This window comes from Elephas maximus, chromosome X (assembly GCF_024166365.1).
Source record: "Elephas maximus indicus isolate mEleMax1 chromosome X, mEleMax1 primary haplotype, whole genome shotgun sequence".
Lineage (NCBI taxonomy): Eukaryota > Metazoa > Chordata > Mammalia > Proboscidea > Elephantidae > Elephas > Elephas maximus.
Genome location: NC_064846.1, coordinates 77,993,092 through 78,957,825, shown reverse-complemented (window position 1 = coordinate 78,957,825; position 964,734 = coordinate 77,993,092). Strand labels below are relative to the sequence as shown.

The following is a 964,734-nucleotide window of genomic DNA, read 5'->3' as shown; positions in this document are numbered from 1 at the left end:
AAAGAACAAATCTGTGTTGGAAGAAGTACAGCCAGAATGTTCCTTAGAAGTGAGGATGGGAAGAATGCATCTCATGTATTTTGCACGTGTTATCAGTGGGATCTGGGGTATCGGGGGGACCAGTACCTGTAGATGGACATCATGCTTGGTAAAGTAGAGGGTCAGCAACAAAGAGGAAGACCCTCAACAAGATGGATTGACAGAGTGGCTGCAACAATGTGCTCAAACCCAGCAAAGATTGTGAGGATGGTGCAGGACCAGGCAATATTTCATTCTGTTGTGCATTGGGTCACTATGAGTCGAAATAGACTCTATAGCCTCTAACAACAACAACAACACTAGGAAAGGGAGTTCATGAGCAAAGACATTTAGGGAGCAATTAGTTAAAGTAATATGTTTTAGTTACTGGAGGACCCCTCAAATCTTTAATAATAAACGTTCATGTGGGCTATGAGGGTTTCATAATAAATTCTAAATCACAGAACATACTTAAGAAATGGTAGTGGCTGAATTATTGACTCAGAATGATATTTCTCATGTTTTCACAGATGATGTTATTGCTCTTTTGTCAGTAGTACACATACAGAAAAATTTTCCAGAAGTGGTAATGAGCCAGATGGATCTGGATTACATCTTCCTCAAGGATATCGATGTTAATAGTACAGTTTATGACCTAGCAGCAACCTCATAATTAATCATATATGTGTAAGTTTATATGTATTTATGTATACATATGGAGTCCCTAGGTGGTGCAACAGTTAACATACTCAGCTGCTAATTGAAAAGTTAGAGGGTCAAGTCCATCCAGAGGTACCAAGCAATCTACTTCCAAGAAATCAGCTTTGAAAACCCCATGGAGCACAATTCTACCCTAATACACATAGGGTCACCATAAGTCAGAATCAACTCTATGGCAACTGGGTTTTATATGTATATATATACACACACACACAAATTGAATCCACTACCATGGAATCTCATTTTCACCATGTTCTAAACAACCAAACTAACCAGACACTGATGTTCTAACATAAACTAAAGTGAGTGTCAGATAAACTATAGACACTCTGAGTTCTTCACATTTCAGAGAGCATCTTAGAAAATAGTTATGTCTGTATGAATGTACATCTCTTAACACCATGAAAAATAAGCAATAAGAATTCAGGAAGTAGATTATTAATACCTTACTGTAAGTTTCAAAATTATAAATAAAACTTTTTTTAATGCAGACCTGGTGTTAGTGCTTGCTTTGAATTAAAAAATCTTCTGTTTCTAACCTTGTGGTAAAAATTCATGAGCATAAGTACTTTAAATAATAAAACCTAGCAAAAATGGAGAAAGTCCAGTCTACTAGAGAATAACATCAAAGTACAAGAAATAGTACTTTTGAGAAAATACATACCCCTTGAAGATTCTTATACACTTCCCAGGTGAAGTCAGCTTAGACTTTTCCTTTACAAATGTGTACAGTATTATTCTATCATACCATCTTCTGTTGTATAAAATTCAGGTTCTTTTAGTTCATTTTTGTTTCTCTTAAAAAGACAATCAGTGTCATAATAGCAATCATTTCCGATGTGTAAGAAGTATGTGCTAAGTGTTGGTTTTAGTAACAAAATGATCATTCGTACTAACTACTGTATTTGTCATCTTCTTATATTCAGAACACATTCGTATTTTTCATCATCCTTGCAAAACAAAACAAAACAAAGAAAACCTGTGAATAATTTTGTGGGAATTTCATGAACCTTTTTTTTTTTTTTTACAGAAAGTCGTGCTGTTCTTCTTTTAGCTGTTTAATTGCAATGTCATAGTAACAGAAAGCAGCATACCCAGTTCTACATGGATGAATAAGCACATTCAATAAGGAAGATTTAACAGAGTAAATCAAACGCTGGATTAAACATTTTCTGCATAACAGACCACAAAATGGGCATTCATTTTACCAATAGACCCTTAGCATTAGAAGCAGACAGAAGTGCATACCAGCATAATTAAACTGTGTATCCAGTGGCCTGATTGCAAAGTTTCCCCATATTTTATTGAACTAACATCCAGTTAATTAGAATTACCTAAACAAATTCAAGCATAAACATTGAAAAGATTAAGTATAAACAATATTCATTTGCATTTCATCATTCAATAAATTGTTTTCTTCTGTTTTTTTTTTTTCCTAAGTTTCAACATTCTAAATTTTCTGTGCGGTTGTACAAAATAAAAATGTTGCAACACATGGAATTCTGCAATATAGGGTGGTTTCACATTTCATTGCATTTGATTATTCATTTTTGATAAAATTAAATTCTTGTTTAAAGAGATACTTTAATCTTAAAGGGTGAACTATTCCTCCCAAATTTGCTGAACAAATTTCACATCAGAATTTATAACATGGCTATTCATAGTAAAATTTTAAAATAGTCTGCTAGTTTTGTACAAATTGTACAAACACTAAATTTGTGTTTAGTTTGTTTTTACTCTAATACATTCATATTTTATTTCAATACAATAGCAGTTTTTAAAATTAGCCTCTACCAGGAAATGATTGATTAACCTAAGATTCAGAGCTTTTTATTTTTTCTAATTCTCAGTGATAATGTTTTACTAAATCTATGTGTGTGTGACTCAAACCATTAAAAATAGAATCACTTCACATTTGGACTAATTTTGTGATAAATTTGAATATAATGAGATCAATTAAATCATATTTTATATTCAAGATAGGTACAGAATAGGAGTTTAGATAGAAATATATGAAATGCCTACTAAAAAGCAAGAAGTATCTCTGTACTTGTGTGGTACCACAGCCTACCATTGGCAGCCTTGACCACAGAACTTTTTCATGGAAGCTACCCCTCCCACAGACTTGTAGAAGGTCAGCAGCCATGTTTTCAATATCACACGACTTCGAGCCTCTAACTACAGCTGATTGGAGGGCAAAGAGAGAAGCTGACCCAAGAGAATCCACAGGCTTGCAAAGATTTATGCCTTGATTTGTGGTCTGATTTATTTTATTAATAATATTTTATTGTGTTTTAGGCGAAAGTTTATGTCTTAGTCGCCCAGTGCTGCCATAACAGAACTACTACAAGTTGATGGCTTTAACAAAGAGAAATTTATTTCCTCACAGTAAAGTATGCTAAAAGCCCAAATTTAAGAAGTCAGCCCCAGGGGAAGGCTTTCTTTCTCTGTCAGCTCTGGAGGAAGGTCCTTGTCCTCAATCTTTCCATGGTCGAGGAGCTTCCAATGTGCAGGGACCCCAGTCCCAAAGGATGCTCTCTGCTCCCGGTGCTCCTTTCTTGGTGGTATGAGGTCCCCAACTCTCTGCTTGTTTCCCTTTCCTTTTATCTCTTGAGAGATAAAAGGTGGTGCAGGCCACACCCCAGGGAAACTCCCTCTACCTTGGATCAGGGAGGTGACCTCAGTAAGGGTGGTATTACAATCCCGCCCTCATCCCTTCCAGGTAAAATTACAATCACAAAATGGAGGACAACCACACAATACTGGAAATCATGGCCTAACCAAGTCGATACACATATTTTGGGGGGATGTAATTTAACCCATGGCAGTTTACATAGCAAATTAGGTTCCCATTTAACAATTTTTGTATAAGTTGTTCAGTGCCATTCCTTACAGTTTTCACAATGTATCAGCATTCTCAATATTTCCATTCAGTTTGTTCTGTTTCTATTGATCTAGTTTTCCTTCCCCTCCTTGTCTTCTCGTCTTTACTTTTAGGTAAATGTTAACCATTTAGTGTCATATAGTTGATTGTTTAAGGGAGTACATTACTCACAGGTGATGTTGTTTATTTTATAAGCCAATCTATTATTTGGCTGAAAGGTGACCTCCAGAAATAGCTTCAGTTCCAAGTTCAAAGGGTATCCTGGGGCAATTGTCTAGGGAGCTCCTCTGGTGTTGATTGGTCCAGTAGGTCTGGCCTTTTTTAGGAATTTGAATTTTGTTCTACATTTTTCTCTGTTCTATTCAAGACTTTCTATCATGTCCCTGGTCAGAATGGTCAGTAGTGGTAGCTGAGCACCATCTAGTTCTTCTGGTCTCAGGTTAGAAGAGGCTGTGGTTCTTGTGGGTTATTTAGTCCTGTGGACTAGCTTCTTCTTTGAGACTTTGATTTCCTTCATTCTCTCTTGCTCCATGTGAGTAGAGACCAATAATTATATCTTGGATGGCTGCTTGCAAGCTTTTAAGACCCCAGACGCCACTCACCAAAACTAGAATGTAGAACATTATGTTTAGGAACTATGTTATGCCAGTTGACTAAATTGTCCCCTGAGACTATGGTCCTAAACCTTTCAACACAGTAAGCCAATCCCGTGAGTTGTTAGAATATGTCTAGGAAGCCTCCATAACTGTGCCCCCATGTGCTTTGTTATGTATACAACCATATATGAAGCACACACAAACATGTATACATATGCCTACAGATACACCTATACACGCACACGGGTTTACTCACATATGCCTTCCTATACACATGTATGCCTACATATCTTCCTGTGTAAACACACACATATATTTTGGTTGTTGTTACTGTTGTTGCAAAATAATATATGTTATAGCATTTACCGAAATTGTCCCTTTTCTTGTGTACATCTTAGTGTCTTCATTTACCTGGCTCAAGTTGTGCTGATTTCACCCATATTTTGGTATTACCTTTCCCATCACCAAAAATAACAAGTGTCTACTATCTAGAAACAAATTCTCACAACTGGGCCAATAAGCAATATCACGATAAACAGAAAATATCGAAGTTGTCAAGGATTTCATTCTACTTGGATCCACAATCAACATTCATCAAAGACATATTGCATTGGTCAAATCTACTGCAAGAGACCTCTTTAAAGTGTTAAAAAGCAAAGACATCACCTTGAGGACTAAGGTGCACCTAACTCAAGCCATGGTATTATCAATCACCTCATATGCATGCAAAAGCTGGACAATAACTAAGGAAGACCAAAGAAGAATTGATGCCTTTGAATTACGGTGTTGGCAAAGAATATTGACTATACCACGGACTGCCAGAAAAATGAACAATCTGTCTTAGAAGAAGTACAGCCAGAATGCTCCTTAAAAGTGAGGATGACGAGGCTTCGTCTCACGTACTTTGGACGTGTTATCGCTGGGGAAAAGAACCTGGAGAAGGACATACAGTCAGTAAAGTAGAGGGTCAGGAAAAGAGAGGAAGACCCTCAACAAGATGGACTGACACATTGGTTGCAACGATGGGCTCGAGCATAGCAATAATCACGAGGATGGCGCAGTACCAAGCAGTGTTTCTTTCTGTTGTTCATAGGGTCGCTATGAGTCAGAAACGACTGGACAGCTCCTAACAACAACAACATTATCTAGAAATTGATTTGCCCTCCCTCCCCTTCCACCCCTGGTAACCATCAAAGAACATTACTTTCTGTGTGTATGCTGACTTTGTATAATAGTGGAACCATACAATATTTGTCCTTTGTGATTGGCTTATTTCACTCTGTGCAATGTTCTCCAGATCCATCCATGTTATAAGATGTTTCTCGGACTCATTATTCTTTATAGTTGCATAGTAGTTCCATTGTATGTATGTACCACGATTTGTTTATCCACTCATCCATTGACGGCCACTTAGGTTGTTTCCATCTTTTTGCTATTGTGAATAATGCTGCAATGAATGTCGTAGGTGTGCGTACGTCTATTCATGTCACTGCTCTTAGTAGCTCTTGAATATACACATAAGAGTGGGATTGCTGGATGATAAGGTATTTCTATCTTTTTGAGGAAAAGCCATACTGTTTTCCATAGTGTTTGTGCCATTCTACAATCCCACTAGCAATGTGTAAGAGTTCTGATCTTCCCACAGCCTTGCCAGTATTTATTTTCTGTTGTTTTGATCAGTGCCATTTTTGGAATCAACACAATGGCAGTAGGTTAGGTTTTGGTTTTAATGGCTAACGATCATGAGCATCTTTTCATGTATTTGTTGGCTGCCTGAATGTCCTCTTTGGTATAGTGTCATTTCATGTCCTTTGCCTATTTTTTTTATTGGATTGTCTTTTTGTTATTGAGTTGTTGGAGCTTTCTATATATTTTAGAGATTAGACCCTTATCAGATATGTCATTGCCAAAGATTTTTTTTTCCCAGACTTTAGGTTCTCTTTTTACAATCTTGCTAAAGTCTTTTGATGAGCATAAGTATTAATTTTTAGGAGATCCCATTTATCTAATTTATCTTCTGTCATTTATGCATTTTTAGTTGTGTTTGATAGGCTATTTATACCAAAAATTAGGTCCCCTAGTTTTGTTATAGTTTTAGCTTTAACGTTTAGGTCTTTGATCCATTTTGAGTTAGTTTTTGTACATGACATGAAGTACAGGTCCTGTTTCATTTTTCTGCAAATGGATATCCAACTTTGCCAGCACCATTTGTTAAAGAGACTGTTTCTTCCCCATTGAATGGACTTGGGCCCTTTGTCGAAGATCAGCTGCCCATAAATGGATGGATTTACTTCTGGGTTCTCAATTCTATTCCATTGGTCTATGTGTCTGTCATTGAACCAGTACCAGGCTGTTTTGGTTACCGTGGCTATATAGTAAGCTTTGAGATACTTTGCTCTTCTTTAATATTGCTTTAGCCATTTGGGGCCTGTTATTAGGAGCTGGGCTGTTAACCAAAAGGTCAGCAGTTCAAATCCACCAGTCATTCCTTGTAAACCTTATGGGGCAGTTTTACACTGCCCTATATGGTCTCTATGAGTTGGAATCGACTCGACAGCAACAGGTTTGGTTGTTTTGTTTTGTTTTCCTTTCCATGTAAATTTGGAGATTAGTTTCCATTTCATTACAGAATGTTGCTGGGATTTGGATCTTGATTGGATTATATCTATAGATCACTTTTGGCAGTCTTGACATTCTCACAATGTTAAGTCTTCCAATCCATGAGCATGGAATGTTTTCCGATTTATGTAGACCTCTTTTAGTTTCTTGCAGTGGTGTTTTATAGTTTTCTTTGTGTAAGTCTTTTACGTCCCTGATGAGGATAAATCCTAGGTATTTTATCCTTTGAAAGGCTACTGTAAATTGTGTTGTTTTCTTGATTTCCTTTTTGTAGTCCTCATTGTTAGAGTAGAGGAACCCAAATGACTTTTGTGTGTTGATCTTGTACCCTGCCACTTTGCTGAATCCTTCAATTAGTTACAGTAACTTTCTCGTGGAGTCCCTGGAATTTTTTATGTATAGGATAGTGTCATTTGTGAATAAAGATAATTTTACTTCTCCCTTTCCAATCTGGATACCGTTTACTTCCCTTTTTTCCTTATTGTTCTGGCTAGGTCTTCCAGTACAATATTGAGTAAGAGTGGTGATGATAAAGGACATCTTGTCCCATTCCCATTCTCAAGGGGAATGCTCTCAATCTTTCTCCACTGAGAGTTATGTCAACTGTTGGTTCTGCATAAATGCCCTTGATTATGTTGAGGAATCTTCCTTCTGTTCCTATTTTGCTGAGAGTTTTTATCAAGAAAGTGTGTTGAATTTTATCAAATGCCTTTTCTGCATAGACTGAGATGATCTTGTGATTCTTTTCCTTTATTTACGTGGTGAATTATGTTCATAGATTTTCTAAGGTTGAATCGTCCTTGCATACCTGGTATGAATCCCATTTAATCATGATGTACTATTTTTTTGATATGCTGTTAAATTCTGTTGGTTAAAATTTTGTTGAGAATTTTTGGGTCTATATTCATGAGGGCTATTTGTCTGTAATTTTCTTTTGTAGTGATGTCTTTGCCTGGCTTTGGTATCAGAGTTATGCTGGCTGTATACAATGAATTACGGAGTTGGAATACAATTTTTCATAATATTCTGTTATGATCCTTTTTATCTCAGTTGGTTCTATAGTAATTCACCCATTTCATATCTTATTTTGGTTATTTGCATCTTCTTTTTCTTTTCTTTGTCAATTTGGCCAGTGGTTTGTCAATTTTGTTGATCCTGTCAGAGAAACAACTTCTAGTCTTGTGGATTCTTTCTATTGTTTTTATGTTTTCTATGTCATTTATTTCTGCTCTGATCTTTATTACGTGGACTACCTTTGCTTCTGCTTTTCTATTTGTTCGAGTTGTAGAGTTAAGCTGTTGATTTTGGGTCTTCTTTTTTGATGTGTGCATTTATTGCTATAAATTCTCCGCCGAGCACTGCTTTTGCTGTATCCCAAAGCTTTTGGTATGTTGTGTTTTCATTCTTATTTGATTCTAAGTATTTTTTAATTCAATTTTTAATTTTTTCTATTAGCCAATGATATTTAAGTAAAGTGTTATTCAGTTTCCATGTATTTAATTTTTTCCTTGTTGTTTCTGTTATTGATTTCTAGTTTTATAGTATTATCATGATCAGAGAAGATGCTTTGCATTATTTTGATGATTTTGAATTGATTGAAGCTTGCTTTGTGGCCTAAAATATGGTCTACTCTGGAGAATGATCCATGTGCCCTGGAGAAGAATGTGTACTGTGCTGCTGTTGGGTGGTGTATTCTGTATATGTTTATGAGGTAGAGTTGGTTGATTGTGTTATTTAGATCTTCTATATCTTTGTTGAGTTTCTTTCTAGTTGTTCTGTCTATCATTGAAAGTGGTGTGTTAAAGTCTCCTACTCTTATTGTAGAGCTATTTCTCTTTCCAATTCAGTTAAACTTTGTTTTATATATTTTGGAGCTGTGTCATTGGATGTGTAAATATTTATTATCATTATGCCCTCTTGGCGAATTGACCCTTTAATCATTTTATATATATATACATATATATATACACATATATATGTATATATATAGAGAGAGATTTATATCAAGGAAATGGCCTATGAGGCTGTAGAGGCTGGAAAGCTCCAAGTTTGTGGGTCAGTCTGGAGGCTGCTCCTGCCTTACATAGCTGCAGGGGCTGGCAAACCCAAGATCAGCAGGTCAGACTGCAGGCCCCTGGCTCACGGGGTGCATGAGGCTGACAAATCCCCAAATCAATGGTAAGATGGTAGCTCAAGTCCCAAGAACTGGAGGTCAGATAAGGATCTAGAGCAGGCAAAAGCCAACAGACTTTGCCAGAAAGTCCACCTATATCGAATGCAGGCCATACCCCCAGGAAACTTCCTTTCAACTGATTGGCTGCTCATAGCAGATCCCATCAGAGAGGTATTCACATTCTTACGTAACTACCAAGCTACATCATAACTGCGAAACCACTGAGACTCATGCTCCAGCCAAATTGACACACAACCTTAAACATCACAGTATACCCCTTGTCAACTTGGCACGTGTACACACCTCCTTAAACCACACATAATCTCTAAATGGAGACGAATATGAAGTCTACTTGCACCTAACATGATACAACTAACATGAGTACAACCAAAAATACACTGGCCCTGTTTACATCTTATAAGTAAATAAAGCAAAAATATTTGAGGCACACATACAGGGAAGAAATGCTCATAGCAATAGTGGTCCTCTTTTCTGCAACTGGTCACGTGGTGATAGCTGGTACTTGACTGCTCGTAACAGATCTCATCATGGGGCGATTACGTTATACCAGATCTCATTATGGAGGTGATTAAAGCATTACACAGCTGCCAAACTACACAATAACTGCCAAAACACTGAGAACCATGGCCCAGCCCAGTTGACACACAACCTTAACCATCACAGTGGTATTAACAGTTTCTTTATTCCTCTGAATTTTCTGTGCTGAGTTCTTTTTGTTTATGGATTTTCTTTCTGTATCCTTCATTGTTGTTGATTTTATGTTTCCTGAGTCTTTTTGATTTTCTTCTTCTTTATTTTGGTGAGTAAAGTTGCTAACTTTTATTGTGGTTACTCTGAAACTTACCTTTATCTTCCTAGGTTTAAAATAGTCTGGTATATCATGGTATTGCCTTAACTTCCTCTCTATATGGAAGCCCTGTAACTACACCACATATTCCCACTTTTTGTTTTGAAGTTGTTTACAGATGGACATCTCCCGTTCCCCATTTTCAGTTTTGCAGCTTTATTTTACTTTTTAGAATTCTTTATCTGGGTTGGTGTCTGGATGATCCTGTCATGTGCTTCATCTCCGGTTGTTTTCTGATGTCTTTGGTTCTCTATTCGAAGGACTCCCTTTAATAGTTCTTGTAAGGTTGTTCTGGTTTTTACAAATTCCCTTAATTTCTGCTTATCTTGGAATGTTCTCCACTGTATTTGAAAGACATTTTTGCTGGATATATATTTCTTGTTTGGCAATTCTTTTCTTTCATGGTTTTACATCTGTCATCCCACTGCCTTCTTTCCTGCATGGTTTCTGCTGAGAAATTGGCACTTAGTGCCTTTGTAGGTGATATTTTGTTTTTCATGAGGTGCTCTCAAAATTTTTTATTTGTCTTTGGTTTTGGAAAGTTCAATTATGATATGTCTTGGTGATTTTCTTTTGGGGCCTATCCAGTATGGGGTTCCTTGAGTTCTTGGATGGAAACTTTCTCAACTTTCATAATATTAGGGAAGCTTTCTGCCAATAAATCTTCAAAAATTCTCTCTGTATTTTTTTGACTCCTCGTCTTCTGGAATTCCCATTATGAAATAAATTATTCCTCTTGGTAGTGTGCCACATAATTCTTAGGCTTTCTTCAGTTTTTTTATTGTTCCTCAAACAAATTAGTATCAGGGGATTTGTCCTCTATCTCTCTGGTCCTTTCCTCCATTGATTCAATTCTACTTCTATGTCCTTCCACTGAGTTATCTATTAATGATATTTGTTAATTTTCTGAATTTCTAGTTGTTTTTGTACGGTTTCTAATTGTCTATTTTGTCATTTTTGTTTTTGTATTTTTTTCCTGAATTCTCCTGGGTTTTGTATGTATTTTCCTTGATCTCTTTGAGGATCTTATATATATAAATCTTTTGAACTCCTTATCAGGTTGTTCTACTACCATTTCTTCCTCAGGAATGTTTTCTACCTCTTATTTTGCTCACTTGTTTGAGTCATCTTATCCTGTTACTTAAGATTTGTTATTGTCTGCTGTCTCCAAGGTATTAAGGTGTTAATTTACTTGTTTATATATCTTTTTATTGATTTTGTATTTATTTGCCTTTTTTGAATTGTTTTGCTTTTGTTTTGATGTATCTGGAGCTTCGCTTCTTCTCTTTTTTATAATGTTCACCTTTCTTTGTATTGTTTTAATTGATGCTGTTTTGTAGTATTGCTCTGTGTATGATTATGTACCTGCTGGTTATCTGGTGCCTGTATGGGTTTGAGGCTGTCAGTCAGCTAGGTGTGCTTTCTTCTCACTGATGGGTATGGTGGGTCACACACACTCTGTGCTCCTATGTCATTAGGCACAAATGATTTCTCTTAGAGGATTGCTCTTTAGAGTATGAACAAGTCTTTTACCCGATGTGAGGTATACCAGGTGTTGGGTGGTCAAGGACCTTTCATAGCTCTTGAAGAATAATGCATTCCCTCTGTGTTGCCAGGAGCAGTTGGTGCTACCGCTGAAGTGCAGGATGGGGCACGGGGGGGGCAGGCAGGATAGGGTTCCAAGGCTTACACAGCCAGGAAGGGGTTAGCAGGGAAGCACATGGAGTCCCACTCAGCCTGGGGGTTCAGCTTGAAAGGTATGGAATCTCACTCAGCCAAGGGGTGGGAGTGGATCGGCACAGCAGGGATGGAGTTCTGCTTAGCCCAGGGGGGACTGGCAGGATAGCGCAGAGAGACTTACTTAGTGGGGGGTGCTGGTTAGCAGGATGTGGAGTCCTGCTCAGCTGGGAGGGATCTGTGTACAGAAGTGGTAATGGGTAGAGGCCTGCACTTCAGGGATAGGGTGATAGGCAAAGCAGCACCTGCTCTGGTTTGCACAGATGGTCTGCTCATCACGGAGGGGTAATGAGCTTGGTCAGGGTTGCACCTGTCTGTGCGGGGCTCCCGCACCTCAGGGAAGGGTGGTGGGCATGGCCAGGCTTGTGTACAGAAGTATAAGACACCTGCACCTCAGGCAGGGGGTGGTGGGCATGGCCAAGCTCACGTGCATCCACCCGAGACTCCTGCGCCCCAAGAACAGGCTGGTGGGCATGACTGGGCTTGCACACCTTGGCTCCATCTGTCCGTACCTCAGGGCACATGCTATTGTAGATGGTAGACATGGGACTACTTGCACTGAGCTGGTTCTGGGGGTGGGGCTCTGGCTATTTTTCTGTGGGTTGACTTTTCACTGGGTGGCTCCCATATAAATGGCTGAGTGTCCCCACTGGCAAGTAGTCCCTGCACTAATTCCTAACTCCGTGGAGCTCTCACTCACCCCTCTGTTCCTCCCTTTTACTTCCCCACAAATGTGCAGTCCCTGCCTACACTTTCTCCTTCTTTAAGGCTCCAATGACTTAGTCTCTCTTGCTCTAGAGGCACTTCCCTGTCGTTCCCTGGTTTCAAAGCTATACCACTCCCATGATTCCCTTCCTCAGGAATGCCCTGTCCCTGGCCACATCCTTCTGATCTTGTCCTTCCTTTCAAGGGTTGTTTGCCTAGAATGTCTGCCACCAACTGTGCTGTCTTTGTGGCTGCTTTCCTGGGTTCCTCACTCCAGGTTGTCATTCGATGCCATCTTAAAATGGCCATGTTGCTCTGTGCCAGCAGGCAGGGCACAATTGATTGATCTGTAAATCTCCGTTTTTCTACTGGCCTCATTCTGCCTCACCTTTCAATCAGTGCTCAGTCTGTTTCTTGACCTTTTCGTTTGATGTTCTGTGATGCAAGGTCATTTGTTCTGTCTGTTTTCTACACTTTCTTGAGTCTTTGCTGTCAGGAGCTTGTTATGGTGTGTGTATCTAAGGTACCATATTGGCCAGAACTCCTTGTAGCCTGTTTTAAAAAGATAAGCTGGCCCAATGTGATTCCCTTTCTAGGAAATTCTAAATAAATGGCATAGATAGAAGGTGCAGTACAACAGAAGCTGAAAGAAAGTATTGAGATTTGTCTTGATGTAAAGTGTGCTGGAGCAGCCATTATATGGGACATCCATCTTGTATACGGGCCATAGTCAAGATGAGTATCAGAGAAAGTCATCTGATAGAGAGAAAGGAGAGTAGAATTGACCTACAAAGAGAAATAAAGTCATGATGAGAGCAAGAGCAAGTTACTGCTCAGTAAGAGAATACTGTTGTCTCTGTCCCATGAAGACTGGCTATGTTTTGTTTTTCTGTTCTTCAATCCCTTCAAACTCAAGTATAGCCTTACAATAACACTCCCTTTACTTTAGCTAGCTTGGGTAAGTATTGCAACCAAAAAAGTCTCGATTAAAATATCTTAAACCATCGAAGAGCTTCTACAAAAAGACATCTTTTAAAATGTGGACGATCAATCATCGATCATATATTTCCTATAATAAAAACTCACAGCTTTTCTGAGTTTTTGTTTAATGAGTCCATCCTTTAATAGGCCTCCAGTTTCTTCAATAACTTTTTATTTTATGTTTTTATAAAGGTATTTCTTTTCATCTGCCTCTCATTTTGTCTTTCCAAAATCCCATATGCCACATTTCTTTTTTCTCCCATTCACTGAACATTTCTTGAGAATGCATTATATAAAAAGATAAATAAGAGAGAGGAGCTGTGATGATGAAAAGGATGGACATGTACATAGATATTTTATAATACCAGCCATAAGATAAATATGATAAGAAAACTATAACCAAAATATTATGGACCTGCAGAACAAATATCTATTCATTCTGCCAAGAATAGTAGAGAAGGCACCCAGGAGATGGTGCCATTTAGGCTAGGCCCTAAGGAGAAAGTGTTATCTAAGCAATTGTAAATGAATAGAAAAGGCATTACAAACAACAGAGGCAACGTGATCCAAGGTGTGGAGGCATTAAACTGCACGATGGGTTTGAGGAAGAGAAAATTGACCTGTGTGGCTATACTATGGAGCATGAGGAAAAATTGGTTGAAGATTATTTGCAGGGCAGATTGCATCAAGATTATGAGAGACCTTGAACTGCAGACTAAGAATTTTAGAATTTACAGTAATTGAAAGCATTGAGAGCTTTTTGTGTAGGGAAAAACGTAACTATATCTTTAGAAGAAAATTAGGCTGGCAGTATGAAGAATATAGTAGAAAGGAAACGAAAGGCAGGAGGATTAGTTAGAAGGCTATTGAAAAAACTTAGGAAAGGAAAATGAGTGATGAAACCAGGACAGTGGCAGCAAGAATGGAATGAGGATGGGAGACTCATCAGGAGAAGTGGAAGGCCAGTCAATATATTGGGGAGTGTATGTGATGCTATGAGTCGGAACCAACTCGATAGCAAAGGGTTTTTTTTTTGTTTGTGTGTGATGATAAGAAGTCAAACTTTACCTTAGATAACTAAAGAATGGCCAGGACACCAAAGATTTGATCAGAGGAGTCCTTGGGTGATACAAATGGTTAAGCACTTGAGGACTAATCAAAAGGCTGTGGGCTCAAGCCCACCCAGAGGCACCTCAGAAGAAAGGCCTAGTGACCTGCTCCTGAAAGATCACAGCGTTAGAAACTCTATGGAGTGCACTTCTATTCTGCAACACATGGGGTTGCCATGAGTGGGAATTGGCTCAATGACTAGTGGTGCAGGTACCACATTGCCCAACTTTAAGAGGCACCATTCACATTGTAGTTTATGTAAATGACACCCTCTAAGATTGTACTTTTTTAAGATTGTACAGCACACAGCCTACATAGTCTGCACAGCCATAAGCAGTGGTCCTGGCCTCTCTTTCCTACTCGTATTAAGAAGGTGTCACTCACTGTTATTGACCAAAAGAAATTTTAATGGCATTGGTTTCTGAGATAAGTAAAGAAAAAAAAAAAGAGAGAGAGAGAGACTAAAAAGTAGGGAACAGCAAATAAAAAAGTAAAATTGAATAATGAATCTAGTGTAGTGACCAGAGCTGTGTGTTTAAATGTTACTTAAGTACTAGTTACTGCACTGTTTTATTTGCATTATTTCAAGAAGCAGTTTGGGGCTAATAGTAGGCTTTCAAACTAATGTCCTCAGGGTTTAGGATAAAGTAGAGGTTTTTTAAAAAAATCTTGAGATTAGTTTAGTTAAAAGTTAAATGTTTACCCTCTGAGTATGTAAATGAGAAAGGAATGGAAAATTGTTAAATGGAAAACATGCATTGCTTAGACCTACTATGTACATGAGTTGGCATTGACTCGGCAACTGGTTTTTGGTTTTACTATGCATAAGACACTAGCAAAGTGTATAAAGATGAATAAGAAGTAGATATATTCTTCTTTGAGAGAACAGAAATACAAGTGACCTATAATACCAGTCGTTAGACGACAAATCTCTTTTCGAAGGAATCAACAAAGTGACATGAACATGCAAAGGAAGGAGCTCTTCCTTCTACCCAGAGGGCTGGGAAAAGTCTTTAAGAAAATTAAAGCATGAAAGTCAAGATATGTTTGAAGAACAGGGGAGAAGTCTGTGTGGCTATAATGAAATAAACCAAATTATAAGCTTACTTATTATTTTTTTAAACTTAATTGTGGTTTAGGCAAACATTTACAGCTTGAGTTAATTTCTCATTCAAAAATTTATACACATATTGTTTTGTGACACTGGTTGCAATCCCCACAATGTGACAGTACACTCCCCCTTTCCACTCCAGTTTCCCCGTGTCCATTCATCCAGTTCCTGCCTTCTCATCTTGCTTTTGGGCAAGTGTTGCCTATTTGGTCTCATATATTTGATTGAACTAAGAAGCGCTTTCCTCACGTGTGTTATTGTTTGTTTAATCAGCCTCTAATCTTTGTCTGAAAAGTAGGCTTCAGGAGTGGTTTCAGTTCTGAGTTAGCAGAGTGTCTGTGGGCCATAGTCTCAGGGGTCCTCCAGTCTCTGTCAGACCAGTAAGTCTGTTTTTTTCATGAATTTGAATTCTGGCCTACATCTTTTCTCCCATTCTGTCTGGGACTCTCTGTTTTGATTCCTGTTAGGGTGGTCGGTGGTGGTAGCCGGGCACCATTTAGTTCTTCTGGGCTCAGGCTGGCGGAGTCTCTGGTTCATGTGGTTCTTCGGGGTAATATTTTCCTGGTGTCTTTGGGTTTCTTCATTCTCCTTTGCTCTGGATGGGATGGAACCAATAGATGTATTTTAGACGGCTGCTTGCAAGCTTTTAAGACCCCAGGTACCACTCATCAAAAGTGGGATGTAGATCATTTTCTTTAAGAACTGTGTTATGCAATTGACCTAGATGCCCCCAAGACTATGGTCCCCAGCCCCCAGCCCCAGCAACTTGGTCCCTCAAAGTGTTTGGATATGTCTAGGAAACTTCTATGCTTTTGCTTTGGTCCAGTTGTGCTGAATTTCCCTATTTTGTGTGTTGTCTTTCCCTTCACCCAAGTTGACACTTGTCTACTATCTAGTTAGTGATTTCTCCTCTCCCTCCCTCCCCACCCCCATAACCATCAAAAAATGTTTTTTTTTCTGTGTGTAAACTTTTCTAAACTTATTTTTAAATAATAAAATATGTATTCTGGATATCTTTGTAATTGTTAGACAATAAAGCTATTTTTCCTTGATCTAATTGTCAATGAGTAAGAAAATGTACTCTGTTAAAAATAAAAGCAATGAAATTTGTTGAAGGCTTAAGACAGGTCCACCTGGGGACACGTCTGATTTCACAAAGTGAAATCAAATGCTCCAAAACGGTGGCATCACAGAGGCCTTTTATGGGGTAAAATATGACATTCTGATTGGAAAGGGCATGATTAGGTAAGCAGGAGGTGGGACAACCCAAAGGGCCGGCTTTACAATGATTGGTTGGAAACACAAGTGTGGGTTATTTGGATTGGTTAGTTTAAACACTTGACTAAGTGGGGGTTTAGAGAGTCGCCACAGGTAATTAAGACATTTCCTGAGGGCTGCTGAGGCAATTCCTGATAAGGATTTTGTGGCAAGGTTCTCCTTTAGAAACATTCTTTCCGTATGTTTAGTTTAACCACAGGGAAAAATATTTCCTTTATTATGCACTTATGTCAGTCTAAGGGTTTGACTATTGTGGGGGAAGTTCTTTATTATGTACTTAAGTCTAACTAGGAAACCCTGGTGGCATAGTGTTTAAGAGCTACAGCTGCTAACCAAAAGGTCAGCAGTTCGAATCCACCAGGCGCTCCTTGGAAACTCTACGAGGCAGTTCTACTGTCTTATAGGGTCGCTATGAGTCGGAATCAACTTGATGGCAGTGGGTTTTTGGTTTTTTGGAAGTCTGACTAAGGGTTTGAGGGTTGCAGGAGAAATAAGCAAAAGCTAAGGTAGGGGCCTTGGTGGCACGGTGGTTAAGATTTCAGCTGCTAACCAAAAGGTCAGCAGTTTGAATCCACCAGCTACTCCTCAGAAACCCTATGGGGCAGTTCTATTCTGTCCTATAGGGTTGCCATGAGTCAGAATCCACTTGACAGCAATGAGTTTTTCAATGGGTTTCAGATGGAATCGGTGCTTAGACCTGGGTGGATCATTCTGATATGAGTTAAACCCTGCAAAAATACCACTGCCGTGGAGTCAAATCCGACTCATAGAGACCCTATAGGACAGAGTAGAACTGCCCAATCTTTATGAAAGGAGACAGCCATGTCTTTTTTCCTGGGCAGCAGCTGGTAGGTTTAATCCACCAACCTTTTGGTTAGCAGATGAGTACTTTAACCACTGCATCACCAGGGCTCCTCTTCATACTAGTGGGGCATCTCAATTTTGGAATACTCACACATAATCAGTATGCAAATTCTTACATGGATCATTAAAAATTTACACACAGAATGCTGATTAAGACATTGACAAAGGTATATTTAAATGAGCTCCTTTATAACACCAGTTGGAACAGGCTTGACCGCAAGTTTTTTGTTTTTAATTACAAATGGGCTAAAAGTAGAGTTTTAAAATGGTGGAATAACATATAATTTGGAAACCCTGGTGGCATAAGTGGTTAGGTGTTATGGCAGCTAACCAAAGGTCTGCAGTTCGAATATACCAGGTGCTTTTTGGAAGCTCTACGGGGCAGTTCTACTCTGTCCTATAGGGTCGCTATGAGTCAGGATGGACTCCACGGTAACGGGTTAGTTAGTAGTTAGTTTTGAACAATTAGTGGTTTGAAATACTGCATGCAATGTGCATATTAATGATAACAATATTATAATTGGTACCATTTATTAAGGAGTTATTGTACCAGGCATTATGTTAAATATTTTAAACACTGTTATGGATTAAAATGTATCCCACAAAAAGATAAGTTGAAGTCTTAAACTTTGGACCTATGAATGTGACTCTGTTTGAGGAAATTGGATCTTTTTTTGAAAACATTATCAGTTAAGTCATACCAGAGTAGGGTGGGTCCTAGTGTGAATCCCTTCTGAGTGGTGTCTTATAAAAGGGGAAAACAGGCATGGAGAGAGAGCTACACATAAGGGAAAGGCACCATGTGAAGATACATCCATGAGCAGCAAAGGAGTACCAAGGCTTGCCGGCAGCCAATAGAAGTTAGGAGAGAAGCATGGAAACCCTCAGAAGGAATATACAAGGCCAACACCCTTATTTGTACTTCTAGCCTCCAGAACCAGGAGACAATAAATTTCTGTTCTCTAAAGCCACCCACTTTGTGGGATTTTGTTGTTATGATAGCCCTAGGAAATTAAGACTAATTAATTATCTCTAATCCTTTTTTTTTTTTTTAATCCTTAGAGCAACTTTACACGGTAGAGATTGTCTTCCTCATTTTTACAGATTAAATAGCTGAGGTTCGGGGACATTTTAGAGAAAGAGAGGTACAAAAACATTTTAGACATAATGTCTATATTGAACTCCCTCAGACATAACTAATTTTTTATAAATGCTTATTGGCTACACATCCCGTTTATACCAACTGACTGCATTTTGGCCTCCCACGAAACTTGACACAAAACTCACCTTCTTCACTAGCTTTCACAAGAACTCTACCCATCCCTAATATATCATTGTTTTTGTTTATTTTGAGATTTACCAAGCATTTGTGGGAACATAAGAAGAATTACATTGCATAGTACATAGTATTTAAAAACAAGAATCCCCAGTAGACATAGCCTCCTCTTACATTTCCCTGGTTACACCATCAATGTGTGCATGTGTGTGTGTGCGTGTGTGTGTGTGTGGTTCCTTCCATCCTCTCCTTCCTTCTCACCTTCTCTGTTTAATGCCCAGACTTACTGAATTGGAACTCCTTTGATCCAAGCTCTTTCTCTCTCAACCTTTAAATCTCGTTCCTTTCTTAAGCAGCAGTGTTGAAATCTGTCTCAGCTCTTTCAAACTTGTGCAGCAGATATAAATTGCACTGTTCCAAATAGTCAGATATGCAACTTCAGAACTTTTTTTTTTTACTGTAACTCAAGTTAGCTCAAGAATCTTTTTCATGCCTGGCAGAAAACTTAAGCCTGCTAATTCAGTGTAACTCATTTACATCTAGTTCTAAAAGTGGTCAATTCAAGATTTAAATTTAACTCTTTCCCTCTTTTATCTCTGAAGATGGTCTTGTCAGCATATTCTTGCCCCTTCTTGGGGGCTCTGAAGCACTTAGCCTTTTCCATGAACCGTCGAGGTATGTATGATTTATGCAGGCTATGCTCAGATCTATCTTCCTGTGCAACTCCCACTGCCATCATTAATCTATTGCTAAGGTACATCCACATTAGATTTTTCATTTTCAGGACACTATACCAATAGTCTCCTGTACCCTTGGTCCCACCCCCCCCCCAAAAAAAAACTTCCAAAAAAAAAACCCAGTTGTCCTTGAGTTAATTCTGACTCATAGCAACCCCATGTGTTGGAGAATAGAGCTGTGTTCCGTAGGGTTTTCAGTGGGTGATTTTTCAGATATAGATTGCCAGTCTTTTCTTCTGGGGTGCCTCTGAGTGGATTCGAACCTCCACCCTTTTGTTTAGCAGCGAAGAACATTAACCATTTGCACAATTCAGGGACTCAAAAAACAAAACAAAAGCAACAACAAAACAAACAAAAACAAGGGTGTCTTTTCTACCACTACCTTAGGAACATAAAGGATGTGGGAACCCTTTCCTCAGGCATGGCCCACTGCTGTCAAGTCGATGCCACCCTCACTACCATCTAAACTTCTAACGATCCTCTCTTTCCTGCCTGCTGGGCAAACTCTTATTTTCCTTGTCAGAAAAAATAACTATCATGTCATCACTTATTCTTCCCAACTTAATGGCTTATGTTACAAACTATACTCTTAGATTTGGCTCAATACTTAAATTTTAAAATTCCAAGAACATTTTTCTTTATTAATCCTACCTGGCTCCTATAAATCAAAATGCTTTGGCCTTTAGATTTTTGTTTCTGCTCTAGTTTCAAAATCCAATTACCAATCAGTTGACTTCTTTCTTCTTGGACAAGTCCATCCTGCAAGCGAGGGCAAGGCATTCAGAAGGCTATATCTGTGGCATGATTAGTGGAAAAGGTAATGGGTACAAGTAAAAGGGGCAGTGGAAATGAAATTTCTTAATGGCTCTAAATATTAGCTCACAATGTTTTACATACACACACTCAGGAGCTCAACAAATGAACATTCCTAATTTTACCAGTATCCCCCCTCCCTAGATCAGTGAAAAATTAAAAAAAAAAATTGTTCCTGTTATACAATAATATAACAAAAATATTGAGACATAACTTAAATCTGTATTCATTTACTGGAGAAGAGGAAGACAAAATTACATGTGTGGAAACCCACATACGTCCATATGCACTCCATTGAAACATTCTGTATTTGCTAATTTTTATGAACAAGGGCATGAAAAGTGTTATTATAAATTATGTTGCTACTCGGTGCTTCTAGCATGTAAGTTTCATGAGGGAAGCTATTTTATCTGTTTTGTTCATTTTTTTTATCCTCAGTGATTAGAATAGGGTCCGGAACATAGTAGAAGCTTAATAAATATTTGTTGCATGAATGAATGCTGGATATAAATTGATGGATTTTATTTTGCTTAACCCACACAGTGTTAAGAACAATAACAACAAAAACAGTAGTTGCTAATATTTAAAAATCAGAAGATCTCAGGTAAAAATAGAGATTTTGAGTATTTCTTGGAGACTCAATGGATATGTCAACACTGGATCTATACTCCCACGTGGCAACCAAATTGAGGAGCATAATTGCTTCCCAGTTTATCATAGTCCCCACTGATTCTTTGTTTCAAAGGTCCCACTTCCTTCATCTACATTACCTGACTAACCTAACTTTTTTTGAGTTTAAGATCCCTTCCTAAGGTCATGAATTCGTTTCACACACACACAGACACAATTTTGAAGAGATAGTCTATTTTTTGGTCAGAATGAAGAAAAAATCTCATCAGGAAACGTACATTTTATATATTTTCTGATTCATTATTTTTGAAAATTCAAAGTATAAGACTTGTTTTCAAAAAGTAATAATAAACTCCCTCATAAGATTTTTTAAAGTCACAAAAATTTCTTAGTTACTAATCCAGTCCAGTTACCATGGAGTCAATACTGATTCTTGGTGACCCCATATGTTGCAGAGTAGAACTGCACTCCAAAGGGTTTTTAAATCCCTGGGCAGCACAAATTGTTAAGTGATCAAATACTAACCAAAAGATTGGCAATTAGAACTCACCCCAAGGTGCCTCAGAAGAAAGGTCTGGCAATCTATTTCTCAAATGTCATAGCCTTAGAAATCCTATGGGGTACAGTTCTGCTCTGACACACACAGAGAAGCCATGAGCTGGAATCTACTCTGTGGAAACTGGTTTGGTTTTCTGTTTTTAACCTTTCTGAATCAAATCACCAGACCTTTCTTCTGAGACACGTCTGGGTAGGTTCAAACCACCTACCTTTTGGTTATTAGTTTAGTTATTAGTTGAGTGCTAACCATTTGTGGCTTGTATCTTCCTTATCTCTGCTTTTTGCTGCTTGATTAATCTGCTTTTTTTATATCTCAAAAGAGATTGACTCAAGACACATCCTACACTAATACTGCCTCATTAACATAATAAAGAAAACCCATTCCCAAGTGGGACTATAACCACAGGTATAGAAGTTAGGATTTACAACACATATTTTTGGAGGACACATTTCCATCCATAACAACCACCCAGAGACTCCTATTTACCAATACCAAAAAAATATTAGTTCACAACTCCTCACATACTTTCATGATATTGTTGAATTTTACCTGAAAAAAATTTGGTATTGGTAAATAGGAGTCTCTGGGTAGGGTTTCTTGTTTCAATTCTTTCCAAATGGCTTAGCTTAGCTTTCTGAAGTCTTCAAGAAAGAGAACAGGATGCCTGCTCACTCCCCACGATTTTCCTCTTAAGGGTGGCTTTTTGCCCGCTTCCAGTTTTTTTCAGCTTATATCTTTCAGCCCATTTATTCAGCTTTTGTGTGAGGTGTCTTGCTTCGTTCTACATTCATAATTTAGTACGCTTGATGTTTCCTGGGACCCTTCCTTCAGAACATTATGGTGAGTTGAGTAAGATATTAGTTCACAACTCCTCACATACTTTCATGGTATTAATGTTGAATTTTACCTGAACCCTGCGATGGTTAAAGAAATCCCCCCATCCTTTGTGTTCAGGAAAATGGCTTACTGCAAATAACCACCCTTCCCATATGACTTACATAAAACTCATGGGTGTCCCCTTGTTTACCTATGACAAGGCTAGACACAGACCCAAATTCCCATTCCATCCCTTGTAAATGAGTAACTGAATTGCTAACCCCCACCGACCAATTAGAAACAAGGTGCCTGTTAAACTTTGGTTAAGCTTCTCTTTTTCCCCCAGGTCACTGAATTTTGGTCCACCCACAGTCTGAGCCAAAATGTTACTGTTCTTAGGTGCTGTCAAGTTGGTTCTAACTCATAGAGACCCTGTAAACAAAACACTGCCCAGTCCTGCACCACCCTCACAATCCTTATGCCTGAGCCCATTGTTGTAGCCACTGTGTCAATTCATCTCACTGAGGGTCTTCATCTTTTTTGCTGACCCTCTACATTACCAAGTGTGATGTCCTTCTCCAAGGACTGATCCTTCCTGACAACATATCCAAACTATGTGAGAGGAAGTCTTACCATCCTCGCTTTAAGAAGCATTCTGGCTGTACTTCTTCCAAGACTGATATATTCATTCTTTTGGTGGTCCATGGTATATTGAATATTCTTTGCCAACACAAATATTGAATATACCATGGACTGCCCCAAGAATGAACAAGTCTGTCTTGGAAGAAATACTGCCAGAATGCCCCTTAGAAGCAAGGATGGTGAAACTTCATCTCATATACTTTGGACATGTTTTCAGGAGGTATCAGTCCCTGGAAAGGACATCATGCTCGCTAAAGTAGAGGGTCACTGAAAAAGAGGAAGACCTCAATGAGATGGATTGAAACTGGCTGCAACAATGGGCTTAAGCATAACAATGACCTTGAGGATGGTGCAGAACTAGTCAGTGTTTCGTTCTGTTGTACATAGGGTTGCTATGAGTGAGAACCAACTCGACAGTACCTAACAACAACAAAAGTAGTCATGTCTATTGACATTTACTATATAAGTAATGCGTTTACTGCTAGAATTTTTGTGTAGATATAATTACTGTCTATTTGGCTCTCTCCAATATCATATGGGTGCAAATTTAGAAACAGTGTGGGTGCTTATTGCTTGTTAGGTAAATGCTCCCTTATTTCTAGACTCAGAATTCATTGGCTTTCCTCTTTGTGCATCTTTTTTTTCACACGTTTACGGTGTTTTTTTTTTAAACTTTTTTTGTGCTTTAAGTAAAAGTTTACAATTCAAGTCAGTTTCTCATACAAAAACTTATACACACATTCTTATATGACCCTAGTTGCTCTCCCTATAATGCGACAGCATACTCCTCCTCTCCAGCCTGTATTTCCCGCGTCCATTCTACCAGCTTCTGTTCCCCTTTGCCTTTTCATCTCCTCTCCGGACAGGAGCTGCCCACTTAGTCTCATGTGTCTACTTGAGCTAAGAAGCTCACTCCTTACCAGTACAGTTTTATGTCTTATAATTCAGTCTAATCTTTGTATGAAGAGATGGCTTCCAGAATGGTTTTAGTTTTGGGCTAACAGAGAGTCCGGGGACCATGACCTCTGGGGTCCCTCCAGTCTCAGTCAGACCATTAAATCTGGTCTTTTTACTAGAATTTGAATTCTGCCCCCCTCCCCCCCATTTTTCTCCTGCTCCATCAGGGACTCTCTGCTGTTCCCTGTCAGGGCAGTCATTGGTGGTAGCTGGGCACCATCTAGTTCTTCTGGTCTCAGGCTGATGGAGTCTCTGGATTATGTGGCCCTTTTTGTCTCTTGGGCTCATATTTTCCTTCTGTCTTTCTTTTCTTCATTCTCCTTTGCTCCAGGTGGGTTGAGACCAATTGATGCATCTTAGATGGCTGCCTGCTAGCATTTAAGACCCCAAATGCCACTCACCAAAACGGGATGCAGAACATTTTCTTAATAAACTTTGTTATGCCAGTTGATCTAGATGCTCCCTGAAACCATGGTCCCCAGATCCCCGCCCTTGCTACTCTGTCCCTCGAGGTGTTTGGTTGTATCCAGGAAACTTCTTAGCTTTTGGTTTAGTCCAGTTGTGCTGACTTCCCCTGTATTGTGCATTGTCCTTCCCTTCACCTAAGATAATTCTTGTCTACTATCTGGATAGCGAATACCCCTCTGCCTCCCTCCCCATCTCGTAACCATCGAAGAATGTTTTCTTCTGTGCTTAAACCTTTTCTTGAGTCCTTATAATAGTGGTCTCATACAGTATTTGTCCTTTTGTGACTGAGTAATTTCACTCAACATAGTGCCTTCCAGATTCATCCACGTTATGAGATATTTCACGGATTCATCATTGTTCTTTATCATTGTGTGGTATTCCACTGTGTCAATATAGCATCGTTTGTTTATCTATTCATCCGTTAATGGGCACCTTGGTTTTTCCATCTTTTTGCTAATGTGAACAGTGCTGCAATGAATATGGATATGCATTTATCTATTTTTGTGATGGCTCTTATTTCTCTAGGATATATTCCAAGGAGTGGAATTGCTGAATTGTATGGTAGTTCTATTTCTAGCTTTTAAAGGAAGTGCCAAATCAATTTCCAAATGGTTGTAACATTTTACATCCCACCAGCAGTGTATAAATGTTCCAGTGTCTCCACCACCTGTCCAACATTTATTACTTTGTGTTTTTTGGGTTAATGCTAGCCTTGTTGGTGTGAGATGGTATCTCATTATAATTTTGATTTGTATTTCTCTAATGGCTAATGATGGTGAGCATTTCCTCACATATCTTTTAGCTGCCTGAAGGTCTTCTTTGGTGAAGTGCCTGTTCATATCCTTTGCCCATTTTAATTGGATTATTTGTCTCTTTGTTTTTGAGGTTTTGCAGTATCTTGTAAATTTTAGAGATAAGATGCTGATAGGATTTGTGTAGCCAAATTTTTTTTCCCGGTCTGTAGGTTGTCTTTTTACCCTGTTTCATTTTTAGGACCTCCCAGTTTTTTTTTGGGTTCAGTTGATCTAGTTTCTTTTCTGGTGTTTGTACATTGTTAGTAATGTTTTGCACACTGTTTATGCCGTGTATTAAGGCTTCTAGCATTGTCCTTATTTTTTCTTCCATGATCTTTATCATTTTAGATTTTATATTTAGGTCTTTGATCCAATTTGAGTTAGTTTTTGTGAGGTATGGGTCTTGTTTCATTTTTTGGCAGATGGATATTCAGCTATGCTAGCACCATTTGTTAAAGAGACTGCCTTTTCCCCAATTAAAGGACTTTGGGCCTTTGTCAAATATCAGCTTCTTATATGTGGATGAATATATGTCTGGATTCTCATTTCTGTTCCATTGGTCTATGAATCTGTTGTTGTACCAGTACCAGGCTGTTTTGACTACCGTGGCAGTATAATAGGTTCTAAAATCAGGTAATGTGAGGCTTCCCATTTTGTTCTTTTTTGGTAATGTTTTACTTATCCAAGGCCTCTTCCCTTTCCATATGAAGTTGGTGATTTTTTTCTCCATCTCACTAAAAAATGCCATTGGAATCTGGATCGGGATTGCATTGTATCTATAGATGGCTTTGGGTAGAATAGACATTTTCACAATTTGATTTTTCTGTGCATCTTTGTAAAGATGAAAAACTTGTGCCACCTGGAGAAAACAGAGTTGAGGGAGAGAGGCTTAAAGGTGCTTAAAATATTTCTATTTTCACAAAAAGAGTAAATATATGTTAATTTCAAGAAGAAAGCAATTTAACATGGAATAGTTTAGGAAGTTCTCCTGGATTCTTTTATACAGAGTGAAATTCTTAAAGAAGTGACTATTCAATCCATGTTAGAAGTAGTAGGACAATTTCTGAAGTGGGTAATGAAAATGAGAATAGGAGTGACATTTTAAGGAAGCCCTGATTTGAATATTAATGTTGCCTCTGGGCTATGTCCAAAAAAAAAAAATGTCCAAGACACCTCTTTATCTCCATTCCCTTGCCCTCCAGGAGTTATGAGTTTCCAAAAGGGGTTTGGGGATGGGCAAAAGCCTAGGCTTTTGGTTTGTGGGTGAGTGAGGACATAAGAAAATTAATATCCTTTTACCCCCTTCTCGAAGGAGCCCTGGTGGTGCAGCAGTTAAAATGATCAGCTGCTAACTGAAAGGCTGGTTCGAACTTACCGGGCACTTCCGGGAAGAAAGACGTGGCAGTCTGCTTCCATAAATATTAACCAAAAAAACCAAACCCAGTGCCGTCGAGTGAATTCCGACTCATAGGGACCCTATGGGACAGAGCAGAACTGCCCCATAGAGTTTCCAAGGAGCGCCTGGCAGAGTTGAACTGCTGGCCCTTTGGTTAGCAGCTGTAGCACTTAACCACTATGCCACCAGGTTTTCCCCGTAAATATTACAGCCTTGGAAACCTTATAGGGTAGTTCTACTCAGTCCTATTGGATTGGGATTGCATTGTATCTATAGATGGCTATGGGTAGTGCTGCTATGAGTCGGAATCCACTTGACAGCAATGGGTTCGTTTGGTTTCGTTTCGTTTCTCAGGGTCTTACTACTTAATATTTGACCACATAATTCACATTACTTCCTCTTAGGTCTTGTCATTACAGTGTAAGACTACTCATAGTGAAGTCCTTTGACCAGTACAAGTCCCGAAACTGTTACTGGTCTAGGATGAGATAAGCACAGAAATTGAGAGTAAGCATTTAGAAATGTTTTAGCAATTTAACAGTTTTAAGTATATTGAATATAATAATAATAAAATTCTGGCTTTTATTTTGTGTATTTTTTCATTTCACTTTTTAAGTGATCGTTCTTATTGCATTTTACAAAGTATTGGTGTACAACTGTCTGAAAATAAATTTAAGAAAAAAGATACCACAGATATTTTAAGAAGCACCTTTAAAAGTGTTAATAAACTGTGGCGTCTGGGGTCTTAAATGCTAACAAGCAGCCATCTAAGATGCATCAATTGGTCTCAACCCACTTGGATCAAAGAAGAATGAAGAACACCAAGGTCACACGATAACTATGAGCCCCAGAGACAGAAAGGGCCACAGGAACCAGAGACTTACATCATCCTGAGACCAGAAGAACTAGATGGTGCCCAGCCACAACCGATGACTGCCCTGACAGGGAGCACAACAGAGAACCCCTGAGGGAGCAGGAGAACAGTGGGATGCAGACCCCAAACTCCCATAAAAAGACCAGGCTTAATGGTCTGACTGAGACTAGAAGAATCCCAGCGGTCATGGTCCCCAAACCTTCTGTTGGTCCAGGACAGGAACCATTCCCGAAGACTACTCACCAGACATGGAAGGGACTGGACAATGGGTTGGAGAGAGATGCTGATGAAGAGTGAGCTACTTGTATCAGGTGGACACTTGAGACTGTATTGGCATCTCCTGTCTGGAGGGGAGATGGGAGGGTAGAGAGGGTTAGAAACTGGCAAAACAGTCATGAAAGGAGAGACTGGAAGGAGGGAGAGGGCTGACTCATTAGGGGGAGAGTAAATGGAAGTATGTAGTAAGGTGTATATAAGCTTATATGTGACAGACTGACTTGATTTGTAAACTTTCACTTAAAGCACAATAAAAATTATTTTAAAAAGCTGGAAATAGAACTACCGTATGACCCAGCAATCTCACTACTCGGAATATATCCTAGAGAAATAAGAGTCTTTACACAAACAGATATATGCACACCCATGTTTATTGCAGCACTGTTTACAATGGCAAAAAGATGGAAGCAACCAAGGTACCCATCAACGGATGAATGGGTAAATAAATTATGGTATATTCACACAATGGAATACAACACGTTGATAAAGAACAGTGAGGAATCTGTGAAACATTTCATAACATGGACGAACCTGGAAGGCATTATGCAGAGTGAAATTAGTCAGTTGCAAAAGGACAAATACTGTATAAGACCATGAGAAATAGTTTAAACTGAGAAGAAAACACTCTTTTGTGATTACGAGAGCGGGGAGGGAGGGAGGGAGGGTGGGAGAGGGGTATCCACTAATTAGATAGTAGATAAGAACTACTTTAGATGAAGGGAAAGACAACACACAATACAGGAGAGGTCAGCACAACGGGACTAAACCAAAAGGAGTTTCCTGAATAAACTGAATGCTTCGAAGGCCAGAGTAGCAGGGGCAGGGGTCTGGGGACCATGGTTTCAGGGGACATCTAAGTCAATTGGCATAATAAAATCTATTTAAGAAAACATTCTGCATCCCACTTTGAAGAGTGGTGTCTGGGGTCTTAAGCGCTAGCAATCGGCCATCTAAGATGCTTCGATGAATCTCAACCCACCTGGATCAAAGGAGAATGAAGAACACCAAGGACACAAGGTAATTATGAGCCCAAGAGACAGAAAAGGCCATGTGAACCAGAGACTACATCATCCTGAGACCAGAAGGATTAGATGGTGCCCAGCTACAATCGATGACTGCCCTGACAGGAAACACAACAGAGAACCCCTGAGGGAGCAGGAAAGTGGTGGGATATAGACCCCAAATTCTCATAAGACCAGGTTTAATGATCTGACTGAGACTGGAAGGACCCCAGTGGTCATGGCCCCCAGACCTTCTGTTGGCCCAGGACAGGAACCATTTCCGAAGCCAACTCTTCAGACATGGATTGGACTGGACAATGGGTTGGAGAGGGATGCTGGTGAGGAGTAAGCTTCTTGGATCAGGTGGACACTTGAGACTATGTTGGTATCTCCCGTCTGGAGGGGAGATGAGAGCGTAGAGGGGATTAGAAGCTGGCGAAATGGATACGAAAAGAGAGAGTGGAGGGAGGGAGCGGGCAGTATCATTAGGGGGAGAGTAAATGGGAGTAGGTAGCAAGGTGTATATAAGTTTTTGAGTGAGAGACTGACTTAATTGGTAAACTTTCACTTAAAGCACAATAAAAATTATTTTACAAAAAGTGTTAATAACTTGTTATGGAAAACAGTTTGTTGGTTCCTCAAAAAGTTAAACATAGAATTACCATATCAAAACCATTTGCCATTGAGTGATTCCAACTCATAGCGACCATATGATCCAGTAATTCCACTCCTAGGTATATACCCCAAATCACTGAAAGCAGTAACACAAACAGATACATGTACACCAGGGTTCATTGCAGCATTGTTCAAAATAACCAAAAGGTGGAAACAAATGCCCATCAACAGAGGATTGGATAAACAAAATGTGATATATACATACAATGGAATATTATTCAACCCCCAAAAGAATGGCGTTCTCATGTGTGCTACAATATGGACAAACCTTGAAAACATTATGCTGGCTGAAATAGGTCAGTCACAAAAGGACAAATATTGCATGATCCCATTAATATGAATATCTAGAATAGGCAAATGCATAGAGACAAAAGTTAGTTAGTGGTTAACGGGTTATTAGAGGGAGGCGGGGGGGCACTCATTGTCTAGGAATCATTAGATTCCTGTTTATGGTGACAGAAAATTTGGCAAAAGATATTGGAGACGGTTGCACAACAAGATTAATGTAATTTGTGTCACTAAATGTACACGTCAAAAACATTGTATTGGCAAAGGTTGTGTTATATGCATCTTTGCCAAAATAGACACATATATTTAAGTGTTGATAATATGCTATTTGGGGGGACAGATCTCAAGCGTGTGCAACCATTTATCTTGTTCCCTCTCTAGCCATGCTTCTGCTTTGGGGCAACAGTGGGATGGTAAGAGGAAAGGAAAAATGAAGATAGTGATTACTACAATTTCTTGTCCTTCTAATGCCATTCATACTCCCCACATACTGATTGATGCCTGTGGCACACTGAATACTCATAGCTAGAATACTGTGGGACACGGGTACACCTCTGCTCCACTGGTTGAGTTGTATGCTTATCAAGAGCCAATTGTGTTCTCAGTTGTTGTTTCTATTTTTTTTTTTTACTTTAAATATTATATATACTGGTGGAATATGGGTGTGAAAAGAGTTTTTTCTATGGAAATTAAGTTGAATACTTTGAAGGACTGAATCAAGTTGAGTTACTTTTAAAAACTGCTATTGAATTGAGTGGGAAAAATAATAATTTTGAAAAATTCCGCACTTAGACTTATTACAAAGATCTTTAAGTTTTCTTTGTATTTTAAAGAAACAAATTGAAATAGTAACTGACTATACAGAACTTCAGTGACAAACATGTTCTCAAACAAAAGGCCTTGGCCCCTACATAAAAAATTGGCAAATTAATATACATTATTTATGTTTCAACAAAATGTTTAAGATATGTAACCTCTTTTATTAATTTTTTAGAAGTAACCTTCCAAATATGGTTCCCAATCACATAATTTAAGAAGACTTCTACTGTATAATAAAAAGTAGAAAAGGTGTTCAGAGAAGGAAGGGGTTATTTTGTACAGAGCATCAAGGATTACATCATAAAGAATTTAGGGAGACCTTGAAAGATGGGTAGTATTAGTAAGCATGTGAGTACAGGAAGAACTGTAGGAGAAAAGGCATAAAAACAGGAGGTGTGAGCATATCTGTGGAGAGAACAGTGGGACCTGGTCCAGCTAGAAAGAAAATTCAGATTAGTAATCACAGAATGTTAGATTAGTGAGGATAAAGTTTATGACTTACCTGTAGCCATTCTGATTGATTGAATGTTCGCAGTTGTGATCTAGGCATAGTTGATTTCAAACTTTTTTTAGGTTAACAACCCACAGTAAGAAATAGATTTTACATGACAGCAGAGTACACACAATACAATATGTGAACATTTAATGAAACATGCTTACTTGTACTACAGTCTAAGTGCTCTGATATTTTCAATTCAATTTTATTTCATATTTAAAAATGCTTGTTGGAACCCACTAAATTGACTTCATACCCAGTAATGAGTGTGCCCCTCAGTTTGAAAACCACTATCTAGGTCCAAAAACCAAATCTGACGCCGTTGAGTCAGTTCTGACACATAGCAACCCTATAGGACAGAGCGGAACTGCCCCATAGGTTTCCAAGGCTGTAATCTTTACAGAAGCAGACGGTCACATCTTTCTCCTTCAAAGCGGCTGGTGGGTTCAAACTGCTGACCTTTCGGTTAGCAGTCGAGCACTTAACCAGGGCTCCCTATCTAGGTCAGTAGTCCTTAAAGAGAGGTGATTTTGCCTCCCTTTGTTCCCCCATCCCACACGGGAACATTTTGCAATGTCTGGAAACATTCTTGTTCTCCCAGTTGGGGAGACTGCTACTGACATCTAGTGAGTAGAAGCCAGGGATGCTGCTACCTCCTAAAATGCGCACGACACCTTGCCCCTGCACAAACAATTATTCAGCCTCAAATGTCAATAGTCCCAGGTTGAGAAAACCTGCTAGAAAGAACCCACTACTTAATGAAATGAGAGAGTTTGTTCCCGATATTGTACTTCCATGTTCCTGGAGCAACTGGGACCCAGGTAGTTCTTGCCTTACCATTCTGCAACTCAAAAGAGTAAAACTGGTTGAGAATTCACTGTCCCTTTTCCTATTGCTGAGTGCTCTTAGTTCCATTCCATAAGACAAATATACAGAGACAAGAGGTCCTAGAGCTGTTAATCCAAGTGCCATTTCCTTTATTACTCTTCAAAATATATCCTGAAACAATTAGGTTGTCACTATCCAAATTCTAAACATCATGAGTCAACTACAGAGTGGTTATCTAGGTGCAGTTTACAGTCTTTTTGTCGAGTCAAAGGCCAACATCCTCACAAGAAACAACTTATACACAGGCACTGATTGGATCAACACTTTACTCACATAGAGAAGAGACAGCTAGGTTAGCTTCAATAGTGGGCAGTGGTTCCCCATGGTCAGCCGGTCCCTCTCCACAGCTGAGGCAGGGCTGGTATATGTTGCAGTTAAGAGATCCTGTTCCCTCCCCTCTGGGTACAGATATACAAATGGGGCTGGCCAGGTGCCATATGATATGTACACATCAGTACAACAACAAGGTATTCTTTAGGCCCTTAACTGGGCCGGAGTTTCCCTGATAAGAAGAAACTGGGACGGAGTTTCCCTGATAAGAAGAAACTGGGACAGAGGGAGGCTTAGTTCCTAGTCTCCATTATCAGAGAATGTTCTGGACCCAAAGCTTTTGATTATGTGAGAGTGGCAAGGCTGTAAAAGACAGTTTCCCAACACTTTTATTTTACATTGATGTTCTATTTAAATGATTGTGCACATGCCAGCGTGTCTCTTCTGAAGCCATGAGTAACATTGAATATGCTAACCCTGCTATAAATTTTGTGACAATATAGAACTATGGCGTTAACACTGGAGGTTAGTATAAGGGAAGGATGTAATAAAAAAAAGCGGGGGAGGGGGTATGGTTTCTTCTACCAAAGAATTTGCAATATGGAAAGACAGAAATTTGGACATCAAAAACACATGAAAAATGTGTATACAGAGCAGCCTATCAAAAAGTGCTCATTGAATGCCTCAGGGTTAAGAGGGTGAGGAGTATTGATGAGTTCCATCATGAAAAGCTACCTCAGCCTAGCATTTTTATATTTCACTTAAAAAACTAAATATATTATTTCAATACCATAAAATTCAACCATTGTAAGAGTGTACAATGCAATGACTTTGGGTAATTATGTAATCATGTAACCACCATCACAATCAAGGTATAGAACAGTCACCTCCTCCTAAAATGTTTCTTGTTGCCTAATTGCAGCTGATTCCCTAAAAAAAAAAAAAAAAAAGTTCTTTTTTACCCTAAAATCCAGGCAGCTATTGATCTTTCTGTCACTATGTTGTTGTTGTTGTTAGGTGCCTTTGAGTCAGTTCTGACTCACAGCAACCCTATGTACAACAGAAGGAAACACTGCCCAGTCCTGTGCTATCCTCACAATGGTTGTTATGCTTGAGTCCATTGCTAGAACCACTGTGTCAATCTATCTCATTCAGGATCTTCTTCTTTTTCACTGACCCTCTACTTTACCAACCAGGATGTTCTTCTCCAGGGACTGATCCCTCCCGATAACATGTCCAAAGTATGTGAAACATAGTCTTGCCATCCTTGCTACTAAGGAGCATTCTGGTTGTACTTCAACCAGGACAGATTTATTTGTTCTTTGGGAAGTCCATGGTATATTCAATATTCTTCACCAACACCATAATTCAAAGGTGTCAATTCTTCTTTGGTCTTCCTTATTCATCATCCAGCTTTCGCATGCATATGAGGCGACTGAAAACACCATGGCTTGGGTCAGGTGCACCTTAGTCTTCAAGGTGACATATTTGCTTTTCAACAGGTTAAAGAGGTCTTTTGCAGCAGATTTGCCCAAAGCAATGCATCTTTTGATTTTTTTTTTTTAATTTTTATTGTGCTTTACGTGAAGGTTTACAAATCAAGTCAGTCTCTCATACAAAAATTAATACACATCTTGATGTTGTTGTTGTTGCTGTTAGGTGCCGTCGAGTTGGTTCCGACACATAGTGACCCTATGCACAACAGAACGAAACACTGCCCGGTCCTGCACCATCCTTACAATCGTTGTTATGCTTGAGCTCATTGTTGCAGCCATTGTGGCAATCCACTTCTCTGAGGGTCTTCCTCTTTTCTGCTGACCCTGTACTCTGCCAAGCATGATGTCCTTCTCCAGGGACTCATCCTCCTGACAACATGTCCAAAGTATGTAACACGCGGTCTCACCATCCTCCCCTCTAAGGAGCATTCTGGCCACACTTCTTCCAAGACAGGTTTGTTCATTCTTTTGGCAGTCCATGGTATATTCAATATTCTTCGCCAACACCACAATTCAAAGGCATCAACTCTTCTTCGGTCTTCCTTATTCATTGTCCAGCTTTCACATGCATATGATGTGATTGAAAAATACCATGGATTGGGTCAGTCACACCTTGGTCTTCAGGGTGACATCTTTGCTCTTCAACACTTTGAAGAGGTCCCTTGCAGCAGATTTGCCTAATGCAATGCGTCTTTTCATTTCTTGACTGCTGCTTCCATGGCTGTTGATTGTGGATCCGTGTAAAATGAAATCCTTGACAACTTCAATCTTTTCTCCATTTATCATGATGTTGTTCCTCGGTCCAGTTGTGAGGATTTTTTTTTTCTTTATGTTGAGGTGTAACCCATACTGAAGGCTGTGGTCTTTGATCTTCATTAGTGAGTGCTTCAGGTCCTCTGCACTTTCAGCAAGCAAGGTTGTGTCGTCTGCATAACACAGGTTGTTAATGAGTCTTCCTCCAATCCTGATGCCCCATTCTTCTGCATATAGTCCAGCTTCTCGTATTATTTGTTCAGCATACAGATTAAATAAAAAAAAAAATAGGTACGGTGAAAGAATACAACCCTGACACACACCTTTCTTGACTTTAAACCAATCAGTATCCCCTTGTTCTGTCTGAACAACTGCCTCTTGATCTATGTAAAGGCTCCTCCTCAGCACAATTGAGTGTTCTGGAATTCCCATTCTTCACAGTGTTATCCATAATTTGTTATGATCCACACAGTCGAATGCCTTTGCATAGTCAATAAAACACAGGCAAACATCCTTCTGGAATTCTCTGCTTTCAGCCAGGATCCATCTGAACCTCAGCAATGATATCCATGGTTCCACATCCTCTTTTGAAACCGGCCCGAGTTTCCGGCAGTTCCCTGTCGATATACTGCTGCAGCCATTTTTGAATGATCTTCAGCCAAATTTTTCGTGTGTGTGATATTAATGATATTCTTCTGTAATTTCCACATTCGGTTGGATCACCTTTCTTGGGAATAGGCATAAATATGGATCTCTTCTAGTCAGTTGGCCAGGAAGCTGTCTTCCATATTTCTTGGCATAGATGAGTGATCACCTCCAGTGCTGCATCTGTTTGATGAAACATCTCAATTCATATTCCATCAATTCCTGGAGCCTTGTTTTTTGCCAACGCCTTCAGAGCAGCTTGGACTTCTTCCTTCAGTACCATCGGTTCCTGATCATATGCCACCTCTCAAAATGGTTGAATATAGAGTAATTCTTTTTGATATAATGACTCTGTATTCCTTCCATCTTCTTTTGATGCTTCCTACATTGTTTGATATTTTCCCCATGGAATCCTTCACTGTTGCAACTTGAGGCTTGAAATTTTTCTTCAGTTCTTTCAGCTCGAGAAACGCCAAGCATGTTCTTCCCTTTTGGTTTTCCATCTCCAGCTCTTTGCATATGTCATTATAATACTTTACTTTGTCTTCTCGAGAGGCCCTTTGAAATCTTCTATTCAGTTCTTCTACTTCATCAATTTTTTCTTTTGCTTTAGCTGCTCGACGCTCAAGGGCAAGTTTCAGAGTCTCCTCTGACATCCATCTTTGTCTTCTCTTTCTGTCCTGTCTTTTCAGTTGCCTCTTGCTTTCTTCATGGATAATGTCCTAGATGTCATTCCACAACTTGTCTGGTCTTTGGTCACTAGTGTTCAATGAGTCAAATCTATTCTTGAGATGGCCTCTAAATTCAGGTGGGATATACTCAAGGTCATATTTTTGCTCTCATGGACTTGCTCTGATTTTCTTCAGTTTCAGCTTGAGCTTGCATGTGAGCAATTGATGGTCTGTTCCACAGTGGGCCCCTGGCCTTGTTCTGACTGATGATATTGAGCTTCTCCATCTTCTCTTTCCACAGATGTAGTCAATTTGATTTATGTGTGTTCCATTTGGTGAGGTCCGTGTGTATTGTAGCTGTTTATGTTGGTGAAAGAAGGCATTTGCAATGAAGAAGTCGTTGGTCTCGCAAAATTCTATCATTCGATCTCTGGCATTGTTTCCGTCACCAAGGCCATATTTTCCAACTACTGATCCTGCTTCTTTGTTTCCAACTTTCGCATTCCAATTGCCAGTAATTATCAATGCATCTTGCTTGCATGTTTGATCAATTTCAGACTGCGGAAGCTGATAAAAATCTTCTATTTCTTCATCTTTGGCCCTAGTGGTTGGTGTGTAAATTTGAATAATAGTCGTATTAACTGGTCTTCCTTGTAGGCGTATGGATATTACCCTATCACTGACAGCGTTGCACTTTGGGATAGATCTTGAAACGTTCTTTTTGACAATGAATGCAACACCATTCCTCTTTGAGTTGTCATTCCCAGCATAGTAGACTGTGTGATTGTCCGATTCAGAATGGCCAATACCAGTGCATTTCAGCTCACTAATGCCTAGGATATCAATGTTTATACGTTCCATTTCATTTCTGACGAGTTCCAATTTTCCTAGATTCATACTTCATACATCCCAGGTTCCGATTATTAATGGATGTTTGCAGCTGTTCCTTCTCATTTTGAGTCATGCCACATCAACAAATGAAGGTCCCGAATGCTTTACTCCATCCACAGCATTAAGGTCAACTCTACTTTGAGGAGGCAGCTCTTCCCCAGTCATCTTTTGAGTGCCTTCCGACCTGGGGGGCTCATATTCCAGCACTATTTCAGGCAATGTTGTGCTGCTATTCATAAGGTTTTCACTGGTTAATGCTTTTCAGAAGTAGACTGCCGGGTCCTTCTTCCTAGTCTGTCTTAGTCTGGAAGCTCAGCTGAAACCTGTCCTCCATGGGTGACCCTGCTGGTATCTGAATACTGGTGGCATAGCTTCCACCATCACAGCAACACACAAGCCCCCACAGTACCTCAAACTGACAAACACGTGGGGGTACACCTTGCTATATACTCCTAATTGCTCTCATCCTAATGAGACAGCCCGCTCCTTCCCTCTACTCTCTCTTTTCGTGTCCATTCCACCAGCTTCTGCCCTCTCATCTCTCCTCCAGGCAGGAGATGCCAACATAGTCTCAAGTGTCTACTTGAACCCAGAAGCTCCTTCTTCACCAGCATCTTTTTCTATCCCATTGTCCAGTCCAATCCCTGTCTGAAGAATTGGCTTTGGGAATGGTTCCTGTCTTGGGCTAACAGAAGGTCTGGGGGCCATGACCACCGGGGTCCTTCTAGTCTCAGTCAGACCACTAAGTTTGGTCTTTTTACGAGAACTTGGGGTGTGTATCCCACTGCTCTCCTGCTCCCTCAGGAGTTCTCTTTTGTGTTCCCTGTCAGGGCAGTCATTGGTTGTAGCCAGGCACCATCTAGTTCTTCTGGTCTCAGGCTGATGTAGTCTCTGGTTTATGTGGCCCTTTCTGTCTCTTGGGCTCATAATTACCTTGTGTCCTTGGTGTACTTATTTCTTTACTCCAGGTGGGTTGAGACCAATTGATGCATCTTAGATGGCTGCTTGCTAGCGTTTAAGACCCCAGATGCCACTCTCCAAAGTGGGATGCGGAATGTTTTCTTAATAGCTTTTGTTGTGCCAATAGACTTAGTTGTCCCCTGAAACCATGGTCCCCGACCCCCCGCCCCTGCTACTCTGGCCTTCAAAGCTTTCAGTTTTTTCAGGAAACTTCTTTGCTTTTGGTATAGTCTAGTCGTGCTGACCTCTCCTGTATTGTGTGTTGTCTTTCCCGTCACCTAAAGTAGTTCCTGTCTATTATCTAATTAGTGAATACCGGTCTCCTTCCCTCCCTCCCTTCCTCCCCCTTCTCGTAACCATCAAAGAATATTTTCTTCTCTGTTTAAACTATTTCTCAAGTTCTTATAATAGTGGTCTTATACAATAGTTGTCGTTTTGCAACTGGCTAATTTCAGTCGGCATAATGCCTTCCAGATTCCTCCATGTTATGAAATGTTTCATGGATTCATTATTGCTCTTCATTGATAAGAAGTATTCCATTGGGTGAATATACCATAATTTATTTATTCATTGATCCGTTGCTGGACACCTTGGTTGCTTCCATCTTTTTGCTATTGTAAACAGTGCTGCAATAAACATGGGTGTGCATATATCTGTTCGTGTAAAGGCTCTTATTTCTCTAGGATATATCCCGAGGACTGGGATTGCTGGATCATATGGTAGTTTTATTTCTAGCTTTTTAAGAAAGGGCCAAATTGATTTCCAGAGCGGTTGTACAATTTTACATTCCCACCAGCAGTGTGTAAGTGTTCCAGTCTCTCCGCATGTCCAACATTTATTATTTTGTGTTTTTTGGATTAATGCCAGCCTTGTTGGAGTGAGATGGAATCTCATTGTAGTTTTGATTTGCATTTCTTTAATGGCTAATGATCGTGAACATTTCCTCATGTATCTGTTAGCTACCTGAATGTCTTCTTTAGTGAAGGCTCTGTTCATATCTTTTGCCCATTGTTTAATTGGGTTATTTGTCTTTTTGTAGTTGAGTTTTTGCAGTACCACGTAGATGTTAGAGATCAGGTGCTGAATGGAAAAATCGTAGCTAAAAACTTTTTCCCAGTCGGTAGGTAATTTTATTACTCTTTTGACGAAGTCTTTGGATGAGCATAGGTTTTTGATTTTTAGGAGCTCCCAGTTATCTAGTTTTTCTTCTGCATTTTTAGTAATGTTTTGCATACTGTTTATGCCATGTATTAGGGCTTCTATATCCCTGTTTTTTCTCCCATGGTCTTTATCATTTTAGATTTTATATTCAGGTCTTTGATCCATTTTGAGTTCGTTTTTGTGCATGGTGTGAGGTATGGGTATGCTTCATTTTTTTGCAGATAGATATCCAGTTATGCCAGCACCATTTGCTAAAGAGGCTGTCTTTTCCCCATTTAACTGCTTTGGGGCCTTCGTCAAATATCAACTGCTCATACGTGGATGGATTTATGTTTGGATTCTCAATTCTGTTCCATTGGTTTATGTATCTGTTCTTGTACCGATACCAGGCTGTTTTGACTACTGTGGTGGTATAATAGGTTCTAAAATCAGGTAGAGTAAGGCCTCCCACTTTGGTCTTCTTTTTCAGTAATGCTTTACTTATCCGGGGCCTCTTTCCCTTCCGTATGAAGTTGGTGATTTTTTTCTCCATTTCATTAAAGAACGTTGTTGGATTTTGGATCAGAGTTGCATTAAATGTATAGATCAATTTTGGTAGAATAGACGTTTTTACAATGTTAAATCTTCCTACCCATGAGCAAGGTATGTTTTTCCACTTATGTAGGCGTCTTTTGGTTCCTTGCAGAAGTGTTCTGTAGTTTTCTTCGTATAAGTCTTTTGCATCACTGGTAAGATTCTTTTGATTTCTTGACTGCTGCTTCTATGGGTGTTGATTGTGGATCCAAGTAAAATGAAATTCTTGACAAGTTCAACCTTTTCTCCATTTATCATGATATTGCTTATTGGTCCAGTTGTGAGGATTTTTGTTTTATGTTGAGGTATAATCCATACTGAAGGCTGTGGTCTTTGATCTCCATCAATGAGTGCTTCAAGTCCTCTTCACTTTCAATAAGCAAGGTTGTGTCCTCTGCATAACACAGGTTGTTAATGAGTCTTCCTTCAGTCTTGATCCCCCGTTCCTCTTCATTTAGTCTAGCTTCTCAGATTATTTGCTCAGCATACAGATTGAATAAGTATAGTGGAAGGATACAACCTTGATGCACACCTTTCCTGACTTTAAATCATGCAGTATCCCCTTGTTTTGTTCGGACGACTACCTCTTGGTCTATCTATGTAAAGGTTCCTCATGAGCACAAGTAAGTGTTCTGTATTTCCCATTTTTCGCAATGTTGTGTATAATTTATTATCATCCACATAGTTGAATGCCTTTGCATAGGCATTAAAACATAAAATAATATAAATAGGTAAACATATTTCTGGTATTCTCTGCTTTCAGCCAGGATCCATCTGACATCAGCAGTGATATCCCTCGTTTCATGTCCTCTTCTGAAACTGGCTTGAATTTCTGCCAGTTCCCTGTTGATTCACTGCCTGTTGAATACGATTTGCTTATATTTTGTTAAGGGTTTCTGCATTTGTGTTTATGCACCATATTGGTCTATCTTTCTATTTTCTTGTGATTTATTTGCCTCATTTCAATATCAGCATAGCCTCATAAAATGAGCTGGGAAGTGTTCCTCCTAGTCTATTTTCTGAAAGAATTTGTGTAGGATTGGTTAATTTTTTTCCTTAAATATTTGGTAGAATTCACTAGTGAAACCATCTGGCCTAGAATTTTCTTTGTGGAAAGGTTTTTAATTAAGAATGTGATTTCTTTCATTGATATGGTGCTGTTCAGGTTTTCTATTTCTCCTTTTGTCTGTTTGGTAATTTGTGACACTTCATTTACATTTTCAAATTTAGTAACATAAAGTTGTTCATAGTATTCTCTTATTATTTTTCTAATATCTGTAGGGCCTGTGGAAACCCTGGTGGCTTAGTGGTTAGGTGCTACAGCTGCTAACCAAAAGGTCTGCAGTTCAAATCCACCAGTTGCTCCTTGGAAACTCTATGGGGACTTTCTACCCTGTCCTATAGCGTCACTGTGAGTCGGAATCTACTTGATGGCAAGGGGTTTGGTTTTTTTTTTTTTTTTGGTAGGACCTGTGGTGATATCCCCTCTTTATTTTCTGATATTGGTCTTTTGTTTCTTCTCTTTTTTTCCTTGGTCAGTCTAGTTAGATACTTACCAATTTTATTAATCTTTTCAAAGAAACTTTATTGTTTCTCTGTTCCATTGATTTCTGCTCTAAATTTTATTATTTCCTTCCTTATGCTTGTTTTGTGCTTTAATTAGTTCTTTCCATAGTTTTTTAAGGAAGAATCATAGACCATTGATTTGAATTTTTTTTTCCGTTTTTATGCTTTTGTAATATAGGTTTTTATAGCTATAAATTTTCCTTTAAGCGTTCTTTTGGCTACATGTCACAATTTGGATAGGCTGTATTTTAATTATCAGTCAGTTAAAAATATTTTCAAATTTTTCTTGTGATTTCTTCATTAACCTATTGATTGTTTACAAATATGCTGCTTAATCTTCAAATGTTTGATCTTTTTCTGATTGTTTTGTTATTGACTTCTGTATTGAATTTCTGTCAGAGAACATAATCAGTAGGTTTTCAATCTTTTAATATTTATCGAAGCTTTTTTTATGGCCCAGCATATAGTCCCTCCAGGTAAATAAATCATGTGCACTTGAAAAGAATATGTATTCTGACATTTTTGGGGGGAATATCCTATAAATATCAACTAGTTCAATGCTATTGATAGTGTTTTTCAGATCATCTAGAAATTTGCTGCCTTTTTGCTGATTTTCCTATCATTTTCTGAGACAGCATATGTGTTAGGCAATCCCCAAAATGATTCTCAGTGATCATCACCTCTGGTATTCATGCCGTTGTGTAATTCCCTTTCCTTGATAATGGACTTGATCTAGTGACTCACTTCTAACAAATAGAATCCCACAAAAGTGAGCGGATATCCCTTCCAAGATTAGGTTACAAAAAGACCATGACTTCCACCTTGCTTTCTGTCTCTTGCTCTCACTGTGTTGCAACTCTTGCTCTTGAGGATCCAAGCTGATATGTTGTGCATACCCTGTACAGAGGCTCATGTGGCAAGGAACTAAAGTCTCTGGACAACAGCCAGCGAGGATCTGAGTTATGCCAGTGACCATGTCAGTAAACTTCGAAGTGGATATTCTGAGGGCTATCAATGGCCACATGAATGAATTTGGAAGTGGATTCTTTCCCAGTCAAGCACTGAGATGACTACGTATGTTGACTTCAGCTTTGTGAGATACCCAGAGCCAGAGGACACAGCTAAGCTGTGTTCAGATTCTTTACTCTCAGAAACTGTGAAATAAATGTTTATTATTTTGAGCCAATAAGTTTTGAAGTAATTTTATGTAGCATGAGATTACTAATTCTGTTGTTGTATTGTTGTTAGGTGCCATTGAGTCAGTTCTGACTCACAGCAACACCACGTACAACAGAATGAAACGCTGCTCACTCCTGCATCATCCTCACAGTTGTTGATCTGTTTAAGCCCACGTTGCAGCCACTGTGTCAATCTACCTCTTCAAGGGTCTTCTTCTTTTTCACTGACCCTCTACCTTACCAAGCATGATGTCCTTCTCCAGGGAAGCTGATCCCTCCTGATAACATGTCCAAAGTATGTGAGACAAAATCTCACTACCCTTACTTCCAAGGAGCACTCTGGCTGTACATCTCCTAAGACAGACTTGTTTGTTCTTCTGGCAGTTCATGGTATATTCAGTAATCTTCACCAACACCATAATTCAAAGGCATCAGTTCTTTTTCGGTCTTCCTTATTCATTGTCCAGCTTTCGGATGCATATGAGGCAGCTGAAAATATGGCTTGGGTTGGGGCACCTTAGTCCTCAAAGCGACACCTTTGCTTTTCAAAACTTTAAAGAGGTCTTTTGCAGCAGATTTGCCCAACGCACTGTGTCATCTTATTTCTTGAAGCTGCTTCTGTGGGTGTTGATTGTAGATCCAAGTAAAATGAAATCTTTGACAAATTCAATATTTTCTCCATTTATATATATTTTTTTCTTTCATGATGTTGCTTATGGTCCAGTTGTGAGGATTTTTGTTTTCTTTATGTTGAGGTGTAATTCATACTGAAGGCTGTAGTCTTTGATGTTCATCAGTAAGTGCTTCAAGTTCTCTTAACTTTCAGCAAGCAAGGTTGTGTCATCTACATATTGCAGGTTGTTATTGAGTCTTTCACCAATCCTTATGCTGTGTTCTTCTTCATATAGTCCAGATTCTTGGATTATTTCCTCAGCATACATATTGAATGGGTATGGTAAAACGATACAACCCTGACGCACCTCTTTCCTGATTTTAAACTACACAGTATCGTCTTGTTCTGTTTGAATGACCACCTCTTGGTCTATATACAGGTTCCTCATGAGCACATTAAGTGTTCTGGAATTCTCGTTTTTCACAATGCTATACTTAATTTATTGTGATCCACACAGTTGAATGCCTTTGCATAGTCAATAAAACACAGGTAAACATCTTTCTGATTTTCTTTGCATTCAGCCAAGATCCATCTGACATCAGCAATGATATCCCTCATTCCACACTCTCTTCTGAATCTGGCTTGAATTTCTGGCGGTTCCCTGTCAATGTACTGCTGTAACAATTTTTGAATCATTTTCAGCAGAATTTTACTTGCATGTGATATTAATGATATTGTTTGATAATTTCCACATTCTGTTGGATCACCTTTCTTTGGAATGAGTACAAATATGGACCTCTTCCAGTCGGTTGGCCAGGTAGCTCTCTTCCAAATTTCTTGGCATGGGCAAGTGAGTACTTCCAGTGCTGCATCTATTTGTTGAAACATCCCAGTTGGTACTCTGTCAGTTTCTGGAGCCTTGTTTTTTTGCTGATACCTTCATTTCAGCTTGGGCTTCTTCCTTCAGTACCACTGGTTCTTGTTAATATGCTACCTTCTAAAATGGTTGAACATACTGAAGGCTGTGGTCTTTGATCTTCTTTAGTAAGTGCTTCAAGTCCTCTTTACTTTCAGTGAGCAAAGTTGTGTCATCTGCATAACGCAGTTTGTTAATGAGTCTTCCTCCAATCCTGATGCCCTGTTCTTCTTCATATAGTCCAGCTTCTCGTATTATTTACTCAGCACACAGATTGAATAGGTATGGTGAAAGAATACAACTGTGATGTACACCTTTCCTGACTTTAAACCAAGCAGTACCCCTTTGTTCTGTTCAAACAACTGCCTTTTGATCTATGTACAGGTTCCACATGAGCACAATTAAATGTTCTGGAATTCCCATTCTTTGAAATGTTTTCCAAAATTTGTTATGATCCACACAGTTGAATGCCTTTGCATAGTCAATAAAACACCGGTAAACATCTTTCTGCTATTCTCTGCTTTCAGCCAGGATTCCTCTGACATCAGCAGTGATATCCCCGTTCCATGTCCTCTTCTGAATTCAGCTTGAATATCTGGCAGTTCCCTGTTGATGTACTGTTGCAGCCATTTCTGAATGATCTTCAGCAAAATTTTACTTGTGTGTGATATTAATGATATTGTTTGATAATTTCCAATTTCTGTCAGATTACCTGTCTTTGGAATGGGCGCAAATCTGTTGCCCAGGTACGTGTTTTCCAAATTTCTTGACATAGAAGAGAAAGCACTTCCAGCATTGCATCTGTTGAAACATGTCAATCTATATTCTGTCAATTCCTGGAGGTTGTTCTTCACCAATGCCTTAGGTCAGCTTGGACTTCTTCTTTCAATACTATCCGTTATTGACCATATGCTACCTCCTAAAATGGTTGAACATAGACCAATTCTTTTTGGTACAGTGACTGTGTGTATCCCTTCCATCTTCTTTTGATGCTTCCTGCATTGTTTAATATTTTCCCATAGAATCCTTCAATATTGCAACTCAAGGCTTGAATTTTTTCTTCAGTTCTTTCAACTTGAGAAATGCTGAATGTATTCTTCCCTTTTGGTTTCCTAACTCCAGTTCTTTGCACATTTCATTATAATACCTTACTTTGTCTTCTCAAACCACCCTTTGAAATCTTCTGTTCAGCTCTTTTACTTCCTCATTTCTTCCATTCATTTTAGCTACTCTATATTCAAGAGCAAGTTTCAGAGTCTCTTCTGACATCCATTTTGGTCTTTTCTTCCTTTCCTGTCTATTTAATGACCTTTTGCTTTTTTCATGTATGACCTCCTTGATGTCATCCCACAATAACTCTGGTCTTCGGTAATTAGTGTTGAACAAGTCAAATCTATTCTTGATATGGTCTCTAAATTCAGGTGGGATATACTCAAGATTGTATTTTGGTTCTTGTGGACTTCTTTTAATTTTCTTCAGTTTCAGCTTGAACTTGTGTGTGAGCAATTCATGGTCTGTTCCACAGTCAGCCCCTGGTCTTGTTCTGACTAATGATATTGAGCTTTTCCATTGTCTCTTTCCACAAATGCAGTCAATTTGGTTCCTGTGTTTTCCATCTAGTAAGGTTCACGTGTATAGCCACCTTTTATGTTCTTGAAAAAAGGTATTTGCAATGAAGAAGTCATTGGTCTTGCAAAATTTCTATCATGTGATCATCAGCTTCTAATGACTAATACAGACTATTAAATTTTCCAGCTACGATTGTGAAATTTTCTATTTTGACCCTTAATTTTGTCAATTACTGCTTCATGTATTTTGAAGGTCTGTCATGGGAAACATACACATTTACAGTTGTTAAATCTTCCTGATAGGTTGACTTTTTTATCACTGTGAAATGTCCGTCTTCATCTCTGGCAACATATTTCATCTCGAAATCTATTTTATCTGATTAATATAGTCATTCTGGTCCTTTATGGTTATTGTTCATAAAGTACCGTATTTTCACACAAATAAAACACACGTTCTGCATTTGTCTGCCTGCTGTGCCTCCCCCTCCCCCCCGCCCCAGTATTTTCACAGGAGGCTTTTCTAAGTTTTTTTTTTTTTTACAGCAACATGTGGAAGAGAATTGGCATGGTGCCACTTGTGAGGATGCCTCAAATGTGGGGGGGGGGTCACAGCTGGCAAGCAAATGCAGAAGGCATGTGTTATTTGCCTAAAATATGGCATCTCTTTTTCCATCCATTTATTTTCAACCTATCTAGCCTTTTTATTTAAACTGCATGTTTTGTAGACAGCCTACAGTTGGGTCTTATTTTTTACTCCATTTTGACAATTTTTACATTCTATTGGGTTCTTTAGCCCAGTATTTTGAATATAATTATTGGCATGGTTGGCTTTGAGCCTATCAATTTTTTTTCAACTTGTGTCCTCTGTTTTTTGTTCTTGTGTTCCCTCTTTCCTATCTTTTATTGAATTGTTTATTTTTTTCAGAATTGCATTATTGTTTCCTGTTAAATATTTAGGGTTCTTTGCATTTTATTTCTTAATAATTTTCCTAGAGTTTACATTGTTCACCCTTAAATTCTACAGTCTATTTATAGTTAATGATGTCCATTATGATATAGTTGTTATATGTATTACAAATGTATACATTATAAGTCCCATAAAACAATGTTATAATTTTTGCATTAAACAGTCATATTGTTTATAAAACTATTAAAAAGAAAAAGACAAAAAAATGATCCTTGCATTTATTTAGATATTTACTGTTTACTGTTTCTGATACCGTTTATTCTTTTCTAATGATCTGAGTTTCCATCTGTGTCTTACTTTGTGTTCTCTAGGGGAGTAAAACCAGTGACATGCATATATATATATATATATATATATATATAGTGAGGGAGAGAAGAGAGAGAGAGATTTACTTCAAGGAAATGGCTCAAGCAATATGAGGGGCTGGCAAGTTCAAAATCTGCAGGTAAGGTGACAGGCTGGAGACTTCTGCAGGCTTATATCCAAAGATCTACAGATCAGGTGATGAGAAGAGTGCAAGGTCAAGAGAGAGAGCTCTGGCAGAATATCCATGTATATTCTGGAGGGAAACCACATCCCCAAGGAAATTCTCTATTCAACAGATTAATTAATAACATCAGATCACATCATGGAAGGTAATTACATTACATTGCATTGTGTTGTGTTGCGTTTTGGAACAGCAACCGGTCCAGTGTCTGGCCAGACAACTGGAATCACAGCTTAGTCAAGTTGACACAAAAAATTAACCATAACAATCTGGTTACCTGAAGAACTACCTTTAACTTTTCTTGTAATGCAGATCTGCCAGTGAAAAATTATCTTAGTTTTCTTTTATTTGAAAACTGTCTCTATTTCCCCTTCATTTTTGAAGAATGTTTTTGTTGAGTATAAAATTAAGGGTTGACAATTGTCTTATTTCAACACTTTAAAAATTTTGTTCCATTTTTTTCTGGTCTCCATGGTTTGTGATGAAGCCAGGAATTAATTGGATCATTGTTTCCCCTTATGTCATTTTGCTCTTGATACTTTCAAGATTTGCTTTTTATCTTTGGCTTTAAATGGATTGACTATGATGTTCCTTGGCAAGGCTTCTTTTTGTTTATTCTGCTTGGTGTTCATTGAGCATCTTAAATCTGCAAATTTATGTCTTTCATCAAACTTGGGGAATTTTGAGCCATTATTTCTTTGAATACTTTTTCTGCCACATTCTCTTTCTCCTTTCCTTCTGATATTCCATTTATATATATGTTGAATCATTTGATACCATCTTACACGTCTCTGAGTCTGGATTCATTATTATTTTATCTTCTCTTTACATTAGATAATTTCAATTGATTTATCTTGAAGTTTACTTACTCATTCCTCAGTCATTTCTATTTAGCTGTTAAGTCTATTCTCAAATCTTAATTTAAGAAAGTGTAGTTTTTATTCTAGAATTTCCATATAACTATGTTTTATTGTTTCTCTTTCTCTGCTGAGATTTCCTATTTCTCTGCTGATATTTTTATTTCTTAAAACCATATTTTGTTTATTCCATTGAGGATAGTTGTTATAGCCACTTTAAAATACTTGTTTGTTAATTCCAATATCTTATTAATTTTGGGGTTGAATTTAATTGAGCTTTTATTTTCTTTAGAATGTGTTCCATTTTCTTAGTTCTTGTTACTCCTGGTTATTATTTTTTTTTTTTTGTATTCTAGATATTTTAAATGTTAAATTGTGAAGACTATGGATTCTGCTGTTTTTCTCTGATGAGTGTTTTCTTTTTTGCAGGCCATATTTTTTTTTTGTCTGGGATTGAACTGCAAACTCAGTTTACTGAGCAGCAGCTTCGGTCTAAGGTCAGATTATATTATAATGTATCTATGTGCAGGATTTGCTCATGAGTTCCCAGTTTGCAACTTACATAAACAGTCTAAAGTGAGATGATCTTGAGTTGAGGTGCTCTGCATCTGTTCCACACATGTCTGATTCAGGGGTCAGTTAGAAATATGGGTAGACAAAGTTTGGGGATCTGCTCTCTGGTTCTTTCCCTTGAAAGATTCTCTTCAGCATTCACTATTTTCTGGGTTCCATTTTCTGGTTTCCCAGACCAGAAGACAGTTTTTTTTTTTCTATTGAAATCTCAGCAAAGTGTAGATGATATTTTGCTCCAGGCTAAAAACCACAGAGATAGGAAGTTACTTGTCTCTCCTCTTGCAAGGAAATGTACACTGCCCACCAGAGTTTCTGCTTCTATTCACTTGCTACTATTTTCAGGTATAGCTTTATGTTTTATGTCCAGGTTCTATAGTTATTTTCTGCATCAGAGTGGAGGTGGAGAGTTCTCAGGTAGGGTCTTAATCTACCATATCAGGAAGTGGAATGTTCTGTAGTTTTAATTTTTTCAATGACAATTTTTGGACAAAAGTAAGATGTAGTATAACTGTCCCCCGTATATCCATTACAAGATTTAATCATTATTAAAATTTGCCTCATTTGCTTCATCTGTCTCTTTTTGTTTTTTCTCATTTTTTCTTTGCTTAAATATTTAAAGTAAATCCCAGACGCCCCATTATTTCACGTCTACATATTTCTGTATGCATCTCTAAAAAGTATGGACACATCATTACATAACTGCAATGCCATTATCATACCTAACAAAATTAACAATAATTTTTGACGTCTAATACAGAGTTCACAAACAAATATTTCTGATTGTTTAAAAAATGTCTTTTTACAGTTGGTGTCTTTGAATCTGTATCTAAACAATATCCACGAGTTGCATTTCATTGATATACCTCTTTGATCTCTAAGTCTAGAGGAATTCCCCACTCTACCTTTATTTTTCCTGTCATTGACTTATTGGAGAAATCATGTCAGTTGTTACTATAGAATATCCCACGTTCTATATTTATCTGTTTCTTTGCTTGAGGTGTCACTTTACTTGTTCCTCTATCCTCCATATTTTTGTAAATGGAAGTTAACTCTAGAGGCTTAATTATATTTCAGGTTCAACTCTGTGGCCAGAATATTTCACAGAAGGTGCTGTGTGCTTTATATTACACCGTCTTCATACCCTAGCAATTTTTATGTTTCAATCTAGACTAGTAGTCACAAACTTTCATGACCAAATCCTGTACATAGGCACCATTGACTTTAAGTGTCAGTTGCTATTTGTTGTTTTGTTTGCAATGTTGTTTTTCCTATAGTAATTAAAAACTCGTTGCTGTAGAGTTGAAGCTGACTCATAGCGACCCTATAAGGCAGAGTAGAACTGCCCATAGGGTTTCCAAGGAGCGCCTGGTGGATTCTAACTGTCGGCCTTTTGGTTAGCAGCCCAGTGCTTAACCACTATACCACCAGGAAAACAAAAAGTAAATTATACTGTATCTCAATCAAAATCGGGGAAGTGGAAGACCACAACTGCTTCATGTTTCAAGATATTTATTCTTATATGAGCCAACTTCACTCATTTATACTACCAGCCAGGCTCCTGTAAACATATAAGTTTGTGATTCATGCTATATATATATTCCCTAATCCAACATAGGAGCCCTGGTGGTGCAGTCATTAAACCATTCATCTGTGCTAACCAAAAGGGTCTGGAGTTCAAACTCACCAGCCTCTCTGAGGGAGAAAGATGTGGCAATCTGCTTCTGGAAAGATTTACAACATTAGCAACCCTATGAGACAGTTCTACTCTATCCTATAGGGTTGCTATGAGTTAGAATCGACTCAACGACAGTAGATTTAGTTTTTGGATTAACCCAACATAGCAGATACACCAAACTCTGGTCATTAATGTTGAACCCACCCTCAGTAGTCAGCTCATATTGACCCAAACTGCTGTGTCGCAGTGCATAGCTGAGCTTTAATTTGAAACTTACATTGCTATTTGAAGAAGTGAACAAAATCAGGGAGAAAAAATTGTTTTGTTTACATATAACCCTCTGTAGTGGATTAAATTTTGTCCCTCCAAAAAATATGTCAATTTAGCTGGGCCATGAGTCCCAGTATTGTGTGATTGTCCACCATTTTATCATCTGATGTGATTTTCCTATGTGTTGTATATTCTGTCTCTATGACGTTGATGAGATGGTTTAGCGGCAGTTATGTTGATGAGATCTACATGATTAGATATTGTCTTAAGTCAATCTCTTTTGAGATATAAAAGAGAGAATGAGCAGAGAGACATGGAGACCTCATACCACCAAGAAATCAGGGTCCTTTAGGTTCCTGCATGGAGAAGTGTCTAGATCAAGGGAAGATTGATGACAAGGACCTTCTTCCAGAGCCAACAGAGAAAGAGAAAGCCTTCCCCTGGTGCTGGCACCCTGAATTTGGACTTCTAGCCTACTAGGCTGTGAGAGAAAAAAAAATTTCTCTTTGCTAAAGCCATCCATTTGTGATATTTCTGTTATAGCAGCACTAGACGAATAAGACACCCTCCTACAACCCTAAGAAATAAAATGCATGACCAAAAAAGGCCTTGGTAATTCTCAAAATTCTGAAACTGATAAAAGCCCTTTAGGAATTTAACCATAAACTTCATCACAAAATTAAAAGAGTTTAAGGTGGTTGATAAAGCCGATTCACTCATGTCTCCCGTATACAATATTTTAACATGGACTTTTAAAGAGGAACCATAAACAAACGGCCAGAAAAGCAATATATGAAATGAGTTCTTGCAAACCCAGCTTTGTTGAAGAAGACACTTATTTTAAGTTCACAAGAGATATAAACAAACATAAAACTTTAGTATGCAAGACACGCAAACTGGAATAATGAGAAACTTAAGCTGCAGGTTACTTCCAATTGTTTCAGGACCAGCATATTTATCTAGTGTCTAAATTGAGACAAAGGAAGTCAGAAAGAGAGGAATTACCAAAAGAGCATGTTTTAAGTGTACTTCTTGAGATTGTTTTCGAAAACTTAAAAAAAAAAAACAAAAACTGGGTGTGTAAGTTAAAGCTGCTTTTAGCACTTCCGCTACAGATCACCTTAATTTTGCTAAACTTGGCAGCGTTATAGAGGTCATATTTTCACGTGGATTCACTCTTCCTGGACAGAATGTATTTGAAAGAAATGAGTTTTTCTTTTATGGCAGGCATTTATGTGTCTGCTTTCTTTAACAAACAGCAAGATAAAGGTCACCATTCTGGACTCTGTCCCGACATTTTCAATTTAACTATGAAAACAATATTTTTATTTCATGGTTTGTATGAGTGCCCTTTAAAAGTTAACTCTTTAAGATAACTGTGCTCTATTATCAAGATTCATCTAGATTCCTGAGGGATAAGAATCAGGATCAACACAAAGCTTATTCCTATGAGGTGAAGATCAGACATATATTCACTCTACAACTGTAACGTATTTCTGACACCAGCCGTTCCCTGCACGGCACTCTTTACTTCTCTGCTGGGTTCAATAAGTCATTACAATAGCCAAATAGAACTTGCTGACCATAAGTACAGTTATGTGGCTTATCAGGGACATAACAGTCTACAACTTGGGATCAGGATTAGCTTGGAAGTAACAGGAACAACTAGGGATCAGGATCGAGAAGTACACAGGTGAAGTTTAGAAGGCTCCACTGAGGTGGAGAGCACATCCCTTCCTTCAGTGCAGGACAGCTGCCCACAAGCACAGCCATCTTAGCTGCTCTCTGTTGCTAGCAGGTCCTTCTCAGCCATTCAAGCAGACCCTTCACAGCCAGGCTAGCAGAACCTTCTTGGCTCTGCTAGCAGCCCTGTCTCAGCCATGCATTCACCCTCTCAACTGTGCAAGCCTCCTCTCAACTATGTATGCCCCCCTCGGGCATTGCGGCTCTGCCTTTGAACTCCCCATGTTTGGCCTCTCCACTGCTAATGGGCTCAGCTCATAGCCTATGTAGCAGCTTGCTCAGCTGCTGCTTTCCTAGCAGCATCTTTCTGCCTTCACTGCTGGTTCTGCTGCCAGGCCTCCTCCGGGCCTCTCACCACTGGCTTGCTGCTGCCGGGCCCCTTCCTGGCTCCTCACTGTCTTCAGTGTTACAGCCCTTAACCCATATTACACCTTTTTTAAAGACGTTCCCCCCTCCTTTCCCTCTCTCTCTTTAGAAAAATCTCTGTAGGGTCGGCTGCTTATATAAGCAAACTTCTTGCACAGTTACAGTGGTTAGGGCTTCAGCATGTGTTTTTGAGGGACACGATTTAATCTGTAACACTAGGCTGTATCTAAAATATATATTCAAATGCACTGTAAGACTATCTCCAGCAGTTCCAATGACAGAATGCTAGGCTGCCAGTGTTTCTAATCTGCCATAGACATCAAAATATCAAGCAAAAACTTTAACACTGAAAGAAAGATTGTTCAGTTCTTCATTCTGAAGCAGGTTATTAGAGGAAGACTGACAAGAAAGTCTGCTTTTAAATGGTCACATTCCTATTAGGAAGAGAAAGAAATGTGATTTTTTTTTATTTGTAAAAGAAAATGAATGAATTAAAATTGATATTTTAGGTAAATATAATTATTGTCATCATAATCATTATCTTTGTGAGTCTAAATGACTGATTTGGAATAGAATGTTAGTAGAGTTCACATGTCACCTTAATTCTTTACTTTCATGCTTTTTCTTTTAAAAATTTGCTTTCTTTAGCTTTTGAGCTATTCAGAGATGCTGTTATCATCCTTTTCAGTTCACAGGCCTACATTATTCACTGTTCAAATATAATATAAAAACCCTAGAGCAGCTACTTTATGCTGAAATGTTTTTAGGTTTTTTTTTCGGGAGAAAAAAAATCGACCTTCTTATATACAGGAAACTGATATACAGAGATATTAGTTGATTCCATAGCACATAGGAATGCTGCGTGTACAGGAAACGTTAAAAAATGTTAATGCATGTATTACCTGGATCCACAATCACCGCCTATGGAAACAGCAGTCAAGAAATCAAATGATGCATTGTGCTGGACAAATCTGTTGCAAAAGACCTCTTTAAGGTGTTAAAAAGCAAAGAGTGACATCTTGAAGACTAAGGGGCACCTGATCCAAGCCATGGTATTTTTAATCATTTCATATGTATGGGAAAGCTGGACAACGAATAAGGAACAACAAAGAACAATTGATGCATTTGAGTTATGGTATTGGTGAAGAATACTAAGTATACCATGGACTGCCAGAAGAACAAATCTGTCTTAGAAGAAGTACAGCCAGAGTCCTCATTAGAAGTGTGGATGGCGAGATGTTGTCTCATATACTTTGGACATGTTGTCAGGAGTGATCAGTCCCTGGAGAAGGACTTCATACTTGGTAGAGGGTCAGCGAAAAAGAAGAAGACCCTCAGCCAGATGGAATGACACAGTGGCTCCAACAATGGGCTCAAACATAGCAACGATTGTGAGGATGGTGCAGGACAGGGTGGTGTTTCGTTCTGTTGTACATGCGGTTGCTATGAGTCAGAACCAACTCAATGACACCTAACAACAACAACAACATCTTGTGTGACTTCAGATATCGTCACTAAACTTATGAAAGACTATTTTGAATAGTAGCTCAAGCTAGATAGAAATTAGATGCTAAAATCAAGAAAAGGGTAAATGAGTGCTTATGTAGCTGTTAGAAAGACTATAAAAAATAAATTCATATCATTGAGATATGAGTTGAGATTTATTTCTATTCTCTTTTTCTGAAGTTTAAACATATTTTTGTTAGGTTAAATATAACAAAATATAGTAATTATAAATCAAGGATAACACTTCATGACCTGGGGCTTCTTAGGTTCACAAATGTGTGTGTGTATAGCTTTCAATTTTTGGCATGAATACAAAACTAAACTTTGATTCAAATGTATGAAAACCCTGGATTTTCTAGGCCACTCCAGCCTAATGATAAAAATCACATCAAAAGAGCAACAAAACTTAATTTTTCTGATACCCTATTACTATGCAGGAATTTCCCATTTAGTTCAATGAGTTTAAGAAGAAGGGGAAGAGGCAATAGATCTTTTTTTAAAAAAAAAATTTTTAAATGTGGGAAAATATATACACAACATAAAATTTGCCATTTTAACCATTTTCAAGTGTACAATCCAGTGGCATTAATCACTCTCACAATGCTGTGCAAACATCACTATTTGTTGGAGTTATGTATCTTAAATAGAAATATCCTTCTATCTTTTTTTTTTTTTTTGTCTAGCTAACTCCTAGTCACACATCAATGCCTAGAGATACCTAGGCAATAGATACCTCCTTTGGTAAGCCTTTCCTGACCCCGCCCCCCATTATTTAGATAGCCCACCTCTATACATCCATAAAACCCTATGCCTATGTCCTAATTTTCACAGTGCTGATTATAGAATTGCAATAACTGATTTACTTATCTGCTGCTCTCCACTCCTTCTTCATCATCTCCTCCTGCTTTCCCACTCCCAAATGACCATACACTCACTCACGACTATGAGATCTTCAAGTGCAAGGAATACGTTTTCATGACCTTTGAATTTCTCACACTTAGTATAATGTCTGGCATATAGTGGTGACCTACCAATATTTATTGAATGCTTAGGAAATGGTCATATCAGCTATCACCATTTTGTTATTTTCCTCCAGCTTGCTATTTGATGTCTCCTGTTGCTGCTAATACCCATCAGGAGTGCTGCTGCTAATAATAACCTTGTTATTAAGCAACCATTTTCTAAGCACATAGTTTTACTTGCACATCTATGACACATGTGGTTGTCCCAGTGACTGTCACAGGCATCCATACTCATTGAAGCACACCAAAAGCATCAATATTTTGTCCATCCTGTGTTTCAGTAGTTAACTCTAGCAGAGAAAGTACTCTTTAACTTCCACTGGTGTGATATCCTACTAAGTAGGGTATAGAGTACTGCTGCTCAGCACACTGAAGGATGTACAGATACTTTATTGAAGTAACTGTTTTCTCTTTTTGCTCTTGTATTACAGTCTCCTTATATGGAACCTCAGCCATGTGCGGGGGCAGAGCTACAGAAAATAGCACCTATGGCAAGCACTGAAATCATGCCCCTGCAGACGTATAGCAGGGCAACAAGTGCCCAGGGGCAATCTCTAAGTTGCCTGCCATTCCATTTCAAGATGAATAGTCGTTGATAGCAGCAACGTGTCAGCAGAATCGCCTTCCCCTTCTTGTCCAGCTGCCTCAGTCAGGCACTTTTCATATTTATGGCAGCTCAGAAATGTCATTCCATGCCTCAACTGGTGCCCCCCTGGACTTGCGCCCAGGGACAAGTGCCTCACTCTGCCCCCGTCGCTATGCCTCTGCGCCCCTGTCCAAACACCTGACACTCATCTTTTAGATAACTTTACCATAATACCAGCTCAAAAATACAATCCAAACTCATTAATCTTTTACTTAACCTGTTATGGCACTATAGGAAAATTCTACTGCAGCTTCCTTGCTTTCACTGATGAAAATTGGTGATATGCTCAAAGTCATTTTTTCCAGTTTCTTCTCTTTCTACACTCAGCAGAGCAAGATGACACATTCTACCTTGACCCATAAGGAGACTCTTATATATGAAAGCATTAGTTTTAACTTGCTGAATGATCTCTCACAGCTGTCGATGAAAACTGGGATGGTTAATAGAAACTGCTCAGTGGAGTCCTCTCTTCAAGTGGAACCCAGAACACATACCATACCTACCATACATGAGGTAGCCTCTGGCCATGTGTCCACAAGAGTTGAGCCAGGGAACCATGCTGAATAACAACCTATTGGTCATACTCAGTATCATACCTCCCCATCCATGCTCTTGTGTGCCTCGACTCCCTCTTCTTTTGGTTTGAATTTTACCACAGGACTTTCATGTAATAGATCCAGGCCAACTCACTCCCATAATACCTCCAGACATGATTGATTTCTAGAACAACCATAGCATAAGTTCTTAAGAGCCCAGCGAAATCTAACTGCAAACTAAGTCTTTACTATCATTTTCTAGAATATTTATTTATGCCATTGTTTGTTCATTTCAAATATATTTTTAAAGGTGGTAAAGGGGTAAATTTCTTAATCTGTAAGGATTACTTTTTTTACTAAATAGACTGAAGAAGTTTTGGACAAAGCTGGGAATTGGGGAAATGGGGTGTTTTGGAGAAAAGAGACTAGTGAAAAGAGCAAGAACCTCAAGAGTTCGTGTAGTCTATCTTCTTTTTTAGGCTACATTACACAAGAGAATACATTATAGGTGTTAAAGAGCCTATTTTTCTTCTTGGTGGGAAAAAAGGAGTTAGTATGGTAATAGCGGGAAAAAAGGAACCAGTGTATGGGTGAAAAAATTCACTCCCTTCCCTCTTTTAGAGGTGTTGGTAATAGCTACAGATGTGGCTGCTTCAAGACTAAGTAAGCCCTGGTAGGTGAATGTGTTCTACTTCAGCATCTCCATGGACTGATGACAGCATCTTGCCATCGGGGCCTTGGAAAGTTTGATTTACTCAATCCCTCACCATTAAGTGGAACCATAATTGCCAAGACATTTTAATCCATCTAGCTAAATCCTTCCTTGTAAATACTATTTTGGAACTCCAACTACTCTAGAGTTAAAAAAAAAAAATGAATCCCAAATATTCCCTGCAGGCTTTTTTTATTTTAGAAACTTAAAATCAGTAAGGGAAAAAAAGGTTCAAAAATTTTTTTTCATTCCATAAATGCTCCTCCACATGATTCAATTAGGACCAGCACCTGTGTATTTATCATAATTTTAAATTTAACTGGCAACATGTTTCATTGCCCTGAAGTATTGTGATTAAGTTGAGGTACATTAATAACAGCAAAACTTTTCAAGCTGGATTACCAAAATCTTAATGACTTTTATTGCCAAGATTTGACAAAGAGATTGTTTTTTCCAGTCTTCAATCCTTTCACCCTCTATTTAGTTTACCAAACACTGTAATTGCTGTTCTTGCACTGTCAGGAAGAATTTCATATCTCTTTGCAGAATTAAACTCATTGAGTTGGTATTTCACATGCCAGATCTGTAATTTTTTCTTATCCTTATCCTTCTTGCCTATTCACATTAGTGGAAACTGAGTAAAAGTATCAAGAGAACAAGAGCCCTCCCTTTGCTTGAGAACCAGGTAACAAGGGTACAGTTATCAGTGCTGGTAATATTACATCTCCAGGAGAATTTAAAGGATCACTTTTAATTATGGGTAGAGAAATAAACTTGGTGGGGCTATTACAGAGCTGAATTATTTGTAAAATTACAAGTCCCTTTGCAAACATTTTGGAAAATTGACCTTTACATGTTAGCATTATCATAAATATGTATTTTTAAAACGTACGCAATTAAAATATTGCCAACAATGTTAAAAACCTGAAATTACTGTGGATTGCAAAAAATTCTTTAGTATATATTCCTAGGACAAGGCAACAGCACTTTTTCACTTGGAATTTTAATTTGCAGATACAATATCTGTCTCCAAACAAATGTAATATAGCCTAACTTGCATCAGCATGTAACGTGCCAGCTAGGTGCTCCAGATAAGGTCCAAGATCCATTTCAGTGATGCATAAACAGTACTTGCAGAATGACAGCATTTCTTGGAGGTTTTAGGCTGGACATTGTCGATGCTTCTCATAGATTAAAAATTCTTCATTAAATCTTCCTAATAATATTACATGATATCTGTAAGTAAATCTTCATGTTTCCCAAGAGACAAACAAAAAAGAAATGGAGTATTATTAAAGAGATAGCATTACTAATTTTTCTATTTTTGATTGACTCCTTTTTTTGTATAGTATTTACTTCACAGCCTTTAATTTTTTTTTTCTGAACAATAAGCCAAACCAAATATATGGCAAGTACACAGTGTGATTTAGACTTTCTACTGGTCAGTGCTTTTTCACACTGTTATTGGGAACATCATGGTATTGGCTCTAAAACAAATAACTAAAATTCAAGAAGGGTTGCATCATGAGCGTATAGTCAAAGTATCTTAACCCATACCCCAACCCAGTGCCGTCGAGTCAAAAGTATCTTATGGGGGAAAAAAGACTTGTAAAACCCCATGTAAATAAAATAAACCCAAAACCCCTGTAATATTCTATTTAGATACTCCTTTGAGACAAGTAACTTACATTTAAAAGCTTTGTACAGGGATCTATTTTTCGAATTGTTGTCTGCTTGAATGGCTTTCTGTGCTCTCACAAGGGAACAATAGAATGGCCCTTTCTTGTAAGAGCTATTGCTTCTGCTGTATTGAGAGCCTGCATTGATGGATCGTTATTGCCGATCATAGTTAAATCTGAAAGATGCTGCTATTTAGTGAGATCCCAAATTTGAAAATGTGATGAGCACATATGAAGCTATTCAAAGAATCATTGGTCCTGAAATAAGGACACTGTGTTGGCTTCCCTTCTCACCAATCTGATTTCTTAGAAGACTATTTTTTAGAGCTTTAGATTTACAGAAAAACTGCACAGAAAATACAGCAAATCCCCATATGCCCCTACACCATTTCTCTTATTATTAACATCTTGCATTATTGTGGTACATTTGTTACAATTGATAAACCAATAGTGATGAATTACTATTAACTGAAGTCCATAGTTTACATTAGAATTTACTCTTTGTGTTGTACAGTTCTATGGGTTTTGACAAATACATGATGTCACGGGTCCATCATTACAGTATATCATACAGAATAGTTTCATTGTCATGAAAATGTCCTGTGCTTCAGCTCTTTATACCTTCTCCCCTTTACCTGAACCCTGGCAAATATGAATCTCGTCACTGTCTTTATAGTTTTACCTTTTCCAGAAAAATGTTAGATAGTTGGAATCATAGAGTATGCAGCCATTTCAGACTGGTTTCTTTCACTGAGCATAATGCATTGAAGGTTTCTCCACATCTTTTCATGACTTGATAGCTCATTTCTTTTTATCACTGAATAATACTCCATTGTATGGATGTATTCCAGTTTGTTTACCCATTTACCTATTGAAGGACAACTTGGTTGCTTCCAATTTTTAGCAATTACGCAAAGAAAAGCTGTAAATATTTATGTGCAGGTTTTTGCATGGACATGTTTTCAACTCCTTTAAATATCTAGGAGCACAATTGCTCAATGTTATGGTAAGACTGTATTTAGCTTTGTGACAAACTGTCAAGCCATCTTCCAAGGTGGATGTTCCATTTTTCATTCTCACCAGCTATGAATGGGAGTCCCTATTGCTCCACATCTTCACAGCATTTGCTGTTAGTATTTTGGATGTTGGCTATTCTGTGTGTAGTGGTATTTCATTGATGTTTTACTTTTCAATTTCCTAATGGCATATAAGCATTATTTCATATGCTTATATGCCATTTGCATATCTTCTTTGGTCAGGTGCCTATTCAGACCTTCTCCCCATTTTTTAATTGAGTTGTTGTTTTCTTATTGTTGAGTTTTAGGAGTTCCTTGTATACAAGTCGTCTGTCAGGTCTATGTTTTGCAAATATTTTCTTTCAGTCTGTGGCTTGTCTTTTTATTCTCTTAACACTATCTTCCAGAGAGGTTACCTTTTTAATATTAGGAAATTACAACTTATCAGTTTTTTCTTTCATGGATTGTGATTTTAGTGTTGTGTCTAAAAGGTCATTGCCAGACTTGCTGGAAGATGACAGCCTGAGCAGGTGCATGCTCTCATCTTCCCCTCATGATCAGCAAGGAAAACAACTAGAAATCTGTAAGCTCAACTCTGTAAGAAATACGAAAAGCAAGCAGAGGGTAGCAGCAATTAAGGAAATACTGAATCAGAGGTGGGGCCAAGACGGCTAACTAGTCAGAAGCTTCCGCTGAACCCTCTTGCAACAAAGACCCAAAAAAAAACAAGTGAATTGATTACATATATAATAATCTACGAACCCTGAGCATCAAACACAGAACTAAGGAATTGACCTGAGTGACAGAGGAGCAAGAGACTGTACAGAAGCAGCCATGAGTTGCCGAACCCATGCAGCACCTCAACTATGATTCCTTGGTGCTGTTCTTTGGTGCGAATGCAGCGAGGCTGATGGCAGCTTCCTGAGACACGGTAAGCATGGGACACAGCCCTAACCCCCTGGGGCAATCTCGGCGGGGACCCAGCCAGCACACACAGGCTACATGGGCCTCTGGAATCTGAGATAAAATAGTGCATTTGACACAAGATAAGTGATTTTGTCTAATTAACAGCACGGATCTAATAACTCCTTCTGAAAGTACTCTCTCCTGCCTATCTGGTCCCTCCCCTCCCTGCCTCAGCCAACTTCATTAACATTTGAATTCCCTGGGCCTGAGATAGAAGGAGCTGTGCTTTTTCTGACATTTTCTCCTGGCCTGGGAGAAGGAGCAAATATAACAAACAGGAAAAATACTTTCCTGACTACCTTAAACTGGGAGCTCAGAGCAGAAGCGGCTCCAGTCCAGGCATGAGCGATCCACAGACTTTGGCTTTTACCCCTACATGGAACCAGGTGGCTATTATAAAGCAAAAGCAAATCTGTTAGAGGTCTGACTGTAATTGTTCCAGCTGTGTGGTGGACACCCAGGTTTTGGAGGTCTGACACTGCTCTACCTATTAAACAGAGCCCTCACTGACCCACAGCAGGGACCTGAGGGCTGAGGCTCCATCCACACCACCTAGCCACCCGTGAAAGAGGTCTGAGGATAGTGGTACCTACCAGTCTTTACAGGTATAAGCATTGGGTGCCTAAAGTACAGCTGCAGAGCCCACCCACCAGAGTGCTCTAGAGAAGAGAGATGCTCCTTCCTCACTGACACTTGGGGGAAGGCTGTCAGCACACTGCCCTCATCAGAGTGTGACCTCCTGCCACTACCAGAAACCAGTGCATACACCCATCACCATTACTCCTCAAAGATAGTAGGTGAGAGCCTACACCACACACTAGGTGACCAACTATCAGGACACCTGAGCTGAATCTATTCAAGAATAGTGAATGGACTCATACGCTTATATACCTGGTAACAGCTCTAACGACCTGGTAACAGGACATTAGTGCTTCAAAGGTGCCAATAACCAAGTTAGCTCACTCTAGTAGCCTATCTGGGTATATTGAAACAAAATAAAGCAAGAAGATAGGACACAGTGAGCAAGAATAAAATAAATTATTACAATAACTTATAGATGGCTCAGAGACAGTAGTCAATATCAAATCACATAAAAGAGCAGACCATGATTGCTTCTACAAACTCCCAAAACAGAGAATCAAGATCTCTCCCTGATGAAGATGTATTCCTAGAATTGCCATATGTAGAATACAAAAGATTAATACACAGGATGCTTCAAAACATCAGGAAAAAATCAGGCAATATACAGAAAAAGCCAAGGAACACACAGATAAAACAGTTGAAGAAATCAAAAAGATTATTCAAGAACATAATGAAAAATTTAATAAGCTACAAAAATCAATAGAGAGGCGGCATTCAGAAATTCAAATGATTAACAATAAAATTACAGAATTAGACAACTCAATAGGAAGTCATAGGAGCAGAATTGACGAAGTGGAATGCAGAATAAGGGAGATGAAGGATAAGGCTCTTGCAACCAATATATTTGAAGAAACATCAGATAAAAGAATTTAAAAATGAATAAACTTTAAGGATCATGTGGGTCTCTATCAGGAAGAGTAACTTGTGAGTGATTGGAATTCCAGAACAGGAAGGGATAACAGAAAATACAGAGAGAATTGTCGAAGATTTGTTAGCAGAAAATTTCCCTGACATTGTGAAAGATGAAAGGATATCTATCCAAGATGCTTGTTGAATCCCATACAAGGTAGATCCCGAAAGAAAGTCACCAAGACATATTATAATCAAACTTGCCAAAACCAAAGATAAAATTTTAAAAGCAGCCAGAGATAAGCAAAAAGTCACCTACAAAGGAGAATCAATAAGAATAAGGTCGGACTAATCCACAGAAACCATGCAGACAAGAAGGCAATGGGATGACATATATAGAGTACTGAAGGAGAAAAATTGCCAGCCAAGAATGATATATCCAGCAAAACTGTCTCTCAAATATGAAGGTGAAATTAAGTCATTTATAGATAAACATAAGCTTGGAGAATTTGCAAAAACAAAGCCAAAACTGCAAGAAATACTAAAGGGAATTCTCTGGTTAGAAAATCAATAATATCAGATACCAACACAACACTAGGACACAGAACACAGCATCCTGATATCCACTCAGATGAGGAAATCACAAAAATAAAATAAGGTAAAAAAAAAAAAACCCTCAAACCAGGGAATCACTGATGTCATTATGTAAAAGCTGACAATAATCAATAAAGAGGTACCAAATACAGTAGGCATAGATGTTCCATATGGAGAGGAAATCACGGTGATATAGGGAGATACAAGTTAGGTCTATACCTAGAAAAATAGGGGTAAATATTAAGGTAACCACAAAGAAGACTAACAATCCCATATTTCAAAATAAAAACCAAGATAAACATAAAGACTCAGCAAAAACCAATTCAACCATGATGAAAAAAAGAACACAAAATTTACAAAGAAAAACTTCTCAGCACAAAAAAGTAAGTGGAAAAATGAAACTGTCAACAACACACACAAAAAGACAACAAAATGATAGAACTAAACTCTTACCTATCTATAATTACACTGAGTGTAAATGGACTAAACACGTGAATAAAGAGACACAGAGTTGCAGACTGAATAAAAAAACATAATCCAGCTATACGCTGCCTAGAAGGGACTCATCTTAGAATTAGAGACACAAACAAGATAAAACTCAAAGGATGGAAAAAATATACCAAGGAAACAACAATCAAAAAAGAGCAGGAGTTGCAATATTAATTTCTGAAAAAATAGACTTCAAAGTTGAATCCACCACAAAGGATAAGGAAGGACACTATACAATGATTAAAGGGACAATTTACCAGAAAGATATAACCATATTAAATATTTATGCACCCAATGACAGGGCTGCAAGATACATAAAACAAAGTCTAACCGCATTGAAAAGTGAGATAGACAGCTCCACAATTATAGTAGGAGACTTCAACACACCACTTTTGGTGAAGGACAGGACATCCAGTAAGAAGCTCAATAAAGACACGGAAGATCTAAATGCCACAATCAACCAACTAGACCTCATAGACATATACAGAACATTCCACCCAACAGCTGCAAAGAATACATTCTTTTCTAGTGCACATGGAACATTCTTTAGAATAGACCACATATTAGGACATAAAGCAAGCTTTTGCATAATCCAAAATATAAAAATATTGCAGAGCATCTTCTCAGGCCATAAGGCCATAAGTAGAAATCAATAACAGAAAAACCAGGGAAAAGAAATCAAACACTTGGAAACTGAACAATACCCTGCTCAGAAAAGACTGGGTTATAGGAGACATTAAGGATGGAATAAAGAAATTCATAGAATCCAACGAGAATGAAAACACTTCCTATCAGAACCTTTGGGACACAGTGAAAGCAGTGCTCAGAGGTTAATTTATAACAATAAATGCACACATACAAAAAGAAGGGCCAAAATCAAAGAACTGTCCCTACAACGTGAACAAATAAAAAGAAAACAACAAAAGAAACACTCAGGCACCAGAAGAAAGCAAATAATAAAAATTAGAGCAGAATTAAATGAATTAGAGAACAGAAAAGAAATTGAAAGAGTTAACAGACCAAAACTCATTCTTTGAAAAAATTATCAAAATTCATAAACCATTGGCCAGACTCACAAAAGAAAAACAGGAAACAAATAACCCGAATAATAAATGAGATGGGTGATATCACAACAGACCCAACTGCAATTAAAAGAATCGTATCAGATTATTGCCAAAAATTGTACTCGAACAAATTTGAAAACCTAAAAGAAATGGATGAATTCCTAGGAATACACTACCTATCTAAACTAACACAAACTCAGGTAGAACAACTAAGAAACCCGTAACAAAAGAAGAGATTAAAAAGGTAATCAAAAAACTCTCAACAACAACAAAAACATGCCCTGGCCCAGACACCTTCACTGCAGAGTTCTACCAAACTTTCAGAGAAGAATTAACACCACCACTATTAAAGGTATTTCCAAGCATAGAAAAGGATGGAATACTCCCAAACTCATTCTATAAAGCCAGCATATCCCTGATACCAAAACCAGATAAAGACACCACAAAAAAAGAAAATTACATACCTATATCCATCATGAACTTAGATGCAAAAATCCTCAATAAAATTATAGCCAATAGTATTCAAAAACATAACAACAAAAAAAATTCACCATGACCAAGTGGGATTCATACCAGGTATGCAGGGATAGTTTGACATTAGAAAAACGATTAATGTAATCCACCATATAAATAAAACAAAAGACAAGAACCACATTATTTTATCAATTGATATGGAAAGGCATTTGACAAAGTCCAACACCCATTCATAATAAAACCTCTCAGCAAAACAAGAATAGAAGGAAAATTCCTCAACATAATAAAGGGCATTTATACAAAGCCAACCACCAACATCATCCTAAATGGAGAGATTCTGAAAGCACTCCCCTTGAGAATGGGAACCAGACAAGGAAGCCCCTTATCACCACTCTTATTCAACATTGTGCTGGAGGTCCTAGCCAGAGCAGTTAGGCTAAATAAAGAAATAAAGGGCATCCGGATTGGCAAGGAAGAAGTAAAAGTATCTCTATTTGCAGATGACATGATCTTATACACAGAAAACCATAAAGAATCCTCAAGAAAACTACTGAAACTAATAGAAGAGTTCAGTAGAGTATCAGGATACAAGATAAACATACAAAAATCAGTTGGATTCCTCTACACCAACAAAATGAACATTGAAGAGGAAATCACGAAATCAATACCCTTTACAGTAGCCCCCAAGAAGATAAAATACTCAGGAGTAAACCTTACCAGAGATGTAAAAGACCTTTACAAAGAAAACTACAGGACACTACTGCAAGAAACAAAAAGTGGAAAAACATACCTTGCACATGGATAGGAAGGCTTAACATTGTAAAGATGTCTATTCTACCTAAAGCCATCTGTAGATTTAATGCAATTCTGATCCAAATTCCTATGACACTTTTCAATGGGATGGAGAAACAAATCACCAACTTCACATGAAAGGGAAAGAGGCCCCAGATAAGTAAAGCTTTACTGCAAAAGAAGAACAAAGTGGGAGGCCTCAATCTACCTGGTTTTAGAACCTATTATACCCTCACAGTAGTCAAAACAGCGTGGTACTGGTACAACAACAGATACATAGACCAATGGAACAGAATTGAAAATCCAGACTTAAATCCACCCACATATGAGCAGTTGATAGTCGACAAGGGCCCCAAAACAGTTAAATGAGGAAAAGACAGTCTTTTTAACAAATGGTGCTGGCATAGCTGGATATCCATCTGCAAAAAAATGAAACATACCCATACCTCACACCATGCACAAAAACGAACGCAAAATGGATCAAAGACCTAAACATAAAATCTAAAACGATAAAGATCATGAAAGAAAAAATAGGGACAAAGGTAGGAGCCCTAATACATGGCATAAACAGTATATAAAACATTACTAAAAATGCAGAAGAGAAACCAGATAACTGGGAGCTCCTAAAAATAGAACATCTGTGCTCATCCAAAGACTTCACCAAAAGCATAAAAAGACTACCTACAGACTGGGAAGAAGTTTTTAGCTATGACATTTCTGGTCAGCGCCTGATCTCTGATATCTACATGATACTGCAAAAACTCAACTACAAAAAGACAAATAACCCAATTAAAAAATGGGCAAAGGACGTGAACAGGCACTTCATTAAAGAAGACATTCAGGCTGCTGACAGATACATGAGGAAATGCTCACGATCACTAGCCATTAGAAAAATGCAAATCAAAACTACAATGAGATTCTCATTCCAACAAGGCTGGCATTAATCCAAAGAACACAAAATAATAAATGTTGGACAGGCTGTCGAGAGATTGGAACACTTCTACACTGCTGGTGGGAATGTAAAATGGTACAACCACTTTGGAAATCGATTTGGCACTTCCTTAAACTAGAAATAGAACTACCATACGATTCAGCAATCCCAGTGCTTGGACTATATCCTAGAGAAATAAGAGCCTTTACACGAACAGATATATGCACACCCATGTTTATTGCAGCACTGTTTACAATAGCAAAAAGATGGAAGCAACCAAGGTGCCCATCAATGGATGAATGGATAAATAAATTTATAGTATATTCACTCAATGGAATATTATGCATCGATAAAGAACAATGATGAATCCATGAAACATTTCATAACATGGAGGAATCTGGAAGGCATTATGCTGAGTGAAATTAGTCAGAGGCAAAAGGATAAATATTGTATAAGACCACTATTATAAGAATTGGAGAAATAGTTTAAACAGAGAAGAAAATATTCTTTGATGGTTATAAGAGGGGGAGAAAGGGAGAGGGGTTTTCACTAATTAGATAGTAGATAAGTTTTATTTTAGGTGAAGGGAAAGACAACACACGGTACAGGAGAGGTCAACACAACTGGCCTACACCAAAAGTAAAGAAGTTTCCTGAAGAAACTGAACACTTCGAAGGCCAGCGTAGCAGGAGCAGGGGTTTGGGGACCATGGTTTCGGGGGACATCTAAGTCAATTGACATAATAAAGCCTATCATGAAAACATTCTGCATCCCACTTTGGATAGTGGCTTCTGGGGTCTTAAACACTCGCAAGCGGCCATTTAAGATGCATCAATTAGTCTCAACCCACCAGAAGCAAGGAATAATGAAGAACACCAAGGAAACAAGGTAAATATGAGCTCAAGAGACAGAAAGTACCACATAAACCAGAGACTACATCGGTCTGAGACTGGAAGAACTAGATGGTGCCTGGCCACAACCGATGACTGCCCTGACAGGAACACAACAGAGAACCCCTGAGGGAGCAGAAGAGCAGTGGAATGCAGACCCCAAACTCTCATAAAAAGACTCGACATAATGGTCGGACTGGGACTAGAAGGACCCTGGAGGCCATGGTCCCCAGGCTTTTTGTTAGCTCAAGACAGGAACCATTCCCAAAACCAACTCTTCAGACAGGGATTGGACTGGAATATGGGATGGAAAATGATACTGCTGAAGAACGAGATTCTTGGACCAAGTAGACACATGAGACTATTTTGGCATCTCCTGTGTGGAGGGGAGATAAGACGTCAGAGAGGGCCAGAAGCTGCCCGAATGGACACGAGGAGGAGAGAGAGTGGAGGGAAGGACTGTCCTGTCTCATTAGGGGGAGAGCAAGTAGGAGTGTACAGCAAGGTGTATGTAAATTTTTGTATGAGCGACTGACCTGATTTGTAAACTTTCATTTAAAGCACAATAAAAATTAATTTAAAAAGAAAATACTGAATCAAGAAAAAGGCTACTTTTAAACAGTGAAAAAAAAAAAGAAACTTTTTTTCACCTACTGTCTCTGTCGCTATCCCTCTGGGCACAGTGGTAGCAGTAGTCTGCATTTTCAGAGAGGACACCTGATCTCTGGCCTTGGAATGAAAAGTGCAGACTTTGTTGGTGACAATTGTGTGTGTGTGTGTGTGTATGTTCTTACCTGTTTGGAGGCTGCATGAAAAACTGAAGCAGGGTGCTCTCTTTGGTTTGGTTTGGTTTGCCTGGGAGATACCATGGGACAGTGGAGGGAGTGGCAAGCGAAATCTGAAGTATGTAACCTCCCTTAATCGCCTGGGACTAAAAAGTGTGATTGGAGCATACAATAAACTCATAAGATCTGAAGAACTTTCTTACAAAAAGTTGTGCTTTCAAAAGCCCTGGGTATACAGGGGTTTTAAGAAATCCACACACATTTTCAGGGAAAAATATTTATGCAACAAATACCTAAGAATGTTCTATGCTTTCACCTAGGGTGGATCCTTAAGCATACTTCAGCAAGCCTAAGGGTTGAAAGAGGGGCCTGACACCTTGATGCAGAGCCAGACTGCAAAGATTGAGACAGGTGTCTTTTTTCTTCCTTCCTTTCTTTCTTTTTTCTCTTCTCTACAGTACGAGAAAATTTCCTTCAAAGTGCTAGTTGGGCACAGGCAGAGGAACAAAGTTCTTGGTGTTTACACACATTCAGGAAGGCAGAGATTGTAAAAATAGTTAGGTGAGGTTGCTGTCCATATGGACTAAAATAACCCTCACCAATAATAATAAAAAAAACCCCAAAACTTAGGGAAAGGAAAAAATCTGAGTCTCAAAGTTAATAAACTAATATTCAAAAGTCCAAGTTTCAACAAAAATAAGGAGGCAGGATAGTCCATTCGCAAGAAGAATGGATTCATAAGATGAAAATGAAGTGATAGAAACTGTCCCTATGGAAGTCCAGACCAGGAGACCTTTTTTTTCTTTTTTTTTATTGTGCTTTTAGTGAAAGTTTACAAATCAAATCAGTCTCTCGTAAAAAAAATTTATATACACCTTACTATATACTCCTAGTTGCTCTCCCCCTAATGAGACAGCACACTCCTTCTCTCTACCCTGTATTCCCATGTCCATTCAGCCAACTTCTGTCCCCCTCTGCCCTCCCATCTTGCCTCCACACAGGAGCTGCCCACATAGTCTCATGTGTCTACTTGAGCTAAGAAGCACATTCCTCACCAGTATCATGTCTTATAGCCCAGTCTAAGCTTTGTCTGAAGAGTTGGCTTCTGGAATGGTTTTAGTTTTGGGCTAACAGAGAGTCCAGGGGCCATGTCTTCAAGGGTTCCTCCAGTCTCAGTCAGACCATTAAGTCTGGTCTTTTTACTAGAATTTGAAGTCTGCGCCCCACTTTTCTTTTGCTCCATCAGGGACTTTCTGTTTGTTCCCGGTCAGGGCAGTCATTGGTGGCAGCTGAGCACCATCTAGTTCTTCTGGTCTCAGGCTGATGTAGTCTCTGATTTATGTGGCCCTTTCTGTCTCTTTGTTTTTTTTTTCTGTCTCTTGGACTCATATTTCCCTTGAGTCTTTTGTGTTCTTCATTCTCCTTTGCCCCAGGTGGGTTGAGACCAACTGGTGCATCTTAGATGGCCTCTTGCTAGCTTTTAAGACCCTAGATGCCAATCACCAAACTGGGATGCAGAACAATTTCTTAATAAACTTTTTATGCCAGTTGAATTAGATGTCCCCTGAAACCGTGGTCCCCAGACCCTGCCCCTGTTACTCTGTTCCTGTAAGTGATTGGTTGTATTTGGGAAACTTCTCAACTTTGACCAGAAGACTTTAAAACAACATCATTAAATATGCTCAAAGAACTAAAGGAAAACCTGGGCAAAGAGCTAAAAGAACTCAGGAAAAATGATATAAGAATGTCGACAAAGATATAGACAGTATAAAAGAAACCAAACAGAAGTACTGGAGCTGAACATTACAATAAATGAAATAAAAAATTTACTCTAGGGGATCAACAGCAGATTTGAGCAGGCAGAAGAAAGAAAGAATCAGTGAACTAGAAGATAAGACCATTGAAATTGAGTCTGAGGAGCAAAAGAAAAAAGAAAGAACAAGAGAGAAAAAAATGAACAGATTCTAAGGTAATTGTGGGACACCATTGAGCAAATAAGCATATGCATCACGGGAATCCCAGAAAGAGAAGGGACAGAAAAATTATTTGAAGAAATAATGCCTGATAACTTTCCAAATTTGATGAAAAATATGAAGCCACAAATCCAAGAGGCTCAACAAACACTTAGGAAGGTTAAACCAAAAAAGAGTTACACCGAGACAATTATAATCAACTTCTTGAAAACTAAAGATAAAAGAATTCTGTCAGCAATAAGAGAGAAGCAAATCATCACATGGAAGTGGTCCTCAATAAGATTAAGTGCCAATTTCTCTTCAGAAACCTTGGAAACCAGAATCCAGTGGGATAAGATATTTAAAGTGCTGGTAGAAAAGAACTGTCAACCGAGGACTCTATATCTGCCAACACTGTCTTTCAAAAATGAGGGCAAAATTAAAACATTCACACATAAACAAAAGCCAAGGGTGTTCATTACAACTGGATCTACTCTACAAAAAATGGTAAAGGGAGTGTTTCAGATTGAAATAAAAGGACACTAAACAGTAACTCAAAGAGGTACATAAAAAAAAAGATGCCCAATAGAGCTAATTTTATGGGAAATATAAGGGCTACTTTTATGATATTTTTGGTTTGTAACTATAGCAGATATGTCCTACATGATTTTAGAAACTCATAAAAATAACTATAAATCTTTTTTATTGGATATGTAATGCATAAAGATGTAATTTGTGATCACAACCTTATAAAAGGGGGAGGAACTATATAGGAATACACTTTTCATATGTTATTGAAGTTAGTATCAATTTAACTAGGTTGTTATAATATTAGGAAGTTAAATGTTATCCTCAACAAAGAGAATATCTAAGTAGACACAAATGAAAAGGGGAAGGGAATCATGATACTTACTACAAAAAATCAACTAAACACACATGATGGCAGTATTTGGAGGAAATGAGGGATAAAAAATATAGCAAAGGGGCAGAAGTAAGTCCTTCCTTATCAGTAATTACCTTAAATATAATGCATTTAACTCTCCAATCAAAAGGCAATGAATGGGAAAACGAATTTTAAAAAAGGATCCATCTGTATGCTGTCTACAAGGAATACATCCTAGACCCAAAGACACAAATATGTTGAAAATGAAAATATGTAAAAAATGCTATATGTAGATACCAGGAATAGAGAGCTGGGGTGGCTATATTATTACAAGAAAAGGAACTTTAGTCAAATCTGTTATCAGAGACAAAGAAAAACATTGTACAATGATAAAAGGATCAATTTATCAAAAAGACTTAACAATTGAAAATACATATGCACTTAACAGCAGTGCCCCCAAATATATGAAAGAAATACTGACAGATTTGAAAGGAGAAATAGATAGTTCTACAATAATAGTTGGAGGCTTCAATACACCACTTTCAGTAACTGATAGAACATCTAAAAAGGTGATAAATAAGGAAATAGAGGATTTTTTTTTTATAAACCAACTAGACGTAAAAACATGCATAGAACACTCCACCCAACAACAAGATACACATTATTCCTCAGTGCGCATAGATCATTCTCCAGGGTAGACCATGTGCTAGGTTACAAAAGAAGTCTCAATAAAATTTAAAAATATTGAAATCTTGCAGAGTATCTTCTCTGACCACATGGAATGAAACTAGAAATTAGTAACAAAGAAAAGTATGTGAAAATTAAACAACACAATTCAACAACTAATGGGAGAAAGAAGAAATCACAAGGGATATCAGAAAATGCCTAGAGAAAAATGAAAATGAAAGCACGACATACCAAAATTTGTGGGATACAGTGAAGGCAGTGTTCAGAGCGAAATTTATGCGAGTACATTCCCACATTAAAAAAGAATAAAGATCTCAAATAAAACAAAAAACCTAACTTTACAACTTTAGGAAGTAGAAAAAGAAGAGCAAATTAACCTAAAGCTATGAGAAGCGAGGAAATAACAAAGATCAGAGCAAAGATAAATGAGATAGAGAACAGAAAAACAACAAAGTGAATCAACAAAACTAGAAGTTCTTTGAAAAAATTGATACATATTTAGCTAGAATGATAAAGAAAAAAAGAAGATGCGAATAACCAAAAAATGTATATTACTACCGACCCTACAGATGTAAAAGAGGATAAGAAGAAAATATTATGAACAATGTACATTAAAAATTAGATTACATAGATGAACTGGAAAAATTCCTAGAAACGCAAACTACTTAAATTGACTCAAAAATAAATAGAAAATTTCAACAGATGCATAACAAGAAAAAAGATTAAATAAGCAAGCAAAAACTGTCCAAAAAAGTGAAGTCTTGAACAAGAAGTCTTCACTGTGAAGTTACCAAACATTTAAAGAAGAATTGACACCAATTCTTCTTAAACTCTACCAAAAGATAAAAGAGGGGGAACACTTCCTAATTCATTCTATGAGGCCAGCATTACCCTAATACCAAAACCAAACAAATACACCACAACAAAATAAAACTATAGGCCAATATCCCTTATGAATATAGATGCAAAAATCCTCAACGAAATACTAGCAAACGAAATCCAACAACATATTTAAAGGATTATACACAATGACCAAGTGGGATAGATCCCAAGAATACAAGAGTGGTTCAACAGCAGAAAATCAATCAATATAATGTACTACATTAATGGAACAAAGGAAAAGAACCGCTTGCTCATCTCAGTTGATGTAGAAAAGGCATTTAATAAAAAAAAATACACCTTTTAATGATTAAAACATTCAACAAGCTAGGAATAGAAGGGAAATTCCTCAATCGGATAAAGGGCATTTATGAAATACCACTGCTGATCAACTCAACAGCAATGGATTAATAATATCGTACTCAATGGAGAAAGAAAACTTTCCACTTAAGATCAGCAACAAGACAAGGATGCTCACTGTCACCATTATTATTCAATACTGTGTTCGAAGTTCTAACCAGAGCAATTAGGCAAGAAAAAGAAATAAAAGGAATCTAAATTGGAAAGGAAGAACTAAAACTATCCCTTTTTGCACATGACATGATCCTATGTATAGAAAACCCAAAAGAATCCACAACAAAGGTAGTAGAGTTAATAAATGTATTCAGCAAAGTTGCAGAGTACATTATCAACACACAAAAATCAGTTATGTTCCCATACAACAGCAACAAACAGTCTAAAATAGAAATTTAAAAAAGAATTCCATTTCCAACACTGTCTAAAAGAGTAAAACACCCAGGAATAAATTTAACCAGATAGGTAAGTTTTGTACACTGAAAGCTATAAAACATTGCTGAAAGAAATTAAAGAAGACCTAAATGAATGAAAAGCCGTGCTGTGCTCTTAGAGTGGAAGACTTAACGTTGTTAAAATGTCAATACCACCCAAAGAAATCTACTTATCCTACACGATCTCCATAAAAATTCTGAGTTTTTTTGCAGAAATGGAAAAGCCTATCCTTAAGTTCCTATGGAATGGTAAGGGGTCCAAAAGAATCTTGAAAAAGAAGTATCTTGAAATAGAAGAATCTTGAAAAAGAAGAATAAAGGAATCACACTTTCCAAATTCAAAGCATGCAATAAAGCCATAGTTTTTAATCTGGTACTGGTATAAGGATAGACAATTGAGGGACCAGAAAGAAACCCTATACCTCTACACTCAAATGATTTTCAACCAAAGTGCCAACTCCTTTCAACGAGGAAAAAATAGACTCTTCAATCAATTGTGCAGGGACAACTAGGTAGACATATGCAATAGAATAAAGTTGGACCAATACTTCACACCTTATATGGAAATTAACTGAAAATGGATCAGTGATCTAAATATAAGAATGAAACCCATAAAACACTTAGAAGAAAACGTGAATAATGCTTCAGGACCTGGTTTTTGATAATGGATTCTTAGATATGACACCAGAAGCAAGAGCAACAAAAGATAAAATAGATAAATTGCATTTCATCGAAATTAAAAACTTTTGTGCATTAAAGGACTTCACTAGCAAAGTGAAGGAGCAACATATTTAGTAACTAAATATATGATAAATGCTTAATATACAGAATATGTAAAGAACTACAAGAGCAAAACAATGCAATTTAAAAAATGGACAAAGAACTTAAATAGACACTTCTCCAAAGAAGATATACAGATGGCCAATAAGAACTTGAAAAGATGGTCAATATTGTTAGTCATTGTTGTTGCTGTTAGGTGCCGTCCAGTCGATTCCGACTCATAGAGACCCTACATACAACAGGACTATGTACAACACTGTCCAGCCTGATTCCATCCTCACACCTTTACTGTGTTTGAGCCCATTGTTGCAGCCACTAGGTCAAGCCACCACGTTGAGGGTCTTCCTCTTTTTGGCTAACCCTGTACTTTACCAAGCATGCAGTGCTTCTCCAGGGATTTGTCCCATAACATGTCGAAAGAATGTGAGATGAAGCCTTGTCATCCTTGCTTCTAAGGAGCATTCTGGGAAAATTTCTTCCAAGACAGATTTGTTCATTTTTCTGGCAGTCCATTGTATTTCAATATTCTTCACCAACACCATAATTCAAAGGCATCAATTCTTCTTCAGTCTTCCTTATTCATTGTCTAGCTTTCACATGCATACGAGGCAATTAAAAATACCATGGCTTGAGTCAGGTGCACCTTAGTCCTCAAAGTGATATCTTTGCTTCTTAACACTTTAAAGAGGTCTTTTGCAGCATATTTGCCCAATGCAATATGTTCTTTGATTTCCTGACTGCTGTTTCCATGGGCATTGATTGTGGATCCAAGTAAAATGAAATCTTTTTTTTTTATGCTTTAGGTGAAAGTTTACAGCTCAAGTTAGTTTCTCATACAAAAATTTATACACACATTTTTATGTGACCCTAGTTGCTATCCCTATAATGTGACAGCACTCTCCTCCTTTCCACACCAGATTTCCCATGTCCATTCAACCAGCTCCTATTCCTTTCTGCCTTCTCATCTTGACTCCAGACAGGAGCTGCCCATTTAGTCCCCTGTATCTACTGGAACTAAGAAGCACACTCTTCACAAGTATCATTTTATGTCTTATAGTCCAGCCTAATCTTTGTCTGAAAACTTGGCTTTGGGAATGGTTTTAGTTCTGGATTATCAGAGAGTCTGGGGGCCATGTCTTCAGGGGTCCCTCCAGTCTCAGTCAAACCGTTAAGTCTGGTCTTTTTACTAGAAATTGACCTCTCCACCTCATTTTTCTCCTTTGTCAGGGACTCTCTGTTGCGTTCCCTGTCAGGGCAATTATTGGTGGTATCCCTGCACCATCTGGCTCTTCTGGTATCAGGCTGATAGAGTCTCTGGTTTATGCGGCCCTTTTTATCTCTTGGGCAAATAGTGTCTTTGGTGTTCCTCATTCTTTGCTCCAGGTGGGTTGGGACCAATTGATGCATCTTACATGGCCACCCGCTAGCTTTTAAGACCCTAGATGCCACTCACCAAAGTGGGATGCAGAACATTTTCTTAATAAACTTTGTTATGCCAATTGACATAGATGTCCCCTGAAACCGTGGTCCCCATGCTACTCTGTTCCTTGAAGTGTTTGGTTGTGTTCAGGAAACTTCTTAGCTTTTGGTTTAGCACAGTTGTGCTGACTTCCTCTGTATTGTGTGTTGTCCTTCCCTTCACCTAAGATAATTCTTGTCTACTATTTACTTTTTTTTTAATTTACTTAGTAAATTCCTCTCTACCTCCCTCTCCACCCTCATAGCCATCAAAGAATGTTTTCTTCTCTGTTTGAACCCTTTCTTGAGTTCTTATAATAGTGGCCTCAGACAGTATTTGTCTTTTTGTGACTAATTTTACTCAGCATAATGCATTCCAGATTCATCCATGTTATGAGATGTTTCATGGATTCATCGTTGTTCTTTATAGTTGTGTAGTATTCTGTTGTGTGAATATACCATAATTTGTTTATCCGTCCGTCCATTGATGGATACCTAGGTTGTTTCCATCTTTTTGCTATTGTGAACAATGCTGCAATGAACATGGGTGTGCATATATCCATTCGTGTGAGGGCTCTTATTTCTCTAGGGTATATTCCAAGGACTGGGATTGCTGGATAGTATGGTAGTTCTATTTCTAGCTTTTTAGGTAAGCGCCAAATCAATTTCCAAAGTGGTTGTACCATTTTAGGTTCCCACCAGCAGTGCATAAGTGTTCCAGTCTCTCCACAGCCTCTCCAACATTTATTATGTTGTGTTTTTTGGATTAATGCTAGCCTTGTTGGGGTGAGATGGAATCTCATTGTAGTTTTGATTTGAATTTCCCTAATGGCTGATCAGTCCCTGGAGGACATCATGCTTGGCAGAGTACAGGGTCAGTGGAAAAGAGGAAGACTCTCAATGAGGTGGATTGACACAGTGGCTGTAACAATGAGCTCAAGCATAACAACAACTGTAAGGATGGCTCAGGACCGGGCAGTGTTTCATTCTGTTGTGCATAGGGTCGCTACGAGTTGGAACTGAATTGACGGCACCTATTTAACAACAGCAGCAACAACAATGGCTGATGAAGGAAACCCTGGTGGCATAGCAGTTAAGAGTTTAGCTGCTAACCAGAAGGTCGGCAGTTCAAATTCACCAGGCATTCCTTGGAAACCCTAAACCCTATGGGGCAGTTCTACTCTGTCCTATAGGGTCGCTATGAGTCGAAATTGACTGGATGGCAAAGGGTTTGGTTTTTTTTTTTTTTAATGCCTAATGATCATGATCATTTCCTCATATATCTGTTGCCGCCTGAATGTCTTCTTTGGTAAAGTGCCTGTTCATATCCTTTGCCCATTTTTTAATTGGGTTATTTGTCCTTTTGCTGTTGAAATTTTGCAGCATTTTGTAGATTTTAGAAATTAGACCCGGATTGGATATGTCAAGGCCAAAAATTTTTTCCGTCTGTAGGTTGTCTTTTTATTATTTTGGTGAAATCTTTTGATGAGCATAAGTATTTGATTTTTAGGAGCTCTCAGTAATCTAGTTTCTCTTCTGGTGTTTGTGCATTGTTAGCTGTGTTTCATATTCTTTTTATGCCATGAACTAGGGCTCCTAGAGTTGTCCCTACTTTTCTTCCATAATCTTTATCATTTTAGATTTTATATTTAGGCCTTTGACCCATTTTGAGTTAGTTTTTGTGCATGGTGTGAAGGAAGTGTGGGTCTTGTTTCATTTTTTTTGCATATGGATATCCAGTTATGCCAGCACCATGTGTTAAAGGGACTGTCTTTTCCCCATTTAACAGACTTTGGGTCTTTGTCAAATATCAGCTGCTTGTAGGCAGATGAATTTACATCTTGATTCTCAATTCTGTTCTATTGGTCTATGTATCTGTTGTTGTATCAGTACCAGGCTGTTTTGACTACCGTGGCGGTATAATAAGTTCTAAAATCAGGTTGTGTGAGGCCTCCCACTTTGTTCTTCTTCTTCACTGATGCTTTACTTATCCTTGGCCTCTTCCCTTTCCATATGAACTTGGCGATTTGTTTCTCCATCTTGTTAAAAAATGTTGTTGGAATTTGGATCGGGATTTCGTTGAAATTGTAGATTTCTTGGGTGGAATTGACATTTTCACAATGTTGAGTCTTCCTATCAATGAACAAGGAATGTTTTGTCACTTATGTAGGTCTCTTTTACTTTCTTGCGGTAGTGTCTTATAGTTTTCTTTGTATAGGCCTTTTACATCTCTGGTTAGATTTGTTTCTAAGTATTTTATGTTCTTGGGGCTATTGTAAAAGGTATTGATTTGGTGCTTTCCTCTTCAAAGTTCTCATTGTTGGTGTAGAGGAATCCAACTGATTTTTGTATGTTTAGCTTGCATCCTGATACTCTGCTGAACTCTTCCATTAATTTCAGTAGTTTTATTGATGATTCTTTGGGGTTTTCTGTGTATAAGATCATATCATCTGCAAATAGAGATATTTTTACTTCTTCCTTACCAATTTGGTTGCCTTTTAATTCTTTTTCTAGCCTAATTGCTCTGGCTAGGACCTCTATCACAATGTTGAATAAGAGTGGTGATAAAGGGAATCCTTGTCTGGTTCTCATTCTCAAGGGAAATGTTTTCAGACTCTCTTCATTTACAATGATGTTGGTGGTTGGCTTTGTATAAATGCCCTTAATTATGAGGAATTTTCCTTCTATTCCTATTTTGCTGAGAGTTTTTACCATGAATCAGTGTTGAAGTTTGTCAAATGCTTTTTCTGCATCAATTGATAAGATCATGTGGTTCTTGTCTTTGGTTTTATTTATATGATGGATTATATAAATTGTTTTTCTAGTGCTGAACCATCCCTGCATACCTGGTATGAACCCCGCTTGGCTATGGTGAATTATTTTTTCAATATGTTGTTGAATTCTATTGCCATGAATTTTGATGATTTTTGCATCTATGTTCATGAGGGATACTGGTCTGTAGTTTTCTTTTTTTCTGGTGTTTTTACCTGGTTTTGGTTTCAGGGTTATGCTGGCTTCATAGAATGAGTTTGGGAGTATTCCATCCTTTTCTACGCTCTGAAATACCTTTAGTAGTAGTGACGTTAACTCTTCTCTGAAAGTTTGATATAGTTCCCCAGTGAAGATGTCCAAGTCAGGGCTTTTGTTTGTTGGGAGTTTTTTAATTACCTTTTCAATTTCTTCTTTTGTTATGGGTTTATTTAGTTGTTCTACCTCTGTTTGTGTTAGTTTAGGTAGGTCGTGTGTTTCTAGAAATTTATCCATTTCCTCTAGGTTTTCAAATTTGTTGGAGTACAATTTTTTCTCAGTATTCTGCTATGATTCTTTTAATTTCAATTGGGTCTGTTGTGATATCCCCCATCACATTTCTTATTAAGGTTATTTGCTTCCTCTCCTGTTTTTCTTTTGTCAATTTGGTCAATGGTTTATTGATTCTGTTTTTCTATTCTCTTTCGTTTAATTTGGCTCTAATTTTTATTATTTGCTTTCTTCTGGTGCCCAAAGTCTTTTTTTTTTTGCTGCTCTCTTTGTATTTGTTCAAGTTGTAGGGTTAATATTTTGATTTTGGCCCTTTCTTCTTTTTGGATGTGTGCATTTATTGCTATACATTAACCTCTGAGTCCTGCTTTTGCTGTCCCAAAGGTTCTGGTAGGATGTGTTTTCATGCTCATTTGCTTCTGTGAACTTTTTTGTTCCATCCTTAATTTCTTCTATAACCCAGCTGTTTTTGAGCAAAGAGTTGTTTAGTTTCCATGTATTTGATTTTTTTCCTTTTTGAGTTATTGATTTCTACCTTTATGGCTTTATGGTCAGAGAACATGCTTTGTAATATTTTGATGTTTTGGCTTCTGTTAAAGCTTGCTTTATGGCTTAATATGTGGTCTATTCTGAAGAATGTTCCGTGTGCGTCGGAAATGAAAGTATACTTGGCTGCTGTTGGGTGGAGTGTTCTGTGTATATCTATGAGATCAAGTTGGTTGATTGTGGCATTTATATCTTCCGTTTCTTTACTGAGCTTCTTTCTGAATGTTCTGTCCTTCCCTGAAAGTGGTGTATTGAAGCCTCCTACTATTATTGTAGAGCTATTTCTCTTTTCAATGCTGTTAGAGTTTGTTTCATGCATTTTGGAACCCTGTCATTGAGTGCATAAATATTTATTACTGTTATGTCCCCCTGATGTATTGATACTTTAATCATTAGATAGTGTCCTTCCTTATTCTTTTTGGTGGATTTTGTTTTAAAGTCTATTTTGTCAGAGATTAATATTTTCACTCCTGCTCTTTTTTGATTGTTGTTTGCTTGATATATATATATTTTCATCCTTTGAGTTTTAGTTTGTGTCTTTAATTCTAAAGTTTGCCTATTGTATGCAGCATATAGGTGGATTGTGTTTTTTTTTTTTTTTTACCCATTCTGCCACTCTGTCTTTTTTGTTGGTGCATTTTGTCCATTTACATTCAGTGTAATTATTGATAGGTATGGGTTTTTTTTTATGGGTTTAGTTCTGTCATTTTGGTGGGTTTTTTTTTATGTGTGTATTGTTCACAGTTCCTTTGTTCCACTTAATTTTCTGTGCTGAGTCATTTTTCTTTATGTGTTTTCTTTTCATCTTTTTCATTGTTGTTGATTTTGTATTTGCTGAGTCTTTATGTTTTTCTTGTTTTTTATTTTGATGTGTAGGATTTTTAGTTTCCTTTTTTTTTCGTGGTTAACTTAATATATACCTCTATTTGTTAAATTTAAACCAAATCTTTTATTTCTTTATATCACCTTGACTTCCTCTCCATATGAAAGACCTATGACTACATTATTTAGTCCCTCTTTTTTGTTTTAACTTTGTCAGCATTTACATATTGACATCTCTGTTTCTTTATTTTTGGTGTTTTAGCTTTGAATTATTTTCACGACTTCCCTATCTGGGTTGATATCTGGTTGCTCTGTCCTGTGTTCTAGTCTTGGGTTGTTATCTGATCCTATTGATTTTCTAACTGGAGAACTCCCTTTAGTGTTTCTTGTAGTTTTTATTTGGTTTTCACAAATTTGCTAAACTTCTGTTTTTCTGGAAATGCCCTAATTTCACCATCATATTTGAGAGACAGCTTTGCTGGATACATAATTCTTGGATGGCAATTTTTTTTCCCTCAAGACTTTATATATGTCATCCCACTGCCTTCTTGCCTGCATGGTTTCTGCTGAGTTAGTCAGAACTTAGTCTTATTAACTCTCTCTTGTAGATGACTTTTTGTTTATTCCTAGCTTCTCTTAAAATCCTCTCTTTATCTTTGGTTTTGGCATGTTGATTATAATATGTCTCAGTGGTTTCTTTTGGAATCTACATTATGTGGTGTTCGATGAACTTCTTGGATAGATATTGCCTCATTTTTCACCACATCAGGGAAGTCTTCTGCCAACAAATCTTCAAAAATTCTCTGTATTTTATGTTACACCCCCCCGCCTGTTCTGGTACTCGAATCACTAGTATGTTATTCCTCTTGATAGAGTCCCACATAATTCTTAGGGTATATTCATTTTTTACATTTCTTTTTCTGATTTTTCCTAAAATAAATTAGCGTCAAGTGCTTTGTCTTCAATTCCACTAATTCTGACTTTCATTGTCTCATGTCTGCTCCTATGACTTTCTTTTGAGTTGTCTAATTCTGAAATTTTATTGTTAATCTTCTGGATTTCTGTTTGCTGTCTCTCTATGAATTCTTCCAGCCTCTTAAATTTGTCATTATGCTCTTATATAACCTTTTTTAGTTCCTCTATTGCTTTGTCTGTGTTTTCCTTTGGTTGTTCTGCATTTTCCCTGATCTCTTGAAGAGCTCTGTATATTAATCTTTTGAATTCTACCTTTGGTAATTCCAAGAAGTTATTTTCCTCTGGAAGGGTTCTTGGTTCTTTGTTTTGTTGGCTTGCTGAAGTCATCATGGTCTGCCTCTTTATTTGATTCGATATTGACTGCTGTCTCCAAGCCATCAATAAGTTATTATATTTATTTATGTTATGTTTGCTGACTATATCCTAGTTTCTTGTTTTGTTTTGATATGCCCAAATAGGCTGGCCATGAGAACTAGTTTGATCATTAGCATCTTTGAAGCTCTAACATCCTATCAACAGGTGGTTAGATTTTTTATTTTCTTTGTGAGCCCAGGAGTGTACTTTGCCAAGCTTGATGTCCTTCACCAGGGACTAATTCCTCCTGACAACATGTCCAAAGTATGTAAGACACGGTTTTGCAGTCCTTGCTTCTAAGGAGCATTTTGGTTGTAGTTCTTCCAAGACAGATTTGTTCCTTCTTTTGGCAGTCCATGGTATATTCAATATTCTTAGCCAACACCACACTTCAAAGGCATCAATTTTTCTTCAGTCTTCCTTATTCATTGTCCAGGTTTCATATGCATATGATGTGATTGAAAATACCATGGCTTGTGTCAGGTGCACCTTAGTCTTCAAGGTGACATCTTTGCTTTTCAATGCTTTAAAGAGGTCCTTTGCAGCAGATTTGCCCAATGCAATTTGTCTTTTGATTTCTTGACTGCTGCTTCCATGGCTGTTGATTGTGGATCCAAGTAAAATGAAATCCTTGACAACTTCAATCTTTTCTCCGTTTGTCATGATGTTGCTTATTGGTCCAGTTGTGAGGATTTTTGTTGTCTTTATGTTGTTGTATAGTTCATACTGAATGCTGTGGTCTTTGATCTTCATTAGTAAGTGTTTCAAATCCTCTTCACTTTCAGCAAGCAAGGCTGTGTCATCTGCATGATGCAGGTTGTTAATGAGTCTTCCTCCAATCCTGATGCCCCGTTCTTCTTCATATAGTCCAGCTTCTCGGATTATTTGCTCAGTATACAGATTGAATAGGTATGGTGAATGTATACAACCCTGACACACACCTTTCCTGACTTTAAACCACTCATTATCCCCTTGTTCTGTCCTAAGGATTGCCTCTTGATCTATGTACAGGTTCCTCATGAGCACAATTAAATGTTCTGGAATTCCCATTCTTCACAATGTTATACAAAATTTGTTATGATCCACACAGTCAAATGCCTTGCACAGTCAGTAAAACACAGGTATACATCCTTCTGGTATTCTCTGCTTTCAGCCAGGATCCATCTGACACCAGCAACGATATCCCTGGTTCCACATCCTCTTCTGAATCTGACCTGAATTTCTGGCTGTTCCCTGTTAATACACTGTCACAGCTGCTTTTGGATGATCTTCAGGAAAATTTTGCTTGCGTGTGGTATTAATGGTATCGTTTGATAATTTTCACATTCAGTTGGAACACCTTTCTTGGGAATAGGCATAAATATGGATCTCCTCCAGTCAGTTGGTGAGGCAGCTGTCTTCCGTATTTCTTGGCATAGCTGAATGAGCACTTCCAGGACTGGATCCATTTGTTGAAAAATCTCAGTTGATATTCCATCAATTCCTGGAGCCATGTTTTTTTGCCATTCCCTTCAGTGCAACTTGGACTTCTTCCTTCAGTACCATCAGCTGAACGTCGACTAATTATTTTCGGTATAATGACTATTGTGTATTCCTTCCATCTACTTTTGATACTTCCTGTGTTGTTTAATGTTTTCCACATAGAATCCTCCACTATTGCAACTCGAGGCTTGAATTTTTTCTTCAGTTCTTTTAGCTTGAGAAACACCAGGCTTGTTCTTCCCTTTTGGTTTTCTATCTCCAGCTGTTTGCACATATCATAATACTTTATCTTCTCGAGCTGCCCTTTGAAATCTTCTGTTCAGTTCTTTTACTTCATCATTTCTTCCTTTTGCTTTAGCTGCTTAATGTTCGAGAGCAAGTTTCAGAGTCTCCTCTGACAGCATCTTGGTCTTTTCTTTCTTTCCTGTCTTTTCAATGACCTCTTGCTTTCTTCAAGGATGATGTCCTTGATGTCATTCTACAACTCATCTGGTCTTCGGTCATTAGCGTTCAATGCATCAAATTTATTGTTGAGATGGTCTCTAAATTCAGGTCGGATATACTCCAGGTACTATTTTTCCTCTCATGGACTTGCTCTGATTTTCTTCAGTTTCAACTTGAGCTTGCATATGAGCAATTGATGATCTGTTCCATAGTTGGTCCCTGGCCTTGTTCTGATTGATGATATTGAGCTTTTCCATTGTCTCTTTCCACAGATGTAGTAGATTTGATTCCTTTGTGTTTCTTCTGGTAAGGTCCATGTGTATAAAAAAAAAAACACCATTATTGTTGGTGAAAAAAGGTATTTGCAATGAAGAAGTAAGAAGTTGTTGGTCTTGCAAAATTCTATCATTCAATCTCTGGCATTGTTTCTATCACCAAGGCCATATTTTCCAACTAACCATCCTTCTTCTTTGTTTCCAACTTTTGCATTCCAATCACCAGTAATTATGAATGCATCCTCATTGCATATTCAATCAATTTCGGACTGCAGAAGCTGATAAAAATCTTCAGTTTCTTCATCTTTGGCCTTGGTGGTTGGTGTGTAAATTAGAATAACAGTCACATTAACTGGTCTTCCTTGTAAGTGTGTGGATATTATCCTCTCACTGACAGCGTTGTACTTCAGTATAGATCTTGAAATGTTCTTTTTGACGATGAATGCAACACCATTCCTCTTCAAGTTGTCATTCCCAGCATAGTAGACTACATGATATTCCAATTCAAAATGGCCAATACCAGTCCATTTCAGCTCACTAATGCCTAGGATGTAGATGTTTATGCATTCCATTTCTTTTTTGATGATTTCCAATTTTCCTATATTTATACTTCTTATGTTCCAAGTTCCGATTATTAATGGATGTTTGCAGCTGTTTCTTCTCATTTTGAATTGTGCCACATCAGTAAATAAAGGCCTCCAAAGCTTTACACCATCCACGTGATTAAGGTTGACTCTACTTTAAGGAGGCAGCTCTTCTCAAGTCATCTTTTGAGTGCCTTCCAACCTGAGGGGCTCAACTTCCAGCACTATATCAGACAATGTTCAGCTGCTATTCATAAGGTTTCCACTGGCTAATTCTTTTGAGAAGTAGACTGCCGGGTCATTCTTCCTAGTCTGTGTTAGTTTGGAAGCTCAGCTGAAACCTGTCCGCCATGGGCGAACTTGCTTGTATCTGAATACTGGTGGCATAGCTTCCAGCAACACAACAATACGCAAACCCCACAGTATGACAAACTGACAGCACATTTTATATAATTATTTCATATAATTAGGATCATACAGTATTTGTTCTTCTGTGTCTGGCTTATTTCACTGAGTATAATATTTTCAAGGTTTACGCATGTGGCAGCATGTACCAGAACGTCATTTCTTTTTATTGCCGAATAATGTTCTATTGTATGTATATACCACATTTTGTTTATCCATCATCATCTCTTGATGGACACTTATGTTGTTTCCACCTTTCAGCTATTTTCGTGGGCACATATTTGTCTAAGTCCTTGCTAAAAAATCTCTTGGGTATATACCTAGGAGTGAAATTGTTGGGTCATATGGTAATTCCAAGTATAAATTTCTGAGCAACCACCAAGCTGTGTTTCATAGTGGCTACACTATTTTACATTTCCACCAGCAATGCATGAGGTTTCCAATGTCTCCACATCCTCACTAATACTCGTTAGTTTCTGTTTTTTCTGATAACATCCTAGTGGTATCTCATTGCAGTTTTGTATTTGTATTTCCCTAATAACTAATGACGTTGAGCATCTTTTCATATACTTATTGCACATTTTATATCTTCTTTGGAAAAGTGTCTAGGTAAGCCTTTTGCCCTTTGTGAATTGAGTTGCTTCTCTTTTTGTTGTTGCATTGTAAAATTTCTTTTTTTTTATATTAAACTTTTATCAGATATATGGTTCCCAAATAGTTTCTCCCATTCTGTTGGTTGTCTCTTCACTTTGTTGATAAAGTCCTTTGATTCACAAAATTTTACCATTTTGATGAAGTCCAGTTTATCTCTTTTAACTTTTATTGCTTGTGCTTTTGGTGTCATATCTCAGAACCCATTGTTTAAAACTGGATCTTGAAGCATTATCCTATGTTTTCTTCTAAGAGCTTTATGGTTTTAGTTCTTATACTTAGGTCATTGACTCATTTTGCATTTGTTTTCACATCTGGTGTGAGATATTGGTCCATTTTCATTTTTTGGAGATCCAGTTGTGTCAGCACCATTTGTTGAAGAGACTATTCTTTCCCCATTGAACGGATTTTGACCTTTCGTAAAAAATCTGTTGACCATAGATGGATGGTTGTATTTCTGAACTCTCAATTCCATCACATTGGTCAAAATATCTGTCCTTCTACCAGTACAACACAGTTTTTATTACTCTAGCTCTATAGTATATTTTAAATTTGGAGAGTGTGGGTCCCTCTACTTTGGTTATTCATGGCCACTTATCATTCCATATAAATTTAAGGATTGACTTTTCCAATTCAGGAAAAAAGACTGTTTGAATTTTGGTAGGGATTGCATTGAATCTGTAAATTGCTATGGGAGGTATTGATATTTTAACAACATTATATGTTCCACTTCTTGAACATAGAAGATCTTTCCGTTTATTTAAATCTTCTTTAATTTCTCTCATCAATGTTTCTTAATTTTAACTATACAAGTCTTTCACTTGTCTAGTTAAATTTATTTCTAGTTTTTTTGTTTATTTCCTTTTCTTATTGTTCATTGCTGATTTACAGAAACACAATTGGTTTTTGTGTGTTGATCTTGTACCTTGCCACTGTGCTGAATTCATTTATTAGATCTAGTAACTTTGCTTGTGAATTCTTTGGGATTTTCTATACATAGGATATTGTCATCTGAAAATAGAGATGATTTTAATTCTTTTTAAAATTTTATTGTGGTGAACCATTCCAGCGGTAAGGACAAGAAGGCAGGAGGTGACAGGAAAACTGGTAATAGGAACCCAAGGTTGAGAAGAAGAGAGTGTTGACATGTTGTGAGGTGGGCAACCAATGTCACAAAACAATATTTGTACTAATTGTTTAATTAGAAGCTAGTTTGCTCTGTAAACTTTCATCAAAGTACAATAAAAAAGGATTAAATGAAAAAAAAGTTTCACTTTCAGTGAGCAAACTGCTTCACTGACATAATAGTCAGAGGTAACTATTCTATCCCTTTAGAGCATGTGTGATTACTTTATATATATATATATTTAATGTATTTATATATATTTATATTCCTTGATTCAATAAATAAAAAAGATCTTAGTGTAAAAAAATATTGTATACATATATATAGTGTAAATATATATCAAAACATTTACCATTTCAACCATTTGTATGTGTACAATTCAGTGGAGAGTTTTACTTCTTTCTGATTTGGATGCCTTTTGTTTATTTATATTTTCTTGACTGATTTTTCTGGTTGGAGTCCCTGGTTGCTGCAAACGGTTAATGTGCTTGGCTGCTAACCAGAAGCTTGGAGGTTCCAGTCCACCCAGAGGTGCCTTGGAAGCAAGGTCTGGTGATCTACTTCTGAAAAACCAGCCATTGAAAACCCTATGGGGCACAGTTCTACTCTGAAACACATAGGGTTGCAATAAATTGGAGTTGACTCAATGGCAACTGGCCATTGTTTTTGTTCTCGTTGGAGCTTTCAGTATGATATTGAATGTTGTTGTTGTTAGGAGCCATCAAGTTGGTTCTGACTCATAACAACCCCACGTACAACAGAACTGAACACTGCCCAGTCCTGTGTCATTCTCACAATCATTGTTATGTTAGGGCCCATTGTTGCAGCCATTGTGCCAATCCATCTCATTGAAAGTCTTCTTTTTCTCTGACCCTCTACTTTACCAAGCGTGATGTCCTTCCCCAGGTACTGGTCCCTCCTGATAACATGTCCAAAGTACGTGAGATGAAATCTCACCATCCTCACTTCTAAGAAGCATTCTGGCTGTACTTCTTGCAAGGCAGATTTGTTCTTTTTTCTGGCATTCATGGTATAGTCAATATTCTTTACCAGCACCATAATTCAAATGTGTCAACTCCTCTTCACTATTCCTTATTCATTGTCCATCTTTTGCATGCATATGAAACATGTTTTCATTTACTGAGTCTTTATAAAGCATAGAATTAAATTCCAACAAAACAAAAACAACAAAACCTGTCAAATACATACATGCTGATATGAAAGGTAAATATTTAGAAAGCTTTGTTATTAATGTTTAAAGGAAATTAACAATCCGTATTTGACTTGGAATTCACACAATTCATTCTTCTTAACAAGTATACAGAAAATAGTAATTGTCAAATTTCTATTTTGATATATGAAATTATGACAATGATATGAATTCCTCTTATCTTCTATTTCTATCCGAATGCTATTTTAAGGAATGTAGTTAATTTGGTTGATAAGAACACTGAAAACTAGCCAATAATTCAATGTTTTTGCTATCTTTCTGAGTTTTATGACATAGTGGAATTTGCGGAGTTGGTTATCTATGTTCACATCTAAGTCATTCCTACCATGCTGAGCAGAATGGAGGATATGACTCCCTGGCACAATACTAGCAACTTTACTTTTGGTTAGTATTGATCCGTTAATCAGCATTCACCTAATTAACAGATTAACATTTCTTAATTTTATCTATAAAAATATAATTAGAAATATGGATGTTTTCTAACTTATTTTGTGTATGAAAATTCAGATAATCTATGCCTTCAGAATTCTTATTACTTCACTGGGCAATTTCCTGTATGTCTTTCTAGAGCTTTTCTCTTCATATAAATGTATATATATCTGTATTTTTTTACACAAATAATAGCATATTCTAAAACTTCTTTACATGTTACTTTTTTAAAATACTTTTTATTGTGCTCTAAGTGAAAGTTTACAAATCAAGTCAGTCTGTCACATATAAGCTTATATACACCTTACTCCATACTCCCACTTACTCTTCCCCTAATGAGTCAGCCCGCTCCCTCCTTTCAGTCTCTCCTTTCGTGACAATTTTGCCAGTTTCTAACCCTCTCAACCCTCCTATCTCCCCTCCAGACAGGAGATGCCAACACAGTCTCAAGTGTCCACCTGATACAAGTAGCTCACTCTTTGTCAGCATCTCCCTCCAACCCATTGTCCACTCCCTTCCATGTCTGATGAGTTGTCATCGGGAATGGTTCCTGTCCTGGACCAACAGAAGGTTTGGGGACCATGACCGCCGGGATTCTTCTAGTCTCAGTCAGACCATTAAGCCTGGTCTTTTTGTGAGAATTTGGGGTCTGCATCCCACTGATCTCCTGCTCCCTCAGGGGTTCTCTATTGTGCTCCCTGTCAGGGCAGTCATCGGTTGTGGCCAGGCACCATCTAGTTCTTCTGGTCTCAGGATGATGTAAGTCTCTGGTTCCTGTGGCCCTTTTTGCCTCTTGGGCTCATAGTTATTGTGTGACCTTGGTGTTCTTCATTCTCCTTTGATCCAGGTGGGTTGAGACCAATTGTGCATGTTACTTTTTTACATAAACTATCTTAGACGTTATTCCAGTAATTATGGGTCTGCCTCATTTTTTAAAAAGTATAATTCTTAGTCTCTTTTTTTTTTGCAGTATTGTGGTCATGCATATAACAAAAGGCATTTACCATTGTAGCCATTTTTAAGTGTAAAATTCAATGACATTAACTACATTTACCATGTTGTGCATCCATCACCACTATCAATTTTCGAATGTTTTTCATCCACACAAATAGAAACTCAATACTCCTTAAGTTATAACTCCCCATCTTCCCTTCCCTCCAGCCCCTGGTAACCACTAATAAAATTTTGTTCCTATGCATTTTCTTATTCTAAGTGTTTCATACAGTATTTGTCCTTTTTTGTGTGACTTATTTCACACAACATAATGTTTTCCAGATTATTACAAAGGGTTAAAGTATTGAATAGAGTTGAAAAGGGTTGAAATATTGAATAGGGTTAAAAACAAACATCCTTGCCTTGTTCCTGATCGTAGATGGAAAGCTTTCAGTCCTTCACCATTGAGTATAATGCTCGCCATGGATTTTTCATAATTGCCCCATGTCATAACATGTATCAGAAATTCATTTTTATGGCTGAATAATATTTCATTGCATTTATATAACATGTTTTGTTTATTCATTCATCTGTTGATATACACTTGGTTCGTTTCCACCTTTTGGCATTTGTAAATAATGCTGCAGCGAATATTGTGGTACAAGTATCAGTTTGAGTTGCTGTTTTCAAGTTTTGGATTACACACTTGGGAATGGAATTCCTGGTTCATATGGTAATTGTACATTTAACTTTCTGAGGAGTCGCCAAATTGTTTTACACAGTGGCTGCATCATATTATATTTTCAGCAGCAATACACATCCTCTCTAAAACTTGTTATTTTCCACTTTTCTGGTATTAGCCATCCTAGTGGGTGTGAAGTGTTTGTAGTTTTGATTTGCATTTGCCTAGTGATTAATGATGTTTGAGTATCTTCTCATGTGATTATTGGTCATTTGTATATGTTCTTTGGAGAAGTGTCTATTCAAGCACTTTGCCTTTTTTATTGCAGTAAATATATAAGTAACAAAATATTTTTTCAACATTCTTCACATAGATTCAATGCAATCTATGTTTTCAGCAACATTGTGTTCATCATGTTGTGCAACCCTCACAACTATCTGTTTCAAAAAAATTTTCCATTATGCTTAACAGAAGCTCAGTGTCCTCTAAGCCATGAGTCCTCTTTCCTCCACCCTCCCATCAACTTTAGGTAATTACTAATACACTTAGAACTCTGTATGCATTTGCACACTTCAGATATTTCGTATAAGTGAAATAATACAATTTTTTATCTTTTTGTGACTGACTAATTTCACTCAGCATGATGTTTTTAAGGTTCATCAGTGTAGCATGTATCAGGGCTTCATTTTTCTTTATGGCTAAGTGATATTCCATTGGGTGTTTGTGCAACATTTTGTTTATCTATTCATCTGATAATAGATATTTAGGTTGCTTCCATCTTTTGGTAATTGTGAATAATGCCACAGTGAACATTGGTGTACATGTATCTGTTTGTATTCCTTTTTTAAATTATTTTGGGTATTACACAGTAGTGGATTTGCTGAATCATATGGTAATTCTATGTTTAACTTTTTGAGGAACCACAGGACCGTTTCCACAGCAGCCGTACCATTTTACAATCCCACTAGCAATGAATAAGTGTTCCTATTTCTCCAAATCATCGCCAACACCTGTTATTTTCCATTTTTCTAATCATCTTTTTAGCTGTTGGGAAGTGTTATCTCACTGTGGATTTCATTTGCATTTCCCTAACGAGTAAAGATCTTGAACATTTTTTTCATGTGCTTATTGGCCATTTGTATTTCTTCTTTGGTGAAATGTCTGTTCAAGTCCTTTGCCCATTTTTTTATTGGGTAACTTTGTTAAGTTGTAGGAGTTCTTTATGTATCATAGATATTAAGCCCTTATCAAATACATGGATCTCAAATATTTTCTCCCAGTCTCTAAGTTATCTTGGCACTCTGTTGGTAAACTTGTTTGATGAACAAACATTTTTAATTTTGATGAGGTCACATTTATATGTTTTCTCTTTTGTTGCTCATGCTTTCACTGTCATATGTAAGAATCCATTGTTGAAAACTAGACTCTGAAGCATTACTCCTATGTTTTCTTCTAAGAGTTTTATGGTTTTAGAACTTAGATTTAGGTCTCTGATCCACTTTTAGTTAGTGTTCATATATGATGTGAGGTATAGGTCTAACTTCATTTTTTGCATGTGGTATTTTGGTTGGAAATTCTCATTCTCATGTCCGACATGCTTTAAAAATAACAAATACAGGGAGGCAGAGCCAATATGGCAGTATAGACAGAAGCACCACGCCACCCCTCCATGGCAAAGATCCAAAAAACTAAGTAAAACAGAGACAAATGACAATCCTAGAACCCTAAACAGCAAATGAAGACATAAAGAACTCAACCAAGCACCGAATGGAATAGGAAACTGACAGAGAGCAGAGAGTGAGGAGAGATACAGAGTGAAGGTCCCATATCAGCTAATGTGACATGGATTCACTATCTTGGACTATTCAGCCACCCAGATCAGTGGACAGGGAGTACAGGAAGTCAGCTTCACGGAGCTCCCAGCAGGAGACAGCGCCCGGTGACCAGTGATACACACTTCCCACCCCCAATCCTTCCCCCTGCTCTGCCCCACTGCTTCCTGCAGGGCCACTGTGGCTTGGGCGGGAGGTGCTGGCTCTGTGCCACTCGGATTCACCCTGCCCACACCAGCTGGCTCTGTTAGTGCCATTTTCTTGTCACTATTGTTGCTTTTTTTGGCTTCCTTTTGTTTCTTCTCTCTCACCTCCATCATTTCCTTTCTCTTGAACACCTGGCTCCATGTGCCATCTTCACTTCTTGACAGGCTGTGAAGTCTTTTGATGAGCATAAATGTTTAATTTTTAAGAAGATCCCAGTTATCTAGCTTATCTTCTGGAGTTTGTGTGTTGTTGGTTGTGGTTTGTATCCTATTAATGCAGTGTATTTAGGGCCCCTAGCATTGATCCTATTTTTTTCTTCTATGATCTTTATGGTTTTTGTTTTTATATTTAGGTCTTTTGTCCCTTTCAAATTAGCTTTTGTTTATTGTGTGAGGTATGGGTCTTCTTACATTTTTTTTTTTTACAGATAGGCATCCAGTTTTGCCAGCATCATTTGTTTAAAAAAGACTGTTTTTTTCCCATTTAATGGACCTTGGGTCTTTGTCAAAGGTCAGCTGGCTGTAGGTAGATAGATTTACACCTGGGTTCTCGATTCTCTTCCATTGGTCAATGTGTCTGTCATTGTACCAGTATCAGGCTGTTTTGACTACCAATAGCTGAAATAGTGGGTTCTGAGGCGAAGGTAATGAGAGGCCTCCTACTTTGTTCTTCTTCAATAGTGCTTTATTTATCCTGGGGCTCTTTCCTCTCCATATAAAGTTAATCATTTGTTTTTCCATCTACTTAAAGAATGCTCTTGGTATTTGGATTGGGATTGCATCGTATTTATAGATTGCTTTGGGTAGAATTGATATTTTCACAATGTTTAGCCTACTTACCCATGAGCATATTAAGTTTTTCAATTTATGTAGGTCTTTTTTGGTTTCTTGCAGCAGTGTTTTGTAGTTTTCTTTGTATACTTCTTTTAGGTCCCTGGTTAGATTTATTCCTAAGTATTTTTTTTTTTTTTAGGGGCTATTATAAATGATATTGTTTTCCTGATTTCCTTGTCGTGGTTCTCTTTATTGGTGTTCAGGAATTCAACTGATTTTTGTATGCTTGTCTTGAATCTTGCTATTCTGCTGAATCTTTCTATTAGTTCCGGTAGTTTTCTTGTGGAGTCTTTAGGGTTCTCTATGTATAGTATCATATCATCCTTGAATAGGTATAGTTTTACTTGTTCCTTTCCAATTTGGATGCCCTTTGTTTCTTTTTCTTGCTTTATTGCTCTAGCTAGGACTTTGAGCACAATGTTAAATAGGAGTGGTGATAAAGGGCATCCTTGTTTTGGTTCTCAGGGAGCATGTTGTCATCTTTTCTCCCTTGAGAATGATGTTTTCTATTGATTTTATATAAAAAAAAAACCCAGTGCCGATTTTATATACCCCCCCCACCAGTGCTGTCGAGTCGATTCTGACTCATAGGGTGCCCTTTATTATGTTGAGGAATTTTCCTTCTGTTCTTATTTTGCTGAGAGTTTTTATCAGGAATGGGTATTGGACTTTGTAAAATGTATTTTCTGTGACAACTGAGATGATCATATAAGTCTTTTATTTTGTTTTATTTATGTGGCGGGTCACATTAATTAGTTTTGTAATGTTGAACCTATTTCATACCTGGTATGAGCCTCACTTGTCCATGGTATATTTTTTTTATATGATGCTGAATTCTATTAGCTAGAATTTTGTTGAGAAGTTTTGCATCTATATTTATGAGAGATATTGGCCTGTAATTTTCCTTTTTTGTGGTTTCTTTGCCTGATTTTGGTATCAGGGTTACGATGGCTTCATAGATGAATTTGGAAGCATTCCTAATTTGAGTCATTCTGTTGTGAGCTCTTGTCTGAACGTTTGGTAGAATTCTCCAGTGAAGCCATGTGGGCCAGGGCTTTTTTTTTTTTTTAATTGTTGTTGGGAGTTTTTTCTTTTCTTTTTTATAATTTTTATTATGCTTTAAGTGAAAGTTTACAAATCAAGTCAGTCTCTCACACAAAAACACCTTGCTACACACTCCCAATTACACTCCCCCTGAGACAGCCCACTCTCTCCTTCCACTCTCTCTATTCGTGTCCATTTCACCAGCTTCTAACCCCCTCCACCCTCTCATCTCCCCTCCAGGCAGGAGATGCCAACATAGTCTCAAGTGTCCACTCGATCCAAGAAGCTCACTTCTCACCAGCATCTCTTTCCAACCCATTCTCCAGTCCAATCCATGTCTGAAGAGTTGGCTTCGGGAATGGTTCCTGTCCTGGGAAAACAGAAGGTCTGGGGGCCATGACCACCGGGGTCCTTCTAGTCTCAGTCAGATCATTAAGTCTGGTCTTATGAGAATTTGGGGTCTGCATCCCACTATTCTCCTGCTCCCTTAGGGGTTCTCTGCTGTGTTCTCTGTGAGGGCAGTCATCCGTTGTAGCCAGGCACCATCTAGTTCTTCTGGTCTCAGGATGATGTAGTCTCTGGTTTATGTAGCACTTTCTGTCTCCTGGGCTCATAATTACCTTGTGTCCTTGGTGTTCTTCATTCTCCTTTGATCCAGGTGGGCTGAGACTCATTGATGCATCTTAGATGGCCACTTGCTAGCATTTAAGACCCCAGACACCACTCTCCAAAGTGGGATGCAGAATGTTTTCTTAATAGATTTTATTATGCCAATTGACTTAGATGTCCCCTGAAACCATGGTCCCCAGACCCCTGCCCCTGCTACTCTGGCCTTCGAAGCATTCAGTTTATTCAGGGAACTTCTTTGCTTTTGGTTTAGCCCAGTCGTGCTGACCTTGCCTGTATTGTGTGTTGTCTTTCCCTTCACCTAAAGTAGTTCTTATCTACTACCTAATTAGTGAATGCCCCCTCCCACCCTCCCTCCCTCCCCGCCTCGTAACCACGAAAGAATGTTTTATTCTCAGTTTAGACTATTTTTCAAGTTCTTATAATAGTGGTCTTATACCATATTTGTCCATTTGTCCTTTTGCAACTGACTGATTTCACTCAGCATAATGCCTTCCAGGTCCCTCCATGTTATGAAATGTTTCAGAGATTCCTCACTGTTCTTTATCGATACGTATTATTCCATTGTGTGAATATACCATAATTTGTCTATCCATTCATCCATTGATGGGCACCTTGGTTGCTTCCAGCTTTTTGCTATTGTAAACAGTGCTGCAATAAACATGGGTGTGCATATATCTGTTCATGTAAAGGCTCTTATTTCTCTAGGATATAGTCCGAGGAGTGGGATTGCTGGATCGTATGATAGTTCTATTTCTAGCTTTTTTTATTAACTTTTATTGAGCTTCAAGTGAACGTTTACAAATCAAGTCAGACTGTCACATATAAGTTTATATACATCTTACTCCTTACTCCCACTTGCTCTCCCCCTAATGAGTCAGCCCTTCCAGTCTCTCCTTTCGTGACAATTTTGCCAGCTTCCAACTCTCTCTATCCTCCCATCCCCCCTCCAGACAGGAGATGCCAACACAGTCTCAAGTGTCCGCCTGATATAATTAGCTCACTCTTCATCAGCATCTCTCTCCTACCCACTGTCCAGTCCCTTTCATGTCTGATGAGTTGTCTTCGGGGATGGTTCCTGTCCTGGGCCAACAGAAGGTTTGGGGACCATGACCGCTGGGATTCCTCTAGTCACAGTCACACCATTAAGTATGGTCGTTTTGTAAGAATTTGGGGTCTGCATCCCACTGATCTCCTGTTCCCTCAGGGGTTCTCTATTGTGCTCCCTGTCAGGGCAGTCATCGATTGTGGCCGGGCACCAACTAGTTCTTCTGGTCTCAGGATGATGTAGGCTTCTGGTTCATGTGGCCCTTTCTGTCTCTTGGGCTCTTAGTTGTCGTGTGACCTTGGTGTTCTTCATTCTCCTTTGCTCCAGGTGGGTTGAGACCAATTGATGCATCTTAGGTGGCCGCTTTTTAGCATTTAAGACCCCAGATGCCACATTTCAAAGTGGGATACAGAATGTTTTCATAATAGAATTATTCTGCCAGTTGACTTAGAAGTCCCCTTAAACCATGGTTCCCAAACCCCCGCCCTTGCTCCACTGACCTTTGAAGCATTCATTTTATCCCGGAAACTTCTTTGCTTTTGGTCCAGTCCAATTGAGCTGACCTTCTATGTATTGAGTGTTGTCCTTCCCTTCACCTAAAGCAGCTCTTATCTACTAATTAATCAGTAAAAAACCCTCTCTCTCCCTCCCTCCCTCCCCCCCTCATAACCACAAAAGTATGTGTTCTTCTCAGTTTATACTATTTCTCAAGATCTTATAATAGTGGTCTTATATTTGTCCTTTTGCCTCTGACTCATTTCGCTCAGCATAATGCCTTCCAGGTTATGAAAATGTTTCACAGATTCGTCACTGTTCTTTATCGATGCGTAGTATTCCATTGTGTGAATATACCACAATTTATTTACCCATTCATCCATTGATGGACACCTTGGTTGCTTCCAGCTTTTTGCTATTGTAAACAGAGCTGCAATAAACATGGGTGTGCATATATCTGTTTGTGTGAAGGCTCTTGTATCTCTAGGGTATATTCCTAGGAGTGGGATTTCTGGGTTGTATGGTAGTTCTATTTCTAACTGTTTAAGAAAGCGCCAGATAGATTTCCAAAGTGGTTTTACCATTTTACATTCCCACCAGCAGTGTATAACAGTTCCAATCTCTTCGCAGCCTCTCCAACATTTATTATTTTGTGTTTTTTGGATGAATGCCAGACTCGTTGGAGTGAGATGGAATCTCATCATAGTTTTAATTTGCATTTCTCTAATGGCTAATGATCGAGAGCATTTTCTCATGTATCTGTTAGCTGCCTGAATATCTTCTTTAGTGAAGGGTGTGTTCATATCCTTTGCCCACTTCTTGATTGGGTTGTTTGTCTTTTTGTGGTTGAGTGTTGACAGAATCATGTAGATTTTAGAGATCAGGCGCTGGTCAGAGATGTCATAGCTGAAAATTCTTTCCCAGTCTGTAGGTGGTCTTTTTACTCTTTTGGTGAAGTCTTTAGATGAGCATAGGTGTTTGATTTTTAGGAGCTCCCAGTTATCTGGTTTCTCTTCGTCATTTTTGGTAATGTTTTGTATTCTGTTTATGCCTTGTATTAGGGCTCCTAAGGTTGTCCCTATTTTTTCTTCCATGATCTTTATCGTTTTAGTCTTTATGTTTAGGTCTTTGATCCACTTGGAGTTAGTTTTTGTGCTTGGTGTGAGGTATGGGTCCTGTTTCATTTTTTTGCAAATGGATATCCAATTATGCCAGCACCATTTGTTAAAAAGCCTATATTTTCCCCAATTCACTGACACTGGGCCTTTGTCAAATATCAGCTGCTCATATGTGGATGGATTTATATCTGGGTTCTCAATTCTGTTCCACTCGTCTACGTGCCTGTTGTTGTACCAATACCAGGCTGTTTTGACTACTGTGGCTGTATAATACTTCTGAAATCAGGTAGAGTGAGGCCTCCCACTTTCTTCTTCTTTTTCAGTAATGCTTTGCTTATCCGAGGCTTCTTTCCCTTCCATATGAAGTTGGTGATTTGTTTCTCTATCACCTTAAAAAATGACATTGGAATTTGGATCGGAAGTGCATTGTTTGTATAGATGGCTTTTGGTAGAATAGATATTTTTACTATGTTAAGTCTTCCTATCCATGAGCAAGGTATGTTTTTCCACTTAAGTATGTCCTTTTGAATTTCTTGTAGTAGAGATTTGTAGATTTCTTTGTATAGGTCTTTTACATCCTTGGTAAGATTTATTCCTAAGTATTTTATCTTCTTGGGGGCTACTGTGAATTGTATTGATTTGGTTATTTCCTCTTCGATGTTCTTTTTGTTGATGTAGAGGAATCCAAGTGATTTTTGTATGTTTATCTTATAACCTGAGACTGCCAAACTCTTCTATTAGTTTCAGTAGTTTTCTGGAGGATTCCTTAGGGTTTTCTGTGTATAAGATCATGTCACCTGCAAATAGAGATAATTTTGCTTCCTCCTTGCCAATCTGGATGCCCTTTATTTCTTTGTCTAACCTAATTGCCCTGGCTAGGACTTCTAGCACAATGTTGAATAAGAGCGGTGATAAAGGGCATCCTTGTCTGGTTCCCGTTCTCAAGGGAAATGCTTTCAGGTTCTCTCCATTTAGAGTGATGTTGGCTGTTGGCTTTGCATAGATGCCCTTTATTATGTTGAGGAATTTTCCTTCAATTCCTATTTTGCTGAGAGTTTTTATCATAAATGTGTGTTGGACTTTGTCAAATGCCTTTTCTGCATCAGTTGATAAGATCATGTGGTTTTTGTCTTTTGTTTTATTTATGTGGTGGATTACATTAATGGTTTTTCTGATGTTAAACCAGCCTTGCATACCTGGTATAAATCCCACTTGATCATGGTGAATTATTTTTTTGATATGTTGTTGAATTCTATTGGCTAGAATTTTGTTGAGGATTTTTGCATCTATGTTCATGAGGGATATAGGTCTATAATTTTCTTTTTTTGTGATGTCTTTACCTGGTTTTGGTATCAGGGAGATGGTGGCTTCATAGAATGAGTTGGGTAGTATTCTGTCATTTTCTATGCTTTGAAATACCTTTAGTAGAAGTGGTGTTAACTCTTCTCTGAAGGTTTGGTAGAACTCTGCAGTGAAGCCATCTGGGCCAGGGCTTTTTTTTGTTGGGAGTTTTTTGATTACCGTTTCAATCTCTTTTTTTGTTATGGGTGTATTTAGTTGTTCTACTTCTGAACGTGTTAGTTTAAGTAGGTAGTGTTTTTCCAGGAATTCATCCATTTCTTCCAGGTTTGCAAATTTGTTAGAGTACAATTTTTCAAAATAATCTGATATGATTCTTTTAATTTCAGTTGGGTCTGTTGTGATGTGGCCCTTCACGTTTCTTATTTGGGTTATTTGTTTCCTTTCCTGTATTTCTTTAGTCAGTCTAGCCAATGGTTTATCAATTTTGTTAATTTTTTCAAAGAACCAGCTTTTGGCTTTGTTAATTCTTTCAATTGTTTTTCTGTTCTCTAATTCATTTAGTTCAGCTCTAATTTTTATTATTTGTTTTCTTCTGGTGCCTGATGGATTCTTTTGTTGCTCACTTTCTATTTGTTGAAGTTGTAGGGACAGTTCTCTGATTTTGGCTCTTTCCTCTTTTTTGTATGTGTGCATTTATCGATATAAATTGGCCTCTGACCACTGCTTTTGCTGTGTCCCAGAGGTTTTGATAGGAAGTATTTTCATTCTCGTTGCATTCTATGAATTTCCTTATTCCCTCCTTGATGTCTTCTAAAACCCAGTCTTTTTTCAGCAGGGTATTGTTCAGTTTCCAAGTATTTGATTTCTTTTCCCTAGTTTTTCTGTTAGTGATTTCTAGTTTTATTGCCTTACGGTCTGAGAAGATGCTTTGTAATATTTCGATGTTTTGGATTCTGCAAAGGTTTGTTTTATTACCTAATATGTGGTCTATTCTAGAGAATGTTCCATGTGCACTAGAAAAAAAAGTATATTTTGCAGCAGTTGGGTGGAGAGTTCTGTATAAGTCAATGAGGTCAAGTTGGTTAATTGTTGTAATTAGGTCTTCCGTGTCTCTATTGAGCTTCTCACTGGATGTCCTGTCCTTCTCCGAAAGTGGTGTGTTGAAGTCTCCTACTATAATTGTGGAGGTGTCTATCTCACTTTTCAGTTCTGTTAAAATTTGATTTATGTATCTTGCAGCCCTGTCATTGGGTACATAAATATTTAATATGGTTATATCTTCCTGATCAATTGTCCCTTTTATCACTATGTAGTGTCCTTCTTTATCCTTTGTGGTGGATTTAAGTCTAAAGTCTATTTTGGCAGAAATTAATATTGCTACTCCTCTTCTTTTTTGCTTATTGTTTGCTTGATATATTTTTTTCCATCCTTTGAGTTTTAGTTTGTTTGTGTCTCTAAGTCTAAGGTGTGTCTCTTGTAGGCAGCATATAGACGGATCATGTTCCTTTATCCAGTCCGAGACTCTCTGTCTCTTTATTGGTGTGTTTAGTCCATTTACATTCAGCATAATTATAGATAAATAAGTGTTTAGTGTTGTCATTTTGATGCCTTTTTATGTGTGTTGTTGACAATTTCATTTTTCCACATACTTTTTTGTGCTGAGACATTTTTCTTAGTAAATTGTGAGATCCTCATTTTCGTAGTGTTTGACTTTATGTTTGTTGAGTCATTACGTTTTTCTTGGCTTTTATCTTGAGTTATGGAGTTGTTATACCTCTTTGTGGTTACCTTAATATTTACCCCTATTTTTCTAAGTAAAAACCTAACTTGTATCGTTCTATATCGCCTTGTATCACTCTCCATATGGCAGTTCTATGCCTCCTGTATTTAGTCCCTCTTTTTGCTTATTGTGATCTTTTACATATTGACTTCAGTGATTCCCTGTTATGAGCATTTTTTTTTAATTAATCTTAATTTGTTTTTGTGATTTCCCTATTTGAGTTGATACCAGGATGTTGTGTTTTGTGACCTTGTGTTGTGCTGGTATCTGATATTATTTGTTTTCTGACCAGACAATATCCTTAAGTATTTCTTGTAGCTTTGGTTTGGTTTTTGCAAATTCTCTGAACTTGTGTTTATCTGTAAATATCTTAATTTCGCCTTCATATTTCAGAGAGAGTTTTACTGGATATATGATCCTTGGCTGGCAGTTTTTCTCCTTCAGTGCTCTCTATATGTCATCCCATTGCCTTCTTGCCTGCATGGTTTCTACTGAGTCGTCTGAACTTATTGATTCTCCCTTGAAGGAGACCTTTCTTTTCTCCCTGGCTGCTTTTAAAATTTTCTCTTTATCTTTGGTTTTGGCAAGTTTGTTGACAATATGTCTTGGTGTTTTTCTTTTTGGATCAATCTTAAATGGGGTTCGATGAGCATGTTGGATAGATATCCTTTCGTCTTTCATGATGTCAGGGAAGTTTTGTGTCAGGAGTTCTTCAACTATTTTCTCTGTGTTTTCTGTCCCCCCTCCCTGTTCTGGGACTCCAATCACATGCAAGTTGTCCTTCTTGATAGAGTCCCACATGATTCTTAGGGTTTCTTCATTTTTTTAAATTCTTTTATCTGAATTTTTTCCAGCTATGTTGGTGTTAATTCCCTGGTCCTCCAGATTTCCCAGTCTGCATTCTAATTGCTCGAGTCTGTTCCTCTGACTTCCTATTGCGTTGTTTAATTCTGTAATTTTATTGTTAATCTTTGGATTTCTACATGCTGTCTCTCTATGGATTCTTGCAACTATTAATTTTTCCACTATGTTCTTGAATAATATTTTTGAGTTCTTCAACAGTTTTATCAGTGTGTTCCTTGGCTTTTTCTGCAGTTTGCCTTATTTCGTTTGTGATGTCTTAAAGCATTCTGTAAATTAGTTTTTTATATTCTGTATCTGATAATTCCAGCATTGTATCTTCATTTGGGAAAGATTTTGATTCTTTTGTTTGGGGGGTTGGAGAAGCTGTCATGGTCTGCTTCTTTATGTGGTTTGATATGGACTGCTGTCTCTGAGCCATCACTGGGAAACTTGTTTTTCCAGAAAATCTGACTGGGACGCTGGCTCCAGGCTCCAAAAACAGTCGCTGCTTCCCCGTATGTGTTCGTTTTCCGTCTCTAAATCTGTGTTTGTTGTTCAGGATTCATAGATTGTTTTTTATGTGATCGATTCACTTGTTTTTCCGAGTCTTTTTTGCAAGAGGGATCCGAGGTAGCGTCTACCTAGTCCACCATCTTGGCCCCACCCCCTATTTCTAGCTTTTTAAGGAAGCGCCAAAACGATTTCCAAAGTGGTTGTACCATTTTACATTCCCACCAGCAGTGTAGAAGTGTTCCAATCTCTCCACAGCCTCTCCAACATTTATTATTTTGTGTTTTTTGGATTAATGCCAGCCTTGTTGAAGTGAGATGGAATCTCGTTGTAGTTTTGATTTGCGTTTCTCTAATGGCTAATGATCATGAACATTTCCTCATGTATCTGTTAGCTACCTGAAAGTCTTCTCTAGTGAAGTGTCTTTTCATATCCTTTGCCCATTTTTTAATAGGGTTATTTGTCTTTTTGTATTGAGTTTTTGCAGCATTATGTAGATTTTAGAGATCAGGCACTGATCAGAAATGTCAAAGCAAAAAACTTTTTCTCGGTCTGTAGGTAGTCTTTTTACTCTTTTGGTGAAGTCTTTGGATGAGCAGAGGTGTTTGATTTTTAGGACCTCACAGTTGCCTAGTTTTTCTTCTGCATTCTTAATAATGTTTTGTATACCGTTTATGCCATGTATTAGGGCTCCTAACGTTGTCCCTATTTTTTCTTCCATGATCTTTATCGTTTTAGATTTTATATTTAGGTTTTTGATCCATTTTGAGTTAGTTTTTGTGCATGGAGTGAGGTATGGGTCTTTTTTCATTTTTTTGCAGATGGATATCCAGTTATGCCAGCACCATTTGTTAAAAAGACTGTCTTTTTCCATTTAACTGTTTTGAGGTCTTTGTCAAATATTAAATGCTCATACGTGGATGGATTTATGTCTAGATTCTCAATTCTGTTCCACTGGTCTATGTACCTGTTTTTGTACCAGTAACAGGCTGTTTTGACTACTGTGGTGGTATAATAGGTTCTAAAATCAGGTAAAGTAAGGCCTCGCACTGTGGTCTTCTTTTTCAGTAATGCCTTGTTTACCCGGGTCCTCTTTCCCTTCCATATGAAGTTGGTGATTTGTTTCTCCATCTCATTAAAGAATGTTGTTGGGATTTGGATCGGAATTGCATTACGTGTATAGATGGCTTTTGGTAGAACAGACATTTTTATAATGTTAAGTCTTCCTATCCACAAGCAAGGTATGTTTTTCCAGTTATGTAAGTCTCTTTTGGTTTCTTGCAGAAGTATACTGTACTTTTCTTTGTATAAGTGTTTTACATCTCTGGTGAGATTTATTCCTAAGTATTTTATCTTCTTTGGAGCTACTGTAAATGGCATTGATTTGGTTATTTCCTCTTCGATGTTCTTTTTGTTGGTGTAGAGGAATCCAAGTGATTTTTGTATGTTTACCTTGTATCCCGATACTCTGCTGAACTCTTCTATTAGTTTCAGTAGTTTTCTGGAGGATTCCTTAGGGTTTTCTGTGTATAAGATCATGTCATCTGCAAATAGAGATACTTTCACTTCTTCCTTGCCAATCTGGATGCCATTTATTTCTTTATGTAGCCTAATTGCCCTGGCTAGGACTTCTAGCACAATGTTGAATAAGAGCGGTGATAAAGGGCATCCTTGTCTGGTTCCCGATCTCAGTGGGAATACTTTCAGGCTCTCTCCATTTAGGGTGATGTTGGCTGTTGGCTTTGTATACATGCCCTTTATTATGTTGAGAAATTTTCCTTCTATTCCTATTTTGCTGAGAGTTTTTATCATGAATGAGTGTTGAACTTTGTCAAATGCCTTTTCTGCATCAATTGATAAAATCATGTGATTCTTGTCTTTTGTTTTATTTATGTGGTGGATTACATTGATTGTTTCTCTAATGTTGTACCATCCCTGCATACCTGGTATGAATCCCACTTGGTCATGGTGAATTATTTTTTTGATATGTTGTTCAATTTTCTTGTCTAGAATTTTGTTGAGGATGTTTGCATCTACGTTCATGAGGGATATAGGTCTACTATTTTCTTGAGGTGTTTTTACTTGGTTTTGGTATCAGGGATATGGTGGCTTCATAGCATGAGTTTGGTAGTATTCCATCATTTTCTATGCTCTGAAATACCTTTAGTAGTGGTGGTGTTAACTCTTCTCTGAATGTTTGGTAGAACTCTGCAGTGAAGCCCTGTGGGCCAGGGCTTTTTTTTGTTGGGAGTTTTTTGATTACCTTTTCAATCTATTTGTTTCTTATGGGTCTATTTATTTGTCCTACCTCTGTTTGTGTTAATTTAGGTAGGTAGTGTGTTTCTAGGAATTCATCCATTTCTTCTAGGTTTTCAAATTTGTTTGAGTATAGTTTTTCATAGTAATCTGATATGATTCTTTTAATTTCAGTTGGGTCTGTTGTAATATCGCCCCTCTCATTTCTTATTTGGGTTATTTGCTTCCTCTCTTGTTTTTCATTTGTCATTTTGGTCAGTGGTTTATCAGTTTTGTTGATTTTTTCAAAGAACCAGCTTTTGGTCTTGTTAATTCTTTCAACTGTTTTTCTGTTTTCTATTTCATTTAGTTCAGCTCTAATTTTTATTATTTGTTTTCTTCTGGTGCCTGTGGGTTTCTTTTGTTGCTCTCTTTCTATTTGTTCAAGTTGTAGGGATAATTCTTTGTTTTTTGCCCTTTCTTTTTGTGTGTGTGCATTTATTGATTTAAATTGGCCTCTGAGCACTGTTTTTGCTGTGTCCCAAAGGTTCTGATAGGAAGTGTTTTCTTTCGCATTGGATTCTCCGAATTTCTTTATTCCATCCTTAATGTCTTCTATAATCCAGTCTTTTTTGAGCAGGGTATTGTTCAGTTTCCAATGTTTGATTTATTTTCCCTGTTTTTCCTGTTATTGATGTCCACTTTTATGGCCTTATGCTCAGAGCTGATGCTTTGTAATATTTCAATGTTCTGGATTCTGCTAAGGCTTGCTTTATGACCTAATATGTGGTCTAGTCTAGAGAATGTTTCATGTGCACTAGAAAAGAAAGTATACTCGGTTGCTGTTGGTTGGAGTGTTCTGTATATGTCTTCGAGGTCAAGTTCTTTGATTTTTGAATTTAGATCTTCCGTGTCTTTATTGAGCTTCTTTCTGGATGTCCTGTCCTTCACCGGGTTGGTGAAGTCTTCTACTATTATTGTGGAGCTGTCTATCTTGCTTTTCAATGCTGATAGAGTTTGTTTTATGTATCTTGCAGCCCTGTCATTGGGTGCATAAATATTTAATATGGTTATATCTTCTTGGTGTATTTTCCCTTTAATCATTAAATAGTGTCCTTCCTTATCCTTTCTGATGGATTTTACTTTAAAGTCTACTTTGTCAGAAATTAATGTTGCCATTCCTTCTATTTTTTGATTGTTGTTTGCTTGATATATTTTTTTTCCATCCTTTGAGTTTTAGTTTGTTTGTGTCTCTAAGTCTAAGGTGTGTCTCTTGTAGGCAGAGTATAGGCAGATCTTGTTTTTTAATCCATTCTGCCACTCTCTGTCTCTTTCTTGGTGCGTTTAGTCCATTTACATTCAGGGTAATTATGGATAGGGATGAATTGACCGCTATCATTTTGATATCTTTTTTTGTGTGTTGTTGACAGTTTCTTTTTCCCAGTTAATTTTATGTGCTGAGTAGATTTTCTTTATATTTTGTCCGTTCCTCATATTTGTTGTTGTTGATTTTGTTTCTGCTGAGTCTTTATTTTTTTCTTGTATTTTATTTTGATGAGTAGGATAGTTTGTCTCTGTGGTTACCTTATTATTTACCCCTATTTTTCTAAATTTAGAACTAACTTTTACTTTTTTGTACCGCCGTACCTTCCTCTCCATATGGAAGGTGTAGGAATGCATTTGTTAGTCCATCTTTATTATTTTAATGTTACCTTCTTTTATGTAATAACTTCGTTGTTACCCTGTTTTGAGCTTTTTTTTTTTTTTTTTTACAATCTTGCTTTTTTTTTTTTGGATTTCCCTTTCTCGGTTGACTTCTGGTTGCTCTGCCCAGTGTTCTAGTCTTGGGTTGATACCTGATATTATTGATTTTCTAACCAAGGAACTCCTTTATTTTTTCTTTTAGTTTTGGTTTGTTTTTACGAATTCCCTAAACTTGTGTTTATCTGGGAATGTCTTGATTTCACATTCATATTTAAGAGACAGTATTGCTGGATATATGATTCTTGGCAGGCAATTTTTTTTCTTCAATTTTTTAAATATGTCATCCCATTGCCTTCTTGCCTGCATGGTTTCTACCGAGAAGTCCGAGCTTATTCTTATTGGCTCTCCTTTGTAGGTGACTTTTCGTTCATCCCTCACTGATCTTATAATTCTCTCCTTATCTTTGGTTTTGGCAAGTTTGATTATAATATGCCTTGGTGGCTTTCTTTTAACATAAACCTTATGTGGAGTTCAATGAGCATCTTGGATAGATATCTTCTCATCTTTCATGTTATTAGGGAAGTTTTCTGCCAACCAATCTTCAACAATTCTCTCTGTATTTTCTGTTATCACTCCCTGTTCTGGTACTTCAATCACTCGTAGGTTATTTCTCTTGAAAAAGTCCCAGATGATTTTTAAGTTTTCTTCATTTTTTTAAATTGTTTGATTTTTCTTCAAATATATTAGTGCCAAGTGATTTATCTTCGAGTTCAGAAATTCTAGCTTCTACTTTCCCAATTCTGCTCCTCTGACTTTCTATCGAGTTGTCTAATTCTGTAATTTTATTGTTAATCTTCTGAATTTCTGATTGCTCTCTGTCTATGCATTTTTCCAGCTTATTAAACTTCTCATTATGTTCCTTAATAATCTTTCTAATTTCTTCAGTTGCTTTATCTGTGTGTTCTTTGGCTCGTTCTGCGTATTGCCTCATTTCCTTCCTGATGTCTTGAAGGGTTCTGTATATTAAACTTTTGTATTCTGCATCTGGTAATTCCAGGAATGCACTTTCATCTAGAAGATCCCTGGATTCTTTGTTTTGAGAGCCTGTCGAGGTGATCATGGCCTGTTTTTTTTATGTGACTTGATATTGACTATTGTCTCTGAGCCATCTATAAGTTATTGTATTAGTTTATGCTTGCTTACTGTGCCGTAGCTTCTTGTTTTGTTTTGGTATACCCCTATGGGTTGCTTGAGTGAACTAGCTTGATTATTTTTGCCTTTGGAGCACTGATGTCCTGTCCCCAGCTGGCTAGAGCTGTTATCGGGTATATCAGTCTAGGAGTCCATTCAGTTTTCTTGTATGAATTCAGCTCAGGTTTCCAGGTAGCCGATATCAAGTGTGTGGTACAGGCTCTGTTCTACAGTCTTAGAGGGGCAGGGGTGATTGGCGTATATACCAGTATCTGATTGCAGCAAGGGGTCACGCTCTGAACAAGTCAGGGGCCTGAGAATCAACCCCCGAGTATCTCAAAGGAGAATACATCCCTGTTCCCTACAGCGTGCAGGTGGGTGGGTTCTGCAGACGGACCATGGGCACCCAAAGTTTTTGGTTATAAGGACTGGGAGGTACAGTTATCTTTGGACCCCTGTCGTGGGTGGCTGGGTGACCTGAGTGGAGTTACCAGTCCTTAGGTCCCTGATATGGGTAGGTGAGGACCTTGTTTAATAGGCAAAGCAATGTCAAATGTCAAACACCCACCTCTCCACCGCACAGCTGAAATGGTTGGAGTCTGCCAACAAGGGTTTATTCTCTTGAAATAGGCCCACACAGGTCCATGCAGAAGGGAAAGGTGCTCAAGGTCCACGGATGGTTTATGCCTAGACAGGAGCCACTTCTGTCCTGAACTCCCCCAGTTAATGGAGCTAGCAATTTATCTTTTCCCCCAATTGCAAATTTTTCCTTCCCCTAGGCCGGGAGGATGGTTCCAGATGCTCACCAGGGTCTCTCTCAGGCCCAGGGATTCAGCCACTGAAGCCAGCTTGGGGGTGGGCGGGGCGTGGTAAAATATACACAAGTACTTAGCTTTTGCCAAGAGCACCATTCTCCTCAGGTTCTGGAGGTGTGAGTAGGCTCTGTGGCTGGCTGCTTCTGCCTAAGGAAACTGTGGCTGAAGCTAGTACCAGCCCGGCTGCCGCTCTGGGAATGGTGCCTGAGGGCTCCTCACGATTCAGCTCCGGTAACTCCTCTCCACTTCTGAACGATCTCTTCCTCCCCTTGCCCTCAGTTCATTTTCTAAGCTTGCCTTTGATGCTCAGGGCTCCCAGCTTGTCACAAATATACTCGTTTCACTTGTGTTTTTGGGTCTTTGTTGTAAAGAGGGCTTGCCGAAGCGTCTGTCTATTGCACCATCTTGCTTCTGCCTCTTTTTTTTTTTACAACCTTTTCAATCTCTTCTTTTGTTATGGATCTGTTTAAATTTTGTTTTAACCTCTGTTTGTGTTAGTTTATTTAGGTACTGTGTTTCTAGGAATTGGTCCATTTCCTCTAAGTTTTCAAATCCATTGGAGTACAGTTTTTCATAGTACTCTGTTACATTTTTATTTCAGTTTGGTCTGTTGTAATGTCCCCTATTTCCTTGCTTATTTGGTATATTTGCTTCGTCTCTGTTTGCCTTTTTATCAATTTGGGTAATGGTTTGTCAATTTTGTTGATTCTTTCAAAGAACCAATTTTTGGTTTTGTTGGTTCTTTTTATCGTTTTTTAATTCTCTATGTCATTCATTTCTGCTCTGGTCTTTATTATTTCCTTTCTCCTGGTGGCTGTGTGCTTCTTTTGTTGTTCTCTTTCTATTTGTTCAAATTATAGGGCTAATGTTTTTATTTTGTCCCTTTCTTATTGTTTGATGTGTGCATCTATTCCTAGAAATTGACCTTTGAGCATTGCCTTTGCTGTGTTCCAAAAGTTTTGGTGTGATATGTTTTCATTCTCATTTGAGTCTAGATTTTTTTTTTTTATTCCATCTTTGATTTCTTCTATTACTGAGTGGTTTTTAAGCAAGGTGTTGTTCAGTTCTCATGTTTTTTATTTTTTTCTTGATTTTCATGTTATTAATTCCTTCTTTTATGGCATTGTGATTAGTGAAGAAGTTTTGTATTATCTCAATGTTTTTTATTTTGCTTAGGGTTGTTTTGTGGCCTAAGATGTGGCTTATTCTGGTGAATGTTCTGTGTGTGTAGGAAAAGTGTGTGTACTTTCCTGCTGTTAGGTGGAGTGTTCTGTATATTTCTGAGGTCAAGCTGATTGATTGTGGCCTTTAGATCTTCTGTATCTTGCCGAGTTTCTTTCTAGATGTTTTGTCCTTTACTGAGAGTGGTGCCTTGGATTCTGCTGTTATTATTGTGGAACTGTCAATTTCTCTTTTCAGCGCTGTTAGAGTTTGTTTTATGTATTTTGGAGCCCTGTAGTTGGGTGCATAGATATTTATTATGGTTATGTCATTATGGTGGACTGTCCCTTAAGTCATTACATAATGTTCTTCCTTGTCTTTTATGGTGGATTTTACTTTAAACTCTATTTTATCTGAGATTAGTATTGCCACTTCTGGTCTTTTATGGCTGCTCTTTGATATACTTTTTCTGTCATTTGATTTTTAATATATTTATGGTTTTGTGTCAAAGGTGTGTCTCTTGCAAACAGCATATTGATGCATCATTTTTTTAAAATCCATTCTGTCACTGTCTCTGTAAACATTCATTTAAGCCATTTATATTTAGTGTGATTATTGATAAAAAAATTGTGATTATTGATAGGTATGAGTTTATTGTTGTCATTTCATAGTGCTTTTGTGTGTGTGTGTGTGTGTGTGTGATGCTGACGTTTCCTTTTTTCCTTTTAGTCTCCTGTTTTCAGTTCCTTTTGTGGAATTTCTTTTCATTTCTTTATCGTAGATTTTGTGTTTACTGAGACTTTATGTTTTTCTTCTTTATTTTGATGAATAGGTTTGTTAACTTTGTGGTTGCCTTGAAATTTTTCCTTATTTTCTAAGATTGGAGCAGTCTTTTATTACTTGATATCACCTTGAATTCCACCCCTTTTCAAAGTTATAAACCTATTCCATGTTTTGTCTCTTTTATTGCTCTGATGTTGTTGTCATTTACTGACTGACACCTCTAGTTCCTGTTTTTTTTTTTTTTTTGTTTTATCCTTGAAAGTTCATTACTTAGGTCAATATCTGTCTGATACTGGCCTGTGTCCTAGATTCAGGTTGTTGGTTCTCTAGCCAAAGGGCTTCCTTCAATAATTCTTCTAAGTTTTCTGTGGTTTTTACAAATTCCCTTAATTTCTGTTTATCTGGAAATGTTCTAATTTTGCCATTGCATTTGAGACAGAGAGTTTTGCAGGATATATTATTCCTGGTTTTCTGTTTTTCTTTCTTTCTGGGTTTTATATATGTCATCCCATTGCCTTCTGGCCTGAATGGCTTCTGCCACATAATCAGAGCTTAGTCTTAGTCCCCTTAGTATATGACTTTTCGTTTTTCTCAAGCTGCTCTCAGGATTCTTTCTTTGTCTTCGGTTTTCATGAGTGTGATTATGATATGTCTTGCTGACTTTCTTATCGGGCCTATCCTATATGGGGTTTGTTGAGCTTCTTGGGTGATCAGCTTTTCATCTTTCATGATATTAGGGAAGTTTTTTGTCAGCAAATCAATGATCCTCTCTGTGTTTTCTATTTTCTCCCCTTTTCTAGAACTCTGACCATGCACAAATTTTTGCTCTGGATTGTATCCCATATTGTTCTTAAGTTTTATTTATTTTTCTTCATTTTCTTCTCTGATTTTACCTCAAACAAGGTGGCATCCATAAGTTTGTCTTCAGTTTTTCTTATTCTGTCTTCCACTGTTTATATATTAAACTTTTGAAGGCTGTGTCAGTTTGTTTGCTCAATGACCTCCTCTAACTATTTTTGCAATGTCTCTCTTCCTGAATATGTATGGGCACCAAGAACTCTGTTCCATCATCCACGCCCAGCTATTGTTTCAAAAAGATTTTCCTGTACTCTAGTAAAAAACAGAAAAGCAAAATGAAGGAAAATGGAGAAAAAGACAAGAAGGAAAACAAAAATGTATAAAAACCAAAACAACAAAAAACACCCTTCCAGTCTTTTCCTAGTTGGTCTATGCATACGATTCTACCCAAGAGGAAAGTGTAGGAAGTTCCTAGGTATTTGGTGTGCATACATTTTATCCTGCACATACACATGTCTTTCTTGTTTTTGTTGCTGTTAGGTGCCGTCGAGTTGGTTCCGACTCATAGCAACCCTCTGCACAACAGAACGAAATACTGCCCGGTCCTGCACCATCCTTACAATCGTTGTTATGCTTGAGCTCATTGTTGCAGCCACTGTGTCAATCCACCTCATTGAGGGTCTTCCTCCTTTCTGCTGACCCCATACTCTGCCAAGCATGATGTCCTTCTCCAGGGACTGGTCTCTCCTAACAACATGTCCAAAGTATGTGAGACATAGTCTCTCCATTCTTCCTTCTAAGGAGCATTCTCGTTGAACTTCTTCCAAGACAGATTTGTTTGTTCTTTTGGCAGTCTATGGTATATTCAATATTCTTCGCCAACACCACAATTCAAAGGTGTCAACTCTTCCTTATTCACTGTCCAGCTTTCACATGCATATGATGTGATTGAAAATACCATGGCTTGGGTCAGGCACACCTTGGTCTTCAGGGTGAAATCTTTGCTCTTCACCACTTTGAAGAGGTCCTTTTTTTTTGCAGCAGATTTGCCCAATGCAATGCATCTTTTGATTTCTCGACTGTTGCTTCCATAGCTGTTGATTGTGGATCCAAGTAAAATGAAATCCTTGACAACTTCAATGTTTTCTCCATTTATCATGATGTTGCTCATTGCTCCAGTTGTCAGGATTTTGTTTTCTTTATGTTGAGGTGTAACCCATACTGAAGGCTGTGGTCTTTGATCTTCATCAGTAAGTGCTTCAAGTCTTCTTCACTTTCAGCAAGCAGGGTTGTGTCATCTGCGTAACGCAGGTTGTTAATGAGTGCTCCCCAATCTTGATGCCCCGTTCTTCTTCATGTATTCCAGCTTCTTGTATTATTTGTTCAGCACACAGATTAAATATGTATGGTGAAAGAATACAACCCTGATGCACACCTTTCCTGACTTTAAACCAATCAGTATCCCCTTGTTCTGTCCAAGAAACTGCCTCGTGATCTATGTAAAGGTTCCTCATGAGCACAATTAAGTGTTCTGGAATTCCCATTCTTCGCAGTGTTATCCATAGTTTGTTGTGATCCACACAGTCAAATGCCTTTGCATAGTCAATAAAACACAGGTAAACATACTTCAAAAAAAAATTTTTTTTTTAAACATACTTCTGGTATTCTTTGCTTTCAGCCAGGATCCATCTGACATCAGCAATGATATCCCTGGTTCCACATCCTCTTTTGAAACCGGCCCGAATTTCTGGCAGTTCTCTGTCGATATACTGCTACAGCCGTTTTTGAATGATCTTCAGCAGAATTTTGCTTGGGTGTGATATTAATGATATTGTTCTATAATTTCCACATTTGATTGGATCACCTTTCTTGGGGACAGGCATAAATATGGATCTCTTCTAGTCAGTTGGCCAGGAAGCTGTCTTCCATATTTCTTGGCATAGACGAGTGATCACCTCCAGCGCTGCATCTGTTTGTTGAAACATCTCAATTGATATTCCATCAATTCCCGGAGCCTTGTTTTTCGCCAATGCCTTCAGAGCAGCTTGGTATTTTTCCTTCAGTACCATCGGTTCCTGATCATATGCCACCTCTCGAAATGGTTGAATATCGACTAATTCTTTTCGGTATAATGACTCTGTATTCCTTCCATCTTCTTTTGATGCTTCTTGCGTCGTTTAACATTTTCCCCATGGAATCCTTTACTATTGCAGCTCAAGCCTTGAATTTTTAATTCAGTTCTTTCAGCTTGAGAAATGCCGAGCGTGTTCTTCCCTTTTGGTTTTCCATCTCTAGCTCTTTGCACATGTCATTATAATGCTTTATTTTGTCTTTTGAGAGGCCGTTTGAAATCTTCAGTTCTTTTAATTCATGAATTTTTGCTTTAGCTGCTCCATGCTCAAGATCACATTTCAGAGTCTCCTCTGACATCCATCTTGGTCTTTTCTTTCTTTCCTGTCTTTTAAGTGACCTCTTGCTTTCTTCATGGATGATGTCCTTGATTTCATTCCACAACTCGTCTGGTTTTCGGTCACTAGTGTTCAATGCATCAACTGCATCAACTTTATTCTTGAGATGGTCTCTAAATTCAGGTGGGATATACTCAAGGTCATATTTTGGCTCTCGTGGACTTGCTCTGATTTTCTTCAGTTTCAGCTTGAACTTGCATATGAGCAATTGATGGTCTGTTCCACAGTTGGCCCCAGCCTTGTTCTGACTGATGATATTGAGCTTTTCCATCGTCTCTTTCCACAGATATAGTCAATTTGATTTCTGTGTGCTCCATATGGTGAGGTCCATGTGTATAGTCGCTGTTTATTTTGGTGAAAGAAGGTATTTGCAATGTACTTCAGGATAGGTCTTGAAACGTTCTTTTTGATGATGAATGCAACACCATTCCTCTTTGAGTTGTCATTCTTAGCATAGTAGACTATATGATTGTCCAATTCAAAATGGCCAATACCAGTCCATTTCAGCTCACTAATGCCTAGGATATCGATGCTTATGCATTCCATTTCATTTTTGATGATTTCCAATTTTCCAAGATTCATACTTTGTACATTCGAGGTTCCACTTATTAATGGATGTTTGCAGCTGTTTCTTCTCATTTTGAGTTGCGCCACATCAACAGATGAAGGTCCTGAAAGCTTTATTCCGTCCATGTCATTAAGGTTGATTCTACTTTAGGAGGCAGCTCTTCCCCAGTCATCTTTTGAGTTCCTTCCAACCTGGGGGGCTCACCTTCCAGCACTATATCAGACAATGTTCTGGTGCTATTCATAAGGTTTTCACTGGCTAATGCTGTTCAGAAGTAGACTGCTGGGTCCTTCTTCCTAGTCTGTGTTAGTCTGGAAGCTCAGCTGAAACCTGTCCTCCATGGGTGACCCTGCTGGTATCTGAATACTGGTGGCATAGCTTCCAGCATCACAGCAACACACAAGCCCCCACAATACGGCAAAGTGACAGACACGTGGGGGATGTCTTTCTTAGCTGCCCATATATATGGTGCTTTTGAAAGGACTAAAGTCTTCGAGAAACTCTTATACCAGTGTCTCTGCTTTGATCCTTAGAAGCCTATTTTATGCTTCAATCATACAAAATAGTTTCAGGTAATTAAGGGCTGCCACAGTCCTCAGGTGTTGCCTTCTGCTCCCCCTTCCTATTCTGCATGCTTGGAGGATGGCTAAACTGGCAGGATCACCCCTGTTCCATCCTTCAGGCATTTTGTAGGCAGATCAGAACAGACACACGCAACTGTTTGCCTGCAAAATGAAAGTCTGCTCTGTATACTTCAGAGACAGAGAACGACCCATTCTCTGACAACATCGTTCACATTTCACCTGTTCAGCAGGTGCCACTGACACAACCACAACTGCTTTGAAGTCAAGAGGGGGGAGAATGCTGACAGTACAAGGAAAAGTGTTGCTACCATTTGAAAGTTAACTTTTTCTTAGTTTAGTGTTCATCTAGTTGCTACAACTCTTCAATTACTTTTTAGAGGTCTTACAAAGCAGTTTGTGCTGATTTTAGTTGTTTTTCTTGCTGACATACGGGGGGAAGAAAATGTAGAACTGTTCATGTTACCATCTTCCAACATTTCCCTGATCTTCCTCATTTTTCAATGGTTACAATTTATTGCGATTATATGGATGTACCATAATTTATTTATCCAGTTTCCTACTGATAGATATTTAGGTTGTTTCTAAACTTTTGTCATTGAAAACAACATTCAGTAACTATTTTACATATTTTTGGTCCATATTTATAATAACTTAGAGAAAAAAAATCCTAAAAGTAGAATTGTTGAGTCAAGAGTATTTTAAATTCTAATAGTTTTTTTTTTTCAAAATACTTTCCAACCAAAAATTTGTGAGAATGTCTGATTACTACACTTCAGCTATTGTGTTTTTGTGTGGCTATAATTGTTGAAATTTTTTTTCTTATATTCAGCTGCAATCTATGGTTGTATAATTTCTGTCATTAATTCTAGTGCTGACTGACCTGTGGATCCATACATTATGTATTTAATTTTTCTCCCATATATGTATTGTTTAAGAAGCTAAAGAGTGTTATTATGTCTTGCCCACATGCCTTTTTCTGAGATTTCACACTCTGTATTTAAGAGCTCTCCTGCTATCTCAAAGGTCAGTGGTTTGAACCCACCAACTGCTCCATGGGAGAAAAGACCTGGCAATTTTGTCCCATAAAGATCACAGCCTAGGAAACCTTATAGGGCAATTCTAATTGTTGTATAGGGTCACCATGAGTTGAAATCAACTTGCTGGCACACAACAACCATTGGGCATTTACCTCTGCTCTCATATTCATTTCTTGACCTTCTGTTTGTTCTTCTCTTATCTACAAGGGGGCTAACCCATGTAGGCTGTGTTTCCAGGCTCATTGGTTGGCTGACTTCTGACTGTGTTTCTCAATGTGAGACACTAGCAGGAGATTGGAGGGAAGAAGGATCTAATGATCTAAGTATTTATATCAAGGTTTTAGGAGAAAATCCAGCATATTAAACCCAATGAAAGTAGGTGGAAAAATAGTAAAGATGGGGGAGAAATTAAGCAATAAAAAGTAAACATACAATACAGGAAATCCAAACTAAATATTAGTTCTTTGCAAAAACTAATAAAATCAGTAAACTCCTTTCAGAAAAGAAAAGGCACAAATCACCTATATCAGGGCTGAAAAGAGGGACACCACTAAAGAATCCACAAATATTAAAAAGATAAGAGGATATTTTAACTTTATGACAATAAATTGAAAATACTGACAAAATAGAAAGACTCCTCAAAAAATACAACCTACCAAAACTCACACAAGATATAGCTAATCTGAATAATTCTATATCTATTAAAGACATTGAATTTCTAATTAAAATCTTTTCCATACTATAATATAGCTCACAAAGTTATATTCTACATCCTAGCTTGGTGAGTAGTGTCTGGGATCTTAAAAGCTTACAGGCAGTCATGTAAGATACAACTATTGGTCTCTATTCATCCAGAACAAAAGAGAAAGAAGGAAACCAAAGGCTCAAAGAAGAAACTAGTCTATAGGAGAATAGCCTACATGAACCATGGCCTCGTCTACTCTGAGACCAGAAAAACTAGATAGTTTCTGGCTGCTACCGTTGACCATTCTAATCAGGACCACAATAGATGGACCCTGATAGAGTGGGAGAAAATGTCAAACAACCTCAAATTCCTAAAAAAAAAAAAAAAAAATTGACCTACTGAACTTGTTGAGACTGAAGAACTCCTGAGACTATTGCCCTAAGATACTCTTAAACCTTGAACTGAAAATAACCCCTGAGATCATCTTGTAGCTAAATAACAAACTGGCTTACAAAGTAATGAATATCACCAGTAAGTACCGTGCTCCTTTAAAAAAAAATCATCTGTATGAAACCAAATGGTCAACAATTACTTTAAAATAAAGATGAGAATGTAAGGGGACAGGGAAACTAGATTATTGGAAATAGAGATAATGAGAATGTTTGCACATTGTGAAGAATGTAACCAAAGTCATTGAAAAATTTTGTAGAAATAGTTGACACACACTCTTACAGAGAACAGGAAAATAGAGAATATTTTCCAACTCATTTCATGAGATGAGCATAACCCTTATAACAAAATCTGACTAGGACACTGAAAGAAAACTTCCTTATAATCAAGAAGGATAAAAAAATGCTTTTTAAATATTAGAAAATTGAACCCAGTGATATATAAAATGAATAATCATCATGACAAAGTTGGTTTTTCCCATTAATTCAAAGGTGATATATTTTTTAAAAATCATTCAATTAATATATCAAAATTTTGATAAGCTCTAATTTTTTTTTCTAGCTTTAAGAGTACTATCCTTTCCCAAGATACAATTAACATTTTTTTTGAAAATATCTTAATATGACTTTTATTGAATATTGGGTGCATAACAATAATAAAAATTAACACTTAAAGAAGGAAAAAAATCAATCAATTGAATCGATAAAAAATCAATTAATGGAAACCACAGTAGCACAGCCTCTTTAATAGGAAAATGATCAAAAGTGTATAATAATCTCAGTTTATGGGCTAGGGTTATGATTAGGGTTAAAATTCTACACGTATTTATGATTTAAAAAAAACCCTTGGGCAAACAAGGAATAAAAGGAAACTTCCTCAATCTGATAAATAAAAAAAATTTTTTTTTTCTTTTTTTTTTTCTACATAAAGATCTTACAGCAGGCATCATATTTAATGGTGAAAATTTTTTTATCGTACTTTAGATGAAGGTTTACAGAACATACAAGTTTCACATCAAGCAGTTAGTACACATATTGTTCTATGACATTGGTTAACAACCCCATGACATCTCAACACTCTCCCTTCTCAACACTGGGTTCCCTATTACCAGCTTTCCTGTCCCCTCCTACCTTCCAGTCCCTGCTCCAGGGCTGGTACGCCCCTTTAGTCTTGTTTGGTTCCATGAGCCTGTTCAGTCTTTGGCTGAAGGGTGAACTTCAGGAGTGGCCTCATTCCTGAGCTGAAAGGGTGTCTGGGGACCATACTCTCAGGGTTTCTCCAGTATCTGTCAGGCCAGCAACTCTGGTCTTTCTTTTTGAGTTAGAATTTTGTTCTACATTTTTCTTCATCTCTGTCCGGGACCGTCTATTGTGATCCCTGTCAGAGCAGTCAGTGGTGGTAGCCGGGCACCATCTAGTGTACTGGACTCAGTCTGGTGGAAGCCATGGTAGATGTGGTCCATTAGTCCTTTGGACTAATCTTTCCCTTATGTCTTTAGTTTTCTTCTTTGTACCTTGATCCCGAAGGTGTAAGACCAGTGGAGTATCCTAGATGGCCACTCACAGGCTTTCATGGCCCCAGACACTACTCACCAAAGTAGAATGTAGAAAATATTCTTTATAAGCTATGTTATGCCAGTTAAGCTAGATGTTCTCTGAGACCATGGTCCCCACAACCCTCAGCCCAGCAATTCAGCACCTCAGGGAGTTTGGATAACTGTATGGAGCTACCATGACCTTGCCTTGTACAGGCTGTGCTGATTTTCCAAGTATTGTCTACTGTCTTACCCTTTACAAAATTTCCACTTATCTATTGTCTATTAAGTGGTTTTCCATCCCCACCTCTCCCCTCCCTTGTAACCATTTGATTGTTTCTTTTTGTATGTAAACCTTTTCATGAGTTTTTACAGTAGTGGTCTCATACAATATTTGTCGTTTTGTGATTGACTTATTTCAGTCAGCATAATGCCCTCCAGATGCATCCACGTGATGAGATGCTTCACAGATTCGTTGTTGTTCTTTATCGTTCCATAATACTACATTGTGTGTATGTAACACAGTTTGTTTATCCATTTATCTGTTGATGGGCATCTAGGTTTTTTTTCCATCTTTTTGCTCTTGTGAACAATGCTGCAATGAATATGGGTGTGTATATGTCTATTGGCATGACAACCCTTATTTCTCTAGGATATATTCCAAAGAGCTGGATTGCTGGATGGATCATATGGCATTTATATTTCTAGCTTTCTAAGGAAGAGCCATATCATTCTCCTAAATGGTTGTAATTTTGCATTCCCACCAGCAGTCCATAAGAGTTCTGATCTCCCTGCAGCCTCTCCAACACTTGTTATTTTCTGTTTTGTAGATTTGTGCCAGTAATGCCGGGATGAGATGGTATCTCATTGTGACTTTGATTTGCATTTCCTCATGTGTCTGTTGGCTGCTTGAATTTCTTCTTTGGGGGCCTCTTTCCCTTGCATATGAAGATGGTGATTTCTTTCTCCATCTCATTAAAAAAAATGCCATTGGAATTTGGATCAAAATTTCATTGTATCTATAGATGGCTTTTGGTAGAATAGACATTTTTACAATGTTGAGTCTTCCTATCCATGAGCAAGGTATGTTTTTCCATTTCTGAAGGTCTCTTTTGGTTTCTTGCAGTAGTGTCCTTTAGCTTTCTCTGTACAGGTCGTTTACATCTCTGGTTAGATTTATTCCTAAATACTTTATTTCTTAGGTTTTTTATTATTTTTTTTTATTGTGAATGGTATTGATTTGGTGATTTCCTCTTCATTGCTCTCTTTGTTGATGTAGAGGAATCTAACTGATTTATGTATGTGTATCTCAAATCCTGAAACTCTGCTGAACTGTTCTATTAGTTTCAGTAGTTCTCTTAAGGATTCTTTAGGTTTTTCTTTGTATAAGATCATGTCATCTACAAACAGAGATAATTTTATTTCTTCTTTGCTGATTTGGTTGCCCTTTATTTCTTTGTTTTTTAAATCTTTATTGTGCTTTAAGTGGAAGTTTACAGAACAAGTCAGCTTTTCACACAAAAACTTATATACACCTTGCTATATACACCTAATTGCTCTCCCCCTAATGAGACAGCCAGTTTCCTCCCTCCACTCTCTCTTTTCGTGTCCATTTCGTCAGCTTCTAACCCACTCTACCCTCTCATCTCCCCTCCAGGCAGGAGATGCTAACAGTCTCAAGCGTCCACCTGATCCAAGAAGCTCACTCCTCACCAGCATCCCTCTCCATCCCATTGTCCAGTCCAATCCCTGTCTAAAGAGTTGGCTTTGGGAATGGTTTCTGTCCTGGGCCAACAGAAGGTCTGGGGGCCATTACCACTGGGGTCCTTCTAGTCTCAGTCAGACCATTAAGTCTGCTCTCTTTATGAGAATTTGGGGTCTGCATCCCACTGTTCTTCTGCTCCCTCAGGGGTTCTCTGTTGTGCTCCCTGTCAGGGCAGTCATCGGTTGTAGCTGGGCACCATCTAGTTCTTTTGGTCTCAGGCTGATGTAGCCTCTGGCTTATGTGGCCCTTTCTGTCTCTTGGGCTCCTAATTACCTTTTGTCCTTGGTGTTCTTCATTCTCCTTTGCTCCAGGCAGTTTGAGACTAATTGACTCACTTTAGATGGTCGCTTGCTAGCGTTTAAGACCCCAGACTCCACTCTCCAAAGTGGGATGCAGAATGTTTTCTTAATAGATTTTATTATGCCAAATGAATTAGATGTCCCCTGAAACCATGGTCCTCAATCCCCACCCCTGCTGCGCTGGCCTTCAAAGCATTCAGTTTACTCAGGAAACTTCTTTGCGTTTGGTTTAATCCAGTTGTGCTGACCTTGCCTGTATTGAGTGCTGTCTTTCCCTTCACCTAAAGTACATCTTATCTATTATCTAATTAGTGAATACTCCTCTCCCACCCTTCCTCCCTCCCCCCTCTTGTAACCATCAAAAAATATTTTCTTCTGTTTAAACTATTTCTCAAGTTCTTATAATAGTGAAGTTATACAATATATGTCCTTTTGAACTAATTGATTTCACTCAGCATAATCCCTTCTAGACTCCTCCATGTTGTGAAATGTTTCACAGATTCATCAGTTTTTTATTGATGTGTAGTATTTCATTGTGTGAATATACCATAATTTATTTATCCATTCGCCTGTTGATGGGCACCTTGGTTGCTTCCATCTTTTTGCTATTGTAAACAGTGCTGCATTGAACATGTGCATATATCTGCTCACGTAAAGTCTCTTATTTCTCTAGGATATATTCTAAAGTGTGAGATTGCTGGATCGTATGGTAGTTCTATTTCTAGCTTTTTAAGGAAGCACCAAATCAATTTCCAAAGTGGTTGTACCATTTTATATTCCCACCAGCAGAGTATAAGTATTCCAGTCTCTCCACAGCCTCTCCAACATTTATTATTCTATATTTTTTGGATTAATGCCAGCCTTGTTGCAATGAGATGGAGTCTCATTGTAGTTTTGATTTGCATTTCTCTAATGGCTAACGATCGTGAGCATTTCCTCATGTATCTGTTAACTACCTGAATGTCTTTAGTGAAATGGCTGTTCATATATTCTGCCCATTTTTTAATTGGGTTATTTGTATTTTTGTAACTAAGTTTTTGCAGTGTCATATAGATTTTAGAGATCAGGTGCTGATTAGAAATGTCATAGCTAAAAACTTTTTCCCAGTCTGTAGGCAATCATTTTACTCTTCTGTTGAAGTCTTTGGATGAGCATAGGTGTCTGATTTTTAGGAGCTCCCAGTTGTCTAGTTTCTCTTTTGCATTGTTGGTAATATTTTGCGTACAGTTTATGCCATGTGTTAGGGCTCCGAGCATTGTCCCTATTTTTTCTTCCATGATCTTTATTGTTTTAGATTTTGTATTCAGGTCTTTGACCCATTTTGAGTTAGTTTTTGTGCCTGGTGTGAGGTATGGGCCTGGTTTCATTTTTTTGCAGATGGATATCCAGTTATGCCAGCACCATTTGTTAAAAAGACTTTCTTTTCCCCATTTAACTTAAAAATTAGAACAGAACTAAATGAAATAGAAAACAGAAAAACAATTGAAAGAGTTAACAAGACCAAAAGCTGGTTCTTGGAAAAAAATCAACAAAATTGATAAACCACTGGCCAAATTGGCAAAAGAAAAACAGGAGAGGAAGCAAATAACCTGAATAAGAAATGAGAGGGGCGATATTACAACAAACCCAACTGAAATTAAAAGAATCATATCAGATTACTACAAAAAATTGTGTTCTAACAAATTTGAAAACCTAGAAGAAATGGATGAATTCCTAGAAACACACCACCTACCTAAACTAACACAAACAGAGGTAGAACAACTAAGTAGACCCATAACAAAAGAAGAGATTGGAAAGGTAATCAAAAAACTCCCAACAACAACAACAAAAAAACCCTGTCCTGGATGGCTTCACTGCAGAGTTCTACCAAATTTTCAGAGAAGAGTTAACACCACTACTACTAAAGGTGTTTAAGAGCATAGAAAAGGATGGAATATTCTCATACTCTTTCTATGAATCCAGCATATCCCCGATACCAAAACCAGGTAAAGACACCACAAAAAAAAGAAAATTACAGACCTATATCCCTCATGAACACAGATGCAAAAATCCTCATCAAAATTCTAGCCAGTAGAATTCAACAACGTATCAAAAAAATATGTCACCATGACTAAGTGGAATTCATATTAGCTATGCAGGGATGGTTCAACATTAGAAAAACAATTAATGGAATCCATCCTATTCCACATCCTATAAATAAAACAAAAGACAAGAACCACATGATCTTATCAACTGATGCAGAAAAGGCATTTGACAAAACTCAACACCTATTCATGATAAAAACTCTCAGCAAAATAGGAATAGAATGAAAATTCCTCAACATAATAAAGGGCATTTATAGGAAGCTAACAGCCAACATCATCCTAAATGGAGAGACCCTGAAAGCACTCCCCTTGAGATCGGGAACCAGACATGGATGCACTTTACCACCACTCTTATTCAACATTGTGCTGGAGGTCCTAGCCAGAGCAATTCGGCTAGATAAAGAAATAAAGGGCAGCCAGATTGGTAAGGAAGTAGTAAAAGTATCTCTATTTGCAGATGACATGATCTTATACACAGAAAACCCTAAGGAATCCTCAAGAAAACTACTGAAACTAATAGAAGAGTTCAGCAGAGTATCGGGATATGAGATAAACATACAAAAATCAGTTGGATTCCTCTACACCAACAAAAGAACATTGAAGAGAAAAATCACCAAATCAAAACCATTTACAGTAGCCCCCAAGAACATAAAATACTCAGGAATAAATCTTACCAGAGATGTAAAAGACTTATGCAAAGAAAACTACAAGACACTACTTCAAGAACAAAAGGAGACCTACATAAGTGGAAAAACATACCTTGCTCATGGATAGGAAGAATTAACATAGTAAAAATGTCTATTCTACCAAAAGCGATCTATAGGTACAATGCAATTCCCATCCAAATTCCAACGACATTTTGTAATGAGATGGAGAAACAAATCACCAACTTCATATGGAAGGGAAGAGGCCCTGGGAAAGTAAAGCATTACCAAAAAAGAAGAACAAAGTGGGAGGCCTCACTCTATCAGATTTTACCGCCACAGTAGTCAGAACAGACCAGTGGAACAGAATTGAGAATCCAGGCATAAATCCATCCACGTATGAGCAGCTGATATTTGATAAAGGCTCAAAGTAAGTTAAATGGGGAAAAGCCAGTCTTTTTAACAAATGGTGCTGGCATAACTGGATATCCATCTGCAAAAAAATGAAACCAGGCCCATACCTCACACCAGGCACAAAAACTAACTCAAAATGGGTCAAAGACCTGAATACAAAATCTAAAACAATAAAGATCATGGAAGAAAAAATAGGGACAATGCTCAGAGCCCTAACACATGGCATAAACCGTACAGAAAATATTACCAACAATGCAAAAGAGAAACTAGATAGCTGGGAGCTCCTAAAAATCATACACCTATGCTTATCCAAAGGCTTCAACAAAAGAGTAAAAAAGATTACCTTATAGACTGAGACAAAGTTTTTAGTTATGACATTTCAGATCAGCGTCTGATTTCTACAACCTACTTGATACTGCAAAAACTCAACTACAAAAAAGACAAATAACTCAGTTAAAAAAGGTGCAAAAGATATGAACAGACACTTCACTAAAGAGGGCATTCAGTTGGCTAATAGATAAATGAGGAAATGCTCATGATCATTAGTCATTAGAGAAATGCAAATCAAAACTACAATGAGATTTCATCTCACTGCAACAAGGCTGGCATTAATCCAAAAAATGCAAAATAATAAATGTTGGAGAGGTTGTGGAGAGACTGGAACACTTATACTCTGCTGGTGGGAATGTAAAATGGTACAACCACTTCGGAAATGAATTTGGTTTTTGCTTAAAAAGCTAGAAATAGAGCTACCGTAGGATCCAGCAATCCCACTACTTGGAATATATCCTAGAGAAGTAAGAGCCTTTACAAGAACAGATATATGCACACCCTTGTTCACTGCAGCACTGTTTACAATAGCAAAAATTTGGAAGCAACCAAAATGCCCATCAGCAGATGAACGGATAAATAAATTCACACAATGGAATATTACACATCGATAAAGAACAAGGATGAGTCTGTGAATCATTTCATAACATGGATGAATCTGGAAGGCATTATGCTGAGTGAAATTAGGCAGCTGCAAAAGGACATATATTGTGTAAGACCAGTAGTATAAGAACTTGAGAAATAGTTTAAACAGAGAAGAAAATATTCTTTGATGGTTAAGAGATGGGGGAGGAGGTAGGTCGGGAGGGGGTATTCACTAAATAGATAAAAAAAATTAGATAGTAGATAAAAACTACTTTAGGTGACGGGAAACACAACACAGAACACAGGAGATGTCAGCACAACTGGACTAAACCAAAAGCAATTTCCTGAATAAACAGAGCACTTTGAAGGTCAGCGTAGCAGGGGCAGGGGTTTGGCAACCATGGTTTCAAGGGACATCTAAATCAATTGGCATAATAAAATCTATTAAGAAAACATTCTGCATCCCACTTTGGAGAGTGGCATCTGGGTTCTTAAACTCTAGCAAACAGCCATCTATGTTGCATCAATTTGTCTCAACCCACCTGGATCAAAGGAGAATGAACACTAAAGAAACAGGGTAAGTATGAGCCCAAGAGACAGAAAGGGCCACATAAACCAGAGACTACCTTGGCCTGAGACCAGGAGAACTAGATGGTGCCCGGCTACAACCGATGACTGCCCTGACAGGGAAGACAAAAAAAGAACCCCTGAGGGAGCAGGAGGGCAGTGGAATGCAGACCCCAAATTCTCATAAGAAGACCAGACTTAATGGTCTGATGAGACTAGAATAACTCCAGAGGTCATGGTCCCCAGACCTTCTGTTAGCCCATGACAGGAACCATTCCTAAAGCTAACTCTTCAGATAAGGATTGGACTAGACTATGGGATAGACAATGATACTGGTGAAGAATGAGCTTTTTGGATCAAGTAGATACATGAGACTATGTTGGCATCTCCTGTCTGAAGGGGAGATGAGAGGGTAGGAGAGGGTTAGAAGCTTGCCGAAGGGACACGAAAAGAAATAGAGGAGGGAAGGAGTGTGCTGTCTCATTAGGGGGAGAGCAATTGGGAATATATAGCAAGGTGTTTATATTTTTTTGTGTGAGAGTCCAACTTAAAGCACAATAAAAATTTAAAAAAACAAACAAACCATACACTGTTGATAGAGTGTAAATTGGTACAACCACTTTGGAAAACAGTTTGTGTTTATATTTACCAAATTTAAAATAAGCATATTGTAGGATCCAGCTATTCCACACCTATGAATATACCCAACAGAAACCAGTGTATATATGCCTCAAAAAGCATGAGTAAAAATATTCATAACAGCATTATTTGTAGTGGTCCCGAACTGGAAAAACAAATGTTCACCGACATTACAATGGATAAATAATGTTTCATTTAAGTAGGAAAATATTCCATAACAGTCAAAACGAACTACTACTAAATATAACACAGATGAATCTTACAAAGATAATGTTGAACAAAAGAAGTCAGTACATACGGTATTATTTCATGTATACGAATTTTAAGAGGAGACTGACCTGATCTATGGTGATAGACATGAGAATAGTGATTACATTGTGTGTGTCTGTTGCGGGGGAAGGTCTGGGAATTAATGACTAGAGAGGGAAATAAGGAGAGTTTGTGGGGTGGGATGGTATTTTTAATTTGGGTAGTGATTACACTAGGATGTTAATTTTGTGATGATTTATTTGAGCTGTGCACTTTCCTCTATATATGTCACTAAAACCACTGAAGATATGATGTGAACTCAATTATGTAGCATATATATGTTCACATATCCATAAAAAATTGGAAGACTATGCATCAAAATATTAGCAGTGGTTATTTTTGGATTGTCACATTACTGATGCTTTTTAAGTGATCACAATTATTAAAAAAAATTGATGTTACTTATATAGAAATTCCTAGAATTGATGTCAACCTCACTAATCTATAGTGTGAGTCATAAACCCTCTCTACTTTTTAAAAATCAAGGTTGTTGTGTTAGATGCTGTTGAGTTAATTCTGACTCATAGTGATCCCATGTGACAGAGTACAACTTCCCCATAGGGTTTTCTAGGCTGCAGTGTTTACAGGAGCAGATCATCAGGTCTTTTTTCCTCCAGAGTGGCTGGGTGGGCTTGAACCACCAGCGTTTCAGTTAGCAACGAAGCTCATAACCATTGCTCTCCTTAAAAATCAAGGTACTGCCCATATATCTGTTTCTTTATGGCTCCTCGAAAAAAAAATAAATAACTGACTGTTTTCAGTAATCTCAGCAGCTGTATCTCTCAGGATTTGGGATATAATTACAGTAATCTATACCAGGAATGAGTTCATTTAGAGCAGTAAAGTGGTCTTATAATAGCCTTACTTCACTAAGGTTGCAATTCTCTCATAATAGCTTCCATCACTGAGTCCTATCAATTTGCCTGGTACTCTGCAAAGTGTTTTCTGTATTTTATCTTACTGTATCACGTATCTCTCACTATCTCAAACCAATGTTTGTTTCACCCTCCTTTGCTTGAAAATCATTATTCTTAATGTTGTAAAAAGACACCATCCAATTTTTTCTCTGTTGTTTGTAGATATCATGGACCTCACTCAGGGAGTCTGGGCCTGTGGATCTCAACATTTAGTGTGTGTAAAAATCACCTGGAGAAAATAGGCTCAGGTATCATTGGCACCTTCCTGTGTAATACCCTAAAAAGGGTCAAGACTTGGAGGAAATATTAACACAAAAGGCAGGCTGAAAATAGGGGAATTGAGTAGGCACCAAGCCAAGCTGAGACTAGAATTAAGTGTGGGACTGAAAATGGGGAAAGTTAGTGAAAGTTTACATTCTAAACGTTGCAATGCCCAGCCCTTTTGCCCACCCTAACTGCTCCCAAGATGCTGGTAAACAATTGTATATTCCCCCAGGTAAGAGATTGGAGTACTCTTCTCTCAGTAAATTGAGCAGCCCAACCCACCAAGAACTCTAAATACTGGGGATCTGCATGGCTCACTGCTCAATCAGCCTACACTGAAGCTTACAAGTCTATGAACTCTACTCATGGACACAAAGAATGGATGAGACATGGCAACCAGCTTTTGGAAGATTTAAAGTGGTGACAGTCAAATGCCATTGCATAGTCAATAACACGCAGGTAAACATCTTTCTAGTATTCTCTGCTTTCAGCCATGATCCATCTGTCATCAGCAATGATATCCCTCATTCTGTACCTAGCTTGAATTTCTGGCCATTCCTTGTCGAGGTGCTGCTGCAGCCACTTTTGAATGATCTTCAGCAAATTTTACTTGCATTAATAATAGAAATGTGTAATGTACGAAGTATGAATCTAGGAAAATTGGAAGTCGTCAAAGATGAAATTGAAAGCATAAACTTCAATATCTTAGGCATCAGTGAGCTGAAATGGACTGGTACTGACCGTTTTGAATCAGATAATCATGTGGCCTACAAGGCCAGGAATGACAACTTGAAGAGGAATGGGGTCATGTTCATCATCAAAAAGAACATTTCAAGATCGATCCTGAAGTACAACACTGTTAGTGATAGGAAAGTATCCATACTCCTACAAGGAAGACCAGTTAATATGACTATTATTCAAATTTATGTACCAACCACTAAGGCCAAAGATGAAGAAATTGAAGATTTTTACCAACTTCTGAAGTCTGAAATTGATGAAACATGCAATTCATATGCATTGGTAATTACTGGCAATTGGAATGCACAAGTTGGACATAAAGAAGAAGGATTAATAGTTGGAAAATATGGCCTTGGTGATAGAAACCATGCATGAGATCACATGATAGGCTTTTGCAAGACCAACGGCTTCTTCATTGCAAATGCCTTTATCAATAACATAAGCGGTGACTATGCATGTAGACCTCACCAGATGGAGGAATCAGATCAACTGCATCTGTGGAAAGAGATGACGGAAAAGCTCAATATCATCAGTCAGAACAACGCCAGAGGCCAGTTGCAGAACAGACCATCAATTGCTTGTTCAAGTTAAAGCTGAAGCTGAAGAAAATTAGAACAAGTCCATGAGGGCTGAAGTATGACCCTGAGTATATCCCACCTGAATTTAGAGACCATCTCAAGAATAGATTTGACACATTCAACATTAATGACCAAACTGCAGATGAATTGTGGAGTGACATCAAGGACATCATACATGAAAAAAGGAAGAGGTCATTAAAAAGACAAGAAAGAAAAGATCAAAATGGATGTCAGAAGAGACTCTGAAACTTTCTCTTGAAAGCAGAGTAGCTAAAGTGAAAGGAAAAAATGATGAAGTAAAAGAGCTAAAGAGAAGATTTCAAAGGGCGGCTCAAGAAGACAAAGTATTATAATGGCATGTGAAAAGACCTGGAGTTGGAAAACCAAAATGGAAAAACACACTTGGCATTTCTCAAGCCGAAAGAACCGACGAAAAAATTCAATCCCCGAGTTGCAATATTGAAGGATTCTAAAGGAAAAATACTGACCTACAAAGGAAGCATCAAAAAAAGATGGAAGGAATACACAGTCACTATACCAAAAAGAATTGGCTGACGTTCAAACATTTCAGGAGGTAGCATACGGTCAAGAATCGATGGTACTGAAGGAAGAGGTCCGAGCTGCACTGAAGGCACTGGCAAAAAACAAGCTCCAGCAGTTGAGATGTTTCAACAAATGAATGCAGCAGTCACCTGTCTATGCCAAGAAATTTGGAAGACAGCTACCTGGCCAACCGACTGGAAGAGATCCATATTTGTACCCATTCCAAAGAAAGGAGATCCAACAGAATGCGGAAATTGATTATCAAACAATGTCATTAATATCACGCCCAAGTAGAATTTCATTGAAAATCATTCCAAAGCAGTTACAACAGGTTACTGCCAGAAATTCAAGCTGTACTCAGAAGAGGACATGGAATGAGGGTTATCATTGCTGGTGTCAGATGGATTATGGCTGAAAGAAGAGAATATCAAAAAGATGTTTACCCGTATTTCACTGACTATGCAAAGGCATTTGACTGTGTGGATCAGAACAAATTATGGAAACACTGCAAAGAATGGGAGTTCTAGACACTGAATTGTACTCATGCAGAACGTGTACTTAGACCAAGAGGCAGTCATTCTAACAGAACAAGGGCATATACTGTGTGGCTTAAAGTGTGGAAAGGTGTGCCTCAGGGTTGTATCCTTTCGCCATACTTATTCAACCTGTATGCTGAGCAAATAATCCAAGAAGTTGGACTATAAGAAGAACAGGGCATCAGGATTGGAGGAAGACTCTTTAACAACCTACCTTATGCAGATGACACAAACTTGCTTGCTGAAAGCGAAGAGGACTTGAAGCACTTCTTGACGAAGATCAAAGACCACAGCCTTTAGTATGGATTACACCTCAACATAAAGAAAACAAAAATCCTTACAACTGGATCAATAGGCAACATCATGATAAATGAAGAAAAGATTGAAGTTGTCAAGGATTTCATTTTGCTTTGATCCACAATCAACGCCCATGGAAGCAGCAGTCAAGAAATCAAACGACATATTGTATTGGGCAAATCTGCTGCAAAAGATCTCTTTAGTGTTAAAAAACAAAGCTGTCACTTTAAGGTCTCAGGTGCGCCTGCCCCAAGCCATGATGTTTTCAATCATTTCATATGCATGTGAAAGCTGGATAATGAATAAGGAACTCTGTGGAAGAATTGATGCCTTCGAATTATGGTGTTGGTGAAGAATATTGACTATACCATGATGTGCTACAAGAATAAACAAATCTGTCTTGGAAGACATGCAGCCAGAATGTGCCTTAGAAGCAAGGATGACAAGACTTAGTCTCACATACTCTGGACGTGTTATCAGGAGGGACCAGTGCCTGGAGAAGGACATCACATAGAGGGGTCAGTGAAAAAGAGGAAGACCCTCAAGGAGGCAGATTGACACAGTGGCTGCAACAATGGGCTCAAACATAGCAACGATTTGAGGATCTAGCAGGACTGGGCAGTGTTCTCTTCTGCTGTATATAGGGTTACTATGAGTCAGAATTGACTCTATGGTACTTAACAACAACCAAGAACACACATATATATATATATATATATGTATATGTATATATATATATATATATATATATAAAATGTCTTTGTCTTAAATCTAACAATTACCTCTCAGTCTCACTCATACTTGCCTTATGATGCCACAAGATACAGAGTTTCTCAGTTATGGGTTTATGTAAATAATTTTTTTTATTTAAATAGGTGTGTATATATATCTCATTTAAAAATATTTATCCTTGAGTATGTTAATTTTTCCATCATTTGTATACCTCCTTTTAGAATCTAAGCTCATATGAGAATGCCCTCTAAGATCACATCATCTTTAGATTAATTTATTTTCTTTCTCTTGGAATTTATTTTTGGATGTATAATGAGAACTTGATTTTTGAGAGATTCCCATCCTGTCAATCCAGCTTCTTTATTAAGATCTCTGTCCATGGGTTCATAACAACATTTGCTTTGAAAGCAATTACCTCAGGTTACATAAATACGTAGACAATCATATTTGTCTGTGCTTTAGTTATCTAGTGATGCTATAACAGAAATACCACAAGTGGGTGGCTTTAACAAACAGAAATTTATTTTCTCAGTATAGGAGACTAGAAGTCAGAATTCAGGGCCCTGGCTCCAGGGTAAGCCTTTCTTTCTCTGTGGCCTGTGGGGAAATGTTCTTGTCTCTTCTCAGCTTCTGTTTCTGGGTTCCTGTGGTGTGGCATCTGTCTTTCCCCATCTCTTCTTGCATTTCGGTGCCTATCTCCTCATTTTGTATCTCAAAGGTGACTGGCATAAGACATGCCCTGTACTGATATGGTCACATTAACATAACAAAGAAAACCCATTCCCAAATGGTATTACAACCACAAGTACATATTTTGGGAGGACACAACTCAATCCATAACAGTCTGATTCTAAATTTGTTGTTTTTGTCTTAAATTTAAGAATTACTTCTCAGTCTAATTCTTGCCTTATGATGCCAGAAGATACAATGATATAAGGGCTTCCCCGCTTCTCTAGGACAATACAACAAAATCACCCTCTCCAGAGTTTACACTTGAGAGGTTTCCCTCTGATGGATTACTATAGCCTAACCCCTGACCCACAAGCTGATTTTAAAAAAGAAATGCTGAATGAATCCCGAACGTGTCTTTTAAAATGGAAGCAAAATATATACCTCAGATTTGAAGAAGCTAATCTGAACATGTGGAGAAGGAAATCTTGTATTCGATAAATATTCGTTAAATTTCTACCATAAAATTCTCCCTGATGATTCTGGAATACCCAAGAAGAAAAGTTTCCTGTCCATCTAACTAAAGCAAAATGTTACTTCTGATAATTCCTTTTGCCATATTAATATCTTGTTTGGTTAGTAAATTTTACTCTTCCTTTTATTTAGGAGTCCCCACCTAACAACAACAACGTAATACAGAATGATGTAATGGGCGCCCAAGAAATTGAGCTGAAAATGTGCACTTCTGGTGTTTGAAATATCTGTGCTTATTCAATGTAATCATTTTAATGTTCCATTTATTTTCCCATTAAGCATAAAAGATTTTAGATCTTTCTAATGTTGAAATAATTACATAATTTCTGTCACATTCTTTATTTGCATACATTAAAGCAGTATTATATTATATCCAGGGTACACCGGGGCACTCAATTATTTCTCAACTCAGATTCCACTTCTGGGGTAAAATCATGAATAAGAGGATAGAGAATGATGACCAGGAACAAAAACTATTTTATATTTCAGTATTTTAAATGTTGCACATAGATTACCTTTCAAAGAAAGAAAATAATTTTCTAATAAGAACATAATTGAATCATCATTATGTCGATTTAGACCAGGTATTCCCAAATATATTAGTAGACGCGGAATTCTAAGGCATCAGCCGCTTTTAATCCTTGCAGTCCTAATATTATCACACAGTAATTTCACTGTGATACATCTTGAATTCAATTTTGAAATTAAATTATGAAAGATCTGAGCCTCAGCAATCTACTGAGGTACTTTTGTTTTCCTTTTGAGTCCAGATGGAGAAACAGTTATATAATACACATTTGAATGTGGTCTCTATAACTTTTTAGAAGACATAGATTAATGAGAGTTGGTTCCAGTGACTCTGGGTAATGAAAAGTGGTTGCTAACCTAGAGGCCCAGAACCTAGCCATTCATATTTAAGGATTTCCTTTGCTGGTAGAGACAAAAGAACTGGCCTAAGTACCTAAGCAGTTCTTTAATGGGATGAAGTGATTAAACCGCCCATTAAGAATGTTCAACATTCATGATAGATATTTACATCCTACTTCTTTTTTTTTTAGGGAAAAGTGAACTAATTCAAAACATTCTATAGAATTCTTTGTCTCTTTAAAAATCAGGAAAATGATTTTTAAATAAGCACTATTTGATACAAAATATTAGTTCTTTATAAAGTTTGGACATTGTTTTAGTTACCTAGTGCTGCTATAACAGAAATACCACAAGTGGGTAGCTTTAACAAATACAAGTTTATTTTCTCACAGGATAGGAGGCTAGAAGTCTGAATTCAGGGTGCTGGCTCTAGGGAAAAGCTTTCTCTCAGTTGGTTCTGAGGAAAGGTCTTGTCTAATCTCTTTTGTATGTCAAAAGAGATTGATTTAAGACACACTCTATGCTAATCCTGTCTCAACAGAACAAAGACAACCCATTCCCAAATGGGATTGTAATCACAGGCATAAACCAAACCAACTCGAGCACATTGCCATCCAGTCGATTCCAACTCATACTGACCCTATAGGACAGAGTAGAACTGCCCCAATGGGTTTCCAAGGGGTGGCTGGTGGATTTGAGTTGCCAATCTTTTGGTTAGCAGCCTGAGCTCTTAACAACTGTGCCACCAGGGCTCCACCACATAGAGGTTAGGATTTACAACACATATTTTGGGGGGACATAATTCAACCCATAACAGACACTTACATGGAAGTTCCCATCTGTAGTCAAAAGGGCTGCATTTGATTCTTAAGAAGGCTCTGAACTGCAATTCCGATGTATCTCTGTGTTTTCTAATTTTAAACAGAAGGTCGCTTCCCAGATTGATGTTACTATGTGTGTAACCCTGAAAGATGATAGTAGGGCATTGTCTAAAAATTTTTAACTCCTACATGGCTAAATTTTACAGATATATTTAGCATAACTTATTTAATACCCTATTTCTAAAATAATTCTAAAATATTTTGACCAACCGTTAACACTTTTTCCTTGGACGCAATATTTATGTAACCATGAATGCAAGGAAACCAATTGTGACATCATCTCAGGAACCTGCACACAGAGAAACTTCTCAAGATAAGAGCTACAAATATAAGCACATTCTATAAAAATAGCAAATTATTATTATTGAAAACAATTGGTAAGTCAATAAAAATAAATACTATTTCAGCCTAGAATTTCAATAAGTTTAAGATGTAAAGGAATACATGACCAGTATACTATGCATTTTTCATCATAAACTAAATTCTGAAAAATTTTATTGTGGTAATATATATACCAAAACATTGCCATCTTAAACAAAGTAAATTTAATATGCTAAAATCCTGGAAGAAGTCCAGTGAGAGCATATTTGAAAGCATAAAAACAATTACCTTCTTTTATAGTCAGACAATAGTGTGTTAGATGCATTGTCGATTGAAGAGTTCTTTCAGAATAATTATATGTATTATCTTGTTTATTTTCCCTTTTATTTATTTTACCGTTTAAAAATTGTAGACAATTCATTTTGAAAAATAAAAGAATTAAATACCTTTATTTGTCACTAGATGGCAGTAACTCCAGAATAGGTCTCAAGCAGTAAAGTGGAAATTTTATTTGTTTGCCCCTAAAATAAAGATACATAGTAACCTGTGATTGAGGTTTTGGTGGTGACAGTAGAATGAGCAGGTGTTTGTAAGGGAAGGGGTGATGGAGGTGTATGCATGTAATAAGTGTGTGTATCTGAATTTTTTATTTATGTTGACGACACAGATCCTGGCTTATGAGAGAATTAAAACTCTGTTAGATCCCATATATATATAAAAAAAAAATTAAAATTAAAACTACATAAAGAATGAGAAGGTAAAAATTCCATATGGTGAAACACCGAACGTTTTAATTTTTACACATTGCCATAAAAACAGATGTTTAGTATTTGTATTTCAGACAGATTAATTTACCAGTCATCATTAGTGATGAGCATAGAATTTTTTGTTGATGCATTACCATGATATATAATTTAATATAGAATAAGTTATATCTTCCACTTGACGTTTTCTTTCTTTACAGACATTTTTGAACTCAAAATGCACCTGTTTGCCTGCATACTTTAAGTGGAGAAAAAACTAAAAGAGAGGTTGGATAATTTATTTGAAAATGTATGTCTTATTGAGTTTGAAATGAATTTTCAAAATTCCTAGTGATGATAAGTGATATTACTGGAAATAATACTTTGTATGAAAAGCCCTACCAAGACAATAGAGACAAATGTGATTTGTCGAAGTAAAGGCCTCATACGAAGAGATTTCAATGAGTAGCATGATGAGCCACAGTTCATGCTCAGAACAAAACTTTTCAGAAGTTAGTACCCAAACAGGATACAAACATCAGTTTACATTAAAGGGCATTTGGTTCTTTCATCAGCCATTGGTTATTGGTGAAAAACTTCCTGTTGGCCCACTCAAATTTCCCACTCCGACCATAAAATTACATTGAGACCTGACATCCTGACAGGTGGAAACAGTTGTGTAGAATGAGGAATGTGACATGTTCAAAGAAAAGAGAAGTGATCGAAATCCTTACTGAAGAAAATCAAAGGCTGATTAGATCTCACAGAGCAGGGTGAAACTTGTTGAAGCTTCTGAGAGCACAGAAAGAATTTGGGACAGAGCGGAGCTTTGCATCCTTTTAAGCAACTGTTTCTCCACCACTGCTGCTGTGTTTACACCTGTCAGATATTATCGCGAATTGGAGAAAAGATTTGAATAAAGTGTTATCTCTCACTTTCTTTTTTAAATTTTACTGTGGTAAAATACATATAACAAAAATTTGACATTTTAAATGTTTTAAGTGTACAATTCCTTGATATTCATTATATTCACCATTTTTTACAGCCACCATCACATCTATTTCCAAAATTTTTTCATCACCCCAGACAGAAACTTGGTGCTCCTTAAACATACCTCCCCATTAGCCTTTCCCACTCACCCCTGGGAACCACTAATAAACTTTGATCTCTATGCATTTGCCTATTCTAGATATTTCATAGAAGTGGGGTCATACAATATTTGTACTTTTTGTTTACTTATTTCACTCAGCATAATGTTTTCAAGGTTCATCCATGTTGTAGCATGTACCAGAATTTCATTTCTCTTTAATGGGTGAAAAATATTCTATTGTGTGTGGGGGAAAAAAAAAACACTACATTTTGTTTATCCATTCATCTGTTGTTGACATGTGAGTTGTTTCCACCTTTTGGCAACTGTGAATAATACTGCAACGAATGTTGGTATATAAGTATGTTTGAGTCTCTGCTTTCAAGTTTTCTGGTTGTGTACTTAGGAGTGAAATTGTTGGGTCATATGGTAATTTTTTATGGTAATTCTAAAGTAATCTCTCTAATTTTCTGTAATCATTGTGAAGTTAGAAGTTAATATTATAGATAAACTGAATGGCTCATGCCTTCTCCTTATCACTTTCTCACACTCTTATCCTTTAGCCATATTTAAAGCTACTTCCAATGTCTCTGTCTCAATCACCATCCTTGCCCCAAACCTGCACTCCCAACTTCAACTCACCCTCCATGATGGCTCAAGTATTATCTCTCCTGAGAAACTTTCCCTGATTCCCTCTACATCCGGGTTGCAAGATACAGGATGCCCAGTTCAACCTGAATTTAAGATAAGCAGTCAATCATTTTTTAATATAAATATGTTCCAAATATTGGAAATATTGCATTCTGTATTTTTTTTCGTTGCTAATTCTGGCAAACCTACCTTAGTTATGAGCTTTTTAGTCATTTCTAAAATGCAGTGCTTTCACTGACCATATCAAATAATTCCATATGAGAATTCCTTCACCTATTGTTTCCTTCACATACTTATAAAATAAATGAATATGGCTTTTGTGAAGTGACTGATTACAAGATGTAACTAGATTAATACAAACTGGCCTTCAAGGCAAAATTCTCCATTGTTCTTTTTTGGTCTGAATACATTGTTTATATTCTTACTCTCTGCAACTTCTAAATGTAGCACAGGAATAGCCTATCATTGCTAGTTAATAAGCATTCATTTTGATACAACAATGTAACAGAAGAGTTCCTCAATTTCTTTCCACAGGAAAAAAAGAGGTTTATGCCTAAGTATTGTTAGTCATACTTGACAGTGGGTTAAAATGTAGTTATTGTAAGAAGTATAAAAGCCTTTATTAGATCTCCTTGAAGACATCATCATAACTGCCAATCACTGAAAATATTTCTAATAGCTACTTCTTTTACTTAATAAGGGATACCCCATCTTTAAAACATTATAAACAGATTTCACTACATTATTTCACTGCTGATGTATTTTATAGAAATGACACACTAATTAATTTAATGCAGTATAAATGTACTGATTATTTATCATGGTGACAATAAAATTATGAAAACTTTCAATTACAACCAGTGGTAATTCATTATTTATTGATTTTGAATTATGTACACATTAATACAATACACTTAATTACAAAGAAGAGAGGATCTTTTTTTTTTTGCTGATATGTAGACATTTGAATTCATCAGTTTTGTTTAAAAACAACAACAAAAAAACAAATTTGAGTAATAAACGTTGAACTAAACTAAAGTAAGAAAGTTCTTGGGATATCAATATCAAACTGATTTTAAGCCTCCCTTAAAAGAATACCTAAAAATTCTGAACTTTTGAGTAAGATTTCATTTATTGAAATATGTTTCTCAATTATGTATCTCTGAGGTGGCCAGTGATTCCTCACTTTCTAGATCTTCACAGCTTTCAGCATTTAAACACACACCCTGAACAATGCCTAATACAGTGTCTTGTACATAGTAGGAATGCAATAACTATTTGCTGTCTAATTGTTGTTCCTGAAGAAAATACGACATTTTTATGATGAAAATATATTCCATAGATTTCTGAAGAAGATAGTAACACCTCTGTCTGTAGCCGTCAGGGAGGACTTTAAGACAGACAAAATATTTGGGAAGATAAATTTTCATAGGCTGAGAGAGAGAATTTTAGGCAGAGAGGATCCTAGGCAGAGGAAAGGCATACACAAAGGCTTGGAGGCATGGCAGTGAAATCCAGGGTTAGAGGATATTGACCATAACAACAGTTTGACAAGAGTAGAAGTGATTTGTAAGATAGTAGTGAGAATAAAATGCAATGATTCAATGGGGTCAGGCTGGGGAGAGCCTTGATGATCATATCTGGGTGAAGGATAGAATAAGTATCTGGAGGATGGGTGTTAACAGAGAAAACCAGTTCCATTACTTTGCATCATTACCCTAGAGAATCATTCTTCCTACCCTTTCATGGGTCCCAAGTAGTTCATTGGCTTGGGATTTGGCACAACTTAGTACTGTATACATAAATAGATTTTTAAAAGCAAATCAACCAGTATAGGTCATTGGAGGTGGCAGGGCAGTTATAAGACCCGATTTCTCTTACTTTTAAGGTTTCCATTAAATTGGGTTTGATTTCAATAGTATTAGTAAAGGTACAACTGCGTCCAATACCATTACCTGATTTCTACATCACAAGTCATAGTTTTAGCTCTGAAAGGAAATCCTTTCGTAATTACTTTTAGAGACAGAGAAGGGATAGCCTCTAAATGTAAGCAAAGAAGAAGTCAGCGTTCTATTTGGCAAAAAGGGAGGAGGGATTATACCCTCACTTTCCTATCTATTTCTCCACTTGTCCTTGGGGGTGTAACACTCACCTAACTGTAAAGACATAATCATCATATTTCCATTATTTAAACATTTTTTTTTCTGGAGTCCTATTTCCTATTTGTTTTTCCATGTGTCAGAATCTTTAATAAATTATCACCCAAAGAAATGTGGAATATGTATTTATAAAAAAAATTTAAGGAGGAATAGGTTTTTTTTAATGCTTTCTTGGGTTTTCCAGTTCACTGCCAATATAATCCAGTTCTACTTCAGGGCCTGGGCAAGTTAAGATATTAAACCATATTCCATGTGCTACATTTAACTTGGACATTAACTGAAAATTGAGTTCTTTTTTGGACCAGGTGCATGTGTCACTTGTGTGTTTCTACATATAGGTTTATATGCTTGGTAGAGACTATTGTAATATTGGAACTGGGTAGAGAAGAAGCAGGATCATAGGTTAAAGCTCTCTGACAAATGTGTCTCCTATCCCTTTGCCTGTATCTCTAAGAGTCATAAGGGGCTGATGGGCTAAGTATGTCTGTAAAAGGAAATGGTAGGTAGAGATTGGCAAAAACTAAAACATGGGTGGTGCTTCACAGGCAAAATTGGTCATTATGTTATGACCATGAGATCAGCAGAATTCTGAAATCCAGACAGCATGGAGGACTACAGCACCCGCTAAGGCTCCTTGTTTATTTTCATGTACAAACAAAACCAAAAACAAACCATTTGCTGTTGAGTCAATTCCAACTCATAGTGACCATATAAGGACAGAGTAGAACTGCCCCCTAGGGTTTCCAAGGAGCACCCGTGGATTTGAGCTGCAGACCTTTTGGTTAGCAGCCGTATCTCTGTACCACTACTCCACCAGGGTTTCCATTTTCATGTACAGGACCAATGAAAAGCGAGGACTTGAAGGATAGATGGACAAGAAGAGGCCCAGTCAGCAGCCAGGTGAAGGATATAGATAGGTCCCCCCTCCCTTTTAATATAATGTGTTTCTGGAGAATATATTCTTTAAATTCTTTACCTGAAGTAAAAATTCAGGCAACATGTGTACTCTATCCTGGATGCGTATGCAGTGCTGACATCAATGGAAAGCATTGATCCGCACATAAAGTGGACAAGAAGTGAAGCAGGTTCTTTCTTCTCCAACCAGGAGGGCAACGTTACTCAAAATATCTTTGATAGAAGTCATGTTTAAGAAATTTACAACTTAGGCAGCCAAGTTTAGAAGGATTGACCTGATGACTGTACCTACAAAGCCCTTATAAATAGATTTTAAATATCCTAAACTGAGACAATGACTTTGGCACATGAAATAGACAGACTTACAGTGGCTTTTTTTTCACATTGTTAAATTACCAGTACTGAGGATTATACAATCAGTGTTCACTTGTCACACTTTGCTTATAAGAAACTGTCCAGGATTTCCTTCTTTCTGCTTCCTCCCTTGCAGGTTTAAGGAGAAGATTATCACCTTTGTTTAGCTTTAGTACTGACCATTTGCACAATAGTAGGTGGTAACGGTGGTGCTCCTCTGTGTCTGATCCGCCATTCAAATGCTTAAGGCCTTAAAAAGTTTATGACTCAGAGTTGTTTTCTCAAGCCTTTTAGACCCCAGAGAAGCAGAGATCCCTGGAAGTTTAAAATAAAGAAATTTCTGCGGTAACCTTTCAAAAATGATCACATTTAGCTGGGTTAGTATGTTTCAGTTGTTATTTTCACTAAACATGCTGTCAGATCCTCTTGCCTGAACCTACGTTCTCTCTTTCCTCACAGATGCCTGAATACCAGGCTAAGGCCTGAGCTTCCACCTCTCCCAGCTTGCATTGCAGAAATACACACTTTGACTTTGCCTCCTACTCATTTCTCTTTTCGGAAACCCCGGTGGCGTAGTGGTTAAGTGCCATGGCTACTAACCAAAAGGTCGGCAGTTCAATCCCACCAGGCACTCCTTGGAAACTCTATGGGCCAGTTCTACTCTGTCCTCTAGGGTTGCTAGGAGTCAGAATCGACTTGACAGTAACGGGTTTTGGTTTTATTAGTAATTTTTAGCACTCCTCCTCCTCTGCCTTTTCTAATTATTCCCAATTTGGAGAGTCACAATTTGTACATACCGAAATTTTGAAAAAATATTTAAAGGCAAATAACAACAGCAGGAATAGCACTTACTTGGTGAGAGACCTAGCCTAGGCACTTTACATATGCTCTATACATTAACTCTTGTTATATTACAACAACTTTCTGATGTAGGCACTACTATCATTATCATCCTGATTTTACAGGTCAGGGAACTGGGGCACAGGAGAGGTAAGTACTTTGCCCAAGGTCATGCAACTATTAAACTGTGGAGCCAGAATTTGGACCCTGGCAGTCTGGCTACCATATTCTGCTCTTGTAACCACTCTGCTGGACTAAAATTCAGCCTGCAAGAATCTCTGGTTATAGAAAGATGACTGTACTGTATGAATCTGAAATAGGTAGCGATCAGTGAATGAAGCAGTGAACTGTAAAGTAACAAAAGTCTGAGTGTTGCTCCAACCGCAATAGGATGTCTTCAGTTTATGTTCATTTTCATAAATGACTCCTCTACATTGGTTGAATGTAAGGCAAGTTTTGAACATGTCAAATTTTTCTCAATATTTTAGAATGTGCTGATATATTTTTTTGTGCCATTTTCTCATCTCAGAATGTGAAGATTACACTTGTAAACCTTAAAATTTGTTTTATTATGGTTTCAAAAATGCTTAAACCTGCAATTTATGGTTTGTGCTACCATATTGAAAGCGACTAAACCGCATGGCTTAAATTCTAAGATTAAAGCTTTGTCTTAGATTCAGATGGGTTTTTTTTTTTTAATGCTACAACCTTTCCCCTATTCATTAAACACATTTTGCTATCTTATTTATTAAAGATACAATTTTATGTTTAAAACTTCTGACATTTTAAAAATAGTTTTAAACATAAAATTGTATAGTACAATATTTTTAAGAAATTAGTCTAAATACAGTGTAGTGCTTAAGAGTTGAGGTTCTAGAGTCAAATCTGGATTTTATTTCTGGCTCAGTTACTTAGTAACTGTGGGGCTTTGGACAAGTTAACCATTTTAAACCTCAATTTCTTCATCTGAGAAATGGGGATAGTAATAGAATTTCATAGAACTATCATGAAAATGAAATTAGATGGCGTATAGAATGTTTTAGCACAATGCCTACGCAAAGTAAGTATTCCATAAATGTTAGTTATATAAATAGTAATACAGTAACTTTATTATGAATGTTTTACATTTTTATGCAGCTCACCCAACACCCAGGTGGTATGTATATATTTTGCTGGGAGTTGATTGCCAATTTTTGTACTGGCTTGGTGACAAAATGCCTGAAGCTGTTATCTATATGAATTCAGCCAAAAGTGGTCCAGTCATTCTGTCTGGAGTGTTTCAGCAAAACTCAGAGAGGCCTTAGCTATGTTTTCAAAACACAACCCTTAGGGTTCCTCTTTCTTTGCACCTCTTTTGCAGAAGAAAAAATAAATAAATAAAACATAATAATTGCCTAGTGTTCTGATGCTGCTAGGAGTATAAACACGCTCATATTTATATTTTCCCACCTGGAGAGATATATCTATTTCTTTCCTGATCCTCTCTCTTTTTCTGCCTCCCTCCCTCCCTCTCTCAAGTAGAATTGGTTATTTTGCACACAACAGTAATTTTGCACATTAGCTCTGTGCAGTTTTAACATCTCCCAACAATGATTTGAAATAGTTATTTCAACAACATACTTCCTCAGTTCAGATACTGTGACCCTTGCATAAAAGACAACATGTAGAATAAAACATTTAATAAGGTTTCAAACAGAGATTTAATATTTCCTTGCAGATTTGTAATATATTCATTACAAATACATGACAAATCTCTTATGGTTCACAGGAGCAAACATAATACAATATAAATATATTCCACTTAAAATAAGCTTTTCTGAAGAAATTAATACTTAGATAAAAACTGAAGTAATTCTTAAGTAACCCGAGAACGCAGGCACCATTAAGAATATACAGAAACTACTAACTACTAATAAGCAAAAGCATCATTCTTGTAACAAAACACAAATCTTTAATGTACACCAACCTATTAGTCTCTGTTTCAAAATAGGTAATCATGAGCATCTATCTAGCTTTACATCTTATAGATCACTTTCACATATTCATTCATTTAATAAACATGTATGAGCACCATCTGTGAGCCATGCAAAGTGGCTGGCACTTGAAATATCATATTAAGATACACATAATCTCTAGCTTGACTGAACATTTTTCTAGGGAAGGCCATAAGAATGTAAGATACAAAAACCGTAATACAAGGCAAAATGTTAGTTATGGATTGAATTGTGTCCCCCCGAAATATGTGTTGTCAATCCTAACCCCTATACTTGTAGATGTAATCTCATTTGGTAACAGGATTTTGTTGTTGTTGTTGTTGTTCTGTTAATGAGGCCATACAGTTGTGGGGTGTATCTTAAGCCAATCACTTTTGAGATAGAAAAGCAGATTAGGCACAGAAGCAAGGAAGCACTAATGGACAAAGTTTGATGACATGTGGAGATCACTGAGGAACTAAGGAAGAGAAGCTGAAAGAGACAAAGCTTTTCCCCCAGAGTGGACTGAGAAAGCCTTCCCCTAGAGCTGCTGCCCTGAATTTGGACTTCTAACCTCTTAAGCTGTGAGAAAATAAATTTGCTTGTTGAATCCACCCACTTGTGGTATTTCTGTTATAGCAGCACTAAGATACTAAGACACTGTTTTAATTTCCTTCACAGAGTCACAACGTGCTATGAGAGTTCAGAAGAGGGAGGGTCCACTTCTGGCTGGGATAAAGGGAATAAGAGAGGTCGTCATGGAGGTGAACTGGAGTTTAGTCTTAAAAGATGGTCAGAATTTGGATAGGGAGCTGTGCAGCAACATATGCTAGTTGGAAAGAATGACATAAGCATTCACACCAGAGTAGGAAGGTAGGAGAGATTTGAGAGTACTGGAAAATAATATCCATTTGCTAGTGCACAGGGAATATGTCAGAGAGTGTTGGAAAAAAGGATAGAAAAGTCGATTGAGTCAGATCACAAAAAGGAATTAAGTATCACCCTAAGGAATTTGGAATTCACCTGGTAGCCAGAGGGGTAGCAATGAAGATTTCTAAATAGTACAGTGAAACTTTAGGGAAAAATTTACCTTGTTTACTATCTTGATTTGAGGAAGGATCTGAAAGTTGGGAGACTAAGAGGTAATTATTGTAATGATACAAACAACAGATAATGGATAGAACTAAGGTGGTAGTGCAGAAAATGGAAAGGAATGAAAGGGAATGATATTGCTAAGAGGGAACTGACAAAACTTCGTGAGTAATTGAATGAGAGAGAGTGTGATGGATAGAAATAAAAGGTGTCTCCCAAGTTTCAATTTCAGGTGACTGGCTGAATGGAGAAAATATTAATAAATTTCAGAAATGGAAAACAAAGAACAGATTTGAAGGGAATAAGAGAATTAACCCAGTTTTGGATTTGCTGAGTTTGAAGTAACCATGGAATATCCAAGTAGAGATGTCCAGCTCTACAGGAGAATTTTTAAAAAGCTAGAGATAAGATTCGGTGTAATGTGTAGAGTGGTGGTTATTGAAGCTGAAGAAAGTCGATGAAATTGCAAGTAAAAGTGCAGACATTAGGAATCTTAACACTTCAGGGTCAAAGCAAGGACATGAAAAGGGAAAGGAGCGAAGGAAAGAAGAGAAACATATTATGTAGAGTCATGAAAACCAAGAGATAAATCTTCAGGAAGGATGTCAACATTGTTAAAAAAAGCTGCAGAATATCAGAGGATGAGGATTTAGAAAAGGACTTTGGATTTGGCATTTAGGAAATAAATGAATGTCTTTCTTAGAGTAGTTTCAGTCAAGTGGTAAGGACGGAAATCAAATTGTAGGAGATTAAGGCACAAAAGGTTGGTAAGGAAGAAGATAAAGGAGTGTAGATTTTCAAAACATTTGTGAAAGGATGGTAACTCTGGGACAAGTGGATCTCAAACACTGTCTGCATTAGAACCACCTGGAGGGCTTGTTAAAATGCAGATTGCTGGGCCCCTCCTCAGAGTTTCCTACTCAGTAGGTCTTGGGTCCAAAAAACCCAGTGCCATCTAGTAGGTCTTGGGTAGAGCCAAACAATTTTTGTTTTTATCAAGTTCCCAGGCAATGCCGATGCTGGTGGTCCAGGGGCTGCACTCTGGGAACCACAGATTAAGGCTGAAGAAAGTTTTTATTTGTTTAAGATTGGTAGACTTGATCCATTCCTGTAAGAGGGGAAAGAGCAGGTCGAGAGGGAGAGATTCAAGGTACAAAAGAGAGCGATGGGAATAAAACAGATTAGGTACCTGGAGGAGATGAAATGGATCAAGAACATCAGTGAAGGGAATGGAGAGACTATTTTCTGAGGGGTGAGGGAAGTAGGAGAAGGCAGAATATGGGGAAAAAAGTTTTTAGGAGAGAAGGGAGGCTGGGGAAGCTCCTATTGAATAACACTATGGTACAATCAGAGAAATAAGCTGATGAGAATGAAGGGGAGGGTGACTTTGACAGTAGAAAAGGATTGGAGTAGCTGCTGCAGGGAATGAACAACCTGAATAAAAGGAGGAGTTCAGCTGAAATTAGAATGGCTTGAATTTGAATAGTTAAAAGCTTAAGATTTAAAATGGAACATTATACTGAGAGACAGAGATGGAATTTGAAGAGGACACATCTTCTCCCCTAGGATGGCGCAGTTTGGGGCACAATATGATAAATGTTGGTATAGTGCTTATACTTTATGGGGTACTTGGAACATTTATTTTTTTATGTTTCACTTAGAAAATCCTCCTCTTTCTTTTGAGCATCTGATTTTAACTGTTGCTCCTTGGGTTTTGGCCAATTCATCTCTCTTCCCAGTGGTCCCTCTTATCCACTTTTGCCTCCCTTGGAATTCATTTTCAATTTAGCATTGTAACTGGGTGAGAAAAAAATAATTTATGTTATGAAAGATCATTTTGAAGCCAGTTTCTTAGGAAAAAATATATTGTACTGAGTAGGATATACCAATAGTCTTTAGTCAGTTAAAATCTCAGTTATATGAATGCTTTAATTTCACATTTATTGCCTTACCCAATCAATTTTCTTTTATTATTTGCCTAAAATGAACATTAGAGGGCCCCTGAGAGGTTCTGATTAGAGGTCATATTAGAAGTTGAACCTCAGTTGGCTGAGGGTTTCAAATAATTCCATTTTTCCCCTTGGGATTTACTTGAATGCCTGATCTGAAAACCAGACCCTTCAAACAATTCTTGATATTTTACAGTTCTAAATATGATTGCCAATATTTTTAAAAATTAGATTGGTGCCTGTATATTCCACTAATTGTTAATTTCAAGCAAGGTAGAATATTTTGCATAAAGTTTGGAGCACCTTCCCCTCCAAACTGAGTAGCAGTTAGAAGAAAATGGTAAATTGCTAATTAAATCCAGAAGGTTTACAGAATTTCAGTGTATGAGAAGCTACGCTTAGGCCCCAAGTCATATCACTGGAATAGTAGCATCTGGGACTTTTTGTTCTGATGAGATATGGTATCTGCTTATACTAATTTTGTTCTTATTTGCCCGAGTAGTTGGCTCTTGTTTGGTATTAATTCGCAAACCTTGAGTATTTTCTTAGTTTTAGTTCAGTGCCTCTCTCCATAGAGAGTCATCTCCCACGGGTAGTGTGTTTCCTGCAGGCTTTATGATTTTATATCACTTCACGCAATTCCAACATACAGGGTGTTGATGCACAAGGCTTCCTCTGGCCTTGTAGAAATCCAGCCTTATTTAGAAATATGTTTGGCTTATGGATGACGTTAAAGTCAGAAGATGATAAGAACAAACTCTCCATGTAGAATTCGATTGTCTCATTAATCTCAAAGCATATAATAATAATAGTAGAAATAGCAGCAATAATAATAGAGTTATCAAGAAAATTCAAGGAGACAACACTTGGCTTCTTAGATCTAAATGACTAAATCCTTAAATCACAAGTATCACTTAAGAAAATTACCAAGTGTAGTTTCCAGAAGGCTGCAATGGGAAGGAATTCAAATAATGAAGCCTAGGGTCTTTTGTGTTTCCAAAGCTTCCAAAGGACTTTAACCCTTTAATGGCCAATGGCTAATTTTAATCTTAGCATTTCCAGTAGAATTTGAATCTTAATCTCCTGGAGTAATTAAAATATTACTATATATCTGCTAGATCACATTAAACATATAAGACATACCTAGTTCCTGTCTCTTCTAAAGCCATCAAAATACATTTGTTTTTCAAAATCGCAAATAATCATTTCAGTATTAATGTTCTGCCTTTCCTCTTTATATTCCAAAGTTTCTTAAATTTGATTTAAAATTTCTTAAATCAAAGCATCTGCATAATGTCCTATTGCTGAAAACTACGAATCACTCTGGAAATAAAAGGGCCTTGATAAGATGGGTGCAGCAACTTGGCCTTAGGATTATTAATGCAATTAGAGGCATTTCAAAATAAAATTTTTCTTTAAAGTCAAACTTATCCGCTTGGAATTTTCAATGACAATAAGTTATCAAAGACCAGTTATTTTATCACATTTCTGTCAAAACACCTGTTGAACACAACTTGGCATTTATCTTACAAGCTTTTGATAAATACAAATATGTCTGTCACTGCTGTGCTATTCTTTTTTGAAAACCTCTACTTTTTGTTGAAGCTTTTCCTTTCTCTGCCATCTCTTCTCAACTGTCCTTTTTTTTTGCTTCTTATTTTCTTCCCATAACACTACCAAAACTAGCAAAAACTATTTAAAATAGCTCTTTAAAATATTTTTTGACGGCATACATTCCAGTCTGTTATATTAGTCACTTATCACTATTCCCAAAGCAAGTATCTCCAGTACTTTTTAGCATTTTGACTTGATACAATTGAAACAGTATGAAGAGATTCAAAGGGTAGTTTTTAATACTTGTTTGATGAAATGACAAAAGGGAAAATATATTGTGGAGAGAGAAAAAAAAATCCAACTTAAAATATTTAAGCCTTATTATGGGGTGGGGGGAGAAAAGACAGAGATTGCCTGCTCCTCTTTGATACCACTTCCTAGGAGAAGGGCTGAGTAACAGTAGGTTTCTAAAAATTATTTATGATCTGGAAAAGTATTAGGTATGTCATTGGTAATATTTTGTAAAGAAATGAAGCCTGGATTTCACTTTTTGAATAACAGCCTCCAGAGGGGAAGAGCATAGGAAAGGAAATACCTTGTATTTCAGAAAATCAAAAGCTTGACAAGGATTAAAACAACTTTGCCACGGTGCTGTAACCACCATATGCTGTGTGGAGGAGACAGTGCCTCTTCCCTGGAATGTATCCTGCTCATACATTTTGCTCACAGTGAGCTCTTGTAGTGTGTTTAGGGGCGCTTGACAAGCCGAGCTGCAGTTTAGGATATGAAACTAATCACTGGGCCATGAAAGCTACCTTTTTGCCCAAAGGTGAGGGCAGAAGATACAACATTAAAGAGAGCAAACTCTTGTCCTTCCCTCATTTTGTGTAATGACCGTTTTAGTCATACAAAGGAACCTTTCCCATCAATTTTAGCGGGGGACGTGGCGGGGCTGTTCCAAGACTAAGGGATAGGGACACAGAATGCCCAGTCTGTTCCAGGCCAGTGGTGGAAGTGCAGTAAAATGAGGCGTCTGTCCACCACTGACAAACCACATCTCTCTGCCTTGTTCCAAAGTGTTCACAAAGGATCCCAAGCTCACGGCGTCTCTTAAGGTCAGTGCGTGGGAGAGAATTAGCAACCAGCAACTCGGATTTAAGCGTGAACTCTGGACGCTCGTTCCTCTGCGCTCGGGTGTAGGAGAACCTGCACCAAGCGCACTACACTAGGTGAGCTGGAGAAGAGCTGAGCTGCTTACTTCTGAACTCACTGGAATTTTTCTCATGGAAGCTGGACGAAGCCGCTTATTAGCCCCTGCAGAGTTTGAGAGCAATGTGCAAATGGAATTGGAGCTACCACCTTTCTTTCCTTGATTGAACCGTGGCGTGGGGAGCCAGGAGGCACGTTCAGGAGTTCCGCTTTGTGTTCCTACCCCTACACTCCGGCGGGGGGAGGGGCGCGGAGGGGACGGGTTCGTAGCCTCGGCCACTTTGACAGCTCTGCGTGATAACTGGACTTTCTCCCGTCAGAAGCTGAGCTAGAAGAGCAGAGGCACCACACCGCCCCCTTCTCAGGCTCCATCCCAATTCACCGGCTGGCCCTGGCCGGCCTCAGGTAATCGGAGGCCGGGGCAGCGAGTCTCCACCCCTTCGCCAGCGGCAGCCATTCGGCGCGCTCGGATGCCGAGGGGGTGGGGCCCATTGGCTGGGGGGCGCTGCCAGTCTCGGGAGGGGGTGTGGTGGGGGGTGGGGTCTGGGGCCGCCGCGGGTCCCGGCTGCTCACTGTTTGCTGGGTGGTGGGTGAACGCGAGCGTGAGTCCGGCGGCTGGAGTCTTGGGAACTGTTCGGAACCTGAAAGAGCGAGTCAGAGAGAGCGCGGGATAGTGAAGGAGTGAGTGCGGGGGGACCTAGAGGAGTGAGGGCGACAAAGCGAGGGCCCGAGGACATAAGATTGAGACTGAGTGACCATGGCCGTCTCAGCACCTCCGGTGATCTCTGCAACTTCCAGCGGCGCCGGCGTCCCGGGGGGCTTATTTCGGGCCGAACCCCTCTACTCGACTCCGGGAGAGCCCCCTCGTCTCACTCCCAGTATGATCAACAGTTTCATGGCCAATAACCACAGCAGCAGCGCCGGGAGTGGCGCAGTGGGTAGTGGTAGCAGCGTTAGCGGCAACACCAACACCAACGAATGCCGGATGGTCGACATGCACGGGGTGAAGGTGGCTTCGTTCCTGATGGATGGCCAGGAGCTGATCTGCCTGCCGCAAGTCTTTGATCTCTTCCTCAAACACCTGGTGGGAGGGTTACACACCGTATACACCAAGTTGAAGAGACTGGACATATCCCCCGTGGTGTGTACTGTCGAGCAGGTCCGGATCCTCCGCGGGCTGGGGGCCATCCAGCCCGGGGTGAACCGCTGCAAACTTATCACCAGGAAAGACTTCGAAACTTTGTTCACCGATTGCACCAATGCCAGGTGAGGCACTCTTTTCTTGGCTAGCTCGCTTCTATTCCTGTGCCCCTTTGCCATCTTTTGCATGTCTCATTCCCCCTCATTTAACTTTCTCCGTCTATAGAGGGTCTTAACTAGCTTGCCTGTACTCTTCCTGTTGTAATCCGTGGGGAAGAGGACCAGAAGGAGTCATTTGTTAACTGCACGCACGTCCCTTCTAGTTTGCGCTCAGTGGCAGGGGTCTAATAAAGTCCCGCACAAACTTCAGTTTGCATTTCTCTACTGAAACTTTCCAGCCCTTAGCTCATATCTTGCATGGCTTCTTGGCTGCTTGTGTTTTTTTTTTTTGTTAATTTCTCTCTTTGGTTTTCTTTCTTGCTCTTTTCTGGCCGTACGGGTCGGATAGGTTTTCTCCTGAACACGGACACCAAGGGCTTTCTTGGGGGGAGGGGTGGGGGCTGGCTGAGCTGTAAACTGGGCTTCTAAGCTGGCAACCGGGAACGCATTATTTGGGGAATGCAGGGGGTCTAAAGTCTAAAATCCATCCCAGAGGGTGATTCGATCCCCATCCTGTGTGTTTGTTTTGAGAGTGCGTGGTGTGTGTGATGGTGGTTGTGTGTGTGTTCGTAGGTGTGTGTGTGTGCGCGCGCACAAGTGCGTGTGCGGACATGCGCTCGTGCCTAATTCGAAAAGCTCCCCGGTACATAACACAGGAAAGTAGATGGATCCTATTTAAAAAGAACGATGACAGATGTCACTTTCCTGGGATCATCCTTTTTGGGTCATCTGCAGAGGGCAATGTAGGGCATGAAACGCTGGGGCTTGACTGGGCATTGGAGTAGAAGTTGAGTTGGTAGGTTTTCTATAGAGGATGTTCTCAGCTTCCCCCCTCCAGTTGGAGGGATCCCATTCCCCAAAGAGAGGGTTCCTTTAATGATGATGACCAGCCTCCCTGGCTGTAAGTGTACCTCCTTCGTATCACAGCTTAGAAGTATATTATAGAGCAAAAGTCTGTTTGCATATGAGAAGCAATTTGTGTTCAGTGTTTCTGAGTTAAAAAAAAGGTGAAATATATTCAATATTATATGACTTTTTAAACACCTGTGAATTAGTGTCCTTAGTGTTATTCCATCTCTAGTCTGGTAATATCTCAGCTAGGAAAGTAAAGATTTGACAGATGTGATTGGCATGCCAACCAAGAAATCACCATCACCGGGTTAAAGGAGCAATGGGATTTATTTTTCATTTTGCCAAAAACACTTTCCTCACAATGAAATTTTAAATCACAAGATCTCTGGGCCTATGAACTAAAACCTTAACCTAGTTGTCCCATCTGTTGTAAAATCCAAATTGTTATATGTTGTTGAAGTGTACTGACAACTTGTAGACAAACTGTTGCTTACCGATACCTCATCTTAATGAAGAACTTACAAGGAAACCGTTTGTTTTTCTTTTTTCCTTTGTTGTTCTGGGCTCAAGTAATTAAACAGAAACCTGTTCATATGAGAACTCTTGCCTGATTAATATCTACGGCTTATGAACCTGGTTTATTAGATCAGACTTTCTTAAGGAAGATAGATGGCTTTAAAACACAAAGGATAACTGCTCCCTCAATAAAATAAGCAATTATGGATTGTAAGAGTAGAAATGAAATTTTATTTTGACCACAAAGCACTTGGTTATTACATAAACTCATAGGGTTACAAGAGACGGGATGGAGATCATCTAGTTCATTTGTTGCCATTCAAAACGACTTTCATTTAAACAATTTCAGACATGAAAAGCTATCCTCTTATTAGCCATCTCTCCTCTCTCTCTCTGTCTCACATACACACAAATGCCCATTTTTAAAGTGGAACAATTCTTACCCTTAGGAAATTCTTTCTTAATAATAAATTTATACATTCTTATGCAAAATCAGACTTTCATTTTAAAAATAGATTCATATTTTAATGTGGTTTTAATGTTTTCCTCTATAAATAGAAACTTTCCTTTAATTATGGTTTGGAGCTACTTATTGAAGGGAAAATGAGAAATTATTCTGTATTCAGAGGCAGGTGGTCTTATACTATTTTTGGACCCTGTAAGATGATTTGTTTTTAGGATATTCTTTTAATGCAGTCAAGTTTTATTTATTACCACAGAATTTACAATACTAACTTTTTTTTTCTCTTGAATTGAATTACATTTGCTTATGTGTATGTGTGTTTATAAAGGTGATAGAGAAATGTTAAATAGGTAGGAAGAAACACCTTAGACACAAGTATGTGCCTCCTTTTGCATTTTCTTTTCTTTATGGGTATTTTATTTATTACATGCAATTGCTATAATTGTGTCACAAGTATTGTGATATTAATTATAAACATTTATAAATTACATTCTATGGATGCAATCTGTGAATGAAGATGAGGTAAAGTACTAGAAACACATCTATACTGCAATTTCCAGATAGGAAAAAAACACAATTTCTGGGAAAAAACTAATTAATTAGTGGTAAGCTAACATTACCAAATTTTACCAGTGCAAAATGGTCATCATAATCATGTTGTTGAAAATTACAAAATATGATAATTCTTATAATAGATACTCTCCGACTTTAGGTAATATTATTTACAGACATGCGTACCTTAAATCATTCCAAAGATCTGGGTGTTTCTATAAATTGTGAACTTACTGTTTAGATCAACATTATTTTTATGACTTTTCTATTCAGTGAAAAGAAAGGTGAGGGATGTAAATAGGAATGAGGCCCAAGAGAGACACAATAAGGTAGATGAGACACAAGACCAGGAGGAGAGAAAAGATACAGGCATAAAAGCAGAATGATGCCATGAGAGGAAATAAAAGATGGAGCAAAAGAACTTCGAGAGATGCCCAAAGAAGATGATCTATGTACCCATAGAGGCCTGACTAGAGAAAGTTGTCATTCAGGACCCATGACTTCTAGCTAAGTGAGAAAAGTGCAAGGAAAAGTACATATTCAGTGAATGGAAACCCTGACACACTATTCCGATTCGTAAGAAGAGATTCATCTTCATCTTTTGATGGATGAACTTTCATAATGTGTTTTTGAATGGAAGGCTTATTTGTAATGGTGCCATTGGCAATTTTTCTTTTCCTACATAATAAACACCCCCCCCGCCCCTTGCCAAACACCTGGGGAAGAGTATGCGAGTCCTGACTTGAAGTATTTTACTTTAGAATCCTCCCTACACTATCCCAGAACATAGAATATGAACCATCTTCAAATTGATCCCTTTCATGGACCTTACCATATTTCTATTAAGTGGCATTTTGATTCAATTCGCTGCTCAGTTTTATTAATGTTCACAGAAAAAAAATGAATAAGTGAAATAGACACATGATGGTTTCTTTGACAGTACTGAGAGTCACAACAAAAACCCTACTAATACCCCATCTCAGCTCTTTTGTTGTTAGCTACTTATCAAAATATACAAAGTTGTCATCCTGAAAAAGAAGTGGGTGAAGAACACCTACCTCAGCTACCACAAAACAGTTAGGACTAAAACTTTTGAACGTTCATTGTTCTGTTAAATAACCCAAGCTTTACCCCAGTGCCATTTCAAAGGTCTACACAGTATTTTTCCTTCATGCCCTTTAACTTTATTAATTGCAGGGAGATTATTTTAAAATGGTAATAAGAGGCCCACTCCAAAATTGGAAAAATTATTCTGTTTTAGATCTTTATTTTTGCAGATAAAGCACTGTGATTTTTTTTTTTCTTGTATAAGAGAATTTAGAGTTTTTAAGATGAGAGAAAGCAGGCAGATTCAGAAAGCAAATGTCTCACTCATATTCAGTAGATTTTCTCACTCTTATGCCATGGATTTTCCTTACTAAGTACTTCAAAGTTTAATGTAACAGTAAATTATTAAATTAAAACTGGTATTCACTAAATTTTGAAAACCAACACATTTTAGTGTTATCTCTTTTTATCTATCTATCTGTATAAAAGTCACATTGTTAGATTTCATGATTGATACTTAATTTTGTTTGAGGACTATGATTAAATGCTCTTCAGTCATTAAAATGCAGTTAAATGTATGCTTGAAGAAACAAGAATTTTATGATTAAGAAAACATTTTAATATATTTGGAGACATGATTCAACATATATTCAAATGAATAAAATTCAGTTTTTGAAATTACAAATCAAAATGGTCCAATCGTAGTTTATTGGTATTTTTTTGAGAACATAAGTATGCTTTGATGTTAGAATCACTTCATGTTAATTTTGACTTTTACAAAAATTTTAAACTGCTTTCAAATACTAGAAATATGATTGTAAGTACTCAATAAATTTGCCTTTATATTCAATTTGATTAATATTTTATATTTCATCATCCACACAGAGTAACATAATTTACTTTGAAAGTTGATGTTTTGCATCTCCAGTAAGTTAAGCAATACCATATTTTTGAAGGAGTTGCATCACTTTCCTGGGCTAATGTTTTGTGTGACTTATATTTTCAGAAATGACAAAAAGGTTTTAGAAATGAATCTGGTCAGTGAATGCAGGCATTTTATCTCATAGGATAATGAGGAAGATAGTCATATTGTCTGTTAAAACAGTTACATAGTCAACAGTGCTCTGTCTTTTATTAGAAACATGATGTCAAGATTATAATTAAAGCAATCCAGTCATGTGCGAGTGCACAGAATTTCCATGTTTACATTCATTTTAAATATGTATTTTTGCATAACCAGCATTTTTTCTATTTATCTAAACACTTTAGATGGTATCCATATTTGCCCCAAACATTCATTTATTCGGTATTAGATACTACATTAAAGAAATGATCCATAATATGGTGGAGTACATATTTGGATATTTATGTGTGATATTATCCTCCATGTATAGCACATAAATGCCAATAAATAATTAGGATGTGATGGTCTTCAGACGTTAATGTTTTATGTGGCTTTACAAGGGAAATCTCCAATATCTGTAGAAGATATGTAGTCTGAATTACTTCATGCTTTCTTAAGTAACCTTGTTTTGTCTTAATGAAATCTCTAGATGTTTTAAAAATGCTTCGAACAGGCAAATATAATTGTGAGAAACCTTAGTCACAATGTATTATATTTCAGTTAGCAATCTAGATCTCCACTAGCATTTCATTTTGTGCATTTAAAGATACAGATGATTTAGGTTTATACTTTCTGTAAATTTCAAATATGTATTAAACTGACCTAATTAATCCAAAACTGAAAATATTATGTTTTTAGAGAAAGAACATCAAACCTTTCCCCAAAAGCAAAACAATTAGGTATTAATGATATTCTTGTTGCATATTCAAAAGGTCTTTGGTAGCTTTTTTTTTTCTCCTTTTCTTCCCTTTCACCATCTCAACCTGCAAAACTCTTCACTGTCACTTCAGATCACACAATTCTAAAAAGATAATACAACATTTAAACACATTTGCTTTGGAAGGGAAATTGAGCATTTGCACCCAATAAGCCTGATTGTGGAACTGCATGCAAATTGTGTTTTGATTTATCTCTTTTACACTTTTTTCCATTTGAATTGATCTTGCATTAATTTCGCCAAGCAGCTCTGTGAGGCTGCAGATGTTGCCCTGTGTTTAATAAATCAATGAGACAGATCTGAATGAATCACTTCAGATGGATTCTCTGCTCGGTTTGATGTCTAGATGTTATTCTTAGCTTGTTATCATGACAGATGCATTAATGTTCCCATACACTGCCAGCAATGTCAAAGAGATTGAAGCTTTTAAAGTGGCGGCATCCCTTTTTCCACCTCCTGCTAGAACAACTAAATTTGTTTTATTTAGGAATCAGAACAAAAAAATCTAACCAATTGTAAAGCTCTCTGAGAAAGATTCTGAATTTTCATGCTATGTTTTTAATTATTCCAAAATGGTGGGAATCAATATATTAAAACCTAAATATAGTGGAGCTGCTTAATAGTGCCTCCACATTAATGTTTAATCATAGTAGGAAAAAATGAGAATAAGGAATATATGATTGGGGTACATCGAAAGTATCACTATAAATAGAATAATACTGTATCCAAATTGATTACAGAAGGGTGTTAGTTTTTTAATCCTTACTAATAAGCTTCTTGTTGACTTAATGCAGCAGGAATATAGTCTTACCAAGGGATTTAGAACTCCTTCAGGATTTAACATTTCTTTTTTAGTAGGGAGGGGGCAGCCTGTGCATTTTGTAGTCATCATTTCCTCATTTTGTAATGATGAAAATCTTAGAAAAGTTGATTCCATTTTACCATTAGAGTTATGTATAATCCAAATAGTCCTTTGTAAATCATAAATCATCCAGTCATGCTAAACACTACTTCTTTGGTCTGATCCTTAGACTATGGAATAGCATATGCACATCGAAAGGAACTTTGATATAACTCTGCTGAAATTTATTACCTACCTGCATTAAATATCGAAACTATCATATTTTATTTCATTTAGCCCATGACTTCAATGCCTTGGTTTTAGGAGCGAAACAATGCTATTAATTGTTGTGACATAGTTTGTATTTAGTGTTGTTGGTAATATAACTTTTCAGTTAAAGTCTGATATTTGAAAACACAGATTTTTAAAAGCAGATCCAGTTTTTCTCATGTTCGACTTTTAAGATACCTATATCTGTATATGTATAGATTGATATATATGTGTATATGTATGCATATATATACACACATACATATTTTTAATATATATACACACATATTAAAAATATATAGGTAGTTTCTCTTTGCAGGCTTTTGCCATATTCTTTAATATTTTATTCCTACCTATCTTTATTAAAATAGGAAAATGAGAAATACCCTTAACTGATACTAACTGTTGAGGTCTTAGATGCTTCAGGCAAAATCTTCTCTCTGTTGTTAGGCTAATCTTGGGATATATGCAGTGATCTACAATATATTTTAAAGGAAAGTTTATGATGAACTTCAGTAATGTTATGGACAGCTACATATTTTTAAAAAGTTTGCTTGAATTATGGGAATTTCTTCATGGTGAGATCTCACCACATCCTTCTTTAAAGCTAAATTTATATAATTGGTGAAATTGTTGCATTGAGACTGTGGATATAAGATGTAAGACAGTAGCTTTATGAGAAATGGAATATAATATAGCTTTATAGAACAAACTGATATCTTTTTTAGTACCTATCCTGATATCCTTAAAAGAGAACTGAGTTTGTTACATAAAACAAGCTCCTTGGATTTGTAATAATAATTTTCTGAGGAGTCCTTTTTAACTTCAGTGATACTTATTGTGCAATTTGCATTAAGCCTAATATTATGTAGATATTTGACTCCTAATTCACATTTGTTGAACGCTATATTTCTCTCATCAGAATTCTTTCCACTAATTGCTGTTCTTTAAAAATGCTAAGTAGAAATAGTTACATAAACTACACAGGTATTAAAAAGACACTAATTCTGAAATTTTAATTCCCTTATAAAACCATCTGTAATCATGACATAAACCTCCCACAAGTGTACGTAAAAACCCAGTATAAGGGTATAAAAATCTACTATTTGAAATTAGAATGTTTTCCTCTTAGTGAAAACCCAGAGAGGATGTTATAATATTATGAACAGCCAAGAATTAAAGAATAAAATAAACCTACTACCATAAAATGATTCCCTGATTTTGATCTATACTACTTGATATCAGCACTGACTCTTGTGGCAGTTGACTTCTGATTCATCTTCCGAACAGTATATGCATGCTTATCCAAAATTAGTTGGTAGGAAGGGGGTTTTCCTCCCTTCTTTCTAGGGCCTGTGAATAGAAACACAAATACTTATGATTTGTTTTTTTCCTGAATAATCTGAAGACCCAAATTCAACTGAAATTTAAATCAGCATGCAGTATACCCCCTCCCCCGCACCATTTAGAGGACTAATTCTTAGTTCTTTCAGGTGCAATTAGTTTTAAAGAGCAAAAAAAATCTCTTTCACCTAGGAACGCTGATGTTGAAGATAATGGTATCTATGTGTTATATGGTCACTGTGAGTTGGAATCGACTCGACGGCAACGGGTTTGGTTTGGTTTATGTACTATTTGGCCCGTTACAATTATATAATTTATTAGAGCAAATTGTGGTGAAAATTTTGTAATTACACTACTAGAAAAAAAATATAGTGCAGGCATCTTAAGAAAAATTAATGAGCCACAGTGTTTTTATTGCTATACAATATTTTTAAACAAGTTGACTGTTTAATAGTGTATAATGTAGTGTGTATGTTAAGGTATAAAACGTTCAATTGCAATTGTGTCCAATGATCTTATCAAGTTGCTTGCAACTGCTAGCTGCTAACAGCATTTAAGCTACGTTTAGTCTATCTGCTATTTATGTGATGGGTTAAAAAGAAAAAAAAAAATAATATTGATCTGCCTCCGGATTAAAGTTTGAAATGGGCAACAGCCTGAACACAAAAGGCCTTTTTTTTATGATTTCTCAGCTTGCCATTGATCTCCTAGTTTTATTGCATTCATTATTTATTAAAAGAATTTGCAAGCTAAACATAACGTTAAGCTAGTTTGCACACAGGGACCGCACTTAGGAAATTGAATGGAAATTGCATTAGAGATGAACATCTGTGCTATTTTTCCACTCATGTGTTTATGGGTTTGTATAAAAGGTGTATTGGATTAACAGTTATAACCATTATAGCTTACAGCAATGTGTTAGATTTTGAGCTTTTAGTTATTTTGGAAGAAGTCTCTCTCTCACTTGTATGTCTAAAAAGCATAGTAATACCATCACAAACAATATTTAGGTCAGTTTATTTTTATGATTACATTTGGTAAAGCATTATTTACATTTTGTATCAGACGAAGTAAACACATAAGAAAAATATATACTTTTATGTATCACATAAGACTATCCTGTCTCTTGATGGCTTTTGGTGGTAGGGTACATGGGTGCAATTTACACAGTACCTGTTTTCAGAACATCGAGCTTAAATGCCGTATTAAAAAAAAGACACACGAATTCACAGAAACTATATTAAAACTTTAATATGGCTATGTATGAAGTGTTATCATATATGTGTTTTAGTCCTTGATCCTTCTGAAAGGATAATAAACAGACTACTGAGGCCTTGTTTATATAACACTACCAAGGACAGAGTAGGATGCTTTATGATATGGCTCCCATCTTGAGCTCTGCCTAAGGACGTTTAACTACAAAAATCTCAAAAGGACTTAATCTGGAACAGTTCTCCCAAGGACACAAGTTACATCTCAGTGAGTATCTTTTTTGCAGTATTTTCTTTAATCTGTAGACATTTGGAAGACTCACTTCTATCTACTTAATTACTGGGATTTAAATTTGAAAACAAACAACTTTCCACAGGCTTTTTAATCTCATGATTAGATTTGTCATGATAGGATATATTTGTTTATTTTATTATGTATTCATTTAACCAGAACTTATTGAGGGCATACTGTTTGCCACACAATTTTCTGGCTGCTATGGACAGAGTAAACAAAATAGTCCCTTCTCTCATGGTGCTTACATTCTAGAATCATGCTGTTTTTAGCTTAGGATGTATAAACCATATATTTCCCTGTTATATTTATTAAATTATGAAATATTTTTGAAGTTATAAGGTTTTGCCTTGTTTATTGTTAATTAGCCTTTGAATTTCCTTATATCTGCCTCATGTGTTACATCAGTAAACACTGGCTTTTCCCCCCAGTATTTAGAATTATACCAGAAAGGTCTAACTACAAATAGAGTTATTAAGATATAAAACAAGATGTTTTAGTTTTACGAATGCAGAGAATGTACCCATGTGTTATAAATGAAATGCACAGCAAGAGGATATTGGAATAAAACAGGTATTTCCACTTAAGAATGACCATAGTTAAATGACCTTAGCTTTTCTTCTCTGATATATATTTGTTGCAAGGGATATGAGTCCTATAGCTTATGCATTTATCAAATTATACCTTCCATGAAACATGTTTTTGAAATAAAATGTGCCACCATAGATTAAAAAAAAAAAAACAGTTGTTTTCATGTTAAAAAGTTTGCTTTCGTTTGTGTTGGGATATTAAACTAGTCATGTCCTCAAGCTTAGAGTCTGATTTGCTTTGCGTGTGGTCCTATACAATATTATATGCCAAAAATAAAAACAAAGATGAGAAAGAGCCCTTGGTTTTCAGTTGTTTGGAATGCATTAACTCTTAAATATATTTAAACTTAAGTTACTTTGGAAAACAAGATTATTTGAAAACAGGTATAATTAAATGTTTAAGAAGACTATTTGGAAGTAATTATTTGAGTTTTGCTACATTTATTTGAAAATAGCCTGTGATCTGCTAAACTTCTAGATTCATTTTGTGAAAAATTTGTCGATACTCTCTAGGTTTTTATTTGAGGATGAAGAAAGGGAAGTTCATTCATAGAAAAAAATAATTACTGCATAGTAACAAACTTTTTTTTTTAACAAACTTTAGGTCTCACTTTATAAGCCATTTGGAGTATTCAGCTTGAACATGGAACATAGATAAAATATATTATACTTTCCAATTCAATTCATTTTTCACTTCATTTAAACAAATATTTAATAAACACTGTATGCAAGGCTGTTCGTTAATGTGACAGGAGTATTCCTAAAAACTCTCCAAATTCTTACTATCTCATCTCTAGGCTACCTCAGTAGAGTTTTACTGTTACATAGTTGACTCTCAGCTAACCTACATTAATGGATGGAACATTAAACAGTGTAGATAATCCAGAATTGTGGAAAATTAAGAAAACATTAATCAGGTTTGCAGTGCATTATAAAATAATTACAGCATATTTATCAGTCTAGTCATATTTTGCTTCTTCTAGTATTAATTTTTCTTTACATTTTATGAGCATACACTGTTGGCAAGAGGAGATAGCTTAGAAGCATGTTAAGGTTGAGTAAAGTCTGAAATTAAATGCTTTGTGTAGAAAATATCCAAAGTGAACAAAACACAAACAGACATACAACATATACATTATAGCTAAGAGCAGTATACTGGATCATGTTAGTTCGTGATTACTAAATTAATATTTTTGCCTTCTGTTATCTGTGGAAAGATTTATGTACTTAATGGATAGAGCACTCATTACAGGCTTTTAGCAGATCAAAACCTGCACACTGCATGAAGCCAGTTGTTGACTTTAACACACTTCCCTGTGCTTAAGGCCCCTAAATAATCATCTTCCAGAAGTTAAATAAACGTTTGTTGACACCAGACGAATCATAGCTTTTGGGTTAAAACACATTGATAAGTATAGGACTAAAGATTTCTGTGAAGTGTTTCTACTCTGTGATGGGAATAATTAATCATTTTTAAACTTGAAATAAAAAAAAAAGAACATCATGGTCTTGATGCCGATCATATCCTGCTAGAGCAGCCATTTTGATGATGGGCATATGTTGAACATTGTGACATCTGAAGACGGTAGTAACTGCTCCAGAGTTTAATTGGTACAAATGTTTTTGGTATAGCCGCTTTCTTACATTTGTCATTGTTTTGGCTAGGTCCTTGTCATCTTAGAGCACTGATGAGTATTTGTTATTTTAAGGGCATGTTCTTTTTTAGGAGCCCTGGTGCTGCAGTGGTCAAGTGCTGGCTGCTAAGGGAAAGGTTGGTAGTTGGAAGGTACCAGCACTCTGTGGGAGAAAGATGTGGCGGTTTGCTACCTTAAAGATTACAGCTTTGGAAACCCTGTGGGGCAGTTCTGCTCTGTCCTCTGGTGTCACTAGCTATGAGTTGACTACATGGCAGTGGGTTTGGTTTGGTGGGTGGGTTCTTTTTCATGAGGTTGTACGGTGTTTACATAATTGCCATTCTGCCAGAGTCTAAAGCTTTTACTATTGCTTGCAGTTTAGCCCCATTTAATTGAATGGATGCTGCCAGAGTCTAAGGCTTTTACTATTCCTTGCGGTTTAGCCCCGTTTAATTGAATGGCTGCTATGCTGGGTATTCAGTTTGGCATTTTTTGGTTTGTTTGTTTTTAAGAGGGCTTTCGTTTTTTACATGTAAATACAACCCAAGAAATTCCTTTTTTTGTACATTAGTGGGGAAAAATGTAAATGTGTTTGTCCCATATGGGTCCATGTTTCATTGAAGAAAGGACAAAGGAGCTCAATAATTTAAAGTTTTTGTCCAGTTAAGAAGGCTCTTGATTTTAAAAACAAGAGGACTATAATTTGGGTCATGTTAGCATGGGATTAATTATATTTAGTATAGAGAAAGGAATCAAGATAAATAAAGGTGGAGAAAACTTGATAAGAAAATACTTCTCATGGAAATAGAAAATGGACCAGGAACTAGCTGTTAGATGGGCAGTAGGCAGTGCAGAGAGGACTGATGAAGGCCTTTCCATAGAGTTGTTGAAGGAATTATCTCTTCTAACTGCGTTCATTTTATTTTGAAGGTTAGATTAAGCGAAGTCATGAACAGGAACAGAAGGCATAAGAAAGCCTTAGCTGTGAATAAAAATAAAAATACTAAAGGCAAAATGTGGGCATGTTATTTCATTTGAGGTGAACTGGTGACATTAGAAATCACAACAGAACATTTGAATACATGGTGTCACTAAAATATTCCTTTACTACACTGGTAAATGTTATTTTAGTAAAAAAAAAAATTTTTTTTTAGATGATCTCCACTTACGATTCTTTTTTGTTTCCTTCGCATTACTGGTCAGTCAGCTCGATGCTAGCTTGCCATAGCACATTTTTAAAACACATGTTGAGTATGAAATTTTAAAAAAGGGTTGAATTTTGCCTTTGTGTATGTGTGCAAAGTTTTCACTGTATTCAATAGTAGCTAAGTTTGCATTTTAGGGAGTAATATGAGCCACTACATTCAATAATATTTAACGAACATTAAAATTTGAATTAAAAAACAGAAAATGACATTTTTGTCATTTTTGTATTTAATAAGTTCAATAAAGTTTAAATATTTCCTACATGCCTTCTGTCTGAAAATGTATCTGAAAGTTTAAAGTTACTAGCAAGGCATAATAGTAAAAACTTCACATATATATACTGTTTTATAGTTTATATAGTGCTTTCACATACTTTAGCTCATTTAGTCTGATCCTTTTTAGAAGAGTCTGTTTTTATAACTTTGTTGTAAAATTTCTAAATTTTTATAAACAGATGGCTGGTCCCTTTACAACATGGTACTTCTGGGGATCGCTTAATCTCTGTTAGACTTCTTTTACTCAAAACTAAATCGGCATCATCCATAGTTACAATGAAGCCTCTAGGGAATAATAGTACCTTATGTGTGTCCAGAAATTCGCAGACTGAAATGATTGTTCACACACTGAGTTTTATCGTCACAGCAACTCAATGAGGCAGCCATCTGATCTTGAATTTAGGTTGAGAAAATGGAAATGTAGGCAGCTTAGTATAGGCAGAACCAGTTCTTGAATCTAAGCCTCTGTGGTACCTCTTCTGTACACTATGCTCTCTGTCCTGTCTCTGAAGTGGTAAGTCTTGAAAGAGTGACTTTAGCAAACAAGTTGGTTAGGTGGTGGATTGTTTTGGATAGAATTATGGAAAATCTAGTGGTGGGAAACAGAGATAAACAAACTAGAAGGACAGAGAAGCACCACACAGTGTCCACTCTGTAATAAATGTCTTCAGGGTACATGCCCTGACTGGAAATTTTGCCTTCTAATGATGATGTCTTCAGAAATATAGTAACTAAATTCTCTTCTTTGTGAACTTATTTCCTATGCAGGCACAGAAAGGTTTTGGAAACCAACAAAAACTTAACATTTTGAATGAAATAGTGAAAGAAATAGTAATTCAAGAAAATGTATAGAGATGGCAGCAGATCATAATATTGAAATATTTTATGAAACTGGGACCTTGTTACTAAAAAAATATGAATTGTCTCTTGTGTTGAAAATACTATGCTAGAATCTGTGGGTTCCTTCAGAGAGCTTTAAATGGTGTTGTAGAGATGAGACATATGCACATAAGAAGATTATCCTTTATTCATCCACTTATCAAATAGTTATTGGGTGTCTACTCTGTGTCAGGAACTCTTCTATCTGCTTGGCCTACCTCCATGGAAAAAAACAACAAACAAAGATCTCTACACTTGAAGAGGAGATCATAACTCTAGGGTAGGGTAGTGTGGAGGGGGTAAGATAATAAACAATGTGGATAATAATGAAATAAATTGTATTGCATCTTAGAAGGTAGTAAGTGCTATAGAAAAAACTAGAGTAAGTAAAACAAGGTAAAGATATACAGGGATTGGAGTTGGTTACAGTTTTAGTCATTGTAAGCCTCATTGAGAAAGTGAGCTTTGTTCACAGACTTCATAGGAGAGGAGAGTTAGCCAAGCAGAATCTGAGAAAGAGTATCTCTGGCAAAGGAAACAGCCTAAAAGGCCCTAAAGCAGGAACATGCCTGACATAGTTGAGAAACATTAAGGAGGTTAGTGTGGCTGAAGTGGAGTGAGGGCGGGGCAGGGGGGAGTAGTAGGAAGAAGTCATAATGACGATGGTGAGAGTCATGTGGGGCCTTGTAAGCCATTTTGAGGACATTGGCCTTTAACTGTGAATAAAATGGTAGAATAATTGCAGAGTTTTGAGCACTGGTATAACTACATCTGGCTTAGGTTTTAAAAGGATCACTCTGGCTGCTAGGTTGAGAATAGGCTTTAGTTAGGTAGGAGTAGAGGCAGTTAGGATGCTACTGCAGTATCTGGGAGAGAGGTAGTGGTGACTTAGACCATAGTGGTAGAGTAGCAGTGGTAATGATAGGTCAGATTTTGGATAGGTTATAAAGGTAGTGCCAACAGGACTTTCTGATGGGTTAGAAATTGAGTGTGAGAGAAATAAAGTCATGAGCAACTCCAAGATTTTGGCATGAGAAATTAGGAGGATGGAGTTTCCATGAATTGCGAAGGGGAAGGCTGTGGGTGGAGCAGGTTTTGGGTGAATGTCAGGAGTTCAATTTTGTATATGGTAGGTTTTAGATATCTTTTAGACTTGCAAGCAGAGGTGTAGAGTAGGCACTGGATATACAAGTCTGGTGTTTGGGAGAGAAGCCTGGGCAGAAGATGTACATTTAGGACAGGAATGACTAAGTATAAAAAAGGAGAGATTCAAGGACTGAGTCCTGAGTCACACCAACATAAAGAGGTCAGGGAGAAGAAATCACCAAGAAGCCTAAAAAGGAACATCCAGTGAGGGAGGAGGAAAACCAAGACAGTATGGTGTCCTGGAAGATTAAAAAAAAAAGTATCATAAAGGAAGAAGCAATCAAGTGTGTCAGATGCTATTAATAAGCCAAATAACATGAGGTCTGAGAATTGGCCATTGGATGTAGCAATGGAAGTCATTGGTGACCTTGAGGAGAACAGTTTTGGTGGAGGAGGGGGAATGAAAAGTTGGAGTGGCATGTGTTTAAGAGAGAATTGGAGGAAAGGAAGTGGAAGACAGGATAGATAACTCTTTCCAGGGATTTTCTGTAAAGGTAGCAAACAACTTGAGGTGGGAGGGAGTAGCTTGGGGAGACAGTGATTCAATAATTTATTTATTTATATTAAGATGGAAGAAATAACAGCATATGCTGTTGGGAATCGTCCAGTAAAAATAAAAAATAATGATAATGTAGGAAAGAGAGCAGAATATTGCTGAAATGATACTCTTGTGTAAGATAGAGTGGATGGAATCCACTGCACGAGAGGTATCAGCTTTAGATAGGAGCAAGGTTAGTATATCTATGTTAACAGGTGAGAAGGCTGAGCATGTGATTGGAGATTATGATTGATATGATAATGGGACCCCATGGAAGTCCTCTTGATTGTTTCAATTTTCTCAGTGAAGTGGGAGGCCAGGTTGGGAGTAAGGATGAGAAAAGAGATATTGGAGGTTTAAGGATAAAGAGAAAATGTGAAATAGCCATCTAGGTGAGTAGGAGAGTAATCTGTTTAAGGAAGTTTAGTATGGTGGTCAGGCAACATTAAAGGTCAATTGAGGTTTCTGGTCATAAATTCAAAATAGTCAGTGTGGTTGTATGTTTTAATCCCACCATGTAGAGTTGCATTGGTACTGGTGCAAAGTAGGCAGATAATTGGCTTAACTAGAATTATGGTTTCCCTAAGTGGTATGAGTATAAACAAAGCAAAAAGGGATGAGAGAGTTGAGGGTTTATGCAAAGAAACGATTATAATGATTGAAGTGCATTTTAAGCTGGTAAGGAGGGAGGAAAATATCAAGGAGGTGAGAAACAGTGAAAAGTTGATAGATCACTGAATTGGAGGTTCTAAGAAGGGGGTCAAAGGATTGTTGGAGTATTGGAAGGAGGGAACCAGAAAGAGAGGTAGTCACAAAGGATAAAGAAGGACACTACATAATGATTAAAGGGACAATTGATCAGGAAGACATAACCATATTAAATATTTGTGCACCCAATGACAGGGCTGCAAGATACATAAAACAAACTTTAACAGAACTGAAAAGTGAGATAGACACCTCCACAATTATAGTAGGAGACTTCAACACACCACTTTCGGAGAAGGACAGGACATCCAGTAAGAAGCTCAATAGAGACACGGAAGACCTAATTGCTACAATCAACCAACTTGACCTCATAGACCTATACGGAATACTCCACCCAACAGCTGCAAAGTATACTTTTTTTTCTAGTGCACATGGAACATTCTCTGGACTAGATCGCATATTAGGTCATAAAACAAACCTTTGTGGAATCCAAAACATCGAAATATTACAAAGCATCTTCTCAGACCACAAGGCCATAAAAGTGGAAATCAATAACAGAAAAAGCAGGGAAAAGAAATCAAATACTTGGAAACTGAACAATACCCTCCTGAAAAAAGACTGGGTTATAGAAGACATTAAGGAGGGAATAACGAAATTCATAGAACGCAATGAGGATGAAAGCACTTCCTATCAAAACCTCTGGGACACAGCAAAAGCAGTGCTCAGAGGTCAATTTATATCGATAAATGCACACATACAAAAAGAAGAAAGAGCCAAAATCAGAAAACTGTCCCTACAACGTGAACAAATAGAAAGCGAGCAACAAAAGAATCCATCAGGCACCAGAAGAAAACAAATAATAAAAATTAGAGCTGAACTAAATGAAATAGAGAACAGAAAAACAATTGAAAGAATTAACGAAGTCAAAAGCTGATTCTTTGAAAAAATTAACAAAATTGACAAACCATTGGCCAGACTGACTAAAGAAATACAGGAAAGGAAACAGAAAGAGAGGTAGTGGTGATCAGAGAGAGGGTGCACGAAATTAAGAATATGGGTATAAAAATTGTTAAATGGGACCTCAATTTGCTGTGTAAACTTCCACCCAAAACACAATGAAATATTTAAAAAGGAATATGGAGGAGCTGCAGTTCTTGGTAAATACAAGGTTTAGGGTATGATCCTCATCATGAGTTGCTGAAGTGGAGTAGGAGAGAAGATCGTTGGAGGAGGGGAGGCCAAGGAACTGAAAGGTCCCAGTGTTGGTAGGATCATCTACACGTATATTGTTTATTGAAATTGCTGAGGGTTAAGAGAAGTGTCTGAATGTAGCACCACTCAAATTTTGTTGTACATATAATAATGCTGTCAGAATTGACACTGTTCAAAGAAAACTTTTAACTTAATTTCTAAAAGTTTAAAAATTGTTGGAATGAAGAACTCTGGGAACTTTACTGAAGTTTTTGTTTAAAAAGTATTCTCCCTTTAAAAACTATTCTACTTTCACTCTACTATGAAGCTTTAAATATTTACACAACCACTTATTTGCCTTGGGCATCCTGTACTTCAATTAGCTCCCTTGAAGAATATGGTGAAAAATAACATTTTCTTAATAATTAAAAGAATTTTTAGTTTGTTTAATATATTATTAACATTATTTTACAATGGAAGATGTACTTCTTTTCATTTTGAACTGATTTTATAGTAGGAACATAAGCCGCCCCATGATGTGTGTTTGCTAATTTTATTTAAAAAAAAAAATTTTTTTTTTTTATATATTCATGAAGAGGAAATTAAGTTCCTACTTTCATTTCACAGTGGCCACAACAGTGGGCTCAAACATAGCAACAATTGTGAGGATGACGCAGGGCCAGGCAGTGTTTAGTTCCGTTGTACATAGGGTCACTAAGAGTCTGAACTGCCAGGAAAGCCCTAACAACAATTTTCATTTCAACACATTGGTATTTTTACCTGGTGCTACAAATCTGCTAGGCATAGTGTGGAACTAAGAAATAGTCATGGTTTCTTTACTTACACAAAACCCACTGCCTTCGAGTAGATTCTGACTCATAGTGACCCTATAGGACAGAGTAGGACTGCCCCCATAGGGTTTCCAAGGCTGTAAATCTTTAGGGAAGCAGACTACCACATCTTTTTCCCACAGAGCAGCTGGTGGGTTTGAACTGCAGACTTTTTGGTTGGCAGCCCAGCACTTTAACCATTGCGCCACCAGGGCGCCTTTCTTTACATGTAGATGGTTTATAATGCATACAGAGTGGCAGAAGCCAAATCAATATATATTTTCAACACCTGCTGTTCGCTGATTCATGCATTATTAACCTCACATGGAAGATACTTAAACAGCTCATTTTGTAGTCACTGCTTCGCCCAGCTACTTTCTGACTGTTCTCTGGATTTCTGTGACGGTGGAGGTTTGGCGATGAAGAAATAGCTAAGCTTTAAATCAGATTTTCACACGAAATCATTGCAGAACAGGTCTTCAAACCAGTTCATCCCGGTTCAAACCCCTGCTGAGGATTCGCGTTTCTAACAAGTTCCCGGATGATGCTGACGATGCTGGTTAGGAACCATTCTGAGAACATTAGTAGAACAGTGGGTCTCAAAATTTATTATACATAAGGATCACCTGGGGATCTTGTTAAACTGTAGATTCTGATTCAGTGTATCTGGGGTGGAAATGCAAATTCTCAGCAGGGGTTCTAACTGGACCGAAACAGTTCGAAGCCCTGTTTGCAGAGCAAAACTGAGAAGTTGGTGATCTCGATCGTAATTCCTTGCTAATTACCTAGGAAACGGATTTTCTTCCACAGGGTTTGCCCAGCCATTCACGTGGTATCTTAAAAGAGTAGTTGGGAATAAGGGCTTGGTCAGCATTTGCAAACTCCCATTAGATTCTGTCACTGATTCTGAGTTTTAATTTCTGCAGCTGGAGAGTAGTGAGGGAAGCCAGATGTAGTAACATCTGCTATTAAAACTCTTGTTTAGGAAAAAAAAGGGGGGGGGCAGTTCCATTGTTAAAATTTGTTTTTAGAGCTGTTGGAGTGATTAAAAAATTTTTTTTTCCCCTTCTTTATATATGGAAACCCTGGTGGCGTAGTGGTTAAATGCTACAGCTGCTAACCAAAAGGTCTGCAGTTCAAATCCACCAGGCACTCCTTGGAAACCCGATGGGGCAGTTCTACTCTGTCCTATAGGGTTGCTATGAGTCAGAATTGACTTGACGGCAATGGGTTATATATATATATATATATATATATATATACGCACACACACTAGACACTGGGTTAACTCAATCAGGATAGGCTGTCCAAAATGTTGTAAAAAGACTATTTTAGGCTCTATGGCCCTAATCTCTACTACACAAAAGCAAGTAAAGGAGCAAGTGATTACTCATCCTGCTTGATATTTCAAATCTGATGAGATTTAAAGTTCAAATGAATATTTTATTCAAGCATGAATCACTAGCAGGTTTGTTAAAACTGAACTGAGGAGCACTGATGTAAACTAAGGGAACTGATATCAGAAAATGTTATGGTTGAGATTACTTTCCAGAAAGAATTACCCTACTCAAGATCTGGTTGTGAACAACTGTCTTTAACGATCTGGTGAAGTTTTACCTCCTCTTTATATAGGTACTTTCCTTATCACCCACAATGATTTCTTCCTCCTCTGAAGTTTTATCTGGAGATAGCCTATCTTTCTTGGTACCAATTGTTAAGTTTTAAGGTGTTTTTGCTTTCTCTTTCCCAAACTAGCTTGTAAATTCCTGACATTCAAAAACAGTCTGATGTGTCATTTTTATCACTCACAATGCATAGTATAGCACATATACTCAAATGTTTTCAGTTTGTTGGTTTGACGGTGTTACTATGTTTTATTATAATTAAATGTATTTACTCTAGGAAATGTTCATATTTTAAGGAAATTTATTGCTGTGCCTTGTTAATTTCTGTCAAGTCGATTCTGACTTGGGGTATTTTATTCTGATTCTGATCGACAGCTCTCTTTGAACCACAGAAGGCTAGGAAATTACTGTTCTGTTTCAGATAAACACACTTTTTCTGATTCCAATGCTTTCTAGTTGTAAGGCCTAGGAGTAATTAATCCATGCAAGCCTCAGTTTTTTTCATCTAAAAATGGGGATAATATTAGCGCATAACTGAAAGGGTTGTTAAGAGGATTACTTGAGATTGTGCACATAAAGTATTTAGTACATAATAAGACCTCAGTAAATGTTAGCTTTTATCATTACTGAAAGTAGTGCTCACACCAATATGTGTGAGTATACACGCATACATACATTCAGAATACAAGAAAAAACGCAAATTTTGCAATAAAATGAACCCGTTTTCAGGAATTTTTGCAATCGATACTAAATTAACTGGGTGACTGCAAGCCACTGCATGCACTTGATTTTCTAGGAAATTCTTGTATGTTGACTTTCTAGGTTGATATGGCAGCTGGTAGGCCATTTATTACTAGTTCTATTTTGGTGGAGAATTCAGCCTTGTGTGTCATTTAGAGTTTGTGACACATGTACCCTCCCAGGGCTTAATGAGTTGTCTGCAGATGGGCTGTTATTTATTACAGTCATGTAGAATAAAATTGATTGTCTTCTAAAATTAATTTTTCATTTGCCTCCAGCCTTGCTTTAATAGAGGACACACAGTTTCTTGTTTGCAGAAATACTGTTTAATCACATTAATATCTCAGCCCCCAGGCTGAAGAAGGTAATCGTACAAACGAACAGCAGAATCTGTATCTTTAACTTCTTTTTATGATTCAATTATGCAAATAACTTATCTCCTGCCCTTCCAAGCACTAATCATCTAATTAGGAATGATGTGTTAAAGGGATGGTTTTGAATCAGGAGAGGGAGGAATGCGGGAAGCAGAAAATGGGAGCTGACAGTGAAACCACTGAAGGTACAGTAACATGTACTAGATGAATCTATGCATTTGGTACAAAAAGAGATGGGAAAGCTCATATACACTATCCATAGACCTGATAGGTGTCATCTTTTGGCAGGAAATACAATTCCTTATCTCCGATGACATGTTTTTCGACATTAACTTCAAATTCTTGGTAAAGCAAGTGTGAAATTTCCTGTTGTTTTTTCTCAACCACTCAAAGAAACTAGGGTTTTTATTATCTCACTCAGTGGAGCTTGCTTTTCTAATGGCTTGCCCTTTTAATCCATGCAGGATAATCAGTAGCAAAAGAAATGGGACTGCACCTTGATCATGAACATACGCTAGATTTTTTCAGACTACCCTTTAACAAAAGCAGTCCTTTATTTTCTGAAAAATTAAGCAAAGTCAGGACATGCAAACCCCCCCCTGCAGAATTCAGGTTTAAATTCCAAGGAGCATTCCAGATATGTATTTGCAAGATCTTACCTGGGTTTTGTGTTTCTGCCTGCAGACATTGATTTTGAAGAGTTTTAACACAATAGTTCTATTTAGTTGTGGACATAATTATTCTGTTTAGTATATTGTTTCTTTATCAATAATTACTAATTATATTAGTAATTAATAACCATAATAGTAAATGTTATTAATGCTCCTTAGCAATTGTGTCAAACTTTATACATTGATACAGTTCTAATAATAATACAAAACAAAACGTAATAAATCAGGTCACAGAAATAAAATAAGATTTCTGTAACTATTTTCGAGCCTCCTAAATTTCTTATGCATACAGTTGTGGGAATCAGAAATTGTAGTCTTTCTATTCTTTTGATATAGTCTTTTATTGATTCAAAGCCTGTGCTTTAGCGGGTTTTACAGGGAACTCCTGGGTATTTTCTTTATACGGTATAAGCCATTTACCAATGCATTTGAGAACAAAATTTCAAGACATGTATCCTAAAAAAAAAAGGGCATAAATAAAAAATTCTGGATTGGGCCAGATAAAAATACATTTCCTCAAGTTCTTAAGATGTGCACCGCCGTTATGTTTCTATTTCTAGTTTAGCTTATTCTCCTGCATGTGCTGGTTCAGTTGACCAAGAAGATCCACTGATCACTGCCAACTGCTATTCTCTATTAGAGTGTGCAGGTCTTTACTATATCGATGGCAGCTGGGTATAGGCATTTTTTTTAACATCTTTCCTTTTTAAAGGTGGACATCAAACCACAGTTTATCTGCTTTTACTGAAAAAAAAAAAAAGTTTAAACTATTTGTTTGGACAATTAAAGCCAATGCGTCTAATTTATTGTACTTTCCAAGGCTGACTTTTTTGAACTTTGTTCTGGAGATTGGGCACATGCATTCTAGTGGAGGACAGTCATTTTAGATTTCTACACTGCTTCTAGGATTGCACTAAATAGAGAAGGGCCATGTTAGCCTGTGAAAGTAAAGAGTGAGTCCTTTAGAACTTATTCCATTGCTGTCCTGTGAAACTTTTTCTCTTTTTCCTTTGGAAACTAACATGATCATTAAATTTTCCCAGATAAAAGTGGTGCATTACCATACCATGTGATTAAAAAAAAATCCAAAGTACTGAATATCCCTCTGTTAATGCACTCCTTTTCTTGATATCAAGTTAATCTAGTTGTGAAGGTTTTCCAATAAATCAAAGTGAGTTAAATGGGCATTCCTTTGGCTTTAAAGGAGCCAAAGAAGAATGGTTTGAAGATTTGGAAACGGTAGTAATCGATTTTAATAAGTTTTCTACAACATGTCATTTGCACATGGTGATTGAACAGTGATATTCAAACTTATTTTTATTATTTTATTGTAATAAAATATTAGTTTATTATTTACATAAAAGAAAATCTGTTTTAGATGATTGGGGTGTCCCCAGATCTGCCTCGACTCAGTTACTCCATCAAGTGTTCCCCATATCTGCTGGGCTCTTAAAGTACCTCTAAAGAACCCTAGGGATATGAGAAGCATATTTTAAAACACAGTAGGGAGCAATTAAATGCTTTATCAGTGTTATCAAGAAAGTGGGGGAAAAGTTGGATATAAAACTCCTGTATTTTTTTCTTTATTCAAGGGCTATAATAAGGGATGCATAAAACAAGCTGATTATTCACCAACTGGGGGATTAAGTACCCTCTATGCAGGAGGCTTATCTTCTTTGAGAATTGAAAAAAAATCAGTAAAGTTCATCATCTACTTTTGCATAGTAGCCAGAATTATGACATCACTTTCTTAAAATTCCGAACTACGCAGCTGGGCTTGTAATGCACCTCAGGAGGACTCAGAGGAATAGGAAGTATGGAAGATTAACCTGCTTCTCTTTGATTTCTCCTCCTCTTCAGTAATTGAGAATGGTGAGTGATCTTTTGAAGAACCTATGGTTTTTAAGCATATATAGCTACTTGGTATGTGTCAAACCTTAATAAATAAATGATCTAGTGTCAAAGAATATATGCCTCTGGTAAACCCTACCTGTAGAGAGAACCGCTCATCTTCCTAAGAGAATAGGGAACCAAAGTCAATAGCTTCTCTCAGTGCTCCTCTCATTCCTGTGACTTTTTCTTTTCTCCAATCCTGTATTCTGTGTAGTGGTAGGGAATCTTAATGAGATGGGACAGGGTCTAACCTCAGGCTGTGGTTTCTAGGTAATTAGTTCAAGAGGCTGAGGCAAGGGGAGAACATGCCTTTTAGTTTGCTGAAGGGCCTGATTCTTTACCTAGTACGTGCTTTACCTTCTGGCATGCTCAATTCTGTAGAATCTTGCCCTTAGTTGATACCGTTTTGCTGCTAGTGATTAATTTCTGTCTTTTTGTAGAGGCTTTTGAAATTCACTCACATTTGCAGTTCTAATAAACTGGCCAGACTGACATTTATTAAATTTAGGGCATTATATAGCCTTCTTTCATACATGCGGTGTGTATCACCCACCCACTGCCATTGAGTCGATTCCGACCCATAGCAACCCTATAGGACAGCATAGAACTGCCCCACAGAGTTTCCAAACAGTGCCTGGTGGATTCAAACTGCCGACCTTTTGGTTAGCAGCCATAGCACTTACCACTACACCACCAGGGTTTCTGCTGTGTGTATAAAAAACCCAAACCCAGTGCCATCAAGTCGATTCCGACTCATAGTGACCCTACAGGACAGAGTAGAACTGCCCCATGGAGTTTCCAAGGAGCGCCTGGTGGATTTGAACTGCCGACCCTTTGGTTAGCAGCTGTAGCACTTAACCACTACGCCACCAGGGTTTCCACTGTATGTATACTAGTTACTAAATAAATGTTGAATAACTTTATAACTGCTTAGAACATTATTTAAATTAAAACATGATTTATTTACCTGCATCCATCATTGTGTATCTATAACCAAAGTTAGACATGGCTGCTCCATTATGATAAATGAAAATCCATAGATTAAGGTTTGGATTCCCAATAATAGGAAGTCAGCCATCTTTTTATAGAGTTTGAAGTTATAATAATATTTCCCATTTATTGAGCATCATATATGAGCTAGACATTGTGCTTGGGACTTTACACATTTTACCCGATTTAATCCTCACAAACCCCTTATGCGTTAGCTATTGCTAATCTGTTTTTACATTTGAGAAAATCAAAGATTAGGGAAATTAGATAAATTACCCACAGTAATGTTAAGTCAATGCAGAGCCACGGATTCTCTAACTCCAAACCTATGCTCTTTCCACCATATAATCCTATACTATCAAAAATAATATACTAACTAAAAGTCTGTAAATTAAGGCACCATTCAATCAGGATTGAGGAAAGGATATTTGAGATAAGCACACAAAATTGAAATTATCTACTTTTGGTTGCTTAGAATATAGACTGCATCTAGGTCCTTGATGTATGTCTTAGTCATCTAGTGTTGCTATAACAGAAATACCACAAGTGGATGGCTTTAACAAAGAGGAATTTATTTTCTCTTTTTTTAGTACCCTTGAGGTCCAAATTCATGGTGTCAGGTCCAGGGGAAGGCTTTCTCTATTGGCCCTGGAGGAAGGTCCTTGTCATCAGTCTTCCTCTGGACTAGGAGCTTCTCCGTGCAGGAACCCCAGGTCCAAAAGACAGGCTCTGCTCCCAGCACTGCTTTCTTGGTGGTATGAGGTCCCCACTCTCTGCTTGCTTCCCTTTCCTTTTATCTCTTGTAAGATAAAAGGTGGTGCAGGCCACAGTCCAGGGAAACTCCCTTTACATTGGATCACGGATGTGACCTGAGTAAGGGTGGTGTTACAATCCCGCCCTAATCTTCTTTAACATAAAATTGCAATCACAAAATGGAGGACAGCCACACAATACTGGGAATCATGGCATAACCAAGTTGACACATATTTTTGGGGGACACAATTCAATCCATGACAGTGTATATTAGTGTATTTTAGAGAGGTGGTAGGATTGGCAAATGCAAGTTTTCTTCAAATATACTCCCATCAAGCTCTGATTCTACAATGGGATACAGATTGTCATTTGTATAACGAATATTTTTTTTTACAATTTTTATTGTGCTTTAAGTGAAAGTTTACAAATCAAGTCAGTCTCTCACACAAAAACCCATATATACCTTGCTACACACTCCCAATTACTCTTCTTCTAATGAGACTGCCTGCTCTCTCCCTCCACTCTCTCCTTTCATGTCCATTTTGCCAGCTTCTAACCCCCTCTACCCTCTCATCTCCCCTCCAGGAAGGAGATGCCAACATTATAATGAATATTTTCATTATTCATTGAATTTATCAATAATCATTTGAAATAATGAAGAATAGATTTCTGACAAAAATAGAATAAACATACCATTGTTCTGTTTCTCTTGTCTACTGTCTCTAAATGATAGTTTTGAACACAGGTAGTAACAATCCTCTAAGAAATAATCCAGGCTATTGAATGTTAACTGGGTTGTTTATAGGGAGCTATAAACTGGAAAAAGTTTTACATCTCTGTTGTACAGGATTTGATTATGTAATTTGCTATGACTTCAAGGAAAATAAGAGACTGAGTTTCACAATGTTATGCAATATTGCGAGCAAAGCATATTGGGGAAAGTTGTAATGGGATTCTATACAAATCGGGGTCCAGACCCCAGCAAAGGTAGATTATATATAAATCAATAATAATTTTCTTATTAATAGTAGGCCATATTTGGAATTTTCCATACGTATTTTCATAACACCTTTCTCAAGTTGTTAGGTACCGTCAAGTCGGTTCTGATTCATAGTGACCCTGTGTAGAGCAGAACAAAACACTGCCTGGTCCTGTGCCATCCTTACAATTTTTGCTGTGTTTGAGCCTGTTGTTGCAGCTACTGTGTCAATCCACCTTCTTGAAGGTCTTCCTCTTTTTCCGTGACCCTCTACTTTACCAATCATGGTGTCCTTCTCTAGGGACTGGTCCTACCTGATAACATGCCCGAGTACATAAGATGAAGTCTCGGCATCCTCACTTTTAATGAGCCTTCTGGCTCTACTTCTTCCAAGACAGATTTGTTTGTTCTTTTGGTGGTCCATGGTATATTAAATATACTTCACCAACACCACAATTTAAATGCGTCAATTCTTCTTTTGTCTTTCTTATTCATTGACCAGCTTTTGCATGTATATGAGGTGATTGAAAATACCATGGCTTGCATCAGGTGCACCTTAGTCCTCAAGTTAGTACTATCTTATTTTGCAGATGGAGAAAAAAAATTTCAGAAAGATTAGGTGTCTTATCAAAGCTGAACTGGGAGAAAAGAAATGAGAGTATGCTTACTTTGAGTCCTCTAGTCTCTGGACAATGTTTCCTATAATGCCATTTTCATTGCTGTTTACCCCAATTTAATTAGGAGTCTTGAAATAACTTATTAACAGTAGTTAATGAAGTATTACGGTTATATAGGATGGCAATAAAATTTAATGAGAGGTATTTCATGATCAAAGTGAAATGTTTAACTGGATATTGGGAAAACATGGTTAGAGGTGTCAGGTGCCTAGAGATTTGAATTGATGCCATCAGAGGAAAATATCTTCTAAATTTTTGGCATGGTACTAACCATTATAGGAGTACACAGAGTAAGGTTTAGATATAATCCCTATTTTCACACAAGGGAGAAACTTTAAGATATCTTAGTTGATATATAATTCCTATTCAATAATTGCTAATTAGGTGGCTTGATATTTGACTTAGATGGTTTTTTGGAAAACACTTTTACAAAATTTTTCTTAAGACTTAATTAAGCCTGAGATTTTACTGTGAGAAAGGATAAATGCTTTAGACACGGAATGTCAAAAGGTTAATGATAGGGTTAGAGGAAAGATAGACCAAGGAGATGGGATAAAGGATATTATAATGGGTTCCTAGGTTTGATTTAAAAAAAAAATAATATTTTATTGTGTTTTCAGTGAAGGTTTACAAAGCAGTTCATGTTCCCATTCAACAATTTCTACACAAATTGTTCAGTGACATTGGTTACATTCTTTATAATGCATGAACATTCTCATTATTTCTGTTATGGTTGTCCCTTTTCCATTAATCTTGTTTCTCTGCCCCCTTACATTCTCATCTTTGTTTAAAAGTCATTGTTGACCGTTTGGTCTCATATGGGTGATTTTTTTTTTTCAAAAACAGCACTGTATCTATGGGTGATAGTCATTATTTTGTGGACCAATCTGTTGCTTAGCTACAAGGTGACCTCAGGGGTTAGTTTCAGTTCAAGGTTTGAAGAGTATCTTAGAGCAGCAGTCTCAGAGAGTCCTCCAGCCTCAACCAGTCCAGTGAGTCTGTTTTCGTTTTAGGAATTTGAGATTTTATTTCACATTTTTTTCTTCCATTTTATCAGGGCTGATCTATTGTGGTCCTCATTAGAACAGTCAGTAGTAGTAGCCAGGCACCATCTAGTTCTTCTGGTCTAAGGGTAGATGAGGCCATGGTTCGTGTAGAGTGTCCTATAGTTTCTTCTTTGAGTCTTTGGCTTCCGTCTTTTTTTTTTTCCAGACGAGTAGAGACCAATAGTTGTATCTTAGATGGCCGCTTACAAGTTTTTAAGATCTCAGACACTACTCACCAAACTAGGATGTAGAACATAACTTTATGAACTATATTATGCCAGTTGACCAAGGTATCCCATGAGAGTATGGTCCTAGTCCTTCAAACCCAGGAAGCCAGTCCTGCGAGGTGTTTGGTTTTATCTGAGAAATACCCGTAACTATGCCCTCTATGTGCTTTATCATACATATGAATGGATAGCATTTATGGAAAACATTGAGAAGAATGGGAATTTCAGAACGCTTAATTGTGCTCATGTGGAACCTGTTTATAGACCAAGAGGCAGTCATTTGAAAAGAACAAGGGGATACTGCATGGTTTAAAATCAGTAGTGTGTCAGGGTTGTATCCTTTCACCGTACTTATTCAATCTGTATGCTGAGCAAATAATCCGAGAAGCTGGACTATATGAAGAAGAACGGGGCATCAGGATTGGAGGAAGACTCATTAACAACATGTGATATGCAGATGTTACAACCTCGCTTGCTGAAAGTGAAGAGGACTTGAAGCACTTACTGGTGAAGGTCAAAGCCTTCAGTATGGATTGCATCTCAACATGAAGAAAACAAAGATCCTCACAACAGGACCAATAAGCAATATCATGATAAACGGAGAAAAGACTGAAGTTGTCAAGGATTTCGTTTTACTTGGATCCACAATCAATGTCCATGGAAGCAGCAGTCAAGAAACCAAACGACGTATTACATTGGGCAAGTCTGCTGCAAAAGACTTCTTTAAAGTGTTCAAAAGGAAAGGTGTCGCTTTGAAGACTAAGGTGCGCCTGACCCAAGTCATGGTATTTTCAGTCCTCTCGTCTGCGTGCAAAAGCTGGACAATGAATAAGGAAGACCAAAGAAGAATTGATGCATTTAAATTGTGGTGTTGGCAAAGAATATTGAATATACCATGACCTGCCAGAAGAACGAACAAATCTGTCTTGGAGGAAGTACAGCCAGAATGCTCCCTAAAAGTGAGGAGGGCCAGACTTTGTCTTATGTACTTTGGACATGTTATTAAGGGACTAGTCACTGGAGAAGGACATCATGCTTGGTAAAGTGAAGGGTTAGTGAAAAAGAGAAAGACCCTCAAAGAGATGGGTTAACACAGTGGCTTCAACAATGGGCTCAAACACAGCAACAATTGTGAGGATGGCGCAGGACTGGGCAGTATTTTATTCTGTTGTACATAGGGTAGCTATGAGTTGGAACTGACTTAATGGCACCTAACAACGTGTGCACATAGTCACATAGATGCATATACATATATGCACACAAATATACATACCTATAGCCGTCGTGACTCAGTGGTTAAGAACTCAGGCTGGTAACAAAAAGGTTGGCTGTTCGAATTCACCAGCTGCTCCTTGGAAATCCTATGGGGCAGTTCTACTCTGTCCTATAGGGTCTCTATGAGTCGGAATCGACTCGACGGCCATGGACTTTTTCTTTTTTTAATTCACATATGTGCCTGCATACATACATATATACCTGCACATGTATTTTTAGTTGTTTTGCTGTTGTTTCAAAATTATATATGCCATAGCAGTTATGACCAAGTCTTTTTTCTTGTGTACATTTTCACGACATCATCTTTCATCAAGCTGTGTATACTTCATCCTCATTTGGTGTTACCTTTCCCATCACCAAAAATAACAAACATCTGCTATTTAGAGAGCGAATCCCCCTTCCGTTCCTCAACCCCTGGTTTCTAGGTGTAATTTATTGTCATGTACTTGTATCATGGTTTGCAGATAACTAGTAGACTATCTTCCAGGAACTATTAAAAAGGAAATGTGTCAGTAGCAGAGGGAGTTATTAGATGGCTTGTTTAACCACAGTGAAAGTGAAGTTATAAAATTTTATGTGGCCTGGTAAATTTTAGGTATTTTTAGCTGTGTAATTGATAAAATTAAGGAATCCTTGTGCGCAGTGGCTAAGAACTCAGCTGCTAAACAAAAAGTTGGCAGTTTGAATCCACCAGCTCTTCCTTGGAAACCCTGTGGGGCAGTTCTACCGTGTCCTGTAGGGTCACTATGAGTCAAAATTGACTCAACAGCAATGTTTTTTTTTTTTGGCAAAAACGGTTAAGCACTTGACCATTAGCTGAAAGGTTGGTGGTTCGAACCTACCCAGAGGCTCCTTGGGAGGCAGGCCTGGTGATCTGCGTCCGAAAGGTCACAGCCTTGAAAACCCTGTGGAGCATTCTACTCTGCACACATAGCATCACCATGAGCCAAAATCGACTCCATGGCAACTAACAACAAGAAAAATTGATAAAATGAAAGGAACTCTAAATAGCAATTCAAGACTAGCCAGCTTCTGCCATTGTGAGTGTAACTGATGTGAGTCCTTAAGTCCATTCTCTTTTCTCTGGTTCCCAGTATAATTGCTGTAAATCATGAACTAAGGGAAGATGGGGAAGATAGTGATTGAAATTCAGGGGCAATCAGTACTTGGGAAGAGTTGCGTTGCCCTCCACTCCCAACCTCCAGGACTAGTTACAGGTAAGGAGCTGATCTTTGATGGTACCAAAGATAAAGTATTTATCTGTGGTCATATGACTGATTTTAACAGATCGGGTATTTGACATCCATCTCTATCTTTTTAATATGATGTGCTTTGTGGTCCACTGAAGACTGCCTTACCCCTGAGAAAGATATGCTGGGAACCTGTGAATATGTTACCTTACATTGTTGCAAAGGGGATTTTGCAGATGCGATTAAGTTAAGGATGTTGACACGGGGAGATTACCTGGAATTATCCAAGTGGGATCTGTGTAATCACAGGGGTCCTTTTAAGAGGGTTGCATTAGGGTCAGAGTCAGATATGACAATAGAAGCACAAGGTTGGAGTGAAGCAAGAAGGGGGCCACAAGCCAAAGAATGTAGGTGGCCTCTAGAAGTTGCAAACAGCAAGGAAACACATTCTCCCTTTAAAAAAAAAAAAAAAAAAAAACCTTTGCCATGGAGTCCCTTAGAGCCTCCTAAAGAAACCAGCCTTGCTGACACCTTGATTGCAAACTTTTGACCTCCAGAAGTGTAAGAGAGTAAATCTGTGTTGTTTTAAGTCACTAAATTTGTGGTAATTTGTTGCAGTAGCAATTGGAAATTATACATGCCTTGAGCTCCTTTACCGCTCCCATAGCATCTAGCATGTGACTGAGAACATGGTATACATGAAATATTTGTTGGTTGACTATCTTTCCAGAGAGCTAGGAGAGGATTAACCAAAAGTGACTCTGAGAATCTTTAGATATGTAGTCAATGGGCACTTGTTGAAAAAGCTTTGAAAAATGTTTAACACTTCTGTAAAATACCTGAATTTGTATTGAGCAGATTAAGGATCAACTTAGCCAAATTCTATGCAAGGCGCAATAGGTCTCCATATTCAAATACAAATACGAAGAAAGTATAGGAAGTTTGTAGTCATTAGAAAATTTGACTTTATGTATTATAATTTAGCTTTAGCAGAAATGCCTGAGTGCAGTAGACCACCCACATTGCTATTTTTATCACTGGAATGAAAATCTAATTATAGTAAGTAAAAAGAAAGATAATTTGGGGCTGGGGGGGCTCTGATTGTATTCACCTTCACAAACCATGTCAGCAAAAAATGTAATTTACTTAATTTCTTATTAAGGCTCCATCAGGCTTATAGGTTCAAACAATGGACAAGAACACATTGCAGTTAGGCATATTTAAAATAGTGATAACCTATATGGCTCTATAATAGCCTCAGAATGAATTGTAAAAAGTCTTGTGTTCATTAGTTTAGCCTGAAGACCTTCAAGTAGTGTGCATTAGTTAATGAGTAACTAAGCCAAAACAATATAGATAAGACTTTTCTTAGGTTACGGTAACAAAATGCTCAGTAAAAAAAAAGATTTATACAGGTTATAGCTGGATTAAGAATAAACGAGATAAAAATAGAATATAGACATATTTTAATATTCTTCCAGCACTGAAATGTCTTAAAAAGGAAATCTATCATCTTCCAATTGCCAGATGGTCACTTTCCCATCTTAATAGTGTCACCTAAACCTCTAGCTTTCAATCTCATAATTTGAAAGAGCTTCACTTTCTTTATCTTTCATATCTGATCCGCCAAGTCCTGTTGATTCTTTCTCCTCAATGTCTCTTAGACCATCTCCTTTCTAGACTCTCACGCAGATCTATCATTTTGTTCTTTTCACAATACTATAAGCCGCATACTAACTCTTCCTTTCTTCACCCTCTGAATATTTGGCCAATTTTATTACTTATTAGTCTCCAACACAGACATTCTTCTGCAACATATTTTAATTTGCTTTGGTTTACCTGACTCAAAATGTGTGTTCATTTCTAGAAAGCCCTCCCCACTCCTTTTCACTAATACGTGTATCTTACCCTTTAAAAACTACTTCAGAACTTACTTTAAAAATCTCTCCTCATTTGTCTTATTCAACTTTGATTTCTCTTTGTTCTTACTGTAACCTAACTTAACCAGTTTCTGTCGAGTTGATTCTGATTCTTGGCGACCCATGTGTGTCAAAGTAGACTTGCATTCCATTGAGGTTTTAATGGCTACCATCTTTCAGAAGTAGATCACCAGGCCTTTCTCCTGAGGCATCTCTGGGTGGACTTGAACCTCCAACTTTTCAGTTAGCAGCCGAGAGTGTTAACCATTTGCACCACTCAGATATTCCATTTTTACTGTAGTTTCCAACAATTACTGACATCCTAGCTTGTGCTTCATAAGTGAGGCAACGTTGGCTCATATTTAATATGGTGCTCTTGTTACTAGATGTTGGCCTCATCATTTTCAGTATCCCAGATGTGTGTAGCATCTGTTCAGGGTCCCTCAATGCAGTTTCTGATTTACACACAGGCAAGTTTCACAGAATAAATGTCAAAAACCACAGCTAAAGAAAAGAGCACTTTGTGCATCTGATTTTTGCTTTCAAGGTCATTAACTCCTTGAAGATAGTAGCAAGCCCTGTGTCTTAAGTTCTGTAGAAGTTTAGAAAAGGAAGGGGTCTCAGTGTTTTCATTTTTTTTTTAAGTAGGTCATTTATTCTGAGATGATGTAGAAAATCACAGCCTGCATATCCTTACGCATTTGAGCTTGTGCACTGCTGCAAGAACGTTGCTTATATTTTTTGTGCAGTATAGTGCCCTCTGGTGAATGTTCATTCCAGCATAAAAATTCTATTTCAGTTTTTTTTTTTCTGTAAAATCAGTTACATTTTATGAAACATTACTGGAAAAAAATTCTATTTCCCATAGCTTTCAGAAAATAATATGTTGAATTAGAGAAAGATAATATACTGGTTCTTAATTAAAAATTTAAAATCATCGTAGCCCAAGCCCATGTAGATTTATTTTACTCACTACAACAACAAAAAAAACCTCATGCCTTCTTCCTTCAATTACCCTTCTACGTGAGAAGTAGATTAAACTTCAGTTGCTATTTTTGTATTTCTTAAAGATAAAGAAGTTGTGCTAATACCTGTGTGTCAATGAATTACAACAAAGTCAAGGACACTATTATTCACAGACTCAAATATTGAGGTCAAAACTGGGTTGCATTATTTTTTTCTTTATTTAAACCATTAATTGTCTTAACACTTTGTTTATAGCATGCTTACTTAATGAAGTGAAATCTTTTTTTTTTTTTTTTCCTGGATCTTAACAGGAAGCTATCCTGTATTAAGAAAAAAAAAATTTTTTAAACAGTATAGCAAGTCAGGGAGAATAGCTATTTTAGACAGATATATTTTAAGATTTTTGAATATTTATTTGAATAAACAGACTATTTATGACTTCGACCCAATTCTTAACATTTCTCAAGGATCAAACAGCACCTCAGCAAAACAATACAAAAAAGCCAATATTTTTAAATAACGGTACTTTTGGAAAGCAAAGTAGTTAATCATAGATTTTCAATATTCTAAGCCCCCTTTGGTCACTGGCCAGTGTTGGGGCCTTCTCTGATCTTTTGTGTGTCTCGTTTTTACTCAGCTGTATAAAATATCAAAATTTTCAGGCATTTTATATAAAATTATATAATTCACACTGGTTGTATTTATTTGCTATAACTAGGCCCAAAATATTTAGTAGAATTTACATGTTTTCCCAAGGCAACCCATGGCTCACATGTGCCCCAGAATGTTCCTCTGACATAATAAAAGTTTCCTAGCATGACAAAAAAAATAATAATAATGAATAAAATAACAGTAATTGTCCTTACCAAAGTTTTTATTTTAGGTATTTAGAACTCCTTAAGAACAAGCAGTTTATATACTAAGAGGTACGTGCAGTTAGTCACCAGAGAGCTAACTGCGGGTTCTATCTGCCATTTGTGAATGACTCCGTTGCTTTCTTCAGAGATCTTTGACAATAGTATTACAAACATATTAATATTTCTTTTTTTTAAGTAGACATAAGTCGAAGGGAATATATTGTGAATTCTGCTACTTATTCATAACCTTGGTGTTCACATCAGTGTGATCTTCTTGCCCCACTAGTAACCTCCATGTATATCACTGGAAACTCCCTTCTGAACTGACAGATTGATGGAATTGTTTAGAATTCTGTGTGACATAGAAAGAAACCAGGCTGCTACAATTCAGCTAATTTCACTGCAGGAGACTAATTAGCATTGAGTTTCTTTTTGAGAAGGATTAAAGCCAGGGAGAACTTGGTCAAAGGGAATACCCATCTTACATCGGGGAATTTAGTGCATCTTGGGAAGAACCCTGCATACTCTTCACGAATAAACTTACAAACTCACTAAAATGTGTTTTTCCTTTAAGATACAACTAAGTACAAAAACTCGAGAAATGACACTTTATCAGGGCTTTGAACTAGTTCGAACCAGTTCAGTCATGGCCAACGAAGTGAAACCGGAACAGACACAAATTTTTACAATTTGGGTGAACCGGCAAGATAACCAGAGTGGGAAAAATTACATGTTGAAGCCTTGGAAGAGGTGTAGTGAACCCTTTCAGCAACCTTATACGTGAGGTTGGGTTATTGGCAGGACTGTGGCGAGCACACATATTCAAAGTGATGTGGTCAGCCACGACCTTTGGGAGGTGTACCACTGTTTCTGACTCTGCTCAAAATCTGACAAGAGAGTTGGTCTCTATGCAACATGCATGCTGCCCTTGTTTTCTAAGTGGAAGATTAGGTATCTAGCATGGCTTCAACCTGTACTTTTTCCCACTCGAGTTATTGTTCCGGTTCACGCAAAGTTTAAAAAATTTGAGTCCGTTCTGATTTTGCTTCCTCTGCCAAGACTGAACTGGGAAGAACCACTTCGAAGCCTTGCATTTTATGCATTTCATTGCAATTACTTATTTCAGCTTATTGTTCATCCTAAAATACCTAGTCTGTTATTGTAATCTCAAACTACTTTTCAAGACAGCATCTATTAAATAGGTAACAGCCAAAATTTTATGGAAGGAAAATGAAAAATTATAGACTAATAAATAAGGTATATAACTTGTTTAGTAGTATTTACTTTTTCTAGATTCACATATATTTTCATTGGGGAGGTTGAGAGTGTAATCCACCATAATCTCTATTAAATTCTGTCTAAATTCATACAACTGGGGAAAATGCTTACTATGATTTTACTTTTTTCGGACTAGAAGTGCACTCTAAGAGTAAAATGACTAAGGTTCTAGTATGTCCCTTTACCTTTAACTTGCTGTGTGACCTAGGGCAAGCCACTTAACCTTCCTCAGCCATGGTTATCTATAAAACCAGTATTATAACCACCTTATTTAATCCTCCAAATAGTTGGAAAGGCTGAATTAAAAAATGTGAAAGTGTTTGCAAGGCATGAATACATATTTTTATATCTATTTATCTCACCCTTCACTAGATGATAAACTACTGGAGCGCAGAAATTACATCTTGTTGTCTTATTAAATCTCTCATTTTCTAAGTACCTACTGTATGCTACATTCTGGAACAGAATGGTTAATAAGACATAGTTCTTAGGCTGGAGGAGCATATACTTTATTTATGGTGGGGAGGAGGTAGTTAAGGAGGAACTGTGGGCAAGTATTTATTCAATTAGAATGTTATAGAGCTATGGAATAGAGGCATGTGCAACATAAAATATGTGCAAAAGTAAGTGCCTTGGGAATAGAGATGGGAAAGTTATTGACTTGAGAGCTCAGAGAACAGTGGGGATTGCTTTATAACTGGTTCCTGAAACATGGGTAGGAGTTTTTCAGGTAGAGTTGGAAAGGGAGGGCATTCTGAGCAGAAAGAAGAACCTGGAATAAATGAATGTGTGTGAAGGTGCTTTGTGTGTTCTGGGGAAAGTGACTCATTTGGTGTTAGTGATGTGTAGGATAGGTACATGGTGAACTGGCTAGAGAAGATCCTAAAAAAGTTGGGTAAGGTCAAGTTTTTAAAAGGTTGAAAAAATTATTCTAAGAAGAAAGATCGGAGGGGGAAAAAGGTGACCAGAGGCCAGGAAATTATCTAGGAGGCAGCTGTAGTACCGTTAAAAGTCACTGACAGAATTTGGTGACTGAATGAAAAACTTGAGAGGCAAAGAAAACGGGCATTTTTAGCTCTTGTGACTCAACCATGCTTAATGTCTTGTATATAGTAGGATGTCATTACATTGTTTTATAATTGGATTGATTAAAGCTCTTTACTAGTAGAAACTATTAATATTATTACCGTAAAGAAAAGGCTCTATTTTTTTGCTTCCAGAGCTACCATTCCAATAACTTCTAGGAGCATTAAATTCTCTATTAAATGATTATTTTAAGACTTTCAAAGACTAGAAATAATCCTGTTTTTCAAGTAGAAGTATAACTCATTTTTAGATTGGTTTCTTTGTTATTGAATACAAAGAAGAATAGACTGAGATATTTACAAATTTGATAGTTGCTATCACTTGACCAGAACTGGGCTGAAGTTTATCTTTTCAATATACCTGATACAGGCTTTGCTAGATAGATTTATAATATTCTTAATTAAAAGATTACATTTGCCATCTGTATTTTTAACAAGCTTCTCAGGTTATTCTTCAGTGGATAGTACTTGAAAAACTTTACATTTGTAAACAAGATTGTGAGTGGGAATAGGAATTATCTAAAAGAGAAATAGGGTTATAAGTGGGTATAGTAGGATTTTGGAGGAGAGTGGGATATGGTCCAGGAAATGCAGGGAGAGCCTTTGTTGAATCAACTGTCCTATGGAAAGACGAATTCTAAATTTAAACTTTTTTAGGGGATGCAGGTTAAGCAACGATACTCATTCTGTAATTGAAGTCTTATGAGGCGAAGATATGCAACATAAAAGTAATTGGTTCCATGGTAGTCTGTAGGACTTCCACAAGTACCCCAGGGAGCTGGGCTGAGTACTGTTTGGAAAGGACTGATCTCAGTGGTAGTTGGGTCTATTTGAAATAGTACTGTTACTTCAGGTTTGTTATATATTAAATGGGCCTTTATGGGTGGCCTAGGGACATTATGTTCAGAATCAATTATCCAGTTAATTTACAATTTAAGAAAGTGGTAAGTTGAAGTCCAGGGGATTGCTATGACATTATCTAAAAGATACTAGCACCTTGGCAATGTTTAATTTATATAAAATTTTAAAAAAGCAACAAAAATAAATTCACAAATACTTTTCAGATTAGAGTTAAAGCAATATATGGTGAGAAAAAAGTCAGAGGGAATAATTTGCTGTCTAGCACAAGCCTAACAATTTAATAAAAGAACAAGAATTAAAAATAACTACCTAAGGGAATACCATGAACAACGTATGCCAATAAATTAGATAACCTAGATGAAATGGACAAATTCCTAGAAACACAAAAATTACCTAAACTGAAAGAAATAGAAAATCTCAACACACCTATAACAAGTAAAGAAATTGCATCAATAATCAAACACTTCCGAACAAAGAAAAGTCCAGGACTAGATAGCTTCACTGCTGAATTCTACCAAACATTTAAAGAAAAATTAGCATCAATCCTTCTGAAACTCTTCCCCAAAATACCAAACCCAGAAAAGGACATCACAAGAAAAGACAAATATCCCTTATGAATATCTTGTTAGGTGCCGTTGAGTTGGTTCCGACTCATAGTGACCCTATGCACAACGGAACGAAACACTGCCCGGTCCTGAGCCATCCTCACAATCGTTGTTATGCTTCAGCTCATTGTTGTAGCCACTGTGTCAGTCCACCTCATTGAGGGTCTTCCTCTTTTCCGCTGACCCTGTACTCTGCCAAGCATGATGTCCTCCAGGGACTGATCCCCCCTGACAACATGTCCAAAATATGTAAGATGCAGTCTCACCATCCTTGCCTCTAAGGAGCATTCTGGCTGTACTTCTTCTAAGACAGATTTGTTCGTTCTTTTGGCAGTCCGTGGTATATTCAATATTCTTCGCCAACACCACAATTCAAAGGCGTCAACTCTTCTTCCGTCTTCCTTATTCATTGTCCATCTTTCACATGCATATGATGCGATTGAAAATACCATGGCTTGGGTCAGGCGCACCTTAGTCTTCAAGGTGACATCTTTGCTCTTCAACACTTTAAAGAGGTCCTTTGCGGCAGATTTACCCAATGCAATGTGTCTTTTGATTTCTTGATTGCTGCTTCCATGGCTGTTGATTGTGGATGCAAGTAAAATGAAATCTTTGACAACTTCAATCTTTTCTCCGTTTATCATGATGTTGCTCATTGGTCCAGTTGTGAGGATTTCTGTTTTCTTTATGTTGAGGTGTAATCCATACTGAGGGCTGTGGTCTATGATCTTCATTAGTAAGTGCTTCAAGTCCTCTTCACTTTCAGCAAGCAAGCTTGTGTCATCTGCATAATGCAGGTTGTTAATGAGTCTTCCTCCAATCCTGATGCCCTGTTCTTCTTCATGTAGTCCAGCTTCTCGGGTTATTTACTCAGCATACAGATTGAACAGGTATGATGAAAGAATACAACCCTGACGCACACCTTTCCTGACTTTAAACCAATCGGTATACCCTTGTCCTGTCTGAACAACTGCCTGTTGATCTATGTAAAGTTTCCTCATGAGCACAATTAAGTGTTCTGGAATTCCCATTCTTAGCAATGTTATCCATAATTTGTTATGATCCACACAGTCGAATGCCTTTGCATAGTCAATAAAACACAGGTAAACAGCCTTCTGTTATTCTCTCCTTTCAGCCAGGATCCATCTGACATCAGCAATGATACCCCTGGTTCCACATCCTCTTCTGAATCCAGCCTGAATTTCTGGCCATTCCCTGTTGATATACTGCTGCAGCCGTTTTTGAATGATCTTTAGCAAAATTTTGCTTGCATGTGATATTAATGATATTGTTCTATAATTTCCAAATTCAGTTGTATCACCTTTCTTGGGAATAGGCATAAATATGGATCTCTTCCAGTCAGTTGGTCAGGAAGCTGTCTTCCATATTTCTTGGCATAGACGAGTGAGCACCTCCAGCGCTGCATCTACTTGTTGAAACATCTCAATTGATATTCCATCAATTCCTGGAGCCTTGTTTTTCGCCACTGCCTTCAGAGCAGCTTGGACTTCTTCCTTCAATACCATCAGTTCCTGATCATATGCCACCTCTTGAAATGGTTGAAGATCGACTAATTCTTTTTGGTATAAAGACTCTGTGTATTCTTTCCATCTTCTTTTGATGCTTCCTGCGTCGTTTAATATTTTCCCCCATAGAATCCTTCACTATTGCAACTCGAGGCTTGAGAATTTTTTCTTCAGTTCTTTCAGCTTGAGAAACGCCAAGCGTGTTCTTCCCTTTTGGTTTTCCATCTTCAGCTCTTTGCACATGTCATTATAATAGTTTACTTTGTCTTCTTGAGATGCCCTTTGAAAAATCTTCCGTTCAGTTCTTTTACTTCATCAATTCTTCCTTTTGCTTTAGCTGCTCGACGTTCGAGAGCAAGTTTCAGAGTCTCCTCTGACACCCATCTTGGTCTTTTCTTTCCTGTCTTTTCAATGACCTCTTGCTTTCTTCATGGATGATGTCCTTGATGTCATTCCACAACTTGTCTGGTCTTCGGTCACTAGTGTTCAATGTGTCACATCTATTCTTGAGATGGTCTCTAAATTCAGGTGGGATATACTCAAGGTCATATTTTGGCTCTCGTGGACTTGCTCTGATTTTCTTCAGTTTCAGCTTGAACTTGCATATGAGCAATTGATGGTCTGTTCCACAGTTGGCCCCAGCCTTGTTCTGACTGATGATATTGAGCTTTTCCATCGTCTCTTTCCACAGATATAGTCAATTTGATTTCTGTGTGCTCCATATGGTGAGGTCCATGTGTATAGTCGCTGTTTATGTTGGTGAGAGAAGGTATTTGCAATGAAGAAATCGTTGGCCTTGCAAAATTCTATCATTCAATCTCTGGCATTGTTTCTGTCACCAAGGCCATATTTTCCAACTACTGATCCTTCTTCTTTGTTTCCAACTTTCACATTCCTATTGCCAGTAATTATTAATGCATCTTCATTCCATGTCCGATCAATTTCAGACTGCAGCAGCTGATAAAAATCTTCTGTTTCTTCATCTTTGGCCCTAAGGGTTGGTGCGTAAATTTGAATAATAGTTGTATTAACTGGTCTTCCTTGTAGGCGTATGGATATTATCCTGTCACTGACAGCGTTGTAATTCAGGATAGATCTTTAAATGCTCTTTTTGACGATGAATGCAACACCATTCCTCTTAAAGTTGTCATTCCCAGCAGAGTAGACTATGTGATTGTCTGATTCAAAATGGCCAATACCAGTCCATTTCAGCTCACTAATCCCTAGGATATCAATGTTTATGCATTCCATTTCATTTTTGAGGATTTCCAATTTTCCTAGATTCATACTTTGTACATTCCAGGTTCCAATTATTAATGGATGTTTGTAGCTGTTTCTTCTCATTTTGAGTTGTGCCAGATCAGCAAATGAAGGTCCCAAAAGCTTTACTCCATCCACGTCATTAAAGTCAACTCTACTTTGAGGAGGTAGCTCTTCCCCAGTCATCTTTTGAGTGCCTTCCAACCTGGGGGCTCATGTTCCAGCACATTATCAGACAGTGTTCCGCTGCTATTCATAAGGTTTTAACTGGCTTAAGCTAATAGGGTCCCTATGAGTCAGAATTGACTCAACGACACTGGGTTTGCTGGATTTTAAGCTTTTCAGAAGTAGACTGCCGGGTCCTTCTTCCTAGTCTGTCTTAGTCTGGAAGTTCAGCTGAATTCTGTCCTCCATGGGTGACCCTGCTGGTATCTGAATACTGGTGGCATAGCTTTCAGCATCACAGCAACACGCAAGCCCCCACAATATGACAAACTGACAGACACGCGGGGGCCTTATGAATATAGATACAAAAATTCTTGATAAAATACCGGCACACCAAATCCAACAGCATATCAAAAAGATTATATGCCAAGACCAAGTGGGATTTATCCCAGAAGTGCAAGAGTAGATCAACATAAGAAAATCAATGTAATACACTACATTAATAGAACAAAGGGATAAAAAATGGTCATCTCAGTTGACACAGAAAAGGCATTTGACACAATCCAACTGCCTTTCATGATAAACTTAGTGGGCTAACTAGGAATAGAAGGGGGATTCCTCAACAAAATAAAAGGCATTTATGAGAAACCCACAGCTAACATATGCAATGGTAAAAGACTGAAAGCTTTTCCTTAACCTTAGGAACATGACAATGATGCCTGCTTTCATCGCTGCTATTCAACATTGTGCTGGAAGCTCTAAGCAGAACAGTTATGCAAGAAAAAGAAAATAAAAGGCATCCAAATTGCAGATGACATTATCCTATATCTAGAAAATCTCAACGAATCCACAAGAAAGCTACTAGAGCTAATAAACTTGGCAAAGCAGCAGGGTGCAAGATCAACACACAAAAATCAGTTGTGTTCCTATACACTAGTAATGAACAATCCAACAAGACAATTAAGAAAAACAATCTCATTTACAATAGCATCTAAAAGAATAAAATACCAGGAATAAACTTACCAAGTAGGTAAATGCCTTTACTCTGAAAACTACAAAATATTACTGAAAGACATTACAGAAGATCTAAATAAATAGGTGCCCCTGGGTGGTGCAAACAGGTAAACTCTTGACTACTAGTTGAAGGGTTGTCAGTTTGGACCCCCCCTCCCAGAGGCATCTTGGAAGACAGGCCTAACGATCTGCTTGAAAAAGGTCACAGGCTTGAAAACCCTGTGGAGCGCAGTTCTACTCTGTACACATGGGGTTACATGAATTGGGATTGACTCAACAGCAACCAACAATAACAAATAGAAGGACATTCCATGTTCATGGATTGGAAGACAATACTGTTAAGATGTCAGTACTACCCAAAGCAATCTATAGATTCAATGCAATCTGTGTAAAAGTTCCAACAGCCTTCTTTGCAGAAATGGAAAAGCCAATCCTCAAATGTATATGGAATGACAAGCAGCCCCAAATAGTTAAAGCAGTCTTGAAAAAAGAATACAGTAAGACTCACACTTCCCTATTTCAAAAATTACTACAAAGCTACAGTAATAAGAACAGTGTGGTACCGGCATAAAGAAAAAAAAAACTTTTTTTTTTAAGGATAGACATATTAACCAATGGAATAGGAGTTCAAAAATAAACCCATACATCAACTGATTTTCAACAAGGGTGCCAAGACCATTTAATGGAAAAAGAATAGTCTCACCAACAAATGATACTGGGACAACTGAATAACATGCAAAAGAATGAAGTTGGACCCCCTACCTCTCACCACAAGTTGAGAAATTAACTCAAAGTGGATCAACAACCTACATATAAGAGCTATAGCCATAAAACTGCTAGAAGAAAGTATAGGTTTAAATCTTCAAGACCTTGTTTATGGCAATGGATTCTTAGATATCACATCAAAAGCACAAGCATTAAAATTAAAAATGGATAAATTACACTTTATTAAAGTTAAAAACCTTTGTCAACCAAAGGACATTATCAAGAAAGGGAAAAGACAATCTACAGAATGGGAGAAACTATTTGGAAAGCTTATATCCAATAAGGGTTTGATATTCAGAATAGATAAAGAACTTATACAATAACAAAAAGACAAACAACCATTGCTCCAGAGAAGACATGCAAATGGCCAATAAGTACATGAAAAGATGCTCAACATCATTAGTTATTATGGAAATGCAAATCAAAACCATGAGATACCACTTCTCATCCACTAGGATGGCTAGTATTAAAGAAAAAAAAATTGGAAAATAATAGTGTTAGTGAGGATGTGGAGAAATTGGAATCTTTGTGTACTGGTGAGAATGTAAAATGGTGCAGCAGCTGTGAAAATAGTTTGGTGGATTTAAAAAAAGTTAAACATATAACTATCATACCAAAACCAAACCCACTGCCATTGAGTCCATTCCAACTCACAGCAATCCTATAGGACGGAGTAGAACTGCTGCGTAGGGTTTCCAAGGCTGTCAATCTTTAGGGAAGCCAACTGCCACATATTTCTCCTGTGGAGTGCCTGGTGGGTTTGAACCACCCACCTTTTGGTTAGCCACCGAGCACTTTAACTACTGCACCACCACAACTCCTATAACTACCATAAAAGAAGCTCACTGCCGTCAGGTCATTTCCCTCATAGCAACCCTATAGGACAGAGTAGAACTGGCCCATAGAGTTTCCAAGGAGCGCCTAGCAGATTCACACTGCCGACCTCTCGGTCAGCAGCTGTAGCACTCAGTCGCTAAGTTACCAGGGTTTCCATAAGTACCATAAGACCCAGCAATTCTGCTTCTAGGTATATAACCCAAGGACTTGAAAGCAAGGATTCAAACAGATTCCTGTACACCAGTGTTTACTGCAGCACTATTCACAATAGCCAAAACGTGGAAACAACCCAAGTATCCATCAACAGATGAATGGATAAACAAAAAATGGTATATACATATAGTGAAATATTGTTCAACCATAAAAAAAGAATGAAATTCTTGTATATGCTACAACATGAATAAACCTTGAAAACATTAAACCCATTGCCATCCAGTCCATTCAGACTCATAACAACCCTACAGGACAGAGTAGAACTGCCCCATAGGGTTTCCAATGATGTAATCTTTACGGAAGCCGACTGCCACATTTTTCTCCTGTGGAGCAGCTGGTGTGTTCAAACCATCGACATTTTGGTTAGCAGCTGAGTGTTTAACCACCAGGACTCCTTTGAAAATGTTATGCTAAGTAAAATAAGCCAGACACAAAAGGACAAATATTGCATGATTCCACTTATATGGAATATCTAGAATAGGCAAATTCATATAGACAGAAAGTTGATTAGAGGCTACTAGGGCCTGGGGGCAAGGAGAACGAGGAGTTATTGCTTAGTAGGTACAGAGTTCCTGTTTGGGGTGATAAGAAAGTTTCTGAAATAGATGGTGGTGATTGTTGCACAATGTTGTGAATGTAATTAATTCCACTGAATTTACACTTAAGATAGTAAAAATGGCAAACTTTATGCTATATATATATTTTACCAAAATAAAATAAAAAATCTTAAAAATTAAATACAAATGAAAAAATACAGTTTCCAGAGCACTTAAACATTTTTATAATTTATTTGTTTTTGTTGAGAATATACAGAGAATATACACCAGTTCAACAATTTCTATGTGTACAATTCAGTGACATTGATTACACTCTTCAAGTTATGGAACCATTCTTATCCTTCTTTTCCGATTTGCTCCTCCCCTATTACCTATCTAATCTTTTGAGTTGCTGTTGTCAATTTGTTTCCATATACAGGTATGCGTCGCTTAACATCCACAATACATTCTGTGAAATAGGACATAATTGTGTGAACATATTGTATACAGGAGAGATGTGTACAGGACAGTCTCTGGGCAGGCCTTGGACTCTTGCCACCACCACTGTGCCTAGGGACTGCCCGAAAACTTTGGTTCTGCTGCCGCCAGTCCTGCTCAGAGCTGTGCCTGGCCCCCCGCCATAGTGCGCACTCACTGCCCAGCCAGCGGCCTCTAGGTGTACTGCAGGCTCCCTTCTCTTCCTTCCTCCCTGCCTGTCTTCCCTTCCCCTCCTAATGGGCTTTAAACTCTTCCAGCCTGCCCGCCCTTCCTCCACCCCCTCCCTGACCACCATTCCTGCTCCTCCTCCCACCACTGCCATAGCCCATACTGCTATGTAGCCATCACCATGGGAGAAGCTGCAATCTTGGGCCTGGGTGTGAAGAACAGGGCACCTTGGCTGAGTGGGGCAGCAGCCTTCAGGGGCATCACCCATAATGGCTCCAGTGGTGTCTGTGTGGTCCTGGCTTGAGGCAAGCACGGTGGGACAGACAGCTGCGGATGGGCACCAGGACCCCTCCCTCTGCTGCCCCAGGGCTGGGGCTGACATGGGACCCAGAGAGCTAGTGAGAGACAGATAGGATCTACAGTACTTAGCAAAGTATGTCCACTATGTCCCATTCTTCGATTGGGATTTCTGAACTCTGTTATAACCTTATGGAATCATGGATGTATATGCAGTTGGACATTGCCCGAATGGACATTATGTGGCCCATACCTGTAGATAGTTCTTAAAAGAGCACAGTGCTCAAGGCAGATATTCTTTACTAATTAAGATAAACTACTGTTTGGACTTAAGATGGCTTCAGGGGATATTTTTGGTTTAAGGTTTAAAGACTATCTCAGGGCACTAGTTTTGGGGGTTATTTCAGCCTCCATGGTTCCAGAAAATCCAAATTTCATGGGAATTTGAAATTCTCTTCTGCACTTTCTCCCTATTGATCAGGATTCTTCTATAGAATCTTTGATCAAAATGTTCAGTGATGGTAGCTGAGCACCATCCAGCTCTTCTGGGCTCATGGCCAAGGAGGCAGTCGTTCATGGAGTCAGTTAGCCACACATTTAGTTTCTTCTTCCTATTCCTGACTCTTCTTTTTCTGTTGCTCCAAGTGAATAGAGACCAATTGTTGTACTTTGGCTGGTCGCTTGTAAACTTTTAACACCCCAGGCACTACACAAGGAACTAGGAGATAGAACAGAAGCATTAAATACAATATTGGGCCAGTTAACTGGGATGTCCCATGAAACTATGACCCTAAACCTCCAAATGAAGAAACTAAAATGCCTGACATGTTTGGTTGTACATAAGTAGCCACAGCAGCTGCTTTTTTTTTGTAAATATATTTATCACACAACTTTTGCCAGTTCAACTTTTTACAAGTGTACTTACAACTTATTGCCAGCAATTACATTAATTGCTGTGCAACCCTACCCTTTATCAATGTAAATTTTACATTATAGTAAGCCAAAACTTATTTTTCCATAAGCAAGAACCCCCCTAACTCCCCTCCCAGCCCCTGGTAACCACTAATAAACTTTGGTCTCTATGTATTTGCCTACTCTTATCTTTTTATATAAGGGAGATCATACAGTATTTGCCAAAGCATTTTATATGCATCATTTCATTGGATTTTGGAAATAACCCCTACTTTATAGGTAAGGAAAGTGAGGCTCACAAAAAATGAGGGACTTATCCAGGCTACGAAACTGAAAAGCATTGTGTTCCACTTCTGTGAAATATATTTATTTAAATGTGTCCCACAGAAAGTGAGTTTTGAATGTGTTGAAAAATCTCCTTTTCTAAAAAGGAAGGGGCAGTTCCATTTTCAGATATGTCTAAGGAACACTGAGTTAAATAGGTTTCTTAACAGTAGTACTTTTTAGAGCCTGTAATATGCTAATGTGTATTGTGTTTTCACATACCTAAGTGGAAAATACAATAGGCAGAGTTTTTGAAACTTTTATTATTATAGAATACTTTACTTTTCACAGAGCCTTTCCTGGCATTGGTGTTTCTCAAAACTCAGTGGGGGAAATACTGTTTCCGGGCCTTGCTCTGAGAGAATGTCAAAGTCAGAAAGCATTTTCATGGTAATTCAAGATGTTATTTGGATTTTATTATATGATTCTTGAAGATTGACATTTTCAATGTCCAAAGGAAAAACTTTCTCAATGCAAGGATTTTTTAACATAAAGCCAAGAAGCTGGGGGTGATACCTGGGGGGTGAGGGATATCCTGTCAAATTGTTTTACATAGGTAATTGCCTATCCATCTTATTCTTGGAAGGAAGCCTTATGTAGCTGACCTTGATAAAGAAACAATTAAGGCTCCTGAATAGGGATAGACCATATTTTTACCCAGATAACATGCACCTTCTGTGTTTGCCAACTGTGTCCTCCCCCTGTGAAGTATTTTCATACATGGTGCTGTGCCAATTTTTTTTTATGTATTGCTGTAAAAAAAAAATTAGTATAGCACACTTATGACAATACCTCATAGGGGGAGGGCACAGTTGGCAAACAAACACAGAAGGTGAGCATTATTTCTGTAAAAATACAGTAATCACACAAAAGTCATTGGGTGGCACAAATGGTTGAATGTTTCGCAACTAACTGAAAGGTTGGAAGTTTCAGTCCGCCCAGAGGAACCTTGGAAGAAAGGCCTGGTGATTGACTTCTAAACATCAGTCAATAAAAATCCTATAGAGCACAGTTCTACTGTGAAACACATGGGGTCACCATGAGTTGGAATCCACGCTACAGCAACTTTTTTTATTACACATTATAGGGTAAATTTTCTTTTTCTCCTTACTTGTAAAGAAGGAGATCTGTAAATGATTTATGCTTTTACTTATCCAAACAGAACCTATATATTCTAGCCCTTGGACACTTAGAACAAAGAATTTGAAAATGGTTCGAAAAGCATTGGAATTATAGCACTGGGCAATAGAGAATAAGTTTCCTTTTGTAGAGTATTTTATTTCATTCAACAACTCAATTCAATAACTACGTTTGTTCTACAATGAGATACCATCTCACCCTGACAATACTGGCACTAATAGAAAAAAAAAACAGAAAATAACAAATGTTGGAGAGGTTATGGGGAGATTGAAACTCCTACACAGTGCTGGTGAGAATGTAAAATGGTATAACCACTGTGGAAAATAGTATGACACTTCCTTAAAGAACTAGAAACAGAAATACCATATGACCCAGCACTTCCACTCCTAGGTTCATACCCTAAAGAAATAAGAGCTGTGACGGGAATAGACATATATACACCCATGTTCATTGCAACATTATTCACAATATCAAAAAGATGGAAACCTAAATCCCTATCAACAGATGAATGGATTCAGAAACTGCGGTACATACACACAATGGAATACTACGCAATGATAAAGAATAATGATGAATCTGTGAAACATCTCACAACATGGATGAGCTTGAAGGACAGACATCATGCTGAGTGAAATAAGTCAATCACAAGAGGACAAATATTGGATGAGACCAGTAAAGAAACAAGGTTTGCACACAGGAAAAAAAATTATTTGATGGTTACAAAAAATGGGAGGGGGAATGGGGGAAATTGCTAAATAGATAGAAGACGTGTTAATACACTATATGGGGGAAGTCAGCAAAACAAAACAAGACTAAGGCATGGGAGAACACCAAAAGGAACACAAGAACAAAGGGCAACAATAGCAATTACTATAGCATAGACAACCCTGCAACAATAGTATTAACAAACACTAATTTATGAATGGATACATAGGCATATAGGCATACCAAGAGGTGTGGGAGGGGGGTCAGAGAACACACCCACCTTCAGATATAGGTTTACTGGTGGATATTTCTACATACATGACTGTAGGTGCTGCTTCTATGTTAATATAGACAACAGAGCACACAAGGGCCACAGTCAGAGCAACTTCTTAGATATAACCAAACACATTGTGGGATGAAGTTCCTAGGCTCTCAGGCAAGGGACCATAGATTTGGGGGTCATCTATGTCAATTGGTACAACATAACTCATAAAGATAATGTTCTGCATCTACTTTGGTGAGTAGCACCTGGGGTCTTAAAAGCTTGTGAGCTGCCACCTAAGATACATCTATTAGTCTCTTACCATCTGGAGCAAAGGAGAGTGAAGAAACCAAAGACTCGAGAGCAAATAGTCCAAAAGACTAATGGACCACATGAACAACAGCCTACACGACCCTGAGACCAGAAGAACTAGATGGTGCCCGGCTACCACTACCTACCACTCTGACTGGGATCAGGACAGAGGGTCCTGGACACGGCAGGAGAAAAATTGTAGAAAAAAAAAAAACAACAAATACACAAAAAAGACCAGCCTTACTAGTCTGAGAGAGACTGGAGGAACCCCCGAGACTATGGCCCTAAGATACCCTTCTGAACTGAAACTGAAGCCATTCCTGGAGACCACCTTTCAGCCAAATCATAGACAGGCCCATAAAATAAACAACACCTGAGAGGAATGTGCTTCTTCAAACAATCAATTATATGAGATCAAAAGGGTGACATTTGCCCAAAAGCAAAGATGAGAAGGCAGGAAGGCATAGAACATCAGGACGAAAGGAAACAGGGAACCTAGGACGGAAATGGAGAGAGTGCTGCCATATTGTGGGGAGTGAAACTGATGTTATGGAACACTTTATGTACAAACTATAAAATGGGAAACTAATTTTCTCTGTAAACTTTCACCTAAAGCACACTCACGCACACACACACAATACGTTTGTTGAGTGAATAAAAAAAACACGTGAATGAATAAATGCCTGCTATGTATAATGTTCTGCCTGAACAGGGCATTGTGGAAATATCAAAGATAGCTAAGGTATGGTTCTTTATTTTTTAAAGTTTATAATAGGCTTAAAAGCTCTGCCTACTGCCTACTCCAAGTAAATAGCTTTTATGCTTTACGAAGTGCTTTTACATCTGATCTCTCGCTGAGTCTTCATAAAACTCTGTAAGTTAAGTAGTGAAGACTTTATATCTTATTTTATAGGGTGGGAGAATAACTTGCCTGGAGTCCAGCTGCTAGTAAATGATAGAAGGATTAGTGTAATGTGTCCTATATATGGAGCCCTGGTGGCGCAGTAATTAAGAGCTATGGCTGCTAACCAAAATATCAGCAGTTTGAATCCACCAGCTGCTTCTTGGAAACCCTACGGGGCAGTTCTACTCTGTCCTATACAGTCGCTAGGAGTTGGAATTGACTCAGTGGCAGTGGGTTTGGTTTTGGTCCTATATATATGGGAAGTCTAACTCTGGATTAATCCCTTGCTAGGAAGTTGTTGCTGATGAACGCCACCCACATTATCATTCTGCTCTGTCAGCATTTACATACGACTTTGCACTGGTTGATGTATGCATTCAACTTATTCCTAAGTCATTTTCACTGGCCGTGCCCTAAAAGGAAGAAACTAGGCTTACCTGTTTTTTCAAACCCTCTCCTAGTTAGTGCTCTGTTGGTACATGCTAAAGAACTGCACTTGACTAAGAGTCTTTGGCACCATAGGAGGATTGTGTCTGTGTCTGTTTAGTACTTTGCCCCTTTGCATCGTCTGTCTAAATGAACATTGTTGGTAAAGTACATAGTGCATTTGTAAAGTTATTTGTATGCTTTTCTGCTGAAAGATTAAAAACAAAGATACTTATTTCACTTATCAGGAAGGCATTGTGATGTAGTAGATAGAACCCAGAAGCTAGACAACAGTTAGAGGACCTGAATTCATCATGGCTTCAGAACTTATAAACATGCAACCTTGGAAAAGTGACTTAGCTTTGCTAAATCTCTTTCCTCATCTGTGAAATTAGGATAATAATAGCTATCCCCTTTACCTCACTGGATGTAAACTGTCTTGTTTTCCTCAGTTTCACACTAGGGAAGTTGGTGCCATCCTTGGGCTTACCCTGACCACGGTTTTCTAACCAAGAGCACTGTCCACTCACTAAACGGACTTCAGTGCCTGAAAAGTTTAATGCACTTTCATAACACAGAACGTTTTTTCTTATATTTTTGGAAGAAGTAGGTGCAATATTGGGCAAGTCCCTTATAATTTTTATTATAATTCCTTTTTAAATCAATAATGTCACTAGGCAACATTATAAACTAGTGATTCTCAAACTTTGGAGAGCATCACAGCCTTCAAGGAAGCTTATTAAACATACACATTCTCAGTTCTCACCCAAAGATGCAGTGGTTTGAGGTGAGAGAAACACTGCTATAAACTGTTTTAATCGTGAAGAAACCAAGGCATAAGGAAGTAAAGTGAAATAGCTTAGACAGCAGGTTTTTCAGTCACAGATCCAAATTCTCAGTTCTGGGATCATTGTTTTACATTCCAGGTCACACTTTTGTCTCTTTTGCCAAGAAAGGGAGAAGTAGATTGGGTGGTATTCTCATGTGTACATTGTAATCTGTTTCCATCTCTACAATCCACTTGATCTTTTGGGTACGTCTATGTATCATCTTGCTTTGGCACTGGTGTCAGGAACGTTTTAATGGTTATAGCCAGTAAAGTTGCTCACAATTCATCAACTGGTATTAATAAATCCAGTGGGACTGCAGATTTGACTGGGTGTATACACTAAATGGTATCCCTAGATGTTGCAAACAGCTAAGCACTTGGCTGATAACCAAAAGGTTGGTGGTTCAAGTTTACCCAGAGACACCTTGGAAGAAAGGGCTGGCAATCTACTTCCAAAAAATCAGCCATTGAAAACCCTATGGAACATAGTTCTACTTTGACACCCCTGGAGTTGACATGAGTCAGAGTCGACTCTGTAACAGCTAAATATGTGAGCACTAAAAATACATATTTGGAATTTTGGCATCCATTATAATTCCGATATAAAACAGTAATAAATTTGGTAATTTTAGGTCAATAGTACACTTAGTTGTTTTCAAGAAAAACCGTTTTTGTGGATCTATGAAAATATTGAGAAATAATATGATTTGATTTTTGCTGATGTAAAAAGACAGGTAATAGGTATTGGGGCTGAAGCTTTGACTTAAAACTTTGTTAATTTTTTTGGACAGGCTTTGTTTATTTACATTATGAATGCTTATAGACCACATACTACGTTCTAAGCTCTTTAAAAACATTAACTCATTTAATTTTCCATGACAACTCTATAAAATAATATTACCATTTGATAGATGGGAATCTCAAAGCATGGTTAAGTAACTTACCCAAGGCCACACAACTAGTAAGTGGTTGAGCAGAGTTTTGATTCCAGAAAATCTGGCTCCACAGTCCATGTTTTACCCACTGCACTATGCAGTGACTGAATATGGGAATCAAATAAGTGGGAAAAACTCAAGGACAGATAGGCTCACTGATAAAAAATGGAGATGCTTGGAAGGAGATCCAGGTTGAGAAGAAGGTATGTTATATGTATATGTATGTATGTATATATATGCATGTATATGTATATGAAGTTTTCTTTCCTCTTGTCTTAGATCCTCTTCTACTCTATGCCAACTTCTTCCACTCTTATGCTTTTATCCAGCCTCCATGGCTCCAGAAAATCTGGATTTTACAGGAATTTGAAATTCTGTACTTTCTCCCTTTTGATCAGTATTCTTCTGTAGAACCTTCAATCAAAATATTCAGTAGTGGTAGCTGGGCACCATCCAGTTCTTCTAGTCTCATGGCCAAGGAGGCAGTTGTTCATGGTGGCAATTAGCCACACATTCCACATCCTCCTTCTATTCCTGACTCCCCTCCTTTCTCTGTTGCTCCAGGCAAATAGAGACCAATGATTGTACCTTGAATGGCTGCTTGCAAGCTTGTAAGACCCCAGGCACGGCACAGTGAACTAGAAGGTTGAACAGAAGCACTAAACATGTTATTAGGCTGATTAACTGGGATGTCTCATGAAACCATGACCCTAAACCTCCAAACCAAGAAATCAAATCCCATGAGGTTTTTTGTTGTACACGAGCAGCCTCAGCAGCTACTTTTTTTTTTTTTTTTGCCATTTTTGTAAATATATCTATCACACAGCTTTTGTCAGTTCAAGTTTTTACAGGCATACAACTTATTGACAGAAATGATAATAATCAGCTGTGCAACCCTACCCTTAATCAATGTAATTTTTCCATCACTGTTAACACCCCTTTTCCCCCTCGCTCTCACGCCTGGTAACCACTAATAAACTTTGGTCTCTCTGCATTTGCCTTTTCTTGTATTTTTATATAAGTGAGGTTATACGATATTTGTCCTTTTGCGATTGGCTTATTCTGCTCAGCATAATGTCTTCAAGCTCCATCCATACTATAGCATGTATCAAGCCTATTTCTCCTGCTCTCTGAGTATTATTCCATTTTATGTATGTACCACATTTTGTTTATCCATTCATCTGTTGATGGACATTTAGGTTGTTTCCACCTTTTGGCTATTTTGAATAGTGCTGCAATGAACATTGGCGTGCAAGTCTCTTTTTGAGTCTCTGCTTTCAAGTCTTTTGGGTATATATGTATGAGTGGAATGGCTGGGTCATATGGTAGTTCTATTTTTAGTTTTTTGAGGAACTGCCACACTGTTTTCCACAAGGGCTGTACCATTTTGCCTTCCCACCAGTAATGGGTAAGTGTTGCAGTTTTTCTGCATCCTGGCCAACATTTATTTTCTTTGTTGTTTTTTTTAAAAAAAATCCTAGCCACCCTAGTAGGAGTGAAATGCTCTTTCATTGTGGTTTTGATTTGCATCTCTCTGATGGCTAATGATGCTGAGCATTTTTTTTCCTATGGTTGGTGGCCGTTTGAATGTCCTCCTTGGTGAAATGTCTATTCAAGCCCTTTGCCCATTTTGTGATTTTTTTTGTCTTTTTGTTGTTAAGTTGTCAAAGTTATATATATATATTGATTATTAGATTCTTTTTTTCTTTTTAAGTGAAAGTTTACACATCAAGTCAGTCTCTCATATAAAACCTTATATACACCTTGCTATATACTCCTAGTTGCTTTCCCCCTAATGAGTCAGCACATTCCTTCCCTCTACCCTGTGTTTCTGTGTCCATTCAGCCAGGTTCTGTCCCCCTTGGCCTTCACATCTCCCCTCCAGACAGGAGCTGCCCACATAGTCTCATGTGTCTACTTGTGTTATTAGATTCTTGCCAGATATATGGTTTCCAAAGATATTCTCCTAGTCAATAACATGTCTTTTCACTTTTTTGGTAAAATCTTTTGATGAGCAAAAGCTTTTAACTTTTAAGAGGTTCCAATTACTTATTTTTTCTTTTGCTCTTTGTGCTTTTGTTATTGTATTAGATAATCCATCGTTGAGAGCAAGGCCTTAGAACATTGCCCCTGCTTATTCTTCCATGAGTTTTATGGTTTTAGTTTGCACATTTAGGTCCTTAATTCCTTTTAAATTTTTTTATTGTGCTTTAATTGAAAGTTTACAAATCAAGTCAGTCTCTCATACAAAAATTTATATACACCTTGCTATATACTCCTAATTGATCTCCCCCTAATGAGACAGCCCACTCCTTCCTTCCACTCTCTCTTTTCGTGTCTTCTGCCAGCTTCTGACCCCCTCTGCCCTCTCATCTCCCTTCCAGATACAAGATGCCAACATAGTCTCAAGTGTCTACTTGATTCAAGAAGCTCATTCTTGACCAACATCTTTTTCTGTCCCATTGTCCAGTCCAATCCCTGTCTGACGAGTTGGCTTTGGGAATGGTTCCTGTCTTGGGCTAACAGAAGGTCTGGGGGCCATGAGCACCTGGGTCCTTCTAGTCTCAGTCAGACCATTAAGTCTGGTCTTTTTTACGAGAATTTGGGGTCTGCATCCCACTGCTCTCCTGCTCCCTCAGGGGTTCTCTCTCGTGTTCCCTGTCAGGGCAGTCATCCGTTGTAGCGGGGCACCATCTAGTTCTTCTGGTCTCAGGCTGATGTAGTCTCTGGTTTATGTGGCCCTTTCTGTCTTTTGGGCCCTTAATTACCTGTGTCCTTGATGTTCTTCATTCTCCTTTGCTCCAGGTGGGTTGAGACTAATTGATGCATCTTAGATGGCCACGTGCTAGCATTTAACACCCCAGATGCCACTCTCCAAAGTGGGATGCATAATGTTTTCTTGAGAGATTTTATTATGCCAATTGACTTAGATGTCCCCTGAAACCATGGTCCCCAAGCCCCCGGCCCTGCTGCGCTGGTCTTCGAAGCATTCAGTTTATTCAGGAAACTTCTTTGCTTTTGGTTTAGTCCAGTTGAGCTGACCTCGCCTGTATTGTGTATTGTCTTTCACTTCACCTAAAGTAGTTCTTATCAACTATCTAATTAGCGAATATCCCTTTCTCTCCCTCCCTCCCCCCTCTTGTAACCTTCAAAGAATATTTTCTTCTCTGTTTAAACTATTTCTCCAGTTCTTATAATAGTGGTCTTATACAATATTTGTCCTTTTGCAACTGCCTAATTTCACTCACCATGATGCCTTCCAGATTCCTCCATGTTATGAAATGTTTCACAGATTCATGTCTGTTCTTTATTGATGCATAGTATTCCATTGTGTGAATATACAAAAATTTTTTTATCCATTCATCTGTTCATGGACACCTTGGTTATTTCCATCTTTTTGCTATTATAAACAGTGCTGCAATGAACACGGGTGTGCATATATCTGTTCATGTAAAGGCTCTTACTTCTCTAGGATATATTCCAAGGAGTGGGATTGCTGGATTGCATGGTAGTTCTATTTCTAGCATTTTAAGTAACCGCCAAATCAATTTCTAAAGTGGTTGTACCATTTTACATTCCCACCAGCAGTGTATAAGTGTTCCAGTCTATCTACAACCTCTCCAACATTTATTATTTTGTGCTTTTTTTGGATTAATCCTAGCCTTGTTGGAGTGAGATGGAATCTCATTGTAGCTTTGATTTGCATTTCCCTAATGGCTAATGATCGTGAGCATTTCCTCACGTATTCGTTAGCTACCTGAATGTCTTCTTTAATGAAGTGTCTGTTCATATCTTTTGCTCATTTTTTAATTGGATTATTTGTCTTTTTGTAGATGATTTTTTGCAGCATCATGTAGATTTTAGAGATCAGGCACTGACTGGAAATGTCATAGCTAAAAACTTTTTCCCAGTCTGTAGGTAATCTTTTTATTCTTTTGGTGAAGTCTTTGGATGAGCATAGGTGTTTGATTATTAGGAGCTCCTACTTATCTAGTTTCTCCTCTGCATTGTTAGTAATGTTTAGCATACTATTTAGTCCATGTATTAGGAGTCCTAACATTGTCTGCATTTTTTCTTCCATGATCTTTATTGTTTTAAAGATTTTATGTTAAAGTCTTTGATCCATTCTGAGTCCGTTTTTGTGCATGGTTTGAGCTTTGGGCCCTGTTTAATTTTTTTGCAGATGGATATCCAGTTATGCCAGCACCATTTGTTAAAAAGACTGTCTTTTGCTCGTTTAACTGATTTGGGGCCTTTGTCAAATATCAACTGCTCATATGGGGATGGTTTTATGTCAGGATTCTCAATTCTGTTCCATTGGTCTATGTGTCTGTTGTTGTACCAGTACCAGGCTGTTTTGACTACTGTGGCAGTATAATAGGTTCTAAAATCAAGTAGAGTGAGGCCTCCCACTTTGTTCTTTTTCAGGACACTTTACTTATCTGGGGCCTCTTTCCCTTCCAAATGAAGTTGGTGATTTGTTTCTCCATCTCATGAAAGAATGTGTCGTTGGAATTTGGATCGGAATTGCATTAAATCTATAGATCGCTTTTGGTGAATAGACATTTTTATAATGTTAAGCCTTGCTATCCATGAGCAAGGTATGTTTTTCCACTTATGTAGGTCTTTTTTGGTTTCTTACAGAAGTGTTTTGTAGTTTTCTCTGTATAAGTCTTTTATATCTCTAGTAATATTTATTCCTAAGTATTTTATATTTTGGGGAGCTACTGTAAATGGTATTGATTTGGTGATTTTATCTTCAATGTTCTTTTTGTTGTCGTAGAGGAATCCAACTGATTTTTGTATGTTTATCTTGTATCCCAATCCTCTGCTGAACTCTTCTATTAGTTTCAGTAGTTTTCTGGAGGATTCCTTAGGGTTTTGTGTGTATAAGATCATGTCATCTGCAAATAGAGATAATTTTACTTCTTCCTTGCCAATCTGGATGCCCTTCTTTGTCTAGCCTAATTGCTCTGGCTAGGACCTCCAGCACAATGTCGAGTAAGAGTGGTGATAAAGGGCATCCTTGTCTGGTTCCCGATCTCAAGGGGAATGCTTTCAGCTCTCTCCGTTTAGTATGATGTTGGCTGCTGGCTTCGTATAAATGCCCCGTATTATGTTGAGGAATTTTCCTTCTATTCCTATTTTGCTAAGTTTTTATCATGAATGAGTGTTGAACTTTGTCAAATGTCTTTTGCATCGATTGACAAAATCATATGGTTCTTGTCTTTTATTTATGTGGTGGATTTGGATTAATTATTTTTCTAATGTTGAACATTAATTATTTTTCTAATGTTGAACCATCCCTGCATACCTGGTATAAACCCCACTTGGTCAGGGTGAATTATTTTTTTGTTATGTTGTTGGATTCTACTGGCTCAAATTTTGTTGAGGAGTTTTGCATCTATGTTCATGAGGGATATAGGTCTGTAATTTTCTTTTTTTTGTGGTGTCTTTACCTGGTTCTGGTATCTGGGATATGCTGGCTTCATAGAATGAGTTTGGGAGTATTCCATCATTTTCTATACTCTGAAATACCTTTAATAGTAGTGGTGTTAACTTTTCTCTGAAAGTTTGGTGGAACTCTGCAGTGTAGCTGTGGGGAGTCAGGCCTTTTTTGTCGGGAGTTTTTTGATTACCTTTTCAATCTCTTCTTTTGTGATGAGTCTATTTAGTTGTTCTACCTCTGTTTGTGTTAGTTTAGGTAGGTAGTGTGTTTCTAGGAATTCATCCATTGCTTCTAGGTTTCAAGGTTTTTAGAGTACAATTTTTCATAGTAATCTGATATGGTTCTTTCAATTTCAGTTGGGTCTGTTGTAATATCGCCCCTCTCATTTCTTATTCGGATTATTTGCTTCCTTTCCTGTTTTTCTTTTGTCAGTTTGGCCAATGGTTCATCAATTCTGTTATTTTTTTCAGAGAACAACCTTTTGGTCTTGTTAATTCTTTCAATTGTTTTTCTGTTTTCTATTTCATTTATTTCTCCTCTAATATTTATTATTTGCTTTCTTCTTGTGCGTGAGGTTTTCTTTTGTTGCTCTCTTTCAATTTGTTCAAGTTGTAGGGATAATTCTTTGATTTTGGCCCTTTCTTCTTTTTGTGTGTGCATTTATTGATATAAATTGACCTGCGAGCACTGCTTTTGCTGACTCCAAAAGGTTCTGATAGGAAGTGTTTTCATTCGCATTGGGTTGTCTGAATTTCTTTATTCTATCCTTAATGTCTTCTATAATCCTGTCTTTTTTTTTGAGCAGGGTATTGTTCAGTTTCCAAGAGTTTGATTTCTTTTTCCTGCTTTTTCTGTTATTGATTTCTACTTTTATGGCCTTATGTTCAGAGAAGATGCTTTGTAATATTTCAAAGTTTTGGATTCTGCTAAGGCTTGCTTTATGACCTAATATGTGGTGTATTCTGGAGAATGTTCCATGTGCACTAGAAAAGAAAGGATACTTGGCTGCTGTTGGGAGGAGTGTTCTGTATATGTCTGTGAGGTGAATTTGGTTGACTATGGCATTTATATCTTCTGTGTCTTTATTAAAATTCTTTCTGGATGTCCTGTCCTTCACCGAAAGTGGTGTGTTGAAGTCTCCTACTGTTATTGTGGAGCTGTCTATCTCACATTTCAATGCTGATAGAGTTTGTTTTATGTATCTTCCAGCCCTGTCATTGGGTGCATTAATATTTAATATGGTTATATCCTCCTGGTATATTTTTCCTTTAATTATTATATACTGTCCTTCGTTATCCTTTATGATGGATTTAACTTTAATGTCTATTTTGTCAGAAATTAATATTGCCACTCCTGCTATTTTTTGATTGTTGTTTGCTTGATATATTTCTTTTTCCATCCTTTGAGTTTTAGTTTGTTTTTGTCTCTAAGTGTAAGGTGTGTCTCTTGTAGGCACCATACAGACAGATCATGTTTTTTAATCCAGTCTGCCACTCTCTGTCTCTTTATTGGTGAATTTAGTCCATTTACATTCAGCATAATTATGTATAGGTATGAATTTAGTGGTCTCATTTTGATTTTTTTTGTGTGCTGTTGAGAGTTTTTTTTCCCACTTAATTTTTTTGTGCTGAGTAGTTTATCTTTATGTATTGTCTTTTCCTCATATTCGTTTTTGATTTTGTTTCTGCTCAGTCTCTATTTTTTTCTCGTATTTTATTTTGACGTGTAGGATAGTTTTCTCCTTTGTGGTTACCTTAATATTTACCTTTATTTTTCTAAATTTAAACACAATTTTATTTCTTTGTATCATCTTGTCTTCCTCTCTATATGAAAGATCCAAGAGTACATTTCTTAGTCCCTCTTTATTGTTTTAATGTTGTCTTCTTTTACATAATAACATTGGTGTTTCCCTGTTCTGAGCTTTTTTTTTTTTTAATCTAGATTTATTTTTGTGACTTCCCTGTCTGGATTGACATCTGATTGCTCTCCCCGTGTTCCAGGCTTGGGTTGATACCTGATAGTATTGCTTATCTAACCGAAGAACTCCCTTTAGTATTTCTAGTAGTTTTGGTTTGGTTTTTATGAATTCCCTAAACTTCTGTTTATCTGGAAATGTCCTAATTTCACCTTCATATTTGAGAGGCAGTTTTGATGGATATATGATTCTTGGCAGGGAATTTTTTTCCTTCAATGCTTTATATAAGTCATCCCTTTGCCTTCTTGCCTGCGTGGTTTCTGCCGAGTAGTCCAAGCTTATTGACTCTCCTTTGTAGGTGAGTTTTCATTTATCCCTAGCTGCTCTTAAAATTCTCTGTTTATTTTTGGTTTTGGCAAGTTTGATTATAATACATCTTGGTGACTTTCTTTTAACATCTACCTTATGTGGAGTTCTATGTGCATCTTGGGTAGATATCTTCTCATCTTTCATGATATCAGGGAAGTTTTCAGCCAGCAAATCTTCAACAATTCTTTCCGTATATTCTGTTATCCCTCCCTCTTCTGGTACTCCAATCACCCGTGGGTTATTTCTCTTGATAGAGCCCCAGATGATTCTTAAGTTTTCTTTATTTTTTTAAATTCTTTTATCTGATTTTTTTCACATATATTGGTGCCATGTTCTTTCTTCAGGTTCACATATTCTGCCTTTCACTTGCTCAGTTCTGCTCCTCTGACTTTCTATTGAGTTGTCTACTTCTGTAATTTTATTGTTAATCTTCTGAATTTCTGATTGCTGTCTGTCTATGGATTTTTCCAGCTTATGAAATTTTTCATTATGTTCCTGAGTAACCTTTTTAATTTCTTCAGCTGTTTTATCTGTGTGTTCCTTGGCTTGTTCTGTGTATTGTCTGATTTCCTTCCTGATGTCTTGAAGTGTTCTGTGTATTAATCTTTTGTATTCGGCACCCAGTATTCCAGGAATGCGCTTTCATCTAGAGGATCCCTTGATTCTTTGTTTTGAGAGCTTGTTGTGGTGATCATGTTCTGTTTCTTTATGTGACTCGATATTGACTGTTGTCTCTGAGCCATCTATAAGTTATTATATTAGTGTGTTTTATGTTTGCTTACTATATCGTAGTTTCTTTCTTTGTTTTGTTTTGATATGCCCAAATGGGTTGCTTGAGTGAGCTAGCTTGATTATTTTCTCCTTTTGAGCTCTGACATCCTGTCCCCAGCTGGCTAGAGCTGTTATCAGGTATATGAGTCTAGGAGTCCATTTATTTTCTTGTGTGAATTCAGCTCAGGTGTCCAGGTAGCTTATCATCAAGTGTGTGGTACAGGTCCTGTCCTACAGTCTTAGAGCGTCAGGGTGACTGGTGTAGGTACCAGTATGTGGTGGCAGCAGAGGGTCATGCTGTGAACAAGGCAGAGGCCTGAGAATCATCGCCCAAGTGGCTGTGAGGTAAGCATGTCCCTCTACCCTATAGTGTGCAGATCGGTGGATTCTACAGACGTGCCATGAGCACCCAATGTTTTTGGTTTTAAAGACTGGGAGATAGCAGTTATCCTTGGATCCCTGCCGTCGGTGGCTAGGTGACCTGAGTGGAGCTACCAGTCCTCAGGCCCCTGATGTGGGTAGGTGAGGACCCTGTTTAACAGGCAAAGCGGTGTCAAACATCAAACATCTACCTATCCACCGCACAGCTGATATAGTTGTATTCTGCCAATAAGGGCCTATTCTCCTGAAATAGGCCCACACAGGTCCATGCAGAGGGGAAAGGTACTCAAAGTCCACAGACTGTTTATGCCTGGATAGGAGGCGCTTCTGTCCTTCTGTCCTGTGCTTCTCTGGTTAGTGGAGCTGGCAATTTATCTTTTCCCCGTATTGCAAATTTATTCCTTCTCCAAGGTTGGGAGGATGCCTGTAGTTGCTCATCAGGGCCTATCTCAGGCCCAGGAAAATCAACAGCTGCTGAAGCTGGTTTGGGGGAGGGGGGCACAGTAAAATATATGCAAGTACTTAGCTTTGCCAAGAGCGCTATTCTCTGGTTCCGGAGGTGTGAGTAGGCTGTGTGGCTGGCTGCTTTTCCCTGAGGAAACTGCAGCCAAATGCTAGTATTAGCCTGCTGTAGCGGCTTCTGGGAATGGTACCTGAGGGCTCCCGGTGATTGAGGTCCAGTAACTCCTCTGCTTCTGAACCACCTCTTCCTCCCATCTGCCTCTCAATTCGTTTTCTAACTTTACCTTTGATGTTCAGGGCTCCTAGCTTGTCATAAATATACTTGTTTCACTTTTTTGGGGGGGGGTCTGTTTTGTAAGAAGGCTTGCTGGAAGTGTCTATTTCACCATCTTGGCTCCGCCTCCTTGAATTTGTTTCTCATGTATGGTGTGAGGCATGGATCCTGTTTCATTTTTCTGTATGTGGAAATCCAATTTTCCCAGCACCATTTATTGAAGAGACTCTTCTTTCCCCACTGAATAAACTTAGCACCATTGTCAAAAATCAGCTGACCATAGATTTATGGATTTATTTCTAGATTCTCCATTCTATTCTATTGGTTCATGTGTCGTATTGTTTTACCGGTACGAGGCTGTTTTGATTACTGTAGCTGTGTAGTATGTTTTAAAATCAGGAAGTGTGAGTCCTCCCTTTGTTCTTCTTTTTAAAAATATTTTAGCTATTCTGGGCCTCAAGTCGTTCCATATAAAGTTGAGGATTAGTTTTTCTATTTCTGAAAAGAAGGCTGTTGGAAGTTTGATCAAGATTGCATTGAATATGTAGATCATTGTTGGTAGTACTGACATCTTAACAACATCAAGTTTCCAATCTATGGACCTGGAACATCTTTCCATTTATTTTAAGTCTTCTTTAATCACCTTCAGCAGTGTTTTATAGTTTTTACTGTATAAGTTCTTCACATCCCTGTTTAGATTTATTCCTAGGTGTTTTATTCTCTTAGATGTGATTGTAAATGGAGTGTTTCCCTAATTTCTCTTTCAGATTTCTCATTGTTAGTGTATAGAAACCCAACTGGTTTTTGTTTGCTGGCCTTGTACCCTACAACTTTGCTAAATGCCTCTATTAGCTCTAGCAGTTTTCTTGTGGACTCTGGGATTTTCAAGCATAGGATCATAAAGAAAAAAAACAGATAATTTTACTTCTTCTTTTTAAATTTGGATATTTTTTTCTTTTTCTTGTCTTATTGTTCTGTGCAAGACTTCTAATACAACATTGAATAGAAGTGGTGAGAGGGATCACCCTTCTCTTGTTACTGATTTCAAGAGGAAAGCTCTCGGTCTTTTTCCATTAAGTTTTTTTTTTTTTTTATATGGTAGCTCTTGGCTCTTCATGTATGTCCTGATTCGTATTGAGGAATTTTCCTTCTATTTCAGCCTTCTTTAGGGTTTTCATCAAGAAAGTGTGTTGGATTTTATCAAATGCTTTTTTTGTAGTCATAGAGATGATCATGTGGTTCTTTTCCTTTGTTTTATTGATGTGGTGTATTACATTGATTGATTTTCTAATGTTGAACCATGCCTGCATTCCTGGAACAAGTCTCACCATGTTATGGTGTATGACTCTTTTAATATTGCTGTTGAATTCTGTTCACTAGTATTTTATTTAAGATTTTTATATCTATATTCATAAGAGATATTGGCCTGTAGTTTTCTTATGGTGTCTTTTTCTGCTTTTGGTATCAGGGTTATGTTTGCTTCATAGAATGAATTAGGGAGTATTCCTTCCTTATCTATCTTTTGGAAGAGTTTAAACAGTTTTGGTGTGAATTTTTAAATGTTTAGTAGAAGTCCTCAGTGAAGCCATCTGGTCCAGTACTTTTTTTTTTTGTTGGGAGATTTTTGATCACTGATTTGATTTCATCACTTGGTATGGGTCTGTTGAGACCTTCTATTTCCTCTTGAATTAGTTTGGGTAGGTTGTGTAATTCTAGGAATTTGTCTATTTCATCTAGGTTATCAAGTTTGTTGCTTTACAGTTGTTCATAATATTCTGTCAGAATTCTCTTTTTCTATCAGGTCAATTGTAATGGCCCCTCTTTCATTTTTTTTTAATTTTGGTTATTTAAATCTTTTCTTTGTCAGTCTAGCTAAAAAAAAAATTGCTAAAGGCTTGTCAATTCTATTGATTTTTTGGAAGAACCAACTTCTGGGTTTAATTGATTTTCTCTATTTTTCTGTTTTTGATTGTATTTATTTCTGCTCTGATCTTTGTTATTTCCTTTCTTCTTGTAGGTTTAGCTTAGTTTGCTCTTTGTAGTTCTTGGAGTTGTTGAGTTAAGCTGTTAATTTGATATCTTCTTTTTTACGTAAGCATTTATTACTGTAAGGTTCCTCCTGAGTACTGCCTTTGCCACATCCCATACGTTTTGGTATGTTATGCTTTCATTTTCATTTGACTCTAAGAAATTTGTGATTTCTCTTTTGATCTCTTCCTTGACCCAATGATAGTTTAATAGTGTGTTGTTTAATTTCCATATGTTTGTGTATTTTCCAGGTTTTCTTCTGTTGTTGATTTCTAGCTTCACTCCATTGTGGTCAGAGAAAATACTTTGTATGATTTCAATCTTTTTAAATTTATCGAGACTTGCTTTGTAACCTAAAATCATCTATCCTGGAGAATGATCCATGTGCACTGGAGTAGAATGTATATTGTGCTGTTTTTAGGTGGAGTGTTCTATATATGTCTGTTAAGTGTTGTTGGTCTATAGCTTCATACAGGTTCTGTGTTTCTTTGTTGATTTTCTTTCTTTATGTTCTATCCAATATTGATAGTGGTGTTTTGAAGCCTCCAACTATTATTGGAGTACTATCTATTTCTTCCTTCGATTCTATCATTGCTTGTTTTATATATTTAGGTGACCCAATGTTAGGTGCATATATATTTATGATTGTTGAGTCTTCTTGATTAATTGACTCTTTTATCACTATATAATGTCCAGCTTTATCTCTTGTGGCAGATTACATCTTACAGTCTACGTTGTCTGCTATTAAGATTGCCCCCCAAAAGTCTTTTGGTTAGTATTTGCATGGAATATTTTTTCTGTCCTTTCACTTCCAACCTATTTGTGTCCTCGAGTTTAAACTGTGTCTCTTGTAAACAGCATATAGTTGGATCCTGCGTTTTTATCCATTCTGCTACTGTATGCTTTTTGATCAGAGCATTAGGTCCATTTGCATTCATTGTAATTACTGATAAGAAATGACTTACTTTTGACATTTTGTTATTTGTTCTTTGTGTGTCTTAAGCCTTCTTTGTCTTCATCTTTTAGTACTGCTTGCTTTTGTGTTTTGTTGGTTTATCGTAGTGAGCATTTTTAGTTCCCTTCTCCTTTCCTTTTGTGCATTTTTTAAAATATATTTTCTTAGTGTTTGCCACGAATATTACTTTAAGAGCTTATATTTACTACATTCTAGGGTAAGTTGGTACCAACTTAACTTCAGTAACATGCAAGAATTCTATATCTATCCATTCATCTCCCCCCTTTTGTTGTTATCACTAATTATGTCTTTATATCTCATGTGCCCTGTAACATAATTTTATCCTTGCCTTTTATATATTTGTTATTAAAAAACATGAAGGACAAAACATTTAGAATTATCAAGCATTAATACCTTATTACTAGCTCTTATACTTGTCCGTGCATTTCCCTTTATTAAGGATCTTTCTTTTTACATATAGCTTTGAATTACTTTCTGGTGTCTTTTCTTTTCCGTCTACAGAACTCCCATTATTATTTTTTGTAGGGCCGATGTGGTGTATGCGATCTCTCTCAGATTGTGTTTGCCTGGGAGTGTTTTAATTTCACCCTCATTCTTGAAGTATAGTTTTGCTGGGTATAGTATTCTTGGTTGACAGTTTTTTTTTTTTTTTTTTTTAGCACTTTATCATTCCATTGCCTTCTGGCCTCCATTGTTTCTGAGGAAAAATCTGCATTTAATCTTATTGGGGATCCTTTGTATGTGACTGTTTGCTTCTCTCTCACTGCTTTCAGGATTGTCTCTTTATCTTTAGTTTTTGAGAGCCTAATTATTATCTTGGTGTAGAGCTCCTTGGGTTTATCCTTCTTGGGGTTCTTTGACCTTTTTGGATTTTTGGATTCATGTCCTTTATTAGATTGGGGAAATTTTCTGACATTATTTCTTCAAATACTCATTCTGTCCCTTTCTCTCTCTCATCTCCTGGAATTCCCATGATGCATATATTAGGTCTCTTCTTGTTGTCCCATAATTCCATTAAACTGAGCCCAGCCTTCTTGAGCCTCTGTTTTTGTTGTTCTTCAGCATTTGTAATTTTAACTACCTCTAATTAGCTGATTCTTTCTTCTGCCTGATTAAATATGTTGGTAAGTCCTTCTATTGTGTTTCTCATTTCAGTTATTGTCCCTTTCATTCACAGTATCTCTTTTTTTAGATCCTCATTTTTTTCTGGCTTTGTTTTCCTTATTTCTTTTAAATCTTTGTCTATGTTTTCCTAAAAAAAAAAAAAACTAGTTTTTTTTTTTGTTTCCCTAGTTATGTTTAATGTTGTTGTATTATAGTCTTCCTTTTTTTTTCTTTATTTGGTGATCCCTAGAGGCGCATTCACTCTCTTTGGCATGTTCCTGTGGATGGCCTATTGTTTCTCTGTTCTTTGTGTGTCTTGTGATTTTTTTGTTGGGGCATTGGGATTTTTGAGGGTGTTAACTTTCTCAGTTTCCCCCAGTATTTGGTGATTTTTCCAGCACAACTTTCTACAAGAAACTCTTACGTGGGCAGAACCTTCAGCCTTTGCTTACTGTTTCCTCTCTCTCTCTGTGATAACTCCTTTTCCCTCACTGGTTTAATTGGGATTCAGAAGTGCCAGATCTCGTTTTTCAACTTTCAATCTCTCCCGAACACACAAGAGAGAAAAACTCTGTGCTCAGCCTGTCCACCAGTGGGCACCACCACTTAGGTGAGATATTGTGTACTAATCAATTTGCCCACTGGGGGGTGTAATCCAGTCTCTTGGTTTATTACTCCTTTCTTTCATCTGTTTCTGCAAACATGTTTTTATTCAGAAAAGCCACACTCAGAGAGGCCCCTTTGGGGCTGTGTGTTGCCCTCTGGTTTTGTCTGAGGCTTCCTTCCCTGCTCTGTGGGGGCTGCTTATATCTGAACTGGCATTCAGGGAGGGGAAGCACGGGCATATTTTCCTCTGTTTCAGGAGGAGGAGGGCTGGCACTCCCCAAAAGGACCTCCAAGAGATCTGTCTTATTGGTTTCAGAGCTCCAGTGATCCTGCAGTGGTTGGGGAAATAGCTTTCACTTAGGTGACCCACCTCCTGATTTCACTTTAGGGAACCTTCTGTAGGAGTTTGTATCAGTCCAGCAACCGACATTTACTGGTTGAGGGAGGGGTGGTCACACTCAGAATGGACCCCCAGGGAGGTCTGCCTTGCTACCTTGTTGCTGTGAGAGCCCCCCCATAGTATGTTGGCTGTGGGTATAGCCTCCACTAAAGATACCTACTTCCTAGCACACAGTGGTCACAGTCAACATCCCTCAGTGCTGACTGTAGGGGGGAGAAGACAGACCTGAACTAATTCCCAGGGTGGTCTGCCCTATTGTTTCCAGAGGCCTGAGCTATGGGGTGCACAAAGAGGCAAATTGAGTGCTGGCTATGGTAGCCAACTCCATTGTTGTCGCCTTCTATAGTAGTTTGCAATAGCCTGGCAACCAACAATTACCAGGGGGGAGGGGGTGTTATGCTCTGGTCAGATCCTCCTAGAGGTCTGCCTTGTTGCTATTGGAGTCACCCCAGTAGACTCTTGGCTGTGAGTGCAGCCTCCACTCAAGACTCCTGCTTCCTAACACACAGCAGCCTTAGTCAGTAGTCCTTAGCACCAACTGGAAATGGGGGCACACTAACCCTAATTGACCTCTAAGGAGGTTTGTCCTGCTGGTTTCAGAGGCCAGAGCTATGGGATGTGTAGAGTGGTAGGTAGAGGGTTGACTATGGCAGCTGACTCCACTGCCCTGCGTTTCTGTAGCAATTCACACTATGCTTTCAGATGGTAGTGCCTGGATGGAGGAGGGGCTGTCGCACTCCAAACAGACCTCTAGGGAGGTTTGCCTTGTTGCTATCAGAGCCCTCCCTGTAGTATGTTGGCTGTGGGCATAGCCTCCGCTAAAGATGCCAGCTTTGTAGCTCATAGCAGCTTCAGTCAGCAGTCCTCAGCATCAACTGCAAGGGGGAGAAGACAGACCTGAACTGACTCTCTGGGAGGTTTGCTGTGTTGGTTTCAGAGGCCTGAGCTATTGGATCCACAGGGAGGCCACTAGAGTGTTTACTATGGGAGCAGACTTCACTGCACAGGGCTTCTGTAGCAATTCACAGTAGGCTTGCAAGTGATAGTGTTTGGGTGGGGAAGGTTCTCGCACACTCCAAACAGACACCATGTGGAGGTCTGCCTTTGTTGATTTTAGGGCAGAACCTTAGGGTCCTGTCTCTTTATACTGGCAGGGGCTTTGGTGGTTAGGGAAGCAGGTTCCTTTTCAGGGGCAGCCTGCTTCCGTAAAGATTACAGCCTTGGAATCCATATGAGAGACAGTTTTACTCTGTCCTATAGGTTCACTATGAGTAGAAATTTGACTCAACCCTAATCAGTTTTGGTTGTTTTGTTATTTTATTTAATTTTAATGATTTTTGTTTTTATTACCTAATTGAGGCCTTATAACTTATATTTGCCTTGGGTTAAGGGAAAAACAAAACAAAACAAAACAAAAACATAACACATTCTAGCAGGGTAAGCATTTCAGCCTGCCCTCCACAATATTTTTCAAGTGTGGTAAAGATATTTTGTTACTCAAATTCGCAGAATTTAAAATGAAAAAGAATAGAGTTCCTAGTATATTAGATAACTATATATGTCCAAAGTTTCTTAATCATAAAGAATAGCTTTTTTGAAATTTAGAACACCTCTGTGGGGTTTTAGGTTTAGGGCTACTTTTCTTTGTCCATGGTATTCGTATCTACAAAACTATAGGGAAGACAGTGTGTGTGTAGAGAACTTTGAACGCCTATGAGGAAAGGCATTATAAAAATGCAGCTTTCATTATAATCACACAGCCATTATAACTGGTACAAGTGTTAAGAATTGAGGGTCAGAGTTCATGGATTACATTGTCGATTTTGCCATAAACTTCCTATTTGACCATGAACATCCAACTCACACCTTTTGTTCCTGAATTTACCTTCTGTAAAATGTGGATAATAATATTTAACTACATCATAGAGGATGTTATGAAGCTTAACTTTTCTTTTTCAAGATTTTCAAATATAATATAAAGGGCCATAATAATTATTAGCACATTATTCTGACTGGCATCTTTGTGACCAGTCTTAGTATGGCATGTATAAATAAATTAGAAGAGATAATATTCCTCTTCTCTCTAGTATGTAGCTAAAGAATTTTGCATGTATTTTTCCCCTATAGTGCCCTCTTTTCACTCATAGGCTTGAAAGTGGCATCTTGCATTCTCCTGTCTTAGCTTGAAGAATTATTCATTAAACAAATATTTGTCAAACACCCATTGTCTGCCAGGAATTGGATTTGGTGCTGGGGCAATGTCCCTGCTTTTAGAGGGCTTAGAAGCATAGATCACAGGTTTCTTCAGCTGAGTCCTTCTGTTGTTGCTTCAGGTATAGTGCAAGAAGCAGAATGCTGACAGGGCCCAACAAAGCATGTCATTGAGGCTATTAACGATCGTGGCTACTATTTCATAGGAGTGAAGCTGGAGGCACTCACTTTTAGTTTCTGTCATTCATCCATTATCTAGCTGTGTGGCTTTGGGCACATCAGCTCAACACCTTTTTGCATCTCAGTTTTCTCATCTCTAATCTCTAAAATCTTTTGGTTCTGAGTTTCTATGGTTTCTGTCTTCCAACTATATGTATGACAAGAGTTTGCAAGAGTGAAGCAGTTTATTTCTCTTGATTAGCCTCATTGACCAATTAACCAAAAATACTGGAAAAGAATTCGTGGGATGAAAGGCTCCCTATCAATCCTTGAATAAATAACATCTTTCATGGTGTGTGTAAAGGGAAATGAGGAACTTGGTGAGCCTATCTAGCCCACTATAAACTATAAACTCTTAAACTAAATTTGTTGTTTTCTTGGATTCCATTTCCATCACTTAGAAGGATGAACCAAACTGGGCTTTATTCCAAGGGTAATGCTATGTTCAGTGAAAGCAGCAGTGAGGCTTTATGTGATTTACTATCTCTATGCAGTCAGCAGATTTATCTTGCTCAGATTATCCTTATTGTTTGCACTCCTTGGATTCTTTGGAAGACTCGTACGTAATTTCCATTCCAGAGCAGATAACACAGGCTTCCTAAAAGTTTCAATTTTGAGCCTGTGTTTTTCTTTCCCTGCCCTGCACGTGGCGAGGGAGTAGGAGGCCTGGGGGGAGGGGCAGGCTTCCTACCACTTATGTATCATGGCCCAACAACTGGATGCTTTAGGCTGTTATTTCAAAGTGCAATATATTCAAATTTTGGCCTCTGAGAGCAATTGGATCAGTACAGATTTTTCATCAAGGAAAAGGCTATATCCTGTTATTTTTTAATCAATGTTCAGAAGATGATCTCAGCATTCACATCCTACTATGTGCTTTAGCTTTGTTCATGTGAATTAAAAAAGGAATAGAAAATAATTTGACAGTTTTCTTCTATATGTTATTGTGGCATAAAGAGATAAATTTAATATATGCCAAAGGTGAGCTGTACAAACACTTTGAATTAATTTAATGGAAGTCTTTTTGAGCCCTGCGTAATTGCTTCCATGATAGGTAGCTAAACCTAATGAAGAATGGCTTGTGCAGGCCAAAAAACCAAACCTATTGCTGTTGAGTCGATTCTGACTCATAGTGACCATATAGGACAGAGTAGAACTGCCCATAGGGTTTCTGAGGAGTGGCTGGTGGATTCAAACTGTTGACCTTTTTGTTAACAGCCATAGCGTTTAACCACTGTGCCACCAGGGCTCCAGATTGTGCAGAGCCACCCAGATTTTTGCTGACTAGAGTAAAGCAACTTTCACAAGTTCTATCTTTATTTTTCTTCACACTATATTTTTTTATATTTGTGAAGATTTAAAAAAAAGCTCTCTAAAAATATCCACTGTATTTAATGGTGCAATTAATATCTATATTTTTCTTGAATGGCTTATTAGATCATGACCTCAAAAGCTATTTTGTGTTAAAAGGTATGAACTTTTTTCATTAAGGATATGTGTAATTTTTCTGCATATGATTATATCTTTTTAAGGATAATAATTAAAAAATAACATTCTTTTAACCTTGTGATGGTTTAATTAAAAAAAAACTCAAAAAGCAAAAAAATAAATTAGTACTAGCTTTATTGTTGTCAGTCTATGGACTTTGTCTCTGTATACATCCTTTCAAGATTCCTTTGATAGAGAATTAAATTAAAAGAAAATAAAAGAAAAACAAGAAACACTGACACCAGATCAAAAGTTTTTTGCTGACTTTTACTTAACAAGGCTCTAAATGGCTACTGGTCTTCCACCTGCATCAAGTGTAATAAACCTTCACTGCAGAAGTCAAATTCTAGGGGAAAAAAGTTGGAAGCTCACACTTACACCATAAAACCTTGTTTATTGCAACCATCAGTCTTCCAAGATATGCCCCACAATGGGATTTGGTAAAGCCATTACAAGGTGCCGTATGAGTTCCATTTGCCTACAGTAAATAGAATGTCAGAAGTGTCAGGGGGAAATAAATATCGGGCTGGTTAAAAGGGAGCAGAGATTGCTCGGAGCATCATTGAGAGGACTGATTTATCTGGCGTGCCGTAATGACTGCAGATGTGGATCTGTTATTCTAGATGAGCAATGAATTTGATGAGCTGATAACACAGGGCCAGAGAGGCCTGGTTTTAATTACTGATGAGGAATTTATTTGTGAAGCACTGTGATTTACTGCGGGTTTGTTCTGTTATTGACAGGTGACCTTGGGGCTTTTTCTCTTCTGATGAATCCCAAAAAGGGAGCTTTTAAAATAAATAATCAAACAAAAAGTGGTTTATCTGTACTTAGAACACAATGAAGTCATTTGAGATACATTGTTGGGGTGGAAGCTACATTCTTGCTACACATACAAAGTTTGCTGCTCTGATATTTGCTGCTGATAAATTACTGCTGCTTTTTACTCTCAAATAAATATATATGGATTTCCTCTGAATTAAGCCTTAATTCTGTGATTCAGTGGTGGCATTTATTAATGTGCTTCTACATTTAGTATAAACTGTTGTGGCAGAATTGGATGGAACCCAGGAATGCTTAGCATAGCTGCTTCATTAAATAATAGCTAATTGGAAGCAATATGAACTGGGAGTCAGAGGGGAGTTTATGACTCTGATATAGCTCTGGTGAGGACCAGTAGTTTTTTTTTTTATGAATGACACAGAAAGTTTAAATTGAAGAAAAGAAGACCAAAAGAATGCTGATCATTCGTATTCATAATCTAAATGAAAAATTTTGGTTATTTGTAGTGCTATTTGTATACCTTTTATCTTTGCAGAGTGGGGTTGAATATGACAATTCTGTTTTTTTTTTTAGTTAAAATTGACACTTAAAAAATTTTCATTGGGAGTATAATTTCAAAAGTATGAGCTCCAAGGCATCACTTGCCTATTTGATTTTATTTTAATCAGCAATTTACAGAAGTGATTGAGACTTTTGTAGCAAACACAGTAATTTCTGTATGTACACCCTGTTAGAGTTTTTTGCAGAAAACATTGACCCTGTCCAGTTTATAGATAGTGTATTGTTTACAAGCTATTTAAAACGTCACTAAGGCAAGAAAGCACCTGGACCTGAAAAGTTCCTAGAAAAGACCTGAATTACATTCAATGGTATGTGTTTAAACCTGTTAGTAGTTTGTCTGGGGAAAGGCGAGGATCTAGTCAATTCTGTAGTGGTCAAATAATTTCCTCTTTTGCAGCCATCATAGCTTATTGCATTTATTTTTTATTTTGCTTTTATTTCTAAAGAGCTAATAGTGAGACTGCAATTATTTGTGTGATAATTGCAAAGTTTTCTATAAAATCATTTCATAATCCAGAATGCTGAAAATCCTTGCATATGTAAATAGGCAGGAGATCTGTAGTATACATTTGTATGCATGTGTAGATCAACAACTAATTAAACTATATTATTAATAGTGTATTTTATTAAATAATGTCCTGAATATTTTATACTGGAGAATTTTATGACAACAGACGAATGTAACTATTTTAGAATGATCGTATTACTTAAATAACACCTTTAATTATGTAATCATGATGTATACCTATAATGTATCTATGTGTTTGTGGAACTATGATTTTTTAATTTATCAATCAGGTTGATTTTAAAATTTTTAAGTTGAAATTTATTAGAGATCAACTAAAAATGAAATTAGGATTTACCTGCCTCTTTGCCCATTTTATGGTTTTACCTTTTTGGTGGGAAACGTTTTTCCTTCTTCTTTTTTTTTTTTTTTCTATTGTGGATTTACTACTATAAACTACATATAGATATGTAGATATGGATTTTATAGTGTTCTATTTTTTTTTATTGACTAGAAGAGTCACTTCTCATCTTATTACTTTTGGATAGGTTAAGTTCCACAAAACAAATGTCAACTGCGTGTTCTAAATGATAAATGCTCTCATGGTAATAAGATTTGTACTTTGGGAAACCCAAGCACATTAGTTAAAGGGCCAAATGGATAAAATTAAAATTTTCTTACCACAACTTTTACCCAGAAGGCACAATAATTAATACCTCCCTTAAAGTATGAAACTTATTCCCATAGAACAATTTTTATTTGTATGTATTTATACTCTTTAAACTCTTCCATGCAATCTCCTGATAGTATTCTATTAGTCTTCATCATGTGTCTCCAAATAAAATATAAATAAATGGCATAAATTCCATTTAATGTGGTGATATTGAGGAACCAAAATTAAATATTTTTAAAACTTGATCCAGTAAGCAAATAGGCATAATCAAGGGACCATTGCTAGACATAAAAGGAATAAAGGCAGAATATGCAGTCCTATGAATTGTGTCTACAATTTGGTATTTAATAAATATATCAGAATTTATTTATCCAAACACATGTTGTTCAGTTAATTATGTAGTAATAAACATTTCTTTAAAAATTTTAATTGTGGTAAAAATATACATAACAAAACACACACCAACTCAACATCTTCTACATGTACAACTCAGTGACACTGATCACATTCTTCAAGTTGTGCAACCATTCTTACTATACATATTCTTGTACATATTTAGTATTATTTCACCACCATTAACATAAACTTAATGCCTCCTAAGTAAAAACTCCCCCTTTTCTCCCCTTACCCCTGCTAATCACTAATAATCTTTTGTTTCTATATCTTTACTTGTTTAATATAAGAGAGACCATACAGTATTTGTCTTTTTGCACCTGACTGACTTCGTTTGTCATAATGCTTTCAAGGTTCATCCATGTTGTGGCATCACGCATCAGGACTTTATTTCTCTTTATGGCTGAGTAATATTTATTGTATGTATATGTCACATTTTGTTTACTTGTTTATCTGTTGATTGACATTTTGACTGTTTCCACATTTTGGCTATTGTGAAAAGTGCTACGGTGAACATTGGTGTACAGGGTTCTATTTGCGTTTCTGCTTTTACTTTTTCTGGGTATATACCTAGGACTTGGATTACTGAGTCATGTGGTAGTTCCTTGTTTGGCCTTTTGAGGAACCACCAAACTGTTTTCCACAGTGGCTATACCATTTTACATTCCCACCAGCAACTTATAGTGGTTCCAGTTTGTTCTCAACCTTGCCGACGCCTATTGTTTTACATTTTTTTTTTAAAATCATTGCCATTCTAATGAGGGTGAGGTGGTATCTCAGTGTCTTCTTTTTTTTATTTATTTTGTTGTGTTGTTCATAATATAAACAGAAAAACATACACCAATTCTACAGTTCCTACATGTACCATTTAGTGACATTGATTATATTCTTTGAATTGTGCAACCATTCTCACCCTCCTTTTCTGAGTTGTTCCTCCCCCATTAGCATAAATTCACTGCCCTCTAAGTTTTCCTAATCTTTCAAGTTGCTGTTGTCAATTTGATTCCTTATAGACAGATCTTAAAAGAATGTAATGCTCAAGGCAGACTTTTTTGTTACTGTTTGAAATTCTGTCCTACATATTCCCCCTGTTGAACAGGATTCTTCTATAGAATCTTTGATCAAAATGTTCACTAATTGTAGCTGGGCACCAACCAGTTCTTCTGGTCTCACAGCAAAGGACGTAATTGTTCATGGCAGCAATTAGCCACACATTCCACATCCTCCTCCTGTTCCTGACTCTCCTTTGTCCTCTTGTTCCAGGTGAATAGAGAACAATTGTTATACTTTGGATGACTGCTTGGAAGCTTTTTTTTTTTGAATAATTTTTATTGTGCTTTAAGTGAAAGTTTACAAATCAAGTCAGACTCTCACAAAAAAAAAAAAAAACCATGTACACCTTGCTACACACTCCCAATTACTCTCCCTCTGATGAGACAGCCCGCTCTCTCCCTCCACTCTCTATTTTCGTGTCCATTTTGTTAGCTTCTGACCCCCTCCACCCTCTCATCTCCCCTCCAGGCAGGAGATGCCAACATAGTCTCAAGTGTCCACTTGATCCAAGAAACTCACTCCTCACCAGCATCCCTCTCCAACCCACCGTCTAGTCCAATCCATGTCTGAAGAGTTGGCTTCGGGAATGGTTCCTGTCCTGGGCCAACAAAAGGTCTGGGGGCCGTGACCACCTGGGTCCTTCTAGTCTCAGTCAGACCATTAAGTCTGTACTTTTTATGGGAATTTGGGGTCTGCATTTTTTTTTTATCCTGCTGCCCTCCTGCTCCCTCAGGGGTTCTCTGTTGTGTTCTCTGTCAGGGCAGTCATTGCTTGTAGCCAGGCATCATCTAGTTCTTCTGGTCTCAGGATGATGTAGTCTCTGGTTTATGTGGCCCTTTCTGTCTCTTGGGCTTGTAATTGCCTTGTGTCCTTGGTGTTCTTCATTCTGCTTTGATCCAGGTGGGTTGAGACCAACTGATGCATCTTAGATGGCTGCTTGCTAGTGTTTAAGACCCCAGATGCCACTCTTCAAAGTGGGATGCAGAATGTTTTCTTAACAGATTTTATTATGCCAATTGATTTAGATGTCCCCTGAAACCATGGTCCCCAGACCCCTGCCCCTGCTACATTGGCCTGCGAAGCATTTAGTTTATTCAGGAAACTGCTTTGCTTTTGGTTTAGTCCAGTTGTGCTGACCTCCCCTGTATTGTGTGCTGTCTTTCCCTTCACCTAAAGTAGTTCCTATCTACTATCCAATTAGTGAATGCCCCTCCCACCCTTCCTCCCTCCCCCTTCTCCTAACCACAAAAGAATGTTTTCTTTTCAGTTCAAACTATTTCTCAAGTTCTTATAATAGTGGTCTTATACAATATTTGTCCTTTTGCAACTAATTTCACTCACCATAATGTCTTCCAGGTTCCTCCATGTTATGAAATGTTTCACATGATTCCTCACTGTTCTTTATCAATGCGTAGTACTCCATTGTGTGAATATACCATAATTTATCCATTCATCTGTTGATGGGCACCTTGGTTGCTTCCATCTTTTTGCTATTGTAAACAGTGCTGCAATAAACATGGCTGTGCACATATCTGTTCGTGTAAAGGATCTTATTTCTCTAGGATATTTTCTAAGGAGTGGGATTGCTGGATCCTATGGTAGCTCTATTTCTAACTTTTTAAGGAAGCGCCAAATCGATTTCCAAAGTGGTTTTACCATTTTACATTCCCACCAGCAGTGTATAAGTGTTCCAATCTCTCGACAGCCTGTCCAACATTTATTATTTTGTGTTTTTTGGATTAATGCCAGCCTTGTTGGAGTGAGATGAAATCTCATTGTAGTTTTGATCTGCATTTCTCTAATGGCTAATGATCGTGAACATTTCCTCATGTATCTGTTAGCTACCTGAATGTCTTCTTTAGTGAAGTATCTATTCATATCTTTTGTCCATTTTTTAATTGGGTTATTCATCTTTTTGCAGTTGAGTTTTTGCAGTATCATGTAGATTTTAGAGATCAGGCGCTGATCATAAATGTCATAGCTAAAAACTTTTTCCCAGTCTGTAGGTAGTCTTTTTACTCTTTCGGTGAAGTCTTTGGATGAGCATAGGTGTTTGATTTTTAGGAGCTCCCAGTTATCTGGTTTTTCTTCTGCATTCTTTATAATGTTTTGTATACTATTTATGCCATGTATTAGGGCTCCTAACGTTGTCCCTATTTTTTCTTCCATGATCTTTATCGTTTTAGATTTTATGTTTAGGTCTTTGATCCATTTTGAGTTAGTTTTTGTGCATGGAGCGAGGTATGGGTCTTTTTTTCATTTTTTGCAGATTGATATCCAGTTATGCCAGCACCATTTGTTAAAAAGACTCTCTTCCCCATTTAATTGTTTTGGGGCCTTTGTCAAATATCAGCTGCTCATGTGTGGATGGATTTATGTCTGGATTCTCAATTCTGTTCCATTGGTCCATGTATCTGTTGTTGTACCAGTGCCAGGCTGTTTTGACTACTGTGGCGGTATAATAGGTTCTGAAATCAGGTAAAGTAAGGCCTCCCACTTTGTTCTTCTTTTTCAGTAATGCCTTATTTATCTGGGGCCTCTTTCCCTTCCATGTGAAATTGGTGATTTGTTTCTCCATCTCATTAAAGAATATCATTGGGATTGGGATCGGAATTGCATTAAATGTATAGATCGCTTTTGGTAGAATAGACATTTTTATAATGTTAAGTCTTCCTATCCATGAGCATGGTGTGTTTTTCCACTTATGTAAACATGTCTCTTTTGGTTTCTTGCAGAAGTGTACTGTAGTTATCTTTGTATTCATCTTTTACATCTCTGGTAAGATTTATTCCTGAGTATTTTATCTTCTTGGGGGCTACTATAAATGGCATTGATTTGGTGATTTCCTCTTCCGTGTTCTTTTTGTTGGTGTAGAGGAATCCAACTGATTTTTGTATGTTTATCTCGTATCCCGGTACTCTGCTGAACTCTTCTATTAGTTTCAGTAGTTTTCTGGAGGATTCCTTAGGGTTTTCTGTGTATAAGATCATGTCATCTGCAAATAGAGATACTTTACTTCTTCCTTGCCAATCTGGATGCCCTTTATTTCTTAATCTAGCCTAATTGCTCTGGCTAGGACTTCCAGCACAATGTTGAATAAGAGTGGTGATAAAGGGCATCCTTGTGTGGTTCCTCATCTCAATGGGAATGTTTTCAGGCTTTCTCCATTTAGGGTGTTGTTCACTGTTGGCTTTGTATAAATGCCCTTTATTCTGTTGAGGAATTCTCCTTCTATTCCTATTTTGCTGAGAGTTTTTATCATGAATGAGTGTTGAACTTTGTCAAATGCCTTTTCTGCATCAATTGATAAAATCATGTGATTCTTGTCTTTTGTTTTATTTATGTGGTGGGTTACCTTAATTGTTTTTCTAATGTTGAACCATTCAACAACATATCAAAAAAGTAATTCACCACTTGGTCATGGTGAATTACTTTTTTGATATGTTGTTGAATTCTATTGGCTAGAATTTTGTTGAGGATTTTTGCATCTACATTCATGAAGTTGTATTGATCTGTAATTTTGTTTTCTTGTGTTGTCTTTACCTGGTTTTGGTATCAGGGATATGGTGGCGTTATAGAATGAGTTTGGTAGTATTCCATCCTTTTCTATGCTCTGAAATACCTTTAGTAATAGTGGTGTTAACTCTTCTCTGAAAGTTTGGTAGAACTCTGCAGTGAAGCTTCTGGGCCAGGGCTTTTTTTTGTTGGGAATTTTTTGATCACCTTTTCAATCTCTTCATTTGTTACGGGTCTATTTATTTTTTCTATCTCTGTTTGTGTTAGTTTAGGTAGGTAGTGTGTTTCTAGGAATTCATCCATTTCTTCTAGGTTTTCAAATTTGTTTGAATATAGTTTTTCATAGCAATCTGATATGGTTCTTTTAATTTCAGTTGGGTCTGTTGTAATATTGCCCCTCTCATTTCTTATTCGGGTTTTTTGCTTCCTCTCCTGTTTTTCTTCTGTCAGTTTGGCTAGTGGTTTATCAATTTTGTTGATTTTTTTCAAAAAAACCAGCTTTTGGTCTTGTTAATTCTTTGAATTGTTTTTCTGTTTTCTCTTTCATTTGGTTCAGCTCTAATTTTTATTATTTGTTTTCTTCTGGTGCCTGTGGGTTTCTTTTGTTGCTCTCTTTCTATTTGTTCAAGTTGTAGGGATAATTCTCTGATTTGGGCCCTTTCTTCTTTTGGGGTGTGTGCATTTATTGATATAAATTGGCCTCTGAGCACCACTTTTGCTGTGTCCCAAAGGTTCTTATAGGAAGTGTTTTCATTCTTATTGGATTCTCTGAATTTCTCTATTCCATCCTTAATGTCTTCTATAATCCACTCTTTTTGAGGAGGGTATTGTTCAGTTTCCAAGTGTTTGATTACTTATCCCTGCTTTTCCTGTTATTGATTTCCACTTTTATGGCCTTATGGTCAAAGAAGATGCTTTGTAATAGTTCAGTGTTTTGGATTCTGCTAAGGCTTGCTCTATGATGTAATATGTGGTCTATTCTAGAGAATGTTCCATGTGCACTAGAAAAGAAAGTATACTTGGTTGCTGTTATGTGGAGTGTTCTGTATATGTCTACGAGGTCAAGTTGGTTGACTGTGGCATTTAGATCTTCCACGCCTTTATTGAGCTTCTTTCTGGATGTCCTGTCCTTCACCGAAGGTGGTGTGTTGAAATCTCCTACTATTATTGTGGAGCTGTCTGGCTCACTTTTCAATGCTGAGTTTGTTTTATGTATCTTGCAACCCTCTCATTGGATGCATAATTATTTAATATGGTTATATCTTCTTGGTGTATTGTCCCTTTAATCATTATATAGTGTCCTGCCTTATCCTTTCTGATGGATTTAACTTTGAATTCTATTTTGTCAGAAATTAATGTTGCCACTCCTGCTTTTTTATTGTTGTTTGCTTGATATATTTCTTTTTCCATCCCTTTGAGTTTTTGTTTGTGTCTCTAAGGTGTGTCTCTTGTAGGCAGCATATAGAAGGATCTTGTGTTTTAATCCATTCTGCCACTCTCTGTCTCTTTATTGGTGCATTTAGTCCATTTACATTCAGGGTAATTATGGATAGGTATGAATTTAGGGCTATCATTTTGATGCCTTTTTTTGTGTTGAGAGTTTCTTTTTCCCACTTGATTTTATGTGCTGTGTAGATTTTCTTTATATATTTTCCTTTCCTCATATTTGTTTTTGTTGATTTTGTTTCTGCTGAGTCTGTATTTTTCCCTTGTATTTTATTTTGATGAGTAGGATAGTTTGTGTCCTTTGTGGTTACCTTATTATTTATCCCTATTTCTCTAAATTTAAAACTTTTATTTCTTTGTATCGCCGTATCTTCTTCTCCATATGGAAGGTGTATGATTACATTTCTTAGTGCCTCTTTATTATGTTAATGTCGTCTTCTGTTATATAATAACATCGCTGTTACCCTGTTTTGGGCTTTTTTTTTTATTTTTAGTAATCTTGCTTTGTTTTTTTGGATTTCCCTTTCTGGGTTGACTTCTGGTTGCTCTGCCCAGTGTTCTAGTCTTGGGCTTATATCTGATATTATTGATTTTCTAGCCAAAGAACTCTCTTTAGTATTTCTTGTAGTTTTGATTTGGTGTTTATGAATTCCCTAAAGTTGTGTTTATCGGGAAATGTCTTAATTTCACCTTCATATTTAAGGGACAGTTTTGCTGGATAGATGATTCTTGGCAGGGAAATTTTTTTCTTCAATTTTTTAAATATATCATCCAATTGCCTTCTTGCCTGCATGGTTTCTTCTGAGTAGTCCGAGCTTATTCTTATTGCCTCTCCTTTGTAGGTGACTTTTTGTTTCTCCCTCGTTGCTCTTGTAATTCTCTCTTTATCTTTGGTTTTGGCAAGTTTGATTATAATATGTCTTAGTGACTTTCTTTTAACATCTATCTTATATGGAGTTGGATGAGCATCTTGGATAGATATCTTCTCATCTTTCACAATATCAGGGAAGTTTTTTGCCAACAAATCTTCAATATTCTCTCTGTATTTTCTGTTATCACTCCCTGTTCTGGTACTCCAATCACTCAGAGGTTATTTCTCTTGATAGAGTCCCACATGATTCTTAAGGTTTCTTTATTTTTTTTAATTCTTTTATCTGATTTTTTTCACATATATTGGTGCCATGTTCTTTCTTCAGGTTCACATATTCTGCCTTTCACTTGCTCAGTTCTGCTCCTCTGACTTTCTATTGAGTTGTCTACTTCTGTAATTTTATTGTTAATCTTCTGAATTTCTGATTGCTGCCTGCCTATGGATTTTTCAAGCCTATTAAACTTTTCATTATGTTCCTGGATAATCTTTCTAGTTTTTTCAGTTGCTTTATCTGTGTGTTCCTTGGCTCATTCTGCGTGTTGCCTCATTTCCTTCCTGATGTCTTGAAGGGTTCTGTATATTAAACTTTTGTATTCTGCATCTGGTAATTCCAGGAATGCACTTTCGTCTAAAAGATCCCTGGATTCTTTGTTTTGAGAGCCTATTGAGGTGATCAGGCCTGTTTCTTTATGTGACTTGATATTGACTGTTGTCTCTGAGCCATTATAATTTATGGTATTAGTTTATGCTTGCTTACTGTGTTGTAGCTGCTTGCTTTGTTTTGTTTTGATATACCCCTATGGTTTTCTTGAGTGAGCTAGCTTGATTATTTTCGCCTTTGGCGCTCTGACGTCCTGTCCCCAGCTGGCTAGAGCTGTTATCAGGTATATCAGTCTAGGAGCCCACTCAGTTTTCTTGTATGAATTCAGCTCAGGTTTTCAGGTAGCTGATCATCAAGTGTGTGGTACAGGCTCTGTCCTACACTCTTAATGGGGCAGGGGTGATTGGCGTATATACCCGTATCTGATTGCAGCAGGGGTCATGCTCTGAACAAGGCAGGGGCTGACAACCGACCCCCAGGTGTCTCTGAGGAAAATGTATCTCTGTTCCCTAGTGCGTGCTGGTGGGTGGGTTCTGCAGAGGTACCATGGGCACCCAAGGTTTTTGGGTTGTAAGGACTGGGAGGTACCACTTATCTTTGGACTCCTGTCACAGGTGGCTGGGTGACCTGAGTGGAGCTACCAGTCCTTAGATACCTGATGTGGGTAGGTGAGGATCTTGTTTAATAGGGAAAGCAATGTCAAATGTCAAACACCTACCTCTCCACTGCACAGCTGAAATGGTTGGAGTTTGCCAATAAGGACCTGTTCTTCCGAAATAGGCCCACACAGGTCCATGCAGAAGGGAAAGGTTCTCAAGGTACATGGACGGTTTATGCCTGGAGTGGAGCCACTTCTGTCCTGAGCTCCCCCGGTTCATGGAGCTAGCAAATTATGTTTTCCCCCAATGCAAATTTTTTCCTTCCCCAAGGCCTGGAGGATGGCTCTGGGTGCTCACTTGGGTCTATCTCAGGCCCGGGGATTCAGCTGCTGAAGCCGGCTTGGGGGTCAGGGGGCATGGTAAAATATACTCAAGTATTTGCTTTTGTTGAGAGCGCCGTTCTCCTCAGGTTCCAGAGGTATGAGTAGTCTGTGTGGCTGGCTGCTTCTCCCTGAGAAAACTGCGGCCGAGCGCTAAGTCCAGGCTGCCTCTGCCGCCACCACTGCCACTCCAGGAATGGTCCCTGAGGGCTCCCTGCGATTCAGGTCCGGTAACTGCTCTCCACTTCTGAACAGTCTCTTCCTCCCCCTGATGCTCAGTTCTTTGTCTAAGCTTGCCTTTGATGCTCAGGGCTCCCAGCTTGTCACAAATATAGTCGTTTCACTTGTTTTTTCAGGTCTTTGTTGTAAAGAGAGCTCGCTGGAAGCATCTGTCTATTCCGCCATCTTGGCTTCACCTCCTTTATGCATTATTTTTAAGTGAGGAAAGTTCATAAGAAATAGATTCTCCTGGTAACAATTGCTAAGAAGAGGGTTTATGATCCCTAGAGAACTTTCCATAGAATCATTTTTTTTTCTTGTTATGTTGGGCAGTCCAAAAGGGCTCATGATCAATCTAGTTTTAAAGAAAGAAATATTTGGTAAGTTGAAATATGAGTAGTGCAAATGATCCATTTTAACACAACATTAAATTTTATGGATTGGGATCTGTGGGCCAAATTAAGACATAGAATGTCATTCCATTAAAATAAAAGTTAAGTGTGAATATAGAACCTTAGTGTGTTCTGGAAACCCTGGTTGCATAGTGGCTAAGAGCTATGGCTGCTAACCAAAAGGTCTGCATTTCAATCCACCAGCCACTCCTTAGAAACCATATGGGGCAGTTCTACTCTATCTTATAGGGTCACTATGAGTCGGAATCAACTCTACTAGGAAAAGGTCTTTTTTTCTTTTTTTTTTTGGAGTGATTTCTAGTGGCATTTGTATTTTTGTTTCTTGAGGGAAACTCAATTTATAATCCCTGCTGGGTCACGCAAACAGTTTTTGCATTCCACTACTTGCCTAAAGATTGATGGTTCAGACCTACCCAGCAGTGCCATGGAAGAAAGTCCTGCCGATATGGTTCCATAAAGATTACAGCCAAGAAAGCCTTATGGAGCAGAGTTCTATTCTGTAACACATGGGGTTGCCATGAGTTGGAACCAATTCAAGAGCAACAAGTTTGGTTTTGGCCTGCCACCTAACAGTTAAAAAAAATTATATTCATTTTTATTAGTTTAAATAGCAAATGGGTGTAATACTAGATCCATAAAGCCCAATAAACTCTCCTACATAAGATACAATCTACTGTACATGAAAATAATAGAAATACATTTCATTGGATTTAAAAATAAGAAGAGGAGTCTCTCAGAAATCTCAAATATTAGCGGGACAGGTTGTGGCTCTTAAAATTATTGCTTCAGATTGTGACAGACTAGAGTAATGAGTCAAATTCTACTAGAAGAAATATGATGCAGAAAAGTAGGGATCAGCCCATATGGTCAGAAAACCATTCTGGAAGTACAGGATGGGCAAGATTTAGCTTAAGAACCGCACATGAACAAATAGCTTAAGAGTCAACAGTGTAAGGCAATGTCACTTAGTAATGAGTAGGTTCCTTTGGGAATCAGGCGTAAGACAAACATCTTGGGACAACATGTTGAGTAGCTCTGGGGAATGGGATCAATTAATCTGTGTGAGGGCTTAGGCAGTCAGGGATGACAGAAAGACAGTGGAACTGGTACTGGGAATGGGGAGCAGGCAGTAAAATGATAGTTGAGAAGCCTCACAAGGCAAACTTAATTTCAGAATTTTACCCAAGAGTGCTAGAAAGAAGTCTAATAAAAAGAATGCAACACTAGGGAATTAGTCACAGAGTGGGCCACTTAACGAATATACATGAATCAAGGAAAATAGTCACCGACCGGGGCAGCACTGGAAAGGAAAGAAAAGTATGAGAATGTGGCATGAGAGGAAGAAGGAACATTGCATCTGTCCTCTGAAGAAGGGAGCACGATATATAAGGACCAAGGTTGGAAATGACAAAGAGCAGTAGAAAATGCTTCATAATGGACAAGGAAAAAGTGATACGTGTGGGAGCAGGGAGAAAAGTTTAATGTCCAGGAAAGAGGGTACTAGCATTGTGTTATGATGCAATATAAACTTGCCTCAAAAAACACAATACCAAGTATCTACGCCTCGTGCTTACAAAGTGGGAGATATTACAAAAGAAATCATGTTGTTAAATGGTTATAATGCAGTTCATGGATGAGTTAGCAATTCATTGCTTTGTAATTAATAAGAACTCAATAATACCTAACAGATATTCAATTACAGGCCTCTGCACTATAGCCATTTATCTCATCCATATTAAGTGATTGAAGTATAATCACTTTATATTTTTAAGTATAATATAAGGTCCTTACTAGAAAACATTAGTTCCTTTTACATCAAACCTCGCAGAAGTAAGTTTTCTTTTTTAACTCTAGATTTGGTTTAAATTTTAGCATGCTATCTTTTTTTGTTAAATCTCCTATATTAGCATCATGTTCTCCCAGTAAAGAATTTCACTCCTTGAGCTAAGGACACCTGAATTTTGATGATGTGATGAAAAAAATCAGCCACTGAAAACCGTATGGAGTATTGTTCTACTCTGATACCCTTGGGGTCGCCATGAGTCGAAATTGACTCTATAGTCACTGTTTTTTTTTAATGTTATAATTAACCTTACATAATTATTAGTTTCTAATATCTAGTAAAGAGCATCTTTTTTTTCTCTCTCTTTTATTTGGTGCTAGATCAAACCAAAACCTTTTTCTTATACCAGAAAATAGAATTGGGGGATGTCTTGATAATGACGAGCTTACTATCAGCTCATAGATCATCTTGACAACTTCTGTTTTCGAGGTAAGGTCCAAACAGAAAGGGACATCACAGTTTGTCTCCCTGCCAAAGGGAAAGATGGACTTGAGCTTTAAAGAGAAATAGCCCTTTGCCGTTCATTTGACTGTTGTGGTTGCAGTTATTTATCTTCCTTTGTGTACACATTCTAAAGCATTGAATGTTGGACTGATGTTCCCATTTCCAGGTGCTGACCATCTCTTGAGAAGTCAGGCCTTGGTGTATTGCTGTGTAGCTTGTATGTCTTAATGACGTGGAAAGGTGGTTTTTCATTTATCAAAGAGATTTCTCTTTGAAATTCTAGTTTCGTAGCTTTCTCCATCTGTCTGTTCTCCGTATTTGGAATGTCGTTTCTGTTTTGTCTTGGGACTATTGATCTGGTGCTTGCCCTTTCCTTTGGGAAGGAAAACTGTCATTCCGAAATTATGTGAATTTCTAAGTTTATTTATTGTGGGCTTTTTTTTTTTTTTAACTTGGAGACTGAAATTGGGCCGAGGCATGCACATTTATCTTGGAATAAGTGTAACTTTAAGAAGTTATTTAAGAACATGTGCATTTTTTGTGAAGTTTTGGTCATCTGTTTTTAAAAACCAAAAATCTTGAGAAGTATTCTGGGCATATATTTGATTCTCGTGCCTGAATTTGTTAAAAGTGAGAAACTGTCTGTGGGCTGAGAAGTATACTACACACCTATCTGACAGTTAGCACTAATGCATGTGTAATTTATTAATCACAAGCCAGCACCTTCTTCAGTGAATTGTAAAAACATCAGTAGATTACCAAGCTACCCTGAAGCTTCAAGATAAGGTTAATAATTGTCTTTATACTTATATTTGAAATAGATGTTAACTTAAAAAGTGAGGTGGCACATAGTAAGTTTGTTTTGTTTTTTGAAAATTAGGATTTTTATTCTTACTTTAATTATATTTGCACTTATAATGTGCAAATATAATTAATAAAATATAAGAGGGAAAGACTTTCTTAAATGCTTACCAGAACAACTGGGTTTTATGTTTTCAACTAGTTCAGCATTCTGTTTATCATATCCCTGAAAAGATGATTTAATATGGAACCATTTTATACAGTTTAAGAATATGAAAATGTGTGATCTTCAAGAACACCTGAAGAGTTCCCATTATTGGCATCACAAATTATGTGTTTTACTCATCAGAGCAGCTTTATTGTTTCTGATGCAATCCTCTGCTCTGTTTTTAATTTTTTTAATATTCATTAAGTCAGTTCCTGCATGTAGGCAAGGCTTTTAGTGAGGTTCTTAATGATTGGTTAGAGCTGGCAATGGTGACAGGGAATGGAAATGTTCTTTGCCGCCAAAGTCAGAGATAACTTGCTCTTCATTTTCTAGTGAGTCCGGGCCTTGACACTTTTGCTTTAAAATTATGAATTTTGGATGCACTTTCTTAAAAATCAATGAACACTCTAAAGTGAGGGCTAATTCATACTTCCAAATATGCCGACCACCTGCATCAAGAAGTTTAGTGAATTTAGATATATTATTCTGTATTGCAAGTTCCAATAAATAATTTGGTTGAAATTTTGTTTCAACTCAAATTCACAATTAAAAAAATCTTTTACCAGCTTTATTTGCTTACTTCAGTAATTAGAGGCTTGGGATATTTTTATTTCAGATTCAGCCTGGGACATACCTAGTTCAGAACTTACTATAGATTTTTTCCCCTGTTGCTTCTTTTTGCATAAAGAGGCCTCAATTTACAAAACGTGACCCACAGTTCTCAGTGGATATTATTTTAAAGTGGATTTGAAACCATTTAAGGTTTCTCCTTTATAAGCAAGTCTGGAGCTATAAAGTAGCCTATTTGTCCCGAAACTTATGAAAAGGAAGGGTGGGGGAGTGTTGGGACCCATCTTGATAACAACAATCAGCCTTTGTAAGGTTTCATTCCAGGCTAATGGCTGGTGAAATTGTTCTGGGTAGTTGAAATGAATTAAGGAACATGAAGGAGAGCAAGCAGAATGGTTTATTGCTTTTCTTTGAAGGCACAATAGCTATACTCTGTCTCTTTTTGTTACTCATATCTCTGTGGCGGATATTTAAAGCCAGGGTTTTGAATAGCATGATGGCTAAATGAGGGCTATAAATCCAGAGCTATGGTGCAAAATTCTATGACTAGCAGGTACTAAAGCAGGATGCCAAAGACTCCTGAGTCTCAAATTGTTTTAACGGATGAATATTCATAGTTTAAGAAAGGAGAAAGCATAATTCTCCCCCCTCTCTGAAAAATACCGTGCTAAAAGTGAAAGAAATAATGCCTGATTTTAAAAATACACATATTGAACATGGATGTAAGCCCAGCACTGTCAAAGTCAAAACTGGTGTTTCCTTCAGGACTGTTTAAGTTTTCCTGAGGACTCTGTAAAGATGAAGGCAGTCGTGAATCTATGAGACAGCCAAATGATAGGCTATTTATAATAAAATTAAGAAAATTTAATTAACTAGGTAACATGGATCTTTCAAGGAACAAAAATTGGACTTTTAAATGCCTGAAAGATTGCAACTATCAGTACAAAAGTTTCATGAATTGGTATAATGCAGCTCAAAAAGTACCTGGTTTATGGTGGTGTTACACAGCTGAAAAAATAAAGTGTCACATCAGGTTGGGGTCACATTTGTCTAAGAAAAACTAACAGGAGGATTTCTTTTGTCAACACAGGAGATGAGCTGTATGATAAGGGCAAATTATACTCTCTGATCTACCCTTCTCTCATGGAAGTGACTGGAGATTAAAGCCTCAGTCTGGAGTTTCATTACTTTTATACATTTTTCATGTAAGGCAATTTTGCAAGAGAAAATGCTGATAAAAAGAGGTCCAAATTTCTTTATAAAATCACAAGTCCATTTGGGATTCTACATTTTTTCTATCTCCTGGTGATCTAACAAATGGACTTAGAAAAAAAAAAAAAAGCTAAGTATTCCAAGTTAAAAAGCTGTGTATATATATATATATATATATATATATATATATATAATATGCTTCTAATATGCCTATATTTATCATATTTTATATGTGAAAAACAGTTAACTTATTTAATTACAAATAATAGAATATATGTTATAGTATTAATGTAATATGCTATTAGCAAATCACAGTGACTGTTCCTTAAAATGTACTTTTAACATCAAGTAGCTACAAATCCTGTTATGAAAACATATAAAGACCTCATATGTTTAGAATTTTTGTCCTTGTCTTTTGGTTATAGAGATAAATGTAGTGACTTAGTTTGGGAAAAAATATTCTCCCCACCCTTTTAAATGTGGGGATAAGGATTTTTTCAAATATGAAGTCAGTATTAAAATAATTTAATAGGTGATTATTTGACATCTTAAAATACTAGTGTGCATTATTTGCATTATTGAACATGTACTATGTGCCTAACAGCAATATTCACTTTAAATCCAAGCTCAGTCATATGAAATAGATTTTATGATGACTGATGTGGGATTATCTTCACTATTTTTTTCACATTATGATACCATGATACCAGTCTCTGCCTTTTATTTATTTATTTTTTAAAATGCCATAGACTGGTTAGGTACGTGAAAAGTACCACATTGGTTTTCAAGGTCTTATCATCCTATTTCTTTAAAGTGTTCCCGCCGCCCTGCCCCATATCCTATGCTGTGTTCACTCATCTTCTTTGCTTGCTTTTCTTTGTCTCACCTGTGATCATATACAATTACTTCATTTCATACCATCCCCATTTATATTCTTTCAGCCATACCTTCTATTGAAACTTCATCCACAAAATATTTCCTCACTTGAACTAGCATGGTTATTGAAATTCCTAGCATTATTTTTTCATCAGGATCTTGGTATTAATGCTTCTGTCAAAATGCTGATAGATACTTAACAATAGATGGGATGTCACAGCGCATAATCCTGGGCATGTTGGCCCTAGATAACCAGTAGAGGGCAGACCAATTAGGAAAAATCAAGTAACCAAACAAAGGATCTCAAAAGATGCTAAAGACAAACCTACTTCATTTTATTTACTTACTCATTACACCAGTCAGTTGGGGTGATAAGTTGGAATTTTGAACTCTTTTTGAAGTTACCAAGAATGCAATTCCTTTGGACCATCAAGTTAGACTAGTGTACAGGTTAGGACTTGAAAGCTCAGCTTTTGACAAGAATAAATTCCATTTGCACTAGGGTCGTGTAGATAGTAGGGAGGATTATTGTTGTTAGGTGCCGTCGAGTCGGTTCCAACTCATAGCAACCCTACGTACAACAGAACGAAACGCTGCCCGGTTCTGTGCCACCCTCACAACCCTTGCTATGTTTGAGCCTATTGTTGCAGCCACTGTGTCACCCCAGCTCGTTGAGGGTTTTCCTCTTTTTCACTGATCCTCTGCTTTACCAAGCATGATGCCCTTCTCCAAGTATGTGAGATGAAGTCTCACCATCCTTGCTTATAAGGAGCATTCTGGCTGTACTTATTCCAAGACAGATTTGTTTTTTCTTCTGCCAGTCCATGGTATATTCAATATTCTTTGCCAGCTGAGCCTAAGGAAATAAAGGAAAATTATGCTTCTGAGAGAATTTAAGGTAAGCTAGAGTGGGACTTTGTAGAGGAAATGCTTCATTGTGAAGAATAGTGAGCAGTTCTTCAGTGTAGCTGTTTGTGTTCCAGGGTAATAGATAAACACCCCTGCATTTCCACTTGTTGTTGTTGTTAGGTGCCACTGAGTCAGTTCTGACTCATACTGACCCTCTGCACAACAGAATGAAACACTGCCCGGTCCTGTGCCATCCTTAAAATTGTTACGCTTGAGCTCGTTGTTGTAGCCGCTGTGTTAACCAACCTCGTTGAGGGTCTTCCTCTTTTCTGCTGACCCTGTACTTTACCAGGCATGATATCCTTCTCCAGGGACTGATCCCTCCTGACAACATGCCCAAAGTATGTAAGATGCAGTCTTGCCATCCTTGCTTCCAAGGAGCATTCTGGTTATACTTCCTCCAAGACAGACTTGTTCATTCTTTTGGCAGTCCATTGTATATTTAATATTCTTCACCAATACCACAATTCAACAGTGTCAATTCTTCTTCAGTCTTCCTTATTCATTGTCCAGCTTTCACACGCATATGATGTGATTGAAAATATCTCGGCTTGTGTCAGGTGCACCTTAGTCTTCAAGTAACATCTTTGCTTTTCAACACTTTAAAGTGGTCCTTTAAGAAGAAAACGTAATTCTGGTGGACCTAACTGGACCAATAAGCAACACCATGATAAATGGAGAAAAGATTGAAGTTGTCAAGAATTTCATTTTACTTGAATCCACAATCAACACCCATGGAAGCAGCAGTCAAGAAATCAAACAACATATTGCATTGGGCAAATCTGCTACAAAAGACCTCTTTAAAGTGTTGAAAAGCAGACATGTCCTTGAGGACTAAGGTGTACCTGACCCAAGCCATGATATTTTCAATCACCTCATATACATGCAAAAGCTGGGCAATGAAAAACAAAGACTGAAGAAGAATTGATGCCTTTGAATTATGGTATTGGTAAAGAATATTAAATATAACACGGACTACCAGAAAAATGAACAAGTCTGTCTTGGAAGAAGTACAGCCAAAATGCTCCTTGGAAGCAAGGGTGGTAATACTTCGTCTTAGATGCTTTGGACATGGTATTAGGAGGGACTAGTCCCTGCAGAGGGACATCATGCTTGGTAAGGTAGAAGGTCAGTGAAAAAGAGGAAGACCCTCAACAAGATGGATTGACACAGTGGCTGTAGCAATGGGCTCAATCATAGGAACAATTGTGAGGATGGTGCAGGACTGGACAGTGTTCTGTTCTGTTGTACATAGTGTCACTGTGAGTCAAAACTGACTCTATGACACCTAACAACAACATTTTGAAGGATGCCCCATTATTGGTGTTCACCTAATGTTTTTCTCATGATAAGATTGGGGTTATGGGTTACTGGGAGGAAAAGCAGAGGTAAATTGCCATTTTCATTACATTGTATCAAACATATATTCTAACAACGTAATTTATGGCTATTAATGTTGACTTTGATCACCTGGCTGAGGTTGTGTTTTTCATGTTTATCCGCTATAAAGTCACTTTTTCCCTTTTCCATACTGTACTCTTTGAAATGAAGTGATTATGCACCTCCTACACTTGGGTGTTGGGAAATTATGCTTCACCTCCTTGAGGGTGGAGTGTCTACATAAATAATTCCGAATTCTGCATAGAAGAATTGTCTCTTATCTCCCATTTATTAATTTATTTACATTAGTATAGACTCATGGATATTTATTTCTTACTTTGGATTATAATCCAATTCTACTTTAATTATTTTGTTCAAATTGTTTCAACTTTGGCCATTGAGAGCTCTTTCAGTTGACTTTTGTATCCCATCATTGTGGAATGTCTTGTTTATTTATTTATTTGTTTTTTGTACTTCCTTACTTTATGCCACTGCAAGATGCTCCAGGCTTACCTTATATATTTCCTCCCTCATTTCTAGAATAAGCTGTTTTCCCAAGGATCCCTGGTTCTTTTTATTGGAGGATGATATTAGAATCTAAGGTCTGGGTGTTAGGTGTGCTCATTGCTGCTGGGGTGTTATTTCCTTTAGGCCCTCTCAGCTGACAAAGCAAAACATGTGTGTATACCAACCCATATGTTGTTGCTGTGTGCCGTTGAGTTAATTTTGACTCGTCATGACCCTATATGACAGAGTAGAACTGCCCCATGAGATTTCCTAGGCTGTAATCTTTATAGGAGAAGATTGCCAGGTCTTTTCGTCTGTGGAGCTGCTGGTGGTTTCAAACCACTTACCTTTCAGTTAGCAGCCAAGCTGCTTAACCCTTGTACCGCTACAAAAAAAAAAAAAAACAAAAAACAAAACTAAACCGATTGCCATCAAGTTGAATCTGACTCATAGTGACCCTATATAGGACAGAGTAGGACTGCCCCATAGGGTTTCCAAGGAGTGGCTGGTGGATTCGAACTGCCAACCTTTTGGTTAGCAGCCGATCTCTTAACCACTGCATCACCAGGGCTTCATTGTGCCACTAAAATACAAAACCCATTGCCTTCGTGTCAATTCCAACCCATAGTGACCCTAGAGGGCTCCCTAAATTACTGCTTAAATGTCTCTATTTGAGGAAGTGCCTTAAATTTTTGCTTAGCTTGTAAGAGTGGTACCGTGACATAATGAGTTCTTTGCTCAAAGAAGCTAAAAGTAAAGTTTAAGTTCTGAGGATGCTCACTTTTGGAGCTCTTCTCAGGGCCAAGAATCAGCATTGACAGGCAACCTTTAAAGGTCTTTTTTAAAAAATATAATAATTTTATTTATTTTGTTGTTGTTGAGAATATATACAGCAAACTTACACCAATTCAACAGTTTCTATATGTACCATTCATTGACATTGATTACATCCTTCGAGTTGTGTAGCCATTCTCACCCTCCTTTGGTCCTATGTTTCTATGACAGATAATTTGAGCCTTTAAATACAAATCAAGACCTACTGTGTGTGTATCATAAATATGACATTATAGAAAATTGCTTGAGTCCAGCTCTGGGTATAAAACAGAACATTCTTTCAACTGAACTTCTAAGGAGCCCTGGTGGTACAACGGTTAAGCACTCAGCTGCTAAACAAAATGTTGGTGGTTTGAACCCACCTGCCACTTCCCAGGAGAAAACACCTGGCAATCTGCTCCAATAAAGATTACAGCATAGGAAACCCTATGAAGCAGTTCCACTCTGTCGTATAGGGTCACTATGAGTTGGAATCAACTAGATCGCGTACAACAACAATAAGTATGTGAAATTGTATGATAAATGTATACCAGTTGCTGTCCAGTCTATTCCAAGTCATGGTGACCCCGTATGTGTCAGAGTAGAACTGCTCCATGGGGTTGCTTTTTTGGAAATAGGTTACTGGGCCTTTCTTCTGAGGTGCCTCTGGGTGGACTCACACCTCCAACTTTTCAGTTAGTAGCCAAATGTGTTAACTGTGTTGGACTACCTATGTTGTTGTTTGCTGTGGAGTCAGTTCCAACTCATAGTGACCCCATGTGACAGAGTAGAACTGCTCCATAGGGTTTCCTAGGCTGTAATCTTTCCTCAAGAAATCTTTTGGTTAGTAGTTGAGCACTTAACCATTTTCACCAAACGTATCACATCAAGATAATCTGTTTAAAGCAGATGATAAACAGTCACTCTTAAAGAGGTAATGATCAGAAAATGAAGATTGACAAAGTAACTGTCTCTTCACTATGCAATATTCATTGCCATCTAGTTCTAAAATCAATTTGGAAAGGATGAAGAACAAGAGATAAAATAATACCCTGATACAGTAGCCGTGGTGATGAATGTATTTTCTTGTTATACCTATAGCATAATACCTTTAGCCTAAGGAAATTAAGGTTGAGAAAACTTTTAAAATTCCGAGCCTACTTGTTGATCTTCAAGAAAACAACAAAACAGACTGGTGTGATGAGTGCATGTTTATAACTCTGAATTGGGTTTAATCAGGTTAATCATTTAAGACTATTAAAATTTTCAGTTCCCAGACTCATGTTAGCTTGCAGCACCAGTTCCAAGTGACATTTTAAATAGTTTTCAAAGTTGCTTACTTTTATCGTAATTGGTGAAATGAAAAGGTTAAGATGAGGTGAATGGCTGTTCCATGGAGAAATGATGACACTGAGCAGGACACTTGTTTTTTCTAGCCAGGAAACTCTTAAGTCAATAACAGGGTATCACAGATGTTCAGTGAATAGAATGTCCTGTATTTAAAAGCCCCTATGCAGACACATTTTTTTATTCTAATAATTTTAACAAACTTCATTATACACCCACAAGAATGGCTAAAATAAAAAAGACATAAAACTAAAATCCAAACCCATTGCTGTTGAGTAGATTCTGACTCATAGCAAACCCATAGGACAAAGTAGGACTGCTCCATAGGGTTTCCAAGGCGGTAAATCTTTAAGGAAGCAGACCGCCATATCTTTCTCCCACAGAGTAGCTGGCAGGTTTGGAGTGGCTGAAGGGTTCAAACCACCAACCTTTTGGTTAGCAGCCGAGTACTTTAATCATTGTGCATTCAGGCCTCCTCTAAAAAAGATATACCGTGTATTAATGATGGATATGCAGATAAACTGGAACTGTCATACTCTGCTAGTGGGAATATATGAGGTGCACAAAGCAATTTGGCCTTTGTTCTTGGTTCCTGGGAGCCAGACCATATCTGAGGCTAATGAGTGTGAGTTGATCAAACCAAGAGGGATCACTTGGGGCCCAATGCTGACTAGCCTAAAGAGGCCTGATATAACTTATCATGGTCACATGGGGAGGCTGATAAGGGCCTTGAGCCCTAAGGCTCAGAGGATATTCCTGATTGGTGAGAGCTTCCTGGTTGGCAAGAACATCTGCACTCAGGAGGGTCATGCATCACTTGGATATGGAGGCTCTGCTGTGGACCCCTCCCAGACCTTGCCCTATGCATCTCTTCATTTGTATCTTTTTTTGGTCGTAATAACTCTGTAGTCATGAGTATGGTATACTCTCCATGAGATTCTGAGAGTCATTCCAGTGAATTATAAAACACAAAGGGGCAGTAGGAGCCAGCATGTCAGGAAGTGAGGGTGTTGGGTGGACTCCCAAGCTCGAGGCTGGCATCCTGAAGGGGTAGTAGGAAACTACCCGTGAACCTGTGGCCAGCCGGGCAGGAAGTTGGGGTGTTATGTGGACTTCCCATGCTTGTGGCTAGTGTCTGCCTATTCGGCAATCTGAAGAACTGTGTGCTTTTAACTTGTAATTTCAGACCCAGCTCTGGGTGGTTAGGATCAGAGAAGTGCTGCATAGGCAGCTAGTCTGAAGGACAGTGTCTTTCTAACTTGTGAGCTCTGACCCTGCTCCAGGTGACAAGGGTCACAGAGAGAGTGTGTCTTGTGGGTGGCTGGTGATCAGGATAGAGAAGTGTGAAGGTGAGGATTGGATCAATCCCCACACTTTGGGGACTAGTTTCATGTTGATCCTTGCCACACAGTTGGCAACGAAGAAGGGATTTCTTCATTTTGCCCTCGCTTAGCGTAAAATATAAAGATGTTTAGCGGCACCTACAAAAGCTGAAAATAAGCCTATCCTATGATCCAGAAATTCTACGAATCTATATATATTCAACAGAAATGAGTGCATATGTCCACCAAAAGACATGAAGACATATTCATGAATGTTCATAGAGGAATTATTCATAACAGCCCCAAACTGGAAACAACCCAAAAGTCCATCAAGAGTAGAATGAATAAATAAATTGTAATGTATTCATACAATGGGGTGTTATACAGAAATTAAAAAGAGAATGAACTACTGCTACAGATAAAGACATTGATGAATCCCACAGATATGATGAATAAAAGAAGCCAGACACAAAAGACTACACACTTCATAGTTCTATTTAGATAAAGGTCAATAATAGGCAAGAAAATACATAATGATCAATGTTAGAATGCAGGTTGCCTGTGCAAAGGTTGTAGTATCTGGAATGGGGAAAAGGTGAGGACTTCTAGGATGCTAGTGATATTCTTTCTTGATCTGGGTACTGGCTACACAGACACAGGTGTGTCACCCTTGTGAAAATTAATCAAGTTGTATACTTATGACTTGTACACTTCTCAATACATATATTTCAATAAAAAGAAAGGTAACAATCTAAATTAGTTCTTTCGAAGCTCATACCAGAAACTATGACTGCTTTATCCCACCACCATTACCTACAAACAGGGGTGGCTTAGTAGTTAAGTGCTACAGCTGCTAACCAAAAGGAGGCAGTTTAAATCCACCATGGGCTCGTTGGAAACTCTATGGGGCAGTTCTACTCTGTCCTTGTTGGGTCGCTATGAGTCGGAATTGAGTCAACGGCAATGGTGTTTTTTGGTTTATTATCTACAATAATACTGCAACTATGATATAAACCTTGATGGGTAAGATTGGTATTGTGACCTTGTTGTTTTCTCTATTTAACAGAGAAATGGCTCACTGGCCAACAAAAAAGCAGACCTAAAGCTCCTTCTATGCTTTCTTTGATTTCTAGTCACCCTGTTAATCCTCATACATATATACACAACAAAGCTATCCTGTGGTAGCATGATTTATATTTGCTTGTTTTGCTTAAAGAAAAACATTAATTAAATATTTTTAAATGAAAAACTCTAATTTTAATTTAAAACTCACTTATCTCATCAGTCAACTGAACTCAAAAAGGAGAGCATGTACCCAATATTAGAAACCAAAAAACAACTTTATATTTTGATTAATTTCTGCTCTTGCATCATGTACTTGTAGGGACACTCATTCATTATGCCAAACAAACTATTATTATATCTGAATTGCTCTTTTATCCAAGTACAGATACAATCAGGGAGAAGCAGTGAGCAAATTTTATTACATACTCTCCAAATGTTGAGTTTTCATTATGTAAATACAGCTCTGTTGTAATAGTCTAATAAACGGACAATGACTTTTTAAAAAATAATTTTTATTGTGCATTAAGTGACGGTTTACAAATCAAGTCAGTCTGTCACATATAAGCCTATATACACCTTATTATATACTCCCATTTACTCTCCCCCTAATCAGTCCGCTCCCTCCCTCCAGTCTCTCCTTTTGTGACTGTTTTGCCAGTTTCTAACCCTCTCTACCCTCCCATCCCCCCTCCAGACAGGAGATGCCAATACAGTCTCAAGTGTCCACCTGATACAAGTAGCTCACTCTTCATCAGCATCTCTTTCCTACCCATTGTCCAGTACCTTCCATGTCTGATGAGTTGTCTTCGGGAATGGTTCTTGTCCTGGGCCAACAGAAGGTTTGGGGACCATGACCGCCAGGATTCTTCTAGTCTCAGTCAGACCATTAAGTCTGGTCTTTTTATGAGAATTTAGGGTCTGCATCCCACTGTTCTACTGCTCCCTCAGGGGTTCTTTGTTGTGCTCCCTGTCAGGGCAGTCATCAGTTGTGGCTGGGCACCATCTAGTTCTTCTGGTCTCAGGATGATGTAAGTCTCTAGTTCATGTGGCCCTTTCTGTCTCTTGGGGTCATAGTTATCGTGTGACCTTGGTGTTCTTCATTCTCCTTTGATCCAGGTGGGTTGAGACCAATTGATGCATCTTAGATGGCCGCTTGTTAGCATTTAAGACCCCAGACGCCACACTTCAAAGTAGGGTGCAGAATGTTTTCATAATAGAATTTATTTTGTCAATTGACTTAGAAGTCCCCTTAAGCCATAGTCCCCAAATCCCCGACCTTGCTCCGTGGACCTTCAAAGCATTCAGTTTATCCTGGAAACTTCTTTGCTTTTGGTCCAGTCCAGTTGAGCTGACCTTCCCTGTATTAAGTATTGTGCTTCGCTTCACCTAAAGTAGTTCTTATCTACTAACTAATCAGTAAATAACCCTCTCTCACCCTCCCTCCCTCCCCCCCTCGTAACCACAAAAGTATGTGTTCTTCTCAGTTTATACTATTTCTCAAGATCTTATAATAGTGGTCTTATACAATATTTGTCCTTTTGCATCTAATTTTGCTCAGCATAATGCCTTCCAGGTTCCTCCATGTTATGAAATGTTTCACAGATTCGTCACTGTTCTTTATCGATGTGTAGTATTCCATTGTGTGAATATACCGCAATTTATTTAACCATTCATCCGTTGATGGACACCTTGGTTGCTTCCAGCTTTTTGCTATTGTAAACAGAGCTGCAATAAACATGGGTGTGCTTATATCTGTTCGAGTAAAGGCTCCTATTTCTCTAGGGTATATTCCAAGGAGTGGGATTTCTGGGTTGTATGGTAGCTCTATTTCTAACTTTTTAAGAAAACACCAGATAGATTTCCAAAGTGGTTGTACCATTTGACATTCCCACCAGCAGTGTATAAGAGTTCCAATCTCTCCGCAGCCTCTCCAACATTTATTATTTTGTGTTTTTTGGATTAATGCCAGCGTTGTTGGAGTGAGATGGAATCTCATCGTAGTTTTAATTTGCATTTCTCTAATGGCTAATGATCGAGAGCATTTTCTCATGTATCTGTTAGCTGCCTGAATGTCTTCTTTAGTGAAGTGCGTGTTTGTATCCTTTGCCCACTTTTTGATTGGGTTGTTTGTCTTTTCGTGGTTGAGTTTTGACAGAGTCATATAGATTTTAGAGATCAGATTTTTCTGTCTGAAAAAACCAGATTGTTTTTCTACCCCACCGCCCTAACATTAGGAAATCGACAGTATTTTTGTATCATTATTTTAAATATTTTAACTTTTTTATTTATTTTTGTAGCTTAGAATAATTTTCATTTATTCCCCCATGTGTCAATATCTGACTATCTGGGAAATTCACTGAGTATTCTACATTCACAAAGCAGTATTTGTAGATCAGGCCTACATTGTAAAACATGTTAAGAATTGATTATCTTTCATTAACAGATTAGGGTTATTCCTAAAAATGTTTAATCTGGTATTATGTCTTAAGAGAGGCCACATTGAAAAGTTTTAGTGACATTAATCTGGGTTTATTGCGTGTCCACACTGAATTTTCACAGAGAATAGAAGCCTTTCTATTGTTTAATCAAACTCTGAGCTAATTGATTATCCTAATACTGCTAATGTTACTACTAATACTGAATAAATATCTTGGAATAATACCCAAAAAACCATTGCCATCAAGTCGATTCTGGCTCATATCAACCCTATAGTTATGGCTAATTTATAGCTGGAGCAAGGCAAGTTATTTGAGTAGATTGAGGTTGAGACTACAATGTACCAGAAGGAAGAATGGACTAGAAGGCAGAAAACTTCTAGTTCTGGGTTGGCTGGGCCAGTTGCTATCTGTGTGATCTTATCCAAATCACTTAACTTTTCTTGGTCTTAGCTTCCTCACTTGTGAAATAAGTATTCACTATTGCCGTCTTACATCAAAACAGTTTTACAAATTTAAAACATTGTTTAACTACACTAAAGTAAAACAAAACAAAGCCCAAAAACAAAACAAAACCCATTACCTTTGAGTCGTTTTTGTTAGGTGCCGTCGAGTTGGTTTCGACTCATAGCAGCCCTATGTACAACAGAATGAAACAATGCCTGGTCCTGCACCATCCTCACTACTGTTGCTATATTTGAGCCCATTGTTGCAGCCACTGTGTCAGTCCATCTTGTCGAGGATCTTCCTCTTTTTCACTGACCCTCTACCTTACCAGGCATGATGTCCTTCTCCATGGACTGTCCTTCCTGATAACATGTTCAAAGTACCTGAGACGAAGTCTCACCATCCTGGCTTCCAAGAAGCACTCTGGCTATACTTCTTCTGAGACAGACTTGTTCATTCTTCTGAGAGTCCATGGTAAATTCAATATTCTTCACCAGCACTGTAGCACACAATTATTAACCAAAAAGACCAAACCAGTTGCCACTGAGTCAGTCTGACTCATGGTGACTCCTTGTGTTTCAGGGTAGAACTGTTCTCCATAGAGTTTTAATGGCCATGACCTTTCAGAAGTAGATCACCAGGCCTTTCTTCTGCAGCACCTCTGGGCATTCAAACTGTCAACCTTTCAGTTAGTAGCTGAGCACTTAACTGTTTGCACCATCCAGGGACCCAACACTATTATTAAAAAAAAAAAAAAATTTTTTTTTATTGTTAGGACATTATAAATCTAGGATAAAGTGATTGCTACTAAAATTTTTTGTAGGAAGAGTAGAAAACTTGGTTCTTGGTGAGTACATATTATACATATAACTGGTCAAATAATTGAATTTATAGTAGAAAATATATTTATCACCTTGTACTATATATAGATTATACAACCGTAATAATTTCATAAGATTTTGCACTATCAGTTAAGATATAGTCTGATAAAGTATTTAAGATAGGACTAGAAGGACAAATTTAAATTTATTATTGAAAATAATATATGATAGAATGTCATAAATCCAATAAAGCAAAGATATTGATATAGCTGTCTCATTTGAGGAAACATTGCAAAACAAATGAGCAAACAAAAAACCTCCTTATGCATTCTCCTCCACCCATTCTTTCCATCCATGGAAAAGGAATTAAAGTAAATGTGAAAATTAAAAATTATCTAATTAAAGTGTAATCAGTGGGGTGATTTATATGCATTGGTTGAGTATATTTGAGAACTAAGAGTCTATTACTTCTGTACTAGTCCAGAAGGAATGTCAAATATTTACATACCACTTGAAGCTTTCAAGCTCAATCACAGTATTGCTACCTTCTTGGCTAGTAAGTCCATATTGTTATATGAAATGTATGTAAAATTAATTAGAGTTATAAAAACAATTATTAATGGTACTACATATTTTATGGCATTTTGTACTATTTCAAAGTGCTTTTTACATCTTTTCTCATTTCCTTCATTTGAAATCATTACTAATTCAGTAAACATTCTCTGAGTTCTATACACTCTTATTTTAAACTGCCTTTTTGGTAACCACAAGGTTCCCAGTGCTTAAAAGGCCATGAGCTTGGGAAACTAGGATATATCATTCCAAATAATAATTACTTGATTTTTAAGTCAATGTTACTGATAAAATTCTGCAGTATAATAAAACAATGAATCCACAGTAATTTAACACCAAATGAAGAGCTTATAATATTGATTTTTCTGGGTTATTACATCTGTTTTTAAAGGTAAACGAAGCTTTAACACCTGAGACTACAGCATTGATCATAACATTGTCATTGTAAAAGCCTTTGCTGTCAGTTTACTTCTAGATAAAATAAAGAGCAGCCTACCTTTAAATCAGGTAATTAATTTACTGGAGCTGCAATATGAGATTTCCAGTTAGTTTCAACAAATCACATTTCCCTGTAGGAGTTCTGACTCCTAACTTATATAGATGCTGCGGACACCAGATGCTTACTTGCATTGTCAAAATTTCCAGTAATACAATGTGTCCAAATCTACACTATTAAAAAAATATTAAAAGAATTTATTTAGAAAATACTTAGAGACAGACCCAACATGGCATCCTAGATAGACATATCATACCACCCCTCTGCAGCAAAGAACTGAAAAACTGAGTAAAATAGATACAAACATCAATCCAGGAACCTTAAGCATCAAATGAAGGGATAAAAAAATAGATCGAACACTGAATGAAAGAAGAAACTGAAGGAAAACAGAGAATGAGAGAAATATGGCATGGAGGTCCACTGCCAACTAACATGGCACAGTGTCATCATCTTGGAGTACAGCCACCAATGAACATGGACAGGGAGTACAGGAAGGCAACTTCACAGAGCTCCCAACAGGACACAGAGCACCTGCCCTGTACCCTTCCTCTACCCTTTCCTGTTGAGACTGGCCCACTGCCACCCTGGGTCCCCCAGCCCCCACCTACCATCTCCCACCATGCCACTCTCTTCCCCTTTCCTCCTTTTCGTTCTCTCCCACCTAGCCTCATATACCACCTCTACAACTTCCCACCAGGCCCCTTGTGGGTGGAGAGCTACCAGTCCACTGCCAACCCAGGTCTCCCCCACCCCCACCGGACAGCTCCTGACATGCCATTTTATTTTTATTTCATTTATTTCTCCCTCTTCTCCTTTTCTTTACACTCTCACCTAGCCCTGTACTCCAGCTCTACCTAGTCCCACCAGGCCACACTGTGCCACCTTGGCTAGAGAGGCACCAGCCCACCGCCATCCCAGGTCCACCCCATCCCCACCCGATGACTCCTGCTACACCATTTTTCTCTATTCTTTTTTCCCTTTCCTTTCTATCTCTTTTCTTTGTTCCCCCACCTAACCCTGTACCCCACACCTCCTAACCACCAGCCCATGCCATGCTGCCATGGCTAGAGCATCCCTAGCTGAGGCCTACTGCTACACCAGTCCTGCATTGCCCCTTCTCTCCCTCCACTCAACCAGCTGCTGAATGGAGGGAAGCAAGCCTGTACCACTCCTTATCCGACACCTCCACCTGTGTCATGAGGACCTATGAATGCTCCCACACTGCTGGACCAACATCAGGAGGCATAGAGCACCCATCCAGGCATCCCTCAGCCACCTCACCAAACCAGTGTACAGCAAAGCCTTCTGCTGCCCTGCTCACCTGGACAAGGTTGTAAGAGCTATTGTGCCCACAAACAAGCAAGTACAAAGCATGCCTGGCCTGCCTTCCCTGACATATCAGACAAAACACAGAAAAAGGAGAAAACAAATGAACATACAATCAATAAATAAAGAAAACAATATCTTAATAATACCTTAATGTCTCAAAGATAGCAGACAGCATCCAAACATAAAAAAGCCGGAAAAGATGACCCTAGCGAGTGACCAAAATAAAGAATCAGATGACCTTCCAGTAGAAGAAAAGGCAGTGGAACTACCTGATATGGAATTCAAAAGACTAATATTTAGGGTTCTCCAGGAGACTAGGAAAGAGATCAAGAAAAGCACAGGAAAAAAAAAAAAATAGGAAAAAATAGACAAAATCATGGAAAACACAGATAAAATCAACAAAAATATAGCCAAAATCAAGGAAACACAAAGAAAGCAATGGAAATTTTCAGGAAAATAATACAAGAACAAAATGTCAAGATAAATAATTAGAAATCACAAAAACAACAACTAGAAACCCAAAAGATAAACAACAAAACTTCGGAGATGGACAACTCAATAGAAGGTCTGAAGAACAAATTTGAAACAATGGAAGACAGAATCAGCAAGATTGAAGACAATTCCATAGACACCACTTGGTATGAGGAAAAATCAGAGAAAAGAATAAAGAAAAATGAAAAAAATCTAAGAGTGATGCGGGACACAATCAAGACCCAAAACTCACATGTAATCAGAATTCCAGAACAGAGTGCGAAAATGGAAAACACAGAGAAGATTGTGGAATATTTGCTGGCAGAAAATTTCCCAAATATAATGAAGGATGAAAAGCTGACCACCCAAGAAGCTAAATGAACCACATATAGGATCAACCCCTAAAGAAAGTAACCAAGAGATGTCATAATCACGAAACCAAAAGACAAAACCAAAGACAAAGCCAACACAAGAATAATATACCCCGCAAAACTCTATCTCAAATATGACAGTGAAATTAGGAGATTTACAGATAAACAGAAATTAAGAAAATTTGTAAAAACCAAGCATACAGGAAATATTAAAGGGAGTCCTTTGGTTATAGAACCAACAACATCAGACAAAACTAGAGTCTATGAACAAGACAGCATCAGCCAGATACCAACGTAGGTAAAGAACTCACACTAATAAAACAAAGCCAAAAGACTTAGAGCAGAGAAACAGAGATGTCAATCTGTAAATGACAACGTCAAAGCAATAAAAGGGAATAAATGGCATAGGTATAGAACTTTCAAATGAAGAGGAAGTTAAGATGATATCAAGTAATAAAAGACTGGTTCAAACTTAGGAAGATAAGGGTAAACTTCAAGATAATCACAAAGAAAGTTAACAAACCTACTCATCAGAATAATGAAGAAGAAAAATATAAAGTCTCAGTAAACACAAAATCTGTAATAATGAAAGAAAAGAAAATCCACAAACAAAAGGACTCAGCACAGGAAAGTAAGGAACAAAGAAAAAGTCAGCATCACAAAAAAAAAAAAGCACAATAATATGACAGCAATAAACTCATACCTACTGATAATCACACTGAATGTAAACAGCTTAAATGCACCTGTAAAGAGACGGAGAGTGGCAGAATGGATAAAAAAGCATGACCCATCAATATATTGTTTACAAGAGACACACCTTAGATACAAAGATATAAACCCACTGCCGTCAATTCCGACTCATAGCGACCCTATAGGACAGAGTAGAACTGCCCCATAGAGTTTCCAAGGAGTGCCTGGTGGGTTCGAACTGCTGACCTTTTGGTTAGCAGCTGTAGCTCTTACCCACTACAACACCAGGGTTTCTCACAAAGACATAAATATATTAAAAATTAAAGGATGGAAAATAATACATCAAGCAAACAGTAACCCAAGAAGGGCAGGAGTGGCAATACTAATCTCAAATAAAATAGACTTTAAGGCAAAATTAACCATAAAAGGAAAAGGAAGGGCATTATGTAATGATAAAGGGACAATCCACCAAGAAGACATAACCTTAATAAACATCTGAGCACCCAATGGCAGGACTCCAAAATACATAATGCAAACTCTAACAACATTGAATAGAGAAACTGACAGTTCCACAATAATAGTAGGAGACTTCAACACACCACTCCTGTAAAGGAAAGAACATCTAGAAAGAAACTTAGGAAAGATACAGAAGATCTAAAGGCCAAAACCAACCAACTTGACCTCATAGACATATACAGAACATTCCACCCAACAGCAGAAAAGTATACATTCTTTTCCAATGCACATGGGACATTCTCCAGAGTAGACTACATTTTAGGCCACAAAGAAAACCTTAATAAAACCCAAAACATCAGAATATTACAAAGCATTCTCTCTGAGCACAACACCATAAAATTAGAAACTATAACAGGAAGAGCAAGGATTAAAAAATAAAATACATAGAAACTAAATAACAACTTGCTTAAAAACAACTGGGTTATAGAAGAAATCAAAGAGGGAATAAAAAAAATCCTATAATTAAATGAGAATGGAAACACATCATACCAAAACCTTTCGGACACGGCAAAGGCATTGCTTTGAGGTCAACTTATAGCAATAAACAAACACATCAACAAAGAATGGGCCGAAAGCAAAATGTTAGCTGTACAACATGAACGCATAGAAAGAAAACAGCAAAAGAAGCCCACAGCTACCAGAAGAATGGAAATAATAAAGATCCAAGCAGAAATAAGTGAAGTGGAGAACAGAAAAACAATAGAAAGAATCAACAAAACCAAAAGTTGGTTCTTTGGAAAGATAAACAAAATTGAAAAACCACTGACCAAATTGTCAAAAGAAAAACAGGAGAGGAAGCAAATAACCCAAAAAGAAATGAAACGGGGGACATTACCACAGACCCAACTGAAATAAGAAGAATCGTAATAGAATACTATGAAAAATTGCACTCCAACAAATTTGAGAACCTGGAGGAGATGGACAAATCTCTAAAAACACACTATCTACCTAAACAAACACAAGCTGAGATGGAAAATCTGAACAGACCCATAACAAGAGAAGAGATTGAAGAGATAATTTAAAAACTCCCATTAAAAAAAGCCCTGGGCGGGATGGCTTCACTGGATAATTCTACCAAACATTCAGAGAAGAGCTCACACCAGTATTACTTAAACTATTTCAGAGCACAGAAAAGGAAGGAATACTCCTGACTTCATTCTAGGAAGACAGCATAACTCTGATACTAAAGCCAGGCAAAGACGCCACAAAAAAGAAAATTACAGACCACTATCACTCATGAATGTAGATGCAAAAATTCTCAGAAAAATTCTAGCTGATAGAGTTCACCATAATATATAAAAAAAAATGCCATCAGGTATGCAAAGATGGTTCAACATTAGAAAATCAATATAATTCACCACATAAATAGAACAAAAGAATCACATGATCACCTCAATTGATGCAGAAAAAGGCAACACCCTTTCCTTATAAAAACTCTCAATAAATAAGAATAGAAGGGAAATTCCTCAACATAATAAAGGGCATCTATAAAAACAACATCCAACATCATTCTCAACAGAGAGAGACTCAAAGAAATCCCCCTGAGAATGGGAACAAGGCAAGGATGCTCTTTATCACCACCCCTATTTAACATCGTGCTGAAAGTCCTAGCTAGACCAATAAGACAAGAAAAAGAAATAAACTTATCCAGATTGGAAAGGAAGAAGTAAAACTATCCCTATTTGCAGATGATATGATCCTATACATAGAGAACCCCAAAGATTCCACAAGAAAACTGCTGGAACTAATAGAAAGATACAACAGATTAGCAGGATACAAGATAAACATACAAAAACCAGTTGGATTCCTATATACCAACAAAGAAAACTCCCAAAAGGAAATCAGGAAAACAATACCATTCATAATAACCTCTAAAAAGATAAAATACTTAGGTATAAATTTAATCAGGGACAAAAACATCTATACAAAGAAAACTACAAAATGCTATTGCAAGAAACCAAGAGACCTACATAAATGGGAAAACATACCATGCTCATGGATAGGAAGACTAAACGTGAAAATTTCCATTCTACCTGAAGTAACCTACAGATATAATGCAATTTCCATCCAAATACCAACAGCATTCTTTTTTTTTTTTTAAATTGTATTCTAGATGAAGATTTACAGAGCAAATTAGTTTCTCATTAAGCAATACACATATTGTTTTGTGACATTGGTTGCCAAAGCATTATTTAAAGAGATGGCAAAACTAATTACCAACTTTATGGGCAAAGGAAAGAAGCCCTGGAGAAACAAAGCATTATTGAAGAATAAGAACAAAGTAGGAGGTCTCACACTACCTAATCTCAGAAAGTATTATTTTAACAAATGATGCTGGGAAAACTGGATGTCCGTCTGTAAAAAAATGAAATAGGACCTATACCTCACACCATACACAAAAACTAACTCAAAATGGATCAAAGACCTAGATATAAAACATAAAATGATAAAGATCATGGAAGAAAAAATAGGGACAACATTAGGGGCCCTAATACAAGGCAAAAATAGAATACAAACCATAACTAACAATGCAGAAACACCATAAGAGAAACTAGATAACTGGGAGCTCCTAAATTTAAACACTTACGCTTATCAAAAGACTTCACTAAAATAGTAAAAAGTACCTGAAGACAGGGAAAAAAAATTTGGCTAGGCCATATCTGACAAGGGTCTAATCTCTAAAATCTATAAAATACTCCAACACCTCAACAACAAAGAGACAAATAACCCAGTTAAAAAATGGGCAAAGGATATGAATAGACACTTCACCAAAGAAGGTATTCTGGCATCTAACAGACACATGAGGAAATGCTCAAGATCATTGGCCATTAGAGAAATGCAAATCAAAACTACAATGACATAGCATCTCATATAAACTTTACTTGTACTATCAAAAAACTGAAAAATAACAAACGTTGAAGAGGTTATGGGGGAGATTGGAACTCTTATGCACTGCTGGTGCGAATGTAAAATGTTACAACCAGTGTGGAAAACGATATGCTGCCTCCTTAAAAAGGTAGAAATAGCAATACCATATGATCCAGCAATTCCACTTCTAGGAATATATCTTAGAGAAATAAGAGTTGTCACATGAATCGACATTTGCACACCCATGTTCACTGTAGCATTATTCACAAGAGCAAAAAGATGAAAAGGACCTAAGTGCCCATTAACATATGAATGAATAAACCAATTATGCTACATACACACAATGCAATACTATGCAATTATAAATAACAATGATGAATCTTCAAAACATCCTATAACGTGGATAAATCTGGAGGGCATTATGTTGAGTGAAATAAGTCAATCACAAAAGGACAAATATTGTGTGAGACCACTATTATAAAAACCCAAGGAAATGTTTACACACAGAACAAAACAATCTTTGATGGTTATGAGGAAGGGGAGAGGTAGGGAGAGGAAATCATTAACTAGATAGTAGACAAGTGATAACGTTGGTCAAGGGGAAGACAACATACAATGTAGGGGAAGTCAGGACAATTTGAGCAAGGCAAAGCCATAGAAGCTTCTGGGGCTGAGGGCTGGGGACCATGGTCTGGGGGGACATCTAGGTCAATTGGCATAACATTGTTCATAACGAAAATGTTCTACATCCTACTTTGGTGAGTAGTGTCAGGGGTCCTAAAAGTTTGCAAGTAGCTATCTAAGATACATCTATCGGTCTCAGCACGTTTGGAATAAAGAAGAATGAAGAAAACCAAAGACACAAGGAAAATATTAGTCCAAAGGGCTAAAGGACCAAATGAACCATAGCCTCCAGCAGCCTGAGCACAGAAGAACTAGAAAGTGCCTAGCTACCACCACTGATGACTCTGACAGGGATCACAATAGAGGATCCCAGGCAGAGTGGGAGAAAAATGTAGACCAAAATTCAAATTCATAAAAAAAAGACCAGACTTACTGGTCTGACAGTGACTGGAGGAAACTCCAAGACTGTGGCCCCTGGACACCCTGCTAACTCAGAATTGAAGCCACTCCCAAAGTCCACCTTCCAGCCAAAGCTGAGACAGGCATATAAAACAAACAATAACACATGTGAGGAACGTGCTTTTTAGTTCAACCAAGAATAAGAGACAAAATGGGCAACCCCTGCCCAAAAGCAAAGACATGAAGGCAGGAAAGGACAGGAAAACTGGATGAATAGAGAAGCCAGGGTATAAAGGGAAAGGGTGAGAGTGCTGACACCTTGTGGGGGTTGCAACTAATGTTATGAAACAATTTGCATATAAAACTTTTGAATGAAAAACTAATTTGCACTGTAAACTTTCACCTAGGACACAGTAAAATTAAAAAATATACACATATGCATTAAGTGAGGCTTGGAGATGGTCTGTCTTCATGATCTTATGGAAATATCTGTAGCAGCAAAGTTCATCTAATAAGCTTTATTAAGGGGAGAAATACTTTAGCCTGTTTAGAATCTTCTGTAATTAATTAACAATCCTATCATCTCTTAAATTACTATTTCCTAAATTCCTTCTGGAGCCCTTTTGGCTCAGTGGCTAAGAGCTCAGCTGCTAACCAAAAGGTCGGGGTTTGGAATCCACCAGCCACTTCTTGGAAACCCTATGGGGCAGTTCTACTCTGTTCTATAGGGTCTACTGTGAGTCGAAATCGACTTGATGGCAACAGGAAAAATTCCTTCTATTATCTTGTTATTGCTTAAATAATCAATGAGTATGGTCTTTTTGTATGTTGATGTGCAAATCCTAGAATTTCTAAAAGACCTTCAACAAGACATTGTTACCATTGTTGTTAGGTACCATCTAATCCGTTTGACTCATAGTGACCCTGTGTACAACAGAGCGAAACACTGCCTGGTCCTGCACCACCCTCACAGTTGGTCCTATGTTTAAGCCCATCATTGCAGCCACTGTGTCAGTTCATCTTGTGGAGGATCTTCATCTTTTTTGCTGACCCTCCACCTTACCGAGCATAATGTCCTTCTCCAGGGACTGGTCCCTCCTGATAACATGCCCAAAGTACATGAGATGAAGTCTCGCCATCCTAGCTTCTAAGGAACTGTCTTAGTCATCTAGTTCTGCTATAACAGAAATACCACAAGTGGATGGCTTTAACAAAGAGAAGTTTATTCTGTCGCAGGCCAGTAGGCTAGAAATCCGAATTCAGGGTACTGGCTCCAGGGGAAGGCTCTCTCTGTTGTCTCTGCAGAAGGATCCTTGTCTTCAGTCTTCCCTTGGTCTGGGAGCATCTCGGCACAGGAACCTCAGGTCCAAAGGATGTGCTCCGCTCCTGGCACTGCTTTCTTGGTGGCATGAGGTTCCCACTCTCTCTGCTCGCTTCTCTCTTTTATATCTCAAAAGAGATTGGCTTAAGACACTACCTAATCTTGTAGGCCTCATCAGTGTAATTGCTGCTAATCCATTTTATTACATCATAGTGATAGGATTTACAATACACAGGAAAATCCCATCAGAAGATAAAATGGTAGACAATCAAACAATCATACAAGGGAATCATGACCTAGCCAAGTTGACAAATATTTTTGGGGGACACAATTCAATCCATGACAGGAACGTTCTGGCTGTACTTCTTTCAAGACATCAACAAGATGAGTCAGATTTAAATTTAAATAGCCCTGGAAAATAGAGTTTTGACAGAAGAAGTAAAAGATTTGTATGGCTTTAGTTCATGTGACTCCTAGAGGAATGTGCCTCTGTGTCTGCAAAAAAAAAAAAATTTTTTTTTTGGCCTTACCCTGTATTTGTATTTGGACTTGTCTTATTCTAAGAACCAGATGGGTTTTGAAAACCAGAAAGTTCTTGGATGGAGGAGAAAGAAGAAAGGCCGAAATCCATAGATGCCATACAAACCACTCAGTGATCTGCTTAGATTTGTCATGTTTTTTATATTAGGAGATAATAGCAGAAAGGAAATGGTACAGATATTTGCAGATTATTTTATCTGTGCTTTTGACACTCTGGTCAGTATACTTCCCATATTTAGGGAAAATCTATTAAATCCTCACAAATACTTTATAAGATTTATTAGGTTTTTAAATGATCTCTCTGAATATTATAAATCAGGGAATGGTAAGTTTAAAGAACCCAAGAACAACCCTTGGGGATAAAGGGACATCAAACCTCTTGTTTGGTGATAGGCTTTAATAAAACATATATTCCACCTTAAATATAGTATCTTCACTTCAGAATGTGGAGAGATTGGAGTTTCTGACAATTTGCTACCACATTTTAATATGTTTGAATGACTTTGAGTATATATTATAGATCACCATTCAAATGGACATATATAATTGAGTCACTTTAGTAATCTTCCATCTACTTCAGAGTAAGGCAAATAAAATCTTCAGAATTGTTGCTTCTGCTTCAACATGGGTTACTGTTTATCAGTCTTTTCTTTCCCTTATTCATTACCTTCCTAGAAAGGACATTTTCATATGATGCTCTCTCCCTCTCATTTATGTTTGCTCTTAAGTATTTTTTTGTAAATCAGTTAAAAGGTTAACTAACTTTGATCATGTACCAAATTAAAAAAGTGACAGCTAAGAATAAAATTAAGCTCTAGCAAGGAGGCTTTCAACAAAGGATCCTTGAATCCATTCTGGTGACTTCCCAAGAGTAATTAAATACACTATTTCTGCAGTATTCTGAAAATGAAGCTTTGTTCCTTACCTTTTGTTGTATTTCATAAGGACTAAAGAAGCAGTCATAAAAAAAAAAGGGAAGGAAAGGAAGCAAGTACAACTGAAGATATACTGCCAAATACATGGTGTGTCATTAAAATATATATATATATGTGAGGGAGGAGGTTTGTAAAACAAAAATCGTGGAAAGTGTATTTTCACAGTTTGTTTAAAGAAGAACCCACCAAAGAAGTTTTCTGAGATAAAGATGAAAAATGCACATAGGGGCAGGTGGTGCCATTAGCCATGCTGTTGGGGCTGACAGATCAGTACCGAAGTGGCATCAGGGCAGGGAAGCATCAGCTTCAGTAATGGAGAGATGTCTAGGGGAAAGATTGCTCTATCTCGGTGATGGGTTCCTAGCATGTTATAAATCGAAGATTGTTCTTTCCTGCCACTGAGATGAGCAGCTCTTTCTCCTTCCCAGAATGAAATGTCGGACAGAGACAGGGAACAGATGAAAACAAAAAAGTAGGATAAAATTTTATCTCTTTAACATAAATCTCCAGTGGGAACAGAAAGACAGTACAGTGCCAATCTCCAGCGTAAATATGAGGAGAAGAAAATGCTTCCTTTTTAATAATTCCTTCTCATTCTAGCATACAGGATAGATAGCTTGTGATAACAGTTCTCTACTTGGCTCGATATAACTTGGTTCTTAATTAAAAAAAAATTGGAAACAAGAAATTTTGAATGGATTCAGGCTTTAGGTTTGGCATGAAAGAAATGTTGAGCTGGAATGATATTCAGTTAGAAGGAGGCAGAATGTATAGTAAAACCTGTAGAGTCCAGGTTTTGATTTCTGGCCAAACAGCCCTTCCACATAAGTAGCCCTGTGATCTTAGATACTTACCCTTTTCGAGTGTAGGTCTCCTCAAGAGTAAACTGGGAATAATAATACCAATCTCAAAAGTTACTGGAAAAATAAATAAGATGATATGTAAAAAGAACCTAGCACAGTGCCTGATAAGTAATTAGTATTTTATAAAAGTCTCTTTCCTTTCCAACCAGTCTATATAAACTTATACAGTCAAGATTTACCTTTTCCCAGAAATGATTAAATGGAAATAAAAATAACTTTTTCCCTCACTATGTTAAAAAGTTAATTTTACTGTCATCAAGTTGATAATATTAGCAAGGTCCTATATATCACTAAGGTACCAACAGTGATTACTTTTTAATTAACAGCATTAAAATTTTACCATATTTACAAAAGGTAAATTTCCATAAAAAATATCTAGGTAAATATAATATGAAGAGGGTGACAACTTTCCCATCATCATTTTATAATGATAGCAATATATCCAGAGAGGTTAAGTGACCTGCCTAAAACCTCACAGAGGATGATTAGCAGCACTGGAAATGATCAGCAAGTCTTTCTTTCTGTCCAGCACTCTGGCTTTTCGTTCATGTAAATTGTCACTGGGCAAGCTAAATGCGCAGGGGATTGTCCTGGAGCAAACAGACAGACAAACAAAAAACACAAGAACGTAACAACAACAACAAAGAAACCTAGTAAAAAACAAAGTATATAATGAAAACTCAGGTACCACTTTCAGGGAAGTAAATAGAAAATTAGTGAGTGTACCAATCTATCTATGTACTAATTGACCTATATACATCATACTTCTCAAAAGCGAAATGGCAAATTATAACTCCTTGAAAAGCAGCATGTTGTTCCTTGGCATGCTTTATTTGACCAAAGATAACATAGTGTAACCTTCTCCAGAATAGGGAGATACTACTGATCTCCAAGAGGAGAATTATAGTAAAAGTTAAAAAAAAAAATTCTCACAAAATAAAGTGAGCAATTCATGCCCTAAGATACCCTGCGGGTCCGTAAGACACTTCCATGGGGTCCATGAAGTCCTCCCTTTTGTAACAGCAGATCTGTATGAGGCTGAGTTTTCTTCCTATACTTTACCAAAACGACGTGTTACAACAGATTGAATGCAGAAGGAGATAGGAAAGTCCAGCTGCCTTCTGGATTTGCAAAAAATGTAAAACAATGCCACTCTTTTCACTGAATTTTTTTAAAGCTATTTTTTATTGTGGTGAAAATATACATAGCAGAACATATGCTATCTTAACAATTTCTACATGTACAAATTCAGTGACACTGATTTGCATTCATTCTAGCCAGCCATTTCCGTATCACTCCACCACCATTAACAAAATCACTGCCCCCTAAGCAAAAACTCTCTCCCCCTACCTTCCTTACCTCTGGTAACCACTAATAACCTCTAGCTGTATACATTTGCTTATTTTCATATAAGTGAAATTGTAAGATACAAGAAAGAAAAGTCTAATTATTGCAATCTAATTCATTCTAATGAACAGAATATATCTATAAATATTGTGGCTATGCTTTTATTTTTCTGCCTCTGTTTCTCATGATTAACTAAGACCCTCTATTATTTTATTTTATTTTCCATTCAGAATTCCTGAAATGGGGGAATTTGCTTTAGTTAGTTTTGTTAGAAGTGCCACAGATATGGGTTCAGATCTGATAGGAGCCAGATAGCCTGAAATGCGGAGGAATTCTACCTCACCATCATGCAATGTACTACTAATTCCAGTCTGCGTCCTTAAAAATGCATGGCATTGGTTATGAGGACAACCAGGCAGGAGAATATGAATAGCCATCCCTAAGGAGGTAGAGTACTAATAAAATTTTTGCACGTTGAACAGAAGATATTTTCCAGGATAAGGTGCCAACATAGGAATTTTATTGTGAATATTGAGTGCCTCATTTTTGTTTACTTCTTTTTAAATTCTGTTGTCAGAAAGTTTTTCATATTTTTTAAGCTTGGCCTTGCAATACTTTTTGAAAGTATTCAAGCATATTGTGAAGGGCCCAGACTAAGGAAACTGTTGGGAAAGCACACAAAAGTTTATTGCAGTGTAAAACTCTGAGAAAAACTTTTCTTTAGCTTAATTTAAAATCTGCTTTATTTTCCCTTTGCAAAGGTGACCAAGGAGTCTGATTAAACTAGTTAAGTGTGTCAGAGGCTAAGGGCCAGATTTTGTCTCCGATCTGCCTGTGCAATACCAGTTGAGAAAACTGGTTATTTTCAATACAATCAAGATTATTTACTGTAAATATTTTTAATACCTAACTGATGTTTGTGTTTTAAAAGTAGCATTTCAAGAGCTCAGGTTAGAATTATAGCAGCTAGCCATGAGAATGTGTTCTTAAAATTAATTACCTAAATGCTTGAAGAAACAAAAATGCTTACTTAGTCTAACATGTACCCCCCCCACACAGATATGTACCATCTTTAACTTCAAAGTATATTTTTTGCATAACCTGTAGTTTATAGAAGAAAGTAATTTTTCAGAAGGTACCCCCATGTTGCTGACAAGACCCATTCAGTGTTCAAATTGTATTATTCAGTACATCGTTGAAATACATGTAGAAATCGTTTACTTTAGGTTGTTTATTCATGTATCAAATAAAACGTTATTAATTTGCTGAGTTGAGGAGACTTTGGCAAATGTTTGAATAGGTTTATTGTCATCTAATCTCTTGAGAGTCTTTCTTTTCTTTAAGGAAACAAATGAAAGGGAACTTTTATTTCTCTGGATGATCCTGACATGCAGATTTAAAAATGAAATGTTTAATGGAATCATGAATAAAAGGAAACAGATTTGTCTGTCAAAAAGTGAATAGCAGTATTCTTTGATTAATACCAAAATTGAATCTAAAATAGTTTTAGCCATTTCATGCAGGTGACATCTGTGCTTAAATATAATTTTCTCTCCTTGTTCTGGCATGACTGTTAATTACTTACTCAATGTGGTTCAACATTTAGTTAATAAATATGTCAAGCTTTTTACCATGGTGTTCTTTTTGCGGAGTTGTGAATTTGCAATTAGTTTTAGATTTACAACATGGTGACAGACAGTGCTGTATAAATAGAGGTTAAACACACAATTTACATATTAATTTCATGATTCATTTATTCAATGATTTATGTGGCTATAGATTGTATTTAATCCCCGTGCTGGAGTTGTTTCAGGCATGATAAACAGAATCACTATACTTGCAGAGAAGTAATGATGTCTGTATTGAACTACAGGAAGTTAAGGGGAAAATAAGAAAGGTTTGGAAACAGAGTGATTCATTATCTTTAATACTTTCTGATGGGCAAGTGAAAAGCAATAATGGATTTTTCAAAAGACCACATCTGATAATACTGAGGGTGGGGGAGGAAGAGGGTTACCCTGCTAGCATCATGTTTTGCAAATAGGAAGCACTAAAATATTTGTTACATTGAAATAACATGAAGTTAAGGGAAAGGGTAATATTATATTTTTAAGGCTGCACAAAACTTTAAGTTAAATTGTGAAAAGCAAATCCCTTTCAACTGACTTCTATTAATTGGCCTTTTTCCTCCTGAGAAGCACCGTCTCTGTATTTTAAATGCTGTTCTTATCCATTGGTGTAGTTTTATTTGATATTCCTAGTCATATTGATTTAATGTCAAATAGAGATTACAGTAAATAGAGATTTTCCTTCTGCTTTTTTTAAAATTTAAAACATTGATATATTTGAAGAATTGAAATGCATTATGTCAGGTAATTAAAAAAAAAACTCTCTAGTTTTTAGTGGACATAGTTCAGTTTTCAACTGATGTACTTAAAGTTTTCAGCATACTTCCAAAAAAGATCTAGTTAAGATAGGTAAACCGCCCACCTCTTGCATTATCAAAACTTAAAATTAAACAATTTAATCCAAGCAGAACTTATCAGTTACAGTGATATTCCTGGAACAACTCGTGATCCTCAAACTGACCTCATTTTGCCCCTTTTAAATGAGAATAACAGTTGTTGTGTGGAATCCTTAACTTAGTGCTGAGAGGTCGACCTACTTCTTTGTTCTTGAGGAAATCCTGCCCTAAAAGATGGTATTACCGAGAACTTTTCCCATGTAAAGGTACAGATATAAAACACATTAATCCTCAGCAAAGACTGTGGGATACTTTCACAGATTACTGAGCTAGGTTTTTGCAGTAGACAAAATCCTTTGGACACCTTTGCATTAAATTAAGTGTCTACTTTTTGCGACCAGTAAGATTAACATTTAGTCCCTGGGTAGTGCAAATGGTTAACATGCTTGGCTGCTAACTGAAAGCTTGGTGGTTCAAGTCCACCCAGAGGTGCCTCAGAAGAAAGGCCTGGAGACCTACTTCCAAAAAATCAGCCATTGAAAACCCTATGGAGCACAGTTGTACTCTGACACACATGTGGTCGCCATGAGTCAGAATTGACTCCATGGCAACTGGTGGTAGTGGTGAAGATTGACATTTAATACAAAAGAAAAAGAATTTTTGAAATGGAATTCTTGTAGCTTGAAATAATACCAAAAATAAATAAATAAATAAATAAAAAGAAAAAACCCAGGGAGGCGAAGCCAAGATGGCGGAATAGACAGACGCGTCCGGCGAGCCCTCTTTACAACAAAGACCAGAAAAAAGAAGTGAATCGAGTATATTTGTGACAAGCTGGGAGCCTGAGTATCAAAGGCAAGCTTAGACAATGAACTGAGGGCAGGGGGAGGAAGAGACCGTTAAGAAGCGGAGAGGAGTTACCGGACCTGAATCGCGGGGAGCCCTCAGGCACCTTTCCCGGAGCAGCAGTGGCGGCGGTGGTGGCGGTGGGCTGGTTCTAGCATTTGGCCGCAGTCTTCTCACGGAGAAGCAGCCAGCCACACAGCCCACTCACACCTCTGGAACCTGAGGAGAAGGGCGCTCTGGGCAGAAGCTAAGTGCTTCTGTATATTTTACCACACCCTCCCCACCCCCAAGCTGGCTTCAGCGGCTGAATCCCTGGGCTTAAGATAGACCCTGGTGAGCATCTGGAGCCATCCTCCCGGCCTTGGGGAAGGAAAAATTTGCAATTGGGGGAAAAGATAATTTGCTAGCTCCGTTAACTGGGGGAGCTCAGGACAGAAGTGGCTCCTGTCCAGGCATAAGCCATCTGTGGACCTTGAGCACCTTTCCCTTCTGTACGGACCTGTGTGGGCCTATTTCGGGAGAATAGGCCTTTGTTGGCAAACTCCAACCATTTCAGCTGTGCAGTGGAGAGGTAGGTGTTTGACATTTGACATTGCTTCACCTATTAAACAAGGTCCTTACCTATCCACATCAGGGACCTAAGGACTGGTAGCTCCACTCAGGTCACCCAGCCACCTGTGACAGGGGTCCAAAGATAAGTGGTACCTCCCAGTCCTTACAACCAAAAATGTTGGGTGCCCATGGTCCCTCTGCAGAACCCACCCACCAGCACGCTCTAGGGAACAGAGACAAGTTTTCCTCGGGGACACATGGGGGTCAGTTCTCAACCCCTGCCTTGTTCAGAGCATGACCCCTTGCTGCAAACAGATACTGGTATATACGCCAATCACCCCTGCCTCTCTAAGGCTGTAGGACAGAGCCTGTACCACACACTTGATGATCTTGAGCTGAATTCATACAAGAAAACTGAATGGACTCCTGGACTGATATACCTGATAACAGTGCTAGCTAGCTGAGGACAGGACACCAGAGCTCCAAAAGTGAAAATAATTAAGCTAGATCACTCAAGCAACCCATATGGGTATACCAAAACAAAACAAAGCAAGCAGCTACAACACAGTAAACAAGCATAAACAAATACAATAAGAAATGAGAGGGACCATATTACAATAGACCCAACTGGAATTAAAAGAATCATATCAGATTATTATGAAAAACTATACTCAAATTTGAAAACCTAGAAGAAATGGATGAATTCCTAGAAACACACTACCTACCTAAACTAACACAAACAGAGGTAGAACAACAAAATAGACCCATAACAAAAGAAGAGATTGAAAAGGTAATGAAAAAACTCCCAACAACAACAACAAAAAAAGCCCTGGTCCGGATGGCTTCACTGCAGAGTTCTACCAAACTTTCAGAGAAGAGTTAACACCACTACTACTAAAGGTAGTTCAGAGCATAGAAAAGGACGGAATAGTACCAAACTCATTCAGTGAAGCCACCATATCCCTGATACCCAAACCAGGTAAAGACATCATAAGAAAAGAAAATTATAGACATATATCCCTCATGAATGTAGATGCAAAAATCCTCAACAGAATTCTAGCCAATGGAATTCAACAACATATCAAAAAAATAATTCACCACGACCAAGTGGGGTTCATACCAGGTATGCAGGGATGGTTCAACATTAGAAAAACCATTAATGTAATCCACCACATAAATAAAACAAAAGGCAAGAATCACATGATCTTATCAATTGATGCAGAAAAGCCATTTGACAAAGTTCAACACTTATTCATGATAAAAACTCTCAGCAAAATAGGAATAGAAGGAAAATTTCTCAACATAATAAAGGGCATTTATACAAAACCAACAGCCAACATCACCCTAAATGGAGAGAGCCTGAAAGCACTCCCATTGAGATCGGGAGCCAGACAAGGATGCCCTTTATCACCACTCTTATTCAGCATTGTGATGGAAGTCCTAGCCAGAGCAATTAGGCTAGATAAAGAAATAAAGGTATCCAGATTGGCAAGGAAGAAGTAAAAGTATCTCTATTTGCAGATGACCTGAACTTATACACAGAAAACCCTAAGAAATCCTCCAGAAAACTACTGAAACTAATAGAAGAGTTCAGCAGGGTATCAGGATACAAGATAAACATACAAAAATCGGTTGGATTCCTCTACACCAACAAAAAGGACATCGAAGGGCAAACCACCAAATCAATGGCATTTACAGTAGCCCCCAAGAAGATAAAATACTTAGGAATAAATCTTACCAGAGATATAAAAGACATACAAAGAAAACTACAGTACACTTCTGCAAGAAACCAAAAGAGACTTACGTAAGTGGAAGAACATACCTTGTTCATGGATAGGAAAACTTAACATTATAAAAATGTCTATTCTGCCAAAAGCGATCTATACATTTAATGTAATTCCAATCCAAATCCCAACGACATTCTTTAATCAGACGGAGAAGCAAATCACCAACTTCATATGGAAGGGAAAGAGGCCCCGGATCAATAAGGCATTACTGAAAAAGAAGAACAAAGTGGGAGGCCTTACTTTACCTGATTTTAGAACCTATTATACTGCCACAGTAGTCAAAACAGCCTGGTACTGGTACAACAACAGATACATGGACCAATGGAACAGAATTGAGAATCCAGACATAAATCCATCCCCATATGAGCAGTTGATATTTGACAAAGGCCCCAAAAGAGTTAAATGGGGAAAAGACAGTCTTTTTAACAAATGGTGCTGGCATAACTGCATATCCATCTTCAAAAAAAATGAAACAAGACCCATACCTCACTCCATGGACAAAAGCTAACTCAAAATGGATCAAAGACCTAAACATAAAATCTAAAACAATAAAGATCATGGAAGAAAAAATAGGGACAACGTTAGGAGTCCTAATACATGGCATAAATGGTATACAAAAGATTATAAAAAATGTAGAAGAAAAAGTAGATAACTGGGAGCACCTCAAAATCAAACAGCCATGCTCATCCAAAAAAAAAAAAAATTTTTTTTTTCTCCAAAAGAGTAAAGCGATTATCTACAGACTGGGAAAAGTTTTTACCTATGACATTTCTGATCAGTGCCTGATCTCTAAAATCTACATGATACTGCAAAAAGACAAATAACCGAATTTAAAAATGGGCAAAAGATATGAATAGACACTTCACTGAAGAAGACATTCAGGTAGCTAACAGATACATGAGGAAATGTTCATGATCATTAGTATTAGAGAAATGCAGATCAAAACTACAATGAGATTTCATCTCACTCCAACAAGGCTGGCTTTAATCCAAAAAACACAAAATAATAAATGTTGGAGAGGCTGTGGAGAGATTGGAACAGTTATTCACTGCTGGTGGGAATGTCAAATGGTACAACCACTTTGGAAATCGATTTGGCACTTCCTTAAAAAGCTAGAAATAGAACTCCCATACGGTCCAGCAATCCCACTCCTTGGAATATATTCTAGAGAAATAAGAGCCTTTACACGAACAGATATAAGCACACCCATGTTTATTGCAGCAGTGTTTACAATAGCAAAAAAATGGAAGCAACCCAGGTGCCCATCAACAGATGAATGGCTAAATTATGGTATATTCACACAATGGAATACTACTCATTGATAAAGAACAGTGAGGAATCTGAAACATTTCATAACATGGAGGAACCTGGAATGCATTATGCTGAATGAAATTAGTCAGTTGCAAAAGGACAAATATTGTATATGACCACTATTACGAGAACTTGAGAAATAGTTTAAACTGAGAAGAAAACATTCCTTTGTGGTTATGAGAGGGGGGAGGGAGGAAGGGTGGGAGAGAGGTATTCACTAATTAGGTAGTAGATAAGAACTACTCTAGGTGAAGGGTAAGACAGCACACAATACAGGGGAGGTCAGCACAATTGGACTAAACCAAAAGCAAAGAAGTTTCCTGAATAAACTGAATGCTTCGAAGGCTATCGTATCAGCGGCAGGGATCTGAGGACCATGGTTTCAGGGGACATCTAAGTCAATTGGCCTAATAAAATCTATTAAGAAAACATTCTGCATCCCACTTTGAAGAGTGGCGTCTGGGGTCTTCAATGCTAGCAAGCAGCCATCTAAGATGCATCGATTTGTCTCAACCCACCTGGATCAAAGGAGAATGAAGAACACCAAGGACACAAGGCGAGTACGAGCCCAAGAGGCAGAAAGTTCCACATGAACCGGAGACTACATCATCCCGAGACCAGAAGAATGAGATGGTGCCTGGCTGCAACCGATGACTGCCCTGACAGGGAACACAACAGAGAACCCCTGAGGGAGCAGGAGAGCAGTGGGATGCAGACCCCAAATTCTCATAAGGCCAGACTTAATGGCCTGACTGACACTAGAAAGACCCCTGTGGTCATGGCCCCGAGACGTTTTGTTGGCCCAGGACAGGAACCATTCCGGAAACCAACTCTTCAGATATGGATTCGAGTGGACAATGGGTTGGAGAGGGATGCTGTTGAGGAGTGAGCTTCTTGGGTCAGGTGGACACTTGAGATTATGTTGGCATCTCCTGCCTGGAGGGGAGATGAGAGGGTGGAGGGGGTTAGAAGCTGGCGAAATGGACTCGAAAAAAGAGAGTGGAGGGAGAGAGCGGGCTGTCTCACTAGGGGGAGAGTAATTGGGAGTGTGTAGCAAGGTGTTTAGCAAGGTGTATATGGGTTTTTGTGTGAGAGGCTGACTTGATTTGTAAACTTTCACTTAAAGCACAATAAAAATTATATAAAAATAAAATAAAATACCAATGAAACAAAAATAGTGCTGTTTATTTAATTCCTACTTTATGTCAGATACTTTTATATAGTCAAAAGATCTCATGTAATTCTCATATCCGCCTAAATGAGATATTAGTAAATCTATTTTTCAGATGAAATACCTTTGCCTCTGAAAGGTTATGTGGCTTAACCAGGGCCAATTTATGAGGATTTGAACCCAAGTAGGTCTGGATCCAGACTTACTTTTTCTTGCACATAATGCTGTCTCCTTTTAGAGAAAGGAATTAATGTATTTGCAAAGGTACCTAAAGTATTTTAAGAAGTAAGAATGAAGGATCTAAGCCCAGCTGCTTAATCTTCACTCTTGGCAACATTGGTCCCACTCTTCCTCAATGTTGCTTAATCTAACAATGTCTGTGATGATTCCATAGTTTGAACTGCTTTACTTAGTAGACAGAGCTGATGACTTCTCTTGCCTGTGTTGCTCTTTGTCAGTGCTCAAATCCAACTATTTCTCAAATTCAGAGCTCCCATATACTTCAGAAAAGTTTTTTTTTAATTGTGCTTCAGATGAAGGTTTACAGAGCAAATTGGTTTCTCATCAAACAATTAATACACTTAAGGTTTTGTGACATTGGTTGGCAATCCCATGACATGTCAACATTCCTCCCCTTCTGTACTTTGGGTTCTCCGCTACCAGATTTCCTGTCCCCTCCTGCATTCTTGTCCTTGCCCCTGGGCTGCTGTGCCCATTTAGTTTCATTTTGTTTTATGGGCCTGTCAAATCTTTGGCTGAAAGGTAGACCTCAGGAGTGACTGCAGTACTGAGTTAAAAGGGCGTCTGGGGGCCATACTGTCAGGGTTTCTCCAGTCTTTGTCAGACCAGTAAGTCTGTTTTTTTTTTTTTTTAATTAGAATTTTGTTCTACATTTTTCTCCAGCTCTTTCTGGGACTGGGACCCTCTATTGTGATTCCTGTCAGAACAGTTGGTGGTGGTAGCCAGACACCACCTAGTTGTGCTGGACTCAGTCTGGTGGGGGCTGTGGTAGTTGTGGTCCATTAGTCCTTTGGACTAATCTTTCCCTTGTGTCTTTGGTTTTCTTCATTCTCCCTTGCTCCAGATGAGATGGAACCAGTGGAGTATCTTAGATGGCTGCTCACAAGCTTTTAAAACCCCAGACCCTACTCACCAAAGTAGGATACAGAATTTTTCTTATAAACTATGTTATGCAAATTGATCTTGATGTTCCCCCAAAACATAGTCCCCAGCCTTCAGTCCAGTAATTTGGTCCCTCAGGGAGTTTGGATGTGTCTACGGAGCTTCCATGACCTTGCCTTGGTCAAGTTGTGCTGGCTTCTGCAGTATTATGTGCTGTCTTACCTTTCACCAAAGTTACCACTTATCATTTGTCTATTTAGTGTTTTTCCCTCCCAATCTCTCCCCTCCATGGTAACCATCAAAGATTGTTTTCTTTTTTTGTGAAAAATTTTCATGAGTTTTTATAGTAGTGGTCTCATACAATATTTGTCCTTTCGTGATTGACTTATTTCATTCAGCATAATGCCCTCCAGATTCATCCATGTTGTGAGATGTTTTGAAGATTCATAATTGTTCTTTATCTCTGTGTAGTATTCCATTGTGTGTACGTACCATAGTTTGTTTATCCATTCATCTGTTGATGGGCACTTCAGTTGTTTCCGTTTTTTGCTATCGTGAATAATGCTGCAATGACCATGGGTGTGCATATGTCTATTCATGTGATGGCTCTTGTTTCTCTAGGATATATTCTTAGGGGTGGGATTGCTGGGTCACATAGTATTTCCATTGCTAGCTTTTTTTAGCTTTTTAAGGAAGCACCATATGTATAGTTTTTCAAAATGGTTGTACCATTTCACATTCCCGCCAGCAGTGAATAAGAGTTCCAATCTCCCCACAGCCTCTCCAGCATCTGTTATTTTCTGTTTTTTTGATTCGTGACAGTAATGTCGGGTTGAGATGGTATCTCGTCGTTTTGATTTGCGTATTTCTAATGGCTAGTCGCTATGAGTCGGAAATGACTTGATGGCAGTGGGTGTGGTGTGTGTGAGTGATCGTGAGCATTTCCTCATTTGTCTTTTAGCTGCCTGAATGTCTTCTTTGGTGAAGTGTCTCTTCATATCCTTTGCCCATTTTTTAATTGGATTATTTGTCTTTTTGTTATAGTGTTGAATTTTTATGTAGTTTTTAGAGATTAGGCCTTTGATGGATTTGTCATAGTCAAAAAATTTTTTTCCCAATCTGTACCTTCTCTTTTGACTCTTTTGATGAAGTCTTTTGATGAGCATAAGTGTTTAATTTTTAGAAGATCCCAGATATGTAGCTTATCTTCTGGTGTTTGTATATTGATAGTTATGGTTTCTATCCTGTTTATGTCGGATATTAGGGCCTCTGGCATTGACCTTGTTTTCTCTTCTGTGATCTTTGTAGTTTTTGGTTTTATATTTAGGTCTTTGATCCATTTTGAATTAGTTTTTGTGTATGGTGTGAGGCATGGGTCCTGTTTCATTTTTTGCAGATGGACATCCAGTTTTGCCAGCACCTTATTTTTTAAAAAGACTGTCTTTTCCCCATTTGATGGACTTTGGGCCTTTGTTGAAAATCAGGTGACCGGAGGTGGATAGATTTACATCTGGATTCTCAATTCTGTTCAGGGAAGTTTAAGAGCTAAAGCATTAAATGACTATTAAGTAAACGTTTACATTTTTTCACTGAAAGTGTCTCAAGGTTTTTTCTAATGCAGCAGTTTCTTGTGATTTCACTCAAAACAGAGAAAAACTTGTCCCCAGTGAAAATCATACACAAATATGTGACGTGCATTTGCTCTCTCAATACAGGGTGATTTAATGGAAAATAAAGCCATTGCATCAAAACAATTGGTGGTAAATCAAACAAAAAATTTCACAAGACCAGTTTTTGGTTTCTTTTTCCTAGACTCGTCTTAAACCCGTCCTTCTTTACTTTGTTTTCCACTGCCACACTTCTCTCCAAAGAGTGAGACAGGAATTAAGACTGGATTTCTTCTGAAGACATGTTCTGACTATTTAACATTCACAGCAAAAATGTTGGATTTAAAATGGTCAAAAATGATTTACTAGGGATGGAGGAGAGGAATTCCTGGGAGGAAAATGCTTATATTACATTTTGCGGCCCATACTAGAAATGATAATTATCCCTACTTGCTGAGCACTTACCAGGAAGTTTTCAAACTGAGCAAATGGAGGCAAATGAAATAAGCCCCTTTCTGTTAAGAAAAGTTAATTCATTATAACCTTTTGCACTCGGAGCTGTCTTCTCAGCCAGTGAAAAGTGCCGTCTAGAACAGGCATATGGAAGGAAAATTGAAGTAGGGTGAGTGAACTGATCATTGTCAACAGCAGCTCACCTAGTAAAAGGCAGTTTCATGATTTAATAGGCAGGTATCCTAGGCCAGATTTCAAATGTGTTCTCAAACAAACATTTCAAAGCTGAGAGTGGGAAACAGTGATCAGGCAGGCGTAAATATTCTTCTCCTATATAGGCCCACAAAACTGAATCAATCGTATTTTCATTTATTTAAATACTTTGTATAATATTAACAGTATATTCTCATTTTGGTTTATAAACGAGTTTCTTTTCTCTTACTAGCCATAAAGTTAAATCTCACTTTAAAATCCCTTGAAATTGTAATGCGATGGGTAGTTGATGATAGGGAGCAGGTGTCAAACGATATTTAAATGACATTCTCAACAAAACAAATATTGAACCACCCTGTCATTTTGGTGAGAGAGTAATCTGTTCAAAAAAATCCCATTCATTGTATACCTCCTCTGACATTTGTTCCTCAGGAATTATGTGCAGTTTATCCTCTGAGCTGGAGCCTTTTATCAGCACAGCAGTTGAACTACAATGCAAAAAAAAATGGTAATTGAGTATTTTATCAAATGCTTCTAACAAAACGGACTTTGCAAGTCGTAAATGAAGATTAAAACCATTGCTGGTAGGGACGAACAAATTGGAATGATTTATTATCTGAAACATCAATATGTCACTATTCCGAAATAAAATAGAAAGAAACAAACAGCCCCGTCTCCCCTCCAGATTGATAGCCCTCACCACACTCCCAGACATAGGCACCCAAAACACCCTAGTTGCAGCCAAAGCAGTGGAAGGTAAGTGCATTTTAATTATTTGTGCTAAGAAAAAGGAGAAAAAGAATCATAATAATAGGCCAGCTGCTGCGGGACATTATGTAAGGAAAAGAGACAGTAATAAAAGAACCCTGTCAAAGAAAGCAACTATGAATGTGTACTTCAGTGTTCCTGATTACAGGAAGATTAAATATAATAAATGGCAGAAATTAGAAAAGCGAATTTACCTCGTATGTTTAACACCTAAGTGGCCAGTACTTCTAAAATGTGCTTCATCTCGCTTACCCAAAATATTTTCAAATAATGATGTGAGAAGAATATGCATTGCAGAAGTAAGTTCTTAATTTTTTTAATTTTGGGGTAATTTGGATTAAGTACAATTTGTGTGTATGTTCAGATTACAGTCACCAAGTAGATTAACAACATGAAACTCATTTATAGGGACTTGCTATTTTTTTCTCTCGTTTTATTAAATTTGAATATTAAAGTTATTTTTTTAAAGAAAAAGCTCAGAAATAAGTTGAGTAAAAGAGAAATTCTCCCTTTTCTGGTGACAGTTTAAACTGCTAAAATGGTGCCTTACCTTTGGGGTGGTCGTTGAATAAGAACGTTTAGTTTGCTTCCAGGTTGCCAGCAGGATGCCGTTGTCTTTACCCTTCATTCTCTGTATGAATCTAAGACTTTACTACCCATGACTACTCACTAAGTACAAATCAAATGACCTTACATCAGGTAGAAACCCAGGCTGGGACCTTTTTTAAGGCATGTGAAAAACAATTAGGTACAGCTCTTTAGGTTTTTTTTTCTTTTTTTTTCTTTAGGTTTGCATAAAGGGAGCTTTATTTTCTTCCCTCATTGCCCCAAAGCTCCCATCTCTTTTAGATCTTTTGAATGTATAATTCAAGAAGGAATTGATTGTTACATGTCAAGCCTAGTATATGTATAATTTTATAAAGAAGTCATATAGGTTTAATAATATTTTAAAAATCTTATGAGTCTCCTCCATTGCTTTTCAGTCACAGGAAACCAAAACAATATTTTGAATATAATTTATAGATAATGCTTTACTTAAACTATTGCTCTGGTTTAGATGTCACAAACAACTTGAAAAACTATTCATCTGTGTAGGTGTACCTCGCTTTGAGAAAAGCTAACAAATTTGTAGAAAAACAAAAGGTGAAATCAGATGTACTAACTTGGACCCCGGAGAGGATGGTCTGAATTAATGAAATGTTTGAGTTACAAGACATTTCAAAAATTACAATTTTTCAAGTACATTCAGTAACCTGAATTGCTGTTTTCAGGCAGCTGTCCTAGACTATTCTACTGAATAGATATTTACATACATTTATTGTGGGAATGTCCTTAAGTCGTTTGTTCTCTCAGATGGGTTAAATCAGCTCACCTACGACTTTAATAAGTGTTGCAAACTCAGGTAGTACAGAGTTTTCAGCATTTTGTTTGTGAACTGCAATATGAAATCCTCTATAATAAAGGCTTAATATATCCACTAGTTCTGTCCAATCCAATCCTTAGGTAGCACAAATGATTAGTGCACTTGGCTGTTAACTGAAAGGTTGAAGGTTTGAGTTTTCCCAGAGGCACCTTGGAATAAAGGCCTGGCAATCTACTTCTGAAAAATCAGCCATTGAAAACTCTACAGAGCGCAGTTCTACTCTGACACACATGGAGTTGCCATAACTTCAGATCAGCTCAACAGTAACTCATGTCTGCCCAATCCAGGTTAAATGGGTAGTTCAAACTCATGAGCTTTAAAAAAAAATAATATTGTGTTTTTGGTGAAGGTTTACACAGCAGTTTAGGTTCCCATTCAATTATTTCTACAGAAGTTGTTCAGTGACATTGGTTATATCCTTCACAAAGTGTGAACATTCTCATTATTTCCGTTTTGGTTGTTCTGTTTCCATTAATCTAGTTTCCCTGCCCCCTTACATTCTCATCTTTGTTTTAAAGTAATGTTGACCATTTGGTCTCATATAGGTGGTTTTTAAAAGGAGCACAGTACACTGGAGCCCTGGTGGCATAGTGGTTAGGATCTCAGCTGCTAAACAAAAGGCCCGCAGTTCAAATCCACCAGCCACTCGCTCCTTGGAAGCCCTGTGGAGCAATTCTACTCTGTCCTATAGGGTCACTAGGATAGGGTCACTAGGAGTTGGAACCAACTTGACAGCACCTAACAATAACAACAACAACTTACAGGTGATATTCAATTTTTTGAGCCGGTTTGCTCTTTAGCTACAAGGTGAGCTTAGGGGTCTGTTTCAGTCAAGGTTTGAAGAGCATCTCACGGCAGTAGTCTCAGGGAATTCTCCAGTCTCAACCAGCCCAGTAGATTTTAAAGGAATTTTTGGTTCTGTTCCACATTTTTCTCTCATTTTATTAGGGTCCATCTATTGTGGCTTTGATTAGAATGGCTGGTAGTGGTAGCCAGACACAATCTAGTTTTCTGGTCTTAGGGTAGATGAGGCCATGGTTCGCGTAGACTATTTTTCCTACAGACTAGTTTCTTCTATAGTCTTTGGTTTCCTTCTTTCTCTTTTGCTCCAGATGCAAGCTCATGAGCTCTTAATAGCCCAAAGATGTTACAAAAGTGTTGTCTTATATTTGAACCAAAAGTGTGTTACTATTTCTGCCCATGTAACAACACAAGATTTTCCCAATGCAATTTCTCCCATTTTCCATTTTCCTATTGCATTCTTGCCTAAGATGTATATATATATTTAAGAACTGGGAATATAGTAAATCTTTTTTTTTGAAAGAGAAGCATTATGATGTTATTAAAAGACTAGTGGAATGGACATCAGGGGATGTGGGTTCTGCTGGACTAAGCTAATAACCTCTCCAGACCTCAGTTTTCCTATTTGCAATATGAGAGAGATTTGATAGATTATTCCCTTTAACTCGTAACAATCTGTTACTTGTCTGAAACTGGGACTAGAACCTTGTCCTCCTGTTATATGGCATTGTGCTATAGTATCCCTCACTACAAAGGCCCAATCACCTGGGTTTCTTTTGAACTGGAGAAAAAGAATTCCAAAATTCTCAAGTCTCTGTGGGAAATATCCTTTATCATGATATTTGCTGAAGTACAAACCTGAGGGTAGGATATCAAGAGGGCTATAACTGTCAACTCTATCATAATAGTTGGGAGGGGATGGGTAATCTCCATGGCCGTTTGGTTCAAAGCCATCTTAAAAGCTTTGATTTTAAAATGTACAGAAAATCAGTGTATATTATGGAGAGCGGGTACTTTCCATGTTTTGACAGAAGCAGTTTCTTTTATAAATGAACATACATGGGCAATCCTATTGTGGGATTGGTGAGAGTGGTAAAACAGATTCTTCCAGTCTTAGAGTATAGTGATCTCTTTCTCTAAGAGAACCACTATATTTACTTTAAATACTGCACATAATATTAACTATCTAGAAGACTAGTATCGCCTTTTGCGTTCTAAAATACTTGCTACCATTTTTTCCCTTTCAGTTGCTGACCTACATTCACAGAACAAAGATAAAGTGTCAGGATTTTCAAAAACAGAAAAAAAATTACCCTAATTTTTGTTTTTGGTAATTAGAGGTTGTTTTTTGTTGTTGTTTGTTTTGTTTTTAAATTTGCCCTTGAAACAGAATCCAAGCAAAGCTAATGGTTTAGCTTTTCAAGACATACTATTTGAAGAAAGGTAATCCTGTGGGCACACCCTATCTTTGAATGACTATTTTGAATGTTTTGCAGATACTGTAAAATCAGAGAATAAATAAAGCATTAACTGTGTGTCCCTATTTCTTTAGTCAGCACTTTTATTAAAGTCACTGGTGTTCCAATAACTTCATATCTTTCAAAAGAAGTAGTACCTGTTAAAGTGTAGTCCACAGATATTGACATCAGAAAGAATGAGGCATTTCAACTGCCTTAAAGAGGAATTTATGTGGAGGAGAGAGTTTACTTATAAGGAGAATTGAGGGTAGAATTTGGAATGGAAACATGTCTAAAGTATAGCAGAACTATCTACATAATATACATAAATAACATGATCATACCCAAATATATATTCATGTGCTTGGGAGTAGATGAAAGGAAATGCTTTCTCATTTTTTGTGTGTAAAACTAAAAGGATTTAAAGTAACAAAGTAAACATGTCCAAAGATATAACTTGAATTTGGAGAAAAAGCAGAATTTAGACAGTGGTTTTTAAACTTCAGCATCATAATCACCTGGAGGGCCTGGTAAAACAGGAAATGCATAGCTCTGCCTCTAGAATTTCTGAATGGTGGTAGGTGTGAGGTGGAACCCAAGGATCTGTGTTTATAGGAAGTTCTCAGGTAATGCTGATACTGCTGGTCCAGGGACCACACGAAGAGCCAGTGTCCTAGAATAAGTTTACTTGTTGTTGTTGTTCTTAGGTGCCATCGAGTAGGTTCCGACTCATAGCGACCCTATGCACAACAGAACGAAACACTGCCTGGTCCTACACCATGCTCACAATCATTGTTATGCTTGAGCTCATTGTTGCAGCCACTGTGTCAGTCCACCTCGTTGAGGGTCTTCCTCTTTTCCGCTGACCCTGTACTCTGCCAAGCATGATGTCCTTCTCCAGGGACTGATCCCTCCTAACAACATGTCCAAAGTATGTAAGACGCAGTCTCTCCATCCTTGCTTCTATGGAACACTCCGGTTGCACTTCTTCCAAGATAGGTTTGTTCGTTCTTTTGGCAGTCTATGGTATATTCAATATTCTTCGCCAACACCACAATTCAAAGGCGCCAATTCTTCTTTGGTCTTCCTTAATCATTGTCCATCTTTCACATGCATATGATGCAATTGAAAATACCATGGCTTGGGTCAGGTGCACCTTTGTCTTCAAGGTGACATCTTTGCTTTTCAGCACTTTAAAGAGGTCTTTTGCAGCAGACTTACCCAATGCAATGCATCATTTGATTTCTTGACTTCTGCTTCCATGGCTGTTGATCGTGGATCCAAGTAAAATGAAATCCTTGACAAATTCAATCTCTTGTCCGTTTATCGTGATGTTGCTTATTGGTCCATTTGTGAGGATTTTTTGTTTTCTTTATGTCAAGAAGTATGGAAGACAGCTTCCTGGCTAAATGACTGGAAGAGATCCATATTTATGCCTATTCCCAAGAAAGGTGATCCAACCGAATGCAGAAATTATAGAACAATATCGTTAACATCACACGCAACCAAATTTTGCTGAAGATCGTTCAAAATATGGCTGCCGCAGTATATCAACAGGGAACTGCCAGAAATTCAAGCTGGTTTCAGAAGAGGACGTGGAACCAGGGATATCATTGCTGAGGTCAGATGGATCCTGGTTGAAAGCAGAGAATACCAGAAGGTTTTGTTGTGTTTTATTGACTATGCAAAGGCATTCGACTGTGTGGATCATAACAAATTATGGATAACATTGGGAAGAATGGAAATTCCAGAACACTTAATTGTGCTCATGAGGAACCTTTACATAGATCAAGAGGCAGTTGTTCAGACAGAACAAGGGGATACTGATTGGTCTAAAGGTGTGCGTCAAGGTTGTATCCTTTCACCATACCTATTCAATAAGTATGCTGAACAAATAATCTGAGAAGCTGGACTATGTGAAGGACGAGGCATCAGAATTGGAGGAAGACTCATTAACAACCTGCATTATGCAGATGACACGACGAAGTTTACTAGATTTAACTTTTATATTCAGTCTATTTTAACTGTGTAGTAAATAATATAGGAGACTGTTTAGGAAATATTTTAAAAAACAGTTAAATTCCAGAATCTCCCTGAATCTTAGTTTCCTTATTGGCAGAACAAAGAGGTTAGAGTTAGATGATTTTGAAGGCCACTATAACCCTGAAATTCTATTAAAAAAAAAGATAATAGCAATTATAGCAATTGATGGTATTCACATATATACATTTACCTATTACATGGCTTCATGCCATGTTTCATGCAATATATTGCATGTAAATTTGTAGCATCATTTAGAGACCCATACATAGTTTGGTAGTTAATAGTGTACGTTCTGAATCTGACTTCCTGGGTTTGCATATTGGCTCCACCACTAACTAGGAGAGTGACCTTGGCCATGTTATTTAATTTTTCTCTGCCTCAGTTTTTCTGTTTTTTCAAATGTCATATGGTGCCTTTCTCATGCGGTTATGAAAAATAAATTATATTATCTATGTAAGAGTACTTAAAACATTTTCCTTACACATGATATGTACTGTATAACTATTAGTTACTATTATAATTTGCCAATTATATAAATTTAGCTCTATAAAACGTTTTGCAGAATATTGAATGAACCTGTTTTTGTCTTTAAGATTCTATCAAAATCATTTAAATAGTAGTCTGAAAGAATCATATTGATACTTTCTAAATAATATTTTTTAAATGTTTGAGTCTAGATTTACATAAATTGAGTTGTTTGATTATATTGATAAATGGTCATGAGTTTAAACCAGTGACTAGCCTCACAGTTGATTTGTAGTTGTTGAAAGGAATATATCGCTCAATACTGTGGTGAAGCCTTACGTATACATATGTACACATATTCTGAATACTAAGTATCTAAATGTTAGAAAATATTTCATTAAGTGCTAGAAAATAAATTGAGATTCAGTGAGCATACATTATTCACTAGAAGTTCCCATAATATTGAGAAATGTATCTGTATAAAGATCTGTAAACGTAACGATCTATTTATTTAAATGTAAATAGCATGCAAAGACTGTCTTGACTGTTTAAATATATATTTCATGTTTATAGAATTTTGTTTATGGAATTTCATAAATGGAATATAATCTGAAAATTTCAAAATCTATTGATTTGTTCTGAACTTTTAAATTTTTATTATGTTTAGTTTCTTGAAAATCAGTATCTGAAATAGAGACTTATGATTGAATATGCCTTCTCAAAGAGGAATTAAGATGTCTTTTCATATTTCAGATATCTGTGTGTCTTTGGACAAGTCATTTATTTCTCTAGGCCTCAGTTACCTCATTTGTATAATGATGTTGGGTTGAATTGTGTTCCTCAAGAAGACATATTGAAATTCTACCACCTGTCCTGTGAAAGGAAACCCTGGTGGTGTAGTGGTTGGTTAAGAGCTACAGTTGCTAATCAAAAGGTCATCAGTTCAAATCTACCAGGTGCTCCTTGGAAACTCTATGGGGCAGTTCTACTCTGTCCTATAGGGTTGCTATGAGCCGGAATCAACTCAACAGCAACGAGTTTGGTTTTTGGTACCTGTGAACATGACCCTGTTTGGGAATAGGGTTTTTCTTTTGTTATATTAATGAGGCTATACCAGAGGAGGGTGGATCTTAAACCTACTCTCTTCTGAGTGGACTCTTATAAAAACGGAAAACAAACATGGAGAGACACCCACAGGAGCAGACAGGTGCCATGTGACGATGTAGGCAGATGCATCTACAAGCCCAGGAACTGCAAGGATTGCCGGGAGCTACTAGAAGCTGAAAGAGACAAAAAAAGGACTTTCCACCAGAGCCAATGCCCTGAATTCAGACTTCTAGACTTCAGAACTACGAGGAGGGGTGGGGACCTCACCACCATCAAGAAGAAGAGCCAGGAGTAGAGTGTGTCCTTTGGACCCAGGGTCCCTGTACTGAGAACCTCCTAGCTCCAGGAGACAGAAAGAGCTATAACAATGGAAACAGCACATGATGGCAAGAAGGGACAGCAAGCACAGCAGAGTCGAGTGGTAGAGAACGGTGGCAGCAAAACCAGGAGACCAGCATGAGATGGCATGGTGGGCTTTCCAGCCCACGGAGCAAGATGGCTACAGTGGGTTTGCTGACCTACAGAGCAAGACAGCTGAGTGCCTTTGGTCAGGAGGCTTCCCGGTAGAGTGGGGTGCCTCTGGGTACTTATCGGTGGAGCTATAGAGTTTTGTAACACTTGCCCGAGCAGGGCAGAGTCCTGGACCAATGGTGGGTGGGGGCAGAAGCTGAGAGGGGTCGCAGAGCAGCAGCAGCTGAGAAGAAGCTGTCCTGATTGAAGAGCTGTGTCCTAAGTTGTTCCTGTTACTTCCAAGTTGTTCCTGATTCTGAACTGTAACATGGTACATCTCTAATAAGCCCCATGATCATGGGGAGAAAAAAAGAGCTGTGAGACAATAAATTTCTGTTCTTTAAAGCTACCCACTTGTGGCATTTTTGTTACGGCAGCACTAGGTGACTAAAACACATGGTTTTAAGTTCCTTTCTAGCCATAACATTCTATGATTCTTATATTATTAAGAAGTCATTCTAGAAGTATGCCAAATAGAGATTATTCATACTTCATTGTCTAAATGTTTTAAAACCGATCTTTGCTTAGTGTGTTAATCCACCCATTCTCTGGCACTAAATGTTATAGTTCAATTCAGTATAGACCTAAATATCACCATACACTGGCTGCATGGATGATATCGATAAAATAAATGATTATTACATAAATGGCACAGAAAGAAGTCTACCAAGTTCAATTTTGAAACAAAAAAAATTGAGATCAGTCACTATGTGCTAATTTTTCATATTTTTGTGTTTGTAGTTGGGGGAACAGTGGTGGATAAAAACGCTTGTTGGGGAAAACGAGATAAATAGAAAATATAAGGGAAATTTATATTTCAAGGAGATTAGCGATTTCAGTTCTGTAGATAAAAGTACTAAACCAAACCTGTTGTCATCTAGTCAATTTTGATTCATAGTGACCCTATTAGGACAGAGTAGAACTGCCCCATAGGGTTTCCAAGGAGCAGCTGGCGGATTTGAACTGCTGACCTTTTGGTTAGCATCCGAGCTCTTAACCACTGTGCCACCAGTTCTCCATGGATCAAAATAGCCAGATTAAATTCATTTTATCATGTGCTGAAGGGCCATAGTGTAATAGACTTCCTTCATTGCTTTATTCATGTAAGAGAAATACAATAATCTCAAAGTCCTTGAGTTCCTTGAAAAAAGCTAGTGTGAAAATTAGAAGTACTCATAGTAAATAATAGCTAGGGTATGTTGAATGCTTACTATACGCCAGAAACTCTTCTCAATGCTTTGCATGTATTAACTCATTTAATCTGCACAACAACCTATGAGCTGGGTACTATCATTATCTCCATTTTTCAGCAGAGGCACAGAGAGGCTAAGCAACTCAACCAATGTCACATGGCAAGTAATATTGAAGCTTAACTGAGAGCCTAGTATTCTACTAGTGGTAAGAAGTAGTGGCTGTTATCACTAGGTGTGCAGTTATTTTGTTGTTTAAAGTCACCTGAAACAAATATAAAGTAATATTTGAGATCATCTTTTTTATAACCTTACAAAACAAAACAAAAAACAATGATGATTCCTCAAAATCTATACCTAGGTCTCGTCTATAAGGGGAGATTAAGGGGGCATTAGACAGTCCCACAGACTTGTATTGCACACTGTATTGCTGCTGTCTTCAGAGAAGTAAAAGTGTTGGTGAAAGCCTATCACCATATTTGGTTTGAGTCTTTGGTAGCTGAATGTTGCATACCACGTCAAGGAGAATCCATAGTATCTGCGAATTTAAAAAGAAGTGTAATTTCTGATAATTCTAGTTGCCGTAGAGTCAATTTCGTCTCATGATGACCCCATGTGTGTCAGAGTAGAACTGTGCTCCCTAGAGTTTTCTTTTTTATTGTTGTGAAAATATAAGTAATGCATTTGCCAATTCAACATTGTTCATGTATACAATTCATTGACACCAATAACATCAATCATGTTTTGCGACCATCACCAATATCTTTTGCCAGATTTTCCATCGCTGTAAACAGAAATCAGTGCTTTCTAAACAATGATTCCCCCTTCCCCTTCACCCCGATAACCACTATTTAGTTCTAATCTCTATACATTTGTGTATTCTAGGTGTTTAATATTAGTGAGCTCATACAATACTTGTCATTTCGTAATTGACTTGCATCACTCAGTGTAACATTTTCAAGGTTCATCCATGTTGTAGCATGTATCAGGACTTCATTTCCCATTATGGCTGAGTAATATTCCGTTGTACGTATGTACCACATTTTGTTTATCTCTTCATCTGTCGATGGACATTTAGGTTGTTTTTACCTTTGGGCTATTCTGAATTGTGCTGCAGTGAACATTGGCGCATGCGTATCTGCATCAGTGCTTTCAAGTCTTTTGAGTATATACCTAAGAGCGGAATTGCTGGGTCATATGGTATCTATGGTAGCAACTGGAAACCCGGGTGGCGTAGTGGTTAAGTGCTATGGCTGCTAACCAAAGGGTCGGCAGTTCGAATCCACCAGGCACTCCTTGGAAACTCTATGGGGCAGTTCTACTCTGTCCTACAGGGTCACTATGAGTTGGAATCGAGTTGACAGCACTGGGTTTTTGGGTTATGGTAGCAATGTTTTTTTTTTTTTTTTTTTTAATGGTAGCTCTATATTAAAATTGTTGAGGAACCACCAAACTGTTTTCCCCAGTGGCTGCACTATTTGCATTCGCACCAGCAGTGGATGAGGGTTCCAGTTTCGCCACATCCATGCCAACATTTGTTGTTTTATCTTTTTTTTTTGATCATTGCCTTTCTAATGTGGGTAAGGTGGTATCTTATTGTGGTTGTGATTTGCATCTCCCTACTCAGCGGCAATGGGTTTGGTTTTTTTGGAATGGGTAATGACCTTGAGCATCCTTCATGTGCTTGTTGCCATTTATATATCCTCTTTGGGAAAATGTCTCTTCAGGTCCTTTACCCATTTTTCGATTGGGTTGTTTGTCTTTTTCTTGTTAAGTTGTAGGAGTTCTTTGTGTAAATTAGATATCAAACCCTTATCCTATACATGGTTCCCAAGATTTTTCTCTCAGTCTGTGAGTAGTCTCTTCACTTTGTTAGATACAGTCCTTTGATGAGAACTTAAATTTATCTGTTAATGAATATTTGGATTGTTTTTAATTTTGATGAGAGCTCATTTATCTGTTTTGTCTTTTGTTGCTTGTGCTTATGGTGTCATATCTAAGGATCAGGTGTTGAAGACTAGGTCATAATGTTTTCAATGGATGATTTTTTGGAAGTAGATTGCCAGGCCTTTCTTCCAAGCTGCCTCTGGGTGGACTCAAACTGCCAAACTTTCAGTTAGCAGCTGAGAGCATCCATCATTTGTACCACCCAGGGACTCTAAGCTCTGATGATACAGGTAATGAAATTTCACACTTCGGAGAATATATTGTTCTCTTGCAAGGGAAGGGAAAAAATGTTCTGCCTCATAAAAAGAACTGGAGAGTTGACTAGGTGCATGATTTTTCACCCCATCTCTAGGACTTAACATTCGCTTTTACCAAAGGTAGCACTACAATTTAGAAGGCTGTTACAAGGGGACAAATTTGCTGTAGAAATGACATATTAGAAGTTAAACCCCTTAACTGTAGTAAAACGGGATGTAACTGTAGAACTTACCTCTGCTCTCCAATGGGGTCCTTTGAAGTTTGTCATTTTGTGTTAAAAAGGAGTTTTTAGAGATTTGTCATTTTGTATTAAAAATTACTTTGAGATTTTTAGGGCTTTGCTCTCTCTTTTTCTGTCTCTCTGTATATAATGTGTGTGTGTTAGGTTTACATTTTTAAGCCAATGGAGTGATGACTGGTTCAAAATGTAAGGCTTTCGGCAAAGTGAATAGGAATCAATTTTCCACCAACTCCTAAAAGTAGGAAAAAATTAAGATAAAATTAATCTTTTAATTATGATATTTTTCTTCTAAAGGGTTAACCAACTTTCACATCTACTTTTATATTTGGAAGATCCTTCACCTAGGCCAGAGCTGGGTGAAGTAGGGATGCCTGGTGGCACAGTGGTTAAGTGCTAACGGCTGTTAACCAAAAGGTCAGCAGCTCGAATCCACCAGCTGCTCCTTGGAAACCCTACGGGGCAATTCATAGGGTTGCTATGAGTTGGAATCGACTCAACAGCAGTGGGGTTTTTTTTGTTTTAGGGGTGCATGAAGATTATAGAAATCCACTTTTCCAAATGGGTTTATTTTGATTAGAACGAAGTTTACTGACTTGCTGAGCTTTGAGGGCTGATATCGGAACCTAATGGTTTGATTCCTAATCTAATACTCTGTTCTTTAGACTTTGCTACAGAATATGGTATATTCACATAATAGAATACTACGCATCGATAAAGAACAGTGAGAAATCTGTGAAACATTTCATAACATGGAGGAACCTGGAAGGTATTATGCTGAGTGAAATTAGTCAGTTACAAAAGGACAAATATTGTATAAAACCACTACTCTAAGAACTTGAGAAATAGTTTAAACTGAGAAGAAAACATTCTTTTGTGGTTACAAGAGGGGGGAGGGAGGAAGGGTGGGAGAGAGGTATTCACTAATTAGATAGTAGATAAGAACTACTTTAGGTGAAGGGAAAGACAATGCACAATACAGGCAAGGTCAGCCTTTAAATCGTGGTGTTGGAGAAGAATATTGAACATACTATAGACTGCCAAAAGAACAAACAAATCTATCTTGGAAAAAGTACAGCCAGAATGCCCCTTGGAAGCAAGGATGGTGAGACTACGTATCACATACTTTCGACATGTTGTCAGGAGGGAGCAGTCCCTGGAATAGGACATCATGCACGGTAAAGTAGAGGGTCAGGGAAGGAGGAGAAGACCCTCAGTGAGATGCAATGACGCAGTGGCTGCAACGACGGGCTCAAGTATAGCAACAATTGTGAGGATGGCACAGGACCGGTCTGTTCATATCTTTTGCCTATTTTTTAATTGGGTTGTTTGTCTTTTTGTAGTAGAGCTTTTGTAGTATTCTGTAGACTTTAGAGATCAGGTGCTGACTGGAAATGTCATAGCTAAAAACTTCTTCCCAGTCTGTATGTAGTCTTTTTACTCTTTTGGTGAAGTCTTTGGATGAGCATAGGTGTTTGATTTTTAGGAGCTCCCAGTTATCTAGTTTTTCTTCTACATTCTTTATAATGTTTTGTATACTGTTTATGCAATGTATTAGGGTGCCTAACGTTGTCCCTGTTTTTTCTTCCATGATCTTTATCATTTTCGATTTTATATTTAGGTCTTTGACCCATTTTGAGTTCGTTTTTGTGCATGGTGTGAGGTATGGGTCTTGTTTCATTTTTTTGCAGATGGATATCCAGTTATGCCAGTACTGTTTGTTAAAAAGACTGTCTTTTCCCCATTTGTCAAATATCAACTGCTCATACGTGGATGGATTTATGTCTGGATTCTCAATTCTGTTCCACTGGTCTATGTATCTGTTGTTGTACCAGTACCAGGCTGTTTTGACTACTGTGGCGGTATAATAGGTTCTAAAATCAGGTAAAGTAAGGCTGCCCACGTTGTTCTTCATTTTCAGTAATGCCTCATTTATCCGGGGCCTCTTTCCCTTCCATATGAAATTGGTGATTTGTTTCTCCATCTCATTAAAGAATGTCTTTGGGATTTGGATCAGAATTGCATTAAATGTATAGATCGCATCTGGTAGAAGAGATATTTTTATAATGTTAAGTCTTCCTATCCATGAGCAAGGTGTGTTTTTCCACTTATATTAGTCTCTTGGTTTCTTGTAGAAGCGTACTGTAGTTTTCTTTGTATAAGTCTTCTACATCTCTGGTAAAATTTATTCCTAAGTATTTTATCTTCTTGGGGGCTACTGTAAATGGCATTGATTTGGTGATTTCCTCTTCCGTGTTCTTTTTGTTGGTGTGGAGGAATCCAACTGATTTTTGTATGTTTATCTTGTATCCCAATACTCTGCTGAACTCTTCTATTAGTTTCAGTAGTTTTCTGGAGGATTCCTTAGGGTTTTCTGAGTATAAGAACATGTCATCTGCAAATAGAGATACTTTTATCTCTTGCTTGCCAATCTGGATGCCCTTTATTTCTTAATCTAGCCTTATTGCTCTGGCTAGGACTTCCAGCACAATGTTGAATAAGAGCGGTGATAAAGGGCATCCATGTCTGGTTCCTGATCTCAGTGGGAATGTTTTCAGTCTCTCTGCATTTAGGGTGATGTTGGCTATTGGCTTTGTATAAATGCCCTTTATTATGTTGAGGAATTTTCTTCTATTCCTATTTTGCTGAGAGTTTTTATCATGAATGGGTGTTGAACTTTGTCAAGTGCCTTTTCTGCATCAGTTGATAAGATCATGTGATTCTTGTCTTTGGTTTCATTTATGCGGTGGATTACATTAATTGTTTTCTAATGTTGAACCATCCATGCATACCTGGTATGAGTCCCACTTGGTCATGGTGAATTATTTTTTTGATATGTTGTTGAATTCTATTGGCTATAATTTTGTTGAGGATTTTTGCATCTACATTCATGAGGGATATAGGTCTATAATTTTCTTTTTTTGTGGTTTCTTTACCTGGTTTTGGTATTAGGGATATGGTGGCCTCATAGCATGAGTCTGGTAGTATTCCATCCTTTTATATGCTCTGAAACACCTTTAGTAGTAGTGGTGTTAGCTCTTCTTTGAAAGTTTTGTAGAACTCTGCAGTGAAGCCGTTCCGACTAGGGCTTTTTTTTGTTGGGAGTTTTTTGATTACCTTTTTAATCTCTTCTTTTGTTATGGGTGTATTTAGTTGTTTTACCTCTGTGTTAGTTTAGGTAGGTAGGGTGTTTCTAGGAATTCACCCATTTCTTCTAGGTTTTCAAATTTGTTTGAGTACAGTTTTTCATAGTAATCTGATATGATTCTTCTAATTTCAGTTGGGTCTGTTATGATATCACGCGTCTCATATCTTATTAGGGTTATTTGCTTCCTCTCCTGTTTTTCTATTGTCAGTTTGGCCAGTGGTTTATCAATTTTGTTAATTTTTTCAGAAAAAAAACACAGCTTTTCTTCTTGTTAATTCTTTCAATTATTTTTCTGTTTTCTATTTCATTTAGTTCAGCTCTAATTTTTATTATTTGTTTTCTTCTGGTGCCTGTGGGTTTCTTTTGTTGCTCTCTTTCTATTTGTTCAAGTTGTAGGGATAATTCTCTGATTTTGGCCCTTTCTTCTTTTTGTTTGTGTGCATTTATTGATATAAAATGGCCTCTGAGCACCACTTTTGCTGTGTCCCAAAGGTTCTGATAGGAAGTGTTTTCATTCTCATTGGATTCTCTGAATTTCTTTTTTCCATCTCTAATGTCTTCTATAATCCAGTCTTTTTTGAGCAGGGTCTTGTTAAGTTCCAAGTGTTTGATTTCTTTTCCCTGCTTTTTCTGTTATTGATTTCCACTTTTGTGGCCTTATGGTCAGAGAAGATGCTTTGTAATATTTCAATGTTCTGGATTCTGCTAAGGCTTGCTTTATGACCTAATATGTGGTGTATTCTGGAGAATGTTCCATGTGCACTAGAAAAGAAAGTATTCTTTGCAGCTGTTGGGTGGAGTGTTCTGTATATGTCTATGAGGTCAAGTTGGTTGATTGTGGCATTTAGATCTTCTGTGTCTTTATTGAGCTCTTTCTGGATGTCCTGTCCTTCACTGAAAGTGGTGTGTTGAAGTCTCCTACTATTACTGTGGAGCTATCTCACTTTTCAATGTTGATGGGGTTTGTTTTATGTATCTTGCAGCCCTGTCATTGGGTGCTTAAATATTTAATATTGTTATATCTTCTTGGTGTATTGTTCCTTTAATCATTATATAGTGTCCTTCCTTATCCTTTCTGATGGATTTAACTTTGAAGTCTATTTTGTCAGAAATTAACATTACCACCTCTGCTCTTTTCTGATTGTTGTTTCGTTGATATATTTTTTTCCATCCTTTGTGTTTTAGTTTGTTTGTGTCCCTACGTCTAAGGTGTGTCTTTTGTAGGCAGCATATAGACAAATCTTGTTTTTTAATCCATTCTGCCACTCTCTGTCTCTTTATTGGTGCATTTATTCCATTTACATTCAGGGTAATTCTGGATAGGTATGAATTTAGTGCTATCATTTTGATGTCTTTTTTTGTGTATTGTTGACAGTTTCTTTTTCCCACTTGATTTTATGTGCTGAGTAGATTTTCTTTATATATTGTCCTTTCCTCATATTTGTTGTTGATTTTGTTTCTGCTGAGTCTGTATTTTTCCCTTGTATTTTACTTTGATGAATAGGATAGTTTTTCTCCTTTGTGGTTACCTTATTATTTACCCGTATTTTTCTAAATTTAAACCTAACTTTTATTTCTTTGTATCTCCGTATCTTCCTATCCATATGGAAGGTGTATGAGTACATTACTTAAAAAAAAAAACATTACTTAGTCCCTCTTTATTATTTTAATGTTTTCTTTTTTTTTATATAGTAACATCGCTGTTACCCTGTTTTGAGTTTTTTTTTTTTTTAATAATCTTGCTTTGTTTTTCGGATTTCCCTATCTGGGTTGACTTCTGGTTGCTCTGCTCAGTGTTCTGGTCTTGGGTTGATACCTGATATTATTAATTTTCTAACCAAAGGACTCCCTCTAGTATTTCTTGTAGCTTTGTTTTGCTTTTTACAAATTCCCTAGACTTGTGTTTATCTGGAAATGTCTTGATTTCACCTTCATACTTAAGACAAAGTTTTGCTGGATATATGATTCTTGGCAGGCAATTTTTTTCCTTCAGTTTTTAAAATATGTCATCGTATTGCCTTCCTGCCTGCGTGGTTTCTGCCGAGTAGTCCGAGCTTATTCTTATTGGCTCTCCTTTGTAGGTGACTTTTCGTTTATCCTGTGCTGCTCTTACAATTCTGTCTTTATCTTTGGTTTTGGCAATTTTGATTATAATATGTCTTGGTGACTTCCTTTTATGACCTACCTTATGTGGAGTTCGATGAGCATCTTGGATAGAAATCTTCTCATCTTTCACAATATCAGGGAAGTTTTCTGCCAACAAATCTTCAACAATTCTCTCTGTATTTTCTGTTATCCCTCCCTGTTCTGGTACTGCAATCACTCGTAGGTTATTTCTCTTGATAGGGACCTACATGATTCTTAAGGTTTCTTCATTTTTTTAAATTCTTTTAACTGATTTTTCTTCAAATATGTTAGTGCCAAGGGATATATCTGTGAATTCAGAAATTCTAGCTTCTACTTGCTCAGTTCTGCTCCTCTGACTTTCTATTGAGATGTCTACTTCTGTAATTTTATTGTTAATTTTCTGAATTTGTGATTGCTGTCTGTCATTGAATTTTTCCAGCTTATTAAAGTTTTCATTATGTCCCTGAATAATCTTTCTAATTTCTTCAGTTTCTTTATCTGTATGTTCCTTGGCTTGTTCTGCATATTGCCTCATTTCCTTCCCGATGTCTTGAAGGGTTTTGTATATTAAACTTTTGTATTCGTAGGGTATTCATTTTGTATTCATAGGGTCGCTATGAGTCGGAAGCGACTCAACGGCACTGGGTTTTTTTGCTTTTTCATTCTCACTCTGGTAATTCCAGGAATGCACTTTCATGTAGAAGATCTCTGGATTGTTTGTTTTGAGAGCCTGTTGAGGTGATTATGGTCTGTTTCTTTTTGTGACTTGATATTGACTGTTGTCTCTGAGTCATCTATAAGTTATTGTAGTAGTTTATGCATGCTTAGTGTGTTGTAGCTTCTTGCTTTGTTTTGTTTTGGTATACCCCTATGGGTTGCTTGAGTGAGCTAGCTTGATTATTTTTGCCTTTGGAGCTCTGACGTACTGTCCCCAGATGGCTAGAGCTGTTATCAGGTGTATCAGTCTAGGAGTCCATTCAGTTTTCTTGTATGAATTCAGCTCAGGTTTCCAGGTAGCTGATCATCAAGTGTGTGGTACAGGCTCTGTCCTACAGTCTTACAGGGGTGGGGTGATTGGGGTATATACCGGTATCTCGTTGCAGCAGGGGATCATGCTCTGAACAATATAGGGGGCTGAGAACCAGCCCCCAAGTGTCTCTGAGAAAAATGCATCCCTGTTTTCTAGAGCATGCTGGTAGATGGGTTCCACAGATGGGCCACGGGCACCCAATGTATTTGGTTGTAAGGACTAGGAGGTACCAGTTATCTTTGGACCCCTGTTGCAGGTGGCTGGGTGACCTGACTGGAGCTACCAGTCCTTTGTCCCTGATGTGGGTAGGTTAGGACCTTGTTTAATAGGCAAAGCAATGTTATACAATAAACACCCACCTCTCCACCGCACAGCTGAAATGGTTAGAGTTTGCCAACTAGGGCTTATTCTCCTGAAATAGGCCCACACAAGCCCATGCAGAATGGGAAGGTGCTGAAAGTCCATGGACGTTTTATGCTTGGATAGGAGCCGCTTCTGTCCTGAGCTCCCCCGGTTAGTGGAGCCAGCAAATTATCTTTTCCCCCAATTGGAATTTTTTTCCTTCCCCAAGGCCGGGAAGTTGGCTCTAGGTGGTCAAAAGGGCCTATCTGAAGCCCAGGGAATTCAGCCAGTGAAGCTGGCTTAGGGATGCGGGGCACGGTGAAACATACGCAAGTACTTAGCTTTTGCTGAACGCGCCATTCTTCTCAGGTTCCGGAGGTGTGAGTAGGCTGTTTGGCTGGCTGCTTCTCCCTGAGGAAACTGCAATGGAATGCTAGTCACAGCCCAACGCGGCTGCTCCGGGAATGGTGCCTGAGGGGTTCCCACGATTCAGGTCCAGTAACTCCTCTCTGCTTCTGAACGGTCTCCTCCTCCCCCTGCCCCTCAGTTAGTTTTCTAAGCTTGCCTTTGAAGCTGAGGGTTCCCAGCTTGTCACAAATATACTCGTTTCACTTGTTTTTTCGGGTCTTTGTTGTAAAGACGGCTCACCAGAAGCATCTGTCTATTCTGCCATCTTGGGTCCGCCTCCTGATTTTTGTTTTCTTTATGTTGAGGTGTAATCCATACTGAAGGCTGTAGTCCTTAATCTTCATCAGTAAGTGCTTCAAGTCCTCTTACTGTCAGCAGTCAAGGTTGTGTCATCTGCATAATGCAGGTTGTTAATGAGTTTTTCTCCAATCTTGATGCCCCGTTCTTCTTCATATAGTCCAACTTCTTGTATTATTTGCTCAGCATACAGATTGAATAGGTATGGTGAAAGGATACAACCCTGCTGCACACCTTTCCTAACTTTAAACCATGCAGTATCCACTTGTTCTGTTCATACTCAGTCCACGTACAGATTCCTCATGAGTATGATTAAGTGTTCCAAAATTTCCATCCTCTGCAATGTTATCAATAATTTGTTATGTTTCACACAGTCAAATACCTTTTCATAGTCAGTAAAACACAGGTAAACATCTTTTTGGTATTCTCTGCTTTCTGTCAGAATTCATCTGATATCTGCAATGATATCCTTGCTTCCATATCATCTTCTAAATCTGACTTGAATTTCTGGCAGTTCCCTGTCGATATAGTGCTGCAGCAGCTTTTGAATGATCTTCAGCAAAATTTTGCTTGCATGTGATATTAATGGTATTGTTTTATAATTTCTTCATTCTGTTGGATCACCTTTCATTGGAATAGGCATAAATATGAATCTCTTCCAGTAGTTCGTTGGCCAGGAGCTGTCTTCCTAATTTCTTGGCATAGATGAGTGAGCACTTCCAGTGCTGTATCCATTCATTGAAACATCTTAATTGTTATTCCGTCAATTCCTGGAGCCGTGTTTTCTGTCCATGCCTTCAGTGCAGCTTGGACTTCTTCCTTCAGTACCATCGATTCCTGATCATATGTTATTTCCTGAGATGGTTGAACGTTGACCTGTTCTCTTTGGTATAGTGACTCTGTGTATTCCTTCCATCTTCTTTTGATGCTTCCTGCATCATTTAGTATCTTCCCCATAGAATCTTTCAGCATTGGAACTCAAGGCTTGAATTTTTTCTTCAGTTCTTTCAGCTTAAGAAATGCTGAGCGTGTTTTTCCCTTTGAGTTTTCTATCTCCAGATCTTTGCACATTTCATCATAATACTTTGTCTTCTTGAGCTGCCCTTTGAAATCTTCTGTTCAGGTCTTTTACTTCATCATTTTTTCCTTTAGCTACTCGATGTTCAAAAGCAAGTTTCGGAGTTTCAAACATAGCAAGGATTATGAGGATGGCACAAGACCTTGCAAGGTTTGGTTCCGTGTACAAGCAGTCCCAGCGTTATGAATGAGATCCCTTCCTTTGTCTTTAAGTCGAATTTGTAGGTAAGTCAGAAAGGATGCGTATGGTTCTTATTTAGCCTTACTTTAGTGCATGAAAAGGTTCAAAACCTTTTCAAGGAAGTAAAAGCTATATGTGCAGCAAGTGAAGGTGATTATGATGAAGAATTTGTTGAGAATTGGGCTTGGTTCAGTTGTTTCAAAGTAAGGGCAAATTTACATAACATTAAGGGACAACTACGAGTTTTTCTGTAAGTCAGACATTCATAACCTGTGGACTTAATGTACGTAGGATTGTTATGAATTGGAACTGACTGGATGGCACCTAACAACAATTCAGTGGAATTAAAGATAGGAATTGTATAGTAGCTGATCAATGAAAGATAAGTAGGAATTGGTTGAGTGGGGAGAAGTAAGAGGGCAGCCAGGGGGCATGCAAAAGGAATTTGGTGAATGATAGAAGCAGGGAGAAAGCTGCATTCCAAAACATACATTTTGATTTCTGTATAATAGAGATGTTTTTAAACATTCCATTCTAGTCCCCAGAACCTATTGAAGTTAGAGTCATTCACCTTTCTCAGTAATGAATTTAAAAAAAAATTTTAATTTAATTGTATTTTATTATAAAAATTAACATACAGTAACTTGATTCTGTGTTTTAGTTCTATGGGTTTTTTAAATTTTTGTTGTGGTAGAATATATTTAATGAAACATTTCAACTATTTTATACTTATAAGTCAGTGCCATTAATTTTGTTTGCCATGTTGTACAATTACCACCATCTGTTTCTAAATTTTTTTTATCACTTTTAACAGAAATTCAGCACCCTTTAAGCAGTACCCCCTTTTTTCCTTTTTCCACCCGTTTTTGGTAACCTCTTTGATCTCTATGTATATGCCTATTCTAGATATTTCATATAAGTGAGATTATATGCTATTCGTCCTTTTGCGCCTGACTTATTTCACTCAGCATAATGTTTTCAAGGTTCATTCATGTTGTAGCATGTATCAGAATTTCATTTATCTTTATGGCTGAATAATGTTCCATTGTATGAATATACCATATTTTGTTTATCCATTTATCTGTTGATTGACACTTGGGTTGTTTCCACCTTTTGACAATTGGACTTCATCAAATTTAAAAATATTTGTGCATCAAATAACTCTATCAACGAAGTGAAGAGCCAACCTATAGAATGTGAGAAAATATTTGGGAACTATATAGCTGATAAGGGTTTAATATCTAGAAAACATAAAGAACTCCTACAACTCAACAACAAAAAGACAAACAATCCAATCAAAAAATGGGGAAAGGACTTGAATAGACATTTTACCAGAGAAGATATACAAATGACTAATAAGGATGGGAAAACACGCTCAATATCATTGATCGTTCAGGAAATGCAAATCAAAATCAAAATGAGATACCACTTCACTCCCACTATGATGGCTATTACCAGAAAAATGGAAAATAACGAGTGTCGGCAGGGGTGTGGAGAAATAGCAACTCTAATCCATTGCTCATGGGAATAAAAAAAGTTACAGCTGCTGTGGAAAACAGTTTGGTGGTTCCTCAAAAACTTAAACATAGAATGATCTTATGACCTAGCAGTTACACTCCTAGGTAATGAATTGTAATTCAAGAGCTCAATTATCCTACCTTAAATTTTACCATGCCCTTTAAAAAAATAGCTTCATGAGAAGGTTCAGTGTATTTTCAACTATTCTTCTTTAATATAATGCCTATTAAATGTAAATATATATTAAATATAATAAATATAATGCCTGTTAAATATATTGTTTTAATAGAAGAGAAAATTTTGAAGAAAATGAGAAAATAATACAGTATGACAAAACAATTTGGATTCAGACAGAATTAAAAAGTGAATGATAAGCAGGTCATGAAGTTATTGTAGAGTTGTCTTTCTGCAAATAAAGTGTTTAGCGATAAAACAAAAACAGCCACAACAACTACTGTTGTTAGGTGCCATGGAGTTGCTTCTGACTCATAGTAACCCTGTTTACTACAGAACAAAATACTGCCCCGTCCTGCACCATCCTCACAATTGTTGCTATGTCGGAGCCCATTGTTGCAGCCACTGTGTCAATCCACCTCTTTGAGGGTCTTCCCCTCTTTCCCTGACTCTCTACTTTATGAAGCATAATGTCCTTCTCCAGGGACTGGTCCCTTCTGATAACATGTCCAAAGTACATGAGATGAAGTCTCACTGTCCTTGCTTCTAAGGAATATTCTGGCCGCACTTCTCCCAAGACAGATTTGTTCGTTCTTCTGGCAGTCCATGGTATATTTAATATTCTTCACCAACACCATAATTCAAAGGCATCAATTCTTTGGCCTTCCTTATTCACTGTCCAGCTTTGGCATGCATATGAGGTGATTGTAAATATCATGGCTTGGATCAGGTGCACCTTAGTCCTCAGAGCAATATCTTTGCTTCTTTAATGCTTTAAAGAGGACTTTTGCAGCAGATTTGCACAACAACAACAACAATAATTATTGCCACCATAAAAATGAAGAAAAGACCTTTGTGTGAGAATTATTAAGATAATTTTGGATTGTGATAGATTGGGCACCTAATTAATGAAATGGAGAGACCTCTAGTTTTTTTCTGATGCAGATTGAAAATAGCATAAAGCAATAACATTGAAGAGCTAATAGGTTTAGATTGCAGTTTAGTTGAATTGTATAGATCAATTTAGAAGTCAACTCAAGTCAGGAGGTATACAGCAGAAAAACAAGCCCCTTTAAAGGTTTACTTGATGACTTCATATCAGATGATTAGTTGAAAATCTTTTCTGAATAAAGGAAATAGTTTCCTGACATTTTAAATACAACCAGATTTCTCAATGGGATAATGTGAGTTTTATCAATGTATAAACAAGTCTGTTTATAGGGTTTCCAAGGCTGTAGATCTTTACGGAAGCAGACTGCCACATTTTTCTCCCATGGAGCTTCTGGTGGTTTTGAACTGCTGACCTTTGGATTAGCAGTTGAATGCTTTTACCATTGTAGCAGCAGGGCTCATCGGCAGTGGGTTTTTTGGGTAGGTGGCTCTCTCGTTGTGGTGTCTCTGTTGGCTGTGTTGCAATCATTTTGAGGGGGAAAGAATTAAGGATTTTAAATTCTGACAGGCCCACAAAGGAGCTTTTTTTCTCCCCAAGTAGTTGTTTCCCTCTGTAACAGAGATGATGTCCAAACAGAGGACATGCAAATAACCGCATGCCATTCAACAGACACCAATTATTTGATAATTGATATTAGGTGTTGTTGGGTCAGTTTCAAACCACATGTGTTGGAGTAGAATTGCCTCTAAGATTTTCTTGGCTGTAATCTTAATGGAAGCAGATCGCCAGGCCTTTTCCCCTGGCTGGGTGGTTTCGAACTGCCAAACTTTTGGTTTGCAACTGAGGGCTTAACCATTGTACCACCATGGCTCCTTTGTTTGATAATACGTTGGTTTCAAAAAAGATATGCATTCATGTCTCTTACCATTCGTAGACCTTTTAGTAGTACCTCAAGTATCTATATGTGTATTTTAGGAAAAAAAATTGTAGAAATAGAAAGTTTAATATTTTTACCACTAATGTATAAATATGTCTGTCTTTTAGAAGATCTGCATTTTAGCTTTCAATTAGCCCTAGATGAATTTTATATTTGTTTATAAAAGAATGAACATTTTCTTTTTTTTTTTCCCCTGAAATCTCTTACTTTATTGGAATAGGATACCCAGCCAACTCTCCTAAGATTTCCATGACTTACTGGTTGTTAGTTGCATTTTAACTTACTCTTTCTGGCCTCTGAATACTATTTATTGCACTGAAATTCTTATATGTAAAGTGATGCCTTAATAAGTGTCCTAAGTGTACAAATATTCCCATTGTCCCTTAGAAGAATGCAGACAATGGCTAACAGGGAAATAAAAGTCTCCTTAGAAGCAAATACCCATCAGATAAAATTTAAAAAATTACTAAAATGAATTTCAGCATATGACCATTTAAATTTTCTCCAGATTAAAGCAAAAGGAAGTTTTTGATATAAATTTAGTCAATGAGGGATATGATGACTTTTGAGAGATTTATAGTATTATAGTACTGTGGGAAATAAAATGAGATTAGTTCACCTGAAAACAAGCTAGTATCCTGATATCGATAACCTTTGAGAAAATCAGAAATATTTAGTATTTACAATTTTTTTTATTCTGCTCTAATGGGATTACATCCAGGTTCATATTTAAGAGCAACCCAGTGGGTCATAGAAATAATATGCTTATTCCTTTCAGAATTGATTTTAATGTTGGGAATATTTTCTTTTGATCTTTACAGAATGTGCATTTTAGATCTAGGTATCCTATTTAGGTATTTTTATATTTTCCTTTAGGGAACATTGTTCATGTGCATCCTGTGCTAGAAGTTTCAAGGTCAGCATTACTTGCGCAGTTATAATAGTCCCAACAGAAAGATAAATATATATTGACTAAGGCTGGAGTTCCAGTTCTTTCAGTTGCTGAAGGTCAACAGCCCCTTAGAGGTACTCTCCAACCTTCAAATGTCTATAGGTTAAATTGCTGATGAATCACTGCACTTTTCTAAATGGAGGAAGCCTACATTATACTGGGAGGCAGTGCAATGTATTGTGTCTGTTGACTGATGTAATTTTAAGCAATAAGATGGGAAGCAATTTCAATCCAGGCCTACTTCCAAAACTTTATGGAAGTGGCTGTAAAACTGAACACTCAGGCTGAATGTACTGGCCAGCAAAGGAGACCTAGGGGCACCATTTCTTTTGTAAACCTGAGTTGTAACACTGTCTTAGGATTGATTGAGAATGAGCTGACACTTTAAATTCTAAATAGTGTTAACATTTTAAGCTATGTAAGTACTGAAGGCATATAATACTGATAATGTGAAAGATCTCAGAGAAGGAATTAATTTTTTTTTAAAAAGGCATCACAAAAGGAAAGAAATATAAAAATTATCTCCAATGAATAGAAAAGGATTTGAGGCTTGAGGTAATCATATGGTACAAGAGTATTGAAAGCAGCACAGCAGGGAGAGTAAAACTAAATAAGACACTTGACTTTGTTCATTTCTACTAGCACATTTTAGAGAATACGATTCCTACAGGTAAGGGCTGAGAACACTAAATAGGCAGAATAAAAAAGTATGAATTGCAGCTGCTTATTTTTTTTTTTCTCCTGGTTCATGTATAATGAAGCAATATGCCACAAGGGATTTATACCACAAACTTTATTGTGTAACTTAAAAATTCCTTGTATTTTGGTAAACTTTCTATTACAGAAAATTAATACTATAACTATTTCTGATATTCTCCTTCCAAAACTAGTTTAATGTTTAAGGACTAAATTTTTTAAATTTTTTATTGTGCTTTAACTGAAAGTTTACAAATCAAGTCAGTCTCTTGTACAAAAATTTATATACACCTTGCTATATACTCCTAGTTACTCTCCCCCAATGAGACAGCACGCTCCTTCTCTCCATCCTTTATTTTCGTGTCCATTCAGCCAGCTTCTGACCCCCTCTGCCTTCTTATCTCCCCTCCAGACAGGAGCTGCCCACATAGTCTCATGTATCTACTTGATCCAAGAAGCTCACTCCTCACTAGTATCATTTTCTATCCCATAGTCCAGTCAATGCCTGTCTGAAGAGTTGGCTTTGGGAATGGTTCTTGTCTTGGGTTAACGGAAGGTCTGGGGACCATGGTCTCTGGGGTCCTTCTAGTCTCAGTCAGACCATTAAGTCTGGTCTTTTTATGAGAATTTGGAGTCTGCGTCTCACTGCTCTCCTGCTCCCTCAGGGGTTCTCTGTTGTGTTCCCTGTTAGGGCAATCATCAGTTGTAGCTGGGCACCATCTAGATCTTCTGGTCTCAGGCTGATGTAGTCTCTGGTTTATGTGGTCCTTTCTGTCTCTTGGGCTCGCAATTGTGTCTTTGGTGTTCTTCATTCTTAAGGACTAAAATTTTAATAAGAGTTTGATACTAATTTAAAATCATTTAATTAAAATCTTGAATGGAGAAATAATTTAAAGAAAGTGTTTTTTGTACCAAAAGTTTTTTTGTGAAAGTTATATATGAAATATCTTGAATCCATACCTATTTGATATAATTTGTGACAAATATATCACCTCAACTATGTAAGTCATATTTAATTTTTTTTTATTGGTAGACCATATGTCCACATTCACCTAAAAACTATACGAATCAATGGCAGTGTCTTCCATAAATTTATATCAGAAGAATAATATCACATTTTTGTTATTAAATTCTCAGAAGATCCTCCATGTTACCGTGCTTTCTTTTGCCTTGTAGCTTATCTATAAGATGAATAGAAATGGACTCATTTGGAATACAAATGGATTTTAAAATTTATAAATACATATTGCTTTGATTAAAAATTGTTCTTAAGGGGATCAGGTGTAATTGATTATGTATATACTGGAGTTATTACAACATTTTACTAGATTTAGTTATTTCATTTAGGGTCTCTATGAGTCGGAATTGACTGGAAGGCAACAGGTAACAGGTAGTCATTTTATAATAGTATATCATTCTTGAGAATCCAGATTATGGGGAATTTGGACAGACTGCACACAGAAGATAACATACTAGATAGCAGTATGTTGTTGGAAGATAGAGAACCAGGAATGAGGATGTATCACATATGCATAGACACATTGCATATAACATGTCTGTCAGTTTGTCCTACTGTGGGGGTTTGCGTGTTGCTGTGATGCTGGAAGCTATGCCACCAGTATTTAAATACTAGCAGGGTCACCCATGGTGGACAGGCTTCAGCTGAGCTTCCAGATGAAGACAGACTAGGAAGAAGGACCTTGCATCTACTCCTGAAAAGACTTAGCAAGTGAAAACCTTTTGAATATCAGCAGAACATTGTTTGATATAGTGCTGAAAGATGAGCCCCTCAGGTTGGAAGGCACTCAAAAGACGACTGGAGAAGAGCTGCCTCCTCAAAGTACACTCAGACTTAATGACATGGATGCAGTCAAGCTTTTGGGACCTTCATTTGCTGATGTGACATGACTCAAAATGAGAAGAAACAGCTGCAAATATCCATTAATAGTCAGAACGTGGAATGTATGAAGTATAAATCTAGGAAAATTGGAAGTCGTCAAAAATGAAATGGAACACATAAACATTGGTATCCTAGGCATTAGTGAGCTGAAATGAACTGGTATTCACCATTTCGAATCAGACAATCATATGATCTACTATGCCAGGAACGACAACTTGAAGAGAAATGGCGTTGCATTCGTCGTCAAAAGAGCATTTCAAAATCTATCCTGAAGTACAATGCTGTCAGTGATAGGATACATCCATTTGCCTACAAGAAAGACCACTTGATACGACTATTATTCAAATTTACACACCAACCACTAAGGCCAAAGATGAAGAAAATGAAGATTTTTATCAGCTTCTGCAGTCTGAAATTCATCAAACATGCAATCAGGATGCATTGATAATTACTGTAGATTGGAATGCGAAAGTTGGAAGCAAGAAAGATCGGTAGTTGGAAAACATGGCCTTGGCAATAGAAACAATGCTGGAGATCATGCGATAGAATTTTGCAAGACTAATGACTTCTTCATTGTAAACACCTTTTTCACCAACATAAATGACAACTATACATGTGGACCTCAATCAAATTGACTGTATCTGTGGGAAGAGACAGTGGAAAAGCTCAGTATCATCAGTCAGAATAAGGGCAGGGGCCGAGTGTGGAACAGACCATCAGTTGATCATATGCAAGTTCAAGATGAAACTAAAGAAAATCAGAACAAGTCAATGAGAGCAAAAGTACGACCTTGAGTATATTCCCACCTGAATTTAGAGACCATCTGAAGAATAGATTTGATGCATTGAACCCTAATGACCAAAGACCAGACGAGTTGTGGAATGACATCATACATGAAGAAAGTTAGAGGTCGTTTAAAAGACAGGAAAGAAAGAAAAGACCAAAATGGATGTCAGAAGAGACTCTGAAACTTGATCTTGAATGTCTAGTAGCTAAAGAAAAACGATGAAGTAAAAGAGTTGAACAGAAGATTTTGAACGGTGGCTCCAGAAGACAAAGTAAAGTATTATAATGACACGTGCAAAGACCTGGAGATGGAAAACCAAAAGGGAAGAACATGCTTGGCACTTCTGAAGCTGAAAGAACTGAAGAAAAAATTCAAGCCTCAAACTGCAATAATGAAGGATTCTATGGGCAAAATATTAAATGATTCAGGAAGCATCAAAAGAAGATGAAAGGAATACACAGAGTCACTATACCAAAAATAAATGGTCAATGTTCAACCATTTCAGAAGGTGGCATATGATCAGGAACCAATGGTACCGAAGGAAGAGGTCCAAGCTGCGCTGAAGACACTGGCGAAAAACAAGGCTCCAGGAATTGACAGAATACCAATTGAGATGTTTCAACAAACAGATGTAGCACTGAAAGTACTCACTTGTCTATGGCAAGAAATTTGGAAGACAGCTACCTGGCCAACGGACTGGAAAATTTATGCCTGTTCCAAAGAAAGGTGATTCAACTGAATGTAGAAATTATCAAACAACCTCATTAATATCACACACAAGTAAAATTTTGCTGAAGATCATTCAAAAGCAGATGCAGCAGTATATCTACAGGGAACTTCCAGAAATTCAAGCTGGATTCAGAAGAGGATGCGGGACGAGGGATATCATTGCTGATGTCAGATCCTGGCTGAAAGCAGAGAATACCAGAAAGATATTTACCTGTGTTTTATTGACTATGCAATGGCATTTGACTGTGTGGATCATAACAAATTATGTATAACATTTCAAAAAATGGGAATTCCAGGACATTTAATTGTGCTCATGAGGAACCTGTGCATAGATCAAGAGACAGTCGTTCCAACAGAACCAAGGGATACCGTGTGGTTTAAAGTCAGGAAAGATGTTTGTCAGGCTTGTGTCCTTTTACCATACATATTCAATCTGTATGCTGAGCAAATAATCTGAGAAGCTGGACGATATGAAGAAGAACCAGACATCGGAATTGGAGGAAGACTCATTAACAACCTGCTTTATGCAGATGATACAACTTTGCTTGCTGAAAGTCAAGAGGACTTGAAGCACATACTGATGGAGATCGAAGACCACAGCCTTCAGTATGGATTACACCTCAACATAAAGAAGACAAAAAATACTCACAATTGGACCAATAAGCAACATTATGATAAAAGAGGAACACATTGAAGTTGTCAAGGGTTTCATTTTACTTGGATCCACAATCAATACCGATGGAAGCGGCAGTCAAGGAATCAAAAGATGCATTGCATTGGGCAAATCTGCTGCAGAAGAGCTCTTTAAGGGTCGAAAAGCAAAAATGTCACCTTCAAGACTAAGGTGTGCCTGACTCAAACCATGATTATTTTCAATCGCCTCCTATGCATGTGAAAGTTGGATGCTGAATAAAGAAGATTGAAGAAGAATTGACACCTTTGAATTGTGGTGTTGGAGAAGAATATTGAATATATCATGGATTGCCAAAAGAATGAACAAATCTGTCTTGGGAGAAGTACAACCAGGAGCAAGGATGGCAAGACTACATCTCACATACTTTGAACATGTTGTCAGGAGGGATCAGTCCCTGGAGAAGGACATCATGCTTGGTAAAGTAGAAGGTCAGTGAAAAGAGGAAGACCCTCAGTGAGATGGATTGACCCCATTGGCTGCAACAATGGGCTGAACATAACAAGGATTGTGAGAATGGCGCAGGACTGGGCAATGTTTTGTTCTGTTGTACATACTGGTCACTATGAGTCCGAACCAACTCGATGGCACCTAAAAACAACAACATATATATGTATATGTGTGTGTGTGTGTATATGTGTATAGTCCACTTGTCTGTCAGTTGTCATACTGTGATGGCTTTCCTGTTGATGTGATGCTGGAAGCTATGTCACCAGTATTTCAAATACCAGAAGGGTCACCCAGGGTGGGCAGGTTTCAGTGGAGCTTCTAGACTAGGACAGACTAGGAAGAAGGACCTGGCGGTCTACTGAAAAAAAATTGGTGACTGGGAAAGAGCTGCTTCCTCAAAGTAGAGATGGCCTTAGTGACGTGGATCGAGTCAAGCTTTTGGGACCTTCATTTGCTGATGTGACGTGAGTCAAAATGAGAAGAAACAGCTGCAAATGCCCATTAATAATTGGAACGTGGGATGTATGAAGTATGAATCTAGTAAAATTGGAAGTCATCAAAAATGAAATGGAACACATAAAGATCTATATCCTATGTATTTGTGAGCTGAAATGGACTGGTGTTGACCATTTTGAATCAGACAATCATATGGTATACTATATCGGAAATGACAAATTGAAGAGGAATGACATCACATTCATTGTCAAACAGAACTTTTCAAGATCTATCCTGAAGTACAACTCTGTTACTGATAGGATAATACCCATACTTCTACAAGGAAGACTAGTTAGTACGACTATTATTCAAATTTATGTACCAACCAAAAATGCCAAGAAGAATTGATGCCTTGGAATTATGGTGTTGGCGAAGAATATGGAATATTCCATGGCATGCCAGAAGAATAAGTCTGTTTCGGTAGAAGTACAGTCAGAGTGCTCCTTGGAATATGAGACTTCATCTCACAATCTTTGGACATGTTATCAAGAGGGAGTAGTCCCTGGAGAAGGACATCATGCTTGGTAAGGTGGAGGGTCATCGAAAAAGAAGACCCTCAACGAGATGGATTGACACAGTGACTGCAGTAATGGGCTCAAACATAGCAATGATTGTGAGGATGGTGCAGGGCCAGGCGGTGTTTTTCTCTGTTGTACATGTTGTTACTATGAGCTGGAAGCAACTGTACAGCACCTAACAACAACAACAGTATATAGTCCCTGGGTGGTACAAATGGTTAAGTGCTTCAGTATGAACCAAAAGGTTGATGGTTCGAACCTACCCAGAGGCACCTAGGAAGAAAGTCCTGCCCTGAATCAGAATTGACTTGATGGGAACTGCTTTGATTTATATATAAATGTGTGTGTGTATAAATAAATATATATATAATACATATGTGTATATACACACACATATATATACTTATAGTGATCTCATAGGGTTTCCAAGGCTGTATATATGGAGCCCTGTTGGCACAGTGGTTAAGAGCTTAGCTGCTAACGTAAAGGTCAGTGGTTCAAATCCACTAGCTGCTATTTGGAAACCTTATGGGGCAGTTTTACTGTGTCTTATAGGGTCACTATGAGTCAGAATCGACTTGACAGCAATGGGATATATATATACTTTTTTCTGGCTTCAGAGTCATACAGAAATATTATAATTTGAGAAGTTAAGGCAATGAAAAACGCTACAATTCTACACATATAAGTTGTCTTTCTGGTAACCCCAAAATAGGATAAGTGGCTCAATTTTCAGAACATTTCAGGGTGAAAGAAAAAAAAAGTACTTCAGATTCCCTAAGTACATTATTTCCAAAGACCAAGGGACAAACAAAGGCAGTTTGCACTCCGTAGGTCACATCTGGCTCCCACTATGATTTGAACAAATCCCCATCACTAACCAGTGGTAGCAAGTGCTTTTCTGCTTCCTAGTGTAAAAACAAAGAAAAGAAAAATTATCAGTTACATTTGTCTGTGAGCAACTAACTGCCTGAACACTAAAGCATATAGCAACCCCAACGAATGAGATTAGTTGTACTAGAAATAGATGGCCCTGTGATTATATGTTTTCTTTTTATGTAGAACATTTCAAAGTTGTGGTGAGGCTTCGTCTTACAAATTTTTTTTTTGGAACATTTTATTGTGCTTTAGGTGAAAGTTTACATAGCAAATTTGTTTTCCAATCAATTTTTACAAAAATTGTTCTGTGATGTTGGTTGCAATCCCTGCAGTGTGTCAGCACTCTCTCCATTTCCTCCCTGTGTTCCCCATTATCATTAGTCTGGTTTCCGTGTCTCTTCCTGCCTTCTCATCTTTGGTTTTGAGCAAATTTAGTCTCATAAACTTTGGTCTCATATAGTTGATTGTTCTAAGAAACACATTCTTCACAGGTGTGATTGTTTATTTTATAGCCCCGTCTATTATCTGGCTGAAAGGTGGCCTCTGAAAGTGTCTTCAGTTTCAAGTTAGAAGGTTTCATAGGGCAATAGTCTCGGAGGTCCCTCCAGTCTCTTTCAGACCAGTAAATTTGTTCTTTTTTTATTTTTTGGGTTTGGATTTTGCTCTGCCTTTTTTACCCATTTCAACTGAGACCTTCTGTTGTGATCCCAGTCAGAGTGGTCGGTAGTGGTAGTAGAACTCCATCTAGTTCTTCTGGCCTCAGACTAGAGGAGGCTGTGGTTCATGTGGGCCATTAGTCCTGTGGACTAACTGCTTCCTTGAGTCTTTGGTTTCCTTCACTATCCTTTGCTTCAGATGGGACGAGACCAATAGTTGTTGCTTAGATGGCTGCTCGCAAGCTTTTAAGACCCCAGACACTACTCACCAGGCTAGAATGTGGAACATTACTTTATGAACTGTGTTTTGCCAATTGACCTTGGTGTCTCCCGAGACTGTAATCCTTATTCTTCAAGTCTAGTAGTTCAGTCCTGATGTCTAAGTAGTTTCTATAACTGTGCCCCTGTGTGCTCTATTGTATATATGAATATACATTCAGCATCTGCAAATATGAAGGGACAAATATCCACAACCATATCCATGTATGTATGAGCGTGTACTCCCGTGTGACCTCCCTCAGCTATTTAGCCTATGTATCTACTTATAAATTATTGTTTGTTATTACTATTGTTGTAGGATTGTATATGTTGTAGCATTTACCGTAGTTCCCCTTTATTTTTGGGTACCTCTTAGTGTCTTCCTTTGTATCCAAATATTTTAGCAGTTTCAAGCTTTACTTTCTGTAAGTTGCACAACTCTTACTCATGAATATCTGGTATCTTTTTATTTTTACTGTTTTGGAGAAGAGTAGGTAATGTCATTTGCTTTTTATAATTAAATTACTCTGGATTAACCTTTCCATGATTAAAAAAAAAAAAAAGAGGAAGTTTTATGTTACATTCCATCAAAGTTCTCCCTCCTTCACCCCCCAGTATGGGGATTTTCATTCTACTCCTGCCTTCATAATATCCAGTGGCATGTGCGTATAATGATCATGTTCAGCTCTGCAGTGACTGTCAAAATGCTCAGGACAAAATAGATGCACAGTGCTTCTTTGCGGGATATAATTTGGCCATAAATTTATTCATATATCTCACAAAGATTTGTGTGCTGAGATATTACCTCAGGAATATTCAGGACATCTGAAAGTTGTGACATTTGCTTTAGGCTAGATTTTGTTTTACCCATAGTGTTTAAAAGGGTGACTAGCTCCCAAGAATTTGTTTTACATTCTGAGATGTCCAGTTATTTCATAACTTAAAAAAGATATTAATACTGTTTAAATGAAGAAGCAAATATTTCCAAATAGTGTGCATTTACATAGAACTCAGCTTAAAATCAGGGCCATTTGTAGCATTTCCTCCTTTGGCTTCCTTCATCTATCAGCTTTTTTAGAAGGGTGTATACATGTGTGCATGCCATTAGCCTTCTCGTGGAGCCCTGGGGTCGCAGTGGTTGAGAGCAATGGCTGCTAACCAAGAGGTCAGCGGTTGGAATCCACCATCTGCTCCTTGGAAGCCCTATGGGGCAGCTCTACTCTGTCCTAGAGGGTCACTGTGAGTCAGAATTGACTTGATTACAACAGGTTTGGTTTTGGTTTAGCCTTTTCATAAAAGTTTCAGTTTGCTAACAGTAACAATATTAACCTATAGAAATTCTCATTCTATACTTTGCCAATATAGTCACCCAGATAGTACACTTTACAAAGAACTTTGAAGGAATTAAAGTTTACTTTTTGTGCAAGAAAATTGCATTATGGTGGTTAATAGGTATCTCTAATTCTGTACTGATAATGTTAGTTTTTAATGGGATTTCTTTCTTTAATGGCAGAATTCTCCACTTTATGTTACTTTTTTTGTTTAGCCCTGAGAAGTCTTTATTTTTAAAAAGTTTCTTTTACCAGTATATCAGGCTTTTAATTTTTTTACTAGCACAATAAAAATAAACAAAATAAAATTCAGCTGATCCATTTTAATAACTTTTCAATGACTTTATACTTGAATATTTGACTATATAATTTATAATAATCTTAGGATATGGTACATAAAAATTCTATTTTGCTATCTTCTCTACACATCCACTTTCCTATGATTTAAAAGTTATTAAAATGGAACAAAAGTTTAGAGTCATCTAAGGAAAGTTTTCTTTCAAACTGAGACAAAGCAAATGTTAATGTCAATATTGTGAATAATGTATTATGAAATGAATTCCTTTAGAGGTCCATACATTGAAGAAGGTAATAGGAAAATGGAGACTGAATACAATATATGTGTTATATGTGATCTATCTTGCCCTTAGAATACTGAACTAACACATTGGATTAAAAAATAGCGAGAGGAATAATGATCATAAAGCATACATGAGCATCCATTATTTGTGGCTCTGCATTATTTCAGTCATGGAAGAACTGGACATGGAATGATTCTATGTGTTCTATAGTATTAACAAAGAACATCATACCAAAAAAACCAAACCCACTGCCGTCAAGTTGATTCTGACTCATAGCGGCCCTATAGTAAACCAAAAAAAAAAAGACCCTATAGTAGAAATGTCTTAATCAAAGTTGTTGCTGCAACACTATGGGTTGGGTGTTGGGTAATAGATAGAAAAGAACTTAGCAGAATTTTCTTTGTTTATACCAGTGCCAAATATAGATTAATAAATATATTTTGAAGGCATTTTAATTTTTAAACCTTTATCTTCCTGCTTCAGTGCTAAAAAATTATTCTTGAAACATAAAGAAACTGCCCTGTGGTCAATGATAGTCTTAACTACCTGTCAATCAAAAGCAGAAGTTTGTTGAGACATTTAATTACAAGATAATGTAGTCATCAAGATGTCGTTGTGGTAACTGACAGCTCATTTTGGACTGAAAGCGTGCAACTACCTCCCCTGAGGTCAGAGATGTTTGGAGGTTAACTTAGTAATGACAAGTCCTTTATTATCACATTATGACATTAAAAAAAATTGCAATTATAACTAATAAATTAATAACAGTAATAAAATGACAGTCATAATTGCATAATATACAAGTTGTCAACTGCATTTTTGTTACATGGTGCGAATTTTTATCTTACCAGTATATCTGCACTGTGTTAACTGTTCCCAATGTGGCATAGACACAGAAGTTCTGATATTTTTCAAAAGCCATGTGTATATTTGAGGAGACCAGTGTATCCATTTTAGTTGATTGCATTTACCTTCTTTCCTCCTTTTTCTCCTCTGCTGCTTTACAAAGTCTTAAATAAGAATTAGTAATTACCACCTGGCCCAGTGTTAATGTGTAGTTAATGTCCTTATTACTTCACAAAGCTTTGTCTTCTGTCTTGTTCAGAAGATTTTGACTTAAATAATACATGCAGAAAAATGGAGGGAAAGGAACCTGGTTTAGCATATATTTTCTTTCTTTCTGTAGCCCTTTTCACTCTGTGGGAGAACACATCGTATTAGGTCAAACGTTTTGCAAAATCTTTTAAAGAGTGGATCAACTTTTTATGTTAAAATAAATGACAATCTTCGTAATTACTTCTAAATAGCTGCAGATAACGATCTTTGTATTTAGGTTACAGCTATAGACACGATCTTAGATTTCCTAATTTTGCAAGAGTGTAGAAAACAGATCTCTTTAGTATCTAAGTTCTCTCTGCTCTGAAGTTTGCTAGTTAACCTAATTCCAGAAAGGACAGACTCCTCTAGGAGTAGATTAATAATGGATTCATGTGTGAAGTGATCTAGCCATGAGTTTGCACTTGATGATTGGTATTTATTGATGTAGAAAACTTGTGAAAAATGTTTCGATGGCTACTGTTCCCATTGACTTGAATTATGAAGAATTAATTGCTTTTGCAAACTTTCTCCTGGGATGAAAGAGGAACTTTTATAATGGTAATCTGCTTTCTTTTTATATTTGCGTGCAACTTTTTCTTTATATCTTCTGGGTGTACTTAAAAACTCTTGAGTATGCTGGGGAGAAAAGATTTGTTCCTTGGTACCCAATGTCAACGAGCCCCTTGGTGGCACAAATGGTGAAGCGCCAGACTACTAACTGAAAGGTTGGTGGTTCAAACCCACCCAGAGGCACCTATTAAGGCAGGGCTGGAGATCTGTTTCCCAAAGCCTTGAAAAAAACCTATGAAGCAGTTCTACTCTGCACACATGGGGTTACCATGAGTCAAAGTTGACCACAGCAACTTACAATGACAACAACCCAATGTCAGAAAGCCAAGGGGTTAATAATATGGGTAAAGATCTGATTTCTTTGAGGGAAGTTTGAAATTAGCACACAATAGTTTACAGATTATTCACTGCATATATAACACGCATACCCATTGGAGTCGAGTTGATTCCGACTCATAGCGACCCTATAGGACAGGGTAGAACTGCCTCATAGGATTTCCAAGGCTGTAAACTTTATGAAAGCAGACTGCCACATCTTTCTGTTCCGGAGCGGCAAGTGGGTTTAAACTGCTGACCTTTCGGTTAGCAACTCAGTATTTAACCACTGCACCACCAGGACTCTTTTATAGTATGTATGCATCTATCTATCCATCTAAAACCAGGAAGCATATCTTGTTTTTTAGCAGTGGAGTAAAGGAATGCTTCAGAGTCCAATATGTTTGAAGCGAGATTAAAGAGTTCTAGGAAATCATTGGTAATGTGATTGTATATTGGCAGTGTTTTGCCAAGTTTGAAAAAGATAATAATAATAGCCAGTATTTATTGAGCAGTGTTTATTATGTTCCAGGCACTGTTTTAAGACTAGCACATATACTAACGTATATAATCTTCCCAAAAATCACATGAAAGAGGTACTATTCTTACATCCATTCTATAGACGAAAAACTGAGCCACTGAGAGGGTAGATAGCTTGCCCTAGGTTACATAGCTAGTTTGTGGAAGAGGTGATTTTCAAACCCAGACAGTCTGGCTCAAGCCCATGATCTTAACCCACTAAAGTTACTGGAGGACAATATGTTGTAAAGAGCACTGGAGTGGGAGTCAGAAGACCTCAATTCTATCCTTGTTTTATTGCTACTAAACATTCCTATGATTTTGCACAAGTTACTTTCTGTTCCTGAGTTTCGTCATCTGCAAAATGGATAAATTCAGGGGTGTGTAATCTGGGGCTATGATAGCTTCAAATGTAGACAAGTTCTTTTTGCATCCACTCTTTCCTCACAGAGATTTCTGCTTAAATGTGTACCATTGCATTGGTTATGTTGGCTCTAAAGGGTAAAAAGAGATTTTGGTCCAAATTTCAAGGAGAGCTTATTACTTTGAGCTGTTCAAAGATGAAATAGGAAGATTTAAGCATATGGTGAATTTACCATCCATTTGAGGCACATTCAGATGACCTCTCAGTGAGATGTTTAACAGAGGCTCAAGTGTCAGTTGGGCAGTGTTGTAGACTAGGTGACTTTTAGTGTTCTTATTTACCCTGAGATTTTATGATTCTATAAATCCCATCAACATTTCATTCATTCATTTAACAAAAGCAACCTATCTATGACTATCTTTGCACATATACATGATTATGTGACTTTTTCTCTATCCAAGAACCTAATTTATAGAGCAAATTTTGCGTGGATTTCATCTATTAAAAAGCTCGTAGCTGTTCTAGTTTCAGATGAGCTAAAGTGGAAGAGATAATTTTGCTTATTTTAGAAAAGACATGGTTACAATATATCTGTTTAGGAAGAAAATTGATTTACAGCTTGATATGGCATTGCACATGCGGTTGCAGATACCTACCAGTTGCTGTCTAGTCAATTCTGACTCACAGAGAACCCATGCATATCAGAGTGACCTGTGCTCCATAGGGTTTCCAATGGATCATTTTTGGGAAGCAGATTGCCAGGCCTTTCTTACAAGGCACCTCTGGGCGGACTGGAACCTCCAAGCTTTTGGTTAGTTGCTGTTATGGATTGAAATGTGTCCCTCCAAAATATGCATTATAAATCCTAACCTCTATGCCTGTGGTTATAATCCCATTTAGAAATGGGTTGTCTTTATTACGTTAATAAGACAGGATTAGTACAGGGTGTGTTTTGAGGCGATCTCTTACAAAATATAAAAGGAGCAGATTAAACAAGCCAAGATGGGGGAAATTAGATGCCAAGCCACATGGAAATTTCCAAGGAATCAGGAAACAGAAGCTGAAGAGACAAGGACATTTTCCCAGAGCCCAGAGAGAGAGAAAGCCTTCCCCTAGAGCCTGTGTCCTGAATTCGAACTTCTAGCCTCCTAAACTGTGAGAAAATAAATTTCTGTTTGTTAAAGCCATCTACTTGTGATGTTTCTGTTGCGGCAGCCTTAGATAACTAAAACAGCGGCTAAGGATATTAACTGTATGTATTACCCAGAGACTCCTTCAGATACCTACTAAGCAAATATTTTTGGATGAAGTATGTTCTAAGCAGATAAAACTGCATAAGGAAGGGCACCAGAGGTAAAGTGTGCTCCCCCGACACTTCCTTCCTCAAGCCTGAATTACTAACAGCTCAGTGGCTGTAAGTGTGGGTTCTGGAGAAAACATTGTCTAGATTTGAATGTAGGCTCGCTCTATCATTAATTACTACTGAGAAACTTGGGAAGTAATTTAACCCTTCTAAATCTCAGTTTCCTCATTTGCAAATGGGGTAATGACAGACCTGGCTCCTAGGGCTATAATTGGAATTAAATGATTTAATACATGAGTCTTTTAGCTATCATTGTATGTCTACATTCTTTCAGTTTCATTTTATTTTTAATATGATTCGATGTTGATGCAAAAATTGTAGGAGAAGACCGATAGTATATTTAAGGGTCATATGATGTCAATATTGCTATGTGAATATTTGATATTAAAGCGTATGGATTTCATATAAATATACACTAGCTATTTGCGCTTCAGGCACTTGTGAGAGAGCTCATGCTTAATTGAGTACTCTGCAGATTTGACCAAAAGTTCAAGAGAAATGAGTGAGCAGAGAGGGAGAGAGAAGAATGTATTAACTAGATTCTTTCAAAACCGTTTTCATATCAAATTATCAAATTGGATGACTCAAGGCTTACCTGTAATGTGTTATCTGATTCCCCTTGGAAATGCTCTTGCTGAATTTTGATTTGCCCCAAGGGTGGGATAGGGGGCTCGGTTTTTACTGAAGATTATAAAAACACTTCAGTCACATAAACCCCAATTTTTTAAATCTATTTTTAATGAAATTGCCTTTTTATAATTGTCTCTTTTTTATTCTTTTACTTTTTGTTGCCACCATTTGATGTTATAAAGGATGCTCCACAACCAACTTGGTGCCATTTTAATGAGGTTAATTACTATTCATCAGTATTTTGTCATTTCCAACTAGGAACTGGAAATAGAAATTTTCACACATTTCCAATCTCAGAAGAAGTACCATTACTTTGTACTGATTGGGGAACTGTCTAGGTTTAAAGAAATAGAATGCTGTTGTGCTTAGGCAAATTCTATAATTATAAAAGGTGAACAATGTTTTTGCCCAATATATAGGCTTTTATAGTATACTGGAAAAAGTAAAAGCTTTGAAGTTGATAAACCTGGGTCTGAGCCTTATTCTGATACTCACTAGATTTTGGGTAAATTACTTTGTCTTTCTGAGCTTCAGCTTTTTTTTTTTCATTTTCAATGAACATCATTAATGAATGTATATCAAACATCTATCAAGTGTTTGTATATAAATAACTATTTCTTAAGAATTTGAATTCCCCCCCTTGTCAGGCTGCTGGTGAACTTCTCCTGGGGCCATCATTTACAGAGTACGATGTAAATGGCACTCCCTGGAGTTGTGCAATCTGTTACCTTTGTTTACATTTAAAAATTCTATTTCTTTGGGGACCTTTTCTTTCTGGCTAATTAAGAGGTAAATTTCAGTTTGGACTTGTTCAGAAGAATTCCAAATTTTTATCACTATCTTTTCTGAGTAAGGAAGAAGCCAAATGAAGGAAATAATCATCATTCTGCACATCAATCTATCTACCAATGCACACGTCCATTCATTCATTTAACAGGCATTTTCAAGGGCAGGCTTACGTGCCAGAGACCATGGTAGACACTCAGATCTGTGTAAGTGGATGAAAATGACCAATGAGTTTACACTTGAACAAGTAAGCCCCCTGAGGTATAAAATTACACAACTGCTTTTTAAAAAATAACCTTTTTTGAAAAAATAATATATTTTATTTTTTAGAGCAGTTTTAGGTTTACAGAAAAATTGAGCAGAAACTACAGAGAGCTCCCATATACCCCCACCACAGTTTCCCCTAAGATTACCATATTGTCTTCATGTGGCGCATTTGTTACAACTGATGAACCAGTATTAACCCATTATTATTAACTGAAGTCCATAGTTTATATTAGGGTTCACTCGTCATGTTCATATCATGTCTTCACCACTAAAAATTCTTCAGAACAGTTTCAGTGCCCTAAAAATCACTTGTATTTCACATATTTATTCCTTCTTCCCTTCCATACTGCCAACCCCCTGGCAACAACAGATCTTTTTACTCTATATTTGCTTTGTCCAGAATGTCTTATAGTTGGAATCATACAGTATGTAGCCTTTTCAGACTGGCTTCTTTCACTTAGCAATATGCTTTTAAGATTCCTCCATATCTTTTCCTAGATTGATAGCTCATTTATTTTTTATCTCTGAATAATATTCCTTTGTGGTTTGTTTATCCACTCACCTATTGAAGGGCATTTTGGTTGCTTCCAATTTTTGGCAGTATTGGCAATTATGAATAAAGCTGCTAAATATTCATGTGTAGGTTTTTTAGTGTACATAAGTTTTCAACTAATTTGGGTAAATACCTGGAAGTATAATTACTAGATCGTATGGTAAGACTGTGTTTACTTTGTAGAAACTGCCAAACTCTTCCACAGTGGATGTTCCATTTTGCATTCCCACCGGCAATGAATGAGAGTTCATGTTGTTCTATATCCTTACCAGCATTTGGTGTTGTCAGTGTTTTGGATTTTAGCTATTCTAATATATGTGTAGTCATGGCTTAGTCATCTAGTACTGCTGCAACAGAAATACAACAAGTAGATAACTTTAACAAAGAGAAATTTATTCTCTCACCATCCAGTAGGCTACAAGTCCAAATTCAGGGCGCCAGCTCCAGGGAAAGGCTTTCTCTCTCTCTCTCCCCGCTCTGGGGGAAGGTCCTTGTCACCAATCTTCCCCTGGTCAAGGAGCTTCTCAGTGCAAGGACCCCAGGTCCAAAGGACGGACTATGCTCTCAGTGCTTCTTTCTTGGTGGTATGAGGTCCCCTTTCTCTTTGCTTGCTTCTCTCTTTTATATTTCAAAAGAAATTGACTCAAGATACAACCTAATCTTATAGATTGAGTCCTGCCTTCTTAACATGATTGCCTCTAATCTTGCCTTATTAACATCATAGAGGTAGGATTTACAACACATAAGAAAATCACATCAGATGATAAAATGGTAAACAGTCACACAATACTGGGAATCATGGCATAGCCAAGTTGACACATGGTTTTGGGGGACACAATTCAATCCATAACAAGTGGTATCTCTGCTGTTTAATCTGCAATTCCCTAATGACATAATATGTTGAACATCTTTTTTATGCTTATGTGCTGTGTATCTTCTTTGGTGAGTTGTCTGTTCGCATATTTTGCCCATTTTTTACTTATGTTGTTTGTTTTCTTGTTGTTGAGTTTTAAGAGTTCTTTACATATCTTGGGTACAAGTACTTTATCCGATACGTGTTTTATAAATATTTTCTCCCAGTCTGTACCTTGCCTTTTCATTTTCTTAACAGTATCTTTCACAGAGAAAAAGTTTTTAATTTTAATGAAGTCCAACATACCATTTTTTTTCACAATTGCCTTTTTAAGGTAAGGACTCTCTGCTATTACACACAAGCTAGATAAAAGACCTAGAAATAATTCTTCATACTTCCTCTCCACTCAGGACATTTGCCCAATATTCCTTCAGTTGTCTCTATGAAATACTGGACGTTTTAAAAGCAGATGGTAAAACTTGAAAGGAAAGGAACTGTTAAATATAAATACCCTCTTTCTAATCACTTGCAGATTGTCATAATTTCCCCACCTCCGGTTTTCTTTTCACCAGGACACACATATCATTTTCAAACCACCCTTTCACCATAAGCATTAAAAATTTTGTGGAGAAAAAGAAATAAACCTACTCTTCACTTATCAACTATCTCTCTATCTGATATTTCACACTAGTAAAAAATCTACTATCTGGCTATTTTGTACATTAACAATGTACATCTGGCTGTAATAAATGCCAAGGTGTGAGGTGAGAGTAATGTTGGCTGTGATTGTTAAGGTTATGTGTCAGTTTGACTGGGCCATGATTCTCGGTGCTCTGGCAGCTATGTAATGATGTAATTTGGTAGTTATGCAATGATGTAAATTTGGCAGTTATATAATCATGCAATTTGGCAGTTATGCAATGATGTAGTCATCATCCAATCTGTGACCTGACGTGGTCATCCTCCGTTTTCACCCAATGTCAATTTTCACTCAATGGCCTGTTCTTTGGAACCTAACCATGCTGATAAGTGAGGAGTGGGTGTATTAGATTGAGATCCCTACTAATTTTCCACTGATTTGTAACTCCAGGTGACAATATCAATATCAAATATTAATAAAGTTGTCAAGGTGGATTAGGTATTTTCCCTCTGCCACTGTTACAGAATGAAGCTATCATGAATGTGAGGGGAAAAAAAGGTAGGAAAGAATTATTAATGCCAGTATTAAAGCTTCTCAGTACTTTTAGTTATCACAGAATTTTCACTATTTTTAAGAGATGGAAGAGATATTAAAGATTATTTAGATTGACCCCTAATTTTATAGATGAGGAAACAAGATTTTGAAAAATGAATTGACTTGCCTTTGGTAACAGATATTTAATAATAGCCACCAGGACCTAGTTTTTGGTACTTTAATTTCAGTGTTCTCTCTGGCACATTAAGCTTATTCTCCTCAGTTTTCCTTTGTTAATTATATCATTTATCTTCACAACTATATCTAGAACAAGTCTTTCTCTTCAAATCATGTTAAATGATTATTTCAGTACTTTTTACTTTTGCATTTGTATACTTCCCCATCTCCCTTCCAACTTACTGCCAATTCACATTTTTACAATACTTTTTTTCTTTCCTCCTTCCTGACTTCATTTCTTGTTTTCTTCCTTATTTTCCCTTCCTCGTTGAAAAAATTATTTTCTAAAAAAAAAAAAAAAATTTATATGAAAACACAAAAATGATTTAATTCACATCTAATCATGCTAGCTTTACAGTTTTTAATATGTATCTATGTATCAAGTAGGGTGCCCTTTTCCTTTTCATGATGGGTTTTGTGCAAGGACTCAAAGGGTGGAAACCCTGGTCCAATTGTATGCTGTGTATTAAAATTCTTGGAAGAGAAGTGTTTATTGTACCTATGAGCTTAACATTAATAAACTAATCTGGTATTAGGAGTACCTCATTCTCTTGAATATTTTGCTTTCAAAGATGACCATTAACCAAAAAAAACAAAAAACAAACTCATTGCCTTTGAGTCGATTCTGACTCATAGCAACCCTATTGGACAGAGTAGAACTGCCCCATAGTTTCCAAGGAGTGCCTGGTGGGTTCAAACTGCTGACCTTCTGGTTAGCAGCCATAGCACTTAACCACTATGCCACCAGGGTTTCTGACCATTAATTAGAATGAGAAAATTGGAGGTGAAATAAGGAAAAATGCTTACTTGAAAACCGAATTTTCAAGTAAGACTTCTAAGAAATCTATTCATTAGTTCCCTTGCAGTTGTATTTCTTAATTGGAAAAATCTTAGAACTTTTTTCTCTCTATTTCCCAAGATGAACAAAATGTCTGAATATATTTACTTAAGCAGAAGTTGGAAAACATAAAAAATAAATTCAGAAAGAAAAATGACCTTTGATTTTGAGACCTGAAACTTCTGCTTTTCAGCTTTCTTTTCAGTCTCTAGTTCTGTAGTCTGTTTCCATTAGGGTATGGGAGATGTTATGCGTTGAATATGTCTCCCCAAAATATGTGTTGTATGTCCTAACCTCTATGCCCGTGGTTATACACTCATGTGCCACATATCCATTTGGGCAAAGTCTGAGCACATGTATGATCATGGTCGCATAAGGGTTTTTTTTTTTTTAAGGGAAAGCAGCTCCCCTTTTGCTAATTATTTCCCCCCAATCGTTTTAAAGACCTCAAAACCCCAGCATGATCGAGCAGCAGGGCTCCAGGGAGCATCCCAATCCTGGCACCACCTCCTCCTCCTCCACTTCCTCCTTTTCCCTCCTCCTGGCTTCATTCACCCACCCACCAGTCCTGCAGCCTTTCACTCCCGGTGCAGAGCAGCACCTGCCATGGCTCCTCCACTCCTGCCAAGGTGCTGGTCGGAACACCAGACAGCTGGGGCACTCTCAGGCACCTATCTCCCAGCGGCTGCTGTACATGATCAAGAAGCGGCCACATCAACAAGGTGGTGGCAGCCAGAGCCCCCACTGCCTGCTGCGTTCCCAGCGCCCGCACACTCACTACCTGTGGCCACCTCTCTGGACTTGTGCAATGTCCTGATCTGGCTGCCAGCACAACCTCAGTGTTGCCCAGCTGCACACCTGGCAAGGCCGGCCTCCTGTATCCAGTGGATACAGGTCTTGGGCTTTGTCCAGTGCTCTCCCATAAGGTTTTAATATCATAGGTTACCAAAACCTAAACCTGTTGCCATCTAGTAGATTGCAACTCATAGTGACCCTATAGGACAGAGTAAAACTGCCCCATAGGGTTTCCAAGGAGCAGCTGATAGATTTGAACTGCTGACATTTGGGTCGGCAGCCAAGTTCTTAACCACTGCACCACCAGGGCTCTGTAATAGGCTTTACAGGGATTTAACTAACTACAGATTGTACAGGGACTGCCTGTATATAATAAGGTGATCTCACAATATCCCAATTGCATAATGCCATATTTCACAGAATTTATCCTGGATGTTGAGCAACACATACCTCTAATCCCACTCGGGAATGGGTTGTCTTTGTTATGTTAATGAGGAAGGATTAGTGTAGGGTATATCTTGAGTCAATCTCTTTCGAGATATAAAGGAGATTAAACAAGGAAGCAAGCAAAGACATGAGGAAAGAGAGATGCCAAACCACATGAAGATTGCTCAGGAGCAGAAACTCAGAAGAGACAAGGACCGTCCCCCAGTGGAAACAGAAAAAGAGTCTTTCCCCTGTAGGTGGTGCCCAGAATTCAAACTTCTAATCTCCTAAACTGTGAGGAAATAAATTTCTGTTTGTTAAAGCCACCCACTTGTGGTATTTCTGTTATAGCAGCACTAGATAACTAAGACAAGAGGATACGATTTATATAGCTTCCAAGTCATTCACCTTTAATTCATGAGCTGCAATTAGATATAAAATTTTTTTCCTTGCCCCCACTTCCCTTTTTGCTTTTTAGAACACCAATTAAGAAGGGTTGGGTGAATAGGTTACCATTTTATGCATCTTTATTACTCTGACTGATAGAGCTATTAAATAAAAGCAAACAGTTATTCTTTATTATCTGTCTGCCTCATTTCTGCTCTTTGCCCTGGAGAAGGCCTGAATTAAAGATCAAAGTGTTATTGAAAACTCCTGAAAAATAATATCTTGTTTGTCCATTTGAACAATGTCCAATTCCTTGGAAAAATAGGTTTTTCTGTGTATGTGTAGATGGGGAGGGATATTCATCTTGAAAATTGAAGTTGTGTGATGGGGCAGAGAAATTATACAGAAATTATTGCTCTAAAATAGTTGAGAACGAATGATATTCATAAAAAGAAGCTGAGAACATTTATGTGATAAACACACTTAAAATTAGCAAGATCATTGGCCTGGACAATATATACTTTAGTATCCACAAAGAAGTCTTTAAGCTAAGCAGCTAGCTTTCTGATGAAGGGGAAAAAAATTAGTTATATACAGCTGAACAGGCTTTTCACAGTCTCCAAGGAGGTGACTTGTCTGTTGATGGCCAGTGGGGGTGGAAGAGTAAAATAATTACCTAACAGCGTGTAAACAATGTGAAATGTGAAATACACTTCCCCCCCTTCCCCCTTTTTTTCATTGAGAGAGTTTCTTGTTGCGATAGCTCCACTGGGACAGGCAGCAGAGAAATTTGATTAAATGGATGCCTGGGGTCATGACCCTGTCTAAACATGGTACAGCTCTCAGCATTAATCAAAGAATTTTTTTTCTTACTTTATATATATATATATCTCCTGACCTTGCTGTATATGAGTATTGGTGAGCTTCGGATTTGGTTGTGGTTGAGTGGGGGTAAGGGGCATGCTGCCCAAGTCTGTATAAGCATTTTGTTTACAAAAAAATAACTGAAGAAGAAAAAAAAAAAGAAGAAGCAGTCGTCAAATACAATAGAAACCTGTAACATTATTTTAGATTGTGCTATGGGACTTTCATATCAACAGCCAGGAAGATTTGGAGCTCCATTAGAATTCACTAGAATTCATTTATTTACATAGAAGATATTTATAGTTTTGTATTTGGTGTGGGATTCCTGTATTCATTAATTCTCTTGGGATGGCTTTATTTTGGACTAATGTTTGAAAGCTTCTTGGTAGTGATTTTCTTGGAAACAGAGAAAACCAGGTGCTTGATGAGAGACCAACTAGAGTAATAGTAATAGTCATCAATGATTCAAACAAGAGCAAGAAAAAGAAACTTTGCTGAGCAGCAAACACATGCCATTAAATTAAGCAGAATATTTGCTTCTGGTGAGAGGTTCTTGTCAGTAAGCCTTGTTTTAAGAAAGAGGGTAAATTTGATACAATTAGATAGCCATTTCTCTAACAGGAATTAACTTAGAGTACACAACTGATTGTAGATCATCAAAATCTTATTTGTACAAATAAGGATGCTTTTGTTTAATGTAGACTGCTTACATCAACAATTGTGATTAACCAGAGTAATCAGGCAAAGAGTATCCAGCTAATTGAATTGTATCAGATGTTTGCAGTATTAATCCTTGTTGAAAAATTTTGAATACATAGTTGCCCATTTTATTTTCTGCCTATGCAGCATAGCAGAGAGAGGATTAATGTAACTTTATTTGGTGGCTGAATTCTTAGGGCCTCAGAATCCTCATTCTACTGAGTACTTTTGATTGTACAGCTATATGGTTAGAGCTATAAAAAAAGAAAAGAGCTATAGAAGGTGTTAAAAGCTTGGTCTTACTTTGTCCTGGAATAGGCTTAGAAGTTATTGAAGCTTTTCATAAGAATAATAACTTACAAACTAAACACCTCTTAGTAATTTTTAAATAATTTTTCTTCTAGTGGTAGTATGTAATCAAATAAATGGTGTTTGTTGACCGCAGTAGCTAACTGAATTCCAGGTAATTAAGGTACTTAACTTGGTTCTTCTTTGGATCGTAGTTGATGGAAGATATGTTTGCATGTTTTTGTCAAGTTACACTAATTTTAGACAATAAATGTAGAAGCTTAGGAAATACCCAAATGGAAGTCACCCCTCTCTTGCGGTGAAAGTGTTAATTTAGTGACTGGAACTGGATCATTTAGATTGCTTTGATCGTGACTATGTAGATTCAGTCCCTACTCCAGAATGTGATATCTAGAGAGAAGATGATTTCAATTGTACAGAGTTAATTTGAACTAACTATATTAAATATGGAAACCCTGTTGGCTTAGAGGTTAAGTGCTATGGCTGCTAACCAAAGGGTTGGCATTTTGAATCCGCATGAAACTCCTTGAAAACTCTATGGGGCGGTTCTACCCTGTCCTCTAGGGTTGCTATGAGTCGGAATCAACTTGACGGCAACGGTTTTGTTTGTTTATGTTACATACACGTGAATTTTGACTTACAAAGTGGCAATTGCACTGTTAATCTGAGAACTGGAAAAAAAAAGAGGGTATTTCCCTACAGGATTATGATTCAAACTGGTTAGATTCTAAAGAATAAAACGCCAGCCTTGAACTTAGAAGCTACTTTCGAAACCTACCCACTGACCGTGGAGTTTGCACATGTCAAAAATTTTTTTTTTTGCTGTCATGTATTCTCAGATGAAAGGCTTAGCAAGTTACTACTGTTGAGACACTTACACAGGCAAGGCTGTCGGTGTTGGTAAATGTACATTCCCATCAATAAAAACTAACCAAATGCAGTCAATTTTACTGCTTGATGACAACTTGGCTTTAAAATAATAGAAAGAACATTTATATAACATTCCAGACAAAGGCCTGTTTCTGAAACCTCGATATCATCTCTAGCTTTGAAATATTAAATACTCCAAATTTCAGTGTAAATCCCTGAAGAAGAAAAAAAGAAAAAAAAAAAAAAAAAAAAGCAAGTCTTATGCAGTCTCATTGTCACTGACTGGTGCCTGTCTTCCAGGCTGACATTGGTATCTTACAGGTGATTTTTATCTGCACTCCAGTTTTATATACAGGGTAAATGGCAAGAAAACATGCATATCAAGAAATTATTATGGAAACTATCAGTACTTATTGATTGAATGTGGGTTTTTTCTTTTTTACTGTCAAATGTTTACTTTCCCTCATAATTTAGAAAAACCATAGACTACTATTAAAAATATACTGTTACAGATGTCAACTCCTTCCACATGCAATTTGTGTGATAGGTGTGTTTGGGGGCAGAAGTAGAGACATGACAGAATTCCAGTATCTTCTCCTTGTGCAAACCACAGGTATTTATGTTAGTGATGATACATGTGCAGAATGAGCACCCTAAGGCCCTGGGAGGTCTTGAGCCATCAAGAAAGAAAAAGATTGAATTATATTACCTATCTTAGTTCATAAGGCTCAGTTTGAAAATATTTTCACCAACAGGAGAGTTTTCTGCTTAACGTTCAGCTACCCTGAGATTTAAGCTAAGCGAAAGCTCACATTTACCTGAACACTATGGTAACTAAGGATTCATTGTAAAATGTTGAAAAGTGTATTACATTAATGACTCTGCAGTAACTGAGTTTCATATCGAGAAAATACACAGATGGTGGTTGAAATTTTTATGGCATATTGCTATATGTGCTTTAGTGCTATGAACTATTTCTCAGTATTATTTTTGTAACAAATAAATTGCTTTAATTTTGACGATCCCTTGATTTTTCAATATCAGTAGTGTCCAGTTAATAAATGCTACTTTCCAGGATGCAATATTGTTTCTAAAATTATAATTGTTGGTATGGCCTCTATTTATGTATGATCACATGTAGTATGTAGCAGTAATTTCAGTAAGTACTTTAATCCCTGAAGAGTAAAATGAGATAGATTTTGATTGCAGTTCTTAACGAGAGTTTATTTGCAAAATAGTGATTATAGTGTCTGTATTTTTTTTATTCATGTACTATTTTTGTTTGTGTATATTAAGATAATCTGTTAAAATCATTTTGAGTTCTTTAAAGGAGTATTATCATATAGAGAGCACTAACATCTCCAACACACAGGGACCTAAAAAAAATGTTGCACTGTTATTAACAGAAAATTAGCTATGATAGCAACAATTATGCCGAACTGAACAATATTTAAAAAAAATAGATTTAAATTCTGAATATGTCCTTATTGTACCTTTTGTTTAGCAGCTGAACACTTAACCACTGTGCCACCAGGGTTCCTTGGATACGAGTAAACCCAAAAAACCTGTTGCCATCGAGTTGATTCTGATTCATAGCAACCCTATAGGATAGAGCAGAACTGCCCCATAGGGTTTCTAAGGAGTGGCTGGTGGATTCAAACTGCCGACTTTTTGGTTATCAGCCAAATGCTTAACCACTTAGCCACCAGGTGTGGTTAGGAGTCACAGGCTAAAATTCCAAAATGATGGGTTACAGAATTCCATCAATGTAACATACCATAACTTATTCCTTTCATCCTATCGAACTTATAAGGCCATGGTACAGGAAAAATATGTTGAAACGTGTGTGTTTGTGCATGTGTTATATTTTTCTGAATGCAACCCATTGCTGTCAAGTCAATTCCAGCTCATAGTGACCCTATAAGACAGTAGAACTGCTCCATAGGGTTTCCAAGGAGAGGCTGGTGGATTCGAACTGCTGACCTTTTGGTTAGCAGCCGAGCTCCTAGCCACTATGCCGCTAGGGCTCCAATGATACAAGTTGATAATATATTAACTCTTTTTTTTTTTTTGCAAAGAAAACATCATAGAGAAAGTACCTTGTGATTTAAATATTAAAAATCTAGTGATAAACCACTCTGTGATATAACAAAACCAAAATGGATGTCACAAGAGACTCTGAAACCCACTCTTAAACATAAAGTAGCTAGAATCAATGGAAGAAATGGTGAAGTAAAAGAGCTGAACATAAGAATTCAAAGGGCGGCTCAAGGAGAGAAAGTACAAAGTACAAAGACCTGGAGTTAGAAAACCAAAAGGTAAGAAAACTCTCAGCATTTCTCAAGGTGAAAGACTGAAGAAAAAATTCAAGCCTTGAGTTGCAATATTAGAGGATTCTATGGGCAAAAACTGGAGCCCTGGTGGTACAGTGATTAAGAGCTTGGCTGCTAAGCAAAAGGTCAGCAGTTCACATACAACATCCTCTCCTTGGAAACCATATGGGGCAGTTCTACTCTGTCCTACAGGATTGCTATGAGTCAGAAACAACTTGATTGCAACGGGTTTGGTTTTTGGTTTTGATGGGCAAAAAATTAAATGATGAAGGAAGAATGGAAAGAAGATGGAAGGAATACACAGTCATTATACCAAAAAGAAGGGCTGGTCAATGTTGAGCCTTTTCAGGAAGTAGCATATGATCAAGAATTGATGGTACTGAAGGAGGAAGTCCAAGCTGCACTGAAGCCATTGGTGAAAAACAAGGCTCTAGGAATTGACAGGATGCCAACTGAGATGCTTCAACAGACAGATGCAATGCTGGAAGTGCTTGCTCATCTATGCCAAAAAAATTTGGAAAACAGCCGCCTGGGCCAACCAAATGGAAGAGATCCATATTTGTGCCCATTCCAAAGAAAGGTGATCCAACAGGATGTGACATTATCTAATAATATCATTAATATCATATGTAAGCAAAATTTTGCTGGAGATAATTCAACAATGGCTGCAGGTGTAAATAGGCAGGCAACTGCCAGATATTCCAGCTGGATTCAGAAGAGGACGTGGAATGAGGGTTATCATTGTTGATGTCAGATGGATCTTGGCTGAAAGCAGATAGTAGCAGAAAGATGTTTACCTGTGTTGTATTGACTACGTGAAAGCATTCCACTGTGTGGATCATAACAAATTATGGATAACATTGCAAAGAATGGGAATTCCGGAACACTTAATTGTGCTCATGTGGAACCTGTACATAGACCAAGAGGCAGTCATTTGAACAGTACAAAGAGATACTGTATGGTTTAAAATTGGAAAAGGTGTACAACAGAGTTGTATCCTTTCACCATACTTATTCAATCTATATGTTGAGCGAACAATCCTAGATGCTAGACTATATGAAGAAGAACAGGGCATCAGGATTGGAGGAAGGCTGATTAACAACCTGCCATATGCAGATGACACAACCTTGCTTGCTGAAAGTGAAGAGGACTTGAAGCACTTCCTGATGAAGATCAAAGACCACAGCCTTCAGTATGGATTACACATCAACATAAAATAAAAATCCTCACAACTGGACCAATAAGCAACATCATGAAAAACAGAGATAATTTCAAATTTGTCAAGTATTTCATTTTACTTGGATCCACAATCAACACCCGTGAAATCAAATGACATATTGCATTGGGCCAATCTGCTGCAAAACACCTCTTTAAAGTGTTAATAAATAAAGATGTGATTTTGAGGACTAAGATGCGCCTGACCCAAGCCAATGGTGTTTTCACTTGCCTCATATGTGTAAGAAAGCAAGACCAAAGAATTGATGCATTTGGGTTATGGTGTTGGCGAAGAATATTGACTATACCATGGACTGCCAGAAGAATGAACAAATCTGTCTTGGAGGAAGTACGGCCAGAATGCTCTTTAGAAGTGAAAATGGCAAGACTTCCTCTTGCTTACTTTGGACATCAGGAGGGACAAATCCTTGGAGAAGGATATCATGCTTGGTAAAGTACAGGGTCAGCAGAAAAGAGGAGGAACCTCAATGAGATGGATTGACACAGTGGCTGTGACAATGGGCTCAAACATACCTGTTATTGTGGAGATGATGTATGACTAGGCAACATTTCATTCTGTTATACGTGGGATCTGTATGAGTCAGAATCATAGCACCTAACAGCGACAGCTATGATATAATGTCTATAAGTCTAGACATTTTATTTAAATTTTTTTAAAATTTTATTCTGTTGAATTCCAACTTTTGAAGCTTTTATGTTTAGAGATGAACATTTGATCCCTTTTCTTGAATCCTCTAATGAAATAAAACTTAAAAGTTGAAGTAATTACATATTTTTAAATTATCTACATTATAAAAAAGGTAGGCCTGTGGTTAATTTCAAAAAGTTGTGTCACCAAAGACTGCATTTTACTGAAGGAAATGCAATAGAGGCTTACTCCTCATCTTTGTGTGAATTCTCCAGCAAGTCTATGGGAAGGAATGACCTTTTTGACCTTCTCACACTCTTAAGAGCTGCAAGTGTGGTCATTTAGTCTTAACTGGAAGCAAGGGGTCACGAGGACAGCCCAAAGACTAGCAATGAGAATAGTAACTAGTGGACAAGTGCAAACATAGGCAAAAAAATACCCCTGGTAACTTAAATTAAAAGAGATTGACACTCTTTTCTCTATACTGATCAAAGAGCAGCATTTGGGCGAAAGTATTATGCTATGAGATTCTGTAAGCTTGATCTTAATTGAAATGCTACTTCTTTGATAGTCATTTTAAAATTTAATCAAGTTACTATAAATATGAAGTTCATTATCAGACATGATATAAATGGAATATCTTTAAATCTGGTACTGCCTCTCAAAGAGCCATTACAATACTTGGTGGAGCTAGAAATTATTCTTTATTATTATTTTTTCACAAGAAATCAGAGCAAAGGAACTTATCAGTCCAGATTTGTAAATTTTGAAGTGTCATTTAGTAAGCAAAGAAGATATGATAGACTTTCTATATCCATGTGGCGAATGAAAAAAATTCCTATCTTGCTACTAAATGTTAATCTTATTTTACAGATGAGAAAAGTGAGGCACATGAACGTTGAGTTACTTGCTCAAGGTTACACAGCTAATAAGCAGCGGAGCTCTGATTCTGAGTGAAGCTCCCAATTCTGGCTTCAACATCCATGTTTTTAATCCCTGTTCAATACTTCCTCATAGGTTTGGTTTATGCTTGCCAAAACCAAAACCAAACCCATTGCCATTGATTCGATTCTGACACATAGTGATCCTATAGCACAGAGTAGAACTAACTGCCCAATAGGGTTTCCAAGGAATGGCTGGTGGATTCAAACTGCTGACCTTTTGGTTAGCAGCCAAGCTCTTAACCATTGCACCACTAAGGCTCCTTATGTTTACCAGGAAACCAGAAAGAGGGAAGGAATGGGTCTAAAGATCTGCAGTAGTTTTTAAAGCTCCTTTCTGAAAGATTATTTAAAAAAATGCTAATATGATGCAGAGCCACTATAGGTACCTGCTTTTCATCCCTTCATGGGGCTAAGTGAAACTCTAGAAGATAGAAAATGAAATATCCCGATTACACACACACACACACACACACACACACACACACACAGGGTTTTCTTCGTATTATACCAAGAACTTTTTTACTACATAAAGCTCTGTGATAAACTTTGTTATTTGTCTTTAATTACAAACCCTCTTTTAAAAAAATTCTTTCACCATGTTAATAAAATAAAGAAAAATGCTATTTTTTACCCTTTACCCAGCAAGTGGTTTTTGGCCTGAGTGATTTTCCTAGGATGCCTTATACTCCTGTTAGATTCAGGTACTGGTTTATTCTTTATCTAAGAAGGTAAATATCAATCAAGTATTCATTATTGACTGGAAAGTGTGCCTCTGTTTGAGAGCTATTTAATTTATAAGTAACTGAAAGTGGTTGTGAAGGGAGCTATTTGATATACTTTCTTGTAGTTTAGATAGTATGAACCTAGGAAAATTGAAAGTTATCAAAAATGAAATGGAATGCTTGAAGATAGATATCCTAGGCATTAGTGAGCTGAAATGTTCTGGTATTGGCCATTTTGAATTGGACAATCATGTGGTCGACTATGCTGGGAATGACAAATTAAAGAGAAATGGCCTGTCAGAAAAATGAACAGATCTGTCCTGGAAGAAGTACAGCCAGAAAAGAAGATGGCGAGACTTCGTCTCCATCTCATGTACTTTGGACATGTTATCAGGGGAGACTAGTCCCTGGAGAGGGATGTCATGCTTGGTAAAGTAGAGGGTCAGCGAAAAAGTGGAAGCTCCTCGATGAAATGGATTGACACGGTGGCTGCAATGATGGGCTCAAGCATAGTAACGATTGTGAGGATGGTGCAAGGACCAGGCAGTGTTACATTCTGTTGTACACAGGGTAGCTGTGAGTCAGAACCAACTCAATAAAAAAAGCACCTAATAAAAACAGCAACCTAACAACAGCTCTCAACCAGGAAATTGGAGGCTTAGTTCTATCAGTTGCTGATCTGAATGTTTTTTATAGCATCAGTTCCATTTTGCATCACCTGTGCCCCCGAATTGAAGGATGACATAGAACCTAGTAAATTATATCTATACCCGTTTTCACCAAATCGATTCCAACTCATAGTGATCCTATAGGACAGAATAGAACTGCCCCACAGGGTTTCCAAGGAGTGGCTGGTGGATTCAAACTGCCAGCCTTTTAGTTAGCAGCCAAGCTCTTAACCACAGTGCCACCAGGGCTCCAAAGATTAACCTGTTGCCGCTGAGTTGATTCCGGCTCATAGTGACCGTATAGGACAGAGTAGACCTACCCCATAGGGTTTCCAAGGAGCAGCTGGTGGATTCGAACTGCCAGCCTTTTGGTTAGCAACCGTTAGCAGTCAAGCTCTTAACCACTGTGTCACCAGGGCTACTAAAGAGAGAGAAATTATAGAGGGTTCTAATAATTTCCAGTGAAGAAGTATCCCCCAACCATTTTTTAGAGGCAGCATTATGCTGCAGTGCCCTACTGTCTGGAGGAAAAGAGAGAATGTAGCCCAAGTAGTGAAGGTCAAGAAGAATAACTAAAGTGATAATAATACCCTTGGCATTTTAGGCATTAGTGTTTGGCTTAAAGATGTAAAGAATAAAGGTAAAATTTTTAATTAAGCATTTATCTGTAGATTGTTGGTGCATCACAAGGGTCAAGGAGTGAAAATTCTGGTGAAATTATTTGTGAACTAGCGTTCATTATTTTGATGTCCTTGGAAGATGAAATTTTAAAAATTCTACCATCAATTACGTAGAAGGCAGATAGGGTAGATTCAGATCATTGTTTTTTAAAGTTCTAGAATTGGAAGAACATTCCAGAAAAAAGCAACAAAAAGCAAGGTCTTGATGTAGACCCAATAAAAACGTGCATGGAAATGTGCATATGTGTGTATGTGTGTGTGCATGAATGCGTGTGTGATGTGATGTGAAGTCTGCATCATAATATGTCGAAAATTGAGATCCTCTTTGGCCCCTTTGCCCTTTTCCTCCAATAATTACATTATTAATTTCTAGTTGTCTAGGCTTGGAATCTTAGAGTTATCTTCATTTTTTCATCTTTGCTCCAAGCCAGTATATCAACAAGACTGACCAACTTTTTCTCTGCAATGTGCTTTTGAGAAATACTGTCTTTTAGCTTTATTTTCTTACTTTCCATCCTGACCTAGTATCTTTTAACTTCATATATGGAAGTTCTTCTACCAACTTCTAGTTTTACTTGCTTCTGTCCATAGTGACTTTTCCTTTCTAACCTCACTGAAAGATAGTTTTGCTTAAACAAACACCATTTTAATCGTACCATTTCTATGCTCAAGTACCTGTGGTGACAAATCCAAACATTCCTGCCTGACCTTCGTGGCTTTCTGATAGCCCCATTTTGTCTTGTCTCTTTGCCTCAAGGGAGTACGCATACATCTCAACCATTTCCTTTCTGGTTATTACCTTTCATAGACTTTCATTTCTAGGCCCATAAAGCCTAATTAAACCCAACACCTTCAATGTGTATTATATTGTAAATATTTCTGTTTTCTTGTGTTCTGGATTTCATACTACTCTTGATGTCTTTTGGAGGCTCTTGAGTAGTTATGGGTAGGAATTCCAGAGACATATGAGTGAGCAGTATGTCAATGATTCTACTTTTCCTTTCACCTTCAGTTAAGTCTTTTAAGCTATTTCCTATAAAATTTCTGTCCTTTTTCAGTGAAAAAGAGGTAACTCAGAAGCTAAATTAACTAAATGAGGGTGCTGGGATCAATGTTCATGCTTGGATGAAGGTGATGTGTCAGCTATGGTTGCGGTATCCTTATGGGCCCAAGAAATGGGAAATGTTGTGGTTGTGCCACACCTTCTTTTCCATAGCCAATAAACCACATTTTAATAGCCCTGTGAGTTTTATGTTTCACACATGAAATGATGAAAGGTACAAATACAATCCTTCATATATTGATAGAGTTCCTAACATGGATTAGATTGTGTTTTTAAAATCATTGCAGAAAAAAGGAGGAAAGAAAAGAAGAGGAAATTAAGGGAAGAATAGAAAGAAAAGATGGAGGGAGAGAGGGAGGGAGGAAAGAAGGAAAAAAGGAGGGAAAAGAAAGAAAAAAACAAATGAAGTACATAAGTACAGAGAGACAAAATGCAAAATAAGTATTTTGAATAGTTGTCACTTTCTAAAACTATAAACAATTATTAATTCTTCAGTAAATTTTAAAATAAAAGTTTCTTAGAAAACATAAGGCACCATGCAGCCTCAAGTCACACCAACAGCCTAAAAAAGGCAGGACTGGGCTTATGCGAGTCTGTTTGCCCAAGTATACAGAAATTTCCCTTATGAAATAAAATAGCCTTACCTTTATTATTCCAGTACATTTTGGTTTGCAGTCCTGCTGTAAGTGACATTTCAGAAACTTATTTCAAGGTTCCTAAGTAAATGAATAGGAAAAATTAATGTTCAGTGTTAACAATCTACATTTTTTTTTTACATATCACATGATTGAAAATAAGTATTGTTGAACAGCAGAAAAAAAATAAAATTTGGTTGTACTTTATTTACGAAGTATCCAGGTAAATAACAAAAAGTAAATTGGGATGCTGAAAGTAGACCTTGTTTAAATTTTTCAAAAATGTAAGCCAGACTTTGAAATTCAAGTACCAGTAACATCAAAGAAGACATTCCTCTTTCTTTTGATCTAATCTATGTCAAAAATTGCTGTGACGGTACATTATATTTACTTGAGCACTAGTACACAGTACACAATAATCTGCCCAAGCCCTAGTCAGGGAACAAATTCATCCTGTTCCCATTCCTCTCACTGTGCAGGCTAAAGGTCTGAATTTTATTTGCTATGGCAAACATTCGTTGGCATTAACCAAGTCATCTAATGTTAATTGTATTATCCTACTTTTGATACTCACAGGAAATGTCACTTTCATATCTCAGGACAAACTCAGAGCCCTTGTGCTCATAGAAAACTATCCATTCTGTGTCATCTAAACAGTTGGTGTAAGTTAGAGATGAGAGTATCATTGGCTTATGAAGATAAAATCCTAGAAAACAGTTTTCGTGGAACAGAACAGTAAGTGCCACTTTCTGTTAAGATAAAATAGAACAGCTGACTTGAACTGGAACAGGGTGTGCTATCTCTATACTACAAATCTGTTTCTGATTTCCTAGCTATCTGAATATCTATATATTCTATCTATACATCAGTTCATAAAGTTTTTAGCATTTTTCCCTTTGTTCAAATGACTTATTTTCTTGGTAAAGATGAATAAAAATTTAGATTCCCCCTTTGTGTGTGTGTGTGTGTTTGCCATGAGATGTTATGGGGGAAATCTGACCTTATACGATCACTGCGGACATCAACTATTTCATTTTAGAGTGGAGTATACTCTCTACGTCATTACAAATCATTATTACGGTAGTTTTTAAGTATAACACAGAGTTAGGAAACACTTATTTATGTTCTTTTCTTTTGTAATTTTATGTTCTTAAGGTTTAAAGCTCTCTAACATAAAGTTTTCAAGAATAACTTGTTTGTAATTTCTAACGTACTGCTGTATTTGCAGTTTTCCTTAAATGTTAAAGAATTATCAGTGTGAAGAGAATAATAGAAAAGTTTGGTTAGTGATTCTTCTGGTAGAAGTAGTTATTAGCCTCAGAAGGATTCTATAATGTTCAGTGGGAATTTTTCTATTTAAGAAATTTTAACTGTTGAAATTTCTTCAAAGACTACCAAGCAAGGGAAAACCATCAATAAGCAAATCATCAATATTCCATTGGTATTGCTTATTCTAATCTTTCAAAGTATTTTGCTCTGATTAAGTGCAATTTGGGTTTTCCCAGGCACTAAAATAAACTTTTTTAAAATAAACAGTGAGATCCACAGCAGAAAAGTTGAGGTAGTCAGGAGGGACAAGTTTCATCTTCATATTCCTCTCCACTCAGCACATGGGTGCACTTGTACACACAGACAAGCACGGACATACACACCATCTCTTTAGTCACAGGCTCACACACATAATCCATTCGGCCTGTTTGTGAAGTTCACAAGCTGATTCTCTCTCACTCTTTCTTGTCTTCACTGTCTCCAATCAGACAATGAAAACAAAGATACAGTAAAACTCATTTTCTCATTATTGATTTCATGCACCAGCTGCTGGCTGTTTTAGCTTATTCGTTTATATACCCCTCTGGGCAACTTTTTAAAAGTACTTTTCTTTGACCATCTGCTAAATATGATTGGTTTAATAATTAAAGACTCACTGTCCTCTTTCAAAGAAACATAAATGTTGCTATTGCAGCTGAGACATCAACCTTTTGAATTCAGATACGTGCATAGTTTTCGTTCCACGAATCAGAATTAAACACTTTGGGAGACTAATGTTGTTGAGTCGATTTTTGATTCACAGAGACCCCATGTGACAGAGTAGAACTGCCCCCTAAGGCTTTCTAGGCTGTAATCCTTATGGGGACAGAATTCCAGGTCATTCTTCTGTGGAGGTGCTTAGGTGGGTTTGAACCACCAACATTTTGGTTAGTAGCCAGGCCCTTAACCATTGCACCACCACTAATAATTCATGTCCTTTCCACCTCCCTGCCCCAAACCATTATGCTAGGGGGAAAATTAACATTTATAGCTTCAAGTTTCTGTTTAAGGTCATCTTGAAAATCAGCTGGTGAAAACCCTATATAGCACAGTTCTACTCTGACACACATGGGGTCATCATGAATCACAGTCAACTTGATAGCAACTGGTAAAAAAAATATTTCCCCCTTACCTTTTCCTTCCAGGTATTAAGGTTGTTACTTAAGCCCATTGAAAGCCTGTTTTTATAAACACTGAAATAGTTTTGAACATATATTCAGGAAGGCACTTTAGCTGAACGCACTCGTAAGACCACTCACTATAATTAATATAGATATATTTACAGAGACAATCAAGCCCGTGGCATCTACAGTGGCCACACTGATTATAAGTCAGCATCATGCCATCTGTATTTTTTTAGTCGAAGGCTGTCTCTTGTACAGACAGAATCAGAGCATAAATCTTCTGCTCAGGCCCTTATCATATTGGAATGTTGCTAAAATTGACATGCTTTACCATTAGTCTTGAGTGATGCTATTTCTTATTTTTCTTTACTTGGCACGATAGAACCACACTTTGTGGTATTGACTAGGATGTGTAGGTTTTTAACCTTGAATGTTAGATGTGCCTTTAATGGGTGATAAGCAAAGGACATTAAACCCTTATTGTGGATGACATCACTGGAGTTAATTCAGATCTGAGGTTGAATGCAAACTCAATTTGAGTTCTTGTTTAAGGCTCCGATTAGACCTAAACATTCCCATGATTTTTGTGTTGTATATAGTGTCCTTTGAACTCCTGTTTATAAACCAGTCTACCCTTTGTTTCCAGTATACTTTGGAGCTGACCTGTTGAAATTAGTCTTATAAGATAAAAAAGGGCATTTCATTTTTTATGCTACTTCTATGCTATTATCAATGGATTTTATTTTGTTGCAGAGTCATTTGTTCAGGCTTACTCTTTATTACTGCAAAATTCATGTTTGCTAAATTTGTTATGAGGGAAATTGTAGCATATTTTAGATTTTTGAGGTGGTGGTAATATTTTCTTTTTGTGAAATCTAGTAAAACAATTTTCTTTCAAAATGGAATAAAGGAAAAGCTTTCTTAATTAGGTGAACATAATGTGTTAATTTTTGTGAACCTGAGAATTTAGTGTTTGTTTAAAAACAGTATTCCCATCTTTTATATTTTTTGTCATTATAAATATAGTTGTAGTCTAGAAACCTCTGAGCTCTGGTCTCTGTTAATTCTTAAAGTCGACAAGAGCAAGTTGACTTTCCCAAGATATCTGGTTAAATACATTTACACATCAAATTGATCTCACTCAGCTTAAAGCATTTAATTTGAATGGGAAGGTACAGTTTTACATTAATTTTTGTTTTTCCATGCATCTTCTCATCATGGTTCTCATGCACTTAATGCCCTAAAATGTTTTTTAGAAGCATAACCAAGATCTAATGAGGTATGGAAGCTTAGCTGAATAGTTGTCCTCTGAGTAGATTTTCTCTGTGCCTTTTCTTAGTTATGTTAACTTCCTCTTTAGTATGCTTGATAAATAAATCTGTATTTATCAAGCCCCTGCTTTCCCTATTTTTCGTACGCAAAAAATACAAAATTATAAATCGTTTGAACACTTCGTTATGTGTTTTAGTTTTAGGGAATATCCAAAAAAAAAAAAAAAAAGGAAAAATGCTTCCTGCCTTTTAAAGTTTTAAACTGATTGGACACATAGTGTTTTACACATTTGAAGCAACCTGAGTTCTCTACAAGGAAGCATATAGGCAAGCGTACCCTTTAGAGAAGCCAGTATAACTCATGAGGTTAGGTCACAAAAGCAATATTCTTATCCTTTGCATGAAATTCTACTATGTGACATTCTTCATGTATTTTAATAAACTAATAACGTTTTTACTAAGCATTTTTCATGACTTTTCCAAACCCATTGCTTATACAAGGTAATGCTGTAGTATTTCATCCACACTTTTCAACTGATTCTTGCTCTCACCTGTAAACTCAAGGACGAATTCCAGTTACTACGCATATGTACGCTTGATTAAATGGAATGAACTAATTGAAGGATACCACTAGAGGTCATGTCTATGTGTTTTCCTGTTTTGTTTTACACATCCATTGGGTGAAATTATCAACAGCAATCTTCACCCCTTCAGTCCACGATAAAGGGCTTAGATCAGTCCTGTAGGGGCAGAGGAAGTGACGCTTGAGATTTTAAGGATGAGTAGAAGTTTACTGAGCAGATGAGGTATGTGTGTGTATGTGTGAGGGGAATTACAGGCGGTGAGGATACTAGATTTGTAGATTTCTCCCTTCCTCACATACCTTATTTTATCTTTCCTCATTCTCCCTATGCCCACCCCATCCCTCTTGTTTTCTGCCTGCAAGATTTGGTTACAAATTATAATTTGAGCAAACTCTAGCGTAGTTTTTATTATTCAATTATTATTTTAACTTACTGAATACTAATATTAAATATTACTATATATAAAATGTATTATTAGAAATAATTGTATCTTTCAGCCAAATTATAAGAGACAGAAAAATTTCAGATGAGAAGGTATGGATTACTAGCTACAGTACTCTGAATGTGTATTTCTTTGAATCATTTTCTCCACTGGTTAAAGGGGCTTGTTATTTAGTTTACATGTACTATTCGAAGTAGATTTAGTGGAAATAGAAATGTGCTTGCCAAATTATCCCCTCCCAACCGCACCAAGGGGCAGTGTGTGAGAACACACACACGTATATGCACATGCACACACTGCAGCAATTATGGAGTTGTGGCAAGGCCCCTCCTACCCTGCTGCTAACTGATAATCCTTTTCTTTTTACCCTCTTATCATTGGGCTACCTGCAAATGCTGCCAAACAGACTCATCAAGAGAATCTCGGCCAGAAGGAAAGCCCAGCAGCATGGTCGCAAGAACGGGTAGGGAAAAAGCCCCTCTCAGGAACTCTTTCTTCCTTCCAGCTTATCTTTAATTATTTCATGAGATCTGAATCCTGATTTGAAAAAATATATATATTTTTTATCTAGTTTCATTTTTGCAAATGACTGGTGGAAGGATGCTATGAACATGCTGTTTAAGACTAAGGTTTGATGCACTTTGTATAGAAGGCCGGTTTTCACTGGCCCAAATCTGACGTATGTTAGTAACACTTTGATTAATGGAAGTTGGAGGGAACCTTGAGCTCCTTGGGTAAGAAGCTAGACCTCCAGAATATCATTGAAGTTTTCATTTTTAAAAGTTTGAGTTCAGATTTGAAAATGATGAAATGGTGTCACAGAGCCCAGGTTGCATAGGCAGTGGGAAGTAAAAAACATTAATGGATGTTATATACTGGTCAAAAATGTGCTGTCAGAGAAAGGGAGAAATCGGACCATTATATTTTGTTGTCTGTATGTGTGAGTGAGTGTGTGTGTGTGTGGTGTTTTTAACTAAAAAGGGTACCTACATGTTGTTGCAGGTAGTTTTCTTTCAATTAAGATTAATTTATGTTGATTCTGTTGCTGAATATAAATGCTATTGTCTTTTTTTTTTAGTTTAAAGTGAAAGGCCAAATGAAAGGTTAAAACAAAAATATATTGCAATACCAGTTTCATTTGAAATGTCACCTATGAGCTGGGCTACCTTTCTTTACCATGAGAGAGAAGAGAGAGAGCCCTCTTTACCATACATAAAAAAAATCCACCCTTCATAATCTGTGATAATATTTTGTATTATCCTGGTTTACATGATTCTCTAATATCATTAGACTAGAGAAAGGAAGCATGAGCTTGTATGGTTGCATAGAAGATGAAGAGGAAGGTAAGAAAATGTTCAATTCAAGCAATCTTAGCTGACCAGAATGATTCCTTCTGCCTGCCTAGTGAGCACATTTGATTCATCCATTCGTTTTAGATGTGTGGTTTCTCTAATATTATTTTCCTCTAATTAAATATTCATTGTTTATACAGCATCCAGAACAATGTTCCTTTAGGCATTATAATCCTTTGTAGGACAATCATGTAGAATCATATGTTTCAATATCATTATCAATGTCATACTGCAGAATGATGGCTTTCCTTGATATTTTACCCCATGCTGCACGCTTCCATCCTGTTGTGCATCTTTCTATAAAACCCTGGGAGAGTGATATATGGACTGTAATAATGAAATATTATATGTACATATATATGTGTGTATATTTTTTTATATATATGTATTTATATATTTGTTTACATTCAAGCACAACTGGACATTTCTTATTAATACCCCTTTCTTCTACATTTTTCCTAAGAAAATTAAATCATTTAAGAATTTTTTCCAAGTTTGAAGAAAATATAAAGTCTTAAGGAAAAAGCACACCTTCACACTTTATCATATCAACAAAATATAGGGTCCAGTCACCCTATCATTAATAGTTCAGTAGTGTTATTTATGTGATCGTGGGCCATTCTGCCAAAAACCTGTACCTAACGCACATTCCTTTTTGATCCCAGTGCATATGACATACTTTCCTGAGGAGACATTGAATCTCTCTTTATCCGTTTGGTAACGTCAAATTTTCACAAGCCAAAGCCAAATGATTTTCCTAACTAAAAAAAAAAAATTGAGTTCAAATATATAACTGAAAATGACTGAGTCAAAAAACACTTTCCCCCAATGGCATTCAAAGAAATGAAGCTTACAAACGAACACAGTGTTAGTGTTACTTTAATATTAATCTTTGAGTGATAATTCAGAATCTGCATCTATCGTCACTGAAAATATTTTGAGTTATGATATACACTTTAACCATCATTAACACAAACATTATTGAGTCCAAACACATATAAAATCTGAAATCGTCTTTCAGAAATAAAAGAACAGTTGTCTTTATTTCTGTTTCATCTGGCAATCTGCTAAAATTTGAAAAACGTTTAAAATGTACCTGCTTTTTAAGTATTTGTTCAGGGACAATATATTACTTGTAAAATTTTACATAATTTTATGATCTTGTTTGTAGGCCTACTGCTTGTCTTTTTAATTTTAATTGGCATGTTTAAGGTTGCCAGAGGCAAATAGTGAATATTAATATCATAGGTTTTAAGATCTGATTGACATCTGAGGATGGTGGTTATTGGAGTAATGGTACATTTCTCATTTTTACATAAGATTTTTAATTGAATAATTTTTATTTCACTATTGATTCCAGTGTTTCGAAAAGGGAAATCCAAATAATTTTCTCGGTATTTTCTGACAGGACCAACCGTTCAAGAGATTTAATGGTGTATCAGTTTGTCTAATGATAGCAAGGTTATCATTCCTTCTATCAATACTTTCCCTCTTAGTAAAATAAAGGAGTTTCATAAGTAATTGTAGAGTTTAGGGGCTTTATTTGAAACGAATTTAATTGGTGCTACAGAAACTTTATAATTCTTATTCAATTGATATAAGCATATTTGCAATGTTACATAAAGATACAAACTTACTAAACTCCTTTTTGTAAAATAGTTTAAACATGGTACACTTCTTCATGTTCAAATTATTTCATTTGACAGGTGATGAATATATTGAAATAAAAATTCCATTTAACAGAAGGATACAGAATAAACTATACCATATATATATATACAGGCATACCTCAGAGATATTGCGGGTTCAGTTCCAGACCACTGAAATAAAGCAAATATCATAATAAAGGGAGTCACATGAATTTTTTGATTTCCCAGTGCATGTAAAAGTTATGTTTACACTATACTGTAGTCTATTAACTGTGCAATAGCATTATGTCTAACGAAAAATGTACATACCTAATTAAAAAGTTCTTTATTGGTAAAAAAATGCTAACCATCATCTGAACCTTCAGCAAGTCATAATCTTTTTGCTGGTGGAGGGTCTTGCCTTGATGTTGATGGCTGCCGACAGATTAGAGTGGTGGTTGTTGAAGATTGGGATGGTTGTGGCAATTTTTTTTAAATTGTACTTTAGGTGAAAGTTTACAGCTCAAGTTAGTTTCTCATACAAAAATTTAAACACACTTTATTATGTGACCCTAGTTGCTATCCCTATAATGTGACTGCACATTATTCCTTTCCACACTGGATCTCCCGTGTCCATTCAACTAGCTCCTATCGCTTTCAGCCTTCTCATCTCGCCCCCGGACAGGAGCTTCCCATTTAGTCTCCTGTATCTATTTGAACTAAGAAACACACTCTTCACAAGTATCATTTTATGCCTTATACTCCAGTCTATTTTTTGTCTAAAGAGTTGGCTTTGGGAATGGTTTTAGTTCTGGGTTAACAGAGCGTCCCGGGGCCATGTCTTCTGGGGTTCCTCCAGTCTCAGTCAGACCATTAAGTCTGGTCTTTTTACTAGAATTTGAGTCCTGCACCCCACTTTTATCCTGCTCCATCAGGGACTCTCTGCTGTGTTCTCTGTCAGGGCGGTCATTGGTAGTAGCCGTGCACCATCTAGTTCTTCTGGTCTCAGGCTAATGGAGTCTCTGGTTTATGTGTCCCCTTTTGTCTCGGGCTAATATTTCCCTTGTGTCTTTGGTGTTCTTCGTTCTCTTTTGCTCCAGGTGGGTTGAGACCCACTGATGCATCTTAGATGGCTTCTTGTTAGCTTTTAAGACCCCAGACACCACTCACCAAAGTGGAATGCAGAACGCTTTCTTAATAAACTTTATTATGCCAAATGACCTAGATGTTCCCTGAAACCTTGGCCCCCAGACCTCCGCCCCTGCTACACTGTCTGTTGAGGTGTTTGGTTGTGTTCAGAAAACTTCTTAGCTTTAGGTTTAGTACAGTGGTGCTGACTTTCCCTGTATCGTGTTATCCTCCCCTTCACCTAAGATAATTCTTCACTACTTTTATCTAGTTACTGAATTCCCCTCTTTGTCCCTCCCCACCCTTGTAACCATCAAAGAATGTTTTCTTCTGTGTTTAAACCTTTTCTTGAGTTCTTATGATAGTGGTCTCATACAATATTTGTCCATTTGCAACTGGCTAATTTCACTCAGCATAATGCCTTTCAGATTCATCCATGTTATGAGATGTTTCACGAATTCATCATTGTTCTTTATCATTGCATAGTATTCCATTGTGTATATATATACCATAATTTATTTCTTTGTCCGTTGATGGGCACCTAGGTTGTTTCCATCTTTTTGCTATCATGAACAGTGCTGCAACGAACATGTGCATATATCTATTTGTGTAATGGCTCTTATTTATCTAGGATATATTCCAAGGAATGGGATTGCTGGATCGTATAGTACTTCTATTTCTAGCTTTTTAAGGAAGTGCCAAATCGATTTCCAAAGTGGTTGTACCATTTTACATTCCCACCAGCCGAGTATAGGTGTTCCATTCTCTCCATAACTTCTCCAATATTTATTACTTTCTGTTTTTTGATTAATGCTAACCTTCTTGTGGTGAGATGGTATCTCATTGTAGTTTTGATTTGCATTTCTCTAATGGCTAATGATTGCGAGCATTTCCTCATGTATCTGTTAGCTACCTGAATGTCTTCTTTAGTGAAGTGTCTGTTCATATCTTTTGCCCATTTTTTAACTGGGTTATTTGTCTTTTTATAGTTGAGTTTTTGCAGTATCTTGTAGATTTTAGAGATCAGGCACTGTTTGGAAAGGTCATAGCTAAAAACTTTTTCCCAGTCTGTAGGTAACCTTTTTACTCTTTTGGTGAAGTCTTTGGATGAGCATAGGTGTTTGATTTTTAGGAGCTCCCAGTTACCTAGTTTCTCTTCTGGCATTTGTGCATTGTTAATTATGTTTTGTAATCTGTTTATGCATTAGGGCTCCTAGCGTTGTCCTTGTTTTTTTTCCTCCCATGATCTTTATTGTTTTAGATTTTATATTTAGGTCTTTGATCCATTTTGAGTTAGTTTTTGTGCACGGTGTAAAGGAAGTATGGGTCTTGTTTCATTGTTTTGCAGATGGATATCCAGTTATGCCAGAACCATTTGTTAAAAAGAGACTGTCTTTTCCTCATTTAACAGACTTTGGGCCTTTGTCAAATATGAGCTGCTCTTAGGTGGATGAATTTATGTCTGGATTCTCAATTCTGTTCCATTGGTCTATGCATCCGTTATTGTATCAGTACCAGGCTGTTTTGACTAAGATGGTGGTATAATAGATTCTAAAATCAGGTGGTATGAGGCCTCTCACTTTGTTGTTCTTCTTCAGTAATGCTTTACTTATCCGGGGCCTCTTCCCTTTCTGTATGAAGTTGATGATTTGTTTATCCACCTCATTAAAAAATAGCATTGAAATTTGGATATGGATTGCACTGTATCTATAGATTACTTTGGTAGAATAAACATTTTCACAATGTTGAGCCTTCCTATCCATGAGCAAGGTATGTTTTTCCACTTATATAGGCCTCTTTTGATTTCTTGCAGCAGTGTCTTGTAGTCTTCTTTGTATAGGTCTTTCACATCTCTGGTTGGATTCATTCCTAATTATTTTACCTTCTTGGGGGCTATTGTAAATGGTACTGATTTGGTGATTTCCTCTTCGACATTCTGTTTGTTGGCGTGGAGGTATCCAACTGACTTTTGTATGTTTATCTTATATCCTGATACTCTGATGAACTCTCCTAGTAGTTTTCTTGTGGATTCTTTGGGGTTTTCTGTGTATAAGGTCATATCATCTGCAAATAGGGATACTTTTGCTTCTTCCTTACCAACTGGGATACCCTTTATTTCTTTTTCTAGCCTAATTGCTCTGGCTAGGACCTCCGGCACAATGTTGAATAAGAGTGGTGATTAAGGGCATCCTTGTCTGGTTCTCATTCTCAAGGGGAGTGTTTTCAGACTCTCTCCATTTAGGATGATGTTGGCTGTTGGCTTTGAATAAATGCCCTTTATTGTGTTGAGGAATTTTCCTTCTATTCCTATTTTGCTGAGAGTTTTTATCATGAGTGGGTGTTGGACTTTTTCAAATGCCTTTTCTGCATCATTTGATAATATCATGTGGTTCTTGTCTTTTGTTTTATTTATGTAATGGATTACATTGATTGTTTTCCTAATGGTGAACCTTCTCTGCATACCTGGTATGATTCCCACTTGGTTATGGTGAATTTTCTTTCTTTCTTTCTTTTTTTTTGTGATATGCCGTTGAATTGTATTGGCTAGAATTTTGTTGAGGATTTTTGCATCTATGTTCACGAGGGATATAGGTCTGTAATTTTCTTTTCTTGTGGTGTTTTTACCCGGTTTTGGTATCAGGGTTATGCTGGCTTCATGGAATGAATTTGGGTGTATTCCATTCTTTTCTATGCTCTGAAATACCTTTAGTAGTAGTGGTGTTAACTCTTCTGTGTAAGTTTGGTAACATTCTCCAGTGAAGCTGTCCGGGTGGGTCAGGGCTTTTTTTTTTTGGATTTTTTAAATTACCTTTTCAATCTCTTCTTTTGTTACAGGTTTATTTAGTTTTTTGGTTTGTATTTTTTTTTTTTTTATTAGTTTAGGTAGGTAGTGTGTGCTAGAAATTTGTCCATTTCCTCTATGTTTTCAAGTTTGTTGGAGTACAGTTTTTCATAGTATTCTCTTATGATTCTTTTAAATTCAGTTGGGTCTGTTGTGATATAGTCCATCTCATATCTTAATCGGTTTTTTCCTTCATCTCGAGTTTTTCTCTTTTCAGTTTGGCCAATGGTTTATCAATTTTCTTGATCTGTTCAAAGGACCAACTTTTGGTCTTGTTTACTCTTTCAATTGTTTTTCTCTTTCCTATTTCACTTAATTCTGCTCTAATTTTTATTGTTTGCTTTCTTCTGGTGCCCAAGGGCTTCTTTTGCAGGTGCGTTTCTACTTGTTCAAGTTGTAGTGTTAATGTTTTGATTTTGGCCCTTTCTTCTTTTTCGATGTGTACATTTATTACTATAAATTGACTTCTGAGCACTACTTTTGCTGTGCCCCTAAGGTTGTGGTGGGGTGTGTTTTCATTCTCATTTGAGTCTATGAATTTCTTTATCCTGTCCTTAATTTTTTCTATAACCCAGTAGTTTTTGAGCAAGGCGTTGTTCAGTTTCCATGTGTTTGATTTTTTTCCTTGCTTTTTCTGCTATCGATTTCTACTTTTATGGCCTTATGGCCAGAAAAGATGCTTTGTAATATTTTGATGTTTTGGATTCTGTTAAGGCTTGCTTTTTGGTCTAATATGTGGCCTATTCTGGAGAATGTTCCATGTGCGTTGGAAAAGAAAGTGTACTTGGCTGCTGTTGGGTGGCGTATTCTGTATATGTCTATGAGGTCAAGTTGGTTGATTGTCACATTTAGATCTTCCGTGTCTTTATTGAGCTTGTTTCTGGGTGTTCTATCCTTCTGTAAATGTGGTGTGTTGAATCCTCCTAATAGTATTGTGAAACTGTCAAGTCAATTCCAACTGATAGCAACCCTAAAGTACAGAGTAGAAGTGCCCCATAGGGTTTCCAAGGAGCGCCTGGTGGATTTGAACTGCCAACCTTTTAGTTAGCAGCCATAGCTCTTAACCACTATGCTACCAGGGTTTCCATCCCTAGCAGCTCTTAAAATTCTCTCTTTATCTTTGGTTTTGGCAAGTTTGTTTATAATATGTTTTGGTGACTTTCTTTTGGGATCTACCTTGTGTGAGGTTCAATGAGCTTCTTGGATAGATATTCTCTCATCTTTAATGATATCAGGAAAGTTTTCTGCCAACAAATCCTCAATAGTTCTCTCTGTATTTTCTGTTAGCCTCCTCTGTTCTGGCACTCCAATCTCTTGTAGGTTATTCCTCTTGATTCCTCTCACATTATTCTTTGGGTTTCTTCTTTTTTTTACATCCTTTTATCTGACTTTTCCTTAAATAAGTTGGCGTCAAACACTTTATCTTCCGTCTCGATAATTTTGACTTCTGTTGCCTGAATTCTGCTCCTATGACTTTCTTCTGAGATGTCTAATTCTGAAATTTTATTGTTAATCTTTTGGATTTCTGTTTGCTGTCTCTATGGATTCTTGCAGCCTGTTAAATTTGTCATTATGCTCTTGTATAACCTTCTTATGTTCCTCTAATATTTTGTCTGTGTGTTTTCCTTGGCTTGTTCTGCATTTTGTCTTATCTTCTTCCTGATCTAAAAAAGAGTTCTGTATAGTAATCTTTTGAATTTTACTTCTGGTAATTCAAGAAATTCTCTTCCTCTGGAAGGTGTCTTGAGTCTTTGTTTTGGTGGCTTGCTGAAGCCATCATGGCCCACCTCTTTGTGTGATTTGATGTTAACTATTATCTCTGAGCCATCAGTAAGTTATTATATTTATTTTTTTTATGTTTGTCTATTGTGTTCTAGCTTTTTGTTTTGTTTTGATATGCCCAAATAGGCTGGTCATGTGAGCTGGTTTGATTATTGGTATATTTGATCCTCTCACATCCTGTCTTCAGGTGGGTAGAGCTATTACTAGGTATGTGAGCCCAGGAGTCCATTTAATTTCTTGTGTGGATTCTGCTGAGGTGTCCAGGTCATCAGTCACCAAGTATATGGTATAGGGGCTCACCTACAGTCCTATATGGGCAGGAGCGATTGGAGTAGGCACAGTTATCTGGCTGCAGTAGGGGGTCATGCACTGATTAAGATAGGGGGCTGACTGCTGCCCCTCAGTGTCTGGGTGGAGGGCATGTCCCTGTTCCCTAGAGCACATAGATAGGTGGGTTTTGCAGCCAGACTATGGGCACCCAGTGCTGTTGGCTGAAAGGACTGGGAGTCACCACTTACTCTTGGACCCCTGTCATGGCAGGTTTGGTGGAGTGGGTGGAGCCACCAGTCCTTAAGTTCGTGTTGTGGGTAGGTTAGGACCCTGCTTAATGGGCATGGCAGTGTTAAACATCACGAATCTGCCACTCCCCCTCATAGCAGATACAGATAAAAATACGCTTTAGGTATATACCCTGTTTTACTGTGCTAATGAGGGCCTATGCTGTTGAAATGGGCCCACACAAGTCTATGTAGGGGCGAAAGGCATTCAAAGTCCTTGGACCCCTTATGCCTTTGCCTGCGCAAAGGGGTTGTGCCTGCCCTGAGCTCCTGGCTTAGGAGAGCTGGCAGATTTTTTTTTCCTGTTTGTTAATTTGTTTTCACTCAAAGCTGGGAGAGTGGCTCAGAAAACACAATGGTTCCTACTTTCATCCCAGGGAGCACAGCAATCACTGAAGCCAGATGGGGACCTAGAGTAGAGCAGGCAGGGGGCAGGTGAATGTGACAGAAGTACTTCCCAAAAGGATTTTTTTTTTGATCCTCTTGGTAGGTTTTTTCAGGTCTTTGCTGTAAAAGTGACCACAGGAAGCATCTGACTATTCTGCCTTCTTGGCCTCACCTTGGCTGTGGCAATTTCTTAAAATAAGACTACAGTGAAGTTTGCTGCATTGATTGACTCTTCCATTCATGAAAAATTTCTCTGTAGCATGCAATTCTGTTTGATAGTATTTCACCCACAATAGAACTTCTTTCAAAATTGGACTTGATCCTCTCAAACCATTCTGCTGCTTTATCAACTACGTTTATGTAACATTCCAAATACTTTGTTGTCATTTCAAAATATTCACAGCATCTTTACCAGGAGTAGATTCCATTTCAAGTAACCACTTCCTTTGCTCATCTATAAGAAGCAACTCCTCATCCATTAAAGTTGTATCATGAGATTGCAACAATTCAGTCACATCTTCAGGCCCTACTTCTAATTCTTGGTCTCTTGCTATTTCCATCACATCTACAGTTACTTCCTCCACTGAAGTCTTGAACCCCTTAAAGTCACCCATGAGGGTTGGAATCAATCAAACTCTTGTTAATGTTGATATTTTGACCTTCTTCCATGAATCACAAATGTTCTTAATGGCATCTAGAATGGTGAATCCTTTCCATAAGATTTTCAATTTATATTACCCACATCCATCAGAGGAATCACTATCTATGGCAGCTATAGCCTTACAAAGTATATTTCTTAAATAATAAGACTTGGCAGTCAAAATTACTCTTTGACCTATGGGGTGTAGAATGGATGTTGTGTTAACAGGTATGAAAACAACATTAATTTCCTTATACATCTCTATCAGAGCTCTTGGATAACTAGGTACATTGTCAACGAGCAGTAGTATTTTAAAAGGAATCTTTTATTTTTTCCAAGCAGTAGGTCTCAACCCACTGCTGTTGAGTCCATTCCAGCTCATAGCGACCCTATGGGACAGAGTTGAACTACCCCCATAGGGTTTCCAAGGCTGTAAATCTTTACAGAAGCAGACTGCCACGTCTTTCTCACATAGAGTAGCTGGTGGGTTTGAACTGCCCACCTTTCGGTTAGCAGCCGAGTGCTTTGACCATTGAGCCAACAAGGCTCCTTGGTCTTAACAGTGAGTTTAAAATATTCAGTAAACCATGTTGTAAACAGATGTGCTGTCATCTAGGCTTTGTTGTTGCATTTATAGAGCACAGGCAGAGTAGATTTAGCATAATTCTTAAGGGCCCTAGTTTTAAATGAGCATTGGCTTCAACTTCAAGTCACCAGCTACATTAGCCCCTAACAAGAGTCAGCCTGTCCTCTGAAGCTTTGAAGCTGGACGTTGACTTCCCCTCTCTAGCTGTGAACGTCCTAGATATGAGGCTGTTCCACCTACCCTGAAAATCTGTAGTTTAGTGTGGCCCCTTCATCAATTCTCTTAGCTAGGTCTTCCGGATAACGTGCTGCAGCGCCTACGTCAGCACTTGCAACTTCACCTTGCACTTTAATGTTATGGAGACGGCTTCCCTCCTTAAACCTCATGATCCAAGCTCAGCTACCTTCAGACTTCTCTTTCGCAGCTTCCTCAGCTGTCTCAGCCTTCACAGAATTGAAGAGAGTTAGCACCTTCCTCTGGATTCGGCTTTGGCTTAAGGGAATGTTGTGGTTGGTTTGACCTTCTATCCCGAGCACTAAAACTTTTTCCACATCAGCAATAAGGCTGTTTTGCTTTCTTATTAACATGTGTTCACTGGAGTAGCACTTAATTTCCTTCAAGAACTTTTCCTTTGCATTCACAACCTGGCTGTTTGGCACAAGAGGCCTAGCTTTCAGCCTATCTTGGCTTCTGACATGCCTTTTTCACTAAGCTTAATCATTTCTAGCTTTTGATTTAAAATGAGAGACATGCTACTCTTCCTTTCACTTGAACATTTAGAGGTCATTGTAGGGTTAATAATTGGCCTAATTTCAATATTGTCGTGTCTCAGGGAATAGGGAGGCCCAAAGAGAGGGAGAGAGATGGGAATGGCCAATTGGTGGAGCAGTCAGAACACAGAATATTTATTGATCAAGTTCGTCGTCTTATGTGGGCATGGTTCGTGGCATCCCAAAACAATTACAGTAGTAACATCAAAGACCTCAGATTACCATAAGAAATATAAAAATAATGAAAAAGTTTGAAATGTTGAGAATTACTAAAACGTGGCACAAAGACACAAAATGAGCACTTGTTGGAAAAATGGCACTGATAGACTTGCTCTACAAAGGGTTGCCACAAACCTTCAATTTTTAAAAAAACACAAGATCTGCAAAGCACAATAAAATGAAGCAAAATAAAATGAGGCATGCCTGTATATAAATATATGTGTGTATATTTTTATATATATGTGTGTGTGTAGATATATATATGTATGTGCATGTGTGTGTGTGTATAACAGAGCTGACAGAAAATGCAGATATCAAAAAACAAACTTTTTTTAAAAAATTGGCTGAAGTATAAAGGTGATGAATTTTAACCAAAATCACTAAAAGAAATTTAAGTAAATTTAAGATGACATACTAAATAAAGTGGAGAAGTTAAAAAAAGGGAGTATAATTAAAAATATATATTCACAGGAGATGCATCATTAAAACATACGGATAACATGGGGGAATTGGTTAGGAAGGACAGAAAAATCCTAATTCCTTGACATTCCTCATTTCATTCTAATTGTTTTATGTGAGAGAAAAGCATACACTTGTATGTGTTCTTAAATAATCTCTGTCTTTTTATAGAACCAGTGCAAATAGATCTGCTTGTTACTCAGCAAGTCACCAAGTTATGAACTTTGAAAAGGCAGTGGCCTTACAATATTGTATACTTCCCAGTTGATAAATAGGTGATTTTTTAGTACGATATTCTACTTTTAACACCTGGGCTTACTTTTTTTTTTTTTAGAAACCATAATCATAGTTTACAGAGGAGGAGTTCATTAGCATTTAGTAGAAACCCTCTGGTACTCTGGTGAGGTGGCACGGCCTGAAACTTGGTGTTTCAATTCTTTGTTTCTGGCACTTCTGTTCACTTCAAATATAGGAAAATAAGGCTAGAATCTAGTTCGTTACACTGATCGATTTTCAAACAAAAGGAAAACTGACTTTAGAGAAGAATTGTTTGCCAAGAAATACAGATTGTTTAGAACTTGTTCCTATTTAGTAGCATAATAGAGGAGCACCCTGGTGGTGCAGTTGTCACAGTGCTCAGCGCTAACCAAAAGGTTGGTGGTTCAAACCCTCCACCACTCCATGGGAGAAAGATGTGACAGTCTGATTCTGTAAAGATTTACAGCCTTGGAAATCCTACCAGGCAGCTCTACTCTGTCCTGGAGGGTCGCTATGAGATGGAATTGACTTGAAGGCAGTGGGTCTAGTTTGGTTTGATTTAGTGGCAAATTATTTCATTAAAAAATTCCAAATCAGTCAAGGTTTTTTTTGTTTTTGATAATGCAATAATTTGAGAAGTAATCAACTTTATGCCTCATTACTTCTTTTTTTTTTTTAAGGTATTCCTGGGGCTTCATCTAAAAAAAAAAAAAAAAGACTCCAGGAAATTTTCTGTCTTGTGATCATCTTTTTTTTACAACTTTTAAAAGCTTTAGCTTTAAGTGTTTTTATTAAAATGTGATATTGTTAGTATTAAAATATTTTGCTCATGTAAACGATCCTTATGATACTTTCATATGATAAAGTGGTAAAGTAAATTTCATATGCTATGGCAATGTGGCTTGCCTAACCATAGTTTATTTCTAATATTTGAACAGTTGCCAAAAGTATAAGTGATTTTCAAAAGCTTTTCTATGCTTCTACTTAATTGTAAATATGCATGGATGCTTGTGATAGTGTTTTTTTTTTTCTTTTTAGCAAGAGACCAAATTTGAAAGTTTAATGATGGTGGTTAGTTATAAAATTATATTTTTCCTCTGAAACATGATTCAGAAAAATCATGGGGTCTTGTATTAAGAGTTTGTTTCTTTGGATGGAACTAATGTACATTTGTATGTAGGTTTGCATTCTATAAACATATCATGTTCAACAGCTGAAATGTTTCAACTACAGTAGTACTTGGAGGATATTAAAAAACACTATTTGATTAACAGGCTTTTGTAATTTGTGGCAAAATTTTGTTTCTTACAATAAAGAAACATTTATTCTTGCGCTGTAAACAAATTTTAATTTTTGGTTTTAGCACTCAAAGATTATTAAAATAAGATATGAGGGTTTTTTTTCCTGTTAAATACTCTTAATGAAAAGGATGCTTTCAAAATAAAATCAAAGCTTTGAATACCTTTGAGCTTTTTTTTTTCACCATACCCTAAATGCTCTATAATTTGTATGTGAAGAATTTAAGAACTCTCTGCGTATTTTCTGTGACATGGCTATTGATTTTTCCCCCATTTTTTGTTTGTTGCAGATTGTAATGGGTAAATGGTGAGTCTGTGGTAATAATGACATGCTATTTGTGAGCATGGCAAAAATGTATTGTTTCCTACTACAAATGCACCTTCAGAATAACTGGGTGGTCTTTCATCGCCACTTGATGTGATTTTTAGGGGGAGGGAGGCATTCACAGATACAAAGACGTTCTTAAAGACGTGATCACTTTAACACCAAGAACCTCAGAAGTAAGCAGAGTAAAAGACTAAGGATCTCATATAGTATTGCTACAATGGCTAGAAGGGGGAAAAAAAAGAAAGGCCTAGTTGCCCTGGAGAGATAAGGAAGCAGTCTGAAATCCCTTGATTTTCAGTGTGAAGACTGCTACACTTTATATAGTGTGGAAGAGAAAGAATGAAATACTAAGGAATCCTAAACAAGGGGTGACTATAGAGACAGTGGGAGAAGCATGATGTGATGGGTAGGAAGGGCCCACAATGTATGCTGGGGAGTATCAGATCATTTCTATTAACAGTGATTCATATTCATATAACAGTAAAGTGGAATTTTTTTTCTTTCTTCCTTTTGCTCTTTTATTTACTCTTTTAATCTTGTTTACATCAAAATACAAGGTGTTAGGAAGAGTTTTCCCGAAAACTCTGAGGCAGGACTGCTGATGAATCTTTAGGAAAAAAATGCGCATCTGATGAAATTTTAGATGTAAGGGGGCATATCTTGGAGAAGATGGAATATACACACAGCAAAAAAAAAAAAAAAAATTTTTTTTTTTTATGTTTGAAAAAAGAAAATACTTATGCATTATTTGAGAAGATAGCTATGGGAGTAACCTCCAGTAATTGATAAAATGAAAAGGGTAAATATAGAAAATGAATAATACAGACAGCTCTTGAAAATGGAAATCAGCCCACTAGTAACTTAACCAGAATAGTCCAAAGGGAACCTTAGGTAGTGAAATAGCTAACGGCTATAGGTACTTATTCAGGGCTAATCACAACTCTTGATGTAAACTTAGCCAAGAGATTTATATTTATATGTATTGGAAATTTTAACTGGAGACTTGTTGGTGGATCTGTTTGGCCTTGCTAAAACCTTAAGGTTGAAATCTAAAATAGACAACGTCATTATAGTGATTTTTACCAAGAAATAAGGGCAAAAACTTGCACGAACAAAACCCTGAATGAAATCATGTGCAGCACTTTTGAGGCAACAGAAAACTAACTACAGAGAGTGTGAAAGAAAACACTACAATAGCTCTTAGGGAAGGAGTTTTCAGCTTCAGGAAATTTTCTGTAATTCAAAATTTGTGGCACTGCAGCAAGATAAAAATATTAAAATCAAAGAATGTCAAAAATCAAACTACTCATAGAGATTTTAATACTAATCAATAAAATCTGGGGACTAATAAACATAATAAAGAAATAAAAATTAATTTTAAGCTTCCATTTAAAAGCAATATTTTATTCCATTGAAGTCTTACTATAGGACCTGGGGGGGGGAAGCTTTTATCTTGTCAGTTACATTTGAAATAAATATTATCATCACCAAATTCTTTTTTTATCAAACACCTGTCTTCTGAAGACTTTATTAATGTTTTAAAATGTTATGGCTGATCTTGTTATTCAGGGGGAGCATAGTAGTTAGGTTTTGTTCTCAAAGAATCAGAGCCTAGTGAGGAAGACAGACACGTGACAGAGTGCTATAACAAAGGCATGAACAAAGTGCTGTGGGAGCAGAAGAGGAAGGAAATTAGATTACATTTTTATAAAATTAAAATGGAAAAACAACCAGGGTTAACGTAAAGATTTTTATATTATTTGAAGTGATTTTACTATTAGAAAGGAATACGGTAACTTATTCACTGCTAAAGTAAGGGACAGAAAGTTTCCCAACTCTTTTAAATGTTCATTATAACAACTTTTTCACTATATTGTATTTAGGCGATTTGTGTACCTGGCTTTTTGCTAGGCACTACAAGGAGATATCCATTAGCCATGGACCTTACTTATAGTTGTTTTCATTTTAAATGATCAGAATTAAAAGATAGTCATTAAGTTAGTAAATGTTGATCATATCGATAAACAAATGAAGATGTACACATTGTTCTTTCGATTTTATCTGAGGAGGGTGAAGTGGGATGGTAGACAGCAACCAGTAGGAGAAGCATATTTTGCTTAATGTGGCTGTTAAACTCTCTAGTACATTCTATTTATAGGAATTTTCTAATCAGGAAGTCCAAGATAAAACTAACTGCCTGGAGGAGAAATAAAAATAACTGTGGCCTTTTTGATGAATGACAGCCTTATTTTTACCTTCTAAAAGAGCATGCATGGTTATAACAAAGACCAAAAAAACTACAGGATATATGATGAGATTATAACATTCCTGAAACTTCACTTATAATATTATGTTCAGTTCTGTTACTGTATTTTAAAAAGATATAGCATTTGAAAAGGGGAATTAGATTGACCTTAGGACTACAAGGTATGAGCTGTGAAGGCAGGCTAGAATTCTGAGTTTCTGTAACCTTTAAAGAGCAAAGGTTGAGGAAGATTTAATTGAAAATAATATAAACTCACTTCACTGTACGTATAGACAGATAATGTCAACTCTATTTTTATGATAATACAATTATAAAAAAAGATGTATAAATTTCAGTAGAGAAACTTGCTAGAACAAACATCTGAGTTTCTCAGCTTTTCAAATCCATCTTTCTGTAGCATGTGAACAAAATAATGTTCTACTGATTTCTTCTGTGAAGTAAAGTGTCTGAAAAAAAAACTCAGTGCTTTTCTGAAACACAGAAGGAGTATACCCCTTAGCTGAATAACAGTGACAGGCATTGCAATAACTATTAACGAATCAAAGGAAAAAGAGCGTGTCTCAGGAGTGGCAACTGAGCTGCAATAGCCACTGATTTCTCAGAGGAAATTTAACTTAATCTTCCTGTATTGTGGGCAGGTAGCCACGACTTTAAGAATCATAGAACCGTAGATTATTTGAGGTATGATGGGCCAGAGAGGTCAATTTATCTGACCCCAATTTTACAAATGAGAATATGGGGATATAGAGAGGGGAAGTGATTTACCAATGGTCACATACCTAGTTAGTTGCAGAGTTGCTAAATTATGCCTTGTTATGGGTTGAATTGTATCCCTCCAAAATATGTTGTAAACCCTAACCTTTATGCCTGTGGTTATATACCCATTTGGGATTAAGTTGTCTTTGTGCTGTCAATGAGACACTATTAGTGTGGGGTGTGTCTTGAGCCAATCTGTTTTGAGAAATAAAAGAGATTAAACAAGGAAGCAGAAATGGGGGAAGAGAGATGCCAAGCCACATGAAGATTGCCCGGGAGCAAAAGCTAAAAGAGACAAGGACCTTCTTCTAGAGCCCACAGACAGCGAAAGCCTTTCCCTAGAGCCAGCACCCTGAATTGGAACTTCTAGCCTCCTAAACTGTGAGAAAATAAATTTCTGTTAAAGCCATCCACTTGAAGTATTTCTAGCGCTTATTTATTATAGCAGCGCTAGATAACTAAAAAAATTGTTAAGTGTTCTTTCTGTTGACGCAGAATAGGTTGTTGTTCAAAAGTTCATTTATAACTTGGTTTCAAGGAAGTTGGAAGATAATTTTTCATGGAAACAATATCATAAGCTCAGACTTATCATTTGCTCCATTGTATATTTTGTTCCCATGTTAATCTAAGCTAATATAAGTTGTTGTTGTTAGGAGCTGTCAAGTTGGTTCTAATTTGTAGCAACTCCATGCACAACAGAATAAAACACTGCCCAGTCCTGAACCATCTTCACAACCATTGCTGTGTTTGAGCCCATTGTTGCAGCCCCGGTGTCAATCCATCTTGTTAAGGGTCTTCCTTTTTCTCACTGACCCTCTGCTTTACCAAGCAGGATGTACTTCTCCGGCGATTGGTCCCTCCTGATAACATGTCCAAAGTAGGTGAGACAAAGTTTTACTATCCTTGCTTCTACGGAGCATTCTGACTGTACTTCTTCCAAGACAGATTAAGCTTTACACCATATTATTGCTGATTTCGGAATTTCTGTTTCACATGTCTCTTCCTTTCAATTCTCACACCCAGCAATTTGATCATCTCATGCTGAGGACATTGGAGGTGGCTTCCCCACCTCTAGATTCTTTTATAACAATTCATTATGCACATCCTGTCAGTTAGAACTTCCTAAAGCATTGTTGTCCTCTTTCTATCTTTGCTCCTGAAAACATATCTATCCTTCGAGCTGCAATTAAATTTCACCTCCTCCATCATGACATCATTGACCACTCCAGGTAGAAGTGCTGTCTTCATCTTCTAAATTCATATGTCACTTAGTTTATACCACCCATGCCTTCAACAGTCATTCATCAGATATTTTTGAGAACCTACCATATGCCGAGAAATCATGTGGTACTTATCTCTTGCGTACTGTCAGTATAACAGCTTGTGATCATGACATCTTTTTTTTTTATATTGTAATATTCTTGATGTCAAGGTCCATGATCGTAGATATTTCTATTCTCCATAGCCCATAGCATTGAGCCTTTTGTACATTGTTGATTATGCATAAGTACCTGTAGAATAAATATTGAACTAAGCATTTGCTATGATAGGATGAGGAGATAAATGTGGTCTCTCTGGATCAGTACACAGATTCTTAGATAGTAATTTTAAGTAATTTTGAAGAGTTTCCTTCAACTATTATAGAAGTTGATTTCTTACACATCATGAAAATAACAAAGTTTATCAAGGAAAAAAGAGTATTTCAGTCCTATTCAGGTAGATAGATAACTATTGTCAACAACAAGTGAAAGAATACTGGATCAGATTTAAAAAATTGAGTCTCGGTTTGTATATATGTAAAAGTGGAACAATGATTCAAATCCACTTTTGCACACTGCTTTAGTTAATGAAGGGAAAATGCTGTTAATTGCAAAACAACAAAAAAAAATTTTTTGGTAAGGTATTATTATTTAAACATGATATTTTGAACATGTAAAGGAGCTATTTATCTAGTGTATCAAAAGGTAATCATTTGTCATATTAAGCATCTGCCTATGGTCTCTTAATTGGTAAGGAGCATGCTTTTTATTTTATTTTTAAATAGTAAAGTGGTCCTTGTCAGGGATTAAGTCAGGGAATGAAAATCAGGGATCTAACAGACTTTCAAATCAGTAATCCCCTTCATTCCCACTCCTACCTCCCAGTAATACATTGAGAGCATGTCCGGGTCAAGATTCCCTTTCTCTGACCTTCCTTGATTGTCTTCATCTGGAGCTAGGCTAAACCAGATAGGATTACCAGAATGATCAATTGGCAAATGAATTCATTTTCTTAGAAATAGCTTAGCTTAGTTCTGCTTACAGAATTGTCAGTGTTCATGTCTAATTTAAGCTTCATTAAACAAATAAGCCAAATGCTAGGAAAAGTTATGGTATAATTAAAAGAATTTTTACAAGATTCTTTCCACAAATGACTTTATAATGAATCTACCTTTTTTTTTAATCCATCAATAATTCAGTGTATTTGATACCATCAAATAAGGTTGGGCTCATCCTGTTTCTGATCAACTTTGGCTACTCCTAGAAAGTTTAATCAGATTCTAAAATAACAAGGTGGCTGTCCTTATACACATTATGTACCCCTGTCAGTGATGTCAATCAACCCAGTACAGTAGAAATAGATTCTTGAAATATGTGTCATGAAAATAAGCTTGAAGACTCTATAGGGAAGAATTTGAATAAGAGGAAAGCATTGAGTGCCTCCTATGTGCTAGCATGTGTGTTAGGCAATGGAGTGGAACAGCCAAGAACCATAGCCCATTCTTCCATGGAACTTGGATTTTAGTAGGGCAGATAGACCTAAACTAGGTTGTTGTTGTTGTTTGTTGTCAAATTGATTCCCACTCATAAGACCCTAAGAAGATAAAATAATTACACACTGTGATAAGTGCTATGAAGGAAATAACATTTTAATCAGCAATTCAGAGCTGTTTAGGAAGTAGGCTAACTCACTATCACCTCGGTGCCATATCAAAGCTAACTAAAAGCTGTTAGAGCAGAGGTTGCATCCAGTGTTTCAAGTACTGTAATGTGCATGCACCATAAAGATTTCATTTAGTGCTTCCTATGGGTGGGCGGCTACGGCTGCTAACCAAAGGGTCAGCAGTTCAAATCCGCCAGGCGCTCCTCGGAAACTCTATGGGGCAGTTCTACTCTGTCCTATAGGGTCGCTATGAGTCGGAATTGACTTGAAGGCAGTGGGTTTGGTTTGGTTTTTGGTTTTATGGGTGGGTGGTTCTGAGTTGGAGTTGACTCTATGGCAACGAGTTTGTTTGAGTTGTTCTGAATATATAATAGCAAGACATATTCATCACCTGGAAGACCTGAACTATAACTACTGTAACAGTACTGACAAAGTCCCTTACTCAGGAGGCTGGCTAGAACCCCCATACAGACCAAAGGATAAGATTCGAAGGAATTACCAGTGGTCACCCATGGTGTCATTAGCCAAACTTGTAAACATGGATAGCAAGACTGTAAGGAGAAAAATTTTCCAACAAAAACATGTGGACAAAAATGCCATAGCATTAACTGATCTAAAATTTATAAAGGTTTTGAGGATTTTTAATGTTTAAAGCTTCATAAAATATACATAATTTCACATAGGTTATCTAATAATCAAGCAATTATGTGGCTTATATTTACTGATATTATTTACTGCTGTTTACTGCAGAATATTATTGAAAACACTATTTGGAATTCACTGATAGTGTTGCTAGAGACGTTCAACTCACTTCATCCTTGATGGTACTTATAACCATATTGTTGTTGTCGTTAGTTGCCATGGAGTTGGCTCTGACTCATGGTGACCCCATGTACAACAGAGTGAAATGTTGCCTGGTCCCGTTCCATCTTCATGATCGTTGGTATATTTGAGTCCGTTGTTACAGCCACTGTGTATTTGAGTGCCTTCCAGCACTATATTGGACAATATTCTGTTATGATCTATAGGGTTTTCATTGGCTAATTTTAGGAATAGATTACCACGCCTTTCTCCCTAGTCTATCTTAGTCTGGAAGCTCCACTGAAACCTGTCCCCCACGGGTGACCCTGATGGTGTTTGAAGTACCAGTGGCTTAGCTTTCAGCAAATGTCAGCCACCATAGTACAAAAAACTGACAGGAGATGAAATACATACTGTAAAAAAAAAAAAAAATTTTTTTTGGTACACATACTAAAATAATTATTGTTATAGCATGAGAAGAACAAGTTATTCTTATCTTTTATAAACATTGTCTCAAAAAAGACTGTTGACACTATGAACCATAATCGTATCTCCGAGATTCCTTGTTATTATAGGATATATGAGAAAATCATTGAAACTGTTGAGGCTCCTCAGACTGTATGTACAAAATACTGCTTGTATAAAGGATCATCTGCCAGAGACAATTGGCATAGCGTCTTGCATTCTTTAAGTTATATTGGCTGTCTGTATTAATAGAGGAGTATTTTATAACCAGAAACCCCCTCTCCTACAAACAAATTAAAAAAACAAAAACAAAAAAATCCCAACCATATGCCATAAGCACATTTATCTTTACTATCATCTCATCTCACGTACAATTTTCTTTTTTCTTTAGACTCTGACTTTAAATCTCACTAACTTTTAAAAGAGTAAAGCTTATGCATGAAAATTTATCGGGAGAATCAGAGATTTAATATGACCAAAGTAGTTGTTATTCCCAAATAATTCTAGGAAAAATAAATTTCTGAAAGGAGGGAAATCTTCCATTTTAATTGTTTGGACCTTGAATCAGATGATTATGTTGTTGGAGACTTAAAGACCAAGAGTTTGTTTGAATACCTTCTAGTAATTTAAATAGGCCTGAAATATCCAGGACATTATTTTTATACTTTTAGAAGATATTTTCCGTTCCACTTTCTTCTATCATAGATGCTTGTCAAAGAGTTTTCAGGATTCCTAAGGAGATTAAATAGCTTTATAACAGCTGCTATGGAGCAAAAGCTGACATATAAAATGGATAAAGTTATCAATTAATACAGCAGAAAGCCTCCTAAAAGTTCCAACAGTAGAAATGCAACAGTTGACATGTTTCAATCATGTTGCCGGAGGATCTAAAGAAGTTTTTTCAACACATATTTACTGGTGATTTATCCCCTACAGTTGATGGAAGGGAAGACATCATTGCTGGACTTACGTCCTATTTATTTGTTTCCATATCAACATTTTGTTTTTTGCACTGAGACCAAATAAAAAAAAAATGACTAAAATAACTTGTTTGCACAAGGAACGGTAAAGGTTAATTCAGGAATCACAAAAATATGGCAGTAGATGCTAAGGTAACAGCTGATTCCCACTTGGAAGCATAGGAAATATTTTTATTGACCTTTTGGAATTTTAAATATGTGGTTACTACTCTGAATGATACTGTTACTGTGGGTATAATCAGAGCTTATTTCTTATTGAATCTATTTTCATTTAACACAATTTGCTCTGGGTGCCTTTCTATATATATAAGAAGGCAGTAAATTACTACCGGCTTTTTCAAGGAGCCTGGTGGCACAGTGGTTGAGAGGTATGGTGAGCTGTGGCTGCTACCCAAAAGGTCAGCAGTTTGAATCCACCAGGTGCTCCTTGGAAACCCTATGTGGCAGTTCTACTCTGTCCTATAGGGTCACTATGAGTTGGAATTGACTCGACAGCAACAGGTTTGGTTTTTCAAGGGTCAAAGGATTGTCTTTCATTAAGGAAAGTGAATATATATTTTTAGGTAGATAAGTGACCTAGCACTTTTAGTGCACCCTCAATAAATAATAGAGTACATACATATGAAAGTTTCTAGAAATTCCTCACTTTCTTTGGAAAAATTGACTAACGCTTAGCTAAATTATACCCACAAACTTTAAAATAATGGCGATAAAACTCAAATTTCTACTGGGGTCAGGCAGAGAACATAAATTCAATAAGGGGCCAGATATAAGATCATAGGAAGTTATGAGAATTACAGGGAACGGCAGAGCTCTGTCTGTCTATGGGTAGCAGGTACTTCTCAACTTTATCTAGTTGTTGCTAAGCCAGTAAGTATGGTGGGACCAGTATTACAAAATCTTCCAGTAAGTATGGTGGGACCAGTATTACAAAATCTTCCTGTTTGTTTGTTTTTTTCAGTTGAACACAGACATTTATATTCTTATGTAAAATTTCCAGATTTTAAAACTCTGGGCAGACCAAACAAAATATGTCTGGCAGGACTAGTTTGCTAGTTTGCAGCCTCTGGTTTAAGAGCAATGTTGTGCAGAATGAGTACTGACCTAGGGGTCAAGGGACTCAAGAATCTAGCCTTGTATCTTCTACTATCTAAATGTGCAGCATGCCTATCAATATTATTATGTCCCCATGACAATAAAACTGATATGACAGTCTTGGGGGAGAGTTAAAAAAGTGGTTCCCTAAACCCTGGTGGTGTAGTGGTTAAGAATTACAGCTGCTAACCAAAAGGTTGGCAGTTTGGCTCCACTAGGCACTCCTTGGAAACCCTGTGGAGCAGCTCTACTCTGTCCTACAGGGTTGCTATGAGTCAGAATGGACTCGACGGCAAAGGATTTTTTTTTAATACATAATAGGGGAAGCAAGGTGGCAAATTGAGGGGAAGTATCTGTGAACTAGGAGCCAGGAGACTGCTGTCACTTTTCCATGTGACCTAGGCCAAGTAATTTAACATCTCACAGGCTAGTTTCCTCATCTGTTAAAAGGTGCACGCTGAGGAGCCAACTAGAATAGTTCAGGCTCCCAATATATCACGTGGAAAAAAGAAGAGCTATACTCATTGAAGAGGAGAGGAATAGCTCCCCCTTGCCTTTCCTTCTACTACCCTGGATTTCACTGAGGTTCCTCAGAATCCAGTTTGAAATCCATTGGAGTAGACAATCTCAAAGATTCACTGTATCTTTAGAATGCTCTTTTTAGAGTACTTTCCCCTGTTTGAAGAATTAATGAAAGGAGCACTCTCGTTAGTTACCTTCACATTGATGGTAGGACTAATGATGTGATATTTGATAGTGAATTTTTAATTTATTCTCAAAAGGTCTAAAATATTTAAATTCAACAGGTCTGTGAATTCTTAATTGCCCTCTTCACTTTGTGGTATTTTATTGCCTCTTGAAATGTGTTTTGGTTGTATGTTGTTTCTCTACATTATTAAATTAGATTCTGTGATCTAGGTTTAGTTTTCTAGAGTGAGAGTTCCATATCTCTGATTCTTTTACTAAACTGGCTTTAATCAGAGAGGTGTGGTATTCTGGGTAGCAATCATTGCTGTTAACTTGGGTAAGACTTGAACTTACCTAATGAAAGTTGGAAGAATGAAAGTATGAAAATTTACTTATCTGTGATACTGGGTTAAAAAAATGATCTTCTTGACCAATACAAAATACAGGTTGTTCTCAATTATTCAGTTTTTGGGTCTCATCCAGAGTAGAATCACCTTCTAGTTATAACTTGTTTGTGTGTGGGTCTCTCTATAGCAAGGTTAATCAATATCCTAATGCAGTCTACCTGTAATGACGAATGGAGCTGGTGAGGTGTGTAGGGAATCCTTACTACTTGCCACCTTAATAGTGATATATTGAGCATAATATCTCAGCTAATATTCTCCACTATGTGTAATCCCTTTTGTCAGTGGAGTCATAAGAACGTGGTTATATGTCTATTTCTGCCACAAAGGTAAATTTTAGTGACTTTCAAGCCCTTTGTTCACGACTTTTATTTCATAGCCAGACTCAGAAGTGGGGAGAGCAGCAAAACGGAAACCTCAGGAGACAAAGAGGAATTATAGGGGATAGGAAACACTTTAGGCCAACTCCGAGAATCCCAGATGATTTCTTTTTTTTTTTCATATTGAGAGCTATTCTATACTGAGCTGATAACATTTGTAGCATCATCTAGTTGTTCAATAAAAGTTTTCAAAATATTGATTATTTGACAAGATATAAGAAAATCTAAATGAATTAGTTGACGTCACAAAAGGAACAAATTCGGAATTGTAGAAGTCACATTTTATTTAGAATGTTAGAAATGAAGTCCATGTATTTTACTTGTAGTCCCTAAAGTCCTAAAGATTTAGTCAGCGTCAGGCAGTATTGCAAAATGCATTCGTCACATTTGACAAGAGGAAATAACGTGCCAAATGAGAAATTTTCAAAATTCAAGGTAAACTCCTGATTTTCTAAGAAACTTTCAAATCCTTGATAAAATGACAAACTGTTAACTCATAGATATTAACATATTTATTGAATAATTCTAACAAGAATGGCTCAGTAATCAGTAATTTTTCAGTCTAAGCTTGAATAATCTATTAAACCTATTCCACAGAAGATTTAAATGATTTTTTGAACTTAGTATAATTGTGTAAATACAGTGATAACCAAAAGAGTTCTGTTGAATTTTAAAAAGTTTTATTTTTTAAAAAAAGGGGAAACATCAAATCCAGTGATATATAGACCACTGGATTAAGGAAGTATGCATTATCATTGACTTGGTAGGTGTGAATATATTCCACATTAAAATTAAAAAAAAAGTCACTCCAAGGCAGTTTGGGTGAGTGAACTGTAAGGCAAAATTTAATAGAGAGAACACAAGAGTAGGTGAGAAAAGGCCCGTCTTCACTCCCACCTCCCCTCCCCAGTAATCCCAGATATATGTTTGTATTTGTTATTTATTTAGACATCTTTCTACAGATCTTTAAGCAGGAAAGCAGTTGCCTCTCGAAAAATAAATAAAACAGAAAACAAAACAGCACTAACAAAAATAAATTTAAAAAACCTAGAAGGAGACTTTAACAAAAAACAATTAGAATAAGAGATTAGGAAGAAAAAAAAAAACTGGAAAAACAAAACAAAGCAAATAAACAGAAAACAGGTATATTTGCAGTGGGCATCACAAGGAAGTTCCTGTTGCTGTATTACTAAGAAGCGCATTAAAGCCCATAAGAGCCAGATTATAGTCCTTATATAGATGTATTTAGCATGTCATTTTAGATTTTGTTTTTCTTCAGTAAAGGGCTTGAGAATGCTGGGAAATAATATACTACTGGAAAGAATGGTCATTTTGTTACTTAAGTGAAGTGCGTGGGGTTTTATTGATCTCTTTTTTATTAGTTTAATTTCCTGTATGTGGAGATGTGTATGACTGTGCATGTGTGTATGTATGTGTGTCTGTGTATGCGTGTGTGTGCATGTGTAACCCTTGTGGGAAAGATGTAAGATAGCTCAGTTTTACTCCAGAAATAAGTATATTGTGAGCTACATGATTAATGGCTCCATGTTTAGGAAATTAAGGCACAACATTGATATTGGCTTACTTTCATCATCCTGTTGGCTAAATAAAAAATGAGAAAAAAAAAAGATTCAAAGGGAACGTTTTCCCAAAAAAAATATTGGAATACCCAATGGGATGGGAAGGAAGGCTCTTGAGAGAAAGGGAAAAGACATAATATTGCTGAATCTGTATTTGGAATTGTTACGACCCGAGGCCATTTTCTTCAACAGAAATCTATAACCTTATTTCCTTGACTTCATATATAGAAAAGCCCTAAACCACATGACATTTCACATTATTCTTTACTCAATGGGGACTAGACCAGAAATGTAATAACATTATCTATGTATTTAAAACACTAATAGCAATTCAGGCTTTCCTACCTTCTTTGTGCTCTTCCCTGCTGGTGTTTCATTGTGTGTAACCTATCTAAAATTTCTGCAGAATTTAAGAAGATTTTTTTTTGTGAAATATAATAAAGCCTTGATTAATTGGAAGCGAACTAATGAGAACTCTCAATTAACCAGTTTTATTTATTTATTTTTTGCTACACTCTCCTTTTAGAAGGAAGAGGCAAATGACAAGAAAACAAGCTGTTAACAGGTATTTATGTATTTATTTTTTAAAAATCAACTTCCTGGGAATGTCCTGGAGCCTGTACAGTTTCAGCCTGACTTCGATTATTTTGTTCCCTGTCCTATACTTACTAAGGTAGGGAAGTAGAACCATTTTAGATTTTCAGCAGCAAATGTTGAATCTTGCTTAATCTTTACTTAATAATAGTAACAATAATATCCAAACGGCTATTTAATTAGAACCTAGGCAGCTAAGTAGAACCTTCTGTCTGAAGGTTTGAGTTAAGTGGATTCTCATGGTTTCACTATAGCCAGTCAGCAATCATTTATATCAACTGGGAACAGATCCCAGGACCGTGAAGAGGGGAGGTGGCTTCCAGGTACAGGGAGTGACTCCCTCTATGGAAACTAAAACAAAAGTTAGAGTAAGGCTGCAAAGTTAATGGGGGTTGAGTGAGGGTCACTCACACAAAAACCATGACACCTATGTAAATTAATGGGAAAGTAATTCAGATGACCACCTACCTGCCACTTGGCTTTGAAATGCTTAGGAAGGTACATTCACTTTTGCAGGGCAGCACAGGTTATTAAGTGTGCTACAGCAATAATGGAAAAGAACCAGGCCTTCTAATCTGAAGCTGTTTTGAACACTAGGCACAGATATGTTTTCAAAGTATGCTAGTTGACATTTGACATTTCTTTTTATTCTAAAATTATATATTTATCTTATTTGGAAGTCTAAGTAGATCTATAATTGAAACCTCCTAAATATCAATGAAAATTTTAGTTAAATTGCACTCAAACCCAAAACCTGTTGTCGTGGATTAAATTCCAACTCATAGTGACCCTGTAGGGCAGAGTAGAACTGCCCCATAGGGTTGCCAAGGCTGTGATCTTTAGGGAAGCAGACTGCCACAGCTGCCCCCCGCCCCCCACCCCCCGCTGGTGGATTCAAACTGTTGACCTTTCAGTTAGCAGCCAAGCGCTTAACCACTTCACCACCAGAGCGGCTCAGATTGCACTCAGAGATGTCATATTGCTCCATCCAGCCTTCATACCTTTTAGGTTTTAATGGGGAAAATAATGGGTGTGACTCAGAGAGGCAGTGGAGAAGGAGGGCAACCCATGATACTAAAGTAAGTTTTGATATTACCTGGCAATAGTGCCCCTCTTCTCTTCCACTCACCCTCTGATGACTTTTTTCCTCTTTCTTCAGAGCTTCTCTTGATGCATGTTTTATCCCTAGTTTTCTACAAGAAAAATGTCATGGGGCTGTGGGGAGATGTGGGCCACATCATATAATTTATCCTGTGTTTTCAACATAAGAAAAAAAAATTTTTTTTCACATAGAAAATGAAAATCACTGTGGTGGTGTTCCAGTTATCTGAGATATTTTCTATATTAAAATAAGTCTTAAATATCATGCACACTAAATAATATCCAAGTGGCCTGAAGCAGTGGATGTGCCTCCTTAAGTGCCAAACATTCTATTAGATGGTGACATTAATGCTGGGGAAATTAAAATCACTAGATTTTATTAATGAATGAATTTAATTGGAAAACTTTGTGTTGAATTTGGAATCTAGGTTTGGGATATTGAAAGTGTTTCCGATTTTATATGAATGCAGTTGAATTCAGCCGTTGAAAGTAGCTTTATTTTTATTTTCCTGTAAAGTGACATGCAAATTAATGTCAATTTATTTCTTTTAACTAAACATAAGAGTAGTTTATAACTATACTTATTTATTTTGGATTATCAGAGCACTATGTTTGGTTTTATATATACATATATATATAGGTTTTTTATATATATGTATATATGTGTATATGTATATATAAAATGGGATTTTACATTTACTGCAATGTGAGAAAAAACATGAAATGTTACTGAAAATCTACGCACTGATTCACTCACATAAACTACAGAGAAACCAGAATAGTCACAAACTCTAATACCTGCTGAGGCAAGGCTGGTAAATGAGAGACCATAAGCAACAGAGAGTGGTGGGGACCATGGTAAGCTAGAGGATATATATTCTTTCCAAAGGTGGAGGCTATTACTCAGCTCACCTGAGTGTTACCCTGTGGGAATGCAGGCCCATTGTTGCTAAGATCGGACAGTTTAACAGAACCTGGGAATCCAGGTTTTTTGTATGAAGTTCCCCAAGTCCTAAATAACCCAGCGCTGTCGAGTCGATTCCTACTCATAGCGACCTTATAGGACAGAGTCCTAAATGCTGGTAACTACTAAAAACAACAAGGAAATAGCACTGTGCAGAAAAAACAAAACCCATCTGTGATCTGGATCTAGCCCACGGGCAGTCAGTTTTTGACCTCTGCTCTAAATTGTAAATCCTCAAGATACTGCAATTTAAGAAAAAAAAAATTACAGTTGGTCATAAATGTATCCGAAGCTCTTGATGATGGAAAACTCATGTAAACCAAATAAATAATAAACTGAGTGCTTGTAAATAACTCTCCAGCTACTCAAAAAGGTGGTTATGCCTGTTGTGCTTTTTTTTTCTCCATAGAAAGAGCCAAGATAGCTTTCCCTTTAAAGTTATTTGGAAGTAAAATAAAATTATGAATGATATGCTTTCATATTTACCAATGAAATGCAGTATGAAACAGGTTATTACTGCCATGTCCAATATATAATACTTAGCATAGGTTCTGTCACATAACATAATTAGGGCTTATATTTAAAACCCAATTTATAAGGCTTTAATAGAAAGAGAGCCATGTGTATAGCATGTGTTGTTTTATTTTACATTGGCTTGCCTTTAAACAAATCCCCAATTCTATCTAGCCAAGTTTCTTTATTTTTACAAATGGTTAAAATAAGAAATAAAAGAAATGTAAGTAGTTAACCCAACAAAACTTCATTTGAACTTTTGATAGGCATTGACAAAGGTAAAACAAAAGTTGGTCATCTGAGATTTTAGTAAAAAGTAACTCTTTGACTGAAGTGGGACTTTGCTTGTTTGTCTGTCCTGCCCTGGACTTTAGCACATAATCCCACTGTGCTACAATGCTTTTGACATCTGTATGCCCTTTTCATTACTGGCAATCCAAAAGCATATTTGTCTAAAAAGGAAACAATTAAATCCCAATCTCTCTAGGAAAAAAAAAAAAAGAGAGAGAGAGAGAAAGAAAGAAAAACACCATACTGCTAAACCGGCTTTAACAACCCCTATAATCTGGAGCATAAATCCTTAGTCCAGATGGTAAGTTAACACTGTCATTTCTAATTTTATTTTTAAACTCAAGAACTTAAAAAGAAAGAAAAAAATTCATAATTTCTAATCCTAATAGAACTAGAAAAAACTCATTTGTCAACCAATTATTCTAGTTACAGATTTAACACAGACACTTATGAAAGATAAGAAATTGTTGGACAACTGGTCAACACATATGACAATGTGCAAAACAGCTGATATTTACTTAAATTAAATGTGGGTACATAGTGCTGCCCTTTCCAGATCATCAAATGGTTTTGACCACAAGTAATCTGTTGCATGATGGAAAAAAAAAATGATAGGGATGAAATATCTTTACGTACTAATTTATTGAGCCTGTTCCCTAAAAGCCTTACCAACTGGAGATTCTTCGTTAATTGGTTAGTCTTCAAAGACAGGATTTATAAGATCAGTGATGGTTTGATGCATTTGACCAAGTGTATACATACAAATAAGGTAATTCGGGATAGAAGTTCAATGAACAACTAGTACTTTCTGTGCCAGAAAATAATATGTAACATTTATCAAACATGATATCCCAGGTGATTCCTCATGCATTAGTTCATTTAATCCTCATAACAACCTTACAAGGTAGGTGCTATTGTCATCCTTGTTTTACTGATGATGATACTGAGGCACAAAAAAGGGTTAAGTGACTTATCCAAATCCATATACTGAGGCACAAAACAGGGTTAAGTGACTTATCCAAATCCATACAACCTATTAATACCAGAGCCAGGATTTAAATCAAGGTAGTCAGATTTCAAATCTTGTGTGCCTTAGACCAAGGAGCCTTGGTGGTGCAACCATTAAGCACTGGTCTGCCAGCCAAAAGATTGGCATTTCAAACTCATTGAGCAGCTCTTCAGGAGAAAGTCCTGGCAGTCTGCTTCCGTAAAGATTATATGTGTATAAAAACCCAGTGCCATCGAGTCGATTCCGACTCATATATATATATATATATATATATATATGTATGTGTATATATATACCAAAAAAATATATGTGTATATATATACCAAAATATATATATACCAAAAAAAAAAACCTGCAAACTCATTGCTGTTGATTCTGACTCATAGTGACCATATATATATATCTGACAAAAAAATGGCACTTCTATTCTGAGGTAAATATTTAATCTTTAATAAATAATTTTGGTAGCATCATTTTGACAGTGTAGTAAATTATCAAGATTAATGGTGAAATAATTAAATAGAAAGAGCAGAAAATAATGAAATACCTGTGGACCAGTAACCAGATCTACATTTTGCTACCTTTGATTCAGAGCTCTGTAGAACATTAATGATATAGCTAACAATAACCTCCTTTCTACTCTACCCTTTTCCCGAGGTACCAATATCTTAAAAATGATGTTTATTATTCCTTATTTTTAATATTTTTAATGAAAAATATTTTGTGTGTTTTTAAAATGTACCTAAATGAGATGATACTGTGCTATCCTTTTGTTGTAGTCACTCAACATTATGTTTTTGAGATTTATCCATGTTGAAAAATGTAGTTAGAGTTCGTTTATTTTTAATTTACTATTATACCATCTCATTGTATGAGTATATCACGGATTGATTATTCTTTCTTATATCAATGGACATTTAGGTTGTTTCCAAATTTTTGTTATGGCAAACAGTGTTGTAGTGAGCATCGTTTTTTTTTTTGGGGGGCCCATGTGGGAGAATGATTCTAGAGTATAAATCTAGATGTGAAATTGCTGGGCTGTGGGCTATGCACATTTGCAACTTTAGTAGTTATTGCCAAATTGCTCTTCAAAGCTGTTCTGACTTGCATTCCCACCAGCTTTGTACATGAGGTTCCATTTTCCCACATTCTTACCAGTGTAGTAGATATTTTTAACAAACAGTTCCTTTGAAGAAAAAGTAGTTTCTTTTTCATAATTACACACACGATTACACAGGCGAAACATTGATTCTAATCAATTAGTGCACATATAATGTTTACTAGCACTGTTTCTATCATTCTTTCTTTTTAAACATATGTAATTCACATAAGCATAATATTATTTTAAATTTGTAAAGTATTTTACAGGTTACAAAGCTCTGTCCTGTGAATTTTCATTTGCTAAGGTAATGTAGTATAGCAGAAAGAGCTCTGGGAAAAAAAAAAAAAGACAAAAGTTCATGTACTTAAACCAACAGTGCAAATAACTCTGTGGCTTTGGATCTTATCTGCTGCTTCTGAAAAATTAGGGCATTGGACTAAAACATCTTTTAGAGACAAACAATAACTTTTGATTTATGAAATATATTTTGCCTTTTCCTTGAAGCTGTCATTTTCTTATTGTGCATAAAACATAAAGAAGAATTTGAATTTTATCATTTTGTGAAAACTGTTGTAATACCTCTGGCTTAGTTAAGATCATAAGTGTATCCTATTTATCTTTTTTTTTTTTCTCCTAATTGAAAGGCAATTGGGAGTAGTGGCGGGAAAGGAGATGGGAGCAGGGTCTCAGCATTATGACTAGATAGTGGTAACACACTGTCTTGAATTCACCTTTAGTTTTTTCCACTCTGAAGCATGACATTACAAATGCTGAAATACAATGAAAGTGCGAAACTATTTGTTATGATATTGTGTTTGCTTTCAAGCTAAGTTTGGCATGTTTCTGATTCAGAGAAGAGAATATTAAATATTTTCCACTCATTTAAGGTTTGATTCCAACAGTGTCTTAACGATGCTGCACATAACTACTTTAAAGGAGGAGAAGGACTGATGTTGGGTATTCTGTATATTATGTATTTCTTTTTGGTGAGGAGGTAAGTTACTGGAGTTTGTGTTTTGGAGAGACTTTAATCAGAATGATCTAGATCTTTATCCTGAGCTTTAAAATAGATTCCATGTGTATCGAAAAGGACATAGCTATTCATTTAGAAATCAGTGTAATATTTTAAGAGATTAAAGTAGAAAAGAGAATCAGATGAAACTGAATTTATTTAAACTCTCCAAATCGCAAATGCTCATACCACACAGACGCACATGCACACACACACTCATTTATACACAAAAACGTTCCCTATCTATAGCCCAGAATACCTATTATTTCCAATGTGTTTTTTTTTTAAATAAAACTTTATTTACCTATGATGACATTGAACATTGATTATTAGTGAACTTTCTATTCATGGAAGGTAGCAATTGTGCTAAACAAAATCTAAAGCAGTTAATCTCTTGTGATGAACACATTTCTAGAGGCCTCTCCTTTTCTAAGTAGGCCTGGGAAATTTTTTTTGACTGTGCAATTCATAGAAAGTGAATTGACTTCCCACAGAGTTTCAACATCAGATATTATAAGAAAATTTTTGTTCACACACTTTATTCAGATAATCTCCAGATTAATATAATTCACATGCGTACACCTCATTATTGTCCAAATGTGAAAATAAGCCTAGAGAATCCCACGTAAGTTGCTTGCTTTTGAGGGATTTTACTCATTTGGGCTATTGATGCATTTACTGTGGCCACCATATTTTAGAACTCCCATTGCTGTATTTGGAAACCCTGGTGGTGTAGTGGTTACGTGCTGCGGCTGCTAACCAAATGGTTGGTAGTTTGAATCCACCGGGTACTCCATGGAAACTCTATGGGCCAGCTGTACTCTGTCCTACAGGGTAACTATGAGTTGGAATCCACTCAAAACAAGCTATTCCAAAGATTTTAAGCTAGTTTCAAAGATGTAAAACCAAAAAAAACCAAACCCACTGCCATCGAGTCGATTCCAACTAGTAGTGACCCCATAGGGCAGAGTAGAACTGCCCCATAGAGTTTCCAAGGAGTGCCTGGAGGATTTGAACTGCCGACCTCTTAGTTAGCAGCTGTAGCATTTAACCACTACGCCACCAGGGTTTCATTTAAAGATGTAGGTCAGAGGATTTTTCAAGACAGTACTTCTTGGATAAAGTTCACAAAATGGCTGACTAGATTAGTCAGCACCCTGCTTTTTTAATATTATGGTTGTTGAGAGTTTATTTTTTAAAAAAGAGGACAGCAGTAAATACAAGCATTGTTGTGTTGTTTTTATCATCTACATTTCTAAAAAAAATTATATGTCTTTGGGACGTTAATTGGATCTTTATTTACAAAACCAATTGCAGTCATTCTATGTACTACTTCTTGCTGAGTACTGACATTATTGCTAGTCTCAACAAAGCCTTGGCAAACAACATTTGTTATCTTTTATCCACAAAACATCAAAATCATGGATACTTTTGTTTTTATCACTGAATCCAAGAATACCCATGTGCTAATTTTTTTTTTTTGCCATGGATGGCATCTAGATAATAATATTATATTATTAGTATAAAAAATTCTTTTGTACTACTTCCGAAAACCCAGTTTGAACCTTAAGCAAGTAATTTACATGATGTTTCCTTGGGATTACCTACATTCTTGTCCACTCTGACCTTGTAATTTTGCTCACAGTTGGAAATGTAATGCAGAGTGACTAAGATAATGTTGTTTACACAGACTTTAAGTGGAGTGACATTATAGTCAAGCAAGTGTCACATCACCCAAAGTGAAGGAAGACTTAATTACCATAATCCCGTGAATACTAAAATTTCTTAGCCATGTGTAGCATAATAATGTAATGTTCTGCATGTTGCATTTAATAATGTGAAGGTGCAATGCATTAGATCTCATGCTTGTGTGTTTCTTTAATTGTGAAAGTAAAGTGGAATTATAGAAGGAATATGGATTTTTGAAGTAGGATACTTGTCTAAATGTTCACATGAAGTCTGTCCTTTCTTTTAAACTTCTAAGAGTAGTTTAGTGTTGTGAAAATGAAGGGACTGCTAAAATATCCATGAATCTAGACACCAGTGAGTAGGGTGACAGGCTGTGAATTTCTTTGGAGGGTGCAGGGTAAATTTAACTAAATGACAGAGACAGGCTGAAGGGTAAAGGCTGATAAAAACCTATTATTGTGCAATGGGGAGCATATCACTAATTTACAAAGGCAGTGATGACATTTTCTGAAATTGTATAGCCCTATTCTTAAAAGTTTGTCAGTGTAACTAATTAGTTGCTAAAACGGAGTTGATTCTAAGACCCAGTATGAATGGTTTTGAAAAGGCAATGCATTATCTCTAAATTGGTAGGATTTGTAATACATCTTGATGAATGCTACAAAATAATGTTAAGAAATGGGACTATTATTCCAAAATGGCTGTTCTTTGGTTTGTAGTCCTTGAAGGAATTATGTTCCATGGCAACTTGCTCTAAAGTCCTGCAGATACATGTGAAGTGCCCTAAAGGCATGTCTTGCTTTCTGTTCTTGATAACACTGAGTTTTCAATATAAAGAATACAATGGTCAAAAAGTTCTCATCCTCTTAGCATATTAGGACTCCAAAGATCTGCTGTTACTTTAGATTGTCATTTGGAGTTTTTGTTTTCTAACTAACTTTATAAAATTAATTAGCAATAAAATGTGAAAAAAATGTGTTTTTAAATAAATCCATGAGCAAACTGAGTTGTAAAAAAGTGTAGTTCAATCAATAGAGTCATATAAGTGATGTATTATTCATAATTCAAGATACAAAGTAACTAGATCACCTGATGTATACAGTGTTACAAATTTTTTTTTATTATAAATCTACATGTAAAACCTATAAAATACTAAAACCTGTTAGAAACATGCTTTGATTTGTTGCATTTAGGACAGTTTTAAAACATTTCGAATTGATTTGTCATTACAGAATATTCTTCTTAGAGAGAATTTTTTTTTAATTTAAATGTGTAAACAAAATCATGGTTTGATGATAATTCAGAAGGCAGTACTCCTGGACGTTGTCATTTTAACTGGCTAGTTCTAGCCAAACAGTAGATTATTGTAATATAGTTGGTCAATAGATCTGTATTGTTATGCTATTTGAAAATGAAATTAGCTTAAATTATAAAAATGGTGATCTGATATTCTTTATGCTTTAAGAGTTTTACAAATGCCCATTAAATCACACATCGATGTTTCTAACATAGTAAATATAAAGAAGATAGTGACTTTTATTTTTTTATCATGATTTACAATTCGCAATAAAGCTCACACTGAATTTGGAAAATTATGGAAAAATATGGGAATCTGATTGAAGATAACCCAATCAAAATCATATCTACATATTCTACTTTTGAGTAGCATTAAAAAACAAATTGTGCCTTGCTTAATTCATGTTTGTTGAGCTCTTCCTCTGTACAAATCACTCACTTGTTAGAATTAAGTTATACTCCAGTTAACATAAGAATAAAGCACTTTTTAATGAAGTTGGGCTTGGCACAAAGGTGGTTAGGACAGATTTTTTTTTAATAAACTTTAAAAAAAATTTTAGAACGATTTTAGATTTCCAAAAAAAAGCAAAGATAGTACAGAGAGTTCCCATGTACCTTACACCCAGTTTCCCCTATTATTAACATTTTACAAATAATGGAACAACATTGATACATCATTAATGACAAAGTCTACATTTTATTTGCATTGGACAAATCTGCCACTAAAGACCTCTTTAAGGTATTAAAAAGCAAAGATGTGACTTTGAGGACTAAGGTGCTCCTGACCCAAGCCATAATATTTTCAGTCACCTCATATGTATGCAAAGTAAGGAAGAATGAAGAAGAATTGATGCCTTTGAATTATGGTGTTGGGAAATAATATTGAATGTACCATGGACTGCCAGAAAAATGAACAAATCTGTCTTGGATGAAGTACAGCTAGAATGTTCCTTGGTATCAAAGATGGTGAGACTGCATCTTACATTCTTTGGACATGTTGTCAGGAGGGACTAGTCTCTGGAGAAGGACATCATGCTTAGTAAAGTAGAGGGTCAGCGAATAAGAGGAAGACCCTCAACAAGCTGGATTGTCACAGTAGCTGCAATAATGGGCTCAAACATAGCAACAATCGGAAGGATGGTGCAGGACTGGGCAGTGTTTCATTCTGTTGTACATAGGGTTGCTATGAGTCAGAACTGACTTGAAGTCACCTAACAATAACATATTTTACTCAGATTTTCTCAGTTTTATTCCTAATATATTTTTTGTGTTCCAGGATCCCATCAGGGATACCCCATTGTATTTAGCTATTTTTATCTCCTTAGGCTCCTGTTGGCTGTGACAGTTTCTCAAATTTTGTTTTTAATGACATTGACAGTTTTGAGGATTACCTTTGTTGGAATATGTCTCATGTTTTCTTATGATTAGACTTGGATTACAGGTTTTGGGGAGGAAGAAAATAGAGGCAAAGCGCCATTTTCATTGTATTATATCAAGGATGCATACTATAAAACCATAAAACCAAACCCACTGCCCTTGAGTGGATTCTGACTCGTAGTGACCTACAGGACAGAGTAGAACTGCCCCAGAGGGTTTCCAAGGCTGTGAATCTTTACAGAAGCAGACTGCCACATCTTTTTCCCATGGAACAGCTGGAGGGTTTGAACCGCTGACCTCTCAGCAGCTGAGCGCTTTAGCCACTGTGCCACCAGGGCTCCTTATTTATACTATAACCAAAGAATCAAACCCACTACTGTCCAGTTGATTCCAACTCCTATTATAGACATGGCTTAGAACTGTTGATGCTAATCTTGGTCTCTTGGCTGAGATAGTGTTTGTGAGGTTTACCCACTGTAAAGTTACTCAATTTTTTTCTCCTGTTCCATAATGCACTCTTGGGAGGGAAGCCACTTTGTGCAGCCCACATTTAAGGGGTGAGGAGTTTTGCTCCACCTCTTAAAAGCAGAATATCTACCTAAATTACTTGGAATTCTTCTGTACAGATTTATGTATTCTCCTTTCTTTCTTTTTCTCTTTCTTTTTTCTATCATTTCTTTATATCAGTGTGGACTCATAGATATTCATTTTATGCTTTAGGTTATAATTCAGTATTACAATATTCACTTTATAGCTCAAATTTTTCCAGTTTTTGGCCATTTGGGAATTCTTTGAGTTGGCTGCTATGTACCTTTGACATGTCCCCATCACTGAGGATTTTTTTCTAGCACTCCTTACTTTCTGGCCCTACAAGATACTCCAGGCTCATCTTGAATATTTCCCACCCCTGTCCTAGAATCAGCCATTTTTTCAAATACTGGTTAAAGGTAGTTTTGATCTCAGTCATGAGCAACTGCTGGAGGTGGATAAGTAAGAGAATCGGGGGAACTATCTAAGGTCCATTTTCTTATCCGTACCCTAAATTTTGCATTATCCTGATAACGCACATAGGCTTCATCCTCACATCACACATATCTGCCCATTCCTCTCATAATACCCAGCAGAAGCACCATAAGCCTGATACAGTCTTCCATAATCATCCACGTTGGTAGCACTGCATAGATTTAGAAATGTACTGTGCAACTCTCCAATTTATGTCTTTCCTGCTACTTGCCCTTCCCCCTCAGAGAAGGTTCTGGGGTTGAGTAAGTTTTGGGAAACATGGGGTTAAACTAAAGATAAACAAGTTTGTTGACTGCATGTCTTCTCAAAGTTTTTAAGTTTTAATTTGTTCTGTGAATCTACAAGAGAAGATATAATATTCAAGGTTTCTTAGTCTTTTTTGATCATAGAGCCTTTTTGTTCAAGAAACTAGTATTCCATGAAACACACTTTTGGAAATGCTGCTATAGTGATGACAGCCCTAAATTTGTAGTCAGAAAGCTTGTGTTAAATCCTTCACTTTATCATCAACTAACTCTATGACCACAGGCAAATCACTTAACATCTACAAGTTTCTGATTTTTTTTTTTAATCCATAAAATGGACCTACACCTGTCCTCACAGAGTTATTGTTGAGAGCAAGTATGAGCAAAACTACATGAGTTCTTTGGAAATGCTAAAATACTGTGCAAATTTCATAAATACTGTGAAGGTGGGGACCATGCCTTTGTTTTGATAACCACTGTGTCTTCACTGCTGGAAACCCTGGTTGCATAGTGGTTAAGTGTTACAGCTGCTAACCAAAAGGTTGGCAGTTCAAATCCACCAGGTGCTCCTTGAACACTCTATGGGGCAGTTCTAGTCTGTCCTAAAGGGTTGCTATGAGTCAGAATCTACTCGATGGCAACAGGTTTGGTTTTTTGGTGTCTCCAGTATCCAGCATATTTCCCTGACATCTAGTCTTCAATATTCAATAAATATTTATTGAGCAAATGATGTATATTACTATTACTTACATTATTTTCTGTGTCTCTCCAAGGGCTGTATAGGAAGAACTTATGATATTTTATAAATTGTCACTTGCGATGAAGAGTCATGTAATAAGATTCAGACCTAAGCAAACAGTTGAATTGGCAATTGTCTTGGTTATCTAGTGCTGCTATAGCAGAAATACCACAGGTGGATGGCTTTAACAAAGAAATTTATTCTCTCACAGTCTAGGAGGCTACACATCCAAATTCAGGGTGTTAGCTCCAGGGGAAGGCTTTCTCTCTCTGTTGGCTCTGGAGAACGGTCCTTGTCATCGATCTTCCTCTGGACTAGGAGCTTCTCAGTGCAGGGACCCTGGATCCAAAGGACTCACTATTCTCCTGGCTCTTGTTTCTTGGTGGTATGAGATCCCCCTGTCTGTCTTCAGGCTTCTCTGTTTTATATCTCAAAAGAGATTGACTTAAAACACAACCTAATCTTGTTGATTGAGTCCTGCCTCATTAACATAAGTGCTGCTAATCCCATCTCATTAACATTATCCAAAAAAGGGATTTACAACACATAGGAAAATCACATCAAATGACAAAATGGTAAACAACCACACAATAGTGGGAATCATGGACTAGCCAAATTGACAAGATACTTTTGGGGGACAGAATTCAATCCGTAACAGCCATATATATGCAAAAAAAAAAAAAATCATTTCCTGTCTTTGTTTTGCTTAGCGTGTGCTCCCAGCCAATGACTGGCTGCTCTCAGATTAGTTTTCATTGCTTCAAGGGTACCAGATTTTCCTTTGAAATAAGAACACTGGAGCTTTCACCTCAACACCATGGTGATGTAAAATTCCTGCTGCAGAGTCACTGAGCTGGTGCTAGAAGAAGAAGAGCACCTGTGAGCACAGGCTGTCAGACAGCTCTCAGAGCCCTAGAGTGTTGAGGCAGCAGCTGTTGGGTTGAGAAGCAGTTGGAAGTGCTTTGTCACTCCTTTTTGTACAACCACAGGAGACCTACTAAAGGATTTTTACTCTTTTTGGATGTGTCATTTCTGTTGATTAACAACAGTTATGGGAAGAATCCCTTTTGTAGAACTGAAAAGAAGGTAGAGCTGGAGTGAGGGTGGCAGACAGGCACTGTTAAGTGATACTTTTTGGTGAGAATAGCAGCTGTGCACATAGTACCAGACACCTCACATCTTCCATTTTACTTAATTCCCTGGGTGTCAGGAGTCCCCACAAAACCATGTATTCTGTGGCTATTCCTTGAGGTAAATGTTTCAGGTTCCAGCTTCTCTTTTCAGAGAATCTACTGGAGCATGCTTATTATATTTGAATTGGAGAAATTGTCAGCCTTCCTAAAAATGCTAGGAGGATATCTGAAGTCTAAGAAGAACCCCTTCAGCTTTGAAAGTTATAAAAATATTTAGATTAATTTCTAGGCTTAAGGTTTAGTTGGTTAGACAGTGGACAAGGTCAGTTCAGGGGTCTTTTCTTTCTTAATACTTAAATCATAATGATACTAGCATAACCTTTTCCACTATGTAAAATATGAATGCTGGAAAACAAATGCTTTTGTTTAAAAAAAAAAGCAAAACAACAACTCTATATGGAATAAATGGTATCCTAACATTTCCATAGGGTGTGGGTCAGAGTTAGAAATTCCCTAAACATAGTTTAACAATTTTGTAGCATTGCTCTTATTTATACTCTGAGATAGCTAGAAATTTTCTCTTGCTCATCTCTTTCTCTCTCTTACTCTCCCTTCCTCTCTCTCTCAAAAAAAAAAAAAAAGAGGAAGTATAGACTTTAAGGTTTGTATAAAATGTGTGAGTCCAGAAAAGAGTCCAGAAGGGAGGGCTTAATATTAGATTATACAATATTATGACTATATTGCCTAATGGATTTATTATTCTTTTCTTCCCCTGAAACCACTGCTTTCTTTCAAAAGCTAGATTGCCCATTCAGCGTATCATCTGATACATTCACTAAATTATTCACTGCAGGTTTTAATTAAATATATTAGTTCTGTATATAATTGAAATGAATAGATGATTGGACAAAAAACTTTCATGTGGGCTCTTTAAACTGTTCCAGTGTTCCTAGGTAAAATACAACATCTGCTTTAAAATAACCAGTTACAGGAGCGTCTTTAAGGAAACATTTCAAATTGCTCTTAGGAATCTTTCCTTGCACTTTGCAAATCCATTGAATTTACTGAACTAGTAGCAGCACAACTAAAATTCCAGAAATTGAAAACATAATTAGCGAAATTAAGTTGAAAATGTCGTAAACAACTGAAGTTATTATTCATTCTGTACCATACTACAAATGTGGGAGGACATGTTAAATGATAAATTAGGCATGAACTGCTTTAATCTGTAAGCCGAACATGTGAGCAAACGGCTTGCGTTTGTAATTAGTATTTACGGCCACAGGAGAGTGCCTCTTTTAAAACAGTGACAGGAAATTGATCAGTTCAGGTTGTCATAGCAACCAAAAGACTTCCATTGCTTCTGCTGGGTCTAGCTTATTATGCTACATACCCATGTTTAGAAATACATTTATGAACTGTAAAGATAAACTACTCAATAATGCAAAAGAGGTCGGGATGCCTAAATGCCAAACTGACAATGTCCGAACGAATGCTTGAATACTTGATAACAAGCTTAAGTGTTCTACGGTTGTCATGACATTTCTTTTACAAAGCAAATTATGTCTAGAAAAAAATCTCAAAACTAGACAAAAATGCAAATCCCTTTATGACAGTATGTGGTTGTCACATTAATAATAACAGACAATAATTGATGATTTATGAGATGACACCATGGCAACAAAGTCTTTCATCATTGGCACCCCTTGGTTACTTTTATATCAGGGGCTTGTGGGTGCCTGTGAAAAGTCTCCAACATGACATATAAGAATGCCTACTTGTATTTTAATCCATTAGATCTCATTTAACGCAGGGTAGAACCGCTGTAGAGATTTTCAGAATCATCTGACATAGTGAAAACTGGCATGTCTTTGGTAAAAGTCTCTGTTAAACCAGCAAGCACGTTCAGTAGCTGAAAATGGACAGCTTTGTTTCTGTCATTAAACTTTCAAAAAAAAAGTCTGTCATGCCTCTCTTAAGTTCGAATGTTAGCTGTTAGGTGGTTTAAAGTTACGGTGGCTGATAATATCCTTATCTAGGGAGGGGGGAGAAGCGGAAAGAGTGCATTGCACCTTGATTTGCTTTGAACTCATAAGAAAAATAAATAATTTTTATTTGATTTTACTGTTGGGGTCTTTATAAAAGTGGAATAAATGTATACTTCGATATTCTAGAATGACATTAATGTGTTTGATAGTATGAAGAGTAACATGTTACCATTTCTTGGAAATGATCATCTATCAGTTTTTATATTGCAGATGATTTAAAATATTGGAGATATACTGAACCTCCAGCATTTATTTTATTGTCAATTTGTCAAAATGAAATTTTTTTTTTTTTTTTTTTTGCTATTTGTGCCTCTAGAAATGTTACTGGATTGCTCAGCCATCGATTTGATTAAAACAAAGAGCTAGACAACATGATCATTTTGAGGTCCTTTCCAGCGGAATTGGTCAATGATTTCTAAGGAGTTGCACAATCATCAACAATTGGAGATAGCAAATGTAAAATACTGAAACTACCAGACTTAAAAGCCATGACTGAAACATAAGCACATATATCAATGTTAAGGTAACTTATTATTTATGAAGTTTAATAAGATATGAATGTAGGGAATTTTCCAAACACTTATTTCTAATTTGAACTTTTATAAGGATAAAAACCGACAATACTCATTTACTTCAGAGGATTAGATAAGACGATTATATTTATTCATTACTATTTTATATTTATACATTTTCTACAAGGTGGTGGAAGGGATGTAATATCTCTAATTAAGGATCCCTGACTATAAAAAAAAAAGTTGATAATTTTGTTTGCAACTAATAGTTAAGAAAATGGAGTCTACCATCCAATGTAATAGTAATTTGCCTCAGCATAAGAAAATAAGTTAATTTTGATTCTGAATCTTGTTCTAGATGGTAGAGAAAGCTCACAAAAAAAATGATAATTTAATTAAAATGACACCTGCTGCCTGCCCAAGATTTTACTCAGTGCTCTGGAAAATATATAAGATACAGAACACACTGTTTCTGTTTATTAACCCATTGCCTTTGAGTCAATTCTGACTCATAGTGACCCTATGGGACAGGGTAGAGCTGCCTCATAGGGTTTCCAAGGAGCAGCTGGTGGATTCGAACTGCCCATCTTTTGGTTAGCAGATGAACTCATAACCACTGTGCCACCAGGGCTCCTTCTATTTATTGTTGTTGTTGTTGTTAGGTGCCATCAAGTCGGCTCTGACTCATAGCAACCCTATAGGACAGAGTAGAGCTGCCCCATAGAATTTGCAAGGAGTGGCTGGTGGATTTGTTTTCCCGACCTTTTGGTTAGCCGCCAAGCTCTTAACTACTACGCCACTAGGGCTCCTTCTGTTTATTACAATATCATTTAGTTGACAGAGATACTAACTATAAGCCATGAATCAATCAGAATATAAACCCCAAATAAACAATTGTCATTTTGTATTATATGTAGGTCACAGGCATAGCGTTAAAGCTGTTTATGGCAAAGGAAGAAGTTAGACTGGAATGCTTTCATAGAGAATAATAAGTCATGAGGTAAGAACATTCCAACCTAGACCTTAAAGGAATCTGGGAAATTTGAATTGTCAGAAAAATGTTATCCCAAATTTTGATATCCCATAGGAGCAAAGACACAGATGTATAAATTATTATGGCTTATAAACATTAAAGAAACTTTGTCTCAGTTACACTGAAGTGGTAGCACTGGGGAATAGTAAGAAAAACACTTAGGCGTTGAATAAACAGTTAACCAGTTGCCATTGAGTCATTCCCGACTCATGGCAACCCCATGTGTGTCAGAATAAAACTGCACCATAGGGTTTTCAATGGCTGATTTTTCAGAAGTACATCATCAGGCCTTTCTTCCGAGGTGCCTCTGGGTGGGCTCGAACCTCCAAACTTTAGGTTAGCAGCCGAGCGTGTTAGCCATTTGCGCTACCCAGGGATTCCGTTCTTGACTAATCTTGAGAATTAGTCTCTCCTCCACTCTACTCCACCACTTGGCTGTCTGTTTGTTGTACTGTGGGGGTTTGCATGTTGCTGTGATGCTGGAAGCTATGCCACAGGTATTTCAAATACCAGCGGGGTCGCCCCTGGTAGACGGGTTTCAGTGGAGCTTCCAGACTAAGTCAGACTAGGAAGAAGGGCCTGGTAGTCTTCTTCCAAAAAACTTTGGCCAGTGAAGATCTTATGGATAGCAGCAGAACATTGTTTGATATTAGTGCTGGAGGATGAGCCCCTCAGGATGGAAGGCACTCAAAATATGACTGGGAAAGAGCTGCCTCTTCAATGTAGAGTTGACCTTAATGACATGGATGGAGTAAAGCTTTTGGGACCTTGTTGATGTGGCATGACTCAAAATGTGAAGCAACGGCTGCAAACATCCATTAATAATCGGAATGTGGAAATGTACGAAGTGTGAATCAAGAAAAATTAGAAGTGGTCAAAAGTGAAATGAAATGCTTGAAGATCACTATCCTAGGCATTAGTGAGCTGAAATGGATTGGTATTGGCCATTGTGAATCAGACAATCATATGGTCTACTATGCTGAGGCTGACAAATTGAAGAGAAACATCGTCACATTCATCATCAAAAAGAACATTTCAAGATCTATCCTGAAGCACAGTGCTGTCAGTGATAGGATAATATCCATATGCCTACAAGGAAGACCAGTTAATATGGCTGTTATTCAAATTTATATACCAACCACTAATGCCAAAGATGAGGAATTTGAAGATTTTTATCAACTTCTGCAGCCTGAAATTGATCAAACATGCAGTCAGGATACATTGATAATTACTGGTGATTGGAATATGAAAGTTGGAAACAAAGAAGATGAATCAGTAGTTGGAAAATATGGCCTAGGTGACAGAAATAACACAGGAGACCTCATGATAGAATTCTGCAAGACTATCGACTTATTCATTGGAAATACCTTTTTTCAATAACATGAACTGTGACTCTACATGTGGAGCTTGCCAGATATAATACACAGGAATCAAATCAACTACATCTGTGGAAGGAGATAATGGAGAAGCTCAATATCATCAGTCAGAACAAGGCTGAGGGGCGACTGCAGAAAGGACCATCAATTGCTCATATGAAAGTTCAAATCTACCCTGAAGAAAATTAAAACAAGTCCATGAGAGTCAAAGTATGACCTTGAGTATATCCTACCTGAATTTAGAGATCATCTCAAGAATAGACTTGACACATTGAACACTAACGACCAAATACCAGGCGAGTGTTTCTTGGCACTGTTTAAAATCTTGGGCAGGGATCAGGTGTCATTTAATTAAATTATCATTTTTTTAAAAGATTTCATACATGAAGAAAGCAAAAGGTCATTAAAAAGGCAGAAGAGATCATAATGGGTGTCAGAAGAGACTCTGAAATTTGTTCTCGAATGTAGAGTAGCTAAAGCCAATGGAAGAAATGATGAAGGGTTGAACAGAAGATTTCAAAGGGTGGCTTGAGGAGAGAAAGTTGAGTATTATAATGAAATGTGCAAAGACTTGGAGATGGAAAACCAAAAGGGAAGAACACACTCAGCATTTCTCTAGCTGAAAGAACCAAAGATAAAATCTGAGACTTAAGTGGCAATATTGAAGGTTTCAGTGGCCAATATATTGAACAAGGCAGGAAGCATCAAAAAAGATGGAAGGAATACACACAATCACTGTACCGAAAAGAATTGATCAATGTCCAACCATTTCAGAGGTAGTATATGATAAAGAATGGATGGTAATGAAGGAGGAAGTCCAAGCTGCAGTGAAGGCATTGCTGAAAAACATGTCTCCAGGAATTGATGGAATACGAACTGAGATGTTTCAACAAATGGATGCAATGCTGGAAGTGATCACTCATCTATGCCAAGCAATTTGGAAGACAGCTGTCTGGCTAACTGACTGGAAAAGATCCATATTTGTGCCCATTCCAAAGAAAGGTGATCCAAGGGAATGCGGAGATTATCAAACAATATCATTAATATCACAAGTAAGTAAAATTTTGCTGAAGTTAATTAAAAAGTGGTTGCTGCAGTACATTGACAGGGAACTGTCAGAAATTCAAGTGGGATTCAGAAGAGGACTTCGAACGAGGGATATCATTGCTGATGTCAGATGGATCCTGGCTGAAAGTAGAGAATACCAGAAAGATGTTTACCTGTGTTTTATTGACTATGCAAAGGCAGTTGACTGTGTGGATCATAACAAATTATGGATAACATTGCGAAGAATGGTAATTCTAGTTAATTGTGCTCATGAGAAACCTGTACATAGACCAATAGGCAGTCGTTCGAACAGAACAAGGGGTTACTGCGTGGTTTACAGTCAGGAAAGGTGTGCATCAGGGTTGTATCCTTTCACCATACCTATTCAATCTGTATGCTGAGCAAATAATCTGAGAAGCTGGATTCTGTGAAGAAGAATGGGGCATCAGGATTGGAGGAAGACTCATTAACAACCTGCGATATGCAGGTAACACAACCTTGCTTGCTGAAAGTGAAAGGTCTCGATGTACTGATGAAGATGAAGATCAAAGACTACAGTCTCATTTTAAGTTGAATAAGTGCTAAGTAATTTAAAATGTATTTAATTGATGCTAGTCACATTTTGTTATTATAGGAAAGCAGTCCTGATTAAGGAGTATTTATTTTTAAAAATTCTATATTTTCAAGCTATTAAGTCATAATGACATATATTTTTTATAAGAAGAATGTTTTCGCTTTTAATGCCAACCTTTAAAGGCACAGATGTGTTAAAAGATTTCTTAAAAGATGATAGAAGCTTTTAAAAATAAAATAACCAACACTGATAAATTTTAGTGTATGGCAGGTATTACACAGGTATGGCGCCACTGAGAAGTTTCTATTAATTCGGTGTGGCCAGCAGCTTTTCTAGGGAAAATGGCACGTATGGCAAGCACTGAAATTGTGCACCTGTCCAGACATCTGACACCACTCTTTTAGATAATTTTACCATAATATCAGCTCAAAAATACACGTTAAAACTTAATCTTTTAATTAACACATTATTGTGCTTGACGAAGTATGTTGGGCCATACTAGTTTGATAGAAACTGCTCAGTGACGCCACATGCCCAGGGCCAGTGCAATACCCTAGATATGCCATTGCTTGAGATATAAGATACAAAACATCATGTAGATAGTTGTTCAGAAAATACAGCCCAGGGATATCTAGAGATTTTTAGTAACATTATGTAACTTGAGAACTTTAGTATGAGACATTATTTCTTGTCTTTTGCTCACAGTTTACTTTGATTCAGTGATTCAATAAACTAAGCTGTGCTTAGGGAAGTGTATTTATATTTGAAATTTATTTATTGTACGTGGACATGATCCCTAGTTGGGCCAACCTTTATTCGTTATTGATATGAATGCAATTGCCGTTGAACTCAATTGGGACTCTAAGTATATATTTTGCCTTTGGTTCACGTGTATAAGCAGAATAATACAATAAATGAATCTTAACTGTAAGGTTACAATAGCAGAATATCTCATTTACAATGAGGAGCTCTAACATATAGCATCAAAGGACTAGGTGAAGCCCCACTTAGAGAAAATAGTTTCTAATATAGTACAGTATATTTTTCTAAGCAATTTCACTCTCAATCTCATAAAAGCAGTCTTTCCAAGTGTTTCCTTAGTTAAGGCATATGTAATTAATGAAGTTATTTTTGACATTTGGGATAATTTCTTTGATACGGTTAGCTATTAGGCACATACACATTTTTCACATGAAGCTGACAGTTGCTTCCAAGAAGAGAAAAGGTGGAGTTACCTAGTTGTTGCATAAATAGGCAAATATAACATGAGAAAATGGTAATATTTATTGCACAATTCATGAACATGCTCCAACAAGCAGTGACATTTAGATGGCCAAAAGTTAATTGAAAGAGATTATTAAACTAGTGAGGCAGTATTATTCAATAAATATCTATCAATATTTGGTTGACTACTTCAGCATAGCTAAGTGGCAAGGGCTAAAAACAGATGTCATATTATAAACATCTAAAAATATTATAAACCAGAAAACATTCTAGTATTGAACCTTGAAGCAACTTGAGTAATATGTAAACATAGATAAGTTCAACTTCTTGGATTATAATGAGAAAAGTGCCATTTACTGTAATTACCTTTGATTTCTGCCTCCTCCCTACTTAAAAAAAAAAAGCCTAGCTTTAATACACTTCCTCCATGAACCCTTTCTTGAACATCCCACCAGAAAATTCTCTCCCTTCTCTGAACTATTCTACATTCTTTGTTGTGAATCATTCATATTCTCTCTATCTCTCTCTTTCTTTCTTCCTGTTTATTTTATATATATAAAACATGTATTATGTGTCAGGCACTGTTCTAGGTGCTTGAGATATAGTTATGAACAAGAGACAGAAAAGATATCCCTGCACTCAAAGGTCTTATATCCTAGTGGGTGGAAACAGACAACAGACAAGACAAACTAGTAAATATGTAGTATTAAGTGCTAAAGAGAAAAATAAAAGTGGAAAGACGAATTTCCCACTCACAAGCTTTTAAGACCCCAGACACTACTCACCAAAGCAGAATGTAGAATGTTTTCTTGATAAACTGTTATGCCAATTGAGCTGTATGTTCCCCGAAACCATGGTCCCGACAGCCCTCAGCCCAGTAATTCAGTCCCTCAGGGAATTTGGATGTGTCTGTGAAACTTCCGTGACCTTGCTTTGGTCAGGTTGTGCTGGCATCTGCAGTATTATGTACTGTCTTACCCTTCACCAAAGTTACCACTTATCTATTGTCTATTAAGTGTTTTTCCCTCCCCCTTCCTCCCTTCCCTCGTAACCATCAAAGATTATTTCTTTTTGTGTGTAAACCTTTTCATGAGTTTTTGTAATAGTGGTCTCATACAACATTTGTCCTTTTGGTGACTGACTTATTTCACTCAGCATAATGCCCTCCAGATTCATCCATGTCGTGAGACGCATCGCAGATTCATCATTGTTTTTTATCATTGCATAGTACTCCATTGTGTATATGTACTATAGTATAGTTTGTTTATCCATTCACCTGTTGATGGGCATCTAGGTTGTTTCCATCTTTTTGCTATTGTGAACAATGCAGCAGTGAACATAGGTGTGCCTATGCCTATTTGTGTGACGGCTCTTGTTTCTCTAGGATATATTCCTAGGAATGAGATTCTTGGATCATATGGTATTTCTATTTCTAGCTTTTTAAGGAAGCACCATATTTTTTTCCAAAATGGTTGTTCCAATCTCCCTGCAGCCTCTCCAACATTTGTTATTTTCTGTTTTTTTGATTCATGCCGGTATGTTTGGGTGAGTTGGTATCTCATTGTGGTTTTAATTTGCATTTCTCTAATGGCTAGTGATCATGAGCATTTCCTCATGTGCCCGTTAGCCGCTTGAATGTCTTCTTTGGCGAAGTGTCTGTTTATATTCTTTGCTCGTTTTTAGTTGGATTATTTGTCTTTTTATTCTAGAGGTGTTGGATTTTCCTATAGATTTTAGAGATTAGACCTTTGTTGAATTTGTCATAGCCAAAAATTTTTTCCCAGTCTGTTGGTTCTCTTTTTACTCTTTTGGTGAAGTCTTTTGATGAGCGTGTTTAATTTTTAGAAAATCCCAGTTATCTAGCTTATCTTCTGGAATTTGTGTGTTTTTAGGTATGGTTTGTATCCTGTTAATGGCATGTATTAGGGCCTCTAGTGTTTTTCCCTTCCAAGATCTTTGTAGTTTTGTGTTTAATATTTAGGTCTTTGATCCCTTTTGAATTAGTTTTTGTGTATGGTGTGAGGTATGGGTCCTATTTCATTTTTTCTGCAGATGGACATCCACTTTTGCCAGCACCATTTGTTAAAAAGACTGTCTTTTTCCCATTTGATGGACTTTGGGCCCTTGTCAAAGATCAGGTGGATGGATTTACATGTGGGTATTCAGTTCTGTTCTATTGGTCAATGTATCAGTCATTGTACCAGTACCAGGCTGTTTTGACTACCATAGCTGTATAATAGGTTCTGAGGTCAGGTAGTGCGAGTCTTCCTACTTTACTCTTCTCTTTCAATAGTGCTTTACTTATCTGGGGCCTCTTCCCTTTCCATATAAAGTTAATGATTAGTTTTCCCATCTCTTTAAAGAATGTTGTTGATATTTGTGTTGGGATTGCATTGTTGATCATGTGATTCTTTTATTTTATTTATGTGGTGGATTGCATTGTATTTGTAGATTGCTTTGGGTAGAATTGACATTTTCATAATGCTGAGTCTACCTATTCATGAGCGTGGTATGTTCTTTCAATTAACGTAGATCTCTTTTAGTTTCTTGCAGTAGTGCTTCGCAGGTTTCTTTGTATAGGTTTTTTACATCCCTAGTTAGATTTATTCCTAAATATTTTATTTTTTTAGGGGCCATTATAAATGGTATTGTTTTCTTGATTTCCCTTCCGTTGTTCTCTTCATTGGTGTGTGGGAATCCAACAGATTTTTGTATATTTATCTTGTATCCTGCTAATCTGCTGAATCTTTCAATTAGTTCCAGTAGTTTTCTCATGGAGTCTTTTCGGTTTCTATGTATAGTATCATCCAGACCCAAAGTATCATATCATCCACAAATAGGGACAGTTTTACTTCTTCCCTACCAATTTGAATGCCCTTTCTTTTTCTTGCCTTACTGCTCTAGCTAGAACTTCCAGCACAATGTTAAATAGGAGTGCTGATAAAGGGCCTTCTTGTCTTGTTCCTGTTCTCAAGGTGAATTTTTTCAGCTCCTCTTCATTAAGAATGATGTTGGCTGTTGGTTTTGTATAGATGCCCTTTATTATGTTGAGAAATACCTATGTTATTAAGAGTTTTTATTGAGAATGGGTGTTGGACTTTGTCAAATGCCTTTTTTGTGTCAATTAGGTTGCTCATGTGATTCTTTTATTTTATTTATGTGGTGGATTACATTGATTTTCTAGCGTTGAACTATCCTTGCATACCTGGTATGAATCCTACTTGGTAATGGCGTACTATTTTTTTGATATGATGCTGAATTCTATTGGGTATAATTTAGTTGAGAATTTTTGCATCTATATTCATGAGAGATATTGGACCATAGTTTTCTTTTTTTTTTTCGTTGTCTTTGCCTGATTTTGGCATCAGGGTTATGCTGGCTTCATAGAATGGATTCAGAAGTATCCCTTCTTTTTCTGTGTTCTGAAATAGTTTGAGTAGTGCTAGTGTAAGCTCTTGAGAAGGTGACTTTTGAGGAAAGACCTGAAGGAAGTCAGAAAAGTAACTATGTGGATATCTAGGTAAAGAACATTCCATGCGCAGGAAACAGTAAGCACAAAGGTTGTGAAGCAGGAGCCTTGACTGGCATGTTTAAAGAACAGCAATAAGGCCAGTATGACAGGAGCAGTGAACGAAGGGTCTAGTAGTAGCAGATGAGATGAAAAATGTGACACAGGACCAGAACATGTAGTGTCTTGTAGGTCATAGTAAGGACTTTGCTTTTACTTTTAAGGAAAGGAGAAGCCACTGGAGGGTTTTGAGTAGAGGAGTGATGAGATGTTCCTTAAGTTTTAACCAAATTCCTCTGTGGGAGAATCTCATCTACTAGCTTATTTGAACTAGGAATTATAACAGGAATAGTTGCAGAGGCAGACAGATCTGGGTAAAATCTTTAAGGAATGAGAAAGAGTGACATATAAATTAGCAGATGGCTCTAAAAATAAGGGGTAATGGGTGAGATAGTTTTATAATATGGGATTCAAACCTGAGTGTTTTATGAAGGAGAGAGTGAAAACGGTCTGAAAGCAAGGACAAGGAGCAAGAAAGACCCCTACCCAAACTCCAGCCCAGTAGTATGAAAAGTGTAGGAGAATAAAGAGCCAACACTTAAGTATGCTCATTTGATGTTAACCATGTAATATTGATTTTGACTGTGGTCTGTGCAGGTCTTATTCAATCAGCTAGAATGTAAAGTCCTATAAGTAGGATTGAATGAGAGTATGGAAAGGCACAGCTTTCCAGATTATGTATGTACTTGCCTTCCTGTATTAGTGAGCTCCTGGGATTTAAGGGCAGATTCAATGTACAGGAAGTTCTTTGTATAGGAAACAAAGCTTTGCAAATAGTCACTTTTTCAGGATGAGTCATAGCATCCCTGATTTATACTTAAGGGAAGTGAGATTGCTTAAGAAAAAAAAAAAAAAAAACAAGTAGTAGTAATATAGTTTGCAAAAATGATGAAATTCCATTATGACAGACTGAAGTCATATAAGCATATTGAGAACACAGAAAAATGCAGTTCTTTCATTAAATGCACTAAATGACAATGAAAATACTCATACCTAGTGTACTAAACACTAATTTAAAAACCTGTGAAGAAAGAACAAGTCATGGTTGTTAAAAAAAAAAAAAAAAAAAGAAGAGTAGTTTTGCCATGAGTTATTCTAGTAATTAAAAATAAATATATAGTTGGTTTCTGTTACAGAAGGCAATATGAGTCTGAAGCAAGTGTAAGCAATGAGACATTAGTTATATGTAAGGTTTATTATTTCTTCTTTAATAGGAAAATATTTTCTCTGAAGAACACATCTGAATTTTTATAGTTAGGGAAAGCAACAGAATTATAGGAACAAAAGATGATCGTTGAACTCTTATTGCTAAAAAAACACTAAAATATTATATTGACAGTATTGAAAATTTAATTAAAAATTCTGTTAGGGGTGTTGCTAATGAAGCTGGCATGACTTAGTCATAGGCAGAAATGATGTTAGTTCAGAAATGCTGAGATATGTCCAGAATATATGAGAGAATGACTAATCCAACATTAAGCTTTCAGTCAAGTTCTGGGAAAAATATGTTCCAGATTTTCACCCATGTTCTAACATCAGAAACAGATCTATATCCCTATTTTCAAAGTTTCTGCAGAGAATAGCATGTACATATGTCCATGGTCTAAAAAATAGTTTCAGTTGCAAATCCTCCCATCTCCCCAAAATATTTTATAACAAATTAATTACCCTAGTTGTTTTTAAGAAAAAAATTCTATCTGAAGAATTTTAAAGACCTAAAAGGAAAGTGGAGAGAGAAAAATGCATATGGATTAACTCTTGAAACACAAACTTTAGAATTAGTGTCAGACTGGATGAAAAAAATGTTTTTTTTTTTCACTCTTCTGATCAGAGAGTAAAACTGCTTAAATGTAGTAATTTGAACTAATATGATTTAGCCCGAAAGGTTTTAGTTAATATAATAATGTAATAATCAATCAAAAAAATTGGTGCATTCATTCATTTATCAAGCATATCAAGAACATTGAGAATCTATAATCCTGTGCAGGGAATAATGCCTAGAAGCTTGGAAATCTAGTTGGGAAACAAGATAGCAAAATTGAATGAACATTATAGACCTGGTCTTTCTTTTCTAGGTTTACCTCTTGCTGAACCCCATTTTTTTTTTCTGATTTAAAGGAAGGGATAATAATATTCCCTACATCGTTGCTTTGTTGCGAGAAAATGCAATGCAAGTGTAGTACCCATTCCTCCATACTAAGTCAGTAAACGGTGATTTATCACACAAAATCTTTAAATTTCAAGCCAATGGCTGTGATTACAAGCCAGACATGATGAGCACAGACAAATGTTCCAAGAGGGAAATATCACTGTGGTCTAGAATACTTTGTGACTCTGTTGAAAAAGGGAATGGCTTTGAGCTTATGTTGAAGGTTGAATTGTATTTAATTGTTAATGAAAGGGAAAGAATTTCTAAATGGGGGTACACCATAAATAATGTGCAGAGATAGGAAAAGAAACATGTTTTGAAAAGTGAGTTGAAACAATTTTGTCTAGGACCTTGAGGCCTGAAGGTTTAAGAACATGGGGGTTATATATAAAAGTGAGTGTTATTGTTAGATGCCGTTGAGTTGGCTCTGACTCTTGGTGACCCCATGTACAATGGAACAAAACATTGTCCTGTCCAGGTCCTACGGTATCTTTGTGATTGTTAGTATACTCGAGTCCATTGTTATGACCATTGGGAGCACCTTCCATACTAAGGGGCTCATCTTCCAGCACTATATTGGACAATATTCCATTGTGATCTGTAGGGTTTTCAGAAGTAGATCTCATGGCCTTTCTTCCTAGTCTGTCTTAGTCTGGAAGCCCCACTGAAACCTGTCCACAATGAGTCACTCTACTGGTGTTTGGACTACCAGTGGCATAGCTTCCAGCATCACAGCAATACACATGGGCCACTGTCTGTTGGTTTATTGTGCTATGGTGACTTGCATGTTACTGTGATGAAAATGACAGGCAGAGTATTTCTCAAGGATGGATGAAGATTTTGCAACAGATTTACACATTCCTTCAGAAGAATCTGGGATAATTTGTTGAGCAATTAAAAATGATGCTTCCTCATCGACTTGCATTTTCTATTCTCCAAAGCTTTCTGAGACTTCCAATGCGTTTTTTTCTTAAGTTATCCACATAAAGAGGGCAGGATGGATATTATTTTTCTCATTTTTTTTAAATGAGAAAACAGACACCATGGGCTCCGTAATTAGTAACTGGCAGAAATGAGATATAGACATATATCATTTGACTGAAAATACAGTACCACTTTCACTCTACTGCACAATGTCCCAGGTTCAAACAAAATGAGACTGTTGGGACTATATACTATTAAATAGTGATTTCTTCTGAATTGCATCCATTAAAAACTGTAAGGTCTTACCTTACACTATACCTAAATTTTTCGATCTGTGACAAGATATATTTAATAAGCACCTGCTATAAACAGGGATTGTGTTAGACATTAGGGATAAAAAGATGAATATGACCTGCTGTCTACTCTCAAGTAGCTCAACGTATTGTGAATGTTGGGATCAGGTAGCTGAAAGGGAGAGGGAAGTTGTGAGAGACAGTAAAAAAGTAAGTGTGATAAATCTTATTATGTTAGTGGTATGATTGGTAAAATTCAAGTGCTATGGGAACATGTGAAAAGATCCCCCCCACCCTTAAGGTTAGAAAAAGACTCAAGCATAGATTAAATAAATAAAATTGCTGATTTTCATGGAAATATTATTCTTACATAAATGATTTATTTTTTACCAAAATTAGCAATCTTAGATGATTTTACTAGAATTGGGATGTGTGCTTCAATAGGAAATTAACTATGCTAACTTCACCAAGTAAGCCAGCTGTATTTGTGTGAGAATCTTGGGACTTGAGAAGTAGGAGTTGAATTGAAGTAGACTAGAAAGAAAACATCAGGGAGGAGCTCTGTGGATCATAACTATAATTTCCACATTCTGAGCCCTGTGGATCATAGCAAATTCTGTTGGAATGACTACCTCTTGGTCTTTGTACAGGTTCTTCATGAGCGCGATGAAGTGTTCTAGAATTCCCATTCTTCACAATGCTATCCATAATTTGTTGTGATCCACACAGTCCACATAAAAGGATGTATATCTTTTAGCTATTCTTGTTAGGAGCTGGATACAAGGCAGCCCTTGAGCTACCATTAGCTGCAAGTTGTTGTTAGGTGCTGTGGAGTCACTTCTGACTCACAGTGACCCTGTGTACGACAGAACAAATTGCTGCCTTGTCCTGCATCATCCTTACGATCATTGCTAAGTTTGAGCCCATTGTTGCAGCCACTGTGTCAGTCCAAACTGTGGAGGGTATTCTTCTCTTTCACTGACCATCTACTTTACCAAGCATGATGTCCTTTTCTATGGACTGGTCTCTCCTGACAACATGTCCAAAATATGTAAGACACAGTCTCACCATCCTTGTTTCTAAGGAGCGTTCTGGCGGTACTTCTTTTAAGACAGACCTGTTGGTTCTTCTGGCAGTCCATAGTATATTCAATATTCTTTGTCAGCACCACAATTCAAAGGCATCAATTCTTCCTCAATCCTCCTTATTCCAGCTTCCGCATGCATATGAGGTGATTGAAAACACCGTGGCTTGGGTCGGGCACACCTTAGTCCTCAAAGTGACATCTTTGCTTTTTAACACTTTAAAGAGGTCTTTTGGAGCAGATTTGCCCAATGCAAATATGTTGTTTGATTTCTTGACTGCTCCTTCCATGGGTATTGATTATGGATCCAAGTAAAATGAAATCTTTGACAACTTTAATATTTTCTCCATTTTTCATGATGTTGCTTATTGGTCCAGTTGTAAGAATTTTTGTTTTCTTTTTGTTGAGGTGTAATCCATACTGAAGGCTGTGGTCTTTCATCTTCATCAGTAAGTGCTTCAAATTCTCTTCACTTTTGGCAAGCAAGGTTGTGTCATTTGCATATCGCAGGTTGTTAATAAGTCTTCTTCCAATCCTGGTGCTGAGTTCTTCATATAATCCAGCTTCTCAAATTATTCCCTCAGCGTACAGATTGAACAATTACAGTGAAAGGATACAACCGTGACGAACACTTTTCCTGACTTTAAACCATACAGTATCCCCTTGTTCTGTTGGAATGACTGCCTCTTCGTCTATGTACAGGTTCTTCAGGAGCACAATGAAGTGTTCTGGAATTCCCATTCTTCGCAATGTTATCCATAATTTGTTATGATCCACAGAGTCGAATGCCTTTGCATAGTCAATAAAACACAGGTAAACATCTTTCTGGTATTCTCTGCTTTTATCCAGTATCTATCTGACATCAGCAATGATATCCCTTGTTCCACGTCCTCTTCTGAATCTGGCTTGAATTTCTGGCAGTTCCCTGTCAATGTATTGCTGCAACTAGTTTTGAATGATCTTCAGCAAAATTTTGCTTGTGTGTGATATTAATGATACTGTTTGATAATTTCTGCATTCTGTTGGATTACCTTTCTTTGGAATGGGCACAAATATGGATCTCTTGCAGTCAGTTGGCCAGGTAACTGTCTTCCAAATTTCTTGGCATAGATGAGTGAGTGCTTCCAGCTCTGTATCTGTTTGTTGAAACACCTCAACTGGTATTCAGTCAATTCTTGGAGCCTTGTTCTTCTCTAATGCCTTCAGTGCAGCTAAGACTTCTTCCTTCAGTACCATTGGTTTTTGATCATATGCTACATCTTGAAATGGTTGAATGTCAACCAAACCTTTTTTGGTACAGTGACTCTGTGTATTCTTTTCATCTTCTTCGATGCTTCCTGCATCATTCAATATTTTTCCCATTAAAAAAAAAACCCAAACCCACTGTCATGGATTCCGACTCATATGAGTTGCTATGAGTGGATTTTGCCCATAGAATCCTTCAATATTGCAACTTGACGCTTGAAGTTTTTCTTCAGCTCTTTCAGCTTGAGAAATGCCAAGCCTGTTCTTCCCTTTTGGTTTTCTAACTCCACGTCTTTGCACATTTCATTGTACTTTGTCTTCTCGAGCTGTCCTTTGAAACCTTCCATTCAGCAGTTTTACTTCATCATTTCTTCCGTTCACTTTAGCTGCCCTATGTTCAAGAGCAACTTTCAAAGTCTCTTCTGACATCCATTTTGGTCTTTTCTTTCTTTCTTGCCTTTTTAATGACCTTTTCCTTTCTTCATGTGTGATGTCCTTGATGTCATTTTATAACTCATCTGGTCTTTCATCATTAAGGATTACTTGGATACATCATCTATATTTTGTTTCTCTAACTACATTATAAACTTTTAGAAGTCAGGAATCAGGAAACTTGGTTTGTTACTCTAGGTTTGATATTGTGCATGTTAGTGGATGCTGAATAAATAACTATAAAATAAATAAATTAATTAATAAATATGACTAGAGTAAAAGAAATGGTAGAACAAGGGCAGAACGCAATATTACATTAAGTGGAATTAGATTACATCTTTACCCCATGTTCCTCAAGAACCTATCTTCTTGTTTTCTTTCATGGTACTCCAGGGGCGTTGCTTAATTTTTGAGATTAGTAAATGTAGAGGAACATTTGAATAATTAATTTTTTGAGTAGAGGGCCTTAGTTAACCATCAGTCTTCCTTGCTAATGGTTTGTCAAGTTACTCATACAAGGCTAAATACTTTTTATGATATTTTTCCAGACCATTACACATCTCATCATCCTTTCCAGGATTCTACATATAATGTGTGAGGCAACTGTTTTAAACACTATTCTTAATATAAGTGGCCACTGATGACTGAAGCACTTCATATTGACATACGAAGGGTAATATAGCAAATGTAGGAATGGTAGCAAAACTGACATTTTTCATATTCTTGACCTGAAGCATGTTTCAAATTGATAATCTGTACAAAAATAAATAAATAAATAAAAGCAACAGAAAATTTGCTGTGAAGTAAACAGGTGAACAGTATATAAGACAAAGCAGTTCCCCAAAGGCATTCTTAGTGCATGGTCATTATTTAATCCCTGACTGAAAATAAACGATGCTGACAGAGAATGTGTTGGGGAGCTATGATATATGAACAGTGTCAATGCTGTAGGCTGATAACCTATAGCTTGACATCCTTATCTATAAACTTTGGTAGATATATCACTTTGTTATTGTCACTTTATTAACTTGCTTCTTTGATAAGAAAAGATAATCTTTCCACTGTGTAAAACAGCAATACTTTACTAAGTGAAATATTTGGGAAACTGTCAGCGAATTTCAATTTTTACCAAGGAACAATCCTTTATAGTTGGATTCATGTTACGTAGCAACTTCTCAATATGGAATGGAGTTGTTTGCATATCAACTGCAGACAATAAATTGTTTTGTCACATTAAATTATTTATGCCAAAGAATTCATGACAGCTTCCTTTTAAAAATAATGCTTTGCTAGAAAATGTAGCTATGATTGCCTAAATTAAACATTGTTGCCCAATAAATTAATATTTTGGTCTTGCAAATTTTAATTGGAAAATAACAGCTGCTCCTAGTTGGAACTGACTACTTGCTTTTCTAATGGTCTTCTACTTCATGGACACAGCACGGATTTCCCAAGCCACCACAGAAACATGGGAAAGTAAATCAGTTTCATCCTACCATGACTGGGAATTAGAAAAATTATATACTGGGGACACCTTTCCAGAGAGTTTGTTTTGTTTGCTTGATGGATTTCCAGCCATTACCCAGATATTAGTCACCTGATATTCGATTGATTTCTGCTGTCAATTTAAAATTTGTTGCCTCAAATCCCAAACCAAGTGCGTTTGAAGTTAGGACGTCGATCCTGATTGTGCTTATTCCTCTAACCTTTTCCTTTCCCGAGGGATATCCTAATAGACTCTCCCTGTAAAACATCTTCCCTCTCCTGACCTCAACTGTGTCCTTGTTGTGTCCTGTTTCTGACAATTTTTAATTAATGGTCGAGCCCATCTTTCTGCCACACTTGCTTGGTCTGTCCATTCATATTAATCATACAGTTTATTGTCAAAGGTATGCTTAGGACATGAGAATGGTTTCATGAGCTATATGGCTTGGCAAGTGTATCAAGTGTTAGTCTACAAGGAGATGGTGTTCTCTTTCTTGTTTAGATTTATTGCCAATATGTCCTGAGCACATGCATCTTATTAAATATACTAGCATTGATGGAAAAACTGGGACTTAAAGCAGATTGGATCTCTGAGATTCTCATAGCTGGGATCTTTCTTTCCTTCGTTTCCTTTTTTTTTCCCCCCCCTCCCTCCCTTCCTCCCTTCCTTCCTTCCTCCTTTCCTCCCTTCCTTCCTTCTGTTTCTCCCTCTTTTTTCCTTTCATTTTTTCCAACTCAAGGCCCAATTTTGGAAAATAAGATCAGAGAGTCTTAGGCAAGTTCATATAGTTTCCTCATTTTTCTCTGTGGTGTACATTGGTCCCTGGAAAACAAAATACTACTGAAAGAAAACCAGTCACATTTGTTTTCATTTTGGCTAATTCCAAATTATCTTTTTCCTCGATTTTTTTCATTTGATAGGAAAAGGGAAATTGTGATTTCCCTCTATATTTCTGTCCTATTTCTACAACATTTTGATTTTAGACAATGGGCCACCATGATGAATTCTTTATTTTAATTCAGGAGGTCATCTTGCTTTTCTGTTTGTCTTGGTTTACTTTTTTCTTGAAGTCCTTCCTCATTCACTGTCTCACCTCCTTTCCACTGTTGGTATTTGTAGTCCATTTTCTGCATCAGTTGGAAATACTTTTAAGAAGGATTTCCCAAAGTTTTTTTTTTTCAAATAAAATGTCATCAGAGTGGTTTGTACTGATTTCAAAACTTCATCTAGAGAGAATATGTGATTCCTGCTGTCTCTTGGCTCTAGTCCAGAATTTCTAGGCAAGCACTAAGAGGGAAATTACAATATTTTCTTTCACTAGAGTGAATTGTTACTCAGGGGATGTCTGGAGAGTTATCCACTTGATGGATTGAGAAACTCTACCAAATGTTGTGTATATATAAGAAAATGTTGTTGTTAGGTCCTATCGAGTCTGTTCTGACCTATAGTGACCCTGCGTACAACAGAATGAAACACTGTCTGGTCCTGCACCAACTTCAGAATTGTTGCGATGCTTGAGCCCATCTTTGCAGCCACTTTGTCAGTCTGTCTTGGTGAGGATCTTCCTCTCTTTTGCTGACCCTCTACTTTACCAAGCATGTTGCCCTTCTTCAGGGACTGATTCTTACTGATAACATGTCTGAAGTATGTGAGACGAAGTTTTGCCATCCTTGCTTCTAAGCAGCATTCTGGCTGTACTTCTTCCAAGACAGATATGTTCCTTTTTCTGAAAGTCTGCGGTATATTCACTATTCTTCACCAACACCATAATTCAAAAGCATCAATTCTTTTGCCTCTATAAACCATCAGGTTTCTGAGCAGAGGAAAGAAAATGAACCCATTAGTTATATGCCCCTTTTAGATTCTAGAATCTCAATTCCTTTCTGATTATATTCCTTTTTCACATTCAAAAAACAAATTGCTGGCCCTTATTGAGAATCAGGCGGGCTAAAATGATAGTCACACCTGGGGAATAGAGAAAAACCAAGCAAAATACAGGATATTGAAGGATAAAGGTTTAGGAATTTAACTATGTATATTATATGTAAAAACCAAAAAACCAAACCCAGTGCTGCTGAGTTGATTCCGACTCATAGCAACCCTATAGGACAGAGTAGAACTGCCCCATAGAGTTTCCAAGTTTCCACCTGGCAGATTCAAACCATCGACCCTTTGGTTAGCAGCCTTAGCACTTAACCACTACGCCACAGGGTTTCCCCACCAGACTGAGTGCAGTACAAATAGATGGTGCTTGGCTACCACCACTAACTGCTCTGACAGTGATCACAATAGAGGGTCTTGGACAGAGCTAGAGAAAAACGTAGAACAAAATTCTAACTCAAAAAGAAAGACCAGACTCGCTGCTCTAACAGAGACTGGAGAAACCCTGAGAGTATGGCCCCTAAACACCCTTACAGCACAGTAATGAGGCCACTCCTGAGGTTCACCCTTCAGCCAAAGATTGAACAGGCTCATTCAACAAAACAAGACTGAAGGGATGCACCAGCCCTGGGGTGGGGACTGGAAAGTAGGAGGGAACAGGAAAGTTGGTAATAGGGAACCCAGGGTTGAGAAGGGAGAGTGTTGACATGTCATGGGGTTGTTAACCAATGTCATACAACAATGTGTATACTGTTTGGTGAGAAACTGTTTTTTTCTGTAAACCTTCACCTAGAATTCAAAAAAAGAAAAAAAAAAGAATAGATTTGACACACTGAACACTAATGACCAAAAACCAGACGAGGTATGGGATGCCATCAGCATATCATACAGGAAGAAAGCAAAAGGTCATTAAAAATACAGAAAAGAGGAAAAGTTTATGTACCTCATTAAAAAGCAAAGATGTTACTTTCATGGAGCCCTGGTGGTGCAGTAGTTAACACCTTGGCTGCTCACCAAAAGGTTGGCAGTTTGAATCCACCAGGCGCTCTTGGTAACTCTATGGGGCAGTTCTACTCTGTCCTATAGGGTCTCTATGAGTCAGAATCGACTCGACGGCACTGGGTATATATATATATATATATCTTCTCTTTTTACCTGACTTGAAAGTCCACAGAGGGATGAAGTTAAATGTGACTTTGTATGTATTTGAAGAAATGAGTGGTCAGTTTAGATGCTGGAGAGACTTACTTGGTAGTGTGGGGAAGAGTACAGCTCAGACAATTTGCTAGTGAAGAGATTCAAGTGTCATTTTCTTTGGTTTTTGCATCTTCAATACCTTAAATAGGACTATTGCACAGATATAAATATTAGGTGTGTTTCTTGTTGCAGTTTATATGTGGTATTTAAAAAAATAAAAAAGAGTGCAGTGTGTATGCATGTGTGTGTGTGTGTGAATGAACTTTCTGTTACTTAACAGAGCTTTGCATTCCTTTAAATTACATTTATTATAATAGAAACAGAAAGATACAGAAGTGTCTGTTTATCAGCAAGGTGAGAATGAAGAGCTCTAGATTTACTGAATCGTTCTCTCATGGTTACTTTTTCACAGTCAGTTTTCTGAACAAGGAGTGAGAATTTCAATGGAAGAGTAACTGTTGGGGTTGGGGGGGTCTCAGAAAATTATGTGGAATGTTCCCATCACTCCGTTGTTGCTTTTGCAGGTGATTTCCTGATTTTTGGATTGAGGCAAGGCCGCCATCAGATTGTAGATGTGATGCCCAGCTTCAGGAGCTAGCATAGATTTTGGAAGTGGACAAATCTTGTTTCAAATTAATACAATATTTCTTCTAGCTATTGTGACCTGGGCCAAGTTTCTCAAACCTTTTGAGTTCACCTTCCTCAGCTGCAAAATGGGTCTTTGTGGAGATCGAGGCTTGGCAAATGGCAGTCTCATCTTCCATGAGCATCCCTAACCATGCAGTTTTCCTATTGGATTCGGTTCCTGATGGAGAACAAAATGGTTAAGGAATGAAGCAAAACAGCTAGTCAATCATATTTACCTCAGTGATAGGAAGACATGTCAGTGAAGGCACTGTGCCAGTGCCATATGCCAGTTAAATAAGCAACTGTACTTTCCATGTGGCTATATTTTATTATGCTTTAGGTCCCTGAAAAAGATATTTTTCTTTTGACCAGAAATAAACATCACTGATGACTTTATTGTCTTGTGATGCATAAATGAGGAGGCAGACTGTTAATAAATTTTTGTGACAGACGTAGACATGCACACTTTCTTTTCCTTACAGAATTATAAATTAGCATCTGTAGAGACGGCTTCCTTAAAATATTCCTTGGAGTTAATGCCTTGTCTATTAAAATCTCAAGTACTGCACATGTATTTGTGCAGAAGCATTTTTCTTTTTGTAATAGAACACATTTACATGAACAAAAAACAGAACCTGTCACATTTTTCCGGAAGCTTATTTTTGTGCTATAATTGCATTACAGAAAATTTACCCTCTGTCTAACCCTTAATCATATTCACATGTACCTAAAGTGTATTGGTTAATGTCATAAGTTAATAATAATATTCCTCATTTACATTTTTGTAAAATTGGAAGAACATAAAAAATTATAAATGTTTAAAGTTACTTATTTTAAGATATAAATTAATAAAGATTGTGAGCCTATGAATTCTGTTATATTTCTATAATTTTGCTTATATATATTTTTTAAGCCCTTATAACATTTGAAGGAGTGTTTAAAAAAGTTTAAAATGTTGTATGTTGTCCTTAAATGTTTTTAGATGATTTTTATATAGTGAATCAAATCCAAAGAAAAATATAATTATATACTCCGTAGGAGAGTTTTTAGGAACTGACAGTGAAAGCTACACAATATTTCATAATGCACACTTGTACCTAGATTTTAAGTAAAGGTAAATTGTAGATTTTAAAGGTAAGCTTTCTTGCACCATCTTATAGACCCTAATAATTAAGAAAGCATTTCTTGGTTATGAGCAGATACTTTAAATCATTTATTCAACAAGCATTTTACGGCAATAGTGCAATGGTACAGTGCTTCCTAATTTAGTAAGTGGTTTAACACATGTTATCTCACCAAATCTTTAAAGCAGTCCTAGGGAATTAAAAAAAAAAAAGAGTCCCTTAAGAGTGACACATCAAAGATGCCAGGATTATTAATGGCCAAGGGAAGATTTAAGATACAGTATTTGAATGGTGCCTTGAAGGGTGAATGATTTGAATAGCTGTAGATTGGGATTAAAGATATCCCAGGTGGAGGGAACTGCACAGACAAGAGTGAAGGGATGAGCAAGCATAAGGTGTGTCTGAGATAATGCTGTTTGGCTAGAAAGATAGTGTGGGGCTCTTTTATAGGAGATTTTAAATACCACATTAAATTTAAATTATATTACTCCTGTAACAGGAAAATATTAAAGATTTTTGAGTGAGGACCTTATGGAAGAATTTTCTTTGTCTTGCTAGTCTTTTTAAAGAAAAACCCAAATTCTCACACAGAACTTCATTATGAACTGAGGCTTAGCCTAGTGGAAACTTTTCCATAGACTATTGATTTATATGACTAATTTCTAAATTAATTTAAAATTTTTTGTAGTATTAATGTGTTGGCATCAACTTTCTTTGTCAAGTCCACTTCTGTTGTAAAAGTAATTATGTTTTTGGAAAGCTACTTGGCTTTTAGCTGGAAGGGGAAAATAGTTCGTAGACATATGGAAGAATTACTTATACCTTGTTTTTTCCAGCTGGTTGTACTGAAAACAAACCTGCGTAGTCATATAGGAGAACATTTATAATACTTAAAATTTTACCATTGGCATCACAGCTATGTAAATAGCTTCATAGTTTAATAGAAAACACAAAACAAGGGAAACTCCCTGGGAAAAGTTGAGGCAATGTGCCAGAATAAAGCTGAAAAATTTAAACTTAATGCTGTAATGTGCATGTAGGAACTACAATAAAAACTGGAGGAAAAAATCTCACTGTATAAATATAGTTCATTGTTTGCTGGTATTTAAGGATATGACATCCTTACAATTAAGAGACTTTTTCTTTAGTGTAGAACAGAAAGGAACTGACATATGTAGCATGCATGGTTAAATGAGTCAAGTAAATGTTCTTCAGGGAAAAATGTTGTTTGCAGATCAAAGTTGATATTTGATCTTTATTTTTCCTGAATTAACTGGTAGTCAGGATAGTTTTTTTTTTTTTTTTTTTTAAGACTATGTCATCCTTGGCTTTTTTTTTTTTAATTCTAATTCCATTATTTACCTTTTTTGGCTATAATTTTTCCTTCCTCTTCTAGAGGAAGATAATAGTTGATAATTATAGTGCTATGTTTGGAAACTGTGGGGTAAGTCTACTCTGTAATTGATTGTCCCTCATACATGAAAATCCCCCCTTTGAGTTGTGGTTTTGTTTTTTTTTTTTCTATTTATTTATTTATTAACTCAATCCACATTATTTCACTTAGGCCTCCTCCACCTGCAGAAAACTGACTAGTATTAGGAGACAGTCTATAATCATTAGCCCACGTAGCAATTAAACCTTTGCTTTGGCCTAGCCTAGTGTTCTGAACACCAGTATGTTTTCATAATGAGTCAAATGTTAAATTGCAAATATTCCAAATCAGCAGGCCACCATTATTACATCTGAGACGTTTCTTATTATATTGCCCTACTGACTTCAAAGAGTTCAGACAACCTTCAGAAATAACTTCATACTCTTGGGAATGGTGCATAATAGAAAAATCATCATCATCTTCATCATATCAAAAAGTATCTGTTAAACACGTATTTGCCTGTCATTCCATGCTGGGTGCAAGTTGTACAGATGATCTAAATATAGCATTGTCTTCCCGAAGGATTTTACCATTGAAAACAAGTCTGATGTACACCAATACCTAAAGCATATATGATAAAATAAAAACATTGAAGAAATATGCAAATAGGCAAAGCATTTATATGATGTACATTACATGGGAGGGCTCAATCTGTTTAGGTGTGAGGAGAGCAGGTGAATTGTTTCTGGGAGTAGACATTAATTTTGAGAATTCTATATGTTGATTGCATCTGAATATAGAAAATGATCTCTCCTTTTATCCTTTAGAAAGTTTAGAGAAGACAGAAGACATTTAGAAGCTATTTGTAGGAAAAGCGATGGAATGGTTTGGCAATCTGTGGAATTCCAGAAGGAACTTCTCTCCTGCGGTTTGAGTGAATGCCTTTGTCTTGGTTACCTAGTACTGCTGTAACAGAAATACCACAAATAGGTGGTTTTAAAGAACGTAAATTTATTTTCTTAGAGTTCTGGAGGCGAAAATCCAGATCAAGATCTCAGCCATGTTGATTCCTTTCTTTCCGTAACCCTAAGCATTCCTTCATTCCCTGGCTTGTAAAGGATCCTTATATAGCGTGTGTCTTCCCGTGTGTGTCTCTGAGTCTATTCTGGTCTTTTTATAGCTTAGAAGTGATTAGGTTTAGGATCTACCCTACAGTGGTATGACCTCATTTACATAACAAAAACCCTATTTTCCGAACAAGGTCACATCCACAGGTAAAAGGGCTAGGAATTCAATACATGACAATTTAATCTGTAGTAGCCTAGAAGTAGATAAAAAGAATTTGCTATACTTTTGACATAAATTATGTTTAGGGCTTCGGGGTTAAAGGATCAGTTTTACTTAGTCCGGTGCATTCTGGTGAAGAACTATGAAGTGCAAATTATTCAGTGAAGTGATGAGCTCGGCTTAGGTAAGGATTGAGGTGTGGTATACCCAATTAATAATCTGGGTTGACAGATTTGCTGACAGTAGCAAATAACTATGCTTAGGGTGGTCAAGGGTAGAAGAATAAGTTGGATATCATAAGGGTTGTGATGAGCAGGTGGTGGACTGGTTTAGGATCAAAGAAAAATTGGTGGAAAGGAATGATTACATTACTGAAATCACATGCTTAAGAGAAGAATATATTGGAGAAATTACGAAAAAAAGAGCTCTGACTTTAAAATGGCAAATATTTTACCCATGGAATTGATTGATGAGCATGGAGCTGTTTTTTTCTTTTTCTCGTATGGACTTTGTGTGTGCACCCCGTTAGCTGGGCAAAAGCATATTTATCGTGGTATCGAAGTTGATGGCACTTCTGCAATTGCCATCTCTTCATGTGGGTGCCATTACGTGTGTGTGTGCGCGCGCATGTGCATGTGTATTTAGCTGTTCTTTTCCCCACTCCATGTGTGCCCTCTCTCTCCTTTATGTGATGGCTATAGCTATTCCCTTCAACGAAGACTTTCTTTCTCTATGCAAGAACAAGTCACGCCAGTTCCGAGGGTTCTTTTGGCTATCTCATCTAGGGTGCTACTCTACAAAATTTATTTTTTAATCGTCAAAAAGGGCTTTTTTTGTAATCTATAATTACAAAAAAAAAAGCTTTTGCAAAAGATTAATTAGGTAATTGTTATATAATGTTTCCTAACCCTGAAAAATCTTGCTAAACTTATGAAGCAATACAATTTTTCAATTTCTACATGCTTGTGTGCAGAATAGAAATTGTAACTTTATTTCTCTGTCTGCCTCCAGCTTTCTCTTCCAAAACAGGGAGAGGATGATTTCTTGTCACCATAGTTAAAATATTTCAAGTCATAATCCTTACTGGAATGCTAGCTTGTAGAGTAAGACTTCTCAGTCTAACCCTCATTCCTCAGTCTAATCCCTAAGAGACAAGGCACAGGATCTCCCTGTTTCGAATATTTCCATTTGCCTTTGTTTACCAAACAAGATAAAAACAAATGAAAATTAAGCAGAAATATGCAAATAAGAAACTAGAAAAGCCTTTAATAAGAATAAATTAAATCTAATTTAAACCCTCTAGAAGGGCTGATGTATTTGCTTTTTTTGTAGATTTCATTTGGAGAGTGTCTATCAGCCAAAATGCAGAAGCGGCATTAAATTTTTAGAGTGCATCCCTTTTTGTCAGTTTTCTTTTGTTATTTCTTTTGCCTGATGACTCCACTTATATCATTCAAAAGAAGTCGATCCAGATGATAGGAGCTCTTTGTTATGTTTAATAACTTAGAAGAGCAATTTACTTTTACGTTAACGAGTCTGCCCTTTATCTTTCAAGACAGGCTGTGCTGTAGATTGAAGTCTAGGATTGGTTGTATATTGGACATAGATCATACCTCTTAATTGGTTCACAAAGTATTTATTGTCTTATGTTTGAAGGAGAGATATAGGTTTTAGGTATTTTTTTTAGAAATAAAACTGAAAGCTGGGCAAAATCTTTTATAATTCAGGATTTGAGGATCAGATCAATAGAATATTGTTGAGGATTTGTTCCCCCACTCTAGGGGAGGGTTTTTAGCTACCTTTTCTTATCAATGATTTATTTCGCTGAAATAAATTTGCTTTGAGAATGCGATGGATTTTCTGTGGAAAAAAGACATCCATTCTGGGTCTATAAATGTTAGGAATGGCAGAATTGTTCTGCAGTCTTTTGGAAGTGTTCCCAGAGGTTCAGAGGCTGTGGTCTAGATGTTATTACTTGGAAATTCTCTAAACTTTAGGTTTTCCCTGCTTAAAAAAAAAAATAGCATTCAGAAAAATTTGTTTATTAAAAAAATTGTTCTTTAACCATGGTTGTCATGAAATAATTAGTAAATCTTTCAAATACAAATGAAAAGTCTTAAATACATATTCTGTAAAAACTAAATACAACTAAGTATTTACTTGATTCAGAAAATAGAAATACAAACAATTAAGAGTAGAGATATCTGAATCAAATAACCTAGTTGACATTATGTGGGAAATTTTTATGTACATATTTGAACTTAAGTCTCCTTGCTGCACCCCTAAGAAGGATTATCGTTGGAGGATTATTTTAGAAAGCACAAGGCTGAGATACTATAGGTATTTCTTTAATTCCCAAAACTGACCTTGGAAGCTTTTTAGGTTGAGTGATGAAAAGAATAGGAAGGGTCTTCAAATCCCAATTCACCTAAACACAAGTTTGTACATCATTTAAAAATTAGAAGATTACTTGTTCTATTTCAGAATGGCAATGAAATTTATACTTACTGCAGTGAGATTATAGGATCGCCATGAGTCGGAATCGACTGGATGGCAACTAGAAAATTGGAACAGCGAGATTAAGTTTAGAAGATTCAAAAAGAAAAATATTAACAAAATAAATGAAATGGAATCATTAGGTCTCATACTATAGAATTTACAAATCAGTAAGACAGGAGCTTAAAAAAAGTATAGACATTTTGGGCTAAATCCCAAATAAATGTTGAAATTTTAAGGTTAAATGGTATCCTCTGAAGTTGATATGCATATTCACTTCAAAAAATGTCAGAAGAAAAATTCAAGTGAAACGGTGAACATAAATACAGGTTATTAAATTATTAAATTTATGATAATTTATATTATGTTTTTTATAATGTTACTGAATTTAAGTGTTTAAGTTCTGTTTTATTTTGTTTTTTATTTTTACAAAAGGCAGCACTGCTAATGCTTATTTGGATGTTGGCCTGTTTGAGACAGATAACTAATTATTACCGATGATGTTTTGGATTTATGAGCTGGTCTAATTCTGTAAATGCAATCCTGCAACCAACTGAAAATGTCTATTATTAGAGCTGGAACCTGTTCAGATGAGTGGTCTAAAGGTGAAAGGCTATGTTGACAATTCTCTTTTTAGTTTCTTTTTAACATCTAATTTGTTGCTACAGAATTTTCATACCAGAAAAGAATATACAATATATTCTTTTAGTTTCTATTCTTAATTTCCTAATTCACTGCTTTTGTGAAATGGCATCAAAATCTTTAATAACTTGGATTTGTGTAGAAATTTAAAGTAGCATTTTATTATGAGAGCTGGTCCCTAAACTTTTAATTTTTATAAATGCAATTTTAAAAATAATATTTTATTATGTTTTCAGTGAAGGTTTACGCAGCAGTTTAGGTTCCCATTTAATTATCTGCACACAGGCTGTTCAGGGATATTGGTTACATTCTTCACAATGTGTGAACATTCTCATTATTTCTGTTCTGGTTGTTCAGTTTCCGTTAATCTAGTTTCCCTGCCCTCTTACATTCCCATCTTTGTTTTAAAGTAATTGTTAACCATTTGATCTCATATAGGTGATTTTTTGAAGGAGAACAGTACTTTCTGAATGATACTCATTATTTTTTGAGCCAGTTTGTTATTTAGCTACAAGGTGACCTCAGGGTTTAGTTTCATTTCAAGGTCCGAAGAGTATCTCAGGGCAATAGTCTCAGAGAGACCTCCACAGAGGTATTTAAATTTTTATAAATTTATCAGCCTTGTCGTTTATTGTTTGTGACTTTGGTGTCATGCTACCAAGGCCTTCCCCGTCCTAATATTGCCTTTATATGCCCATAAAGGACAGTTGCCGTTGAGTCAATTCCACCTCGTGGCGACTCCACGTGTGTCACAGAAGAACCATGCTTCGTCAGGTTTTTAATGGCTGATTTTTCCAAAGTAGATCACCTGGACTTTCTTCTGAGGTGCCTGTGGGTAGACTTTAACCTCTAACCTTTTTTTTTTATTGTGCTTTAGGTGAAAGTTTACAGCTCAAGTTAATTTCTCATTCAAAAATTTATACGCATACTGTTTTGTGACATTGGTTGCAGTCCCCACGATGTGACAGCACGCTCCCCCTTTCCACTCCGGGTCCCCTGCGCCTATTCGTCTGAACCTCCAACCTTTTGGTTAGTGGCCTAGTGTGTTTTACAATTTGAAAATAATACTGACTTGTAAAGTTAAGGACCAAAGTGTTAACTGTAATAAAACTCTAAGCACACTCAATTAATGCTCTCCTTTTAGAGAAATGAAGAGTAGGTTGGGGACTTAAAAATCAAGTATGTAGCTATAGACTTCATGAATTCAGGACCAGATCTACCCTGATTTTCTTCGTACAGTTAGCACCTAGATGGTTCATGGCATATACAAGTTTTTGAATGTATGACTAAAGGCCAGCTCAGACCTCCTCTGGATTTGTCCTTTAAAAAGAATTCCAGATTCTGTGGACTTGGTAAAATGCAGAGGAGACATTTATACTCTTTTCTGCTGAGCACGAGTTGGATCTTAAAGAGTGACAAATTGCTATTTGTGAATTTACTTTCACTTGCTCTGTTATTTTTTCTCCTCCCTGCTGCATTTTTTCATAGTTTTTATAAATTGTCCTCACTAATATTCAAGTAAGCAAAATCTGATTTTGATTTGGGGAAAAGAAAGCACTCAGGGTATTGAAATAAACACTAATTTCAATTAAAGCCCACAGGTATCTTGGAGAATGAAGAAGCTCTAATCTTTCAAAGGAAAAAAGCAAGATAAGGCCCCTAAGGGTCTTCAGATTGTTGTTAATAAAATGACTGGAATCTCTAAGATTCCGAAGTAGGTTTCTAAATTAATGCCATTTCTTTGCTGAAATATAGAGCTTCTAGACTTGTTTTCCTGAACATTTTATTGTGTTTTAGGTGAAAGTTTACACAGCTTATTAGTTGCCCATTCAACAATTTATACGCAAATTGTTCCATGACATTGGTTTCTGTCCCCCGAATGTGTCAGCACTCTCCCCATTTCTACCTTGCCTTCCCAGTTTCCATCCCTCCAATTTCCTGCCCCTCCTTGCTTTCTCATCTTTGCTTTTGGGCAGATGTTGCCCATTTGGTCTCCTATAGTTGATTGTTCTAAGGAATATATTCCTCACAGGTGTTACTTTATAGGACATTCTATTATTTGGCTGAAAGGTGACCTCCAGCAGTAGATTGATTCAGTTCCAGGTTAAAAGGGTGTCTTAGGAGGACAGTTTGGGGAGTTCCTCCAGGTCCAGTAAGTCTGGTGTTTTTTATGAACTTGAGTTTTGTTCTCCATTTTTCTCCCATTCTAACTGGGACCTTCTATTGTGTCCCTGGTCAGAGCGGTCAGTAGTGGTAGCTTGGCTACATCTAGTTCTGGTCTCAGGCCAGAGGAGGCTGTGGGTCATGTGGGCCATTAGTACTGTGGACTAATTGCTTCCTTGAGTCTTTGGTTTCCTTCACTCACCTTTGATCCAGATGGGAAGAGACCAATAGTTGTATCTTAGATGGCTGCTCACAAGCTTTTAAGACCCCAGATGCTGATCCCCAAACTAGGATGTGGAAATTTATCTTTATGAACTATGTTATGCCAATTGACCTAGATGTCTGCTGAGATTATGGTCCTTAGCTTTCAAGTCCAGTAACTCAGTGCCAGAAGGTGTTTGGATACGTCTAAAGTTTCCATAACTGTGCCCCCATGTGCTCTATTACATATATGGATGTATATATATGAGTTGGAATCGACTCGACTGCACTGGGTTTTATGTAGCACATACAAGTGTGTATATACAAATGTCCACAACTATATATATGCCTGCACATGTACTCCCATACAGCTTCCCACAGCTGTATAGCATATGTATCTACCTATATAACCACTCACAAATTTTTCGTTGTTATTACTGTTGTTGCAGAATTATATATGTTATAGCATTTAACGTAGTTGTCCTTTATTCTTCTGTACCTCTCAGTGTCTTCATTTGCCTTGGTCACATTGTGCTGACTTCCCCCATATTGTGTATTGCTTTTCCTATCACCAGAATTAATACCTGCCTTTTTTTTTTTACTATCTAGTAAGTGATTCTCCGTCCTATCCCCTCCCATCAAAGAATGTTGTTTTCTGCGTGTTAAAAATTTTCTGATTTTTTATGAATGGTATAATACAATATTTGTACTTTTGTGGTTGGCTTATTTCACTCAGCATAATATCCTCCAGATACATCCATGTTTTAAGATGTTTCACAGACTCATTATTCTTTTTCACTGCATAGGATTCCATTGTAGGTATGTACTACATTGGTTGACCCATTCATCCATTGATGAACATTTGGGTTGTTTCCATCTTTTTGCTATTGTGAGTAATGCTGCAATGAACATGAGTATGCACATGTCTGTTTTTGTCACTTCTCTTGTTTCTCTAGGATATATACCTAGGAGTGGGATTACTGGATTATATGGTTTTTCTATTTCTATCTTTTTGAGGAAGTACCATAACATTTTCCATAATGCTTTGTACTGTTTTATAATCCCACCAGCAGTGTATAAGAGTTCCAGTCTCCCCACAATCTTGCCAGCATTTGTTTCCTTTTTTTTTTTAATCAGTGCCATTTTTGTAGGGTTGAGATGGTATCTCATTGTAGTTTTGATTTGCATCTCTCTCATGGCTAATGGAGGAAACCCTGGTAGTGTAGTGGTTAAGAGTTTAGCTGCTAATCAAGGTCAGCAGTTCAAATCTACCAGGCACTCCTCAGAAACCCTATGGGGCAGTTCTACTCTGTCCTATAGGGTCGCTATGAGTTGGAATCCACTCAATGGCAACGGATTTTTTTAATGGCTGATGTTGGAGCTCTGGTGGCACAGTGGTTAAGAGATTGACTGCTAACCAAAAGGCTGGCAGTTCAGACACACCAGCCACTCCTTGGAAGCCCTCTGGAGCAGTTCTACTCTGTCGTATAGGCTTGCTGTGAATCGGAATCAGCTCCACGGCAATGAGTTTAATGGCTAGTGATCACAAACATCTCTTCACGTTTGTTAGCTGCCTGATTGTCTTCTTTGGTAAAGTGTCTGTTCATGTCCTTTGCCCATTTTTTGATTGGATTGTTTGTCTTTTTGTTGTTGAGGTGTTAATTTTTTCTACATATTTTAGGAATGAGACTTTTGTCAGATATGTTGTTGCCAAAGTTTTTTTCCCTTTCTGTAGATTCTCTTTTTACGATCTTGGTAAAGTCTTTTGATGAGCATAAGTATTTAATTTTTAGGAGTTCCCAGTTATCTAGTTCATCTTCTGTTGTTTGTGCATTTTTAGTTATGTTTGATAGTGTATTTATGCCATAAATTAGGAACCCTAGCTTTGTCCCTATGTTATCTTCCAGGAACTTTATAGTTTTATGTTTAACATTTAGATCTTTTTTTTCCATTTGAGTTATTTTTTGTATATGGTGTGAGGTATGGACCCTGTTTCATTTTTCTGCAAGTGGATACCCTGTTTTGCCAGCACGATTTGTTAAAGAGAGTGTCTCTTCCCCATTGAATGGACTTCGATCCTTTGTCAAAGATCACCTGTCCATAGCTGGATGGATTTACTTCTGGGTTCTCAATTCTGTTCCATTGGCCTACGTGTCTGTTGTTGTACCAGTACCAGGCTCTTTTGACTACCGTGGCTATATAGCAAGTTGGTATCTGGAAGTGTGAGGCCTCCTCCCTAGTTCTTCAGTAATGATTAGCTATTCGAGGCCTCGTTTCTTTCCATATAAAGTTGGAGATTAGTTTTTCCATCTTGTTATAGAACATTGTTGGGATTTGGATAGGGACTGCATTATATCTATAGATAAATATGGCTGCTATTGACATTTTCACATTGTTAAGTCTTCCAATCCATTAGCATGTTTTTTTTTTTTTTTAATATAGGTCCCTTTTGGAGAACTTTTAGACTTTTTATAGAAGGAAATCTGTCAAAAAATAAATAAATAAAACAAATTTTGGAAATGAGCATGGGAATTTTCTTTGTATCATTATTGGAACAGAATGAAGAATATTTTGAAGCAGGCTTTTATGGAATCCTTCTGATTTCAATTAACTATAGTGACGTATTCCCTATAATTTATACAATATTGTGGCAAAATTTGACAAAGGTTTGCTGAATTTACCTGGTGTTCTTAAACTTATTTTTATAGTTTTTGTTATAATTTTGTATAATTTGTGATGTATTGTATAGTGTGTATTGCAGTCTTGTATTATAAGACTCTAAAAAAAAAACCCATTGCCGTTGAATGAATTCCAACTCAGTTAGCGACTCTATAGGACAGAGTAGAACATCTCCACTGGGTTTCCAAGCAGCTTCCGGTGGATTCAAACTGCCGACTTTTTGGTTAGCAGCAGTAGCTTTTAACCACTGTGCCACCAGGGCTCTAAACCTGCTCTATTTAATATGGTATCCACTAGCCGTATGTCACTATTTAGTACTTGGAATGTGGGTAGTCCAAATTGAAATGTGCTGAAGTATAGAATACACAATGGATTTCAAAGACTTAGTGTGAAAAAAGCATATAAATTATTATTTTTGTATCGATTACATGTTGGGATTATAATATTTTTGATATATTGAGTTAATTAAATATATTATTAAAATTAATGTTGCCAGTGTCTTTTTACTTTTTTTAAGTGTAGCTACTAGAAAATTTAAAATTAAATATGTTAATCACATTGTACTTTTTTCTAACTGACAGTGCTACTCTAAACTGTCCTAATTCTATTATGTCTAAACCTGGCAGTTCCCCTGTGGGTGGTACGTAAGGTTCTGCTTGAAGATCTACTCCCATAAATGCGTTTCCTAGAACCAATTAAAAATGTCTATTATTGTACTGACCATATTTAGTAGAGATTTTATCTTTTCTTGATTCACCTCTTATAATGACTCATGGAAGGCCAAGAGCCACAGAAAGCTTTCTTCTCTCCTGGTATTTCAGCCCCCTTCCTTCACAAAATATAAAAAATACTCATGTGACTCAAAGCAATCCCTCTGTTTTAACCAATAGTGATGAGAGGCATGCTAAAAGTCAATTTTTTTGCCATGCTAAAGTCTTATAAAATTGGTGAGAATATAATCCGCTCTTTGTTACCTAGAAGCCTTAGTTTGTGGTCCTATTCAAAGCTGCAGCCACTGTGAATGTCCCCTTCTGTGTAAGCATTAACTCTGGTGTTGTGAGTGACTAAGCCCTATTGTTTACTGACTTGAAGTTGTCTAAATTTTGTCTATTGACTTCATTGAGTAAATTTCCTCTGCTCTTTAGTCTTAAAAGTGAATAATCTAGGCATAGCAATCATGCATGGTGATTTTTTATGGGTTCATGGTTTCTCCAAGGAGAGGCCAGAAGCTGCAGAAAACAAAAATTTCATTCCTTTTATGATGGTTTTTATGAGTTAAAAATGTGTAGCCAGCCTTACATAAATGTTGTGTGCCTGGGAAAATTGGGCTCATTATTATTTTGCCAAATTGGTTTTATTGAATTATTTAGGGATGAAGTAATGTGTTACGTAATTCTCAGAATAAGTTTTTTAAAGCAAATTGAAGAAAAGAGGTGAAAAAGCAAAATGAAACAAATGGTGTCTCATTTAAAAAGTTGTGTTCAAATGGATTTAATTACCACAAAATTTGTCATAATGCATAGTCAGCAATTATAGGGAAGGATAATGTGAGCTTTTGAGGATTTGTATCCAACTGAGAACATGAAAGATTAGAGATAGAATGTGAATGTGATGATTGGCATAAGTAGTGCAGTAATAGAAATGACAGAATTATTTAAATGCATGAGTCAGAATGCCATACACAGAGTGACTCAGCTACTCCGTTACATCACCACAGCGCCATAACAATAATAATAAGAAAAATATAATAACAATGTAATGAGAATAATGCCAGTGGTCATTTGTACAGTTTCTTAAAATTTAAGATTCTGAATGATTAGGTCACTTGCTTGAGATTGGTTATCAAATTTGTACCACATGTAGGCAGTGACTGTTTTGAATTTTGCCCTAGTCATCCATTTGACTTCACATTCTTCTGTAAACACATCAGAAAGTTGAACTTGTACAGACAGCCTCAATTATCCTATTTGTGGTAAATCTTCTAGGATGATATAAGATAAGAGGGTTAGGATTAATCAAGGATTTTCCATATTTAGTTTGAGTATTTATGGTCACTGTGAAAAAATTCATTTGTTCTTTCTTGATTGTCAAGTTTGTAATAAAAATTAAAAATTTTAGTGTCCAGAGAAAATGCATTTGAACAAAAAAGGAAATCTATCTGCTAGTTTTATTTTGATTGACAAGCATACCCAAGATACATTGCTGGCTGCCACTGAAACATACCTCATCAGAGGAAGTCTGCGAAGTCCCCAAAGTCAGCTGAAATGTTAAATAACATAGAACATCAGAATCTTGGAACAGTTTGAATGACAGAAAACTAACTGGTTTTTTGTTTTCCATTTGGTTTGTCTGTAGGTACAAAAAAGAATCTAGTGAGTGTTTATATCTTCCCATGACATTTTGCACTGCTGCTGTTTCAAACAAATTACAGAGTAAAATATTAAACAAATACCACTAAAGGAGCTCAGGGTTCTCAGTTTCCCCTAGTATTGAGTGACAGTAATCCTCTCCCACAAAAGAGGGTTACTGCCATTAGTAAATCCTGTTATATAGTTCCCTCCATAGCCTGTAATGCACATTGATAGAGATAAGAAGGATCAGAAATGTCAGACTGTGCAGACTGTGCAGAAATGCCACTCATTTGAAGCTTGGAAGAACATTCAGGTGTTCCAAATGTCCAAAGCAAATCTCTTGATTAGTTGACATTTTAGTCGTGGCACCTAACTTACATCTAACACTATATGTAAGAGACTCAAAATAATGCATTTCATTTATAGAATGGAATTATTATAAGGCAGATCTATCTTGGCTCCTGTGGATAAAACCTGCTTGTGGATTTATTGCTGGAAATATCTAAGGAATCTAATCTATGAAATTCCCTCCATCTGGAGATTTACAAAATTTTAGATTTACAGATTTTTACACTTGCATGGCTAGATAAGAGTTACAGATGTGCTTATGAATTTTGAATTGTATTACAAAATTGAAAATATTAAGACAGCGGCCAAAATTCTGCCATTGGAGGGAATCAATAAAATCATACTTAAAAGAGGTATAGCATGGTGGTTGAACAAATAGATTCTGGATCCGGACTCATCTGGATTCATCACTTGGTAGCTATGGTTGATCTTGCACAGGTTATTTTAAACTTTCTGAGCTTTAGTTTCCTTGAATACAAAATGGGGATGATAATAACGAAAGTACCTATCTGTAGGGCTGTTTTAAGAATTAAATGAGTTATTATTTCTAAGGTCCTTAGAACAATGCCTGGTACATAGGAATGGCATATGAAAGTGCCTGTTAAAAAAATAAATAAGCAAGTTAAAAACAAATTCAGGGAAGAAGTAACTTTGGCCCACAGCCGTGAGATTATAGGGTACTGTTTCCTGAAGGTGTATCTAGAAAAACGTTGCTTGATTAGGTCCACATGGTTAGATGTATAAAGCTCACATATGGTTGTATAAAGCTTTTTGATAAATTTATTGGATGCTTCAGATTTATCCAAGTTAAGTAAGCAAGTAATATAATGTCCAGTTGCAAGAAAAAGAACGGATAATTATCAGTAATTTAGGGGCTATTTATAACATTCCTTTTCTTTTCTTCTTTTTTCATTCACATTCTGTATACCAGGCAATGTGCTAGACACTTAGAGCTTTCACTAGAAGATGGGTAGAGAAAATGAGATAAATACTTCACTCTTCAAGTTATTGGTAGCTTTGAGAGACGGTTTGATGGGAAGAACCATTCAAGCTGTGATTGTAATAATAAATACATAGATGAATTTCACTTTTTATGTCTTTTTTTGAATATTATATAGCTAGATATTTAAACTGTTATATAAAATTAGGCTAGGACGTTAGCCCTCCATTTAATTTTTTTAGATTATACTTTAGATGAAGGTTTACAGAACAAACTAGTTTTTCAATAAAAAATTAGTACACATATAGTTATATGATGTTGGTTAACAATCCCATGACATGTCAGCACTCTCTATTTTCAACCATGAGTTCCCTATTATCAGCTTTCCTGTCCTCTCCTGCCTTCTAGTACTTGCCCCTGGGCTGTTGTGCCCCTTTAGTCTCCTTTTGTTTTATGGGCCTGTCTAATCTTTGGCTGAAGGGTGAACCTCAGGAGTGACTTCATTACTGAGCTGAAAGGGTGTTGGGGGTGCCATACTTTCAGGGTTTCTCTGGTCTCTGTTGGGCCATTAAGTCTAGTCTTTTTTGTGAGTTAGAATTTTGTTCCACATTTCTCTCCAGCTCTGCCTGGGACCCACTATTGTGATCCCTGTCAGAGCAGTCAGTGGTGGTAGCTGGGCACCATCTTGTTGTACTGGACTCAGCCTGGTGGAGGCCTTGGTAGTTGTGGTCCATTAGTCTTTGTACTAATCTTTTCCTTGTATCTTTAGTTTTCTTCATTCCCCCTTGCTCCCAAAGGGGTGAGACCAGTGGAGTATACTAGATGGCCGCTCACAGCCTTTTAAGACCCCAGATGCTACTCACCAAAGTAGAATGTGGAACATTTTCTTTATAAACTATGTTATGCCAATTCAGCTAGATGTCCCCCAAGACCATGGTCCCCATGGCCCTCAGTCCAGCAATTTGGTCCCTCAGGAAGTTTGGATATATCTATGGAGCGTCAAGGACCTTGCCTTGTACAGGTTGTGCTGGCTCCTCCAGGATTTTGTACTGCCTTAACCTTCCCCAGAGTTACCACTTATCTATTGTCTGCTTAGTGTTTTTCCATCCACACCCCTCCCCTCCCTCATAACCGTCAAAGATTGTTTCTTTTTGTGTGTAAACCTTTTCATGAGTTTTTTACAGTAGTGGTTCTCATACAATATTTGTCCTTTTTTGTGACTGAATTATTTCACTCAGCATAATGTCCTCCAGATTCATCCATGTTATGAGATGCCTCACAGATTCATCATTGTTCTTTATTGTTGCATAGTACTCCATTGTGTGTATATACCATAGTTTGATTATCCATCCGCCTGTTGATGGGCATCTAGGTTGTTTCCATCTTTTTTGCTATTGTGAACAATGCTGCAGTGAACATGGGTGTGCATATGTGTATTCATATGACAACTCTTATTTCTCTAGGATATATTCCTAGGAGTGGGATTGCTGGATAATGTGGTATTTCTGTTTCTAGTTTTCTAAGGAAGCACCATATCATTTTCCAAAATGGTTGTATCATTTTACATTTCCATCAGCAGCTCATAAGGATCCTGATCTCCCCGCAGCCTCTCCAGCGTTTGTTATTTCCAGTTTTTCTTTTTTTTTATTTGTGCCAGTGATGCTGGGTGAGATGGTATCTCATTGTGGTTTTGATTTGCATTTCTGTAATGGTTAGTGATCGCGATCATTTCGTCATGTGTTTCTTGGCCGCATGTCTTCCTTGGTGAAGTGTCTGTTCATTTCCTTTGCCCATTTTTAATTGGATTATTTGTCTTTTTGTTGTAGAGGTGTTGGATTTTCCTGTTGATTTTCAAGATTAGACTTCTGTCTGATTTGTAGTAACCAAAAATTTTTTCCCAGTCTGTAGGTTCTCTTTTCACTCTTTTGGTGAAGTCTTTTGATTTGTGTTTAAGTGTTTAATTTTAAGAAGATCCCAGCTATCTAGCTTATCTCCTGGACTTTGTATGTTGTTGGATATGGTTTGTGTCCTGTTACAATCATGTATTAGGGCCTCTAGCTTTGATCTTTTTTTATTTTTTGATACATTACAAGATCTATCCTGAAGTACAATGCTGTCAGTGACAGGATTGTATCCATGTGCCTACAAGGAAGACCAGTTAATATGACTATTATTCAAATTTACGCACCAACCACTATGGCCAAAGGTGAAGAAGTTGAAGATTTTTACCAGCTTCTGGAGTCTCAAATTGATTGAACGTGCAGTCAGGATGCATTGATAACTACTGGTGATTGGAATGTGAAAGTTGGAAACAAAGAAAGATCCATAGTTGGAAAACGTGGCCTTGGTAAAAGAAAAAATTCCGGAGATTGCATGATAGAATTTTGCAAGACCAAAGACTTCTTCCAACAACATAAATGGTGACTATACACATGAACCTCACAGGAAGGAATACACAGGAATCAAATCGACTACATCTGTGGAAAGAGACAATGGAAAATCTCATCAGTCTGAACAAGTCCAGGGGCTGACTGCGGAACAGACCATCAATTGCTCATATGCTGGTTCAAGTGGAAACCGAAGAAAATTAGAACAAGTTCACAACAGCCAAAGTGCAACCTTGAGTATATCCCACCTGAATTTAGAAACCATCTCAGGAATAGATTTGATGTATTGAACACTAATGACTGAAGACCAGACGAGTTGTGGAATGACATCAAGTACATCATACATGAAGAAAGCAAGAGATCATTAGAAATATAGGAGAGAAGAGACTCTGAAACTTGCTCTTGAATGTCTAGCAGCTAAAGCAAAAGGAAGAAATGAGGAAGTAAAAGAATTGAATAGAAGATTTCAAAGGGCAGCTCAAGATGACAAAGTAAAGTATTATAATGACATGTGCAAAGACTTGGAGTTAGAAAACCAAAAGGGAAGAACATGCCTGGCATTTGTCAAGCTGAAAGAACTGAAGAGAAAAAAATCAAGCCTCAAGTTGCGGTAGTGAAGGATTCTGTGGGGAAAATATTAAATGACACAGGAAGCATCAAAGGAAGATGGAAAAATACACAGTCATTATACCAAAAAGAATTGGTTGACGTTCAACCATTTCAAGAGGTAGCATATGATCAGGAACAGATGCTACTGAAGGAAGAAGTCCAAGCTGCACTTAAGGCGTTGACAAAAAACAAGGCTCCAGGAATTTGATGGAATGTCAATTGAGATGTTTCAACAAATGAATGGAGTGCTGGACCTGCTCACTCGTCTATGCCAAGAAATGTAGAAGACGGCTACTTGGCCAACTGACTGGAAGAAATCCGGTATTTTGTTCCATGGTACATAGGTTTGCTATGAGTAGGAACCATTTCAATGGCACCTAACGACGACAACAAGCGTTGATTCTATTTTTTCTTCTATGAACTTTATACTTTTTGGTTTTATATTTAAGTCTTGGAAACACTGGTGGCGTAGTGGTTAAGTGCTACGGCTGCTAACCAAAGGGTCGTCAGTTTGAATCCGCTAGGTGCTCCTTGGAAACTCTATGGGGCAGTTCTGCCCTGTCCTCTAGGGTCGCTATGAGTCGGAATCGACTCGACAGCACTGGGTTTGATTTTGGCTTTTATTTAAGTCTTTGATCCATTTTGAATTAGTTTTTGTGTATGGTGTGAGGTATCAGTCCTGTTTCATTCTTTTTGCAGATGGGCATCTAGTTTTGCCAGCACCATTTGTTAAAAAGACTGTCTTTTCCCCAGTTGATAGACTTTGGGCCCTTGTTTAAAGACAGGTGACCGTAGGTGGATGGATTTACATCTGGGCTCTCAATTCTGTTCTTTTGTTCAACGTATCTGTCCTTTTTTTTTTTTTTTTTATCTGTCCTTTTACCAGTACCAAGTGGTTTTGCCTGCCGTAGCTGTATACTAGGTTCTGAGGTCGGGTAGTGAGAGTCCTCCTACTTTATTCTTCTTCTTCAATAGTGCTTTACTTATCCGGGGCTTCTTCCCTTTCCATATAAAGTTAATGATAATTTTGTCCATCTCTTTATAAAGAATGTTGTTGGTATTTGGATCGGGATTGCATTGTATTTGTAGATTGCTAGGGTCGAATTGTCATTTTCACAATGTTGAGTCTACCTATCCATGAGCATGGTATGTTTTTCCATTTATGTAGATTTCTTTTGGTTTCTTGCAGTAGTGTTGGGTAGTTTTCTTTGTGTAGGTCTTTTACATCCCTGGTTAGATTTATTCGTATATATATATTTTAGGGGCTGTTATAAATGGTAGTGTTTTCCTGATTTCCTTTTCATCATTCTCTTTATTGGTGTATATAAATCCAACTTATTTTTGTATGTTTATCTTGTATCATGCTAATCTGCTGAATCTTTCTACTAGTTCCAGTAGTTGTCTTGTGCAGTCTTTTGGGTTTTCTGTGTATAGTATCATATCATCTGCAAATAGGGACAGTTTAACTTCTTCCTCACCAGTTTGGGTGCCCTTTATTTCTTTTTCTTGCCTTATTGCTCTAGCTAGGACTTCCATCACAATATTAAATAGGAGTGGTGATAAAGGGCATCCTTTTCTTGTTCCTGTTCTCATGGAGAATGTTTTCAGCCTCTTTCCATTAAGAATGATGTTGGCTGTTGATTGTGCATAGATGCCTTTTATTATGTTGAGAAATTATCCTTCTATACATATTTTCTTGAGATTTTTTTAATCAGGAATGGGTATTGGACTTTGTTGAATGCCTTTTCTGCATCGATTGAGATGATCATGTGATTCTTGTCTTTGCTTTTATTTATGTGGTGGATTACGTTGATTGATTTTCTAATATTGAACCATCCTTATATACCTAGTAGGAATCCTACTTGGTTGTGGTGTATTTTTTTTTTGATATGATGCTGAATTCTGTTGGCTAGAATTTTGTTGAGAACGTTTGCATCTATATTCATGAGAGGTATTGGTCTGTAATTTTCTGTTTGTGGTGTTCTGTGCCTAGTTATTGTATCAGGGTTATGCTGGCTTCATAGAATGAATTCAGAAGTATTGCTTCTTTTTCTGTTTTTAAATAGTTTGAGTAGTACTAGTGTAAACTCTTCTCTGAATATTTGGTGGAATTCTCCAGTGAAGCCACCTGGGCCAGGGCTTTTGTTTTGTTGGGAGTTTTTTTGTTTGTTTGTTTTATTACCTTTGCAATCTCTTTTCTTGTTATGGGTCTATTCAGATTTTCAACATCATTTTGTGTTAGTTTTGGTAGGTAGTGTGTTTCTAGAAAGTTGTCCATTTACTCGAGGTTTTCAAATTTGTTGGAGTATAGTTTTTTATAATACTCTGTTATGATCCTTTTTATTTCAGTTGGGTCTGTTGTAATGTCCTTCATTTCATTTCTTATTTGGGTTATTTGCATCCTCTTGTGTTTTTGTTTTGTCACTTTGTCCAGTGGCTTGTTGATTTTGCTGATCCTTTCAAAGATCCAACTTTTGGTCTTGTTGATTGTTCCTATTGCTTTTCTATTCTCTATTTCATTTATTTTTTTCTATGATATTTATTATTTCCTTTCTTCTGGTGGCTGTGGGAATTTTTTGCTGTTCTTTTTCTATTTGTTCAAGTTGTATAGCTAATGTTTTTATTTTGTCCTTTTTTTCTTTTTTGATTTGTGCATCTATTGCTATAAATTGACCCATGAGTACTGCGTTTGCTGTGTCCCAAAGGTTTTGGTATGATGTATTTTCATTCTCATTTGATTCTAGGAATTATTTTGATTCCACCTCTGATTTTTTTTATTACCCAGTGGTTTTTAAGGAGGGTGTTAATCCGTCTCCATGTAATTGATTTTTTTTTCCTTGCTCTTCCTGTTGTTAATTTCCACTTTGATGGCCTGTGGTCAGAGAAGATAGTTTGTATTACCTCAATGTTTTGGATTTTGTCAAGGGTTGCTCTGTGGACTAAGATGTTGTGTATTCTGAAGAAAGAATAGTCTCTTTAAGAAATGGTGTTGGAATAGCTGTATTTTCACATGCAAATGATTGAAGTTGTGGCAATATCTCACACCATATATGAAAATTATCTCAAAAATGGATCAATAACCTAAATACCAATGCTACAACTCTAAGAAGAAAACATTGGAATAAAGCTTACTTTAGACAATGGATTTTCAGATATGACACCAAAAGCACAAGTATCAAAAGAAAAAGAAAATAGATAAAATGGACTTCACTGAAATTAAAAGCTTTTGTTCATCAAGGAACATTATCAAGAAAGTGAATGGGAGAAAATATTTGATAACTCTATATCAGATAAGGGTTTAATATCTAGAATAAAACTCAAAAAAAAAATTAACAACTAATTTAAAAAAATGGCCAAAGGATTTGAATAGACACTTCTCCAAAGAAGACAAACAAATGGCCAACAAGCACATGAAAAGATGCTCATCATCATTACTCATTAGGGAAATGCAAATCAAAACCACAATGAGATACTACTTTACCCTGCCAGGATGGATATTAAAAAAATAAATAAATAAGAAAATTAATTATTACAAAAATGCAAATCAAAACCACAATTAGATAAATCTTCTTGATCACTAGGATGACTATTATTAGAAAACCATAAAATAAGAAATGTTGGCTAGGATTTGGAAAAACTGGAACCCTCATTTATTATTGATGGGATTGTAAAATAGTGAAGCTGTTGTGAAAAACAGTGGTTCCTCAAAGTTAAACATAGAGTTATCATATGACCCAGGAATTCCTCTCCTAGCTATATAAACTCAAAATTCTTGAAAGTAGGTACTCAGATATTTGTATACCAATTTTCATTTCAGCATTATTCACAATAACCATAAAGGTGAAACCATTTATGTGTCCATCAATGGGTGAACATATAAGTACAATATGATATATACATACAGTGAAATACTATTCAGTCATAAAGATAAATGAAATTCTGATACATGCTATGGCATGTATGATCTTTGAAAACATTATGCTCAGTGGAATAAATTGGTCATAAAAGGACAAATATTGTATGATCTTATTTATCTGAAATACCTAGAAAAGGCAATGTATAGAGATCAAAATTTAATAGTGGTTACCAGGGGATGGATGGAGGGAGGATTGGGGAGTGTCTTACAGTTCTCTAGAGAAACTGAACCTGTGAGGCTCTTGCAGGCTGCATCACAAAATCTGTATTTCAGGCAAAGGGAAGAGTGAAGATAAAGTTCTGCCAAAATATATGTTCATAGTCTGGAGGAAGAACACACCCTTTTTATTTGTAAGGCCTTCAACAGAATGGATGAGGCCTACCCACATTAGGGAGGGTAACCTGCTGTACTTAAGGGGAACTGATTTAACCACATGTATTTACTCCAAAACAGTAACTAGACTAGTGATTGGGCAAACAATTGGACACCATAGTTTAGCCAAGTTAAACACTAACCGGTTGTATTGATTTGGCATGTCTTTAAATAGGGAATATTTTGGATATCTTTTAAAGGAAAAATACAGTCTCTGATTAACATAAAATAATGCAATGATTTGCATTATTTCTAAAGGCCCAAAACCCTGTGGTAGTGGACATAAATGAGCCTGTATTTAGAAGAATGTCAGTTTTTATACTGTATATACAGAGAACTAGCTAGAAATGAAAGGACAAGTTCATGCATTCGTTCTTAAAGCAATTCAGCTTTACAAATAGATGACACTGTATGTACTAAAATAGCATTAAGTGCGTTATGCCTGTGTTTTAACAAGGGATTAGTGATCCAAAGAAGTGAAATCTTGGTTTCTACTCAATTTGTGACATTTTGCATTTGGGAATTTCTTTATTCCATAATAACTTAAAAAAGAATTAACTGATTTTTAACAGAATTTGATATACTAGTAAATATATTCCAGAATATCTTAGTATGCATATTTCTCTAATTGCTCTAAGGGAGATCTATAGTTCATTCATCAATGCTTTATTAGTTTACAATGTAATATGAAATATGAGCCATACTTTGAATTATAGACCTCCCCCAAGACTATCCCATAATTCTGAAATCTCTATTGATGTACCATTAACAATTCAGAAATTATGCTCATGAGAAAATTTTTACTAACTGCCATTTCAATTCAAGGACGTAAACGGAACTCTTACGTAGTACTGTATATTTTGTCAAAATGAGTCAACTCTTTTGCTTCATCTTGTTCAAGACTAAATTCCTGGTGGCAAAAGTGGAACTGAGACCAGGTGCATTTTCCTATACTTGACTTTTTTTTTTTAATTAGAGAAAACAGTGGTATAAGTGGAGTAAATGTAGTTTTAATACCACTGTCTTCTGATTCCCCATACCTTTGGAGTTAGGAGTTGGGGGCTGGGGGTTTTCATATTAATTTACTCAGAATGTAGTCATAGGCTGATGACAAAAAGAGGAGGAAGTGGAGAAAATGACTCATCCTAGCAGCCTATAGGACTCCAAGGAATTCTGCATCAGGAAAGTGCATAGCAGTTCTGTGAGCAGCTGTTAACAGCAATGGTAGGGATCAGAGTACTACACTCCCTGTTATCTCAGCCAGTCCAGGAGAAAGTAACATGAGTCACAGTCTTTTATGGGACTAACTGTGTCTACTTATAACTAACTGAGAGTAGCTAGGCACCTTGGGGCAAGGTCACCCACACACAGGAATCTCACCAATTAATTTAAATTATACTGCTATGTAAATCTAAATGTAGTGTTGTTGTCGTCGTTGTTGTTAGGTGCCGTCGAGTCAATTCCGACTCATAGCGACCCTATGCACAAAAGAACGAAACACTGCCCAGTCCTGAGCCATCCTTACAATCGTTGTTATGCTTGAGCTCATTGTTGCAGCCACTGTGTCAATTTACCTTGTTGAGGGTCTTCATCTTTTCTGCTGACCCCATACTCTGACAAGCATGATATCCTTCTCCAGGGACTGATTCCTCCTGACAACATGTCCAAAGTATGTAAGATGCAATCTTGCCATCCTTGCTTCTAAGGAGCATTCTGGTTGTACTTCTTCCAAGACAGATTTGTTCGTTCTTTTGGCAGTCCATGGTATATTCAATATTCTTCGCCAACACCACAATTCAAAGGCATCAGTTCTTCTTCGGTCTTCCTTATTCATTGTCCAGCTTTCATATGCATATGATGCAATTGAAAATACTATGGCTTGGGTCAGGCGCACCTTAGTCTTCAAGGTAGTATGTGTGCCTAAATACAAACTATGAAATTCAGGTTAATTTGTTCATTAATTAAAAAAAAAAATTATTGAGCACTTACCATGCTAGGTTTTGTTCTGGGCCCACGAAATAGTAATGAACAAAACAAAATAATACATTATAGTTAGGGGAGATAAACAATAAACAAGTAAACAAATAAATTATAAGTCATATGAGATAGCGGCTATGAAGAAAAATACACCTGGTAAAACAAATGAGAATGGCTTTGGTTACTCTTTCACTTAGGATAGTCAGGGAAGATCTTTCTATAGAGGTGGCATTTGAGTCTGAATAAAATGAGTGGGCATGCAACCTACATACTGGGGGGAGAGTGTTTTAGGCAGAGAGAACAACAAATGCAAAGGTCGTGAAGCCCATATTTTAAGGGCTAATCTGTTGAGGGAAGGGTGAACATTTTGTACCCATTGATATTTGCTTGGGGGAATGGCAGATCCAATAAGGGAATTGTCCCTCGGGAAACCTACCAAGACACCTGTGAAATATGAAACAATACAGTAGGCATGTTGAAATCAAACACCACACTTCATTTAGTGACTATATTTTAGTCAGTTTTAGATCATTCTGGAAAATTTGATTAACAAATAACATGAAATACAAATTTTGCTTTTACACCCTCTTTCTTACCCATTGATTTTTTTTCTCTTTTTTTAAAATAAATTTTTATTGTGCTTTAAGTAAAAGTTTACAAATCAAGTCAGTCTCTCATGTAAAAACCCATATACACCTTGCTGCACACTCCCAATTACTCTCCCCCTAGTGAGACAGCCTACTCCCCATTGATGTTTTAACATTCTCAGAGTACAAACTTATAATTGAACCATTAAATCTGTATTTACTTCTAGGGAAATTTTATAGTTCATATTCTTTTTGCATCATGTTTTACATAATTAAGTTTTCATTAAAAAGCTAAATATTGGGAAAAGCTCCATGTCCAAAGTGATTCTTCAGTTTGACATCCATGATAGGAACTGTGAATCTTTAAATATGACCAGATTAAGACCCTGTTAGTAATGTGAGAGGGTAACACACAATCTGGAAATAAAGCTGCTCACCCAGTGTCGGGGCTGATAGAATGTGATTAATGAAGGAGATAATGGGCTAAAGAAATATAGCAACAGAGGACAGTTGTCTTGGCGGAGGCCTGCTTTTTGATGCAAGTCAAAGTGTACAGTTTTATACCTAAAGGGAATAAAAGTAGATCATTTTGGGACTTCTGACAGTGAAGATGTGGTCACGAAATAATATAACATTTTGGTTCTCAATACTCAGTTTGTGTAAAGTAGGACATAATCTCAGTGTTGTAGAAATTGATTTCATGTTCAAATCTGAACCAAAGAATTTGTAATGGAAAGAGCCAGATATAATTAGAAACTTTATAAAGATTACTTTGAAGATAAAAGTTTAAGGATGTGAGGCGAAACTTACCATATAGAGGCATTAATTGAAGCATAAAAGTTTAAACTGTTTTAAAATAAAACAAACAAGAGGGATGTTTTAAATAAATAATTGGTTTCAAATCATGTAAACATTCCAAAAATAAGCATTTTCTTTTCACCTCATGAAAATAACACGCTGTTTTGTTCTTCAGTTGTTTTATAACATGTATTTTACCCATGTAAAACTCGCTTCCATGTGCGAGCTTAAGTTGTAGATTAGAAGAGATACATAGAGAAGCTGCAGGAAATTTAAAGACCATTAGAAGGCTTCTGGATATTTTTTGAAAGCAATTTATAAAATGTTAATTATGCTTTTGCAAGAACTTTAAATGTTTCTGTAAAATGCTTTCTGAGAGAATCCTTTCAGTTATTTTAAAAAAGCCACCTTTGAACCAGGGATTTGAACCGGTTCTAAATGGTTCAGGCATGGCAAACGGAAACAAAGCAGGGTTTAGAATCAGTCCAAAGGGGTTCAGTCATAGTAGAGGGAAACAAGGGCGAGCAGCATACGTGTTGTGTAGCAACCAAATATCTTGCCCCTAGGTTTTTGACCTGAGTAGGCAACAGCCATACACCACTCAAAGATGGCCGCCGACCACACTGATTTGATTGTGTGTCACTCTCCACATTCCTGCCAATAATCTAATCTCCCACATTAGGCTCCTGAAAGTTTTCTGATGTGCGAGATTGGCCTATTGGCTCCTGAAAATTTTCTGATGCAGGAAATCAGATTATTGACAGGACTGTGGAGATCCACACACATTCAAAGCGGAGTGGTCGGCCGCCGTAATAGAGCAGGGCACTGCTCCCTGTTTCTTACTTGGGTTAAAAGCAGTCGCACAAGAGATTTGGTTGCTATGCAGCATGTACACTGCCCTTGTTTCTCTCTGTCATGACTGACCCTCTTGAATTGGTTGGAGTTGACCATGGAGTTGACCCTTGTTTCAGCTGACCATGACTGAACCCTTTAGAACTGGTTCAAAGCCTTGCTTTTAACACTACCTACTTTTTTTACCTGCCACCATGCTGTGCACTTTATCTGTTTGCTCTTTTGGATTCATTAGGATTCAAATGAATTTCACTAACCTCTAAATTTGTGTGACAAAATAATGAATGATGCAAATTTATTTTATTGACCCTTAAGTTAGTAAACTTACCTTGTAATATTAAAGTTCATTAAACCCCCCCTTTTTTATCTCGTATTTTTTTTTATCATCTCTGCTATCTTAATGTTCAGTTTTACTTAGGAAATGAGAAGCCCCTAACTTTTCAGCTTACAAAACCTAATGATTAGAATGGCAATAATTTTGTAATGGGAACAACTCTGACATGATGTTAGTGTGTGGACTTGTAGTTATTAAGTAGGGTGTTTAATGTTTGCATTCCCAAAATGAAGTTCCTTTACAAAAATTACATTTGATGAAATAAAAGTGACATTAATGGGATCTCGAATTTCTTTTCTTTCTTTCATTTTAGTAAGAAACTACCATGGTATTATAAATTATCAATTTTCTCATTCCTTACTGTTCAACTACTGTAACATTCTCCAGTGATTCTCAAAATGTGTTTCCACAACTGAATTTGCTAGTTCAGTCTTAATTTGAAAATAAAATTTGTTTCCCCTTCAATCTTAACAGCTCACATTTTTCCTCGGTTTTAAAATAAAAGAGTATCCAAAGCTGAAAACGTCAACATGTTATCACTTAAATAAAACATGATGGGGTCACCGTGGTTTCTTAGAGAAAGTAACTTAAGGAAAATATATTCTGATATTAGAAAGTATAACAATTTAGTAAATCTTTTCAAAGGAGAAATATGTTCTCTGAAATAGTAAAATATTTTTACATGCCATCTCTATATAAAGTACTAAATTTTCATCTCTATAAGAATACAAAATTTCAAAATGTTATGTGTAAATGAATTATGATTGTCATGTTTATAATGTAGGTCTTCTCTGTTCTTTTTCTCATAAAGATTGCTGCATGTACTCAAACCATTTGTAGTATTGAATTCTATTACAGGAGAGCACATTTTTCTACACATTTGATTATACTGCAGGTCATATCTCATCTTCAGAAATATACCCAATACATACTTTAAAATTGAATAAATTTTACAAACTTAACATATCCAAGATACAGTACTAAGCACTGTGTATTTTTCGGTTCTAGTATATATGACTTATATAGCTTGCTATTTTAGATATAAGGTTTAAAATATTTAGATTATACATTATTCATTACTGCAATGTATCCTTACTTTTTTTTTTATCCTTACTTTATGGGCAACACAACTCAGTGAACTAAAAAATTTAAAATTTTTTTCCTGAGAAGTGACTGCAAGGGAAATAGCCCAAATCTGTCAGCAAGTAGGGCATTAAGCAAGGAAACTTACAAGGGGGACCGTAGCACTGTCACAATTTGAAAATTATATTCTAAATTTGCACTTTTCAACAAATTCACTTGTAAAATAAAAAAAGGGATATACAGGAAATTAACAAAATCCTTATTGCCTTCCCCCATACCACAATGAGGTATTCAATTGCTAACGTAATAGTAACATGGCCTTGTTATTGCTTGCCTTGCACAAATTGATAGAGACTGAGTGACTCTTTAGAAGACTAGTTCAAGGTAAGACCCATTCTTAATTTCACGAAAAGCAAACAATAAACCTAGCCGGGTGCTTAAGGCAGCTATTAACTTAAAATTGAATTAGATGGTCTCACGCTGTAATTCTTCATGTTTTTTTTAAAATCCATGAATTGTATCTAGTCTTTTAGAAATCCTCCTTCACCTGAATGCTTCAATAGTGTGTTAGGAATAATTCCTGTCATCTTTGTCATCATACACCACCCAGTTCAGAATATAAGAATACAAGCATTGGTTTGCATGAATGGATTAACAAGTCATAATTATTTAATTATTCCTTAGTGAGTAAATCATGAATGCTGTTAACTTATGCCTAATGTTCATTAAAATGGGATCAATACACAACTATTAAATCCAAAGAATATTGAATTAGGGTGGAGAGGGGAGGAGAGTCTACTTCCCAATCTGCTCCCAGTGTTTGGAGGAAGAAGAATGCTATACAAATAAGAACATGGGAGAAAGGGATTTTTTTTTCTTTAGTTGTTGCCAGAAAAGCTTAATGATGTTTTAGAAGTGATATTACACCTCAGAAACGTGGTAATGCATCTTTAAAAGCTAAACTACGTCTTCTTTACTTTTATCAAATTCTCTATAAATCTTTCATGACAGTTTATTTAACAAAGTGTCATTGAAACTGTATAGATGATTGATGTGACCCATGTAAGATCAACATGAAATGTTTGTAAATGTCAGCAAAATGTGACCATCTAAAAGCATATAAAGATAGAGTTTCTGTGAAAGTGAAAAACAAACATAAAAATGTTTATCTTATTCTTTGCTTTCTGGGATGTAACTACAAATTCATAGAAGTATTATATTAGATTTTCCTTGGAGTTCATATCATCAAAGGTCTAATTTGCTTTTGACATTTACCCTTTTAAAGCTTTGGTCTTTTTCTCATTGGATAAGTTTTCCCTATCACCCATGGAAAAAATAACATAGACTCAGAATTTCTTAGAAAAAGATAATTATTTTGGAGAATATTAGCAGAACCGTCACTGAAAACCTGTTGTACAAATTATAGGAAGCTGTCAACATAGAAATATATCTAGAGTTCCTATGTACGCAAATAGACAAAAAGCATTGTTGATTTTCCATTTATTTGAAAACATTAGTGATATAAAAAAAAAGACTAATATGATAGAGAATAAAAGAGAAGGAAAACCACATTAAAATACAAATATTATATAAGAAGAGTACCTCATTGACTCACTCTGAACTGAATCATTTCTTTATATTTCTCTTCTATGTATTTTTGTATTAAACAGATATTGTCATTAGAATAGAGCACATTCCTTCCTCAGGAGTGATGTTTGGGTTGTTATATTTTTGTATTACATAGGCACTAAAGCAGGATGACTAGAGTGAAGTCAACGCAGATGCTGAATGGGAAATGAAAAATAGAGAATACAAAACTAAAATTTGAAAATCAGTAGGTATCAGTGAGATTTTCCCTTTAAATTAGAAAATTTGGGGGGGAAAGGTTTGGAGCTTGTGCATGTAGTGATCACTTAATAAATTCATTGCTTCTTTTTGCAAATAAATGCACAAGTCCACAAGTACAGGCTCTTTCCTGTTACGATTTGTCCTACTGTCGGGGCTTAAGTGTTGCTGTGATGCTGGAAGCTATGCCACCGGTATTCAAAAACCAGCAGGGTCACTCCTAGTGGACAGGTTTTAGCTGAGCTTTCAGACTACGACGGACTAGAAAGAAGGACCTGGCAGTCTACTTGTGAAAAAAATTAGCCAGTGAAAACCTTATGAATAGCAGCTGAACATTGTCTGATACAGTGCCGAAAGATGAGCCCCTCAGGTTGGAAGGCACTCAAAAGATGACTGGGAAAGAGTTGCCTCCTCAAAGCAGAGTCAAGCTTTTGGGACCTTCATTTGCTGATGTGGCATGACTTAAAATGAGAAACAGCTGCAAACATCCACTAATAATTGGAACATGGAATGTACGAAATATGAACGTAGGAAAATTGGAAATCATCAAAAATGAAACAGAACTCATAAACATCAATATCTTAGGCATTAGTGAGCAGAAATGGGCTCGTCCTAGCCACTTTGAATCAGACAATCATATGGCCTACTAAGGAACGGCATTGAACTCATCGTCAAAAAGAACATTTCAGGATCTATTTTTTTTTATCCTGAAGTACAACACTGTCAGTGATAGGATAATATCCATATGCCTACAAAGAAGACCAGTTAATACAACTATTATTCAAATTTACCCACCAACCACTAAGGCCAAAGGTGAAGAAATTGAGGAATTTAACCAACTTCTGCAGTCTGAAATTGATCGAGCATGCAATCAAGATGAATTGATAATTACTGGCGATTGGAATGCGAAAGTTGGAAATGAAGAAGGATCAGTAGTTGGAAAATATAGCCTTGGTTATAGAAATGATGCTGGAGATGGCATGATAGAATCTTGCAATATCAATGGCTTCTTCATTGTAAATACCTTTTTCCAACAACATAAATGATGACTATACACATGCACCTCACCAGACGGAATACACAGGAATCAAATCGACTGTATCCGTGGAAAGAGACCATGGAAAAGCTCAATATCATCAGTCAGAACAAGGCCAGGGGCTGACTGTGGAATAGACCATCAATTGCTCATAGCAAGTTCAAGCTGAAGCTGCAGAAAACTAGAACAGGTCCATGAGAGCCAAAGCACAACCTTGAGTATGTTGTTGTTAGGTGCCATTGAGTCGGTTCTGACTCATAGTGTCCCTGTGTATAACAGAATGAAACACTGCTCAGTCCTGTGCCATCCTCACAATTGTTGCTATGCTTGAGCCCATTGTTGCAGCCACTATGTTAATCCATCTCATTGCTGACCCTCTACCAAGCATGATGTCCTTCTCCAGCGACTGATCCCTCCTGATAAACATGTCCAAAGTATGTGAGATGTAGTCTCACCATCTTTGCTTCTAAAGAGAACTCTGGTTGCACTTCTAAGACAGATTTGTTTGTTCTTCTGGCAGTCCATGGTATATTCAATATTCTTCTCCAACACCACAACTCATAGGTGTCAATTCTTCGGTATTTCTTATTCATTGCCTAGCTTTTGCACACATATGAGGCAATTGCAAACACCATGGCTTGGGTCAGGCACACCTTAGTCTTCAAGGTGACGTCCTTGCTTTTTAACACTTTAAAGAGATATCTTGCAGCCAGTTTCCACAATGCAATACATCTTTTGATTTCTTGACTGCTGCTTCCATAGGTGTTGATTGTGGATCCAAGTAAAAAGAAATCCTTGACAACCTCAATCAAACCTTGAGTATATCCCACCTGAATTTAAAGACAATCTCAAGAATAGATTCGATGCATTGAACTCTAATGACCGAAGACCAGACTAGTTGTGGAATGACATCGAGGACATGAAGAAAGCAAGAGATCATTAAAAAAACAGGAAAGAAAGAAAAGACGAAAATGGGTGTTGGAAGAGACTCTGAAACTTGCCCTTGAATGTTGAGTAGCTAAAGTGAACGGAAGAAATGATTTTGTAAAAGAGCTGAATGGAAGAATTCAAAGTGTGGCTCAAGAAGACAAAGGAAAGTGTTACAATGATATGTGCAAAGACCTGGAGTTAGAAAACCAAAAGGGAAGAACACGCTCAGCATTTCTTACGCTGAAAGAACAGAAGAAAAAATTCAAGCCTCCAGTTGCAGTAGTATAGGATTCTATGGACAAAATATTGAATGATACAGGAAAAGCATCACAAGAAGATGGAGGGAATACACAGAGTCACTGTACCAAAAAGAATTTGTCGATGTTCAGTCATTTCAGGAGATAGCATGTGATCAAGAACCAATGATACTGAAGGAAGAAGTCCTAGCTGCACTGAAGACATTGGGGAAAAACAAGGCTCAAGGAATTGACGGAATACTAATTGAGATTTTTCAACAAACGGATGTCAAGAAATTTGGAAGACAGCTACCTGGCCAACTGACTGGAAGAGATCCATATTTATGCCTTTTCCAAAGAAAGGTGATCCAATTGGATGTGGAAATTATTGAACAATATCATTAATACCACATTCAAGTAAAATTTTGCTGAAGGCCATTCAAAAGTGGTTGCAATGGGATGAATGGACACAGGGAAACCACGTTGGAAAGGGGAAGTATGGTGTTACATTGTGGGGACTGCAACCAGTGTCACAAAACATGTGTATAAATTTTTGAATGAGAAATTAACTTGATCTGTAAACTTTCACCTGAATCACAATGAAAAGAAAAAAGCAAATGCAGCAGTACATTGACAGGAAACTGCCAAAAATTCATTCTGGATACAGAAGAGGACATGGAACAAGGGATATCATTGCTGATGTCAGATGGATCCTGGCTGAAAGCAGAGAATACCATGGCTTGGTTCAGGTGCACCTTAGTCCTTAGTGTTTACCTTAGAAAGATGTTTATCTGTGTTTTATTGACTATGCAAAGGCATTCCAGTGTGTTGGTCATAACAAATTATAGATAATATTGCAAAGAATGAAAATTCCAGAACACTTAATTGTGCTCATGAGGAACCTGTACATAGATCGAGAGGCAGTCGTCCAAATAGAACAAGGGAATACTGGGTGGTTTAAAATCAGGTAAGGTGTGCATCAGGGTTGTATCCTTTCACCATACTTAGTCAATCTGTATGCTGAGCAAATAATCCGAGAATCTGGACTATATGAAGAAAAATGTGGCATCAGGATTGGAGGAAGAATCATTAACAACCTGTGTTATGCAGATGACACAACCTTGCTTACTGAAATTAAAGAGGGTTTGAGGCACTTACTGATGAAGATCAAAGACCACAACCTTCAGTATGGATTACACCTCAACATAAAGAAAACAAAAATCCTCACAACTGGGCCAAAAAGCAACATCTGATAAATGGAGAAAAGATTGAAGTTGTCAAGGATTTCATTTTACTTGGATCCACAATCAACACGCATGGGAGCAGCCGTCAAGAAATCAAAAGGTGCATTGCGCTGGGCAAATTTGCTTGCAAAAGGCCTCTTTGGAGTGTTAAAAAGCAAAGATGTCACTTTAAGGACTAAGGTGCACCTGACCCAAGTCATGGTGTTTTCAATTGCTTCATATTCATGCAAAAGCTGGGCAATGAATGAGGAAGACCGAAGAAGAATTGACATCTTTGAATTGTGGTGTTGGCGAAGGATATGGAATATACCATGGACTGCCAAAAGAACGAACAAATCTGTCTTGGAAAAAGTACAACTAGAATGCTCCTTAGAAGCAAAGATGGCGAGACTGTGTCTTACATACTTTGGACATGTTATCAGGAGGGATGAGTCTTTGGAGAAGGACATCATACTTGGTAAAGGAAAGGGTCACCAAGAAAGAAGACCCTCAATGAGAAGGATTGAGGCAGTGGCTGTAACTATGGGCTCAGACATAACAATTGTGAGGATAGTGCAGGACTGGGCAGTATTTCATTCTATTGTACATAGGATCGCTATGAGTTGCGAGCGACTGGACGGCACCTAACAACGTGTGTGTGTGTATGCATAATGTATTTTTTATATGGCACTTGGGTGCCTTCCTCATTCTGTGGAGCTGGTAGAAAATCCCTAGTAAAGCACTCAAGACCATGATTACAACTACTTTAAATTCTCACTGAAACAAATTTATTGGGGAGCTATATAAAAATTTTTTTTTTTTTTTATAATTAACTTTGAGGAGAACAGGGCAAGGTAAGTTGTTCCAAGAGGTATTCTGGGATCTGTACACATTTCTTTTCAATTATATTCACTCTCTGTATCTCTAATCTGGCGCAATGGTTAGTTATGTTCAGGATGATGACACTAATTGATAGTATAATCTCCAGTCATCTGAGAACGATCCCATTTTTGTATAAAGTTGTATTTACTAAGGCTGGAAGTTGTTGTAGCATATTTTGGAACATTTTAAAACACAAGGGCTTTCATCATATTTTAAATTGTCATTTTTGAGCAGGTTCTGATGGCAAAGTTCTGTGATAGTAACTATAATATCTCATTTTCTGAACATTCCTGTTAATTATCGTACTTTGAGAAACATGTTAACTATCTTTCAGCCTATTATAAATGTATGATTGTATTTTCATATATAAGGTAATATTAAAAAAACTGTACTAGACATTGTGAGAGTGTACATAGGCGCAGATTTAGTTCCTGCCTGCCCTTGATGAATCTTTTAGGAGAGATAATTCATGTATTTATGTACGAAGTACTTAAATAAAAGGGAGCCCTTGTGGCACAATGGTTAAGTGGTTGGCTGCTAACTAGAAGGTCAGTGGTTCAGGTCCACCAGTGGCTCTGTTGACCATCTGTCCCTGTAAAGATTATAGCCTAGGGAACCCTCTGGGGCAGTTTTACTCCATTCTGTATAAGTTCACTATGATTTGGAATAGACTCCGTGGCACACAACAACAATGAAAACTTACATAAAAATTGTTATTTGCCATCGAGGTGACTCTGACTCATGGCAACCTCATGTACAACAGAACAAAACCTTGCTTGGTTCTGTATCATCCTCACAATTGCCATCGTGGCTATCGTCCAAATCCATCTCAGGGAAGATCTTCCATCCCTTCACTGGCCCACTTCTTCACCAAACATGATGTCCTCCTCTAGTGATTAGTCTCTCCTGATGATGTGTCCAAAGCAAGAGAGTCAGACAATGTTCTGTTGTGATTCATAAGGTTTTCATTGGCTTATTTTCCGAAGCAGATTACGTGCTCTTTCTTCCTATTCTGTCTGAGTCTAGAAGCTCCGCTGAAACCTGTTCGTCATGGGTGAACCTACTGGTATTTGAAATACCGGTGGCATAGCTTCCAGCATCACAGCAACATGCAAACCACCACAGTACAACAAATTGACGAATGGGTGGTGGAAACCAGTTGCCATCAAGTTGATCCTGACTCATGGAGATCCCACGTGTGTCAGAGTAGAACTGTGCTACATGGAGTTTTCAGTGACTGATTTTTCAGAAGCAGATCACCAGGCCTTTTTTTCTGAGGTGCCGCTGGGTGGACTCGAATCTCCATCCTTTGGGTTAGCAGCCGAGCACGTTAACTGTTTTCATCACTGAGGGACTCCCAAGTGTAAGTTAAAACAATTCTAATGCCTTAAAAGAGTTATAATAATGTCCTGGGGTAGCAGGTACAGAGGTCATCAAATGATGAATAACTTTTTACTGCCTAGACCAGGAAAGCTTATAAGGAAGAAAATGGCCAAAAGTCAGTTTCTTAATAAAAAAAAATACTATTGATCAAAGAAGAGTGTAACTCAGTATTAAACTTTTTCTTGCTTACCAAATTTCCACAAATCGTAATGAAAACTGAATTTTAAAAAATTAGTTTGTTGTTTTTCTATGTAAGAAAGAATATAGCTGGTTTTCTCAGGGGTATTCTATGACAACATTTGATTTTTTGCTGTACTTAAAATATAAACATTGAAGCAAAATTACAACTTTAAATTCAGAGAGAGATACAAATAGAAAAGTACTTGATAATGTCATAGAATTCCACTGAGTCAGAATCCACAAGTAGGAATTTTTGATATATTTGGAACCCTTCAATCCATTCAAGGAGTCCGGGGTGGTGCAGATGGCTGATGCTTTCAGCGGCTAACTGTAATCCTGGTGGTTTGAGTCCACCCAGAGGTGCCTCGGAGAAAGGCCTGTTAATCTACTACTGAAACATCAGCCATCGAAAACCCTGGGGAGCACAGTTCTACTCTGACATACATGGGGTCACCATGAATTGGAATCAATTCAATGGCTACATGCTGTCAGGAATACTTGCATGTTTTCAGCAGTTCATCTTTGAAAGGAGCCCGGGGTGTTCACCAGGTTGTGTTTAGATTCTTGGAGCAGCCAGCCCTATGGATTTGAACTTGTTACATTCCTAAGTAGTGGGATGCACATCCAGGTACCAAAGCTTATGACAGATGCCTATTAAGGCTCTTTCAAGTGAGGGCCACCACAACCAGTTCAACTGAACAGAATTTTGACAATCTGGAAGAGATGTGGGGGTGTTGTTTTGGGATATCGATTTGATGTCTGAAGCCTTCAGCCCCTGATTTGAGTCCTATTGGCTTTAAAAAGGTGGTTCAGAGTATTTATTACTTTATAATAAGTTCCTTCCTTTCAGTTTCAATAGGGGGTTTGCTTTAATGTATTATCTTTCTCATGCTTTTTCAGGATGGATGATCTGAGGTTGTAGTTGGGGATCTCTGTTTAGCGGAATCTGAATGTGGGATAATATTTTTGTTTTGCCTATGTGTTATTGATTTCCTATGCCATGACCCTTGACAATTCACTGCCTTTGAGTCAATGCCAAATCATAATGACTGTGTAGGACAGAGTAGAACTGCTCCATAGGGTTTCCAAGGCCACAAATCTTTACAGAAGCAGACTGCCATAGTTTGCTCCCATGGAGCATGACTGGTGGGTTCGAACTGCTGACCTTTCAGTTAGCAGCCAAGCATTTTAATCCCTGCACCACCGGGGCTCCTCATGACCCTTGAAGGTAACTACAAAGACCTTGAGAGACTCATTTCATTTTGGAAATTTGGGGCAAGAAGGTTGGAGGTGTTGCAAAGTGTTATGTGACTCCGCATAGCTCCACAATCTATATTTAAATATAACCTTGCAGGTGAGATGAGTAGTAGGCTACATGGATGAACTACTAGTGGGGTGAGTAACCCAGAACCCAGAACCCAGTGCCGTCGAGTCGATTCCGACTCATAGTGAACCTATAGGGGGTGAGTACTTTTACAATAATAGAAAATGGTTGGTGAGCTTTCTCTAATTTCATTTGGCTCTTGTCATGATACTCTTTGCATGTTGGGGAGACTGGCTGCAACTGCCTAATCACGTAATTTAGAAAGCCTTCTAATGGTAAAGTCATGTTGCAAGCAGAAATAATGCTGAACACTCTTTCCTTTTTTTCTTAAATATCCCGTTATTTCTTGTTATTAGTAGCCAGAAGTCATTAGAAAATTCCAACTCTGCTTAAGAACGAATGATGTGAAAGAATTACCACAGCAACCCTTGGTTACCGCGTTCTTATTTGGACACTGTCTTCAATCTGAAGCCCTGATGGCACGGCGCTTAACAGTATGGCTGCTAACCAAAAGATCTGCAGTTCAAATCCACCAGCTGCTCCTTGGAAACCCTATAGAGCAGTTCTACTCTGTCCTATAGGGTCTCTATGAGTCGTAATCATCTCGATGGCAAAGGGTTTAATGAGCTATTGTCAACCTAGAAATACATGCTATTGCTGTTAGGTGCTGTCGAGGCAGTTCCGACTCATAGCGACCCTATGTAAAACAGAACAAAATACTGCCTGGCCCTGAGCCATCCTCACAGTCGTTATGCTTGAGCCCATTGTTGTAGTCACTGTGTCAATCCATCTCTTTGAGGGTCTTCCTCATTTTCCCTGACCCTCTACTTTACCAAGCATGATGTCCTTCTCCAAGGACTCATCACTCCTGATAACATGTCCAAAGTATGTGAGATGTAGCCTCGCCATCCTTGCTTCTAAGGAGCATTCTGGCTGAACTTCTTCCAAGACAAATTTGTTCGTTCTTCTGGTAGTCTATGGTATATTTATTATTCTTCACCAACACCATTATTCAAAGGCATCAATTCTTCTTGGGTATTTCTTATTCATTGTCCAGCTTTCACACGTGTATGAGGCAATTGAAAACACCATGGCTTGGGTCAGGTGCACCTTACTCCTTAAAGTGACATCTTTGCTTTTTAACACTTTTAAGATCTTTTTCAGCAGATTAGCCCAATGCAATGAGTCCTTTGATTTCTTTTTTTTTAATTGTGATTTAAGTGAAAGTTTACAGTTCAAGTTAGTTTCTCATAGAAAAATTTATACACACAGTGTTATGTAGCCGTGGTTGCTCTCCCTATCATGTGACAGCACACTCCCCCTTTCCACCCCAGATTTCCTGTGTCAATTCAACCAGCTCCTGTTCCTTTTTGTCTTCTCATCTCGCCTCCAGACAGGAGCTGCCCATTTAGTCTCATGTATCTACTTGAGGTAAGAAGCACTCTCTTCAAGATTATCATTTTATGTCTTATATAAAAAAATAGTCCAGTCTAATCTTTGAAGAGTTAGCTTCGGGAATGGTTCCAGCTCTGGCCTAACAGAGAGTCTGGGGGCCATGTCATCTGGGTACCTCCCGTCTCAGTCAGGCCATTAAGTCTAGTCTTTTCACTAGAATTTGGGTTCTGCACCCCACTTTTTTCATGCTCAGTCAGGGACTCTCTGTTGTGTTCCCTGTCAGGGTGTACATTGGTGGCACCTGGGCGCCATCTAGTTCTTCTGGTCTCAGGCTGATGGAGTCTCCGATTTATGTGGCCCTTTCTGTCTCTGGGGCTAATATTTTCCTTGTGTCTTTGGTGTTCTTCATTCTCCTTTGCACTAGGTGGGTTGAGACCAATTGATGTATATTAGATGGCCGCTCACTAGTTTTTAAGACCCCAGACACCTCTCACCAAAATGGGAAGCAGAACATTTTCTTAATAAACTTTGTTATGCCAACTGACCAAGATGTCCCCTGAAACCATGGTCCCCAGACCCCCGCCCCGGCTACTCTGTCCCTCAAAGTGTTTGGTTGTATCAGGAAACTTCTTAGCTTTTGGTTTAGTCCAGTTGTGCTGACTTCCCCTGTATTGTGTGTTGTTTTTCTCTTCACCTAAGATAATTCTTGTCTACTATCCCCCCTTCCCTCCCTCCCTACCCTAGTAACCATCAAAAAATGTTTTCTTCTGTGTTTAAACCTTTTCTTGAGTTCCTATAATAGTGGTTTCATACAATATTTGTCTTTTTGGGACTGACTAATTTCACTGAGCATAATGCCTTCCAGGAAACCCTGGTGGCATAGTGGTTAAGTGCTACAGCTGCTAACCAAGAGGTCGGTAGTTTGAATCCGCCAGGCATTCCTTGGAAAATCTATCGGGCGGTTCTACTCTTTCCTATAGGGTCCCTATGAGTCGGAATCGACTCGACAGCAGTGGGTTTGAATGCCTTCCAGATTCATCCATGTTGTGAGATATTTCAAAGATTCATTGTTGTTCTTTATTCTTGCATAGTATTCCATTGTGTGAATATGCCATAATTTGTTTATCCATTTGTCCCTTCATAGGCACCGAAGTTATTTCCATATTTTTACTATTGTGAACAGTTCTGCAATGAACATGGGCATATCTATTCGTGTGAGAGCTCTTATTTCTCTAGGATATATTCTGAGGAGTGGGATTCCTGGATATTATGGTAATTCTATTTCTAGCTTTTTAAGGAAGCGCCAAACTGATTTCTAAAGTGGTTGTAACTTTTTACATTCCCGCCAGCAGTGTATAAGTGTTCTAGTCTCTCCACAACCTGACATTTATTATTTTGTTTTTTAATTTAATGTTAGCCTTGTTGGGGTGAGATGGTATCTCGTTATAGTTTTTTAAATTTTTATTTATTTATTTTATTGTACTTTAGGTGAAGGTATACAGAACAAAATAGTTTCTTATCAAACAGTTAGTACACACATTGTTCTATGACATTGGTTAACAACCCCATGACATGTCAATACTCTCCCTTTTACCAGCTTTTCTTTTCCCTCCTGCCTTCCAGTCCCTGCCCCAGAGCTGGTGCGCCCCTTTAGTCTTGTTTTGTTCCGTGGGCCTGTTCAATCTTTGGCTGAAGCGTGAACCTCAGCAATGACCTCATTACTGAGCTGAAAGGGTGTCCAGCGGCCATACTCTCAGGGTTTCTCTAGTCTCTGTCAAGCCAGCAACTCTGGTCTTTCTTTATGAGTTAGAATTTTGTTCTACATTTTTCTCCAACTTTGTCCAGGACCCTCTATTGTGATCCCTGTCAGAGCAGTCAGTGGAGGTAGCCAGGCACCATCTAGTTGTACTGGACTCAATCTTGTGGAGGCTGTGGTAGACGTGGTCCATTAGTCCTTGGACTAATCTTTCCCTTGTGTCTTCAGTTTTCTTCATTCTTCCTTGCTCCTGAAGGGGTGAAACCAGTGGAATATCCTAGATGGCCGCTCACAGGCTTTTAAGACCACAGATGCTACTCACCAAAGTAGAATGTGGAGCATTTTCTTTATAAATTATGTTATGCCAATTGAGCTAGATGTTCCATGAGACCACGGTCCCCACAGCCTTTAGCCCAGCAATTTGGACCCTCAGGGAGTTTGGATGTGTCTATGGAGCTGCCATGACTTTGCCCCATTTGATGAACTTTGGGCCCTTGTCAAAGATCAGGTGATAATAAGTCCGTTTTCAGTTCTGTTCCATTGGTCAATGCATCTGTCGTACCAGTACCAGGCTGTTTTGACTACTGTAGCTTATAATAGGCTCTGAGCTCAGGTAGTGTGAGTCCTCCTACTTTATTCTTCTTCTTCAATAGTGCTTTACTTAGCTGGGACTTCTTCCCTTTCCATATAAAGTTATTGATCATTTTGTCCATCTCTTTAAAGAATATTGTTGGTATTTGGATTGGGATTGCATTGTATTGGTAAATTGCTTTGGTTGGAATTGTCATTTTCACAATGTTGAGAGTTTTTATCATGAATGTGTGTTGGACTTTGTCAAATGCCCTTTTTCCATCAATTGGTAAGATCATGTGGTTCTTGTCTTCTGTTTTATGTATGTGATGTGTTACATTGTTTTTCTAATGTTGAACCATCCCTGCATACCTGGTATGAATCCGACTTGGTCATGGTGAATTATTTTTTGATATGTTGTTGAATTCTATTGGCTAGAATTTTGTTGAGGATTTTTGCGTCTTTATGAGAGACATAGGTCTGTAATTTTCTTTTTTTTTTTTTACCTGGTTTTGGTACCAGGGTTATGCTGGCTTTGTAGAATGAGTTTGGGAGTATTCCATCCTTTTCTATGTTCTGAAATACCTTTAGTAGTAGTGGTAACTCTTCTGTGAAAGTTTGGTAGAATTCTCCAGTGAAACTGTCAGGGTCAGGGTTTTTTTTTTTTTTTGGATGTTTTTAAATTACCTTTTCTATCTCTTCTTTTGTTATAGGTTTATTTAGTTCTTTGGTTTGTATTAGTTTAGGTAGGTAGTGTGTTCTAGAAATTTGTCCATTTCTTCTAGGTTTTCAAATCTGTTACAGTGCAATTTTTCATAGTATTCTGTTATGATTCTTTTAATTTCATTTGGGTTTGCTGTGATATTGCCCATATAATTTATTATTTGAATATTTGCTTCCTCACCTGCTTTTCTTTTGACATTTTGGCCTATGGTTTATCGATTTTGTTGATCTTTTCAAAGAACCAGCTTTTCGTTTCGTTAACACTTTCAAATGTTTTTCTACTTTCTGTTTTGTTTAATTCTGCTCAAATTTTTATTATTTGCTTTCTTCTGGTACCCGAGCACTTCTTTTGCTGCTTTCTAATATGTGGTCTATTCTGGAGAACGTTCCATGTGCATTGGAAAAGAAAGTATACTTGGCTATTGTTGGGTGGAGTGTTCTGTATATGTCTGTGAGTCATGTTGGTTGATTGTGCGGTTTAGATCTTCCATGTCTTTATTGAGCTTCTTTCTGGATGTTCTATTCTTCACTGAAAGTGGTGTGTTGAAGCCTCCTACTATTATTGTGAAGCTATCTCTTTTTTCAATGCTTTTAGAGTTTGTTTTATGTATTTTGGATCCCTGTCATTGGGTGCATAATTTTTTTTTAATGGTTATATCCTCCTGGTGTATTGACCCTTTAATAATTATATAGTGTCCTTCCTTATCCTTTGCGGTGAATTTTGCTTTAAACTGTATTCTGTCAGAAATTAATATAGCCACTCCTGCTTTTTTAATTTAGTTTTATTGTGGTTTAAGTGAAAGTTTACAAATCAAGTCAGTCTCTCATATGAAAATTTATATACACCTTGCTATATGCTACTAGTTGCTCTCCCTCTAATGAGACAGCATACTCCTTTCCTCTACTCTCTATTTTTGTGTCCATTCGGCCAGCATCTGATCCCCTCTGCCCTCTCATCTCACCTCCAGACAGGAACTGCCCACATAGTCTCATGTGTCTACTTGATCCGAGAAGCTTGCTCTACACCACTATCATTTTCTATCCTATAGTCCACACCAATCCCTGTCTGAAGAGTTGGCTTTGGGAATGGTTCCTGTCTTGGGCTAACAGAAGGTCTGGGGACCATGATCTCTGGGGTCCTTCTAGTCTCGTTCAGACCGTTAAGTCTGGTCTCTTTATGAGAAATTGGGGTCTGCATCCCACTGCTCTCCTGCTTCCTCAGGAGTTCTCTGTTGTGTTCCCTGTCAGGGCAGTCATTGCTTGTAGCCAGGCACCATCTAGTACTTTTGGTCTCAGGCTAATGTAGTCTCTGGTTTATGTGGCCCTGTCTGCCTCCTGAACTAATAATTACCTTGTGTCATTGGTGTTCTTCATTGTCCTTTGCTCCAAGTGGGTTGAGACCAATTGATGCATCTTAGATGGCCACTTGCTAGCATTTAATACCCCAGATGCCACTCTGCCATGTGGGATGCAGGATATTTTCTTAATAGATTTTATTATGCCAGTTGACTTAGATGTCACCTGAAACCCTGGTGCCGAAACCCCAGACCCTGCTATGCTGGCCTTTGAAGCATTCAGTTTATTCAGGAACCATCATTCTTTTAGTTTAGTCCAGTTGTGCTGACTTCACCTGTATTTTGTATTGTCTTTCCCTTCACTTAAAATAATTCTTATCTATTATCTAATTAGTGAAAACCCCTCTCCCTCCCTCCATTCCCACTCTTGTAATCATCAAAGAATATTTTCTTCTCTGTTTAAACTATTTTTCCTTTTGCAACTGACTAATTTTGCTCAGCATGATGCCTTCCAGATTCCTCCGTGTTATGAAAAGTTTCACGGATTCATCATTATTCTTTATCGATGTGTTGTATTCCATTATGTGAATATACCATAATTTATTTATCCGTTAATCCATTGATGGGCACCTTGGTTGCTTCCATCTTTTTGCTATTGTAAACAGCGCTGCAATGAACATGGGTGTGTATATATCTGCTCGTGGAAAGGCTCTTGTTTCTCTAGGATATATTCCAAGGAAGGGGATTGCTGGATCGTATGGTAGTTCCAGTTCTAATTTATTAAGGAAGTGCCAAATCTGTTTCCAAAGTGGTTGTACCATTTTACATTCCCGCCAGCAGTGTATAAGTGTTCCAGTCTCTCCATAACCCATCCAACATTTATTATATTGTGTTTTTTGGATTAATGCCAGCCTTGTTGGAGTGAGATGGAATCTTATTGTAGTTTTGATTTGCATTTCTCTAATGGCTAATGATGGTGAGCATTTCCTCATGTATCTGTTAGCTGCCTGAATGTCTTCTTTAGTGAAGTGCATGTTCATGTCCTTTGACCATTTTGTAATTTGGTTATTTGTCTTTTTGTAGTTGAATTTTTGCAGTACCATGTAGATTTTAGAGATCAGACGGTGATTGGAAATGTCATAGCTAAGAACTTTTTTCCAGTCTGTAGGTAACCTTTTTACTCTTTTGGTGAAGTCTTTGGATGAGCACAGGTGTTTGACTTTTAGGAGCTCCCAGTTATCTAATTTCTCTTCTGAATTGTTAGCAATGTTTTGTATAGTGTTTATGCCATGTATTAGGGCTCCTAGCATTGTCCCTATTTTTTCTTCCATGATCTTTATTGTTTTAGATTTTATATTGAGGTCTTCGATCCATTTTGAGTTATTTTAGTGTCATGGTGTGAGGTATGGGTCTTTTTTCATTTTTTAACAGACGGGTATGCAGTTATGCTACCAGTATTTGTTAAAAAGACTGTCTTTTCCCCATTTAACTTATTTTGGGCCTTTGTCAAATATCAGCAGCTCATAATTGGATGGATTTATGTGTGGATTCTCAATTATATTCCATTGGTCTATGTATCTGTTGTTGTACCAGTACCAGGCTGTTTTGACTACTGTGGCTGTATAATAGGTTCTAAATTCAGGTAGAGTGAGGCCTCCCACTTTGTTCTTCTTTTTCAGTAATGCTCTACTTATCCAGGGCCTCTTTCCCTTCCCTATGAAGTTCGTAATTTGTTTCTCCATCACATTAAAAATGTCTTTGGAATTTGGATAGGAATTACATTGTATCTATAGATGGCTTTTGGTAGAGTAGATATTTTTACAATGCTAAAGCTTCCTATCCATGAGCAAGGCATGTTTTTCACTTATGTAGGTCTTTTTTTTTTGGTTTCTTGCAGTAGTGTCTTGTAGTTTCCTTTGTATATGTCTTTTACGTCTCTGGTAAGATTTATTCCTAAGTGTTTGATCTTTTTGGAGGCTATTGTAAATGGTATTGATTTGGTGATTTCTTCTTCGATGTTCTTTTTGTTGGTGTAGAGGAATCCAACTGATTTTTGTGTGTTTATCTTGTATTCTGATACTCTGCTGAACTCTTCTATTAGTTTCAGTAGTTTTCTTGAGGATTCTTAAGGGTTTTCTGTGTATAAGATCATGTCATCTGCAAATGGAGATAATTTTACTTCCTCCTTGCCAATCCAGATGCCCTTTATTTCTTTGTCTAGCCTAATTGCTCTGGCTAGGACCTCTAGCACAATGTCAAATAAGAGCGGTGATAAAGGGTATCCTTGTTTGGTTCCCGTTCTCAAGGGAAGTGCTTTCAGACTCTCTCCATTTAGGATGATGTTGGCTATTGGCTTTGTATAAATGCCCTTTATTATGTTGAGGAATTTTCCTTCTATTCCTATTTTGTTGAGATTTTTTATCATGAATGGCTGTTGAACTTTGTCAAATGTCTTTTCTTCATCAATAGATAAGATCATGTGGTTCTTGTCTTTTGTTTTATTTATATCATGAATTCCCTCAATTGTTTTTCTAATGTTTAACCGTCCCTGCATACCTGGTATGAATTCCACTTGGTCATGGTGAATTATTATTTTTTTTGATATGTTGTTGAATTCTACTGGCTAGCATTTTGTTGAGGATTTTTACATCTATGTTCATGAGGGATACAGGTCTGTAATTTTCTTTTTTTGTGGTGTCTTTACCTGGTTTTGGTATCAGGGACATGCTGGCTTCATAGAAGGAATTTGGGAGTATTCCTTCCTTTTCTATGCTCTGAAATACCTTTAGTAGTAGTGGTGTTAACTCTTCTTTGAAAGTTTGGTAGAACTCTGCAGGGAAGCCATTTGGGCCAGGGCTTTTTATTTTTTTGGAGGGGGGAAGGGGACTTTTTTGATTACCTTTTCAATCTCTTCTTTTGTTACGAGTTTATTTAGTTGTTTTACCTCTGTTTGTGTTAGTTGATGTAGGTACTGTGCTTCTAGAAATTCATCCATTTCTTCTAGGTTTTCAAATTTGTTAGAGTACAGTTTTTCATAGTAATGTGATATGATTCTTTTAATTTCAGTTGGATCTGTAGTAATATCGCCCATCTCCTTTCTTATTTGGGTAATTTGCTTCATCTCCTGTTTTTCTTCAGTCATTTTGGCTAATGGTTTATCTTTTTCAAAGAACCAGCTTTTGGACTTGTTAACTCTTTGAATTGTTTTTCTGTTCTCTATTTCATTTAATTCTGCCCTAATTTTTATTATTTGCTTTTTTCTGGTGCCTTCGGGTTCCTTTTGTTGCTCTCTTTCTATTTGTTCAAGTTGTAGGGATAATTCTTTGATTTTGGCTCTTTCTTTTCATATGTGTGCATTTATCCATAGAAATTGAACTCTAAGCACTGCCTTTGCTGTGTCCCAAAGGTTTTGATAGGAAGTATTTTCATTCTCATTGGATTCTCTGAATTTCTTTATTCCGTCTTTAATGTCTTCTATAATCCAGTCCTTTTTGAGCAGGGTATTGTTCAGTTTCCAAGTGTTTGGTTTCTTTTCCCTGCTTTTTCTGTTATTGTTTTCTACTTTCATTGCCTTATGGTCAGAGAAGATGCTTTGTAGTATTTCAGTGTTTTGAATTCTGCCAAGGCTTGTTTTGTTACATAATATGTGGTCTATTAGAGAATGTTCCACTTGCACTAGAAAAAAAAAAGGTGTACTTGGCTGCTATTGAGTGGAGTGTTCTGTATATGTCTGTTAGGTGAAGTTGGTTGATTGTGGCATTTAGATCTCCCATGTCTTTATTGGACTTCTTTCTGGATGTTCTCTCCTTCACCGAAAGTGGTGTGTTCAATTCTCCTACTATAATTGTGACGCTGTCTATCTCACTTTTCAGTGCTGTTAGAGTTTGTTTTATGTATCTTGCAGCCCTGTCATTGGGTGCATAAATATTTAATATGTTTATGTCCTCCTGGTATATAGTGTATTGTCCCTTTAATCATTATATAGTGTCCTTCCTTATCCTCTGTCATGGATTTAACTTTAAAGTCTATTTTGTCAGAAATTAATATTGCCACTCCTGCTCTTTTTTATTACTGTTTGTTTGATTTTTTTTCCATCTTTGAGTTTCAGTTTGTTTGTGTCTCTTAATCTAAGGTGTGTCTCTTGTAGGCAGCATACAAAACATAACTTTTTTTTTTTTTAATCCATTCTGCCACTCTCTGTGTCTTCACTGGATGCATTTTGTCTATTTACATTCAGCGTCATTATGGATAGATATGAGTTTAGTGCTGGCATTTTGAGATCTTTTTTTGAGTGTTGTTGACAGTTTCTTTTTCCCACTTAAGTTTTTGTGGTGAGTAGTTTACATACTGTCTTTATCTCTTATTTGTTGTTGTTGATTTTGTTTCTTCTGAGTCTCTTTTTTTTTTTTTTTTGTACTTTATTTTGATGAGTAAGATTGTTATTCCCCTTTGTGGTTACCTTAATTTACCCCTATTTTTCTAAATTTAAACGTAAGTTTTACTTCTTTGTATCTCCTTGTCTTCCCCTCCGTATGAAAGATCTGACTACATTTCTTAATCCCTCTTTATTGTTTTAATGTTGTCTTCCTTTACATAATGACATTGCTGTTTCCCTGTTGTTAGCGTTTTTTTACCTTGATTTATTTTTGTGATTTCCCTATCTGGGTTGACATCTGAGTGTTCTGTCCAGTGTTCTAGTCTGGGTTGATATCTGATATTATTGATTTTCTATCCAGAGAACTCTCTTTAGTATTTCTTGTAGTTTTGGTTTGGTTTTTATGAATTCCCTAAACTTTGGTTTATCTGGAAATGTCCTAATTTTGCCTTGATATTTGAAAGACGGTTTTGCTAGATATATGATTCTTGGCTGGCATTTTTTTCTTCAGGGCTTTATATAAGCCATCCATTTGCCTTCTTGCCTGCATGGTTTCTGCTGAATAGTCCAAGCATTTTTTTTTTAATATAATTGTTATTGTGCTTTAAGTGAAAGTTTACAAATCAAGTCAGTCTCTCACACAAAAACTTATAAACACCTTGCTACACACTCCCAATTACTCTCCCCCTGATGAGACAGCCCACTCTCCCTCCACTCTCTCTTTTCATGTCCATTTCGGCAGCTTCTAACTCCCTCTACCCTCTCATCTCCCCTCCAAGCAGGAGATGCCGACATAGTCTCAAGTGTCCACCTGATCCAAGACGCTCGCTCCTCACCAGCATTTCTCTTTAACCCATTGTCCAGTCCAATCCATGTCTGAAGAGTTGGCTTCGGGAATGGTTCCTGTCCTGGGCCAACAGAAGGTCTGGGGGCCATGACCACCGGGGTCCTTCCAGTCTCAGTCAGATCATTAAGTCTGGTCTTACGAGAATTTGGGGTCTGCATATCCCACTGCTCTCCTGCTCCCTCGGGGGTTCTTTGTTGTGTTCCCTGACAGGGCAGTCATCCGTTGTAGCCGGGCACCATCTAGTTCTTCTGCTTTCAAGATGATGTAGTCTCTGGTTCATGTGGTCCTTTCTGTCTCTCAGGCTCGCAATCGCCTTGTGTCCTTGGTGTTCTTCATTCTCCTTTGATCCAGGTGGGTTGAGACATCTTAGATGATTGATACATCTTAGATGGCTGCTTGCTAGTGTTTAAGACCCCAGATGCCACTCTTCAAAGTGGGATGCAGAATGTTTTCTTAATAGATTTTATTATGCCAATTGACTTAGATGTCCCCTGAAACCATGGCCTCTGACCCCTGCCGCTGATACGATAGCCTTCGAAGCATTCAGTTTATTCAGGAAACTTCTTTGCTTTTGGTTTAGTCCAATTGTGCTGACCTCCCCTGTATTGTGTGCTGTCTTTCCCTTCACCTAAAGTAGTTCTTATCTACTATCTAGTTACTGAATGCCCCTCTCCCACCCTCCCTCCCTCCCCCCTCTCATAACCAGAAAAGAATGTTTTCTTCTCAGTTTAAACTATTTCTCAAGTTCTTATACGAGTGGTCTTATACAATATTTGTCCTTTTGCAACTGACTAATTTCACTTAGCATAATGCCTTCCAGGTTCCTCCATGTTATGAAATGTCTCACAGATTCCTCACTGTTTTCTATCAATGCATAGTATTCCATTGTGTGCATATACCATAATTTATTTATCCATTCATCCGTTGATGGGCACCTTGGTTGCTTCCATCTTTTTGCTGTTGTAAACAGTGGTGCAATAAACATGGGTGTGCATATATCTGTTCGTGTAAAGGATCTTATTTCTCTAGGATATATACCAAGTAGTGGGATTGCTGGATCATATGGCAGTTCTATTTATAGCTTTTTAAGGAAGTGCCAAATCTATTTCCAAATTGGTTGTACCGTTTGACTTTCCCACCAGCAGTGTAGAAGTGTTCCAATCTCTCCACAGCCTGTCCAACATTTATTATTTTGTGTTTTTTGGATTAATGCCAGCCTTGTTGGAGTGAGATGAAATCTCATTGTAGTTTTGATCTGCATTTCTCTAATGGCTAATGATCGTGAACATTTCCTCATGTATCAGTTAGCTACCTGAATGTCTGCTTTAGTGAAGTGTCTATTCATATCTTTTGTCCATTTTTTAATTGGGTTATTTGTCTTTTTGTAGTTGAGTTGTTTCAGTATCATGAAGATTTTAGAGATCAGGCGCTGATCAGAAATGTCATAGCCAAAAACTTTTTCCCAGTCTGTAGGTAGTCTTTTTACTGTTTTGGTGAAGTCTTTGGTTGAGCATAAGTGTTTGATTTTTAGGAGCTCCAATTTATCTAGTTTTTCTTCTACGTGCTTTATAACGTTTTCTATACTGTTTTTGCCATGTATTAGGGCTCCTAACGTTGTTCCTATTTTTTCTTCCATGATCTTTATTGTTTTAGATTTTATATTTAGGTCTTTGATCCATTTTGAGTTAGTTTTTGTGCATGGAGTGAGGTATGAGTCTTGTTTCATTTTTTTGCAGGTGGATATCCAGTTATGCCAGCACCATTTGTTACAAAGACTGTCTTTTCCCCATTTAACTCTTTTGGGGCCTTTGTCAAATATCAACTGCTCATATGTGGATGGATTTATGTCTGTATTCTCAATTCTGTTCCATTGGTCCATGTGTCTGTTGTTGTACCAGTACCAGGCTGTTTTGACTACTGTGGGGGTATAATAGGTTCTAAAATCAGGTAAAGTAAGGCCTCCCACTTTGTTCTTTTTCAGTAATGCCTTATTTTTCCGGGACCTCTTTCCCTTCCATATGAAATTGGTGATTTGTTTTTCCATCTTATTAAAGAATGTCCTTGGGATTTGGGCCGGAATTGCATTAAATGTATAGATCGCTTTTGGTAGAATAGACATTTTTATAATATTGAGTCTTCCTATCCACGAGCAATGTATATTCTTCCACTCATGTAAGTCTCTTTTGGTTTCCTGCAGAAGCGTACTGTAGTTTTCTTTGTATAAGTCTTCTACATCTCTGGTAAGATTTATTCCTAAGTATTTTATCTTCTTGGGGGCTACTGTAAATGGCATTGATTTGGTGATTTCCTCTTCGATGTTCTTTTTGTTGGTGTGGAGGAATCCAAATGATTTTTGTATGTTTATCTTGTATCCCAATACTCTGCTGAACTCTTCTATTAGTTTCAGTAGTTTTCTGGAGGATTCCTTACGGTTTTCTTTGTATAAGATCACGTCATCTGCAAATCGAGATACTTTTCCTTCTTCCTTGCCAATCTTGCTGCCCTTTATTTCTTTATCTAGCCTAATCGCTCTGGCTAGGACCTCCGCCACAATGTTGAATAAGAGTGGTGATAAAGGGCATCCTTGTCTGGTTCCTGATCTCAGTGGGAATGCTTTTAGGCTCTCTCCATTTAGGGTGATGTTGGCTGTTGGCTTTGTATAAATGCCCTTTATTATGTTGAGGAATTTTCCTTCTATTCCTATTTTGCTGAGAGTTTTTTTATCATGAATGAGTGCTGAACTTTGTCTAATGCCTTTTGTGCATCAGTTGATAAAATCATGTGATCCTTTTGTTTTATTTACGTGGAGGATTACATTAATCGTTTTTCTAGTATTGAAGCATCCCTGCATACCCACTTGGTCATGGTGAATTATTTTTTTGATATGTTGTTGAATTCTATTGGCTAGAATTTTGTTGAGGATTTTTGCATCTACATTCATGATGGATAACCAAATCCAGTGCCGTCAAGTCGGTTCCGACTCAAAGCGACCCTATAGGACAGAGTAGAACTGCCCCATAGAGTTTCCAAGGAGTACCTGGCGGATTTGAACTGCTGACCGTTTGGTTAGCAGCCATAGGACTTAACCACTATGCCACCAGGGTTTCCTTCATTGGGGATATTAGTCTGTAATTTTGTTTTCTTATGGTATGTTTACCTTTTTCTGGTATCAGGGATATGGTGGCTTTATAGAATGAGTTTTGTAGTATTCAGTGCTTTTCTATGCTCTGAAATACCTTTAAGTAGTAGTGGTGTTGACTCTTCTCTGAAAGTGTGGTAGAACTCTGCAGTGAAGCTGTCGGACCAGGACTTTATTTGTTGGGCATTTTTTTGATTACCTTTTCAATCTCTTCTTTTGTTATGGGTCTATTTAGTTCTTCTACCCCTGTTTGTGTTAGTTCAGGTAGATATTGTATTTCTAGGAATTCATCCATTTCTTCTAGGTTTTCAAATTTGTTTGAGTATAGTTTTTCATACTAATCTGATATGATTCTTTTAGTTTCAGTTGGGTGTGTTGTAATATCGCTCCTCTCATTTCTTATTCAGGTTATTTGCTTCGTCTCCTGTTTTTCTTTTGTCAGTTTGGCCAGTGGTTTATCAATTTTGTTGATTTTTTCAAAAAACCAGCTTTTGGTCTTGTTAATTCTTTTGATTGGTTTTCTGTTTTCTATTTTATTTCATTTAGTTCAGCTCTAATTTTTTAAATTTGTTTTCTTCTGGTGCCCGTGGGTTTCTTTTGTTGCTCTCTTTCTATTTGTTCAAGATGTAGGGATAATTCTTTGATTTTGGCCCTTTCTTCTTTTCGGATGTGTGCATTTATTGGTATAAATTGGCCTCTGAGCACCGCTTATGTTGTGTCCCAAAGGTTCCGATAGGAAGTGTTTTCATTCTCATTGGATTCTATGAATTTCTTTATTCCATCCTTAACGTCTTCTATAATCCAGTCTTTTTTGAGCAGGGTATTGTTCAGTTTCCAAGTGTTTGATTTCTTTTCCCTGCTTTTCCTGTTATTGATTTCCACTTTTATGGCCTTATGGTCAGAGAAGATGCTTTGTAATATTTCAATGTTTTGGATTCTGCTAAGGCTTGCTTTATGACCTAATATGTGGTCTAGTCTAGAGAATGTTCCGTGTGCACTAGAAAAAAAAGTATAGTTGGTTGCTGTTGGGTGGAGTGTTCTGTATATGTCTACGAGGTCAAGTTGGTTGATTGTGGCATTTAGATCTTCTGTGTCTTTATTGAGCTTCTTTCTGGGTATCCTGTCCTTCACCAAAAGTGGTGTGTTGAAGTCTCCTACTATTATTGTGGAGCCGTCTATCTCACTTTTCAATGTTGATAGAGTTTGTTTTATGTATCTTGCAGCCCTGTCATTGGGTGCTTAAATATTTAATATTCTTATATCTTCTTGGTGTATTGTTCCTTTAATCATTATATACTGTCCTTCCTTATTCTTTCTGATGGATTTAACTTTACAGTCTATTTTCTCAGAAATTATTATTGCCGCTCCTGCTCTTTTTTGATTGTTGTTTGCTTGATATATTTTTTCTATCCTTTGATCTTTAGTTTGTTTGTGTCTAAGGTGTGTCTCTTGTAGGCAGCATATAGACGGATCTTGTTTTTTAATCCATTCTGCCACTCTCTGTCTCTTTATTGGTGCATTTAGTCCTTTTACATTCAGGGTAGTTTCGGATAAGTATGAATTTAGTGCTAGCATTTTGATGTCTTTTTTTTGTGTGTTGACAGCTTTTTTTTTCCCACTTGATTTTATGTACTGAGTAGATTTTCTTTCAATATTGTCCTTTCCTCATATTTGTTGTTGTTGATTTTGTTTCTGCTGAGTCTCTATTTTTTTTCTTGTATCTTATTTTGATGAGTAGGATAGTTTGTCTCCTTTGTGGTTACCTTATTATTTACCCCTATTTTTCTAAATTGAAACCTAACTTTTATTTTTTTTTTGTATCTCCGCATCTTCCTCTCTATATAGAAGATATACCATTACATTTCTTAAAAAAAAAAAAAAAACATTTCTTAGTCCCTCTTTATTATTCTAATGTTGTCTTCTTTTGTATAATAACCTCACTGTTACCCTGTTTTGAGCTTTTTTTTTTTTTTAATATAATCTTGCTCTTTTTTTTGGATTTCCCTGTCTGGGTTGACTTCTGATTGCTCTGGCCACTGTTCTTGTCTTGGGTTGATACCTGATATTATTGATTTTCTGACCAAAGAAGTCCCTTTAGTATTTCTTGTGGTTTTGGTTTGGTTTTTACGAATTTCCTCAACTTGTGTTTATCTGGAAATGTCTTAATTTCACCTTCATATTTAAGAGACAGTTTTGCTGGATATATGATTCTTAGCAGGCAATTTTTTTCCTTCAATTTTTTAAATATGTCATCCCATTGCCTTCTTGCCTGCATGGATTTGGCCAAGTAGTCCAAGCTTATTCTTATTGGCTTTCTTTTGTAGGTAACTTTTCATTTATCCCTCGCTGCTCTTATAATTCTTTATCTTTGGTTTTGGCAAGTTTGATCATAATATGTCTTTGTGACTTTCTTTTAACATCTACCTTATGTGCAGTTTGGTGAGCATCTTGGATAGATATCTTCTCATCTTTCACAATATCAGGGAAGTTTTCTGCCAACAAATCTTCAAGAATTCTCCCTGTATTTTTTGTTATCCCTCCCTGTTCTGGTACTCCAATAACTCGTAGGTTATTTCTCTTGATAGAGTCCCACATGATTCTTAAGGTTTCTTCATTTTTTAAAATTCTTTTATCTGATTTTCCTTCAAATATGTTAGTGCCAAGTGATTTAGCTTTGAATTCAGAAATTCTAGCTTCTACTTGCTCAATTCTGCTCCTCTGACTTTCTGTTGCGTTATCTACGTCTGTAATTTTATTGTTAATCTTCTGAATTTGTGATTGCTGTCTATGGATTTTTCCAGCTCATCAAAGTTTTCATTATGTTCCTGAATAATTTTTCTAATTTCTTCAGTTGCTTTATCTGTATGTTCCTTGGCTTGTTCTGCATATTGCCTCATTTCCTTCCTGATGTCTTGAAGGGTTTTGTATATTAAACTTTTGTATTCTGCATCTGGTAATTCCAGGAATGCACTTTCATCTAGAAGATCCCTGGATTGTTTGTTTTGAGAGCCTGTTGAGGTGATTATGGTCTGTTTCTTTTTGTGACTTGATACTGACTGTTGTCTCCGAGCCATCTATAAGTTATTGTATTATTTTATGCATGCTTAGTGTGTCGTAGCTGCTTGCTTTGTTTTGTTTTGATATACCCCTATGGGTTGCTTGAGTGAGCTAGCTTGATTATTTTTGCCTTTGGAGCTCTGACGTCCTGTCCCCAAATGACTAGAGCTGTTATCAGGTATATCAGTCTAGGAGTCCATTCAGTTTTCTTGTATGAATTCAGCTCAGGTTTCCAGGTAGGTGATCATCAAGTGTGTGGTACAGGCTCTGTCCTACAGTCTTATAGGGGTGGAGTGGTTGGTGTATATACCGGTATCTGCAGCAGGGGATTATGCTCTGTACAATATAGGGGGCTGAGAACCAACCCCCAAGTGTCTCTGAGAAAAATGCATCCCTGTTCCCTAGAGTGTGCTGGTGGGTGGGTTCTGCAGACAGACCACCGGCACCCAAAGTTTTTGGTTGTAAGGACGGGGAGGTACCAGTTATCTTTGGACCCCTGTCGCTGGTGGCTGGGTGACCTGAGTGGAGCTACCAGTCCTTAGGTCCCTGATGTGGGTAGGTGAGGACCTTGTTTAATAGGCAAAGCAATGTCAAACATCAAACAACCACCTCTCTACCGCACAGCTGAAATGGTTGGAGTTTGCCAACAAGGGCCTATTCTCCCGAAATAGACCCACAGGTCCATGCAGAAGGGATAGGTGCTCAAGGTCCATGGACGGTTTATGCCTGGGCAAGAGCCACTTCTCTCCTGGGCTCCCCCAGTTAATGGAGCTAGCAAATTATCTTTTCCCCTCAATTGCAAATTTCTTCCTTCCCCAAGTCCGGGAGGATGGCTGTAGGTGCTCACCAGGGTCTCTCTCAAGCCTAGAGATTCAGCCCCTGAAGCCGGCTTGGGGGTGGGGTCATGGTAAAATATACGTAAGTACTTAGCTTTTACCTAGAGCACAGTTCTCCTCAGGTTCCAGAGCTGTGAATAGGCTGTGCGGCTGGCTGCTTCTCCCTAAGGAAACTGCACCCGAACGCTAGTACCAGCCCGCCGCCACTGTTCGGGGAATGGTGCCTGCGGGCTCCCCATGATTCAGGTCTGGTAACTCTTCTCCACTTCTGAATGGTCTCTTCCTCCCCCTGCCCCTCAGTTTGTTGTCTAATTTTCCTTTGATGCTCAGGGCTCCCAGCTTGTCGCAAATATACTCGTTTCGAGGAGGCGGGGCCAAGATGGCGGACTAGGTAGACGCTACCTTGGATCCCTCTTGCAACAAAGACCCGGAAAAACAAGTGAATCGATCAAGTACAGAACAATCTACGAACCCTGAAGAAGAAACACAGATTTAGAGACAGAAAACAAACAAATACGGGGAAGCAGCGATTGTTTTCGGAGCCTGGAGCCAGCGTCCCAGTCAGGTAACCTTTGGTGCCCGATTTAGGGCAGAGCCCAGGGGAGCTGACGGCACAAACAAGGGGCCCAGCCCTACCCCCCTGAACTCACCCCGGGAGGGGGCCCAGCCGGTTCGCGCGGGCGGCGTGGCGATGCAGCCATGCAGCCGGTGGGAGAAGTCCCCGGGAGGCAGTGACTGGTCTTGCAGCTTGGAGAGCAGCATCCTAGCCGGGGAATCCTGCCGCCGGGATTTTGACTGGGCGCTGGCACGGCACAAGAACGGAGAGCTGCTCCACTCCCCTGAACTAACCCCGGGAGGGGGCTCAGCTGCTCCGTGGAGGCGGCGCGGCGATGCGGCTGGCGGGACGAGAAGTCCCCGGGAGGCAGTGACTGACTTTGGAGCCGGGAGTAAAGGGTCCCAGCAGAGGAACCTTGACACTAGGATTTGGAATGGCAGCGGGTGGCTTCAGAGGGCCAGACCCCCGGGGGCAATCTCCACACAGCCAGCACACATAGGCGACACGCCTGGCGGGAATCTCAAATATAATAGTCATTCCAAGCAAGACAAGCAACTCTGGCTATATTCTGAGGTGCTACTTTCCTATCTCTCTGATCCCTCCCCCACCCTCCCCAGGCGGCTACATTAACATTGGAATTGCGTGAGGCAGAGGGAGAACAGCTCTGGCTCCGCAGCGGCTTTGCTTTTCCCCACTTTTTTTTTTCTTTTGGTCTTTTCCTAACCAACTATTTCGGCCTCAGAGAAGGAAAAAAAAAAAAAACAAGGGACCAAAAATCCACCCCTAATTGGACTAAAAACACAGAACCAGCTACAGCCAAGCATTTATGATCCAAATCTCAGACTTTCATCCTTACAGCGAACAAGGTGGCAGTTATAATCCAAAGGCAATTCTGATAGGAATCTGACTGCTTTTTTTTTTTAGCGGATTTTCTGGAAAAACTAGTTTCCCAGTGATGGCTCGGAGACAGCAGTCCATATCAAACCACATGACAGCTTCTACAACCCTGCAAACAACAGAATCAAAATCTTTCCCAAATGAAGATACAATCCTGGAATTATCAGATACAGAATATAAAAAACTAATTTACAGAATGCTTCAAGACATCAGAAACGAAATAAGGCAAACTGCAGAAAAAGCCAAGGAACACACTGATAAAACTGTTGAAGAACTCAAAAAGATTATTCAAGAACATACTGGAAAAATCAATAAGTTGCAAGAATCCATAGAGAGACAGCATGTAGAAATCCAAAAGATTAACAATAAAATTACAGAATTAGACAACGCAATAGGAAGTCAAAGGAGCAGACTCGAGCAATTAGAATGCAGACTGAGACATCTGGAGGACAGGGAATTAACACCAACATAGCTGAAAAAAATCAGATAAAAGAATTAAAAAAAATGAAGAAACCCTAAGAATCATGTGGCGCTCTATCAAGAAGGATAACTTACGTGTGATTGGAGTCCCAGAACAGGGAGGGAGGACAGAAAACACAGAGAAAATAGTTGAAGAACTCCTGACACAAAACTTCCCTGACATCATGAAAGATGAAAGGATATCTATCCAAGATGCTCATCGAACCCCATTTAAGATTGACCCAAAAAGAAAAACACCAAGACATATTATCATCAAACTCGCCAAAACCAAAGATAAACAGAAAATTTTAAAAGTAGCCAGGGAGAAAAGAAAGGTTTCCTTCAAGGGAGAATCAGTAAGAATAAGTTCAGACTACTCAGCAGAAACCATGCAGGCAAGAAGGGAATGGGACGACATATACAGAGCACTGAAGGAGAAAAACTGCCAGCCAAGGATCATATATCCAGCAAAACTCTCTCTGAAATATGAAGGCGAAATTAAGATATTTACAGATAAACACAAGTTTAGAGAATTTCCAAAAACCAAACCAAAGCTACAAGAAATACTAAAGGATATTGTTTGGTCAGAAAACCAATAATATCAGATACCAGCACAACACAAGGTCACAAAACAGAGCATCCTGATACCAACTCAAATAGGGAAATCACAAAAACAAATTAAGATTAATTAAAAAAAATACTCATAACAGGGAATCACAGAAGTCAATATGTAAAAGATCACAATAATCAAAAAGAGGGACTAAATACAGGAGGCATAGAACTGCCATATGGAGAGTGATACAAGGTGATATAGAACAATACAAGTTAGGTTTTTACTTAGAAAAATAGGGGTAAATACTAAGGTAACCACAAAGAGGTATAACAACTCCATAACTCAAGATAAAAGCCAAGAAAAACGTAACGACTCAACAAACATAGAGTCAAACACTACGAAAATGAGGAACACACAATTTACTAAGAAAAACGTCTCAGCACAAAAAAGTATGTGGAAAAATGAAATTGTCAACAACACACATAAAAAGGCGTCAAAATGACAACACTAAACACTTATTTATCTATAATTACGCTGAATGTAAATGGACTAAATGCACCAATAAAGAGACAGAGAGTCACGGACTGGATAAAGAAAAACGATCCGTCTATATGCTGCCTACAAGAGACACACCTTAGACTTAGAGACACAAACAAACAAAAACTCAAAGGATGGAAAAAAATATATCAAGCAAACAATAAGCAAAAAAGAAGAGGAGTAGCAATATTAATTTCTGACAAAATAGACTTTAGACTTAAATCCACCACAAAGGATAAAGAAGGACACTATATAATGATAAAAGGGACAATTGATCAGGAAGACATAACCATATTAAATATTTATGCACCCAATGACAGGGCTGCAAGATACATAAATCAAATTTTAACAGAACTGAAAGAGATATAGACACCTCCACAATTATAGTAGGAGACTTCAACACACCACTTTTGGAGAAGGACAGGACATCCAGTAAGAAGCTCAATAGAGACACGGAAGACCTACTTACAACAATCAACCAACTTGACCTAATTGACTTATACAGAACTCTCCACCCAAATGCTGCAAAGTATACTTTTTTTTCTAGTGCACATGGAACATTCTCTAGAATAGACCACATATTAGGTCATAAAACAAACCTTTGCAGAGTCCAAAACATCGAAATATTACAAAGCATCTTCTCAGACCACAAGGCAATAAAAGTAGAAATCAATAACAGAAAAACTAGGGAAAAGATATCAAATACTTGGAAAATGAACAATACCCTCCTGAAAAAAGACTGGGTTATAGAAGACATCAAGGAGGGAATAAGGAAATTCATAGAATGCAACGAGAATGAAAATACTTCCTATCAAAACCTCTGGGACACAGCAAAAGCAGTGCTCAGAGGCCAATTTATATCGATAAATGCACACATACAAAAAGAAGAAAGAGCCAAAATCAGAGAACTGTCCCGACAACTTGAACAAATAGAAAGTGAGCAACAAAATAATCCATCAGGCACCAGAAGAAAACAAATAATAAAAATTAGAGCTGAACTAAATGAATTAGAGAACAGAAAAACAATTGAAAGAATTAACAAAGCCAAAAGCTGGTTCTTTGAAAAAATTAACAAAATTGATAAACCATTGGCTAGACTGACTAAAGAAATACAGGAAAGGAAACAAATAACCCGAATAAGAAACGAGAAGGACCACATCACAACAGAACCAACTGAAATTAAAAGAATCATATCAGATTATTACGAAAAATTGTACTCTAACAAATTTGCAAACCTGGAAGAAATGGATGAATTCCTGGAAAAACACTACCTACCTAAACTAACACATTCAGAAGTAGAACAACTAAATAGACCCATAACAAAAAAAGAGATTGAAACGGTAATCAAAAAACTCCCAACAAAAAAAAGCCCTGGCCCGGACGGCTTCACTGCAGAGTTCTACCAAACTTTCAGAGAAGAGTTAACACCACTTCTACTAAAGGTATTTCAAAGCACAGAAAACGACGGAATACTACCCAACTCATTCTATGAAGCCACCATCTCCCTGATACCAAAACCAGGTAAAGACATTACAAAAAAAGAAAATTACAGACCTATATCCCTCATGAACGTAGATGCAAAAATCCTCAACAAAATTCTAGCCAATAGAATTCAACAACATATCAAAAAAAAAAATTCACCACGATCAAGTGGGATTTATACCAGGTATGCAAGGCTGGTTTAATATCAGAAAAACCATTAATGTAATCCATCACATAAATAAAACAAAAGACAAAAACCACATGATCTTATCAATTGATGCAGAAAAGGCATTTGACAAAGTCCAACACCCATTTATGATAAAAACTCTCACCAAAATAGGAATTGAAGGAAAATTCCTCAACATAATAAAGGGCATCTATGCAAAGCCAACAGCCAATATCACTCTAAATGGAGAGAACCTGAAAGCATTTCCCTTGAGAACGGGAACCAGACAAGGATGCCCTTTATCACCGCTCTTATTCAACATTGTGCTAGAGGTCCTAGCCAGAGCAATTAGGCTAGACAAAGAAATAAAGGGCATCCGGATTGGCAAGGAGGAAGTAAAATTATCTCTATTTGCAGATGACATGATCTTATACACAGAAAACCCTAAGGAATCCTGCAGAAAACTACTGAAACTAATAGAAGAGTTTGGCAGAGTCTCAGGTTATAAAATAAACATACAAAAATCACTTGGATTCCTCTACATCAACAAAAAGAACATCGAAGAGGAAATAACGAAATCAATACCATTCACAGTAGCCCCCAAGAAGATAAAATACTTAGGAATAAATCTCAACAAGGATGTAAAAGACCTATACAAAGAAAACTACAAAGCTCTACTACAAGAAATTAAAAAGGACATACTTAAGTGGAAAAACATACCTTGCTCATGGATAGGAAGACTTAACGTGTTAAAAATGTCTATTCTACCAAAAGCCATCTATACATATAACACACTTCCGATCCAAACTCCAATGTCATTGTTTAAGGTAATAGAGAAACAAATCACCAATTTCATATGGAAGGGAAAGAAGCCTTGGATAAGCAAAGCATTACTGAAAAAGAAGAAGAAAGTGGGAGGCCTCACTCTACCTGATTTCAGAAGTATTATACAGCCACAGTAGTCAAAACAGCCTGGTACTGGTACAACAACAGACACATAGACCAATGGAACAGAATTGAGAACCCAGATATAAATCCGTCCACGTATGAGCAGCTGATATTTGACAAAGGCCCAGTGTCGGTTAATTGGGGAAAAGATAGTCTTTTTAACAAATGGTGCTGGCATAACTGGATATCCATTTGCAAGAAAATGAAACAGGACCCATCCCTCACACCATGCACAAAAACTAATTCCAAGTGGATCAAAGACCTAAACATAAAGACTAAAACGATAAAGATCATGGAAGAAAAAATAGGGACAACGCTAGGAGCCCTAATACGAGGCATAAACAGAATACAAAACATTACCAAAAATGACGAAGAGAAACCCGATAACTGGGAGCTCCGAAAAATCAAACACCTATGCTCATCTAAAGACTTCACCAAAAGAGTAAAAAGACCACCTACAGACTGGGAAAGAATTTTTGGCTATGACATCTCTGACCAGCGCCTGATCTCTGAAATCTACATGATTCTGTCCAAACTCAACCACAAAAAGAGAAACAACCCAATCAAGAAGTGGGCAAAGGATATGAACACACACTTCACTAAAGAAGATATTCAGGCAGCTAACAGATACATGAGAAAATGCTCTTGATCATTAGCCATTAGAGAAATGCAAATTAAAACTACGATGAGATTCCATCTCACTCCAACGAGGCTGGCATTAATCCAAAAAACAGAAAATAATAAATGTTGGAGAGGCTGCGGAGAGATTGGAACTCTTATACACTGCTGGTGGGAATGTAAAATGGTAAAACCACTTTGGAAATCTATCTGGCCTTATTTTAAACAGTTAGAAATAGAACTACCATACAACCCAGAAATCCCACTCCTCGGAATATACCCTAGAGAAATAAGAGCCTTCACACAAACAGATATATGCACACCCATGTTTATTGCAGCTCTGTGTACAATAGCAAAAAGCTGGAAGCAACCAAGGTGTCCATCAACGGATGAATGGTTAAATAAATTGTGGTATATTCACACAATGGAATACTACGCATCGATAAAGAACAGTGATGAATCTGTGAAACATTTCATAACATGGAGGAACCTGGAAGGCATTATGCTGAGCGAAATTAGTCAGAGGCAAAAGGACAAATATTGTATAAGACCACTATTGTAAGATCTTGAGAAATAGTAAAAACTGAGAAGAACACATACTTTTGTGGTCACGAGGGGGGGAGGGAGGGAGAGGGTTTTTTATTGATTAATTAATAGATAAGAACTACTTTAGGTGAAGGGAAGGACAACACTCAATACATGGAAGGTCAGCTCAATTGGACTGGACCAAAAGCAAAGAAGTTTCCGGGATAAAATGAATGCTTCAAAGGTCAGCGGAGCAAGGGTGGGGGTTTGGGGACCATGGTTTAAGGGGACTTCTAAGTCAATTGGCAAAATAATTCTATTATGAAAACATTCTGCATCCCACTTTGACATGTGGCATCTGGGGTCTTAAATGCTAACAAGCGGCCATCTAAGATGCATCAATTGGTCTCAACCCACCTGGAGCAAAGGAAAATGAAGAACACCAAGGTCACATGACAACTAAGAGCCCAAGAGACAGAAAGGGCCACATGAACCAGAGACCTACATCATCCTGAGACCAGAAGAACTAGTTGGTGCCCGGCCACAATCGATGACTGCCCTGACAGGGAGCACAACAGAGAACCCCTGAGGGAGCAGGAGATCAGTGGTATGCAGACCCCAAATTCTCATAAAAAGACCGTACTTAGTGGTCTGACTGAGACTAGAGGAATCCCGGCGGCCATGGTCCCCAGACCTTCTGTTGGCACAGGACAGGAACCATCCCCGAAGACAACTCATCAGACAGGAAAGGGACTGGACAGTGGGTGGGAGAGAGATGCTGATGAAGAGTGGGCTAATTATATCAGGTGGACACTTGAGACTGTGTTGGCATCTCCTGTCTGGAGGGGGGATGGGAGGATAGAGAGAGTTGGAGGCTGGCAAAGTTTTCACAAAAGGAGAGACTGGAAGGGCTGACTCATTAGGGGGAGAGCAATTGGGAGTACGGAGTAAGATGTATGTAAACTTATATGTGACAGACTGACTTGATTTGTAAACGTTCACTTGAAGCTCAGTAAAAGTTAATAAAAATATATATATATATATACTCGTTTCACTTGTTTTTTCTGGTCTTTGTTGTAAAGAGGGCTTGCCGGAAGCGTCTGTCTATTCCGCCATCTTGGTTTTGCCTCCCCAAGCTTATTCTTACTGATTCTCTTTTGTAGGTGACTTTTCATTTATTCCTAGCTGCTGTTAAAATTCTCTTTTTATCTTTGGTTTTGGCAAGTTTGATTATAATATGTCTTGGTGATTTTCTATTAAGATATACCTTATGTGGAGTTCGATGAGCACCTTGGATAGATATCTTCTCATCTTGCACAATATCAGAGAATATTTCTGACAACAAATCGCCAACAGTTCTCTGTTTTTTCTGTTTTCCCTCCCAGTTCTTGTACTCCAATCACTGGTAGGTTATTTCTTTTGATAGAGTCGCAAATGATTCTTAGAGTGTCTTAATTTATTTTAAAATTCTTTTTTCTGATTTTTCCTCAAATATATTGATGCCAAGTGCTTTATCTTCAGTCTCACCAATTCTGCCTTCCACTTGCTCAATTTTGCTCTTCCTGACTTTCTACTGAGTTGTCTAATTCTGTAATTTTATTGTTAATCTTCTGAATTTCTGATTGCCCTCTTTCTATGAATTCTTCCAGCTTATTAAATTTTTCATTATGTTTTTTGAATAACCTTTTTAATTTCTGCAACTCCTTTATCTGTGTGTTCCTTGGCTTGTTGTGTGTATTGCCTGATCTCCTTACCGATCTTGTTCCTGATGTCTTGAAGAGTTCTGTATAGTAATCTTTTGTATTCTGCATCTGGTAATCCCAGGAAGGTACCTTCTTCCTGAAGACCTCTTGATTCTTTGTTTTGAGAGCTTGTTGAAGCGATCATGTTCTGCTTCTTTATGTGACTTGATATTGACTGTTTTCTCCAAGCCATCTACAGGTTATCGTATTTTTTTATTTTATGTTTGCTTACTGTATCCTAGCTTCTTGCTTTGTTTTGTTTTGATATGCCCAAATGGGTTGCCTCAGTGAGCTAGCCTGATTATTTTCCCCTTTGAAACTCTAATGTCCTGCCTCGAGGTGGCTAGAGCTGTTCTCAGTGATATCAGCCTAGATGTCCATTCACTTTTGTTGTGTGGATAAAGCTTAGTTGCCCAGGTTGTTGGCCATCAAGTGTGTGGTACAGGCTGTCTTACAGTCTTAGTGGGGTGGGGGTGATTGGTGTAGTTTCTAGTATGTGGTTGCAGCAGGGGGTCATGACCTGAACAAGGCAGAGGGCTGATAATCTTCCCCCCGGTGTCTGGGAGTAAAGCATGTCCGTGTTCCCTAGACTGGACAGGTGGGTCAGTTCTGCACACAGATTATGGGCATTCAATGCTTTTGGTTGTAAGGAGGCACCAGTTATCCTTGGACCCCTGTCACGGGTGGCTGGGTGACCTGAGTGGAGTCACCAATCCTTAGGCCCCTGTTGTGGGTAGGTGAGGACCCTGTTTAGTAGGAAAAGCAGTGTCAAACATCAAACACCCACCTCTACACCGCACAGTTGAAACAGTTGCAATCTGCCAACAAGGGCCCATTCTCCTCAAATAGGCCCACACAGGTCCATGTTGTGGGGAAAGTTATTCAGGGTCCATGGACCGTTTATGCCTGGATAGGAGCTGCTCCTGGCCTGAGCTCCCTAGGTTAGTGGAGCTGGCAGGTTATCTTTTCCCCTAATTGTGAATGTATTCCTTCTGCAAGGCCTGGAGAATGGCTCAGAGTGTGCAGCAGGCTCTATCTCAGGCCCAGGGAAATCTACAGCCAGTGAAGTTGGCTTGGCGGCTGCGGGGCACGGTAAAATATATGCAAGTACTTAGCTTTTGCCGAGAGCACTGTTCTTCTCTGGTTCCGGAGTTGTGAGTAGGCTGTGGAGCTGGCTGTTTTTCCCTTAGGAAACTGCAGCTGGAAGGCTCCCACCAGCCCACCACTGTGGTTCCCAGGAATGATGCCTGAGGGTTTCTGGTGATTCAGGTCCAGCAACTCCTCTCCGCTTCTGAACCATCTCTCCCTCACCCTGGTGGTCAGTCCATTTTCTAACTGCCTTTGATGTTCAGGGCTCCTAGTTTGTCGTAAATATAATCGTTTCACTTGTTTTTTCGGGCCTTATTGTAAGAAAAAAAAATTTTTTTTTTTTTTTTTTATTGTAACAGGAATCATCGGAAGCATATGACTACTCTGCCTTCTTGGTCCCACCTCACTCCTGCTCTTTTTCGATTGTTGTTTGCTCGATATATTTGTTTCTGTCATTTGAGTTTTAGTTTGTGTCTTTAAGTCTAAGGTGTGTCTCTTATAGGCAGCATATAGATGGATTGTGTATGTTTTTTTAAAATACATTCTGCCACACTCTGTCTCTTTATTGGTGCATGCAGTCCATTTCCCTTTTGGCGTGATTATGGATAGTTATGAGTTTAGTGGTGTCATTTTGATGTCTTTTTTTGTGTGTTGTTGATGGTTTCTTTTTTCCACAGTGTTTTGTGCTGAGTAGTTTTTCTGTATATATTTTCTTTTCCTCTTTTTCATTGTTGTTTCTTGGTTTTTTTATTTTGATATGTAGGATTGTTAGTTTCCTTTGTGTTTACCTTAATATTTACCCCTTTTATTCTAAGTTTAAACAAATCATTTATTTCCTGATATTGCCTTAACTTCCTCTCCATATGAAAGATCTATGAGTACATTTTTTAGTCCTTTTTTTTTTATTTTAATGTTATCTTTTAGATATTGATGTCTCCCTATTTTCAGTGTTTTGGCTTTGATTTATTTTTGTGACTCCCCTTTCTGGGTTGAAATGTGGTTGCTATGTCCTGTGTTCCAGTCTTGGGTTGTTTTCTGATTTTTTATTTTCTAACTCAAAAAAAAAAAAAAGGGCTCCCTTTATTATTTCTTGTAGTTTTGGTTTGATTTTTGCAAATTCCCTAAATTTTCTTTATCTGCAAATATCCTAATTCTGCCAACATATTTGAGAGACAGTTTTGCTGGATATATAATTCTTAGCTGGCATTTTTTTCCCTTCAAGTCTTTGTATGTGTCATCCCATTGCCTTCTTGCTTGCATGGCTTATGGTGAGTTCATAGCTTAGTGTTATTGACTCTCCTTTGTAGATGACTTTGGTTTATCTGTTGTCGCTCTTAAAATTCTCTCTTTATCTTTGGTTTTGGCACGTTTGATTATAATATGTCTTGTTGACTTTCTTTTGGGATCTATCTTGTGTGTGGTTCAATGAGCTTCTTTAATAGATATCTTCTCATCTTTCACGATATCAGGGAAGTTTTTTGCCAACAAATCATCAACAGTTCTCTCTGTATTTTCCATTCCTCCCCCCCCCCACCCTTGTTCTGGTACTCCAGTGACTCATGGGTTATTCCTCTTGATAGAGTCCCACATAATTGTTATGGTTTATTCATTTTTTTAAAATTCTGCTATCCAATTTTTTACTTGAATAAGTTGTTTTCAAGTCCTTTATCTTCAGTCTCACTAATTCTGACGTCCATTGCCTCAGTTCTCCTCCTATGACTTTCTACTGAGCTGTCTCATTCTAAAATTTTATTGTTAATCTTCTGGATTCCTTTTTGCTGTCTCCCTGTGGATTCTTTCTTGCAGCCTGTTAAATTTGTCATTGTGCTTCTCTGTTATCTTCTTAATTTTCTCTATTGCTTTGTTTTTGTGTTCCTTGGCTTGTTCTGCATTTTGCCTCATCTCCTTCCTGATCTCTTGAAGAGTTCTGTATCTTAATCTTTTGAATACTACCTCTGGTAATTTCAAGTAATTATCTTCCTCCGGAAGATTTCTTGGTTCTTTGTTTTGGGAGCTTTCTGAAGCCATTTTGGTTTGCCTCTTTATGTGATTTGATTTTTACTGTTGTCTCCAAGCCACCAATAAGTTATATTTATTTTATGTTTGCTTACTGTGTCCTAGTTTCTTGTTTTTTTTTTGTCTTTACATCCCCAAATAAGCTAGTTGTGTGAGCTAGTTTGATTATTCATGCCTTTGAAGCTCTAACATCTTGTCAGCAGGTGGTTAAATCTCTTACTAGGTATGTGATTCCAGGAATCCGTTTACATTTCTTGTATGGATTCAGCTTATGTGTCTCGTCAGTCACCAAGTGTGTGGTGTAGACTCTCCCCTACAGTCCTAGATGGGCAGGGGTTATTGGAGTAGGCAAAAGTATCTGGATGCAATAGGGGGTCACATGCTGAGCAAGGCAGAGGGATGACGGCTGCCCCTGAGTGTCTGGGAGCAAAGTGTGTCCCTGTTCCCTAGAGTGTGTAGCTGGGTGGGTTTTGCAGCTGGACTATGGGCACCCAATGCTGTTGGCACTAAGGACTGGGAGGCACCACTTATTCTTGGACTCCTGTTGCAGTTGCCTAGGTTGCATGGGTAGAGCCACCAGTCCTCAGGCCCCTGATGTGGTTAGGTGAGGACCCTGCTTAATGGGAAGAGAAGTGTCAAAGTCATGAACCTACCATTCCACCATATAGCTGATATAGTGAAGTTAGGCATCAGGTGTATACCCTAATGAGGGCCTACACTGTTGAAATGGGCCCACACAGAACTATGTAAAGGTGAAAGGAATTTAAGTTTGTGGATCCCTTATTCCTGTGCCTAGGCCAAGGAGCTGTGCCTGCCCTGGTATCCCAGCTTAGGTGAGATGGCAGTTTATTTTTTCCTGTTTGTTAATTTGTTCCCTCTCCAAGGTGGTAGAGTGGCTCAGGGTGTGTGACGGGTCCTACTTTCAGCCCAGGGGAAGTGGCAGTCGCTGAAGACAACTGCATGGGACCCAGTGCAGAGCGGGGAGGGAGCATATAAATGGGAGAGAGGTTCTTCCCAAAAGCGATGTTTTTTTTTTTTTTTTAATTCCACGCAGTAGGTTAGATGCAGGTATGTATCTTTTGCCACTTGAGAGCTGCCTTTTACTGGTTCTGGAGGTTTGAGTAGACTCTCTGTCACTCAGTCTCTCCTGATGCGGAAAACGAGTCCCGAATGCCACTGTTTGCCTCATGACGCATGCTGGCCGATCTGGCCTGCAGGGTGCCATTTCCAGCCGGGTAAGGTCTGGCAACTCTTTGCTGCTCTGAACCATCTCTCCCTCCCTCTGCCACTCAGTCCAATTCCTCAGCGTTGCCTTTGATGTTCAGGGCTCCTAGATTGTAATATATAATCGATTCACTTGTTTTTTCAGGTCTTCGTTGTAAAAGGGACCACTGGAAATGTCTGACTACTCCGCCATCTCGGCCCTGCCTCCTTCTTTGATTTCTTGACTGCTGTTGCCATGGGTGTTGATCGTGGATCCAAGTAGAATTAAATCCTTGACAACTTCAATATTTTGTCCATTTATCATGATGTTGCTTATTGGTCTGGTTGTGAGGTTTTTGTTTCCTTTATGTTTAGATGTAATCTGTACTGAAGGCTGTAGCCCTTGATCTTCATCAGTGGGTGCTTCAAGTCTTCTTCATTTTCAGCAAGCAAGGTTCCGTCATCTGCATATTGTGGGTTTTAATAAGTCTTCCTCCAATCCCGATGCCCTATTCTTCTTCATATAGTCCACCTTCTTGGATTATTTGCTCAGCATTCAGATTGAAAAAGTACAGTGAGAGGATACAACACTGACTCACACCTTTCCTGATTTTAAATCACCCAATATCCCCTTGCTCTGTTCAAACAACTGTCTCTTCATCTATGTACAGGTACCTCATGAGCACAATTAAGTGTTCTGGGATTCCCATTCTTCGCAATGTTATTCCTAATTTGTTATGACCTGCATAGTTGAGTACCTTTGCATAGTCAGTAAAACACAGGTAAACATCTTTCTGCTATTGTGTGCTTCCTGCCAAGATCTGTCAGACATCAGCAATGATTATCCCTCATTCCAAAAACAGGTGATCCAACAGAATGCAGAAATTATTGAACAATATCATTGTTATCACACACAAGTAAAATTTTGCTGAAGATCATTCAAAAGCAGTTGCAACAGTACATTGACAGGGAACTGCCGGAAATTCAAGCTAGATTCAGAAGAGGATGTGGAACAAGGAATATCAGAAATGTATAAAAAAAAATGTATAGTAACCATCAAATGATTTTGGGCCAGGTTCATCAGTGCTTGGACAATGAAACAGAATAAAGAGTATAAACAAAATATCAAGAAGTATATAAAGCCATTGAATTAAATTTCAGTGTTATAATATTGTTGGCTAGGTGATGTTCTAAATACTTGGACATCTGTTGAATGGCTCTTTTCTTTCTTTGGCTATGTTAGTGGTTTAATAAGCTAATCCCCATTTTATTAACCTAATTCTTGTTTTTATTTTTTTGTGTACCATCTAACATTTGTCCTTTTTCCATTTTTAACTGGCCAGGTCTCTGCTTAGTCATTTTATTTGAGCTCCTTACTGTAAGGTGTTAGTGACATCGTTAATTTTTATGTCAGCCGAAAGCATAGTGGACATACTCCTAGTTCCTTTTTGAGCCACTTGCTAAAGATATAAACTATTCTCACTTCCAGTGACAAAACCTGTGTGGTGCCTTTCTATATGCTGATTGCAAGCATGTTATTACCAGCAATTTATGCACCCACCAAACAGGGTTAGAGAGTATCTTCTCAGTACTTCTCTTTGTATTCAAAGCCCCATGAAATCTAAAAGACACTCATAATTTGATATTATCAAATATGTTGTGGCGCAGTAGTTAAGAGATAGCTGCTAACCCTAAAGATTAGCAGTTAAAGTCCACCAGCTGCTCCTTGGAAACCCTATGAGTCAGTTCTACTCTGTCCTGTAGAGTCGGAATGAGTCAGAATTGAATCAATGGCAATATTTTTTTTTTAATATGTTGTAAATTAAAGTCTTACTTCTTTATCTGGTCTACATGGTTTAGGAAGAGAAGATAGGTAGAAAGTGATAAAGACTAGTAGTTAGAAGAAGATGTATTTTAGTGTAGTCCATGCTAACCCCCATTCACCAATGAGCCTTACAAAGCTAACATTAAGGGTAGGAGAGATATGGCAATACATTTATAGGGAGCTGCCTGTGGAAAATTAAAGTGCATTAAGTCATTCAGTGGAGCCCTGGTGGCACAGTGGTTAAAGCATTTGACTGCTAACTGAAAGGTTGGCAGTTTGAATCTACCAGCCACTCCTGGGAAACCCTATAGGGCAGTTCTACTCTCTCCTATAGGGTCTCTATGAGTCAGAATTGACTCAACAGCAACAGGTTTCATTTGGTTTTTAAGTCATTCAATAAAAATTTATTAAGGGTTTACAATGTACCGGGCTCTTATTAGGTGATACTGATGTGGAAATGTGTGTACACCTATTGTGTGTGTGTGTGTGCATGTGTGTGTGAAGTTTCCAAATTCTACTAGATCTATAATGAGTTCTAATTAAGAGAAAATATTAATAATTCAATAAACAATTGTCTTATCAAATTCAACTGAGGTGGTTATTGACCTATCCCTTAACCTTGAGTGTGCGAACTTGAGCAATCTCTGCTTCCTACTTAAGCTCTTTCTCTTTCTATCCTGACAGATGCTCTAGATAATTTAGAGATTTCATTGATATTCTGTTGTGGCACTGTTAATCTTATTTTGATTGAAACAGGGTTCTGGACAGCAAAATTGATGGGTGCTTATTGTGAAAGTGTTGCAAAAAAAGTGGTAAAAAAATACTTCATATTTAAGTGTGGCTGGGGTAAGAATTATAATTTTCCTTAAGTTAAAATTTAGAAAGTACTCTACTTATTGTGCTTTTTTAAGCACTGTATGGATTATCAATCTATTTATTTAAGCGCATTTTAACATCTCTATTTTGATTTACAGTACTCTTGTCATTTTCAATGATTTTCTTGTCTAAAGAACATATAATAGAAGTTCACAATGGGCAGAACATTTATCTTTCTTGTTAGGCTATGCCTTTTCCAACACAGAAGTTGCATGGCCAGTCATATGTCATATAATAATGTCATCAGATTCTTAAAAAGAAATGTCACATAGTGTATTTATTGCATCAGTTAATCTCAGGGCAGTTTTGTTAGATATAATATAGAAAGAGGAAATGAATTGAAAATTAATATAATGTGGATGGATGTTGTACTTAACTTAAAATACACATTATTTGTCAAAATACAAGAGATTTTTGCAAAGTGCTATAATTTAGTCATTAGTCTAGTCCTTTGGTATTATCTAAAATAGGGATTTTAACTAAGCCAAATTGTCATCTAAAAACTCAGTAAATCTCACTAATTATCAGAACCCAGCACCCAAAATTACTATCATTATTATTTTTACTGAACCACAAGCTGGGCTAGAGATTTTTTTTTTTTTTAAATCCAGTAACGTGGTTAGAACTGGAATTGAACTTACACATATATTTCTTATAACTATTGAACTAGAAAAAAGACAGCATATTGAAATATTCTCTAAGCTGAGCAGGTATCTTCTTTTCAGTCCTATTCCTAGCATAAAATAATTTTAAACTCTCCTTAAAGTATGTTTTTAAAGCAAACTTAGAACACTAACAACATTATGAGTTTTACTGCCTTAATATTTTATTTATAGTCAATGCTTGAGAGATTTTTTTTTCTCTTCACTTCTGGCATACAATAGCTATTAAATCACTGGCTACATTTAATTAGTGTTTAGAATAGTGAATAACGTAGAATAAAAACGTAGAATAAAAAAAATAGATAGCCTTATATCTGGTAAAATGTCAGTTCTGATATTTGGATATCTAGCAGTTTTGTGTATTAACGGAACTTATATTCCCTTTGGTTTAAATTCTGCTATGCTTTTTCACTTAGGAAATATTTCTCTCCCTTTATGATATTAGGCTTTAGCACAGTAAGTATAGAGGATGAATAGCTGCTTTCTAATCACTTAATAAGACCTTAGTCAATATTTTTTTTTGGAGCTGTGTGCCTCTGAAAGATAACAACAACAAAAATAGTTACAGAGAGATACAGTGTTTAACATGTTTTCCTGAAAGAGAGAATAAATATGTCTTTCTTGAAGGACAGTTGGCAGGTATGATACATTATTTTTCATTGAGTGAGACATTTTGTAATCAAACAACCTTTAGTTCTAAATAGTAGTCATGATTTAAGCAAAGACCGCTGTCCTGTAAGGCAAAAACAGTATAGTAGTAAATGATAGCTAACTGCCCAGATATAGTAATCTTATGTTGTACATATCCCCGCTACACTGCATTATTTAAAATGAAATATTTGTCATTATTTGTTGTTGTTGTTAGGTGCCGTCAAGTCGGTTCTGACTCATAGCGACCCTATGCACAACAGAACGAAACACTGCCTGGTCCTGCACCATCCTTACAATTGTTGTTATGCTTGAGCTCATTGTTGCAGGCAATGTGTCAATCCACCTTCTTGAGGGTCTTCCTCTTTTCCGCTGACCCTGTACTCTGCCAAACATGATGTCCTTCTCCAGGGACTAATCCCTCCTGACAACATGTCCAAAGTATGTAAGACGCAGTCTTGCCAACCTTGCCTCTAAGGAGCATTCTGGCCGCACTTTTTCCAAGACAAATTTGTTCGTTCTTTTGGCAGTCCATGGTATATTCAATATTCTTCGCCAACACCACAATTCAAAGGCGTCAACTCTTCTTTGGTCTTCCTTATTCATTGTTCAGCTTTCACATGCCTATGATCTGATTGAAAACACCATGATTTGGGTCAGGCGCACCTTAGTCTTCAGGGTGACATCTTTGCTCTTCAACACGTTGAAGAGGTCCTTTGCAGCAGATTTGCCCAATGCAATGTGTCTTTTGATTCCTTGACTGCTGCTTCTATGGCTGTTGATTGTGGATCCAAGTAAAATGAAATCCTTGACAACTTCAATCTTTTCTCCGTTTATCATGATGTTACTCCTTGGTCCAGTTGTGAGGATTTTTGTTTTCTTTATGTTGAGGTGTAATCCATACTGAAGGCTGTGGTCTTTGATCTTCATTATAAGTGCTTCAAGTCCTCTTCATTTTCAGCAAGCAAGGTTGTGTCATCTGCATAATGCAGGTTGTTAATGAGTCTTCCTCCAATGCTGATGCCCCGTTCTTCTTCATATAGTCCAGTTTCTCGGATTAGTTGCTCAGCATACAGATTAAATAGGTATGGTGAAAGAATACAACCCTGACGCACACCTTTCCTGACTTTAAACCAATCAGCATCCCCTTGTTCTGTCCAAACAACTGCCTCTTGATCTATGTAAATGTTCCTCATGAGCACAATTAAGTGTTCTGGAATTCCCATTCTTCGCAGTGTTATCCATAGTTTGTTATGAACCACACAGTCGAATGCCTTTGCATAGTCAATAAAACACAGGTAAACATCCTTCTGGTATTCTCTGCTTTCAGCCAGGATCCATCTGACATCAGCAATGATACCCCTGGTTCCACATCCTCTTCTGAAACCAGCTTGAATTTCTGGCTGTTCCATGTCGATATACGGGTGTAGCCGTTTTTGAATGATCAGCAAAAATTTTGCTTGTGTGTGATATTAATGATATTGTTCTATAATTTCCCACCTTTCTTGAGAATAGGCATAAATATGGATATCTTCCAGTCAGTTGGCCAGGAAGCTGTCTTCCATATTTCTTGGCATAGATGATTGAGCACCTCCAGCGCTGCATCTGTTTGTTGAAACATCTCAATTGATATTCCACCAATTCCTGGAGCCTGTTTTTCACCAATGCCTCCAGAGCAGCTTGGACTTCTTCCTGCAGAACCATCGGTTCCTGATCATATGCCACCTCTTGAAATGGTTGAATATCGACTAATTCCTTTTGGTATAATGACTCTCTGTATTCCTTCCATCTTTTTGATGCTTCCTGGGTCGTTTAATATTTTTCCCATGGAATTCTTCACTATTGCAACTCGAGGCTTGAATTTTTCCTTCAGTTCTTTCAGCTTGAGAAATGCCAAACGTGTTCTTCCCTTTTGGTTTTCCATCTCCAGCTCTTTGCACATCTCATTATACTACTTTACTTTGTCTTCTCGAGCCACCCTTTGAAATCTTCTGTTCAGTTCTTTTACTTCATCAATTCTTCCTTTTGCTTTAGCTGCTCGATGCTCAAGAGCAAGTTTCAGAGTCTCCTCTGATATCCATCTTGGTCTTTTCTGTCTTTCCTGTCTTTTCAGTGACCTCTTGCTTTCTTCATGGATGATGTCCTTGATGTCATTCCACAACTCATCTGGTCTTCGGTCACTAGTGTTCAATGCATCAAATCTATTCTTGAGGTGGTCTCTAAATTCAGGTGGGATATACTCAAGGTCATATGTTGGCTCTCATGGACTTGTTCTGATTTTCTTCAGTTTCAGCTTGAACTTGCATATGAGCAATTGATGGTCTGTTCCACAGTTGGCCCCTGGCCTTGTTCTGACTGATGATACTGAGTTTTTCCATCGTCTTTTTCCACAGATGTAGTCAATTTGATTTCTGTGTGTTCCATCTGGCGAGGTCCATGTGTATAGTTGCCGTTTATGTTGGTGAAAGAAGGTATTTGCAATGAAGAAGTCGTTGGTCTTGCAAAATTCTATCATTCGATCTCTGGCATTGTTTCTATCACCAAGGCCATATTTTCCAACTACTGATCCTTCTTCTTTGTTTCCAACTTTTGCATTCCAATCACCAGTAATTATCAATGCATCTTGATTGCATGTTCGATCGATTTCAGACTGGAGCACCTGATAAAAATCTTCTATTTCTTCATCTTTGGCCCTAGTGGTTGGTGCATAAATTTAAATAATAGTCGTATTAACTGGTCTTCCTTGTAGGCGTATGGATATTATCCTATCACTGACAGCGTTGTACTTCAGGATAGCTCTTGAAACGTTCTTTTTGATGATGAATGGAACACCATTGCTCTTGGAGTTGTCATTCCTGGCATAGTAGACTATATGATTGTCCGATTCAAAATGGCCAGTACTAGTCCATTTCAGCTTACTAATTCCTAGGATATCGATGTTTATGTGTTCCATTTCATTTTTCATGATTTCCAATTTTCCTAAATTCATACTTCGTACATTCCAGGTTCTGATTATTAATGGATGTTTGCAGCTGTTTCTTCTCATTTTGAGTCGTGCCACATCAGCAAATGAAGCTCCCGAAAGCTTTACTCCATCCACGTCATTAAGGTCGACTCTACTTTGAGGAGGCAGCACTTCCCCAGTCGTCTTTTGAGTGCCTTCCAACCCGGGGGGGCTCATCTTCCAGCACTATATCAGACAATGTTCCGCTGTTATTCATAAGGTTTTCACTAGCTAATGCTTTTCAGAAGTAGACTGCTGGGTCCTTCTTCCTAGTCTGTCTTAGTCTGGAAGCTTAGCTGAAACCTGTCCTCCATGGTTGACCCTGCTTGTATCTGAATACTGGTGGCATAGCTGCCAGCAGCACAGCAACACACAAGCCCCCACAGTACAGCAAACTGACAGACACATGGGGGTTGTCATTATTAGTACCAATTACTACCAATAATTATTCTAAAATGTTTCTGTATGGATTTTTTTAGCACTTTAAAAAAATTTTATTTTGCCTTAAGTGGAAGTTTACAAATCATATCAGTCTCTCATACAAAAATTTATATACACCTTGCAACTCCTAGTTGCTCTCCCTCAATGACAGAGCACACTGCTTTTCTTCACCTTCTATATTTGTGTACATTCAGCCAGCTTCTGACCCCCTCTGCCTTCTCATCTCCCCTCTAGACAGGAGCTGCCCATGTAGTCTCATATGTCTATTTGATCCAAGAAGCCCACTCCTCACCAGTATCATTTTCTGTCTAATAGTCCAATTCAATCCCTGTCTGAAGAGTTGGCTTTGGGTATGGTTCCAGCCTTGGGCTAACAGAAGGTCTGGGGACAATGATCTCCAGGGTCCTTCTAGTCTCAGACCATTAAGTCTAGTCTTTTTAGGAGAATTTGAGGTCTGCATCCTCCTGCTTTCCTGCTCCTTCAGGAATTCTCTGTTGTGTTCCCTGTCAGGTCAGTCATCGGTTATAACTGGGCACCATCTAGTTCTACTGGTCTCAGGCTAATGTAGTCTCTGATTAGTGTGGTTCTTTCTGTCTCTTGGGCTCATATTTTCCTTGTGTCCTTGGTGTTCTTCATTTCCCTTTGCTCCATGTGAGTTGAGAACAATTGATGCATCTTAGATGGCCACTTGCTGGCGTTTAAGGTTCCAGATGCCACTCTCCAAAGTGGAATGCAGAATGTCTTCATAATAGATTTTATTATGCCAGCTTACCTAGAATGTCCCCTGAAACCATGGTCCCTAACCCCCACCCCACTACACTGGCCTTCGAAGCATTCAATTTTTTCGGGAAACTTCATTCTTCTGGTTTAGTCTAGTTGTGCTGACTTCTCTTGTATTGTGTTTTGTCTTTCCCTTCACCCTTTTCTACTATCTAATTAGTGAATACCACTATCCCTCCCTCCCCACCCTGTAACCATCAAAGAATGTTTTCTTCTGTGTTTAAACCTTTTCATGAGTACTTATAATAGTGGTCTTATACAATATTTGTCCTTTTGCAAGGGACTAATTTCACTCAGTGTAATACGTTCCAGAATTCTCCATGTTATGAGATATTTCATGGATTCATTGTTCTTAATTGTTGCAGAGTATTCCATTATGTGAATATAGTATTATTCATTTATCCATTCATCCGTGGATGGGCACCTTGGTTGCCTCCATCTTTTTGCTTTTGTAAATAGTGCTGCAGTAAACATGGGTGTGCATATATCTGTTTGTGTAAAGGCTATTATTTCTCTAGGATATATTCTAAGGAGTGGGATTGCTGGATCTTATGGTAGTTCTATATCTAGTTTTTTAAGGAAGTGCCAAATCAGTTTCCAATGTGGTTGTACCATTTTACATTTCCACCAGCAGTGTCTAAGTGTTCCAGTCTCTTCAACATTTATTATTTTGTGTATTTTGGATTAATGCCAGCTTTGTTGGGGTGAGGTGGAATCTCATTGTAGTTTTGAATTGCTTTCTCTAATGGCTTATAATCGTGAACATTATAGCTGCCTGAATGTCTTATTTAGTGATGTGTCTGTTCATAACCTTTGTCCATTTTTTAATTGGGTTTTTTTTTTTGGAGTTAAGTTTTTGCAGTATTATGTAGATTTTAGAGATTGGGCACTGATCAGACATGTCAGAGCTAAAAACTTTTTCCCAGTCTATAGGTAATCTTTTTACTCTTTTGGTGAAGTCTTTGAATGAGCATAGGTGTTTGATTTTTAGGAGCTCCCAATTATCTAGTTTCTCTTCTGGTGTTTGTGCATTGTTAGTAATGTTTTGTATACTATTCGTGCCACGTATTAGGGCTCCTAGTGTTGTCCCTATTCCTTCTTCCATAATCTTTATCATTTTAGATTTTATATTTAGGTCTTTGATCCATTTTGAGTTAGTTTTTGTGGATGGTGTGAGGTTTGGGTTTTGTTTCATTTTTTTTTTTGCAGATGGATATCCATTTATGCCAGCACCATTTGTTGATGAGAATGTCTTTTTCCCATTTAACTGATTTTGGGCCTTTGTCAAATATCAGCTGCTCATATGTGGATGGATTTATGTGTGGATTCTCAATTCTGTTCCATTGGTCTATGTATCGGTTGCTGTACCAGTAGCAGACTGTTTTGACTACTGTGGTGGTATAATAGGTTCTAAAATCAGGTAGAGTAAGGCCTCCCACTTTGTTCTTCTTTTTCAGTAACGCTTTACTTATCCGGGACCTCTTCCTTGTCTATGTGAATTTGGTGATTTGTTTCTCCATCTCATAAAAAAAAGGCCATTGGAAATTGGATCGGGATTGCATTTTATCTGTAGATCGCTTTGGGTAGCATAGACATTTTCACAATGTTGAGTCTTCCTATCTATGAGCATGGTATGTTTTTCCACTTATGAGATTCTCTTTTGGTTTTCTGCAGTAGTGTCTTTAGTCTTCTATGCAGAGGTCTTTTACATCTCTGGTTAGATTTATTCCTAAGTACTTTATCTTCTTGGGGGCTGTTGTAAATGATATTGATTTAGTGATTTCCTCTTCAATGTTCTCTTTGTTGGTGTAGAGGAATCCAACTGATTTTTGTATGTTTGCCTTATATCCTGATCCCATGCTGAAATCTTTTGTTAATTCCAGCATTCTTGTGGATTCTTTAGGGTTTTCTCTGCATAAGATCATATCATCTGCAAATAGAGATACTTTTACTTTTTTCTTACGAATTTGGATGCCCTTTATTTCTTTTTCTACCTAAATGCTCTGCCTAGGACCTCCAGCACAGTGTTGAATAAGAGTGGTGATAAAGGCCATCCTTTCTCACTCTACCTGATTTTAGAACATATTGTACAGCCACAGTAGTCAAAACAGCCTGGTATAGGTACAACAACAGGCACATAGACCAATGGAACAGAATTGAGAACCCAGACATAAATGTATCCACATATTAGCAGCTGATATTTGACAAAGGCTCAGCGTCAGTTAATTGGGGAAAAGATAGTCTTTTTAACAAATGGTGCTGGCATAACTGGATATCCATTTGCAAAAAAATGAAACAGGACCCATACCTCACACCATGCACAAAAACTAACTCCATGTGGATCAAAGACCTAAACATAAAGACTAAAACGATAAAGATCATGGAAGAAAAAATTGGGATAACATTAGGAGCCCTAATACAAGGCATAAACAGAATACAAAACATTACTAAAAATGACAAAGAGAAACCAGATAACTGGGAGCTCCTAAAAATCAAACACCTATGCTCATCTAAAGACTTCACCAAAAGACCACCTACAGACTGGGAAAGAATTTTCAGCTATGACATCTCTGACCAGTGCCTGATCTCTAAAATCTATATGAGTTTGTTAAAACTCGACCAGAAGAAGACAAACAACCCAATCAAAAAGTGGGCAAAGGATATGAACACGCACTTCACTAAAGATATTCAGGTGGCTAACAGACACGTGAGAAAATGCTCTCAATCATTAGCAATTAGAGAAATGCAAATTAAAACTACGATGAGATTCCATCTCACTCCAACAAGGCTGGCGTTAATCCAAAAAACACAAAATAATAAATGTTGGAGAGGCTGTGGAGAGATTGGAACTCTTATACACTGCTGGTGGGAATGTCAAATGGTACAACCACTTTGGAAATCTATCTGGCGTTTTCTTAAAAAGTTAGAAATAGAACTACCATACAACCCAGAAATCCCACTCCTCAGAACATGCCCTAGAGAAATAAGAGCCTTTACACGAACAGATATATGCACACCCATGTTTATTGCAGCTCTGTTTACAATAGCAAAAAGCTGGAAGCAACCAAGGTGTCCATCAATGGATGAATGGTTAAATAAATTGTGGTATATTCACACAATGTAATACTACGCATCGATAAAGAACAGTGAGGAATCTCTGAAACATTTCATAACATGGAGGATCCTGGAAGGCATTATGCTGAGCGAAATTAGTCAGAGGCAAAAGGACAAATATTTTATAAGACCACTATTATAAGATCTTGAGAAATAGTATAAACTGAGAAGAACACATACTTTTGTGGTTACGAGGTGGGGAGGGGGGAGAGGGTTATTTACTGATTAGTTAGTAGATAAGAACTACTTTAGGTGAAGGGAAGGACAATACTTAATACAGGGAAGGTCAGCTCAACTGGACTGGACCAAAAGCAAAGAAGTTTCCAGGATAAACTGAATGCTTCGAAGGTCCGCAGAGCAAGGGCTGGGGTTTGGGGACTATGGCTTAAGGGGACTTCTAAGTCAATTGGCATAATAAACTCTATTATGGAAACATTGTGCATCCCACTTTGGAGAGTGGCGTCTGGGTTCTTAAATGCTAACAAGCGGCCATCTAAGATGCATCAATTGGTCTCAACCTACTTGGATCAAAGGAGAATGAAGAACACCAAGGTCACATGATAACTATGAGCCCAAGACAGAAAGGGCCACATGAACCAGAGACTTATATCTTCCTGAGACCAGAAGAACTAGATGGTGCCCGGCCACAACCAATGACTGTCCTGACAGGGAACACAACAGAGAACTCCTGAGGGAGCAGAACAGTGGGATGCAGACCCCAAATTCTCATAAAAAGACCAGACTTAATGGTCTGACTGAGACTAGAAGAATCCCGGTGGTCATGATCCCCAAACCATCTGTTGGCCCAGGACAGGAACCGTTCCCAAAGACAACTCATCAGACATGGAAGGGACTGGACAATGGGCTGGAGAGAGATGCTGATGAAGAGTGAGCTACTTGTATCAGGTGGACACTTGAGACTGTATTGGCATCTCCTGTCTGGAGGGGAGATGGGAGGGTAGAGAGGGTTAAACTGGCAAAATGGTCATGAAAGGAGAGACTGGAAGAAGGGAGCAGGCTGAGTCATTAGGGGGAGAGTAAGTGGGAATATGTAGTAAGGTGTATATAAGCTTATATGTGACAGACTGACTTGTTTTATATACTTTCACTTAAAGCACAATAAAAATTATTAAAAAAAAAAAAAGGCCATCCTTGTATGGTTCCCGTTTTCAAGGGGAATGCTTTCAGACTCTCTCCATTTAGGATGATGTTGGCTATTGGCTTTGTATAAATGCCCTTTATTTCATTGAGAAATTTCCCTTCCATTCCTATTTTGCCTGTTCTTTTTGTTATGAATGGGTGTTGGGCTTTGTCAAATGCCTTTCCCACATCATTTGATGAGATCATGTGGTTGTTGTCTTTTGTTTTATTTATGTGGTGGATTACATTGACTGTTTTTCTAATGTTGAAACATCCCTGCATATCTTGTTTGAATCCCACTTGTTCATGGTGTACTTTTATAATTTTTTTATTGAGCTTTAGGTGAAGGTTTACGGAACAAACTGGTTTCTCATCAAACAGTTAGTATATACATTGTTGTATGACATTGGTTAATAACCCCATGTCATATCAACAGTCTGCCTTCTCAATTCTGGATTCCCTATTACCAGCTTTTCTGTTCCCTCCTGCCTTCCAGTCCCTGTGCCAGGTCTGGTGCTCCCCTTTAGTCTTGTTTTGTTCCATTGTTTTGTTCAGTCTTTGGCTGAAGGGTCGACCTCAGGGGTGACCTTATATACTGAGCTGAAAGGGCGTCCAGGGGCCATACTCTCAGGGTTTCTCCAGTCTATGTCAGGCCAGCAGGTCAGGTCTTTTTTTTTTTTTGAGTTAGAATTTTATACTACATTTTTCTTCATCTTGTCTGGGATCCCACCTATTGCGATCCATCTCAGAGCAGTGAGTGGTGGTAGCTGGGCATCATCTAGTTGTACTGGACTCAGTCTGGTGGAGGCCGTGGTAGACGTGGTCCATTAGTCCTCTGAAATAATCTTTCCTTTGTGTCTTTAGTTTTCCTCACTCTTCCTTGCTCCTGAAGGGGCGAGACCGGTGGAGTATCCTATATGGCTACTCACAGGCTTTTAAGAACCCAGACGCCACTCACCAAAGTAGAATGAACGTAGAACCATTTCTTCATAAACTATGTTATGCCATCTGAGCTAAATGTTCCCCAGTACCATGGTCCGCACAACCCTCGGGCCAGCAGTTGCGTCCCTCAGGGAGTTTGGATGTGTCTATGGAGCTACCATGACCTAGTCCTGTACAGTTTGTGCTCGCTTCCCCAGTACTGTGTACCCTCTTACCCTTCACCAAAGTTACAACTTATCTATTAAGTCTTTTTCCATCCCCACCTCTCCCCTCCTTCATAACCATCAAAGATTGTTTCTTTTTGAATGTAAGCCTTTTCATGAGTTTTTTCAGTAGTGGTCTCATACAATATTTGTCCTTTTGTGATTAACTTATTTCACTCAGCATAATGCCTTCCAGATTCATCCATGTTATGTGATGCTTCACAGATTCATCCTTGTTCTTTATCATTGTGTAATACTCCATTGTGTGCATGTACCACAGTTTGTTTATCTGTTCATCTGCTGATGGGCATCTAGGTTGTTTCCATCGTTTTGCTATTGTGAACAGTGCTGCAGTGAACATGGGTGTGCGTATGTCTATTTGTGTGACGACTCTTATTTCTCTTGGATATATTCCTAGGAGTTGGGTTGCTGGATCGTATGGTATTTCTATCTTTCTACGGAAACGCCGTATCGTTTCTGAAATGTTTGTATCATTTTGCAATACCACCAGCAGTGCATAAGAGTTCCGATCTCCCTGCAGTCTCTCCAACATTTGTTATTTTCTTTTTTATTGATTCGTGGCGGTAATGTTGGAGAGAGATGGTATCTCATTGTGGTTTTGATATGCATTCTTCTGATGGCTAGAGATTGTGAGCCTTTCCTCATGTGTTTGTTGGGTGCCTGAATGTCTTCTTTGGGGAAGTGCTTTTCATTTCCTTTGCCCATTTTTTAATTGGATTATTTGTCTTTTTGTTGTAGAAGTGTTGGATTTTTCTTGTAGATTTTAGAGATTAGACCTTTGTTTGCTTTGTAATTGCCCATTTTTTTTTCCAGTCTGTAGGTTTCTTTTTACTCTTTTGGTGAAGTCTTTTGATGAGCCTAAGTGTTTAATTTTTAGAAGATTCCAGTTATCTAGCTTATCCTCTGGAGTTTGTGTGTTGTGGCTGTGGTCTGTATCCTGTTAATGCCATGTATTAGGGCCTCTAGCATTGATCTCATTTTTTTTCTATGAATTTCATAGTTTTTGGCTTTATATTTAGGTCTTTGATCCATTTTGATTTAGTTTTTGTATATGGTGTGAGGTATGGGTTCTGTTTTACTTTTTTGCAGATGGATATCCAGTTTTACCAGCACCATTTGTTACAAAGATTGTCTTTTCCCCATTTGATGGACTTTGTGACCTTGTTGAAAATCAGGGGACCATAGGTGGATGGAATTACATCTCGGCTCTCAATTCTGTTCCATTGATCAATGTGTCTGTCGTTGTACCAGTACCAGGCTTTCTTGACTGCCATAGCTGTATAGTAGCTTCTGAGGTCAGGTAGTACGTGTCCACCTACTTTATTCTTCTCAAATAGTGCTTTACTTACCTGTAGCTTCTTCCCTTTCATATAAAGTTAATGATAATTTTTTCCATCTTTTTAAAGAACGTTGTTGGTATTTGGATTGGGATTGCATTATGTTTGTAGATCGTTTGGGGTTCAATTGTCATTTTCACAATGTTGAGTCTACCTATCCATGAGCACGGTATGTTTTTCCATTTATTTAGATCTCTTTTGGTTTCTTACAGTAGTGTTTTGTGGTTTTCTTTGTATAGGTCTTTTACATCCCTGCTTATATTTATTCCCAAGTATTTTATTTTTTTAGGGGCTGTTAAAAATTGTATTGTTTTCCTGGTTTCCTTTTCATGGTTCTCTTTATTGGTGTTTAGGAATCCAACTGATTTTTTCATGTTTATCTTGTATCCTGCTACTCTGCTGAATCTATTAGTTCCAGTAGTTTTCTCGTGAAGTCTTTTGCGTTTGTATGTATTGTACCATATCATCTGCAAATAGGGACAGTTAAACTTCTTCATTACCAATTTAGATGCCTTTTATACCTTTATTTCTGTTTCTTGCCTTATTGCTGTAGCTAGGCCTTCCAACATAATGTTAATAGAAGTGATAATAAAGGGTATCCTTGTGTTGTTCCTGTTCTCAAAGGGAGTGCTTTCAGCCTCTCTTCATTAAGAATGATGTTGGCCACTGGTTTTGCATAGATGCCCTTAATTATGTTGAGAGATTTCCCTTATATACCTATTTTATTGATAGTTTTTATCAGGGATGGGTGCTGGACTTTGTCGAAAACATTTTCTGAGTCGATTGAGAGGATCAAGTGATTCTTTCATTTTATTTATGTGGAGGCTTACATTGATTGATTTTGTAATGATGAACCATCCTTGTTGAAAACATTTTCTGAGTCGATTGAGAGGATCAAGTGATTCTTTCATTTTATTTATGTGGATGCTTACATTGATTGATTTTGTAATGATGAACCATCCTTGCATACCTGGTATGAATCTTACTTTTTCATGGCATATTATTTTTTTGACATGATTCTGAATTTTATTGGCTAGAATTTTGTTGAGAATTTTTGCATCTGTATTGATGATTGATATTGGTCTGTAATTTTCTTTTTTTTTGTGGTGTCTGCCTGGTTTTGGTTTCAGGGTTATCCTGGCTTCATAGAATGAATTCAGAAGTATTGCTTCATTTTCTATGTTATCAAATAATTTGAGTGGTGCTGGTGTAAGCTCTTCTCTGAATATTTGGTAGAATTCACCAGTGAAGCCATCTGGATCAGGGCTTTTTTTTTGTTGGAAGTTTTTTTTTTTTTAACCTTTTCAACCTCTTGTTATGCATCTGTTCAGATTTTCAGCCTCATTTTGTGTTACTTTGGGTAGGGAGTGTGTGTCTATAAACTTGTCCATTTCTTCTAGATTTTCAAATTTGAATATAGTTTTTTTTATAATACTTTGTTATGATCCTTTTTATCTCAGTTGGGTCTGTTGTTATGTCCCCCATTTCATTTCTTATTTGGGTCATTTGCATTCTCTCATGTTTTTGTTTTTTTCAGTTTGGCCAGTGGTTTGTCGATTTTGTTGATCCTTTCAACTTTTTGCTTCGTTGATTCTTTCTACAGTTTTTCTATTCTCTATTTCATTTATTTCTGCTCTGATCTTTATTATTTCCTTTCTTCTGGTGGCTGTGAGCTTCTTTTGCTGTTCTCTTTCTATTTGTTCAAGTTGTGTAGCTAATGTTTTCATTTTGTCTCTTCTTTTTTGACGTGTGTATCTATTGATATAAATTGACCACTGAGGACTGCCTTTGCTGTGTCACAAAGCTTTTGGTATGGCAGGTTTTCATTCTCATTTGATTCTAGGAATTTTTTTGTTCCATCTTTGATTTCTTCTTTTACCCGGCGGTTTTTAAGCAGGGTATTATTCAGTTTTCATGTAATTGATTTTTTTTCCTTACTCTTCCTGTTGTTAATTTCTGCTTTGATGGTATTGTGGTCAGAGAAGATACTTTGTATTATCTCAATGTTTTGGATTTTGTTAAGGGTTGCTCTGTGGCCTAAGATGTGATCTATTCTGGAGAATGTTCCATGTGCATTGCAAAAGAATGTGGACTTTGCAGCTATTGGGTGGAGTGTTCTATATATGCCTATGAGGTCAAGTTGGCTGATTGTGCTGTTTAGCTCTTCCGTATCTTTTTTGAGTTTCTTTCTAGATGTTTTGTCCTTTACCGAGAGAGATATGTTGAAGTCTCCTACTTTTATTATGGAGCTGTTAATTTCTCTTTTCAATGCTGTTAGAGTTTGTTTTATGTATTTTGGAGCCCTGTCATTGATTGTATAGATTTTTATTATAGTTAAGTCTTTATGATGGATCATCCCTTTAGTCATTATATAGTGCCCTTCTTTATCTTTTATTGTGGTTTTTGTTTTAAAGTCTATTTTATCTGAGATTCGTATTGCTACTCTTTCTCTTTTTTGGTAGTTATTTGCTTGATTTTTCTTTTCATTCTTTGATTTTTATTAAATTTACATCTTTGTTTCTAAGGTGTGTTTCTTGTAGACAGCATATTGATGGATTTTTTTTTAATCTATTCTGTCACTGTGTGTCTCTTTATGGGTCCATTTAGGTCATTTAAATTCAGTGTAATTATTGATAGTTGTGAGCTTATTGCTGTTATTTTGTAGTGTATGGTTGTAACTTTTTTTGTTCATCTTACTCTTCTGTGCTGAGTTCCTTTTGTTTGTGGATTTCTTTTTCATTTGTTTTGTTTTTGTAGATTTTGTTTTTATTGAGACTTTATGTTTTTCTTCTCTATTTCGATGAATAGGTTTGTTAACTTTCTTTGAGGTTACCTTGAAATTTACCTGTGTCTTCCTAGGTTTGAAAGTCTATTATTACTGGGTATCACCTTGCCTTCCTGTCCATTAGAAAGTTATATATCTGCACTGTTTATTCCTTCTTTTATTGTTCTCACGTTGTTGTCATGTACAGATTAGCCTCTCTGGTGTCCTGTTGCAATTCTTTTGGTTTTGGATAGTCCTTGAAAATTAATTTCCTAGGTTGATGTCTGGGTGGTACAATCTTTTGTCCTAGATTCACGCTGTGGTCAGATTTTTTTCTAGACTACAAAGGACTCCCTTTAATAATTCCCATACGTTTGGTTTGGTTTTTACTTATTCCCTTAATTTCTGTTTATCTGGAAATGTCCTAATTTTACCATCATATCAGATCGAAAGTTTTGCAGTATATTTTATTCTTTGTTGGATTTTTTTTTTTTTAATTTCAAGGTTTCGTATGTTATCCTATTGCCTTCTTGACTGCATGGTTTCTGCCGAGTAATTAGAGCTTAGTCTTATTGTTTCTTCTCTGCGTGTGACTTTTTGTTTTTCTCGAGATGCTTGCAGGATTTTTTTTTCTGTTACTTTGGTTTTATCAAGTGTGATTATGATAGGCCTTGGTGTTTTTCTTTTGGCGTCCATCCTGTATGGTGTTTGTCGAGCTTCTTGGATGGTCAGCTTTTCATCATTCATGATATTAGGGAAGTTTTCTGTCAGCAATTCTTCAATGATAATCTCTGTGTTTTCCGTTTTCTCTCCCCGTTCTGGAACTCTAAGCACTCGAAAATTTTTGCTTTTGATTGTATCCCACGTCATTCTTAAATTTTTTTGTTCTTTTTTCTGATTTTTCCTCAGGCAGAGTTGTAGCCAAGTATTTGTCTTCAATTTCACTGATCCTGTCTTCCAGCATTTCAAACCTTCTCAGGACTTCTATGACAGTGTCTATTTCTGATGGCTTTTTTTTATCTTTTGGATTTCTAATTGTCATTTTTGTATGATTTCTAGTTGTGAATTTATTTTGGCATTTTTTCCTGTATTATTTTCCTGAACTCTTCCACTTTTTTTCTGTATTTTCCTTGAATTTGCCTGCCTTTTCCATAAATTTGTCTATTTTTTCCTCACTTTTGTCTGCTTTTTGCTTCAACTCTTGGATTGCTCTGAATATTTAGAGATTTGAATTCCCTGTCAGGTAGTTCTAGTACATTTTCTTCTACTGGAAAGTTATCTGGTGTTTCATTTTGGACACTTACTGGAACCATCCTGTCCTGTTTCTTTAATATGTTTTGATATTGTCTGTTGTCTTTGGGACATTCAGGAATTATTTTCTTCATTTCTTGATTGTAGATTTGTTTGTTTCGTCCTGCTTTTTTTTTTTTTTATTTGGTTTTGTCTGTGCAGGTGTGCTGTGTGTTCTTTGTTGTTTTCTCATCTGTAGTCATGATATTTGTCACCTCCTTGTCCAATGGGCAGGGCCAGTCACTCAGCTATGGTGTAGCAGGGCAGGTCCGGCAGGTGCTATGTCTCCTGATGGGAATTTTGTGAAGCTGTTTCCCTGTACTCCCTGTCCACTAATCTCTGATATGGGTGGGATGAGTCTAAGTGGCATGGACACTGCACTTCCTGGCCAAACAAGCCACCACAGCCAGCCAGGAAGCTCGTAGGTAGAGTAGCGGGGAGAGGATGGGGGTGAGAAAGTGTGTATCTCTGGTTACCAGGTGCTCTGTCTTCTGCTGGGAGCTCTGTGTAGCTGCTTTCCCATGCTCCCTGTCTGCTGATCCCCAACAGGAGTCCAAGATGGTGTATCTGTGCTGCATTAGCTGATGGGGCCCTCCGTATGTATCTCTTCTTGCTCTCTGTCCTCTGTAAGTTTCTTATTCCATTTGGTGTTTGGCTTAGTTCTTTATCTCGTCATTTGTTACTTCTGGTTCAAGGAATTACATTTTTCTCTGTTTTACGTAGTTTTTTGGGTCTTTGCTGTGGAGGTACGGCATGGTGCTTCTGTCTCTGGCGCAATGTTGGCATGAAGTCCTGAATTATTATTTGGCTATGTTTTTGAATTCTGACTCGGTGTTTGTATGTATGTATGTGTGTGTGTGTGTGTATACACACAATTTTATTCTGTGATACTAAGAATATCCCCCATTCCAGACTATAAGAAACACTGCTGTTTATAAGAATGTTTTACATCAAATTTATACGAGAAAAGTAATAGAAGACTATTACCCCTTTGGGAGAAATCAGGATTTTAAACAATAAAGAGGATGACAGAAATAAAACAGATATTCTTCTTTTTCTGATAATTTCAATAATCTTTTTCAGATAGAATAAATTCAACAATATTGCTGTCTTTATACTCCAACTGGAAATGCTGGTGAAGTAGTGGTTAAGAGCTATGGCTGCTAACAAAAAAGTGACAGTTCAGATCCACCAGGTGCTCTTTGGAAACTCTATGGGGCAGTCCTACTCTGTCCTATAGGGTCGCTATGAGTTGGAATGGACTCAATGGCAGTTGGTTTGGTTTTGGTTTTTGGTATACTCAGCTGATGTTAGCAATAGGCTAATACCCAATGACCATAGGCTTTAAGATTGACTCATGGTCAATATTTCTTGTATGTAATAGCACAGTTTATACTAAATCAACTGAATTTACCATGGAATATAGTAGATAATTAGGAAATTGAATATTTATCCACATAAAAATAGGAGACATTTTTATTGGTCTTTTTTTTCTTTTTGAACATTAGCCAGATTCTCAAGCTAATTTCTCTTACATGCTCATTCAACAGAATGACATACAGAAAGATTAGATGACCCCTCTGTAAGGCATCTATGCTATGAAATAGTCTGTCCTAATCATGTTTAAAAACCAGATCAAATATCACCTCCTTTGCTCTCTCCTGATTGAATGTTTCTCTTTGTTTTTTGTGCTCCATAGTGCATTGCTTATGTCAGTACTATAGTCATTTGTGAACACGTATGTCTTTCTCATTAGACTGGGCTCAAATCATGTATTATTCACCTGTATTTTTACCCAGCATCTAACACAGTGCCTTGTACATAGTGGGCACTCAGAACATCTTTATAGAGTTGAATTTCTATGAGTTTTTGCTGAACTTTAGTTGCAGCATATATTCATACAAATACACAGGCTTATATGAATGACATTCTCTCCATATGTAAATGACTTATATATGATAAATTACTTAAATTAGAGAAGATGATGTAAATCCTCCCGTACCTGTAACTTAACTTTTTGTGGGTTGTCTGGCTGCTCAAATGATAAAGGAACTGTCGGCAATGTTTAGAAAGAGAGAAAAAGGCATTGTTTATGAAAGGAAAAATGTCCCTGGTCCAAGCAGCACCTTTTCCAGCCAGTGGCTGGTCTGAAAATCTAAAAAAAGTATATTGAATATTAGGATGAAACTCGTGCAAAATAATATGGCCGGTGTTGATCTGTGGTGGAAATAACCTATTATGTCATTTGTATTGCTTCTTTCTGTTTGTTATATGTGGTGCCTTGTTAAGCCAAAAAACAAACCAAACCTGTTGCCGTCGAGTCGACTCTGACTCATAGCAATCCTATAGGACAGAGTAGAACTGCCCCATAGAATTTCCAAGGAGTGGCTGGTGGATTCAAACTGCTGACCTTTTGGTGAGCAGCCATAGCTCTTAACCAATATACCATTCTCCCTTTGGAATAGATAGAATAACCTCCCTTCTCAGCATGCATACAAGGTTAAAGGTATCTGGTAACAGCTACTGGGGAAAATTTGTCTTTGCATTTGTTTGCTTATAAACATGGGGCTATTACTTAAAGACTTGCTTTTGTTTCCTCAAAAATAATACTTTGGCAGCGGTCGGCGGGGGGCGGGGGTGTAGAGATGCAGTCCAGAAAGGTTTGGGCATCTTATTGTTGCCACATCTAAAGCTTTCCTGGTGTTCTGAATGAGGTTTTTCACACTTTGATATTTCTCCTTCTCCCTCTCTCTCTATATTTAATTACCCAAATATGCCATACTAAACAAATGGTTGCCTTCTATCAGCTTGGAGAGAATATTTATAGTTTAAAAGCTTTGTCTGGCTCTGCTGAAGGTCAGCAATTTTTCAATATCTTTACTGTAATTTTAAACTTGCCTTAAGTGGGAGAAAGTGTCGTGAATTGCCACCACTACACAGTTGCCCTGAGTTTAAGGAAAATGCTCATTTCTGTCAAAGGAATTTAGCTGAATAGCATTTATCACAACATAGTCATATAAATGCAAGAGTGCTTGAAACTCTGTGGATGGGCAAAGGAAGGGCCATATGGAAGTGGCTTTCTCCAAGGTACCAGTGGGTTTGATTTCTTGTGTTGCAGCGTGCCTGTTGGCACTGTTGGCAGTTCAGGACTCTGGGAAAGGCATTGCTTTCAAACGTGAGTAATTGATGAATTCTATGTAATATGCAAATGAGAATGCATAAATCTCCGGAATGACAGCTTAATTTATGTGAGCTTTTAAGAATGTGGGATTAGATTTTAATTAAATATCTTCAAAGGCACCCTGACTTATTCAGTTTTTTGGCTGCTATCTTCAGAAAGATGTGGGGGAAGGTTTAAATCATAGTTTTACACACATTATTCACATTTTCTACCAAGTGGTCATTGTTTCATAGAAAACTCAAGGTATTTAAAGAAGAAAGGCATTTGTCTTTAATTATAAAAACACTGCCATTATATTACAGTGGTTGCAGTATGTCATATGATAGATACGTGAAAATATACATGGTTTGAAAATTGATGTCTTAAACTTCAAATGTAATTCTAAACATATTTCAAATACTACTATATATTTTAGTGTGCCAAATTAAATAATGGTAACTGTGGATAAAATTTCCTAGTGCAGATTGTTGGGATATTGATGCTGTATATGACTTTCAAAATGTTATTACCTTAAAAATAGCTAAAATAAAGAGTTGATGGAGATACAGCTACCCCCCTTTGCTCTAGATATGCAGTATATATAGATATATTTGTGCATGTGTATGTGCGTGTGTAGTTTTAACCTCTTTGATAATAGTGTTTTGAACCTATGTAATATGCAGATTAGGGTGAAAAGGGGCTAATTAAAAATCTTTGAAATTTACAAGCATTTTCTCTCAGTCTTTCTGTATGATCAGATAGTAAATTAAAAGGATATGAATTTAATAGATCCACTTAAAGTGTGCTGTAAGTGCTGTTAATTCTTTCTGAAACAGCTTTCAACCTATGTATACTGTATAGTAAATTACATTGCCCATTAATGATAAATATAAAGAAAATTTGACCAGTAATAAAAAAAAAATAGGCTATGCTTTTTATTTGCTTTTTCTTAACTTACATTCAAAAGCTTAATTTTTGGCTACGGCAAAATGGCTATTTACACTTCTCACTTAAATATGTTTCTTCTCTATGTATCACTGTAGTAGTTAATTGCAAAAATTCTGGAGTCATACTTTGTAGGTTCTAAATCCCAGCTCTGCCCCTACCTGCTGTGTGACCTGGGCAGATCATTTAACTGTGGCCTGTTTTCTCATCTCTAAAATAGAGATATCACTATAGGATTATGGGATTATTGTTAGAATTAAATGACAATACAAAACACCTAGAAGAGTGCCTGGTACATGGTAAGCCCTGTGAGATTTATCGTTATTAGTTATTCTGACTCTTATCATCATACCATCATTTTTATCTCACAGGCCTGTCTCTTCTCTGGTCCCAAGACAGCTTCATTCCCAACTCCATGATTTGGTCTGGAATGTGTCTCACTGTGCATCCTCTTCCTGTCCAGGTCCTAGTCAACCTTGAGACATGGCTAAGGGCTCCTTTCCTCTGTGGCATTGTCACTCTGAACCAGCTCCACTTTTTCTTGGGTTTCTTCTATGATAGGCTTTGTTGTTTAATCATTCCCTTATTTCTTTTGTTTGCACCAGGTTTATAGGTCTGGAACTTACTGTCCACTTACTTGGTTTCTATAATGTTTTTTGACTTAAAAATTACTCCTAGTATAATGTGTTCCAGTTTCCTTTCTCTGATTTGCCTTTATGCAGATTTGGTAAACCACAGAGATACAGGTGTTTCAAGCTGTGAGTGAGATAGCCATTCACATTCTTCCTTTTCAGACCCCTGCTTATTCTGCTTTTGTTATGGTCGAGTAGGCTTCTTCTACTCTGTGAAGGTACTGTTTTCTGCTTACGAGGAATTAAAAATCAAGGAAGGAAAACTTTTTTTTTTTTTTTTTACACTAGGTTGCTAAAAAATAAGTGCATAAGATATAGTTGATTTAGAGTCAGACAGATGAGTGCTATAAAGCTGGTTCTGCTGTCTGGCAAGTTAGCCTCTCTAAGGTTTAATTTCTCATCTTAAGATAGTGGTGCCAGGACCCATCTCATGGAACTGTTGCGATAATAAATGAAGTTGACGTGAGCATTAACAGAGTGCTTGACACACACCCAAACCCATTGCCGTCAAGTCGCTTACAACTCATAGTGACTCTATAGGGCAGAGTAGAACTGCCGCATAGGGTTTCCAAGGAGCGGCTGGTGGATTTGAGCTGCCGACCTTTTGGTTAGCAGAGGAGCTCTTAACCACTGCACCACCAGGGCTCCACTTGACACATAGTAGGTGTTAATTTACTAGTTCTTTTCCTTCTCTTTAATCATCTAACAACAGTAACAGAAGTCGTAATAACAGACTATTCAATGGAATCAAAGCCCTTCCAACGGACTATTCAATGGAATCAAAGCCCTTCCCTTAACTGACATTTGAAACGGAAGGAACAATGAAGACTTTGTCCAGAGCAGTGTGGAACTAAGTTTTCTAATTGCTTCTCTGCAGGTCCCAAACTGTATAGATACCTAATTTTAACACATGCTATTATTTCTTAAAGGAAATGAAAAGGACTTAGATCAGGATGCATCTGTTTGGGGCTTTTTGAATCAGACCATGGAAATTAGCTAAACACAAACACTTAGGTTGTCCCAGCTTTCCAGTAGAAGACAAACTCTTCTCAACTGTAGGCTCATTGGAATTATATTCACTTTAAATATACTCTCTGACTGTAGTCATTTCAACTCTGGCAAGAGTCTATTATATATTCTTTCCTATTTAATTTTGTGAAGCAGGTGTAACTTTTTCTATAATCGAACTCAACCTACACTTGCGTATAAGGTGCTATGCTAGGAGCAGTGATGGGCACAAAGGTGAAATCGATTAGCCCCACACAGAACTAGCAGCCTAAATGGCCACGTGGGCCTCAAGTGGTGGTGAGATTTGCAGAGCACTTTGCACCAGCGTGTTGCTCACTAAATATTTACTTAATTTGTTATTTCAATTCCTGGAGAATAGAGCTCTTTTGTAGAGCTGATTCTTTCATAAATGACAATCCTATATTGTAAAATACTTGGTGAGAATTTAGGCTTAACAACTTCTTTTCTTCATTGTTAGTATATGTCTTAGTGACAAATATTTCTTTAAAATAATACAATGTTCAATTATAAATTATAGCCATTCTTACCAACAGTATTTGGTCTTCGTTATAAAAGAAAAGCACAAAAAGCTTTTTCATGGAGTAAAAGTTGTAAAATATTTTCAAGTCATAACAGCTTCTTAGATAATACAAATAACACAGGAGTTTAGAGTCAATTAGAACCCTGTTACCAATTGTGGGACGTTTAGGCAAATTAATCTCTATGAGGCTCAATTTTCTAATCTGTAAATTGGTGATAATAATATCTACTTGCAGAGTTTTGGTAGATATTATATATATTATATCTACATTTATAGCTCTCTATCCATCAATTTAATCACACTTTATATCTCATTGTTTCCATTTACTTTTGCTCTTAAACTATCAAATTCAACTCAAGATAATTATAGGCATACATCATTTTCAGTAGTCCAAATTGGGAAAATGAAGCATGGAGATGTTTAAAAGATTATAGAGATTGTTATGGAAAGAATTATGGACTGAAAGTCAGTAAACATGGGTTTCAGTCATGGTTTTCCCCCAGCTAGCTGTGTGAGTAATCGTAGATAGGCAAGTCATTTCACCTCTTAGGGCTTTAGATTCCCTATCTATAATCTATACAAAGAACAATTTGCACTAAAGGTTCTCTAAGATTCCTTCCAGTTTTAACATTCCAAGATTCTTCAGATTCTTGGACTTTGGAGACAACATAGCATAGTGAGTCAGAATGCTGGGCTTGGATTCAGACTGCCTGGGCTCTAATCTCAGTTAATTAATATATTAACTGTAAGAACTGGGGAAATGATTTCTACCCCTGGACTGAGGTTTCCTTATCTTTAAAATGAACATAGTAGTAATAGTATATACTTCATAGTGTTGAGAGTATTAAATGAGTTAATCAGTATATGTAAAGAACATGAAACAATGCCTGTTATATAGTTATTATTAACCAAAGCTATAGAGGAGGAGTGACTTATGAAATATGCCCCTCTTATTTTACATCCTGACCATGGAAACACATATTCATAAGGAAGTCCGTAGCCAATAATCCAGCATTCTACCTCACCCATCCATTCCCATATTGAAATCTCCCTACTTTCAATCTGCACAGAACCATATGATCTGTATTTAAGACTAATTTTTATTTCAGGTGTTCTTATCTTAATTTCCAAACTCACCGAGGTCCAATTTTATGTCTTTTAGTTCCTATTGTCTTTGATTCAGATCTCCTAGCATTGGATCTTGTACTTACTAGAGGGTAATGGATAGTTGATTGATGATGCAGTTTTTAATTCTTCCCAAATAGAAGCATTTTTTTTCTTTAATCTCCAAAGTTTTTATTTTTAAGTTTAATAAGAGTGTAGATACACATTTATGGAAGAATGCAGCCTGAGTCACGATGAGCAAATAACATCAGACATTTCAAAATGATAAAGATTATAGATGATTTCACCTCGTAAATGAGGTTCTAGGCTAAACTGCTGTCACTGTCACTTTTATGACTGATTTTTTTCATATAATATATAATAAAGGTGGAAAATATTATTTTTTGTTGGTAGAAGAAGAAAATTCTGTTGGTGGAATTTAAAAGTCTCTCTGTATCTATTCTTTAAAATCATTTAGAATGTCTACTTAGCATGGTTTCCATGAGGTCTTAAAACAAGTAGACTAGAAAATTACTAGAAAATAACCTCTTTGGACAACAAGGACCTTTACTCTGCCATTAATGTTTACTTTAGAAAAAGCTGTGTAATCAAAGCCAGGAAGTCACAATATACTGTAGAAAGAATCTTAGATTCTTTTTGCCTGCCACCATTTGAACATAGTTGCAGAGTGCACACATGTGTTCTCTTATGCATTTTGCAATTTACATCCCAGCATATGTTTTAATTTCAGAACACCCACATTATGTATGTTGTAAAATGGAGACAAGTTGGTTTTTTATAGTTTTTTCCTAATTAGAAAAAAATACCAAGTACAGACATCTCCATTCTGCTGTCTTGGGTCAACATCTAATTCATTGTAAGCAAAATATTGCATGCCTTATTTTAAAACAAACCAACGACAGGCTAATTTTGTAGAATGTCATAAAAAAAGAAAGAAGGTAAACTTCCACTACTGATCCCATGCTGGGGCAGTTATGGATCTCTGACCTATGTGCCATCACTGGTCTCATAATCTGGAAGCAATACAGGTGATGGCTCTCAGAAATAGAACTGGACAGTCAGATAATTTGACAAGATGTGAATAATAATGCCAACAAGATATATTATGATGAAAATAGCAATTGACTTACATTGAGTTTGTTCAGTTCTAATAGAATCAGACTCAGGCCAGAAACTTCAGTCCTTTTGAGTTGTCTGGGTTTGAACAAGCTATATGCTGGTTAGATCCTATAATGATTCCTTGTGGCTTAAAACTTACCTTTTATTCACAAGGTCTGGAGTAAGGCCTAGGCAGCTGTAGTTTTAAAAAGCTCTGAAGGTGATCTGTAGCTAGGATTTAGAATCACCAGGTTACTCTTACCTATGATCAAAATTTTCTTCTTTTTACATTTTCTTCAAGATACACTGCTTTTCCAGTGAGGGGCTATAAATTTAGTGAGCAAGGGTATGCTGTAAAACTAAGAGTATTAACATTGGTGGACTTTCTAGTTAGAAGGTTGTAACCCATCTCTTTTACAAGTTGTCATGTCCTTTCAATCAATGCATGTGTAGATTCATGACTAGAATTATATGTGACTGGATTTGGAGGATTGGAGTTGAGGACTATTAGCCAAAATCAAATCATACATTAAAACTTGACTAGATTTCAGAAATAAACTCCAAGTAGGGGCAAATTGATTCTCTTAATATGTGTTATATACTCAGGAGGTAGAAATCCTTGGAATAATTCTACATGACAATAAAACTATAGCTTAACAATTCAGTCTATCTTCTTGCTGTTTGACATACACAATGCCTTTTACTCTAGATGTTTCAGTTGCATGGATATAGCCATTGTATAGGAACAACTTAACAGAATGGTTGAATTTCACATTAGTCACATAGGTATTTTGTTGTAATACAGTTGCCATCTTAGAATATTAAATTTGTGTAGGAAGGGGAGTTTTGAATACAAGGTTACCCATTTTCTTTTTTTATTTTTCCTACAAAACAACCCCTAAGCACAATGATGTCAATAAGAATGGCCATAATCAATATCCAAATAATAATCTATACAAGAATATAAAGCATTTTATTCAACAAAATGTTTGCTTCTATATGAAAAAAGAAACAAACCTTTATTTTGGCAGCAATCATTTCCAAGGGAAGCAAATGTTTTAGTCACTGTGGCCAAAATAAATGTTTTCTTTTAGGCTGTTAAAGCAACCCAATGTTTTCATAGCATTTTCAAAATATTTCCACCCTTTATTTTCACAGAGAGACTCTCTCTCCTTCCCACCCATCACCCTATGGAAATATTTTCAGAATGTATTTTGACCATGAAAACAGTGAAAATATTTCTGAAAATGTTGTCCTTGTAAGTGTTAAAAAGATGCTCTCAAAGCTTAAGAAAGGAGAAAACAAAATGCCAGTCAGTGTGGTGCAGTTGAAAAAACTGCAAGAAGAGCAGTTGCAAGAAGCAACAGAACTGGGTTCTACCTTTGGCTCTATGGGTTACTGCTGAGTGACCATTAACTGAACACTTTACCTCTGTGGGCTTTGAGTTTTTTAACGAACAAGATAAGGGAGTTGTACTAAACTCTAATCTACATTTTGCATTTCCTTTCAATAAAAATCGTACTCATCTAATAAACACGTGTATATTCAAACATCAGGGTATCCTCTATTTTCTTATCAAAAACTACCAGTATCATATTTTTAAATTTTTTCAATGGCAAATGTCTTTTACCCCTGCAAACACAGTATTCTGAAATTTGGATATTCTCACAAGCTATGTGTACTGTATCCCCTAGCAGCTATGGATTAATGTAAACGTTTCCCAGTACAACACAATTGCCTCTAAAGTCAATTTAAACTATTTCCCTCCATGCCTCAATTTCCCAGACTGGACAAGTTAAAATGCTTGCATCTATCTCGAGTTAAATTTGACAAAGTGAATATAAACACTACGTGAATCATAACCAAAAGCCAAACCCATTGCTGTCGAGTCGGTTCTGAAACATAGTGACCCTATAGGACAGAGTAGAAATACCCCATAGAGTTTCCAAGGAGCACCTGGTGGATATGAACTGCTCACCTTTTGGCTAGCAGCCATAGCTCTTAACCACTACCCTATCATTTGTGGTTTAAAACTATTAGATTGCTTATGCAGTTCTAAGGAGTTTTATTCAATCAGCACTGATAAGAAGTCAAAGAAAAGCAAAAGCCGGTACTCATTATGTACTATACTACAGTGAAAGCAAATTGTTATAATTGAATAAACTATATTCATTTAGAGGTTCTAAGATTCTTAATTAACTAACACACACACATGCATTAATAGCTGCCAAATTATTAAGCGCTATTGTTAAAGGCTGCGTACCAGGCACCACACTGCAACCACATTTTGTCTATTTCTCATTTGTATGCGTATATGTGTATATATAGCCTTACTACAACTCTGTGAAGTGGATGTTAATACTCCCAGTTTACAGATTAGGGATCTGAGATACATAGAAGTTAAATAACTTGCCTGGAGTCACACAGCTGGTACAGCTTCAAAACCTGCTCTGCCTGATATTAAGATAACTTAAAACTTCTGTTTCTTTGTTATACTGAACTGCAGCAAGTAACTGCCTTTATAATGGTAATGCAATAGACAGGTGAAGGGTATGCCCTGCACAGTTTCATCTGTTCCTAGATACCTTTTCACTTGTATTTTAGAATGGTATTAGGATAGAAACACTCTTAATTGCCCTGACAAATGTGCTGTCCAAAGCTAGGCTCCAAAGTCAAACTCTGGTCATAATTCTTGAGGTCTATTTGGTGCCTTTTGACTTAGAAGGCCACAAAGTGCTCTTAGTGTGGCCTAAATGGAGAGAATGCTGGCCCTGCTCTTGCCTGGCCATGGTTGTTGATCTCTGCTCAGTTCTGAATGGCAGTGAAACCCCTATGTCTTCAAGTGTTCAAATGATATAAGAAAGTAACAGAAAAAAGCAGCTATTGTATTCTACAGAAATAGAATAAGGCTTTAGCAAATGAAGGAAGGTATCAGGGACTGGAGCTTTTTATTTATGTATTTTAAGAGCTCTTCTTGATTTTGAATAGCTTTTAAATTAGAAGCCTTTCTTTCTGGGTTAACTTTTAAAACTCACTAATAGTTTTTTTTTTTTTTAATAGTTAATGAACACCTACTATAAGCCCAGCGCTCTTCTTAGCATCAACGATGGTTTTAAGTATAAAGATGCAGACATCCCCAAGGAACTTGAAATACAGTTAGGAAAAAAAAAAAAAAAACATAGACTAATGAGATCTGAAGTTGAGAAGTTACATGGAAATAGCAGACAAGGATATAAGAAATATATCTGCAGAATATATTTAATCTCATATCTTTTTGGGTGTAAACCACTATGCATATTTCTTTTCCACCTCTGAAGCACCAGGTGGTACCTTTGTCTCTCTTCATCTTCTCTTTTGTCAAATTCTTCTAGTGCTTTATGTCAATGACATGAGACTTAAAAACCAAGAACATCGATTTTAATGATGTACCACTATTTGCAGATATGAGTGTATGTATATTCTAGACAAGCACAATCTAATATTAATATAATGTGAGTCACAGATGTGGGCCCCACGTGTAATTTAAAAATTTTTAGTGGCCACTTTTAAAAAGTAAAAAGAAATAGATAAAATTAATTTAAAAACACGTACCCAAAATTGTGTTGTCACAGCATGTAATAATATAAACATATTAATGACATACTTTGCATTATTTTCTTGTACTAAGGCATCAAAAAAAATTTTTACTTACATGCCAGTGTTCATAACTGCATTATTCACAATAGCTCAAAGGTGGAAACAACCCAAGTGTCCATCACAGATGAATGGATAAACAAAATGTGGTCTGTACACACAATGGAATATTCTTCAGCCATAAGCAGAAATGAAGTTTTGATACATGCTGCAAAATGGATGAGCCTTGAAAACATTATGCTAAGTGATATAAATCAGACACAAGAACACATATTGCTTGATCTGACTTATATAAAATATCTAGAATAGACAAATGTATAGAAGCAAAAAGTTTATCAGTGGTTACCAGGGGGCGGAGGGAGGGGGAAATGGGGAGTTATTCCTTAAGGAGCGTTGAGCTTCTGTTTGGGGTGATAAAAAAAAAAAAAAAAAAACATTTGGAAATGGATAGTGGTGATGGTTGTGCAACAGTGAATGCAATGCCACTTAAAAAATGGTTAAAATGGCAAATATTTTGTTATATATATGTTACCACAATGAAATTAAGCACACACACACAACTTCCATTGTGTTTCCTTTATCTGGATCCATTTGCTTTGCTTCACAGAGGATTAATTTTTACATACAATTTAGTTTCCCAAGATTTTGGAATTTCCTCAGGATTTTGTTTTGGGTTTTTTGTGCTTTAGGTGAAGGTTTACAGAGCAAGTTAGTTTCCCATTCAATAGTTTATACACAAATTGTTCCATGACATAGGATGCATTCCCCGCAAAATGTCAGCACTCTCCCCGTTGCTACCCTGAATTTCCCATTTGCATACCTCTGGTTTTTCTGCCCCTTCCTGCCTTTTCATCTTTGTTTTTGGGCATATGTTGTCCTTTTTGTCTCATGTAGGTGATTGTTCTAAGGAGCACTTTCCTCATGTGTGTTATTGTTTATTTATAGGCCTGTCTATTGTTTGCCTGAAAGGTGAGCTCTGAGAATGACTATAGAAGGGTGTCTGCGGGCTATAGTCTCAGGGATTCCTCCAGTCTCTGTCCGACTGGTACATCTGGTCTTTTTTTTTATGAATTTGAATTTTGTTCTACATTTTTTTTTCTCCACTCTTCCTGAGCGCTCCTATGGTGATCCTGGTCAGAACAGTTGGTAGAGGTAGCTAGGCACCACCTAGTTCTTCTTGTCTCAGGCTGATGGAGGCTGTGGTTCCTGTGGTCCATTAGTCCTTTGGACTAATTGTTTCCTTGAGTCTTTGATTTTCCTCACTCTGCTTTGCTCTAGACTGAAAGAGACCAATAGTTGTATCTTAGATGGCTGTTAGCAGGCTTTTAAGACCCCAGATGCTACTCGCCAAAGTAGGATGTAGAACTAGGTTATGCCAATTGACCTAGATGTCCACCGGGACTATGGTCCTTAGCTTCAGTCCTAGTAACTCTGTCCCACAAGGTGTTTGGTTATGTCTAGGTTGTTTCCATGACCGTGCCCCCTGTGTGTCTATTATATATACAAATATATATGCTTCACTTATGAATATGTATACAGAAGTATCCACAGCCAAACCCATATATGCATGTGGGTGTACTCCCATACACTCTCCTATGCCTATTTGGCATACATATGTAACTATGTATCCATTCATAAATTATTGTTTGTTATTATTCTTGTGACAGGATTGTGTATGTTATTTACATATTTGTTGCCTTTTATTCTTGTGTACCACTCAGTGTAAGACGTAAAAAATTTGGTGTGTATTGTACAGCTACACAACATTTCAATTTGAACCCACCACATTTGAAATGCTTAACAACAATATGGGCCTGGTGGCAACCTTATTGGACAGCACAGCTCTAGATATGTGTAGGCAAATAATTCAAGCTGTGTAACCTTGGGCAAGTTACTTAATGCATCTTTGCTTCACTTTTCTCTTCTGGAAATGGTGTAATAATAGTACCAACTTCATAATATTGAGATTAAATAAGTTAATATGTGTAAAGATTCAGAATCGTGCTTGGCACATAAGTGTTCAGTGTTAGCAATCATTGTTATTATCATTACTTTATACTACTGTCTTGGTTATCTAGTGCTGCTGTAACAGAAATACCACAAATGGATAGCTTTAACAGCAAAAAAAATTATTTCCTCACAGTAAAGTAGGCTAAAAGTCCAAATTTAGGGCTTCAGCTCCAGGGGAAGGCTATCTCTCCCTGTCGGCTCTGGAGGAAGGTCCTTGTCCTCAATCTTTCCCTAAAAAAAATCTTTCCCTGCTCAAGGAAATTCTCAGGCACAGGGACTCCGTGTCCAAAGGACGCACTCTGCTCCTGGTGCTGTTTTCTTGGTGGTGTGAGGCCCCCCTTCTCTGCTTGCTTTTCTTTCCTTTTTATCTCTTGAGAGAGAAAAGGTGGTGCAGGCCACACCCCAGGGAAACTCCTTTACATTGGATCAGGGATGTGATCTGGTAAGGGTGTTACAATCCCACCCTAATCCTCTTTAACATAAAATTACAATCACAGAATGGAGGACAAAACCACATAATACTGGGAATCATGGCCTAACAAAGTTGACACATATTTTTAGGATACATAATTCAATCCATGATGACATATTTTGATGTATGATAAATTTTTATATTTCATATGTAACTTACTATAACAGAGCTTTAAAATGGAACAGTATCAGCTAAGCAAAACTATTGTTTGGTTTTAAGACTTCAGGGAATATTTTTGGTTAAAGGCTAAAAGATTATCTTAGGGTAGTAGTTTTGGGGGTTCCTGCAGCCTCCATGGATCCAGAAAGTCTGGATTCTATGGAAATTTGAAATTACATTCTGCATTTTCCCTCTTTTGATCAGGATTCTTCTATAGAATCTTTGATCGAAATGTTCAGTAATGGTAGCCAGGCACCATCCAGTTCTTCTGGTGTCATAGCAGAAATCAAACGATAGTTTAGCTTATCTAGTAAAAAATGTTTGCCTTGAGCATTATACTTTCTTAAGAACTACCTACATGGGATCGAATCGACAATAGCAACTTAGAAGGTTAGATAGGATCCTTAGGGGGCAGTGAGTGTATGTTAATGGGGGAGGAACAACTCAGAAAAAGTGGGTGAGAATGTTGCAAAACCATTCACTGAATTGTACATGCGAAACTGTTGAATTGGTGTATGTTTTGCTGTGTATATTCTCAATAACAAAATAAATAAAATTAAAAAAATAGAACAATACAGTTTAAGTGAAAAAATGGAACGCTTATCAAAATTAGAACTATAATAAACTCCTTTAATACATGCGTTCATCTGTACTAAACAGGTAAATAAAGATGGGTGATGATAGTTTTAGCATGTGGCTAAATAATGACACTGCAGGTATGTCCGCAATCACCAGTATGTGATTACAGGAACATTGATGGCTGTATTCCTGGCATCGACACAGTATCAGCATGTTCATATTTTAGAAATGCTTCCTACATCTGCACTTCCCATTATCTGTACTTTCCGGCCTGGGAACATAGATGCTGTCAATCATTTCTCAAAGTTGTGCCTGCTCAGGAAACAGGCAATTACTTAATAGCCATCTTTGGCTTTGTGTTTTCACTTTGATTTTATATATATATATATATATATTTAAGTAAATCTTTCGAAGTGTCCTGTTTTATAGTTAGGAATTGCCATATATTTGAATGAATTATAACAAATTATGGAGAGATGACCTAAGTCATTTTAGTCATTTGTCAATATTTTCTCTTTAGTATTTTAATGTTCAATTTGTGCCTGTCTGTTAAACAGCATTTCTCTCAAAAGTGTGTGATCTCAATTTCTGAAATATTTCAATCAATTAAGTCTTGTCATCATCAGTTTTGATTTATATATTACTTATAAATGCTTGTTTCTGGTGTATAGAGGCTGCTAGCGTAGTAGCTTTGTATTTCTTTGTCCATATCTACTTAAGAGACTTTTAGAAATGATAGCATTTTAAAATAGCATCTAAAAATCTTTTCAGTCAATATAGTGCATTAACTGTCAGTGTGTGCCTAGGCTGTTTGTTTCTTTTGAAATATCCTACTTAAAAAAAAAAAATCCTACTTAGGTTATACAAAACAACTTTGAATTTGACATAGCCACTCTTCACTGGAAGTAAGGAAAATTGTTGCTCAGACGCAACTGGTTTGTTACGCTATTCATTTACTTTTGTGGGTAGTTAATGTACAGAAAAGGAGAATTCTTCCTAACGAAGAAAGACCAAATCAAAAAAAACTGACACTCAGAAGGTGTGGAAGTTGCTATTGAAATCTCCATAAGCCATCCTGACGGCTATTTTTCCCCATAAAAAGACAGGAAAGATTAACAGCATAAGGAATAAAAGAGGTCCTTTAGGCTGGTACGTTCAGCTTACAAATAGAGAGGGATGAGGTCCAGAGAGGTTTGGTGATTTGCTGAAGATTATAGAGATAATAATGGCAGTTACAAATCTGTTGTAACACTCTCAGGTCTCTGAATATGCTTATTTTTACAACTACTGTGTTTAGGAAAACAGCAGTTTATGTGTATCGGTACATAGGTAGATATGGCATTTTTCATAGTTTTTCTTGCTAAAATAAGATACTTTATGATATCTTTCTTCATAATTTTACATTGAAGATTTAGTAGTTTTGCCTTCAATTATGTAAAAAATGAAAATGGCATGCTCAAATGAAGAATAATTTGATTAGAAAACATGACCACAACGTTTTCCTTTGAGGTAATTGTGTGCTGGTAAATGTTTAACCACTGACCCTGGGGTGGGGGATACACTGATTCGTAGCATTTTCTGATTTCTGTGGTTTAGGTAATCCTACCATGTCCGATTTCAAGCTATCAACAGAAGATCATTAATATAAAGATGGGAACTGATGCTCACAATTGGCTTTTGCAAGCTGGTACGAGCTCAAGCTGGTTCAAGTGCGTCACCACTTTCGGAGCACAAACTACCAACTGGCAATCCAATTAAGGGACTTTTCATGTCATTTCGGTCCTGACTTAGTTTATGTACATGCACGTACACTAATGCACATACGCATCTGACCCCTGAATTTCATGTCTCTGTCTGCATTCTCTTTAAGACCCAATAGCCATTGCTTTGATAAAAGCTTACTATTTACCCAAGTATTAAAAGTATTACTTTCAGTTATAGCAGTTCTTTTCATAGGAAGATGTAAATCTTAATATTAATCACTGCATTTTAGGAGAAAAAAAAACAAACAGAAGAAAAGAAGTATTTCCCAAGAACACAAGTAGTAATACTTCGACAAAATCCCCACACTTTTCACTTTGGCTTTAGGCCTTAAATAATCTGACATACTTCCTTTAACCATATTCCACACTCCTACTCACTCCTTCAAGGAATAAAATTGTAGAAAACAATGCTGTTTAAAGGAGAAAGCTTGAAAAATAAACTACGAACTTCCAGCGTAATGTTTCAGAGGACGGAAACATCTTGTATTCATTGCAATTTATCTGGAACACAATTTACTTAGACTATCTGTAGTCCTCTTAGTCAGAGGTGATTAACCACCGATTTTAGAGCATCAACAATTGCACAATGTTAATGTTTAATTAGCAAAAGGGAAGCACCTGTAGTGTGGAGGAAGAGACTCCAAGATTAGACTATATGCATTCAGTTTGTAACAAAAGACAAATAAATGAGCATACTATTTATCTTCAGGAAAAATATAGCTGCTAAGTTGTTAGATAGTCTCAACTCATGGGAAGTACAAGCAGTAAATAACCTTTCGCATGTGTATTTCATTGCTGGCTTTTTACCAATAAATACCAATGAGGAATGTTTGTGAGGTTTCCTGTCCTGCCAGCACAAAGGCAGGCTGGCTGTGCTGAGGAAGGTTAGACAGATCCATGACACCTTCAGTTCACTATGTCATGCTACGCACTTGACATGTCGCCTTTCACCAAAAAAAAAAAAATTATTTACCACCTCGCATTCACCTAATTCTCTTCTTCATCAGCGTTCATGTATTCAAATAGAGATTATTCGAAATGCTTCCATAACACCTTTCCTTTGCTGCCACTTTCCCATTTATAATTATCCTTTTAGGAAAGGATAAAAAGATTTAATATGATTATTCTTGGCAACAGGCCTAAGGTGAAACCCTGCTGTATTTAATGTGTAAATTATAATGTGTACAGTTGTGAAGTGGGGTTTTGTGAAATGCTCAGGTAACTGCAAGAATTGAAAGGAAGCTGTCAGAGAGTTTGCACTCGTTAGTGGCTGATATTCATCAAAAAGCATCTCATAATATGTTATATCTGAAGGGTAAATGAATAGTTTAAGTTAAACAAAACCACTAACTTTCTGGAAGACAGGAAGATAAAAGATACAATAGCCGCTCAGCAAGGGTTTAGGAAAAAGCAAAACCCCTTCCTTCCTCACAATTGCTTTGAAGCTTATTTGGAGTGATTAATTTTCCTGTGGCTTAATGTAAATTGAGAATTAAATAGAAACTGTGTTACCTTTCTGACCTTGCTGACCAACTGACCTTGCTTCCCCAGTTTTCAAGTTAAACTTGTGTGTGGCTTTCTAAGCAAATGTATTTGAAGCAGAATCAATCCTTTCATCTAAATAGGAAACTAGAGGAAAACATTTTCTGGTTTTTATATCCTGCCAATTTGCAGAAATGTTTCCCTGCTAAATTTGGATTGCAAAAATATTCAGTCTGCTTTTCTTCGATTGTGCTAATTGGTAACCCTGCCACCTGTTCATTCTGGTATTTTAAACCAGTTTGGGGCGAGTTCAGGAGAAAATCAATACATTTGGCTATTATTTCTCTCTCTAGGGTGTCAAAGGAAGCTTAGAAAAGCACTTACAATAGCAAAGTACAATGTATCCTGGCAAAATATTCTAAATAATTCTCTTACGCTTCCTTCCTTCTACCTTTTTTTCTCCCTCCCTTCCTTTCTCCCTTGCTTCTTATTTCACTGCTTCCTTCTTCCCTCTGCTCCTAAATAATTGTTGAAGTTTATTTGGTACCAAGACTATGTCAGGCACAGTGAAGCAATACCTATATAATAAGGTACATTCCCAAGAAACACAGTCTAGATAAGTAGCTATTTCCTATTTACATTTCAGTTTCCATAATAGGCAGAGTGGGACAAACTGCTCCTCTTACCAGGGTGCTGAGACAAACTTAATTTACACCCACAAAATGCCTAAACAGGATGAAAGTGCTAAACACATGCAGGAAATGCCTTGCTGTTTTGAAAATGGAAGGAGGGTTAGGGTGAAGGTTATCACAGCTCATCCATGTGCTGGATATTTTGTTGCTCAGTATATCCCATTGGTGGGGTTAAACTGCCAAGAGTGTTTAAGAACTTCAAATCTTCATTGGTTTTGACCTTGGGAAATATTATTTCTTCCCTAAAAGGAGAAACCATCAACAGGTTTTTACTACTAAGAGTAAGCTTTAAATTATATTTAATAATTTATTATGTAATTGAAGCAGGTTAGCTAAATTTGTCTTAGAAAAAGTTATCACGGATGAAGCACATTAAATTTTAGGGTAGAAAGGTATATTTCTATCTCCTCCCACCTTAAGGAGGTGTTATTTAACACCATATTTGTTATTGTCTAGCCTGCTGTGCCAGAAAATAGCATTCTCTGAAAGCAGAGAGTAAGTAACTCCCAGAAGGAGAAAGTCCAAAGATAATGAAAACATATTCTAAGAGAGTCTGCCACAGACATTTTTTTCAATAATAATAATAAAAGAACAATGGAGTAGATAAAAGCATGATAAAGAAAGCAAAAGCATACACAGAATAAAAACATACTCCCATTTTCATTTATAAATATTATTCCTTCATGCAAACTTTGAAGAGATTTTTCATACACCTTTTACTTCCTTCCCCTCACTATATTTAAGGATAAATTTGGTGCCTTCAGGTGTTAGACAGCGTACTGAAGAGTGTATATGTATGTACTAAATATATATACATATTGCACTTGCTCATGGTAAAACTGTAGTTTTATATTTTGAGCTGTATTAAGGCATTTTTCCAAGGTTGAAATGAACTATGTGTTTAGCTATCAAGAACATGCCCAGAACAGCATATCCTGCTCTTACAGGCCTGTGCAGGATTTGAATCTAAAGTTAACTCATGGATAAACTGGTGAAATTTGGTTTCAAGTTTATCTTGCTTCAGTTAGAAGTCGATTTGAATACTGGATCACATTGCTGATTTTGCAACATTGTCTTGCTGCTAACCAAAAACAAACAAAAAAAAACCCACTGCCATCAAGTCGATTCCGACTCATAGCGACCCTATAGGACAGAGTAGAACTGCCCTATAGCGTTTCCAAGGAGCTCCTGGTGGATTTGAACTGCTGACCTTTTGGTTAGCTGCCATAGCACATAACCACTTAAGCCACCAGGGTTTCCGTCTTGCTTCTAGGAGGAACTATATGATCAAATTGTCATCAGTCAACAGCAGTGTCAATGAGAATTTCACCCGGAAGGTAGACGCATATTAGCTGTGGCCTCTATTAATTTTCATTTAGTTTCAGAAAATGGCAAAACATTCTACTGTGAGTAGAGAGAACGTTAAAAAGCAGAATCTCAAATATGCAACTTACATGGCTTTTATTTTTTTGTTTTATGGCTAAAGAAAAGATGTGGGGATAGACTTGGGGCAAAAATACTATACTTTTAATGAGAAGGTTCTCTTTTATAGGAAGAGTCTGTCCTTATTGGGTAGGGAAAAGCTAGAGGGAAATAGAAAAGTAACCTTTGTTACTTGTTAGATTTGGTAGGTTGGTTTCCACTTCCTTCACTGTTTTCTAAGTATATTTGGCATACAGGCAGTCCCCGAGTTATGAACAAGACCCTTTACTGTGTCTTTCAGTCTTTATGTCAAATTCGTAGATAAGTTGGAATAGATGCATAGAGTTCTTGTTTAGCCTTACTTCAGTGCAGAAAAAGGCTCAAAGCCTTTTCAGTAATATAAAAGCGGCACATGCAGCAAGTAAGGGTGATTGTGATGACGAATTTGGTGCAAGTAGGGGTTGGTTCAATCATTTCATAGTGAGGGCAAATTTACATAACATTAAAGGGCAAGTATGAGTGGTCTATAAGTCAGATGTTCATAACCCGGGGACTGCCTGTAACTGAATAGACTAAATGTGATACTGTTTTTGATTTAGAAATTTTAAGAAAAGCAGCTTCAGGGACACCTCTATAAAAATATTATCAAAGCAATTGTATGACATAACATATTACTACTATGTAAAATGAGAATCTATTTAAAGTGGAAAATTTTGCTCAAAGATGCTTGCAGGGCAACAAGTTTCTCTTTATATGTGGCCTTTCTGGCCCTGGGCTTGTATTTCTATCAAGATAATTTACTAGACCACAATCTTGGAAAGGAATTGTACAGTTTACTATGCAAATGAGGTGTGTGAAACTCTTGTAGGGCCTGGTCAACTGCTGTGCAAACTAGGTGATTGTGACCTACTTAGGGGATTGATCGATTTTGCCATCCTGCTAGGCTTAAAAGGACCAACCCCAGAGAGGTCAGCAAGGACCTCACTACCATCGAGAAGGTGAGTCAGGAGCGGAGCGCATCCTTTGGACCAGGGGTCCCTGCACTGAGAACATCCTAGAAGCAGGAGACAGAGAGCTGTAACACGAAAGATGGCAAGAGATGGCAGAAGACAATATGAGCAGAGAGAATCAGAAGACTGGTCCAAGATGGCTGCATTGGGCTTCCTGGTCCATGGAGTGAGGCAACTGCAGTGGGTTTACTCACTCACCCATGGAGCAACAGATCTGAGTGCCTCCGGGCAGAAGGCTTGCTGGTGGAGTGGGGTGCCTACGTGCACTTGAAGGCACAGCCAAAAGAGTTGTAACGCTTGCCCAAGAGGGCCTGTCAGCAGAGGCCTAGCCTGAGTGGGGCCAGTGGCAGAGGCCCAAGAAGGAGCTAAGATCTGTCTTGACTGGATTCTGTCCTGACTGACAAACTGCATCCTGTCTCCTAAGTTGTTCCTGTTGATCTTGATCCTGAATTGTAACCTGTTACTTCTCTAATAAACCCCATAATTCTGAGTCGGGTCTGTGAGTTCTGTGTGGCCATCACAATGAATTATCGAACTCAGCAGATAAGTAGAGAGCGCCGTAGGAAGGACTGTTGGTGTCAGAACTGGTAAAAAGTTTGGAGGGTAGAGGTACGTCTGACCTCCATCTCCTAGAAGTTAGCTTTGTGCTGATTCTGATTCTCTCTTTTCCTCGTGAATGTAGACAGGCCTTGGTACTGCTAGTTTCTAATGCTTATTATTTTATTATGGAGGATTTTAGAGAGAGAAGTTGCCTATTCCTCATAATTCCTAGAATCAAGTCATTTTGGTACGCATTTATCAGATGATAAAACTGAAGCAGAGAGCTTAAGTGAGTGTCTCAGGATCACAAGCTGAATCAATGTCAAAGTAAATTCAAGCAGAGTTTCTGAGTTCACAGCCTGCTGCTGGTCTATTGAATTGTGCCTTTTCATGGAAACCATAATTTAAGAAGAAAAATGACTTAGATTTGTTAGTTTGTATCAAGTTATCTGGGCTGCATTATCTCCATATTTGCTTATGATATTTTAACCTACCCAAATTACCTGACTTCCAAATAAAAGTGAGGGAATGCAGGAAAAATTATGAGTGTATCCGGTTGCTTAAAGGCATTTCCACTGCCATGACAACCTTAAAGATCTTCATGCCCATTTACTAAAGTCCAGCACCTTAACTAACATTTGTTCCACAATCGATGACACAGAAAATTAGAATTTAGTTCTCTCTTTATTTCCCAGTCAACTGCTACTATCTATTCTGTCTTTAATGAAAATTGTATTTACTATTTCCATGCAGAAAAGAGGTATGGAGCAAAATGTTTTGGGCAGAAAGGACTTAAAAATATTTTTTCTGTCCAAGTGAGAAAAGGGGAAGGGAAAATAGTGAGAATGAAACCTGTGAGTAAACGCAAAAATGAATTGAAATTACGTTGAGAAAAATTAGAATCGTGAAATTGCAATGTAACCTTGAAACTCTTGACTTCTGCCTCAGATGTAAGAAGGTTTGGGGATGTAAATTAAGTAAATAATTAAGTACGTGGTGTAAATGTAGATGATTGGGAGAGTTGTTAATTTTTTTCGGTGAGAAAATTGTTTTCCAATATGTAAACTGTAGGATGTCTCTCTCTGACTAGAGTTTTTCTGACGTTCCAAAATGATTTCATTGTGAATTGCATTTTAACTCTGTAAATAACTGCTAGAATAGTAACAATACTTTATTACATTTGTAAGACACCTTTAACTTTTAGGAGCCCAGGTGGTGCAGTGGTTAAGAGCTCGGCTGCTAACCAAAAGGTTGGCAGTTCAAATCCACCAGCTGCTCCTTGGAAACCCTATGGGGCAGTTCTACTTTGTCCTGTAAGGTCGCTATGAGTCAGAATTGTCTCGGCAGCAAAGAGTTTAGCATTTTTTAACTTTTCAAAGGATTGTTGATATATATTGACGAATTATCTATACATCGCTATCTTGTTTTTTTTTTTTTTGTGAAGAGGATACCGTATGGTATTATGCACACATTTTACCTCTTTTTTGCAATTTTCCATAGAAACCATCCTGTAACTTCATATAACATAAAACATATATAAGCTAAAATAGATAGATGAGAAAGTAAAAAAATTATGTGTACTTTGGAGTTAATGAATTATTAGAAATTGAACAACTCAGATTGATAGAGAGATTATTTAGTTTTCATCCCCAATCTTAAAGTGAGTAAACATATCCAGAATAGTGATTGTCCTGAGGTCACACAGCTCAATAAATGGCAAAACTGGCATATTAGTTTTCTGTGGCTGCTTAAGCAATGACCACAAGCATAGTGACTTGAAACAATACCCATGTATTATCTCACAGTTCTGTAGGTCAGAAGTCTGGGCGGACATGACTGGGTTCTCTGCTTAGGACATCACGAGGTCAAAGTCAAGGTATTGGTCAGGCTAGGCTCTTATATGGAAGCTCTGGAAGAACCTGTTCACAAGCTCATTGAAGTTGTTGGCAGAATCGAGTTCATTGTGATTGTAGGAATTACGTCCCTGTTTCCTTGTTGGCTGTTAGTCTGGGGCTTCTAGAAGCCACCCACATTCCTTCACAGATGGCCTCCTCCATCTTCAAACCAGCAATGGTATGTTCTCTGACATCTTATCTGCTTTTGAAGGTTTCATATGATTAGATTGGGCCCACCTGGATAATCTCCCTTTTGATTAACTCCAAGTTATCTGATTAGTTACCTTAACCACTTCTGTGGATTCCGTTTTGCCATGGAATGTCACATGATATCACATCCTATTCACAGTTCTGGCAATTAGGGCTAAAAATATCGGAAGGGAGGAGGATTTTGGAATTCTGGCTACCACAACCGGCATCAGAATAAGGTATCAGAACTCAGGTCTAATTCCTGGTACTTTCGAATACACCACACTGAGTATCTAAGATTGCTTTAAAATAATTTTATGTTACTAAGAGTTGCCAGTTTTTCTCCATGTAGTGGAATTTTTTTTTTAAAGAATTTTAAATCAGCAAGAAAACTGGTTTCTGTATTTCTCAATTGCATGTGCACTTCAGGTGGTATCCTTATCCATAAAGACTAATGCAGTCAGGTTAATAGTGATCAGCTTCCTAGAGGACTTGCTAAGCTTCGTAAGGTGCCCTGAGTTGTGATATTAACACTATGCTCCTGCATTTTCTGATTGGCATTCAAACTTAAAATGTTAACTGTTGAGATCATCATGGGATTATACACAGACTGACAATTACCAGTGGGATCTTATTTGTCAGACATGGAAAACAATATTGTGGCTAATTGCAATTGCCGTTAAGTAAAGCCTGTGTTATAGTACAAAGTAAAAGGCAGCAGCCTTTCAGTAAACTAGCAACAGTTAAAGCAGATTATACTAAAACCTTTCCAAGGCAGTGGAGCTTAACAAACATGTTCCCGAAGACTCTAGTACCTTGTGATTTTCACAACGAAATAGTTCTAGGGGAAAATGCTATGCTTAGTAGATAGTGAATAGATTCATCCAGCTGGAGTGGAGGACTCATTTAAGAAGTAAGTGGAGAAAAAGAAGAAAGACATATTGGGGTAGGTTGACAGGAAATATTAAAGGTTCTAGAGGAAAATAGGAAAATAATGAAAGGATGCAAAATGATACAACCATTTTGAAAAATGACATCGCACTTCCGTAGAAGGCTAGAAATAGTATACAATGTGATCCAGCAATCCCACTCCTGGGAACATATCCTAGAGAAATAAGAGTCATCACACGAATACATATATGCACACCCATGTTCATTGCAGCATTGTTCACAATAGCAAAAAGATGAGAACAACCTGGATGTGCCCATCAACAGATGAATGGATAAACAAACTATGGTACATACACACAATGGAGTACTATGAAATGATAAAGAACAATGATGAATCTAGAAACATCTCACAACAGGATGAATCTGGAGCGCATTACACTCAGTGAAATAAGTCAGTCACAAAAGGACAAATATTGTATGAGACCACTACTGTACTGAAAAAGTTTATACACAAAAAGAAACAATCTTTGATGGTTCTGAGGGAGGGGAGGGGTGGAGATGGAAAAACACTAAATAGACAATAGATAAATGGAAACTTTTTTTATTGAACTTTAGATGAAGGTTTACAGAACAAACTAGTTTCTCATGAAACAGTACACACATTGTTGTATGACATTGGTTAACAACCTCACGACATGTCAACACTCTCCTTCTCAACCCTGGGTTCCCTATTACCAGCTTTCCTGTTCCCTCCTACCTTCCAGTCCCTGCCCCAGGGCTGGTGCACCCCTTTAGTCTTGTTTTGTTCCATGGGCCTGTTTATAAACTCTGTTATGCCAGTTGAGCTAGATATTCCCTGATACCATGGTCCCTACAGCCCTAATCCCAGCAATTCAGTCCCTCAGGGAGTTTGGATGTGTCTATGGAGCTCCCATGGCCCTGCCTTGTAGAGGTTGTGCTGGTTTCCCCAGTATTGTGTAAGGTCTTACCCTTCACCAAAGTTACCACTTATCTATTAAGTGTTTTTCCATCCCCACCCCTCTCCTCCTTTGTAACCATCAAAGATTGTTTCTTTTTGTATGTAAACCTTTTCATGAGTTTTTACAGTAGTGTTCTCATACAATATAAGTGGTAACTTTGGTGAAGGGTAAGGCAGTACACAATACTGGGGAAGCCAGCACAACTTGTACAAGGCAAGGTCATGGAAGCTCCATAGATACATACAAACTCTCTGAGGGACCGAATTGCTGGGCTAAGGGCTATGGGGACCATGGGCTTGGAGAATATCTAGCTCAACTGGCATAACATCATGTATAAAGAAAATGTTCTGCATTCTACTTTGGTGGGTAGCGTCTGGGGTCTTAAAAGCCTGTGAGTGGCCATCTAGGATACTCCATTGGTCTTAGCCCTTTAGGAGCAAGGAAGAATGAAGAAAACTAAAGATAGGAGGGAAAGATTAGCCCAAAGGACTAATGGACCATATCTACCACAACCTCCACCAGACTGAGTCCAGTACAACTAGATAGTGCCCGGCTACCACCACTGACTGCTTTGACAGGGATCACAATAGAGGGTCCCAGACAGAGCTGGAGAAAAATGTAGGACAAAATTCTAACTCAAAAAGAAAGACCAGACTTGTTGGCCTGGCATAGACTGGAGAAACCCTGAGAGTAAGGCCCCCAGATACCGTTTCAGCTCAGTAATGAAGTCACTCCTGATGTTCACCCTTCAGTCAAAGTTTGGACAGGCCCATAAAACAAAATGAGGCTAAAGGGGCACACCATCCCAGGGGCAAGGACTAGAAGGCAGGAGGGAACAGGAAACCTGGTCATAGGGAACCCTAGTTTGAGAAGGGAGAGTGTTGACATGTTGTGGGGTTGTTGACCAATGTCATAAAACAATATGTGTAGTAACTCTTTGATGAGAAACTAGTTTGTTCTGTAAACCTTCATCTAAAGTACAATAAAAAATAATAATGAAAGGAATGTTTCACAAAAATTCATAACATGATTTATGTAGAATGGATTGGAGTAATGAGACAACCTGTTACAAATGGCCTAAACACGAAGTGATGAAGGCCTGAATTAGGGTGTCAGAAATTGGAATGGAGACAGGTGAAAATTTGCAACACATATTACAAAGGAACAAAGGTATTGGAGACTGAGAATGACAGGAGAGGAGAAGAGGAGAATCAAAATGACCCTCAAATTTAGTTTCAGCAACCAAGAGCGTGCTTACATTGCTGATAGAACAAGAGAAGGGAGAAGTACAGAGTGGGATTTAGGGAGGCATATGACAGCCTCCAGTATGGATTGTACCTCAACCTAAAGAAAACAAAAATCCTCACAACTGGACCAATGAGCAAAAATTTGATAAACAGAGAAAAGATTGAAGTTGTCAAGGATTTCACTTTACTTGGATCCACAATCAACAGCCACGGAAGCAGCAGTCAAGAAATCAAAAGACGCATTGCATTGGGCAAATCTGCTGCAAAGGACCTCCTTAAAGTGTTGAAGAGCAAAGATGTCACCCTGAAGACTAAGGTGCGCCTGACCCAAGCCATGGTATTTTCGATAGCATCATATGCATGTGAAAGTTGGACAATGAATAAGGAAGACCGAAGAAGAATTGACACTTTTGAATTGTGGTGTTGGTGAAAAAGAATATTGAATATACCATGGACTGCCAAGAGAATGCACAAATCTGTCTTGGAGGAAGTACAACCAGAATGCTCCTCAGAAGCAAGGATGGCGAGACTGCGTCTTCCATACTTTGGACATGTTGTCAGGAAGGATCAGTCCCTGGAGAAGGACACTGTGCTTGGTAGAGTGTCAGTGAAAAAGAGGAAGACCCTCAACGAGGTGGATTGACACAGTGGCCGCAGCAATGAGCTCAAGCATAACAACGATTGTGAGGATGGCTCAGGACCGGGCAGTGTTTTGTTCTGTTGTGCATAGGGTCGCTATGAGTCGGAACTGACTCAACAGCACCTAACAACAACAACAACAACAACATGTCACGTTCAGTGTGAGATGCCAGTGAAGTGTATCCAAATGTGAGTGTTAACTCCTCGTCCATTCCCTTAATATCAGAAATTTTCCACAATGATATACTCTGTGGACTCAAGAATGTATTTATTTTAAAACATTGTTTCTGACAGCAATATTATACACATTAGGAAGAGAAAGGTTTATTTAATTTGATTTGCTCCAAGATTTACTAAGTGGCATTGATTCCACTGATGTTAAGAAGAATTATACGGAGAATGAGAGGAGGCTGCTGAAAATTCAAGTCATACAGTACCGGCATTTCTGTTATATAATCTTTGCTAATTACATAAGATCTTTATTAAAATTCACTTATTTTGTGACAAAAAGTAAATTTGTGTAAAGGTGCTAACACCAGGCCTACAGCATGTTTAATTTAAGTAGGCAACAGTGCCAGGTAAATGAAGTATAAAATAGCTTCACACTTACACTTTCTATCAAGTGAGTAGTCAACCTTTAAATTGTCTCTTCCACCAAATTTCTTTTTTTTTTTATTGAATGGAAAACAGAAATTCAGTGTTACCAAGGAAATGAAACATCACTATTTTAAAAAGTGTAAATAATTTATTACAATTATAAGACTAATGCATAGACATGAATTGTTCTAAATGAACCTCGATATCGTCGTGCTTGACCCATTGACAAGTGGAGGTTTTCTTTTATCCCCTTAACAGCCTTATGTTAAAGATCATCTCCTTAACTTCTTTAACTCTAGTGGAATGCTGGTTTTGATTCTTTTAATATATCCAAATTTGAGTTCTAGATATGCTTATAAGATCTGAGAAAGGGAGTAAATGGTAATGGAACTTAAATGATCTTGCCTCTGGTAGGTTTTTTGTTCCTTGTATTGATAGCTTCTAGAGACATGATGAGCCATACATTAAGTTCCCATGAACCAAGGACTGATTGATGCCCAGTTTAACATAAGCACCATTTTATGAGAGTTACCATAGTGACCAGCTTCAAGTCATCGGCTTAAACAATTTCATATATGATTAATGCTAATTGCCCATTTTGCATGGATGACTTTTTCCTGGTTGCTGAATTCATTGCTGCTGCCTTTGATCTGGTTGGGAATACAACCCAGTGCAATAGTTAGACAAGTGATCAGTTTGCCAACACTGAGAGAAGATGGATTCCGGTTGCTGTGAGGTCAGAGTTTGTTTCTTTTTATAAACATTGAAAGGTCAGGTAGAGTTTAACTACCACTGGCATCCTTGAAATGTTGTAATAAATTCCAGACCTAAGAGATTATTATTAATCCATGGTGCAATTAAAAGTCTTACTATTCTAAAAAAAAAAAAAAACAAGACAAAAAGATTTTATTTAATTTAATAAGCATGCCAGAAATCAGAGAGAGCAGTACTCTTACAGGCAGGTAAACAATACCTTCAAAGCTAATATCCCTTTTTTCTTTGCTTATAATGTAAGCAAAGAAAAAAAAAAAGATACATTCAGGGACTAGCTCAAGGGATTCTAAATATGAGTGATACCTCTGAAAAGTGAATCCTGGGTCACAGCTAACAGCTCCCACTTCAGGAATTCAATTGCAGTGGCCTTTTACCAGTTACTATTAATGCCACACTTAACTGCCCCTATATCCTCAGCCTGTCCCAGAGTATTGCAAGGATTTCTTGAAAATATAGTAAGACAAGCTTCCACTGAAGAGGATGACATGGCTTGTGATTTCTTACTAAATCAAGCATTGACCATATGTTTTATATAAAATTTCTTGAAGGTTTATGACATCAATAATTATTAACTGGATTTTTTTTCAACAATAAAATGACTCACCTTACATGCTCCTTGATTCATAAATGACTGATCACACAAACACACATACACACACACAAATCCAACAATGAAATTTTATAATCTTAATGAGCAGTGTATCAGCTACTTCATCTATTACAACTCTAAATAGATATAAAAAAAAATATAGCAAAGAATATTCCCATCTTGTTGACACCAGAAGACCTACTGAAATTCTCTGTTAGTTAGGGACTGGCCAACTCTACAAAGTTTCTAAGTTGTGAGGTAGTGCTCTCGTGGTGTCTTAGCCTTGGTTTTCTAGAGGATAAAAACCAGTCATATATAGAGAGAGAAAGAGAGAGAGAGAGAGACTTACTTCAAGAAAATGGCTCATGCAGTTGTGAGGAAATGGCTCACACAATTGCGGAGGTGACGAGTCCCAGATCCATGGGTCAGATGGCAAGCTGGATACCTCTGCTGGCTCACGGGGTTGCAGGGTCTAGTGAATCGTAACTCTGCAGGTCACGTGCCAGGCCGGAGACTTCTGCAGGCTTACATGCCAAAAACTGGAGGTCACGTGATGAGAAGAGTGTAGAGTTGAGAGAGTGAGCTCTGCCGGAATATACATTTATAGTCTGGATCCAGAAAACACCCCCAAGGAAACTCCCCTTTCACATCATGGAAAGTAATTACATTATATTACCTTGTGGAAGAACACCCAGTCCAGTGTCTGCCAGACCACTGAGAATCATATCCTAGCCAAATCGACATCACAGTCCACCTCTTGTCAACTTGGCACATATACCCAACCCCCCCCCCCAGTGCCGCTGAGTCGATTCCGACTCATAGCAACTTGGCACATATACAGTAAAGACAATTATGAAGTCATACAGGTACCTAACATGATATAAATAACATGCGTACAACCAAAAACGCGCTAGCCCCTTTTACATCTTATATTTTATAATAAGTAATGGGATAAGCGAGGGAAGAAAACAAAGATATTTGCGTATGCACACACACAAATAAAGAAAACAAAAGTATTTGATACACACGTACGAGACATAAATATTCATTCTAGGTACAGTCCTCGTTTCTGCAACTGTTCATGTGGTCAGAGCTGGTATTTAGAACTACTTTCTTCCACTGGAAACCCTGGTGGCGTAGTGGTTAAGTGCTACGGCTGCTAACCAAGAGGTCAGCAGTTCAGATCTGCCAGGCGCTCCTTGGAAACTCTATGGGGCGGTTCGACTCTGTCCTACAGGGTTGCTATGAGTCGGCATTGACTCGATGGCGGTGGTTTTTTTTGGTGTCTTCCACTACCCATTCCATATTCCCTTTGTCCTCAACAAGCACCTCAGCTGGTAATGGTTCTTTGCCTGGTGGGGTGACCTGAACTTTCATTCCTGGAAGGTCTGGTCCACTAGCAGTCATGTCGGAATTGGGTTGCTGTAGTTTTCCATTGACTTTAATCACAGAGCATGATAGTACTGAGAGACATCCTAAGGGATTGCCAGTATTCCAGACATCCTCTTCTTTACCTTTATCATGTAATAACAGTCTTATTTCTCCTTAGTAATCAGGATCAATCACACTAGCCAATATGGTCACTTCCTTCTTTCCCTGTTGATTCAAAGGCATGAGGAGTCCAAAGTGGCCAGGTGTCATTCTTAATTCCAGTTCAATGGAATCAGCATTGTGTCTCCTGGTGAGAGCATTCCTCTCTTTGGAACGAAGACATCTACAACAGCAGAATATAGGGTTCTAGAGACATGAAGCAAAAAATTTTCTGGTGGGTCACTAGGAGTAATAGTGTGTGGTGCCTCTCCCATTTTCACCCCTTGATTCATGGATCCATGAATCCTGGCTGTGTGAGAAACACCACCATATAGAAGATGCTGACTTAAAGCACATACGGCCTCCTGGAGAACATTGTCCCAGCTCTGCAAGATATTTCTCCCTAACTGGTACCGTAATTGAGTCTTTAAAAGGGCATTCCATTGTTCTATCAAGCCAGCTGCTTCAGAATGATGGGTAACATGGTAAGACCAGTGAATTCCATGAGCATGGGCCCATTGCCATACTTTGTTTGCTATGAAGTGAGTCCCTTGATCTGAGGCAATGCTGTGGGGGATGCCATGACAGTGGATAAGGCATTATATCATTCCACGGATGGTAGTTTTGGCAGAAGTATTGCGCAGGGAAGGCAAATCCATATCCAGTGTTTATCCCGTGAGAACAAAACGCTCCCCTTTCTATGATGGAAATGGTCTGGAAATAGAGTCATTAGTGCCTTTACGTCTAGCCAGACCTGAGAACCAATTTAGAAAACTCATCCTTAAGATTTTGTTTCTTTAGAACCACTCTCAATACCAAAATGTCTTAGTCTGGGTTCTCTAGAGGAGCAAAACCAGTGAAACGTATACACAAATACTTAGAGAGAGATTTACTTGAAGGAAATGGCTCATGCAGTTGTGGGGGCTGGCGTATCCCAAATCTGTTGGTCAGGCAGCCAGCTGGAGCCCTGTGCTGGCTCATTGGTTTGCAGGGACTGGTAAATCCAAAATCTGCAGGTCAGGCAGCAGGCTGGAGGCCTCTATAGGCTTATGTCCCAAGAACTGGAGGTCAGGCTACAATAAGAGTACAGGGTTGAAAGAGCTTTTTGCCAGCAATCCATTTATAGATTGGAGGCAGGCCACACCTCCAGTGAAACTCCTCTTTCAGCTTATTGGTGATCACATAATGGAAAGTGCTTATATTACATTATGAAGAGCAACCAGTCTAGTGTCTGCCCAACCACTGAGGATTGTATCCTAGCCAAGCTGACCCATGATATTAACCATCGCAGTTGGTAAGCCACTTCAATTGCAGAAATGTGAAGTACTTTTGAAATATATATAAAATTAGTTTATTCTTTAATATCAAGAAGCCAAGCTACTATGTCAGTTCTTTTATAAACAAGTTTACAGAATGAAGGGCGAAAACATATGATAAATTACGTTAAAGTATGGCCTGGACCCAGATAAAATTATAATTTATTGTACAGTTTCCCTACAAGTCTCCTATATGTGTTACACCTAATGCTAATTCTATACTGCTGAAGCTCTCAAAGCTTTTTCTACTTTATGGAGTTGTTTGCCTTGTATATAACTACTTTTGTTTGCAGCATTCACAGATGATACATTTAGAGAGCCATTTGGGTGGAAACTTTGAAAAAAGGCCCGTTTTATTTTACAGAGTACAAATAACCTTGTAATTAAACTGAAAACTTAGCAAATAATTGCCAACAAGCAATTATCATTCAATTAAAGAGTAATTACATGGTTATTTGTGCCCTGTAAAATAAAGCATTACTGAAATCAGTAACACAATCAATATTTTAGCAGAATCAGGATGCTGCAGTGATAGACCTTTCAACCTATGCTGATTAAATTGTCATCGAAATAAGTTTCCTACTTAATCACCACATTTATTTGTCTTGATTAATATGTAAATGTCCGATGCTAATAAAGCTCTTAAAGATAAGAAGTATGGCAGAATCATTTATCAAGAATGATCTTTCCCAACTTTCTAGCACCCTCCATAATCTCTCACCATGTCGTCAGGCTTGTGTTCTTTGAAGTGAATACAGGAACTTTAGTGGTAGGAATGCATTACTCCAGAGGACCGTTATGTCTAAAAGTAAGAATAAAGCTATCTTACCTTTGGATGGAGCTTTACTGATTATAAAGCACTTTCACAGATTTGATTCCAGTTAATTTACCCTAGGGGCTCAAATCTTCTTTCCAAGAGTAAGAAGTAAGTTATCTGACTTATTTTTGCTCGCTGATAAGTTTAAACAAATGTATCACATAATCATACTCATTAAGAAGTCTATAAGAGATTTTAAATAACAGGTCAAGCACACATTTCCATCACTAGGCCCCAAGCTCCTCAAAGGCAGCACCTGTTCTAGGTTCTTTACAGTACATCAAGGAACAAAAACCAAAAACCTGGGCCTTTTTTAGCTTACATTCTAGTCTCTGTGCCCCTGATACCTAGTACCATGCCGGACACACACCGGGTGGGTACCAGGTGTGTGTTTGTTTACTAGACAACTGAATAAATGATAGAGTCACTACATACATGTGGCTTCAGGGACCTTTAGTCCTCAAGGGGATCTTTAAGCTTAGAGAACCTCCAAGAGAGTAAGAGCGTGGAATCTACCCATAGCCTTCTTTACCTTCATCAATAGTCAGATTTGAGTGGATCATGTTTTTGAAGCTTGCTATGAGTTGGAGTCGACTCAACAGCAATGGTTTTTGTTTGTTTTTTTTTAATAATTATTTTGGAAGCATTGGTAGCTCAGTGGTAGAATTCTCGCCTTCCACGCAGGAGACTTGGGTTTGATTCCTGGCCCATGGACCCAATGTGCAGTTACCACCCATCTGTCAGTGAAGGCTTGCATGTTTCTATGAGGCTGAATAGGCTTTAGTGGAGCTTCCAGACTAAGACAGATTAGGAAGAACGGCCTGGAAATCTACTTATGAAAATCAGTCAGTGAAAACCCTATGGATCACTACTGACCGTTCTGATCAGGGCCACAATAGATGAATCCTGATAGAATGGAAGAAAAGTGTTGAACAGAACTCAAATTCTTAAAAAAATCCAGACTTACTGAAATGGTTGAAACTAGAGGATTCCCCAAGACTGTTGCCTGAGGTACTCTTTAAACCTTGAGTCAAAACTATCCCCTGAGGTCACCTTTTAGCTAAATAACAGATTGGCTCATAAAATAAAGAATATCACCCATGAGTTCTGCGCTTCTTTAAAAAAATCATCTATATGAGACCAAAAGATCAACAATTATTTTAAAGCAAAGATGAGGAGGTAAGGGGACAGAGAAACTAGATTACTGGAAAGGGAAACTAGAGCACTGGAAATGGAACAACCAGAACCCAATTAAAGAGAATGTTGACACATTGTGAAAAATGTAGCAAATGTCGCTGAACAATATGTGTAGAAATTGTTAAATGGGAACGTAATTTGCTGTATAAAGTTTCACTGAAAACACAATAAAATGTTATTAAATTAAACAAAACAAAACTTACGGATCCCAAAGGTCCGACCCTTACCTGATCATGGGGATGGCACAGGCAGCATTTTTTTCTGTTGTGCATGGGGTTGGTTGCCTTAAGTCGGGGGCCTACTCAATGGCAGCTAATAAAAACAGTTGTTGGGGAGTCCAAGACTTAAAAATGATTATCTGATAATTAACGATGCACCTGGCTCTGTGTTCATGTGGTCAAGAGAAAAGAGCAATCAAAGGAATATTTGCAAACTGTAGAAAACGTAAAATAACGTTTTCTGTCTATATTGACTATTGATTAATTGACTTAACCAACCATTTATTGACCCCTACTGTGTACTTTTTTTTTTACTGTGTACTTGGCACCATGGGATGTGCTGAGGATACAGTGACAAACAAAACCAGACATTTATTCTGCCCTCATGGAGCTTACATTTTAGTTGAAGAGATTGACATTAATCATTACTGAAAAAATAAAATAGTATACTGAGAAGAATGTTAGGATGGGGAATATGGTGCTCCTGGAGTTTAGAACATGTATAGTAGATACTACCGAGTTATATGTGACCTAAGCCATGAATTCATCAATATAAATCTGATAGTGGGAAATTAAATCAATTTTTCCAAATCTTAGAATTTAAGATAGAGCCACAAGACTAAGAGGCCTGTTATACCTCCCTAGCCCAGGTCAGATTATTAGAAAAGAGCTGCTTCAAATAGTGAAGATAGGCCCAGAAATTTGGAACAGAGCTAGTTCAACCTTAAAGCTTTCAAATTGTGCTGTCAACAGTTGGTAGTCATTTGACTCGTCATATGGAAATAGAGGGAGCGTCAGGCCGATTACTTCAGGAGGTGGCCTATCTGAAAATAATTGTGATCATGAAGGTAGCACTGAAGTGCTTACATCAGAAAAGCACAAAAGCAATCAGGTGGACTTGGATAAAGTTAGTAAGCCTGAGGTTTAACAAATGAAAGGACAAAGAAAAGCACTTAGAAAGTGTAGATTATTGTATTCTGCAAAATATATGGCCTTTTCTTCCTTCTTTTTTTTTTTTTAACGTGTTTTCAGTGAAAGTGTACAATGAAAATTAGGTTCCCATATGAACAAATTCTATACAGATTGTTCAGTGACATTAGTTACATTTTTTACAATATGTCAACATTCTCTTTAACTGTGTTCTGGTTGTTCCATTTCCACTGCTCTAGTTTCCCTGCTCCCCTTATCTTCTCATCTTTGCTTTAGAGTAATTGTTGACATTTTGGTTTCATATATATGGTTTTATAGTAGAGCACCATACCCAGGGGCAATACCCCTTATTTTGTGTGCCAATCGTTTGTTTCACTAAAAGGTGACTTCAGGGTATTGTTTCGGTTCCATGTTTAATGGGTATCTCAGGGCGATAGTCTCAGGGAGTTCTCTAATATTAACTGGTCCAGTAAGTCTGGACTTTTTAAGAATTTGTGTTCTGTTCAGCATTTTTCTCCTGTTCTACCAGGGTTGATCTATTGTAGCCCTAATCAGAATGGTCAGTAGTGGTAACCAGGCACCATCTAGTTCATCTGGTTCTCAGGTTAGATGAGGCTGTGGCTTATGTAGGCTATTAGGCCTGTAGACTCGTTTCTTCTCTGAAACTTTGGTTTCCTTCTTTCTCTTTTGCTCCTAACAAGTAGAGACTAATAGTTATATCTTAGATCGCTGCCCAAAAGCTATTTTTATTTAATCTTTATTGTATTTTAGGTGAAAGTTTACAGCACGAATTAAATTCTCATTCAAACACTTAAACACATTGTTTTGTGACATTGGTTGCAATCCCTGCAATGTGTCAGCACTCTCCGCCTTTCCCTTTACACCCCGAGTTCCCCATGTTCGTTTGTCCAGGTTTCCTGTCCCTTCTAAGCGTCTCATCTTTGCTTTTGGGCAGGTGTTGCCCGTTTGGTCTTGTATACTTGACTGAACTAAGAAGCACGTTCCTCGTGTGTGTTATCGTCTTATTTTATAGGCCTGCCTAACCTTTGGCTGAAAGGTGGACTTTGGGACTGGCTTCAGTTCTGAGTTAGCAGGGTATCCAGTAGCCATACTCTTGGGTTCCTCCAGTCTCTGTCAGATCAATAAATCTGGTCTTTTTCATGAATTTGAGTTTTGTTCTACATTTTTCTCCTGCTCTGTCCAGAACCTACTACTGTGACCCCTGTCAGAGCAGTCGGTGGTGGTAGTCAGGCATCATCTAGTTCTTCTGGGCTCAGGCTGCTGGAGCTGTGGTTCATGTGGTCCGTTAGCCTTTGAACTGATATTTTCCTTGTCTTTGATTTTCTTCATTCGCCTTTGCTCTGGGTGGGATAGAACCAATAGATGTATTTTAGATGGCCACTCACAAGCTTTTAAGATCCCAGATGCTACTCATCAAAGTAGGATGTAGAACATTTTCTTTATGAACTACGTTATGCCAATAGACCTAAATGTTTCCTGAGACCATGGTCACCAGCCCTCAGCTCTAGTAACTCTATCCCTCAAGGTGTTTGTGTGTGTCTAGGAAGCTTCTGTGGCTTTGCCTTGGTCAAGCTTTGCTGACTTCCCTTACATTGTGTGTTGCCTTTCCTTTACCAAAGTTACTGATTTTGCCACCTCACCCCTCCCTCCCTCATAACCATTAAAGGCTTTTTTTTTTCTGCGTGTACACCTTTTCTTGGATTTTTATAATAGTGATTCCACTTGTGATTGATTTATTTCACTCAGCATAATGTCCTCCATATTCATCCCTGTTGTGAGATGTTTTGCAGATTCAAAATTGTTCTTTATTGTTGCATAATATTCCATTGTGTGTATGTACCATAATTTGTTTATCCATTCATCTATTGATAGGCACTTAGGTTGTTCCCATCTTTTTGCTACCATGCGTAATGCTGCAATACACATGGGTGTGCATATGTCTATTCATGTGATGGCTCTTATTTCTCTAGGATATATTCTCAGGAGTGGAATTGCTGGAAAGTATGGAATTTCTATTTCTAGCTTTTTAGGAGGTGCCATATCATTTTCGATAGTGGTTGAACCATTTTACATTCCCACCAGCAGTGCATAAGAGTTCCATTCTCCTCACAGCCTCTCCAACATTTGTTATTTTCTGTTTTTTTAATTAGTGCCAGTAATGCTGGGGTGAGATGGTATCTCATTGTAGTTTCGATTTGCATTTCTCTAGTGACTAATGATCATGAGCATTTCCTCCAATGTCTGTTATCTGGCTGAATGTCTTCTTTGGTGAAATGTCTGTTCATATCCTTTGCCCAACTTTTAATTGGATTATTGTCTTTTTGTTGTTGTGATGTTGCAGTATTCTATATATTTTAGAGGTCAGACCATTGTTGGATATATTGTAGCCAAATATTTTTTCCTAGTCTGTAGGTTCTCTTTTTACTCTTTTTGTGAAATCTTTTGATGAGTGTAAGTATTTAATTTTTAGGAGCTCCCAGTTATCTAGTTTATCTTTGGGTGTTTGTGCATTGTTAGTTATGGTTCGTATTGAGTTTATGCAATGTATTAGGGCCCCTAGCATTGTCCTTATTTTTTCTTCCGTGATCTTTATCATTTTAGGTTTTATATTTAGGTCTTTGATCCATTTTGAGTTACTTTTGGTGTGAGGTACGGGTCCTGTTTCATTTTTTTACAGATGGACATCCAGTTTTGCCAGCACCATTTGTTAAAAAAACTGTCTTTTCCCCGTTTGGAGCCCTAGTGGTGTAATAGTTAAGAGCTCAGCTGCTAAACAAAAGGTCAGCAGTTTGACTCCACCAGCTATTCCTTGGAAACCCCATGGGGCAGTTCTACTCTGTCCTACAGGGTCACTGTGAGTTGGAATCAACTTGATGGCAACAGGTACCCGCCCCCCACTTAATGGACTTTTGTCCTTTGTCAAAGATCAGCTGACCATAGGCGGATGGATTTACGTCTGGGTTCTTGATTCTGTTCCATTGGTCTATGTGTCTGTTGTTGTACCAATACTAGGGTGTTTTGATTACTGTGACTGTATAGTAGGTTCTGAGATCAGGTAATGTGAGGCTTCCTACTTTGTTCTTTTTCTTCAATAATACTTTGCTTATCCGGGGCCTCTTTCCTTTCCATATAAATTTCGTGATTAGTTTTTCCATCTTGTTGAAGAGTGTTGTTGGTATTTGAATTGGGATTGCATAGTATCTGTAGATCGCTTTGGGTAGGATTGACATTTTCACAATATTGATTCTTCCTATCCATGACCACGGTATGTTTTTCAATTTATGTAGGTTTCTTTTGGTTTCTTGCAGTAGTGTTTTGTAATTTTCTTTTGTATAGATCTTTTACATCCCTCTTTAGATTTATTCCTAAGTATTTTATCTTTTTAGGAGTATTGTTTTTCTGATTTCTTTTTCGAAGTTCTCTTCGTTGGTGTATAGGAATCCAACTGATTTTTGTATGTTGATCTTGTATTCTGCTGCTCTGCCTAATCTTTCTATTCACTCCAGTAGTTTTCTTGTGGAATCTTTGGGGTTCTCTATGAACAGCATCTTATCATCTGCAAACAGGAATAGTTTTACTTCTTCCTTTCCAATTAAAAAACACCCTCTATTTCTTTTTCTTTCCTTATTGCTCTAGCTAGGCCACCCACTACAATGTTAAATGGGAATGGTGATAAATGTAATCCTTATCTTGTTTCTGTTCTCAGGGGGAATGCTTTCAGCCTCTCTCCATTGAGAATGATGTTGGGTGTTAGTTTTGTATAAAAAAAAAAAAAAGTTGCCGTCAAGTCGATTCTGACTCATAGCAACCCTATAGGACAGAGTAGAACTGCCCTATAGGGTTTCTAAGGAGCACCTGGTGGGTTCAAACTGCCGACCTTTTGGTTAGCAGCCATAGTTCTTAACCACTGCACCACCAGGGTTTCCAATAAAAAAGTTGGCTCTGGAGGAAGGTCCTTTTCATCAATCTTTCCCTGCACTGGGAGCTTCTCCATGCAGGAACCCTGGGTCCACAGGATGTGCTCTGCTCCCAGCACTGCTTTCTTGGCAATATGGGGCCTCCTACATTATGTTGAGGAATTTCCCTTCTGTTCCTATTTTTTTGAGAGTTTTTTTCAGGAATGGGTGTTGGACTTTATCAAATGCTTTTTCTGCATTGATTGAGATGTTCATGTGATTCTTTTCTTCTGTTCTATTTATGTGATGGATTATGTTGATTGATTTTCTAATGTTAAACCATCCTTGCATACCTGGTATGAATCCCACTTGTTCGTGGTGTATTATTATTTTTTTTGATATGATGCTGAATTCTATTGGCTGTCATCTTGTTGAGAATTTTTACATCTATATTCATGAGTGATATTGTTCTGTAATTTTCTTTTTATGTGGTGTCTTTGCCTCGCTTTGGTTATCAGGGTTTTGCTGGCTTCATGGAATGAATTTGGGAGTATTCCTTCCTTTTCTGTACTCTGAAATAGTTTGAGGAGTACTGGTGTGAGCTCTTCTCTGAATTTTTGGTGGGATTCACCAGTGAAGCCATTTGGGCCAGGGCTTTTTTTTTAGGAGTTTTTTTTTTTTTTTAATTACCTCCTCAATCTCTTCAATTATTATGGGTCTGTTCAGATGTTCTATCTAAGCTTATGGTAGTTTAGGTAGGCAGTATGTTTCTAGAAATTCATCCATTTCCTCTAGGTTTTCACCACATTTGTTGGAGTATAATTTTTTGTAGTATTCTGTTATGTTCCTTTTATTTCATTTGGGTCTGTTGTAATATCCCATCTTGTTTCTTACGTGGGTTATTTGCTTCCTCTCCTGTTTTTCTTTTGTCAATTTGGCCAGTAGTTTGTCAATTTTGTTGATCTTTTCAAAGAACCAACTCTTGGTCTTGTTGATTCTTTCTATTGTTTTTCTGTTTTCTATGTCATTTATTTCTGCCCTGATCTTTATCATTTCTTTTCTCCTTGTGCCTGGGGGCTTCTTTTGCTGTTCTCTTTCTGTTTGAGTTGTAGGGCTAATGTTTTGATTTTGGCCCATTTATCTGTTTGATGTGCGCATTTATGGCTATATATTGACCTCTGAGCACTGCTTTTGCTCATCACAAAGTTGCTTGCAATCTTTTAAGACCCCAGAGGCTACTTAGCTCACTAGGATGCAGAACATGAACTTTATGAACTATATTATGCCAATTGACTAAGTTGTCCCATGTGACTGAGGTCCTAAGCCTTCAAACCCAGTAAACCATTCTCGCAAGGTGTGTGGTTGTGTTTGAGACGTATCTGTAACTGTGTCCTGTGTGATTATCTATGCTTTCATATACATATCTGTACATACAGATACTTCTGTCTGTGCACACATATGTACTCACATGTACCTACCTGTACACATATACACCTACATACATACACTTATTTTTTGCTTAGTGTTGTTGTTGCCAACTTATATGTCATATTCTTTAACACAAACATTCTTTTCTCTTGTGTGCTTCTTAGTGGCATCATTTACTTTCATAATGTTGCGCTCATTGCACGCACGTTCTGTGCTAGTTTTTCCATGACCAAAAGTAGCAAGTTTTTCTCATCTAGAAAGTGATTCTACCTTTCCCCTCCACCCATCCCTGGTGTCCAGGTATGAACATTGGTCTCTATATACATATCTATTCTCGTCTTTTTATAAAAATCGAATCATACAATATTTGTGCTTACGTGATTGACTTATTTTCACTCAGCATTATGTCCTCCAATCTATCCATGTTATAATATGTTTGTAGACTCATCATTGTTCTTTATAGCTGCATAGTATTCCATTGTGTGTCTGTACCATATTTTATCCATTTATCCATTGAGGGACTCTTAGGCTGTTTCCATTTTTTTGCTATTGTGAATAATGCTGCAATGAACATAGGTGTGCATATGTCTGCCCATGTCTCTTTTATTAGATCTCTAGGGTATATACCTAGGAGCAGGACTGTTGGATCATAAGGTATTTCTATTTCTAGTTTTTTGAGGTATGGTCTTTTTTAATGACTGGATGTACCCTGATGAACATTCTTTAGTGATCCTGGGATCGTTTAGGAGATTTGAAATAAATAGCAGGTTTCTCCTATCTCCATTCTTTAAAAGAGTTAGGAAATGATAAACAGGGCAAGGGTAAGCAGGATAACAAAACTGAATTAAATAAGATAAATCATGGCTCAGAATCGAGTAGAAAATGGTAGCGAGGAGTCAGTTTATAAGGTTGAAATATTAAATGAGAAAAACAGAATCTTTTCTGCTAGGTTGATATAAAATATTGATGTACAGTGAAAGAAAATAACACACAGTGAATGAAAAATGAACTGGATAATGGTACTTCTTTGTAAGTTTGCTAGAAGTCTTCATTTAAAAGCAGAGTTTGTCTTACGTTGATGGAACACTTTGCTACTGCAAAGTTGATAGAGTGAGATTTAACTTAAATTTCCTTGTGAACCAAAAGTCATTTTTGGAAGTATTTTCTCTTTGAGCCTCATATGTTTTTGTGGCTTATTTAATACAGTGTCTTGCAATATTTTGCCAAAAATCCTATTTTTTAGCTTTGTAGAATATATTCCTACTAAAAAGCAACAGCAATATCTTTGGCAACATTAGAAAGTAATAGTTGAAGTATATTGGACGACATGAGAATGGCTTGATCCTAATGTTTTATGACTTATAAATCTCCTCATTGTGGTGACAGCTTCCAAATGATGTACCAAGTACACTAACTGTATTAGGGCACAAGAGGGAGGTAGCAGATACTGGCTTTTTATGTCATTATGTTATGGATTAACACTTGCAATTACAATTCCTGAACTGCTCAGACTAGGGTGAAGAATGTACAAATGGAATAGGTTAGGTTGCTATAAGTGTAACCTCAACTCATCAGTCATAAACAACAATTAATCTGTGAGAAAAGGCAACCTAGATTGCAAAGGCGACAGGTTGTTAGTACAGTTACTACAAGAGAGGGTGCTGCTTGTTATAAGGCCTGCTTAACTAATGGGTAGAAAAACTCCTACTGAGAGTAGGAGTTCTTTGTTCCTTGTGATCTTTCAGCAGCTGTGGAAATGCTAACAAATATCAGATTTTATTCTATACCTCTCAGCTCTTTACCCCTCACCTCTGGCATGCAGGCCAGAGAGTTAATCACTGCACATTCTATCCAATCTTTATTGTGTAAGTCACTATCTCGGATCTGAGTAGCATGTATTATTAATACTAGGAATCAAGTATAACTCTAAAAACACAAACAAACAAAAACAAACCTGTTGCCATCAAGTCGATTCCGACTCATAGTGACTCTATAGGACAGAGTAGAACCACCCCATTGAGTTTCAAAGGAGCAGCTGGTGAATTTAAACTGCTGACCTTTTGGATAGCAGCTGAGTTCTTAACCACTGGGCTACCAGGGCTCCATAACTCTAAGAGCAGGGAGTAATTTGGAATTTCCTCACAGCAAATGAGCTATATTGCTAAGTGCTGGCCTGTAAGTGGAATCAAAACTAGAAATCGATCTCTTATAAGTTTAATGCTTGCCATAACTATGTTAGGAAATTTAGTGGAAAGTAATCAGTCTTGGCACTTAAACAAGATTTAGAAGGGTAATGTAGCAAGTGATGGTATTTTCAAAAAGACGGTACATTTTTAACCTGATTTTTGTTTGTTTTTATGTTTGTCTCTTTTTTGACAATAGTTCAAGGCCTGGCAGGCCCCCTAAGCGCTCTTTGGGAGTGTTGCAGGACAACGCCCGCCTCCTGCCCCATGCAGTCCCAGGCCTCTTATCACCAGGACTTATCACTCCAACAGGTAATAAAATCTGTCTGATGATCAGCCTTGTCTGTTCATACTGCCCAGCATTTGGAATAAACTAATATTGATCTAACTGTCTTGTCCTTCAGAGCTTTTCAAGCTCTGCTAGAGGTTACATTATTGAATTTTTTGAGTATTCATGAAAACAGTTTGTTACTCCAGAAATTCATATCAAATGGATGTGATATTCTAAAATTAATTGTCATTTCTTTGCAGGGAATCCATTTAATGGCCTTATTTGTGTGTGTGTGTGTTGGGGGGTGTTTGGCACTGGCCAAATGAGCATTATCTCAAAGCCTTTTATAGGATGCAGCACACCTGCTAACTTATATGTCTCAGTAATATTCTTTCTGTTTTCCGGGGTTCTGGGCACCTGTGTATGTTTTCCAAGGTTATAAATGTAAAAGAAAACGAATGCCTGGTTGGTAGGCCTTATGACGAGAAAAAGAAAAACAAACGCAGGTGATCGTAGTCCTGAATGTTAATTCAGTGCTTTTTATTGACTAGTGTGATAGTGTTTCCTAAAATACCTTCTTCATAAATCACTGATCAACTTTCTTGAGTCTCTAAAAAAGTACCAAAAAGTATACAAAATCACTTGAAAAAGAAAAATAATATTTATCTAATTGAACTTTTAAATTATAATTAAAGCTACTGTATCATAAAAATGAGTTTAATGACAATGAGATCTTCACGTATACCTTCAGTGCTACAAAACCTTATTGAGTACCTACTGTGTGTTAGGAATGGGTTCCTAGGTAATACAAGAATATATGAGTAGTGGTCCTTGTCACAGAAGAATTAGGGATAAAGGCATGTAAGCTATTAATTGAAGTGCGATAGAGGGTATAAGAGAGGTACATACACAGTGCTGCAATATTATAGAGATGGGAACATTAAATCAATCTGGTAAGTTGGGTAATGGTCAGAGAGATAAGCAGTCAGAGAGGAGTATCGGCAGACATACACTGATGAGAAAGAACCCAGTGTGTTAGGGGGGATAGCAATGAAGTTAAAGAGAGTAGAACACGGATTTGAGGTAGGAGACTCATAGGAGATGTGGCTTGAATAGAAAGGGAGAGAAAAGCCAGCTTGTGAAAAGACTTCGTTTACCATGTTAAGCAGTTAGGTTTTCCTTGTACACCAGTGGTTTTTAAAGAGTCTTTCAAGGAGCTGTAGTGTCCAGCAGATGTTCCTTACTGACTGACATGGAATTGGCGATGAACTTCTGGGATCCCTGTTTCTGCTTCAGTCAGAATTTTTAATGTTTAAGTTTATGTAGAATTCTGTTAAAAACAGAACAAAACAAAACAACAAAAACAAAGACAACTGCTATAAGTAAAACAAAAAGAAACTCATTGCCATCGAATCTATTCTGACTCATAGCGACCCTCTTGGACAGAGTAGAACTGCTCCGTAAGGCTTCCAAGAAGCGTCTGGTTAGCAGCCAAACTGTTAACCACTGTGCCAACAGGGCTCCACAGGTAAAAGAAGCCACTGCTAAGTAACTCAGTAAATGTTTTAAAAATAGTCCCTGTGGAGGGTAGATAAGAATGGAAGGGGATGAAAGGAAGGAGGGTCAGTTCCTGCAGTTCAAGGGAGAAATGCTGAAGGCCTGATCTAAGGCAAGATCAATAGAGTGAAAAAGAGTGGTTTGGTAATTAGAATTAATCAAACTTGTTCATTGATTAAATGTAGAGGGTGAGAGGGTAGAGTCTAGGATGATTCTTGTCTATTTTGGGTGACATGCTGGATGATGATGTCATTAACACAGAGAGAATTTAGGAAAAGAATTAGGCTGAGGGGGTGATGATGGACTTGGTATCTTTAAGTATTTATAAGCAAATTCTGATATTGGAAGATAGTAGCCTGCGCATATAGGTGAATATAGGAGGGATAGCAGTAAATGGCACATGTCTTGGTGCTCAATAAATGGTAATTTGCTTCTTGATTTTTTAAAAGGCATTGCCAGAGCCTAGAAATGGCACCATTTAAACAATCAGATCTGGGTCCTGGTTTTGAGGGAATGTGTAGATGGAAGAAAAAAAAAAGATGATCTTAAAATTGCCTCGAAACTACTCCACTCTTGAATGAACATAAGTAGGTTATCTGAGGAAAAGCTCTAAAATATACTGAGTTACTATTATGTACCAAGCATGAATTCTGAATGTTTTATATATAATTAATTTAATCATCTTGACGCATTATGAATATTATCTTCATTTTTCAAATTAGCAATTTGTGGCTCTGTGAGATTAAATTAATTGCTTAAGGTCACAAAGCAAGTGAGTGGCAGAACTGAATTTCAAACCTAGATCTTTTTAACTCCACAGTCCATGCTCTTTTCTCATCATCATGTTGTCTATAAAAAAAAAAAAAAACAAAACTCAGTTGCCATGGAGTCGATTCCAACTCAGGATGACCCCATATGTGTCAGAGTAGAACTGTGCTTCACAGGGTTTTCAATCACTGATTTTTCAGAAATAGATTGCCAGGCCCTTCTTCCTAGGCACCTCTGGGTGGACTTGAACCTCCAACCTTTTGATTAGCAGCTGAGCACAGTAACAGTTTGCCTCTCCCAGGGACTCCATGATATCTGTAAAAACAAACAAACAAACAAAACAAACCTGTTGCCATCGAGTCGATTCCAACTCATAGTGACCACTGCCCCATAGAATTTCCAAGGAGCGCCTGGTGAATTTGAACTGCAGACGTTTTGGTTAGCAGCTATGGCACTTAACCACTAGGCAACTAGGGTTCCCTATAGCACAGTTGAAAAGCCAGTTCAACTCTTTCATTTCCTTAACTTACTTAACATATGTGTTTCAGCTCCTGCAAGATAATGGAGCCTCCTTCTTGGATTACAGCCACATAGCCTTCCCTCCTACAACTCTCATTCACTGCCATGAAAGCCAGTAAAACAAAAACAAGCAAAAAAAAAAAAAAAAAAACCCTCAATTTTTAACCCTTTGCTTGTGCCTAGAATGGGGTGATAGAGATAGGTAGGAAATTTGGCAGCGAAAGGCATGAGCACAGAGTTCTACAGTAATTCTTCTCCGTAGTTTACATGAATTTACTTTCAAAGTCCAAGAATATCTCATTCGCCTATAAAAAAAAAAATAGTCAAATGTAATGAGAAAAATGCGCTGTAAAGCCAGGTAGAAATGATTTTGAGAGCATCTATTATTTTGGATTGGCCTTAGCACTTCACTCCTCCATTGGCAAAGATAATTGAGATTGAATCAATTAATTTAGGTATCAGTGAGTTTCATATTTGACATTACATTTACCATACATTACAAACTTAAACTTTCCTCAACATCATTTAAAAATAATTCTGAAGAATTAAGTTGATATTTTTAATGTCTGTTAAGGCTCTAGAATTACCTTTGTTTCCAAATGATTAGTGACATGTTTTACATTTTCCTGTTTCCATTTTTTTATGTATCCAAATTATTTGTAAAGAAAGAGATAATTTTATACATCTGTGTATAATTCTGTATACAACTGAATAATTATTGTAAGAAGTCTGCTGTTACTACTATTCCAATGTCATATGTGTAGAGAAGCACCTTTGTACCCTGCTAGATTTGTTTAAGCTATGGAATTTGTTGTACATTTGTTTGTATTATTTCTTTCCATTTATCATTTGAAAATGGGGTTAAAAGGTAACAAAATAGTGTCTCTTTTAAGATATTTTGTTTTACATATATATACATGTATATATCTATATATATATAGCCTGTAGATTGTTGTTTTTCCCTTCGAGCAGTGACCAGAAAAAAAGGCCAGTGAAATGATTTAGAAATGGTAAAGACATCATTCTCAGATTTATTTAAGAATAGTCAATTTTTATAGCTTGCATATCAATCTTTGAAGATACAGATTAATATCAGATATACCATATTGTTTTATCTTCTTAGTATAAAGGTAAACTCTTAATTTTTATCAGATTTTATTTCCTTTTATGATTTGTATTTCCTTTTTCATTTCAATGATGATGTTTATTTTCTTCTTGGTTACTTTTTCCCTCTGTGATGGAATCTGATTCATTTAAACTTTTACTAATGCAGAGATTGTGATAATTCTCACAATGGTTATACTAAACTCTCTAGTGATAATAAAGATATCTTATTTAGCAAATTAAAAGTATAAACAAGAAATGCATATCCATGTATGTGAGTGTGTACATGGTGTAGTGTTATTAACCTACTTGGGAAGTTTAAATGTATTCATGTACTTAAACTCACTGTAACAGAATCTAGTTATACAAAAAAAAAAAAAAGAAAGGCGTGCTAATTCCTGATGATTTGTCTTTATTCACTAAGATAGATCCAATATGATCTATCCTTTTTCTTTAAGATTTTTTTTAATAATTTTTATTGAGCTTTAAGTGAACGTTTACAAATCAAGTCAGTCTGTCACATATAAACTTATATACACCTTACTCCATACTCCCACTTACTCTCCCCCTAATGAGTCAGCCCTTCCGGTCTCTCCTTTCGTGACAATTTTGCCAGTTTCTAAGCCTCTCTACCCTCCTATCTCCCTTCCAGACAGGAGATGCCAACACAGTCTCAAGTGTCCACCTGATACAAGTAGCTCACTCTTCATCAACATCTCTCTCCAACCCATTGTCCAGTCCCTTCCATGTCTGATGAGTTGTCTTCGGGAATGGTTCCTGTCCTGGGCCAACAGAAGGTTTGGGGACCATGACCGCCGGGATTCCTCTAGTCTCAGTCAGACCGTTAAGTCTGGTCTTTTTATGAGAATTTGGGGTCTGCATCCCACTGATCTCCTGCTCCCTCAGGAGTTCTCTGTTGTGCTCCCTGTCAGGGCAGTCATTGGTTGTGGCCGGGCACCATCTAGTTCTTCTGGTCTCAGGATGATGTAAGTCTCTGGTTCATGTGACCCTTTCTGTCTGTTGGGCTCATAGTTGTCATGTGACCTTGGTGTTCTTCATTCTCCTTTGCTCCAGGTGGGTTGAGACCAATTGATGCATCTTAGATGGCCACTTGTTAGCATTTAAGACCCCAGACGCCACATTTCAAAGTGGGTTACAGAATGTTTTCATAATAGTATTATTTTGCCAATTGACTTAGAAGTCCCCTTAAGCCATAGTCCCCAAACCCCAGCCCTTGCTCGGCTGACCTTTGAAGCATTCATTTTATCCCAGAAACTTCTTTGCTTTTGGTCCAGTCCATTTGAGCTGACCTTCTGTGTATTGAGTACTGTCCTTCCCTTCACCTAAAGTAGTTCTTAACTACTAACTAATCAGTAGATAACCGTCTCCCACCCTCCCTCCCTTCCCCCCTCATAACCACAAAAGTATGTGTTCTTCTCAGTTTATTCTATTTCTCAAGATCTTATAATAGTGGTCTTATACAATATTTGTCCTTTTACCTCTGACTAATTTCACTCAGCATAATGCCTTCCAGGTCCCTCCATGTTATGAAATGTTTCACAGATTCGTCACTGTTCTTTATCGATGCGTAGTATTCCATTGTGTGAATATACCACAATTTATTTAACCATTCATCCATTGATGGACACCTTGGTTGCTTCCAGCTTTTTGCTATTGTACACAGAGCTGCAATAAACATGGGTGTGCATATATCTGTTCGTGTAAAGGCTCTTATTTCTCTAGGGTATATTCCGAGGAGTGGGATTTCTGGGTTGTATGGTAGTTCTATTTCTAACTGTTTAAGAAAACACTAGATAGATTTCCAAAGTGGTTGTACCATTTGACATTCTATAAGAGTTCCAATCTCTCCGCAGCCTCTCCAACATTTATTATTTTGTGTTTTTTGGATTAATGCCAGCCTTGTTGGAGTGAGATGGAATCTCATCGTAGTTTTAATTTGCATTCCTCTAATGGCTAACGATCGAAAGAGCATTTTCTCATGTATCTGCTAGCTGCCTGAATATCTTCTTTAGTGAAGTGCGTGTTCATATCCTTTGCCCATTTTTTGATTGGGTTGTTTGTCTTTTTGTGGTTGAGTTTTAACAGAATCATATACATTTTAGAGATCAGGCGCTGGTCGGAGATGTCATAACTGAAAATTCTTTCCCCATCTGTAGGTGGTCTTTTTACTCTTTTGGTGAAGTCTTTAGATAAGCATAGGTGTTTGATTTTTAGGAGCTCCCAGTTATCTGGTTTCTCTTTGTCATTTTTAGTAGTGTTTTGAATTCTGTTTATGCCTTGTATTAGGGCTCCTAAGGTTGTCCCTATTTTTTCTTCCATAATTTTTATCGTTTTAGTCTTTATGTTTAGGTCTTTGATCCACTTGGAGTTAGTTTTTGTGCGTGGTGTGAGATAAGGGTCCTGTTTCATTTTCTTGCAAATGGATATCCAGTTATGCCAGCACCATTTGTTAAAAAGACTATCTTTTCCCCAATTAACTGACAGTGGGCCTTTGTCAAATATCAGCTGTTCATATGTGGATGGATTTCTATCTGGGTTCTCAATTCTGTTCCATTGGTCTATGTGCCTGTTTTTGTACCAGTACCAGGCTGTTTTGACTACTGTGGCTGTATAATAGGTTCTAAAATCAGGTAGAGTGAGGCCTCCCACTTTCTTCTTCTTTTTTTAGTAATGCTTTACTTATCCGAGGCTTCTTTCCCTTCCATATGAAGTTGGTGATTTGTTTCTCCATCACATTAAAAAATGTCATTGGAATTTGGATCAGAAGTGCATTGTATGTATAGACGGCTTTTGGTAGAATAGACATTTTTACTATGTTAAGTCTTCCTATCCATGAGCAAGATATGTTTTTCCACTTATGTAGGTCCTTTTTAGTTTCTTGCACTAGTACTTTGTAGTTTTCTTTGTATAGGTCTTTTACATCTTTGGTAAGATTTATTCCTAAGTATTTTATCTTCTTGAGGGCTACTGCGAATGGTATTGATTTGGTGATTTCCTCTTCGATGTTCTTTTTGTTGATGTAGAGGAATCCAAGTGATTTTTGTATGTTTATCTTATAACCTGAGACTCTGCCAAACTCTTCTATTAGTTTCAGTAGTTTTCTGGAGGATTCCTTAGGGTTTTCTGTGTATAAGATCATGTCATCTGCAAATAGAGATAATTTTACTTCCTCCTTGCCAATCCGGATGCCCTTTATTTCTTTGTCTAGCCTAATTGCTCTGGCTAGGACCTCTAGCACAATGTTGAATAAGAGCGGTGATAAAGGGCATCCTTCTCTGGTTCCCGTTCTCAAGGGAAATGCTTTCAGGCTCTCTCCATTTAGAGTGATGCTGGCTGTTGGCTTTGTAAAATGCCCTTTATTATGTTGCGGAATTTTCCTATGTTGATTTCTTTTCCCTAATTTTTCTGTTACTTATTTCCACTTTTATGGCTTTATAGTCTGAGAAGATGCTTTGTAATATTTCAATGTTTTGGATTCTGCAAAGGTTTGTTTTATGACCTAATATGTGGTCTATTCTGGAGAATGTTCCATGTGTGCTAGAAAAAAAAAGTATACTTTGCAGCAGTTGGGTGGAGTGTTCCGTATAAGTCAATGAGGTCAAGTTGGTTGATTGTAGCCATTAGGTCTTCGGCGTCCCTATTGAGCTTCTTACTGGATGTCCTGTCCTTCTCCGAAAGTGGTGTGTTGAAGTCTCCTACTATAATTGCAGAGGTGTCTATCTCACTTTTCAGTTCTGTTAAAGTTTGTTTTAAGTATCTTGCAGCCCTGTCATTGGGTGCATAAATATTTAATATGGTTATATCTTCCTGGTTAATTGTCCCTTTAATCATTATGTAGTGTCCTTCTTTATCCTTTGTGGTGGATTTAACTTTAAAGTCTATTTTGTCAGAAATTAATATTGCCACTCCTGCTCTTTTTTGCTTATTGTTTGCTTGATATTTTTTTTTCCATCCTTTGAGTTTTAGTTTGTTTGTGTCTCTAAGTCTAAGGTGTGTCTCTTGTAGGCAGCATATAGACGGATCGTGTTTCTTTATCCAGTCTGAGACTCTCTGTCTCTTTATTGGTGCATTTAGTCCATTTACATTCAGCGTAATTATAGATAAGTATGTGTTTAGTGCTGTCATTTTGATGCCTTTTTCTGTGTGTTGTTGACAATTTCATTTTTCCACTTACTTTTTTGTGCTGAGACGTTTTTCTTTGTAAATTGTGTGTTCCTCATTTTCATAGTATTTGACTTTATGTTTGCTGAGTCGTTATGTTTTTCTTGGTTTTTATTTTGAGTTATGGAGTTGTTATACCTCTTTGTGGTTACCTTAATATTCACCCCTATTTTTCTAAGTAAAAACCTAACTTGTATTGTCCTATATCGCCTTGTATCCCTCTCCATATGGCAGTTCTATGCCACCTGTATTTAGTCCCTCTTTTTGATTATTGTGATCTTTTACATATTGACTTCAATGGTCCCTGTTTTGAGTGTTTTTTTCTTTTTAAAATTAATCTTAATTTGTTTTTGTGATTTCCCTATTTGAGTTGGTATCAGAATGTTCTGTTCTGTGACCTTGTGTTGTGCTGGTATCTGATATTATTGATTTTCTGACCAATTTCCTTTAGTATTTCTTATAGCTTTGGTTTGGTTTTTGCAAATTCTCTAAGCTTGTGTTTATCTGTAAATGTTTTAATTTCCCCTTCGTATTTGAGAGAGAGTTTTGCTGGATATATGATCCTTGGCTGGCAGTTTTTCTCCTTCAGTGCTCTATATATGTCACCCTATTGCTTTCTTGACTGCGTGGTTTCTGCTGAATAGTCTGAATTTATTCTTATTGATTCTCCTTTGTAGGAGACCTTTCTTTTATCCCTGGCTGCTTTTAAAATTTTGTCTTTATCTTTGGTTTTGGCAAGTTTGATGATAATATGTCTTGGTGATTTTCTTTTTGGATCAATCTTAAATGGGGTTCGATGAGCATCTTGGATAGATATCCTTTCGTCTTTCATGATGTCAGGGAAGTTTTCTGCCAACAGATTTTCAACTATTCTGTCTGTGTTTTCCGTTATCCCTCCCTTTTCTGGGACTCCAATCACACACAAGTTAGTCTTCTTGATAGAGTCCCACATGATTCTCAGGTTTTCCTCATTTTTTAAAATTCTTTTATCTGATTTTTTTTTCAGCTATATTCCCTGGTCCTCCAGATTTCCCACTCTGCATTCCAATTGCTCGAGTCTGCTCCTCTGACTTCCTATTGCGTTGTGTAATTCTGTAATTTTATTGTTAAACTTTTGGATTCCTGAATGCTGTCTCTCTATGGATTCTTGCAACTTATTAATTTTTCCACTATGTTCTTGAATGATCTTTTTGAGTTCTTGAACTGCTTTATCAGTGTGTTCCTTGGCTTTTTCTGTAGATTGCCTTATTTCATTTCTGAGGTCATTCCTGATGTCTCGAAGCATTCTGTAAATTAGTTTTTTATATTCTGCATCCGGCAATTCCAGGATTGTATCTTCATTTCAGAAAGATTTTGATTCTTTAGTTTGGGGAATTGTAGAAGCAATCATAGTCTGCTTCTTTATGTGGTTTGATATCGACTGCTGTCTCCGAGCCATCACTAAGATATTATAATGATTTATTCTATAGTTGCTCACTGAGTCTTATCTTGTTTTGTTTTCTTTCAATATACGTAGATGGGCTACTAGATTGCGCCGTCTTCATTGTTGTAGCCCTTGACTCACTTATGTCCTATTACCAGCTGGTTTGGGCTGTTACCAGATATATAAGCCTGCGTCCATTCACTGTTCTTGAGTAGAATCTGATTTTGGGTCATCAAGTGTGTGGTGCAGACTCTCACCTATCCACCTAGAGAAGTAGTGGTGATAGTTTTGTGCAGCAGATTCTAGTAGCAGCAGGGGTTCGCACTCTAGGGGGGGAAGGATGCTGACAGGCTTCCCCCAGGTGCCAGTGAGGTAGGTGTTTCTCTATTCCTAAAGCACTTTGGTGGGTGGGCCCTGCAGCTGTACCTTAGGCCCCCAGTGCAAGTACCTCTACAGACTGGCAGGTGTCACCCCCCCCCCAGAACCCTAAGGCAGGAGGCTAGGTGGTCTAGGGGGAGCTTCAGCCCTCAGTTCCCTGTTGTGGGTCAGTGAGGGCTCTGTTGAATACGCAGAGATATCAGACCTGGGAAACTTGTCTTTCCAGTAATCGGCTAAAACAACTACAGTCAGAACACTATCAGAAATGCCTTTGCATTATAATAGCCACCTTGATCCCTGTAGGGATGAAAGCCCAAGTCTATGGGTCACATATGCTTGGCTGGAGCTGGTTCTGTGTTTTTAGTCCAATTAGGGAAGGATTTTTGGTCCCTGGGTTTTTTGTAGCTGCTTCTCTCAGGCCAGGAGAATGGGTTAGGAAAAGACCAAAAAAAAAAAAAGAAATGAAAAACCACAGAGCAGTTCACTCTCTAGCTCAGGAAATTCCAATGTTAATGAAGTCGCCTGGGAAGGGGAGGGGAGGGTTCAGATAAATAGGAGAGAGTAGCACCCCGGAATATAGACAAAGTTACTTATCTTGCTTGGGATGACTGTTTTATCTGAGATTCCCGAGGGGGGCGCATCGAGTGTGTGCGCTGGCTGGGTAGAGATTGCCCCGAGGGTCAGGCCTGCGTCCCGTGCTCACGCTGTCTCAGAAGCCGTGGTTAGTTCCTCCATTCCCAGTCCAAAGCCCAACGCCAAGGTTCCCTGGCTGGGTCGCCACATTCCCAGCTCCAAAACGGGTCACTGACTCCCGGTGACTTCTCCTCCTGTCAGCCACGTTGCTGCGCTGCCTGTGTGCAGTGGCTGGGCTTCCCCCAAGGTCAGTTCAGGGGGCTAGGGCTGCGCCCTCTCAGGATGCCATGCCCAGCTCCCCCGCCCCCAGTCCAAAGCCCGGCGCCAAGGTTTGCTGACTGGGACGCTGGCTCCAGGCTCCGAAAACAGTCGCTGCTTTCCTGTGCTTGTTCGTTCTCAGTCTCTGTCACTCAGGTCAAGTCTTTAGATCTGTGTTTGATGGTCAGGGTTCGTAGATTGTCATGTATGTGATCGATTCACTTGTTTTTCCAAGTCTAAATTTTCTTTTTTTTTTGTTGCAAGAGGGATCTGAGGTAGCTTCTACCTAGTCAGCCATCTTGGCCCCACCTCCAATATGATCTATTCTTGACAATATTGTTAGGAATTCATTTAGCTATTTTATCCTTTTATAGCCAGATCTATAGCCTATAGACAAATATGATGTATAAATGTAGCTAGATCTAGATAAATGCAGGCATTCATTCCTTTAACATATATTTATTGAACATCTAGTATACACCAAACAGTATAAGAAAATGTTACAACACATTAAACTAAAGTTCATTTTATGACTCAAAGTTTTCCCAAAGTCCATCCAGCCTTTCCCCTAGTTATCCCAAAATGATGAAATTTAACTGTATTTTGCCTTCATATATGTTTCTGACTGTTACTATTTTATAATCCCTACCTTCACATTCCCTGATAGCCCATTAACACATAAAGATCCTATTTTCTAGTATTTTCAGTAAAATCTTTTGGGCTGTAGGGGAGAAAAAGAAGAACTATTATTCTCATCTTTGTCTGCGACTCTGCAGAAATGCTAATATCTCTGGACCACACTGAAGGGATAACTTAGTCAGTCATGTGTGTCTTTGAATTTCCCAGAAGATGACTGCTTCCTTTTTCTCAGTTTATGAAGCATTTCAAATAGACAGATGTGGAATTTGGCCTGAGAGAGATTTAAACTGAAGGCTTACAAGGAAGTAATAAAGTGCTTCAGAATAAATTCCTATAGTATTCATTCCTTATAAGGTAGCGAATTCTTCAGCTGGTCTTCTAGCTCTATTTTGGCAAAATATTTTTAAGAATGTTAACTGCCATTCAAGTCCCCAAGTAACTGAGCCAATGAAGATCCAATCCAATAATTGTTGTGTTGTTAGGTGCTCTTGAGTCAGTTCAGACTCATAGCGATCCTATAGGACAGAGTAGAACTGCCCCATAGGGTTTTCAGGGAGCAGCTGGTGGATTTGAACTTCTGACCTTTTGGTTAACAGCAAAGCTCTTAACCACTACGCCACCAGGGCTCCATCCAGTGATAGTAGGCTACAATATTCAACTCAGAACTAGCAGAGCCAAAAGTAGAGTCATGCTAAGTCTTGGCTGTGTAGTGTCAACTTCATTATATGATATGATGCCAGTTACCCTGATGGCATCACTGGAACCACTGTCATTTTTTCCCCACTGCTTTGCACATTGTCACTCAGTTTGGCCAATAAGAAGTGGTCCTAAGGGGGGCAGAGAGGTCCTAGACCATTCTGTTCTACGTATAAAAAGACCAAGGCTTCATTGTAGAAAAAAGCAGCCAATCTTTGTGACAGTTGACTTACAACATTTATGTTTCTATGACTATCTTTGGATTTTTAAATGATCAATATTGTAAAGCATGATTCAGGTCGCACAAACGGTTAGTGCTGTCTTTTATGTTATTGCATTTTTTAAAGTTATTTCTGTGTGCTCAACAAGAACCATTGGCTTTATAGGAGCCAGAAGCTAAATTACTAATATTTTCTAACACAGAGGGGGATTTTGACTCCCATGTGTTTGCAATTTTCCTACTAAAGGAAAAGTTGAAATACATCATTTTAATAAGGAGAACCCCATTCATTATAATAATTGAATCTGGGTTTTCCAAACCATCATTTCTGTGTTAATCTCTGTCAGTGCTTTTTTCTACATGTATTATAATTATTTTAACCTAAAAATGTCTCCACTCAATTTCTTTAGACTTCTATCCATCCTTTCTGCCCTACATGGCTGGCCCATAGAGCAGAAGCCGTTGCTTTAATTCCAGTGAAGGTGGAGGGAGGAAATTTGGGATTTAAACAAACCTTACTGATGATGATGGTGATGATAACCCAGTGTAGCACTTTACAAAGCAGTCTCGCATCTTCGATGTGTGTACAGGTAGTCTCTGACTTAGGACGGGGTTCTCTTCTGATGACTGTGTTGTAAGTCAGTTCTGACATAGTTGAATACCTCATTTTTTCTTTTAGTTTTTTTATTATTGCCTTTTATTATCAGTGTCTTTAAAAATCTGATCTTTATTTGTCTTTGGGGTTGGAAACATTACATATAAACCGACAAATCTGATAACATCAGAAAATTATATGCTGCAATGTTGTATGTAATACATATTACTAATGGTAGGATGTACCAAAAAAAAACAAAAAACTTGCGGTCGAGAGCGTGGTTCGTAGTAACTTGAACAAGTCGTAAGTCGGGGACTACCTGTGTATGTGTATGCAAGTAGCTAAACCTTAAGTTTATAAAAAAAATTACATTTTTTTCTATTGATCTTATCCTATAAGCTCTGCTTTATTAGTATTTCTGATTAACAGTTGAAGAAAATGAGTTGTCAAGAAATTGAGTTGCCCCAAATCTTAGAGTCATTAAGGAATGGAGCCAGAATTTCAAAGCCCAGGCCTCTTGACCATAAAATAAATACCATGCTTTTCTAAATACAAGAAACTATCTCTTCCTCATGTAAAAACTGGGTATTGAAGATTTAGGCTATAAATATTCAGGGTCATATATGAACTGCTTAAGTTAAATACAAAAAAATCAGATGTTTGGTATTTTGGAAGTAGGAAATCCTTGGAATAATCCTTCTAATTAACTGTTGATGATCGGATAACTTCAATGAAATAAAACTTTGATTTTTTTTTTCTTTGAGCATTCTTGTAGTAGTGGTTTACAGAGTGGAGAAGCTAGGATAAAAGTAATTGATGGTCATAGGCATTATTAGGTATGGCTATAAATTTTCCTTCCAAGAAGTATAAAAATAATTTTTTTCAAATTAACTGCAGCCTACTTTTCCTGTACAGAAAAGTAACAGTTGTAAACTTTACTGTGACAATTTTTGAGCAAATTACTTTGATATATATGGCTAATGAATTAATATGATTAAGTTAATGAGAAACACAAGTGTTGCCAAACCCCACTAGTCCAACTGCAATGCTGCTTCACATTTGAAGTTCTTAGCTTCCTCCTGTGTTGAGAGGATTACCGATGCCTACATACTGTCATTGTGATAAATGATATATCCCACAGTGCCCTGCTTTCCATCTGGTTGGTCCCCAAACCATCCCCAAATGAGTGATCTCTTATACAAATCACATAGTCACAAGCCAAGTTTATTGAATTATAGAAAGACATGTTTTCCTCTCTAGGGCCCATCCCCCAACCCCTTTTCCCCCATCATACACGGCTTATTTGAAATTAAATGCACAATTCTTCAACTAGTACTTGTGTTACTCCTTCAATGTCTGCTCTTTATGCTGACTTGATTTTTTCCCAGGGGAGAAAGAGTATATTTAAATAGCACAATAAAATTTTGAATTGTACAATATGTCTGACAGATGATAAGCTGTCTTATCACTACTTTTTTTTATTTTGATGAAGTGGATGTCTGTTACTGAAATAATTTATTATACTAAAACATGTAATCAGGTTAATAAAAAAAATTCTATGTACTTATTAAACAAAATATACTAAGTATGAATTATCAAAGAACCCTACAGAGCAAAATGCATTTCCTATCATTTCCTGTTAAAGGAGTAAAGGATAACAAGGTTTAGTGTCTACAGGCATTGCCTGCATATTATGACTCAAAACAAGCAACAAAAATTGCCTTGATACCTAGTGTCTTAGTTATCTAGTGCTGCTATAACAGAAATACCACAAGTGGATGACTTTAACAAAGAGAAATTTATTCTCTCACAGTCTAGGTGGCTAGAAGTCGGAATATAGGGTACCAGCTCCAGGGGAAGGCTTTCTGTCTGTGTTGGCTCTGGGGGAAGGTCCTTGTCATCAATCTTCGCCTGGTCTATGAGCTTCTCAGTGCTGGGACCTTGGGTCCAAAAGATGTGCTGCTCCTGGCACTTCTTTCTTGGGGCTAATAAGGTCCCCCTGTCTCTCTGCTCACTTCTCTCTTTTATATATTAAAAGTGATTGATTTAAGACACAACCTAATCTTGTAGATTGAGTCCTGCTTCATTAACATAACTGTCACTAATCTTACCTACATCATAAACCCGCTGCCATTGAGTCGATATAGAGGTAGGATTTACAACACATAGGAAAATCACATCAAATGACAAAATGGTGGACAGTCACACAATACTGGGAATCATGGCCCAGCCAAGATGACACACATGTTTTTGGGGCACAATTCAATCCATGACACCTCGTTCCCACCTTTAAGGTATACTGCGCTTCTTTATTATAAACTAAAGGGTACCGAATAGAGATTAGTTACAGTGGTGCCGGTGAGAATGTAGTATCCGATTTCCTTGCTCCCCTTTTTGGAACTATAAACTCTGGATCATGTTTCAAATTCATTTTCAGGTTATTTTCAATGTAGTCAAAATCTCAAGAGTTCTGAAAGTGATATAATTTTTATTGCATATTTGTACACATGTCCGAGCTGATGTAGACAATGCCCAAACATAGAGTTTAAAACATGTCCCCCCCCGCCACCGCCCCAGAGTTCTCTCATTTAATCCTTTTAATGTACATTTGAATGTGCCAGGTGAGAATGTCTTTGTTTGTAACTTTGTCTATAAGATAAATTTGGGTTAGTAAATGAAATGGTATACTTACATGATCATTAGAAATAAAGATTAGAATTCACAGACCTCAAATATCAATACAGTAAGGGACAGTTAAACTCCAATTTAGTGTTCTCTTTCCTCTTAATCACCAACAATAATGATGTTTTCGTTTTCAGTAGTATTACTTGTATAACCCAAAGACCAATACAAAGGAACTATCTTTTTAATTATATTGAAGATCCTTTTCCCCTTTTCCTTTGCACCCTATGTGAAGGTACATGAAGTTAAACAACTTTAACCACCCAAAAAAAAACAAACAAACAAAACAAAAACCCAGTGCCCTCGAGTCGATTCCAACTCATAGCGACCCAATAGGATGGAGTATAACTGCCCCACACAGTTTCCAACTTTAATACAGAAAAAAAACTAAATGGGACAATCAGGATAGTAATGAAATCTAAGTCAGGTTAAGAAAGAAGGGGTGTTATCATAAAAAAATGACCGATATTTGTTGACAAAGTATAATTGGTAATAATCAATTAGTGGCTAGAGGGTCCTCATACACAGTAGTGTATGGCTGCCTATGTATCATTGGAGAAAGGCTGAGGAAGATCCTTACTGAAAATACATTCTTTTTAAAAGTTTCATTGATGTACAATTGGCATAAAATAAACTACGTATTTACAGTGTGTGATTTGATAAGTTTTTACATATGTGCGTACCTGTGAAACCCTCACCACTGTCAAGATAGTGAATGTATCCCCAAACTTTCCTAATTCCCCTTCCTTTGGTCCCTTTCCACTCCCAAGGCAACTATGATATGTTTTCTGTTACTATGGATTAGTTTGCATTTCCTGAAAATTTATGTAAAGGGAATAATAAGAGTATGCATTCTTTTTTGTCTGACTTCTTTCACTTATCATAATTATTTTGAGATTCATCAAAGTTGTTGTATTTACTAATAGTTCATTCTTTTTTTTTTTTTGCTGAGTAATATTCCATGTTATGGATATACCACAATTTGTTAATACATCTCCCTGATCTCCCTGTCGGTGGACATTTGAGTTGTTTCCAGCAGGGCTTCGAACTGGTTTTTTTCTGTTTGAAACTGTGCTGAGAGTTTACATTGCTAACAAGTTCCCAGGAAGATATGCACAAGAATCACCTGGGGATCCTGTTAAAGTATAGATTCTGACCACCCATGAGTAATCCTTTAATATCTTAGATTGTCCAAATTTATCTTGTTTAATTTAATGTTAGTTTTTTTTTTTAATTAGCAAGAAATATTAACTGAAATTTTCAGATAACTTCTCCTGATATATTGTGGCTTTCCAAAAATTAAACTAAAAAGTTAGCTGAAGATAAAAGACAAAACTTTCATAATATTTTCATTGTTCAAAATCCAAAATGGAAGCCTTTGCTTTAATAGTAGTCAAAAGGTTAGGCCTTCTCTAACACTATTCTGCCCCTCAAAATGATATTGTTGTTTGCTGTCAAGTTGATTCTGACTTATGGCGACTTCATGTGTGCAGAGTAAAACTGCTCCATAGGGTTTCCAAGGCTGTAACCTTTTGGAAGCAGATCGCCAGTCCTGTCTTCTGAGATACCTCTGGTGAATTCAAAAGGCTAATCTTTTGGCTAGTAGTTGAGCGCATAACTGTTTGGGCCATCCAGGGACTACCCTTCCAGAATACAGATCTCTTAATAAAATTCTCTTGCTTGAAACTCTTTAGTGACTTTTTAATGACAGCAAAATAAATTTCAAATTTCTTACCATAGGAAAAGTGACTTACTTTCTGATTCTGCCTCCTCCTAATTTTTTTAATTCTTTTTTTAAACGGTAAACATTTACATAACACAACATTTTCCAATTCAACGTTTTTCAGGTGCGCAATTCAGTGACACCAGTTACATCACTCAGGTTGTACAACCATCACCAATATCCATTGTGAAATTTCTCATCACCATAAACAGAAACCCAATGTTTTCTAAACAGTGCTTCACCCTTTTCCTTTTCCTCCCACCTCAGGTAACCACTATTAAGTTTTGATCTTTATACATTGCCTATTTTAGGTAGTTCATATAAGTGGGATCATACAATATTTGTCCTTTTATGACTGACTTATTTCACTACTTAGCATGATGCTTTCAAGATTCATCCATGTTGTGGCATACACCGGGACTTCATTTCTCTTCATGACTGAGTATAGTCCATTGTATGTATATCCAAAAAACCAAACCAAACCCATTGCCGTCGAGCTCATTCTGACTCATAGTGACCCTATAGGACAGAGTAGAACTGCTCCATACAGTTTCCAAGGAGCGCTTGGTGGATTTGAACTGCCGACCTTTTGGTTAGCAGCCGTAGCACTTAACCACCACGCCATCCATTTTGTTCAACCTGTTGATGAACACAGGTTCTGTCCAGCTTTTGGCTATTAGACTACTGCTGCAATGAATATTGGTGGACATATGCTGGTTTGCATTGCTGCTTTCAAGGCTTTTGTGTATATACCTAGGAGTACAATTACTGGGTCATATGGTAGCTCTATGTTTAACTTTTTGAGGAACTGGCAAACCATTTTCCATAACGGCTTTACCATTTTGCATTCCCACCAGCAATGGACAAGGGTCCCAATTTTTTCACATCCTTGCCAACATTTGTGGTTTTCTGTTTTTCAGTCTCAGCCATTGTTGTTGTTCGGTGCCATCGAGTCAGTTCCAACTGAGAACAACCCCATATGACAGAGTGTAACTGCCTCATGGGGTTCCCTAGGCTGTAATCTTTATGGGAGCAGATCGCCAGAACTTTCTCCCACAGAGCCGCTGGGTGCGTGGGGGTGAATTGGTATCTCACTGTGGTTTTGATTTGCATCTTCGTATGGCAACGGGTTTCATGGTTAATGGGATCCATGGTTAAGAGCTTGGCTGCTGACCAAAAGGTAAGCAGTTCAAATCGACTCAACAGCAACAGGTATTTCACCGAGGAGGATATAAAAATGGTCAACAAATACATGAAAAGATGCTAAACTTCATTAGCCATTGTTGTTGTTCTTAGGCGCTGTCGAGTTGGTTCTGACTCAAAGCGACCCTACAGGACAGAGTAAAACTGCCCCATATGATTTCCAAGGGGCAGCTGGTAGATTCAGACTGCTGACCTTTTGATTAGCAGCTGAGCTCTTAACCACTGGGCCATCAGGACAGTTCTACTCTGCCCTGTAGGGTTGCTAAGAGACAGAATTGACTCAACGGCAATGGGTTTGGTTTTTGGTTTTTTGCCTGGGTGAAATGTCTATTCACGTCCTTGCCCATTTTTCAATTGCGTTGTTTGTCTTTTTCTTAAGTTATAGGAGTTCTTTATATAGTCTGTATATTAAGCCCTTATCCAATATATATTTCCCAAAATTTTTCTCCCAGTGTGTAAGTTGTCTCTTCACTTTGTCAATAAAATTCTTTAATATACAATTTATCTATCTTTTCTTTTGTTGCTTGTGCTTTCAGTGTCATATCTGAGAATCTTTTGTTGAAGACTAGGTTCAGAATCATTTCCCCTACATTTTCTTTTAAGAGTTTTATGGTTTTAGGTCATACATTTACATCTTTGATCCATATTAGTTAGTTTTCCTCTGTGCTATGAGATATAGGTCTAACTTCATTCTTTTGCATGTAGAAATCCGGTTGTCCATGCACCATTTATTAAAGAGACTATTCTTTCCCCATTTGATGGATTTAGTATCTTTGTTGAATATTAATTGACCAGAGATGTGTGTGCTTATCTCTGGACTCTCAATTCTATGCTATTGGCCTATATGTCTATGTAAAAATGGTCTGGAGATGGCATCTGACCTCCTTAACATCAGAAGGAGGAAAGAGAATGGAGATCAACAGCCCAAAGCTGATTCCTATGAGGTGGAAGTCAAATATGCCTCCTCTCTCCACCATCTTTACCAATTCTGACACCAGCTGTCCATCCCATGGCACTCTACTTATCTGCTGGGTTTGATAATTCATTACAGTGGCCACACAGGACTCACAGACAATACTCACAATTATCGGGTTTATTAGGGAAGCAACAGGTTACAGTTCAGTTTGTCAGGACAGCCTCTTTTCAGCTGTGCTCACAGCCACACCTCTCTCTGGCCCTAGGCCTCTGCCCTGCTCAGGTGAGTGTTAACATAGCTCTTTTAGCCCCTGCCAATAAGTCCCCAGAGGTACCCCAGACACTCAGTTTTCTCACTTTGTGGGCTGGGAAGCCTGCATGGCCTCCTGCTGATCTCTCCTTCCAGTGGCCTCCTGCTGGTCTCTCCTTCTTCTGCCACAGCTTCTCGCTGTCTTCAGGGCTACAGTTCGCTCACTCTCTTAGTCTTCTGGTTCCAGGAGCTTCTCAGTACAGGGATCCCAGGTTCAAAGGAAGCAATGCCTACTCCTGGCTTGTTCTTCCTTGGTGGTAGTGGGATCATCCTCTTCCCGCCTCTGGGGTCACTCATTTCAAGCCCAGTGGGATGGCAAAACTGACCAGTCCCCTTGGTGGGCCACAATTAGCCTATTTGCACCCCCCCCCAAAAAAAACCTCAAAACATTGTCATCAAGTCAATTCCGACTCACAGCGACCCTGTAGGAAAGAGTAGAACTGCCCCATAAAGTTTCCAAGGAAAGGCTAGTGGATTCAAACTGTCGACGTTTTCGTTAGCAACCACAGTGTTAACCACTGCACCACCAGGGGTGTCTCATCCAATCACTTGGGTGGGAATTACAAGACCTTGGTGAGAAAGGCCACGCAAAAGCGATCTATAGCACTGCAAGCCACCCCCTGGCTTTTTTCTAGCCATGGTTCTTTCACACTTGGGGGATAACTTCCCCCTCCCAATCATTTTACCATTCGAAAACAATCATTAACAACTAATCCTTCAGTAGGGTAAGAGTCCTCAGGATGAGGTTACTCAGGTACCAACCATTCAGCCTGCTGCAGATGTCCATCCGATCTGGTCAGGTTCTCCAAAAGTCATCTCAGTTTACCCTTTCTGGTGTCTGATAATTTTTTTTAGTTGTGTTTTAAGTGAAAGTTTACAAATCAAGTCAATCTCTCATACAAAAACTTATATACACCTTGCTATGTACTCATAGTTGCTCTCGCCCTAATGAGACAGCATACGCCTCCTCTCCACCCTGCATTCCGCGTGTCCATTCAGCCAGCTTTGGTCCCCCTCTGCCTTTGCATCTTTCCTCGGGACAGGAGCTGCCCACATAGTCTCGTGTCTACTTGAGCCAAGAAACTCACTTCTCACCAGTATCTTTTTCTGTCTTATAGTCCAGTACAATCCCTGTCTGAAGAGTTGGCTTTGGGAATGGTTCCAGTCTTGGGCTAACAGAAAGTCTGGGGACCATGACCTCCAGGGTCCTTCTAGTCTCAGTCAGACCATAAATCTGGTCTTTTTATGAGAATTTGAGGTCTGCATCCCACTGCTCTCCTGCTCCGTCAGGGGTTCTCTGTTGTGTTCCCTGTCAGGGCAGTCATCGGTTGTAGCGAGGCACCATCTAGTTCTTCTGGTCTCAGGCTGATGTAGTCTCTGATTTATGTGGCCCTTTCTGTCTCTTGGGCTCATAATTACCTTGTGTAATTATGCATCTTAGATGGCCACTTGCTAGCGTTTGAGACCCCAGACGCCATTCACCAAAGTGGGATGCAGAATGTTTTCTTAATACATTTTGTTTTGCCAAATGACTTAGATGTCCCCTGAAACCATGGTCGCCAGACCCCCACCCCTGCTACTCTGGCCTTCGATGTGTCCGGTTGTATTCAGGAAACTTCTTTGCTTTTGGTTTAGTACAGTTGTGCTGACCTCTCCTGTATTGTGTGTTGTCTTTTCCTTCACCTAAAATAGTTCTTGTTTGAATACCCCTTTCCCTCCCTCCTCACCCTGTAACCATCAGAGAATACTTTCTTCTGTGTTTTAACTATTTTTTGAGTTCTTATAATAGTGGTCTCATACAATATTTGTCCTTTTGTGACTAATTTCACTCAGCATAATGCCTTCCAGATTCCTTCATGTTATGAGATGTTTCACAGATTCATCATTGTTCTTTATCATTGTGTAGTATTTCATTGTGTGAATATACCATAATTTATTTATCCATTCATCTGTTGATGGGCATCTTGGTTGCTTCCATCTTTTTGCTATTGTAAACAGTACTGCAACTAACATGGGTGTCAGGGATTGAGTTGTGCCCCCCCAAAAATATGTATCAACTTGGTTAGGCCATGATTCCCACTACTGTGCCGCTGTCCTCCATTTTGTGATTGTAATTTATGTTAAGAGGATTAGGGTGGGGTTGTAACACTACCCTTACTCAGGTGACCTCCCTGATCCAGTGTAAAGGGAGTTCCCCTGGGGTGCAGCCTGTAAGAAAGGGAACCAAGCAGAGAGTTGGGGACCTCATACCACCAAGAAAGCTGTGCATCCTTTGGACCCGGAGTTCCTGCACAAAGAAACTCCTAGTCTGGGGGAAGATTGATGAGAAGGCCAACAGAGAGAGAAAGCCTTCCCCTGGAGCTGACACCCTGAATTTAGACTTTTAGCTTACTTTACTGTGAAGAAATAAACTCTTTGTTAAAGCCATCCAATTGTGGTATTTCTGTTATAACAGCACTAGATGACTAACACAGTGGGTGCGCATATACCTGTTTATGTGAAGGCTGTTATTTCTCTAGGATATATTCCAAGGAGTGGGATTGCTGGATTGTACGGTAGTTCCATTTCTAGGTTTTAAAGGAAGTGCCAAATCAATTTCCAAAGTGGTTGTACGTTCTTCCCAGCAGTGTATAAGTGTTCCAGTCTCTCCGCAACCTCTCCAAAATTTATTATTTTGTTTTTTGAATTAATGCCAGCCTTGTTGGAGTGAGGTGGTATCTCGTTGTACTTTTAATTTGTACTTTCCTAATGGCTGATTGTGAGCATTTCCTCATGTATCTGTTAGCTGCCTGCATGTCTTCTTTGGTGAAGTGCCTGTTCATATCCTTTCCCCATTTTTAAAATGGGTTATTTGTCCTTTTGTTGTTGAGTTTTTGCAGTAACCCGTAGATTTTAGATATCAGACTCTGATCAGAATTGTCATAGCTAAAATTTTTTTTTCCCAGTCTGTAGGTAATCTTTTTACTCTTTTGATAAAGTCTGGATGAGCATTAAGTGTTTAATTTTTAGGAGTTCCCAATTATCTAGTTTCTCTTCTGATGTTTGTGCAATGTTAATGTTTTGTATACTGTTTATGCCATGTATTAGGGCTCCTAGTGTTGTACATATGTTTTCTTCTATGCTGTTTATCATTGTATATTTTATATTTAGGTCTTTGATCCATTTTGAGATAGTTCTTGTGCATGGTGTGAGGTATGAGTCTTGCTTCATTTTTTTGCAGATGGATATCCAGTTATGCCAGCACCATTTGTTAAAGAGTCTGTCACTTCCCCCATTTAACAGACTTTGGGCCTTTGTCAAATATCAGCTGCTCATTGGTGGATGGATTTATGTCTGGATTCTCAGTTCTATTCCATTGGTCTATGCATCTGTTGTCATACCAGTACCAGGCTGTTTTGACTACTGTGACGGTATAATATGTTCTAATATCAGGTAGTGTGAGGTCTCCCACTTTGTTCTTCTTTTTCACTAATGTTTTACTTATCCGGGGCCTCTCTCTCTTCCTTATGAAGTTAGTGATTTCTTTTTCCATCTCATTAAAAAATGTCATTGCAATTTGGATCGGAATTGCAATGAATCTATAGATCGCTTTTGGTAGAATAGACATTTTTACAATGTTAAGCCTTCCTATCCATGAGCAAGGTGTTTTTCCACTTATGTAGGTCTCTTTTGGTTTCTTGTAGTAGTGTCTTGTAGTTTTCTTTGTATACGTCTTTTACGTCTCTGGTTAGATTTATTCCCAAGTATTTTATCTTCTTGCAGGCTATTGTTAATGGAATTGATTTGGCAATTTCCTCTTTGATGTTCTCTTTGTTGGTGTAGAGGAATCCAACTGATTCTTGTATGTTTGCCTTGTATCCTGATATTCTGCAATTTTTAAATTGCCTGTGCCTATCAAATCAGTGTGGCACTTAAGTGCGCTCATGAGAAACCTTTACTTGGATCAACGGGCAGTAGTTCAGACAGAACGAGGGGATAATGATTGGTTTAAAATCAGGAAAGGTGTGCATCTGGGTTGTATCCTTTCACCATACCTTCTATTAGTTTCAGTAGTTTTCTTGAGGATTCTTTAGGGTTTTCTATGTATAAGATCATGTCATCTACAAATGACTTTACTTCTTCCTTACCAATTTGGTGCCCTTTATTTCTTTATCTAGCCTAATTGCTCTGGCTAGAACCTCCAGCACAATGTTGAATAAGAGTGGTGATAAAGGGCATCCTTGTCTGATTCCTGTTCTCGAAGGGAATGTTTTCAGACTCTCTCCATTTAGGATGATGTTGGCTGTTGACTTTTTATAAATGTCCTTTGTTATGTTGAGTAATTTCCCTTCTATTCCTGTTTTGCTGAGAGTTTTTATCATGAATGGTGTTGCACTTTGTCAAATGCTTTTTCTGTATCAATTGATAAGGTCATGTGGTTTTTCTCTTTTGTTTTATTTATGTGATGGATTACATTGTTATTGTAATGTTGAACCATACCTGCATACCTGGTAGGATTCCACTTGATCATGGTGAATTATTTTTTTTTGGTATGTTGTTGAATTCTATTGGCTAGAATTTTTTTGAGGATTTTTGCATCTAAGTTCATCACGGATATAGGCCTGTAATTTTTTTGCATGTGGTGTATTTACCTGGTTTTGGTATCAGGGATGTGCTGGCTTTGTTTGATAAAATTTAACTGAGGGAAGATTATTCCCTTACTCTGAGCCTCACTCAAGATATCAGCATAGCAAAACCATTGAGGGGCTTTAGGTTTGGCCACTGCACTTGAGTCCCGCTGTGCCTCCACCTTAGTCCACTCATTCTCAGTTACAGCCTCTACAACCACAGTTTTTAGAATCACAACTAACCCTGTTTTCTATAATCCTAACATCTTCCCCCATGCTTTCTTCCCCAGACCCATCAGGAAAAGAGGAATCCATTCAATGGGGATCTTCCCTTGTCCCACTCATTCTGAATATAAGCACACCCATGAAAGCATGTGAACTAGCCTCTTCATGCTTTAATCTGACCCCTGTTTTATATAACCAATTTTTAAATTGCCTGTGCCTATCAAATCAGTGTGACACTTAAATGTGTTCATGAGAAACCTTTACATAGAACAAGAGGCAGTAGTTCGGACAGAACAAGGGGATACTGATTGGTTTAAAGTCAGAAAAGGTGTGCGTCTGGGTTGTATCCTGTCACCATACCTATTCAATCTGTATGCTGAGCAAATAATCCAAGAAGCTGGACTACATGAAGAACGGGGCATCAGAATTGGAGGAAGATTCATTAACAACCTGAGTTATGCAGATGATAGAACCTTGCTTGCTGAAAGTGAAAAGGACTTGAAGCACTTACTAATGAAGATCAGAGACCACAGCCTTCAGTATGGCTTGCACTTCAACATAAAGAAAACACAAATCCTCACAACTGGACCAATAAGCAACATCATGATAAAAGGAGAAAAGATCGACGTTGTCAAGGATTTCATTTTACTTGGATCCATGATCAACAGCCACGGAAGCAGCAGTCAAGAAATCAAATGTCACATTGCATTGGGTAAATCTGCTGCAAAGGACCTCTTTAAAGTGTTGAAAAACAAAGATGTCACCTTGAAGACTAAGGTGCACCTGACCCAAGCCATGGTATTTTCAATTGCATCATATGCATGTGAAAGCTGGAGAATGAATAAGGAAGACCGAAGAAGAATTGACGCCTTTGAATTGTGGTGTTGGCAAAGAATATTGAACATACCATGGACTGCCAAAAGAACGAACAAATCTGTCTTGGAAGAAGTACAACCAGAATGCTCCTTAGAAGCAAGGGTGGGGAGAGTCCATCTTTCATACTTTGGACATATCGTCAGGAGGGATCATACCTGGAGAAGGACATCATGCTTGGCAGAGTACAGGGTCAGCGGAAAAGAGGAAGACCCTCAACGAGGTGGATTGACACAGTGGCTGTAACAATGAGCTCAAGCATAACAATGATTGTAAGGATGGCACAGGACTGGGCATCATTTAGTTCTGTTGTGCATGGGGTTGCCATGAGTCGGAACCGACTCAACGGCACCTAACAACAACAACATCAAATCAGTACTCTGAGGAGACAAGCTTTTCCCTTTATTTTGAAGAATCCTTTGTTTCACTTAGAACTTTGAGCATTTGCATCCATAAGCAAAGTTCAGTCCAGAACCAACCATTGAATGGAGCAATCTACATCTGGGTCATGGTGTCAAACATCTTTCTCTTCATTCAGTCAGGTTCTGGTAATCTCATCCCTGGCCATCTAAGCTAGGTCACAATGGGTTGTAGTCTTAGGCTTGAGAGTTCACACACAGCTTCTGGTACTTCAGATGGTCCCTTCACGCTTTCTCATCCCTAGCCCCCTTGGGCTAGGTCTATGGGTTCCACCTGTAAACTTCAGGAGTCCACACAACTCCTTTTACTTCTGACCAGCCAGCCCTTCCTCTTTCTCTCTCATCCCTAGGCCCCTGTGGGCTAGGTCCAAGGGTGACAATGGAGCACATCCAAACTCAGCCCATCTCTTCCTTGCTACACTTCCCCCACTTCCACTCATGAGTAGACCCAAATGGTTATCATAAGTGAGCAGACCAAGATGTCTACCCATTGGTTTCCTTTGACTTCCAGTCCTAGAAGGGGGTTCCTTCTGATTGGCACTGACTTTTCCTGGCTCAGTGCACCCAACAGTAAACCCCTTGCTTGAAATTCAAAAGGCCAGTCATTTTTTCTTTTCCTGTAGCTCCTTTCTTCAAATGCAAATCTTCTGTTCTCTCAGGAGTTCTAGGTGATTTTGCATGTCTTTTCAAATACAAAATTCCTGGGTGGGTTCAAGTTTTCAACCTAAGGCCCCCACTCTATACACAGGGCTACTGTATTCAAACTACCTGTGTTTCCCTTGTGCAAATCCTAGTTCCCCTTTTAGCAGATCCAATCAAGTATTGGCTGAAAGCTGAGTTATATGCTGTCTGTAATTTATAGTACCCAGTATTCATTTCTGCCATACATTTAAGTCTGCTTTAGAACACTAGGTAGCAGAAACATTCAATATCCATAGTACATTCAAATAAACACTTAAACCTTTTTAAAACATTTCAGTTGCATCTTCTCTTCTCCACCCCTTAACTATCTTCCCATTCATATGCATATGGCCTTGGGCCTCTGGCTGAGTGAAACTAGTGACCCTGGCCCCCTATCAATCATCTTCTTTAACCAGACTCTATTTTTGCTCCAGGCCACTCCAGATGCAGTTTTCTCCCCTCAACCACCAAAGTAACCATCTAAGAATCAAATATTTCACTTCCCAAGCCCCTTCCTTCTTTCTCTTACAAAGTTCCATGTGTCTATGAGTCTGGAGTCATTACAAAGGATCCCACTCTGATACCAACTGTGTAAATGGCATGGGGTAGCTAGCATCTGACCTCCTCTAGCTTCAGAAGTGGGAAGGAGAACCAAGGTCGACAGCCCAAGGCTGAGTCCTATGAGGAGGAGGTCAGACATGCTTCCTGTCTCTGCCATATTTATCGATTCTGATACCAACTGTCCCTCCCATGGCATTCGCTACTTCTCTATTGGATTCAATAATTCATTGCAATGGCCACACAGATCTCACAGACAGTATTCACAGTCTATTATTAGAACATTACCAGACTGTTTTGATTACTGTAGATTTATAATGTGTTTTGAGATCAGGAAGTGTGAGTCCTCCTACTCTGTTCTTTTTCAAGATTGCTTTGGCTATTTGGAGCCCTCTACAGTTCCATATAAGTTTAAGCATTGACTTTTCACAATTCTTTACTCAAATACTACATACAATATAGCCCTGTTAAACTTCTCTCTGTTCTCTGAATACCCCATGTTATTTCACACCTCCATAACTTTGTGCATGCTCTTTCTTTCCATTTGCTCTTTTGATGAAGGTGAGCAAAAACTTATTGTTGTTACAGAATCTCTTTCCACAGGAGAATTTATGAATGAACATAGCAGAGTGTTAATTATATACAATCACTTTCATGCTTTTTAAAATAAGAAGACTTGAATAGTGGGACTGTTTATGTCAATTTACTAGGAGTATCAAGTTGTTTCAACAAAATTGTTTAATGAATAATTATTGAGTACCCACTACATCTCTGACTCTTACAAGTCATTTGGTGTTATTAATTGAGTGTCATTTTAAGGGTTTGATTCTAGAATTGCAGGATCAAGGGGGGCAGATAAAGCATATGTGATCTGTGGCATGTCAAATATATGCAAAAATAAAGAACTTCTATAATGGCATCTCCATTAATTTGGTTACTTGAAAAAGGCACTGTCAAGACAACTTGAGACTGTTAAAAATGCCCTGGAACACTCTTTCATCTGCTAAAAAATTCCCTGCAACCTGATTACTTCCTATTTTTAATTTATTAATTTGAATCCTCAGTCACTTGTCTTTGCAGTATCTCATGATAGAGTTGGGGAGAGCAGCTGAGAGGCAAATAGAAACCAAAGATGATGGGAGGGACTGTGTTCCAAGTTGAAGCTTCACCGTAGTGTGGCCATAGTTGTCTGGGGTCACAGGGAGGGCAGACATTAATTGATCTTTTGTATTTGTTTATTTAGGTTTTATGAAATGGTTCTGTCCACAGGAAAGAAAGTTGAAAAATAATTTCTGAATTTTATTACTTGCATTTGGTGTAGTTAGATGATATACGAATAGACAAGGAATTGGCAAATTCTCTGCAAGAGACATCATTTCTCATTCATTAACATTCTTCTGTATCAATTAAACAAAAATAAAAGCTACTGTATTTTTACACAAATAATATGTGCTTTCAGTGTTTGTTTGCTAACTGTGCCCTCCCCCCAAGAAGTATTTTCCTAAGTGCCACTATGCCAATTTTTTTACATGTTGCTGTAAAAAATTAGCATAGAGCATTTACCAAAATACCTCACAAGAGGAGGGTGTAGTTGGTGCATTATTTATGTAAAAATACGGTATATGCATTGAAGCTTGTACTTCCCAACAGTTTGAGATCTAGCCCTACTCGTCTGAACATATTCAGCTTGAGCTAAATCATGCACTTCCAAAACCAAACCTGCTACCACTGAGTCAATTCAGACTCGTAGTGACCGTACAGGACAGAGTAGAACAGTGCTATAAGGTTTCCAAGGCTGTAATCTTTCTGGAAGCAGACTGCCACATCTTTCTCCCACAGAGTGGCTGGTGGGTTTGAATTGCTGTGCTGATCTTTTGGTTAGCAACCAAGCACTTAACCACTGTGTAACCAAGGCTTCAATCATGCACTAGACTATATTTATCCCTCTTTCTAGGCCCAGAAGTACTCATCCTTTTTTCTATGGCCGAACTTCCAAGAATGAGCTGACGCTCTATTTCATGTAGCCCCCAACTTTACTAAAAGGCTTTCTCTGTTTTTTAGTGTTTATTCTCCTTTATGCTTCTTCAGTATTTGTGCCTCTTTCTTCTTGAAAACCTTGTATGCTCTTTGTTTATGATTGTATGCTGTCCTAGTTTTTCTCTTAATCTGTCCCATTTGCTGTTTACTTCCTTCTTTTACCTTTTAAATGTCCTTCCAAGGAAGTTAATAATCACCATGTTAGTTTAAATTGATCTTTTTTTTAAATAATTAAGCTTAAATTTTCAGTTTGTCCTATCAAATTTTTATTGATCCTCACCTAAATGTAAAACTAAGCAATTCAGTTATCTGCTTACGTTGCACATGTTTATGATTTTCCCGTCACACAGAGATTTCTTCAGAAAAATCAAAGCAACAAGGACAGCAAATATATACATATTTTTCAGTTATTTGTGATAACCCAAACAATATGTAATTAAATGTTATTTGTATATCTATTTGGCAAGAATTGTTTTAATTTTATGTTTTTTGAGGAGATAAGGGTGGAAGTAGTAAATTCATCTTTGTAATGTCTCATTTATACAACCAATTCATGTAGCATTTAATCAGTGTCTGTTATGTGCCTAGAACTGAGGATTCAAAGTTAAGTATGTATGACATGGTCCCTGCATTCAAAGAACTCTTCTTCTGGATTGGGAGGATATCCTAATAAATAAACAATTTTGAAATAATTTTGTCTTTTTGCATATGAATGGTGAACCAAAAAAAACAAAAAAACCATTGCCATCGAGTTGATTCTGACTTGTAGCGACCCTATAGGACAGAATAGAACTGTCCCATACGGTTTCCAAGGATCGCCTGGTGGATTTGAACTGCCAACCTTTTGGTTAGCAGCTGTAGCACTTAACCACTATGCCACCAGGGCCCCATAAAGGACAGACTGAGAATGCTTCAGACCAAAGGAATAATCATGAGGTTGAAATCTTTGAAGGAGTAGAGAACCAAGGATTTTATTATAGGAGGAAGGCAGGGAACACTCTGAGTGTATAATTATTGTGCAGGCAAAATGGTGAGCTGCCTTCCAAAAGAAAGATATCGTCTTCATTGTAGGCCTGAGTCATATTGAGGGCAGCTCCAGAAAGAACATCTTGAAGGTATCACCTTGCCATTTTCATTCACTAATAAATTGAAACTATTTTGTTGTTGACGATGATGATTACTCTTTTAAGTATGCATATCACTTTAGAGATTTTAAAGAGCTTTGTTGAAGATTACTGCATTTAATCCTTCAAGGTAGACAAAGTGAGGTATTCACCTTAACATTTTTGCTGATGAAGAAAATGAGGACCAGAGCAGTTAAATGATTTGCTCAAAAACACACAGCTAAAAACCAGTAGAATCAAAATAGTAATGCAACTTTTTGACTCCATGTTTAGGACTTTTACAATGGCTGAAAGATGAAACACTGCTGTTTTGAGAATTGAGTGAATGCATTTAAATGTGAGGCACAAGAATATTATACAGCTAGCTATATGACTCTAAGAACATTACATTCTCCTTTTTATATCTGACTTTCTTCATCTGGAAAACCAGGATAATAATAACATTGACCTCATACATTTGTGGTAAGGTTGTAATGATATGCATGTAAATAACTTTGAATGATATCTGGCACATTATTATTATTATTCTTTGGGAAATCTGACTTAAAATAGTGTGGGCGTTACATAAAGATTGTATATTACAATGGACCCATGTGAAGGGAGTTTTTTTTTCCCATCTAAACCTGAATTTGGGTTTAAAAAAAAATGAAACTAGTTTATTTAAAAAGTTAATAATAGCAAAATTATGTTCATGAAGCAGTGTCATTTTTCTTAACTTAAAAATAGCCTCAAAAGATTTTTTAAAATTATGATAAAATAATAAAAAAAATCTATGTTCGAACGTAATATTATTTGATTTTTTCCTGGGAATTTTAGGGACTGCATTCAGTTCATCTTTCTTTTTTTTTCTGTTCTCGGGTAATTACTGCCTGGCAATTTGCAGATAGTCCTAAATACCTCACAGTTAACCTCTTTCTACATTTGAGGAAAATCAGGAGCTGTCAGTGCATGTAGATATTCAGCCGTCTACTCTGGACTCATCTGAAATACAACGCCAGGAAAACTGCAAAACTGACAAACAGGGTGTTAAATGTGAAGACCCTGCAGGAAGAGGCTACAACTATCATGCAAAGAAAATAGGTATCACATAGCCCCCGTGTGAGGCATTACCAGCTTCAGATGCATCTTTGCAACCCCATTTGTATGCATAAGAAGTAGTCCAATCAGCCGAGCCGTTGTCAAATATGAAGAACGACAATATTTGTCCTGATCTCTTCTGCTGGCACATTCAGTAGAGTCACATCTTCTGGTGAATATCCAAATTGTGGTTGCTGATCTGAAAATTAAATTGCCGGACTGATAGCTGTTCCTCAATTTGAACATGGCAAGAGTCATTTTCTTGTGGAGTTGAACTGATTCACTTAGTCTCAAAATTATAAACTCCAAATTAGGTAAATATTTGCTTTATGTTGTAATTTTTAGTGTTATTATCACTATAATTTGTTGCCACACTGACAGGCTGTGAAAAAGATGTGGGTCTTCACTACATAAAAATACAATAAATTAACAAAAGCTACAGTGCTAGAGAAGTAATAGTCCATATGTTTATGAATGTTGATGGGATGCCTGGTTGGCGTCCAGGAATGTTAGTACTAAACAAAGTTTCCATCCAATAATGAATATCATCTCTCACTTTTTGTCCTTATGAGCTGAGGGACTAAAATATTCATGACCAAATGCTTACCTGTGAAAAAGCCATGTGTTGCAAAAATGTGGGTGTTCATATAATGATTACAGTGTTTGGTTAAACCTATAAATCAGAAACACATTCGTGTGCAAAGTAGATTTCCTTTCTTGCTTTAAAATCAATGTTAGACTGAAGACAGATCAGGTTCTCATTCTTATTGTACTGAATTTTCAAAACACAGGAGGGTATGTAATTGTTACTTGATGGTTTTAGAATATGTGCTCCATAACACAGTGTCAGCCTCTGCCATAGTGCTTCTTTACTTCTATCCTTAATAATAGTTGTTTTTCTCCCACTCCAGCTTATAGGCTCATTGTGGTTCGAGTTTGTATTTTATTCCCTCCTACACCTCCTCCCCACAGCGTCTAGCTCAGTGTATTGCCTTTAATAGATGCTGAGTATGATCTCATTAAACTGAAATATAGATATAAATATATGTGATTAAAGAGGCCTGACACAAATAGGAGCTAAAACTTGGTCACCTATTGACTCTGATAGAAAGAGAACCTAGGCCTCCTTGGGATAACATTTGTACATTCTAGTTTGATAGTTGGAGGAAGGGAATGTCTCATTTTAGCCTAAGGATAATTATAAGTGGGGCAAATAGATCAATAATACTAAATTCATGTGAAATTATATTTGGAGCCCTAGTAGTGCAGTGGCTAAGAAATTATATTTAGGAAAAAAAAAAGACAGCATTTACTGAACACTCTGTATGCCAGATACTGTAGTAGGTATACATGATCTCATTTAATCTTCACAGCAGCCATATAACATAGGCACTTTATTATTCCCATTTTACAGATGAAAGCAATTGTGTCATGGGAGTGGGAGGGGGTGAAGTGACTTTTCCAAGAATCAATCCACCATTAAATCTTACGTCTAACACTTCAACCTAGGAGGCCTGACTCTAGAGCCTGTATTCTTAACCCTCATATGGTTTAAAAAAATAATTTTTTTGAGGGTTAGATAGATACCAGTTGCTGTTGAGTGAATTCTGACTCATGGCAACCCCATGTGTGTCAGAGTAGAGCTATGCTCCATAGAGTTTTCGATGGTGATTTTTTTGGAAGTAGGTCTCCAGACCTTTCTTCCAAGGTGACTCTGGGTGGACTGGAACCTCCAACCTTTTGGTTAGCAGCTGAGGGCATTAACTGTTTGCACTACCCAGGAACTTTTGAGGATTAAAACCAAAAACCAAACCCATTGCTGTTGAGTCGATTCTGACTCATAGTGACCCATAGGACAGACTAGAACTGCTCCATTGGGTTTCCAAGGCTGTAAATCTTTACAGAAGCAGATTGCCACATCTTTCTCCCCAAAGCAGTTGATGAATTCGAACCATCGACCTTTTGATTAGCAGCCGAGCACTTAACCACTGTGTCATTAGGGATAATTAATAAATATCTGAAGAATTTGGAAGTATTTACATTTTGGAATAAAATATTCATCTCCAGCCAATACTTGTCCATTTTTTTCACTTTAAATAATTTGTTCTTTGCAGAGACAGTGTTGTATAGATATACGATACTCTTTTTGTTTGCTTTTCTACCAGACAGGTAAGGATAGAAAAAGGAAATGAAGTTCCTTGGAGCAAGAATAAGTTTATCTTGGCATTTCAATCACCCTTCCACTTAATAAGATGGGTAATCTAGAATTTTAAATAATCCCTTCAGTCTTGAAAACACAACTAAGGGCAAAGATTCTAAAGTGATTTAAAGCCTATATTCTTTGTTTTTGTAATTTTTTGGCAGACATCAAAATTTTCTTCCAACTTTCAGTCTATTCTGGGAAGTTAGATACATAATACTACCACCATTTGCATTTCTAGACTTTAAATTAGGAAAAAGAAACTATTAAGAACAGATCGTACTACATAATATTTTATATAAAGCTGAGGAATACAAATATGAGCAGATTAAAAAGTGAACCCTAAAAGGAAAGAATAACTTCAAGAAATGAAAGATATGATAATATTTCTTAGATCTTAGCATGTTGAGTTTTTCTACACTGTCTTATTAATTTAGGCAAGATCACCTTTTTATCTCATTAATATTGATGGTTTGCAAGGTTGTGTACTTTAGATGGTTTGCAAGGTTGTATACTTTATTCCTAAGAGAGAAAAAATGGATGAATCATATCACAGAATATGAAATAAAACATAATCTGAATTAGTGGTAATTTAGATAGATTTCAATAGTATTTGTTATTTTTTAATTACTTTTACAGCAGGTTTTCTCTTAGAATGGCTCAATTAATGTGGAGAATTTTTTAATTCATGTGCAGATTGATTGGTTATGCCTTTCAAGTGAACTTTTTTCCAAATTCTACCAGCAGGTGGATTCAATTTAAGGCAGTCAGTGTCCAGTGTTTGGCTTGCTGAGCTTCTCTCCTTGCATCTGAGACCTCCCTAACACCTCTCTTTCAAATTGTAAATGATGGGACAGATGCCTCTTTGCTACTGTTTGCAAATATCTCCATTTTTTTCCACCTGTGGGTTATAAACCAATTGAACAGTGCCCAACTTTTACTTTTCTTAATATTTAGCATGGCAAGACTTGTTTGACTTTTCCCTCTCTTGTCCTGGTTGTATCATCTTAATGCTCTAATCTCCTCTACCTGGATCAGTTTAATCTCTAGAGTGTAGACAAATTTGGGCCATGTGACTGTGGATTAGATATACTTGCTTTCAGTGTAGGAGAAAAAGTAATGTAAAATTCTCCAGCGCCCCAATTAAATTGTTTTGCCTGCTGTCTCTACATCAGAGAGAATCCCCATTATGTAAAAGAAAGTAGTCATCTTGAAGCAAATGTATATGCATTTAATAAAACTTTATTGAATACCTACAATGTGCATGCAGTTAAGAAGACCATAAGAGCTTCCTTAAGGATGGAGTTTATCATTTCACCAATTAGTGAGAATGTCTGTTATATATTGGTAAGGGGCACCCAATGGAAATCAATTTTGCAAAGATGACCTTTTATGAGTCAAAGTTTAGGTTTATAAGTTGTTTTTCCTTGTTGAAGATCATTTCAAACTTGTCATTGATGTCTTCCTCTGTGGTGGGGTTGTGCCATTTCAGTCACCTTTTAGAAGAAATTACACACACACACAGACACACACACTCTCTCTCTACAGCCTCTTACAGTGGAAGACATTATTGAAATAATTCAATTTTGAGGGATACATGACATCACTTTTGCACTTATCTTGGACTGAGTTTAAATATATATTTTAAAATCTATTAGTAAAGGAAGAAAATATACCAGTAGTGCTGGTTGGAATGGGTAGTTAGTTACATGAGGAAGTAAGGCGGTTAACTCCTTTTCACATTACATATTACATGCAAAGGAAAGCACAATAATGCACTGGGGAGAGCTGATTCCCACTATTATTAATGCTCAGTAGTTCTGCACATATATGCAGAAAGCTGATCTCCTTGTTACTCCCTGCACACACTCAGTGCTCAGTGGAGTGCAATTGATTTGGCCCCAGAAATCGCTGAGCAGGTGACTTGATTACACTGAAATCAGGCAGAAAATGTCTTCTTCTGGCTACTCGAGTGAATCAGTCAAATTATTGAGTGGCAAAACTAATTCTATGCCTTGGGCCATCAAAGCTGCCACTTCCTATAAGTCAAGCCTTCACTTAGTGTGAAATTGTTTTTTAGTTTATTCTCTTTCATTTATTATGCTTATTTCCACTAATCCATTTAGTGAATGTGAATCAGCCAGTGTGCTTGGGCAGGTTTAGATATGCAACCTCCTGATCCAGTGGGGCTGAAATATCAGAGTTGCACTCCATTTAGGGAATTTTCAAAATTTATTTCGATATATATACACACACATATATATGTATATATATGTGTGTGTATATATATATCACAGATATAAAGCAATGCTTGTGATTTAAAAATGAAACACGATGAGTTTTAATGAAATTTTATTCCTACTAAATTTTTCTTAACAGAAGTGAAGATGTTCAAGCTTTTGAAAATGGGACATGCCTTTGGTAAAATACAGATTCTTAAGTGAGAGATAATTTGCTATTGGTTAATAAAGTCATTCCTCTTGTCCATCTCTGAAGCAAACCTCCATGCAACTCCTAACATACTTTTGAATTTCTGGATCAGATTTAATGCCTAATAAGAGAATGATCGTTATTGCTATTAACATTAGAAACCAGTTGGCAAGTCTTTTTTCATGAGTACTAATGACACATTGAACCCCTCATTCTCTAATTCAAAGACAACCAAGGCACAGTGTGTTGTGTGCATGTGTGTGGAAAATTAAGGTACACGTTGTTGTGTTGTTAGAACTCATCGAGTCAATTCCGACTCATACTGACCACGTAGGACAGAGTAGAACTGCCCCATAGAGTTTCCAAGGAGTGGCTGGTGGATTTGAACTGCCAACCTTGTGGTTAGCAGCCGAGCTCTTAACTACTACACCACCAGGGCTCCAGGTACACATTAGAATCTTTAAATCCACAGCAACTTATTTTAATTTGTCATTTGAATGGGACAAAGTGTTTCATACCAACAACCTTGAAATATTTAACATTGATTTTGTGCACCATGCAGATTTCAGCCCACTTCTGCATATTGATTATAATAGAAAAATATGCTAATTTTGTAGCAATCAAAAACCTGAACTTGAGACCAATGTTCTATAGAATAGCCAATATTTGCATATTTTTTGAGTGATTCTGAGCATCTTTTTAGTGACATGGTCAACTCTTTGAAGATCTGTTCTACTAGTACAGAATATCCCTTTAAAGTTTGTTGGGAAATGGCAGTTGAATTGTTGGAGATTTTCTGCTTACATATATTCATCTAAGGAAATTAGATCATACTTGCAGGAGTGGATGAACTATAGTGTAGAATGTTAGATGTCATGTGTCGGATGTCACATACATACATTTCTTTAAGTTGACGAATGGGAACCAAAATCCCATGTTCTACATATTTCACTTGACATCTCAAAAGGCATTTGTGTATTTTGAGATATACAGGTATGTGTCATTTTTCTAGAAGCCAAAACCAAAAAACCAAACCCGTTGCTGTCAAGTTGATTCTGACTCATAGCGACCCTATAGGACAGAGTAAAACTGCCCCATATGGTTTCCAAGGAGTGCCTAGTGGATTCGAACTGCTGACCTTTTGGTTAGCAGCTGTAGCTCTTAACCACTATACCACCAGGGTTTCCTTTCTAGGAACAGTGTATCCAAATTATGCATTTTTTTGGTAATAATAACAATGCTAATTTAATTTTTCTCTTGAGATAGCACAAATTACATCCATAATGTATACTTTCTTCCTGGTAGAAATGGTTTCAATTACTATAAGGCAGTTTCTGAGAAATAGTTTTTAGCATGTTTAACAAAATTTTCAACAATTTTGAAATATAGTTTTATAGAATTCTAGTAACACGTGAGAGTAATATTTGAAATCTTATTTAGAAGGTATGACTACTTCTTATATTAGACCCTGATTTAATAATTATTTAAAACTTTTATTCATTCTGTTAGGTATACAATGAATGAATCAAAAAAAAATTATTTGTAAAAAAAATCAGGGAAAAAAGCTTCTCCCCCCCCCCCCCCTTTTATATTCAGTTGTAAGTTAAGAACACTGTTTTTCTTCATAACCATTTTGGGGTTATAAAGACTTTTGTAACCTAGAAAATCACTAACAGTGTACTCAGAATTTCCAGTTATAACTTATTAAATCTACATTTGACATTACTAATATATTTTTAAGAAAAGTTAATTGTAGTAAATTTGCATATCAATATGTTAAATAAATTTAAATTTTCCCTTTTCAACTTAATTTCATTAAAAATTATTTGGTGTCAATGAATACATTAATTAAAAATAGTCATTAAACACTCAACACTTTTAATAAGTGACTAGATTTATATTGATATGTAAATAGCCCTCAATCATCGGTTTCTTTGAAAACTGTTATTTACCAACAAAAGATGAAATTTGTTTTCCTGGCTCATGAATGTGTGTATCTATAAAGATAAGTGCAGTAATCTTTGTATTGAAAACTAGAGCCTAGCAGTCTAATAGATATCATCTTAGCCATGCAAAATTTTATGTACTAGTGAAAGAGAATTTGAGTGTTGCAAATTCCCTATTGATACTGAGATAATCATACTGAAATATTTATTTGGGTTTTAAACTTAACTAAGAATTTTGAAGGTTACCAATAATAATTCAAGGCAATACCGAGAGGATAATTTTGAATGATTTTATTTTAAATTTTTGGAATTTTGTACCATTTTATAAAACAAAATTGAATTTAATCTATGGAAAAGTTTCATTTGAAATGAGTATAGTTGGTTTTTCTTCTCTATATCAAGGTGCTAAAAATATGTTTGTGTAACCAAAGTGTAGAAGAACAGCTTCTAGGCATAAACTGGAACTCTAGTCGTGCAATGGTTAAGAGTTTAGCTGTTAACCAAAAGGTCGGCAGTTTGAATCCATGAGCTGCTCCTTGGAAACCCAATGGGGCAGTTCTACTCTGTCCTGTAGGGTCACTATGAGTCAGAATTGACTGTACGGCAACGGGTTAGGCATAAACAACTAGATAAATGAAATGGAATATTTTTTTAGCATAATTGATATTTTTTCACAATTTGATTTAGCAATGAAAATCCCAATTGAATGAAAAGGCCAAAAATTTTAGTCCTTTATTTTTCTTCTTCAAACCAGGGCACTGTTGTAATGTCCCTGTGCTATTCACAGTTTGCAACAGTCTGATGCTATTGGCCTTCCTGAAAACTGCATTTCAAATCCTGTACCCAGAGATTTTTATGGGTAAGAGACAGGTTGTGGGTAATTGTAAGGTAGCGGTGTCAGAATCTGTCTCATTTCAGGGAGAGGAGAGAGAATTCAGGGGGAGGAGAGAGAATCACCGACATTAGCTCAAAGCTGATTCCTCTGAGGTAGAGGTCAGAAAGACCTCTACTACTCCAACCTTTTTACTGATTCTAACACCAGCTGTCCTCCCCATGACACTCTCTACTTCTTTGCTGGGTTCGATAATTCATTGCAATGCCACACAGAACTCATAGATCATACTCATGATTATGTGATTCATTAGGGAAGCAGCAGGCTACAACCCAGAATCAGGATCAACCTGGAAGTAACAGGAACAACTCAGGAGACAGGATACAGTTTGTCAATCAAGATGGCTGCCAACCAAGACAGCTCTCAGCTTCTTATTAGCTGTGCCCACAGGCAGGCCCTTTGCTGGGGCCTACTGCTGCTGGGCATCACTGGGCCTGGCCTCTGCTGTTTGGTCTGCTAGGGCAAGCACTGCAACTCTTTTGGCTCCCTATTAAGTGCCTGGAGGCACTGCATTCCACTAGCAATCCTCTTGCCCGAAGGCACTCAGCTTTCTCACTTTGTGGGCCAGGAAGCCCACTGCAGTCATCTTGCGCCAGTCTCCTGGTTCTCACCACTTGTGTTGTCTCATGCCATCTTGCAAGGTCTTGCACTGTCTTGTGTCCTCGTGCCCTCATGCCATCTTGTGCCATTTCCAGTGTTACAGCTCTCTTTTTCTTCTGGGTCTAGAAGGTTCTCAGCATAGGGACCCCAGGTCCAAAGGACATGCTCTGCTTGAGGTTCTTCTTCTTGACATTAGTGAGGTCCCCCTCAACCTCTGTGGAATTGGCTTCATTATAGACCTAAGCCTTCCACCAAGACCACAAACTGACCAATCTTCTCAGTAGGCCACATACACCTATTTGAGTAATAAACTGTCCAGTCCTTGCAAGGGTTTTACTTACCTTATTTGCATGGTAAACTGTCCATTCTCTTTGCAACATTGTGGCCTAGCAAATCATCTTGGCAGAACTACAAACCAGGGCCAGAAAGTTTATATATAATGAGAAATCTGTTACACTAAAGTTAATGCTGTCTGCTCTCACTTTGTCAGAGTTACAAGGAGAAGAAAATACCTCTGAGGAAGTCAGTCGTGAATACTGTCATCAAGTGTTTGAGTTCTGCAACTAAAATACTAAAACTCAGACAACTCTTGTGAAAACTGCTGAGTACAATGTGGAACAAAAGGTCTAGTTATTATATGTCTGCTAAAATTGATTCCTAGAGGATTGTTTAACATGGAAAATATGACTTTTGCAATAAGCTTTTAAAAAGTGGAGGGGTAATAGGGGAGAAGAATGATTTCAATATCCTCTCAGTGGAAAGAAATGAAAGATTTGTTCTTCATTAAACCATTTCTTGATGTTTCCCAATAGATTTTGAGTTAAACACTTGTTAATCCCAAATCTCTGACAAGCGATGCCTGAAGAATTAGGCCAACCACTGCTACAAATAGCTAGTGTACATGAAACGGTAATCATTGCTTTCCAGTCTATTATTAGATTAACTTCATAGGGATTGCTTTTTTCTCCTGTGAGTTGATGCATAAATGACATGCTTTACCCTCCAATAAATCTAACAGCAGAGTGGCTATGACATGATGTTCATAGTCCTTGGTCCCCCGACAGATTATTTTTGATTGCTGCAGGAGTTTGGAGCAGCTTGAAACCATTAGAATTTAAAGGCATCATTGAAATATTACAGCATACCTGACTCATGCAGAATATTGCAGATTCTGAGTTATGTTCACAGCTTTTGCCTCATTGTCTTAAGTATCACTCAGCCACCTCACTTAGCTTCTGAGTGTTATTCTACACTCAGCCTTAGGAAACTGATTATAAATAATCCAATTGATAAACAATTTTATAACAGGGCATAGGAGTAATGGCTCTGTCTCATGAGCATTTCTAGCACTGCTAAATGTCACCAGGGAAAATTTCTTGTCAGTCCTTTGGATCTAACTACATTAAAATTTCCTTTCCCTTTTAGGAGTTACATCAGAAAGACGCCAAGCCACTTAAACAGGCAAATCTTTTTGTATCAGAACTATTTTACTGTCTCAGTGAATCAGCAACCTGATTTGTGTTGCTATTTTCTCCCCACTTCAATATATGAACTTTTTTTTTCTGATGACTTAAATCCAAGCTATTGATTATTTCTCCAGTGAAAATGGCTTAGACAAGTCCTCACTAAAAATGTGATCTGAGTGTGCTTTCTCCAGGTTGCAGAACCTTGAAGCTTTCAACTCTTGTACGCTAGTTCCAAATGCTTCCTGATTCCCTGTCAATTTAATTTGAGGAGGATATCTTTGTGTTTTCTGTGTGTTATAACCAGAGTGACTCATTTTCCTGGAATATTTTTGTTTTATGTCTGTTGGTTTATGTCCTAATGACCTGCCTGGTTTAGGTTTTATCATTCTCAAAAGTGCCCTGATTTGGAAGAGAAGCTATACAGTTACCTTAGTGATTAAGCTAGCTAATCTTTATGTGAATACATTTATCTGGTATAATCTATAGGTGATATATGCATATTTAAGTAAATGAGTATCTTTTGGAGTTTGACATGTATATAAATGAATTCTAACATTGTTTATTGGGCATCTCCCTTCCATAGTCAATACCTCTCATTTCAACATTTTACTGACTTGAAGAAAATAAAGAGGCATATAAATGGGTAGCAGGCCACCTGCTTTTAGATACTCTTATATGGAGAAAGTTGTAATGCTAAATTGGGTCTAAAAAGTTTTAAGCATTGTTCTACCAACCACTGATCCTTGCCTTTCCATAGCTAAAATCGCTGTAAACTAGCACTTCATGTACCTCATTTTTTCTGTATATCATCACATGTGAAGAACTAAGACATATTTAATGATATGTTTTTATTCACTGTTTTAAGGCACTGGCATTTTTACAAAACACCACAGGTAGTAGAACTAATAAGGGAGCCAAGGATGGATCTGTTGCTTAGAAAAGACTAGAACACAAAGCAACTTTGACTTGCTTTAATCAGAAATTTTGAACATTAAAAAAAATTTGCAAGTAACAACACAATTCATGCTATGAAAATGCATGGTATGCTTCATATAGCTGTGTATGGAGTAAAATGCACTATAATTGGGTTGAAAAAATGCCTTCATTAAATTTATAAGCAAGATTTGTTACAGACAGAATCTAAAGCTAATGTGAATGTAATCTAATCGGAGGGTTGTTAATTCTTTTTTTTTTCCCCATAATAGACTTCCCAGGATTCTATATTCCGTATGTAGTAACAGCGTGACAGCATGGAAAGTCTCCTAGGAAAACAATGTTCCCAGCATAATGATGTTTATTGTTATTTATGTAGTACATTTTAATGCTTAAATATCCATCAGATGCTACACCGTATAGCACAATTGGGGATCAAGCAATAGGCACGTTAAAGGAAATAGAGTTTATGTCAAGGAGAGAAAAAATAAATATACCTAGCAGCGGCAGATAAGTAGGTGAGTTTAGATGTTTAGTAGATAGGTAGGCAAGTTTAGGAGGTACGTACGAAAGTTTAGAAATCACACAAATTGTATATGATTGATTTCACAAGTCAACTCTAAAGACCAAATGTGATGAACCACTGATTTCTATTTCCAGGTTGCTCAGATCTCTCTGGTAGCAAATAGCCTTTCTTGGCCATCAATTAAAAACAACAACAACAAAGAACACTCTTTATCCATATTTGCCAAGTACAAATGATCCATGGGTAGCTATATGTGAAAAACCAGCATGTATCTGAGTTCTGAGGTCAGAATACCTCATTTAGTGACTTCTCAGGACAAGGTTTTTTGTTTTGTTTTGTTTTTGCTTAATGGTATACTTTGAAACCAAACCAAGACTCATTGCCCTCAAGTCAATTTTGACTCGTAGTGACCCTATAGATATTTTGTGTGGTGTAATATAGCCTTTTGCTATTCTGATTTCTTAAATGCAGCAAATTTAAAACATTTGATGGTGGATATATTTTGTGTTATACAAAGATTTTGTAAACCTTAATGAACAGTAGTAGTACAATTGTTTTGATGCTTTAGTTGGGTTTGTACTGTTCTTATACGTATCAAGTGGAAAAGTATAATATTATCACCCAGAGACTATCTGTATGTATATAATAATATATTAATAATAATCGACAATGACAATAATAATACACTATACAAAGTATAGCCACCTTCTAATTGGAAATGTATTTATTCTTTGATGTCAGAGTTCTAAACGGGTAATTTTTAATTGTCAATTTTTAAAAATATAATTAAATTATTTGCCAACGTGTACTCAAGATGTAAATAATATATCACATGGAAAGCTCTAGTTTTCACCATATTTTTAAACAGGAACACTATTATCCTAGACTAATATGACTTTTATGAAAGAAATGATGAAATAGATGGGGATAAAGCTGGACAAGAGGAAGTAACTATGCTAGCTTCTCCTATATCTGTAATAGGAGCACCCGTGACATTTCCTTAGCTCTGACTTTGTTGTGGTAGCATGATGCTATAAATGAGACTGGATTGGGTCCTAGTTAACTACCAGCTAGGTATCATTTCTGGTAAGTCATTTATCTACTCCAAGTAATATTTTGCTCGTCAGTAAGATGTAGATAGTCATGCTTGCCATGTTTATTTCTTAGGTTGTTATGAAGTGCATATGAATGTATGAGTTGTATGTGAAACTGTTTTGAATGTTGAAGAATACTGTATTGTATTCAGCATTATTCTTATTGTACATTACTTTCCTTTGTTTTTATCAATTAATATTTTCATGTTAATATATGCTACATTTTGGAGTTAGAATAGAGATTTCCTTGGAAAAGGAAGGAAAATATTTTGACTTTGTGGGTATCATAGGGAATCCCTGGTGACATAGTGGTTAAGTGCTACGACTGCTAACTAAGAGGTCAGCAGTTCAAATCCACCAGGGGCTCCTTGGAAACTCTATGGGGCAGTTCTACTCTGTCCTATAGGGTCACTATGAGTCGGAATCGACTCGACGGCACTGGGTTTGGTTTTGGGTATCATAGACATAGAGTAACTCATGAGCTCAATAATTTTTTTTCCTGACCTGTGAAATATATTTTATTACCCCCATAAGGTAATATTCATTCACTGTTTATAACCCAGATTGCTAATGACATGTGGAATAAATCTTCTACACACCTGTAGCGTAACACGTTCCTCATGCTGGAGCATAGTGCCTTAAGTAATACCACAGCCTATTTGTAATGACTTCACAGCTATCCAACATCACATTCATGCTGAAAACATTTTATTATTTGTAATTCTTAGGTTTGTCTATATTAAATGTAAAAGTAATGAGTTTTGTAGAAAGATATGCCTTTCCATATGTGAAAAATATGGTTTGAAGCTCACACATGCTTGCAGAAGTTAATGTTTTCAGTATTTGTAGGAGCAAATCATTCTGGAGACCGTAAGTGCTGTGTATGCCATCAATTGGGCACTCAGCCACTATTTGGAAAAAGTCTTCTCCTTATTTTTATCATCCTATAATTGACTCCAACAACAACAACAACAACAAATGAAGCATAATTTAAATTTGAGAGGAAAAATGCTAATTGAAACCATGTAATAAAAGTGTAATTTAGCAGAAGTATGAGTTTTTACTATTTTAAGTCTATTATTTTCAAAATTACTGTAGTATTAAAAACGCTGTAAAATTGTGCTGGGTGTCAGCATATTGTATCTACAAACACATTTTAATTCTCATTTTCCTTTACTTAAATAGTAAAAACTTTATACATTAGAAGCTAAAATTAACTGAATGAACTCCAATGGAAAGGTTTTATGTTTTTGTATGCATTTTAAGAAGTGCGCTGTGAACTCTTTAGCGCTGGTGATGGTGGCTCACGTGTCCATCCCTCTCAGTGTTAATGCGGTGCAAGGGAAAACAATGCTGAGGTCTCGTGAGGTGCCATTTCTTTTCAGTTTTAAACCCAACGTGTTTACTAAGTTAATATACCCTTTAATGCCAGCATCTACAGTATCTAAATTAGATTTGACTAATGTAATTTTCCAACCAATCCAGAAACTACGATTTGTGCAGTAGCTATTTCATCCAACAGACTTCCAAAATCTCTTAAGTGATATTAAGTAAAAGTGAGGCATTTGCCAATTTATAAACATCTTTTCTATGTCATTAGAATGCCTTTATTTGTTTTAATAACGGGAGTCTTATAGAATCATAGAAATCAGAGGTTTGCATGCACTCGTGTGATTTCAGCACAATGCCAAGCTCCAGAAGTGGCGGATAGGGTGATGGGAGCCCAAAATAGAGGAAACTCTCCTGTTTTTCACACAAGGAAGCCACTCAATAGAAGGCGGCGGTGGGAGGCCAAGAAAGAAAACTGTTGCATGCTCAGGGATCAGAAGAAGCCATCCTTTTTAATTTTAAAAATGTATTAACGTAGTCAACTAGCAGTAATAGAAATGGGCTTCACAAGTGCTTACTGTATGCCAGGAACTGTGTTAGGTGCTTTATATCCATTATCTTATTTAACTCCTGTAAGAACATTATGAAGTTGGCGTTCGTTATCCTTGTTTTATAGATCAGGATGCAGATTCAGAGAAGTCACACTACTAATGAATCCAACCCGAGTCTATCTGCCTTTCCCAGGACCGTGCTCTCAACCACCGGACATCTCTTAGTCAGTGTGGGATACTGGAATAGCAGAAAGGGCATGGACCGTTTCTAGTCCCCGCTGGGCCTCTAGCTAGAATTTTGAACTTGAAGCCAATCACTTAACTTCGTTGTGCCTTACTTCCTCATCTATCAAATGGGGATGATAGTTTCTGCCAATAGGTCATTAAGAGAATAAAATTAGATGAGATATGTGAGTGGACTTGGAAAAAATGTTTTGAATCGGCTGTACAAATGGATTTATATTCAGAAGGTAAACGTTCTCACTAACCCATACTTTCCTTATTTTCCAATATTTGGGAATGAGGTAACATACATATTTATTTTTCTTTGCATAGGTGGAGCCAGGCAGTAGTAGTAGTAACTGTTGTATCGCTGCCTACCTAGAAGGTTCTTTTCAAGAAGAAGGTGTATTTCATTGCCTGTAAGATTTGTTTTGGTCTTTTTAAAAATTATTCTCAACTTATCTGTGACAATGAGATTGATTGTTTCAACGTGAAGAGACAGAGATATTGTGAAGAAATAAATCTCATTTTGAAACAATTTCAGGCATTTTCCTAGTAATGTGGTTCTCACGAATGGTGCATGGTTTTAAATGAAGTGTTAGAAAGGTTAGGAGCAGTGAAGAGCTCTCCCTTTTCTCATTGTAAACAGACAGTGTACCTAATCATATCAAGGTTTCTCACACATCTTAATGTAAATCGCCTACATTGCAGATTTGAGCTACTTATTGTTTAATGTTACTTAAAATGATTTGCACATATAATAAATATAACACACACACCGAATAAAACCAAACCCGTCGCCGCCGAGTCGATTCCGACTCATGGAGACCCTATAGGACAGAGTAGAACTGCCTCACCGGGTTTCCGAGGAGCGCCTGTTGGATTTGAACTGCCGACCTTTTGGTTAGCAGCCATAGCACTTAACCACTAGGCCACTAGGGTTTCCTATAATACACATAGAAAAAAAAAAAAACCCCAAATTAATCAAGGAAGTAAGTAGGTTTCTATGTGTCTATGTATGTATAAATATTTTATCTGTGTGTATGCGAGTGTATACGTGTATATGTAATACTTTGGTCATTTCATTTTTAAGACAAAATAGCTTAAATCTAAATTTGAGTGGTAACTTAGGAGATATTTATTTGAGAAAAGTTCATAATAAGCAGTTAAAAAAAAGAACATTGTCTTCCAGAGCTCTGCTTCTGCAAATTAGTATTCCTAATGACTAAAAGATTTGTTGGTGGTATCACAGCTGAAACTGGGCAGGGTTTTGTTCTGTTGTATGTAGGGTCACTGTGAGTCAGAACCAACTTGACAGCACCTAACAACAACAATCATAGCTATGCATGACATCATTAATGCATGTTTCTCATTTTGTATTTTCTTATTCAAAAGCCAAACTTTATATGAAAATGAATAGTTTGAAAGAAACCAGTAACAAAAAAATATGATCGTATACACATTTCTTTTGATATTATAATATAAAATCATAATGGTCTAGTGATAACATGAAGGAGATGCAGAGGATTCTGGCTTCATGACCATGTTTTGTTGCACCAGGGTTTGGACCGGTACTGGTTTCTCAAAGAAAGGAATTAAGAAACTCCAAGATTTGTTTTATGTTAGCCTTATGAAGGAGAATTTTTTTTTAAATAAACAGCATTTATAAAGTATGATATGGATAATCAGGAGAGATTGGCCATTAGATTTCTGGAAAATAGTTGGTGGTTTTAATGGATTCAAAGCCACAGATATAAACTTAAAGAAATTTTATTATTTCATGTGTGCTTTCTGCACCAATTTAAAAATGCCACAACTATTTTGGATTAAAAATAAATGTTAAAGAAATAATATTCTATTAATTTTGTAATCTTCCTTACTTCCCTGTTTCCATCTTGAATATTCCATTAATTATTATACAGACTTTTGCTACAAATTAACAGTTGTGTATGAATCATATAATTGTATCAATGAAAAGAAGTCTATTAATTTTGAAAGTATATTATTAAAAGGATCACAGGGAAAGATTTCAATCATTTTGGGATATAAATTTCTATAACAGCCCAGATATAATAAAATGTTTGTTATTTATAAAGGGAGCCAACATTATTTAATTTGGAAAAGCAATGAAACGTAAAATTTTGGACCAAGAGATTACATGCGGTCATGTAAAGATCCTCATGTTTTGTCTTAGTTCAGTCGCTTACTAGCTCTATGTCCTTGGGTAAGGATTTCATTCTCTACAGACTTCAGTTTTCAATATGTACTGCTATCTCCCAATCTCCCAAGTACCTCCTAAATTCAGTATTCACGAGTTCACCTCTGTAAAACACTAGGCAAACATAGTGCATGATTGTTGTTGCTGTTATAAGACAAATAGTAGTCCCAGAATTATAACTGATAACAAAGCACAATGATTGTATTGATCATCTGAATAAATTTTCTCATTTCCACAGTTTTGTTTTCCTTTAAAAGAATCTGTACCTCTTAATTTTTTAATAGTCTCAGTTAACCTTCATAGGTATTACATCTTATGTACCTGCCGCAGCAGGTAGTATTTGATATTCAAGAGCAACCGATATACCTTAAAATAATGGAAGGACGATCACTTACATAATTTCCCATTTCCTTCCTGAAGTATGGTACAAAATCCAAGTCAATGTCATATTGACATAGCTTTTCTATTTGCCTTCAGTTATAAATGCTGGGATTACCTGAGTGATTGTTTTCTCAGAAAGCCATAATGTAATCTCAAACCTAATACTCGAACAACCATGCACTAATTAAAACTGCAATTATATTTTTCCTCAAACAAAACGACTTAATAAACATTATCACAAACTGTTTACCCTTCCCAAAAACAATTTATGCTCACTAATACAATTTCCCATTAAAACTGCTGCCAGGTAAATTAAAAACTCTTGAAATAGTAAGTAAGTGGGAAATTAATTCAACAGTTTAATCTAGACCTAATAACAGTTGCAAGCTCAGAAAAAGATTGCTACAGCGGGGAGTTAATTAACAGCTTATTCCCCATTTGATAAAAGTAATCCACTCTAATTCCAGTGTAATTTACCTCAATGTAATATAAACCCCAAGCTGCTTCTGGTGCTGGTAATTATGAGCTTTGTCCTGTGGCCACATTGACAATAAAAGTCAGCAGTATCTTAATAATAAGAGGCCGTCTGCTAAATGCCCACAATTAAAGATGTAATATGAAATCTTCCAACAACAGCAGCCATGCATATTGCCATAAAAGCAGGGGTTGCAGTTTAAACTGCACTTAATTGGCCTACCTAGTTCTAGGAAACATGTGGGTCACGTGAAAAGTTAGTATTTCATTGGCTTCATATACAGCAGCATAGGAAAGATGGTGATGAATTCTTCCTGTTCTTTCTATCCTTACTGCCATTCTTATCTGCTTTTACTTGGACTATTACACAGACCTAAATAGTTTTTCTTCCCCCTTCCTCTCCAACCCATCCTTCTATACAGCCACCTACACAAATCTCATCATGCAACCTCCATGGATATAAACCTTCGCTTACTATTGCCCACATGATAAAGTCCAAATTTCCTAGCATGAAACAAAAATGCCAAAACCAAACTCACTGCCGTTGAGTCAATTCGTACTCACACCAGCCCTATAGGACAGAGTAGAACTGCTCCATAGAGTTTCCAAGGAGCACCTGGTGGATCCAAACTGCCGACCTTTTGGTTAGCAGCCATAGCTCTTAACCACTGTGCCACCAGGGTTTCCACAAAAGTCCTTCCTATTTTTGGCTGAAATCTACCTGTCAAGCCTTATGTAATATCAACTTGGAAGATGGGTTTTCTTCTGCCTGCAATATCCTTGCCAAATTTATCAGCCCTGTGAATGAAATTCCCTTTCCTTGCTTACCTCCTTCCTCATCTGTGAAATTTTCTTTGATACTTCCTATGAAAATTAGCCACTTCTTGTCCTGTTCTTTTATAACACTTTACATTCCTCTATCATCCCCCTTATTACATTGGCTTTTATTTCTGTTCATATGTCTGTCTCCACCTACTAGACCAGTGGTTCTCAAAGTGTGGTCATGAGATCAGCAGCATCAAAATTACCTAGAAACCTGTTAGAAAGGCACATTATCAGGCTTTATTTCCGACCTACTGAATCAGAAACTCCTGGAGTGAGGCCCAGAAATCTTTGTTTTAACAAGCCCTCCAAGTGATTCTGATGTACACTAAAGTTTGAGAACCATTTTAGATTGCGTCTACCCATTACCCACTGCTGTTGAGTTGACTCCGACTCATAACAACCCTGGAGGACAGAGTAGAACTGCCCCATAGGGTTTCCAAGGCTGTAAATCTTTTACGGAAGCAGACTGTCTCATCTTTCTTCCATGGAGAAGTTGGTGGGTTTGAACCTCTGACCTTTTGGTTAGCAACCAAGCACTTAACCACAGTGCCACCAGGACGCCTTCTTTGGGTCCTAGGTGACTCGATACCTTTTTTTTTTATCTTCACATGGTACGTAGTAGGTACCCAAAACTGTTTTTGAATGAATGAGTTATAGGAAGAAGGGATATACAGTATACAAAAAGGCAAATCTAGGAAGTTATGGAAATGCAAATAACTTCCAAGCTGCCTCTTTATTCCGAGTAAAATGCAAAATCTATATTGCTCTGAGTGAGTAGATTCTTTAGTCTTAAATAGTGAAATAGTCAAAGATCATAAATTTTCAATATGTCGACTTCTTCTGTAAAGCAAAAGATAAATCCCACGAAAGTATGTTTGTATGATTACTGACATTGTCAAAAGGTTCCTCTAGTTTCTTTTCTCTTTGGAGGTAATATTTTGGGTGAAAAAGTCTTTTAGACTTTCTAATTATGCAGTCAAGGTCCCTGGGTGGTGCAAACGGTTTGCACTCGAATACAAACGGTTTGAACCCACCCAGTGTTGCCACAAAATAAAGGCCTGGCAATCTGCTTCTGTAAAGATGACAACCAAGAAAACCCTATGGGGCAATTCTACTCTGTAATGCACGGGTCACCATGAGTCACAATTGACCCAATGGCAAAAGGTTTGGTTTGGTTAATTGGGCAGCCAAGATAATCTAGCTTTTTTTTAATGTTAAAATTAATGTTTCTTTTGGTTATACTCATAATTTTCAGCCAACACCTGAACATTTCATGCAATGATGTATGTTGTATTTTTTCTGGTTTGGGGGCTATAGGCACCAAACTTCTGTAAAATTGATGTTATTAACTGATTATATTAATATAAATAAGTAGTATTTAGATAAGTTGACCAGTAAAAATAATATTTATCACACTACAATGAAGTCATTTTAAAGTATATTTTTATCTCTTACAGTACATGAATTCTTAGCTACAAAAAGTAATATATATGTTATTACCCTACTATATTAGGTGTTAACAAAGGTTAAATGTTTTTTATTCTCCACTATTGCCTGTAACATTAGTTTATAATATGAATCTGCTTGAGCAGGAGTCTCCTGGACTTTTATTGGATTTCATAGAAATAAAATGTCTTTTGGGAGGAGCTCTGTCAGATTGAAAAGCCAAATAAACTCAAGTAATGTCATAATGAAATCTTTTTATTATTCCTTCTAGAGAATGTATGTGCTTTTCAGGGACAGAAAATATTCCTTAGTAGACTTACAAACACTAGCTGTTGTGTAAGAATATCATATATCATGCTGGTCATGTAGATGTATGTGAAAAAATATACTTGTGGGATATGAATTTATGTGTATGTCTATACCATGTGGTTTCATTTATTGTGGCTTTTGATGGAAGATGTTTTAAAAATAGACAACTCTATATATGTACATTATCATCATCATAATGTCATAATAAAACATGAATATATTTCAAAATAGTTTCACATTAAATTTCTTATTTCATCCTCACAAATATTCTGTTAGGTAGTCAAAACACATATTATCCTTATTTTACAGATGAAGAAATAAAACCCAGATAACTAAAGTTACTTCTCTTGAGTCATACTGATAGTGACAGAGTTAGAATTAGAACCCAGGTTGTCTAATTGCTAGTCAATTGCTCCTTCTATTTTATCACACTTCTCCCACACTTGTATGAATTCAATTCCATTCACCAAATGTGTATGGAGTCTACCATCTGCCAGGCATTATGTTTGGATATATTTGGGTGTGATGCGTTCCAATGTATTTGTCTTAAAGATGGGTAGTATTTGGATATGTAAATAAAAATCAAGTCTAGATCGGAGTGAAAACATAATTTAAAAAAGATGGTGGTTTAAGCCAAGGCATACTGAAGAACAGGTAATGAACGAAGAATTCACTTTGGAGAGGGTGGGACATGAGGTTCTAAAGATTGGTTGGGACTGCTTGTAATGAGCACCCTTTTCCAAATTGGGGTTTGAACTTTATTCTGTAGGCAATGAGGAGCCAATGAAGCCCTTTTGAAAAGAGGATGCTAGAATAGGAATTTTAAGCAGATTTACCTGGCAGCTGTAAGTGGTTATATTGAAGGAGAGGGTTAGGAGTGAGAAGTGTCTGGAGCTTGGGCTCTAACGAGAAGTTGTAATCATCCTAGTTTAGGAGGTAAAGCCTGAGCTAGAATATCAGCAGTGTGAATAGAAGAAAGAGATATGTGCATTCTTCACCTGTACATGTGCGGAGTGTGCTGACTCTTCCTCCTGTTGATAGGATCTTTTCAAGTTCCTATGTACATTTTAAAATTTATACATATCTCCCACAAAGCTCAGCAAATACAGGGCTTTACTTATTGTAGGTACCAGCTGCATTGAAGGTTCAGGTGTTTAAAGTAGATTAGGTTGTAATGACTTTTTTTTTTATGACTTCTGGGTTGGACTTTGTGGTTGAGTATTTTGAAAGTCCATTTGTTATTGAAACTTTCGTTGGTTGGTTTTAGTGAGCATATGAATCAAGGCACAGGAAGGTAAGAGTGGAAAGTTACAATGAATGTTTGATTTACTTGTTTTTAGAAAAGTAATCTCAAACCCTGCTAGCTTTTTCATAGTTTATATGGATGAAAATGTGATGTGTGCAATGTCAAATTTTGTATGGGGCTCATTTTTCGTGTATAGCTGGTACCATTGTGCAATATTCTCAAAGAATGAATGCTGTCGTGCATAGCAACACTCTAGGCACTATTTTTATTACTATTTAACAAATATGATTGCTCCCTGATGCATTTGTCATTAACAAAGGTTAATATGTGGGCAGGTGTGGTGCAATGGGTTTTCTTTTATAATGCCTTTCTGGCCTTGGGTTTGTAATTCTCCCAAAATGATTGGTCAAGCTGCAGTCTTGCAAGGGATTGGTCAGTTGAGATTTGCATAAGCAGCCTGAAGGGATTGGTCAGTTTACTATCTGCTTGAGGGGCTTGCAAATCAATCCAATGGAACTGGCCAGTTTACACTCTGCCTAAGGGTTATGAAAGTCCACGTCATGAAACTGACAAGTAGTTTTCCTATATAATTGGCCAATCTCACAGAGGATTTTGGGGCTTCCTGATCAATGGGAGCTCGGGCTCTAATGAGAAGTCGTAATAATCCTAGTTTAGGAGATAAAGCCTGAGCTAGAATATCAGCAGTGGGAATAGAAGAAAGAGATATGTGTGTTCTTCACCTGTACGTGTGTGGAGTGTACCAACTCTTCCCCCTGCTGATAGGATCTTTTCAAGTTCCTATGTACATTTTAAAATTTATACATATCTCCTTTGGTCAGAGGGCCCTGAACTGAGATCCTCCTAGAAGAGCTGTAATACAGGTCAAAGGCTGTAGCACTGAGCTGGTAACACTCACAGAGCTGATAACATTGAAGACTGAGGGAATCAGTGGCAAGCACAGCAGGGACCACAGAGATATGGTGGCAGCAGTGCGAGCAGTGAGAGCCACGAGACTAGCAGATGGGGTGGTGGGCAGAGTCGACCCACAGAGAAGATAGTAGTGGTGGGCAGCTTGGCCCATGGAGCAGAGCTAGACACCTCCAGGCAGGAGGTCACCAAGCAGAGCTGGGCACCTCTGGGCAGGAAGTTACCAACAGAGCAGAGGCTTGGGCATACACCATACAGGGGTTGCCTGTAAAAGTTTTGCCCTGAGATCTGTCGTAATGCAAGCCTAAGTCTGGCATTGGCCCAGCATTGTCCTGAAGCTGCTGTTTGAAAGCTGGATCAGCAAGTACAGGGGGGTAGACCCGGCCAAGAAAAACCATAGAGACAGACAGAAAGAGAGAGAAAGAACACAGCCATCCAGCACCCGACCTTACCTAACAGAAAACCTGCTGAGATAGAGAAACCTGCTGACACCTGATCCACAGTGTGCCTACCCAGTAACACAAAAACGGACAGCATTAATTGGGGAAGGGTGAGCGGGTCCCCTTTTAGACATAAGTGATATCTTCCCCTATGATGCTAAGTGGGGTTACTTATGGAGGTGGAGGGGACCCTTCACCTCGAATCTATTTTGTTGTTTACTGTTTAAGCAATAATAATGGCTTTCGATAGTCAACACTGTGCAAGTGTCTTGTGTGTATGACCTAATTGGTTATGATGGTACAGTCCTCAACCTAGAAGTCTCATGATTGCTTGGGATTTGGAGTACGGCCAGTGTGTACGCACCCGTATGTACATGTATAAATGGATTTGTACACAGAGTTCAGCAAGCAAATAAGTAAATAAAATATCACAAATCCAAAGTTAAGGAAACACCAATTTGGGAAGAAGTTAGTGAAGCCTGTCTTTATCACTCCTGATTTCATCCTTCTGGATATTTTCTCCTGATGTGGCACTACATTTCCCTTATGTTTACTACAGAATCTCCTCTACATCTGAACAGGTTAAAGCTCACAGGTTTTACGTAAATTCATTCCAGACAGAGAAGGCCTATCCGCCAGTGTTTGAATGCATTTCCACCGAATGGTAGTGTGCGTTGGTCTTTCAGAGCTTTGCTGTTTAATTTCATTCTTTTTGTTATTCACTCTACAAAGTATCTTTTTCCAAAATCAGTTAGTTTTTGTTTATGATGAAAATGGGCTAATTTAGGTAACTCTCTTACTTGATAAGATCCACCAGTGTCTTAGGGAACTCCTTAGCAGCTCACTTTCATGTTGTGCAGATCTGATAGGCTTTGAAATTAGGAAACCATCCATGGCTTGTGACAAAATTATAACCAGCAGCACTTTTACCATGCTTAACCTTTAACTTCTCAATCACCTGCACTACCAAATAGCAAAATAACAAAGTCACCAAACTGAAACAGAATGAAAGTTCACCATTTCTGAAAAAGGAGGACGAAGTGACCAAATACCAGCCTAAATCTTTCATCAAGTCCCAGACTACATTTTTACCCACCCGCAGCTATCTACATGTCCAAAATGCAAATTCAGCTCAACATGTAGAAATCCAAGGTCATCCTTTTCTTCCTCAATATTTTCTCCTCTTCCCTGTGTTCCCTGTCTCAGAGAAGGTGGTCCCAGCCTGTAAGTCACCCCTCAAATAAACAGTTAAAATATCCCGTAGACCTTATCTTTTAATCCTCTCGTATCTGTCTCCTCCCTTCTGTCCTCAGTGCTTATACTTTAGGGTATTAACCCTAAAAATGTCCTTCATTATTTCACAGGCAACAACTTAAGCCTTTTAATGGCTTTCAATAGTCCTACATATGACTCTCCCCCAGCTCCCCCACTGAGTTTTATTGGGGTATAATTTACAGACAATATATTTCACCAATTTTAAATGTACCATATGATGATTTTTGGCAACTGTATGCAACCCTGTAACCATTACTACAATCAAGATATAGAACATTTCCCTACCCACTTTGCAGTTAATTCTCTCTCCCATCGCAGCTCTAGTCAACCACTGATCTACTCTCTATACCTATAGTTCTACTTTTTCTGTAATTTCACATAAATGGAATCACACAATATGTAGTCTTTTCTGACTGGCTTCTTTCACTTAACATAGTCCTTTTGAGATGTACCGATGTCATGGCCTGTATCAGTGCTTAATTCCTTTTTATTGTATGAATATACCAAAATTTGTTTATTAATTCATTAGTTAACAATGATTGGTTTATTTCCATTTTTCACTATTATGAATAACGATGCTATGAGTCTATGATGCTAAGCCTACCAGTCCTTTGGACATATGTTTCCATTTACCTTGAGTAAAGAACTAGGAGTGGGATTGCTGGGTCATACGGTGAGCATGTATAAATTTAGAAGGAAACTGCCAAATTATTTGCTAAAATGGCTTTACTAATTTGGATCCTCACCAGAAGTATAGGAGAACTGTAGTTGCTCTACATCCTCACCACCATTTGGTTTGTCAGTCTTTCACTTTTAGCCATTCTAATGAGTGTGTAGAATCCTTAGTGTTGTCTACATTTAGGATCAGGTCATCGATGAATGAAGACAGTTTTATTTCTTCTAGTCAGGATTCCTTTTATTTCTCTTTCTTGCCGTATTGTACTGGCTAAGACCTCCAGTACAATGTTGAGTAGAAATTGAGAGAACAGACATCCTTGCACTGTTTCTGATCTCAGGCAGAAAGCATCCAATATTTCTCCATTGATTATGCTGTTAGCTGTAGGCTTTTGTAGATGACTTCTATCAAAAAAAAAATTTTTTTTTCTATCAGGTTGAATAAGTTCCCTTTTATTCTGAGTTTGTTGAGTGTTTCCTATCATGAAAGGGTGTTGGAATTTTTCAATTTTTTTCTGCATCTACTTAAATGATTATGTTTTTTTTTTTTCATTAATTCTATCATCATAGTCAATCACATTGATTCTTTTTTCAGATGTCAAACCAATCTTGTTGTGGGATAAAGCGACTTGGTCATAGTGAATTATCCTTTTTATATATTGCTGAATTTCCTTTCCAGTGTTTTAGTAAGGATATTTTGTGTCTAGGTCCATGACAATATTGGTATGTAATTTTCTCTTCCGTGATGTCTTTGTTTAGTTTTGTTATCAGTATAAGACTGGCCTAATGAAAGGAATTGGAAAGTGTTCCATTCTCCTCTATTTTATGAAATCATTTGGGTAGTATTGTTATTATTTCTTTTAAAAAATGTTTAATAAAATTAATCATTGAAGTTATTGAAGCCTGACATTTTGTTTTGGGAAAGTTTTTAATTCAGATTTAATTTACTTAGTTATTATATTTATTTTCATTTATACTTATCTTTTTTTTTCTCATTCTTCTTGGGTCAGCTTTGGTAATTGTAAGGCCCTTCTTGATCTGACTTCTGCAAAATTTCTCAGTCTCATTTTTCACACCATTCCCTCCTCACAACACTGTGCTTTAGCCATATATATATATAAATATATATGTATATATGTATATATATCAGGTTGTAAATCTCCTGGACATGCCATATTACTTCAAATCTTATTCTTTCTTTCTTTTTTTAACTTTACAGTAACTCACTGACTCATTTGTTTGGAATGTTAGAATGATTTTTCTTGAACTTTACCTGAACAATTCTAAATTCTTTAGTGCCCATAACAAGTAGTCCCCATTTTTTTCAGGAAAACCTTTAGTGATTTCACTGACGTTTTTTCTTCCCACTCACTTCTTCATGCTCCACTGCCAGCTGTATTTTGTTTTTCCTTTGTTTCCCTAGAATACTATGTGTATACTGTAAGTGTAGCCATTCTTATGTGAAGTAATTGTCTTTTTTTTATTTTACTTTATTAGACTTAGATTACTGAGGCCAGGGAACTTGAATTTAATCTCTGAATTCTCAATGCCAAGCATTTAGAAAATGCTCCACAATCAATGGAATGAAAGAAGAAAAGGAGGAAAGGAAGAAGGAAGGCAATAAAGAAGGGTGGAGAAAATGAGGGAAAGAAGAATAGAGGAACAGAGGGAAGACGGCAGTTTTAACTGAAAACAAGAGAACAGGAAAGTGTACATTCATAGAAGAGGCCTAGATATGACTCACTTCTGCCATAAGGGAAACTGGAAACCTCAGACTTTGAAAATATATGTAATCATCATCAATCTTCAAGGACCCTCACATGCATTAGAAAGACTTAAAAAGAATTAGTGTGAAAGAATTCAGGGAGTTACCTTGTTGGACAGGAGTGTTAAAATCCCTTAGACTCCACGGAGTTCGTTCCTTGGCCTAAACATGTGTTACTGACAGTCTAGGCTGATTTTACCACATCTCAAAATGGAACATTCTACAAAATGACCCTAGACTCCACCTGTGCAGTTATACTCAGAGCTCTGAAGGTCTTTTCCTCATGGTTACTATTGCGCTCGAGAATAACCATGCTGCCAGAGGAAAAATATAGGCATTATTTACAATGTAGAGCAAATGTTGCTGAAGATAATTGAAAAACAGTTGCAAAAGTACATGAACAGGGAACTGCCAGAAATTCAAGCCGGATTCAGAAGAACACATGGTACAAAGGCGATCATTGCTGATGTCGGATGGATCTTGGCTAAAAGCAGAGAATACCAGAAAGATGTTCACCTGTGTTTTATTGACTATGCAAAGTTATTTGACTGTGTGGATCATAACAAATTATGGATAACACTGCAAAGATTGGGAACTCCAGAACTCTTAATTGTGCTCATGAGGAACCTGTACATGGATTAAGAGGAAGTCATTCAAACAGAATGAGATGATAGAGTGTGGTTTAAAATCAGGAAAGGTGTGTGTCAGGGTTGTATCCTTTCACTATATTTATTCAGTCTGTATGCTGAGCAAATGATCCGAGAATCTGGACAATATAAAGAATAACGCAGCACAGGAACTGGAGGAAGATTCATTAACAACCTGTGATGTGCGGATGACACAACCTTGCTTGCTGAAAGTGAAGAGGACTTGAAGGACTTATTGACGAAGATCAAAGACAACAGCCTTCAGTATGGATTACACCTTAACATAAAGAAAACAAAAATCCTTGCAACTGGACCAATATGCAACATCATGATAAATGGAGAAAAGTTTGAAGCTGCCAAGGATTTCATTTTACTTGGATCCACAATCAATGCCCATGGAAGCAGCAGTCAAGAAATCAAACACCGTATTGTATCGGGCAAATCTGCTGCAAGAGATCTCTTTAAAGTGTTAAAAAAAAAATGAAAATATCACTTTGAGGACCAAGGTCCTCCTGATCTAAGCCATGGTATTTTTTATTGCCTCATATGTATGTGAAAGCTGGACAATGAATAAGGAAGACTGAAGAAGAATTGATGCCTTTGAATTATGGTGTTGGTGAAGAATATTAAATACACGTGGATTGCCAGAAGAACGAATCAGTCTATCTTGGAAGAAGTACAGCCAGTATTCTCATTAGAAATGAAGATCCTCCGAGACTTCGTCTCACATACTTTGGATATGTTACCAGGAGGGATCAGTCCCTGGAGAAGGACATCATGTTTGGTAAAGTAGAATGTCAGCAAAAAAGAGGAAGACCCTCAACGAGGTGGATTGACATAGTGGCTGCAACAATGGTCTCAAACATAGCAGTGATTGTGAAGATGGTGCAGGACTGGGCGGTATTTTGTTCTGTTGTACAGAGGTTTGCTATGAGTGGGAACCAACTCAACAGCACCTAACAACAACTGAGCAAATATCGACTATGTGCCTACCCTATGCCAAGCTTTGCATCACCATTCAAAGTGCTGTTGTCTGACATTACTTTATGCTGTCAGTCTACTCTTCTCTATACTGCCCATTGCTGTCAAGTTGATTCTGACTCATAGTGACCCTATGGGACAGAATAGAGCTGCCCCATATATTTTCCAAGGAGCAGCTGGTGGATTCGAACTGCTGACCTTTTGATTTGCAGTCATACCTCTTAGCCACTGTGCCACCAGAGCTCCTTCTCTATACTACATTACCCCATTCAGGTTGTGAATGATTTTATCTCTTCTCAATACAGTCATACAATAGAAACAATCTTTGAAAACAAAATTCTTCTTAAAGGAGCTTTCAAGAATACTTCTTCCTCTCTTTCTCATCCAAGAATGAAATTCAGCATATGCTAATCTAAGTATAAAGCAGAATATTCTTGAAAATTATTTTCTCTTATATGCTTGGATATGCCCACGTGACCCTATTCCAGTGTCACCTCTTCAGTTAGTGCATAATTTATATGCTCCCCTGATGAGATTGAGTTTATTCCAAAGAGTAGAGTACGATGACCCTTCAAATGGTTGGTTGTGTTCCCGTAACATACACAAAGTTTAGGTTACCCCTACAGGCCTCTGGTAATCTAAATTTCCAGGCATCTAGGTCTAAAACAGGTCTGCTTTAGTAGCAACACACAAAGAATCTCTCAGTCCCCCTAATTTTTACCAACCAATTTTAAAATATTCATCACTAATGCCTACTCTAATGACATTTAATCAGTGAGGACTGGGCCATTATCATTACTACCCTGATCTTTATAATTACAAGCCATATAATATAACTACAAATATCTCCTCAAATAAAAGTATATGGCTAAGCATCCAGATATACACCTTGTCATTCTTGAGACATTCAGTGTGTGCGTTCTTTCTTTTTTTTTGCATCTACAATGTTCAGCCATCTCTATATATGTATGGACAGACATTGAGAGGTATGCACATACGTACTGCACATTTTAAACTTGATGTGTATTTTAAATACTAAAATAAAGAATGTAGTGTTACATATGAAAGTTTTGCATTATTTATTAAAATATGTATTTCAAATCAGGTTGGAAAATCTATTTTAGTATACTTTTATACCACAGCATTGTTCCAGCACAAAAAAGACAGTCCCTCAAAACTAAATTTTTTTGTATCAGCAATATGCCAAATATGAATGAGCTGGGATGTCCACATTGAAGCCTCTTGGGACAGAGCACTCAATAAAGAACCCTTAGCAGCATGATCTAGTGAAAACTATTGTTTGTCTGCAAAATAGGGGGAATAATAACTTATTTCCCTATGTCAGAGTTACTTCCTGAAGGTAAATGATTTGTGGGATATATAGACAAGGAAAATATTATGTGAAATTTTAAAAAGTTTTACTAATTTTGTTATGGATGGCTTTCATAAGTATAAAAGTTTAAAGGGTACAGGTATGATGAGATATTCAAATACACTGCTTTTTTCCTGTCGTTTTACTTATATTCCCTCAGGCCCTGATAAATATTTCCTCCTTCCTAAATGAAAAAATGAAACATATATTTAGACCAGTTTTCATTTCAAGCTTCAGTGTCATAATTACCAAAGGATTTCTGTTCGTTGGAAACTCAAGGATTGTAAAGTAGTGATTAAGACAAATATGTAAGGAGGTAGGGGAGGGTGTCCTCAATGTAGAGTTGACCTTAATGATGTGGATGGAGTCAAGCATTCGGGACCTTAATTTGCTGATGTGGCATGACTCAAAATGTGAAGAAGCAGCTGCAAACATCCATTAATAATCAGAAGGTAGAATGTACAACGTATGAATCTAGGAAAATTGGAAGTCATCAAAAATGAAATGGAACCCATAAAAGATCAATATCCTAGGCATTGGTGAGCTGAAATGGACTGGTATTGGCCATTTTGAAGTAGACAATCATATGGTCTACTCTGCTGGGACTGACAAATTGAAGAGAAAGGGCATCAAGTTGATCATCAAAAAGAACATTTCAAGATCTATCCTGAAGTACAATGCTGCCAGTGATAGGATAATATCCATATGCCTACAAGGAAGACCAATTAATACGACTATTATTCAAATTTACCCACCAAGCACTAATGCCAAAGATGAGGAAATTGAAGATATTAACCAACTTTGGCAGTCTGAAATTGATCAAACATGCAATCAAGATGCATTGATAATTACTGGTGATTGGAATGCAAAAGTTGGAAAACAAAGAAGAAGGACTGACTGGTAGTTGGAAAATATTGCCTTGGTGAAAGAAATGAGGTAGAAAAACATATGATAGAATGTTGCAAGACAACTTATTCAGTGCAAATTTTCAACAACATAAATGGTGACTATACATGTGGACCTCACTGAATGGAATACACAGGGAATCAAATCGACTACATCTGTGGAAAGAGACATGGAAAAACTCAATGCCATCTGTCAGAACAAGGTCAGGGGCCGACTGAAAAATAGACCATCAATTGCTCATATGCAACTTCAAGTTGAAGCTGAAGAAATTTAAAACAAGTGCAGAAGAGCCAAAATATATAACCTTGAGTATATTCCACCTGAATTTGGAGACCATCTCAAAACAGATTTGACATATTATATGCTAATGACCAAAGACCAGGTGAGTTATGGGAAGACATCAAGAACATCATACATGCAGAAAGTAAAAGGTCATTAAAAAGACAGGAAAGAAGGAAAAGACCAAAAAGAATGTCAGAAGAGACTCTTAAACTTGCTCTTGAACATAGAGTAGCTGAAGTGAATGGAAGAAATGATGAAGTAAAAGAGCTGAACAGGTTTCAAAGGGCAGCTCGAGAAGACAAAGTAAAATATTATAACGAAATGTCCAAAGACCTGGAGTTAGAAAACCAGAAGGGAAGAACACACTCAGCATTTCTCAAGCTGAAAGAACTGAGAAAAAAAAAATTCAAGCCTTCAGTTGTAGTTCTGAAGGATGCTATGAATATTGAATGATGCTGGAAGCATCAAAAGAAGATGGAAAGAATACACAGAGTCACTCTACCACACAAAAAAAATTGGTCAACATTCAAACATTTCAGGAGGTAGCATATGATCAAGAACCCATGGTATTGAAGGAAGAAGTCCAAGCTGCACGGAAAGCATTGGTGAAAAATAAGGCTCCAGGAATTGACGGAATACCAGTTGAGATGTTTCAACAAAGGGATGCAGTGCTGGAGGTGCTCACTTGTCTATGCCAAGCAGTTTTGAAGACAGCTACCTGGCCCACAGACTGGAAGAGACTCATATTTGTGCCCATCCCAAAGATAGGTGATCCAACAGAATGCAGAAATTATCAAACAATATCATTAATATCACAAACAAGTAAAATTTTGCTGAAGATCACTCAATAGCTGTTGCAACGGTCATTAACAGGGAACTTCAAGCTGGATTCAGAAGAGGAGGTGGAATGAAGGATATCATTGCTGATATCATGTGGATCCTGGCTGAAACCAGAGAATACCAGAAAGATGTTCACCTGTGTTTTATTGGTTATGCAAAGGCATTTGACTGTGTGGATCATAACAAATTATAGATAACATTGCAAAGAATAGGAATTCCAGAACACTTAATTGTGCTCATGAGGAACCTGTAACATAGACCAAGAGGCAGTCATTTGAACACAGCAGGGGGATACTGCATGGTTTAAAACCAAGAAAGATGTGCATCAGGGTTTCATCCTTTCACTATACTTTTTCAATCTGTTTGCTAAAAAAATAATCCAAGAAGGTGGATTGAATGAAGAAGAATGTGGCATCAGGATTGGTGGAAGACTCATTAACAACTTGCGATATGCAGATGACACAACCTTGCTTGCTGGAAGTAAAGAGGAATTGAAGCACTTACTGATGTATGGAATACACCTCAGCATAAAGAAAACAAAAATCCTCACCACTGGGCCAATAAGCAACATCATGAGAAAAGGAGAAAAGATTGAAGTTGTCAAGGATTTCCTCTTACTTGGATCCAGAATGAATGCCCATGGAAATGGCAGTTAGGAAACCAAATAATGTATTGCATTGGGTGTATCTGCTGCAAAAGACCTCTTTCAAGTGTTAAAAAGCAAAGATGTTAACTTTACGGACTAAGGTGCACCTGACCCAAGCCATGATATTTCAATCTCCTTATATGCATGCGAAAGGTGGATAATGAATAAGGAAGACTGAAGAAGAATAGATGCCCTTGAATTTTGGTGCTGGTGAAGAATATTGACTATACCATGGACTACCAGAAGAATGAACAAATCTGTCTTGGAAGAAGTACAGCCACAGTGCTCCTTGGAAGTGAGGATAGTGAGACGCCATCTCACCTACTTTGGACATGTTATCAGGAGGAACCAGTCCCTAGAGAAGGACATCGTGCTTGATAAGTAGAGGCTCAGTGAAAAAGCTGGTCCTCGATGAGGCAGATAGACATAGTGGCTGTAACAACGGGCTCAAACATAACAACGATTGTGTGGATGGCACAGGACCCGGCAGTGTTTCATTCTGTTGTATATGGGGTCACTGTGAGTCGGAACCCACTCGGCTGCATCTAACAACTAACAAGGGGAGGCTGACCAGTAGTTGTCTGATAAACTCAGTTAATTATTCTTGTATTTAAAGTGCTGTAGACAGTGGCAGATGGAAGCATAGGAAGTTTAATGTTAAAAAAATTATGGGTAAACAAAACAAACAAAAAACACGTAAACATTTGTTAACTAATAATTACTTTGTTGTTAATGTTTTACAGTTATTTTTGTTTCAACATGAGAGATAGGTGAAAACTATTTTAATGGAAGGAAGGAATTTCTTTTTATCTCAAGGTGTGTCATCAGTTTGCTGATGTGCCATGAAGAACACTTGCTACTAAAGAACTGTGTTTCCATTATAAAGATCCTTTTAGCGAGTTAAAAAAAAAAATTGGCCAAGACTGATGCCAACTTTAAACTCTTCCTATAATAGATTTGGCACTTGAGAGTAATTTTTTCTTTATAAATTTTAATGACCAAAAAATTGATCTGGCTTGCTTTTGTGTTACAGCGAGTCAGAGCAAATTGTTAATTGTGTTCAGCTGCAGTGGGGTGGGGGTCTTAAAACCCCAAACAATGGCTATTATTCCCATAAAAGTTGGCGTGATTAGTCTAGCATTTGAGTTGAATTGTATGTGCCATTTACCAGAAGGGGCCTCAGAAGGGGATTTAACCTTGAGGGGTACTCTGCCTGATTTGCAAACGAATTGTATATGGTGCTCTTAGCTTCTTCTTAAATAACTTAGAATTCCACTATTACATAATTTTTTATTGGAACCAAATTCAGTAAAATCTGAATCTCTCTTATGCCTAGAAGGGGGAGGATAGTTATTGAAATAATAAAAGAAAAAAACATATTCGAGGAACACAAGCTGTTCATGTAAGCAAGTGTTCAGTAAGTTCTTGTTGGTGGAATTGCGATATTAAACTGAAGCTTCAGTGTACTTTGACATTAGTGTGCATATTAAATTGAGTACATTTAATGTGTATCTGGTCAGTTCAGCCTGGTTTCACAGCATACAAATGAGGTACAGATTATGAGACTCTGGGAATGGTTATTTCCATGATCATAAGTTTGTAGCCTCACCTCAACTAGCTATTTTCTGAGTACATGGCACTGGTCCCAGGGAATTATAGATGGAGCAATTAAAATCTCTCTCCTCTACTTGTGGAAACCATTTACTGGTTTCAAATATACATGTACACATGCACAATGAACCTGCAAGTCATTCCTTTTTGAAATCTAATTTTCAAAAGAAACACAATTCTATTAATTTTTAATTATTAATTTATTCATCCATTCATTGATTTATTCAACAAATATTTCATGCCTGTAACTGTACCAAATACTGCACTAAACACGGAGCATGAATAGATAAAGAAGATATCATTTACTCTCAAAGAGCTTGAAATTTTTAGAAGTCTAAGCTCATTCACAAATATTCAATATTGAATATTAATATTATAAAAGAAGCAAAGCAAAGAGTGATAGCACATTTGTGGAAGCTATAGATCAGAACATGCTTTATAAAGGAGATATGCTAATGCTAGATATAAGAAAATGGTATCTGATTTTGCCTAATATGCCTTATCATATTTTACTCTAACTTTTTTTTTTTTTTTTTTTACAAAGTGATCCTTTTTTTTAACATACTCTTTTAGGATCTCTATAAGTCAGAATCGACTTGACAGCAGCAGGTTCGTTTGTTTGTTTTAGCATTTGTTAAAATATTTGACCTTTTCCTGAATTCATGTATGTAAAATACAGCATAAATTTTGTAGAATGGTCTTGGGGTTGGAAACTATTACTGTAATTCATTATTTCTAATCAAGACATTCTGTTTCCTCCTCTGTATAATGAGTCTTATTATCTCAAAATAGAATTTTAAAATTTCTTTCTCAAAACTTTGAGACTCTTATACCAAATGCTAGACATATTACTTTTATCATTGTTATACTAGTCATATTAAACAAATATTCATTGTTTACTATATTCCAGCTACTGTAATGGGCACAGCATCTCATTATAAAATGAAATAATACACCAAACAAATGACAGTTGCTCGTATTTTTATATTCTATAGGTATATGAGATGTGCATGTCTTTCTTTGAAGTCCAGAGATAAGCACACAGATATATGATCAACTGATCTTTGACAAGTGTGCTAAATCCTTGCAATGGAGAAAAGTCTTTTCAAGAAATGGTACTGGGACAACTGGTTTTCCGCATGCAAAGGAATGAAGTTAGACCCATGCTTCATGCTGTAAACAAAAACTAACACAAAGTGTATCAAAGACCTAAATATTTCCAGGTTTTTGATGATTATGAATAAAGCTGCTGTAAATATTCATGTGCAGGGTTTTGTGTGGACATAAGTTTCCATTCACTTGGGTAAATAAATACCCGGGGGCGTGATCACTGAGTCGTATGGTAAGACCATATTTAGCTTTATAAGAAACTGCCATACCGTCTTTGAACATGGATATACCATTGTCAGTTCTCACTAGCAGTGGTAGAGTTCCACATACTCTTCATCCTCGTCAGCTCTTGGTATTGTCAGCATTTTTGTTTGTTTTAGTCATTCTAATAGGGTGTGTAGTGCTTTCTCATCATGGCTATAATTTCCATTTCCCTAAGTACTAATGATGCTGATTATCTTTTCATGTACTTATTTGCCATCTGTATATCTTCTTTAGTGCAGTGTCTATTTAAGAATGTTGCTCATTTTTTTAAATTATGTTGTTTGTTTTATTACACTTGAGCTTATATAAGTCTGGGTATAACACGTGTCCTTCAACAGGTGAATGAATAAACAAACTGTGATAGTCCATACGGTGGAATACTATTCAGAGACAAAAAGAAAAAAAAAAAAAAAGAATTCAATGAATGAATGGTATACCAAGCCGCAGAACAGCATGGATATATGATTTACCAATATTTTCTCGTAGTCTGCAGCTTATCATTTGATTATCTTCACAGTGTCTTTTACAGAGCAAAAGTTAATTTTGATGAAGTGCAATTTATTATTCTTTTCCTTTATGGACCATGGTTTTGATTTCATTTCTAAAAACTATTCACCTAACCTCTTGCCACAAAGATTTTTCTCCAATGATTTCTTCTAAAAGTTTTGTAGTTTTGTGTTTTATATTTAGATCAAAGGTCCATTTTTATTTATTTATTTTTTGGCATAAGGTTTACTGGTGTATCATTTTTTTATAGATTTGCAATTATTTAAACACCATTCATTGAAAAGGCTATCCTTTCTCCATTCAGCTGTTTTTGTAACTTTGTTAAAAATCAATTAGCCATAATAGTGTTGGTCTATTTATGAATTCTTTATTCTGTTCCATGTAGATCTATGTATCTATCCCTTAGCCAGTGTCACATTGCCATTATTTAACTTTATAATAAGTCCTACAATTGGTTTGTGTGATTCCCCCAATTTTATTCTTTTCATAATTGTTTTAGCTATAATAGTTTATTTACTTTTCTATATATATTTTAGAATATGCTTGTACATATACGAAAAAATTCTGCTGGGATTTTGATAGCAATTGCATTAAACTGAAAGATCATTTTGAGGAGAAATGACATTTTTATTCTGGTGGCTCTTCCAACACATAAACATGGTGTGTCACAATATTTATTTAGGTCCTCTTTTTGGAAACCCTTGTGGTGTCGTGGTTAAGAGCTATGGCTGCTAACCAAAAGGCTGGCAGTTTGAATCCACCAGATGCTCCTTGGAAACCCTATGGGGCAGTTATACTCTGTCCTATAGGGTCACTATGAGTCGGAATCAACTCAATGGCAATGGGTTTGGTTTGGGTTTTTTTTTTTTTATTTCTTTCATCATCATATTGTAGTTTTCAGGATACAGATTTTTTACGGGTTTGTTATTTTATATCTAAATATTTTGGTGGGAGTTACGGTAAATTATTTTTTTTTTTAGTTTTTATTTTTTGAAATTTTAGCTTCCAAATGTACATTGCTAGTATATAGTCATACAATTTATTTTTGTGTGTTGTTCTTATATCCAGTGACCTTGCTAAACTCACTTATTAGTTCTAGTAAGTTTTTGTAGTTTTGGGGGGGGGGTTTCTACATAGACAATTGTATTTTCTGTGAATAAGCACAATATTATATTTTCTGTTCCAGTGTATTTGACTTTTATTTCTTTTTCGTGCCTTATTGCGCTGGCTAAAACTTCCAGTACTATCTTGAATAGGAGTGTTGAGAGTGGGCATCTTTGCCTTTTTCTGATTTTAGGAAGAAATATCCATCATTTTGCTATGAAGTGTCATGTTAATTGTAGGGTTTTTGTAGGTGCCCCTTATATGGAAGAAGTTCTATTCCTATTTTGCTGAGAATTTTTACTATGAACGAATATTGAATTTTGTCAAATTTATTTTTTGGTGTCAATTGATATGATCATGTGGTTTTTCTTCTTTAGGCTCTTAGTACTGTGGATTATATTCATTGATTTTCAAATATTGAACCAGCCTTGTATCTCTGGAATAAACTGTACTTGATCATGGTATATAATTATTTTATATATTGCCTAATTCTATGTTGGCAAGGATTTTTGTGTCTATAGTTATGGGCTATTGGTCTGTAGTTTTCTCTCTCTCTTTTTTACTGTCTTTCTCTGATTTTGGTATCAGGGTAATGCTTGCTTTACGAAATGAACTGTTAAGTGTTCCATTATCTTCTATTTTCTGAAAGAGATCGTATAGAATTGGTGCTGTTTCTGCTTTAAATGATTAGTAGAATTCACCAATGAAATCATGTGGACCTGAACATTTCTTTTTTTGGAAGGTTTTCAACTACGAATTCAATTTATTTAAAATTTACAAGAAATGTTCCTGATACTATATGTATCAGTTTGGGTGAATCCTTTTGAAGGTTTTCAAGGAGTATAATAATATTCTGATGTTTGTGATTTGTGTCTTCTCTAATTTTTTTTCCTTTTTCATTATAAGATGTTTTTCAGTTTATTGGTCTTTAAAAAAAAAACCAGCTTTTTTTCTCATTGATTTTCTCTGTGTGTTCTATTTCTACTCTTCTCTTTATTTGATCCTCCCTTCTGCATTATTTGGATTAATTTTGCACTTCTTTTTCCAGATTCTTAAGGTGGAAGTGCATATTATTCTGATATAAGCATTTAGTGCAATAATTTTCTGCTAAGCACTGCTTTAGCCACATCCTGAAAATTTGATATTTTTTTTTATCCAGTTCAAAATATTTTCTAATTCCCTCAATATTTCCTCTTCTAACCATGGATTAATTAAAAACGTGTTATTTAATTTTTAAGTATTTGGAGATTTTCCTGTTATTTTTCTGGTTTTGATATCTAGCTTGATTCCATTATGATAAGATACTGTACTTGTATGATTTCAGTTTTTTTTAAGTTTGTTGATGTTTGTTTTATGACCCGAAATAACCTCTATCTTAATGACTGTTTCATGTGTACTTTAAAAGTAGTTTTTGGCTGTTATTATGCTCTATAAATGTGCATCAGATCCAGTAGGTTGATGATGTCCAAGGTTTCTATTTCCTTGCTACTTTCTTGTCTAAGTGTTCTATCAGTTACTGTGAGAAAATTTTTGGAGTCTCCAAGTATAGAAACTTTTCCACTACAGAGTTCCCTTATCTCCCCCGACCCTTTACATATTGCTGAATTGAGGGAGGGAGCAGTTTGTCACTCACATGATAAATCTCTTGCTATTTTTACTGAGATTTAGTAGATTATTTGATTATTTGTATAAATATTTGTTCATTTGTTGTATGCCTTTAGGAAAATTTCCAGAGATGGCAAATTGGTGTTTTTAATCACCAGTTACGGTTATTTTCCTAGGGGGCCTGTCCATGGAATACCTTACATCACCATTCTGGAAGTCATCTGTTGTTTTATTATTATTTGTTTTTAATGTAAATTCAGTCTTCCTGGTTCTTTTTGTGCCTAAAATTTTTGGATAGTATTCTGTACATTTTGAATATTATGTTTCTGAGACTCTAGGTCTTGTTGAAAGCCTATGATGAATATTGATATTTTTGTTTTAGCAAGTAATTGATCTGTTTAAGTTCAGGCCTCAAATTTTGAGGGACTTGTGTTTTCAATGTCATTTATGTTTTCACAGAGTCTGTACTGATTTTGAGATCTGTTCTCTATATGCATTGACTAGGTCATTCTGGTGCCTGGGCAGTGGCATATCTGTTAATTCTCAATCTCTTTGGTATTCAGGTTAGGATCAGATCTCCATACATGCACAGCTCAAGTTTGATGCCAGCAGCTTATAAAACAAATATATAGTCTCATTTTCATGAGTATCTCCCTCTTCCTGATCTCTTCTGTGTTTTCCAATTCTCTACGTCTCCTCTTTTTGGTCCTTCATCCAGATAATTGAGCCTTAGTTACATCACTATATTGTGTACTTCCACTCTATTGCCTTTGTTAAGGGTCAAGTGGTGGGACGTCAGAAGAAGAAAAAAATCAATGGAGTTGGCCCTACCTTCTCGATACCAGACCACCTCTCATGTGAGAGGAATTGTTCTCTTTCTGTGTTTCCACACTGTGGATTGCTTGGACATGACAGAATAGAGAAAGAAACAAAACAAAACTCTCCCCAGAAATTGGGATTTCCACACTCCCTCTGAACATTAAGAATTCCTTCCTTATTCTTGAGCCAGACCTAGAGGGCTTCTGAAGCTTTCGCTGTATGTACCCCAGTGCTAACTTAAACCCATTGCCGTTGTGTTTCATAAGTTCATAAGTTTTGGGCTAGGAGATACCGAGGAAAAACTATTCAAACTCACTTCCATTATGTGATACTTTGAATTCCATTATTCTTCCTAGATTCTTCTTAAGACATTTTCTTTTCAGAGTTTTCAAATAGGTGCATCATGCATCCTGCTCAGGTATCATTGCTTTGTATGGGTGAGAAATGGTGGCATAAGTTTGCCATCAATTTTGTTATAGCAAGTGCTTTGTCCCTTACCTGTATGCCGAAGTACTCCATTTCTATACTTATTACAGGTATATCATGCTATAGAATTGCAACAATCCCTGTTGTACTTGTAATAAAGGCCCTGAGTTTTTATTAACTTTAATTAGGTTTGCATATCAATGTACTGTTTTCCCCTTAGTGATCCTAATGGGGAAGGAAATAAATATACTATTGAGTACAGTTAAAACTCATAGCCTTGTGCTTTACAATTTAAACTCTCTTGGAAGTTTCCTTCACTGGTTTCTAATAGTGTTTCCAAACTTCTAAAAGTTTGTAGTGCAAATTTTTATTTTAAAGCATGTTTTTATTTAACTAGACACCATTATTACTACTACACATTAAAGAAATGTAATGTGACTTTACTATTGCTATTAGATTTTAATGTCTTACGATATTACTCTGAAGATGAAATAGTCCTTATTTACTTTTCACTCTAATGAATACTGATGTGTCAAGGGACAGCACAATCTTTGCCTTTTGTTCAGGATGGCCTAATAGAAAAGAGAAGTGGAAGACAACAATTGATGACCTGTGAGTGAATGCAATTGAAAGTTATGATTGAGACCAATAGAATCCTAGGCTTACAAATTCCCCTTCTAATTTTTTTTTAATCTTGGCCAAATAATGCAAGAGCAGACAGCAAATTGTCCAATTTCCAAGATTTTTGGTTGAAGTCCTTGATAATAAATTTACTTTTACTGTAGAATGCAATGACATATCCTTACATTATTGGGGATGTTAAGATCATCATATTCAATTCTTTCAAATGGGAAGAATATTTCGTATAGGACAGAGTACAATTGCCTCATAGAGTTTCCAAGGAGTGCCTGGTGGATTTGAACTGCTGACCTTTTGGTTAGCAGCTGTAACACTTAACCATTATGCCACCAGGGTTTCCAAAGATCAAAATGGACAAATAGAAAAGAGAAAAATAATAGAAAGAATCAACAAGACTAGAAGTTGGTTCTTTGAGAGAATCAATAAAATTGACAAACCACTGACCAAATTGACAAAGGAAAAAAATGAGAAGATGCAAATAACGAAAATAAGAAAGGAGATGAGTGACATTACAACAGAACCAACTGAGATAAAAGAATCATAACAATATTATGAAAAATTATACCCTGACAAATTTGAAAACCTAGAATAAGTGGACAAGTTTCTAGAAATACACTACTTACCTAAACTAACACAAATAGAGGTAGAAAATCTGAAGAGACTATAAGAAAAGAAGAAATTGAAGATGTCATTAAAAAAAAAAAAAAACTCTTGATAAAGAAAGCCGTTGCCCAGATGGCTTCACCGGAGAATTCTACCAAACAGTCAGATAAGAGTCGACATCAAGTCTATTCAAACTATTCCAGAACATAGAAAAGAAAGGAATATTCCCTAATTCATTCTATGAAGCCAATGTAACACTGATACCAAAGCCAGGCAAAGATGCCACAAAAAAGGAAATTATAGACTAATATCCCTCATGAATATGGTTGCAAAAATTCTCAACAAAATTCTAGCCAACAGAATTCAACAGCATATCAAAAAAATAATACATCATGATCAAGTGAGAGTCATACCAGGGTTGTAAAAATGGTTCAACATTAGAAAATCAATCAATGTAATTCACCACATAAAACAAAACAAAAAAGATCACATGATAATCTCAGTTGACCCAAGAAAGGCATTCGATAAAGTCCAACACTCTTTCCTGATGAAAATTCTCAGCAAAATAGGAAGAAAAGGGAAATTTCTTGACATAATTTAGGGAATATATATTAAACCAACAGCCAGCATTATTCTCAACAGAGAAAGATTGAGAGCATTCCCCTTGAAAACAGGAATGGGAGAAAGAAGCTCTTTATCATCACCACTCTTATTCAATATTGTACTGGAAGTCCTAGCCAGAACAATAAGGCAATAAAGGGGAATAAAAGGTATCCAAATTGAAAAGGAAGAAGTAAAACTGTCTTCATTCACAGATGACATGATCCTATACATAGACAATTCAGAGGGTCCACAAGAAAGTTACTAGATCTAATAGATTCAGCAAAGTGACAGGATATAAGAACAATCCAAAAAAATCAGTTGGGTTCCTCTACAATAACAAAGAGGACTATAAAAAGGAAATCAATAAAACAATACCATTTACAGTAGCCCTCAAAAGGATAAAATACCTATGAATAAACCTATCCAGGGACATAAAAGACTTTTACAAAGAAAAACTATAAAACACTACTGCAAGAAACTAAAAGAGATCTACATAACTGGAAAAACATTCCATGCTCATGGATTGGAAGACTTAACATTGTGAAAATGTCAAGACTGCCAAAAGTAATCTATAGTTATAATGTGATCTCTATCCAAATCCCAATAACTTTCTTTAATATAATGGAAAAATTAATATCTAAATTTATATGGAAAGGAAAGAGACCCCAAATGGCTAAAGCAATATTGATTAAGAACAAAGTAAGAGTCCTCAAACTTCCTGGTCTCAAAACTTACTTTAAAGCCATGGCAATCAAACACAGCCTGGTATTGGTTCAATGACAGACACACAGACCAATGGAATAGAATTGAGAATCCAGAAATAAATCCATCCACTTATGGGCAGCTGATCTTTGACAAAGTGGTGCTGGCAAAACTGGCTATCCATCCATTTGCAGAAAAATTAAACAGGATCCATACCTCACACCACACACAAAATCTAATTCAAAATGGATCAAAGGCCTAAATGGTAAGGTTAAAAATATAAATTTCTTAGAAGATAACTTAGGGACAAAACTGGGGAGCCCAATCTTCAGCATAAATAGCCTATCAAACACAGCTAAAAATGCACAAATGACAGAATATAAATTTTTTAGGTACCTCCTAAAAATTAAATACTTATGCTCATGAAGAGACTTCACCAAGATTGTAAAAAGAGAATTTACAGACTGGAAAAAAAAAAAAAAAAAACTTTGGTAATGACATATCCGACAAGGGTATAATCTCTAAAATATATAGAAAACTTCAACAACGCAACATCAAAAAGACAAACAATCTAATTAAAAAATGGGCAAAGGACTTGAACGGACACTTCATTAAAGAGGATATTCAGGCGGCCAACAAATGTATGAAAAGATGCTCGTGATCATTAGCCATTAAACACAAAATGAAACCCACTGCCATCGAGTTGATTCCCAAAATGGCAATAATCAAAAAACAGAAAACAACAAATGTTAGAGAGGCTGTGGGGAGATTGGAACTCTTATACACTTCTGGTGGGATTATAAAATGGTACAACCACTGTGGAAAATGGTATGGTGCTTTCTCAAAAAGCTAGAAATAGAAATACCTTATGATCCAGCAATCTTGCTTCTAGGTATATACCCAAGAACTATAAGAGCAGTGACATAGATACACATATGCATACCTATGTTCATTGCAGCATTATTCACAATAGCAGAAAGGTAGAAACAACCTAAGAGCCCATCAATGAATGAAGGAATACACAAATTGTGGTACATACATACAATGGAATATTATGAAACTATAAAGAATAATAATGAGTCTGAGAAACATCATATACCATGGATGAATCTGGAAGACATTATCTTGAGCAAGACAAGCCAATCACAAAAGGACAAATATTGTATGGTCCCACTACTATGAAAGTCAAGAATAGGTACACACACAGAAAGTGAAGTTCTTTGATGGTTACAGGGATGCAAGGGAGAGGAAAGGGGAATCACTTTCTAAATGGTAGACTTTTATTTTGGTGATAGGAATGGCAATACCAAATATGGGTGAAGTCAGCACAACTTGACCAAGGTAAGTAAAGACGCTAAGAAGTACACAAGAAAAAGTGACAATTTCAATAAATGCTACAACATATATAATTTTGAAACAACAGTAACGAAAACCAGAAAATATGTGTGGTTACACAGGTACATATGTATGCATCTATGTGTATGATAAGTCATATACGAGTAAAAGCACATGCATGTATAGGTGTGTCTGTGTTGTTAGGCGCCATCCAGACGGTTCTGACTCATAAAAACTCTATGTACAACAGAAGGAAATTTTCCCCGGTCCTGTGCCATCCTCAGATTTCTTATGTTTGAGCCCATTGTTGCAGCCGCTGTGTCAATCCATCTCGTTGAGGGTCTTCCTCTTTTTCTCTGACCCTCTACTTTACCAAGCATGATGTCCTTCTCCAGGGACCGGTCCCTCTTGATAACGTATCCAAAGTACGGGAGACAAAGATTCACTGTCCTTGCTTCTAAGGAACATTCTGGCTGTACTTCTTCCAAGACAGACTCATTTGTTCTTCTGGCAGTCCATAGTATATTCAATATTCTTAGCCAACACCATAATTCAAAGGTATCAATTCTTCTTTGGTCTTCCTTGCTCATTGTCCAGCTTTCACATACATATGAGGCGACTGAAAATATCGTGGCTTGTGTCAGGAGCAACATATTCCTTAGAGTGACATCTTCACTTTTCAACACTTTGAAGAGGTCTTTGCAGCGGATTTGTCCAATCAACACATCATTTGGTTTCCTGACTGCTGTTTCCATGGGTATTGATTGTGAATCCAAGTAAAATGAAATGCTTGATACCTTCAATCTTTTCTCTGTTTGTCCTGATGTTGCTTGTTTGTGCAGTTAAAAGGATTTTTGTTTTCTTTATGTTGAGGTGTAATCCATACTCAAGGCTGTAGTGTTTGATCTTCATCAGTAAGTGCTTCAAGTCCACTTCACATTCAGCAATCAAGGTTGATTCTGCATATGGCAAGTTGTTAATGAGTCTTCCTCCAATTCTGATGCTGCATTCTTCTTCATATAGTCTAGCTTCTCAGATCATTTGCTCAGCATACAGATTGAATAAGTATAGTGAAAGGATACTACCCTGACGAACACATTTCCTGACTTTAAACCACTCAGTATCCCCTTGTTCTGTTCGAACAACTGTACGGTTTCTTTATGAGCACAATTAAGTGTTCCGGAATTTCCATTCTCTGCAAAATTATCCATAATTTATCATGATCCACAAAATCAAATGCCTTTGCATAGTCATTAAAACACAGGTGTACATCTTTCTGGTATTCTCTGCTTTCAGCCAAGATCCATCTGACATCACCAATGATATCCCTAGTTCCATTTCCTCTTCTGAATCTGGCTTGAACCTCTGGCAGTTCTCTGTCGATGTACTGCTGCTGCTGCTTTTGAATGATCTTCAGCAAAATTTAACTTGTGTGTGATATTGATATTGTTTGATAATTTCTGTATTCTGTTGGATCACCTTTCTTTGGAATGGGCACAACTATGAACCTCTTTCAGTCAGTTGGCCAGGTAGCTGTCTTGCAATTTTCTTGACGCAGATGAGTGAGCAGCTCCAGTGCTGCATCCATTTGTTGAAACATTTCAATTGATATTCCATCCATTCCTGGAGACTTTTTTTTTTTTTTTTGCCATTCTCTTCAGTGCAGCTTGGACATCTTCCTTCAGTACCATAGGTTCTTGATCATATGCTACCTTCTGAAATGGTTGACCTTCGACCAATTATTTTCGGTGCAGTGACTGTGTATTCTTTCCATATTCCTTTGATGCTTCCTATGTCCTTCAATATTTCCCTGTGGAATCCTTCAATATTGCAAATCGAGTCTTAAATTTTTTCTTCAGTTCTTTCAGCTTGAGAAATACAGAGCATGTTCTTCCCTTTTGGTTTTCTAACTCCAGGTCTTTTCACATTTCATTGTAATATTTTACTTTGTCTTCTCAAGCTACCCTTTGAAATATCCTGTTCAGCTCTTTTGCTTCATGATTTCCTGTATTTGCTTTAGCTACTCAGTGTTCAAGAGCAAGTTTCAGAGTCTCTTCTGACATCCATTTTGGTCTTTTCTTTCTTTCTGTCTTTTTATTGACCTTTTGCTTGTTTCATGTATGATATCCTTGATGTCTTCCTACAACTCCTCTCATCTTCAGTCATTAGTGTTAAATGTGTCAAGTCTATTCTTGAGATGGTCTCCAAATTTAGGTGGGATATACTCGAGGTCGCATTTTGGCCTTCCTGGAATTGTTTTAATTTTCATCAACTTCAACTTGAACTTGCATATAAGCAATTGATAGTCTGCTCGGCAGTCGGCCGTTAGCCTTGTTCTCATTGATGATATTGGGCTTTTCCTTCCTCTGTTTCCACAGATGTAGTTGATTTAATTCCTGTGTTTTCCATCCTGTGAGGTCCAAGTGTATAGTCACCATATATGTTGTTGGAAAAAGATATTTGCAATGAAAGAAGTCGCTGGTCTTGCAAAATTCTGTCATGTGTTCTTCTGCCTCATTTCTATCACCAAGACTGTATTTTCCAACTGCCAATCCTTTTTTTCCCCCAACTTTCACATTCTAATCACCAGTATTTATCAATGTATCTTGATTGCATGTTTAGTCAATTTCAGACTGCAGAAGTTGGCAAAAAATCTTCAATTTCCTCATCTTTGGCATTAGTGTTTGGTTGTAAATTTGAATAATAGTTATATTAACTGGTCTTCCTTGTAAAAAAAAATTTTGGTCTTCCTTGTAGGCATATGGATATTATCCTATCACTGACAGCGTAGTGCTTCAGGATACACCTTTAAATGTTCTTTTTTTTTTTGGATGAAAGTGACACCATTCCTCTTCAATTTGTCATTCCTGGCATAGTAGGCCATATGATTGTCTACTTCAAAATGGCCAATACCAGTCCATTTCAGCTCACTAATGCCTAGGATATCGATCTTTTTATGGGTTCCATTTCATTTTTGATGTCTTTCAATTTTTCTAGATTCGTACTTCTTATATTTCATGTGCCATTATTAATGGCTGTTTCCAGCTGTTTCTTTTAATTTTGAGTCTTGCCACATCAGCAAATGAAGGTCCCAAAATCTTGACTCCATCCATGTCATTTAGGTTGACTCTACTTTGAGGAGGCATCTCCTCCCCAGTCATATTTTGAGGGCCTTCCAACCTGAGGGGCTCATTTTCCAGCACTCTATCAGACAGTGTTCTGCTGCTATTCACAAGGTTTGCACTGGCCAATTTTTTCTGAATTAGACTGCCAGGTCTTTCTGCCTAGTCTATCTTAGTCTGGGAGCTCCGCTGAAACTTGACCACTAAGGGTACCTGCTGGTTTTTAATACTGGTGGCAAAGATTCCAGTATCACAGCAACAGGCAAGTCAGCACAGTAAGACAAACTGACAGACACGTGGTGGACAATTTGTATAAAAGTTGTTAAATGGGTACTTAATGTGTAAATTTTTAACCTAAAACACAAGAAAATATTGTTTAAAAAAAAAGAGATCCTTGATGTGCAAAGTTAGGTTCTTGATTTGAGATCTTTCTTCTTTTAAAATATAAGCGTACATTTCTATAACTTTCCCTCTGAGTATTGTCTTTGCTGCATCTCATAGGTTTTGATATGCCGTGGTTTCATTTTCATTTGTCACTACATATTTTCTGTTTCCTTTTGATGTTTTCTTTCACCCACTGGTTGTTTAATAGTGTTTTTTTATTTCCACATCTTTGTGAAATTCACATTTTTTTCTCCTGTTATCATTCTAGCTTCATTCCATTGTGGCTAGAGAAGATACTTATATGATTTCAATTTTTAGAATTTACTAGGCTTGTTTTGTGAGCTAACATAGGGTCTATCCTGGAGAATTATCCATGTTCAATGAGAAGAATGTGTACAGTGCTCTTCTTTGGTGGAATGTTCTGTGTATGCCTATTAGCTCTAGATAGTGAATAGTGTTGTTCAAGTTCTCTATTTCCTTAATGATCTTTTAGATCTTCTATCTATTATTAAATTTTTTTTCTTGAGGTCTCCAACTATTATTGTAGAACTGGCTATTTCTCCCTTCAATTCTGTCAATGATTGCTTCATATATTTTGGGGCCTTGTTGTTAGTTGTTACATTAAATAATTGTTATATCTTCTTGGTGAATTAACTTATTATTATACAATTTCCTCTAGTAACAAATTTTGAATTAAAGTCTATTTTGTCTTATATTAATATAGCCACACTTGCTCTTTTTTTGATACTATTTCCATAGAATTTTTTTTTCCATCGTTTTACCTTCAACTTACCAATGTCTTTAGGTCTAAAATGGGTCTTTGTAGGCAGCATATAGCTGTATCATGTTTTCTTATCCATTCTGCCAATCTCTGCCTTTTGATTAGAGAGGTTAATCCATTCACATTTAAATAATTACGTATAAGAAGGACTTGCTTCTGCTTTTTTTTTTTTCTGTGTATCTTACACTTTTTTTCTGTGATTTACTCCAATATTGTCTAGTTTTGTCTTAGTTGATTTATTGTCATGAATCATTTTTATTCTCTTTGGTGTATATATTTTTTAGAATCTTTTTTTTATTACAATGGAGATTACATTTTACATCCCAAATTTGTAACAACCTGTTTTAAATTGATAAACAGCTTAACTTCAATATAAAACTCTGTTCTTATACCGCTTCTCTCCCCCCTTAAGTTTTTTTTTTAATTGTATGTTAGATGAAGGTTTACAGAACAAACTAGTTTCTCCTTATACGATTAGTACACTTACCATTTTGAAACATTGGTTGCCAAGCCCATGATACATCAACACTCTCCCCTTCTCAACCATGGGTTCCCTATTACCAGCTTTCCTGTTCTCTCCTGCCTTATTGTCCTTGCCCCTAGGCTAATGTGCCCATTTAGTCTCGTTTGGTCTTATGGGCCTGTTTAATCTTTGGCTGAAGGGTGAACCTCAGGAGTGATTTCATTACTGAGCTAAAATGGTGGCTAGGGGCAGTAGTCTCAGGGTTTCTCCAGTCTCTGTCAGACCAGAATTTTGTGAGTTAGAATTTTGTTTTACATTTTTCTCCAGCTCTCTCCAGGACCCTCTGTTGTGATCCCTGTCAGAGCAGTCAGTTGTGGTAGCCGGGCACCATCTAGTTGTGCTGGATTCCATCTGGTGGAGGCTGTAGTACTTGTGGTCCATTAGTCTTTTGGACTAATTTTTCCCTTGTATCTTTGGTTTTCTTCATTCTCCCTTGCTCCAGACGGGGTGAGACCAGTGGAGGGTCTTTGATGGCTGCTCACAAGCTTTTAAGACCCCAGACACTACTCACCAAAGTAGAATGTAGAACATTTTCTTTATAAACTATGTTATGCTAATTGAGCTAGATGTTCCCAGAAACCATGGTCCCCACAGCCCTCAGCCCGGTAATTTGGTCCCTCAGGGAGTTTGGATGTGTCTATGGAGCTTCCATGACCTTGCCTTGTACAGGTTGTGTTGGGTTCCCCAGTATTGTGTACTGTCTTACCCCTCACCAGTTTCCACTTATCTATTTTTTCCAGTCTGTAGGTTCTCTATTCACTCTTTTGATGAAGTCTTTTGATGAGCATAAATGTTTAATTTTTAGAAGATCCCAGTTATCTAGCTTATCATCTGGTGTTTGTGTATTGTTAGTTATGGTTTGTTTCCTGTTTATGACCTGTATTAGGGCCTCTAGCATTGACCCTATTCTTTCTTTTAGGATCTTTATTGTTTTTGATTTTATATTTAGGTCTTTGATACATTTTGAATTAGTTTTTGTGTCTGGTGTGAGGCATGGGTCCTGTTTCATAGTTTTACAGATGGACATCCAGTATTGCCAGTACCGTTTGTTAAAAAGACTGTCTTTTCCCACATTTGATGATCTTTGGGCCTTTGTCAAGGATCACATGACTGTTGGTGAATGGATTTACATCTGGGTCCTCAGTTCTTTTCCATTGGTCCATGTGTCTATCCTTGTACCAGTACCACACTGTTTTGACTAGTGTCGCTGTACAGTAGGTTCTAGGGTCAGTTAGTACGAGTCCCCCTACTTTATTTGTCTTCATTTTTTATTTGGGTTATTTGTCTTTTTGTTCAGTTTTTGCAGCATCATGTAGATTTTAGAGATGAGAAGCTGATCAGATTTGTCATAGCCAAAAACTTTGTCTCAGTCTGTAGGTAATCTTTTTAGTCTTTTGGTGAAGTCTTTGGATGAGCCTAAGTGTTAGATTTTTAGGAGCTCCCAGTTATCTAGTTTCTCTTCTGGTGTTTGTGCATTATTGTAATGTTTTGTATACTGTTTATGCCATGTATTAGGGCTCCTAGCATTGTCCCTTTTTTCTTCCTTGATCTTTATCGTTTTAGATTTTATATTTAGGTCTTTGATCCATTTTGAGTTGGTTTTTGTGCATGGTGTGAGTTATGGGTCTTGTTTCATTTTTTTTGCAAATGGATATCCAGTTATGCCACCACCATTTGTTGAAGAGACTATCTTTTCCCATTTAACAGACTTTGGGCCTTTGTCAAATATCAGATGCTCGTTTGTGGATGGATTTATGTCTGGGTCCTTGATTCTGTTCCATTGGACTATGTATCTGTTGTTGTACCAGTACCAGGTTGTTTTGACTACTGTAGCAGTATACTATGTTCTAAAACCAGGTAGTATGAGGCTTCCCACTTTGTTCTTCTGTTTCAGTAATGCTTTATTTATCCAGGGCCTCTTTCCCTTCCATATGAAGTTGGTGATTTGTTTCTCCATCTCATTAAAAAATGTCACTGGTATTTGGATCAGGATTGCACTGTATCTGTAGATCACTTTGGGTAGAATAGACATTTTTACAATGTTTAGTCTTCCTACCATGAGCCAGGTATGTTTTTCCACTTATATAGATCTCTTTTGGTTTCTTGCAGGAGTGTCTTGTAGTTTTCTTTATGTAGGTCTTTTACGTCTCTGATTAGATTTATTCCTAAATATTGTATCTTCTTAGGGGCTATTGTAAATGGTATTGATTTGGTGATTTTCTCTTTAACATTCTCTTTGTTGGTGTAGATGAATCCAACTGATTTAAGTATGTTTATCTTGTATCCTGATACTCTGCTAAAGTCTATTAGTTGTTCTCTTGAGGATTCTTTAGGTTTTTCTGTGTATAAGACATGTCATCTGCAATCAGAGATACATTTACTTCTTTGACAATCCATGCGCCCTTTATTTCATTATCTAGCCTAATAGCTCTGGCTAGGACCTCCAGCACAATGTTGAATAAGAGTGGTGATAAAGGGCATCCTTGTCTGGTTCCCGTGCTCAAGGGGAATGCTTTCAGTCTCTCTCTGTTTAGGATGACGATGGCTGTTTGCTTTGTATAAATGCCCTTTATAATGTTTAGGAATTTTCCCTCTATTCCTATTTTGCTGAGAATTTTTATCATGAATGGGTGTTGGACTTTGTCAAATGCCTTTTCCGCATCAATCGATAAGATCATGTGGTTCTTGTTTTATTTATGTGATGGATTACATTGATTGTTTTTCTAATGCTGAGCCATCCTTGCATACCTGGTATGAATCCCACTTGGTTGTGGTGAATTATTGTTATTTTTTTGACACAGTATTGAATTCTATTGGCTAGAATTTTGTTGATGATTTTTGCCTCTAAGTTCATGAGGGATATTGGTCTGTAATATTCTATTTTTGTGGAGTCTTTACCTGGTTTTGGTATCAGGGTTGTGCTGCATTCATAGAATGAGTTTGGGAGTATTCCATCCTTTTCAAAGCTCTGAAATAGCTTTAGCAGTAGTGGTGTTAACTCTTCTCTGAAAGTTTGGTAAAATTCTCCAGTGGAGCCATCAGGGCGGGGGCTTTTCTTTGTTGCGAGTTTTTAAGTTACTTTTTCGATCTCTTGTTTTGGGTTTTTGGGTTTATTTAGTTATTCTGTCTCTGTTTGTGTTAGTTTAGGTAGGTAATGTGTTTCTAGAAATTTGTCCATTTCCTCTAGGTTTTCAAATTTGTTAGAGTACAATTTCTCATAGTATTCTGTTATGATTCTTTTAATTTCAGTTGGGTCTGTTGTGGTACGGCCCATCTCATTTCTTATTTGGGTTATTTGCTCCGTCTCCTGTTTTTCTTTTGTCAGTCTGGCCAACAGTTTATTGATTTTATTAATCTTTTCAAAGAACCAGCTTTTGGTCTTGTTAACTCCTTCAATTGTTTTTCTGTTCTCCATTTAATTTAATTCTGCTCTAGTTTTTATTATTTACTTTCTTCTGGTGCCTGAGAGTTTCTTTTCTTGCTCTCTTTCTATTTGTTCAAGTTGTAGTGATAATTCTTGGATTTTGGTCCTTTCTTCTTTTTGTGTGTGTGCATTTTTTGGTATAAATTGACCTCTGAGCACTGCTTTCTCTGTGTCCCAAAGGTTCTCGTAGGAAGTGTTTTCATTCTCGTTGGATTCAATGAATTCCTTTATTCCATCCTTAATTTGTTCTATAATCCAATCATTTTTGAGTAAAGTGTTGTTCATTTTCCATGTGTTTAATTTCTTTTCCCTGATTTTTCTGTTATTAACTTCTACTTTTATGGTCAGAGAAGATGCTTTGTAATATTTCAATGTTCTGGATTCTGTTAAGGCTTGCTTTATGGCCTAATATGTGTTCTATTTCTAGAGAATGTTCTATGTCCATTGGAAAAGAAAATATACTTGGATGCTGTTGGGTGGAGTGTTCTGTATATGTCTATGAGATCGAGTTGATTGATTGTGGCATTTAGCTCTTCTGTGTCTTTACTCTGCTTCTTTCTGGATGTTCTGTCCTTCACCGAAAGTGGCATTTTGAAGTCTCTTGCTATTATTGCGGAGTTGCCTATGTTGCTTTTTAATGTTGTTAGAGTTTATGTATCTTGAAGCCCTGTCATTGGGTGCATAAATATTTAATATGGTAATATCCTCCTAGTATATTGTCCCTTTTATCGTTATATAGTGTCCTTCCTTATCCTTCATGGTATATTTAAGTTCAAAATCTGTTTTATCAGAAATTAGTATAGCCACTCCCGCTCTTTTTTGACTGTTGTATGCTTGATATATTTTTATCCATCCTTTGAGTTTTAGTTTGTGTCTTTAAGTCTAAGGTGTGTCCCTTGTATGCTGCATATAGATGGATCATGTTTTTTTTTAATCCAATCTGCCACTCTCTGTCTCTTTATTGGTGCATTTAGTACACTCAGTGTGAGTATACATAGGCATGAGTTTAGTGCTGTCATTTTGATGTCTTTTTTGTGTGTTGTTGACAGTTTCATTTTTGCACTTTTTTGTGCTGAGTAGTTTTTTTCTTTGTAAATTATATGTTCCTCTTTTTCATTGTTGTTGGTTTTGTTTTTGTTGAGTCTTTATGTTTTTCTTGTATTTTATTTTGATATGTAGGATTGTTAGTCTCCTTTGTGGTTATCTTAATATTTACCCCTATATTTCTAAGTTTAAACCTATCTTGTATCTCCCTATATTGCCTTGATTTCCTCTCCATATGGAAGATCTATGACTGCCTTATTTAGTCCCTCTTCATTGATTTAATGCCATATTTTACATAATGGCACTGCTGATTCCCAGTTTTGAGTGTTTTTTTCTATCTAGATATTTTTTTGTGATTTCCCTATCTGGGTTCATATCTGTTTTCTCTGTCCTGTGTTCTAGTGCTGAGTTGATATCTGATATTATTGATTTTCTAAGCAGTGTTCCCTTTAGTATTTTTTGTAGCTTTGGTTTGGTTTTTGCAAATTACCTAAGCTTCTTTTTATCTGGAAATGTCTTATTTCGCCTTCACATTAGAGAGACAGTTTTGCTGGATATATGATTCTTGGCTGGCAATTTTTCTCCTTCAGTGCTTTATATATGTCATCCCATTGCCTTCTTGCCTGCATGGTTTCTGCTGAGTAGTCCAAACTTATTGATTCTCCTTTGTAGGTAACTTTTCGCTTATCCCTGGCTGTTCTTCGAATTTTCTCTGTGTCTCTGGTTTTGGCAAGTTTGATTATAATATGTCATGGTGACTTTCTTTTGGTATCTACCTTGTATGGGGTTCGATGAGCATCTTGGATAAAACCAAAAAACCAAACCCAGTGCCGTCGAGTCGACTCTGACTCATAGCGAACCCATAGGACAGAGTAGAACTGCCCCCATAGAGTTTCCAAGGAGCGCCTGGCAGATTCGAACTGCTGAACCTTTGGTTAGCAGCTGTAGCACTTAACTGCTACACCACCAGAGTTTCCACATCTTGGATAGATATTCTTTAATCTTTCACAATGTCAGGGAAATTTTCTGCCAACAAATCTTCAACAATTCTCTCTGTATTTTCTGTTATTCCTCCCTGTTCTGGTACTCCAGTCACTCATAGGTTATTCTTCTTGATAGAGTCCCACAAGGGTCTTAGGGTTTCTTCATTTTTTTAAAAAATTCTTTTATCTGATTTTCTTCGTGTATATTGTTGCCAGGTTTTTTATCTTCTATCTCCCTAATTCTGACTTCTACCTCCTCAGTTTTGTTCCACTGGCTTTCTACTGAATTGTCTAATTCTGAAATTTTATTGTTAATCTTCTGAATTTCTGATTGCTGTTTCTCTATGGATTCTTGTGGCCTATTAAATTTTTCATTATGTTCTTGAATGGTCTTAATTTCCTCAACTGCTTTATCTGTGTGCTCTTTGGCTAGTTCTTCGTTTTGCCTGATCTCCTTCCTGATGTCTTTAAGAGTTCTGTATATTAATCTTTTGTTTTCTACATCTGGTAATTCTAGTAATACATCTTCATCCAGAAGAGTCCTTGATTGTTTGTTTTGGGACTATGTTGAAGCAATCATGGTCTGCTTCTTTATGTGATTTGATATTGACTGTTGTCTTTGAGCTATCTGTAAGTTATTGTTTTAATTTAGTTTATGTTTGCTCACTATGTCCTAGCTTTTTGCTTTGTTTTGTTTTGATATACCCAAATAGGCTACTAGAGTGAGCTAACTTGAATATTGGAGCTTTTGAAGCACTAATGTCCTGTTGCCAGATGGCTAAAGGTGTTTCCAGGTATATGAGTCTAGGAGTCCATTCACTATTCCTGTGTAGATTCAGCTCAGGTGTCCTGGTAGTTGGTCACCTAGTGTGTGGTGTAGGCTCTCCCCTGTGAGGCTAGGGGAGCAGTGGTGATAGGCGCAAGCAGAGGTTTCTGGTAGCAGAAGAGGTCACACTCTGAGGATGGCAGGGGCTGACAACCTTGCCCCGAATGTCTGTGAGTAAGGCACGTCCCTGTTCTCTAGAGCACTCTGTTGGGTGAGCTCTGCAGCCATACCACAGACATCCAATGATTTTAACTGTAAGGACTGATAGGCACACTTACCCTTGGAACCCTGTTGCAGGTGGCTAGGTGGTGTGGGTGGAGCCTCCAGTCCTCAGGCCCCTGCTGTGGGTAGGTGAGGGCCCTGTTTAATAGGCAAAGTGGTATCAAATGTCAAAAACCTGCCTCTCCAATGCACAGCTGAAACAGTTATAGTCAGACCTCAAACAGATCTGCCCTTGCAATATAATAGTGTGATCCTACCTGCTGTAACGGGCCACCTGGATCTATGCAGGGGTGAAGACAAGGTTTGTGGACTGCTTGTGCCTAGACTGGAGCTGCTTCTGCCCTGAGATTCCAGATTAGGAGAGTAAGCAGAGTATTTTTCCCCATTTATTAATTTGTTCCTTCTCCAAGGCCAGGGAAATGGCTAAGAGAGCACAGCAGGACCTATCTCAGGCCCAGAGAAATCAACTGTTAATGAAGCCAGCTAGGGCAGAGGGAGGAGGGATCAGATAGATAGGAGAGAGTTCTTTCAAAAGGAGGAGCTATTAGATCCTCACAGTAAGTGAGACAAAATCATTTATCTTGTGCCAAGCCAAAACCAAAAAACCAAACTCAGTGCTGTCGAGTTGATTCCGACTCATAGCAACCCTATAGGACAGAGTAAAACTGCCCCATAGAGTTTCCAAGGAATGCCTGGCAGATCTGAACTGCCAACCCTTTGGTTAGCAGCCGTAGCACTTAAACCACTACACCACCAGGGTTTCCCTTGTGCCAAGCGCACTGTTTTGTCTCAGATTCTGGAGGCTTGAATAGATTTTGTTTGCTGGCTCCATGGTTGTGCCAGGGGGTGGGGCTGTGGGACCTCGCTTGCCTTCTTTCGCTGAAGCAGCCACGTCCTAAAAGCCACCGCCAGCCCTATTGCAGTCACATCAGGGGGTCTGGGTACGCCACTTTGTTTGCCTTGTTTCACTGAGGCACGTTGGTTGATTGTGGCATTTATATCTTTTATATCATTTATATCTTCCGTGTCTTTATTGAGCTTCTTTCTGGGTGCCCTGTACTTCACTGAAAGTGGTATGTTGAAGTCTACTACTATAACTGTGGAGCTGTCTATCTCACTTTTCAATGCTGATGGAGTTTGTTTTATTTATTTTGCAGCCCTGTCATTGGGTGCATAAATATTTAATATGGTTATATCCTTTTGGTATATTATCCCTTTAATCATTACATAGTGTCCTTCATTGTCCTTTGTGGTGGATTTAACTTCAAAGTCTATTTTTTCCGGAAATTAATACTGCCACTCTTGTTCTTTTTTTTTTTTATATAGTTTTTTGCTTGATATATTTTTTTTCATCCTTTGAGTTTTAGTTCATTTGTGTCTGAGTCTAAGGTGTTTCTCTTGTAGGCAGCATATAGATGGATCATGTTTTCTTTATACATTCTGCCATTCTCTGTCTCTTTATTGGTGCATTTAGCCAATTTTTTTTTAGTCAATTTACATTCAGCATAATTATAGATAGGTATGAGTTTAGTGCTATCATGTTGATGCCTTTTTTTGTGTGTTTTTGACAGTTTCTTTTTCCCACTTAATTTTTTGTGCTGAGTATTTTGTGTTTATGTTTTGTCTTTTTCTCTTATTCGTCATTGTTGATTTTGTTTCTGCTGAGTCTCTTTTTTTTTTCTTGTATTTTATTTTGATGTGTAAGGTAATTAGCCTCCTTCATGGTTACCTTAATATTTACCCCTATTTCTCTAAGTTTAAGCCTAACTTTTATTTCTTCATATTGCCTTCCCTTCCTCTCCATATGAAAGATCTATGACTACATATCTCAGTCCCTCTTTATTGTTTTAATGTTGTTTTCTTTTCCATAATAACATCGCTGTTTCCCTGTTTTGAGCGTTTTTTTTATCTTGATTTATTTTTGTGATTTCCCTGTCTGGGTTGACCTCTGATTGCTATGTCCAATTTTATCTTCTTGGGTTGGTACCTGATATTATTGATTTTCTAACCAAAGAACTCCCTTTAGTGTTTCTTGTAGTTTCGGTTTGGTTTTTACGAATTCCCTCAACTTCTGTTTATCTGGAAATGTCCTAATTTCACCTTCATATTTGAGAGACATATAACCAGACAGTTTGCAGGTTATGTGATTCTTGACTGGCAATTATCTTCCTTCAATGCTTTATATAAGTCATCCCATTGCCTTCTTGCCTGCATGGTTTCTTCCGTGTAGTCCGAGCTTATTCTTATTGACTCTCCTTTGTAAGCAACTTTTCATTTATCCCTAGCTGCTCTTAAAATTCTCTCTTTATCTTTGGTTTTAGCAAATTTGATTATGTCTTGGTGATTTTCTTTCAAAATCTACCTTATGTGAAGTTTTATGAGCATCTTGGATGGATATCTTCTCATTTGTCTCAATATCAGGGAAGTTTCCTGCCAACAAATCTTCAACCTTCTCTCTATATTTCCTGTTATCCCTCCCTGTTCTGGTACTCCAATCACTCATAGGTTCTTTCTCTTGATAGAGTCCACATGATTCTTAAGCTTTCTTCATTTAAAAAAAAATTCTTTTATCTGATTTTTTCCCAATATATTGGTGCCATGTGCTTTGTCTTCAAGTTCACCAATTCTTCCTTCCACTTGCTCAGTTCTGCTCCTCTGACTTTCTATTGAATTATCTAATTCTGTAATTTTATTGTTAAAGTTCTAAATTTCTGATTGCTTTCTATGGATTCTTTCAATTTATTAAATTTTTGTTTATGTTCTTGAATAACCTTTTTAATTTCTCCAACTACTTTAACTATGTGTTCCTTGGCTTGTTCTGCATATTGCCTGATCTCTTTCCTAATTTTGTTCCTGATGTCTTGAAGAATTCTGTATATTAATCTTTTGAACTCTGCATCTGGTAATTCCAGAATGGCCCCTTCATTCAGAACATTCATTGATTCTTTGTTTTGAGAGCTTTTTGAGGTGATCGTGGTGTGTTCCTTTATGTGACTTGATTTTGACTGTTGTCTCTGAGCCATCTATAAGTTAATATATTAGTTTATTTTATGTTTGCTTACTGTATCCTAGTTTCTTGCTTTGTTTTGTTTTGATATGCCTAAATGGGTTGCTTGATTGAGCTAGCTTGAGTATTTTCACCTTTGAAGCTCTGACATTCTGTCACGAAATGGCTAGAGCTGTTATCAGGTACATCAGTCTAGTAGTCCACTCACTTTTCTTGTATGAATTCAGCTCAGGTGTCCAGGTAGCTGCTCATCAAGTGTGTGGTACAGGCTCTGTCCTACAGTCTTAGAGGGGCAGGGGTCATTGGTGTAGGTACTGGTATCTCGTTTCAGCACGGGATCATGCTTTGAACAAGGCAGGGGTGAGAACCATCCCTCAAGTATCTGTGAGGAAAATGTGCCTCTGTTCTCTAGAGCATACAGGTGGGTGGGTTCTGCAGACAGACCATGGGCACCCAATGCTTTTGGTTGTGAAGACTGGGATGTACTAGTTATTCTTCGACCTGTGTCACAGGTGGCTGGGTGACCTGAGTGGAGCCACCAGTCCTTCTGTTCATGATGTGGGTAGATGAGGACCCTGTTTAATACTCAGTTTCATATCAAACACTCACCTCTTCACTGCACAGCCGAAATGGTTGGAGTCTACCAACAAGGGCCTATTCTCCTGAAATAGGCCCACACAGGTCCATTCAAGGGGGAAAAGTACTCAAAGTCCATGGAACGTTTATGTCTAGACAGAAGCCGCTTCTGTCTTGGGCTCCTCTGGTTGGTGGAGCTTGCAAATTATCTTTTCCTCCAATTGTGCATTTATTGCCACTTCAAGGCTGGGAGGATGGCTCTGGGTGCTCAATAGGGCCTATCTCAGGCCAAGGGAAATCAACAGCCACTGAATTTGGCTTGGGGACTGGGGGCACGTTAAAATATACTCAACTAGTTAGCTTTTGCCGAAAGTGCCATTCTCCTCTGGGTCCGGAGGTGTGAGTAGGCTGTATGGCTGGCTGCTTCTCCCTGAGGAAACTGTGGCCAAATGCTACCACCTGCTCGCTGCAGCTTCTCCTCCCGGGAATGGTGCTTGAGGGATCTCGGCTATCCAGGTCTGGTAACTCTTCTCCATGTATGAACCGACTCTTCCTCTGCCTGCCGTTGAGTCCATTCTCTAACTTTGCCTTTGATGTTCACGGCTCCTAGGTTGTCATAAATATAATCATTTCACTTGTTTTCGGGTCTTTGTTTGTAAGAGGGATCACAGGAAGCATCTGACTATTCCGTCATCTTGGCTCCACCTCTCTAGTTTTGTTTTATCCTTGAGAGTTCATTACCTAGGTTGGTGTCTGGCTGTTGCAGTCTTGTGTACTAGATTCAGACTATTTTCCAATGTTATTGGTTCTCTCACCAAAGACTTCTTTTAATAATCCCTGTAAGTTTGGCTTATTATTTCATATTTCCTTAATTTCTGTTTATCTAGAAATGTCCTAATTTTGCCATCGTATTTGAACGAGAATTTTGTAAGTTATGTTATTCTTGTTTGGCTTTTTTTTTTTTTTCTTTCAAGGTTTTAGGTATATCATCCCTTGGCCTTCCTGCCTGCATGGTTTCTGCCAAATAATCAGAGCTTAGTCTTATTGTTTCCCTCTGTATGTAACTTTTTGTTTTTCTCGAGCTGCTCTCAGGATTCTTTGTCTTTGGTTTTAGAGAGTGTGACTATGATAAGTCTCAGTGATTTTCTTCTGGGGTCTATCCTATATGTGGTTCAATGAGCTTCTTGGATGGCTTTTCGTCTTTCATGGTATTAGGGATGTTTTCTGTCAGGAAATCTTCAGTGATCCTCTCTGTGTTTTCCATTTTCTCCCCCCGTTTTGGTACTCTAATCACATGCACATTTTTGTTTATGGTTGTATTCCACATTGTTCTCAAGATTTCTCAATTTTTCATTGTTTTATTCTCTGATTTTTCCTCAAAGTGGTATCAAAGGATAATGTCTTCATTTTTGCTCATCCTGTGTTCCAATGTTTCAAATTTGCTCCTAAAACCTTTTATGGCACTGTCCATTTCTTAATGTTGTTTATATTTTTATTTCTAATGGCTATTTTTGTATGATTTCTAGTTTTTTGTTTATTTTGACATTTTTTCCTACATTATTTTCTTGAATTCTTCCATTGTTTTGTCTGTCTTTTCCATGACTTTGAATTTTCCATAATTTTGTCTATTTTTTCTTTGTTTTTATCTGCGTTTTCATTCATCTCTTGAAGATCCCTGAATATTAGAGTTTTGAATTCCCTATCTGGTAGTTTGAGTACCTTTTTTTTCTACCAGAAGGCCATCCGTTCTTTTATTTTGGATGCTTTCTGGATCCTTCCTGTTTTTTTTTGTTTTGTTTTATATATATATATTTTCATATTGTCTGCTGTCTTTGGGACATTCAGGAATTATTCTCTTTGCTTATTGGTATTAGATTTGTTTTTTCATCCTTTTTTGTTTTATTTGGTTATGTCTGGGCAGGCAGGCTGGGTGTTCTTTGTTGTTAGCTCATCTGTGGGTACGACACTTCTCACCATGTTGTCCAGGCCGAAAGGGCCAGTTGCTCAGCTATGGTGCAGCAGGGTAGGCTCAGCACAGGGGGATGGGTGGGGATGGGTTGTTTGCTGCACATACTGGGGCCAACAGGGCAGGGCAGTGGGCAGTACAGTGTGGGGCCTTGTGGTCCATGCCTGTGCTACTCAGGGGTGCTCAGCATGTGGTGCAGTTAGGTAGGAGGTATGGTGTTGGATGTGATGCATGAAGTTAAGTGGGTGTGGGAAAGAAGACAGAAACAGAAGCCAAAAGCAAAAGAAAACAAAAAATCAAACAAAAAAAATGATGCCAAGGGGGCATGCTGGTTCAGTGGCATGGACTCATGGAAGATGTGCACCCACGACTTCCTAGCCAGGCAGGATGGCACAGCGCATCGAGAAGGGCCAAAGACAGCTTATGCAGCTAGGTGTGTGGGAGAAAGGAAAGGAAGGAAGAGAGAGCTAGGATATCAAAAGAAAAAGGAACATCTGGCCAGGTGGTTGGGAGAAAGGAAGGGAAGAATGGAGAGAGAGACAAGAAACCAAGAAGAGAAAAAAGAAAAGAAAAGAAAAATGCCGTGAGGGAGCCCACCAGTGTGGCCACAGAGACTGATGAAACAGCTCCCTGGCTGAGCGGTGGGGCACAGCCCATCAAAGAGTGGAGATGGCACACGGCATGAGCTAGGTGAGAGAAAGGAAAGGAAGGGGTGAGAGAAACAAAAAGGAGACAAACAGCAAAAAAAGAAAAAAAAAGCCACTGAAGGAAACAGCTGGTGGGAGCAGAGAATCCAAGCAGCAAGGAATGAGCAACTCTCTGGTGAGTGATCTCGATCTCTCGGAAAATGGCAGGGGCTGTGCAGAGGGAAGAATGGTTGAGCATGGAAAGCATGTATCCCAAGTTACCAGGTGCTCTATCTCCTGCTGGAGCTCTGTGAAGTTGCCTTCCCATACTCTCTATCCACTGTTCTTGGTGGCTTACGGATCCAAGATGGCATGTGTGTGCTGTGTTTGCTCATAGGGAACTCCACTCTGTAGATCTCCTTTTTCTCTCTTCTAAAAAAAAAAAAAAAAATTTTTTTTTTTTATGTCAGTTTCTTGTTCCATTTATGCTTGGTTGCATTTTTTATCCCTTCATTTGATGTTTAGAGTTCCAGATTTGATGATTGTATATGTTTTACTTAGTTTTTCAGGTTTTTGCTGTAGAGGGACGGCATGGTGCTTCTGTGTATAGTGCCATGTTGGCTCAATCTCCCAATTTTCCAGGTCCTTGCTGCAGAGGGATGGAATGATGCATCTGTCTAGGACGTCGTGTTAGTTCCACCTTGCTTCCTTTTTTTTTAAATAATAAAAGATACTTTCCATTTGCTAATGCTCTGGGAGTATCTTGTGTGTTCTGGCTCTGATTGGACAAATGTGATATTTATGGAGGTATCACTGTTAATGATTGGTATTCTTTTACTAATGGCCTTCTGGCCATTTAGGATCCTGGGACCACTGAAGAGAAAATTTCTGGGTGTACCACATCTACTTTTTGTCAAACTCAAGGTAAAATTCCTGAATTGAAACCTTTCTTCTTCTATTAGTATATACATTAATGTTATCAATTTTCCACTAATCACTGTTTTCCTGTGTTTAATTTTCATTTTGTTTAATATATTTTATAATTTTCCATTTGATTTCCTCTTCGATCCTTGGGTTCTTTAAAAGTGTGGTGTTTACTTTCCAAATATTTGGAATTTTTCAGATATCTTTTTAAATTCCAATTTAATTCTCTTATGATTAAAGACAATTCTACTTTAATTTCTTTTAAAATTTAGGTTTGTATTGGGGCTTAGAATACATATTCTATCTTGGAGAATGTCCATGAGTATTTTAAATGAAAGTGTATTCTTCTATTGGATGGAATTTTCTATTAATGAGAATTGGGCCATTTCATTCATAGTGTTTAGTTGTTCTATATCATTATTAATTTTCTGTTTATTTGTTCAATTGTTTACAAGTAAGGAGTGTTGAAATCTCCAACTATAATCATGAATTTGCCTATTTCACCTTTTAATTCTATCAGGTTTTGTTGCAAGTATTTTGAAGCCCTGTCTTTAGGTTAACACATATTAATATATTTTCTTGGTGCTTTGACCTTTTAATATTATGCAATATTTCCCTTTATTCCTGGTAATACTTATTGACCTGAAGCCTACTTTATCAGAAGTTAATATAGTAAGTCAAGCTTTCTTTTCATTACTCTATATGTTAAATCTTTTCCATTCTTTTACTTTTAAACTTTCTGTGTCTATATTTTTTTAGTGGGTTTCTTGTAAATAGCGTATAGTGGTTCTTACTTTTAAAAAATCTGATCTGTTAGTTTGTCCTCTAATTTTTTTAGACCATTTGCATTTAATGTAATTATTGATATGGATGAATTAAATCCAATACATTATGAGTCATTTTATATTTCATCTGTTTCTTGTTCCTTTATTATTTTTTATATCCATATTTGGATTATGTATTTTTGTCACTCTGTTTTATCTTCACCAGGGATAATTTTATACACTTATTTCCTAATCATTTAGTGGTTTTCCTAGGGCTTATATTCTGTATGTTAAGCTTAAAAACACAGTCTATCTTAAAATAATGATGTATCTTGCGTAGTGTAAGAATTTTACAGCAGTACCACTTCCAATTCCTCTCTTTGATATATTGCTGAATTTCTTTCCTGCATTATACTTGTAAATATGCTATAAATATACAAAACATTTTAAATATTTTTTGTTGTAGAGAATTATCTTTTAGATTGATTAAATATTTAAAAAATCTTTTATAATAACCTTCTATGTTAAGCAGAATTCTCATGCTCCCCTGCAAGATTCCTGTCTCCAGGCTTATTCAATCAAACCCTAACCTAGGTATTACTGTGAAGGGACTGCATAGATATAATTAAGGTTACTAATCAGCTGACCTTAAAACTAGGGAGACTATCCTGGATTATATAGCTGGACCCAAGGTAATCACATGAGTCCTTAAAAGCAGATGAGAAAGGCACAAGCGGCAGTCAGAGATGTAGTGGAAGAGGATGTCAGAAGAGATGACTGAGAAGGGAAAATCAAAGAGATTCCATGCCTGAAGATGATTTGATGTACTGTTGCTAGTTCTGAGATATAGAAGCCCATGTTTTGAGAAAGGCTTCCAGGGGTTAAGGGTAAATACCAGTTGATAGCCAGGAAAGGGAATGGGGACTTCTTAGTTATCTAGTGCCACTATATCAGAAATACCACAAGTGGATGGCTTTAGCAAAGAGAAATTTATTCTCTTACGGTCTAGGAGACTAGAAGTCTGAATCAGGGTGCCAGCTCCAGGAGAAGGCTTTATATCTCTGTTGGCTCTAGGGGAAGGTCCTTATCATCAATCTTCCCCAGTCAAGGAGCTTCTCAGCACAGGGACCCTGGGTCCAAAGTACATGCTATTCTCTTGACTCTTGTTTCTTGGTTGCATGAGATCCCCCTGTCTCTCTGCTTGCTTCTTTCTTTTATATCTTAAAAGAGACTGGCTTAAGACATAACCTAATATTGTAGATTGAGTCCTGCCTCATTAACATAACTGCTGCTAATCCCACGTCATTAACAACATAGAAAGAAGTAAGATTTACAACAAATAGGAAAATCACATCAAATGACAAAATGGTGGACAATCACACAATACTAGGAATCATGGCCTACCCAAATTGATGCACATTTTGGGGGGACACAATTCAATCCACAACAGGGACCTTAGTCCCATAGCTGCAAGGATCTTAGTTTAACCAGAATGAGTTGGAAGTGAATTCTTTCCGAAAGCCTTGCATAAGGAACACATCCCTTCTGACATCTGATTTTAACCCAGTGAGTACTGTGTCAAGACCTCTGACCTACAGAAGTTGTGACATAATAGATATGTGTTGTTTCAAGCTGCTAATTTGTGACAATATAAAGCTACTGCACTTTCATTTTAGTTTTCTGTGGTTCTTTTAATTTCTTTGTTTATTTTCAGATTTCTGTTTCATTTTATATTCCTTCTGTCTGAAAAACTTCCTGTGACATTTTTTGTAGTGCAGGCTGCCAGTTGGTAATTAATTCACTTAGCTTTTTTTTTTGTCTGAAAAAATATTTATTTTGCCTTCATTCTTGAAATATAGTTTTGCGTGTATGCAATTCTGGGTTGATGGTTTTTTTTTGTTTTTTTTTTCTTTCAGTTTTATAAAGATGTTACTCCCTTCTCTTCTTGCTTGTATAATTTCTTACAAGCAGCCTGCTGTTTTTCTTATCTTTGTTCCTTATGTCATGGGTGTTTATTCTTTATTTTTCTTCAAGATTTGCTCTGTATCTTTAGTTTTCGGCAGTTTAAAATGATGTGTCTAGAATTTTATTTTGTTTATACTGATTATGTTTCTCTCAGGTTCTTGGATCTGTGATTTGATGTCTCAATTTTTCACCTTTTCTATTACCTTTTAACATATGAATCATGGCTATTTTAAACTCTGTGTAATATCTTTAACTTCTGTTTTTGTCTTATTGTTTTCTTTCTTGACATTGGTTTGCTTTTTCTTGCTTTATTGTGTTTCGTTAAAAAAAAAGACTATATTTTAGAGTAGTTCTAAGTTTTTTTTTAAAAAAATTGAAGAAAGTGCAGGGTGACCATATATCTCCCCCCCCATTCACAGTTTCACCTATTATTCACATCTCCCTTTGGTGTGGTACATTGTTACATTTGATGAACCAGTATTGATGCATTATTATTAACTAAAGTCCATAGTTTACATGGAGCCCTGGTGACACAGTGGTTAAGAGCTCAGGCTGGTAACCAAAAGGTCAGTAGTTTGAATCCACCAGCCACTCCCTGGAAAATCTATAGGGAAGTTCTACTCTTCCCTATAGGGTCACTATGAGTCAGAATTGACTCATCAGCAATGAATTTGATTCACTTTTTATGCTGGACTTTTCTATGGGTTTTGACAAATTTGTAATGCCATGTATCTACCATTACAGTATCATACAGAATAACGTCACTGCCCTAAAAATGCCCTGCCCTGAGCTTCATTCCTCCTTCCCTTCCCCTGAATCACTGAGAACCACTGACTTTTTTTCGTGTCTGTATAGTTTCGCCCTTTCCAGTGTGTCATGTAGTTGGAATCATAAAGTATGTAGCTTTTTTAAACTGGCTTCTTTCACTTAGCAACAGGCATTTACGGTTTTTCTATGTCTTTTTATTTCTTTTTATAATTTTTTTAATTGAATGTCAGTTATATCTTGTAGAACACTAGAGAAAAAGGGGGATAGTATTTGTGTTTGAAAATGGGCGTGGTTTTTCTTTGCTAGGTGGTTAGTGTGAAGTCAGTTTATTCAGGTGTTGAACTAGGTTTCGTTTTGTTTCTGTTTTTACCTTCACTGTACCACTGGTTTCAATTCTTTTAGAGTTACCCTTCACATAGGGTAAGATCTGGGGTGACAGAAGTTTTTTCCTGCTCAATCCTCAGTTTTCAGATTTGTTGGTGTGACCGTGCCACAGGGGTAATTTCTTTTCATGCTTCTTCAACTTTGCCAAGGAGTAAACTGCTATTACTTGCTACTTTGTGCTTGCTAGGCTTGTACTGGGCACAAGGGGTTCTCTGCTGTCTTGTTAAGCCTCAGTCTTTGGAAAATTCTCTATGTCTGGGCTTCAGTGTTGGGGCTTTATCAGTGATATTTCCCCTCCTTCCCATTTTAGCTAAATTCTGCCTTATATTTTTGATAGGTCTTTTTGGGAGAGAACTTTCTGCCCTTCACTCACCACTGGTAGACTTGTAATGGTATTGGTATAAGGTTCTGCCCTAAGGATTCTTTCCCATATCACCACCAGGAGTGGAGGTGTTTTCTTTTACCTTTCAGGTAACTATCATGGGTATTCACCTTCCAGCTGAGAATAACAGGTTCCTACCCTTCCCACAGCAGTTAAAGGCTTTAGCTCCATAGGGGAAAAGGTCTAGTTGGGGTTTATGCCTTTCTTGAAGCAATGGCTGTTCCCCCTCCAGGGTTATACTACCAAGGAAGGGTCTCTATGGTCTTCTACCTTGTATCCAGACTTTTTTTGGAGTACCAAGTGATGGTCTTATGAGGGAAAGAGCCTACGAGTGGCTACAAACTCTCCTTATGTTTGTGGCTATCGGAGTTTCTATTTTGTCATACCAACCCATACTTGATCCTTAGCAATTTATTTTAAAAATTATCTGATTTCTTTTCATGTAATTAGAATAAAACTGAACCCCGCATCTCTTCTTCCACTGCTGCATAACTGATGAAAAGTGTGCTCATGTCCTAACTCCTTGGAAGAACCTATCTTTCCGGGGGTGTCAGGCTACTTTGTTGATCTGTGACCTTGGCTCTCTTATTCAAGAAAACTTCTAATTTTATGCTTTCTCTGGATTTTTTGTTGTTTTTAGGACGTGAGTGATGCTTCTTCCAGCTTTTAAACATTTTTTTAGGCAGAAGGGTAAAACCCTTAGATTATTTTGAGGCCAAATTTTTGTATTCTTTGAGTTTCTGAACAACAGTTGAAAGGTAAAGGTAGTGTACAGAAGTATATAAACAAGCGCCCAGAGTCTGCACTCTTAACTATTATTTAATACTTTCTAATATAAAGGCCCTTTTCTAAGCCCATAAATGAAATAGAGGTGTCAGATATCGAAATATCTCATTATTATATGAGTTTTTTTTTTCAGTAGTTATTGTGTATTTAGTGATATGCTGAAAAGTCACAAAGAATTAGAGGAATGATGCTATATATAGAGAGCATGATATATATGTATATTTATAAATTATGTCATCCATTCAATTCATTTTTCATTTATATATATATATATATCCTATAGGGTTGCTATGAGTCGGAATCTTCTCGACGGCACTGGGTTATATATATAAATAGAATGGATGGAATAATTTTTTAATATTGCAAAACCTGGAACCTGATCTAAACCCCTCTTCTTACTGATGATGTAACTGAAGCCTAAATATTTTCAGAGACTCAAAAACAAATAGCCAGATAGTGGAAGAGTGAAGTTTGCAATATAAGGAATTTCTCCCCGAACTTCAATTAAGGACAGGTATTCATAAAATGGAAACCCTGGTGGCATAGTGGTTAAGTGCTATGGCTGCTAACCAAAAGGTCAGCAGTTCAAGTCCACCAGGCGCTCCTTGGAAACTCTATGGGGCAGTTCTACTCTGTCCTATAGGGTCACTATGAGTCGGAATCGACTCGACAGCAGTGGGTTAATTCATAAAATAGTGTAAGATGAAGTTGTTGGCAGAAACTTCATAGATGGGACCTAAGAATTTCCTTGAATAATGAGCACAATTTACGTAGTTCAACAAAATAGATAAAAGTTTAGGTGTAGGAATGAGTCTGCTACATTACAGGAAGTATAAGAACTGAGCTTGAGCAATGGGTTAAAAATTGTAGAGTTAGATGGGAGAAGATGGTGAAGAGTATTGAAAGTCAGTTAGAGATGTCTGAACATTATATTGAAAGCTATAATTTACTTATATATTCATTTATTTATATGTTTCAGATAATAAATCAATTGGTTATAAGTATTTTATTGCTTTGACAATTAGGTAGTCATATGAGGAAAACATATTTTTGGGAATATCATTTTGTACAAGCTTACATTCAGAACTGGGTTAAGTATAAACTCTTTAAAGGGAGCCATTTTGAATTTCATGGAATTCTGAATTCTGATATATGCTACTATGCATGGTGTCAGTGGTTCTGTTGCCTTGGAGATGGTGACTAAGTCCTTTCCCTGCTTCTCAGTAAAGAGCTTAGAACCTTGAGAGAAACACTTTTCCTCAAGAGCTGGTGAAAAGGGCTTATAGTTCATTCCCTCAGACCACATCCATTTCTTCAAAGTTATTTTGGCTGTCTGTTGGGATTGATTGAATGTGAAAACCAAATTTTTCTTTCTTTTAAAACCACAAATTTCTATGAGGGAACTTGCTTTTGCTAGCTTTTTAAAAAATTATTTTTAATATACAGTCCTTCCTGAGAGATACCAGCTTGCGCCCTTGGGTCTATTAAAGAAGACAAAAGTAGGCCATCAAAAAATGGTAGGTAGATTTTGTGCTATTTTATTTTAAGATAACTGGATGATGTGTGTGCATGTATGTGTTTAATAAATTGGTGACAGTTATACTGTAAAATAGTATCTTTGCTTACTTACACTTTTACTGGCCTGAATAAGTAGTTGAGAAATTATTTTTCTTTCCAAACTTTGTGACTGAGACAAATAAGATCACACTGTGATCTTTTCTGTGGAGGTGAGGAAACTGAACTGACATAAAAACATGTACTATTTTTTGTTTGTGTTTAAAACAGAAAACCCTCCTGTTTCTCACAAGGGTAAATTTAAAGGCCTCAGCGACCAAGTCCATCTATACTCATAGCAACCCTATAGGACAGAGTAGAACTGCCCCATATAGTTTACGAGGAGCACCTGGAGGATTCAAACTGCCAAATTCTTGGTTAGCAGCTGTAGCACTTAACCACAATGCCACCAGCGTTTCCATATTAGCCCCAGAACTACAGAAATAACCCCTTTTGGTTCATTCTTTTCTCTGCTTCTTCCCTTCAAACTAGCATGCATCACAGAAGCATTTTCTTTTTGTGTGGGAAGATTAGAAGTTGATAATATCTGCTTGCTAGTGAATTTTGAAAATAGAGCTTGGTTTCTTTGCTAAAAATAAAATATTATTACCTGTAAGTATGGGAGCTAGAGATAAACCTAGAGCTCGTCTATTTCAAACTGCTCATATTTCAGATCAGGCCACCAAGTCCAATATGTGGAATTGTGACTTGCCCAACTTTACAGAGAGAATCAGTGGCAAAGCTGGGACTAGTATTCATGTGTTCTGACTCTGGCAAATGCACTTTCTTCTATAGCGTTCCATCTGTTATTGCTGGGAAAAAAATTACTGATTTACTTTGCAAAATCCAAATGCTTGCCCTAGTGATTGAATGACAGAATTCTTCCTCATAGGAAATGGCCAGTCAAGTTCTTCCAGTGCGTATTTTTGACTCTTTCTGGTCTTTGTGGAAATAATTTACTACTAAAAGATTCACATAGAAACACAGAAGATTTGACATACCTTTTAAATAGTCCAACTTACTCCTAAGAAATATCTTTTCCCTCTGAAAGAAGAATAGAAGGAAAGGAGTAACTACTGTATTTCAGACTCTGTACTAGCAGCATCAGACCTTATGTTACCTCAGTTAATTTTTAAAAGTAGGTCCATTTTTACCCATTGTCATAAGACTTGAACTGGTTTTTAAAAGTTCTACAACATTTGCCACAGAACATTCATCTTTCTTAATGGATCTAAATTTGTTTCCATTCTAATTTAGGTTTGTGTATTGTGAGAAGAAAGCATGTTAACATAATTAAGTAGTAGAATATATTTTGTTATATAAAATTCTTCTACTTTGCAAGCTATTTGATTTATAATACAAGCATTCTGTACTCATTTCTCACCTAAAATTATAAGCTTGGACCATTCAGCAGTTTCCTGTTTTAAATAACCTATGATTTATTTGTGGTAATAAAGAAAAAAGTCTGTGTGAGATGGAAGATCTTCAGGGTCTTTTTTATTTCTCATCTCTAACCTTTAGTGCTGGTTGTTCTTGTTCTCACCCTTTCTTTTTCCTCTTCATCTGTGTGTTCCTATCTCTGTTCTGTGCTGACTACTGCTTCTGCCACCTTTCCATTTCAGTGTTTATACTTTTTTTTTTTTTTTTACTGTCTGCATACTGCTCTTGTTTATATCACTGTCCTGTTACCTTTTGGTATAAAACCTATTATTATTCACCTAAGAATAAAATGATACTATTTTGTTGGTGTCATCCATGGGTTGTGACTCCCTGAATGAGTACACTATAAGCTGCTAAGTAGATAACTGCTTGGATTTGGGAAGATGAAACAACCTACGTCCAGTTTTTAGATTTGTCAGCCTTGACAAAAACAGAATCTCATAATTTAGAAAATGGACTTGACTATTGAGTTACCTGGATTCTTAAGTTACTGATAATACGGTACTATCACAATGCCTTCTTGCTAGAGGGTGTGATTCCCTGATACCTCTTATAAAATATAATATGTAGGCATATATATCAATAATTCAGTATCCATGGCATAAATCAGTTATATGGTCTCTTCTAGCAGAGAGGGCAGACCCTTCTATTTCAAACTTAAGACCTAATTCATAAAACATTATTCAGCCTATTTCTACATAATTATCATAAACCTCATAAAGGAATTGTACAGAATATACCTCTTGGTATAAATTAATGTTGAATCTGCTGACGAAATTATTATTGAAGTAATATTGAAGTCATCAGGGACAAGAGAGGGTATGGGAGAAATGGTTTTAACATAGTGTCCCAAGATTTTCTATGTATAAAGGAGAAAAAAATTGAAAATCACCCTATGTGCTCTGTGGTATTAACAATAAATTCTTGAGATTTCTTCAAACTATAGCTCCTGACTGACATTGCTATTAAATAAACCATGGTCCTTAGGATCTCAGACGCTGCATAATATCCACCTACCATCTTTTCCCCATGCAAATTGTGTAAGTGAATTGTTGAACAAACATGAAGATACAGTATCAGTTGTGCTTCACTGATAATACAATACTTTGCCTTAGTCACTGTACCATGAAATGTATTACAATCACTGCCATACTTTAATCACATTTTAAAATGAATACACATAGAGTTCTGCTAATCTAGACATACATTAAATGCTTGAAATACTAACTTACTATAAACAAAGGAATTACAAAGCACTTGGAAGGTAGATGTGAAGAGAAACAGTGTTCTATTTGTTAAGGCTCTAGCAGCTGAATATATAAACTATTCCAATTAAATGTCTACCAAAAAGATTTTTAAAAACATGCTTTAGAATAGTCACATTTTTTCACCACAATTTAAAAATCATATTAAATGAAAATAAACTTATTTCAGTCTTTGGTATATGCAGCTACTGAGTTTTTCTAAAGACTAGTTTTTAACTGAGGAACATTTTCAACAAACTTGAAATGTTTCCTTGTATTCACTGATTGCTCTACCTTGGTTACTAACATTAAATTAACTCTAATTGACACAGGAAACACAGCCATGATTGTTCGTAGGATGAATTTCCAAACATATTCTATTACAAATATCTATAGAATTAAAGTCGTTGAATTTTACTTTATTTAGGCCCTCAGTGACTGAGATGAAAGCATTCCTCTTCCCTCACCCTCCAACCTTTGTCAATAAAAGTAGGATGATTCCAGGCAACTGTTAACTAGTCCTTTATGGTCTCAACTTTTAAAATGGAAGAGGTGGTTACCTTAAAATTTATACATGGACAAAGGACATGAAATAGGATGGCATATTCTCTTTAATCAGGTAACTGCTGAGACTGTCAGTTGTGCTTGGTTCAGTGGCACTTTCAAGATTGGAGTTAGCTAATTGTTTTGAAACATGGGGAAGAATTATTCCTTCTCTATGAGCAACGTAAATAGGAGTCCATGATAAGCCTCCCTTAGCTGCCTTGCCCTCACAGTCATGAAAAAATATCAGAGAATATAACTGCTAAATTTTAAGGGTGTACTTTATGTGTGTTACTTGTGTCTCCTTACAGAACCTCTTACCTTGAAAGGTGGAAAAAAAATCACTCTATGTTCCCCTGACATATTGGTCTGTTTCCTTTTGAATAGGAATGCCAAACATATTGTAAATCCTCTGAGCCTCAAAAGTATTTTAATCTGAACCTTCTATCCTCATAACATTTAAATTTCGATTTGTTCCAGAGGGTAGTTACAAAGCTCTTTTACTATTTTCTCCATTGTGCCTTCTGTTTGTGATTCAGAGGGACTGTGAAAGGGCTAGGACTGGGAGTGAGGAGTGCGAGCAGTGCAGGAGGGGGAATAAAGAGCACTGAATAATCTTTTGACAAGTAAAGAAAACAAAAGAAAGGAGAAAAAGAGGATATCCTAATCTACCGCATGTTTTTCAAAGCCAAGTAGATTTGAGGGGATGTCCAATTCTGGGTAGCTGTCAGTTGTCAATACTGAGGGCCCTTAATCTTTTTGATTGGCATCCCCCCTTTTTAGAGACTAGTGTGACATAAGAACTATGGGTTTATCTTTTAATAAAGATGGAATGCTTAAGCTATGTTAAGAAAAGGCTATTATATATAATGTTCCTTTGGCCTGTTTTCTTTTAAAATCATTTGCTAAACCATTATATTGGAAACTCTATCATCTCATTAGAACCACTGAGCTTTGTGGTGATCATTTTGTTGAAAAAAATCCACTGGGTAAATGCTTTTGATAGAGGATGAGAAGCTGACAATTAGAAAGCTCTTGTTCTATTTTTTTTCCAAAGCTTTGCAAGATGTAGATACTTATAGACAGCTTGCACCTGCAAAGAGAAGTGGCACATTGAGACAATTATTAGGCTAATTCAAAAAATAAAACACAAAACCCTAAACTATCGCAGTAATGATCTATATACAGACAAAATTAATCTGGGGAGGAATGAACTATCTAGACAAGTACTTGATAAATTATGTGGTATAACTCCTCCCCCACACCTCAAATGATGCCCTATATTCTACATATAAGTCTACCTAAATTACTGCTATAATTTGAGAGTCACTTCAGTCATGGTATTAAACTTTTTTTTAAATATATTTATTGTGCTTAAAGTGAAAGTTTACAAATCAAGTTAGTCTCTCACACAAAAACCCACAGACACCTTGCTACACACTCCCAATTACTCTCTACCTCCACTTTCTCATTTTGTGTACATTTCGCCAGGTCTAACCCCCTCCACCCTCGCATCTCCCCTCCAGGCAGGAGATGCCAACATAGTCTCAAGTGTCCACCTGATACAAAAAGCTTGCTCCTCACCAGCATCTCTCTCCAACCCATTGACCAGTCCAATCCATGTCTGAAGAGTTGGCTTCGGGAATGGTTCCTGTCCTGGGCCAACAGAAGGTCTGGGGGCCATGACCACTGGGGTCCTTCTAGTCTCAGTCAGACCATTAAGTCTGGTCTTATGAGAATTTGGGGTCTGCAACCCACTGCTCTCCTGCTCCCTCAGGGGTTCTCTGTTGTATTTCCTGTCAGGGCAGTCATCGGTTGTAGCCAGGCACCATCTAGTTCTTCTGGTCTCAGGATGATGTAGTTTCTAGTTCATGTGGCCCTTTTTGTCTCTTGGGCTCATAATCGCCTTGTGTCCTTGGTGTTCATTCTCCTTTGATCCAGGTGGGTTGAGATCAATTGATGCAAAAAAAAAAAAAATTTTTTTTTTTTTTAGATGGCTGCTTGCTAGCGTTTAAGACCCCAGACGCCACTCTTCAAAGTGGGATGCAGAATGTTTTCTTAATAGATTTTCTTATGAGAATTGACTTAGATGTCCCCTGAAACCATGGTCCCCAGACCCCTGCCCCTGCTACGCTGGCCTTCAAAGCATTCAGTTTATTCAAGAAACTTCTTTGCTTTTGGTTTAGTCCAATTGTGCTGACCTCCCCTGTATTGTGTGCTGTCTTTCCCTTCACCTAAAGTAGTTCTTATCTACTATCTAATTAGTGAATGCCCCTCTCCCACCCTCCCTCCCTCTCCCTCTCCTAACCACAAAAGAAAGTTTTCTTCTCAGTTTAAACTATTTCTGAAGTTCTTATAATAGTGGTCTTATACAATATTTGTCCTTTTCCAACTGACTTTAATTTCACTCAGCATAATGCCTTCCAGATTCCTCCATATTATGAAATGTTTCACAGATCCCTCACTGTTCTTTATTGATGCGTAGAATTCCATTGTGTGAATATGCCATAATTTATTTATCCATTCATCTGTTGGTGGGCACCTTGGTTGCTTCCATCTTTTTGCTATTGTAAACAGTGGTGCAAAAAACATGGGTGTGCATATATCTGTTCGTGTAAAGGCTCTTATTTCTCTAGGATAGATCCCAAGGAGTAGGATTGCTGGATCGTATGGTAGTTCTATTTCTAGCTTTTTAAGGAAGCGCCAAATCTATTTCCTAAGTGGTTGTACCATTTGACTTTCCCACCAGCAGTGTATAAGTGTTCCAATCTCTCCACAGCCTCTCCAACATTTATTATTTTGTGTTTTTTGGATTAATGCCAGCCTTGTTGGAGTGATATGAAATCTCATTGTAGTTTTGATCTGCATTTCTCTAATGGCTAATGATCGTGAACATTTCCTCATGTATCTGTTAGCTACCTGAATGTCTTCTTTAGTGAAGTGTCTATTCACATCTTTTGCCCATTTTTTAATTGAGTTATTTGTCTTTTCGCAGTTGAGTTTTTGCAGTATCATGTAGATTTTAGAGATCAGGCGCTGATCAGAAATGTCATAGCTAAAAATTTTTTCCCAGTCTGTAGGCAGTCTTTTTACTCTTTTGGTGAAGTCTTTGGATGAGCATAGGTGTTTGATGTTTAGGAGCTCCCAGGTAACTAGTTTCTCTTCTACATTCTTTATAATGTTTTTTATACTGTTGATGCCATGTATTAGGGCTCCTAACGTTATCCCTAATTCTTTGTCCCTGATCTTTATCGTTTTAGATTTTATATTTAGGTCTTTGATCCATTTTGAGTTAGTTTTTGTGCATGGAGTGAGGTATGGATCTTTTTTCATTTTTTAGCAGATGGATATCCAGTTATGCCAGCACCATTTGTTAAAAACACTGTCTTTTCCCCATTTAACTGTTTTGGGGCCATTGTCAAATATCAACTGCTCATATTTGGTTGGATTTATGTCTGGATTCTCAGTTCTGTTCCATTGGACCATGTATCTGTTGTTGTACCGGTACCAGGCTGTTTTGACTACTGTGACGGTATAATAGGTTCTAAAATTAGGTAAAGTAAGGCCTCCCACTTTGTTCTTCTTTCTCAGTACCCATAACCCATTGCCATCAAGTCGATTCCAACTCATAATGCCTTATTTTTCTGGGTCCTCTTTCCCTTCCATATGAAGTTGGTGATTTGTTTCTCCATTTCATTAAGGAATGTCGTTGGGATTTGGATCAAAATTGCATTAAATGTATAGATTGTTTTTGGTAGAATAGACATTTTTATAATGTTAAGTTTTCTATCCACGAGCAAGGTATGTTCTTCCATTTACGTCTCTTTTGGTTTCTTGCAGAAGTGTACTGTAGTTTTCTTTGTATAAGTGTTTTACATCTCTGGTAAGATTTATTCCTATGTATTTTATCTTCTTGGGGGCTACTGTAAATGGCATTGATTTGGTGATTTCCTCTTCGATGTTCTTTTTGTTGGCGTAGAGGAATCCAACTGATTTTTGTATGTTTATCTCGTATCCCTATACTCTGCTGAACTCTTCTATCAGTTTCAGTAGTTTTCTTGAGGATTCCTTAGGGTTTTCTGTGTATAAGATCATGTCATCTGCAAATAGAGGTACTTTTACTTCTTCCTTGCCAATCTGGATGCCCTTTATTTCTTTATCTAGCCTAATTGCTCTGGCTAGGACTTCCAACACAATGTCGAATAAGAGTGGTGATAAAGGCATCCTTGTCTGGTTCCAGATCTCAATGGAAATGTTTTCAGGCTCTCTCCATTTAGGGTGATGTTGGCTGTTGGCTTGGTATAAATGCCCTTTATTATGTTGAGGAATTTTCCTTCTATTCCTATTTTGCTGAGAGTTTTTATCATGAATGAGTGTTGAACTTTGTCAAATGTCTTTTCTGCATCAATTGATAAAATCATGTGATTCTTGTCTTTTGTTTTATTTATGTGGTGGATTACATTAATTGTTTTTCTAATATTGAACCATCCCTGCATACTGGGTATGAATCCCACTTGGTCATGGTGAATTATTTTTTTGATATGTTGTTGAATTCTATTGGCTAGAATTTTGTTGAGGATCTTTGCATCTACATTCATGAGGGATATAGGTCTATAATTTTGTTTTCTTGTGTTGTCTTTACCAGGTTTTGGTATCAGGGATATGGTGGCTTAATAGAATGAGTTTGGGTGTATTCCGTCCTTTTCTATGCTCTGAAATACCTTTAGTAGTAGTGGTGTTAACTCTTCTCTGAAAGTTTAGTAGAACTCTGCAGTGAAGCCATCTGGGTCAGGCCTTGTTTTTGTTGGAAGTGTTTTGATTACCTTTTCAATCTCTTCTTTGGTTATGGGTCTATTTATTTGTTCTACCTCTGTTTGTGTTATTTTAGGTAGGTAGTGTGTTTCTAGGAATTCATCCATTTCTTCTAGGTTTTCAAATTTGTTTGAGTATAGTTTTTCATAGTAATCTGATATGATTCTTTTAATTTCAGTTGGGTCTGTTGTAATATTGCCCCTCTCATTTCTTATTAGGGTTATTTGCTTCCTCTCCTATTTTTCTTTTGTCAGTTTGGCCAGTGGTTTATCAATTTTGTTTATTTTTTCAAAAAACCAGCTTTTGGTCTTGTCAATTCTTTTGATTATTTTTCTGTTATCTATTTTTTTTTTTATTTCATGTAGTTCAGCTCTAATTTTTATTCTTTCTTTTCTTCTGGTGCCTATGTGTTTCTTTTGTTGCTCTCTTTCTATTTGTTCAAGTTGTAGAGATAATTCTTTAATTTTGGCCCTTTCTTCTTTTTGGATGTGCGCATTTATTCATATAAATTGGCCTCTGAGCACTGCTTTTGCTGTGTCCCAAAGGTTCTGATAGGAAGTGTTTTCATTCTCATTGGATTCTCTGAGTTTCTTTATTCCATCCTTAATATCTTCTATAATCCAGTCTTTTTTGAGCAGGGTATTGTTCAGTTTCCAAGTGTTTGATTTCTTTTCCCTACTTTTTCTGTTATTGATTTCCACTTTTATGGCCTTACGTTCAGAGAAGATGCTTTGTAATGTTTCAGTGTTTTGGATTCTGCTAAGGATTGGTTTATGACCTAATATGTGGTCTATTCTAGAGAATGTTCCACATGCACTAGAAAAGAAAGTATTCTTGGTTGCTGTTGGGTGGAGTGTTCTGTATATGTCTACGAGGTCAAGTTGGTTGACTGTAGCATTTAGATCTTCTTTGTCTTTATTGAGCTTCTTTCTGGATGTCCTGTCCTTCACTGAAAGTGGTGTGTTGAAGTCTCCTACTGTTATTGTGGAGCTGTCTTTCTCACTTTTCACTGCTGATAGTTTTTTTTTTATGTATCTTGCAGCACTGTCATTGGGTGCATAAATATTTAATATGGTTATATCTTCTCGGTGTATTGTTTCTTTATTCATTATATAGTGTCCTTCCTTATTCTTTCTGATGGATTTAACTTTACAGTCTATTTTGTCAGAAATTAATATTGCCACTGCTGCTCTATTTTGATTGTTGTTTGCTTGATATATTTTTTTCCATCCCTTGAATTTTAGTTTGTTTGTGTCTCTGAGTCTAAGGTGTGTCTCTCGTGAGCAGCATATAGACAGATCTTGGTTTTTAATCCATTCTGCCACTCTCTGTCTCTTTATTGGTGCATTTAGTCCATTTACATTCAGGGTAATTATGGATAAATATGAATTTAGTGCTATCATTTTGATGTCTTTTTTTGTGTGGTGACAGTTTCTTTTTCCCACTTGATTTTATGTGCTGAGTATATTTTCTTTATATATTGTCCTTTCCTCATATTTGTTGTTGTTGATTTTGTTTCTGGTGAGTCTGTATTTTTCCCTTGTATTTTATTTTGATGAGTAGGATAGTTTTTCTCCTTTGTGGTTACCTTATTCTTTACCCCTATTTTTCTAAAGTTATAACTATTTTTTATTTCTTTGTATTGCCGTATCTTCCTCTACATATAGAAGGTGTGTGATTACATTTCTTAGTCCCTCTTTATTATTTTAATGTTCTCTTCTTTTATAGAATAACATCGCTGTTACCCCGTTTTGGGCTTTTTTTTTTTTTTAATAATCTTGCTTTGTTTTTTTTGATTTCCCTGTCTGGGTTGACTCCTGGTTGCTCTGCCCAGTGTTCTAGTCTTGGGTCGATACCTGATATTATTAATTTTCTAACCAAAGAACTCCCTTTAGTATTTCTTGTAGTTTTGGTTTGGTTTTTACAAAATCCCTCAACTTTTGTTTATCTGGAAATGTCTTAATTTTACCTTCATATTTAAGAGACAGTTTTGATGGCTATATGATTCTTGGCAGACAATTTTTCCCTTCATTTATTTAAATATGTCATCCCATTGTCTTCTTGGTGCACGGTTTTTGCCGAGTAGTCTGAGCTTATTCTCATTGGCTCTCCTTTGTAGGTGACTTTTCGTTTATCCCTCGCCGCTCTTATACTTCTCTCTTTAGCTTTGGTTTTGAAAAGCTGGATTATGATATGTCTTGTTGACTTTCTTTTAAGATCTACCTTAAGTGGAGTTCGATGAGCATCTTGCATAGATATCTTCTCATCTTTCACAATATCAGGGAAGTTTTCTGCCAGTGAATCCTTAGCAATTTTCTCTGTATTTTCTGTTATCCCTCCCTGTTCTGGTGCTCCAATCACTTGTAGGTTATTTCTCTTGATAGAGTCTCACATGATTCTTAAGGTTTCTTCATTTTTTAAAATGCTTTTATCTGATTTTTCTTCAAATATATTAGTGCCAAGTGATTTATCTTCGCGATCAGAAATTCTAGCTTCTACTTGCTCAATTCTGCTCCTTTTTTTTTTCTTTCTACTGAGTTGCCTAATTCTGTAATTTTATTGTTAATCTTCTGAATTTCTGATTGCTGTCTGTCTTGGATTTTTCCAGCTTATTAAACTTTCCATTATGGTCCTGAATAATCTTTCTAGTTTTTCAGTTGCTTTATCTGTGTGTTCCTTGGCTTGTTCTGCGTATTGCCTCATTTCCTTCCTGATGTATTGAAGGGTTCTGTATATTAAACTTTTGTATTCTGCATCTGGTAATTCCAGGAATGCACTTTCATCTAAAAGATCCCTGGATCCTTTGTTTTGAGAGCCAGTTGAGGTGATCTTGGTCTGTTTCTTTATGTGCCTTGATATTGACTGTTGTCTCTGAGCCATCTATGTTATTGTATTAGTTTATGCTTGCTTGCTGTGTCGTAGCTGCTTGCTTTGTTTTGTTTTGGTATACCCCTATGGGTTGCTTGAGTGAGCTAGCTTGATTTTTTTCACCTTTGGAGCTCTGGTGTCCTTTCCCTAGCTGGCTAGAGCTGCTATCAGGTATATTGGTCTAGGAGTCCATTCAGTTTTCTTGTATGAATTCAGCTCGGGTTCCAGGTAGCTGATATCAAGTGTGTGGTACAGACTCTCTCTTACAGTCTTAGAGGGGCAGGGTGATTGGTGTATATTACCGGTATCTGATTGGAGCAGGGGGTCATGCTCTGAACAAGGCAGGGAGCTGAGAACCGACCCCCAGGTGTCTCTGAGGAAAACGCATCTCTGTTCTCTGGAGTGTGCTGGTGGGTGGGTTCTGCAGAGTGTCCATGGGCACCCAAAGTTTTTGGTTGTAAGGACTGGGAGGTACCAGTTTTCTTTGAACCCCTGTCGCGGGTGGCCGGGTGACCCGAGTAGAGCTACCAGTCCTTAGGTCCCTGATGTGGGTAGGTTAGGACCTTGTTTAATAGGCAATGCATGTCAAATGTCAAACACCCAACTCTCCATTACACAGCTGAAATGGTTGGAGTTTGCCAACAAGGGCCTATTCTCCCAAAATAGGCCCACACAGGTCCATGCAGAAGGGAAAGGTGCTCAAGGTCCATGGACGGTTCATGCCTGGACAGGAGCCGCTTCTGTCCTGAGCTCCCCCTGTTAATGGAGCTAGCAAATTATCTTTTCCCCCCAGTTGCAAATTTTTTCCTCCCCCAAGACCGGGAGGATGGCTCTAGGTGCTCACCAGGGTCTATCTCAGGACCAGGGATTCAACCGCTGAAACCAGCTTGGGGGTGGAGGGGGGGTGCAGTAAAATATATGCAAGTACTTAGCTTTTGTCGAGAGCGCCGTTCTCCTCAGGTTCAGGAGGTGTGAGTGGGCTGTGTGGCTGGCTGCTTTTCCCTGAGGAAACTGTGGCTGAACGCTAGTACCAGCCCCTGCTGCCACCGCTGCCGCTCCAGGAATGGTGCCTGAGGGCTCCACACAATTTAGGTCTGATAACTTCTCTCCACTTCTGAACGGTCTCTCCCTCCCCCTGCCCCTCAGTTCATTGTCTAAGCTTGCCTTTGATGCTCAGGGCTCCCAGCTTGTCACAAATGTACTCATTTCACTTGTTTTTTCAGGTCTTTGTTTTAAAGAGGACTCGCCAGAACCATCTGTCTATTCCGCCATCTTGGCTCCACCTCTGTCTTGCTTTTTAATAATTAAAAAGCAGCTTGGAAAGAAGAGAACCTTAAAGAATTAGATAAAGCTTGGTACAAATCTTTTTACTCATTAGCTATGTTATTATGCCCATGATAGTCAAGTTCTTCCACTCTCACTTTCCTCGTCTGTATAATAGCATGATAATTCTGGCATTTTCATAGGTTTTTTTTCTTTTTGAAGTTTACATGAGGTAATGTATTAACTAACTATGTAATTCAAAGTTCCTAAGGTGTTTGACATATACCAGTTGCCATTGGGAGTCCTGGTGGCACAGTGGTTGTGAGCTCAGCTTCTAACCAAAAATGTCGGCAGTTCAAATCCACCAGCTGCTTTTTTTGAAACATTATGGAACAGTTCTACTCTTCTCTGTAGGGTTGCTGTGAGTCAGAATTGACTCAACGGCAATGGGTTTCTTTGGGTTTTGTTGCCATAGAATAGATTCTGAGTCATGACATCCCCACTTTGTTAGAGTAGAACTGCACTCCATTGGATTTTCAATAGCTGATTTTTCAGGAGTTTCTCCGGGTGAACTCGAACCTCCAACCTTTCAGTTAGCCGTCAGGTGTGTTAAAACACCAAGAGAGACTCCATGCTTGAGATATAGTAGTGAGTATTCAATAACAAGGAGCCTTGGTGGTGCAGTGGTTAACCTCTCAGCTGTTAACTGAAAGCTTGGTAGTTCGAACCCACCAGTGGCTCCACAGAAGAAAAGGCCTGGCAATCTGCTCCTGTAAAGATTACAGCTGAGGAAACCCTATGGGGCATTCTACTTTGTCATATAGGGTCACTATGAGTTGGAATTGTCTCAATGGCACACAATAGCAACAACATAACATTCAGTAACAGTCAGTTTTCTTTTTTGTCTTAAGTTGGTTCTGTCCAGTGCTGAGCTAAAAAGTAGCAATCAAAGTGTACTGGCTAATGGAAAACCTACATTAAAAAAAATGTAGCTTAAAATTAAGAAAGGTCTTTGTTGTTCACAGATTGTAGTGATTTCAATAATGATTTTCTTTGAAGAACATTTCATAGGAAAATTTTAGTTTTGAGTCCCTTTTATATATATTTTGAAAATCTATCAGGGATATCACATGATAGTGGTACTTATAGATGGAGAAAACATGTACACAACTACTACCTCAGTACCTGTTAAGTAAAAAGTAGGAATCTGTTTCACTAAACTTTGCTAAATGCTGAAGTAATACCGAGCTATTAAAGCTTCAAGAAGAAAGCCAATTCATTTTAGTCATGATATCACCTAAAACTGAAGTATTATATAAAAGCTAAACAATGCCAAATGGATTTGGCTGAGATCAAAAGCCAAACCTATTTCTTTTCTTTTATCTTCAGTGTTCCATTTCCTAGGAGTATGACCTTAGTCAAACATCTATTAAAGTTAGCTTTTGATCTCAACCCCCTTTTGGGGTAAAAAAAAAAAAGTCAATCTTTAAATTTTTCTTCTAGAGACAATCACTCTATTGTGTTTTAATGTTCCAGTAGTGTGTGAGTAAATAGGATTCTCTGAAATATGTGATAGAAGACTGGTTAAATGGGACAATCATTTTTGTGTCCGAGACAAGAATCAAAAGGAAGCATTCTTCAGAGGCTATTAACTGGAAAAAAAATCCCCCCAGTTCAGTGGGAACATGTTAACTGGTCAGTCTGCTGCCTTTTTAGGTCCTTTGATGAAAATGCCTTGTAATTTGATAACAGGTAGCTGCTCATTTGTTATGTAATTTTCTCCTGACCAGTCATAACTACTCCACAATTAATCAGGGGGAAATGTTTCTTTACCCATACGTATATGCATAAAATATTTTAAAATATCCTAAAACCCCTAGGTAGGATTATGCGTTTTTCATTCTTCCTTTTATTTACTAGGTAAACTATAGGGAAATGTTCATGATATAAAGACACAAGAGACATGACAACACATGATGATCAGCTGAATTAAAATGAAAATCGAGTTTGAGATCAAAAACAGAAATAATTACCTTATAATTAAAAAAAGCTTTTTGGAGTTGAATGCATTTAAGTTTTGATTTAAAGGCTGATTAGGCTGCAAGTGGCAAGATGGGGATAAGAGCATTCCAGGCAAAGGAGACCAATCAGCAAAGGTGTGACGATGAGCATGTTTGGAGTTCATATGGGCAATAGAGATTGTTCAGTCTGGCTGTGGTAACAAGTATGTGATGGAAAAGAATAGAAGCTCTGCCTGTAAAGACGAGTGGAAGCAGATTGTGGGAGGTTGTAAATAACAGGTTCAGAGTTTTGAACTTTATTCTGCAGGCAGTAGTGAACCACTAACCATTTTTATGCAGGTGAGGAATGTGAGAAAACTGCTCTTTAGGAAAATCTTACCAATAAGAGAGTATAGGATAGACTGGAGAGAGAGTTAGAGGCAGGGAGATCACTTGGGAGGCTCTTCAAGGAATCTAGCTGAGAAGGATTGTAGAGCTATTAAAGGTGGTTGTGAAATAACTTAGTTCATTTTACAGAGTCAATATATCCCTTTTAGACTCATAACGTATGACTTTGGAATCACACCACTTAAACTCTGCTTTAGAAAACTAATGTGTTTGAAGTTACTGGTAGCAGGAATTCAAATTAAAAAGTAAAATGTATTTTATGTTTGCAGTTCAATTATTTTATGTGGAACTTCCTACAATTCCTGTGCTCCTACTGCAACTCACTAGAACGAACTGGCTTTTCAAAAATGTATTGATCTTCCCTGAAATACACAGAGATTGTTAGAAAAAATAACACATATAATAAATTAAGATCCAGTATTCCTTAAAAAAAAAAAAGTGCTAGAGAGAGTAATAACTGGTTAAGAGGAAGTGTAACTTGACAAAGAGTTGGAGGGGCTTCTTTACTAGGGTCACCAACAGGAGGATGTGGTATATATCACCCTGAAGTTATATCTTTCGCCCTGGAAAGGCTAGGATTTATGCCAACCCGTTTGTACATGTTATTACAGTCTTCACGGAAACACAGTTTTTCAGCAATATCAAAGACGTGGAAGGATAAAAAGAGAAAAGGAAAAAATAAATTGAAATGAAGGAAAATAAACGGAACATAGTTCGGTGAACTGGAATCTGGCAGACACTTCCTATTCTTGTTTTATTGGTTCTGGACATACTACCTTCTTAGTAGGAAAAATAGCCATGATAATTTACAAAGGCACAAAAGATAAAGAGCTCCTCGTGTCGTCATCAAGATGGTGTAGTGTTCCTAACACTGTACTGTGCCGTTCCATACTCATCTATCTTCCAGCTGTGTGTGTTTATCTCTATCTGTAGCAGTTTTGAGGTCAGACATATTATCACCAAAATGTTTGGAATTCTCACTGTAAAAGAGGTTAGGAAAGAGATAAATTTCTTTATGGCCTTGGCTTCATTTGATCCATATGAGTTAGTGTGTCCTTTTAGTACCTCAAGCTATTCATTGCAAGTAGAAAAAATGGTTTGTATCTCTTTCTGAAATTTATTGTTAATAGGACTGTGGCAGAATTCAGGAAGCCAGAAAAAAATGTGCTACCTTATAAATCAGCCAGCCAGCCACCAGTTTCCTACAGTATCGTTGTTATTGTGTCTGCATACATGCATGTGTGTATTTGTGTTGCCTCCAGTAATGATCTGGCTGAATTATTTAATCTATAACTATTTCTCTATTACTTAGCACTAACTCATATATATCAGATAATGACAATTTTGAGCATAATAGGTAGGAGTCAGAATCTTCCTTTGCACCTATCTTTTCTACTGAGCCATATAAAGTACTGGCTGCCTGTAGTTCAAACACATCATCTCAGTGTCTTAACAGAGATAATATTTTTCCATAGCAATTTAGGAGAAAATCATACTCATTAGATATTTTTAGTGTTGGATAGCAATAATTCCTGATGCTCTAACCCCATCCGACCCCCACCTTCCTGGGAATGATACTGCACTCAAAAGAGAAGCAGGTCTGTTTAAAGTAGCAGTCCATATGATGTAGAAGAATTCTTTTCCATGCCGCTATTACAGCCACGTTTTTCTGATCATAAGGCATTTAGAGGATGTAGTTGAAAAAAATTATTATGTTTGATAATAAAAATACAATAGGCTGGTGAGTTCCAAAAGTCTTGGGTTATCATACTACATTACATCACTCAAAGTAACATTTGTTGTTGTTAGGTGCTGTCAAGTCGGTTCCGACTTATAGCCACACTACAACAGATCTCATTATGTTGGTGATCACATTATATCAGATCTCATTAAGGAAGTGATTACATCATTAAAAAGCTGCCAAACTACATCATAACTGCCTAACCACTAAGGATCATGGCCCAGCCAACTTGACATACAACCGTAACCATCACAGTCCACCCCTTGTCAACTTGGCACCAGTACACATCTCTTTAAACTATACGTAATCTCTGAATGGAGACAATTATAAAGTCGTACTCGTGCCTAACATGATACGACTAACACAAGTACAACAAAAACACACTAGCTCTTTTTCCATATTGTATTTTATAAGTGAAGAAAAGAAAAATGATGCACACGTACAAGGAAGAAATACTCATAATAATTACAGTCCTCATTTCTGCAACTGGTCATGTGGCTGTACCTGGTATTTAGAACTACGTTCTTCCACCACCCATTCTGTATTCCCTTTGCTCACGGTAAGCACCGCAGCTGGTCGTGGTTCTTTGCCTGGGGGGGTGACCCAAATCTTCATTCCTGAAGGGTCTGGGCTGTTAGTAGTCATGCTGGAATTGGGTTGCTATAGTTTTCCATTGACTTTAATCACAGGGGGTTGTAGTACTAAGAGATGCCCTAAGGGATCTCCTGCATTCCAGACATACTCTTCTTTACCTTCATTATGTAATATCAATCCAATTTCTGATTGGTAATCAGGATCAATCACACCAGCTTCCTTATACTTCTCATTATGACCAAATTGTAGAAAGGTATTAAACATATGATCACCCAGAGCCTATCCTCTCACCAGTGTCTGATCTATTTATGGTGCTATTTTGTGTATTTCTTTTTTGTTTGTTTGTTTATTGCGCTTTAGGCAAAAGTTTACAGCTCAAGTTAATTTCTCATACAAAAATTTATACACATACTGTTATGTGACCCTAGTTGCCATCCCTATAATGTGACAGCTCATCCCCCTTTCCACCCTGGGTTTCCTGTGTCCATTGAACCAGCTCCTATCCCTTTCTGCCTTCTCATCCCGCCTCCAGACAGGAGCTGCCCATTTAGTCTTGTGTATCTACTTGAATTAAGAAGCATACTCTTCACAAGTATCATTTTATGTTTTATAGTCCAGTTTAATCTTTGTCTGAAGAGTTGGCATCAGGAATGGTTTTAGTTCTGGGTTAATGGAGAGTCAGGGGACCATGTCTTTGGGAGTTCCTCTAGTCTCAGTCAGACCACTAAGTCTGGACTTTTTACATGAACTTGAATACTGTTCCATACTTTTCTCTTGCTTCATCAGGGACTATCTGTTGTGTTCCCTGTCAGGGCGGTCATTGGTGGTAGCTGGGCACCATCTAGATTTTCTGATCTCAGGCTGATGGAGTATCTGGTTTATGTGGCCCCTTTGTCTCTTGGGCTAATATTTTCCTTGTGTCTTTGGTGTTCTTCATTCTCCTTTACTCCAGGTGGGTTTGGGCCAATTAATATATCTTAAATGGCTGCTTGCAAGCTTTTAAGACCCCAGATGCCACTCACCAAGGTGGGAAGCAAAATATTTTTATAATAAATTTTTTTATGCCAATTGACCTAGATGTCCCCTGAAACCATGGTCCCCAGACCCCTGCTCCTAGTACTCTGTCTCTCAAAGTGTTTGGTTGTATTCAGGAAACTTCTTGGCTTTTGGTTTAGTCCAGTTATGCTAACTGTCCCTGAATTGCATGTTGTCCTTCCCTTCAGCTAAGAAAATTCTTGTCTACTATCTAGTTAATGAATTCCCCTCTCCCTCCCTCCTATAATTGCAGTTTATGTTGTTGAAAAAAAAAAAAAAAGTATTTCTGATGAATAAGTCATTGGTCTTGCAAAATTCTATCATGGAATCTCTGGCATCATTTCTGTCACCAAGGCATTGAAACATCAGCTTTGAAAAATAATCTTGGCAGATACCTTGTGTCTCTAGGTGACCAAAACATAAGAGCCAGGTTCCCCTGATATCTATTTACTCTCCTTTTAAACTCATATGACAAATGTCCATCTTGTTGTTGGTTGTTTTTAGCAGATTCAAGTAATTATACCTTCTAATTCCTGATGGAAACCCTTGTGGCATAGTGGCTAAGTGCTACAGCTGCTAACCAAAAGGTCGGCAGTTCGAATCCGCCAGGCGCTCCTTGGAAACTCTATGGGGCAGTTCTACTCTGTCCTATAGGGTCGCTATGAGTCGGCATCGACTCAACGGCACTGGGTAATACCTGATAGAGTAACAATTATCGTTATTTATATCTCAAAGTATGTAGAATGTGTATTAAAAAAATAAAAAAGCATTGCTGTCAACTCAGTTCTGACTCATGGTGACCCCATGTGTTACAAGGTAGAGCTGCTCCCTACAGTTTTCTTGGCTGTAAACTTTTTGGAAGCAGATTGCCAAGACTTTCTCCTGTGTTGCTGCTGTGTGAGTTTGAACCATCAACCTTTAGGTTAGTATCCTATGCAAACCACTTTCACCACCCAAGGACCTCATAGAATGTATACATATAATTAAGATTATTATAGCAGATAAAATTTAGGCCTACTCCTTTATCTCTTGTTGTCTGGAAGTTGATAATTGGTCTTTTAAGTGTTTTAGATTTAAAAGAATTAGCAGTCATGTTTCCTTTAATATTGTACAAATGAAAGCTTTCTGAGATGGCCATAAGTCTCTGAATATATTTATATCAATACCTATAGTTAACTTCATATGCTCTTTAAATTGAGAATAAGACAAACTCTGTTATAAAATTTTCACAGTGTTCGATATAAAATATTGCTTTGTTTCCTAAAATATATGCTTGACATATACTAATTCAGTAAGCACAAGCTGATGATAAAGAATGGAACCACTACCACCAATGACTGCCTTGACAGGGACTACAACAGAGAATCCCTGATGGAGCAGGAGAACAGTGGGGTACAGACCTCAAATTCTCATAAAAAGACCAGACTTAATGGCATCCTGACTGAGACTGGAGGGACCCCAGAGATCATGGATGCTGAACCCGCTGTTAGCCCAAGAGCGGAACCATTCCCAAAGCCAGCTCTTCAGACAGGGATAAGACTGGACTATAACACAGAAAATGATACTGATGAGGAGTGAGTTTCTTAGCTCACTATATGGGCAGCTCCTGCCTGGAGGCGAGATGAAAAGGCAGAGGGGGTCAGAAGCTGGTTGAATGGACATGGGGAATACAGGGTGGCGAAGAGGAGTGAGTTGTCTCATTAGGCGGAGAGCAGCTAGAGTTACATAACAAGGTGTGTACAAGTTTTTGTGTGAGAGACTGACTTGAATTGTAAATTTTCACTTAAAACACACACACGCACACACACACAAAGAATGGAACCATCAGGCAGTCAAAGAGTAAAACAAAGGCATAGCTATTGGGACACTTTCAATGTTTGAATGAGCCATATTCTTCCTTGTTCACTTTTTCTGTATTTGTCTTTGCAGGAAATTTAGGCAGAGTATAATTGTGAAGAGAATACAAAAGAGACCTACTACTAAAAAATCATTTGTAAACTAGTGGTGAAGTATCCCTTTTTCTTCATATTGGTTGTATCCCTTCACAGTACACATTTGGTTATTCTGCAAGCATTTACTGGGTACCACCATGTACTCACTACTGTGTCAAGCACCAGAGAATACAAAAGTTAAGAATGATACATAGTTCCTGCCAGTAAGGACCTTGCAGCCTAGGTAAGGGAGACATGACTAACATATAAAATTAATAAATGACAAATCAATATATGGTTATTTGGAAGTAATCCATTCCACATAGACTCATTGAAGGTTACGAGTTGGATGGAATCTCATTTTAAAGATGAGAGAACTGTTTCTCAGTGAGGGTGAGGTGACTCAGACAGGTATATAGCTAGCTATAGATAAATCCATTTTTAATATCCAACCCCTCTGTTTCTCATCCAGGATTCTTTACATTATAATTAGGGCCAGATGAGCATTATTTTGCCATTTTCTCAGACTTTTTCTGATGTTATAAATTCTACTTTTGATTATCATAAGTATGATCTAGGCTACATTAAGAATATAGATTTTGAGACCAATGAATATTTCTAGATGTTTTGGCCTTCATTTCAGTAATATTTAAATATTTATAATTTAAAATGTTATAGTGTAGAAAAATAACAAAAGTAAGAGAATCACAGTAGTAGCTCTCTAAAGCAACAAAGCATGAAAGTGTTTTTTTTTTAATTTTTATTATGCTTTAAGTGAAAGTTTACAAATCAAGTCAGTCTCTCATACAAAAATTTATACACACCTTACTATATACTCCTAATTGCTCTCCCACTAATGAGACAGCACGCTCCTCCCCTCGACTCTCTATTTTCGTGTCCATTCGGCCAGCTTCTGACCCCCTCTGCCCTCTCATCTCCCCTCCAGACAGGAGATGCCAACATAGTCTAATGTGTCTACTTGATCCGAGAAGCTCATTCTTCACCAGTATCATTTTCTATCCCATAGTCCAGTCCAATCCCTGTCTGAAGAGTTGGCTTTAGGAATGGCTCCTGTCTTGGGCTAACAGAAGGTCTGGGGACCATAACCTCTGGGGTCCTTCTAGTCTCAGTTAGACCATTAAGTCTGGACTCAACGAGAATTTGGGGTCTGCATCCCGCTGCTCTCCTGCTCCCTCAGGGTCTCCCCATTGCACTCCCTGTCAGGGCAGTCATCAATTGTAGCCTGACACCACCTAGCTCTTCTGGTCTCAGGTCAATGCAGTCTCTGGTTTATGTGGTCCTTTCTGTCTCTTGGGCTCATAATTACCTGGTGTCTTTGGTGTTCTTCATTCTTCTTTGCTCCAGGTGGGTTGAGACCCACTGATGTATCTTAGATGGCTGCTTGCTAGTGTTTCAGACCCCAGAAGCCACTCTCCAAAGTGGCATACAGAATGCTTTCTTAATAGATTTTATTATGCCAGTTGACTTTGATGTCCCCTGAAACCATGATACCCAAACCCCTGCCCCTGCTACGCTGGCCTTCGAAGCATTCAGTTTGTGCAGGAAACTTCTTTGCTTTTAGTTTAGTCCGGTTGTGCTGACCTCGCCTGTACAGTGTGTTGTCCATCCCTTCAACCAAAATAATTCCTATCCACTATCGAAACGGTGAAAACCCCTCTCCTTCCCTCCCTTCCCCGTCTCATAACCATCAAAGAATATCTTCTTCTCTCTTTAACCTATTTCTCCAGTTATTATAATAGTGGTCTTATACAATATTTGTCCTTTTGCAACTGACTAATTTCAGTCAGCATAATGCCTTCCAGATTCCTCCATGTTATGAAATGTTTCATGGATTCATCATTGTTCTTGATCGATGCATAGTATTCCATTGTGTGAATATACCATAATTTATTTATGCATTCATCCTTTGATGGGCACCTTGGTTACTTCCATCTTTTTGCTATTGTAAACAGTGCTGCAATGAACATGGGTGTGCATATATCTGTTTGTGTAAAGGCTCTTAATTCTCTAGGATATATTCCAAGGAATGGGATTGAGGAATCGTTTGATAATTCTAAAGTTTTTTAAGGAAGTGCCAAATCGATTTCCAAAGTGATTGTACCATTTCATATTCCCACCCGCAGGGTATAAGTGTTCCAGTCTCTCCACAACCTCTCCAACATTTATTATTTTGTGTTTTTTGGATTAATGCCAGCCTTGTTGGAATGAGATGGAATCTCATTGTAGTTTTGATCTGCATTTCTCTAATGGCTAATGATCATGAGCATTTCCTCATGTATCTGTTAGCTACCTGAATGTCTTCTTTACTGAAGTGCCTGTTCATATCTTTTGCCCATTTTTTAATTGGGTTATTGGCCTTTTTATAGTTGAGTTTTTGCCATATCATGTAGATTTTGGAGATCATATGCTGATCGTAAATGTCATAGCTAAAAATGTTTTCCCAGCCTGTAGGTAATCTTTTTACTGTTTTGCTGAGGTCTTTGGATGAGCAAAAGTGTTTGATTTTTAGGAGCTCCCAGTTATCTAATTTCTCTTCTGCATTGTTAGAAATGTTTTGTACACTGTTTATGCCATGTATTAGGGCTCCTAGCATTGTCCCTATTTTTTCTTCCATGATCTTTATTGTTTTAGATTTTATATTTAGATCTTTGATCCATTTTGAGTTCGTTTTTATGCATGGTGGGAGGTATTGATCTTGTTTCATTTTTTTTTGCAGATAGATATCCAGTTATGCCATCACCATTTGTTAAACAGGCTATCTTTTCCCCATTTAACTGATTTTGGGCCTTTGTCAAGTATTAGCTGCTCATATGTGAATGGATTTATGTCTGGATTCTCAATTCTGTTCCATTGGTCTATATATCTGTTGTACCAGTACCAGGGTGTTTTGACTACTATGGCGGCGGTAAAATAGGTTCTAAAATCAGGTAGGGTGAGGCCTCCCACTTTGTTCTTTTTCAGTAATGCTTATCTGGGGCCTGGTTCCCTTCCATATGAAGTTGGTGATTTGATTCTCCATCTCATTAAAAACTGCCACTGGAATTTGAATCGGAATTGCTATCTAGATGACTTTTGGTAGAATAGAAATTTTTACAATGCTAAGCCTTCCTATCCATGAGCAAGGTATGTTTTTCCACTTATGTAGATCTCTTTTGGTTTCTTGCAGTAGTGTCTTGTAGTTTTCTTTGTATAGGTCTTTTACATATCTGGTAAGATTTATTCCTAAGTATTTTATCTTCTTGGGGCTACTATAAATGGTATTGATTTGGTGATTTCCTCTTTGATGTTCTTTTTGTTGGTGTAGAGGAATCCACCTGATTTTTGTGTGTTATCTTGTATCCTGATACTCTGCTGAACGTTTCTATTAGTTTCAGTAGTTTTCTGGAGGATTCTTTAGGGTATTCTGTGTATAAGATCATGTCGTCTGCAAATAGAGATACTTTTACTTCTTCCTTACCAATCTGTATGCCCTTTATTTCTTTATCTAGCCTAATTGCTCTGGCTAGGACCTCCAGCATAGTGTTGAATAAGAGTGGTGATAAAAGGCATCCATGTCTGGTTCTCGATCTCAAGGTATATCCTGACTTCATAGAATGAGTTTGGGAGTATTCCGTACTTTTCTATGCTCTGAAGTACCTTTAATAATAGTGGTGTAATCTCTCCTCTGCAAGTTTGGTAGAACTCTGCAGTGAAGCTGCAGGTTTTTTTGTTGTTGTTGTTGTTGGGAGTTTTTTGATTACCTTTTCAATCTCTTCTTTCGCTATGGGTTTATTTAGCTATTCCACCTCTATGTTAGGTCAGGTAGGTAGTGTGTTTCTAGGAATTCATCCATTTCTTCTAGGTTTTCAAATTTGTTAGAGTACTATTTTTTGTAGTCATCTGATATGATTCTTTTAATTTCAGTTGGGTCTATTGTAATATCGCCCATCTCATTTCTTATTCAGGTTATTTGCTTCCTCTCCTGTTTTTTCCTTTGTCAGTTTGGCCAATGGTATATCAATTTTGTTAATTTTTTTCAAAGAACCTACTTTCGATCTTGTTAACTCTTTCAATTGTCTTTCTGTTTTCTATTTCATTTAATTCTGCTCTAATTTTTATTATTTATTTTCTTCTGGTGCCTGATGGTTTCTTTTGTTGCCTGATGGTTTCTTTTGTTGCTCTCTTTATATTTGTTGAAGTTGTAGGGATAATTCTTTGATTTTGGCCCTTTTTTCATTTTGTGTGTGTGCATTTATTGATATAAATTGACCTCTGAGCCCTGCTTTTGCTGTGTTCCAAAGGTTCTGATAGGAAGTGTTTTCATTCTCACTGGATCCTATGAATTTCTTTATTCCACCCTTAATGTCTTCTATAACCCAGTCTTTTTTGAGCAGGGTATTGTTCAGTTTCCAAGTGTTTGATTTCTTTTCCCTGCTTTTTCCATTGTTGATTTCTATTTTTATGGCTTTATGGTCAGAGAAGATGATTTGTAATATTTTGATGTTTTCGATTCTGCTAAGACTTGCTTTATTACCTAATATATGGTCTACTCTAGGGAATGTTCCATGTGCACTAGATAAGAAAGTATACTTGGCTGCTTTTGGGTGGAGTGTTCTGTGTATATCTATGAGATCATGTTGGTTGATTGTGGCATTTAGATCTTCCAGTTTTTATTGAACTTCTTTCTGGATGTCCTGTCATTCACCATGAATGGTGTGTTGAAGTCTACTACCGTTACTGTGGAGCTATTTCACTTTTCAATGCTTTTTGAGTTTTTTTTTTTATGTATCTTGCAGTCCTGTTATTGGGTACATAAATATTAAATATGGTTATATCCTCCTGGTATATTGTTCCTTTAATCATTATATAGTGTTCCTCCTTGTCCTTTGTGGTGGATTTCACTTAAAAGTCTATTTTGTCAGAAATTAATACTGCCACTCCTGCTCTTTTTTGATAGTTGTTTTCATGCTATATTTTTTTCTATACTTTGAGTTTTAGTTTGTGTCTCTAAGTCTAGGGTGTTTCTCTTATAGGCAGTATATAGACAGATAGTGCTTTTTTTTTTTTATCTATTCTGCCACTCTGTGTCTTTACTAGTGCATTTTGTCCATTACAGTCCACGTAATTATAGATAGGTAGAAAAAAAAATTTTTTTTATGAGTTTAGTGCTGACATTTTGATGTCTGTTTTTGTGTGTTGTTGACAGTTTTTTTCCCTACTTAATTTTTTGTGTTGAGTAGTTTGTCTTTATATATTGTCTTCTCCTTTTATTCATTGTTTTTTTATTTTGTTTCTGCTGAGTCTGTATTTTTTTTCTTGTATTTTATTTTGATGAGTAGGATCGTTAGTCTCCTTTGTGGTAACCTTAATATTTACCCCCGTTTTTCTAAGTTTAAACCTAACTTTTATTTCTTTATATCAGCTTGTCTTCATCTCCATATGAAAGATCTATGACTACATTTCTTAGTCTTCCTCATTATTTTAATGTTGTCTTCTTTTACATAATGACTTCGCTGTTTTCCTGTTTGGAGCATTTTTTTCCCTCGATTTATTTTTTGTGATTTCCCTGTCTGGGTTGACATCTGATTGCTCTGTCCAGTGTTCTAGTCTTGGGTTAATACCTGATATTATTGATCTTCTAGCCAAAGAACTTCCTTTAGTATTTTTTGTAATTTGGGTTTGTTTTTTATGAATTCCCTAAACTTCTGTTTATTTTAAAATGTCCTAATTTCACCTTCATATTTGAGAGACAGTTTTGCTGGATATATGATTTTTGGCTGGCAATTGTTTTCCTTCAATGCTTTATATAAGTCATCCCATTGCCTTTTTCCCTGCACAGATTCTGCTGAGTAGTCCAAGCTTATTCTTTTTGACTCTCCTTTGTAGGTGGCTTTTTTTTTTTTTTTTTTTTTACCTCTAGCTGCTCTTAAAATTCTTTATCTTTGGTTTTGGCAAGTTTGATTATAATATGTCTTAGTGACTTTCTTTTAACATCTACCTCATGGGGAGTTTGATGAGCATCTTGGATAGATATCTTCTCATCTTTCACGATATCAGGGAAGTTTTCTGCTAACAAATCTTCAACAATTTTCCCTGTATTTTCTGTTGTCCCTCTCTGTTCTGGTTCTTCAGTCACTCATAGGTTATTTCTCTTGATAGAGTCCCACATGATTCTTAAGGTTTCTTCATTTTTTTTTTAATTCTTTCATCTGATTTTTCTTCAAATATACTACTGCCAAGTGCTTTGTCTTAAAGCTCACTAATTCTGCCTTCCACTTGCTCAGTTCTACTCCTCTGACTGTCTATTCAGTTGTCTAATTCTGTAATTTTATTGTTAATCTTCTTAATGGCACTGGGTTTTTTTTTGTTTGTTTCTGAATTTCTGATTGCTGTCTCTCTATGAGTTCTTGCAGCTTATTAAATTCAATATTATGTTCTTGAATAACCTTTTTAATTTCTTCAGCTGTTTTATCTGTGTGTTCTTAGTTTGTTCTGTGTATTGCATGATCTCCTCCCTAGTCACGTCCCCAATGTCTTGAAGAGTTCTGTATATTTATCTTTTGAATTCTGCATCCAGTAATTCCAGGAAGGCACCTTCATCCAGAAGATCCATTGATTCTTTGTCTTGAGAGCTTCTTGAGTCAATCATGGTCTGTTTCTTTATGTGATTTGATATTGACTGTTGTCTCGAGGCATCTATAAGTCATTATATTAGTTTATTTTATGTTTGCCTACTGTATCCTAACTTAAGGCTTTCTTTTGTTTTGATCTGGCCAAATGGGTTGCTTGACTGAGCTAGCTTGATTATTTTTACCTTTTAACCTCTGACATCCTGTCACCAGATGGCTAGAGCTGTTTTCATGTATATCACCCTAGGAATCCATTCACTTTTCTTGTATGAATTCAGCTCAGGTGTCCAGGTCGCTGATCATCAAGTGCGTGGTACAGGCTATGTCCTACAGTCTTAGAGGGGCAGGGGTGATTGGTGTAGGTACTGGTATCTGGTTGCAGCAGGGAGTCACGCTATGAACAAGGCAGGGTGCTGAGAACTGTCCCCCAAGTGTCTGTGAGGAAAGCATGTTCCTGTTCTCTAGAGTATACAGGTGGGTGGATTCTATAGGTGGACAACGGGAACCCAATGCTTTTGATTGTAAGGACTGGGAGGTACCAGTTATCATTAGACCCCTGTCACAGGTGGTTGGGTTATGTGAGTGGAGCCACCAGTCCTTAGGATCCTGATGTGGGTAGGTGAAGACCTTGTTTAATAGGCAAATCGGTGTCAAATATCAACTACCCACCTCTTCACCGCACAGCTGAAATGGTTGCAGTGTGCCAGCAAGAGCCTATTCTCCTGAAATATGCCCACATACGTCCATGCAGGAGGGAAAGATATTCAAAGGTCATGGACCATTTATGCCTGGACAGGAGCCGCTTCTGTCCTAAGTTCCCGTGGTTAGTGGAGCTGGCAAATTATCTTTTCCCCCAGTTGTGAATTATGCCTACTCCAAGGCCAGGAGAATGGCTCCAGACACTCAGCAAGACCTATCTCAGGACCAGGGAAATCAACAGCCCCTGAAGTCCCCTTGGGGCCAGGGGGGTGCAGTAAAATATACGCAAGTACTTAGCTTTTGCCGAGAGCGCCATTCTTCTCTGGTTCTGGGGTTGTGAGTAGGCTGTGTGTCTGGATGCTTCTCCCTGAGGAAACTGTGGGTGAATGCTATCACCAGCCCACCTCAGCCGCTCCTGGGAATGGTGACTGAAGGATCCCAGCTATTCAGGTCCAGCAAGTCTTCTCTGCTTCTGAACCGTATCTCCCTCTCATGCCGCTCAGTCCATTTTCTAACTTTGCCTTTGATGTTCAGGTCTCCTAGCTTGTCGTAAATATAATCATTTCACTTTTTTTTTTTTTTTTTGGTCTTTATTGTAAGAGGGATCACAGGAAGTGTCTGACTATTCTGCCATTTTGGTCCCGGATTTCAGCATGAAAGTGTTTGAGAACCACTACCCCGAAATTGTGAGAATTGATTGCACAGTTTATTCTCTGGCACTTATATGGCATATCCGAGGGAAGACAGGCTACTGAAAAGTCACGAGGGCAGTGATCCTCAGGAAACCAATTACCTTTATGGAAAGTGGTTCATTATATGTGTTTAATATTCTCCTAATGGCAGTTTAATACCTTTTAACATACACAGAAACAGATTTGAATTTTTATTAGGGTTTTATACAGAAGTTAGTACTATGGCTTAATTTTAGCCCAAAACATATGTATGTAAATTTAATGCTAATTTCTCTTTTATTCTATTTCCAGAGAAAAACAGATAGGTATTTTTTTCCCCCTGGATTTGCCTTCTAAACAAAATTTATTTTATTTTATTGTACTTTGAAAAGAATTGCTGGTTTTCCACACAGGCAGAACTTACTTCCCAAAAAGCAGCCAGAGAATGAGTCTTATAGCTGCGGTGAGTAGAGCAAAACCATGTGGAGACAATGAAGTTTAACAGAAATCACCCATCCCTTATTTATATTAATGTCCTCAGTGAGAAATCTTAGAGTGTATCTTCCCAAATATCTGATTTCCTGAAATGCATGTTTCAAAAATATCATTAAGGAATTGAATCTTCTTTCCTTTCTGGAAGTTAACTTAAGAGAAATTGGATTTTTTTTATATGTTTGAATTTGGCTCAATATTTCTCTTTCTCCATATTCTCCTGTTGCAGCTGTTAATGTTGATTTGTTCTCTCTTGTATTTCTATCTATTCGTGAGTTAGTGATACAGGCTACAGAGCAATACCAATCATCCAAATGTAAGCTTCACTTCAATTGATTACTGTTATTATTAATTTGCAAATCCAAAATGAACTAGTCAATGGGTCAGTTTTTTGTTTTATCTTTCTTCTAAGGACATGACTCTTTACTCTGGTATTATTGCTGTAGAAATTAAAGTATAATTCAGATGCTATCTGCTCTATTGTGTATAGTTATACTGGCATTATGGTTACAGTCTAACACGTTTCAAAATATAAATTAATTTTATGTGACATGTTTGAACCGGAGCTTAAATAACTTCTTTTAGCAATTATAGAAGAAAAATAGCCAAGAATTTGACAGTACACCCCAAAATAATAATCTTTTCCATGCTTTTTGTCAATTTCTTGATTATAGGTGATTACTGACTTGACCAAGTATGTTTTTTAACTTGTTCACAACCTTTATGAGAATAAGAATAGAAAAAGGCAAAATTAGTTTACTAGTCAAATACCATTCAAACTCATTTTGGTTATGTGAGCTGTTAACTTCTTATCTTTTCTCTAGCTTATTGAATTTAACAGATGCCTAAAAGGTCACATTTCATGCTAGACTAGCAGGTATTTATCTGGTGGTCTAGTTTATTTGAAGCAATCTGCACTTGAAGATGGGAAAGAGCTGTAGAAGGAGGTTGCTACTACTGTTCTTGTGTACTCAGCTTTTCAGGTAGTCTTCCTATATTCCTGGGCTAATTGAGCAAGGGCACAGCTACTCTAGTGGTAATTTCAGAAATGTGAGGTGCTTTGTCATCCTTAATCTATATCTGGAGCCCTGGTGGCACAGTTAAGAGATATGGCTAACTAACCAGAAGGTCAGCAGTTTGAATCCTCCAGCTGCTTCTTGGAAACCCTATGGGGCAGTTCTACTCTGTGCTATAGGGTCACTGTGAGTCGGAATTGACTCGACAGCAACGAATTTCCATTTTGGAATCTATATCTAATGCATATTCTGTGCTTGACTCACAGTGAGACTTACTGGGCATGCCATTGTTGGTTTGTGTTGTTGTCGTTAGGTTCTGTCAAGTCAGTTCTGACTCATAGCAACCCTATGCACAACAGAATGAAACACTGCCCAGTCCTGAGCCGTCCTTACAATCGTTGCTATGCTTGAGTTCATTGTTGCAGCCACTGTGTCAATCCACCTCACTGAGGGTCCTCCTCTTTTCCGCTGACCCTGTACTTTGCCAAGCATGGTGTCCTTTTCCAGGGACTGATCTGTCCTGAAAACATGTGCAAAGTATGTGAGACGCAGTCTCGCCATCCTTGCTTTTAAGGAGCATTCCTGTTGCACTTCCTCCAAGTCAGATTTGTTCCTTCTTTTGGCAGTTCGCAGTGTATTCGATATTCTTCACCAATGCCACAATTCAAAGACGTCAGTTCTTCTTTGGTCTCCCTTATTCATTGTCCAGCATTCACATGCATATTATGGAATAGAAAATACCATGGCTTGGGTCAGGTGCTCCTTAGTCTTCAAGGTGACATCTTTGCTTTGTAAGACTTTAAAGAGGTCCTTTGCAGCAGATTTACCCAATGCAACGTGTCGTTTGATTTATGACGGCTGCTTCCATGTCTGTTGATTGTGGATCCAAGTAAAATGAAATCCTTGACAACTTCAATCTTTTCTCTGTTTATCATGATGTTGCTCATTGGTCCAGTTGTGAGAATTTTTGTTTTCTTTATCTTGAGGTACAAGCCATACAGAGGCTGTGGTCTCTGATCTTCATTAGTAAGCGCTTTAAGTCCTCTTCACTTTCAGCAAGCAAGGTTGTGTCATGTGCATAACACAGGTTGTTAATTAGTCTTCCTCCAATCCTGATGCCCCGATCTTCTTCATATAGTCCAGCTTCTCAGATTATTTGCTCAGCATACAGATTGAATAGGTATGGTGAAAGAATACAACCCTGACACACACTTTTCCTGACTTTAGCCAATCAGTATCCCCTTGTTCCATCCGAACAACTGCCTCTTGATCTATGTAAAGGTTCCTCATGAGCACAATTAAGTGTTCTGGAATTCCCATTCTTCGCGATGTGATCCGTAATTTGTTATGATCTACACAGTCGAATGCCTTTGCATAGTCAGTGAAACACAAGTAAACATCCTTCTGGTATTCTGTGCTTTCAGCGAGGATCCATCTGACATCAGCAATGATATCCCTGGTTCCGTGTCCTCTTCTGAATTGGGCCTGAATTTCTGACTGTTCCCTGTCGATATACCGGTACAGCCGTTTTTGAATGATCTTCAGCATAATTTTGCTTGTGTGTGATATTAATGATATTGTTCTATAATATCCACATTCAGTTGGATCACCTTTCTTGGGAATAGGCATAAATATGGATCTCTTCCAGTCAGTTGGCCAGGAAGCTGTCTTCCATATTTCTTGGCATAGACAAGTGAGCACCTCCAGTGCTGCATCCATTTGTTGAAACATTTCAATGTATATCCCGTAAATTCCTGGAGCTTTGTTTTTTGCCAATGCCTTCAGAGCAGCTTGGACTTCTTCCTGTAGTATCATTGGTTCCTGATCATATGCTGCCTCTTGTAATGGTTGAACATCGACTAATTCTTTTTGGTATAATGACTCTGTGTATTCCCTTCCATCTTCTTTTGATGCTTCTTGCGTCGTTTAATATTTTCCCTTTGGAATCCTTCACTATTGCAACTCTAGGCTTGAATTTTTTCCTCAGTTCTTTCATCTTCAGAAATGCCGAGCATGTTCTTCCCTTTTGGTTTTCTATCTCCAGCTCTTTGCACATGTCATTATAGTACTTTACTTTGTCGTCTTGAGCCGCCCTTTATAATCTTGTGTTCAGTCTTTTACTTCATCAATTCTTCCTTTTGCTTTAGCTGCTCGATGTTCGTGACCAAGTTTCAGAGTCTCCTTTGACATCCAACTTGGTCTTTTCTTTCTTTCTTGTCTTTCCAGTGACCTCTTGCTTTATTCATGTGTGATGTTCTTGATGTCATTCCAAAACTCGTCTGGTCATTGGTCACTAGTATTCAATGCATCAAATCTATTCCTGAGATGGTCTCTAAATTCAGGTGGAATATACTCAAGGTCATATTTTGGCTCTCGTGGACTTGCTCTGATTTTCTTCAGTTTCAGCTTGAACTCAAATGTGAGAAATTAATGGTCTGTTCCACAGTCAGCCCCTGGCCTTGATGATATTGAACTTTCCCATTGTCTCTTTCCACAGATGTAGTCAATTTGATTCCTGTTTCTTCCATCTGGCGAGGTCCATGTGTTGGTGAAAGAAGGTATTTGCAATGAAGAAGTCGTTGGTCTTGCAAAATTCTGTCAGTCGATCTCCGGCATTGTTTCTATCACCAAGGCCATGTTCTCCAACTTCCGATCCTTCTTTGTTTCCAACTTTCGCATTCCAATCACTAGTAATTATCAATGCATGCTGATTGCAAGTTCCACCAATTTCAGATTGCAGCAGCTGATAAAAATCTTCTAATTCTTCATCTTTGGCCTTAGTGGTTAGTGTGTAAATTTGAATAATAGTTGTATTAACTGGTCTTCCTTGTAGGCGTATGGATGTTATCCTATCACTGACAGGGTTGTACTTCCGGATAGATCTTAAAATGTTCTTTTTGACAAGGAATGTAACACCATTCCTCTCTATGTTATCATTCCCAGCGTAGTAGACTATATGATTGTCTGATTCAAAATGTCCAGTACCAGTCCATTTCAGCTCACTAATGCCTAGAATATCGATGTTTATGCTTTCCATTTCTTTTTTGACAATTTCCATTTTTCCTAGAGTCATACTTCGTACATTCCAGGTTCCAATTATTAATGGATGTTTGCAGCTGTTTCCTCTCATTTTGAGTCGTGGCACAGGAGCAAATTGTTTAAAAATCATGTATTCATAGAAAGTCAAGGCTGGAAGGTGCTTGGAAATTATCTTGACCCTTAAGTAACACTATGAAAATGCTAAAATATGTCACCCAATAAGGTATATGCCTACTAGAAGGTGTACGTACTACTAGAAGATTTCATATGGATCAAACATTTTTTAAGAAAGAAAATGATCTATTGACAGTAACCGCAGTATAGGAATAATTCCCTCAGTGATTATGATAAGAAAGCTGGAACATTTGCAATTTGAAATAACATCACTAAAGGCAGAATAATGATTACTCAATGAGAGAGTAGATAAACTTTATATAAACTGTTAGAATTCCTGATAAATATAAAAATGAAACCCACTGCTGTTGAGTCGATTCTGACTCATAGTGACCCTACAGTACAGAGTAGAACTGCCCAATAGAGTTTCTAAGGAGCGCCTGGTGGATTTGAACTGCGTGCCTCTTGGTTAGCAGCCATAGTACTTAACCACTATGCCTCCAGGGTTTCCATACTATACAAAAAAAAAAAAAAACAAACCCAGTGCCGTCGAGTTGCTTCCGACTCATAGCGACCCCATAGGACAGAGTAGAACTGCCCCATAGAGTTTCCAAGGAGCACCTGGCAGATTTGAACTGCCGACCCTTTGGTTAGCAGCCATAACACTTAACCACTACGCCACCAAGGTTTCCTTCCAAATACTATAGACAGTTTAAATTCAAATATAGAAAAAAAAAGGTGTCCAAGCAGTTGAAGTTAAGCATGTATTCTAATTTAAAATAATAATAATAATTTAGTGCAACTTTCCCAAACTGTATGGCATGGAGCTTTAGTGTCTGTAGAACTATTAATAAATATTCCATGAAAAGGTATTCCATGATCCAATAAGTTTAGAAAATATAGAAAAGTTTAGAAAATGTGATCTATGACTTTTTTGGAAGTCTGTAATGAATATCAGTATATTAAAGTCTGAGAAAACCTTCAGTAAGAAATCTGGAGCCAGAATGCCTGAGTTTAAACTCCAACTTTAAGATTTATTAACATGCAATGTTAGACAAGTTATTCAGTTTCTGTGTCTTAGTTTCCTTATTTGAAAAATGTGGATATTATTGGTGCCCTTGTATAAGGTTGTTGAGAATATGAAAGGAGTTAATATATGTAAACCATTTACAAAAGTGCTATAAAAGATTTGTTGTTTTTAACCCAGGATACATTATTTCATCATGGATCTCCCTTACCTCTTTTTCCTTAGAAACAAAATAAAACAAACAAAAACTCTCTTGCTTTTAGTCTTTTGATAGTAGATGTACAAGGAATATTTGAAGAGATTATGAGAGCTCCAAATATTCAAATGGCTATTTTTCATTTTTAGAAATGTCTACTGGAAAATAAACAGTAACTTGGCAACCTGGAATTTTGTTAGGTGCTGTAGCAGACCACAGGCTACCGGGTCCATGGTTTGCTACAAAGCAGCACCCACCATTTCCTGGGCTCCTGGTTTGGTGCATTCTCTGCTATGCTATGCTGCTTCCTCTGCCAACTCTTCCTATTGTTTTCCTTACTTTGACTCCATTCTGAATGGCAAATTCACTGTCTCATTGTACATCCGCTAATGTGTTTTAAAAGTTGAACTTTAGCATATTTTGAGCATTTCCTCTTTTAATATTTATCTGTAATTCAACCAAGTTTGCAAAATAGGCATGCCTATAGAGTCATTTTCTAGTGCCCACATCATTTGATGACTTTGCTGATATTTGGCCAAATGCAGCTGCTTGTCTGGTATTTTGAGGACTTCCCATAATTGTTTTGTCAACCTTTCCTTCAAACCATAGAGCTGAGCTAAGTAATTTTTAATGTGGTGTCTATCCCTGAATAGTGACTCCTAAGAACCACTGTCTTATTTTTCATTTGGGTGGCCTGTAACTACTTACATGTGACATTTCTACTCTTTCGGTCTTTATTCTCATATCATTATGCCTTTTCCCTTAGTTGTATTCTGAATATTTTAAGATCCAAAAGTTTTTCTGAATAACAGTTCAAAGCATAGGCATCTCCTGAAAATGAACCCGAATACCTCGATTTGAAAAGATTTACATCTCCTCAATTGATTTATAGGGAATTTAAAAATTGTTTTTATTAGATTCGGTGTGGTATATCACATTATCATTTCATGCCACCAGATGCTTCATTATTCATGTTTTAGTACATCATACTTGACCCAGAGTAGCTTTGAATGCAAATAACAAACAAGCCAACACACATTACTTGACTGGTAGACTGAAATAATGTGGCAGATCTAAGCTGCTTTTCAATTTTGGGGGGAATATTATTAATTGTAACGCCTTGACTGTTAATTTAATTAAATTTTCTGTTTTAATATAAAACCATATGGCAGTGCATTGACTCATCATTTCATTTAATTAATTGTAAACCTCAAGATTTGATTAGCCATAGTCCTCCTTTAGTTAATTGTTCACAGTTTTGATAGAAAAGCTTTCAAACTAATTTGAAGGGATGGGCATAGTACAATCAATGAGAAAACTATAAAAGCACCTTACTTTTTGTTTAGATCACACTTGAGCAACCAGATTGACTATTTTCTGTTTTCGTGTTTTTTCCTCGTAAATTTTATTATAAGCCATGATTTTTTTTTTCACACTCCTAGTTTAAGGACGATCACCGTAAAGTTGTAAGCCTAATGTGTTTTTACTAGCGACAAAGTAGCTCAAGAAAAATTCTGGATAATACAATATCACAAGGGTTTTGGAAAACTGTATGATACAAAGTACAATCGGTCAGGAGCATTGCTTCATAGAAGGACTCTAAATATCACCTAGTCCATCCCCTTTGTTTGGCACATCATTAAACTGAAGCCCAGAGAAGTTATGTGAATCAGTTTCTCCCTTGCTCTGGTCGGTGTCCTGTGAGGCATTTCTGAAGAACCATTTTAGAGAGTTTTTTTTTTTTTAAATGAAATCAAGAGTAAGAATGTGGGAATTAGTAGACAAAGAACTCAGGGGTGGACAGGGAAAAAGAGTCAATAAACGTGAGTTCTCATCCTAGCCCTACCACTTATGGCTGTGTTATCTTAAGCCTCTTACTTTTCCTATTTGGGACTCAGTTTTTCATGTATAAAATGAGATGGTTGGTTTAGATATTTATTAAAATTCTTCTAACTCTTAACAAAGGAGTCCTGGAGGCACAGTAGTCAAGTACTTGACTGCTAGCCAAAAGGTCAATGGTTTAAACCCACCAGCTTTTCCATGGGAGAAAGATGTGGCAGTCACCTCCCATAAAGATCCAACCTTGGAAACCCTATGGGTCAGTTCCACTCTGTCCTGTAGGGTCACTATGAGTTGCAATCGACTTGACAGCATCAGGCTTTTAACTCTTAACAAGTTTTTAAGCCTTTAAGACTGAAGTTAGAGGTTGTATACGTAATAACAGTAATAATTATATATATATGTATATATATACACACACACACATAGTGTATTGGGCATTGTCATCTATTTTTAATTTATGAAGAGGCTGTAAAGTACTGCACGGAGTACATTATGACTTGGTCAATAAACAGTGACTAGACATTGAGTCAATAATGAAATTAAGTGAACAAGAGTGGAAGGCGATGAGATTACAGAATTAAATGTTCAAATATCAGCAAGTGCAAAAGATGAACATTTTCCCGGTAACACTGAATCTCTGCCTTTGCAAATCTTATTTCAATTAGTTAAATATATGACACTTGAACATAATATAAGAGTTATTATTTCCAAATTCAGTTCCTGCATAGGATACATCTTAGGTTTCTAGATGTATAGATAGATGTTTACCTATAGTTATAGCAGTTTCCCTTTTAAAAAGGATCTATTCGTGCTTATTACATTTAACATTTTCCAGTTGTCTGGTATGAGCCCAAATTCTGGCTCTCGAGTAAATTTTAACTCAGCACTCTCAAGTCAGATTTAGAATTGCCCTCCTTATATACTATTTCAGGGCTGCATTTTGGGAACTTGTGACAAAGTTCTGATTTGCTTTTTCAAACCCATCAGTGCTACACTAATCAGAATCCTGAGGACTAGAGTGTAAATGAAGAGCTGAATAAATGGGTTAACTTCTCTGAAAAGGTCAAATAAACCATACCATCTTTTTGATTTGCTTAATATTGTTCTTTTTTTTCCCTCTTAATTTAGTAATATTTTATTGTGTTGTTGGTGAAAGTTTATATTCCCATTCAACAATTTCTGCACAAGTTGTTAAGTGACATTGGTTATGTTCTTCACAATGCATGAACATTCTCATTATTTCCATTCTGGTTGTTCTGTTTCCATTAATCTCGTTCCCCTGCCCCCTTACATTCTCATCTTTGTTTTAAAGTAATTGTTGACCATTTGGTCTCATATAAGAATTTTTTAAAGGAGCACGATATTTACGGGTGGTATTATTTTTTGGGCCAATTTGTTATTCAGCTACAAGGTGACCTCAAGGGTTAGTTTTGTGTCAAGTTTCAAGGAATATCTCAGAGCACAGTCTTGGGGAGTCGTCTAGTCTCAACCAGCCCAGCCAGTCTGTTTTTTTGTTTGCTTATTTTATTTTTCAGAATTTGAGGTTCTAGTCCATATTTTTCTCCATTCTGTCAGGGTCCATCTATTGTGGCCCTGTTTAGAACAGTCAGCAGTGGTAGTGGGGCACCACTACTAGTTCTTCTGGTCTCAGGGTAGATGAGGCTATGGTTGCTTGACTGTGGCTTTATCTGAAGACATGGATATTCAGGTGCTATGCTGAGGACTGAACAAATAGGATTTAAGGGTTTATAATTTCAAAGGCATTGCAAGATAGAGACCATGAGTAGAGCCCAACTAAGGCATGTGAGAGCCCTAAACACTGATAGTCTGTGGTGCCCCCTTCTCTGCTTGCTCACACATTTGGACAGGATATATGAGTTATATATATAAACATATATATATATATATACCTATTGCCATTGTGTCAATTCCAACTCATAGCAACTCTATAGGTCAGAGTAGAACTGCTCCATAGGATTTCCAAGAAGGGACTGGTAGATTTGAACTGCCAACCTTTTGGTTAGCAGCTGAGTTATTAGCCTTTACACAACCAGGGCTCTATACATACATATACATACGTATATATACGTATATATGTGTGTGTGTGAGTGTTACTTAGCTATCCATGATGTAACTACTTTTTATTTTTTTTATTGTGGTTTATGTGAAAGTTTACAGCTCAAGTTAATTTTGCTTTCAAAAATTTATACACATATATTTTTGTGACATCGGTTGCAATCTCCACAACATGAGAACATGCTCCCCATTTCCACCCCAGGTGTTCCATGTGTCCATTCATCCCATTCCTGTCCCTTCCTGCCTCTTACCTGCTTTTGGATAGGAGCTGCACATTTGGGCTCGTATTTTTAATTGTACTAAGAAGCACGTTCCCCTCGTGTGTTATTTTTTTGTTTTATAGGCCTGTCTAATCCTTGAAAATTGGTTTTAGGGAATGGCTCCAGTTCTGGGTTAGCAGAGCGTCTGGGGGCCATAGTTTCGGGAGTTCCTCCAGTCTCTGACAGAGACTGATCTGATCTTTTTACATGAATTTGAATCCTGTTCTACATTTTTCTCCTGCTCCCTCTGGGACTCTCTGTTGTGATCCCTGTCAGGTGGTTGTTGGTGGTATGGTAGGCAAACACCATCTAGTTCTTCTGGTTTCAGGTCAGTGGAGACCCTGGTTCATGTAGTCCTTTAGTCCTTTGGGCTAGTATTTTCCTTGTGTCTTTGGCTTTCCTATTCTCCTTTTTCCGGGTGAGATGGGCCCAATAGATGTGTCTTAGATGGCCACTCACAGGCTTTGAAGACCCCAGAAGCTACTCACTGAAGTGGGATGTAAAACATTTTCTTTATAAACTATGTTATGCCAATTGACCAAAATGTCACCTGAGACTATGGTCCCAGACCCCAGCCCCAGCTTCTTGGTCCCTCAAAGGGTTTGTATGTATCTAGGAAACTTCTGTGCTTTTGCTTTGGTCAAGTTGTGCTGACTTCGCCTATATTGTGTGTTGTCCTTCCCTTTACCTAAGTTGACACTTGTCCACTATCTAGTTAGTGATTTCCCTTCCCCCCTCCCTCCCCACCATCGTAACCATCAAATAATGCTTTTTTCTGTGTGTAAACCTTTTCTTGAGTTCTTATAATAGTGGTCTCATACAATATTTGTATTTTTGACTGACTTATTTCACTTAGCATAATTCCCTCCAGAATCACCCATGCTGGGAGATGTTTTGTGGATTCATCATTTTTTTTTATCACTGCATAGTATTCCATTGCGTGTATGTACCATCATTTTTTATCCATTCATCTGTTGATGGGCACTTAGGTTGTTTCCATCTTCTTGTTATTGTTAATAGTGCTGCAATGAACTTAGGTGTGCGTATGTCCATTCATGTAATGGCTCTTATTTCTCTAGGGTATATTCATAAGGAGTGGTATTGCCGGATCTTTTGGTATTTCTATTTCTAGCTTTTTAAGGAAGCACCATATCATTTTTCAAAGTGGTTGTACCATTTTACATTCCCACCAGCAGTAGATAAGAATTCCAGTCTTCCCACAACTTCAACATTTGTTATTTTGTATTTTTTGGATTAGTGCCAGTATTGTCGGGGTAAAGTGGTATCTCAATGTAGTTTTGATTTGCATTTCTCCAATGGCTAGTGATGGCGGGCACTTCCTCACATGTCTGTTAGCCACCTGAATGTCTTCTTTGGTGAAGTGTCTATTCATATCCTTTGCTTATTTTTTGATTGGATTATTTGCATTTTTGTTGTTGAGTTGTTGAAGTATTCTGTAGATTTTAAAGATTAAACCCTTGTCTGACATATTGTAGCCAAAATTTTTTTCCCCAGTCTGTAGGTTTCCTTTTTACTCTTTTGGTGAAGCCTTTTAATGAGCACAAGTGTTTGATTTTTAGGAGCTCCCGGTTATTTATTTTCTCTTCTGGTGTTTGTGCATTGTTAGCTATGGTTTACACACTATTTATGCCAAGTATTAGGGCCTCTAGCATCCCTATTTTTTTCTCCTATGATCTTTATTGTTTTAGATTTTACATTTAGGTCTTTGATCCATTTTGAGTTAGCTTTTCTGTATGGTGTGGGGTATGGGTCCTGTTTCATTTTTTAACAGATGGCACCAGCACTGTTTGTTAAAGAGACTGCCTTTTCCCCATTTAATGGATTTTGGGCCTTTGTCAAATATCAGCTGCTCATGGATGGATGGATTTATGTCTGGGTTCTCAATTCTGTTCCATTGGTCTATGTGTCTGTTGTATCAGTACCAGGCTGTTTTGACTACCATGGCGGTATAATAGGTTCTAAAATCAGGTAGTGTGAAGCCTCCCACTTTGTTCTTCTTTTTCAGTAATGCTTTACTTGTCCCGGGCCTCTTCCCTTTCCATATGACATTGGTGATTTGTTTCTCCATCTCGTGAAAAAATGCTTTTGGAATTAGGTTATGCCCTGCTGTTTTATGGTAATGAGGGCATATGGTACTGAATGGACCCACAAGGGACTGGGTGGGGGTGAAGGGTGCTGCAAGTCCATGGACCCTGTATGCCACTGGCTGGGCAAAGGGACAGGGCCTCCTGACCAGCCCTGAGTTCCAGGCTTAGGGGGTGTGGTGTTTGTTAAAAGCTTTGGGACTGGTGTCAGAGCAGGGTGTGGTGTGGGGAAGGGGAAGGGAATGCTTCTCCACTGTGAAGCTCTGGGGTGGGGGGGTTATTTTCCCAGTGCATGCAGTAGGTTGGGATGTTATACTTAACTTTCACAGGCCTGGTGTCGCTCCTGCTTGATTCTGAAGGTGTGTGCAGATTCACGGCTGCTTGGCTGTACCAGATGTGGTTGGCCTCAGCTTGGGATGTTGCTGCTTGCCTCAGCTCATGTGCATCCTGTAGACTCAGCTAGCAGGGCACTGGTGATTCCACGATCTGTAGTTTTGGTTCCCACTGCTTTTGAATTGTTTCTCCTTCCACCTCTGCTTAGTTGGTTCTTCAGCTGTTTGATGATTAGGGTTCCTAGATTGTCATGTATATTTGATTCACCTGTTTTTTGGGTCTTTGTTGTAAGAGGGATGATAGGAAGCATCTGACTATTCTGCCTTCTTGGCCCTTCCTCTGTAACTTCTTTTTAAATGTGACTAATATTAGTGATTAAATGCAAAAGTGGCTTATGCCATTTTAGCAGAATGAGATGAACTGGACTATAAAATTTTTAGTGGATGCAGTGTACTAAGATTTTTACTATATACCACATTTTCTACAAAAAAAAATTCCATATATTCTACAACAAAGAAAATGAGCCAGTGAACATAGTTGTTTCAACAATCAATGTATAATTCTGTTGATCTCCCACAATGAAAAATTGACTTTCTTCAATTTTGCTTTAAATGGCTCATACTTCAATTTTGATGCTTGTTTCATAATAAATGCTGTAATTATAAAAGATACCATAAAAGAAAATTTAATGATCAGAAAATAAATATTACAACAAATTATTTTATTTTTAGATAGAATCTTTCATCTCTGACATGTTATAATTAAAACATTTCTTTCTATTCTTTGCTCTTGCAAATTCTTCAGTAATTTCGTCACAAGCTGCTAAATAATATCTATTTCCGTACATAGTAAGGATAATGAATCAAGTTTTTCTCGAGTCGTTGTACGCTGAGGGTTTTTGAGTCTCTTTAGGGAAGAAAATGAGCTTCTGTTGTGCAGTTTGTGATCACTAAAGTTAGGAATATGTATAAAGCAATTTCAACATTGGGAAGTAGGCATTGTAATTTATCTTGTATTATGGAATCATATATGCTTACATGAGTAAATTTTGTCTTTCCTGAATCTGTAAACTTAGTTCTCATGTAAGAATGAAATTGTTGCAATTTTCCATAAAGATTTATATTTAAGACGTCAGGACAAACTTGCACTAATTTCTCGTGTGCCTTCATGCATTCTTCATCAGGCTTATCTACATTGTTTAAGAAGGAAAATCTATTTGAAAGGACTACATACACTTTCGCTCTTCTTTTCATACACGATTCAATTGTGTCAATGATAGTGTAGGATGCAGTTAAGTAAAATTGATCTCTAGTATTCAATACTTCCAGATCATTTCCGTCATTTACTCATTTCTTTCTAATGCTTCTATGACAGTGAACTGCTTGATGATTAGAATTTTACAGTATTTGTTTTGTTGTGTTTTCAAAATCTTCTCTAAATTATGTAAACACCTGTTAATGACTAGTAGAGATCTGTGTATGTCTTTACATTTACTTTTGAATCGTGGAAAACTTGACTCATCTGATGAAAATGCTGCGATATATTATTCCACATAATTAACATAAATACATACTCTAGTGTTTGTATTTTGTTGGTGATGTTTTCAGCTTCTCTTCTGCTTTTTGTGTCTGGTCTTCAGCAATAGTTTCTAAGGCATCTAGAATCTGATTGTACGATTCCAGGATTGTACTCATTGCTACAGCGTACAATTCCCAATGTGTATTAGAAAGACACTTTAATACTCTACCATTGCCTAAATACGTTTGAAGAACTGCCTATCAGTGAGCAGAGGTGGCAAAAAATGTGTAGAGTAACTGAACGGTAGAAAAAAAATCAACCGTTTCCAGACAACAATCCATTGCACTACATCCTACAAGACTAAGTGAATGCACAGCACATGGTTTGAAAATGGGATAATCATTATATTCTAAAATTTTCTGTTGCCTGCCTTTATAACACCCTGAAATATTGGCAGCATTGTCATAGGACTGGCCTCTGCATTTAGAGAAATCAATTTTGCAAACTTTGTATAAATAGTGAAGTACAATTTCTTCACTAGTATGATTTTCTAAGCGAGTAAATGTGGTAAATTGCTCAACAAGTTTTCCATCTGTTGGAGATACAAAACCCATTGCTGTTTAGTAGAATCCGACTCATAGCGACCCTATAGGACAGAGTAGGACTGCCCCATATGGTTTCCAAGGAGCACCTGGTGGATTCGAACTGCCGGCCTTTTGGTTAGCAGCTGTAGCTCTTAACCACTATGCTACCAGGGTTTCCTGGTTTCCTATTGGAGATACGTATTTTAATTCAATAGTTAGCTGATCTATATAATAAAGATCAGGAGTGGACTCAACAAGCAATTGAGCTATACTTATTTCACTGAAAATAGTTGATTGACCTTTATCATTTTTTAAGTTTATTAATTATTCACACGTTGTTTTAGACGTATACCATGGGTTGCCCTTTCCTGTGTTACCATATTTTGAGATGTGACCTACTATAAATGGATCAAACTGGGCAACAAGTTCAAGTAAATGCCCCAAATTTCCATTTTCTGGGGAAACAAACACTTCATTTCTTCCTCAAAAAGACAGGCCATGTTCAGCGATTGTTATAATGACAGCAACAAGACGTTTCAAAACAGCTTTTTGATACTGATGTTCTTAATTAATTTGAGTTTCCAGTTCATGAGCTAAGTCAAAACCATGTCTTCAGTTTAAGTATGACAACACACAATCTCTGTGAATTGATCTGTTTTCATGTTTATCAATGATATTTGAGTTGTGACAATCGCAGAATCCATCCATAGCAAATAAAGAAATGATTTAGGGCTGAATAGTTTGCAAAAAAAAAAAAAATACACAGAGCTGACTGGTGATTAATACAGTAGCCACTCCTTATAATTTTCATCATTATCTTTGCACCCTAGAAACATATTCTGGCTACAGACCTTGTTTTTTTTATCATCCAGGAATTTTCAACAAGAATTTTCAAATGGTCCTCTGTGATGTTGACAATCAATTTGCCCTCTTTCAATCCAATAATTTACATCATTAGGAGAAAAAATTATTCTATAAAACAGAATCTGTATTTCTTTTATTTATGGGGTCTGCAGATGTGACAGTTTCAGATTCTACAATAATTTCACTTTCTATGCCATTATTATCGTTATTTACCACAGCAAGGAATAGATGCACCATTTGGAACAAATTCTGTTACAATTGTATTGCTAGTAGTAATTTCAGCACTAGTGGTACTAGTACAACAATTTCCACCCATTAAACATGAGTGTCTTGGTCATCTAGTGCTGCTGTAACAGAAATACCACAAGTGGATGGCTTTAATAAAGAGAAAGTCCAAATTAAGGGTGTCAGCTCCAGGGGAAGGCTTTCTCTGTCAGCTCTGGAGGAAGGACTGTATAATCAATTTTCCATTGGCCTAGGAGCTTCTCCGTGTAGGAACTTCAAGTCCAAAGGACACACTCTGCTCCTGACACTGCTTTCTTGGTAGTGTGAGGTCCCCATGTGTCTCTGCTCGCCTCTCTCTTTTATATCTCGAAAGAGATTGGCTTAAAACACTATCTAATCTTATAGATCTCGTCAATATAGCTGCCACCAATCCATCTCGTTATATCATAGTGATAGGATTTACAACACATAGAGAAATCACATCAGATGACAAAATGGTGGACAATCACACAATACTGAGAATCATGGCCTAACCAAGTTGACAGACAGTTTTGGGGGACACAATTCAATCCATGACATTCCACCCTTTGGCCCCCCAAAATTTATGTCCTTGCCACATGTAAAACACATTCACCCCATCATATCATAGCAAAAGTCCTAAATCAGCTCCAAGTTGAAATTCAAACATTCTTCCTCACCTGTGAATCTAGAATACAAGTTATCGGCTTCCAAAGTACTGTGGTAGAACAGGCACAAGCTAGATATTTCCATTACAAATAGGAGAAACTGGAGGAAAGGAAGCGATAACAGGCACCAAGCAAGTACATTACATTAGCCCTCAAGGCTTTGAAATTAATCCTCTGTTCTCTGAGAAAATTTACTCAATGGCCCAGCCATCCAGACTCTATGTATTATCCACACTTCTTGGATTCTAAGTGGAGGCCCCTTGGCCCTGGGCTTCAGCTCTGCCTTCCAGGCTCACTAGGATGGCAACTCTGCTCCCTCAGCTTTAGGCGCACCATTCTCCTATTCCATCTGAGTGGCAGCTCCACCCTTAGAAACCCCAGAGGTCATGACTCCACCCTTTGAAACACCAGAGGTAGAGGCCGTACCTATTGAGACTGAGGCAGCTCGGCTTGCCGTGTTCCTTGTCTCTTCATCTTATGCTTCCTGGTTCCTTGTCCTCTCAGTCCCACAGTCCTTATGCCCACATCTTCCAGCTGGGGAAAGTGTTCCAAAGCTCTGTAGCTCCACCAATAAGTGTCTGGAGGCACCCCACTCCGCCAGGAAGCCTCCTGCACCAAGGCACTCAGCTCTCTCGCTCCATGGGTTGGCTCCAGCACTGTCTGGCACTGGTCTCCTGGTTCTGCTGCTGCCAGTCCTCTGCTGCTTCCAGTCCCTGCTGCTGTTGGTTCCCTGCTGCCCTTTCTCACCATCTGCACCTTCTCCGGTATTAACAGTTCTTCTCACATCCTTCTGAGTCTTCTGTCCATTCACGGTTTCAAAACTGCTTCCACATTTTAGGTATCTGTTAGAGCAGTACCCCACACCAGGTAACAAATTCTGTCTTAGTTATGCAGTGCTGCCATAACAGAAATACCACAAGTGGATGGCTTTAACAAAGAGAAATTTATTCTCTCACAGTCTAGTAGGCTACAAGCCCAAATTCAGGGCATCAGCTCCAGGGGAAGGCTTTCTCTGTCACCTCTGGAGGAAGGTCCATGCAATCAATCTTCTTTTGGCCTAGTAGCTTCTCTGCACAGGAACCTCAGGTCCAAAGGACAAGCTCTGCTTCCGACACTGCTTTCTTGGTATGAGGTCCTCATAGCTCTCTGCTCACTCCTTTCTTTTATATTTCAAAAGAGATTGGTTAAGACACTATCTATTGTTATAGATCTCATCAAGATAACTGCCACTAATCTATCTCATTACATAATACTGACAGGATTTACAACACATACGGAAATCACATCAGATGACAAAATGGCAGATAATCACACAATACTGGGAATCATGGCCTAACCCAGTTGACAGACATTTTGGGAGGACACAATTCAATACATGGCAATGCGTGTTCAATGGAAGAAGTCTCTTCTGATTTGTTACATTTTAAAAAGGAAGTTAATTTTGGAATTGTCTTTAGGGATTTACAAATCCTTTTCTTTTGTATTCTGTGAGGATTCATTTTGGTGCTCCACTTAGTTGTTGCTGTTTCATTTTACCTGGAAATAAAATTATGTCACTTTTTAAATTTGGTTCTACCATTGCAAGTAAATTTGAATAATTGAAAATAAATAAAATTTATAGGAAAGTAAAATTGAAAGAGAAAAATTTACTTCTGAATTTGGTTGTTAGGAGAAAAATTAATACATGAAAATTCGTAAGTAAAAAAAGTTGATTTGGAACACGCAATTTTGTTCTTCGGGTCTGAGATAGTCAAATAAAATACTATTTACAAGGCAGTTGGAAATAATTTGTTTGTTGTACGATGATTGTTGGCTGGCCCTTCACAGATCTCAATGAGTGTTTTTCGTCTTGAAATAATACTTAAAAACTTGGTCACTCACTTTCTGTCCTTTAATGCTGCATCTTCACAGTTTGTCAGACTACTCCTGATACCTGATAGGGGCAATGGTGATCATGAAGAAAGTGAAACGAATACAAGGGTATGCTCAATCTGCCGATGTGTTTTGGTTTCCTTTGTGCAAGACGGAACCAGATCCATCACGAGTCATGTGACTATAATGCTGCTGGTGCATTCTTACGTGGTTGATGAGAGAGAACTGAACGTGAGGTTATATCTGATTGGACTGAAATGAAAAGGAGAATATAATTGTTATCATATACTAAATTTATAAAGTGTACATTTTATTTCTTTGTGGAATTGTTCAACTCCCATATTTGGAGATCTGTGCATAATTGATGCAACAATAACACAACTTTTCAATGAGCAAGTTTGTTTTGTGAGTCATAATATCCATTAAATTCTTTTTAATGTTTCACTAAAATCTTTTTTTATTGTGCTTTAGGTGAAAGTTTACAAATCAAGTCAGTTTCTCATGCAAAAATTTATGTACACCTTGCTATATAGTCCTAATTGCAATCCCCCTCTTAACACAGCACACTCCTTCCGTCCACTCTCTTTTTGTGTCCATTCATCCAGCTTCTGACCCCCTCTACCCTCTCACCTCCCCTCCACACAGGAGATGCCAACATAGTCTCACGTGTCTATTTGATCCAAGAAGCTCATTCTTCACCAATATCATTTTCTATCCCATTGTCCAAACCAATCCCTGTCTGAAGAGTTGGCTTTGGGAATGGTTCCTATCTTGGGCTAACAGAAGGTGTGGGGACCATGACCACTGGGGTACTTCTAGTCTCAGTCAGACCATTAAGTCTGGTCTCTTTACAAGAATTTGGGGTCTGCATCCCACTGCTCTCCTGCTCCCTTAGGGGTTCTCTGTTGTGTTCCCTGTCAGGGCAGTTATTGGTTGTAGCCAGGCACCATCTAGTTCTTCTGGCCTCAGGCTAATGTAGTCTCTGGTTTATGTGGCCCTTTCTGTCTCTTTAGCTCATAATTGCCTTGTGTCTTTGGTGTTTTTCATTCTCCTTTGCTCCAGGTGCGTTGAAAACAATTGAGATGCATCTCACATGGCCGCTTGCTAGTATTTAAGACCCCAGATGCCTCTCTTCAAAGTGGGATATAGAATTTTTTCTTAATAGATTTTATTATGCCAATTGACTTAGATGTCCCTGGAAACCATAGTCCCCAAAGCCCTGCCCCTGCTACGCTGGCCTTCGAAGCATTCAGTTTCTTCAGGAAACTTCTTTGCTTTTGGTTTAGTCGAGTTCTGCTGACCTCTCCTGTACTGTGTGCTGTCTTTCCCTTCACCTAAAATAGTTCTTATCTACTATATAATTAGAGAATACTCCTCCCCCCTCCCTCCCTCCCCCTTCTCGTAACCATCAAAGAATATTTTCTTCTCTAAATAAACTATTTCTTGAGTTCTTATAATAGTGGCCTTATATAATATGTGTTCTTTTGCAACTGTCTAATTTCATTCAACAAAATGCCTTCCAGATTCCTCCATGTTATGAAATGTCTCACAGATTCATCCTGTTCTTTATCGATGCATAGTATTCCATTGTGTGAATATACCATTCATCTGCTGATGGGCACTTTGGTTGCTTCCATCTTTTTGCTATTGTAAACAGTGCTGCAACGAACATGGGTGTGCATATATCTGTTCATGTAAAGGCTCTTATTTCTCTAGGATATATTCCAAGGAGTGGGATTGGTGGATGGCATGGTAGTTCTATTTCTAGCTTTTTAAGGAAGCACCAAATTGATTTCCAAAGTGGCTGTACCATTTTACATTCTCACCAGCACTGTATAAGTGTTCCAGTCTTTCCAACATTTATTATTTTGTGTTTTTTGGATTAATGCCTGCCTTGTTGGAGTGAGATGGAATCTCATTGTAGTTTTGATTTGCTTTTCTCTAAGGGCTAATGATCGTGAGCATTTCCTCATGTATCCTTTAGCTACCTGAATGTCTTCTTTGGTGAAGTGTCTGTTCATATATTTTGCCCATTTTTCATTTGGGTTATTTGTCTTTTTCTAGTTGAGCTTTTGCAGTAAGAGATCAGGTGCTGATCGGAAATGTCATAGCTAAAAACTTTTTCCCAGTGTATGTAATCTTTTTACTCTTTTGGTGAAGTCTTTGGATGAGCATAGGTGTTTGAATTTTGGGAGCTCCCAGTTATCTAGTTTTTCTTCTGCATTGTTAGTAATGTTTTGTATACAGTTTATGCCATGTATTAGGGCTCCTAACGTCCCTATTTTTTCTTGCATGACCTTTATTGTTTTAGATTTTATATTTAGGTCTTTGATCCATTTTGAGTTAGTTCTTGTGCATGATGTGAGGTATAGGTCTTGTTTCATTTTTTTGCAGATAGATATCCAGTTACGCCAGCACCATTTGTTAAAAAGACTGTCTTTTCCCCATTCGACGGACTTTGGGCCTTTATCAAATATCAACTGCTTATATGTGGATGGATTTCTATCTGGGTTCTCAATTCGGCTCCATTGGTCTATGTGCCTGTTGTTGTACCAGTACCAGGCTGTTTGGACTGCTGTGGCAGTATAATAGGTTCTCAAATCAGGTAGAGTGAGGCCTCCCACTTTGTTCTTCTTTTTCCATAATGCTTTGTTTATCTAGGGTCTCCTTGCCTTCCATATGAAGTTGGTGATTTGTTTTTTTTCTTATTAAAAAATGTCGTTGGAATGTTGATCGGAATTGCATTGTATCTATAGATGGCTTTTGGTGGAATAGACATTTTTACAATGTTAAGTCTTCCTATCCATGAATAAGGTATGTTTTTCCACTTATATAGGTCTCTTTTGTTTCTTGCATAAGTGTTTTGTACTTTTCTTTGTATAAGTCTTTTATAACTCTGGTAAGATTTATTCCTAACTATTTTATCTTCTTGGGAGCTACTGTAAATGGTATTGATTTGGTGATTTCGTCTTCGATGTTCTTTTTGTTGGTGTAGAGGAATCCAACTGATTTTTTTGTGTTTATCTTGTGTGCCGAAACTCTGCTGCACTCTTCTATTAGTTTCAGTAGTTTTCTTGAGGATTCTATAGGGTTTTCTGTGTATAAGATCATGCCATCTGCAAATAGAGACACTTTTACTTTATCCTTATCAATCTGGATGTCCTTTATTTCTTTGTCTAGCCTAATTGCTCTGGCTAGGACCTCCAGCCCAATGTTGAATAAGAGTGGTGATAAAGGGCATCCCTGTCTGGTTCCCAATCTCAGGGGAATGCTTTCAGAATCTCTCCATTTAGGATGATGTTGGCTATTGGCTTTGTATAAATTCCCTTTATTATGCTGAGGAATTTTCCTTCTATTCATATTCCATTGAGAGTTTTTTATCATGAATGGATGTTGAACTTTGTCAAATGCCTTTTCTGCATCAATTGATAAAATCATGTGATTCTTGTCTTTTTTATTTATATGATCACAGATGGATTACGTTAATTGTTTTTCTAATGTCAAACCATCCCTGCATACCTGGTATGAATTCCACTTGGTCATGGTGAATTATTTTTTTGATATGTTGTTGAATTGTATTTGCTACAATTTTGTTCACGATTTTTGCATCTAAGTTCATGAGGGATATAGGTCTATAATTTTGTTTTCTTGTGGTGTCTTTACCTGGTTTTGGTACCAGGGATATGGTGGCTTCACAGAATGAGTTTGGTAGTATTCCGTCCTTCTCTATGCTCTGAAATACCTTTAGTAGTAGTGTGGTTAATTCTTCTCTGAAAGTTTGGTAGAACTCTGCAGTGAAGCTGTCCAGGCCAGGGCTTTTTTTTTTCCTTTGGCGGTTTTTGATTACCTTTTCAATCTCTTCTTTTGTTATGGGTCTATTTAGTTGTTCTACCTCTGTGTTAGTTTAGATAGGTAGTGTATTTCTAGGAATTCATGCATTTCTTCTAGGTTTGCAAATTTTTTAGAATACAGTTTTCCATGGTAATCTGATATGATTCTTCTAATTTCAGTTGGGTCTGTTGTAATATCGCCCATCTCATTCCTTATTTGGGTTATTTCCTTCCTCTCCTGTTTTTCTTTTGTCAGTTTGGCCTATGGTGTTTCCATTTTGTTGATTTTTTCAAAGAGCTATCTTCTGTTCTTGTTAACTCTTTCAACTGTTCTTCTGTTTTCTATTTCATTTAATTCTGCTCTAATTTTTATATATATATTTTTTCTTCTGGTGCATGAGGGTGTCTTTTGTTGCTCTCTTTCTATTTGTTCAAGTTATAGGGATAATTCTGGGATTTTTGCCCTTTCTTCTTTTTGTATGTGTGCATTTATTGATATAAATTGACCTCTGAGCACTGACTTCCCTATGTCCCAAAGGTTCTGATAGGAAGTGTTTTCATTCTCAATGGATTCTATGAATTTCTTTATTCCATCCTTAATGTCTTCTATAAAACAAAGTCTTTTTCAGCAGGGCATGGTTTAATTTCCTAGTGTTTGATTTCTTTTCCCTGCTTTTTCTGTTATTGATTTCCACGTTTATGGGCTTATGGTCAGAGAAGATGCTTTGTAATATTTCAGTGTTTTGGATTCTGCAAAGGCTTGCTTTATGACCTAATATGTGGTCTATTCTAGAGAATGTTCCATGTGCACTAGAAAAGAAAGCATAGTTGGTTGCTGTTGGGTGGAGTGTTCTGTATATGTCTATGAGGTCAAGTTGATTGATTGTGGCATTTAGACCTTCTGTGTCTTTATTGAGCTTCTTTCTGGATATGCTGTCCTTCACCGAAAGTGGTGTGTTGAAGTTTCCTACTATTATTGTGGAGCTGTCTGTCTCACTTTTCAGTGCTGTTTGAGTTTGTTTTATATATCTTGTAGCCCTGTCATTGGGTGCATAAATATTTAGTATGGTTATATCTTCTTGACGTATTGTCTCTTTAATCATTATATAGTGTCCTTCCTTATCCTTTGTGGTGGGTTTAACTTTAATGTATATTTTGTCAGAAATTAGTATTGCCACTCCTGCTCTTTTTTGATCGTTGTTTGCTTGATATATTTTTTCCGTCCTTTGAGATTTAGTTTGTTTGTTTCTGTAAGTCTAAGGTGTGTCTCTTGTAGGCAGCATATAGACGGATCATGTTTTATAATCCATTCTGCCACTCTCTGTCTCTTTACTTGTGCATTTAATCCATTTACATTCAGAGTAATTATGGATAGGTATGAATTTAGTGCCGTCATTTTGATGTATTTTTTTGTATGTGTGTTGACAGTTTCTTTTTCCTTCTTAATTTTTTGTGCTGAGTTAATTATCTTTATATATTGTCTTTCCCTCATATTCATTGTTGTTGGTTTTGTTTCTGCTGAGTTTCTATTTTTCTTGTATTTTATTTTGATGTGTAGGATAGTTTTTGTGTTTTGTGGTTACCTTAAAATTTCCCCTATTTTTCTAAATTTTAACCTAACTTATTTCTTTACATCGCCTTGTCTTCGTCTCCATATGAAAGACCTATGACTACATTTCTAGTCCCTCTTTATTGTTTTAATGTTGCCTTCGTTTACATGATAACTTTGCTGTTTCCTTGTTTTGAGCATTTTTTTATCTTGATTTATTTTTGTGATTTCACTTTCTGAGTTGACATCTGATTGCTTTCTCCAGTGTTCTAGTCTTGGGTTTATACCTGATATTATTGATTTTCTAACCAAAGAAATCCGTTTAGTATTTCTTGTAGTTTTGGTTTGGTTTTTACGAATTACCTAAACTTCTGTTTATCTGGAAGTGTCCTAATTTCACCTTCTCATTTGAGAGACAGTTTTTCTGGATATTTGATTCTTGGCTGGGAATTTTTTTCCTTCAATGCTTTATATGTCATCCTGTTGCCTTCTTGCCTGCAAGGTTTCTGCTGAGTAGCCTAAGCTTATTCTTATTGACCCTCCTTTGTAGGTGACTTTTCGTTTATCCCTACCTGCTCTTAAAATCCTCTCTTTATCTTTGGTTTTGGCAAGTTTGATTATAATATGTCTTGATGACTTTGTTTTAAAATCTACCTCATGTGGATTTCGATCAGCATCTTGGATAGATATCTTCTCATCTTTCATGATATCAGGGACGTTTTCTTCCAACAAATCTTCAGCAATTCTCTCTGTATTTCCTGTTATCATTCCCTATTCTGGTACTCCAGTCACTCGTAGGTTATTTCTCTTGATAGAGTCCCACGTGATTCTTAAGGTTTCTTCATTTTTTTTATTCTTTTATCTGATTTTTCTTCAAATATATTGTTGCCAAGTGCTTTATCTGCAAGTTCAACATTTCTGCCTTCCACTTGGTCAGTTCTTCTCCTGTGACTTTCTATTTAGTTGTCCAATTCTGTAATTTTATTGTTAATCTCTGAATTTCTGATTGCTGTTTGTTTATGGATTCTTCCACCTTATTAAATTTTTCATTATATTCCTGAAGAACCTTTTTAATTTCTTCTGCTGCTTTATCTTTGTGTTCCTTGGCTTTTTCTGTGTATTGCCTCATTTCCTTCCTGAAGTCTTGAAGAGTTCTGTATGTTAATCTTTTGTGTCTGCCTCCAGTAATTCCAGGAAGGCACTTTCATGTAGAAGATCCCTTGTTTCTTTGTTTTGATTGATTGTTGAAGTGATCATGGTCTGTTTCTTTATGTGATTTGATATATTCAGTGTTGTCTCCGAGCTATCTATAAGTTATTGTATTAGTTTATGTTTGCTTACTGTATCCTAGCTTCTTGCTTTGTTTTGTTTTGATATGCCCAAAGGGGTTGGTTGAGTCAGCTAGCTTGATTATTTTCACCTTTGAAGCTCTGATGTCCTGTCCCCAGATGGCTAGAGCTGTTTTCAGGTATATCAGTCTAGGAGTCCATTCACTTTTCTTGTATGAATTCAGCTCAGGTGTCCAGGTAGCTGCTCATCAAGTATGTGGTACAGGCTCTGTCCTACGGTCTTAGAAGGGCAGTGGTGATTGGTGTAGGTACCGGTCTCTGGTTGTAGCAGGGGTCACACTGTGAACAAGGCAGGGGGCTGAGAATCATCCCTCTAGTGTCTGTGAAGAAAGTGGGTCCATGTTCCCTAGAGCATACAGGTGGGTGAGCTCTGCAGACGGATCATGGGCACACAAATTTTTGGTTGTAAGGACTGGGAGGTACCACTTAACCTTGTACCCTTGTCACGGGTGGCTGGGTGACCTGAGTGGAGCTACCAGTCATTAGGCCTCTGTTTTGGGCAGGTGTGGACCCTGTTTAATAGGTAAAGCAATGTCAAACACCAAACACCCACCTCTTTGCCATACAGCTGAAATGGTTGGAGTCTGCCAACAAGAGCCTATTCTCCTGAAATAGGCCCACACAGGTCCATGCAGAGGGGAAAGGTACTCAAAGTCCACGGACAGTTTATGCCTGGACAGGAGCTGCTTTTGTCCTGAGCTCTCCAGGTTAGTGGAGCTAGCAAATTATCTTTTTCCCCAGTTGTGAATTTATTCCTTCTCCAAGGCCCGGAGGATGGCTCTTGGTGCTCAACAAGGCTTATCTCGGGCCCAGGGATACCAACAGCCCCTGAAGGCAGCTTGGGGGTGGGGGGCCCCGTAAAATATATGCATGTACTTAGCTTTTGCTGTGAGCACGTTCTTCTCTGGTTCTGAATGTATGGGTAGGCTGTGTGGCTGGCTGCTTCTTCCTGAGGAAACTGCGGCCAAACACTAGTACCAGCCCGATGCAGCCACTCCTGGGAATGTTGTCTGAGGGCTCCCTGCAATTCAGGTTGGGTAACTCCTCTCTGCTTCTGAGCCATCTCTTTTTCCCCCTGTTGCTCAGTTTGCTTTCTCACTTTGACTTTGATGTCAGGGCTCCTAGCTTGTCAAAAATATACTCGTTTCACTTGTTTTTTTGGGTCTTTGTTATAAGAGGGCTCGCCAGAAGCGTCTGTCTATTCGACCATCTCGGCCCCGCCTCCTCCATCAATTTCTTAAAAGAAAGTCATTCTGAAGGGAAATGGAAAATAAAATACATTTATGTAATTTTTGTTATCTAAATTTTCACTTAATTTGTTTACTGGAGGAATTGTTTAGTTTCCCCAAACAGAATTACATAAATATTCTGATGAAATATAATGTTCTGATAAATGCAGTTTTTTGCTTTTTTGGAAGACCAACTTAAAAACACACTCATTACTGCAATACAGAAAAGTATTTTGCATGATGAATATTGAGTTTTGTGTGCTTTTAATGAGCCGAATACCTCATTTATTAACATGTATCGAGTAATATCAAGCACTGTGTCCTGTAAAACAGACAATAAAAATGAAACTCGCTTGATACATAAATTAAAAATTTTTGTGTTAGTTAAATATTAACATTTCCAGTATTTTTTGACATTTGCTATGTTAGTAGTATATTAAATTATTACTCATTAGTATTATACTTAATGTATGCTAGATTGCATCTGTGTGTATGCCAAACATATTTTAATGTTAAAATATAAATACTGTTGTTTACAAAACTTATCACATAATTCTGTGCAGCAGTGCTATGCAGTTAAAAAGTAACTTGATTGAATTAATTGCAATGGTTGACTTATTAGAGTTCCCTCATTTTTACGTGTCATTTGGGACGGGAGTTCCCGTTGGTTTTTTTATCAGGATGTGAACAAGAGCATACCCTTGTGTTTGTATCATGGCAAAGAGCGCTGCTGGGCCTCCTGGCTGAATTTGCTGGATCAGCAGATGTGGATGTATGAGACGGTTCTCTCAAAATGAATCAGAGACCTGTTATCAGTTAATGCAATCTGTCCTTGCCCAGTAACTGCTCATGTTGGATCCAGTTGCATATTGGGTGAATGTAGCAAGAGTTAGACTTGACAGGCCACGCCCCATCGCTTGTTTTTTAGAAAGGAATACTATATACCCAAGAGACTCGCTAAGATAAGGAGTTTCAGTTACATGGGAAGGGACTGTAGGAGAGAGATATAAACAAAGGTATTGAAGTGGTAGGGGCCTCATAGCTTAAACAATCTTAAGTGTGGGTGCCCTCATGACCCTGCGTGAACTTTATTTCCAGCCAGCACATTCTCACGCACTGGGGCTGTTATCAATTTCATTTAGTACCCCATCAGTTCCCTTCTTTGCAGTGCTTTTCCTTGTGTCCCATCTGCTTGGAACTATGGGTCTTTACTTTAGACAACTGGTGCCCCTATTTTGTTGATGCTCTAAGCACGTGCTTACCTTGCTTTTTGAGTAAACATCCTGAATCATGAATAATACACAAATATATGAGTTATGGGTTAGGGTTCCAAGGAGGTTTGAATCAAGTTTAAGGAAATATAGACAGACAAGTAACAACTTGAGACTCTATATGATAAGGGGATCATATCTCTTAAGAGGTTTCATTAGCCCAAACTTGAACTACTTTAGGACTTTAACAAATATGTATAGGTTCCATCAGGAAATTTGAGCTTATGTTTCCATGTCATTCTCTTAACAACTAACTTATGACATGTCACTCTGAGACTAGGTTGCCTCATCTGCAAAATGAAAGGACTGAACTAGATGACTCCAAAAATGCTTGCAGTGGCATTAAGCTGTGATTCTTTACTACCTTAGTATTATTTTCTGAATTTTCTCACCAACTTTTTCTTCAATGATATCGTACAATAGCATTTGCTTGGAAAAATACATAGATATTTGGAATTTACTATCTTTTCTAAAAATTCAAAATTTGTGGAAACTCTTGCTCATTAATTCCCTTAGTGTTACTGTATGAGACATATATTTTACCTCCAGTTTTCTTATCTATCAGATGGTTTACATATTTCGTCAATTTTTGTTTTTCTTAGAGCAAGCAGGCACATATATTAAAAAATTTCAACATTTACACCACCAAAAATGAAGTAACTAGTAATTCAATAACTTTTACAATCAGATCCCAATTAGGAATTGCTAGTCAGAGGATCCTATGTAAATTCTACCTACAATTTTCCTGATACATTGTTGATTATGAGGCACTCAGCTCCAGCTTTCCTAAGAAAGGTCCCTATGTTTAAATCATTGCCATCAAATTTGTCGTCCAAAGTTAACCTTGGGTGATGGACAGGTCATTTGGAGGATTGGAATTCAGTGAAACTAAATTAGACATGTCAAGAAAATCTCTGGGACCATCTAGAAAATATGCATAAGTACATCATTAGCTCAAAGACTAAAGCAATTTTCTTTCAGATTCTCTCTTTGCCATGATTCATAGACAAGCTACTGTGGTGAAAAGTCTGCTTCATAATGAGAATACAGAGTTGCAAAATAGAAGCTTACTGATTCTCATAAACACGAACAGTTAGATGTTGTAGGTTATATTTACACACTTGATAAGGATTGACCCTTCCCCTTAGAATCAGGATCTTCTGATAATGGCTGTTATATTTTCCTTTTTGGAAACAACCAATATCTATCTTGTTTTCCTTTAATCGTATTTGCATGGTAGAGTGGGTTTTACTGAATTTGGAAATACTCCAATGAAAAAGTTTTGAAACTAGAGAGAAGTGATGGCTGCACAACATTGTGAAGACACTAAATGCCACTGAATTGTATACATTAAAATGGTTAATCATATGTTATATGAATTTCACCTCAATTACAAATATGTATTTATTGAGTACTTAACTTGGGCTAGACAGGGCTCTGGGCTTTGGGCTATGGTGATATAATAGTGAAAACCCAGGAAAAGTCCCTGTCCTCACAGAGCTGCATTCTAGTGGGTGAGGAAGCAATTGTCCAGGAAGGTATTGCTGAGGAAGTAGGTGACATTTGAAGCGTGAGACCTCAATAATGAGAATGAACCAGTCCTGGGAAAAGGATGAGGGAGAAAGCAAATCTTCCAGAATTGTTTTTTTTTTTTTTGTTTTTGGTCCCAAGGCACCAGCAGATGATTAGGAATTTTGACACTATCTAAAAATAATTAAGTTGGAATCCACTAGACTTTCGAGTGCATTGTTGGAATATGGATTGTTCTGCTATTTTTAGTACTTGTTCTCTTAAGTATTTTCATGGTGCTACCTGATTTTTTTTTTTTTTACCTGATATAGGCTTCCTCGGGAAAAAGAATTTCAGGATAAGGTTTCTTATTTAATACTATTTAAAGCTTCTATTCACTCTATCAATTGGTGCAATAACTTAAGCATTCGATTTATGTCTATAGCCTTTTTTTCCTTACCTATTTATATCATTATGTAGAGAACTTTTTTTTTTTAATAATTGCCTTATATTGATTAAAAAAAAGAAAGTAATTATATTACAGTGGTTTGAAAATTTTCAGAGATTGCATGGCAACATTTTATTTATTCGGTCCCTTGGTGTATATGTATGAGGAGAAGAGGAGAAGGGTAAAAGGGTAGAATGACAGCCTGTAATTTTTTCCACCCCCTTCCCTTTCGCTCAAACCTGACACATGCAGGAAAGCCCATCCTTTGGCGTAAGTGCCAAAAAAGATATCCTGGATAAAATTCTCTCAGCCTCAGATCAATGACATGGATTAGCAGCAGCAAGGCATTACCTGCTCACACCTTGGTTGTCAGTGTTCAGTTTAACACATATTACTTGGAACCCAGCTAATATCAAGGACAGAAAAAGAATGTCACCAGGAGTTATTGATAGGGGTGGCATAAGGGCATCAAGGAAATTTTAGCTACTACATAATTTTTCCAAGGAAGAGAACTGGCAGTGATCTCACAAATTGCTTTCAGAGTATATAGTCTCTATCTAGGCTGCCTTATTCTCCACATCTCTAAAAAACCTTGCTCTTTTACATGTTTGGTCTTCTCTCTAATTCCACCCCTCCTCCAAAAAAATGAAAGAACAGGAAAGAAACAGATTTTGAGCAGATTATTGGCAGAATGAACTCAAAGTCTTTTAATTAATGTTTTAATAAAATATACATTTTGATGTGTAAACACAAATCCAGACAAGAAGACCTTGGCATTTGTCATTCCTTCAGAGAGTATACAATATATGGAAAATGGTATTTCATCAATAGCTCAAAATCTCTGTTTGAGACAGGTGGTATTTCTGAGCTTTTCACAAAAAAATTACACATTTTTTGTGTCTTTAAGGAATTAATAATCAAATAGGAGAAATAATATATGTACCTAAATAAATGTACTGAGGCTAGAACATGCTACGTGTCTTAAGAGGGGATGAAACAAGTGATTTGAGAGAGCACATCTCCTTGGGTTTACAAGGGAGAGTTCACAGAGTGTGACATTTGGTCTGGGTCTAGAGGATAGATAAGAATTCTATACTTGAATGTGAATAGAAGTAATTTTAAGACAGAACGAATTGGAAGAACAAGGATATGGTGGCAGGAAGACTCAGGACATGCTAATGACATGAGCTAGTAATTCAAACAGGGAAGAATGTAGGGAATACACAAGAGTATAAGGAGATAAGGCTAAAAATGTAGGTTGATGAGGCCTTGGCTTCTAGGCTTCAGGAGTTTGAACTGTATTCCACAGAAAGCATACAGTTTATGAACAGAAAGCCTCTTCTTGAGTTACCTAAAGCTCCCCAAGATGATTAGTCATGGAGAAGCCTAGTAGGTAATGAGGAAAAATAATAGGGGATGAATAAAGGTTTGGTTGATTGACTCATTTTTTTTTCCGCTTTCTCAACTTTGCTTTAACTAAGCTCGTTTTTAAGTATCAAAACCTAAAATCTGAACCTTGAATGTGATAAGGACCACGGTAGAAATTGTTTCCTTATAGCATTTCAGAGTGCTTCCTCTGACAGTGTTGTTTTAGGTAGAATTTAGTACATGATGATTTCTGTATAAAACAACGGTCCAGAGCTCATAGACGACATCAGGATACATCAGTAAGATCTTGGTATTTTTCAAACAATTTGCATTTTACTCTTGTTTCTTCTGTGTTTTGTATTGAAGATCAGACCCTTATTTGGTCCTTTTTTAGCTTTTTAAACTGCCCGTTGTAAGATAAAGGGATTACCAGAGTTGAAAATTACTTTGTTAGAGAAATTATTCATAAATTCAACTGTGATTCGCTTTTGGCTTGTGCCGTGCAGTATAGGCCTGTTAAGTAAATGTATTCAGCTTTTAATTACATTAAGAAATAGTCTCTATTTTAAAAAGAATGGTTCTGGTTTTAGGTATAACAGCTGCAGCAATGGCTGAGGCAATGAAGTTGCAGAAGATGAAACTCATGGCTATGAACACTCTTCAGGGAAATGGAAGCCAAAATGGGACAGAATCAGAACCTGATGATCTTAATTCTAACACAGGTGAGTGTCTTCAGAAATCCCAGGCAGCTGATTCTTACTGTTTTATTCTGGGGTGGGAGAGAGGGCAGTTTAGGGAGGAGGAGAGAATAATATACATACTTTCAATATAAACAGTTATAAGGAAGGGTGCTAAACCTACTGCTCTTGCACACTAAAGTTAGAAAACCATCACAGGTCAGAATCCCATTTCAGGAAAAATAAGTTACCTCCATTATTTTGTTGCTGTGAAATTAATTTTCAATTCTTATATGAGTCGGAATCTACTACATGGTACACACTTGGTGTGTGTTTTTTTTTTTTTTTTTTGGTTAGTTAGTCCTAGCCGTTGTGCTCTCTGCCTGTAAAGGTTGTCCCCATCCCAGCTTTCCTTGCCCTTCTTTTCTCAAGAATATACCTCTGAAAGACAGTGCTAAGAATCCAGGTTGATTGGGCTTCAGTCCCTTCAGCTGTTTAGTGAAGTGAAGGTGCTGGCTGATTCCAGGCGTTACCAGCACGGCTTAAAAAAGGGGGGCAGAATGGGGAGCAAGCAAAGGAAGATAGAAGAAATGGAGGGAAGGGAAAGATGCCTGTTGGAGTATAGTGTCCCCTTCCCTGTTAAAAAACTTGTTTTTTCTCTTTTACCCTGTGATAATTGTACCTTGGCCTTGATTATAAAGCTGCTAGATCTGTTTTGGAAGTATGTGGGCCTACTATATCTGCCAACATACATGAATGGATAAATACATACATATGTGCATGCATGCATAAGTAAATATATGTATAAATAAATAAATACGGTTTAATTTTAGTGGGGAGAGAGTAAGGGTCAACCAAAGATGGTCTTAGGAGCCACAGATTTTCAGTCTAACTCTGTAGTTAAATTCGACATGATGTGATAGGCAGATCAGTCGCACCTTACTTTCAGTCTTTTGGGCTCCGAGAAGTTCAAGCATGGCAAGGCCTTGTTTTGGAGGGATAGTGGAAGGGGAATTAAAGAGCAAAGTTATTGAATCAAATACGTATGAAAAGTTACTCTGACTTTAATATTGTGTAGATCTCGTCATCTAAAATTGTAATGTTCATGGTAAATTATAGAGTAAGAATTGCTCTTCAACCAGTGCTCACAGTGGTATTTTCTTTCTATTTAACACGGGTCCAATTTACTGGGGAATCAGTGGAAAATGCATGTTTTACTGGATTCATGGTAACTAAATAAACACTAAAAATAAGCATAATAACAATAGTAAGACCAGTTACCAGTTATTAAGTATTATTTCACATGTTATTTCATTAAATTCTTATCAAAAGTGTGGGAAAAAAAGACATTTCCCAAACTCCTATTTTACAGATGAGGAAAGACAGAAACGGAACAGCCCAGCTTTGTCCATAGTCAAAAAGCTAGTAAATGGCAGAGTTAAGTTTCAGTCTTACATCTAGTTAAGTCTAAAAAAAAAAAAAAATTTTTTTTTTGAGTCTAAAGTGCTTGCTTATTCAACATTTTGCCTCTTCTTCAATGCTGTTTTGTAATGCAAATTTGACTTTATCAAACCCCAGGAATAAAAGTTGTTTTTAAAATAAGGCCATGGAGAGAAAACTGATGGTCAGTTTCATAGTCCTAATGTCTTTTAACTCATACTAACTTGCAAATCTTAAAGTGTCTTAAAAGCGATGAGGGTGAGAATGGTCACAGAACTCAAACAATGTAATTGTCACTGAATTGTACATGTAGAAACTGTTGAATTGGTGTATGTTTTGCCGTGTATATTCTCAATGATAACAAAATAAATAAAATTTTGAAAAAGTGACCAACAGTTGATAGGAAACCTCTTGTAATGCAGTATTATTATAGAGGAATGTTTAGTAACAATAAAAAAAGTTAGTGCTATCTTCTCCAGTATATTCTGTCATGTTTACCTCAGATAAACCAGTTTCAGAAAAAGACTTTCTACAGAATTCCCATGCAGTTCCTTTATAACAAGACAGCATAAACACTTTGAAAGATACACTGGCGGTATAATTTCTAACTTACTAAATGATTAGTAATTTTCCTGGCTATATATAACACCAGGTATTCATCATTGTGATTATTAAAAAATTAGTATTAGGTTTCTATCTGTGTATGATCTGCTTGGTGCTATAGAAAATAGAATTACTGTAGTCACTATCCTTGACCATGTGGAGGTAGCGGTCTCCTTATCCTAATCTTGTTGTAATGAAGGGAAGCCTAGTTGAAATACTACTACTACTACTAATATGGATTTAAATGAAGAAGTCACTGAGATTTTTCAAGGTCTGCCAAATCTTTGCTCTACTGGAAAACAATATACTACAGTTTCCCAAGTGATCATTTATATATGGAAATTTATCTTGAGAATATTAGGTCTGAAATTTTTTGGTGGTCTGGGGGACTAGTAAATCTTTGATGCCTTTTTGGGTCTCCTATCGACGGCACTGGGTAATCTCAGGATTTACACTGGTTGCGGTATGCTGTTTGACTTGGTTGAGATCAAAGACTGGGCCTGATTTTTTTTTTCCAACTTCGATGGCTGTCACCTTTGATCTACTTCAGTGCCTTCCAAGAAAGGAAAGAAGCAGATCGATATTGACAAGGGAGAGTACAGTTAACAACGTTTAGGGTCTGATTACTGGTTAAGGGCATGATCTTCTTGAGTATTTGCAGTTCAAACAGAACTGGGAAATGAGACAATAAACTCAAAGGAATGCTAGGTCTTTGAGAATTATTAAGGTCCTATTTACAAAGTAGATACCAGATCCAGTCAGTCAAAAGAAAATCAGTCAATTCAGTAATAATGTTCAGTCAAGTTGTGAGGTATCATACTGAAGAAAACACATTGAGTGTTTCCCATCATTTGTGTGTATCCTAGAGGCTGAGCAGTAGATTATGATCTAATGCAGTTATTTTCAGCTTTGGTTACACAGAAGTCCAGTGGTATATTTGAAGAGATAAGCAAATAATAAACATTTCTTCAAGGTCCATTGTGTGAATTAAATAATTAACGTAGCAAGTGAACCATTTCTAAGCCACTCCAAGAGGGATTAAAATGATTCTTGAATAGGATTCTTAACAAAATTCGATTTTCATATTTATTGAGTGATCACAATGTGCAATATTCTAACAGTGAGAAAGTCAATGTGCTGGTGGTCTGCTTCTGTAAAGATTACAGTCTTGGAAACCACATGGGGCAGTTCTACTCTATCCTAAAGGGTCACTATGAATTGGAATTGACATGATGGCAATGGGTTTGGTTTATGGACAGAAAAGACAAAAATCTGGCTTTAAAATGCTTATTTTATACTATACTAGATGAGATAAAATAAAAAGGAAAAACTATGAATCAATATATAAATGACTACCCCTTAAGGTGGAATATGATAAATTCAACAAGATGAACAAAATACTGTAAGAATATGGAGAAAGAAGAATTTCTTCTGAGTTAGAATCAGGGAGGGACACAAGTGTGGAATGTGGCACTGGAACTTGTGTTTGAAGGATGTGAAAGTGAAAAACCAGAAGATGGAGGGCCTTGAATGTTGTGTTAAGGAGACTGCACTATTCCCAAGGGCAGTCATTTATAAATAGTTGTACTCAGAATCCTCAGGCTGTCTCTGTAAGTTGGTAAGAGTTGAGGGGATGGCTTGAGGACATTTCAGGACTGGAAGGTTTTGATTTATTACATTCAAAGGTTAACTATAAAACACCTGTTGTTTACATTTTTACTGATAAATATTTCTAAAATTAAATTGTAGAGCTCTAAGTAAGTTGAGGGACCCCAGGTGGCATAGTGGTTAAGAGCTTGGCTGTTAACCAAAATGTCGGTAGTTCAAATCTACCGGCCACTCATTGGAAACCCTATGGAGCAATTCTCCTCTGTTCTATAGGGTCATTATGAGTCCGAATTGACTAGACTGCAACAGGTTTGGTTTGGTTTTTGGAAGTAACTTGAGAGGAGCCCTGGTGGCACAGTGGTTAATCGCTCGACTGCTGACCAAAAAGTCAGCAGTTTGAAATCACCAGCTGCTCTGTGGGAGAAAGATGTGGCAGTCTACTTCAGTAAAGATATACAGCCTTGAGAGCCCTATGGGGCAGTTCCACTCTGTCCTCTAGGGTCTCTATGAGTTGAAATTGACTTGACAGCAATGGGTTTGGTTTAAGTAACTTGAGATAATTAAGTTCAACTCCCTCATTTTACAGATAGTGCTTAAATCATGAGAAGCTGGCTTCTTTGTGATCACATAGCTAGTTAACAAAAGAGCTGGCACTGATTCATAGTCCCTTGATCTTTCTGCTGTAATACATCTCCTATGTTTGGATTCATTTTCCAGTGTAGTCTAAGGTACAGAATTTCTTTCTTTGATATTGAGTCTCAATCAATAGATCTAGAGATGGAGATGTAGCAGATATAGCAGATTGTCCTTAATTTGGCTTGACCAAGGCTCGTAATTACAAGGTAGGTACCAAACTTCAGGTCAAAATTGACCTGACCTCAGGATTTCCTGTGGGTATTACTATTTGGATTACATCTCTGATATGCTTTGTTTCTTGTTATTCTCCTCTTTTTCCTAAATTAAGTGAGATGTAGAAAACAAATATTTCATTTTGAGTGCTGTAAATGAGCTTCCAATTAATTAAGCCTTAAAAATTATGCTAGACTCACAAATATTCCAAATGATTAAATATGATCTAGAACTTTCTACATTGTTTAAGTGTAATCCTTTGGTGACCCAATTATTTTCTCCTTCGAATTTTTTGTTGATGCCATGTGTTTTCACTAATGAAGGCATGCTGATTAAAAGACCAATTCAGAATTTTTGTTATGATTTATGGATTTTGATAACCATTATCTGAGATCACATATGTCCCAGTGGATACTGGATGTTGTAAATTCTACCAATATGAGTCAATGACACAACTGGTTTTTTTAAATTTTTTTAAATTTTATTTCTTGAAAATTTGCAAAATATGAGGTAAAACATGAAGGCACCTGGCAATGACTGCACATACATTTTATTCTAGTCTCCTTATTCTTAGCCTTTTTATTATTTTTCATGAAACTTTTCAAAATGTGGTACAGTGCATTCTTCCTTACTGCAAAAGCAGTACTTACAGCCTAAATAAATAAAGCCAAGGGATTTTTTATCTCAGGAAAATTACCACTAAAATGCATTCTTCATTACTGCAAAAGCAGTACTTACCGCTCAAATAAATAAAACTAAAGGAATTTGAATCTCACAAAAATTATCACTGCTGTGTACTCTTCATTATAACAAAAGTAGTACTAACAGCTAAGAAGCAGAAACAGCTGCCCTGGAATATTGCAGACCTGCTCACAGCAATGCATTCTACCTGCTACATGTGGAAGCAATGATTGGGCCCTAAGATTGAATGCAGGGTAAGAATGACTTATAGGAGTTGGAGCCTCTTGAAAAGTACCACTGCAATGCATTATTCCTTATTCCTCACTGAAAAGGCTTTGAGTCCTTTCTTACAGTAAAAAAAAAAAAAAAAAAAAAAAATGACACCCCTTGCCGTTGAGTCAGTTCCAACTCATAGCAACCCTATGGGACAGAGTAGAATTGCCCCATAGTGTTTCCAAGGAGCAGCTGGTGGACTTGAACTGCTGACCTTTTGGTTAGCAGCCAAGCTTTTAACCACTGCACCACCGGAGTTCCTTTGCACTGAAGAAAGGTTTAAGAATAACCATATGCACCTGTTACCGACTTACAACTCTGACTTTAAAGGCACGGTTAGGAACAGATCTCATTTGTAACCTGAGGACTGCCTGTACCTAAGGAGTGCAGTTGCTGGTTCAAAAGTAATTCTGTGTTTAACTTTTTGATGAATGACCATAATGTTTTCCATAGGGGCTGCACTATTTTACATTCCCAACAGCAATGGATGAGGGTCATAATTTCTCGATATCCCGCCAATTCTTATTTCATTTTTCTGATAATACGCATCCTAGTGGAGGTGAAGTGGTATCTCACTGTGCTTTTTATTTGCATTTCCCTAATGATTAATGACATTGAGCAACTTTTCATGTGCTCGTTGGCCACATGCCTATCGTCTTTGGAGAAATGTCTATTCAAGCCCTTTGACTATTTATTGATTAAGTTTGTCTTTTTGCTGTAGAGTTGTAAGAGTTCTGTATATATTCTGGCTATTAAATTATACCAACATGATTCCCAAATATTTTCTCCCATTTTGTAGGTTTTATGTTCATTTTTTGATACAGTCCTGTAATACGCAAAAAATTTAATTTTGATGAAGTCCAAATTGTCTATTGTGTCTTTTTTATTTCCAATCTAAGAATATATTAGGAAAAAGAAGGTCCAGAAGCTTTACCCTTATGTTTCCTTCTAATAGTTTTATGGTTTTAGTTCTTTTATTTAGGTCATTGATCTATTTTGAGTTAATTTTCATATATGGTGTGAGGTGTGGGTCCAATTTCATTTTTTTGCATGTGAAGATCTAGTTGTTCCAATGCCATTTATTGAAGAATTGATTCTTTCCTCATTGAATGGACTTGGCAACCTTGTTGCAAATCAATTGTTGATCAATAAAGTTATCTTTGGGCTCTCAATTCTTTTCTATTGGTCTATATGTCTATCCTTATACCCATACCACAGTTTTAATTACTGTAGCTTTTTATGTAGTATGTTTTGAAATCAGTAATTGTGAGTTCTTCCACTTCCTTCTTTTTTTTTTTTTTTCCAAGGTATCTTTAGCTAGTCAGGGCCCCTTGAAATTCCATATGAATTTGAGGATCTTTTTTTTTCCATTTCTGCAAAAAGGCTGTTGGAATTTTGAGATTGCATTGAATATATGCATCATTTTGGGAAGTATTGATATCTTAACAGTATTAAGTCTTCCAATCCATGAATACACGATGTCTTTCCATTTATTTAGGTCAACGTTAATTTCTTTCAACAATATTTATAGTTTTCAGTGTAAAGGGCTTTCACTCCCTGGTTAAATTTATTACTAGACATTTTATTCTTTTAGATACTATTGTAAATGGAATTGTTTTGTTGACTTTCTTTTTGGATCATTCATTGCTGGTGTATAGAAACACAACTGAATTTTGTGGGTTGATCTTCTACTCTGCCAATTTGCTGAATTCATTCATTGTGGATTATTCGCAATTTTCTACATATAGGATCATGTCATCTGTAAATAAAAATAGTTTTACTTCTTCCTCTCTGATTTGGATACCTTTTATTTATTTATTTCCCAGTTGCTCTGGCCAGAACTACAAGACAATGTTGAAGAGCAGTGGTGAAAGTGGGCATCTTGTTTTTGTTTTTAATCTTCGAGGGAAAGCGTTCAGTCTTTCTACATTGAGTATGATTTTAGCTGTGAGATTTTCATAAATGCCCTTTATCATGTTGAGGAATTTGCCTTTAATTCCTAGTTTGTTGAGTTTTTATCATGAAAGGGTGTTGAATTTCGTCAAATGCCTTCTCTGTTTCAATTGAGATGATAATTTGGTTCTTTTCCTTTGTTCTATTAATGTGTTATATTATATTGACTGAATTTCTTATGTTAAACCACCCTTTTCTTCCTTGAATAAATCTCACTTGATCATGATGTATAATCATTTTAATATGGTATTGCATTTGATATTCTAATATTTTTTGAGGACTTTTGCATCTATATTCATAAGGGATATTGGACTCTAGTTCCCTGTAATTGTGATGTCTTTGGTTTTGGTATCAGGGTAATGCTGGCATCACAGAATGCATTAGGAAGTGTTTCTTCCTCTTTCATGTTTTGGAAGAAATTGAGAAGGTTTGGTGTCAATTCTTCTTTAAATGTCTAATAGAATCTCAGTAAAATCATCTGATCTGGAACTTTTCTTTGTTGAGAGGCTTTTGTTGCTGATTCAGTCATTCCACTGAAGGTTTCTATTTCTTTTGGAGACAAGTAGTTTCTGTGTTTCTAGAAAAATTTTCTTTTCATCTAGGTTATCTAATTTGTTGATTATAATTGTTCACAGTATACTCATAATTTTATAATCCGTAGGGTCAGCAGTAATGTTCCCACTTTCCTTTGTGATTTTGGTCATTTTCATCTTCTCTCTTTTTTCTGTCAGTCTAACTAAGGGCTTGCCAATTTTATTGAAGTTTTCAAAGAACCAACTTCTGATTTTCTTGATTCTGTTGCTTTTCTAGTCTACATTTATCTCTGCTTTAATCTGCCCTTTGCCTCCTTCTGTAGCTTTGAGCTTAGTTTGATCTTTTTCTAATTCCTCAAGTAGTAAAGCTAGGTGAATCATTTGAGGTCTTTCTTCTTTAGTAATGTGGGCATTCCCAGCAGTAAGTCTCCCTCTGAGCACTGTTTTCACTGCACTCCCTAAGTTTTCATATATTGTACTTTCATTTTCATTCATCTCAATTTTATTATTTCCATTTTAATTTCATCATTGACCCTTTTTTTAAAAAAAATAGTGTGTAGTTTAATTTTCAGTTTTTCTTCTGTTATGGTTCCTAGTTTCATTTTATTGTGGTTGGAGAAGATACTTTGTATATTTTCAAACTTTTAAAACTTATTGAGACTTGTTTTGTGAGTTACCATATGGTCTACACTGGAGAGTAGTCCATGTGCACCGAAGAGAAATGTATATCGTGCTGCTATTTGGTGGTGTTGGTTTATAGTGTTGTTCAAACTAGGTGTTGTGTCCCTTATTAAATGTGGTATATTTAAGTTCCCATCTAATATTGTGGAGCTATTTCTCCCTTCAATTATGTCAATATTTCATGTTTTGGAGCTTTGATGTTAGGTGTGTGTATATTTATAATTGTTATATAGTCTTAAAGAATTGACCCTTTTGTCATTATATAATGTCCTTCTTTGTCTCTCTTAATGTCTATTTTGTCTGATATTAATATAGCCACCTCCACTTTCTTTTCCCAGGAACACTTTTTTTTTCACATTTTATATTTGCAACCTATTTGTGTCTTTGAGGCTAAAGTGTGTTTCTTGTAGCTAGCAGATAGATGGATCACGCTTTTAAAAAATCCATTCTACCAATCTCTATCTTTTTATTGGAGAGCTTAATTTATTTACATTCAAAGTAATTACCAGAGATGGCCCAAGATGATGGCTTAGTCAGACACACCATGCTGTCCATCTACAGCAAAGACCCGAGAAACCAAGTGAAACAGATACAGATGACAACCTTGGAACCCTAAGCATCATATAGAAGGATAAAGAATTAGATCCACACTGACTTGAAGAAGAAACTGAACAAAAACAATGAATGAGGAGAGATATGGAGTGTAGTTGCCCTTCTGGCCAGCCTGACACAGCATGGCCATCTTCAGACAAAGCCAGCAGTGATCCTGGATGAGGAATATAGGAAAGCAAATTCACAAAATTCCCAATAGGAAACAGAGAAGCTGTGTAGCAAGGTGAGCAGAACATAAACCAGATCTAGGGAGGGAAAGTCCAGGAAGGAGGGCAAGAGCTCCAGGCATACTGGCATCCACAGAGCAGGAAGGAGCCAGGATCCAGAGACAGGAGTATTCACCAGTGGCGGTCCCTGAGCATTAGGGTGAGTGGCTTACATGGAGTAATAGTTCTGTAGAGTGTCAGCAAGAGGTCCCCCATCTGAACAGACACTGAGAGGCCCCCCCCACATTCACTTGGTTGGGGCCAGGTCCCAATTTCTCACTGCAGCCAACAGGAAGCCTGGAGAAATACATGCCTGGTGACCAGAGGAACACACTCCCCGTCCCCTTGCCCTCCTGGTGATTAGTGGCATGAAGATCCCCACCCCTGCTGCCGTGCCTGCCGGGGAACCATGGCACAAGCCCCCCTCTTACCCTTCCAGCCCTGTGCACCATCCCCATCACTACTCTTCCCACCCCACAAGCAGCAGTAAGCACCCTACATACCACGTCACCCACTACATCCTCCCACCTGCTTCCCTGCCCACCCAGCAAGTGAGAGAGAGTGATCCTGCATTCCCAGTCACCTGCCACACACCTCCACCCACTGCCCTGCAAACTCTATGAGCAACAGTGAGTGCATTCATGCCACCTGTCACCCACCCCATCTGCTGCCACACACACCTGGAGAGCAGCAGAGAGCTTGGCGACACCAGTTGCCTGTCACAACTTACCCTGCCAACCTGACAAGTGGCACAGAGCACTCTCGTAGTCCGATTGCCTGCCACACCCCCGCCCATCACCCTACCTACCCAGTGAGCAGCAGAGAATACTCCTACACCCCAGGCCACCTGCCACAACCCCCTACAGCCCCACCCACCAGGTAAGCAGCAGTGAGCATGACTGTGCCATTGGTTACCCACCATATCCATCCCACTCACTACCCTGCCTACCTGGCAAGTGCCATTGTGTGCCCCTGCACCAATGGACTGATGAAAGGAGGTAGCCCATGCCTGCCCAGCCCACCCCCAGCCACCTTGCAGGCCCAGTGAACAGCAACACATGCTCACCCTGCCTGTTGCTGTCCTACCCACCTGGCAACAAGTGGTGAATGCTCCCATGCCATCAGATTGGTGACCCATGAACCATACCTGCCCCACCCATGCTGATGTTTCAAAACAAAACAAAACAAAAAATGAGGATAAAACAAACAAACATAAATCAATACATAAAGAAATAAGTAAGTAAATAAATAAATGAATAGATAAATAAATAAAATAACAATGCCCTGGAGACAGTCAACAATAACAAATCATATGAAAAAACAGGATAAGGTGGCTTAAGCAAGCGAGCAAAATAAAGGGAAAGAAATCCCTCCAGAGGAGGAAACAATAGTAGAACTACCTGAGAAGGAATTGAAAAGACTTGTATTTAGACTCCTCAAAGAGATCAAGGATAACACAGACAAAAAACCTAGAAGTATTCAGGAAAACAATACAAGAACAAAATGACAGACTCAGGAGACAATTAGAAATCATATAAAAACAACTAGAAATTCAGAAGTTCAACAATAAAATATCCGAAATAGATAACACAATGGAAGGACACAGAAGTAGAACTGGATCAATAGAAGAAAGAAGCAGCAAAATTGAGGACAAATCCCTTGATACTATTTTCAGGAACAACCAGAAAAAATAACGAAGAAATCCTAAGAGTTATGTAGGACAACATGAAGAGGAATAATTTACACATAATAGGAATTCCAGAAGAGGAGGAAAAATAAAGTACAGAGTAATTTTTGAAGATATACTGGCTGTAAACTTCCCAAATATGAAAGACAAGAAGAATACCATCTGGTAAGCCCAACAAACCCCGTAAAGGATAACCAAAAACCAAACCCAGTGCCATTAAGTCAATTCTGACTCAGAGCAACCCTACAGGATAAAAAAAAAAAAAAAAAAAAAACAAAACAGGATAGACACCCCCAAAAAATCACCAAGACATTTCATAACCAAACTTTCAAAAACTAAAGAAAACGAAAGAATTCTAAAAGCAGCTCATGAAAAAAAAAAAACTTTAGTTACAATGGGTCATTGATAAGACTAAGTGTTGATCTCTCATCAGAAGCCATACAGGCAAGAAGGCAATGAGATGACGTATATGAAATCTTGAAGGAAAAGAACTGGCAACCAAGAATTATATGTTGTTGTTGTTAAGTGCTGTTGAGTTGGCTCTGACTCATAGCGAACCTGTGCACAACAGAACAAAACGCTGCCCAGTCCTGAGCCATCCTTACAATCGCTGTTATGCTTGAGCTCATTGTTGCAGCCACTGTGTCAGTCCACCTCGTTGAGGGTCTTCCTCTTTTCCACTGACCCTGTACTCTGCCAAGCATGATGTCCTTCTCCAGAGACTGATCCCTCCTAACAACATGTCCAAAGTATGTAAGATGCAGTGTTGCCATCCTTGCCTCTAAGGAGCATTCTGGTTGTATTTCTTCTAAGACAGATTTATTTGTTCTTTTGGCAGTCCATGGTATATTCAATATTCTTCATCAACACCACAATTCAAAGGCGTCAATTCTTCTTCGGTCTTCCTTATTCATTGTCCAGCTTTCACATGCATATGATGCAATTGAAAATACCATGGCCTGGGTCAGGCGCACCTTAGTCTTCAAGGTGACCATGTCTTTGCTCTTCAACACTTTAAAGAAGTTCTTTGCAGCAGATTTACCCAATGCAATGCGTCTTTTGATTTCTTGACTGCTGCTTCCGTGGCTGTTGATTGTAGATCCAAGTAAAATGAAATCCTTGAAAATTTCAATCTTTTCTCCATTTATCATGATGTTGCTCAAGAATTATATATCCAGTAAAAATATCTTTCAAAAATGATGGTGAAACTAAGACATTCCCAGATAAGTAGAAACATAGAATTTGTAAAAACCAGACCAGTCTTACAAGAAATATTAATAGGAGCCATTTGGATAGAGAATCAAGACATCAGTTAACTACTGGAGGTAAAGACACATGACATAACCAAGATACCAACTCAGATAAAGACTTCACAAAAGCAAAATAAAGCCAAAGAACTGACTACAGGGAACCAGAGGAGTTAAGTGGTAAATGACAGTAAAGTTGGAGTAAAGAGGTAGTTATAGAACTTCCATATGGGAAGTAAATCAAGGTGATTTCAAGATATAACAGACTGTTTTACGTTTAAGAGGATTAAAGTGAAATTCAGGGTAACGACACAAAAAGTAGCAAGCCTACTCACCAAAATAACGAAGAAAACCAAAAAGACTCAGTAAGCACAAAAACAACAAAAACGATTGATAGGAAAAGAAAATCCATATACAAAAAGGACTCAGCACAGAATATTAAGAGAAACAAAGAAACCATTAATACCACAAAAAAAGTATAACAAAATGACAGAAACAAATTCATATCTATCATTAGTAACACAGAATGTAAATGGATTAAATGCACCAGCCAAGAGACAGGGAGTGGAAGAATGGATTAAAAAAAAAATGAACCATCGGTATGTTGCCTATAAGAGACACACCTTAGACACAGAGACATAAACAAGTTAAAAAGAATGGAAAAAAATATAGCAAGTAAACAGTATCCAAAAAAGAGCAGGAATAGCAATAATAATTTTGGACAAAATACACTTCAAGTCAAAGTCCATTATAAGAGACAAAGAAGGACATTATATAATGATTAAAGGGTCAATCCTCCAAGACATAACAATAATAAAAAAGCTCCAAAATACATAAAACGAACTCTAACAGAATTAAAAAGAGAAATAAATATTTCTACAACAATAGTAGGAGAATTTAACACACCACATTTAACAATGGATAGTACTAGAAAGAAACTCAGAAAAGATACAGAAGATCTAAAAGAACACAGTCAACCAACTTGACCTTATAGACATATATAGAACATACCACCCAACAGCAGCATAGTACACATCCTTCTCCAATGCACGTGGATCATCCTCCAGGGTAAACCATAGTCTAGGCCTCAAAGCAAGCCTCAATAAATTAAAAAATATCAACATAATGTGGAGCATTTTCTCTGACCATGACACTATAAAACTAGAAATCAATTTTTAAAAAAATAGCTATGAAAAAAATTAAATACATGGAAACTGAATAACACCTTACTTAAAAACTACTGTGTCATAGAAGATATTAAAATTAAAAAAAAATTAGAATCAAATGAGAATGAAGACACACCATATCAAAACATTGGGATACAGCAAAAGGAGTATTCAGAGGAAAATTTTAGCATTAAATGCACACATCAAAAAAAAAAAAAAAAATGCAGACTTAGGCCACAAAGCAACCATCAACAAAATCCAAAACACTGAGATAATACAAAGCATCTTCTCATATTACAAGGCTGTAAAAGTAGAAATTAATAACAGGAAGAGTAAGATAAAAAATATGGAAACTGAATAACTCCTTGCTTAAAAACCACTGAGTAATAGGAAAATCGAAGATGGAATAAAAAAATTTCTAGAAACAAATGAGAATGAAGACACATCATACCAAAACTTTTGGGACACAGCAAAGGCAGTGCTCAGAGGTCAGTTAATAACAATAAATGCACACATCAAAAAAGAATAAAGGGGCAAAACCAAAATGTTAGCCCTACAATTTGAACAAATAGAAAGAGAATAGTAACAAACCAATTTGTGTATTGTTTAATTAGAAACTAATTTGCTCTGTAAACTTTCACCTAAGGCACAATCAAAAAAAAAAAGATCCAAAATCAGTAATTTAACATGGCAACTAAACAAATATAAAAAAGACCAGCAAAAGAAGTCCACAGCCACCAAAAGAAAGGAAATAATAAAGATCAGAGAAGACATAAATGAACTAGAAAATCAAACAACAATAGAAAGAATAAACAAAACGAAAAGTTAGTGCTTTTGAAAGGCTCAACAAAATCAACAAACTATTGGCCAAATTCACAAAAGAAAAACAGAAAAGAAAGCAAATACCCCAAATAAGAAATGAAATGGAGGACATTACAATAGACCAACTGAAATAAATATGATCATAACAGAGTACTATGAAAAACTGTACTCCAACAACTTTGAAAACCTAGAGGCAAATTTCTAGAAACATGCCACCTACCTAAACTAACACAAACTGAGATAGAAAATCTGAAGAGACCAGTAACAAGAGATTGAAATGGTAAAAAAAAAAAAAAAAAAGTCCCAGCAAAAAAAGTCCTGGCCTAGATGGCTCCCCTGGAGAATTCTACGAAGCATTCAAAGAACTTGCACCAGAACTATTCAAAGTACTTCAGAACATAGAAGGGAAAGGGATACTTCTGAATTCATTCTATGAAGCCAGCTTAACCCTGATAACGAGGCAAAGAATGCAAAAAAAGAAAATTACAGAACAATATCTCTCATGAATATAGATACAAAACTTGTCAACAAAATTCTAGTCAGTAGAATTCTGCATCATACAAAAAAAACTACACCATGACCAAGTGAGATTCATACCAGGTATGCAAGGATAGTTCAACATTAGAAAGTCAATCAATGTAATCTACCACATAAATAAAACAAAAGAATCATGTGATCATAATCAACATAGAAAAGGCATTTGATAAAGTCCAACACCCATTCCTGATAAAAACTCTCAATAGAATAGGAATAGGAGGCAAATTCCTCAAAGTAATAAAGGACATGTTTACAAAGCCAACAGCCAACATCATTCTCAATGGAGAAAGGTTGAAAACATTCCACTTGAGAATGGGAACAAGACAACTATGCCCTTTATCACCACTCCTATTTAACATTGTGCCGGAGTCCTAGCTACAGCAGCAAGGCAAAGAAAGAAATAAAGGACATCCAAATTTGTAAGGAAGAAGTAAAACTTTCCCTAGTCTTGGATGACATGATACTATACATAGAGAACCCTAAAGACTCCACATGAAAAATACTGGAACTAATAGATTCAGCATGGTAGCAGCATACAAAAATCAGTTGGATTCTGATATGCCAATAAAGAAAACTACAAAGAGGAAATCAGGAAAGCAGTACCATTTATAATAACCCCTAAAAAAATAAAATAAGTAGGAGTAAATCTAACCAGGGACATAAAAGACCTATACAAAGAAAACTACAAAACAGAACTACAAGAAAGCAAAAGAGACCTACAAAAAAAAAAAAAAAAGAAAAAACATACCATGCTCATGAATAGGTAGACTCAACATTGTGAAAAAAGCAATCTACAAATACAATTCAATCCCAGTCCAAATACTTACAATATTCTTTAAAAAGATAGAAAAACTAATCATTAACTTTATATGGAAAGGCAAGAGGCCCCTGATTAAGTAAAGCATTATTGAAGAAGAAGAACAAAGTAGTAGGCCTCACCACTTCCTGATCTCAGAACTTATTATACAGCCACGGTAGTCAAAACAGCCTGGTACTGGTACAATGACAGACACGTAGACCAATGGAACAGAATTGAGAACTCCGAAGTACATCTGTCCAGCTGTGGACAGCTGATACTCAACAAAGGGTCAAAGTCCATTCAAAGGGAAAGAGATAGTCTCTATACAAACGGTGGTGCCCAAACTGGATATCCATTTGCAGAAAAATGAAGCAGAATGCATATCTCACAGCATACACAAAAAACTAACTCAAGATGGGTTAAAGACCTAAATGTTAAATCTAAAGCTATAAAGGTTTTGGAAGATAACATAGGGACAAAGCTAGGAGTCCTGATTTATGACATAAATACACTATCAAACGTAACTAAAAATACACAAACAACAGAAGATGAACTAAATAACTGGCATCTCCTAAAAATTAAACACTTATATTTGTCAACAGACTTTATAGAAAGGGTGAAAAAGGGGACCCACAGACTGGGAAAAAAATTTGGCAACGACATATCTGACAAGGTCTAATCTCTAACATATATAGAAATCTTCAACACCTGAGCAACAAAAAGATGCAAATCAAAACTACAGTGAGATACCATCTCACCCCTGTAAAAATGTTGTTAGGTGCCATCGAGTCGATTCCAACTCATAGCAACCTTGTGTACAACAGAAGGAAACGCTGCTCAGTTCTGCGCCATCCTCACAATCGTTATTATGCTTTAGACCATTGCTGCAGCCACTGCATCTGTCTATCTCGTTGAGGGTCTTCCTCTTTTTCACTGGCCCTCTATTTTACCAAGCATGATGTTCTTCTCTAGGGACTGATCCCCTCCTGATAACATGTCCAAAATATGTGAGATGAAGTCTCTTCATCCTTGCTTCTAAGGAGCATTCTGATTGTACTTCTTCCAAGACAGATTTGTTCATTCTTTTGGCAGTCCATGGTATGTTTGATAATCACAATTCAAAAGGTGTCAATTCTTCATTCTTCCTTATTCACTGTCTAGCTTTCACATGCATATGAGACAATTAAAAACACCATGGCTTGAGTCAGGCTCACCTTAGTCTTCAAGGTGATACCTTTGTTTTTCAACACTTTAAAGAAGTCTTTTGCAGCAGATCTGCCCAATGCAATGCGTCTTTTGATTTCTTGACCGATGCTTCCATGGCTGTTGATTGTGGAGCCAAGTAAAATGAAATCCTTGACAACGTCAATCTTTTCTCTGTTTATCATGATGTGGCTTATTGGTCCAGTTGTGATGATTTTTGTTTTCTTTACATTGAGGTGTAATTCATATTGAAGGCTGTGGTCTTCGATCTTCAACAGTAAGTACTTCAAGTCCTCTTCACTTTCAGCAAGCAAGGTTATGTCATCTGCATATTGCAGGTTGTTAATGAGTCTTCCTCCAATCCTGATGCCCCGTTCTTCTTCATATAGTCCAGCTTCTCAGATTATTTGTTCAGCATACTGATCGGATAAGTATGGTGAAAGGATACAACACTGACACACACCTTTACTGACTGTCAATCATGCAGTATCCCCTTGTTCTCTTCGAACGACTGCCTCTTGATCTATGTACAAGTTCTTCATGAGCACAATTAAGTGTTCTGGAATTCCCATTCTTCGCAATGTTATCCAGAATTTGTTACGACCCACACACTCAAATGCCTGTACATAGTCAATAAAAGACAGGAAACATCTTTCTGGTATTCTTTGCTTTCAGACAAGATCCATCTGACATCAGCAGTGATATCCCTGGTTCCACATCCTCTTCTGAATCTGGCTTGAATTTCTGGCAGTTCCCTGTCGATATACTGCTGCATCTGCTTTTGAACGAGCTTCAGTAAAATTTTACTTATGTGTAATATTCATGATGTTGTTTGATAATTTCCACATTCGGATGGATCACCTTTCTTGGGAATAGACATAAGTACAGATCTCTTCCAATTGGTTGGCCAGGTAGCTGTCTTCCAGACTTCTTGGTGTAGATGAATGAGCACTTCCAGTACTGCATCCATTTGTGGAAACATCTCAATTGGCATTCCATCATTTCCTGGAGCCTTGTTTTTCACCAATGCCTTCAGTGCATCTTGGACTTCTTCCTTCAGTACTATCTGTTCCTGATCACATGCTACCTCCTGAAATGGTTGAATGTGGACCAATTATTTTTGGTATAGTGACTCTGTGTATTCTTTCCATCTTCTTTTAATGCTTCCTGTGTAGTTTAATATTTTCTTCATAGAATCCTTCACTATTGCAACTCCAGGCTTGAGTTTTTTCTTCAGTTCTTTCTGCTTGAGAAATGCTGAGTGTGTTCTTCCAGTTTGGTTTTCTACCTCCAGGTCTTTGCATATGTCATTATAATACTCTTTTTTTTCTTCTGCAGAAGTGGCACTGATTAAAAAAATGGAAAACAACAAATGCTGATGAGTTTATGGGGAGATTAGGACTCTTATGCATGGCTGGTAGGATTGTAAGATGGTACAATACAACCACTATAGAAAATGGTATGGTGCTTCCTCAGAAGCTAGAAATAGAAATACCATATGATTTGGCAATCCCACTTGTAAGTATATATCCTAGAGAAATAAGAGCAGTGACATAAATAGGCATATGCTCACCACGTTCATTGCAGCATATTCACAATAGCAAAAAATGGAAACAACCTAAGTGTCCTTTAACGGATGAATGATAACCAAAATGTGGTACATTCATACATTTGAATATTATGCAATGCTAAAGAATAATGATGAGTCTGAATCATCATATGGATAAATCTGGAGGACATTATGCTGAGTGAAATAAATCAATCACAAAAGGACAAAAATTGTATGATACCACATTTATAAAATGTCAAGAATAGGTTTATACATAGAAAGTGGTGTTCTTTGATGGTCACCAGGGATAGAGGGGGAGGAATGGGGAATCACTTACTAGATAATAAAGACACGTGTTAATTCTAGTGAAGGGAAAGGCAATACACCATGTGAAGAAGTCAGCACAATGTGACCAAGGTAAATGAAGACACTAAGAGGTATGCATGAATGAAAGGACAACTATGGTAAATGCTATAAAATATCCAAATCTGCAACAACAGTAATAACCAAAACATTGTGAGTGGTTACATAGATATGTATGCTATGTAGGTGTGGGAGGATGTATGGGAGTGCGTGCACATACATATATAGGTATAGCTGTGGGCATTTGTATATATATATTTGTATGTGCTACATACATATTCATATATATAACAGGGAGTATAGTTATGGAAACTTCTTAGACATATCCAAAGACCTCATGGGACTGAGTTACTGGGCTTGAAGACTAAAGACCATAGTCTTGAGGGATATCTAGATCAATTGGCATAACAGTTCATAAAGATAATGTTCTACATCCTAGTTTGGTGAGTAGCATCTGGGGTCTCAAAAGCTTGTCAGTTGTGATCTAAGATACAGCTATTGGTCCCTTCCTATCTGGAGCAAAGGAAAGTGAAGGAAACCAAAGACTCAAGGAAGCAATTAGTCCACAGGACTAATGGCCCACATGAACTACAACCTCCTCTAGCTTGAGACCAGAAGAACTAGATGGTGCCTGGCTACCCACTACTGACCACTTTGACCAGGGACACAATAGAAGGTCCCTGTTAGACAGGAGAAAAATAGAGAACAAAACTCCAATTCATAAAAAAGACAAGACATCCTAGACAGATAGAGACTAGAAGAGACCCCAAGACAATTGCCCTATGACACACTTTAACCTGGAACTGAAGTCATTCCCAGAGTTCACTTTTCAGCCAAATAACAGATTCGTCCATAAAATAAATAGCAACACCCATGAGGAATGTGCTTCTTAGAACAATCAACTATAGGAGACCAACAGGCAACATTTGCCCAAAAGCAAAGATGAGAATTCAAAAAGGGGCAGGGAAAGTGGAGGAATGAAAATGGGAAAGGCAGAGTGGAAATGGGGAGAGTGGTGACTTGTTGCAGGGATAGCAACCAATGTGACGGAACAATTTGTTGATCGATTGTTGAACGGGAAACTAATTTGCTGTGTAAACTTTCACCTAAATCACAGTAAAATGTTTTTTAAAGAGTAATTACCAATAAGGAAGGACTTCCTTCTGCGCATTTGGTTTTCATTTTTTTTTTTTTTGCTTGTCTTATACAGTTTATCATTCATTTCCTCCAGTACTTCCTTCTTTTGTGTTTAGTTGATTTGTTGCAGTGTATCATTTTGGTTCCTAAACGAATAATTTCTTTTATAGGGATCAACACAAAGCTGGTTCCTATGAGACAGAGGTTAAAGATGTCCCAAATGTCTGACTTTATCAAGCTGCTGTACCACTCCATTATCTCTAACATCAACTAATCCCTCTCACCTCAGTACTCTCCCTCCTGCCTTTGGTTTCCCTAATTCGCTGCAATGTCTTACAGAAATCAAAAACCGTATATAAGAAATGGCTCACATGGTTGTGGATGCTGGCAAGTCCCAAATTCGTGGGTCAGGCATAGACTTCTCCCTGGCCCTCAGTCTCTGCCCAAAGACATTCAGCTTTCTCGCTCTGTGGGCAGGGAAGTGTACTGAGCCATTTCCCGTGGGTCTCTCCTTGTTTGGTGGTGGTTGGCTCTCCTCTCTGCTCTGGAATTGGCTGTTTTTTAAGGCAAAACTGACCAATCCCCTGGGTGGGCCACAATTACCTTATTTGCACTGCCCCACCCAATCACCTGAGTCAGAGTCACAAGACCATGGTTAGAAAGGCCACACACAAAAGTAACAGTTCCCTTCACCTTTTTTTTTTTTTTTGTGCTTTAAGTGAAGTTTACAAATCAAGTCAGTCTCTCATACAAAAACCTGTACAAACCTTGCTGTGTATTCCTAGCTATTCTCCCCCCAGTGGAAACCCTGGTGGTGTAGTGGTTAAGTACTATGGCTGCTAAACCAAAGGGTTGGCAAGTCAAATCCACCAGGCACTCCTTGAAAACTCTGTGGAGCAGCTCTACTCTGTCCTGTAGGGTCGCTATGAGTCGGAATCGACTCGACGGCACTGGGTTTGGTTTTTGTCCCTCTAATGAGACAGCACACTCCTCCTCTCCACCCAGTATTCCCTGTGTCCTTTCAACCAGCTCCTGTCCCACTCTGTCTTCTCATCTCACCTCTAGAAAGGAGCTGCCCACATAGTCTCATGTGTCTACTTGAGCCAAGAAGCTCCACTCCTTACAGTATCATTTTCTGTCTTATAGACCAGTCCAATCCCTGTCTGAAGAGTTGGCTTTGGGAATGGTTCCAGTCTTGGACTAACAGTGGGTCTGGGGACCATGACCTCAGAGGGCCCTCTAGTCTCAGTCAGACCATTAAGTCTGGTCTTCTTATGATAATTTGAAGTCTGCATCGCATTGTTCTCCTGCTGCCTCAGGGATTCCCTGTTGTTTTCCCTGTCAGGGCAGTCATCGGTAGTAGCCGGGCACCACCTAGCTCTTCCGGTCTCAGGCTGATGTAGTCTCTGGTTTATGTGGCCCTTTCTGTCTCTTGGGCTCATCTTTACCGTGTGTCTTTGGTATTCTTCATTCTCCTCTACTCTAGGTGGGTTGAGACCAGTAGATGCATCTTACATGGCCACTTGCTAGTGTTTAAGAACCCAGACGCCACTCACCAAAGTGAGATGCAGAATGTTTTCTTAATACACATTGTTAAGCCAATTGACGTAGATGTCCCCTGAAACCATGGTCCCCAGACCCCCATCCCTGCTACTCTGGCCTTCGAAGCATTCAGTTGTATTCAGGAAATGCCTTTGCCTTTGGTTTAGTCCAGTTGTGCTGATCTCTGCTGTATTGTGTGTTGTCTTTCCCTTCACCTAAAATAGTTCTTGTCTACTATCTAATTAGTAAATACCCCTCTCCCTCCCTCCCCATCCTCATAACCATCAAATAATGCTTTCTTCTGTGTTAAAACTTTTTCCTGAGTTCTTATAATAGTGGTCTTATACAATATTTGTCCTTTTACAACTGACTAATTTCACTCAGCATAATGCCTTCCAGGTTCCCCCATGTTAGATGTTTCACAGATTCATCACTGTTCTTTATCAGTGCGTAGTATTCCATTGTGTGAATATACCACAATTTATTTATCCATTCATCCATTGATGAGCACCTTGATTGCTTCCATCATTTTGCTAGTGTAAACAGAGTTGCAATGAACATGGGTGTGCATATATATGTTCATGTAAAGGCTCTTATTTCTCTAGGATATATTCCAAGGAGTGGGATTGCTGTACCATATGATAGTTCTATTTCTAGCTTTTTAAGGAAGTGCCAAATCGATTTCCAAAATGGTTGTACCATTTTACATTCCCACCAGCAGTGTATAAGTCATTCAGGCTTTCCACAACCTCTCCATCATGTATTATTTTGTGTTTTTTTGATTAATGTCAGCCTTGTTGGAGTGAGATGGACTTTCATTGTAGTTTTGATTTGCATTTCTCTAATGGCTAATGATCATGCACATTTCCTCATGTATCTGTTAGCTACCTGAATGTCTTCTTTAGTAAAGTGCCTGTTCATATCCTTTGCCCATTTTTTAATTGGGTTATTTGTCTTTTTGTAGTTGAGTTTTTGCAGTATCGTGTAGATTTTAAGAGATCAGATGCTGGTAAATGTCATAGCTAAGAACGTTTTCCCGGTCTGTAGGTAATCTTTTCACTGTTTTGATGAAGACTTCAGATGAGCCTAAGTATTTGATTTTTAGGAGTTCCCAGTTATCCAGTTTCTCTTCTGGTGTTTGTGGATTGTTAGTAATGTTTTTTATACTGTTTTTGCCATGTATTAGGTGTCCTAGCACTGTCCTTATTTTTTCCTTCCCTGATGTTTATCATTGTAGATTTTATATTTAGGTCTTTGATCCATTTTGAGTTTGTTTTTGTGCATGCTGTGAGGTATGGGTGTTGTTTCAATTTTTTGCAGATATATATCCAGTTATGCCAGCACCATTTGTTAAAGAGACTGTCTTTTCCCACTTAACAGACTTTGGGCCTTTGTCAAATATCAGCTGCTCATATGAAAAAAAAAAAAAATTGAAGATGGATTTATCTCTGGAATCTCAATTTTGTTCCATTGGTCTATGTATCTGTTGTTGTACCAGTCCCAGACTGTTTTGACTACTGTTGTTGTATAATATGTTCTAAAATCAGGTAGTATGAGGCCTCTCCCTTTGTTCTTCTTTTTCCGTAATGCTTTACTTATCCAGGGCCTATTTCCCTTCCGTATGAAGTTGGTGATTTGTTTCTCCATCTGATTAAAGAATGTCATTGAAATTTGGATCAGGATTGCATTGTATCTAGAGATTGATTTCAGTAGAATAGATATTTTTGTAATGTTGATTCTTGCTATGATCAAGGTATGTTTTTCCACTTATGTAGGTCACTTTTGGTTTCTTGCAGTAGTGTCTTGTAGTTTTCTTCATATAGATATTTTACGTCTCTGGTTAGATTTATTCCTAAGTATTTTATCTTCTTGGGGGCTATGGTAAATGGTATTGATTTGGTGATGTCCTCTTCGACATTCTCTTTTTTTGTGTAGTGGAATCCAACTGATTTTTGTATGTTTATCTTTTTCCCGATACTCTGCTGAACTCTTCTATAGTTTCAGTTGTTTTCTTGAGTATTTTTTAGGTTTTTCTGTGTATAAGATCATGTCATCTGCAAACAGAGATACTTTTGCTTCTTCCTTACAAATTAGGATGCCATTTATTTCTTTATCTAGCCTAATTCTCTGGCTAGGACTTCCAATACAATGTTGAATAGGAGTGGTGATAAATGGCATCCTTGTCTGGTTCCTGTTCTCAAGTGGAGTGCTTTCAGACTCTCTCCATTTAGGACGATGTTGGCTGTTGGCTTTGTATAAATGCACTTTATTATGTTGAGGAATTTTCCTTCTGTTCCTATATTGCTTAGAGCTTTTCTCTTGAATGGGTGTTGGACTTGGTCAAATGCCTTTTCTGCATCAATTGATAAGATCATGTGGTTCTTGCCTTTTGTTTTATTTATTTGATGGATTACACTGATTGTTTTTCTAATGTTGAACCATCCCTGCACACCTGGTATGAATTCCACTTGGTTATGGTGAATTACTTTTTTGATATGCTGTTGAATTCTATTGGCTCAAATTTTGTTAAGGTTTTTTGCATCTACGTTCGTGAGGGACACAGGTCTGTAATTTTCTTTTTTTGTGATGTCTTTACCTGGTTTTGGTGTCTGGGAAATGTTGGCTTCGTAGAATGAGTTTGGGAGTATTCTATCCTTTTCTATGCTCTGAAATACCTTTAGTAGTTGTGGTGTTAACTCTTCTCTGAGAAGTTTAGTAGAATTCTCCAGTGAAGCCATCAGGGCCAGGGCTTTTTGTTGTTGTTGGAAGTTTTTTTTTTTTTTTTTTTTTTTTTTTTTAGCTGTTCAATCTGCTCTGAGAGTGCAGTGTGTCTCTACTGCTACTTTAATATGATCAAGTCAGAGACAGAGGGGGAGAAGATGCGGTCAGTATTAAATTAAAGCTTTCCTTTTGTTAGAAAATGGCCCTTTTCTTGATTCAGTGTTTGCTTAATTGTTGCAAACCTTCAAACACCTTTCAGAGTTCTTACAAAGTTGAGTATACCAAATTCTGGTTATTTTCCTTGGTCATCATGAGGCCAGAAGAGAGTGTATAACTGCTCACACTGCCATCTTGTAAGAAATCTTCTCCTTATTACTTCTTATTCAAATCCCCCGTTTCCCAATTGACTCTTGCTGTTTAATTTTGGAAGTTCTGGCTTTTATTTGTTCATGATATGTTTTGTCAAAATATGGAGTGAAACATCATTTTCCTCACACCTGAATACAACAGAGAAATGTGAAGAAATGTGACATTTCCTAGAAAGCATTACATCAGCCATTGCACATTTTGGTCTTCAAAAAACCAGTCCGGGTATTCACAAAGCACATATTCCATGACCCAAGAAAATCTCCGAAGAGAAGCATGATGTGCAACTAGGAATATAGAAAGCCAGTGTTTAGTTGAGATTTTTGAATGTCAGTGAGTAGAAATTTCCCTTCTGTCATTTTTCATATCTCCTCCTGTTGTTTGATTTAAATTCATATATTTGGATGATTACATAAAATTGGAGGTAGGAAAGAATGGGAATAGAGTTGATAACAAGAGGCTGAAAAAGGAAAAGAAAACATTGTAGCTAGAAGATTATGTGGATCATAACAGTTTATGTATAACATTATAAAGAATTGGAATTCCGGAACACTGAATTGTGCTCATGAGGAACCTGTTCATAGACCAAGAGGCAATTGTACTAACAGAACAAGGAGACGCTATGTGGTTTAAAATCAGGAAAGGTGTGTGTCAGGGTGTGTCATTTCACCATACTTATTCAGTCTGTACGCTCAGCAAAGAATCTGAGAAGATCGACTATGTGAAGCAGAATGTGGCTGGAGGACTGGTGGAAGACTCATTGATGACCTGTGATATGCGGATGACACAGCCTTGCTTGTTGAAAGTGAAGAATACTTGAATTACATACTGATGAAGATCAAAGACTACAGCCTTCAGTATGGATTACAACTCAACATAAAGAAAACAAAATCCTCACAACTGGGCCAATAGGTAACATCATGATAAATTGAGAAAAAAAAATTGAAGTTGTCAAGAACTTCATTTTGCTCGGATCCACAGTTAACATCCATGGAAGCAGCATTCAGGAAACCAAACGACATGTCACTTGGGCAAATCTGCTGCAAGAGACCTCTTTAAAGTGTTAAAAAGCAAAAATGTCGCTTTAGGGACTAAGATTTGCCTGACTCAAGCCATGGTGTTTTCAATCGCCTCATATACACATGAAACCTGGACTACGAAAAAAGAAGAAGAATTGATGCTTTTGAATTACGGTGTTGGCGAAGAATATCGAATATACCATGGACTGCCAGAAGAAGGAACAAATATGCCTTGGAAGAAATACTCCCTAGAAGCAAGGATGGTGAGTCTTCATCTCCCATACTTTAGACATATTATCAGGAGAGACCACTTCCTGGAAAAGGACATCATGCTTGGTAGAGTGTCAGGGAAAGAGAGGAAGACCTTCAATGAGATGCATTGACACAGTGGCTGCAATGATGGGCTCAAACATAGCAAGATTGTGAGATAGAGCAAGACCGGTCAGTGTTTCATTCTGTTGTACATAGGGTTGCTATGAGTCCGAACTGACTTGACAGCACTTAACAGAAGGTTCTTAGGTGAAAACAGCTTTTTTTGAAGGTCTCTTTTGAAGATAGGCCAGTAGTTTCTTTGATATGAGGTTCTGTTTAATAATTTCTATAATGGCTGCACCATGACCCTGCATCAAGATTTCAGCATGAATAACAACCTGTTCCTGTTTCATTTAGCTTCAAATTCTGTCTTTTATTGTTTTAGGAAATTAGTCTGTGTACTATTGCTCCTGGAGCTTTATAATTAATCACTAAAGGTTATTGCTGTGGAAAGTTTGTGGGGAGTAGATGCCTGAACGATTATAATTGTAGCTGTCAAATCAGAAATACAGTTTTACAGCAGGTCTTTTTTTTTTTAACTGCAAAAAAGACTTTGAGGGTTGCCTGTTGTAAAAATAAATGGACTATTTTATAAAACTGCATTGCTTATTTCAAAAATAACTGTGCACAGTGAATTGGAGAATACAAATGATAACCACATAAATCTTTATCCTCTGGGTCCCTGCTTGTTCTGAATTTTGTGTTGGTTTGTTTTCTGTGGAGCAGGTGTTGGGAATTTTACATTTTAAAGAAAATATAATTTATAATGGCAAGAAGCAACACATATATGTGTGTGTGTATGTGTATATATATACATAGTTGATTAAATTGCAAAGTTGAATTACAAAATCCCAAGGTTACTTTCTTTCTTTATGTTATCCAAACACCTCATTATATATGGAGCAAAATGTTTCTAGAAAATAAAGTGAGGCATGCTTGTGTTTTTATTAGATTCTGATACCAAGAGCCATTTTAAGAAAATTTTTTTCTCGTAGAATTGTAAACTTTTTGTACTCAATCCAACTTTTTTTTCTTTGCCTATGGCCCCTTAAAAAGCCAGGAGAAACTAAAGACCCTTGTAAAAACTTATTCCAGGAGTAAGCAACTCTCACTACTGAGAGTTGTTATATTTACTCTTAATACCTCGGGTATTAGATCAAGGACTTCTCTTTTTTTTTTTTTTTGTGAGAACTATTGAGGTCAGTTGGTAGAAGAGCACCTCAGAGTTAAGCCTAACCTTCATCTTTTAACAATGAATAAAATTTCAAAGCATGTGATATTTCCTTATAAATCTTATTTGCCAAATTTTAATGGTTTCTGCACCTTCTTAATCCTCCACTTTCTTCCTTACCCACAACTAGGCTATCATTAGACCAAAGGGAAGAACTGCACTTTCGAGAACCAATCCAACTAGTGTTGAATCTATTGTCTTGGTTCCTGCATTTTCTAATCCTTGAGCATTTATACTATTTTGTACATTAATGCTGTTAATTAATGTTATTCCTTGCTCTGCTACAGTCTTGTTCTGAGATTTTGAACGAGCATCCTCCTCTCTCTGGGCCTTAGTTATCATGAAGGAGTTTGGGATAATCACTATTGCCTTTAAATTCTAATATCCAGTTAGTTCTTCAGTTTTTGAACATCATCAGTCCATTCCCATGTTCTTTTTCTATTGTTTTCATTTTAACAGGTACTCTCCTGAACCTGGTACTCTCATATTCCATACTATTTATTTCTTTTGGGGTCTTCCACTTAGTTACATTATTTTAGATTCTGAACCCATCTACAGAAGTCTTAAGTTGGTGTCAACTTATCAAAATGTACCTATGCCCATGTTCAGGTCACTGATACCAATGTTATGCCTGACCTTGGAATCTGGTCCAGGGAAATACTTTTTGTATGGTCCTCCCAAATTGACATTGATCCATGGGTGACTACTCTCTGAGTGCCCCTCTCCTGCCTCCTGGGAACACTCACTAGGTGTGTGACTTGTCTGGTTTTCACAGTTTATTGATGAGCCAATTGTTTAAACTGGTCTGAAAAACCTTGATAAAGTCAAAATAAATTACATCTATTGCTCCCCTCTATCTCTCAGGCTGTCATTCTGTCACAGAAGGAGATTAGATTCATCTGACAAGACTTGATCTTTAGAAAGCCATGCTGGGTGTTACTCAGTATACTGTTCTCTTCAAGGTATTTACAAATTGATTCGAAGTATCTTCCAGGACACTCGTATTATCCTTACAGATTACAAACAGATAGGGAAAAAAGGAAAAGGAAAAAATATGCAATAGTTTTTAAACTGGGCTAAGAAATGAACAATGTTAATTGATTTCTCTAAAACCTTTGAGGAAATTATTATAAATGAGTTGTCATATGTATGTTAGTTGGGAGATGGTGTTCATAAACAAATTTTATAATGGCTGAGTATTGGTATATTTTATCATTTAAAAAAAATGTTCACTTCATGAATTAGTTGGAACTTGACAAAAAAATCCAAAAGTAATTTGCTCATTGCAGTGCCATATTTCAAAAGCTGGTATGCAGCATGTATTTTGATTATCTACTATTACCTCTTAAGATTATGTGTATCTAAAAATTAAAATAATAGTAATTTTGCACTGTCAACATTTCTCGTATTTCCTTTATGAGAGGCAATTTAATAAATAAAATGAGGCACATTAAATATTTTCCACATTTAATGGATTCCACCTTTTAGTGAACATATTAGTGGCATAGAACTGCAAATACTCATTAATGTTTTCAAAGCTCCAGTTCTCTCCGATTCTATGGTACTTGAATGTCATTAATACTGCAGTCATGATATGGCTTGTGTACGTAATAAATCTAGACTGCATACTGAACCCAGGTTCAATAAAGACACAATAAATGCTGATGCCTTTTTTGGAAATTTTGAAAGTTCTGTAGCATCTAAAGTGAATTTTTATAACAACTTTATTGAGGTATCATTCACATGTCATAAAATTCACCCTTTTAAAGTACAAAATTCAGTGGTTTTTAGTATATTCACAGTATTATGCGACCATCACCATTGTCTAATTACAGAACATTTTCATCACCCCATTTCCTTCTCCACTTGATCCCTGACAACCACTAATACAGTTCTCTTTGGATTTGCCAATTGTGGATATTTTATATAAGTAGAATCATATATATGTGATCTGTGTGTCTGGCTTCTTTCCCTCAGCATAATGTTTACAAGGTTCATCCAAATTGTAGCATGCATCAGTACTCCATTCCTTTTTATTTTTATTTTTTAAATTGCACCTAAATGTTCATCAACAGATGAATGGATAAAGAAAATGGTACTTCCTTCCTTTTTATGGCTGAATAATGTTCCATTGTATGGGCATACCACATTTTCATTAGTTGTTTATCCATTGGTGGGCATTTGGATTGTTTCCACATTTTGGCTATTATAAATAATAGTGCTGTCATGTACAAGTATTTGTGTGGACAAATATTTTCATTTCTTTTGGGATTATACCAAGACGTGGAATTGCTGGGTCATATGTAAACTCTATGTTTAATATTTTGAGGAACTCTCAACCTGTTTTCCAAAGTTACTGTAACATTTTATCCCCAAAGTGAGTTTTGTTCATTATATATATTCACAGATTGATTTAAAAAATTAGATTTTAATGTGGATACGCTGCACTCTATGGTCTCTGTTGTGCCAGTGTCCTACCATTCCAACATTGCAAAGCAGCAGCGAGTCTTAGGAATGTAAAAAAAATAAAGGTTGTGACAAGAAAGAATTAATTAAGTGAAAGGCGATATTTTGCTTGATGTAGGGGGTTTGACATCTGACTTTTCTAAAGTTTATAGTATGTCAATATGTCAATATACAATAGCGTGCCAGTTTCCTAGGGCTGCTGCAACAAATTACCACAAACTGGGTGGCTTTAGGCAACAAAATGTACTCTCGCAGCTTAGGCAGCCAGAAGTCTGCAGTCAAGGTGTTGGCAGGATTGATTTCTCCTGGCTACTGGTGGTTTCCAGTAATTCTTGGTGTTCCTTGACTTGTAGCTACATCAACTCTACCTGTGTTTCCATTGTAACATGACCGTCTTCCCTGTGTATCTCTCTGTGTCTTCAAATAGCCTTCTTATAAGGATGGCAGTCATTGATTATAGGGCACACCGTAATCCAGTATGACCTCATCTTGACTTAACTAATTACATCTGCAAAGATTCTATTTCCAAATAAGGTCACATTTTGAGATTCCAGGTGACCATGAATTTTGAGGGGGCACTATTCAATCCACTATAAATAGGATCATTTTACCAGCATTGACATTAAAACCAATGCTTTCTTAGGTAGAATCCCCCTATAATTTGCCTGGCATTGTTACCCTTGGCAACTGATCACATACAGGAATAATATTTTCCAAAGGAAAAAAAATTAGGGAGAGAAGAGTGGGAAGGGTATTCCTAGCACAGATGAAGCATATTCATCTTGACTTCAGAAGATTTTGTGAAGATTTTCCAACTGTAATAGCATGACGAGGGGCACATGGAGAGAAGATAACAAATACCGGGGAGCCTGTCACTGACTTAACTGTCTTAGATACACTGCTCATGAGTTCAGGTGGAGTTATTATATCCTCTTTGGATTTTGCTTTTCTCTGCAGGACAGCTAGGCCTGAATCTCAAACCTTAAAATATTCTTATAGATAAAAGTACTTCCAAGGGAATTATCACACAAAAGTTAAACACACACATATTTATATTTATGTATTATACATTTGTATGTATATATTCTTTATCTGTATGTAATTATGTCATGTTAATGATAAAAGGATGATGATTACACATTAGATAAACAAATAATTATTTACGAAATATGCTCTCAATATATTTATGCTTAAATTTTCTTAATAATCAAGCAGTCAAAATTGAAGTTAAAGAAAAAAAGATAACCCCAATATGCACAATAAAAATCAGCAACTGGAGAATAAAAGAAGAATATAGTTGAAGAAACATTCTAGAAACTGCAGTTAGGGCCGTTCACTCTCAGGGTGGCAGCTCAATGTAGAAACTTAATGTGTGAGAATTTTGGTTTCTGACATACTGAGTGGGCAGTGCTTTTAAATGAGCATCTTTCCTTTAGCAGAATTAGGTACAATTAATCAAGAAATACAAAGCACTTTCTCCAGAGTTCGCCTTATCTATAAGTAAAATTATATGGACTCTGGGAAAGGCTGCAGTGTTATTGCCATTATCAACTCTCCTAGTACCTGACTAATGCAGAGTTTATTTCAAAGACCTCCCCCATGGTATTATCATTTTTGAACTTGTCAGTTCTTTATATCTTGATGTGATTGAAGGTTTTCATGTTGTTGCTGATGAGAGAAGGGAGTTCTCTGGGCAAAGCCTAAGAGATAGGGATTGTGTACAACTAGGAGAAAAGAAAACTTAAGGTTAGGGGACAAAAAACAAACTCTGTTTCAAATTTTACCTTGTTCTTTCCTGAACCCACAACATTTCTTAAGGAATGATGTTTCTAAATTTCAGTGAAGATACCTAACTTCTCTTTGTTGGCAAGTGGGAAGTAATTACTTCATAAAGATTATCCTCTGTGTGCAAATTGAGCCCATGTCTACTTTACCTAATGCATTCTCCTTTTCCTATATGATTCGAAGGGTGAAGCCTCTCTAGCTGGGTCATTAATGATGCTACTGTCTTAGGCTGGGTTCTCCGGAGAAGCAAAACTAGTAAAGTGTATAAATATATATAGAGAGAGATTTTTATCAAGGAAACAGCTTGCGTGATTGTAGAGGCTGGAATGTCCCAAGTCAGTGGTTAAGATTAGAGGCCTCTCCCAATTCACGCAGTTGCAGAAGCTGGCAAACCCGAAGTCGGCAGGTCAGAGATCAGGGCTCCCGCTCACAGGCTGTAAAGGTTGACGAATCCCAAGATTGGCAGGGAAGACTGCAAGGTTCCTCCTGATTCACATAGCTGCAGGGGCTGGCTAACCCAAGATTGGCAGGTCAGGGAGCAGGACTCTTGCTCACAGGCTGTGAAGATCTACGGATCCCAAGATCGGCAGGTAAGCTTCTAGCTGAAGTACCAAGAACTGGCGGTCAGATGATAAGAGGCAGCTGCTGGATCCAGAACAAGCCAAAAAATCTTGGCAAGGTGAGCAAGAAGGGAGTAGGTGGCAGAGGGCAGAGAGGTGAAGGCTGAGGGGGCAGTGAGCTGCCACAGGCCCTGTCCCTGCCAGTACCACTCAGCAGTTTCCATCATGGGGGTGGTCACATATCAAATTTCAACAGGGAAGTGATGACAACATTATACAACTGCCAAAACACTGAGAATCATGGCCCAGCCAAGTTGACACACAATCTTAACCATAATAGCTACTCTAGGTAATCATTATATGATCCTAATATTTATGTTAAATAACTTGTAGAAATTTGCAAAGAAACCTCAAAAACAAACAAGCACTGATTTATATCCAAAAGATTTTTAACCAGGAGGCAAACGTTCTTTTCTCCAGATGTTTAAGGCCTACATTTTATAGGGCAGCAGCTTCTATGAAAAATACATACTTCACTATAAAAATAGACAACAAATCCTGTTCCCTTCAAACTTCCTGGCTCTTAGACTGCTTTATCCTGCTGTGACATAATCAATGGAGCATCAGTGTATTATAATGGAGACAGTACCTGCTCCCATATAGGACTGAGCAAGGAACAAACCATTTGTTTTCTTTTCCTTGTGTAGGCTCTGCACTTAATGATTTAATAAATGTGCTTTTGCTTTCCCAAGAGTGATATCAAGCAGTGCTAAATATTTCAGTGGTATTTCCTTAGAAAGTCCAAATGTTATTTTGAGTGTAGACTTTTTTTTTTTCCGGGGCGTGGGGGGCATTTGAGGAAGAAAGGGAATGGAGAAAGTGTCCTGATGTAAAGTTTGATTGTTGTTGCGCCTTTTGTTCTGACTGTACCTGCTGTAGAGTTTGCTCATGAATGCAAACATCCTTCACAATTTGTTTAAAAAAGCACAAATGCATCACTCAGAGGAATATTTAAGGAACCATCAGGAGGGGGAAAATTCATTGGTTTAATGGAATGCTGTCGAGGCAAATCAGCATCATGAACGGCACTGGGGCAGAATTGATACTTTTGCACTGACATGTTAAAAGAAAAGCCCATACATTATTTAGAAAACCCAGAAATCTGTCAGCTGTATGATTGCCGAGTTAGCAGAAGCAGGAGGATGCTGCTCAAGTTGAAAAGAAATGTGTAGGCACAGATCCATATTGTAACCTTTCATGTTCTACACCCACCATGAATACTCAGCTATTATGCGGTCAGCATTTTTGCATTTTTCTCTTTTAAATTTTCAAGTGCTTCAAAAAGCAGAAGAGGTAGGTCTTTTATTCTAAAATAGCAAATTGCCTAGGCTGTTATTTTAGTGTTAGAGTAAAGATGACAAGACCAAAGAACAGACTGTTTTTCATCTTTGTGAGTGCTGTGCAGGTTTCACAGGAGTGTTTTGGGGTTGTTATTATTTTTACCCTCAAGTAGAGTCAGTGAAAAAGAGAAAGACCCTCGACAAGATGCATTGACACAGTGGCTGCGACAATGGACTAAAACATAGTGACAATTGTGAGGATGGCACAGGACCGGGCAGTGTTTCCTTCTGTTGTACACAGGATTGCCATGTGTTTAATCAACTCAATTTGTATTAACAACAACAGTTCTTTTTACACGTTTATCCCGTGAACAAACTATTTTCTTTACCATCTATTTCCCAAGAAACACAAGGAAACACGTCGTTTTACTACTTTAACCATGTTAGAATTCCATTTGTAAACATGGAAAATTTTATTCTCCACTAATATTAGAATGAGTGTGTAGAAATTATTCATATGAGCAGTTTTAATAATTCTGCAAAATACACAATGGTGGCGTCTTTCTAGTATCATAGTACCAAAATACAGTTTTTGACTTCCTTATGCCTTTGTAGTGAGCCCTGGTGGTGAAATGGTTAAAGCAATCGACTGCTAAAGAAAGGTTGGTGGTTCAAAACCACCAGTGACTCCCTGGGACAAAGATGTGGCAGTCTGCTTCCATAGAGATTTACAGCCTTGGCAACCCTATAGGGCAGTTCTGCTCTGTCCTATAGGGTCGCTATGAGTCAGAAGCCACTCAACGGTAGTGGGTGGGTGAGATGCCTTTGTATTATCCTTGTAAGGTGAATAAGAAGCCAATAGTACTCCTGTTATCCTAGAAGATAAAATTAAGGCACAAACAAATCCAATGCCTTCTTTAAGGTTCCATAGTTTAATAACAAGAGAAAATTAGCGTTAATACAACCAAGAACTCATGTTTTCAGTCAAGTGAGTTTAGTGTGCCTTCTATTTCATTGTTGAACCCTGATTTTTCTCCGTGAGTTGCTGAACATTTATTAACTCTTCAATTGTCTCAAAGTGAGAAAATATCTGGTGAAAGTCTTTTATTCTACATCATCTGCTAAATTACAGTCAAATGAAGAAAAAAAAAATTACATACCCAGCTGACCAAGAGTAATGACACAGAATTGAAAAATAAGATTTTTGATTTTGTCTGTATTATGGAAAAGTCTGTCCAGATAGGTTGCAAAGAGTGAATTGCTGATGAGGTGAGTCCCTGAAGATACGGCCAATTTAAAATTGCATCTAACTTTGTTAGAAAACTATAAACCTTCTAATATTTCCACAGCAAATAATGAATAGGAATATTTTACATGACACCACGCTATTCTCTGTTTTCTTGGTCCCATTAGCCAGCCTTTCTATGGCGGGAGATGCACTCACTATGGAATATAGATTGTTAAACTCTCTTTTCACAAGGTATTGTGAGTTGTGCATTTCATATAGGATTCCTTTGGGAAGAGCATCAACTTAGATTTTTTTGTTTTGTTTTCAGAAATCCTACCATGATCACCATTTTCTGCTATTTTTACTGACAAAGCAACAATAAGTTAAATACTCAGGAAGCTAAACAAACATTTTTAGGTCACCTGTGGAATAGCCTGAGGCCTAAATTACTATGTTGTCTAGCTCCTTTGCCTCTTGATAGTGTTTTCCAACTTTATCCTCTTGTTTTCTTCTTTACCTACCTCTTTTAAATTTTTTTTTAATTTCCCTTTTATTCCCCTTCTGGCTTGTGTCTACCTCTGGACTTACCAGCCCAGTTATATTAATGAATAATTAAAACCATTTCATACACTGCAGTAATAGTTTTGGAGGGGTGTGTGTGTGTGTGTGTTTAGGGGGGTGGAGAGAGAGAAAGATGGGAGAGAGAGAAATAGAGAATGAGAATGAGCACACTGGTGCTTGAGTGCTAATGCAGGCAGAAACCTGCATGAACATCTCCGCAATCCTGTTCCTGGAAAGATGTGTCTCCTAGGCAATGTCTTCCTGATCATGTCCCCCTTTAGTTGGTATCTATCTATTATAGCTAGTTACGAAAATGCATTTGGCACATGCTTTACCTTATAAAGAAGTGGGGTTAGTTGTTGATAACTGAATTATACTTGACCAGGTTAAAGCCCTGCCCTCAAGCAAGAACCAAGAATGGCCAGGGTGGTTTGTGAATGACTTATGAGGAAAAATAAGAGGGTACATTTGAGATTAAGTTGGAGAATGATTCGCCCCTTTGTTGCAGAGGGAGCAAGCTGATATTAGGTGTTACGAGATCAGAGTTCTAGAAAAATCTCTGCCAAAAAGTAGACTCTTCCTGTTCCTGAGCCTCAGTTTTTACAAGAGTAATTAGAATATATCGTCTTCATATTAGAAAATGCTGAATTGCTATGTAATGTGTCTCAAAAGTATATGGCAAATAAAGTAGACCTGGTTCTGATCATCTCCCTGCAGAGGGTAAAGGCATTGGACTTACCATTGTTCTTGAAAGAGTTAAAACCCAAATGAACAGGTTTCTCTCTCCTTTGCCTTTAGCGGCAGGCCAATTATGTTTATCTTCCTTTAGTTTAGAATAGCTCTGAACACCATTAACTGTAGGGCTTAAAGTGCTATAAACAGCAACACTTTAGAGCTCTGTTTGAACTACCTGAGACAAACTTTCCATAAGAAAAGTTGTAACTAAAGAGTGAGAGATTGTGTTCTTCAGTCAGGCAGCAGTGCTTCAGGGTATAGTCTTCCCTGGATGCATTAACATTAATGGGAACTGCATGCACTAATTGAGGGAAAATATACACCTCTTAGTTTGAATTTTGGCAATTTAGGCATATCGCGTGATCTACTTTACTTGATTTATCTAGTTTGTAACCTTCCTTGCATTCTAAGAACTAGTGCTCTGTTTTGATAGGTAGAAAAATAACTTTGTCTCATTGAATCAAAATTACCTACATGCAAGTAATCTATTTTCATATGTAAGCTTTGTTGTAGCGATTCAGTTTGAAGTATCTGGAACATGTCTTTATAGAGTACAAGGAAAATACCTCCAGGCACCTGCCAAGTAATAAGGAAGGAATTTTTAGTTTCTTGGTTTTTTTTTTTTCTGTTAGATTTACTGTAGAACTAAATGCAATGCAATGCAATGCAAAAAAAAAAAAAAAACTCAGTAAAAACAACAACAACTAATGACAAAATTCAAGTAGCAAAGCCTAAAATGTTTAGAATGAAACATTTTCACATGTCCGTTACCTTGCTTATCCTCTACAAATTTACAGTCTCTGAGTGCAGAGGTCTAAATCTTCAAAGCTTGAAAAACAGAGTTGCAGCATGAACTAATCTTCATTTTTCCCCTATCTTCTTACAGCAGCACTAATGGAAATGTATTTTGTTTAATGACTCTGAAATCCTGTTTGTAATTAGATGTGGGAATTGGTCTTACTTTGTAACAGATGATACTGGAATAATAATATGAGAGATGCTACACTGAGACCACTATCCTTCTAAGTCTATATCATTTTTCATTTTATTGACAGGAGCTGTGTGCATAGAACAAAGAAACTGATTTTAAAAAGGAGGAAAATAAGATCCAATAAAACTTCCAATCCAAATATTTTAGTGTTACTTTCAATATATTGCAGTGGGGAAAGGAAAGGGTATGCACCTTGTTTTTAATTTTAGCAAACAAGGGTTTTGGATTTGTTGCTTTGTTTCTGATAATGATCTTTCACTGTTATTGCAAAGACTAGGTAGTGAAGTTTAATTAAATAACAGAGATTATATCATTGAAACCTGTATTATACATTTGTATGATTATTAAAAATAATTAATATAATCTTTTAAAGAATTATTTTATATTCAAAAAAGACTTTAAAAGTGGATACACCGAATGCAACAGCTGTTCTGCATATCATGTTCTTCCCTGTCAGTAGATGCTACTGTCACAAATCATTCTTGTAATCAAAGATTTAGTAAGGTTTGCAGATCTTAGATTTTTCCCTCTATTTAATGGTAACAGGCTCCAGGAGACACACAAAGTGGACTACAAGGATATCTTATGCATTATGAATAGATTTCATCTTTCTTCAAAACACATGTTATTGCCATTAATGGTAGTAAGGATGCTTGGATGTATTGGCATTTTCTTGGTAGACGTTTTAATTAGTTATTACTTAAGAGTATATAGTGATTAAGTTAGGTGTTACTGGGTTACAGTGCTTTCCCATCTATGTATTGGACCCTCCTTAGTAGATCCAAGATGTGGCAAAAGAGAGAGAGAGAGGAAAAAAAAAAAACACACTGTGAGTCATTTCCTTGGATTTCCTTGGCAGCTAACATTTGGTTAACAGTTTAGTTTAGAAATCATTTTCACATATATTTTCTTTGATTATCACAAAAACTCTGTCAGATAAGTAGAGCAGGTATTATCATTACTTCTCTTTTGTAGTTGAAGAAACCAAGGTCCAAAGAGGTTCAGAGACTGGGTCAAGTTCAACCAGATAATGCATGGCCAAATACCTGACCTTTAACTCCAAAGCCTACATTCTTTTATAGAAAAATAACTCAATATGAATAAATTAAATTGAGAACACACATAGTTTCATCAATATACAGGTTAATAAAGAACATATTGTAATGTGACTAGAAATGTTCCCAAATCAAGGGTTCATGACCCTGCTCACATTGCAAAGCAACAGAGTAGATTTTAACTTGACATTAGTCAACAAAATCTTTTGTCTGCTATGATAACTAGCATTGCTCTTTTTAAGATAAAACATAGGGCAATCACTGGGTTCTCTACTTTTTTCCTTGCAAAGGAAATCAAAGGTCATATCAGAGACACAGCAACAATGGTAAAAGCCTTGTTTCTTAAAAGTAAAGACAAGGTATGTATACTTTACCTCCCATTATAGTATACTGAAAACAGCACCCATATATTTGTATTGGAGATTTTCATTAGATTTTCCTTTCCTGATTTTGAAAATCTCCGTGTTCTTTGTACACATAATCTGTTAGCTATGAGGACTAATAAAAAAGACCTGTTTGAGCTCAAAAGTACCAATCATCCGAAGGGATTCTAGCTGCATCATTATGAAATATTGGAAAGCTTCTTATACTTATGTAAAAGTATGGTGATTTCCTAGTTTTCCTGTTTATAATCATATATATATGATTCAGTTTGAAGTATCTGGAACATGTCTTTATAGAGTACATGGAAAATACCTCGAGGCACCGGCCAAGTAATAAGGAAGGAATTTTTAGTTTCTTATTATATTTGCTATAGAACTAAATGCAATGCAAAAAAGGAGACCCTCAGTAAAAACAATAACAACTAATGATAAAATTCAGGTAGCAAAGCCTAAAATGTTTAGAATGAAACATTTTCACATGTCTATCACCTTGCTTATATATATCATGGACATACTCTAATTATGGCTCTATCTTCAGTATTGACAAAAATTCTCCCACATAAATTACATCTTCCTGCAAAGTCCAAAACAAATAGATAAATAGAAGTATTATGACTAACATTGTTTTCTCTTCTAAATAACCTACAGGAAAATGTGCTTAGAGGTAAAGTAGTTATAATGGATAATTCTGTTGTTTAAGTTTCAACTTAGAAACTTTGCAAGAAAACATTAAATTTGATGTTAGTGATTTACTACTGTAAACAAAATAAGTCATAGCAGTACTTATCAATGAAATATTTTGGATCCCTTCCAGTTTGAAAGGCAAGATTTGCCTTAGTAAAGTGAGAATTAATATAGGTATTAGGTATGGCAGGAAACATAAAAGGTGATCATAGAAAATTGAGGTGATCATAGGGAATTTAAAGAAAATTCAAACAACTGAGAGCACTAGAGTGTAAAATGTCTTGACTTGTTGCAGATAGTTTTGATAGCACATGTCAGGACAGATGAAAGAGCGCAGTTATGGGTACTTGGTTAGTAGGCATAAAACTAGAACGGATTGAAACAGTATAATCTAAACCAATGCTGTTTAGACTTCCCAAAAGCAAAAGTCAGTAATGATTGAAACGGAATTGTTGGAAATCTGTGAAAAGTCTTGATATTGAATGTAAAAGAGGGTCAAATAAAATAAAAGCTAGGGGTGCTGGAAATAAAGTGGTCAATACAAAAGGCAAAAAAATGCACATACACAAGAACAAGTATAGGTGTATCTACCATTTCACACATTTGGGGAGGCAATCAGGGAATTTCGTTTTATTGAGTTGAATTCGGTTGTATAGATTATACTGAATCAGCATATTCCTAAAAATGGAAGTGCAATAAAAGCCAGAGAGAGAACAGCCTTAAAATAATAATACTAAGTAAGAATAAGCACAAGATTCTGCACTTAAGATTCCAAAACATCATTTAAGATACAGAACTGGAGAGAGAAATTATAGACATATTGCAAAAAGAAAATCCTAAAAATGAGAGACTACTTTAAAAAAAAATCATTTACACATCACCCATCTATCTATTCTCCCATCTTATAATTTATATATTTATTCAATAAACAGTTATTGAATGCCCACTTTGTGGGATTAAGAATAAGACATAGTCCTCTCCATGGAACTACTTATAGAGCAGTGATGAAGGTAAAATGAAATAATGGATTTGAAAATGTTTTCAATAGGTTAAAAAAAGTACTTTAGAAATGTGAAGTGTTTTGATTGCAAACTCCTAGCATGTGTCATGACAATTTCATGAAATTGAATAGTGCATATAGACAGTTCACTTGAATGAATTAGGCTTTGAGACCATCTTTTTTTCTTAATTTTCTAGGTAATTCTGGGGGATATGTGTGGGAGGGGATGTGGCTAGCAAGATTTTCAGTATAATTGCAATAATAATATATTACAGTATGTAGAACTCTTTTCATTTCACAGCAGTTTCATACCCACTATCTCATTACTTCCCATGTTGGGAAAATCAAGAGATAATGGATGTGAAAATACTCTGTAAATTCTTACTGCCAGACGTGTGTGAGGAGGTGATTATTTACGTATTTTAAAAATGGAGATTGTTTTTTCTCCTATTCCTAGCAGAGAGGTGCCTCCTTTATGCTTTCTGTGGAATCTACCCCAGTTCTAACCTAAGCTTGATCTCGATCTTGGTCTTGATACCATATCCAAGGTGAGACTTATGCCTCCCTACCTACCTTTTTGATTTATGACAGAAACAGGGTTTAGCAGTAAATTAATGATTCAGCCACTAACTAGCTGTGTGACCTTGACTTTGATCTGTGTGAATCTCAGTTTCCCCCATCTGTAAAATGAGATGATTAGACTATAACATTTTAAAAGTTCCTTAAACTGAAATATTCTCTGTTCCTATAAGTATAAATTAGACCTTGTTTCTCTACTCATCTATAACATTTTTTTCGCACATATGCTCAGAGGACATTGTTTATTGCTCTTGTCTAGAAGTCACCTTCACAGACTTTTAAAAGAGAAAGCATTGCCCTGACTTTATTGACAACGTTGAAAGTCACAATTCATTGGACTTTACTAGCCACTGGGCTCAAAACTATGGGTGATTGGAACGTGAAAAACTATAAACGTCCAAATGTTCTACTAGCAAAAACAGCTGTAAATGTACCACTGCTGAGCACGTTCTATCTTGAATTGTTTTTTATCGGTGTGTGTGTACAGTTGCTTTTGATCCTTTACAACTGAATGGTCAAAAAGCAGACTAGAATCGTGTTTGTTATAAATCGTGGTGCAGGATCCACTCATTAAGGTGTCGAACTTATTGATGTTAAGAAACATTATTGTGAATAGAAATCTTTTAGATATCCAGTGCTTATTTTCTCTCTTCTGGTTGAGGAATGGTTTATTGCACAACGTAGAAGTCATTGACCTTTCTGAATTTTTTGTTTATCATATCTGAAATTTGATGGAAATACAGTTTCTCTACTTCATAAGGAAATAACAAGTATTTCATGCTCGTTTTGTACATTTTGTACACTCTGGACACCTTGTCTACCCTGCTTCCATCAGTATTTCCTTAAAAGAAGCCTTTTCCTATGCCTCCATGTAGCATGTCCTAACATTAAATAATCTGATTCTTAGAATGACATGCAGTGATCAGAGAAGCATTGTGTGTATTTTGCCTTTATTTTAAAAGTATTCGAAATATAGAAAATAAACATATAACATATATTTAAAATATAAAATATGATAATACAATGTATATCAGTGAGCAACTAAAAACTAGAACATTATCAAAAACATGTATCTATCTATTAAACGACGCAGGAAGCATCAAAAGAAGATGGACGGAATACACAGAGTCATTATACCAAAAAGAATTAGTCGATGTTGACCCATTTCAAGAGGTGGCATATGATCAGGAACCGATGGTACTGAAGGAAGAAGTCCAAGCTGCTCTGAAGGCATTGGCGAAAAACAAGGCTCCAGGAATTGGTGGAATATCAATTGAGGTGTTTCAACAAACAGATGCAGCGCTGGAGGTGCTCACTCGTCTATGCCAAGAAATTTGGAAGACAGCTTCCTGGCCAACTGACTGGAAGATATCCATATTTATGCCTATTCTCAAGAAAGGTGGGAAATTATAGAACAATATCATTAATATCACATGCAAGCAAAATTTTGCTGAAGATCATTCAAAAACGGCTGCAGCAGTATAGCGACAGGGAACTGCCAGAAATTCAGGCTGATGTCAGATGGATCCTGGCTGAAAGCAGAGAATACCAGAAGGATGTTTACCTGTGTTTTATTGACTATGCAAAGGCATTCAACTGTGTGGATCATAACAAACTATGGGTAACACTGCGAAGAATGGGAATTCCAGAGCACTTAATTGTGCTCATAAGGAACCTTTACATAGATCAAGAGGCAGTTGTTCGGGCAGAACAAGGGGATACTGATTGGTTTAAAGTCAGGAAAGGTGAGCGTCAGGGTTGAATTCTTTCACCATACCTACTCAATCTGTATGCTGAGCAAATAATCTGAGAAGCTGGACTATATGAAGAAGAACGGGGCATCAGGATTGGAGGAAGACTCATTAACAACCTGTGTTATGCAGATGACACAACCTTGCTTGCTGAAAGTGAAAAGGACTTGAAGCACTTACTAATGAAGATCAAAGACCACATCCTTCAATATGGATTGCACTTCAACATACCGAAAACAAAAATCCTCACAACTGGAACAATGAGCAACATCATGATAAATGGAGAAAAGATTGAAGTTGTCAAGGATTTCATTTTACTTGGATCCACAGTGAACACCCATGGAAGCGGCAGTCAAGAAATCAAAAGACGCATTGCATTGGGTAAATCTGCTGCAAAGGACCTCTTTAAAGTGTTGAAGAGCAAAGATGTCACCCTGAAGACTAAGGTGCTCCTGACCCAGGCCATGGTATTTTCAATCGCATCATATGCATGTGAAAGCTGGACAATGAATAAGGAAGACCGAAGAAGAATTGACGCCTTTGAATTGTGGTGTTGGTGAGGAATATTGAATATACCATGGACTGCCAAAAGAACGAACAAATCTGTCTTAGAAGAAGTACAACCAGAATGCTCCTTAGAAGCAAGGATGGCGAGACTGCATCTTACATACTTTGGACATGTTGTCAAGAGGGATGAGTCCCTGGAGAAGGACATCATGCTTGGCAGAGTACAGGGTCAGCGGAAAAGAGTAAGACCCTCAGTGAAGTGGACTGACACAGTGGCTGCAACAATGAGCTCAAGCATAGCAACAATTGTAAGGATGGCGCAGGACAGGGCAGTGTTTCGTTCTGTTGTGCATAGGGTTGCTATGAGTCGGAACTGACTCTACGGCAGCTAACAACAACAACAGCATTTATGTGCTCATCAGCTATTCCACCCCCCTGTACCCCCATCACAGGTAAGCCCTCTCTAGAATTGTGTGTTTAATACCTTGTTCTTTTTTTACAGTATGTTCGCTTTTATGGGAACTTATAGAATCATACGATGTCACAGTTGGAAGGAAGCTTTGAGGCCAGCTAACTCAACCCCTCATTTTACATAAAGGGAAACTGAGATCCATAGGAGAGGGAATGATAATGTCTAGCTTTTTACTGGGAATTTAATCATCAGTTGGGACATTGGGAAAATACTAATTTTCTATGAGCCTATCACCCATTTGGCACCCTGGTGGTGCAGTGATTAAGAGCTCGGCTGCTAACCAAAAGGTCGGCAGTTCAAATTTACCAGCCGCTCCTTGGAAACCCTATGGGGCAGTTCTACTCTGTCCTGTAGGGTCGCTATCAGTTGGAATTGACTCAATGGCAATGGGCTTGATTTTTTGGTTTTATTATCCATTTAGTGATAATTGAAATCATAATAATTGATATTAAAATTATTAACAAAACTTTGTGCTGTAGTTCTCAAATAAATGGTCTTTGTAATTAAAAAAATATAAAAAATTGTGTAAGACCGTATTTATAGAAGAACTACTTATAAATTGAACTCGTGTGTATTGTATATTAGTGTCTGAATTGGATTATAAATCCAGAACCTTAGTTCCATTGAAAATCGTCAAACTTTAAAACATGCAGTAAAGCCTTTTAAAAGAAACGTCTCAAGGGAAAATAACTTCTGATGAAAATATTAGTCTGCTCTGATTTTCTTTAGGATTGCATGACTGCAAGCATTAAAATAGTATGGTGATATAGTTTCTTGATTTGGAGATTTAGGGTCATAGTTTCATGGGGCATCCCAGTTAATTGACCTAATATGTGTTTAGTGCTTCTGTGCTATCTCCTAGTTCATTGTGTAGTGTCTAGGGTCTTAAAAGCTTGCAGGTGGCCATTCAAAGTAAAACAATTTATCTCTATTTGCCTTAAGCAGCAGAGGAAGTAGGAGAATCAGGAATAGGAGGAGGAAATGTAATATGTGGCTAATTGCCTCCGTGAACAACTGCCTCCTTTGCCATGAGACCAGAAAAACTGGATGGTGCCCATCTACCAAAACTGAACATTCTGAACAAAGATTCTATAGAAGAATCCTGACTGAAAGAGGGTAAATGCAGAACAGAATTTCAAATCCCCCTGGAATCCAGACTTTCTGGAGCTACTGAGGCTGGATGAACCTCCAAAACAATTGCCCTAAAATAATCTTAGTCCCTGATCCCTAAAGAAGGACATCATGCTTGGTAAAGTAAAGGGTCATTGAAATAGAGGAAGATCGTCAATGAGATGATTGATACAGTGGCTGCAACAATGGGTTCAAGCATAACAATGATTGTGAGGATGGCGCAGGACCAAGTAGTGTTTCATTCTGTTGTGCATGGGGTCGCTATGAGTCGGAACCTACTCGATGGTGCCTAACAATGACAACAACAAGATGGCCTTTAAAGCTTAAACCAAAAATATCCCCTGAGACCTTCTTTAAACCAAGCAATAGTTTAGTTTAGTTAGTAAAGGAAGTCAACTTTGAACATTGTGCTCTTTTAAAGAACTGTACGGGATCAAATTGACAACAAACACTTGCAAAGGTAGATAGGAAGCTTAGGGGAAAATGAGTTCGTGTCAATGGGAGAGGAACAATTCAGAAAAGGATGGTGAGAATGGTTGTACAACTTGAGGAGTCTAATTAATGTCACTGAATTGTACATGTAGGAATTGAAGAATTGGTGTATGTCCTACTAATTATATTTTCAAAAAGATCAAAAAAATAAAATAAGTTATTAAAACATAATAGAAAAGTAAAAGAAAAAAGAGTATGGTGAACTGGTGAACTAACATGGTAAGTTCAAATATATATATATATATATATATATATATATATATATATATGAAATAATCAGACCAGCTAAATAGAGCATTACTTTCCAATACAGTCCCTAAAAATTGTAGCATATTTTTCCTTTGAATTCACAGTCATCTCTTTGTAGAAATAATAACATAAGACCCCTTTCTGATGCTTGCCATTATCTCACTCCATTAGTTGGCTACTGAGTGCATTTAAAGGGAATTGTCAGTAAAAAGGCACTCGTTTAACTGTAGAATAACCTTTGCTGAAGTTTTCTAAAGTCTGAAAAAAACATTGGTGCATTGTATACATACCTGTAATGTGTTTCTGGGTCCCTGGGTGGCAAAAATTGTTTGCGCTTGGCTGCTAACAGAAAGATTGGTGGCTCCAGCCCACCCAACAGTGCTGTGAAAGAAAGCCCTGACATTCTACATTTTGTAAATATCACAGCCAAGATAAACCTATGGAGCTCAGTTCTATCTTGTAGTGCATGGGGTCGCCATGAGTCAGAATCAACTTGGACACAACAGGCTGGTTGGTTGGTTTGTTTTTAATGCATTTATAATGATTTATCAACTAAGGCTATTTAAACTGATGATTCTTGACCTATTGAGGAAATGAAGGAATTCTGAATCCTTTTATAAATAGAATACTCAATCTTTGATTTAGCTGTTCTTATTTTATAGTTGTGTCCACAATTCAACCTTAATAATTTGTACCAATGGGGAGGTAGGCCCCATTAGATCAGAACTGACCAATAGAACTTTCTATGATGATGAAAATGTTCTTCCATGTTGTCCAATATGGTAGCCACTAGCTACATGAGCCAATCGAGCACTTAAAATGTGCAGAATGTGACTGAGGAACTGAATTTTTATTTTTATTTAGTTCATTTAAATTTAAGTAGTCACATATAGTAGGTTAGTAGCTACCATATTGACCAAGTCAGACAAAAACTATTAAAATGTTAATGTGATAATTTTCAAGAAATAAGGATATAACCATAAAGTAGTTTTAATGGGCACATATACCTGAGTTGATAATCATTTCCAATTAGCACTGTTTACTTTAAAATAAATAGTTTTAGGCTGCTTTTTTTTTTTTTTAATGTGAGTGACACAACTAAAGAAAGTGTAAAGTGTTTATCTTCTTGTCACACTCCTTTTTATAGAATGGGCAAAGACATCTATCAACCCACACTTTATTAGTTCAGTTATGTGTTCTAAATTTTTTAATGTAGATTTATTGTTTTCTTATGGGGGAACAACCGAAAGGCACACAATGATATACTTTTCATTAATCACAGGGGATAATAAACTAATTTTCACATGATGTAATAGAGGAAAATTTACCAGTGGAGGTACTGGATTTTGAAATATTTTGTTCCTATGATAGCATCCTTAACTAAATACACAGCATCACTATTTCTGTGGTTTAAAAAAAGGGGTCTTAGATTTAGGAAGTCACCGTCTAAGATGTTAGTGGTTAACTTTTTACTGAGCTGCCATTTTCATTTAGGAAGCATGTTAATAATGTTGATAAGAACCTTAATATGAATATGTAAATGTTCCCCTTAAACTTATTGGCTTTGTCAATCTCTAAAGCTGCCTTAAAGCTTGTTTGTAGAGCTGCCCCTACCTTTTCACTGCAAACTATCAAAAAGAATGCTGTTTGCAGACCATTTTCCAAAATTAACAGAGAAGCTTCTTTTCATTGACTGAAGAGTTATTATGGCTTCTAGTCATGTGAAAATGAAAGCATTGCCAAATCTGTCCTAAACATTGGACCACAATTAAGGTAAAATAGGCTTTGGATCCTCAGTGTCCTCAGGTTGTAAATAGCCACCTGACATCAACTGAAAGCAAGGGAATGGGGGTGGAGGGGAATTATTCCTGTGTATAGCAGGTGCAGTAGTCCTCTATGATAAGGACATTAGGAGACCACGTAGAAAACAACTTTACAAACAACTGAGTCAGTTATCAGAAGTGAAAAGTGAATTCTCAAGTTTTAAAAAATACAAGAGCTTTGGGAAGTGTGTATTTGTCATTATAGTTAATTTGCACATACCTCACTGAAGAAAGGCCAGGGGAGCTAGGCTGAGAACACAGCTGTACAGGCAGCTCAACTAATTGCCTCTCCATCCTCAACCTCATTTATCTTCATTTCTTCCCAATTATACCAAATTATCAATAGTCTGTGTTGCATCAGAGTCTTAATCCCCTTTATTCAGGCAGCATTAGATAGTGGCAGATGAATTCTTGGAGGGAGTCAGAGTAAACAGCCATGAAATGCCACCTCTGGCAGATGGCATTGCTCACAAGAAATGTGACAAAACATTTGGAATTTGTAACTCGGCATTGGTATAAGGATCCAAGCTGTTAATATTTTTCTAAAAGATAATCAAGGTAGTACATGGTAAAAATGTATCCCATATTTTAAAGAAAAAAAATACAAAGGTGCAGTTGTTCACATCAAATCAAATGATTAATACATTTTTAGATGGTGTATTCTCACTGAGCACTGTAGCCACGCAGTCCTTCCAGGTCATGATAATTTTAGGATAATAAGTTTATAATAATAAGGGTGTTATTTTCATTTGAAGCAAAGTACACATGTTCTGTATTCAAAGACAAAATATCATTTATTTTGCTTTCCAATAGAATGACAGTCTCTGTAATGTTTATTGTGTCCACTGCCAAATTGGAGATAGTGTTCAAAATTGAAAAAGCAAACTGAGCATCAAAAAGAAAACATATTAATGAGAAGACATTTAGAAACATTTATAAATATTAATTTTTTATAAGCAAATTCACTTTTCCTGTATCATTTATAAAAAACATAATTAACAGTAATTTAAATAATTTCTTTTCAATCAATCAGAAAACTTGTTGGTTTTGCAGAAATAATTGTATAATTTAGATATGTTTTTACTTTCAGGAGCGTATGATCTATAGACATCATATAGATGCAATGGGTAGAATAAATAAATAAATAAATAAGAGCAACCTTTAAAACGAAACATAAAAAATGATAAAATAGGCCATCTTAGTGCATCTTATTATCATGTCAAAGATATTTTCAAAAAAGCTAGTGAATTTATCTTTGACCTTTTGTGTAGTATAGAGAACCCTGATTAATAGTAGATGCTGAATTCAACTGAATGAAAGCAAGTTAGGCCCTTTGGTAAGTTGCAGAGAAGAGGAAAAGCAGGCATTGCTATGGATATCCCTATTCTCTTGGCATTCCAGGCTCCAGATCCCCTGTTCTTTTTTTCTCTCCCTCCCCAGGTTACAACTGCGCTACTGTATATTACATCATCCCCCCTTTCCTACACAAGTTACATCCCAGAAATGTTCTTTTCCATCTGTTTCTCAAATAATTTTAACTTTGTTGTTGTTAGGTGCCATCGAGTCGGTTCTGACTCACAGCAACCCTATGTACCACAGAATGAAACACTGCCTGGTGCTGCGCCATGCTCACAATCGTTGTTATGCTTGAGCCCAATGTTGCAGCCACTGTGTCAATCCATCTCGTTGAGGGTCTTCCTCTTTTCTGCTGACCCTGTACTTTACCAAGCGTGATGTCCTTCTCCAGGAACTGATCCCTCCTGACAACATGTCCAAAGTATGTAAGATACAGTCTCGCCATCCTTGCTTCTAAGGAGCATTCTGGTTGTACTTTTTCCAAGACAGATTTCTTCATACTTTTGGTGGTCCATGGTATATTCAATATTCTTCTCCAACACCACAGTTCAAAGGCGTCAATTCTTCTTTGGTCTTCCTCATTCACTGTTTAATTTCACATGCATATGATATGATTGAAAATACCATGGCTTGGGTCAGGCGCACTTTAGTCTTCAAGTTGACATCTTTGATTTCAACATTTTAACAATTCAACACTTTCAACACCTTTGCAGCAGATTTGCCCAATGCAATGTGTCTTTTGATTTCCTGACTGCTGCTTCCATGGCTGTTGATTGTGGATCGAAGTAAAATGAATCCTCTACAACTTCAATCTTTCCCCCGTTTATTATGATGTTGCTCATTGGTCCAGTTGTGAGGATTTTTGTTTTCTTTATGTTGAGGTGCAATCCATACTGAAGGCTGTGGTCTTTGATCTTCATCAGTAAGTGCTTCAAGTCCTCTTCAATTTCAGCAAGCAAGGTTGTGTCATCTGCATATTGCAGATTGTTGATGAGTTTCCCTTCAATCCTGATGCCCTGTTCTTCTTCACATAGTCCACCTTCTTGGATTATTGGCTCAGCATACAGATTGAATAGGTATGGTGAAAGGATACAACCCTGGTGCACACCTTTCCTGACTTTAAACCACTCAGTACCCCCTTGCTCTGTCTGAACAACTGCCTCTTGATCTATATACAGGCTCTTCATGTACACAACTAAGTGTTCTGTAATTCCCATTTTTCGCAGTGTTATCCGTAATTTGTTATGATCCACACAGTCAAATGAAGCCCTTTGCATAGTCAATAAAATACAGGTAAACTCTACGTAAGCATGTGAACTTTACATGCTTAAAATATAAAATGTGTCAGAACTATTGAGACTGCATGAAGTAAGCATGTATGAATTGAGTCTTTACTAGAATTTGGGAAAATAATAATTTCTAGCCTTTTTCCAAACTCATTTTTAGGGCTTCATATTTGAAATGCTTTTTCCTAGGGTACTATGTACTGTCAAGCATTAGATTGTCAGAGTTTAGGAAATTTGTGTGAATGCATAAATATAAATTGTCCCTGCACAGGTCTATCATATCCTCATCACAATTTTATTTAGAGCTTAGACCCGTGCTGTTATCTGTTCTACAATTTCTAAGAAACATATTTTCCTACTGTTGACAAGTCAATGCAAAAAAAAACAAAAAAACCTTAGGCAAATTTAAACTTCTAAGATGTATAAAGTTTTACAATGTCAATAACTTCAAAGCTACTATTATTTTATAAAACTCCAAAAGTTAACTTTAAAATTTTACATACAGACTTTGCTTCCAGTGCCAGGCATAGTGATGTATTGTTTTTTTCTAAATGCATTTATCATGCCAGATTGTCAGCCTTGAAAGCAAAACCCTGTGAATTGGCCAAAAGCCCCAGACATTCTTTGGCTGTAAGTCTCTGCTACCTTTGCTGCACTGCCAGCCCTAATAAGCTGGTCTTTTGTGGTGCGAGTGCCAGTGCACATTTAACCTTTCGCACGGCACTGGGTTCCTTACTGGAATGAGTTAGAGCTTAATGGTGGTTATGTGTTGGGATGTCCTGTGTATAGATAGGTTTGCAGTCATCCTTATTATTTGGATTTTGAGTAGCCTGTGGAAAATAAGCAGAGAATCAGATACTTAATTATATTATGCAACTGAATCTGGGCTTGTATGTGAAAGAATATATAAAGTATATTATTAATTCACAATATTAAAATAATACATGTTTAGGAAAAAAAGTTTCGTTTGTTTAAATTCTAGCCCCTCTCTTCTGAGCATACCATGTATACTGTGAAAAGATTAGTTCAAAGAATTTAACGATGGTAAAATGTTCAAGTTTTTAAATTAAAGAAATCCACACAAGAACAAGTGAATATACAGAAACTAATGGTCTTTAGTGGTTATCAGGGATAAGGGTAGGGAGTGGGATTTACTCTTTAGATAGTAGACACTTGTTATTTTTGGTGATGGGAAAGGTAACACTGAATTAAGGATGAAGTGTACACAGTTTGGTGAAGGTAAAAAATGTCAATGAAAAGTACACAAGAAAAAAGAACCTGTTGGTAATTGCTGTGACATATATAATTGTGAAACAACAGCAAAAAACAACCAAAAAATACATGTGCCGGTATATGTATGTATGTAGGCATATATGTGCATAGGTATGCATATTTTTGTGTATATATCAGCATACGCATATGTATATGCATCTATAAGATTATATGCACATAAAAAAAAACCCTTGCCGTCAAGTAGATTAGGACTGCCCCATAGGGTTTCCAGGGAGTACCTTGTGGATTAGAACTGCTGACCTTTTGGTTAGGAGCTATAGCTCTTAACCACTACACCACCACAGTTTCCATATGCACATAGATTCATATATATAACAAAGCAAATGGGGGCACAGTTACGTATACTTCTTAGACATAACCAAATACCTTATGGGATTGGATTTCTGGGTTTGAAGGATTAGGACCATAGTCTTGTGGACCATCTTAGTCAATTGGCATAATATAGTTCATAAAGTTATGTTCTACATCCTAGCTTGGTGAGTAGTGTCTGGGGTTTTAAAAGCTTTCTAGTGGCTATCTAAGATACAACTATTGGTCTCTACTCATCCAGAGAAAAAGAGAAAAAAGGAAACCAAAGACTCAAGAAACTGCAGGAGAAATAGTCTGCACGAACCATGGCCTCATCTACCCTGAGACCAGAAGAACTAGATGGTGCCTGTCTACCATTATCAACCATTCTGATCAGGGCCACAATAGATGGACTCTGATAGAGTGGGAGAAAAATGTGGAACAGAACCTCAAGTTTCTGAGAAAGTAAAACTTGTTAAAGATGGCTAAGGATCATCAAGATGGCTAAGGATCATCAAGCCATTACTACAGAATATATAATTATATTTTTGAAACATCTGACTGGTAACATATTTGTATCATAGTTTGGACATGTTATCAGGAGAGACCAGTCCTTGGAGAAAGACATTATGCTTGGTAAAATAGAGGGTCAGCGAAAAAGAGGAAGATCCTCAAGGAGATGGATTGACATAGTGGCTGCAACAATGGGCTCAAACATAGCAACAATAAACCAGGCAGTGTTTTGTTCTGTTGTACACAGGGTCGCTATCAGTTGGAACCAACTCAATGGCACATAGCAACAACAACATATGTATATATACACATACACACATTCTCACACATATATACATATAAACACTGCAGCTAAAAATATTAACGTATTAAGTACTTTTATGTAATGTCCGATTTTCATTTAAAACTGTATACAAAGCAACAATCTGGAGCCAGACCAAATTATCAGACACTTTTTTACCATCTTGCCTATGCTTTATTGAATGGCCACTAGGAGAGCAAATAGTAGTACTTCTCTTTGATCACTTGAAAATTTAATGCATATTTTAGCTACATTGACCAGTACTTTCTTTAAAATTGGTGACTTTTTCAACAGATAGTTTATTTTAATTATCCAATACATAATGACTCTATTTCTCTTGGTTTTAAAACAGGACATTTCATTTTCTATCATTGAGTGCACGGAGAGTGGAGACCACACCTTTCACGCTCATAAACCTACATGCATATCTATCTGACTGTATTCTGTCATGCTTGATATGATGTGCTTGAATTTGTTTCCTATTTTGTGATAAGCATATAATATCAAAAAAGGCAACTAATAAAAGGATGTGTTCCCTTCTTTTTGTCAGAAAAAGCAGATAATCCTATTCCTAATGTATGTCTAGTACACTTCTCGAAACATAATTCCAGCTGGTTAAATATAGGGTTGAGAATTGAGGTTCAAAAAAAAAAAACACTACATAAAAATGTTCTCTCTACTTATGGCATTTTTATTGTACTATGAATTATATATATTTTCATTATTTAAGCCCTTGGATTTTAGTACGTTTTTCTGATGATTAAACAAATGTTGACAATCATATTGTTTGCAATAATGCTGCCTTTTCTACTTAAATTACTCTTTTCAGTTGTGGCATTAGGCCTTGTATATTCTATCATCTTTTTAGTGATTGACTTCCAAGAAGTGCCATTATTTTTCCACTCCTTTTTCTTTTCAGACATCAACTTGACTTTTTTTTTCTTTCTGATGTTTTGCAGCCTCATCCTGGTTTTTAAAAGATAGAGAAAATTCTACCCAGATTTGACTCATATCATTTTTATTTTTAAAAACTTCTTTTTAAAAGGCAGACCTGAATAAGAAAGTGGCTTTCCTGCCTACTTGAAATTGAGGCTTTTTCTTTGAAGGCCTTCATACTTCATGACTCACAGGTCTGCCCACTACAGATTTAGGCCTAGGCTTGCAAGTCTGTCTTTGAAACTGCCACTTTCTCAATTCTCTTCATAGTGCCTCATTTTGTCCCTCAGATTCTAAGGCATGTACTCATTCACAATTGAAGCCTCAGTTAAAAGTATATTGGTATTCCTTACAGAGTGAAATCTGTGAGAGCCAGAATTCAATGGAACTGCCTCTTTCCTGGGTCTCACAAGTTTTCTACCTTTGACAGGGTGCAGTCTTACTTTTCTATTGCTTGTTTTAGTGGAAAATATTTGTGTTTTCCTCCTCTGACAGGTTTCCACCTTACACAGGTTCCAACTTACTGTGTAAGCAACAATTGAGGATAAGGGTTTAGTGTGTGTGTTCTGTAGCTTGTCACAGTTCAAATCTTCACTGACTGTGTTAGCTTGGGAAAATTACTTACAATCTTTCTGAGACTCAATTTTCTGTATAAAATGGGGCTAATTATATAGTACCTAACACATTTATTGTAAGGAGAAGAAGAGTAGTTCCTGGCACATTGTAAGTGCTCAGTGTGCTTTAAACATATTCTGGCACATAGTAAGTGCACAGTCAATGTAATTCCCACAGCATTAGACTTCTATTTTGTAATAGTTTTCTAAGTAGTGGCCCAAAACTGCTAGTTATAGTTTAATTACTCAGCATAGTGGTAAAGTGTATTTATGAATCTCATTGATACCATCAGCAGTAACTTATAAGTCCCTTTTTACTAGAAGTGAAAGATTTATTCAACATATTCTTAGGTATAAAGAACTCAGGCTTAGTTCATGTTTCTTGTCAAATCTATAATTGTTATATTTGTTTCTTTGATTCAATAATTGTTCATTTTCCTTCTTCTCCTTTCATTTTTTATTAATGTTTTCCCTAACGCCTCATTTTTCCATACAGAAGATCTTTTGATGTTTTCACTCTAATGTCTCAGCTTAACTGCAATTTATCATATTTTGACCAGTTTTATAGATTTCTGTGAATTTGGGTCTTTAGTTAATAGCCATAAAAGCATGTTCTTATTTCTCTAGTGTAAATTTCTCTTTATTTGGATAAAATTATGATTTTTTTGTACTAAAATTCTCTTTTCCTGTTTGTATCTTGCACTGTCCCATTGTCTGCTTGCCTCTTCTGTATTTTTTTATTTTACATTCATTTTAGAGTGACTTGGAAATATTTGAAAACAAGTTATTTTCCATTTTTTTCTACCAACATTCTTCTCATTTAAGTGCTTATTCCATATTATTAAATATGTTGCTCTTCCTATGCTTCTTTCAAGAAGTCCTATGATTAATACCCACTGTCTGCCAGCCAAACTATGTCTCCTCCATACAGAGAAGAAAAAAGAACCATCTGCCTCTGATTTCCCATGAAGAGACCAAGATATCTGCTTAAATATTTGTTTAAATATCACTCATTTTTCTTACTGTACCCAGTGGTTTTGTGAATGTGTCTGTGTGTGTATATATATATATATTCATACATAGACATATATGTGTACATATATACATTTATGTACATTATCATATGTACATATGATAATGATTTCATTTCTCCCGCACGTCTGTCAGTTTGTCGTACTGTGTGGGCTAGTGTGTTGCTGTGATGCTGCAAGCTATGCCACTGGTATTCAAATACCAGCAGGGTCACCCATGCCAAAGAGGTTTCAGCTGAGCTTCCACACTAAGACCGACTAGGAAGAAGGTCCTGGAGGTCTACTTCTGAAAACAATTAGCCACTGAAAACCTTACGAATAACACCTGAACATTATCTGTTATAGTGCTTGAAGATGAACCCTTCAGGTTGGAAGGCACTCAAAAGACAACTAGGTAAGAGATGCCTCCAGAAGGTAGAGTCAACCTTAATGACATGGATAGAGTCAAGTTTTTGAGACCTTCATTTGCTGAATGTGACATCACTCAAAATGAGAAGAAACAGCTGCAAAAATCCATTAATATTTAGAACATGGAATTTATGAAGTATGAATCTAGGAAAATTGGAAATAATCAAAAATGAAATGCATAAACATCGATATCCTAGGCATTAGTGAGCTGAAATGGAATGGTACTGTCTATTTTGAATCAGACAATCATAAAGTCTACTATGCCAGGAATGACAAATTGAAGAGGAATGGGGTCGTATTCATCATCAAAAAGAACATTTCAAGATGTGTCCTGAAGTACAATGCTGTCAGTGGTAGCATAATATCCATACACTTACAAGGAAGACCAATTAAATATGACTATTATTCAAATTTATGCACCAACCACTAGGGCCAAAGATGAAGACATTGAAGATTTTTACTAACTTCTGCAGTCTGAAATTGATCAAACATGCTGTCAGGATGCATTGATAACTACTGGAGATTGGAATACAAAAGTTGGAAACAAAGAAGGACTGGAAGTTGGAAAATATGGCCTTGGTGATAGAAGTGATATGACAGAATTTTGCAAGACCAGCTACTTCATTGCAAATACCTTTTTTCACCAACATAAACAGTAACTATACACGTGGACCTTGCTGGATGGCATACACAGGAATCAAATCGACTACATCCGTGGAAAGAGACAATGGAAAAGCTCAATATCATCAGTCAGAACAAGGCCAGGGGCCGACTGTGGAACTATCAATTGCTCATATGCAAGTTGAAGTTGAAGTTGAAGAAAATTAGAACAAGTTCATGAGAACCAAAGTATGACCTTGAGTATATCCCACCTGAATTTAGAGACCATGTCAAGAAAAGATTTGACGCATTGAACACTAATGACCGAAGACCAGACGAGTTGTAGAGTGACATCAAAGACATTATACGTGAAGAAAGCAAGAGGTCATTAAAAAAGCAGGAAAGAAAGAGAAGACCAAAATAGTTGTCAGAAGAGACTCTGAAACTTGCTTTTAATATAGAGTGGCTAAAGCAAAAGGAGGAAATTATGAAGTAAAAGAGCTGAATAATTTCAAAGGGTGGCTTAAGAAGACAAAGTATAGTGTTATAATGAAATGTACAAAGATCTGGAGATAACAAACCAAACAGGAAGAATAGGCTCGGCATTTCTCAAGCTGAAAGAACCGAATTAAAATCCAAGCCTCGAGTTGTAATATTGAAGGATTCGACGGGGGAAATACTAAACAACGCAGGAACCATCAAAAGAAGATGGAAGTAATACACAGAGTCACTGTACCAAAAAAATCAAAAGAAGATGGAAGTAATACACAGAGTCACTGTACCAAAAAAATTGGCCAACATTTTACCATTTCAGGAGGTAGCATATGATCAAGAACATTTGGTACTGAAGGAAGAGGTACAAACTGCACTGAAGGCATTGGTGGAAAACAAGGCTCCAGGAGTTGACAAAATACCAACTGAGATGTTTCAACAAACAGATGCAGCACTGGAAGTGCTCACTCATCTATGCCAAGAAATTTGGAAGACAGCTACCTGGCCAACTGACTGGAAGAGTTCCACATTTGTACCCATTCCAAAGAATGGTGATCTAACAGAATGCAGAAATTGTCGAACAATATCATCAATATCACACACAAATAAGATTTTGCTGAAGATCATTTAAAAGTGCCTGCAGCAGTACATCAACAGGGAACTGCCAGAAATTCAAGCCAGATCCAGAAGAGGATGTGGAACAAGAGATATCATTGCTGATGTCAGATGGAGAATACCAGAAAGGTTTTTACCTGTGTTTTATTGACTGTGTGGATCATAACAAATTATGGATAACATTGTGAAGAATGGGAATTCCAGAACACTTATTTGTGCTCTTGAAGAACCTGTACTTAGACCAAGAGGCAGTCCTCCAAACAGAACAAGGGGATACTGCATGGTTTAAAGTCAGGAAAGGCATGCATCAGGGTTGTATCCTTTCACCATACCGATTCAATGTGTATACTAAGCAAATAATCCAAGAAGTTGGACTATATGAAGAACAGGGCATCAAGATTAGAGGAAAACTCATTAACAACCTGCATTATGCAGATGACACAACCTTGCTTGCTGAAAGTGAAAAGGACTTGACACACTGATTGGTGAAGATCTAAGACTATAGCCTTCAGTATGGATTACACTTTAACATAAAGAAAACAAAAATCCTCACAACTGGGCCCATAAGCAACATCATGATAAACGGAGAAAAGATTGAAGTTGTAAAGGATTTCATTTTACTTTAATCCGCAATCAACACCCTCGGAAACAGTAGTCAAGAAATCAAAATACGCATTGCATTGGCAAATCTGATGTAAAAGATCTCTTTAAAGTGTTGAAAAGCACAGATACCACTTCAAGGACTAAGGTGCACCTGATCCAAGCCATGGTGTTTTCAATCACCTCGTGTGCATGTGACAGCTGGACAATCAATAAGGAAGACCAAAGGAGAATTGATGCCTTTGAATTATGGTGTTGGTAAAGAATATTGAATATAGCATGGACTGCCAGAAGAACAAACAAATCTGTTTTGGAAGAAGTGCAGCCAGAATGCTCATTAGAAGTGAGGAAGGCGAGACTTTGTTTCACATAACTTGGATGTATTATCAGGAGAAACCTGTCCCTGGAGAAGGACATCATGCTAAAAAAAAAAAAAAAAAAAAGAGTGGAGGCACAGTAAAAAAGGGGAAGCCCTTCAAGGAGATGAATTGAGACAGTCGCTGCAACAATGGGCTCAAGCATAACAAGGATTGTGGGGATGGCGCAGGACTGGGGATTGTTTTGTTCTGTTGTGCATAGGGCCACTACGAGTCAGAACTGACTCAATGGCACCTAACAACAACAACAACATTATCGTGTATATTTGTGTGTGTGTGTGTGCATATATACGTATATATGATAATAATAGCTCTTGTGTCTGCTTCTGAGATGAAGTTTGATTTAGCCTTTTTGAAGGGTTTTAAGAAAAAGTTCTGCTGCTATTCATAAGGTTTTCACTGGCTAATTCTTTTCAGAAGTAGACTGCTGAGTTCTACTTGGTAAAGTAGAAGGCCAGCGAAAAAAAGGAAGACCTTCAATGATATGGATTGATACAGTGGCTGCAACAATTGTGAGGATGGCACAGGACCAGGCAGTGTTTCATTCTGTTGTACATAATAGGGTCGCTGAGTCAGAACCGACTCAATGGCACCTAACAACAAGAAAAAGTTTGGAGTAGGTATTTAGATATTTTAAGGGATTTATTGTAAAATTATCCATAGATTACTTCACCTCTTTTGTGACAGACATATTTTTTAAGTATGACTGACTGATGGACAGACTGGGAATTGATGAATTAATGGGCACATTTCACATCCTTGGCAAGACTTGGCAGTAATTACATCTGCTGAACCACTTGATACATTGTTGGAAGTAGCCCAGTAAAACCATATCTGGACTTCTCCATTTTCAATCCTTTAATGTGCCTGGTTATATAGTGTACTTTAAGAGCAAGATGTTAAAATGCAGATGGCCATCCAAGTACATGTGCTAACTACAAAATTAATGTAAATTTACCTTTGTGATTATTTAATTCTTGGGTTCACTAGTGGTCTTCATCATCTTATTTTGTTAACATTGTTAAAAAGATATGTACCTTATAGATGAGTTTAACTTCCAAGTTAATGACATTTTACTTTGTCTTTTATATCCTAAAAATAATTTTAATGGTAGCATCTTACACTTATTTAGTTACACTTTATATCATCGACCACCTCTGTTTGACAATTGCCAGTCAAGTAGGATCACACTAACCGTACCACTTCAAGGCGTACAAAAAGACAGGCCGAAATCCCAATTAGAAAAGCTGTTTTCTTTGAGAAATAATTCCCTCCATTGGCTACAATGGATCATAATGGCTTCATTTTAACTGATTGGGAAAATTTTATTCTATTGTTTATAGAGCAGTTTATGGTTTCACCAAATAATTTTTAATATTTTGAAAGATTAAGCTGACCCACCTTCATGTGATAAGAAAGTATTTATCCTTTTGTTGATAATACTAATACATGTGTTATGTCTATTAAGAAGGCAAAAAGCCAGAAAAGATGAACAATTTCGATCATTCTGTGTGATCAGTCCTGTCCTGTGCTTTCAGGTCTAACTCAACAGCTTCAAAGCATTATTTTGTTGTTGTTAAATTAATAGTATAATAGAAGAAGTGCTTTAAATTATGTAATTGGTGAGTTTGTAGACCATGGTTCTAATGTGTAAGAAAAGGACAAATGAGGGTTGTAAAAATGGAACATTATGAATGAATGTTTTGAGAATATTTCCAACTGATCGTGAAAAGAAATTTAAATTTGCACTGTTTTTAATTTTTTTTTCCATTTAAGGCAGTTGTCTGAAATGTTTTGATTATGCACCCCATGAGTTAAAAAATGAATATGCTCCCTTAGTATCCATAAGTTAGGTTGAAATTATATATTAACGTATGTACATAAAATAGAAATTAAACAGTGAGATGAAGAAAAAAACCAAGATTCTAAATAATATAAATAATAACATAAAACCTTTTAAAAACATATATTATTATTACTATCAGTGAGAGCAATGTGATTAATAGGTCAAATCTGATGACCCTGACCTTGTTTTGACCTCTTAATGCAGGTGACAAAGAGCTCCTACAAGGAGTAGGGGAGCTGCCAGCCCTGCTATTTATTATTCTTTTCCTGTGCTTGCATTTTATTTTCAAGCTGTGATGGTGTTGTGTCATCCATTTAGTAAGAGCTAGTTTTTTTTTTCTAGTTTAGTTAAAAATAATTAATATAGCCCATAAATCCACTCAATTGATCATACACAGAATACATCACAATGAAGTAAGAATAAATGAAAGACTTGTTGTACCACTGGTGAGCCACTTGTTCCCTGCTCTGGACTCCCACTTTCTATTCAGAACATCTCCAGTACTTAACTGGTGAGGGCACTAGTGTCAATCCATACATTTAATATTAGTAAAACATAATGTTGTACTTACTTATTAGTGAAAATATAAAATATAAATCAAAGCTCTTAATATCTTGCTGTACCTCCATCAATCATCATTCATACTTTCTGGGGTATGCACACCTCACATTTGAGACCTCTTATTGAAAGTATATTTTATTGAAAGTATATTTTACAATTAAGAGCATATATCCCAGCTTATGAATTTTAGGAGCTGTTTCTTTAAAATATATCCTTAGTATCTCTTCCCAGCAGTTGATATTCAATATTTCAGAAATATATACGACAAAAAAGAAAAAGATAGATGTTGGTATTATATGATTATTTACTGCAAAGTGACTTGATAATATGGTTGTCATTTAGACAGAGCACATGCTAGTAAGGGTGATAGAAGGAACTCAAATTCAGATAAGAAAATACTGTCACTGGCTTGAACTTATATTAGCTTTTGAGGATCTTTCAACTTGTAATGCTTAACGCTAGTAAGAAACGAATTCAAACTTCAAAAAGATGTCTTGTCACACACACAAAAGACTTCTGTGCTAGCCGCAGCACACAGCTTATATGGAATGATGGGATTTTTTTTTTTTATGCCCCAGAAAGCACAACATAAAACCAAGATAAATACAAGGACTATTTTAAAATCTGTAGGGTTCACATGAGAATGATTAAGATAAGTTTATGATTTGGAATTGCAATATAACAGCACGCAAAACCTCACTTTCTTCCTAGGTCAAGAGCAAAATTCCTTTTACCCATAGTCTCTTTCAAGTTATGCAAACTAACTGTTTGCAAGAATTTCTCCAAACCTGTCATCACACTCAGCAGGTATAGAAGATCACTGTGACTTCATTATATTTTATTTAATTCCCCATCTGTCTGAACTAATCTTTGAAACTCAATAACTCAGTGTTCAGGCTTTAGCTACTGTGCCCTAAAGTGGCATACAGGGAATACTTACATCTTGCAGCATTTTGATTTAGAAACAAATATACTGGGACTTTGGGTAAGTTTTACAGTTATTTAGTGAAACATGTCAGCCTAATTCTAAGAATGATGTATGTGTCAGGTGGAATTGATTTGGATAAACCTGTGGTGAATACTTACTTAATACTTAATTATTAAGTATACCTTTAAGTTCCCATTAAATCCAGAAATAAACTTATTCTCTAACTTTTAAGTTTTAAAAAATTTGGACTTGACTCCAGATCTTAGAGTGTAATGATGATGATGATAAAAGTGTAGAATTTTTTGCCTATTATGTTGATGTTGACACATTGATAAAACAGTTACAGAGCATGATGGTCCATTCACACTCTCACAGAGAATCTTCACACACATAATTGGGTTCCTTTGACTGGTGTTTATTTTATGTAAAATTTTTGGTCATGGAACCAAAGTACTTCTTTCTTGCTTCTTGGTCCTGCTCTGGTCAGTTTTTTTTTCCCCCTGCTTTTACAATTGTCCTTTTCTCTGACACCCCTCCTCCTTCCTTCCTTCCTTCCTTCCTTCCTTCCTTCCTTCCTTCCTTCCTTCCTTCCTTCCTTCCTTCCTTCCTTCCTTCCTTCCTTCCTTCCTTCCTTCCTTCCTTCCTTCCTTCCTTCCTTCCTTCCTTCCTTCCTTCCTTCCTCCCTCCCTCCCTCCCTCCCTCCCTCCCTCCCTCCCTCCCTCCCTCCCTCCCTTCTCTCTCTATCTCTGTCTTTCTGTCTTTTTTTATAGCTTACTTTGACATCAGTGACAAGTGTCAACTGGAGGAGAAGAATCTAGAAGTAGGAAAGCCATTTAAGAGGCTCTTGAGATTGTATAAGTGAGAGAGTAATGAGGGTCCAAAATAAGGCAGTGGCGGTGGGAATGGAAAGGAGTACAGCGTAAAGCTGATTCTGGAGAATTTGGCAACTTTAACAGGGAGTTAAGAGGTGGAGAGAGTCAATAATACTTATTAGACTGAGAGCTCTTTGAGGGTGGAGGCTTTTTCTTTTATCTTTGTATTCTCAGTACGTAGCTAAGCTCCTGACACCTACTGGGAGCTAAAAAATTTCTGGTCGAATAATCAAATGATGTCATTAACAGACATAGAAAAAAAGGAGCAAGACCTGTTTCATCGAATGATGGTAAATTTAGTTTCAGATATGTTGAATTGAAGATGCTGCAGATACCTCTGTGTCTTAAACTGTTTTACACCAACTAGCCTGTAACTCCTTTTACTGTGGAACAGTACTGCCTAATATAACTTTCTTCAGTGAAGGAAATGCTCTATATCTGCACTTCACAATATGATATTCACTAGCCCTATGTGGCCACTGAACACTTGAAATGTTGCAAGTGTAACTGAGTATCTGATTTTTTAAATTTTATTCTATTTTAATTAATTAAAATAAAATTTAAATATCCACATGTGGCTAGTGGCTACCATATTGGACAATGCAGCTCTAGAGACCCATCAATGAAAGTGAAATTTTTTTTTTTTTAACATTTGATTAAACTTGAAACTTCTAGTTCATATCCCTAGGATATGGTTTTTGCTAGGCAACATTTCAAAGCAAAAGAAAAAATAAACTCATTAAAAGATCTCTTTAAAATGTGTAGATGACCCTGGATCTAGTCAAGAATCATACATTATGCTTAGTTATCATTTCTCTCTCTCTCTCTCTCTTTTACTGTGGTAAATATATAGGATTAAAAAACACACAAACAAACATTTTAAGAACATTGTTAGAACAACTGGGGAAACTTGCATATGAATTTTATGTTAGAGTATTGTATCAAAGCTAAATTTCCTGAGTGATATAGATGTGCAATGGTTATATGACCAAATGTCCAAATGTCCTTGTTCTTAGGATATACATGCTCAAGTATTTAGCAGTAACATGTAATGATATCTAAATTATCTCAAATGGTTCAATTACTACAGAAATGATATGTACGTAATCATGCACACACATATGTGTGTGCGTGTAGAGAGGGAGAGTCCCTGGGTGGTGAAATGGTTAATGTGATTGGCTGCTAACCGAAAGGTTGAAGGTTAGGGTTCACCCAGAGGCAACTTGGAAGAAAAGCCTGACCATCTACTTTCAAAAAATTAGCCCTTGAAAACCCTATGGAGCACAGTTGTACTCTGACACACATGGGGTCAGAATCTACTCAACGGCAACTGGTGTGTGTGTGTGCATGTGCGTATATGTATCTGTATGTATATACACATACACACATGCACACACACACACATAGATACATATATGGGGAGTCCTGATGGCACAGTGGTTAAGCATTCAACTGCTGAGTGAGAAAGATTTGGCAGCTTGCTTCTGTAAAGATTCACAACTTTGGAAACCCTATGCGGCAGTTCTACTCTGTCCTATAGGGGTTGCTACGAGTTGGAATTAACTCGATGGCAATAGGTTTGGTTTGGTGATATACGTGAGGGAGAAAAATAAATAAAACGTAGCAAAATATTAAAAATTATTTAATCTGGGTAAAAGTATATGACTTTTCATTATATTACTCTTGCAACTTTTCAGTAAGTTTGAAATTTTTCAAAATAAAGATTTGAGGGGAAAAAAGTTTAGATGAATAAATGTTTTTTTATAAATGTCAGTTCAAATTCCAGATGCAATGCTCGCATTGCGTTACCTATCTGGAAAATTGTTAAATGTCCTATTTCGTGAATGCCTATAGGAAAAACAAATCAAAGCATAGTATGATAAGATTTGTATATTGTTGCACCTCTCCACACACATCCCTGGTTTTCCATTCATATATTAGCACTTTGGAATGTACTAAGCCCTGAATTAATATCTGCATGGATGTGTGTGTGTATGTGTGTGCACACTACTCCAGTGCATACATACACACACTGTATTATTATTTAGAAAAAGCAGTGGAACCTTTAAAAGTTTAATTGTGACTTAAAATTACTACAAAAGGCTACATGATGTTTAGATTCATTAAGCAGTGTACATCCAGCTAGGACTGTATCTACCCGAAATATTCTCTGTGTGAGAGGGCAAGCTTGATTTAGGCCACATGCTGCATAGACTTTGACTACTTTCCATTTGGCAGCTCTTTCCCTTATGTATGTATATAAGATTACCAGAAACACGATCAGTTTAGACCCATATTTTCAAATAATCCAAATTATGTGTTTTGTTATAGCTACAAAATGTTCAAAGTAAGCTTGCTATAACCATTTTTTCCATATCCAAGCCCATACTTCTGAATTGGATAATTTCCATCTATTTTCTCATAATAAATGGCTTTCCAATTTGTGCTTTTCAAGCTATAATAACAAATCCTGCTGTATTGCTCCTCTTAAACTTCAAAAAAAAAAAAACACCCTATTTTGATTCAGAAGACAGGTTCTTTCCTAGTATAAAATATTTGCACATGACTCACTTAAATGTAGTAATCTTAGAAACTCAAAAACAGAAAAAATTGTAGCTTGTACATTTATAGAAAGATTACCAACCCGTAAGGGTGAGTGATGGTAGATGGATTACTAAACCATACTGATACCCTTGAATGTGATTTCAGTCAGTGTTTTGTCAGCTCCCCTTCACTTATTCTTAGCAGTAAAGCACATTAAGAAAATGAAGGACAGTGGTTTGATAAAATAAGAATGCTAAGGTTAAGGATAATGTTTGTTATTGGTACTTAGAGACATATAGATGGATTTCTTTATGTCCATTTGAATTACTTTGGGATTTTGGCTTGTAGACTTTTGCTAATTTGTTTGGAACACATCAAAATGATATTTGCCATTACTTTTCATGAACCTCATTTCAGTAAACATTCTGTTATTGGATATGTCAGATAAATGTGGTTTGAGAAAGTGCTAATTAGGTAAAGTTTGATGAATTAAAGATCTAAAATATTGCCTTTGTTCCTATACATCTTATGCTACTGATCCTTTTTAAAAAAGTACCAAAGGTCCTTTCCATTTCTGAAATTATATGTTTCTATCACAATGTCTCCGTGATTCAGAGGTCTTTGCCCTCTATCCATTGGTCTCACAAAGAATAAACAAACAAACAAATAGCCCTCTGGAAACCTTAACATTTACGATCAATTTTAAAGAAAAAAAAGAATTAAAATTGCAAAATTTCAGGGTTTTTAACTAAGGCAGTAAAAATTTGCCAAAAGCTTTGTCAAATTAATATTTCCCCATAATTCATCACTTCCTTGTTCTTACATTGGCTTAAAATAAGAATATATATATTAGATGGAGAATTTATTAAAAAATGTATTTCTCTCTAGCTTTCTTATTGGTAAAGTTGGGATTAAGTAAATTAATTAACTATGGTTTTAATGTATATAACAGACCATATACTATTTATTCTCTTAGCTATAGTTTTAATGAACATAAAGCTAAAATGGTAATAAAGAGTTGATATGGAAAAGCTGAAAGAATTTATTCAGTTATTAAGACTTTGCTGCATTTTTACACTATATTTGTATACCTAGGATTGTGTTGGTTTAGGTTTATAGTTAATATGTAGTTTCATTAAGGAAAGATTTGATAAGGCTTCTGTATTTCTCCAGATCCCCTGCACACTTGGCTTGTTAGATATGCCTTGTTGAAAATGCTGTCCGGTTCTCTCATCTTTACTGTTGTAATTCTCTTGCAAAGCTAGGTAGCTGGTTTAGTGTAAGGTGTACACTCTAAATAGATAGATGATAGATAACTAGGTAGGTAGATAGATGATAGATAATAGATAGATGATAGACAGACAGACAGACAGATGATAGATAAAGTTAGAGAATATGTTTACCCAAACCAGATTCTACATAGTCTTTTTTTTAAAAGGCTGACATGAGAAGATGACGTTCGTAAAAATATTTCATTAGCTTTAAGACAGTGAATATTATTACAGGATGACAACAGAACATAGGGCAATGCAAAGTTTGGGACCACCGAAGGCTCCAGACTGAGACATAAGTCAATTTATATACACGTAAGAGCAGTAAGAATTTTAGGTCAAAAGGCAAAAATGTCTCCAGAGATTAAAAGCTGTTAAATGCAAACATCAAGAACATTCCATACACTTGGTCACTTACTTCATATTCAATTACCTTCAAAATGCAGGATAATTTTCTTATACTCAGTGAAGGTGGGAAGAGATGGTCACCACCCTCCTTTTAGTCACTGTTTTTAACGTAGTAATTGAAAATTAGAGTTGTTGGAAAACATTTATGAAGTTAAGTCAAACCTCTTATCAAAGCACACGCCACACGCCACACACAAGAACACTTTAAAATCCATTAATGGGGTTTTAAAACATTTCTATTCAAGTTTATTTGGAATATGTAGTATATACAACTTTAGACTAATACTTAATGTACGTATTAATATTGAATGTGGACTAAAAGGTTTTCAGTTTATAAAACAAATATTGACATAATTTCAGTTCTGGTATTGCTGTTTGCAGTAGCTGCTGTAATGGTGCAATGTCATATTGAATCATATAGTATAATTTTGTGTCTTCTAAATGTTTCTTTCTTCGTCAATATATTGCTCATCATTTTACAAATTTCAGTTCGATAATGGTGAAGTAATTCATATCTTGGGTATAGTGCTAAAATTACAGAGTGTTTCCATTTTTGCTCAGCAATTTATCTTTCAAATTTTTTGCATTTTCTGGTATTAATCATGTTTATTGGCCCAACGTTACTATAAAGAATTCTCAGTGTTGTAATGTGGTTACTTTCATTGTTTATTGAGATGCTCCTTCCCTCATAACAGCATAAAATACTTTATTAATTTTAATTGGAATTTCCAATTTGTGAATGCTAAGTTATGTCAATGTACCAACCATAAATTACTTCCATGCTCTTAACCCACTGCTGTCCAGTCTATTTCAACTCATAACAACCCTATAGGAAAGAATAGAACTACTCCATAGGATTTCCAAGGCTATAATCTTTTTTTTTTTTTGAGTGTGCTTTAAGTGAAAGTTTACAATTCAAGTCAGTTTCTCGTACAAAAACTTACATACACATTGTTATATGACCCTATTGCTCTCCCTACAATGTGACAGCACACTCCTCTCCACCCTATATTTCCCATGTCCATTCAACCAGCTCCTGTCCTCCTCTGCCTTCTCATTTCTCTTCCATACAGGAGCTGCCCACATAATCTCATGTGTCTACTTGAGCTAAGAAGCACACTCCTCACCAGTATCATTTTGTGTCTTATAGTCCAGTCTAATCTTTGTCTGAAGAGTTGGTTTCAGTAATGGTTTTAGTTTTGGACTAACAGACAGCCCAAGGGCCATAAACCCTGGGGTCCCTCCAGTCTCAGTCAGACCATTAAGTCTGGTCTTTTTACTATATTTGAGGTCTGCATCCCACTTTTCTCCTGCTCCATCAGCGATTCTGTTCTGTTCCCTGTCAGGGCAGTCATTGGTGGTAACTGGACACCATCTAGTTCTTTCAGTCTCAGGTGATGGAGTCTCTGGCTGATGTGGCAACTTCTGTTTCTGGGGCTCATATTTTCCTTGTGTCTTTGGTATTCTTCATTCCTCTTTGCTCCAGGCTAGTTGAGACCAATTGATGCATCTTCGATGGCCACTTGCTAGGCTTTAAGACTTCACGCTCCACTCACCAAAGTGGGATGCAAAACATTTTCTTAGCACACTTTGTTAAGCCAGTTGACCTGGATGTCCCCTGAGACCATGGTCCCCAGGCCCCTGCCCCTGCCATTCTGTCCCTCGAAGTGTTTGGTGGTATTCAGGAAACTTCTTAGATTTCGGTTTAGTCCAGTTGTGCTGACTTCCCCTGTATTGTGTGCTGTGCCTCCCTTCACCTAAAATACTTCTTGTCTACTATCTAATTAGTGAATACCTCTCTTCCTCCCTCCCCACCCTCATAACCATCGAAGAATGTTTTCTTCTGTGTTTAAGCCTTTTCTTGAGTTCTTATAATAGTGGTCTCATACAATATTTGTCCCTTTGCAGCTGGCTAATTTCACTCAGCATAATGCCTTCCAGATTCCTCCATGTTATGAGGTATTTCACAGATTCATCCTTGTTCTTTGTGTAGTATTCCTTTGTGTGAATATACTATAATTTATTTATCCATTTATCTATTGATGAGCACCTTGGCTGTTTCTATCTTCCTGCTATTGTACACAGTGCTGCAGTGAACATGGGTGTGCATATATCTGTTCGTGTAAAGGCTCTTATTTCCCTAGGATATAATCCAAGGAGTGGGATTTTTGGATCTTATGGTACTTCCACTTTGAAAATCGATTTGGCGCTTCTGTAAAAAGCTGGAAATAGAACTACCATACAATCCAGCAATCCGATTCCTTAGAATATATCCTAGGGAAATAAGAGCCCTCACACGAATAGATATATGCACAGTCATTCCCACCAGCACTGTATAAGTATTCCAGCTTCTTCACAACCTCTCCAACATTTATTATTTTGTGTCTTTTGGATCAATACCAGGCTTGCTGGGGTGAAATGGTATCTCACTGTAGTTTTGATTTGCATTTCTCTAATGGCTAATAATCCTAAGCATTTTGTCAAGTATCTGTTAGCTACCTGAATGTCTTCTTTAGTGAAGTACCTTGTGTCCTTGGTGTTCTTCATTATTCCTTGCTCCAGGTGGGTTGAGACCAATTAATGCATCTTAGATGGCCGCTTGCTAGCATTTAGGACCCCAGGTGCCACTCTTCAAAGTGGGATGCAGAATGTTTTGTTAATAGATTTTATTATGCCAATTGACTTAGATGTCCCCTGAAACCAATTGACTTAGATGTCCCCTGAAACCATGGTCCCCAGACCCCTGCCCCTGCTACGCTGGCCTTCAAAGCATGCAGTTTATTCAGGAAACTTCTTTGCTTTTGGTTTAGTCCAATTGTGCTGACCTCCCCTGTATTATGTGTTGTCTTTCCCTTCACCCAAAGTAATTCTTATCTACTATCTAATTAATTTTATCTAATTAGCGAATGACCCTCTGCCTCCCTCGCTCCCCCCCAAAACCAACAAAGAATATTCTGTTTCAACTACTTCTCAAGTTCTTATAATAGTGTTCTTATACAATATTTGTTGTTCTGCAACTACCTAATTTCACTCAGCATAATGCCTTCCAGATTCCTCCATGTTATGAAGTGTTTCACAGATTCCTCACTGTTCTTTATCAATGCATTCTGTGACTATACCAGAATTTATTTATCCATTCATCCATTGATGGGTACCTTGGTTGCTTCCATCTTTTTGCTATTGTAAACAGTCCTGCAATGAACATGGGTGTGCATCTATCTGTTCGTGTAAAGGCTCTTATTTCTCTAGGTTGTAATTCAAGGAGTGGGATTGATGGATTGCATGGTAGTTCTATTTCTAGATTTTTAAGGAAGCGCCAAATCTATTTCCAAAGTGGTTGTACCATTTTACATTCCCACCAGCAGTGTAGAAGTGTTCCAATCTCTCCAATATTTACTATTTTGAGTTTTTGGATTAATGCCAGCCTTAAAAAAAAAAATTTTTTTTCTTTTTATTTTGTTGGAGTGAGATGGAATCTCAATGTAGTTTTGATTTGCATTTCTCTAATGGCTAATGATCGTGAGCATTTTCTCATGTATCTGTTAGCTAACTGAATGTCTTTAGTGAAGTGTCTGTTCATATCTTTTGCCCATTTCTTAACTGGGTTATTTGCCTTTTTGTAGTTGAGTTTTTACAGTATCATGTAGAATTTAGAGGTCAGACACTGATTGGAAATGTCATACCCAAAAACGCTTTCCCAGTCTATAGGTAATCTTTTTACTCTTTTGGTGAAGTCTTTGGGTGAGCATACCCAGTGCTGTCGAGTCGATGGTGTTTGATTTTTAGGAGCTCCCAGGTATCTAGCATTTCTTCTGTATTGTTAGTAATGTGTTGTATACTGTTTATGCCATGTATTAGGGATCCTGATTTATGCCTATTTCTTTTTCCATGATCTTTATCGTTTTAGATTTTATATTTAGGCCTTTGATCAATTTTGAGTTAATTTTGGTGCATGGTGTGAGGTATGGGTCTTGTTTCATTTTTTTGCAGATGGATATCCAGTTATGCCAGCACCATTTGTTAAAAAGGCTGTCTTTCCCTATTTAACTGATTTTGAGCCTTTGTCAAATATCAGCTGCTCATATGTAGATGGATTTATGTCTGGATTCTCAATTCTGTTCCTTTGGTCCATGTATCTGTTGCTGCACCAGTACCAGGCTGTTTGACTACTGTGATGGTATAATAGGTCTAAAATCAGGTAGAGTGAGGCCTCCCACTTTCTTCTTTTTTTGAGTAATTCTTTACATATCCGGATCCTCTTTCCCTTCTATATGAAGCTGGTGATTTGTTTCTCCATCTCATTAAAAAATGTCCTTGGAATTTGGATCGGAATTGCATTAAATCTATAGATCGCTTTCAGTAGAATAGACACTTTTACAATGTTAAGTCTTCCTATCCATGAACAAGGTATGTTTTTCCACTTAGGTAGTTCTCTTTTGGTTTCTTGCAGAAGTGTACTATAGTTTTTGTATAAGTCTTTTACATCTCTAGTAAGATTTATTCCTAGGTATTTTATCTTCTTAGGGCCTACTGTAAGTGGTATTGATTTGGTGATTTCCTCTTTGATGTTCTTTTTGTTGGCGTAGAGGAATCCAACTGACTTTTGTATGTTTATCTTGTATCCTGATACTCTGATGAACTCCTCTATTAGTTTCAGTAGTTTTCTTGACGTTTCCATAGGGTTTTCTGTGTAAAAGATCATGTCATCTGCAAATAGAGATAGTTTTACTTCTTCCTTGCCAATCTGGTTACCCTTTATTTCTTTATCTAGCCGAATTGCTCTGTCTAGGACCTCCAGCACAATGTTGAATAAGAGTGGTGATAAAGGGCATCCTTGTCTGGTTCCCGATCTCAAGTGGAATGCTTTCAGGCTCTCTACATTTAGGATGATGTTGGCTGTTGGCTTTGCATAAATGCTTTTTATTATGTTTAGGAATTTTCCTTCTATCCCTATTTTGCTGAGAGTGTTTTTTATCATGAATAGGTGTTGAACTTTGTCAAATGCCTTTTCTGCATCAATGGATAAAATCATGTGATTCTTGCCTTTTGTTTTATTTATGTGGTGGATTACATTAATTGTTTTTCTAATATTGAACCATCCCTGCATACCTGGTATGAATCCCACTTGGTCATGGTGAATTATTTTTTTGATATGTTGTTGAATTCTATTGGCTAGAATTTTGTTAAGGATTTTTGCATCTAAGTTTATGAGGGATATAGTTCTGTAATTTTCTTTGTGGTATCTCCACCTGGTTTTGGTGTCAGGGATATGGTGGCTTCATAGAATGAGTTTGGGAGTATTCCATCCTCTTCTATGCTGTGAAATACCTTTAGTAGTAGTGGTGGTAACTCTTCTCTGAAAATTTAGTAGAAATCTGCAGTGAAGCCATCCAGGTCATCCCTTGTTTTTGTTGGGAGTTTTTTGATTACCTTTTCAATCTCTTTTTTGTTATGGGTTTATTTAGTTGTTCTACCTCTGTTTGTGTTAGCTTAGGTAGGTAGTGTGTTTCTAGGAATTCATCCATTTCTTCTAGGTTTTCAAATTTGTTAGAGTACAATTTTTCATTGTAATCTGATATGATTCTTTTGACTCAGCTGGGTTTGTTGTAATATCACCCATCTTATTTCTATTTGGGTTATTTCCTTCCTCTCTTTTTTTCTTTTGTCAGTTTGGCCAATGATTCATCAATTTTGTTGATTTTCTCAAAGAACCAGCTTTTGATTTTAATTCTTTCAATTGTTTTTCTGTTTTCAATTTAATTCTGCTCTAATTTTTATTATTTGTTTTCTTCTGGTGCCTGAGGGTTTCTTTTGTTGCTCTCTATTTGTTCAAGTTGTGGTGATAATTGTTTGCTTTTGCCCCTTCCTTCTTTTTGTATGTGTGCATTTATTGGTATAAATTGACCTCTGAGCACTGCTTTCTTTAGCTGTGTCCCAAAGGTTCTCATAGGAAGTGTTTTAATTCTCATTGGATTCTATGAATTTCTTTATTCCATCCTTAATGTCTTCTATAATCCAATCTTTTTTGAGCAGGGTATTGTTCAGTTTCCAAACGTTTAATTTCTTTTCACTGCTTTTTCTATTATTGATTTCTAGTTTTTTAGCCTTATGGTCAGAGAAGATATTTTGTAATATTTCAATGTTTTGGATTCTTCTAAGGCTTGCTTTATGACCTAATATGTGGTCTATTCTAAAGAATGTTCCATGTGGACTAGAAAAGAAAGTATACTTGGCTGCTGTTGGGTGGAGTGTTCTGTATATGTCTATGAGGTCAAGTTGGTTGAATGTGGCATTTAGATCTTCTGTGTCTTTATTGAACTTCTTTCTGGATGTCCTGTCCTTCACTGAAAGTGGTGTATTAAAGTGTCCTGCTATTATTGTGGAGCTGTCTATCTCACTTTTCAATGCTGATAGAGTTTGTTTTATGTATCATCTTGCAGCCCTGTCATTGGGTGCATAAATATTTAATACGGTTATAGCCTTTTGATATTTTGTCTCTTTAATCCTTGTATAGTGTTCTTCCTTATCCTTTATGATAGATTTAACCTTAAAGTCTATTTTGTCAGGAATTAATATTGCCACTCCTGCTCTTTTTTGATTGTTGTTTGCTTAATATATTTTTTTCTGTCCCTTGAGTTTTAGTTTGTGTCTCTAAGTCTAAGGCATATCTCTTTTAGGCAGCATATATACAGATAGTGTTTTTTAATCCATTCTGCCACTCTCTGTCTCTTTATTGGTGCATTTAGTCCATTTACATTCAGCTTAATTATGGATATGTATGAATTTAGTGCTATCGTTTCGATGTCTTTTTTTGTATGTTGTTGACAGCTTCTTTTTCACTTAATTTTTTGTGCTGAGTAGATTATCTTTATATATTGTCTTTCCCTCATATTTGTTGTTGATTTTGTTTCTGATGAGTCTACTTTTTCTTGTATTTTATTTTGATGTTTAGGATTGTTTGTCTCCTTTGTAGCTACCTTATTATTTACCCCTATTTTTCTAAATTTAAACCTAACTTTTTTTATTTTTTGGTATCGCCTTGTCTTCCTATCCATATGAAATATCTATGACTACACTTCTTAGTCCCTATGTATTGTTTTAATGTTGTCTTCTTTTACATAATAACATCGCTGTTTCCCTGTTTTGAGCATTTTTTATCTTGATTTCTTTTTGTGATTTCCCAGTCTGGGTTTACCTCTGATTGCTCTACCCAGTGTTTTAGTCGGGTTGATGTCTGATATTATTGATTTTCTAAGAAAGAACTCCCTTTAGTATTTCTCAGAGTTTTGGTTTGGTTTTTAAGAATTCCCTAAACTTCTGTTTATCTGGAAATTTCCTAATTTCTCCTTCATCTTTGAGAGACAGTTTTGCTGGATATATGATTCTTGGTTGACAGTTTTTTTCCTTCAATTTTTTATATAATTCATCCCATTGCCTTCTTGCCTGCATGGTTTCTGCAGAGTTGTCCAAGCTTATTCTTATTGGCTCTCCTTTGTAGGTGACTTTTTGTTTATCCCTAGCTGCTCTTAAAATTTTCTCTTTATCTGTGGTTTTCACAAGTTTGATTATAATATGTTTTGGTGACTCTCTTTTATTAAAATCTACCTTATGTGGAGATTGATGAGCATCTTGGATAGTTATCTTCTCATCTTCCATGATATCAGGAAAGTTTTCTGCCAACAAATCTTCAACAATTCTCTCTGTATTTTCTGTTATCTTTCCCTGCTCTGGAACTCCAATCACTCGTAGATTATTTCTCTTGATAGACTCCCATATGATTCTTAAGATTTCTTCATTTTTTAAAATTCTTTTATCTGATTTTTCTTCACATATATTGGTGCCAAGTGCTTTATCTTCAAATTCACCTTCCAATTCTGCCTTCCAGTTGCTCAGTTCTGCTCCTCTGACTTTCTATTGAGTTGTCTACTTCTGCAATTTTATTGTTAATCTTCTGAATTTCTGATTGCTGCCTGCCTATAGATTTTTCCAGCTTATTAAGTTTTTCATTATGTTCCTGAATAACCTCTTTAATTTCTTCAGCTGCTGTATCTGTGTGTTCCTTGGCTTGTTCTGCATATTGCCTGGTTTCCTCCCTGAGTACTTGAAGGTTCCTGTATATTAATCTTTTGTATTCTGCATTCAGTAATTCCAGGAAGGCACTTTCATCTAGATCACTTGATACTTTGTTTTGAGAGCTTGTGGAGGTGATCATGCTCTGTTTCTTTATGTGACTTGATATTGGCTGTTGTCTCTGATCCATCTATAAGTTACTGTATTAGTTTATTTTATGTTTGCTTACTGTATCCTAGCTTCTTGCTTTGTTTTGTGTTGATATGCCCAAATGGGTTGCTTGAGGGAGCTAGCTTGATTATTTTTGCCTTTGGAGGTCTGACATCCTGTCCCCACATGGCTAGAGCTGTTATCAGGGTATATGAGTATGGAGTCCATTCACTTTTCTTTTATGAATTCAGCTCAGGTGTACAGGTAGCTGCTCATCAAGTGTGTGGTACAGGCTCTGTCCTACAGTTGTAGAGGGGCAGGGGTGATTGGTGTAGGTACTGATATCTGGTTGCAGCAGGGGGTCATGCTCTGAAAAGGCAGGGAACTGATAATTGTCCCCCACGTGTCTCTGAGGAAAGTATGTCCCTGTTCCCTAGAGTATACAGGTGGGTGGGTTCTTCTAATGGACCACGGGCACCCATTGTTTTTGTTTGTAAAGACTGGGAGGTACCAATTATTCTTGGACCCCTGTCATGGATGGCTGGGTTACCTGACTGAACCCACCAGTCCTTATGTCCATGATGTGGGTAGGTGAGGAACCTGTTTAATATGCAAAGCAGTGTCAAGCATTAAACTCCCACCTCTCCACCGCACCGCTGAAACAGCTGTGGTCTGCCAACAAGGGCCTATCTCCTGAAATAGGCCCACACAGGTCCATGCAGAGGGGAAAGGCATTCAAAGTCCACAGACCGTTTATGCCTGGATAGGAGCTGCTTTTGTCCTGAGCTCTTCTGGTTGGTGGAGCTGGGAAGTTATCTTTTCCCCCAGTTGCGAATTTATTCCTTCTCCAGGGCCTGGAGCATGGTTCTAGGTACTCAACAGTGCCTATCTCAGGCCCAGGGAAATCAACAGCCACTGAAGCCAGCTTGGGGCAGGGGGGTGTGGTAACATATATGCAAGTACTTAGCTTTTGTCGGGAGCACCATTCTTCTCTGGTTCCGCAGGTGTGAGTAGACTGTGTGGCTGGCTACTTCCCTCTGAGGAAACTGAGGCCGAATACTAGTACCAGCCCTCCGAATCTGCTTCTGGGAATGGTGCCTGAGGGCTCCCGGCAATTCAGGTCTGGTAACTCTTCTCCGCTTCTGAACAGTCTCTTCCCCCTCCTGCCCCTCAATTCGTTTTCTCACCTTGCCTTTGATGTTCAGGGATCCTAGCTTGTCATAAATATGCTCATTTCACTTGTTTTTTCAGGTCTTTATGTAAGAGGGCTTGCCAGAAGCATCTGTCTATTCCGACATCTTGGCCCTGCCTCCTGCCAGGCTGTTTTGACTACCATGGTGGTATAATAGGTTCTAAAATCAGGTAGTGTGAGGCCTCCCACTTTGTTCTTCTCTTTCAGTAATGCTTTACTTATCCATGGCCTCTTCCCTTTCCTTATGAAGTAAGTGATTTGTTTCTCCATCTCATTAAAATCTGCCATTGGAATTTGTATCGGGATTGCATTGAATCTCTGGATCATTTTGATTAGAATAGACAGTTTCACAATGTTGAGTCTTCCTATCCATGAGGAAGGTATATTTTTCCACTTATGTAGGTCTCCTTTGGTTTCTTGCAGTAGAGTCTTGTAGTTTTCTTTGTATAGGTCTTTGATGTCTGTGGTTACATTTATTCCCATGTATTTTATCTTCTTGGGGGCCATTGTTGGTGGTATTGATTTGATGATTTCCTCTTCAAAGTTCTCTTTCTGATGTAGAATAATCCAACTGACTTTTGTTTATCCTGTATCCTGATACTTTGCTGAAATCTTCTGTTAGTTCCAGTAGTTTTCTTGTGGATTTTTTACGATTTTCTGTGTCTAAGATCATCTGCAAATAGGGATACTTTTACTTATTCCTTGCAAATTTGGATGCCCTTTATTTTTTTCGAGCCTAATTGCTGTGGCTAGGACCTCCAGCACCGTGTTGAATAAGAGCGGTGATAAAGGGCATCCTTGCCTGGTTCTCATTCTCAAGGGGAATGCTTTCATATTCTCGCCATTTAGGAAGATGTTGGCTGTTGGTTTTGTATAAAAGCTCTTTATTATTTTGAGGATTTTTCCTTCTATTCCTATTTTGCTGAGAGTTTTTATCATGAAGGTGTTTTGAGCTTTGTCAAATGCCTTTTCTGCATCTATTGATAAGATCATGTGGTTCTTGTCTTCTGTGTTATTTATGTGATGGATTACATAAATTGTTTTTCTAATGTTGAACCATTCCTTCATACCTGGTATGAATCCAACTCGATCATGGTGAATTAGTTTTTTGATATGTTGTTGAATTCTATTGGCTAGAATTTTGTTGAGGATGTTTGCATCTGTGTTCATGAGGGTTATTGGTCTGTAATTTTCTTTTTTTGTGGTGTCTTTATTTGGGTTTTGGATCAGAGTTATTCTGGCTTCATAGAATCACTTTGGGAGTATTCCATTCTTTTCTATGCTATGAAATACCTTTAGTAGTAGTGGTGTTAACTCTTCACTCAAAGTTTGGTAGAATTCTCCTGTGAAACTGTCAGGGCCAGGTATTTTTTTGTTTGGAGTTTTTAAATTAACTTTTTAATCTCTTCTTTTGTCATAGATTTAGTAGGTGTACCTCTGTTTGTGTTAGTTTAGGTTCACACTCTGTTTCTAGAAATTTGTCCATTTCCTCTAGGTTTTCAAATCAGTTAGAGTACACTTTTTCAATGTACTCTGTTATAATTCTTTTCATTTCAGTTGGGTCTGTTGTGATATTGCCCATCTCATATCTTATCCGAGTATTTGCTTCCTCTCCTGTATTTCTTTTGTCAGTTTGGCCAGTGGTTTATTGGTTTTGTTGATCTTCTCAAAGAACAAGCTTTTGGTCTTGTTTTTGTTATTGTTGTTCAGTGCCGTCAAGTCGGTTTCAACTCATAGCGACCCTATATGCACAGCAGAACGAAACACTGCCCGGTCCTGAGCCATCCATACAATCGTTGTTATGCTTGAGTTCATTGTTGCAGCCACCGTGTCAATCCACCTCACTGAGGGTCTTACTCTTTTCTGCTGACCCTGTACTCTGCCAAGCATGATGTCCTTCTCCAGGGAATGATCCCTCCTGACAACGCGTCCAAAGTGTGTAAAATGCAGCCTCACCATCCTTGCTTTTAAGGAGCATTCTGGTTTTACTTCTTCCAAGACAGATTTGTTCGTTGGTTTGGCAGTCCATGGTATACTCAATAATCTTCACCAACACCACAATTCAGAGGTGTTAGTTCTTCAGTCTTCCTTATTTATTGTCCAGCTTTCACATGCATGTGATGTGATTGAAAATACGATGGCTTCGGTCAGGCACACCTTAGTCTTCAAGGTGACATCTTTGCTCTTCAACACTTTGAAGAGGTCCTTTGCAGCAGATTTGCCCAATGTGATGCATGTTTTGATTTCTTGACTGCTGCTTCCATGGCTGTTGATTGTGGATCCACGGAAAATAAAATCCTTGACAACTTCAATCTTTTCTCCGTTTATCATGATGTTGCTCATTGGTCCAGTTGTGAGGATTTTTGTTTTCTTTATGTTAAGGTGTAATCCATACCGAAGGCTGTGGTCTTTGATCTTCATTAGTAAGTGCTTCAAGTCCTCTTCACTTTCAGCAAGCAAGGTTGTGTCATCTGCATAATGCAGGTTGTTAATGAGTCTTCCTCCCATCTTGATGCCCTGTTCTTCATATAGTCCAGCTTCTCGGATTATTTGCTCAGCATACAGATTGAATAGGTATGGCGAAAGAATACAACCCTGACACACACTGTTCCTGACTTAAACCAATCAGTATCCCCTTGTTCTGCCTGAACAACTGCCTCTTGATCTATGTCAAGGTTCCTCATGAGCACAATTAAGCGTTCTGGAATTCCCATTCTTTGCAATGTTATCCATAATTTGTTATGTTCCACACAGTCAAATGCCTTTGCATACTCAATAAAACACAGGTAAACATCCTGGTATTCTCTGCTTTCAGCCAGGATCCATTTGATTTCAGCAATGATATCCCTGGTTCCATGTTCTCTTCTGAAACCAGCCGGAATTGCTGGCTGTTCCCTGTCGGTACACTGCTGCAGCTGTTTTTGAATAATCTTCAGCTAAATTTTGCTTGCGTGAGATATTCATGATATTATTCTACAGTTTTCACATTCGGTTGTATCACCTTTCTTGGGAATAGGCGTAAATATGGATCTCTTCCAGTCAGTTGGCCTTGAAGCTGTCTTCCATATTTCTTGGCATAGATAAGTGAGCACCTCCAGTGCTGCATCTGTTTGTTGAAATATCTCAATTGGTATTCCATCAATTCCTGGAGCCTTATTTTTCACCAATGCCTTTAGAGCAGCTTGGGCTTCTTCCTTTAGTACCATCAGTTCCTGATCATAGGCCACCTCGTGAAATGGTTGAACATCGACTAATTATTTTTGGTATAATGACTCTGTGTATTCCTTCCATCTACTTTTGATTGTTTCTGTGTCATTTAGTATTTTCCCCCTAGAATCCTTCACTATTGCAACTCGATGCTTGACTTTTTTCTTCAGTTCTTTCAGCTTGAGAAATGCCAAGTGTGTTCTTCCCTTTTGGTTTTCCATCTGAACCTCTTTGTACATGTGATTATAATACTTTGTTTTCTCGAGCCGCCCTTTGAAATCTTCTGTTCAGTTCTTTTGCTTCATCAGTTCTTTTGCTTTAGGTGCTCGACGTTCGAGAGCAAGTTTCAGAGTCTCCTCTGACATCCATCTTGGTCTTTTCTTTCTTTCCTGTCTTTTCAGTGACCTCTTGCTTTCTTCATGGATGATGTCCTTGATGTCATTCCACAACACGTCTGGTCTTCGGTCACTAGTGTTCAATGTGTCAAATCTATTCTTCAGATGGTCTCTAAATTCAGGTGGGATATACTCAAGGTCATATTTTGGCTCTCATGGACTTGCTCTGATTTTCTTCAGTTTCAGCTTGAACTTGCATACGAGCAATTGATGGTCTGTCCCACAGTTGGCCCCTGACCTTGTTCTGACGATATTTAGCTTTTCCATCTTTTCCTTCCACAAATGTAGTCAGTTTGATTTCTGTGTGTTCCAGCTTGTGAGGTCCATGTGTATAGTCGCCGTTTATGTTGGTGAAAGAAGGTATTTGCAATGAAGAAGTTGTTGGTCTTGCAAAATTCTATCATTTGATCTCTAGCATTGTTTCTATCACCAAGGCCATGTTTTCCAACTACTGTTCTTTCTTCGTTTCCAACTTTCGCATTCCAATCACCAGTAATTATCAATGCATCTTGATTGCATGTTCGATCAATTTCAGACTGCAGCATCTGATAAAAATCTTCTATTTCTTCATTTTTGGCCCTAGTGATTGCTGCGTATATTTGAATAATATTCATATTAACTGGTCTTCCTTGTAGGCGGATGGATATTGTCCTATCACTGAGAGCTTTGTACTTCAGCATAGATCTTGAAACGTTCTTTTTGATGACGAATGCAACACCATTCTTCTTCAAGTTGTCATTCCCAGCATAGTAGACTATATGATTGTCTGATTCAAAATGGCCATACCAGTCCATTACAGCTCACCAATGCCTAAGACATCGATGTTTATATGTTCCATTTCATTTTTGATGATTTCCAATTTTCCTGGATTCATACTTCGTACATTCCATGTTCTGATAATTAATGGATGTTTGCAGCTGTTTCTTCTCATTTTGAGTTGTGCCACATCAGCGAATGAATGTCCGAAAGCTTTACTCCATCCACATCATTAAGGTCGACTCGACTTTGAGGAGGCAGCTCTTTCCCAGTCATCTTTTGAGTGCCTTCCAGCCTGGGGGGCTCATCTTCCAGCAGTATATCAGACAATGTTCCGCTGCTACTCATAAGTTTTTCACTGGCTAATGCTTTTCAGAAGTATCCTAGTGGGTTGGGTCCTTTTTCCTAGTCTGTCTTAGTCTGGAAGCTCAGCTGAAACCTGTCCTCCGTGGGTGACCCTGCTGGTATCTGAATACTGGTGGCATAGCTTCCAGCATCACAGCAACACGCAAGCCCCCCAGGACGACAAACTGACAGACGTGGGGGTTGGTCTTTTTAACTCTTTCAAACATTTATCTATTTCATTTAATTCTGCTCTAATTTTTATTATTTACTTTCTTCTGGTTCTTGAGGGTTTCTTTTGTTGCTGTCTTTCTTTTTGTTCAAGTTGTAGGGATAATTCTTTGATTTTGGCCCTTTCGTCTTTTTGGATGTGTGCATTTATTGATATAAATTGACCTCCGAGCGCTCCTTTTGTTGTGCACCAAAGGCTGTGGTAGGAAGTGTTTTCATTCTCATTTGAGTCTATGAATTTCTTTATTCCGTCCTTAATTTCTTCTGTAACCCAGTAGTTTTTGAGCAAGGTGTTGTTCATTTTCTATATGTTTGGGGTTTTTTTCCTTGGTTTTTTTCTTATTGATTTCTGCTCTTATGGCTTTATGGTCAGAAAAGATGCTTTGAAATATTTCAGTGTTTTGGATTCTGTTAAGCCTTGCTTTATGACCTAATATGTGGTGTGTTCTGGAGAATGTTCCTTGTACATTGAAAAAGAAAGTATACTTGGCTGCTATTGGGTCTAGTGTTCTGTATATGTCTATGAGGTCAAGTTGGTTCATTGTGGCATTTATTGAGCTTCTTTCTGTATGTTCTGTCCGAAAGTGGTGTATTGAAGTTTTCTACTATTATTGCGGAGATGTCTATGTTGCTTTTCAATGCTGCTAGAGTTTGTTTTATGTATTTAGGAGTCCTGTCATTTGGTGCGTAAATATTTATTACAATTATATCCTCCTCGTATATGGACCCTTTAATCATTATATACTGTCCTTCTTTATCCTTTTGTGATCCTATAGGGTCACTATGAGTCGGAATCGACTTGACGGCACTGGGTTTTTATCCTTTGTGGTGAATTTAACTTTAGTCTATTTTGTCAGAAATCAATATTGCCACTCCTGATCTTTTTTGATTGGTGTTTGCTTGACATATTTTTTTCCATCCTTTGAGTTTTAGTTTGTTTCTGTTTTTAAGTCTAATGTGTGTCTCCTGTAGCAGCCTATAGATGGATCCTGTTTTTTTTTTTAATCCATTTTGCAACTCTCTGTCTCTTTATTGGTGCATTTAGTCCATTTGGAGTAATTATGGATAGGTATGAGTTTAATGCCGTAATTTTGATGTATTTTTTTGTGTTGTTGACGGTTTCTTTTTTCCATTTAATTTTCTGAGCTGAGTAGTTTTTCTTTATATATTGTCTTTTCCTCTTTTTCATTGTTGCTTTTGTTTTTGCTGAGTCTTTACGCTTTTCTTTTTTATTTTGATGTGTAGGCTTGGTAGTTTCCTTTGTGATTATCTTAATATTTACCCCTATTTCTCTAAGTTTAAGTGAAACTTTTATTTCTTTATATCACCTCGACTTCCTCTCAATATGAAAGATCTATGACTACAGTTTATAGTCCCTCTTTTTTGATTTAATGTTGTCGTCTTTTACATAATAATGTCTCTGTTTCCCTGTTTTGAGCATTTTAGCTCTGATTTATTTTTGTGATTTCTCTTTCTGGGTTGATATCTGGTTGCTCTGTTCTGTGTTCTAGTCTTGTATTGTTATCTGATGTAATTGATTTTCTAACTGGAGGACCCTCTTTAGTATTGCTTGTAATTTTGGTTTGGTTTGTGCAAATTCCCTAAACTTCTGCTTATCTGGAAATGTCCTAATTTCACCTTCATATCTGAGAGACAGTTTTGTTGGGTATATAATTCTTTGCTGACAGTTTTTTTTTTCCTTCAAGTCTTTATATATGTCATCCCATTGCCTTCTTGCCTGCATGGTTTCTGCTGAGTAGTCTGAGCTTAGTCTTATTTACTTTCCTTTGTAGGTGACTTTTCGTTTATCCCTAGCCACTCTTAAAATTCTCTCTTTATCTTTGGTTTTGGAAAGTTTGATTATAATATGTCTTGGTGACTTTTGGGGAAGATCTACCTTGTGCGGGGTTTGACAAGCATCTTGGATATATATCTTCTCATCTTTCATGATATCAGGGAAATTTTCTGCCAACAAATCTTCAAATATTCTCTCTGAATTTTCTGTTATCCCCCTGTTCTAGTAGTCCAGTCACTCAAAGGTTATTCCTCTTGATAGAGTCCCACATAATTCTTAGGGTTTCTTCAGTTTTTTAAGTTATTTTATCTGATTTTCCCTCAAATATGTTGGGGTAAAGTGATTTATCTTCAGTGTCACTAATTCTGAATTCCATTGTCTCAATTCTGCTCCTATGACTTTCTATTGAGTTGTCTAATTCTGAAATTTTATTGTTAATCTTCTGAATTTCTGTTTGTTGTCTCTTTAGAGATTCTTGTGGCCTATTAAATTTGTCATTATGTTCTTCTCTAATCTCTTTAAGTTCCTCTAGTACTTTGTGTGTTCCTTGGCTTTTTATGCATTTTACCTGATCTCCCTCCAGATCTCTTGAATAGTTCTGTGTGTTAATCTTTTGTATTCTACCTTTGGTAATTCTAGGAAACCTCTTCATCTGGAAGATTTCTTGATTCTTTGCTTTGGTACCTTGCTGAAGCCATCATGGTCTGCCTCTTTATGTGATTTGATATTGTCTGTTGTCTCTGAGGATCAGTAAGTTATTATATTTATTTTATGTTTGTTTACTGTGTCCTGGCTTCTTGATTTTTTTATTTTTTTGATATGCCCAAATATGTTGCTTGAGTGAGCTAGTTTGATTATTGGTGTCTTTGAAGCTGTAATGTCCTGTCACCAGGTGTTTAGAGCTGTTATGAGGTATATGAGCCCAGCTCAGATGTCTAGGTAATCGGTCACCAAGTGTGTGGTGTATGCTCTCACGTACAGTCTTAGATGAGTAGGGGTGATCAGTGTAGACACAGGTATCTGGCTGCAGTAGGGGCTCATGTACTGAGCAAGGCTGTGGACTGACAAGTGCCCTGAGTGTCTGTGAGGAAAGCATTTCCCTGTTCCCTAGAGCACATAGGTGGGTGGGTTTTGCATCTGGACTATGGGCACCCAGTGCTGTTGGCTGTTAGGACTGGGAGGCACCACTTATCCTTGGACCCCTGTCGAGGGTGGCTACGTGGCATGGTTGAAGCCACCAGCCCTCAAGCCCCTGATGTTAGTAGGTGAGGACCCTGCTTAATAGGCAGTGCAGTGTCAAACATCACAAACCTGCCTCTCCACCATATAGCTGAAATAGTTGAAGTTAGACTTCAGGTATATACCATGTTGTACTGTGCTAATGAGGGCCTGTGCTGTTGAAATGGGCCCACACAGGTCTACGCAGGTATGAAAGGCATTCAAAGTCCACGGGCCACTTATGCCTGTTCCTAGGCAAAGGAGCTGTTTCTGCCCTGAGTTCCCAGTTTGGGGAAACCAGCAGATTATCTTTTCCCCCGTTTGTTAATTTGTTCCTTCTCCAAGGCCAGGAATATGGTTCAGGGCACACGACAGGTCTTATTTCCAGCCCAGGGAAAGCGGCTATCACTGAAGCTGGCTCGGGACCCAGTGCAGAGCAGCGACAGGTCAGTTAAATAGGAGAATTTTTTCCAGAGGGGTGTTTTTTGGTCCGCATGGTAGATAAAACACAAATACTTATGCTGAGAGCACTGCTTTTTGCTGATTTTGGAGGCGTGCATAAACTCTTTACTGCTCGGTCTCTCCCGATGTGGAAAACGTGTCCCGAACACTTCTGTTTGCCTCACCATGCTTGCACAAGTTTATCTGGCCTTCGGGGTGCCGGTTCCTTCCAGGTCAGGTCTGGCAACTCCTTGCTGCTTCTGAACTCTCTCTCCCTCCCCCGCCACTCAATCCGATTCCTCTACTTTGCCTTTGATGTTCATGGCTCCTAGATTGTCATATATAATTGATTCACTTGTTTTTTGGGGTCTTTGATATAAGAGGGACCACAGGAAGCATCTGACTACACTGCCATCTTGGCCCTGCCCCTCCAAGGCTATAATCTTTATGGATGCAGACTGCCACATTTGTCTCCCACAGAGAGCTGGTGGGTTTGAACCACCAACCTTAACCACTGTGCAACCAGGGCTCTTAGGCAGTGACTATACAACATCAAACATCTGCATGAAAAGGGAGAACAGTTAGGCTAATCAGAGGAGTGTTGCTTGTTCTCATTGAATATACTAACTTCAACAAGATCAAGGGAATGATTTCTCATCTAGTAAGCCATTCTATCAAATTCAACCAAATTTTGTACCTTCTCAGCTTCCATGCTTGTTACCTGAATGGCTCATAGCAGGAACTGAACGGTTAGTCACTTATTTCTTTCCCATTTGATTAGAAAAGTTTTGTCTAACAGGTGGGGCCAGCCAACCCTCAGTCTTTACATATGCTTCCAGAGAATCTGGTGTTTCTTTGTTTAAAATTTACCCAGTTGGAAACTGACCAAATCTCTAAGTTTGGGGTTAACATTAAATTTGGCCTTAAGGGAGCTTGGAAGAGTCTCCAGGAGGAGGTAAGTTTGAAAAATCTCTCAGAGATTCTAGCAGGCAATTTGCTTAAAGATAATTTTAAGTCTTGAGGGTTGATGCCAGTTAGTTCTGAAAACATCTCACTGAGAAGTCTGTAGCTCTGAAAACTGCTTTTGCAAATGTGGTGTTTGAAAGCAAAAGTATAAAAATGTTCCTGCTCTTTGACCCAGAAATCCTACTCCAGGGAATTATTCGATTCTAAAGAAATAATTCAAGTGAATGTTGTTGGTTACAGTGTAATTTATAATGGTGACAAATTTGAAACAAACTCTAAATCCCATGTTTAAGTAAATTACAGTATATTAACCCAGTAGATTACTATGTAGCCATTCCCAGTAAAACTATGTAGCCATTAAGCTTCATAAATATGAAACCTCAAGCAACATGGCAGAGTATTTACAATGTAAAAACGGGTATCCAAATGAACAAAGCCTGTGAGAGATCTCAAAGAAGTGAAAGTAATTACTGTGCTGAATGGTGGAAATATGATCATGTTGATTTTTTCCACCTTTTTCTTTAATTTAAAAATTAGTAAATGCATGTATCTTACAGAGTTCCCAGGGATCCCAGACTTGACCCGCCACCTTATACATTTCCCAAATAGAATCAGGGTTTTAGGCAGCAGATGAGATAGATTCAGACAAGTAGAAGTGCTAATGTCAAAATTCCAGCCTGGGAATGGGGGCAGAACCACTGACCGTTGAACGAATGAACCACATCACACAAATAGATGGGGCTGCTCATATAACTGTTTTGTTTTCTAAAGCCAGCCTATGTGCTACTGCAGCGATTGGAATTCAACCCCTTATTCCTCTATTTAAAGTATTATGCCTAAAACAACGCCCTGGAAATAATTCGGTGGTTACTTCCTACGTGGTTTTAAGTAGTGGCTCTGCCCCACATGAAGCACCTATGCCACTGCGGAGCATTATGATAATATAGTAGCCTGTACTTATGCACACTTTATTTCACTCTCTAGCTTGGTCGATCAAAGTAAAGTACAATTTTAAAATGGGAGCCATGGTTTCATGTTTTATCCAGTTTATTCTTTACAAACCCCTGCTACGTATGCAGATATTTGCTTTTTGAAGGCTGGGTCTGAGAAGGAAAACAATCACTGATCTTTTTTTTATCAATATTTTTGCATGTTATCACGTTCTTATGAATGAATGCATTCTTTTTGAGAGAACAATAACTGTTCATCTTACAAATATAGTGTATATATATGTAAAGAACCCAGTGCGCATATATATATATATATTATATATATATATATATATATATATATATATATATATATATATATATATATATATATATATATATATATATATTTTGGAGGATGGGAATAGGAGGCAGTAGTGGACAGTCTTCAATATATAGGTACTTCCAAAAGCTATTCATTATTATTCCAGTTTTGCTTAGACCAGTTGTAAGGCAAGAGGGTCCTTGTTATTAATGAGAATAGTTTAGTCTATTGAAAGCTTTTGAAGCCATTTTAGAAATGAGCTACCATGTTCAATAATAATTTTTTAAGAGGTAGTACTAATGATTACAATCCTTAAAAAAGGCCTTCTCATGGAAAGTTGTCACATTACAATTTGTTCATATGACTGTTTTTCAGGTGGCAGTGAATCCTCCTGGGATAAGGATAAGATGCAGTCTCCTCTTGCTGCTCCTGCACCCCAACATGGAATTGCTCATGCAGCTCTGGCTGGCCAGCCAGGCCTTGGGGGTGCTCCCACCCTCAATCCACTGCAACAGAACCACCTGTTGACCAATAGTATGTATACTGTCCTCCCCAAAATGGGGGGTGTTGAGAAAAATACCATTGGAAACCCACTAGATACCTTGGGCTTGCAGGGTTAGTAAAGACTGATTGACAGAGTGTGGGTATCTTGGGAGGCCATGTAGCAGAGTAGTTAGGAATGTTGACTAAAGTCACATTGACCTGGGTTTGAATTTCACATCTTCCACTGTTTGACTTCAGAGAATTTGTCTAACTTTTCCATATCTCGGTTTCCACAGCTATGAAATAGGGGTAATAAAACACCCACTTATTAAGGTTATTGTAAGGGCTAAAAATGATCAAGGAAAATCTGTTAGCAGTGGCTGGCATATAGTTAAGTACTGTATAAATTTTAATTATTATTATTACTTAGTAAGCAGACTATGGCTAATATATACAACTTCAAGTTTAGATGATGTTTTTATGGCCTTTAAAAGCTCAAAAGTCTGCAACAATGCAGGACTTGTATATATTACTTGGCTAACATGCTACTTTTCTTACAAACAGGAAATTCAGGACAGAGTTCCATTACTCCCTTCCCTGAGACTTTCTTTTTCCCACTAAATGCTGGGATTAAGGCAGCAGAGGGGTTCTGAGATATTTTCATATGATGTCCCAAATATTAATGAAATTTATCAGCTGTTAAGCATGTAAAAATAAGATATGATGCCTTATTTTAAAGAGGTTATAATCTCAAGAGTGAAACATCCCATACAAAATGAAATGTTAAGGAAAGCAAATAAAACAAATGCCAGAAAATGTATAAATATTATGTTATGAGAAGTCAAGGAATGACTAATTAAGGTAGACCTGTGCTTAAAAGAGAAGGAATTTTAACACAGGCAAATAAATGGGGTTAGAGAGGCAGATTTCAGGGGGAGGTATCAACATGAGTGAAGGCTGAGGTGAATTAAAGCTGCAGAGAGCTGCGAAAAGTCTAGTGGTGCTAGACGTAGTATAATGAGATAACAAAAGTAGAATAATGAGATATTGAAGCTAGAAAGGTAATTTGGAATAAATTCTAAGAATTTGAATTTTATTCTGGAGAGAGAAAATAGTCACCAAAAGTTTTAAAATTGGGGCGAAAGGCAAATAAAAGGGCATAGGAATAAAGAAACAGGAAGACAAGTTACAGGCAAGAGAGGATGCACGCCTGAACAAGGGCAGTCACTGTAGGAATTTCAAGATAATATAGAGGGCAACAGAAACCCTGGTGGCATAGTGGTTAAGTGCTACTGCTGCTAACCAAAGGGTCGGCAGTTCAAATCCACCAGGTGCTCCTTGGAAACTCTATGGGGCAGTTCTACTTTGTCCTATAGGGTCGCTATGAGTCAGAATCGACTTGATGGCACTGAGTTTGGTTTTTTGGATAGAGGTCAACATGAATTGTATATAATGAATGTGGGATTTAGAGCGAGGATTAGAAGAGGACTTAAGTTTGTAGCCTTAGTGGCTAGAAGGAGGTGGTGCCATGCACTGATATAAATATTATAGGAGTTGCTAGAGTACCAAGATGCATTAGAAATGATGCTTATAACCATCTGCATGATGTCCTTGAGGTTGGCAGAAAAGAAGTGACCCATTTTGGTGATTTATTAAAAGGATTTGTTTTCATTTCCATACTATTAAAAGTCTCTGTACATTTCTGGCAAGACACTAAATGAGCCAGATTGCTGGAGTGTTGTGTACTATTGATGGCTGTTAATTTAATGTTTTCAGCTTTGGGAAAAGGTTGACTTACATAATTCAGTATTTGCATATGCTTTGCATGTGGCACTCATATGGGGTCACTGTTAAACTGGCCTGTAATGTAAACATTAGATTGGAGTCTAGGCATTATAGTCAATTGACAGTTAGTTATTGCAGGTCATGATCTGAAAGTGTGACTTTTAAGTCCTTCATGGTTATTTGAAATGTTTGATGAATTATATCTAAAACTGTCAATGGGCTGTTAAATTCTGTTTGTAGTTTGCATTTAGTTTGCATGTCAATTGGACTTTAAGTAGGCATATGACTTGATATGGCCAGATGGTGTCTGGGTGATGCTGAAAATCTTTGGAGAATGAGGAAAGATTATTATACTGTTAGAGGGAACAAAGGCTTATTTAAGCATTTGAGAGGAATGCTTGTACTATTTTAACTAAATGGAGGACTGATGGCTACTTTTAACCCATTTGTGAGTAAAGCACTATGTGCTCAAAGAAGAATTAAAGTCTATAATTATCTTGGGTTCATGGGAAATGAGAGTCTTATACAGAGATCTACTTAGGTCATAGATATTTTGCTATTATGTTCCACATAAAAGTTTTAGGGGAAAGATAATCAGTGATTAACTTAATATATGTTGTACTGTAAACTTGCAAAACCCAGAACCTGTGTAAGGCAGAAACCTGTCAGAGAAGGAAAACTCAAATATTTTCCACTAAAACAAGAGATAAGTAATCACAGGAATTAAACTAATAATTAATGAATTAAATTCATAAAATTAATAATCACATGAAAGTACTTTATAACCAGTAAGTGGGGTCCGGTAGACTGATCCTAAAAATAACTTGGAGGTAGTGAGTCATAAGTTAGCATCAATAGAGGTAAAGTTTAAAATATTTTATTGATATTCTCTGGGGATTTAGAATCAAAGGGAAAAGAGAGAATGTTCCTTTTCTTTGGTTCCACACAAAATTTAAGTTTCTAGGTTTGTTTTGATCCTTGTGTAATTTTGATAACAGTGATTTTGTGATTGTCTTTCTCAGAAACATTCGTGAATGATGTGTCCTTCATTTATGAGTTCCTTTAATTGAGATGATCACTTTAGTGTTGTCTGAAACCTGTCATATCTGGAAGCTTGTTTTACTGCACTGTGCTGCCTTTGAGTTTTCTTGTCAAAAGCTTTAAACCATCCATCGTAGTTGAAATCTGGAGATGGACTTCAAATAAATTAACACTTCTTCCTCCTTCTAGCCTCATTTTTTGTCCTAAAAATACGTGTTTTGAGTGTATGTCTTCATAACTGCTGCTGTCGTCTTGAGGAATGAGATTTAGGGAATCTCAATATACTTCCTATAGATTCACTGTTGTTCCTTTTCTGTTGTTATATGGGAAGGATGAAAAAGTGAAAAGATGGCAAGGAGAAAAAAATGGTTGTTTTTAATAATTGATAATTTTGTGTAGGGCCAATGTAAACTTTGCCAATCATGGAATTTCTCTAGTCAGTAAAAATTTAGAAAAATTGTAAGCAATGATGTTCTGGAATACCTGTTAGAGATTACTGGTTCCTGGGCTTCTGTCCAAAATTAGAGGTAATGGATTTAAGTACATTTTAAATGCTATGGTTTACTTAGTAGTCATGTTAACATCCATAATGTTAGGCTAACTTGCCCTATCCTCTGCTTAAGAGGAGTTTTCTCTCACAGATCCCACAATAGTCAACGATTTTAATTTGCTACTTTTACTTGATGACATATCTGTGGCTGCTACAAATGAAATGTGGATAATACTTGAGCGATATTCTTTAAGAGATTTAAAATGTGTGAAAAATGTTATTTCACCTTGCACAAGAAAATAACTGGAATTCCAGATACTACTCAACAATACTGGTATTTGTTATTAAACAGGGAAATGGGTGAGTATTCTGATAGAGAAGTTATTTCTTTTGTCAAAAATTTCAAATCAGAGTTATAAACATTAATTTTAGAGATGTACAATTGTTTTGTGTTGTTGTTGCTAGGTGCCGTCGAGTGGGTTCCAACTCATAGTGACCCTATGCACAACAGAATGAAACAATGCCTGGGCCTGCGCCATCCTTATAATCGTTGTTATGCTTGAGTTCATTGTTGCAGCCACTGTGTCAATCTGTCTCCTTGAGGCTCTTCCTCTTGCCCACTGACCTTGTACTTTGCCAGACATGATGTCCTCCTCCAGGGACTGATCTCTCCGGACAACATGTCCAAAGTATGTAAGATGTAGTCTCGCCATCCTTGCTTCTAAGGAGCATTCTGGTTTTACTTCTTCCAAGACAGATTTGTTCCTTCTTTTGGCAGTCCATGGGATATTCAATATTCTTCGCCAACACCACAATTCAAAGGCATCAATTCTTCTTCAATCTTCTTATTCACTGTCCAGCTTTCACATGCATATGATGTGATTGAAAATACCATGGCTTGGGTCAGGTGCACCTTAGTCTTCAAGGTGACATCTTTGCTCTTCAACACTTTGAAGAGGTCCTTTGCAGCAGATTTACCCAATGCAATGCGTCTTTTGATTTCTTGACTGCTGCTTCCATGGGTGTTGATTGTGGATCCAAGGAAAATGAAATCCTTGACAACTTCAATCTTTTCTCCATTTATCATGATGTTGCTCATTGTTCCAGTTGTGAGGATTTTTGTTTTCTTTTTGTTGAGGTGCAATCCATACTGAAGGCTGTGGTCTTTGATCTTCATTAGTAAGTGCTTCAAATCCTTTTCACTTTCAGCAAGCAAGGTTGTATCATCTGTATAACACAGGTTGTTAATGAGTCTTCCTCCAATCCTGATACTCCACTCTTCTTCATATAGTCCAGCCTTTCGGATTATTTGCTCAGCATGGAGATTGAATAGGTGTGGTGAAAGGATACAATCCTGACATACACCTTTCCTGCCTTTACACCAATCAGTATCCCCTTGTTCTGTCCGAACAACTTTTATAATTAAAAGGGCATAAATATTCTAAATCTTGTTTTCTTCTGAAGCTTGAAGAATAAACATAGCAATATATTATAATAATTAGAAAGAATATTACTTGCTTCTTTTAATGACAGTAATGTTTGTATTAAAGATTTTTTTGTTTTTATGGATAGAAAGTTTGCATCTTATAAATATTTGGGGGGCGAGAGCAAGAACATGTTATATTTACAATTAAAAACCTGTGGTTATAGGAATATTTTTAAAAACTATAAAACATTGTACAGTCCCATAAAAAAAAATTGCCCAAAGAGATATTAGAATATAGTAAGAGTTGATTTTTTTTAAAGCCAACAAGAATGAAATTAGGTACTTTTTTTTTAGTCTTATCTCATAGCATCAATTTTGATGTGATTTCCTTTGTCCAAATAATGTTTAACTAACAATTTTAATATGTACTGTCTCTTTTAGGACTGGATCTGCCATTTATGATGATGCCTCATCCCCTACTTCCAGTCAGCTTACCTCCTGCATCAGTTGCCATGGCAATGAATCAGATGAACCATCTCAATACTATTGCCAACATGGCCGCTGCAGCCCAGATTCACAGTCCACTCTCCAGAGCTGGGGCCTCTGTTATAAAGGTAAGAATCAGGATTTAGAAGAGAACAAAGGCATTATTTAATGCAAATTATGGTAAAATATTAGCAATACCACTGAATTTTCAACAGTAACACTCAGCTGATTGGCTCAGTTGGTTAGTATGCAGTATTGATAAGTTTGGTTTCTGACTAGGCCTGTTAGGCTTTTTCAGTTCGTATATTTATTTGTTTTCATTCCGTGGTCACAGATTACACCTTTAATTCTAGCTTCCTGTCTGCAAATATGTGTACAATGTGTGGGAGGTATGGCAAGTCTAATGACAGAGTAGAAGAATGTGCGAAAACTATTCCCATTGCTGGAATGAAACAAAGTAAACACTGTGCATCATCTTTGTATTTTAGAGGTAATTAATTGTGGGGTAGTATCAACCATGTTGGAGCCCTGGTGGCGCAGTGGTTAAGAGCTATAGCGAGTTATGGCTGCTAACCAAAAGGTCGGCAGTTTGAATCCACCAGCAGCTCCTTGGAAACCATGTGGGGCAATTCTACTCTGTCCTATAGGGTTGCTATGAGTCGGAATTGCCTCGACGGCAACAGGTTTGGTTTTTATCAACCATACGGGTCTTGTAGTCTGACAGACCGAGGTTCCAATTCTGGTTCTGTCATTTATTAGCTGAATGACCTTGAGTATGACACTTAACCCGCCTGAACTTGTTTCTTCGTCTGTAAAATGACGGTCAACGTAATAAACAATCCCACTTTTACATTGGCTGCTTGGAGACAAAACCCAAAACCAAACCCAGTGCCCTCGAGTCGATTCCGACTCATAGCGACCCTACAGGACAGAGTAGAACTGCCCCCTAGAGTTTCCAAGGAGTGCCTGGGGGATTTAAACTGCCAACCCTTGGGTTAGCAACTGTAGCACTTAACCACTACGCCACCAGGGTTTCCCATTTGGAGAAAATGTGAGTAATATATATATTAAAAACTATGAAGCATTAATTGTTCATTATCATTTATATCATTATCATCATTATTAGAATATTATTTTTCAAAAAGTTCATGACTATTGGATAATGAAACACAAAGGAGATTTTATAGTCCCGTCTTTGGTGCTGCCTTTGCCTTTCCTCTATGAGTTTGGCATGTGGCCTCCCTGTTCTATCTGCAAGTATCATGTGAACTAGGATTTTGATGGTTTTTTTTTTGGTGAGAGGATGATATAAAGGTGTATAAGGATCCTAAGAGTATAGTTTGGTAAAGTAGAGGGTCAGTGAAAAAGAGGAAGACCCTCAACAAGGTGGATTGACACAGTGGCTGCAACAGTTGGCTCAAGCATAGCAACAATTGTGAGGATGGCACAGGACCAGGCAATGTTTCATCCTGTTATGCATATGGACACTATGAGTCAGAACTGATTCCACGGCACCTAACAACAACAAGAGTATAGATCAACCCATTAATTTGTCCCTTTCTTCCTTCATTCAGTCAACAAATATTATACCCTTGACATATACATGTCATTGTATTAGACAATATGGGAGAAATCTAGGTAAATAAGACATAGTTCATGTCTTCCAGGACCTCACCGATTAAACTGGAGACAAACAAAAAGCACCCATTTAATGTATAATAACCAGATAGAATGTGATGGATACCACAAGAGGATCACCAATTATTATAGGAGCTCAGAGGAGAGAGATGATACCCAGCTTTTGAAGGGATCAGGAAAGGCATTACATTTGATGGATTTGAACTGGGCCTTGACATATTGATATGAATTTAATAGATAGATGTTGGGGTAAGGGAAGCAAAGGCAGAGGAAATGTGAGATTTTAAACCAGTTTGTTCCATTTTGAAATTATTTTCCAGTTTTGGGAGCCTCAAAAACACTGAAGAAAATTGGAAACAACCTTTGTAGAAAAAGAAAAGCAAACTTGATAATTTTTATTCAGCTGCGCATGTATTTCCATGACCAAATGGAAGAGTGCTTCCTGTAAAGATGGTGGCCTTTAGTGGGTTAGTCTATCCTAGCTTATGAAAGACCAGTTTTTTGAATCTTTGCTTAGGGCATAAACTGGGAATAAGAGTTGTCTTTGAGAGAAAAATCACCTGTTAAAAGATAAAATAAGTTTCCCATGATTTTGAAACTAAGTGGCTACTATGTAAATGCGACCCTGCACACAAATTGGGAAATTCTATTAAGAAACAAAGCACAGCCTAAAGTAATGGCATTGCCATACTTACTTTGAAATGATGAACAAATGCTTTGAACAAAGGCATACTTTTGAGTTTTTAATAAAAGTACATTTGGTTTGTCTTCATAAACACTATTACACAGATTGAATCAGCTCCATTTTGGTTGAATGTTTGGGACTTTTGTAAGCTTTGTGAAGAATTTAATCCAAAAGGCACTTGGAGATGAGACTCATGGCTAGTATTTGGTTATGGGTAGTGATGATGATGAAAATGGAAAGGGTAATCATCTCTTTAAATATTTTTAACTTATCAAAACAATACAACTTTATTTTCATTTATTGCTGATTGGTCTATTTCATATGCAAACTTTTGAAAAGAGTCAGAACCTTCTCAAGCATATAATTAATTACATGCTACTTTTTAAAAGTTGACATCAGATCACTTGCATATTTGAGTCCTGCCAAATACTCAGAAACCATTTTATGCTGTAGAGAAATTGGGTCTACTTTTATATAATTATTTTGACTAAAGTTAGTTGATAAGGAAGAAATTTTTTTAAAGCTGATTTAAATGAATAGTGAGAGATGTTTTTAATATAGTTGCCATTTTATTTATTTTTGAAAAACTATTATTGCGTAATAGCGGCATTAATAACTTTAATATATTAATTCCCAGGAAATACTGTACTAAAAATCCTCTAAGTAATTGACAAATAGGCATTCAGATGTTTAAAGTTTCACTCGCCTTCTGAGAATAGTTATCAATATAGTACTAGCAACATGGTTACCAAGTATTGTTTTGTTCTGTTGTATATAGGGTTGCTATGAGTCTGAACAGACTCAATGGCACCTAAAAACAATAATATGGTTACCCAATTATAAGGACAGAAATTTCGTGCCTTTGTTGATCTACATTTCACCAGAAATTTGCTTTCAATGTACTTCTTGGTGAACAGCTTCAAAGTTAAATCTATTATAATTCTGCAGTCATCAGGCAAACCTATGTATTGAGACTTCATCACGTAATACTATTTGGGAGATGCAGAAACAATTTAAAAAATCACATTTGCTCTATTTTCACTTATAATTTTTTATCTTATTTGTTTCATATAAAAAGCAAATATTTAAATTACCATTACTGAATGTTTTATAATATATTTGAATTAAAGCCCTAAGGTTTTTTTTTTTTTAATCGTATTTCCCATTTAGACTTAAAATGTTCTACCAAAATATACATGATCAGAAGACATAATATTTAATGCTTAGAAATAAATGTCAGAAGTATGAGACTGGATTTCTTTCTGACAAAACTGTTATAAATTAAGGAAAATCACAAAATCCTCTTTTCTATGTGTACTATAATCTAATGTGATTATAATTTCACCCTCTAGCATCTCTAGCTAAAGGTCAGCCAGGTATTTCCATTTTAAATCCCTACTTTTGACAATTTATAACACAGCTCAAAACAAAACAAATCTATATCAGAAACTTGATATACACAGTAAGAGACCAGGACATATTATCCAACCAGCCAACCTGTTGCCGTCAAGTTGATTCCAACTCCTAGCAACCCTATGAGACACTTTATAAAAACTCTAAAATATGTTTACTTGAATTAAAATTTTAGAAAATTTGCAAAAAGAGTTGCCAAATCTGTTGATATGTTTACATTATTCCTAATGTTTTCATACCTTTATTTTTACTTTCAGGTAAAACTTTCTTTTTTTCCGTATTATCTTAATAAGTCCTTGAATTAAAAAGCAACGACAATTAACTGTGCTATTGAAACAAGTTTTCAGAGTCCTTCTAAACATCTCTTATTTTTCTTTGGCATGGTTTGAATAATGCAGATGCCTGTGCTAGCGGTTGTCACTGATGACCACAAGACTGGTCACAGTTTCCATCAGAAGCTGCCATTGTTGTATGTGTCTAGAATATTAGGACTGTGTGATACATAAATGATATTAAGTTAGAGAAGGACTGGCTCTGCAAACCAGAGTTTATTTTTAGCATTTATTATTTATGCTCAAAGGTCCTGGGAGCAACTATTTAACACTCCTGTGCTTCAGTTTTAGTTTTTGCAAACCGGATCTAATTTTGTTCACACTTACTTTCTATATTTGTATTTCTGCTGATCAAGTCTACATTTAAAAGCTGGTTAGGCTAATTTATAATCTCCGTTAACTCATAATTTTAATTCAGACCAGCCAATTTGGCATTTGGCATCAAGCTCATTTGTTAACTAATTCAATCAGAAGATACCACTGGTATCTGGTTTAAAAAGTACATTGGCCCTTTTTTTTTCTCATTCATGGAGCCCGTATTAAGCATCAGGTAGTTTTCAAGGCTTACATTCCAGTAGGGAGAGACAAACAATACACAGAATAAATAATTATATGATTTCTGATGAAACATTTAAATAGAGAAAATGATGAACTCATATGTACTATTTTGAAATCATGCTTTTGCAGAATTTGTTGTTATGTTCTATGAGAACAGGATTTCTGAGTTCTCAAGCTACCAACAGTATAACAATTGGTTCAGAAAATTACTGAATATTTAACAATTGGCTCTACTTTGAGCAGGCGCCGAGATGACACTTATTTTAAAGTATTACACCAAATATGAAATGTTTATCAAATCAAGCTCTCCATGCCAATTTTCCCCATATCCATTAAACAAAAAAATACTTTTCAAATCAATTTATCTTTATTTTCTATCCCTTTAGAAAAATATAACTTGTTAACTAACAGTTTGAGAAATCTCTATAAAGATAAATGAATAAGCAGTTTGTTTTCTAATTGAAACTGTACCACCTTAACACAGACCAATGAAGAGAATAATTACGTGCGGGCTGTGGCTAGTGGCTACCATACTGGACAGTGCTACTCTAGTGGCTATGTTCTACGCATCTTACCAAGATGCACTGCTAATTGTTTAAAGATTGTGGAGGTGGGGAAATCTATTAAACTATAAGCAAATGCAGATATTTCCTTTAGAAGTCTAAGCTATTAAATGTTACATCACTTCTTAGAGTCCTAAAAAGCTATGGCTCTTCCTCTTACCTGTGAAAAGAAAAAGAAGCAATATTACTTTAGTCAAATACATAGAACATACCCACTACAGCAGCACTGTCCAATATAGTTGCTACTAGCCACGTATGGGTATTTAAATTTAAATAAATTAAATAAAATTAAAATTTCAGTCCCTAAGTTGCAACTCATCGACTCATAGGGTCGCTATGAGTCGGAGTACTCGACGACAGCAGTTTTTTTTTTTTTTTTTTGGAAGTTGCAACTAGTCACATTTCAAGTGCTCAATAGCCACACATGACTTGTGGCTACTGTATTAGACAGCACAGGTATAGAACATTTATATAATTGCAGAAAGTTCTATTGGACAGTAACGTTCTAGAGCATTAAGTAGGGTGAATGAAATGTCCAGAATCATCAGTCGTATTTCTGAAAGATAGGATAATAAAAATTTTTTTTTTTTTTATAATACAGACTTTAAAAATCAGCAAGTGTATTGTAATTCGCCTTGCAGTTGGCCAGAATGGATAGCTATTGCTGAATATTGGCTTACTGTACTATTCTTGTCATTGATTTTAGTAAGAAAACAGAGAAAAGAACATATAATTCATTGATTTAGCAAATGTTTAACGTATGTAAAGGACTGTATTACACTGTCTTGTCAAGAACACAAAAATGAAAAAGACATAGATCCTGTTCCCAGAATAACTTATAAAGTTATATGCAGTTTTTTGCTAGAGTCATCATAATTTATTAGTTAATTAAGATGCATTGAGAAGCAGATCTTGTTGTTTTGGGCTCTAAAGTCAGGTTATCTGCCTGGATTTGAATCCTCATTTCACGATTCCTGGTTATGTGATCCTAGGCAAATTACTTAACCTACTTGTGTATCAGTTTCTCTCATCTCTCAATAAAATGGGGGATACTAATAGTACACAACCCATAGCATTAACATGAGGCTTAAATAAGATAAAACATGTTAATGGACGTAGAACAGTGTTTGGGACCTAGTAAATACTTAGTGCTAATATTATTTTATTTATGTTTTAGAATACATATAGAATACATATAAAACCAAACCAAACTGCCCCATAAGGTATCCAAGGAGTGGCTGGTGGATTTGAACTGCTGACCTTTTGGTTAGCAGCCAAACACTTAACCACTGTACCACCAGGGCCCCAGAATACATATAGAAACAGTAATAAGTAGGAACCAATGTCATAGCTGAGAGCTAGGCTGAGACAGAGGTAGCTTTCCCTATACAGATTCTTCTGAGTACTCTGTTATCAGTACCAGGACCAAGGGTAACCCCACCATAGAGTGCGCCTAAAGGCATTGGCCTTTCTCTCTAGAGACCATTTGTTCACTTATAATGTCTACCTTGATCTCCATGCCACAAAAGAAGGGTTAGAAGCCTGGCAACTAGTAGAGGCAGGACAAGGGTGTCCATTTTAATATCAGGTTTGATATGATTTGTATGTTAAATAATCTTTGTTTTCATGTGGATTCTTTAGTCTTTGGACTAGGAACGTTTACATGCAATATGAAAACACCCATAGACCTTTCTTTCATCCTCAATGATACATTAAGCACTCAATAAATATTTGTTGCATGTATGAATGAAAGCTAAGAATTCATTGGATATTATACATTGAAAGAGTTTCCAACATAACTGATCCTTAATGATACCAGTTTTAATTCTAAAAGTGGAAAAGACATTATACGTTGCAAACAAATGCCTTTTTTTTTTTTTTGCCAGGAAGCAGTTCAGAAATATTGTTAGGCCAGGCACATAGTAGCCTTTAGTTCTGGCTCAGATCCCTTTAGTGTTAGCTCAGCTATTAGCATTTGTAGCTAATAACTAATATAGCTATAACATGAATTGGAAATCACATTATGACCATTAGGCTTGCAAGACTATTCATCCTTCAGTTGTATCACTGAATGTGGCAAAATCCTGGGGGCTAAAATACCTGAGTGTTATACCATAAATGTCTATTCCCTATTTGATGTTTAAGTATCATATTTTTTTTCCTGTACTTGTGGGAAACTTTGTAATGTCAGTGTCCCATAACCTTCCCTGAGAACAATTTTTTTAAAAAATAAGTAGTTAGCTGTTATTTGGCTGTTTACCAATAGCATCTGATTAGCTGGAGTTTTTTGTTGGTTTATTTATTTTTATTTGGCTGAGCAGCTGGCAATTAACTAATTGATAGGAAATGGTCACAAGGCAGTGGCATTAGCATGTGAACATCTGGTATTAAAAATTAGTCAGCACGGAGAGTGTTTTATGTAATAATTCAAATTCACTGAATAATCACTAGAAGAGTCTTATTTGTAAGTGCTCAGTGGAAAAGACAAAGCTATTACTATCTTTTAGAGCATAAGATGAAGACTCATTGAGTAAGAATTGAGGGTCATTTTTGTTTAGGTAGGTGGTTAGGTGGCAGAGTTCCAAGCCCACAATATAATTTGAAAGCCATGCATTTTCTCATTGAACTACCCATTCCCCTGCTTGAGGGCATTTACATGCCATGAGTAGATATTATGGCTAATTCCCTTATGCTCTCAGCTTCTTCCAAGACAAGTGGACACACTGGAGAGGTGAGAGGGTGCTTTGTCCAAATATCACTGGGTTATATTATGTGCCTATGATTTTGGACTCTTTCATGGTTACATGTTCCAGCTGCATTCCCCATCTGGCATCATTTCTTAGGCACAATGTTACATTGCCTCTTATATGGCAAGATTTGTATTATACCTTCACAGCCACTGCACTGTGGAAACTCCCAAATCTTAAGTATTTATTGTTTTCTCTGAGGCCATTGGTAATTTACTTAGCAACTCTTGAAGATAAAAGGTAAGAATTTTGTGGACTCATCTTTTCATAGATTGATGAATGATGAAGTACACGTATGATGATGACCTTTAGCCTGGAATGGGAGCTTAATAATTACTTCATTGCATTCTGTTTTTTTTTTTTTCCTTTTTAGCCTGAAGAGCCTCCTTGCCTGTTTTTTCCTAAATTCAGGAAAACTCTGATATATCTATGTTAATTTAAATATAATTTTAAATTGGTAATTGTGAAATACAGACCAATTATAAAACTGGTTCTTAAAGATCCACAAGTATGCTTCCAATAGTATTCAGAGATACCAAGTTTGGGCATCAAATTCTTCCCCCAAAGTAATGGTAAGCCAAGTTAAGTAGCAACAATGAATGAACTTTTTATTTTTCTGTCCCTGGTTCTGTTGTTAAAGTCGATCAAGGTACAATCAGTTCTGCTTCTGCAGAACTCTGGTGACAGTACAGAAGGGGTGCATCAATTAAATATGATATATCAAGACAAATGTATGAATAAAATTCTAGAATTCAGATAAACTTCCAAAAGCCACTCATCAGCAGTGAAATGCCATTAAATCCTCTAGGAATTCATTAATAGATTAACGTTTGGGAGAAGAACTACAGTGACAGTTGAATTCAATTTAAATAAAAAAAAATATAGAGTATATATTACATGTCAACATTAAAATGGTTATTAAAAGGCAACTGCACACACATATATGTACATATAAGCACGTGGTAGAAATGTTTGATGCACATATATTAGTGCATTCTAAGTTCTGTATATAATACTTCATTTCCAAGAATTTAAAAGAATATATTGGATCTCCATGAAAATGGGCAAAATTAATATTTTAGTGTCAAGAAACTAAATCCTAAATCAAATTGACTATGTTAAATCTTACCCAAAATGGAATTTTCTAAACAATGGCTCTGCTCTTTAAGGAGGTTCAAATGTACTTTAAAATGTTTTAATACAGTGAATGTCTTCTTTGACCATTTGTGACATGTCACAAAAGAAAGAGAAATGGTAAGATAGAAGAGGGGATAGTATACATTACTAATTAAAAATATTTGCTATAATATTCCTTTCTTTTGAAGCACAGCAGCCTTGAACTACATAAGTAAATTTTAGAATCTGAGTTCCTATTAAACATAATTTTACTTATTGCAAGTGGAAATGGGAATTTGGGAAAATATGTATCAATTTTGGAAATCTCTCTCCTTTGTTTCTTTAAATGCATCTGGAGAAGAATTCTGCAGTGTTTCAAAGGAACAACAGCTGTTTTTGATGGGAGGAGACTAAAACACACAAGGAGTAACAGGATTGTCGAATTCATAAACGCCAAATAAAATGAAGTCATCAATGTGTATAAATGATTGGAGTTTTAGATTTGCAATGTTCCTTTTTAAATGCCCTTATTGATTTGTTGCAAGTACTGTTAACCCTGTATTTTGCAAATGGTGAGGACATTATCACTTGTGTTCTCATTTGTAATAAAACAGATTAACTTGCTGTAAAATCTTAACTAAGCTGAGACACAACAGTAGCCACCTAATGAACCGAGGCACATTGCAGTTAAGTAACTAAATAGATGCGTACTGGTTACAGGGCTGAAAAATGGATCTGTTTATGTGCAAAGGAGAAATTGTTCAAAGAACTATTCATTATATTCGAAGAAATTGAACATTCCAATACCACACAGCTATTTTTTAAACCCACCTAATTCTTAATCAGTATAAGACTTTGAACATACCTACAGTAGTTTAAATAGTGAAAAAAGTTTGAGTTCTGTGATGCCTTAGAAAACGATGATAACGAATTGAACCTTGATTGAATTTGGGAAGTGCAGACTGTAAAATCTTAAGGCAGAAATATCGCTTCATGCAAACTGTTACCGTCACTCTTAATAATCACTCTCTAAATCATGTTCTCAAAGTCCGTTTATTGTGTCATATTATATGCTGTTGAAAATGGCAAAGAAGGGTGTAGGGTAAGTTACTTAAGTTCCTGCTGTTTCATCATATTGGTCATTTTAAGCTTTGGGGGGATTTCCTCATTGCAGCATTGTGTTTTTTCTTATAATTCATAGCATATTCTATTTGTGAAAGTAGGTGTTCATAATTAGCTTTCATTTTTTATTGGAAAGAGTGGTGGGCAAGAATAGGTATCACTGTCAGTTGATTTCTCTTGCTTTTCCAAACCATCAACTTTATGAATCACTAAAAAAAAAAAAAAAAAATTCCATATATCGCATATGCAGCATATACTGCGGTAGCTGTGATTCCCGCTGGCCTCTACACAGTGCCTTTTGTTTGGTTGGTTCTATTTTTGCACAGTAACTGCCATGTTTTGTCCCTTTCCACTCATTCAGAGGTCCATTAGAAATAACTATAAACTGTGATTTTCAGTAAATTTCCAATTTTAGAATTCAAAGATGAATTTAGAATGATCTACACTTTATGTACATATTTTGGCATCAAATCAGTGAAACAACACAAAAGTGAAAAAAAAAACAGATTTTGGCTTCATACATGCAATTCATTGCATTGGTACTTGTGTGTGTGTGTGTGCGTGTGTGTGTGTGCACACAGGTGTATGCATACTATTTAGAGAAAGTTATTTGTTAACAAGACAGTTTTGGTTGAATTTCACAATTCATAAACTGCTCATCTTTTCAAAAAAGTGAAAAGGTGTGGTATAAGAGCTTAATAGATCTTGCCCTCCAACCACGTGTCATCCTTTCAATCTACAAATAGAATATTTGAAAATATTACCATAGAATTTTTTAATTTTTCTTTGTGTGTGTTGTGTTACAACTACATATTTGCCAGTGTACAAAATATAAATGAAATATGTTAGTATACTACTCTGTTTTAAAACGTTGTTGAGGCATGGCGGCAACTGTAGGGACTTTAAAATTTAATACATTAAAAAAATTATTTGTGATCAATTATTATATAATGATGCTGCTAATATACTCAAAGACTACTGTTCATTGTGTTAATGTTATTTAATTAATACCAAGTGATAACATAAAACATTTTTAAAAATCAGCATAATACAATGATGACTAGTAGTTTTCTATTGCTGATGTTACCAATTACTACAGATTCAGTGGCTTAAAACAATGCAATTTATTACCTTATCGCTCTGTGTGTCAGAAGTCTGACATGTCACACTGGACTAAAATCAAGGTATCAAAACAGCTGCATTCCTTTGTGGAGGCTCCAGGGAGAATCCATTTCCTTGACTTTTCCAGCCTGTAGAGACCTCCATTCCAACTGATGTGTAAATCTGACAGTAATTTAGTTACTGTGATCAATAAAATAGCCATACACCTTTTCTTCCATATTTGATACATTCCACATTCCGATTATTAATGGGTGTTTGCAGCTATTTCTTCTCATTTTGAGTCATGCCACATCAGCAAATAAAGATCCCAAAAACTTTAACTCAACCCATGTCATAAAAAGGTTGACTCTCCTTTGTGGACGAAGCTCTTCCCCAGTCGTATTTTGAGTGCCTTCCAACCTGAGGAGCTCATCTTCTGGCACTATATCAGACAATGTTTCTCTGCTGCTATCCATGAGGTTGTCACTTTTCAATTTTTTTTCAGAAATAGACCGCCAGATTTTTCTTCCAGGTCTGTCTTCATCTGGAAGCTTCACTGAAACCTTTCCGACATGAGTTCCCCTGCTGGTATTTGAAATACTGGTAGCATAGCTTCCAGCATCACAGTGACACTCAAGCCTCCACAGTGACACTCAAGTATGACAAACTTATAGACAAGAGGTGGGAATGTATGGATCAAGGAAATTGAAAGTGTTAAAAAATGAAATGGAATGCTTGAAGATGGATGTCCTAGTCATTAGTGAGCTGAAATGGACAGGTATTGGTCATTATGAATCAGACCATCACGTAGTCTACTATGCCAGGAGTGCCAAATAGAAGAGGAACTGCATCACATTCATTGTCAAAAAGAATATTTCAACATCTATCCTGAAGTAGGAAGCCCTGGTGGCATAGTGATTAAGAGCTACGGCTGCTAACCAAAAGGTCGGGAGTTTACATCCACCAGGTGCTCCTTGGAAACTCTGTGGTGCAGTTCTACTCTGTCCTATAGGGCTGGTGTGAGTCAGAATCGACTCAAGGGCAATGGGTTTATCACGAAGTAGAATGGTGTCAGTGATAGGGTAATAACCATACGCCTACAAGGAAGATCAGTAAATATGACTACTATTCAAATTTATACATCAACCACTAATGCCAAAGATGAAGAAATTGAAAATTGTTACCAACATCTGCAGCCTGAAATTGATCAAACATGCATTCAGGATGTATTGATAATTACTGGTGACTGGAATTTGAAAGTGGGAAACAAAGAAGGACCAGTAGAGTAGCTGGAAAATATGGCCTTGGTGATAGAAATGATGCCGGAGATTGCAGGATAGAATTTTGCAAGACTGACAACTTATTCATTGCAAATACCTCTTTTTTAACCAACATAAATGGTGACTATACATGTGGACCTCATCAGATGGAATACACAGGAATCAAATTGACTACATTCATGGAAAAAGATGATGAAGAAGCTCAATATCATAGTCGTAACAAGGCCAGGGGCCGACTGTGGAACAGATCATCAATTGCTCTTTTATAATTTCAAGTTGAAGCTCATCTGAAGTTGTGGAATGACGTCAAGGACATCATACATGAAGAAAGCAAAAGATCATTAAAGAAAAGGAAAATAAAAGCCAAAATGGATGTCAGAAGAGACTGCGAAACTTTCTCTTCAATGTAGAGTAGCTAAAGTGAAAGGAAGAAATGATTAAGTAAAAGAGTTGAACAGAAGATTTCAATAGGCGGCTCAAGGAGACAAAGTAAAGTATTATAATGAAATATGCAAAGACCTGGAGTTAGAAAACTGAAAGGAAAGAACACGCTTGGTATTACTCAAGCTGAAAGAAGTAAAGAAAAAATTCAAGCCTCCAGTTGCAATATTGAAGAATTCTCCGGACAAAAAATTAAACAATGCAGAATGCATCAAAAGAAGATGAAAGGAATACACAGAGTCACTGTACCAAAAGAAATGGTCAATGTTCAACCATTTCAGGAGGTGGCATATGATCAAGAACTGATGGAATTGAAGGAAGAAATCCAAGCTGCACTCAAGACATTGGCAAGAAAAGAGGTTCCAGGTACTGATGGGATACCAACTGAGATGTTTCCACAAACGGATGCAGTGCTGGAAGCACTTACTCATCTATGCCAAGAAAGTTGGAAGACAGCTACCTGGCCAACCAACTGGAAGTAATCTACCTGCGCCTATTCCAAAGAAGATGATCCAGCAGAATGTGGAAATTGTTGAACAATATCATTAGTGTCATAAAATTTTTTTTTTGTCATATGCAAGTAAAATTATGCTGAAGGTAATCTAAATATGGTTGCAGCAGTATACTGACAGGGAACTGCCAGAAATTCAAGCCAGATTAAAAAGAGAATATGGAATGAGGGATACCATTGCTGATGTCAGATGGATCTTGGCTGAAAGCAGAGAATACCAAGAAGATATTTACCTGTGGTTTATTGGCTATGCAAAGGTATTCGACTGTGTGGATCATAACAAATTATAGATAACGTTGTGAAGAATGGAGATTCCAGAATATTTAATCATGCTCTTGTGGAACCTGTGCATAGATCGAGATGGTTTTTTGAACAGAACAAGAAGATACTGTGTGAATTAAAATTAGGAAAGTTGTGTGTTAAGGTTGTATCTTTTCACTGTAGTTATTCAATCTGTATGCTGAGTAAATAATCCGAGGAGCTGGACTATATGAAGAAGAATGGGGCATTAGGATTGGAAGAAGACTCATTAACAACCCGAGATATGCAGATGACACAACTTGTGTCAAGTAAAGAGAATTTGAAGCACTTACTGATGAAGATCAAAGACTACAGTCTTCCCTATGGATTATACATCAACATAAAGAAAACAAAAGTCCTCATAACTGGACCAATAAGCAACATCACGATAAACACAGAAAAGATTGCAGTTGTCAAGGATTTCATTTTACATGGATCCGCAATCAATGCCCATGGAAACAGCAGTCAAGAAATCAAACTATGTATTGCATTGGGCAAATCTGCTGCAAAAGACCTCTTTGAAGACGTCACTTTGAGGACTAAGGTATGCCTGACCCAAGCCATGGTCTTTTCAGTCACCTTATATGCATGGGAAAGATGGACAAGGACTAACAAACACCAGGAAAGAATTGATGCCTTTGAGTTATGGTGTTGGCAAAGAATATTGAATATACTATGGACTGCCAGAAGAACAGACAAATCTGTCTTAGAAGAAGTACAGCCGGAATGGTCCTTAGATGCAAGGATGATGATAAGAGTTCTCCTCATATAATTAGGAGATGTTATCAGGAGGGACCAGTCCCTGTAGAAGGACATTATGCTTGGTAAAGTAGAGGGTCAGCAAAAAAGAGAAAGACCCTCAAGGAGATCGATTGACACAGCGGCTGCATCACTACGTTCAAGCATAACAATGATTGTGAGGATGGCGCAGGACTGGGCAGTGTTTCATTCTGTTGTGCATAGGGTTGCTCTGAGTCAGAACTGACTCTACAGCACTTAACAGCCCTTCCTCCTTCAAAATAAGCAAGGTTGCCTCTCCCTGACCATTCATCAATAGTCACTTCTTTCTCTGACCCTCTTCTTCTGCCTCTGTCTTCTACTTTTCAGAACCCTTATGATTAAATTGTGCCCACCTGGAAAATCCAGAATAATGTCCCCATCTCAATGTCCTCAATTTAATCACATTTGCAAAGTCTCTTCTGTCATATAAGGTTACATATTCACAGGTTCCAGAGATTAGAATGTGGACATCTTTGGGGGACCATCATTCTGCACTCCATATTGACAGACATTGTAAAATGTTAACTATTTCAACTGAAATTGTAACCTTGAGCTCTCATACTATTATTTTTACATTAAACAGTTTCTCTTTAGGGGATTTATAATTTGGGGGCTTTTCACACAAAATCAGTGTTAAAACATGCAAGTACATATTTAACAAACTAATTCTTAATGTTATGATGATTAGAATACTGATACAATTATAGATAATTAGAACATTTAAGAAAATTATTATGGAGGAATTAAATATTTCATAGAATGAGTACTCTCCTAGCATATCCATTAGTTAGTTACATTTATTTTGTATATTCACGAACCCCTCAATTTGGTTATTTTTATTGATCAAATTAACTGAATGACTGTGAAGTTTATATATCAATTGGTAATGTGAAACATCGCGAATAGCTGAGTGTTTATAGTAATGTTCATAATCACAAAAATCTTGAGAGCTGTGCTGCTTACTGTAGAGGCATATAAAAGAAATATCTGATTTTTATTCAAATTCAAAACTTTAAACTATAGAAATTTAAACAATACTAAGGCATTGACCTTGACAGATCTTAGTGTTAGGTTGGAATACCCATCCTTGTGTCCTGTGACTACCAAACTGTTGTGGTGGCAGAAATGTCAAAATAATTTCCTAAGGTGATGAATTACACACATATTTCCAAAATTTTTGCCTGTGCAGAAAGGCTCAACATGCAGCAGATGCCAATAACAATAATCTTCACTCCTTACCTATATTTATAATCCTTTATAAATGTTCTAGGAAAGGAAATAAAAACTAACTTTCCTTGAGCTTCCACCATGTACCTGTCATGACCTGGGGACCATTTAACTTCCTCTCTTATCTAACCCTCACAATATCTCATTAATTGGGCACCAACTAAAAATATGCTTTTGTTTAAATATATGTGTTTAAGATTAGGTAGTGTGGATGTCCACACTTTCAGCACAAGAAAGAGGTCAACATTTTAGTTGTTATGGACTCAACCAAAATAAAGAAGCTGGTGTACAAATAATGGAGCCCTGGTGGCACAGTAGTTGAGAGCTTAGTTGCCAACCAAAAAGTTAGCAGTTCGAACCCACCAGCCGCTCCTTGGAAGCGCTATGGGGCAGTTCTACTCTGTCCTATAGGTTCTCTGTGAGCCGGAATCAACTGGATGGCATAGGGTTTGGGTTTTTTTGTGTGTGTATGTGTGTGTACAGATGGCATTTCCTTTTGTGTTTTCAGGAGAGAATCCCCGAGAGTCCTTCTCCTGCTCCTTCTCTGGAAGAAAGTCATCGCCCTGGGAGCCAGACCTCCTCCCACCCGAGCAGCAGTGTGTCCAGCTCCCCCTCTCAGATGGATCACCATTCAGAGAGAATGGGTTAGTATCTCACCTGGCCAAGGAACTGGAAGATATTCTTTCAGGAAACTCTTCATTAAGCAATAGGTAGAGATGAAAGAAGCTGGGGGAGCTGACACATTTTAATATAATTGATTTTTTGGAGTGGTCCTTTATATTGCCTAAGCAATATAAACAATGAAATGAATTTAAAAAAGTTAAAATTTTGTTCTCTGGAAAGGCCTTCGTTTCCTGTATCCCTGAATCTAATGGGAACAATATGATAGAATTTCTGTAGAGTGTGTGTTAGCTTAATCTGTTGGTATATAACAGAGAGTATGGTGGCACAGTGGTTAAGAGCTCAGCTACTAACCAAAAGGCCAGCAGTTCGAATCCACCAGCTGCTCCTTGGAAACTCTATGAGGCAGTTCTACTCTGTCCTATAGGGTCACTGTGAGTCGGAATCAACTTGGCGGCAATGGGTTTGGTTTGTTTTTATGATACAGTACACTTGTCACATTTGCAGATCTGTTCAAATAATGAAGTGAAAATATCCTTTAGCCAGTTATTGATTAAAGAGTAATTAAAAAGTAAATCAATATATAATTTGCTGCAATCCCAACAATTAAGGTCATAAATATTTAAAATGATTTTCCACACGTTTCTGTATTTTTGTCTTAGAAATATACCACAGACACTCTTCTAGAAGTGCTGTAAAGTTACTGGCGGTGATGTGGCATATTGGTGACATGGTCCTAGCCATAGACCTGGCAATAACTACCTATAAGATCTTGGACATATCACTTAAACCACCTTGAATTTCTTTACCTGTTATGTGGAAATAATTACTGCCCTGTATTTTTGTGAGTTCAAATGAAATAATGCATGGAAAAGCACTTCAGAAGTTTAGAGTGCCAAGAAATGTGAGAAATCCACACTATTATTTGTGTGGCTTTACCTTAATTGCTTGTTATCTCCTGCTATCTGATCCTACTTGAGTATACAAAAGTAAAGTTGCTCCATTTGTTTCCAGGTGCATTCAGCTGTAACAAATGTATTCTTATTTAGCATATGATAATTATGAACCAATTGAGTTAGATAAAATCTTTCTCTATCTTCTATACCTATAAAACCCAGCGTCTTATGTATCTATTTCCTTTAGTCTTACTATGTATCTAAATAATATGTATTTACTTTACTATATATTTATGCATCTATTTATCTATGTATCTATATTCTTTTTTGGAAACCCTGGTGGTGTAGTGGTTAAGTGCTACGGCTGTTACCCGAAAGGTTGGCAGTTCGAATCTGCCAGGCGCTCCTTGGAAACTCTATGGGGCAGTTCTACTCTGTCCTGTAGGGTCACTATGAGTCGGAATCGACTCGACGGCACCGGTTTTTTTTTTTTTTTTTATGGGGACTTTATTTGAACTCTAAATTTTTGCAGCTCTTAGTAGTGATTGCTTCCAGCCTCACCACAGTAATGTGGTTTGGAAAGGGTTGGCATAGGGAGATTGAAGAATGTGTTAGGTTCTGGATTTGTTCTGGGGAAAGATGAAGACAATTTCTCCCTCATGGAAACCGACCCGAATTTCACTGAGCCTGTCAATATTATGTATTGTTTGCAGCTCTTTAGCTTCATTGTTAGATCAGTGGTTCTCAAATATGACTCTTCATTATAATCATCTGTGGAGCTTTTACAATCCTGATGCCCAGGCCACACACGCAGAGGTTAATTCACTTGGTGTGGAGTAGAGGCTGGATATCAGTTTTTTTGTTTTATTTTCAATATCTCCTCAGGCAATTCTAATGTGCAGCCAGGACTAAAAACCACTGAGCTAGAGCTTGAGGTTAATGGCCATAAAGGAATAAATTTAATCCCTCGAAGAAGTGAAAAGAGGTCTTCTATCTTTTACTCTGTTCTATGGGCACAGATTACCTGGTTGTTGCAACATTGTATGCAGTGGGCAAGACAAGAGGCTATGGCTGGATCGTCATTAATGAATCAACCAATCAAAGCACATATTCTTCTGCTGGTATATTTGTAGTGTGAGAGAGGATGAGAGACAGAGAAGGTTGAAGGGAGGGAGAGAGGGAAAGAGAGAGAGTATGGGAATTATTTCTTGAATGCTGGCTAAAAGCAGGACACATAGGAAAACACTCTGTAAAAATATAAGTGCATGAGTAACTTACATTTAGAAGTAAAATCAAATATTTTCAAAGCACTGTAATATTGTAGAAAAAAAATCTTGACACCATAATACATTTTTAATTCCACTAGTAATAATGAGGCTCTAGATGTACGTTCCACAATTGTCCAAACATGATAGTGAGATTGCCTATAAATGAATTAAAGATTTGATGATTATTAATTAACTTTAAAGTGACCAAATTTTATAGAGCTATTATGTTTTAATAAAATATGACTAAAGAGAGTGAAAGTGATAATCTATAAAAATCAGCATGTTTTCCCCTCAATATAAATATTTTGTGAAGAAGCACTTATAAGTACCAGAAAATTATATTTTATTTATCTATTAATTTTTCCATCTATGATATTTCCAAAAATCTCTATCAAGTCTGTTAAAGTGAATATTTTAAATTCATGCTTTATTAAATGGTAAGTTCTTTTCAGAAGCATTTTGGGGAATATCGTATTAATTATATAGGTAAATAAATAATCTGCATATAGATTTTAAAACAGGAAATATTTTAAATGATTTAAAGGAAGTTATGTTGTCAATTATGTATGTATTATATATTACACTTTAAAATTCACGACTAATCAGCTTATTGATCTTTAAATTATATGATCATCAAACTAGCAAAATCTTTATACTCTCTTAGAAATAGAAGTATAAAAAATTCATGTTAGTTATTATTGGAGTAAATTACCCACCTATATGATGCATCTCTGCCCTTCTTTTGGGTGTTTGGCATAGAAAATCACTCAGTTATATCTCTTATTTATAGTTATGGTGCCCAACAATAGAGAGGAACTTATTGTTGATCAGGATAATGGACCGACCATCAAAAAATTCCAAAGGGATAATAAAGGTAAAATGATTTTTGCTTCTTTGTTTTAACATATAAAGATCAGATACGAAATTAATACCCCAGTGCTGTATATTGCATCCACCTTTCACTAAGTCAGAAGAGATCCATTCTGGCTTTGAATAATTCTTTTAGAAGTAGAAGAATAATGTTTAACTTCAGTTTATTTATTTCTTGTTATAAATTACATATCAGCCCAAAGTTTGTCTCTGCATGTGGTTAAAAACTTTACCCTAAGCCTTTTTATTATGCCTGCTCTTGGTGGCATAGTGGTTAAAAGCTACAGCTGCTACCAAAAGGTCAGCAGTTTGAATGCATCAGTGGCTCCTTGAAAACCCTATGGGGAAGTTCTACTCTATCCTATAGGGTCACTGTGAGTCAGAACTGACTCTACGGCAATGGGTTTTGGGTTTGTATTATATGCACTTCATTAACAATATTTAAAACCCTGAAGGAATCAGGGTTTAAAATGGTTATGTTTGAAAACATTGAGTAGCTGTCATGGGGAAGAGATGCTCCACTCTACCCTTGAAAGCCGTTTTTAAAATATTTTTTCACTTGGACATTTCAAATGAAAGCTCAGCAAGTTAATCCATCAAGCATTTACCTAGAATACTGACGTACATGGTTTCAATCTAATTTTTGATCCTTTGAGGTACTGTATCACCTCTGCATGGTATTCAGTTCTTTCTCGGCATATGTGTTAAAAGAAGGTAGGGAGAACAAGAATTTCAGAGTGATGCCCTCCTGACATGAAAGCTGAGTACAACTTTGTTTAAAGGCTGAAAAGATAAGAGAAAAGGAAATGATGTGTATAATGGCTGTCACCATGCTTTAGACAGTATCTCTAAGCTAAAGAACATATGATAAAATGTAATTTATCAGACGGCCAGTTAGTACTTCCCCACAGGGTGTGATTTTTCCTATCTCTACTAAAGATGTTCATATACATAGAAAAAAGACTCCATGAGCTGAATACTTAATGGAGAAATGTTTCTTTCTTCTCTAGACTGAACTTGCCTCCTAACTACCTGGATCAGCATTTTAGTTAGAATTTGGAATAATGTAAGATTTTAATTTCATTGATCCATGATTGGTTTCATTGCCACACGTTTAGTCTTTTTTCAGCCAAATACCGAAAGAGTATACCCTCTGGGGCTCCAAGATGCAAATGATTGATTTCAGAATAGTCGTCAGATGTAAGAAGTCAGGTTCAGTATACTAAACTTCCCAAACTCTTACACAGGTGATGAAATTCTAGTTAAAGGTGAAACTTCATTCATAATCCAGCAAGTTTTCTTCCTGAGACCTTTTTCTTACCGAGTCATAACTATTTGAAGAATAGCCTGGTAGCGAAGCAGCATTTCTAAGAAAATCTCAGGCCGCACATGACACACATGATTCCATCAGAACTGAAAACTTCATAAGTCAAACTGGCATTTAAGACTGATCTGTGTACTACAAGGCTCAAGTACACACTGTTGTATTTTATGAAAAATCAGCTGGAGCACTAGTGCAGATGTACAGTAACTGATTTTCATAACATACACAGTGGTATGTACTGTCATTTCTGAATCTCTTGCTGTGGAATGGCACAGTTTTACTCATTTCAATCAGATAGTTTGGCCACACACCCTGATGAGGACATTAATAAACAGAAGTAGCATATTAAACTGCACGCTAGTCATAGTGGAAAGCTTTCTTTTAAATGTAATTTCCTGTGTCAATTTCTACCATTCATACTTGTGATATTAAGGCAAAATATATTTTCCTCTAATAGATTTTAGTTATTAAATGAGAATTTCATTAAAGTAGAAGCCTCAGTATTTATTAAGTATGACAACTAAGCAGTTTACATAACTGTGGCAAACATATGTTTTCACATCTGTTTTGAGTAATATCATCATGATTTTTAGAATGATTTATAGCTCTGAAAATGATAAAATGCCAGCTTTGCTATTTTGTGGAAATTTTTAGAAAGTAAAGAAATACCATTAGATTATGTTTCACGGGAAACCCTGGTGGCATAGTGGTTAAGTGCTACAGCTGCTAACCAAGAGGTCAACAGTTCAAATCTGCCAGGCACTCCTTGGAAACTCTATGGGGCAGTTCTACTCTGTTCTGTAGGGTGACTATGAGTCAGAATCGACTCGATGACAGTGGGTTTTTATGTTTCATGAAGCCCACTCCATACTACCCCTTGTAAAATTGTGGGACAGTGGAATACATTTCTCATGTGATATTTTACATTTTGAATTTGATTTTTCACGTGTAGACATGTGAAAGCCTATGTGATCTGGGTTTCCTAGCAAAGTGATGTCCATTTAGACTGTGCCCAAAATTAATTACCGAAATAGGTATTTGGGTTTTGACTAAACAATTTTGACTAAGCTGGCTTATCAGTCTGGTCAACCTCTCATTTTATTTTTCCACAGACTTTGTCAAATACATTGATCAAATCGATTATTGGTGATGACACTGTGTTAACATGGTCTTTATTAGTTAGTTCTAAAATTCTTTCCAGTAGAGCAGTGGGGACTATTCCATGCTAGTTTACCCACATGGAAGCAAAAAGCAAGACCCTCTTCCCTTGGCAGCTACTGGTCTCCCAAACTGCTAATAGGAATAGGGACTTTTTGACATTTTGCATTTTGTATTAAATGTGTTTATTGAAAACTTTCTATGTGCAAGATGCCCAAAGCACATTGGTGCTCAAATCTGGAATACTATAGAAACAGTTGGTGCAGGACTGGGCAGTGTTTCGTCTGTTGTTATGAGTCGGAACCAACGCAACAGCACCTAACAACAACAGCAACAATATAGAAAGAGTGGAATAATAAACGTATCATACAGCACAAGACTTGAGCCCAGTGAAATGTATTTTAAATCAGTCTGCAGACTACAGATGGAATGCTAATAGTTTTAAGATCTTTTGATTGTAAGAATCTAAATTATATCTCACCTAGAATAAAAGTATTATATTTCTGTTTATGTAAACATGAGCTAATTTCAACTCAGGAGAGGGTTTGGGTTATATATTGACACTCTCATAATGTTAATATTCTCTGTTAATCAGTTGCTTCTCTTTCTTTACCTATTTCTGAGACAATCTTAGATGTTTTACTGTCTGTTTCAAACTTAATGGCACTTTAAACTATTCAGGTGTATGGAAATGATTGTTGACCCTGGTTAAAATGGGAAATGTATATTCTGAATATTACATTTTTAAAATAAGAGATACTAGGGTATTAAGGGTATTAGGCAGGCTGAAATAAGAGTACCGTTACAACTAATTGTTATATTGAAGTTAAAATATATAAAGGAAGGCCAAAGATGCAATTTTGTCCAATTTGTGCTAGTCAGTTATTTTAAATTGAACTGAGAATAACAGGGAGCGTATTTTACTGAAGGTTTTCTTTGAGTTACCTTCTTTTGAAAACTTTTTTTTTTAGAAACAATGGTATAGTCACAAGAAGTTGCAAAAGAAAAAAATGGAGAGAGATCCCATGTACCCTTTATCCAGTTTATCCCAATATCATATCTTTCATAACTATAGTACTATATCCAAATCAGGAAATTTACATTGGTAAAATCCACAGACTAATTTCACCAGTTTTAAATGCACTCATGTGTATATCTGCATACTTCTACGGAATTTTATCACATGTTTAGATTTCTGTAAACCACCAAAATCAAGGTATAGAACTGTTCCATAATCACAGAGGTATCTCTTGTGCTACCCCTCTATAGTCTCAATCTCCCCCCATCACCATCCCTAACCCCTGACAACCACTAATATGTTCTCTATCTCTATAATTTTGTCATTTCAGGAATGTTGTATAAATGGAATACTATACTATGTAACCTTTTGAGATTGGCTTTTTTTCATGCAGCATAATTCCGTTGAGATTCATCCAATTGTTACATCTATCAGTAGTTTGTTCCTTTTCATTACCAAATAACCAAAACAAACAAACAAAAAACCATTGCCATTGTCTCAATTCTGACTCATAACGACCCTGCCTTAGTAGAACTGCCTCATGGGGTTTTCAAGGAGTGGCTGGTGGATTTGAATTGCCAACCTTTTGGTTAGCAGCCGAGCTCTTAACCCCTGCACCACCAGGGCCCCATTACTTAACAGTATTCCATGATGCGGATGTACTAGAGTTTGTGTAACCATTCATCCATTGATAGATATATCACTGTTTCCAATTTCTGGCTATAATGAATAAAGTCTGTAAGGACATTCATGTACAGGTTTTTAGGTGGATATGAGTTTTCATTTCTCTTGGATAAATGCTCAAGTGTGCAATTTCTGGGTCCTAGGGAAGGTGTAAGGAGCATGGATGGTGCAATGATTAAGGGCTTGATGGAAGAAAAGACGTAGAGATCTGCTCACATAAAGATCACACCCTAGGAGGCGAGGCCAAAATGGTGGAGTAGTCAGACGCTTCTGGTGATCTCTCTTACAATAAAAAAAAAAAAAATTTTTTTTAAAGACCCCCCAAAACATGTGAATTGATTATATATATGACAAGCTAGGAGCCCTGAACATCAAATGCAAAGTTAAAAAATTGTACAGAGTGGCAGGGTGGGGAGAGACAGTTCAGAAGCAGCAAGGAGTTGCCAGGCCCGACTTAGTGGGAACTGGCACCCCTCAGGCATGATCCCTTGGCAAGACCATGGCAGGGCTGATGGTAGTGTTCAAGATGTGGTTTCCTCAGGGAAAGAGAGTGAGCCTCACAGAGTCTACTCACGCCTCTGGAATCAGCAAAGAATAACACTCTCCACAAAAGATAAGTGCTTGCGTCTAAGTTACTACACGGATCAAATAGCACCCCTTGTGAAAGAACTCTCTCCAATTTATCTGATCCCTCCTCCTTCTGCCCTAGCCACCAAGATGGCTTCAGTGACTGTTGATTTCCCTGGGCCTGAGACAGGTTCTGCTGCACTGCCTGAGCCATTCTCCCCACCCTGGAGAAGGAACAAATTAACAAATGGGGAAAAAATAATCTGTAGGCTCCCCTAAGCTGGGAACTCAGGGCAGAAGTGGCTTCTGTCCAGGTAAATGGACATGGACTTTGAATGCCTTTTCATCCCTGCATGGGCCTGTGTGGGCCCATTTCAGGAGCTTAGGCTCTTGTTGGCAGAGTACGATGGTGTATGTCCCTGAGGTCTGACTTCAACTGTTTCAGTGGCATGGTGGAGAGGTGGGTTTTTGATATTTGACACTGCTCTGACTTTTAAGCAGGATTCTCACCTACCCACATCAGGGACTGAGTACTGGTGGCTCCACCCATACCACCTAGCCACCTGTGACAGAGGTCCAAGGATAAATGATACCTCCCAGTCCTTGCAGCCAAAAGAATTTGGTGCCCATGGTCCAGCTGCAGAGCCCACCCACCTGTGTGCTCTAGGGAACAGGGATGCACTTTCATCACAGACATTTGGGATAGTTGTCAGCCCCCTATCTTGCTCAGAGAGTAACTCCCTGCTGCAACAAGATACCTGTGCCTACACCTATCACCCCTGCTCCTCTAGGACTGTAGGTGAAAGCTTGCGACACACACTTGGTGACTAACTACCTGGATACCTGAGGTGAATCCATACATGAAAAGTGAATGGATTCCAAGGCTCATATACATGGTAACAGCTCTAGCCATCTGGTGACAGGACGTTAGAGCTTCAAAGGTGCAAATAATCAAGCTAGCTCACTCAGACAGCATATTTGGGCATATCAAAACAAAACAAAGCAAGAAGCTAGGACACACTAAGCAAAAATACAATAAATTAATACAATGACTTACAGATAACTTGGAGACAACAGTCGATATCAAATCACATAAAAAAGCAGCAGATAATGATCACTTCAACAAGCTCCCAAAACAAAGAATCAAGGACTCTTCTGGAAGAGGAGATATTCCTGGAACTACCAGAAGTAGAATACAAAGGATTAATATACAGAACTCTTCAAGAGATCAGGAGGGAGATCAGGCAAAACACAGAACAAGCAAGGAACACACAGATAAAGCAGTTGAGGAAATTATGAAGGTTATTCAAGACCATAATGTCAAATTTAACAGGCTGCAAGAATCCATAGAAAGACAGCAATCAGAAATTCAGAAGATTAACAATAAAATTTCAGAATTATACAACTCAATAGAAAGAGAAGCAAAACTGAGGAAATGGAAGTCAGAATTAGTGAGACAGAAGATAGAACACTTGGCAGCAATATATTTTGAAGACAAATCAGACAAAAGAATTTAAAAAAAGATGAAGAAACCCTAAGAATCATGTTGGACTCTATCAAGAGAAATAACCTTCAAGTGCTTAGAGTACCAGAACAGGGAGGAAAAACAGAAAATGCAGAGAAAATTGTTGAAGATTTGTTGGCAGAAAACTTCCTTGATATCATGAAAGACTAGAAGGTATCTATCCAAGATGCTCATTGAACCCCATATAAGGTAGACTCCAAAAGAAAGTCACCAAGACATATAATTAAACTTGCCAGGACCAAAGCTAAAGAATTTTAAGAGTGGCTAAGGAGAAATGAAAAGTCACCTACAAAGCAGAGTTGAAAAACTCAGACTACTCAGCAGAAACCGTGCAGGCAAGAAGGCAATGGGATGACATATATAAAGCATTGAAGGAAAAAAAAAATTGCCAGCCAAGAGTCATATATCCAGCAAAACTGTCTCTCAAATATGAAAGTGAAATTACAACATTTCCAGATAATCAGAAGTTTAGGGAATTTGCACAAACCAAACCAAAACTACAAGAAATACTAAAGCGAGTCCTCTGGTTAGAAAATCAATTACATCAGATAACAACCCAAGACTAGAACACAGGACAGAGCAACCAGATGTCAACCCAGATAGGGAAATCACAAAAATAAATGAAGATTAAAAAAAGAAGAAGAAAACACTCAAAACAGGGAAACAGCAATGGCATTATGTAAAAGATGACAACATTAAATCAATAAAGCGGGACTAAAAAATCTAGTCATAGTTCTTTCATATGAAGAGGAAGTCAAGGTGATCGATATAAAGAGATAAAAGTTTGGTTTAAAGTTAGAGAAATGGGGGCAAATATTAAGGTAACCACAAAGGAGACTAACAATCCTACACATCAAAACAAAATACAAGAAAAACATAGACTCAGCAAAAACAAAACCAACAACAAATAGAGGAAAAGACAATATATAAAGAAAAACTACTCAGTAGCAAAAACTAAGTAGAAAAAAGAAACTGCCAACAACACACAAAAAAGACATCAAAATGATAGCACTAAATTCATACCTATCCATAATTACTCTGAATGCAAATGGGTTAAATGCACTGATAAATAGGCAGAGAGTCGAACAATGCATAAAAAACAGGATTTGTCTATATGCTGCCTACAAGAGACACACCTTAGACTTAGAGACACAAACAAACTAAAACTCAAAGAATGGAAACAAATCTATCAATCAAACATCAGAAAAGGGCAGAAGTGACAATATTAATTTCCAACAAAATAGACTTAACATTAAATCTACCACAAAGGATAAGGAAGGACACTATATAATGATTAAAGGAACAATATACTGGAAGGATACAACCATATTAAATATTTGTGCATCCAACGACAGGGATTCAAGATACATAAAACAAACTCTAACAGCATTGAAAAGTGAGATAGACAGCTCCACGATAATAGTAGGAGACTTCAACACACACTTTGGTGAAGGACAGAACATCCAGACGGTAGCTCTAAAGACATGGAAGAGCTAAATGCCACAATCAACCAACTTGACCTCATAGACATATTCAGAAGACTCCACCCAACAGCAGTCAAGCATACTTTCTTTTCCAACGCACAGGGAACATTCTCTAGAATAGACCACATATTAGGTCATAAAGCAAGCCTTAGCAGAATCCAAAACATTGAAATGTTACAAAGCATCTTCTCTGACCATAAGGCCATAAAAGTAGAAACCAATAACAGAGAAAACGAGGGGGAAAAATCAAACACATGGAAATTGAACAGCACCTTGCTCAAAAACAACTGGGTTATAGAAGAAATTGAGAATAAAATAAATTCATAGAACCCAATCAGAATGAAAACACTTCCTATCAGAATCTTTGGGACACAGCTAAAGCAGTGCTGACAGTTCAATTTATAGCAATAAATGCACACATCCAAAAAAGAGGAAAGGGCCAAAATCAGAGAATTATCCATACAACTTGAACAAAGAGAGAGCAACAAAAGACAGCAAAAAAAAAAAAAAAAGTTACAGCAGAATTAAAGGAAATAGCAACAGGAAAAACAAATGAAAGAGTTAAAAAGACCAAAGCTGGTTCTTTGAAAAAAATTAAAAAAATAGATAAACCATTGGCCAAACTGACAAGAAAAACAGGAGAGGAAGCAAATAACCTGAATAAGAAATAAAATGGGCAATATCACAACAGACACAAATGAAATTAAAAGAATCATATCAGATTACTATGAAAAATTGTACTGTAACAAATTTGAAAACCTGGAAGAGATGGACAAATTTCTAGAAAAACACTACCTACCTAAACTAACAAAAAGTTAGAACAAGTAAATAAACCCATAACAAAAGAAGAGGTTGAAAAGGTAATTTAAAAACTCCCAACAACAACAAAAAGCCCTCGCCCTGATGGCTGGTTTCACTGGAGAGCTCTACCAAACTTTCAGAGAGGAGTTAACACCACTACTACTAAAGGTATTAGAGAGCATAGAAAAGGATGGAGTACTCCTAAACTCATTCTATAAAGCTAGCATATCCCTGCTACCAAAACAAGATAAACACACCACAAAAAAGGAAAATTACAGATGTATATCCCTCATGAACTTAGACGCAAATATCCTCAACAAAATTGTACCCAATAGAGTTCTACAATATATCAAAAAAGTAATTCACCATGACCAATTGGGATTCATACCAGGTATGCAGGAATGGTTCAACATTAGAAAAACAATCAATGGAATCCATCATATAAATGAGAGAAAGACAAGAACCACATGACTTTATCAATTGATGCAGAAAAGGCATTTGACAAAGAAGTTCAACACAAATTCATGATAAAAACTCTCAGCAAAATAGAAGGAAAACTCCTCAACATAATAAGGGGCATTTATACAAAGCCAACAGCCAACATCATCTTAAATGGAGAGAGTCTGAAAGCATTCCCCTTGAGAAAGGGAACCAGACAAGGATGCCTTTTATCACCACTCTTATTCAGCATTGTGATAGAGGTCCTAGCCAGAGCAATTAGGTTAGATAAAGAAATAAAGGGCACCCAGATTTGTAAGGAAGAAGTAAAAGTATCTCTATTTGCAGATGACATGATCTTATACGCAGAAAACTGTAAAGAACCCTCAAGAAATCTACCAAAACTAATAGAAGAGGTCAGCAGATTATCAGGATACAAGATAAACATTAAAAAATTGGCTGGATTCCTCTACAACAACAAAAAGAACTTCGAAGAAGAAATCACCAAATCAATACCATTTGCAATCCATCCTCAAGAAGATAAAACAGAAGACCTATATGAAGAAAACTACAAGACAGTACTGGGAGACACCAAAAGAGACCTACATTAAGTGGGAAAATATACCTTGCTCATGAATAGGAAGACTCAACATTGTGAAAATGTCTATTCTACCCAAAGTGATCTGTAGATACAATGCAATTCCAATCCAAATTCCAATGACTTTTTTAATGAGATGGAGAAACAAATCACCAGTTTCATGTGGAAAGGAAAGAGGCCCCAGATAAGTAAAGCATCACTGAAAAAGAAGAACAAAGTGGGAGGCCTCACATTAGCTGTTTTAGAACCTATTATACCACCATGGTAATCAAAACAACCTGGTACTTGTAAAACAGCAGTTACATAGACCAGTGGAACAGAATTGAGAATCCAGACATAAATCCATCCTCATATTAGTAGCTGATATTTGACAAAGGCCCAATGTCTGTTAAATGGGGGAAAGACAATGTCTTTAACAAAGGGTGCTGGCATAACTGGATATCCATCTGCAAAAAAATGAAACAAGACCCATACCTCACACCATGCAAAGAAACGAACTCAAAATGGATCAAAGACCTAATATAAAATCTAAAACAATAAAGATCATGAAAGAAAAAATAGTGACAACATTAGGAGCCCTAATACATGGCATAAACAGTATACAAATCATTACAACAATGCACAAACAGCAGAAGAGAAACTAGGTAACTGGGAGCTCCTAAAAATCTAACACTTAGGCTCATTCAAAGACTTCACCAAAACAGTAAAAAGAGTACCTACAGACCAAGACAAAGTTTTTGGCTATGTCAAATCTTATCGGCTTCTGATCTCTAAAATCTACATGATGCTGCAAAACCTGAACAAAAAACAAATAACCCAATTAAAAAATGGGCAAAGGATATGAACAGGCACTTCACCAAAGAGGACATTCAGGCAGCTAACTGATACATGTGGAAATGCTCATGATCGTTAGCCATTAGAGATATGCAAATCAAAACTGCAGTTAGGTACCATCTCACCCCAACAAGGCTGGCATTAATTCAAAAAACACAAAATAATAAATGTTGGAGAGGTTGTGGAGAGACTGGAACACTTACACACTGCTGGTGGGAATGTAAAATGTTACAACCTCTTTGGAAATTGATTTTGCGCTTCCTTAAAAAGCTAGAAATAGAACTACCAAAAGATCCAGCAATCCCACTCCTCGGAATATATCCTAGGGAAATAAGAGCTGTCACACGAACAGATTTATGCGCACCCACGTTCTTTGCAGCACTGTTTACAATAACAAAAAGAGGGAAGCAACCAAGATGCCCATCAACAGATAAATGGATAAATGAATTATGGTATATTCACATAATGGAATACTGTGTAATGATTAGGGACAACAGTGAATCCATGAAACATCTCATAACATGGAGGAACCTGGAATGCATTATGCTGAGTGAAATAAGTCAGTTGTAAAAGGACAAATACTGTATGAGACCACTAATATAAGAACTCAAAAAGTTTATACACAAAAGAAAATATTTTTTGATGGTTATGGGGGTTGATTAGATCGTAGACAAGAACTATTTTAGGTGAAGGGAAAGACAACAGACAATACAGGGGAGGTCAGCACAACTGGGGTTAACCAAAAGCTAAAAAGTTCCCTGAATGCAACCAAATGCTTCGAAGGCCAGTGTAGCAGGTACAGGGGTCTGGGTACCATGATTTCAGGGGACGTCTAGGTAAATTGGCAGAGCAAGGTGTATTAAGAAAACAGTCTTCATCCGATTTTGGTGAATGGTGTCTTGTTCTTAAACGCTAGCAAGCAGCCATCTAAGATACATCAATTGGTCTCAACCCACCTGGAGCAAAGGAGAATAAAGAACACCAAAGACACAAGGTAAAAATGAGCCCAGGAGACAGAAAGTGCCATATAAATCAGAGACTACATCAGCCTGAGACCAGAAGAATGCATGGTGCCTGGCTACCACTGATGGGTGCCCTGACAGGGAACACAACAGAGAATCCCTGAGGGAGCAGGAGAACAGTGGGTTGCAGACCTCAAATTCTCGTAAAAATACCAGACTTAATTGTCTGACTGAGACTGGAGGGACCCTGGAGGTCATGGTCCCTGGACTCTCTGTTAACCCAAGACTGGAACCTTTCCCTAATCCAGCTCTTCAAACAGGAATTGGACTGGACTATAAGAGAATGATACTGGTGAGGAATGAGCTTCTTGGCTCAGGTAGTAGACACATGAGACTATGTGGGCAGCTCCTGTCTGCAGGTGAGGTAAGAAGGCAGAGGGGGACAGGAGCTGGTTGAATGGTCATGGGGAATACAGGATGAAGAGGAGGAATGTGCTGTCTCATTAGCAGGAGAACAGCTAGGAGTACATAGCAAGGTGTGTATAAATTTTTGTATGAGAGACTGACTTGGTTTGTAATCTTTCACCGAAAGCACAATTTAAAAAAAAAGATCACAGCCTAGGAAACCCTATGGGGCAGTTCTACCCCGTAATATAGGGTCACTATGGGTCTTTTTTTTTTTTTTTTATGGGTCCTAATTAGCTCAATGGCATAAAACAACAACAACATGGTAAGTGTATGTTTAGTTTTATACAATCTGCCAAACGATTTTCAGAGTGACTGACCCCGTTTCTCTGTATATGTTTTATGTTATTGTTCATGAGCCGAAGTTTGAGATTCATTCCTTTACATTATTTTAGTGTCAATGTATATAGCCCAAACCCTCTCCTAAATGCAAATTATTGATATCCAATTGTTCAAGCACAATTTGTTGATAGGGCTATACATTCTCCATTGAATTGCTTTTTCACCTTTGTAAAAAACCAATTGACCATACTTGTGCAGGGTTATTTCTGGCGTCATTTCTGTTTCATTAACCTATGAGGGTATGCTTCTGCCTGTACCACTGTCTTGATTACAGTAACTATATAGCAAACTTTAGTATCAGATTTATCCCTCCCACTTTATTCTTCTTTTTCAAGATTGGTGTAGTTTTTCTAGAGTCTTTTCTGGAGCTTTGGTGGCACAATATTTAAGAGCTTGGCTGCTAACTGAAAAAGTTAGCAGTTCGAATCCACCAGACATTCCCTGGAAACCCTATGGGAAATTTCTACTCTGTCTTATAGAGTCGCTCTGGGTTGGAATTGACTTGATGGCAATGGAGTTTTTATTTTTTTTTATATACCTTTTCCATATTTTTTAGAATAAGCTATTTTATGTTTACGAAAATTCTTACTGAATTTTCAGTAAGAGCTGCATTAAGTCTCTAGATGAATTTCTGGAGAACGGATATCTTTACTATGCTGAGTCTTTGAATCCATGAACATGGTTTGTCTCTGCATTAGTTTTGATTTTCTTTATTTTACCAACAATTTGTATTTTTCAGCGTACCAGCTCTGTACAAGTTTTGTTAGATATATACCTAAGTATTGTATGTCTTCAGCAATTATAAATAGTATATTTTCGATTTTGGTTTCCACACCACATTTTTGTCATTATGTAGTAGCTGAGTTTTATATATTGACCTTGTATCCTGTAATCTTACTGAACTCATTTATTAGCTCTAGGGTTTTTGGTTTCTTTCAAAATCCTTGAGATTTTCTACATAGACAATCATGCCATTTTATCTGCATGTCTTTTATTTCCTATTCTTGCCTTATTGTGCTGGCTACGATTTCCAGTACTATGCTGAATAAAAGTGGTGGAAGTGGACATCCTTGCTTTGTTCCTGATTTTAGGGGAAAACATTCAGTCTTTCAACATTAAATACGATTTTAGATATAGGGGTTTTTTTTTGACTTTTTTTTTTATCAAGTCGAGGTAATTTCCCTCTATTGCTAACTTGCTGAGAGATTTTATCATGAATGGGTGTTTGCTTTTGTCAAATGTGTGTTCTGCCTATATTGAAAGGAACAATGAATTTTGTTTTTAGCCTACTGATTATGGTAAAGCATATTGAATAATTTCCCAATGTTGAACTAGCCTTGAATAGTTGGACTGAATCACATTTCCTCATGGTGTGTAATTTTTTATACATTGTTGGAATCAGTTTGCTATTATTTTGTTAAAAATTTTGTATCTGTGTTGAATTGTATGTTGTATTAGTCAAAATTATCCAGAAAATTAGAACCAACAGGATATTGACAGAGAGAAAGGAAAGACAGAGAGATTTTAAGGGATTACTGTTAAGGAGCACTAGAGGTTAAAGTGCTCTGCTGCTAACCAAAAGGTTGGTTGTTTGAACCCACCAGCTGCTCTGCAGTACAAAGATGTGGCAGTCTGCTTCTATAAAGATTTACAGCCTTAGGCAGAGCCAACATGGTGCTATGGACAGGCGCACAATGCTGTCTCTCTACAGCAAAGGCCTGAAAAACTAAGTAAAACAGATACAAATGTCAATCCTGGAACCCTAAGTGTCAAATGAAGGGATAAAGACCTCAACTAAGTGCCAAATGGAGTTAGAAACTATCAGAGAACAGAAAATGAGGAGAGCTACTGAGTGGAGGTCCCCTACCAGCTAAGGTGGCACAGACTCACCATCTTGGACCCCTCAGCCACCAAAAATGGCAGACAGGGAGTATGGGAAGGCAGCTTCATGGAGATCCCAACAGGACACAGAGCACCTGGTAACCAGGGATACACACTTTCCCACCCCGTTCCCTTCTACTCTCTGCGCAGCCTCTGCCACTTTCCGGCGGGCTGCGGTCACTCAGCTGGAGAGATGCTGGTTCCTTGTCACTTGGATTCACCCTGACTCCACCAGCTGGCTCCTTCAGTGCCAATTGTTGTTGTTGTTTTAGTGCCTTTTTGTTTTTTCCTCTCTTCCTTCCTTTCCTTTCTCCCACCCCACTGGCACTGTGTGCCAACTCTGCTCCTTCTTGATGGGCTGTGCTACACCACTTGGCTGGGGAGCTGCTTCCCCAGTCTGTACCGTAACGCTGATGGGCTCCATTGGTACATTTGTTTTCTCGGTTTCTTGTCTCCCTCTACCTTCCTTCCTGTCCTTTCTCCCAGCCACCTGGCCATGTGTGCTATCTTTGCTGCCTATTGATGGGCTGTGCCACACCACTAGGCTTGGGAGCTGCCAACACACAGCTTCACCAGTCTGTGCCGCCATGCTGGCGGGCTCCCTTGGGGCATTTTTTTCTCAGCTTCTTATCTCTCGCTACCTTCTTTCCTTTCTATCAATCACCTGGCCACATATGTTGCCTTCCACTGCTTTTTGATGGACTCTGCCACACCACTTGGCTGGAGGACCATCGGCACATGGCTTCCTCAATCCACACTGCTACATCTGTGGGCTCCCTTGAGGCATTTTTTTTGTTTTTCTAGGATTCTTGTCTCTCTCAATGTTCCTTCTTTTCCTTTCTCCTCACCACCTGGCCATGTGTGCCATTTTCACTGCTTTTTCGCAGGCTGTGCTACACCACTCAGCTGGGAAACGTCCAGCACATGGACTTCCATGGTCTGCACTACAATGCTGGTGGGCTCCCTTGGGGCATTTTTCATTTTATATTTTCCTTGTCAGATTCTTGTCTCTCTCTACCTTCCTTTCCTTTATCCTGACCGCCTGGTGGTGTGTGCCACCTCTACCGCATTTCGATGGACTGTGCCACACTGCTCAGCTGGGGAACTGTCAGCAAATGACTTCCCCAGTCTGTGCTGCCATGCCAGTGGGCTCCCTTTGGGCATTTTTCATTTTATATTTTTATTTTCTTTCTTGGTTTCTTGTCTCTATCTACTTTCTTTTATCCCAACCACTTGGCCGTGTGTGCCACCTCTGCTGCATGTTGCTGGACTGTTTCACACCACTTGGCTAGGGAGCTGCCGACATATGGCTTTCCCAGTCCAAGCCACCACACCGCTGGGCACTCTTGGGGGCATTTTTTTTTCTTGTTTTCTTGTCTCTCTCTACCTTCCTTCCTTTCCTTTCTCCTGACCACCTGGCCACATGTGCCTTTTTTTCAGTTTCTTATCTCTCTATCCCTTCCTTCCTTTCCTTTCTCCCACCCACCTACCCACGTGTGCTGTTAACACCTTTCTTGACAGGCTGTGCCACACCGCCCAGCTAGAAATCTATCAGAACAAGGCTTCCCGGGTCCATGCCACTCCACTGGCAGACTACCTCAGCACCATTTTCTTTTTGAGGGGGGATTCTGTTTCTCTCTCTTCTTTCCCACACTCACTTAGCTCCACACATCATATCCTCACCCTTTCCTCCTACCTAACTGCACTCGCTGCATGCTGAGCTACACACCACTGAGTGGCACAGACATGGACCAGTGGAGTCCACTCTGCATTGCCCCTCAGCCCCACTCTGTTGGCTCCATTGTGTGCTGCTAACAACCCAACCCCACCCCTCCCCCTCTGCTGAACCTGCCCTGCTGCACCATAGCTGAGCAAATGGCCCTGCCCACCTGGATGAGGTGATGAGAAGTATCAGGCCCAAAGATGAGAAAACAACAAAGAACACACATCCTGCCTGTTGAGCCTAACCAAATAAAACAAAAAAGCAGGACAAACAAATCTACTGTCAATAAATGAAGAAAATCATTCCTGAATGTCCTGAAGACAGCAGAAATATCAAAATATATATAAAGGACAGGATGTCTACAGAAAGCATACAAAATAAAATACCAGATTGCCTTCTGATAGTAGAAAAGGCATTGGAACTACCTGATAGGGAATTCAAAACCCTAACATTCAGGGCTCTCCAAGAGATGAAGGAAAACGGGGACAAAAATAAGGAAAAAAATAGACAAAATCTTGAAAAATACAGACAAGATCATGAAAAAGACAAAAAAGGGAAGATTTCAGGAAAATAATATGGGAACAAAATGTCAAAGTTAAACAACTAGAAATCATACAAAAACAGCAATTAGAAATCCAAAAGATAAACAACAAGATACCAGAAATGGAAAGTGCTGTAAAAGGTTTTAGGAGCAAATTTGAAACAATGAAAGATGGGATCAGTGGAATTGAAGACAAAAACTTGGATGCCACTTTGTTCAAGGAAAAATCAGAGAAAAGAATGAAGAAAAATGAAGAAACCCTGAGAACAGTGTGGGATACAATCAAAAGCAAAAATCTGTGTGTGATCAGAGTTTCAGAACAGGGAAAGAAAATGGAAAACACAGAGAGTATCACTGAAGATTTGCTGGCAGAAAACTTCCTAATATCATGAAAGATGAAAAGCTGACCATCCAAGAAGCACAACGAACTCCATACAGGATATACCACAAAAGAAAATAGCCAAGACATATCACAATCACACTCACTAAAACCAAAGACAAAATAGAGAATAGAAAAACAATAGAAAGAATCAACAAAACCAAAAGTTGTTTTTTTGAAAGGACCAACAAAATCAACAAACCACTGGCCAAATTGACAAAAGAAAAACAGAAAAGGATGCAAATAACCTAAATAAGAAACAAAATGGGTAACATTACAACAGAACCAACTGAAATAAAAAGGATCATAACACAGTGTTATGAAACACTATATTCAAACAAATTTGAAGGTCTAAAGGAAATGGACAAATTTCTAGAAACACACTACATACCCAAACTAACACAAACTGAAATTGAAAATCTGAAGACTCATAACAAGAGAAGATATTGAAAAGGCAGTAAACTCCCAACAACAACAACAAAAAAAAAACTCTGACCCAGATGGCTTCACTGGATAAATCTATCAAATGTTCAGAGCTTACACCAGTACTACTGAAACTATTTCAGAACATAGAAAAGGAAGGAGTACTGCCAAATTCATTCTATGAAGTCAGCATAGACACCACAAAACCAGGCAAAAAAGGCAAAGACACTACAAAAAAAAAAATTACAGACCAATATCTCTCATGAATATACATGCAAAAATTCGCAACAAAATTTTAGACAAGAGAATTCAGCATCATACCAAAAAAGTAAATACACCATGACCAAGTGGGATTCATACCAGGTATGCAAGAGTGGTTCAACATTAGCTCTCTGGAGTATGCCAAGACATCACCTCCGGTATAAAAGACAAATTATTGCAACCTGTAACTTTAATCACTAAGAAAGAAGCGCAAATCCTTCTAGGCCTCTTCAGGTGATATAAAAAGCATTTACACATTTGGGAATACTGCTCTGACCCATACACATGACGCAAAAGTGTACTAGCTTTGAGAAAAGTCCAGAACGGGAAAGCACGCTAGAAGCCCCAGGCTGCAGTTTAAGCAGCCCGACCACTTGGATCATTAGGATCTCAAAGACTATAATATTTGTGGTGGTAAAGTCACATGTGGAGGTTATGGTAAATCCTAATAAGAGAAACAATCAAAATATAGACCCATATAGACCTTCATGCCATCCTTCACTGTGACACTGGCCCTCTCCTTCAGCTTACACATAATGGCTACGTGAAGAGGGAAGTCCCTTTCAACCAGCTGGCAAAAGAGGAAAAAGGCTGAGTTCGGTTCACTGATGGGTCAGGTTTGCATGTGGGTGGAAGTAGAAAATGGAACATTAGGAAGTCAATCAAAATCTCCATGAAAAAACTACTGGAACTAATAGACTCAGCAGAGCAGCAAGATATAAGATAAACATACAAAAATCAGTTGGATTACTATACACCAATAAAAAGACCTATGAAAAGGAAATTAGGAAAATGATACTATTTATAATTGCCCCTAAAAAAAAAAAAACTTAGGAATACATCTAACCAGGGATGTAAAAGGCCTATACAAAGAAAACTACAAAACATTACTGCAAGAAACCAAGAGAACTACATAAATGGAAAAACATACGATGCTCATTGATAGGTAGACTCAACATTGTGAAAATGTCAATTCTACCCAAAGCAGCGCTGGAGGTGCTCACTCGTCTATGCCAAGAAATACGGAAGACACCTTCCTGGCCAACCTACTGGAAGAGATCCATATTTATGCCTATTCCCAAGAAAGGTGATCCAACCGGATGTGGAAATTATAGAACAGTATCATTAATATCACAAGCAAGCAAAATCTTGCTGAAGATCATTCAAAAACGGCTGCAGCAGTATATTGACAGGGAACTGCCAGAAATTCAGGCCAGTTTCAGAAGAGGACGTGGGACCAGGGATATCATTGCTGATGTCAGATATATCTTGGCTGAAAGCAGAGAATACCAGAAGGATGTTTACCTGTGTTTTATTGACTATGCAAAGGCATTCGACTGTGTGGATCATAACAAACCATGGATAACACTGCAAAGAATGGGGATTCCAAAACACTTAATTGTGTTCATGAGGAACTTTTACGTAGATCAAGAGGCAGTTGCTCGGACAGAACAAGGGGATACTGATTGGTTTAAAGTCAGGAGAGGTGTGCTTCAGAGTCGTATTCTTTCACCATACCTATTCAATTTGTATGCTGAGCAAATAATCCGAGAAGCTGGACTATATGAAGAAGAACAGTGCATCAGGATTGGAGGAAGGCTCATTAACAACCTGCATTATGCAGATGACACAACTTGCTTGCTGAAAGTGAAGAGGACTTGAAGTATTTACTAATGAAGATCAAAGACCACAGCCTTCAGTATGGACTGCACCTCAACATAAAGAAAACAAAAATCCTCACAGATGGACCAATGAGCAACATCATAATAAACGGAGAAAAGATTAAAGTTGTCAAGGATTTCATTTTACTTGGATCCACAATCAACAGCCATGGAAGCAGCAGTCAAGAAATCAAAATAGGCATTGCATTGGGTAAATCTGCTGCAAAGGACCTCTTCAAAGTGTTGAAGAGCAAAGGTGTCACCTTGAAGACTAAGGTGCGCCTGACCCAAGCCATGGTATTTTCAATCACGTCATATGCATGTGAAAGCTGGACAATAAATAAGGAAGACCAAAAAAGAATTGATGCCTTTGAATTGTGGTGTTGGCGAAGAATATTGAACATACCATGAACTGCCAAAACAGCGAACCAATGTGTCTTAGAAGTACAACCGGAATGCTCCCTATAAGCAAGGATGGCTAGACTGCATCTTACATACTTTGGACATGTTGTCGGGAGGGATCAGTCTCTGGAGAAAGACATCATGCTTGGCAGAGTACAGGGTCAGCGGAAAAGAGGAAGACCCTCAACAAGGTGGATTGACACAGTGGCTGCAACAATGAGCTCAAGCATAGCAACAATTGTAAGGATGGCTCAGGACCGGGCAGTGCTTGTTCTGTTGTGCATAGGGAGTAGGAACCAACTCGACGGCATGTAACAACAACAGCACCCAAAGCAATCTATAAATACATTGCAATCCCTATCCAAATACCAACAGTATTCTTTAAAGGGATGGAAAATGTAATCATTAACTTTTTATGGAAAGAAAAGAGGCTCCAGATAAGTAATGCACTATTGAAGAAGAATAAAGTAATAGGACTCACACTACCTGATCTCAGAACTTCTACTATATAGCTACTTTAGTCAAAACAGTCTGGCACTGGTACAATGACAGGTACATTGACCAGTGGAACAGAATTGAGAACCCAGATGTACACCCATCCACCTACAGTCACTTGATCTTTGACAAGGGCCCAAAATCCAGCAGATGGGGAAAAGACAGTCTTTTTAACAACATGGTGCTGGCAAAACTGGGTGTCCATCTGTAAAAAAATGAAACAGGGCCTATACCTCATATCATATACAAAAACAAATTTGAAGTGGATCAAAGACCTACATATAAAATCCAAAAAGTCTAAAGATCATAGAAGAAAAAATAGATCAATGCTACAGGCCCTAAAACGTGGCATTAACAGGATACGAACCATAAGTAACAACACACAAACTCCAGAAGATAAGCTACATAATGGGGTTCTTCTAAAAATTAGATACTTATGCTCATCAAGAGACCATCAAAAGAGTAAAAAGAGAACCTACAGACTGGGAAAAAAATTTTGGCTATGACAAATCTGACGCAGGTCTAATCTCTAAAATCTGTAGGAAAATCCAACACATCTACAGAAAAGGACAAAGAATCCAATTTAAAATTGGGTAAAGTTTATGAACAAACGCTTCACCAAAGAAGACATTCAGGTGGCCAACAGATATATGAGGAAATGTTCACGATCATTAGTCGTTAGAGAAAGGCAAATCAAAATCATCATGAGATACCATCTCATCCCGATATTACTGGAACGAATCCAAAAAATAGAAAATAACAAATTTTGGAGAGGCTGCAGGGAGATTGGGTCTCTTATGCACTGCTGGTGGGAATGCAAAATCGTACAACTATTTTGGAGAATGATATAGTGCTTCCTTAGAAAGCTAGAAATAGAAATACCATATGATCCAGCAATCCCACTCCTAGGAATGTGTCCTAGAGAAATATGAGCCATCACACGAATAGATATATGCACACCCATGTTCATTGCAGCATTGTTCACAATAGCAAAAAACATGGAAACATCCTAGATGCCCATCAACAGATGAATGGATAAACAAACTATGGTACATACACACAATGGAATACTAAGCAACGATAAAGAACAATGATGAATCTGCAAAACATCTCACAACATGGATGAATCTGGAGTGCATTATGCTAAGTGAAATAAGTCAGTCACAAAAGGACGAATATTGTATGAGACCACTACTATAAAAATTCATGAAAAAGTTTACACCTACAAAGAAATAATTTTTGATGGTTACGAGGGAGAGGAGGGGTGGGGATGGAAAAACACTAAATAGACAATAGGTAAGTGGTAACTTTGGTGAAGGGTAAGACAGTACACAATACTGCGGAAGTCAGCACAGTTTGTCGAAGGCAAGCTCCATATACACCTCCAAACTCCCTGAGGGACCGAATTACTGGGCTGAGGGCTGTGGGGACCATGGTCTTGGGGAACATCTAGCTCAACTGGCATAACATAGTTAATAAAGAAAATGTTTTACATTCAGCTTTTTTTTTTTTTTGGTGAGTAGTGCCTGGGGTCTTAAAAGCTTGTGATGACCATCTAAGGTACTCCACTGGTCTGACTTTATCTGGAGCAATGGAAAATGAAGAAAACAAAAGACACAAAGGAAAGATTAGTCCAAATGACTAATGGACCACAAGTACTATAGCCTCCACCAGACTGAGTCTAGCACAGTAGATGGTGTCTGGCTACCACCAGCAGCTGCTCTGACGGCAATCACAATAGAAGGTCCCAGGCAGAGTTGGAGAAAAATGTAGAATACAATTCTAACTCATGAAAAAAAAAAAAGGCCTGATTTTACCGGTCTGACAGAGATTGAAGAAACCCCAAGAGTGTTGCCCCAGGACACCGTTTTAGCTCAGTAATGAAGTCACCACTTAGGTTCACCCTTCAGCCACAGATTAGACAGGCCCATAAAATTAAATGAGACTAAAGGGGCACACCAGCCCAGGGGCAAGGATGAGAAGGCAGGAGGGGACAGGAAAGCTGGTAATGGGAAACTCAATGTCAAGAAGGGGAGAGTGTTGTCATGCCTTGGGGGTGGCAGCCCATGTCACAAAACAGTATGTGTATTAGTTGTTTAATGAGAAACTAATTCGCTCTGTAAGTCTTCATCTAAAGGACAATTAAAAAAATGAAATCTTCATTTAAAAAAAAAAAGATCTACAGCCCTGGAAAACATATGTGGCAGTTCTACTCTGTCCTGTGGGGTCACTATGAGTTGGAATTGACTCAATGGCAACAGGTGTGGATTTGGGTTTTTTTTGGGGGGGGGGGTAGGGGTGAGGCTGAGATTTTTCTGTGGTATTTGGATGAAGTAGAGCATTTTTGTTTAAAATTTTTGACTTGGTAGGCCGCTCATTCCCTGATCTTTTGGCTAGAGAGAGCAAACTTTTCTAGAGCTTTTTTTGCCTTTGCCCATTGGCATTTCTGAATTGGTAGCTTCTCCAGTATCCAGTATGGAATATATAAGGCTAAAAAGAAAGCCCAGGGAATTCAGCACTATTATCATTTCTTAGGTGCCAAGGGTCCTAGCCAGTCTACCTTCCTCTTTCTACAATTTCAGAATTTTCTTATATTTTATGTATAATACACAGTGGGCTTTTTTTTTTTTTCCTGTGCTAAGTGGGAATAGGGAAAAGTACATCTACTCCATCTTTTCAGAAGTTGAAATCTCCTTACTTTATTTTAAGAAATACTTCATATATTATAAAATTTGCCTATTTTAAGTATACAATTCAATGGTTTTTAATATATTCACAAGGTTGGGCAACCTTCACCACTATCTAATTCCAGAATATTTTCATCACCCCAAAAAGAAACTCTGTATCTTTTAACAGTCACTCTCCATTCCTCTTTTCCTCCAGCCCCCAGCAAATACTAATCTATTTTCTCTTTATATGGATTTGCCTATTATGGACATTCCATATAGTTGGAATCATACAATATGTGTCCTTTTGTATCTGGCTTTTTTCACTTAATGTCTTCAAGGTTTATTTATGTTGTAACATGTATCAGAACTTCATTCATTTTCATAGAAGAATTATATTCCATTGTACAGATATACCACATATTGTTTATCCATTCATTAGTTGATGGACATTTGGGTTGTTTCCACTTTTTGGCTAATACAGATAATGCTACTACAATCATTTATGTACAATTTTTGGGGGGACATATGTTTTCATTTCTCTTGGGTATATACCTCGCAGTGGAATTGCTGGGTCATATGGTAATTCTATGGTTAACTTCTTAAGGAACTGCCAAACTATTTTCATTTTAACCAGCAATGCATGAGGGTTCCAATTTCTCTTCATCCTCTTCAACACCTATTATTGTTGTCTTTTTACTTGTAGTTATTTTATTGGGGGAGAAGTGGTATCTCATTATGGTTCAGATTTCAATTGCCAGTTGACTAATGATGTTGAACATCTTTTCAGGTGCTAATTGACTATTCTTATATCTTTTTTTTGGAAACATCTAATCAAATCTTTTGTCCATTTTTAAAATTAGACTATTTGTCTTATTATCATAAGAGTTCTTTATATACTCTGTATACTAGAGCCTGATAAGATATATGATTTGCCACTTTTTTTTCTCCCATTCTGTTGGTACTCTTCCTATCCTTTAATGAGCAAAGTTTTTCATTTTGATGAAGCCCAGTTTACCTAATTTCTTTTTATTGCTTGTGCTTTTTATGTCATCTCTCATGAACTACAGCCAAATCCAAGGTCATGAAGATTCACTCCTGTTAGTTATTATAAGACTTTTCTAATTTTAGCTCTTACACTTAAATATTTGATCCATTTTGATTTAATTTTGTATATGATGTGAAGGATCCAATTTAATTCTTTTGCATGTGGATTGTATCAGTCAGTGTCCTCCAGAGAAACAGAACCAGTGGTTTACAGACACATACATATACAGAGAGAAACCAAACTAAAACCCACTGCCGTCGGGTTGATTCCAACTCATAGCGACCCTATAGGACAGAGTAGAACTGTCCCGTAGAGTTTCCAAGGAGTGCCCGGCGGATTCAAACTGCCGACCTTTTGGTTAGCAGCTGTAGCACTTAACCACTACGCCACAGGGTTTCCATACAGAGAGAGGGAGAGGGAAATCGAGAGGGATTTGTTTAAGGAATTGGCTCGCACAATTGTGGGGAATGGTAAGTCCAACATCTGTAGGACGGCTTTTAGACTGGAAACTGAGGCAGGATTTCTACATTACAGCCTTGAGACAGAATGTTTTCTTCTCCAGTAAGCCTCAGTTTTTGCTCTTAAGGCCTTCAACTATTTGGTTGAAGCCCACCCACGTTATCAAGGGTAATCTTTATTTAAAGGCACCTGATGGTAAATGTTAATCACATTTACAAAATTTCCTCACAGCAACATCTAGATTAATATTTGACCAAACAACTTGACACCAAGCCTAGCCTGGTTGACACATAAAATTGACCAGCACATGGATAGCTAGTTTTCCTAGTGCTATTTGTTGGAACTACTATTCCTTCCCCCTTTGATTTGTGTTGGCAACCTTGTCGAAAATCAATTGACCATAAATGTAAGGGTTTTATTTCTAGACTGTCACTTTTGTTTCATAATCTATATGTGTATCCTTGTGCCAGTAAATTTTTAAATTGGGTAGTGTGAGTCCTATAACTTTGTTCTTTCTCATGATTGCTTCAGCTATCTGGGTCCCCTTACTTTTCAATATCAATTTTAGGATCAGCTTGTGGATTTCTGCAAATAAGTCAACTGCATTTTGAATGGGATTGTATGGAATCTGTAATTTGTGGAATATTATGTTTAACAACGTTAAATCTTCTGATCCCTGAACACAGGGTGTCTTTCCATTTATTTAGGGCTTCTTTAATTTATTTCAACAATGTTTTGTAGTTTTAAGAGTTTAAGTTTTGAAATTATTTTGTTAAATTTATTCCTAATTATTCTTTTCCATGCTATTTAAAAGAAATTGTTTCATTAATGTTGATTTGCTCATTGCTGTTGTTATTGGGTGTCGTGAGTCAATTTTGACTTATAGCAACCCCATATGACAGAGTAACACTGCTCCATAGGGTTTTCTAGGCTGTGATCTTTCTGGGAGAAGATCGCCATATCTTTCTCCTGCAGAGTGAGTGGGTAGATTTGAACTGCCAACCTTTCAGTTAGCAGGTGGGCACGTAAACCTTGTGCCACCAAGGTTCCTTGCTAGTGTATAATAATACAATTGATTTTTGTATACTGTGCTCGTATCCTGCAAATTTGATGAACATTTTTATTAGCTGTAATAGTTTTTTGTGGATTTCCTTAAGAGTTTCTACATAAGAAGTTTCTTTCTAGTCCTAGTTCTCTGAGTGTTTTTATCATGGATGGTAGTCGAATTTTGTCACACGATGTTTCTGCATGGGTTGAGATAATCATGTAGTCCTTCAGTTAATATGGTACTTATTTATTAATACATTGAATCAGTTTTGCTTTCCTTGGATAAATCCCATTTGATCATGGCGTATAACCCTTTTCATAAGTTGCCAAATTCAGTTTGCTAGCATTTTGTTGTAGATTTCTATATCTCTATTCCTTACGGTGGCTGTTCTGCAATTTTCTTTTCTTAGGACCTCTTTGCCTTGCTTTGGTACCACAATACTACTGACTTCATAGAATAGGTTGGAAAGTGTTCTCTACCTTCATTTTAGATTAACTAAGTCAGATAGGCTTACTTGATTCTTCCCTATTATAAAACGTAGTACTTTTAAAATATATTTTACACTGCTTTCTTTTTAAGACTTGAATTAATTACCCCTCACTCTAGACAGAATTTGGTACATGAGTATAAAATGTACATTTAGTGTTCAGAAGGTTGCAGTATTCTAATTCAAAACAATTTATCCATGATTCCAGTAACAAATCAAATAATTATAGTCATATTATTCTGATTCTAAGTACTCTAATTTACTTATCATGGTATTTAAGAATTTACTTGTTGGGATAATAGCATCACTATTTAATATTAATTGCTATGATGATAGAAGACCATGTGTAATTTTTAAGCCTAAAACTTATACATGAAGATGTACTTAGACATATTCATTTTCTGTATAGATTTCTAGAGGATTTCAACAGCGAAAATAAATTACAGATGATTTTGTTAAAGTGCTATGATTACAAATGTAAGTCTAACTGGCATTTTACTGGGCGGTGATGTTGTTGTTGTTAGGTGCTGTTGAGTCTGTTCCAACTCATAGCAACCCTATGTACCACAGAACCAAACACCGCCCAGTCCTGTGCCATCCTTACAATCATTTTTATGCTTGAGCCCATTGCTGCAGCCACTGTGTCAATCCATCTCATTGAGGGTCTTCCTCTTTTCCACTGACCCTGTACTTAGCCAAGCATGATGTCCTTCTCTAGGGACTGATCCCTCCTGACAACATGTCCAAAGTATGTAAGACACAGTCTTGCCATCCTTGCTTCTAAGGAGCATTCTTGTTGTACTTCTTCCAAGACAGATTTGTTCCTTCTTTTGGCAGTCCGTGGTATATTCAATATTCTTCACCAACACCACAATTCGAAGGCATCAATTCTTCTTCTGTCTTCCTTATTCATTGTCCAGTGTTCACATGCATATGATGCGATTGAAAATACCATGGCTTGGGTTAGATGCACCTTAGTCTTCAAGGTGATATCTTTGCTTTTCCATACTTCAAAGAGGTCCTTTGCAGCAGATTTGCCCAGTGCAATGTGTCTTTTGATTTCTTGACTGCTGCTTCCATGGCTGTTGATTGTGGATCCAAGTAAAATGAAACCCTTGACATCTTCAATCTTTTCTCCATTTATCATAATTTGGCCTATTCATCCACTTCTGGGAATTTTTGGTTTCTTTATGTTGAGGTGTAATCCATACTGAAGGCTGTGGTCTTTGATCTTCATTACTAAGTGCCTCAAGTCCTTTTCAATTTCAGCAAGCAAAGCTGTGTCATCTGCATAACACAGGTTGGTAATGAGCCTTCCTCCAGTTCTGATGCCCTGTTCTTCTTCATTAGTCCATCTAGCTTCTTGTATTATTTGCTCAGCATACAGATTGAATAGGTATGGTGAAAGGATACATCCCTGATGCACACCTTTCCTGACTTTCAACCACTCAGTATTTCCTTGTTCTGTCTGAAAAACTGCCTCTTGATCTATGCACAGGTTCCATAGGAGGACAATTAAGTGTTTTGAAATTCCCATTCTTCACAATGTTATCCATAATTTGTTACGATCCACACAGTCGAATGCCTTTGCATAGTCAAGAAAACACAGGTAAACATCCTTCTGGTATTCTCTGCTTTCGGCCACGATCCATCTGACCTCAGCAATGATATCCCTTGATCCACATCCTCTTCTGAATCCGGCCTGAATTTCTGGCAGTTCCCTGTCGATATTCTGCTGCAGCTGCTTTTGAATGAGCTTCAGCAAAATTTTGCTTGTCTGTGATATTAATGATATTTTTCACTAATCTCTGCATTCGGTTGGCTCACCTTTCTTGGGAATAGGCATAAATATGGATCTCTTCCAGTTGGTTGGCAAGGTAGCTCTCTTCCAAATATCTTGGCATAGACAAGCGAGCACTTCCATCGCTGCATCTGTTTGTTGAAATATCTCAATTGATATTCTGTCAATTCTAAGAGCCTTGTTCTTCACCAATGCCTTCAGTGCAGCTTGGACTTACTCCCTCAGCACCATTGGTTCCTGATCATATGCTACTTCTTGAAATGGTTGAACGTCAACTAATTCTTTATGGTACAATGACTCTGTATATTCCTTCCATCTTCTTTTGATGCTTCCTGCGTCATTTAATATTTTCCCCATAGACATCTTCACCATTACGACTCGAGGCTTCAATTTTTCCTTCAGTTCTTTCAGCTTGAGAAAAGCCCAGTGTGTTCTTCCCTTTTGGTTTTCTATCTCCAGCTCTTTGCATCTGTCATTATAATACTTTACTTTGTCTTCTTGAACCACCCTTTGGAATCTTCTGTTCAGTTCTTTTACTTCATAATGTCTTCCTTTAGCTGCTCCTCAGTTTCTTCATCTTTGGCCTTAGTGGTTGGTGTGTAAATTTGAATAATAGTCCTATTAACTGGACTTCCTTGTAGGTGTATGGATTTTACCCTATCACTGACAGTGTTGTACTTCAGAATAGACCTTGAAGTGTTCTTTTTGACGACTAATGCAATACCATTCCTCTTCAAGTTGTCATTCCCGGCATAGTAGACTATAGGTTTGTCCAATTCAAAATGGCCAATACTAGTCCATTTAAGCTCACTAATGCCTAAGGATATCAATATTAAAAAAAAAGATAACAATATTAAAAAAAATCAATATTAGGATATCAATATTTATGTGTTCCATTTCATTTTTGACTATTTCCAATTTTCCTAGATTCATACCTCATACACTCCAGGTTCCAATTGTTAATGGATGTTTGCAGCTGTTTCTTCTCATTTTGAGTCATGTCACATCATCAAATGAAGGTCCAGAAAGCTTTACTCCATCCATGTCATTAAGGTTGACTCTAGTTTGAGGAGGCAACTCTTCCCCAGTCATCTTTTGAGTGTTTTCCAACCTGGGGGGCTCATCTTCTGGCACTATATCAGACACTGTTCCGCTGCTATTCATAAACTTTTCACTGGCTAATTCTTTTCAGATGTAGAGTGCCAGGTCTTTCTTCCTAGTGTGTCTTAGCCTGGAGGCTCAGCTGAAAGCTGTCCTCCATGGGTGACCCTGCTGGTATCTGAATACCGGTGGCATAGCTTCCAGCATTACAGCAACACACAAGCCCCCACAGTACAAGAAACTGACAGACAATAGAATATGAAAAAGAGTTTATAAATGCACACTTTTCTCGAGGTCACAATTTGGGAAACCCTGGTGGTGTAGCGATTAAGTGCTACAGCTGCTAACCAAAGGGTCAGCAGTTCAAATCCGCCAGGCGCTCCTTGGAAACTCTATGGGGAAGTTCTACTCTGCCCTATAGGGTTGCTATAAGTCAGAATCGACTCGATGGCACTGGGTTTGGTTTGGGGTTTGGTGCTATGATTTAAAAAAAAATTATTTTGTTGTTGTAGAGAATATACACAGCAAAACATACACAATTCAACAGTTTTTACATGTAGAATTCAGTGACATTTATTACATTCTTTGAGTTTTGCAACCATTCTCACCCTCCTTTTCTGAGTTGTTCCTCCCCCATTAAGATAAACTCAATGCCCCCTAAGATTCCTGTCTAATCTTTCCTGTTTCTGTTGTCAGTTTGATCTCATATAGATAGTTATTAAAAGAGCATGATGCTCTAAACAGAATAAAAAACATTACCAAAAATGCGGAAGAGAAACCAGATAACTAGGAGCTCCTAAAAATCAAACACCTATGCTCATCTAAAGACTTCACCAAAAGAGTAAAAAGACCACCTACAGACTGGGAAAGAATTTTCAGCTATGACATCTCTGACCAGCGCCTGATCTCTAATATCTATATGATTCTGTTAAAACTCAACCACAAAAAGACAAACAACCCGATCAAGAAGTGGGCAAAGGATGTGAGCACGCACTTCACTAAAGGAGATATTCAGGCAGCTAACAGATACATGAGAAAATGCTCTTGATCATTAGCCATTAGAGAAATGCAAATTAAAACTACGATGAGATTCCATCTCACTCCAACAAGGCTGGCATTAATCCAAAAAACACAAAATAATAAATGTTGGAGAGGCTGCGGAGAGATTGGAACTCTTATACACTGCTGGTGGGAATGTAAAATGGTACAACCACTTTGGAAATCTATCTGGCGTTTTCTTAAAAAGTTAGAAATAGAGCTACCATACAACCCAGAAATCCCACTCCTCGGAATATACCCTAGAGAAATAAGAGCCTTCACAAGGACAGATATATGCACACCCATGTTTATTGCAGCTCTGTTTACCATAGCAAAAAGCTGGAAGCAACCAAGGTTTCCATCAATGGATGAATGGGTAAATAAATTGTGGTATATTCACACAATGGAATACTACGCATCGATAAAGAACAGTGAGGAATCTGTGAAACATTTCCTAACATGGAGGAACCTGGAAGGCATTATGCTGAGTGAAATTAGTCAGATGCAAAAGGACAAATATTGTATAAGACCACTATTATAAGATCTTGAGAAGTAGTATAAACTGAGAAGAACACATACTTTTGTGGTTACGAGGGGGGGAGGGAGGCAGGGTGGGAGAGGTTATTTACTGATTAGTTAGTAGATAAGAACTACTTTAGGTGAAGGGAAGGGCAATACTCAATACACGGAAGGTCAGCTCAACTGGACTGGACCAAAGCAAAGAAGTTTCTGGGGTAAACTGAATGCTTCAAAGGTCAGCAGAGCAAGGGCGGGGGTTTGGGGACTATGGCTTAAGGGGACTTGTAAGTCAATTGGCAAAATAATTCTATTATGAAAACATTCTGCATCCCACTTTGAAATGTGGCGTCTGGGGTCTTAAATGCTAACAAGCGGCCATCTAAGATGCATCAGTTGGTCTCAACCCACCTGGATCAAAGAAGAATGAAGAACACCAAGGTCACACGATAACTCTGAGCCCAAGAGACAGAAAGGGCCACAGGAACCAGAGACCTACATCATCCTGAGACCAGAAGAACTAGATTGTGCCTGGCCACAACCAAGGAGTGCCCTGACAGGGAGCACAACAGAGAACCCCTGAGGGAGCAGGAGAACAGTGGGATGCGGACCCCAAATTCTCATAAAAAGGCCAGACTTAATGGTCTGACTGAGACTAGAGGAATCCTGGCGGTCACGGTCCCCACACCTTCTGTTGGCCCAGGACAGGATCCATTCCCGAAGTCAACTCATCAGACATGGAAGGGACTGGACAATGGGTAGGAGAGAGAAGGTGATGAAGAGTGAGCTACTTGTATCAGGTGGACACTTGAGACTGTGTTGGCATCTCCTGTCTGGAGGGGAGATAGGAGGTTAGAGAGGGTTAGAAACTGGCAAAATTGTCACGAAAGGAGAGACTGGAAGGGCCGACTCATTAGGGGGAGAGTAAGTGGGAGTATGGAGTAAGGTGTATATAAGCTTATATGTGACAGACTGACTTGATTTGTAAACGTTCACTTGAAGCTCAATAGAAATTATTTAAAAAAAAAGCATGATGCTCAAAGCAGACAGTTTTTTTTACTAGTTAAGCTAAATTGTTTGGTTTTAAGAAGACTTCAGGAGATATTTTTGGTTTAAGGTTTAAAGGTTATCTCAGGGCAATAGTTCTGGGGGTTCATTCAGCCTCCATGGTTCCAGAAATTCTGTATTACATGAGAATTTAAATCCTGTTCTGCCTTTTCTCCCTTTTAATAAGGATTCTTCTATAGAATCTGTGATCAAAGTGTTCAATAATGATAGCCAGCCACCTTCAAGTTCTTCTGGCAGCTGTTCATGGAGACGATTGGCCGAACCTTCCATATTCTCTTCCTATTCCTGACTCTCCTTCCTCTGTTGCTGCAGGTGAAAAGAGATCAATTGTTGTGCCTTGGATGGCTGCTCACAAGCTTTTAAGACCGTAGGCACTACGCAGTGAATAAGGAAGGAAGTAGAACAGAAGCACTAAACACCTTATTAGGCCAATTAACAGTGATGTCCCATGAAACGATGACCCTGAATAATCCAAGTGAACAAATGCCTAACAACATGTATTCACAGAAGTAGCCATAGGATGCAAGAAGGTTATTGAATCTTCCCCCAAAAATTCTAACTATGGAGGAGTGTTAATGCACTGATGTCAAAATGTCAAATTCTCACTTAATGTAGCTTAATCTAACAGGCTGGTCTATTAAGAAATTATAGGATTCCTTTTCTACATAGTTTCTGGGTTCAGCGAACATCTAATAGGCATTATTGCATTAGTAGATGCTTTGGCATATGATATTTCTTTACAATATCTTCTTACCCTCATTCAAAAAACCTTGTTTCTCCAAAAACAAAACAACAGAAAAAAGCAATGGGGGGATATTCTCTGAAGTCTAGTATTCCCACATGTCACTATCCATTCTATTCTTACTATCACGACCAAACTTTTTGAAAGGTAGCCTACGCTTGTTACTTCAATTGCAGATAACCCAGTTACTCAATTACTTTTAATTGGGCTCCAAAGATTAAGGAAGAAGTCCTGACAATTTTCTATCCATTTTCTCTTTAAATATTCCCTCTCCTATACACTCTCTATTCCTTGCTTCTGGGACTCCATCTAGATGGATGTTAGAGCTTCCTGCTTTATCCTCTCTTCTCTTAAACTTGTGTATTTTCCATGTCCTTATCTATCTGTGCTGCATTCTAGATAATTTCTTCAGATTTATCTTCAAGTTCACCACTTCTCCCTTTAGTTTTGCCTAATCTGCTGTTTAAACCATTCATTGAACTTTTAATTTCAAAGATTACATTGGTTTAATTTCTATCAATTCTATTTAGTACTTTTTAAAAAACTCTTTCTGGCAATTTTGGATATCTATTGTTTCTTGCTTATTAATGTAATCTCATATTTTATTTCTTTAAGCGCTTCATATAAATTATGAGATAATTATATACATATGAAGTCATTAATTGTCTAAATCTAGGGGTTTTTTTCTCTGACGCTTCCTTTTGGTGGCTTGATTCTGTGGATGCTTAGTGAATCTTCTTTTTTCTCGTGAGCTCATATTTGGTTAAATTTAACTGTGATAATCTTAAGAGCCTAGTATGGAGCTGCTTTATTTCAGAGAATATTTGTGTTTTTTTCTGCCCAGAGCCGGGGAGGTCTAGGACAATTTTACTTCCCAGTGAAGATCCTGGCTTAATGTAGGAGTCTCAATTTCAGCATTCTCATCTTTGTTTGGGTACAAGGATATGTGTCTCCATGACAACCTAGATTTCCTGTTCACTTATGACTTAATGCTTACAGCAGTTCTGTTAAACTCTTGGTTTTCAATTCCTTGTACACTTTTCTTTCCTTCCTTACTTTCTTTTTCGGAGGGGAAGGGTTAATGAAACGTCCATCTTAAGCCCAAACATGCATTATAAAGCATGTTAATTTAACCAGGCTCTAATTATATTGCAACAAGACCTAAAGTTGAAAACGGAAGTCTCAATGTGTTTATCAATGAATAAATAAATGTTGTCTCTGTGTGTTTGAGCTCACTATACATTATAACACATTCAAAATATTACTTTAGAAGATACATACCAAAATGCTGGATAAACAGTCCTAATGGCTCTAAAAATAAACACTAGTAAATATACCTATTAGATATACCAATGTGAATGTACAGATTCTTATGCATATGAAAAACTAATCTTTAGTGTTCTGAAAAAGATGTAGAAATTGAGAGCTACTGAAGAGAAAAGCTAAAGTGCCAATTACTATTCCAATTACGTCAATCCCTAATACACTCCTTTGATCAAATTTGTTCTGAGCATGCTGCTCTGAAAACACCATTTGTTTCCTTCTGTTGCTGGTTCAGTTTATACTTGTTTTTAGCACTAGTTTTCTATATGACAGAGTGTATTCTCATGGAAAACAATTGGTAGTTTAATAAAAAAGTTAATAGAGAAATGAACAGCTTTAAACATGGGCTCCATCCAGCTTCTATATTTGTATCTCTTAAAAAAAAAGAGAGATACAAATCTGAGCTCGGCCTAATGTCTATATATCTATACCTATATCTATAATATCCTGCTTTCCAAGAAAAAAAGGAAAAAATATTCATATAATATCCTGCTTTCCAAGAAAAAAAGGAAAAAAATATTCATATAATATCCTGCTTTCCAAGAAAAAAAGGAAAAAACATTCATATTAAAGATAAATGCAAGTTGCTATTCATCTTTTGACGCTGTTGTAATGTAGACTCAGGCATTACAGATTACCAAGATTTAGATGGAAGGGAAATATTTTAAAAAATGTAAAAGTTATTGGTTTAAACACATACTTGTTAAAGATACAAACAGATGAACAGACAAACAAAAGATCTGAATCATCATGGACATTTAGCTGCAAAATGAATCAAAAAAGAGTGACAGTGTCAGCTCATGAATCCCCTCCAAAAAAAAAAGTTTTTTTTTTCAACTCATGAATCCCCTCCAAAAGCTCCCTCAAATGACTGAACCTCAAAAGCCATTACTTAGATCAGTGAAAAACAAACAACTTAGGGACGAAAAGAGCTCATGTCTCTAAACTAGATTCTGCAAGCAGTTATTTTCAAAGAATTGATTAGAGCTTTTTCTTTATATAAATCCTCTTGAATCTTGCACTGCTCAGAGGATGTGAAAATGAGGAAAGACAAGTTTATTCCCCACCCATTCATATTCTGTCTTTAAGGGCCTTCCATTTGTTAGGTGCTTTCCTAGTCCCTGGAGTTGGGCAGCTAGAGGCCATATAATTGGGAGAACTGGGTATTTTCTATCAAATCTCTTTAATGATTAGAAAGATTAGAGATCCATCTGCATGTTGCTAATTCAGAGTATGGAAGACACAATCCTTATTAAGATGTCAACCTCCTACTTTAAACATATTATCAGAAGCAAGCCAGTATAACAAGAAACTAAGGCTTGGAATTAAATTTTCTAGGCCCTTGTCACAGTTTTACTATCTGCTAGCTATTGCATCTGGTACATAGTTGACCCTTGATAACGTAGAATATTTTAGTCAAGTAATTAACTCACAACACATTGGCAAGTAATTAATTCACGACACAATCTTTAATCTTTCTGAGCCTTAGTTTCCTCATCTGTAAAATCAATAATAACCAGTTGAAATAATGTGTATGAAACTACCTTTTGCACTGTCAATTTTGTGTTATATACATAAAGGGTAGTATTGTCTTTTTTAAGATAAAAGTGTTAAAGATAGGATCCCTCTATAATTATTATTAGAATTCTTTTATAATTATTAGTAAAATAAACCATGAAAAATAGGTTTTGTTAAGCCCTAAAAAATAGAAACATATTTGTATCCGTTTTCTTTTCTCTCTCTTAATACGTTATCAGTCAAATTAGAATTATCTCTGATATCTTCTCAATTTAGCCTTTTCCATTTTAAAATGCTTAGGTAAAATACCCTTTTCATATATGTAACCTGAACTTGAATTTAGTACAAGGCAAAGATTTATATTTAGGCCTATGTATTAGATTCCAGCTTGGTTTGATATATCTGCTATTTCGTACATTTTAATTATCCCTCTCAGATAATTATATGTGTTATATTCCTCAGTGAAGCAAATAAGAAATGTGATTAGCTACATTTTTATAGTCACAGATAACAGAATAATGACCCTTAACATGTTCAGGTTTTGTTTATCTTTATTCATATTTCGAAGGAAAATTAAATCAAAATCTTTAGAGATTTTCTTCTACATATAATAATTTATTATAAAGAAAGAGAGTGTGTAGTAGTTTTCTCTTGCTGCCATAACAAATTACCACAAATTCAAACCTGTTGCCATCTAGTCGATTGTGACTCCTAGTGACCTTGTAGGACGGAGTATAACTGACCTATTGGGTTTCTAAGGCTGTAAATCTTTATGGAAGCAGACTGTCACATCTTTCTCCCACAAAGCAACTGATGGGTTCAAACCACCAACCTTTTGGTTAGCAGCCTAGTGCTTAACCACTGGGCCACCAGGGCTTCACCACAAATTTAGTGGCTTAAAACAACAAAAATTTATTATCTTACAGTTATGTATACCAGAAGACTAGTATGGATCTCACCAGACAAAAATCAAGATGTTGGTAGACTGTCTTCCTTTCTGGAGGCTTAGGGGAGAATCCATTTCCTGCTTATTTGGACTCCAGGAAGAATTCAGTGCCTTGTGGTTGTAAGACTAAGGTCTCTATTTTCTTGTTACCTGTCAACAGAGAGCTGTTTTAAGCCTCTAGAGGCCACCTACATTCTTTGGTTCATGTCCCCCTTCCTCCGTCTTCAAAGCCAGCAACCATGGGGTGAATCCTTCTCACATTGCGTCACTCTGACCCACTCTTCTGCCTTCCTCTTTCACTTTTAAGGATTCATGTGATTACACTGGTTCTGCGCTGATAATCCAGGGTAATCTCATCATCTCAAGGTCCTTATACTTAGTCACATCTGCAAAATCTCTTTTGGCATGTAAGATAAACTATTCAAAGGTTTCAGGGATTAGGACATGGACATCTTGGGGGAGGGCATTATTATGTCTACCACAAAAAGAGAGATAGAGAGAGAGAGAAATCTTAGTTCCAAAAATACGGTTAAAATGAACGACCACTTCCTAACATTAGATTGGGCATCTGGAAAACAAAGACAAATGACACCATAATATGAGGGTAACTACAAAGTAAGGAAATAGAAAGAGGAAAATAAATAAGAAATGGATCTTGTTTTTCAATCTCTTGAGTTCATTTTTGTGTTAAATACACATGCAAGGGAAACCCTGGTGGTGTAGTGGCTGCTAACCAAAAGGTCGGCGGTTCAAATCCACCAGCTGCTCCTTGGAAACTCTATGCAGCAGTTCTACTCTGTCCTATAGGGTCGCTATGAGTTGGAATCAACTCGACTGCAGTGGGTACACATGCAAGAAGTAACAACATCTGATGTCAATAAATGTTTTATTTTCTGTTACCAAATCAGCTTTGGAGAAATTAGAAATTATGTGTAATGACTTCAGACAGAAATGGGTAACACTGCGTGAGCTTAGAGATAAAACCTTAAAAATATGTAACATTAATGCAAAATTGTTTTTGAAAGGGGGAGACATTAACATTCTCTATATTTTGTGCCAAGTTTTGTGCATTTCAACTATTAGCTGTTGGCTTGTTTTCAAAACTGACAAATAATGATGTTTTTCTATGGAAGCAATTTGGCTACAAATTTTTAAAAGGTTGTACAGGCAGTCCCTGGGTTATGAAAAGTCCAATTTGCATACAACCTGTTGTTATGAACCAACTCTGTAAAGCCTATTATATTAGAAATTTGAGGTACATACAGTGGTTCGTAGTAACAAATGGGTGCTACTTTGGGATGCTCATCAAAACATTATTGTTATTACTGTATTATGTTGAAGATGTTTTGGTGTACCTAGAAGTGTTCTTTAATTTTTTTATGCATAGAAAGGTACACTATATACAATATACTAAGACATTTAACTGACATTAGACACGAACCATACCTAACTGCTCTGACTTATGTACAAATTTGACTTAAAGACAGATTTAAGAATGGAACTCATTCATAAATATGGAAAATGCCTGTATCCTTTTTTTTCCTTGTAATGGCTACATTCAATTTATTGAAAATTTATTATATGTGTATAGAAAGAACACTGCTTGCATCTGTAAAAGAGTTTTTAAATCATCCTAAATTATTGATGTCCAAAAAAATACTTTTAATTTAATATTTATTTTATTCCTTGTCACTGTGCTTACTAATTGTAACTTCAGCCATCATGGCATCTGTTATAGCTGTTTCAAAAACTTGTGAACCCTGCTTTTTAAATGATAGGCATTTACAAAGAGGCACTATTTCCATTTAGATCAAGGCAAAATATAGTAAGATGACCACCTATTACTGATTTATCCAGGAAACTCACTGTTTCGCTTTACAAGAAATGGCTCTGTGTAATTCCAGCACTTATTTATCAGTGTCATCAATCCAGAACAATCTCAGTCCCTTACGCCAAACACACTTAGTACCTATTGAGTATCTGTGCATCGCCTTTGCTTTCCATGATACAATAATAAAATTAGCTAATATTTATCAAGAACTTAGTATATATCATGCAGTATTCTAAGGGGTATGAGTTTTCTGATTATATTCTCACAACAACTCTTGGAGGCAGTAACTATTACTATTCCTGTTTACGAAAGAGAAAACTGAGACCCAGAGAGATAAAATTTCTTGCCCAAAGTCACACAAGTAAAACCAGGTTTCATGCCCAGGTAATTGAACTCATTTTTATCGACTATGGAACAGTATCTCAGTCATTCTTAATATATAAAGAAACTGTATCAAACCATAGAGTTTAGGTGTTCATTAGATTAAAGGGAATGGCCCCACAGTTTAATAAGCACTAAGACAAAGGGGAAAATATAAAGCAGTTTATTGGAGAAACAACTTAGAAGGCATGGCTTCCAATCTTACACTCTTCTCTTGCTAGATGTATGACCTTGGATAAGTCACTTAATATTTCTCAGTGTTAGTAACATTATTGGTAAAATGGGAATAATACCTCACTGGATTTTTAGGAAGCTTGAATAAAATGACATATATGAATGTACTTTGCACTATACAAATGTTAGGTATCAGTTATAAACTCTTTAAAATGTTGGGTTGGGACTCATTGTCAGTATTTGAGTGTTTATGATAATAGGGACTTTTACCTGGGTAAAACCACATCACCACCATATTTTGTGAAGGGTATTTAACGTGACGGCGACAAACCATTCTGTTTTTGTTCTCTTCTTCACTTTCACTGTTACATGAATTGCTATTTAAAATGAAATTATTCTAGACTTTAATCGCATTCTAGGAAAACCTATTCTATACTTGATCAAAGTGTTTTTAAAATTTTTGGTATGTAAACATACTTGAACTTGACTTATCTACATGTTAACATACTAAACGAACAAAAATCATGTGGCCGATGTAATCCACAGCGTGTCATTTTGCTTATTATTATTTTGTCCCAGGGCCTTTTCTAAATTGATGCTTAAAAGCTAGTATCTTTCACTGCTAATGCTTCATTCTTAAGACATCTATCTTACTTCTATGACTTGGCTCTATGCTGATTCTTCTCCTTCCTTTCTGCCTACTCATTTCCAGTATTTCACTGGTAGGATTATTTCCCTCCTCCAAGTCTAGATGTTCCCTAATTTTCTTTCCTCAGAACTCTTCTATCTCTAAATGCTTTCTTCTTTGGACATTCTGTTCAGGACTATGGCTTTAACTTTCACCTGCAAATCATATTGTTTTTCTGCTAAATTTCTTCAATGGCTCCTAATTGTCTACTGAGACAAATATGTATTCCTGATCCTGACCTTTACGGTCTTAATAGTAGTGTGCTGAAAAGTGTTTAGCAACTGGCTGTCTCTCTCTCTGGGAAAAAAAAAAAAGCCATAAGTTGTACATTAGATGAATTCTGTGGTGTAAATTCTCCCACCATGACCAATTTCAAGCTACCAATATGATATTGCTAAATGTGGAAATGGAAAAAGATGCTAATAATCAGCTTTCACAAGCTGATGTGAGCCAGTTACAGCACACCACGGCCTTCACAACATGTCTCCAAATTCTCTCCAGCCTTATCCTATCCTACTGCAAACCAGATTAAAAACTGTTTTCTAAATGTGCACAAGACATTTCTATCTTTAAGTTTTATACATGCTATTCTGTTCCTGATATTGACTCAATTTGGAAAGATCCTACACTTCACATTTAATTAATGAAATCCTAATCAACTTTTCAAGGCACAGTTCCTTGAAGACTTTTCTGGTATCACCACTAACTTCTTCTATGTTGTGTTTTTCTGTGAGTTGCTCTTATTAAGTACAAACCTCCATATCTCTAGACATTAGCAAGATTTTAAATATCTCGAGTCCAGGTATTTGTTCTTCTTCCTATGTAACCCCAGTAGCACTCAGCGCAGAGTCTTGCTTATGTCCTGAATACCTAAAGCTGAAACAAATCGATAGCTGATGGGCAGACCAACATCTCACTTGCAGCTGGCCAACGTGATTTGACGTATCCTAGGAGTATGTTAAGCACCATCACTTCATATTTTGTAGAGTTTAACAAACCATGTTAAACCATGACCCATACCAAAAGAACTAGTTGTTTAATGTTGTGTAGGCTTGACCTATATCCCCATTAATCAACTAATCATTGTGGTGAACAGTTGTCTATAACTACTAATTTAGCATTAGAGATTTAATTGATTATAGAATTTAACTCTTAAGGGAAAATCAATACCACTGAGGCTTGAACCCCTGTGCTTTATCTAGTTTTGGTTTGCATAAGATGTCAGTAGGGGGCTAATAGCTGGTAAGAATCTCTGAAGTGGTATTTATTTCCTATAATGCTGCTAATTTGTATTTTATTCATGGTGGGTTTCTAGCTTTCCTCTTGAGTTTAAGCAAAATATCACAAAGAAAGATATACCCCTTAAGTTTGCAAATGATATTTACATTTTCCCCAGAAAGGAAGAGACACTTACCAGAAATGTGGGTGAGTGGGTGCCCTGAGAATCTTTTCTCTTAAATAATTAGAGTGTAAGCTTTTCAAGATTGTTTCTTGTACTATTAACTGAATTACAGAGTGACACACCGATGCCAACTCTTATTTGACCCTTTCTGTTATTTACCACTGGGTGAGTTTTTTTTTTTTTTTTTTTTTGGCAAATTTAAATCTCAGACTAGCTTAGGTGGTCTAGGCCATTTTTAACTACATGGAATGAATTAAGCAATTAACAAATACACACAGAATGGTTAATATGTGGATTTTGTTCAAAGCTAAGTAAGAAAATTAGGGAAGGGAAAGGTTAAGCAATTTGGCTACTTTCATGCAGCTTCAAGGTAATGTCAGAATTTGAACCTGGCTATGCCATGTTCTTTTCCCCATAATACACTGACTACCTTCATAAAACATGTTCTGGCCAGTGAGCCTGTTGGTTTGCTTGTAACAGCGGCCTCATCAAATGTAGATAAATGGCAGGAAAAGTCAGAGGGATCCTGCTATAGAGTTTCAGGATATTCACGGTAAAGGGTACATATATGTCTTAGAGTAAGGCCATCAAAACGCTGTTTTTGGAAAGTAAATGTATTGGTCATTTGCAAGATGGATTAGAAGAGGGAAAAACTAAGTTAGTGTTTGCTCAGAAAATGGAGTTTTGGTGGGATGTCGTAGCATAAACAAGCAATTGGAAAGAACATTTCTCTTAAAATCAGATAATATTTTCCACAGTCAAAATAATTCACTGCTTTGGATTATTCCCTGTGTTGGATTTTCTTTGCTTTGGATTCTTCCCTTTGTATGAATAATTAAAAGCCAACTCTATTTTTATTATAATGTATCATAACAAATATATTCCCTGTAGGGGATAGTACATGGAATAGTATTTCTAAGTAACAGAGCATTTACAGATTCAAGCCAAACCTAAATATGAATCCTCTCATCACATTTGATATTTCCAAAGTGATTAATGGATTTTTGTAGGACCACTAAATTTATCAATATGAACAGCAGAGAGAAAGATTTTATGTTCAGCACAATTTCATGATTAGTAATGTCAGCTTCCCAAAGTAATCACATTCACATTTCATTTTTAAGGCTCCAAGTTTTTCCAGTTCATTCTAGGTAAAACACTGAAAACTGTCAGTTGTGCTTAAATTAAAGTAGAGTCCATGTTTTTTTGATTGTTTAATCGTATGTAGTAGAAAACTATAGTAGAATCTAGAAGGAGTCTGCTTGCAATTATTTTAAAGAATTGGTATTGGAGAGGGGGGTAGTAGTCTTATGAGAAAATATACTTGGGGAACAAATCTATAAATATTAAAATAATAGTGTTTTCAATATTTTCTAACTATTTTTTAGAGAAATGTCAGAATATGTATATATATGTAACTCATTTGAGATGACTTGGAGTATTTAATATTACTTTATGATTTTTATTTTAATTCTAGGAGCATATATCTACTTAGACATACAGGAATCAAAGACAGACATTCTCATATTCTTGGCTGTGTCAGAGTATATTGGGGTAAAGTTATTTCACCTTAAGGGTCACATTTATTATTTTAATGACAAGATGCTGTTATTGATTTTGACACCCAAAATGATACCAGAAGCTCTGTGAGATTCCTCTAGTATTCCAGAGGTAGAAATCTGTAATTACAGTGACATTTCGTCTGCCCTCATTTTATGTGAAGAATGCTCAGTGAAGTCACCAGAAATTTTAAAGCATACATACAAACACACACACCTATCAGTGACTAACCTTATTTTTATGCAAATAACACTCTCTTTGTACCTTTGTTTGCCAACTTCACCCTCCTCCTGCAAGGTATTTTTATAAGCGCCCTATGATAATTTTTTTACAGCAACATTTTTTTATGCCTTTCATTTGCCATTGATCTAAAATCAGAATGAAAGTAATGATATCCCGTATTTAACTCCATTATCTCTTATTGGCAGACATAATATTTCAAGGTAGATTCTGAAAAGGGTTTCTACATTGTAGTTCCTTAAAAAAATAAATTCCAATCACTGGTTCACAAATATCTGAAGTAGACCTAGAAATTATGGCTTTCTTTATTTGGCAGGAGACATGCTAAAGTCGGTACTTTTTGTTTGCTTTGAAACAATAGTTCAAAGTTAATATTAATGCTAAAGTATGAAAGTGTTAAAGTGGGAAGATAATGTTAACTCAGCAGTATCATTGCTTTGATCTTTGTTTAAAGTCTTACAAAACTAGATTGCTATTTGATTGACAACCTTGTCAAAGAGTGAATGAAGACTGACACCATAATATTGAAAATGCAACGTTTACAAAACTTGAAACCCAAGTTTTCTCCTGACATGGCTTCTTTTCTAAATGACTGCATTTTACATTGTTTTTAAATAAATGTGTACACTGCCAGATACAGCTAAAGTTGGTGGTTTTTATCTTTTGATTTTCAGAATCCTATTCACCCTACTTAGACACATACTTTAGGTATGTCCCTGTTAGCAAGCATGACTGAGAATCTTTTCTACAGGAAATCTCAAAAAGCAAAACATCATCGTCCCAGCATCTATTCTTTTTCAGAATAAGGGTTTATTTGTGAAAAGTTGTTATATTAGATCAGTCTACCACATGTCAGGCATTATGCTATGTAGTTAATAGACAGCTGTGAAGAGCTCGGAGTCTAGAGTCAGACAGAGCTGAGTTTACTTCTGAGCTTTGGTAATTACTCACTGTATGATTTGAACAAGTGTCTTTAACCTTTAAAAGTATGCTTCTGCAGCTAGAAAATGGGGAAATAATAGTATCTATCTTAGACTGTCTTTATGAGGATTAAATGAGATAATGAATGTAAAGTGCTTAGCGCAGGACTTGGCACCTGTGTAATTATTACTATTATTATAGTGCTTAGTACAGTATTGTGCTCACTGAAATGTTTGAAGACTGAGTTAGTAGAACAAACATCTATTTGTCTCAAGCCATTTCGTTGTCCTGCTAACAGGAAGCTAGAAGTTGGTCTAGATTACTTCTACTGGCTTTACAAACCTGGTTTATTTTCTGACATTTCAAGTTTCAACCTTATAGAAGTATTCATGTTGTACAAGCAGAGTGCAAAGTACCCATTCATCTTCATTATGTCTAACTTATAAAATCATGAAAATGTGGAGATTGTGAAATCATTATAAAAATAAGATGTGAATGTTTTTCCCTTCGTCTGGTAATAGTGGTAATAGCATACAGTATTTGGAAAGGGTGAGAGACATAGAGGAAAAAGACACTGTCAGAGTTGCTACTGCCTTTTAATTGCCAGAAATATGCCAAGGTATATTTCTACTCCCATTGTATAGATAGTTTCGAAATGGCTTTACTAAACACAGTGTGAAATGAAATCCTTTGCTAAATTGCCTTAGGGGAATCACATCATCATCAGTAAAAGACATTTGTAGGATTCCTAAGTCTCTTGGGGACCGATTTTCTTCCCTGCTGTAGGAGACAGTCATGTTTGTCTTATTGTCATTTTAGTAAAACATCTTGTAAGCCCACATACATTGAGCAACCGACTAGTAGCTTCTGTGTAAGTACATGAAACATACATGTATCTCCTACTTTCCAGGAGCTTATGATCTAACTGGAAGAGCTAAAATTTCCTTCACAAATCCAACCTTAAAATATTTGTAACTATGGCTGTGATTCTGCCTAACTTATAGGACCTGATTAAATTGTGGGTAACCAGGTCACTTCACTTTTAATTTTTTAAGCCACTAGAACCCTTTTAGTGATCTTAAAAGGGTCCTGTTTTTAGTGATAACTTAGTAGGAACTGAGTTTCTCATCCTGTGTTGAAGATGGAACTGTAAATCTTAGCTAGAAATATTAATGTCCGGGATACAAGAGTACCTAGATATTAGCTTGCCTTTCATCTCTGTATGGAATTTTCAGAGAAATAAATCAGATACTGGTTTTAGTGCAGAAACATTACATTGTTTCTGAAGGAAGAAAAAATTCTAGTAGAATGAAGTGCCGAAAATTATTTTGTTTATATATAAGGGCGTATGTTTAGGCTTGGTTACCAAAAATCTGATTTTGACCAACTATATTTTATTATGGAGCCTTCGTGGCAATCAATTTTTGGCAATTAATTGTTCTTTTATTTTCGAAGTATTTTTCAATATGATGATTTAATTATTTTGATACTTTTATGATTTAAATTTACAACTAGAACTATTTACTTGTCGGTAATGAGAACAATACCAAGACAGTGATTTTCTTCAATATGTATATTCTTTGTTGATCTGTTTGATATTTCAGCACATTCTCACTGGTGGCATTGGGAAAAAGCAGTGAAACTCATTGGATTAGTAATTTTCTTTCCTTCTGATTATGCCCATTTATCTCTGTGTGATTTATTCCTATTTTTCATCATTATACAAAATGTATAAATTTGGCATTTAGAAGCTAATTAAGTTTCACTTTGAATACATATATTTCTATGGTGTTTTACTTAATAACTGCAGTTTAGAAAAGCTGTTGATTCTTTCCTTACAACCTGTGTTTGAAAATGAAAATAATTCCTCTGGAAGCAACTTAAATATCCCTGTGGTGCTTTGAGCTCAGGAAATTGCCTTAAAAAGAGATAAGTTACTGCCTCCCCCATTTTAAAACATGAGCCTTCATTTACTGTTTCATTTCATTTGTTGAAATAATTACTTTTCTTTTTTACCTTCAATAGTTTGTTCTGGTCATTAACATTTCTGTAAAATTAAGTTTGAAAGGTGCTTTGAATGTTCAGATAGACTGCAGTGCACATTTGGCTGTTAAAACCAACCTACTTAAGGCTGAACTAATGTTTAACACTCACAGCTATTTGAAGTAGTTCACTGCCCAGTTTAATGGTGCTGCCAAGGGCAATGATCACCTTACTTGCTATTACATTGGCGGGGGGGTGTTATTCAAGTAATAAAGACAATCTATAGCATTTCTGAACACAGTGGCTCGGATTTTTTACATAGTGCTTCCCACTAACAAGCTGCAAACTATAATTTCAGTGGAAATGGTAAGTGGGAGGCATTAGTTTAGTTCTATTTCATGGAGTTCATTCGGAAAAGAAACTGTATTTATGGTATTATTATTTATAAGTATGTATATGTGCACACACATATACATACTTATAAATAATAACACACACACTTTTCTGCACACAAATGAGCATATGCTTACGTGTATGTGATGAGTATAAACTAATGAGACTGTCTTTTTTTTTAGTATATGAAACTTAGAGAAGAAAATCTTATTATAAGTACCATGTACGAAATAGAATAGGGTAAAGTATAATCAACAAACAGTCATTGTGAATCTACCATGTATGCAAAGCAGTGTTCTAAATGCTATACAGATATAAAGAGGTTTACTACAGGGCTCTTTCAATAGTTTACAATATATTTAGGAACAACAAGGACATTGGAAAATGGAATGCCATAAGGTGGAAAAGATTATTTCCCAAATGACTATTATAGGCAGTTGACGCTGTGAACTCAGGTGGAATGAATTGTGTAACCTTGAAAGGCTTTATGAAGGAGGTGGGACTTGAGTAGTGTCTTTGTCATCTAGTGCTGCTATAACAGAAATACCACAAGTGGATGGCTTTAGCAAAGAGAGATTTATTTCCTCACAGTAAAGTAGGCTAAAAGTCCCAGTTCAGGACATCAGTTCCAGGGGAAGGCTTTCTGTCTCTGTCGGCTCTGGAGGAAGGTCCTTGTCCTCAATCTTCCCCTAGTCGAGGAGCTTCTCAGGCGCAGGGACCTCAGGCGCAAAGGACACGCTCTGCTCATGGTGCTCCTTTCTGGGTGCTATGCAGTCCCCAACTCTCTGCTTGCTTCCCTTTCCTTTTTATCTCTTGAGAGATAAAACATGGTGCAGGCCACACCCTAGGGAAATGTGATCTGGGTAAGGGTGTTACAATCCCACCATATTCCTCTTTAACACAAAATTACAATCACAAAATGGAGGACAACCAGGCAATACTAGGAATCATGGCCCAGCCAAACTGGTACACACATTTCTGGGGGGACATAATTCAATCCATGACAAGTAGGAAGAATAGGGTTTGATTAAGTAAAGATATGAGGTGTTTCAGGTGACATGAATAAATGTATAGAGGATAATAACATGCTCAGTCCATGCTGGTATTAAGCAGAGCAGGACACTAGAAATCTAGTGGTAGTAGAAAACTTCTAAAGTGCAGTGCTGCTACCAGGGAAATGCTGAATTTGCATTTAGACTTTGTTCTTCTGACTTACTCTCCCATCTAGATCATTAAAAAATATATTATTAATAGCAATCAAAGCCTAAAGAGAGCTTATCTTAGATCAGGTATAGTTCTAAGCACTTTATAAGTCTTAACGCAATTAAATCTCAGAACAACCTTATGAGGTAGGTACTGTTTTTATTCTCATTTTACAGATGACAAAACTGAGGTACATAGGGAAGTAATTTACCCAAAGTCACTCAGTAAGTGACGTAATCTTAATTTGAACCCAGGCCATCTGACACCAGAGCCTGCCTACTTAACAGCTATAGCATACTTCTTTCCAGACTGCCTGGTCTAGGCATGAGAGTTAGGAGGTAGAAGAGATGACACGCTTCTTTCATAAAACACCGAAAGGATGCATATTTTAAGACTACCAAGAATGGTGCATAAACGGGGAAGCTCTGGTTTACCTTGAGCAAGAACATTTTCTTAGACTTTAACCTTTAGTGAAGGAGACTATCTGGGATTAGAGTTCTTGCATAAACCTTTATACCTGTCTCTGCATATTAGACAATTCCTAGGAGAAAGGGTTCTCACTGGTCTCAGGGAGGAAGCATTACCACGTTGTTGACAGATGTACTTCTTGTCATTAAAGGACTATCTAGTTTGTGTTTTCAATTTCAGATTCTGCCCTATTTACTTGAATTTCAGTGTTTTGATGGAAAAAAGAAAGCAAACAAGAATCTACACACATGACACGCCATATATTAACTAATAAGCACCTGCACATACACATTCATGATATTTATGTTTGTATCTTTTAAATAGCTTTAAAGAATTTCGAGTGAGAGTTTTGTCTCTCTCTTGATACAAATGACATATTTAAATAAGTTACTTAGAGAAAACTTCTGTTTTCATTTCCGAAATAAATAGCTTGTCAAGCCAACTTTCTACTGGTAGCCCTTGCCACTTTCCTTTGAGTGGCAAAACTCTGCTTTGCAATCCTAATGACAATAGCACCTAGTTTAATATGGGTATAAATAAACAATATCTATAAGGATGACTCAATAACATATATAAATTTTATTCCAAATTCAAGCTTCTTAAAAGAATAATAAAAACTTGTGACTTTAATTTACCTTTAAATTATATGTAAGGAGCCCTGGTGGCACAGTGGTTAAGTGCTCAACTGTGAACTGAAATCCACCAGCTGCTCTGCAGGAGAAAGATGTGGCAGTCTGCTTCCGTAAAGATTTACAGCCTTGGAAACTCTATGGGGCAGTTCTACTGTCATACAGTGTCGCCTTGAATCGTAATCAAATTGACAGCAATGGGTTTTAAATTATATGTATTATCAAATATTTGTTGAACACATTGTACAAAGACATCAAAAGTGTGATTCAAGAAGGTAAAAGAAAATGCATTTCTCTCAAAGAAGTAGTCTAGTTAAGGAAATAAGCCAAATACAAGCAAAGTTAAGTAGTAATGAATGGACTAACTACTCAATTAGGAAAAAAGGAAAAAAAATTAAGGCATAATCCAACATGTGAATTGTTAAATGAGTTAAAAAAACACTGCCGTGGAGTCGATTCCAACTCCTAGTGACTCTATAGGAGAGAGTAGAAGTGTCCCACAGGCATTCCAAGGCTGTAATCTTTACAGAAGCAAACTGCCACATCTTTCTCCCACAGAGCGGCTGGTGGGTTCCAACCACAGCTATTGAAGTTAGCAGCCAGTGGCTTTAACCACTGTGCTACCGGGGCTCCTTTAAATGAATAATACACCCTGTAAATGCCACAGATATTCATTTGGGCAAACTGACTATAACCATCATCGTATTTTCATTTTTTCTTTGATTCATTTAGTCAACATTTATTAACTTTCTACTATGTCCTAGGCAGTGTTCCAGTTGCTAAATATATAGCTGTAAAGAGACAAAATACATATATATATATATATATATATACACACACAATATACAATCACACATCTGTCAGTCTGTCACGTTGTAGTGCCTTTTGTGTTGCTGTGATGCTGGAAGCTATGCCACCAGTATTTCAAATACCAGAAGGGTTACCCATGGTGGACAAATTTTTAGCACAGCTGTGAGATTAAGACAGACTAGAAAAAAGGACCTGGCTATCTACTTCTGAAAAAAATTGGCCAATGAAAACCCTGTGAATAGCAGCAGAACATTGTATGATATAGTGTAGAAGTTGAGTCCCTCTGGTTGGAAGGCACTCAAACTATGAATGGGGAAAAGTTTCAACCTTATTGACATGGACGGAGTAAAGATTTCAGGACCTTCATTTGCTGATGTGGTACAACTCCAAAGGAGAAGAAACAGCGGCAAACATCCATTTATAATCAGAATGTGGAATGTATGAATTATGAATCAAGGAAAATTAGAAGTTGTCAAGAATGAAATGGAATGCTTCAGTATCAATATCCTAGGCTTTAGTGAGCTGAAATGGCCTGGCATTAGCCATTTTGAATCAGACAATCCTATGGTCTACCATGACAGGAATGACAAATTGAAGAGGCAGACCATCGCATTCATTATCAAAACAACATTTCAAGACCTATCCTAAAGTATAACGGTGTCAGTGACAGGATAATATACGTACACCTACAAGGAAGACCAGTTAATTCAACTATTATTCTAATTCATTATACTAAAGACAAAGATGAAGAAATTAAATATTTTTAAGAACATCTGCAGTCTGAAATAGATCAAACATGCAATCGAGATGCATTGATAATTACTGGTGATTGGAATGTAAAAGTTGGAAGCAAATAAGAATGATCAGTAGCTAGAAAATACGGCCTTGGTGTTATAAACAAAGCATGATAGAATTTTGCAAGACCAACAACCTATTCATGGAAATTCCTTGTTTCAACAACATAAATGGTAACTACACACCTGGACCTCACCAGATGGAATACACAGAAATCAAATCGACTACATCTGTGGAAAGAGACGACGGAGAAGCTGAATTAATATCTTCAGTTAGAACAAGGCCAGGGGTCAACTGAGGAACAAACCATCAATTGCTCATACGCAAGTTCAAGTGAAAGCTAAAGAAAATTGAAACATGTCCATTAGAGCCAAAATAAGACCTTGAGCATATCCCACCTGAATTTAGAGACCATCTCAAGAATAGACTTGATACATTGAACACTAATGATCAAAGACCAGATGCATTGTGAAATGACGTCAAGGACATCATACATGAAGAAAGCAAAGAGTCATTAAAAAGATAGGAAAAAAGAAAAGACCAAAACAGTTGTCAGAAAAGACTGAAACTTGCTCTTGAACTTAGAGAAGCTAAAGCAAAGGAAGAAATGTTGAAGCATAAGAGCTTAGGAGGAGCTTTCAAAGGGCAGCTCAAGAAGACAAAGAAATGTATTATAATGAAATGTGCAAAAACCTGGAGTTAGAAAACCAAAAGGGATGAACCCACTCAGCAATTCTCAAGTTAAAAGAACTGAGGAAAAAATTCAAGCCTCAAGTTGCAATACTGAAGGATTCTAAGGGCAAAAATTCCCACATGTCTGTCGGTTTGTTGTACTGTGGAGGCTTGCATGTTGCTGTGATGCTGGAAGCTATGCCACTGGTATTCAGATACCAACAGGGTCACCAAAGACAGACAGGTTTCAGCTGAGCTTCCAGACTAAGACAGAATAGGAAGAAGGAACCAGCTGTACACTGAAAAGAATTAGCCAGTGAAAACCTCATGAATAGCAGTGGAACATTTCTGATGTAGTGCCGGAAGATGAGCCCCCGAGGTTGGAAAACACTCAGAAATGACTTGGGAAGAGCTGCCTCCTCAAAGTAGATTCGATCTTAAGGACATGGGTGGAGTCAAGCTTTCGGGACCCTCATTTGCTGATGCGGCATGACTCAAAATGAGAAGAAACAGCTGCAAACATCCATTAATAATGGGAACCTGGAATGTACAAAGTATGAATCTAGGAAAATTGGAAATCATCAAAAATGAAATGGAACACATAAACATCAGTATCCTAGGCATTACTGAGCTGAAATGGATGGGTACTGACCACTTTGAATTGGATAATGATATGGCCTGCTATGCCAGGAATGACAACTTGAAGAGGAATGGTGTTGCCTTCATAGTCAAAAAAAACATTTCAAGATCTATCGTGAAGTACAGCGCTGTCAGTGATAGGATGATATCCATACGCCTACAAGGAAGCCCAGTTAATATGACTATCATTCAAATTTACACACCAACCACTAAGGCCACAGATGAAGAAATTGAAGACTTTTACCAACTTCTGCAGTCTGAAATTGATCAAACATGCAATCAGGATTCATTGATAATTATGGGTGACTGGAATACAAAAGTTGGAAACAAAGAAGAAGGATCGGTAGTTGGAAAATATGGCCTTGGTGATAGAAAGGATGCCAGAGATTGCATGATAGAATTTTACAAGACCAAGGATTTCTTCATTGCAAACACCTTTTTTTCGCCAACACAAACAGCGACTATATATGGACCTCACAAGATGGAATACACAAGAATCAAATTGAATACATCTGTGGAAAAAGACGATAGAGAAGTTCAATATCATCAGTCAGAACTAGGCCACGGGCTCACTGTGGAACAGACCATCAATTGCTCATATGCAAGTTCAAGTTGAAACTGAAGAAAATTAGTACAAGTCCACGAGAGCCAAAGTACAACCTTGAGTATATTCCACATGAATTTAAAAATCATCTTAATGGTAGCTTTGATGCTTTGAACACTGAAGACCAAAGACCAGACGAGTTGTGGAATGACATCAAGGACATCATCCATGAAGAAAACAATAGGTCATTAAAAAGAGACGAAAAAAAGAAAAAAACAAAATGGATATCAGAAGAAGCTCTGAAACTTGCGCTTGAAGGTCGGATAGCTAAACAAAAGGAAGAAATGGTGAAGTAAAAAAACTGAAGAGAAGATTTCAAAGGGTGGCTTGAGAAGACAAAGTAAAATATTGTAGTGACGTGCAAGGAGCTGGAGATAGAAAACCAAAAGGGAAGAACACACTCAGTATCTCTCAAGCGGGAAGAACTGTAGAAAATACTCAAGCTTCGAGTTCCAATAGTGAAGGATTCCACGGGGAAAATATTAAATGATGCAGGAAGCATCAAAGGAAGATAGAAAGAACACACAGAATCATTATACCAAAAGAATTTGTTGACATTTAATCATTTCAAGAGGTAGCATATGATCAGGAACCGATGGTACTGAAGTAAGAAGCCCAAGCTGCACTGAAGGCATTGGTGAAAAACAAGGCTCCAAGAATATCAATTGAGATGTTTCAACAAACAGATGCAGAGCTGGAAGCACTCACTTATCTATGCCAGGAGACTTGGAAGACAGCTACCTGGCCAACTGATGGGAAGAGATCCATATTTATGCCTATTCCCAGGAAAGGTGATCCAACTGAATACGGAAATTATTGAACAATATCATTAATATCGTATACAAGTAAAATTTTGGTGAAGATCATTCAAAAGTGGGTACAGGTGTATATCAACAGGGACCTGCCAGAAATTCAGGGTGGATTCAGAAGATGACGTGGAACCAGGGATATCATTGCTAATGTCAGATGGATCCTGGCTGAAAGCAGAGAATACCAGAAAGATGTTTACCTGTGTTTTACTGACTATGCAAAGGTGCTCGACTGTGTGAAGCATAACAAATTATGAATAACATTGCAAAGGATGGGAATTCCAGAGCACTTAATTGTGCTCAAGAGGAACCTGAACATAGATCAAGAGGCAGTTGTTTGGAGAGAACAAGGGGATACTGTGTGGTTTAAAGTTAGGAAAGGTGTGTGTCAGGGTTGTATCCTTTCACCATACCTATTCAATCTGTATACTGAGTAAAAAATTCTAGGAGCTGGACTATACGAAGAAGAACAGGACATCAACACTGGAGGAAGATGCACTAACAACCTGTGTTATGCAGATGACACAACCTTGCTTGCTGAAAGTGAAAAGGACTTGAAGCACTTACTGATGAAGATCAAAGACCACAGCCTTCAGTGTGGATTACACCTCAACATAAAGAAAACAAAAATCCTCACAACTGGACCAATAAGCAACATCATGATAAATGGAGAAAAGATTGAAGTTGTCAAGGATTTCATTTTACTTGGATCCACAATCAACATCCATGGAAGCAGCAGTCAAGAAATTAAGAGAGGCATTGCGCTGGGCAAATCTGCTGCAAAAGATCTCTTTAAGGTGTTTTAAAGCAAAGATGTCACCTTGAAAACTAACATGTGCCTAACCCAAGCCATGGTATTTTCAATCGCATCATATGCATGCAAAAGCTGTACAATTAATAAGGAAGAATGAAAAAGAATTGTCGCCTTTGAATTGTGGTGTTTGTGATGAATATTGAATATACCATGGACTTCCAAAAGAATGAAGAAACCTGTCTTAGAAGAAGTACAACCAGAATGCTCCTCAGAAGCAAGGAGAAGAGACTATGTCTTACATACTTTGGACATGTTATCATGAGGGATCAGTCCCTGGAGAAGGACATCATGCTTGGTAAAGTAGATGGCCATCGAAAAAGAGGAAGACCCTCAGTGAGATGGATTGACACAATTGCTACAGCAATTGACTTAAAGATAACAAGGATTGTGAGCATGGTGTAGGACTTGGCAGTGTTTCGTTCTGTTATACACAGTGTCATTATGAGTCGGAACTGACTTGATAGCACCTAACAACAACAACATGGGCAAAAATTTAACAATGCAGGAAGTGTCAAAAGAAGGCAGAAGGAATACACAGAATCACTGTACCAAAAATAACTTGTCAACGTTCAACAATTTCAGGAGGTAACATATGACCCAGAACCGATGGTACTGAAGGAAGAAGTCTTGGCTGCACTGAAGGCACTGGTGAAAAACAAGGCTCCAGAAGTTGACAGAATACCAACTGAGATGTTTCCACAAATGGGTGTAATGCTGGAAGCCCTCACTCGTCTACACAAAGAAATTTGGAAGACAGCTACCTGGTCAACCAACTGGAAGAGATCCATATTTGTGTCCATTCCAAAGAAAGGTGATGCCACAGAATGCAGAAATTATCAAACAATATCATTAATATCACACAGAACTACAATTTTGCTGGAGATAATTCAAAAATGATTGCAGGAGTACATTGACAGGGAACTGCCAGGAATTCAAACTGGATTCAGAAGATATCATTGCTGATGTCAGATGGATCTTGGTTGGAAGCAGAGGCTACCAGAAAAATGTTTACCTGTGTTTTATTTGAGTATGCAAAAGCATTTGACTGTGTGGATCATATCAAATTATAGATAACATTTCGAAGAATGGGAAATCCAGAACTCCTAATTGTGCTGAACCTGTACAGAGACCAAGAGACAGTTGTTTCAACAGAACAAGGAAATGCAGCTTGGTAATACAGCATGGTTTAAAGTCAGGAAAAGTGTGTGTAGGGGTTGTGTTTTTTCGTTGTAGTTATTCAATCTGTACACTAAACAAATAATTTCAGAACCCGGACTATATGAAGAAGAATGAAGCATCAGGATTGGAGGAAGACTAATTATATGCAGATAACATAACCTTGCTTTCCAAAAATGAAGACTTAAAGCACTTACTGCTGAAGATCAAAGAGCATAGCTTTCAGTAGAGGTTACAACTCAACATAAAGAAAACAAAAATCCTCACAACTGAACCAAAAAGCAAGATCATGATAAATGGAGAAAATATCAAAGTTATCAAAGATTTCATTTTACTTGGGTCCACAATCAATGGTCATAGAAATAGCAGTCAAGAAATCAAATGACATATTGCTTTGGGAAAATTGGTGGCAAAAGACCTCATCAAATTGTTAAAAATCAAAGATGTCACCGTGAGGACTAAGGTGCACCTGACCCAAGCCATGGTATTTTCAGTCTTCTTATATGCATATGAAAACTGAACTATGAATAAGGAAGCCCAAGGAAGAATTGATGCCTTTGAATTATGGTGTTGGTGAAGAATATTGAATATACCATGGACTGCCAGAAGAACTAAAAGATCTGTCTTGGAAGATATACAGCCAGAATGCTCCTTAGAAGGGAGGATGGCGAGACTTCGTTTCAAGTACTGTGGATATGTTATCAGGAGAGACCAATACCTGGAGAAGGACATCATGCTTAATAACATAGAGGGTCAATGGAAAGAGGAAGACCTTCGGTGAGATAGACTGACACAGTGCCTGCAACAATAGGCTCAAACATAGCAACAATTTTGAGTATGGTGTAGGACCAAGCAGTGTTTCATTCCGTTGTACATAGAGTCACTATGAGATTGAACCAACTCAACAACACCTAACAGCAACAACAAATGTATACGTATATATATATATATATATACACACACATATGCACATATATGTATATATTTGTTGTTGTTGGGTGTCTTCGAGTCAATCGCATCCCAGAGTAGAACTGTCTCCTAGGGTTTCCAAGGCTGTAATCTTTACAGAAGCCAGCTGGCACTTCTCTCTGCCACCAACTGGCTGATGGGTTCAAACATCTGACCTTTTGGTTAGCAGCCAAGTGCTTTAATAACTGTGCCACGAGAGCTCATTCTGTGTATACATTCATACACATATGTGGACACACACACTTTATATATATATATATATATTTGTTGTTGTTAGGTGTCATCAAGTCGCATGTGTCTCATAGAGTAGAATTGCCTCATAGGGTTTTCTAGGCTGTAAACTTTATAGGAACAGACTGCCACATCTTTTCTCCCACAGAGCTACTGGTAGGTTTGAACCACTGGCCTTTTGTTTAGCAGCCCAGCACTTAACCACTGTGCCACCAGGGCTCTTCTCTCTCTGTATATGTGTGTGTGTGTGTATTCTTCAAATCTATGACTATTTATATCTATCTACCCATCTAATGTTACATGGTGATAAGTGCCATGGAAAAAAAAGTAAACTAGAGAAGAGAGGGATGGGCTGTGATGGAGGAGAGTAAGGGCATTCCATTTTACAGGTGGTTGTTGTTGTTGTTAGGTGCCGTCGAGTTGATTCTGACTCATAGCAACCCTATGTACAACAGAATGAAACACTGCCCGGTCCTGTGCCATCCTCACAATCGTTGTTATAATCATTGTTATGTTTGAGTCCATTGTTGCAGCCACGGTGTCAATCCATCTCATTGAGTGTCTTCCTCTTTTTTGCTGACCCTCTACTTTACCAAACATGACGTCCTTCTTCAGGGACTGATTCCTCCTAATAACATATCCAAAGTATGTAAGACGTAGTGGCCAAAAAAGTCCTCGCAGAAGGTAATATTTAAACAAAGAGCTAAAGCAGGTGAGGGAGATAGCCATGATGATAGCTTAGGGAAGATCATTCTAGCCAGAGAAAATAGCAAATATAAGGGTCCTGATGATGCACTATAGATGAAACCGAGTGAGTGGGTGAAGTAGTAGAATATACAATCAGAGAGGTAAATGTAGCTAGTTCATGTAAGATTTTATAGGCTATTTTAAAGACTGTTTTTTTGTTTGTTTTTGTTTTCTCTGTGATGGAAAGCCATTAGAGGGTTTTGAACAGAGAAGGGACATCGTCTGACTTGTGTTTTCAAGGGTCACTCTGGATGTTGGTTAGGAGTGGTCTGAATGGAAGTGCAGCTCTGCTCAGGGGCCCAGGCTCTAGAATGCGGGGGAGAGGGCCGAGGGGGGTGGGCTCGGTGGATGTCCAGGGAGGCTTCCTGGAGAAGGAGCTGCTGGAGCTGCTCCCTGCAGTGGGAGCAGGCATCGCCGGTGGATGAGGGCCAGGGCAGCGTGCAGGGTGGGGAATTGTGTGTGCAAAGGCCTGGGGCATGGAATGCAAGAGGAATACACCCCAGAGCTGTGGGGTCACTGCTGCACTAAGAGCGTGAGGCATACGTACTGCAGCTAAGCTGCCGGAGGGCCCACTATCCCCATCCCCCCAGGAGGAAGCAGGTTTGCAAGTTGAATGGCTTGCCAAGAATCTAGAGTGCTGGGCAGGGGCAGGGACCCCAGTTTGGGGGTGAGAAAAAAATAGAACACAATTTCTGTTATGTGGTGTGAGATTCTAGTTACTTGGACCAGGATGGTAGCAATGGAAATGGTGAGAAGTGGCCCCATTCTGGTTTATTTATTTATTTATTTTTGAAGGTAGAGACAAAAGAGTTTGCTAATAGACCTGTTATTTAGTGTGAGAGGAAGACAGTTGTGAAAGTTGACACCAAAATTTTTTTGTTCTGAGTATTTGGAAGGATGGCATTGCCGTTAACTAAAATGGAAAGAAGTCTCTAGAAGGAGCATTTGAGTAGGGGAGATCGGGAACTTGGTTTTGGTCGTTTCAATTTTGAGGTACATATTAGACACACAGTGAAAATGTCTATTACACAGTAGGATATGCAGTTTGGAATTAAGGAGAAAGATACAGCCTGAAAATATAAATTTGGGAATCATCAACTTGTAGATGGTGTTTAAAGGCATGAAACTGGACAAGATCACCAAGGGAGTGATTAAAGAGAAAAAGCTCAAGCACTGAGCCCTTCCACATTCCAACAAGTAAAAATTTGAGAGATGAAGAGGAATTAACAAGGAAACCCAGAAGGAGCAGCCAAAGAAGAAGAAAACTAGGATAGAGGAATGTCCTGGAAGCCAAATGAAGGAATTATTTTAAGAAGGAGGATATGATCAATGTGTCAAAATCTGCTGAAAATAAAACTAAGATGAGGGCTTGCAATTTGACCTTTGAATTTAGCAATGTGGATAAATGGCCATCTTTTGAGAGTAATGTCTGTGGACAGTTGGGAGCAAAAGCTTAGTTGAAGTATGTTCAAGAGAGAATCAGAGAAAACAGGTGTAGACAACTTTTTCAAAGAGTTTTGATATAAAAGGGAAGAAGAGAAGTGGTGTGGGAGGTGGGGGTGGTATAGAAGTATCATTATGAAAATGTCCATTTAAGATGAGAAAATATTAGTATCACAATTCATAATCAAATGACCAGGGAACTCAGGTAGAATTATGGAGAGCTAGAGTTTGAAGAATCCAGAATCCCAAAGGCATTGCTTCATATATGGCACTGCTTCTGAGTTATAATTCAGAGAATGTTCTCCTCATAACTCTAGGGAAAAAAAGAGAGAGAGAAGACAGCTACATACCAAACAATAGGCACATGGCTTTGTACAAGATCTGATGATTTCTATCTCAGAATTTGACAGACATATCACAAGAAGCAACACTCTTTAGGAATATACAGGAGTCTGTATGGTGAGAAGCCGTGGAGAGACGAAACTGGAACACTCCTCCTTCCTTCCATAATCGCAAATACAGATCATAAGTATATCCTAACACCACCCCCTCCACCTATCTCCTGATAGTTTGCTGTGAGGAAGCTTAGGAGTGAGGAGGCAGAATGGAATAGAGGCAGGTAGACAAACTACTTGGAAGTAGGGTTAGAGAATTGTGAACAACACGATATGCATCATGGCTCTGTTTCCTCGTCCTTTAAACTGGAGCACGAAAAGGAGTAACAGAAGTTCTGAGAACAGGAAGTAGAAGAGGAGAGATGCGCATGCACGTATGTGCCTAAAGAGCAAGCTGCTGCCCATTAGGTTGTGACTGTTTGGTAATGATGATATCACAGCTGATACATCTGAGCCTGCAGGGCCCACTATCAAGCAGTCAGTGCTGGTGTCATGGTAATCATCATGATAGGAGAGGCAGCCAAATTAATTACTCTAGGTGATAGATGAGGATATGCTTGGATACAGCATGTCCAACTTAGTCTGATGAAAATTTTTACTGATGTTTTGATAAAAGACAAAGAAAAAAAAAAAACATCTCAAATATTCACAGTTAGTCTTACTTAATTGTTTAGAAATCATTTATAAATACTCCTAAGTAATTTTTTTTTCTGCTAGTATTTCATATGCCCATTGTAACATGATATTGTGGCTATTGGATCAAGAGACTATTTTTTTATTTGATGAACACAAACTGGGAAGAAATTTGAAACTAATGTTAGTAAACAATATTTTCCTCTGGAAATATTTTTTTCATCATTACTGAAGGATTGAAAAATAAATCTTTAACTAATGCCACCAAAATCTGGTGCCAACATATAAACGTGTTTCTAGAGGTTTAAGTTCGAAAATAATTTTGTGCTGTGAAACTTTTGAGTATAAATTAAAACATTCAGTTTACGCTGTGTGGGTAGAAAATGAGTTAGTGCTTATTTTAAAAAGCAAAATAAATGAATATGCATTGACTAGGTTAGAAATCCTGGGGGCATAGTGGTTAAGTGCTACAGTTGCTAACCAAAGGGTCGGTGGTTCAAATCCACCAGGTGCTCCTTGGAAACTCTATGGGGCATTTCTACTCTGTCCTATAGGGTTGCTATAAGTCGGAATCAACTCGACGGCACGGAGTTTGGTTTTTAGGTTTTAGGATAGAAACAATGTGATACATAACAAACAGTATTTTTTGTTCCAAAGCACATCACTGTAGTATAACATGTTATATGAGACCACACTCAATGGAATTGAATTTGCTTTTATAAGTTGTATGCCTTTTGACAATTGTTGACCTGCAATGATATACAAAACATTATTTGTAATTATAACACTTTTCCATTTTCACCTTTTTCATGATGGTTTTTTTATTTTGATTGATAACACCTGCACATCAAGTTAAGGATTTCTCTTACTGCTACTTAATGGCGATTTCTCTTACCAATGCCTAAGTTATGGACGTAAGAAAAAAAAGAACAGCTCAGAAACAATCAGCCAGTAAAAGGACATTTATTTAAACTTACATTACACAGAAGGCACATTTTATTCACTGGAGACTCACTATAATACTCTCCTTTAGTTTTTTTCCCCTCTTGATGAAACCAAAAAGAACCAAACCATACCTATTGCCATGACGTCGATTCCAACTCATAGTGACCCTACAGGACAGAGTAGAACTGCCGCACAGAGTTTCCAAGGAGCGCCTGGTGGATTCAAACTGCTTGACCTTTTCGTTAGCAGCTGTAGCTCTTAACCAATGAGGATCTCTATGTAGGAGTTACATAGTTCAGCTCTACTTGTAAAAAAAAAAAATTTAATTACACTTTCCCCTTTCCGATTTGCTCTTACACATGCAGGCTATCTTTCCACCCTGTGAAAAGAATTTCAAGAGTTCATATGGAAAAAAATCCATATAAATACATTTATGGGTTTTTTTCCTAGGTCAAATTTTGATTTTTCAATTTACATAATTACATCATTTTACCATGCATGTGTAATGCATGATTAATGATTCATAAAACAAGAACAAAGTTGTTATTATTATTGCAAATAGTTAAATTTGAGAGGCTTCTCTGTGGTTTCAGAAATGGAAAAGGACAGTGGCTCCCATGAAAGGAATCACTCTTGTCTCTGAGATTTTTGCATGGTTTTACAGCTTCCAGTATTAACAGTAGGTTAGGTCTTTAAGAGATGATTGACTATTAAGATTGGGTTTTGTTTGTGAGGCTATTGCAGGTACATTTTCCCATACTTTTGCATTGCAACAACCTCTTGAAAACTGTTCAAGCCTGAATGGTTACATCTGGTATCAATAGTTCTTTTAATTGCAAAACCAATAGGTGGGACAAATTTTAAATGCTATGTGCAATTTGGAGAACATTCCTGCCTTTTAATTATGTTCAATTAAAATGTTAAAAAATATTGTGTTTATTCAAAAAGTATAAAAACAATCTGACATCTCTTAAGCCATAGTAACAATATACAGCTGTAACCTATCCTGGTTCATCAAAATGAATTTGAACAAGGTATAAGATAAGATACTGCCATATGCACAGCACTGAAGGGAGACAAAGAGACAAAAGGCAGTTAATATTACACAATTCCCTGTTTGTATCTGGAGGTACTGCAGCACAGAATGAAGGTTTTTTTTCCTGCATATAAACTACGCTACTAGAAGGATTCATTGAATTACCATTTCACTAGGCGCTCCTTGGAAGCCATATGGGGCAGTTCTAATCTGTCCTCTAGGGTCGCTTATGAGTTGGAATTGACTGGATGGCAACAGGTTTGTGTGTTTGTTTTCCTAAGGTAATAGAAATAGATCTCACCTGTTTTCCAAATGATGTTCCAAATTTGACAAAGGTGGAGAGGTAAAATTAACCAAAGGAAACCACCACCACCAAGAACTTCATTTCCCAGTTGTAACTCAATTTCAAATAATATCTCAGTGGTAGAGAAATTCTTTCATTTTTTAGAGAAAAAATATTTCCCATGTGTTCTGTATTTCTTGGTAGAAATAAAGAAGATGGTTTTTAAGTTTTATATGTGCTTGAGTCTATCACACGCCTATGCAAACAAAGATTTTGGTCATTATAAATTGAATTGGACACTCAATTCAGTGTGAAAAACATCAGCTCTGCAAAATAATAGATTTGGTTTCTTTTTCTCTGAATTGACTAAATGTTTTTTTTTACACCAGTTGGCGAATTGGTCTAGCCAAAAGGATCAAAATAGTTTTATGTGTAGATGCAACTCAAGTTACATAGCACCATGGTTAGTCGTTTTTGAAAGTACAGCATTCAAGAGTAAATTATATTTTATTGTACATAATAGAGAAGTACACAAAAGCTTTTATTTTTTTTTTTTTACCAGCTTCTGTTGAGCCAATTTTGACTCATGGTGATCCCGTGTGTGCAGAGTAGAACTACAGTAGAATTATACTCTATAGCGTTTTCAAGGCTGTGAACTTTCCAAAACAGATTCCCAGGCCTTTCTTCTGAGGTGCCTCTGGGTGGGTTTGAACCATGAACCTTTCAGTTAGTAGTTGAGCACTTAACCATTTGCATCACCCAGGGACTCCACACATTTAAAGTTCAATTTTTCAAAAATGTAAAAATTGAGTCAATCTCTTTTGAGATATAAAAGAGATTAAACAAGCAAACGAGAAGCAGAGATGGAGAGAGACACAGGTCAAGCCACATGATCACCCAGGAACAGAAGCTCAGAAGAGACAAGGACCTTCCTCCAGAGCCAACAGAGCTTTCCCCTAGAGCCAGCACCCTGAATTCGAACTTCTTGCCTCCTAATCTTTGGGAACATAAACTTGTTTGTTACAGAAAAAAAATTGAATTTAAGAATCATTCCAGTTTAAATTGTAAATACAGTCTATCCTCATTATTTGTGGATTCTATATTTGCAAAATTGCCAACTCACTGAAATTTATTTTAATCCCCAAATCAATACCCATGGCGCTTTCATGGTCATTCATGGACATGTGCAGAGTGGCAAAAAATTTGAGTCACCTCATGTGCATGTTCCCAGCTGAGTTTGAAGAAGGCAGCACTCTGCCTTTTTCTTTCAGCTCTCATACTGCAAACAAATGTCCTTTTTGCTGTCTATTTAGTGCCGTGTTTTTCACACTTTTGTACTTCATGTTGACTTCACTGTTTAAAATGTCCCCCAAGCATAGAGATAAAGTGCTGTCTAATGTTCCTAAGTGCAAGAAGACCCTGATGTGCCTTACCAAAAAATACATGTGTTAGGTAAACTCCATTCAGGTTGTAGTTATAGTGCTGTTGGATATGAGTTCAATATGAATGAATCAACAAAACAGATTAAATAAAGTGTTTTTAAACAGAAACACACATAAAACAAGGTTATATATTGAGTGCTTGGTGAAAATGTTGTGATCTGAGAATCTCAGCTGCCTAACCCAGTATTTCCCTTAGGAGCAATGGTTTAGTATTTGTTAACTCAGTGTTCGTGGCAACTTTATAGAACACAACTACTGTGAATAACAAGAATCAAGTGTATTATGTTGTTATCAGGGATGAAAAATGCTTAGGTAGTTAACTCTCAGAGAACAAGAACCTAGCTTGGACTAAGTATAGAGAGCTGTTTAAAAAAAAATATTTTCAAATAATGCTTTCCTTTTACACCTATAAAAACCTATTTATATTTTGGATTTAGGGAATTGGGATTTCATCAGGGGTGAACCAATGCCTCAAAATCACATTCCTATTACTTACTATCTTTCTAACCCCTAAACATGAACACAATTTGTAACAATCACACTCCAACAACACAAAATGAATGTCATCCTGTTGAGTGCTTTGCTGTTTCCTTAAACTGGGCACCATGGGAACTTTTCAAAGATTCAGAGTCCAGGGATCTAGTTACCTTTATGCTTTCATGTTCTGAGCCTTGATGCGTGCTTTCTAGCCAGCCCTAACCTCTTTTAAGTGTCCTTATGGTTTCCTTTCCTATGTAATCTGTAAAACAAACAAGTATTTATTGAGTGTCTATTTGTATGCAAGGCAAAATGGTAGCTTCTGAAGAGAAAAGAGAACAATAAGTAGGCAATAGTTCTCATCCTCAAGTAATTTAATGTCTAATTACTGATAAAAGATGCAAATAACATCATGGCAGACATATGTCAGTAGACAGTACAAGATTTTATTCCTAATGTGTGGTTCAGAAAATTTATATAGGATTTGAGAGAGGTGGAGGGTTAGTGTAGGCTGAAGTAGAAAAAAAAAATTAGTGGATCACATTGAATTAAGATAATTCTAAAAAAATAGGTTTTGTTTACAAATGTGGGAAGAGCTGGGGAAATATTCTAGACATTTATGTTGAAGCAAAATTATAGGAATGAGAAAGTTGTATTAGTATTATGGGACAGGAAGTCAAACAGTTTAATTACAGCTGACATTTTTGTTGGGGAGTATTTGTTGATAAAGCACAAAAGGTAGGGTAAAATTGCTGGATGTTCTTGAGTGCCTATTGATTTATTCCCAGGGGAAGGAATTGATTTGAAGCAAGTTAATCTGGTATAAGGGTTCAAAATGGACTAGTGTAGGGAAAAGGCCAAAACTAGGGACTCCAGTTAAGTAAACTATTGTAACTATGCAAGTATGAATTGGCTGGTATAAAAGATATTTTAAAGGAAGAATTAAGAGAACCTGTTTACAAATTAGATATAAGCAAGGCAAGGGAGAGAAAGAAGTCAAAGTGATTAGCACTTTGCAATCATTGGTAAGTGATGGTGAAAATAATAAAAATAAGAGTCAGGATGTGAAGTCATATTTGGTTGAAGCCTATGGTTGGGTGAATAGAGTTCATGATGTGATGGAATATCCCTGTGAAAATGCCCCCGTAGGAAGTTGGAAGTACAGGACTGGAGCCAAGAATAAAAGTAAGTGTTAAAAACACAGGTTAGAATAGACTGTACTTATCATTAACTATTTCTCTTTCAGAGAAAACCAAAAATGGTACTATATATTTCCTCTCTTTAATAGTGTAGACATCTTTAAGAGGTAGGGATGAGTGATTAATGATTATGAAATGTTTAAAAAGTTTCAGTGTTTTTGCAGACACATAATATAATTGGAGAAAAGAGTAGCTGGATAAGGGGTAGTGAGTGGAAGTTTTATATTTCATAATCATAACTTTACTCTTTTAGAATAATAATTGGAAACCACTAGTAAATTTTGAGAAAAGATGCTATTAAAAATAATTATTGAGATACACATGGAGAATAAACCTTTTGGGGTACAGAAAGAATGGGGATAGTGTCATTTCTATCCATCTTGAATGCTATGAGAGTATATATATATACATATATACAATTCAAACCCTGTTGGCATAGTGGTTAAGTGCTATAGCTGCTAACCAAAAAGTTGGCAGTTCGAATCCACCAGGCGCTCCTTGGAAACTCTATGGGGGCAGTTCTACCCTGTCCTATAGAGTCAGTATGAGTTGGAATCGACTTAACGGCAATGGGTTATATACAATTTACATTCACAAAGATGAAATTTATGAGGATTGAGTAGAAGGCAACTTATAACAGTGAGGAAGTTAATTCTTACTTAACCTCTAAGATTTTCTAAAAAAATTGAAATTAAAACAAAACAAATTATTCCCAAGTTTCACCTCCACACATCTTGAATTTAGAATTTTGACAGTCTTTACTTCTAATTTAAACCCTAATTTATATTGAACAATACTTAGGACATTTTTCTTCCACTCTAGCTGATTTGAATCTTACACAAACTTATATAACAAATTGAACATGTAAAATGTCATTTTATTTTTCTAAATTATAGTTGTCAAAACAAATGCCTTGTGCAGAAAGAGCAAAACCTATGCTGAAGAGGGAATTTATTTTCTGGTTTTATTTTGGAAAACGTTCTAATATTGCAAATTGGCAGCCAGTTTTTTTTATTACCGTGCGATCACACTGATTGCATTGCACTTAAATCCTTTTAAGTTTCAAGAGCAAGGCCAGTGAAAAATCAAGGAAATTAAAGGATTCTGAGCTTTGGTATACAAAAAGACCTATTCTAGCTATTAAAATTGTTTAAACAGGTGCTGTGGGAATCCATTGCCTTTATAAGGCTTTTAAGATGTTTACAACAGAACATTTCTCTCTGTGATTGAATTTTTCAAAATGCTACAATATCACAGAAAAATACGCTTCCTACTAGCTTTATGGCTCCCTGGATGCATTCTCTGCAAACCTTGTATCTGCTTGCTTGAACACAAACAGTATTGCAAAAAGATACCATGCCGTTTGAACAGGGTATACAGCTTTGAAAGAGTATCAATGGGAATTGCAGTATCATTGTCGTAAGAGTAATATAACTTCAAAGCCACTCTTTTATTAAAGGAGACCTGAATAATTTGTTCCTGGCTTGTATCTCTATTTTATTAGGGGTATTTTCCATTCGTGGCGATACTACCACTGTCGTTTCTATACTTTTTGGCTTCGCTGGGTGGCATGGGATATGATATTTATGAAGTCTAAGGAGGTACATATATAATAGCAGAATTGTCCTTTATAAACTGCTTTAATCCATTATAAAGTAAATAAATGATTACCTGGGACCTGAAAATGCTCTATGTTCTCTAAATGTTTGGAAGATTTGGCAAAGTTTAAAAAGCTATAATGTGTCAATGAAAGAATTTTGCTAACCCCAGAGCCCATTTTCTAGGCAAATGGGGAAAGATAACAAGTATTATAGGTATCTAGATAAGGAAGTAGCTTCTAAGAAGATGTTGCTGAGGCAATAAAATAATATGCATCAATGTCCAAACTTGAATAACATGTTGTGTTGCCATTCACCCTCTGATGTTTCTTCTTAAATCCTACAGACTGCCTCAGGGCTGTTCTTCAGAGACAGTGGTAGGTAAGCTTAGATGGTTATTTAGGTTATTTGCAACTTTTCCCTAGAAACTGTGGTACAGATTGTATTGGCAAATCATAGGCTAACTATGACACATTTCACCACCTGCAAATACAGGTATTTTAACCGAAATTTAGATGGAATCCATTTTCAGAAACTGAAAACAGGGTAATTTTAATGTTGTGTGAGAAAAAAAAGTTTTTAGACACTCACACTGAACAAATGCCAAATAGAAATTGAATAATTGAGGGGCGTGGTGACAATGGATACAGAGACAGTGAGCAAAGTGATCTACCCTAGTGATCAAATAAAAAAAAATTAGGAAAATGACCATCTCTAAGGGAACGGGGGAGCCCTGGTGGCGCAGCGGTTAACACTGCTGACCAAAAGGTCGGCATTTCGAATCCACCAGCCGCTCCTTGGAAACCCTTTGGGGCAGTTCTACTCTGTCCTATAGGGTCACTGTTAGTAGGAATCAACTTGACGGCAATGGGTTAATTGGTTATGGTAATAAATTGAAAATAACTTCATCTGAATAAAATATTATAATGTTGATTCTTAAATCACTTTATACAAATCATAAAGATAACAATTTCATAGTGTTGGAATCTAGGATAGAAAGTTTGGGTGATTTGTTCAAATGTGATAACAAGATCATATTAGAAGGTATTATATATCAGTTCTTAATTTCCTCTCTTTTTTCTTTTCTTCATATTATTACAAGGTTCTTCTGGCTATTGGAGTTCACAGCATTTAAGCATTCATAGAAATAGAAAATGCTAGAAAATGGCATATAAGATTAATTTTAGAATTTTGTAGGGATTTGTGTAAAATAAATCTTAAAAAAACAGTTTTTTCCTCTAAAGAAATATAAATGACTATGAATATGTATAAAGATAGAATCATACAGGGAAAGAAAAGAGGAGGAGATCATGGAAACGTCATGGTTTTACCTAAACTGCTACTGGAGGTTGAGAGCTGAGAAATTATGACCAGTGTGATCAGTGTTAGAGTTATTTAGGCACCCCAATAATATTTCTGTTTATGTTTCAAGTTTGAACTATATATATTTTCAAGTTAGTAAAAACATTAAACTCTCTACTGTGTCTGCATAGACCCAGCATAGACATGATCTTACAACAATTCTAAATTTGAGATTTTCCGTTCAGTCTAAAGCTCTTATGATAGAAGGTGAAAACACAAAACAAAACAAGAACAAAAGACCTCAAGTGCTAGGGTTATTAGAGAAAGTGAGAAATTTTTATTGTGTCTTTGCTTCAAAATCTGCCCTTCCATATTGATCCATAAATATTTGTACCAAATAGCGAGTGAAAGGATTTAAAAATTAATAAAGTAAGACGAGAATTACCCAGAACAATTTAAGATAGTTTTTTTTTCTCTTGATAGAAAACACACACCTTAAACCAGCAAGTCTCCATGGAAATAAAAATGTAATCTAAATTACATTTAAGGGGAAAAGTGTGACTCAAATAATGTGATCCTGAAATCTCTCACCTCCCTTGGAACTAATCTATGAGATGTTTTACTTACAAAATCTCAAGTTCAGTTTGTGTCTGGTTATTACCAAAACCAAAAAGCCACTGCCGTCACGTGGATTCCGACTCAGAGTGACCCTACAGGACAGTGTAGAACTGCCCCGTAGAGTTTCCAAAGAGCACCTGGCGGATTCGAACTGCTGACCTTTTGGTTAGCAGCCGTAGCACTTAACCACTACACACTAGGGTTTCGGTCTGGTTAATGTTGTTAGTTGTTGTTATTAGGTGCCACCGAGTCGGTTCCGACTCATAGCGACCCTATGCACAACAGAACAAAACACTGCCCGGTCCTGCACCATCCTTACAATGGTTGTTATGCTTGAGCTCATTGTTGCAGCCACTGTGTCAATCCACCTCATTGAGGGTCTTTCTCTTTTCCGCTGACCCTGTACTCTGCCAAGCATGATGTCCTTCTCCAGGGACTGATCCCTCCTGACAACATGTCCAAAATATGCAAGAGGCAGTCTCGCCACCCTTGCTTCTAAGGAGTATTCTGGCCGCACTTCTTCCAAGACAGATTTGTTCGTTCTTTTGGCAGTCCATGGTATATTCAATATTCTTCGCCAACGCCACAATTCAAAGGCGTCAACTCTTCTTCGGTCTTCCTTTTTCATTGTCCAGCTTTCACATGCATATGACGTGATTGAAAATACCATGGCTTGGGTCAGGCGCACCTTAGTCTTCAGGGTGACATCTTTGCTCTTCAACACTTTGAAGAGGTCCTTTGCAGCAGATTTGCCCAATGCAATGCGTCTTTTGATTTCTTGACTGCTGCTTCTATGGCTGTTGATTGTGGATCCAAGTAAAATGAAATCCTTGACAACTTCAATCTTTTCTCCATTTATCATGATGTTGCTCATTGGTCCAGTTGCTAGGTTTTTTGTTTTCTTTATGTTGAGGTGCAATCCATACTGAAGTCTGTGGTCTTTATTAGTAAGTGCTTCAAGTTCTCTTCACTTTCAGCAAGCAAGGTTGTGTCATCTGCATAATGCAGATTGTTAATGAGTCTTCCTCGAATCCCAATGCCCCGTTCTTCTTCATATAGTCCAGCTTCTCGTATTATTTGTTCAGCATACAGATTAAATAGATATGGTGAAAGAATACAACCCTGACGCACACCTTTCCTGACTTTCAACCAATCAGTATCCCCTTGTCTGTCCGAACAACTGCCTCTTGGTCTATGTAAAGGTTCCTCATGAGCACAATTAAGTGCTCTGGAATTCCCATTCTTCACAGTGTTATCCATAGTTTGTTATGATCCACACAGTCAAATGCCTTTGCATAGTCAAGAAAACACAGGTAAACATCCTTCTGGTATTCTCTGCTTTCAGCCAGGATCCATCTGACATCAGCAATGATATCCCTGGTCCCACGTCCTCTTCTGAAATCGGCCTGAATTTCTGGCAGTTCCCTGTCGATATACTGCTGCAGCCGTTTTTGAATGATCTTCAGCAGAATTTTGCTTTCAAGTGATATTAATGATATTGTTCTATAATTTCCACATTCAGTTCGATCACCTTTCTTGGGAATAGGCATAAATACGAATCTCTTCCAGTCAGTTGGCCAGGAAGCTGTCTTCCATATTTTTTGGCATAGATGAGTGAGCACCTCCAGCGCTGCATCTGTTTGTTGAAACATCTCAATTGATATTCCATCAATTCCTGGAGCCTTGTTTTTCGCCAATGCCTTCAGAGCAGCTTGGACTTCTTCCTTAAGTACCATCGGTTCCTGATCATATGCCACCTCTTGAAATGGTTGAATATCGACTAATTCTTTTTGGTATAACGACTCTGTGTATTCCTTCCATCTTCTTTTGATGCTTCCTGCGTTGTTTAATATTTTCCCCCATGGAATCCTTCACTATTGCAACTCGATGCTTGAATTTTTTCTTCAGGTCTTTCAGCTTGAGAAACGCGGAGTGTGTTTTTCCCTTTTGGTTTTCCATCTCCAGCTCTTTGCACATGTCATTATAATACTTTACTTTGTCTTCTCGAGAGGCCCTTTGAAATCTTCTGTTCAGTTCTTTTACTTCATCAATTCTTCCTTTTGCTTTAGCTGCTCGACACTCAAAAGCAAGTTTCAGAGTCTCCTCTGACATCCATCTTGGCCTTTTCTTTCTTTCCTGTCTTTTCAGTGACCTCTTGCTTTCTTCATGGATGATGACCTTGATGTCATTCCACAACTCGTCTGGTCTTCGGTCACTAGTGTTCAATGCATCAAATCTATTCTTGAGGTGGTCTCTAAATTCGGGTGGGATATACTCAAGGTCATATTTTGGCTCGTGGGGTTGCTCTGATTTTCTTCAGTTTCAGCTTGAACTTGCATGTGAGAAATTGATGGTCTGTTCCACAGTCAGCCCCTGGCCTTGTTCTGACTGGAGATATTGAGCTTTTCCATCGTCTCTTTCCACAGATGTAGTCAATTTGATTTCTGTGTGTTCCGTCTGGCGAGGTCCATGTGTATAAAAAAAAAGTCACTGTTTATGTTGGTGAAAGAAGGTATTTGCAATGAAGAAATCGTTGGTCTTGGAAAATTCTATCATTTGATCTCCGGCATTGTTTCTATCACCAAGGCCATATTTTGCAACTACTGATCCTTCTTTGTTTCCAGCTTTTGCATTCCAATTGCCAGTAATTATCAGTGCGTCTTGATTGCATGTTCGATCAGTTTCAAACTGCAGCAACTGATAAAAATCTTCTACATCTTCATCTTTGGCCCTAGTGGCTGGTGCATAAATTTGAGTAATAGTCATATTAACTGGTCTTCCTTGTAGGCGTATGGATATTATCCTATCACTGACAGCGTTGTACTTCAGGATAGATCTTGAAATGTTCTTTTTGACGATGAATGCAACAGCATTCCTCTTCAAGATGTCATTCCCAGCATAGTAGACTATATGATTGTCTGGTTGTTAGGAAAATAAAATATGATACTATAAAACCTTAATTAATGGTTGGACATTAACTAATACATCAATTTACCACAGAAACTCTTTTAAGAAATTTCTTGGGCAACTCCTGGAATCAATGCACATGAAATGCAATCTTTTTTACCAGAAAAAAAGAAAAATCCACATCTAGAAAGCAAGCATAGTTTCAGTTTCAGTGAACCTTTCCAAAAAAAAAAACCCAGTTCCGTTGAGTCAATTCCAACTCATAGCGACCCTATAGGACAGAGTAGAAGTGTCCCAGAGAGTTTCCAAGGAGTGCCTGGCAGATTCGAACTGCTGACCATTTGGTTAGCAGCCGTAGCATTTAACCACTACGCCACCAGGGTTTCCAGGGAACCTTTATTGAGGGCTAAGCACCATGCTAGGTATTTCAACTTTAAGTTTTCCGTTTAAATTTTCCACACACACTCTCAGGTAGTTCTTACTAATCTGCAAATAAAGACGTTGAAGTGTAAAGATGTGACATCTGAAGACATAAAGAGATTCAGTCAGGTTTATTGAGCTTCAAGTAGACTATCTGACTCATATATTTTAGAAAAAACCTATTAAAAGTTAAAACAAAGACAGAAGTGGGGAAGAGGTTTTATGATTAACTTTTGAATAGACATTCAGTTAAACTGAATGATGATATTTGTGAAAGCTTTCTTATTGATTGTGTTTTTTTGTAATTATTTCTCTTTGTTATATAGTGTTATTAATGGAAATCACTACTATGCTCTTCAACTCACAAATCTATGAACTCACTTAAATTTGCACCATAATGACTGGAATAACTGGGTACTCAATAAGTGTTTGTGATAAAAATCACAGTTAGTTGTTAATCTTAAAATAGAAGAGAGTAAAATTGAAAAAAGTCCTACAAACTAAACTAGAAATGAAAATGAGCAAAAGATAGTACTAAAACATTAAATAAAAATGGCACATTGTGTTCTACTGATGGCATTCACTCCTTCCTGCCACCTTGTCTCTATTCTTATGAATTATTTTAATATTATTTTTTTTACAGGAAAATAATTTGTTCACCAGATGGCATAAGACCTCATGGCAACAGACAACATCTAAAAATAGAGTTTGTGCATTTGGTGAAGGTTGATGAATTGAGCATTACTAATGCCTGAAGCCCTGGTGGGCAGTGGTTAAGCACTTGGCTGCTAAACAAAAGATCTGTGGTTCAAATCCACCAGCTGCTCTGTGGGAGAAAGATGTGGCAGTCTGCTTCTGTAAAGATTACATCCTTGGAAACACTATGGGGCAGTTCTACTCCATCCTATAAGGTCACTATGAGTCGAAATCGACTCAATGGCAATGGGTTTGTTTTTCTTTGTTTGTTTTTTGGTTTAATAGATGCCTGCTTTTGTGATAAAGCTTAAGAGATTTTCAGAGGAGAAGCAAAAATTTCAATGGTCTTACTGTCCACGTTATACACGACAAAGGGGAAATTTTGGAAATTGCAACACTTTGCCCTAATAATTATAATGCATTTTAAAGAAAATCCAGCTTTGTAAAATAATTAAATCAAATGATTAGGGTCACTTTGAACTGGCTAGGTTTAGAACAATGTTTCAATTATTATTTTAAGACTTATCTATTAGGAAAACGTTGACTTATTCGTTTTTTTCTATCATAATTATATGGTGCTTCAGTGCCTCAATTTCTCAGCTAAGACTGAAAAATCAGTGTGTATTCTGACTCTGTGTATGTTTGGTGGCTGAGGGAAACAAAGTATATCCAATTTTATATCGTTAGTACTGTGGTAGCATCAAAGAATTTTATAAATATACACAGATTTTTAATAGGAATAATTTCACAGTTTTTCATGAGAATATTGATATAATGTCAAATTTACACATTTTCCATTAAAGGCTTTATAAGAGGTAACATATTGTAAATTTTTATGTATACCGTTCTTGTCATGTTTTCCATGACAGTGTCATTCTGATTTTGAATCATCTAAAGACAACTATTTAAAAAAGACATTGCGATAATAAGCAATATAAATCATATTTTAAATGCAGCAAAATTTGAGCTACATGTAACCCAGTAATTTCTCAAATGTGATCCCCACATGAGCAAAATCTGCATCAGATGGGAACTTATTAGGAATTCAAATTGTCAGGCACTATCATTGACTTAAGGAGCCCTGGTGGTGCAGTGGTTAAGTGTTTGACTGCTAACTGAAAGGTTGACAGTTTGAACCCACAAGCCACTCCAAAGGGCAAAGATGTGGCAGTCGGCTTCTGTAAAGATTACAGTCTTGGGAACCCTATGGGACAACTCTACTCCGTCCCATAGGGTCACTATAGGGTTGCTGTAAATTGGAATCAACTCAAAGGCAATGGATTTGGTTTGCTTTTTTTTTTTTTAAACACATCTCTGAAAAGCATCAGCTTCCTACACAATTGACCCCCCACTTCCAATCCTGTCCCTTGTTTGCCGTTTTATGATGCAGACTGTATATTACTTCTCCCACTTTGCAGCCTTTTACACGGAAGAAGCCAGGCTGGTTTTTTGGAGAAGGAATTTGTACATGTTGTTTCTATAAGGAATTCTTGCCTTCCTTGCAGTTTTTAGATCAACTTTAGACTTTATATGAAGCTTCTTTCTATACTGGAATCTTTTTTTTTTTCTATTTCTAGGCTCTAGAAAATATAAATTTTCTTTTAAAAAGTCAGTCAGGTTTGCTTTATCCCTGACCCAATAATAGATCATCTCAGAGATGATAGGTAAGTATGTGTCTAGGTGAGAAAGATTTATGGTTTAATATTTTTTTGCTCAAAGGACTATGATATTTAGACAAGTTTAATAATTGTACACTAGTTCTACTTATGACAACTGTATAAGCCATTTTTCAAAATTATAAAATTTCAATTTGTCGGGGTATTTGGAGACTATGGTAGTCATTGATTTTAGTGGAAAGACTGAGAGTTGATCAGAAACTCTTCACCTCTATTCTTCCCACCATGTACCTATTAAAAAAAAAACTTTTAAAATTATATATTAATGTATTTTTGAATATAAAGAAATAATAGAATCAATCTGATGATTGTAAGTCTTACATGGCTTTAAGTTTACCCGTCTACACATCCAAAAGTTGTTGTAAGGGTTATAGCCACAGGATAGATACTGTTCTAGACACTGGGGAGATAGCAATGAAAAAAATTAAAATAAAAAAAAATACAAAGGCCTCCACTGTTGTGGCAATTATACTGTACAGGTAGTCCTTGACTTATGACGAGGTTCCATTCTGACAACTTCATCATAAGTCGAATACCTCTTTTTTTGGCTTTCATTATTATTGCCTTTTATTATCAGTATCTTTATAAATTTGATCTTTATTTGTTTTTGTGGGTTGAAAACATTGCATATAAACACCTGCAAGTGAACATCTGAGAATGGTAACATCAGCAAATTATAAGCCTCAATATTTTATGTAGTACCTATTACTAACAAAAAGATGCACACACATACACAAAGAGAGTCATAAGTGCTGCTCCTTGTAACTTGAACACTTTGTAAGTCGAGATCTACCTATAGTGCGATGAAAATAGGTAATAAAAATAATAAGTAATTTATACATTATATTAAACGATAACAAATTTTGTAGAAGAAAAGAAAGCATGTTAAGGGGGTAGAGGTAGGGATGAAGGTTGCAGTGTTAAATGGAATGGTCAGTAGAGGTTTCACTAAGAAAGTAACATTTGAGCAAAGACTGGAAGGAAGAGACACTAAATTAAATTGTCAAAACTCTAAAACATACCTTGTAAAGTACTTTGTTAGTTCTAAATTATCGATTTCCTTTTTAAGCTTATTAAAACCTCTGGTAGAAATTCGGTGCAGAAAGGAAGATCTAGTTAACTGCCCATTCCTGAGATTTTCCTATATAGCTCTGCAACAATGATTCTCAACCACTACTAACATTTGGCCACTACTCATTTTTTCATCTGTCAGTTTCTTGTACTATTGTGGTTTTTTGTGTTGCTGTGATGCTGGAAGCTATGCCACTGGTATTTCAAATACCAGCACTGTTGTGCATGATGGACAGGTTTCAGCGGAGGTTCCAGACTAAGATTAGAAAGAAGGACCTGGAAGTCTACTTCTGAAAAAATTGTCCAGTGAAAACCTTATGAATAGCAGGAAAATAATTTATGATATAGTGTCAGAAGTTGAGCCCCTCAGGTTAGAAGGAACTCAAAATATGACTGGGGAAGATCTGCCTCCTAAAAGTAAAATTGACTTTAATGACATGGATGGAGTAAAGCATTCAGGACCTGCATTTGCTGCTGTGGTGTGACTCAAAATGAGAAGCAACAGCTACAAACATCCATTAATAACTGGAACATGGAAGGTACAACATATGAATCAAGGAAAAAGGTAAGTTGTCAAAAATGAAATGGAATACTTTAAGATCCATATCCTAGGCATTAGTGAGCCGAAATGGACTGGTACTAGCCATTTTGAATAGGACAATCATATGGTCTACTATGCTGGGAATGACAAATTGAAATGGAATGGCATCACATTCATCTTCAAAAAGAACATTTCAAGATCTATCCTGAAATACAACACTGTCCATGATAGGATAATATCCATATACATACAAAGGAGATCAGCAAATATGGCTATTATTCAAAATTATGCACCAAGCACTAATGACAAAGATGAAGAAATTGAAGATTTTTACCAACTTCTGCAGTCTTAAATTGATCAAACACACAATCAAAATGCATTGATAATTACTAGTGATTGGAATGCAAAAGTAGCAAACAAGAAGGATCAGTAGCTGGAAAATATGACCTTGGTAAAAGAAATGACACAGAAGAACACATGATAGAATTTTGCAAGACCAATGGCTTATTCATTAGAAATACCTTTTTTTCAACAAAGTGGGGGCTATATACATGGAACCCTCCAGATGGAATACACAAGAATCAAATTGATTACATCTGAGGAAACAGGGTGGAAAAGCTCAATAAATAAAGTCAAAACAAGACCAGCAGCTGACTGTGGAACAGACCATCAGTTGTTCATATGCAAGTTCAAGTTCAAGCTGAAGGAAATTAAAACAAGTCCACAAGAGTGAAAGTATAACCCTGATTGTTTCCCACCTGAATTTAGAAACCATCTCAAGAATAGATTTGACACATTAAACACTAATGAACAAAGATCAGAAGAGTTGTGGGATGACATTAAGGACATGTTACATGAAGAAAGCGAAAGGTCATTAAAAAGACAGAAAAAGAAAAAAAAGAGAGAACAAAATAAATGCCAGAAGAGACTCTTAAACTTACTATTGAATTTAAAGCAGCTAAAGCAAAATGAAGAATTGATGAAGTAAAAGAGCTGAACAAAATTTTTCAAGAATAAGAAGAGAAAGTAAAGTATTAGAAAGAAATATGCCAAAGACCTAGAATTAGAAAACCAAAAGAGAAGAACACACCAGGCATTTCTCATGCTGAAAGAACAAAAGAAAAATTTTAAGTGTGGAGTTGCAATATTAAAGGATTCTATGGGCAAAAAATTGAATCATACAGGAAGCATTAAAAGAAAATGGAAGGAATATACACAGTCACTGTACAAAAAAAAAAAAAAAAAAGGTCAATGTTCAACCATTTCAGGATGTAGCATAGGATCGAGAACTGATGGTACTAAAGAAAGAAGTCCAAGCTGCACTGAAGGCATTGGTAAAAAACAAGCCTCCAGGAATTGACAGAATATCAGTTGAGATGTTTCAACAAGCAGATGCAATGCTGGACGTGCTCACTTGTCTATGCCAACGGACTGAAAGAAATCCATATACATACCCATTCCAAAGAAAGGTGATCCAATGAAATGTGAAAATTACCGAACAACATCATTAATATCAAGTACAAGTAAATTTTTTTTTTTCTGAAGACAACGCAAAAATGATTACAGCAATACCTCTACTGGGAACTTCTAGACATTCAAACTGGATTCACAAGAGGATGTGGAACGAAGGATATCATTGCTGATGTTGGTTGGATCATGGCTGACAGCAGAGAATACCAGAGAATGCCGGTGCTTTATTGACTATGCAAAGGCATTTGACTGTGTGGACCTTGACAAATTATGGATAATATTGCAAAGAACGGGAATTCCAGAACACTTAATTGTGCTCATGCAGAGCATTTACATAGACCAAGAGTCAGTCATTTGAACAAGACAAGGGGATACTGCGTGGTTTAAAATCAGGAAAGTTGTGTGTCAGGGTTGTATCCTTTCACATACTTATTCAATCTGTGTGCTGATCAAATAACCCGAGAACCTGGACTATAGGAAGAAGAATATGGCAACAGGATTGGATTAAGACACATTACAACTTGCAATATGCAGATGACAGAACTTTTTTTTTAATTGTGCTTTAAGTCAAAGTTTACGAATCAAGCCAGTCTCTCATACACAAACTTATACACACCTTGCTATGTACTCCTAGCTGCTCTCCCACTAATGAGACAGCACATTCCTCCTCTCCACTGTGTATTCCCTGTGTCCATTCAACCAGCTCCTGTCCGCCTCTGCCTTCTCATCTCCCCTCCAGACAGAAGTTGCCAACATAGTCTCATGTGTCTATTAGAGCCAAGAATCTCACTCTTCACAAGTATCATTTTCTGTCTTATATAAAAAAAAAAAAAAATTTTTTACAGTCCAATCCCTGTCTGAAGAGTTGGTTTTGGGAATGGTTCCAGTCTTGGGCTAACAAAAGATCCAAGGACAATGACCTCCGGGGTCCCTCTCATCTCAGACCATTAAGTCTGGTCCTTTTACGGGAATTTGAGGTCTGCATCTCACTGTTCTCTTGCTCCATCAGTGATTCTCTGTTGTGTTCCCTGTTAGAGCAGTCATCAGTGGTAGCTGGGCACTATTTAGTTCTTCTGGTCTCAGGCTGACATAGTCTCTGGTTTATATGGTCCTTTCTGTCTCTTGGGCTCATCTTTACCTTACGTCTTTGGTATTCTCCATTCTCCTTTGCTCCAAGTGGGTTGAGACCAATTGATGCACCTTAGATGGTTGCTTGCTAGCGTTTAAGACCCCAGATGCCACTCACCAAAGTGCGATGCAGAATGTTTTCTTAATACATTTTGTTATGCCAATTGACCTAGATTTCCCCTGAAAACATGATTCCCAAACCCCCATCCCTGCTACTCTGGCCTTCGAAGTGTTCAGTTGTATTCAGGAAACTTCTTTGCTTTTGGTTTAATCCAGTTGTGCTGACCTCTCCTGTATTGTGTGTCGTCTTTCCCTTCACCTAAAATAGTTGTCTACTGTCTAATTAGTGAATACCCCTCACCCTCCCTCCCCATGCTTATAGCCATCAAAGAATATTTTCTTCTGTGTTTAAACTTTTTCTTGAGTTCTTATAATAGTGGGTAGATGACACAACTTTGCTTGCTGCAAGTGAAGAGGACTTAGAGCATTTACTGATAAAGATGAAAAACTACAGCCTTCCATATGGGTTACACCTCAACATAAGGAAAACAAAAATTCTCACAACTGGACCAATAAGCAGCATCCTGATAAAGGAGAAAATACTGAAGTTGTCAAGGATTTCATTTTACTTGGATCTTTAAAGTATTGCAAAGTAAATATGTCACTTTGAGGACTAAGGTGTGCCTGACCCAGCCATGGTGTTTTCAATCACCACATGTGCGTGCAAAATATGACAATGAATAAGGAAGACAGAAGAAGAATTGATGCCTTTGAATTATGATTTTGGTGAAGAATATCAAATATACCATGGACTGCCAGAAGAATGAACAAACCTGTCTTGGAAGAAATACAACCAGAATGCTCCTTAGAGGTGAGGATGCCAGGACTTCGTCTCACATACTTTGGACATGTGATCAGGAGGAACCAGTCTCTGGAGAAGGACATCGTGCTTGGAAAAATAGAGGGTCAGTGAAAAAGAGGAGGGCCCTCGAAGAGATGGATTGACACAGTGGCTGCAACAATGGGCTCAAAGATAGCAACATTGTGAGGATGATGGGAACAGGCAGCTCTATGAGTCGGAACTGATTCCACGTCACCTAAAAATGACACTGATATATGGATTGGATAATTATTTGTTTACAGTGGGTTGTCTCTCCCGTGCATTATAGGGTATTTAGCAACATCCATGGCCTCTACCACTAGATGCTAGGCATCTGCCATCCAGTCTTGACAACCAAAAATGTCCCTGGAGGTGGGGGGGGTGTGTGTGTGCAAAATTTCCTCTGATTGAGAACAACTGACCTAGACTTAATAAGTCCCTTTAGATCTTAGGTTATTGAGAAAGTAATATTGGCCTAATTGCAGGTAAAGGGAGGTGCATCTGGTTATTTCCTATAAAAGGATCTTTCCAAACATAATATTTCATGAGATGTTAAGAGATGCTTAGGTGATCAAATGTGTTATTGTATTCCTCTCTCTTACTCTTAGAAATTTCTGCTAACCAAAAGGTCGGCAGTTTGAATCTACCTGCCACCCCTTGGAAACCCTATGGGGCAGTGTTACTCTGTTCTATATGGTCACCATTAGTTGAAATCGACTCAACAACAATGGGTTTGGTTTTTTTTGGGATCAGACATTGTTCTAAGAGCTTTACAAATAGTACTTCATTAATCCTTAAACAAATGAAGTAGATATTGTTATTATTATCCTAATTTTACAGGTGAAGAAACTGAGGCACAGAAAGATTAAGGCCCAGAAGCTTGCAAATCATAGAGTGGAGATTCAAACCCAGGCAGTCAGGCTGCAGAGACTTTTGCTCTTCATCACTATGCATATCTTAACATGTAACATACTTGTTTGAATGCATATTTTATTTTAATTTACAGGCTCTGAGATCTATTTTACAAATAAAAATAGAGTGCCCACTTAAATTCAATTTCAGGTAAACAATGAATCAATTTTTACTGTAAATATGTCTCATGTAATATTTCAGATATTGGGTACATGGTTTAGTCCAGCTTTCTCAGCACTGATTTGAGCAAAGAATCTTTTCTTGTTGGCACACCTAATATCCTACGGAAGTTCCAAAGGACTGTGTTCAAAGGACAGTGGGAACACTTTTCAGCTAGACAGTGAATGATTTAGATTTGAGTGCTCACTCCAGACCTCAGAGGTCTCTAGTTTTATAAACTCCTAGAGCCACTTAACAATGTATGCCACGTGATTTCATGTTTAACGTCTACTTCTGTAAGTTGTTTACTTTTTTTCCAAAATAATTTGCCAGCTTCTTAATGCCAGGGACTGGGTATCATACTTCTTCCAGACCCTTCACTAGATAATAGTATTTGTTATTGGCATAATATTGTGTCTGAAAGAGGATTTGTTTCTAGGTCATAGTTTATAAAAGATGCTTATAGACCAAATTACTTATCTATGGATCCGGAGCAAAACAGGGCAATAATTGGTTTTAGAAATATTCTATTTCACTTTCTCAGGCTGGTACCCCTTCATTCCTTTGCTACTAGCCTTCTATTTTCATTTATCAGATTTAATTTAATTTCATATCCCTAAAGAAATATAATAGTTTGGGTATCAGGTTTTCTTTTTCCACTATTTCATTTGATGATGGTGATATTTGAGAAGTCATTGTTCAACTCAGACTGTGAACACTTCCTTATATTCATGCAGGTCAGATCATTACACAGCAGTTGGCCGTTTTGTTGTTATTGTTCCTCAGTTTGGAAGAGGGAAGCAGGTGTCTTGCTTGTGTTGAATGTAATACTAATGACATTGCCAAAGGAGAGTCCCTTGGGCCAGCCATATTTAGGAGAAAGCTCTCAAATCAAATAATGAAATATAATTTACTTGTTAAAGAATAAAACTGATGGCCTGGTAGATAGCTGCATTTTTCCACTGCTGAGTGAGTCAGCTATGTTCAATTTCTATTCCAGTATCACAATCCTCAAGGCCCAGAGGAAAAAGGAAACATTTAACTCCAGGGAAAAGTAGGAGAATAAGCACTAAAGTAATATAAAGTCTCTAGCTGCCTTGACTTTAATTTTCAGGGGGGCTTTTTCCATTCTGAGCACTTACTGTATATTTAACTATTTTTCTACAAATAAAGTTCTTGTCAACTTTTACATCTATTCATCTAGGCCCCAAGCAAGAAATTAAAGAGCTTGTTCTCTAAATGGATTTCTGAGTGCTATTACAAAGTACGGCAAGTTTCACAGTTTCAATAAAAGCGGTCTTCATTTTGCTTCAATAAATGGAGAGGTTGCTCATGTCTTTGGCTAGATAACAGCTGTCCTCTCTTTGTTTGTTAATTTATAGTATTGCATTATATATTCTGATAAAGGATTTAACGTATAGATTTTGAACTCCAGCTTTTTAAATCAAAATGCTCAATCAAAACCCTTTCTCCCTGAATTACAGATAGATGCTCTTATTTAACTGACAATCTGTTTGTATTACTTTCCCATTTTTAATTGCTTTACTGATTAGGATTTCTCAAGCTTACCTTATAAATTATGGCACAGAAGTTCACTTATTCAAATACGGGGAAAAATGTAGATGCCATTCAGACGTGAAGACCTATTACAAGATTGAAATAGATTTTCAATGCATTTATCATTCATCTTTGTAGCATGTGATTTCAATCAGAAGAAGAAAAAAAAAGATGAATGATTTGAGAGTCTCCACTTGTATACACTAACACATAATATGCTTCTACTAGTTTTTGGCTATTACAGACCTTAACATGCAATGTGACCTTGGTCTGCAAAACATGTTTGGTTAGCACAGAAACTTAATCATAACAAGTCGTAAGTAGAATCCTTCTTCTTTACTGCCCTTTTTCTAGCAGTAGGAAATTTATTGCTTGTGGGACAGGTAGGATATGAACAATGGGCCAAATAGAGTCCAGGGTTATCTCATCTGTGTGAAAACTGCTGCTGAAAATCGATGTGACCTCTGCTACACTGTCATCCCAGTTCCCACCCTCTGTGTCCTATTTGTCTTTTGGTAGAAGCTTAGATCTGTGTGCTGTCTCTATGTGTCTCTCTTGGGCCAGATTATCAAAATGAATCATTGCCTGCATACCTCTTATATTTCTATTTATTTTCTTGGTGTTGACTAGGTCTGATGAAATATGATTCTTTTTGCATTTGATCCTCACTGCAGCAAGCAGCACCTAATTCAGCTGTGTCTATCTCTTTAAAGAAGACTAATACTATTTTGAAACTTCAATCTACTGTACAGCAACATTAAAAACCATAGACTACGCAACCTGTCTTCATAGTCCATAGTAATTTTCCTTCCAGGCAATTTAATAGCATAACTTTTGTTTCCAAATAGAACACTTCCAGCAATTTTAATACAGTTATAATTTTGTTTTGTACATTCTAAATGTATTGCTTTCCTTTTTAGGTATTTTGCTTTGTTGAATACCCCTTAGATTCTTAACACTGAGATTGCATGTGTATGGAGAGGGATACATAGCAAGGAATCTATTAATTTTAAGAACTTTGCCCCTATATAAAATATTTAATCAGGGGAAACATTATGTTGTCTCTGAATCAGCAGGAAATCAATGTTCTAACTTTGTAACAGTTCCTTTTGTAAAAATACATCTTCCAGGCTACATAAATTTGTGCTTTAAAATGTATACACGTCAATATAAAAGTGAAGATTATTGATATTGACAGATCTTTATGAAGTCATTCAATCCACGTAATGCACCCATGTGGGGAAGACAAAATACTACCCAAACACAGACTTCATAAAATACAAAGAAAGCAGAATATTGTTGGGTTGATTTTCAGTAAATGTACTTTAGAAATATTAATGTTGCTGCCTAAGACATGTTTTAGGATTTAATTTTGTTATGAGATAATATTTCAAATGTTAAAACCTTGTAGTTGAATTAGGTGACAGTATTTGTGATAATGTTCTGATTCCGTCTAGAATACATCTATTTCTTCCAACCTTTCTACTGACTTAAAAAATAAAAATAAAAAGGGAATGAATGTCAGGGTTAATTTTAAATATGCACCTAATATAATTAAATATTAGTCACATAAAACTATAAGGGAGTTGTAGAAAACACATGCCAGATACATAGGACCAGAGTATTTAAGTTTTACTAAAAATCAATTCCTAGGAAAATATTCATCAGAGCTTCATGCACTAAAATAAAATTAACAGGATGTTTTATGGATTTTATTGAATTCTCTAAGAACAATACACAAATACTCTTTTTAAACATTTGAATTCAAAGAAAGTGAAATTTTTGGTTCTGTAAAATAATCAATTAGCATTTTTATCCCTATAGGTTTTGGCAAAATAGAAATTGTACAGACAACCTGTATTAAGAGTATTTTATTCAGAGATAATGCTATTCCATTAGTAATCTCACTGAAGGTTCCCGCAATCGTACACCACTGCTTCCCACACAAGAAATCCCACAGCAAGCCGTGATGACTGTGAAATCAATGAAGCTCAAGACTTTGCACACTACGTATATAGGGTTCTTGCAGTTGAAAAATGAGGTCTAACTGCTTGGCAAATCCATAATTGTGCCCCTGCAGAACCAGAATCAATAGCTAGGTTTTTTAGTTTTCAAACCATATGAAAGTTGGTTATGTCTAGATTCATGCCTCATCCTTTGTTGAATGAATCTTATTAGAATATATGGGTCACTGAAAATTTTTCTGACTTGACAGATTCTTATTTTTTAAGCTTTGCTTGTGTCTTGTTACTGAAATTAAGAGACTGTAGTGAGTAAAGTAGCTTAGTTTGAGGTGCCATGATTTAACCTTATCACGCACTGCTGTTGAAGCCACAAGAGTAACTGAGTTTGTATGGCTACATCCCTGAGATGATGTATCTGTAGACATTTCTTTTTACAGATGTCAAAATAACCTCCCTCCCTAATTGCAGAGGAAACTTTGCTGTATGGTTCATACATCTCACATAAAAGATTGTCAACCAGAATTCAGGTAGATTCCCAAGTACTTAGGCTTCTCAAAGTAAGAGGAGATTCCTTCTATAATTAGATTTATCTGTCCAAAACAAATTTGAAGCTTTGTAAGAGAAAGAAATTCTTTTGATGTCTCTTTATCTGACGATAAGAAAGAATCCCATCAAACTAACGAGAATATGGGAAAAGATAATATAAAAATATTAGAAGAGAAAAGATACAACTGATGTTTTTACACCACAGGTAATATTTTTCTCATGAAGAATATTCCTAAAAATAAAAATCAACACTGGAAACAATCCAAATGTCCATCAACTGGTAGTTGAACAAAATGTAGTATATCCAAATGATGGAATATTATACAGCAATTAAAAAGAACAAGTTACTGATGCATGCCACAATATAGATAAACCACAAAAACATTATGCTAAGTGAAAGAAGCCAGACACAAAAATACCACATATTGTGTGATTCCATTTATATGAAATGTCTAGAAAAGGCAAATATATGAGACAGAAAGTAGATTGTTTCCTGGGGCTGGGATGGGAAAGAGGATTAACTGTAAATAAGCCTAAGGGCTTTTCTTGGAGAGTTGGAAAGGATTTAAAATAGATTTGTGATGATGGTTGCACAACTCTGTAAATGTACTATAAATAATTTAATTGGCACACTTAAAGCAGGTACATTTTATGGTATATAAATTATTCCTCAATAAATCCGTTAAAAAATAATGTAGATAAATAGATGATAGATAGCTAGATTTGAAGGGAAATAATAAAAATCATTTATGCTTTTTCAGGAAATGACTAGATTACTTAATTTATAAGTATTCACAAATATAAGTGTCAATTGTATATATCTTAACATTTTTATTCTAATTTCATGCCTCTTTAGCAGTAAATGTTCCAGTTGCAGTAGCTCTTCACCACACCATTTATTTAGACAAATTAGAAGCATCTAGGGAGTAAGAATTGCTTTTTATTATGAATTTTCCATCATTTAGTTATTAGAAACAAAACCTTTATTGATACCTATTAGTGGTGAAGGCAACATAGTGAAATTTTTGAGCTTTTAATGAGTGTACTTTCTGATACTAATTTTGTTTTTTTCAGAAGAGGTACCAGTTCAAATCCCAATGATGAAGCCCCCCTTGGACAAGATCCAGCTGACTCCTGGGCAGGCATTGCCTTCAGGATTTCCTGGACCATTCATTTTTGCTGATAGTCTGTCCTCCGTGGAGACTCTGTTGACCAACATTCAGGTCAACAATATTTCTATAAACAAAATAAATGTAATACAAGACATTAGCACCTACATAAATTATTTTATATTTGAGAAATTAAAACAGATAAGATGAACTGTATATCATTTGTTGTACTTGGACAGGGTCTACTGAAAGTGGCTTTGGATAATGCTCGCGTCCAGGAGAAGCAGATTCTGCAAGAAAAGAAAGAACTGCGAATGGAGCTCTATAGAGAAAGAGAAATTAGAGAAAACCTTGAAAGACAACTTGCAGTTGAGCTTCAAAGCAGAAGTAAGTGTAACAAGTTCAGTTACTGAGTGAATATTGTGCTGGAGGTATTTTAAATAGTAATAGAAATATTCTCAGGAATAGCTTCAAACTGCTAAAAATAAATGATCAGCTAAGAATCACATACCATGCATAAGCCTGAAGATAAGAAATTTCTACTGTCTCTTTTTGTAATAAAAGATCACGACCTAGACCTGCACTTTGGGGTAGTTGCAGATTTGGAAACACGAATATTCATAGTGCTCTCATAATTTCATAACATATACCTTAATATGGATAATGTAACAATTCCTTATATATGAAATACTCTGTGCCAGGCACAGTGCTAGACTCTGAGGTTATACAATGAATAACAGCCCTTGTCGTTGAGGATTTATATTTTGGAGGGCTAGGACAAGCAACCAGTTAATTTTAAAACAGAGTGACAAAAGCAGTGTTGTACAGTATATATATGTATGTATATATATATATATATATATATATATAGTGTTATATAGTGTATATGGTTATAAAGAGAGAGAGGGTAGTTAGCTCAGTTGTGGGGTTTGGTGGTTGAGGAAGGCTCCTGATGTTGACACATGAACCTGAGCCTTCAAGGATAAGGTGATTAAGAAAGGGCATCAGAGTGCCTGAGTGATCAGGGGATTCTAGACAGAGATGTTAGTTTGCAAAGGCATAGAGGCAAGAAACCTCATACATGGGTAACTATATACAGTTTATTATTACCGTGGCTTCGAATGTTAAGGAGTGAATGGTAGGAGATGATGCAGAAAGGGCGAAGGGAGAGGCTAAATTATGAAGGATGTTTTTAATCATGGGAAGGATTAGTTTGAGCTTTATCCTGTAAACCAAAAAAACCAAACCCACGGCCATCAAGTCGATCCCGACTCATAGCAGCCCCGAAGAGTTTCCAAGGCTGTAAATCTCTGTGGAAGCATACTGCCTCATCTTTCTCCCATGGAGCCGCTGGTGGTTTTGAACCACCGATCTTTTGGTCAGCAAACAATTGCCTTTACCACTGCAACACCAGGACTCTTTATAGTTGATGGGAGATAATAAAATATAAACAGGGAAGTCATCTGGTCTGATTCCAATTAGATAAACCACTCCAGTGTTGGGAATATATCAGAGGGGGTTTGACAGAAGACCAGAAGCAAGGAGACAATGTAAAAAAATTTGCTTTCATCCAGGCAGTAGTGATAAGGACTAAATCAGAATAGTGGAAGTAGGGATGGAGACAAATGGACCCAGAAAAAAACCCAGTGCCACCGAGTCGATCCCGACTCATAGCGACCCTATAGGACAGAGTAGAACTGCCCCATAGAGTTTCCAAGGAGCACCTGGCGGATTCGAACTGCCGACCCTTTGGTTAGCAGCCATAGCATTTAACCACTACGCCACCAGGGTTTCCGACAGACAGAATGGAGAAATCCTGAATTGTCCATCTATAGAATTAACTTTCCAACTGTGGATAACCATTTGATTGTGTACAATTTATATCAAACCCCCTCACCAAAAAACAAACAAACAAAACCCTTTTGTGATCAAGTGGAATCCGACTCATAGTGATCCTATAAGACGGAGTAGAACTGCCCCATAGGGTTTCCAAGGAGCAGCTGGTGGATTCATACTGCCGACCTTTTGGTTAGCAAACGAGCTCTTAACCAATATGCCATCAGGGCTCCACTTCATATCAAAACCATGGGAAATTAAAAAGCCTTACTTTAGTCAATAATTTCCAACTCTTTACTATATTTACCATAAAATACCAAACAGCAAAAGTGAGTATTGTGATTTTCAACTTCTTTCCTTTCTCTGCTTACTCTTGTGTTTGCTCTTCTCTGCTTATTCTTATGGAGGGATCACTAAGCCTAAAATAAGTCAAAAGCTAGAGTGAAAAGGAGAGACAAAGGAAGAAAAACTCTACAATCTGGATAATGCCTCTCTGAACAAGGAAGGATGACTCAGGTTGAGAGATATACACTAATTAAAAGTAGCATATTATCCTCTGAAATTTGTTGCAAGAGATTGGAAAATTATGTATATTTTCCTTAGGACCTAGGAATCATTTGTCCAGCACACAGTGGAAATTCAGTCATTTCATTTAAAAAGAATTAAACTTGTTTTTCTTATCTTGCCCAATTCATTAAATACTACAAAGCAAAGACTAAGTTGTCTTTTAATGGTTGGAGAAATCAGTATATTTCTACTATTTGGTGTGCAAAATAGGTTATTATGATTAACACGTCCATAAAAACTCATATTTAGGGGAGAAAAATTTTATACTAAAGAACCAAATATTCGTATTTTGAATATAATAAGATTCTCAAGTTGGCTTATGAAAATGTATTATATGTAGTAAAATTGGCTTCTAACTTTTAGGGACCTACTCAACCTGACTTCTGTTTACTAACTTCTCATAGAGCCTTCAGGCCCATCTTTACCACTGCTATCATATACGTGACCTTTAAAAATTCTTAGACATAGTGGATCCAATATTGGATCTAATATAAAATTTATTCTGAAGTATCTCAATAATAATAAGGATATCATTACTACTACTTTTAGTATTATTATTATTCTACTGTTGCTACTATCACTACTGCTTCTACCACCAGCACAACTAGTAGTACTAGCTAGTGCTTGTCGAGTGTCCACTATATGCTAAGCACTGTTTTTAGCGTGTTACATCTAATAATTAACATAATTATAGGACATGGCTCTGTTATCATCATTGATTTATGTCAACTATCTACTTAATCTCTGTGGATTTCAGTATCCTCATCTATGACAATAGTCGAACTAGTTGATTACTTAAATTCCTTTCCACTTCCAAAATTCTATAAAATACCTAAATTTCTCATACCTAATTTTTAATATACCAGTGAGTCCCTGGGTGGTTAAAGTGCTTGGCTGCTAACTGAAAGGTTGGAGGTTCGAATCCACTCAGAGGCACCTTGGGAGACAGACCTGGTGATAATACTACTGACAAATCAGCCATGCAAAACCCTATGGAACTCAGCTCTACTCTGACACACGTGGGGTTGCCATCAATCAGAATCAACTCAACAGCAACTATTTTTTTGTTTGTTTTAAAAATATACCAACATTGTTATGATAAAACCTTAACTCTCTACCTGAAGTCACATGATTGAAAGCACAGAGGGAAAAATTGTTGTTATAAATGTAAAGTAACATTTCTCTGAAACCCGTTGCTGTTCAGTTGATTCCAACTCATAGCGACCCTACAGGACAGAGTATAACTGGCCCATAGGGTTTCCAAGGAGCGCCTGGTGGATTTGAACTGCCGAGCTTTTGGTTTGAAGCCAAGCTCTTAACCACTGTGCCACCAGCGCTCCAGCATCTCTCTCCAAGGGTAGCATATATAGTTAGAATCTCTATGACTCTCTTTTTTATAGCTAAAGAAAGCCATGGTTCACACCTAAGGAAAAAGATTTTTCCACTGGATTACTTTTTTGTTGCTAACAAAACTGTATTACTTGAATTAAACACATATTTTTTTATATACATATACAATAATTTTATATGCAGTTGAAACACTTAGAATCATTGAATGTTAGAGCTATAAGAGACCTTTGAGACCTTTCTTGGTCCCCTGACCAGTTATATGATCCCAGGCTTTGAAACCACCACCTACGTGATCTTTGGTCCTCAGACTTTAAAAACTACTAGCTGTGTGATCTTTGGTAAATTTCTTGACATCTTAAGGACTCAGTTTCCTCACGTATAAAATAAAGATAATAATACTTGCCTTGCTGAGTTGTTGTAATGCCTAAATGAGATATATTCCCAGCATAATTCCCAGCACATAGCAAGTTCTAAATAAATTATATTAATTGTTATATGTGTGTATAGTTTTAAATGCAGGATGCTTTGGCATTGTTTGAAATATATAAAGTCATAAATGTCAACTGCATGAACATAGAGACTATTTTGAACCAATAATTTTACGGAAAGCACAATTTTGTCTTATCAAGGACATTGTTACACATTATTCTGAATAAATCTAGAGTTCTGATTTAAATGATTTTTTAAATATTTTATTTGAATGATGACAATTAAGCATAATTACAATAGTAAAATGTTTTTATGTTCAATCTTTATCAAGTGTCTTTCACCAAAGACAATGGAAACCATACATCCTCAGTGTTTTGTTCCAAGATTTACATTTTGTTATTACCTTAGACCTCTTTTGTCTCAAGTGGCACTAAATTTACCTGGGTAACTGACTCTTTTCAAGTTGCTGTAGGTCATTTTTATGAAAAGATGTTGAAATATGGGATGAATATAATTGAAACTCAAATTAGCATCATATTCGGTTCAGTCGAAACATTTTAATTATATATGAATTCATTTAACAATGTCGTATAATTTATTATTTTGCTTAACGTTCCTTGAGTGTTTTTCTTTTGCCATAACATCAATATCTTAATTTTTTTTAACTGATGTGGGAAGAATATGAAAGTCAGACTGGTTAAAATGCTGCTATGGACCAACACATTGCTGGAGCCAAATAATTCAGCAATGTTTCAAGGTTTTCGAGGTTTCAAATATTAGAAACAATCATGTATTAGGGCAGTTAAAATTTGTAGTTAAAGATAAAGCCTTAACTGTCTTTTAACTCTTCTTTACCTTTTCTGCTTACCAAAGAAGCACAGTTGTTGCTTTTATAGCTTCCTTATGTAATCATTACCGTAAGTTCTCTTTAATATGTTTGAACACACACACATATGTGTGTGTGTATATATACATATATAGTTTGATGATATGTACATATATTTTAAAGAGGTAGATATTTGCCTTTACAACTGGTAACACCTTAGAGAAATAGACACTTGTCACCTCTAAGCTTCAAAAGAAATACTATATTTTGTTATAGTGTCACTTTTTTTTGCATTTGTGGAATATGAGTACAGATAACATGATGAATATTAAGAATATATTTTTTTAATTTATAAAATATTTAACGCTATCATTAAATGCATAATGAGTCAAAGTAGAAAACAATTCATCATCAATAATACCAAACCCAAACCCAAACCCCCTGTCATCGAGTCAATTCTGACTTAGAGCAATCCTGTAGGACAGAGTAGAACTGCCCCACTGTGTTTCCAAGGCTGTAAATCTTTATGGAAGCATACTGCAGCATCTTTCTCCTGAGGAGAGGCTGGTGAGTTCAAACTGCCAACCATTCGGTTAGCAGCTCAGCGCTTTAACCACTGTGCCACCAGGGCTCCTTTAAAAAATACCACTACCATATAAGTGAATATGAATATACAGCATACACACGGTAAAAGTGAAAATATAAAGAAGTCAATTGTACGATTGAACGACAGTTACAAAAAAAAAAAAAACTATGAATGATAAGATCGGGACTAAAAGAAGCTAATCATAAGTTCATTGATAAATTCATCTTTTGTGTGTATCTGTAACTACATCTATTGTTTACAATTTATCAAAACTGCCAACCCTATTTCATTGACCAAGCCTTTGCGAACTATTTACCTTTTCACATTTCAGCTGCCATGCAAAAGCGCCTGAAGAAGGAGAAAAAAGCCAAGAGAAAATTGCAGGAAGCCTTGGAATTTGAATCAAAGCGTCGAGAGCAAGTGGAGCAGGCACTTAAGCAAGCCACTACTAGTGACACTGGCCTGAGGATGTTGAAAGGTGGTATGTCATTTGGATTTCACATTCATGGTACACAAAGCAAAACCCAATTAAAACAGAGAAAGAAAAGAGAGAGAGAGAAAGGCTTTGCCCACGACTAATTAAAAAATCAAGTTGAGACCAAATGCTTTAAGTCATGAATTATAAACCTGTCAAAATAATCCCTATTCTGGAAGGTACAAATAGCCTAGGAATAACAAGAAATCTTGCTGATTTTTTGTGGTAGAAACAGTAACGCTGATAATCTCACTGCATCTAAAATGTTAATTGCTTTATATCTTCTCATCTTAGAATCTCCGTATGTTTGGTAAACTCTGTTTTGATCAGCTGTAGATGTTTCTTTAATGCATATTTGGTCAGCGTTGAGGTGCATAAGGAGTGCCTGGTTAAAGAGGAGTGCTCTAAGTAAAGCCCTGGAGATCCCCTGGGAGGAAGTGTTTACATCATGAAATCTCTTAGTTCCAAGCTTTTCTGATCCCTTTTTTAATCCTGAAACCCCATAACATTGTTTCATTTTATAGAATATTCAGGTTCCTCTTGCATAACACATTGGCAGATGTATATTTAACAGATATGTATGTACAACAAAGATGAGCCTGAAGATTTTATGCACAGGTGTACACACAGCCCTGCACACATATGACACACACATAGAACTAAGGTGTGGTGGCTTTGATGGTCTGTTCTAACAGTGAAGAACAAATTTTGGACCAAGGTCCAATAGTATTATTTTCTTTCTGCAAGTCCCATTCTCTTTTTATTGTTGACTCTCTTGGACCATTATACTCACCACTGATAGAAATACAGTGCTAGATCATTCAGTCATGACAATCATGCCTCAAGGAGACTTAGGAGAGAGAGCACAAATAAAAACACATTAATATCTCATACAATGGGACGTCTTAGACAGTGGGAGCCAGCATCCTTGGTCACAAAAGATCTTAAAAAATAACATTTCTGACCTGCAATCTAATAAATGTTCTGTGCACACTTGTTATGTGAGGCACTGAATTTATAATTCTGAGGAGGTATGTGGCGCAACGGTTAACTGCTTGGCCGCTAACCAAAAGAAAGGTTGGCGATTTGAACCCACCCAACCACTCCGCAGGAGAAAGACCTTGGCAATCTGCTCCCATGAAGATTACAGCCTAGAAAACCCTATGTGATAATTCTCTGTCACATGAGGTGTCTATGAGTCAAAACACCAACTCAGCAGCACCCAACAACAACTTGACTTTTTTTTTACATATTTGAAATCCACCTTTAAGTGAACTCCACTCTAGTTTCCAATGTGCCTTATTATAAAAGAGAAGCAGCTGTTTCTACAGTATGGTGGGTACCTTGTATTCAAATCATTTCCTTCTCATGTTAATCTTCGATGGCATTGGATGATACAGTGGCATCTGTTATCACAATACCCATGGGTGGCAAGCAAATCTGTGTATACAGAAACACCCATATCAAGTTGTGCCTCATGTATGAATAGCTATTAGATAATTACATTTCATATTTAAAGTTAAATATAAAAGCCCAACTCCCTCTTTCTTTACTTTGTGCTATTTTTAAAAATTTTGTTGTTGTTGAGAATATACATAGCAAAACATACACCGATTCAACTGTTTCTACATGTACAACTCAGTGACATTGATTACAGTCTTTGAGTTGTTCCTCTCCAATTAACATAAACTCACTGCCCACTAAGGGTCTTATCTGATCTTTCAAGTTGCTGTTGTCACTTTGATCCCATATCCATCACCCTGTTTCTGTTTGTTAAGCTTTTCAGAACAATAGATGTATCCCTGTATGTAATACTTCTGACAAATTTAAAGTTGATCTAAAAGCTATGAGCTTGCTCTTGGATTCTACTTTAAAAAATATACCAGCCAGAGTGATTCAGACCCAATGTGAAATAAATGTAAAAGTAAAAATGTACACACAGAGAGACTTTTTACATCATGATTGTTAGCTTCTGAAACCTATTTGAAGAACACATTAAGTAAAAAATGTGACTTTAGGACAAATACTTAATAAGGACCACAAGCCATAACCTGTGTTTTGGTGTTCACTTGCACTTAGCATAGAGATAATCTCATCATCTATCATATTTTACAGGTGAAAAATATACCATAAGGATGGGGAACTTCCATTTACACAATTGTATTTTTCTTATTCTTCAGTCAGGAAATTAATTAGCGGTGATAATCTACAGGCACGTCATTCTCCTTAGAATTCTCTCTAGGGAATGCAATGAATAAGGAAGTATTTACTATGTACCTAAAAATGTATGCCAAATTGTAGAACTCAGCTACAGCTTATAATTCACGTTCCTACCATTAAAAAACCCAAATAAACGACAAAAAACAAAACCGCCACCCAAGTTCTTTTGTTTTCTATGGGACTGAAGTACTGACTTACCGTGGGTTTTCCCTTTAAATGAAATCAGGGCACACGATGTTGCACCTTAATATTGAATGTCACTTTTTTCAGATACTGGAATTCCAGATATTGAAATAGAAAACAATGGGACTCCTCATGATAGTGCTGCTATGCAAGGTACAGTAAAAGAGCATATTCCTTTCTAAAACTACATATGTCTTTCTGACACCTGGGGGTGTGCGTGGGGATGAGCTCCTATGCAGATGCTTTTTATGTATGTAAAATAAATAAGTTTAACTCTTCTTCTCTTATGACAGAAGAAGCTACTTCAGTATATTTGTATTTATATCTATATTCATATTTACCTTCATATCTGTATTTATATTTGCATTCATGTGATACATTCTGTGAAATAAGAGGTTATGTGATTTGGACATTGTGCAAACACCATACTATTTAGCAAAGTATATACACTTCCTCAGCCTCTGTACCCCTCTTCAGTCCCTCAATGCAGTGGCTTCTCCAGGGCGCCTCTGTGATCCCTCTTCTTGGGTCCTGGATCCCCCACTCCATGTCCTTTCCTAAGCCCTCCTGCTGCGCTTGCCCTTTGGTCCCTTTCCCTCGGGCTTCTGGCTTCTGAGCCCCACATCTCACTGGATCTGGCCTGTACTAACTCCATTCGGAAGAGCAGCCATTCATTGCACACCATGAGCAGGCTACGCAGGTTTCACTGAGCTTGACAGCCACTGAGCCACCCAGCCCAACCACTCGGTCTGACTTGTCCAGGTTCACTGACCTCCAATAACTTGTCACCACATCTGCACTAGACTCCCTGCCTACTTCTTCCTCTTCCCTTCCTCCTCCCTCTGCCCCTTTCTTCCTTTGTCCAGAGAAGTATATATACCTAACCACATACACCATATATACTCAGCAAAGCTATATGGGACCATGAACATTTATGCAGTTTGAGGTTGCCTGAATGGACGTTAAGTGATGCATGACTGTATATATGTACATATATATATATATGTATGTGTGTGTGTGTATATATTTAAAAATTTAGTATGCTTTGAAAGCCCAGTAACAGTACAGATACTTAAGGGCTAATAATTTTATATATACAATGTGAGCAAATCTCCTATATGTTTAGTTGCCAAAAAGAATATACATTTACGTATTAGGCATATTCGAAAAATGCATGGCTGTGATTATAATATTTACCTTTCAGAAGTATACAATACCATGTTCTTTTCACCTCACTAATTTACTGTTTATAAAAGCCTCAGGTATGAGAATTGTAAGCTATCAGTATTTTAAAAGTGGCCAGACATTTTTATCAACCATTACATTCCAATGCTAATTTTAGATACTTTTAGAAACCACGTACATGTGGAAGTAGGAGCACGACTTGTGTAATCCATGATTTACAAGATTCCCATGCCTAGATGCTTTAAAAAAATACCTTAAAAAATTTAATAGTAGGAAAATATGAAACAAATCAACATCATCTCAGTGCAAAAGCACCTAAAAATAAGATATGAATTTGACCACTGAGCATTTTCCAGTGTGATTCTAATGCAGTCTAGCCCTTTGTATACATATTACATTTACTTTCACAATTATTGTGAAAAGAATGCCTTACTGTAGTAAAAGTAAAAGACATTTCCATGAGAAAACTATTTCCTAACTTGCAAAAAAGGAAGACAACAGTAAATAAGTTGCTTGCTGGAGGTTTAACTTGCTCCTGTGTGATAACTGGATCTGCATGAAAACAACAGAACTAGATGTGACCAAAAGAACAATTTGGGTTGATCTGAGGGTCACCGTTTTATGTGGCAGCTTCAGGAAATTTAGAAGCCCTCATTCATGTAGTTTTCAAGTTATCTTTACAAAACCGGTGACGTCCGAACTGGTGGATATTCTGGTAAAGCTAGATTCTGCTGCTGCTGAGTAGACCTAACTAATGCATGCTTAGCTCACCCCATGAAACTTTGGCTCTTTCTTATCCCACTTTTGCTTGCCTGGTTTCTTCCCTCAACTTTAAAGGCTATGCCAATATGAACAGGACTCAGTGTTTGTTCAATTAATTCACCACAGTTAATTTATTAAATAAGCCCCACTAGTTTTTTTTTTTAGTTGTTGGCCTGGTATTTGAAGTTACCACCACATACCAGAGCCATGGTAGGGATGGATAGTATAAAGCATTTGATCTCTCCTGAATTACTGGCAGACAAATATAGAACCAATCTTTACGGGGTATAGAGCTCGATTGTACCTTTACTTTGAATGGGATTTAAGATCAGCTTTGGAAATGGAGGGAGTAAACAAAATATATTACAACTGGGTAATTTATTTAATGTGTTTAGCTCACAGTAATGATATCTTTCTCAACTCTGTTAAATGCAAAATTTTGAACTGTGCTAAAGATGCTTCATTGCCTCACAACAGACAGCGATTATCTTATTCATGGGAGGTCAATTAGGTGATATAAGCAAACGATAGATTTATTCTCCATTTGGCTCCAAGTTCTGTATTTTAATAAAGTGTTGCAAAGAATGGCTTCTGTGTATTACTTAAGCTTGTGTCAAAGAAGGAGTCGTTTAATTTTTTTTCACTAAACATAATTGTAATAAGTTCAGCTAGGTTTTTTTCTGACCAAACAAGAGAAAACTAGTTACCCTATAAAAGGATTGAAGTGAAACTTATTTTAAAGCAAGAGAATTGACCTTTATTATTTTTTCCAATTATAAATAAAATTATTTAGTATTCATGGTCAATATTGTCCATGCATGTTAAAATACGGTAGATTAATCTGTCCTTATTGAATTAGGTATTAGATTACATGTGATAATATCTTTGATAAATGTAAAAATCGGAAAAGGACACATTGCTCTCCTAGCACAGCAGTTAAGCACTGTAAGTGACACAGCTCCCATCACCACTCTCCGGAACACTGGAGTGAATGCCTGGCATTAACGTGACAGTAGAATCACAACGTAATGCCTAAGAGAAGGATCATTTTTCAGACAATAAGCTTTTATTCTAATAGCCAGGGGAATAAGTGTTTGAAAATATTATCAGAACTAATTGTAAGTACAGTTGACCAAATCATTCAGGCTAAATAATTGCCTTAAAAAAAAATCCCAATAGTTTCACCTGTTATTTGAGATGTTCAGAATTGAAAAATTAATTTTGTATTAATCGATGAACCTTACAAAGAGCATAATGCTTGGAAAACACGTAATGCAAAGTTAACGATTATTTTCTATTCTTCCTACTAATTTTGCTCTTGTGTGATGTAGTTACTTTCTTTTGCGAGTTATTTTGATATCATTCTTATCTTTTCCTTCTCCCTTAAAATACCCATTTTTTATCTTGGGTGATTATTTCCCAGCTTTGTTTGTGAGGCTTATTTAACGTATGCCAATACAATGCCATTTCCCAAACTCATCTGCTTCACAGCAAACAATTGCAGCATCAGTGAAGTCCTTTCTCTTCCTATTGTCAATAGCTCTGCTGGATAGAAATCTATCATTCATCTAGTGCTCTCCCTTTGAAATTCAATTAGTTCCACTGTCTGCATTTCCAGAAGAGAGTTTAAAGGGGACTTAGACAAATGTTGCATGGCCACCCTTAGAAGTAAGGAAGTCATATCCATTTTTATGCTGATTTCCACAAGATTTTAGTAAAGGCAGACTACTTTACTAGGATTCTTATATGCATCATAAGTCTCTTCAGTTCAGTTATTCCATGTCTTTTATGTTTTGAATGTTGTTTGACAGGCAATATAATACACACAGACCACCTTCCAATAAAAGGGTATCTGCATTCCGTATATTTTAACAGTCTATGAAAACAACTCCTCCTGAATGCCTTCAGGTGATCAAACAATGAGCACGTGCTCACTCTGTTGACTGTGTCCACTATAGCTAAAAAAAGAGGTGAGAAATTCGGCCGAGTGTATACACTAACATCCTCCCATCCGGATTCCCATAACTCTGTTGGGGGCCCGCAAGACAGCACATCAACCATCTTACCAAACAATCTCCGTTTCACATAAAATAAACATACCGGGTGTCATTAAGTGCACCTTCAGATCAATGATTTTTGCAAATGACATTCAAGTACCATTTGCGTAGTGCATTTTTGCTGATAAAAGCATATTAAATTAGCACAACTACAAGTGCACTGATAAAAACTAAAACTGAACAGCAGTACCATTAGCTAACAAAGTAATATTTTCTCTTTACTGCGTTCTGCCATTTAGTTATTATCCTATTGGAAATCTAATTATAATCCTTTTACTCCCTAGTCAAACTTCACAGTTTTTGCAAGCTTAGCACTGACAAGTGATTTCATTACATTTGATTGCCTGTGCCCAGATTGACTTAACTTCACTTGGAGACCTAAAAGCCCTTTCAGTTTCTCAGATTCCCTGTTTGCACATTACAGCAACAGCTCCTTTAATTAATTAGCATGAACTGCAGTAACATGAACTGCTGAACAGAAAATAACATCATTTTATGATCGCAGAGAGATTTCTCCTTTTGCATGTTTATACCTTAGTTAACTTTTGTAAGACTATATTTCATCATCAGGGGCTACTGGTACAGTTGACAATGCATGTTTCTTAAATATAAAAAAATGATATCATCATCTTAATAATAATAGGTAAAATAAACCTAGAATATGAAGCTCTTAAATTTTAGAAAATAGACAACAACCTTCATGAACTGGCTTTCCAGTAATAAAATAATAATAATAAAAAAAGTTCAGGGGAGATAACACCATAAAGCACAAGGACACAATGACACATTACTCCTGCTTCTGCCACTGCAATTGTTTGGAGAAAAACAAACAAACAACAGCAGCAACAACAACAACAACAAAAAACTAGGAAGTACTTTTGCAAGAGAATGTCAGTCTCTGTGAATAATTTTTATATTTCTTTTTTTGCCTACATATTTTTCAAAGAGACTTGATATTTTGTCCTGGAAAGAGCTGGAGGAAATTATAGAACAAAATCCTAACTCACAGAAAAACACCAGACACAGTGGCCTGACAGAGACTGGAGACACCCCGAGAGTATGGCCCCTGGACACCCTTTTAGCTCAGTAATGAAGTCACTCCTGAAGTTCACCCTTCAGCCAAAGATTAGGCAGGCCCATAAAACAAAATGAGACTAAAGGGGCACACCAGCCCAGGGGCAAGGACTGGAAGGCAGGAGGGGACAGGAAAGCTGGTAATAGGGAACCCAGGGTCGAGAAGGGAGAGTGCTGACATGTTGTGGGATTGTTAACCAATGTCATAAAACAATATGTGTACTAACTGTTTACTGAGAAGCTAGTTTGTTTTGTAAACCTTCATCTAAAGTATAATAAAAAAAATTGAATCCCATTTTGATACAGCACAAGAGCTCAGCTTAAAAAAAAAAAGATACATGATGTTTTACACTGGAATATATTTTTCCTTGAGTTTTTTTTTCCATGAATATGATGGAATCTTAAATAATTTTTCCTTTTTTTGAGACTAACACACCAGATTCAAAAACCAAACCCAGTGCTGTCGAGTCGATTCTGACTCATAGCGACCCTGTGGGACAGAGTAGAACTGCCCCATAGAGTTTCCAAGGAGTGCCTGGTGGATTCGAACTGCTGACCCTTTGGTTAGCAGCCATAGCACTTAACCACTAAGCCACCAGGGTTTCCAACACACCAGAAGTAAATATTAAATCCAGTCTATATGCCAAAAGTAAACTGAAAGTTGATGTAAAAGATAAACCTACTTAACCTTTATTTTTTTCTCTCTGAACCACGCTTGTTCAGAAAAAATGTGGGAGTTTATTCAGACTACAGAGTGTTCAAAAATATAAAATGCATTACCTCATCTGTACAGCACCTGATGAATACTCCACTGAAGAATTAAAAATAAAGTTGTTAAAGTGTCACCTAACTCCAAAAGCAGCAGACACAATTTTAATGTCTCTCTATATTGATAAAAAGTATACTGTAGAACATAATTTAATATACATCTATTTATAATAAAGAATAATATATATTTATAATATGAAATATATATGACATGCTGGGGTATGTATATTCTTTTCCCGTCTCTAAAATCAATTTGGACTTTTCTTTGTCTAGCCTTCTTTGACCCATGGGACCTCCATTTTATCTTCTCTCTTAGCTACTTGCTTACTAAACTATAACATTCCTCTAAAGAGCTTAAGGTATTTATCAAAAACAACCACCATTGGGCTAAGATTGTTGTCATGAATAATCAGAAAGAATAGTAAGGAAAGTGATGCAGTAGCAAGAATCCAGGAAAAGAGAAATCCACACGATTTCTTGCCATCTATATGATATGACAAGAAAAACTAAAAGGAGAGCAGATAGGGTTTCTGTATGTTTTTCTACTGACTCCCGTAACCCAGTCTGCTACATAGATTTCTCTAGGGGTTCCAAGTACCACTTCCTTCCCTACTCTCATCAATCATTCATTTCCCTCACCTCCATGTTTTATACTGTGTTGACAGGTATACGTGGGAATTCCAATTTTCCCACTGTAAAGTGGAAGTGTTCTCTTGTAAAGTGGAAATATATAGCAACTCAGAGACTAGAGGGATTGTGGGAAGTGGGTCTTCTTAAAGATTTCCTCTTAAATGCTTCCTTTGAGAGTAGGAACCTTTTACTACCCAAAGAAATGTAACTGCAACTGTCATCATAAAAAAGGCTCTAACGCATACCCCGCAGAGAAGGTCCTGGCATCTTGATCTAAAGTAGCTGATTTTGTTGTTGTTGTTGTTATTCTGCAAGATTCATTAGATGTCCTGGGTCTTTGTGTTTCCTTGGAAGTATTTGTCTCTTAATTTACTTCACGCTCCATAGGATTTTATCTTGATCGGTGGTACCTCCCAGACTATAGCCTATCTCTCTGTTGTGAAATATCTGTCAGACCACAGCATACATTATGCTTCTAGCTCTCTCTTAGGAAAATGTGAAGAGCTCACATTACTTGATCATTTAGCACCGGTTGCCATGGGGTGGCATGCACCACTTAGCGCTGCATTGTTTGCAGAATAATGGCAATGACCAAAAGGTAGGCTGTCCCATTAATTATGATGATGATATAAAATCTCATGTAAAAAAAAATCTAATACTTACAATTCCAGCTCTGTCTCAGTCACATAACAGATGAAATTACGGTGATAGCCGTGCACTGCTCTTGAGATTTATAATCCAAAACAGGTTGTTCTGCTAGTCAGCATTTTGGAGCCTACAGGAAGAATTCACTAATTAACAGGTCTTCTACCTATAGTATAAAAAATAGGAAAAAAAAAAAAGGGGGGTTGTTTAAATTAACTCGGATAACCATTTATCCTGGGGCTCTATCTCCCATCCTCTTTACATATATAATGTGACTTTTTAAGTTGGGGATTCACCCCACCCCACCCCCAACTGAAATATACATGAAAAAAAAAAAATACGTGAGGAACATGCAAAAGAAAAACCTTTCTCTGATTAAAAGTTTAGGTTTTACTTCTTCACTTTCACATTTGTTTTTAAATAAAGAAAACAAACGGCATTCTCATAGACGGCTGTAATCATATGCCATCATTGTCATACCACCTTAAAAAGGAAATTTTAGAATTACTATATTGCTGCCACAGGAATGTATAAGTATCCTGGTTCTGTGTCAAGATGTTCATCCCTCTAGGAATGAGGAATTCATCGCCTAAAACCTGGGGATGATGAAAAAGAAAAGGCAATACCTAGCATTTGGATAGCACAAAGAACTTTGTGGCATGGTTAACACATACCTTCTCTAGCAGAATTATCCCTATGGGGTATAGTTTTAAAAGGTATAATTAGCTCCATTTTGCAAGTAGGGAAACAACCCAAGAGGTGAAGTGACTTACTAGTTAAAGTGCAGACTAAAATGCAAGAACCATAACTCCTTGACCCATTGCTCTTACCACCTATCACTCACATTCCATACCTGTAAAAAAGAGTCACAGCTATCTAAGATACTTAACTAAACTATATTACCATCCCATGCAAAACAATTCAGGGAGGTTCTCCAGTTTGTAGTTAACTAACCAAAATAGTCTAAAACTATCCTCTAATGATCTCTTATGTCTTAAAACTTTGTATAGATGGGGGTAATACCTTCATTAGACAAAACCATACATCTCTTTTCCATCTCTTCTGCTTAAAACTGTGCAGGGCAGCTGAAATAGCAATAAAGAAATAATAAAGGAAACTTACCATTGTGACTTAGAATGGTAAGTAACTTAGAATATCCTGTCAGAAGAAGACTTCAACGCATCCGTAATTGTCTAATTTTAGGCCAGGAATCCTTACCTGTGGGACATTAACATATAGTTTTATTTGCTCTGGGGAGCTTCTTCCTGATTCCTAATAGCCATATAACATATTCATTCTGAAAATTAAGGTAAATTTAAAGAACGAAATTCTTGAGAATTTTATACAGACCTCCTTTTGTCCTGTAATCTGTTGACAATCTCCCTTGAAGTTTGTGAGTTACTTTTTTAAGGCTTTAAATTAATATTGGTAATAACCCACATACTTAAGCTGGAACCTACTTCACCTCAAAAATGCAAATGATTATTTGGGCAACATTTTTACCAATTCCTCTTGCCTTTCAAGAAGGTACCATTTTTTTTTAAACAGGCATTTCTTCCCTATTCTCCCACAGATATTTAATTGCTCTTATTTTCTTTAAAATAATACAAACAAATCAATGCCATGTTGAATTCAGCATTTGTGAGCAACCATTCAGTAATGAGTGAAGTAAAACCTGCAAAAGAGAGAGCAAATGAATGCCCAATTCAAGTCTTAAGAGCTCCTGGTAACTGCGTTTCAACTTTCTATGGGAAATGTTAGATGTTTTTAATATTATGCAAGTAAACATTTAATGCTTTTCCATTAATCCCATTTTCATTTACCTCCATATTTTGACTCATTTGAAATCATGGATTATAGTGTTTTCCTATTAGTTTAGCAGACAAAAGGAGTAGTTAATAGTTGTTAAAAGAATCACTTAATTATGCACTTAAAGGTTGCATTAAGATATTTCCAATATACACCCTATACAAAACTCAAATAAATCTGACCTTCAGTCAAATAAATTAGCATTTGTATAGCACGAAGAACTCTGTGCCATGCTTAACACACGCAATTTGTAACTTACATACTTATGGAAGGTAGATAAAGGTGAGTGATAAAACCATAGATTCTCTAGAGAAGTGGCATAGAAATATAAGCAGCTTATCATTTTTCACCACAGCATTACCTACAAGAAAATAGTGAAAGAATATGGCATTCCATATTTCTGCCACAAATGGAATGTGGCTTAGTATGGCTCCTAACATATCAGTGTTTAATAAATACTTGTTTTCATTTAGTCCCCTTTCCATTCCCTTCCTCCTCCCTCCTGATAAGTACTTCTGAAGTTCTTAATGTGGCTTAAAAGTTCAACATCTCTTTACTGGACGCGTGAGCTTTTATCAGTGTTTTATACTGGCTTATGGGAATCACAGTAAACTGGTAGGAAGAGCACTGGTCTAATATTCAGGGTTTCTCAGTTACTGATTGACTAACACTGTTATTAGTCATCTAGTGCTGCTATAATAGAAATACCACAAGCGGATGGCTTTAACAAAGAGAAATTTATCCTCTCACGGTCTGGTAGGTTACAAGTCCAAATTCAGGGTGTCAGCTCCAGGGGACGGCTCCTCTCTCTGTTGACCTGGAGGAAGATTCCTTGTCATCAATCTTTCCCTGGTCGAGGAGCTTCTCAGGCGCAGGAATGCCAGGTCCAAAGGGTGTGCTGTGCTCCTGGTGCTGCTTTCTTGGTGGTTTGAGGTCCCCAATTCTCTGCTTATTTCCCCTTCCTTTTTATCTCTTGGGAGGTAAAAGGTAGTGCAAGGCATACCCCAGGAAAACTCACTTTGTGTTGCATCAGAGATGTGACCTGGTAAGGGTGTTACAATCCCACCCTAATACTATTTAACATAAAATTACAATCGCAAAGTGGAAGACAGCCACAGAATACTAGGAATCGTCGCCTAACCAAGTTAATACACACATTTTGGGAGACAAAATTCAATCCATGACACCAACCTTGAGAATTCATTCAACCTTGCTCTGCCTTAATTTTAGTAAAATGGGTATAATAGTGCTTTCTTCATCTTCCTCACCAATAATAAGTCCACGCTCTCCAATAAGTATGACAAGGGAAAGGTATTATCACTATGCCTTATAAAATACACATAAAGTTAGCCATTTGTGCTTTCAAATGTAGATTTTAGCAGGAGTGAAATATTTAGCATATAATTGATATGTATAACTTTCTTTAAACATATGCTCTTAAACATATATAGGACAGAGTAGAACTGTCCCATAGGGTTTCCAAGGAGCGGCTGGTGGATTCGAACTGCCAACCTTTTGGTTAGCAGCTAAGCTCTTAACCACCACGCCACCAGGGCTCCCTTAAACATATAGCTATGGGAAATACATTTATATATTTCATCCCCTTGTGAGAACAGAAGAATATTCATCCTCCCTTTTTTAGGATGGGTCTTACAAGAACTAGAAATTAAATAAAACAGGGTTGAGTTAAAAATGAGCAAGAGAGGTTGATACTCTCAAAGAAAAGACTGCCTTCACTGGTCTTTATTTTGATTGAATTATAATCCTGAAATTTTTTAGGACTAATAAAGGCAAGTGGTTAATATTTTCAAGGACCTTTAATTTTTAAAAAGTGCCACATTCTAAAAATAAGCATCAGACCCATCTGAAAAATGACCCCCAAACAATGCTCTTATATTCTCTGACCCATCCTGCAATGTTCTAGTTTTCCTACTCTCAAATTAGACCTCCATATTTATACTACTGTACTAATGACTAAAGGGACCCCAAACTAACCTCAGCTAATGTCACATATTTGATTTGAGAATGTCATCTTCTGAAGTGGTTTCCACAAGTGAAGTAGAGTTCATGCAATTGAGTGTATATTTAATTTGGGATGAAGCTACAACTGACGTGGACCGTTAACCAGCACATTATTTGATCTCTCTCTTAATCAGGTTAGGAAAACATGACCTCTCAGAGGTGACCTTATTTAGTGCTAAATAATAGTCCCCGTTTGAAAATTAGAAACACTTTACTAATTAAGTAACAAAGAAAACATGAAACTAACCACACAGCAGGAGGACTTATTTATAAAATATTGCCATTGGTTCCGGAACAAGTTAGCTACCCCAAAGTATGCCTGTGATGAAGCCTATTAGTTCTTAGAGAAGTCTTGTTGATTAAATAAGAGAACAAGTGGTGAAGAAACACTTGGAAGAAAGCATGAACCCTGGGTAGGAAAAATAATAAATAGAGTTTTTATTCTAGACATAAATTAATTCTTCCAAAACTTTATAAACATATTTATTGGTAGTTGTTAAAAAACAAAAATAAAAGAAGCGAGCAGTTACTTTCAAATAACCATCCTGTCAGAGAAGGAAATCTCATCCTGAGGAGAAATTGCAATCATTAACAAAGAATGTGATTCACAGAAAACAGTTTAGGTCTTTACTCATGTTTTACACTGTGGGGGCGGGGGGGGGGGAACAACTTTCTAAATGCCTTGCTTATTAAGCCAGTCATGCATTTCACTGCAGGTTGTAAAGCAGTAGAAGATGCACAAGGGGCTCATAAGCATATTTTAGAGATAGAGAATATCATTTACACTATTCTTATATTGTCAATATCACCCCTAGAGAATGAGATTAAGCTTTAAACTACTGTAAACCTACAGTTTTGCTCACCTTTGTATAATTTTCTTTTTTAATAGAATGAGACTCACATAAATGAATATTTGATTAAGAGATAAACCTAATAAAAGAATACATTTATTGCGCACAGATTTATTCAAATCTTGAACGTATATAGCACAGCAAAAATGCTATAAAACAAATTGGTGGTTTTCAGTGAAATGCATTGAGTAATTTGGGGTTTTCTTTGCTGGAATGAAATTTTGACCAGGTCTTATTGTTTTTTCTGTGCAGCCTGAACACTGATGCTGGAACTCCAACTGATCATAGGCATGGATAGAGTGCTATAGCAGTTACCTGCTTATCTAGTGTTGTGATTCTTTAGAATTCATACTCAAATTCTTAAAATATGGAACCTTTAATTACTATTTGTTCATCATTGATAAATAATATGCGTACAGGAAAAACGTGCTAGAGATTGGGCTTCAAAAGTTTTTGTGGGATAATAATGATCGAAAATGATACGTTATACTTCTATCACCCCTTTTTTCCAAAAAGTTCGTAGTGCTTCATAAACATTATCACGCAAATCCACACAGCATCCTAGTGGGGTAAGTAGGTGGAAGAATTTTTAAGACAGATAGAATGATATGTCTAAATTAATCCTGTGAGAGAAATTAAAATGCAGGCACACCCACTTTTAACTGTGATTACTATGAAGTAGCTTTATGTTTGGCTGACCTGGAATTTAATAGGAATTATGACAGCAGATGATTCACTTGTGAAAATGTTCAGTATTTATTATCACTGCTTGGGAGCTCACCTTTCTAAAAGAATGCTTTGCCTGTAGTGTTCTTTAAGGGAATATAGGGAGCTCTAGTTTCTAGATTTTACCACACCTGGTTCTTTCCTTGATCTGTTTATGGTGGAGCAAGTCATTTAATCTCTCTCTACTAGCACATTCCTTATCTGTAAAGAAAGCAATGATAAAAACAGACATCCAAGCTACTAAAAATACCCCTTTTATTCTTTTCTATTCTTCCCCCCTCCCGCCCCCCGCAATCTTGCTTCCTCTTTACTAAGCTACCAGCAAGCAAACAGAATGACAAATTTAAGACGTAAGAATGGAGAAAGGCAGATATGATGGGTTAGCCATACCATGGATATTTTCAACCGCTCACCCTCTGGTCTAGACAGGCCAGATACCTAAAAGATGTTCAAGAGACTAGGACCAAAAAGGATCATTTGGCTTGAATTGCCTAGGAAATGGCTTCGAATTTTTCAAAGTGTTCACTAGTGGAGACCTGGCTACAGGAGGGTGACAAATACCTGCCATCATCATTTTCATGCCTCCGAAGAATATAATAGAACAATATCCCAGTGTGCTAAATGGTACTTGAGTGATCAGATTTAATGCCCCTCATAATGTACCCTCCTTACGTAAAGCAAAATCTAATACATTGTGTAACGTTTACATCTGCCCTAGAATTAAGTTTTGATGCGTGACAAAAGCACTACTCATCTATGCAAAACGCCAGCTGAGTTTTTATCCATCCTCCAATCATTTGTTTCCTGTGACAGTACATGGATTTTCTGTTGAAATGCCACCCCCCACCCAACTCATATCTACATGGCATTCTAATCTTTCCATACTCTCAAGAAATTTTTTCTATGGCACAAAAATTTGGCTTTTGGTTCTCCACAGACTATAGAAAATCTGAGTAGCTGCTTTAGCCCTAAGTGGAATAATGCTAACTTAGAAATAAGTCATAGATGAAGACTGAGGCCAATCAAGTTAAAATTTTTATTAGTGTCTGAACTCAATAATAATGAGGTGTGACTAAAAATATCACATCCAGAAAAAGTCTTATCATTTTATAGTCAAATATAGCATATATCGAACTGCAGGGGAAATTGAACAGTATTTTCAAAATAACTAAGTCACTTAAAAACTACTAAGTGTCTTTTTACAAACAGATTTGTTTAATTGACTTTAGATGAACTATGAGAAATCCTCATATGTTTTCTTCTGGCCTATCCCCATATGTTTGCCTTCTTTATGACAGATGATCTCAGCTTATTCCTTCTCATATGCTTCAGTCATATACCATAGAAGGCAAGTCTCACAGTTACTTGAGTTTGGAACAGCCAGCTGTGGCCCTTTAAAGATAACTGATCATTAGAGGCTCATCTTCTATGTGGGGGGGGCCAGACCAGACTCTTGTGTAATGGGATATGCTCTTGTCAGGCAGTGCTGTGCTAAAGGAAGGACTATATGGACCTTTGTTTTTATTTTTAAGACGGGCATGTTTGTACATATCAAATTCCCTCTTTTACTTATCTGATAAATCTTAAAGCAATAAACTCTATCAGTCAGCTCTCCCCAAATGTCAGTTTGTGTCACTCCTTGGAAGTTCCCAAGCTCTCTAACATTTCTCTGGAGAGGCTTTGTTCATTGCTCTTCCTGATCTTTAATCTTGTTTACATCCAGAATGCATATTAGATCATCTCTGTTTGGAACTCAAGTACAAACCCTCTTAAAAACATGAAACATTCAATTACTAATTAGCTGTTTCCTGTTCCTAATGAAGTGAGCACACTACATTTGGATTAAAATTCAGCGACTGCTCTCCTCTGTTTATGGTTCCAGATGTTTTTGTTTTATCTAGGAGTTTACTTTGACAGCCACTACTAAATGATAAATCACTCATATTATAGCTGAAATGCATTTTGAAACTGAAATGTGGCAAACTTCGAGATTGCTCCAAGGATCAGTGTCAGTTAGCAGGTCAATATCAGTTCCTTCCTATGATCACTCAGTATCGGCATATGTAAAACAGTAATAGAATATGTGTCAACGTTATACAGCATGCTACACAAGATTCCATTTTGCTACCATTTTCCAAACTGGGAGAAAAAGTTTTAATACTGTGAAATCTCAATGTATTGTATTCTGGGTAGAAAAACAGATCCAGATTAATACTGTCTTCTTGCTGGCCTAACAATTGTTTTTCTTTGAATTTTTGAGCTGCTGTGGAAACTGTTCCCGATAGGCTTTGTAAACAGGCACATCTAATTAAGGATGTGGGCAGATAGGCTTGTCTCTTTGAATAAAGACAACAATTAAACAATGAAGGAGGGAGATCATTCAGAAACTACATTTTTCTAAAGGGCAAATGGTGATTTTTTTCTTTTTCTTTTTTGCCATTCCTTATTGTGTTTATGAACCTCTTATTTAGAGGATATTATTTTGTTTTGTCATTGCTTTCAAGTTTGCAATGTTCACAATTTGTATTGCATGATTTAAGCTTCTGCAATATTATATAAACTTCAGACCTGGTGGAATGACTATCTGCCATGTGATGTCGAAGAGCTGTCCTTTGACATTTAGGCTGTGTATACAGAGTATGAGGTAGACTGGAGAACTGAACAATTATCTGGTCAATTTCATCAGAATAAATACCCTCAAACTCCACAGAGGAGGCTGAGCAATTCTCCAGGGGGGACAGAATACTAGACAGTTTCCGAAGACTTAAACTTTGCTTTCCTCTGGTCCCTGGAAAAGTTCAGATGAATTCCATGGGCTCCTTGGGAAAATGTCTGGTCAGCTCTAATAAAGTCCAACCCTTCAAGTAGTTACTCTGATTAATATAGACCCAAACTCTTTTTCTTCCATTACATTACCAAAAAAAAAACTGCATTGCCGTTGAGTCAATTCCAACTCATAGCGACTGTACATGACAGAGTAGAACTGCCACCTAGGGGTTTCTAAGGAGTGGCTGTTGTAGTCGAACTGCTGACCTTTTGGTTAACAGCCAAGCTCTTAGCCACTGTGCCACCAGGGGTCCATTACATCTTTATTTTTTGTTCTGAGGTATTATCCAGAAAATTCCACTGACTCGCCACATTTTCTACATAAAATGAATACCTACTTTAAAGATATTATACACAAGGTTAAAAAAGGGTACATAAAAAGAGGTATATTTTCCTCCTGACGGTGCTAAGCTCTGGCCAGAATAAATGGATACTTTGGACTAGTCATCTCGGTCCAGCATTAATGATGTACTCCCCTTTATATGTAAGTGATGATACATTTGACTTACAAACATGGACTTTAAACAAGTGTTTATCAAAGAAGGGTGATGGATTTATACTTATCCATTCACACTTTCCCGGTTCCTCTTTTGTGAGCAAAGGCCAATTTTTGTGAGGCAGCTAGAGAATAGGTTTGCAAGCCATGGCTATGGAAAGAAGCAATGCCAGATGCAAAGAGGTAGAATAGTTTTTACAAACAATTCAAGCTATAATTCTTAACCACACCAATAAAATATTACCTAACTCTAGGATGACATAAGGAGCCCTGGTGGTGGAGTGGTTAAGCGCTAGGCTGCTAACCAAAAGGTTGGTGGTTGGAACCCACCAGCTCCTCCACAGGAGAAGGGCATGGCAGTCTGCTTCCATGAAAATGTACAGCCTTGGAAACCCTATAGGGCAGCTCTACTCTGTCCTATAGGTTTGCTACAAGTCAGAATCAACTCAATGGCAACAGCCGGATGACATGGACTGTTTTGATTACCAGCATTTACGTGGACACTGGTTTCACAGAGTCCCTATGAGTTAGAATCGACATAACGACAATGAGTTTGGTTTTTTGGTTTTGGTTTGACCAAACACTCTGGTTAAAATGATAATCAGAACTAGTCTCCCTTCGTGCAGTGTACATAGTCTCAGGGTTAACCTGGAGAGAGGAAATTCTAAATGTGCAAAATTGTCTTAGATCATGACCAGATTCTCCTCTTCCCTTATTTTGGTAAATCATATGGATATCAAATGTACCATAATGTACAAAAGGAAAATTAACACTATAGATGTTATAGTTTATGGGAAAAAAAAAGTCTTTATCAGTCTTTGATGTCTTCAGTGCTATGGGAACAAGAACAAAAGCTATAGAATGAAACTTGAAGGGTCTTTGAAAACTCACACATTAATATATGGAAATGTTCAGAAGTATTAAATTGTACCAATACTAAATCAAGCTTGTTACATCAGATCAATTTAGGTTCCTGAAGATAGAAGTTTTAGTGTTCTTAGCACACATCAGAATTGTTCCTCAGAAGAACTAACTTGTTTTCTTTTTTTTAAAGGAGGTAACTATTACTGTTTAGCAATGGCACAACAGTTTTATTCAGCCTGAAAGGTCCTCGCTGGCTTTACATAAATGAAGATGCTTGTGATTCCAGTTTATCTCTGAAACTATTCAACATGGAGTTATTTCAATTGTGTTTATCAGCAAAGCTTTGTTTACTGAGGCAGCTATTCAATCTATATTACATTTACATTATAAAAGAAGTGTGTGTGCATTTTAAAAACAATGATGTAAACTTTGTTCTTGCATTAGATTGACCAGTTTAAGAATATGAGCTAAATCTTAATGGCTAAAGTAACTTTACCATGATTGATGATTTTCTATGTTCATTTCCGCTTGGCTTTTTGTCTTTTAAGGGAAAAAAATGCAGTAGTGTGTTAGAGACTAGAAACTTCTATGTATGGTTTCTCTGTTCTACCATATATTAAGTTAAAGTACACCTTCTTTGTTAAAATGTACTTGATAAACTTCAGTATAAATAAAAGCATTTTGCCTTTGTCAGTTATTATTGAGTTTTTATTTTCAAATTTCAAGCTGTAGTCATTAAAATGTACAATACAGTCATAGTGAAAACCAAAAAAAGAAGAACTAGGAAGGTATTTGCAAAGCTTCCTCTTGGTTTGGTTATCTCCAAACAAATATGACCATAAATCTTATTTCAGTTTGCCCATTTAAACAGGCTGATGTTATTGCCCTCAATCGTTCTATTAACTCACACTGGATTGCCTTTTCCTGGCTGTGTTTACTTTGTGAACCTGCTTCCAGGAAGAAAGGTTATACTGGGAAGTAGGAAAAATGCGGTGAATCAAAAATGGGAAATTTTTCTCTGAATGCCTATGATTTAAAACAAAACAAAACAAGTTTCTTCTAAAGCTACCTTCACTGGAGAACAAAAAAAATTGAAATGCATATGTCTACTCTGGTCTAAAATTCCAGTTCTCCCTGAAAAAAATCTAAGAGTCCATCTTGGCCTAATGAAAAATCAAAGCCAGCCATAGCATTGCCCTACAGTTTACCTACTCTCTGTCTTCACCTCCTTGTCTCATTTTCAATAAAATAAGGAGCACACCAAAATTCTCCTTCACCAAAGACCTTCTCAGTTTTTATTATGCAATGTTACCACCACTCGTTGCCGTGTCTTGTAAATGGTGTGTTGTATCCCACAATACTTCCCGCTGGTCATCCAAAGAATGTGGATCTTCTAGTTTGTGACCAACTTGCTACTTGCACAGATGTTTCCTCTCATCTTCACCTCCTCATCCCCTCATTTATGGAAGTTTGAAGAGTCCTGATAAGACTACAAGCTCTCTCTTTTCTAGGGGAGAAAGATCCCCAAGGATTTTTGTTGGATAAGCAGGCCTGCTCTGGTAGTATAGTGGGGGGGGGGGGGTGGGTAACTCCTCTCATAACACAATAAACAGAGACTAAAATAGTCAATCATGTGACACGCAAGGTTGCGTTATTCCAAGGTTAATAAAATGACCAGAGCAAACCTACAGCATTAGCTGGCCAGCTCCCAGGGGTCCGGGTGTCCAATACTGTCTGTGGTTTGGCCTCACCTAGTAGTGGTTACCTACACTGGCTTAACACTGATGGGTGATTCTGCCTCCTGTGGATGGCTGGGACTTCTGAGAAAGTGGAAATAATTTTGGGAATTTCCTGGTTATTTGGAGCCCATTTCATTGGCTCATCTGAACAGATATAGATATGGCCATGAAAATACTGGGAGTGAGTCCCGTCCTGCACCTTCCTACTCCCTGGCACAGGATTGCTTGCCATTTCAATGCAAACCCTCTACCATCCCCACGGCACCCTCCACCCCGGTCTTCACTATTATCAACCTCCTTCAACAAAATAAGAACCTTAAACTTCAGAAGAGGAGCTGAGCAAATAGCAAGTTTGTTCATTGCAAGACACTGGTTTTACTGTATGTCAATTCTTCCCCAGGTATAAACAATCTGCTCCTATTATTGGGAGGATCAGTGTTTATATCATTTCCTGCGCACCATCTTTGGTAAACATACAGTTTATATTCATTCTGGGAGTGTGGCTGTGGGAGCTGGATCAGACTCATGCAAATTTCAGGGACTATGACCTCAAGTTCACTGCTTGTGGAATAGTGGTGGGAGGACACTGCTGTTCCCACCTCCAGACACACTCATGGTGCCTTCCTTTGTAAATACAATTCTAGTATGTGGCTGTCATCTCATTGGTTCAAATTACCTAACCTTTTCGGGGGATCTGAATACTCAGGTATCCTTAATTGTTGCCACTCTTCCCAACTGACACATGTATAAATGAACTCCAAGGGATTTGGTCATGAACTTCCACACGCATGCACACACACACACACACACCCAGCAAACACAATGTGCCGTTTTTTCCTCAGGGAAAAGTGTCTCCGTAAATTGTGTTCCGAAAATAAGAAATTATAACAATATTAGATTTAAGAGAAAGGGAAGGTTCTTAAATACCATCATTGGTCAGATCTCTTAAAGGTAGGTACACAATTACTATTTTAACCATTGTAATGCCAAGGAGCTGCTGTTCAAAAACTCTCAATATTAAAAAGTTTAAAATTGATATTCAACCGAAATTTTTGTCACTTCAACTTGACCTGGGTGGAGGAAAGCTACCCCAATCACACACAGATGCCAATAATTATATTAGCATTTATTACATGTTCTTTTCCGTTTTGATGTCTTAAAATGTTAAACTGAAACATATACTAAACAATCCCTTCATTTAAAATTAAGGAAATCTGTGAGATGTTACAGAAAATGTAAAATAAATCAGCATAGTTTTCATTCCTGTTTGCATTCGTGTCCATGTATGTATACACAGGCACACACAAATATATACACACACGAAACACTTTTGCTTCCCTTGTCAAAGAATTACTGAAATCAAAACATTGTTTCAATTTAGTGTGCATTGCAATAACCACAAATGAGTTGAATCCAATTTATGAGCTTTTTAGGCCATCACGCTTTCTCAAGAAAGCATGCCATGATAATTCATAGTGTTCTGAAAGAGGGACTCTCTTTTTTGGGTGACTTTTTAAAAGTGACTTAAACTCATAATCCTTTGTGTAAAATTTATGCTAAAAAATATGGTAGAGCTTGTGTCTTGGGTTGCCATGACGTTCATATTAGAACCATGTAAAGATCCTAGAAGTAACAGAGCAACATGAACATACCTAAAAATCTGTCTTAATTAGCCAAAGGGGATAATTAAAATTACAAGTATTTAGATGCAATTTAATGTCTAACATTGAAAAGGACCCTTTATAGCAAGAAACTTCCAACAGAGTTGAGGGAACAGGGTTTCACACTATAAACAATTAGAAGCCGCTTACAAATGCTAGATAATTAAGTGACAGTAGGAATGGTACAAAGACAAAGAGGTCAGAAGAACATGTTATATGCGAGAATAATGGGCAGGCTTTGTGAAACCTGAATAGAGCTCTAAAGACAAGTATGATTGGGGAGGATTTCACAGTGGTTAAAGTGCTCGGCTGCTAACCAAAAGGTTGGTGGTTCAAACCCACCAGCTGCTCCATGGGAGAAAGATGTGACAGTCTGCTTTCGTAAATTACAGCCTAGGAAACCCCGTGGGTCAGTTCTACTCTGTACTATAAGGTCAGTAAGAGTCATAATGGACTCGATGACAGTGGGTTTTTTTTTTTTTTTTGGTTTATGTGACAGTAACAGACCTGCACCAGCTAAGCCCAAGAGTAAGAAGAATGGTGGGTACTGTGCATGGAACATCAAGGAAACTCTTTAAGGAAGCACAGAATTTTTGTCTAGCTTTAGAGTAAGATAAGATTTGATGGTTAAAATGGAACTATGTTATAGAGCACCTTGACTAGAGAGCAAGAGCCTAAAATGGGAACCCATTTGTAAGATTAATCTGAGAGCTATGTGGAACAAATTGAAAGGACAGGAAGCTTCAGGAAGAGAGACAGTTAAATGTCCTAAAATAAAACTTTCATATTTTCCTTTACATATTTCTAATTTAAAAGAGGAATTGGCGTAGCTAAAGAATGACACATATGATCAGTTTTTACAGATGCTTACCATCCTAGTTAGCTATAAGAATGTGAGGCACTCTGTGGGTCAATCAATATGAAGAAAATGTTCTTGGCAAGGCTTAATATTTGGATTTAAGCATCTATGAAATCATAAGCCATAAACTGAGTTTTATCTGAAATAAAACATTTCAGCTGAAGACTCAATTGGCCTGATTCTTCTACCTTTACTAATACAGCAATCCCTGAATTATAAATGGCATGGCAAAGGAACATCTTTCCTCTAACAACCGTGGCTCCACCAAGGCCCCATTGCCATTCCTATGCTCCAAGGATCCCTTCATTTTATTACTTATCAGTGTGGGCTGGCTCTGCTACCTGAGAAGACAAGCTCCCACTAAGCCCTCGTCCTACTCCCTACCACTTGTACTTCCCTGTCCAGGCTAACCTTGAAGCCAGAACCCCTACAATATCCACAGTCCCTGGAATTGCCTGCTCCCGGCAGCCCGAAATGGGATACCCTATTCTGCTGTGGGGGTGGCACAAATGGTTAAGTGCTGGACAATTAACCAAAAGGTTGGTGGTAGGAACTCACCCAGAGACACCTTGAAAGAAAGGGCCCATGATCTGCTTCTGAAAGTCACAGCCTGGAAAATGCTATGGAACACAGCTGTGCTCTGAAACACACGGGGTTGCCATGAGTTGGAATTCATTGGACAGCAAATTTTTTGTTTGTTTGTTTGTTTACCCTGCTACCAAGGAAGAACTGGTTGCTGTAATCTGAGTCCAATATGGAACCCAGAATGAGACCTTCCCCCCGCCCCACACAGACAAGATTATTAGATTTGTTAGGTAGTTGAGTATTTTAACAGATTGATGGTTCTGTAGATCATCTTATGGGTTTAATTGTATTTTGTGTGTTGGTCTAAAAAGGAAAGCATTACAAATGGTATGGAAAAAAAATGTACTTTTCATTGCAAACAACCAGCGCACCAATGAACTCTTGAACAAAATCCAGGAAGAAATCAAGAGTTGCCTAATTGTAATGCCACACTATTAGACTTTGACAGGAAACAAGGTGAACCACATAAGTGAAATTTCTTGATAATTAAAAATATGCCTTTTAAACATTAAAATATTGGAAGAGAATATTTGAGGTAAAAAATCAGCCTCATATATACCATATATGCTCTACTTCCAAAACCTCTTAAACCTAATTTATCTTTTCTTTATAATTCAGCGTCATAATTATAATTTTTTTCCTGTGGACTGACATGCTTGGAGGTCGAGTCGGTTTCGACTCGTACCTTTAATTTCATCTGTCTTTGTCACTGCCTCTAATAATGCCTCTTCTTCCTTACCTACTTGTTTGCTATTTTCAATCTCCTGTTGGCTTGGGAATCTCTTCCTGTGAGTCCCTAACCCTCTAATATGCCCATTCATGTAGAGACTCAGACTCCCCACAAATAGACCCTTTATTTATCATTTATTCCATTCATCTGTGTATTCATTTATCCAACAAATATTTATTGAGCCCTATCCTGGAGCCCTGGTGGCTCAGTGGTTAAGAGGGCGACAGTGCAAATCCACCAGCTGCTCCTTGAAAACCCTATGGGGCAGTTCTACTCTATTCTGTAGGGTCCCTGTAAGTTGGAATCAAACTGACGGCAACGTTTTTTTGTTTTGTTTTATCCTGGATGCTTAGGATATGCTTGTGGATAAGACAGAAATAGACCCTGTCTTCAGGGACCTCACAGCCCTTGTAGGTAGTTACATTGTTGTATGTGATATTACAGGGGAAATAAAGATTTCCGGTTGACACAGAGAAGGAACACCTAACTTAGGCCTGGGGGTCAAGGAAGGCTTCCGGGAGGAAATGATATATTAGTTGCAACCTGAAGGATGAACATAGTTAGGGGAACAAAAGTTGCGCCACCTTCAAACAAAGACCACAATTTTATTTCCAGAAAAATCTAGCTTTATTTCCTAAAATCCTTCCTCTTTAATATATTGGTGCTCCAGTAAGAAATAAACCTAAAGTTTACTCTTATCTCAATTTCTCCTTATATTTTCCCTCCTCTGTTTTTTTTTTTTTTTTTTTTTAGGATTCATTATTTCTCAAGGATTAGAGGTGGCCCCAGTCAGAAGATAGTCACTCCTTAGCCTACAGGGCTTGAAGGGTTTTGAAGTCTGTGTTTACAAAGCCTCAAGGACCCAACCCATCTCTCTGAGGTTAAGCTACCCATCCTTAGTCCTTATGATATCTGCCACAGTGAGAAGGGAAAAATGTTTTTTTATCTTCTTGGTCATTGAAGATGATCAGTTTTGTCTTGAGTGACTAAAATCACAGCAGATATTTGTTAGCATTTTACATTTGACAACTTGCCTTTACATACATCATTGCATTTAATGTCAACTATTAACAGGTTTCGAAAGTAATGTCCATTCCTTAATTTCCATATATTCCTCCATTATACATCCTTCATGCTTCTCAGAACTCAAAGAAGTGTAGCATGAGTGATAGGGATCTTGGAGTTAATAATAAGTACATAGAGTAATGTCAAAGCCTAAAGGAATATATCATATTGTTATAGTCCAGGCACTTTGCGAATACTCTTTTAGACTCTCAGGCTGATTTATATATTTCTGAAACTAAAAGTTAGTTCTGAAGCATATATGTGAACAGAAATTAGAGAGCCAGATAGTTCAAAATTGCCACCAGTGTAGCAAAATGTTGTCTTACTGGAGCATAAACATTTCTGGACTCATATTTCTAAGTGCCTGCTGAACATATATGTTCAGACATAACATATTCGGGGCATGAAATATATTCAAAATATAAGCCTTGATCTTCTCTTTCAAACATGCTCCTTTTGGCATAATCTTTTCCTTAATTAAGGCATAAACATCAACAGGGTCTCTCAAGTTCAAAACCTCAGGGACATCCTGAAACTTGCCATTTCTTTGTTACCAATGCTTAACCAGTCATCCAATCCTGTCAGTTCTATCTTAAAAATATCATCTTTCAAAATGAATTTCCATCCACATTGCCACTGTCTTAATCCAAACATCTACTGTCTCCCACCTAGAGAATTTAAGAGCCTACCTGGTCTTTCAGGTACTAGTCTCTCACACCCCATTCCATCATAAACTCAGCTAAAAAAAAAAAAAAAAACTCAGCTACTAGAGGGATATTTATAGGATCTAATTTGGGTTATCTTATTGTAAGACTTAATCCTTAAATACCTCCTCCCCATTAGGCATGCCATACAGGGCAGTCTTACTACCTCCTTCACCTCAATTTCTACCATGTCTCCTACCATACCAAACATGTACCCGCAATCTAAGCAAAACATAATATTTCATGCCTCCATGCCCTTATATCTCAGACTCTTTCTGCCTAAAATGGATACCTCCCAGGGCCCAGCTACATAATTTGACAGGCCCAGTGCAAAATGAAATCATGGAAACACTTGTTCAAAAAGCAAGAACAAAGTATCATTAAGTGTACATAGAAAACTTCTCTTCATTGGTCTCTCTCTCTCAACATATGGTGTTTTTGATTTGCTATTTAATGTAGTAAAGAAAGATTTAAATTATACATTTTGGCATGAATTCTACCATTCATGTTTACATTGCGCAATGCCAGTTTTAAATGCAAATATCAGAGCGTTTAACTTGTATGTGGAATCTGCTATATTACACAATTTGTATTTCCTAGCTTGAGCAGGCCAAAATAAAAAAATAAAATAAAAACACATGCCAGACTCAGGAAGGCTTCTAAGAGGAAGAGAGGATGCCCTCAGGCATGAAGCTGGCTGAGGGAGAGCTCAGGAATACAGGGTTACTCATGAGGCATATGCAGAGTCTTACAGGCCCTTGGGGGCCCTGCCCTGCCATGCGCTTGCTTGAGCCTCTGGATTCCCCTTCCTGTCAGCCACCAGACTGATACACTGTGCCCAGACTTGAGTACAAAGTCTGAGTAAGTTGAGCCAGGGGGTCTCCCCTACCCAAGGGCCCGCCATCTCAACTTAGAGCAATGGAGCAAACCCCAAGGATCTTCAATAAACATTCGCTCCAGTCATGTTCAGTATCTGGAACAGGGTTGGGTGAAAGGTTCACCTGTGCCAAGTTGTGGTCTCCAGTGGGCAACCCACCAGACATACCATGGTATTGTTAGCCCAAGACAGGGGCAGCTGCCACTGTGCACTACCCTGAGACAACACGAGCACATGTGCTTGACCCTGACCTTACCGCCATCCGTACCTAGACCCCTGTCAGGGGTAGAGGGCTGCAGAATGGGGACAGGCATGGGGAGGGGGAGACTCAGAATGGTCAGGGCCCCATAGGTGGGGGAGTGAGAGGCTGAGAACCCATCCTGGGGAGGGAGGCAGTGGGAAGTGGGATGACATGTGATCTGAGGCTTCAAGCCTCTGGTGCATGTTTCATTGTTCCATTGGACTTCACTTACAAAACACGAATTCAAAGATAAAATTTTTCAGAATTTCAAGAGTTCAACTGCAGCATATTAAACCCAAACACAAGGTCCTTCTGAGTGTGGAGCTCTGTGTGATTGCCCTGGACTGCAGAATCACGAAGCCTCTTGCCAGCATTTCTTTTTCCATCTGGTGAAGTCCTATCCATCCTCTGAGACCTAGCACAGTTATTTTCCTCTCTGTGAATTCTTCCAAAGGCCCATTTTTTTCTCTGCTTTGAAACCCTTTGCACTTTTCCCTGTCAAGAATTGTAAGCTTTAGAGCTAGACAAACTTCGGTTTGAATTCCAACCCCGTCAGACAAAATATTTTATCAGCCTAAGCCTTAATTTTCTTGTCTGAAATGTAGATAATAGTACTGACTTCACAGGATTGATATGAGGCTTCTAAGAGTTAAAGTACTTAAATAATTCGAGCAGTGCCTAGCGCATAGAAGACACCCACCCCACTAAATGGTAGATTTTTATGGCCATTATTAGCAGGTCACATTTTATAGCGTGCAGCATGCTTAATAAAAATGTGATGAATGAATAAACGAATGCTTTAACTGAACACTTACCACAATAACTGGCACATGGTGTCCATTTTTTTAGTGTTTGTTGTATTAGGTGTGAAGGAATGACTGAATGTTTTAACCTCTGACTTGAATTCTAGTTGAAGTGGATATTGACCTCTACAAATACATAGTAAATTCCAGTTGTGTCTTCTTCTGCTCAAAACAAATACTTGTTCTAGAATGCATACACATACTTAGTCATTTACCTCCTGGATTCAGGCAAAATCAGGGTTTTCGGTTGCGGTCAAAACTAGGAAGCAAGAGATGGGGTGGGGGAATCAAGAGACAGAAATTGCCCTTTGTACCCAAATTTTTTAAAAGGAAAATACATCCCCTGCTTTTCAAAAGTTTGCTTTAAGCCACTTCACTTTTCCAAAAGACCTACGTTAGTACCTGTTCTGGCTAACTGAAAGAAATTCGAAGAAGATCTTTGCTTTTATGAAAAAAGGCGAAAAGCGGAAATAGCGTTCAGTGTTTGTTTTTGCAGCTTACCGTTCAAGAGGCAGTGCACACTCAAGGCGTGAGGGTGGCGTCACCAAGCTCCTTCCCTAGGAACTACACTTGGCCTCTCGGCATCGAGCCACCATAGCTCTGAACTATGCCTGTGAGCATCTATGCTTTCTCTTGATTTATTTTGTGCACTCATTAGCAAGATGTGTCCTAATATATGAAAAAAGCCTAAGAGAGCTTGTAAGGGTTTTATGTGTTACTTGGCGTAATTTGGTAGGTTATTATTTGGGTCTGGGAACATTCAAAAATTTTTCCCATATAAATTAATAGTAATTGCTTCTTCTCTTTACACCATTTTGGCTTAGGAAAGGCTTCAGAGGAATGCTCTACTTTTGGATAGTGGGGAAAACCTGTATTGGGAAATGGGGATTCCTGTCAAACGTTTCCAGTCCTTCCTATTTTAAACCTTGAGGATGCTGAAGTTTTTTAAAAGGATTTCTGACTCTGGCCAAGGTTTTTGGTTTGTTTTTTACCAGTACCAGATGCCCTATGGAGAGCTTTGTTTTTCTTTTCTTCTTGAGGGTCTTGGCAATAAATACAGTGTAAATTATCCTCTTGCATTTCAGGTTGTCGGTATTCCTGTCTGCCCACGTAATAAAAGAAAATGTTGATGGATTGATACCTAATGTTTTTTTTTTTCACAGTGCAGCCAATTTTGTGGCACACCTAGAAAGTAAGTTAAGGCCCACCTATACCATGAACCTTCTGTGAACCATTAGCAGGAAGCCTCTGGGCACAATCCTATCAGTCTTCATAATGCTGACTGTTAGAAAGACCAGTACTATATAGTGTCACTATTAGTCGGAATCAACTCAAGGGCAACGGGTTTGGTTTTTGGTTTTGGAATTTGCACCAGAATCAAATGTAAAGGATTAAATGTAAAGTTTAATGGTGGGCATTTCACAGAGAACTTTGAGAGCCAAGTGCCTACATTTTCTTTGATGTCCTACAATTGTGATCTTAGCACTTTCCCTCAAAAACACGCTTTACATTTCTCTAAACTGCACTGATAATAGCTCGGTGAGTATGTCATTGATTTTAATTTGCCCTTCCAAGAAGAATTTTAAATGTCAAACTACTGGCAAATCAGAGTTAGAGAATTGATAAGCTTCACAGAATAAATCTGTTGTTAAGTTCTTATTAGCTCGCTACTGATATTGTCAAGTCGGGATATGAATGGCGAATATCTCAACCTTACCTAATCAAATGGCTTGTGACTAATACTTTGTTTTGTTGAGTTTTCCTATACTCTCAGTACAAGCAAATCAGAATTGTCAGTGAGCATCCACTGGTTCCTAAACATGACATTCAAATTAGTAAGAATTCAAACATTGCCGGTATGGAACTCCCATGTGAATCAGGCTGCCGGAAAACATTCCTACACAATGAATAATATTTCCATTTCAGAGATGCCAAAAAGCTCCAGAATAGTAAAATTTTTGGTGGGATTTTCTTTCAGGGTGAGCTTCCCCTATCCAAGAAAGCCTTCAGTGTTGAATACCAAGACGGATAAAGTGAGTGTCTATGACTGCAGCCCGGTGAGATCATTTGTAGAGGCCATAAGGCACAACAACTTTCATGCCATAAAAACACAACTCCAGTGGCCATCTGCACAGCATGACTTATTATGCAATTTAATATTTAAAATATTCATTTGAAACATGGCCTGCCTCACAATCCTAATGGCAAATTGCAGCAATGGAGTGCTGCTGAATGAATTTTAGACTTATTTTTTCTAAGAGAAAGTTTTATTGGACAACGATCTGTGAAAAACTGGACAAAGTGCATTACTTTTATCAAGTACTCAGTGATTCCACTTTGAAAATTAAAATGGTTCTAGTTACCACATATAGGTTAAAACACTTAAGCATTTCCTTAATATTGGGTTTTTCTAACTAAACAGCAGTCATCAGTATCATTAGTATCGTCAGGACAGGCTTACTGGAACTGCAAATTACCTGAAGTTGTTATTAAAGGAAAATTTGGTTGATAATTACTGTAGAAGGTGTATGGCAGTTCACAGGACAAGAGTAAAACCCCTTTGCCATCGAGTAGATTCCGACTCATAGCGGCCCTATAGGACAGAGTAGAACCGCCCCACAGGGTTTCCAAGGCTGTAAATCTTTATGGAAGCAGACAGCCACATCTTTCTCCCCTGGAGTGGCTGATGGGTTCAAGCTGCCAACCTTTCGACTAGCATCCAAGCGCTTTGATCTCTGTGCCACCAGGACTCCTAAGACAAGAGTACAAACCTTCAATTAGGTGGTCTATTTTTGCTGCAGTGGAACATAAAAATATACTTTAAAACATCACTCTGATTTCACATTAACAGTCCTGAAATCTACATAAGTTGGATTAATACTATACTAAGTACAAATCCAGGAGTGTTTTTTTAAAAAAAATAATAACTGTAAGATGTTTTAGGATATAGGCATGATAAAAGAGTGAAAAATTATGGTGGAAAAATCAGTTATTTCTTAAACCCACACATGATTAACATGCATGTACACATACACCTCTACAGAGAAAGTGGAGGTGCTTCTGAAGGAGGACGAAAGAATTGCTTTGCTGAAATAGACACAAATGTACATACACACCTGTATCTCTGCAGAGTCTTATATTTGTGGCTTTAGGACATTAAAAAAATATATGAATAAAATATCCTCCTTAAAATTGGCAATAATTTGCTTCATTAGAAAATATGTTTAAATGTGCCTACATGGAGCTTGCAAATGTAATGACTGTTAAATTTTGAAAGTCTAATTTTTAAAGGAAAGCACAAAAGTCATAAAGCTAATATCTATATTATGTCGGGAAGCAGAAAGTCTCTCTAAGCATAACCCCAGAGGCAGAAACCATAAAGGAAAAGAGTACTGAATTTGACTCTTAGCATCAAACATGCCTGAATATCAAACATACTATAAAACAAAAGTTAAATGAAAATACCAGGTAAAATATTTACAATACAAACTGACCAAGGGTTAGTAACTTTAATATATAAAGAGTTGCTGCCAATCAATAAGAAAAATCAAATGAAAAATGGACTGATTAGTCAATTTATTTACAAAAATTTTGAAATTTACCCAACCCCACTTAGAAAAAAAATGCAAATTAAAATGAGAAATTCTTTTTTACCGATAATGTTGACAAAAATGAAAAAGTAGTAATTGTTCCTAGCATTGATAATGATGTGTGGAAAAAGTTATTTACACCTTTGGAGAATTGTCAGTATGTTTCAAGAGCCTTAAAACTTGAATATCCTTTGACTTAGCAATTCCTCTTCTATAAATATATTCTATAAAATCTAAAAATCACACAATTGTGATCCATTTTAAATTGCACTTTCCAGTAGCCCAAATCAACACAAACCCCAAAAGCATTCTCTGTTACCTTATGAGTCCCTGGGGGGTGTAAATGATTGAAAGGTTGGAAGCTGGAATTGACCCAGAGGTGCCTTGGAAGAAAGGCCTGGCAATCAACTTCAGAAACATCAGCCATTGAAAACCCTAGGGAACACAGTTCTACCCTGATACACATGGAGTCGCCAGGAATCGGAGTCTGCTTTATAGCAACTTGATTTTTTGGTTAAATATCCTCTCCCCTGTTTTAAGGCTTCCCAGACTCTCTTGACAAGCTAGTAGCACCTTCTTATTTTGGTGTCGATGGCATTAAACTCAACTTTTTAGCTTACCCATTGCCTCTCTAGGGATCCGATCTGGCTTATATTTCTATTTTCTCAGCCTGCTGAAATGCGTACTCAATGCTCTATATTCTTTGTCCACTCAGCCCCAAGCCTCTGCTATTTGCAATAATGTATCACGTCCTACACCTTTGCCTCTTCTAGTGCAATGCTTCTTAAAGAATGGACTGTGATCACTCCTAGAAGGTCAGTAATAAATGCAGATTCCAAGAACCCAAGCTACACTTAGTGATTCAGAATCTCTGCGGTGAGGCCCGGAAAGCTATTTATTCACAAGTTTCCCTGATGGTTCTGCGCATAATAATTTGATAATCATGGCTCTTTAGAAAACTGATGCTGTTTGTGGTTGTTTTTTGTTTGTGTTTCTAGGGAAGAGATGTTTTATGGATTGAATTGTGTCCCCTCAAAAATGTCTTGTAAATCCTAAACCCTGGTAGTGTAGTGGTTAAGAGTTCAGCTGCTAACCAAAAGGTCGGCAGTTCGAATTCACCAGGCGCTCCTTGGAAACCCTTTGAAGCAGTTCTACTCAGTCCTATAGGGTCACTACGAGTTGGAATCCACTGGACAGAAATGGGTTTTATACCTGATTTATGTTTTCTTTTTGAGGCATGGTCCACAGATACTGTAATGTTAGTTACTAACCACTGCCGTTGCCTAGGGAAACCCTGGTGGCAGAAGGGTTAAGTGCTACAGCTGCTAATCAAAGGGTTAGCAGTTCGAATCCGTCAGGCGCTCCTTGGAAACTCTATGGGGTAGTTCTACTCTGTTCTATAGGGTCGCTATGAGTTGGAATCGACTTGACGGCACTGGGTTTGGTTTTTTTTTTTGGTTTTTACCCACACCTAGAAGCTCTGGTGGTGCAGTGGTTAAGAGCTCACTGGGCTGCTAACCAAAGGGTTCAAATCCACCAGCCTCTCCTTGGAAACCCTATGGGGCAGTTTTACTGTCCTATGAGTCCGAATAGGCTCAATGGCAGTCGGTTTGGTTTGGGGCTTTTTTCCTGTGGTTATAATCCCATTTGGAAATGGGTTTCCTTTGTTATGTTAATATGACAGTATTAGTGTAGGCTGTGTTTTAAATCAATCTCTTTTGAGATATAAAAGAGCAGATTAAGCAAACTAGCAAGCAAGCACAGAGGGGAAGATACATGCTACATGATCCTCAAGGATCCTAGGAATAGATGCTAAAAAGAGACAAGGCCCTCCTTCCCTTGAAGCCGACAGAGAGAGAGAGCGCGCCTTTTAGAGCCAGCAACCTGAATTTGGACTTCTAGCCTCCTAAACTGTGAGAAAATAAATTTCTGTTCATTAGAGCTAAAAATAAAAAAAAAACTTGCCATATCTGTACCAAAATGTATTTTTAAGGTTGTTCACAATAAGATTTTCTTTTGTATTAAGAAAAAAAATTGAATTAAACTGAAATGTCTGTCTTAGTTTGCTAGTGCTGATGTAACAGAAATACCTCAAGTGGGTGACTTTAAAGAACAGAAATTTATTTTTCACAGTTTAGAGGGCTAGAAGTTCAGACTGAGGGCACCAGCTATAGGAGAATGCTCTCTCCGTTTGCTCTAGAAGATCCTTGTCTCTTTCAGCTTCTGTAACCCGGACATTCCTCGATCCCATGGTGACTTTTACGTGGCATCTGTCTTACCACCATTTGTGCTTCTTCCTCTAATAGGCTGTTTTTGTAACTCAGAAGTGATTAGGTTTATGTCATACCCTACACTGATATGGCTTCATTAACATAACCAAGAAAACTATATTCCCAAGTAGCATTACATCCACACAGGTATAAGGGTTGGGATTCCGTCACATATTTTGGGGGAACACTTTTCAGTCCATAACAGGGTCTAACAATACCAAAAAAAAAAAAAGACCCATTGCCATTGAGTCGATTCCAACTCATAGCGACCCTATAGGACAGAGTAGAACTGCCTCACAGAGTTTCCAAGGAGCGCCTGGTCAATTCAAACTTAGCAGCCATAGCAGGTAACCACTAGGCCATCAGGGTTTAGGTATTGGTTAAATAAAGTATGGCACCTCCATTTACAGGATTGCTCTGCGTCCATTAATATCATTTGTATATTAATGGATTGAACAGATATTCACAATATATAAATAAGGGAAAAAAACAAGTTACAAAACTATATGTAACATAATCATACACAGACAGACACACACACACATAAGTCTGTAAGTACTACCTTGTAAGGTTTTTTTTCCTTTTAGCTTTTCTACAGTGAATATAGGGTGTTATGATAGAATTTAAACTTAAAAAAAAAAAAGAACACATATTAATAAAGCACTGTGCTAAGAAAATCCAGAACTAGAGTCACCTATATCTTAGTAGTCAACTTGGGTCCTGGTTAATTCATAGTAAATTTAGTCTATAAAGGTCAGACACCAATTGATAAAATGCGTTAACATTCCCAATTGCTTTATTTTAATAAACTTTACTCGACGGCACTGGGTACTGGGTTATTGTTCTTTTTAAATAAGAAAAACAACATTATCTCACTGGTTCTGTTGAGATTTTTTATTTCTTCTTTAATCATTTTAGGTAGTTTTTGTGCTTCTAGGAGATTGACCCTTTCATCTAAGCTGTCTAATTTGTTGGTGTGCAGTTGTTCATGGTATTGTCTTACAAGCCTTTTTGTTTCTAAAGAGTGGGTTGTAATGCCCTACTTTCATTTCTGATTTTTAGATAGTTGCATCTTCTCACTTTTTTCTTTGTCAGTCTAGCTAAAGATTTTTTATTGATCTTAAAAAAAAAAACTTCTGGTTTTATTGATAGTCTATTATTTTCTACTCTCTGTGTAATTTATTTCTGCTCTGATCTTTGTAATTTCCTTCCTTCTGGTAGCTTTACACTAGTTTCTTTTTCTTCTAGCTTCTTAAGATGGAAAGATGTGTTAGTGACTTTAGATTTATCTTTTTTTTTCATGATTCATCAATTTTAAGTGTACACTATGATTATTTTTTCCCCATTCCCCCTTTCTCTGGTTATCACCAAGCTTCTTTTGTCCCTATGGATTTGTCTATTACAGATATTTTATGTAAGAGGAATTATGCAATATTTGTTCTTTTTTGTCTGTCTTATTTCACTTAGCATAATGTTTTAAAGCTTCATCCATGTGGTGGCATGTATCAGAACTTCATTTTTCTTTATAGTTGAATAATACTCCATTTTGTGTATATGCTACAATTCTTTTATCCATTCATTTCACTAAGCATAGTGTTTTCAAGGTTCATGCACATCATAGCATGTGTCAGAATTTCATTTCACTTTATGGCTGAATAATATTCTATTGTATGTATATACCACATTTTGTTTACCCATTCATCTGTTGATGAGCCCTTCAGTTTTCATCTTTTAGCTATTGTGAATAATGCTGTGATAAACATCAACGGACATTGGTGTGCATGTGTCCTTTTAATTTTGCTTTTGTTTCTTTTCGGTGTATACCTAGTAGTGAAATTGCTGGGTCGTATGGTATTTCTATGTTTAACATATTTAGAATCCACCAAACTATTTTCCACAGCAACTGCACCGTTTTAGATTTCCACCAGAAATGTATGACTGTTCTGATTTTTCCACATCCTCATCAATACTTGTCATTTTCCCTTTTTTTGATAATAGCTTCCTAGTGGGTGTGAAGTGTGTTTTTAATCTGCATTGTGGTTTTGATCTGAATTTCAGTGATGACTAATGATGTTGAGCATCATTTCACGTGTTTGTTGGCCATTTGTATATCATCATTGGAAAAATATCTATTCATGTCCTTTGCCTATTTTTTAAATCTGTTAGTCTTTTTTTGTGGTTGTTTATAAATTCTAGACATTAAGCTCTCATCTGGAGCCTTGGTGGTGCAGTGGTTAAGAGCTAGGGCTGCTAACCAAAAGTTTGGCAGTTCGAATGCACCAGCCACTCCTTGGGAACCCAATGGGGCAGTTCTACTCTGTCCTATAGAGTCTCTATGAGTTGGAATCAACTCAAGGGCAGAGGGTTTTACAGGAAGCCCTTAACTGGTATATGGTTTCCTAATATTCATTCCAATTCTATAGGTTTTCTCCTTCACTTTCTTGATAATATCCATTGATATTATTTTATTTTTTTATGAAGTTGATTTTATTTTTTTTTCTTTTTGCACCTGTTTTTGATGTCATATCTAAATTTCCATTGCCTAAAAGAAGGTCTTAAAGCTTTACCTTTATGTTTTATTCTAAATATTTTATTTATTTTTTTTTTAGGTCATTGATTCATTTTGATTTAATTTTTGTATATGGTGTGAAGTATGAGCCTAGCTTCATTCTTTTGCATGTTGAAATCCAGTTGTTCCAGCACCATTTGTTGAAGAGACTATTTTTTCCCCATTAAATGAATTTGGTGCCCTTGTGGAAAATCAGTTGGCCATAGGTGTGCGGGATTTTTGGATTCTCAATTCCATTACACTGGTCTCTATCTTGATCCTTATAGCATTGCTATAGCTTTGTAGTACATTTTAAATATGTAAAAGTGAGTCCTTCTACATTGTTATAATTATTATTTTTCATGATTGTTTTCACTATTCAGGGACCCCTTGGATTCCATATGAATTTAGTGATTGGCTTTTCCAATTCTAGTAGGAATTGCATTGTATTTGTAGATGGCTTTGGGGAAGAAATGACATCTTAACAATATCAAGTCTACCAATCCATAAAAACAAAATGTTTTCCCATTTATTTAGATCTCCTTTGATGTCTCTCTTCAGTGTCTTATAGATTTCAGTATAAAGGTCATTCACCTCATTGGTTAAATTTATTCCTAGGTTTTATTCTTTAAAACACTACTGTAAAATTAATGGTTCTCTTAATTTTCTTTTTGTTTGTTGCTGATATATCAAAGCATAACTGATTTCTGTGTGTTGACCAAGTACCTGCAATTTTGCTGAATTCAATTACTAGATCTATTAACTTTCTTGTAAATTCTTCAGAATTTTCTTTATATAGTACCATGCCATCTGCAAATACTGATAGTTTTAGTTCTTTTCCAATTTGGATGAATTTTATTTCTTTTTCTTGTCTTATTGCTCTGGTTAGTACTGCTAGTACAATGTTGAATCCGGTGCTAAAAGGAGGAATCCTTGTCTTGTTTCTGATGTTAGCTGCAGGTTTTTCATAAATAACCATTATCATATTGAGGAATTTCCCTTCTATTCATATTTTGCTGAGGGATTTTAATCATGAAAGTGTGTGGATTTTTTAAAATGCCTTCTCTATGTTAATGGAGATGATCATGTGTTTTCCACTCTTCCTTCATTTTATTAACTTACATATTGTTGTTGTTGTTAGATGCCATCAAGTCGGTTCTGACTCATAGCAACCCTATGCACGACAGAACAAAACACTGCCCAGTCCCGCGTGATCCTTACAATTGTTGTTATGCTTGAGCTCATTGTTGCAGCCACTGTGTCAATCCACCTTGTTGAGGGTCTCCCTTTCCACTGACCCTGTACTTTGCCAAGCATGATGTCTTTCTCCAGGGACTGATCCCTCATGATAACACGTCCAAAGTATGTAAGATGCAGTCTCGCCATCCTTGCTTCTAAGAAGCATTCTGGCTGTACTTCTTCTAAGACAGATTTGTTAGTTTTTTTTTGCAGTCCATTGTATATTCAATATTCTTTGCCAACACAACAATTCGAAGGCATCAATTCTTGTTTGGTCTTCCTTATTCATTGTCCAGCTTTCACATGCATATGATGTGATTGAAAATGCCATGGCTTGGGTCAGGCACCTTAGTCTTCAGGGTAACATCTTTGCTCTTCAACACTTTGAAGAGGTCCTTTGCAGAAGATTTGCCCAATGTGATGCATCTTTTGACTTCTTGACTGCTGCTTCCATGGCTGTTGATTGTGGATCCAAGTAAAATGAAATCCTTGACAACTTCAATCTTTTCTCCATTTATCATGATGTTGCTCATTGGTCCAGTTGTAAGGATTTTTGTTTCCTTTATATTGAGGTGCAATCCATACTAAAGGCTGTGGTCTTTGATCTTTATCAGTAAGTGCATCAAGTCCTCTTCACTTTCAGCAAGCAAGGTTGTGTCATCTGTATAACACAGGTTGTTAATAAGTCTTCCTCCAATCCTGATGCCCCGATCTTCTTCATATAGTCCAGCTTCTCAGATTATTTGCTCAGCATACAGATTGAATAGGTATGGTGAAAGAATACAACCCTGATGCACACCTTTCCTCACTTTAAACCAATCAATATCCCCTTGTTCTGTCCAAACAACTGCTGTTAGTCTATGTAAAGGTTCCTCATGAGCACAATTAAGTGTTCTGGAATTCCCATTCTTCGCAATGTTATCCATAATTTGTTATGATCCACACAGTCGAATGCCTTTGCATAGTCAAGAAAACACAGGTAAACATCCTTCTGGTATTCTCTGCTTCCAGCCAGGATCCATCTGACTTCAGCAATGATATCCCTGGTTCCACGTCCTCTTCTGAAACTGGCCTGAATTTCTGGCAGTTGACTGTCAATATACTGCTGCAGCAATTTTTGAAGGATCTTCAGCAAAATTTTGCTTGCGTGTGATATTAATGACAATGTTCTGTAATTTCCCCATTCTGTTGGATCACCTTTCTTGGGAATAGGCACAAATATGGGTCTCTTCCAGTCAGTTGGCCAGGAATCTGTCTTCCATATTTCTTGGTATAAACAAGTGAGCACCTCCGGAGCTGCATCTGTTTGTTGAAACATCTCAATTGATATTCCGTCAATTCCTGGAGCCTTGTTTCTTCACCAATGCCTTCAGAGCAGCTTGGACTTCTTCCTTCACTCCCATCGGTTCCTGATCTTATGGTACCTCTTGAAATGGTTGAACATCAACTAATTCTTTTTGGTGTAATGACTGTGTATTCCTTCCATCTTCTTTTGATGTTTCCTGTGTCATTTAATATTTTCCCCATAGAATCCTTCACTATTGCAACTCAAGGCTTGAGAATTTTTTCTTCAGTTCTTTCAGCTTGAGAAACGCCGAGTGTGTTCTTCCTTTTTGGTTTACCATCTCCAGCTCTTTGCACATATCATTATAATACTTTATTTTGTTTTCTAGAGCCTCCCTTTGAAATCTTCTGTTCAGTTCTTTTACTTCGTCAATTCTTCCTTTTGTTTTAGCTGCTCAACATGTGAGAGCAAGTTTCAGAGTCTCCTCTGACACCCATCTTGGTCCTTTCTTTCTTTCCTGTCTTTTCAATGACCTCTTGCTTTCCTCATGGATGATGTCCTTGCTATCATTCCACAACTCGTCTGGTCTTCAAATCTATTCTTCAGATGGTCTATAAATTCAGGTAGGATATACTCAAGGTCGTATTTTGGCTCTCGTGAACTTGCTCTGATTTTCTTCAGTTTCAGATTGAACTTGCATATGAACAATTGATGGTCTGCTCCACCAGGCCCCTGGCCTTGTTCTGACTGATGATATTGAGCTTTTCCATTGTCTTTTTCCACAGATGTAGTCAATTTGTTTTCTGTGTGTTCCATCTGGCCAGGTCCATATGTATAGTCGCCGTTTATGTTGGTGAAAGGTGTTTGCAATGAAGAAGTCGTTGGTCTTGCAAAATTCTATCATTTGATCTCCGGCATTGTTTTTATCACCGAGGCCATATTTTCCAACTACTGATCATTCTTCGTTTCCAACTTTCGCATTCCAATCGCCAGTAGTTATCAATGCATCTTGATTGCACGTTCGATCAATTTCAAACTGCAGCAGCTGATAAAAATCTTCCATTTCTTCATCTTTGGCCCTAGGGTTTGGTGTGTAAATTTGAATAATAGTCGTATGAACTGGTCTTCCTGTAGGTATATGAATATTACCCTATCACTGACAGCGTTGTACTTCAGGATAGATCCTGAAATGTTCTTTTTGACGATGAATGCAACAGCATTCCTCTTCAAGTTGTCATTCCCAGCATAGTAGACTATATGATTGTCCTGTTCAAAAAGGCCAATACCAGTCCATTTCAGCTCAGTAATGCCTAGGATATCAATGTTTATACATTCCATTTCTTTTCTGAAGATTTCCAATTTTCCTAGATTCATATTTCGTACATTCCAGGTTGCGATTATTAATGGATGTTTGTAGCTTTTTCTTTTCGTTTTGAGTCGTGCCACATCAGCAAATGAAGGTCACGAAAGCTTTACTCCATCCACATCATTAAGGTCGACTCTACTTTGAGGAGGCTCCTCTTTCCCAGTCATTTTCTGAGTGCCTTCCAACCTGGGGGACTCATCTTCCAGCACGATATCTGGCAACGTTCCACTGTTATTCATAAGGTTTTCACTGGCTAATGCTTTTCAGAAGCAGACTACCAAGTCCTTCTTCCTAGTCTGTCTTAGTCTGGAAGCTCAGCTGAAACCTATCATCCGTGGGTGACCCTGCTGGTATCTGAATACCAGTGGCATAGCTTCCAGCATCACAGCAACACGCAAGCCCCCCCAGTACGACAAACTGACAGACACGTGGGGGAATGTATGTATTACATTGATTCATTTCTTGTATGGAATGACCCTTGAATTCCTGGGATAATTCTCACTGAGTAATGGTGTATAATCCCTTTAATATATTGTTGAATTCATTTGATTGAATTTTGTGGAAGATTTTTCACCTATATTCATAAGTGATATTTGTCTATAGTTTTCTTTTCTTATGGTGTCTTTGTTTGGCTTTGGTATCAGACTAATGCAGGCCTCATAAAATGATTTAGGCAGTATTCCATCCTCCTCTATTTTTTGGAAGAGCTTGAGAGGAATTGGTAATAATTCCTCTTTAACTATTTGGTAGAATTCAACAATGAAGCCATCTGGTATTTGGCATTTCTTTATTAGGATGTTTTTGATTACTGTTTCAATCTCTTCCCTTGTTTTTTATTAGGATGTTTTTGATTACTGTTTCAATCTCTTCCCTTGTTTTAGGTCTCTTAAGATTTTCTATTTTTTCTTGGGCCAATTTAGGTAATTTGTATGTTTCTAAGAATGCATCCTTTTAATATATCTAGTTTGTTCGTATGTAATTGGAATAGTGTTCTCTTACAATCGTTTTAATTTCTACAAGGTCTGTAGTAATGTTGCTTTCATTTCTGATTTTTGTCACTAACGTCTTCTCTCTTTTTTTCTTTGGCAGTGTAGCTAGGGTTTGTCAATTTTGTCGATCTTTAAAAAGAAAAAAAACTTTTGATCTAGTTAATTTTCTTTATTGTTCTTTTCTCTATTTCATTTATCTTTGATTTAATCTTAATTATCTCTTTCCTTTAAAATACTGTAGGCTTCATTTACTCTTCCTTTTCTAGTTTCTCAAGATGTAAAGTTGAAGTACTGATTTGAACTCTTTCTTCTATTTCAATATAGGGATTTATAGCTACAAGTCTCTCTGAGCACTGCCTTTGCTACATCTCATATGTTTTGGTATGTTGTGCTTTCATTTTCATTCATCTCTAAGTATTTTCAGATTTCCTATATGATTTATTTTTTGACCCATTTGTTCTTTAATAGTATGTTGTTTAATTTTCACATTTTTGTGGAATTTCCAGTTTTCTTTCTATTAGAGAGAAAATACTTTGTATGATTTCTATCTTTTAAAATTTAATGAAGCTTGTTTAGAGATTTAACATATGTTTCACCCTGGAGAATGATCCACATGCATTGAAGAAGACTTTACCCTGGTGGAGTAGTGGTTAAATGCTACGGCTGCTAACCAGAGAGTCAGCAGTTTTAATCCACCAGGTGCTCCTTGGAAACTCTATGGAGCAGTTCTACTCTGTCCTATAGAGTTGCTTTGAGTCGATATCGACTTGACAGCAAAAGGCTTGGTTTTGGTCTTTGGTAGTTGGGTGGGAGCCGTACTGGCACAGTGGTTAAGAGCTTTGTTGTTAACCAAAATGTCAGCAGTTCAAATCCCCCAGATGCTCCTTGGAAACCCTATGGGGCAGTTCTACTCTCTCTTATAGGGTCATTATGAGTCGGAATCAACTCGATGGTAATGGGTTTGGTTTTGGTTTGGTAGTTGGGTGAAGGGTTCTACAAATGTCTGTTAGGTCTAGTTGGTTTATAATATCGTTCAGAGTCTATCTCTTTATATATATATATAATTTTATTGTGCTTTAGGTGAAAGTTTACAGCACAAGTTATTTTCCCCTTCAAACATTTATACGCAAATTGTTTTGTGACATTGGTTGCAATACCCGCAATGTGACAGAACCCCAGGTTCCCTGTGTCCATTAGTCCAATTTTCCTGTCCCTTCCTGCCTTCTCATCTTACTTTTGGACAGGAGTTGCTCATTTGGTCTCGTATATTTGATTGAACTAAGGAGCATGTTCCTAACATGTGTTATTTTTTGTTTTATGGGCCTGTCTATTCTTTGTCTTTTTTTTTTTTTGAGACAAAGATTAGACAGGCCCATAAAACAAAAACAAAATCTTTGTCTCCCCACATGTCTGTCAGTTTTTCATACTGTGGTGGCTTGCATATTGCTGTGATGTTGGAAGACCTAGTGGAGAAGTGGCTAAGAGCTCAGCTGCTAACCACAAGGTCAGCAGTTTGAATCCACTAGCTGCTCCTTGGAATTTCTATGGGGCAGTTCTACTCCATGCTACAGGGTTGCTGTGAGTCTGAATTGACTCATTGGCAATGGAATTGTTTTTTGTTTGCTTGTTTTTTTGGTTAATCTCTATCTGAAAAAATGGGCTTCGAGAGTAGCTTCAGATCTGATTTAGCAGGATGCGGGGGGACACAGTCTCAGGGGCTCCTCCAGTTACTGTCACACTGGTAAGTCTGGTCTTCTTTTGTAAATTTGAAATTTTTTTCTACATTTTCCTCCTTTCTGTCCAGGACTCTCTATTGTGATTCCTGCCAGAGCAGTCAATGGTTCTAGCCTAGTGACATCTAGTCCTTCTGGGGTCTGGCTGGTGGAGGTTGTGGTTCATGTGGTCCTTTAGTCCTTTGGGCTAATGTTTTCCTGTGTCTTTGGTTTTCTTCATTCCCTTTTGCTCCAAATGGATGGGACCAATAGATGTGTCTTAGATGGCCACTAGCAAGCTTTTAAGACCCCAGATGCTACTCACAAAAGTAGGATACAGAACATTTTCTTTATGAACTATGTTATACCAAATGACCTAGATATCCCCCGAGACTATGGTCGGTATCTCTCAGCCCCAGCATCTGAGTCCCTCAAGGTGTTTGGATGTGTCTTAGAAGCTTCTGTGACTTTGCTTGGTCAAGTTGTGCTGACTTCCCCCGTATTGTGTGTTGTCTTTCTCTTCACCAAAGTTGATACTTGTCTACTATCCAGTTAGTGATTTCTCCTTCCCAACCTTCCCCTCCCTGGTAACCATCAAAGATTGTTTTTTTCCGTGTGTAAACTTTTTTTGAGTTTTAAAAATAATGATCTCATACAATACTTGTCCATTTGTGATCGACTTATTTCACTCAGCATAATGCCCTCCAGATTCATCCATGTTGTGAGATGTTTTGCAGATTCGTCATTGTTCTTTATCATTGCCTAGTATTCCATTGTGTGTATGTACCATAATTTGTTTATCGATTCATCTGTTAATGGTCACTTAAGTTGTTTCCATCTTTTTGCTATTGTGAATAATGGCGCAGAGAACATGGATGTGCAAATGTCTATTCGTGTGATGACTCTTACTTCTCTAGGATATATTCCTAGGACTGGTATTGCTGGATCGTATGGCATTTCTATTTCTAGATTTTTAAGGAGACATCATATCATTTTCCATAGTGGTTGTGCCATTTTACATTCCCACCAGCAGTGCATAAGAGTTTCAATCTTCTTGAAACCCTGCCAGCATTTGATATTTTCTATTTTTTTTTTTTGGATTAGTGCCAGTAATGTCAGGGTGAGATGGTATCTCATTGTAGCATTATTTGCATTTCTCTAATGGCTAATGATAGCAAGCATTTTTCCCTGTGTCCATTAGCCACCTGTCATGGACTGAATTGTGTCCTCCAAAAATATGTGTGAACTCAGTTAGGCCATTATTCCCAGTGTTGTGTGGTTGTCCTCCATTTTGTGGCTGATGTAAATTTTCCATGTGTTGTAAATCCCAATCTCTGCCTGTAGTTAATAAAGGCAAGATTAGATTATGTTAAAGAGGATTAAGGTGGAATGTAACACCCTTACTCAGATTACATACCTGATCCATGTAAAGGGATTTTCCCTGATGTATGGCCTGCATCAACTTTAATGTTACAAAAGATAAAAGGAAAGGGAAGCAAGCAGAGAGTTGGGGACCTCATACCACCAAGAAAGAAGCACTGGGAGCATAGCACATCCTTTGGACCCAGTGTCCCTGTAACGACAGGGAGAGAAAGCCTTCCTGTGGATCTGGTGCCCTGAATTTGGACTTCTAGACTACTAGACTATGAGAGAATAAACTTCTCTTTGTTAAAACCATTCACTTGTGGTATTTCTGTTAGAGCAGTACTAGATAACTAAGACATTGCCTGAATATCTTCTTTGGGGAAGTGTTTTAATTGGATTGTCTTTTTGTTGTTGAAATGTTTAAGTATTCTATAGATTTTTACAGATTAGGTCCTAGTCAGATATGTCTTAGCTCAACTTTTTTCCCAGTCTGTATGTTCTCTTTTTACCTTTTGGTGAAGTCTTTTAATGAGCATAAGTGTTTAATTTTTAGGAACTCCAGTTATCAAGTATATCTTGTGGTGTTTCTGCATTGTTAGTTATGGTTTGTATTGTATTTATCCCATGTATTAGAGCCCCTACTGTGGTCCATATTTTTTCTTCCATAATCTTTGTTGTTTTAGCCTTTGTATTTAGGTCTTTGATCAATTTTGAGTTAGTTTTTGTGTATGGTGTGAAGTATGGATCCTGTTTCATTTTTTTACAGATGGACTTCCAGTTATGCCAGCACCATTTGTTAAAAAGAATGTCTTTTCCCCATTTAATGGGCTTTGGCCCTTTGTCAAGTATCAACTGCCTGTAGATGTATTCATTTATATCTGGGTTCTTAATCCTGTTCCATTGGTCTGTGTGTCTGTTACTGTATGAGTACTAAGCTGTTTTGACAACTGTAGCTGTATAATAAGTTCTAAGATCAGGTAGGTTGAGGCCTCCCACTTTGTTCTTTTTTTTCAATAACGCTTTCCTTATCCAGGGTCTAGTCCCTTTCCATATGAAGTTGGTGATTAGTTTTTCCATCTTGTCAAAGAATGTTGTTGTAATTTGGATGGGAATTGCATTGTATCTTTACATCAGTTTGTATAGTATTGAGATTTTCACAAAGTTGAGTCGTCTTATCCATGAGCATGGTATGTTTCCATTTATGTAGGTCTTCTTTGGTTTCCTGCAGTAGTGTTTTATAGTTTTCTTTTTATACATCTTTTACATCCTTGGTTAGATTTATTCCTAAGTATTTTATCTTTTGGGGGCTATTGTAATTTGTATTGATTTCCTGATTTACTTTTGAAGTTCTCTTTGTTTGTGTAGAGAAAACCAACTGATTTTTTTTTAATCTTGTATCCTGCTACTTTGCTGAAACCTCTATTAGTTCCAGTAGCTTTCTTGTGAATTATTTGCTGTTTTCTATTTATAGAATCATATCATCTGCAAATAGGGATACGTCTTCTTACCAATTTGGATGCCCTTTATTTCTTTTTATTGTGTTATTGCTTTAGCTAGGACTTCCAGAACAGTGTTGAATAAAAGTGGTGATAAAGGGTATCCTTGTTTGGTTCTTGTTCTCAGAGGGAATGCTTTTAGTCTCTCTCTGTTGAGAAAGATGTTGACTTTTCATTTTGTATAAATACCCTTTATTATGTTGAGGAATTTCCCTTCTATTCTTATTTTCCTGAGAGTTTTTATTAAGAATGGGTGTTAGACTTTGTTGATTGCTTTTTCTGGGTTGATTGAGATGATCACCTGATTCTTTTGTTTTATTTATGTGGTGGATTACATTGATTAATTTTCTAATGTTGAATCATCCTTGCATACCTGGTGTGAACTCCATTTGGTTGTGATGCATTTTTTTTGATATGTTGTTGAATTCTATTGGCTAGAATTTTGTTGAGGATTTTTGCATCAATAGTCATGAAGGATATTGGTCTGTAGTTTTCTTTTTCTTTTTGTGGCGTCTTTGCTTGACTTTGGTATCAGGGTTATTCTGGCTTCGTAGAATGAATTCAGGAGTATTCCTTCTTTTTCTATGCTCTGAAATAGAGTAGTATTGGTGTGTGCTCTTCTCTGAAATTTTGGTAGAATTCTCCAGTGAAGCTGTCCAGGCCAGGGCTTTTTGTTGTTGTTGTTGAGAGTGTTTTTATTACCTCTTCAATCTCCTCTTTTATTATGGGTCTGTTTAGTTTTTCTACCTCAGTTTGTGTTAATTTAGGTACGTAGTGTGTTTCTAGAAATTCCTCTATGTTTTCGAATTTGTTGGAGTACAATTGTTTGTAGTGTCCTGTTATGATCTTTTTCACATCAGTTGGTTCTGTTGTGATATCACCCATCTAATTTCTTATTCAGGTTATTTGCTTCCTCTCCTATTTTTCTTTTGTCAGTTTGGCCAAAAGGTTTTTTCTATTTTGTTGATCAACTTCTGATCTTGTCGATTCTTTCTATTGTTTTTTCTGTTCTTTGTTTCCTTTATTTCTGATCTAATCTTTGTTATTTCCCTTCTTCTGGTGCCCAAGAGCTTCTTTTGCTGCTCTTTTTCTATTTGTTTGACTTATAAGGTTGACGTTCTGATTTTGGCCCTTTCTTTTCTGATGTGTGTGTTTATGCCTATAAACTGACCTCCAAGAACTGCTTTTGCCGTGTCCCAAAGGCTTTGGTAAGATGAGTTTTCATTCTCATTTGATTTTAAGAATTTTCTTTATTCAGTCCTTGATTTCTTCTGTTACTTACTAGTTTTTAAGCAAGGAGTTGTTCAGTTTCTGTGTATTCGATTTTTTTTTCTTTTCTATTCCTGTTATTCATTGTACTTTTATGGTATGTGATCAGAGAAAATGCTTCAGAGTCTCTATTTCTTTGTTAATGTTTTTGCATGTTCTGTCTCATAAAAAATGGCGTGTTGAAGTCTTTTCATGTGCTTCCTAGCCATAGGCATTTCTTCTCTTGTGAAGTGTTTATTCAAATCCTCTGCTCATTTGTTAATTGAGTTGTTTATCTCCAACATCCTTCTTTACAAAAATGGAAAAGCCAATCCAAAAATTTATATGGAACACCAAGTGGCTCTGAACAGCCGAAGCAATCATGAAAAAGAAGAGCAAATTACGAGGACTCACACTTCCTGACATCAAAATGTGTTATAAAGCTACAGTAATCAAAACAGTCTGGTACCGATATACTGATAGCTATATAGACCAATGGAATAGAATTGAGAGTCTACAAATGAGCCAGTACTTCTATGGTCAATTTAGTTTTATCAAGGGAGCTAAGTCCTTTCACTTGGGAAAGAATATGGTCATATAAATGCAGTTGGGACAACAGATTTCCACAAGCAAAAGACGGAACCCAAATCCATACCTCATACCATATATGAAAACTTACTCAAAATTATCAAAAACCTAAATGCAAGAATTAAACCGTAAAACTCATAGAAGAAAAACATAGCGGTAATATTTTGAGACCTAGTTTTTAACAATGGATTCTTAGAATTGACATTGAAAGCATGAGCAAATAAAAACAAAAGAGACAAATGCACCCTCATAAAAATAAAATGTTTTGTTCATCAAAGGACTTCACCAAGAAAGTGAAGAGAGAACCTACAGACTGGGAGAAAATTTTTGGAAACTATATTTTGAGGTTTGGATAGTGTTTCCCCCAAAATATGTTTTGGAATTTTGGCCCCTACATCTGTGTTTAATTGATTATGCAAATGGATTCAACAACATTTGTTGTGGATCATAACAAATTATGGATAACATTGTGAAAAATGGGAATTTCAGAACACTTAATAATTGTGCTCATGTGGAACCTGTTCATGGACCAAGAGGCAGTCGTTCGAATAGAACAAGGGGATACTGAGTGGTTTAGTCAGGAAAGACGTGCATCAGGGTTGTATCCTTTTACCATACTTAATCTGTATGCTGGGCAAATAATCTGAGAAGCTGGGCTATATGAAGAGGAAGAATGAGGCATCAGGATGGGCGGAAGACTCATTAACAACCTGTGATAAGTGGATGAAACCACCTTGCTTGCTAAAAGCGAAGAGGACTTGAAGCACTTACTGATGAAGATCAAAGATGACAGCATTCAGTATAGATTAGACCTCAACATAAAGGAAACAAAAAACCAAATTCTCACAATCGAACAAATAAGCAACATAATGATAAATGTAGAAAGGGTTGAAATTTTGTAAGGGTTTCCTTTTACTTGTACCTGCAATCAACACCCATGGAAGCAGAAGTCAAGAAATCAAATGACATAGAGTATTAGGTAAATCTGTTGCAGAAGGCTCTTTAACTTGTTAAAAAGCAAATATGTCACCTTGAGAACTAAGGTGCACCTGACCCAAGCCATTTTCAATCACCTCATCTGTGTAGGAAAGCTGGACAATGAATAAGGAAGACTGAAGAAGAATTGAAGTCTTTGAATTATGGCCTTGACAAAGAATATTGAATATACCGTGGACTTCCAGAAGAAGGAACAAATCTGTCTTGGAAGAACTACAACCAGAATGCTGCTTAGAAGCAAGGATGGCGAAGCGTAGTATCACATGGACGTGTCATCAGGAAGGACCATTCCCTGGATAAGGACATCATGCATGGTAAAAAAGAGGGTCAGAAAAAAAGAAGTTCCTCAACGAGATGGACTGACACAGTGCTGCAACAATGGGTTTAAGCATAACAATGATTGTGGAGACAGTGCAGGACTTGGCAGTGTTTTCTTCTGTTGTACAAAGAGTCACTATGAATCAGAACTGACTTGATGACACCTAGCAACAACAACATACCTGTGGAAGTAACCCAATTTGTGAATATGGTTTTGTTATGTTAATGAGGCCATATCAGTGTGTGGTGTGACATAAGCCTAGTGATTTCTAACTTACATGGAAAGAGTATAAACATCTAAGCAAGCACAGCACAAACGGGGGTATGATAGATGCCACGTCACAATTGCTAAGGAATCATGGAGCCCCACAGTTACAGAAGCTGAAAGACAAGGATCTTCCCCCAGAGCCAACAGAGAGAGAGAGCCTTTCCCTATAGCCAATGCCTGGAATTCAGACTGCTAGTCTCCTAAACTGTGACAAAATAATTTTCTGTCTTTTATGGCCACTTGCTCTTGGTATTTCTGTTACAACATCACTAAGAAATTAAGAAAAATTTGGTATCAAGAAGTGGAGGTACTGCTCTAACAAATACCTAAAATATGGAAGTGGTTTAGGAATTGGGTAATGGATAGAGGCCAGAGGAATTTTGTTGTGTCTGATAGTAAAAACCTAAATTTCCTTGAAGAGATTTTTGGTAGAGTTATGGATATTAAGAGCAATTCTCATGAGGGCTCAGAAAGAATTGAGTGCTGTGGGGAAAGCGTCTATCATCATGAACACTATATTGCTAGACATGTGGATATTAAATGTGTTTCTGGTGAGGCTATAAAAGGAAATGAACATTTCATTGAAAACGAGAGAAAGGAAAATACAAAAATAGCAAAGAATTTGTCTGAATTATGTTTGACTGGTAGGAGGTAGAATTTGTAAGTGATGAACTTGGTATTTGGCTAAAGATATTTCTAAGTGAAGTCTTGAGGGGAAGCATGATTTCTCCTTGTCACTCCCATTAAAATATGGGAGAAAAGAGACTAAATGAAACTAGAGCTTGAGGATTTGGAAAACTCTGTTGTATAAACTAAGAAAACTTGTCGTGGAACTTTCATCAAAGATGTGGCCACTCAATCTTTTGCTAAAGAGATTGGGCCTGTGAGTGATGGATATAATCAACCAGTGTAGAAGAAATCTTGTCAGCTTAGAGTGAAAGGGGTAGAGACGATACAAATTGAAGGAAATCTGCCTGCCTACTGAAATTTTAAGGGCAGGAAACGGGCCAATAGGGCTACTACTGCAAACATCTGTTGTCCTCCAAGAAAAGAAAGGCATCATCCTGGGAGCAGTTCAGAGATCAGAAGAACTGTCAGAGGGATAATGGGGGGAAGGGATGCTTAGGTTTCAAAAGGTGGAGCCACCCCTCCTAGGTTTCAAAGAGTCCAGCCACCACCACCTTTGTTCCAAAGGGTGAGTCTGGCCTTCAAGTGTGCCAAGAAAATGGAGCCCCACCCAAATTTGAGGAGGCTGGAAAGCTGTGTCAGTGGGCCAGGAGAATGGAGCCACCCAGGGCTGAGAGGCTGGGGTCACCACCCAGGTGGACCAGGAGGGTGGGACCACTCAAAGCCGAGACAGCAGGGTTGCTGTTCCATTGTCCTGGAGGATAGGGCTGATCCCCAGGGCTGGGGGCCTCCACTCACAATTGAAATAACTTGGCCAAAGCCCAAAGTCTTGAGGGTGAAGCCACTGCCCAGATGTGCCTGGAGAACAGAGGATTATTTTTAAACCTTGAGATCTAATGAAATTGTCTCTGCTGGGTTGTGGACTTACTTGAACCTGTGATCTCTTCTTTCCCTCCTATTTCTCCCATTTAGAATAGAAATATCTACCCTGTGTCTGTTGCATTATTGTACTTGGGAAGAAGATAATTTGTATTCTAGGTTTCCCAGGTTCACAGATGGAAAGGAATTTTTCCCCAGACTGGAACATGTCCAGAATCCCCACCATACTTGATTTAGATGACTCAGAAGATGAGATTTTGAACTTAGAGTTGATGCTGCAATGGGATAAGACTTTTGGGAAAATGTGGTAGGGTGAGTGTGTTTTGCAGGTGGGAAGGATAAGATCTTTGAGGGCCAAAAGGTGGAATATTGTGGATTGAGTTTTGTTCCCCCCAAATATGTGTTGGAATCCTGTCCCCTATACCTGTAGAAGTAATCCAGTTTGGGAATAGAGTTTTATTTGTTATGTTAAAGAAGCCATACCAGTGTGGGATGTGCTCTAGAAGTGGTCACTTTTGAGTTATGTGCAGAGCAGTATGGACAACTAAAGCACAGCACAAATGGGGGTAAGATAGATGCCATGCAAAGATCACCAAGGAACACAAGGGCTACAGAGACTAAAGGAGACAAGGGTCTTCCCCCAGAGTCGACAAAGATCCTTCCCCTATAGCCAGGTCTTGAATTCTTTTTCTTTTCTTTGTTTTAATTTAGATGAAGGTTTACAGGACAAACTAGTTTCTCATTAAACAGTTAGTGCACATATTGTTTTATGACATTGGTTAACACCCCCAGCGACATGTCAGCACTCTCCCTTCTCAACCATAGGTTCCCCATTACCAGCTTTCCTGTCCCCTCCTGCCTTCTAGTCCTTCCCCCAGGGCTGGTGTGCCCCTTCAGCCTCATTTTGTTTTGTGGGCCAGTCCAATCTTTGGCTGATGGGTGAGCCTCAGGAGTGATTTCATTACTTAGCTGATAGGGTGTCCGGGGGCCATACTCTCAGGGTTTCTCCAGTCTCTGTCAGGCCAGCAAGTCTGGTCTTTCTTTTTGAGTTAGAATTTTGCTCTACATTTTTCTCCGGCTCTGTCCAGGACCCTCTATTGTGGTTCCTGTCAGTGGTGGTAGCCAGAAACCATCTAGTTGTACTGGACTCAGTCTGGTGGAGGCCGTGTTAAACGTGGCCCATTAGTCCTTTGGACTAATCTTTCCCTTGTATCTTTAGTTTTCTTCATTCTTCCTTGCCCCCAAAGGAGTGAGACCAGTGGAATATCCTAGATGGCCACTCACATAGCCAGGCCTTAAATTTGGACTTCCAGCTTTCTAAACTGTTCTTTAGAGCCACTCACTTGTATTTCATTACGGTAGTACTAAGAAACTAAGACACCATATATCAGATAAAGGGTTAACAACCAGAATATATAAAGAACTCATAACTCTAAACGCTTTTGATTCAAGTAGACTTCTCTCTTGAAGAAGATGAATCATTTCTGCATATACTTAAGTTTTACAAGTTTTACAACTTGACTTAGTCTGGGTGCCTAGAGGACCAAAACCAGTGAAATGTATATATAAGTGTATATAGAGACATGTACTTCAAGGAAATGCCAAGTATCAAATCCATGGGCCAGGCAGCAGGCTGGAGACCTCTGGTGGCTCACAGGTTTGCAGGGGCTGATTAATCCAAAATTTGCAGATCAAGCAGCAGGCTGGAGATACTGCATGCTTATGTCTCAAGAACCAGAGCTCAAGTGATGAGAAGAGTGCAAGGTCAAGAAAGAGAGAGAAAAAGCTTTGCCAGAACATCCATTTATATGGTGGAAACAGGCTACGCCCCCAAGGAAACTCCCCTTTCAACTGATTGGCTGATCACATCAGATCACATAATGGAAAGCAATTACATTATATGTTACATTGTGAAAGAGCACCCAGTCCAGAGTCTGTCAAACAGTCCATCCCTCGTCAACTTGGTAACTATAAATATCTCCTTAAACCACACATATTCTCCAAGTGAAAACAATTACGAAGTGATACTTGTGCCTAACATGATACACTAGCCCTTTTACATCTTGTATTTTATAAGTAATGGGATAAGGATGGGGAAAAAAAAAAGACATTCAAGCAGTAAGCTGATCACATCAGATTGCATAATGATAGATGATTACTTATGTTGTAGAAGAGCACCCAGTCCATTGTGAATCAAACCACTGAGAATCATCGTCTAGTCAAGTTGACACATAACATTAACCATCTCACAACTATAAATCAGTTGTCCTCAAGTTGATCCTGACTCATGACGACTCATGTTTTCAGAGTAGAACTGTGCTCCATAGGGTTTTCGATGGCCGATTTTTCAGAAGTAGATCAACAGGCCTTTCCTTTGAGGTGCCTCTGGGTGGACTTGAACCTCAAACCCCTCGATTAGCAGCAGAGCACATTAACCATTTGCACCACCCAGGAACACCCTTGGAAACCCTGGTGGCATAGTGGTTAAGAGCTACAGCTGCTAACCAAAAAGTCAGCAGCAGTTCGAGTCCACCAGGTGCTCCTTGGAAACCCTATGGGGCAGTTCTACTCTGTCCTATAGGGTTGCTATGAGTTGGAATTGACTCGACGGCAATGGATTTTACGGATGGAAGAGGAATGGACCATATGCAGTTGGTTTTTTGTGCTCACTAACAAATTGGATACTCTGAAGGATTTTTCCAGTTTTGCTGGGTTTCAAAACACATTAAGATCTTTTACTTTCAGGAGAGAGTATTTACTGGTGATTTTCCCCCATGTCTGTGTCTTGAAAGATTAGCACTCCTGTTTAATTTTGTTTCTCCCCACTACATAGCTGCTGGTATTGTGCAGGCCATTCTGCTGTTGATGGCATGGACACACCTGCCTATATCCCAGGGTTTGTAAGAATTTTCTGTCAACTTTTTTTTTTTTTAAAGATATGATCGGGGTTTTTGTTCTTTCCTTTCCTTGTCTTGTGTGTTGTTAATTTTTTCAGAAGATTATTATGGAGATTGAAATATTACACAGTTTTCTTAATGATAGCACCTGTTGTCTTTTTCTTATCTTTTTAGTTTCTGCCATATCTTAGATTTGTTCCTTTATTAGTTAAAAGTAATATTTATTTGTATATTCTCCCTTTTCTTTTTGCATATTCTCCCCACACATTTGTTTATTTTATTTGTCTTTTGAAACAATCGTTGACTTGATTGATTTTCTTTATGTTGTCTTTGCTTTACACCATGTGGCTGTCAGTTTGTTGTGCTATGGTGGCTTCCGTGTTGCTGTGATATTAGAAGCTTTGCCACGAGTATTTCAAATACTAGGAGGGTCACCCTTGGTGGACAGGTTTCAGCTGAGCTTCCAGGTTAAGACAGACTAGGAAAAAGGCTCTGGCAGTGTAAAACCGAGAAACCTCTGGCAGTGTACTTCTGAAAACAAAATAGCCAGTGAAAACCTTATGAATAGCCGCAGAACATTGTCTGATATAGTGTCAGAAGATGAACCCCTCAGGTTGGAAGGCACTCAAAATACAGTTAAGCAAGAACTTCCTGCTGAAAATAGAGTCAACTTTAATGACATAGATGGAGTCAAGCTTTTAGGACCTTCATTTGCTGCTGTGGCATGACTCAAAATGAGAAAAAAAAAAACAGCTGCAAACATCCATTAATAATTAAAACGTGGAAAGTATGAAGTATGAATTTAGGAAATTTAAGTTGTTAAAAAATGAAATGGAACACATAAACATTGATATCCTAGGAATTAGTGAGCTGAAATGGACTGGTATTGGCTGTTTTGAATCAGACAAATATATGGTCTACTTTGCTGAGAATGACAAATTGAAGAGGAATGGCATCATGTTCGTTGTCAAAAAGAATATTTCAAGATCTATCCTGAAGTACAACACCTCCAGTGATAGGATAATATCCATACTCCTAAAAGGAAGGCCAGTTAATATGACTATTATTCAAATTTACACACCAACCACTAAGGCCAAAGTTGAAGAAACTGAAGATTTTTATCAACTTCTGTAGTCTGAAATTGATCAAACATGGAATCAGGATGCATTGATAATTACTGATGATTGGAATTTGAAAGTTGGAAACAAAAAGGAAGGCTTGATAGTTGGAAAATGTGGCCTTGGTGATAGGAACAATGCCGAAGATTGCATGATTGAATTTTGCAAGACCAATGACTTCTTCATTGCAAATACCTTTTTTCAACAACATAAACGGCCACTCTACACTTGGACTTTACCAGATGGAATGCTCAGGAATCAAATCAACTACATCTGTGGAAAGAGAGACAGTGGAAAAGCTCAATATCATCAGTCAGAGCAAGACCAGGTGTCAACTGTGAAACAGACCATCAATTGTTCATATGAAGTTGAAGACGAAGAAAATTAGAATAAGTCCACAAGATCCAAAGTACAACCTTGAGTATATCCCACTTGAATTTAGAGACCATCTCAAGGACAGATCTGACGTATTAAACACTAATGATCAAAGACCAGGTGAGGTGTGGAATGACATCAAGGACATCATACAGGAAGGAAGCAAGATGTCATTAAAAAGACAGGAAAGAAAGAAAAGACCAAAATGGATGTCAGAAGAGGCTCTGAAACTTGGTCTTCAATGTAGAGTAGCTAAAGTGAAAGGAAGAAATGATGAAGTAAAAGAGCCGAACAGAAGATTTCAAAGGATGGCTTGAGAAGACAAGTATTATAATGAAATGTGCAAAGACCTAGAGATAGAAAACCAAAAGGGAAGAACACACTTGGCATTTTTCAAGCTGAAAGAACTGAAGAAAAACATCAAGCCTGAAGTTGTAATATTGAAGAATTCTATGGGGGAAAATACTGAACAATGCAGGGAGCATCAAAAGAAGATGGAAGGAATACAGTCATTGTATCAAAAAGGATTGGCCAAAGTTCAACCAGCTCAGGAGGTAGCACATGATCAAGAGCTGATGATATTGAAGGAAAAGAAGTCCAAGCTGCATTGAAGGCATTAGTGAAAAGCAAGGTTCCAGAAATTGATGGAATACCAATTGAGATGTTTCAACAAATAGGTACAGTCCTGGAAGTACTCACTTGTCTATGCCAAGAAATTTGGAAGACAGCTACCTGGTCAACTGACTGGAAAAGATCCATACTTTCATCCATTCCAGAGAATGGTGATCCAACAGGATATGGAAATTATCGAACAATATGTCATTATTACTATACGCAAGTAAAATTTTGCATAAGATCTTTCAAAAGTGGTTACAGCAGTACTTAGACAGGGAACTTCCAAGAATTCCAGCTGGATTCAGAAGAGAACGAGACACCAGGGATATCATTGCTGATGTCAGATGGATCATGGCTGAAAGCAGAGAATACCAGAAAGATGTTTACCTGGGTTTTATTGACTGTGCAAAGGCATTCGACTATGTGGATCATAACAAATTATGGTAACATTGTGAAGAATGAGAATTCCAGAACACTTTTTTGTGCTCATGAGGAAACTGTACTTAGACCAACAGGCAGTCATTCTAACATAATATGGGGATACTGTGCAGTTTAAAGTCAGGAAATGTGTGCATTAGGGTTGTATCCTTTCACCATACTTATTCAATCTGTGTGCTGAGCACTAATCAGAGAAGCTGGACTTACTATATGAAGAAGAACAGGATTGGGGGAAGACTTAGTAACAACCTGCAATATGAAGATGACACAACCTTGCTTGTTGAAAATGAAGAGGACTTAAAGCACTTATTGATGAAGATCAAACACCACAGCCTTCGGTATAGATTACACCTCAACATAAAAAAAAAAAAAATCCTCACAACTAGACCAATAAGCAAAATCATGAGAAATGGAGAAAACACTGAAGTTGATAAAGATTTCATTTTTCTTGGATCCATGATGAACACCCATGGAAGGAGCAGTCAAACTTTTGGCTAGTAGCTGAGCACTCAACTGTTTGCTGTAGCCAGGTGTGATCATAAAGGTTGTGTGTCAACTTGGCTGGGCCATGATTCTCAGTAGTTTGGCAGCTATGATGTAGCATTATGATGAAGTGTTCACTTCCATGATGAGATTTAACATAATTTGATCACCTACATGATGGGATCTGCTGTGAGTTGCCAATCAGTTGACAAAGAGTTTCCTTGGGGTGTGGCCTGCTTCAAATATCGATGGACTCTCTGGCAAGGCTCCTGGACTTCGATTGGTCTGGATCCTATAGATGGCTCCTGTTTATCTGATCTCAGGTTCTTGGGACTTGAGCTAGCAGCTTACCTGTCATCTCGCCTGCTGATCTTGGGCTTTTTCGATCTTCCCAGCCCGTAAGAACTCTGCTGTCTTATCTGTGGATCTTGGCTTAGCCAGCCCCTGCGGGTACGTGAATCAGGAGAGGCCTCTAACCTCACCCTCTGACTTCAGACTTTTCCAGTCTCTACAACCGAATGAGCCATTTCCTTGATATAAATCTCTGTCTATATATATATATATATTTTATATATACTCTGCTGGTTTTGCTTTTCTAGAGAACCCAGCCTAAGACTGGCTGTTATGAGTTGGAATCAACTCAACGGCCCCTAACAACAACATCTTTGATTTATTTTTCATTAATTTGTATTCTTATGTTTATTATCAATGTCCTTCAATATGTTGATGTCTGTTTTATTTCTCTTTCTTTATATTTTCGATTTAGACATTTCATTTATTAACTTTCTACATTAAATTTTCTAATATAAGCATTTAAGATATAAACGTTTATCTACATTCCATTTCATGCTGCTACATATATTTTAATAGTATTATCATTTGCCCTCAGTTCTAAGAGTATGTTTGTTTACGACCTTATGGGAATTGATTGATTGATTGATTGATGCTTGTTATTTTCTTTAGACCTAATATCACTGTGAGTGGCGAATTTTTTTTGCATTATGCTAATTCTCTAAGCACAATCTAGTACTATTTATTAGTATGTGAAGTATTTTACATAAAGTATTTCATGTGATTGCATAGACTGCTTATTCTCTATTTCTTGGGCATAAAGTTCTATGTAAGCCCATTAAACTCAAGTTTGTTAATTGTGGTTTTCAAATTCCTTGTACCTTTTCTTTTTTTTTTACTTTTTTGTCTTTTTGACATATATCAATGAGAGTGGTGTTTTGAAATATCCCACTGTGATTATGTATTTGTAATTTTCCCTGTAGTTCTATTATTTCATGCTTTATATAGCTTCAAGCTATTTTATGTATACCCACTGAGTCGGAATTTTATGTATATGTAAGACAATAATTACTACATTTTCCTAGTGAATGCAAACTTTTATCTTTATGCAGTGATTCTATCTTTAAAAATGCCTTTTGCTCTTAAATTCTATTTTGTCTGATGTGTATCTTCTCTAGCTTTATTTTGTTATTTGCCTGGTACTCTTTTTCTATTATTGTACTATCAGGCTTTCCATAGCCTGACATTTTAGTTGTGTCTATTTCAAACAGCATGATGCTGGCTATGTTTTCAGCCAATCTGACAATTTCTGTCATTTAATGGTTGAATTTCATCTGCACAGTTTATTAATGTACTGGGATTTTGTCTATCATAATTTTTTCTTTCTGTTTCTCCAGTATTATCTACTATCTTTTCTGTAATTTATTGACTTTTTATATTGACCTTTTGTTATTCCACATTTTTGCTTCTATTGGCTTTGAAGCTATATACACTATCTTTCTTCTTTTAGAGCGAATTCTTGAGATTTTACTACACTTAAAAATATCTAAACTTAATATCTTAACACCCTCTATAAGAATACAGGGACCTTCATATACTTTAACTTCATTCACCTCCTGATGACTTATATGCCATTGTTGTTCAGTATTTATTTTCTTTTTAAATGCACAAATTAAACAAAGTAATTATAATCATTATTATTTTATATAGAAAAGGCTCTAGATTTACTTATATGCTTATCATTTCGTTCACTTTTTTATTGCCTCTCAGAGTTTTGTTCTGTGATCATTCTTTTCTCTTAATTACATATTTTAAAAGTTATTTTAGTGAAGGACTCTTGAGGTACACTCAGTTTTTTTATTTATCTGAAAGTGGCTTTATTTCACCTTTGTTTCTAAAAAATAGTTTTGCTGAGCAATCAATTCTATGTTGACAGTTATTTTCTTGCAGCATTCTAAAATATTATTCCATTATCTTCTGGCCTTTTTATTGTTTTTGAGGATTTTTCTATAATATCATTGATCATCCTTTGCAGGTAAGCTGGTTTTCTCTCTAGCTGTTTTTTAGACCTTTTTGTATTTGATATTTTGCAGCTCACCATGATATACCCAGGGACATCAAGCTTTCTATGTATTTTACTAGGCATATTTTCTGGATCAACAATCAATGCCCACAGAAACAGCAGTCAAGAAATCAAATGCTGTATCAAAAACTGAGTGTACCTCAAGAGTCCTTCACTAAAATAACTTTTAAAATATGTAATTAAGAGAAAAGAATGATCACAGAACAAAACTCTGAGAGGCAATAAAAAATCAAATGCTGTATTGCATTGGGCAAATCTGCTGCAAAAGACTTTTTTTTTAAATCTTAAAAAGCAAAGCTATCATTTTGATGACTAAGGTGCGCCTGACCCAAGCCGTGGTATTGTCAATGGCATCATATGCATGCGAAAGCTGGACAATGAAAAAGGAAGACCAAAGAAGAACTGAATTATGAATTATGGTGTTGGTGAATATTGAATATACAATGGACTGCCAGAAGAATGAATAAATCTGTCTTGGAAGAGGTACAATCAGCATGCTCCTTAGAAACAAGGGTTGCAAGACTATGTCTTACATACTTTGGACATGTTATCAGGAGGAATCAGTCCCTGGAGAAGGACATCATGCTTGTAGAGTGTCACTGAAAAAGAGGAAGACCCTTAAGGAGATAGATTGACACAGTGGCTGCGACAAAGGGCTCATACATATGTCTTAGTCATCTAGTGCTGCCATAACGGATGGCTTTAACAAAGAGAAATTTATTTCCTCACAGTAAGGTAGGCTAAAAGTCCAAATTCAAGGCATCAGCTCCAGGGGAAGCCTTTCTCTCTCTGTCGGCTCTGGAGGAAGGTCATTGTCCTCAATCTTCCCCTGGTCAAGGAGCTTTTCAGGTGCAGGGATGCCAGGTCCAAAGGATGTGCTCTGCTCTTGGTGCTTTCTTAGTGGTATGAGGTCCCCAACTCTCTGCTTGCTTCCCTTTCCTTTTATCTCTTGAGAGATAAAAGGTGGTGCAGGGTACACCCCAGGGAAACTCTCTTTACATTGGATCAGGGAGGTGACCTGAGTAAGGGTGGTGTTACAATCCCACCCTAATCCTTTTAAAATAAAATTACAATCACAAAATGGAAGACAACCACTCAATAGTGGGAAACATGGCCTAACCAAGTTGATGCACACATTTTTGGGGGGACATAATTCAACCCATGACACATACCTACATTTGTGAGGATGCCACAGGACCAGGCAGCATTTCATTCTCTAGTACATGCAGTTGCTATGAGTCGGAACTGACTCGATGATGCCTAACAACAATGCATCTGTACATTCATGCCTTTCAAGAGTTCAGGAAAAACGTTTCCTATTACTTTTTATCAAATATTGCTTCTCCTCAATTATTTCTGTTATCTATTTCTGGAATCCTAATTATATATAGCAGGAGCCCTGGTGGCCCAATGGTTAAACACTTGGCTACGAACCATAAAGTTGGCAGTTGGAACCCACCCAATGGCTTTACAGGACAAAGATTTGACACTCCACTGCCATAAAGATTACAGCTAAGAAAACCCTATGGGACAGTTCTACTCTGTCACATGGGGTAGCTATGAGCTGGCACTCAACAATAACAACAATTATATATATATATATATACACTTCTTATTCTAACCTGCATTGATCTTAACGTATCTTTCATATTTTCCATCTTTTTAACACTCAGAGCTGTATTCTGGATAATTTCTTTAGTTCTAGCTTCTAGATGACTCCTCTAGTTGACACCTAATATCTTGTCTAATCCACTCAGTGAGTTTTTTAATGTTTTTTTTTTATTTTTTATATCGGCTTAGCATTGGTTTTGTATTTTTTTTTTTTTTTGGTCTTTTTGGATAGTCTTTCTTGGTTCACTCATTTTGAGTATTTTTTAATTCTTTAAACATTTAATACATAGTTATTTTTTTTTTATATGACAATTACAATAAATGAAGCCCTGGGGGTATAAATGCGTGGCTTGTTTGCTGCTATGTTTGGTGATTTTTCTTCATAAGTGCATATTTGATTATTCTTTCTTTATTGTGGTGAAAATATACAAAACAAAGCATATACCGACTCAACAATTATTATACGTACAATTCAGTGACATTGATTACATTCTTCAAGTTGTACAACCATTCTTGCTATCTTTTTCCAAATCATTACACCACCACTTACATAAACTTAATATTGATTATTCTTAATCCGTAAGAATCCTACTTTGGCAGGGTGTGTGTGTGTTTTGTTTTTTTCTCCATTGATCTGTTGGAAGATAGAGTGTACTATAGTACTGTGACCACTTGAGCTCCCTTAGGATCCCTGGTTTTGTGGGTGTCTTATGTCCAGCTTCTCAATTTTGCCAGTTAGTCTCTTGACCACCGATAGCATTGAACTGAAAATTCTCTCTGTGGAAAACACCATTTATTTTGTTTTCTTGCTGCTCCCTGCTCTGTTTTGGGCTCAGTTTGTCAGGGAGGAGGTGCTCTGAAAATTCTTTATGAACCCAGAAAACCATTAGATATCGTTTTGTTCAATTTCTAGTATTGCAGTTGGAGGACCTTTCAGAATATCTGTTCTTCCATATTTCCAGAAACAGCTATTTTTTCTTGACTAGGTTTTTGTGTTATATTTTTCTAGAAAATTTTCCATTTCTTCCAACTTATTCCCCCAAAATTGTTCACAATATCCTGTTCTTTCAGAAATCTCTGATGTATCTGTCCCTTTCCCATTCTTAATATTTGTGCATTTTCCCTTTTTATCCACATAAAATGACATTCCACAGAACCAGCTTTTAATGTGATGATTATCTGTATTGTTTATTATTTATTGGCTTTATAGTTCATTAGATTTTGCCCTTATTTATTTCCTTTTATTTTAAGTGTATTTTATTATTCTTTTATTTCAAAATTATTATGATGTTCCTGTTGTTTTATTCTCATGTATGTGACACATATAAGGCAGTTAGCTTACATTTGCTGTATCTTATAATCATAGAGGAGGCCCAGCTTCTAAATTTGTGCTTGACAGAGCTATATTTATTGTTCTTTTTATAATGTATTGAGATAAAAGCTCGACTCACTAATTTTCTTTTTTTACTAGATGTTCCCGAGACCATGATCCTCCCAGCCCTCAGACCAGCAATTCAGTCCCTTAGGGAATTTGGATGTGTCTATAAAGTTTCCGTGACCTTGTCTTGTACAAATTGTGCTGACTTCCCCAACATTGTGTACTGTCTTACCCTTCACCAAAGTTACCACTTATCTATTGTCTTTTTAGTGTTTTTCCATCCCCACCCCACCCCTCCCTCGTAACCATCAAAGATTGTTTCTTTTTGTGTGTAAGCATTTTCCTGAGTTTTTACAATAATGGTCTCATACAATATTTGGCCTTTTGTGATTGACTTATTTCACTCAGCATAATGCCCTCCAGATTCATCCTTGTTATGAGATGCTTCACAGATTCATCATTGTTCTTTATCGTTGGGTAATACTCCATTGTGTGTATGCACCAGAGTTTGTTTATCCATTCATCTTTTGATGGACATCTAGGTTGTTTCCATCTTTTTGCTATTGTGAACGATGCTGCAATGAACATCAGTGTACATATATCTATTCATGTGACAACTCTTATTTCTCTAGGGTGTATTCCTAGGAGTGGGATTGCTGGATCATATGGTACTTCTGTTTCTAGCTTTCTAAGAAAGCACTATATCATTTTCCAAAATGGTTGTATCATTTTGCATTCCCACCAGCAGTGCATTAGAGTTCCTATCTCCCTGCAGCCTCTCCAACATTTGTTATTTCCTGTTTTTTTTTTTTTCGATTCCTGCCAGTAATGCTGCGGTAAGAAGATATCTCATTGTGTTTTGATTTGCATTTCTCTAATGGCTGGTTGGAAACCCTGTCGACGTAGTGGTTAAGAGCTACACTGCTAACCAAAAGTTCAGCAGTTCGAATCCACCAGGCACTCCTTGGAAACTCTATGGAGCAGTTCTACTCTGTTGTATAGGGTCGCTATGAGTCGGAATCAACTCAATGGCAGCAGGTTTTTTTTTTTAAATGGCTACGTACCATAAGCATTTCCTCATATGTCTTCTGGCCACTTGAATGCCTTTGGTGAAGTGTCCGTTCATTTCATTTGCCCAGTTTTCAATTAGATTATTTGTCTTTTTGCTGTAGAGGGGTTGGATTTTCTTGTAAATTTTAGAGATTAGAACTTCAATTTGTAATAGCCATTTTTTTTTTCACAGTCTGTAGGTTCTCTTTTTATTCTTTTGGTGAAGGCTTTTGATGAGCATAAGTGTTTAATTTTTAGAAGATTCTAGTTATCTAGCTTATCTTCTGAGGTCTGTGTGTTGTTGGTTATGGTTTGTATTTCTGCTAATGCCATGTATTAGGGCCTCTAGCATTGATCCTATTTTTTCTTCTATGAACTGTATAGTTTTGGCTTTATATTAAGTCTTTGATCCATTTTGAATTAGTTTTGGTATATGATGTGAGGTATGCATCCTGTCTCAATTTTTGGAAAATGGCATCCAGTTTTGCAGGACCATTTGTTAAAAAGGCTGCCTTTTTCCCACTTGATGGATTTTGGGCCCTTGTTGAAGATAAGGTCACCATAGGTGGATGGATTTACATCTGGGTTTCCAATTCTGTTCCATTGGTCTATGTATCTGTTGTTGTACCTGTAAAAGGCTCTTTTGACTACCGTAGCTGTAGCGTAGGTTGTGAGGTCAGATACTGTGAGTCCTCCTACTTTATTCTTCTCTTTCTGTAAAAAGTTAATGATTAATTTTTCCATCTCTCTAAAGAGTGTAGTTGGTATTTGGATCAGGATTGCATTGTATTTGTAAATCGCTTTGGTAGAATTGTCTTTTTTGCAATGTTGAGTCTACCTATTCATGAACATGGTATATTTTTCTATTTATATAGATCTATTTGAATTCTTGCAGTAGTAGTGTTTTTTAGTTTTCTTTGCATAGGTCTTTTATGTCTCTGGTTAATTTATTCTGAATTATTTTCTTTTTATATGGGCTGTTATAAATGGTATTGTTTTCCTGATTTCCTTTTCATGATTCTCTTTATTGGTATATAGGAATCCAACTGATTTTTGTATGTTTATCTTGTATCCTGCCACACTGCTGAATATTTTCTATTAGTTCCAGTAGTTGTCTCGTGAAGTCCTTTGCATTTTCTGTGAATAGTAACATATCATCCACAGATAGGGACAGTTTCACTTCTTCATTACCAATTTGGATGCCCTTTATTTCTTTTTTGCCGTATTGCTCTAGCTAGGATTTCCAGCACAATGTTAAATAGAAGTGGTGATAAAGGGCATCCTTGTCTTGTTTCTCTCCTCAAGGGGAATGTTTTCAGCCTCTCTCCATTAAGAATGATGTTGGCCATTGGTTTTGCATAGACGCCCTTTATTATGTTGAGAAATTTCCCTTCTAGACCTATTTTATTGAGAGTTTTTATCAGGAATGAGTGTTGGACTTTGTCAAATGCCTTTTCTGCATCGATTGGGATGATCATGTGATTCTTTCATTTATGTGGTGGATTACGTTGATTCATTTTCTGATGTTGAACAATCCTTGCATAGCTGGTATGAATCATACTTGGTGGTGGTGAATTACTTTTTTGATGTGATGCTGAATTCTATTGGCTAGAATTTTGCATCTATATTCATGATAGATATTGGTCTGCAATTTTCTTTTTTTGTGGTGCCTTTGCCTGGTTTTGGTATCAGGATCATGCTGGCTTCATAGAATGAATTCGGAAGTGTCACTTTCTTTTCTATATTCTGAAATAATTTGAGAAGTACTAGTGTAAGCTCTTCTCTGAATGTTTGGTAGAATTCTCCAGTGAAGCCATCTGGGCCAGGGCTTTTTTTTTTTTGTTGGGGGTTATTTTTTACTACCTTTTAAATCAATTATCTTGTTATGGGTCTGTTCAGATTTTCAACATCATTTTGTGTTAGTTTGGGTAGGTAGTGTGTCTCTAGAAATTTGTCCATTTCCTGTAGGTTTTCAAATTTGTTGAAGTGTAGTTTTTCATAATACTCTGTTATGATCCTTTTTATTTCAATTGGGTCCGTTGTAATGTCCCTTATTTCATTTCTCATTTGGGTTATTTGCATCCTCTCCTGTTTTTCTTTTGTCAGTTTGACCAGTGGTTTGTTGATTTTTTTTTATCCTTTCAAAGAACCAAGTTTTGGTTTAGTTGATTCTTTCTTTTTTCTATTCTCTATTTCATTTATTTCTGCTGTGATCTTTATTATTTCATTTCTTCTGGTGGCTGTGGGCTTCTTTTGCTGTTTTCTTCCTATTTGTGTAGCCCAATGTTTTGATTTTGTCACTTTCTTCTTTTTATGTGAGCATCAATTGGTATAAATTGACCTCTGAGTACTTCCTTTTCTTTGTCTGAAAGGTTTTGGTATGATGTGTTTTCATTTTCCTTTAATTCTAGAAATTGTTGATTCCATCTCTGATGTCTTCTATTACACAGTGGTTTTTGAACAGTGTGTTATTCTGTTTGCATGTGACTGATTTTTTTTTTCCTTGCTCTTTCTGTTGTTAATTTCTACCTTGATGGCATCGTGGTCAGAGAAGATCCTTTGTATTATCTCACTGTTTTGGATTTTATTGAGGATTTCTCTGTGGCCTAAGATGTGGTCTATTCTGGAGAACGTTCCAGGTGCATTTGAGAAGAATGTGTACTTTGCCGCTGTTGGGTGGAGTGTTCTATATATGTCTATGATGTAAAGCTGGCTGTTTGCACTCTTTAGCTCTTCTGTATCTTTGTTGAGTTTCTTTCTAGATGTTCTGTCTTTTACCACAAGTGGTGTGTTAAAGTCTCCTACTATTATTGCGGAATCGTCAATTTCTCTTTTCAGTGTTCTTAGAGTTTGTTTAATGAATTTTGGAGCTCTGTCATTGGGTGCATAGATGTTTATTATGGTTAAGTCTTCATGATGGATCATCCCTTTAATCGTTATATGGCACCCTTCTTTGTCTTTTATGGTGGATTTTGTTTTAAAGTCTATTTTATCTGAGATTAGTATTGCCACTCTTGCTTTTTTTGCTTAATATATTTCTTCCATCTATTGATTTTTAATAAATTTACATTTTTGTTACTAAGGTGTGTCTCTTATAGACAGCATATTGATCGATCCTGTTTTTTTTTTTTTTTTCTTTTCCATTCTTTCACTCTGTATCTGTTTATGGGTGCATTTAGGCTTTTTACATTCAGCGTAATTATTGACAGGTGTGAGTTTATTACTGTCATTTTGTAGTGCTTTTTTCTTTTTGTAGTGCTAATGTTTTCTTGTTCCTCTTACTCTCCTGTGCTGAATTCCTTTTGTTTGTGCATTTCTTTTATTTTCTTTTTCTTTTTAGATTTTGTTTTTACTGAGACCTTGTGTTTTTCTTCTTTATTTTGATGAATAGGTTTGTTAACTTTCTTTGTGGTCACCTTAAAATTTACCCTTATCTTAATAGGTATGAACCAGTCTATTATTACTTGGTATCACCTTGCCTTCATCTCCGTTAGAAAGTTCTATACTTACACCATTTATTCCCTCTTTTATTGTTATGACTCTGTTGTCATTTACAGATTAACCTCCCTGGTTCCTCATTGTAATTATTCTGGTTTTGGAGAGTCCTTCAGAGTTCATTTCCTAGGTTCATATCTGGCTGATATGATCTTGAGTCCTAGATTCAGGCTGTGTTTTTTTTTTTTTTTCTCAAACTGAAGGACTCCCTTCAAGAATTCTTGGAAGTTTGGTTTGGCTTTCGCATATTCCCTTAATTTCTGTTTATCTGGAAATTTTATAATTTCACCACTGTATTTGAAAGAGTTTTGCTGGATGTATTACTCTTGGTTGGCAGTTTTGTCTTTCAAGGTTTTCTATAAGACAACCCAATGCCTTCTTGTCTGCATGGTTTCTGCCAAATAATCAGAGCTTAGTCTTATTCTTTCCCCTCCGTATGTGACTTTTCATTTTTTTTGAGCTGCTCTCAGGATTCTTTCTTTGTCTTTGGTTTTAGCGTGTGTGATTATGAGATGCCTTGGTGTTTTTCTTTTGGGGTCTATCCTATATGGGGTTTGTTAAGCTTCTTGGATGATGAGCTTTTCATATTTCATGACATTAGGGTAGTTTTCTATCAACAATTCTTCAATGATCTTCTCTGTGTTTTCTCTTTTCTCCCCCGTTCTGAAACTCCAATCACTTAAAGATTTTTGCATTTGATTGTATCTCACATAATTCTCAGGGTTTCTTCACTTTTTTTTCATTTTTTTGTTTGTGATTTTTCCTCGAACTTGTATACAAGTGTTTGTCTTCAATTTCACTGATCCTATTTTCCATTGTTTCAAACCTGCTCCTCGGCCCTTCTGTGACACTGTCCATTTCTGAAATCTTGTTTGTCTTTTGGATATCTATTTGTTGTTTTTGTATGATTTCTAGCTGTGGGTTTATTTTGGCATTTTGTTCCTGTATTGTTTTCCTGAATTATTCCATTTTTTTGTCCATATTTTCCATGAATTTGTCTGCCTTTTCCACGAATTTGTCTACTTTTTTTCTCATTTTTGTCTGCATTTGGCTTCAACTCTTGGATACCTCTGAATATTAGAGATTTGAATTCCCTACCAGGTAGTTTTATTGCCTTTTCTTCTACTGGACAGTTATCTGGTGTTTTATTTTGGACTCCTACTTGGAACCATCCTGTCCTATTTTGTATGTGTTTTGATACTGTCTGCTGTCTTTGGGACATCCAGTAGATATTTTTGTTTATTGATTGTAGATTTGTTTGTTTTGTCCTGCCTTTTTTGTTTTATTTGTTTATGTCTGAGCAGGCGGGCTGTGCCTTCTTTGTTTGCTTGTCTGTGGGCATGATACTTTTCAACCTCCTTGTCCAATGGGCAGGGCAAGTCTCTCAGCTATGGTGCATCAGGGCAAGTCCAGCTGAGGGGGAGGGTTGGGAAGGGGTGTTTGTAGCATGTGCCAGGGCCGACAGGGCAGGCGAAGCATCAGAGCAGGCTTCCCTGTACTGCTCAAGGGTGTGATTTTCAGTGCACAGTGCAGGTAGGCAGGAAGGAGGGGGGAAGTTGTGATGTGTGTCCAAGATGGGTAAGGGAAAGAAGAGAGAGAGGAGATAGAAACAGGAGCCAAAAGCAAACAAAAATAAACAGAAAAGAAGAAGTGCTAAGGGAGCTTGTCGTCGTAGTCGAGAGACAAGAGACCAAGAAATGGAGAAAAAAAAAAAAGAAAGAAAAATTAGAAAAAAAATATAAGTGCTGAGGGATCCCATCAGTGCAGCTACGAAGACCGGTTCAGTGGCTTCCAATTCACGCAGTAAAACCTGGCTGAAAGGGGCTCCCAAGTCATGAAAAGAAGAAGAAACAAATGAAAACAAACCAAAAAAAAAAAAAAAAGGAAGTGACCTCAGGGATCCCAGTGGCTTGGCTGCGCAGGTGGGGGAAGTGGCTCCCAAGCAGGACAGTACAGCCCAGCTAGAAGGGGCTCCCTAGCCTCAAAAACAAACAAACAAAACAAAACAAAAAAATAAAAAGGACTGGGGATCCCGCAAGTGTGGCAGCACAGTCCAGGGAAATGGTTCCCTAGCCAAGCAGCACTTCACAGCCTTTCAAGAAGTGAAGCTGGTACACTGAGCTAGGTGTTTGAGAGAAAGGATGGTGAGGTGGTGAGAGGCAGGGAGGAAACCAAGAAGCCAAAAAAAAGCAAAACCAGCAACAAACAAATGGCACTGATGGAGTCGGCCCATGTGAGCAGGTGAATCCATGTGGCATAGGGCTGGAGCCAGTGCCTCCCAGCCAAGAGGCTGTGGCCAGTGGGAAGTGGTGGAGGTAGAGCAGAGGGAAGAAGGTTGGGTGGGTGGGAACATGTATATCTCTGTCTCCTGCTGGGAGCTCTGTGAAGCTGTTTTCCCATACTCCCTGTCTGCCGATCTCTGACAAGCATCCAAGATGGCAAATCCATGCTGTGTTAGCTGATGGGGACCTCTGCACGAAACTCTCCTTTCCCTCTGTTCTCTGTCAGTTTATTTCATTTAGTGCTTGGCTGAGTCCTTTACCTCTTCATTTGACGTTTAGGGTTCCAGGGTTGACTTTTGCCTCTGTTTTACTTAGTTTTTTGGGTTTTTGCTGTGGAGGGACGGCGTGGTGCTTCTGTCTGTAGTGCCATGTTGGCTCTGCCTTTGGAAATTTATTCGTATTATATATTTTAATAAATTTTCTAATGCATATGTTGAGTTCTCTATTTCAGGATCACATATATACAGAGTAGGCTATCTTTGTATTCCATATCTATTTTTTTTCTGATTATTTGGTCTTTTATAGCTGTATACACTCTAATTATCTCAAGCCATTTCCAAGTTATTAATTCAAATATTTTTTCTCTTTCTTGCTTTTTCTAGTTCATTGCTTAAAGACTTTGACCCTAAATTTATTATTGTAAGTCAACAATCTCATTTTCTCTTTCATCTTTTATTTCTTGATTTTCTTTTGACCAAGTTGTTCTAGAGCACAAAGCATTTGTGGGAACTTTTCTTGTCTTCCTTGGGTTATGTTTTCTTCTACTGTGTCTTTTTACTTTGTATTGTAAATTTCTCACATTCTTCTTTTGCTCTAAATACTGGCATATTTCCATGGCAAATCTTTTCAGCTTGTTCACATTAGAGAAGCCCTGAAGCTCTGTCCAGACCTTTTTTTTCTTTGATATAGCTTGGGTGACTTTAACTCCCTTACTAATGTTTCTGAGACAAATATTTTCTCCAAGGATCTGGAGTTTCAGCCTTATTTCATATTTTGTCCACTTTTTCAGTAGCCTGCAGTCATGGAAAGAAGAAAGGACAACTCTATTGGGCTAGTATGCTGTCTTTATTGGCAACCTGAGCTCAATTCTCTTTTCCTAGGTTATATTAAATGTGCTATACCACGATGTACTTTGCCTAGCTGTGAAGTGTATTCCAGTCCCTTAAGGTATTCTTTGACTTAAGATTCACTCCACTAATTCATCCCTTTGCCTTATAACCTTTACAGTCCCTCTGTTAACTTCCTTTGCTTTTCATGTTTCTCTCCAGCATCCATTTCCCTATTCCTTCTTCAGAAAAGAGTCAAAACAAGGATACACGATTACTTTGCTTTTTCACATTTGGTGATATTACTGAGAATTCTGAGGCTTTTGTGTAATCACCAGTAAGACTTCTAAAGTCTGGTGGGTGCGGTATAGAGACCTGTCATGTCGGTCCTCTCTATCTCTGCTCTGCTTCATTATCATCTGTTTCTTTTCTTGGCTTCCACTTTTGAAGCCAATGGCATCTTATCTTGTTTGTTCTTTGCTAGTGGCAATTTTTGCAGTTTGTTCTTATTTTTATTTTTTTAGGAATTAGAAAAGAATATTCTTTTAAGTTGTTTTTTCCCTTGAATTTTAATATAAAAATCTCAGAATTTTTTTTATATAGCCCAAGTCTACAGGTATTAAAAAAAAAAAAGTATTAGGAAGTGAGAAAACATCCCTATGCTTCCATGGCTGAGTGATTTTAAGGTTTAATTAAATATAATAATTTTATACTATTTTTAAATTTATAAGTGTATAAATAACGAAAGCATGGCAATTTGATCCCTTATAAATTGTAGAACTCTATATCACACAAAACTACATGAAAAGAATAAAAATATTCACACTGAATGTGTATGATGGCTAGAGTTGTGTGTCAACTTGGCCTGGCCATGATTCTCAGTGGTTTGGCGGTTATGATGTAGTTTGGCAGCTATGTAATGATGTAATCACCTCCATAATGAGATCTGATATAATGTAATCACTCCCATGATGACATCTGCTATGAGTAGTCAATCAGTCGAAAGGGAGTTTCCATGGGGGCATGGCCTGCATCCAATATATGTGTACTTTCTTGAAAAGCTCACTGGCTTTTGCTCACTCTGGATCCTCATCTGACCTCCAGTTCTTGGGACTTGAGCTAGCAGCTTACCTGTCAACTTGGGATTTGTCAACTTCTGCAGCCTGTGAGCCAGAGGCCTGCTGTCTAACCTGCCAGTCTTGGATTCACCAGCCCCTGCAGCTGCATGTGTCAGGAGAAGCCTCCAGCCTGACCCACATAGTCGAGACTTTCCAGCCTCTACACTAACATGAGCTCCTTCCTTGATATAAATCTGTCTCTGTCTCTCTCTATATATGTATATGTGTGTGTGTGTATATATATATACTTCACTGGTTTTGCTTCTCTAGAAAACCCAGCCTAGGATAACATGTTTTATATGTGCAAATAATGTTAGAAGTATTATTTAATGCCACAGGTCAAAAGATCTATATTGATTTCCTTGGAATCATTTATATCTATTTTTCATTATTATTTCATTTTTGTCTTATCCTCCATATTACTAATATCAAAGTATTACAATTTCTTCATGTGATATCATTTTTGATCTTTGATATAACCCAACATGGCATTAATGTGAACAAATGAAAAATATCTTATCACGTAAAGGCCTAATCATATAAAGTAAAGATGAAAAAGACATATTGGTCATCTTGTCCACCTCCAATTTTTTCTAAATATACCTTTTATTTTAATAAGAGTCATGGTTTTGCTGTTAAACAGGAATCATATTGATTTGGTTTTACGTTGAAAGTTTAATAAAATATCAGCCCTAATAGGACAATATAAACTCCCGTTTATGATCTTCGGCTAATTTTACGGATTATTAGATTTAGTTTTCCTAGCAGCCATGTGTATGTTTCATCGTTCTCACCAGTGAGAAAACACTGTGTATGAGTTAAAAGTTTTTTAAATGTCACCTAAATCTGGACTCAGTAAAATTTCTGACAAGAAGGGACTGGGGTCTCATCTCATTTGGCACTATTCTTATAAATTGTACTTCTGTGCGATTTATGGGATACATATCCTAAGCAGTGTGTTAACTTCTCTCTCACATTATTCTTCATCAGTTACTATTTTGTTTGTACATTCCCAGAAAAATAGAAATCAGATTACATTGATCTTTCACTGAAGTAAATAGGAGGCCTTGAGATTGTGAGTACAAAATACTGAGAAAGTTGGAATTAAGAACCTAGATGTTCAAAGTTATGTGTACGTCTATCAAATTCAGAAGCAAATAGGGTCAAAAAATGATTGTTTATGTATAATATCATTTAGGCTGTTAAAATTCAGAAAAAAAATCCCATCAAAGAAGGAATGGATGAGATTTAGAACAAATAATGTAAATATAAAGCTGGGAAAATATTGAGGGAAAGAAATAGTAGTTGGAATAAAAAGTATTACCCTATAGGACTAGATATAATCTTGTGGGGAACTGGTGTACAGGGACCTTTATCTTAAAATTGTCTGTGTTCTAATGTAATTAAAAAATTATGCTCTTGGATTATAAATTGTTTTACTGTAAAAATTTTCATTCTTTACATAAAACAGATGCACAAAGAGGACAGAAATGTTTTATGAATTGGTCTTTTAAATAATAAATAAATTGCTTAGTTTCTCTGTTTGATAAGCCTTGATGTTTCTGCATGCTGTGCATTGGAGAAGTATGCAAACATTTTTATATAATGAAAAATTCCCATTTTTTTCCTTAAAAATTGGCAACATTTTGAGTCAAAAACATGATAAAACATTACAGTCTATTTCTAAATGCTTTGCATTTTTAATACGGTTGAAGTTAAGGCAGTAAGTAATTTCAGAGATTTTTCCCTTGAGCAGCATAGTTCTTTTCAAATGTAATTATTCTCTGAGTGCTTTAGATAATGCTATGGTTCCCACAGCTGTATACACATCTATAAATCATTAATGAGGCAGTTAACTGAAACAAAACTATAAAAGATTTGCATTACCTGGCAGAACCTTGCTTTAATTGACTTCTAGTTATTTACAATTAATTTTTCCTTTTGGAATAATGTTTGCAACTAATTTAGCATTTTGTTGTTGTTGTTGTTCAAGAATTACATGTTATCTATTCATCAA

General features: G+C 37.3%; 1 protein-coding gene across 4 annotated transcripts; it reads left to right on the top strand.

Annotated features, from left to right (window-relative positions):
• Positions 1-147,766: 147,766 nt before the first annotated feature.
• On the top strand, positions 147,767-905,842 carry DACH2 (dachshund family transcription factor 2). 4 transcript variants are annotated; one of them, XM_049872468.1, is made up of 13 exons: positions 147,767-148,442; positions 363,186-363,224; positions 530,643-530,755; positions 689,574-689,705; positions 776,125-776,283; positions 781,416-781,588; positions 797,783-797,918; positions 800,850-800,933; positions 885,171-885,316; positions 885,442-885,589; positions 891,128-891,274; positions 893,762-893,827; positions 905,730-905,842. In XM_049872468.1, the coding sequence occupies exons 1-13, from the start codon at positions 147,934-147,936 to the stop codon at positions 905,732-905,734; spliced, it is 1,857 nt and encodes a 618-aa protein (XP_049728425.1). In that variant the 5' UTR covers positions 147,767-147,933; the 3' UTR covers positions 905,735-905,842. The 4 variants fall into 4 exon arrangements, with proteins under 4 accessions (XP_049728425.1, XP_049728424.1, XP_049728427.1 ...); XM_049872467.1 differs by lacking the exon at positions 363,186-363,224 and adding an exon at positions 336,496-336,552; XM_049872470.1 differs by lacking the exon at positions 800,850-800,933 and having other exon boundaries at positions 885,168-885,316.
• Positions 905,843-964,734: the final 58,892 nt, after the last annotated feature.

Bases quoted from the DNA above. Each gene is read 5' to 3' on its own strand.
- DACH2 (XM_049872467.1), top strand. From the start codon at position 147,934: ATGGCCGTCTCAGCACCTCCGGTGATCTCTGCAACTTCCAGCGGCGCC. The intron at 781,589-797,782 runs GTAAGAATCAGG...TTGTGTTTTCAG, and splicing joins CTGGGGCCTCTGTTATAAAG to GAGAGAATCCCCGAGAGTCC. The intron at 891,275-893,761 runs GTGGTATGTCAT...CACTTTTTTCAG, and splicing joins TGGCCTGAGGATGTTGAAAG to ATACTGGAATTCCAGATATT.